Raw genomic sequence first — 1099770 nt, 5'->3', positions numbered from 1 at the left:
TTTGGAATTTTTTTTAAAAGATTTTATTTATTTATTTGTCAGAGAGAGAGCACAAGCAGGGAGAGCAGCAGAGGGAGAGGGAGAAGCGGGCTCCCTGCTGAGCATGGAGTCTGATGCAGGACTTGATCCCAGGACCCTGGGATCATGACCTGATCCGAAGGCAGATGCTTAACCGACTGAGCCACCTTGGCGCCCAAATGTTTTGGAATTGACTCTGAAAATATACAGATAATATATGCTATGAAAATTTCTTCAACAGGCAAGTGTTTAACTTGATCCAATGCATTTTAGTTCCTGTTTCAGTTTTAGTTGTTGTTGTCTTGTGTAATTTTGGCAAAGGAGGTACTATGAGAATTTGTTACATATTTTTTTCTTTCTTATAAGAGATCCATGACAACTATATTTTGAACTGCTTCTTTCTCACTGTTAGAAATGCTTTTTTGTCTTAAAGAGGAGTTATAACTTCCCTTTCCTATTTTAAAGGTACAGACTTTGATGCACTGTCAGGGCAAACCTTTCAGAAGTGGAGCTTTCTTTTGAACAAGTGCAAGCTGAAGGGGCATGACCATGTGTCTTCAGGAAAAATGGTCAGATATGGAGCTGATGGTTTTCATTTTAGTGGTCCAGCTCTGCAACTCTTTCTTATAACATTATTCTCTGAATGCTTGACTGATTGTTACCTTCTATTTATCTCACCCTAATTCAATAGAATTCCAAGAGTATTTACTCTCTTCTCCACGAGGTTAAATAAAGCAGACCTTATATTAACTACACATGTCTAGGAAAATATCAAGTAAGCATAGTGCATGAAAATTTAGACTAAACACCTGGTTTTAAAGTATGTGTAAGTAGTTACTGGAGTCAGTATATACTTAGGTCAAAAAAAGAATCTCTAAATAATTTTGTCTCTGGTTTAATTTGTAATTGCAATTAAAAATAATGGTTGTTCTCCATAGCCTCCCACGTAATAGCATCGCTTTTTCTTTTATACTAGAGAGAAGCATATAGAGAAATCTTGTTTTATAAAATGTGCTACCACATGCCAGTTTCTCCACACCATATACTCTTGTCATCTTTGTATGCTGAGAGTGATGTTAGCAGCAGTGGTCTAAGAAATGTTAATACAATTACACTTCATTTTCGAGTACATTTTACAGTTCTTTGTGGGGACAAGTTTTTCTTATTTGATAATGCTTGAAGATTGCCAAAATGGTAAAGGTTCATTTGTCTTTGGGAAAAGTCCTTAATAATAGAACAGTGTGAACAACACCTAGAGATCTATGACAATAAAGTGTGGGGGGAGGGGAGAAAAAAATTAAGAACCTTACAGAGAAGGATTTAATGTGGAGTTTTAATTTGGAAGCAATAAATGACATACTTTCAAGCAAGGAATAATTTTATTATGATGGTCTTTGCGTATAATAATTTCTTTCCTGACTAGAAAATATGAACATAATAATTATATAAAAAATAAAAACACATACAAATAAAACTCCCATTTCACAAGCAGATTTCAGAATCCTTCAACATTCAAGACTTTTCTTTACCTATTACATCTAAGCTAATCTGACCTTTCTAACCTCTCAATGAATGTTCTTCATATTCTTATCCAACTCATGCCCCATTCTTGGAAAACATATCCCCAAATACTTAAAGGTTTTCATATGTATAGTCATAATATGAGTTTACCATGTTAGAAAGTCAGTTGTTTTGTTACTAGTGTTGTTTTATTTTTTTGTTTTCGTGGTCAGCCATGCAGAGTAAACTGTCTATGAAATATCTCTTACATTTAAAACTCGAGACTGAAATTTACTAAGGAATAATAGATTCTTAGCACAATAGCTTTGGGATATAAATTTATTCTTCTAGTCAAGGTCAATTTTCTCAAGGTTTATGAACAGGTGAAATTCAATGTACAATGGCATAGACAGAAAGTTATCCCATTTTTCTGAAATTTTGTTATTCAATTTTTTGAACAGGCACAAATATACGTGGAATAAAAATCAAAAGGCACAAAAGGGTCTACAGCAAATATTGAATTCTCCTTATTTATATCCTACAGCCTCCAGGTTCTAGTATCTGAGATAACTATTATTACTAATTCTTTTTTATTTTACTTGAGATGTGATGTGATTATATAAACTCATACCTAAGTACTTTCTTATTTTCCATGCTTTTTAAAACCTAGAATCATAGCTTAGATATTGTTTGTTATCAGTACATAGAGACCTATTTCATTTGTTTGAAAGGAAACCTCCTACTCTGTTAAAAGGATGCACTTTAATGTGTTCAGCCAATCTTTACAGAGAAGCATTTAAATGTTTCCCAAATTCTTTCCTTTCATAGACATGGTTGCAATGAATCTTTGCCAGTTTGGGTTCCACCAGAAGCAGAACCTGAGAAAAGATCTTAGGTACAAACAATTTATTTGATAGGGATGCCAGAAACACAGGACAGGGAGTGACAAAAGAGATACAGGGAAAGGAGAGAATCCAAGACAGAGAATCCATGTTTTAAGAAACTTGCCATTTTGGGCCACTGGAACTCAGTCTTCCTGGGGAACTCTGGCACAGGGAATAGAACATTCCTTAGTTATACCAAATCAGGGGCTGGGAAGCTATAGCATAACTCCTCATCCAGTCCATGGAAGGTGAGCTGCTTACAGGGACCTTATCTCACTTTGGTATTTCCATGATCTAAGCATGCTCTTCTAGCTAAGGGGGAAAGAAAAACCCTCAAACTTAAAGTGCAGATGTTCACATGAAGTAGTTTTCTTTTTGTAAAGATGTAGAGAAGATGTAAAGAGGGAACTGAAATGATCTTCAACATTATCCTTATTGATACTTTTTTGTACAAAGGCTGGGGGCATGTCCACTTTTAGTTTGCAAATGACTGATATACCAGCTATGTGTGATTCTTTCACACATATTTTCCCACCTACAGAATTTTATATTTGACATCATATTTGCATATTTATGATATTTGACATCATATTTGCTAATAACTGAAAAAAAATGCTATTTTACTTCTGTTTTGGTTTTCCATAGTTTCATTAAGGTTAAGATTAAGCTAAAAAAAGAAGCAGCCTGAGTCATTTTATTTGACTTTCTATGAACTATCTGTTCACACACTTAACAATTTTAAAAATCACATCATTGTTCTGTTCTTAATAGTTTATGACAAGTTCATCACATATTGAAGAAATAAAGCATTTGTTATATAAGAATTGTACATAATAAGATTCATTCAAGTATTTTGAGTTTTGGGTATTTAATACTGTGCAGAAAAATAGGATGGTTTTTCAGAAATTGATTGGTTCATGGAAATTATTCCGCTTTGGATAGAAATAATCAAATCTACACTATAGAAAGTCTTATCAATTTAAATTATCTACGACAACTTCCGTGAATTTTTTAATATACCATAAGATTTTCCACGCTATAATTTTTAATATTAAAAATATTTGGCAATTTAACAGTGTGCTGTTATAATAAAGACCTAAGAGCAGGACTAAAGCATAAATATCACTGGAGACAAACTCAATACAACAAAAGAAAAGAGGATGGATAGAGGGTTGTGGCCTACAGAAACCTTAGAAATACCTGTAAAACTTATAAGAATTCAACCATGACTTGGTTGGAATAACATTTAATGAACAGAGAAAAGTTAATTAGGGCATTTCTAGTTCTAGGAATGGCATGAGCAAAACCATGGCTATAGGGATAAATATTTTGTGCCTGTGTATCAGTGAGGAGACCAGTCTTGACTCCTCATGTTTTAGGCAAGAAAAGGTCATTGGAGATTCTAGGGTCAGGAAAGAGAAAGGTGACTAAAGAGAAGTTTCTAAAAACTAACCTGGGATATATATGTAGTTTGCACCAGATAATGATGAGTAAAGTGTGGCAAATAATCTACCTGAAAGAATCGCTGAAGTTCAGGTGGCCCCGTAATACACATACAAAACAATAAAATTGATTCCTTCTGAGAACCAAGTCCTAGAACCATCAGAAAGGACCACATGTGGAGATGATCACTGTATAACTGTATTTTCCAGCAAAACTTTCAAGGAGTACTCTAAGAATATGCCCATAGAAGAAAAAAATATTAAATATATATTTGTCAGCCTTTAATTATTTCAGTATCTCATTGTAAGTGGAAGAAACTTGTTAAAAATTTAATACAGAAGCTTAGATTTAGTACCTTTATACTGCTTTGTTTTTGCAGATGAAGAACTGTAAAACTTTATAAGTCAGATTTTGAGATGCATGGTTTTTTGAATCTAATTTTGCCTCTACAACATCCAATCTGCAATGAGATTTTAGGACAACTTTAGTAACATCTTTTTCATTAAAAGGTGAAATATTAACTAGAACATTAAGGTAAACCACAGTGCTCTTCCCCTGACAAGGCAGAAGTCAACCACATTGGTCCTAAATGGCTAAATGAACAGATTCCCTTCTCTTTACTGAAGTAGCTGTGACTGACACTAACTCCTCTTGCCTTAAAACAAAATCATGGAGATGCGATTTCCAGGGAATCTCAATTTGCTGTCTCATTAATTCTCATTTTTATTTGATGAGTTCCTAGGCACTAGTGCCTCTGCTCCTTTCAATAATACTATTTTCACTTTCGTTTGGCACTGATGTTAGCATTTAAAACTTTATATCACATGAGCATTGATGAGTGCTCATGGAAATAAATCAGTTCATCAGAATTGTAGCCATTGGATACTCAGCATCAATTTTCTCTTTGTGGAAAAACTAATGGGTTTGGTAACGAAGTAACTACAAGAGGCAATGTAATGAGATTTACAGTTTGTTGTTCTCATTCAACCCAATGACTTCTCTTAACGTGGGAGTCACAATATTGAGAGACAGTATTTAATATAAAATTGACTTGGTCATAATATCGTATGCATACTCAGGTCAAAGTTTAATTGACAATGCAATAATTTGAGAGAAACAATGATAAGATTTCTTTATTTCTAGATAATGACACTTCACAAACTTGAATTAAGAAATATTACACAGCTACCATACAGCATTTAAAATTGAGCAATCAGTTTGATATAAAATAAGATCTAAGAACTTTTATACAATCCTGGTGTGGCACACACTGTTTGGTAATCATCAAACCCATTTTCTTTTCATTCTGGGCAAGCAGACTATTTTCCAGCTTTTCTTATAGTTCAGAGGAATGATATGATTAAGTTTGAGCCAATGGAATGAGATCTGATGTGACACACCAATAAACTTCCCACAAAGTATCAGCCATGCACACACTCCCATCCCTTCCATCATGACGTTGGTCCTGATGCACTTCCATTTGCTTCTTTTTTCTCTTATGACATAGCTGTCAGCAGCCGATGCGGCAGATGCACAGTGATGCTCACCCCCAGTGAAGTTTCAGCAGTACTCCCCTGGGTAGATTTCTAGTGAGTCCACCCTAGTGGTCCTCAGGTCATTTTTGATGCTTCACTCATCTGTACCTTAGAGGTGTGTTTCCTGTTTGCTTGTTCAGGCCTTAGTTTCCCAACCATCTGTACCAAGAAGAGATGTTACTTGCTTGCCAGTCTTGGCTGTGGTTCCCTGCCCACCAGACTCAGCCAACTATACCCCAGAAGTATGTTTTTCTGTTTGCCCAGCAACTGTGAACTAGCTCTGGCCTAGAGCAACCCAAGTTCTCCATTATCCAGTGGGGCTGCAATCATACATGTTCCAGTGAGATCTGAACTCCAGATTTGACAAAGGGGCCCATCTTCCAAGTTTGTTCCCTTCTTTGGGTCTCTCCTTCTGCCAAAGGATATTCTTTAGGATTTTCTTTACCCTTTACGGTTAATAATTCTTTATATATTACATACCTTGTTCAAATAACTATGTGGTTTCTGTCTCCTAATTAGACTCTATTGATACAGTAGGATTAAGTATCTAATTAAGTATTCCATTTTCTGAGATACCCAGACACAATTCTACACAATCCCCCAATTGCCAGCAAACATATCTTTTCTCTACAGATAGGAAATTGCCAAATTCTCTGCTGGGATATCTACTGAGCCCCAAAGACACAAAGACCCTGATAGCTATGTTTCCCCAACTAAATAGGCCAATCACATTACCCTAGAGTGAGGCTCTCAGAAGACAAGTTACATCCACAAGCCCAGAGTTTAAAATCAGCTATTCATTCCCCACTTTAAATGCAAGCAAACAATGAAGGATTACCAGACATCTGAGGGAAACCTCTAAAGGAAAGAGAGTAAAACAAAGAGAAAACAATTTGGATGAAGTAGAAATTATGCAAAGAATGGAAAAGCTTTAAAAAAAAATTAGCATTGATAACAGAGTCAAAAGATATTCCATTGCAACCATGCAACAAAGTTAATATTTAAAAGATAAAAGACACTCTGGTAATTGAACCAACCATAGGAAATTGAAGCAAGGATGGCAGAATTAATAAAAGTAACAGATATATTGGAATATAAAGTTGGAGAAATCTCCTTGAAAGAGAACAAATTACAAAAATAAGGAAAATAAAGAGATGGTATGATCATCAGAGGCCTGCTACAGGAAACCTAATATCTGAATATATGGTATTTCTGGAAAAAAAAAGAATAAAAAAGCCCAGAATATCATACATAAAATAATTAAAACACTATATCAAAAACTAATGATGTAATGTATGGTGATTAACATAACATAATAAAAAAATAATAATTAAAACAAAATGTTCCCCTAAACAAGTACATAATTTTACATGCCCAGCACATGTTTGAAAGTAGAACCACATCAAAGCACATGAAATTACAGATTATGGACAAAGAAAATTCTCTAAGATCTGAAGGAAAAAAATAGTCACATACAAATGGTAGGGAAACACAATGACTACAGATTCCTCAATGGTGACACCTGAAGCCAAAAAACAATGGGACAGTGCCTTCAAAATGTTGAATCAAAATTATTTTCAACTGTGAATATTTTTCAAAATGTTAACACCCCAGCATGCATCAGGAAAGAATGAATACATTTAACATCCTCAAACATTTTCCTACCATTTGCCCTTTTTTAGATGGTTCCGACAGATGTTCTCCACTAAAACAAAGGGACAAAGGAAGGAAGAAGCTGCCTTAGGATACATAAACTAGAGATCTAATGGGGTCCCCAGGGATTCTCAAGATGGCAACGGTGCAGCTAGCACAGAGAGCATCTAGTCCAGAATAGACCAGCCCAAGTACCCTAAGAGACATCTTTAGAAAGATGAAACTTATAGAATACCTGATGGTTTCCATGTTTTAAGAAGTGATTTAGACATGAATGAGTGTAGTAGAAGGTATACATTAAAAACTAGGCAAAAAACAAAACAAAACAAAACTAATAATAAAGAAAGCAACTAAAAAAATTACAGGAATAATAGGAAAATGTTTAGTAAAAATTTAAAGTAATCATACTTCACTGAATAGTTAATTAGGAAAAGCGTTTGCATTGTTTTCATAAAGTAAACATTGGTGTACCACAAATTATTATGTAACTGAATTTGGAGGATGAGAGCATTCAAGTGGGTGATGGGAGGGAAATATAGCATTAATTCTTCATCTTCTATGTTGGGAAATCAGTAATATTTAAACCTAAAAAATCAAAATACAATCACATAATTTAACCATAAAGAGATAAAGTCATAAAGAGGGAGCTAACTGAAATGAGACCTTAGAAGAGAGGGACAGAGGGAGTGGGGGGCAGAGATTACTCTTTTTCATAAGAAATTTTAGAATTATTTTACTTTTAAATTGTATGGATACATAACTGCCATACAAGACAGTTTAAATTATTAGTGTCACAGTTTTAATGGATTAAATTTGAAAAGCTTTGTATGAGCCACCTTTTTAGTTTACTTCACTTTTCTTTTTTTCATAAATTATGTAGCAGCAGTTTGGAGAAATGAAGCTTTGGTTATGTTGATAAACTAACTTAAAATACCATATAATATGAAATAGTGAGAGAAAAAGTATTATGTGTGGTATAAGGACATTTTTGCTATTTACTGTAAACCTTCTTTTCTCAATAATGCTAATATACCTTGACCATCATTTAATTAGAACATGAGGTTCCTTAAAATGTTATCTGCATGATAGAAAAATACCTCTTTACTTAGTTTTCCCTAGAAAATATTCATCTTTCCTAGAGTTTTACTTTTTGTAACAAATGTCTCCTTCATTTTATTATTAGTGAAATCTAATTTCTTGATAAACCACATGTTGTCTTCAAGGGGTATTCTTTCCAATAAAGATTTCATGTCTTTGCCTAAGTGCTCTTGTTTGAATGAAATGTTGATGGTATTTCATAAATTGGAACCATAAAGACTCCTTAAGAGTTCAGCTTAATGTGTTTTCATGTCCATTACACAAATCGGTAAATAATAATTATGTAAGGGATTAATGGGCATAGCGGGTAAACCAGCACACCATTTGCTAATCTCCTGAAATTGCTGATCTAGAATTCTATTTATATATTGTCTCTAAAATTATTCATGTCTTAGAGTTTTTATGTTGTCTGGCCTATGAATTAGTAGGCTCTAGTTGAAAGTTTTATTTTTGGGGGTAGACAATGATAGGAGGTGATAATTTAAACATTATGGACATAAATGCTACACTTGGCAAGATACTATTTGATATTGTATTCCATCTACTTTACTTTTCTTTCAAAAACAACGAAAGGGCTCTCAACATGTTACTCCAAATTTAAATTTGACTGTAGACTAAAAAAAAGAAAAAAAAAAAAGAGGTAATTTTACACTTAACTTATGAAATGGACCTAATTAAGATGACTATAGGAAAACAAAAGGTGTGGCTGTTGCCAGTTGTTCTCTTTATAGCTTCCTGAACATAAACTTCTTTTTGTCTCCTCCCTGGCTATTTCTTTTCTATCAAGTGGGTGTGCAGTTATATTTTTTTTTTTTTTTTTTGGTGTGCAGTTATATTTTTGTCCCTTTCCTAAATTCTGGAAACGACTATCTTATGTAAGTCTGACAAGGATATCTTTTTATATTCTCATTTTAATTTTTTCTACTAATCTATGCATTGATAGCACCGATATATAGAACCAAAGCATGAGCTTACTTAGCTATCTACACACAAGTTTGGTGTAAACATTTTAATAAAATTAACATGGAATGTATAACAAATGTTTTTCAATTATATTTAAAAATATTTCTAACATGACAGAACAGACCACTGAACCCCAACATTGTTCTAACTTGTAAGATTATATATTTAACCATTATATTCTTAGCTTTGATTCAAATGAAGGTTAATAGAATGCAAAGTAGAGGTAGGGAAACTAAATCCCAGAAGTAGAACATCAAGTCCAGAGTAGGTAAAAATCTTTCTATACTTGCACTATCTGTTTACCAGGTCCTAACATAATATTTGGCATATAAAAATTTCATTTTATTGCTATCTTCACAATGTTCAGTACATTTCTGAAGATAATGATGTGACACAGAATTTAATACCATTGAGTCAGAATATGGATTCATAAACCAACTTCTTTAAAGGTTGCTTGATTTCTCTAAAACTCAGCTTCATCTATAAAATGCTATATATAAATATTATATATACTATATAAGAAGCTATGTCCTAGATTTAAAGGAAAGAAGGAAAGGAATAATATGAACAGTTCTGGGCATGATACCTCAACCAATGTTGATTAAGACTAGAAATTATGATATATAGGTACATGACACTTGAAGCAGAGTAGAAGGTATTATTCCAAACATTGGGAAGACAAGCAGATCAAAAAGGAAGCAGATATTCCGAATTCCTTCGAGGGTCTTCAACTAAGACTAATGGTCATAAATTTGAAAGAAGATTTTAGAATAATAAAATGAAAATGATTCTAGAAATATGAATTTTTGACAATTTAAATGGCCTAAAATATTTGTGATCTCCTTTTCATTTGATTTATTTAAGAGGTTGGATAAATTTTTGACAGGAATTTTCAACATAGATTTCCCATATATGAAAGGAGACTGCATCACGGTCACTCCAAGAAATTTTAAGTTTATTTGTTTTTGAAGTCTGCAAAGTTCTTTGAAATATCTCTGTACATCAGATGTACCCAATATATCAGTTCAGGGTAAAGATAAAGTTGGGAATAGATGAATGTGCATAACAAATGGTTACATTACAAAATGGTTTTGCAAGATAAAGTTGTATATTCTATGTTTCCAGATTTTTAAGTCTTTTCTGTATAAATAAAAATAAACTTTTAATTTTATCCAATTAATACCACATAAAATATAGAATTCCAAATTCTCAGTCATTATACTTGGATTTATCCTACATAAAATTTAGGTAATTGCAATTTTTGGCTAATGGTAACTGTGGCAATTCAGTTTTGAACATAACTGTCCATGTAAGGTATTTTAGAAAGAGATAATGGATCTTGAGATTTCAGGAGCTGTTGGTCAAATTTGCTGAAAATTCAGATTTAATAGCAGTAATCACTATAAGCAAGAGTTGGAGGTGAGGAGTTCTATTGAATGACTTATAATGTCTCAGAGGTTTATCTGAATAGAGAATCAGATATGATCTTGATCCAAATTCTGTAGATGTAAATATGAAAAGGTCCGGCTGTTCACTAGAGGATGGGCAAAATAAATACACCTGCTAGCTGAGATTAAAGGTCATGTTGTTCTGAGAAATGAGTATTAAGGATCTGGAAAGGTTTCTGAAGATGTTAAAATGTATACATTATGAAAGATGGAGATGAACCTACTTTTTGGGTTTTCTTTTAAAATATGGCTAATTTTACACTGTTCCTTCTGAGAAATTTGTTAGGAGTGTGGCTAACAAAGGTGCAGAGATGGAGCACAGAGAGCTGCCTACTGTTCACTGGATACAACTGTTTACTAACTCCACCCTCAGGACAGCTAATATGCTTCTATTACCATTTGGGAGGCATGTTCACTTCATAATCTGCCTGCAAATGTCACGACTTGTTTTTTTATGGTGAAGAAAATATGTGAGTTGTTCCTTTAACTCGTACTTTTTTTTCTTTCTCTCTCTCTCTCTCTTTTTAATTCAAAAGAACAGGTCTCTCAATTTGGTACTTAAAGACTCTTTTATTGGCCCATGATTTATTTTTTTTTCCCATACCACAGATCTTCTTGTTTTTCTATAATGTTTCTTTCAGGTTTTCCCCCCCCATTTCACTCATTCTATACACTTTTAGCCCTCTTATTGATCCTTGGTCGTTCTCAAAGGTAAATCATCTGAAATCTAAAACTTCTTGGCAGCAGAGACAGCATTTTTTAAATCTACAAGAGCAGCACTTTAAATTTTAGAGGCTTCCCCCCCTTTTTGAGTAACAGTAAATCTGGTTGATGTCAGTTTTAGACTGCTCGTGTTAAAGTGACTTGGAAGACTGCATTCATTAAGCACTTTTGTTGAGAACGGAGTTTTCTTAAATCCATTTTCACAATGGATAACTTGCAATGTACTCAAACAGCAGAAACTAAGTGTTATTTTCTAGAGGGGATTAATTATTTAGGTTGGAAGAACATGTAAAAATATTGGACTAAAACTGGTTTCAAAAAAAAGAGAAAGAGAGAGAGAGGAAAAATGATGATGTATTCAGATCCCAGACTCAGTCAAGAATAGAGCTTGACTCTGGGACATTTTTCTCTAATTCTCCAAGCTTTAAGTATTTCCATCTTTAGAACTAGAGAGTCGGATCTGCTAAGTAACAAAATTTCTTCCAATTCAAAACAATCTATAATTTCAAGAAATAATCTCAATACTTGTGTTGATACTGATTCATTATTGGAAATGATGAAAATTGTTTATTATTTTTACTTACAGAAATTCATTATATTATTGTTAAAAATAAAACAAAACATATCACTTAAATTCATTTTTAATAGAGCTGATGTTCAGAGTTAGCTGAACCTACTTATATGTATACTTATCTATATATTCATGCATCCATGGGAAAGTAGCCCCCCAAGGATTCATTAGTTAAATTGTAGTTAGATTATATTACAGTTAAAAGGAGAGACAAAATATACCCCAAGACACCAATATTTCTTACAGTAGTATTGAATACCACAAAGTCTAAAGGATGTTTGATTTATGTTTTAGGTATCTACTGTCAAAAAATCATTAAATGTTTCAGAAAAGTTTTTAGTTGGAAAAACGATAGTGGGATAATTTAAGCAGATAAGTACTTCCAGTTTCTTGAAAAATGCCTGAATGTAAAGATACATCTAATATAAAATGGAGGGCCAAATGGTAATTTTACAGACCTGTATTGCAATGAAGAACAACCGTTTATTTTTCTATAATATCATTTATGACATTTATAATTCAAAAGGTTTCACCTGAATTTTGATTCTAAAGCATTGATAAGCCTCACACGAAATTTGAACTTATTTTACACCCAAACTTCATAGATCTACAGCTTTCACTTAAGCAAACTTTGCTTAAGCCAATCTTAAACGAATATTCACTTAAGTAGGAGTTTATTTGTGCTTCTGTTTTAAAGTGTAATATTTACACAAGCTATAGACACTACCTCTAAGAATTTTTAGCATATATGACCATAACTCCATATCAAAGTATAGTTTGGTATAGATCATAGATGAGTTTATAAAATATAAATATGCATCAGGTGAAAGGTACTTCATTTTATGATGGTCTCTTCGGGTTCCCAGATCCACTTCCAGTGTGAGGAAGGTAAGGGAAGTTTCCCCACACATAGTACCAAGCAAGTGTGCAAAAATTCAACTCAATTCTAACACTATCTACTCAGAGATACTATCAGAGTCGATAGGTTAAGTGTTCAGTCCCCACCCACCCCCACCTCAGAGACCAGTTATAAGCCCTGTCCCCTGTGCATCTGATGAACTGGAGGTTCCAATGGCCTTCTCCTTGAGTTCTTTTAATCTGCTAGAGAGACTCACAGAATTCAGGGAATCACTTTAACACATTTACTGGTTAATTAAAGAATATGGTAAAAAATACAAACCAACAGCCAGGAGAAGAGATGCACAGGAAAGGGAATGGGGAAATGGCACAGAGCATCTATGCCCTCTCCAGGCAGGCTACTCTCCCTGAATCTCCACGTGTTCACCAACCCAGAAGCTCTCTGAACCAGTACTGTTTGGCTTTTATAGAGGCTTCACTACATAGTCATCATTGATCAAATCATTAGCCACTGGTGATTGATTTCCTTGGAGTTCGGGAAGGTGGGACTTAAAAGTTCCAACCTTGTAATCACTTGGTTAGTTCTCCTGGCAACCAGCCTCTACCCTTAGGTTACCCAAGGGCTTCCTAAAGGTCACTCATTAAAATAACAAAAGACACCTTTATGGTCCATATCACAGGAATTTCCAAGGTTTTAGGGAGCTGTGATCCTGGAACTGTGGACCAAGACCAGATATATATGTGACATATATTTTGGTCATCTAAATGGCCAAGTATACATTTCTTATAAATCACAAAATCACAGAAGGAAAACTCAGATGCTCTGGAAAATAATGGCAGACATATTAAGGATCATCTAAAACAGAAAAAAAAAAAAAATCAAGTATACTTTCTCTTTCCTCTTTCAGGGAAAGTTTAAAATGAGCCAAATATTAAATGAAATGTAAGAATGAGGGAAAGATCAGCAATAGTCGTATGGTCCAGTCAGTGATTATTCCCATGGCTGAAGACTTTACTCTGAATTCTACAAATGATGTTGAAGGTGTGTCCCTTGAGAAACAGATAAAGCCAAAGGGTGATTTTTTCTTCAATTTAGAATTGGAAGGCAATGGAATAAGGGATTAAAAATGTAAGAGAGGGGGAAGAAATTGACTGCAGAATTTCTCAGAGCAGGCATTAACATTCAGAACTTAGGCTTCTGGATTCTATTTTTAGGGGAGTAACAGGGAAGGAGAGAATGAGTGAGAATTGATGAGATAAAGGGGAGCAAATTCTGAATTGTTCCCACTTGATGTGGGTGACTATGTTCCATTACTTAAAGCAATGTTTTTCGTTCTGTGAAATTGTCATGACAGTGTTTTGAGTAATCCTTCACCAATGAAGAAAACTCTCTCAATGAATATTTAATATTTCCCTTGAAAAATGGAAAATCCTTCTGATGTACATTGTTATGATTAAACCAACAAGTACCAACCACAAGAAAAAAATAGGAGCGTCAAATTTCCACTTGATGTTTGCTTTAAAAAATGTGAGGGTGTAAACTACCAAATAACAGATCTGTCAGCATAGGTGCCACTTTGTTTCCATGATTATGCTAAGAAGGTTAAATAAGGTCTTCACTTTATTTGATAATTACCAGCAGTAGACATGACATAGTTATTAAAGTCATGAAGGTTATGCATAAAATCTGACATTCTTATGGAATACTAAGAATATTTTCACCCTATATCTGAAGTTTGTTTCTCTTGTATAAAACGTTTTAAAAAATACACTGCCTAATCTTGTTTTAAATGACAATATGCGTTCTACAACAATCTTTCTCATTTTTCCTTGATCTAAGAATAAAAGTATTTATGCACATAAATCAATGGCACAGTGTCATGCAGTAAAGTTCTGAACAGAGGAAAAGAAATGTGCTTTATCCTTAGTAACTGCCACACACAGGTGCTTTGGACCCCTATGGGTTCACCCTTGGATAGTAACCCTCACTGAATTCTAACAGAACTAGATCCCTGATAAGAGATCGTCTATTGCCAGAGCCACAATGGATTGTCCTGGGTAGTTGAAACAAGCCAGAAGTGAGTAGCTATGGGCTGATACCATCATATCAGTGCTTTCTCTCATAGTGTTATAAGAATATGGAGCTCATAATAAATAGCACCAGGAGTCATTGAAAATTCTCCATGTAAAGAACGTTGGTAAGGTAAGATGGTGTGGTCAGTCCACCCAGGCCTTCATCACACATGGTGCTGAAGAGCTTCCCTGGTGTTCTGTCAAGTCTCTTCTTGTTCTGTAGCATGAGCTACAAATTGTGTTGATTGTGCTGCTAAAGCCATACATCTTTTTCTACATTATATCTGTTTCCTTGCACTGAATTCATAAAGGTAATCCTAATGTGTCTCTTCCTCTTGACCTGAAAAATCTAACCAATTATATAAAAAATATTGAAAAGGCTGAATTAGAAATCAAAAGATCTAATGTACAACCTTTTCTCTACTATTGAGTAGGGAGGTAGCAGGCAGTAAGTCATGAAAATCCTTTTGCCTCAATTTTCTTACTTATAAACTAGGACTAAGTAAATCCTTTCCTTACCTACCTCATAGATATGATGTAAATAAAATACCATATGCAAAAATGTTTTTTATATTGGACATATTATAAGGAAATTAGCTGAGCTATTTTATGGAACCAGAAAGGACTATATGGTAATTTCACCATCAGATCAAGAGGCCTCCTTTGTATAAAGACAGGAGAGAAGGAAGTTATTTATTTTGTTTTCTATGTAAAATGTATATAATTTGTTTACATGACAAATTTTTGAAAGACAGGGACGCCTGCGTGGCTCAGTCGTTAAGCGTCTGCCTTCGGCTCAGGTCATGATCCCAGGGTCCTGGGATCGAGTCCCGCATCGGGCTCCCTACTTAGCGGGGAACCTGCTTCTCATTCTCCCTCTGCCTGCTGCTCTCTCTCTCTGTCAAATAAATAAATAAAAATCTTTAAAATAAATTTTTTTTGAAAGACAAAAGATAAATTTTGAGAAAGAAAAGTTTCTCCAACATAACTTCTAACCAGATATATTTTTAAGCAAAAATAAAAAGAATCTACATAAAGATCTTAATTTTATAGTTTGGAATTAGGAACACATTATAAATTGTAAGTTTCACCCATAAATTTAGACGTTTGGTCTTGGGTGGCCCTACAACTCTGGCTTATACAATGGCCAGGGAAACTTTATCTCCATTCAGATGAAAAATGGGCTAATACAATTTGGATCAAAGTTTTCCCAGTCTTAGAAGCCCTGGGGTTATTGGAATATGTAAGACAGTGTCATGTAGACTTTACTTGTTCCACTGTGTAAGCCATTGATATGTTTATTGAGAAACCATAATGGAATAAGTTATAATGACATATTATTTAGAACAAAATTGTGATTTAGAGACATGCAATACATTATGAATAATAAAAGCAAACACATTAATGCTTCCTGTGTGACAGGCATTCTTCTAAATGCTTTACAGGTATTAACTCAGTTCTCATAGCAACCCAATGAGATAATGCATTAGTTCTCTGTTGCTACTGTAATAAATTATCATAATCTTAATGGCCTAAAATAACAGTTCTAGAGGTCAGAAACCTGAAGTGAGTCTCATGAGGCTAAAATCAAGATGTCAGCAAGGCCAACTCTTTCTGGAAGCTCCAGGAACGAATCCCTTCCTAGCCTCTTCCAAATTCTAGAGGGCACTGACATTCCTTGGCTTCTGGTCACATCACTTTAATATCTGCTTCCCTTGTCATATCACCTCTCCTCTTCAATAGTCAAATGTCCCTCTTAGAAGGGTGCTTGTGATTGCATTGGCCCTACTCAAAAAATCCAGTATAATCTTGATATCTCAAGATCCTTAATCACATTTGCAACATTTTGTTTAACATGTAAGGTAACATAATCACAGGTTTTGAGGATTCAGGTTTCAATATATGTATGGGGGGCATTATTCTGTCTACCACAGATAACTAGAATTATCCTTATTTTATAAATAAATGAGAAAACTGAGGTTTAGAAAGAGATCAAATAACTTGTAAGGTGATTTAGCTAGTGAAATGGTAGAGCCTGAAATCCAATACAGTAATTCTTAAGTTCTTGACCACCATGTCATTCTGACTTTATGCTAACTGAGGTAGAATAAAGCCCTGAAGTTGGAACCTTGGCTGATGCATTGTAATCGTCACTTCTAAACAAGAATTCTTTGTCACAATATTGGGTCCTGCCTGAAATGAGCTCACTGAGGGTGGGTGAGCTAGCTGCTTTTCCTGTCTGCCCTCATTAGTGTATATGTCAGCAGTCCCTAGACTCCTTTGGTGGCACAAATATCTCCCTGGCTCAGGTGTCCTTGATAATGTGAAGCAACGAAGCCAGACTTCCTGTGATACCTTTGCTACTGAGAGTCTATTTTTGTTTTCCTCTAATAGCAGAGCCACATGTTCTGTATTCTCTATGATGGTGTTTCTCTGTCTTGTGTGTATACCCAAATCACCTGGGGATTTAGTATAAAAGTGACTGTGTCGACCCACAGCAGTCCTACTCAATCAGAATCTCCCAATGGTGGGCCCAGCTAGAGTCTTTTGATTATTTTTTTCTGATTATTCTGACACACACCAAATTTTAAAAATCACTTTAGGTTATATCTTGATTCATAATCTACAGCATTGGTTCACCTTTTTGTTTCCAAGGGGACATTTGCCAACATTTTAGGAGACATTTTTTTGTTGTCACAAATGAGGAGATGCTACCATCATTTAGTGCATGGAGGCCAGAGTTACTACTAAACATCTTATGGGCACCAAACAGCCCCCTCACAACAAATAATTATCCAGCCCCAAAGAAATCTGTTCCAAAAGGATGTTAAGAGATGATGAATAATAACTATTATTTAACCTAGATCCTATCTTCTCTGTGCAAATGGTGTTTCTTCACATCAGTAATTCCATTTAGCATTGGCTTTGAAGTAAAAAAAAAGGGGGGGGAGGAAACAGGTAGGCAAAAAGTTGAAAAACTTTCTACATGTATAGGGTTAGAGATAATAAGCTGTCCATGTTAATATTTTAAACATATTTTATAAAGAGCAATACTATATTCAGTTATCCCCCAAGAGCAAAAAGGACTCTAGGAAATAGTTGAGCAATCCACGCTTCTCTGATTGTAGTTCACTGCCATTGTCTGAGTGGTTTCCAGTCTCTAAGATGATAAACAACAGATTGAGAGTGAGTACTACCAACTTTTGTAACCATTAGTCATTGCCAGAATAATGAAGCTTGATTTTTAGTCTTGATTCTATCTACTCCCTACAAGCTGTGTGTCCATGGGAAAGTTAACTAACCTCTCCAATCCTCAATTCCCTCATTTTGAATAACTGCTGATTGTGAAGTCCAATATCACATATATTCTTGTATTTCCAAATGACAAGAGACTGATATATGCATGGAATTCCATTTGTTTCACGGGAATTCTTTTTATTGAGAACTTACTATGCACATGGCACTGTGTGGAGCATTTTATAAAAATTCTCCCACATCCCCTCTTTTTTAAATAACAAATCTAAGAAGAAAGCAATATGTTTTTTTTGTTTGTTTGTTTTAAAAGGTCTATATATGTTCCTGCCTTCTACAATGTGGGAGGACAATCTGTAACAGTAAGAAAAGAAATCTCTGTACTGCTGACATTCTTGTGATAGGACAGAAGACATTGGGATTTTACATCCTTTGCCACTTATACTGTTAAACACTGAGAATCTCAGTGATGATTATTTTTATTTTGAACAGAAGGGTTTAAAGAACCTATACATATAAGGAGAGTAAATTTATTAATTAAATCATTCAATAAAAATTCTATTATTGATTTACAGTATTTTGGGGCACTGGAAATAAACAGCCAACAGAGCAGAAAGAGCCCAGGTTTTCTGAGTGCTAATGCTCTGGTTGCAAGAAACACTCATTTTCCTGGAACAGAAAACAAGAGTCACCTCACATCCTAGGTATGTGTGGGAACCCCGGGAAGGGACTTGGGCGGAGTGTAGATTAGGCTGAGGAGTCTGTTTATTCTAAATTACAAAGGTCTGGATTACATACATGGATTTGGGTTGGGTTTGATTGCCCATATATTATAGCTGAGAGAATTGAGTTTTGGTAGTTGTGGATTAAAAAATTGCCCATGGACACGCAGTTATTATGTGTTAGATCAAACAATGCAATTCAATTTTGCCTGATCCCCAAACCAGGATCTGAATGACCTTGCTGCACTATTTTGAGTTGTGATGAGGGATACAGTGGAAGTTAAATTGATTGTCTCAATATTACTTTGCATATCAAAAGATGGTCTGTACTTAAAAAACTGTAGTGTGGTTTGTAATTAGAAAGGTCATCATTAATTGAATAATATGTTACCTTCTGGGTTCCATTTACATGTCACAGCTTTCTCCTTAGTTGATTTTAACTACCGAGTGTGTTTTAAATGAAAGAAAACCAAATGAATAATCCACAAAAATAATTATAACACCTAAAGTTAAGTAGTATCTATCAAATTTCGGGTACCATTGTAGAAACTGCATATATATTCTTATTAAATTTTACAGGAACCCTGACAGGCAATATTATTGGTTCGATGTTTTCATTTGAGATAATTGATATTTTCTCCAAATTTCCACAAATCGTACCAGAATTAAGATCCAAACCTAGGTCTATAGTTTGCAAAAGGCAAGAACAGACAGTTTTAGATGTTGAAGTGTTCTGTTTTTTTTTTTTTCTTTGTATAATTTGATAATGTCACCACCTTCAATGTGAGGGACCAAAATGAAAAATAATAATAAAATATAACTTTGTTATTAGAAATTTACAAAAATGAATGTTCAAGAAAATGAAATATCAGTTTTCAATTTTGTTTAAGGTTATACTGTTTATACATCTGAAGTTACCAAAACTTAAACTTGCATTGAGACTTTTGGGACGAGTGTACTACTGCCTCTCCTGATCAGCCAGAGTAATCAACTAATGATCAGGCATTGCTATTGGCAGAAGTAGAATTCAAAAAGAATGTAAAAAAAAAAAAAAAAAAATTCTGGTAGAAAGTGTCAAGGCATAGCCAATCCACCTGGTCACTTAACTTCCCCAAAGATTACTCCCTGTGTATGACATGATTTTGACATTTGACTCAAATCATCTTATTTTTAGACATAGAATTGGTAGTTGCTTTAATGGTAGTAATGATAAATTATTCTTATTGCTCTTATTTTTAATTCTTTTAGGCTTACAGAAAATCTGGATATCTGCAATACTTAACTTGTGTTTTTTTTTTTTTTTTTTAATTAGGCAGTAGCTGCAATTCATTCTTTGCAAAAAGATGCCACAGGCAAAGCTATTAAAAATCTCTCTAACTCTGCACACTACACCTGTTTGTAAGGTAGACCATTAAAAGGCAATTTGCTACATGTGAGTTGAATTGCAAAACAAATAATATTTACAAACTTGAGAAATTAAATTGAAAACTGCTCACTTTAGTTATAGTATTCTGCCATATGACATTGAATCTATAAATATAAAACTTAAATTGTATTTAAAGCACAACCAAATTTTTTGGGGGTGAAGGGGCAATCCCCTGGAATGTAATTGAAAGCAAAAATTTATAAGAGTGAATAGGAAAACAGACTTGGGGAAAACTATTACTTAAGAAAAATACTTTGAAGAGGAAATTGTATCTATAGTTTTCAGTGTGGACTTTAGTGAATTTCAAGTAGTCTCAGAATAAACGTTTATAAAAGCTATGTCTCTATATTTTAAACACTAAGGTGGGGAAAAGAAGCTAAAATAAAAATCACAGGAAATTTTATTTATTTATTTATTTGTTTGTTTGTTTATTATTTTTTAATCAGGGGAAATTTTTAAATGCATAATTTTACTAACAAACTTTCTTTGAGGTGGGAATACTCCTTTCAAGGAAAAGATATATTTATTTCTATATACTGGCACTATCATTTAATAATTATGACATTGAGGGGACAAAAATACTGGTATGAAAAATTTTATACCATTTTCCCCACCCTTGTTTCCTATCAAATTAGTTATCAGTTTAAAGTGATTTTTTCCATGTTTTTAAATTCAAAATTAATCTCTTCATTACAATGGCTGTTTGTATGATAAAACTGTTGTTAGGAGGATGGAAACAGGGATGCTGGGGGGTGGAGTAGGAGCATCTGGTTTCCACAAGGACCATGACCTCATTTGCACAATATTCTCCACATAGAGCAATCTACATGCAATCACCTGCTTGCTCTGTGTTCAGGAGAAAGAATTTTTCTCTACTCTTCAAGATTCTTCTGGGTATTTTATTTTATTTTATTTTTTTATTATTATGTTATGCTAATCACCATACATTGCATCATTAGTTTTTGATGTAGTGTTCCATGATTCATTAAGAATTAAATCGATATGGAATAGATTAACAGGAGAAAATCACATTTAATTACATACATATGGGGCTCTATAAGAATATGAAGTCCATAGGCAGTCAGGCAGTTGAGACTTTTACATGTCATCCTGAGCTAAGGGGAAGAAGGCAGGGGCTTGGGACTTCAAAGGGAAGGAGGACAGTTCACAGGAAGATTAAAAGAGTAAATGTTTGGTAAACAAATTTAGGTGGACCATACAGAAACAATGGGACATACAGAAAAAAAATGGGAATAGAGAGAAATTTTAACAGAGTTTGCCAGGTTCCTCCCCACCTACCACACCTAGTTAATATTATACTGTAGCTATCTACAGTGATCACTCCCTTCCTGGAACAGGTCCTCTATCTAAATTCTTTTAGGCAGTTAGTGGTGAAGGCAAAATGAAAACCTTCTTGAGACTTATGTTTCTTAAAAACAACTGGCCCTAAATAATCCACATGCCAAAGAGACACACTGTGGGGCAGCAAATTCCATTCACCTATACTCTGTCTTTGCACAGGCATTTCTTTTGTATGTTGAAATAACCTGAGCCTGTGTGTATTTCTCTATCTCCTGTTTACAGTTCAAGATAATCTCAAAATTATCCACTTTAAAAATCTTACCTCTTCCAGTCTGTCCCACATCAGACCTGATTAAATGCCTCTTATCAGAAATTACATAATACCCAGTATTTATAGGTATGATAACAGTTATCACACTGAGCTATAAAGTTTTTTTTCTGAATTAAAATTAAAAGCCCTCTAAAATGAAAAATTCCTTGAAGATGAAGGCTATTTTATATCAGAATCACCACCAGCCTGTCATAATAATTGACATTTTGAAGATGCTTAGAATTTTAGGATTAGTGACATTTATTTCTGCCATGAATGTTTTTGCATTGCATATGCATTTAATAATATACAGTTGTATGTATAGACAGCACTTATTTGTACATTATCAATTGCATAGGCAATACATATTTACCATATATATATATGCCCACATACACATACCTGCATATATAGTTACATATATCTACATGTATATGCATACATGTTTGTGTTAATATAAAATCATACATGAATATATTTCTTCCAAACTGGATATTTCTTGTTTTTTCATTTAAATCAGAAAACCTAGCATATCCTTGCTCTTTGAAAGGACTTAACGTGACAGAAGAAATCAAAGGTATATTTAAAATTCATTTCTAAAATGTTAGGTAAATTTTTAAAATGCACCATGACTGCACATAAAAATTGAGTACTCACCTAGATGAGCATTATATGAATTATTGTTTTGTGCTAATGAACAAATTTATTCAGTAGGATGAGATGTGTGGGAAATTGCCATTCACTATAAAATTAATGAAACAGAAAAAATTTCCCTTTGCAATCTAATGCATTTTAAAACTCAACATAGATATTGAGATTCAAGTTTTTATTAAGTGCAGCTTGATCAAGTTTCAGCATGCATACATCACTGTTGTCCATTACTAATTGAAGATTTTGTTGCCTACACTGTTATCATGAATTTCATGTGAATATGAAAATGAAGAGAATGAATATGAGGATTGATATAGGACCTCTGGAGGTTGCCAAGCTCTTCATTTTCATAAGCACTTATTTTCAGATGCCTCATGAAGGTTAAATGCTTTTCAAAACTTCATTACAATTTGGATTTTGGAAACCTAATCCTGGAAATAAATGTATAAATCAGATCGTCTTAAGCCCCATGGTAAAGGAGATCTCTGTGAGTATTCTGTGCTTCATGATTGTGGAAACTAGCACTGACTTACAGGTGGGCTCTGAGAAGAAAATGCTCATTAAACATATGCAGTGAAGTAAGATTTGCTTATGTGAATGAAAATGGTTGAGGTTTCTTTGTTCTATTCTTTGTGTGTGTGAGTGTGTTAAGTGTGAGTATGTGTGTGTGCATGTGTGTGTGTGTGTTTCCATGGGCTTAATGTTTAGATTAATATGTTTAGAAAAGACTGCATTTGATCTTATACTGAACACACACAAATTAAAGATAGGGATAAAGGCATGACTTGTTTACCATATGCAAATATTTGGATATTTGCACTAAAATGGCAGTGAATTTTACTGAGTGTATAAGGAAGACTGAAGGCTAAATTGGTGTCAGAAAAAAAATCTAATTGCTTATAAAAAATGGTTGGTATTTCAAAGCTGCTCCACAAAGTTAAACAAGAGTTCAGCTTGTTGCTCCCCATCATGTAGGCCATGATCCTCTTCTGCATCAGTAAGAATGAATCTAGTCATCTTCTAGTGCCAGTCCACAGCAAAGAAAGAAAAGAGATAATGGGTTACCTTATTAATATTCTGTGCCCATTGCCAATGTATTTTTTTTTCCCACACTACCAAGCAATTCACAGACACTGGGCAGGTGTCCTACAATTCAACTCAATTCTGATTCTATCTACTTGGAGATATCATCAGATTCCACAGCAAGGGCTCAGTCCTACAAGATGTCCCCCACATGCTCACCCCTCGTACCCTCAGACAACAATCATAAGTCCATATTGCCACCTGTGTTTCTGACCAACTGGCCACAGATTTCAGTTTTCCATGACCTTATCCTTAAGTTCAGTTAATTTGCTAGAGCAGCTCACAGAACTCAGGGAAACATTTTTCTTACTAAATTACCAGGTTATTATAAAAGGATATAGCTCAGGAACAGCCTGATAGAAGAGATGCATAGAAGAAGGTCTGGGGAAAAGGGTAGAGAGCTTCCATGTCCTCTCCAAGTGTGCCACTCTCCCAGCACTTTTACATGTTTACCAACCTGGAAGCTCTCCAAATTTCACACTTTGGGGGTTTTATAGATGTTTCCTTACAAGGGCATGATTGATTAAATCATTGACCATTGGCCATTGATTCAACTTCCAGCTCCTTCCCTGGAGGTCTAGAGTGGGACTGAAAGCTCTAACCCTCTAATCATATGGTTGGGCTCCGGACAACCAACCCACAAATTTAGGTGGCATCCAAAAGTCACTTCATTAACATAATAAAAGACAACTTGGTCCCTCTCTTCACTTATGAAATTCCAAGAGTTTTAGAAGCTCTGTGCTGGGAACTGGGATGAAGACCAAATATGTATTTCTTATTAAAAGTCACAATATCACACTCATACATAATACTTCAATGCCAAGGCCTGGAAGTGAAACGTGTCATTTCATCCACCCCCAATTGACCTGAACTCATTTATGCCACCATTTCTAACTGCAAGGAAAGTTGTGAAGTGCTCAGTTTAAACTCTAGATAGGAGGTGCATTGATTAAAAGGAAGGAATGGAGAATGCATTCTGGGAGATATGTCATTGTATCTGTCACTCTAATATCTGGCAAGTTTTAAAATTCTCTGATTTGTGTGCGTGTGGTTTTTGTTTTGTTTTGTTTTTTGTACTCTTTTAACCTGTAGTCTGTCCCCCCTCAGAATTACTTGGAAGAGATTAAAGAATATCACTCCAAATCGAATTCAGAAAGTTATTATCTGATTATGCTACAGTCAGTAGTCTAAAATGCTGTTCCTAACTATGCTTCTGTTGTCTTGTGTGACTTGAGTCTTAGAGACTGGCCACATTTAACTGTCTTTTCAGAGTTACCAGTTACAACATTGGGCATATTATCCAGAATGATCTTGTTATACTTCCTATTATGTTTGGACAGTTAGTATTATAATCAGGATTTGTAGAAAAGATAAACTGGTGTAGAGGATACACTGTTTCTAATATATCACATAATTGGATACTCTATTTCTAATATGTTATATTAGAAACATATATGTATATGTAATGTAATATGTATTTCTAATATATTAGAAATAATGTCTCCTCTACATCAGTTTATCTCTTCTGCAAATCCTCAATGTAATGCTATTATATATAATTAATGTTTATAATATTAACATTAACTAATAATAATAAATATTAATGCTTTAATAATTGTGCAATTAATATACATAATAATTATAAATATAATATGATTATATTAGACAAAGAGTGAGAGAGAGACAGAAAGACAGACTCTGGGAGACTGAGAGAAAGAGAGAGACCATCATAGATGCAGACATAGAAATAGACATACTGTGAAATTAGAGTCAGTTTAAAAATATCTCAATTAACTCTAATTAACTTAAAAACACCCTTTTGCAAATATGCTGCTAAAACCTACTTGTTTACTCAAATGTAACCACTAATTAGGGTTACTCTATGTTACTCTTACAGTGATTTATTTTTTTACATCCCTAAATCCCCAAGTGTCTGTGTTTTGTGTTCAAACATTTTAATTAGTTTTAGCTAAAAGCATCCAGTGTCCCAGAAGCCTGGAATTTGAAGAAGGGCTTATGAATGTGGTTGGCAGAGCAAGATTTAAGGCCCGAGGAAGCTCAAGGAGACTGGAACCATAATGGTATCACCTGAACCAAGCCAATAAAGAATGATAATCGTGGCAAGAAAAGAAGAAAAAAAATGGAAGAAAGGAATGGAGAGATAGTGGGGTCCAAAGCAAATTGAAACCATTTGCAATGCTTCTTTCTGTGACAGAAAAGTCTTCTCTAACTTAAATTGTAAGAAAATTTTCCTGTTCCTAGAAGTGCAGCTCTATGTGCTGGGATAATTTGGGTGTTCAGGATTGATTCATTCAATCCTATAGTAGTTCTAGCTCTACTCCCCTAAGATTCTCTTCATGTGGCTACTTTATTTTTAGGTGGAACAATAACAACAACAAAATAACAGCTTTGAAAAGTTCTACATGGGGTGAAGGAAAATCCTGTCCAAAATAGAATGATGAGGGAGGACTTCCTTAAAGCCCCCAGCAAATACCTTTACAATGCACTGCCACAAACTGGACCATGAGCTCATTCTTGAACAAAACATGCCCAACAGTGACCTCACATCCCAGTTTCCCCCAAAATGTTACCTGTTTTCTTTTGTAATTAAGTAGGATCCCCTTTCATTCTTAAAAATGTCTTGTTTTGGATAATAAATTATATTGCTATTCTACCTAAAGTCATCCTGGTCAAATCCTGAAATTTCAGTTGTGATCAGATTTTGTTGGGGCATATGTGTGAGAAGAAGAAGGGAGGGATCCCTGATGAAATCAGGGTTCTTGGTGAAAGAGGAAAAATATGAGTGTCTGCAAGAAATCCACAATGTCCTACAAAGTATCTTTTTCTGGGTTATGGGCTGAATTGTGTCCCTCCCACCCCACAGATTGATATGTTGAAGCCCCAACTCCCAATGTGACTGTGTTTGGAAATAGGTGCACTAAGGAGGTAATAAAGGTGAAGTGAGTGAGGTCTTGAGGATGGGACCTTAATCCAATAAGATCAGTGTTTTCATAAGAAGAGAGAGAGACACCAGGAATCCCTCTCTGCACACCAGACTAGAAGCTATTTGAGGACATAATGAGAAATTGGCTGTCTGCAAGCCGGGAAGAGAGCTCACCAGAAACCAACCCGGATGACACCTTGATCTTAGACTCCAGAACTGGGAGAAAATAAATTTTTGTTGTTTAAGCTACCCAGTCTGTCGTATTTTGTTAGGGCAGTCTAAGCAGATTAATATATCTGCTATGTATATATTTTTCTCTAATAAGAATATGGAAATTTTCCTATGGTGCTGGGCACTTTCAACTGTGAATGCTTAGGGAGAACATGGGTTCTTCTTTTCTACTTTTTTCACTCCATCTACCTCTGCATTTAGAATTCTTTGGTTCTCTAATTATGTAGCTAAATCCTCAACTCTGGATAAAAAAGGCTGAACATACGATTGACCCATAGTCCCCAAACTTTTAAAATGCCATATGTTATGTATGTATTCTTGGATAATTGTGACCCATTTTAGATTTCCCCTATGCCCCACTTATGAGTTGACTGAGGTGTGGTAACTTGGATGGGCTCACCATAAATTTCATCTGACTTATAAAAACAAAAATCAAAACAAGCAAACAAACAAACAAAAAAACCCCCAAAAAACAGGAAAGCTTTTTTGGGGGGAAGCTTCTAATATGAGATCAAAGAATATTAAGGAGAGGTTCAAAGAGATATGTTTAATCAGAATTGTAGTGAAATTCATGGTGCACATTTGAGAGAGAGATCCTTTTTTAACCTAACCTCAACTTGGATCTTCCTTAAGTTTGTTCAAACATACCTACTTCTATTCATTTTTTTCACCCAGTTGAAAAGCCTTTTTGATAAAGAACAACATTTCCTATATGCTGTATTTGTCCGTAAATAAATAGAACCTCAGGTTAAATTCCCTTAAGGCTATATTAGATTTGCTCTCCATCAAGGTTGCTATTAAGGCATATTTACCAAGATAGTGACTATCTAATCTAGGCACTCATTTTAAATTTAATGTACAAGTTCTGAAAAATGCAGGGCATGAGGGGGTGGAAGATTTATGCTGGATATACACAATTAGCCCGGACTCGGACTATCACCATCTGATTGTTAAGCCTGCAGTTCATTGGTTTCTAAACATTTTGTTTACACACACACCACTACTGAGGATACAGAAAAGTATTTTTAACATGGCCAGGAGGATCTGAGAGAGCAACCTGTAATAAAATACATTAGTACTTCTGGAATAAAATGTGAATATTCACACTAAGTATGTTGAAGATTATAAGACTAATTCAAGTCAGCTTTTGCTTCTGAAAGAACTTGAATCAGGTCAAATTTGCAGCTGTCTGAGTTAACAAAAGAAGCTTTTACTTTTTGGAGAGTTTTGGATTTCAAAATAGGACGAGAGGTTATAGACCTATAATATCTTCACAGTTTTATGAGGAAGAAACTGAGACACATAGAGTAAAAACAAAACAAAACAAAACATATTCAAGGTTCCACATCTGGTCCCTCACAGAGGCATGATTCAAATCCCTGCAGTGCAGATTCATTAAGTCATCTCTGTGAGACAAGTAACAAACCAAGAAAAATCCTACTGTCTCACGGGGTGCGGAAGGTGTCTTGGAGGAGGAGGCATCTGAGCTTGACTCTGTTGGATTTTTGTAAGTGTGTTACTGACTCAGTATTTTTCCTCACCAAGTAAATAAAAACACAGTCAGCATGGGAAAGAACTTCAAAAGTGACCTTGACTTTTGGGTGAGTTTAGAGGGGACAGATAGTTGGAAATAGGACGAGAAAGGGAAGAGGGACCAAGTCATAGACTCTACGCATTCAATTCGTGCTTGGAAATCCAGACACAATCCTGGAAGTAGCAGGAACATGACTGAATGATGAAATGGTATGATCGGAGTTGTGGGGGATTAATGAGGTAACAATACATGGATAGTGAGAAAGGCAGGAATTAACTGAACACCTTCATATACATAATTTCCCAAACAAAGCAAATGAGTTATGTACAGTCCCCATCAAACCCTGCCCCCCCAAAATCATTGCATAAATTTACATGAATTCTTGCTATTACCTTTAACAAATCACATCTGTAGTAGGTCTATGAATATTAAATTATCACATGACCTTGTCCTCATCAAGCTGGGCACAGTGTGTAGTGCAGATTGAGGTACAAACATGGTATGTACTCCTTGAAATTTGTAAGTTTGGAGCTAATTTGAGAGAAATTTTTATAAAGTTCTAGTCAATGTTTGGTATTTAGTTAATACTTTGGTTAGTTTAAGAATTCACTATTAAAGATGTTAGAAATGATACTATGGGGAAGTGTCTTGAGATAGCTGGTTATCTCATAAGCTCCAAGTTGTAGTCATAGGACATAAACACAACAGTTGGATTGATTACAGGATCCTATCCAAAGGCATCACTCACTGAGTCAAAACACAATACACTGAGTTACCTAAAAATGTAGTGCCCCTGTAGGGGAAGGAGGGATAAGGAAGTAATACAAAGTAAATAGAAAATATCCATTCTCGGTGTATTGAAGTAAATCAAGATTGAGTACAGAAAAGGCGTCAGGCAAAATAAGGTGCCAAAATCTATAATGAAATATCAAAATTGTAGAAGGAGTTAATAAAAATGTGTTAGCTGCAGGTTACAAGTCACTGTTGCTTTTGTTATCAGTATATGAGAGAATTAACTATAGTAGCACTCAAATAACACCAGGATAATTAAAGTTCTGTCAGGATCCCTATTACAAAGCCCAGTTTTTCATGCTCAACCACATAACTTGGCCCAAAGATGAAATTTAGGGCACAGCTGAAGGCTAAGAAAAGTTAGTCTTTAAATGAATACCTTGGATAAAAGTGCACACATTACATATATTGTGTGTATATTTATCTATATATGATAATCTCTGTGTGTGTGTGCACATATATGTGTGTATATATACATATATTCTAAAAAATAATTTATTTAATACAATATTTTTGAAAGTTAATTTAATGTGAAAACTTCAGGAAGTTTAATCAGTTACGGTAGTCATCCATTTGTCTATGATTTCTGCTAATGTCTACTAATTCTAATTTTTTGTTTTTTACCAGAAGTCTTTATTTTTGTGTGACATCACTTCCCTTAAATGTTGAGTTCATTTACAGAAATTCATCTTACCTAGTTTATAATTATGCTTTATACAGTTCTCCATTTATCTTCTACTTGTCTCTTACTTTCCCCACCAACTCTGAAGAAGGTTTTTGAATTTAAACATTAAATTGTAAGGACTGTTAACATTTAAAAGGTGCAGAAACATATTAATCATCCACAAAGGCTAACAGAACTTTGTTAGGCGAACTAACCCATCCCATGAGTCATGTTTACGTGTAATTCATTAAAGGATTTTTTTCTTAATCCCAAGTTTATTTTCATGTTTCTACTCTTCATTATTGTTCTTTATTTTACTGATCAAAAAAAAAAGAAATGCCTGGGGTATAAAAAATATAAATTTTGTGATTAAAAATTGTGTGGACAAACAAGGAAAAAGAAAAGTTGCATGCTGAGCTTTTTTTTTGATACTTTTTTAATATTCTGTCACAACCTTTACAAGAGTTAGGAAGAGTATGAAAATAGAAAAATAGAAAAATCTTTCTATGCAACATTCTTAGAGCAATCATGTGTTTTTGCAGTTAAACTGCTTGGCTATGTTGAAATTCAAGTGCTACCTAAATATAATTTCCAAATTAGCATATTTATACATATTGTCCATTATTAATTTCTGTACAATATTAAATAAAAAACATTTCCAGGCATCCTGACATGAATTAAAAATATGAATGCCACCCTACTATTGATTATTGTTCTAAATGGTTACATAAATATACTAAGAATCTTTCAATGATACACAGTGTTCTTCTGAAAATGTTTAGATCAATTTTGTACAAAATTCATAAACTATGTCTACTGTTAGATGAAAAAGAGTTTGTAAAACGGTCTATTTCAAAGAGAGTTCTCTATCACAATAGTAACAAGATTTCTATTAGAGAATGCATCCCATTGGTATTAATAATAGTCTCTACTGTAAATCACACTACTGTGTGAGAACTTAGCATGTGCCATCTCTAATTTTCACATAAGAGTCCTGTTTGCTAAACAAGCTCAATAATTTCAATCATGATACTATTGTTAAAAATCCATTAATATGCAAGCCATTGTGCCAGGTGCAGGAGAAACTAAGTGATAGCACAATCATTTCAGAACTCTCTGACCTCAAAGAGCCTATCATCTAACTAAAGGAGATAGATTACAAACAAAAAGGATGCCTACCAATTCAAAACATCTCTCCTATGATGCATTAAATATTTTAGTATCCTCCTAGTTAATTGTTTCACTTTTATTTGTCAAAAACTGCAGTTTACATGATGTGTATGTGTATATGTGTCCAAATTTATACACAAACTTAAAATTACTTTAATTACTTTTAATATAATCAATTGATGGAACTATATTACCCTAAAAGAAAAATGGGAATTTAATCATATTTAATATCAAAGTTAAAAAATTCCATATGACTTTCTTAGAGAAAACAAGGTACCAACATTCTTGGTCTATAATTAGAGTTGCTAAGATAAAGAATCACTATTGAAAAGGAATTATTTCAAATACAATCACCCTTATTTCCACTCAGAAAGTAATCATTATTTCCAAGCTACATTGGGCTGAATTTCCTGCTAACAAATGTGATAATATAGACCTCTATGAAAATTAATGTTGCAATGAGAGCTCCAAAAATGATCTCCTCAAAAAATAATATTAGTGCATTAAAATAAAGAATTACACACTAAGTTCCAAGTTAAGCCCTCATAGCATTAATGCAAAAATAGGCTGTGATGTACTCACCTTATATTTTTTCCTTTTAAACATTTTTTTAAAGTGTTGGAAGATGTTTAGAGAATTTAATCTATATACCAAGATTAAGATCACAGTGAGGCTCATTTATCAGGAATGTTCAGAGGTATTTCAAACAAATAAAACAAAGAATTTCAGAAATATTTAATTTCCATTACTGATATAAGACATCCCTTTTTACTATTATTGATTATTCACAATTTTTTTTTTTATTTGAGCTTTCAGACCATTATGGTACTTAGTTTGATTATACTTGAGCCATCATGTGTTGGTAACTTACTTTTCTTTGTCTTAGAACCACTGTTTTCTTTTTCTTACTTTCTTTTTAAAAATTTTTACTTTAAATACTTATTAGGTTTGGTTTGGAATATTCTGTGTGATTTGGAAATGAGCCAGAAAGATACCAACTCTGGAAAACAAATATCTTTCCGTATTCTTCACTACATCACTTCCCACCTGTGTACATAAACTTCTGTACACGTGGTTCCTGCTCTTAGATTATTCTCTAAGAAGAAAATAAGTATAAAATAGGGAATGTTTTGCATTAAAGACACCAGTTCTATGTACTTTATACGTATGCAGAAGAGGGGTAGACAGAGAAGAGGCCGTGGTGGGGCATAATGAACAGCATCATGAGCTGCTGGGATATGATACAGTCCCTGCTGAAGGGCCCATATTTATTCTCCATGCACTAGCATGGCTGTGCTCAGTGACCAGTGCTCATTTTGATTTACTGATGCCCCAATTTGATTGGTTGATACCCAGATGTACAAGTTGTTGAATATTTTAAATATCACCCTTCCTCTGCTGGTGTACTTGGACAAACTATTCCTTTTTCAGCTTCAGCTCTGAAACAAGAAATTTGAACTGAATAGTCTTCCAAATCCCATTCAGTCATTACAGTCTATCACCTGGGATTTAACTCCACATGATGAGGAGTCAAGATGCATAGTGAGAATGCCATAGAGCAAATTTTTGAGAACATTGCAACTTGACCACCGGGTTAGAATACATAATATCAACTGTTAAAATAGAAATTGAGAGTGGGCACTCCAGCGTCTTGTGGAGATGCTTTTTTCAATTAGACAACATGGGCCTACGTGGAGATGGAAGCCTCAGCTGGTTTTGCAAAACTAAGCCTCAAGAGTATAAAGACTAATGTTAAGTATGCTCTTCTTCTAGAAGCTTGCCAAGCAACTCCAGCTTTCTTGAACAGAACTGCAGAGCAGGAAATTTCCAAAATGTTAAGCCTACATTTCTGTTTGTGGTTTATTAGTTTTGTTTTAGTAAAATGGTGGACAATGACTCCAACTGCCTTAATTAATATAGTGGATATAAAAACACTTCCGTAATGGAAGTGTACTAAGCAAATATTAATAAGTTATTATTTATCATCATAAACTATCATTCTTTGGTTCATACATACATGAGATACAGCCTCTGCTATATCACAAGCATTGCATTACTTCTTGGGGACAAAAATAAACTACTTGTACTCAAATCTTTTTGGCAGGGTCTGCCTCTGGGAAAATCTAGCCTAAGTCAGGTCAGTGTGTGTGTGTGTGTGTGTGTGTGTGTGTGTGTGTGCATGCACATAGTACATTCTAATATGTTGGAGCAGGGTGGGAGATGAGATGTAGGGCATTTCAGACAGCTGGAATACCATACACAAAAGGATGGAGATGGAAAACAGAGAGAAGAATTCTAACAATACCTAATACTTCACAGAATGACAAAAGGACATAACATACAGAGTGGTAAGAGAACATCTTGTAATGGATGTTAGAAGCAAGAATATAAATAACCTTCTATGGAGCAGTAAAAGGAATCTGTACTTGCTCGTTAAGACCATTGGGAACTTGCATGGGTACAAGTGAGTTGGGTACAGAGGAATTCATTTGGGTAAAAATCCTATTAAAGAAATTTTGTGTATTCTTTTAAAATAACAGAGAAGTAAGTCTACATGTGCTAATGAGAAGATGATAAAGGAGCAAGATATGGACACAATTCTTATTAGAGTTGTTTAATGTCCATTTATTTTATGTTGATCAACACATACTGGTTACCAATAGGAAAAAAGCAAAACGAACTTCTGCTCTTCCAACATGTTGCAATAGGGTAACATGATTTCCACTGCCCTGTGTTCCAGTTAACTGATCCTTTCTTCTGCTTGTCTAGTATGTTGTTGAACTTCTCTACTGAGCTTTTCAGTTTAGTTCTTGTATTCTCCAGCTCTATGATTTCTGTTTGATACTTTCTAATATTCTTTATGTCTTTGTTGAAATTAGCACTTTGTTCATGTACTGCTCTCCTGACCTTAGTGAGCATCTTTATGACCATTTTTTTGATTTCTCTATTGGGCAAATTTTCTATCTCAATTTCATTTAGATTGGTCTCTGGATATTGATCTTGTTCTTTTGTTTGGAACATATTTCCCTGTTTATTCTCTGACTCTCTATGTTGGTTTCCATGCATTAGGTAAAACAGCTACCTCTCCTAGTCTGGACAGAGTGGTCTTATGTAGGAGTTGAATCTTGTCAATCAGCCTGGCCTGAGATTTTGATTGCCTCTCAAACCTTGGTAATTTGTCCAAGCCATTTTTTTGTTGTTGTTGTCATTAGCTTCTAAAAGTTAAGGGTGTGCCAAGACCCATTGTTGTTCCAAAAGCATGAGAAATGCCCATCTGCCTGTTCAGGATCCCAGGCATAATTGTCAGGTCCTTTGGTTCTCCAATGCGGGCAAATTGGAAGCCTGACTTTCAGGCAGCAGTGGACATGAGTTAATTCAGTCTAGCTCCTTTTCAGGGAGAAATTGGAACTGGGTGTTTGCTCAGGAATGGCTGAACTATTCCTTCAGCCAGAGGGAATAGTTGCTGAAAATTTTTGTGCTCCATAATAGAACCACTTCTTTGTTTCAGGTGATCCTGGGAGACTGGTTGCTGAGCCCCATCAGCTTCCAGAGCTAGGTGATTTGGGATCCAGTTTCTCTGATGGAAGGTGAAAGTTGGAGTGCTTTATATGTGTACAAGCTCCTTCTAGGGAGAAACTGAATACTTGGTTATACTCTTGGAGAAATGTGTGCGCAGGGTGGGGGGGAGACAATGGGGGACATGCCCACAAGCTCCTTCAGGTTTCAGGGAGGATCCCAGTCAGGTCCCATGTGCAAGGTGATTAGAAACTGAGACCTTTGCCAGCAGCTGGGAAAGTATTCAGTCAACTTGTTTCTAGAAAAACTGGGAGATGGGAGCTTTTGCCTGTGCCCTCTGCACTGAGCCCAGGTGGGTAGCTGCAGGGAGTGTTTGTGCACTCATTTCAAAACTGCTTCTTTGTTTGCTCTTGTTCTGTGTGACTCAAGAATGCATGCCCCATTGCCCATCGGAGATAGGTAATTGTGGGGAAGGCATCCTTTGGGTGATAGTCCTAAATGTTACGTTATTAAATTATTAAATGTATGAACGAGATCCTCCTGGGATAAAGCTGAAGATTTGGTTTTATTGTTGGAGCAAGACAGAGGGAGGATGGGGCTGACTGGCTCTTTTGGGTTCCTGGAAAGATCTCAATCAGCACTAGATGCAGGCTAACCAGAAGCTGAACCCTCAAGCAATAGCTGGTAATGTATGCACTCAAACTCTTCCAGGGAAAAACTGAGAGATGGCTATTTTTGTCTGCTCCCTCTGCACTGCGTCTGGGGGCAATAGCCAGAGGTAATGATTGTGTGCCCCTTTGACAACTGCTTATGTGTTTCCTATTTTCCTGTGGGACTCATGAATACGACCCTCACTGGCTATGAGAGCTGGGTGATCTGGGCACCTGTCCCTTGGATGACAACCTTACAAGCTGGGGAGTTATGTGTGTGTTCTAAACCCTTTGCTCATCAGGGAAAAGCTGGGAGTTGGGAGTGCCCAGTTTTAAGGCACTATGTCTGGGGTGGGGTTTATGGTGAGAGTGTCTCATCTGTTTCTACTTGTTTCAATGTGGGCAATTTCTCAGTCTCAGCATGTAGGAGCCATTCAAATCTGGCTTCTGGATTTTTCTCTGAGGGAATTGCACCATGTATAGCTGTGTATTCTGTGCATCCATGGGGGAGGGAAATTCAGGAATCTTCTATGTTACCAACTTGGTGGTATCACTCTCCTTTTCTCCTTTTATTGAATACAATTGGAAAATTGTAAAATATTTCTTCCTTTATTTATGTAGATTTCCCAGGGAAATATGAAAAAAAAAAAAGGAAGAGAATCCTCACCTTACTAGGATGCCCAATGCTATAATCAGTCCCGCTAATTGCAGCCTTGCAATCTGTACTGTAATCATTGTTCATAACTCTCCACTGCATCATCGAGATAGGTTCATGACAATTCTGTATCTACCTAGTTTGCCATGGCCACGGTCAGCCACCATTCTGCATATCTTACTACTTTCCCACCAAACTGTAAACTAAAATGCAGTAAGCTTTTAATCTTTTTTAAAACTGTTGTGCATACTTTGTCAGTGTAAAGATGTACATGAGCATGGCTTTCCTCCAGAAACCAAGAAAGAACACCTTTCAGCTCATATCAGCTACATCACACCGTTTGTAAACAATTGCTTGTCTCCTTCAAATTAGGACTCATCAAAGAATATTGGATGGAGATCCTTGGTTTAAAATGTCTAGCTGAAATTCAGATATCTACTTAGTTCTGAAAAATTACTGGGACAGAGCTGACACTTAAATTTTCGTGAACAATTCCATTATATCATTAAGATATTTTTAGGCTGAGATTATTTTTTCTTAAATGAGGCAGTAAGCAAAAATCTTAGTGTACCCTGTAAAAATGTATTAATTTTAACATGGCCCTTTGTCTCTATTTAAATATTATATCCATTTATAAATGGGTTACTGAACTGATGAGAGAATAAGAAATGGCCTCCCAGACATTCAGACCTAGAACCAAGACTGAAAATCAGCAGTCTTGGTTTAAAAAAATAAGATATGGTGAAATCAAAATAATTTCAAAATTTAGTGTGAAAAACAATTGTTTTAAAGATTTTGAATCAAATATTCAGAATTGGTCTTCAGAGTCATATTGAACCCATATTTTGGGTAAGCCTAAAATGATGTAGCAGATACACTATTACTGGATTTTTTTTTTCTTCACAGTCTCTCTATCACACCCTTAAATCTCCAAGTCTGACATTTCTGCAGGGAGAATACATTAAAGTCCCAGAGCAGCAAGGATACAGAAGAAAGAGAGCCCACTTCCAACAAAATGCTAATAAACTCGGCATTCTGCTTGCCCATCCTTCGGGCACACTCCATTCCCAAATCTCCTGTTCATAATGTCTTCATTCTAAAATAGTTGATACTCTACTTCTGCAATTCACTTCCCACTCTTTTCTTAATTATCTATCCACAAAAATTTGATTGAACAACTATGTATAGCTTCAAGGGAAGTGTGTGTGTGCGCACACACACACACATACACACACCAACACCTTTAGATAAAACAAACAACATTTGGAGTAATTATGTTGCTCTCTCAGGTTGTAAAACTGAAATGAAAATCTCTATTGGTTTGCTATTCTTTCTCAGATTTTTTTCCGAGAGTGATTAGCATCTCATTCAAATTTATGAGCCCAATATTATTTATGTTATAAGAATTATGCTAAGTGTTAGTAATTGAAGGTACCACGCTCAATGCTGAAATTCTGATATAATATCCTATCAAATTATTATCAGGGAACTCATGGCATTAAAATAATCTATCCTATTTTTATTTGTATACTTTCAGAAAGATCTTATATTGAATCCAGAACTACGACTATTATCTTCCACGTACTGGTATTATTTGTACCTATGGGTCACACAAAACAAGTCTCCTTCTGAAAAATGATATCTGTTCAGATATTTTCAAGGTACTATGATTTCTTTAAACAATTTTTTTTTTTTTAAGATTTTATTTATTTATTTGAGAGAGAGAGAATGAGAGAGAGCGAGTACATGAGAGGGGGGAGGGTCAGAGGGAGAAGCAGACTCCCCGCCAAGCAGGGAGCCCGATGCGGGACTCGATCCAGGGACTCCAGGATCATGACCTGAGCCGAAGGCAGTCGCTTAACCAACTGAGCCACCCAGGCGCCCGGTACTATGATTTCTTATATTAACATTTTCTTTTCAAGATGATATCCACAATTCAGTGAACTATTCTCATGAAATGCTTTCCATACAGCTCAACAAATTTGTGATCCCTTACACCATGTTCATTCTTTATGGTCTCATATTTTTTCCCCTAACTTTACGGTACTTATTTTTACTTACTACTTATTCATTGTCTCTTTTCATACATTGAAATAAGTTCCCTGCAAAATGAAACTTATCTGCTCTCTTCATTATTAAAGTCTTAAAATATACCACAATTCTTGGCACATAATATATTCAATAAATATCTATTATATGAATGAAAAAAAGGGTGAATCTTGTAGCTCTAAATGATCCTAAGGAATAAGCACTGAATTTAAGCCCGTTATTCGATATATGATACGGAGTTACAAGAGGACATGTAAATTGCTTTAAATCATACAGTTTGCATCCAGGTTTGTGCTAAAATGCAGGTCAGTTAATTCTTTCCTGGGCTTGTTGCTAATTTACCACAAGCCTTTACCCTGACAACTGAAGTCTGCATAATTTCACTTACATTGTGACATTTCTAATTAGATATGATTTTTATATATTATTCCATGCAGCCTGGATAGGAACTATAGAATAGTTCCCATGATTGAAATATTTTAAATGTAGTCTTCTAAAATTGTGTCAATTTTTTAAGCAATTGACGTCCTTGCTGCCTCATACTTGTGACTAGCAAACCCTCCACAGTTTTTAACATCAATTGGAGTTTGTGCATTTTCACACTTCATTTATCCCCATTAAGATGATAGCTGTTGGTTTCATCCCATGTTTCCAGGGTATTGAGATAATTCTAAATCTTTAATGCTGACATCTATGATATTAAGTAGCAATTTCACATTTGTGTTTACCACAAATTTGAATAAAATGCATCTATGTTTAAGGATACAAAACAAAGTCTCCAGGGCTAAATTTGATTCATATAAGTATTTTCAATAGCCAGTACAGTTATTTTTTTTAAATGCCCAGGAAGGTATATTAGTTTTCTGGGGCTTTTGTACCAAAATGTCAAAAACTGGGAGGCTTAAAACAACAGAAATTTCTTCTCTCCTAGTTCTGGAGGTTACAAGTCTGAAATCAAGATGTTGGCAGGGTTGTGCTCTCTCTGATGACTCTAGGGGAGAATCCTTACTTATCTCTTCTAACTTCTGCTATTTGTCTATGTAGGGGCCAAGGACAGGCTGCTCAAAGTGTGCCATTTTGGCATATTGATTATTTTAAATAAGAGTTACTTAAGAGACATCTGTGAAGAAGGGATACTCAGACCCTCCTCTATCCCCCTGAAAGCAGGAAATAATTCTTCCGTGTGAAGTTAACCTCCCTGAACCAGGAGGTGAAGAAGAGATAGATCCCTTATCACTAGAGATAGGGACTTCAAAACAGAGGCTATATAAACACTTGTTACTTTTTACCAATTTACTACCACAGCCCAAATTCTGTTTAGAATTCCTTACTAACTGAAGTCCAAAGTTAAGTTTTTATTGTCCTGTCTATTCCTCACAGATTTATTGTCTCCGTTTAAAAAGCGTAAGGACTGCCTGTCTTGGTCATTTCTTTAGGTCTTGGTGTCATTGTTGAGCCTCCGTGGACACATAATAAAACTTTGATTTCTTTTCTCCTATTAATCTGTCCCATGTAAATTTGATTCTTAATCCAGCTAGAGGAATCATGGACAGCATAACATTTCTCCTTCCCTGACTTCTGCAATCCTTGTCATCTTGTGGCTCATAGATACATCGCTCCAGTCACATGGCCATCTTTTCCCTGTGTGGCCTGACTTTGTCTTTCCTCATTGTGTGTCTGTCCCCGTGCTCAAATTTCTTCTTTCGCTAAGTATGCAGGACATATTGCATTAGGGCCAATACTAATGACCTCATTTTAATGTAATTACCTCTGTAAAGACCCTGTTTCCATATAAAGTCACATTCTGAGGTACTAGAATTAAGGACTTTAACATATTTTTGGGAGGGGGACACAATTCAACTCGTAACAGAAAGCATTTAGATTTGTGATCTCTACTCAGTTGTGGATATATATTACTCTATTCATCATACACAGAGTATGTCATGCAAACCATACATGTAAGTCCTAAATGCATATATGTCCAAATATAGAATATGTATGGCATGTTTTTATATATGGGTATGTATATGTGTGTGAATATATTTATACATATACATGGAACCACAAAGTTACAAACCTTTTAGTCTGCATAAAACAAATTTTCCACTTTAACAAAAGCTAGTGGTTAGGAATTTAAGTTAGTTTTTCAGCACATAGCATTCTATCTGATCGACTTAATTGTGAAGTTAGTTTATATGACTTCATTTTATACACAATGATATCACAAGTCCCCATTCTTCTTTTCAACCTGGTAGCAGATTTTAAAATGGAGCAAAAAGAGGAATCTATTATCATCACCATGCTGAAGTGCTGAGATGACATAATGCCTAGCAATATTTCTATAGATCTAATAACATCCAAGGGAAAACACAAATTTCCTTTTAATGACTCTGAGGTTGAGAGAAAATAGTACATACGTGAATGTGACTGAATTCAGATATTTTCCTGCTAAAGTAAGTCATTTTCTTATTTTCCTTATTTACAGCTTAATATTCGAAAAAGCAGAGGTCATCAACTTGCATATTAGTCACAGTTAAAAAGATAAAACAACAGTGTATTCAATTAAGAGCTTTCTATTCTTACCAATGATACACATGGGAAAATAGAGCAAAATGGAGCATCAAATTCTAATTTTTTAAAACAGAGTACTACATTTATCTAATAAATCTGTGGAAAGTATTTTAAATAACATATGGATTACCATGGGATTTGTTATGATGGGATGAGATATAATACATAGTGGAAATCTTACTTGCTAAAATCTAAGTTTAAATTCCAGACTTACTTTCTTACCTCATGATCCATTAAAATCAAAGTGTCAATCTGATTTTACTCCTGGAAAATGGTTCCCATTCCCATTGTTCAACAGCAGCCCCTGCTGGCTACAAAGCTCACCACTAATTTCATGTTGGTTGGATTTCTGCGGTCTTGTAGGATCTAAACATCATTCCAAAGTGTGGTGTTCAGTTGGAGGGTTGGATCCTGTGGGGAGAAATAATAAATATCAAAAGGCTTGAATGAAGATTTCTTTAATAGTTCTAGTTTAATTTCACACCTACAGAAAAATGAGGTCTTTCCATTCAGGGTTTCTACAGTCTTATTGCTTATGTCCCACACAGCAACCAGCTTGTGGATGGCTGTACGTTAGAAAGCCATTTATGACCATTGTCTCAGAAATAGCTACTTTATTTATAGATACGAAACATAGTTGTATGTGGATGAAATAACAGGCTCTATGAAAATGATTGAAAGAAGAAGAGTGCTCTATCATACGCATCAGTACTTAGAGGGTACACTTTACAACATAATGGTGGTTATCACAGGAAGAGTGGAAAATTTGGAAAGGTATCTTGAATCCCTTTCTTATTATTTTCAACATATTAACTTTGAATTCCAAATACAAACTAAATATTATCCTAAAGCATAAATGATGCCTTTGATGTAGTATCTCTCAATGTAAGTAGTAACCGTATAGCCCACTGATAGACTCCTTGCCAACACTCTGACATAGACAATTGGTTTTTTAATTGGGATGTTCAGCTTGTTATATTTGAAATTTTGCCTCAGTAACATTTTTTCTACAGTGGACTTACATTTCTTTTAAGGAAGCTGAACAGTACTTGAAGATTTACTTTAGTCTTAGGAATTTTTATTTAAGAAAAATGAATTTAAGCATTCAGTATTCTGGAAAAGAGTTTCTTCCTAATGCAGCATAATATTCATATTGCAGAGATTAAAGCTTTTCTTTTCTAGCTCTATCAAATTATCATCTGGTTAGTTACTTCTGATAGTTTGAAGTGTTATAGTAGTAGAATCACTATTTCTTTTAGTACCAGAAATATATATATATTACTGAAAAAATTATTGATTTTGCAAACGATCACTGGTTTATTTTTTTAAGCAACTCTTTTTTTTTTTTTTAAGATTTTATTTATTTATTTGACAGAGAGAGACACAGCGAGAGAGGGAATACAAGCAGGGGGAGTGGGAGAGGGAGAAGCAGGCTTCCCGCTGAGCAGAGAGCCCAATGCGGGGCTCGATCCCAGGACACTGGGATCATGACCTAAGCCGAAGGCAGACGCTTAACGACTGAGCCACCCAGGCGCCCCAGCAAACTCTTATATAGTATGTGTTTTGGGTCAGGAACTGCCCTAAGATATTAAAATATTAATTAATTTAATCATTTAAACAACCTTAGAAGGCTGTAGGATAATTTGGATTAATTTTGCTCAGCAAATATTCATTCTTTCTTCTGCCCATTGCAGTTGAGTTTATTACCTTGCCCAATGAAGCATGGCTTGGACCTGACACTTACTTTTGCCAATGGATGGGTTTATTTGCTTAGAAAAATGTGAGCACATTTGATCGGAACAGAGCTCTTCATTGTGCGTGCATGCTTTGGCTGACTTCTTATGCTATTATGATACATCAGGTACTGTTCCTTTAGCCAAAGTGAGCACATTGAGAGAACCTGAACCCAGCCACCAACTTCAGAACCTAGCCAAGCAAAACCTCCCAGACAAACCCATGCTAGGTCAACTGAACCTTTCTTAGGGTTTCACTAAATCTATCTTTATTGGTGCTATTTGATCATTTCCTGTCCACGTGACAGCAAACCAGTAAGCACCATACAGGGTTAACATTCTTACAGGGGTAATTGACTCAGTTTTCATGGAAGGGTGGGTAGTTGCCACACAGCAGGAACAGGAAGGTGTATGGCTGGACCTGAGTTGACCTTTTGGGTCTCTTCTTGGTATATCTACGTTGGGTAACAATCATAGGTAACCATAGTTTGACAATGGTATGGAAACCAGGGTCTCAATCCCTTGAGAATGAAGGTCTGGGTTATTCCATGAGGTGGGCAACCTACACCTGACCAAATGGTAGAAGAAAACATGATGAGTATTTTTTGTAGCCTAAGTACCAATTGTAGTAGTGACTACTATGGATCTTTCTATTACTTTTCCTCTTATAAGGTTTTTTTTTTTTTTTTCTAAAGAAATTACGCTTTGCTACCATCATGAAAAAGAAGCATTGTCAGCACAGAGAGAATTTATTGTGAGAAACAGGTGGATCTGAGTCGCACAAGGGATGAACTTCTACAGACCCTGTCAGCACCCTTCCATTAGTGTGGTACATTTATTATAATTGATGATCCAATAGTGATATATTTTAAGTCCAAAGTTTACATTATATTTGTATTGTACATTCTATGGGTTTTGACAAATGTATAATGACATGTGTCCACCATTACGGTATCATACAGAATAGTTCCATTGCCCTAAAAAAATCCCCTCTGCTCCATCTATTCATCCCTCCCCTCTAACCATTGACAACTGATCTTCTTAGTGTCTCTATAGTTTTGTTTTTTCCAGAATGTCATGTAGTGGGACCCGCACTCCCCTTTTATTAACTGTTGAGGCTGTTATCACAATGACCTCAGAAACTTGAGGAGTGTTGCAATTTATCTTGGGCTGTAGAGTTAGCCCCTCAGGCTGAGTTTTGGATTCTTGGTATGAGACTTTGTAGAAAACTATAAGTGGTAGGAGAAGCTTTCTCTTACTTTCAGCAAATAAGTTATTCACAGCTTTTCAACTGTTCTATTTACCTTCAAGAGATACTTCAGCAGCAGTTGAAAACATGAGCAGCTTGCCCCAGGGAGAACAAAAATTGAAAAAAAAAAAAAAAAGTATATATAGATCCGTAAATCTACCAAAAATTATGGGTGGAAAGTCACAATTGAGAGTCAGATTTCGGGAATAGGCATAGGAGCCATAAGTAAGCAGGCCTTTAGGTTTGCTTTCAAATTCATCCTTTTCATAACTCTGTAAGTTAAATATTATGATTAACCATACCATTTCTCCTAAAAGGTATGCTCCATTAATCTTTTCTGGAGTAGTTTTCCAATATACCCTGTAGCCACCAACTTAAATTGGCCACAGTTTTTCTGCTACATGTGATTCACTTCAGTTTTTTAAGGGATTACATGTTGTGCTACTTGAAAACATGATCACTATTTTTATTATTACTTTATCTTTGCGCTTGAAAAACATAACCACCAAATTGCTACCTCTGTCTCACTTCTTTCTCTTGCTATTATAACCACAAGCAAAGCAAACAGATGTTTATGTCACAAAAACATGTAGAAAATATGCTAGGCCAAGAGAAACAACAAACATAATGTGGAGTTAACATTATTTTCTCTAATCCTCTAAAGGTGATTACCCCAAAAGGGACCTGTTTAGGCTATTCCTATATTTCTAGGAAGTTGCTGATTGATTACTTATTATATAGAAAAATTGCTTTTCTTTGGTCATGCTGAATAGCATAGCACCAGTTATGTATCAATGACCGACTTTCTGCCATACTCCAGCTAATATGGAATAGTATGTAATTTAAAATTCAGTTACTTATAACATTATCATCAGTATTATCGGTTATTCTCTCAAGACAAAAATATATACTGCATTTGATACTATCTCTTTTCTGAAACTAGTCGAGTTTAAAATAATCCTGAACACAGTTTAAAAAAAAAAAAGTAGAAATTGTCACAAATATGAACAATTTTATACACTCTGATCTTATCGGGGGATTAATTATTGTCTATCTCATTTTGATTGTTTTTGGATAATTATTGTATGTTAGCAAGCAAGATCTAAGGTCTAAGTTTAGAAGGTCTAAGCTATTGATAAAGGAAATATTGTGAAGTAATTATTTGAATAAAAAAGTATGAATATCAGCTATTCTTTTTTTTAAGATTTTATTTATTTATTTGACAGAGAGAGAGAGCACAAGCAGGGCGAGTGGCAGGCAGAGGGAAAGGGAGAAGCAGGCTCCCCACTGAGCAAGGAGCTCGATGTGAGGCTCGATCCCAGGACCCTGGGATCATGAACTGAGCTGAAGGCAGACACTTAACCAACTGAGCCACCCAGGCGCCCCATCAGCTGTTCTTGATAGAATATAATTTCACTTTTTAAATGAAATATAAGTCCATCATATGCAATATTTTTTTTTAAATGTTTTATTTATTCATGAGAGTCAGAGAGAGAGATAGAGAGAGGCAGCGGCAGAGGGAGAGGGAGAAGCAGGCTCCCCGCTGAGCAGGGAGCCTGATGCGGGACTGATCCCAGGACCCTGGGATCGTGACCTGAGCCGAAGGCAGAGGCTTAACCATCTGAGCCACCCAGGCGCCCCATATGCAATGTGTTTATACAATGTGCCAACCAGCAATCTGTAGACAGATATTCAATCTTTATGTTTGTCACAGATTTTCTGAAAACAATACCCTTTTCAGATGATACATTTAGTTGTCTACAAGTTTATGTTATTAAATACATTTAGTATTTTTTTACAGTAAGTTCATAGAAGTAGAATTATGGGCCAAAATTTGAATATGTATTTAAATATATGATTCACATGTTGAAAACTTCCACTCTAAAGTGTATAGCATGTGTTACTCCACCCACAGGTCTAAGAAAGTTCTTGAATCCTCTACAACTGTACTGATACTTAGATTTATTATTCCTAGATTCTATGCCAGTTTAAGAGATAAGCACAAGTTTTGCATTTTTTTAAAGATTTTTTATTTATTTATTTGAGAGAGAGAGAGAGAGCCAGCAGGAGCAGGGGGAGAGGGAGAGGGACAGAGACAAGCAAGCTCTCCACTGAGCAGGGAGCCCAATGCTCAGGACTCAATCCAAGGACCCTGAGATCATGACCTGAGTCAAAGTCAGACACTTAACCCACTGAACCACCCAGGAGCCCCTAGTTTTACATTTGTTTAAATAATATTTTCTTCCATTAATATTGTTGTTGGTATCTTTTTATGATTATATCTATGTCTCTATCTATCTATATACATATGTATGTATCTATCATCTTCATTGCAAATTGCATGACCATAACCCCTTCTCACTCATATATTGAAGTATTCATTTTTTACTACTGATTTAAATTAACCCCTTGAGTAATGATTAAAGCTTTGTACATTATAAATGCTGTCTATGTTTTCTCAATTTTTATTTACTTCTCAATTTTGCTTATTCATCAATATTTAAGGCACAGAAGTTAAAATGTTTGTGTGGCCCAATCAATCAATCTTTTCCTTTATAGTTTCTGTGTTTGGTGGTAAAAAGTGGTTTTGAGGCAAGAGTTTTCATTTTCAATAAACTTTTATTGAGCACTTGTCCTAGCTTAGAGGCAGAGAGAGTCAATTAAGTGCTTGTCCTGCACGAAATTTCAATCCAGTTGTGGAGATAAAAAAATAAATGTACATTCACACTACATTAAGAAATGTTTTACCAACAGCAATTGACAAATAAGTGCAAATTGATACAGTGCAAATTGAGAACATATGTGCTAAGAATAAAGGAATGGGAAATTGAATAGAATTTTACAAGAGAGGGAAATTGCAGATAATAAAATGCACAGGGCTTTCAAAATTTTCATGACATCTTTTTCAGTGGTTTTTCTATGCATGTATGAATTATTCCACTTTGCATATATTGAAACAAGCTGGACATTGCTGAACGAATTTTATATACTTTCTGCTAGAACCTGAGGAGTTGACATGCTATAAATACTTAAGTAGAAATGCTATTTTCAGCATCCTTCTATAAGAAATTGAGAGAGTTGAATATGGTCAGAAAAGAAAAATTAATTATTTCTCTTACCAACCATGAACACGCTCCACACCACCTAATCCAATTATGCCTTCCCACCCATCTGCCAGACACTACTCTAGAAGCTTAGTTTCAAAGGTAAATATATAATAAGAGAGAAAATTGTGGAAGTGGTGATAGTATTATGAAGTCATCAAAAGAATAAAAGCCACAAAATAAGAAAACAGAACTTACTTTTACTTCCAAAAATATATAACATAATCTAGTTGTCATCATTGGTGTCTGATGCTCATTTTTAGTGGGGAAAAAAAGATTTGCAATTTTGGTGAAATACGTTAGTGAAATGTTCTCAGTACTTTCTGATTTCCTGGGAGTTGTCCTTGCTCTGCCTCCCTCCAGTAGTCTCCAGCTCTCACTGCTGATGCCAAATGAAGCAGGAAGAGGTAATGACGTTGTTGACAGCGGCTTATTTTCAGTTCCTGTGCCCGCTGTATACTTTACCTTTTAATTGTCCTACGCTTGGGTTCTGAATGATTCTGTTCAGAGCCATAATTTCTATTCTTACTTGGAGTATATGTCATCAAAACCTAAATTCCATAATACTAAGGTGAGCAGGACATGGCCAACCTGGGGGAAAAACTCATGATAGTGCATTCATGTTACTTCTTTAAACCAAAGAAATTAAAATTATGCTTCTCCTTCTTGGGAGCTAATTAGATCACTGGATACTGAAGTGAACCCACCAATCATAGTTTTCTCAAGATAAAAACTCTCCTAAACCACAATATACAGTTTTGTCGTATCTTCCCCAAAGGCAGGATGGGAAACAAAGTGTGAAAGGACATCTGCTTTCTTTCTAACTTACAGTTAATTGTTTACTTCTAGGATTTGTACCTATTATATCAGAGTTTAGGGTTTCTGACAATTCTATAAAAGCTGCTTATTTCTTTCCTTATAACCCTTCTTCATATGATATTTATGTTTTTTATGACCCCACCCCCCACCCTCGACAGAACTACATTTAAAGGGGAAATATGGAACAGCCAAAAATCTCTTACAATCAGGTAAGGTGATAACTTACTTTCAAGAAACAACATACCATAAAATATGTCTCATTGTCTAGTGTGTTCAATTAGAAATGTGTCTTATTTTAGAACAAAAAAATGTATACTGTGTGTGTTTTTGCAAAATTATTTTTGACTCATACTGTTTATCAAATTCTAATGAAAATAAATTTTAATTTAACTGTGTTTTAAGATTTTGTTCACTTATTTATTTTGATTCGGGGGGTTTCTTTTGAAAAGTGCCTCCCATTTTTATACTGTCGACAAGAGCATAACATCTTACTACATTGTGGTGGGATAAATATGAAGGAAGAAGGAAAAATCTTTTATCTGGACTGAATATCTCATGTAGTTACTACTTATGAGAATAAACCTCCGAGGACCTTAATGTCACTAAAACCATGTTGAAAATATAATTGGTCACAACGCTTTATCCTTAAAAATCTTCCATGCTGCCTTGTTTGTTGTAACTGTGCAATGTGACTCCAAGTAGCGTAAAGAAGATCAGAAACTCAAAATAAATGCTTGGTAAATTAAAAAAAAATTCTCCTTAAGAGCCTTGGAAATATTTGGAAGAGGAAGAGCATGAACTATTCTACAGAGGTAATAAAACCATCACATTACAGATTTATTGAAAAACTACTAAGTTACTATCCTTTCCAAATTTCTGTTTTGTCGTGATTAATATACACCATTCCCTCATTACCCAGAAGCACTGGTCTCATCTTGAGTTCAAGTCTCATGTAAGGCAGTATGAAATAATAAAAAGTTATTCTCGGTTAAGGATACAGAAGACTGAAATAAATATGAATAAATTTTATAACAATAGCTCCAAATTTTGAAATTAATGTTAGTGTAGGATATGTGTTGTTTGGAGTTGAAGAATCAATTGTGCTGGAATTGTTATTTAAGATCGTATACAAATATAGCCCTTAGGAAAATTTAAACATTAAAATTTAAACATTCTTATACTTGATTCTTTGTGATTAAACTTAACCTGCCTTTTTGGTCTTATTTCTGGAAGCTATACTCTTGAAATCAAATTGAACTCCCTTCTATTCCTGGAAAAAGTCTATACCTGCCCCACCTTTTTTCTATGCTATATTTTCTTTTTTTCTTTTTAAAGATTTTATTTATTTATTTGAGAGAGAGAGAATGAGAGAGAGAGCACATGAGAGGGGGGAGGGTCAGAGGGAGAAGCAGGCTCCCTGCTCAGAGCAGGGAGCCCTACGCGGGACTCGATCCAGGGACTCCAGGATCATGACCTGAGCCGAAGGCAGTCGCTTAACCAACTGAGCCACCCAGGTGCCCCCCTATGCTATATTTTCTATATGCAACACTTTCTTTCACTCCCTTCAACTATTTAGTTCCTACTTAACCTACCAGTCTGGTATTTGAGAATGTTTCTTGAGCCTCCAAATCCAGGAAAGTTGCCATTCCCATTGCACCCTCTGGTGGTCATTTCCATATCCACCTTAGTTATTAAGCCAACCCCCGTATATTCCATACTCTACACCACGGGCAGTTTCAGAAAAAGGCATGTGATCCAATTCTAGACGATAGAACCAGAAGCAAATTCTGTTGGAAGACTTCTAATAAAAGTTTCCTCATTCACAAATTAGAGCCACAGGAAAATACAGTATCTCTTCTATTTTTAAAACTTACTGCTTCTGCTTCTGCCATTATTGCTGTTGATGTTATTTTTTACATGATTTCTGGGACTGCTGTTGCTATATTTTTTAACAGCTTGAGGTTGATATCAACCAAAATGGTGGAATAATGAAGACATGAGAAGAAATTAAGTTTCTGTCCACATCATGGTGCCAATACATGAGCCACATTTGAGGTCAATTTTAGCAGTTATTAACATTCTTCTTGTTTATCCAGAACATGACTTGCTTTATATATTTGCAGAATCTTCCACCATTTTGAAGAAGAGCCCAAAACTCACTACCAAATCCAAAAATGCCTTATGTTCTTTTTCTTAGCCTTCCTTGTGTTGGAAGACTTTTCCCGTGGATTGCATTCCTGTACAGCTAGAGTCCCTTGAACAAAGGCATGTACAGTCAATTTTTGTGTATGGAGACCGTCCAGGTTATTTAAGTCTTTTCCCCTTTTTTTTGGAGGAGATTTGTTTATATCCCAAGATAATATACGTAGAGATGGTTTCTCCCTCAGCATCATACCTCCTTACATTCTGCAATAAAGATAATATTCCTGTTGCTCTTTCTTTCTCTGGAGGGGAGGATACAGGTCATGAGCAGTCCTATGTAAGATCAGAATTTTCTAATTTTGACATTTCTCTCCTGTGATGAACCTCATGGCACTTATGCAGATAACTTCTGGCTCTCATTGTATTACCCTGTGGGAATTGCTGTATAGGGAACAACTATGAGTGATAAATGGTGTTTGTCTCTGACCAAGGAGTCATCTGTATTTTATTAGCCTGCCTCAGGTATGAATTCAACATTCCGTCCCAACACTCAACAGGAAGAATGGACTCAGCATGGCACTCCTTGACTTTTATTTTTTTAATATTTATTTATTTTTTTGAGAGAGAGAGCGTGAGGGTGGGGGGAGGCAGGAAGGAGCAGAGGGAGAGGGAGGGAGAGAATGTCAAGCAGACTCCCAGCTAAGTGTGGAGCCCAATGTGGGGCTCCATCCCAGGAGCCTGAGATCATGACCTGAACTGAAATCAAGAGTCGGACGTTTAAGCCACTGAACTACCCAGGCGCACCCCTGGGTCTTTGACTTTCTACAGTAAGCTAACTTGTTAGTTGACAAGTGGGGTAAAATTACAGGCTCTTTATTGTTTTCCACATCTTTGACATCTTATGGCTAGAGTTTAGTCACAAGACTAAATCCAACAATTGGCTACCTTACCCATTTTCAACTGGAAATGTTCATATGAAAAATCACGTACAGGGGTGCCTGGGTGGCTCAGTTGGTTAAGCAACTGCCTTCAGCTCAGGTTATGATCCTGGAGTCCTAGGATCGAGTCCCGCATCGGGCTCCCTGCTCAGAGGGAAGTCTGTTTCTCCCTCTGACACTGCCCCCTCTCATGCTCTCTCTCTCTTGTTCTCTCTCTCTCTCAAATAAATAAATAAAAATCTTAAAAAAAAAATCAGGTACCATATTGAATTTCTAGACACAGCAGTTGCATTTTCCAGCATCCATTGGTAATTGTGTCAACAACATGACCTGCCAGAACTCTGACTATTGGTGTTGTCAGCCCTGGGATTCTACTAAAACATAATTCAGTTCATGTCACACAGAAGCTTTCTCCTCCTGCCAGAGGATTTATTATTCTCCATGATACGCACCACAGTCTGGTTTACTTCCTTGTTTACTTTCTATGTCCCTACTCTGGAATGTAATCTCCATGAGGGAAAGCATTTTATATGTTATTACCTCCATCTGCACATGATAGACTCAAAAATATTTCTGAGGGAATGAGTATCAAGAATTTTGAAGAAATTAATATTGACTCCCTATTTTTCTCTTGAGGAAATCATCCACTGTGTGGAGTGAGTAGGTTTTTTTTTAACCTCTATAAATTAAAATAAAATAAATATCTGGAGAGCAAGTGTAAATGTGACCATAAAGAATAAAATATACCAATACGTACAGTTTGTAAACAAATTTTAGTATGTAAATTGCCACTATGATTAGCATTTGTGTTTGTTATCTAGCTGCACAATGAATTATCCGAAAACTTAATGGTTTAAAACAATAAACATCATCTCACACAGTGTCTGTGGGTGGGGAATCCTGGAGTAGCTTAGCTGAATGGTTCTGGCTTTGAATCCCTCATAAGGTTCCTTTTAGGATTAAGGCTGTGGCTGCAGACATCTGGAGGCTTGACTATGGCTGGAGGATCTGTTTTTACGATGGGCTCATTTCCAGAACTGGCAAACTGATCAGGCTGTTGGCAGGAATATTCAGCTTTTCACCACACAACCCTATTTTTAGGGGTGTTAGGGATGACTTAAAATGGAGCAGCTGAATTCTCCCAAAGGGAGTGATGCAATAAACAAAGACATCAATATGCGTTTTATGATTTAGCCTTGAAGTCATATTCTGTAATTTCCACAGTGTCCTATTGGTTACACCAGTCTGCTTGATGCCATGTTGGAAGGGACCTGACAAAGGCCTGACCGCCACAGGGTGAGCATCACGGGGCAATACTAGAGGTTGACTTCCACAGCAATAATGAAGTCCTGCAAGTCTTATCTTCTTGCAAGGAAAGTATAGATACTTAGAACATTTTTAAGATCTGTAAAGCATTTTTATTAATGGACAAAGGAAATGACTGAACAGGCCAAATAAAATAAAGTGTGTAGTTTTGTTATGTTATAAGAGATTCTTAATTTCTCTAGGCATCATTTTTCTTTAGGCACAATTTAACCAACATAGAGATTGAGTTAGTGATATATTCCTGCTGCAATTTGTGGATGTTGGTAGGTTATATAACAAACTGACCGAAACCGGAGACTTCTTCACACACAGTGAGTGCTCATGTTATTATTTACTAATTTCAATCCCTGGCAGATGCTTTTTTAAAAGGAATTGTAAGCTCTAGCAGAGCCTAAATGTATGATCATTTATTAGATGGCATCCATCTTGTCTTTACACCTTGATGTGTCCAAAGAATTAGGTAGATTCTTACAGAATGTGTTGAAGAGAACTTAAAGTGCATTGTGTAACATATGGTATAATATGAAAGTAATACATTTTCTAAATTGTATATGGTAAATTATGAAAGTATTTTTCTTCTCAGTATATAGAAGGATTGTGAAGAAAGAATATGTTGTATAGAGCGGCATTTATCTTGGCCCACCCTCTATCTGACCAATATTCATCCGCCATTTTGACCTCTTATATACTGTATTACTTAGCATCTGCTAACCTGAAAATAAAGAACCACACAATGAGAGGTAAATGAAGGTTTATCTGGGATCAAAGAACCGCATTTCAGGGAACACAGATTCGGGTAGAAACCTAAACAGTGTCCTGCTGATAGAGTGAAAATAAGGGGTTTTTATGAGGAAAAGGAAGGGGAGCAATTCTAGGAGTTGAAGAAATGGGGGAAAAAGTTTTCTGTGGGTGTTAACAAGTTAAATTACTCTGGATTATACATTGATTGACTACTGATTCTATCTTTAGAAAGTCTGCAACCATCAGCCTTGTGATCAGGACGTCCCTCTTCCCTCTGCCTTCTCAAGCAATTGCTTTATTTTTTTTTAATTTTTAAAATTTTTTAAAGATTTTATTTATTTATTTGAGAGAAAGACAGAGATAGAAAGCGGGAAGGAGAAGGAGAAGCAAGCTCCCTGCTGAGCAGGGAGCCCGATGCGGGGCTTGTTCTCAGGACCCTGAGATCATGACCTGAGCAGAAGGTAGGCAGATGCTTAACCAGTCACCCAGGTGCCTCAACAAGCGATTGTTTTAGACAACTGTCATTTTGCCAAATACAAAGTTTTTGGCCCAGTTCAAACAAAGATGGTTACAGTCGTTCCTCTGCAGATGCAGCTCTGACTCTGTTTTAAATGGCTCATTATGTCAGTATTTCACACTCTACCTAGTGCTTATTGAGACTATTACAAAACCTCTTATGCATTCCCATTAATGAAGCTTTAGAGAATTTATGTCTCTATTACTAAATGTTTGCACAGCATATGTAAGGCAATAACATGCAAAACATGATATCTGCAAAACACGGTATCTGCAGTGATATTTTGGGCAGCTTCCACCACCCACTCTTAATCCTTGCAGACAAGGACTTCTATAACATGGATGCTTTTTGTCACTGAAAAAAGATGTAATCTTCCACTAGTCCACATCTCACAATTATACTCCAACCTTGATGATCTACTTTTGGTTCCCAGACTTACCAATTACTTTCAAGTCTCTGCAACTTCAGAAGTCCCTTGGTCTGCAAAAAGTTTGTTCCCTTCCCATTCTCTTGGATTCAGACTTCTCATTCTTTAGCATGTGGCTCAGATCTGACCTTAAAAAGAAAGCCTCCATATTTCTTATCACTATCCCAACTCCAATCTTCAAGGCAGGATATATATCCTCCTCTTTTCTTCCCTAAAGCCCCTTTTCTTCCCTAAAGCACTTGTCACATGTAATTAGAATTTTCTTTTTGAATATCTAATTTTCCAACTATAAACTCTTTGATGAGATTGCTTTTAATTCACTTGTGCCTGCCTAGAACTTAGTACATTGTGTACATGATAAATTCTCAGGAAATATTTCTTGGAGTGAACTAAACTGACATCCCATAACATTTTTTTGGAAATCCTCACAATGAAAAGATTTTTTTTGAAAAATGTGTCTCATTACATGTATTTTGGCCCTAATGGTTATTGTTGAATGGAATCTCACATTCAAGACCTGCACCTTGCCTTTGACACTAATTAGATTAAATCAGTTAATAAGGCTGCCATGGCATATTTATGGTACAATACTGGGAATAAGTTATTATCCCAGTAGAGATATTTTGAATTAATCTTATATTTTCTTTAGTTCATTCGTCTTTGGAAATGCCAAATAAGGCAATTGAGTATTCACATTTTTCAGAATGCATTTTAGGAGCAATTCTGAAGTGTGAAGTGCTGAAATAAAATACATTTATCTTTTTTCTCTTATCTCAGAGCTCAAAATGATAATTTACCATATTGAGTTCTTGGGAACTAGCACTATGGAAATGAATAAAAAATAAAGAACATAAAACTTTTTCTAATAATTTGCTCTTTGGCAAACAGTTGAAATTATCTTTAAATCCTGAAAGTATGTTTTGAACAACAAACCTCACAATATCAATATCTTATATTAGTGTGCATTTTATAACTGGCAAAGTCCCTTCAAATATATTATTATTTTATTCATAATAATACTTTGGGTGTTTTGGGATCTTGCCTTGTGCTATGCTAAGGACTGAGACTACAATGATAAATGTGACACAGTCCCTACTTTTATGGAGCTTTCACTCTCATTGGAGGAACAGATAATGGATGATTAGAATTAAGGACAGTAAGTGTATTGGGTAAAGGGAGGTGACACGAAGTCTTTTGTAAGAAATTCAAGGTAAGGTAAACAACATTACTTTTTGAATGATAAATGAATTCATGAAAAAAACAATAGTCTCAAAGCCTGAAGACATAAGCATTATATTTACTGAATGTATCAGACCTAAAGAAGGAAAAAGTTACTCAGAAGAAAGGTCAGCCAATAGAAAAAGATAAGATACAAGGGGATCATAGAAGCTAATGTAGACGGTTTTTTGTTTTTGTTTTTTAGAGTGAGAGAGTGAGAGCACATAGAGCTCCATGCGGGGCTCGATCTCATGACTGAGATTAGGACCCTGAGATCATGACCTGAACCAAAATCAAGAGTCAGATGCTTAACCGACTGAGCCACCCAGGCACCCCAAATGTAGACAGTTTTAATATAAGACCTATCCATGGGAGTGGGCTTAGCTAAATTAAAAAAATATATATATTCTAGTTCCATTGCTAAATTTGATTATATCATTAAAAATTGTACAAGAAGTTAAAGCCAAATAACTTCCAAGAATCCACTCCCATATTTAAGACCATACCTCTTATGGATATGGAAGCCATTAAATATTTTATTCCTTTAATTTTTTTCATTATTATTTGATGATTACCAAGCAAATTTTAATTATGATGTTCTTTCCCTCATAGATCTCCCACAGGACAGAAAAAACAGTGTTAGTTAGGCTGAGATAAGCATTTCCATCTATGTGGGAATGATGTCTCTTTTTGTGTTAACAGATGGCATTCTGACGTGAATTCCTTTAATGTAAATCTACCACTAGGAATGGAGTTCCAAAATGTTCTAAAGAAATCAAGTTCCAGTGCCTGCAAGACTGAAGACTGGCAAATTTTGCAACATAGAAGAAATTCTAGATATAGAAGTTTAGGCAGAATTTGGGAGAGAAAGCATGAGTTCATGTCCTGGATCCACTGCCTGCTGTCTGTGTAACCTTGGAAGATTTATTTTCTGTACCTCAGCTTCTTTATCTATGGAATGAAAACAATTATGTTATTTACATGATAGAATTATTGTGAAGATATTAAGCTGCTTAAGCAGAATGGGATTTAAAATAGGGAACAATGTGTTCCACAATCACTGGTAAACCCAAAGCAGAGTGTTCTAAGGTCTAGTTAAGACTTCCCAATAAATTTGAGGATGGGTCCTTCTGTGCCACAGTCAGGAAGCTGCAGAATCAATAAACCATCAATGTGGCTGCTGTTTCCAGTAATATACCACTGCCACTTCTGTCCATGGATCAAGGACCCACTGCTTCCATTTTTCATTCTAGAACCACGCCCTCTCTGTTAGATAATTAATTGCCAATGGGTGGCTTATATAGTACAAAGTGGTAGCATTGTATCTTCATAAATAGACTCTAAATTTAGATTTTAGATTGTATTTGATTGATAGAAACTCACTATATCAATAATCACTGACAAGGTGGCCTGGGGAAGGAAATTTAGCTTTCCAGACTCCATAACACAGGAAGCAAGACATAGAAAATTTATACAGATTGGGTAATCAAAAGAGGCCTCCTAACAGTGGATGCATACAAACTGATTTTTTTTTAAAAAAACACACGAACAGACAAACAAAAATACTGACTGGAGTTAGTAGCAAAAAAAAAAAAAAAAAAAGTGTTAGGAGATCCCAGACAGAGAAGAGAACTGTAGTTAAATTGCTGAATGGAGATCTTATGGCATATTTATTTATTCCCAAGCTACTTCTGTTTTCTAGAAGCTACTTCTGTTTGATACTTCTGTTTGTATAGCTAGAGAGCATAATTTGAAACTACTTCAAATTTACTTCAGACATAAGTATTTTGTAAGTCTTTATACATAGGTAATAGATAATGCCACGGTTGTAGCCATTATTTAGACAATGTAAGTAAGGTCTTACATATCGAGCTGTATAGAGGCAGCAAATCATGGCATAGAAACTTCCAGAAAATCAACTTTTCAGTCCACTAAAGGAGCCTCCAAAAAGACAGAAGGTATGACCAAAGCTTTGGCACAAAATATAAGAAAAAGCCCTAGTTCAGTGGCTGAGAACGCTAAAGGTTATTGAAGAGTCAAAGAAGATCATATTGACGGAATATTTGTGGAGATAATCCCAAAGACATTGGAAACATTGGTAAGAGTATTTAGAATAAAACGACAAGGAAAGAAACTGCAATTCATGGAGTTGAGGATGGACTAATTGATAAGGGAGAAGGAATGGTGGAAATAAATCACTTTCCCAAAAAGTTTGGCAGTAAAACAAAAGAGATATTTGGTGATGTCAGCTTAAAATCCAGGGTCATAGAAACAAAAGTATTAGGGCTATCTGGTTGTGTGTGTGTGTGTGTGTGTGTGTGTGTGTGTGTTTTCTTTGCTTGTTTGTTGATTTACTTGTTTGTTATGTTGGGAGGTAATGAGTATACTTACACAATTACACTATAGGGACAAACATGGTAAATTATATTTGTCATAGTGTGTTTTACTGGGTTGATGCTGCTTTGTTTCTGGATTCATACTTGGGATGATCATAGGGTGGAGAAAAAAAAACTTGGAAGGAAGAGGAGAATCTAAGCAGTTGATTTTCATTGGAGAATGGATTGAGCAAGACGGTAAAATCACTTGAAGGATCAAGGGAAAGGGAAGAGGGAATAAGTTGCTTCAATTTTGATAATTTTTTTTTGCAGGGAGAAGCCAGCAGCCAGGTTACACAATAGAAATTAGGAAGTGAAATATCAAGAGGAAATATTAATAAAATGCCTCTTTGTGGTGTAATCTTTTTTTTTTTTTTTGCCAAATTTTAAGTCTTTTGGGGTAAGATTTTATTAACATTTTAAAAGCATGGCATAATGAGCTTTCTCCAAGGTGGGGCAAAATTTAGTCAAGTTTTAACAATATGATGATGAGAAAAAGACAAGAAAGGAGTGAGATTGAAAGAGCAACTCACATTTAATCTTTACATGAAATTTCAAGTAGATATGGCACTCTATGAACTACAGATGAGAAAGTGGTGACTAGAACAGTTGTAAAAGAGCACAACTAGGATGAAAACACAGATTTTAAAAACCTGTGAAAACTCCCACATGTTAACTCATTCGTCACTGTAAAAGAGAAAAAAAGAAAACAAAAAACAAAACTCTTGTTAGAAGTGACAGAACGAAGACTATAATTGGACCCAGAAAACTTGTTCTATTCTTTTTTTTTTCATTTTGAAAAATAAGACAAAATTTTCCAAGTTTTACTCCAAATCTTTGGTTTTCAGAAACAATTTATCAAAAGAGAGAAGTAATAACAAATAACAAAGAGCTTGAGTAGAACAACTTCGAAGTGTTTATAAAGCAAATTTCCCATTTGATAAAGAAGTTGTTCAAAGGTCTTTCACAGAATAAGAAAATATTATTCATTCATTAAAACACATGCATGGTGCTTATTACACTATGTTCTCCTGACTTTGCAAACATTGATTCATTTACTCCTTATCTGTATCTATTTACTTTTTCTTTTATAGGAAAGGAGATTCAGCTGTATTTGAAACTAAGAAAATTTAATCCAGGGAATTGATCATGAGCTGAGCACCTAAACAAGGGAAGGTAGAATATCCTAATTAACAACAACAGACACCTCTACCAGTTTTCAAGTGGAAGGAAAAATGAGAGGAACAGGGATTGCCAGAGCACCAGGCCCAAGTCACCGACAGAAGCTGGAGAAACAGAGATCCCTCCAGTGGTAGCTAGTGTCCCTGGAGAGCTGCAGACACGTCAAGGAGAAGAGGAACTCAGGGAGGATATGCAGTGCTTCTTAGGGAAACCACAGAAGCAGAGGGAGTGTTGTGGCCTCAATTATGTCCCCATCTCCCCCAAATTCATATGTTGAAGTCCTAGCCCTCAGTCCCTCAGAATGTGACTATGTTTGGAGACAGGGTCTTTAAAGAAGTAATTAGGTAAATGACATCATACAAGTAAGCCCTAATCCATCTGTCTGGTGACACCTTGATCTTAGACTTCTCACCTCCAGAACTGAGAAAAATCTGTTGTTTAAACTGGCCAGTCTGTGGTGTTTGGTTATGGCAGCCCTAGCTGACTAATACAGAGGGACCCGGGATATACTCTGTGGCTTCTTCTTTCCTCTCGCTGGAAGGCCCCCGTCTCTTCTTCCCATGGGCAAACATTGCTGGAGAGTGAATGTGCGACCTGCAGGACTAGTGCCCCTTGTGATATAAAGCAGAACAACTGAAAGCACGGGGACAGCAGGCACTGGAGCAACCCTAAGTATTATGCTACCTTCTTACCCCACATTAAAGAGAAGACAGCTCTTCAAAGGCTCAGATGCATCAACCTACTCACCTGAGATCACAGCTCATTATGGTTCCAAAGCCCCTGCTTTAGCCAGTTGCTATGCTGACTCTTGGTTAATAAGCTCTAAGATTTCTGAAGGTTTATGGGGTCACAACCTTCTTTTGCTACCTTTCACCATTTTCAGTGGAAACTTGGGCTATGACAAGGAATATGGTAATTGCACATCACTAATGGTAACAGAGAGAGCATCAGGGTTCTGTGTGTGTGTGTGTGTGTGTGTGTGTGTGTGTGTGTGTGTGTGTATGATATAAACCCTCTGGGAGGTAGTCCCAAACTGATTCAATTAAGCTGAGCATTTCCAAGTGTTTGAAATAGTAGTATCACACTTAATGTTATGCTTTGTTTCTTTCTAATCCTTTTTTTGTAAGTATCATGGTAGTATCCATTTATTTAAATTGAAACTGGGGGAGAGCTGAGCAACAGCACACAAGATGATTGAAATTAGACATCCTGCGGGGTAAAAATTATATTGTTTAAATTGTACTGAAAGACATTTTATCATTCCTTTCATTGGCTAACCAGATATCTACTCTTTTGCTTCTGTAGACACATTTCACTGAAATTCATCAGCCTTAGTTTTGCCAAAATAATTTAAGGGAAAAACTAATAAACTGGTGAGGATTATATATATTAAAAAAGCACCTAGCTTTGCTACATCTAGTCCAATAATTTGGGTGGCTTACAAACAAGGCACCAGTTCTAAGTGTTAAATCCATAATCTTGCTCATAACAGACCATCTGAACCCACTCTTCTGATTTCTCAGAATTAGTCTCCTAAGTCATGCTTGAGTGGCAGTGTTATTACTAATAATGCCAATAATTTGGCAATCATACTTTAAAGTATTAAAAGAGACATCTAAAATATACTGAATTTTGCCAGATAAGTAAATATAAATTTTCACTGGGTGGTATGTTGTGCATTTTAATGGAAACTTCTTCAAAGCACATGCTCTAACCAATGACCTCACTGCGGCCATCAGGCTATTGCTTTATAAATTGTGCTCTTGAGCAAATCAGTGGCCTACTAAATAAATGATTTTTATTACTTCATCAAAAATCATTTTTTTCTGTAGTGTTTCTCTTCTACCAGCATATAATTTGCAATATATTCTTACTTCCATTTAAAACTTTCAGACTCTGAGGATTTCTGATAACTGTAATAACCTTGAGAGGAAAGCTCAAATAGTCTTTCATGTCTTAGGATCCTGAAGATGTATCGCCTTTTTAATAGGATCTCTTGGTTGTTTTGCATAATTCATGGTTCACATAAGACTTTAACAAGGAAAAATGCATAGTTTATATGATGTTTTGCTGGCATCCTGAATATTGATTGTCTATTATATTTTATGTCTTGATTGCAATATTTTTCTGAAATAATTCACTTTTAAGTGGTAGGACTATAATACTAAGAGTTACTCAGAAATCTATATGCTAGAGGTTTTCATATTTGAATACTCTTATCCTTTTTCATTTTGGATTACAAGGTAGAAGCATTTCTAGATGTTATATGAATATAAGACATTAAGGGAGTCCCCTTTCAACAGAGTTTCATGGTCTTCTATTACCAATAGTAGAAAACCAATGTTTTTACTGAATCTCACTCAAGAAGCTCTCTGGAATATAAACATTTAAAGCAAAGCTCGGACTTAGTGAATTATTAATCATGCTTAGTAAACCATTGTTACCTCCCCTCAAATTTTAATCACAGTGTAATGCAAAAAAACATCATGCAATAAAAGTCAAGATAGAGAAATAATTTTTTCACTGATAGTTTAAATGTGTATCATTTCTCATTTTTAATTTAAGGGGAAAAACAACAAAGCAATCAACAAGTAAAAATACAAGTAGAAAGATTTTTAAAGTAAACTTGAAATTTTCTATAATCTAATTTTACTGGTTTAGTAACTTAAACTTACTAGATTGTGTTTGAAGTAACTATTCTTTCTTAATTAGTTTTTTAATTTCCATTAATGGAAAATGTGTAGAAACAACGTTAAATCCATAATTGTCTGTCCTGCTCTAGTTCTCATTTTCCAAGGTGAAAATATTTTCTTCTGAGTTCTCTGGAATTCTGTTTTCAGATGAATTTATCTCGAATGACAAGAATAGGGAGATGTTAAATAAAGGCTAATTATTAGGAGATTTTTTTTTAAATAGGGAACATAACTGTGTAGATGTATGTAATTCAATCTTCACTGAAATATATCTAAGTACATTTTCTAAGTCAGCCAATTGGATTGAATCCATCCAAACGACCAGTTAATTCATCCTTTATCTATGTTCTTCAAGTACAACCGTGTGATTGCTTCACCCTTTGAAGGTAAAGACAATCATAAACATAAGAGATCCAGGGAATCTATGCAAGGAGACAGTAAAAAACAATCAATGAAAACAGTTATGGGTTCATCTTTTATGCAGCTGTTTGATTTTCTTCTTTGTTCAAATGGTTGTATTGTCAAGTAGAGACAGCCTGAGATGACATGATTATATGAATATGTGTGAGAAGTGAACAGATGTTCAGCTCCAAAGATAATGCTGCCTTTCTTCCCCCATTTTGACATATAAGAAGAGCACATTTTGACCTCAGTACAATTTGTGTTATTAGTACAATGACAGTGGGGGGAATATGCAAGCTTAACATGCCAAGGCACAACTCCAGGCCATGGCATTTTAAAAGTAACTCTCTTTAAATTTAATATATATATATAAAAAAAAACATTCATCGGATTGGGAAGATCTGTTATTATATCAATGAAATAGAATCTCTATTTCATTTGTCTAATATGCTTTCCCAGGGTAGCTTTATGGATTATCGCATGAAAATTCCCTGAGCTCCTTTGGGAAGTAGAAAGGGAAATTCAGCCTGAAAATCTGATATATTTGTTTTAGATTTGTTTCAAAGCTGTGGTTCTCTACCAGGGGTGATTTTTCCCTCCAGGGGACATTTTGCCATGTCTACAAATATTTTTGGTTTTCACAACTGGGAAGGTGTTACTGCCGTTTAAGAGGTAACAGCCAGAGATGCTAATCAACATCCCACAGTGCACAGAAGAGCCTTCCCATGATTATTCAGCACAAGAGGTTGAGAAGACTTGTGTAAATGAATTGGAAGTGAAAAGGCTGCCTACCTTTCAGAAAGAAAAGTTGCTGTGTGGAATGTGAAAACCTGTCTCTCCTCAAAAACCTTGTTATTAAATGTGCTCAGATGTCTAGATAATTTCTAAATCAAAACTGTTATCTCTGAAAAATCTCTATGGACCTGGGCTTGAGAAGACAAATGATTATATGACTTTTTTTTTTTCCTCTGTGACCAAATTATGATTTAGTGCTAAGTTTGAAAATTTCTGAAATATTGCTGCCAACCAGATATAAAGAAAGCGTACTTGTAAAAAGGACACTATTTATGATTAGATAAGGTAGGGTGGGTATAATGTAAGTGGGAGAAGGGGGGGAAAAGTAGATAAAACAATACATTTGAGAAGTATATCCTTAACATTTTGAAATAGATGACAATGAGGGCAAACATGCCCTTTGACAATGCCCTGTCTGGAAATACTGCGAAGATTTTTTTTTTTTTTTTTACAAACGCTGACGGTACCTTGATCAAACATCTTAAGCCTTAATGTTTGGCTTAAGTAGTAAAAGGAATTGAATCTACTAGCTAATATAGATATGCTTTGGCATGTGAAGGAGAATGACTCTATCAATTATTTCTAACTATCAGTATTCTAACCACACGTTGGTGGAACACTGGTATAAATGTTGCCAAAGGATGTACTTAACGGTATGTGAAGTGCTCTAACTTTGATGGACCAGAGGAGATGGTGAAGCAAGTGTCTATTTGTACGTTAGGTAAGTTTTAGGCTAAATATCACTACGGGTTTTCCTCTCCTTAAAAGTACAAGGACACTTTAACAATATTAATTCTTCCAATCCATGAACATAGAATATCTTTCCATTTGTTTGTGTCATCTTCAATTTTTTTCATCAATGTTTTATAGTTTTCAGAGTACAGGACTTTCACCTCCTTGGTTAAAGGTATCCCTAGGTATTTCATTCTTGGTGCTGTTGTACATGGAATTATTTTCTTAATTTCTCTTTCTGCAACTTCATTATTAGTGTACAGATGTGCTACCAATTTCTGGGCATTAATTTTGTATCCTGCAACTTCAGTGAATTCACTTACTACTTCTATGTTCACTATCATGTTATCTGCAAATAGTGACATTTTAATGTCTTGATAAATATGGACGCTTCTTTTTTCTTTTTCTCATCTGATTGTTGTGGCTGGGACTTCCAGTACTACGTTGAATAAAAGTGGTGAATGTGGACATCCTTGTTAAAATGTCCACAGTACCCAAAGCAATCTGCAGATTCAGTGTAACTCCTATCAAAACACTAACAGCATTTTTCACAGAACTAGAACAAATAATATTAAAATCTGTATGGAACCCCAAAAGACCCCAAATAGCCAAAGCAATCATGAGAAAGGAAAACAAACCTGATTACAAGATATACTGCAAAACTGTAGTAATCAAAACAGTGTAGTACTAGCACAAAAATAGACACTTAGATCATTGGAACAGAATATGGAGCACAGAAATAAACTCATGCAAATATGTCCAATTAATCTATGAAAAAAGAGGCAAGAATATACAATGGAGAAAAAGCAGTTTCTTCTACAAGTGGTGCTGGGAAAACTGGACAGCTACATGCAAAAGAATGAAACTGGACCACTTTCTAACACCATACACAAAACAAACTCAAAATGGATTAAAGACCTAAATGTGAGACCTGAAACCATAAAAATCCTAGAACACAGGCAGTAATTTTTGTCACAGGGGCCGTAGCAACATTTTTCTAGATATATCTCCTAAGGCAAGGGAAGCAAAAGCAAAATTAAACAATTGGGACTAGATCAAAATAAAAAAAAACAAACAATTGCACAGTGAAGGAAACCATCAACAAAACAAAAGGTAAACTAATGACATATCCAACAAAGGGTTAAATATATAAAGGGTTAAAATCCAAAATATATAAAGAACTCATACAACTCAAAAAAAAAAAAAAGCAATCTAATTTAAAAATGAGAAGAGGACATTTTTCCTAAGAAGACATACAGAAGGCCAACAGACACATGAAAAAATGCTCAGCATCACCCATCATCAGGGAAATCAAAAACACAATGAGATATCACCTTACACATGTCGGATGGCTAAAATAAAAAATACAAGAAAAAACAAGTGAGGTGAGGATGTGGAGAAAAAAGAACTCTCATACTGTTGGTGGGTATATAAATTGGGGCAGCCGCTGTGGAAAACAGTATGGAGGTTCCTTACCATATGATCCAATAACTCTACTACTGGGCATCTATCTACCCAAAGAAAATGAAAACACTGATTCAAAAAGATAGTATCCCTATGTTTCTTGAAGCATTATTTACAATAGCAGCCAAAATCTGGAAGCAACCCAAGTGTTCATTAATAGATGAATGGATATATATCAATATATGTATATATAATGGAATATTATGCAACCATATATTATGCAACCATAAAAAGGACAAAATTGTGCTATCTGTGACTACATGGATGGACCTGGAAGGTATTATGCTAAGTAAAATAAGTCAGACTGAGAAAGACAAATACCATCATGATTTCACTCATATGTGGAATCTAAAAAAAAAAAAGAATAAAGAAACAAAAAGCAGAATCAGACCTGTAAATACTGAGAATAAACTGATGGTTATCAGAGGTGAGTGGGGTGGGGATATTGGCAAAATGGGTGAAGGGGAGTGGGACATACAGGTTTCCAGTTATGGAATATGTAAGTCATGGGAATAAAAGACACAGCATGGGGAATATAGTCGATGATACTGTAATAGGGCTGTAGGGTGACAGATGGCAGCTACACTTGTGGTGAGCATAGCATAAGGTATAGAGAAGTTGAATCACTATGTTGTACACCGGAAACTAATGTAACATTGTTTCAACTATACTCAAAAAATTTTAAAACATAAGGAGAAAGCCCACATTATTGTTTTTAGTTTTCAAAATGTTTCAGCTCTTTTTTTAAAAATAGGCTCCACGCCCAATGGGGGACTTGAATTCACAATCCCGAGATCAAGAGTCACATCCTCTACTGATTGAGTCAGCCAGGCACCTCTCAGCAATTTTTTAATAAAAAAATAATATATAACTGGTCAAGTTAACCCAATTAGCAGAATGTTTTCAATTTACAAAGTCATCTCTCTAAATAACACTACCATGGAATCAAAGATAATTAGGCATTCAACCTTCTGATTGCATCTTCATAAAATTAACTCATTAGCAATTAACTTTCTACTGCTGATGGGGCATCGGCACCCAATTCATGGGTGTGCAACCTCTGCAATCACTCAGGATTAAGCTTGGCTTAGTACATCATTGTCACTATCTCAAAGTTTGTAATGATTGATTTTTGGACAAGCAGCCCTACAATTTCACTTTCCATCAGGCCCTGCACATTTATATAGCCAGTCCTAAGGGTCAACCTGGGAGAAAGGAACCAAGGAAGAGCTGGCTTTGCTGTAAAGGATACTAGCAGAGAAGCTTCCATAAGGAGACGTCTGCATCTTGGTGACAGAGAGGGACTACTGTAGACGGTGTAGCATTCATCCCATTAAAACAACCTCCACACTATTGACAATTTAGGTCAGAAAATTCCCTGTTGAGGGGGTGCTGTCCTGAACATTGAAGGACATTTAGAAACATTCATGGTCAGGGCACCTGGGTGGCTCAGTTGGTTAGGTGTCTGCCTTCAGCTCAGGTCATGATCTTGAGATCTTGGGATCAAGCCCTGTGTTGGGATCCATGCTCAGTGGGGAGTCTGCCTATCCCTCTCCCTCTGCCCCTTTCCACTGCTTGTGCTCTCTCAAGTAAATTAATAAAATCTTTAAAAAGAAAAAAAAGAAACATGCATGGCCTTTTCTGACTTGATTCAAGTAACAATAGCTTCCTCTCCTACTCTTAATTTGTAACAACCAAAAAAATCTATCATCTATTCTATCTATCTATCATCTATCTATCTATCTACCATCTATCTGTCTATCTATCATCTCTCTATCTATCATCTATCTATCTATCTACCATCTATCTATCTACCATCTATCTATCTATCATCTATCTATCTATCTACTATCTATCATCTATCATCTATCTATCTACCATCTATCTATCTATCTATCTATCATCTATCATCTATCTATCTATCTATCATCTATTATCTATCTATCTACCATCTATCTATCTATCTATCATCTATCTATCTACCATCTATCTATCTATCTATCTATCATCTATCTATCTATCTATCATCTATGTATCTACCACCTATCTATCTATCTATCTATCTACCATCTATCTATCTATCATCTATCTATCTATCATGTATCTATCTATCATCTGTCTATCTATCATCTATCTACTATCTATCTATCTATTTATCTATCATCTATCTATCTACCATCTATCTATCTATCATCTATCTATCTATCATCTATCTATCATCTATCTATCTACCATCTATCTATTTATCTATCTACCATCTATCATCTATCTATCATCTATCTATCATCTATCTATCTATCATCTATCTATCTATCTATCTATCTATCTATCTATCTATCTATCTATCATCTATCTATCTATCATCTATCTATCTATCATCTAGCTATCTATCTACCATCTATCTATCTATCTATCTATCATCTATCTATCTATCTACCATCTATCTATCTATCTATCATCTATCTATCTCTCTATCTATCATCTATCTATCTATCATCTATCTATCTATCTACTATCTATCTATCTATCTATCTATCTATCTATCTATCATCTATCTATCTATCTATCTATCATCTATCTATCATCTATCTATCTATCTATCTATCTATCTATCTATCTACCATCTATCTATCTATCTATCATCTATCTATCTATCATCTATCTATCTATCTTCAGGCATTCCCAAATGTCCCTTGGGAAGCAAAATGCTGCTGATTGTGCCGTAGTGCTTTCTATGATACAAGACCCTTTCATTCCTCATCCTATTCCCAGACAGGAAAGAAAGCCAGGTACACAGCAGACTCCTTACACCCTTTTCAATTTATTATTCAAACCAAACAAATTCCTGAGTTAGAAGGGATGCTATTAATAATTACACTGGGAAAACAGATTTAAACCAACACTGTGCTGGCCAGTGGGGAAAATTGGTCACATGACCTATAAGCCACACACAACCAAAGATGACCCCAGAAAGCCTTTTACCTGAGCCGAATGCCAAAGCATAGACTGAGTGAAAAGGGCAATTTAAAACTTCTTTCTTTTTATGCCCATACATTCAGCAACTGGATCTAGTTTTAGTTTCAAAGTGTTAGAGTGCTTACTTGAACTGTAGTGTGTTAGAGAGTTGGAGAGAATAACAGGAAGTAATCTTCAAATTCTTGGCATTAGTTTGCAGAATGGGATATGAGGTTTTCACAAGACATACCCAGAATTCATTTGATTCCCAGGTTCGCACACAAGGGCAATATGCTTTTCTGGTAACACTTCTGCCTTAACTTATCTCAGACTGTCTGGAATGTTGGTGGCAACTTTGGACATAGTATTTTCTTGTAATTCCCTTTACCTCTTCATATTGACTAATATATTTATTGTTGTTTTGTTTTGTTTTCCTGATGACTCATTTCTAGGGCTTAATCTTCACCTTTCCCACCTCCCGTATCTTTAGGGGCTAAATAGTATTGCCAGCAGAAGGTGAAATATATGTTGCAGGAAAATGTTATTGATTCCTATAATATCCAATGAATAAAAAAATTTAGTATTTGACAAAGCATGTATCTGCATAAAGTTAGAGCAGTGACAAGGCAGTGAAAATTTTATCAAAAATACGATACTAGGGGCACCTGGGTGGCTCAGTCAGTTGGGCATCTGCCTTCAGCTCAGATCATGATCCCGGAGTCCTGGGAGCATCGGGCTCCCTGCTCAGCAGGGAGTCTGCTTCTCCCTCTGCCCCTTACCCCTCTTGTGCTGTCTCTCTCTCACTCTCTTTCAAATAAATAAATAAAATATTAAAAAAATATGATACTAGACATCAGTTTTTCTTTATTTGCATATCTTCTTTTGCCTCAATAAGTTAAAGCATGAAGAAAATTCTTTTCTACTCAAACAATTCATTATCCTGAATAGAGTAGAGAGTGATGTCAGGAGTTCAGTAGTAAGAAAAAAATAGTGTGACATTGTTCTTTTGTATAAAATTATCTTGATGATTTATATTTAAAGTGATGAAAAAGTATGTCTTAAAAGATTGTGATTTTAATGTAAATAGAATTCCTTGTGTTTATCAGAGCAATAAAATTACTTTTAGTTTACTATAATTTTAACTTATTTTTTTCTGTTTTACCTTACTATGGTTTATACTAAAAATATAACTTATTCGAATTACTATTATATTTGTTTCTCAGGGCATCGGGGTTTTTACATTTTGAACCCTCAATAATAAAATTAAATCTTGACAATATTCATTTTTATTTTGTTGTTCTTTATCTAATTATAAATGGTAACTATCAAATGGTCTAAAAATTTAGGCTTTGCTTGATTTCATAATGCAAACTTGATTCCTTTAACAGGAGAGGTTACAGGAAGTAATGTGCAATACTTTGAATCAATCACTAGACTTGAAAAAAACGTATTTTTAGCACAAACCAAGCTGATTGATCTCATTTCCAGTTATAGGCATCCCCTGCTTTCTGAAAGTTTGCTTTATGCCACTTCCCTTTTACGAAGTACCCACATTAGTATAATAATGGCTTTTTTTTTTCAAAAGTAGAAATCCTTTTTGGATTTCTTTTGATTAGTGAAAAATAGGTATTCATAAAAATGAAGTGGCATAATGTGAACTTCTGGAAAGTGCGGGTCATCTTTCAATTTAGGAAAAGTTTCATAGGAACACTCTACTTTGCTCTACTTTTGGATAGTGGGGGAAACCTGTTATAACCATAAAGCTCAAGTGGGCTTTTCCTAAACCCCAGAAACTCTTTTATTTGCTCTAGTCCATTCCTATTCTTACTCCTCAAGTGACGATTTCATAAGTCCCCCAAGTTCCACTTCAATACGTTCAAACTCTACCTATGCCCAAATCTACCCTTCCTTCTTCTTCCTCTTCTCCTCCTCCTCCTCTTCCTCCTTCTTTTTTAGTTTTGTTGTGATTGTTTCTCTTGTGGGAAAATTTGGCTGTCCCCATCCTCAAACTTTTTATAGTAATTTTATATGGTAGATGTGACAATTCCTTTTAAAAATTTCATGCCTAGTTGGATTTTACCTGTCCTAAGTTGCAGGATATTTGGAGAAGGGGACATTGGAAGGGGTCAGGTAGACTTCAGGATTTTCAAGTTAATGCCTCCCCCTCTGTTGCTACTCTGATGGACTAGTTCAGTAAATCATGACGTGTCTGTGTGGTCCTCCTTCCTCTCTTCACACCTCCCCTGGTTAAGGAGGGCTTCTTGTCCAGCCCTGAGTTACCCATGATCCCTCTTGCTCCTGACTCCAAGGCACAGGCCGTGCCTTTCTTTTAGGGTGGATAGATTTGCTGGTACATTCTGGGATTTTCCACCACCAGGCTATATACGTCCTTAATGAGCCTTCTCACGCTACCTTGTCCAATGTTCCTACTCTGGTTGATGTTGGCCTTATTCACGATTCCCACTTTGGGTGAGATACTTCCCTTCTGGGAATATGTTTTTACTGACTTTTTCTGAGATCTTCCACTGCTAAGACATCCTGACCATTCCTATTTCTCCTTGCTGCTTTGGTCACAGTTCTGAATGTCTCCCCACAAGGCCTCTACTACTCTGAGTGGATGTGTGATGATTCAAAAGTAATGTGAATTATGAGGATATTCTCTGCCTTCTAGTTTTGCTGAAAGGCAGCTCAGCTTATAATGCTTTGATTTTCTGTTTTTTAAAATTATTCTGTGCCATTTAAAGGAAGAAAAACAAGAAGCATCAGAAACAAATTGTCTCTGTACCTACACCCCTAATGACTTTTTTAAGTCAATCACATAATAATTCAATGTTTATATCAATAAATGTAAAAATCATGTTCATTGTGAGAGTGAATGTCATCTCTCTCTTTCTTTCTCTCTTTCTTTCCCTCTCTGTGTCTCTCTCTCTCACTACCTCTCTCTGTTTCTCAAGGATGGCATGTACATTGCAAAGAATAATAAATAATGAGATAATAAATATTGAAGATTTGGATATACCAACAAAAAAAATCTAGTAAGTTAAAAATGCAATAGATTTGAATGTCATTGAGTGAGTTATTAAACCAGAAAAATCTAAACATTCACACTTCAGCTATGGAAAAAAGAATATTTTTCAATATTCTCTGTTTAATAAGTATTATAAAATTATTTTTATTGTGTGTACCTTTTAAAATGTTTTGTAATTTGCTTTTAATTTAAAACGTCATTTAAATTTACTTCTCAAACATATTTTCAAGTCAATGTGCAAAGCACTGAGTTAGATGCACTAAATATTAATAAACTGTGCCAAACCTCAGAATGAATTACCAATATGAGAACATATGCAGGATGTAGGAAATAGTATATGCATTATTTTCTCACTGTGTATTTTCTCTGCTCCACAGAAACAGACTCTACATAATCTGAATTATTTAGAAGAACACTTTTATTGTTAGAATTCTTATTAAACTACTGAATCTGAAAAATTCTTTTCTGTTTTCTATAAAGGAGGTTCAGATTCACCATCCTAGGAATTCGTTTTGTCCAATTTACTGCAGATTTTATTTCCGTCTATTTTTTTATGAATTGCTTGCATATGCACACTTTTGAGAAAGCATGGCCTACAGTATGTGGTCAATAAATAGTATAAATTCACAATCCCTTACTCAAAATATTTGGGGCCAAATGTGTTTCAAAATTCAGGTTTTCTGTAGGGGCGCCTGGGTGGCTCAGTTGTTAAGCGTCTGCCTTCGGCTCAGGTCATGATCCCAGGGTCCTGGGATCGAGCCCCACATCCGGGCTCCCTGCTCCGCGGGGAGCCTGCTTCTCCCTCTCCCTCTCCCCCTGCTTGTATTCCCTCTCTTGCTGTGTCTCTCCCTGTCAAATAAATAAAATCTTTAAAAAAAAAAATTCAGGTTTTCTGTATTTTAGTAAGATAGATTGGCACAGATATGGTATTTACCACTTGACACATCAGTAGGCTCTTGGCAGTACACGGTAATATTTCTGAAGGAAAGTGGATGAAACACACGTTAATTGGAATTAAAAATAGCAACACAACACAAAGAAAACCTAAATAGCTTCATTATAATTCCAACCATATTTTGTCATTCAAATGCGTTATAAGAAAATTCTGATTGCAAAGGTTTTGGATTTCAAAGTGGCAGATGAAAGTTAAGACCTGAGGTGGGAGACCATCTCTGCAGTTCAAAACACCTTTCAACACAAGACTAAAGAGTTTTTGGAGCATTTTAATTGCCACCCACATGTCAGGAGATAGTACTTAGCTATAGTTGTGATAAGAATCTTATAATTCTATATATGAGACTTGGGCTGTTTAAGTGCTGCCTTTGACTTAGGAATTTGCTTTTGTTGCAATTGCAAGTCTTCTAAGCAATCAAAACTGTGGGGACGCCTGGGTGGCTCCGTCGTTAAGCGTCTGCCTTCGGCTCTGGTTGTGATCCCAGGGTCCTGGGATCAAGCCCCGCATCAGGCTCCCTGCTCCTCGGGAAGCCTGCTTCTCCCTCTCCCACTCCCCCTGCTTGTGTTCCCTCTCTCGCTGTCTCTCTCTCTGTCAAATAAATAAAAATTAAAAAACAAAAACAAAAAACTGTGTACCCACTAAGTATAAGGTGGTGTTTCATCCCTTGCAATTAGGTTTATTTTTTGCAAAGGAAGTATGGCTAATAGAAATAAAACAATTTATACCAACATGAAGCTATATATATTTGAAGTGTCAAATGAGTGGTAAGGCTGATGAATTCTAGAATAGTTTAGAGATTTAGAAATGAGAGTGACACCAGTTCTTCCAGTCTCCCTACTCTGCTCCCTCATAGCCCCCAGGAAATGTTTGAGTCTGAGGGCGGGAGGCATTTGGTTGTGGTAAGAGTTCTCAAAGTTCTGTAGTCAAAGCAATATTTGTCTTCACTGAGGATTGTATAAGGTTGTGTCTGGGTTGAGTGGGTTTCACACAAATATATGTGAGAGAAAGAGAGAGAGAGAAGATAGTAAGTCTTTTGTACACATCCTAGGAGATTTAAGAAATAACGCTATGGCAAATGATTGTGATATACTTTATGGACATATTGAACATTTTTTTTCATCCATTCATTAATTCATTAATGCATTTATTCATTTATCATTTAATTGCTTGTTGTGTGTCAAATATTGTGCTAAGCACACAATAAATGCTGGGAAAATATGCTGACCTTTTTTGGAATATCCCACATGCCTTTTAGATCAAATTGTTAGGTAACAGCAAATAGCATTTGAGTAGTATATCCAGAAAGAGTCAAATTAAGTTCAATTTATGGCAGAAAGAATTTTCAATACAAGACAGTTGTCATTTTTATGCTTTCCAATTTTCTCATAAGACCTAAGTTCAAGAAGTCTATGTCCATTAATATTGCAATTCCTAATTATCTATTCTTTTCTTGCCAGAAAAGGAATTAACTTTTCCTTATGGAATCTACTTGAGAGTAAGTTAGGTGTTTACACTGAAAAACAGTATCTGTTCATTTTTCCAAAAGAAAGCTATAGATAAATTTCCTTTAGTTACAGATATCCATGTTAATTTCTTTTATACAATATTTCCTGTGTGATATCTTATATGCTATGGTTATATGTTACATGTTTTGTTTATTATATACATTCTGATTCAAACAATAAAGTTAGCTTAAAAAGCTCTTCTTAAAATTAAAATACTGTCCACATAATATTGTATCAAAAAAATCTATATCTCATACTTTAGGATTTTCCATATTTTGAGCCCCAAATTAACAACATACTTAAGAGGGTTTAATGAAGGGCAATGTTGATGCTATATTACTCACAAGCCTATGGTTTTCAACAAATGATCTGTAGAACCCAGAGGTCCCATCAATACTCCTCCAGGGTTTGAGTTGAATAGAAGGCTCTATTAGCTGGGCTCACTTACAAATATTTCCAAACATTACTAATATAATAGCATAATCCTCTAACAATTATATCTGCATATTTAAAAAAATATATTTTTTACTCTTTCTACTTACTGTTTTGACTAAGGACAATATTACCATTAATATGTATCATTTTTCTGAAGATACCTGCTACAATTGTGATTTGCCATTTCCACCTGTCCAATAATCCTTCAGCAGTGCCATTGTCTCAGGATTAGAATTCCTGTGGAAAATGAAATGGCTAGCTCTGTATCCTCCACTCTGAACTTTCAATTTACTTCATTTCAAAATTATAAGTAGGTACACATGCCATGTATGCATGTATTTATACAAGTATACAAATATTTTATGTTTTGCATAAAAATAAAGATGAAAAAGATTACAATGCTAATAAAGGTTTGAATATATATTACAATGTAATTTCAAATTCAGTCATTATATGAACATTTTAAATTATTTTTTTCAAATCAATCCGGAATCACTGGAGATTTAGTTGGTTTTCCAGCCGATGCTATAATAAATAAAGCTGCTATGGATCTGAGGCCTGAGTTCTTGACTGTATACATGATAACCTTGAAGTAAACTTAGTAAACATTAAGCATTTATATACAATGCTAAATAATTTTCCTGTAACATTGTGCAAAAGTCACAATTATGGATACATTTTTTAAAGAATAGAGTGTACAACACCGAGTGAACTCTAAACAATGGACTTTGGGTGTTAATGATGTGCCAATGGAGCTTCATTAACAGTCACAAATGGTGGGTAATGTTCTTAATGGGGGAGGTTATTCAAATGTGGGGGTGGGAGGTAAACAGGAAACCACTGTATCTTGATTTTGCTATGAACCTACAACTGCTCTAAAAATAAAATCTATTGAAAAAAATAGCAAAAGTGAAAATATTACCAATAAAAAATTAAGAGTGTAACCAAAGCTGTGCCAAAATAACAATTATCCTTAAAATATCTTATTTTTTTTAAAAAAAGAAATACTGAAGGCATCTATCTCAAAAGAGTAAAACAAACAATGAAATTAATAGTAGAGAGGCAGTAGTTAGGATGCAATTTTAAAAATGTATAATTTAATGAAGTTGCAAACTGAAAAATTGAGGAATGACACTATCCTTAAGTTCCTGAACTTTTCTCAGTGTCAGACCTTGTGTTCAGTGTTCTGAATACCTTATTGCACTGAATCCTCATAATAGCTCTATGAGCTGACACTTATTTCCATTTTACATAAAGAACTAAGACTTAGAGAAAGGAAGGAAGTGCCAAGGTCAAACAGAAAGTAAATAGAGGATGTGGAATTTCAACCAGTTTCTACTTGAGCATATGCTCTTAATAACTAAATCATAATGTCTATAATATACAAATCTAATGCCGATTCCTTAAAAACATCAGTGAAATAGAATAGTTTCTGGATAGATAGATGAGATAAGGATACAAATTTTTTCTGTAAAGGATCACATAACTCCGGGATGCCTGGGTGGCTCAGTTGGTTAAGCGTTTGCCTTCGGCTCAAGTCATGATCCCAGGGTCCTGGGATGGAGTCCCATGTCAGGCTTCCTGCTCAGTGGGGAGCCGGCTTCTCCCTCTGCCTGCCGCTCCCCCTGCTTGTGCTCTCTCTCTCTGACAAATAAATAAATAAAATCTAAAAAAAAAAAAAAGATCACATAACTCCAAAGTATAGACAAGAAAATTTGACATAATATGAAAGGGAAAATGGATAAACTTCACCATTTTTAAAACATATTTCTCTCCGATAAGCAGATGAAAAAAAAAAAAAAACTAACAAAGGCATGTATAATAAAATCAACACAATTAGAAAACAATTCAGTTATCTAATGAATGTAAATAGACAATTTCACCCAACAATTTAAGATTCATATTATTCTCAAGCAAAGTTAGAACATTTTTTTAAAAGATCTATTTATTTATTTAAGGAGGGGCAGAGGGAGTGGGAGAGAGAGAATCTCAAGCAGACTCCTCTGCTGAGCGCAGAACCAGATACTCAATACTGAGGGGCTCAATCCCACCACCCTGAAATCATGACCTGAGCCGAAATCAAGAGTCAGACACTTAACCAACTGAGTCACCCAGGCACCCCAGAACAATTATTTTTTTAAAAGGCAATGCCCAACATCCTACTTTAATAATTTAAAAGAGACAATTTAGAACAGAAACAAAAATATATGAAGAGCATACACATTAAAAAAGAATTTATGTCAATGGTGAGATATAACACATTCTTAAATAAGAACTGCAAAAATCAAATTAAATAAGAGTAGCACAGTTCATCATAGTACTGGACAAGATAACTCTAAACTTTATATGGGACAATGACAACAGCTAAAGGCCATGAGTAGATGGAGTTCTCCTGAAGGGGCAGAAACAGTATGGCTGGCTTACTTGAAAATTTTTTTTGTTCATGGTGGAAATAAAGGTCCAATTTATTAGACACACATTAGGAAGTCAAAAAGATAATCTAGGGTTTGACTTTCTAATCAACACAGGAAACCTAGAAGATATACTAGAAAAAGAAAACATATTTAGCTATATAAAATATAAAACTTTTGTAAGACAAAAATATATGACAGACAAACCCAGAATATGAAAATAAATAAGAGGAATGTTTGAAACTCAGCAAATAAAGGGTTAATAGCTCTGTTATACAAAGGCATGTGTATATTGATAACAAAATTAAATCCAGTACAACATATAAACAGAAAAATTATATGAAGAAGAATTACTAATAGGAAAACCAAATAGCCAATTAACATATGATGGCAAATGGTGCATCATCTTCTTAATGGTCAAGGGAATGAAAATTAAATTCACAATGAAATACAACTGGGCATCCAGCTGATTACTAAAAAATAAACAGTACAATAGCTTCTACATTTGGAAGAGATGGTGGGGATGGAGCTGGCAACTATTCTAAATAACTGAAAAGCAACAAAGTTTATACTCAAACACTTAAAATTTATATCAAAGTACTATGCAAAAGTCAATGGGACACAGAACACAGCATCCACATTCATAACCACCATAGGGGAACAAATAGAAAAACAGATGCAGACAGAATGTAGGAAAAAAAACACTTTACCATACCTCCATGAGTCTATGGCAAACCAGATGAGATAATAATGTAAAGACTTAACAGCAAATCAGATCTAATTCCAATATATTGTATTTCTTGAAAACATAAATTAGACATTCTTTTCACTTATACACGGAACATTTAAACAATGTTATCTATTTCTCTACAAAGAAATTTTCAATAAATTCTGAAACAAAAAAATAGAACAGGGAACACTCTTTAATCTCAATCAAATAAAACTACTTGTGGATAACAAATTAGAATTTAAAAAGCCCACCACACATAAAAATTTAAAAAAACAAAGCAACAACAATAAAATTTGCCTTCAAACAACTCCTGGTTCAGGGGCGCCTGGGTGGCTCAGTTGGTTAAGCGACTGCCTTCGGCTCAGGTCGTGATCCTGGAGTCCCTGGATCAAGTCCCGCATCGGGCTCCCTGCTCAGCAGGGGGTCTGCTTCTCCCTCTGACCCTCTTCCCTCTCGTGCTCTCTGTCTCTCATTCTCTCTCTCTCAAATAAATAAATAAAATCTTTAAAAAAAAAAACAAAAAAAACAAAAAACAAACAACTCCTGGTTCAAAAGGAAATCAAAACTGCACTTTTACTGGGATACAACTAAGGTAATTATTATGAGAACAATGGATAATTCTAAATTTTTATATTAAATTAAAAAGAAAATTTAACATTTTTAGCATATAACTCAAAAACTTAAGGAAAAAACATAAAATAAATAAAGAAGATGGAAGAACAATATTAAATCGCAGAAAGTAATAGATCAGCGGCAAAATAGTGTTACACTTAGTAATCAAAGTTTTAAGCCAATTCTCTGGATAAAATATTAAAATACATAAACAGCAATAATAATCAGAATAAGGAGGAACACATATAATATCCATATAGAATTATAAAGGGAAAATAACCATTGGTACACTGAAAATTTGAAGAAACTGAGGAACAACTTTGCTCAAAACTATGAAAATAAATGAGATCCTGAATGAAACGCACAATTTAGTATGAACATATGTTACCATAAATACTACTAATGCAGATAAAGCATCAAGGAAACAAATAATTCATTGGAAAAACAGATAAATTTGTCCCCAAATCTTCAAAAACCCCAAGGGCCAGAGAATATTAAAGGGGAATTCAAATTTTAGACAACAGAAATTTCCACAGCTATTAAAATTGTTTCTGAACAGAAAAAGAAAGATGTTTTTCATTGTTTTCTGAAATTTGCATGGCACTATGCCTTAATTCTTCAAAGATGTTGCAAAAAAGGAAAACAATAAACCAATCTAATTTATTAACAGACAAGAAAAATACCATGTATTAGCAAATATAAACCAGATATATTATAATAATAATGAAACATGACAAAAAGCTGGGCACCTGGGACAGACGCTTTCGGCTCAGGCCATGATCCCAGGGTCTTGGGATCAAGCCCCACATCAGGCTCCCTGCTCAGCAGGGTGCCTGCTTCTCCCTCTCCCTCTCCCTCTTCTCCCCACTTGTACTTGCTCTTTCTAGTGTTCTCTCTCTCTCTGTCAAATAAATAAATAAAATCTTAAAAAAAAAAAAGAAACATGACAAAAAGCAAGTTTTCCATCCTTGGGAAGGCAAAATCATCTATTTAGTGAGGAGTACATATATTATTCTATAAGTATTATACATACATACATATATTATATATACATATGTATGAATACATATATGATCTATATAATTTAATAATTATATTATGAACTGATGTTATATATTTAACATATTAAATAAGTAAATAAAATTATTAAATGGAAATCAGGAAATAAATTTTTTTTTTTTTAAAGATTTTATTTATTTATTCATGAGACACAGAGAGACAGAGAGAGAGAGAGAGAGAGAGAGAGAGGCAGGCTCCCCACGGAGCAGGGAGCCCGATGCGGGACTTGATCTCAGGACCCCAGGATCGTGACCTGAGCCGAAGGCAGATGCTTAACCGACTGAGCCACCCAGGCGCCCCAGGAAATAAAATTATTAATAAAATAGTAATAGATAACTATTTCTGTAATAAAATAAAATTAGAAAAATATGATAGTAATGTGTGGGCAGATAGTTAAGTGTAAAACAATGGAATGTCCAGAAATGTACTTAAATACCTATAAAAATTTAGTATATGGTAGAGGTCAGGAAGTATATCATTTGATATATATAATGACAGTTGTCTGGGAAAAAAATGTTTGAGTCCACATCCACTGGAAATGGAAAATGAATTTAAAAACAGAAAATAGATTCATAAAAGAAGAAATGTGATGACTGTTTTAAAAACACATAATGGATGAGATCTCACTATGACCAAATTGTATTGAACTGAGAAAAAAATATTTGCTTACATGCAAAGAAAAGATTTTTGACCTAACAAAAATAAAGAATCTCCTACATCAGAAAACAAATCATCATAAGAAAGACAATTTGGCAAATGGAGAAAAGCATTTACAACACATAGCTAAAACAATATATAGTTGTAAATATGTCCTTCAAATTACTAAGAAAACAACTTGATAGAAAAACTAGACAAAATGGTAAAAAGTTCTGAAAAAAAGGAGCTACAAGTAGCTCTTAAACATAACAAAAGATGTTGAACCTTCTGATAACAAACAAATGGAACAAACATCACTGAGGTATGGTTTTCCACCCATCACATGGGCCAAGATGTTAATGTTGGGTAATATGTCTCAGCAGGATGGGAAATAAGAGGCACTCCCTGTGCTGCTGGGGTGATTGCCAAGCACCAAAAATGCTTGTGGGCAAATTATCTTTCAAAATAACAAATATATGCCTTAAATCAGTAGTACCCAATTGTAGAGTGTTTAGTTCCAATATATTTACAAATTTTGAAACGACAAATAAGGATATAAACAAAAGTCAAGACAAATTGGTAAGGATTTAGGGATATGCTGCACAGAATTCCAGAAAAGATAGAGGAAAATGAAGAGAAAATTGGAAGAAGGGAGCTCTAAAAATATCACTAAAGGAAATAGTAAGGCAAAAACTACTCTGTTATGCCTCTTTTTATAGAAAAAAATAGAAATATCTAGCTAGGTTGTTAATTCTTCCTGCATGCACACAAAATATCTCTGAAAAAATGTGAAAGAATAATAAGATGGGTTTGGTAGTTAGTGTGGGGAAAACTGAGTGGCTAGGGTCTGAGGTGAGACTACCCCACCTGAGGTGGGAGAAAGAGTTGTCATGATAGATCTTTTTTTTAACCTTTAAATTCTAATGTGTTACCTCATTTAAATCGGGGGGGAAAAGAACCCCAAATTGTCAAAAGATTTTATCTATCATCATTTCTTTATTTTTCTAGATTGATTGCTAATGAAATGTAATACAGAGGATCCCCATTTCGGCGACGTTAAGGATTATTGTTTGATGATATGTTATGCATTCATTTTAATAAGAGCATGTTCCTAGTATTTCACTTGCTTTATTTTGAAAAAATAACATGCAGATTGGAGAATAGGGGAAAACAGCAGCTGCAGATGTTGGATCCACTTAAGGAGACCCAGAATCACTTTGAGACACGTGAGCCCAAGGGTAGACGTGCTGACCTCCAGGTCTCGGAGCCGACTCACCACATGGAGGATGCACCCAAGGGTAGACGTGCTGACCTCCAGGTCTCGGAGCCGACTCACCACATGGAGGATGCACCCAAGGGTAGACGTGCTGACCTCCAGCTCTCGGAGCCGACTCACCACATGGAGGATGCACCCAAGGGTAGACGTGCTGACCTCCAGGTCTCGGAGCCGACTCACCACATGGAGGATGCACCCAAGGGTAGACGTGCTGACCTCCAGGTCTCGGAGCCGACTCACCACATGGAGGATGCACCCAAGCTGGCTGAGCTGTACCTCCGTGAATTGCAGCAACCAGAGGTCCTGAACAAGGAGGTAGAGAAGAGCAGAGCAGAACTGAACCTAAAAGCTAGGGACCCTTTGGGAAGTAGAGGCCTAAGAAATTTAGAGCCAGAGTTGGAAAAACAATCTGAAACTCTTGATCAACTGACAGACAATAATAATCAGGTCTAAAAGCCATATTCCTTGAGGAATGATGTTCGTAGTGACCAACCATTCACTCGTTCATCCTTTTGAGTGAACACTTGTGTGCTGATAAGACTTTACATCCTGGCTAATTCAGTAAAAAATGACTTTTAAAAATGTTTTTAAAACCCTTTTTAATAGCTTAATATTTCATAGCTTTTCAAAGTTGGCTCTTAATATAAATCCCCCTGTGATTTTAGCTCTAAGTTCCCTAAATTGATATTATTTTTTAATACTCAAATGGAAGAAAAATCACTAAATCTTCCTTATATCCCATGACTTTTTTTTTTCAATGAATGTATTTTTTTCACCATTTATTTTTTGTTCTTGATATAAATATACTCTTCTATAGTAAGCTATTAGTTGTTTTGGGAGGTGTTTGAAGGCTATGTTCTTTGTTTTCTATACGATGTGAATTAACACAAAATATACCAATCTGGGGAATAATATGTTAGAAGAATTATATTTATTACTCATCTAAGAAATATTTTATAAACATGTGCATGTGTGAGCCTGGTATTTTGTGTATTAAGAAGCAAGTGTTGGGGTGCCTGGGTGGCTCAGTCGTTAAGCGTCTGCCTTTGGCTCGGGTCATGATCCCAGGGTCCTGGGATCGAGCCCCACATCAGGCTCCCTGCTCGGCGGGAAGCCTGCTTCTCCCCCTCCCACTTCCCCTGCCTGTGTTCCCTCTCTCACTGTGTCTTTCTCTGTCCTATAAATAAATAAATAAAATCTTAAAAAAAAAAAAAAGAAGCAAGTGTTAATTACTGAAAGGCAGACAGCTGTGAAAACATTTCCTTCCTATGGTCAAGTTCTTTTCACATCACTGATTTATTTGTAAAGATAAAAAGGAATTCCAAATCCATATCAGATGGAAATCAAATAGATATGGTTAAAACTAAAAACAAAAAATGCTTCATAAATACATTGTTTCAAGGGTGCACTTGAAAGAAACAGAGGTAACTTCCCTGTCTTCCTCCTCTGATTCATTTTATACACTGAGTTCTAAGCTTCTCAGCATATCCTTTTCTCAGAAAAGAGCAGTTTGGTTTTAACATAGTGACTTATTTTGTATTTAAACTTAAATGTATGAAGTCCTTTCTCCAGGCCTTATTTTCATGAGGATGCTTCAGCAAATTTAAAGATCCAAGAGATACTCAATTAATTCCTCTTTTACTCAGTTTTTTAATTCTTCTAAATGTGGGGCTTTTGCATAAGAAGATAAATATTATTAGAGCAAGAGATATATAATGGAAAGTCCATAAGTTTTGAGTCTAGATAATTATTCCAACTGTCGGACCTAGCCCATGTCCAATTCTCCAACTTCACTTTCATCCTCTAGGAGTGAGGATAATTCTTTCTCTCTCCCTCTCTTTCCCTATCCATCTATCTATAGATACACATATGTGTGTATATATACACATATACATATCAATATATATGATCTCTATATTTTTCAATGTCAAATACCTAGTATATAAGCAACTAAAAATGGAAGTGATAAAAAATGGAGGCTAATCCATATTTGTCTAATTGACAAATATTTATAGAACGCCAATTATTTGTCAGGCATATTATTATGGTCAGTATTATTTTTGTGTAAATTAATATATACAATAGACAAGTCATTTTTGAAAAATGATATGGCTGAGAATTTCCCTTCCAACAAGCAAGAGAATTATTTTGTTGGGGATTCTTACAAACAGCAATTATTTTAAGCAAATAAAACTTAGGCATTAAAATTCAAAGTAAAGTACTAGAGGTTTAAAGATTATTTGAATTGCAATCACTCCAGAAAAAAATATAATGGCAGGAAAAGGCAAATTGGAAGCAGTCAAATAGTAGTTGTTGAAGAAATACCAAATGCAGGTTGGATGGAAATGTTAAGCACTAATTATGGGAAACAATGTAGGAAGTAATGCATTGCTTTTAAATATTGTTAAAATAGTTCAGATTAGAGAGGACTAGTGGGTAAATTTCACTGTTCTTGAAGGACAATGGTAGTTTTAATGTATGTGCAGATTTAGCAGTAATAAGTTTAGTAAGCTATTCACCACATAAACATAGATTTTTGGCATGGAATGATGAAGGGATTTCCCACCGATTAAATGAAGTATACCTAAAAGATCATGAAGTAAAATACAATTTTCTTTACCACAATACAACTTAATCTTAATGAACTAAACTTCAAGTAATTTAATCACTATCTTGTATCAGAAAATAAAAATGAATAACACAGAAAAATACATAAAAATTTACATATTGAATATTTAAAAACTATTTTATATATTAAAATATATAAAAAATTAAAACACTGGGATACTGTATATGTATGCATGGTGTGTATGTATGTGTGCAAACCTTCCTCTGTATCCATCAGCAATAATTGCTAACAAATATTTTGTCTAATTCACATATTGTAACAGAATAATATAACACTATATTCATAAAGATTTCATTTTCTAAAATATAGGTAGTAAATTATCTTGATGTAAATTTGAGTAGAAAATATTCCTTCAGATTAATCTCTTGGAAAACTTCTTTCTATGCTTATAATCAATGAAGAATATTCTCTAACTGAAGAGTAGATAACTGTTATCTTTACATGTGCAATGAAATAACAACCACATATACATTTCCGAATCTTTTTTTTTAAGATTTAGGTTATTTATTTTTGAGAGAGAGAGAGAGTGAGTTAAGGGAGGGGCAGAGGGAGAGGGAGAATCTCAAGTAGACTCTACACTGAACAGTGAGCCTAACTCGGGTCTCGATCCCACAACCGCAAGATCATGACCTGAACTGAAACGAAGAGTCAGTTGCTTAATGGACTCAGCCACCCAGGTGCCCCTATATTTCTGAATCTGTACCCAAATGTAAATTCCTAAATATACATTCATATATGTTTCACATTTTAATACCCATTGAGTTATTTTCAAAACTAATTTGGGGGATGGAGATAAAGATGAAATTGTTCTAATACTAAACTTATTCTGGAAAAAGGTCAGGGTTATAACTGTTGGCTTTTTTCTCATTCAAATTCGACAGTCTTTTCCAAGTTGCCTTTATTTCTCCCAAGTTGCTTGTTGTTTTTTTTTATTTTTATGAGATACACGTTATCATAAACAGTTGATAGAATATCGACAGCCGTATTTGCAATGTCACAAAGTTTCCTTTATCTTCTGAAGAACCTATCCAAAAAGAAAGGAATTTTTTTTTTTAATACAACCATTTCTAACCTGTTTAATTGTAATAATAAAATAGGCCATGGTGAAATAACATTTCTTACTCACCCATAGTTTTGATTATAAAAATTATGACATTATAATAGCCTAGTATTCACTTCGAATTGTTATACAATTTAGAAATAAGCTTTCCTTTTTTCAGTTTTCTTAATAGTTCTTTTTTGACTAAAATATCACCTAAAATCTATGATTCAAAGATGCTGAGTATTAAATTTTAGTTGAAAGTATTTAAGAGTATTTATGAAAATCTCCTTAAAGAGATTTAATAAATTCAATAGCCAAAATGAATAAGACTGCAAAACAAAGAATTTAAATGTTTATTTAATGGCTAATTTTAGCTACTTCTTAGTTATATTTTAAGCATCATTTTGTGATACTCAGCAATTCATTTTGGTATAGTTTTTATTGGTAATTATTTATTGATTTAGCAAAGTGGAAATCCAGGTTGGTTCTTCATTTATGAAGAATTTGGCTAAATCACAAAGTAGTATTCTTATAGTATAATGATTATCAACCATGTTAGACCGATATGTTTATGGAAAACTCTGCTTCATGCCTACAGTTTTACAAATGATCATACTGGAGAGTCTATGAAATATGCAGTGGTTGAGCAGTATAAGGGCACTACTTTGGTTATGGGAACAGTTATATGGATATTAGCTATTTTAATGAGTTGCACATATTATCCAGTGTATCTCAACATGTTTTACTGACACATCTTTACATGTGGCATGAAATAACAACCCAATGTACATTTTTTTATTTTTTTTGAGATTTAGTTATTTATTTGAGAGAGAGAGAGTTGAAGGAAGGGCAGAGGGAGAGGGAGAATCTCAAGCAGACTCTACGCTGAGTGGGGAGCCCAACACGGACAGGGCTTGATCCCACAACCACAAGATCATGACCTGGTTTGAATAAGAGAATTCTGGGATTATTAAAAGAAAGTATGTAGTAATGTAAAGTAAAAAGTACAAATACTGTCAAAGACTTTCCAAAATGATTTTTCCCCAGATGTTATATATTCAGGAAGATATTGTTTTCCTAAAATTCAGCATGAGGTGTATTGAATTGCCTCACACATTCACCATTTGTGAGCATCTCCTTATCCTACTCACTTCCAAAGATCATATTTGTGAAGATAACTGGAACATCAATACATTCATGCAAACAAAACACATCCCTTTGAATGAAATAGGAATCTGTGAGTCTACACTGATGTAAATATACAAGTTAATTATAAATGGGGAGAGAACAAAGTTCTTTCTCAAGAGGAAATAAGTAATAAGTGTAGAAGGAATGACTGAAATAACAAATCTCCATTTGGCAATTGTCACAGTAATAATTAACCCAACGATCAGTAGATTGTAGAGCTACCGTATGTGAAAGTTAGATGAGCATTGGGATATTTGCATAGTCTCAAAGTACTATCCAACAGAATTCTTATTAATTATAAGAGGGAAAGAGTAGATAAAGCTAGTACATAAACTTAACATAGTGATCATAGTTAATATTCCCAGAAATGTGATAGATTGACATTCAATGAGAATAACACATCACCACTTCTATGATATTCCTGCCAAAAATGCATAACCTGCATATAATCATGAGGAAACATCAGACAAACTCAAATTCAGGAACATTTTACAAAATGATTGGCCTATATTCTTCAAAAACTTAAGGCTGTGAAGATCAAAGAAGCCCTGAGGAAGTATTTTAGGATGAGGAAAACTAAAGAAACATGGTGATCTATGCAAGGAATGATTAAGGATTAGATTTTTTCCCCAAACCAGCATTGTTGAGAAGGTTGGTGAACTTGAATGTGATGCCTTGGTGAAGGGTTTATGGGACTATTTTCATACTATACTTGCAATGTTTTATTTACTTTTTAAATATTTATTTATTTATTTTAGAGAGAGAGAGAGAGCATTGTGGGGAGGGGCAGAGGGAGAGAATCTCAAGCAGACTCCTCTCTGAGCACGCAGCCCCATGCCAGGCTCCATCTCATGACCCACGAGATAATGGCCTGAGCCAAAATCACCAGTCAGACACTTAACCAACTGAGCCACCCGGGTAGCCCCCAGTGTTTTATTAAGTTTGAAATTTCACCAAGACAAAAAGAAAAACATTGTACTGATACTGCTACTAATATATAAAGTTACTCCTAGCCTCTTGGAGAATATATTATTAAAATAAAATTAGAAGATTAGGGACTGATTTTATTTATCTATCAATCCTTTGTCATGAATACTTGTGTTCTAAATAAAGTATGTATTCTAATTTCTTGACTAGATTAACAGACACAATAATTGGGGAAAATTAGAATTTTTCTGTGATTAACCACAGAGCCAATAATCCAAAGGAAACTGCATTAAATTCATTTCTGCCAAGTACTTTTTAATGAACTAGTCATCTGCAACACAATGCTATCAGACTGTATGTCTATTATACATGCAACATACTTAATTATTTTTATTTAAAATTATGAAAGACTCAAGCCTTTGAGCCTATGAAAGACTCATTGGCCAAGTAATTATCTATCATGACAACATTCTTTTACAAAGCATGAAGTAGATTATATTGTATCACACGTGAAATAGAGTTTGAGACAGATAACATGATACATAGTGTCATTGCTCTAATTTTAATGATGAGATAAGAGAGGTTATCTAACACAAACTTAAATTATCTCTTATGACAAATAAATAGCCCTTACATTTCCAACAGTTCATCAGTTATTAACTTTAAGATAAATGTGAAATTATAGGAGATTAGCCATATTACTTTTTTATGGACTATCTCAAGTATAGAAACCTATAACAACTTAAAAAGGACTCAACAACATTTAAGTGTGTGTGTTTATTGTATAATAAGCTTCACCCCATGAAATTTTACTCAGATCACAATGAAATGTATTTTATTCACCATGTCAGGAAAAGAAATCACCACTAAACAGCTTGAATGTTATGTTCATCCAAATTTGTTATGGCTGAAAAGAAAAGGAAAGAGGTTTTCTATGCAGTCGTATTTTTCAATTTCAGTAAAACAAAATGAGATTATATTAGTTTTATGAAAACACCTGAGTTCTGGTATACAAGTCTTGTTTTCAAGCTTAAGTGTAGGTGGGAAGTCATTTCGAGAATATCATTATCTTATGCACTCTACCAAAAATTGTGAATAAAAGGATATGCAGCAATTTAGCTTTAGTAATCTGAACTGTCCACTTCTTGCTAAAGCCTAAGATGAACATCTGGCAAAGTAATTGCAAGTCACAAATTCTAGTGATTCCTTCCATTAATTCGTAAATATATAGCAAGCAAATGTAAGGTATTTATTTAGAGAACATCTCAGTAATTGATAATGACAAATAGTATGTACTTTTCTAAAAATCCATATATAGTCATAGTAATGAGCTTCCATGATAAAGGCAAAGCTATAACTTGTTTGAACTATTTCAATTTCCTCCTGTGCATATGAAGACTCCATTTCATCACTCCCATATCAATAAAATGGGGCCAAATGGCAAGTTCTGGGAAAAGGAATATGGGCAGAAGTGCTGTAGCGAACTTTCATTCCTGGTCCTGAAATAACACACATTCTCACACTTTATCCCTTTCTTTTCAGTGGCAAAATGGCAAGAGGCAAAGTTCCATAGACCCAGAAAGTGGAAGAAATTTCCTTCCCTAAAGAGAGTAGCCCAGGAGAGTTGTCTGACCAAGAATACCCATATTGGACTATGACATAAACTTAAACGATCTTAATCGATTGATATTTGCGGTTAATTTTTTATAGCAGCTCATCTAACCGACTAATATATCTTTTTATTTGAATCATAAGGTAATCTTGAAACAAATGGTATATAAGTGTGTGTGTGTGTTTGTGTGTGTCTGTGTGGGTGTGCAGAAGTGGGCCAATTTTTTTTTTTTAAGATTTTATTTATTTATTTGACAGAGAGAGACAGCAAGAGGGGGAACACAAGCAGGGGGAGGGGAAGAGGGAGAAGCAGGCTTCCCGCTGAGCAGGGAGCCCGATGCGGGGCTCGATCCCAGGACCGTGGGATCATGACCTGAGCCGAAGGCAGACGCCTAACGACTGAGCCACCCAGGCGCCCCAAAAGTGGGCCAAATTTTATAAATTTCCCATTGTCAGAGTAAACGGATTTTCCTTCCCATTTTCACAGTTAATTTTATAAGAAAGGTATGCATTATATGCAAAATATTCTGATTGTGATTTATTTTTAAAAGAAATCTAAATTCAACACAGATTTGGCTTAGCTTTCTGAGCATCTATAGTACCATGTAATCAGTGCTCACTACTGTTCATAACAATGGCTCTGAGAAGGTACAAGATGCTTAACCCTTGGGCCAAGATTTTATCCCAGGGGCAAATCATGAAAATCGTAAATCCAATGGACCAAATATTATTTTTAGATATTAATGTTCACGTGAAGAATATAGAATTTTATCTGTAGTGGGTGAGAGTTGGCAGGTCCCCTCCACACATTGATCATTCAGAGAACAACTTCAGGTCTGTCACCACACTAACAGAACAGACAACTAGTAGGTAGAGAGCTTGGCAGAACAGGGAACACTTCACATGGACCATCTGACTGAATCCTCAGAACCAGTCCAGGACTGAGAATTCTGATGATTATCCCTGGTTTACAGGTTAGGGAAAAAGCCAGCAGGCCACTATTCTGAGACTGCCCTAAAGGGAGCAGTTTTACTGAAGTTAGCTTCAGTACTTCATTCAGTGTCTGATAAACAATAAACACCTGAAGATCTTCTTTGCAGAATAAGTAAGCAAGGATTTCTCTCATGATCTCTGATTCCAAGCTTGTCCTATTTGCCAATAGCACCAATGTCTCCAACTGGGGACTCCCATGATATTTTAGTTAGAATTCCTTTCCCAGGGTTGCTGTGCTCCTTCCTTGTACCTCCAATAAATGATAACCAAATATATGCCCTATAATGAATGACTGTCCTACTTCTGAACTGAGGAAACTAGAACCCAAATGTACTCTGATGAACTTGTTTAAGTTCATACTGGAGGAACCCCAAGCTCAAAGATAAAATAAGCCAGTGCTTTGCACTTTAGAAGATGTATCTTGGCTTTCAAACCTTCCTACTCTATCCCAACCCCACGGGACTATGGATTATATTCTAATAGTAAAAGATCAAAGTAAGAAAAATTAAGAGCTGACTTCAGCTGCCAGTTCCAAAAATCAATGTTCACACCCACCCAATCTCAAAATGCTGCTTCAGCCTGGTGAGGAGAAATGGTGATCTCAGTGGAAACTTCAAGATAAAAAGAACACTATGTTGTGGGAGTTAATCGATAGCATTCTGAGGAGGAGTAAGTCATTCAGCTGAGCTTTAAGCAGGATGCTTCTTCCTGTCAAAGTTTTAAGAAAGGGGTTTGAGGTTTATAAAAAAAAGTTATATCTTAAATGCAGCATCTCAAGGCTTTTGGCATTTGGTAGCTCCCTTTGCTGATAATTAGGAAAAAACAGCAGGATGCATTTCTTTTTCAGCTCTATTTTTTACGAAAATAAAGAAAGAAGGATGTATTGTCAGTAATTAGGAGACACCAAAAAATTGATATTGATATAAATGTAGTGGCTATATCAATATGACTTACATATGGGGGATTTTGACTTGCATATCAAGTATTATAATTTCTTGTTTTTAAAGATTTTATTTATTTATTTGAGACAGAGAGAGAAAGAGCACACAAGTGGGGAGGGGGGTCAGAGGGAGAGAGAAAAGCAGACTTTCTGCTGAGCAGGGAGCCCAACACCGGACTGGATCCCAGGGTCCTGGGATCATGACCTGAGCGTAAGGCAGACACTTAACCTACTGAGCCACCCAGGTGCCCCAAGTATTATATTTCTTTTGACAAATTATAATTATTAATTTGTGTTCATTAGTTTGAAGAATAACTTTATTTTTATATTGCCATCCTTTCTGAACAATATAGAAAAGGGTCTGCAGCCCAGTTCTCATCCAGTGAATTCAATATCCTGTTCCTTACAGTGTCTTATTTTCCTTGCATTAGGGATGGATGGGGATGTATTTCTACTTAAATGTTAAATTGCATCAGAAGGTGAGGTGTTCAATTCAAATTGTAAGGATTTCCACTATTAGTTTATTTTCTATGTGAAGGATGGATAAAAAGAAAGAAGTTAAAATTTATTTTGATTTTGAGAATTTTACAAATGTCACCTAATTTAATTCCCATGAGAACATCATATGAGATAGATATTAGTGTCTTCTCTTTTTTTTTCCTCCCCACCCCCAATTTTTAGTTTAACTTTAGGAAAGTAAAATTCTAAGAATTTAATTAGTATGTCCATCTTGACTCAGAACATCTGTCTTATCTGATTCCAAAAATACTGCTTTATTTTTCTTTATTTAAAAAAAATAAGAGGATTCAGCTGGGAGCTACTCCTTACAGGATAATATTGAGAGAAATTGTCCAATCTGCTTAGAGGGGGTAACTTTTCTTAAATGTAACTAATGAAATGCCCTTCTTATGAATACAAAGCAAATAAACTCAATCAAGATGCAACAGGGGATTCTAATAATTATTTAGACTTTTTGCTTGTCCAATTTTTGTCAATATGCTCCTATTTGCCTTTTTGGATATACAATATGTAATTAAGTTGTACCTGCACACATGGGTGACCCAAATTCTAACTCAACCTTATCTCCCATTATCTCTTTAAGCAGTGTTCCAGGGGGTGTAATCTGACTTGCCCCTGCCTGAAAACTTAGAGAGTACATACTTTTCTGCTCTCCCAGAGGAAATAGATACATATATGGTTTCTCATTGTCTTAACACATCTTAGTTCAGGAAAGAGAATGTCCAATCCAATATGTTAACCAATACTATGAACCTGATTTAGTTTCAAATTTTCCTTCCTTTGAGATTAGGGTCTGGTGGAGGGTGAGAGACTGCTGAGTGATGTAGGCAGACCCAACAGCTTTTTGTGTTTCATATTCCATGCACTGATCCTCCTCTCTGCCCTCTCCTCCACAAAAGCTAACTAACTAGTTTACCTGTGCATTAGTCTTGGGTGAGTGGGGCAGGTACTGGCCAGAGGATAGGAAAGATCTTATTTGAACAGATGCTATTATGAATTGGTTTCTCCTTCTCTGGATCTGGCAAAGGTATCTTTGGAAGTTGCCTGCTCACGCTCCTTTCTTTTGCAATTATCTTGCTTTGGGTGGAGGCATCTACACACTTTAATAAAGATTGTCACTTGGGACAGCTTCCTTAGAAACTGGTAGCTACCTGAAGTTTCTTTTGGATGAGATTTCCCCACCCACCTGAACAGCCATCTTGGACAGGACACAAAGCAACTGCTCACCAGTTGCCAACATGGGATGCATCTGAATCATAAGAAATACATACCCTTGGCTTCACTACTCTGGCCAGTCTTGAGTACTAGGACTCTCTTGGCTCTAGCCTACAGAAGGCCACAGTGCCGGAGTGAGACCAGGGCAGAACAACTGGATTTCAGGCAAAGCCCCTCCACCCTTTAACTTTGAGCTGAAGGAAGGAGCAACAATCACTTCTCTTTCATGGGAGATTGAAATGGGATTAACAGCATATCTTCCCACAAAATATCTTCCTCAAAAGACCCTGCTGAGTTTTCAAATGTCATTTGATCAAAAGAAGCGTGTTCAAGAGTCGTGAAATAAGTTCTTAGACATTTCCTTTAAAACTCTATGCATGTTGATTTACTAATTTTGAATTCATAACTGATGTTAGCTCCTCAGTTAAACTCAGACTGGAAAGATTGAATTTAAGCATTATGTTACAAGCAATTGAAGATTTTCCCATTTGTCAAGATACCACAGCTAGCCATAAAAACTTGGGTCATAATTAGGAATGGCAGATAGGAAACACATCTAATACCTGCTTTATATAAATGTGAAGGGTAATTAGATACTAGATCTTAACAGTGCATGTAAATATTAAAACAGTGTGTAGGTCAGGAAAACAAAGAACACTCTGGTACATTTAACAGAAGGGAATATAATGTAGGGAATTTTACACTTACACAGTATTTTGGAAGAGCATGGGGTTCCAAGATCTGAAAAACACTCTGGCATATTATCTCAACTTCCTATGGAACTAAAATGAATACTTTGCTTATCTGGAAACAGGTAGGAAAACCTCAGATTTCCATGCACTTTCCCGCAGAACCCCCTGAAAAATAATGGCTTTTCATTCAATGCTACTCATCAACAGGGTCTAACTTAGAATCTTCCTAAAATGATTAGCCTGTGTTTGCAGGGAAAAGTACAGAAGGGGACGGGGAAGGTGTAAATAAAGAGCAGACAACCCTGCACAGAGATTTGCATGTGGTTTCAGTTGCTAGAACATACCAAAGATAAAGTAGAAAATATTTTTAAATGTAAAATGGTAGTAGTTGTAAAAAACCATAAACCATTTTAGAAATATATGCGACCTTAAATAAATGTACTACAATGCCTGTAAAAATAATGTCATGTAATATGAAAGAATAAAATTGAGTTCAAAGAAACTAAGCACATATAGTTTTTCTGAAGGAGAACTGATGATGATGTGAAGCAGTTCTTCCCAACAACAGGCACACTGGTTAACCTATTGTAAAAGCTCTTATTTATTCTCTAGTATAAGTGACCTTCAGAGAAAACACATTTTCAAACTGAAGTTTTACCCATCTGAGATATGATAAACATGGAGGCTTTGTAACAGACTTAAACTCATCTTCTTTTGACATTTTTTATATTCACCAAATACATCAGCAAAGCTCTCAAATAAGAGGCAATAAAACCTCTTAGCAGAAAATGACACGAAAGTTTGCCTTGTGTGTGTAGCCGGGTGATTATGTAGACTAGCAACACTTAGAAGATATTCTTCAAGGAGCTCCAAAGTGAAAGGTAGCAAAGGGAGGTCTTACAAGTTAGCCCAGTGCACACTTCATTAACTGGATCACCAGGAGCTCCTGATGTACATCAGAGTATAATTCCAAAGAGTTTATTTTACACACACACACACACACACACACACACACACACCCCATATGGCATTTTAGAATTAAATTAGATTTTTAAAAGTTATTGCCCTGTAAGCTAGAACATTTTGTATTCTGTTATTCATAGTATTAAACTGAGAAACTGGAATTGGCAAGTACAAAGCCAAGTGTAGCATATTATTTATTGCTCTGTTTGAATGATATAAGGACTTAGATTTCACCCAAGATTCTAATAGCACCATTTCTTCAAAGTATGTGAAATGAGCTTTCAAACAAAAAATGTGTTTTTTCTTGGGCTACTGTTATCTTTTTTTTCCCACCATGGAAATATAGCTGAGATTGAAAAAAAAAAAAAAAAAAAAGCATTGATTCTGACAGATTTTAAACATTTTTGCCAAAAGCTATATTTTATAACATGTGCATGCAGAATAACAAATATTATAAGAGTTAACATAATAAGTATTCTTTGCAGCTGTGCTTTTAACCGATGGCAATTTCAAAGTAGAGTAAATGACCACAAAAAAGTTTTCAAGTACAGGGTGCTCTCTTCTTCTGTCTTCTCATCTTACTGGTTTCTTCTCTTTGTTACTAGTTTCCATAATTTACTTTCAGTTAGTTGTTTCTTTTCCTTCCATCCTTCCTTCCTTCCTTCCTTTTCTTTCTTTCCTTCCATCCATCCTTCCTTCCTTCCTTTTCTTTCTTTCCTTTCTTCCTTCCTTTTCTTTCTTTCTTTTTCTTTCTTTCTTTCTTTCTTTCTTTCTTTCTTTCTTTCTTTCTTTCTTTCTCTTTCTTTCTTTCTCTCTCTCTCTTTCTTTTCTTTCTTTCTTCCTTCCTTCCTTCTTTCTTTCTTTCTTTCTTTCTTTCTTTCTTTCTTTCTTCTTTCTTCTTTCTTTCAGCTAGACCTTTGTGAAAGTGTTGGGATTTATCTAGGGTTGTCCACATAAAGAGGCCTGCATTTGCCTGGAAGAACACTGAATATTAAAATTCAAGTTGTCAAAAAAAGCCTGCCAGTCTGACAGCTGACTAAATGTTATTTGTGAACTCAGGCACCTTGTTCTCCTTTTGGTGGGTAAATTGAGAGCCAGCATCCTTTATGATGAGGCCAACTGTGAAATTACCGCTGTGTGTGACTGGACTCTGCAGCTCTTACAGAACTCTGCACATTTAAATTCCCTATGTTCTCTGAATGTCCGGGAGATAATAAACTTAATAGTTTTATTAGAAGGACCTGCCCGAGCTGATATACAATCCATAATAATAACACCTCAGGACACATTTTTCAATAAATATGCAGTGAGGGCCTGGTCTGCTCCAGACACAATACTACAACCTAGACATAGTATGGCCTAGAATAAGAGATGGTTTTGAGGAGATTAGCATCCTGACACAAATTTCCTCTACTGAAACAAATTTAATTGACTTGACAAAGACCACAACCATCACATATTCTCCTGAGTTCGCAGTTCTGCAATAGGCACTCATTTATTCATTGTTTTGACGATTGCTATCTGATCAATGTCAGGTTTTAAAATAATCCTAATTCAAATAGTCTTCTCTTTTACATTATGGGAGGGGCCATAAATCACATGTTCTTTCTAGGCCTTTGAACTTGATCACTATACTTTCATCTACTACTTAATGGTTACTTAATTTTAAAAACCAAGGGCCTTTTCTGTCACAAATACATCACCCAAACCCCAGCATGGGGAGTTCGGTATCCATCATCTTTCCATCTTGTGACTCAAACCTATTTAACGATCCATGAGAATGTTGGGCCCTTTGCTAAATCAACACTTCCTGACAAGGGAATAAATAAATTCTGAGGTTAGAAAGCTTTGTCAGCTCCTACACAACACAGATTGCAATAGGGACAGGGAGCCTTGTCAGCAATTTGCCTGACCTAGCCCATTCAGATGTGACTCTACTTCCTCAGCTTATCTACAAGAAGGGAACATTCAGACCAGGTAAGACTATATTTACAACCAGAAATTAAATCACCAGATATTGCATAGCACCCAGGCAGGGAGAAATGACACTTTTGTTGGTATGAAATGAAGAGCAGGTCAGTGAGGGCTCCAGGTGACAAGGAACTCTCTTATTACATTGAAGAGGTGATGGCAAGGCGTTTGAAGTTATCTGGATGGAAAATAAGCCCTGCTCTGGAATATTTATTTCAGCAGCACAGAGATGCTTAAAACCTGTTTCTTCTTTTCACAGGAAGAGATTCAACTAGCATAGATATCTGCTTAAAGTGATTTTTCATTGGGATGCCTGGGTGGTGTGGTCGGTTAAGCGTCCCACGCTTGCTTTCGGCTCAGCTCTGATCTCAGGGTCCTGGGATCAAGCCCCACATCGGGCTCCTCACTCCATGGTGAGTCTGATTACGATTCTCTCTCTCCATCTCCTCTGCCCCTCCTCCCTGCTCTCTCTCTCTCTAAAATAAATAAATAAACCTTTAAAAAAAATAAAGTGATTTTAGGTTCTATATGCCAGTGATTGAAGAATGACCTGTACTTCTATCCTCAAACAAGGCTAATGTGCTGACAGTCCCTTTCATTATATAAATTATGTTCTAAATTCAGATAAAATGTTTCTCTTGCTTTTCATTTTTTTTAAAGATTTTTTATTTATTTATTTGAAAGAGAGAGAATGAGAGAGAGAGAGAGAGCACATGAGAGGGGGGAGGGTCAGAGGGAGAAGCAGACTCAGCGCTGAGCAGGGAGCCTGATGCGGGACTCGATCCCGGGACTCCAGGATCATGACCTGAGCCGAAGGCAGTCGCTTAACCAACTGAGCCACCCAGGCGCCCTTGCTTTTCATTTTTATACATAAACACACACACATATATACATATATATTCACTCATACATATATACATTCATAAGCAGCAATTCACATATTCAAAATATGTTATCTGCACCAATGTCCCAGAATGCCAGAAACTGAATTGTAATTTACCTAATTCTACATGAATAATTATAGTTGGATTTCAAATATTATGGCATTGTCTTCATAGCAGATGGCATTTTCACTGCATTAGTACCCCACTTCAGACTGTTAGGAATCTGCACAATGTATCTGCAGTTGAAAATCAGGTTATTTCAGATTTTTTCAAATATATTTCAGGACTCCTCTCTGGTTCCCTTGCTGTTTATGAGGTTTTTGTCTTGTTTGGTTCTGTTTTGTCTTTGTGGCCAACTTACTTATCCAGCTTCATGAAGAAGGCGTCTATGTGTTTACTCTATATTGACCTACAGCTGAATGATGGCAAAAAGAGGGTGAAAAAAAAGCATGTTTTCATATATTAATGAAGATAAAGACTGGAGAAACAATGGGATACAGATAAATTTGTGGCTCAGAAATCTGGAATTGCATTTCTGCTGTTAAGCAAGCAGAGAATAGAGAGCTTTTCAGAATGTTTTGTCAATAAAAAGGGATCACAACCTAAATCAAGAAAATCTCTTATTTTCAACTAAAGATGTTTGGTTTTTGAAATATTAGCATTAAATACATCTGCTGGTATTGTCCAGTTATTATCATTTTTTGGGCCATCCCATGCTTATGGACCATGTGCACTCAGGGGTAAAAATACTAGAATGTATGCATTCTTTAAAGGAATAGGGGCCTTGATTCCATGGTTCACACTTATTTCACAGACTGATATAATTGGCCTGGGCATGCGTCCCAGGCATGGCTCGTTTTTCAAAGCTCCTCAGAGTCTTCCAATGTGGTGGAGTCAAGGTTGAAAACCAGTAGAGTAGTGCTTCCAAAATTTGAAAATGCATCTAAACCCCCTGGCTATCTTGCTATAATGTCAATTCTGTTTTAGTAGGTATTGAGTGGATCTTGAAAGTATGTATTTCCACAAAGTCCCTATAGGATGTGGATGCCAATGTTGCATGCACTACGTGTTGTGTAGCCAGGGGTGAGAAGATATGGCAGCTATGATTGCAAACTCACCAAAATGCCAAGTTTAACAGTGGCTATGATGCCCAATCTTTCTCTCTCTTTCTCTCTCTTTTAAGATTTACTTATTCATTTGAAAGAGAGAGGTGTAGAGGGGCAGAGCGAGAAGGAATCTTAAGCAGACTCTGTGCCCCACTGAATGCGGAGCCTCTCGAGGAACTCGATCTCATGACCCTGAGATCATGACCTGGGACGAAACCAAGAGTTGGTGACTTAACCGACTCCACCACCCAAGCACCTGCCAATCTCTTTTTTAACAATGTTATACAGAAGGCTTAAAATTTCCAATTGCAAATTTTTGTTTGTTTTTCAAATGGACATGTATATTGCTTTGCCACATTGGTCCACAATTGGTTATGTGATCTACATTCATGTTTCTATAATCCAATGATGAACAAATAATGCTTTCTGAATAAGGTCACATGTCTACCTATAAATTTTGGAATATATTACAAGACCCAATACTGAATATGCTGTCAGGTAATAATAGAATGAAAATTGATTGGTACATCTTAACAGAAGCACAGTCTATTGGGACATTGTTGGGGATCAGTTTCCCTGAATAATCATTACATGGAACACCAAAAAACATTACTAATCAGGATGTTTATTCTTTTCTTTTTTAAATATGTTTTCTAAAATATACAACTAGAATACAAATATAATTAAATTCTGAAGCATTTTGAACACTTTATTAATGAACAAATACTGGTCATCATATTATTTAATTCAGAATCTTGTCTGATAGTTTCATAGTCATAACCTTTCAAATACATCAGAGAACTTACTTTGGATTCATATTGTGAGACTATCTATTTGGTTTAATATAGGAAATAACAAATATGGTAGTTTGTCTTCATCTATCTCTTAAAACATTTTTTATTATTTATTTATTTATTTATTATTTTTTTAAAAGATGTTATTTATTTATTTGACAGAGAGATAGCGATCACAAGTACACAAAGAGGCAGGCAGAGGGAGAGGGAGAAGCAGGCTCCCCGCGGAGCAGGGAGCCCGATGCAGGGCTCGATCCCAGGACCGTGGGATCATGACCTGAGCCGAAGGCAGCCGATTCGCCGACTGAGCCACCCAGGCGCCCTCTTAAAACATTTTTTAAATCTATGTTATGTTTTTCTAGGAGCAAGACCAAGGTTCATATTTGTTGTACTTTGGCAAGTTGAATTTTGGCAAGTTCTTTTTAGTACTTGGTTCAAACAAGATGTGTTTGGAAAAGTAGTGAAGTTTCATGCTATCTGTGCAGAATTCCTTCTTTGTTAGTGGTGTGTGCAAAGCCATCTGTTCTCTTTAGAGCAGAAGCAATGACTTGTGTGGGACAGCGAGTGCTTGTCAGCGCCTGGAAGATGGTCCTCTGCATAAATCATTATCCTGTCTTTATGTCTCGCAAGCAGTGAACGCTTTTTAGGCTGTGTTTCTGGCTGAGGTTGGCATACACTGGGGGAAGAGTATCAGAGTGAAGGAGAGTTACTTATTAAATTACTCATCTCACTTTTACAGAACAGCTGCTAAACCAAACTGGCTAAAATATCTTAGTAGTTATCCACGACATATGTTTGAGTGCAGATGCTCACTCTAAGCAATTCAAAGAGCCATGGCTGTGGAGGTTGATTAATGCTCAGCTTTTAGATACAAGGAGAGGTTAAATAGATTTGTCAAGATGCTTAGCTTGCCCTGTTACTATTCACTGAAGAATAAATGGTGGCAAGCTTGCCACTAAGCTATCTTCCAATCTTAGCATGTGGAAAAAAAATTAATGAAAACATTCACCTATTGCTTTTAATAATGCATTGGCCCCATTTTATTTGATTAGTTTTTAAAAATAAAAAAAACACCCTTTAAATTCTATTCAAATCAAGGCAAATCATAGAATGATATGTTTATTCATGCAATAAGATGTGCAAATGCATAAATCCCTAATATTTCTTGTGGGATTTACCTTATTGAAGGCAGACAGTTCACTCCAAAGAACTATTTATTAAAGGTCGATGCATTAAATTATGACTGTCGTGTGCATGGGCTTGAGAGATGACAGTTTGCCTTCCAGAAGTTGAAATCAGACCACTAGCCAATTCTCATGGGTCACTTAGCATCCATTAAATTCCAGCAAATTTTAGCCACAACTAATCTTGATGGTGTTTGGACTAGTAAACTAGAGATGAAATGTTTCATAACTCATTTCAAGTCTCTAATCAATGAAGTGATTCTGATTTGAGGAAGGAAAAATTGTTTTTTGGTCAGTTCCTATTTAATTCCTAAGTTGATTTTAGCTACAAAATGAAAAGGAAAGAAAACCTAGTTTTCTCTGAACTCTTCCTTCCTGCATAAAGAATTGGCTCCATTGAAGTCATCATTATTATTTTTAGCAAATTAAGAAAATATTGATGACGATGCTGGCCTAGGCTGTCTCAGTTTGAGATTAAATTTGATTTCCTGATGAGATTTTATTAGGAATTCTATTTCCTGATGCCTATTAGATGATAGGCATTTGATGGAAGGTCCTTATTTTTAATACTTATACATGCAAAAGTGTTCAAAGCTGCAGCAATTCCCTAGGCAGATAGAGGCCCATGCAGCCTTTAATATATTCTTTGATTAGCTAGATAATTAATCACTTTTATTCATATGCTCAGTACCACATTCACCACTCAATCCACAATACCACTACTAATTTAAACAAAATTCTGCATCTGACATCTTTTTCATATGCAGATTCAGTTCATCCTCAATACTTTCTATCAAGAAGAAGGAGAATAAAATAAAGCTCAGGAAAAGTTAAAATAATCCATGACTGCATTATGCTTCAAAGGAATTCTTAAGCCATCCTTTGAAACATTGTGAGAAATCCCTTTCTGGAGAGTGGATTCATCATATCTGCAGGTTACTGAGATAACAGAATGTGTGGAAATGTGACCCTAATATTAGCAAGAAAGATTCAAAGTAGAAAATTAGAGTCACAGTGGTCCACTATCCTGTTAAAATATTAAAAACAAGATCACTTTCAAGAAATAGCATTATGATCTAAATTGTTACAAAGCAGGCAACAGGTAAGGCATAAAAAGGTATAAAGCCTTGCCAATGTTTTTTTTTTTTTTAATTAACCTATGCAATTAGGAAAATGTCACCTAAAAACATAAGATGTCCAAGACTGCTTCACCTTTCCCATTTGTTAGGGCTATTGAATGAAGGAAACCAGATATTTGTGAAGGAAGTGCTTTCAAATTTAAATACATCTATGAGTTGGAAGAATTTTCCCTACTCTACACCTAACTCTATTTCTTAATATTATGTAGACATAGGCTCAATGGCTAAGTGATGGACTTGGCCGTCCCATCCCCTATTCTTTTCTCAAGACCAGAGAAATATCTTTGCCAGCTATTAACAATGTCTGTTTAGCCTATTCTCTGAATTTCTTTTAGTTCTAACTCTTCTCTCAATTCCTAAGAGCTGTACAATCTATCCTCTGATGTCTGCAGTTTTATGTTTTATACAGAGCTATTTATTTCTCCCTTAACTTACATGTAATTTTTATTTAAAGCAATTTTAAAAATAAAAAAATATTTCCTTTACTATCTGTGCAACTTATTATTTTTTGTTATTACTAAAATTCTTAAGTCTATGGACTATATCCACTCTGTTTCCATGAAAAATATTGTATGATTGCAAAAATAACTTCAAAATTCATGTATAATACATTCTATGGGTGTAACATAGTTTAAAGTATCACTTTTCTATTGCTGAAGTGTTTTTTTCATTTTCTTTTAACTTTTGTACTTTGAAATGGTAGAATTATGAACTACAAAGTGTCTCAATCTTCATCTACCTCTCCAAACATTATTTCTAGAATTTCTTCTAAATTAGTTTATGATTTCATTACTTCATTGAACCTGCTATTGCAAAGATGACCAATAAATTATTTCAGATCAATTAAACATCTTTACTTGAAACCCCAATTTAACTGACTTTTCTGAAAAATGGATTCCACTCACTTAATTTGCCTTCTTGAATCTCCCTACTCTTCTCAATATTCAATAATTAATATTTGTTGTAAGTGTGCATAGTTCATTTAAACACATATATGCAACCATGGACTTCTTTTCTTCTCCTCAACTCTTGAGGTTGCCTTCCATTTAGAAGAAAGCAAAAGATTCTGACTATAATAAAATATTGGCTCAAGATGCTGTCACCCTAGAACTGCTTCTTTCCTTCTAATCCCCTTCCTCTGGTTTTCTACATTCTACTATCTTGAGTTTTCAAGGATCTCTTGTTCAATCTTCTGAATATCTACTCATAGTTATCCTATGGCATCTGCTTTAGTCTTTATCTTCTGGCTTGCTTTACTAATTTCTTTTCCTTTTTAAGGTAAAACATATAGAACATACAGAAATGTGTGTGTATCATAAACATACAGCTTGATGAACTTTCCCAGTGAACACACCTGTGGCAGGCAGAATGGAAATTGGTCCCCGAGATTCTCGTCTCTAGTCAACATGCCTGTATAATTCCCTCACCCTTGAGTGTGAACAAGACTCAAGATAGTGAATTTGATGGGATTCACTCCTATTATGAGGTTCCTTAGTTGATGTGATTAAGGTCCAAAATCATTTGACTTTGAGTTAATCCAAAAGGAGATTATCTGGGTAAAATAGCCTATTCAGATGGGCATCTAAAGAGGGTCCAAGCCTTCTCTGAAGGAAGAGATTTAAAGTCAGAGATATTTTCCTACCGCCTTAAAGAATCAAATCAAATCACCATATTGTGACAGGGCCCGTGGGCAGCCTCTAGGAGGCCCTAGCTGACAGCCAAGAAGGTAGAGACTCCATGCTGCATCCGCAGGGAATTGAGTGCTGCCAACATCCACATTACCTGAGAAGAGGAGCTTGGGCTCCAAAAAAGGAACATAGGCCTGCCAACACCTTGACTGCATCCTGAGCCCCTCATTGTGGACCCTGCTAAGCCCTGTTGGACTCTACCCACGGGAATGGTGTGATAAGAAAAATATCTTGTTTTAAGTCACTCAGTTTGTGGGAATTTATTACACCAAAATCGAAGACTAATACAACACCCATGTGTGAAACAGCTTCATCAAACACAATAGTTTCAGCATTATAGGAGCCCCCACAGGCCCCCATTCAGCCACTACACCCTGAAACACCGTAATGATGATCTGATTAACACTATGGAGGAATGTTGCCTATTTCTGAACTTTATGTGATCACAATTACTCACTGTAGGTTTTTTTATACCAAACTTCTTTCACTCAACATTATACTGATGAAATTCACGTTTTCCTTATAGTGACAGTTCGTGCATTCTCACTGCTTTATGGTATTTCATTTTATGAATACACCACAGTTTGGTTGATTCCAATTTTGGGCTGTTAGGCATATCATTCTTTTATATGTCTTTTTGTGAATATGTGTGCCTTTTGGGTGTACATCTAGGAGTGAAATGGTTGGTCATAGAGTTCACACATTTTTAGCTTAATAGATGATGCCAAACAATTCTCTAAAAGGGAATATCAATTTACATTCTTAAACCCTGTTTTTTCATTAAAGTGCAGGAGTTTTTTGTACTTTTTGGATATGCACCCTTTATTGTATAAATGTATTACAAATACCTTCTTTTACTCAGTAGCTTTTATTTTCACTCTTAAAGTTGACTTTTGATGAATAGAAGTTGTTAATGTAGCCACTTTACTATTTTCTTTCAAATTTAGCATTTTTGTGTGTCTTATTTATATATCCTTTGCCTGGTTGCCTGGATGGCTTAGTCAGTTAAGTGTCCAGCTCTTGATCTCAGCTCAGGTCTTGATCTCAGGATGGTGAGTTTGAGCCCTGTGTTGGACTCCATGCTGGCTGTGGAGCCTACTTAAAATATATCTATTTTTTACTTAAAAAATATATATCCTTTGCTTACTGAAGGTCAAAAAGATATTCTCATATACTTTTTTTTTTCTATATTCTCAGTTTTTCTGGTTTACATTTAGATCTAAAGTCCATCAAATATTTTGTGAGGGTGAGGGGGAAATAGTATAATGGAAAGTGGAGCTCAGGAAAATTTTCTTTTCTTTTTTTATTTTATTTTTTTAAAGATTTTTATTTATTTATTTGACAGAGAGAGAGAGACACAGTGAGAGAGGGAACACAAGCAGGAAGAGTGGGAGAGGGAGAAGCAGGCTTCCGGCGGAGCAGGGAGCCTGATGCGGGGCTCCATTCCAGGACCCTGGGATCATGACCTGAGCAGAAGGCAGACGCTAACGACTGAGCCACCCAGGCGCCCCCCCCTTTTTTTAAAAAGATTTTTATTTATTTATTTCACAGAGAGAGAGACAGCGAGAGAGAGAACACAAGCAGCGGAGTGGGAGAGAGAGAAGCAGGCTTCCCGGGGAGCAGGGTGCCCGATGCGGGGCTCCATTCCAGGAACCCGGGATCATGACCTGAGCAGAAGGCAGACGCTAACGACTGAGCCACCCAGGCGCCCCCCCCTTTTTTTAAAAAGATTTTTATTTATTTATTTCACAGAGAGAGAGACAGCGAGAGAGAGAACACAAGCAGCGGAGTGGGAGAGAGAAGCAGGCTTCCCGGGGAGCAGGGTGCCCGATGCGGGGCTCGATCTGAGGACCCTGGGATCAAGGAAAATTTTATTTTCTATATAGATAGCCAATATATCATTTCCCTATTTATTAAGATAGCACAACTGACCTATTATATACCACAATGGTCAGGTGGTTGTTTAGGGGTGTGTCCGACACCATGTTCTAGTTCACGGAGTCCTTTTGTCTACCTTTGTTTCTACTATGCTACCTTAATCACTACAGTTTTATAGTAAGCAATTTCTCTGTTTAGTTCCCTCAAATTGCCTCATCTATTGTTGGCCCTAACAGATCTATGTAAATTTAGATTGAACTTGTTATGCACACACACAAAAACAATATGAAACCTGTTGGAATATTAATTGGGCTATCACTGAATCTATAGGGTATCTACGTCTACAGGGAAAGGTCATGTTAACATTATAGAGTTTTACAATTCCTCCTTTTTTTTTTTTTTTTAAATTTACAGACTTCTTAAAAGCAGTTTCAGGTTCACAGCACAATTGAGAGGAAGGTACAGGTATTTCCCATATGCCCTCTGCCTCCACATGTGCATAGCTTCCCACATTACCGACATCCTTCATCAGAGTGGTACATTTATTACAAGTGACAAACCTACATTGACAAATCATTACTATCGAAACTCCATATTTTACCTTATGACTCACTTGATGTTGTATATTCTATAGGTTTGGACAAATGTATAATGACATGTACCTATTATTATTGTATCATATAAAGCAGTTTCACTGCCATAAAATTCTATGTTCTCTACCTATTCGTCTCTCCCCATATCTCCATTTTTTTTCTATTCTAACTTAATTTTTCTCAATGTTGTTTTTTCTTTTTTTTTTCTAGATTTTACTTATTTATTTGAGAGAGAGAGAGTGTGAGAGAGCACAAGCAGTGGGAGAGGAGGGGTGTGAGGGTAGAGGCAGAGGGAGAAGGAGAAGCAGACTCCTCGCTGAACAGGAAGCCCGATGTGGGGCTCGATCCTAGGACTCTGGGATCATGACCTGAGCCCAAGGCAGATGCTTAACCAACATAGCCACCCAGTGCCCCAATGGTCTTTTGTAGTTTTTAATGTATATGTCCTATATATCTTTCATTATTCTTGAACATTTGATGTTTCTGGATAACATAGTAAGTGGAAATCATTTTTTAAAATTATATAATGTTTTTGTTGCCAGCAGATAGAAATACAATTGATTTTTAAATTTTTGTAAATTTGCTAATATCTGGTAACCTTGGTAAACTCTTATTAATTCTAAATGTTTATCTGTAAAATTCATAATTTTCTATGAACAAAATTGTATATCTACAGTTAATTGCTCTGTTAATTTTTCCTGTCTAATTATTTGCTTTTTGTTTATTTTCATGTTTTATAGTGTGAAGATTTTACTTGAACAGAAAAGGAGTGATAGCAGATATTTTTGTTTCATTCCTAATTTCCAAGGAATTCTTGTAATCATTTTTCATTAATTATTTCTAGATGTGTGTGTGTTCTCTAACAAATTAAGGAAGGTTCCTTCTATCCCCAATTTGCAGGGACTGTATCATGAATATGTGTTGAATTTTGTTATAGATTTTTCCTGTATGTATTGATACAATTTTTTCTATAATTTTTTGTTCCCTGTTGTTAGTGAAGAGGGCTCTATCTTTAAATGTTTAGTCATTTTTCAAAACTGAAACAAGACTCATTTGTCTTTATTTTGTTTACATAGGATAGAAGAATTTTATTTTATTAGAGTTTAATATATCTTTTTTAGCCTTTTACTGAAATCTTTCTGTGTTTACTCGATTTACAGCTCTTCTAAGCAGTGTATGGTTGTATTTATGTTTGGTCAAGGCTGACAACCTTGAACCTTTATTCTAAGTATTTAGTTCATAATTCAATGATTACTTAATGATACATTTGGCATTTATGTCTTCCTTTCTAATATATTTTTCTATATATATATATATGCATTTCTATTTTATTCACCTTTATTGTATTCTTCTTACTCTTATTCTTTCATTCTTTTGCACTAACAAAGTCTTTTTTATTTTTTTCTTTACAAACTATTAGTTACAGAGACATTTAAAGTGTTTAATGGTGGAGCGCCTGGGTGGCTCAGTCGGTTAAGCATCTACCTTTGGCTCAGGTCATGATCCCAGGACTGTGGGTCGGTTTCCCTCCTCAGCAGGGAGTCTGCTTCTCCCTTGCCCTTTGCCCCCCCACCTTCTCTTTCAAATAAATAAGTAAAATCTTAAAAAAAATTAAAATGTTTAATGGTGAAGCTAGAGATTACAAAATGCATTATTGAGTTCTTACTGCTTCTACAAGATAATTTACCTTTGGAAATTAACCAATCACTGAATTATAATAATTTTTGTTTGCTTTCAACATGATTATATTTTTAGAATTTTCTTTCACTTCACAAGTGTTTTAAGATTTAATTATCACTGTCCAAAACCAATGATCATCAGGAACCAGAGATCAAACTTGCCTCTGAAACTTCTGAAAGCATGGAAGAGAAATAATTATTTTCTGGGATATGATTGTTGGACAAAAAGTAGGAAAAGAAAGGCTAAGTGTGACGAAGAATAAGGCCCAAGAGATGTATTTATTTTGAAACTCAAGTATAGCTAATGCCCACTTAAGTTTCTGGAAGCTTGAAGTCACCTCAACAAGGAGGTCCAGCAAAATAAATCATAAATATTTTAAAATTCTTATCGTAGTTTTTCTTATTTTTGATGAATTCAGAGCTCCCCAAGACAGTTTCTAACTTTTCCTTATTCATGTTACCCCTCTCAACATCAGTCAAAAATTGAATACTGTTTGTTCAATGATACATCTGACGTTTCTACTGATTTAGCATTTTCAACAGTATTTTCCTATTCCCTTAAAAATAAATTCATATGGGGCGCCTGGGTGGCTCAGTTGGTTAAGCGACTGCCTTCGGCTCAGGTCATGATCCTGGAGTCCCTGGATCAAGTCCCGCATCGGGCTCCCTGCTCAGCAGGGAGTCTGCTTCTCCCTCTGACCCTCCTCCCTCTCATGCTCTCTGTCTCTCATTCTCTCTCTCTCAAATAAATAAATAAAATCTTAAAAAAAAAAAAAAAATTCATATGTAGTATCTACTTCAGCCAAATATTGTAGATTTCTAAATGCATGTGTCTTACTTATCAGCAATATTAGTTATGGCATTTAAATTACTTCAGTGATCATCCTGAACTTATCTATAATGGAAATTCCAATATTTTGCAATACAAAATAGTAGCTAGGGGATAGACTCTTTAATAGTTGTGGTGGTAAATGTTTGTTTTCCATAATTTAATATAAAAAATCTGACTTCGTATATTTTGAAGTTTTGCTTGTATTTAAAAATTCTAAAGATCTCCTTTTAAAATAGAAATGTCGTTGGAGACCAAGAACAGATTACTAATACATAGTGAATCTCACAAAATCAGCCACACTAAGATTTCAAGCTTACTTTTCTTAACAAGTTGAGGAAAAATAGGTTCAATATTCTAAATGCTGTCTTAGTTTAAAACTTGAGTATATCTGAACTTGTGTCAGGTACTAATTTCATCTCTCAACTCTGGTCCCTGATTATGCCAATTACCTCTCTTGTTCTCATTATGAATCTATAGAAAAATTTCCCCATATGATATAATATTCCTGTAAAATTTTTCTCTTTAAATAAAATTTGTGTGTACTTTGAATCTTTAGTAAGTTAAGATGAAAGTATAATAGAATATCTGTAATTGGCATTAAAAGCAAGTTAATTAAAGCCACTTTTTTTATCCTATTACAAACTAAAAATGGCTTCCAATGGCAAAATAATAAACTATCTTATGGCAAAGTAATTGAAGATTGCATTGACTGTAAAAGAGAATTCAATTTGCTTTCACATGACATTTATGCATTTATTATATTAAAATTGAAAGACCACAAAGACTATAAAGATAACAAAACATTTGCCAAGTTATTTATATGTAAAGCCTCAGTTTTTCTGAATTTTAATCAATTATCATACATGTTTCGGAAATTCAAATTATTTCCTCTCTGCAGGAATTCCTTTAAGTTTTCCATAATCCTTCTAAGATAAAAGCATTAATTATTAGTCAAAATGGCAATTAAAATCCATACCGTATTATTGACATGACTCAATAGACATTGTGGGATGAAAACTTACCCTGAAATTTACAATAAAAGTAGCTAGGATAATAATCTGCATCTGACTCTTGATTTTGGCTCAGGTCATGATCTCGGGGTCCTGAGACCCAACCCGAGTTGGGCTCTGTGCTGGGCTGGGCACTGAGCTTGCTTAAAAGTTTCTATCACCCTTTGGCCCTTCCCACCCCACCCTCTCACTCTCTCTCTCTCTCTCTCACACTCTTAAAAAGAAAAAAAGAAAAAAGAAAATTCTGTGAATGTATACTAACTTTTACATGTAGGTCCCAATTCACTAATTTTCCAGCTTTGACCTGGGTCAATTTTCCTTATTTGTTCTAAATTTCATTTAATTTGCGCAGGAAATCTTGATCCTTTCTAGAAAAATGAAACACTGAAAAATAACTGAACTATCTCTCATAGTACAAATCTAATTTCCTCAGTTTCAATGACTCTCTGATTGGATCTAAAGATAGGACTTGCATTTGATCCTGCATAAGTTTGTCCTTTTCATAATCTATGGAATTATTTATTTTGTACTATTTTGGAGAAACAAAAAAAAATCCTAAATGCCTAAACTTTTATAAACAATAAAAAGTGTGAGTTAACGTCTATGGCACAAAGGGTTTCCCTTTACTTAAGCCTTTAAAGACATTTGAATTTTTCGGGAAGAAACTGTTTTATAATAGATAAAGGGGTAGGATGTTCTCCTATAAATTTAAGTGTTCACAACAAAGTTAGGTTCCCCTTATGTTTTAGAATGCAAAGCTGCACAAGGAAACATGCATTTTCTATATTCCTACTTTCATCTTAATAAGATAGCGAAGAAGAAAGGTATAATGTATTATTGAGGATATTAGACTTACTATTTTTTAAAAAAATCTTTAAGTGTCCAGAGTTGTAGCAAATCCCACTATTTTTTATTTGTTCGTTTTCCTGCTTACTTGTTTGTTTTGCAAAGGAATAATCAAAGAAACATGGGTATTGGGCTATGGTCTGTTTATTGCATAATGTATTTTGTAATTTAGGACTTTTTATAATCTTGATTTAAAGAAATATATGTGCAACCATGGTTTGAGAACCAGTAATTAAGGTGTTATTTTTAGTTTATGAAGTGATAAAGAAGTTCAGGGTGTAATCTGGGCACTGGGCCTTCATTTCTCCAACGTTGTGTTATCATTTACATCCCTCTGGGATGTCCTATTCCAAAAGAAAATCCTTTTATTAGGAATGTCCTTCTGATGTCACCACTGAAAGGATCCACTCACATTATGTGTGTTCAAATCTCTCTCTCCCTCTCTGCAGCCCCCCTACCCCCTTTTCGTATTCATCTCTGCTTGTTCTTGCTTTCCAATGTAGTACAAAACTCTGCATTTAAAGTATGTGGACTCTGGAAGGCGTTGTTTGAATCCTAGTTCTCTAAATTATTGACAAGTCTTCTTTAACAACATCTGACCCTTGTTTTCTCATCTGCAAGAGCGTGATACAAAATATGACCTATAAAGTGCTTCGAGGGAGAGATGTCCAAGTGTTCAGTGTATTGTCCCTAGCATGTGGCCTAAAATCAAGGAATGCTTAACAAATAGTACATTCATCCCTTCCCTCCCTGTCTTATATTTCAATTACCTAAACTTTTGTTATTATCACCTTCATCTCACAAATGTTATATGGTGTAAAAATTGTAACGAAATGGTATAAAATATGGTAGAGGGATATTTATTTTGATTTTAAATTTTTTTTTATTTTGGACAACTATTTTGTTTCTAATTTCAGAGACTTAGTCCCTAGGATTGTTCGGGAATGACTGACAGAGTTTTCAGTTAATTTCAGGAGATAACAATTTAAGCCTCTTAGCTGCAAGATATTCTTCAACCCTTTGGAAGAGCCCTTTGAAATTAAAGATCAGATTGTTGCCAGAATGTGATTTTCTCAATTTTGAAAGAGGGATATAAGAAGAACTTAAAGGATTCTGTTACCTTTATTCTACCCTGGTAGGGTGTAGAGAGTTATGTGAAAAACTAGAAAGTTAAGTAAGAAGTAAGGGAAGTTAATATAAACAGTTTTCAAAGTAATGTCAGGGAAGTGTCTCAGTCAAATAAAAATTTTAAAAGTGAGCGAGAGTCAGATAGTAGCCCCTGAAGGAAATAAATTTGTTATCAACAAATTTCACCTTGTATTTTACAGATGATCAAACTGAAGATTAGAGAGTTTAAATTGTTTGCACAGGGTAATTACAGTAGAATAATATCAGAGCTAGATCTGTAACTCAAATTTCTTAATAAATTATCCTTTGTCTTTCTTATCCCATCATGACAGGAACAGCAAAAGCCATAAGCCCTTCAGTTATTGCCCTTAGGGCTAAAACTGGAGAACTCAAGACTATGAAATACAGACTGAAATGATGCTCTATCAATAATTTCTCAAAGTCTGTTCCAAGTGACTGCAGGTCCTATGAGAAGTTTAATGGAAAACAGCAATATCTTTGGCATCTAAAACATTTAGAAACACAGTCCTTGGCAAGATTCTCTCCTTGACCAAATATTGGACAGGCTCTTCTGAGCTCTCTTTTTGTTGAGGGCTTCCATGTCCTTCACTGTAGAGTCCAGTTCTAGCAAGAATCCTGTTCAGTCAGTTTTGTAAAAATATCAACCCTCGGTACACCTGGGTGGTTCAGTCCTTAGGCGTCTGCCTTCGGCTCAGGTCATGATCCCAGGGTCCTGGCATGGAGCCCCGCATCGGGCTCTCCACTCCGCGGGAAGCCTGCTTCTCCCTCTCCCACTTTCCCTGCTTGTGTTCCCTCTCTCGCTGTGTCTCTCTCTGTCAAATAAATAAATAAAATCTTTAAAAAAATATATCAACCCTCGATATCTGATCAACTTCCTCAACCCCTATCCTTGGTATCTGATCACCCAGGCAGGCCTTGAGTAAGAATCCTGTTAGGTCACTATAGCCAGAATCCCTCCATATCTCTTATGCTTCCTGTCAGTAATTTTCCATCCAACATCCCCGCCCTGCTCTTTGGCTGTCTATTCCCACTTGTTCATGCTGTATTCAGAATGGAGCCCAGTTCAATACTAAAGTCTCTTTCTCCCAGTCGCTATAGTGTTTATAAATAATATCTGCTTTCACAACTTGAACATCTATCCTCCTCTGGTTTTCTTTGACATCCCTTTCCATATTTGTGTTAGTGTGTTAAGGGATTAGAAATACCCTGATGTAAATAAACCATTCAAATTGGTACAACCCTTGACTATTATAATTAAAACATTTTTGTTTATTTTTATGCAAATATTTAATTGACAACCTAGACATTATTGTATTACAGAACATGTTTTGAGAATTGCAGTTCTGGGGATGCCTGGGTGGCTCAGTTGGTTAAGCGACTGCCTTCGGCTCAGGTCACGATCCTGGAGTCCCAGGATTGAGTCCTACATCAGGCTCCCTGCTTCCTCTGACCCTCCCCCTTCTCATGTGCTCTCTCTCTCTCTCATTCTCTCTCTTTCAAATAAATAAATAAAATCTTAAAAAAAGAAGAGAGAGAATTGCAGTTCTGTGTCCATTCCCTGCGATATGTGAGAGTCAAACAGGAGCTCAGATTCAGAGAAAGTTACCCTTTGTCCAATTTTTGGTCCTGGTAATGCTTTCCTTAACACATTTGAGCTTTTCCTTGAACCCATGAACTAGAGGATTAGGGTCCTAAATTTTAAATTTTATTTACTGAAGTACTTTTATTGCAAATATTCATATAATTTATTATGAATAAAATACACCCTCTAGAAATCATTTAACAAGTCAACCCTAAAGTACACAGATAGTGATTTGTATATTATAGTTAGAGGAAACATTTTAAAGAAAGCCTATGGGGAGTTATAAATGTGTAGAACCTCCAGGCTGACCCATAAAACTAATCTTCACTGGTTTTAAAAATGTATTTTCCATTTGAACCATTAATATTTAGAGTTTATTTTCAACTGGCACCGTTTATCTGAGCATTTTCAAGTGTCTCTGAGATCACTCTGTAATAATTCAAAATCATTCAAATACAGGCCCTCTAGTGTAGAGATAGTGACATTACTTCTGGCTTAACCATATATTGGTGTAGTGGAAGGAATCCTAGATTTAAAATCAGGACATGGTCCAAGTTCTTGCTTCCTCTGTCATCAGTTAATGACTTAGAGTCTCAATTTCCTCACTGGTTAATGCTTTACTTGACTCACTAAATTATGGATTTCAAAACCAGCCAAACCTGTAAAAGTTCTTTTTAAATCCCACAATATTTTACAAACTTTGGCTGGCATTTTCATTATAGTGCTACGTGTACATTATCCTTCTCTACTCTGTGAATACCTTGAGAGAAGTTCTAACTGTTTTGAGCAACACATATCCCACGTTTATCCCCAGGATCTGAAGGGATATTAAACATACCAACAAAAAATGAGTTAGAAATGAAACAAAAGTGATTAAAGTACATTTGCTAGGACACACACACTAGAAAAGAAGTATCTCCCATTAATATCTGTATCTCCACTGAGATTCAAACAAAATGACATCCATTAGAATATACTCAATGAATTTAAGGTGAACTGAGCTGTGAAAAGAACACAGACAAGAGTCTTTGAAAATGGTGTGGTATTAGCAATTGCAGTGACTTTTTGATATTTCCTACATTCTTTAAAGTTCAGGTCACCTATTTTTTTTTTTCCATTTTTACAGGTCTTATCAAAGGAACTAATAAACTTTGATAGATGTTTTGTTATATTAAAGTTATTAAAATAGGTACAAGTGTCGGAATTCATATAGGGAGCGAGATTGTTTTTGAGAACATAGATATTAAGAATCTGATCACTCCTGGGTGTCATAAAAGTATCCAGGGGGTGGTTACCTCATTTCCATGTGGATAGCTTTATGAAAACACAAATAATATGTATCCTTAACTAGAGGAAAAAATACAGCTGTCTAGATATGCATTGTCCAATATGAGAGCCAATAGTTACATGTGGCTCTTTAAATTTAAAGTATTGGAAATTAAATACAATGTAAAAATCAGTTCCTCATTTCAAGTACTCAATAGCCACATGTGGCTAGTGGCTACTGTACTGGATGGCAGGAATTCTAGAACATTTCTATCATTGAAGAAAGTTCTGGGAGACAGTGCTGGTTGTATTTTTTTTAAGAGGTAAACAAACACATACTGTACATCATTTCCATTCAGTAATCAGGTCGTAAAATTTTAATATTCTCACCCCGAGTTTTAGTTCTTAAAAATCTTAATCATTTAAATTTCTACTCATTTATTGATCCTATATATTGTGCATTGTACTGGGAAAAAAAGAGAAAAATGTGGGACATGTTTATATTATTACATATAAAAATCATAGGCTCCATTCTTCTCTATGTATTTTACATATGGGTATTCAATTTTTTTTTCTAAAAACTAAGATAATTTTTATTAAAAAGATGGCTAGAGGAGTCATTAGTACAATACTGTAAATCAATAAATATTTTCTTCTCTTTAATCTTAAAGGAAACCAGCACCACCACCACCAACCAATGAAACTAACATTACATACATGCAGGTTAAATATCAAATATCCATTCTTTAAAAGTCTTTTCTTCCATAAGCTTTGCCATATTTTCATAATCTTTATGTCTTGAATGTATACTTAGGAAAACAAAACAATTTAAGTTAATTTGAAAGAATTATATAATATCCTCCCTACAGTTCATTTCCTTTCCTACCACCTGCCCTTACCGAATACAGATCTTTTCTTTATTAGCTTTAGTATTTGTCTTCAGCTAGTACCTGTTCAATTATCAAATTGTTTGAAGCAGCATGATGATCAGCTAACTAAAGACCCTTTCACACTCAGAAATTCTCTCTTAAAAACACTGAGGCTCTACAGCAATTTCAGTTTGGTTGCTCATTGCCACATTCATAATTTAACACTATTTTTCATTGCTATGTCCTGCTCTGCTAAAATAAATAGGCAACTTTCTATTAAGATTTGAAATGATGACATCAGCTCGTCTGGTTCAGGTAAAAGGGAAAAGGGAATTATAAAAGGCAAAGATTATTCTATTGCATGTCTGCATGAGAATGCACACATATAAAACACACACACATTACATACCCAACATATTTTTTCTTTGTTTAATATATTGTAACCTTGAAGAATTGGACATTATCTTTTATTTCCTTGTCAGTGGCTAAATTTTCCCAGTCTTACTACAACAAATAGCATGCAAGTCATTGGTCTATTAAAATCATTGTTCAACATAGTCTTGCCAAATCTTTGAAAAGTTAGTGACCTTAATCTTTGAATGAATTGCCGACTTTAGACTCAAAGTTTTTCCAAATGAACACCTGTTTATCTTGGCGAGTATTCTGCCTTTCACATCACTGGTATCTAACTTTCTACAATTGGAACTAATGTGAGTCTTTGATACATCGCACTTGTCACTCCTATCCATGCAAAGGTTTTTCTTCTTTTGTTATCATTTGTCTTCATTCTTCAAGACAGTTCTTTATCCAAGTAGCTGTCTTCCACATCCCTCCATAATGGTTGACCTTGTAGATTTAGTTTTCTATCTGGTCATTTAGGGAACGACTTGTACTGTAGGAAAATTATGTCCCCACTTTTCTCTGACAACTGTATTATTTTATCAAGCAAAATACTATCAGGTTTGTCAGGTGTGGTTGTCTTCCTGTGATCCAGGCTGATTTTCTTTAAACAATTCATCACTCTCTGAATGCTGTTTTCTCAGCTCTGATCAGCATTTCCTGTTATTTTCAGGTGTACCTGAATTTATTCTGACAGAGAAATAAAACTTGTAATTCCCTTTCTACTGAAAATACTAGATTTTTCTCCAATAAGATATTTCTTATACCCCTTTAATCTGTTATTGTAATAACTCTATGTTTTGTTTGCAAAGGGCTTCAGAACTGGCAGAGCATTTTCACCTATATTATCTCATTTAAATTTACATTTTTTATATGGGTGACAGATAATAGTAAATGAGTCAATTTTGTTAAAAAAATCATTTTCAGAAAAAAATAAACAATTGTTAACATTTTATTTAATTTATTCAATGAAGGGCCTGGGCAGATGTGACATGTGGTTCAAAAGAGAATACAAAAAGTGGACACATTTATAGATCAGGAATATTCAAATTAATATGTATTTGGAGGCAAAGTTGGGTTTCCCTAGGGCGGGAGAGAAAAGTCAATTGAACCTCTACTAGGGAGGGTAGAATCTGCATGCTAAACAGTGACTTACAAATTGTGATCGTAAAATAGCTCAAAGATAATAAAACACTAGAATTAAATAACTCAGAAGGGTATGCTGTAGAGAGTGCATAGTTTTCCACTGGAGTTCAAATTTTTTTCTATAGTTTTCATAAAGTAAATAACAATGCTTGGTAATAATAGTAACTTCCAATTGAACACACATCGATGTGAATCAAAATAACTGCTAATATAGCATAAACTAAAGTTTATCCTAAGTTTTAGGTGCAAAGCAGATATTCATTAGCCTGTATTTTTAATTTAATTTATTGTTTTCATTAACAGAGGTCAGAATAACAATGGGATTCCAGAAAATGCTCAAGGGGAGAGCCTTCTAGGTGATTTACTATGGCATCCTTATGTGTTGCAAATGAGTAACAGCCGACACATGAAGAAATTGGTAACTGAGCTTATAGGGCATCATGGTAGAGACTGGGCAGCCAGGGATTGTGGGCTAGTCACTGTTCCTCATAAGCAGCCCCATTTGTATCTCAAATAGTGACCCCGAGGAGCAAGATCTGAGGTTTCAGTCCTCCAGATCTTGCAGGTAGTGTGTACATTAGGAAGATCCAAAATTTGATGTTCTGTGCACTTGTGGCTAAAAATACGCTCAACCGTGGCATCTTTTTCAGCAGCTACTTGCCACACTTAGCTCTATCCTTTCTAAACAAGAGGCCTGTGGAGCTGTAGGGAGATTCTGGGCTCCCATTGAAGGAGCAGCAGTGCACTGGGGAGAGAGGTGGGAAGACAGAAGGGTATAAAGCCAATGGTGATCTCAGCTCTGTGCCTTCATTTATGTAATACATCTTTTTATTTGCAGCTATTCTATTTTGAAGCGGTACACAATGCAACCTCATGGTGACTTCTTTAATTCCATATGTATATTGTTCTTTATTAATTTTAAAGTCTTGATTTGTAAAAGTTTGATTTGATTTGAAAATAATTCACATTATCACGAAAAATTTTAGCACCTCCTTGGTGTGTAAGAGAAAAGCAAAAGCTAGAGATTGTGTAAATATAATGTCAACTAATTTACACAATTTACATTGTTCAAATAAAGATTCTTATCAGTGGGCATTACCAAGTCACCTCACTAACCGATGTCCACCTGGCATGAAGCTCTCAGACTGATAGAGTCAAATATGGTCATTCACCTATCATGAAAACCATCTATTAATTTTATTGTTATATAGTATGGAGTTGTAGTGAAGAATACAGTTCATAGAATCTTGCTACTACAATTTAGTATCTCTGTGACTCTGGGCAAGGCATTTAATATTTACAAGACTTAGATTCCTCATATATAAAATGGGAATAAAAATAGTATCTGCTTTAGAGATTTGTTATGACAATTGAATGAGTAACCTATGCAAAGCACAGTAACTGTCACAAAGTTAAATTTAAAAAAAAAACTTTGCTCTGTAAATTAAGTATAATTTCATGTACTTGTTTCCTATATCTAGTCAGCTCCAGGCACTTAAAGGAGAGACTGGCATTTTGAAGACTTTTATGAAAGGGCACTGCGTTTAATCTCTCTCTTAATAGGCACCCTGTTACACTTAGATGAATAGTTAATATGAAGTTTGACAAAATTAAGATTCCAAAATCTCTAGGCAGTTATTTGATGATCATAGATATGCAGTGCACTCACTATGAGTAAAACGAAAAGACACTCTGGAATAAAGAGCCAAATGTTTCTTATAAATAAAAAAGGAATGACAGAGGGAATGATCAATTCCTATTGCTACCAAGCCTTTATGAACAGGGAATTGACAAATTTCTAAAATCCCTTCACTTCTAGTCTTTTAAAACTGGGCTTTGAAAGCATAAATTCTTCATGCCAGAACAACGATGGAATGGTGAAACCTCTAAATCACCTAAGAGGAGTTCAGGCCAAACCTCATCCTCCATTCTTTTTACGAGGCAGTGAATAGGGACCTGCTTGATTGTCAGGTACAGATCATTTTCAGAAGACTTTGATACACTGAAGGGTCCCCAAAGTCTTGGCCAAAGGATGGGATAGAAATGGAGGTTACATTGTGTTACCTGGTGCGAAATCATTTTCCAAATAAACAATTAAGTGCTTAGGTGTCGCCATTGATTAATTTTTAATGGAATTGCTTAACTCCATTCTGAAAAGTGATGACCTGAATGAAAGTGTAGTAATATGTCCTAGAAATCCCACAGACATAGGACCTCTGATACTTACACAAAGTTAATGGCCAGAGGATGACTCCAGGGTCTACAGAAACACTGTTCCAGTGAATAAGATTTGGTACCCAGTGTAATACTGCATCTTTGACAGATATAATTCAGTATATGTCATGTTTCCCATAAGATCGGAGTGCATATTTTTAGAAAGTAGACTTTTTAGCAATACAGAACAAAAGAGTCTCTAAGTTTACAATCCTATTTTCCATTTGAAACTCACACAGACTTTCTCACACAAAGGAGAAATATATTCTGCACAATCTTTTAATCTTGGTTGACTTTTATTGCAAATGTTTTCATTTCTGCCATTAAATTTTTTTCATCATTCTATGCACTTTCTTTTGTGTTTTCACATTTTATACTTTAATGAATTGTAACTGTTCTTAAAATAGTCTGAGTCATCATTTAAAAATTTGGCTCTTGTGTTTATTGATATGTTGCTGCTTTTTCAAATATAGTGTTTTCTAAATGATAGTCATAACTCTTGACCACGTACCTACTTCTTAATAAAATGTTTTTATTTTTGCATTATTTCTTGCAACCCACATGCTCTTTTTTCTTTCCAGCGAATTCTTTTCACTTTTGTCCTATGATTTGCCATGTGTTTTTGATAAAGTTCAATTTCTTTATTTGCTGTTAATTTATCCCTTAATCCAAACATAATAAAAGATCACATACTTAAATCTGTTCCACAATTTTTTTCTTTTGGAGTCTCTGCAGCTTAAAAACAAGCTGATTTCTTTATTTCCATGAGAAGCAAGCATTAAAGAAACATGTATAATTATCTCCATGTTTGATTGTAAACCGAAGAAGCTAGAGCTCTTGGTATGCTAGTTGTAATCATGAAAAGAGAGAAATTTTATAGTAAGAAATACATAGGAGCGCCTGGGTGGCTCAGTTGATTAAGCGTCTGCCTTTGGCTCAGGTCATGATCCCAGGGTGCTGGGATGGAGCCCTGCATGGGACTCCCTGCTCAGTGGGGAGTCTGCTTCTCCCTCTGCCCCTCTTCCCACTTGTGCTCTCTCTCTGAAATAAATAAAATCTTAAATATATATATATATAAACTATATATAGCGCTTAAAATGTTCCATTTGTATAGAATTTTATATGTAAGAAATAACTCTGGCAAACTCAATTTTGTTATGTAAACTCTTTAATTCTTTACATATATTATCACCCTTTTTGATGTTCTTTACACTACTAACAAATATATATATGTAGGTATTTTACCCTTAATTTATCAAAGTTATCCCACTTCCTCCTCTCATTTTTCATTATTCCCATAAAAATGTGTGTCTTATTTACATAATTTTACATTTTTGAGAAATGTCAAATGCCCACTCATAATCAGCTCCAGTCACTGGATTGTAGGATGAAACGCCTCAAAGGAAGCCCCAGAAGTGCCAGTGTTTATGTTTGAGCCCATCATTTCACGATGGGAAAACACTTCAATGGAAAGCATATCACATTCAATAGCTAGTATTCGAAGATTTTAGACTTATCTTAATATTATCTAACAATTCTCAACATGTCTATAACTGAGAGCACCTGAAGACAAATAATCAATGTGATTTCAAATTCCCATCAAAGCCACTAAAAAACAACTCTATAACCAAAGTGCTAATGTTGTCTGATAATTGTTCCAGGCTGTATTTGGTATGCCTTCTTTCTCGTTTTGTAGTTTTGTTTTCATATATATGCATTTTTTCTGAATTAGAGTTGTAACATAGTAAGGCAGAGAAAGTATTTTTTTTTTTTTAAGTGACTGATGAGGCTTTCTGGTTGGAGTGGGACAAAAGAAATGATTGAAGAAGGTTATAATGTTGGGGATTATTTTAGGAAGATTGAAGTAAATGTGTATGTGTGTATTTGCATGTATCTAAAATATAAAATGTGGTATAACATGTCATAATATTTAGAACATTCAAAACAGTTACTGAAAAGAGCTTTGTTTTGCAAGGTATAAATAAATAAAAGGAAAAATGATGCCAACCTAATTTTTTAATTGCAAATGCAAAGCTAAATTTAATTTAAAATTAAAGGTTTTTGTATTATTCATCACTTCAGATTACCCATGTTCTGGTTACACTCCATTCCTTCTGATAAACAAAATTTTACTGAATCCTGAATTTTGGAATAATTGCTTATCAGTCAAAACAATTGAAAAGGAATGTAATCTATTACATGGAGAGATGAATTAGCTGTTCCTTGACATTGAAAGCATATAAAACCCACAAAAGAAATCAAAAAGAGAGAAAGAAAAACTCTATTTAGTTTCTATGTGATGACTTTACAACATTACTGATAGCTTCCAAATGAAGTTTTTGGTACTGCCCACCTTCCCCACGTTCCCCACAAGGAAAAGCTGGTTAAACTTTTCTAGGGTGGGGGGAAAAGAAAGGATCTTTTGGAAAGCAGGCTTTTTCCAGTTGTCTAGGCATAAACAGTTCTAGGATTTTCATTCTGAAAGTAAACACAGAAACTCCAGTCCTCACGGACTGCAGAGGCTCATACAATCAGCAGTCACTAAACGATCATGCCCCCTCTAATGTTGTGCTGCCCACAGCAACCACCTGTTCTGTCTGAATGATGGAGAGTAAAGGAGCATGAAGGGGCAACTCCCAAGCACAACCTGCGCAGAGGGAATTGGATATACAGCTCTCTTCACTATAATTGAATGCCCTGTCTCTAAATCAGTATGTAGCAAATGCACCACCTGAATGTCACAAAGACAGAGAAACACCTCTTCACTAGGAGTTTGCCATACATTTCGTAAAATGACTAAAATGCACCAATATAATTTGTGCATTTTAAAATCAGCAGGATTTTGGGCGCCTGGGTGGCTCAGTTGGTTAAGCAACTGCCTTCGGCTCAGGTCATGATCCTGGAGTCCCTGGATCGAGTCCCACATCGGGCTCCCTGCTCGGCAGGGAGTCTGCTTCTCCCTCTGACCCACCCCCCTCTCATGTGCTCTCTCTCATTCTCTCTCTCTCAAATAAATAAATAAAATCTTTAAAAAAAAAATAAAATAAAATAAAATCAGCAGGATTTTAAAAAGAGAGTATTGGCAAAATAGTGTTCAAATTATGGGGACGCTTCCTTACTGCTTGATAAAGGTAGCTCACCATATTTTGAAACTTTTTCTGTCTTTTTAAGTATGTACAATGGTTAATATGAGAAGAAGCTACTATATTTTAAAAATTAAGGATATACTTTTTATTCCTCCTTTCTTGTATCTGAGTTATAGTGAATACGTATTTTTTTCAGTAGATTGCAACTGTGATCAATGGTCTTCTGTGTTTATTGCATACCCACTATGTGCCTAGGATTTTTTTTCTAACCAATATTGAAGAAGATAGCCATGTTTTTCATGTTGACTATATTTTTCAACACTCACGGCACTGCCGTACATATTTATTCATCAAGTATTTAAATTAAACTGAGACATATGCTGCCGACAGAAACTAGTAATCCTCTTTATCAATTCTGTGACATGTTTTTGAACATTCACCTAATATTTTTCATGGATGTGGTTTTAAATCCCAAACGAGTAATCAGAAAATGCTTATAAACTTAGACCAGAGACACTGGGAAAGGTGCTTTGAGCTATGAAAGGACTGCTTAGCGGCCAAATTGGCTGCCTGGTACCTTGAGCTGAAGTGAAAACAGGGCTAACTAAGACCAGATACATCACTGTGGCTTGCTGAATCGCAAATCCCCGGTTAGGTTAGGGCTTTTATTTCCTACTCAAAAGGGGTGGAGCACAAAGGGTACGGTACAATGTAAAATACTTTTGATGAGCTTCTGTTTTTTGTTTGTTTATTATTTCTTGAATAAAAAGCTCAGTGTAATGAGAGAAACCCCAGAATTCAGGGAAGGCTGCTTGCTGTCCATGACTGGCAGGGGGATGTGTGGGGCCAGGAGAGGCAAGGGAAGAGCATGAGAAGTGGACTCTAGTTACCGATACGAAATGGAAACTCGGGATTTAGGTTAACACAGAATGTGTGTTGCAGACTATAAGTGGATTTATTTTTATTTATTATTTTTTTGTTATTTTTAAATATTTTATTTATTTATTTGAGAGAAAGAGAGAGAGCCTGAGCACAAGCCAGGGTGGAGGAAGGCCGAGAGGGAGAAGCAGACTCCCCGCTGAGCAGGGAGCCCTAAGCGGGGCTGGATCCTAGGACCTTGGGATCATGGCTTGAGCAGAAGGCAGATGCTTAACCGACTGAGCCACCTAGGCACCGTGGTAAGTGGATTTAATATCTCTAATAAAGATGTCTACTCCCTATTGACTTATTACCAAGAAAAAACATAAATATATGAGGGATTTTGGAGGGAGAGGGACATGTAATACACATTCTGATTGATTTGTAATATCTTCTTTGGTACATTTCAATATAACGCCTCGATCTATCTATCTATCTATCTATCTACGTACCTACTTTGGTAAAACTTCAATACAGTATGCTGTAGAAAAATGTATGAAGGTGACAATTTATTTCCAATATATTTAGAGTATTCATTTAGAGAATAGTGTAAAGTTATCTCACATTTATTCAGGGGCTACTAAGAAACAAAGTATGCTAAGTATTTCATATAAATTATCCATTACATTCTGACAGCATTTTAATGAGATACATAACGTTTTTAGAATTTTACAAACATGGAAACTCAGAATAAGAGGATCTAAGAAATGGGATCAAGATCACATGGTTAATAGTGAGTGGTGCCAGATTATAAGATGATTGCATTTTGTTGATAAATACCATACCACTTGCCATTAGCCTAATAAAACTTCAAAACATTTGCATATTGTCAAATCTTGTTAGCAAAAAAAAAAAAAAAAAGGACTAATTTCCTGGAAATATATATGTAACTATTTCCCAAATGAATGATTATGAGAGGAACATACGCATTTTTAAGGACATTGGCCATATTGATAGTGAGTGTACACATTTTTAAAAATAAAGCTTTGCTCCTTCCCAATGCACAAATATTTGCCCACAATAAAATGTCTCGTGCAATCAAGAAGTAACATCTTCATCCCTGAAGATCTCCTCCTCCGGCCTGATAAGGTCCTCATCAGTTTTAAAAATCTGAGAAATGAAAATATTCCCTGCACTGTAAATACACAGATTTCATTTGCTATTTAGTGCAATAGCTGATATCTATTCCTTCTCTTACAGAAGATTATTTTAGAAGCAGGTAGAGAGGACTGGTAATGGTGAGGAAGGGGAGGTTGGCAGGAACTCGCCACATTTTGCGGGGAAATGGTGACAGTAAAAGAAGCTCTCAGGAATTAAGTTAAATGTTATCATTGGATAACAGAAAGACCAGAAGGGAAATGGATTAATGAAAAAGATCAGAGATATGCATTATAATGATTTCAAAAGAGATACGCATTATAATTATCATAAAACTGATTTTTGAAAGGTGTATTCAAATAATTTAGTTTTTAAATCACTCACAAAATTATTATTATTTTTTTAAAGATTTTATTTATTTATTCATGAGAGACAGAGAGAGAGAGAGGCAGAGGGAGAAGCAGGCTCCCAAGGAGCAGAGAGCCCGATGCGGGACTCGATCCCAGGACCCTGGGATCATGACCTGAGCCGAAGGCAGACGCTTAACCATCTGAGCCACCCAGGCGCCCAACACAAAATTATTTTTAAAAAAGGTTTTAACAACATTAATTAAAACTTCTTTAGGAAGGGGCACCTGGGTGGCTCAGTCTGTTAAGCATCTGCCTTCAGCTCAGGTCATGATCCAGTAGTCCCAGGACCAAACCCCGCATCAGGCTGCCTGCTCAGTAGGGAGTCTGCTTCTCCCTCTGACTTTCCCCCATCTCGTGCTCTCTCTCTCTCACTCTCTCAAATAAATAAATAAAATCTTAAAAAAAAACTTTTTAGGAATCTGGAAGAATGATTTCCAAAAGGGGTTTTGAGAGTATCATATCTGGATTAGTTCTAAATAAGCCAGAGTTTTGGTTTTTGGTTTTTTCCTTTTTCCTCTGCTGCTGTGAAACACACTATCTATCTGTTCTGACAGAATATGCCAAAAAACCAAAACAACAACAAAACCAAAGAGCATTAAACATTCATGGCAAATAGGATATTATTTTCATAAGATGTGGCATTAGAATTATTTTAAAAACATGAAATCGATAAGCACTTTTAAGAAGCTGTTAAAAGGAATTTAGAAATTCTTTTATTGTTGAATGGCTAAAGCCCCAGAAAGCATCAACCCAAATACAGTCTCTCCCTGTCTTTTGCCTGGCTTGCTTGTTTCAAAGAGACCCTGTGTCACTAAATTATGAGTATGGTAAAATGTTGCAATTTCTATTTTGTTATTGCCCAAGGCCTGGATAAAAAGTGAATTGCCTTAGTGCTACTTACTGTTTTTTACATACATTTGATTTAGGGAAAAAATAAAATCTGGGTGGTGAGTGTCCTTTGTAGAAGTGGCAAAAGGGCTTAGAGAAGGGTTTCATCACCTATAAAACAATAAAGGCAAATGATAGCCTGTGAATACTGCAAACCAACATGTTCTTACAACAGGGCAGGGAGATAGAACTTATGTCCCAGCCACATTGAAATTCAAACCCTAGAGGAGCTAATTTTACCCCTCACATCTCCTTTTCTCACTCTAGATTCCAAGTGGTTTAGAAATTGCTCCTGCCTTTGCATTTTATTGGAAACATTCAAAGTAATTACATTCAAAGTAATTTTTAAAATGATAGTGTTGAAGAGTGAAAATATATAGTGCAGTTTATTTTTTATAAACTTCAATAAGTTAAGCTATTTTTTTTTTCCATTCTTAGGTGTTGGGCTGAGTCTGAATATTAAATCTACTCCTTATAAATAGGGTGAAGGATGATGTCCCACTTTAGCTCCTGAGATAGGTAGGTAACGTGGGCTCCCTCTGGTGTCTGCCTAGTTCCTTCTGAGGTACCTAAAAGGGACAGAAGAAAAGATCAAAGTTTTAAAATATCAACTTCTATAATAAAAAGTATGATAAGAAGAGCAAGAATAACGTACATTTTTATAAAGCCTTCCATAAGAAGTGAGCATGACTTTTAGATTAATTTGGAACAAGGAAATAGGCATTCTTATGATAGACACTTATTATGCACAGACTGCTATTTACTGAAAATGAAAACACAAGACCGGTGTAATTTAGGAATGGTTTTTAGAAATTTTGCCATTCAAGTCTCTAAACTGTAGAAACAAGTTGTTCATTGCTAAAAGAGTCAGTGCTTAAATTTATATTTAATAGCCGAGCTCATTAATATCACCTATTTTAAATCAAAATTATTTTTACAAAAACCACCGATATTTGTGTCCAGAAAAGCCTTTATTTAAGAATAGAAACAATTTCAGGAAACGTCAGAAAAAATCCACAAGTTTTACAAATTTTATAAAAGGCTGTTATGTGATTTAAGAAAGGTAACAAAGAGAAGAGGTGATAGGTTATAATTATATGGAAGACACTCCATGTCCTGATATTTTACCTTGTTTATTTCATTAAATTCTGGTGTGAATGAGTACATTTAAATCTACTTGACTTTGATTTACCAGTTGCACCGTGCTAGGACTCTCTGCTCCATATGTATGTACATAATTATAAATATATATAATTGGTATTATATATATGTTATATATTAATATAAATTATGCAACTTTACATAGGTTAATAATGTCAGTATTTGTATAAATTATACATTTAAAAAAATATATATATAGCCACTGTTATTGTCTCATATGTGATTATAAATTAGATTCCTGGGTCCAACTTCAACATATTTGTGTGGGGTGGGGGGCTTCCCACACAACACCAAGCAATTCTCAGAAATCATCAGGACGTCCAAGAATTCAAGTCCGTTCTAACACTATTTACTGAAGATAATATCAGATCCCACAAGTTGAGGATTCAGTCCTATAAGACTGCCCTTCCTCCACAACTTCAGATGGCAGGAGTAAGCCCAGATGTCACCTGTGCTTCTGACCCACCAGCCACAGATGGAAGGTTCCCACAACTTCCTCCCTGGGTTCAGTCAATTTGCTAGAGAGGCTCAGAGAACTCACAGAAACATATTACTTTCTAGTTTACTGGTTCATTAAGAAGGATATAACTCAGGAACAGCCAGATGAGAGATACATAGAGCAAGGTATAGGAACTTCCATGGCCTCTGCAGGGCCCCAGTCTCTCTAAAGTTCCATTTGTTCATCATCCCAGAACCTCTCTGAACCCTGTCCTCTTGGGGTTTTATGGTGGCTTCATTACATCGGTAGGATTGATTAAATCATTACCCATTAGTTACTGATTCAACTTTCAGGTTTTCTCCCCTCCCCAGATTTTGGGGTTGGGCGTGGGACTAAAAGTTCCAACCCTCCAATCACAGTTGTTTCTTCTGGCAACCAGCCACCATTTTAGACAGATTCTAAAAGTCACCGTGTTAATATAACAAGAGACACCTTGATCAGTCTCAACACTTACGAAATTTCAAAGGTTTTGGGAACTCAGTGCCAGAAACAAAACAAGGACAAAGACCTAATATATATTTCTCATTACATATAATCATATCACTGATTATCATCTATGTAGTGCTATTTCAAAAAGATAAATAATTAAAGTTGGGTAAAATATGCAGGAAACAAAATATGTTTTTCTAAATATAGATAAAATTCTAGAATTGAATATACTACTCCTGTAAGAATCAGGCCATCATTAGTTTACAAAATAATTCAGCTCCAAAATAGAAAGTACCTACAGGAAAACAATGATTGGATGATGACTATCACGTGTTTAGGTAAGCTACGCTGTGGTGTTGGTGTGTTAGCATCTATCATACGACTAACAGCCTGCTGGGACCTTAAACTGAGGCTAGTCCCCTCAGAAAAGAACGCATCCTAGGTAACAACCTGTAGTCACAAGGAAAGATAAATCTCCCATATCACTTCCCAGCAAGCCCTCTGATCAACAGTCTCTGCCTCACAGTGACTTCCCCTCATCTTCCCATAGATAAGTCCTTTGTGTAACTTACCTTAACTCTGACCTTTCGGTTTGAATTAACCAATCTGGCCTTAGCCTGGGAACCCCAAAGCACATCCAGGGAAAGGTCCTGGATAAAGGCATGTGTTCCATATATATTTATAAGTACATACTTTCTACTAATACTTCATAATTATATCTCATATTGCTATAACTTTCTTGACTGCCATATTAGATATGTAGAAAGTCTTCCTGAAAGAAAGGTCAAGCATATGCAGAAATTGTTTGATATAATAGAAATAATCCACTAGTTGAGTCCTCTAATCAAGGTTAGGGAAAACTTGAAATTAAAAAAACAAATAAGAAAACAAAAAAAACAACAACAGAAAAGCCCAGGATCTGCACTTTTGTCAACCCTTGTCAAATACGCCTGGTCAAGACAGAAATCTACAGCTCCTTTGTACAACAGTGACATTTTTATCATTTATTGTTCCCTTTAAGTAATCTTATAAGAAAAAAAAAAAAAAAACAAAACAGGAGAAATGTCCTTTCTTCCCTTTGAGAATCTAGTGTATTATCTATGAAAAAAAAATGCAAGTTTTCCTCCATGAGATGTGTTTGCTTCCTTATGAGGTTAACAAGTGAGAAAATCATCTCTGGATCTCTCTGGTGGGAAGAATGGACTTGAGTGTCGGCTTTGGTCCTCGCTTTTCCTATGGCTCCAGCACATGGGAGCCGAGAGAAGCTCTTCTTAGCAGCAGGCGGAAGTCCGAGGTGCTCCCTTTGACAGGGAGATTATCCTGAGAGATGTGAAAAAAAAAGTTTTGGAAAGAGGGAGCGCCTAGTTGATGATCAATCTTTTTAGAAGCCTAGCTCTAAAAGATTTATCCTTTTATGGTAAAAGCAACTACTGTGTTAGAAGGAGCTGCAAACTCTAATCTTGAATTCCCACACTTTCTTTTGCTCGTTTGAAATCCACGTGACACACAATAAACAACTTTATGTGCCTGGACTCGATTTCTGCATGTGTGTAGACTAGACAAGTTGTATAGGGCATTAGATTCTCAGGGAAGGAAAGGTAATTTATTCATCTTTCATGGACCACAGATAAGATAAATTCTTACTGCTTTCACTCTAGGTTACCATGCAGAATCACCAGGGGCCATGACAGCAGAGGCAGGACAAGAGGAGAAACTACCACCCTAGCAATTCTTCTCCCATGCCCAGGTGTGAGAGACAGGAACACAAACATAAAAATAGGTTTCCCTGACAATTAGCAAAAAAACTACCATTCGGGCAGAAAGCTAAGGGCCTTGTCATGCTCCATCTAGATGTTGTCATAAATTGGCAGTTATCTTTTGCCTCTCTGAAAAAAAAAACATATGAATTGAATATATACCATATTTAGTTGTATTACTTTTGGTAGCTCTGTCAGGATAATATTGCCTTGTATTTCTTTTTTTTTTTTTTTTTTTTTAAGATTTTATTTATTTATTTGAGAGAGAGAGACACAGCGGGAGAGGGAACACAAGCAGGGGGAATGGGAGAAGGAGAAGCAGGCTTCCCGCAGAGCACGGAGCCCCATACAGGGCTTGATCCCAGGCCTCTGGGATCATGACCTGAGCCAAAGGCAGACGTTTAACGACTGAGCCACCCAGGTGCCCCTGCCTTGTATTTCTAATTTAAATTTTTGTATTTTGTAATTCTATTTAGCCAAAAACACTGCTTTTTATCAGACAGAAACACATTTCAGGTAGAAGTATGAATTTTCATGTAAACTCCGTCATGGTGTTTTCTCTAAGTTCAAGAAAAGAAAAAGTGCAAAAAAGTAAAATAATGTGTGTTAAGTTCAGTAAATCTTCAGGTATTGATCAAGTGATGGCATGTCCATTTAAAGGAGGATATGTATAACTCCTAAATGTGGATTTAGTATAGGGGCAAAAATAGTGGCATTACTAATTATTCTAATTATTTTTATTTCAAAGGGGCATGAGAAAAGGTCTGGCAAGTTAGATAAGGCAAATGAATGGTGAACCAGAATGTATTTTTCTTTCTAAGTAGATAACACATCTTCTCCAAAAGTCATAGTTATGTACAATTCCCAAACTATAAAATTACATTCAATTGTTTGTTCCCAAGTGTTCCCTGTAATTCAGCAATCAGCACAGGTTGTAGAGGACTTTTATCATACATAGCAAATAACACACAGGGAATAGCTTTCAGTGTGTATGATTACCAAGATTTTTAAACGATATTACTTCATTTGTATCATAATTTTGTTGAAAAAGAAAAAGACCCAGTGGCTACCATAATATAAGATAGATCAAAGCACTCTGCCCTGAGACCATTACCCAAAGATACAAGGGTTGAAATGCAGTTGTTAATGTATCCAATGCTACTATCATTCTGATATTTCAGATATCAGAGTAATGGGTCTGGAGAACCAAAGCAATTATGAGCCTTGGATGGGCAATCAACACCCCACTGGGAAGAATGCAGGATAGAAATCGCTTCACATAAGTGTTCAAAATAGCAGAGGAGAAAAGGCAGGTAGATTCAAGTCACAACAAAATACCAGATTTTCTAACAAATACTCAAATGGTATCCAGTGATCAATAACACCATGCCATTACTTTCCACACTGAACAGTGGGATAGCAGTCTTTGTTTGACTTATTTTCTCTCTAACTAAATACAAATATGGACAGAGATAAAGTTTATTTTTTAAGAGCAATATATAAAATACCATTTTAAACACGGAGCTTTCTGCTTATGCCCATGACAGAAATATATGTTTATTATTTTTGGTTTAGGAGAGGGTAGGCAGCATTGTGAAAAAAGCACCACTCACTATAAGCGTGACTCTGAGCACGCCACTTCATATCTCTGGGCTTCCGTTTCAAGCTTCCGTCTTGGCTCAGTCCTGCTGAAAGAATCCTATAATCCTAGGGCATGCTCTTTAGGTACTCCCCGATGGCCACATGGTTTTAGGAAGACAACACATGGGCACATGCATTGCCTAGAGGGCTGCATATGCTTTGTGAGTCTCCACGCCAGCCTTTTTGGGGAATATACCGAAAGAGTATGGCATGGGAAGCATCCTCTTTCCCTCTCCCGTTTGCTCTTCATTTGTTTCAGAGTTCACTGCTTTGTTCTTGTCTGTTATAGACAAAGAGTGCACTCCGGAGACACATGGCATTTTCCTGTAGGACAGAATGACCCCAAGTATAGCACATTCCTCGCTAAGCTAGAATTTTTCCCAACAATTCCTCGAGATAAAAAAGAATTTCACTGCACAGAGGCCTATTTTGCTAATATTAAATTGATTTCTGTAGATGATTATTCAACGCTGTGGAAATGCAACTGTGCACCAGGTGCTGTTAGAACACAAAGCGAGTCACATTCCCCACCCAGTGGGCATAATTACAATCCAAATTAGACAGGTAAATCAAACCAACACAAACACTGACAGCTTTCCCAAACACAGTGGTCATTTCTGAGAGTGAAGGGAGCCTTAAGGTGAAGGGAGGATGCACCACAGCTCCTATCCCTTTATCAGGCCAAATGTATCTTGAACGACACTGCTTTTGAAAGATGTTAGAACTAAAATAGAACCAATAATAGATCTGTGGCCGTATTCAAGATTTTTTTTTTTTTTTTCTTACCAAGTGAAAAAATACAAGAGATAGAGTGGTACACTGTCGCATAATTTATGTTAGTGCCTCTTTAATTGTGTTTACAGTATTCACAAGGAAGCATTCTGTTTGGATAATTACTCATCTTCGTGAAGATCGGTAATTTGGTTCATGAACACTTCAGAAAATTACTCAAAATGTTGCAAGAAGAGAATTTCCTACAAACACTCAGACCTACAAAGTATAAATAAGTGCTTCTTTCATCCTCTTTCTACCAGAATATTTTAAGAAATTTCTTCTAAGCATTTTTGTGCTTTTAAGTTGTTCATAACAGTGGCTTTTTTGGCAAAAAGAGAGCCAGTTATTTTCCTTCTTTTATATGTACAATTTATTATGCCACACACTAAAAAAAAATTATAAATGTTATGACTTAGGGGAAATTAAGTATATGCTAAAGATACTTATAGGTGATAAATATATCCAGCATGCATAATAAATAAAATTACTACATGTCATATCTCTACTTATATAGAGATGTGCTGTCATTAATACTTATTTAACAGCACATTGGGTATTATTTATTTGTAAGTTTTTTATTCTTTCTAATTGTTCACAACCAATAAAATGAATAGTTTTTAAAATTAAAAATTTTATATAACTTTATGTAAATATGTATATATCTATTGCATATGCCATAATGAATGTGTCAAAACTTGATAATTACTATTAGAGATCAACAGACGAATATTGTCAACCTTTTTGAAAACTTCTCCATCTAGAATTTTTGTTAATTTAATTAGATCTTTTTCTCATTTCGGTCATCTAAGTAATCAAAATTGTATTTCATGTGGAGAATTTTGAAAAATTTCCACTTTTTTCCTTTTACAACATCTTTGTTTTTCTAAGAGCCTTCAGTAAATGGCTTAGAAGTGCATTATATTTAAAGGAGAGGTGGTGAACTGGTTGAAATACAGACCTTTGCATTCAGGTGTGCTTGCGTCCAAACCAAAGCTCTGACCCTTCATGACTCTGATCTCACCCCGTTGCTAGAGCTTTCTGTCCTCTAGCTTCTCATATATAAAATGGGAATAATAATGCGTGTCATAATGTTTCTGTGAGGAATAAATTGTATGATGTGTACCAAGGGCTTAACTCAGTACATAGGGCATATTGGCTGTTCAAAGTTTACCAAACTGCTAATGGGTCTTGTTGGAGGAGCTCATGGAGAGGGCATGACCTCTGGTTGACACTCGAGCTGGACCGGGCAGTCTGAGGCTCCTCACCCTCTCCCCTGTCTTTGAAGTGTTTGTTCTACCCATCATTACCACCGTGGGAACCACTTTCAAGGATGTAGCCTTGAGAGAGCAATGTTGTTGACACTATCTGGATGATATAAGTGATGGAGCCATGTTAAAGCTGCTACTTTAAACTTTTAAGATTCTGGAGAGGGTGGGTGCAGAGATCTGCTCAACTTGGAGTCACCCAAGACAAGCATCATATTTACATCCCCTTGTTTATTAAACCTGCCACCTACCAATCTGGAGTGGCCTGCCTCTTTCTTTGTTCTCTCCCTGCCCTGCATGAAGGGGGGGCGAGGTGGTTTCAGACTTCACCTGGGAAGCTCCCAAGGTTGCAAACCAACACATGCCAATATTAGCATATTCTCTAGCTGCAGATAGGATGCATACTTTATCTGACAGAGAGATACAGCGAGAGAGTGCATACTTTATATTATACTAGAAAACATAAGTAATATTTTCCTTCTATAGTTACCTCTTAGTCATTTAAATTACAGGCAAATCAAATTTTTTCCCCAGTGGACGTCTAGTAAGCACCTACAATCAAAAAAGCAATTCTTTTTTTTGTTTTTTTTTTAAGATTTTATTTATTTATTTATTTTACAGAGAGAGAGAGTAAGCATGTGCAGGGAAGGGGCAGAGGGAGAGGGAGAGAGAGAATCTCAAGCAGACTCCCCACTGAGTGCGGATGCCCAATGTGGGGGCTCAATCTCACAATCTCGTGACCCTTAGGTCATGACCGAGCCAAAACCAAGAGTCAGACACTTAACCGACAGAGACACCCGGGCGCACTCCAAAAAGCAATTCTGTATGCTACCGACAGCACAGAAAAAGGGGTCTACTATTGAGAACCGATAGTACAATGCTTTCTAACCGCATTAAATAAACCCTACTCTAACTTCTGTGCTCTCTCTTTGCATTATGCTTGAAGAGTTGATTACAGCCAATTACCAATTATTTATTGACCATCGATTTTGTTGATCGGACACATTTAGAAAAAAAAATATAAACTAGTTATTTGGGAATTTTAGCCAATAAATTGTCAGCCTGTGATGATTTGGCTTGCTTTTGAACTTTTAAATCAGTTTTTGGCATTGGTAGCTATAGTTACTTTGGTAATTAGAGATGAAAGCTGAATTAAGAAGAAGGAATCTATTAATATATAATAATGGCATCAGAGTCACCAATAAATAAAACTGCTCCTCTGAAATCATTAGAGTGGAATCTAACTTTTAAAAAATATCTTAACAGGCAATACTCTCACACTTCATTTAGGAAATAAATTATAGAATTATATTATGTAGTGATTAGGAAATTGATCTTGCAGTTTTCCATTTTTAAGCATTCTGTAGCAGAAAAAATTATTACTTTGGATTCACGTTATAGTTTTGCTCTAGAAGCTCAATGAAATTGGGCAGGACAATTAATCTTTCTTAGTGTCAATTTTTTTCATTTGTACATTTAGAGAGTCAGACTTATACGTTCCATCTAAACTTTCTCATCCCTTTGACTGACTATGGAATACAAACGATGATGGTGTGTAGAACAAAGTGTTTAGTTTACCACTGGATATTTGTTTGTAAGTAAAAAGGAAATCCAGGCATAAAAGGCTTATAAACAATTACGTTTAGTAGGGTCTTCTGATTTCAAAGAAGAAAAATGTCTTGCAAATCTACCAAATAACATATTCAAGTAAATGGAGTTAAGACAGAAACATTGAGTTAAACAACACTTTGGCCTCTCTAATACTGAATGAACCTGATTTTGCTACTATACTATACAGCTGTTACTGTGATACTTTCTTGAGACACCACCTGTAATTTGAAGAAGACCTACTTAAAGGTCAAATTTTCTGAACATTGATTTTCTATCTTGTATGAACAATGAATTTTGAAGTTACATTTTATGACCACTCTTTAATATTTGCTAATTTCAAGGTGCATTAGGTATAATTATTTTTTTAATAAGGGCAGCAGTAAAAAGTGTGTTCAAGTATCAGGCTTCATGGAAGTTGCCATATTCCTGCTTCCTCCCTACAGCATTTTCCCTTCTGCAGCCCTTATTAGCACCAGTTTCTCAATATCACAAGATTCTTAAATACAGCTGCTCTATTTCAGGGGTGAGTTAAAGAACAGATTCTCCAGTGTTTTAAGACACTGTTGCTTCAACTCTGATGAATTAAATAATTCCACAATTCATTTCAGAATGACCCCAGACCTTCAGGACAAGCGCTGTAGCTTAAGTAGGAGTGCTGCTATGTTCCCCTTTCTGGGAGCTGGTCTTGATAGCTATTCATTAGTGTTATTATGAAAACAGTTATGAGGGCAGGGGAGGGATTGAGCCCTAAAGTGGTGGGTGAATCCAGGCAAGGGGCAGTTTCCATGGTAGCAGGCATGAGATCATTGTGAAATCTCAGAAGACCTGATTTGAAGTGGTAAGGAAGGGATGAAGTCAATATCAAAGCTGAGAAAGACAGTATAAAACAGGCCTGCAAAGCTGACATGCTAAAAGGAGATGGATAACCATAAAGACAGAGTAGAGAAACTAAGAAAGACACTAGGGTTGTAGGTGAGTCTGGAGCAATTCTATAGATAGATTGGAAGCTCCCAGGCATGTCCCCATTCTGGTTTACCTGGGTTCATTTTTAATGACCACAAGGCACCTACATCCCTGATGTTACTTGAGTGGCTGTAAGCCAGTATGAATGACATTATTATCAGTTTTATTTAGTATATGGCAGAGTATTAAGTATAATGAAGCAGGGCTCATATCACTTAATGGCAAAATACTCTTTAAATAACAACTCTTTGTAGAAAAATAGAATTTCTCCAAAAGATGAGTAAAGAAACTGAATTCTGCTTTGATCTTGAATGTGGGTTGCAATCAAAAGGCAACAAATATGTAAGCAGTGCTTATCTTCATTGTCCTTCTCTTTAGTTATCAGTTCTTCTCCATTGTTTTAACTTTTACACATTCATTCAACCTACGCTTATTGAATCCTTGTCTTTCTCTGGGTTCTAAGCACTAGAAATCTAGCAGTAAACAAAATAAACTATTTCTTCATGCTTTTTATCTACAGAAATGTCTCTGATGGGTCCTTCTGGAAACCAAACCAAGTTTTTACTTTTTCTTGATGCATTTTCTTATCTATGAACTATTTCCTCAACAGCTTAGTAGTGGAAGTAAAATAAACTGATAAAATTATCTTAGCACTCTGGACATATAACAGTTTGTTAAATGGGATCCGGATCATAATGTAAGTAGCCATGTCAGCAGGCTGTTAGCAATTTCTGCATTTTTGACACGTTTCCATTCTTGAAGGAATTCCACTGATGAATCCATTTCAATATGGAGATATAAGGCATATATACATCTGTTTTTCTGGGATATCTCTGACTTAATGAAGTCATCTCTATGTAGCTATTTCCATCTTAAATGTTGAAGACATTTTAAAAAATAAATTGAGTACATAATTAGCAAACTAGATGTTTCCAGAAATATAATGTTTGTTTTTTTTGCTTTTTTTAAAAAAAATATTTATTTTAGAGGGAGAATGAGAAAGAGAGAGAGAGGGAGAGTGGGGGAGATGGGCAGAAGAAGAGGGAGAGAGAGTCTCAAGCAGACTTCTCGCTGAGTGCAGAGCCCGATCCCACAACCCTGAGATCATGACCTAAGCCAAAATCAAGAGGAGGCTTAACCGACTGAACCACCCAGGTGCCCCTGTCTTTTTGTTTTAATGAAGATGGACTGTGCTGGCTTTATAACAATAGTTGGTTCTTAGAAGTTGTTTTCCCTATCTCTGTCCCCAGATCATGCCATTCCAAAACATCAGTTTATAAGGAGACTGAAGGACAATGTATCAAGTCAATAGGACTTGTCAGACTGGGCTTCTTATAGGTTGTTACGCTCATAGACTTATACTTAAAGGTATTTTATATAAAGAATAGGGAGCCCTCGGGGCGCCTGGGTGGCTCAGTCGTTAAGAGTCTTGCCTTCAGCTCAGGTCATGATCCCAGGATCCTGGGATCGAGCCCCGCATCGGGCTCCCTGCTCGGCGGGAAGCCTGCTTCTCCCTCTCCCTCTCCCACTCCCCCTGCTTGTGTTCCTGCACTCACTCTCTCTCTGTCAAATAAATAAATAAAATCTTTAAAAAAAAAAAAAAAGAATAGGGAGCCCTCTTGGGGTTGCTCTACTGAATGCATTTTTCCCCTTGGGGTCCAGCATATAATATCATTTAAATTGAGGGGAAAAACTTTGGGGAATTAATTTTCCATTATAATTATTACCTTTTTTTGGACCACAAAAGGTCACACTATATCTAGGGTCAAATGTTGTTCTGGAAGATGAGGATTGCACTCAGAAGTATTAAAAATACCTCTGAGTAGAAAATGGGGCAGGATTTGGTTTTAAAGAAGCAAATAAACTGCTCTTTTTCTGGGGACACGGGCAGTTGTTCTTAGACTCAACCTGAGAAAGACAGTTTATTTTATTTATTTTTATTTTTTATTTATTTATTTGAGAAAGAGAGAGAGTGTGCATGCGAGAGATGGAGTGCATGAGCAGGGGATGGGGAAGAGGGAGAGGGAGAAGCAGACTCCCTGATGAGCAGGAAGCCCAATGCAGGGCTCAATTCTAGGACCCTGAGATCATGATCTGAGCCGGAGGCAGACACTGAACCAGCTGAGCCATCCAAATGCCCCGGGAAAGACAGTTTAGAGCAGGATTTCTCACCCTGACATTTTGGATAATTTTTCATTGTGGAGGGTAGTTCTGTGCATTGTAGGATGCTACTGGATGCCAATAGCACCATAATCCCAATCATGATAACCAAAAGGGCTCCAGACATTGTCAGATGTTTCCTGGAGAACTAAGCAGTCCTCAGCTGTGAAGGATTGGGTTAGAGAAATTCTTCCTGGGAAGGTAATTGGTGCCTAAAACAATTCACAGCACTAAGAAAGAGAATCCATTAAGGGGACTCAATGTGGAGACACGAAGTGGCCCACAGTCCCTAGAACGGGTATCTATTTTTTTTTTTTTTTTACCTTTTATTTCAGAACAGTTTAAGTTGACAACAAAATTGAGAGGGAAGTCAAGTGATTTCCCATTTACTCCCTGCCTCCATACATGCAGAGCCTCCCCTGTTATAAATATCAATCATGAGGATGGTACTTTTTTTTTTTTAACCAAGGATGAAGCTACACTGACACATCGTAATCACCCAAAGTCCATAGTTTACCTGAGGGTCACTCTTGGCGTTGTACATTCTATGCTTTTGGACAAATGTATAATAACATATAACCATCATTATGCTATCACACAGAGTATTTTCATTACCTTAAAAGTCCTTTGTGCTCCACCTTTTCATCTCTCCCTTAACCACTGATCTTTTTTATCATCTCCATAATTTTGCCTTTTCTAGAAAGTCATATCACTGAAATCCTACAGTAGGTAGCCTTCTTAGATTGGCTTCTTTCACTTAATACTATGCATTTAAGTTCCTCCATGACTTTTCATGGCTTGATACTCATTTCTTTTCAGTACCGGATGATATTCCATTCTCTGGATGTACTACAAATTATTTATCCCTTCACCTACTGAAGGACTTCTTGGTTGCTTCTAGTTTTGGCAATTATGAATAAAGCTGCTATAAATATGTGTGCAGGTCTTTGTGTGAGCATAAATTTTCAACTATTCTGGATAAATACCAAGGGACACAATTGCTGGATCATATGGTGAGACTATATTTAGCTTTGTAAGAAACTGCCAAACTGTCTTCCAAAGTGGCTGTATGATGGTATCCATTACTCAAGGTTGGGTTTTCTTTTTATGTTTTACTGTGTCTCTATTACTCTCAAGCTTTCAATATGCTTTATTGAACATCTCTGCTTGAGCTCTGAGCAATTAAGGCAGGTGGCTGTGTTTTAGGCTTTAAGTGAAGTGATAAGAAAGAAGGGTATAGCCTTGGGTAGCCATTTATAAGCTGGCAAAGGTAACCTCCACGGAGGGAATAGTGCAAGATGGTGTTGGGATTACAAACAATCACCAGGTCTTATGTGTGAAAGATACCCGCCTTTCTCAGGCATCCACAGGTATCCCTGGTGGCAAATGCACTGGGATACTTGGACTACTGTTTATCCTGTGGATGTAAAGTGGAAATAGAAGGGAAAGCTTAATGGCGAACTAGAGAAATTAAAACTATTTGGTCACTGACAATTATAGGGTTTTTCAACATCTTATTCTAATAAAGAAAATGAGAATCTGTGGATCCTGGAGGAGAAAAATAGCATTAAAAGGACATAGGATATTAAGGAGAAGTCCTTCAGTTCACCTTAAATTTGACAATTTTTCTAGAGTCTGATATTTCAGTTGAAGATGATTAAAAGAAGAAACCACAGAATAGAAACTCTCAGGAAATTCACACACAAAATATAAAATGTAAATAAAATAAACAGTTATGATAATGTGAGTGAAATGTTTTTAGGTTTTCTTGATCAGAGGATAAATTATACATTTAAGAAAACAATGTATGCCATATAAATCCAGTACCTACAAATGGTCATATTTTTAAACCAAGTCATACGACTTCTAGCGACCTATGGATATAATCTCTACCATGTTTAGAGCTCTACGGACAAAGATATTCACATTGCAGTGTTTTTCATAAGAATAAAAATTACAGAAAATCACTAAACGTCTTTGTGTAGGAAAATTGTTAAATGTAATAGGGTGTAGTCCATGTAATCAAATGAAGTTACTAAATTTGTATTTGCAAAAATTAATGACAATGTAAAATACTAATTTCCAATATGAAACAAGGTGAAATATGCCAAATAGTATTTACTCAAGCCATGTTAAGAAAAGAAAATATGTATGAAATATTGAAGAAAATGGGCCAACGTGTTCAAAGGTAGTGTCTATCTGGTTGGTACGGTATAGACATTTCTAATTTTTTAATTATTAAAATGCAGGAATTTGGGAATAATAAATATTAATTTGTAATAAAACATATACAGATATATTGTTTCATTTCTCTATCTTATTTATATACTATCAGGTCAATTTCTTCCATAGGTGTTGAGTTCCTCAGATTTAGGAAGGTTATCAAATCCAGGATTAGGTATATATTCGTTTAAATATGAGGACAAACGATTAAAAATTGTTGTAGGGAAAATATATCATTATTTTTTAATAAGTGAGGATCATTTCATGTAAATGTAAAATACAAGTGTTTTTAACCTAAATAATTCACATTAAAATAAAAGAATGTGTATATTCAAATAATGTGCATTGGTTAATTATTAGGGACATTATTACTGGTTTGTGGGTATAGAAGAGGGAATCCTGTTGCCACCAGTAACTTACCTATTACTAGTAGAATTGCTTATCTAACTTGAAAATTAACAACATAATTTTATTATGGAAACAACCAAATAATCCTGTGAAATAAGAGATTTTCAAATTTAACTACCTATTGTATTTGTCAAAATGCATTTGGTTAATGTTCTGTTTCCTCTCAAACCTCCACCTGTATAGGATCACTTGCCAGATATGAAGGATTTGCTGTTATCTAGGATGTAATAACGGCCCTCCGTATGATAGGATTTGTGCAGACATCACCTTGGTCAATACTACCTATGGACAAAAAAATATGATTTCTGAGTGCTGTGATCAATATTTGGGCAACCAGCCCTTCCTATTATGATCCTTGTCATATCAAATGGGTTCATTGCTAGCCACCGCTTGCTTCCTTTTTCCTGCCTCACTTTGTCCCAACTATATTCTTGAAGTTGTGTCAATCACTCTTTTGTCAAGGTGTTATAAGTTTGTTACATTATCTGCTCTGTCCATCATTATATTGGCCAGGAATGTCCTGGCAAAGAAAAATATAATACCCCTTAGAGTTAAGAAAATATTATTCTGGCAAGTGGCAAATTATAGGCAATTATTGCATAATTTCAGAGTGAAGTGAGCAGCTATTTGCCCAAAGGGAACATGAAATAGCCATGAAGGAAAATGACCCCATGTATCTTGAAAGAAATTAAAAAGTAAGAATCTATGACAACTAGGGTGCCTCAAGTATCATAAATCTCTCCCTTCTGTTTCTTAATTTCAAATAGAATGGCTAAGAAAGTAAAGCATTTACAAAGGAAGGTGTTAAAATCTAAATTTTACTGCCACAGTAGCTACTGTCAGATGCTCACAAATAGCCTGGTAAAACATCTAAAGTGCTGTTGTATCAAGAAAGTTGAAATTATTTTCAAAGGCATGGCCGTTAGAAAAAGTGGCGATAATGGAGAAGGAAAAGCAGTAGTAGGATAATCTATTTATAGAGGTTTCAGGCTATCTGCCTATATATATAGTGAATTTTTTTCCTTTGTGGTAATAAAAAAAAGTCAAAACAGGCAATTTTCTAGACAAGTAAATGAATAGGTATAATGGTTTATGACATTTCAAAAATATAAATGAACACACAGAATGTCCCATTTCCTCATAGTACAATCTTAACACATGTGAATTCTGTTAACAGAGACTAAACAAAAATAACATCAGAAATACACAAATAGAAGTAATGTTTAAATCCTGCCCACAACACACCATTCGTGCCTGGGATCTATGTGTGGATTGTATACCTGCATGCCTTTTGCAAGAACCGATTGCAGATGGAAGAGGTAGAATCTCTCTGAGAAGATAATTTCCACACATAATGCACCTTATCGGTTTCTATCTCTCTGCTACTCCTTCATGTTCATTTTATTGATTCTTTTAAAACAAATTTATCTGCTTTCATTTAACCATGCATCCAGTCCTGTTGATATTTCCTACTACTCAGCTCTTCATAGCTTCCTGAGTCCTGTTCAACTTTCTCTTATTTTTATAAATGGAATAACTAAAGCCCCAACTAAATCTCTGAGACACTTCCTCAGGTAGATGGACACGATGATAATTTGTCTTCAATGTAATTATGAGTCACCTAAAGGAGGGAGGATGCATTTCCATACCTTTTATATCCTGTCCAGTACACATGGCTTAGTCCCATTCAGAGATTTGGTACATTTGGTAATAGCACTCAATGTCTGCACGTGGGAAGCATGCGTCTGGAGTGGGGAGGAGGACAGTGGGCAAAGGCAATTTTTCTACAAGTTGTCCTCACACTGGCAATCCTCTGTGGAGCAGAACTGACCAAGGCAAATGTCAGGTTCTATATCATTTTGTCCCTGCAATGGGGAATGGATGTGCTTCTGATGGAGTCCTGGAGAGGCACTTCTACCTTTGGCTAAGAAGCAGTTTGAGCAAGTGTGGGAAGACTTTCTTTGAGTGTGGGTCACCCTGCTATCGAGACCTCATGGCAACATAAATTCAGGCTAACTATGCATAAAACCCCTGAGAGCCTGTGTTGATAATCTTCCCACAGGTTCACAACTCGCAACTCATGCCTCAGGGATGGAGGGGCAGCCATTCTGGCTCTTCTTGACCATGCAAGTCTGGACTTCTATTCTGAGAGGTTGTAATTACTATTATGATTTTTTAGCATAACATGGCCCTAGACCCCTTTTCCAACTCCAACCAATCTTTACATTTGCACTGTATTTTTTCAAATTAGACTTCTCTCTGTTCTCCACACAAGCTGTGTGCTTTCATATCCACAGGCTCTGCTTAAGCTCCTCTCTGTCCTACCCGTCTCTACCCATCTAATTTCTCCTCTTTCTTCAAAGCTTCCTGAAGTTTTTCTCAATCCTCTATTCAGAAATGATCGCCTTCTCTTGTGCCCCAATAACTGTTTTCTCTAATGACACTTTCACAACCTGATTTATATGATCAAATCATGTGTTTATTCTTGATCTATTCAGTAACACCATCAGCAAATTGAGGGTAGGACCTATACCTATAACACCTTTGTATATTCCTGAGTACCAGGGCTTTATTTTTTCATTGTTACCATACACACAGGTACACACACACACTTACTTTCCCTTTCTCTCTCTCTCTCTGATAGTTTGTACACGGTCTTATAATATAAACCTCTACTCAGAAATTTCATTAATATCTGATGGATCATTGCTACCTTCTCTCCTTCTTCCTGAGTCCTGTTCAACTTTCTCTCTTTTTATAAATGGAATAACGAAAGCCCCAACTAAATCTCTGAAACACTTCCTCAGGTAGATGGACACAATGATAATTTGTCTTCAATGTAATTATGAGTCACATAAAGGAGGGAGGATGCATTTCCATACCTTTTATATCCTGTCCAGTACACATGGCTTAATCACATTCAGAGATTTGGTACATTTGGTAATAGCACTCAATGTCTATTCTCTCCTCCCTCCACCATATTCTAAGAAGATTTAACAGCTAAATTACCTTAAAGGGCACCAGTCAAATTCTACTCTGGCGTAGTTCAACCCCTTGCCTGAAATAAAAGTAATTCGATTTCCAACAATATAGGGGGGAATCTAATTCTCAGGATTATCAGGTATGTGTGTGTGTGTGTGTGTATTTGTATGTCTTAGGCACTTGACCACTCCTGATATCACACTGAAAAATTTCAGGTTCTATGGTGAAGAGGCTATTCGGCACAGGTAGTATGCTTTCAAATTTCTTCTGCGACCATGTGTGTGTGTGTGTGTGTGTGTGTGTGAGTGAGACTGTGTGTGTGTGTGTTTGTGTATGTAGTATTTTTTGATTCCCTAGAGAAATCAAGAACTGGTGAAAATAAAGGAGTCATTTTCACACCTATAAATGTGCTGTTTCCACCCTTTCCTGCAAAGAGCTGACTGTGACCTTACTTAAGTACAGTTGGGGCCTCGCAGAATGAGGAAAATGTGTGAGGTGGGAGCTTTAGCAAAAGACCTTCCTAAATTTATTGTCCTAAATATACTACTATAAAATCAAGCAAAAGAAGAGGTTCTCACACTGAGAGGTGCTTAGACTTCAGCCATCATATAGGTTGACAGCTGCCTTTGCCTCTACTCATCTCAAAATCTCATCCCAGATACCAAGTAAGTGAGTCTTCTGTGTAAGAAGATCGCATTCTGCCTGGGGAACACAAATCGCAGACAGTATCTCCCCTATCCGTGTTAGCTTGTTTCTACTCTACCCCGTTGGCCGCCCTGAAGCAAGGAAACCTACATTTCAGCATCAAATCCCAGCGTGTGTGTTGCAGGGCGGTTCGGGGCCTGGAGGGGGGTGGTGGGGGACTGGATTCTGAGCTCTACAGTATTTCTATCCCCCCCCTACTTTCTACTTCTGCGTCTTCACTGATAAAGAAATGGCCAATGGTCTCGCTGGGTGTGAGGTGAGGCAGTTGAGTATCCTAAGGAACCAGAACGAATGTGCAGATGAAAGGATCCATTGTCAGTTCCAGCCGGGCGCTCTGACCTAGGCCGACCGACCAGGGCCCTGGGGCCAGGGAGTCTGCCTCCTGCTCGCTCTTGCCGCAGGCTTGACATCGCACTCACAAACCTTTCTTAGCCACGGGAGAAATAATGATATGCCCCAACCTTCAGGGAAGGAGAGTTAGTTCTGGGCGCTTGCCACGGCTCCATCACTCCAATTCACACGCGCGCACACGCAGGTGTGTGTACGGGTGGTGGGCGGGCTGGGGAAGAATCCCCGCGCAACTCATCTTTGTACCTTTCCAGGACCTCCCTCGTCGCACTCCTCGCGGGGACCTGGCCGGTGCTGTGCGCTGGGGACGGAGGGCAGAGCCCGCTGAGAGTGGCTAGGGGAGACTTTGGACTTGTCCAAGGACGCGGCTAACGCTAACAGCCGAGTTTAACGCAGCCCCTCCAACATCTCGCCCCCTCCCCAATCTCCCTTAAGTACCTGCTCTTAACGGCACTGGGTCGACGTAGATGAGGAACACCATTCACATCTTCCTGCCTACCCTCTACAGAGGGAGGAGACAGGCAGTGTAGACACTAGAGGACAACTGCTTCCCCTCTACCGCGGCAGAGTGGAAAGCGTGGGAAGGGGGCAGCCTGCTGAAGGGTTGAGCGAGAGGGAAGGCCTGGGAGAGACAGAATCTTTCCCCTCCCACGCCCTTGGAGGAATTCAAGCGGCAGAATACACCGCCCGCACTCAGATTCCCCGCTCCCGCTAAGTCCGGGCGCGCTTAGAGCCCGGGGTCGGGTGGCCGCCTGCAGCATCAGCATCAGCTCAAGCTTCCGCGAACTGGCCGGCGGCGCAGGAACTCCAGGCTGCCCTCCCTCCTCGGCCCAGGGGCGTCCGCAACGTGCGGGTCGCCGTCAGGCTGAGCGTGCGGTCGCCACTCGCAAACGTGCTCGTGCCAGCCCGATCGCAGCGGCCACTCCAGCTGGAGGCACCGGGAACCGAACCCGCTTCTCCAAGCTCGACTGCGGACGAATCCTGGGGCCGCGCGTCGCGAGAGAAGCGGCCGCCGTGCGGCGCGGAGGGATACAGCTCGGCCGCGCCTCCCCACCCCGCGCCCCCGCCCCCGCCCCCGCCTCCCTCCCCGCCCGGCTGTGCTGCCGCCGCGGCGGCCGCTGCTGCTGGTGCTGCCGCCGCCGCCGCCGCCGCCGCAGCTGCCTGGATATAGTGCGGCAAGGAGCGGAGCTTGCAGTCACTTTGCGAGGAGGAGCGCGCGGGCTGCGGGCGGCTGGGGCACCCCGGGAGCGGCGGCGGCTCTAGCTGAGGCGGCCGTGGCAGCGGAAGGTTCTCTCTCCAGGGCTGGACTTAATAACTTTGGAACTGTCCTCCAGTGTCACGTCCTGAACATGAGCCTCCTCCTCTCCTTCTACCTGCTCGGGTTGCTTGTCAGTAGCGGGCAAGGTAGGAGTGTGGTGCTTTATTGCATTTACTTTCCCTCCCCCTTCCACCCAACCAAGAGAGGCAGAGGGAGATACAAGAAGAATTAAATGAAAGAACTAAAGTTATAGTTACTGTTGTTGTTGTTATTTTCACTGTTTATTTTAGCGGCCGCTAAAAATTATATCTGTTCTGTGGAGACCCTTAAATAAGAGAAAATACAGAATTGGAGACTGGCATCAGTGAGCAGGAGATCGAGGCAAACTGCTTCTTTTTCTGGGATCTTGGCTTGCTCTGATTTTCATTATCAAAAATTGGATGAGTATGTTGGTGTGTATTAACAGTTAAATATCTGAGGTTGAGGAAGGAAAGGGAACGACGATTTTTTTACAGAAGCAGCAAAAACTATCAGCATTAAACTCGTTTGTGACATCTCTCTCGTGTGCAAGAAATTCAATTCTTAGAGACTCTTCCCCCCCTCCCTTTCCCAAGACCCCAGTTCCTGACTAGGCAGTGAACGATGATGGTTTATTTCTATTGAAACTAAGAGAGGGGCCATGGATGTTGTGTGTAAGACGGCAAATGGATAAAACTAGGCATGTGTTGCAGTCATTCATTTTCAGCACCCCCACCCTTGTTAATACATCAAGGTTGAAAATTTTTATAGCGTCAGATTGTGATTACACCTGTAAGGGATGTTTTAGCTTGTGGAGAACTGGTGAGATTTTTACCTCTTGAGGAAAAAAAAAAAAAAAAAAATGAATAGCTTATTAAAATAACCTGAGAGAATTTGTGGAAGCTACCTCTGTTTATATAGAGATAGATCTGAATTTATCTTGCTTTGTTTGGATAGTTCACGTTCACATAAAATATATTTATAATAAATGGAAGCATTTTCAACTGTCCAGACAAGTTTGGACATTTAATTGGGAACACAAAATGCTAAAACATGCATTGGTGGAAGTCTTTAAAGAAGAAGAAAATAGATGTAATTTTGTGACGTGTGGTAGTTGCATAGGATGTTATATTATTAGTATGGTGTGAAAATTGTTTTTTGAGAAAACATAAATTACAAGACAAGTTAAAATATCTCCACTATATTCGATTCTAAGCATTTTCTAGCCTCTTCTGTGTTGCTCATTTGGTCCAGCAGGGGGTGGTAGAACTCCATTTTAAACCCAGAAATGGTTGTTTCTGTTCTTCCACACTCACTGGGTCCTTCTATCATTCTTCAGCAGGGCTTGACATTTTGGATATGAAGCCTTCCTTTCTCTGCCCTCACCTCCCTAAAGCTATATAGTGTTAGTGGCTGATGAAACATGATTGGATGCAGATTTTATGTTCAGAAATCAGAATGCAAAACTGAATGTTGCTATAGTTTATAAAGTGTCTTGGTAAGATGCTGCTCATTTCCCCTTAATAATATAAAGTATGCAAAATTTCAGTCATAGCAAAATTGCAGATATATCCATCTGAAGCTGATATTAGCCCGGTTAATTTAATCACTATTTTAGCAAAGATCAACATATACTTTATGCCCTACAGATATGCTGCTTTTATTTTTGCAGAGCTGCTGATTATGTTTAACTGTTCATTTATAACATAGACAGGTATTAGTGAATCCTAAGAAGCAGTCCCTGAAAATTGCAGTTAAAATACCACTGCAATTAACCGAGTGTAGCTAGTGTGGAGTAAAATGGGGGCATAATAGAAAGCAAGTTTATGCAGACTTACGATTACATTGTGACTGGTTTGGAGAAGAAATATATCTCCGTGGTGGAGTCTGTGAATTTACATTTATGGACACTAAGTGTGTTGGAATTTGGGGGACAAAAGAGAAATCTAGGAATGTTTAAATACTATATGCAGACACAATTTAATTTGGGTCTGTATATGTGACATATCTGAAATTGTGATTCCCCTAATTTATAATTCAGAATGCAGGGTGATTGTACAGAGGGGCTCTAAAACTAAAGCATGCCTGAAAGGGAGCCTATATTCACTGTAATGAAACAGGGAAGGAGGAGAGCATCATTCTACATATCTATCTAGTGCGATTTAAAAATGCATGGCACTCATAGAGGTGTAGATGCATATCAGAGAGACCTAGCTTTTGTGAAACTGAACATGTAGTACTTCTGTGCCATGTGTCCTAATGAAGTCGGAGATGCTGGGAAACAGCAATCCTGATCCTGGAGTCCAATTCTCCTATGCTAGTGTTTTGTCCTCCAATTAAGGATGCAGAAGCAAGTATCAGACACACCACTGGAGCAGTTTTTGAAAAAAAAGGCATCTAGTGTAACTCATAATTTTGTTTATTCTTTTATAAATGGGGCCATGGAAAAGCCTCCAGTTAGTGATCCCTGGGCTTGCCTTAGAAATACTAAAATCCCAGCTTGCTGATTTATGTTTCCAACAATATACTTGCAGGGGATTTTATGAAGCATGATTGAAGCTATTGCTTTGGAAAGTGGTGTGCAGTTAGACTGGGGAAAGGCAACGGTGATGTATTCCCTTTTAAGTAGTCAAAACGTTTTGAACTGCAGCAGTTGAACAGCAGAAAATGACAGAAGTGAAAAACTGAGCAACTTAAGTGGATGCCAATACCATAATTAGCTAACGAGGTCTAATAGTTCTAACTTTCAACACAACATTATTGTTCTACTGTAGCGAGAGCCTTTTTTTATTATAGCAGAAATGCTTCTTTAAAAGCCTCTCATTTCCACTGCAAGATTAATATCTAATGAAGTAAGGCTGGGATTTAATTGTCAAGTCTGAATTTAGTTGTCAACGGAAAGGAGATTCTATAACTCTTAACTTCGGCCATTATTTTTCTTTGTATTCAGAACTTGGTCACAGTTTCTGTCATCATAAATCTCAAGTAATAACCTGAGTCTGTGATTCACAGTGCATTTGCTGTTTGGATCTATGTAAATCCCAATTCCCAAACCGTAATACGTCTGGGCTGCTTTCCTGAAGCTTTAACGCTTTCTAAAATTATTGTCTTCTCCTTTTTAAAAATTACTCAAGTGTGATTATAATAAACATCTATTACTGGATGCTTATGTGTATGAAATAGAAGGATTTTTGTATGAAACTGTAAGGTAAGAACAGAGCTGTTCATCTCTTTTGCAATCCAGTTCAACCATACGGTCAGAACACTTGCCTAAGTCAAAATCATGGGGAGAGGGAGGTGACTTGCCCAGTTAATTAGTTGAACTTACAGGCATCTGCTTACATTTTCTCTCTCTGGTGAAGTGCTAATAAGTCATCCTTCATTAGAGAAGTGTACCTTCTAAAAATAAAGCATGGGTGTGTGTGTGGGTGGGTGGGTGGGTGTGTGGGTGACTACTGGTTTCACTTCTCCAGGAAGTGTAGGTGTGTGGGGGACTACTAGTATGTGGGTGACTATGAGTTTCACTTCTATAGGAAGGTCTCCACAAACCTGTCTTCAGTGTAGGCTGTGACACAGTCAGCCTCTCTCACGTCCTTTTTAATCTAGTCTGCTCTAATTCGTTGATGTCAGCCTCTTTTGCAACGTTTCTATTGAATCAACTCCATATGCATTTGCACTTAGAGAAGATAGGCTGTGTGAATTAATATTGTTATTGTCAATGAACAACCCAGAGGATTTCCTTTCCTGCTTTATGTCAAAGGAGTTAAGCAGAGCATTTGGCCACTTTAGTTTCTAATGCTGAATTGGAGCCCAGGAGAGCAAGAAGGGAAGGTGGTGGGCCCCGGGGGTCCAGTGAGTCTTTTCAGTGACACAGTGGGCTAATGTTCTTCCAGAGGTAATGTCCCATTAGAGAAGCAATTAATGGAAGAAAATAACCTCATTCAGTACAAGAAGAAAGTCAAATTTCATATAATTTAGTAAATAAAATGGCTTTCTTTCAGACATAAAGCTAGTTTGTAATAGGACTGAGAAATGAGCTATAGAAATTGAAGCTGGTAACCAAGCCTAACAGTGTCATTTGTTTTTGTCTATTTCCTTGGGAGGCAGGAATACGAATGGAAACAAGGTTGCCAATCAGAAGGCCCCACGGAACTAGTCCTGCTGCTCTCTCTGGCTTTTGACATTTGGAAAAAGATTTTAATTTATCTGTTCTCAGGGTCACTCTCATAGCAGTGAACTTTTGAAAGCATGAAGGAAGTGCTTGATAAGTGGTAGCGCAAGTTTGAATTGCTTTTGTTTTTGTTTGTTTGTTTGTTTTTTATTTGGTCCAGAATAAAATGAGTCCTCTGGGTGTTGTGCAAAATTAATTTAATAATTTTAATATTCTGACAAGGGGGATATCATTGTTTTTCAAGTTTTATTAATCTAGATTCTAAATTCCCTGTGCCGTTTATACTATGCCAATTGTATTGAAGATAGACCTATTTAAAAGTTTATAAAATAGTTTTAATTTTCCAAATTATATGTTATGAGAACACTTTGAGATGCACCCAGTGCTTTTATGCTTTTATTAAATGTAATCTTCCTGAACTTCATAGAGCCAAGGTATCTTTAATTGTTCAGCAAATAAAAGTGCTTCTCTATGGCACTATTTAAAATATTTTAATAACTTTTAACTATTTACATTGTTACAATTATAATAGTGCTGGTTCCAAATGGCTATCGATGTACTTCCTGGTGTCACATATTCACTTGGGCCACTAACAATTCATCAGCCATTACAAGGCATTTTAGAAAGCTATGATCGAATGAAACAGACTTGTCTGAATTTAAATAGTTAAGAGGTATGATAGGGAATTTTAAGAGTATTTACGAATGTAACGATCAACAGATGACAGTTTTAAGGATTTCAGGTCAGTTGGTCAGAATTTTCTTGGCTCCATTTTGTTATTAAAATTAGCAGGAAGCGGGAAAGAACACTGGATTTGAAATCAAGATTTAGACCATTAAGTCTCTTGACTTTGAAGAAGTAACTTAAACTCTCAGAGCCGTCATGTGCTTATTTGAAAAATCTGACATAAATATATCTGATAGTTGCTATACTGCCATGAGGAGCAATTGTGATAATAGGTATGTGTAGGGCTCCTATAAAATATCAGCCCTACTGTGCCAGACATTATTATGCCAGATGTATATTATGAATACAGACAAATCTGCCCATGGTTTAAAAACATTCCATTTATTCAATTTTTTTCTTAAGTCATTGCAAACTTCTCTGTGAATAGGAATACATATGGGGGGGGGATAATCTAATTCATTGATAGGGTGGCTCATTCATCATTTACTCATTTATCAAGCATTTATTGAATGCCTGTAGGGCCTCAGACACCTTATTCAGCAGCATTCCTAGGAATGGTTGTATAGGTTGTGTGATGAACAACTCCAGGGGGCGCCACTCATAGTCGTGGTGTTAGAATACATATTTATTTTCACAATTTTCCAGCAGATGGCAGTAAAGGGTCTTGAGGAATGGGTTTCTTATTGTATCATAAATCCCTTTTATGGACCAACACCAGGTTGGTATTAGTCGAGGAGAGGCTTAGGATGGGCACACGATTAGGATAAGTGATTTACTAAAGATCCAAATAGTAGCTAGAACTCTGGTCTCTAAACTCTTAATTCAGTTCCCTGAATACCAAACTTTTGCAGCAGCTTAAAAAAATTAACATTTCTTCAGCTCAAAGTAATGGTAGTATTTATATTTTGTGCCATTTTGTCAGTTAATCAATTAACAAATACTTGTTCAGGCCTTACAATGATTATAATGGCAGCATCTTGTAACCCTATAGACCACTGGCTGAAAGTGCATTCACCTCCTTGTAACGAATGATCAGCAAGAATTCAAGGGACTATTAACTATTCTATGGATGAAGAAATCGAGGTACAGAGGAATTACCTGATTTGCCTATATCAATTATAGTTAGGAGTTATCTGGAATTAGGATTAGATTTTCAATGCCTACTTTTTAATGTGTTTAATGTATTCGTTTGAAAATTTGCATGTGTGTGGAAGGGGTAGTGCATAGAATTCAACCTTGATAGTTGAGAAGGCAAAAAATGTAAAAGCCAAATAAGCATATGAGAGATCGGTTAACTGGTCAACAAAATGTTGCAAAATGAGAAAAGATATATAATTAATTAAAAATTAAAGGGTCTAAATAAGCCCTTAGGAATTCAAAACCTAGAAAGAGCTAAAATTTGTTAAGTGTTTGCTAACTGCCAGGCTTTATTGTAAGTACTTTACATGTACTAAGTAGCTTAATATGTACAACAGCCCTCTAATTATTAATTGTACTACTATTCCCCTTTTACATTTGAGGGCGATGAGGCATAGAGAATTTAAATAACTGTCTAAGTTTGCACAGCCAGGAAACAAAGATGTTAACTCAGGACAGGTACAAAGATTTGCCCTTTAACCAGGACTCCACCTTGCCATTCACTGAAGCAGAAGGGGATTCAACATGGAAGATGGAGAAGATAAGACAAGGAGTTAACAACAGGTGAACACATTGTAAGAAAGGATGCTCCAAGTGTTCAGAGGACAGAACAATTCAATTAATTAATTTAAGAGTTTGGAAAGGTGAGTTGTTGGACTCGATTGTGGAAATATTGGTGGCACTGAGAGGCAGAAAGGCCTTGAGGTCAGGCTGAGCTTGACTCAGGTGTAGATCTTCAGGAGCCATTGTTTGGGCAGGAAAAGAACAAGATTTAAGTTTTGTTTTGTTTTTAAGTCTCCTGGCCATGCATGGGGTGGACCAGAGGGAAATGAAAAAGGAGTTGAGGGGTCATGTCATATGTTTCTCTGGAAAAATTATTGGATTTTAATAAGGCATTCGATTTGAGAAATTAGGAAGCAGGTGGTACCTGAAATTTTAAGCCTTTTTTGACAGAAAGAATGGTTATCTTAATAGAAATAGGGAAATAAATAAGACCACTTATTTTGGGCAAGAGGTGTTTTGTTTTTGTTTTGCTTGTTTGTAGTTTTCTACATTGATAGTTGAGTTTGAGGTATCCATGGAACATCTAGATAGAAATGTCATCAGTAACTTTGGAAAGGCCAGCTGTTGATCTTTTCATTTCAGAATTTTTCTCCACTTTTATTTAACTTTGTTCTCTTGTTCTTCCATCACTGTTTGCTCTAATATTATTTGGTATGTGTGTGTCTGGAATTTTGAGTAAAATTTCAGAAGCATGTAGGTCAAATTTCTTTTATTATATATTCTTAATTCATTTTCACTGCTTATGCATAGCTTTATTTTTCTTTTTTTATTCTGGGGAAACAAAACATGAAGAAATAAGAAAATAAAAATGAAATGAAAATAAACTAAAATCAAAAATTTTGATATGAAATATATAGAATTGGACATTTTTCTCTTAGTCTTCAAGGGAACTAATATTTTTGAGTGCCTACTGAATGCCAGGGAGCTGTGCTGGGCATTTTCACTCATTGTCTCATTTAATCCTGATAAAATCACCTTTGATAGATGATGTCTTAAGATTGAGAGTGTCGGATTGGCCTTGAGCATGTTCTGAGTATGTTCTGTGGCTGACACCCAAAGTCGCAGCCAAAGTGCAGCCTACGCGTTTAAGATATAATTCGGTTCCTTTGTTTGTGTGTTTCTTTGATACAGGATTGGTTAATAGGGGGATGATGCAGGAACTGTGTTGTTCCATATATCACTTCTTCAGCTCATTAATTTTGAAGTGATTAAGAGCAAGCTTTCTCACTATAAAGAGAAAGCCTTAGCAATCTATGAAGATGTTAGTGAAAAATATGAAAATATGAAAAATCAACTCAAGTGCTTTCTTTTACTGCAAATATTTGTTTGTTTAGCAGTTTAAGAACCATCTTGATTTCCTGTATATTATGTATCTGGAAATATTAAGAGTGCAGCTAAAAAAAACTGGAAAGTCACTTTCTCCTGTGTTAAAATGATATATTTGTTTTTACTTTTTTAAAGGCTACACCCTGGATCATAGTTTTCATTTTAGAATGAATGTCCTTCAGGCCTTGCATCTTGAAAGAAGATACAAAAATGCTAGGTACAAGCATCATTAAAGATTTAACTCTTCTGGTATTTTAATTAAGATTATTATGGTTGTTGTTAGTGCTTGGTTACACATTTCTGTAGGTTTGGAATTTTCTGACCTCTAATCCTGTCTTTTCCCATAAGCCGTGATATTTTTTACTGCGTAATTTTGCAGGCACCAGCATTTTTCAGGGAGGCAAATATGGTGTTAGCATAGAAACGCATGCCACCACTTGTAAAATAAACCGATGTAATAAAGCTAAGACTTACAGTAGAGTACATCCTAATTTAAGAAAATAAGCACACATATACTTTGTTCTAAGTATTAATGAGGGTTGTGGACAGTTTTTCTAATATTATAACTTGTCCATTCTCAACCAGCTTTTTAATAACTACAATACTACTCTTTCTGATTATTTTTATATTTATTGCCCTCCTTAATTTATCTCTGATTATTATTATCTACCAATGACAAATATTGAATATACCGCCTGAGCAGAGCGGTTGCATCTTTATATTCTAGTGATAGCTTTGTGTCATTGATGAGAGAAATCTGAAACACAGATTATGTGAAGATTAAAATATAACATGAAGTATATGCCATAATCTTTGTCAAACTACTGATCAATGATATTGACCTGTTTTTTTTTTTAATTTTCTTTATTTACTTACATAAACCATTTATAATTTTCTAATGTTTCTAATGCCAAGTGAAATTAAGTACATTTTCAATCCTGTTCAATTCTTTTTCATACTCTTTATCACAAAATCACTGGCTTCACCCTGCCTATTGTATAGATTATATACTAATATTTTAAACTAGGTTAAATTTTCGAATTATCCAAGGGTTAGAGTTACATTATAGAATTTAATGATTTCAAATATACATATTATATAACGAGACGTACTGGTTAACAAAAACTTTGATGGTCAACTTAAATTTATCTACTTGAAGTCCCACGATTACCCTGAAATGTAGATACTATTCCCGATTTAGAAAAGAGGAAAATGAACCTCGAAGATATCAAATTACTTGTCCAAGAAGAAACTCTTGAAAAATGGTTGGTTTAGAACTTGATATAAATATTTTATTCTAGATGCAGCATTTTTCCTATTGTAACCTCTGTGCTTTTACAGAAATACATTTTACTCCTATTAATGGAGCAATTCTCAGAAATAACTTTGTGGTAGAGTAGATACTTTATGTTACTCTGCCCTTCAAAGTTACTTTTGGACTGTGTTTACAGGATACATGCTGTTCATTTTAGAGGACTCCCTTTCACTTGACTTATTTGGGAATTCCTGACTTAGAACTGTTAAGACGTCTACCTTTTATTCACTTGCAGGATCCTGTTTTCTTAGCCCCGTGCTTGTTACTATGAACACCGAACACTTTTGTGCCATTTCTAAAATTCCCAGACTTGGGCCCTGTGTCAACACAGCTCATTTATTTTACACTTTTCTTAACTTTCTTTGCTCGGACAATTCCTATTATTTTTCTTCAAAACTCAGCTCAGCCATTTCATCACTGAAGACATTTTTCTTTCTCTCAACACATATACATACCCAGTCAATGTGCAAGACACTGAACACACAATCATAGATGGTAATATACCTGAATTCTGCATGTCAGACTAAACTGTAACTGTATGTGACCTTCTGTGTGAACTCCCTCAGAGCAAGAATGCCTTTCCATGCTGGCTTGCCATTAATTACAATGCACTTGGTTAGGGAGTTCACTGTAAATTCGTATGTGTAGTCCTGAAACATAGTAGATGTTTAGTAAATACGTGCTAAATGAATATTTAAATATTACCCAGCAGGAGTAAAACAAACTATTTAAAAATATATTTAGTTTTGGGGCGCCTGGATGGCTCAGTTGGTTAAGCGACTGCCTTCGGCTCAGGTCATGATCCTGGAGTCCCGGGATCGAGTCCCACATCAGGCTCCCTGCTCAGCAGGGAGTCTGCTTCTCCCTCTGACCCTCCCCCCTCTCATGCTCTCTCTCTCTCTATCTCATTCTCTCTCTCAAATGAATAAATAAAATCTTTAAAAAAATAAAATAAAATAAAAAAATAAATAAAAATATATTTAGTTTTGACTGTTGGGAATATATTATCTGTTGGTCTGGGTATTTGTTCTAATAATTTTGTTTATATCACTACTGCATGTGATAGGCCTTCAATAAATATTTGAGTATCTATAAAATAATACAGTCAGAAGGAAAGAAAAGATAACCTGCCTTATCTCCTGTACTGAAAATAAATTAGACCAGGAATAAAGCAGACTTTTAAATCTTGCTATAAGATTTGTTTTTTTAAAGCCTTATCTAAGACATAGGAGACCATTATGTTGTTGAGGTTTCAAAGTCTTCAATACATAGAAATAAATGAGGGAGATATAATATGTTGATAATGGTATAATTAAACAGATTAAATATTGTCAATAGTAAATGCCTGATTTGTCAATAGAACAAATATTTAAAGTCCTCAGAAATCAAGATAATCCCTGGGGTTAATTAAAAGTTGATTATTCAGTCAATGATTATTGGAAGCCAATTTTAAACTATGTGTATAGGAAGACAAGCAAGATAAGAGTATTTTGCCTTATTTTTTCATAGGCACTTGGATTTTGTTTCTTTTTTTAAAAAAGGAAGTTCAGCTTAACCTAAAAACTTGCTTTCTTGTCTGGTAGCCATGTTTTGTCATGATTTTATGATGTTTTCTATGTCTGATTTCAATGGTAAGAGCATTTAAGTTAATTGGACAAAATACATTTTCAGATACTCCAGAATATCTTTATCACCTATTTATTTGTCTGCCTTCCATTTATCCCCTAATGTTACTGGTATTGTGTATGCCACTTCTAACTTGAAACACAGTTTGCAATTAGAGATATGACCACTGTTTCTGATTCATCCATTTTTTTACTTTCATCCCCCCGCCCCCAAATTTCACATAATGTATGATCACTTTAATTGGTTATCCACGTGAGTCATTTTGTTTCAGAGCCGGCTCATGAGCCCCATGCTAATGCATTTTATCTCTGTGGGCATTGTGCGTGGTCGGCAATTTAGCAACAAAATTCAGCACAGGTTATTGAAAGATATTGTGTCATTCTCTGTACTTTACTGAAAACTTTCACAATCATATCCAAAGTGGATAGGAAGTATTCAACTCTAGTATTCTCACGATCTCATCTGATCTCTCATGATATTTAAATAATACTTAGTACAGAATCCTGAGTAATTATGAAGTACCCTAAGTTTCTAATGTATTTTCTCTTTCAAGTTCTTGTTCTGTTTCTATTGTATGAAACATTTTATTAAAAATACCCTCCATCCTACTCTGTGCATTAAAGAGATTATTTGGAGAAAGATGACTTCTTCAAGCAGAATGTCGCTCCTTCTTGCTAGGAAAATCAAAGGATTAACCTTACTGACTATGGTGGGGCAGGGGACTTGTTAACTTTCACTTGTCTCTTCCCATTTGGCTCCCTCTCAGCTCCTCATTTAGAAGTCTCCACATCTCAGGTGATGTACCTGCAAGTGGATTTATGATGGGAGAAGGGAAGTTGTCCGAAGAAGTGTAAATTGTCTTTGACTAATTGTGACTCCAGGACATATTCTGACTCAGCAGAAAGGCATGCAGGGAGCTAAGAATGAGAAAGGAAAGTAAATACTATTAGTAAAGATCAAGTACTGTTTTGTTTTGGGGGTGATTCATCAGCTAAAAGGTAAGGAAGGAAGGAAGGAGTGGTAGGGTAAGACTTTGAAGAGCTGGGATAAAGGGTGACAGTTATATGCATGCAAGGGGAGAAGGAGATGCCCACCTAAACAGAGAGGGACTACAGACAACCTTGTGCCCTCAAGGAACAGTGTCTGTTTGTAAATATTTCATGAATTAATTGAATGAGGGAAGAGTCAGAGATAAACAAAGCAAGACACTAGTTACGGTGGTTAAGGACAGATTTTAATCAGTAATTTACCATATTGGGAAGGAAGGATATTACTCTATTCAATAGGGTAAAGAGCCTAGTGTTGCTTTGTATAGAGGTGACCAGGTGACCGGGTGTTTTAAAGAGACAATGAAGAAATAGGGAGGAAGGTACATGGGGGCTCAGTAGAGTCAGGGAAGTGAAAAAATTACAAAAAGCAGGAAGAGGTGGTTTGGTCTGTTTGAAACCGCCTGAGTTTGTTAACTGGTGGTTATCAAAGTTAGGCTCTTACCCTCCCACAGAGATTGGGAGATAGGGGTCCTATCTTGAGGTGTGGACATAAACAAACAGGAAAGTCTTTTGGCAGCCTTGAGTTTTCTCAGGCACTTTAAGTCATCCCAGGGATGCATCCTTGAACTGTTAAAAATAATGTTAATGCTTCATTCAAATCTTTATAGGTCAGGGTTGAAACCTAGTTGTGAAGAGAGCTCAGCGGAGCCTGGTTAGAGTTTGGTAAAGGGGAGAATGTCGGAAAAAAAATCTGTCAGTCACCGTGCAGAGTACTTTCTTATGGGTTACCTCATTTTTATATTCACAACATATATGGGATTTCTGAAGTATTATTTTACAGATAAGGGAACTGAATTTCATAAAAGTTAAGTGGCATCTAATAAGTCAAGGACTTGAAATTCAAATTTAGCTAATATTTGGTTCTAAAACTTTACTCATTTTTCTGACTTAAACATGGTACCTTCGAAGCAGCAAGGGATAGCTGAAGGGAAAAAGGAAGTACTAGGAGTAGCTTTAGTTTCAGGTTTTTACCACTCTTTCTGGCTATTTCTTTTGAATGGCTAAATTCTAGGTGAATGACTACCAATTAGCAAATGAGTAAATCTTTTAGGGGCCTAAAACATTAATGAGCATAGAGAACTAACAGGATTTAGAAATATTGGGTTCATGGTGGTTGCAAGGTGGGGCAGTTTGATTGTCCAGGTTAGTGTAATTCATTAAGGACTATATAGCATTAATATTTAAATATAAACTATATTTTTAAATGGCTGCTCTTATTGTAAAAACTGGAGTCATGAATAATTCAGTAAGTCATCAGTTTGTGATTGACTTACTGAATAATTTCATAATGAAATTACATCAGTTTAAGATGCTTTTCGGGTCAAAGAAGAAATGGATACATTTAGAAGGGCTTAAAAATAAAAATCTATTATAGCATGTAAGAAATCATCTGGAGGCAGGTTGGGACTGCATGTTTCTCCTTGCTTTTTGCTATTTTTCCTCGACTTTATGGAAGAAAGTTGTCTGCAACAGTTTCATGTATCACGTTCTTCTACAATAAAATCTTAAGTTAGGAAAGATAAATATGTCACTGGCCTTGTATTACAAAAAAAGGATACATTCTCATATATCATCCGCAGACTTCTCTCAGTTCTCATTGGCTAGAATTATATCATAGAAACTCCCCTAAACTAATGGCTGGTGAGGAGAATGTCATCACCATGATTTCCCCTGATGAATCACCTCCTTTCTGTTTCTGAGGGGAGGGTCAGCCTCCCTTGAAGCGTCTGATTGTTCCATCAAATTCAGTGTTCATTTACTGAAGAACGAGGGAGAAGAAATAGGGTGCAGTGGGTGGTCAGATGTGTCTGCCACAAAGATGTTGAGGAGGCCCTTTTTGACAAAGAATGTAAACTATGTCAGAAGTCAATATTTATTAAGCACTTACGGTGTGCCGTTTCAATGTTCTTTGTATGTGTGATCTGATTTAATTCTTCAGACTGACTTGTGAGGATGATTCTGTTTTAGAGAAGAGGATGGGAACAGATTTTGAAGTGTTTGAATGACCTGTCAAACTCACAAAGCTACTCAGTGGCAGAGTTGGGATTGGAACCCCAGCTGGCTGGCAACAGAGTCCTCTTTCCTTGCCAGGTGGCTGTAAAAGGACTGTTAACATTGGGCATAGTTTTACTATTGTTAGTGTTGAAGAATGGTAGGTAAGGATACTAACTTCCTTTGTGAACAGGGTATATCCTGGGAAGTCTCCTGAAAAAGCTGTTATATACTTGATCTTATTTAATATCTGTGTTTACACATCTTTTACTATCTTTTTCTTTTTAAATTTTACAGATAATGAAATTAAGAGAGAGTGTGATAAAACAGTTTACCTGAGGTCACATAGCTATAAAGTGGCCAAAGTGGGATTTGACTAAAGACTTACTTTGAATTTGAGGGCTTGAGTGCTTCCTGCTAGACAGTGTTTGAAGACTGTATGTATGTATGTATGTGTGGCATGGCTGGGGTAAAAGATTTGGGGTAAAACAAATCATATAAACCTGACTGGTTTTCCAGAATCTTATGATATCAAAGAAGTTAATTTTTTAAAGGAAATATATTTCATTTTCATTGCTTTTTTTCCCCCAAACTAGACAGGAGAATAATGTTCTCAAATTTAAGGGGGCCAAGGAAAAATATTCATTTGATTTCTGAAAGAGTTGAATGAAAAATAAAAATGGATGCCAGGGTCTCCGTTAGAAAGAGAAATGGACACTGAAAACAAAATATTGGTTTGATATTGAGTGATGAGACAGGCTAAGTATTGAAATGAGTAAACTCACTAATCAGGGTGCTAATCTACTACATGCCTAGACCAAGATGTGAACCACACCAGTTCCTGGCCTCTAGATGGTTTCTTCCTGAGACTACACAGTGAATTAAAAGGCAGAATAGAGATTAAGATGCTTAGGGTATAAAACTCTGTGTGTGCTCTGTAATTACTTTTTCTTAGAAAGCTATTCTTCTTCTCCCCATCCCCCACCCCCATGCCAGGTACTCTCACCAACACTGTTTTTATGAATGGCCAAATATATAAAATTATATATAGAGAGAGAATGGGGGGGGAGTGTGTGTGTGTGTGTGTGTGTGTATGTGTGTATGTATGTGTGTGTACACCTACGTATACATATATATATAAAAACCTTGGAAAATCATTCCATCATTCCATGCTGTGTCAAAATGCTTGATATATTTATTCCATTATTTTCATTAGGGCTGAAATTCATGAATATTTTAAGTGATTTGTTCTTTGCCGCTTTTTGCCTCTAAGAAGAAAATGTACTCCACGATAAAACATTGGACTTATTATTCACACTTAGTGTAACTGAAGACTAATTAGCTAGTGTTTAATTTCTCAAGACTACAAAACAATATCTGTTGTCTCTCTGTTATACAAAATGAACAGCTAAACAGCTCTCCCACCTTATTTTTTTAAACAAACTCCCAGTACACAAACATTCATAATTTATGATGTTTTCCGTCAAAACATATTCCCTGAATATAGATAAAATCAGCATTTGGAACATGGATGCTTTGGTTCCAGCTCAGGGACTGTGATTGAAATGCATGCACATGCTTGAAAAATTCTTCATTTTCATTTTCCCCAATTTGTAACTGCAGACATGAGGGCTGCTAAGTTTCTTGCAGTGTTATGCTCTCTTTTACATTGCACTGTACAACTGAGTTATAACATTTGTTTCAAAGCTGCTGAACAAATTGTTTAACATATTTGTAATATCACAGTAAGGATTGGATCATAAAATGTAGATACACATTCTCTTGTATCTGTGTTTGATTGTCATGTCCTTTTTGAGGATTACTAAGTAGATAATCTGCTTCTATTTCTGATGACAGAGAACAAATTCATTTGTGTAAAGAGCTTTTGTGAGATATGTTGCTAATGTTTTTCATATAAAACATTCTGTATTTGCAGGTATTCAAGACAACTGAGTTTACTTATTTGCAGCCAAGTAATAGTGTTCAAATTAAATAGTGTCTATTAACTTTATCATTGACTGGTTTATGGTTTTATGGAGATAAAAGTGTTTTGAGAAGAGCTTTCCTTTTTCTATAAATGGCATTGAATTGTCCCATTTTAAAAGATGTCTTTGATATTCTTTTAGTCCTTATGGTTTGGTGACACCAGTCAAAATTGTTTCTAAAGTGTTCAGAATTCACATCGCGTGGCTGGTTGTTGAAGCGTTCTGCCTGAATGGTTGGGTTCTAAATGAATTCGTGCCAGCACATGGCAGTTCCAGCCATTGAGGCCAATGGCTGGTTAGTGCTGGGGCAAAACTCTTTCCCATGCACAAGCTGGTAGTGGTTTCCTGCAAATAAATTTGGATCCTGTGGCCCAAATGATGTCTTCAAGAAATAACTCAACATCTGTGTTTTATTTCCAGCTCTGTTCCATACTCGGTGAAGCCCAGATCTCTACTTAGAGCTAAATATCTTTACATTCCCTTTAGCGTCAAAGCAAAAGTTTTGTTAATTTTACTTGCAAACATTTTTACTTTGATTTGTGGGCATGCAAATGATTTGAGCCCTCAAAATATTCTTTCATGTCAGAGGCTGTGTAATGGTGAAGAGCACAGAGTCTGAACGCTGGCAAATTTGAATTCAAATCCCGTTCACCCACTTGCTTAATGAGAGATCGCAAACAAGTGATTCACTTCTCTATTCCTTAATATTCTCATCTGTAAAATGGGGATAATAATAGCACTACTTACATAGTAAGTGTTCAATTAATATTAGCTATCATTATTAATCACTCTAAAGCCAAGGTATAATTACATTTTTTTTTTTTTTATAATTTGTTAACCAGCTTTCCTTAAAAGGCTTCCAAAGAGTTTGGCTCTGTGAAAAACAATGCTGTGGTAAGATGTCAGATTTTTTTTTTTTTTTTTTTTTTTTTTGAGGTGATTATTAGTTTTGGAGAACTGTGTTGTCACTGCACCATTGATTACATTCTGTTTAGTTTTCCCACACATTGTGAAGGGTGGATGGCAGCTGGTAAGTTTGGCATTTGGGACCTTTACGGTATCTGGGGTCGCTGCTTTTCTTTGTTAGCTGTTTGCTGTCATGGTGCAGGGCATCACAACTGAGGCAGAACAAGGAATTAAGGATAATTACACCATCTATTATGTGACCAACTGAGAACTGTTTAAATTCTGAATCTAGTGCCAAGTTCTGTCTCGCTCTCAAGGACTTCCTCCTCTTCCCATAATCCTACTCAGACTCGTGTCTGGGTTTAGGGGGAAGCTTATTGTCCTTGCTTGTTTCTCTACTCTTATCCATTCTTAATTTGAATGCGGCTCTTGGTTCTGCCTGGAATTTGGGCAGTATCTGTACTACTGACTGTTGGTTTGCAATCTGGCCCATATCATGGCAGGGTGGGGGGAGGCAAGAAGAGACTAAAGAAAGAGGCAGATTGGTAGGTGTCAGGTTTAATAAATTTACAGACAAGGCTTATGTTGAGTGCCCACAGACAGTAATCTCTGCACCTACCAGCCACAATCTTGAAAGTCTATATAGAGGCCTGAACTGGGTGCAGTCATGGATGCCAACCACATGGTCTCGCCAACACATTGTTCTCTCAAGGACGCGTACTTGAAAATGGCTCCCATTGTGGGAATGGTTGGCATAGTGCACTAAGGCCTGGTGAGGAGGTGAGGAGCCTCCAGTTGCCTGTGGCCAGCTCATGGGTCAGCTGGCGGTCATGTCCTCTTGATGACCTCCTCCAACACTGATGTTTCATATAGTCTGTTTCCACAACATGATCAGTGCAGGTGGTTCCCACACTACTGCATAAGGCTCCACCTCAGCTCCCACTGACCCTGATATGCTCAGAGGCTTAGCATTAGCAGTTCCTCTCTTATGACCTAGCTAGTGGTAACACCCCCCCGCCGCCCTGCACCATCTCCTAGCTGCTGGGTTTTCTGGTTTATTTAAGCTTTAGTGATCTTCAACATCCCCTTCCCTGGCCAAGGTGGTTCAGTGACAATATATTCTCCTCTAATATTTGCATCATAATAAAGGAATTATAGGAAAACTTGTTAAATCTCTTGCACAGTGCAGTAGAGTTAGTGAAGACTTAGGGGAGGAGCATACCTTGGGCCCTCTGGGGCCAACTAACCTTCCCAATCTTTGTTCCTTATTGTAGTCAGTCATGCCCATGCCCTTTGCATGCTTGCAGATAGAAAACAAAGAAAAAGCCCTGTTCTGCTCTCAAATCTCTGAGTGGTGATAGTAGTAGACATTATGGTGGTAGAGATGGTAGGGCAATCTGGCCAGTTGCCTTCTGGGTCCCACCAAGAATGACAACACAAAGAAGGAAAAGGTAACTCTCTGACACTGGACAATCACCTGTTTTCATCATTCCCAACAACTAGTTGCAGTTCTCTTTTTAGGGAATGGGGAACTGTCCTTAGAGCAGGTGCACTCTTCCTTCTCTGTGGATCATGTTTTATAACCTCTTTGCTCTGAGTCATCCGTTACTGATATTTAAAGGGACACTTGTTATGAAAATACTCTTTTCTTTCAAGTGCCTGGATTTTAACTCTAAAATCCTAGCATTCAAAGCTACCCATTCTGCATGCTCTACTTAAAAGTGCCATTTGAAAATCAAAGCTAACAGTGACACGTTGGTTCTCCACTCTTGCACTCCCTGTGAAGGGCTGGATGGCTTAACGGACCAAGTGCAACGTCCCGGGCAGCAGGTTCAGAGAGCTGCAAGATGATGAAGACTCTGGGGTGTAGACATATCAAAAGGAAATGGAAACATGAAAGAGGGGCAATGAGCAAATTGTGATCGTTATGTTTACATAAAGTAGAAGGATTGATTTGATCCCCAACTAAAAATCTCAGAATAATTTTCTAGAGGTAGCTTTTAGACCCTTCATAAGATGGCAGTTTTGAATTCTCTGTTTATCATATAAAATGAAGCTCAAACCCTGCTTTATTTTTGAAACCTTTCTTAGTCATTCCAAACTACCTTTCTCTCTTATAAACCCCTGGAATATAGATTAGTACCGCCCATTTATAATCTCATATAGTCCTGGGTTGTAAAGTATTTTAATTTCACTAATCTTGTCTTCTAAATCAGATTCTAAGACAAAGGCTTTGTGTTATGTGATTCACATAGTGGATGCTCAGTAAAGAGCTGTTGAAAAAAAAATAAATGAATGATGCTCTTACAGTGCTATTTATATTTATAATAAAAGTAGAGATTTAAAACTGTGACAAAAGGAATTTGTGTTAAATAAAAAAGATAAGTATCTGGCTGTGAGGACTCACAGATTAGCACATCCTACTGATAAATGTTATAGAATATTTGCTCTTTTTTAAAAGAGTATTTTTTAAGAAGATAAATATACATATAATTCAAGATTTATAAATATATCCATTGCCTCCAAAAAAAATATATCCACCGCCTCCAAAAAAACAACAACAAAAAAAGATTTATTGATTCATTTTCGAGAGAGAGAGCATAAGTGGGTGGAGGGGTAGAGGGAGAGAGAGAAGAGAGAATCCTCAAGTGGACTCCCTGCTGAGTGCAGAGCACCAAGATCAGGACCTGAGCCGAAATCAAGGGTCAGGCACTGAACCTCTACTGAGCCACCCAGGTGCCCCAAACATAAATTTTTATCTGATTAGAACAGTTTTGGTGGAAATATAAATTAAATAATCAAAGTTGTCCTAAGTTCTCTGAAAATATATACTTAAATATTAAACTCATGTGTTTTTCCTTCATATTAATTCACTAGTTTGAGTTAGCAATTTAATAAGGAATATTTACACTTCCTTCTCAGTGATCTCTCTTACAAACTTTTAGAGAAGAGAACAAGTAAGTATAATAGTCAGAAACCCAGAGGTTTATCTTCTGGTATATACTTTAGTTACTAATGTGCATTCCCTACCTACCTAAATTTCTTTTTTTTTTTCCCCCGACTCTTAATAGTCCATAGCAAAAGTCTATTTCACTTATAAAAAATATGGAATGACTTTTCAAATGGCACCACCCAGATAAATATTTGAATTATTTTGTTACTTAAAACTATTATATTAGTAATACGCCCAAGTTAATTCGTTCTGACTACTAAATGTGTCCAAAGAATACTCTAACATCTATGTTTTGAAATAATTGCAAAATATTTAATCATTTTTTCTAAATAGTCCATTTGTGGGGTGCCTGGGTGGCTCAGTTGGTTAAGCGACTGCCTTTGGCTCAGGTCATGATCCCAGGGTCCTGGGATCGAGCCCCACATCGGGCTCTCTGCTTGGCGGGAAGCCTGCTTCTCCCTCTCCCACTGCCCCTGCTTGTGTTCCTTCTCTCGCTGTCTCTCTCTCTCTTTCTGTCAATTAAATAAATCAATTAAATCTTAAAAAAAAAAAAATAGTCCATTTGTGTTCATGTAGTATTATAGAGTATTGACAATTTCTGGGTAATCCATTTTTGATTATTTTTAATGTTTCACTCTGAGGAAACAAATGTCAAAACTTTTATAATCTCTTTTCAGTTTAATTTTAACAGGATAAAGGTCAGAAAGTTAGAAATGGTTTGTATATAAATATATATCTTACAATAATTAAATAAGCAAAACTGCCAATAACAGAAGCACACTAAAAGTTAAAGTAGGAGAAATTAGCCATCCTAAAAATGTCTGTGATTTAAAATAAAATATTCCTAAATACTCAATTTACTTTAAAATGCGTTAGGATTTATAACCTGCACATGTGAAAATTTATCTGTGGTCACACTGTGAAAGATATACATACAAGAGTACTCCTAAAAACCTAAATAAGAACATGAGAGGCAATAGCATAAAAATAAAAACTAGCTATATTAGTGCATTTAAAGTTACATTTAATTCAGAGTTTTCTGGGTAAAGGAGAAAATAGGATATGTAATTTTTGATTTTATTATCAGATTATCAAATTATACCATACTGTTTATCCAGAAGGAAGATTAAAATTGATTTAATGTGTGACTTCTGAGGCCAGATAGTTTTAAACAGTTTAATAGATGATGATTCCCATACTAATTTTAGGAAAGATCCAGATATTTTTTAATAGTACCATTTCATATAGCCATCCTTGGAAAGAGCTTAGGGCAGAGCAGATTGTATTCATCTATATCATTTTTTTAATGTAGTCTGCAGCGATTTATTAGTTGCATATAACACCCAGTGCTCATCATATCAGGTGCCCTCCTTAATACCCATCACCCGTTTACCCCATCCTCCACCCCCCCTCCCGTCTGTAACCCTCAGTTAGATTCCCGGAGTCCAGAGTCTTTCAGGGTTTGTCCCCCTCTCTGATTTCTTCCCATTCAGTTTTCCCTTCCTTCCCCTATGGTCCTCCATGCTATTCCTTATGTTCCACATGTGAGTGAAACCATATGATAATTGTCTTTCTCTGCTTGCCTTATTTCACTTAGCATAATTCCCTCCAGTTCCATCCATGTTTATGCAAATGGTGGGTATTCATCCTTTCTGATGGCTGAGTAATATTCCATTGTATATATGAACCACATTTTCTTTATCCATCCATCTGTTGAAGGTCATCTTGGCTCCTTCCACAGTTCGGCTATCGTGGACATTACTGCTGTAAACATTGGGGTACATGTGCCCCTTCTTTTCACTACATTTGTGTCTTTGGGGTAAATACCTAGTAGTGCAATTGCTGGGTCATAGAGTAGCTCTGTTTTTAACATCTTGAGGAACCTCCATACTATTTTCCAGAGTGGCTCTACCAGCTTGCATTCCCACCAACAGTGTAAGAGGGTTCCCCTTTTTCCACATCCTCGTCAACACTTGTTTCCTGTCTTGTTAATTTTGGCCATTCTAACTGGTGTAAGGTGATATCTCATTGTGGTTTTGATTTGTATTTCCCTGATGGCTAGTGATGTTGAACATTTTTTCTTTTCTTTTTTTTTGTTGAACATTTTTTCATGTGTCTGTTAGCCATTTGTATGTCTTCTTTGGAGAAGTGTCTGTTCATGTCTTCTGCCCATTTATTGACTGGATTATTTGTTTTTTGGGTGTTGAGTTTGAGAATTTCCTTATAGATCTTGGATACCAGCCCTTTATCCATAATGCCATTTGCAAATATCTTCTCCCATTCCGTGGGTTGCCTCTTAGTTTTGTTGACTGTTTCCTTTGCTGTGCAAAAGCTTTTTATCTTGATGAAATACCAAAAGCTCATTTTTGCTTTTGTTTCCCTTGCCTTTAGAGACGTGTCTTGAAAAAGGTCGCTGTGGCCAATGTTGAAGAGGTTACTGTCCATATTCTCCTCTAGGATTTTGATGGATTCCTGTCTCACATTTAGGCCTTTCATCCATTTTGAGTTTATCTTTGTATATGGTGTAAGAAAATGGTCCAGGACTCCACCCCCAAATTACTAGAACTCATACAGCAATTCAGCAACATGGCAGGATACAAAATCAATGCACAGAAATCAGTTGCATTTCTATACACTAATAATGTGACTGAAGAAATCTATATCATTTGTGTATATATATACTATAAATCAAAGAGATAAGTATTGTTTAGTGTTTATTGTTTAGTTCATATTTTTAGACAGTTCAGTGTTACTAGATTTTTTACATTAAAGCAAGGTGTTAACACATAAGTTTGAGTGATGAATAATGAAAAGAAAAATTCACAAATGCATTTTTTAGAATTGGCCTTGTATATCTTATACTCATTCCTATTTGTCAAATCCTTACAACCATTGAAACCTATGGGTAATAAAAATATATATAATCCCTGGATCATTTTCTCAAGGGATTTACCATCTAGCATCAGTAATAATACACTTATTCCCAAAGCAATAATACAAAGAATATGTGATATTTCCATATAAGTGACAAAATGTGATATCAACCTGTGAATGCAATTTGATTATATGGTGTCCACCAAGTCCTGAGAATTTGATTGAAACAACACAGTGCAATGAAACTCTGCCTCAGGAAGAACCATAAAATCAACCAGTTTTATTCTGCCACCCACATACCAGTTCCGTTATGGTACCATTATTGCTGGGGTCAGGCACCTTGCTTTTTGCTCATGCACTTCTCCCTGGAGCAAAGAAGATGGTTAGGTTTTGTGTTTTCCAAGAATTCCTATTAAAAACAGAGCAACTTGAGATATTTATTTGTAAGAGAAAGAGTTGCAATTATTTTAATCAACAATCTAATTTTATAAATGAAAAGGAAAAAAAAATCCTTTAAAGGGATAAATGACTTGTTCAATTATTGACAGCTAGCAAGTAGCATGGCTTGATCTAACTTGACTTTCAACTTAAGTAGAAAAATTTTAAATAGTTCATATTATGGAAAAAAATGTGTTTGGCCAAAATTTCATGTGCTTTTAAAAATTATTTTAAATGCACCAGATTGTTTCCAGTGTTTTATCCAAATATCTATTATAGTCTTTTATTCCAAAGGGAAAGGATTTAAAAGTTAAAGAGTAGAACTGTTGTAATATGTTCTCTCTCTCCAGGAGTGGCGGTACCTTTATATCAGAGAAGACATTTCCAGGATACTGAGTATCCCACTGTTTCTTTAATATTTTGTGATTAATTGGAGGAATTCAATTTCTATCTTTTTAAATACTAAAATCAGTGTTAATAAAGATAAGAGTCTTTATTGCATTTGAAGTAAGTGTGTTAATTTTACTTGGAATCAGACCAGTATATTTTATCTTCCAGGAATTTTTTCTGTGATGTAAATGTTTATTTTCTCACAAAGAGGGGACATTTTAAAAGAAAAATAATAGAAATACGGCCACACATCCAGGGCAGAGAAAGCCGTGTTGATAGCCAATGAACTGGGTATACTAGAGGTGTGAGCTGTTGTGAATCAGAGTGAGAGAGTAGGTCAAGAGGGAACTGATTTGTGAAGTGTACCCAGGAGTATATATGAAGTCTTGGCCAAAGAGTGTTGAGCAAATTGATAATGTCTTTGGGCAAATTATGTGAAGATAGAAGTTGAGTAAGTTCAAGGACAGTCACTATTTTTTATCGTGAATGATAACAGGAGACTGGGAATAACGTAAGCCATTTTCCATGGTAGAGTCATTTAAAAGGTTAAAGTCCAGAAATCAGTTTGAGAGCATTGAGAACTTAGAAAATGTTGGTGTAACATGGACTCATCCTGAAAACATGGTGATGGTGGTTAAGAGAGGGACTAATGGGATGCTTGGAAGTAAGCCAAGTTCAGGCTAACCATTTCCTAACATTGTGTTAAAGGCAAACAGAAGAATACTTACCTGGAGATAGCTAGGGTTTGTTTCAAAAAAGCAGGTTGGAGAAATATTCAAAAACATTTTGAAGTTTGAAATTAAATGCTCAGAATGGAAAGTTCTTTTGAAATCTTGGGAAATCCAAGATCAGAGCACCAGCAGATTCAGTGTCTGGTGAGGCCCACTTCCTAGTTCATTGACAGGGGTCTTCCTGCTGTTTCCTCATTGTTAGAAGGGTCTAGGAAGCTCACTTCAGCCTCTTTCATTAGGGCACTAATCCTATTAATGAGGGCTCCACCCTCATGATCTAATCATGTCCCAAAGGTCTCACCTCCTAAGCTCATCACATTGGGGGTTAGGATTTCAACATATAAATTTGAGGCAGAGGGCTGGGGGAGGGCCACGAACATTTATTCTATAGCCGGGTTTAACCATGACAACTTTCTTGTTCCTTGAGTCCTGTTTTTTGTTTTTGTTTTTGTTTTTTTTTAATTGACCAGAGGCATCTGGGGTATTACTGTATATTTTCCATTATTAGTTAATGTGAGTTCCCTTACGTATTTACTTACTTTAAGACATTTTTGGAGAATCAAGTGTTTACCAGTCATTTTGATAAGCATTATGATATAAATTAGTTTATAGAGATGAATAAAACTTTTGTCTTCTCCCTCAGGGAGCTTTAAGTTTTCAATAGAGAAAACACTTAAGCGAACCATTCTAATAAATTATTCTAATTATAACCAAACTCTCAAATATGGAAACCATTTTTTTTTTAAGATTTTTATTTATTTATTTGACAGAGACACAGCGAGAGAGGGAACACAAGCAGGGGGAGTGGGAGAGGGAGAAGCAGGCTTCCCGCGGAGCAGGGAGCCCGATGTGGGGCTCGATCCCGGGACCCTGGGATCATGACCTGAGCCGAAGGCAGACGCTTAACGACTGAGCCACCCAGGCACCCCTGGAAACCATTTTTGAACATGAAATAATACTGAAACATAATTTCATTATATTATTTGACTAGTCTGCTTTCAATTTTAGAATTATTGCAAGTGTGGCAATGAGAATGTAACTTTATTTCAAGCTTTATATCAAGGGAAGAACTGTGAATAAAAATACTTTTTCTAGTTTAACACATATCGTGAGTTCACATTACAGATGTGTCATGTTGCAAATGTGTCAAAAAATGGACATGTTGTTTGAGCCCTCTACACTTCCGTTTAATCACTCAGGAGCATATCCTATGTTATGTACATTACTTCCCTAGTTATTCCACTAATTTTAATACACCAAAGTGAGTTCTGAATATGAATACAGAATTCTTTACGATGCCCTTTTCTCTGAATTGTATTTATTTCTTAAGTTTCTAGAGTGAAAAAGGTTGTTGTTAAAATATCTCTTATGCTCATTGGTTTGTTGATTGCTTGATAATTTTCACATTTTTCATATGTACCAAATTTATTGTTTTGATTCTTTAGAAATGGTGTTAGTCTCCCAATTCCAATCATTTTGTTATTGAACAAATAACATTAAACTCATAATCCTATTCAAAGATTTATGTTGTGTGAAACTATTTACTTATTAGATTCTTTAATGAGGCCTGGCCAGCTCTTTCGAGTGAAAACCAAATACAGTGATTCACATTTACCAAACAGACCTTCAGTCTAAATGATTTTGAGTCATATCTGAGGTCACTTTGTTGTTGTCATTGTACTTAATCTTCCCAGCATCTCATCGTTATTGCCAGAAAACTTTGGTGTGCAGCCTGCATGTAATCAGGCACAGAAAACTGCAGTATAGAGTACCTTAACTGAATTAAAATGACTCCGAGCCATACGATATGCAGACTTACATAAGACAAACATATTAAATGTGTACACAAAATGCCCAAATAAGTCTTCGGTAATACATACATATGTATACATATCTATAATATACTAATATTGTTAAATAAAAATCAGTGTTTCATATGAGGGTACCTGATTGTACTTAATATTCTCCTGGAGCATAGGGAAACAAAACGTGTGCATGTATGTGTGTAGGGGGGGATGTTTAATGTTATTATAAAATTTTTGCAATTATGTAATCCAGCATCAGAGATATATAATCCATGTTTTTTATAAGTACAAATGTTTAAAATTACTTTTAGTATTAAAATTCAGTATGGGAGAAGTTAATTTCTGAGAGAAATCATTTGAATGAAAATATAGCTCCTCTCTGGCTGCCTTGAAGTGTGGACTTAGGGGAATGAGTAGTGTGTAGCTTCTGTAGAAAGGTTGTGGTTGTAACCCATAAATACAAATCAACGTGCTTTGATTTTAAAAACAGAAATTGTTCATTAGCCAAAGGTATGCTTTTGTACAAATGTTTACAGTTTGCTTTTTCCATCTATTTTGACTTCCTATGTTGCCTCAAACTTTGTTATATTTTTTCAGATGAAATCTGTAACAGTGGTCAAGGTATATTTTGACTTAATCACAAGCATTTAATGTAATCAGAGAACAATAGATTCTTTCTGATGTAAAATTCTTAGTTGTCATGTTGCTAGTGTGCTGTTTGTGACTAGAATGCAAAGTAGTTTTAATCCATACATCCTTTTTTCTGTGCTGGGATGCCTGCCAAATCGATGTCTGCGATTAACTTTTGAGGTTGTCAGCTTGAAACAAATGTAGGGGCAGGAGAACTCAGGACAGTGGATTTGTATCTAATGCATATTTAACCATAGTGTTAGCATTCAGAATTAGAAAACAAATATTATCTTCGTAGACTAAAAGTTTGCTTGGCATCACATTTGCTTTTTTAAATTGTCCTATGCTTTTAATCTAGATGTTCAATAAATTTCATGTAAACATGGTAGACTATAATAAAAATTATCTGTTAAAAATTGTATTACATAATTATTCATGGTATTATAGTATCTAGAACTCTCTGCTTTTTACCTGGAGGTGAAAGTCTGCAACATTCAAGAACAGTGTTACCTGATTTGCTTTAATTCTTTGAATGATTAGTTAATATTCTAGCCGCATGTGATTTAGTGAAAAAATAACACTTGGGTTCAAGACAGAATTCCTGGGTTCATATCCAACATTGATTTAATTTCTCTGGGCTTCCATATCTTCATCTATATAAATCTGCTTTACGTTTGTTCCATGCTTTGGGAGTATTCACATCATTAGTGCTGAGTAGGAATGGAAAGTAAGAAAATTCACATTAGGTGAATACAACTACTATATCCTAGTTTCTGTTAGACACTTTGAATGAATCCTAGTAGTCAATCTATGAGGAATGTTCGTTTTATGTAAATTCCCAATGAAGAAAATGAGTCTCAGAAAAGGCAAATCACTTTTCCAATGTTATCCAATTGATAAGGGAAGAATCTGGAATTCAAAAACTGTGATCGTCCTGTCTGCTTTCAAAATTCTTGTTCACATGACTGCAGATAGCCTTGACTCTATGTACCTCTGGCTACACTGTCAACTCTCATTTCTTGCTACCTTCATGATGATGGAAAGGAGGAAATGATATTGAACATTTGGGCAAAGGTCTGTAAAAATATAGTTATTTTTTTGAGCATTAACTATCCCAGACACTGAGCTAAGCATTAGACATATATAACATCGTTTGAACCTAAACATAACCTTATAAGGTAAATACTATTACTGAGCCATTTTCAGAATATGAATACAATGCTCAGAAGCTTTAAGTGACTTTTCTAAATTTTAAGACAAGGTAGCCTGACTTCAAAGGCCATGTCTTTGACTACATGATGTTAGTCTCCTTTCGCTGCTGTAACAGAATTACCACAGAATTAGTGGCTTAAGCAATACAGATTTTTTTTTTAATTTTTTTAATTTTTAATTTTTTTTTTTTTTTTTAAGATTTTATTTATTCATTTGAGACACAGAGATACACAGAGAGAGAGAGCATGAGCAGGGAGAGAGGCAGAGGGAGAGGGAGAAGCAGGCTCCCCGCTGAGCCAGGAGCCCGATGCGGGGCTCGGTCCCAGGACTCTGGGATCATGACCTGAGCCGAAGGCAGATGCTTAACTATCTGAGCCACCCAGGCGCCCCCAGATTTTTTTTTTTTTAATTCAAATTCAATTTAGTTAACATATACTGTATTATTAGTTTCAGGGGTAGAATTTAGTGATTCATCAGTTGCTCATTACATCAAGTGTCCTCCTTAATGCCCATCACCCAGCTACCCCATCGCCCCATCCATCTCCCCTCCAGCAACCCCCAGTTTGTTCCCTATGGTTAAGAGTCTCTTATGGTTTGTCTCCCTCTGTTTTTATCTAATTTTATTTTTCCTTTCCTTTCCCTATGTTCTTCTGTTCTGTTTCTTAAATTCCACATATGAGTGAAATCATATGGTATTTGTCTTTCTCTGACTTATTTTGCTTAGCATAATACCTCTAGTTCCATCCATGTTGTTGCAAATGGCAGGATTTCATTCTTTTTGATGGCTGAGTAATATTCCATTCGATATTGCTTCTATAAACATTGGGGTGTACGTGTCCCTTCAAATTACTATGTTTGTATCCTTTGGGTAAATACCTACTAGTGCAATTGCTGGGTCATAGGGTAGCTCTATTTTTAACTTTTTGAGAAACCTCCATACTGTTTTCCAGAGTGGCTGCACCAGTTTGCATTCCCACCAGCAGTGCAAGAGGGTTCCCCTTTCTCCACATCCTTGCTAACATCTGTTGTTTTCTGAGTTGCTAATTTTAGCCATTCTGGCCCATGTGAGGTGATATCTCACTGTGGTTTTGATATGTATTTCCCTGATGATGAGTGATGTTGAGCATTTTTTCATGTGTCTATTATTAAGTAATACAGATTTATTATCTCACTGTTTTGGAGGTCAGAAGTCTTACTGGGCTAAAATCACGGTGTCAGCAGGTCTGTGTTCTTTCTTGAGGCTCTAAGTGAGAATCTGTGTCCTTTTCCTTTCCCAGCTCCTAAAGGCCATCTGGAGTTCCTTGGCTCATGGCCCCTTCCTCCATCTTCAAAGCCAGCTGTGTAGAATATTTACATTTCTCCCATCCTTCCCTCTCTCTGTCATTATATCTTCATCTGAATCATCCATCTCCATTTTTTTAAATAAGGGTCCTTGCTATTATGATGAGTCCATATAGAGAACTCAGGGTAATCTCCCCATCTCAAGATGTTTAATCATTTCTGCAAATTCTCTTTTGCTAAATAAGGCAGCATTCACAGATCCTGGAGATTAGGATGAGTACATCTTCGAGAGTCATTTTTTTTTCCGACCACAAGTATATTTTAGAATGCGTGATGTTAAAGGAGATAAGCTGAAGAACATAATAGTCCTCTCTGTGAAGAGCTCAAAAGAGATTATTCAGTATTAATTGATTAGTCAGAGAAATGTTAACACATTTGAATTCAGCAACCAGTGTTGTTTAAAATAATGCAAAAGTATAAAGATACAGTGGACTTTAAAAGCTGTATAAATTGTGTGACAAGGAACTCATCACAATGATTTTAATTGATAAATATTAATATCAATACATTAATTAATTAATACATTAATACATACATATTACCTCTCTTGAGGCGTGACAACTAACATGTATCATTAGTTTTACCATTTATTTTTTCAGTCATTTTTAATTTTGTATTTGCCGTTTTATATTGAGTTGTTTTATAATCAGCTGTAATGATTTTTGAAAACTAGGCAGGGTATTAATCCTAATAAAGAAAATGCCATCCTGAGACATGGTGAGTTTTAGTAAATTCCCCAGAGTCACACAGCTAATTGGTAATAGAGCCTTACCTACTACCTTATTCATGGGACTCTCACTCTAAAATGATTGCTGCTGCGTCCAACCACTTCCCAAATTCTAAGAGAGAACTTAATGAGCCCTTAGCCTTCTGATTTTATACCTGTTCAGGTTCATTTGTGTAATATAGTAATTGGCAAGAGTAAGTCTTTGTTGTGATCTAGAACATCTTGATTTTGGTGGAGGAAATCTGCATCATATAAAACTCATAGTGGGCCTTTCATATACAAGCAGTGCTGGTCAATGGAATTGGCAAGTAAACTAGAGTAATTTTTTTTTTTTTTTTAAACCCACAGTGAATATCATTCTCAATGGGGAAAAACTGAGAGCTTTCCACCTAAGGTCAGGAACACGGCAGGGATGTCCACTATCACCACTGCTATTCAACATAGTACTAGAAGTCCTAGCCTCAGCAATCAGACAACAAAAAGAAATAAAAGGCATCCGAATCGGCAAAGAAGAAGTCAAATTCTCACTCCTTGCAGATGATATGATACTTTATGTGGAAAACCCAAAAGACTCCACCCCAAAATTGCTAGAACTCATATAGGAATTCAGTAAAGTGGCAAGATATAAAATCAATGCACAGAAACCAGTTGCATTTCTATACACCAACAACAAGACAGAAGAAAGAGAAATTACAGAGTCATATTTAATGGTCCCAAATAAGCTTTTGCTAAGTGAACTGATCAGTTTTACCTCAATATGTATTAACGTACTTTTTATTAAATATATTCTCCCTCTGTCCCTCTCTCTCTCTCTCTCTCTCTCTCACACACACACACACACAATTTCATTATTTTTATTTGTAAAAGTACATATTGGCTGTTGTCATGTAGTCTTTGTACGGGTTTAGTAGATTTTTGTTTTTGTAATCTTCATACAGAGATCTTAATATAGATAGATCGTGCCTCACAGTGGAGGAACATTAAGGTAAATGTGGTTTGCTAAATTTCAATATTGATTAGATATTTTTAAACTTAGCAAAGATAAAATTTTGTCCGTTACTCTCTTTGATGTGATGCCAGTGTAATAGTGAACATACTAATTTAGGAAAATACCTAGCTGTTTTCGACGCTTCTAATTGAATTTATTTAAAAAAATTGGTTTCATTCCCAATTACTCCATAGATAATTCTCTTTAGGAAGTGATTTCCACCTAGTGGCAACACATCTTAGCCAGTGATTATGGAAATGGAAATAAAACTACAGCAGTTAAAATATTTTTATTTATTATTTAGTAAGGAAATTAAATTACAAGTTATGTTTACTTAAGCATAATATATAAAATAGCTATTTTAAAGTTAAAGTTTTCTATGAGATTTCCCTTCTTATGTAGGCTAATACGTCTCTATGATTCCTTCTTCCAGAAAACCACTGGCATTAGTCTGTGAATTACAGGGTGGCTACGTATTAACACTAGAAAATGTTATTGTAATTGCTAGAAACACCATCAGCAAATAATCCTAATGTCTATAGTACCTCAGTTTGAATAGAAAAATATGTGTCGACTATAGCAAATCAAAATAAACCTCTCAGTATTTTACATCCACATTCTGTATTTTGCCTTAGTTCTAAAATATGGATTAGCTCTTCGTGGGTTTTTGGTTTTTTTTTTTTTTTTTTTTTGAGGAATTTAATTACAGTGCATTATGAAACTATAACAGAATGTTATTTCACTGAAGTAGTCAAGTACTAATTTACTCAAACAATAGAATAGTCAGAGACACAATTATTAACTTATTTCATGAGGTAAATTAATGGTTATTGGTAGCTAGGAACAAACTCTTCAGTACTGTATTGTGACCTGAATCTCTTTTTCATAAAATACATTTAGAAATGTATCCACACACCTTGGCAAAATGCTGTTCCGTTTTGTTTCTGGTAGTAACTTTAATTCCTAACAACGCATTTGTTAGTTTCTTTGTTTTTTTTAAATACAAAATTCATAATGTACACCACATTCTGTTTAGGCACATGGGATGATAAAGTGTTAAGTGAGCATAGCTAAGATGATGGTGTCAGAAAAAAATGTTCATATCTTTCTTACATATAGGATGATATTGATTATGGAACATAATTTTCGGTAGTAGTCCAGTAGTCCATTCTTGTTACTTTGTAGGTTCATATTCTCCTAAAAGCTACTAAACCAGTTAAGGACTTCCAAGCAGACAAATGATTTTAAGGATGATATTTAAACTCTTCAAAATGAGAGAGTGAAATTGAATGACTTATAACTGATTATTCACTTCAAGTTGTTTCTGTTCCACATATTTCTTAAATAATAAGAAATGCGAGGGATTTATTGGAATTTTCAGGCTCTGTGTTAGGCTACATGTCCAATAAGATCCTACAGAAAAGCACTAATTTGCTAATTTGCAGCCTAGGACTAATTGTTAAGGCTTCGTGATTCCCATAAATGAAAGTGTAAGAGAATATTGTGGGGATATTACTAGAGCTCAGATTTTGTCAATTAGAAATTCTAACCTAAAAGTGGTGTGAGTGGAGAAGAAGAATTTTGGTTTGAATGGACTGAGTCACTTTGACATATAGTTCCTTTATATACCATATACTTTAAGTTGGTACTTTATGTTTACTTGATTAAAATTAGAAAGTATAGAGTAGAATGATTCAATTTTCTGATAATTTTGATCTTATGACAACAGAACATCTCTATTTGAAAAGGAGAATGCCCATTTTAAAGACATTTTAATGCAGATATCATTTGTCTTGGGATATCTTATGAATTATTCTGCTTTATCTGCTCATGAGATTATGAAAAATGAGAGGAAAAGATGTTGAAGATGGTCTCTCCTGTTTTCTAGCCTTAATTTATGGTTTACTTTGAGTTGTTTCTGTTCACAATTGTCTTAAGATTTTTTCTGCGGCTACTGTTAAATTACCAATCGGCATGATCCAAATCTGAATTTGTTTTAGTGGCCGACAAGATTGATTTTTATTGAGAATACAGAGATTAAGACACAGATCAATCAGCATGCTAAGAACCGTTTAGTCATTTCCCCCCAAAAAGAATATGTACAGATCTACAGAAATTGTTTCAGCTGAAATTTTTGTGTATGAAAGGAAACCCATAGATTAATTTGATATTTTAAACGATTTTATTCTCTGAAAGAAATAAAAATTATAAATTGCTCTTTGCCGAGAGAACCCAAATCCTGATCTTCTGCTGTCACTTCTGAAATTTACTGATTTATTTAATCCCATTTTGACTGTGGAGTGAATGCACAAGCAGTCTTCATGCTCAGTAGGTTTCAATTAGATGGCTCTGTACAGGGAACACTCTGACAAGGCAGAACCTCTTTCTTCTCCTGGAAGACATTCTTTCAATATTTATCATCTTAGAATGTTAACCAGACCACTCACCTTTCCAACCACACTACCAGCGGATGTATTTCTTGGTCAAAGAAACTAAGACCTATAACTGTGAAGTTTGTTTATTTCGTTCATCTCCATAAAGAAATCTTTCCCATACTTGTTCTTTTACAGTTTCTGACGGTTTCTTTAATTAAGAAAGCAGATGTAACAGGTGCATTAATATAAATTTGTTCTTCAACAATAGTGAATTAGTAAGGGATATCTTTTTTAGAGGGAACAGGAAATCTTGTAGACAAATAATGTAACTCAAGGGAAAACTCAGGGTTATATTAAAATGTATGCATATGTTAAATTAATATTTTAATAATCATTTTGGTTTTTGATGTGTGAACACATTAAAAATTAAAATGAGAATATTTTCCCAGCCACTCCATAACTTTCTGCCTTGGACGTATGCAAATCACTGAAGTAGCCAGAGGGTCACTTACAGTATTCTCTCTCAAGGGCAGCACTAAATGTTAGGATTGCTTGTTGATATCTAATCCTCAGTTAACATCATAACTCAGCACTTGTCAGATCAGGGAAGCATATTAACTAGAGTTATTATATTTCAAAACAGTTAGGAGTGTTTTTTATTCTGACAGCTTCCCAGAGAGGGGAGTCTGTGATGAGTAGCTGTAGATATTTTACACCGGTAAGGAGGCTACACATTGCCAGTTATTACTGTTAAGGCCAACCTCAGCTAGCAGGTCGTAATTCTCTCCAGAGTCCTCCATTTTAATTCTTGTCACGCCACAAAGTTATTTACTCCCTTTACCAAGCTAACAGCTGCCAGCCAAGTGCAGTTTTATGGAGTTATAGAATTTTAGAAAGGATCCGGGGTGCGGGGAGGAACTCTACAGGATATCTTATGAGTCTTCCTTTTCCTGTTGAAGATACTGATGCCCTTTCATTATTGAGGACTTATTACGCTCTGGCCTAGAGAAGGTGTTTAATTTGTTCCTTCAAATTATACAAGTGACTTGTCCTGTTCTAGCATCCAATTCATTCATTGTCTGTCTCCGTCTCTCTCAATGCACCGTTACCTACAAAAAAAATTGCTTTTGCAGTTTTAATGTATTGTTTTGCAGTAAGCCAATGGAAACCTCTATATAGAAATAGTGCCATATTCTACAATAAGTATTCACAGAAATTAATTTATCCAGATTAAAAAAAACAAAGAGAACTATCAATTGCAAAAGGGTTTTCTGATAGATGCACATTTACAAAGGGCCATAACAGGAACAGAACCAATGGATACAAAACCTTCCCTTTCTATAAGAATATTACAAAATTACTATAGCCAAGAACAAGGTGAGACTTTTGGAAAATGTTGACAACAATAAAAAGTCATTTGGTGAAGCTGTGTTGTGATGTAAAAAAATGCTGTCACTCATTAATTATGTAAATAGATGGTTTTAAATGAAACAACTGTAGGGTTAGCTAATGACAGAGAGAAAGTAGATGCACAATTCTTTTTCAGTTCTTTGAGAATGACTTTCAGAAGAGATAGTTCAGGAGCACTGATAGTAGAGTGAGGTGAGTAGTCTTTAAGAAAAACAATTACCCTAAATGCTTTTCATCTTCCGTATTCCAATAGATTATATCACAGAATAATACCTGAACCTAGGTGAGAGCATTTTATTCTGCAGTCGTTCAAGTAGTGACAGTTGCTATGAAGGTGTGAACTTTTTGAGTTTTTCACAAAGTAGATACAACAAACTATATGTATGTGAACTTGACTTGGATTCTGGGAAAGACATCAAGGACATTAGATAGCATTCACGTGTGTGTGAGTGTGTGTGTGTGTGTGTGTGTGTGTGAGTGTGTGTGTATACATGTACCCTCAAACATTTGAGCTGGAAGAGGAAAAATAGTGATTGTTCAGATATTGTGTGACTTTGTGGTTAGTCATTGGACTGTTGAGTAGGGAAAGTTTTTAAACCTGGTGTATCTGAAGGTGAACTTACTGTTGAGTAGAAGTTTACCTTGTGTGTAATATGGAGAAATTGGACAGAAGAATTGATTTGTAACAGGTTAAATGACTGTGTCAGCCTTCATTAATTTTAAGCACAGTGGAACACTTTTGAAGATATTTACACATTTTTCTTTAACAGTAACATGTATACAAAGACCAGGATTATGCCGTTTAAACAGATTAAGAATCTAAAATTTGGAAAGTGTCTGGAGATTGTTCAATCTGACTGTTGTGGGGGGGTAAAGAGACATAAAACTCTCCTTGTCTCGTGGGGTAAGCATTTGATATTTCTAGGAATTAACAGGGAAGTAAGATTTATCTTTCTAAATTTAGAAGTAAGTGTTAATGTGCAAAAATCTCAGGGATTCGTCTTTTCATGTATCTTAACTTATTGGAGCTTGAAGTTTTTTATCTATAAATGAGGAATGTTGCCAACTACAAAATGAAGTGTGAATTACTCCCTTCAGACCCTTCATCTCATATAGCAGCTGTTATACAGGTTAATATTAGGCACCTGAAATCAGCTAGGTTCTAAATAATGAGGAATTGAGTTGGCTAGATAAATGGAATGCAAGCTTTATATAGATCTTATTTTCTGCAAGAGCTGTCCTTGATCAATAGGTTTAAATAACAGCAAACTTAATTTTCTTAGAGAACGCATCGCTACATTTTATCTCTTTGAAAGCTTTATAAAAAGGCAAGAGAAACAAAATAAAATGCCTGAAATCCAAATATCAATATCAATATTCAATTTTATTGTAACACCTGCCATCAACATAACTTACCCACAGTTAATGTTTGTGAAATCATTGTGCCAAGAAATGGCAGGCATTGTTTTTGTTAAAAGATAAACTGAGGCACATTAAAATTTTCCAGAGTCAGAGCATACATTGATTCAAATCGGGCAGCATCAGACTCAAAGTGGGTTAGGACGACTCCACTAACAGGAGCTAAGGGGAGAGGTTTTTGTAGAGAAGATGTGAAAACAAAGCAAGGACATTGTTTGCCTGGCTACAGTTTTGAGGAGGTCCCTTATTTGGGAAAGCCTAGTTGGCTGTTTGTGACTGGGTGTTCTTACTTTTAATTTTTCTGGGATTTAAGTTCATTGACTCTGGCTTTGGTTTTAGTTTACTAGTCTACCAAAGGCTTTAGAACCACCTCAGCCTACTGGCTTCCTTGTTTAACTACTTTAAAATTTTTAAACATGTCAAATGGTAACAAATTTGCAAATATGAATTATACCCAGGTAAACAGTTGTATATGAAGCCACAGTCTAATTTAAGGGAACTGATTATTCCTTTCCCTGTCTCATGCCCTCTATAAATGGCTAAATTAAAGTCCAAGAATATCACAAACACAATAATTGGATTTATATGGAAAATATAGTTCAGTGGTTAAAAACCAGGGCTCGGGGCGCCTGGGTGGCTCATTCAGTTAAGCGTCTGACTCTTGATTTGGGCTCAGGTCATGATCTGAGGATCGTGAGTTTGAGCCCCTCGTTGGGCTCCCTGGTGGGTGTGGAGCCTGCTTAAGATTCTCTCTCTCCCTCTCCTCCTCCTCTTCTCCTTCCCTATCTAAAAAGCAAAAAAAAAAAAAAAAAAAAAATCCGCAAAAACCAGGGCTCTGGACTCAGTATAACTGATATAGAATTCTAGTGACACATGGTAGAATCTAGGATGAGTAATTTAATCTTCTGTAAAATAAGAATGATTATAATATTTATCCCATGGGGTTATTTTGAGAATTAAATTAGATAATATAGATAAATTGGATGGTACATTTCTGGCACCTAGTAAGTAGATTTTGTTTTAAGGGAAAAAAGTATTTATGAAGAAATGTGTTATATACAATGTTAGTAATTTGTCTTTTTAGGGTGATGCTGTCAAATTATGTTTTAATTTAAAAGGTAAAATATGCATATCAGTCTTTGAAAAGATAGAAACAATACAAAAACATAAATTATGGAACTTAACAACAACACCCTAAGTATTTTGGATAATTGATAATTTTGACTATTTTAGCCATAGAAAGACTGTTTTTTCCAAATATTTTATTTAAAGACTGCGTGTGTTTGTGTGTATGTGTGAGAGAGAGAGAGAGAGGAGAATGTGCTTATTAATATGAAATTTCACTGCAAAATATATTAGTACATTTTACCAACTAAAATATGAATTTTAGTCAGTATGTCCTAAGGGTATATTTTATAGCTGCTACAATCTTAAAAAATATAACCTTGTTGCAGATTTATGCTGGAAGGAGTTGATCTTTTTTTCAAGACTGTGGAATAGCTTGAATAGCAACAGAAAAGCAGGGTTTGTAATAGATGGTCCCTATTACTCTGCTGGTTTATCTCATATTTCTGTATTACATTTAAGATCTGTAAGCTTACGATGATGACCATAGCGAGGAAATGCAAGCCCATTCCATGGCACTGTTGATGCCACTTCAATCTCCTGTTAGAAGTTGTATGCCTTTAAAACACAGACAAAGGTGAAATAGAAATGCCATAGGATCAGTGTTTCCTTTTCTGTAAAAAGAATATAGTAATACTTGCCATATGGAATTATTATGGATATTAACTGATTTAATATAAATCAAAGTCAATATGCAAAACTTGTCTCATAATATGTAGAACTAAATGTTAGTGGCAATGAATAAATCAGTGTTTCTGTCATCAGATTGGCTTGCATTGAAAATTGAAGTAGGTCTTAGGGAAATAATAACCTGAGACGTCAATTTATTTAAATTTAACATTAAAAAAATAAAAAAAATAAATTTAACATTGCCACATATATCACATAATGTCAGCCATGTTCTCTTCTTCCTTGCCTGTCTGCATTGCATTTTTTCAAGAGCATGACCATTCTCTTTGACCTATTTGGTATACCAGTAGTGAGAAGATTTATACCAGATATATAGTCTTTTCAACTACTGGATCCACACTGTCTAAGTTTAAATTTTGGTAACATTGCTTAGTAGTTGTCTGCCTTTGGAAAAGTTACTTAGCCTCTCTTTTGCTCATTTGCTTGCCTGGAAAAGAAGGATAACTATGGGTCCTCACTCCTAGGATAGGCATGAGGACTAAAGGTAATGTGTAATGAGTAAAGCACTTAGAAAAACTCAGATCTCAATAGATGTTACCTATTTTCTGCATCATGTAGAGCAATATCTCATGATACTAGTTTGTATGCCTGTCATCTACAGGAGACTCTGAGCTCCTGAACAGTAAGGAAAATGTTACTTATCTTTCTGTATTTCAAGTCTATTCTAATTTCAAGCAAGTGGCAGAAAGTTAATATTTTGACTGTTGTTATACTTAATTTTAAAAGAGTTTTCTCAAATGCAAATACCCTGGTTTTGTTTTGTTTTTAATTTTTAAAAAGCTTTTATTTATTTATTTGAGAGAGAGAGACTACCAGTGGGGGGGGGGAGAGGGAGAGGGCCAAGCTCAATTTCTTTACTTAGCTTATTATGCCTTATAGACATTATTTTAAATTAAACTGAAAAAAAAAAAAAAAAACATAAGAATAAAATGTCCCTGAACTGTAGTGTCAATGCAGACATGTAACTAAGAAAAGAGCTACAAGCACTTTTTGGTTCTAGCAAAAAATCTAAACCAAGATATGAAGCAGAAATAGTTAGAAAGGGAAATCTGTATCACAGAAGACTGGACTATGGTAATAAGAATAAGTGGAAAGGAGAAAGAAAAGATTTATTTTAAAAGTTGTTTTAAGAGAAAAATATATATGATTTTATGGGGCACAATTTGAGATTTAAATGTTTGGATTTGTGAAGAGAGAATCCAATGGCATTTTGAATAAAATTTAGTTCTGGTCATCTAGGGGGTACCCAGAAATTTAAGGCATTATAAACACCTGTTAACAGGAAATTCAGGGGCACTTGAATGGCTCAGTCGGTTAAGCGTCTGCCTTCAGTTCAGGTCATGATCCCAAGGTCCTGGGAGCCAGTCCCGTATCAGGCTCCCTGCTCAGCAGGGAGTCTTCTCCCTCTGCCTCTGCCCATCCAACCTGATTGTGCTCTCTCTCACTCTCTCTCTCTCTCAAATAAATAAAATCCTTAAAAAAAAACAAACTAACCTCTAAAGAAATTGAGTTAGTATTCGCTGCTAAAACATACTACAACTTCCTAAACACCATTTTAAATAGTCTATCTGCATTTGTATGGCTGCTTTATGAAACAGTCTGTATCCTTTTTCAGAAAGGTTTTGTGTTATCACTGGTTCGTACAAGTTAGGGAAACTATCACTAAATAGTTTTGTTAAATTTGCTTTAAGTGATAATGATTATATACTTTAAAATGCACTAAGGAAATTTCTATTTTTATTGGGGTATTTAAGACAAAGTTTGTAATTCTTCAGCGATTTCTTTGATGTGATTATGTGAATTTTGGCTATTTTTTCTAAATAACAACTATTTGAAAAATAGAAAAATACGCTTGAAAACAAAACTAGTTTTGCTAATGGGTTGTCATTTAGATTCTAAGTGTTCATTAACCAGGAGGTGGCTAATGAGCAGATGTTTAATGAGCAACAAAAATGAATAGACAGGTTTTTTGCTTGTTTATTTTACACTGACTGAAGGTATAGATGTAGTTGATGAAATAAAAAACTTAAAAAATATCCAATTTGATGTGACTCAATGGAAAGACATTCTAATAATAGAACTTAATATGGTTTGGAAACTTACATTAGAATTTCAGAGAAGTATTGATACAATTTTAGAGATAAATGAAAGTAATACACAAACAGCATCTAAAGTTATAGAAACAAATGTAATCAATTCATGTTCAATATATTGTTTTCTTGTCCTCTTTTGTATCTCATTAGGTAATTGCCATGTTACTGCTCATTTACTGGGGTAGGAAATTCTGTATATCTGTGGATACCTCCATCTTGGGTTCAAGTTTACCTACCTGAGATTTCTTATACACTATGCATCTCTCATAAGATAATCACAAGGCTACTAGAAAAGCAATAGAAAAATTTGCACACACCTTTAATAGTAAAATATTTGGAAGATCGATTAAATGAGTTTGTATTTTATAAAAGGGAAAATCCCAATCTTCAGATGACTTTCCATTTTGAAACAGCTGTTTTTTTCACTTGCTTCTATTTGGTCTATCATTTAAAACTAATTTTCAGATACAGATCTCTTAAATTTTGGTCTCCTAAGTGAAATTTTTCAAAGAAGCAAGTTGTTATCCCTTTACCTTAATAAAATTCCTTTGCTGGTCCATCTGTGCAAATATTTTCCTTTTATGGGCCCTTAAACACTACATTTTATTAATGATCAGTTGTAATTTTACTTTACTTCCCTACAATAATCACCAAAGCAAAAATTACAGCTTTACTCTGAATTTTACCTCATGCCTGCTCATGAAATCAAATTGTTTTATTTAATCCCCTCCTCAATCTAAATATGGAACACTGTTTAGAGAGTAACACAGTTGAATTAATCATAATTTATTCCGTAATTTATCTCTGTAGTCATTAAGGAAATTTTACAGTATTAAGTTAATATATTTTTCTTTATTTTTATATTTAATTTATATACTGATGCAGCTAAACCATACAGATTAAATACCCTATAGTGATCAAATTCAAATGTAATTTTTCATGTCCATAAAATACCACAACATTAGGTTTCTAATTACATGTTTGGTTCTTTTTAATGGATTTATAATTGATAGCAAAGACCCTTCTGAATTGCCTAATAAAAAGAGTATGAGAATTGGAATCAGCTACTGAGTATCATAGCCACTTCTTCTCTGTGTCACTATAAAGAATTTATCTGTGTGTTACTATAAGGAATTTATACCCTGAAGTTTTCATTTAATATTGTAGTTAATATTACATAAGATTATGCATAGAAATGAGCTTTTGAAAATGTGAATAGTATACAAGTATAGGTATTACTATTGGGGTAGGAGTGTCTGAAGACAACCTAATTATTACTCTAGATTATTAGATACACAGTAATCTTACAGGTCTCTCTCAGGTCAAGTGACTGAATGACTACTTGCATTGACTGACTAGAACTTGAAAAATTTGGATATTTATCTAATTCACACTGAGTACTGTAAAATGCAAAACTGGGTTTATTCCTCATGAATCCATTTTAATATGATCACTCCTTAATTTGTGTTTCACAAACTCTCCCAGTTTATAACAGAGATAGAAAAGTGAAAGTTATAAATTTCTTTAAGGATGCTCTGGAGAAACTATCATTTTAGAATCCATGTAATTTAATTATACCAAAATCTGCTTTTAGCAGGATTTAAGTCAGAGATTATATGCTACTCATGTGACTATTTTTTTGGGGGGGGCGAGGATTATGAATATCAACAGAGCTCTAGGGTCTCAAATACCATCCATTTGGCCAAAATAAAGAATATGGATTGATTCATATTGCTTTCTGTGTTCTTCACTGACCCATTTGGTTCCTTCCTTTTTTTTATTATTATTATGTTAATCACCATACATTATAATCATCAGTTTTTGATGTAGTGTTCCATGATTCATTGTTTGCATGTAACACCCAGTGCTCCATGAAGAACATGCCCTCTTAATACCCATCACCAGGCTAACCCATCCCCCCACCCCCCTCCCCCCTCCCCTCTAGAACCCTCAGTTTGTTTTTCAGAGTCCATAGTCTCTCATGGTTCGTCTCCCCGTCTGATTTCCCCCCCTTCATTCTTCCCCTCCTGCTATCTTCTTCTTCTTCTTCTTTTTTTTTTAACATATAATGTATTATTCCAGCTCTATGTTATGCCAACCCCACCTAGTCTAGTATTTCACTTTTGGATTTGTAACATTTTTGTTTGTCTCACTAGAATGCAGAATATCAGACTCAGAGACTGTGTCTTATTGATCTTTGGATTCCCCATAGGGTTCGTCACTGGTCTAGCAAGGGGCTGAAAGATGTTTTAGTATTGGGTGTATAACCTTTTTGGTGCCTCACTCTCTTGATCAGGGAAATGAAAATGAACACATTATGTAAGTCCCTGTGTGATTGTAAGAGTTAAATGGGTTAATGCCCTAAGCCAGTGCTTGGCATACATGGGCATTAAAAATGTTAGTTATTAATTGGTTATCATTAGTGTTCTTTTCTTGAAAGTTGTAGGAACTCTGATAGTGCTATCCAAAATGAATTTGGCTGTGAAAATTATTAAATATTTATTGGTAGCAGTATGAGAACGTTGATTTCTTTTCATCAAGTGACTTTAATTTTGGCAGTCTTCAGACCAAGTAATCTGGGCCCAGCATCACTTGGTTTCCCCTGAACGGGTGTACCAGCTCCAGAGAGGGCTGTCAACAGCAGATTTTTAAAATTTTTTAATTTAAATTCTAGTTAGTTAACGTACAGTGTAATCTTAATTTTAGGTATACAACTTAGTGATTCAACACTTCCATACAACACCTGGTGCTCATCACAAGTGCCCTCCTTAATTCCCATCCCCTATTTCACCCATTCCCTACCCACCTCCCCTCTGATAACCACCAGTTTGTTCTCTAGATTTTTGTCTCTTCAGGAACTGCTTCAGTTGTAGATGGTCCCATGCCTAAGGTCACTCCCTTTTTCTGGGTTTGTCTATAGCCTATAACCAGTAGAGGTGGAATATAAAAGTCTGGCCTTTACTGCCCAGATCAGAAAAATTCTAAAGTACCCCTCTAACTCCAGAGATTCCCACGGAGTTAGCTGAAGCTGTCATCGGGTCCATATTGCAGTTTGACATCTCTCTCTTCTATTTATTTATCTATTTAGAGAGAGCTAGAACTTGTGAATGAGGGGGGTAGGAGCGGAGGGAGAGAGAGAGAATCTTAAGCAGGCCCCACGCCCAGTGCAGAGCCCAACTCGGGGCTCAGTCTCACAACCTGGAGATCATGACCTGAGCCAAATCAAGAGTCAAACACTTACCCCACTGAGCCACCCAGGTGCCCCAATATCTCTCTCTTCTTAATCCTGTATCCCTCCCTCCATTTTCACAGGTGTTGATCCCAAGAACACTCCTTAATAAACATCCTAAATGCTAAAGCACCTCAGAGGCTCTTTCCAGGAAACCCAGCCTGAGATACACAATGCTATACGTTTTCACATAGTGGATGTTTCATGAGCAGATATAAAACTGAGCTGGAGAACAAATTACAAAGCATTCTACCTTCAGCATCCAAAGTTTTTGCAACTCAGGTTTCCTAGGCTACGTGAGGTTGGGGATAAGACTAATCACAACAGGTGTTTTGCTCAGTGTTGTAGCTTTGGCGCCTAGCACAGCGTCTGATGCCCTAACAGTCTCCTGACAAATACTGTTGTGTGAGAGAGCAGGCGGAATATTTCTGTAACTTTGTAACATTTTCTGTTTAGCAACTTCTGTTGCCCACTCCTCCTCCAAGTCAACCCTTTGGGTTCTCACAAAATTGTAGGAATATACTTATTTCTGTTACTGCAAGACAGTTACTGATTTTCTGTTTTGCTACTCTCCGTGGCAAAGATATAACAGAAACAGTGGCTCGGGTAATCAACCTCAAAGACATTTCTCCATAATTGTTATTGTTGATATCAGGCTAGTCTCTCCAATGCAAAGAGAGACTCTTTTAACCATGATCTGGTTATAACTGGGGACTCTAACTCATGATGCCTTTTACTTCAGTGCATTCCAGAGATTTTCATCCAGGTCCTCCTACAGGGGTGACTTGTAACATCTTTCTTTCTAGCACAGAGAAGAGATTCTGTGGGGCCTATGCTGGACAGAGTCTAAGGAATCATCATCTACACTGAGTATTAAAATCTTTCCTTCCCCCAAGCTTGTAAACTCCATCTTCCTTAGAATGAATTTCTTTCTCCGGAAGACTTTTGGTCCCTTAGGCAAATAGACCTCTGGTGACCCACACAATAATCCTGCCAACCAGACAGGCTCAGACAGGTTAGAAACCCTATAATGAACCTAATTTAGGTTCCAGCTGGAGTTTCCACTATAATTAGAAAGTAAATGATTAAAAAAAAAAAAAAAAGTAAATGATTGTACAGTATCTTGCTTATTCTTTTCCTTTAAAGCAAAAAATAAAAACAGACCCTATTAGACTATTCAGCACTGAACTCTTGGCTTTTTATGGAAATTTAGAGAAAAAAAAAAAGCCAAAAGCCAAAAAATGTGATTTTTTTTATGTTCTATTGTGAAGACATTGAGAACCAGTTATTATGATTTTATAGAATTAACAAATTATATTGATAGGCCTTATTTAAAATTTTAAAATTTGCTTCTGAGTATTTAAATTTGGAAACAGAAAATGAATTTGTAATATAAAAATTGGGGATGGGCAGGAGGGTATAGTTGATAATTTTTTCTCATTCTTTCGTGTTATCTGTATTTTCAATAATTTTTTATTACAAATTCTGATGAAACTCATCTGTGAAATATGTGGACCATTTACCATTTTAAATAGTTAACTTTCATTAATTTCCAATTCTTTTTATGTGTTTTTCCCTCCTTAGGTTTCCCGAATTCTGGAGGTCAACTTTGTGGATTACATTTTATAAATAATCTATTGTCTCTAAATTTAATTTTTTGCCATTTGTTTTCATGTGACATCTTTTCAAATTATTAATTTCTATATATATGTTTATGTCCCCTATATTATTCCTTATGCTATGTATTTTTCTCTAATTTTTTTGGTTACAAGTATGTTCTTTTTAAGAAACTAGCTTTTGGGATGCCTGGGTGGCTCAGTCGGTTAAGCGTCTGCCTTCGGCTCAGGTCATGATCCCAGGGTCCTGGGATCGAGTCCCGCATCGGGCTCCCTGCTCCGCGGGAAGCCTGCTTCTCCCTCTCCCCCTCCCCCTGCTTGTGTTCCCTCTCTCACTGTCTCTCTCTCTCTCTGTCAAATAAATAAAAATTAAAAAAAAAAAAAAAAGAAACTAGCTTTTATTTTTTATTCACCTCTTTTTGTGTTTTATTTTCTGTTACATGAAATTTTTTTATCCATATTGGTCTTCTTTTTTTTTAAGATTTTTTATTTATTTATTTGGCAGAGACATAGCGAGAGAGGGAACACAAGCAGGGGGAGCGGGAGAGGGAGAAGCAGGCTTCCTGATGAGCATGGAGCCCGATGCAGGGCGCCAACCCAGGACCAAGGACCGTGGGATCATGACCTGAGCAGAAGGCAGACACTTAACCACTGAGCCACCCAGGTGTCCCTCTACATACTGGTCTTCTAAATTTTTCTTTAATTTGTTGCTAATTTTCTTCTCCAGATATAGTATATGCTATACTATATATGCTATTCCCATAGGTTTAGATCTAAACTATTCTTTCTTTAACTCTGTATCTTTATATAATTGGGAATCTCAGTTTTTATTTCCGTGTATGTTTAGAAGATGATCCTTAGAAACACCAATTACTCAGCCCAACCTAAGATCTAGAATGAAATTTCATATTTTCGCTGGTTTGACTTCAGAATTAGAAACTCTAATTTTGATAAAATAAGCTTTGTATCCTACAGGTCATTCTTCCCCAGTCAACTGTGATCACCAAAATTTTTTGTCATTTTGTAATATTGCATAGTCTGATTATAAATATTTTCAATGATATTACATATTAGGAGTCTAGGCATAAATATAAATTCATTGTTGAATATAGTTTGGACAATATTGCTGTACTATACAAGATATAATGTACTCAGACAGTTGATTTGCTTTTAAAAATTCACTTTAACTCTTTTACTTCAATTTGTGAAATGTACTACTAATATACTCCTGTGGTCTAACTTCATAGATTAATGTAAAAAGTTAAGATTATAACTTTGATTCAGTATGTGAAAATATACTCCTCATATATAGTAGCTCATGATGATTATAATAAAATATATAGAGGCATGGTTTGTAATCACAGACTTGATAAAATCTATTAAGTTGTACTGGTGAAGAGTAATTATCTAAATATCAATATTAACACACACACATATAGAATCAGTATATATTAATACCTCACATGTTCATGATTTATGATTTTAGACACTCAATTATTAGACATATTTGAGAGTTCCATCTACAAGTCTGTGCATAAGTAGAAACAAAATACCAATGCGAAGTTACAAAATCTGAGAGAAAATACTGTCTCCAGCTTAGTTTATAGCTGGCAACTCTATAGTAGTAATTCAAAAAGTAAATAAATTTGTTCCAAAAGAAGTTCTATCAAGCTCCACTTTAAATTGTTGGAAGATAAATGAATTGAAAATTTGACTTGAGCAATATATTTTTGTAAAAGTTAATTCAAGTCTGCCCATTAAATTTAGATTCTGAACGTTTGTCTTGAAGAGAAATATGCGTGTGGGAAAAGCATGACAAACCTGAACGTGTACTACTTACTTGAAGCTAACCTTTAACTTTTTAAAATTCTTCTCTCCTAGTCTTGTGAGAATAATCGATGAGAGTGTTTATGTCTCATACATCTTTACAGATAAAAACCTTCTTAAAGTGAAATTTCTTAAATGCACAGATAAGGAAGCTATCACTTAAAACCCTAAGTTTGGATTGTTTTATTTTAAGATTCACGGGAAGATGTGTATCACCAACACTTTAATGAAAAATGAAACAAAGATACCAGCTACAGGAAAGAAATTCATGTATCTATTTCTTCTCTAGGATGTCTTAAATTTTGGGCAACCCAACGTTGTTACCTGTTATGTTTGGTATATATTTGATATGTCTGGATAAGCAGAGAAAAAAGGTTAAAACAGGGAGGCCACTGGAGCACCTGGGTGGCATAGTCGGTTAAGCATCCAACTCTTGATTTCAGCTCAGGTCATGATCTCAGGGTCATGAGATTGAACCCTGTCTCAGGCTCTGGGCTGAGTGTGGAGCCTGCTTAAGATTATATATATATATATATATATATATATATATATATATATATGTTATATATTATATATATATTAATATTAATATTAATATAATGTTAATATTAAAAAAAGAGAAGCCACTGAAGTAAGCTAAATTACCTCCCAAACATTTAGACATCAACTGTGTGATCATCCTGTGAAACCATTCAAATAATTTGTGTGTGTATATGTGATTATCCACTGGGCAACTTAGTAGGATAGTTTAAAGTAACTTTATCATCTCTCTTGATCTAGCAAGGTATTATTTAATAGGTCATGAGCATGAAACTACACTGATGATTCCCTTTACTAAAAGTAATGATAGTTTCAATGTATTAATAAGGTATGTTTTAGGTAGAGGATAATGATGGGGAACCTGAGATACTTTGAGAGCAGTTCTTCTTGACTGGTGTCTTCTTAGTCTATGCACAGTAATTTGAAGTAGGACAAACAGTTCCTTAGTTGTGTGTAAGTACAAAGCATAGCACATCTCAAAACAAAATGGGAAGCACTGGGATAAGTGCCGGTAGAGGTTAGTGGTTAGGAGAAGGCTCAGGAGCCCCCCATGTGGGATTAGACTAATAATCTCATCACTCTGTGCCTGTTATTTACACTTCCTAAGCCTTAATTTCCTCATTTGTAAAATCATAATAAGGAGCCTATCTCACACACTTGATAGAGGAATTGAAAGAGAAAATCCATGTTAATACAATGTCTGGAACATCCCATGCTCAGTAATTGTTAGCTCTTATCACCATTATTATTACACTTACATATCCCTAAATGTATATTACACATTTCTATGGGAGTAGAAATCCATTAGGATGAATAAAAGATAAAATAGTACGCCTGTTTTTAAAGTACCTCATTTTAAAACTAGCTTTATATCCAATAAACGGTTTTCTCTCTGGGGATAGAAATTCTGGCTTAGGCATTTTTATTTACACTGAATCAACTACTGTCTGTGACCATAGTTAAAACAAAACAAAACAAAACAAGAACAAAATCCAGTGTGTATATATTAGAAATCTTACAAAGGCTGACAGGATTCATTTTAAGATCTAAATGTGGAGTCAGGTTGTTATATTTATTCACGAAACTTCCCAATAGTGTATACCTTGATCAACAACATGTATTGAATATATTTGTGAAGAAAAGTGGCAGAAACATTGTGGAAGTCCAATAGAAATTAATGAGGAAATAGAATTTATTTGACTTTTTCTTATTTTCTCCTACGATGTAATTTTATTTTACATTTGTAAGACTATGTTGCCAATTCTTCTAGCTCATTTATCAAGTTGCAAAAATTCCTCAAGAGACAAATTAAAATAAATAGGTAATTGCCAGTGGAGAGCAAGTGACAGAGATATGTGTTGTTTTTATCACAAAAGACTTCTATTGCTGCTTCTCCTAAAGAAAAAAACTGATCTGAACGGCAAGGAGGAGTCAGTCCTGTTCAAGGTAACTTAGTTCACCGAATTGTTGCTGCTATAGAAAATTAGAGTGTAGCTTTGATTTATACATTTAAAATTGAGAATAAACAGAGCTAGAAAATGATATCATGATGAAAAGGCAAAGGGCAACCTGCATATTTGAGAAGGGTACACTTCAGTAATTGGAGCTGGAATCAGGTAACACCAAAGAAACCAATCTTTGACTCTTTGTACTTTTTTTTCTCTCCCATCTATTTTTTTTTTTTTTTTGGCATTATATATCTTCTTTAATAGTATGTTGGAATGAATACTTTTATTATCCATAATCCTACTCCTTTGAGAAATACCTTTGAAGGAGCGTTTCTTTGTTATATATTTTGGCCCAAAAAACCTTAAATATAATTGTTGAATCACTATATTTTACGCCTGAAACTAATGTAACATTATGAGAAATATACTGGAATTAAAATTAAAAAAATTAATAAGCACAACCTTAAAGAGCAAAATTTATAATATTAAACTTATGATAAACTTATATTTGTAACATAAGATATATAGAAGTATAAAATATGTAATATCTAAACTTATCATATTGGAAAAGATTTTGATATCTAAAACCAGATTTAAAGGCACACTTCTAGGAGGAGTTAAAATGCTTTCTTTGTAAGTGCTTTAAACTTCACCTTTTATGCTTCTCCCTCTCCCTCTGCCTGCTGTTCCCCCTGCTTGTGCTCACTCTCTTTCTTTCTCTGACAAATAAATAAATAAAATCTTAAAAAAAAATAAAATAAACTTCACCTTTTAAATGTTGATGAAAATATTATACAAAATTTACAATAGCAGTTACTTGAAGGCCAAAAGATTACAGGGAAGAGGAGAGAGTGTGATTGCACCAAGTACAAATAAGCTATTGAGACGTAATAAAGAGATGGAATTATTTGTCAGTGGATATACCAGTTATATATTCTGCTTTCATAGTTTGAATGGTTTGCCATATAATGACAGTTCCACTTTGAAAATATCCTATATATAACCCTAATATACTCAAGGTTTCCAGACTTCAGAGGAGTAACCTCTACTTTTATTGTCCAGTACTTGAACACGTATATTCCACAAGTGTAAGTGATCCCTGATCAGGACAAAGTATTTACACATTCTACAAATTCAGATTGTTACTTGTCATCTCTCATCTGATCTTTCTCATAATTTCTCCCCAATTATAACTGGTCTTCTTGGGAACATCTCCACACAATTGATGCTCTTACATTAACCAAGGCATTTCTGAAGTTGTCATTTTTAAAGACTTTTTCCTAAGGGCTGAAGATAATAGAATGCGGTGACAACATTAACTAGCTAAAACTGGGGATCACTTGCCTCTGCTCCTAGAGGCTTCTGGCTTCTCACCTTCCCTGTTTTTTTTTTTTTTTTTAACAGCCATTTCTCTCTTCAGCCCTCATCTTCATTATGTGATACTCCCCAGATGTTAGCCTTACTTACACAAGACCAGAAAATCCAACTCCTCTATCCAGACCTCAGCCACCGGGAAGAGAACGTGATGTTCTTTTAAAGGTTTTCCTGTTTCCAGTCAAAATGACTTCTCTATAATTGGATGTAATGCTTAACACTTCATCAAGAACCACCTGCACCAGTGATCGGTAATGCTCAGGAATTCTTGATGGATTGATGACAAATGCTTAACAAAAAGAATGTAACAAAGTGGCCCCCAAGTACCTTTCTCTCCCACCCCAAAAAATCTAGCTTTCCAAAGGAAAAAGAAAAAAAAAAGATGAAAGATTAAATAGCACTCTGTTCCCACTTTCAGTAGCTTATTTTCTTTTTCTTTTTAAAATACAATTGACTCTATTCCCTATGCTATATTCCCACTTTCAACAGTTTAAATTTCAGAAATACTGGGATCTAGTTGAGGGTGTGTGTGTGTGTGTGTGCATTCTGTGACGTTATTTCATTGTGCTCATGGATACCTAAGAGCAGTTTTCACATTATTATGCTGAGAACACCTTAAATACCCATCTACTCTATAATAAAGCAAACTATATTTTACTGTTGATTTATATTAAAGGCATCATCAAACATTTGTTGATACATTCAAAGAAAAATAAAGAGAAACATATAGCAGTTGGCTACAGAGTTAGAAGTATGTTATGTCAAGGATATGATCTACATACATTTTGAAACACTTTTGTTTTATCCTTGGTACATTCAGCTGTTTGTGGAAGCAGGCTTACGCTGAAATTTACAGGAATTATTATCATTTTTTTTTTTTATTTCACTTGTATATTGACTCACTGGGTCATGTTTTTTCCATGTTGGCTAAACAAAAAATTAGTTTTTTTCTCTTAATTTTTATTTTTTGATATAGGAAAATAGCTTTTCCATTCTTCAGTACATTTCACATTTCTTACTGCAGCCAACCAAATACAGATGTCTTTATATTAATTTGCATTACACTGTTTCAGGCTCCCTCATACCTTGTTTGAAGGACCATCCACGGTCATTGGTTTCCAATAGTTGCTTAAAATATGACACTCAAACTTGACTTAATAACCCAGATATTTCTTGACCATGGGTGAGTGTTTTTCTCCCTTTCCTCCTCTTCCTCATCCCTCCTCCTCTTCCACCTCCTCGTCCTCCAGCTGACTTGCCCACTCTCACTGTCTTCTGACATGGACATTATTTCTTTTAAAGCAGCTTCAGTTTTCGTTAGCTATTTCATCTACTATGTCACATGTTTGACTCTTTTTATGCTTGAAATGAAGACTATTTTAGCTTATATATGTCAACTTCTTTGCATTTTTGTATTTTTTGATTTAGTGCATAGGGTTTGACATATAAGAGAAATATAGATGAAGGCAGGGAAAGAACCTTATACTCTGTCAGCTGATTCAGAAAAGAATATTTAAAGCTGAAGTTTGAAGCTAAATAAGTCAGAGATTTGGGGACATTAATAAGATGTGGTATTGGAAGAAAATAGTGTGAGCAGAGATAGAGTGTTTCAGAATTTCAGATTTGACTTTGGTTAGCTTAATTTAAAAGTCCAATGAGATATCATCTCACACCTGTTAGGATGGCTATTATTAAAAAAAAAATTAATTGTTGTCTAGGATGTAGAGAAATTGAAACCCTGGTATACTGTTGGTGGGAATGCAAAATGGTGCAGCTGCTACAGAAAACAGTATGGAAGTCATTCAGAAGTTAAAAATAGAACTACCATATGATCCAGCAATCTCATTTCTGGGTATTGATCCAAAAGACGTGCAATTAGTATCTCAAAGAGATATTAATATGCCCATGTTTATTGCAGTGCTGTTCTCAAGATGTAGAAACAACCTATATGTCCATCAACAGATGAATGGATAAAGAAAATATAATGAAATATCATTCTGCTTTAATAAAGTAGCAAATTCTGCAAACATGTGACAACATGGATGAACCTCATGGAAAGACAAACACTGCATGATTCTATTTACATGAGGTATCTAAGATTGTCAAACTCATAGAATAAAAAAAAATGGAATGGTGGTATCTGGGATCTGGGAGAAGGGGGAAATGGAGAACTACTAATCAATGAGCATAAAGTTTCAGTTAAAGAAGATGAGTAAGTTCTGGGAAGCTGCTGTACAACATTGCAACTATAATCAACAATTAGCCTGGTGATGGGTATTAAAGAGGGCACATACTGCATGGAGCACTGGGTGTTATATGCAAACAATGAATCATGGAACACTACATCAAAAACTAATGATGTAATGTATGGTGATTAACATAACATAATAAAATAAAATAAAAAAACAATACTCTACTGTAGACTTAAACATTGTTAAGAGGGTAGAGCTTATATTAAGTGTTCTTAAAAAAGTCTATTTTAAAAAGTTTAAAAATTAATATTTCACTCTAGATTTTGTGTCTGAGATGTATATGGGAAGTGTTTGTAAATAGGAACAGGATTAAATAATCATACTATTAGGGAACATTTTATCCTAAGAACCTTTTTATATTTAGAATACAATAGCCAGTTGTGTGTATTAATGTAGTCTTTATCTTTTACATAGCATTTATGATACAAGCCATATTTTATTGAGAATTTAAAAATGGTTTTGCACAGTATCCTCTTTGATTTTAAATTAACCTATTCTCAACCTCTATAGTGGTTCTCAGAGAGGATGTTTTGTTCCCCAGATGTAATGTCTAGAGATATTTTTGGTGGTCACAATTGTGCATGAGTGTGGTGGTGCTGCTAGTATTCAGTGGGTAGAGACCAACAATGCTGTTTCTCTTCCACCTTGAATAGCATCACCATCATCAACCAAGAATTATCCAATGTGAATTATCAGTAGAGTGGAGGTTGAGAAATTCTCCTGTAGAAGTTAAAAGGCTGTAATGTCTAAATGATTATTTTTGGCAGTGTGTTTGTTCAGATGTGGAAATTTTCAACTTAATGGATTTTGTATAATTATAATTGATTATGTGAAATATACTGTACACATGTCTGAACTATAATCTGATTATAAAGTTAGGGTTGTGTTTGTCCATGCTTGACATATATTTGTAAAGAGTGGCTATTATAAATACACTGATAACAGTATATTCCATTGGTCTTAAATTTAATAGGATTTCTTATGCATAATACCCAGTTTAAAGTAGTAATAGTTTGATATATTTCAACTTACCACATCACTGAAAAACAACAAAAGGATCACATCATCAATGAAAATAGTCATCATAATCAAACCATTTTAATACCTCTTCTACCGTTCAATGACACATAAATGTATTATGTTATAAATGCATAATCGTATCTGTGTATGTGTGTCTATACATTTTCTTGTCTAAATCCCCTAGGTTTGGGAACATTTTCCTTAAAATGTTATTTTATCTGAAGAAAAAAAAATGTCAGTTGATACGTATTTAATCGTCCCTTTTAATTTTCTATCCAGATTCTTTTTTTTTTTTAAAGATTTTATTTATTTATTTGACAGAGAGAGACACAGCGAGAGAGGGAACACAAGCAGGGGGAGTGGGAGAGGGAGAAGAAGGCTTCCCGCCGAGCAGGGAGCCCGATGTGGGGCTCGATCCCAGGACCCTGGGATCATGACCTGAGCCGAAGGCAGACGCTTAACGACTGAGCCACCCAGGCGCCCCTCTATCCAGATTCTTAAATTTATTCTGAAGGAAGTAATTTCAGGCATCAGAAGATCAGAAACATGAGTTTCAAGACACATAGGAACATTAATAATATTAAACGCCAAGTAAAACTGTATCAGGACAAGGGGTAATCTGTCACACAATATTAAGCAGAGGTGGAAAGTAACAAAATTGGAATACTGTGATATGTCTGTTTTTCAATAACCACAGCTTAATGGGGGGAGTGAGTAGTATATATATATGTACATCCGTGTATACAGGTATCCCCTACTTTCGGAAAGCTCTTGTTAAACCACTTCACTTTTACAAAAGACCTACATTAATACCTGTTTTTGCTAACTGAAAAATCCAAAAAGGATTTTCACTGTTATTAAAAAAAAAATTGAAAAACAAAAATATCATTCAGTGTTTGTTTTGCAGCGAGCCATTTGTTATCAGAGGCAGCACACACGCAAGCAGCAAGCATGGCCCCGCCAGCCTCCTTCCCTGCAAACTACACTCAGCCTCTCAGCATCAAGCAGCCATATCTTGAACTGTGTCTGTGAGCATCTGTGTTCTGTGTCGATTTATTCTGTGCATCTGTTAGCAAGTTGCATCCTCAGGCATGGGAAAAGCCTAAGAAAGGTTATTTTTTGGGTCTGGGGAAGCTCAAAAAATTTTTTCCATATAAATTAATGGTATTTGCTTCTTTACACCATTTCGGCTTATGAAAGGTTTCATAGAAATGCTCTACTTTCAGAGAACAGGGGAGACAAAGATAGAGATACAGATCTATGCAGGCATTCTTATTGGGAAAAGGAAGAAGGATTTTTGCCTGTTCACTGGTAAATTTTAATGTGACAAACTTGAGCACTAGGACAAGTAGAGGGGAAGACATGGGAGCTATACAGTGATGAGGACCTGCTTGATGGAGAGTGCTCATGAATGGAGGGCAAATCATCCAGGGTCCTAGTAAAGAGACTTTTGTGGGCAATAGGCATGTAGCAAGAAATGCTAAGAGGGAAGGGAAAAATCCAAATGAAGATGGGACTAAAATTTTGTTTTTCCTTTTTTTCAAGTTTTTATTTAAATATAAGTTAGTTAACATACAATATAATATTAGTTTCAGGTGTAGAATTTAGTGATTCATCACTTGCATACGACACCTGGTGCTCATCACAAGTGCCCTCCTTAATGCCCATCACTCATCTAGCCCATCCCCCCACTCACCTCCCCTCTAGCAACCCTCCCTTTGTTCTCTGTAGTTAAGAGTCTGTTTTCTGGCTTACATCTCTTCCCCCACCCCCCACAATGTTCTTAAGTGATCTTCTCAGCTGACTTCTTCCTCTTCTCTCCAAGGTATATTAAGTTGCTTAGTGGAAAGAGAGGAAGGGAATAGTATAAGGTTTGAAAAGATGTGAAGGTTCAGAATAGCTATGAATGGCAAAGAAACCAGCTATGGACATAAGCTGGGAGTCTGAAGAGTTCAGCTGAATGGTACCAATCTACATAATATGCAGCTACTGTGATATTTCTATTCTAAAAGAGAGTTAAAGGCCATATTAAATATTAAACAGTCTCTTTTGGAGTGTTCTTGAAAATATAGCCTTAGTGTCATTTCAAGTTATTGCTGAAGCTTGGCTTGATTATTAGTTAGCTGCTGTTAACAACCACAGTTATAGATACTGAACACATCATTTTTTTTCTATTGTAAGGTGTACTGTTTTTTTTTTTTCAGTTTTAAAGATAAAGAACAAGATCATTTAGATTTAGATGCATTTTATACAACTAGACTTAATAAATGTTAATGATCCCTTTCTTATCTGAGTTGAAGGAGATAGAGCTTTCTTATATTAAAAAGATGAAACTCTCAATAGATAATCTGATTGGAAACATTTAATTCATTCATTCAGTGATGAGTTAGAATCTAGACAGATAATTTCCCTGATGCTGGAAAAACAAAATATTTTTAAACCTTTTATTTCTTTGAAATATATACTAACTATGGCAAAAATTAGAAATTACATAGTTATTGGTATTGATTGGATGTTTAGAATATAAATTTGGTTTGACGTGTGGTTATGCCTTAAAGGTCTATTTATAGTCCTCTATATGGGTCTGGACTGCTGTTATTTAATTCTGTTAATGTATTAAATATGATGCATTTTAAAAATAATCTTTATTTACAGTGTTTTGATATTCAATTAGAATAATATCACAGAAATAATAGTAGTACTTTACTGTAATAGCAATTATCATCACATTGCACATTCTATATTGGAGAGCAGGCATAATAGAGAATAGAGGGTGGGGGAGAACCAACTTACAAAATAAGGATTGTTCAGACACCTTTACTCTAGATGTTCCAGCTCTCCTCACTTAAATGATAAAGCAAAATATCACCCAGATGTTTACTTGGTTATCAGAAGTAGTCAAATGTAAAGTTAAAACATAAACTGGGGGAGGCTGTTTTTTATTTTCATTTTTTTTAAGTGAGGAAAATGTCTTGAAGGAAAGAGAGGTGTTTTTTTTATTTTTTATCTTTAAGTATCAGTGTATACAGAAATGTAAACAAAGCTGAAGGATATACATAAAACTGCACCATCTGCAAAACACGAATGGTAACATCTCAAAATATTTTTTGTTTTTTGGTTATCTTTTCTTAAATATACAGAAATCATCATCTCCATGTAGAATGTCATAGCCATAGAGCATCTATTTTATTTTTTTATTTTATTTTTTTAAAAGATTTTATTTATTTATTTGACAGAGAGAGACACAGCGAGAGAGGGAACCCGAGCAGGGGGAGTGGGAGAGGGAGAAGGAGGCTTCCCGCTGAGCAGGGAGTCTGATGCGGGGCTCGATCCCAGGACCTGGAATCATGACCTGAGCCGAAGGCAGACGCTTAACGACTGAGACACCCAGGCACCCCTAGAACATCTATTTTAATAACATCAATAAGTCACAAAAAATAACAACTTATACAGAGTTTCATTATCCCCCTATGATATACAACCAACAAACAGTTGGCATCTACTCAGTGCCAATCTTAGGCAGTCAGGGATACAGCATGGCTGCCCTTTCAGGACTTGATAACCACAGGGGAAGCTGGAGGGAGACAATTACATAAATAGGAAGAGCATTGTGATACATAGGAGTAGAGATGATATAATTTTTATTTTATTTATAAGGATACTGAGACTCAGAGAAAGAAACCGTTTGTCTCCAGCTAGGTTGTTAGACTGGTAAAAAGTAGAATTTGAGTTCAGACCTGTTTTATTTCTGGTTTTATAGCCAGTACACTTTTGGGGCTTTCATGGTATTTACATTTATTTAACTATGTTTTAACATATTTAGTGACATTTTTTTCTTTTAATGAGTGTGACATAGGTCTGTCAATTGAGAAATTTTTTCCAAAATTATTTTACAATGATCTGGTTTACTTTGTATAATGTTTACTTGCAATATCTTTTAAATTTACTATCAATTAATTTACTTGGAACATTTTCTTTAATTATTTGTTCTGTATGTTCTGATTGATGGCCTGTGAAGTTATGTGATGTCTTAAAACAGAGGCCGTTGCTATACCAAACCAACAGTGAGAGACTGATTTGTATCCCTCCTTAAATTCATATGTTTAAGTCCTAACTACCAGTACCTCAGCATGTGACCTCATGTGGAGACAGGGTCTTTACAGAGCTCATTGTGTGAAAATGAGGTAATTAGGGTGGGCCCTAATTCCAGTGTGTGGTATCTTTATAAAAAGGGGAAATTTGGAGATAAACACCCAAGGAGAATGCCTTGTGGAAATGGAGGCAGAAATGGAGGTGATTCAGCAAAATCTAAGGACCACCAAAGATTGCTAGTGAACTACCAGAAGCTAGGAAAAAGGCATGGACAGATTCTCCCTCAGAGACCTCAGAAGGAACCAACCCTAGTGACCTCTTGATCTCAGACTTCTGGTCTCCAGAACTGTGAGACAAGTTTCTGTTGTTTAAACCACTAAGTTTGTGGTGTTTTCTAACAGCAGGCCTGGCAAACGAATACATCAACTAATAAGCAAATGTTTTGAATGAGAAAAATGTATTGTTTGTTTTCATATTTATACTAATAAAAGGGTCAATTGTAGCTTGCCTAGAAAAGAAAGCCCTCGTATCTATGATTGAAAATAATCATATAATCATTTTCAGAAAACAAAATTACTATGCTTATCTGGATTTGAAAAGCTTATTCTATGTCAGACAGAAAGATGATTATATATAATATACATATGAAGGAATATGTATGAAGAAAACAGAATACTGTTCTGAGTTCTCAGAACGTGAAGCATTTACATTTTCAGATCTTTGCAGTGACTGTTAACCTTACATTATAATTTATCACAATGGAATCTAACCTGTGAAAAGAGAGCATGAACATTGGCATAAAATAATAAAACTTTAGTGGTTTTTTTTCTAGTCCAAAGTTTTCCTACTTATTTTCTTTTACCCCCTGCTGGCCCAATCAGCTCTATAGTACATACAAGTAAATAGATTTATAATCTCTGTCAATCAGTACTGAATCTTAAACTTGCCCTTCAAGTCAGAAAGCTATTTATCTTTACAGTCTTAACACCATGGAAATGATGAAATGTATAATTTTGAAGTTGAAAAATCTTATATAAATTTAAGTGTCTGAGGAAAGAATAAATTTCCCAGTTAATAAAATACCCACCTTAGTATGTGTGAGAGACTCTAAAAGGAAAAAAGAAACAACATAACAAAAACAAGCCAAACAAAACATAAATCAAATCTCATGCAATAAAATATGCTTCGTAAATTATTTTCAATGCTTTTTATAATATTTATTAGTGGTAGTATCCCTTCTAATTAATATATATTTGCATTTTTAATAGCTTTAAGAGCTTATTAACTATGAGACACATTGTTAACTTTCGGGGATAAAATAACTAAAAAAAAGCTTTTTATATCAGTGGAGTTTTTGGTCTGCAGTGGGCTTATCTCTGAGATATTTGCATAAATAATTATATTTTGATGACAGCCAGGAAGAAAGCAAAATTAAAGGATATAATGAGAGATAATAACAGGCAATTTTTTTGGTTTAGACATGTAGGAAGAGACATGTTGTTATCTGAGACATGAGTGCTGCTGGAGATTCCTGGCGAAGACTTGGGGAGCACAAATGTCCGTAGAAGGAATAGGACCTGTGAAAACTGTGAGCTGTGAGATTTTAGTACATGATGGCAAAAAAGTAAGGTCAGTGTGGCTATAGCCTAGTGAATGTGGATGGTCTGAGCTGGAGATATAAACAGGGCTAAGACTCCACCAGTCCCTGAAGGACATGTTAAAAACTTTGGTATTAATCCAAGTACATAACCTTAATCATCCTTCAGGTCTCAGTTTAAGCTTTGAGTATAATAAAAAGAGACCCAGTGCAGCTGTCTGGAAGAACAATGTTAATCTTTATTCTGCTTCTTAAAAAGACTGACCTAGCACTTCCATGGAATGCGCTGTGCAGAAAACTTCTCAGATATCTTTTCTCCAAAGTTTCTCAATCACAGCACTCATTAAAAATTGCACTCCTCCTCTGTCATTGATGTATTGAAGCAGTTCCCACGTTATGGTCTCTTGTCATTTATTTTCTTTTTCTCCATGCAAAGCATCCTGGCTTCCACCTGCAAAGCCACACTAGTCATTCTAGGAATTGCTGTACGTTCAGAACCCTCTGAGAAGTGTGGCTTCTCTGTCACTTTGATTGCTTGTTTATTAGAAATTCATATGGACAGTTCCTAATAAAATTCTATATCCTGTGAGAAATGTTAATCTCAGGTCTCCAAACATAGTTTTTAGTTTATTTTAACTTTGTATAGTGGTGGGGCTGTTACTGTATTTTCCCTTATGTTAACCTAGGCATCAAATCTGTAAGATCTCAGTCAGTTGACTGCTTGATTACCCACCATCACCTCTTTTTATGGTCAAGAGTCTCATTTAGAAATAATAGACTATTATAGAAATTACAGGCCAACAGTACTTCTGTTCCTTGAGTTCCATTTAATACAGATATTAACTTGAAAATCCCAAGTCCTGTGTACCCTGGTTTTTCATTTTGATCATATGAACACCAAACACTTAAAAGAATTCAGGTTTTACTGCTTTCATTTATAACTGAGAATCACAAACATCCTCTAAAATAACAACAAAAACAAATACTTTAAACAAGTCCACAGCTGAAACATCATCAACTTGTATGCATACTGGTGTTGCATGAACATTTTTATTCATTTTTGAATGGGTGAATCTTCTTTACAGAGTGTTTCTATTCATGTAAATATTCCTTGTTATTAAAAATGGTAGCTTAAAAGGTTATTCCTGTATTCCTGTATGATGTCCAGAGTCCCAAATCATTGAGGATGGCTATTACTAGTTAATTCAATATTCATGGTTTAAAACTGGTGAGTACTAATTATTATTCAAGGTCATGAAAGTATTTGGTTGTTTTGATGGAAATATGTGCTATGACTAATATATTTATTGTTAGCCATTTACAAAATGGTTTATATGTAAGAGTTGTATGTCAATAAATTTGAGCAAATTAGACAAAGGAGTGTTCTGTTTCATTTCAAAGATAATTTTAATTCACTAACTCTTAGCTAGATTAATGCTCCTAATAAAAATTAAGCACTCCCCAATGCATGGCATGTGTACCAAATGACCTCATTAAATAGGTATATGGAGAACAGATGGCTCTATGACCTGTCTCCAGATTTACTGAGGAGGGAGTGTCCTTGTTTTAGTGTCCCTATGATCAGTGAATGAATCTCCAATTAAAGACACAAGGACAATATTTCTTCATGGGATGTACTCTATGCAATTTGACAAAGTTTGAAACGTTTAACAGGATTCATCTTTTACTGATGAATTTATCATCTTTACAAGTCAATAAATGCTTGATTTATAATCAGATTTTAGTCATTGAGTATGTTTTTTCAGTAGGATATCTTTTTCAGGCAATGGGGATCAGTGTTTAGGTTCATTTTTGTAAATATTACCACATTTTAAAATGATACCTGATTTGAATTATTCCATACATAGTGTTAATCACTATGAATGCACTGTTTTCTATAACATACATATGCCCTTAAGGTATCTAATCAAACCATTATTTGTTTATTGTTACTGTTGTTGTTGCTTCTGCTACTGTGATTGGTTTTATAGGTTTCTGTTAGCTATGAAATAATATAGCTGTTAAATCAATACTTGACTTTATGTCATGTTACTGATGGCGCTCCATGTACAGGAAAATTCAATGTAGATAGAAAAATCGTAACATTGCAAAATTAATTTTTCTAATGGTGTATTTTAGGTTGTTGGCTTTTCTGTTGTTCTGCCTTCTACTTAAAAATCAAAAGGAAATCTCAGGAAACACACTGAGGGTTGCTGGAGTGGTGGGGGGTGGGAAGGATGGGGTGGCTGGGTAATAGACATTGGGGAGGGTATGTGCTATGGTGAGCGCTGTGAATTGTGCAAGACTGTTGAATCACAGACCTGTACCTCTGAAACAAATAATACGTTATATGTCAAAAAAAAAAAAAAAAGAAGAAGAAGATAGCAGGAAGGGAAGAATGAAGGGGGGGAAATCGGAGGGAGAGACGAACCATGAGAGACTATGGACTCTGAGAAACAAACTGAGGGTTCTAGAGGGTAGGTGGTGGGGGGATGGGTTAGCCTGGTGATGGATATTAAAGAGGGCATGTATTGAATGGAGCACTGGGTGTTATATGCAGATAATGAATCATGGAACACTACATCAAAAACTAATGATGTAATGTATGGTGATTAACATAACATAATAAAATTAAAAGAAAAGACAATTTGGTAGACCTACACTAGAACAATCCTAAAAAAAACAAATAAAAAGGAAATATAGCATGACTTTAGAGTCAGTTACACGTTCAAAGTATTATACATGTATTCACATTGAAAGCTCTGACAAATATGTGAAATGGGAGCTAAATTTGATAAGTATTTAATGTGTCCATAGCATTGTTAGGTGGTCTTAATGTTTCTATAGAAATCCCAAATTACTCTGTTGATTGAAAGTGCTCATGTAGTCTTAGCACTTTGAGAGAACCACAACATAAGTTACCCATCCACTGAGCATGTTACTTAATGTTATCTAAATGTTACCTTGCTATTGGAAATCTTTAAAAATAGGTACATCTAGCTAAGAAGATTTATATACACCTGGAGTATACATTATTAAGAAAGTAGCTGTCTGCATAAACAACTTCTTAGTAAAATTATTTGGTAATATGTTTATCAGCTCAAAAATTATTTAAATATGAAAATTTACTAGGCAGTACATGTAAATGTGAGACTTAATTGTCAAGTGTAATGAACTACCTTTAAAGCTGGCATGGGAGGGAGAATAATACAATTAAAAATGCATTAGAAAAATACTTTTATAGGAAAAGATGTTTATCTTTATAAATGTATGTCAGGAAGGAAAGTATGCTATATTTGCATATAAAATATGAGAACTAAGTAAATGAATATTATGAGTATAAATTCTACAATATGTTTTTGACATATATAGAGAAAGAAGAATGTTGATCTTAAAATATGGATACTTATTTAACATGGGAAGGATGGGAATTGCCTTAAGAATGAGCATTTTCTGGGGCGCCTGGGTGGCTCAGTCATTAAGCGTCTGCCTTTGGCTCGGGTCATGATCCCAGGGTTCTGGGATCAAGCCCTGCATCAGGCTCCCTGCTCAGCGGGAAGCCTGCTTTTCCCTCTCCCACTCCCCCCTGCTTGTGTTCCCTCTCTCGCTGTGTCTCTGTCTGTCAAATAAATAAATAAAACCTTTAATAAAAAAAAAAAAAAAGAATGAGCATTTTCCAATAATAGGTCACTCAACTCTTTTTTTTTTTTTTTAAAGATTTTATTTATTTGTTTGACAGAGAGAGACACAGCGAGAGAGGGAACACAAGCAGGGGGAGTAGGAGAGGGAGAAGCAGGCTTCCCCGTGGTGCAGGGAGCCCGATGTGGGGCTCGATCCCAGGACCCTGGGATCACGACCCGAGCCGAAGGCAGACGCTTAACCACTGCGCCACCCAGGCGCCCTCAACTCTTAATACATATGGAAATCTTTTGGAAAATCTGAACCTTGATATTACTCATAAATTAAAATCCAAAACATTCTGTGTACTCCTTTGCATCATAACATTTTTCTACAGGCCATTCTTCAAACACTGGCAAACCTTTGCATAATGTAACACAATTTTCTTATTTATATTAATTATATAAATTTATCTTGTATTACTTGGAAGAAAGAAAAAAAGTAGACTTCCATAAGTTACTTGAGAAGATTATCATGATATATAACAAATAATTAAAGGAAAGGAACATGTCTTTGGAATAATTCTATTTTGATAAATATAAAATTAATATATGTATTTGTATATATGTTTGTATAATCATAGGAATTTTGGAATGTAGCACATTGACTTGTTAATTAATCTTGGCTATAATAGGGAGCTAGGATTATGTGTATTGGGATACAGGGTGAGGAGTGTTTCAGGAATACATAAAGGACAACTAATTTCTTCAAAAATGTGATGTATTTGTCAAGCTTGCTTTTTTGATAGAAGAAATAACTGAGAAACTTGGTTTTCATGTATCTGATATATTACTTTAACTTTTTCAGGTTATAATAAGTTTCTATAAAAACAATGTCTACACATATTCAGACAGCCTTCCCCTCATCATCATGGTAAGAAAGGATTCCAATATAAGTATCTTGACTAAATCCTAGCAAGATGAAAATGTATATTTCTATCATCCACCTACCGGTGTTTCATTTTCAAGAATATTAAGGTGGAGTAAATATTTGTCATGAGGAGTTTACATAGTACCAATATGTGAAGACCTCCACAAAAGTTATTGTTTTATTTTCTTTCTTTCAAGTTCATCTATAATAGCCATCCTGAGAGGTCAACAGTGATCTGATTTTTAAGGTCAATATGAATGAAATTCTGTAACTTCTCTTAGTAGCTTGTTATATTTGCAAAATTAACTTTGCTTTCCTTAATATGGGTTATTAACTGAAGAGTGAACTATCTGTCCCTTAATTATAGTGGTAGCTATATATACACTTAGACAAGTAGTGATTCACTCTAAGTCATTATGTTGAAGATAATGTGTAACACATTTGACATATTTCAGAAAATATAGAACCTTTTTCCTTTTGGCTTTTAGTTTAAATCATGCTTTCAGTTTTAGAGAACTTGATTTGATTAGCACTATCTGGGAGTCTTTTTATCAGAAAAATACTAAATATTACAATTCATTACAAATTTGGTTTGAACTAAGAACCTCTAATAATTTTGGAGAAAAGTAGATGGAGGGGACCTAACAAAAGGCATTTAAAATTTATTAGATACAATTTTCCCTCCTGGGAGGTAAGAATTTGGATTTTTTTTTTAAAGATTTTATTTATTTATTTGACAGAGAGAGAGGGAACACAAGCAGGGGGAGTGGGAGAGGGAGAAGCTGGCTTCCTGTGGAGCAGAGAGCCCAATGTGGGGCTCGATCCCAGGACCCTGGGATCATGACCTGAGCTGAAGGCAGATGCTTAATGACTGAGCCACCCAGGTGCCTCAAGAATTTGGAATTCTAACTCTCTTTTCCTTCTTGAAAAATAAGGAAAAATCATTGGTTGTAACAAATACGATTTATTTTTACTTCAATTTTTAAAAGAAAGTTTGAATTTGACTCTTTATGAAGGTAATCAGAATGACTGCTATCATTCAATGAAAGGAATTGATCAAAACTGAGTGTTTCCCCAAAGCATATAGAAACATTCCACTCCACATTCTTGAATTATTATATAACTTATGCTGGAGAATAAGCACTCAGTTATAAGTTGAATGAAGGATGAGTGGTACCAAACTAGAGTGGGTATTGAGAAACACCAGATTAGATAGATATATGAGGCTTATATCTATCTAGCTAATTTTATTTTCACTGTATCACTTTAAATGATTTCATCTGTAAGTTCCAATTTCCTTTCAGCCATTTCAACTAGAAATAGAATATATCCTATAAAATTATAGATTTATAGATTTTTGGTTTTTGTGATGGCTTATTTCATTTAGCTTAATGTCTTCAAGGTACATCTATGTTGTAGCATGTGTCAGAATTTCTTTCATTTTATAAGACTGAATAATATTTCATTATATATATATACATACATATTGTATATATATACATATGTGTATATATGTATATTTAGACATATACATATATATACATATCTATGTTGTTTATCCTTTCAAATTTTATCCATAAAATTTTAAAGTTTATTGACATTGTATTAAAACCTGTCATATCTGATGTTACTCCTCAGTCATAATGCATAATTCAGTGAGTGTATAATGCAAAATTGCAGTGAATATGTGATAACTCAGCATTTCCATGGGACCCTGCACATGCTTACTTATGTACCACAGAAGAGTTGGGTCTCTGATTCTCACTGCACCTTTAGTATACCCAAATTGAACAAGTATTTAAGAGATTCATATTCAGGTCCTTGGAGCCCACTGTATATAACTACATTGTCCAATTTAGTTTTGGAAATTATCATTCAACAGTTTTCTCCCCACTCTGGCATAATAGAATGGTGTGCCCTTTTGTTGGAACCACGCCAGATGATCATCCCTTATCCTGTCAAGTGCAGGCATTTATAGGTTACTTAATATGATCAATAAGTCCAATATGTGCTTATATTTCTAGTCTTTATGACTACAGTGTGTTTTAGGCAGGCTCATCTTTCCTATTTTATAGAAAAGGGATCTGAAACTCTGATTGAGGATTTAAGTGAATTGCTGAGGGTCAAGTGCTTTTGTTAGAGTCAGGAATAGAACTAAGATCTCTTGATTGTCTAGCCATAGCCCTTTCTACAATACAGTGTTCTTTGTGGTTTCTAATGTATTATTTTTATTACAAGTTTGTTTGCTTAGCCTTGGTTTAATATAATCACACTTCCATAATTGTGTCTTGAAATTGTCACTTAATTAAAGCCATGTTTAATGCCTTATCTCCCTAGAAAAATTTTATCCAAGTAGTCCTGTCTGAGATATGATATGTAAAGAAATAGAATTACTTGTCATAAATTTGCTGATATTACAAGAAAAGATAATATATAATTTAAAATATTTTTAAATGAATTTAAAATAAATTAAATGAATTCATCTGATAAATGATTAATACGGAGATACCTTGAAGATATGCTTTAATATTCAGTATCGGGTAGAATGCTATTTTAATCTTAGAATCCAGGTCAATTGACTGGAACTCTTCCAGTGGGTCAGGATCTGGAATTCATCAATGGGTCAGGATCTAGTAGATGGAGAAGGTGAGAAGCATGAGTCACTGTTTGCTTCTTGAGAACCACCCTACGATTAGATGGAGTTTCGCTAACATGTGTTCTTTGTTGCTTCCTCTCTCTTTACTCTCTGTTAATTTTGGTATTAATAAAATCAGATTAAAGACATTTCTATGACAGGATTGATTTGGGGGAAGTACTAAAGAATCATGTCCTATCTTTGTTGATGATGGTGACTGTTTTATGTGTGGATATTACATATACGAGACTCAGTTCTCATTTTAACAATTGCTAACAGAGCCACATTCTCTTACCTGAGTCATGCCTTAGTGACAGCATGGGGACAGATCATCATATACGGAGACAGACTGTGATAGATAACCAAGAGCTCAATCCTACAAATGTTTGTTGAGATGACTAGAATCAATATGTATTTGTGGATGCAGTAGCTGATAGGTAGTACCCAGTGAACATAACCAGGTACCATACAGCATTACATGGATAGGTTTAAAGCCTAGGAGACACAATAATTCTATATCAGCCATGATGGCAATTAACAGTTTCTGGTAATTCATAATCAGTTCTGAGTGTGGTGCCTTTGGACCTACCTGTGTTAATGCCCAAATGAAATCAGAGACTTACAGATAAGCCTGACTTTGCTGCAATATAGAGAGGTTTTGGTAGATATAAATGGCAGTTCCATGAATCTTCAGCATGTTGTTCAAGGAAACCTCTACTTTGTCCCAAAGTCACAATAATCTGGTATAATTGCTCATGTTCTAAATGTATGTAGATTTTCCTTTTTGGAGTATTTAAATCCCATATGAACACGATTCAATACAGAAATCTAAAATGAGAGAAACTTAACTAAAAAAATGAAAATGTTCTCTAAAGATAAACTGAGAAACATGTTTAAAAAATGAAAACTTTGTTGTTTATGATAATGTAGTTTAAGAATATGATCATGAAGATCAGCATTTTCAAAAGAAGTTTGATGAAAGTATAATTTGTTATTACAAGGGAAATGGACTGAAAACATTGTTCTATAGTGCTTTTATGGGATTTTTAAAAGCTGACTATGCATTTAATGCTGCACATAATGAAACTTGGGCCCTTATAATTTACTAAAAAAAAAGAAACAACAAAAAACAAAAAAATTAAACAAAAAGGATGTCTTTAGTTTCTGTTCTGATCTTTTTGAGTGCTTTGGTAAGTAATTATTTCAGGCTTATACTTGCAAAATTTGTTAGAAAATTAGAGCCATTTAATTTTTTTACTGTTTTCTTTTGTGCACATTTCTCTTTGTCTAGTTTTCTCTTTTAAAGATCTTTGTAGCTCTGTCAGTTAAGTTTGAGACATGTCATTCCCTCTTCTTTCCTTTGTTTCTTTCCTAAATATCATTTGTTTTAAAACTGGGTCAGTCTGCTTTGATTTCATTTTCTTGCTTTCTGAAGATTATTGATCCCAAAATAAAGAAGCTCCCTGATATTCAATATTATATATGATTCATAAAATAGTTTTTAGAGTCCTCACAACTGGCCGTGTGGTATGTAATGTTCTCCAGGTTCCTAATTGTCTACTTTTTTTTCATGCCGAGTGGAGGAGAAAACCTAATTCTGCTCAAACGGGCCCGTTTTCCCGGAGCAAAATGGGCAGAATCCCATAAGGCACAAATTTCTTCTCAGCTCTCCTCTTCCATCTGGTTAGGAAGGCTCAGAGAATCAGAGAGGACTTTCCTTTGCAATGAGTACATTGACAGAGAACATGAGGTGACTATAACCTTGGTCGTATTGTTAAGGCTGTTTCTTTCCATGATCAGAGATTGTTTGTCAGGGAAAAGGAAACAGTGTGTTGAGTAGAGAAGTCAGAAAAAGGAGATCTCAAGTCCTAGTACTCAACTTCTCTTAGTTTCAGATTCTTATTTAGAAAAAAGGGGGACAACCCCTACCTTTTTTTTTCCTAATAAATATACATTCATTAGAATGGCTAAAATCCAGAATACTGCCAACACCAAATGCCAACCCCTACCTTTTAAGAAAACTTTATGACAAGATATTGTAGATGAAGTGCAAGTCATAGATTAGTTCTTCCATAATTTGCAACTCAGGTGATGATTACTTAAGGTAGATTACATGTAGCACTGGAATTGACTTAGTGCTTTACTTCATCCCAGTTTTTCCACATTAGATGATTTAAACTTAAGCAAAGAAACCCTTCTGCCTTCTGTTGTAGATTTTAGGTTTGGATTTATTTCTTTTCCTTAATAGGATAGGCCCGCGGTTGCCTTTCAAAGATAATTGAAGGATTATTGAAAAGGAATCACCTGCTGGTCCTTGTACAAAAATAAAAATGACAAACCCCTGTTTTTCTATCTTGTTTCTCAATTTCAGATTAATGAAATTTTGAGACTGTAACATTTTTTAAAGGATAATGCCCATATGTCATTAATGTTATATAACCTAAAAAGTAAATCAGAACCTTTGCTTTCATATTTACAAATTTCATAAGTAAAAACTAAAGGAAAGTACAGAATGAAAATCCTTTTTCTCTCCTGTATGAAGAAATAAAATAGTTCAAACACATAGAAGGAGCAGGAACAGAAAATGTTAAGATAAGTTTGAGATGAGCTTTCACTGACTCCGTTGAAAAAGAGCTACAGGTGTATTTTAACTGACCTTTAATAATAGACCACAGGTCAATATTTTATGGCATACAGCTTTATTTGTTTACTGGAACACCATTTTACTCATTTACTTGATTTAGAGAGAGAAAATTGTCATGTGACCTTCATGGGCCAAATTGCAACTAACTCTTTAAGGTTTCAGTGAGGTCCAATAGTGAATTTTGAAGATTATAATTTAGAGAATACTGTAATCAAATTTTGGTTTTAACTGAACAGGAATGGTGGCAGAATTATCTTATAGTGATAGTAAAATTGAAGTCAGTAAACTTCTAATTCATATCACTTTATGAGTAGGGCTTAATTTTCAGTAAAGATGTTATTTCACATGTAAGGGGAGTGTATTGTTCTATGTTAACATATAACAAAATAGAAGTATTTAGTATTACTACCTCTTGTTTAGACACAGTTAATTTTAGGGCCACATGTAATGTGCTTGTGTATTTGAGTGTTTCTGTATGAATTTGAGGCTTGGCTATATATGTGTTTTATCCTGTAAAACAGTGTGGTGCTATAGGGATTCAGCCTACTTTCATCCTGAAGAATTGATTGTAACTTCTGACTTTATTTATTTATTTTTTTAATCTTGGATCATCATCTGACCACATATGTGGCACTTATCTTAAGTATCCTGTTTCACAGAATATTTAATCTCTCAACATGATGGCAGCTAAATTTAGTTTGAAAAGTAGCTAGCTCAATAAAAATTATTTTTTATTAAAGACGTCATTAAAAGTGAACCCAGATGTTACTCCTACTTTTGCTGTTACTACTGCGGTTATTATACCTAATGATACCGCAGCTAAGAATAGCTAAAGTGCTTTGTATTTGCCATGCATTGTCAATAGTACTTTTGGATCTTATCTGAGTCTTTGCTGTCACCTGAAGGAGTCACTGGACTGATTTGTTAATGTCATCTTTCTATCACATCTTCCATCGTAGTAGAACCATAGCTTGTCCATCTCCTTCTCTACATTCCAGCTCTACTAGATGCCTTGGAGTTTTACTGACTGACCAGTCTCTTAGGCCTCTGAGCTTTTGCACTTGGCTTCGAGTGCCTCAAAAGCCCTTCCACTTTCCCTGGACCTCTATTTCAGGATGGGGGACCAATATCCAAGCATTGTGTGGTCCAGAAATCTCCCTAGCTTCTCCTAAAAATCTGAGTGGGAGGCCTACTGTTTGCTCATTCCAGAGTCTTTTCCTTCTACCATGGCATTTGTTAAAACAGAGTAGTTGTTGATTTGGCTGTCTAACTGGCTCATTTATTCCCTGAGGTCAGGAATCTCCATTATAATCAGTAGTAGTGACCAGAGTAGTGGCAACAGTCCTGGTAATAATAGTGGTAGTGATAGCGGCAGTTTTAATAGTAGTAGCATTTGTATTTCCAACTTGTTGGTATAGCACCTGGAACTCAGTCCAGGCCTGATGTTTGAATGGATGAATGAGTGAATGAATGAATGGATGGATAAAGTGATATCTTTGTGGTAATTATCATCTCCATTTTATAGGGGAGAAAGCTGAGGTTTAGATAAGTGAAACTGTTTCTTTGCAGACATACCAGCTGAGCTTGGGATCTGGACTCCAGTGAACTCTAAAATCCACCTTTTGGTTGTTGTTGTTGTTTTATTTTTTTTATTAACATATAATGTATTATTTGTTTCAGGGGTACAGGTCTGTGATTCATGAGTCTTACACAATTCACAGCGCTCACCATAGCACATACCCTCCCCAGTGTCCATCACCCAGTCCCCTCATCTAAAATCCATCTTTTTAATTTAATTGATATTTTTACTGAGACAATTGTAGATTCAGTGTTGTATTAGGGTTTTCCAGAAAAACAGAAACAGTAAGAGGTGGATGGATGGATGGATGGATGGATAGAAAGATAGATAGATATCTAGAGAAAATATTATAAGATATTGGCTCAATGAGGCTGAGAAATGTCATGATCTGCATGCTGCAAGCTGGAGACCCCGGAGAGCTGGTAGCGTCTGAAGGCCTGAGAGCTGAAAAGCCAATGGTGTAGATTCCAGGACAAGTTGAAAGCCTAAGAGCTAAGAGTACTAAGGGTAGGAGAAGATCAGTGTCCCAGCTAAACACGCAGAGAGCGAATTTAACCCTTCTTTGCCTTTTTGTTCTGTTCAGGCCCTGAAAGGATGGTGCCCACCGTATGGAGAAGGGCCATCTACTTTCCTGAGTCTACCAATTCAGATGCCAGTCTCTTCTAGAATTACCCTCACAGACACACCCAGATGTAATATCTAACTAGCTATCTGAGGATCCCTTTTGACCCAGTCAAGTTGACACATAAAATTAACCATCGTTAAGAAATTAGAGAAATTCCTTGTAAACTTTGTCCAGTTTTCCTCAGTGGTAAGATTTTGCAAAACTCTGGTATAATATTATAACTAGGATATTGACATTGATGCACCTATCTGATTCAAATTTCTCTCAGTTTTACTTTACTCATTTATGTGTGTTTTGGGTGTGATAAGTTTGATACGATTTTATCACCTGTGTAGGTTCCTGTATCAAACAGCATAGTAGGACTACTGAACAGTTCCAGTACCACAAGGATTTTCATATTGTGCTTTCACAACCACACACACTTCCCTTCCCCCTCCTCCCTGGTTCCTAACTCCTAGCAATCACTAATCTGCCTTCATTTCTAAAATTCTGTTATTTCAAAAGTGCTATATAAGTGGAATTATATAGCATGTAATCTTTGAGATTCTTCACTTTAAAATACTGTGGTAATCAATAAAGTAGTAGTAATAATATTATTAATAATTTACTTTCATCTGTGCATGTTATATATATATATATATCACTGGTTAAGAGATTATCATATTTGGATACTTCCTCTCCATGCCGTAAAGACAGGGACTGTCATTCCCCAGCCCCCCACATCTCTAGCTGCTGCTTCCCAACTGACTTGTACAGCACACCTCATGTAGTTGATAATAAATATTTGTCTAAAAGAATGAGTAAATTTGTAGTTAAAATTGTAGAGCTTTATACTCTGGGTTTGTAGTAAAAACAGGACCTTTTCATGTTTGATATTCATCGCTTATGTAAATAAAATATTTTTATATTCAGTTATAATAGTTGGTCACTGTGCTGGTGTGATTTTACAGGTATTAGAGAAACCTATGCACTGTCCTCCTATCTCCACTTCTATTTCAATCAATGGTTAAATTTCTTCCATGATCACATTATACTAGGATTCAAAAGGTTAAAATTTAATCTTTTTTAAAAATTGAATTATAATTGACATACAGTATTATATTAGTTTCAGGTATACAACATAGTGATTCAATATTTGTATGCATTGCAAAATGATTACCATAGAAAGTCTACTTGCCATTCATCACTGTACAATATTATTGACTGTGTTCTCCATGCTTCACATTGTATCCCCATGACTTATTTCTTTTACAACTAGAAGTTTGTACTTCTTTTTTTTTTTTTTTTTTTTTTAAAGATTTTATTTATTTATTTGAGACAGAGAGAATGAGAGAGAGAGCACATGAGAGGGGGGAGGGTCAGAGGGAGAAGCAGGCTCCCTGCCGAGCAGGGAGCCCGATGCGGGACTCGATCCAGGGACTCCAGGATCATGACCTGAGCCGAAGGCAGTCGCTTAACCAACTGAGCCACCCAGGCGCCCTAGAAGTTTGTACTTCTTGATCCCTTTCATGCTTATTCCCTTCCTCGACCCCCTTCCCTCTGGCAATCACTAATCTGTTTTCTGTATCTAAGAGTCTGAGTTTTGTCTTGTTTTTTTTCGTTGTTTTGATTTTAGATTCTATATGTGAGTGAATTGTGCAGTATTTGTTTTTCTCTGTCTGACTTATTTCATTTAGCATGGTATCACCAGAGTCCATCCATGTTGTTGCAAATGGCAAGGTTTCGTTCTTTTTTTATGACTGAGTAGTAGTCCATTGTGTGTGTATGTATGTTTATATGTAAACACCACATCTTCTTATTGGGTATATGATTTGCAGATATCTTCTTCCATTTCTAGTTTGCTTTTTCATTTTGTTGATGGTTTTCTTTGTCGTATAGAAGCTTTTTCGTTTGATACAGTCCCATTTTTGTTTATTTTTCCTTTTTTTCCTTGCCTTTGGAGTCAGATTAAAAAAAAAAGTCACTAAAACCAAGCTTATAGCCCATGTTTTCTTCTATAAGTTTTATGGTCTAAGATCTTACATTTACATTTTTTTAAAGATTTTATTTATTTTTGACATAGAGAGTTTACAAGCAGGGGAAGAAGCAGGCAGAGGGAGAGGGAGAAGCAGGTTCCCCGCTGAGCAGGGAGCCTGATGTGGGGCTCGATCCCAGGACGCTGGGATCATGACCCGAGCAAAAGGCAGACGTTAAACCATCTGAGCCACCCAGGCGCCCCTAAGGTCTTACATTTAAGTCTTTAATCTATTTTGAGTTAATTTTGTATATGGTATAAGATAATGGTCTAGTTTCATTTTTTACATGTAGCTATCCAGTTTTCCCAGAACCATTTATTGAAGGGACTGTCCTTTCCCTGTTGTACATTCTTTCCTCCTTTTTCAGATATTAGTTGACCTTATATACATGGGCAGTATGGGCATTTTAACAATATTGATTATTCTGAGCCATGAGTACAGAATATTTTTCCATTTATTTATATCTTCTTCAATTTCTTTCATCACTGTCTTAGAGTGTTCAATGTATAGATTTTTCACTTCCTTGGTTAAATTTATTCCTAGGTATGTTATTATTTTTGATGAAATTGTAAATGGGATTGTTTTTTGACTTCTCTTTCTGAGAAGTGTGTTGATAGTGTGTAGAAATGCAACAGATTTCTTTATATTAGATATCTTACAAATTTACTAAATTCGTTTATTAGTCCTAATAGTTTTTGGTGGAGTCTTTAGTGTTTTCTATATGTAGTATCATGGCATCTACAAATAGTGACAGTTTTTTTTTTTTTTTTAGATTTTATTTATTTATTTGACAGAGAGAGACACAGCAAGAGAGGGAACACAAGTAGGGGGGAGTGGGAGAGGGAGAAGCAGGCTTCCCGCCGAGCAGGGAGCCCGATGTGGGGCTCGATCCCAGCACTCTGGGATCATGACCTGAGCCGAAGGCAGACGCTTAACGACTGAGCCACCCAGGGGCCCCCAAATAGTGACAGTTTTAATTCTTTCTTTCCTATTTGTATGCTTTTTATTTCTTTTTCTTGCCTAGTTGCTATGCCTAGAACTTCCAGTACTGTGTTGAATAAAATTGGGGAGGATGGGCATCCTTGTCTTTTTCCTGATCTTAGAAGAAAAGCTTTCATCTTTTCACTGTTAAGTATGATTAGCTGTAAGTTTGTCATATATGGCCTTTATTATATTGAGGTATGTTCCCTTTTTTCCCAATTTGTTGAGATTGGGTAAATTGATATTGAATTTTGTCAAATGCCTTTTCTGTATCTATTAAACAATCATATGATTTTAATCTTTTATTTTGTTATTAAGTTGTATCACATTGATTGATTTTCAAGGATGTTGAACCATCCTTGCATCCATGGAATAAGTTACACTTGATCATGGTGTGAGATTCTTTGTATTGTTGAATTGAGTTTAATAATATTTTATTGACATTTTCTGCATCTGTGTTCCTCAGGGATACTGGCCTGTAATTTTCTTTTTTGTGGTAGCCTTGTTTAGTCTTGGTATTAGGACAATGATAATCTTATAAAATGTATTTGGAAGCATTCCCTCCTCTTCAATTTGTGGAAGACCCTGAGAAGGATAGGTGTTAAGTCTTTTGAGTGTTTGGCAGATTCACCAGTGAAGCTGTCTGGTCCTGGATTTCTGTTTGTTGGGAGGTTTTTGATTATTGATTCAGTCTTCTTACTAGTAATAGGTCTATTCAGATTTTCTGTTTCTTCTTGATTTAGTTTAAGAACATTGTAAATTTCTAGGAATTTATCCATTTCTTCTAGGTTGTCAAATTTATTGGCATGTAACTGTTCATAGTAGTCTCTTATGTTCTTTTGTATTTCTGTCATATAATTTGTATCTTCTCTTTCATTTCTGATTTTATTTATTTGAGCCTTCTCTTTTTTCTTGGTAAGTCTAGCCAAAGGTTTGTCTATTTTGTTTATGTCTTCAGAGAATCAGCTCTTAGTTTCATTCATCTTTTCTATTCTCTTTTTAGTCTATATTTTCTTTATTTTCACTCTGATCTTTATTATTTCCTTCCTTCTACTAAATTTGGGCTTCATGTTTTCTTCTTTTTCTAGTTCCTTTAGGTGTAAAGTTAAATTGTTTAAGATTTCTCTTATTTCCTTAGGTAGACCTATATTGCTATGAATTTCGCTTTTAGGATCACTTTTTGCTGCATCCCATAGATTTTGCTGTATTGTATTTACACTTTCATTTGTCTTTAGGTATTTTTGTATTTTTTCTTTGATTTCTTCTATGATGCATTAGTTGTTAACTAACATTTTTAATCTCCATGTGTCTGTAGTTTTTTCAGTTTTCTTCTTGTAATTGATTTCTAGTTTCATGCCATAATGTTTGGGAAAGATGCTTGATATGTTTTCAGGCTTGAATTTATTGGGACTTGTTTTGTGGCCTAACATGTGGTCTAGTCTGGAGAATGTTCCGTGTGCACTTGAGAAGAATGTGTATTCTGCTTCTGTCTATATTTATGAAGTCCGTCTCATCTAATGTGTAATTGAGGGCTAATGTTTCTTATTTTCTATCTGGATGATCTATCCATTGATGTAAGTGGGGTCTTAAAATACCCTATTATTGTATTGCTGTCAATTTCTCCCCTTAGGTCTGTTAATATTTGCTTTATATATTTTGGTGCTTCTATGTTGGAGATATATATATATATATATGTGTGTGTGTGTTATAACTTCTTGCTGAATTGAACCCTTTTTCATTATGTAGTGCCCTTCTTTGTCTTATCCACCTCTACAGTCGTTTTCAAAGATTTTCTTTTTAAGTAATCTCTATACCCAATGTGGGCCTCAAACTCACAACCCTCAGGTCAAGAGTCATACAGTGCTCTGAATGAGCCAGCCAGGTACCCCTCTACAGTCTTTTTTAAAGTCTACTTTGTCTAATATAGGTACCCCAGCTTTCTTTTTGTTTCCATTTGCATGTAATATCTTTTCCCATCTCTTCGCTTTCAGTCTGTGTGTGTCCTTACTTCTGAAGTGTCTTAAATTTAGCCAGTATATAGATGTGAGATGTGTCTTTTCTTTTTTTTTTTTTATCCATTCACCCATTCTATCTTTTGGGAGTCTATTTACATTTGAAGTAATTATTAATAGTTAGGTGTGTACTTGTTGTCATTTTGTTAATTGTTTTCTGGCTGTTTTTGTAGTTCCTCTCTGTTCCTTGCTTCTCTTTATCTCCTACCTTGTGGTTTGATAATTTCCTTTACAGTTATATTTAGATTCTTTTTGTTTCATTTTCTTTTGTGTATTTACTATAAGTTTTTGTTTTGTGGTTATTGTGAGGTTCACATATATAATCCTATGTATTATAGAATAGTTTATTTCAAGTGATAGCAACTTAAATTTCAACATGTTCCAAAACTCTACCTTTTTATTTTCCTTCCACATTTTATATTTGATGTCACATTTTATATCTTTTTATTTTATGTATTTCTTAACTAATTATTGTATTAATTTTACTACTTTTGTGTTTTAACCTTCATAGTAGCTTTATAAGTGATTAATGTACTACTTTTACTATATATTTACCTTTTCCAGTAAGATTTTTACTCTCATATGTTTCCTTGTTATCAATTCGTGCAATATCTTTTCAGCTTAAAGACGTCCCTTCAATATCTCTTGTAAGATTAATTTGGCAGTGATGAGCTCCTTTAGCTTTTCCTTGTCTGGAAAACTCTTTACCTTTCCTCTGATTCTGAATAATAACCTTGCTGGGTAGTGTATTCTTGGTTGGAGTTTTTTCCTTTCAGCCTTGGGAATATGTCATGCCTTTGCATTCTGATCTGCAAAATTTATTTTAAGAAATCTGCTGGTAGGGCGCCTGGGTGGCTCAGTTGGTTAAGCGACTGCCTTCGGCTCAGGTCATGATCCTGGAGTCCCTGGATCGAGTCCCGCATCGGGCTCCCTGCTCGGCAGGGAGTCTGCTTCTCCCTCTGACCCTCCCCCCTCTCATGTGCTTGCTCTCTCTCATTCTCTCTCTCAAATAAATAAATAAAAAATCTTTAAAAAAAAAAAAAAAGAAATCTGCTGGTAGCCTTATGGAGTTCCTCTTGTATATAACAATTCCTTTTTCTACTTGCTGCCTTTAAGGTTCTCTTTTTATCTTTAACTTTTGACATTTTAATTATATTGTGATTTGGTATGGATCTCTTTGGGTTGATCTTATTTGAAACTCTCTGGGCTTCTTGGATCTAGATGTCTGTTTTCTTTTTTAGGTTAGGGAATTTTTCAGCCATTATTTCTTCAAATAAATTTTCTTCCCCTTTCTGTCACTACTCCTTCTGGGATCCACATAATGTGAATGTTATTCTGCTTGATATTGTCCTATTGGTCCCTTAAGATATCTTCATTTAAATTTCTTTTTCCTGCTCTCTCTGGGTCACTTCCATTGCTGTGTCTTACAGTTTACTGATTGTTTCTTCTTTGTCACCTAGTCTGCTGGTGAACCCCTCTAGTGTATTTTTTAAAGATTTTTTTTTTTTTATTTGAGAGAAAGAGTGAGCAGGGGAGAGGGCAGGGGGAGAGGGAGGGAACAGACTCCCCACTGAGCAGGGATTCCCCATGTAGGGCTTGATCCCAGGACCCTGGGATCATGGCCTGAGCCAAAGGCAGACACTTAACCAGCTGACCCACCCAGGTGCCCCCTCTAGTGTATTTTTTAGTTCAGTTATTGTATTCTTTGGTCCTTTCTGTTACTTCTGTTTGGTACTTTCTTATATTTTCTATGTCTTTGTTGAAATTCTCTCTGTGTTCATCCATTGTTCTCCCAAGTTTGGTGAGCATCTTTATGACCCTTACTCTGAATTCTTTATCAAATAAATTAGTATTATCTGTATCATTAAGATATTTTTCTTGAGGTTTGTCTTGTTCTTTCATATGGAATGTATTCCTTTGTAACCTTATTTTGCTTGACTCTCTATTTATTTCTATGTATTAGACAAAAAGTCTATGTCTCTCAGTCTTAAAGGAGCTGCCTTGTGTAGGTGGTGAAACTTTTTGTTCAATTTTGCTCTAGTTGTTAGTTGACCCTTGAACCTTTGTGATTGTTTAAAGTCCCTGATTTATTCTTGATATGTCCCCATTGTTGAGGGTCTTCCAAGACCTGTCAGTGTTCCAAGGGGAGGAATCTCTCTTAGCATGGACTTGCTACTTATAAGGAAATGCGTAATGGTAGAATTGTATGCACACAGTAGACCACAGTTCAAAATGCATACTGTATCTTAAGTGGTCAGGAAAGGTTTATCTCATTTTCCTATACCACTTCGTTTGTCTGTCTACAAGGTTTAGGATGCATAAGGTTGACTTTGAGGTGCTGCAAGGATGAAGGCTGTCAAAGAGTAATGCAGGGTCTTCAGTGTAGCAACATGTCACCACCTCAGAAACTGTAATTAGTCATTTAGAAAGATTTACACAACAAGATGTGTAACAGGGGTTGTGGTGGTGCTTAAATATGAGTTCTAAATCAAATGGACAGTTAATTCAACTAGAATAGTGAATAGAGCAGTTTCATTTGCTTTAAAATGTCACTGTTTATGCTTCCAGAAGTTCCCAGTTCCAGTGTGTATATGTGTGTATGTGTGTGTGTAATTTTCTTCCTATTCTTAGTCTTTACAATTTTATTCAATGTGCTTATGTTATACTGATTTTTTCAAATTTAAAAGATTTTATTCTTATTTTTTTCAAATACAAAATCAATCCATCCTTTTAATAATGATATTTACCCTTCTGTGGATATATCTAACACTGTAGTGTCTTCCTGGCAAGACAAGAATTGTATGAGAATTTAGGTTGTCTCTGACATTTAGATTTTGCATTGTTGTTTTCCTGATAATTGCGAGGATTAGAAAGGCAATTTTAGGTTTGAAAGAAAATCAAAGCATACTTTTTATATTCCCTTGAGGATTTATGTTGCTTTCTTTCATTTACTTCCTCAGATCCCCTCTACACTTCTGTACCCTTCTCTTGCCCCAGAAACTGACTTATATTTTAGTCAGTTGGGATTGACCAATAGGGAGTCCTTTCAAGAGACAGAAGAGAAGGGTGTCTGAATATTTATTCCTTGACTTACTCTTTGAGACCGTGTCCTGCCCTAATGCCACTGTTTCCCTTCAGGCAACTCATCCATACATCTCTTCTGGATTTCCATAGCCTCTTCTCCCATTGAGGAGACAATGAGTAGCAACTGCTTTCTGTTAGTCCTGGTCCCTGAACTTTCCCTTATTGTTCCCTTATTCCTTGTCCACATCTTTGTAATTAGTCCCTTTGCAAATAAGGTGTTATCTTAATTTGAGTATACCAGCTGTATCCTGTGGGGACCATGGGGAGATACAGCATTTTGGGTAGCACAGACCGGATGTGGAATCCACTGGGACAGGAAATTGTGAGATCATTGCATGAGGTACTAAGAATGCATCCTGTTTGGATTCTGGACTGAGAATTCAAATGAGAGTCTTCTGTTTGGCTTTGGCCTTTGGAAGGCTCAAATGATGGTCTGCTTTCGCATCATTTCTGACAAATCTGATCTGTGTGTGATCAGTAATTGTGTGATCACATAAGGACTCAATATAACAAGAGTAATATATCAGAAATTAGTCATGTCGTCAAATTTATCCTTATTATCTGAGTATCATTTTTCAAATACATATAAATAATCTAAATTTATCTTGAAATAAATATTTCATTTGTCTTATATGTTGAAATTCTTTAGTGATGTGAAACTGTGATTATATTACAGCAAGAATATGACACTATATTAAATAATAATTATGTCCTTTTAATTTGTATATGAAGTTAATAGCTTTCAAATAGTTAAATAAGATTCATATTAGCAATCAATACAAATATTAAGTGTACTACCCAGATCACTTTAGAAGAAGCATTACCTCCTTTTCAAGCTAAGCAGATGTCAATAAAAATTTAAATAATATAAAGCCAATATAATAGATATTAGATTATGCCAAAATTATAATTCATGTTGCATTGTTTGATGTACTAATATCCATGATATCAAATAAAAGAATTTTCAAGAACTATACTTAAATTATATATAATTGCATTTATCAACTGTAAATTTTTGAGAAAAAGTTGTGTTGGAATTCTTCACATTTTGAAACTGAGTTAAAAACAGAATGTCCATGTTGTTACCTCATACTTTCATATTAGAGGAAAACTCCAAATCACATTTAACAACTCTTGTGATCAATCATGTTGCATTCAGACAACTATTGGATTATATTGCAGGGGTTTATTTTGTGATTAATTTTTTCTTTCAGGATCAGCTTTGGGGAGTTTTTTTTTTAATTGAGATATAATTGATATGTAATTTTACGTAAGTTTAAGGTATATATGTGTTGATTTGATACATTTATGTATTGCAATATGATTACCATCATAGCATTTACTAGACCTTTATCATGTCACACCATTATCATTTCTTTTTTGTGGTGAAAACAACTTAGATCTGGTCTCTTAGCAGCTTTGAAGTTTATAATATAGTATTGTTGACTGTAATCGCTATGCTGTGCATTAGATCTGCAGAACTTATTTATGATTTTAACAATCAGTGTTCAGTGAAACTGTTTACTGAACACATTCATTCACAGCCAGAGACCTTCATAGGTGATGGTTTTTAAGCTTTAGGGATCATAGATTTACAATTTGGATAGCCAGCCATATTATTGTAATCTTTTGTGAGTTTTTTGTTTGTTTTGTTTTGCTTTTTAGCAAAAACTGGCTGTTCAAAGCTTTCCACTCAATACGAGGAGTTTAGAACTAGAGGAATTATGCTTTGCAATAAAATGGAATCTTTATTTGAAAATACAATAAAAAATTACCCCAATAGAGAAGTATTTGGAACAATTACTGTTAATAAAGAAACCTACCTTTAAAAATAATTTTGTTTTCTGAAAAACTTTCCCCAATAGCATTTTGCTATTCTCAAAGTTATGGTGCAATTTAGAGTATAACAGCTTATTTTGGCCAGAAAACTTCTATGAGCTTTTTTTCTCCCTCATGTATCTATCCCATCTGCTGGCTATTAGTGACAATCAAACCCACAATAAAGAATCACATTAAAAACCACCACTTTTTTTTTCTGTTAGTTTTCTGAAATTCTTACACTGTTGGTAGTGATGCAGGCTGAATATTTCTCTGAACATCTATTTGTAATTGAAACTGGATACCTATATCAGAATGAATTTGTCTGAAACAGATTTGAGCATGGATGCCCATGACATCTAAAACAACTGTTCTCTGCTTTCTTTTTCTCTGTGTTTATGTTGTTCAGTTATCGTGCCCCTCTCCTCTCCCACAGCATCTCCACTGTGATCTGTCAGTGCTCTTTACTTAGCATATTTAAGCTGCCTGTCCATGTGTACCTGAAAGTCAACTGACTATATACTTCAATGGTGAAACATGCTACTAATTTTTTTCTTTTGAGTTTATAAGTGTATCACCTGTGTGCATTAAATTGCAACTCCTAGTTTAAAAAAAAAGGTGCCGTCCTCTTTACTTATTTCATCCAAGAGACCATATTCTAAATCAGGGGATAAACATTCAGAAGCCAATAGGCATCAATGCAGTTAACAGTAACAATTTAGCAACAACAGTGAATGAGGAGGAATGTGGGGATTGAAGGAGAGAGTGTGAACTGCTGCTACCCTCCTGTCCCTTTCTACTCCAGGTCTGGTCTGAGGACCTGCAGCTTCAGCAACCCCTGGAAGGTTGTTGGAAATGCAGACTCTCAGGTCCTACTCCAGACATAATCACAATCTGCCATTCACAATTTCCCAAGTGATGTGTATACACATTGAAGGTCGAGAAGCACTGTTTTTCTCTCCCTTTTTTTTTTTTACTTTCTTTGTGTCTTTTTATCTACTGTTGTCAGATCTGCCAAAGTCTTTTGAGGTATGTGGATTTTTAATGTGAAAGTTCTTAATTTTCAGAAATTATCCAATTCGGTTTTTGTTGTTACTGTCATTTTTTTTTTTCTTTCTCTATTTTCTGGGACCAATAAAACAAACTGAAAATATCATTAGGTCTGAGAGGCCACCAGTTTGCAAACTGTTCCAAAACATGCAATGTCAAAAGTGAATGTGGGCAGCCTCATTGTATTTTCAGGAAATAGTAGTAGTACCTAAATAACTACACAAAACTATTGATAGCAAAAAAAATCAAGTGTTGCCATCAGTAGATATGCCAAGTTTTATTTAGTTTTTAATCAATGGCCCAAGTTTATTTTATCTGTAATGCTGCCTGCTTCCACTCTTCTACCCTGTGTATTGTAGTCATACAGCAGCTAGAGTGACCCTGTTAGTAATGAAGTCAAAACTATCAGTTCCTCCAGTGGCCTCTGTCTCACTCAGGAATAAAAGTCAGCACCTTGCAAGCCTTTTTGAAAGACTCTTACTCCAGTTTCTCTTGTTTAAAATTATGTCCAGTCACCCTGGCGAGCTTGCTGTTCCCTCAGCCACCTAGAAAAACTCTGCCCCAGTGCTGTCTACCCAGATATGTGCATGCCTTGCTCTTCAGCTACGTGAGTAATGCCTCAAATGTAATTTTCACAATGAGGCCTTCTCTGATGAAAACTGGAAATTGATAGCCCCCCACCTTCACGGCAGCCCCCACCCCATTTTGATGCTTTCCCTCCAGGGCATTCACCACCATCAGATTTCTGTAAATTGGTTTATTTATTTGTTCATTCCCTGTCTCTCACCACTTGAATGTTCATCCTGTGACAGGGACTTTTGGTCTTTTGCTCATCCTGGTGTGAGTACAAGGCTTGGCACGTGTGTGGTAGGTTCTTAATCATAGGTGTGGCATGAATGGATTACATCCTTGCTTAAGTCTATAGGTTTTAGTTTGTTTGGTAATAGTACACAGTTGAAGGAGATTTTATTAAGTAAGTGTGTAGTGCAGGTATAACATGATTAGAATCTTTTTTATTCTATAGGTTATATGTATCTGTGAGTTATATATTCCTCTGCTATGCTGAAAGTTTTATGACTATATTATTTTACTTTTAAATGTGCCTGTAATATAGTATCTTCTTTAATAAAATTCTTTTAAATTGTGAGTGCTAAATTGTGGTTATCAACTCTATTCTAAATTGCATATTTGAGCTCTATTATTTGTTTTGAACAAAATGCAACTTTAAATAAAATAGGAAATCTCATACAGCATAATGAAAAAAGTCCAGTTATCCTTAGAAAAGTTTTTTTTTCCCCCTAGATCAGAATGGCAATGAAATGATCTTATATAACTCTTTCTTAAAATATTTTACATTTTACTGAGAATAACAAGTATGATTCCAAATGCTGTTCAGTTATCATCCTAAGAAAGAAATTTGAAACTGTATTTTACTTTTCTCAAGTGCACTAAGTAGCCTCATAATCATCTGACACTGAATAGGTTACTCTAGATAGAATATCTTAAAATGAACAATGTGATTTATTACTATAATTAAATCTCAATGTTCAAGAAAATGATGCTTTTTAAAAAAGATTTTTCATTTTTCATTTTTTTTTTTTTTTTTACTTTTTATAAAATGCTGCAAAGATGTACACAGGAACATCTTGAAAGCTAATATTAATTTATGTATTCTCCATCAATTAAGGAATTGGTTTTAGAAACCTTTGTTTTTAATACATAAATGAAGCCCTAACAAACTAGATGTTCAATAAATATTTGATAAGGAAGAAATGAATTCATTAAAAAATGAATTTGTGGTCAACATATATATCTGTCTATAGAATAGGTAAGTTCTTGCACTGAGTTCTCAGTGATAGGTGGGGAATTTGCCCGTCATGAGAAGGGTCATGAGGCTCTTTATTTAAAATGGAATTGGTAGTGGGTAGAGGGTCTCTTGACTAAAGAGTTTATTAAAATGTAATCTCTGAAGCACTGTCAAATGTTTCCACTGTGATAGACAAAAATAACCTTAAAGGGAGGAATATTTTGAATTCTCATTTAATCTACTTAATGACATAGAAGATTTAGTAGCTTTCTTATGGCTTCTTTTGAATTGAATTTTAATTAAGTATTAAAAATAATTTTAAATATTTATTTTACTCTTATATGCTGCAAAATAGATGATTAGGCTATGGGGCTCCTGGGTGGCTCAGTTGGTTAAGCGACTGCCTTCGGCTCAGGTCATGGTCCTGGAGTCCCGGGATCGAGTCCCGCATCGGGCTCCCTGCTCAGCAGGGAGTCTGCTTCTCCCTCTGACCCTCCCCCCTCTCATGTGCTCTCTCTCTCCTCTCATCCTCTCTCAAATAAATAAATAAAATCTTTAAAAAAAAAAAAAAAACAAAATAGATGATTAGCCTAGAAAAATTTACTTCACTAATAGTTTAATTAATTTTACCTTTCAATTTTAGTAGAAATATCCATTAGCATGTATAGTTATTTTTATTTTATAAATAATGGCAACTCATATGCATAAATGAGTAGCATTTCTCAGAATACTTACAGAGAAATGGTTAAATGAATATCAAATTAGTCGACTTAATATTTCTATTTTAATGTGGAAAACAAAATATGAGGCAAAGGATTGATACAAATTGGGAAATCTGGATAGGAACTTGAATCCCTTGATTCTCAACTAAGCCATGTATATACATAAAATGTATAACTACATATTGTAGACATGCTCCAGAGATATTAAACTGATACATAATTCAACTAGTATATAATAGAATGTAATACTTTATATTATTTTCATTTATGTAATAAAATGGTATTTAATACTATATAAAACATTAAAATAAAAATAACAATATCAATTATAAGTGTTCAGCAGAATTTTTGTAGCAATGAATGGAGTATCTGTTACTTGACATTACCTATAGTTTTCATAACTTTTTAATAACTTTTCATAATGTGTCAAGACCAAAGATCAGAAAATATAGGAATTAGAGGAAGATCAGGAAGACAATTAGACATGCCCAGGAAAATTGATCAATAGGAATAATAAATTGGGTCAAGGTTTATTTTTTTTTATTTTATTTATTTATTTATTTTTTAAAGATTTTATTTATTTATTCATGAGAGACAGAGAGAGAGAGAGGCAGAGGGAGAAGCAGGCTCCCAAGGAGCAGGGAGCCTGATGTGGGACTTGATCCCAGGACCCTGGGATCATGACCTGAGCCGAAGGCAGACGCTTAACCATCTGAGCCACCCAGGTGCCCTAAATTGGGTCAAGGTTTAAATGATGTGGTGCTCAAAGCAGGCATGGTGTCTGAATAACAAAGAGGCTGAGATTCTGGCATCTGCCTCCTGACCTATTATTTTTCCTCTTCACTCTCTCCTCCCCTAGGATAGCATAGTCTTCTTTTGGGATCTGTTCTCTACCTTCTCTAGTTAGGGATCTAGGTGACAGATGCTATTGGACACTGCCACCAACCCAGAAATGGACATGTGCTGTAAGCTCATCCAGTCATTGTTAAGGGTATTTCCAAGTGGAGATGGCAGGAAAGAGCCTGTTCCTCTTTGGATTATGGGCTAATAGGATGTGTACATGAAAGGCCCTGTAGATGACCCTTCAAGGGAAACCAAGAAAAACACGATAATAAAATTCTTGATAGCATATAGGTCCTTGCCCCACTAATCCTCAGTTTCACTTTGCCTTTCCTGCGATGTGGTTACATGAGCCAGTAATTCTTGCTTAGACTGAAACTAGGTTCATTCTTTAATTCTCAGCTCGAGTTCTGATTCTTAATAGTGCTGTTTGAGGTCAGATTACATATTAGGATGGGCTGTACTGAACCCACAGTTTAAAGGTACAGACAAAACAGGAAACAAACTTAATATGGGAAAATAGAACATAAAGATGAAAGGATGCTAGCAGGCATCATGTTCAGTATCCATTATTATGGAAAATGAAGCAAAAATTCCCACAATATTTTATTTTCAGTGAGATGTCCCAGCTCATTTAATTAATGAATCATCATATTGAGCCTCAGATCTGGAATCCCACAACTTTTCATAGAAAGCTACCCCTTTCAAAACTATCTCATCATCAAGCAACAGCCTGAACCTAAATAAAAAGGAGACATGCATGATCGAGATTTGTCCTCTACCTATGTCTCAATCCATCAAGGTCTGTCATACTTATTTTTTGAACAGGACTCTGTAGCTTCTAACCTTGACCAAGATAGGGATTGTTTAATATTTGGGTTCAATGTGTGTCTCTTTCCTTCCAGCATAGCATTCAAATTCTCTTCTCAAAACTGTTTCTGCTTTGGCTTTGGTTTGGGAAGCATTATTGGATCTTTCTCTAAATCACAAATTTTCCCTATGGTTTTGGCCAGAGGTCCAGTTGTAGGACTGTGTGACTAGGGCGGGGGAGGGGGGGAGCGGAGAAAGGAGACCCAGACAAATATTTTTGCAGTATTCTTGCCTATATGAATAATTTGAGTCCCCAGTCTGCATATTAAGACAATTCTGGTGAGCCAGTTTTGTAATTTCAGAAAAGGAATCCCACACTGACCAGCAAGAGTGATATTTTCATCAGGCCAGTCTCCTGAAACCTACCTTCCCACTGGGTCCCTAGGAGATTACATAGACACAAGTTTCAGAGATCTTCAGGGCATTAGATTGACATTTTTCTTTTTTTTTTGCATTTTGCACCACGTGCATGTATTAATTTTTTTTTATTTTATTATGTTAATCACCATACATTACATCATTAGTTTTTGATGTAGTGTTCCATGATTCATTGTTTGTGTATAACACCCAGCTTAAACAGGTTGCAAGAGAGTATCACGAAACAAAAATGTGGGAAAGGAATTCATGTGGGTTCTGGTCTTAGCTCAGAGAACCCCGTCCAAAGGTCACTTCCAGCCATGCTCAGTCTTAAGCACCAAAGGGGAACTTAGAAAATTTTCAAGAAGGCCCAGGAAGCCTGGGGTCTTGTGATTTAGGACCTCATCAGGGGCCCTGCTTTTCTAGTCTAAAGAAGGTATACTTGGCTCACTTGTCCCTCTTTTTGGCTCCAGTCATGGTTGTTCCAAAATGGCTTTCCCTGAGTCCAGAACTCATTGTACTCCCCTCCCCAAACTTCTGACCTTCTAATATTTTATGGCTGTGAATAGCATTGCCAGTCATTCCATTGCCCAAAAAGATGACTTGGAATCATCTCCTATCCATTCATCCTCCCATACCCAGCCCATCACAAATCATGCAGACTGGACCTCTTAAATAAAATTATCTTGAATGTCATCCATTAGTTTCCATCTTCACAACCTCCTTCATGGACCAAGCCATCAGTGCTATAATCACTTCATAATTGTTCACATCCATTCTAGTCCCTCTTCTAGAGAGAGCATCCTTTTTAAAACTGAAGGTATGATTATACCACATTTTTGCTGGCAAAAAATTCATTTAGTCACCTCTCAGTCTTAGAATGAAGTATAAAAAGACTACGGTAGGGACAGTTCCTTTACTTGGCCTGCTTTTGTATTGCCTCATCTCTCCCATTTCTCTCCCTTAGCAGCATCTTTCTCTGTGACTGATGTTGGTCACAAGGCTCCAAATTGCTATCCATATTTTGGTTCTTTGTACTTCCACCATTTGCACTTCCTTTGCCTAGAATGATCTTACCTTACTTCCTTGCTTTATACATTTCATCTACAATATAATTCCCCAAGGAGAACTTTTTCTCAAGGAAATGTCTCTGAGTGGGTCAGATGCCTTTTCTCTAAACTCTCATTGCATTTTGCACTTCTTTATATCTATTGTCAAAAATTTGCAAATTTATATTTATCTTGTTTCCAGAGATATGTTTACATTCCCCACTATGTCAGCTCCATGAGAAGAGATCCAATACCTCATTTTGCCACAGATTATATAGTTGACCTCTTAGTATTGTGACTGGCTGTATAGGTTGAATATTGAAAAAAAAATCACAACCTGAAAATTGAAATTTATTGATAGATAATGAAATTAAAGTGTTAGTTGTCAAATTTATATGCACAAATACATATTTGATGTTAACTTATAGAGAAATAGAGTTGTTTTAAAAGCATACAAACAACAAAGAAAACAAATAATTAGATAGTTCAAAAAGCAAATGTATTCAGGAAGAAAAAGGAAACATATACCCTAAAAAAGCCTACAGGAAGGGTAACATAAGATAATTCCAATGCTTGGACTTTTTTTTTTTTTTCCTTACCTGAAAGGTAAGGAATTTGCTCAGTTATTAAGTATGATTCTTTTAGATAAAGTATTAGAATATCAAGTGTATTTCAAGAAATTGAGATTTGCTTGAATGAAAAAAATTCAGTGTGGTTTTATAAATGTAATTTATTTCAGGGTTTTAAAGTATGTTTTCAGAACTTAAAAAATGATGTGTACTACAAGGTAGCTTTCTGCAGGGATATTAGATGTGGTGTAATTTGAAGGCTTATGTATAGATGTAAGTGAACATGTTAGAAGACAATTCTCAAGGGGTAGATTAACTAAGAGATTTAAGAAAATTCAAATAAAACACTTCTAATTGGCAAAATTTCCATAGGGATATTAATCATAATCAGTGAATAATAAAGAATATTGGTGCATATTAGAGACATAATTGTTGACTTCTAAGAGAGTTTTAAGTTTCTCTGAGCATTGATATTCACTATTAAAAAGGAATCGGTTCATTAGATTTCTCTAGATAGATTTATTAATTAATATTTGATTAGTTAAATATGATCACTTTCCTGAAGAACTGTTGTCTTGAATGTCTTGAGAAATATAAAGTCAGGGATGCCTGGGTGGTTCAGCCGATTACTGCTCAGGTTATGATCCCAGGGTCCTGGGATGAGTCCCACATTGGCTCCCTGCTCAGCGGGGAGTCTGCTTCTCCCTCTCCCTCTGCTGCTCTCCCTGCTTGTGCTCTCTCTCTCTCTCAAACAAATAAAATCTTAAAAAAATATGTATATATAAAGTCAATTTAGGTTAGGTCTGTGTTTTAAAAAGTGAAGTGTATACCAGTTCTAAAATGAGAGTTAGTTTCATTGTCAAAAAATATGTCAACAAATAGATTCTTTCAAAGTATGCTCCAGTTTAATCTTTTCATTTGGGGATATATTTTTGGTGTAGATCACATGAGTGACTTACTAGTCACAGAAGAAAAATTAAGGCACACATATATACATAAGACTTTTGATACAATTGAAACACTAGTGTGACTATTATGGTAAGCATATAAAATATTTAATAAGCTTTTCAAAGTCCTCTACTGAAAGACACAGCTAACTTCGCCTAACAAAAGATAAGAAAAGGGAGAAAACATGAAATATATAGACAATAAGTACATGTCCAAAAACTAAATAAGGAAGCAAAAATAAAGTTAAACTAAAAAAGTAAGATCTTTAAGGGAGAAAGTGATAAAATACTTCTCAAATATGCCTATTTCTACAAAGAATGAAGGTATTGTGTACCTATGAAAATATAAATAAAATCAATGGAGCATGAATATTATAAAGAAAAATATCAGTGAATAAGAAAATATTAAATACTTGTGTATCATTTATTAAAGAAAATCATGTTAATTTTTATCCTTTGTTTCAAATTTCGAAGTATCAGCTTTCCCATAGTATCTTTCAGAGAGCTATGATTTACCTTTTCTTTGTATTTCTAATTTAGTACAGTATCTGGTATAGAGTAGAACTCATGAAGGATTGGCTGTTGACTCTTATGCCTTCCCATCAAAAATTGACAGATGTACTTTTTAAAATAAATGGAAGTGAGAGACAAGAGAGAAGAAACTAATGAGGCAGATATGTATCAAAGGCAACACGAGCAGAACATCTGTTTATGGGAAACTGAAAAGTCCTTAATTATCCGTTGGGAATAACCATGAAGAGTCTTCATTTCCCCTTGCATTTTGTCTTTGTCTTACCTTAAACTTTACCCTTACCTATTACTGTTAATTTTATTTAATACATTAGATAATAATGTCACAAATTCTGATCAATAAGGGTGTTTGCCAGGTTGTTTCAAAGTTCGTTATCTCAGACAGAATAGATAAGATGTTGACTTTAAGTGTTTTCATTCACTTCATTTTAAATTCCCAATTGCTTAGTGTGAATTTCTCTTTCATTTTCACTGTAATGATCTCTCAAAGTGCATTTGCATGGAAGTGCAGGGCCATAAAATGACAGTGCAAGATGAACCTATGCAAACAAGTCAATGGGAAAATGATGATTGTTCTGTCACATTTAACATTTTTTTGTCAAAACATTAAGACATCTCTTACTGTGGTCATGAATGCATAGAGAAATGAAAAAATAGTACAACTAAGATTTATTTAATACACTGTAGTTTAAAGCATTAGGCATAATAAGAACTAAAGTGATTTCTTTCTTTGTAAAATACTTCTCCAGAGTCGTGTGAACAGTGCTTGCCTTCTTGTTGTATAATTCATGGTTACTATCATTTCTCTGATGCCTTGGTGGCTTGTTATATTTCTTTCTAAGTTTGGATCAGCTTTCCAATACTTTATTCTTTGCTCTTTCAATGTTGTGAAATATTTCTGAGAGTTCCTTTAATGTAATGGGTTTTTTTTTTTTTTTTTTTTTTTTTTTGCCATCACTTCCTTTGGAATATCTTCCTCCTTTTTGTCAAAATCATTTTCTTAAATCTATGCCAAGTTTTGCCTGAGCTAAGTTCCTCTGGCTTCATATCTGGAGCCTGTTCAGTAGCAGCTCTATCTACATTCCCAAGTTATTTCTTCTGTAACTCCATTTGCCTTTGACTTAAATTTTACTTCACTTCAGCATTATCACTCTTAATTTCTTCCTTAGTTTTCATTGGCCAGTTCCCTCATTCATGATCATTTCTGTTAAATGTCATATGAGTTCATCACTGGGAAACAAAGAGACAATACAACCGTCAGCTTTGCTTTTGGCTCATGAACTGAATAGACTGATGTGATCGGTCACCAACAGACTATGAAAGAAGTGACATTATTGGTCATTGGTCATGATAAGCGTCTCTTATTTACATAGTAATTTATGTGCTGAGGAGCTAGCAGCCAAGTGTGTACTTAATGCAGTTACAGTCAATATGCCATTGTAACAATATACCATGTTGTAGGGGCTGATATTATTTAATTGAACTGTGGTACCCAAAATTCATACACCTTGGAACTGTGCAAAGCAAGGACTACCTGCATTTTTATTATTTGGTATGAATATTGAATATTTTATTTTTTGTGTGGACATACATGTAAAATTATCCATTTTTTCCATTTTATTTTTTATTTATTTTCTCTAAAATAAAAATATATGAGTTTATGGAAATGAAAATAGAACCTAATAAGACTACGCACAGGCCCTGACTCTTCCATTGGCCTGGAGGCTTAAAGTCTGTTTCTTCTACTTCTCAGGATTACTTCTTTTTTTTTTTTAAGTTTTTATTTAAATTCCAGTTAGTTAACATACAGGGTAATATTAGTTTCAGGTGTACAATATAGTGATTCAACACTTCCATACAACACCCAGTGCTCATCACAGGTGCCGTCCAATCCCTATTACCTATTTAACCCATCTCCCTTCCTACCTCCCCTCTGGTAACCATCAGTTTGTTCTCTATAGTATGGAGGTTCCTCAAAACGTTAAAAATATAACTACCCTGCAATCTAGCAATTGCACTACTAAGTATTTACCCAAAGAATACAAAAATACTAATTCAAAGGAATACATGCACCCCAATGTTTATAGCAGCATTATCTACAATAGCCAAATTATGGAAACATCCTAAGTGTCCATTGACTGATGAATGGATAAAGATGTACTATACATATATGAGGTAATATTACTCAGCCATAAAAAGAACAAGATCTTGTCATTTGCAACAACATTGATGGAGTTAGATAGTATTGTGCTAAGTGAAGTAAGTCAGCCAGAGAAAGACAAATACCATATGATTTCACTCATATGTGGAATTGAAGAGACAAAACAAATGAGTAAAGGGAAAAAAGAGAGGGGCAAACCAAAAAACAAACTCTTAAAATTATCCATCATTAACAGAGATGTCACTTAAAACTTCTCATATGCTATTTTAAATATAGACTTTTCTGTATTTTAAATTGCACATAGATTTCAGTGATGGTCCTATTAATATTGCATTAACTTGGACACATAATAGATACCTGTTGAGTGAACAGTAAAAACCTATCTGGCTGTTTCAAGCATGCCAAAGCCAGTGTCTGCAAGAAAGAGTCTGCAGAAACTGTTACACCAAAGCACTAATTGTTTACCATAAAGACCTCTGGGATTGATTCATTCTAACCAAAGCACAAAAAAGCAATTAATAACTCAAATGTTTGAATTTATAACAAAAATATAACCATGAATTGGATGAACTTTGTCATGTTGGGTTTTTTTTTTTTTTTTTAAAGATTTTATTTATTTATTTGACAGAGAGAGACACAGTGAGAGAGGGAACACAAGCTGGGGGAGTGGGAGAGGGAGAAGCAGGCTTCCCGCAGAGCAGGGAGCCCGAGGTGGGGCTCGATCCCAGGACCCTGGGATCATGACCTGAGCCGAAGGCAGACGCTTAACGACTGAGCCACCCAGGTGCCCCTGTCACGTTGGGTTTTATGATACATTCTTTCACAGATAGGAATCTCAACACTACTTTCAGTTATCATGTGATGGGCTTGGGCAAAGAGCTAGAATTAGAGGGCTCTACCTTCAAAGAGAAAGTGAGTACACGTTCTCATTGACAGGCCCCTTGAAAGACAGGATGCCTGCACCTGAAAGTACATATTCTAGAGCAGTACATCCCATTATGGTAGCCATTAACCACAATGGCCCTCGAGCACTTGAAATGTGACTAGTCCAAATTGAAATGTGTTTTAAGTGTAAAACACGTGCCGAATCTGAGGGACTACTATGAAAAAATAATGTAAAAATCTCGATAATTCTGTGTCAATTGTATGTTGAAAGGATATTATTTGGATATATTGGTTTAAATAAAATATGTTATGAATATAAATTTCACCTGTTTCTTTTTACTTTTTTCAGTGTGGCTGCAGAAAATTTAAAATTGCATTATGTGATTCACATTGTATTATTGGGGTGAGCACAGCTCCAGAGACATAATGAACTACGTTCAAATCCCAGCTTCACAGTTTCTTTGTCGTGTGACAGTGGACCTAGCACATAACCCTTTTGTTCTGTTTCCTTATCTGTCAAATGCAGAAAATAACAATTACTAGAATATAATAAAAAAAAAAGCTTTCTTTAAATAACTTAATAGTAAGTATTAGGCACTTAGATATTTGCCTGATGTTTACTTAAGTGCTATATGTTAGTTACTATTGTTGAGCATTGACCAACAGAGGAAATGCATTGAACATATCATTTCTTTTATTTTTATTTTTTATTTTTTTTTTTTTAAAGATTTTATTTATTTATTTGTGAGAGAGAGAATGAGAGACAGAGAGCATGAGAGGGAGGAGGGTCAGAGGGAGAAGCAGACTCCCTGCTGAGCAGGGAGCCCGATGCGGGACTTGATCCCAGGACTCCAGGATCATGACCTGAGCCGAAGGCAGTCGCTTAACCAACTGAGCCACCCAGGCGCCCCATATCATTTCTTTTAAACTCTTTTGTATTTTTGTGTTCTTACAATCAGCATCCTTTACTCCTTCCAGACATATTGCTGTATAATTGGATCAGATTACATTTTCTTTACATCAGCCATATTGAGACATCTTTTCCTAAGAATACACACGGGACTGTTGACAGAGTTGAAACACAGCCCAATTTCATCACCATCATGTTTATATTTCATCACGAGTATATTCACACACTATACTACTTTTTGGTTTACTTCTGTGTATAATAATTTTTTTTTTTTTTTTTTTAAAGATTTTATTTATTTGACAGAGAGAGACACAGCGAGAGAGGGAACACAAGCAGGGGGAGTGGGAGAGGGAGAAGCAGGCTTCCCGCGGAGCAGGGAGCCCGATGCGGGGCTCGATCCCAGGACCCCGGGATCATGACCTGAGCCGAAGGCAGACGCTTAACGACTGAGCCACCCAGGCGCCCCTGTGTATAATAATTTTATCCATTGTGTGTGTGTATGTCTGTGTTTTAATTATTATTACCTTCCTTACCAAAGGATGGCTTTTTTCTCATACTGTGGCAAAATAATGGAAGCGCTTTTATTTTTTGGGAAGATCTCTTCTTAGCCTAGAAATGATGATGCTATTCAGTTTCAAAAGTAACTTTTTTTTCAGTATGCATCTAGACTTGTTTATTTTTTTAATTTTTAATTTTTGTTTTTCTAAGTTTTTATTTAAATTCCAGTTAGTTAACATACTGTGTAATACTGGTTTCTGGTGTACAATTTAATGTTTCAACACTTATTTATAACACCCGGTGCTCATCACAAATTCAAATTACTTTACATTTAATATAAAATTAAATTATAATATCTAAATATTAAGTGGAATTTTAAGTATAAGAAGGTTTAATACTGGTGTGTGGTTCTGTGATTTCTATTATAGTGCCAAATAATCATAGATGTATAAACCACATAGACTTATAGGTTATAGGCTCATTGATGAATTTAAATTTTAGATAGATTTTTGAAAAATATTTTTAGTGTGGAAATGATTTCTAAATGTAGTTGGCTTAACTAGATTTCTGTGGTAAATCAAGGATGAATTGCATTCTTATCTGTTTTATGTTAAAAATTCTCTGTTGAGGTATTTTGAGAAAACAATTCTTTTAAATATCTGTAATATAATTTTGCATTTCTTCACCATAAGCGATAGGCTGTATGTCAGTTTTCTTTTCTGTGTTTTATTTAATGAGCAGCACTTCTACAACGGGAATAACCACAATCCGAAACAACTGTTCCTCAAACACAGGCTTCCAATGACATGACTCTAGTGTTTCTATATCCTTTTCTTTTTCTCATTGTCTAGGGCTTATGATGTAGTCATAATAGATATTCATAGATAACCACACTCATCATTCATTATGGTCAATGAGAACGCAAGGCTTTAGCATAGTTTTTAATCTCAGTTATGAATTTTTTCAGTTTGAGATATTTCTATCCTGATGTTATTGTTTTCTCTTAAAAAGACACCCTCTTACCCTAACTCATTTTACTCCCCATTCTATGGTTAGTTAATTTATCTATTAATATCAGATGATAAACTTCATCTAGAACTTTCCTAAAGCCTAACTATACTTTATGAATTGAATTTGAATGTATTGAGGCAGTAATAACTTCAAAGTATTGTAATGGGTTTGTTAAGCATGAATTCTCCTGCCTGAATCCATGTTGGCTATAATTAATCAAATTATGCTTTACCAGGTGTGCATTTGCCATGCTTCCTAAATACGTTTCCATGAGTATAATTCTACAGCAGATGTTAACCTTTGTCACTCTTAATTCATCTTCTGTTGTTCGTTTTATATTACGTTCTCTGGTTTAAATATCCATTTAATGAACTAATAATAGTCATTAAGTAATAGAATAGATTATTTATTCCAGGTGAACTTAGTAGTTATTTTAACTGGGACTTCCCAAGGATTTAATATTAACTATGGCCTTAAACTCTAAATTCTTACAGTCAACAAATATGTGGGAAATGATTATTGTAAAGTAAATTTCAAGTTTTAGAAGGTATCATTCCCACTCTTTTCAACTTTATTTTTACTTGTAATCATGTGGACAAAGGAAACCAGAATCTCTGTAGTACATTTATTCAGATGAAGTATAACAATCAATCCCCAGAAGAAGATATTTTATCATTGAGCTCTACATTGGGGTCTGCAGGTAATGAGAAAAGATTACAATTACAGCTAGTCTTAAAAGGTGCCTAATTCAAAAAGTAAAGAAAATAATTTAAGATACTTATCATCTTCTAGACAGATAACAGTATGACATATCCCATCAATCTTTATTATTTGGCTTTGCAGTGTGGGAACAGCTAAAAGCACAAAAACAGTATTCTCTTCTATTGGTAATTTTAAATAGAACACAAAATATTTTATCTGTTTAAAACTGTTATCTTTGTGCAGGTGCCAGTGATGAGTAAAAAGAAAGTGTGGCCTTAATAAAAAACAAATAAGTACCACAACTGGGTGGCTTAAACAACAAAAGTATTCTTTTTCACGGTGGTGGAGGCTGGAGTCTTGGGTCAAGGTATTGGCAGGGTTGACCCCTTTTGAGGCTTTTCTCCTGGGCTTGTAGATGGCCTTCTTTTTCGTATGTCTTCACATCAACTTCCTTCCTTATGTGTCTGTGCCCAGTTTCCTCTTCTTATTAGGATACCAGTTATATTGGATTAAGGTCTATCCTAGTAAACCTCTCTGTAACTTAATTACCTCTGCAAAGACCCTCTCTCCAAATACGGTCATATTTTTGGTGGTATAGGAGGCTAAGACTTCAACATACAATTTTTTAAGAGGGCACAGTTTATCCCATAACACCCTGAAAAATTTTAAATTTAAATTTGAAAAAGCACACAAAATACTTCTGACCCTGTTTATTAAATCAGAATTTGTATTGTCATTTTTCTTTCATTTGCAGAAAGACTTAATTAACAAGATATGTAATTAAATACCATGCTTCAAATATAAACTAAAGAGAAATTTTTGATGGAAGATATAGCTTATAATGTCAAAATTTTCTTCGTTCTGAAATCTGCAGTTTTTCTTGATTTTTCATATATTTGCAGGAGGCGATAAGTACTTTAACAATTGAATGCACAGTATTAGGCATTAATAGATTTTTTTTAAAGATTTTCTTTATTCATTTGAGAGAGAGAGAGAGATAGAAAGAGTGCAGGAGAGCATGAGCCGGGGGAGGGGCAGAGGAGAGGGAGAAGCAGATCCCCGCTGAGCAGGGAGCCTTGATTCAGGGCTTGATCCCAGGACCCCAGGATCATGACCTGAGCTGAAGGCAGATGCTTAACTGACTGAACCACCCAGGTGCCCCAACAGATATTTTTAATGGATAAAAATGGAATACGGTTCTCTAGATTAGAATCATAAATGGTGTTATTTTTTCTTAAGTCCAACATAGATTTTTTGTCTATTATATTTGCCTCACAAAAACATACACCATACAAATATTTAAATACTAATCATTATAATTTATATAAATTTATACCCATATTTTTACATTTATTAGAATTATAACATTTTTAAGTATAATTTAAATGACAAAGAACAAGTAAATATTAAATGAACTACTTTAACTTTTATTCTTACTATGGTATATACCTTTAGAGTTTAATTTTATAAAATTGAAAGGACACATTATATCATATAGTTCTAAACTATTTTTAATTTTTAGTACTGTATGAATAAAATTTTTGGTAAATATTTTCATTTCAATTTTTTGGTTTTTGTAGTTTTTTTGCCTTTTGTCGTATTGAAGTCGATTTTTGGAAAACCTAATATTTATAAAGATTGCATGGATGTTGTTATATAAATGCTAATTTAAAAGATCTCTAATGCTATAATTTCAATGCTATCACTATATTTTCTATCTATTAGTATTATTAGCTTTTTTCTCTATATATCTTTGTAATAGACCTATTTTGTAATGTGATTAATTTCTTTATGTATCTTCATAGAATTAGCCTTATTATTCTTACTCACATCTGACATTATATTAAAAATATTCAAATGGATTCCAGAACAAAACAGGGATGATCCATTTTTAGTGTGTTACCATAGATTCGATATTAAACCTATTATCGGATTTATTGTTAACACTTGCTCTATTAGGGAGGTATAATTATCCCCGTTTTACAGACGAGTAAGCTGAGGCTCAATGGATTGAGCTGAGGAATTAGTTCCGTTTTATTCCAAAGCTGAAGTATTTTCTGTGATGTGCACTGAGCTGTGAGAGAATGTGCTTCATAACCCTCTCTGAATGTTCATTAACTGTACTTGTCTGAGATGTAAAGATTGACAAAAAAGAAGTGCCTTTGAAGTTTACATCAATATGGAAAGCAGGTTTTTGTTTTGTTTTGTTTTTTAATTTAAATTCAATTAATTAACATATAGTGTATTACTAGTTTCAGAGGTAGAGTTCAGTGATTCATCCGTCTTATATACCACCCAGTGCTCATTACATCACATGCCCTCCTTAATGTCCATCACCCAGTTATGCATCTCCCACTCCCCTCCCCTCCAGCAACCCTCAGTTTGTTTCCTACGATTAAGAGTCTCTTACAGTTTGTCTCCCTCTCTGATTTTGTCTTATTTTTCGCTCTCTTCCCCTATGATCCTCTGTTTCGTTTCTTAAAGTCCACGTATGAGTAAGATCATATGATAATTGTCTTTCTCTGATTGACTTACTTCATTTAGCATAATATCCTCTAGTCCCATCCATGTTGTTGCAAATGGCAAGATTTCATTCTTTTTCATGGCTGTGTAATATTCCATTGTGTATATGCACACACACACACACACACACACACACACACATACCACATCTTCTTTATCCATTTGTCTGTTGATGGACATCTGGGCTCTTTCCATACTTTGGCTATTGTGGACATTGCTGCTATAAACATTGGGGTGCAGATACCCCTTCGGATCACTACATTTGTGTCTTTGGGATAATACCTAATAGTGCAACTGCTGGGTCATAGGGTAGCTCTATTTTCAACTTTTTGAGGAACCTTTATACTGTTTCCAGAGTGGCTGCACCAGCTTGCATTCCCACCAACAGTGTAGAATGATTCCCCTTTCTCCGCATCCTTGCCATCATCTGTCATTTCCTGACTTGTTAATTTTAGCTATTCTGACTGGTGTGAGATGGTATCTCATCATAGTCTTGATTTGATTTTCCCTGATGATGAGTGATGTTGAGCATTTTTTCATGTATCTGTTGGCCATCTGTATGTCTTCTTTGGAGAAATGTCAATTCATGTCTTCTGCCCATTTCTTAACTGGATTATTTGTTTGGAAAGCAGTTTTTTTACATCTGCTATTGCGCAGAGGCCTAACGTGGACTCATCTAGAGCACTAATTTTAAGAAATTTCCAGAGGCTGATCAACGGTAAATTTCCTGTCTGAAATGTCCAGGCATAGGAAGAACTAGGGGATGAGGTTTGGTGACAGTACTTAGAGAATGATAGGAATCCAATGGGGAATCCATGCCCAGGTGGAGTGATCATCCATGAATTCATTTGTTCACCAGTATGTCAATAGGTATGTATTGATGAGCTTTCAGACAGTGTGTTAGACATTATCCAAAGGGCCATGGATGTGGAAGGAGTGAAACGATGTGGGAAAAGTCATACCTGAGTATCAGTAATCAGACAGAATTCTAGACCATGGAAAGGTGGATCCTGGATGCTGCCTTGAATGGTAGTGAAGTATATATATTTTGCCTTTATTTATCATCAGTTTTGGGGTAACCTGGCTCAGCCAAGCTACATTAAATGTATAAAGTATGAGTAAGGAAATGGGCTCTAAGAAAAGGGATAGTTGTTAGCTTAATCATTTTCAAGTGCCAGAAAGAATATTGGCAGTATTCCTCTATTTCTTTCCTTCAACCTAAAGTTTATGGTAGATATCCCAGTGCACCTAACCCACCTGTCATACCATCTTTACTTCTACACTGCTGGCCATAACGTAGTCATGAACTTCTGCTTATCTTGCCTCTTTTTTTTTATGCTATTTAACCTCTTGCTGCCTGTATTCCAACTTGATTCCTTTGTCTTGGCTGTAACTTGCCATGTTTTTTTTTTTTTTTTTTTTTTTTTTTTTTTTTTTTTTTTTTAGCATCCTTTGTCTTCTGCTGGCCAGCACAGACTAAGGAATTAAGCAATGTTTTGTTAATTTTTGTTTTTTTAATTTATAGCTTTTCTCCCTCCATCCCTTTTCCCTCTCTCCCTCCCTCCCTTCCTTCCCTCTTTCCTTCATATTTTTCCATTTCTCAAACTTGAGTCTAGTTCCCCCAAATATGCACTTTTGATATACTTGGTCTCTCGTCCTGCTTAGACTGCCTTCTCTTTCTCCTTTTTTGTTTCTCTGGCCTGTGACTTCTAGTAAATCTCCTTCCTCACCTATGCTGGGCCTAGACACGTAGATAAATATCAATTTTCTTGGGAGCACACAGGCATCCCTTTGCCACTTCATTTGTCTTAATGTAACAGATGTGCTTCCCTAGGATTCATTTGCTAGGCCTAATAGATTTGATCTGTGACATTGACTTTCTGACTAACCCCTAAATGTCCCCAATAGTATCCTCCAGTGAAATCTATATAACATGGTGGTATTTAAGGACACACTAAGTATGTAATGTATGATACTATCTATTTTCTGAGGAAGTAGTTATCTAATAATGTTCTAATGTGAGTTTATAATATTTACTCTTTGACAAATACTTTCACAAACATTATCTCAATTTAACCTTTTATGTGAATAAATAATAAATAGTATGTGTCAGTTTTCCTTAAAAAATAATATGCAGAAGCATGCATACCCCTAAGCTATACAGATAATAGACAACAAATATATGTTGATTAGACATGGGAATATATGCATGAAAATGTAACAAATGCTTAATCATAGTTAATTATAAAACAGAAATGATGTTTCGTTTCTCTTGTGTTTTTCCTTCTGTGATTATGATTACTTAGATACCACTTTTTATTTTTGGAAGCATAAGCAATGCATACTACCCTACTTATGACAAAACATGCATGTTCTCAAAGAATCAAGGCCGACTCAGTATAATCAAATCGTTTTCTGACTCTGGAGTCAGACTGCCCATGTCTGAATGTCATTTTCAATGTTTCCTGGATGTTTGACTCTGTGCAGGTCACTGAGCTGCTCCATGCCTCAGTTTCCTAATCTGGAAAGTGATGATGACATATATAATTTACAGTGTTGAGGATGAACCAGGATAACGTGATGCACCTAGTAAGCACTAAATAATTGTTATTTATGATTATTCTTTTTTTATAGATACTCACAACTTTAAAGCTTCTTTTATTTCAAATCTTTAATCCTGATGTCGTAGGGTAAAACATGGCACAATTATTGGACAAGTAAAAGAAAAGTTATTTATGACTCATGACCTAATACTGATAAGTACTATATTTAAATGTAACCATTTTCCAAAAAATCAGAATAGTGTTCTCTGACTTTTGAGGTAACCAAAGGAACAAAAGCAGCAGAAAGGAAGAATGAATTTAGGTGTTGCACAAACAAGTAAATGATCCAAAGGAAAAAAAAAATAATTTAAAATCATCAGTTTTGTAATCTCACTTTTATCTTTTGAGTTTACACAAGGCTCCTACCTGAAGCCACGGGTTTGACAATTATTAGTGGTGTTTACCAAACATCTGCAGCTCTCAACATTTTGGGGTATGTTCCAGGATTGTATTTGTCTGCCTCTGAAATTAGGCCTCCCATGTAGCAGAATTTTGCCAGTAAAATGCAAGGAGTGGCAGTGGTCAACTTTCTTTGCTCTACTCTGATGATCCTGGAAGCTCCAGTGAAGGGGAAGCTTCCATCATCCTCAAACTGTGACCATGATCAGAGAGCCCCCTGCTGACCTTTACTGGAGATGAAGCAAGAGCAAAACATAGCTCTTGTGTTAAAATAGGACACTTTGGGGTTGTAGGTAACTACACCGTAGCAAGCCTTAGCCGTCCTGACTGTCACAACATTTATTTAGATTTTAAATCTAAGTGTGTAGTATAATATGCTACGATATAGGATATAATATGACATGATATAACACTTTTTATTAGAAACACTATTTACTTATAATTCTCAATTTGAAAGGTTGTAAGAACTTGACAATTTAACTTTTTAATTCCTCAAAATATAGTACTTCTCAGGTGGTAGTTCATGTATGGTGTGGTTCTAATGTCGTACAGAAAACTTTAAGCAGAACAGATCAAGGGAAGTGAATTGGACACTTAATAAGATTCTTTGGCACTTAACATATACATATTTTCATGAATATGCATCAAAACAATTACAGTAAAAATGAATTTCAAGTGCAAAATATGTGTAAAGCACTGTGATAAATTTTTGAAGGGAAAAAATAAATGAAAATAGTGGAAATGAGGCATCCACATTTGATGGTTTTCTATAACTTAATGATGCTGAGTTATAAAAATTCCAGTAGAAACTATCATTCATGTACTGTGAAACAGTTTGGAAAGGTCTTTCAGTGAATCAACCTGTCTTTGGTTTTGGGATTTATTTAAAATGAGAGTAAGAATGAAAGAAAGAAGGAAAGATAGAAAGAAAGACAGAAAGAAAGAAAAAAAGAAAGAAAGAAAAAAAGAAAGAAAGTAAGCAAGGGAGAGAAAGGCACCATTCTCTGGCTGTTGCTATTTTCCTCATAGGTGTTAAGGCGAAATAAAAAAAGAAAATCCTTATATATAATTACGTAATATATCCGAGTGTCTTATCATACATTCTTTTGTGATTTTTCCATTTTTTATAAAATCTGTCATAAATAGTTTTAAGTCTCATCATCTAATGCATGCATTCTTGTCTTGTCTTTTTATCAAAGGATTCATTCTTGTGAATCAACAAGGCATAGACCCAGACCAAAGAGAGCTTTCATCGTTTTTAAGAAAGTGACGCTAGCTTACAGTCTCCTAGGAAACTCAAAAATTCAGCAGCTGTAGAAAGTCCAAGTTTTACAAAACAGCTATTATTGGGGGTAAAATCTTCCAAAGAAGCATTCCCTGCAATCTCACCTTATTTTTAAATTTAGTCTAAGAAATACTTATACAGTGTTAATGGTTAGCCATTTGTTACAAGAAGAAAAAAAATGAACAAAACCCAGATTTGGACAGTTTCCATATTCCTTGATCTGTGTGGAACTGCAATTAAACTCAGGAAACTTAACAAAAGGCTGATTATTTGAAGGGAATGGTCACCAAACAAACAGAAAAAAAATACAAATCCAGTAGGCATGAGCAGAATCATTAATGAGGCAGTATAATAGCAATTAATTAGGAGAAATGTATATCCATCCCAGAGAAATATGTATTTCAAAATATAAAATATAAAAATTAACAATACATGAAATAGCCAATTTCTCTCCATGAAATTAAGAGCTTGAGCTAAATGAGCTTCAAAACTGCTATCGAGAGAAAAAAACTCTGCGATACTTTTTTTTAAGTGTCTAGCATGCTCAGTTTGTTACTTATGTTCTCTTTTGGAGGCTAAGAGAGCAGTACAATGGAATATCGCTTTTAGAAATATGTACCTGTTTTACATTTCCATGCTACTATGGAAGATGGTTATACATTTTGCTTTCATGGGAATATTCAATTTTTGTAATTTAGGTGAACACTGCCTAATGTTAGTCATTTCATTTGTGTGTGTTAATGACTCCTTTATTATCAATGGATCTTGATGAGAAACAATCCTACTTTTAAGAATGAAAAATTAAATTCTAGAACCATTTCCTTGACAACAACAACAAAAAATAACAGCTGAGAAAATAAACATGCTTGTGGAATTTTCAGCATGTTGACTCATGCTTGCCACGGTGGAGTAGAACAACAAAGAGGAATGTCTGACATCCAGCAGATCTAAACGGAAAAGAAAATTGTTTTTTTCAATATTATTTCTGGGACTTTGGAAAAGTTCAGTGACTTCTCTGAAACTCAGTTTCTTTATGTGAAAAATGCAGACATTATCATTACCTTAGATGGATTTAGGACATTTTTTTTTATTGAGATACTATCTTAAGTTTTTAGTAAATGTTATCACCCTTTCTACTCTCCCTTCCCATAGAGACTTAAGTTAGTCTTTTTAAGCAGTTGCTATAATCTGATATATATGTGAATATATCATTATCAGATAATGTATATATTCTGATATATATGTTTTATATGTATATTAGTGTGTTTTGTATGTTTGCATGTCAAATGCAAAATAAATAAGATGGAAAAATTAAAACAAGATATTTGCCATACATGTTATATAATAAAGGCTTCCTATCATCTATGTATCTTTTTCTCATAGTTCCTTATATATATGCTTTTATGGAAATATTTACTACTTGCCATGCATTTACTTTAGGCATGGCATTGAACAAGGCAGACATATTTTGCTGTCATGGATCATGTATTCCAGTGAAGAAGAGAAAATGAGAAAGTTAATAAGCAATTGCACTGCTAGGTATTTAACCAAAGGATACAAAAATACTTATTCGAAGGGACACATGCATCCCGATGTTTATAGCAGCATTATTAGCAGTAGCCAAATTATGGAAAGATCCCAAATGTCCATAGACTGATGAATGAAGCAGAAGTGGTGTGTGTGTGTGTGTGTGTGTGTGTGTGTGTGTGTGTATTTCATTATATAAAACAAATAAATAAATAAATATAATGGAATATTACTCAGCCATAAAAAAGAATGAAATCTTGCCATTTGCAATGACGTGGATAGAGCTATAGAGTATTATGCTCAGCAAAATAAGTCAGAGAAAGACAAATACCGTATGATTTCACTCATAAGTAGAATTTAAGAAACAAAACAGATGAACATAGGGGGAACAAAGAGAGAGAGAGGCAAACCAGAAAACCTACTCTTAACTATAGAGAACAAACTGAGGGTTGCTGGAGGGGAGGTGGGTGGAGGATGGGTTAACTGGGTAATGGGGATTAAGGAGGGCACTTGTCATCAGCACCGGGTGTTGTATGTAAGTGATGAATCACTAGATTCTACACCTGAAACTAATGCTACACTATATGTTAACTAACTGGAATTTAAATAAAAATTTAAAGGACTCAAAAAAATTAGAGTGTTTAATTTTTTTCTCAAGATAGTTGCATTTGAACTGAGAACTGAATGATACGTTAAAATTAACCATGCTATAATCTGGAGAAGATTGTTTCAGGCCAAAAGAACAGCTAATGCAAAGTCCCTAAGGAGAGAATAATCTTGGAATGCTAAGGAATAGGAAAAAGGTCCTGTGACTGGAGTATAGTTAGCAAGATATAGTAACAAGCCCTTCATGGTCCCTGCTGTCATCCGTAGCCACACTGTGCCGGGTTTGGTTTATGTACACAATAGAATATGGCAAAATTGATGGTATGTTACTTCTGAGATCAAGTTATAAGAAACACTGTGACTTCTTTCTTGGATATTATTTTTTGTTTCTCTTGGATTTCTTGTTCATGGGAGAAACCATGTTGTGAACAGTACAGTGGGGATGGTTCTGTAGAGAGGAACTAAAGACTCCTGCCACCAACCATGAGAGTGAGCTTAGAGTGGATCCTCTGGCCCCAAACAAGTCTTCCAAGATTGCTACCCTAGCAGACAGCTTGACTGCAATTTTATTAGAGCCAGAACTACTTGGCTAAACTCCTCCCAGATTCCTGACCTTCAGAATAGTATGGAAAGATAACTGCTTATTGCCTCAAGTACCCATGTTTGGTGCTTAGGTACTTACTACTTTTTACACATAAATAATGAATACACAAAAGAAGAGTGCTTAGAAATGAAGTGACATGATGTAGGATTTCATAGACCTCGGTAGAGTTTGAATTTTAAGTTATTAAAAAAACTTAAGTTATTAAGTAATTTGAAATTATGAAATACACATGTAAAGAGATGTGACTTTGTTATAAATAAAACTAAACTGATTCTTGAAGACACAGTAATTTGGAGGACCATAAGAATTGATCAGGATGTCAAGTTAATAGGAGTAATACAGATGTGTGTGAGATAATGATTAAAATTGAATAGAACAAACACAAGTGGAGCTATTTGGGATACAAAGGTGATGGAACTGGCAAGAAATGCTGAAGATGGGTATGTCCTTAATATACATGATTACTTAAGATCGATGAGAAAAATAAAAGGCAAGTAACTAATGAATTTATAAATGACAAAAATGCATTTGCAAAAGATGCTCAATCTCATTATTATGGGCAAAAAAAAATCAATAATAATGACATTTTTCATCCTGCAGATTTAAAAAGACTGATAACACTCTTCACTGGCAAGACTGAAAAACTATTTAGTCTCATTTATTGTAGATGTGAGTCTAAATTGATGTAAAACTCTCTGAAGCTAGTCTGCAAAGTACATATACTTAGTTCTAGGGATTCTACATCTAGGAATTTATTCTAATGAAATGTTTGCAATATTAATGAGTACTCATTGTTCATTGCAAGATTATTTATGTTGGTGGAAATTTGGAAGTAGTTTATAGACTCATCCTTGTATATGTAGTGAATCATGCTTATGGCATCATGTTAAGAAAAATGAGGGTTTCAAGATGGTGTGTTTATCATGAATCCATGTATGTAAAGCATCCATGCCATTTTCCCATGGTGTGTGTGTTAAAAGGTAATATTTAGAAGAATATTCATTGGAGATGATTTTTACTTTCTTTAGATTTTTCTCTGTTAAGTTTCTTTTTGCTGACATGTTTTTTTCGATGTTTTTTGTATATAGACTTTATTTTTTAAAGAAGTTTTAGGCTCCCGGAAATATTGGGGAGAAGATGGAGAGATTTCCCATATACCCCTGCAAAATATGCCTCGCTCCTTCTCCCATTATTAATATCCCCCACCAGAGTAGTACATTTGTTACAATTAATGAACCTACATAGACACACCATTATAACCCAAACTCCATAGATATCCTTGGTGTTGTACATTCTATGGGTTTGGACAAATGTATAATGATTGATATATATATATATATCATCTTTATAGTATCATGCAGAGTATTTTCACTTAAAATCCTTTCTGCTCTGCCTACTCATCCTTCTCTCCTGCCTAAACCCTGGCAACCACTGATCTTTTTACTGTCTCCATAGTTTTATCTTTTCCAGAATGCTATATGATTGGAATAATACAGTGTGTAGCCTTTTTCAGATTGCCTTCTCTTACTTAGTAATATGCATTTAAGGTTCCTCTATGACTTTTCAATGCTTTATAGCTCATTTCTTTTCAGCACTGAAAAATATTCCATTGTCTGGATGTGCTATAGTTTATTCATTCACTGAAGGACATTTTGGTTGCTTCCAAATTTTGGCAGTTATGAATAAAGCTGCTGTAGACATCTGTGTGCAGGTTTTTGTGTAGACATAAGAGTTCAACTGCTTTGGATAAATAAATACCAAGGAGTTTAACTGCTGTATCATATGGTAAGGGTATGTTTAGTTTTTTTTTTAAAAAACTGCCAAAATGTCTTACAAAGTGGCTGCACCATTTTGAATTGCCATCAGTAAGGAATGAACATTCCTGTTACTCCACATCCTCATGAGCATTTGGTGTTGTCAGTGTTCTCATTTTTACAATTCTAATCGGTGTGTAATGGTAGTTCATTGTTGTTTTAACTTGCATTTCTCTGATGAAATTTTATGTTGAGCTTCTTTTCATATGCTTATTTGCCGTCTGTATATCTTTTTTGGTGAAGTATCTATTAAGGTGTTTGGCCATTTTTTTCTGTTGGGTTGTTTATTTTCTTATTGCTGAGTTTTAAGAATTCTTTGTATAATTTGGTATCAGTCTTTTATCAAATGTGCCTTTTACAAATGTTTTCTCCCAGCCTGTGGCTTTTGTTCTCATTCTCTTTATAGTGTCTTTGGCAGAACAAAAGTTTTCATTTCATTGAAGTCCGTCCAGCTTATCAATTCTTTCTTTCATGGACTGAGCCTTTGGTTTGACATGTTATTTTTACAAATACAAATCATCCAAAACTATGGAAAAAAACAGAAGAAACTAACTGAAGGAAAAATACTTAAAAATCTTAATCTATATCATGATTTTCTATTGTAACAAATAACTACAGAAATAATTCTATTGTAGTAGTCATTTTCCCCATTCAAGTGTTTTCTTTATAGTGATAATTTTGGATTCTAAGTAGTCTACGTTATTTAGTTTTTCAAGTCTTTAGAAAACTTTCTTTACATTTGATGGTTTTAATTAGAACAGAAAAATATGAGAATAATAAGAAAAATAAAACAGGATTGATCATTGAGGAGAAAATAAAACAGCAGGACATACAGCTTTTTAAAAAAGGAAAAGATACATATTTGCTACAGATTTATTACAGATACCAAATTTCCTGGTTTTCAAATAAATCATGGGCCAGTCACAAATTTTAGATAGAGATTGCTAAAGTGATGTTTTTGTTATGTCAGTTTTTGCAAAACAGTTTAATTGGATAAAAACTATTTCCCCAAAATTATTCTCACATTAAATTGTAGTTTACTCAAGATCTGTAGATCTGTACTTTGAGAATCTTACCCACTGAAATACTGCTTTATAATTTTGGCTTTTGAGAGTGTCCAAGAATCAAATCTAAAATCAGTAAGAAAGTTCTGCTTTCCATATTTATTTGATAGTAATTTATCTTGTTTAGGGTTTACTGGAGGTCTTAAAATATCTGGCAATTTAATCTGGCAATAACAGCCATAATAATAATGTGTTACTTTTGTAATTACTAGTCTTATTTATGCTTTACATACAGTGTTTCATTTTATATCTACCATAACTTGGGGTAACTTTGATTAATGGCTTCCACTTGAGAAATCAGACAATTGAGGCTCGGGGTTAAATGGTTTATTTACCATTGTAAATCTAGTAAGTAGTGGAGCAAGAAAAGGACTCTAGAGCCCAGAATGAAATAATGTCGCCAAGAAAGTAAATCAGATGTTCTTGCCATTCAAAGCTTGTATACTTATTCACACAGTTTTCAAAATGTCCCATTTGGTTTCAATATTGAACAGGGACAGGAAATTCTTTCTGAAAAATGTTTTTCCACCACAGTTTCTCAACCTACACTTTTCTCTCTGTATATACGTAAATATTTCAGTTGCCATATTTTCTATTTAACTTTTGTTTTGAGTATACTTGTTTTATTAATTCAATTAAAATAACTTTATGTAAGTCCTAATATACTGTCTTTACTACATGTAAGCATGTAAGACAGGAATGTAGTCCTAAAGAGCTTACAGAGGTAATTGGGGATATAAGGCATGTTAGAGAAATCATTGAACAGAAAGAGCAACTTGCAGTCAAGTGCATTCATTATTGACAACTTGGGTCTTATATCCTTAGCACTACCCAGTGGATATGATATGAACTGACTTTACTTCAACCTTGATGTCATTGCTAAGATTTACAATATATTTATTGGAGTAGGAATTATATATTTGTCTTCTTTAATCTGGTCACTTCAGAAACTTATTGATAAGATACTACTTGGATATAACCTAGTATTGTTCTACAGTTTATTAACACGTTAATGAATATTTGAAAGCTCCCAGTATACATTATTACACATGGTGAGTGGAAATATATATGTAAAACACCTGTGTTGAGCTCTGTGCTCAGTGCAGATATTGCTCACCTGCAATATATGAATGACGTTTAATTATTTAAATACTGTTTTTATTTTATTCTTTTTGTTTGTTTGTTTGTGTATTATGTCTCAAAAATGGCCTTATGTTCAAAAAGCTAAATTGTTTGACCCAATTGTAATTAAGTATTTTTAAAAAGCAATTTGGTTTATAAATACTTGATTCTTTTTTTTTAAGATTTTATTTATTTATCTGAGAGAGAGAGAGAGAGCTCAACATAGGGTAGCAGCAGAGGGAGAAGCAGACTCCCCGCTGAACAGGGAACCCGACTCGGGGCTCGATCCCAGGACCCTGGGATCATGACCTGAGCTGAAGGCAGACGCTTAACCGACTGAGCCACACAGGGGTCCCTAAACTTGATTCTTTTTCATTAAAAACATGAAAATGTACTGTATGCCAGGTTTTAAGTCTCACTCAGGAATTCTATAAAGTGAGGCCATATTTTAGACAACTGAATTTCTTTCACAGTTTAATTTCTGTTGTAAAGTTGAAAAACAGCAATGTAGAATACATCTGGCCATCAATGGCACTTTTAATTCTGAAGCCATACTGAAGCTGTCACACAGCCATCCAAATGGTTGTCAAAAACGAGTATACTAATTGAAAAGCTCCGGCTATGAAATGAAGGGTTGCGATTTTATCAAGCAGAGATAAGAACTCTATATAATGTGTGGGTTTTGAGGCAAATTGATTATCCAATTGTAAGAGTGGACCACAATTAGAAAATCCTACAGTAGATGTGTTTTTCCATTTCTGATTTGTTATGAAGACTACATAGAATTTGGAATAAGGATATTTCTACCTGGATCTAAAATTGCTTACTCGCATAGCTCATGAATCATCTCCTTGCTTTCTATTGGATTTGAAGGACTATCTGACACACAAAATACTGAATTTCAGGAGTTTATAATCAAATTCAGGAATCATATGCTTTTATTCTCTGAATCAGAGTATATATATTCCAAAATATAGGATAATTCAACCTCACTATTTACTAACTTTCAGATATCACCCAAGGTTGTGTTTGGGGTGAGAGTCAGTGTTTTTGATTGTAGTTATGGGAATGGTCTCTAGTTTGTGTGTGTGTGTGTTTTTAAATATATGTTTCTGATGTCTAAATTATTGAAAAAGTAACGTAACATATATGCAAGGGTTATTTAGTGGCTAAGGTCACTGCTGCTAGGAAAAGATAATGCTTTTTGCAGTGGCTGGAATATATATTTAGATTTAATTGGAAAGAAAATATCTTGCCTTTAAAATGTCTTTCCAAGGATAAGCCTGATACAAGTGAGATATGGTTCTGTTGTTTAAGATTAATGATATAAATGGCCAGTCAAATATGGTTCTGTACTTACTGGAAACTCTTGAATAAAGTAATTCAAATATTTGAGTTGCATTGTTTGCTAATACATACACACATATCTTAGATTTTTTAATTTAAAAGTTTGCTAAATGCATGAAATGCATGATTAACTTTCATAGGACAAAAATGAACTTTTTTTTCCTGCATAGAGGTATATCACAATAACTCTGTTTTTATCATTATTCCTAATACTATATTCCTTGTCCTTTTTAAAATCTCTTTTTTTCTTTTTTTTTTTAAAGATTTTTTTATTTATTTATTTGAGACAGAGAGAATGAGAGAGAGAGAGCACATGAGAGGGGGGGAGGGTCAGAGGGAGAAGCAGGCTCCCCGCCGAGCAGGGAGCCCGATGCGGGACTCGATCCAGGGACTCCAGGATCATGACCTGAGCCGAAGGCAGTCGCTTAACCAACTGAGCCACCCAGGCGCCCTGTCCTTTTTAAAATTTCATTTTAGTGTTAATAAAACTAACATTTCATTTTAGTGAAATAAAAAAATGGTTGTTAAAGTTCAGTGAAAATACTTTTATTTAATCTCATTTTTTAATGTCATTGTAAGACTGACAACTTGTTGGACTTCTAAAAGCTTATTTGTTAAGCTTGAACTTTCTTATAAATATATAGTCAACTTGTTGAGGCACCTGGGTGGCTCAGTCAGTTAAGCGTCTGACCCTTGATTTTGGCTCATGTCATGATCTCAGGGTCCTGGGATCAAGCCCTGTGTTGAGCTCTGTGCTCAGTGCAGAGTCTGCTTGCGATCCCTCTGCCCCTCCCTACCCTTGTGCACTCGCACATGCTCTCTCTCTCTCTCTCAAATAAATAAATAATTAAAATCTTTAAAAACACATATAATCAACTTAATTCATAGTATTATTTATTTATTTATTTTTTAAAGATTTTATTTATTTATTTGAGAGAGAGAGAGAATGAGAGAGAGAACATGAGAGGGGGGAGGGTCAGAGGGAGAAGCAGACTCCCTGCTGAGCAGGGAGCCCGATGTGGGGCTCGATCCTGGGACTCCAGGATCATGACCTGAGCCGAAGGCAGTCGTTTAACCAACTGAGCCACCCAGGCGCCCCAATTCATAGTATTATTTTATTTTTCGTATCTATTAACTTTTTGAGGACAAACTATGTAATTCATCTCTTTATTCCCCAACTGCTAATGCAGTATTTGGAATGTAATAGCATCTCACTTAATATTCAGAGAGAAGAACCTTAAACATGGAATGCCAGTCTAGGTAGGTAAAAGAGAAACAGGGTTAGTGTTTCCTGTCCAAACTTCAGATTAAGCGTGAAACATATCACACACACACACACACACACACACACACACATTGATTCTTTAAATTGAAGTATGTAATGAAAGAACAATTTCCTCTATGTTTTATAAACTATGGTTTATCAAATTAACATACCAAATTATTAATCTGTACTTTTCATGCAAGTACCACAGAATGCCTTTTTCTGTGAGTTAGTTTTTGAAAACATTCTAATATTTTATTAAAACATTTATTTGGAGACTGCATGTTTCCTTACTACAAAATGATCATTGAACATTGAGCAAGGAAAAGAAAAAGAATTTGTGACTGAATACTCGCTCTACTACTTATAGATGGAGCAAATTTAGTACCTTAGTCTAGAAGCTTCAGCTCTTATTCCAGTACATACAGATAATAAGTACAGAATTGGTGAAATCAGGGCACCTGGGTGGCTCAGTTGGTTAAGCGACTGCCTTCGGCTCGGGTCATGATCCTGGAGTCCCTGGATCGAGTCCCGCATCGGGCTCCCTGCTCGGCAGGGAGTCTGCTTCTCCCTCTGACCTTCCTCCCTCTCATGCTCTCTGTCTCTCATTCTCTCTCTCTCAAATAAATAAATAAAATCTTTAAAAATAAAAAAAAAAAAAGAATTGGTGAAATCAAAAAGCTGGGGGAAAAGTGTCTGGATATTGTGCATGTTTAATAACAGTTGAATAAAGGAACATATCAAAGTACTCAACATGAAAAATAGTTATATAAATATTATTTCAGGAAACATATTCTTTGTGTACTATCTTTTGTTTTTTAAGTTTTTATTCAAATTCCAGTTAGTTAACATACAGTGTAATATTAGTTTCAGGAGCAAAATATGGTAATTCAATACTTTCATACAACACCTGGTGCTCATCACAACAAGCACACTACTTAATCTCCATCACCTACTTAACCCATCCCCCTACCCACTTCCCTCTCTGGTCCATCAGTATCCTTTGATTAAAAGGCAATGAAATTAATTCTTCATAGAATATAGTTTCAGGCAAAGGATTATTCTCCAAGCAAAAGAGTATGCTTACTTTAAACTGAAATAGGATATAATATCCATCATATTTTCCTTTCTAATCAATCTTTCTCCATTTTGAAGAAACTCAAACCTAACTGAATAATAAATTGCAGTAATTGTGTTTTTCCAAGTTCGGATTATTCTATTTTACTTTTCATACAATACTGCTCTTTTAAAATATCCAATTTCAGTAGACAGATCAGGACTAGAATTGTGCATTTGGAACTGAAAGCTCAGAGGTGTTATTTAAAGCTGTGGGATTAGATGTGATCCATTAGAGAGGGAAAATGGATGGCAGAAGAGATTCCAGGCTGATCTCTGTGACATTACAGCATTTGGAGGTCTTCAGGATGAGGTTAGTCTCACAAGAAGACTTAGGACTGACATGGAGGAGAAACAAGAGAGAATAGCTCCAAAAGCCAAGTGGAGAAACTGATTCAAGGAGGGAGAAATTGACTGAATCCTGTTACAGATGAGAGCAGATTAGATACAGAGCAGGGATAATCCACTTACTGGAACAAGAAGAAAGGCACAATAGGCGGTTACAGAAATCAGATGTTTGGTAAAACCAGTGGGTAGATGGGGAGGGTGAAAGTTCTCTTCCGATTCTATTTCTTTTTTCAACATTAGAGTCCCATTCATCTGATAAATGTGAAGAGGTGGGAGGGAATGTTTAAAGTGAGGAAAATGAAGAAGGAGTGGAGCACTCCACCAGAAGACTCAACTCATTGACTAAGGAGGTTCTCTGTCCTCTCATTGGCCTGTGCATTTTTCAAAGCAAAAATTGAGTCTTATGACCAGTAGATATAAAGTGCAACAGATGAATTATGGCATAGTAGATTAATGTTTATCGTGTGAACTACTCAACCATTATTTTAATGAATCACATAATCCAGGCATATCTCCTTTTATTACTCTTTGCTTTATTGCCCTTCATTGATACTGTGTATTTACAAATTGAAGGTTTATGGCAACCTTGCCTTGAGCAAGTCTGTTGGTGCCATTTTTTCCAACAGCATTTGCTCACTCTTTGTCTCTGTGTCACATTTTGTTTTTTTTTTTTACAGTATTTCAATTATTGTTATTATTATTATATTTGTTATATCGATCCGTGGTCAATGATTACAATTCACTGAAAGTTCAGGTGATGGTTAGCATTTTTAGCAATAGTTTTTTTAATTGAGGTATGTACATTTTTTGAGACATAATGCTATTGCATACTTAGTACAGATTACAGTATAGTGGAAACACAACTCTTATATGCCCTGGAAAGCCCAAAAGTTCCCTTGACTCACCTCATTACAGTATTTGCTTTATTGCGGTTATCTGGAACCAACCACGGTTATCTCTGAGGTAGTGTGCCTGTAACTGTCTTAAAGCCTGTTTTATTAATATTCTGAATGGTTGCACAATTGTGACTTAGTATAGACATCCCATTATCGTTTTATTTACCATAATTTTGTCATACAAAAAATTCAATTTTTTTTGCCTTCTCCATTAAAACAAAATACTGTATTCTTAACATTTGAAGTTTCTTTTTTAAGACATAATATTCTATAATGATTCCTTGTGTTTTATTTCAACTTTGCCACTGTTTTCTCCCTCACTCTCTCTCTCTATATATATTTTCCTTTTTTTCCGCCTAAAACATATTTTGTTTTTTTCCCCCTTACATTCTGCTCTGAATTCTGAATTTTGTGTTTAGAAATTTTTTTTTTTTTTGCCTGTGGAGAATAGAGAGGCAGTTTGAAAAAAGGTAACTATTTTTCTAAAAGCCTGACCCATCCTTCCTATTCTTCTCTTACTTATCTGTTTCTATTATAACTTCTATCAACAGTGTTGCTTTCCTATTTGAAATAAAGTTGAACCATCACAGGCAGCCTGAATGTGCTTTAAATATACCTCAAAGGGAATTGAAATGTCTCAGTTCCTTCTCATACCTCAAGGCCTGCAGTCACTGCTCTCTGGCACTTAGTTTGCGATGCTCTGATTGCCAGATGGTATCAGTCCTGATAACTCCATTTAAGAAATGTATGGAGAGAAAACTTTATCAGTCTGTTACCATCAGGCCTTATCACCCACAAGCAAGTGGTCAAGCTAGAAGAATAGTGCCGATCAGAAAGAAAGCCCCAAAGCAGATTATTATAGGAGATTGACCAGTAAGATCGAGCAAGTTGCACAGGATTCATCTTTTCACTCTTGAATCAATAACAAGTATTAGTAAAAGCATACCTTGAGGCCTCCTTAAACTACTTAGGCTTAGAATTGGCTTCCTAGGATTAGAAAGAAGGCGCTGTGTTCTGTGGCTTTTCTGCTCGTGGTCCTGGAACGTGGTGCCTCCGTTGCTGTCCTGTATGTAACCTCCCCCCCCCCCCCAGAAAACTTCTTTGCCAAGAGTTAGCATAAGGTATTGGGTCTTTTAGAACTTAAGACCAACACCAGTGGTTCTCAAAGCAAGAATATCCTCCAAATCCATGGACTAAAACTTTCAGGGGATGGTGAGTTAAGCAAGCTGTTTTCATCCTAATGCTAAGGCAGTAGCTGGACTTTTTCAGCATGTTGACTTTTGTTCTAGCGGTATAAAAGCAGTGGTGGGCGAAACTACCCCTTAGCAGGAATCAGACAGGGCCACGAAATTATTCTAGCGGTCATTTTCTTCACTATCACACAATCACAGGGAGAAGAAAGCCGATTTCATTTAAGAATGTTCTTCAATAAGCAGTGAAATGTAATGTTTTACATCTCAACACTTGACTACGCATCTTTTCAATATTTAGTGTGACAAAATTGCAGCTACATATAGAGCATTTCTGCTGCAAACAAAGATATAATTATCTCGAGGAAGAAGCAAATGTGGGTTATTTGAGTGTAAGCTGACTAGCTGTTTTTTTTTTTTTAACATGGGACATTATTCTTACTTGAAAAAAATGACTGACAAAATATGGTTATTCAGATTTGGGTTAGCAGACATTCTTTTTTTCCCTAAAATGTGCAAAGCAAGCCTGTCACTTCAAGGAAACTACGAACAGTATTTGTTGTCATTCATATAATTTGTGCTTTTAATCAGCTAATCTTAAGTAATGAGATATATAGTGCACTATGAATATTTGATATGCTTTTTTTCTCCAGTTATTTATCTAAGGTTTTATTTAAATTAATGCCTCTTTCATTTTGATTGACTTTTGGGTAATCCAGTATTAATGCTGGTTTTAACTAGATATAGGCATATTGTTAGGCAGTCGAGTTCTATTTGAATGACCTCAACTTCATACTAATTGCTGTATTTTAGAGTTAAGACATCTAAAAGTCCCATACCATTCTCTGAGTTATAATCACTCATGTGAATTATAATCACTCACGTGAATCAGCTAATTTTGTCATTTCTTTTTTATCCCCTGTTTCTCTCCCTTGTTTAATCTGTGGTTCTATAATATATTCTTATTATTTAGTCTGTGAATACTCACAAACCGAAAGAAAACACCTCCTAATTTATATTCCATAGCATTTATTAGAAAAATGATAAACTTTTTGAGTATGCCTTTTATTATACCTGACTGCCCAAGATCCTCATTCTCTACCCAGGTTTTGGGAAAAGAGTGTGGCCAGCTTCCTCGAGAATATCCAGGCATATGCACACTTGAAAGTAACATAAAACATGTGATATATTATTTTCCTTTTGATACTAGTTTATAAATGGGCCTTTGTTCTGTACAATACCTTATTCTCTAAATATAATGTGGGCTGTTACAAGCAATATTTCATTTTCTTATATGGTACTTTTAAAAGTATCATTTATAAGTTGCAAGTGGTTTCGCATGAATGTTTTTCTAGAATTGTTTGGGAATACAAGTGTGATCATAGACTAATGAATCTCCTGGGATATAACCCTTAGTTTACAAGGGTCGGTGTTAATGCACTGCCGTAGGAACAGGTTAGTAATAAGGGTGGAGGTGTCATTGGGGCCAAAAGCTGTTTCTTAAAACTAAAGAACATGGCAAACAGCATGGCTTAGGCTATTTTAATGATGCCAAAAGTACGGAAAAAGTGGTTTATCCAAAAAAAAAAAAAAAAGCTGTCACAATGGACCACTGAGCAGACTTCTTACGGCAAGGGTGGGAGACTGAATGACAGACCAAAAAGAGCTCAGAGCTTTCCAGGGCTTCCTCACTTTCCACCAGAGCAGCTCTCTCTCTCTCTCTCTTTTTTCTTTTAATAACCTGGTTTACTCATTTTGTCTATTGCTTTCATTTGAAGACACAATTTTCCTACATGAAATAGTGTGAAAAAGATGCAAGGAAGCCATAATTAATGACTACTCCTGCAAGTCATTGTTATATTTACTTGAAAAATTGTCCCCTAATATTAACTAGCATGAAAAAGAAAACTAGCATAAGAAAATTTCTTAGACCTTTTTCTAGTCCATCCTTCTAGCATTCCTCTTTACTGTCTGCCCCAGCCCTGAATGCTCAGTCACCGTTTAGCGCCCTTGTTGTTTAATTACCATACAGTGCAGACTCAAGGTGCAAATTCTATAGGAATTAGTTAAATTAAATAGAAACACTAAAAACTTCAAATTTATTTTCAGTTCCCCATCCCATTTAATTCTTCACTGCATATCTTCTTGGCAGTTAAAATATTAGGTTCATTCTGGTCCTAATGGCCAGATCAGTTGTTAAAACTGCTGTTATCACAGGTAATTAAGTCCCATTACCAGCTTCTGTGGGTATGATCATGGAATGTTTCTGTATTCAATGTTCATTTTCCTGGTTACAGAGACTTTTGAGAAAATTTTCCCTAACATGACTTTTCCCAGATTGCTATCCTATAATTCTATATTCTGCATTAAGCACCTTCATTTTTTGGGTACTCATGATTCTGAAACCTTTCTTCCCAACAATTATACATTATTTTCCTGGATAAAGTTTAATTTTGAATTCAGAACCATGGAAATTGTGTGTGTGTGTGTGCGTGTGTGCGTGTGTGCATGTGTGTGTGTGTGTGTGATTTGCAGTGTCTTCTATGGAGAGGAGTAAAATCAATATGAATTGGCTCAAAGACGTTGAAATGTTATTTTGTGAGATAACAGGAAGTTCATGAGTAGGACTGGAGTTCAGGGTTCCAGCTGTACTTCTCTGAGATTCTCTTTATCCTTTTTCATGGGTTGGGTTTTTCCTCAGTTAGACTGCTTCCAGTTTGGATATGTAAGTTCCAGGTATCATATCCTGATACAGTAATGTCCAAAGGAAGAGACTGTATCTTCTCTTTTTGCATTTCTTACCTGAGGATCAATTAATTAATTTTCAGATCCTCCCACCAGATGTCTGTTTTACCAGAAGTGAGTTATGTGCCTTGTATGAACAGATTATCATGATTGCTTGGATGGATAATCTGGGGAAACCACTGCTCTGACTAGTATAGTACTGAAGGGGGAAATAGTTGTTTTCTAGAACTTTGGTAGATTGTGTGGGACATGACATACAACAGTGAAAATGTACCCTTAAGTACTTTGTAAGTTTATTGATATATATAATACATGATGCCTAGAGTGAGCTGGTAAAGTTGTTTAGACATACTGACCTTCATTTGATTTCTTTCAGTGTTAAGTCCTTTCCTATGTTGACACTCTGGGACACCTCTTATTTGCCTATTTAAGTCTCTTCACTAGTTTCTTCAGATCACATCCTCGAGGGATCTTGAAGAATCTTCCTAAATCTTCCAAATTGCTTCAAGTCCCTCTGTATTTTTTTTTCTATCACTTAAACACCAGTTGGTTAATCATTGATTTAATGGCTTTCACCTTATTGAACTTGGCCCATTTAGCATAGTGAGTGCTGCAAGAAATAGTTGTTCACTGACTCAACAAATATATGAATGAATGAATGAGTCACAGAAATAATTAAAATTGCAAGGCAGTAGTCTTTGAAGAAAAGCAGAAAACCACCAGTACTACTCTTTCTACAGACTCTGCTCTTCCATCATTTGATTCTGCTTGTGAGGATTTATTGAGAATTAATGGAGCTAGTCCCTAGTCTTCAAAGGATGTATCACGGTTTGTGGTCCACATTTATGTGTGTGCTTCTTTGATTAATGGTGGTTTTCCTCACTTGATTTCAAGTTCTGTGAAAACAGAGCTTGTGTCTCATTTGATTGACAATTTAAACAAGAACATGGCTGAGTATCAGGCACACACTAAAAAACCTAATCCAATTCTGTTTAATGATTGAAATAATGAAGAGATTAAGTTATATGGTATTCATGACTTTTAATTGTACTGACAGAATTAGAAATGGTTGTGCGTTTGTTTAGGAATAACTTTTCAAATCTTACTTTTTTTAAAGATTTTATTTATCTGAGAGAGAGAGTGTGAGCTGGCGGGGAGGCGGGGGGAAGAGGCAGAGGGAGAAGCAGACTCCCCGCTGACCAGGGAGCTGGATGTGGAACTTGATCCCAGGACCCTGAGATCATGACCTGAGTTGAAGGCAGACGCTTGACTAACTGAGCCACCTGGGTGTCCCTTACTTTTCAAATCTTAATGGGACAATCAGTGAACACTAAATTGGAGAAAAATCTTCAATTTTCCCTTGTCAAAGTACCTATCTGTCAAGTGCCTACTGAGACTCAACAAATAAAGAGTAAGTTCTTGTGATGACACTATTTGGTACTTTTGTACGTTCTTCAAAACAAGAATTCATCACCTTCTTTTTTCATGCTCAGTACCCTTGCTTGGTTAAATGGATCATGTCGTCAGCAGGAAAGGAGTTCAAGATATCACTGCACATGCCTAACCATCTGTTCTAAGGAAATATTTATCACAAAAAACCACCAAAGCATAAAGAGGAAGGATATGATTCAAACTGAAAATGAGTTGAAGAACAGGTGCCTTAATAGTGTAGGAATGGGAGAGGTTCTTCTGTCTTCCTGCAAGATGGGTGATCTGAATGGGACCCTGAAGGCTTAACCAGTTCAGACAAGCTAACAGGAAGGAACATTGTGTGTGGAGAGAAATTAATAAGGAAGAATGCTCTATATTCAGTTACTGTGTACGATCTGATCAGTAGCCATACTAATTAGAGTACCACTGAAAGAAATGCTTTTACTTTATTTTTCTTTTCTTCTTTCTTTTTCCCGTCTTTTTGTGCTCATCCTCTCCTTCCCTCCTCTTTCATTTTTCTTCTCTTTTTCTTCTTCCATGTCATTCTTATCTTTCCCTTTCCAACATTTCCAGTGGCGAATAATTCCTTCTCCATCTCTGCCCCCAAAACACACTCTTGTGCCTGTTACAGTTTGAGATAGGTTGCTTGCACTCTCCTCACACTCACTAATTTCTGACATAAAAAGATCAGCACTTCACTCCCAGTGTTTCTGTAGGACAATGTTTTTAGGAACCCAGTTATGTTTAATTATTTTTATGTTATGCAGGTTCTTAATTTTATGTTCACTCCTAGTTTTTTGGATTGGTGAGTACTATTATATGGGTACCTTGTTTTGTTTTGTTTAATGGTTCCTGTTTTTGTTTTTATTTTGTTTTGAACATATTGTAGATTATTTTCTTGAAAGCTCAACTGTAATTTTTCATTTGGAAGATCATGATACTACATTTGAACTTCATTCAGAGCAAGGTAATTGGGCATCTTCCTTCAGTTCTAATTCTCTTTTTATATGTTCTTTTCAGCAAAATGATTACTTCACAGTAATATTATAGTCTTCTTATTTTAATTAATGTCACATCTCAATTCTAAGTGCTGGTTTTCAGCCCCAGGGTACTAATTTCATATCTTGTTTCTTAAATTAGCTGACTGTAAGCTCAGATTTCTGGTGGTTATGATAGTCATATAGCTATTCCGTGTTCCCATCAATAAGAAGAAATTAGTGTTTTAATGAAGGATTTTCTGCTATTCTGTTAGGTATTTGATTTTAAAATAACTGTAGTATTGTTTCATAGCCCTGAGTTGCATATTAAGCAATAATTGCTCTTCACCTAATATATTTTTGTTATTGCTGGAATCATTCATAGTTTATAAAATGGCAGAAAATGTACAAAATCTAATCAGATGTATGTTAAAATAACTTTTATTTTATTATTATCCTATTTAATAAGAATATAGAAAATTATGCAAGTTTTTTAGAAACCTTAAGAAGATTTGTTTATGAACTCAATTTTTTCTTTGATAATAATGTCTAGGAACAATAGAAGAGATTCTCTAGAGCCATCTTATTTATACTACATTTAAACTATTGAAAAAAAATAATTCCAAATGCAGCTTACAAATACTGAAATTTGCATTTTTGCATTTATTCCACTGAAAAATTTGAATCTCAAAACATAAATAAATAAGCTTCATATTAAAGTAATTCTATTGTTTGTGTTCAAGTATAATCTTTCTACTTTGATTTAATTTTTTTCAGAATCCCATTGTGACCTTAGCCTGCCTTGGTCCCTAAGCACTGATATTTCTCCATTACCTCAGTGTTTGATTTGTTGCCCAGTTATTAGTGATGATTATATTGAAGCTCCATCATTGTTATAATTGCTTTAATAAATATATTGTCTTTAGTTAGAAAGTTTTACCTGTCGTATTTGTTCCTTATATGCTATAGAGAATGAAATATACTTTTTTAGGCTTCATTATTTTATTAGGGGAAATAATGCATTTCCTGAATATAGAGATTTTGTTTATATTAATAACTTTATTAATGATTTCTGAGGATAATGACATATAAATTTGAGTTTTCCAGAATTTTGTTTAAAAATTTTGTTTAAAAATGAAAAGGTAGAAAAGAAAGTGATGTCCCTTCACTGTTGGCAGTCATATCATGATAAAAAATACAAGTGATATGATGAAGAAGAAAGTAACATTAATTTGGGGATAGAAAAGGAATAGCTGTGGTGCCACTCTGTGTGTGTGTGTGTGTGTGTGTGTATCTCTTTAGGACAGGGTTTAAAGATGATATTGGAAGTGTGAGGTGAAAGTAGGAAATATGTATTTACAGGCAGTGGAAGCTGTTTATACAGAACCCCTGCCATAAAGGAAGCTTGGGTTCAAAAGGATGGGGAAAAGACCAGCTTGGTCCAACATAGAAAGAAATATAATTCCCTTTTTAAAGGCAATGAAAATTTTAAAAGAAATGGATTTTTTTTTAAAAAGAAATTGATTTTTATCTGTATACTGTGAACAAATTTACTGAACATATCTTTTTTCTTTATATGCCTTTTGGATTTCTCTGTTTTTCATTGATATTTCATATGATTACTATTTATAATATTGTTTTCTAATATTTCAGAAATTTCTCTCAAATATCATAAAAGTTTCTTTTTATAAAAGTATGAACAATGGGGCGCCTGGGTCACTTAGTCATTAAGCGTCTGCCTTCAGCTCAGGTCATGATCCCAGGGTCCTGGGATTGAGCCCCTCACTGGGCTCCCTGCTCAGCGGGAAGCCTGCTTCTCCCTCTCCCACTCCCCCTGCTTGTGTTCCCTCTCTCTCTGTCTCTCTCTCTGTCAAATAAATAAATAAAATCTTTAAAAATAAATAAATAAATAAAAGTATGAACAATTATTCTCTGACGTTGATTTCAACAACTCTGATTTTTACAGTGAACATCACAGATCCTCCTTCCTTTTCTCTGGCCTTCCCCCTTTTTGTCTTTAAGCTATTTCTTAAAAATTATTCTTTAAATTTTATTTAAGATAGTTATAATCTTCCAAGTACATTAATCGATGCCAAGGAGAGAGTGGATGAAATTGCTAGTCTTATTTAACATATGCTATTTGATATAAACTACAAATGATGAGAGAAATTCTTTTGTGTCATAGTTTTGTATTTAGTTGCAGATCATAGCTAAAAATTTGAATAACTTTGACGAAGCTCTAATTATGATTGGTAAAGTTATGACAGTTTATTTATTCTGCTGTATTTATTAAGCAATTAAGATGTGTCCAAATATGATTAAGGATACAAAAGTAATTATGATCCTTCTTTTAAGTCCAGAGCTCTTAAAGATAAGAGAATCCATTCTAGACAGCTTAAACAGAAAAGGACTTATCATGGATTATAGATTGCTCACTGAAGTGTTTTGAGAGCTGATGGAAAAGGCTATATATAGGCTGAGCCTTCAGGAATGCCTGCCGGAATCTTGCTGTTCAAGTGGCCCACCAATGGATCTGATGCCTCCATCATGATGTGGTATGTGATAAACCAACAAGCTAATACTTGATTTATCTGCAGATCCACATTGCTTCAGAAAAGGTGGTGAGACAGGTTGAAGGGAAAAGGACAATTCATTGAGCTGAATCTAAAAGAGTTATTATACCTGTTTCCAAAAAATAACTGTGAAATATAAGAGCTTTAAAGGCAACACATTCCTATGAACATTTGACCCATTTGGGTTTTTAAGGAATTAAACCCAATTACTATTATTAGTGGAGGTCTGGTAATGCTTACAAGTTATGAAATACGATATCAGAAGTAGCAAACACTGATAGGCTAGGAAAAGAATCAACCTTTTAGTTAGAGGAATTCTGACCTGTGATTGCCCATGCATAATTTAATAATAATTCAGTAATTTAATAATAATGACACATTTTATTAAACTTCTTAATATAATCTGGTAAGGTGATTACATGAGATGCCACATGATTCAATATAGAAAAAAGATCCTATTTTCTGTATGTAGTCAAACGTACTCCATATACTATATAAAGCCTAAGTTTCATAAGACTTGCAATCTAGAGCCCTAATTTTAGTAACAGGCAGAAGAAAAATAGTTGTGAATACTTTGTCCCATAGAGCATTATTTCTCCTTATATTAGTTTTGGATTTCCACAATAATGCTATCCCAATAATTATTGTATAAAACATCAGCTATTTAATATTTCTCACAATTCTGTGGGTGGTTGAGTGATCTTTCTGATCTGAGCCTACATTGGCTAATTTGGGCTGGGCTTCCTCAGGTATCTGCAGTCAGGTGATAGGTTGACTGGAAAACTAGCTATCCCAGAAGTAAGAGATAAAAAACTACAACTCTTGGTAGGAGACATTGCAGAGCTGCATTGCAGACTATTTACCATAGTCTCTTATGCACATTTTAGAAACAAATCAAGCAAGCTCATTATCCTCAATGAGTTTTCCTCAACTTCTTCTCCCTTATTAGAATAGGAACTCAGGTTCAAATAAGCACATCTCTAAGCAGGATATGTATTGTCCTTGCCAATAAAATTATGCAAACACAAGTAAGTTTTAAAATTTATTGAGCACATATTATTTGAAAATTCTGCTATGCACAATACAAAATTGAAAAACAGAGACAAAACAATAATCCAATTTCCAGTATTTCCTGTAAGAAACTTGGAAGTTTTCACATTATCTTAAGTAAAAAGCTGAACAAACTGAAAACAAAAATGGAAACAAAAATATTTCTTAGATCTGTAAGAGAAATGAGCCCCCCCAAATTGAAGACGTGTTTACAGACAGTGGACACAGAATTACAACTTACCTGAGCAGAGTTGAAACGTCCTCAGAAGCCAACGTCTAGGTAGGGAAGCCTGAATTGTAATTGAAGAATTGCTGGGGGGCGCCTGGGTGGCTCATTCAGTTGAGGTCTGCCTTCGGCTCAGGTCATGATCCCAGACTCCTGGGATTGAGCCTCTTGTAGGATCCTTGCTCAGTGGGGAGTCTGCTTCTCCCTCTCCATCTGCCCCTCCCCCTGCTTGTGTGCTCTCTCTCTCTCTGACAAATAAATAAATAAAATCTTAAAAAAAAAAAAAAAAGAATTGCTGGAAGCTCAGTGTGGAAATGTCAGAGATAAATTTTCCAGAGGAATCCATTCATCAGGGAACCCCCATATTTCTGTGAATTTTACTTCCTGGGGTTCTACCAGTTCTCTTTCACATGGTTTCACAGTGAATGTCAGAGAAAAATGCCATTGTGCTTCCACCACAGTGAGGGCAAAAAGAACCATTTTGAAGTAGGCCAGTCCATTCTGCAGTTCTTAAGGTCTGTTCTCAGGAGAAACTATTTAAATAGAGCGTAAGGTTCTGGGGTTTTATTGGAGCCTAGCTGACCTGGGTGAAGGGAAATACCCAACTTCTGCTCTGTTTACCCTTGTGGGAGAAGGAAATTTCCCAAATCTAGCCCATCTAGCCATTCTGTCCCACCTCCACACTGTTTTCCAAAGTGGCTGTACCAACTTGCATTCCCACCAACAGTGTAATAGGGTTCCCCTTTCTCCACAACCTCTCCAACATTTGTTGTTTCTTGTCTTGTCAATTTTTGCCATTCTAACTGGTGTAAGGTGGTATCTCAGTGTGGTTTTGATTTGAATTTCCCTGATGGCTAATGATGATGAACATTTTTTCATGTGTCTGTTAGCCATTTGTATGTCATCTTCAGAGAAGTGTCTGTTTATGTCTTCTGCCCATTTTTTGACTTGATTATTTGTTTTTTGGGTGTTGAGTATGAGAAGTTCTTTATAGATCTTGGATACCAGCCCTTTATCTGTAGTGTCATTTGCAAATATCTTCTCCCATTCTGTGGGTTGCCTCTTTGTGTTGTTGACTGTTTCCTTTCCTGTGCAAAAGCTTTTTATCTTGATCAAGTCCCAAAAGTTCATTTTTGCTTTTGTTTTACTAGCTTTTGGAGATGTATCTTGAAAGAAGTTGCTGTGGCCAATGTCAAAGAGGTTACTGCCTATGTTCTCCTCTAGGATTTTGATGGATTCCTGTCTCACATTGAGATCTTTCATCCATTTTGAGTTTATCTTTGTGTAGGTGTTAGAGAATGGTCGAGTTTCATTCTTCTGCATGTGGCTGTCCAATTTTCCCAGCACTATTTATTGAAGAGACTGTCTTTTTTCCATTGCATATTTTTTTCCTGCTTTGTCGAAGATTATCTGACGATAGAGTTGAGGGTCCATGTCTGGGCTTTCTATTCTGTTCCATTGGTCTATATGTCTGTTTTTGTGCCAGTACCATGCTGTCTTGGTGATCACTGCTTTGTAATATAGCTTGAAATCGGGCAACATGATGCCCCCAACTTTGTTTTTCTTTTTCAACATTTCCTTGGCGATTCGGGGTCTTTTCTGACTCCATACAAATTTTAGGATTGTTTGTTCCAGCACTTTGAAAAATGGCTTCTTTACAGCATTCCTTGTAACTAGTACAACATGGCTAGCAATCAAGAAAAAATTACAAGACATACTAAAAGTCAAAAACACAATTTGAAAAGATAGAGCAAGCATCAGAAACAGACTCATATATGGAAGGGATGTTGAATTATCAGATTAGATGTTTAGAAGAACTTGATTAATATGCTAAGGACTCTGGTAGATAAAGTAGACAGAATGCAAGAACAGGTGGACAATGTAAACAGAGAATTCCTAAGAAAGAACTAAAAGGAAATGATGGAGATAAGAAACTCTGTAAGAGACGTGAAGAAATGCAATTGATGAGCTTATTGGTAGATTGGACATTGCTTAAAAAAAAAAGAATATCTGAGATAAATGGGAACCTCTCAAACTGAAAAGCAATAGGAAAAATGACTGAAAAAAAAAAAAGAGAAGAATATTCAGAACTGTGGGACAAGTACAGAAGGTATACATACATGTATTAGAGATACCAGAAGGAGAATAAAGAGAGAGAATGGAAGAAATATCTGAAACACAGAGTGAGAATTTCCCCAAATTAATATCAGGCACCAAACCACAGAACCAGGAACCTCAGAAACACCTAGCAGGAAAAATGCCAGAATAATGACACCTAGCCACGTTCAAACTACAAAGAAACCAAAGATAAGGACAAAATCTGAAAGAAAACAATACTTTACCTATAGAAAAAAAAAAAAAAAAGGTGAGAATTGCATCTGACATCTCAGAAACCATGCAAACAAGAAGACAATGGAATGAATTATTTAGTGTTGAGAGAGAAAAAAAGAAAAATATATATATATAATTTTGAACCCTGAAAAATTATCCTTCAAAACTAAGGGAGAAATAAAGACTCTGATATGAACAAAAATTTAAGGAATAAGTTGCCAGTAAATGTGGCTTGCAAGAAATGTTAAAAGAGATTCTATAGAGAAAAGGAAAATGATATAGATCAGAAAGTCATATCTACATATAGGAAGGAAGAGTATGGGACAAGAAATAAATGAAGTTAAGAACATTTATTTTTCTTCTTTTTTTTTTTTTTTTAAGATTTTATTTATTTATTTGACAGAGAGAGAGATAGCGAGAGCAGGAACTCAAGCAGGGGGAGTGGGAGAGGGAGAAGCAGGCTTCCTGCCGAGCAGGGAACCCGATGCAGGACTCGATCCCAGGACCCTGGGATCATGACCTGAGCCGAAGGCAGATGCTTAACGACTGAGCCACCCAGGCGCCCTATTTTTCTTCTTCTTAATTGACCTAACAGATAACGGTTTGTTTGAAATAATAACAACGATGTATTTGAATATGCATGACCATATAGAAGCTTGTGAAAAGATGTCCAATCTGAAGTCACTAGGGACTTACAAATAAAACAATAAGGAGATACCACTACACACCTATCTGAATGGCTAAAGTCCAGAACTATGACACCACCAAATTCTGGCAAGTTTTGAGCATCATAGACTCGCGTTCATTGTTGGTGGGAATGCAAAATGGTCCAACCACTTTGGAAGATAGTTTGGCGATTTCTTACAACACAAAACATACTCTTACCAAATGATTTGGCAGTTGTCCCCCTTAGTATTTACACAGAGGACTGAAAATTTATGTCCACATAAAACCCTGCACACAGATGTTTATAGTAGCTTTATTCATAATTGCCATTACTTGATAGCAACCAAAATGCCCTTCAGTGGGTTAATGGATAAATGGACTGTGGTACATCCAGAAAATGGAATATTATTCAGCGTTAACAAGAAATGCACTATCAGGGGTGCCTGGGTGGCTCAGTTGGTTAAGCGACTGCCTTCAGCTCAGGTCATGATCCTGGAGTCCCGGGATCGAGTCCCGCATCGGGCTCCCTGCTCGGCAGGGAGTCTGCTTCTCCCTCTGACCCTCCCCCCACTCATGCTCTCTCTCTCATTCTCTCTCTCTCAAATAAATAAATAAAATCTTAAAAAAAAAAAGAAAAAAGAAATGCACTATCAGACCATGAAAAGTATAGAGGAAACTTAAATGGGTATTATTAAGTGAAAGAAGCCAATCTGAAAAGGCTGAGATACTATATGATTTTCAAGTATATGACCTTCAGGAAAAGGCAAAATTTTGGAAACCAGAAAAATCAGTGGGCTCCAGGTGTTAGGAAAGAGAAGATGAATAGGTGGGCAGAGAGGATTTTTAGGACAGTATTCTGTAGGATAATATTTTTTTTTTTTTTTTTAAAGATTTTATTTATTTATTTGACAGAGAGAGACACAGTGAGAACAGGAGCACAAGCAGGGGGAGTGGGAGAGGAAGAAGCAGGCTTCCCGCAGAGCAGAGAGCCCGATGTGGGGCTCGATCCCAGGACCCTGGGATCATGACCTGAGCTGAAGGCAGACGCTTAACGACTGAGCCACCCAGGCGCCCCCTGTAGGATAATATTATGGTGGATACATATCATTATACATTTACATATACATTATACATTTATTCAAAACCATAAAATGTACACCAACTCTGCCCCGAACTCAACTCTGAAGTAACTATGGACTTTGGATGGTAATGATGTGTCAATGTAAATTCATCAAAGTTCATTAATTGTAACAAATGTATCACTCTGGTGGTGGATGTCCATAATGGGTGAGGTTAGGCTTACGTAGCAAGAAGGAGTATTTGGAAAATCTCTGTACCTTCTGCTCAGTATTGCTATGAATTTAAAACTACTTGAAAATATGTCTATTTAAAAATAAACAGTAAATGGTGTCTACATTTGTCTTCCTTTAACACCTGTTCGATTTTGTCTTCTTTTTTCACTCTAAATCCTATACTCCATGACCTAGGATTATAACACACTGGTTACTAAATTTAACCTCAATTGCTGTTGCATGATGTGATGAATGTCTTGGGATATTTTTATCTTGTTGCCTTATTTCTTTAGCAAATATCTCTGATGGATGTTGCAAATAACATGTTTTGCTGTGTATGATGAAATAAGTAAATTAGAAGAGTTAATATATTTTGGGTTTTTATATTAATCACATTAATTATTCTTTACAACAACTTTATGATTTAGATGGTATTGTTACCCATTTTACAGATGATGAGTCAGAGGCACAGAAAGAGATCACATTTAGATTCATTCCTCATTGTTTTAAAATTACATTCAAGTTGATTATCTTTGGCAAATATAGGGGCAAAAATTGCCCAAAAAGTGGCACACCTGGTTATGTTGCCTGAACTTAAACGCTGTTTAACACAATGCCCTCCAATCATTTACAGTGAAATTATAGTGAATTCTTATACAATATTTAGAATTTAACACTATCTGCACACATCATTAGACAACTTGGATTTTGTCTGGCTTACATAAAGAAAGCAATATTAAATAGCATTTGTTTCTTTGTTACTCACCTGAGATACTTTGGCCTTTCAGTAGTTAGTGTAGGTTTCTAAAATAGTAACTAACCATCAGTTTTAGAAGATTATGTTTGCTAATTGAACTAGAATAATAGAGCAAAATATCATGGAGACATAGAATTAGGGAAAAACCTTTTGCTCACGAAAACTTTGAAACTTAAATAAACCCTTTGCATTGAATTTCTGAACCATGAACCAAACCTAACAAATAGTTTATAACTTCCATATTGTAGTTAATTTAAGGACAGTTTTTTCTTCCTGTAGGCTTTCTTTCATAGGGTATGTACACCATTCCTTCAGTTACCTGAGTTCCTACCCTAGTTCTGCAGCCATCTTATTAGAATTAAGAATAAAACTGGATCCTGCTTCTCTTATGAATGGTCTCAGTGAGTTATTAATGTCACCATTTTTTACCTTGGGAAAAATAATGGGCTATGTGAAAGAGAGGGCGAGGTCTTACAGGAGGCTGTACCAACTGCCTGCAACAGTCACAGTTGCTAGGTAGAGCTCATAAACAGTAATCCAGGGCACACAGCTTACTTTATAACTAGACTGTCTTTGATGCTCAAAGCCAGATAAAAAGAGACAACATGGGGATACTTTGGGCATTCTCTCCACGAGAGAAACTGTGGAACGTACACTTGGCCATCTCTTAAAGGTGTGACTTTTGATCTCAGGGTCATGGGGTCTAGCCCCATTTTGGACTCTGAACTCAGCAGGGAGTCTGCTTGGGATTCTCTCTCCCTCTCCCTCTCCCTCTCTCTTATAAATAAATAAATCTGTAAAAAAATAAAGATAATGAATACTCAAAACTCCTCACTTTGTAATTATTTCATTACATATCTCTATTATCTATACTCTTTAGGTTATTTACTTCTATTGTATATCTATGACAGAAATACTATATAATTTAGTATTACTCTACATCTTCTTTAAATACCACATTTAGTAATGTCACATTTATGGCTGTTTAACCACTTTTGTGTAGGACCTACTTTGCAGTTATTTCCCATTGAATTCTTACTATTTCTCTACACAGGGTCTTCCTTCAACTATTTCCCACCTTGGTGTGGGATTTAGTTAATCTGACTGCTTTGTGGAAGCCTAATTTGAAATTTCTGCATGGAGATAATATATATTTTTTTAAATCAGGCTATTTCAGCCAAAGTAGAAACCACATATTCTTTTCTTTATGAACACCTTATACTCCAAACAAACCTGATTTTCCAGAATTGTTGAGCTAGCATGAAATCAGCACAGTACAGTAGTCTCTAAATTGAACTTGAATGAACTTCATATTTCATTCATTTTCAGATTTCATAGAAAGAAATGATGGAAAAGGAGTTAAGCAAATACCTCATTTTTTTTTTCTTCTCCAGTGTATCAAATTTACCCAACAACAACAAAAAAATGTCTGTAAAGCTGTTCCTTTAGCACTTACTCTGTGCCAGAGAATCCCTAAGCTTCTACTCACTCATATTGTAATGTTAGCTAACATGCTTTCAAAAATTAGCCACATCCAATTATGTTTCTTAGTAAGAATGTTCTATTAGTCTCATTTATAAAGGGTGTTTTTCTTAGCAAAACATAATGAAATAATTGCCTTTGACAGTGTTTAGTGAGGGAACTTTGGGATAAGTGCTATAAAAAGATGGGGTCAGATTTGAGATTCATTTGTCATGTTGTCATGGAACATTAAAAATATGTATGGAGAAAAATTTTCTTTGAGTTAATGTAACCTGGTGAAAATAATTTTTAAATTATCATGGTACCCTTCTCAGATTGTACAAAATGGTAGGATACATCCAAGTAGATGTGCTTATTCACTAGGGCTAAGCATACATATACACATATGCCTACACACACATATACATGTACTTTAAATACAAGAGATTATTTTTTATTCTTTGATCTATATATTTATATTTCTATCACAGTTATATAATAACCAAAATATGAGGATATTATTAAATATCTTTAGTAAGCCCCATATGCATGCTTTATGTGGGGTATGTGTGCATATATGTGTGTTGTGGTTGTATGTGTACATTATTTGTGGAAAATCATATATTTGATGTATTTGTTGAAGTCCACTTAACCTTATGAAAGTGAAATTTCACCGGCACTTCTGTGGAAAGAGAAGCTCATCTTATCATGAAAAATCTTACTACATCTTATTATATATATAAACTTTATAAAAATTAATGACTTCATAATAGAAATATGAGCAATTAAATAAAATACCAATTTATTTGCTAAGCAGTTAATATTGAAAAAAAAAACGAATGTATCTTTATATTTCCAGTGTTATTTTTCTAACTGGTATATGTGGGCATTTTAAAAGTCATTGTCTTATTTTTCAAGTTCCAAGAAACATCTTAAAGCTCAGCATAGTGGTACTCTTGCTTTCCAGAAACAAACAAACAAAATACATATCAAAAAAGTGCAACTAGGGACGCCTGGGTGGTTCAGTCAGTTAAGCGTCTTATTTCAGCTCAGGTCATGATCTCGGGCTCCTGGGATTGAGCCCCATGTGGGGCCACTCCTTTAGCAGGGAGTCTGCTTGTCCCTCTCCCTCTGCCCCTCCCCCACACACTGGTGCTTTCTCTCTTTCTCTCTCTCTCTCCCTCTCAAATAAATAAATAAAATCTTAAAAAAAAAAACAAAACTGTGACTAAATTTTCACTCTTTCAAGTATTTTTATCATAAGAACTTTCAAAAAATAATAATACATATACATCTTTACTCTATTTCATTTATATTTTCCTATTATTAAAAAAGAATAAGAATTAGTCACTGATATATATCAACCTTATAATGTTTACATTATTTTGTTTTGTTTATAAATAGTTTTGACCTCACCCTTAAGGAAATTATTACATAAATGATAAATTTAGCACAGGTATAAAATGAATAATGTATATTTATAAATAAATATCAGAAAACAGTCATCCTCAAATAGAAGAAAAAGACTGAAGTGAAACATTCACAAGTATGGTCAAGTAATTGATTATATTTTTATTTAAACACATTTAAATAGAAATATATCTATATGTCTATCTAAACATGTATACTTTATAATAAACTGTCCAAACTCTACTTAGAGAATTCGCAATGGTATTAACAGCTGGAAACTTGGCTGACATTCAGCTCACAGATGGAATCGGTACTTTGTGATGGGAAGTGTGGTATGTTTGCCACTCTACGTTACTACCTATCATTTCTCTTCAATCAAAAAAAGATCTGTGTACCAGGGTGAAGTAGTGTCACCACACTGCTATAGACTACATCTGGGATGTGAATTTTAAAGATGAAATCAGAAAATATACTGTGAATGGTAGACTGTGATTAATACTGGCTTTGCTTATTTGTGTTGGTCAAAGAAGAAATACAGAGTAAGTCAGATTTGTGCAGGAATCATTATTTTTCTTATATTTCAAAGACAAAACCATAAGAGTAATGTAAAGTATTTAGTCCAGAATTAAAATCGTTGCATGCCTGGTATTCACAGGAGAATTATCTAAGGATTATACATGTCACCATGACTTCCAACTTAACATCTGATAGGGAAACTTCATCAGTATGCAAATGGGGAGATGGGATGACTGATGTAATAAACTCTTCATATAACATGTACTGAAAAGACCAAGATCTCTTTTTAATCAACAGTTGAGACAAATGAAAAATAAAGGGTGAAAGAAAATAAAAATTGAGAATTCTATACTACCACATACAAAAGTTGACATTTATAAGGTCCTGTAGAAACACAGCAAAATTAGTGTATGATAACATATAGATGCTTTTTAAACATTTTTTTTTTTTAAGATTTTATTTATTTGGCAGAGAGAGAGAGCACAAGCAGTGGGAGCAGCAGAAGGAGAGGGAGAAGCAGGCTTCCCGCTGAGCAGGGAGTCCAGTGCGGGGCTGGATCCCAAGGCCCTGGAATCGTGACCCGAGCTGAAAGCAGACGTTTTACCATCTAGGCCAACCAGGCGCCCACTTTTTAAACATTTGATTTGATTCTGGATGAAATATGAAATAAATATAAAATATTTGGACTTTGTAAGGCAAAAAATAAAAATGAGTTGAAAGCATATCTCAAGATAAAAAGTGGTTTGACATAACAAGATAGTAATGAAACAAAAGATCAGTAGCTAAATTAAATCTACCCTTTGAGATGGTAAAGAACATAATTATTACTGTACAAAATTGAATCAGAATTGTAAAATAAACAATACAGGAAATAAGAAGGAAATGTTAAGAGGACTAAAGACACTTTAATATATTATATATGTGCAAGACCAAGGTAAAAATAACCAAAGATAGTAGATAGAAATTATTTAAAACAAATGCAGCAAATGCTGCAAATGTGTGTAACAAATATTAAATTATAAAATGTGCTTAAATTGCTTTTTGAATAGCAGTCATCAATTTTGCAGACAGATTTTAAAACATGAATTTGCATACGCTATTTATTGCAAATCTTATTGATCACATGAATCTGTATAATATCACAATTTTAACAGTCTTTTAAAATTGATAGATTGGAAATAATTTAGATCCGTTACTATATAGTTTTCTTTACCATACACCTTATTAATTTAATTAGAGCAAATGAGAAGGTTGAAATAATAAGTTAACTTTTTTAATGTTTAAGCTGCCTATTAATTCTGCAGGCAGTAGAAAGTTTAACATAAGTAATTATCAAAAGTATGATAAATATATTGTATGATGAGTCTACAGTTTTTACAAGAATTCACTATATAGCTTCTATGGTACTGGTTTGGGAAATACAAGGTGGATTTTGGACTTAGAAAATCCAATCCTTGTACAAGAATAAATGAACCTTTGCCTTAGACTTGAAGGAGTATCATTTTATTTACTCTATCTAAGATTTATTTTATTTATTATTTTGGGGGGAGGGGCAGAAGGAGAGGGGTACAGAGCACCAAGTACAGAGCCTGACTCAGACTCGATCCCATGACTCCGAGATCATGACCTGAGCCGAAATCAAGAGTCAGACACTTTGGGCGCCTGGGTGGCTCAGATGGTTAAGCGTCTGCCTTCGGCTCAGGTCATGATCCCAGGGTCCTGGGATCGAGTCCCGCATCGGGCTCTCTGCTCCTTGGGAGCCTGCTTCTCCCTCTGCCTCTCTCTCTCTCTGTCTCTCATGAATAAATAAATAAAATCTTTAAAAAAAAAAAAAAAAAAGAGTCAGACACTTTAATTGACTGAGCCATGCAGGCACCCCAAAATATCATTTCATTTAAATAGGAATATGAAACCAGTGTCTTTAGAAGAATGAATATGTTTTGTTAGATATGGACCTCTCTACCCTTTCTAAATTATATTGTCAGATATGCACACTTATAAAGATGTTAAATAAGAAACAAAAAATGAATATATAAAATAAAAAACAATTAAAATAGTTATTATGGTCTAAATATGTTTTAAACCAGAAAATTGTGTGTGAAGTGTCTTTTGGGTTATTTCTTACAATTTTGTGCTCTATGGAATAATGTTAGCATAATAATTTGCCAGAATCGAGCTCTTTGTAACTCAGTGTTTTATACAACTGGAAATTATGAAAAAGTTATCCCGTTCATCATGGGAAATAAATATTTTCAAAAGGATTTTATTAAAGACACTTAATAAAGTATTTAGTGGAATACCTCTTATTTTAGAGTGTTTTTAGTCAATATTGGCCAGCCCTCTAAATTTTGGAATAAAGTATAAGTTTATGTGCATCAATATCCCAAAATCTTAGTTAGCTGTGTAATTGTGTCTCTTATAATTTTTTAAGATTAATATAGATAAAAGCCTCAACATAATATATTAAAAAGCATATATAATTATAACGAACCCCAAATGTTAATTGATAACCTCTAGGGGACAGTCAGTAGAAATGAGTTAATATGGTTAAATATTAACTTAATTTGACATGGTAAAACATCATTGCCATTGAATACTATCTGTAGCTGAAGAAATAGTTTAATTTTACTTGCTTAGTACTATAACTTAGCTTTTATGTAAATTACAAACTCTTGTGGTATTTTTAAAAGACATTAAGTTATTAAATCAAAACCAGTTGAAAATATGTTCTTTCAAAGGTATTTTTTTTCCTTAGAGCCGTTTTAAATTCACAGAAAATTTGAGAGAAAAATATAGGGAATTCCCATGTATTCCGTGTCTGCACACATGCATAGCCAACCCCATGATCAATATCACTTACCAGAGTGGTACATTTGTTACAACGGATGAACCTACACTTCCACATCATTATCATCCAAAGCCTGTAATGTATCTTAGGGTTCATTCTTGGTGCTGTACATTCTTTGGATTTAGACGTATAATGACATGTATTCATCATTATAATATCATACAGAGGAGTTCCACTGCCCCCTGTCCTGTTTATTCCTCCTCTCTGCCCCACCCCCTGGCAACTACTGACCTTTTTACTGTGTCCATAGTTTTTCCTTTTCCAAAATTTTACGTAGTTGGAATCATACAATATGTAGTCTTTTCAAACTGGCCTCTTTCAGTTAATAATATGCATTTTAAGATTCCTCTGTGAATTCATGGCTTGATAGCTAATTTCCTTTTAATGTTGAGTAATATTCCATTTTCTGGATGTACTGTAGTTTATTCATCCATTTACCTACTGAAGGTAGGTTGGTTGCTTCCAAGTTTTGGAAGTTATGAATAAAGTTGCTATAAACATCAGTGTGAAGTTTTTTCTGTGGACATAGGATCAGTTTTGGGGGGTAGATATCAAGGAGAACAATTGCTGGATCATTTGGTAATCAGATGTTTGGTTTTACAGGAAACCACCACACTCTCTTCCAAAGTGGCTGTACCATTTTGCATTCCCACCAGCAATGTATAAGAGTTCCTATTGGTTCATATCCTTGGTAGTATTTGTTGTTGTCAATGTCACAGATTTTGACCATTGTAATAGATATGGGTGGTATCTTATTATTTCTTTAACTTGCCTTTCCCAGATGACATATGATGAGGAGTATCTTTTCAAATGCTTATTTTCCATTTGTATGTCTTCTTTGATGAGGTGCCCATTAAGGTTTTTGGCCCATTTTTTAGTCTGGTTGCTTGTTTTCTTATTTTTGAGTTTTAAGAGCTCTTTTATGTTTTTGATCACAGTCTTTTGCTAATTTTCTTTTTTGCAAATATTTTCTCCCTATCTGTGGCTTGTCTTCTCATTCTTCTGACAGTATTGTTGACAGAACAGTTGTTTCTAATTTAAATGAAACCCAGCCTGTCAGTTCTTTTTTTTTTCATGGATCATGCCTTTGGTGTCATATCCAAAAAAGCATCACTGTACTCAAGGTCATCTAGATTTTCTCCTATGTTAACTTTTAGGAGTTTTATAGTTTTGCATTTTCATCTAGGTCCATTATCCATCTTGAATTAGTTTTGTACAGGATTTGAAGTCTATATTTAGATTTGTGTGCATGTGTGTATGTCCAGTTGTTCCAGCACCATTTGTTGAAAAGATAATCCTTTGCTCCATGGTATTGCCTTTGCTTCTGGGTCAAAGAACAGTTGGCTCTGCTTATGTTGATCTATTTCTAAGCATTCTGTTCTGTTTCAGTGATCCATTTGTCTCTCTTTTTGCTGATACTAACTGTATCAGAAAATGTTGATTACTGTAGCATTACATTAAGACTCAAAGAGGGTAGTGTCAATTCTCCAACTTTGTTCTTCTCCTTCAAAATTGTGTTGGCTATTCTGGGTCTTTTAACTTTCTGTATAAACATCAGAATCAGTTTGTCAATATCCACAGAATAACTTGCTGGGGGTTTGATTGGAATTGCATTGAATCTATAGATCAAGTTGGAAAGAAACGACACCTTAACAATATAGAGGCTTCCTATCCATGAACATGGACTATCTCCAATAATTTAGTTCTTTATGTCGTCAGAGTTTTGTAATTTTCTTCATATAGATTTTGCACCTATTTATTTAGATTTATACCTAAGTATTTCATTTTTGGGCATGCTAATGAAAATGGTATTGTATTTTTTATTTCAATATCAACTTGTTCATTCCTGTTGTTTAGGAAAGCACTTGACTTCTGCATATTAACCTTGTGTCCTGTAACCTTGCTAAATTGCTTATTAGTCTATTGGGTTTTCTTTTTCAGTTATTTTGGATTTTCTACATAGACAATGTTGTCATCTGTGAACAAAAACTCTTTGTGTGTGTATGTGTTTGGTTTTTGTATTTAAAACACCTTTAATAAGCTATAATTCACACATATAGTTCAACAATTTAAAATAATTGATTTTTAGTATATTCATAGAGTTGTGCAACCATCACCATAATCAGTTTTGGAACATTTTCATCATCCCTCAAAAACTGCACTGTTTTTGAGCATTTTCATCTTCCCGTGTCCATTTATCCCTGAGCAGTCACTTCCCATGTCCCTGCAATACTTCCCTTATCCCTAGTTTCAAAAACACTAATCTACTTTCTATCTATATGAATTTGCTTACTATAGACACTTCATATAAATGGAATCCTTTTGAACTTTTGTTTCTGATTTCCTTCATGTAGCAGGATGCAGTCAAGGTTCATTCATGTTGTAGCATGCATTAGTACTTTAGTACTTTATTCTTTTTTCTTGCATTACTTGTGATAGCCAAAAAAAAGTATAAACAACTCAAATGTCCATCAGTGGATGAATGAATAAATAAAATGTGGTATATCCATGCCATGGAATATTATTTGACAAAAACAGTTTTCTATAACATTTGCTTCTTTATAAATTACCAAATTGTTATAGTATCTAAAAAATATTAGCTTATTAAATGAAAACCAGTTGACAGTGTGATTTAGTTGAGTGTTAAAAATGGTAAAACATGTATCCAAAAATATAAGCCATAAATTTATTAATATTTTATTTCATATGCATATGAAGTACCCATGCAGAAATAATGCTGTTCAGTTAAACTGGGTGTTTTAGGTTTTTAGTGATTACTTTTGAAAAATATAGGACAATATATTTAAACTTTTATTGTGAAATTCCTTAGATGTTTCACTTGCCTCTATGATCTATATATGCATATGCAAAAATGTAATTATATCATAAAAAATAATAGTCAATTTTAAAAAGGTTGAAACTGTCATTTAGAAATGTTGAGCTATGCTACTACCTATGAAAATAGTACCTGGCACAGACATACCTGATTGATGCTTGGGGAAGATGGTGGGAGTAATGATAAAGACTGAAGTATCACCATTCAGTAACCATGTCTAGAAGCAATGTCAGAATAGTAACTTTATAACTAGAACAATGTGGATATATATATCCACGTTGATCTTTCTGCTCTACTTTTTTAAAAATTATGTATTGTGGGGTACCTGGGTGGCTCATTTGGTTGGTCGTCTGACTCTTGATTTCAGCTAGGGTCATGGTCTCGGGGTTGTGGGATTGAGCCCCACATCTGGCTCTCTCCTGGGTGTGGAGCCTGTTTGGGATTCTCTCTCTCTCCCTCTGCCCTTCCCCTGCCCCTCACTCACACGTGAATGCACGCACGTGCACACACTCTCTCTTAAAAATAATTAAAAATTAAAAATTTTTAAAAATTATGTATTGATTTATAATCTGTGTAGAATTATACTATATTTTTCTCTAATTAGAGATCTATTAATTACTGCAATTCTATATATAGGTGACACCACCTACATAATAGTGCTGGATGAAAAACAAACATCAGTTTATATACAGTTTATATTCATATTCATATATTCAGTTTATATTTCATTCAAAAAATTTTAACTTAAAAATAAATGTAATAAAAATTACCACTTAAAATATTCTCGCAGGATTAATTAAAAATGTTATCTCCTCTAGTAACTTCACTTAATTTTTATTTCTCTTTTTCTTGCCTTGTTACTCATTTCATCTCTTACACTTCATTCATTTATTTAAATATGTATTGAACTCCTACTATGTACAAGACCCTGTGCAAGAGTCTGGATATATAGAAGTGAAAAATATAAAATACATATCTATGTAAATAACTAGGTAGGTATATTAGTTTCCTATCAATACTGTAACAAAGAGCCATAAAGTTAGTAGTTTAAAACAACACAAATGCATCATTCTGGAGTGCTGGATGTTAGAATTTTGAAAATAATCATAAGGAACTAAAATCTAGGTATTGGCATATTTTCCTTCTTGAGGCTGTAGTGAAGAATCCTTTTCTTTGCCTTTTCTAGTTTCTAGAGGCTACCTGCATGCATTTGCTCACAGCCACTTCTGTCTTTAAAGCCACCTGTGTGGAGTCTTCAAATCTGTTTCTCTTGCTCTCCCTCACTCTCAGTCTTGCTCTTCTTCTCTCTTTTGCTCTGACCTCTGATTAGTCACATGGTTTCTGACGCCTCTGCCATCCTCTTTCCCTTACAAAGACCCTTGTGGTCATATTAGATCCACAAAAATAATCCCCATAATCTTCCCATCTCATTTCAAAACCTTAATGTAATCCCTTCAGCAAAGTCCTCCCCCCCCATGTAATGTAACAAATTCATGGGTTCTAGAGATTATAAATGGACGTCTTCTGTGGGGGAAGCATCTTTTTGTCTATTGCAGGAGGTATGTCTATATCTCTGTTACAACTTGCACTTATAATATATGTGTGCATGTTGAATGGGATAAAAATGTTCAATATTCTAATGTTGGATTTAACAGAGACCCTCTACATATTAAAATAAGTTAATATTAAATTCCATAAACCTTGCTAAAGATTTTAATGGAAGGTTCTTCATAATATAAACACAGATTTTGTTTTTGTATGATCAGCATAGATAAATATCTATTTTTATGAAAACATTTTGTTATGGAATATAAGAGAGAGACAAATACATAAAGCAGAAATTTGCACCATAATTAATATTTTAAAAAAGGATCACCCACATAACCACTGCACACTAGAGAACCCGATAAGAAGAGAACTCTGCCAGCACTGTAGAAACATTTGCATGTTGCTTCCAGGGCGTAGTCTTTAGAGATAACCGCTACCCTACCTTCTAGTAATCATTTCCTTGCTATTTTTAAGCCTTAGATATATGTCCCTGAATATATTCATACCTGCTTTTATAATATAAATCAAATGGCATTCTATATGTTACGATATGTCCTGCTTTCTTTGCTCAGAGTATGTTTGTAAAATCCTTCCATCATTTTGTATATAAATCTGGATTATTTATGTGATTTTTGTACAGCATTGCACTGGTTTCATTTATGATCCAACAGTCTTAGAGTGGAGCATATTAAAAAGTACACATTGAAATAACAAGATATAATAATCGTGATGATAATCATGAAGAATTATGTTGGCTGTCCTATCTCATTACTCTTCTATCACCAGTCTATACGACATGTTCTTTACTCTTAGGTTGAAGCAGCAGCCTTATCTGGGACATGTGCAATTTCTGTGGCAAAGGGAACAAGTAAATGAGTTGAATTGGGTTTTGTCCTTTAAAGCTTCTTCCCAGGACTGACACAGAACTTCTACTCCTAATCATAACCCAAGTAGGTCCCAGGCCCCTATGTGATTTCAAGGAAGCAGGGAAGTACAATTACTTTGTGTAGCTGGAGGGGAGAGACCTGGCTGGATCTCATGGACCACACTAATCAATTCTGCGACTGCAGCATTAATTAGTCATAAACACTCAATTTATTATTTCTGCTCACAAAATAATCCTCAGGTACATGGTCATTGTATATAAAGTACATTATTAATTGGTAACAATAGTGGGAAAATGCAATTAGCAAGTTAAAATTTTGTGAGCCTATCTTAAAATGTGGGTAAAACATGCTGCTTGTATAGTAAAATTTAAAAGATAGAACATTACACTACCAGTATTGTGCTAAAAATAGGACTGCACATGCCAGAATATATAAAAATGATCTTACCTAAAAAAAATCATTTACAAAATGAGAACTTTGGGAAAAAGCATGTGTCTTTATATTGTGACATTTCACATCATAGCATACTTTTGAAAAATGTTAGTACTTTAAAGTGCCTATAGAATATTTTAAATCAGGTGAGACTTTTGTGTCATTAAGTATGACTTAGGAAGGCATTGACAGCATAAGGATGAGTTCCTTTTAGTTGCTTCCAAGCCTTAGAGGATATCCTTTGAAAACAGTTGTCAGTTTTTGTATGGGTGTGTGTGCTGACATTCTTTTCAGTGCTCCTTGTTATGACTTCTTTTCTTTCCCTTCATGGATGTAGGGTATTAGCAGGAAAGTGGCACCATAATTTAGTCTTGGTATACCGGGCAAGAGCATCTATAACAGTGTTTCCTTAAACTCAGCTCACTCCAGACATCAGCTTATTGTCATCTCATCTAAGATCTATATTCCTAGAGCAGAGAAACACATCTTATGTCCCCCTTCCAAACTCTGATCAAGGTATTTCAAAAAGCAAGCCCTGCCACATGCTAATGCCTTATCTTGGGAACCCCTGCATTTCACATTCCCTAAGTGTTTGCAAGCACAGACTTCATTAATTGTTGGGCTAAGGTGTCAAAGTGAAATTTCTCCCACTGGTTTGCCTTGAGCTGACCCAGGTATTAGAATTCTCTCCAATCCACTCTGCAAAATGCCTTTACAGCAATTTTCAAACCTTGGTGTGATAATGAAAAACAATAATAATAATAAAAAAAAACCCAAAACAAAACAGGGGCTTTATAGACAGATAGACGTGTTTGACTTGCCTTTTCTATACCTCATTTTCATTATCTGTAAATTGGAGATCATAATGATAATTGTAGTTCCCAAATCTTAAGCTTTTTCTTTCATTCAGTGTCTTCATTTGCCTACTGCATCATAGGAATCAATTAAAAGTAATTGTTTATATCAGTTGACTAAGTATCTCCCCCACCATTTTGTGAACTACATGAGAACAAAAGTTGCATTTTTTCATATTATCACCTTGCAAATCTACAGCAATATTTCAAACAGAATGCAATCTTTATGTACTATCATTAGACTCTAACAGATAACTGCTTTTAGCTGTGGCATATTCATATTAAAAAAAAACGGTATATGTTGGTTTTTGCAATGTTGAAAAATATTCCTAATAATTACAGCACAATTTTATAGCCAGACATTTTAATGCCAAAAATATGTTTCATGTTTCAATATTTGTCTTTTTATTTGGCATTGTGGTCATTGACTTTAGGTGATATTAAGTATCTCTGCATTTACAGTGCAGTCATTATACAGTAATATTTTGCATAGTTATTCATCACTTTGTTCATGCTAGGGCATTTTCACAATAAAGAATAGTTGTATAAAGTAGTGAGTTGGATGGTGGCCTTCCCCAGAACCTGTAAAGTTCCTTCTGTGGAGAAAAGGTCTTTGCAGATTTATTAGTTTGCTAGGTGTACCATAACAAAATACCACAGATTGGATGACTTCGTTCATCTTCTTAACAGTTTTGGAGCCTAGAAGCCCAAGACTGAGGTGTCAGCAGATGTGGTCTCTTATAAGGCCATCCTCCTTGGCTTTGAGATGGGCTTTTGGCTTAGAGATGGTCTTTCCTTTGTGTATGTGCCTCCTTAGTGTCTCTCTGTGTGTACAAATTTCGTCTTCTGATAAGTAGGCCAGTCAGATTGTATTAGGACCCAAACATATGGCCTCATTTTACCTTAATTACCATTTTAAAGACCTTATTTCCAAATACAGCTACATTCTGGGGTACTATGGATTAGGCCTTTAACATATGAATATTGCAGGGACACAATTCAGCCCATAACAGCAAATGTAATTGAATTAAGGATTTTGATATGAAGATTATCTGGGTGGGCCCTAAATTCAGCAACAGGTATCCTTCTAAGAAAAAGGTAGAGAGGGGGATTTGAGGCCAAGGGCAAAGAAGGAGGCAATATGATCACAGAGGCAGAGACTGGAGTGATGTGCCCACAAATCAAGGAATGCACACATCCACCGGAAGCTAGAAGAGGCCAGGAACAGATTCTCCCCTAGAGCCTTAGACGGAGTGTGGTCCTGTCACATTTCAGAATTCTAGCCTTCAGAACTGTGAGAGAATACATTTCTTTCTTTCTTCTTTTTTTTTTTTTTTTTCATTTCTGTTGTTTTAAGCCACCAAGTTTGTGGTAATTTATTATGGCAGCCTCAGAAAACTAATACAGATTTGTTAATGTCTCTTGTTCTCGGCACCTGTCCCTGAGGATTTAGAATGATTTTTCATAAACACCCTTAATCCATTTAATTGTTTCTGTAGAATACAAGAAAGAAATTAATAGACAAGATTTACAGTAATATACATATATATACATGTATAATTGCAACAATCTATAGATGTCTTTATTTCATTTTGTGTCTTTTGCATTTGGTATAGGATAAATATTCAAGAAATTTTTAAATTCTTATTTTAAGCATCTCCAAGATGCTGGAGAAAATCAAGATTGTTTGAAAATATGTGTACAGAAAAGAAGTCTTCAATATAAATTTACAAGGATTTGCCAGTAGCATATATATGTGTATATCTATATATTAAAATGTTTAAAATGCCAATGCATAATGAATATTTAGTTCTACATGTGAAAAATACCACTACCCTTGTTTGTTAAACTCAATTTGCTAATATTGTTAATTATAAAATTTCGTTATCTAGTATAAATAAATCTAAAATTATTTGTAGTTTATTTTTATAAAGATTTGCTTTGTTGGAAATACACTGGTAACTTTCATGTTAAGAAAGTATTCACCATGAACAATCTTTTCACTCAGGAAGATGATGTCCCAAGAATTTAGGACATAGTAATGATGGATTCTCAGATTTATCCAGAGTTTCTTTTTAAAGAATATTTCTCTATGACTAGAATAAATTGTCTGGCTACTATTTAAAAAATAAGAAAAATATTAAAATCCACTTCTAAATCATTAGAATTGGTATAATGTTGTTGCTTTGTATCAATTTCAGAAGTCAGAGAATAATAAATATAAGGAAAAACAAGTCTTGAAAAATAAATGGTACTGAAAACTTAAGCACAGTTTTGTGAGATATAAAGAGAAATTATTATATTGCAATACCTGGATATCAAAGATAAAAATTTCTATTTTAGTCATGTTGGCTAGAGCATCTGAAAACTCCATATGGGGTCTCTGGGCACAGCAAATACATTCAGTGAGCCAGACCTTCAGTAAATGATTCTTAGTGAAAATAGAACTATTAACAGAAACATGATAATTTGTATCCTACCACTAGTGCTGTTTTCCTTTTGGGCTTTAATCAATTATCATCATGATGTTAACAAGCAAGGTGCATTTTGATTTTGAAAATACAGAATAAAAATCACATGAAGTCGACAGATTTTTCTTCAGTGTGAGTCGCATCAACTGCTTTCTCTTAGTGGGATTGCTGGGGTCCAGAATCTTGTACTCTGATTACAGCTGTTGCTTCACTCAGAGGTGCTCAGCAAGACTTGCATTATTCTTTAGTGTTCTTTTTTCTTACTTTTGTTCAAACCGCCTCCCACAAAAATCTTGAAAAATCACTTTATTCTTTCAATATTTTTAACAAGTTACAATTTCTGAATCCACAGATTATCAGGAATGCCCCCAATTCAATTTAAGGATTGTCAAATCAATTAGTTAATAATAAAAAAAAAAATCTCTGCATATGGCTGGTGGCTGGGGTGCAGAGGTCATTCTGGGACGGTTTAGTGAACAGACAAGAATGGAGAGAACCCTGACTTGAGGTGCACCCTGCCCTGAAGGCCTTTTGTAACTATCCATGTGGACTGTTTATCCATAGTCCTGGAGGCAGTCGATTCTCTCCATGGAGGGAGAGATAGTATCTTAATGAATGTTTTCCCATCTCTGTACATTTTTGTAAGTTTGACTTTGTGATCCTGATAAAACTGGAGGATGTGATATTTCATCATTTCAAAATTTATAGGATATTTTTGTGATATTTTGCGATAGTATTTATGTAAACTATTTTTCAGATTTTGTTGCTAGAAAACTTGTAGAGTGGCTGTAAGTGTGTGTGTATAAATGTGATGTGTTGTTGTTTGACACACTTTTCTGTTTCCTGTAAATTGTTCTTCCATCAGGAGGCACAGCCTGTCTGGTGTCTCCTTTCATGATTCTAACAGCTGCTGGTGATCTTCGCTTAGATCCATTAATTCACCAGCGGTTAAAAATGATGCTATTTTAATTCCATCATTCTTTCCTCACTTATTAGCAGGTATTTTTATAAAGAAAAACATCCCTTCGGGGCTCTAGTGATTAACTGAACATAATAAAGGAGATAAGAGCCACTTGCACCCTGACAGGACAAAAACGATCACATCAGTTACAAGCACACATTTCTTTACCGTGGACAGTTCACCGCTCCCACTCACCCCCTGCCCACCCTCTTTCCCCAATGCTGCTCCCGGTACAGTTAGGATGCACGGATGTCCCCAAAGTATGAGACGCTTTGCTATGATACAATTCTGCTTTTGTGACAATGGTAAGTATGAAAAGTATTAAGTATTTCCTGGATGCCCTCTGGAACTTCTGTGCAGTTAATGAGGGAAGATTTCAAAATTGTGAGCCATGAGGCACCCACGACTATAATTCCACGATTATTCCATCATTTGAATCTAACAAGAACATTGTAATGTAGGTGAGACTGGTATCATCATCTCTGTTTTACAGATAGGACACTGAGGCTTCGAGGTCAGCCTGCTCACGGACAAGAGAGCTGGGAAGCAGTAGGGCTAAGATTGACATCCAAGTCTTCCTCAGAGCCTTCCAGTCCTTTCCTTCTCATTATTTCCTTTCCCTTCACCCTAACAGTCACCTCCATTCACGTGTAAATGGACAAAAAAAAAAAAAAAAGGAAAACATCCCTTTACCAACCACATGGTTACCAGTGGTATCAGAAAGGCAAGATAAGTGCTTGATTTGTTCCTATCAATGACTAGTTTTCAAAATAAACATTTGCTTATTTAGAACCTTCATAAGTGAACAATTAGTAGTTTTTATAAACATCATTATGAACTCTTGGATATAAATGAATTTGATGGATTTCTACCCACTCAGGTTATTCTCCTTTTTGATACTCAAATTTTCTCAAGTTCTCCTCATAGGAGCCTCTTCAGTTTAGTTAAATTCTTTGGACACAGCCCGAGTAAGTCTTTGGTAGCTTCCAAGCTATCTGGAATAACGGTGTTCCAGGTTTAAGTTCTGTATCTCCTTCCATATACCAGAAGCCAGACAGATCTCAGAATGAACTGCTTACTTTGACTGGGCAACTGTATCTGGACACTATAATCTTGGTGCTAGGGATGCTTATTACTACATTGTATCTTGTTTCTGCACACTTCGGAGAACAGAGCTATGAAAATAGATAGCTGATAGATCTCTGATCTATCTGACATGGATATATAGATGAAATAAGTCAAGAGTCTATACCGAGTTTTCCAGTTCAAATTCAGCTGTTAAGAGTTTTTGCATAATCGGTTCATTTTACATCTTTTCCTTTCTCCTGCTTTTCAGCAACATTAGAAATAATTTAATTAGAGTAACATTTGGTTTACTCCACAATGTGCATAAAAGAGCTCAGCAATGCAAAAACAAAAGAACTACAAGAACAAAAGAACTAAATGCTGTAAAAAGTTTAAGGTTATTTTTTGGTAGTTCTTTCTGTCCTTAGGTTGTATCTCACTATAAACATATAGTCAGATTGCTATGGTTAATGTCACTTGGAATCATTCATCCGTGTGTGTGTTTGTGTATGTGTCTGTTCAATAACTAGACACATTTATAAATTCACTTTTTCATTTTTCCTTCTGATTTTTTTTGTTTCTTTCTCATTGTATTTGTGTAAAATATTTTGCATGGGTTTCCAGTCAAAAAGCAGAGCAGAGCAAAGTGTATATAATATAGATGTATTACTTTTCTCCTTTTTTTTAATTTATGATACCTGGGGATCAAATCATAGTTATATTAAAGAGTACTCATTTTTTTGTCGAGCTGTGATTTCAGAGATACTGCACACTTTATTCAACTGGTTCTTCATTGGAAAAATTTTGGATTATTGCTAGTTTTGTTGGGTCCCACCCCATCACATGGAATGCTGCCATTATTTGCTTAGTTTTAAAAAAATATTCTTATCAAAAATATTTTTACTAGTGTATATTTTAGATATATTCCTAGAAGTTATATTGCTGGGCCAAAGGGTAAATAATTTAAAAATTTGTCACATTGTTGGTTCACAAACTCCTTGGGTGCTTCCCAGGTATGCTCTGAAACTGGTCCCTGTACTCAGAGGGCACGGAGAGACTGAAGAAAGGGGCAGGCCACTCCTAATTGGTAGGTGGCAGGTTTCATAAGCAAGGCAATTTACATACGAGGCTTGTCTTGGGTGGCTGCAAGATGAGTAGATCTCCACACCTGCCTCCAAGTCTTAAAAGTTTACATAGAGTCCTTAACTGGGTTCAGTCAGGTGTACCTTTCAGATGGTCTTAACACCACATTACTACCTCAAGTCCACGTCCTTCAGGCAGCCTCTGGGATCAGGCAAGGCAAGCAGAACCATATTCCAAGGACGGGGAGGGGATGTCAAGCCTCTGATCACCCAGATCTAGTTCATGGGTCAACTGATGGTCACATCTTCTTGATGACTTCCTCCAGCACACATATGCCAAATTACTCTTCATAGTGATTTTATCATTGTGTCATCCCACCAGCAATGTATGAAGGTTAATACTTAGCTGCCCTCTAGTTGGTTGAATATGTTGTTATATTTTTGACTTTTTGCCAATGGAAGAGGTGAGAAAATGGCATTTCAGTTTCTGGATTATTTCCATTTCTTTTTCTAGGAAGTGTCTTTTCCTTTCTCTATTTTTTAGTGTTGTTGAAGATTTCCTCTAACTTTAGAACTCTTCATTAAGCATATTAGCTCCTTGATATTTTAAGTTGCAAATATTTTTCACAGTTTGATGTCTATTTATGGTGTCTTTTGCTATGCAAGTTTTTAAATGTAATCAAGGTTATCTCACTTTTTCCTTATTGCTTCTGGATTTTGAATTACAGCTTAAAATAATTTTTGTTCTCCCATTTATAAAAAAAGCAACCAAGTTTTCTTCTGTTATGTATATAGTTTTATCCTTTTATATTTAAATTTCTAGCCATTTTGGAATTTATCCTCATGTATGATATGATGAACAGATACAATTTTATTTCTTTTCTTTGCTGTCTTCAGTTATCCAAACACCACTTATTTAAGAATACATTTTTTGTCTTTTCTAATATGCTGTTTTCTCTTTGGCTCCTTGTTTCTTCTATCTATTCTTGTACCCAAACACAGTTTAGATTATTTAAAAATTTTGGCATCCTGTGGGCCTCTTCTCCTTTTTGTTTATTTTGTTTTTCCTCAGGATGTTTTGGCCAATAATTACTTCCATTTGTTTGTTTTATCAAATAAACTTTTGAATCCTATTCTTATGCTTCAAACAATTAAAAATGTGATTTTATTGGCATTGCCAAAACTGCTTGACTTATAGATAATCACATCTTTATTATGTGGGGTCTTCCTACCCAGGATATAGTATTTGTTTTTTAGTACTGTATATTACTTTTATGCCTGTCTATGATCATTTTTTCTAATTTTTCAAAGTAAAATTGTTTTATTATATGCCAGGATTATACAGTTGAAAGTCTAGTAAAAATTAAAAAGGCATTTAAAATAACATTTAAAAGTGATATATTAAAAAATGATATATTAAAAAAAAGAGTTCAAGATGTGTATACTGCAAACAAAAGAACATTGCTGAGAGAAATCAAGACCCAAACACATGCAGACACACACCATGATCATGTATTGAAAGACTCAATGGTATCAAGGTGGCACTTCTTTCCAAATTGATCTACACATTCCACTTAATCCCAATCTTTATATGTAATTAAGTATATAAAATATATTATCTTATATATAATTAATATAAATTATGTATAAATTATGTATAAAATAAATTATAATTAACATAAAATTTATATTTTATAAAATGTTAATATTAATACAAACATAAATATATAATTTCATATTATTTTATATATTATATAGATTATAAATAAATATATTTTTTTAAAATTTAGGATTTCCATTCATGACACATCTTTGAATTTCTTTTGTCTTACCATCATACAACACAGGGGAAATCCCCCAGCTCAGATCAACACCTCTGCTCCCAACTGCCCAAATGCCTGCATCATTCCTTTTCCTGCTTTTTACATTCGTAGATTTAACTATACACAGGCAAGAATACAAAATCTAAGACATCTTGATTAATGAAATGCTTAATCAGTAACTGAAATACAGGTAAATTAGAGAAACAAGCAGAAAGCATGCCAACATTAGTGGAAATTTCCTTGAAAAGGTTAAGGATTGGAATGCCATGAAAAGCAAACCAATGTATGAGAAGTTGAAAGAAAGAATGATCACTGAGGATTGAAAAACTTTATTGCCACTGATATGAATATTAAGCAATCCTACTCTCTGCATGAATGAATTCCTAGTAGAGAATTCCAATGCATTTTGCTACATCAATCATTTTATTTTATGATTACTCCACTAAACTTTTTTGAAGTTTCTTATCATTGAAAAGCAAGAAAACCTTTGGTAATGACAAAGCAAAAGCAGAATGGAAGGCTTCGAAGTTAATGCTAATATAAATTGCAAATTATTTTTACAATGGCTTCATTCAATATGACAAGAAAAACAAAAAAAATTTTAAATTATGTCACTTGTTTTTATTGATAAGATTTATCACCCTCTTGACTATTACTTAGATGTTTTTAAGTTGAATAGTCTTTAAATGGAGTATGAATTATTAACAATTTACTGAAATTTATATGTGTAATCACAATGTTGAAAACAATCTTTATGTTCCCCATGTAACCATGAACTGTCTTCTACAGAATTAAATACTAATAAAAACTATTTTGATTTTGGTTTTGTTATATAAGTTTAGTCTTTTGTTATTCTCCAATGGTTTAGGGTAGTTTGTAAATCTGTATGCTACAAACAACAAGATGAAGCCAAAATAGAAGAGGGTAAGAGGATTTTTGCAAAAGGAAACTATGAATAGTAAACTATGACCAACACAGGAGAATTTATAAATTAAAGATTTATCTATAAGAGGTTTATGATCTCCAGTATTCATGGAACAATTCAAGACACTGAGGATAAGAAAGATGAATAAATAAGATTTTTTTTAACCTAAGGATTCTACAGTCTAGTAGGAAAGAGAGGCAGTGACTCAGGTGAAGTGTGATACATTTAACAATAGCAGTGTACTTAAAGAGCTTGGGAAAATAGTGAAGAGTATGATTAAATTTGCCTGAGGGAAGCAAGAGAGCCAGGAAGGCTTCACAGAGAAGCAGGCTTGTAGACAGTAAAGATGGCAATATCTTTAAATAGCAGCTGTGCGGTGAAACTTTTGCAATGGAGAGGCACATTTTTCTACAGTCTTCAAAAATAAAAATAATAATGGATAAAGTGAAAATATGAATTGAATAAATTCTATCACTGGATGCTGTTACAAAAGTATTTAAAATGTAAGAATAAGCCTCTGTGGTTATCTAAAATAGTCATATTTTTACTGAGTAAAATATTTCTAAATATTAAATTTCATTTAACTTTAAGAAGATAAGCTACTTCTACAGGTAAAATCACAGCCTTACTTTACCGTTAACTTATATTCAGGTTTCTTTTGTTTTTTTTTGCATTGACTCTTACATAGTATAAAAAGCTAACTGTCTTTCTGACTGAGTATGGTCTGATTCTTTTGAGCAAGTGTTTAAGCTTTTTGTGGTAATCTTAAATACCTCGTGTGGACTGAAATTACCTGAAGGGTTTGTGCTTCAGTATTAGGACCACAGAAATGAAGGCTTTCTCTATTTTAAATATTATTGAACGGGAAGGGGGATGCAAAAGCCAGGTTTGGCAGGAGAGCCAATTACTGATGCTTCACGATTAGTCTCACCTTTCTTTCATTGCTTTCTATTTTCTCTGGAAAAAAAAAAAATATATTTCTCCTGTAAAGAGAAGATACTGGTAAAATGGAGATTTTTAAAACAAACCCAAAAGAAGGCAAATATATAACATTTCATTCCAGAACATTTACTTATTTATTTATTGGAATCTTTAAAAGTAGAGAATAATGCTGGGCTGCAGTTTTCTTTGAAGGAAGCTTTTTTGGTAACTGCAGTGAGAAGTATTCTCACATGTGCTTAAGTTGTCATAGTTATTAATAGTTCTGAGAATTTCCCTGAGATTTCCCAGTATATTCAGTTAATGCTCAGATTTTTGCATACACATTGACTTGAATTTATTTACTAATCTGCAAATAATTATTAGAGCAGAAATTAAATTGTGATTCTAAAGTTGCACATCTCATACAATATTTACTATATTTATTTATTGTACTAGTAATGCATACATAGTTACCTTTTTTTTTTTTTCAAGTGAGAATCTACTTCATCCACCAACACTCTTTGAAATTCTATTTTTCCAGTTTTAATATCATAGAGCTTTGTGGAAACCAACCGACCATGTATATGTGGTTCTATTTCTGAACTCTATTATGTTCCATTAACCTATATTTCTATTATTATTCCAACACCAAACTATCCTGATTTCTATAGGTTTATATAAATTATTGAAATTAGGTATTATGCATTTTCTTACTTTAATTTTTCAAAATTGTTTTAGCTGTTCTCATTTTCTTATAACCTTAGAAACTTCTTGAAATTTTCCTCAAAGAATGTCTACAGAGAATTTTGGGGAGATTGCATTGAATCTATAGATCAATTTTCTTAATTTATTTAGATTTATTTAATTTTTCTCAGGAATCATTACTACTTTTAAGTGTTCAGGTGTCACATGTATTTTGTTAATCTTCTCCCTAAGTAGTTAATGTTTTTATATTACTTTAAAAGATATCGTTTTTCCAGCAAAGATATATTTATTTGCTGATATATAGAAGTACAATTAATTTTTGTATATTGATTGGTGCTCTGCTGACATATTTACCTATTAATTCTTGTAGTTTTTTATGTATTTTCTATAAGTTTGTTACAAATCAAAACAATTACAAAACAAAACAATTACATAGTTTTATTTCTTAAAATACTTATAGTTTCTTTCTGTATATTTGTCTTTTTTTTTTTTTAAGATTTTATTTATTTATTTGAGACAGAGAGAGAGCCCGGACGCACAAGTTGGGGGGAGGGGCAGAGGGAGAGGGACAAGCAAACTCCCTGCTGAGCAGGGAGCACGATGCAGGGATGCATCCCAGGACCCTGAGATCATGACCTGAACGGAAGGCAGATGCTTAACCAACTGAGCCACTCAGGCGCCCCTGTATATTTGTCTTCTTGTCTGTTTTACTGTTTGGGAACTTCAGGACAATGTTGAATAGAAGTGCACGAGAACAAAAATCCTAGTTCCTGATTTTATGGAGAAAACATTGAGGTTTTCACCATTAAATATAATTTTAAATGTAGGTATTTTGCAGGTATTCTTTATTAGATTGAGGAAATGTTCTTCTGTTTCTGGTTTAGTGAGATATTGTATTATTAATGAATGTTGAATTTTGTCAGATGTTCTTTGGCATCTATACAGATGATCATATGATTTTTCTCTTTTGCTTTATAAATGTGGCAACTTCTATTGTTTGATTTCCATTCTTGGGATAAATCCAACTTGGTCATGATATCTGTTTTATGTATTGCTTTCGATTTGCTAATGTTTCCTTTTGATTGCCATGTTTATGTTCCTGACTGTGGTATTGTTTTCTAGTAATATCTTTTTGTGCATTTGGTATAAGAGTAATGTCCAGAAATGTTCTGTGTTTGTTTTCTGAAAGAGCTTATATACTTGATTTTTTCTTTCTTTCTTTTCTTTCTCTTTCTTTCTTTCTTTCTTTCTTTCTTTCTTTCTTTCTTTCTCTTTCTTTTTTTTTAAAAGATTTTATTTATTTATTTGAGAGAGAGGATGAGAGGAGAGAGAGAGCACATGAGAGGGGGGAGGGTCAGAGGGAGAAGCAGACTCCCTGCTGAGCAGGGAGCCCGATGCGGGACTCGATCCCGGGACTCCAGGATCATGACCTGAGCCGAAGGCAGTCGCTTAACCAACTGAGCCACCCAGCCCTCTTTCTTTCTTCTTTCTTTCTTTCCTTCTTTCTTTCTTTCTTTCTCTTTTTTTTCTTTCTTTCTTTCTTTCTTTCTTTCTTTCTTTCTTTCTTTCTTTCTTTCTTTCTTTCTTTCTTCCTTCTTTCTTTCTTGTTATTTCTTTCTTAAATTAGTTGATAAAATTTACCAGCAAGTCATCTTGATCTGGACTTTTCGTTGTGGGAATATTTTTAAAATATCGTTTTTGTTTCTTTAATATTTACATGTTTATTTAATTAATATTATTCTTGTGCCAGTTGGAAGGTTTTGTCTTTTGTCTTTTAAGGATAATTAAATTTGCATCTTTATTTTCTAATATTCATTCAAACCAAAATATTTTTAAAAATACTTTTGCATCTGATAAATTTTGATATATTTCATTAATACATGATGTTTTCTAATTTACTTTTTTGATATGTGGTTGTTTAGAAATGGCTATTTAATATCAAATATTTGGAATATGCCAAATTTGATTACCTTATGTTTAGAGAATATACTTGGGATGATATAGTTATATCAAACCTATTAGGATTTATTTTATGGCCCAGAAGATCATCTATTTTAGAGAATATTCAATGTATACTAGAAAAGCGGTCTATTTCAACAGTGATCAGTTATAGAGTACTATTAACTGTTTATTACGTGAACTTTGTTAATAGGGCCATTCACATCTTCCAATTTTTTTTTTTTTTAAAGATTTTATTTATTTATTTATTTGAGAGACAGAGAAAGAATGAGAGAGGGGAGGTTCAGAGGGAGAAACAGACTCCCTGCTGAGCAGGGAGCCCGACGTGGGACTCGATCCCAGGACTCCAGGATCATGACCTGAGCCGAAGGCAGTCGCTTAACCAACTGAGCCACCCAGGCGCCCCCCACATCTTCCAATTTTTGTCCTATTTTGGTCTGCTTGTTTAAATTACTCATAGTGTTGGGCGCCTGGCTGGCTCAGATGGTTAAGCGTCTGCCTTCGGCTCAGGTCATGATCTCAGGGTCCTGGGATCGAGTCCCGCATCGGGCTCCCTGCTCCTTGGGAGCCTGCTGCCTCTCTCTCTCTCTCATGAATAAATAAATAAAATCTTTAAAAAAAATAAAAAATAAAAAAAATAAATTACTCATAGTGTTAAAATCTCTAACAATAATTGCTAATTTGTTTCTTTCAGTTCTGTCAGATCTTTCTTTTCAGTTTTCATTTATGTTGAAGTTCTATTATTAGCGACATACTCATAAATGATTTTTTCTACACGTAAAAGATTTTTATCTCATTCTGGTAAAATTAGTCTTTCAGTATATTGAAACACCCCTCTCTATATCTGTTCATATTGTAATGAACTTGGTTTTGCCCCATAGTAATATAGCTTTCCCTGCTGTCTTATTTTTGATGTTTGCATGGTATTTTTTTCTCTTGCTTATATTTTTAAATATGTGTTTTCACTGGTTTCTGATTTGCATTTTTTCTGATGCAGTATCAGTGTTTCTCTTAAATTTATTCCTTTATGCATCAAGTAATTTTTTTCTCTAGCTGTTTGTAAGGTCTTATCGTTATCATTGATTTTTAGCAATATTGTCAGTACCTCAGTGTGATTTTTAAATTCTTATAATAAATCTAATTAGTAGTACCTTATCATTTTATGGGGGTTTTTAGAAATATCACTGATTGATATTTTTATCCTAATTAGAGTTTGTTGAGCTTTTGGAATTAGTGGGTTTGTATTTTTTCATAAAATATGGAAATTTTATGTTATTTCTTCAAGCATGTTTTGCTCCACTTTTCTGGGACTCTTACTTCATGTATGTTGGATTTCTTGATGTTAATTCAAATCACTGATACTTTACTCATTTATTTATTTTTATTGGATACGATTACAGATATGTCTTCAAGTTCATTAAATTTTTCCTGCAGTTTCTAATCTGCTATTAAATTCACCCAGTGAATATTTAATTTTAGATATTGTACTGACAACTTTAAAATTTCATTTGATTTCTTTTTCAGATAATTCCATTTCTCTCTTTATTATAATTTGTATTTCCCTTTAAATCCTTGAACATGTCTACTATTTCCATTTTATTTGTCATTTCCATTTATTTCTTTTCATATATTTTTCTCCTGGTCCATGATTCTTCATTAGTCTACTCTTTTTCTTTGTATACTGGTCATCATGAACATCATGTTGTTGGGTTTCTGGATCTTGATGTTTTCCTCTAAAGAGGATTGTGTTTTGTTGTGATGACAGTTGATTTATTGGAGGATTAAGTTGACCTGCTTAAGCACATTTTTAAAGAATTTTATGGGAGATTTGAAGAGGCAGTAGTTTAGAACTAGCATAGCTCAACTTCAAAGTTTTGGCCTTTTTTGAGTCCCTCCTGAATGTTCCATTTACTCAACAAATTTCTCTGCCTTATTCAAGCTTGGAACTCTTGCAGCCTTGTAAGTTAAGGTGGTTTTTAAGCTTGTCGTTCCTCAATAGCTATTCTTTCCCTTTGAAAGTTTAGTTTAGTGTTCAGCAAAAGACTCAAGAGGACTTAGGTAGATACTGGAGCTCCTTATCTGTGTGGCCTTCTCTTTCTAATACTGTGACACAAATTTTAGCGACCTTAACTCCTCTGAGCTTAACTTTCTGTCTTCATAAATTATAGATATTATTGTGCTCCGTCCCCACCCTGTACTGGTGTCGGGTATATGCCTCCAAACAGAAAGTTAGGGTGATCTTAAGCCTCATCTAATTATTTTTACATTTCTCATGGATCAGTGTGCTCTACAGCCTGTTGTCTAATTGTGGAAATATATGTTTTAAATATTTTGTTCTGTTTTGTTTTTAAGTTGTTTAGATGAGAGGGCTTGTCTGGAACTGATTATACCATCGTGGCCAGCAATGGGAAGTCTACTAGTCTTCTTTTTAATAATATATTCTTTATTTGAAGCATTTACAAAACCTTATTATTTTAATCTGGAACATAATTCCCTTGTCATTTTGTGTGAATACTTCTGATCTCAGTTTAAATGCCATCCAGCCCACCCCTCCTCCCTCCCAACCCCCTGGAAGCTCTCTGGGATCTCTGAGTCCACATATCTTTTTTATTTGCTGCCATGGTATTCTTTGCTTTCTCCATCAGCCCATTTACTATACTACACCATGTTTATTTGACATTGACTTGTTTAAGTGTGTAACTGGAGAGTATACTCAAAATATTGTAATAGAAAATAATGAAATATTTAGTCCCATAAATGTGAATAATTAAGCCCAAGTTTAGGGGAGAAAGCAATTAATTTCGAGTTGGGAAAGAAACCATCATGACCTTTATAGGACATGACTGAATGTGAGCAATATGGAATGGGAGGAAGCCACGTTATAGGCATAGGAGTTCATGTGAATTAAGACACAGAGACTTAAAATTTTGAAAACATACAAGTGAATATAAATATAACTTGGGGAAAAATCTGAAAGATGTTCAATAATACAGTGACGATTGGAAAATTACATTCAACTCATCAAAGTTTTTCAGCAATAGACCAATGGGTTCAGATACTTCTGGAAGCAAAAAGGTAGAGGAAGCAAACTTAATGAGAAGTGGTTAGAGTAGCAAAGTCAAAATATAATGCTTAAATAGATGTGTGGGGATGAGGAAGGTGGAATGTCCAAAGTGTATGCCAGGTGTTTATTTTTCTTGCCTGATATCTGCTTATGCTTTTATAACTGAGGTAGAGAATATTTGACACATAAAAAGTTGAGGAGATGAGATCACATAACTTTTAGCATGTAAGGTTGGAGAAGACTGCTTCAAGATTGAGTAGATACATCTATCTGGCAATTGGATTTGAATTTTCCAGATAACAGAACAGTATAGGCCATAGAATAACAAGGTAGATAACACCATAAAGAGGCAAGTAGTCAATTTCATGTGGGGAATTACATCGATAAAATAAGCCATTATTTCTAGCATATCCATTATATCCAAAAAAGGAGAATTGTTATTGAATGAAAATTTTATGCACTTTGACAACAATGCTATATGTGAATGTTATTTGATGGTGATTTGCACAAACCAACTCTAAAAAGTATTTATCAAGGAAATTAAATATGGATAGCATATTGTTTGATATTGAAGAAGTATTTTAGCTTAGTATAAGGATGCATAGTGGTCCTGTTAAAAAAGAAGTCTAAAAAAATAGGTCTGTATTAGTGAGAGACGTATCACGACAAATGGCATTTTATCTGAGCTTTGCTTTAAAATACTGTAGAAAAAAGCCAATAAGGGAAGGACATACAAAACAAGTGGAAAAATATTGATCACTCTTTTTTTTTTTTTTTAAATTTTATTTACTTATTTGACAGAGAGAGACACAGCAAGAGAGGGAACACAAGCGGGGGGAGTGGGAGAGGGAGAAGCAGGCTTCCCTCAGAGCAGGGAGCCCAAAGTGGGATAAATATTGATCTTCTTAAAGCCATATGCTCTAGTTTTGTCTATGTTTGACAATTTCTATGATAAGTAAACCTCAAGTGTGCCACTTAAAAGAGAGTTTTTGATTATAGATTTTAGAAAAATATACAAATATACTAATATATGTACACGTATATGTGTATGTATATATATATGACACTTTCAGTTATAAATTATATGAAATTGCTATAGAATGAAATATAGAATTATAAGACCAACAGCAGCTATCTTGAAACTAACAATCATTTAGGTAGTTGGAAAAAAATTAGATAGAGAAGCCATACAAACATCTGGAGAAATGGTAGTGAGAGGGGGTTTTCACTATGATAATGAAAATAAAAATTATGAAGAAAGGAAAGACTCAAGATGCACCATTGTTTTGGTAAAATCCAAAGATTTGGCAACTGCTTCAAGTTTGGGGGCAAAAGAGGGGAGCAAATTCAGCTTTGAAACCAAGGTTTTGGATTTGACTATAGTGATGCTGTCGACCAAAAGAGCAAACAGGGAAAGGATTGTAGCCCTAAGAGGAAATAGGATGGGTGTGATCTAATTGTAAAATAGTACATTGAAGAAAAGGCATTTCAGAAAATTTTTGCCATATGAGTCCTCACCACGGTGAGTGGACAGCCCATTATCTGTCCCTACACACTTGGATTTTTGAGTCTGCTTAATGCCACCATTGAAATGTTTTTGTTTAAATATATTTAAAATTTTGATTCATTTAAATTTTGACATTTTGTAGCAACTCATTAACATGTTGAAATTAGTTATATGTGTGTCTATATCTTGTGGATATTTTATACTTCCTTTTGACTTTTTAAAAAATTTAGTACAGGACACTACAGTCGTGTGTTAATCCTGATTATTCATAATATCACTATGGCTATCATGCTGTAATTTACTCTTCTTTATTGTCAGCTTCTGTCTAAATAAATGATTTATTAGTGGCATGATGAAATTTGGGCATTTACTTTGGCTTTAATATATGGTATGAGTTCCTTTTTTGAAATAATCAAAATCAATAATCAGTAACATTTATTTAAATTAATAAAATTTTAATTAGAAATTATTGTAATATACAAAATATGCTGAACAAGTTTTCATTGTCATTTAAACGTGGATTTTGTAATTTCAACATAATTTTGTTTGATTAGATTCTTCCCAAATAAAATCAGGTATTGATTCTATCCTTTAAAACCATGGGGACTTCATGAAAAAATGTTCATCATCATTAGCCATCAGGGAAATTCAGATCAAAACCACATTGAGATACCACCTTACACCAGTTAGAATGGCAAAAATTGACAAGGCAAGAAACAACAAATGTTGGAGAGGTTGTAGAGAAAGGGGAACCCTCTTACACTGTTGGTGGGAATGCAGGTGGTTACAGGCACTTTGGAAAACATTGTGGAAGTGCCTCAAAAAATTAAAAATAGAGCTACCCTATGGCCCAGCAATTGCACTACTGGGTATTTACCCCAAAGATGCAGATGTAGTGAAAAGAAGGGCCATATGCACCCCAATGTCCATAGCAGCAATGTCCACAATAGACAAACTGTGGAAAGAGCCGAGATGCCCTTCAATGGACGAATGGCTAAAGAAGATGTGGTCCATATATACAATGGAATATTAGTCAGCCATCAGAAAGGATGAATACCCAACTTTTACATCAACATGGATGGGACTGGAGGAGATTATGCTAAGTGAAATAAGTCAAGCAGAGAAAGTCAATTATCATATGGTTTCACTTATTTATGGAACATAAGGAATAGCATGGAGGACATTAGGAGAAGGAAGGGAAAAATGAAGGGGGGGAAATCGGAGAGGGGAGATGAACCATGAGAGACTGTGGACTCTGAGAAGCAAACTGAGGGTTTTAGAAGGGAGGAGGCCGGGAGGATGGGTTAGCCTGGTGATGGGTATTAAGGAGGGCATGTATTGCGTGGAGCACTGGATGTTATACGCAAACAATGAATTATGGAACAGTACATCAAAAACTAATGATGTACTGTATGGTAACTAACATAACATAATAAAATTAAATTAAATTAAAAAAAAGAAAGCAGAGTGGAGAAGAAAAAAATTTAAAAATATTTAATCCCAAGTGAAGATGCATGAAATACCAGGAAAACCTTGGGAAACACCCTTTAAAATTGTTTAAAAACATTTAATAATTAGTCTAATTTGGTATGTAAAATGACCATGTTAAACTTTTATTTCCATATATAGAGAAGGACCTTCTTTCTTTAGTTAAATTATCATTGATAAGGTTGTAGTGATCTGTACACTCGATTTCCTATCCTTGGACTCAATATCTGGAAAATGTTAAGAGAGCACTCCAAACCATATTGAATTTCCGTCAGACTTTTCAGACACCTATACACAATGATGTCAAAAATAAAAATGGTCTTGCTACTATAGCATGCTCCTTCTATAATATTTCTGTCTTTTACTATAAAGAATGAAGCATTTTTCTTCTGTTGAACAGAAACAAACCAAAATAAGGTAAATTCCAAATTAGTAGTGTTTGAATTCCAAGGGAATAAATTTATTCTGGATACAACTAAGCATCTTTGACTAGACAGTAATAGAGTCAGCAAGAACAACAATATTTTGACATTAAGTCATTTCATAACAAATGTTTGCCCTTCCTGTTTGGTCTGGTTATGGGAAACATATATGGCAATGCAAGTGTGGTATAGCTTGTCAGGAACTTCTGGATAATCCTATGAAAGTGATACTAATTGGTTGCTTGTTTCTTTACCTCTAATACTAAGTCATATCTACAGAATCAGTTGTAGATAGATAGGTAAGTAGATATATAGACACAAATAGATGCATAGATACACAGATCAAGCTATAAATGTAGATATGGCTGTAATTATAGATATCTATCATACTATCTAGACAGTATTCTTTTATGGACATTTTCCAGAAATAACAAGGAAAATGAGTTGAGAACAACTGAACGAATCAAAAAGAACGAAGAGTTTCTTTCAGAAACCACAATCATAACTGTATACAAAACTCTGAATATGATGTAGTTGTAATTTATCTCCTAACAAAGACACAGGGGGAAGTCTTATCCAGGGTTGGCTAAGAAGATTGCATCTGTTCTAATAAGGACTTACTGTCTCTTCTTCATTCATTGTCTGAGTCCCACCTCTCTTCTCTCACAATTGCCTAACACCTCTTCTTTTTATCAGAATCCAAATTATTCCTGGTAGAAATTTCCAAGTTTCTGTACCGACAGTTTTTCGTTTTACTTCAGAGGAGCAGCTGTATTCCTATGGATTTTTTTTTTCACTTTTCTCTAATAGACTCTGTAACATGCCTGCCATGTATTCCTTATTCCCATGGAATGGCTTCTCTACTCATCTGTGGACTCGTCGACTCATGGCTATATCTTTCACTCAACTGATGTGTTACTCACTGCCGCATTAATAGAAAGGAGTTAGATCCTGCCCAGAATTTTGGCAGGAAGAGTAATTCACTGCTTGAATCTGAGCTAAAATTAGCCTCCGTGTTGGTTAGAAATATGAGCACCTTGTTATGTCCTGTGCAATACCAGTGAACATTTTTCCCTGGCTACTGCACTATGGATTTGTCCTAACTGTATTTTACACACAATGTTATGGATTGCAGTAGCTCTAAGAGTTGCTAACAATTCTGCTTTTGTACCATCACGAATTATTTTATTTTATTTTATTTTTTTAAAGATTTTATTTATTTATTTGAGAGAGAGAGAGAGAGAGAGCACATGAGAGGGGGGAGGGTCAGAGGGAGAAGCAGACTCCCTGCTGAGCAGGGAGCCCGATGTGGGACTCGATCCCGGAACTCCAGGATCATGACCTGAGCCGAAGGCAGTCGCTTAACCAACTGAGCCACCCAGGCACCCCCATCACGAATTATTTTAAACACAGGATAGTTGGAAGTCTTTAGGACGCTATGTAGGCTTATGATCGCAAAACAATTATATAGTTAAATTTTAGAGAGTAATCATGTATCACCACATCTGTACTCTCATCGTACTTGTGCATTATCAAGTAAGTGAAGGGGGAGAATTAAGTGCATTACACTTTATAATGTGTGCCCTGTTATAAAATCTTCAGAATGAGAACTTCCTTTATAAGGAATCATCTGCGTTTTTAAAAAAGATCTTCATAAAACATGCAAAGAACAGCTGCCTGTACTTGCAGCTGCAAGACAGAAATATTTCAGTACGCAGTCTCTTCGTACAGAGGCAGGTGAAGGTTAGATGGATCCACTCTAGGCAAAACGGTGAAGACTTTGAAGTTTTGTTGTCATTCCTGTTGTTTAATTTCCAGCTAAATTGAACATCCTTTACAGCAGCTTCTTCCTCTAATTGCAGAAATGGAAAACTTGGAGGCACTCCTCATTCCCTCAGACATAGATATTTGTACTTCACAGAAGGGAGCCATTTAGGTTAAAGTCCTGGATTCTGAACTTACCTTGATCTGGGTTTGAATTCCGCCTCTGAAACTTTTACTAGCCCTGTGATCTTTGAAAGTTTAACCTCAGTGTTTCTTCATATATTTGTTTCCTCAGAAAATCATTGAACTATGATAGGCACAAATATAAAATACCAAAAAGCCTACCTTCTTGGCTTATAAGAATTAAATTATTGATTTAGGATAATGAGTTAAATATATTTGGAATAAAGTATGTGCTGAATATAATTTTAATTTTCTCCTCTTCTGTGTTAATCTAAAGTTAATTATAATTTAAAACTCATTCACAGATCTTTACATACACACGTGTGGATGTATATATGTGTATGTATATTGTGTGTACATATGGTGTATGTGCATTATATTCTACTTAATTTTTACAATGTGAATATCTTATCAAGTAAAATAAGAATATATATGTATATACATAAAATATTGAACTCTTAACTTTGGAATTGGATTGGATGAGTAATATATACAGGGGAAGAAAGGGCCTCCAAAAGATAAGCATTTATTATTATTGAAGTAAGGAATAATTGAGAAAAGTCAGTTTCCACTTATCGTGTTTCCAAATATGTTGTGCCTTTGTGGACACTAATTAGACTCCTGAGGGTGCACTTCACCATTTCTCATTATCAAATCCTCTAACTATATGCATTGTGTAATTTTTTCTGCCAGAATTCAATAGTCATTTTTATTTTATTTAATCTTCACAATGTGAATATTTAGTGTCAACATGTGAAAATTGGGAAAAAAAGATAGTATATGAAAATTTAAAATAAGCATAGAGAAACAATAGCTCACCTAGTAATATCATTTATCCATCTATTTCCATGGTATAAAATTTCACTTAAATATCATTTCCTTGTAGCAAAACTATTTTTTAAACCCATGGTTATCACAGTCAAGAATTTTACAAAGTTTAGTTTCTAGTGAATATCTGTGCTACACAACAGATGAGGCTAAATTTAATGATGGCTATTTTATTAAAGATAAATATTTTACTTCTTTCCCACACAAGATTCTAAAATCTTACAATATTTTCTAAATATTAAGTTCAAAATATTAATATTTATGTTAAATAGTTAAATATTAATATTTCTAAATATTAAGTTCAAAGGAGTGTTAAAATTAGTCGAACAATTTTAAAGGTGAAAAACAAATTTAAAGGTAAAAAGATGTACAGACTGCCCTCATTATCAGTAAAATTGAATAAATCTGATCTGTGCAATCATTTCTTAATATCTAAATTTTAACTCCATAATAGAGTGTTGTGTGTACAAGAAAATATCAGTAATTTTCTAGGTAAATTTTCTAGGACATCACTGTGAAGTGTGAAAACAAGGCTCCAACATCATTACTTTTTAGTCTTTGTTTGCAAAGACATTTGGCTTCAGTTGTTCGTGTAATCTTTTGGTCTTGATATATATTATACTGAATGAGCACTGAAACACTGAAAACTATTGGAAAGATTTTTGATTCAGTTTAGGTTATTGATTAAAAGGATTCTGGCTACAAATGCATAAGATCACTTCATGCTGTGACAAAGAAGTCCCTGAAATATTTATTGAGAACTTTGGACTATCAGCCTATGTATGGGTTTTCTCTTGCTATCTAGCGCACCTCCATTACAAAACAGAAAGAAATTTTCCTATGAATCAATTTAGACAAAAGAAAAGCTAGATTGTTGAAAACAAAAGTATAACACATGAATATGCAACTGATTAGATAGAAAAAAGGATCAGTAATCTACACACACAGAAAAAAGGACTAAGTTAGGAATTAAAATGCCTCTATGGCATTTGCTGCATTTTTTTTTTTTTTTTTTAAGATTTTACCTATTTATTTGAGAGAGAGAGAATGAGAGACAGAGAGCATGAGAGGGAAGAGGGCAGAGGGAGAAGCAGACCCCCTGCTGAGCAGGGAGCCCGATGTGGGACGCGATCCCAGGACTCCAGGATCATGACCTGAGCCGAAGGCAGTCGCTTAACCAACTGAGCCACCCAGGCGCCCTGCTGCATTTTTTTATTTATATAATTTTCATGTATTTGTTCAACAAATATGAATTAAGCCCTTATGATGTCCAAATTTTAGAGTAATTTATTGGGAGCTAAATTTTTTTTAAATTTTTTATTGTTATGTTAATCACCATACATTACATCATTAGTTTTTGATGTAGTGTTCCATGATTCGTTGTTTTTGTATAACACCCAGTGCTCCATGCAGTACATGCCCTCTTTAATACCCATCGCCAGGCTAACCCATCCCCCCACCCCCCTCCCCTCTAGAACCCTCAGTTTGTTTTTCAGAGTCCATCGTCTCTTATGGTTCATCTCCCCCTCCGATTTCCCCTCCTTCATTCTTCCCCTCCTGCTATCTTCTTCTTCTTTTTTTTTTTAACATATAATGTATTATTTGTTTCAGGGGTACAGATCTGTGATTCAACAGTCTTGCACAATTCACAGCGCTCCCCGTAGCACATACCCTCCCCAGTGTCCATCACCCAGTCACCCCATCCCTCCCACCCCCACCACTCCAGCAACCCTCAGTTTGTTTCCTGAGATTAAGAATTCCTCATATCAGTGAGATTAAAATTGTTTTTAGTATATTCACAATTAGATGATCACTAAAAATTTATTTCAAATGATAGTCCACTCTACTAGATTTATGACAATCTCATAATTGGGGAGGTTGAGTGTGCTGAGTGAATGTATCATATTATATATTATATTATATATTAATATATTTTAGTGTTCTTGTAATATAAAGCAAATATAAGCATGAAGGCCATAAGCTAAAAAGAAGAGCTCGCAAGCAGAGGCACGGCTGTATAATTGATAGTTGACGCATTCAGACCCCGGGAGGCCCAAATGAATAGAGATTTGCAGTCATTCAAATCAGGCAACATTCCAGGTCTATATAACAGGTGGCAAAAGCATTTGTCCCAATAGCGTGTTTAATGATACTAGTTTTGTACTTTAATATATTTAAATTAACTTGGATTTTGTAGTCAGTTGATACTTGTTTGAGGAGTTTCTATCAAGTTAGTCAACGTTGGGCGCACATTAAGAATCTTTTTCCTGTAGGATTTGTGTATATATTTATGTTAGGAAAATCTTTAAATTTACTATATGCATATTTAGGACATATGGTTTTAAAATGTTGTCCACCGTTCTGTTTCAACCCCAGTTGGTCTGACACAGAACACCGCCTGGAGGTAGTGCATATCTTGTGCTCATTTGAGATGAGCTGCAAGTGAGGTCACCAGTCCATCCATTCTTCTGAGGGCCTGAATTCAGATACAAAGGTTTGCATGACTCCCTCAGGTTTGACAATTTGTTAGAATAACTCATCGAACTCAGAAAAGCACTCAACATTTATCATTTTATTATGAAGGATACAACTCAGGAAGAGCTTACTACAGAGAGTAAGGTCTAGAAGAGTCCCAAATAGTGTTTTGGTGCCCTCTTCTAGTAGAATTGGGCCAAGTCACCATCCCAGCACGTTAATGTGTGCACTAGCCAGGAAGCTTCACTCTATGAGGTCCCAAATTGAAGTTGGATTACTTATGCCATGATTGATTAAATCAATGGCCCTGTGACTGAAAGCATTGGCCAAATTCTAAGACTTAGGATCTCCTTCCCAGGAACCAGGGATGAAGGTAGTCAAAATCTTTATTATATAACAGCCACCATTTACACTGTATTTGAATTCAAGCAAGATCTCTGAGAATTAGAAGTATGTAGTACATGGGTACAGTTTAGACAGTTTTGGAATAATTTGGTTCATGAGATACATGATAGAATGTAAGAAGTAAAAATATTTCATTTCTCGTTTGTTTCTCATTTACTCTCTGCATTATATCTCTCAAAAATAATTGGGATTTTGGCAGGAGGAATTCTGTGACTAGAATCTCCTTGTGTGTCTCACTGAATTTATGATATATTTAGAGATATTTATTATAATACTCATATTTGTATATCATTTCTTATACTACTTTAAAAAACTTACCCCACATCCAATTGAAAAGCAAATTCAGAGAATGATTTATTTCACACAGATATTCATCTGCACCGCATTTGAAATGTAATCATATTTTCACAAAATAAAATTCTGGGATATGATTTCAGAACTATTTCATATAATGAAGGACAATTCTCTACAGAATTAAAAAAAAAATTCTTCCTGTGAAATAGGAAAATAAAATGGGTCATATGTCTGAAAAATATACATAAAACATAGACACGAATGTTTGCTGATTCACCAGATTGTACATTTTCCTGAGCAGTTGTGCTTAAAACTTTGTTTAAATACCAGTTTAGCAAATTACTAGCATAAAATACCACAATTTACATATGACTGTAGGCTGTGAAAGGATTGAAGTATATTTAGATCATCAGAAACTCTGCATGAAAAACAAAGGTCCTCTCAAGTTCATATACCTTCTCTTCTCACACTTAGCTTAAAAGCCCAAATTTTGCATTACTCTGTCCCAGTCATACATTTGACATATATACTTAAATGATTACAGGCATGAAAAAGAAGAAAAAAAATTCTTGGTAATGATTGGCATGTACCAAGATGCAGTCAAAAGCTTGTAAAAAACCTGTCGGATTACCCCAAACCCTAGGAAGCAAGTAATTGTTATTTCTAAATGTTACTGGCATCAACACTGATCTGAAATATATCCTTTATTGATGAAAAAAAAACAGGTTGGCGTTTAATCTGTCAAAAAGTATCATGAATAAGTAGTTTAAGTTTTTCACTTGGAAGAAATTTGGCAGTTCCTGTAAGGAGATTAAACTGCTTTTATGAATAGATAAAAAAGGGAAGTCCCAATTGCTTACTCAGTCCTTGTGCTTAAAATAATGAAGTGTCCAATTAGCATATTCTTTCATCCCCTTTCCTAAATAGTAATGTTGAAGCAAAAAAAAGACGTTTATATAATCCTATATTTCTGTCCTTGATGTATGGCATTGAATTAATGATGTCAGGGATACAGACTAAGAAATAAACTGAGCAATTCCCCTGAAGAAGCTTACACTCCAGTAAAAATAAAGATTAAATGCATTATTTTCAATGGTGACAGCCCAAATCAAGGTCAGTGATTACCTGTAGGAGAAAGCATGATTGAAGTACATCAAAGGCCGTTCACTAGAAGAGAAAGATGTAGGAAGATAGAAAAGAGAATAAAACTCCTTCGTTGTGCAGCCCATGGCTGTCTGGTTCCCTCCCCATGCTAAACGTTTTGTATTAATCAGCACTCTTTTTCACTGAAGACATTTTATTTTGTAAAGTGATATCTTATGGTGTTATTTTACTTTATTTTTTTAAGATTTTATTTATTTATTTGTCAGAGAGAGGGAGAGCACACAAGCAGGGGGAGTGTCAGGCAGAAGAAGAAGCAGGCTCCCCACAGAGCAAGGAGCCCGATGTGGAACTCCATCCCAGGACCCCGGTATCATGACCTGAGTAAAAGGCAGGTGCTTAGCCAACTGAGCCACTGGCACCCCAATTTTATGGTTTTAATTCCTTTCTTTCTCTCTGTCTCCCTCTCTTATGCACACACATTCTGCAAACGCAAAATTCTCACGTATTTTTAGCTTAATTTCTTCTTACATCAGAGAGACACAATACAGCCGAGAGATATAGTCGTAAGTGTGTAATCAAATGTATTATTTTTGATCACAGCTTGAAAAACCTGCAAGAGTTAGGCTGGAAAAACCAGCAGGAGTTAGGCTGGACAAATATTTGATTGCATCCATGTTTCTATGGCATGTGGGTAGCAGCCCTGAGTACACAGTGAGACCCTGCTTACTTCCTTTCCGCCTTCCTGGCAAAATTTTTGTTAGATAAGGCAAAGGATGGGCAGTTACTGAATCACTAGTGGTTTGAAGCATGCAAAACAACAAGAAATAATAGTGTAATAGGTGTGCAATAAGTATCTGATTGCTGAATTTGGGCTCAAAAAGGCAGGAAGAAAAATTATCACACAGAAGGTCATGTTGGAAGGCATTTCAACTCATAATTTAAAAAAAAATTAATGCAAGGGGCGCCTGGGGGGTTCAGTCAGTTCAGGTCATGATCTCAGGGTCTTGGGATTCAGTTTCCTGTGGAGCTCCCTGCTCAGTGGGGACCCTGATTCTGCCTCTCCCTCTGCCCCTCCCCCTGCTCATGCTCTCTCTGTCAAATAAATAAATAACATCTGTAAAGAAATTAATGCAAGAAATCAGCTTTTTAAAAATGTCTTCTTGGGCGCCTGGGTGGCTCAGTTGGTTAAGCGACTGCCTTCGGCTCAGGTCATGATCCTGGAGTCCCTGGATCGAGTCCCGCATCGGGCTCCCTGCTCGGCAGGGAGCCTGCTTCTCCCTCTGACCCTCCCCCATCTCATGTGCTCTCTCTCTCTCTCTCATTCTCTCTGTCTCAAATAAATAAAATCTTTAAAAAAAAAAAAAAAAAATGTCTTCTTGCCACCTTTATATAGGCCAACACATTCTAAAGGCAATTTTCTCTTTTCTGTAATTTCTTTAATTTCTTAGGTTGATACACAGAGTGGTCTGCTTCCACCCTCTTTTGTTCCACATGAAGGGAAACACATAAAACCACCGAAAGCACCTTTTTTTTTTTTTTTTTTTTTTTTAGTGCGGGGAACCCTTGTAAAAACTTCTATGAATTATCTACCTAATCATTACAAAAACCCTATGGAGAAATTACTATTATTACTTCTCTTCTACACATAAATAAATTAAGGCCAAACAAATTTAGATAAATGAAAGGTTTTACATTTAGCAAGTGGTGGGACTAAGCTATGAGCCTGACATTGCTCGCAGAGTCTGTGTTCTCGCCCTAATTATTGCAGTGGGACCAGATAGGGACTTGATAACTCCAGTTTTCTCCTGGCCCAATATCCCTGGGTTGGATTATTGCAGTGAAATGAAAACTGAAAATATTACCTGCATCAGTGCAGGTCTGCTAGGAGTCTCATCTAACACTCCAGTACCCAGAAAAGCCTCTGATTATAGTTAAACGCGGGTGGACAGTTGCCACCAGGTGGCGCCAAATACAATCAGAAATAGATGGATAAGCTAGCATCCCAGATTATCAGGTCCTTGAGGTAAGATCAGCCGTGTGTTTTGCGGTTCTGTAGTTTACAATATTGAGAATTTTTGGACTTCACATATTCTTGTTATGGTGGGGTTTTCTATATTTGATCGGAAATTGAAAAAAATCCAGAAAGAAGAATATTAAAGTTTTATGAATGATTGCAAATACTTTTAAGAGAAAACTATATTTGGTCATTTGAATCAGTATCTGAGACTTGCCAGGAGGTTTAAAAGCTGTCAATCTAAACAGATGAAATGACTGAATTTGCCTTATAATAGCTCTGTTTAAAAAAAAAAAAAAAAAAAAAAAAAAAAGTAGAGTTTTTGCCTGAAACTCTCTAATGAGAAACACAGTCCCTGAAGACTACCTGAGCCATCTTTGGTCAAATCACGGTTAGAAAGTGCTCCTTTGGGGAGAGGGGGAGGTAAAAAGCAAGAGTGCAGGGGAGGGAGAGGCAGAGAGAGAGGGAGAGAGAGAATCCTAAGGAGGCTTCACAGCCAGCATGGAGATAAAGGTGGGACTCCATCTCATGACCCTGAGATCATGACCTGAATAGAAATCAAGAGTTAGATGCTTAATCGACTGAGCTACCCAGACTCCCCAGAAAGTGCTCTTTTAAAATTTAGCCAAAATCTACATTTAAATCACTTTTGCTTTTTACTGCTCTTAGTTCTAATTTGGGGGGTATTATAAAACCAAATAAGTCTTTTCCAATTTGACTTTACTTGAGATATTTAAATAAAAACATTATGATACTCTTTAGAGCTAATTCCAAAGCTAATTTATCACAGTTCTTTTGCTTCTTAGTCATGTTTTTATTTATTAATTCACTTATTGAAGTAATATTAATTCAGTGATTTACTCTGTGCTTGACACTGTGTGAGATGTCAAATTGTCAAGGGGTCAAATGGTGAGTCAAACAGACAAAACCCCTGCCACTGTGGGGTTTATATTCTAATGGGAGGAACAGACAATTCTCAGATAAACATTGTGATTACAGATTGTGTTAAGTTCTCTGAATGCAACAGAGAAAGATTATAGATAGTAATAATGAAAATAAGACGATCCGGTTCTTATGTGCCAGACGCTGTTGTAAGTACTCTTCATACACTATCGTATTTCATTCTTACAACAACCTTGTTAGTGTTTGTCCCCTAAACCACCTTTGATAATTCACTAGATAGAACTCAGAGGGCTCAGAAAAGCTCTGGTATTTGTGTTACTGTTCATTACAGTGAGCAGATACAGATTGAAATGGGCAAAGGGAAATGGTACATAAGACAAAGTCCAGGAGAAGCCAGGTGTAAGCTTCAAAGAGTCTCTTCCCAGTGGAGTCACACTGGGACACACTTAATTCTCCCAGCAATGATCAAAGTATTGTCAACTAGGGAAGTTCACCTAAGCACTGGTATGTAGAAATTTTGTTGAGGTCAGTCACATAGGCACGCAGTACCCCCATGATTGCCCATAGCTACTCAGACTCCAGCCCCCTCCGAGAGCAAAAACAAACATTCACCATAAATCACACAGTTTGTCCAAACTGGTTCCACATGGCCAAAGGCCCTAGGCATACAAGAACACTCTTTCAGGCAGATCATTCCAAGAGCTAGAAGATTATCCTCCAAGAACCATCCAGTTTCTTTCTTTCTTTGGAATGTGAATGCTTAGAACAACCTGAGTCTGCTGAATTAAATTTGACTTCTCACTTCACCTGCCTGGTCCTGTCCTAGGCTCTCTTATTTTAAAGCAATTATATTTTTTCTGAACATCTACCTTTAGTACAGCATTTATATTGCCATCACACAACAAACCAGTGAGAATTACAAATGTATTTGCTATGCCTTCCCGGCAGAATCAGTCCTTGCACATATAACAGATATATTATGGACAAGCATCATTAAAATTGGCCATGATTCGGTTATTTCTGGGTTCTAAGTCAGTTGGAGACAAGCCAGTCACTCTATCTTGGTCACAGGCTTGTACTGAGACTGGCTGGGGGCAATAATAATTTAGTTTGAGCCCTCCTTGTCTTTTTAAGATAGGGTGGTCCTCTGTGGCATTTTGGATACATTCTGTGATGCCTACTGCTTTATTCCTATTAGAAATCATTGTCTTTTACAATTCAGCTTAATAGATTTCTACCTAAAAAACACAGCTGATAAGTATTTGTGCACAGCACACTGTGGCCTGTTGGGCATATGGTTACCTATTTTGTCCATATAATCAGGGACCTTTGTAAGCATTTAGCCATCACTGTTTATAGTTACATAGTGATTAGTATGCTAAGACTTATATACCACCTCATACTCTGATGGCCTAGTGGGGAATAGTTTTTAGAAATTTCTTCCCAAATGGTATCTTGTGTAGTAGATATAACCAGAAAAATGGGAGCCAAAAGATACCGGTACATTACTAGAATTCCACTCAGTCATCAATGATTGTTCTGGATCATCAGCATACTGTATGACCAAAATGTCTCCCAGAACAATGCAACTCGGATTTATAGATTTTTATTTGAACTTGTTACTTTCCAAAAGTAGGGATTGTTTGGGAAAACAGATGGTTTCACCCTTTTGGGCATCTGGTATCATAATCATGCTATAGGCCTTTCTTTGGAATATGTAGAGTTTGAACAACCCAGGACTATGGAACTCACCCTTTACTGCCCAGATAGCTACTATTTGTATCCTCAGTTGTCAGTTTAACTTGGATATGAAGTTAATAACCTTCTCAAAGTCCAATGATGCAACTTTAAGAAAGGTTGATCGAAGAAGGAAGGAGTGACATTTAAACAAAGCCTAAAAATGAAAAGGAGCTAATCTTAGAAGGAATGGAATGGAAGGCACTCCAAATGAAGGAGTAACTGGTGTAAAGTCCCTGAGATAGAATAAAACTCTGAATATTCAGAGGATTGTAGAAAGTTAAATGAGGATGTAGCTATAGTCAAGAGTGAGTGAGGGAGAACATGAGGTGAGGTAACATTCAAGAGATAGACTGTGCCAGATTGTGCAGGGCTTTTAAAGCTTTTGTAAGAGTAAGGAATTATAGAATGATATGATATTTACTTTTCAAAAAGAATCATTCTTGTAAGTGCTGGGTTATGGTAGAGGAAGAAGCTATGATGGATGGAAGTAGGTTGCAGTTTTAAGTAGGATGATGGTGAGCAATGCAACAAGAGATAAATTTGAGTTAATTTTGGGCAGATAAAATCCAGAGCACATGGAGATGGTTAGGATACATCAGTGAAAAATCAGGCATATAAAGCTTTGACCTTTATTCCTGAGCTTACTTACATTTGTTTGAGAGAGACACAATAAATATAACAAGTAGGCAAATTATATATTAAAGATGTAGGTAATATGGGAAAGTAGAACAAGGCAAGAGATTACACATAGAGGATGAAAAAGAAACACTACCTTGACTGGAGTGGTCAGTGTGGTATCATTGAGAAAATGACATTGGAGCCAACCCATCCATTGTTTATCATAACTTGATCCTCTTCTCTGAACTCTCATTTGCTTCTTCTTGTGATGTATTTCAATAACAATATCAATTTTCTTCGCCTGGTTGGGTTTCTAGTTGTAGTAATCCATACAATAATATTCTATTTTGTTGCTTTTCCTTCATGCTTCATGGGTCTCTAAACAGCTGTTTATCCTTCACCATACTACATCTCTTCATAAAAGATATTTTTGGTGGAATAGAATCATTCTGGTTAGTTAGAATATTCCATTTCATCCAATTTTATCACTACCAGTGTAAGGAATAGTCACTTTCTTTGCCATAACCTGTTAAGTACTCTACTTTAATTGTTGCCTTACCTCCTACTAATGTTCTTAGTTTCATTGTTTCATTTTTTTTTCTCATTCTCTCTCTCTTTTTTTTTTTTTTTTTAATCTAACTAATCTCTGTAGAAGTGGTTTTCAATTTTCCAGGGGGTAAAGTATGGAAAGGTTTGCCAATGAGTGGGTGGGAATTAAAGTGAATGTTTTTGTCCAGTTTCCAGAGAGGCCTACCAGTCATACCTAAGACAGGATGACATTCTCTCACTCTCTTCTTGAAATTTATTATGCTTTATAATCAGATTATCAAAAAGCTTTACTCATGATTAGATACAGATTTTGAGATGGAGAAAAGGCATATCCCAAGGAGATAGGATTTACGTTCACATGACAAGTACATCTTCGTTTTTAGTTTGCGTAATTTAGAAGAAAGATACCACGTCACAACATATTGTCCTTAAAAACCTTATGAGTTTCTACTTTTGAAAACTAGAAAGAAAGAACACATTAATCCAAAGGAAGCAGAAGAAAATGAATAATAAAAATTAGAGCAGAAACCAATTAAGTTGAAAACAAGAAATCTGTAGTGATAATCAACAAAGCCAAAAGCTTTTTGGTCGGAAAATTGATAAGTTTCTAAGCAGGCTAAGAAAAAGAAAAAAAGAGAAAACACAAATTGCTCATATCAGGAGAAATGAAAGAGGGGCTATGAACTACAGATGTCATGGATATTAAAAGGATACTAAAAGAATACTATGAACAACTCTATAATTACAAATTTGAGAATCTAGATGAAATGGACAAATTCCTTGAAAGTCACAATCTGCTAAAACTCACACAAGAAGAGATAGACAATTCAAATTATAGACATTAAAACAACTAATAACCTTCCAGAACAGAAAGAAGTAGTCTACATGGGTTCACTGGTGAATTCTATGAAACATTGAAAGAAGAAATCATATCAATTCTCAACAATCTCTCCCAGAAAATAGAAACAGAGGTAATTCCTCCTAATTTATTTTGTTAGTCTTGAATTACTAAAACCAGACAAAGTCATTACAAAAAAAGAAAGAAAGGAAAAAAAAAAAAACACAAGCCAAAATCTTTCATTAATATGGATGCAAATATTTTCAATAAAATGTTAGCAAATTGAATCCAACAACGTATAAACAAAATTATACACCATGACCAAGTGGAGTTTATTCTAGATATTCAAGTTTGTTTCAGCATTTAAAAATCAATTGATGCATTTCATCCCATCACAGGCTAATGAAGAAAAAATCACATGGTCATATCAATAGATACAGAAAAGAGTTTGAAAAAATTCAACACTCATTCATGGCTAAAATCTCTCTGCAAACCAATAATAGAGGGGAACTTCTTTTTTTTTTTTTTTTTTTTTTTAAGATTTTATTTACTTATTTGAGATAGAGAGTGAGAGCGAGAGCATGAGCTAGGAGACAGAGGGAGAGGGAGAAGTAGGCTCCCCACTGGGCAGGGAGCCCGATGCAGGGCTTGATCCCAGGACCCTGGGATCATGACCTGAGCCAAAGGCAGATGCTTAACCAACTGAGCCACTCAGGTGCCCCTGATGGGAACTTCTTTAAAACATGTACAAAAACCGTATAACTAACACCATACTAAAGAGTGAGAAACTTGAAGCTTTCCCACCAAGATCAGGAAAGAGGCAAGGATACCGCTTCTCACCACTGATTTTTGAAATTGTACCAGAAGTCCTATCTAATGCAATAAGACAACAACAACAAAAAAGAAGTAAGAGGCATATAGTTTAGGAAGAAAGAAGCAAAACTTTGGTCTCAGGTTACATGGTTATCTACATAAAAAATCTGACAGAACTTATGAAAAAAGCCTCTTAGAACTAATAAGTGGTAATAGCAAGATCACAGGATACAAAATTAAAGTACAAAAAGTGCTTTATGTATCAGCAATGAACAAGTGGCATTTGAAATTAAAAACACATTACCATTTACAATAGTACCAAAAAATACTTAGCTATAAATCTAATAAAATTTGTACAAAGTCTATATGAGGAAAACAAGAAAACTCTGATGAAAGATATCAAAGAAGAACTAAATAAATGGAAATATATTCTATGTTCATGGATGGTAAGACTCAATCTTGTCAAGATGTCAGTTCTTCTCAACTTGATCTGTAGATTCAGTGCAATCTCAGTCAAAATCCCAGCAAGCTATTTGATGAATATCAACAGATAGATTCTAAAGCTTATATGGTGGGCGCCTGGGTGGCTCAGTCGTTAAGCGTCTGCCTTCGGCTCAGGTCATGGTCCCAGGGTCCTGGGATCGAGTCCCGCATCGGGCTCCCTGCTCTGCGGAAGCCTGCTTCTCCCTCTCCCACTCCCCCTGCTTGTGTTCCTGCTCTCGCTATGTCTCTCTCTGTCAAAAAAATAAATAAAATCTTTAAAAAAAAAAAAAAAAAAAAAAAAAAAAAAAAAAAAAAAATAAAGCTTATATGGTGAGGAAAAAAACCTGGAATATCCAACTCAATATTGAAGAAGAATAATGTGAGAGGACTGACACAACTCAACTTCTAAGACTTACCAAAGAGCTGCAATCAAGACACTGTAGTATTGATGACATAATAGACAAATACATCAGTGGAACAGAATAGAGAGGCAACAAATAGGTCTGTATAAGTAGAGTCAACTGTTCTTTGACACAGGAGCAAAGACAATACAATGAAACAAATACAGCTTTTTTCACAAACGGTAGAACAACCAGACATCAACATGGGGAAAAAAAAAAAGAATCTAGACACAGACTTTACACCCTTCAAAAAATTAACTCAAAATGGACCATAGACTTAAATTTAAAATTTAAAATGCAAAACTGTAAAAGTCCTAGAAGATAAAATAAAAGAAAGCCTACATAACTTTGGGTATGGTAACTTTTTAGACACAACACTATCATTAGGCAAGGCATTATCCATGAAAGGAAGAATTAAGCTAGACATCATTAAAACTAAAAAAAAAAAAAAAAAAATTACAGAAGACACTGTAAGAAAATGAGAAGACAGGCCACAGACTGGGAGAAAATATTTTCAGAAGACACAATTGACAACAGATTGTTAACCAGAATATACAAAGAATTCTTAAAACTCAACAGTAAGAAAACAGACAATGGAATTAATAAATGGGCAAAAGGCATGAACAGAAACCTCACCAAAGATGATATACAATGGCAAATAAGTATATGAAAAGATGTTCAACCTCTCATGTCACTTAAAACAGTGAAATGCCCCTACAAACCTATTAAAACTATTAAAATAGCCAATATCCAGAATACTGACAAAACCAAATCCTGGTGAGGATGTGGAGGAAAAGGGGTTCTCATACATTGCTGGTGGAATGCAAAATGTTACGAGCACTTTGGAAGACAGCAGTTTGGCAGTTTCTTGCAAAACTAAACAATCTTGCTGTATGATTCAGCAATCACACTCCTTGATACTTATCCACATGATTTGAAAACCTCTGTTTACCACAGAAACCTGCACCTGGATTTTTGTAGCAGCTCTATTCTTAATTGTCAGAACTTGGAAGCAAGTAAATGTCCTTCAGTAGGTGAATAGATTAGTAAACTTTGGTAGACTCAGACAATGGAATATTATTCAGTGCTAAAAATAAATGAGCTATCAAGCCATGAAAACACATGGTGGGAACTTAAATGCATATTACTAAGTGAAAGAAGCAATCTGAAAAGGCCGCATACCACATTTTCCATCCATATGATAGGCTGAAAAAAGTAAAACCTTGGAGACAATAAAAAGATCAGTGTTTGCCGGGTGTTGGGGCAGAGAGAGGGATGGATAGGCAGAGCACAGAGGATTTGGGGGCAGTAAAACTATTTTGTATACTACTACAATGGTGGATACATATCCTTATACATTTGCCAGATATCAGGAGTGAACTATAATGTAAACTATGGACTTCAGGTGGGGATGTATCAATGTAGGTTCATTGGTATAAATCTACCACTGTGCTAGAGGATGTTGACATTGCAGGAGGTTTTGTGTGTGTGTGTGAGAACAGGGGGTGTATGGGAACTTTCCATACTTTCCACTCAACTTTGCTGTGAACCTAGGACTACTCTAAAATAAAGATTTTTTATTAAAAGAAGTCTTAGGTGACCAGTGTCAAACTTCTTCCTTTTATTTTAAAGACCCTTGGACACATCTTCAGCTTTAAATTTTGATATTGTAATAGATTACACGGTCAATTAGACAAGGGTGTGGTAATACATTTATAATGTGACACTTTCAGCTTCTGGTGTGATTAATTGCCATGCATTAAACATTGGCCAAGAAACCACACTTAGTAATGATCATGGGATTATCACTATTTGAACAGAGTTCTAAGCTGGAGGAAGACAAAGACTTATACGATGTTTTCTTAGGAAACTATTTCAAATTACAAATACCCGTGCTACAATGCCTTGCAAATGGTGAGACATTAGTAATAGTGATCTAGGATTAAAAACTAAACTGTATTGAGCACTCCATGAGACATCACACAAATAATACTATTTTATCCTGTGATATCCCTGTTTTGTAGGGTATATTTTGCCCTGTTGTGGCATTGAGGAACTTGTGAGGCACCCAGACCTAAAATAAATTGCTTGAAATCACACAGATAAGGAATGCTGGGAGTCAGATGACCATGGTCTTGGTTCCAGAGTATGCCTTGTAGCTATTTTATGATCTTGTCTCCCACCTTCCTCTTGACTGTCACTGACTGGAAATGCAAAAGCAGTGAGTTTTAAAGAAAATATTTCATTCTTCCGTTTTCTAGGTCAGTAGCCATTTGAGAAGATTGTTGGGTAAAGAGAAACAAAAAAAAACTATCTCAGAAATATATTCTGTAGCTTAAAGATTGTGGAGTACAGTTGATTGAATAACAGACTATTTTAACTGAGAATGCTAATGTGGGCGGACAGAAAGGTTGATATTAAATCAGCAGAATATTGTTTTGGTAGCTAGAGTAAATGGAATTGTACTAATTAGCGTAGTAGCAGGTTTATATTCTATTTATATTTCCATATTGCAAGAACTTCTTCCTATATTTTTAAGAAGCCTAATCATTGTAAGCAGATGAATCACTTTTTCTGTCTTTTATTCCCCAGTAACCTTAATAAATCAGCATAGCCCAGACGGAATGTGACTTTTCCACATATTTATATATTTGCCTTACCAAATATAGATGATCTTTTTTTTTTTTTTCCTAGTCTCATGTCCTATTTAAACTTTTTTAGCAAGCTTGCATTTGTTTCCAATTGTTTTTCTGACAGAATAGTGACAAAGTCATCAGTCTGGTAAATTAGGAGGAAAAAATAACAGATTTTCACATCTGGAGGCTCAGGCTAAATTTAAAAAAAATTCTTCAGACAACACCTTTATTTAAGAATATCATAACAGTTTGTGATGTCTTACAAATCACCCAATAATAAGATCATTTTCTTCTTTGATACATTTATGCCATTTTGATCTATATTTAATATTTAGGAGAAATTTTCCTAAAGTTTTATATATATATATATATATAAGTTTTATATATATATATATATAATATATATATAACGTTTTATATATATATATATATCCTATCTATAAGTGTGGAAAATTGTCCTGTAGAAAGACACATTAAAATAATGGCTTCTTAGTATATACTTTACATACACATTGCATATCGCAGAGTTGAGGTCACATATAAATTTATAATCAGTTGGTTGCCATTTATAAGGTTTGACATAATCACATGGGAGAAGCAACTGCATTGGTTTAAAAGTGCTTCAACATTTAAGTGGGTATAGTGTTTCCTCTCACTAACTAAATAGCACCATCAATTTCATCTAGAGCTTCAGGCAATTCATTAATACTTTAGCAGATGAATATATGATATTTAAAATATTTATCTAACTGAAAAGTGAAGACATAAACTGCATTAAACATGCTATTGGCTGAGATTTTTCATAAAATTTACAGATATATAAATCACTTTTCATATATATCTCATAATGTTTTCTAAATGTATATTTTATAAAGAAGAAATAAACAGCAAAGATAAATATATTTGTTTAATTCACTTCTCCTACATGATCTTCTGCTGCTTTCAATTTTTGCCTTGTAATATTATTTATGAGACTCAGTAATAGTGGACTTGACTAATGGTTACAGTGTAAAATGTATCTTCACTTTGCTTTCTTGCATGGGGATTTGATAGTGCAGAGTAATGTAAATAATTAATATAACATAATGCCTAGAGCCAGGAGGGTACCCAAGAGTTGTACAAATGAATTATAAAATGATGGCATTTTGTATTTTTATTTATGAACATAACAAGAAAATTTCTCTGTTGATATAGAAATGTATCTCAGAAAGGAACTATTTGTATTCAGGTGTTAAGTTTTTGCTCTTCATTGGAAAGAAAGTGGATGAACCTCAATGGAATTAAGTATGACAGTGTAATGAAGAGTTATATATAGTACTATATTTTAGAGTCGCTGTATATCAGAGTAACACAAACTTGCTTAGAGACATATTAATATAATTTTTTTCTTCAATTCCCAAGGTTGTCAGTGACATTGAGCCTGATCTCCACTTAGATGTGCACTATGGCAGTGATGTAAAACATAAGGCACTTAGTGAACAATGACAAATGTAGTAGAGAATGACCTGAAGAATATCACTATGAAACATGCTAAGTTGGTTTTATTTAGTTGTTTCTTTAGGTTTCCTTGGAGTAAGTCAAGAGCTTAACTCCAAAGGCAATCCCATGAAACCAATTTTGTTAAGAGGCCTATACAATTTCACATGAATACACTAATATTCTGGGGTATTAAATCCTGTATTTTACTACATCCTTAGAATAATGAGTAGTATGCTTAGATAGATAAATATTCCTGATACTTTCAAAGTATCTGCCATCATTATCACCTTTTATCAATCAGATTTCTGATAAAAAATTAGCAGGGATCTGTTCACAGTCATACTCTCTAGCAAGCTTAGATCATAAGTAGCATATTTATAGCCCTTAAAAGTCATAAGACCTAGAGTTGACCTGTAATTTTGAAACTTAGAGGTTTAAACAAAGCTTTTCCTTAAAGAATGGGCCATTCACCCCCCTATTTACAATATGTTTAGTGGTAGAATTGCCTGATGAGGCAAATGCAGATCCAGAATGCCTACTTAAATTTGAATTTCAGATAAACAATGTGTAATTTCTCAGTATAAGTATCTCCCATGTAATATTTAGTAAAAGGCGAAAGATTTATGCGTTTTGAAGAGAAACCGGAGTATCCCCATGTAATATTTAGGACACACTTATACTTTAAAAAAAAAATCAGGGTTTATCTGAAAGTTTTATGGGTGTCTACATTTAATCAGGTAACTCTTTATTGAGACATCTAGGGACAGATGAAGATGGACATCATTTCTGCCACACGACTAGCCCTGTTTGAGTAATAATGAACTTCCCACAAAAATCTATATTTCTGGAAGGCAATAAGCATGAATTTCATTTTAAAATTTAATTCATTCAACAAATATTTATTTTGTGCCTATTCAATGTAAGGAATTCTGCAAGGTACTTAGTGAAAACATAGGATCACTGACTTTAGCAAGAGAATAGTTTAGCTAGGAGACAGATAAGCAAAATGGATCAATAATTATAAATGGAGAAAGATGGTGTGAAATAAATAAAACAGTAATGTGAGAGAGAGGAGGGCCATCTTTAAATAAAGAGGCCAGAAAAAGACTAGATGAGGGAATAGTCTTGAACTGAGGCCTAAAAATTAATTGTGATCTGAATTAGTCATATGAAAATCTGAGATAAGAGCATGCTAGGGAGTGGGAATTCCTATATGACAATGCCCTATATCAAGAAAGGACTTAATATGGAATGTACAGGAAAATTATTTATGGAACATAGTGAAACACTTTATGGAAAAATTAAATAGGTCCTTGCAATCATAGTAAGAATTTGGATTTTTTCTTTTGTTTTCCTTTTTTCCTTTTCAAAGTGGAAAGCCGTTGGGTTCCTTAAAGCAGAAAAATAACAAACTTTGGTTTCTATTTTCAGAAAATGAGTTTAAGTAACACAGGGAGAATATATGGGGGAAGAGCACAAATACAAACTGGGAGACAGGTTAAGATGCAAATGCAGTAGTCTGGTGGGCAGGTGGGAAGATGGCAGACTTGGAAAACCAGAGTGGTAGCAGCAAAAATGATAAGTGGAGAAATGTAATATATATATATATTATTATTATATATTACATATATATATAATATAATATTGGAAGTAGTGATAAGGGCATGTGAGACCTGCTAAGGGCTTAGTTGTTGGAACTAAGAGAAAACTATTAAAAGATGACTCAGTGTTTTAGCTAAGAGTAGTACCAGTGCGCTTAGAGAAGGAAGGTCAGAGGAAGAAGGGGTTGTGAAATAAAATCAAGTGTTAATTTTTATTAGTGATAAATGGACATAGGCTGTGGTAGGTATCCTAATTATTATTTTTTTTAAGATTTATTTGTTTTGAGAGAGAGAGAGACAGAGAGAGAGAGCTTGTGAGTGGGGGAGGGGCGGGGGAGAGAGAGAATCTCAACCAGACTCCCTGCTGAGTGCGAAGCCCTACCCGGGGCTCAATCTTAGGACCCTGAGATCATGACCTGAGCCAAAATCAAGAGTCAGACATTTAAGCAACTGAGCCACCCAGGCGCCCTCTAATTATTTTTTGTTTGATTCCTACAATGAAATAGCCCAACATTTCCATCTAATAGTCAAAAACAACTAATTTAACTCCCCCCCCCCCCTTATCTCCTAGAGGACTAATTCTCTGTAGAAACTGGTTAAAAACAAATATCTGAAAATTAACTCTCCTTAAATTTCAGAAACATGAAGCATGTTCAAGCATTACATGGTATTCTAAAAAAAAGAACATTGAGGTAGTTGTGAAATGATTCTGAAAAACCAAGTTTTCTCAGTCAAGAGATAACACCTGTGAATTACTTGATTTTGAAAAAACGGGCCATTTGTATTACTCTGTTACCTTTTCTCAGTCATTTGTCATTTTGTATTGATGACTTCAGTGCCATTTCCAGTTTATTTGACTAAAAGTTATCAGAATAATTCAAAGAAAGTTCTATAACCATAAATATTGGGAAACAGGAGTGTCATTTCAAAAATCTATATATAATTGAGATATCCTTCTAAGGGTGATGGATAATTATAATTGAATTTCATTATCAGTCATCTGTTTTTCACATCCATTTGCTGATTTGATTTTCTAATAAAATCATGATGAATATCAATCTGGTTTTTAGAAACAGATTGAATTTAGAATTTTTCTATGAAAATGTAATTGGGCATGATACGTTTTGATAATGTAATATAGTGTTAAAAGATAAACTGAGTCACATTGAAATTTTTAAGAGTGTATTTGAACAAAAATCAATTTGAATTGGGCAGCATCCAATCTAGCAAATAAAAGGAGCTCTTAAGAGCTATACAAAGTGAGAGAATTTTATAGGCAAAAAAGCAGGTTGGTTATTGCAAAGTTACTTATTTTGGGGGGATGGGAGGGGCCTATCAGGCAGATTATTTAACTAGTGCTAATGAAGTAATTCCTGATTGACTGGTTTAAGATTCCACTTCTGGGAAAGCTAAAACTATAATAAACTATAATTAAGTCTTAGTTTGGTGACACAAGACTTTGCATAAGCGACTCATTTTGGGTTTGTTGTCTTAATTTTGACAATTTCCTTTCTGACCAGCCTCTCAGCTTAAACTGGGAGATGTGATAAAAAATGTAAGGTATTAGTGCTACTCCCATATACTGTTCTGAAGTTTTCACAGTTTTTGCTGGATCTCTGTGTGGTATTCCCTGGTCATGATGTGGGGTTCACAGTCTTAAATTTTTTTTTTTATTTATTTTTATTTATTTGCAAGAGAGAGAATGAGAGAGAGCACGAGAGGGAGGAGGGTCAGAGGGAGAAGCAGACTCCCTGCTGAGCAGGGAGCCCGATGAGGGACTCGGTCCCGGGACTCCAGGATCATGACCTGAGCCGGAGGCAGTCGCTTAACTAACTGAGCCACCCAGGCGCCCTGGGATTTACAGTCTTAACTCACTCATACTCTTCATTCCTTTCCTGGTATTCTAATCATAGGGAGATCATTTGCTTGGCGGTTAGGGGGCTATGAACATGCATTTAAAGATTTTGAGAGAATACAGTATACCAGGGAGACTATTATGATTATTATAAGCAGGATAATTCCCAGTGTCTGGAGTGCACTTGGGAGCCTTGATCCTCGAAACCCAAACCAATCACCATCTAATGAAGACCCCGTTCAAGGAGTCACTTTTTTAAGCCAACTTGTTTATTCAGTAATCTTACATAACTAGGTTTCAACTTCCCCAGAAGTGTTAATTCAAGTGCAGCAAGGGTGTTGGCCATAGCACAAACAGCTCCTTACTCAGCTAAAAGATAATCAAGGGCTATCCTATTATCAAGAACAGATTTGGCCAGAGAGTTTAGGGATTTTTGATGAGCCACTATTGCTTTCACAGCAGATTCTGCAGTATCTTCAAGAGTTAAGAAGAGATTCCTGATCAGAGTCTCAGTTGTACTTATTCTTGCCAGGGGAGTAGGAATCTGCCAAAGGAAGTGGATTTTGAATCATGACTGCCTCCTGGTAATTCCTGGCTTAGGACAGGGAAGGTGATAGCCATGGAGGCCAGTAGAATTTAAGGATCTGTAGACCACACAGGTGGTTTTATTCTGGTTACCCTGGCCTTTTGTCCCTTTCTTTGTACAGACTCTTGACTCAAGGCTCCCCAGGTTGGGGGTTGTTAACTAGAGAATGGGAAATGGACCCCAGGATTATCGAGTTTAACACAGTAGAGAGGGGTTTGTTCCAGAAGAACTGAGGCATTAGAAATCAGAGAGAAGTTTGTGACAGCAGAAACTACAGGATCACCATCAAAATGGCAAATATGACAGTGGAGTAGAGGTTGGATTGCCCTCCTTTGCAATGGCCTGAGACTTGTGAACAATGGCATTATCTTTCCAGGCCAGAGAAAGGCAAAAATTGTCCAAAAGAATCATAAAGACCTTCATGATGTAAGAATCAGGAGAAGGGTGTTCAGAGAGTGAAGGAAGAATAGAATAAAACATTCTTGATTCAACATCTTGGGAGGAAGCAGCCTACCTTGATGTCAGAGGTCTCCAACACTTCCAACACTGTAATTCAAGGTTATCTTTGGTAAGGTTAACCCGCTTGTTCAACCTTTAAACAAAATTTTATTCCCCTCTGGCCTCACACTGGACCCAGTCTAGTTTCTAAGTCAGACCCAGTCTGATCCTGACTGATTTCTGGGCCCAGTCTGGAAAAAGAAATGCTCTCAGATAAAATCTGAAAGCACATAATGCAAAAGGTACAGAGGTAGGTATGAGAGGAACTTAACCCACATCCTTAAGACACAGCAGGAAAGCAGTGAGCAGGATTCACAGGTACCTAAGCCTGGTTGCTCAGTGCTCCTGGGAGCCTTCAGGGGTCTTTTTCAGTTCCCCTTTCTGATACCAGAACTGTTAAAAGATAAACTGAGGCATATTAAAAATTTTAAGAGTTTATCTGAGCAAAAATTGATTCGAATTGGGTGGCGTCCAATCTAGCAGATAGAAAGTGCTATAGAACATGAAAGACTTTTATAGGCAGAAGGGAATGGGAACAAGGAAGTTATACAAGGCAAAAAAAGCAGGTTGGTTATTGCAAGGGAACTTTCCTTTAGGGGATGGCAGGGGTCTATCAGGCAGATTACCTAACTAACTCTGATTAGGAGATTACTGACTGGTTTAAGATTCCATTTCTGGGAGAGCTGAAACTGGAATTAAGGCTTGATTTGGTGATGTGGAGCTTTAGCATAAGTGACTCCCTTTTGAGCCTGTTGTCTTGTTTTTTTTTTTTTTTTAAAGATTTTATTTACTTATTTGACAGAGAGAGACACAGTGAGAGAGGGAACAAAGCGGGGGCAGTGGGAGAGGGAGAAGCAGGCTCCCTGCAGAGCAGGGAGCCCGATGCGGGGCTCGATCCCAGGAGCCTGGGATCATGACCTGAGCCAAAGGCAGACGCTTAATGACTGAGCCACCCAGGCGCCCCGCCTGTTGTCTTGTTTTTAACATTAGAAAATTAAAACATGATCAAAATGTAAGTTAACTTATTTAGAGGAAGAAAATAAGAACATAGTGGAGATTAGCTTTTATGTAAAATATTTTTAAAATTTGAAAAAAATATTTTAAAATGTATTTTTCAGAATTTCATTTTCCATGAAGAATATTTGAAATTGTATGTATTAAATATATATTTATGGCTTTTGTGATAAATTCTTTTCCAAATGAAAATATATGCTTTATTTTCCAGCTTTTATACACAATCATGAAATTGTAGTAAACCACGGTTTTGTTAAAGCAAGTAGATTATGTGATATATTTTTTCTTTACGGAATCAACATTTAACTGTACTAGATAATTGTTGTACTAGTTATTTATTGCTCAGGATTATAGAGCTGTTTGTTGATGTAACGTTAAAAAAGAAAAACAAACAAGAAACCCATAACAAACCTTAGAAATTAAAATCTTCCCAACATCATTCTCTATTACAACCAAAAAGTTCATTTAAATAGGAATATCTAATCCGTATTAAGTATCAATGTCTATTTATCTAGACTAGTTCTATATATATTATTGGCACAACTTTAATGTATTTTCATAAGACAATGCCAACCACATTGACAGAGAGGAAGAGAGGGAGAGGGAGGGGGACAGACAAGGAGAAGGAGAGGGAGAGACAGAATGGATATATTATAGGAGCTCTTATGAAAGTCATCTCCCAAACAACTATTTTTTCCTTTCTTTCCTTTTTTCTTTCTTTTTTTTCTCTTCTCTTCTCTTCTCTTCTCTTTCTTCTTTCTTTCTTTCTTCTTTCTTTCTTTTTCTTTCTTCTTTCTTTCCTCTTTCCTTTCTTTCTTTTCTTTTTCTTTCTCTTTCTTTCTTTTTTTCTTTCTTTCTTTCTTCTTTCTTTCTTTCTTTCTTTCTTTCTTTCTTTCTTTCTTTCTTTCTTTCTTTCTTTCTTTCTTTCTTTCTTCTTTCTTTCCTTCAGAAACTTAGAGGAAGACCATGTTGTGCAGAGCCTATATTTACCAATTTGGTGTTAGTGACTTATTTCCTACAAATAAGTGAATGTTAAGCTTCATCTGTTTTTCCTTTGTATTCCTGTGACTACTTTCTAATTATGTTATATATATTTTAAAGGTTTAATCTATAATTTATCTCTGACTCAAAATTTGTGTTTATTCATAATGTTTGTGAATGACTTTATAGAGTATCTAGAAACTTACTATAATATTCTTCATAGGGTTATCTTGGACAGTTGTAGAAATATTTATTAATTAAGATTACCAAATACTTTTGAAATGCTTATCATTTCACATGAGGAACAAATAGTAATAATAATAGTGAATTATGTAGCTGCTTTTATATCATATTCTATCAAAATTATTTATCATATATATATTTGAAGTCAATAAAATGAAAGGAAATCATATATTACTTCAACTTTTGTGAAAAACTTATTTGGTATAACATATATTAATATAACCTAATATATTAACATATATGCCTCTCTTTCTCTCTCTCTCTCTCTGGCCCTTTCTTCCTCCCTCTCTCCCTCCTTCCTTTACTCCCTTCCTTCCTTCCAACAATGAATGCGACATTTTCCCCTCAATGAAATGAACTGTACTCCATCTTCCTTGTCATACTGACCATCACTGCTTTTGCCCTGGGATAATATTACTGATAGGTAAGTTTATAATATAAAAAGAGGAGTATTTTTCTTTATAATGCCTGACATATATTTTGGGAAAACATTTTACACATGTTTATAATTCTGTTTTGAGTAGGAATAGATAGGAATTAAGTAACTACCAATTTTAACATCATTATTTTGAAGTTAATAACTTAAGTTGAAAATCAGCCTTTTATATCTGATTTAAGATAATAAGGATAATAATAATAAGGATATTAGCAAATGAATTACTTAATAAAAGGCATATTATTGCTATTTTCTTCTTATAATGCTAATTCACAAAAAATTTTTTCTCACCAAAGCAACCAATCTGGATGCATTATTCCATCTTCATTTTCATTTCTGACAGAACAGTTATAATCCTGAATTTGGCTAGTGCCCCTGATTTACCTTTTCTGAAAGAAAGACAGAGACCAAGACAGTGAGGAGGTGGGGGGAGAGTGGAGAGATGGAGAGAGGGAGGCAGCATGTACTAGTTGAGCTTATGGCAAACATTAAACATAGTGAGCACTGCTTTCTTTTCATTTTAATTTAAAGATGTAGATTTACTCAGTTAATTTCTGATTTCTCTGTTATTCCCTCTACAATTTTCAATTCTTATCTAAACTGTTCATTCAGTTCAAAAAACTTTAATTTTCTGAATTTTTGTCAGTAAGACAGACATTTTCTAAGAAAGAATGTTAATACAAAATATTATATTTTGAGTCCATACTACGAACCTATCACTGGGGTTTAAAGAGATGAATTAGACATACTTCTGATCTCATACTCTAGGATTTCCAAACAGACATTTTTAAAGTGAGTTATGATTTATAATCTGTCTTCACCTCCATTGTATTATGTAATCATTTCGTTTAAACTCTTAATCTGGTCTCATATAATTATTTAACACTGGTAGAAATTATTTTAAAATAATAGTATTGTGATTATGTTGTTTCAAATAATACATTTTTAATATTTAAAAATAAAATTTGAGGATTACCTATTGTCCCTACCTATGAAATGGCCTTCTTATTCTTAGGGCTCTCACTTGAAAAGCATACATTTTGGCTGCAGACCAGCATCAGATATTGGCATAGAGCTGGGCAAAAATTTGTCACAAAGGTCAGGTATACCTTACAAATGTTTACTAGTTGTCTTAGAATTGGTGAGGGCAGATTCAGAGGTGAGGGACCATAATATCTGAACATGCTCCGTCTTGACGGTCTCACTCATATCCTGATAAGTACTTTTCAGCGCTGCCTCTGAGTTAGTTCCTAGAATGTTTTCATGAAATTAAGGTTTGAATATTTTTTTTTTTCCTTCTAAAGCACTTTAGAGCTTTTGTGTCTTAAAAACTACTGGGAAAGTGCACTAACTATAGCTGCTGATTGCATTATTAAATTAATGTTTTCTGATGGTTTGCTTGATGTATTTCTCCGACTGTATATTTGAAAGCAGTACAAAATCATATATACCTGACAGACTGATTTCCTCTTTTTCTCCCTTCACAAACTGTTTTGCCTTAAGAAATTATTTTTTTTTACTGTAAAAATACTAATGAGAAATTCTCATCAAGTTTAAAATGACATTCTCCCAAACTGATATGGGTGTTAACTATAATTAATTCCAACAGCTGTTGTCTTCTTTTAGTGTGACATTTGTCAAAAAGCCATCTTCATACTTTTGGCTTATTATGGTGTATCTGGGCAGTTTTATTCAAACTAGAAAGTATATTTACTTCATGATAGAAATAAAATATGTCTGGTTATTACATGTGTCATTTCCATGAGGAATATGTAATTGTTTTATTTTTTAATTTTTTTCATGTTTCAAGTTTTTATTTAAATTCTAATTAGTTAACATCTAGTGTAATATTGGTTTCAGGAGTAGAATTTAGTGATTCATCACTTACATACAACACCAGTGCTCATCACAGCAAGTGCCCTCTTTAATACCCATCACCCATTTAGCCCATCCCCATCCACCTCCCCTCCAGCAACCCTCAGTTTGTTCTCTATCTTTAAGAGTCTCTTATGGTTTGCCACCCTCTCTTTTTTTCTCTTCCTTCTCCTATGTTCATTTGTTTCATATCTTAAATTCCACATGTGAGTGAAATCATACGGTATTTTTCTTTCTCTGACTGATTTATTTCTAGCATAATACCCTCTAGCTCCATTCATGTCACTGCAAATGGCAAGATTTCATTCTTTCTGATGGCTGAGTAATATTCCATTGTGTGGAGATATATATATATATATATATCCATTCATCACTTGATGGACATTTGGGCTCTTTCTATAATTTGGCTTTTGTCGATAGTGATGCTATAAACATTGGGGTACATATGCCCCTCCAAATCAGCACTTTTATATTTTTGGATAAATACCTAATAGTGCAATTGCAGGGGGGCAGGGTTGTTCTATTTTTAACTTTTTGAGGAAACTCCATACTGTTTTCCAAAGTGGCTGCACCAGTTCACATTCCCACCAACAGTGCAAGAGGGTTCCCCCTTCTCCACATCCTCTCCAGCATCTGTTGTTTCTTGTGTTGTTGTTGTTAGCCATTCTGACAGGTGCGAAGTGTTATCTCATCATCACTCATCATCAAGGAAATACAAATCAAAACTATATGAGATATGTAATTGTTTTACAGTCAAATTTGTGCAGACATAGGACATTATGGGCTAAATGCCACTGTAAATGTGAGTGTCAGAGCTGTCCTGGAAGCAATGTGGTATCCGCCACAGAGGGACCACTCCTGTGTTGTTTCAGTTATCTACTGGTGTGTAACCAAAACAGACCAAATTCATAGTTGGTTTTAAAAAAAAGCAATTTATTATTCCTCATAATGTTGGCTCTTTGGGAATTCTCTTTCATTGTCAAATGGGGCACCTACAAGGTTCAAAATGGCCTCGTGTAAAGGCCTGACTGTTGTCCACTGCCATGGCAGAGATCAGCCGGAGTTTGGGGGCAGGGATTTCGTTTGTCGTCCACATGGACTTCTCAGCACTACTTCGGCTTCCTCAAAGAAGAATGGCTAGGTCCCAGGGAGGAATGTTGGCAAAAGCTGTGCAACTCTAAGGTCCAGACCTCAAAGCTATACAGTATCACTCTTGCTACATGCAATTTCTTCAAAAGAGTTTGTGGATTGAGACATAGAAGGGGAAATAAAATAGGTTTTCTTTCCCATGACTATGAGTAAATACAATTTATTTATTCAACAAATGGTAATTAATTGCTTGCTATATTGAAATATCTTGTAGATTTTGAATGCTTAAAGATGAGTTGTTCTCATTCATTTACTTACTCTTTGCCTTGTTTCATGAAAGGTTAACATACTTATGGTAGCTTGTGATAAAACACTCTAAAACAATATCACAAACAGAGCGATACCATATAGTAAGCCATCATCCTAGGAAGTAGGAAGAAGGTCATATAGAGAAATACACACATTGCATTGATGTCTTAGCCCTCAAACTATAGCAAAGCTGTGGGAAGTTCAGGAACATTCTCTTATAAAGCTATCAATATGATCTTTCTTAGAAGTGTGTGGTGGGTGGGCGCCTGGGTGGCTCAGTTGGTTAAGCGACTACCTTCGGCTCAGGTCATGATCCTGGAGTCCCTGGATCGAGTCCCGCATCGGGCTCCCTGCTCGGCAGGGAGTCTGCTTCTCCCTCTGACCCTCCCCCCTCTCATGTGCTTGCTCTCTCTCATTCTCTCTCTCTCAAATAAATAAATAAAAAATCTTTAAAAAAAAAAAAAAGAAGTGTGTGGTGGGTGTATGCACATGTGTGTTTTAAAAGAATGTTGTGGTATTCTGCAATAATGTCAACTCTGTGAAAGTGACATTTTTCTTTTTTATGTCCTCCTCTGTTCATGGGTACTTCAGCTTCAGTTTTCTTGAAAACAAGCTATAATCTCAAACCTAGCTCACTGATACAACTATACATTTTCACATTAGAAAAAAAAGATTGATTGAATTACATTTTATAAAGATACAAACTCAGTTTTGTATGCCTTTCCTACATGTTATTCCCTAGTGTTGAATTTCAATGCAATAAGGGAATGTGCTGATAGAAGGAAAATTACTTTTAAGTTCTAAAATCGTATTGTCTTTTACAGAACACAACTATATAGTTTTTCTGTAAATATGTAGTAGTTGAATGTGTCTCTCCACAAAATTACTGCTTTGTAGCACATAATCTCAGCATTTTATGCAAGTAAAAACCTATTCTGTTCTCATCTTGCAAGGTTTATTTAATAGAAGTGGAATAAGCAATGTTGATGCAGAAATATATAATTTACAATAACTAATGTTGTTTTCATATGTACCGAGACCTTTTTTTTTTTCTGTATATGCATTGCAATGAATAAAAATAAAGTAATTCTTTTACTTTTCCTTTTATTTTTATGAGTATGCTGATGACTGTGATGGCCACACACCCTTTGTAGGACAACTGCTCGCCGGTCATACCCCTTCTTGTATTAGGGCCTTTGCACTTTCTGAAACTTCTACTGGAATGTTTTTCTCCAGATACTTTCATGACTTGGCTTCTTTATCCTTTTTTCAGATCTTTACTGAAATGTTACCTTCTCTGTGACAAGCTCTCAGCCTTCCAGTATTTCTAATCCCCTCTTCTATTTTTTTGCACAGTATTTGTCACTGTTCAGACCGATTATATATTATAGTAATTATCAGTCTGTTCTCTCCCTGCCCCATTAGATATAACTACCAGGAATATATTTTTTATTTTAATATTGCTCATAACTATATCCCTGTCACCTACAGTAGCTACTGATACATAGTAGTCACTTAGTAATCTTCTTGAATGAATGAGTGGATCATTAGTGAAGCAATGATAACTCAGCATTAATACTAATGAAATATTTAACTGATGTTCACATATACCTTCTTATGTTGATTCTTTTAGAGAATTATTTAGTAACCTTATGACAAGGTGCAATTCCCAACAGCAATAGGAAATACATGTTAACTTGCACTTTGACACATCTCACTAAATGTAAGAAACAAATATGCATATAACATGAAGTCTCTGGACAGCATAAAAATGTTTTAATGGTTGAGATTAATGTGATAGCTATTTTCATAGTAATTTCAGAATACATATTTTTTAGCCATTCAGTCATCCTATGTCTTTTGATCAGAGCATTTATTCCTTTTACATTTAAAGTAATTATTGATAGGTATGTACTTATTGCCATTTTGTTACTTGCTTTATGGTTGTTTTTGTAGTTCTTCTCTGTTCCTTTCCTCTCTTGCTCTTTTCCTTTGTGGTTTTTAATGGTTTTCCTTAGTGTTATACCTGGATTCCTTTTTCTTTATTTTTTGTGTATCTATTATAGGGTTTTGATTTATGGTTACCATTAAGTTCCTATATAACATCTTATGCATATAGCAGTCTATATTAAGTTGATGGTCGCTGAAGTTTGAACCCATATTCTCAGAATACATATTTTCATAGGACATAAATCCCTATAGTTTTACTCTGGTGTTGGATTGTAGAGACGGTAGCTTCAACTTTGATATTCATCTCTATTATACAAGCTATTAATGTGTTTCATGATCCTAAATAACATCTATAAATTTTGTCATGTGTCTGTTTTAAAATGTTCATTAGTGTTTTGCTCTAGTTGAATTGGCTTTGATAAAATTTATATTAGCAATCTTCACCAACCCAGTTTTATTTTAGCTGTTCAATTTGGAATATTGCTTCACACACAATTGCTATCATAGTCCTAATGCACTGGAAAGCCAATATCTTTGTAAAAAATATACTTTAGTTATGATTTTGATGGAGATTGGCACTTGAGAGTTCAACAGGTTGGGCAGGGTTATTTCTATTAAGATGTATGTATGCCTTGTCCAAATCATTTTAGTCACTTGCTCAAAATATTCTATGGAACATTTGAAATAACCTAATAATAATAATTTCTCTAATGTGAAATAAAATAGTCTAGGAAAAGTAAGATAGCTTTTGTAATAATCTTTAAAATTAAATTTTGAAAATGTATTTATGATATTTATATTAAATAATGTAGTACAGATGATAATTCACTCAACCAGCATCAACTGTGACACACTTGGTGCTAAAAATAAGAATATAATAACAGGTAGCAGTTCTCGAGAAGTTACTATGTCTTAGGCACTGTGCTCTTACTTTATATAAATTACTTTATGCATCCTGTACTCCAACTTTATGAGGCAGGCATTAATTTCTTATTTCCATTTTACAGAAGAGGAAATGCAGGGACACCAAGGTTAAATAATTTGCTTGGGTCGTACAACTGATAAATTATGAAGCCAGGATTCAAATGCTTGTGGTTTGACAGTAGAAGCCACTCTCTTAATCCCAATGCTATGCTACCTCCCACATAACTGTGAATAACGGAACCACAGCGGTTACTGTCGATGAGAGAGAGAAACAAACAGATCTGTCTTTACTGTGCAATGAATTTTATGAAAAGGGTAAATAAGGGATGTCATGAGAACATGTTGGAGCAGCCAGCTGAAGGAGCTTTGGGTGGCAAGGAGATAAGTTGAGGAAACTTGGTGAGAATACAGACCTACTTTGTGTTTTCATCGTTACATTCCCCAGCCTGACCATGATAGTACTTTGTGGGAGAATGCCCTAAATAGATGTGACATCTAAACAAAATTTTAAAAACCTCAAGTATGAAGTATGGAGGATTCTCTTTTGAATATTTCATATGGATCTGAGCTGAGCTGAGCTGAAAGTACTTGTTTTAGCTCATGTCATATTCTTAATCTGTTGTATCTAAAAGAATACCACCATTTTTACCGACTAAGAAGATTTAGGTGGTCAAAGTCCAGTTGACTGTACTGAGACCAAATTGGAAAAATAACAAAAATGTAAATAAAAACCAAAGTGAGTCCTACTAACTCCATAATCTCACATTTTTATTTTAATGATACAGCAATTTAATAGAGGCATAGAATTGGATGCTAATCACCAAATTTTGAAGTTTCTGACCATAATAGGAATTTACCAGAATATTTATTAGCAAAGATATTAAAATAAGAGAAAGGAGAAAATATTCACTGTCTAATACATAGAGACCCATAAAAATATTACAGGAAGAATGTGCTTCAGCATTTTTTTTCAGTGCTCTGGAGGGGTTTTACTATTATTGTACAGTTTTTGTCTTTTTTGCTTAAAATGCTTTTAAGAGAAGTAATTTAGTTTATTGAGGTCATACTGTTGACAAAAACATACAGTTAAGATTAGGGATCTGGAGAAGAGAATAAGATTAGGGAGTCTATTTCTATGAGATATGGGAAATGCTAATGACTTCATATGCCAAGGGAGTGCTTAAAGTTGGTATTTGTAAAGAAAAAAGAAAAAGAAAGAAAAAAAAGAAAGAGAAAGAAAAGAAAAACAAGAAAGTATCTCTAAACTTGAAAGAGTACTTGAACATTCTCTACTTTAACTGTAGAGTATATTTTGGCACTTGAAAGGCTGATGGCATCATGCCCTGGTTCTCAAAACAGGCTGCTTCTTGCAGTCACCATGGGAATGCTTAGAAATACTGATGCCTGGGCTCCCCCTCTAGATTAAGATTTAATTGGGCCTGGATGAAGACCTGGTAATGAATATATTTTTTAAAGCTCCCAGGTGATTCTAAGGCACAACCGTTGTTGAAAACCAATAATTCAGGGCTTTCTAGCAAATTAAAATTGGGAGGATTATTTGTTGGGAAGAGTTAATATTCAGATAACAATGTCTTTATGTGGTGTCCCTATTTGTTGCCAGTTTTTCAATCTAGTAAATACCGAGAGTGTTAATAATTAAAGAAATTGTTCCTTATTCCCAGGAAACTTCTAATGAAATGAATCAATATTGAAATGCCTAGCCTGTTTCTAGGAAGAGCAAATGAAATGTATTCTTTGGGAAACTGTTCAGCAAATACTGTCACTTTAGCACTTCTGTAGCCTGTTTTTACAAAAGGCGCTTAGGGTTTCAAGTGGAGGGATAACCGTACAGAGAGTACACTTACAGATGCATTTGTCAGAGGTGACAGAGGAGTCAGCATTAATTTGGTCAATGCGGACAAATGACACCATATTCTCAGTAAGAGGAGAGCAATATGCAAAATATTATGCAAAATACATATGAAAAATAGTGATGCAATTTTTTCAGAAATTTGATAGTACCACATAGCAAGTTAAAATGGTGGCTTAATCTTCTACAGTATTAAGCCTGACACTTAACACACTCTTATACATTCACATATTTACCATTAGTGTTTTGGTTTTCAAATGTATACATGTAAGTTTTTAAGAATGCCTGCCAAAAATTCACATTCATCCAGTGTACTCTAGATGTGGTTTTGTTCTATGCTTGTTACTTTTGACATTAGATGGGCTTAGCTAAGACTCATGCTGGAGGGTATTGAAACTGATATTCCACGTGGTCATGAGCCACTTTTTATTCAGATACTCAACAAATTTATCCTTGACTAACTTGTTCATCATATTTGATTTCAAGCTTACCCTTTTTGACTCTTAAAATTCCTATTTTTCTTCTAGAACTGTTTCTACTTTACTTATAGAAAATTACCTTTTCCATTATATTCATTAACCCTCTATGGGGCTATAATTATTAAAGTTAATTATTTGCTTTTATCTTTAAAAGTTTGCCTTATAGCCACTTTGGAAAATTGTTTGACCATATCTTCCATAACTTCACTTGTGTTGTGCTATCACTCACCTTGTCTGGTCTTATGTATATATTGGCAACAGAACTGAAAAAGTTATGTTCATAGTGGCACTACTTCAATTAACCCCAAATGGGAAAACTATGCCAATCAGTAATAAAATGGAAAAAATACATTATGGTATGTTCACAATAATTATTATTCAGCAATAACAAATAGAGACCTAGAGTTACATGCATAATATGAGTCGATTTTCCATACATCATGTTGAGGAAAAGGAATGAGAAAAATAAAAGCACATAACATACAATTATTTTAACATACAATTAAAAAAAAACTATTGTATTATTTTAGAAGACAGGATAAACGGCCTGGGGAAGGTTGTGACTACAAAACAACACAGCAGGTGCTTCTAGTGCACAGATACTGTCATCTTTCTTGATGTAGACTCTAGTTATTCTCAGTTGTGAAAATTCATAAAGACATAACCTTACAATGTGTGTATTTTTCGTCATGTCTGTTATACTTCAATAAAATGTTAAAAGAAACATCCACAATTTTGCCAGAACCTGAACTGCAACCCTAAAAATACCAAAACAAAGATAGCTGTTTTTTTTCTTTTCTCAGCATTTTCTGAAAAAATAACTTAGAATACACACAAAAGTATGGAATTTGTAATTATTACAAAGAGCAAAATATATTTCTAGATTTTCTAAAGCACCGATATTCCACAGGTCAAAAATCAACTACTCCCGGGGCACCTGGGTGGCTCAGTCGGTTGGGCATCCAACTATTGATTTCATTTCAGGTCATGATCTCAGGGTGGTGGGATTGAGCCCTGCTTCCGACTCAGCAGGGAGTCTGCTTGGGACTCTCTCCCTCTCCCTCTGCCCCTCCACCTGCTGGTATGCATGTGTGCACTTGTGCACGCGCGCTCATGCTCTCTCTCTCTCTCAGATAAATAAAATCTTTAAAAAATTTAACAACTCCCTTACTTTTATATTTGTGATATTTGAACTGATACTATAATGATCAAAGGAGGTTTAGTCATTTATGTGACCCAGCAGGAGACAGAGGATTTATTCTAGGTATACCATTATCCTACTTTTTCTTTCTAATAGGTTTCTTAAACATTTCAACTTATGTACCTTATGTACAGGCTAAACAAGGTTTAAACTAACCTCAAATATATATATATATATATTTACATATTATATGTGTGTTTGTGTATATATATAGAAGTGAGACTTCAGGTGGTTGGCAAATGAGAAAACTATTTTTTTGGAATCCATTTTGAATTATAAAAGATAAGTTTTCTTTGGGAGAAATTATAGTGCTTTTATTTCAATTTCATTGTCTCTTGGTAACTAATTAAGGTAGTTTTATATTACATAATCATGATATAAAAAGTAGTAAATGGAAATTAAGATTACTAAAATTTAGAAATTATTAGTATAAAAAAATAAATGTGTTCCTGATTTTTAAATGTAGTCTTATTATCATTGTTCTTTAAGAGGGTAACTCATGCTAATTAATTCAAGTAGTAGAGTATTACTTGCTTTTAATGTATGACAGAATTACCTATTTCTTATTTGTATATTTTGTCTGCAGAATTGTCCCAGGAATAAACTAATCTTAGCAAAACACTATCTTTTTTAGAGACATGTGACAGCCTTATAAAGACATAGTATCATTTAAATGTAATTTTTTAAAGAACAAATGACAATTTTTAAGAGATTCTTAAGGGCAATAATTATACACATAAATAATATTATGATTAGAAACTTCTGGTTTCAAAGTCTTTCTGGAAATTCAACTATTTTTATTATCTCAGATATACAATAGTTTTGTTTTACAATTTATCCCAATATATTTTTAAGATTTGGAAACATAACATTCTTAGAAGAAAAAGAGAGGGAGAGAAAGAAAGAATGTGTGTGTGTGTGAATTGCTAACTTAAATGACATTTTAAAAATACACTTTAAATATCATTAAAATATGCACATTTAAGATACACCTATTTACTTGAAATCTTTATGACTCTTTTGATTTCAAGTCATCATGATGAAAAGGCAGTTGAGCTTCGATTAGTTCCTCTCTTATATTGCCTTATCTTCTTTTTCATTCATTCTTTTTTTAGTTAGATGCTTTGCAAGAAGACCTTGTATTTTGTATGGAATACTTGTAAGATAATGAAATTTGCTCTAGCTACTACTCCTAAAAGTTGTCCCCAACAAATACCTATTTTAAGAAGAACACATATTATATCTTTAAGAAAAGTTTGTAGACATTTACAATTTTTAATGTATTGGCAGCATTTTTCTATTAGAAAACCTTACATGGACACTATTTGGAAGCCAGCTATTCTCACCACTATACCACCAGTGCTGCAAATGTGGACAACGTTTAAAAATGATTTCCTTGTTATTAACCCCAGTCATTCTGGAACAGACTAGATTAACTATGTATGATGGGGTGGGGTATAGTTTATTATTGATTGTGCTGAAAATGAGGGAGCATTGTTATTAGTCATGGTTAAACAGTGATCATATAATGTGTGTTTGTGAGTTTGTATGTGTTAAAACCAATTAAATTTTTGTAAGAGTCTGCAAATGCTGTACTCTGAGGACAGCTACATAAAATAGTAAATACTGTACTCCACAAGTTTAAAAATTTAGTTTTCCATGTGTTTATCATTTTTCCTTCTCTTATTATGCTCAAATGTATTGTTTTTAGGGAAACTTTAAAGAGTAAGGAAAATAAATTATTATTAATCCCATTATAAAGAGAAGTGAGTTAGGAGCCAGATGGGTTAAATGACTTTCCAAAGGTCACAAGGGTAATAGTTGTTTGAGTAAGGACCAGAATCTGTGTCTTCTACTCCTTTTGTCGCTTTCTCTAATTAACTTGAAACGTATGCCTAGATTGGCCAGGAGTTTATAGAGCACGATCTCTGTTTAAAAAACATTTCAAGTTATACTTGAAATTGGTCCAATTCAATAAAATAAAAGAAAAAAATCAAGATTTTTTGAGTTCTATGACATCCAATTACATTCATAATTTCAGAAATTAATTTCAACTTCACAAATTAAAAAAGTACATAAGACCGTGGTATCTCATACCACTAATATATAAGAAACTGTTTACTTCAGTGGCAGTAATTCATTTTATCCTGCTTTGCATCTATACAAAACAGTAATAAATGTGAACTTTAAGAAATTATATTGTAAGAATTTTGAATATATCTTCCCCTCCAGTCTAAGTTTAGAATGTGAAAAGAATTATTACTTGGACATAAATCTTGATTATACCCAAACATCCATCCTCAGTAATAAGTAGGCTGTGGGTCATGAAGGGCTTTGAAAGGAGAAATCATCATTTTCTCCCTCTTTTTTCTTTCTTTTTTCATGATGTCATTGTAAAGTCAAGGGCTAAATAAATTTTTTGATCCAAATATAAATATTGTATGACACAAACCAAGCAAATAGAAGGTCATGACACAAGTGGTTCTAGTTATTAAAACTTTATCCCTTCCTTGGGATTATACCATATGACTTTGTATAATCGTTGTGTCTTGGGTATTCATTAAACCTGTCTCCCTGGTGAATGAGTGCATTAGTGAAATAACACATCAAATTGTCATGAGAACTGAAATCAAAAGGGTAGATTATGTCACCATGGTCAGATAGATAATATCTGTGAAATTCTGTACTTCAGACTTTATAAAAATATATTTCTAGGGACACCTGAGTGGCTCAGCCATTAAGCGTCTGCCTTCGGCTCAGGTCATGGTCCCAGGGTCCTGGGATCGAGCCCCGTGTCGGGCTCCCTGCTCGGTGGGAAGTCTGCTTCTCCCTCTCCCACTCCCCTTGCTTGTGTTCCTTCTCTTGCTGTGTCTCTCTCTGTCAAATAAATAAATAAAATCTTAAAAAAAAATAAAATATAAAATAAAAATTTAAAAAATAAAAAAAATAAAAATATATTTCCAGACAACTTTATTACTTAAAATAAATGCATGTGCTGCACATAATATTAACTGTGTTATTAAGAATAAATAGTTTGGTAAATATGAAGGATATTCATTTACTTCACAAATTCTGTGTGCTTTACAGAGTTCAAATGAAGGACTGGAAATGGAGTACAAAAGTTATATTAAAAAAAGCAAAATATGAAGGGAATAACTCTTCAGATATTGGTCTAGTATAGCTGTTAATAGATATAAATACTTGTGGGTTTTAAGAAATAGTAGTGTATGGAAATCAGAACAAAATTTGGAGATAATTATTTTTCATGTTCAATGATGGAATAAAGGTATAATTACTACCCATTAATGTTCTTTAACAAATGTATTTTGAAATAAAAATGAGTTATTTCATATGGAAGATTGAAATATTTCTATAATTGGCTGTGCTTTAAAAAACCAGAAATCTCATTTCATGGTGTTTATCTCTAAAGGAAGCTCTTATTAAAATAAAGCTGAATATAATTCTGACTAGAGATGCCCCATTAACAGTCAGCAAGATGCTGAATTAAAATAAGTGATAAATAATTTCATAAGGGCCCTTGGACTTTCTAGCCATGAAGCAGTACCAACATTTATGCTCGTTGCTGATGGCAAAAGTAAATAAAGCCGTGAATTGCAAGAAAGGACAGGGCTGATTGCCTCATGTGGGTCCCATGGATCACAAAGAGACATATGAAAAGAGATGAAAGGTTCTGTCCAACGGTGAATAATTTAATCCATTTAAAAAACAGCAGCAGGTGTGCCTGGGTGTCTCAATCAGTTAAGCATTTGCCTTCAGCTCAGGTCATAATCTCAGGATCCTGGGATCAAGCCCCACATCAGATGCCCCGAACAGCGGCGAGTCTGCTTCTCCCTCTGTGATCTCTGTCGTTCTCACTCTCTCTCAAATAAATAAATAAAAATTTAAAAAAAAGATTTAAAAAACAACATATGAGAGCTAGATACGTTCACTGTGACTTGAGCAGTAGTTGAAAAACAAAAGAAATGTAAACCTTCAAAGTACAGAACCTTTGGTCAAGTGCAGTTTTATGTAGGGACCCCTGATACACAAAGTATAAAAAGGAGGACTGATTAAAATGAGGCAGGTGTCTTGGAAACCAGCCAGAAACTTATGAGAAACCTCCAGGGATCCCAAGCCTTCAGTAAAACACATGTGCATTTTAGATTATATGATGTTAGTCCCAATAAAACTTTAGTGTTTATCTAATCCCACTGCTTTATTGTACAAATGAGATATTAAAGTCCTTCCAGTTTGGGGGTTTGCCTTTTAGTCCCAAGGAAGTAGTCAGAAACTTTCTGTCTTCTGAAACCAAACAGGGGTATTAAAACCACTTGGTTCTTAAAAATTTCCTCAGTTTGTCCCTATTTTAGTAGCAAATCATTTTTGAAGACAACTTTTAAATATATAATAAAAAATAAGAATAAAAATGGGCCATCTCTTACAGAGTGGCTTTGAAGTTAATAATGAAAATTTTTTTAAAAAAACTACTTCTAGATAAGATTTAAATATTGTGTAAGTAAGGGTGTCAAGGATTACTAATTGGATGTTAAAGTTTCCAGACTTGACTGAAGTCGCAAGATTTAAATGGTATCATAAACCAAAGCTAAGCGAGATTCACTTTTTCAAAATGGTTATTTTAAACCTGGTTACTTTTGGATTACTCTTGAATCCCCACCCACTAAAGGGTATAAAAGTGATGAACTGTTTGATGTTGTGGTGGGAAGGTATTTTTGAAGTGCTTTTCTTTGGAGAAAACTGCTAGGAATTTACTCTTTTCTGTGCCAAGGGCAAAAATGCGGGTTGGTGCTCCTGTCTTCTCTGATTAGCCTTTTATGGGACCACTTAGAGATATGACCCTGACAGTCAGGGGAACACTGATATTGATGTCCACCTAGTCTCTGAATATTCTGCAGGAGAGAAATGGGCAGGCGGGCTGTACTGGTGATGGAATGCTAAATTGCAGCCATTCTTGACTTCTAGAATCACCCAAGAAGAGAATGCGTATGTGTTAATAATGACCAGATTTGGGCCATGCAGAAGAGATGCATTGGGGAAGAGAGGGATTGATTTAGGCTATATCCAACTGAGCAATGAAAAATGACAAAACAGAAGCTGGGAAGAGACCATTGGATTCCTTAGTGTTAAGAAGTGAGCAAGCAGCCGCTGGAAAAGTTACCTCAACTGAGGACAGGTTTCCAAGTATCGGCAAAAGTTGCTGTGAATAAATAAATTAATTTTAACTATTTCCTAGTTCCAGAAAGCACAGGACCATCTCCAGATATTGCTGTATCAAATGAAAAGATGGTTGGGCGCCTGGGTGGCTCAGTTGGTTAAGCGACTGCCTTCGGCTCAGGTCATGATCCTGGAGTCCCTGGATCGAGTCCCGCATCGGGCTCCCTGCTCGGCAGGGAGTCTGCTTCTCCCTCTGACCCTCCCCCTCTCATGTGCTTGCTCTCTCTCATTCTCTCTCTCTCAAATAAATAAATAAAAAATCTTAAAAAATAAATAAATAAATAAATAAATAAAAAAAAAAAAAAATGAAAAGATGGTTTACCTCTCTTATCCACCCACCCATCCTCACTCCACTCCCACTGCCAACTCCAGCCCACAAGGTTTTATCCAGGGCCATGAGAAGAAATTTCCCCTCTAAACAAATTTGAAATGAGGCAATGGGAGAAAAATAAATTTGCTTTATGATTGGACCCTGAATCTTGTTTTTCAGTATTGTAGCTATTGATGGAAGAATTTATCACTGATAGTAATAATACATTTGGGAGCGGGATTAAGTCCATGCTCCTAGTTAAGATTATAAAGCTTCTGGATTCTCTTTCACTGACTGAATTCAATGTGTACGCGTGTGTGTGTGTGTGTTTCTTTGTTTTAGGAGCCTAGTGCAGGAAGTTAAGAGATGAAGAGAACAGACTCTAGATCAAGACTAGCTGGGATTACATTCCTGCTCTACCACTTACTAACAGTGTGACCTGCAGTGATTTATTTAATTCCTTGATACCTTAATTTGCTTATCTATAAAATGTGTGTAAGAATAGTACCTACCTAATAAGGCTCTTTCGAAGAATGAGTAAGATGAACGACTCTCAGCACATGTAAAGTGCCATAAAATTATTTATTATTGCTAGAACTGTTATAAATGAGAATGCTGGTTAGCTGGATATCTTGTTACCGACAATGTTAGATCAAAGGTCAGACATATTTACATATTTATTAAAAACTGTCAAACTATGCTCTGAAAAGCCATTTATAAATAATCTCCCTTTAGATTTAAAAGCAAAAACTACATATAAATGGAGGCCATGTGAAGGAAACATCAGGAGGTTCTTTAGCAATGAATGGTAATTTATAGAGAGCCAGCCACTTTGAAAGTTATTTGGAAGAAATACACAGAACAGGTGGACTGTGCAACCTCTTTGCCCTGTGAAAATTAGTATTTGAAATGACCTGATTCTCAACCTGAGAATTTTCAAAGTGACAAATTATGCTCATTTGGCTTGTAATGATGTCCTGATTATAGGCTATAAGACCAATGATAGATTTCCTTGACTTCTTTTCTTAATGTTCTCAAATCCTGTTGTGACCTTTCCATATCCAAGCATGTACCACTATTTTCAGAAACAGCTAAAAGTTTCATAATTATATATTTAAATATGTATTGCATGTCATAGGATAACCTTACATGTTTTATTTTAAATCAGTCTTTCCATATATGCCTTAATCCTTATTTATTTATTTTATTATTTATTTATTTATATTTAATGAAAATAATGAAAGCAGTTTTAGGAATTACCTGATTTCTCTTGACTTTGGTAAGAGATACGTTAGATACACCTGTATAAAAGTATTTTTTTAAGATTTTTTTTTAAATATTTTATTTATTGGGGCACCTGGGTGGCTCTAGTTGTTAAGCGTCTGCCTTCGGCTCAGGTCATGATCTCGGGGTCCTGGGACCGAGCCCCGCATCGGGCTCCCTGCTCGGCGGGAAGCCTGCTTCTCCCTCTTTCACTCCCCTTGCTTGTGTTCCCTCTCTCACTGTGTCTCTCTCTATCAAATAAATAAAATCTTTAAAAATAAATAAATAAATAAATAAATAAATATTTTATTTATTTATTTGACAGAGGGAGCACAAGTAGGCAGAGCAGGCAGGCAGAGGGAGAGGGAGAAGCAGGCTCCCCGCGGAGCAGGGAGCCCGATGCGGGGCTCGATCCCAGGACCCTGGGTCCATGACCTGAGACGAAGGCAGACGCTTAACCGACTGAGCCACCCAGGCGCCCCATTTTTTTAAGATTTTTAGAAAAGATTTATTTATTTATTTTAGAGACAGAGAGAGATCACGAGCGGGAGGGGCAGAGGGAGAGGGAGAGAGAATCTCAAGCTGACTCCATGCTGAGCACAGAACCCATCGTGGGGCTCGATCTCACCACCCTGAGATCACGACCTGAGCCAAAACCAAGAGCTGGACGCTTAACCGACTGTGCCACCCAGGCACCCCTGTTTTAAGATTATTTTAAAATTATTTTCATTAGTACATTCTTAGTATTTATTGAGTTTCTGCTGTACAGTAGTCATAAAGCCAGGTACTGGAGATAAAAATGTGAACAAAAAGCAGACCAGGTCAGTATCCTCATGATGCTTACAACCTAGGGATGGAATGGATTATCAACAGTCTTACATTTGTGACTTGCTGGCATTTTGAGGGCATAGATTAGATCACCTGAGGAAATTGAGAAGAGGCTTAGTTTTAAAAGCAAAAGAGAAAAAAAGCCAATGAGTGAGAAAGAGAAACAAGTGAGGTGGGATGAAAATCCCGAGTGCTCTAAAACGGAGCAGAAGAGATTATTTCCAAAGGGAGATGGTGGTAAAGTCCACAAACACCACTGATAACTTCTGTATGATGTAGAACCATAGAGGTTATTGGGACCCTCGACAGAGCCTGTTCATGGCCAGGGTAGCAGTTGAAACCAAACTGAAGAGGATTTAGGAGTCAGTCAGAAAAGAGAAGTGAAGACAGTACAGCAACCATTCCTTACACAAAGTTTAGCCCAACAGGATGCAGAGAACTGGGATGTTTGCTGGAGGGAGATGTGGGCTCAGGGTGAGTCTTAAAGACAGTGGATATTAGAGTGTGACAGAATGAGCCCTGCAGGGCTGAAATGATGAGTAGGTGAGAGACCTGAGAATGAACGAACAATGGTTCTAGCATGGGGGTAAGACGTAGCGAAATTAGAGGTTGAGGTCAGCAATACCAGTCTGTTGCTAATGGGAAGAGACTTGAAAGGGAAGAAATTTCAGGGGCCTGAGCACCAACCTCAAGGTTTCATGTGTATCTCTTAGTGTGGTGGGGCTAGTGGGATCGAGTGATAGACCAAGGTACACAGCTTTATGGAGGATAAAGGAATTCTTTCATATACTTACAAATAATGGGCTATTTCTGTTTCTTCTTCAGGGTAGTTGGTAGAGGTAAATATAATTGTTACAATTAAATATTGGTGTTGAACTTAAAACATCTTTATCTTAGTGACCATCTTATAGTAAATTATGTTACATGTGATATATGTTTCTCTTTCATATGAGAAGACCACAATTTTTCAAAAATAAATTTAAAAAGAGAGAATAAAATATAATTAAACAACCCACATTTAATTTTATCACTTGAAATAGGTTCCCAGTGTATAATTTTTACCTTTAATAGGACAAAGTCTGACTTTAGTGAATAGTTCTAATTTCTCTTTTATTAAAACCATATTATAATTAGTGTATAGTTTTTCTTTAATTTATCATATGGTTGATCATTTCTTTAATTTATCAGAAAATCATTCCAGGTTGGAATGAATTTGAAGTATGGCTATCTATACACATACACATACACACACAGACACTTTTAAGCATATGGTATATGCACATATAATACCATTTATAATCAGAAATACTGAGTTCTTATAATATGCTAGGACTTGACTGAAGCTCTTTACATCTATTAATTCATTAATTTTCATAATGGGTAGGTATATATCCCATTTTAAAGACAAGAAAACTGAGACAGACACAGAGTTTAACTAACTTGTCCAAAGTAGTTTAGCTAGAAAGGGGCAAATAACCAATTATACACCCAGGTGTTTCTACAGAGCCCAATAGAAGTAGTAAATCTTACTGGTAGTTATGATATTAAGAATTTACAAAAAAAATTACAAAATTAAAATAAGAAATACAAGCTTATATACAATTGATTTCAATATTTTGGAATATAAATCATTAACTGGTGGGACGCCTGGGTGGCTCAGTCGGTTAAGCGTCTGACTCTTGATCTTGACTCAGGTCATAATCTCAGGGTCATGAGATTGAGCCCTGTGTCAGACTCTGTGCTGGGTGTGGAGCCTGCTTAAGATTCTCCCTCTCTCTCTCCTCTTGCCCCTCCCCCCCCAAAAATAGATAAATAAACCTTTTAAAACAATAATTAACTAGAACTGACCTCTATTTTGAAACGGAGAAGGCTGAGACTCCAGGTATGCTTGACGATAATGAAAGGGTAGAAGTGATATTGTAAGTTGAGGGTGAGGGAATAAATTTTATAGCAACCACTGAGGCAATAAAGGAAGGGAGAAAATTAACAAACATTGTTCATTTTTATTGCCATATTTCAGTAGAAAAACAAATAAAAACAGAAGGAAATAAATGTGAATGAGTGTACAAAATTGTTAAGATGTAAGAACTATAACATTTCACTTAGTGTCCTAAAGTTTAGAATAAAAGAAAAATAATAAATCTGAATTAAAAGTATTCCATGTTTATGCCTTTAAGGATATTTTGTTCTACAGAAAAGGCTTCGAGTATTTACTTTATTCTCATAGATCCATATAGAAATACATGCACAAGAACCTAAAATAATCAGTTAAAAAATAGAGTCAAAGGGAAAGTAAAATAATTAGATGACTGCATATTTTCTTTTCAAAACCTCTATTTTTATTTCCATGATAACATGAGATTCTGTCTATAGTAGATCATTCCAAAGGCATGCAGTTCTAAAAATTAACAATAATACAACATCATTAGCAAGAAGTAATTTTTTACAGCAGTAAAAACAAGATCTGTAATGTGGAGCATATTTTGTGTTTCATATAAAATGATAAAAGAAGATCGAATAAAAATTATTCTGATGTGTGTTTGATAAACTCTTCAACATGTATTTTGACAGTTTGTGCAGTGTTGCAGATTTTGCTGTAACTGTAATGAATAGTTCAATATGTGAATATGAAATGTTAGACTCCAGTAATATTTTCTTAATTTTATATTTTTAGATACACCAAACCTAGGAGGGAAGTGATTGAATGGGAAGTAAAACTGTGAGCTAAATTGACCTTATAAACTTGTAGCGGGGATGGAAAGACTTTTTTTAAAGATTTTATTTATGTATTTGACAGAGAGAGAGAGAGAGAGCATGAGCCAGGGGAAGAGGCAGGGGGAGAAGCAGGCTCCCTGAAGAGCCAGGCGCCCGACTGGGGCTAGATCCAGGAACCCTGGGATCATGACCTGAGCCGAAGGCAGATGCTTAACCGAATGAGCCACCCAGGTGCCCCTAGACTTTAAACTTTTGATAGGATTGATTAATATCTGAGTTTAAATTATAAACATAATCTGACTTCTAAAAAAGTCATTTCATTCTCAGTCATCTTAAACTGCATCAGAGTGTGAAGCTTTTCTGCAGCTACTTGATCTAAGTTCTAACCAATCACATTTTGGCTTAAGTAAGGTCATATGGTGTGATAAACATGGACAGGCACCTCTCAGATCCCCAAGGAAGGACTTGCTTCTGCTTCTGGGAGATTTGTCAAGAGACAGACCTCAGCTGTCAGCCCACTTAGGGAATGCCCCACTGTAGAGTCATTTCACCCAAAGTCATGGCCTTCTTGGAACAGTGTGGATCTGATGGCTAAAGTGGGAATAAAAAGACTTGAGCATTTCAGCCCAATACAAGATAACTCTGAGGGACCATTTAAATTCCACAGCTCCTTATGAGGATTGTTGAACCCATTGGACCTTCTTCTGGCCTTGCAGTTGAATTTTTTTTCTCCACCTAATCCTGTATTCCTCACTTCCTTTCTGAAGGGATTGACTTCTGAACACTAAATATTTTTGGAGTCTACTGCACAGAGGATCCAAGTTACGAAATAAGGATATGGAGCTCATAACAAAGTGACCATCTAGGCCCTAGGATCACAAGATTAAATTCTATAGGAGCTGTCTTAGTTTGTTTGGGCTGCTATCCTGAAATACCACAGACTGTGTAGCTTACACACAGCAGGAATTCATTGCTCACAGTTCCGGAGACTGAAAAACCAAGATCAGGGTGCCAGCGTGGTTGGTGAGGGCCCTCTTTCTGTCAGCAGACATCTTGTGTACTCACATGGCTGCAAGGCAGAGAGCTCTGTGGAATCATTCTTTTTTTTTTTTTTTTTTTTTTATGGACTATAATCCCATTCATGAGAGCTCCACCCTTATGGCCTAATCACCTCCCAAAGGCCCCACCATTACATTAATACCATTACACTGGGTGCTAGAATTCCAGTATGTGCACTTTACAGGGACGCAAATATTTAGACCAGTGGGAGCCAAGTGGGTAACTTAGTGAGTGAATCAGTCTAAATATAAAATAATAATAAGTATGGCAGGGGCACCTGGGTGGCTCAGTTGGTTAAGTGTCTGCCTTCGGCTCAGGTCATGATCCTGGAGTCCTGGGATCGAGCCCCGCATCGGGCTCCCTGCTCAGCTACCCTGCTCCCTCTGACCCTCCCCCCTCTCATATGCTCTCTCTCTCTCATTCTCTCTCTCAAATAAATAAATTAAAAAATATTTAAAAAAATAATAATAAGTATGGCAATGGTACCATGGGGACCAGAAACTGGAGAGCACAAGCCTCCTCTAAAAACAAACAAACAAACAAACAAACTTAATCAAAATGTAATATGAGGCAAACAAAATATGTCTTAGAACCAAAAGGGAAGACTCACTGTTGCTTAATCTTCAAAGCATAAAGTCATGTGTGGCAAGGGAGGGAGAATAGAAATAAAGCAATACTCCGGGATTTCAAATCTTAAACTCTGAACATGTGACATTTTCTAACTAAGATATGATTGTACAAAATCTAATGCAAATTATTTCTGCACTTTTTTGTGTAAGGAATATACTTTGCCAAGTTCCTTCCTACTCCATGGCTAAAGAGTTGTCAGCATAGAAATGATGAAGGTCAGTGAGATATACACAGTAGACTGAATTGAGGAATTTGCCAGGAAAATGCTGAGAGAAAAATAAAAACTTGAACACAGTTAACATGGGACTGAAATATCAGGCTTGATAAAGTGGAAGGATTGCACATTTCGTGACAAAAGATTCGGTCTGAAGGTTGTCTCCATAGTTACTACAGCTAGGGATATAAGTGATACTTTCCATGCCTTGGCTTTTTTCTCTGTTAAATTATGCTAATATAAATACTTTCCACTTTACCTGGTTCATAACATTCTTGTGAGGATCATAGGAATTAATGTATGTGAAAACATTTTATCAGTGTTTATTGTTTCATCACACACACACACACACACACACACATATGTATGTATTCTTTAGAATTTTTTCAGCTGCTTCTCATCTACCCAAGGAGAATTCACTTATTTTTTTTTCCTTTTTATTAACATATAATGTATTATTTGTTTCAGGGGTACAAGTCTGTGATTCAACAGTCTTACAAAATTCACAGCACTCACCATAGCACATACCCTCCCAATGTCCATCACCCAGCCACCCCATCCCTCCTACCCCCCTTCATTCCAGCAACCCTCAGTTTGTTTCCTGAGATTAAGAGTCTCATGGTTTGACTCCCTCTCTGGTTTCATCTTGTTTTATTTTTCCCTCCCTTCCCCTATGATCCTCTGCCTTGTTTCTCAAATTCCACATATGAGTGAGATCATATGATAATTGTCTTTCTCTGATTGACTTATTTCGCTTAGCATAATACCTTCTAGTTCCATCCACGTCATTGCAAATGGCAAGATTTCATTTTTCTGATGGCTGCATAATATTCCATTGTGTGTGTGTGTGTGTGTGTGTGTCACATCTTTTTTTTAATTTAATTTTATTTTATTATGTATGTTAGTCACCAAACAGTACATCATGTTTTTGATGTAGTGTTCCATGATTCATTGTTTTCGTATAACACCCATGGGATTATAGTCCATAAAAAAAATGATCCTACAGAGCTCTCTGCCTTGCAGCCATGTGAGTACACAAGATGTCTGCTGACAGAAAGAGGGCCCTCACCAACCATGCTGGCACCCTGATCTTGGTTTTTCAGTCTCCGGAACTGTGAGCAATGAATTCCTGCTGTGTGTAAGCTACACAGTCTGTGGTATTTCAGGATAGCAGCCCAAACAAACTAAGACAGCTCCTATAGAATTTAATCTTGTGATCCTAGGGCCTAGATGGTCACTTTGTTATGTGCTCCATATAATACGTGCCCTCCTTAATACCCATCACCAGGCTAACCCATCCCCCACCCCCCTCCCCTCTAAAACCCTCAGTTTGTTTCTCAGAGTCCATAGTCTCTCATGGTTCGTCTCCCCCTCCGATTCCCCCGCCTTCATTTTTCCCCTCCTTCTCCTAATGTCCTCCATTCTATTCCTTATGTTCCACAGGTAAGTGAAACCATATGATAATTGACTTTCTCTGCTTGACTTATTTCACTTAGCATAATCTCTTCCAGTCCCATCCATGTTGATGTAAAAGTTGGGTATTCATCCTTTCTGATGGTTGAGTAATATTCCATTGTATATATGGACCACATCTTTATCCATTCATCTGTTGAAGGGCATCTCAGCTCTTTCCACAGTTTGGCTATCGCAGATATTGCTGCTACTATGGACATTGGGGTTCATATGGCCCTTCTTTTCACTACATCTGTGTCTTTGGGGTAAATACCCTGTAGTGTAATTGTTGGGTCATAGGGTAGCTCTATTTTTAATTTTTTGAGGAACCTCCACACTGTTTTCCAAAGTGCCTGTAACCATCTTGCATTCCCACCAACAGTGTAAGAGGGTTTCCCTTTCTGCACAACCTCTCCAACTTTCGTTGTTTCTTGCCTTGTCAATTTTTGCCATTCTAACTGGTGTAAGAAGGTATCTCAATGTGGATTTGATTGGAATTTCCCTGATGGCTAATGATGATGAACATTTTTTCATGTGTCTGTTAGCCATTTGTATGTCTTCTTTGGAGAATTGTCTGTTCATGTCTTCTGCCCATTTTTTGACTTGATTATTTGTTTTTTGGGTGTTGAGTTTGAGAAGTTCTTTATAGATCTTGGATACCAGCCCTTTATCTGTAGTGTCATTTGCAAATATCTTCTCCCATTCTGTGGGTTGCCTGTTTGTATTGTTAACTGTTTCCTTTGCTGTGCAGAAGCTTTTTATCTTGATGAAGTTCCAAAAGTTCATTCTTGCTTTTGTTTCACTAGCTTTTGGAGATGTATCTTGAAAGAAGTTGCTGTGGCCGATGTCAAAGAGGTTACTGCCTATGTTCTCCTCTAGGATTTTGATGGATTCCTGTCTCACATTGAGATCTTTCATCCATTTTGAGTTTATCTTTGTGTATGGTGTTAGAGAATGGTCGAGTTTCATTCTTCTGCATGTGGCTGTCCCATTTTCCCAGCACCATTTATTGAAGAGACTGTCTTTTTTCCATTGCATGTTTTTTCCTGCTTTGTCAAATATTATTTGACCATAGAGTTGAGGGTCCATATCTGGGCTCTCTATTCTGTTCCATTGGTCTATATGTCTGTTTTTGTGCCAGTACCATGCTGTCTTAGTGATCACGGCTTTGTAACATAGCTTGAAATCAGGCAGCGTGATGCCCCCAGCTTTGTTTTTCTTTTTCAACATTTTCTTGGTGATTCAGGGTCTTTTCTGATTCCATACACATTTTAAGATTGTTTGTTCCAGCACTTTGAAAAATGTCATTGGAATTTTGATCAGGATGGCGTTGAAGGTATAGATTGCTCTGGGCAGCATAGACATTTTAACAATGTTTATTCTTCTGATCCATGAGCATGGAATGTTTTTCCATCTTTTTGTGTCTTCTTCAATTTCTTTCATGAGTATTCTGTAGTTCCTAGAGTACAGATCCTTTCCCTCTTTGGTTAGGTTTATTCCGAGGTATCTTATGGTTTTTGGTGCTATTGTAAATGGAATTGATGCTCTAATTTCTCTTTCTACAGTTGCATTTTTAGTGTATAAAAAAGCAACTGATTTCTGTGCATTGATATTTATCCTGCCACATTACTGAATTGCTGAATGAGTTCTAGTAATTTGGGGGTGGAGTCTTTTGGATTTTCCACACAAAGTATCATGTCATCTGGGAAGAGAGAGAGTTTGACTTTTTCTTTGCCAATTTGAATACCTTTTATTTCTTTTTGTTGTCTGATTGCTGTTGCTAGGACTTCTAGTACTATGTTGAACAATAGTGGCGAGAGTAGGCATCTTTGTCGTGTTCCTGATCTTAAGGGAAAGGCTCTCAGGAAGAAATTGACAACCTGAATAGGCCAATAACCAGTAACGAGATTGAAGCAGTGATCAAAAACCTCCCAAAAAACAATAGTCCAGGGCCTGATGGATTCCCTGGGGAATTCTACCAAACATTCAAAGAAGAAATAATACCTATTCTCCTGAAGCTGTTTCAAAAAATAGAAACAGAAGGAAAGCTTCCAGACTCATTCTATGAGGCCAGCATTACCTTAATCCCCAAACCAGGCAAAGACCCCATCAAAAAGGAGAATTTCAGACCAATATCCCTGATGAATATGGATTCCAAAATTCTCAACAAAATCCTAGCTAATAGGATCCAACAATATATTAAAAGGATCATCCACCACGACCAAGTGGGATTTATCCCCGGATGCAAGGGTGGTTCAACATTTGCAAATCAATCAATGTGATAGAACACATTAATAAGAGGAGAGAGAAAAACCATATGGCCCTCTCCATTGATGCAAAAAAGCATTTGACAAAATACAGCATCTTTTCCTGATTAAAACTCTTCAGAGCATAGGGATAGAGGGAACATTCCTCAATTTCATAAAATCCATCTATGAAAAACCCACAGTGAATATCATCCACTTATTTTTTTTTTTTAAGTGTAATTTCCCTTTGGAGATCTGTCCTTTTTCAACTTTTAATGTCGTTAACTCTATTCATCTATTTGTATTTTAATGCAATTAAAATTATTATAAGTTTCTCTTTTGCATTTACTTTGATTTAGCATAACCATACAGAATACAAAGAAAAATAATATGTTCTTTCAGTTTAGCCAGAATATATTTTACAGGGAAGAAAACTATATAAAAAAATGAGTTGAATTAGCACCTTCATACCATGAATAGAGAATGACCTTATAGAAAGATGAATTAAAATGCTTTGGAAGTTGTAAGGAAACCTGCTGGCTCACTTAATAAAATCCAACATTGGTCATTCACGGCTAAGAGTGGAGGAGAAAGAATTTTTACCATTCTGCCTCCTGTGCTCAAGATTAACTTCTTCTCAAGGTCTGTTAATAATAACTACTGATCTAAGGATATGGAGCAGAAAAAGGCATCGTATTCTTTAAGGGTCCTGCCTGTGGCTATAAACTTGCCTATGCTCCTCTCTGTATTATATACAGTTATACCTCAGTCAACAGCACAGAGCTCCCCATATAACAAATACTTGATACATAATTTCCTAATGAACATAAATGTCAGAGACCAAAATGGAGCATTAAGAAGTGTTTTTACTATTATTTCAGGAATAAAACAAAAGGAATGCAAACATAGAAAGTTAACACTCCACCTTTAGCTTTGAACTTAGTGACCTTGTTCAGAAGATGGCCTTAATGAACTGGATGACCTTACTTACTTCATGATCTCAATAGAGAACAAGAATAAAATAAATTTAACATATATACAAGAAATGCACATATATACTGCATAGAGACTGTTGGCAATATAATAGGATAAAGTATATGTCAGTTTGTAAAAGCTTTTTATACAAGTTCATCTTTTATTATATAATCATCTAAAATGCCTAGAAAATACTTAAGTCGTAAGCTGTTTATGTCCTATTTTGTGTCTCCTGTTAGAGACTTCAAGGCTAGACCCTGGCCCTCTGACTATCCCAGAGCATTTATACAGTGGGTTATGCAGTCTGATAAATGGCCATTGAAAAAGAAAAGAAAACTCTAGGATAATTCAATTGTTCATAATTATTACTGGTATACATATTAACTGACTATATTTCTTTGCCACTACATCAAGACCACCCCCCCCCAAATTTGAGGGGTTGCTAATAAGAAAATTTTCATTTTTTTTTTTTTTTAAATCCTCAAGGAGGCAGACCTAAAAGTAGAGGAAAGAGAAGAACAAACCAAGGCAGGATGGATACTGGACTAACTTAGCTGATAGATCCAATAACTATGCCATGAATTCCTGGCTTGACCCCTGGTAACCGTGCCATGAACGGATAAGGAGAAAATGTACTTTGAAAAGGGATGCTTTACTTTGGATAACAATGAAATGAACTTACACTGGGGTCAACACTTAGTTCATACCAGGAAGCACTGCCTGATGGTTCTCAGAAGTCGCATGACTCATGTAGCCGATCAGCCCTCAGGAGTGGATTCTGAGAATTCCAAATGAGGCAACACCATACGAGTAAGAAAACTGAAATCTTCATTTGTCTTTCGTTAGTAGTTTTTCCAGCTATTATTTTTTCCGTTTCTGAGAGATAAAAAGGATAGAAAATTATAGTGGCTAGATAAAACTGTCAGGTACAATTTGTAAAGCCTTAGGACTTTCTTGTCACTATGGAACAGGGAATCAGATGCACAGAAAATGCAGAACACATCTTTAAACAATGTATTTGCTGTTTAGTTATAATGCTGTCTTCTATTTATCAGGTTATGATTTCGCTAAATTAGTGACAAGGCTCAGAATGTCATTATTCTAAAAATAATCTTCTAATTAATGTGGTCCTTCACTTCTTTGAACCTCAAACCTCTCAACAACATTTTGATTCTTTGAGAAATAAAATTAGTCTTTTAAACATGTGTGTACATGCACACGCACGTGCACGCTTATCTTACACTCTTCTAACTTTAGACTATAAATTTTTAGGCTCAGTGGTAATGTGTCTATAGATCTTTTTTCTACAACTATATCAGAGTGCATAGTAATGAGTAAATTATTGAAGAATACATTTTATGATTTTATGTATATTTCCACCTCCTGAGCAGTTTGCTGGAATAACATAAGGCAATTTACTGTTGCTTGTTGATACTCTAGGTGCAGATAATTAAGCCCACCTCCATAGTAAAACAATATTCCCATTTTCATTCCATTTCTTTACCATACATGCTCATAGTTTATTTTATGAGTTGATATTAGAAGGTGTGGAAACTAAGACTATAAATGTGGTTATAGCCTCCAGTTTCACGGCTCTTATTTTTGGGCTGACTGAGATAGTTGATCAGGACCTAAAGACAAAGACAACTCCCCAAGTTCATGATCTTGAGTTACGCTGCTCGCATTCCCTTTTAGCCAGGAATGCCTCTTTTAATGAGACAGATGTCATCCCCTGTGATTAGTAGGTGAAGGCCAGAATTCTAGAACAGCAAGTTTACCACCTAAGGATCCCAGCTCAGATAACCTAAATATGGCTCAGTAATAACAAATGACCACGGACTTTTCTCTGACAGGAGAAGGACAATAATGATATCTTCATATAGTCAATTAATGGAAAGAAAAGCATAATCCAGAAGAAAGAGAAAAAATCTGGAAGACTCAGGCAGTTTCAGTATCCACTAAATGGATATCTGTGGTCCTTAAACTGCTAAACAATGTAGTTCACCCTCAGTTGTTTTTAATATACATTTTTTTTTTTAAAATCTTTCCAACAATTGCAGTTGAAGTAGATAGTGTAAAACAGTGGTTCTCATCCCTGGTCTGCACTTTTTAATCCCTTGAGGAGATATGCCCACCCTCAGATTTTCTGTTTCCATTGATTGAAGAGAGCAGCTCTGGATCAGTTTCAGAGAGGAACTTTCTAGAATGTGTACTGTTTTCCCAGAATATTTTGGATGTAATGATTTGCTTCTCTGGTCATCGTTATGAATACAAGTTGTTTGCCTCCTATTACAGGGACTACTGAATTGGGCAAACTAACCTGGGGTCCAAGAACACCAGTGATTTCATGGATTGAACTTTATTTAAATGTAATTAGTATTTTGGAACTTTATTTTAATTTATATTTAATTTTATATTTATTTATTTTTATTTATTTATATGCAATATATACATATATACATATAGTTATATGTAATGTGCATAATACAATATAATAATTGTACTCTACGTATTATATGTATTTAATATTTATATTTTATTGAATTATAATTTGAAGACAGAGTTATCAGACTGTTGAATGAATCATTGACACAAAAATTTCAAAAATATTAAAAAAAGGTTAAGGACTCCCATGTAAGAGTAATTTGACTTTTAAATTAATTGGTTCCTCATAGCTATGGTCTTTATTTCTTTCGTTGTTTTTGTTTTCTTGTCTCTCTCATGGATAACTAGCTCTAGATCTGCTTATTTATTTACTTGTTCTTGTGTATTTCACCTAGGAAATGAAAAATTAGCCTTTATACTCTAGAATAATTTTCTGAAAGCTCATAAGAGTCAGCTGTACAAACTTTTCACACATGGATTTAGAGATATTTATTTTGCCAGTTTCAGGTTTTTGGGGTGGTGGTATTTCATATATACAGTAAATGACCTCAGAGTAAGTTTGAAATTGCCCATAATATTCTCCAGCAGTATGATTTCCTATAGGATAGAAATTTTGTATTATTCATTCCTGAACCCAGGAGTCTAGAGCATTTCCTAACACATGGTAGATGATCAATTGATATTTAATGAATAAAGGAGTAAAAAAACGTGAGGTGATGCTGTCCTGTTAGAGGCCACGCAACAGTGTGAGGATTTCACAGGGGACTTTGCTTGGGATAATCCTCAGTATTTGAAACAAATGGAATTTAATGGCTTTCCTAATTCCTTTAGAAAATGTATTGAGAAATTGATTTTTATTCTATCACTGGGATTCAGAACTGACTGATTTATAAGTGAAGAGGCTTATTTATAAGTTAAGTTTACTAAGCGTTTATTTTATGAGTTCTTTCTTTGGACCATGCCAATTTAAAATCAATTACTTTTGTTTGTGATTCTTCTTACTAATCAATAAAAGATTTTGACATTGTTACAGAATATTTGACATTTTTTAACACTGAAAGTCGTTCATTTATTCATTCAATAAGTGTCTATTGAGTACTAGCAAGTATTTCCTGATATAGCTGGTTACTTTGACCTCTGGTTACTACAATGCTCCATCTTCAATTTTGATATGTGTTTACTTACTGAGTCGGAACTCTCATCTAAAAGTGATTTTACTACTGTCTTTCTTGATTCTTACAGTTTTGGTTTTAAACTCTGACTTTGACATCTATTACTTCTAACATCTAAGCATGACAGTTATTCACAGAGAGCCATGCCAGCATAATAAAAATATAAAATATATATTTATGGTGCTCAAGATAGTTACTGCTGAAATTATATTTATGGGCATGTTTTATCTTTGAGATTTCCAATAGCTTTTTTTATATTTGATAATAAACACATACTCTATAACCTTGAAGTACATAATTTATATAAATCAATGAGGATGGAGAGATTTCTTTGGAAGGCTGTTTTGTTCATTTTTTTTCTTAAATAACATTTTCAAACCTGGGATAATTTTTTAAACTGGATAAAAGGCCACACTGGAAATCAGATCTGGATTCCAGCCTATATCCTGATAAAGAGTCCTCTAACCTTGGCACTAAGGTTAAATGGACCCCTTAGATTGTACCATGAATATTTGCATAGACTGAAATGAAATTGTCCAGTTTATTTGAAATAACCTTTTTCAACTGGTGATACTTCTGCTCTCTAACATATAGTAAAAAATTTTAGAAAAATTGGCTTATTGCCAATTTATTCATATCATTGGGTACAGCCATCTGGCAAATATTTTCCTTAATTGCTTTTTGGGGCGTTATGCATAGCAAGGAACTATTGTAGCTCTCTCCTGACTACAATTTCTACATTAATATGGAACTTGATCCTCTGATGACAGTTACTTCCACTTTCCATTTTTCCTTTATACCCTTTAATTTCTAAATTTCCTTTTTATAGGCACATACATCATTCTTTGTAATAATAGACATGTGAGATATTTAATGGATGTTTTGATAAAAATTATGTATTCCTATGGACATATATACATGTAATTTCCTTTAAGTTTCTCATGTCATTCTGAGTGCTTTAACATCCTTGATACCTACTGCTTTTTATGTAGATTACATCCTGTTTAAATCTTGTTTTAAGTTTAGAGAATTTTTAATAAATGATGTTATAGAGCTTACTTTTTTCATTTAAAATAGAATAACAATGAAATACAATCAGCACAATAAATAACCTATATTCTTACATTTGACTACTCAAAAGGAATTTCCAAAATCCTTGATTTCTGAAGAAATTTTAGAGTTTCAAGAAACTTTAAGAGAGTACTCTAAGCAGCTTATCCAATTTCATGTCACATAAAATACTTGCTAAGTTTTCTTGGACATATTAAATGATTAGCCACTGTACATTAGATGAATGAAGGGTATTTAGGAGAGTGTATGGATGATAGAATGATGGTTATCTTGTGTTTTATAATGTTTTAATTTGCAATGCATTAAATTCCACATCATAGTTGTAAATTCGTTTATGTGTATTAATAAGCTCAATTTTATGTCTTGATAGGATAGATTTTCATAGTATAAAGTTGAATATTGTAGGTGCCTAGGTGGCTTAGTCAGTTAAGCATCTGCCTTCGGCTCAGGTCACGATCCCAGGGGCCCGGGATCGAGCCCTGCATCCGGCTCCCTGCTCAGCAGGGAGTCTGCTTCTCCCTCTCCCCCCACCACTCGTGTTCACTCTGTCTCTCTCAAATAAATAAATAAAATCTTTAAAATAAATAAACAATAAATAAAGTTGAATATTGGGTACTGGAAACTTATAACTAAACTCTTCAAACTACATTCAGTAACTAAATTACAGTTATATATGGAAATATAAAAGTCAGCTCACTTTATAGTTGATTCACATAATTATTCTTAGCTAATTATGCTCCACGATGCTGCTATGACCTTAACAGACAGACCCCTGAAGCACGGTAAAATGTCACATAATCCTACTAAGTTTGAACATTAATGACATCAGAAATACTATCTCCAGTAAATTCTTATGACATAAATTTTTTTAAAGAATCCATTTTTAAAATACTGATTTTTTATGACTTTGTATTATAGATGTTGTTATACGCTTCTGCAACATCAACTGTCATGCTTAATATTTTTTTTTATATTGCCACAATTTGGAACCGAGGTTATTTTAGATTTATACCTTAGTTTCTCAGCATATAAACTGGAGATAATGTAACTATTTTTGTAATAATTATTAAATAAAAGGATAAAAGCACTGATTCATTTAGTAAGAACCCTATGGAATAATATAGAGTACTGCTTGGTTCGGTACCTATAACATTTGCAGTTAACTCAGATTATTATAGATATTACATAATGTCTTATTAAAATTACGAGGGGACAATTTGCAAATGGATGAGGAGATAGCTAATGTCTCTTTCTTTAGAATGTACAAGGTATTTATAGATGTCTAAATAAGCCAAAATCATATTAATGGACATCTCTCAGGATTTTAACATTGTCTTTAGAAAAATTTTTAAAAGACCCTATGATAATTATTGAATATTAAAATCAAATAGGGGCTTTTTTATACCAAGCAGAGCTTAAATAACGTTTGATGCACTTAATGAGGCAGACTTGATTTTAGCTTTGACAAAGAGAAGTTCTGGGACAATTGGTTCTTCTTAAGACTCCAAGGAAATTGGGCCATAGTAATAAGTACAATGAGTACACTGTGAACAGTGATTTAATGCATGTTAAATTAGTCCTGGTATTTGAATTTCATCATCTTTAGTTTTCCTTGTATTTAATTTGTAAACTCTACATTTCATATTTATATGTTTTTAAGTATTATAATTTACAAACAGGAGACCTAGAAAATATTTTCCTTTACAATCATACTATATAGTATACTATATTATAATCCAAATACTGACCCTGCAGTCATAAAGATGAAGCAATTAATTCTGCTCAGGGGAGTGCTGGAAAGTTTTGCCAAGATGTTGCCATTTTGAAAATTCTCATCTTGAAGAATGAGTACAGGTATGGTAGGCCGAGACAGGGCAAGAGAAAGGATAAGGGCAATAAAACATATAAAAAGGCAAAAAAACAACAAAACAAAACAACTTACTACATGAGGGAGTGATAGAAATATAGATAATTGTTAAGGATCTTTTGTGCTAAATAAGAGAATTTGGATTTTAATACATTGTCACTAAATCCAAAAAATGTAATAAGCAGGGGAACATAAAATATACATTTATAAGTCAATTGTGTGTATATTGACTTTTTGTAAATTAAATCATATTTTACATAACATCAGAACCCTCTCGGTTAAGGCCCCCTGGCAAGTAAATGGTTTTGTAATGAAAATAAATTGCCCTACCACTTGTGAGCATAGCATAACAACCAAAGTTGTTGAATCACTTTGTTGTGCAACTGAAACTAATGTAACATTGTGTGTCAACTATACTAAAAAAAAAAAAAAAAAGGTATAATGCTAAAGTAAGTTGAAAGCGAGTAGTAATCCTCATTTCAGAAATAGGTAACCTGAAACATTTATCTGCTTATGAACTATTTTATTATCTGCCTTCTCTGCTGAGTAATTAGATGTGAAACTTGTAGCTATTAGAGAACCATATCATTCAAGATGGACTTTGTGCCCCAAGAAAAGATCCTACCCAATCAGAAAGCAACAAATTCCGAGTACTAGGAATTCCATAATGAGAGTGCACTGTATGCAGAAATCCAAAGCCAAGTTTCAGTGTGCCTTGGCTACTTCATTAAGAATCAGACCTTCTTTGAGAATTTTGTCATGATAATTGACTATTTGCTGACTTAATTACTTTACTATCTTATTTTATCTTTGTTTTTATTTTTGTTTTCTTAGTTTTATTACATCAGGGACTATATAGTAATTTTGCATGGAATTTAGAAACTGCTAAATCAAATGGCTTGACAAAATTTATGTTTAATCCAGATTTTGTTTTTTTTTAAATGAATTTGATGTAATGTAAAAAAAAAAAAAAATCACCCTAGAATTATCTGAAAAATAAAATAGGGGAACAGAAACAAGATATATTATAGATTATATAGTCATATTTGTTTGCATGAATATAACACATAGCACAGGTGAACCGGAATATTGTTATGTTAAAACACAAATTGTCCCATTAATTGGGGAAAATTTCAGCAAAATTGAGGTTTAAAGTGTAGGAAAGAATGTGTGCAAGGGGGAGTTTTGGCAGTCAAGAAGAAACGGAGTGTTATCTATGCCAGGTGTTTATCTACGTCTTTGCACAGTTTTCCTGTGACCAGACACTAGAAAAGATGGAACTTCAGTGCTTGATGGAAATTAAAGCCATTCTGTTGAATCTGTCATGCCAAGCCAAGGGATCAGGTCTGGACTCCAGCACAAGGGAGCAAACTAGATTGTCAGGTGGGGTTTGCCCACAGAGAGCTGAATAATAACCTGATTATTAGGAGCAGGGCACAAAGTTATTATGAGTCTGCAAATAACTAACCTGTAGTGTATCCTGCAGCTACGAATTATGTTGGTTTATTCAGTACCCATTCCAGATATTTATTCCCAAGTCAAGGATAGCATAAGAATTGTCAGCTGGTAGGAGATTGAATGGACATGATGGCAGAGAGCTAAGCCTATCAGTATAAGAAGACCCTCCCCAAATGATAAAATATCAAATAATTCACATATGCATAGAAATTGGTTCATTGCAAAATTATCACAGTTAAAGGTAAACTGCATATCATAATGGGATACAAGTGTTTTAATCTCTTCTTGTTCATATACCTTGTCAAGAAAAATACAAAAATTAAAAGCTTTAATACAATGTGTTTCTTAAGAAAGGTATGACTGTCAGTATTTTTTTAAGTTTCTTTTTTAAGATTTTATTTATTTTTTTGACAGAGAGATGGAGAGCACAAGTAGGCAGATAGGCAGGCAGAGGGAGAGGAAGAAGCAGGCTGCCCACTGAGCAGGGAGCCCGACATGGGGCTCGATCCCAGGACTTGATCCCGGGACCCTGGGATCATGACCTGAGCCAAAGGCAGCCACTGAACCGACTGAGCCACCCAGGCGCCCCTGACTGTCAGTTTTCCAAGTTAAATAAGCAAAACTGTGCCTCTGAATTATGAAAGAACTGTTTAATTTTTTTGTGACTATGAACTTAAGTAACCAAATTAATGGAAGTGCTGTTAGATCATAAGCCTCTTTGAAGTTGATTAAAATTAGTTGCTAGAAAGAATTTTCCAAGGTATAATGAAAGTATAACAAGCTATAAATATTTCCAGAGTATAAAATGGAATAGAAAAATGTTGAGAGTGTGGAATGTAGCACTGGACAATGGTATGTGACCTTGAATCAATTGACAATGAATAAAATAAAACATATTAAAGAAACATTTTAATTATCACTTCAAACCATTTAAATAATAAAATGCAATCTGTAGTAGGCAGCAGGGGAGTATGGAATTGTCCATCTCTGTTGTAATATTAATACCAATGAAAAGATTTTGTAATACTAAAAGCCTGGGCAGGCAGACATCTATTAAATATCATGATTTTATTCCTAGTCCATTTTTAAATTAAGATGACCTTGGGTAAAATACCTAGAATCTTTTTTTTAGCTTCTTTATGGCAAAATGTATATAAGTTTCAGCTCTTATTTAATGGATGTATTTGACAATAGATCATATTTTGGTTATAAGATAATATGAGTGCTTGGAAAGTGGTACTGCCTATGTGGAGGTTATTATTGAAGAGACCTTAATGAAAAAATCTTGGACATTCTCACCTGATAGCTACTTAGCTTATGGGCAAAGAGAAACAGAAAAATAAGTAGCTAATTAGTTCTTAAAATTCCCAGCCTAAGTTTTCTTATTGCATCATTTCATCTCATGCATAGTGTTTTTATATTCAACTAAAATTATCTACTTAAATTTATAGGCATGCTTTCTCTGTCTGTGGTTTATGTTTAGTGAGGCAAATGTTGTTGAGAGTGGACAGTAAGAGTTTCACCCTTAATAAAAAGGGGTTGAACAGTATTTTTAAAAATCTGGATTTATACATTGTTACCTTGTTTGTGTTTGGGTTTAACATAAAAATAACCCTGAGTCTATGATCTATACTATGTTGTATTTCCATGTGCTTGCTTTATTTACACCCTGAAATTTCTGCTCTCAGCATCCTATCAAGAGGTAAATTTGAGAACATGAAATGGTCTTGGGCAAGAATTAAGAATTGATTCCCATTTCAGGTGTTGACAGTGGGTTTAGGTTGCATTTGGAAGTATAGTGATACATCTGGTGATGGGCGAGCAGGTCTTGGTCACATGAGGCAGGAAGAATAGAGAAGCTTTCAGCCAGTCACGAGAATGGATGTGTGTACAGATACATGGGACATTGCAGAGCTGTCTGCCTTTTAATTCCATTTTGTCATGGCCTGCTATCATAAATGCTCTGGCTCTCTGCTCTGTGTTGAAAAATTAAGAGAAAGTATATGTTCCAACACAGGAGATCAAAGAGTGAGGACTGGTGGTGTCCCTTCCCTGGAGGGCTGAGGGGAAGGATCAGTGGCAGGTACTAGAAGCCCACTATTCTCAAAAATGGTGCTGCCCACTCACCTCCAACTCCCTCAAAAGCAGCATAGTATTATGGCAAAGTGGTTGGAGTAGAAGATCCTGAGAAGCTTATCCAGAGTATAGCCTCTGAGGAGTAAGCTGGGATTGGAAGTGCTGGCTAATATTTGATTATAAATTCAAGAGTTTATGTCACTGTAGTAGGTTTGGATAAGAACACAGAAAATACAGTTGGTCCCTCTGCCAAAAAATAGTTGAAATACTATGATAAATCAAACTTGACCATACAATTCATTGCTTTCCCTTATTTTCAATCAAGTTCATTTTACCTTGAGACATTTTATTAGTTGCTGAATATCACCATTTTGGTATTTACTGCATTTAAATTTGGTAATAGATTAAAAATATATAGAAAATAAAAATATACTGTTCATTTACCACTTATGATAATTCTAAGCCATCATTTCATTAATGGTCATAACTTAAAGTTTTAATCACCTAAGTTCTACAAGCTAAGGGAATTACAGGTTACCCTTGAACATAGGTTTGAACTGCATAGGTCCACTTATACATGGACTTTTTTATAGTACAGACTGTAAATGTGTCTTCTCTTCTTTATGATTTTCTTTTTCTTTTTTTTTTACAGCCTTAGACATAATTTTGTTTATTTATTTATTTATTTATTTTTCCCCATGCAATGGGATATTTTATTTTTTTATTTTTTAAATTTTATTTTATTTTATTATGTTATGATTTTCTTAATAATATTTTCTTTTCTCTAGCTTACTTTATGGTAAGAATACAGTATTAATATATATATATAACAAATAAAATATGTGTTGACTACTCATACGGCTTCTGGTCAGCTACTACGCTGTTAGTAGCAGGTAAATCTGGGGGGAGTCGAATTACACACAGATTTTCCTCTGCACGGGGGGGTCAGCACACTAACCCCCATGTTATTCAAGAGTCAACTGTAATTTCTTTAGCACTTCTTCAAATAGTGAGATATTTAAGAGCACTGGGCCACTCCATGACTGATTTACTGTAAGAATCCTTCATGAAATACAAATCCTTAAACATCAAGAAAAATAACAGACCTAAATAACTCTCTTTCCAGAGTTATTTCAGGAGTACCATGAATGGTGAGCTTGTATTTGTGAGGACAAATCTCCCATAGTAACCAACAGGCAAGGTTTCTTTGTTGACTGGAAACAGATGAAGCAAACATTCTATCTTGAAAAAAGGGCAACCAGAGACAGATTATAGGACAGGTCAGCCGGACAGTTGCCCAGGGCTATAATCTATAAGGAGTGTTAGAATGTTTGAAAGACAATAAGGTGGAGAACATCTTATTTACCAGAATTCCCCTTAAGGGAGAATACGTTGAAGGGGATCCTTTGATAAGTCACTAGTGGTGTTGGTATAAGAGAGAAGAGACGAGAGTGAGGAGGATGGGAAGTGGGGAGAAACCACCAAACTGGACACTAACAGGCCTTCTATATAAGAGATATACAGGGCTTTTCATTTTTTTATTACTCTTCCCCAAACATAGACACACACACACACACACACACACACGAGTTACTAATATCAGGAATTGCTACCAGGAGTTCTTTCCCATCTTTCTTTCATAAATCACTAAATAAATTTTAATAATCTTAAGTTCTATGCTAAATAAACCTAAATATTAAATATTACTTTCTAAATTATGCCTTTTTTTTAGGTTTCAGCTCCAAGGTGAACACGTCCTTTCCCCAAATATAGACTTAGCAGTTGATGGGACGTTTCATCCAAAATGCATGAAAACCTCTTGTTTAACAGTAGTACATCTGATTTTTCTGTAAAACATTTTTATTATCAGAAACAATATGCTGTCATATTCACCAGGCATTGTGATAAATCATTTAGGAACAAGCTTTATTTAATCCTTACAACAGCCATAGGTGACATATGTTATGAGCCAGGATTCAAGTCCAATTCAAATCTGCCTGACCCTAGAGTCCTTGGCACCTTGGTATTTTCAATGTATTTGGAATAGCCTTAAATTAGGTACCATAACCCATAGTCACACTCTTTACCCCCTAGTGTGTTAGAAAGGATTGTTTGTTTTGTGTTGAGCTATAGAAGTTAGCTAGATAAAGAGAATAAAGTATACTGAAATATCTTATAAAACCATGTTACAGAAAGGGCAGCACACATTTTCTGAAAAAAATACCTGGGTCCAAGTTTGAGATGCTGTTAATTTCCTCTCTGCTACAGTCACTGCTTCTCTCCTCATGTCCCTTTCTTTGTTTTCTCTCTCTCTGAAAATGAACTTCCTTTGCTCCATGGTCCTATAGTAGAAATATACTGTCAACTTCAGCCTGTAAAATGTTGGTCTGGCCAGATTATAAACCCTTGGAGATAGAGCCTTGTGCTCTTTAGTGCTCTTTACCCTGAGTCTTTATGCCTTTATACTGGTGGAGATTCAGAGAAAATGGATCAATTGGACATTGTTGGTGGGGATTTAAAATGATGCAGTCACTCTAGAAATTAGTTTGGTAGTTTCTTATAAAGCTATATATGCAGTTAGTCATATGACCCAAAAATTGCAATCTTCAGTATGTATTCCAGAGAAATGAAAATGTATATTCACATAAAACCTGCATACAAATGTCCACTGGAGCTTTATTTGTAGTAGCCCCAAACTGGAATTAGCTCAGCTGTCTTTCAACAGGTGAATGGTTAAATTAACTGTAGAACATACATGCCATGGAATACTATTCTCTTTAAAGGGGAATGGTTAAATTTGCAACAAGTTGGATGAATATCAGGTCCTTGTGCTGAATGAAAAAAGCCAATCCAAGAAGGTTGTATACTGTATGATTTTATTATCTAAAACTTTTGAAATAGCAAAATTTAGAAATAGAGAACACATTATTGATTCTTAGGGTTAGGGATGTTGGTAGGGCAGGTGAAAGAAGAGTGTGTGTGAGAATAAAAAGCAAGAGGAAGGTTCCTTATGGTGGTGGAAGCATTCCATATTATTAGTATTGTTATCATGACTATGGTGGTGGATTTACAAAATTATACAGATAATAAATTGTGGAGAGCTTAATAAACATACACACATAATACACATTCCCAAATGACTATAAGCTAACTTGAGGAAATCTGAATAAAATAGGTGGACTTATATAAAATACAATGATAATATCTTATTTGTGATATTATACTATAGTTTTGCAAAATGCTGTCATCAGAGAAAATTGGGCAATGTGTATATGGGGTATTTTTGTATTTCTTCTCACATCTTCATATGAATCTTCAATAATCTCTGTTAAAATCTCAACCTAAAACTGTGCATAACTAAGTAAATACTCGTCCCATGAATGAATAAGTGAATAAATCAGTGAACAATTTCTAGCTGTATGTGGATCTATAATGACTTATGACTGTCTTCTTTTTAACTTGCTTATTAATAACCTAAAATCACTTCTAGACTTCCTACATACATTCATGATGGCTATAGTACATAGAAGGGCAGGCATTCCTCTCATGTGAATGGTATGAATTTAGTATATCTAACTTGTAACTTTAATATTAAGTTCGAAGTTGCCAATTATTGACCAAAGGTAAAACTACAGTTTGAAATATTTAAAGTCATAATTTTTGGTAAATGCCTCCCAGTCTTCAACTGATTTATAAGTAACATTTTATGTTGTTACTGCATTTAAAATAGGGTATGTAGTTCATGACCTCATAAAATATACTAAGAAGCCATATTGTTCGAACTCTGAGTATTGCATGCTATATCAAGAACTTTAAAGATAAAAACATTGAGGCGATCCTATTAGGAACAGTGTTTTTGAGATGTGTTCATATTACAGCCTTTTTACACCTTTGTCCCGAAGAAGAATCTTATTTTTCTGTCTAGGGTTCTCCATAGGCTCACTCCTATTTGAAACACATCCTATAAATCTTTAGGTTTCATATGAACATGGCTACCCATGATGTTAAAACGTCACAGCAATGTAGAAATGTAACATTGACTGACAACATAAAATAACTAGGTGTATACCATGTGCAATCAAGGAGTACTTATCGGGTTTTTTGATAGATTTTTAAAAAATGGCCTAATGTAAACAGATGCACAATATTAAGGGTGACTGTTTGAAGGACATTTCAGATATTCCACAAATGGTGGACCTCTTGATCAACTCAGATCAACGGAACTGAGTAATTGACAACCACATTTTGACAGCTGCCACTAAATATTCATATAAACATGAAATTTTTGTGATTTATTTGAGAGGACAATATTTGAAAATCAATTTCTACTTTGAGCTCAACCTGCTAAGATATATCAAAGCTAAATTCTAAGTGTTTGTTTTATTTTCCTTCCTTCTGTGAATGAATTTCACTTACACTAAAGATGTGTAGGAAGTGAAGCTCATGGTACTGTGTGGGTGTTTTTGTGCTTTCCACTTATTTTTGTGTAACTTTTCAATTTTTGAGAATTATAGTCTTTCCAAGTAAAGCATTTTATAAAATATGCTTGTGGAGTCCAGATTGTTGAAATAAATATGGTAATTACCCGTACTTTGCGTTCTTTAGTAATGTCAGTATTCCTAAATAGCCAGCTCCAATTTTCTTTCCATGATATCTCATTTCTGTGAAGTACATATTAAATTATACAACGCTTGGTGAAAAGTTAATTTGAGTAAAGTCACATATTTAATATGGATGCCACGGCAATTGGCTATATAAGTACAATATCCTAAGATTTGAGTTTTTTTTTTTCTCCCTAGTCCAAATAATTATTTTTAACTCCTGAGAAACTCCTAGAGAGTTTTATTTCTTGATACAATATGAGCTATGCTCTCAGCACAAGACATTATGAGGAAGGAGAAATATTTGCAATCAAGTTTTAGACCTTGAAATTTATTTGGGTATTTACATTAAAGAATATCAACAGAATCACAACTGCCTCAAGTAAAGCAAACAAGTTTGTAAAGAAAAGGAATAATGAAATTAGGATTAGTTTCTTAGACAGACTTAAGCTCTGTTATAATTAATTTTAGTTTGAAGTAGCACTAAAACAAACTCTTGGCAAGAGGAATAATGTAACTCTGGAAATATGCTGATTTTAGAAGTCTTGAATATATTTAACAATATGAAACATTAAATGTGAAAAGCTGGTACTGAAGTTTTACTAATCATTATATTTGTGAAGATCAAAACCTAAAAAATTAAAACCTATGGTAATGGAAAGATTGTAGAGTATAAAGAACTTCTATAGAACCAATTCTAGATGTTAAAGATATCCTAAGAGAAGTTCCATGAAGCTAGTGAAATTATGTGCTTAAGATTTTCCATATATGTATGTGTTCATTTTTCTACAAAGAGTAATACATGCTATGTCAAAAACTTTCAGGATAAAATAATTTGGGTAATGCTGTGTGGAACAGAGCTATAGAGATGTGCTCACATTAAAGCAGCAACACTGTTAAGAGGTGTTTGAAGAACACACTTAAGGATTATTTTTAATGCAGTCAGTTCATTAAACAAAATTAGTATTTTTTAAATGTTGCTCTAATAAATAAATAAAATATCATTTATACATGTGCTCATCCTCTGCAAAATGATGTGTGTGTGTGTGTGTGTGTGTGTATAAAGCCATATAGATATATATATGGGTAATAAGATATTGATAAAGTTTCTTTCCACAGAGGAAAAAAAGGAAAGTCACTCTGATAACAAAATTTTTGACCTCTTTTTCCTACCTCTTTCCATTTGCATGGGAAGTAATATAACTAGTTTGGCAAAATAATTCTCACCAAACCTAGAGAGAAAATTCAAGCTAAGTTGAGGTAGAAGGCTGATAAAATAATTCTTTTGATAACAGAAACATTGTCCATTTCCCAGGCCTTTGGGTCTCAGACCTCTATATCCAATTTTAGCAGAGATAGTCAAGAAATACTTAGTGGGTTTTGACTGTGTGTCAGCCACTGGGTACGGCATCACGAAAATATGAGGTGGTCTAGAGCTAGACACTTAATCATCAGTCACTAAGAGTTTATAATACCTGGAAAGGACAAAAGTAACAAAGAACAGGTGTATGAAAAGCACAGATTGAATAAATGGAGTATGTGGGTAGGGGTGAATAAAAATCAGAGCATGCGTAAGATACTGCTGGGGTTTTGAGGGGTCATAATTTATCACCTTTTTCTTCCCCTGTGAGTTACAAACTAACTGGAAATAAGCATGGAGTTGGGCAGATGGAGAACTAAACTTTAGCTTCATCACTGCTAACAATGGTTTGGAGGACATGATATATGGTCACAGCCTGGCTTCCTAATACTTGTTCTCTGAAATGAACTTATCCATCCAAAACTACAGGCCTTGTTCTAGTAGGATTATTGTAGGACTGGAGGACACAGAAGAATGCACGATCCTACCCAGGGCAAGGCTGAACCACACATGCCCAGTTCCTTCTCACTAGCTTGTTAATTCCATCACCCTGTTCTTCACTTGCTTATAATGAACGAGAGGGCTGAGAGGAAAGGCGAACCTGTGCTTTCAGTACATGACCCTGCTGAGGACTGGAATGGGAATTCCTTTCCTCTAGAAATGTGAAGAAGGATAGTTTCAGGCTCTCCTCTATTAGTCATATATGGGAAAACCCTGGATAGCATAAACCAGTGATACATTAGCCAAATCAGAGGAGAAAGAAGTCCAAATGTGGTTAGCAAGGGTCTACTGGTGGAGCAGACAATTTGGGAAACTTGGCTGAGGTTTGCTTTATGATCACAAGGCAAGTGATAATCTTTGGCAAACAGAAATTCTCCAAAGAAATAAAGCTGATTTTTTTTTTAAACTTGGTAAGACTATTGATGTGCAGACTGAAGTGGGTTTTGACTGTGTGTCGGCCACTGGGCTACAGCATCACGAAAATATCAGGTGGTCTAGAGCTAGACACTTAATCATCAGTCACTAAGAGTTTATAACACCTGGAAAAGACAAAAGTAACAAAGAACAGGTGTATGAAAAGCACAGATTGAATAAGTGGAGTATGTGAGTAGGGGTGAATAAAAATCAGAGCATGTGTAAGATATTGCTGGGGTTTTGAGGGGAACATCTAGCAGGTGTTCATAGCACAAGGGAAATCCCAAGGGTATCCATCAATTTTCCTCTGGGTAGAAAATATGACTTCTGCTGTGACAGAGTGTGAATACAGACAGGCAAGAATTAAAGGAGTAGAGAAGAATATATGTGACACCCAGTGACAACGATAATAATGTAACATACCACCAGGGCATTGATAGCTCAGTATGAGCAACATTTGGGGAGAATCTCTGCTGAGGTAAATTATATACAATGGTCTACATCTGTGTACAAACTTTAGAGCACAAAGTCTGAACACATCATTGTGAAAGTCAACCAACCATCTGGCCCTGGAGCATAGAAATACTAAATACCAACTAGTATATGCTACTGATACTGAATCCATATTTAGAGATACATTTTTATTTCTCTGATTTACTTAATCAGATCGCTGTTGGAAAAGTGGAGATGTGTAAGGCACTGTAAAAATGAAAAGAAAATCTTAAGTATAGTTCCTACAAGTGGTAGAAGGGACATTAAAAATAACCCCCCAAGATTCTGATCTTGTGGTTATTCAGTCAAACGTGAATCTAGGTATTGCTGGGAAGGGACTTTGCAGATGGAATTAAGAACACTCATCAATTAACCTTAAATATGAAGATTATCCTGGATCTAGTGTAATCACATAAGCCTTTAAATCAGCAGAGGAAAACAGAAGTGTCAGACAGGAGAAGAAAGAGGCAGAGAAGAGACACAGCAAAAGGAGAGGTCAGAGGTTCAAAGCATAAGGAGGACTCAAGCACATCCGCTGGCATGGAAGATGAAGGAAAGGAACCACAGCCAGGGAATGCAGGTGGCCTCCAGAAGATGACAAAAATCCCAGGCTGAAAGCCAAGAGGAAAAAATAGAAAACTCGGTTCTATAACCACATGGAACTGAATTCTGTAAACAACCTTAGAACCTCCAGAAAGGAGTCCAGCCCTACCAACATCTTGACTTTGGCTTTGTGCAGAGGACAAGTTCTGTGTTGTCAATATTTCTGAACCACAAAAACTGAGATAATAAATGGGTACCCTTTAAGCCACTAAGTTTGTGGCCATTTGGTACAGCAGCAATAGAAACCAGATACATTGCACAAGTACATTTAGAATATGCTCTTGGGTGGGGCCTACTTATGCTTCCAAGCATGACCAGTAAGTATGCTGAACCAAGAGCACAGAAAACTTGATTCCACCAGATTCCAGCTAGCATGTGCTGAAATAGAAGTAATAGAATTATTTCTTACTTCTAAGATTTGCAACGCAGTACACTTTCAGAAAGCCCTATTGGAGTTCTAGTTCATTGCTATTCAGACTTTCATATTGCGGATTTGCTCTTTGGAAGGATATTCAGTGGCTAGAAGTTGCATGGAAATAAACCGAATATGTGGCCTAATCCTAGCCTGCAGGGCAGGCCAGCTCAGCTGTGCTTCTTCACTCACTACATTGCTTAATCCTTTTAAAAGAAGAACAGGAAGCTATCCTAATACTACCTAAATATCTAGTACAGTTTTGGAAGTAAATTTGCTTCCAGAATTTTCACAAAGGAAAAAAAACAAAAAACAAAAACAAACAGTGGATGACAGTAAGAATCGTGTTGTGTGTTGTTTCTGTGAACGAAGATACCATTTGCTTACCTTTCCCAGACATACCCCAGCATGTCAGTACCTCAGATTATGGACAAAATTTGGAAGCATTCAACCCATTGATATGCAGAGAAAATGAGGTGAAATCTTTATAGGGACACTGTTTTTGATACTACATGCTATAAGCTTTTATAGCATAGAGTAGGTTCAAAGCTTTGAAGATCCTGTTATAGATACCAGATATCATTGAGGCCCTGGGGCCCAACGATTATAAAGGGTTTGCCCAAAATCAGCATCATGAAGGTTTCCTTTTTGATATTTTTGTGACTATAATGCTCATTAAATTGGTCTACATATTATCTTAAAAAGAGAGTAACAACATTTATGTGGGTGGCTCATGAGCAAAAATACGCCCATTTGCAAATAGCAGCTGTAATAAAATGAGAATTTTTTACATAGTAGTTTCTAAGTGGAAGGCCCATTAGCTAATATCCTGCATGTTTTTGTTCTGTGACTTTCTCCTACTAGAAATCAAGAGAAACACACAGCCTTCTACTTTTTCTTCCCCCTAAGAGGCTGCTGATGTCAGCTGCTCCATTGGACAACACTGGTTACCAACTAGATAGTTAATAGTTGCACTGACGGTTGTGTTAGGAAGAAAAAATGCCCCTTTCCCTCACCGAAGATGTCTCTGTCCCTGGAGCCTATGAATATGTTGTTGTGTTACATGGCAAAGAGAAAATAAAGTTGCAGATGGAATTAAGTTTGCTAATCAGCTAACCTTAAAATAGAATTATTCTCCCCTAGGCCCTTCAGAAAGAAACAGCCTTACTGATGCCCTAAATTTAGCCCAGTAAGACCTGTGTCAGACTTGTGACTTATAGACAGTAAATTTGTCTTATTTTAAAGCTACACTAATTTTGTGATAATTTATTATAGCAGCAAATAAAAAAGTAATAAAAAATGAATAGTCTCATGTTATTAATTTGGTTCTACTCAATTTAAAACATTTATTCACTTCAGTTCCTTCAAGGAACTTTACCTCCTATCATCCCACCCTGTCTTTAATTCTATTCTACTCCATCTGCTGAATCTATTTCCATTCAGTAATCCTTCAAAATAATTCCCCTGTACATCTCAAAATGTAGTGTGTATAGGAATCCCCATCTTATGTTAAAATGCAGGTTCTTGTGCAGTCTGAGCTAGGGTGGGGATTCTGCATTTGTTACTAGCTGCTGGTCCACAGATCATACTTTGCTACCCTGAGTCAATGAGTTTGCCACAGGTGGAACTACCTTCAAACTGCTGGCTGAGTTGTACATAATTATCTCTCTATATTTTTAAAGAACCTTTTAATAAACATATTCTCTCTCCCTCTCTCTCTCTATGTGTGTGTGTGTGTGTGTATATATATATATATATATATATATATATATATATATATAACAAAGGCATATTTTTGGAAAATCCTTGTGTATTCTAGAAATTCTAAAACTCTAACTTCCATATTGAGGAAATGAATGGGTTTGAGTGGTTTAGTAACATCGTCAGGATTAGAGTTGCTTATGAAAATCTCCCAAAATATTGTGCTACAAAGTATCCAGGGTTCTGGTGAAAAACAAACAGAACAGTTTGGCTACCTTTCTGAATTGTTTATACAAAGAGCTTTTGATAATTAGTGATTCGTGTTTAGAGATACATACTAGACTATGACATTTCCTTTACCTTGTAGCTTTTTAATTGATGTACTCTCCAGAATTCAGTACAGATCACAAAATCAACTGAATGTGTCTATTACTACTAAGTACAAAGATAACCACTTCTCTTTGAAAGTCTGCATTTATCTTCACACATAGACATTATCTCCAAGAAGAGCTATAGTTAGATGGTGATGAAAGAAATAATAACTTCTCAGTAATTCCAGGAGATGATCTAAATAGACCAGTATGTATCACATTGTGGTTTCCAATCATCCAGGGGCCTTTTATAAACCAGTATTTAAGCCTCCTCCCAGACCATCTAAGACAGAATTTCTGGTGTTGGACCTAAAGCATTAGTATTTTTTTCAAAGCTCTCCAGGTGATTCCAGCAGTCTGTCAGGTCAGGGTTGAGGTTCACTGGTCTGGAACTACACTGTCTAATACAGTAACCACTAGCCACATGTGAATATTGAGCACTTGACATATGTGTAGTTCAAATTGAGATATTCTGTAAATGTAAGAACACACTAAATGTTGAGGGCTTAAAGTGAAAAATGAATGTAAAATATCTCATTAGTAATTTCTATATTGATATGTTGAAATGATAATAATTTGGATCTATTGGGTCAAATAATATATTAAAAAATTAACACCTCCTGTTTCTTTTTACTTTTATTTTTTAAGATATTTATTTATTTAGTACACGTGGGGGAGGGGCAGAGGGAGAGGGAGAGAGAGAATCTCAAACAGACTCCATGCTGAGTGTAGAGCCTGACATGGGGAGGGGGGGTGGGGCTCAATCTCATGACCCTGAGATCATGACCTGAGATGAAATCAAGTCAGATGCTTAACTGACTGAGCCACCTAAGCACCCCTTTACTTTTATTAATGTAGCTTCCTGAAAATTTAAAATTATTTATGTGGCTTACACTTGTGACTTGTCTAATTCTTCTTTCTTTTTTAATTTAAATTCAAATTCAATTAGCCTACATATGGTACATCATTAGTTTTTGATGTAATGTTCAGTGATTCAGTAATTGCGTATAACACCCAGTGCTCATCATATCATGTGCCCTCCTTAATGCCCATCACCCAGTTACTCCATCCCCCCCCACCTCCCTTTCTGTAACCTCAATGAAAAATACAGAGAATAACAGCCACGCTTCAAATGGATCAAAAAGCTTCATGTCCCAAAATAAAAAGGGTAGAAAAAGAGAATGAAAGAATATATAATATATAATATATATATAATATATAATATTTTACTTAATTTTTTTCATAAAATGAAAGGGGACTGACTAAGTAATCTCTTCTAACAGAAGAAGAATAACAATTTATCTGGCTCACCTGATAGTATACAGTCTTAAAAGGTTTATATTCTCCCACTCCTCTACAAATATGAATGGAGTTAAGAATAAAAAGAACCCAAAAGGCAGATAAAGAAGAGAGTGGAAAAAAAAAAAAAAAAAAAAACACGTAGTTATTGTACAAATGATTCCAGGCCACCATGTTCCTTTTGCATATAAGAAGCCATGATCATTTTCCAAAATAAAGGTGAATTTTTTCCCATTTTATTTCACCAGTACTTAATAATCAGTGTTTCTTCAGTTATTATATTTAAAGGGAGAATTTTTCCTGAAAAAATTTTTATAGAATATTGATATATATCATACTGAGATATGCAGTGAAACTTTACTGGCCATAAACAATCAAACAATGAACTCATCATTTGTGGAGTCCACATATTCACTGAGGAATAGGAAGAAGAAAAGTTCTATAAGGAAAAACTTGGAGATGTCCACGGTAGCTGACTTGCTTCACTTAATGTCTACTAAAGTAGCAGCAGGATAGTTTGAGCACCAGCAGTTTGACATATAGTAAAAGACAGAGTGAAGTAACATCAGGAGAGAGAAGTGCTCTGTGAGTTAACAGATTAGAAGCCTATATGACTTTCTAGACGAACACTGAATGGAAGAATTAGACTCTTGACTCCAGGAAAGAAACAGGTTCTCTTCGGTGGCCCTCCCCTGCTAAACTCAGCAAGCAGGCTTGCCCCACCCCTGTGCTCTTATACAACCCTGCCTCACTAAACTCAGAAGGCAGGCAGGCAAGCCCCAGCCTGGCACTTCCCCATTACTCTCCTCTGCTAAACTTGGCAGGCAGGCTTGCCCAAGCCCACAGCCCCACCAAAGCCAGTGATTTAGCACAGTTCACACAGGGGACTCCCTTTTGAATGCCTGGCTCTGGTGGTCAAAGAAGCCTGCATTTCTGGGCCCCAGGGGACTAAAATATTAGACAGACAATTGAGACAGTTCTCGGTAGATTACCAACCTCAGGGCCCTGCACCAACAGCAGACTGAAACACACGCATCTCCCTGTGACCACTCCTTCAAGACTGGGAAGGATAGCCTTTTTGCCTAATACATAGAAACAAGTACAAAGTTCAAACAAAATGAGGAAACAGAGCAATATGTTTCAAACAAAAGAATGAGATAACCCCCAACCCCGGGTTAGGCGGAACCACCTTAATGAAGCAAAGAAAAGTATTACCTAATAAAGGGTTCAAAGTAATGATCATAAAGATGCTCACTGATTTCAAGAATGAACGAACACAGAAAACTCCAACCAAGACACAGAAAATATAAGAAAGTGCCAAAGAGAATCACAGAGTTGAAGACTAAAATAATTGAACTGAAAAATACACTAGAGGGGATTGATAGCAGACTAGATGAAGCTGAAGAAAGGATCAGTGACCTGGAAGACAGGGCAGTGAAACTCAGAGCACCAAAAATAAAAAGAATTTAAAATGCAAAGATGCCTTAAGAGACTTCTGGTACAACATCAAGCAGAACAACCTTCATATAAAGGGGTTACAGAAGGAAAAGAAAGGGACAAAAACCTTATTTGAAGAAATAATGGCTGAAAACTTCCCTAACCTGGAGAAGGAAACAAACATCCACATTTAGGAAGTTTAGAGACTTCCAAATAATATAAATCCAAAGAGATCCACATCAAGACACATTATAATTAAAATGTCAAAAGTTAAGGATAAATAGAATTTTAACAGCAGTGGGAGAAAAACAACCTGTTACATACAAAGGAACCCCCATAAAACTGTTAGCAGATTTTTCCGCAGAAACTTTGCAGGCCAGAAGAGAGTGGCAAAATATATTCACAGTGCTGAAAGTAAAAAAAACTTCCAGCCAAGAATACTCTGCCTGGAAAGGTTATCATTCAAAATTGAAGGAGAGGTAAAGAGTTTTTTAGACAAGTGAAAATTGAAGTTCACCACCACTAAACTGGCCTTACAGAAATATTAAAGAACCTTCTATAAACTGAAAAGGAAAGGTACTAATTAGTAACAAGAAATTTTATGAAAGTAAAAATATCACTGATAAAAGTAAATATATAATAAAGGTAATGGATTCATCACTTCCAAAGCTAACTTAAAGGCTAAAAGCCAAGCCAAGCCAAAATAACTATAACTACAATATTTAGTTAAGAGATATACAAAGTAAAAAAAAAAAAAAATATATATATATATATATATATATATATATATATATATATATATATATATATAATGTGACATCAAAACCATAAAAACCAATAAAAATGTAGAGTTTAGAGTGCATTCAGACTTAACTAGCTACCAACTTAAAATAGACTGGTAAATATAGCTGATATATTTAAGCCTCATGTTAACTACAAAGCAAAAACTTATAGTAGATACACAAAAGATAATGAGAATAGAATCTAAATATAACACTAAAGAAAGGTATCAAACCACAAGAGAAGAGAGCAAGGAAAGAAGAAAGAAAGAGAAAACTAAAAACAGCCATAAAATAGTTAACAAAATGGCAATCAGTACATACCAATCTATAATTTAAATGTAAATGGACTAAATTACCCAATCAAAAGGCATACAGTACCTGAATAGATTGAAAAAAAAAGATAAATAGAATTAAAGAGACCCACTTATATGCTGCTTTTGAGAGACTCAGATATAAGGACACACAGAGATTGAAAATGAATGGATGGAAGTTATTCCATGCAAATGGAAACCAAATGAAGCTATACTTATATCAGACTAAGTAGACTTTAAAACAAAGACTGTAGTAAAAGACAAAGGCATTACAGAATCATAAAGGAGTCAATCCAGCAAGAAGATATATTTGCAAATATTTGTAAATATTTAAACACCCAATGTAGGATCACCTAAATATTTAAAGCAAATATTAACTTGTAATAGATATTTGTGATATATTTGTAAATATTTAAGCATCCAACATAGGAGCACTAAAGATTTGAAGTAAATATTAACAGATCTAAAGAGAGAAAGCAACAGCAATATAATAATAGTAGGGGATTTTAAGACCCCGTGACATCAATGGATGGATCATTCAAACGGAAAATAAGAAAACATAAATTTTAAATGACACATTAGACTAGATGGACTTAACAGATACATACAGAACATTCCATGTCAAAGCAGCAAAATATACATTCTTCTCAAGAACACATGGAATGTTTTCTAGGAGAGATCATATGTTAGGGCACAAAATAAATCTCAAAAAATCTAAGAAGATTGAAATCACACAAAGCATCTTTTCAGAGCACAATGATATGAAACTAGAAATCAATCATAAAAATAAAAGTCCACAAATATGTGGAGATTAAACAACATGGTACTGAAAAACCAATTGGTCAATGAAGAAATCAAAGGAGAAATCAAGAAATACCTTGAGACAAATGAAAATGAAAATACAATATACAAATTCAGTGGGATGCAGCAGAAACAGTTCTAAGAGGAAAGTTAATACAGGCCTACTTCAAGTTCAAGAAAATTATTAAATAATTTAATTTCACACATATAGGAACTAGAAAAAGAAGAGCCAATGAAGCCCAAAGTTAGTAGAAGGAAGGAAATAATAACATAGTGGAAATAAATGAAATAGAGACTAAAAAGATGATAGAAAAGGTCCATTAAACTTGGAGCTGATTTTTTGAAAGGATAAACAAAATTGGTAAATATTTAGTTAGATTCAGTAAGAAAAAAAGCGGGTTGAAATAAAATCAGAAGTCAAAGAGTTTGAGAAGTTATAACTGATACCAAAAGGAACACAAAGGGATGTGAAACTAATGTGAAAAATCATATTCCAACAAATTGGACAACCTAGAAGAAATGGATAAATTCCTAGAAACATACAATCTTTCAAGACTGAATCATGAAAAAATAGAAAATCTGAACAGAGTGATTTCTAGAACAGAACATGAATCAATAATCAAAAACCTCCCAAAAAATAAGTGTCCAGGACCAGACAACTTCATTGATGAATTCTATAAAACACTCAAATATGATTTAATATCTACCCTATTCAGGATCTTCCAAAGAATTGAATAGTGGAATGCTTCCAAACTCCTTTTATGAAGCCAACATTGTTAATCTGATACTAAAATCAGACCACAAGGAAACCACATAAAAAGAAAATTACAGGCCAAAATCCCTATGAACATAGATGCAAAATTTTGGAACAAAATATTAGTGAACCTAATTCAATAATATAGTAAGTATATTTAAAAGATCATACACCATGAACAACTGGGATTTATTCCAGTAATGCAAGGATGGTTCAACATTTGCAAATCAATCAAAGCAATCAATGTGATACACTGCATTAATAAAATGAAGGGTAAAAATTATATGATTATTTCAATAGGTGCAGAAAAACATTTGATAAAATTAAGCATCCATTTATGACAAAAACTCTGAAAAAGTGGGTATATAGTAATGTACCTTGACACAATTAAAGCCATGTATAACAAGCCCACAGCTAACATCATACTCATTGGTGAAAAGTTGAGAGTTCTTTCTCTTAGATTAGGAAGAAGACAAGGATGCCTATTCTTTCCACTTTTATTTACTATCCTATTGGAAGTCCTAGCCAAACAATTAGGCAAGAAAAATAAATAAAAGGGATATATATATTTTAAAGGAAAAATAAAACTGTGACTATTTGCAAGCAACATAATTTTATATAAAGAAAATGCTAAAGATTCCACAAAAAATTTAGAAATAATAAACAAATTCAATAAAATGAAGGATACAAATCAGTGTACAAAGATCTGCAGTGGAGCACCTTGGTGGCTCAGTTGGCTAAGGGTCTGACTCTTGATTTCCACTCGGGTCATGATTTCAGAGTTGTCAGACCGAGCTCCACATCAGGCTCCTGCCCAGTGGGGAGTCTGCTTTAGATTCTTTCCCTCTCCCTCTCCCTCTGCCCCTCCTCACCCCCTCTCTCTAAAATAAATAAGTCTTTAAAAAAATCTGTTGCATTTTTGTACCACTAACATTACTATAAGAAAGAAAAATTAAGAAAACCATCCCATTTATAATTGTCAAAAAGAATAAAATATCTAGGAATAATTTAACCAAGGATATGAAAGACCTGCTCACCGAAAACTACAAGATATTGATGAAAGAAATTAAAAAAACAAATAAATGGAAATATATTCCATGCTATAGATTAGAAGAATTAATATGGTTAAAATGTCCATAGTTTCCGGGGTGCCTGAGTGGTTCAGTCCATTAAGCGTCTGTCTTCAGCTCAGGTCATGATCCCAGGGTCCTGGGATCAAGCCCCACATCAGGCTCCCTGCAAGCCTGCTTCTCCCTGTCCTCCCTGCTTCTGCTCTCTCTTATTCTCTCTCTCTCAAATAAATAAAATCTTTTTAAAAAGTCCATATTTTCCAAAGCAATATATAGATTTGATGTAATACCTATCAAAATCCCAATGGCATTTTTTTCCACAAAAATTAAAGAAATAATTCTAAAATCTGCATGAAACAAAAGATAACAAATAGCCAAAACAATCTTAAGAAAGAAGAACAAAGCTGGAGGCATCACATTCACTGATTTCAAACTGTATTACTAAGCTGTAATAATCAAAACAATGTTATTGATTTAAAATGGACACACAGATAAATGGAACAGAATAGAGATCTCAGAAATAAGCCCATGCATGTATGGTCAATTATTTTCTGACAAAAGAGGCAAGAATATACAATGAGAAAAGGACAGTCTAATAATAATTGGTCTTAGGAAAAGTGGTCAGCCATATGCAAAAGAATGAAATTGGACCACTATCATACACCATACATAAAAATTAACTCAGGATGGGTTAAAGGCTTGAATTTAAAACCGGGAACCGTAATCCTCATAGAAGAAAACATAGGTGGTAAGCTATAGTAAAAGCAATGTTGTTTTGAATGTGATTTCAAAGACAGTCGCAACAAGAACTAAAATAAACAAATGAAACTACATCAAACTAAAAAGCATCTGAATGACAAAGGAAACTCTCAAAAAAATAAAAAGGCAACCTACTGAATGGGAGAAGATATTGGCAAATTATATATCTAATAAGGGGTTATGATCCAAAATGTATGAAGGACTCATACAACTCAGTAACAACAACAAAACATACAATTTAATTTAAAAAAATCACTAATCATTAGGGAAATGCAAACCCAAACCACAATGAGGTGCCATTTTACAGCTGTCAGAATGGCTTTTACCAAAAAGAAAAAAAAATAAAATAATGAGTGTTGGTGAGGATGTGGAGGAAAGGGAACCCTTGTGCACTGTTGGTAAGAACGGGAACTGGTGCAGCCACAATGGGAAAGAGTACGGAGGTTCCTCAAAAAACTAAAAATAGAACTGTATGATCCAGCAATTCCACTTTTGGGTATTTATCTGAAGAAGATGAAAACACTAATTTGAAAAGATATATGCACTCCTGTGTTCATTGCAGAATTATTCATTATAGCCAAGATTTGGAAACTGCCTAAGTGTCAATTGATGGATAAATGGATAAAGAAGATGTGACATATATTTAAATGTATATATATATATATATATATATATATATAATTTTTATAGTATTTATAAATATATATTTATTTATAAATATATTTATTTACTTTATAATATTTATGTATTATTTATATTTATTTTGCATATATATGTATATATATAAAATATATATATAACACTCAGCCATAAAGAAGAATGAAATTTTGTTATTTGTAACATTGATGGGTCTTGAAGGTCTATGCTAAGTGAAATAAGTGAGACAGAGAAAGACAAATACCAAGTGATTTTGCTTATATGTGGGATCTAAAAGGTAAAACAAACAAAACAAAACCAGACTCACACAGAGAGCAGATTGTTGGTTGCTAGAGGGGAGAGGAGTTTAAGGATGGGTGAAATGGCAGAATGGGTTCAGGATGTATAAACTTCCAGTCATAAAATATATAAATCATAGGGATGAACTGTATAGCATGGTGACTATAGTCAATAATATTGTATCCTATATGGGACGCCTGGGTGGCTCAGTCATTAAACGTCTGCCTTTGGCTCAGGTCATGATCCCAGGGTCCTGGGATCAGAGCCCCCGCATCGGGGTCCCTGCTCTCCGGGAAGCCTGCTTCTCCCTCTCCCACTTCCCCTGCTTGTGTTCCCTCTCTCCCTGTGTCTTTCTCTGGCAAATAAATAAATAAAATCTTAAAAAAAATATATTGTATCCTATATAATGCAACTTCATATCATGACAGGGGAAACAAGACTTATACTGATCATTTCACACTGTATATGAATATCAAATCATTATGTTGTACTCCTGAAACTAATATAATGTTATATGTCAATAATATCTCAAAAATAGGATATATGTGGGCATATTAATGAAAGAGATTTATTTTAAGAAATTAGCTCATGTGATCATGGGAATGGCAAGTCTGAAATTTGTAGGACAACCTGTTACGTTGAAAACAGAGGATTTCTGTGTTATAGTCTTGAGGCAGAATTATTTTGTTTTTTTGAGAGTGTGTTTTTGTTCTTATGATCTACTGATTGGATGAGGCCTACCCACATTATTGAGAGCAGTCTTCTTTACTTACATTAACTAATTGTGAATGTTAGTCCTATTTACAAAATATTGTCACAGCAACAACTAGACTAGTATTTGATCAAACAACTGTTACCATAGGCACCTAGCCAAGTGGACACATCATATATATATCATATGTATATATAAAGTATATATATGGGTCATTTAGAAGGATTTTTAGTAAAATAAATGAAATTTCACATTTAGTTTTACAAATACAATAGAACTGCAGAATTGTTGGTAAAAAGCACATATTTGGGGTACTTTATCAGTTAGGAAATATAGAATTAAGACAAGTGCACTAAAGAAGATATCACTTTGGAATACTCCATATTACATAGGTCCATAAATACAAAAAGTAAGGGCGGTACAGGTGAAGGACATCCTATCAGCTTGGAGGAAAAACACATAATAGTGATGATTCCACCTCACTAAACAAGTCTAAAAGTTCTAGCTTCTAATCATTTCTCTCATTTAAACATCATGGTTACATTAAGTAGTGTTCATTGGACTATGAAGTAGCTATAATGCATTTTTATATAGTCTTACTATAATAAAATGTCAACTAGTTTTTACATATTTGGTCTCCTATCAATATATTTAGTGTATTTAATTTCCAACTTCGTATTTTTCTCTTGCCATATTGGGATGTTTCTATTCATTCTGACTTACTTCTTTAGCATCATTAATAATTTTAACACTTTGACTATACTGATGTTAGAAGCAGTGAATAAGTTAATAGATAGATCTGAACAGTTATATAATTTTATCCACTAAAACATTTAATTTTCTTATATCCTGCTAATGCCTATTAGAGCACATCATAAAATTCTTTTCATTAATGCCAATTGCACAAAAACTAATTGAGTGAATACAGTGGAAGGAAAATATAATGAACTAATTGGTATGCAAATCATTAGCAAAGTGAAGCTAAAAGATTTAAAAATGGAATAGCTTCACGATTCTTTTAAAGCGAACTTCATATTATACCTACTCAACCAGAATCCCATGTATTTTCAATATTATCATGAAAAATGAGAGAAACTGTTGTTTTTAAATTAACGGACACTCTATCTCTAACTCCCTGTCTCTTTGACTGAAATCTGTTGATCTAAGTAGTAAGCTCTTTTTTGTTAAGTCGTGATGTCATTGTTGCAATACTGATTAAGCAAGAAAAAAAAGGGCCTGACAAATGTGAATTTAAGACCTTCTGATAGTCAATGACTGTGACTTAATCTCTCTCAAATTTTAAGAAGGCTAATCTGTAAAATAGGGAAAATAGCATTTTCTACATGGTTGTGATAAAAGGCAACGCTCTATATCATTGACCCTTGAACAACAACATGGGTTTGAACTCTGAGGGTTCACATATTTTCTTCAATAGGTATATATACTTATAGTATTGATAAATACAGTACTGTAAATGTATTTTCTATATCATGATTTTCTTAATAACATTCTGTTTTCTCTAGCTAACTTTTTGTAAGAATACATGTATGATACACAGAGCATACAAAATATGTGTTGATTATTTATGTTCTTGGTAAGGCTTCCAGTCAACAGTAGGCTACTAGAAGTTAAGTTTTTTGGGAGTCAGAAGTTATATGTGATTTTCAACTGTGTGGGGTGGGATCAGCACCCCTAATTCCTGCATTCTTCAAGGGTCAACCATAATTACTTTTTATAATAAATATTCAATCTGTCATGCCTATACTAATATATATATAAATGACACATTTGTTTTATATTGTTGATGTAGATTAAATACATCCATCAAACCATCCTTACAAACCATATGCATATGTACACACATGTCCTTCTCTCAGATTATTATTTTAAAGAATATTCTTTATATCCTGGTATATAAAATTATCTATCATATAATCACCTGTGTTTAGTGTTTTAGATATATTATCTCAACGTCCATAACAACCTCAGTGAGGTAGACACTCTACTCCCCGTTATTGAGAAAGTAACTAACTGATGTTCAAAGATAATAAGCATTTCTAATCCCTCTAGATACTAGTCACAATTCATGTAGAAGACTGAATATAGAGCCTGCATTGCAGCACAATACCTTGTTCTTCATGTGTTAGTTGTCTCTTCCTCTTCAACATGACATCTGCTTCTATGAAGCCATTGACATTATTCATTCAAATATTGCCAATATCTCAAACATTACAAGATCCAAGTCTTCTTAATCTTATTTTATGTCATAAAGCCATTGACACTGTGGAAGCCCTTCTCCTTTTTTAACATTCTGCTATCTTACACCCCCTCAGCTCTCCTCTTCTCTCACTAGTAGTCTCATTAACCTGTAGCATATTGTGGTAGAAGGGGAATGGACAGACTATGGACAGGGACCTGGATTAGAATCCTATAATCTCAGGCAAGTCACCTATTTTCCAACCATGTTTGCTCATCAGTTTGCTCATAATAATGGTACCTATCTTGCAGGGATGTTATGAAGACTGAATGGATAACATTTGTAAAGCATCTAACATAATTCGTATGACACTTCAAAATTTGGTTGCTTTACCTTACTAATTTATTTATTTATTTATTTGTTTATTTGTTTATTTTAAAGGTTTTATTTATTTATTTGACAGAGAGATACATAGTGAGAGAGGGAACACAAGCAGGGGGAGTGGGAGAGGGAGAAGTAGGCTTCCCGCTGAGCAGGAAGCCTGATGTGGGGCTCAATCCCAGGACCCTGGGATCATGACCTGAGCCAAAGGCAGACGCTTAACGACTGAGCCGCCCAGGCACCCCACTAATTTATTTTTGAGAATGGGACATGAGACGTATGGGTTTTCTAAAGTTCTGCCATTGAACCCTCTTCTCCCACACATTTTATTTCTATTGTACATTTCATCCACACTCATGTTTCTAAGTATGATTTTATTTTTGACTACCTCTAATTATTCTGTTTTTATGTTCTAGGAACTGCTCTCACTTTTTCACTGCTTCCTTGGCTGTTGTTTTAATCTCTGCTCTATTTCCTTCATTTTGTGTCACCCTATATTCCATTCTCAAAATACTCTTAATGCATACATTTTATTTTAATATTCAAATTCCAAAATGGCCAGTGACTATCCATGGCTATCCAAAAAAATTAAAACATATCTATCAAGTTGTTAAATGTATTTGAAAATCCCCCTGAAATCTGTCATCATCTATTTTGTCTCTTCTTGAAATCAAACTCATTCTTCAAGACTAAATCAAATGCTTCCCCATAACTAAAGTTATTGGAGATTTTTCTAAAGAGATGATGTCCTCATCACACACTTTTATTTATTACATACTTTATTAACAACTTTCCCAGAAGACTTACTCTAAAACTCTTTTTTTCATTTTATACAACACACATATGTACATGATGTGTACACATTTAGCCCCTGTACTATTCACTAAATTGTCTTGATTAGATGTCATACTGTCTTGTCACCTTTATATAATTTCATACATGGTTCTTGATTCTAGAAGTGGTATTGAGCATTAATTAGCAACTTTCTAAAATAAGAAAAATACCCAAGCAGTAAAGATAGATTCAATAACATTTAGTAGTTTTCAAAAATTCTGCCTTACTTTTCTGATTTTTTCCTCTCTCATGTTTATGAGAACCATTAGACACATCAATACTGTGTTTTTAAAATCCTGACCATTCTGTTTTATTCTCTAAAAGGACATACTTACTTTCTCATTTCTCAACAAAACTTGGAATTTTTATGTATATCAAGGAAATGGTGAAGAAGTAGAAAAGAAAACATTGCCCTTCTTTCTTTCAAGCCAAGTATACATGTCTTCAGATCAGTAATAGCCACCTTGGAGAGTACTAGAATGAGGTTTTTGTGAGCCATGCAGTGCCTCTCAAGAATTTATAAAACAGGAGAACATAAAGCTTGAATTAATGCACCATGCTATGTTATATGATATATAGAAAATTTTGTCAGTACCATTGAAACAGCCTTGCTTTGCAAGTTCTTTTCAGACTAGAGCTTGAGTGAGGCATACAATTGAAAAAGATAATAGTTATATTAATGAGATTCAGAAACTATGCTTTATCTTGGGCGCCTGGGTGGCTCAGTTGGTTAAGCGACTGCCTTCGGCTCAGGTCATGATCCTGGAGTCCCTGGATCGAGTCCCGCATCGGGCTCCCTGCTCGGCAGGGAGTCTGCTTCTCCCTCTGACCCTCCCCCGTCTCATGTGCTCTCTCTCATTCTCTCTCAAATAAATAAATAAAATCTTAAAAAAAAAAAAAAAAAGAAACTATGCTTTATCTCAAAACACTGCCAAACTAAATGCAATGTAAACAGAGATAAAGCGACAGGCTTAAGAAGAATAAAGCATAATCTAGAAACAGAAAATAAATCAGAAAAAGCATTTGCAATCATCACATTTCAAACACAATTGGAGAGATCTGAAATATAGACCATCGGAAGGAAAAAGCAATCACTGAACACAGTGCATGACAGGGCGGGGGAGTGGGAGATTCAGAGCTCTGTAGAACATTTGTTATCATAGTGGAGTTCTGTAAGAGCTTTTCTTATGAAACCACTGATACTGAGTTTTCAATCTAGCCACACAAATGTGCAGCAATTTGAATGTTAGCACAGAAAGTCAAAGACAAAATTTCCCCCCATGGGTGTTACCAAATACTGCAAAGCCTTTATGACTTAAAGGTTTTTCATGTTTGTTCTCATCTGTGAATAGGATATGAATCTTTCCAAGGGAGAAAAACAATCTTATTTACTGTAACTGGCTTAGTGGCTCCTTCCATTCTGCTTCAGATGTTACTGTATTTCCACTGTGCTTAAGATGTCTTAGTTGTATTTGGAATATATAGAACATTTAAAGATAATCTAGGTAGAATGTAAACAAATGTTTTGATACTGTTATCTCATATTTTCAAGTAGGTGTCCTTCACCAAGGAATTCTTTTAAAGAATTAATTTCTTGTGCGAATACTTGTAATCTTTATAGAAACACATAGACATATGTTAAATATATTTAAGAGGTAATATATAACTTTATCCATAAAATTCACTTAACCATCTTCATTTTTTATTTTGAATTTTTGTTAAATCCAAAGAAAATTTTAAAAAGGAGATTAGCATTTACATACACAGAGGCAGCATTTGGAACAATCCTATTTTTAATATATGATTGGCAGGCAAAGATGGGACCTGGACAGATACCCTTGGGGAGTCTTATGGAAGAATAATAGATTTTAAATTTTTTATGTGGAACCATTGTCAGTAATCTCATTTCTCTTAAATATTTTTAAAGTGATTAAAGCTGATGATGAAATAGAAAAGTTCCTTGCACATTATCTTTACGTTAAAATAATAAACCTTTATCAACTGCAGTAGAAATATGTGAAGAACTCTGCTTCATTATATATTCATTATATATTAGAATGGCAGCCACAAAAAACTCACTCCTTTGCAGAGCAGAGTAAATCAACTTAAAAATCCTAGAAAATACTTAGAGTTAGCTGGCATGCATTATTTATTTTGAAGGTGAAGAAATTCACATGTAAGAAAGTTTACAGACTCACTCAAGCTCACATTTTAAGGTCATAGTTGAACCTTTATACCTTAGTGTGCTAATTAAAATAATGCTGAATAATTTATTATAGGTGTCAGAATATGTATGCATATTATAACACTGATACTAGATATGAAACCATTAATTATTCCTTTTAATTTTCTTTTTACATCATATTCTATTTAATTTTTTAATCTTCACCTTTAAACTTTACCTAAAGTTAAAATTATAAATATACAGCAAATCAAAATGGAACTGAATTTGCAATTCTGTTATTTTCCAATAACAATATTCTAATGTTGATTTTGAATGAGGTCAACACATTAAAGAATTTACAAGTGTACTTATCTACTATCATCCGTACTAACATTTAAAACAACTGTTTTCTAGGATTTTAGAATAGGCAACACAAAGAGAGACTGAGAAACAGGTATCCATAAGATACATTAGTATATATTGCTTCAGACTTAATTTTGAGTAAATAAAATTCAGAATAACACTTAGAAATTCCTGACATAATTCCAACTTCAAATAGCAAAAAAATATGAAAGTATGAGAATTTAGCATGAGAATTTCAGGACAGGAGGTTTTTGTGGACTTAATGCTATAAGTGCTACTGTGCATATTCCAGAAATAAAGATGTGTAAAGTGCCACCTACCCTAGAGAGTAGCAAGAAGGTGAATGCCCTGATGAGGTTACTGTGGCTTTGCCTAAGATCATCTGGAGATATATATGTGTATATATACATATACATATGCATGTACATATACATATACTCCCAGTAGTTATTCAGAAAGAACAACTGGCTCAAAAACAAGATATATATATTCACAGCTTAAAATGGTGAAGACTAGAACATTTGGATCTTAATAGTTGAATCACTTTAGAAAAGGCACTCTTAAATTCACTAACTGAATGATATGTTTTTGTTATATAGATTTGGATATTTTCACATTAATTAACGGATTGCAGAATATCCTTCATTCATCCCAGTGATACTTTAAAAAAATATCTTTACACTTTTCATCCAGGAAAATACTATTCTATCTATATAGATAGATAGATATCTATATCTTCTATCTCTAGAAGATATCTATATCTTCTGTCCCTACAACTTTGTAACACTTCCAGATATATCATCACCACATTAGTCAGTCAGTGTCTGAGAGAGGTCTCTGCTCAGCCACCATTTGTACAAGTTTTGTCCTTCACAAGTTACCTTGACCAAAGAAGCCCAGTGAGAGATAAAACCCAGATCTTGTTCTGCTCCCCAAACTCAGGACTTTGGTTCAGGGCCACATCAACTGGTAGAACAGGGCAACTCTTCGTCATTTCTTTTCCCAGGAGTTGCATCCTTTTTAAAATTTGTAAACCTTGAGTGACAGCTGCTGTCTTTGGATACTTGCCCCTCAGGAATCTTTGTGAGTACTCCAGGGGCTTTAGAGACTGTACTGTGCCATTCCATGTGTATAGGGAGAGATGATTCAATTAGGAGACGCTCTTTGGTTATCCCCTCATCATATAGGGTGTCCTACAAAAAAACGAGAAGACTACTGGTTACAATTATTTGTGATTCTTCATTCATTCAACAGATATTCATTGAGAACATATTATTCTGGGTATATCTTAGTGAATAAATAGATACAATGCTGGTACTCATGGACCATCTATTCCACTAACTCTAAAGAGATAACAAAGATAAACAAGTAAGTTGTACAATGTTAAATGCCGGTAATGATTATTAAGTAAAAACAGCAAATTAAGCAAGCTGGAGTGGTCAGGGTCGGAGTCAGGAGAGACATTTAAGCAAACACTGAAGAAGATAAGGGAGTGAGCTGTCTTGCTGATGGACTGATAAAATGTCTTTGATTTTTACTGACTGAAAAGTGGAGGCACTGATAAAATTTGATTAGATATGTCATAAGACCTAACTTATGTTTTTAAGTAATTAGTTTTCAAATAAACGATCTTCCTGCTGTGTTGATCAAACTTCTGTTTTTAAGTGATTGTACTTACTACACTATTGATAATGGAATCAAATGTTGAAAGGGGAAAGCAATTAAGACATTATGACAAATATCCATGGTGAGAGAGAATTGACTTATGAGAGAATTTTAGCTGTAGAAATGGCATGGAGTGATCAGATTCTAAATATCATTTCAAGGTAAACTCGTAAGGATTTTCTGACTTATTACATGTCAGTTGTGAAGGAAAAAGAGGAATAAAGATTATGATAATTATCAAACCATAGTATTTCCCCATTAGAATTATCAAACCATAACATTTCTTTTTTCCTTAGGGAAGCAAGACATGTTCTGCAATTCTGTATATGCCTAATCCACCAAATTTTTACTATTTATTCAGCTCTACAATTTTATTATAGAGAGAAACTGAACATAATGATGAAAGAAGTACTAAATATTTGCCATGACCAAATAATGGCCATCAGTCAATAAATATATGAAAAGATAAACAGTCTCATCATGAGCAGGGAAATGCAGATGAAAACAGCAGTGAGACACTATTCTAAACCTGTCAGTTTGATGAAAAAGTAAAAATATGTTAATGCCAAATGTTGGTAAGGATATGACAAAAGAATCACTCTCATATATTTTTGATGGGGGTGCAAAACAGCAAAAACAATTTGATAAAAAATCTGACGATACCTTGCAAAGATGAAGTCTGACGTTTACTTTAACCCAGCACATCTTCCCCTAGGTATGCATACTGCAGATTCTCTTGCCCATCTTCTCAAGGAGATATCAACAAGAATGTGCAGCACATAATACTTTGTCATAGCCAAAAAACTTCCACAAAGAATTACCTTGATGTTTATCAACATGTGAACGCATGTATTTTATTATTTATACAATGGAATTTTATTATTTATCTATTGTTATGTAACAAATAACCCTAAAATGTAGCTGCTTAAGACAACACATATTTAATTATCTTACAGTTGCTGTGGGTCAGGAGTCTGGGCATGACTTAGTTGAGTCCTCTGCCTCGGGATCTCTCATAAGATACAGTCAAGACGTTAGCCAGAGCTGTTGTCTCATCTCAAGACTATATTTGGGGATAATCTGCTTCCAAGCTCACTCAAGTGTTTGTTGGCAGGATTCAGTTCCTTGTGAGCTGTTGGGCTGCGAGCCTCAGATCCTCGATGGCTAGAGGCCTCCCTTATTTCCTTGTTATATGCAGTTCTCCCTGCAGCAGCTCACCACATGGCAGCTGACTTCCATCAGAGCAAACAAGTGAAAGAGAAGGTGTGCAGGAGAGAAGCCAGAAACTTTGTGATCTAATTTCAGAAGTGGCATCTCTTGCTTTTGTTTTTCATTCGGGACAAGTCAATAGGAAGCAGGATTCATTGGCATGTGTCTTAGAAACTGTCTACCATAGCTTCTAAAAACAATTAAAATATAGAACAATTAAAACATATGATCTAATGCTGCAAGTACCAGTGTCTATGCATAAACCCCAAACACATAATGTTACATGTTAAATGAAAAGGACAGGGTACATAAAGTTATATACAGTATAGTATTACTTCTATAAAGCACAAATATATCTGATAGATGATAGAGGTAGATAGATAGATTTAAAGAAAACATGGACACTCTATTCAGGGCAGTGGTTTCTTGTTTGTGGGACAGGAAAGGGATAATATCAGGAGGTGTAAATAGAAGGGTTTAATTGTTTTTGTAAGAATTTATTTCATACTGTGAATGTTAAGTATAATATAATTATCTATCCATGTTTTACAATACTTAAGAAAAAATTGAGAACCTGCATTCTACTTCAAGAGAGACTCAACCATGTCATGGAATTTTATCTACAGAGTGAATGGAAAAATCCTGCTCCCTACTCTAGGGATAGAGCATACAGCGCAATGTCTGTCTGGCTCATTCTTACCTCCCTAAACTCATGGCATATGCAAATTCTTCACATCTTCACTGTTTCTCAAAAGCAAGCCTCCAACATTATTTGAGTCTCATCGTATTCCACTTCCTCCATTTTGTTGGAACCAACTTGTTTTCTTGATTTATCTTTGCTCTAGACCACTTTATGCTAAACTATGAATATTATAATCAGACCTTTTTTTTTTTTTTTTTTGTCCCAACACTTGTTTCTAGACTGACTTTCAACACTGGGTCCATGAGAATACCACACAGTCTTTGCTATGTCGTGTTTCTCTAGCTACAAATGCAATTGTAGTTTGTGGCAGTTTTGCTTGGATAAATAAACACCTAAAGATATTTACTTAAATTTGAGTTGACTTCAACCAAAGTTTCATATTTTTCTCCTATTTTAAAGGGGCCACAGAACCTGTCATGGGGTAAATTGCTGTCATCCTGTCTGTAAAATGTCTTCTTTTCTTTTTTCAGTTTTCAGAGTACAGATTATGATTCTTTTTTTTTAATAGTGAGATAACTTTCAGAAAATAGACATAAAAATGAGAATGACATATAATATAACTTTGTATTTATATAGAGGGGAATTTAGTATTTTTAAAGAAAAACTATTTTAGATTGAGCATGGGTAATATACTCTATAAGAAAATCTGTATCCAGTCTCTATGATTGGGAATATATCTATGTTTTGTTGATAAATATGAAATACAGTGAAGTTAGATGAAACATACTTCTTAATGAAACTAAATTTGTGATACACCTGAAGACCCAAATAGTAGAAAATTTCTGCATTACTCATTTGTAATCTTGAAACCAAAACCAGACAAGAGCAGCCCAAGAAAATTAAATCATAGGCTTATCTTCCAAAACTACATAAAGAAATAAAATAAAATATTAATATAACAAATACACATGCACACATACATACATACACGTATGACAGTTTTTCCCAAAATGCATGGGTACTTTAACATTACAGAGACTATTAATACAACTCTCCACATTACTAAATCAAAGGAGAAACAAATATATGCATATTATTATCTTAGTTAATGTAAGAAATGGAAGAATTTAAAACTCATTTATAAGGACTCTTAGCAAACTGGGACTAAAAGGTAACTTTCTTAATCTGATAAATTGTATTTACCAATAGCAAATAGGGCAAGTATAAATAATGGAGACACTTAGATCATATTTACTTTAAGTAAGAAATACGACAAGGTTCCTGTCAACAGTCTTGTTTATTGAACATAGTGTTAAAGTTATAGCGGGCACACTAAGTAAACACAAATAAACAAAAATTAAAAGGACTGGAAATGAAAGATACTTGCAGATGACCTAATTGGTGACAGAAAATTCAACAAATCAAACTAAGTATCCTTTATCTAGAGAATAAAGAACTGTGATTTATTCCCACAAAACAATATTATGTATCAGTGAAAACAACTGTATCTTCATGAATCACTATGGATAAAGATTTCAAAATCCAGTATTTAGTGAAATGCTAAGATTTTAAAACTGTATTTAAAATAGAATACAATTCATTTAAAACTTTAGAACACACAAAATAGTATGTGGTGTGTGTTCAAATTATGTACATGTGGCCTAAGGACAAAACTGCTCCTGGGAACCATTTCCTAACTTGGGGATAATTTTTATTCCTGGGAAGGAAGAAAGGAGAAGAAATAGAGGTTGAAAATTTTCTGCATCTGCTGCAACCCTAACACTTTGTTTTTTAAAGAGAACAATTTGGATAATATATGGCAAAACATTATACCTTAGTACTGGATCATAATTAAGTGTTATATTTTTATTCTGTACTTTTTTAATATTTGAAGCATTCTATTACTGTTTTTAAAGTTTAAAACAAGTGACTTTTCACTATACATTAGAATGTTTTAAATTATTTTGTATATTTAAAATATGAAATATATAAATTACTTTTTTTATTTTTCAAAATGTGCGTGCACATGCATGCACATGTTTGTGTGTACTCTTGTGAAAAGGCTTGGCTTAATCATTATGGTGGACATTTGCTTCTTCAGTCACTTTCACTGCCACTTGTTGACCAAAAACCCATTGAATTTAGAGGGTTTATTGGAGTACTTGAGGGGATTTTAAATTATCAAGTAAATTTAAAAATAATAAAATATACTTTAATGCATTCTCAAATGCCTATCATTTTATTATCTTAAGAACCTATGCTCTAGTTGCTAGATTGATTACTATAGATTCTAATAACTGTTAAGTTATAGACACATTTTCCTTGTAATTGACTTTGTTCATGTCAGAATTTTACTTCAGATACCAAGAGTAATAAATAACAAACTGTAAAACTATTTGTAAGAAGCCAGCAGTTTAGCCAAAAGCTTAGTTTATTGGCTGATATCTTAAGCATTACAGTACTAATAACTACATTTCTATTGGTTTCTCTATTCTATGAACATTTCTAAGTACTTTGCATACATCAATTTATTTAATCTGTGTAAAAACCTATGCCACAACTCCTACAGATGAGGAAATGAAGAGTCTCAAGTTACTTGCCCAAGGTCACAAAGCTAGGAAGTACATTTGCAATCTGATAATCTATCTTTAAAGAAAAGCTCTTATCTCATTATCTCATTCATTTTGTGTATCAATCCCTTTTGTTCATACTGTATACGAATCTATTCCATAACTAGTTCAACAAATATTTAGTGAATGCATTTTTGTATTAGTCAGTATTCTTAAATTGGGAATATGGAAGCAATACAGATTTTTAATGCTCTAAAAATTAAATGAACTATCTCAGATGTGTTTACAAGCTAAGGGATTTAAATATATCTGAATAATCACTTGGTTGGGGGTATGGAAATCATATTGAATTAAATCTTGAATAAAAACAATAAAAATATGATATATCTAACATTTTCAGGCATGTATTATATGCCAGAGAACTGTTCTAAGAGCTTTAGTTATATTGATTTATTCAAAATACACACACACGTATGACATAATTATCATTAACCTCTTTAACAGTGAACAATTTGAAGCACAGATATTTTGTCTGAAGTTTCACAACTATGAAGTACCAGATTTGGATGATTGGATTGGGCTCCATTAGTAGTCATCAAATGCCATACTTTTGCTAAATAAATAAATATAAAAATTTAAAAAATTATTAATGAAAAAATGTTGCTTTATTTTAATAAAGTCAGAATTCATTAATAAATTAAAAGAGTATCTCTTATGGTTATTTAGTCTAAGTTTTAAAATGATTTTTATTTTAAAAAAATTTTAGTGAACGTCCTTTGGTTCGTTTCTTTCTTGACCTCCAGGCAACACTTCACCATTGCAGTCGATGCCCTCCTCTCTCACTCGCTATGATGCCAACATTGTCTTGGTCTCATATCTTTTCTCTTTCCCCTCCTTTCTTTATACTTAATTTGTTTTTTAAACAACTGTGTCTCTGTTTTATTTATTCTTTTTATTTTTTGAAATTGTAGATGGTTAAGCAGTTTCAGATTTGCTTTATTTTAATGTCCTTGCTTAAAAACATTAAAATTGGAAACCTGTGTGCCCCCAAATTATTGTTTTGTTTTTATTGTGTGATTCTAGTGGACCATGAAATCCAAGCCTGTGGCCTAAAGATGTCAAAGCCCCACCTTCCAATCACAATGTGCTTTGATATGAAGAGTTACAGATATTATTTTGTGATATTTTTTCTTTCCCCTCTATCCCTTTTTATCCACTCTCACTTCATTATGATGAAAAATAGTAAGTGCACTTTATTCATCCTTATAAAATTTTTATGCTAGTAAGATGCTTATCCATAATCTTTCTTTAAGAATTTTGTCAAAATTAAATTGTGTTGTCCTCCAAAATGTTTCCAGGTGATATTAGGCTCAGAAAATTGGAAAAGCACAGATTTAATGAAAGCTTATTTTGGGGGTTTATAATTGAAGAACATAAATATTGCATACAATATACTTAGTTGTTGGTTCAGTAACACTCCTGAGAATACCTGTGAAGTTCAGAACCATAGATAGGGTCTTCTTTTCCACTTTATACACATAGTTGAGATGGATAGGGTATTTCACTATAGCAAGAGAAATGAGAGATGTATGTAGTAATAATTTGTACAATTATAAAATATTTTTTAAGACATTACTCCAATGTGTGCTGGGTGCTAAAATTTTGACATCCTCACAAAACTGCCAAGCAATTAAGAATGATGGCGAGACTAGCAGTTGGAAATTAATCATTGCTAAAAACGTAGAAGTTGTATATTGATTTGCACTAAGAAAAAATTAAAAGTACAATGCCAAAAGTACCTGGTTGTCCAACTATTGCAGCTGTAGAGCTGATTTAGTAGATGAGGGGGCAGTAAATTTAACTGAACTTTTCATAAAACAGAGATGTGCATGGAACATCCAAAATATTGCCTAATAAATTGAACTGCTGTAGAATTTATATGACAGTTCTCCCTTTTATAATTTAATGGGAAAAGTTCTGACAAAAAACTTACAGGAATATATGTATCATTTTCATGTACTTCCTGGGAAAACAGTATAAGATATGCACTTTTGGAGAAAATAACAAATTATAAAATTAAATATAAGTGCAAAAAAACTTGGCTTATTTTAACTGTAATTTTATACTAAAATATGAATGCATATTCTTGTAGATTATTGCTGTTTAAGAACTCTACCTTGCTATGCTCAATGGTTTAATCATTGCTGGAAATTATTAAAAGGGCAACTCTAAAACATAAACTGATTGAAGTTAATCTTGTATAGGATCATTCTGATTTGAGAAACAATCATAAGAAGATACTATTTATAGATTTTATTTAGTTCATACTGTTTCCAACCAAAATGATCTTACCTTAATGTATCAATTTTCCAATTGCTGGGAGGCCAAGAATTACTAAAACTGATGTATATTTCTTTACATATCTAACCTCATTTAGGGTTGTATATAATTACCATTTTTCATAAATATTTCAAATGCACCTCTATGTTCTATGCTTACCTAAACAGCAAACACGGAACACAGTACTAAGTCTTCTTGTGTCATTATAAAAGCCAACTTTGTTCATTTTAATGAGGTTATGTTCTCTTGAAATTGGCCATTTCCCTTAGGGTTCTTAGGGTTTTTTTAGCTTCTAAATTAGGAACACTCTTCTGCATATCCACCTCATCCTTATTATATGCATAATTTTACAGATAATCTTAAGCCTTTTCAGGACACCTGGGTGGCCCAGTTGGTTAAGCATCTGACTTTTGCTCAGGTCATGAGCTTAGGGTCCTGGGATCCAGCCCTGGGTAGGGCTCCCAGCTCAGTAAGGAGTCTGCTTCAGGATTCTCCTTCTGCCCCTCCCCCAACTTGTGCTTACGCTCTCTGTCTCTCTCAAATAAATAAAATCTTTAAAAAAAATCTTAAGCCTTGCTCTAGAGTGCAAACTCTGTGACAATGCTGGATCCATACAGAGGTTCACAAGGGGCTTTCAGATGGTCGATGGTACTAGATTCCTGTCATACGTGTAATCCTAGCATTACTTATATATAAACGAGTCCTGCATATCTGAAGTTTCTATTACACTCAAATTATATGACTTAAATGTAAGAAAATGTTTCTGAAAAGAAAATGTATACAAATACACATATCTAGTTGCCACTGGAAAACAAACTGAGATTGATGACTTAAGAACAAGAACTATATTAACTTACAAGATTAATGTTAGTCTAATTATAAAGTCTCTGAACAAAATACATTTGTATTTCTTATTAGAAGAATCAGTCAATAATTACTGTGAAAAAGTTGTACAGCTATGTTTGAATACTGCTTGAGTTGCCACCTGATGGCAGTCATGTGTTTGGTATCAGAAGGGCAGTTAGCTTCTCTTCTGGTGAATGGGGTTTAGATGATTTAGACACACAGTCAATTATCTTAGGAAAATTGAACTTGTTATGTGGAGAATAATATCAATTACCAAGGCTAATTTTTGCTAGATATGGAAGGATATATTTACCTGCAGGTTTTTTCCAGGTTCATTGAGGTATCATTTGACAAAATTGTAGGATGTTTAAAGTGTACAGCATGATGATTTGATGTCCGTATACATTTAAAAGGATTCTGCCCATCAAGTTAATTAACTCATCCATCGCCTCACATATATATCTTTTTTGTGTGTGTGGAAACATTAAGTTCTACTTTCTTAGCAGATTTCAATTACACAATATGGTGTTATCAACTATAGTCACCATGTCATATATTAGATCTTCAGACCTTATTTGTCCTTTAATTAAAAACTGTTACCCTTTCACCAACCTCTTCCTATCTCCCCCTTCCCCAGCCCCTGGCAACCACTTTTTTACTCCCTACTTCAGTGAGTTCAGCTGCTGTTTTTTTTTTTTTTTTTTATTCCACACGTAAATGATACCATGCTTCTGTTCTCTGCCTGGCTTATTTCATTTAGCATAATGCTTTCCAGGTTCATCTATGTAGTTGCAGTGACAATTTCCTTCTTTTTAAAGGCTGCGTAACAGTACAGTGTGTATGTGTGTGTGTGTGTGTGTGTGTGTGTACACCAGATTTTTAAAATTCATTAGTCAGTGGACACTTAAAGTGTTTCCATACCTTGGCCGTTGTGAATAATGCTACTATGAACATGGGAGTACAGATATCTCTTGGCGGTGCAGAAGTGGAATTGCTGGATCATATGGTAGTTTTCTATTTTTAATTTCTTGAGGAATCACCATAATAATTTATTTGGTCTATACTATTTCACATTCTCATCAACGGTGTACAAGTGTTTCCTTTCCTCCACATCCTCTCCAGCATTTGTTACTGTCTTTTTGATAAGACCCATTGTTATTTATTATCTCATCGTGGTTTAAATTGCATCTTTCTGATATTAGTGAGGTTGAGCATCTTTTCATGCACTTCTTGGCCATATGTATGATTTCGTTGGAAAACTGTCTATTCAGGTACTTTGCCCATTTTTTAACCGGGTAATTTTTTTTTTTTTTTGCTATTAAGTTGTATGCGTTTCTTGTGTATTTTGGATATTAATCCCTCATCAGAAATGTGGTTTGCATTTATTTTCTCCCATTCCATAGGTTGCATGTTTTTTAATGAAGAATAAACATTATTTTAAAAAGATTTTAAAAGGGATTTTATCTTTTAAAATCATTCCCTAATACCAAGATTGTTTCAGTTTTACATAAGATCCTTGTTATCATTAACCCTCCAGTCAACTCACTCTTGTGAGTATTAAGGATTTCTTGCTGTCAAGACACTGATATCGAGTATACTTAAATTTAAATTGGAATTGTTTTAATGTACTTTGTATGGCAGATGAAATTTTGGCATCACCAACTATGGATAAAAATAAAATGTAAAACCACAATAAGTTATATATGCTTTTCCTTCTTCAAGAAATTAGTAATTTTGTTTATAATACATATTTCTCTTGCTAGGTAGAGATAGTAACCAAAAAGATAAATGGTGAGTTTTATTTTTTTTATTTTTATTTTTTTATTCAGTAATGGAAGTTAAATCTGGTAATCATACCAAATAACTATCAATATACATACCTGACCTTCTGAAATAAGGTATAATTTCTATATAGTGTAATAGAGAGTATATATTTAATAGCATACATAAAGTTCATAATTTTCACACACATTGAAAATAAATTAAGAATTATGATTAAATTGATGTGTAGGTCTACTATTTTAGTGTACTATGTATTCATTATTTCACCTTAAGTCATAATTTCTTTGATGCTAATTATGAATGTTTCATTAATATACACCCCTAGTAAAGAAAAGGAGGATCTGGGGTAGTTTTTAAAATACTTGCAGAGGTTTTACTAATAGCCTAAAGTAAACTTATTAATATTGGAAAAAATAACAGTCACTCCTTGAAGGATATTGGAAATTCCTGCAGTAATTTATTCATCCATTTCATCCATGGCACCTCCCAGGCAAGAAAAGCACCCTGCCTGGGAGGTGCCATGATTGGTACAGGAATAAGGTAGGACATCTGCCCTCATGAAATTTACACTCTACAAGCAGTAAGAAAATAAGCAGATATATGAGGTGATAGGAAAAATACAAGAAACTATATGAGCATGCAATGAAAGTATCTTAGTTTAGAGGCAGGAACAGGAAAGACTCCCTGTAGGAAAAGACACTAATAAGCACTGACATATCTTTTAAATGGGCATATGCATATGAAAAAAATTTAAATCAGAATTTGAATGAACTCCTCTTCTTAAGAGAGTGATGTATTGGGCGCCTGGGTGGCTCAGTTGGTTAAGCGACTGCCTTCGGCTCAGGTCATGATCCTGGAGTCCCTGGATCGAGTTCCGCATCGGGCTCCCTGCTCGGCGGGGAGTCTGCTTCTCCCTCTGACCCTCCCCCCTCTCATGTGCTCTCTCTCATTCTCTCTCTCAAATAAATAAATAAAATCTTTAAAAAAAATAAAAATAAAAAAATAAATAAAAAATTAAAAAAAAAAAAAGAGAGTGATGTATTGATTTATTCCCCAGAAAAATTTTTCTGTTTAAAATACTCTGTGAAAATAAGATGCTGATTTTTAATTCTGTAATAACTTTTTTAGTGGTGACATTTCTCATTTGCACATTATCCATGGTGTGAACCATATATGCACTTTTTTCCCAGCATTAATGACCACTTAGCCCAAGCTTTCCCTAAGAGTTAATGAGTATCTGGAGTAGCTGGAGCTTTTAAGAGGAGTTGAGGACCCTTGATCCATATGGTCATTACCTTACAGGAAATGCCTGACCAACAGGTCATTATTGCTGTTATTGTGCTGAGAATTTAAATAACTGATGAATAAATTGCTCAGTAGATTCCTTTGCATAGATATTTAGTCAAAAGTAAATTTCATCTAATGGTATTTTAGTTCCATATTTTACTTTTATAGTGTCTACGTTTATAATGACATAACATCGTCTATAGTATTTTCCAACTTTAAAAGTGAGACATTGCAGCAAAAGAGTTTTCAAGTAATTTCCACGTATCCATCTGGCAAGTCAAAATAGGACATCAAATTCAATTATTCAAACACCTTTAGGTTTAGATAATTTTGTAGCAGGTATACAGAAAAAATAAAGAGTATTTAACATGAAATATTTACATGCTTTGGTAACAAAGAAAAATAGCTTTATCTTTTTGCTTTTTACCAATTTAAACTTTTATTAGAACTTAATGAAATATAAATGTTCACATATTTTACATTTTAGTTTTGGGTAAGTAAGAAATACTTGAGATTGAAATATTCCCAGAGATTTGCAAGAGTTTAATTTGTAGTTTATTTATTCTCGGGTTGAATAATATCAAAATTATTTATTATTTTATATATAAATTAAATTGATCAGCGTCAAAAAAAATACATCAGTAGAAGGACCTAGCCCACTTCATTACTTCTAGAAATTCTATTAAATTAAATTCATTAATCATGAAACTCTCCAGAGATATCTAAAATTATGAACTGAAAACGGTGTGAGTGCAAGTGGTCAATACACTTCCAAATCAATTAGGACTCTTTGTATTGAATATAACAGAAAATTCAAGTAAACTGGTGTATATAATGAATGGAATTAATTGACTCACCTAATTAAAATATAGTGGTATGATTGACTGTAGATGCACCTTTATCCAGCTGCTCAAACTCAGCAGAAAATTCACTCCTCCATCTGCCCATTGCTGTTAGCTTAGTCCCTCCTCTACATTCAGATCTTGGCTCAAAGGTCAATACCACTTAGGACCACCTGTCACCAACCTCTATCTTTATTGGACTAGAGGAATTCCCCTTGTTATATGTTCTCACAGCAGCTTCTATTATTTTCTCATTGTATTTATTAGTAGTAATAAGTGTAAGAGTAGTTGTAATCTCATTATTAAAGTTTGTAATTATTTCCTTGCCTGGCATGTCTTAGGCATGTAGTGTGTAATGAAAGTTTCAATGAAGTCAAACACCCATCACCATTCTTAACACATAACAGGACCGTGAACATCAATACTGTCAGCGTTACTTTCTCTCAGCCTTTGTTCTGTGTTTGTCATTGCATTGCTCTCTGCTGAAATTCTGCCTTCCATGAAACTTCCCTGATTCTCAAAACAAAACAAAACAAAAACTAGTCTCTGTCTTTGATACCCCATAAGGTATTATCTTTCTTTTAGCATTGGTCATGGTCAAATATCCGTTAGTGATTTGGGGATGTGTGCTGTTTTCTCTACTAAATCCTTAAATTTGGAGAGCATGAATTATCTCATGTTTCGATTTTCCATGGTGGAGAATTCATAGCTATAAATAAATATATTTGAGTTGATAAACAAATTAAAGATGCACTCCTCTTATTTAACGGTTTAATATTGTTTTTAACTCCCAGTGTTTCCTTGAAAATGTGAAAGACATCTGTATCTTGATTTGGGTAGTTAGTGCTCTATAATATCGTATCTAATCAAATTTGTGCAAATTACATCACATAAGACTGCCTTCTTTTAAAAGAATTATCCTCTAATAAAAAAATAAATAACAAAATAGATTTTGCTATATAATGGTCTCCCCATATCCATTTGTAAATGAAATGGAATGAGATAAACACAGTTCTCTTTTATGATACCTTGTATTTCATAAACATGAAATACTTACTAGGTAACTTCATTGGTTCTCTTTCCCATGAGATAGAATCTCAATAACATCAGTAGATATGTAAGATCTTAAAAAAAATCAAATTTTCGCTAGATAATATATATGCAAAATAGGTAGTTACTAAATCCAATATGTATAAGAGGAAAATATTTCTGTAGGTTTTCAAACAGTGGTTCTTTAAAAAATATTTTGTGGGTTTTTTTAATATCTAAGGAATATGTATAGCCATTAATAGGTGGAGGTGTTGATTTTGATAAGCAAGAGTAAACTGTTTTCAAAATAATTTTATCTTTATACCTAGTAATTTTGCTTTTATTTATGAAACTTGGTTATTTCTGTATTTCTGTATGTATTAAATATACATTTCTGTTTTAGCAGTTTCTGTCTTACGTGTCCATTTTCAAAGTTTCTTTCTTTCTATTTTTTTTTTTTTTCCCTTAAGGCCAAAGCTGTTAACCTTAGAATTCTGTCCCTTATTTATGTTTCTATCCCTGGTTTCTCTGCTTTCCAAATCATTAATTACTGATTGATAGTTAATCCTATTTCTGGAGGCACATGGTTGGTATTTTCAGGAGAATGAACAGAAATAATACAGCTGTAATGGGCATGACTACCTAATTCCATAATCCTTTCATTAGTCAGGCATCCCATTTAGTAGAGTATTTAATCCTGCAGAGAGCTCTGAGGGATCAGCTCATATTGTCACTGTGGTTTAGAATTTTTTAAGGGTTCATATCATTACATCTGAAGAAAAGTTCTATCTAACTACTTTCTATAATAAGCTATGGCAATAGGTAGGTGGAACATAAAACTTTTGGCATATTTAAATATTTCATAGCAAATGATGGTACAATGATGGACTTTGTGACCACTATTTTCCCTTTCAGCATTCCAACTCTGAATTCTCAATTCCTGTATGAATCAGAACCCCAATTTGCTAACTTCTGACAAAGTCTCCATTTAAATGCTCTTTTAGCTTGCTTTATAGCCCAAAGGTTATATTGAAATAAAGGATTTCACTCCCAGATAAGAATATCTGTTTCACATACTGTTTCCCACTTCATCAAATCTCACGTTCTGCTGAGTAGTAATCAGATCAAGGTTTACAGTTCTCCAGATTAATTTGAAACTTGTCTTTCCAGAAATTTTAGTTAAAGGTAAATTCTATTTGCTGTACATTATATTATCCTAATGAAGAACATTACTGCAAAAAAAATTAGTTAAACTTCATTCATCAAATCATGTAGTATAGTTATGTTTTAAGTGGAATTTTTAAAACAATATTCATATTTAGTGTTGCTTGAAAGTTTTAAACATTATTAAATACTGAATTGCAGTTACTAAAAAAATAGGATAGGATTTTTGAAGGATCTTCCATTCCTTTGAAATATTTTATTCAATGCATTTAAATTCTTAAAATTAAAACCTACAACATCATGATAAATTTTCAAAATGAAGTACTTTCATTTCCTATAAAAATTTTCCATACGAATTGATCATTAGGACAAAACATAAGAAAATTAGATTTACATCTGTTTGTTTCCTTTAAAATGATACTTATTTTTTTTAAGATTTCTTACTCCTTCATTTGAGAGAGAGAGTGCGCACATGAGCAGGGGGGAGGGTCAGAGGGAGAGGGAGAAGCAGACTCCCCGATAAGCAGGGATCCTTACATGGGGCTCGATCCCAGGACCCCAGGATCATGACCTGAGCTGAAGGCAGACACATAACCAACTGAGCCACCCAGGCACCCCTAAAATGATACTTAAATTCATTTTTTTCTTAGTCTAACAGTATCCTGACACTGAACATTGTAAGTTTTACAAATAGCCTTTTAATTATGGAGTAGAGTTTATTTTTTAACATAAAGATTGTAAAAGACCAAATATATTATCATATATGAAAATATGAAAGCAGATTAAAATGAAATCATAGAAACATTTAAAACCATGAACATTTTAGTTTTGAGTTTAAATTTAATTTTAAAAGCAAGTTTTTGTTTTTAATTGAGAAAAATCAGGGTGCGTCAATATTTTTTCCTCTTACCATTAGCATTTGTTAGCTCAGTCCTACATCAAACCACCTTTGAAGAGGGTAAAACATGTAAAAAAAAAAAAAAGGAATCTTTAGTCATTTCGCAACAAACATTAGGGCAGTAGTCTTTCTTGTAAAGAGTTGTAATAAGATGGCCATTTTCTCCCGACATAATCAACTAGCAGTTCACGGAGTTGTTTACCTCAATTTCCTAGGGTTGCAAAGTGGCAGCTCCTCAAATATGTATTATAATACTGATAAAGGCTTCAATCGTGTGGCATAATCTACTCAGAGCAATTCCCCTTGGTGGGTCATTACAGCACATAATGGAAGCATTTGTAATCTCTAGATAAAATTGGACTAAATGAAATTAGATTCCCAGTTTCCTTCATATGAGAATATTTCCTAATGTCAGCATTTATTGAGCAATAAACTGGGGTGTTGACATTGTACAAAAGAGAGAGAGACAGAGAGCTCCCCCATCTCCTTTAGCTTCGTCTCTAGAATGTTTGTTCTTTAAATTAAACATTTATGCAAACTGTAAATTCAGATGCTGTGCAAGCCCAATGCTAAAAGGGCTGGTGAGGAGTTGTTCCCTGAGGCATTTGCAACCCATATATTTTTTTTTAAGTTTCTGTATGAAAAGGGAAAGTGTGCATGCACCACAGCCATCTTCAGGCAACACTCATCCAAGGAGACATCTGGAGCAGAAAATTTTAAGAGGGAAAAAGTGTGGTTGATGGCAGAAACAGTAGGCAAGCAGTCTGTTAGCCATAATCTATATATAGGGTATTATGCTTTGCAACCAGCAAGTATTCATAAAAATTAATGGCCTACCTGTAAGGAACTTATTGGATATTCTTGATCATGGTTCAGTGTCATGATTGTTCAGTTTTAGGGTGGCATGGGTAAAATGTAAAGCTTTCTTAGTTTAAGCATTGAATTTGCAGGTATCACATAGATCACGTATCTAATTATTGAAGCTTTTTGCAAACGTGTATGTGATGTGTTCATGACTACAAATTAGGGACCATTCAGGAATAACATTTATACACTCGTTCTCAAAATGGTGGGAATTTTTTCTGCTCTTACAGCACATTGTTTCATTGGTCCGTCTGTACCTACAAGACATGGCAGACTTTACATGAAAATATTCTAATGTATAAAATATATGCAATTTAATTTCAAAGCACTTTATGGAATAGGATTTTAAAGATTAAGGTGAGAGATACTCTAAGAGTATATATATATATATATATATATAAATTATGTTAATAAATATATATTAATATTAAAAGTAATAAATATATAAACATAAATAAATATAAATTATATTAGGTAATCTCACTTTTTGTTTCATTCCAAACAACAATTGTTTTAGGAAAATCTGTGGCTAATTTTCTCTGTCTCTGTCTCTCATACACACATACACACATACATACACGCAAAATGACACCATCACCTAACTTCCATTTCTTCTAGAAGTTGTATTTTAGCTAATACATATTTTTAATGTTGCAAAGTGCTTCTACTGAAGAAGTATTAAAAGAATAAAATAAAACTGTTTTAAATGGGACTAGGTCAAGCACCCAACAGACTTCTTTTAGCCATTTATGAATTGTAAACTATTCCCATTTATGGTGGCATATATACCTAAAAAGTAATGTGCAAAAGCATAAATGCTTTGTCCCAAAAGTTTAGAAGGTTTTAACAATTGGGGCACCTGGGTGGCTTAGTCAGTTAAGGGGCTGACTCTTGATTTCAGCTCAGGTCATGATCTCAGGGTCCTGAGATTGAGTCCTGCCCCTGCGGCAGGCTCTGCCTGGGCATGGAGCCTGCTTAAGATTCTCTCTCTCCCTTTCCCTCCCCTCTCATGTGCTCACTCTCTCTCAAAAAAGGTTTTAGCGATTATAATAATATTAGCATGCCAAAGTATTTCAGATGAATTTTCTAAAATATTTCTAAAAAGCAAAATTCTATAATTCTGCATTAACTGCTTCTAAAAGAAAATTGGCTTTTGTAATATACTGTTGCATATTCAGCCTATGGAAAGACTATTTCATTTTTCTCCTTCTTTATCTGACAGGTGATATGGTGGAAAGTATACTTAACCTGATCCTTGTTCTGTCACTAATTATCTAAATCATACCTGGGGAAATCTCTTATTTGAGCAACAATTCATCCTTTTGGAAAATTGTGCTATTTATAATAGTTTATAAATTTATATTTTTATATCTACCATTTCATATTCTTCTTTCATCAATCCTATGAAACATCATATCACTTAGGCCAACTCTGTAACCCATTAAGATGTCATGAGTTGTTGAGGGTTGAAAATGAATGTAGGCAAGTTATCTATCTTCTATATCATCTCTCATTGGAAGAAACGAGGATAATTATATCTATTTCACAGGGTTGTGAGGATTGAGTTAATATTTATAAAACTTTTATAACAGTCCTTGGCACAAGTAAGTACCAAATAAATACCACAATTATTGTTGTTCTAAGCAGCAACATCATTAGTATTACCATGGTATAGTTAAAACTAGGACCAGATCTCTTATAGGACTGTATTACAGTGATTAGATTAAAAACCTATATAAAGGATCTGGAAGTTTTTTAAGAACTGTAACCTTCTTTTTTGTACAGTATTATTAATAAATTCAGAGCACACTTTGGACCATAATGTGTTGAAAACATCTGCAGTTAAAAACAAACAAAAAAATCACCTGACCTTTAAAATGGCAGTAAAACAATGGCAACAACAAAAAAATGTTGTTGTTGTTGTTTTTTTTAATATATTGTGCTTTTGGAAATTATCTTTACTGACCTTAAAGTTATCATAGTTTCCTGATGATTTGTCTATGAGAAAAGGCTTTTAGGACACCATTCTAAATGATGATAAATCATCATTTCACGATTTATATAGGCTGGTCCTATTTGCTAAAACTTCTAAGTTCTATGAAGTGTTTCGCATATAACTGTTACTTTCCATATTTTATAAATTATGGAATTAAAACATGTATATGCAAATTAACTTGGCCAAGCTCACTGAGGATGTGTGATGGAGTTTATGCTGTAACCCAGATTTATTCTGCCCAAGTCGCGCGTGCTTTGCCCTGCTGCACTAGGGCAGATGGTGGAGAGGGCCCTAATGACAAGCTGTCTGGGAAGTCTTGCCAACTCCATTCATGTGAAGCACTTGCCAGGTTATAAAGGGTTTATTCCAGGTAATTTAAGGAGCTGAAATAGAGACTGATTTAATTTTTTTTTTTTTAAAGATTTTATTTATTTATTTGATAGAGAAAGACACAGCGAGAGAGAGAACACAAGCAGGGGGAGTGGGGGAGGGAGAAGCAGGCTTCCCGCGGAGCAGGGAGCCCGATGCGGGGCTCGATCCCAGGACCCTGGGATCATGACCTGAGCCGAAGGCAGATGCTTAACGACTGAGCCACCCAGGCGCCCCAGATTTAATTTTTTAAAATGTAACTCATGATTTGGTACAAAAACTTGCATATCTCTCAGCATCCTGTTGATCAAAAATGACTGCTTAGAGGATATTGTGCTTGTGATCCATGAAGTTTGGTCCTGAGAGTTCAAAAACTGTCTTCATTACTTGGTTAGCTTCCCCACTGATTGATGGTACAAGGAAAAAAGAAAAAAAAAAAAAAAACACTTTTAATTGTAAGTAAGCTCTAGCTAGAAATCTAGGCTGAGAGCTTGAAGGATAATGTTATTAAATAAAGATTTAGAAATTATTAAAATAATGTATCTCAGAAAAAGACTGTGGAAATTAACTCATTCATTCAGTGAGTTATACCACATTATACTACAATTGTTGAGCACCCATTAAAGTCCTGGCATTATTTTGGGTGGTAGGACTACAAAGACACCATAAGAAGTCTATTGATAAATGTTTACCGGTTATTTGTTCTTAATGTTTAAATAACAAGTAAGGCTTTTAGAATCACCACCAAGGGAAAGAACTGCATAAGAAGTGAATGAAGCTTTTCCAGTTAAAGAAGAAATGGGAATAGCAAAAGAAATGGTGGAAGAAAAGATATAGGGGAATTTGTGTATTTAGACCTTATTTCAAACAAAACCAGATGAACCATCAGCTAAGGTATCTTAAATACTTAAATTAGTACTTCATACAGAGATAATTGAGAGATAAAGCAGGGGATCTTAAAAGAAATACAGAAAACCCATAGGGCAGATGCTTCCAAGGTTTTAAAAACTAAAGAAATGATCTAATGTCAGTGCATGCAGGCAATGTTTGCGTGAAACTCAGTGTCCCAGAGGTTCAATATTTCTATTAATGAAGAGCAAAAGTCTTAGAACTGTAGGAAGGAATCATTTAGAATGCATAGATATGTTCCAGACCATTTGAGAAAGAGAATTACACCTTGAAAAAATCATAAAATACTATTAATTCTTTGTAGGGGAAATATTATAGCTCATAAAGTTTAACAGAGGTTCTATTATTACTGATTGAAAAGTGTTTGGGGCTGTATTACCTTTTTTGGGATTTTAAGAAGTACAGACATGCTTGGGCTTACCAGTTGATGAGAATTTATTTTACTGTTAAGATATGTTGAAAAATAAGTCTTCAAAGCCATTTTCTCTATTGTAGTTGGCTGGCTTTGACTTTGGTCCTGACAACTGGTCCTGACATGGGTGGTCACAGTGGTGCAATCATATGACCTTTGTAACTTAAGATGCACTCAGATGCTGATTAGAAGGTGGAAATATAAATTACTTGCAAATGCCATAGCTTGTCCTCTAGAACGGTCATAAAACACACGTTTCTGGGAAAGAATAGGGGAGAAAGGATTGGTCTTATTCAAGGGAAGTAAGGTAGAGCCTATTTTACACATAAAAAACAAAAAGACAAAAACCAGTATGAGGAAGGTAGAGAGCAAGGGTTCTAATTCCAAGATGCACATCTGAACCACCTGAGGAATGCTTTTTCTATCCTTTCCCCAAATTCTGTTTTAATTGGTCTAGGATGGTCCCCAAACACTGGCATATTTTAAAACCTGCCTCGGTAATCTTATGTAGAAACAGTTGATAACCACTTGCCAAGATTAGAAAGAATATTTTTCTGCCTACCTATACTAAGGTGAGACCAGGTCAAAGTTGGTAGAAAGCTCTAGAAGGACACAGAATATCCTATTTTCTGCATTAGAAGTTTTAGCTAGCTAGTCAAAAAAGTAAATTCCCTTCAGTGTGAAAGGAAATTTTTCCTTCTTAGAAGGAAAAAACAAAACTTAGTGGAAGGAATAGCAACACTAAAAACCATAGTTACTGGAAATGTGTAGTTAACTTAGTTTTGACATCAAGTGTACAATCGATACAGATTCTAATATCCCATTGTAAACTCTTAAGCACCTTGCTGCTTTCTCTTCTTAGAAAAAGATGAAATTTTGTTATGAACTCTATGAAGTTTCTGGAGGAAAATAAACACCTTTTAAAATTTTTGTTTTGAATTGAATTTACATATACTCTCCACATTAAATCCTAAAATTATGTATAAACAAAACAACGAAATGAGGACATGCTGTATCACAGTGCTTCATGGTGATACCTGTTAACTTTATTGGTTAACTAAAGGATACTGATTCGAAGGGACACATGCACCCTAATGTTTATAGCAGCATTATCAACAGTAGCCTAAATGTCCATTGACTGATGAATGGATAAATAAGATGTTGGGGGGGGGCATATATGGTGTGTTTGTGTGTGTGTGTGTATAATGGAATATTACTCAACCATAGAAAAGGATGGAATCTTGCCATTTGCAACAACGTGAATGAATCTAGAGTGTATTATGCTAAGCAAAATAAGTGTCAGAGAAAGACAAATACCATATGATTTCACTCATATGTGGAATTTAAGAAACGAACCAGATGAATATAGGGGAAGGGGGAAAAAAGAGAACAGGAAGCAAACCATAAGAGACTCAACTATAGAGAACAAACCAAGAGTTGACGGAGGGAGGTGGGCAGGGGATGGGCTAAATGGGTGATGGGTATTAAGGAGAGCACTTGTGATGAGCACTGGGTGTTTGCTGTATGTAAGTGATGAATCATGAAATTCTACACCCGAAAGCATTTTTACCATATATGTTAACTAACTAGAATTTAAATAAAAATTTGAAATAAAAAAAACTTCATTGAATAACTGTTTTCCCAGCTTCCCCCTTGAATTGAATCCATGACAAATGATGTGCCTCTTCAATAACAAACACTCACAGAAAAAGTCAAAATTCTTCAAATCACCATTTAAAATAAGTTGAGAATTTCCAGTATCCAAGGAGAATACCACCTCTAAGATTGGTGATTGAAGTAAGGTTGAGAAACATCTTGAAGCACTCCTTACATGTTTCTCCACATTTCCACGGGCCAGCCAGATCATTTATCACAGCCACATATCATGTACATGCATTCCTTCAAGCTTTAAGCTGATTTATTTGTCTAGATGCCTTTTCTCTCCCTATATCACTCATTCTTCATTCAGAGATCAAATATCATAAACCCGGGAACCCTTCACTATATACTGCACTCACAACTTTCATGGCTGAGAAAATTAATGACTCACTCCTTTGTGCTTCCATGAACTTTTGCAATTTTATCACACTATATGTTTTTATCTGTGTAATTGCATGTGTGTGTGTGTGTGTGAGAGAGAGAGAGAGAGAGAGAGATATCTCCCTTATTTGGCAGGGTAAGTTATTTGAGAACATGAATGTGTCTTTTTCCTTTGTCATAAGCATAAGTGTTTTCCCTATTGCTGGGTGCACATGAAAAGTTGTTCTATCACCAGATAGACTTGTAAATGGCAGAAAGCTTCAATGGCCAGATAAGCCATCTCTTCAGTAAGATTGCTGGGATGAGACACTAAAATAATATGGATCAGGGTATCTTTTTCCTTGGACCCAAATTACCAGAAATTGCCTTTTTAAGCATGTGCCTAAGTATTTCACTGTACCACTCTCCTAAAATCATGTTGCAAATATCAGAGCTCATAATTTATTGGTTTATTTTATACCATTTATTTCTTTGGTATTTTTCTCATGAAAACCTTATTTGCATTCTTCCTCTCTCTTTTTCTCCTCTTCTGAGAGAAGGAGAGGGAGGAAGGGATGGAGGGAAAGAGGATGAGGGAGGGCTAGAGAATGAGAAGGAACAAAGGAAGAATAAAAGGAAAATAGGTAGATAGGTAAATGGTAGGAGGTGAGAGGTGAGTACATAGATTGTAGATATGATGGTTTTAAAATAAGTCCATAAATTCTTCTATAGTTCTCCTTTCAAGTGATGGAGTCTAATTTTCTCCCTTTTAGAGTGGATTGTAGTTAATGGCTCACTTCTGGCAAGGAGAACAGAGCTGAAATGACAATGTGCTAGTTTTGAGACTAGGTGATAAGGGCACTGAGACTTCCCTCCTCACTTTCTCTGTCTTGGATGCCTCACTGTGGGTGGGGGGGAGTGAGCTGCCATGTCCTAAGGGCACCCAAGCAGCCTGTGGTGGGGCTGATGTAGCCAGAAACAGATTTCCTGTTGCCAGCCCCATGACTAAGCTGTCTTGGAAATGAATCATCCAGGTAACATCCCTGCTGCAACCATATGAAAAACCCTGGCTCAAACCACCCACCTAAGCCATTTCTGATTTCTTGATTCCATAAACTGTTAGATAAATATTTGTTGTTTTAAGTTATTATGTTTGGGATAATAATGATTTGCATCAATAGATACTATAATAAATTGGAGATAAATAGATATATGATACATCAGGGAGAAGTAGAAATTTAGAAAGATATGTTATTACAGATTTATGTTTATAAATTCATAAATATATGCAATAACAGAGCTACAGCTACCATTTTTTTATAAATTAGTTTCACCTGCTAATTTTTTTGTGTGTAATAGCCAATTTCACAGAAATCTGCAAACTTAGCCTTTTTCTCACCTATTTCATATTTACTATATTTTCTGGATATTCATAATAACAACAATGAATTAAAGGAAACAAAATGAATCAGTGAAAGGCTTCCTTACTCACTTGGTTCAAATTTTTAAAATTTAAAAATGAATATTTTTTTTTAACTTTTGGTAAATAGCTGGTGTTGATTGATATTTCCAGCACTTTATTAATTTATACATGTAGTGACACTATCATTATTTTAGCTCATTTGAGCCACTTTAGCTTATCTGCCTAAAGTTAGCATTTCTGTGATTGAATTGTCTAATACCTCTATTTTATTTTCCCCAGTACATTCAAACTCGCTACAATATTTATCACCACCACTGATTTAGACATCAAACACGGGCATTCAAAATTTACAGAATGGAAAGCTATAAGTCATGACTTCCATCTACTTTTTGGAGAACAATGAATGTAAACCTTATTTGTAGAAGGGGAGATTCAGAATTCTAAGGCCTCATAACTAGTATGTACCCAGTATGTGAATTATGGGTCCTCTTTTCATTGCCCTGTCTCTACAGCAGAGTTTAATGTGTTAAAGAACATTAATTAAACAGAGAGATTGTGGTTGTTTGATTCTTGAAGACAAGAAGAAAAATTCAGAATGAATCTTTGAATTTGATTTAAAAGTTTAAATCTATTTTATTTTGGAAAATTTGCATTTCATTGTGTCTTTGATGAATGAAAATCTATCTAGGTATTCCTAAAATAATTACTGCGAGAGTGAAATATAACTACCCTGTAATTTATGATGAATTATTTTTTATCCCCTGAGGAACCCTGTGTTGAATGAAATGAGTCACCATATAATCATATTGTTTATTGTAACCAGTGCTTGTAGATTCATATTGCCATGTAATTACAGTATTAAAGTATAAAGTAGGACAAATGCACATTCATTCTTATTCACACCTGCTTTTCTTCGATCACCCTGTTCGATGTGATTAACTCAGAGGAGAATTTTTTCTAATGCTCATTACTGTACAGAGGCTTTCTTTCTTTCTTTCATTTTTAAGAATATGTGTTTAAACTGACTTTAAAATCCTAAGGTTGGGGGAAAGAATAGACAGAGGGGTGACAGAAGGCAGGGGAAGTATGCGTGAGCATGTGTGTATGTGTGTGTTTGTGTGTGTGTGTGTGTGTGTGTGTGTGAGAGAGAGAGAGAGAGAGAGAGATCCTTGAGATAAAGACCAAAGACCGTATTATCTCCATGTAGAGTATTGACCCTCCAGGAGCTAGACTCTAACTTGCTGATCCAGTTACTTAGTTCTTCCCTGATCCTTGACTCCTACCTCTCATAGAACAGCAGTCTTTTTTAGACAGCATAGTTGTTCTAACTCCAAATGATGATCTCTAAATCCCTTTGCTTTGCTTTCTGTCCATTTAACTAGTTGTCATTATCCTTTCATGACTTAAAGATGTCATTAAACAATTGAGTAACTTTCCTTTTTCCCTTTATAATCTTTTAGTGCTCTTCTTCTAATGTTCTTTGACTCATAAGACAAACCATCATGCCTAAGAGTTCTTGCTTTCTTATGAAAGTCCACTAAGATTTTCAGCTTTCTTCATGTACCAAAATGCTTTGCTCTCAAATTAAAAACATAAGATTTTGATTAAAACTTTCAGGTACTAAAAAAAAAAAAAAAATCCAAGTGTCCATTGGGTTGATTGACTCTGTGAGTTAAAAAAATATCTTGAAAGTCAGATAATGCTAATTTCCGAGAAAGCCTTTATTTCTCCTGATCTTCCAGCTCCTTTTATCTTTTCCAATAATGTGGTAAAGAACAGTAATAATAATAATGATAATAAGAGTAATAATAATAAATCAAGTTAATAAAGTAATGTTACCTAGGAGGTAAATCAAAAAGAATGTAGGTTTTTTTCCTGCATCTGAACCAATTATTCAATAGCCCTGTACGCCAACATTTTCTACGTGGGATTCCTCAAGAGAGTTAAGTTTTATAGAAAGTGATTTGACTAATTCTTTCAAGCATGGTATATTGCTAATATGATTATTGATGCATTTGAAAGGAGTTAATAGGTTGCATACAATGCCTTGGGCACTGGAGTTTAATTCTCCTGTAGAACTGTGGTTCAGAAGAGCTGTTCCACTCCCAAGGTACCAAAAAATTATATGCCTGCCCCACCTCCCTGCTTATTTGGTCAACCAGGGAAAGTAATTAGAGTCCTCCTTAGGGCCTCCATCTTCAGTTATATTATAAACATATTCTCACATTTCTGAAATTTGGTTTGTGTTGTATAGCCAATGTGTACATTCACTAGAGTAGTATTTCCTTTGTTTCCTGATACGCTTTTTCTAAGATGTTGACCTGCCTTACAATAAATGTCTTATTAGGGTCAAGAAAATTGAATACCTTCTTTTTGCACCCCATTGGCATCCCCTTACAAATTTATTTTTCCTCTCTCAATCCTTTGGGACTAAAATAGAATGTACCTGCAACAAACAATATTTTTCTCTAAATAAAATATTATAACACTTGTTAAAATTTAAATTGGGTGAAATATTTGTAATTGAATTGTTCCTTCTGTTAAATTCTTTAAATCTATGTTTTTTTCTACTGCATGGATTATAGAATGAAATGACATTAGATTTAACACAACCAAATATATTTAATGATTATAAGAGTAACGGATTAATATTGCATGGTTTTCCACCAAGTGTACCATGCCTGTCTGTGGTCTAGCGTTTGAATGATTTCAAGAACCAGTGCCCTAAGGCCTTTTTTTTTTGTGCTGGTTGATAATGTGCTGTAATAGGTTCAGATAGACTAATTTGTGCCTAAGTGATAGCTAATATATCTTCCTCCCAAATAGTATTTAACTTGATTAAAATGGACAGGTCAACATAAGGCACTTCAAGTGGGAATTTCAAGCACCATTGAAAGCTAATTGGGCAAGACAAAGCTTATAACAAAGTATACTTGGAGTCGCCAAAACTCTAAATGGATGCTAGGAAAAATTGTATTTGCATTAAATTTTATACAAGCACTTTGGTCCTGTTCAGTGCATGCTGTCAAGGGAGCTGCTTACTTTACCTAGAAATTTAACTTTCATTACTGATTAGCAAACTGGAAAAAATTCCAATTGACTTATATAATGTGACCACATGTGCTGCATGTTTCAAAATTTGCATTTGATGGAGAGTGATTTAAAAAAAATTAAGAATTATGATCAGTCTTTTTCTAACATTTTTCCAAAAAGGGAAAAAGAAATTAAGGAGGGCACAAGGTGTGATGAGCACTGGGTGTTATATGCAACTGATGAATTGTTGAACACTATATCTGAAACAAATGATGAGCTATGTGTTGGCTAATTAAATTTAAATTTAAAAAAAGAAATAAGCAAACATCAAGATATGCAGTACATGGGTCAACAAGTCTAATGTTTGTACAGACCCTGGCAGCTAACTGCATTAGTGAAGAGAGGAAATGCAGAGACTCCCACAGACCTGAGCATGTTGGCATTTTTGCTTTTTTTTCTTTTTTGAGGGGTGGTTCTCTGTTTCATAGTAAAAATAATTGTGGTTGGAGAAGATCTTGGCATTTTTGCTTTTTTTTCTTTTTTGAGGGGTGGTTCTCTGTTTCAGACCTGAGCATGAGTGATCTCCCAGAAGACATTCAAATTGTTTTTTTTTTTAAGATTTTTTAAATTTATTTGGGACAGAGAGAGAGAGCATGTGAGAGAAAGAGAGAGAGAGAGAGTGCATGCACAAGCCGGGGGAGGGGGAGGGGCAGAGGGAAGGGGAGAAGCAGACTTCCTGCTGAGCACGGAGCCCGAGATGGTACTCAAACCCAGGACCCCAGAATCATGACCTGAGCCAAAGGCAGATGCTTAACCGACTGAGCCACCTAGGTGCCCTTCAAATTCACTTTTAAAACAATATTTTGGGCCAAACAAGACATTTCTACTGGCCATCTTATATCCACAAACTATCAGTCTGTAACACTTGAGAGAAAATTTCAACTCCAAACTTTCTTTTAATTTATGAATATGTTATTAAATATATTAAATTTCATCCAATGTAATTGTAAGGATTATTTTATAAGATATAAAAGTAACTATTTAACAAATTCCCTTTCTGGTGTGGTTATATTTTATTCACAAAAGAATCTTGATCATAGGTTTTTCTCTACAGCTAATCTAATATTACATGATTATTAATTGCTTATTGTTTATTAGATAATATGTCCTTCACTAGGGCAGAACTAGATTAAACTAAGTGCATGATTCTTTTTAACACCTGACTTGCCTATTCTCTCTTATCGGGAAAGAATTAATGCAGTGTTTTGTTTTGTTTTGTTTTTGATATGTCATTTAAAAAGCTAACTGCTCTTTCTCTAACATTCATTAACTAGAATTATTCTTAACAGATAACTTTATCTAGATTAAATCCGACTATCTTTGCTTTATAAGCTATCCAAGTATGTTCTTTACAGAAAAAATAAATTAGATTATGGAAGATACCGAAATACAAGATGAGCAAGAAAATCTTTCAAAAATTAAATCAAAATAAAACAAAATAAGAGTGATGCAAATACAATAGTTTTATGGCCCAAGTACTCATGCTATTTTTTTTAAAGATTGTATTTATTTATTTGACAGAGAGAGAGAGACACAGCAAGAGAGGGAACACAAGCGGGGAGTGGGAGAGGGAGAAGCAGGCTTCCTGTTGAGCAGGGAGCCCGATGTGGGGCTCGATCCCAGGACCCTGGGATCATGACCTGAGCTGAAGGCAGACGCCCAATGACTGAGCCACTCAGGCGCCCCGTATTCATGCTATTTTATATCAAACAATTAAACAAATAAAAATATTCCCATACCCATGCTCTCTTATTGTGTACTTAAACACGAGAAACTACACTGCATAAAATAGGAGCCAGAATCAATTATAAAGTGAAAATGAAATCATCTTCTGTCTGTCTTCCAAAACTTTTTTTTTCTTTCTTCTCTCCTTCCCACTCATCCTCTCTTCACTTCCTTCCTTCTCAGTCCTTGCAAGGACATCATTTTCTTACCTCTCAGCCAGGTCCAAGACTTCCATTTAAGTTCTAGCATATACTGATGTTCAGCCTATTTTTGTGGCGTTAGAAGCATCACCACCATCTGGCTCTAAATTGTCAGGTCTACCAAAATCACTGGAAAATGGCGTTTTTCCCCCTTCCTTATGTTCTTGATCATATTCTTTCCACGTTCTAGGGGTATTTTTCTTTCTCTCCAATTCCAATTGTTGAGTAAGTAGGTCTTTGGACTGCTTCTTCTAAAGTCCATCCACAACTGTCAATATTAATCTTGCCTTCTTTTTGCTGTCACACTTTGCTTATGCAAATTTCCCACATTCCTTCTTGAATATTAATATGGTTGGGTTTGGCTTGTGTTTCCCACTAAATTAAACTGAGGATGATCTCATCATCTTTTCCCCTCTTTAAATGTTAGTTTTTGTTAACAAAGAGAATATCCAGAAACACTGAGTACTAAAGAATCTGTTCATGGCATTGTTTTGCAGAAATTCCTAATGGAATGTGAATATTTCATTCTCTGATGTGTCCTTCATGTATTAATGATGAAGTTAATGAACTGATGCAATTACTTAATTTCAAATGCAACTGATTTATTTTTAGAATCCCAACAGTACCTAGAACCATTCCTCCTTTATATGGTAAATCCTTAATAAATACTATTTAACTGAATCTTCCTAAAATCAACCAGTCTTTAGAAAATTGTTGAGTTCTTATATTATACAATTATTAAAACTAAATTACCTATACTTTCAAACTTAGAGATATCAGGAAACAGCTTAGACACTGGGGTCCTAGGGCCTAATAGGCAACTGGCCAAGATTTCTGAAACAGGGTTGCTAGTGATTATGAGCTCAGGCTTTGGCATCAGAACCAGTGAGATATGTTAACTCTCATCTGAGGAGACTAGAAATTTTGAAACGCAGAGGAATTATAAAATCCAAGACCTTTACTGAATTCCCAAATAAAAGAATGAAAACGTAGAATGTTAAAAAAAAGAATAGTCAAACCAAAACCATTGATCAGAAGCAAATACCAAAACAAGAAGTCGACTGCAGGAATCCAAAAACCAAGATAGTCCAAATTTTATTTTCATTATATTTGTTTTGTTTGTCTTTCTTATTTTCCTTAGCTGTGTGTCAAACAGTGCATTAAGCTTGTCACGTTATTATTCATTTTAATTCTTAGAAATACTCTATGAATTCAGTGGTATTCATCTGCCACTTTGCAGATGAATAATCTGAAACTAGGAGACATCAAGAAAACTGGCACTTCACAGCTATTGGATGGCAAGGCCAGGATCTCTTAATCAAGTCTGATGCCAAAACCCAAGTCCTAATCACTCATAACACTTCTTTAGAAACTTGACTGATAGCCTGTAATCAGAACTGTTATTTGTGGCTTGGATTTTATTTGCTAGATGAGTCATGTTTGTGAATGATCAGAAAATGGCATATTGGTCATTTGGCATTCCCTCTTGCCAAGGTTTCCACTTCTGGAACATCTTTTGGAAAGATGATGGGTTTAAAGGCTAGACCATAACCAGTCATTTGGCCTATAATCTTCTTCTTACACAAGTTACTGAAGTTGAGCCTATTCTACTATACAATATGCTTCACTTCTTCAGTTGCTGAAGTCTAGGTTTGGAGTAAACAGTTACTTTAAAAGGATACTTTTAAGGTAGGATAAAGATACATGAAGTGTGTGTGGGGTGTTGGAATGATAGAACCCCTTCAGTGATTTCACAAGACTCAGGGCGGTAGGTCCTCCATTTGTGGCAAGGTTGGTTTTGTATAGCTGTTGTGAAAACAGACATTATTCCCAATGTGTATATCCTCAATCTATTCATTGTTGATGGTTAGCATATGTATTAGGGTTTTTTACAATTTTTTTTTTTTTTTTTTTGCATCACAGGAGTTTGGTTCCAAGTGAAATCTTGGGTAGAATAAACCCCCAAGCTATCAAAATGATATTGACAACACAGCTAGGATGCAGCGGAAGTGTTGGTATCCTGAAGTCTTTTGAAGGTTGGGGTCATAATATCTCTCTATGCTTTTTGGGACTGGTCACGGCCCTTGGCACTAGAATCATGTTTTCCTGTACTGCAGAGAGCTATAGCTTATCAGTAGCTTCCAGACTTCCCTGGGAGGTGTGCCTTATTTATTGAAGAGACTGGAGTGCTTTTTGTGTCTCACTTTGTTAAAGATTTTCCCTCCCAAGATCTAATGCTGGCCGTTTTAATCAAGCAGGGCTTCACCATGCTATGAACCCTCTGTGCTGTCTCTGCTGACTTCAGCATCCCTGGCACTATGGCCAGCAGGAAGTAATCTGCTGCTAGTATTATACGCTGTCCTTCAGCTGATGGTGTTTTAGCTTATGTGGTAGACTGCCTTTCCAAGCATTTGACTAAAAACACTTTATCAAAGTCTTCTGGAGAATGCTCCATGTTTTCTTTTTCCATAGCACGGATTATTTCCATAATTAGGTTTTTTTTGTTTTTTTTCCATAGCACCACTTATTTGTCATGTTTGTCTGTCTCCCATCTGCTAGAATGTAAACTTCACGAGGGTAGGGATCTCAGCCTGTTTTCTTCACTGGTGTAACGTGACTGTCTAGAATAGTACCTGGCATGTAGTAGATTCCCTGTAAATAGTTGCTGAATGATTGTGGCCAAACGTATTTGGCATAGACAGAGCTATGCCCCACCTACTCCAGGCTACGGTGATTAGGCCTAAGAGCCCCTGGGTGCCAGACTCTTTTAGTAAGTGCCATCTTCACCCAGAATATAGTTTCATTGTAAAGTTAGCCCTCAGATATGGTCCCTGGTTGTGACTGACACTAGATGAGGAAGTACTGAGGTAACTGCCTTTTTAATAGAGGTAGACAGCCCCACCTAAGTCCATGTTTGAAGATGAATTTTTTATAAAATAGGGTAGACTGGGTTAAGATATGTTTTAATCTGGGCTGCTATAACAAATTACCATAGACCGGGTGGCATAAACAGCAAACATTTATTCCTCACAGTTTCAGAGGCTGAAAGGCTGAAAACAGGATGCCAGCCCAGTCAAGCCCGGTGAGGGCCCTCTCCCAAGCTGCGGACTGCCTACTTCTTGTTGTCTCTTCACAAGGTAGAGAGAGAATGAAAAAGCTCTCTGGAGGCCCTTTTATAAGGCTACTAATCCCATCATGAGGGCTCCACTCACATTATCTAATTATTTCCCGGAGACATCACTTCATACTACCATCACATTGGGGTCAACATATAAATTTTAGGGGAACACATACATTCATTCCCCTCCAGGGCAGGCCAGGATGGGGGCAGAAATAATATTTTCAGTTATTAGAATACTATAGATGTTACTGGGGATCCAACTAGTCCCTTTCCTTGCATATAGAGGTCAATTATTTTAGCTGGATTGTGTAAAATTGAGTGGTGGACTGCTTATATCTTCTTGCATACACAAGGGCTGTTGGATGCCCTTGATTGTTGGAGAGTCTCCCACACTTAGAGACTGAAATAGAGTCCCTCCCCTCTCTACTTGTTGATGACCTAAAATTCAACCTTTATACAATCACGTGCATTTCTAAAGGAATGCCATGTTTCCAAATGCAGAGAACAGAGGCTCACACAAGTCCAATCTAAAGAAAAAGTTACAATATATTTCAAGTACATTATAGTTCCTCAGCCTAGAGATTTAAGTACTGACCTGTTAATAAACCTCCAGAAGGAGTCACTTCTGTGTCTTGGACATACCTGTGATCCCCGTCTAGAGGAGATCCTATATACCTCGGAAGTCCAGCTTCATGAAACGTTACAGAAAAGTGTCATGACCTTGAGCAGTGTATGCTCAGTAGCACTAGAAAAGCAGTAGTCCTCTGTTCTTTACCAGGAGTGTCTTTGAAGATGTCATTGTTTTTCCCTCCTTTGACTTTTCTGCATTGGACCTGCAATCATTCATCTTTTTAATCAAGCTGTGAATATAGAATAGAACTCTGCAGTTATTTAGTATGTCCTAGGAGTCATTATCATAGGTTTTCTGTATGTAGGAGGAGAATTGCACCCTGTTCCAGTTTTTCAGATAAATAAGATAAAAAAGAAACTACTTGCCTGGGATTGCCATTAAACTGTAAACTCTTTGGCTTGTAAAATTAAGTGATGGATTGAGTTAGAATACAACCAATTTCTCCACAGGTTAGGAGCAAAGAGTGGTCACTGGAGTAATCACAGAATTGACAGCCAAGCACTCCCTTCTGTCTCTTAAGTGGAGAGTCAGGTAAACTCTATATAATCTTATCCCCCATTCTGTATGAGAGACAGAAAATTCAGGATTATTTGAAGCTGGATAAAATGTCCTATGAAATCTTTGTGGCTGTAATTAGAGCAGGTTGTCATCTGAGACTGTAAAAGCTCAAGAAATCTAACAGTGTCTATTAAAGTTTCACCAGACCAAATGGTACAACAAATAAAATCAAGAACCCAGGAACCAGAGACAAAAGAGAAAGAACATGTAACTGCTGGGGCGCCTGGGTGGCTCAGTCGTTAAGCGTCTGCCTTCGGCTCAGGTCATGATCCCAGGGTCCTGGGATCAAGCCCCACATTGGGCTCCCTGCTCCGCGGGAAGCCTGCTTCTCCCTCTCCCACTCCCCCTGCTTGTGTTCCCTCTCTCACTGTGTCTCTCGCTGTCAAATAAATAAATAAAATCTTTAAAAAAAAAAAAGAACATGTAACTGCTGATTTTTCTGAGCCAGCTACACTCATGCATATATAGTGGGGAGGGGGAACCTACTTATGTAAATGTTCAGTGGTTGGGGGGATTCATAGATACACGCGTTATTCTGTTGTTCTTGGGTCAGCTGCATGTTTTGTGTTCTGGTCAGTTTCCTGACCCCTTGGACTTGTGTATAAAGGGACTAGCTGATGAAGTTTAAAAGCACAACTATAAGGCAGAGTCACATTAATTTAATTAATATAGAAAAAGTAGTCAAAGTTGAACATTATTTATGAGTTATAAAATATGTGGTTTTACTGTTAATATTCTATTTTAAAGTATACGTATTCAAAATGTACTAGTAATTATATGTATTCAATATGTACTCTTTCTTTACTTCTGTTAAGGTTCTAAGCTAGGTCACAAAATATTAAAGTATAAAATACTTTTATCATCCCCCATACTCAGTACTCAGTTGCATGAGATGTAGTTGGTTTGAATGAAAAAAAATAAAATAATGAATAGGTGAGGGTGTTATTTTGGGTTTGAAACCTATCATAGAACTCACTGATGCAGTAATAATCATCTTTTTTTGCAATCAACAAATCAATCAGTCAAATAATGTATATTCAAATTTGTTTCTTTCATTATTTATCTCGTATTAAAATAAAAAGGTCTGATTCTAGAAAACCTTTTAAAATTTAAGTTAAAATAAGTACCCTCTCTTTCCTGGGGTTGGGAGTGGGAAATAGATTTGCACCCTTTTATTTGGCAAATTTAGATTTAAACGTGTTGATTTTTTTTTTCTTAAATATCCGACTGGTGTGTACATTCATCCTTTAAGAAATGAAATAGATGCCTGCAATGTTCCAGGGCATTAAATAAATTTAGTATGGCATTGTCTTTTCTCAGCAAAAATTCGAATTTGAGATATGGCCGTATAAAAAAATAATTATCCCTCAAATGTGGTAGGTTAGACAGAGTGGTATGTTGAAGGAGGGATAGACACAGAGAGAGAGAGAGGCAACCTAATTCTGGTAGGTGAAAGAGAAAGGAAGAAATAAGGGGCTTGCCATGTAAAGAGGAGGACTGCATGAAACAAGGTCTGAGGAGACTTCCTGTGTATAAATAGCAACTTCCCAGGGGTTCAGTTGGAGGAGTCATACTTACATGTGACAGAATTTGAAACATAAGACACCCTTAAATATTTATTACTATACTAGTTTGGCAAAAATTAATCACTTTGATACTCTTATAATTTCTCTTAGCATTGATTTAGGAATTTGGTTACTTCAGGTGTATTTATTACATTATAATAAGCTTTATAATAACCGTAGTCCATAATTTCCTGCAAATGGTGACTGAGACAGTAGCTTTTTTTGTTCATAGGAATAAAACTTCATATTTTGCACTACATTTTCTACCCCTCACCAGGGTAATGAGTATCATGGAAATGAGCACTAGAAATTTTTGTATTATTTGTGCATGTGTCAGCAAATTCTACAGCCTGTTGTAGAAAATCCTTCCCAAGGGAAGAAATCTTTAGCACCTCAGTCAGCCTTATTGAATGCAGGCCTCTCTGATCTGAATGTCTGTGTCCCTCCAAAACTAGCATGGTGGCATCCTAATGCCCAAGATGATGATGTTAGAAAGTAGGGCCTTTGGGAGGTGATACGGTTATGAGGGTGCAGCCCTCATGATGGGATTAGTACCCTTATAAAAGGGACCTCAACGAGCTCTCGTTCTCTTTTCATCATGTGAAAACACAAGAAGTAGGCATTCTGCACACCTGGGAGAAGGCCTTCGCCAGAACAGGACCATGCTGGTGCCATGATCTTGGACTTCCAACCTTCAGAACTGAGAAATAAATGTTTGTTGTTTGTAAGCCACTCAGCTTATGGTATTTGGTTACAGCAGCCCAAGTGGATTGAGATAGAAATGAACACATTTTGCTTAAATACATTCTAATTAAGTTTGGATTGAGTAAACAATTTCTCAGTTTATTTGGAATGAAAAACCAAAAATACAGTTTTGAATGGCAGTCTTTGTGGTGTGCAAACATGGGGCGGTTGTCTTATGTAGAAGGAACAAAGGTACTGAATTTGTCTTTGTGAGCACCTTTAGAGCTAAAGAAGAGGTATTACAATAAGAGCAGTTAACATTCGTTTAGTATTTGCTTTGTATCAGATACTTTGTATCAGACCAAAGACAGAATCTTGGTTTATTCCAGTTTATACAGTTAATTCAGTATCTTTGAGGTAAACTCTGAATCTTTAATACCACCTTCCTCAGAGAGTAGCATCAGTGTGTCTGGTGTGGAGGGGAAAACTTTCCCTTCCATTTTTTTTTTTTTTTTTTTTTTTTTTTTTTTTTTTGAGAGAGAGAGTGGGTAGAGGGGTAAAGGTAGAGGGTGAGAGAGAATCTTAATTAGGCTTCACAACTAGCACATGAGCCTGACGCGGGGCCTGGTCTCATGACCCTGAGATCATGACCTGAGCCGAAATCAAGAGTGGGACGCTCAACTGACTGAGCCCCCAGGTGTCCTGAGGGGGAACCTTCCTATGTAAACTTGTAGCCACTGGCGGGACTCTCAGATACAAGCTCTTACTGTGGTCCTTGCTTCAGCTGAGGTGTTTGTGTTGTTCTGTTTTGTGTCCAGCTCTGCTAGGGTTCCTGATCCCTTGAACTGGTGTCTTAGAGAAATCGCTGGTGAATGTGTGGTTTGTACTTATGACTCGGTCAGGGACCAGGGCTTCTCTCACACTGACATCTCAGAGGTCACCTACATTTTCTGTCCTGTCCCCGGCAGGTGGGCCTCGCGGGTGCCTCACGGCCAGTCACTCACCTCACGCCAGGGAACCCCCACAGCAAGCCTCAGGACAGGCGCTGCTTTCTGCTACGTGACACTTGTGTGGGGTTGGGGACATTACATCTTCCCACAGCACACAGGAGTCCAGAACACACAACAGTACTAACCCTCACTCTCTTTTTCCTCGTTGTGCTGCCCTGAGTTGTTCTCTGTTGCCTCGGGTTGTTGCCGTCACCATTTATGGAGTTCCTGCTGTTTACACACAGAGCCTGTTCACACATAGAGCCGTGAAAAATTGGGAGGTCCCATTTCTCTGATCCCAGCCTTCCTGTCAACCTGTGGACACCGTCACATTCTGTTAGCCCGAAGTAGGAAGCCATGCCATAGAAGAACGGGTCCTGGCAACTCCATATTTTACATCTCTTTTCTGACTCAGTTCCCTGGGAGAAGGGGGTGGGCTATCCGCTCTCTTTCCATCTGGAAGGGATTATCCCCAAGTTAATGTTTCCTCCCTTCTGAGGAGGTAACCAGTCTGCTCTTTCACTCGAAGTCTTCAACAAAACAGCACCAAGTATTTTGGAAATCTAAAGTTATTTCAGGCCAGGGATCCAATTCTGCTTTGTCCTGGGGCCTGCTGAAACAGATAAACCTTCTGGACTCATTTCCTCATCTGGAACCTGAGATCACTAGACCAGAGATCCTGTAGGTACCTTCAGACAATCATAATCTAAGACTGAGATGTTTAAAATGCTTTCATAAAAAAACACAAAAGGTTTCTCTATATTTAACCATCCAAACTGATTTGCTTTTTTTAAATTTCTCTGGTTTTCCCTCCATGTCTCTATGAATACATTTGAATAAATCATTTGTAAAATATGTTTTCTTTTTGTAATACTGAATCTTAATATTATATGCCCCTGGTCATAATATAAAGTTATTTATATGGAGGCCTAAGAAACAGAATTGTTGTTGACTTCTTAAAACATATAAACTGTTTATTTCATGAAACTATAAACTTTTCAGCTTAGTAAAATATTTTTCTTGTGGTTATATAACAGCAAACTTTATATATGTGCTCAGGCAAATCTACTCAGTGATCCCATACATGGTTATAGAATGAGCGACTCAATGAGTAAATAATTGCATATATCTTTGAATTATAAGTGTCAATTTTATTCTAATAGTCATTGTTAGTTACCCTGTGCAATTGAAAACCTTTAAAAATATTATGACTCATGGCTTATAATATTCTTTCAAAACTGTTTATTTTAAGGAGTGCATTCCTATGGAAATATTTTGGATTCTGGGACATAATGTACTCATGTTATAGTAATTTTATGATTTGCACTGAGCAAAGGAAATTAGTCCAGTCTTACATTAAGGATGGCATCTTTCATTCGTCCCTTTTAATAGTGCTTCTAATGTAAAACATTTTTGTTCCTAAAGCTGTTCCTTCCTTTTTTCACACTATTTCATACTAGAATTTGCAATATCCTGACAGTTTCACATTTTCTGACAATGTATATCAAGGCACTCTGATAAGCACTGTGAGTGTTGACTAGCCAGCACTATGATTCGACTTAGGCAAGGAAGGCAGGTGAACACTGGCGTAGTTGGGCTATGACAGATGTTTGATCTCTGATTTGTCAGTCTTATGAATAAGGCTTAAGCTAACCTTAATCTGGAAAGTCCACACACTTGGAGTAGACAAAGCACTTACACAGGCATCCAGACACTTAGGAATGAGGCCCTATGCAAAGACTCTTCTTAACTTAATTTATTACTGCATAGTATTGCAGTGATTCAAAATTTTACACAATGTTCTATGCTGGTTTCACCAAGGCAGCTAATAACTTACATGTCTAAGTGGTGTCTGTTGAAATAAACTTGGATTGGATGTAGAACTTGGACTTAGCTGCCACTTCAGGATATTTTAGTTTTAATTAAATGTCACAATCAAAATAACTGATGAGTGAGCTGTGCTTGGTCTGGTAAAGAGACTCCGGGCTTACCTACCACATAAGCACAGATTGCTTCACTCATCACTCAGTTGACATTTTCCAGACTAACTGGCATGAAGGGACATTTTTTAATTTTATTTACATTAAGTGATTTAAGAAAAAGGATTTATTTTAAAATATAGTACAGATGGTCTTATTGTTTCCATGTTTATTAATATTAAAGTATTATTTTACTTTTATTAGTAAACTATTTTGCTGAGTATGCTATGTGTTGAAGTTTATTTAAATTTGAAGTTTCAAAAAATAAATAAATAGACAAATTTGGAGTTTCAACTTCTATATCTCATTCTAAACTTATTCCATGTTATTTAATTTCAGACAGTGTATTTTGGGTAAAAAATCATTTTGTCTATTTTTACAACAAAAATATATTTGAATCTGCATGAACTTCATTTCACAAACATTTCCTCTTTGCTATGATTTATTCGTAATCTCTTGGTAAGCCCAGATTTTTAAATGCTTGATATATGGGAGAATCTCAATACATAAGTGATTGATTTTTGCTCAGTGCTGTGGTTCCATGACATATGAGAGTGTAATGATCATAAAATATATTGCCTCAACATGATGGTCTTCCCAAGCTCATCATCTCTTGACGTTTCTTTACAGACCTTCTCACTTTCCCTTGTACTTCTTCCTTTCTTTTTATCTTTATTTGCCCTTTCTTTTCCTTCACGTATTCTCTTTTGAACTCAGTTACTTCTTGAGTACCAGTCATTTGGATGACATTTTTGTACACTTCAATTCACAAGTAAAATGCATGTTTGGATTGAAACACAAATACCCACAACTACTAAATAATCCATGACAGCAGAACAGTTTACTCAAAAGGCACTTAATATGTCACTAATTTAATTTATGCAAATGTTTATAAATTTAGCAAGACCTAGATTCTCAAAAATAGAATAGTCTACAGAGAATAAAAGTAGATTTTAAACTGCTTTTTATTCAATTTAGCCAACAGAAACATTCATGGAGAAATATGAATAAAAAATTTTCATTTGCAGGGCACTTGGGTGGCTCAGTCGGTTATGCGTCTGCCTTCCGCTCAGGTCATGATCCCAGAGTCCTGGGAACGAGTCCTGCATTGGTCTCCCTGCTCCGCGGGTGGCCTGCTTCTCCCTCTGCCTCTGCCTGTCTCTCTGTCTCTCATGAATAAATTCATAAAATCTTTAAAAAAAAGAAATATTCACTTGTTTTTGTTTCATTTCCTATAGTATCACTTCATGTATGCACATTTTTAATTTTTTATTTAAATTCAAATTAGTTAACACGTATTAGTTTCAGGAGTACAATATAGCGATTCAGCATTTCCATACGTCACCTGGTGCTCATCACAAATGCAGCCCTTAATCCCCATCACCTAATTCACCCATCCCCCACCCTCCTCTCCTCTGGTAACCATCAGTTTGTTCTCCATAGGTAAGAGTCTGTTTCTTAGTTTGCCTTTCAGTGAGTAAGATTCCTTGAGAGTTTCTATAATTACTAGGTAAGTGCCTTAGTTCTCCCAACTCCCTCAATGTGAAGGCCAAGGAATAAAAGTGCTTGCTTGAAAAATGTTACAAGTCATTGTACCAAGATAAATCAATGCCTTAAGTTCTCTCTGCATGTCTGTTGAATTTTAAGTAAATCCAACTCTGCTTTGTGTCAGGCATATAGTAGACTGATTAAGTTGTCAGTTTTTAAACCTCTGCAAGTGATAAACTGGCTGTTTTAAATGCCGTTGTTAAATGTTGTATCAAATTGCAACGGGCTCTTGGGCCCCTCATGGAACTTAGAAATGCCAGGGACTTCATTATATTTATATTCCTATAAATTAAGAAAGTCTCTTTTGAATATCTGCTATTTGATATGCATGCTTAATTATTAATTTAAGCTTTGTTATGATAGCAGTTACCTTTGTTAAAACGTTCCCTGTGTTCTATTTTGAGAAATAATTTTCATTCAGGAAACAAATTGCAGTTCCATATATTCCCTCCGTTAGCTCTTCTCCTGATATTCTTTCTCACGTTGGTGACCCTTGTTTCATTGAAATAGAAGACCTTAACAACTTTGACTTTCTCCCTTTTTCACCGATTTTCTAATTGATCACAGAGGTAACTCCTATTATGATCTTTATTGTTACATACATTCCTGTCTTTCCATATTCTTTGCCACCAGCCAACCCAGATACTCAACATAACATACTCTAAAGTGCTTGTCCCCTTAATTCGGTTGTCAGTCATCCTATCTTCTGCCTAACCTTTACTAAATGCCAATTTTGTCATGTCAGTATCTATTTATAAATAATTAATGAAGGAAAATTTAAGGTTTGATATTTACCATGGCTTTTGAGATCCTCCAGTGTCTTTTCAAAACTATTTCTCCAATGATAATATATTATCAATATTATACATGAAGTTAACCTCCTCTATATTGATCTCCTAGCTATTCTCTGAATGTTCCTTGAATACTTTTGCCTTATCTGGAATGTCCAGCAGCATATATATTCCTTACTTGGAATGTCTACCCTCTTTCTGTCTATTACAATATCTATCACATCTTTTTCAAATTTTATTGCCCTCTGTGCAGGCTTCCTGATTATAAATCTCGTGATGGCCATAATTGATATATGCCATCTTGTTTTATCATTTATCATTTTATGTAGTGTTAGTCTTTCCAAATAAATTGTAATTCCTTTGACATTTGGAACTGTGGCTTATTATTTTTGTATACCATTGCATTTAAAAAAGTGATTTGCAAATGCATATAGTTAATAAATACTGATTTTTGTCAACAATTTTTAATTTACCTAACTCTATTTTTAAGGTTGATATTGCATGGATTTCTTTGAAAATAATTTACAGAGGATATAGATTTACCATGGCTCCATTTCTAGTCTATGGGTTAAAGCTTTTTCTTACTTTGAGAATCTATCATGAAGGGGGTGCCTGGCTGGTTCAGTCAGAAGAGCATGTGACTCTTGAGCTTGGGGTTGTGAGTTTGAACCCCACAAAGCTGGGGTGTAGAAATTACTTAAATAAAAAAAAATCTATTATGAAGGTACTGGCATTTTTTCAACTATTCAACCCTAATTCTAATACAAAAAGATAGTTTATTGATTGATTTATAAGGAATGTCATTATTTAATCAATAATGGCCCTTATAGGAAATGAATCTATGAAATATTATACCCTTCACGGTTTTCTTTAAAGTCATTATATCTATTCCAAATACATAAAAAAGTAAAACATCAAAATGAGATTGTTCAGCATCAGTGAATGCCATTTTATTTTCAAATTCCAGTCCTAAATGAAAATTGTAATTAGAAATGCTTATGATTATTTTTTCTAAATGAAATAAAGGCCTCATATTACTATCCACTTTCATTTTTTTGTGTGTAACCAAAAATGGAGAGATTAACTCGGTGGTATCAAATGTATCAGGCCTGTCCACTTTTCTCTGAGCACAACTTTTGACACTACAAAACTTTAATTTTCTTCTGACATTTAGGTCCAAAATGAGACTGTTCAAGGTGGCTGTGGGTCAAGAACGATTACAAGAAACTCTGGATGTTAAACCACTAGAGCCATGATTAAGACATGACCTTAAATTTTAGTTCTCCAGGTTTTTCCTAATATGCACATGCTTTAATGTATCTGTAGAGGTCAATTAGAGCAAATCTAGCCTTTGGGAAATATGTATTTTCTTTATATACTTTAATACCTGAATTATAGCAATGTGTCAAGTCACCAAAATGTCCATGAAAAATATGGTCTTGATTAATGGGTGAATTGATAGATTTACTGAATGAAAAATTAACCAAGTATTTTAATACAAATTAACTAATTAATTTCAGGCTCAATTTCATTTCATTACAATGAATAGGTTATTTATTATAACCATCAGCAAATCAGTGTAAATTTATCCAGAACTATATTTAACATATAAAGTGCTTACATCCTTCAAGTTTTGTCTTTTCTATAAGAAAAGCAAATTTACTACAAAGACCAAAGATGGAAAGTATTTAAATAATAATTGGCAGACATTTCTCAAACTGTCTGATATCCTTGAATTCTTTTTAGGCAATGAAGTCATTCCACAATTTGATATTGTCAGTAATGTCAGTGTTCTATCCATACTGTACAATAAGCTCTTGGTAAGTGTTTATGCCTTGTTCTGCCATGTATTCATATTTTATCAGTTTAATTAAAGGAGAAACAGAAGTGAGGTTGATGAGCCTTCACTTTTAGAAATTTACATTTAAATAGGTAGAGAAATTAATATAATTAGCTATTATGTAAGTTTCATTCGTTTAATGAAAACGCCTACTGATCAAAGATACTTATTTGTTGATACCATAGAGGAGGCTATTAAAGAATGTTTTGTAAAGTTATTGATATTTTACTCTTGCTTTGAAGATAGGCAGCCATGTGGACATGTGAGAAAGGGAGAGAAAAGCAGAGGAAATAGCTTGAGTGAATCCATAGTGGCAGGAAAGTGAAAGAGTCCATGAAAAAGGTCAGGGATGATTCATTGTGGTTGTCTGTAGCTGCAGAGCATTGGGAAAGAGTAATTGGAAATAAACTTGGAAAGGCAAGTTTTCTTTCAATTAAAATTTGTATAATAATTAACTAATTGGGCTAAGCAAATCCACTTTGAGGACTTTTGAAGCAGGCAGGTGAAATTAAACAGTTTTAGAAACTTATGCATGCAGAAGCCTGAGAAATACTTCATGGAAAGAGAGATTGAAGAGATAAAAGTCAGAAAAAGAAGTATAGAATCTGATAGATCACTATCTCAGATTAAAATAAACATCTCACATTAAAATTAATGAGTACATGTATTAGGCGAAAAGTGCTGGAAATAAATAAGAATGCAAGCAAATGATATTTCAGAGGCTGTATCTCCAAGACTTGAAAATTGATTGATGATGCCCCAAAATGGACTATGAACAGTGAGCAACTTTTGGTGGAAGGGAAATGAATTTGGTTTGCACTCAGAAAGTTTGAAATTAAAATATGCTATCCAACTGAATTCTAGCTGAGGTTGGAAATCACAGGATTAGGTTTGGAAAAGCACATACTAAAGATCCAAAGAGAAAAGGAAATGGGATAATATCTTAAAAGAGAAAGAAAAGGGAAGAAAGAAAGAAAAAGTGGAACAAAATGGCAATTCCCTATTTATTTTCAACCATATAATGTCTTTTCTGCCTCCTTCCCTTCTATCTGTTAGGTATGCCCATATCTTCCCCAATTTATAAAACCCCTGACCACATGCCCAGAATTGTGGATCCCCAAAACCTCAGCCATCTCTTCATATTCAAGCTTACTGTAGGGACAGTCTTAATTTCCTTAACTTATGCAATTTGCCTCTGTTGACCCCATCACACTTAAACTAAATGCACCTGAAGGATTAGTTACTCTTCAAAAGGAAAAGCCCTCACTGGAACTGGCCTTGTTTATATCTTTTAGATAACTGTCTTGCCCCTTGGTTCTACTAGTTTTTTTCCTATTCTATCTAACTTCTGTGCTTTTCTTAACCTATTTCTCTCTGAAATATCAGACTGACTTGACCACTTGTTGACCCCTATAATGTGCCAAGCACTCTTTGAGAATTAAGGAATTATGAATAAAAATAGGGCCCAGACTGAGGGGAGAGAAGGAAACGATGTAAGCCAGCCTGTTTCCCAAAGAGGTATCCTGAAAAAGAAGGAATTTATTATTTGATGATGGGGAGTACAAGCAAACGTATTTTAAAGAGCTTAAACATGTCCAACAAATCTTCCTTGATAAATATTTTCTTCTTTTCTCATGTTTTTGATTTTACATTTCATTTCTTTAAATGTTTTCAATATAGTTAAGTTATGTTCTGAGTCTAATTCCATTTTTTGAAATTTTGTGGGTCTGTTTATCGTTTTGGATGTTTTAGTTGACTCTTGCTCACAGTGCCTTATTTCACCATGGTTTTTTATGACAGAATATGAGTTTAGGTTGAAGAGAGCTTAATTTATAAACATCTTGGGCAGTGTGGGCTAATGATATAGTTCCTCGGAAGGGGATTATGTTTGTCCACCACTTAGCTGTGAGCCCTACCTGGGGCACTGCTTTTTTGTTTAATTTCTCAGCTTGAGGTTCCCAAAGAACATGTGTTTATGATTAAATTCCCAAACCTGGGATATGGCAGAGTGTGGTTAATCTATTTAAATAGAAACATTTCCCCCCTCCACAGGCCAGGAGAGTCAACTGTCTTTATCACTGCCCTTTTGCCAGTAGGCTGATTTATTCTATACCCTTCTCATACTAAGGGTGAATTTTATTCTGCTCCAGTGTTATCTGGTGTTCAATAGCACCCACTTTTATAGACAAGTTTTGACCCCATCTTTGTGCAGTCTGTGCACCTTTTGCTTACTATAATCCACAGATTTCTGGTATCATTTTATACTTTGATTTTTAGATTTTTCTTCATTTTTCCCCCCCCTTGATGCTCCATTAATTTTCTGAAAGCTCAGCTATATGTATCTGGAAGTAAGGGATGGAGGGATGGGTTTTGGAATGTGGTCACACTATCTTGTCTACCATATTATTAGAAATATAAGTCTTTCAATTTGTATTAAAATATAATTCTAATTATCTTCTAAAATTTTAGAATGTTCAGCTATTTTATTTCAAATTTGACAACAAACTCATTGACCATCTCCTCTATTTTATTACCATTGTCCTGGTTCCTTCACTTAATTTATTTATGTTGTCAAAATGGTGTTCATTCACATTTCTTATACAATGTTTTTCTTCTTTTCATGGAAATATTTTAGTAGATAATCAAAATGTAGTTTATGTTTTTATTGTTATGATGACAGTGTAGGATATACTCTTTCAAACAAGGCTCCAAATGTTGGGCAAACGTTTTTTGTAGTTATTGCCCAATGTGGTAGCACATATATAACCAAGAATGTAAATATGGAAGTGAGTATGAATTCACTCATTTACATGACAAACAAATTTCAACATGCTTTATTAAATAAGTCCTGTATTTGGTCTGGTTGTGAGTTGCGTACTAATGTAACAGACATAATGTTATTAGATTGTATTTTATAATTAGAATATATTTTATAAAACTTTCATTTCTTTTTACAGGTAATAAAAATTTACAGGGAAAATAATTGCTGTTTGGATCATGTAGTTAATAGATCATGTAATAAAATCTTAGAATTCATGTTGAAAGCCATACTTAATTAAGATTTAAATATTTTTTTCAGCTCTTCTTCAAGTGACAATTTCACTTAGCAAAGTAGAGCTTAGTGTGGGCGAATCTAAATTCTTCACATGTACAGGTATGTATCTGTACAGGTATTTTCAGATGATAACTTGTTTTATGCTTTAATTATTTAATATTATATACTGGCAAAATTTAGATGGTGAAAACAATTCTCTGAAAATAAAACCTTATATTATCATTGGGCTTTGAGGTTAATAACTATATTTTGCATGTTAAAAAGTATGAATTTTATTTCCGTTAATTTCAAGTTATTAATTTTGACTGGCAAACTAGCTCATTTATTTTGAAATAACTTATTATCAAATGTAATGTATGCACAATAACTTAAATAAATTCAAATATTATTCCTGTATAAATAGTAATATTAGGATGAATGTAAATATTATAACTGAATTATCTTTGTAAATATGCAATGAATAAATTAGATATGGCACACTGCACTATAATTACACCTGAATGAAAACTTTGGGACAAAGCAAATCAAATCCATCCTTATGAAAAGTGAATTTAAAAAAAGTAGAGATTTAATCAGCAAAACTGTTGCAAGAATTTTGTGACTATTAATCAAACTATCATATATCATAATACCTGTGGGAAATTTTATGGACCTCATTTAGTTTAATCATGCACATGCAGTATTTTTTCAGAAGACATTTAAATACTTAAGCAACAAATTCTAATTCAGAGTACTGTAGAGCTCACAAATGCACATATTCGACTTCTATTTATATTCATCAAATTCATTTTTATGCATACAAGCCTTCATACCTAAAGTTTTAAATAATATTCATCTAGAGCCAAAATTGCTTTTTAGGGTATTTTAAAATTGTTGGTATTCCTGATTATGCTTAAGTAACACAAAACTGGATTAAAGTAGGCATTTCTGACATAAAATGCATTATACAAGTCTTGAGAATTACATGGCTTATTTAAATTATTATTAAAATTAATAAAAATAGAAATAGTCATAACATTTATAAATCACATATACCATATTATAATACACATACTATAGGTATTATGTATGTATAATATCACATTTTATGATAAACTAATAGAAGCCATGATTCTTCGTATGTTTGCCTTCCTAAAGGTCTGAATTGATAGGTCTGTGGATACCTATTTTTGCATATTGACAAATAGAAAGGCAGAGAGCAAATGAGATACTGATTCAACATCATTTATTATGTCAGCATTCTTATGCTTTGGCATAAGAATGTAGATCATTGTTTTTAAATCTCATCCGTATTTTATATACACAAATGCACACATGCACACACACAGCTCAATTGTGTCACATATTCACAGAATAATGAAGTAGTTTAAAAATGAATTTTGAAAATGAAATTGTTTTTCCTGCATTTGCATATCACAATGATTTAGGTTATGTAAGTTATATAATATTATTACTTCTGTAATAGGTCAAATTAAGACATAATTTAAAATTTAAAAGAATGAATTAACATCATTTAGTGTACTAAGTTTTGCTGGTAAAATAAGGCAAAATAATGAAACATTTTCTTTTCCTTATATACAAGAGCCATACTGTTGTCATGTAAGTGGCCTTATATATATGAAATAGAGTAGTAAAACAAGATCTAAAAAAAGATGTGGGAAACCCCTGCAAATCAGAATGCGTTCATGTATTTTTCCTACTACAATGCTGACCAAGTTGCTATGACTTTGAAGTTTCCTCATACACTAAAACATAGACATCTAAACTCAATAAAATAAATGTCTTAAATTTACACTATCAGGTGGTCAGACCCTCAGAGAGCTAATATGTCATAAATAGCAAATGAATTTGTATACCACATTTTTTAGAAAATAAAAATTTTACTGTTATTTATCAGTATCTCCAGTAGTCTAGTCTTAATAAAATAACATGGGAAGTTTCACTGGAAATCATTATTTATTAGAGATGTCATAAAAAGAGAATCATGACTGACTTGCTCTATGAAAATCCAGTATAAACTCTCCATGATAATGAAATTTTATACCATATTATTAAGAAAAAGAATGTCCAAAATATTTCACAGAATGTCCAATATAATTTACTGTATAAAATGAGTTTTGTACCGTTCAAATTTAAAGTGCTGCTCATTTAAATTATTCATTTGTAACTTCTCTAGGGTGAGGAGAATCAAAGCAAATACGTCCTGCAAATGAGTCATCCCATAACCACTACAGTTTTATGGTTCTGTCCAGAAAGAACTGAAGATAACATAACTAAGACCCATTTAAGATTTAACTAAACTGTCTTTCATACTTTTTGCTCAAGCGTGTCTAATTTGATATGGAAAGCACAATAATTTGTTTCTAAAGCCCCTTCTTGAGGAAAAAATAAGAAGGAACAATGTTTTTCAAAGTGGTCCTGCAGATGTTAGTTAACTTTATGCATTTTCCCCTGATACTTTTGAGTTAATAGTATATACTGCTTCCACAAATTCTCTCTCAAGTGATTAGGTGAAATACATCCTTTTGGTGAGTAAAAGCAAACATTGGAAGCTTCAGCTTTTACGAAGAGGATAATAACCTGGATTTTGAATTGAAAAAAATAAATGTTTACCCTGTAATGATTTGGTTGTAATTGCCTAGCAGTATAAGTATCATTTCAGTGCATTCTAATTATCATATGATTAAATAGTTAACAGTTTTAGATTAAAATGATGAAACTATTCATTTCAGTTGAGAAAAGAGATTAGGGCTCCTTTTTAAAAAATAAATTAGCTTTATCTGTACAGGTTTAACAATTTAGGAAATTAATTCCAAATTCGGTATTATCAAAGCCAAAGTTTTATTGTGTATAAGATTTACATTGTTATAAGCTTTGCTTTATTGGAGAAAAAAGTCCTATCTCCTGACCCTGGCAAAGAGAATTGGGAACAGGTGAAATCATGTTAGTAATCATGTTTCTGTTCAGATATATCGATCACATTTAATTTATGTCTGACTCAGTGGCCAAGGCAGTTTCATAACTTAACTGTAGTAATAATTCATAGATTGCTATGGTAAAGTTTCAACTATCAGAGCTTAAATACCATACTGTCAGTTTCCTGTAGAACTTTTGGGTTTTGCTTACGCAAACGGGACTGAATTCTCAACATTGGATAAGTAAGGATGAGCATGTGTGCTAACATTTGTGTTTACTTTCAATTTCGTAAGATTTTTCAGACTTCCAGCCTTCTCTTATTTACATTTTTTCCCCAAATTGTTAAAAGTTGTCACATAATAGTAAATGTCAATGCCAAAACAAACATTTGAAACATATTTTCAAACGTTTATTTTCCATGGCTATTTGCAGCAATTGGTGAACCTGAGAGTATAGATTGGTATAATCCTCAAGGAGAGAAGATAATTTCAACACAGAGGGTAGCAGTGCAAAAGGAAGGTGTTAGATCACGATTAACCATCTACAATGCAAATATAGAGGATGCAGGGATATATCGTTGTCAAGCAACAGATGCCAAAGGACAGACACAAGAAGCTACAGTTGTTTTGGAAATTTACCGTAAGTCATGCATTTATTAGTTGATTGAAATGTGGTTGTATAAAAACTTGAACAAAAAAAATGCATTTGGGGTGCCTGGGTGGTTCAGTCAGTTAAGCGACTGCCTTCAGCTCAGGTCATGATCCCAGCATCCTGGGATCAAGCCCCACGTTGGGCTCCTTGCTCAGCGGGGAGCCTGCTTCTCCCCTGCCTGCCGTTCCTCCTCTTTGTGCTTGCTCTCTGTTTCTTTCTCTCTCTAGCTCTCTCTGTGTCAAATAAATAAAATCTTTAAAAAATGCATTTAATTAAAACTAACACTCATGAAGAACTATGTGCTAGGCAATGCCCTAAGACCATTACAAATATCAGCTTATTTATACTTTACCGTAGTGCATCTCTAAAATAGAATAGATAATAGGAAATAGTTTATTATAAACACATAGATGGAGCCAATTCTGTTGGTTAAATAAGAGAGATGAAAATGTTTTAATATTCTCAAGCCATTAAAAATCTGTTGGGTAACTAGAGAACAGTAGATTATTATGAAATTTATGGGGAGTACTTTTTCACACTAAAATAAAAGGTCAGGATGAGAACAAATGAAATTACATATATGATAGCAGCGACCAGTCTAGAATGAGAATTGAGGAAGGGTCGGTGAACAGGAGTAGACACAGAAAAAACTGAAAACTCATCTAGTGGAGAACAATATCTAGCTGGATTCTTCACCATCAGAATATTCATTAATAAAGTTTTCCACACTTACACTTCATCTTATGACTTGAGATTGACTGCTTTCTACATTCCTTCCCTCTTCTTACATTTAGGAATCATTAGCCTTTTTTTTTTTTTTTTTTAAGATTTATTTATTTATTTTTTTTAGAGAGAAATGTCAGGGGGGCAGACAGAGTGGGAGAGACAGTCTTAAGCAGACTCCTTGCTGAGCAGAAAGCCTGACACAGGGCTGAGCAAGGAGCCTGACGCAGGGCTGGATCATGACCTGAGCCTACACCAAGAGTCAAACACTTCACTGACTGCACCACCCAGGCGCCCCAGGAATCATGAACCTGTTTAAGAACACATTAAAGCCTGTTGACTCCCTAGGCTTGAAACCAGGCTCTATTACTTACTTTTGTGGCTTTGAGCAAATGCCTAACCTCTCTGTTAGGTTATAGGTGACAAATATAGGTTATAGATGACTTAAGACAAAAACCTCTTTAGTTTTGTCATCTATAAAATAGATATAATAATATTACCTACCTCATATGTAGAGTTGTTTTGAGCACTACATTAATCAATATTATATAAAGTGCTTAGAACAATGCCTTACAATTAATATGTGATAGTATTTCCACCCATATAAATGAAAAATATGTGAAAAACTATAAAAATTTTAAAATACTAACTCAAGGCATCTCTTCCTGACAGCTTTATTATTATTATTATTATCATTGTAGAAACAAGACATGAAAAAAAAAGGCAAAGCATTCCCACAGCATGACTTCCTCTTTGATGCCCAGTGCAATTTGTTGGCACATTACTGCCCTCATTTTTCCTGACTTTGCCCTTACCCCTGTTAATTTCAAAGTTCCTTAAGAAAAGATAGTGTAACTATTTATATGATCCCTACAGTACCTATTTCATAAATAGAAAAAAAATAAATTGAAGTGATCATTTCCTAGACATAGTATTTGGAAAGATTTTTCATTACTTTGAATGATGAAAAGGAAGGTGCCTGGTGTTTTGTTTGTAAACTAAAGAAATGGCTTTTTTCCCCACAAGAACAATGAATTGCTTTTGTGAAAATTTCTCAACAAGCATAAATATCCAAGTTCATTCATTCATTCGACACACTTATTGGGTGTCTACTAATGACAGGCAATATTCTAAGTCCTAGACACTCAGTAAAACAGAATATGTCACTGGCCACTTGGTGCTTATTATTTTATTGAGTAGAGAAAGACAAACAATGAATGAACTTAGAAAAACACATGGATGTTAGATATGCATGCTATAGAATTCTGTAGTGAAGAAAGTTAGTGCGGTAAAGAGAGGGAGAGTTGAATTGGGAAGGGGGAAGGTTATTTTATCTGTGAAGGTGGAGCAGAAATCTGAAGGAATTCAAAAGAGCACCAGGCCCGAGGATGAGAACAAACCTGGAGTGTTCAAGGGATTGCAAAGAAGACGGTTTGTCTGGATCACAGGGACTAGGAAAAGAGAGAAGAAATTGGAATCAGACTTGTGGGGCTGATTCCAGTTCACACAGGACCTAGTATGGCATTGTGAGGACTTTGAATTTAATTCTCAGTGAGATGGGAAGCTCTGAAGTAGAGGAATTATGTTATCTGGCCTAGAGTTAACTAATGATTTTATCATCTCATCAATCAGCACATATTTTGGAATATGTTACCGGGAGAAGTGAGCATAATACTTTCGTGGTTTGTTTTACTTTCTTGATACAGAAAAACTCACTTTCAAAGAAGTGGTATCACCTCAAGAATTCAAACAAGGAGAGGATGCAGAAGTGGTTTGCCGAGTTAGCAGCTCACCTGCCCCTGTTGTCAGCTGGTTGTATCATAATGAGGAAGTCACCGCTATTTCCGACAGTTAGTATTTTGGTAACTCCCTAAATTATATGTTCTCATAATATTGCAATTTTTAAAAATACTGAATCTACCTGACTGCATATAGAAATTTTATTTTTTGGATCCCAAGCATCAAACAACTGTTTTGAGAACCTTACAGCTCTAAAGTAGGAGTTGGCAAACCACGGACCTCAGGCTGCCCCTCTGCCGTCTTTGTATGGTCATGAGATTACAGCCAAACCCGACCGTTACATAGTGTCCATGGCTGCTTTGGGGACAGGGTTGAGCAGCTGTGACACAGATGGTGTGGCCTACAAAGCCTGCAGTACTTATCATTTGGAGATTTACAGAAAAGGTTTGCTGACCCCATCCTATTCAAGAAAATTTTGTACAAACAGTATAAAGATAATAAGTAAATGAAGGAATCAGTCCTGATGCATTCAAATTCTACATGTTACAGTTCAAACATCATCCCCTGGGCTCATCTATGTAATCTTAAAATAATATCTATATGAACCCTGTTTATTATTCTGGCACTGTTCTTTCAAAAACACCTACATGTTCTAAATATTATGCTAAGATGCATATGGATAATAGACAGAAAAGTACATTCATTCAAATTGTCTTCATAATTTTGATTCAGACTGAGCTAAAATTCCAGAATAATATGACATCTGAAACTGAAAGCATAATTTGCTTACATTATGCTACTTTACCATTGTGCATTGGGAGCATTTTCAATTTAGAGTATTTTTCAATGCACCTGCATTGCAGAGGGTTATGAAATAATTGAATCTTTTCAAATACTTTCCATCTTGGATGATTCCATTGTGTGTTTCTAAGAGTTAAAACTTATAGCATAAAGGAGAGAAAGCATATAGTATCTATTTTTGAATATGTACAGAGAACATATCATAATCATGTTTAATAGATATTTTTTAAATTTTGAGGCAGTTTTTCTCGTCTTAGCATTTTCAGCACTTATCACTTATTGACTATCTCTCTTTTTTTCTATTATAATAAGTTAGTGAGAAATAATACTTTATTTCCTCTTATTTTATTTCAGGATAACTGCTTTATATTTCATTAACACATCACATGAGTACATTGTGCAATGTATTTTCAGCTATTTTTCCCTCAATAGTAAAGAAAAGGCAGTTCTTTTATAGCAGTTAGATGACAATGTCTAAACATTTTCAGATTGCCTCATCTTAGGCTTCAAGTGTACATCTGGTTTATTGTAAACCTTAATTACATGAAGGTTTTGAAATGAATTGTAGTTTTTAAAAGACACAGAGAACAAAAGCCTCAAAGCAGAGATTGATAGTCAAGTGTGATGGTGATGGAGGAGCACTCCTCTGTGCTACAACTCACACGTTTTCCCAGTATCCAGGGACGAGATGATTTGAAGCTGGAATGCCATTATGGCTCTACTCCTTTCCTTGGCCCGGAAGCTTTGAATTTTCTAACCGATCTGTATCTAATTCAGATTCTCTCCCTGTAAACAGTGGGTTATTATCACCATTTTCAACAATAGTTGTGAGTTTCAAATAAGACTTGAGGCACATAATAAATAGTTGTTAAATGAATGAATTAAATAATATTTGCGTGTATATCAGTTTCTCAACACGATGACATTTACCTTTCTCCTTCCCTCTCACTGAGTTTTTAAATTTTGAGAATCAGTGTTACCAGAATTATAAGCACTCGGGTTATAACTAGAATAAAAAAATCCAATGCAGGGGGAAGTGACTAGTCTAGAGTAAGCATGAAACCTAGCTCTGAGTTCCAGGGAAAGCAAAGAAGAAAAATGACATAATTATATTTTTCCTTTTTAACTCTAGGCTATAAAGAATTTAAGTGAATTGTGAGGAAGGACAAACTTTTCTAACCTTTTAATATTGGAGGAACCACATAGTTCATTGTTGAACAATTTGTACATTGATAATGGATTTATAAGAAATAATATTTTTCACCTGATTATACCTGATGGCCCCTTTATTAGAACTAATGGAATAAGATTAAGTTTATAACTATGAAAGGAACATGTAAGGGGACTTAGAATAATGTAGTGTGTCCAGGTAACTTTCTGAAGCCTTAATGTGGTATGCGAGTAGTTTGCAGGCTCCAGATGATATAATGAAGGTTTGGAAATGTCCATCTTATTAGCCATGCTTTTGGTAGCAGCAGTATGGCAGATATTTATAATTAAAATTCCAATAGAACATTTGAAGTGGAGTTTTTCCATGTTGCTTGTTGAAGGGAATCCATCTGCTAAAAAATCCAAACATTTAGGGAGTAAAGATGACATTTTGTTACAAAAATTGAATACCCCGATTGGAAGGCTATGGTAGATGCTCATTCAATGTCAGCCAGTTTGAAAGTTATCTCTAAAATATTCTAAATGCTTTGATCATTGCCCAATGAAGTACCCTGTTTGCATCAAAAACTATGGATAAAATAATTTTGTTCAATATTTTTTTATGTTATCTACTTCCAGTATGAAAATTCATTCAATTTTTAACTAGTTGTTGAAAACCTAGTATATGCCATCTAGCACACTGGATGGTGGGTAGTCCTAGTTAACAAGATAAACAAGTTTATTGCCTTCAAACTGCTAATAATCTAGTAGAAAAAGATTAATAAAGAAACCAGTGAAAACAAGGAATATTGAGGTCTATGAGAAGGAAAGTACAATAATAGAGGATGATAAAGAAAGAACTTCTCACCTAGTTAGGGCATGGGAGGGTGTCCAAGATGCCCACTGAAGAGAGAAGTAACCCTTAAATATGAAAAGGGGTTAGCCAGGCAAAGAGTGGTGAGGACTCTTCAGGAGGGGAAAACACCATCTGCAGCGGCCCGGAGGTGAAAGACACCATGAATAGTGCTTTCCAGAAAATAGAATTAGTTCATTATAATGAGAATTTATGACTAAGTGCAACTAGAATACTTATACTAATAGATAAATACAAATCAAGATTGATCATAAAGGATTAATAAGAGAGGAAACTGGAAAGGAAGTTTGAGCCAAGTCATTATGGGCTTGACGTCTCTGCAAAGGAATCTGGAATTTATCCAAAGGGACTATCACTAAAGGATTTTAATCAAGGCAGTGACATGACCTGATATGAATTTGAGAAGGCTATTAGTGCTTCAGTGAGGAGAATGAATTGGATGGTGGTCAAGGCAAAACTCCAGGCACTGATAACAGTTCAAACCCTAATGAAATAATTGCTGAAGGAGAAGGAGATTTAGACTAAGTAATGATAAAGGGGGAAGTGACAGGACATGGGGTTTGATTGGATATGCAGATGGAGGGAGATGGAGAAGTCAAGGATGACTCAAGGAATTTGACTTGGGCACATAGTTCAATGTAAAGACATGTGAAGACAGAACTGGAGAGACCATATGAGAAATTTCAGGTGGAGATAGTAAACTAAACTTTAAATTTACTGATTTTAAAGTACTTACAGTCCTTCTCAGTAGCTATATCTGGTCTACCGTTAAACACTTTTATAGTCATGTAATGACCTGATCTGAAGAAAAATTGTGTCTCAAAATATAGATGGTGCTTGAAGCCAAAAGAGTAAATGAGACCAACCATCAGTGGCTGGGGAATGAGAAGAAAAGAGGGCTAGAAAAAAATCTGTCTCTAGAAGCATAAAGCAGATCGCTTATTGAGTATTACTTTATTTCATTTATTTTTCTGAATGCAATAATGAAAACTTGGGTTTTAATAATTAAAGTTCTGTATAATTGAGAGAACAAATAATCTCCGATAATCAAATAGTTCTAATATCCATAATTATGCCTGATTGACTGAAGCAGTGCTTTCTTCAAATGTTTTCTGCCATTTGATAGTTTACTAACATCATTCCATGGACTTAACATACATACCTAGAATTTGACATGTGATTTTCATGTAGTTTGTTTTCTGTTTAGAAACATCGATATGTATTTAGATTTAGCAGGTAACTACTGATTTCCTAATATTCTAATAGTTTTCTCTCAGCCGATAGAAGTAATATATTAAAATGGCCATTTGAAACTAAAATTTTACAATTAGAAGAAACACTGATTTATTCCCATCAAATTATGTGTTATATGCATTCAACTTATTTTCCTTTTAATATCAAGTATTGCCTTCCTGATTAAAATAATTCTTCACCTTACTAGTTTTTAACTAAATACACTATAACCATTAAAGAACATTAGAGTTAAAGGATAATACATGTTTTAGTAATTTAAAAATATAATATTATGGTGATCAAGGTATGATTATGTGCAGCCCTCTCTAAATTTGAACTTCTTAAATTGGTAATTGCTTCCCACCCTAATTTCCAGCCACATTCTTAAATAGATCTTTTAATTGACCTTGAAACATTCTAAATTTTTACGAGTTCTGAGTTACTCCAGGACTTCTTGTGAGTTTAAATTTAAAATTTCTTACAGATTCTTTTTCTCCAGGCTTTTCTTGGAGAAAAGGAAAATTTACCAGGGGAAAGCATCTTCATGAACGTTTGTGTCTCTCTTCTTAGGGTCAACCTAAAGAAGAAATAAACATGATGGGAAAGCTTGTGGAGTAGTCCCCCCTTGTCCACAGGGGATACATTTCAAGACCCCTAGTGGATGCTTAAAACCACAAATAGTTCCAAACCCTATACTGTTTTTTCCTAAAAAAAAAAAAAAAACTATGATAAAGTTTAATTTATACCTTAAGCATCTAATTTATAAATTAAGAGATTAACGGCAATTACTAACAATAAAATAGAACAATTATACAAATAGACTACAATAAAATTTGTGTGAATGCGGCCACTCTCTCTCAATTTAGCTTATTGTACTGTACTCAGCTTTTTTTCCTTTTATGACATGACACAATGCCTAGGCGATGAGATGCAATGAGGTGATGCAGGGTTAGGCTACTATTGACCTCTGATAAAATGTCAGAAGGAGGATCATCTGCTTCCAGACCACGGTTGACCACAGGCAAATGAAACTGCAGAAGGCAAACTGTGGATGGGATGGGGGGTGGGGGAGGCTACTGTACTTCTTGAGCTGAAAATCATGTCCATTGCTTTATAATCAATATTTTCTATTTCTGGGATCCTCTGAATCTACATATTTCCACTCTTTGTTAATTATATCTTGCTTACCTATAGGAAGCATAATCCTCCCATAGCCTGATCACTCTCCTGTTTGTATTTGTAGCCCAAACTAGAACTGGTATGACATTTAGGAATTGCATTAAGGACTCTCTATGGAAGATGAACTCCAAATCTGAATTGAACCCCAAACTGCCTGATATCATAGCAGTTTATTTCTCAGTTACACAAAGTCTGGTTGGCAGCAGGGGTAGGGGTAGGATTGTACCCCATGCATACATTCAGCACTCTAGACTGAGGGAGGCTCTATCTTTTTCTCATGTGGTTTCCATGTTTGCCCTAACCTATCAAACCAGCAGATAGGGGAAGAGCAGTAAACATTGGAATAGGTCCAAAAAGTAACCTTTAATGGTATAACAGTAAATATCCCAGAGATGAATACCTTAAACTAATTGCATTTCTCCTTCACTAAAAGGTCCAAGGGTGTCGAGGATGTATCTCTCTTATTTACCAGAGTATCTCAAATACTGTACATACCAAATAAATGATGTTCAATGATGTATTAATTAATGAAATTGAAGATATTGCTTTTGCAACCTGTTTTAAAGTGGGACTAGAGGTCACACCGTTCTTTGTTTGATAAGAAGGGAAAAGGTCTTAACACTGCAACAAAATTGTGATGATTAAAAACTCAGGCCAGACATTGTGGAAACACTGTCAGGTTGAGATGGCGCCTAGGCTAGCCAGATTATCTTAAGCAATCAACTAATGCATGCCCTGTGACAGCTTATTTTTAATGTATATTCATGTGCATATACTCACACCTAAGGTGGAATCTTGAAATAAAATTAAGTCTAATCTGTTCATTCCTAAAGTGGATTATCTGCATTTAGAAAAAAAAATTCAAATAAATTTGAGATATGGCCATTTTATATGTCCTCTATGTGACTTGAATATTATTGTACCATTTAGCTGCCTCCTCAGAGTATGCAAAATTATTAGTTTAATTATTGTGTGAGGAAGGCTGTTCAATCAATTTTCTAACCCTTTTCCATACTCAAGTTGCTACATATTTGCAGTCAAAATGTCTTCGTGTCTGCAATATCTAATCTCGCAGCATTGTTCTTTTGTGTATCATTTCTGCATTCAAAGTACCAAGGGGAAAATAATAGCCTAAGCATTTTATGTGGAAATAAAGTCTTGAATGTGTTTTAGAAAAAAAGGTGTAACAAGACAGTGTGGAGTAGAAAAATTGAAGCCATGAAATTACATTTTACTTTCAAATTTGAATTTGTTTGTTGATGAAAAGTTTGATAGTGTCAGACAAGTGCCATATTTTAACTCTTAGCCATTTAGAGCACACTGGACTCTGCTTTCAATTACTGATATAATTTCCTCCCCTTTGCTTACTTTCCAGATCGCTTTGCTATGCTCGCCAACAATAATCTGCAGATTCTCAACATCAGTAAAAGTGATGAAGGTATATACAGGTGTGAAGGAAGAGTGGAGGCTAGGGGAGAAATTGACTTCCGTGATATCATCGTTATTGTTAATGGTAAGCAGAGAATAAATTGTACCTATTTTATTATTGCATGTTAGCAATATATTTATTTGTAGCCATGCAAATACAGCACTCTAATACACCTCTTCTGGACCTGGAGGGAATCTCCTGACCTCGGTGATAGCGTCTATTACATTGTGTATAGCCTCAAGGGCGGGATCTGAGGCTTATTCAACACCATCTTTTTTTACAAAGAGTCTTGTAAGAGAGTAGTTGCCTTTTGCTGGCTTTGTAGTTGTTGAAAGAATGCCAAGTGAAACATAGTAAAGTATCATACTAGATTTTATTTTTAAATTGCATGAATCACTTGTTGCTTAAACTAATCCATTTAACAGTTCTGTAGGTTTACTCAAATTTAAAGTTAATAATTGATTCCACAGGGAGATTAATAACTAAGTTTATGGCATCACAATGACATCTCTTCTTCCAAACTTGGCTTCTCCTGCTTTATTTCCTGCCTGTGTTAACATGACATTCTGTGAGCCCAGAAGATATTTTAACTTTATCCTAGCTGTCTCTATTTTGGTAATCTCATCTGTAAATGCCATGTGTACCACATGTTTTTAACAACTCTCAAATATATTCTACCATGATGCCCTCTGTAGGAGTGCAGCCCTTTCAAATTGTTTTTTCTTTTTTTTTTAATTTTTTTATTGTTATGTTAATCCCCATACATTTTTCTTGAATTGCTACAAGTTGTTTCCTCTACTCTCAGGCTAATAATTTCAACTTCTTCTCCATCTAGCCTCTTTTTTTTTTTTTTTTTTTAAAGATTTTATTTATTTATTTGAGAGAGAGAGAATGAGAGACAGAGAGCATGAGAGGGAGGAGGGTCAGAGGGAGAAGCAGACTCCCTGCCGAGCAGGGAGCCCGATGCGGGACTCGATCCCGGGACTCCAGGATCATGACCTGAGCTGAAGGCAGTTGCTTAACCAACTGAGCCACCCAGGCGCCCTCCATCTAGCCTCTTAATAGTAAAATTTGTCAATGATTCCCATTACCTTCAAGACAAAATCAGCCATGAGCAGCCTATGCTTTAGCCATATGGAAATACTAGTAGTAACACTACACAAATGCACTTTTCTTTTTTCTTCTGTTTTAAAATAACAAGTTAGGAGTGCTTGGGTGGTTCAGTTGGTTAAGTGTCCGACTCTTGATTTCAGCTCAGGTCATGATCTCAGGGCTGTGAGATTGAGCCCCATGTCAGGCTCTGTGCTGGGCGTGGAGCCTGCTTAAGATACTCTCTCTACCTCTCCCTCTGCCCCTTCCACTCTAAGAAATAATAAAATAAAATAAAATAAAATAAAATAAAATAAAATAAAATAACAAATTCATGATAACTATAATGACAGGATTCTATAAGCAGAATGTCATTTGTTCTTTTTAGAGTAGACAAAATATAAAATTAAGGAGTTAGCCACATGTTTCCTATGAGTTAGGGCAAGCATGGAAAAATAAATCTGTGTTTTCTTCTGTATGCTATCCCCATTCTGCCATGAGCTATCTGTCCAGTTTCTTAAAGACTGGAGAACACTAGGAATCTCATACAGATTTAAAAGAGTTCATTGGCTGAGTAATATTCCATTGTGTACGTATACCACATCTTCTTTATCCATTCATCTGTCGATGAACACCTGGGCTCTTTCCATAGTTTGGCTATTGTGGACATTGCTATTATAAACATGGGGGTGCAGCTGCCCCTTTGGATCACAATGTTTGTATCTTTTGGGTAAATACCTAGTAGTGCAGTTGCTGAGTGATAGGGTAGCTCTATTTTTAACTTTTTGAGGAACCTCCATACTGTTTTCCAGAGTGGACGTACCAGCTTGCATTCCCACCAACAGTGTAAGAAGGTTCCCCTTTCTCTGCATCCCCACCAACATTTGTTGTTTCCTGACATGTTAATTTTAGCCAGAAATCTTACTATTTGCAACAACATGGGTGGAACTGGAGGGTGTTATGCTGAGTGAAATAAGTCAATCAGAGAAAGACAATTATCATATGGATTCACTCATATGTGGAATCTAAGAAACAAAACAGAGGATCAAAGGAGAAGGGAGGGAAAAATAAAACAAGACGAAATCAGAGAAGGAGACAAACCATAAGAGACTCTTAATCATAGGATACAAACTGAGGGTTGCTGGGGGGGAGAATGGGAGGATGGGGTAACTGGGTGCTGGGCATTAAGGAGGGCACTTGATGTAATGAGCACTTGGTGTTGTATGCAATTGATGAATAACTGAACTCTACATCTGAAACTAATGATACACTATATATTAATTAATTGAATTTAAATAAAATAGGAAAATATAAATAAAAATAAAAGTTCATTGGTCTTTCACTACCTGCAGCAAAGGTAGTTTGACCACAAAGTTCATGCTGAAAGAGAAAGAGAGTATGAAAACACTGCTATCTTTTTCTCTCCTTCTCTAAGTCTGTAATTAATTGAGATTTATGGATAATATAATGGAATAGACCAGACAGTATGGCATGGAAACCAGGCAGGCTGGTAGAAATTGCACATGCTCATGGAGGAGGCCAAAGGGTCAGGCCTTCAGAGGGTAAGTTTTTCTTTTTTAGAAGTGCAGAGTCTAGTATTTATTACGAGTACCATAGTCAGAGGTTTTGACCTTCAACACATGGGGAAGATTTCAGTGCATGAAGAATAGGTTTAAAATGGAAGTATGTATCTATACATATATCTCCATCTATTTCTATTACCAATAAGCATCTCTAAACTATTTGTCTATTATATACAGTAAACAAAGATAACTTACACTATTTAGTTTAACTATTGACAACTTTCTACTGTGCTTTATTTCCAAAATAATTTATGTTGGCATATAAAAATGTATTTTGTCACAGACAAATCATTGCGCTGAGTATTCTTTTATGAAAACGGGGATTATAATATTAGTTCTTAATGTAAAGTTGTGGAGGCAGTATATAAATATTTATTATTATATGTTATATGTATGTCAAATTATGCACATATTTTTGCACTAAAACAGTAACTCAAGTCTGATATTAAAAAGGAAGTGTTGGGATGCCTGGGTAGCTCAGTTGGTAAGCGTCTGCCTTTGGCTCAGGTCATGGTTCCACTGGGGTCCTGGGATCAAGCCCTGCATCAGGCTCCTTGCTCAGCAGAGAGCCTTCTTCTCCCTCTGCCTGCCACTCTCCCTGCTTGTGCTTTCTCTCTTTCTCTGACAAATAAATAAATAAATAAATAAAATCTTAAAAAAAAAAAAAAAAGGAACTGTTACCGAGCAGACATAGCATGTTCGTTCACCCTTCATTAACTATTTGCTATTGTAACTTCTACCTTAATATATTTAATAGGTGTTCTAATCTGTTTCCATACTAGTTTATCTGTGGATGTTTATACATGATTATACTTATTTTGAAGGAAGCATTTTTTGGGTATGAGTGTCTTCAATTAACAAAGTTTGAATCTTCAAGTCCATCATGGTGTGCGCTCAAACTGGAATATTTAGTTCTGTATGTCTATTCCTATTATGTCAGGGTTCACAAGTAGATAACATGGGATTGTGTTCTTTTGTGCCACTCAAATCAATCACGTAGGCAGTTTTCTGTTCTGTCTGCATCACACTGAGCCTCCCAAAGGCAAATCATTCTCCTTCCACATCCCAATTTCCTCTAACAGAATCAACTACAGATCCTAATCTGACCTTTGCTCGAACACTGCTTTATCTCCAGTTCTTCTAATTAGTCACATTTTCCCTTTATGGTCACAAAACTCTCATACCTTAGAATTCCTGGCACCACTTTTCTTCAAAATAACAGTGTTCACAAAAATCAGCCATTGATTTATGCCCCTTCTGATGCAGTTGGACCCTGCCAAGGGAAGGCATTGACTAATTCCACCGGTTCGTCTGTGCTTTGCTCTCACATTCTGCCTTTACTTCAGCCAGAAAAATCATTCTGCTCCAGTCTTATTGACTCTTGTGCTGCTTACTGGAGACCAGCTCCTTTTAAATTTTGAACTCTCCTTAAAAGTATCCCCCTATTAGTTCTCTCGTATAAAACCTCTTAAAGACATTTCAATGAAAAGTTCAAGGGTGCAAAAAATAATAATAAAAGCAATAGCTTTATCCACATTATCTTATCTTACCTCAGTGACAAATTTGACTTGCTCTATGACCTTTTCCTCAACTTATGTTGTAAGCCCTCTCTCTTAATTGCGACTGATTTTTATCCTGACTGATTTGGCTTTTATCCTGGACCTCCTTTACTTGTCTCCTTCCCCCTCAGGTACACTGGAATCCTGACCAAAGGCTCCAGGCAATTATTTATGGACATTTCCCTACTTCCTTGTAAAATCTTGGCTCTGGAAGAAGTTCTGCTCTTTCTTTTATTTTTTGCCCTTCGAAAACTTTTCCCTCACATTTCCTTTCTTCCAGTTCATACCCTTTTGTTTCAATAATTAGTCAAAGGATATTTTTGCTAGGTTCCTCTGTGGTACCAATAATACTAAATGTTAGGGATATTTTTTTTTCTTTTCTCCCTCTATTACTTTCTTACTATATTTCTCAATGCCTTTGTATAGTTTTTCACAAATACTTATGTCTCCTCCCTTGAAGAGGATTATGGTGCTTCCAGGGGAAGAGTTGTGCATCCCCACCCAACTGATGACAAGACTTCTTCTGGCCAATGGCTTATAAGCAAACACAGTATACACTATGACTGAAATCAAGTTGCTAGAAGAATCACATGTTTTTTATCATGTTCTTTCCTTCTGACATGAAACTAGCATGACACAAGAAGAGACTTCTCCTTCACCTTGGACACCATGATGAAGACAGGTGCAGCAGAGTCCCAGCTGCTCTGCAGGTGCAGACACATAACATAAATAAGAAGTACATTTTTTAAGCCCTGAAATTTAAGAGTCATTTGTTATCACAGAAAAGCAGACAAGTGCAATGCCAGTGGCTTTTTCCTACTTAAAATAAGCAAATTAAATACTGTCTGACCTAGGGGTACTTCTGAAATTACTTCCCTGAGTATGGCACAGACATCTTATAAATCCTACTTTCCCCTGATGGTGATCATTTCTTATGATTTTTTTATCACCTTATCTCAAAATATTGGAGTTTCAACTGAAGACTTTTGACTACAGTTTCAATATTAATTTATATTGCATTAAACAGGTGCATATGAAGTGCTAGCTATATGTTTAACACTATGTTATGCTCAGAATACTAAAAGGCTTAATGTAGCATCATTTCCCTCAAGGCACTTAGAGTTTTATCTTAATAACATAAAGTAATCAACTTTACTAAAGTCCTTTATTGTTTATGGGGAAGCTGGATACAAAAGCATATACTGAGGGCAATTTTTATAGATATTAACAGACTATTTTATAAGAAGGGGCACCTATTGTAGCTGAAGGGGAGACTTGCTTGGTATTTGGGATAAATCTATTGATGAAAAGGTGTTACCTTGTAGAAAAGAGAGAGAGAGAGACGGAGAGACAAATAAAGCAGCATCTGCAAAATCAAAAAGAGGTATAATGTGAAAAAGCATCCAATAGCTTAACTGTTCCTGGAATGTGATATTTTGGGGAAGGAGTAATGGTAGGGTTAGAGGAAGATAACAGCTGGAAAGTGGGTAGCCAGATCATGGAGGACTATGGACTCTCTTCTATGAGGCTAAGATGAGCTCACTTCGAAGAGCAGGGAAACTAGAAAGCAAGGAAGTTGACGGAAGGATGGAGGCAGAGAGAGGAAGTTAGTTAGTTCAAGTGAGAGGTAATTAGGGACTGTGCTAAAAGACAAAGAAATGAAGGGGAAGATAAATAATTGGGTATTATTTGAAGCAAAGCCTTTGTGTTAACACGTGTGTCACAGAGGCTAGAGCAATCAAGGGTAATTTGAAGACTTTTACTGTAGGTTCTAGCTTTCCAGTATAATAAATGCAAACGAAATTGACCAACAAAGTGTGAACTGAAATATATCTGTTGGATTTGACCATTATGAGATTACAAGAGACATTAGGGTCAATGATACCATTTGAGTAGCCTGGAAAAAATTCATACTGCAATGTCTTGAAAAATGAAGGTAGCAAAGGCACAGCATTTGTTACCTCAACTTATTGGAATCATATGTTAAATGGGAAACATCACAAGGTTGAATTAAAGATCAGAGGAAGTGGTTGGGGTTCTAGGACACTTACAAGGAAGATATACCTTGCACATAAACAGAGTATCTTTTATGTTGAGCCTGGAGGAAGTGTGTCAAAAATGAGTTAGGATGTGGATAAATTAATTCAAAGATAGGTCTGGTTAATAATTTGAGATAAATCTTGCCACATGACTTGCATATTCTATTTCCAATCATCTGGCTTCCCTCATCTAGCAAACATTGATGTATTCTGGATATTTCTCAAATATTTCTCCACAGTCTTATGTGCTTACATCTTCTCTTTTTTGGATTTTCAAGTAAGCTTTCTAACACACCTAAAATTTTTTCACAAATCTTTCAGTGGCTGCCTTCCTTTAATTACTATACCCTATTATATTATTATATATTTGATAAATTGACTGGCCATCTTCTCTATAAATTCCTGGGCTCTTTTTACTAGATAATTATATTATACACCCACCCACATATACATATTATTGTGTGATATCCAAACCTTGGATACATTTCTTTAAAAGAGAATTCAAAATCATTTCTCTCTTCTTAACCCATGCTCATTCTCCCCCATCAGATTCCTAGCCCTTATTTAAGTAGAATGCTCTCTAAAACTACTCAGAAAATGTCCATATAAGTGACAGATCTGGAAATAACTTTTAAATTTAAAGTATAGTCAATAGAGAGTTATTTTTATAAAATGCTCTTTTAAAGTATAATGATTCATTATTTTCCGAATCTTTTGTAAATTTGTGGAGAGCGATCCACTAATTGCCAATTCAACCTTAGGATAATGGAGGCAGGAACAATTGAGAATGGATGAAAAACACCTAGTAGTATAATTTTAAAGCAATTGTGTCTTTAGTCTTCCTTTGAACATTAAAATCAACAGTAAATGACAATGGCCAGAGATATCTGTGCAAGTACATGTCAGAATGGAGAGTGCACTTTGTTAATGCAGTAACCCTCAGGCAGTGATTTTGTATTCCTACCCATTTTCTAGCCATTTCTTAAAATTAAGAAAAATGGAAAAAGTACTTTTCTTTTTTAAAAAAATGAAAAGTTAGAATTTTCCTCTTTAAATTTTATGCAATGTTATATAACATTAAGGATATATAAAAATATAAAAGACCATGAACTAGCCTTTTGTATATCAATAATACAATTGAATCAGCCATTCAGAGCAATAGTTTAAGTCAGTTTAATTACTGTAAATTCCTAATTTATAGCAATAATATATAATATATAATTCACCAAAGAGTCAGTTAGTAAGCTTTTGTCAAAACCAGAATATTTTCTGATATTATTAAGTATTTTTACCCCTAATGATCCCATTAAGTTTCAAAGATTAGAAGTCTGAGAATATAAGGAAGAAATTTTTTCTTTTTCTTTTTTTATTCTTATCCAACGTTATTTTAGAAATTCCTATAATATAGAAAATGTGATAGATATGTTAGTGGAGAGTCCTGTTCCCCAGCCTCAGTTCTTGGGTTCGACCAAGCAAAGGTCAAAGTGAGAGTACACTCTCAAGATTGACAAGCGGGCAGGTGACTGATGGGGGTGGGGGAGGGTGTCAAGGATGTCTTTTCTTTTTATGTTTGCATATGTAATGAGTCATAGCTAAGGTGGTCTCTGACTGAGGCTGCTTTCAATCTTCTAAGGGATTCCTCCTATCTGTGGAGAGGGGGAGTTTTTGGCTCTCCGTGGTCTTTGTCAGAACTGTCATGGCAGCCTTCCCCCACAGGGAGGGGGGGTCAAAACTGCAATGTAAATATATCATAATGAAGCTATAGATTACTATAGGACTGGGGTTATAGGGAAGAATGTATGCTGATCCACCGGGGTCTTTCCCTGCTGTTTGGAACTTGGCTCCCACCCTTTTTTATCAGTTCCAAAGCACCTGTTCCCTGCTCATATCTAGCTAACTGCCTACTCCATTTGATAGATAGATGATAGATAGATAGATAGATAGATAGATAGATAGATGATAGACAGACAGATGGATCTGTCTAAGGACATTTTTCTTTGCCTTTCCTCTCAACATAAATAATTGGTGTGAATAGTTAATATAGTTTCTTCCTTTTCTTCAATCTGTATTTCTTTTTTGCCCAGAATTTCCTATGTACATTTAAAGGGCATAATATTATATTTGCAAGGCAGTAGAAAAGCATACATTTATTTTACAACTTATTCCTTTCCATCTTTGATTATAAGAGAAGGCAGAATTATCCCATTGTTTGAATCAGATCCCGGCTCAGAACTCAACCATCCCCTGGATGGCAGTCTCCTGGTTAGGTAGAGATTAGTCTTTATAATTTTTCTCTAACACGTGCTTAATAAACACAGAAGTGAACACTACCATTTGTCAAAGCAAGAATGAAAATTTCAAGAAATCTATAGAGGACACAAGATACTGCAACAATGAAAATATTTTACATTTCATGGAATCAATCAGTAAAGTAAAAGACACCATCAACGTACTATCTGGCATTGTGCAGATGAATGACGTTGAGGACAATTCGTGTCTAGATTACATTCATGACATTAATGTGTTCTGTTCTTCAAACTGGGCTGCACTAAAGGATGACTTAGGCAGCAGTGTCACTATTTTATTCATATTGCAAGTTACTTATGACTAGTATCTCTTGCTTTCACTTTTTTTTGTATCATGCCCAATGGCTTTCAATAAAAGTGTAGATGGCCAGAGAATGTGTCTTGTTTTTTTTTTCTTTTTTTTTAAATTTTATCTTATTATGTTATGTTAGTCACCATACAATACATCATTAGTTTTTGATGTAGTGATCCACAATCCATTATTTTCGTATAACACCCAGTGCTCCATGCAGTACATGCCTTCCTTAATACCCATCACCGGGCTAACCCATCCCCCCACCCCCCTCCCCTCTAAAACCCTCAGTTTGTTTCTCAGAGTCCATAGTCTCTCATGGTTCATCTCTCCCTCCAATTTCCCTCCCTTCATTTTTCCCTTCCTTCTCCTAATGTCCTCTATGCTATTCCTTCTGTTCCACAAAAAGGTGAAACCATATGATAATTGACTTTCTCTGCTTGACTTATTTCACTTAGCATAATCTCCTCCATTCCCATTCATGTTGATGTAAAAGTTGGGTATTCATCCTTTCTGATGGCTGAGTAATATCCCATTGTATATATGGACCACATCTTCTTCATCCATTCATCTGTTGAAGGACATCTCAGCTCTTTCCATAGTTTGGCTATTGCGGACATTGCTGCTATGAACATTGGGGTGCATATGGCCCTTCTTTTCACTACATCTGTGTGTTTGGGGTAAATACCCAGGAGTGCAATTGCTGGGTCATGGGGTAGCTGTATTTTTAATTTTTTGAGGCACCTCCACACTGTTTTCCAAAGTGCCTGTAACCACCTTGCATTCCCACCAATAGTGTAAGAGGGTTCCCCTTTCTCCACAACCTCTCCAACATTCATTGTTTCTTGCCTTGTTAGTTTTTGCCATTCTAACTGGTGTAAGGTGGTATCTCAATGTGGTTTTGATTGGAATTTCCCTGATGGCTAATGATGATGAACATTCTTTCATGTGTCTGTTAGCTATTTGTATGTCTTCTTTGGAGAAGTGTCTGTTCGTGTTTTCTGCCCATTTTTTGACTGGATTATTTGTTTTTTGGGTGTTGAGTTTGTGAAGTTCTTTATAGATCTTGGATACCAGCCCTTTATCTGTAGTGTCATTTGCAAATATCTTCTCCCATTCTGTGGGTTGCCTCTTTGTTTTGTTGACTGTTTCCTTTGCTGTGCAGAAGCTTTTTACCTTGATGAAGTCCCAAAAGTTCATTTTGCTTTTGTTTCACTAACCTTTGGAGATGTATTTTGAAAGAAGTTGCTGTGGCCAATGTCAAAGAGGTTACTGCCTATGTTCTCCTCTAGGATTTTGATGGATTCCTGTCTCACATTGAGGTCTTTCATCCATTTTGAGTTTATCTTTGAGCATGTATCTTTTTAACAATGGAAACAGTTAAGAAACAAAGAATTCCATTTAAGTTAGATATAAATTAAATAAACACGCAGTTATAAGTAAAATTAGTTCCCTGTACTGAACACATTTTTAAGTACAGTATGGTGTGCCCCTTTATGGAGGTACACTTAGTTTTACTAGGATAAATGAGAGTGTGCCGTCTCTATGTCAAATTAGTCTTCTGTCTCTTACACACACACACACACACACACAACTAGCCTGATTTCTGTTCCCCTTATAAGACTTAGTTCAAGTATCATTCTAGAAAACTTTTCCCAATTTTATCTGCCTTATTACCTGACTTCCTCCCCTTGAGATCTCATAGCACTAGAAAATTTTATCTCTGTAAAATTTTCCCAAGTTCAGATATTTGAAAGGCCTCACCAAATTCCATATAGTATGCTCATGTAAAGGTCTTATTTTAAAGGAAAGGGTATGGTGCAGCAAGAGGAACAGAATGCAGGAAAACAGCAGACAGGTCTCCAGGATACAGTCTCCTGTGTGAGATCCTCCAGGGCCCTATTTGCACACAAAGGTGCTCTTTACCTTGAACCACCACTATCTGAGTGAGGAATCTTCAAGAAGCTCTCAGTGGGGGTCCTTAAGTAATTAAAGCAGGTTTTACAAATTGGTTAGTCCAGGTACAAACTATTAGTGCAGAAAATGTTTGGGGATCCCTAGGGGAGTTTCTGGTTCATCATAAATTCTTTGTCCGAAGTCAAATAACAGACATCCAAGTATCCCCAAAGGTATTTTAGAACTTTTTCAGCAGAGCTATTAACCAACTCCATCTCTACAATCTCTCTCTCAGTATACCTTTCACAGTGATTTGAAATTATCTATTTATGTGTGAAATTATCTCAAACTAGACCATTAATGCTTCAAGAACAAAGGTAATATTTTATAGCAATAAGCGTTTTGGATATAGAAAGCAGTCAACTTTTGAAATAATATCTTCAGTATTTAATTATTTTATACAAAAGTATCATTACCCCAATCACAGAAGGTATTTTATTTGATAATTATCACCGCTTACATTTTTTTCTCCTTAGAGAATAATCCAAAATAATCCAAATTATTTTACTATCACCTTGATCACATTTCCCTGTTGTACTACCAATCTACTAATCCAATTTCAGTTATCTTGCATGTATTTTAACAGTCTTATTGAGTTATATATAATACATAATAAAATGTATTTAAAATGCCGTATAGATACATGAATGCCAAATATATAGTATGAACCAATCACCACAATCAAGATAATAAATTTAAGTGAATATACCCATTAACCACAAAAGTTCCTGGAATTTATGTAAAAGTAATCTTGCAGGGGTGCCTGGGGTGGCTCAGTTGATTAAGTATCTGACTTTTTTTTTTTTTTAAGATTTTATTTATTTGACAGAGAGAGAGAGAGTGCACATAAGCAGGGGGAGCGGCAGAGGGAGAAACAGGCTCCCCGCAGAGCAGAGAGTCTGACGTGGGGCTTGACCCTGGGATTCTGGGATCATGACCTGAGCCGAAGGCAGACGCTTAATGACTGAGTTGAGCATCTTTTCATATGTTTGTTTACCTTGTGTCAGTTTTCTTTTAAAATCTTTAATCTACTTTCTTTACTGGATTATTTTCTTCTTATTGGAGATTTCAATTGCCTTGACCCTAATCTTTCAGGGGACATATTCACTCTTTCAATGTCAAATATATGGTTAGCTGTTGGCTTTTCGGAGATGCTCTTTATCAGATTGAAAAGTGACCTTTTCCTAAATTGGTAAGAAATTTTATCAAAAATGATTTCTGGGTCTTTCCAAATACTTGTTTTCTGAATCTAATGAGATAATAACAGTTTGCTTTTTTTTAAATCAATTAATTTGGTGAAATACATTGTCCAATTCTAGAATGTTAACTAACCTTACATTTCCATGTGGCCATAATGTGCTATTCTTTTATATAATATTGGATTTAATTTCCTAAAATTTTGTTAAGAATTTTTGCATCTGTGTACTTAGGAGATATTATTCTGCAGTTTCTTTCTTTCTTTCTTTCTTTCTTTTTTTTTTTTTTTTTTAGTTTTCTTCTCTTGTTATGCCTTTTTCTGATTTTGGTACCAAAATATTATTGGTCTCATTGAGAATTGGAATGAACTTTCTTTATATTGTGAAAGTTTGTGCTGGGTTTAATTTTTTTCATTAAATATTTAATAAAATTCATCATTAAAGCTATCTGGGTCTAGAGTTTACATTGCAGGAAGATTTTAAACTGCTATTTCAGTCTTTAATAGATAAAGGTTATCCCCTTCAAGTTATCTATTTTTTCTTAAGTGAAATTTGGTGGTTTATACCTTTGAAAGAATTTGTCCATTTAGTCTCAGTTGCTGACTTCATTGGCATAAAACGGTTCATAATATCTCTCTATTATCCTGCTAATATCTTTAGAGTCTATAGTCATCTTGACTTTTCAGTTCCAGTATTAACAACTTGTATTCTTTCTCTCTCTCCTCCTCTTTCTCTGTCTGTCTCTGCTCTTGTTCTCTCACTTTTTTTTCTCTGTCCCTCACTCCTTCTCTCTTCTTTTCTGATCAGTGTGGCTAGTATTTTACTAGTTATATTGGTCTCTTAAAGAAACCGATTTTGTTTAATTAGTTTTCTATTTGTTTTCCTTTTTACTTTATTTATCAATTTCCAATCTGATCTTTATTTTATCTTTTCTTGCTTATTTTGGGTATATTTGGGTAATTTGGGTAATCTGATCTTCTTTTCTATGTTCTTTAAGTTAAACCTGAAGACGCTAATTTGAAACCTTTCTTCTCTTCTAATGCGTACATTGAATGCTTGAGAATGCCCTATTTGTACTGTTCTAACTTAATTCCACAACTTTTAATATGTTGTGTATATTTGCCATTCAGTTCAAAATGCTTTGCAATTTCCCTTTTGATTTCTTATTTGTCCTATGGGTTAATTTAGAATTGTGTTTTTGTTTTCAAATATATAGAGGTTTTCCAAACACTGTTCTATCATAGTTTCTAGTTTGGTTCTAATGTGGTTAGAGAACCCACTTTCTTTGATTTAGATCTTTTCAAATGTATTTCCTGTGCAGTAGAAAAGAATGTGTGATCTGCTGGTTTGGTTAGAGTTTTAATAATAATTAGTTAAGTTAGGGTCAATTGATAATGTTGATCAAATCTTCTTTATCCTTCTTAACTTCTTGTCTACTTGCTCCATTAATTATTGAGAGAGGACTGTTTAATCTCTAATGAAATTATAGATTTATCTATTTCTCCTTGCAGTTCTATTAGTTTCTGCTTCATGTGTTTTGAAGCTCTGTTATTATATGCATAAAATTTAGAATTTATGTCATCTTGATGAATTGATTTCTTGATCACTAGGACATTAAGCAGTATATAGTCAGTTTAGTGGTCTTTTTTTTTTTTTTTTTAATTGTCAATTCTGACAGTCCTTAACTTTGTATTGGAGTATTTGCACAATTTATGTTAAATGTCTCATTGATTTAGTTGGGTTTAAATCTTGCTATTTGCTTTCTATATATCTTATCTGTTCTTTGTTCATTTCTTCTATTTATGACTCCTTTAGATTTTTGGAGTATTTTATATCAATCAATTAATTTTCTATCTTGGCTCGTTAACTATAAATCATTGTTATGTTATTTTAGTCGTTGATTTTCAGTCTTTCATCAAGTGATGTTATACTATTCACATGTTGAGTAACAGTATTCCCTTTCAGCTTTTGTGTAATTGTCATCATATGTTTTACATCTATATAAATTATAAACCCTGTGTTAGTTTTCCATCTGTGGTAACAAATTACCACAAATTTGGTGCTTGAACAACACAGATTTATTACTTCATAGTTTCTGTAGATCAGAAATCAAAGTAGGCTCAACTGGGATCCGCTCAGGGTATCGCAGGTCCACAATCAAGGTATTTGCGGGATTGCGCTCCTTGCTACCGATTCTGAGGAAGAATCCCTTCTAATATTCAGGTTTTTGATGGAATATGTCCTCTTTTTGTTGTAGGACTAAGGTTCTAATTCCTTGCTAGATATCACTCAGAGGAGGCTGTCCTTGGCTTTTAGGGGCATCTCTGGTCCTTACATGGGGGCTTCTCCCTCCACTGCCAGCAATGGTGTAGTCAACCCTTCTCATACTTGGAGTATTTCTGACTTTCCCTTCTGCTGCATCTCCTTCTCTCTTCTGTTTTGTATTCCAACTAGAGCGAGTTCTCTGCTTTTAAGGGCTCATGCAGTTAGTCTCACCTGGATTATCTAGGATACTTTAGGATAGTTTTCCCATTTTAATGTCTATAATCTTAATTATTATCTGCAAATTTCCTTTGCCATTTAACTTAACATATTTATAAATGGCTGGATTTGTGCATTGAGGCATTGACGGCATTAACACCTTTACAGAGGAGAGGGACATTATACTCTCTTATTCCCTATTGCCACTTTCTCTCTCTCTCTCTCTCTCTCTATATATATATATATAGTTGTTTAAATTGTCAATGAGTTCTTAAGGTGACTTTAATAAGGAAAGCAAAACTTTTATATGTAAACACATTGTTACCATTTCTAGAGTTCTGCATTATTTTGTGTATATTCAGATTTCCATCTGGTATCACTTCCCAAATGCCTGAATGACTTCCTTTAACATTTCTTACAGGGCAGGTCTACTAGTGCTGATTCACTTCAGTTACTGTATATCTGAGAAAATCTTCATTTTGCCTTTATATTTGAAATAAAATTTTGTTGAGTTAGAATTCTATATTGAAAGGTTTTTTGTTTTTTTTTTTTCTTTCAGTACCTTAAAAATTCTGAGCCATTATCTTTGGCCAGAGTTATTTCAGATGAAAAGTCTGCTCTAATCTTTATTTTGTGCTTCTGTACCTAAAGAACCCACCCACCTAGTCCTCCTAGATTCTTGAATATTTTTCTCTTTATCACTTGTTTTAGGCAATTTGGATATGATATACCTTGGTGTAGTTTTCTTCATTATTCTTGTCCTTAGCTTTTATTTTGACATACTTGGGTTATAATCTTTATCAGATTTGGAAATCTTTCAGCCAGTAGATCTTCACATACTGCTTTCTGTCCCACACTCCTTTGGAACTCTAAGTTCACATCAACTAGGCCACTTGAACTTACCCTACATCCCTCAGATGTTCTGTTCATTTTCTTTTAGTCCTTTTTTTTTTCTTGATGTATTACTTTTTTAATAGTTTCTGTTACTTCTTTCAAGTTATCTTTTCTTCTGCAATGTTTAATCTACTACTAATCCTGTCATGTGTATTTTGCCTTCAGACACTGTAGTTTTAATATGTATAAATTTGATTTTTAACATAGCTTCCAAGTCTGTAACATGATCAGTCTTTGCTCTAGATTCTTGAACATATGGAATGCAGTTATAGTAACTGCTTTACTGTTCGTGTCTGCTAATTCTGTCATCTGTGCCATTTCTGGGTCACTTAAGGTTGGATGTATTTTTCTTTCCTCATCATGTCTCATATTTCCTGCTTCTTTTCATGGTGAATAATTTTAAATTAGATGCCAGAATTTGTGGATTTTACTCCTTTACTGTGCTGAGTATTTTTGTATTTATTTTAAGTCTTTTTCAGGAATCCAGATGAGTTACTTGGATACAGTTTCATCCTTTCAGTTCATGCTTTTAAGTTTTGTTAGGGGGGAACAAAATAGTCCAGAGCTAATTTTGCCTCACTCTTGAGGTAAAATCTTTCTAAATTCCTTATTTGCCATATTTTATGAGGTGCTTTTGTTTTGTTTTGTTTCTTCTCATTTTTTTTTTTTTTTTTTTAATCTGGCTCATGGGAATAAAAACTATTTGTTTCTCTGTTTGAGCTTTGCAAATTGTTTCTCCTGAATCTTTTGGGAATTTCTCTCCCTGGACTCAGTAGTTTCTTTTCATGGACATACGTGCAGCAGTACTCATCTGGAAGACCCCAGGGAAACTTACTGCAGACCTCAGGAAGTCCTCATTGCCCACCTGTCTCCTGTCTGGTACTCTGTCCTGTGAACTTTGCTTCCCCTGACTGCCTTCCCTGCCTCAATTCAAGGAGACTTCTAGACTCCAGCTGGGCCCCTCCTCCCTCTACTGCAGCTTATAAACTCTCTCTAGATAATTAGCTGGGGCAGTAGTAGGACACACCCATTTCCTTTTATATTTCAGAGATCACTGTTGACTGCTTTGTTGACTGATTCACAATGTCTTGAAAACTGCTGTTTTGTACAGTATGTTTGATTCTTGGTTCTTTCTTTTACTTGGTAGAATAAATCGGGTGCCTATTTCTACATCTTGGCTGGAAGCTGACATTCTTGTATATAATATTTCAACATAGTAAACAAAATTCTACAGAGAATGACAAGGATTTGAATAATGCTAGCAGTATGTTTTGTTTGTGATGTTGTTAAATCCTGACCTCAAAATATCACAGTCTCCTGTTCTGTACTGAATGTAAAATCATTTTGTATCTATATATCTATGTCTAAATTTCATTTTCTGCCTGTGTTGTCCATACATTTTACTTTGAAATTAATTTATTTTTGTTAATTAATTAATTTAATTGTACTCCAGTTTTGACACTGGACTGTTGATAGCCGGGTATCACAAAGCTACTCTGAAAGAGCCAAAGCCATGAACTGAAACATGGCCAGCATTCTAGGCCAACAAGTCTATGTCTCATAAACAGAAAGACTAGAGAAGCTGTGGAATCTGCAATTCATGATAGATAAAAACAAGCAGCAAGAAGTAAAAGGATTTTCAGAATTCATTTGGCAGATCAGAGTAATGAGTTAAAGAAAGGGGAGGAGTTTGATAAAGTAAAGTAGAAACAAGCACATCTTGAACATAAGCCAAGACTCTCTTAGATTGGGAAATTTATGAGATTTTCCTGCTTCTGAACAATGGGCAACTGACTTCTCCAGGAGTCGTGGACTGTGTTAGTATGTCACCTTAATGAATCTGATGGATCATTGTTATACATTTAATTATAAATTAAATAATGCCATTATTTATATTATACAATTATAGTATTTATAATACAATTATAATTTTCCAAAACCTCACCATGCAATTTTTTAAAAGTTTGCATATTTGATTTATGTTAACATACAGTAAAATTTACTTTTTTTATTTTCACTGTATAGTTTGATGAATTTTAATGTATGCATAGATTCATGTAACCACCATCACCACAATCAGTAAACAGAATTCTTCCATCATCCCCAGACACTTTTATTTTTTTCCTTTTGAAGTTACATCTTCCTATAACCTCTAAGCCCCACATACCCACCACTCCCTTTCCTTCACTATAATTTTATCTTTTCAAGAATGTCACATAAATGGATTCATCCAAAATCTAACCTATCTAGGGTAAATAAATACCTAGGAGTTGGGTTCCAGGGCTATAAGGTTAGTGCATGTTTTTAATTTCATGAGAAACTGCCAAATCATTTTCCATGATGGCGGTATAATTTTGAATTCTTTCTAGTAATATATAAGAAGTCAAGTTGCTTCTCATTCTCACTGGTGTTTGATCTTGTCAGTGTTTGATTTTTTGTTTTTAATGCTACACATCAAAATAGGTGTGTAGTGAAATCTCTGTGGTTTTAATGTGCATGTCTGCAATGTATTGCCATGGCTTTATGCTGTGGCCAATGATAGTGCACACCTTTTCATGTGCTTGTTTCTCATTCCTGTATCCGTATATCCTCGTCTGTGAAATGTCTTTGCAATGTCTGTACCCACGTTCTAATTGGATTATATTTTTCATTACAGTGTTAGGGTTCCTTACAAATTTTATAAGAGCAGTTTTGCTCTCCAAACAGCCTCTTTAGTGATGTCTGTTCACTTCTTTTGCACTTTTTTTCTTACTATTGAATTTAGATTGTCTATATATTTCAGATACAATTCCTTGCTCAGAGATGTGTTGATTTGCAAGTACTCTCCCTCATGCTGTGGCTTATCTTTTCATTCTCTTAACAGTGTAATTCAGAAAGCAAAGCCTTTTAACTTTACTTTTAAAGAAGTCCAAGTATTAATCTTTTTCTTTTATGGACCATTCTTTTGGCGTCATGTCTAAGAACTCTTCACTTAGCCCAGAGTCACAAAGATTTTTCTCCCAAGTTTTCTCATAAAAGTTTTATACTTTTATTTATAAAAGTATATTTATACAGAGAGAGACACAGTGAGAGAGGGAACACAAGCAGGGGGAGTGGGAGAGGGAGAAGCAGGCTTCCCACCTAGCAGGGAGCCCAACGTGGGGCTCGATCCCAGGACCCTGGGATCATGACCTGAGCCAAAGGTAGATGCTTAACAACTGAGCCACCCAGGCGCCCCAAAGTTTTATACTTTTATGTTTTCAGTTTAGTTCTTTGATTCATTTGGGGCTCAGTTTTGTAGGAGGGATAAATTCTGTCCTCAGGTTCATGTATTTGCATATGGATAACCAATTATTTAAAAACCATTGCTAAAATACTATTATTTCTCCATTGAAATGCCTTTGTTCTTAGCAAACTAAAATTTTAGAACATTGGCTGTATCGTAGGAGTCTATTTCTGGACTCTTTTCTGTTCCACTGATCTATGCACCTATCCCTGAACCATTATTGTGCTTCCCTAGTTGCATAGCTTTACCCAGGTCTTAAAATCAGACAGTATGATTTCTATGACTTTGTTCTTCTTTTACAAAAACATTTTGTAAATTCTAGTTTTTTTGCCTTCCACTTAAACTTTAGAATCATTCTGCCTACAAAATTATATACTGCTGGGATTTTAATTAGAATTGTATAGAGTCTTGATAGCAATTTTGAAATATCTGACATATTTTTCAATGTCGAGTCTACAAATATATCAACAGGGTATGTCTCCTCATTTATTAAGGTATTTTTTTCACTTCTTTGATCTGTTTGTAGTTTTTAGCATTCAGATGCCATATGTGAATTTTGTTTGATTAATACCTAAGTGTTATATTTTGGAGCTATTGTATATACTTTTACATTTCTTTTTTTTTTTTTTTTTAAGATTTTTTTATTTATTTATTTGACAGAGAGAGAGACAGCGAGAGAGGGAACACAAACAGGGGGAGTGGGAGAGGGAGAAGCAGGCTTCCCGCGGAGCAGGGAGCCTGATGCGGGGCTCGATCCCAGGACCCTGAGATCATGACCTGAGCCGAAGGCAGTCGCTTAACCAACTGAGCCACCCAGGCGCCCCTATACTTTTACATTTCTAATATTTCATTAAATATAATATAAATATAAATGTAGATATATATTAGTATATATTTAATTGTTCATTGCAAGTATGTATACAGAAAAATGATTATTTTTGCGTGTTTTTTCTCATATCTTGTGACTGTGTTAGGTGCATTTATTAGTTCTAGCAATGTTTTTATAGAATTTTGGATGTGCAGTGAAGACAACAATGCATCTGCAAATTGGAAGAAAATTATTTTTCCTTTCCAATTGTCTGCTTTTTATTCTCATTTGTTGCTTAGTACTGTGTTGGCCTTCAGAATGATGTTAATAGGAGTGTGTAGTGGGGACTTCCTTACTTGTTCCCAAGCTTGGAAATAAAGTATTTAATCTTTTACCTGAGCATCACATGGATTTGGTTTGTTTTCAGTGTATTCTGTTTTCCATTCTTCTATTTCCTCTTCCCTGCCTTCTTTGGATTGTGTGAACATTACTTACCATTCTATTTTACCTATCATGTTTTGGGCTATATCTATTTTTCCCATTGCTACTGTGATTAAAACGTACCTATTAATCTTGGAACCAGTATTTTACTGTCTCATTTGAAATGTAGAAACTGTAGCACCATCTAGGTCCTTCTATCCCTTTCTTCTTTGTCTTAGTTGTCTTCCGTATTATACCTGCATTAATCGAAAACCCCTATACTCAATGTTAAAGTTCTATTTCTATCATTAGACATATTTTTACAAAGATATTTATGATTTCTCTTGCTCTTTCTTCATCCCTAAAGTTTCCTCTGATAAAATTCTCTTTTGTCTGAAGAATTTCCTTTTCTAATTCTTTTAGGATATAATCTTCTGGTAGAAGTTTTATTAATTGTCTTTAACCTGAGAATGATAATGTCTTTATTTTACCCTCATTTCTGAAGGATATTTTTGCTGGACATATAGAACTTTATTCTGACAAATCGTTCTTCATGGCACTTTAAAAATACTGTTTCACCTCCTTTTGGCCTCCGTGGTTTCTGATAAGAAACCTACAGTTATTTGAATTATTGTTTTCCTATAACTGATATATTTTTTTGTAATTGTATGGCTTTAGCTTTTAGCAATTTGATTATGATGTTGATATTTTCATTTTTCCAAACAATCTGTCCAAATTCAGGCCACATATTGTGACCAGACTTCTGTGGGCTGTGGATTAAAAATTAGTTACATTTTCAAAACCTTTGCAGTATTTTCAGATCTGTATACATGTGTACCGTTGGCCACTTCAGTACCTGTGTGGCGGTTTAGCTCTTAGTTCAATTCTCAAAGTCGTGGTACTGTTTAAGATCAGATCTACAAATGCACAGCTCAGGGCTGAGCCCAAGATTTCATGAATAACTTGATGCAGTTGCTTTCCTAAGCTCTTTCTACTCTGTGATGCCTCCCATGCTTTCCTGTTCTGCAAGTCTCCAGTTTACAGTCCCTTGGACTAAAAACTGGGGTTTTAAAAAATAGAAATAAAATAATAATAAAAACTGGGGTTTTATCTACCCCTCACTGCCATAGATGTGCCCTTATTGAGGGCCAACTAGCTGGAGGAAAGAGAAGGAGGAAAACAGTGGGATTTTTCTTGCCCTCTTGGGACCACCGTTTTTCTGACTGATGAGGAAGCATGTCTTCTTTCGGAGACTCAGGCACTTGCAGGCTCCCACTGCTGTGCCAGGGAATCTCTTCTGCTCCCTCAGACCAAACTAGAAAGCTTCTCTGGATCTCCAGTGGGCCATGTTGATTATTTTTAGGGTTTCCAGCTGCCTTCAGTCCAACCAAGGGGTTCTGAAGAAAAAAAATTTTTTTCACAGATTTTCTTTTTCAAATTCTGATATGTTTTTTTTTTTTTAAAGATTTTATTTATTTATTTGATAGAGAGAGACACAGCAAGAGAGAGAACACAGGCAGGGGGAGTGGGAGAGGGAGAAGCAGGCTTCCCGCCGAGCAGGGAGCCCGATGCGGGGCTCGAACCCAGGACCCTGGGATCATGACCTGAGCCGAAGGCAGACGCTTAACGACTGAGCCACCCAGGCGCCCCTCTGATATTTTTCTAGTAATGATATGCCTGCTACTATTTACATTTCAGAATCCTCAAAGAGATTATCCATGCATGCTGTCCTAGTGTTAGGAAAGAATTAAATGACACGGACAGGATGCATTGGGGTTACTTTCATTAACCCAGACCTAGAAATCTATAGTATTATTTTTAAACTTGTTGACACATATATGATCAGGATTTCTTGTTCTTTTTTTAAACTCAGAATGAATATCTTTTTAATAAAAATATTAACTGAAATGATTTACAGCAGCTCACTTGATTGACACTCAATTTGTCGTTCTAGTGTGGCTCTGAACGTTTAGCTCAGACTTTAGGATACCTCAGCCTATTTACTAACTTTTGACAGGAGTGTATTTAAGACCATATATATCTACTTTAGTAAATGGGGCAACATTAAAGGACTTTATAGGGGAAAAAAGAAAAGAGGCTGTAACTCTTCTTTGTTTCTGGCAGTCTATCACAGATGAAAATTATATTGGTCTTATAAAATTTGTTCTTTTAAAAAATATGTAAGGGGCACCTGGGTGGCTCAGTCGTTAAGCGTCTGCCTTCGGCTCCGGTCATGATCCCAGGGTCCTGGGATCGAGCCCCGCATCAGGCTCCCTGCTCGGCGGGAAGCCTGCTTCTCCCTCTCCCACTCCCCCTGCTTGTGTTCCCTCTCTCGCTGTGTCTCTCTCTGCCAAATAAATAAAATCTTTAAAAAATAAATAAATAAATAAATAAATAAATAAATAAATAAAAAATATGTAATAGTAACTTCCCCAAATTATGAGCTATATGATCATTTGATGGTTTGTTCTGATATCTATTCAGATATTATAGTAAACTGGACAGTTTTTAATACCAGGATAACCTTTTTCCTCCCAACGTTTTTGTTATCATCATCATTACCTTAATTCCTGTTAAATAAATGAGCCAAAGAAGAACCCCCTCCTCCTATATTAGTCCTCATGTTGTTTTCTTTCTCTTAGCATGGAAGGATGGAATCCTTCCACCATTAACTCAAAACCTCATTAGCACCAAATTCACATTTAACAAATCTATTGTTTTATTTTTTAATTTAATTTAATTTTATGTTATGTTAGTCACCATACAGTGCATCATTAGTGTTTGATGTAGTGTTCCATGATTCATTGTTTGCATATAACACCCAGTGCTCCATGCAATACGTGCCCTCCTTTTTTTTTTTTTTTTTTTTTTTTTTTTAAAGATTTTATTTATTTGACAGAGAGAGACACAGCGAGAGAGGGAACACAAGCAGGGGGAGTGGGAGAAGGAGAAGCAGGCCTCCTGCAGAGCAGGGAGCCCGATGCGGGGCTCGATCCCAGGACCCTGGGATCATGACCTGAGCCGAAGGCAGACGCTTAACGACTGAGCCACCCAGGCGCCCCCAATACGTGCCCTCCTTAATACCCATTACTGGGCTAACCCATCCCGCACCCCTCTAAAACCTTTAGTTTGTGTCTTGGGGTCCATAGTCTCTCATGGTTCATCTCCCCCTCCGATTCCCCCTCTTCATTTTTCCCTTCCTTCTCCTAATGTCCTCCATGCTATTCCTTATGTTCCACAAATACGTGAAACCATATGATAATTGACTTTCTCTGCTTGACTTATTTCACTTAGCATAATCTCCTCCAGTCCCATCCATGTTGACGCAATACCCAGGTGGTTATTCATCCTTTCTGATGGCTGAGTAATATTCCATTGTATATTGTTTTAAATATAGCCAAATATGCATATTTTAACCATTTAGAATCCACCTGCTTTGCACACCTTGCAGAAGTGCACCCACCTTCTGCTAGCTGTAGACAAGACAAACTCTGGGCCAGTCCAAACCACAGCTGCCCTCTGGAGTTCTCCTGCTGTGCTGCTGAGTGACGTCACCTAGACACAGAAGCCTCCTTCTCAAATCACCTCTCCCAGGAGTTTCCTTGCCCTCCTCCCCCTCTGAGTGGTGCCCCTTCCCACACATACTGTCTCTGGTAGGTCTCTTGCTAGGAAGAATTCACCCTCTTATGCAACTGTCCAAGCACCACCCAAATAAACCCTATTGTCTCCTGCATGCCACCATGATCAGTCCTGAAATCCTCCAACTGATCACATTTCCCAACAGATTGACTTTTCCAGAATTTCTTAAAAGTGATCATTACTGGGGGTACCTGGGAGGCTCAATCAGTTAAGCATCTGCCTTTAGCTCAGGTCATGATCTCCGGGTCCTGGGATCGAGCCCCACGCCACTGCTGTTGGGCTCCCTGCTCAGCGAGGAGTCTGCTTCTCCCTCTCTCTCTGCACGCCCCCCCCCCCGCTCATTCTCTTTCTCTCAAATAAATAATCTAAAAAAAAAAAAAAAAAGTGTGATCATTACTAACTCTCTAGGAATATGTTCTGAAACCTTACACATTAAGATTAATTTTAAATATATACTATGGCTTTACTTTTAAATTACTTTTCTTGACAGCATTATAAGACTTCTCTTTAAAGGCTAATTTGAATTACCAAATTGTGTTCTCTCATTTTGTACCTCAGGTGACGTCAAAAGTTTTTGCCTTAGAACTCTTCATATTTGTAAAACTATTGGGGATTCCTCAAGGTTTTGTTTATGTGGGCTATGCCCATTTATATATATCATATGTATATCATATTAGGCATTGAAATGAGAAGTTTTAAAATATTTGATTAATTCATTTAAATTTTAAAATGTTAATTTGTTAATTGTCAAAAATAATAAGTATGCTAATCCAAGTATCATATTAAAGAAAATGACGTTTTGAAAAATATAGTAAAACAGTGGCTTTTTACATTAAAATTTATTATTGCAGTACAGTTGACAATGGCGCATTTGTTTCAGATGTACACCTTAGTGATTCGATAATTCTATACATTACTCAGTGCTTACCATGATAAGTGTAGTTCACCGTCTGTCACCACACAACATGCTTACAATATTAGTGACTATTTTCCCTGCTGCACTTTTTATCTCTGTGACTTATTTTTTTTTTATAACTAGAAGTTTGTACCTCTTAATCCCCTTCACCTGTTTTATCCAGCTCCCCACCCACATCCCTTCTGGCAATGACTAGTTTGTTCTCTGTATTTAAGAGTCTAGTTTCTTATTTGTTTATTTCTTTGTTTATTTGTTTTTGTTTTTTTAATATATTTTACATATGAGTAAAATTATATAGCATGAGTCTTCTCAATCTGACTATTTCACTTAGCATAATACCCTCAAGGTCGATCCATGTTGTCACAGATGTCAAGATTTCATTCTTTTTTAATGGTTAAGTAATATCCCCTTGTGTGTGTGTGTGTGTGTGTGTGTGCGTGTGTGTGTGTGTGTGCGTGTGTGTGTGTGTGTGTGTGTGCCACTCTTATTTATCCATTCATCTATTGATGGACACTTGGTTGTTTCTGTATCTTGGCTATTATAAATAATGCTGCAATAAACAGAGGGATGCATATATCTTTTTGAATTGGTGTTTTCATTTTCATTTTCATTTCAATACTCAGTATTGAAATTACTGGATTATATAGTATTTCTATTTTGAATTTTTTCCGTTAACTCCATACTGTTTTCCATAGTGGATGCACCAATTTACAATCTGACCAACAGTACCTGAGGGTTCCCTTTTTTCTATATCTTCACCAACACTTGTTATTCCTTGTCTTTTTGATACTAGCCATTCTTACTGGTGTGAAATGATATATTGTTGTGGTTTTGTTGGCATTATGGTTTTGATTTCCCCGATGATTAGTGATGTTCAGCATCTTTTCATGTGTCTGTTGGCCATCTGTATGTCTTCTTTAGAAAAATGTCAATTCAGGTCCTCTGTCCATTTTTAAATCAGATCATTAGGATTTTTAGTGTTGAGTTGTAGAAGTTCTTCATATATTTGGGATATTAACCCCTTATTGGATATATCATTTACAAATATATGAATATGTCTCCTCAGGCAAGGAAAACAAAAACAAAAATAAACTATTGGGATTATGCCGAAATAAAAGGCTTTTTTGCACGACAAAGGAAATAATCAATAAAAAAAAGGCAAACTTTTGTTCTGTTTTGTTTTTTACACCTTTGCAAGTTTCTCTAGTGTGTACTGTAACAGAAGACAGGGAGATTCTTATATGTGTGGCTGCATTCAATCTTCTGTGATATATTTTTAAACCTGAGAAAAAGACTCTTTTAGACAAGGAGATTATTGAACTTTTCCTCCATTAGCACAGTCCTGTAACTGGGATTGTGAAAATGTGAGAATTTTGCAGGAGAAATCCATATTCACACAGATATGTGGTTGGTAAAGGGAAGGCATCATAAGACCCCCTGAATGGGTTTTGAGGACTTCTGGGGTTCTTGAAACATACTTTGTGTACTATAGAATATTGTTAATCATAGAACGTACTCCAAAAAGCATAAAAATGGCCATGCTTAATTGTCTAAGACATGTCAACATGTCTAAGACTTTCAGAATTTTTTTTTTTTATTTTGCCTTGAGTTATCCTCTATTATTAACTTTAGTCTTTTATTTAGTTATCACCTCTTACTGTGGAAACAAGAAGAAAATGAAAGTAGTGCTTTCCATTCTTCCAACTTCAATTTTTCACTTGGATGTTCTTTGGTAAGGGTTATAATGCTTATAGACATCCAGTTATGAATTAACTTTAGGAAATTATCTGAAAATTATTTACTTCAACTTTATTGTTTTACTTTCTTATTTGTTCATTATATATTTTTTTCTGGTTATAAAAATAATCCACAGTTGGAGTTGAAAATCGTGTAATGACCACTGAAGGCAATTTGGTTTAGTCCTTTTCAGTCAAAATTGTATATGCATTTACTCTTTGACATATCAATTTTACTTCTAGATAATTAACTGGAGCATTGATTGCACTAGATAAAGATTGTAATAGATAAATACTTGGGTATTCTCAGGTGACATAACACATGCCCAGTAGTTTATCCACATGGTAGAAGACTGTGTAATTTGAACAGGAGTGAGAAAGTTCTCTACATAGTAACATGAATATATCCCTTACATGTATTATTAGTTTGAGAAAAGAAGCACAGTACAGAAAAGGGTATATTTTGTAAAAAGAAGGAAACATAAAAAAAATGTGTGTTAATATTTGCATGAAATTGCAGGTAATTAATTAAGTGGTTAAGGAGGAAAGGGGTAAGGTACTGTTGGGAGGGGAAGGTCAAGAATTTTAATCAAAATGTATTCCACTTTCTGTCTGTATAATTTTGACTTCTCTAAATACATAGTAAGTGGAATCATAGACTATTTGTCTCTCTGTGACTGGTTTATTTTACTTAGTATAGCATCCTCAAGGTTCATCCATGTGTAGTATATGTCAGAATTAATTTTCTTTTTAAAGCTAAATAATATTCCATTTTGTTCCTGTACAACAGTTTGCTTATCCTTTAATGCATTGATGGACATTTAGGTTGCTTTCACTCGTAAAATACTGTGAATAATGCTGCTATGAATATGAACATGGCTGTACGAATTCCTCTTTGAGACCTTGCTTGCAATTCACCTTCTATGTCTTCCCCTGGAAGCTGCAAACCTTCAGTAGACTCCAGAGATCCAAGATAGTTAGATTAGACAGATTCTGCAATTGCTGCTCAAGTGGGGAGACAGATGCCTGGTGCTTACTATTTTACCATCTTTTTCAAATCCTCCCTAATGCTAATTTCTAAGTGTCACACAGCCTTAAGAGTAAAAACAAGGAAAAGTAAATAAGAAAGGGCCGTGAGTAGTAATTTTAGTAGTCTTCTGCCAGATAAAGGATATACATGTGAATTTATTTGATGATATATATTTTGGCCAGATCTGATTAATCAATGAGTTATGAAAGAGTAGCTTTCCTGACAGTGGTGGTGATTGGGGGTGGGAAGATTGTTACCCTTATCCTGAATAAATTTGGGAGGATTATTGGTGGTGGTCAATTTGAACCACATGAGTATTCCATAGTTAATACTATGTTCTTCATCTTCTGAGAAATATCTAAGGGGTAGTGTGTGGAGGAAGACTGCAAGACACAAAAGACATGTGGGACTGCTGGATGCTATTGTTGATGAAAGGGAATTAAGCTGTCAAATTAGTGGAAACTTTGGGGCCTGAGCAGCCAATGAGGGAAATTATAACATGAAGTTGGACCAAAATCTCCATTTAAGTCAGAGTTCTGGAGCTACCTCCCTCCACATTCTCATGTTTCTTAAAGCCAAAGAATGAGAACTGAAACTTACCAGAAAATACTGGCTACTTAATATATACAGAGTATAAGTCTTTGTAAAGTTATTAAAACTAGATATTTCAGATACAGTCAAATTAAAAAAAAGAGTATTTTTAAGAAGTTAGAGTAGAAAAATATACTAGATATGGATCTTATGAGATAACAAGACATTTGGATGAAATATAATTGTAATCCCTTTTAAAATTATTTAATCCAGGGGCACCTGGGTGGCTCAGTTGGTTAAAAGACTGCCTTCAGCTCAGGTCATGATCCCGCGTCGGGCTCCCTGCTTTTCCCGGAGCCTACTTCTCCCTCTCCCTCTTCCTGCCTCTCCCCCTGCTTGTGCACTCTCTCTCTCTCTGTCAAATAAATAAGTAAAATCTTTAAAAAAAATGTATTTAATCCAACTCAATAACGAATTCAGAACCAATGAGGCAATACACATAAAAATGCTCTATAGTCTAAACCGCGGCTAACAAATTCCCTGAATATCTTGGCATCAGAACTAGGGAACACCTCTGCAGGTTTTGAATGCTATTATTCTTCAGAATAGTTCTGAAATTACTCTTAAAATTATCATATAAATATGGAATAGTAATATTGTTCGACAAATCCACACTGTAAGAACGCACATTTCATGAGCAGAGTCATTGTATCGTAAAATGTAAACGTTAAGATTTGTCAATTCTTACAGATCATCCAGCATATGCAGTTTACACTATAGAAGAGAAAATTATGATAAAGAATAAATAATTTGTTTCAGTTAGTAAAAATAATTGGACAAGAACTGGAGCATGTGATTCTCCATTTTGAAGTGTTTCTATTTACACAAATATTTTACTATAGATAGAATTTCTATTAAAGAGTTCATTTGCTTTCTAATTATCTAATGGGTTAAAAATATTTATTGTTGTAATAAAAAATAGTCATTGTGCTATTGCAACTATGTTTATTATAACAAAATGAAAAGCATTACATTTTGATTAAAGTGTTCTTTTCTATAATTACAAAAGAACTAAAACAAGATACAGAAAGTCAAATTTCAGTGTACTTAAAATGCAGAGTTAATGTCTGAAAACAGTCCATCCTATTGTAATACTTGTAACTATTATGTTACTTTAGAGACAGCATGTCAGATCATGTCCCTTGTATCTAAATTCATAAAGGCAGAAACTTGATTTATCGTGCTTAATTGCTAAGATACATATCAGTTCCTACCCCCACCACTAATGGCAATAATACAGCATCAGTGCTGACCTGAATGCTATTGTAAAGATATTTAATTATTATCAAACTTCTAAATGCCTGTCTGGTCATGTTGTTTAGGATATATAAAAAACAATTCTATTAATATAATTAATTTTAGGAATATTATTTGTTGGATTCAATTGAAAATCATAAAAGTGTGCATTAAATAAAAATTTGTGCTGTACTTTGAAATTTAGCATCATTATGGATGCTATTGATTTGTTTATTGCAAACAGTACATTTTAGTAACAGTTTCAACATGTCCAAAATGTGCAGCATATACAGTTTTTGCAATGTAATTAGTTAGAAATTGGGGAAGTTTAATTTTAAAATTGAATTGTTCATGAAAATCTATTTCATATTCTCTATGGCTTGAGCAGTTTCTCTTCATAAAATGTTCTATAGTTGTGTGAAGAAATTAAGTGCAGTTAATCAGAAAGAACATTATAGTTTGACACCTAATTTGAAAGCCCTGTCTTGAAGCAGTGAATGATTGCTTATAGAATTACATATGCCGATGAGGACCCAAATAGGAAATCCATTTATGCTCCAAGTAGATCTCAGTGTTGATGTCAGTCAGGGTGGTATTGTCTGTCTTTTTGTGAGAAATATTTCATAAAAGTATATATATAAAAGTATATATAAAAGCATATGATCCAAGAGCTTTTCTTGGATTCTTATATATAAAATAAAGTATATATAAAAGTATATATATATAAATCTGTTAAATGTCTCATTTCTCATTTAGTTTGATAGGTTAAAAATAATAGAATAACATTAGCATGAATTTTTTAATTATTGTACATTGGAAGGCAGATCAGGGGTCTTAAAGTCATCTTACTGTGCAACCAAATCAGTCCTGTCGATATAAGTACGGAGGTAAGAGATCAAGTTCTAAAGCTTAGCATTTTAACAAAAACAACAACAAAAAAGTCGTTGTAAGAAAGTCCCAATGGCATTGATGAAATGTTTTTCATCTCTATTTAATCCATATTCGTCTCTTTTTTCAGTGCCGCCAGTGATCACAATGCCTCAGAAATCCTTTAATGCCACAGCAGAGAGAGGAGAAGAGATGACGTTATCCTGCAGGGCCTCTGGCTCTCCCGAGCCCTCCATCTCCTGGTACAGGTAGGTTACGCATACACGTCCTTCAGGCTTGTGTCCAGAATCAATCTCATGGAAAAAGATTTCTGATCTTATTTTATCAAGGCTAAAAACACTCCTTTGAATTTTATTAAAAGGTTATGGTGGTTTTGTTTTCAGTTAAATTGGTTAGATTAAATTGTTAAAGAGATTAACAGAGTGATTTAACCCAAGTCAAAGGCTACACTCATGGTGCTGGCTATTCTTTGTATGAGGCATGTTTCTGGCCCAGAAGCCCAATGACTGATTCAACCACATTGATGTTACTGCTAGAAAGTATCTAGAAATACGAATGCTAGTATTAATAGCACCACCATCGTATGTATATAAAAACCATTTTATTGGAATGTAATTGTATATCTTAATTATGTACCATTTTATTCAGGAAAAAAGCTAATTATGTACAGTTAAATTTCCATAAATGTAATGTCATTTTTAAAAAGCTTACTTCATCAAATGAATAAACTCTCTATTCTCAATCTGTTCTTTGACAGTTTTTTACTGTCAAAAATTCTTTAGAAATATATAAAAGTATGTATGTACTTTGACATTTCTAAAGAATTTTTCAATGCTATTTGATTTCTATTAACCATCAAACAGATATCAACATATTTCATTCTTTTATGTTATGGCTCTGTTAAAAAGGAGACAATGAAACTTTACAAATGGACAATCTTAAAAATACATCTTAGTTATTAATTCAGGTTACCACTCAAGCATAGCTACGGATATTTATAGAATCTCTTCTACACTTCATAAACCAAACAGTGTAAGAAAAATCACAAGAAAACAATTAGTAGAAATATATTCACATTGGCAAAAAGTAGCCATAGTGAGGATTAGGTTTCTTCAAAAAAACAATTTTAAGAAGAATAATTGCAATCCAATTCCCCTTTTTTCTATTTCTTCCTGAGCACTTACTGATATTCTGCACATTTCAAACCTTTATCCATTTAATACAGCAGGTAGCAATAAACAAGATATTTCTTCAAATAAGGTAAATAGATGTTCTTTGCAAAGATGAATTCCTTTGTGACATACTGTTGGTATTTTCTAAAGGATTACACATCAAACATTAACATATTCACCCCAGATAATGATCCTGTTATCTCAGAGACTTCTGGTTTCTGGTGTGTATCATTAAGAGTCAATATCACATCTAATTGCAGCACAGAAAAGCTCTTGGATCATTCATTACAATGAACAAATATTGTTCTAGAATCTCATTCTCATCATTTTATCTTTCCAGAGAGACTTCCTTCTGTTTAGATTTCTGTCTTAAAGTTCAACATTTGTTCAAAATTCTCATATTTAAGTGGAAACATAATTATCATACAGGCTAGAATAAATCAAATTCAGAGGTTAACATAGTAAGTCATGTAAACTATAATTTTTAATCATTAAATCTTCATATGACATTTGTTTCATCCCTTTAACGGTGTAAATAATAATTGTTCTATTCTCTGGATATTTAATATATAATCGGAGAATGGGAGTATATGATAGTGACATTGACAAAGCTAAAATTAGTATTAGAGGGAAGTTTTTATTCTGACATATTTATATGTAGATATAAGCATGTTATCCTTGCTAAAAGAAAAAAAATCCTGTAATCATTAGGTAATATAGTCTACGGCCATCCCACCCTGAGCGCGCCCAGTCTCTAGGGCAGCAGTCCAACGAGAAAGACTACCTGTTGCACAGAGATATTTCCAAGGGATATGAGTGAAGCCGATAAAGAAAACGGTTGAGGACCAAACAGTGGGGAAAAATAAGTTTTCACAAGGAGAATCAGGAGCACTTGGTGACATGGAAGCCAAAGTGGGAATAAAAGCCGCTACTCTAGAATATCTCTACCTTTGTTCCATTCAAATGCTTCTTCTACATCTTTTGAGAATATCATATGGATTTATATCATTAGCCCACTAATCAGTGAATTCCATTGATTTTCAAGTGTTAAAACAGTTTCACATTCCTTGAATTGGACCCACTTGATTATGCTATATTGTCTTTTTTATGTATTGCTAGAGTCACTATGCTAATTTGTGAAAATTTTTGCATTCACAGTTATGAGAGATACTACTGTCTTTTTGTGTTTTTATTCTTGAATTGTTTGGGGTCAGGGCAATACTGACCTCATAGAATGAGTTAGGGAAGTTTCCTCTTTTGTTTTCTGGTAGAGTGTATATATAATGCCTATTATTTTTTACTTAACTATTTGGAAAAATTTCCAGTGAAACAGTCTGTGCTAGGACTTTTCTTATGTAAAGGTTTAACTACAAATTCAAGTTCTTTCATAGATCTAGGTCTATCCTAGTAATACCTTTGTCTTTAGTGATCTCTGGTGATACATATCTTTCCAGCAAGTTGTTCATTTCATTTCAGTTTTTTTACTAGCATAAAGTCACTTACAGTATTCTCTTATTATACTTATAATTTGCACATTATCTATGTTGATCTTCCCTCTGTCATCCTGATAAGCTGGTAACTGGTTATTTGTTCTCTCTCTTTTTCATCCTGATCAGTCTAGATATAGGTTTATGAAAAGAATGATCTTTTCAATGATCAGCTTTTGATTTCAGTTATTTTCTGTTTTGTTTTTCTATTTTCTAGTTCATTGATATCTGCTCTTATTTTTATTATTGTCTTCTTTTTGTTTACTTTGTGCTTACTATTCTCTTCTTTTTTAGTGGCTTAAAGTGGATACTTAGTGTCATTGATTTCAATCATTTATACTTTCCTAATATAAGCATACATTTTTCCCCTTTTTTTTTTAAGATTTTATTTATTTATTTGAGAGAGAGAGAGAGAGAGAGCACATGAGAGGGGAGGAGGGTCAGAGGGAGAAGCAGACTCCCTGCTGAGCAGGGAGCCCGATGCGGGACTCGATCCTGGGACTCCAGGATCATGACCTGAGCCGAAGGAAGTTGCTTAACCAACTGAGCCACCCAGGTGCCCCTACATTTTTTCCCTTTAAATACTACTTTAATTGCACCTTACTAATTTTAATATGCCATTATTGTCTAGTTCAATTATATTTTTTAAAGATTTTATTTATTAGAGAGAGAGTGTGAGTGAGTTGGGGGAGGGGAAAAGTGAGAGGGAGAAGCAGGCTCCCCGCTGAGTGCAGAGGGCCCTGAGATCATGACCTAAGCTGAAGGCAGACACTTAACTTCACTGAGCCACCCAGGTGCCCCTTTATCAAATATTTTTAATTTTTTTCTTACAATATTATTTTGTTTGTTTCAAGTTTTATTTAAATTCCAGTTAGTTAACATATGGTGTCATATTAGTTTCAGGTGTAGAATTTTAGAGATTCATCACTCACATATAATACCCAGTGCTCATGGCAAGCGCCCTCCTTAATCCCCATCACCCATTTAACACATGCCCCTCTCACTGCCCCTCCAGCAACCCCCAGTTTATTCTCTATTAACAGTTAAGAGTCTGTTTTATGGTTTGCCTCTCTTTTTTCCCCCTATGTTCATCTGTTTTTGTCTTAAATTCCACATATGAGTGAAATCATATGGTATTTGTGTTTCTCTGACTGACTTATTTCACTTAGCACAATACACTCTAACTCTGTCCACATCATTGAAAAAGGCAAGATTTCATTGTTTTTGATGGCTGAGTAATATTCCATTACACACACACACACACACACACACACACACACCACAATTTCTTTATCCATTCATCAGTCGATGGACATTTGGGCTCTTTCCATAATTTGGTTATTGTTGATAGTGCTGCTATAAACATCAGGGTACATGTGTCCCTTCAAATCAGTTCTTGTAATGTTATTTTTGACATTGGTTATTTAGAAAGTTGCTGATTTGTTTCCAAATATTTGGGTATATTTCATATGTATTTCTGCTACTAGTTTCTAACCAAATTCCTTAATTGTCAAAAACATACCTTGTATGATATCAATTTATTTAAATTTATTGGGTCTCATTTTATGATCTATATTTTACAGAACATTTATATATAAACATATATATATATATATATATATATATATATATATATATATTCATTGTATGGAGTAGTCTCTAAATATCAAATAGGTCAGCAAGTTGATTCGTATTAACATCTTCTATACCCTTACTGATTTGACAACTATTGTCTATTTCTGTGCTCAGTTCTCTCTGTTTTGTTCTATGTCTTTTGAAGCTCTGTTACACGTACAAACATTTATCAGCATCAGATCAGTATTATAAAAATTATTAAAGAACTTTGTTTAGGCATAAAATGATACCAGATAGAACTTTGAGTCCTTTTATCTCTGTTTTCAATTTTTCATGTCTTTAAGTTCACAAATTATATTGATATATTTTCAAGTTCATTGATTTTTTTCTTTCGCAATGTTTAATCTGCCTTCAAATCTACCAGAGTATTTTTCATCATTCTATTTTTTCTCTCTATAAGTTTGATGGAGTACTTTATTTTTGAGGTAAAATTGGTATATAGCATTATTAGTTTCAGGTATACATCATAATAATTTGATTTTTGTATACATTACGAAGTGATCACCACAATAACTCTGGTTACCATCTGTCACCATATGATGTTTTCCCTTCACCGATTTCACCCACCCCCTAACTGCCTTCCCCTTTGACATCCACCAGTCCATTCTCTGTATCCATGAGATTGTTGCGTTTGTTCATTTCTTTTGTTTTTTAGGTTCCATGTGTAAGTAAAATCATATGGTACTTATCTTTCTCTGTCTGACTTATATCACTTAGCATAATACTTCTAAGGTCCATCTGTGTTGTCACAAATGGCAGGATCTCCTTTTTTTTTCTATGGGATTTTTCCAGTTTTCTTCTTGTAATTGATTTCTAGTTTCATATCATTGTGGTCAGAAAAGATGCTTGGTATGATTTCAGTCTTCTTAAATGTATTGAGACTTGTTTGTGGCCTAATGCCATTTATTCTGGAGAATATGCCATGTACACTTGAGAAGAATGTGTATTCTACTGCTTTTCGATGGACTATTCTGTATATATATCTATTACGTCCATCTGGTCTAATGTGTTGTGTAAGGCCAGTGTTTCCTTATTGATTTTCTGTCTGGATGATAGATCTATTGGTATGAATGAGGTATTAAAATCCTCTACTACTATTATATTGCTGTCAATTTATACCTTCAGGTCTGTTAATACTTGCTATATGTATTTCGGTGGTCCTATTTCGGGTGCATAATTATTTACAAATGTTATATCCTCTTTTTCGAATGACCCTTTTATCATTACATAATGCCCTTCCTTGTCTTTTTGTATAGTATTTTTCTTTTAAAGTCATTATTTTGTCTGATATAAGTATAGCTATGCTAGCTTTGTTTTCATTTTCATTTGCATGGAATATCTTTTTCTGTCCCTTCACTTTAAATCTCTGTGTGCCCTTAGATCTGAAGTGGGTCTCTTATAGGAAACATATCAATAGGTCTTGTTTTATCCATTCAGCCACTGTATGTCTTTTGATTGGAGAATTTAGTCATTTGCATTTAAAGTAATTATTGATAGCTAGGTACTTAGTGCCATTCTGTTCATTGTTTTCTGGATGGTTTATAGTTCCTCTTTGTTCCTTTCTTCTCTTTCTGTCTTCCCTTGTGGTTTGATACCTTTTTTTAGTGTTGTGTTTAGATTCCTCTCCCATTATCTTTTGTGTATCTACTATACAGGTTTTTGCTTTGTGAGGCACACATATAACAGACTGCATATATAGCAGTTTAAGTTGAGAGCAATGTAAGTTTTGAAAACACATTAAGGACTCTAGATTTTTTCTCCCCCACCCCAGGTTTTATGTTTCTGATGTCATACATTACATCTTTTTATTTTGTGTATACCTTGACAAATTATTGTAGTTACAGTTGGTTTTACTATCTTTGTGTTTTAAATTTCATTGTAAGTTTTTAAGTGTTAATCCACGATCTTTAATATATTTGCCTTTTCCAATCAGATTTTTACTTTCATACGTTTTCTTGTTATTAGCTAGTACCTCTTCTTTTTAGCTTAAGGAGGTACCTTTAACATTTCTTGCAAGGCTGGTCTAGTGGTGTGAAATCCATTAGCTTTTGCTTATCTGGAAAAGTGTGTCTCTCCTTTATTCTGCATGATAGCCTTGCTGGGTAGAATATTCTTGTTTGGAAGTTTTCCTTTTAGCACTTTGAATATATCATGCCATTCTCTTGTGGCTTGCAGAGTTTATGGTGAAGAATCAGCTAATAGCCTTATGAGGTTTCTTCATATGTACCAAGTTGTTCTCTAGCTGCCTTTAAGATTTTCTTTTTCTTTAAATTTTGACATTTTAATTATAACGTGTTATGATGTGGAGCTCTTTGGATTCATCTATTTTGGAACTCTCTGTGCTTCCTGGGCCTGGATGTCTATTTCCTTCCTTAGGTTGGTTAAGTTGTCAGCCATTATTTCTTCAAATAAGTTTTCTGTCTCTTTCTCTTCTCCTTTTGGGACCCTATAATGTGAATGTTACTCCACTTGATGTTGTTCCATAGGTCCCATGAGCTATCTTCACTTTTTAAAATTCTTTTTGTTTTTGTTGTTATTGTTGTTGCTGTTCCTTTTGGATAAGTTCCATTGCCCTGTCTTCCAGGTTGCTGATCTGTTCTTCTGCTTCATCCAAACTGTGGTTGAAATTCTTTAGTGTGTTTTTTTCAGGTCAGTTATTGTATTCTTCAGTTCCATGACTTCTGTTTGATACTTTCATATATTTTCTGTCTCTTTGTTTGACGTTTCCACTGTGTTCGTCCATTCTTCTCCCAATTCAGTGAGCATCTTTATGATTTATTGAACTCTTTGTCAGGTAAATTACTTATCTCCATTTCAACAAGGATTTTTTTTTCTTTTCTATTTTTATGTTGTTCTTTTTATTTGGAATGTATTCTTGTTTTCTCATTTTGTTTTTCTCTATATTTTTGTTTCTGTGTATTAGGTGGAACAGCTATCTCTCCCATTCTAGAAGGAGTGGCCTTGTGTAGGCGATGAAACTTTTTGTTCAACCTTGCCTTAGTTCTTGGTTGTATCTTGAACTTTGTGCTAACCTATGTAGTCTGATTTATTCTTAATAGGGGAGAGCACAAGGGTGGAATGAGCCACTTGCTGCAGTGGGGCCCAGGGAGATACAACATGTGGGCAGGGTGAGCCTGCTGGCTTCAGAGAGGCTATGGGGGAGCACAGAGGGGGCCCAGGACAGGAGTGAGCTCCCTGGCAGTAGTAGGGCCACCAGAGCGTGTGGGTAGGGCAAGCCAGGCAGCAGCAGCAGGGCTATGGGAGAGCAGCTGCAGCAGGGCCATGTGGGACAATCCCTACAATACTAGCAAGGTTGAATGAGAATGCAAAAATGGTGCTTGCCGGCATCTTCTCCCCTCGAGATAATCCTACCAGACCCCTGTGTCTCCAGCGCATGGTAATGAATGTCCATTGCATATAGAACAGTGCTTTCCAAACTACATTTTTTTTGGAGATTCCTGGGGTAAGTCTGTAAGACCTTTAAAAGCAGCCTTTCCATTTATCACAGCCTTTTGGATGTCCAGGGTATAAGCCCTTTTGCTTTGCAGAGTCAGATATTTTGGGTGTTCATCTCTCCAGTGTAAACCCCAAGGGTTGGGGTGCCTGATATGGGGTATAAGCCCCTCACTCCTCCGGGAGAAACTGTGAGGTCCCCCTAAACAGTGATTTGCCATGTTGAGGGTAGGGATTTTAGCAAGATTATGTCTCTGCCTCTCTTACTGTCTCAATGTAGCCCTTTTATCTTTTGTTGTGGAGAAGCTCTTAAGCTAGTTTTCAGGTATATTTCAAGGGGAATTGATCTTTGTGTAGCTGAAGATTTGGTGTGTCCATGGGAGGTGTTGAGTTCAGGATCTTTCTACAACATCATCTTGAACCACCCATTCATTTACTCAATATTTACTGTGCATACTATGATAGAGGACTTTCTCTTTTCTTCCACTCCTCTTACAATGCTCATATTTTACTTCCTTGAACATATAGAATATATTCTAATATTTATTTTAACAGTCTTTTCTCCTAATTCTATCATTGGTGTCATTTCTGTATCTTTTTAATTGATTGAATCTTCTCCTTATTATGTGTCATATTTTCCCACTTATATACTATCCTGGTAATTTTTGATTGAGTGCCAGGTATTAATGATTTTATGTTTTGGAATACTGGATATTCTTGTATTCCCTTACTCTATTTTTAGATATAGTAAGTAACTTCGGAAAAGTTTGATCATCTAATGATTGCTTTTTTAAAATTTTTTTATTGTTATGTTAATCACCATACATTACATCATTAGTTTTTGATGTAGTTCCGTGATTCATTGTTTGTGCATAACACCCAGTGCTCCATGCAGAACGTGCCCTCTTTAATACCCATCATCAGGCTAACCCATCCTCTCATCCCCCTCCCCTCTAGAACCCTCAGTTTGTTTTTCAGAGTCCATCGTCTCTCCTCCGATTTCCTCCTCCGATTTCCCCCCCTTCATTCTTCCCCTCCTGCTATCTTCTTCTTCTTCTTCTTTTTTTTTTTTTTTTTTTTTTCTTAACATAACGATTGCTTTTAGGCTTTTTTAGTGGATCCAGAGCAACCTTCAGCCTCGGGTTAATGTAGTTCCATTACTGAAGCAATATTCTTCTGAAGAGGTGACTAAATCTCCTGCGTTTTAAGAAGTCTTTATACTCTGGATGGTTGAGAGGCAAATTATTCCTGGTTCTGGGATTGTTGTGCTTTATCTTTTCCAATGGTTCTTTTCCTATGCTGGAAAAGCCTTACTGGCATGCAGTCACTAAATCAGTCCTTAGTTAAAGATTGGTTGGGAATGCACTGCAGATCTCTACCCTCTTTCTTGTGCAGCTGTCTTTTCTTATATTCTCTGATCCACAAATTCTAGTTACTTTAACCTCCTCCAACTGATAACTCTGCCTGGCTGAGTTTGGGTTCTCCCTCTATGGAGCTACAGCTTGGAAACTCTCTTCAAGTAACTATGGTGATCTTCAGAGGTCACTGTCATGAGCTACTTGTTGATTAGTTTGAAACAGTTTGAAAACTGTTATTTAATCTGTGTCCATTGTTGGTTGCTGTTTACAGTTGGAGGGTAGATATGGTCCCTTTTACTCCATTATGGTTAAAAGTGGAATTATCCTCTCTTCTTTTTCATTTCCACTAATTCCCTGATTCTAATCCTTACTTTCTTATGCTTAGAAAAGGGGTAGTTAGAGAGTAAGTATAGGCTTACAGAATTCTGTCAGAATTCTTTGGGAGTCTTTTTCAGACATGGCATTCCTCAGAAGTGGACTGTGTATAAAAACAAGTATATCCTATATCATAAGTTTATTAGGAGAGAGGTTTTAAAGAACTATTACTTTGGTTATATGCCTTGCTGATATTTTTAAATTGAGCTCTTGAAGGGAACATAGTCTTTACATATTGATTTCCTCTAAATCTCTTCAATGTCTAACCATGTACTTCAGAGCCCAAATCATAAATGTTTTTTCCCATGAAAATTTCCAGAGTATTTTACCCATGTTCTTTTTCCTTCTCTCCTACTATGGTAGATCCTTCTTTGCACCTACCCAACATACAAAAACTTATGAATAAATTCATTAATGGAATCTACCTTATCCTCTGTTACTGCTGTTACTGCCAATCATATTATGAATTCTTCATGATAGGTAGCCATGTCTCACTCATTTGTTGTACTTCAAACATTTAGCACAATATTCCAAATGAGGTAGGGAAATAACTCTCTTTATTAGAAAGAACACTAGAATTTAGTTAATCTGCTGCTTATATTACTGTGTAAATCTAGGTGTCTTCATCTATGATTTCAGGGCTGGGAAAATCATACTTGCAATTTTAGTTCTGTAATCTGTGAATGAGGGTAGGAAAGAAAATGGACATATGAGCTAATTGTGAGTTTTGAACCAGGTAGAATATATAAGGAAAGAGTTTTATAAGCTATAAATTGCTTAAAATTCTAGGGTATTATTATTGTTGTTGTTGTTGTTGTTCTACAAATTAATACTTTCTATTGACTAGAGTAAGAAATATATTGTATCACTAATTGCTGTGAAAGTTCTATCTGTACGTTATATTCTAGACAAAATTGCTGAAACATCATTTTTAGTTGTTACAAGTTTTAGATTAATAAAAATATGAAAAGAACATTAAAAATACAGAGCAATATATATATACATATATATAGTATTAGTATTGTACAAACTGCTTTTGCACCCCACTCTTCTGTAATTTTTGCACATTTCATGATATCTTTAAAGATGTTGATAGAAACCGGAAAAACAGATGTTAATGAGTCATAGAAGGATAAGTATTATATTAGGATATGTGCCAATGCTTTCTGGAAAGTGAAACCAGAATTCACTGGAAAGATCATTTAGTGTATTGAAGAAATGTTCTCTTTCATTCTAGGAAATATTTGTTATAATCCTTTCAGAGATTTTTTTTTTTTTAATTTAAACTTGTATGGACAAATAGATATCCCATCCCCTAAGGACAGATCCTAAAGGTTTTACATTAGTGGGCCTTACAATCAATTCAATCCTTCAAAATACCATTATAAGAAAAATATAGAAGGAAAGCTAAAGGAGAAAGAAAAAGAGAAGGAGGAAGAGGAAATGAGGGGAATAAACAAGAATGGAAGGGAATATACAGTATAAGAAGGTTTCACACATATTAAGGGGAATTGTAGAAATTATTTAAGATTTAAATATATTTAAGGCCTTTCTTACTGTAAGTTATTATAGAAAAAGTTTGAAAGACATCGTTTTTATAGATAACAAAAACTAGAACTGGAGGAGAGTGAAGACTATTTCAACTCAGAAAGAACTTAGAAAATATTGCAAATTATTTATGTCTAAGAGGGAACATATCTAAGAAAAGTGGTTTCTTCTCATTAATGAATTAAATCATCATATTCAGCATTATTTCTCTAACTGCATTTGCACATAATTGTTTCATGTTACCCTCCTATTGGTAGTACTTATTTGCAATATAAATTGGTAACATGTTTAAATTACGTTTACTTTGAAACTTCTTTAAAGGATGTTTCCATAGAAATTCTGTTAAATGCGTCCTAGGGACCTAGTAAATAAATATGTGTTGACTCACCAACATAAAAAGTGTATATGGAATTAAAATCAGCAAAACAAAATTTTTTTTTGCTAATAATCAAAGTAAAAATTGAACCAATGTGCTTTTCTTTGCCTAAGATCAGTGTTAAGATTTCAACAGCTCAAATGTTATTCTTGTCTCTAAATTCAAGCAATTTTCAAGTATAATTTTAATATCTAATAAAATTGAGTTATACTGAGCTACTAAAAGTATACTTGTGATTAGAATATAGCTTTGTCTATCCAAAGCCATGTAATGATTGACAACTACTGATCAAAAAATTGAGTACAATTTCCTCCTGAGTTATGAAGTCAGATTTATGAAGATCAACCTCTGTTTTCTTCTTTAGGAATGGAAAGTTCATTGAAGAAAATGAGAAGTACATATTGAAAGGAAGCAATACAGAACTCACTGTCAGGAACATAATTAATAGTGATGGGGGTCCTTATATCTGCAGGGCCACAAATAAAGCAGGAGAAGATGAAAAGCAGGCATTTCTTCAGGTCTTTGGTAAGTATTATAGCATAGTGGTTAAAATTATGATGTCTAGAGGGAGGTCTGAGTCAAATTCTACTCTGTCACTTATATGTCACTAACTTTCTAAAATTAAATCTGTTTTCTCATCTGAAATATATTTTAGCATTGCAGCTACCAGATAGAATTATTTTAAGAATTACATGAAATGATACATGTATATTCTTTTTTTTTTTTTTTTAAAGATTTTATTTATTTATTTGACAGAGAGAAACACAGTGAGAGAGGGAACACAAGCAGGGGGAGTGGGAGAGGGAGAAGCAGGCTTCCCGCGGAGCAGGGAGCCTGATGCGGGGCTCGATCCCAGGACCCTGGGATCATGACCTGAGCCGAAGGCAGACGCTTAACGACTGAGTCACCCAGGCGCCCCGATACATGTATATTCTTATAAAATATTGGCTGACTGATAACAGAAGATGGAAGAAAATTCCTTTAATTACACATACTGGGAATCTGTTATAACTTACAGATAATTTATATTTACATATATATATGGGTTGGTCTTCATAAATCTTTGAATGACACATGTTGAGATTAGTTGTACTTTTAATATACTTCAAAACAACACATCCATAAAGCTATAATTAGGAAATATTGACCTGTAACTATAAGAAAATACTCCCTTTTCATTCTATTAAAAGGAAATATAATATTAATATCTTCCATATTTACCAAGAGCCATATTGCCTTCTTTGGGGAACTTACAGAAAGTGAAGAATTAGTAAGGTGTTTTTTTTTTTGTTTTAGATTGATTTAGCTTCCATTATGTTTGTAAGAATAAAAGCAATTTTACTAGTGTATTTGGAATATATCATTGTCTTTAAAAAGCATAACACGAAATTGTATGCATTGATAGCATTTAATAAACACTGTTATCAAAATGCTTTCACAACAAAGAGGGGAGGTGGGAAGAAAGGAAGATAATTCTGTGAGAATAAGAAGGACCACGATTCATGTAGAGGAAAGAGTAAATAAACTTAAAACTGTTAGAAATTATAGAAACCCTTAACTCATTCTAGCAGTATTCCCCACTTAACAAGATTGTTCTCTGTAGAACCTACACTAAATAAGTATGACTCAGTATAAAAATAAATTAATTAATTAAAAATGATAGTTTCTGAGGTAATTCCAAAGGGTAGATATTCTCAATTTACATCAGAGAGCTGTAATGAAATACTATACAGTAATTTGTTGTTGTTGTTGTTTTTTAAATCGGATGGCAGTGAGTGAAAACAAAGAGATAAAAGAAAGATTCTAATATTTTTATCTTTTCAAATGGAAAATACTTCATGATATGGTACCTCACTGTTGTAATCACTTTTTTATAGTAACACTAAACAAATTTGCATTGTGTTAGAAACAAAATCAAATATATATAATAGAAATCCAACTAAATCCATTAAAGTCAATGGAGTAAACACTGAGTTGTTAAAAATTATACATGCCATATTTCCAATATTAGGAACCTAGTTTTCTAAGATTAAAAACAACTTATTTATATCCCATGATTAATTGCATTTAAAGATTAAATAAACTGTTACTTTTCTAAAACACCAAATGCTGGCTTTTATCCCTTTTAAGTTCTATCATGTAAAAATTAAAAAAATGCAGATAATACAGACTTTACAATCATATAGTTCTGTGGTATCATGTAATTTTGTGGATGGACATAATTTTTAATATAAAGATAATTTAAATAAGTAGAAATAATGTATTTTCTCATTACTGAAGTCATAATTATAAAGAAATGATTAGCTACCATGCCTAAAATATTGTTAAAATAAATTGAAGTAAAAATAAGTTGATTGGGATAATATAAGAAACTAATGTGTATATATATATATATATATATATATATTTACTTCATAAATATTTTAAATATTGTACATAATTATACTTAACTACATATTCAAGATACAATCATTTTCTTCTTGGGTGAGATTATTTTTAAAGCTTAAGAGATAATCACTAAATAAGCAGATGTCACACGTAAACACACACACACTCATAAACAGGTACCATGTGGCTTTAAAAGAGAAAATTTTAATTTTGTAGCTTTAAGAGAGGAAAAAATAAGTCTTTTAAATTACAAAATTTCAAAAGGAATTATAATTTGTATGTTGGTTTGTAAGCCACTTCAAATTATCTCTATGATAATTGATGAGAATTATTTTCTGAAGCTTTTTCTCCTGTCCTTTGTGAGTCTCTTGGCACAACTTTAAAGCAAAGCATGCTGCTGTAACTGCTACAAAGTTATAATGTATATTATATTATAATATAATATAATATAATATAATATAATATAATATAATATAATAATTCTATACTCCACTAATGTGGACTTAAATGCCCACTATGGCTTTTGAGTCTGAATGGTAGTATTTTCCTCCCATACAGATTGAGTAATGTATATATTCTTTACAGTACAGCCTCACATAATACAGCTCAAAAATGAGACTACGTATGAGGATGGTCAAGTCACACTTATATGTGAAGCAGAAGGGGAGCCTCTTCCAGAAATCACTTGGAAAAGAGCACTAGATGGCATCACATTTTCCGAAGGCGATAAGGTAATAGGAACTCAATATATAGTGATTTTCAATACCATTGTATTCTCAGAGTTTTGCATATTATTTACTCTCACACTGGACTCCAGTTTACCAAGTAATTTGTAGGAATGCAAGAAATGGCTTAAATTTTAAAAAGGTAACTCTACCACAGTCAGCCTAAAAATAAAGTGGAGGAGAAAAAAGTGAAAGTGTGATATTTAAAGATGTTCTTCATTAAGCCACACAATCTTAGGTTGTTGGTGTTCTTAAGTTCGCTTACATGGACTTTCGGCATACATTGAATCTATAAATTTTGTTATTGTAATTTTAGCCCCCCCCACCCCTTGCTGTGAAAATGAAAGTCATTCCAGTTCACCAGAGTCTGCTGTCACCATTAACTCTTTACGCTTTAGAATTGTCTTTGTGCAGTGGTAAGTTAGGTTTTTGCTTTCATGTAATTTAGAATATAATAAAGAGAAATAAGCAGAAGCACACCAAAACACAGCATTTTGGCAATTGTCATTCCTATGTAAATTGGCGACCTGTCACCAGAATGCGTTCAAATTACTAACAAATTAATAGATTTTCATTATTGTTACTTTTCATAATTATTTGTATAAAACTCCCATGTATGGACAAAAGTGAAACAGAAAGGAAAAGATAGTGAATTAGTGATATGATGAATTGACATTTCACACGTGTAAAAGAGGGTAAGATTAAGCTTACAGATCTCTTTTCTTAATATTAAAGAAAACCCCTTTAAATCTTTCATTAATTTAAACCAAGTTCTACGAAAGAGTGATTTCTGCAATATAAGTACCTTTGACTTACCAACACTGATAGCAGAAAAATTTGAAACCTATTTATCTGAAAGGCATTTTCTATCCCTCCAACTCATCATGTGGTTTTGAACAATATGCTAACTCCATGAATTGACAAAACAGCCATCTCCTTGCCTATTTACTATTTATTCTTTGCAAGAATTGTATTCACATATATGATATGTATATATGTATGTATCATATATATATAAGATGTACATGATATGTATTCATATATATATATATATCTATATATCACATTTCTTTGCCTCATTTCCTCCTCCTGATGACATTTTTAAGAGAGTATATCTTTTTTGGTAATAGTTATACTATTTTGATATACTTATTTTATATGTACAAATTGAAAATCAAATTTATAAAATATCTCCTGACAACCCAGAGAAGCCATACAAACTTTGCTTTAATATTTTCTTAACAGAAAATCACAAATATTATTAAGGCACAGTTGTCAAATCTGAAAGTAGTTATATTTTCATAAAATTATTTTAAATTATAAAAAATTAGATATATAAAACTGTAACTGTTTTTCTGTCAATTTAGTACATTTCTATAGACAAGATCTGTCAAGAATAGTGATTTTCATGTCTATAAGCCCTTATTAATTATACCTTCATATACCTAACTCATGCTTTCATTATATTCTTGTCCACTGTAAAACTCCTAAAAGTTCTCATCTTTTTTTTTCATTAGTAGCTGTTTATTGATCAATGGTTTGATGTAAAGTTATTTAAATATATGGAATTTTTCACGAATTTGCATGTCATCCTTACACAGGGTCCATTCTAATCTTCTCTGTATCATTCCAATTTTAGTATATGTGCTGCTGAAGTGAGCCAGCCAGCATCTAAAAGTTCTCATCTTAAAGATGTGTTTACTCTCATTTAATAGATGTTTCCTAATGTGTATACCAACGATGAGAGATACATTATATTCAGTTATTTTATCATGAAAAGTTATCAAATAACCAGAAGGCTGTGATATTTTTTTATACACTGTAAACCCCAGACCACTCAAAGCCACATGCAGAAATTTCTTCTCTAGTAGTTCTGAAGAATAACTAACTAGCTTTGTTTGAATAGAACTTTCTCTGTTAAAATACTCATCTTTTATTTTTTATTTGGTTTATTTGCTACAAAACAATCATAGAAACCCATATATGCTTTTGTTTTTCCAAATGTAACTTTTATCCAGTTGATAAAGAAATTAAGGTTATTCACTTTCTATCATAACATTTCTCCAAAATCATTTTAAGATTCATATCTTATTTTCTGCATGGTAAGCCTCCTTTCTCCTAACATTACTATTTTTTTCAACAGCCAAAATTCAAAAACTGAATGGTTGACCCGAGCTTTGAAGTAAGGCATATCTAGTTTAAATCTCAGCTCTGCCATTTGACAATATTATCTGAAGTCTTATTAATATGAGTTTCTTCATCTTTAAAATGTGAATAATAATATTTTCTTTCCTTAAAAGTATAAGAAATCTGAGGAGTATACCAAACTCTTTACATTTTGTAAATATTCAATAAACTTTTTTTTATTATATCACTCTGTCATATTACACAATTTTCAAAGCATAGTTTATCTTGTTTCTGTTATTCTGAATAAATTCTAGTTGTTATTGGCTCCATAAAGTCTGGTACCTAAGGTTTGATTAAACACTATCACAGAGTATTTTCAGATCATATCTCTCTTGTCATGGAAAGTATAAGATTGTATTTTCCACAAGAATCACTTGGAGATCCTGTTAAAATGCGCTTTCTAGAATCCCATTCCCCGAGGTTGACTTAGTATGTTTAACACAGGACCTAGAAGGACATATTTAATAAACTCAGAAGGTTGGTATATGGATTGACTTCAGGCCATACTCTGGAAAACAATTCCCTAAGTCACATGAAATTTAATAGCTAATCCTGTCAACAGAAAAATGCTCTTAACAGATTACTTGGCACCTGATAGGGGCTTGGGAAATACGGAACAAAACAAATCAAACTTCCCATCATGCATACACTATCAAAGTTTTGATGAAACTGCTCATTGTGTAGGTCATAACATGAAACAGCATCAATGCAATGTGACTCATACTAATAACTTCATCCAAAACTATGACCGTGCACTTAGCAAATATGGTCATCAGTGTAGATTTTCAAAGGATGGGATCTCAATTAATAGTATCCCCTTTCCTTGCCTAAATTTTCAATCACCAGATAAGACAAAAGAAATAAATGGGGATAAAATGTCATGTGGCTTAAATCTGCAGGTCAGTTAATGTTCTTATACCATACTAGAGAATTAGATAGACCTACCCAGCACAGTCCTGAGTAGAATTAGACCTTGTAGCTCCCCACTATGGGAAACTAGGTATCACTGCTAAGGTTACCATCGTGGCTGAGTGCAAGGGAGAACCTGTGGTCTCTACAGGAAGGTCCTTTCTGAAAATAAAAAAGAGCAGCTAGGAAATGCATATTCAGTATGATGCCCCCATAGTTACCACTCAAACATCGGCCTGGTTCTCATGGGGAAGAGTAATTAAGGAGTTGGAAAGTCCAGAACTGGTATGTTCACAGAGCTCCCTTCCCATGGAATAAATGTTAGGTGTCCGTGAGAAGTGTTCACTGCCCAAAAAACTTTATATCTATAACATCTTAAAAGCACTGTATATACATTGTCACAATTTAACTTCTGGTATTCTTACTGCATGGTAAATGACCCCAAAATGTAGTGGAACAAAACAACCATTTTCTTTTGCTCATGATTTTGTGGATCAGGAATTTGGGGAGGCTCAGCAAAGTGGACATCATGAGGTACCTCAAATTGCTCACATGTATATGTTTTCTGTATCTATAGTTTTGTAAAATGATTGAACTATGTATATTAGCATACCATAAAATATCCTTGCATAATATGGCATCCTTCAGAAATGACAACAAAAAATATGGTGCTTAGAGTTCTTTTAAACACACGACTCTTTCATCTAACCCACTTTAATGCATCTTATCTACATTTAAAATAGTATATGTAATTTTTACAACTTCAGAAAATTTCAAAAATATGTGTAATATGTAAGAAAAAGAATATTCACTTGCTTTAAAGATTGTTTCTTAATATTCATTGTTATTTCGGAATAACATTTTGTTCATCATTTTATTGTTAAAGAAATTTCACAGTTTTCACTAACTTTTAATTACCCATTTATTGAAAATTTCTAGGCACTTTAGTGCAACTTATTATTTATGATTCTCTATAAAAATATTGATTTACCAGGGTTATCCAGAAATTCATTACACTGACAGCTTAATACTAGCACATGATTTTGGAGTCATCTTAAGATACATTTGTTTATAAAAATCAGAAATGCCTAGCTTCTTCATTTAATAGATACTATACACATAATCTGAATAATATTTAAACATATATAATAAAGTATAGGACAAAAACCAAAGCTATTGTTGCAGAATATAAAACAGCCATGAATTAAAACTTATAAATTGCTTTGTAATTTATAAACTAAGCAATCTAATTTTTATATTAAAATCTCTATTTTTAACATCAAAAACTAATGATGTAATGTATGGTGATTAACATAACATAATAATAAAAAAAATCTCTATTTTTAAAATAAAACCATGCTTCTTTCACAGAGTTGATCTACCGATTATATAAAGTGATGCTTCTACAGTGTTTGACAGAGTCCCTGGCATTAATACCTGTCATCTATTTTGAACCAGTTTCTTTAGATCATTCCTTCTTATCATTCTTATTAATCAATAAATGTTAGTATATGTAAGATTATAAGTATTGATGAATTAGTATGAGAAGTCATGCAAAATGTCACACAAATCAAAGTTTAATCCTAATTTTGTCATTTTGGTGCGTCATTCATGATATTACTTCTTATATCTGACCAGTTTTTGCATGTCTAAATCAGGATAATAAGATCTCCCTGTAAAAAGTTTCGGAAGATGAAATGAAAGTCTACATAACAATATCCCAGACACAAATCAAACATCTTAAAAGTGTTAGTTTCTCTTGTCCTTGGAGGTATCCAGTCTTCAGATATTTTATGCATGAGAAAATGATTATATTAATTCCCTGTTAATGACTGCTGTCACAAAGGGAACCAGATAAAAAAAATTGCGTGAGCATGGTCGTATGTCCTGTATGAATAACACAACAGTAGAATGGTGTTATAGCTGTTATAGATTGTGCTTCTATGACATAACTATATGTAGAATTTACTAGAAAATCATCTCTAGCAATATCAATTCAAGATCTTGTAACTATATATCACATCCCTCATGGAAGTTGACAATGTCCAGAATCTGCATTTGCATATTCATCTCACCCTCACTGTATGTTTGATGTCAATCTCCATCCCTGCAGGGAAGCATAGATGAGGGCTCAAACTTCCTATCTTGGGTGAGGATAGATTCTTATGCTAAAGAAAAGCTGGTCCTTCTTCTTATGAAACACAAAATATCACAGATTTCTTTCTGCTCTCTCGGGTCTGTCTTCTCCCCCACCCCCAAATTTTCTTCTTTAAGAAGCGATTCATTTTTTGCCTTCTTTTGGGCCCACGTAGACATCCCACATTACATAGCAATAAATATTGATTCTAAATAGACTCTTTCATATTGTAAGAAAGGCTAAACAGGTCATTAAAATGGGAAGAAAAAAAAGATGCCACACTCCACAAAGCAAGATTACTTAAAGTGCCTCGTCTATAAATTTTCAAAATATGATTTCATAGTCATCTGATAAACCTGGTGTCTTTTAAACATTTTTTAAAGACATATTGTTACTTGTTATTTTAAGAGTAAACGGAAGTAAAAAGATCTACAGGGAGTGATTTTTACTTCTAGAATTCTTATAAAATGGTAAACATAACAGGCATGCAAACCCGCCTATATGAATAGAATGTTTTATATAATAATTATAAAGTGCTTATAATATTATGTGGGAGATGACATCTCACATGTGCCACTTATCTACTCTTAAGATACAGAATCTGTAATTATTTTATTCCTGGTAAACTTGTCCTGCATAGTAAATTATAGGCCTTCCTCTACTAGAAATTAATCCCACCCTACATTGAATAAGAAGTATTTGAAATGTATAGCAATAAGTTATAACTCTCTTAAAGCAGAATTTCTCAAATTTCAGTCATTCGACAGCTCATCTTTCTCTTTTTCTTTTTTTATTAAATTCGATTAGCCAATATATAGTACATCATTAGTTTCAGATGTAATGTTCACTGATTCATCAGTTTCATATAACACCCAGTGCTCATCACATCACGTGCCCTCCTTAATGCCCATCACCCAGTTACCCCATCCCCCCATCTCCCTTCCCTCCAGCAACCCTCAGTTTGTTTCCCTGAATCAAGAGTCTCTCATGGTTTGTTTCCATCTCTTATTTCTTCCCATTCTGTTTTCCAGTTTTCCCTCCCTTCCCCTATGATCCTCTGTGCTGTTTTTTTTGTATTTCACATATGAGTGAAACCATATGATAATTATCTTTCTCTGCTTGACTTCAACTCTTTTGTATTCATGGGCTGCCTGTTATACACTTAATTTTTTTCTTTAAATTGAATTAGTTTTTCATTTATTCTAATCCTGCCCAAAAATATCAGTGGAATCAAAAGTATGAATATACACTAGTTATACTTTTAAATATCATTAAATAAGTATAAAACTATAAAATAAAAATTGTTTTTCAAAGTCATACAAACCTAGCATGTGTACCTTCACTGGAACGCAGACTATACTCTTAAAATAACTGCTTTTCAAACATACTTTGAATTATCATGATATAAAGTGTAGTAATGAAATTTTGGGGACTGGAGCACATTCAAACATATTCTGATTAGGACAGAAACCCATTCTCTGTCCTCCTATTGATGGGACCAAGCACTTCCCTCCAGTAAATAAATATACTTCATTATTAATCAAAGGCTAAAGAGATTACAAATCATAGTGACAGGAATTCATTTAGTTTCAGTCCTTAATACCGAGTGGTCCTTTCAAAATGATGCCAATAAACTCAATACATAAAGCGGAGTGGTTAACCTCAAAAACAATTTCTTCTTATTTTTGCTGAAGTGAAACATCAAATTCTAGTCATGGTCTGAGTTTAGATCAGTTCAAAACTTTGTGATTAAAATAATAGGATTTTCTGTTCTTTTACATTTGTTTTGAAAAATGTGTCTGTGTCCAAGAGAGCAACCTGATTCTACATTAACTTTCATATTTTAAGTCCATACTTTTTGTTACTTCACATAGATGTATTTAAACTGAAATTTAAGATTAAAATTACTAAGCATGAATAGTTTAACATTTAGTTTTGCACTTATGTACAAAAGTCATAGTTTTTGAAATGTCCCTTTCTATTTTAATAGTGTAGAAATGGTGAACAATTTTCTCCATGTATTTAGGCACTGTGATCTGGACAATACTTAAAATGCTCTTGCAGACTAAAATACCAGGTCAAAGGGATTTCTGGCAATAATAAAGATAGGCAGTTCTTTCATACAACTACCTGAACAAAATATGATGTTTTAAATTTTATAACAATTTAAATATCTCAGCATATATTTATTATTACATGACTGCATTCATTATTAGGTTATTGTTTTATGTTTTAGGATATTATTCCTTATTGTCCATGTACAGCTTTGGACCTAAGGAAACTTCCTGTTTTAAAAAATGATAATGCCTTTTAATGAAAGGCAGAAGGTAATGGAGTGGATGTTTCACATCACATGAAAAACTACACTGAAAATTCTTAGATTTTTTATATTTAAAATGTGAAGATTACATTAACCTTTTCTTGTGTTTCTCTTTTTTTTTAACTCTAAAGCAAATATGACTTCCTGAAAAGATAAATTTCATAAAATGTAAGCAGTAAAATAATCTTTAAAGTGATAGGATTTTATATGACTAATGTTTTCTTTATCACTTACCCAAATTCATTTAACAACTATCAGCAAATACTACTGAGAGCTGTTATGTTTGCATGAACTATGCTAGGCACAAAGAATGCAGCAGTGAAAAAAAAGTTTTCTGTTTTATGGTGCATACAACTTAGGAGGGGAGTTGGAATGAAAGCATATTTAAAATCAGTAGTCTTTTCCTTATGAATATGCAATTTTGAATTATGCAATTTTCACATCCAAAATACCAATTTTGAGTTTAATGTAAGTGAACTTTTACAAGACTACAGATATAGCTTTGGCATATTTTTCTGTGCTATTACAGACCCAGTTCAACTTGTCCTTCTGACTGGTCTGTGTATTCATGCAGGTTGGAAAGTAGGTCTGCTCTCATCAGAATATCTCCACTCAGTTTGCTCCAGGCTGATAAAAATTGCTTAGACTCTGATTTAAAAAACAAAAACAAAAACAAAAGTAATGGTAAAATTAGCAGCACCTTTGTATTATAATGAAAAATATAATATTTTCAACTTTCTTTTCCTCTTTAAATAGTAGTTAACAAAATGAGATCAACAAACCCATAATTATTGATTTAAAAAGAAGAGACTGTAGAGTTTCAAATATCTGTACTTTATTGTAAATGCTCTAGTGAAATGAAAAACTAAAAGGTGATGGCATATTTATAGCATCATCTTTAAGTATGAAGGACAGTATGTTAGTATCTTTTATATATCTTTTAAGTAGCTGTACTTCTGGGCAAATTTTTTACAGCTGTATTTTTATCGCTTTTATGATGAATTTTATTTATACCTTTTTACCAAACCTAGAAGATGCATTTTGGTATGCAATTATGGGCAATTTTTAGTGCCTGATTCTAAGACCAATAAAACAAAACAAAAACACAGGAACATAGGTCAAGGTGAGAAGTATAATGTAAAAAAACAAATAGGCAAATAAAATCAATAGAATGTTTTAGTAAATAATTGAAAGAGCAGTGATGATATATTTGTTCAAGTATTTTAAAGACATCCATACATATAGTTGAACTAGCCATTTGCTTAAGGTGGGTAATCCTATGTGAAATGAGGGGAAGTTATTAAAAGGCATAAACTTTTCATGAATCAGGAATTACAGATAATGAAATTATTAAATTTCAAATGAGAGAATGCCCAGTCTCTTGAATTTCTCTAGCGTAATTTGCAAAATCATCAGTGTCTGAAGGAAATCCCTTCATTTGATGTGATGTTGCTTTAGAGGATCTCAAAGAGCTACCCATAGAGTAAGATACATAAAAAGAATCATTTGCAGAACCCATGGGTTCCTAACCATGTTAGCTTTGGTATTCTCAGTTCATATAAAATACAGTCTAATGAATTAGTGTTATGTAGTAGTTATAACATTGATTCTTTATTGTAATTCTTAGATTTGCCATTTACCTGCTCTCTCATATCAGGTAAATTGCCATATTTTTCAAAGGTACGGTTCCATTGTTTATACAGTAAGCCCCATCAACCTCTACCATTTCCTTATCCTATAAATCTTTTATCAATTAAGTAGAAAACCACACATTTTAATATACAGTTTTTATTCCAATGCTAAGCTCTTTTTTAAATTATTTACATATTCAGCTTATGATTTTCTAATGGCTTAGTATTGTGAGGCAGTGTATTTGCAGTCTCCTTCTTCTATAAAGCTTTTCCATACAACTCACTTATAAGGAAAGTTAAGACTACTTTGGTAATATCTTTGGGAAGAAAAAGTCAATTTCTGATTGTAGAGAAGAATGCCAAAGAACACATATTCTTGGCACCTGTAGATTTTAATGCCTGCATTTTTTTCCCTCTTTGTAGAGATAATGGGCTTTTCTGAAGGATTTTGTATTTGAATGACATTTTTTAGGTTCTCCTAATGCATTTTTTCATACTAGTGCTCTGAGAGCATATTATAAGTCCCTGCTGGGCAATAGGCAAAATGGATACTTCTATTCCCTATCTGATGTAGGTGGTAGAATATAATTAGGCAGGTTGGAAATCTTCCTGGATGCTACTGAGCTTGCTCAGAGGTGGGTTTTTAATCATTTACAGCTTCCTGAAATTTCTTTTCCAGCCCACAGTTTGAATAACAATTATCAAAAAAGTCAAGTCGTAAGTTCAACGTATCCTTTTAAAAACTACTTTTGAGAAAATTCTGTGAAATATCTTAAAAATAAAAATGTCATTGTTCTTTAAAAAACATTATTTATTAATGAACTATTATTTTTAAACGTGTTATTAAGAATTTCTACTTGAAAAAACTGCCATCAGGTTTGTAAGATGATATAACAGTAGCTCACAATTTTACAGGAACTGTTTTGGGGAAAAATGTTATTTATATACTGAAAGTGATTTTACTATGGCTTTGTAGCAGAAAATATATTTTCTTATAAATACTTTATCCTACATCGACTTCAGTTGATACTTATTTCTTCTTATGAAGCAATCTAGTACTATCCCCTGAAAAAATATAAAATCATATAGCTATAAGGAAATATGGAGATGTCAGTGAATATTAACAGACTTAAAAATAAATTTCCTCGTATTTGTAACTTTGATATTTTTGTTTGTTTGTTTGTTTGTTTGTTTAAAGATTTTATTTATTTATTTGACACAGAGAGAGAGAGAGGAATCACAAGCAGGCAGAGTGGCAGGGAGCGGCAGAGGGAGAAGCAGGCTTCCCGCGGAGCAGGGAGCCCGATGTGGGACTCGATCCCAGGACTCTGGGATCGTGACCTGAGCCGAAGGCAGACGCTTAACGACTGAGCCACCCAGGCGCCCCATAACTTTGATATTTTGTGAATAATATAAACTAAATTCAGTAAACAAGCTGAAGCAAATTTGAATAAATGCATGACAGCTAGGCAGGCATTTGGGTACAATTTAAAATAATATATATGAAAAATAAATTCAAGTTACTATATAATAGACACAACGTATCTGTGAAAATATTTAAGCAAACATCTAATAAACAGCTTCCATAAAAGTAATACATCTGATGTATTTCATTGTCAACTTTAAGCATGAGACAAAAACAGGTGCATGAAAGAATGTTAGTTACACAATAGTTAATGAATAAAGTTGAATGCATTTTAATGAAAATTACCTTAGCATAGTTGCTGCAGTGCCTTCATTGCACTTGAGTGAGGGGTTAACAGATAATAAATTTAAATGATATATTAAACAAAGATTTTCAATAATAACTCTGTTCTGCCATGTACTGAACCGTTGTGTTTATGATGGGGGTTGGGGGTGGGACAAAAATGTTTTAGATGTAAATCAGCCTTGGCTATAATGTTGCACTGTCATGATCTACATCTTGGAGCAGCATTATTACAGTTGCTTTGTAATCCTCAGAAAGTTCTTGTCTAGCTTTCTAAATCTCTTAAACTCAGGTGCCAGATGCATATTTAATAGTGCATCTACTTATAAGAAAAATGTATTTATACTCTATCAAATATGTAAAAGCAATGCAATTCTAATATTTGTGGATCCTACCATTTTTTCCCCCTGACCTAGACCACCCATCTTGCTCACCTCTTTTAATCCCCATACTAAATTTCATTTTCTATTATTATAATTACGACCTCATATGCACTCCTCAATCTTTTCTGGCTTCATGAAATGTTTCTGGCACAGCACCATTCATGGTTTAATTAACCTCCACATCTATTCCACAGATGTGTTAGGACAGCTGAGCTTACCTGGAGGAAAAGCCTGTAATCATTCTGAATGGTCTCTCTTTAAAGTTGTGGCCCATATTCAGTGTGTGTTCTTTGTGTTGTGTACCATTCATCCCACATTTTCCTGGCCCATTTTCTTGGCCAGTTTTATCATAACTACCTTTTGCATTTCCTCCATCCTCAAATTTGCAAGTTTCCTCTATCCTGAAACTTTTGCTGATGATCTGCTTCCTCTTTTACTAAGAAAATAAACAATCAAATAAAACTTTAACAAATTCTTACTACTACATCCACACTCATACATAACTGAACCTATATGTTATCATGAGTGAAATTTTTTTTTGAGTTTTTATGTGGATCCTAGTAGTACCCTTTCTAATATATGATGGATATAAGTCCAGTAATTCAGATCCCTATTCTCAACAATATTTTATTCAGTACCTTATTTATCATTCCTATCAACATTCAAAAATATTCTATTATTTTTTCTTTTATGTATATATTATATATAACATATACATTTTGCAGTATATCTGTAACATACACATATACCACTACACATACATGAGAATATACGTGTGTATACAGCATATAGATAGGCAGATGGTGATGATAGATAGATAGATAGATAGATAGATAGATAGATGATAGATAGATAGATAGATAGATAGATAGATAGATAGATAGATGATAGATAGATAGATAGATAATCTCATCGCCTCCGAATACCATCTGATTCTCCATCCTCTCTATTTACAGCAAAATCCCTTGAAAATGTTGTTTAACCTTGCTCTAATTTTCTTTCTCCAATATTTCCTGAATACAAACTTTGATCATATCACTCCACTGAAGCTCTCTGACAAGTTTACCAGTAACTTTCATCTTTTTTAACTTAATGGCAAATTATCAGTCCTCATTTTTTTTCTGCCTTCTCCTCATTTTCATTCTGCCAATGAAATTATCTCTTTTGCTTAAAGCATGTCTTTGGCTTGCAGTATGCTCCTGGTTTTTCTTTTGCCACACTTCTCACTACTTTCAGTACTACTTTCAGTACCCTTTGATCACTCTTTGCCTTCTAATTGACCTCTAAGTGATAGAGGGCCCCATTTCGGGGCTCATTCTTGAATTCCTTTCTCTATGTTTAGTCCCTTGACTTATTCATCTAGTCTCATGGCTTTGATTATCACTTGGATCCATTAAACTCTAAATCTCAACCAATGGACCTCTTCACTGAACCTTAGTCTTCTATATCCAATGGTATACCTTCATTTAGATATTTAATAAATAGCTGAAAATGAAAATATCCAGTACAATTCTGTACATTATCTTCACATTTGTTTCTTCCTCAGTCATCCCACCTCATTAAATGGTGACTCTTTCCTTACAGTTATATAGACTAAAATTCTTGGTGTTATTTTTGATTCTTGTCTATTACTATACCCATATTCTTTTTTTTTTTTTGCAAATCCTGTTAGCCCAATTTTAAATATATTCAAAACTTGATCATTTCTTAACACCTACCTGTTACTGTTCTGGTCCAAGCCATCATAATTACTTGCCTGGATTATTGCAATAACTTTTTAAGAGGTCTCAATACATCCCCATACCTCCCATCAGTCTCATTAAAATAGCTAGATTGCTCCACTTGAAACAAGCCAGATAATATCACTCTTTTGTTCAGAAGTTTCCAGTAGTTTCTCATATCATTCGGAAATTCATTCTATTACCTACATGGCTCTATATGGTAGGCTACTCTTCCAATTTCTGTTATCTCCTTTTTCCTCTTATTGTTACGGAACCTGGACTGAATCGCCCGATGGAAGAACCAAGCGGCCCTTGGACATCTTGGAGGATAGGAGGTTTATTTAACGCCGAGGGGCTCAGAGGAGAGTGGTCTCCAAAGGTCTGAGCCCCAAACACAAACAAAGGGGGCAATTTATACACTTCTACTTCCACATACTTGACACTTGTGGTGTGTGCGTGAAGTGGGGCTGGGAAAAGGACTTGGATTGGTGCATGCAGGAAGCAGAGCAGGGAGAAGAACCCAGAAGAACCCCGGGACAAGGACTGGGAATTTCTTGTTGGCTTGGTTGGCCATCTTAGGACACAGATTTTCTTTATCATTATGTCCTACTATTAAGGTCAATTAGTTTCAACCAGTAAGATTTCATATTCCTCCATCAGTCCTTGGATATTGCAAGTTTTTCAGTGGTGTTTCTACTTTATCCATCTAGAATATTAACTACAAATAGCAAGTCATAAGTGTAGTGAAAACTGTCACAAATCTTTGATGTACTGACTGCAGGTTCCAGTTACTTTGGAGTCTTCTGAGAGAGTCCTAGATGGCCAAATTGAAGTCTGTATAATAGATGATTGATTTGTTTTTTTATTAACATATATTATTTGTTTCAGGGATACAGGTCTTTGATTCATCAGTCTTACATAATTCACAGAGCTCACCATAGTACATCCCCTCCCCAATGTCCATCACCCAGCCACCCCATCCCTCCCACCCCCCTCCACTCCAGCAATCCTCAATTTGTTTCCTGAGATTAAGAGTCTCTTATGGTTTGTCTCCCTCTCTGGTTTCATCTTGTTTCATTTTTCCCTCCATTCCCCTATGATCCTCTGTCTTGTTTCTCAAATTCCTCATATCAGTGAGATCATATGATACTTGTCTTTCTCTGATTGAGTTATTTCACTTAGCATAATACCCTCTAGTTCCATCCACATCATTGCAAATGGCAAGATTTCATTTCTGATGGCTGCATAATATTCCATTGTGTATATATATATATATATATATATATATATATATATATATATAATTTTCACCACATCTTCTTTATCCATTCGTTTGTTGGTGGACATCTAGGCGCTTTCCATAGTTTGGCTATTGTGGACATTGCTGCTATAAACATAGGGGTGCCTGTGCCCCTTCAGATTGCTACATTTGTATCTTTGGGGTCAATACCTAGTTGTACAATTGCTGAGTCATAGGGTACCTCTATTTTCAACTTTTTGAGGAACCTCCATACTGTTTTCCAGAGTGGCTGCACCAGCTTGCATTCCCACCAACAGTGTAGGAGGGTTCCCCTTTCTCCGCATCCTCACCAACATCTGTCATTTCCTGACTTATTAACTTTAGACATTCTGACTGGTGTGAGGTGGTATCTCATTGAGGTTTTCATTTGGATTTCCCTGATGCCGAGTGATGTTCAGCACTTTTTCATGTGTCTGTTGGCCATTTGGATGTCTTCTTTGCAGAAATATCTGTTCATGTCTTCTGCCTATGTATTCTTGATTGGATTAGTTGTTCTCTGGGTGTTGAGTTTGATAAATTCTTTATAGACTTTGGATACTAGCCCTTTATCTGATATGTCATTTGCAAATATCTTCTTCCATTCTGTCGGTTTTCTTTTGGTTTTGTTGACTGTTTCCTTTGCTGTGCAAAAGCTTTTTATCTTGATGAAGTCCCAATAGTTCATTTTTGCCCTTGCTTCCCTTGCCTTTGGAGACGTTTCTAGGAAGAAGTTGTTGTGGCTGAGGTCGAAGAGGTTGCTGCATGTGGTCTCCTCAAGGATTTTGATGGATTCCTGTCTCACATTGAGGTCTTTCATCCATTTTGAGTCTATTTTTGTGTATGGTGTAAGGAAATGGTCCAGTTTCATTCTTCTGCATGTTGGCTGTCCCGACACCTTTGGTTGAAGAGACTGTTTTTTTTCCATTGGACATTTTTTCCTGCTTTGTTGAAGATTAGTTGATCATAGAGTTGAGGGTCCATTTCTGGGCTCTCTATTCTGTTCCACTGATTTATGTGTCTGTTTTTGTGCCAGTGGCCTACTGTCTTGATGATTACAGCTTTGTAATAGAGCTTAAAGTCCGGAATTGTGATGCTACCAGCTTTGCTTTTCTTTTTCAATGTTCCTCTGGCTATTCAGGGTCTTTTCTGGTTCCATACAAATTTTAGGATTATTTGTTCTATTTCTTTGAAAAAAGTTGATGGTGTTTTGATAGGCATTGCATTAAATGTGTAGATTGCTCTAGGTAGCATAGACATTTTCACAATATTTGTTCTTCTAATCCATGAGCATAGAACGCTTTTCCATTTCTTTGTGTCTTCCTCAATTTATTTCATGAGTATTCTATAGTTTTCTGAGTACAGATTTTTCTGCCTCTTTGGTTAGATTTATTCCTAGGTATCTTATGGCTTTGGGTGCAATTGTAAATGGATCGACTCCTTAATTTCTCTTTCTTCTGTCTTGCTGGTGTATAGAAATGTAACTGATTTCTGCGCATTGATCTTATATCCTGCCACTTTACTGAATTCCTGTATGAGTTCTAGCAGAACTCATTTTGGGGGGGGAGTCTTTTGGATTTTCCACATAAAGCCACTTTTGGGGGTGGAGTCTTTTGGATTTTCCACATAAAGTATCATATCATCTGCAAAAGTGAGAGTTTCACTTCTTCTTTGTCTATTCGGATGCCTTTTATTTATTTTTTGTTGTCTGATTGCTGAGGCTAGGACTTCTAGTACTAGCTGAATAGCAGTGGTGATAGTGGACATCCCTGCCATGTTCCTCAGGGGACTTAGGGGACAAGCTCTCAGTTTTTCCCCATTGAGTATGATATTCGCTGTGGGTTTTTCATAGATGGCTTTTATGATATTGAGGTATGTATCCTTTTTCCCTATACTGTGAAGAGTCTTAGTCAAGAAGGATGCTGTACTTTGTCAAATGCTTTTTCTGCATCTATTGAGAGGGTCATATGGTTCTTGTTCTTTCTTTTATTAATGTATTGTATCACATTGATTAGATTTGCAGTGGCTAAAGAGCTTCCTACTAAAGAATGAATGGGTCAACCAGGAAATTAAAGAAGAATTTTAAAAATTCATGGAAACAAATGAAAATGAAAACTCAACTGTTCAAAATCTTTGAGATGCAGCAAAGGCGGTCCTAAGAGGAAAGTATATAGCAATACAAGCCTTTCTCAAGAAACAAGAAAGTTCTCAAATACACAACCTAACCCTACACCTAAGGGAGCTGGAGAAAGAACAGCAAATGAAGCCTAAACCCAGCAGGAGGAGAGAAATAATAAAGATTAGAGCAGAAATCAATGAAATAGAAACCAAAAGAACAGTAGAACAGATCAATGAAACTAGGAGCTGGTTCTTTGAAAGAATTAATAAGATTGATAAACCCCTGTCCAGACTTATCAGAAAGAAAAGAGAAAGGACCTAAATAAATAAAATCATGAATGAAAGAGGAGAGATCACAAACAATACCAAAGAAATACAAATAATTATAAGTACATATTATGGGCAACTATATGCCAACAAGTTAGATAATCTGGAAGAAATGGTTGCATTCTTAGAGACATATTAACTACCAAAACTGAACCAGGAAGAAATAGAAAACCTGAACAGACCCATAACCGGTAAGGAAATTGAAGCAGTAATCAAAAATCTCCCAACAAACAAAAGCCTAGAGCCAAATGGCTTCCTAGGGGAATTCTACCAAACATTTATTTATTTTATTTATTTTATTTTACATTTTTTTAAATTTTATTATGTTATGTTAGTCACCATACATTACATCATTAGTTTTTGATGTAGTGTTCCATGATTCATCATTTGCGTATAACACCCAGTGCTCCATGCAATATGTGCCCTCTTTAATTCCCATCACCAAGCTAACCCATCCTCCCAACCCCCTCCCCTCTAGAACCCTCAGTTTGTTTCTCAGGGTCCATAGTCTCTCATGGTTTGTCTCCCCCTCCGATTTCCCCCCCTTCATTTTTCCCTTCCTACTATCTTCTTTTTTTTTTTTTAACATATAATGTATTATTTGTTTCAGAGGTACAGGTCTGTGAATCACAGACTACCAAACATTTAAAGAATAATTTTTTTTTTTTTTAATCGGATTTGAAGATGTTTATTGCATTCTGGTTTGATGAAAAACAAACAAAATATACATGTATTTAGCACGAGCTGGTGGGTTACACCGAGCCTAACTGGGTGTGCAGCAATCTGAGAATGGAGTCGTGAGCAGCCCCGCTGTGACGAAGGTTTCCTGCAGCAATCGGGCACAGGGCGTAACAGTCCCTAGTTCTCTCCTTTCAGCACTGGCAGCAGCTCACCATTGTCTCCTAGTTCCCTAACGATATCCAGACCTCTAACAAGCTCCCCTTTCACATACAGCTGAAGGTATGTGGGCCAATTTGAATAAGTTTTTAACCGCTGACGAACTTCTTCATCCTCCAATATATCAAATGTCTCGTATTCAACACCAGTATTATTTAGTATTTCCAGAATTTGTTTGCTGAATCCACATTTTGCTTCCTGTTTGTTTCCTTTCATAAAGGACATCACAGAAGCTTTATTTGTCAGTACTTTGAGCCTTTCCTCTAATTTGGGAGCTTTAGGGCAAATTGTATCTAGTTCATCAGATGCTTCAAGCTCCTTAATTATATCAAGTCCTCCTATGAGCTCTCCAGAAACATAGAGCTGGGGATAGGTGGGCCAGTTGGAATAGGTTTTGAGGCCCTGACGAACTTCTTCATCTGAGAAGATATTAAAATTGCTAAACTGAATATTATGTTAAGGATTTCCACCATCTGCTTGCTGAAACTGCAGCACGGTCCTGAGGAGTTCCTTTCATAAACAACATGCAAGGGGCGGCATGAGTTAATTTCTTCAGGCGAGGGTTGAGATCTTCTTTAGGATGCTCGTTACCACTGGGTGGGAAGGAGCCGCTAGATGCATGGCACTGAACTTTTTTGGTCAACTCTGGGGCATGTGCACATTCTTCTGAAACTGTTCCAAAAAATAGAAATGGAAGGAAAACTTCCAAACTCATTTTATGAGGCCAGCATTACCTTGATCCCAAAACCAGACAAAGACCCCATCAAAAAGAATTACAGACCAATATCCCTGATGAACATGGATGCAAAAATTCTCCCCAAAATACTAGCCAATAGGATCCAACAGTACATTGAAAGGATTATTCACCACGACCAAGTGGGATTTATTCCTGGGCTGCAAGTTTGGTTCAACATCTGCAAATCAATCAATGTGATAGACGATTAATTTTTAACAGGTATTAACTCTGAATATATTTAGGTTAGTTAATGAGTTCTTCAGGTAAACTAAGGATAAATTGCAGACCACTGTTCTTTCAATTACGAAATTCAAAGCCAGTTAAGAACTTAATCTATGTCTAAAACATGAGAGTTCATTTACTCTATGGACATTTGCATTCAAGTCTGAAGTTCACTATATTTTTTGGAGTCATAGGAGCTGTGATGATACAGGGACAAAATTTTAATAATAAAGATGTGTAATGCTAAAGTAATAGTAACATATCTATAGGTCAATAATTTGATTGAATTGATATCATCCTTTGATTGCTTAGTGAATTAATGATTTGTTTATCCATAAATTAATATATACTTTGGAGTCAAATGATAGAAAAGGTGATAATTAAGGGGATCCCATACACAATATATATAGAAGAAGGAGACTACCAAGCCATTAAATTGCACACTTTTCCTGTGTGTACCATAGAGGAGATGTTGGAGGTTTATTGAGGCCTTATCCATCTCTTCCTCTATTACACGAACCTGTCTGGCTGGCTGTTTTGATCAGCACCTTGAGATAGCACTTTACATATTTATTCACTAATAGTATGCCTTTTTAGTACCTTCTCATAAAATTACAACACTCTGCCCTGTAGTATAATTATTTGACCTCTTCTTATGCCTGCATATTCCAAAACACAATTAGAGCCTTGATGAAAGCTGTTTCTCATCAATATTATGTCTTGTAGCAAAGGTAGTATAATTTCCCAGACCATTTCTGCTTCCTGAGTCTTTAGCTCCACCAGATTGCCCTTTAATAATAATATTCTTAATTTTTTCATTATCTAATGATTGATATACATAACTGTAAAGATTCATCACAGACCTGTCTGATCCATAATTTTTGGATTGTTTTAGAAAAAGTAACTAAATATAGAAATATACGATGCTTTATCTTCCCTTCTTGTTTTTGACAAATTCCACAACGTACTTTCTCTTTCCCATGGTTTAGGGTTGTAACATTGATTAATTTATCCCATCAAGTATTTTTAATTCTCTTCCTCTTTTTCATGATTGTCTTAATAACTTCTATGAGATCCTCTCTGAAGACTTCTTTCTCCTTAATTGAAGACTCGTAATAATGATGAAAAGTTTGGTTTGTATATACAGTCTTTCTTTTAACTTCCCTATTCTTTATGGAGGATTACTTTATTTACTATAAAACAAGCAAAATCCAAACCGAAACAAAAGCAGCTCAATCAGGTTTATATATTTGTTACATACAGTTTTAATTTCTAGCCATTTCTTGGAGGTAGGTTGTTTCTGTGTCTGTGTAATGATTTGATGAAATTGCAGTTTTGAGTATTTTGGTGTATGGTGAGTAGTTTCTGGTTTTTACATTCATGCCTTATATAAAGCATTTCCAATAAATATACACTGCTCTCATTTAAGATGATTATGTTAATTATATATGAGTCAGATAGTAACACAGCTACCCAATGCATGGTTATGAGACATGAAATAAAGTATTTAATCACTCAGCATAGCTCTCTGTTCAAAAAGGAGCATATATTTGCTATAATACTAGTGGCACGTATAATAATTATGTACATTAGTTATATAAAAGTTCTTATCTATCCAATGATGTAGGTAGACATTGGAATATATATTTGGCATGATGTAATTTTTCAAAAAGAATGAAAAATGTACACATACATTGCCAGGTACATTTTTTTTCTTCCCATTTTTTTGTTTGTTTTTTTATTTGAATTCCAGTTAGTTAATATATAGTGTAATCTTAGTTTCAGGTATAGAATCCTCAGATAAGAATCTGTTTTATGGGGGGCGCCTGGGCGGCTCAGTTGGTTAAGCGACTGCCTTTGGCTCGGGTCATGATCCTGGAGTCCCGGGATCGAGTCCCACATCAGGCTCCCTGCTCGGCGGGGAGTCTGCTTCTCCCTCTGACCCTCCCCGCCTCGTGCTCTCTCTCTCATTCTCTCTCTCTCTCATTCTCTCTCTCTCTCTCTCTCAAATAAATAAATAAAATCTTTAAAAAAAAAAAAAAGAATCTGTTTTATGGATCCCCCCTTTTTTTAATCCCTATGTTCAACTGTACACATTTTTTTCCTGTGGTTGACTTCAAGTTTCATAGCATTGTGGTTGGAAAATATGCATGGTATGATCTCAATTTTTTTGTATTTGTTGAGGCCTGATTTGTGACCCAGTATGTGATCTATTCTGGAGAATATACCATGTGCACTCTAAAAGAATGCTGCTTTAGGATGAAATGTTCTGAATATATCTGTTAAGTCTGTCTGGTCCAGTGTGTCATTCAAAGCCACACTGATATTCTGCTTATATGATCTGTCCATTGCTCTAAGTGGGGTGTTAAAGCAATCCGCTATTATTGTGTTATTATCAATGAGTTCCATTATGTTTGTTATTAATTGTTTTATATATTTGGGTTCTCTCAAGTTAGGGGCATAAACATTTACAATTGTTTGATCTTCTTTTTGGATAGACCCCTTTATTATGATGTAGTACCCCTTTATTATGATGAATCTCTTGTTCCAGTCTTTGGTTTAAAATCTAGTTTGTATAAGTATGGCTACTCCAGCTTTCTTTTGACATCCATTAGCATGTCTCCATCCCCTCATGTTCAATATGCAGGTATCTTTGGTTCTAAAATGAATCTCTTATAGGCAGCATATAGATGGATCTTTTTTTTTTAAATCAGTTCTGACACCCTGTGTCTTTTTATTGGAGCATTTAGTCCATTTACATTCAGAGTGATTATTGATAAATATGAACTTAGAGCCATTGTATTACTTGGTAAGTCATTGTTTCTGGAAATTTTCTCTGTTCCTTTCTAGTCTTTGTTGCTTTGGTCTTTCTTTCCCGCTCAAGAGTCCCATTTCTTGCAGGGCTGGTTTCGTGGTCATGAACTCTTTCAGTTTTTGTTTGTCTAGGAAACTGTTTATCTCTCCTTCTATTCTGAATGACAGCCTTGCTGGATAAAGTATTCTTGGCTGCATATTTTTCCCATTCAGCATGTTGACTATATCATGCCACTCTCTTCTACCCTAACGAATTTCTGTAGAGAGGTCTGCTGCTAACCTTTTTGTCTTCCCTTAAGTTAGGGACTTCTTTTCTCTTGCTGCTTTTAGGATTGCTTTTCCTTATCTCTATATTTTGCAAATTTAACTATAATATGTCTTGAGTTGGCCTGCTTTTGTCAATTTTGCTGGAAGTTCTCTGTGACTCCTGGATTTGGATGTCTGTTTCCTTCCCCAGATTAGGGAAGTTTTCAGCTATAATTTACTCAAATAAACCTTCTCCCCCTTTTTCCCTTTCTTCTTCCTCTGGGATTCCTATGATACAAATTTTATTACACATTATGGAGTTGCTGAGTTCCTTAAGGCTACATTCATGATCCAATATTTTTCTTTCTCTCTTCTTTTTAGCTTCATTATTTTCCATAATTTTATCTTCTATATCAAGTATTCATTCTTCCACATCTTCCATCATTGTGGTCATTACATCCAGTGGGTTTTACATCTTAGTTATACCATTTTTTTTATTTTTGCTTGATTAGTTTTTAGATCTTTTATCTCTGTGGTAAGGGACTTCCTGTTGTTGTCTGTGCTTTTCTCAAGTCCAGCTAGTATCCTTTGATTGTTGTTTTAAATTCTAGATCAGCCATATTACTTATATCAGTTAGATCTTTGGCCTGTGACCTTTTCTTGTTCTTTTTTTCTGGGGTGAATTCTTCTGTCTTGGCATTTTGTCTAGGTCTTTGTCTTCTTCTGTATGTTAGGAAAGCCTGTTATGTTTCCTGCTCCTGAGAGTAATGGTTTTATTAAGAAGAGGTCATATACTGTCCAGGGCCTGGCACTTCAGTAAGTGTCTCGGGTGTGTTCTGTGTGCATTCTGCTGCTGTGTTTTAGCTGCTCTTTCCCTCAGGTCAGTCCTCTGCAGAGTTTCTCCTTGCTTGCAGTGGGAGGTGTTTGGACTTTGGTCAGAGTGTGGCGAGTTTTAACTAGGTGTGCTCTGATCTTTTAGTTATAAAAGAGATTTGATGCTATTTCCACTAAAGCTGAAGCTTTGCAGAGCTCTGTGGTCAGTAGACATGGTATGTCTACTCAGTGGTGGTATGGGGAGGGGGGGCATGGTGTTGTGCTGCTTTTCTGGGGGATGGGCCCGCTGTGCTGGTTCTTAGGCACACTTTGACTAGTATAAATTCGAGCGAGGTGATGCATAATCATTGGAATCTTAAAATTTTAAAACCACTGAATGGTATCATAGAGTTGATATCAATGTAATACTTAACAAGACTGACCCCTGCCACCAAAGTCATGGTCTTTGAACAGGGAAGGTCATTGTGATGAAGAGCGAAGTCAAGGATACGTGCAAGCCATCCACAAATGTAATGGCAATTACAGACAAATTCAATATCTAGAGTTTTATTAGTAACATTATGGGTGTAATAAAATATAAATCCCATTATTCAGTAATTTAATTATTTATGTGTGAAATGTTTTATCATTTATCAGTAGGAATTTTGCTCTCCTATAGTAGTTTTTTCATCCTAATTTTAATTTTGTTCTTTAATGAACATACTACATATTTTTCATTGACAAAATATTATAAATAATTGGGATGTAGTTCATGGGATTGTGAGAAAAGTCTAGCAGTAGTAATGCACTGGTGAGTAAAAAGAAGATAGGAGAGTTACTATTTCTTTGTGAGACAGAATGCCTTTAGCTATCACAATGAAATGGATATTGTATAAACTTATATATTTATCACTTGGGTCTGGATATCAGATGTTTTATGTGAATTTATTTAGCATGTACTGACAAGTCCTAAGCTCTACAAATATTCACTCGTTTAATCTGCATAGCAATCCTATGAATGTTGCATTCTTATACCCATTACACAGAGAGAAACTGAAGTACATCTAAGTTAAATAATTAACTCCAGGTCACAAAGGTTGTAGGGTGGCACCATCAAGACATAAACTTTCCAGCCTGGTTCTGCAGTCTTAGCTGCTGTGTTATGCTAAAGTTGGCAGCACACCACCCAGGCATTAATATAAAATAAGCAGGTCACATTCTGAAAACCATCATTTTGACAATTGTTAGTTGGAACCCACCTTATATAATTTTTTTAAATTAAAATCTCTGAAAAGTTTATTCTACTTTCACTTTATATCAACATTTCATTTATTAACTTTTCAATTTTAAATATCAGTTTTAGGGGTCCCTGGGTGGCTCAGTCATTAAGCATCTGCCTTCGGCTCATGTCATGATCCCAGGGTCCTGGGATCAAGCCCCGTATCGGGCTCCCTGCTCCTAAGGAAGCCTGCTTCTCCCTCTCCCACTCCCCCTGCTTATATTCCCTCTCGCTGTGTCTCTCTCTGTCAAATAAATAAATAAAATATTATAAATAAATAAATAAAATAAATAAATAAATAAATAAATATCAGTTTTAAAGTAGTGAATATATAATATGGAACAGAATTAAAATATGGGTACATATCATAAAATATGAATATATGCATACATATGTATAATTTATGGACATACAATAGTTTACTAATGATAGAATATTTCCCATCCAGGGCTCTGTGACAGAAACCTAGAAATACTCTTGTCCTCTTTTCTTTCATCACCACGTCTCATTCAATCATTTACTAAACACTGTTGATTCCTCTTCAATACATTTCTAGAATGTATTCTCTTCTTTCCATCTCCACTACCACTACCTTTATCATTATCAGTGCAGTGTGCTTCCATTGGGCCTCTCTTCCTCCTCTTGAATTCCTTCTTCACTCCACAGCATGAATGATCTTTTCAAAGAGCAAATGCATTTGCCTTGTAGGCCTACAACCTTTCATATCCTTTTCCAGTTGCTTCTAGAACACCTAAATTCCTTCCTTTGTCTTTAATTTTTAACAGTTTTATTTACAAATAATTCATACAGGATGCAATTCACTCATTAAAATGTAAAATTAAATGTGTCTTAGTATATTTACAGAGCTGTGCAATCATCCACAGAATCAATTTTGAAATATTTTCATCATCTCAAAAAGAAATTCCTCCCTTCTTGGCCATCACTCCCAATCTCCTCACACCACCTGCCAGCCTTGGGCAACCACCGATACACTTCTGTATCCATAGATTTGTCTATTCTGGAAATTTCATATAAATGGAAGCAGTCAATATGTAGCCTTTGTTACTAGCTTTTTTCACTTAGCCTAATGTTTTCAAGGTTCATCCATATTGTAGCCTGTGTAAATATTTAATTTCTTTTTATTGTCATATAGTATTCCATTGTATGAATATATCACATTCTATTTATGCATGCATTAGTAGATGGACATTGTGATGCTTTAATTTTTTGGTTTTATTAATAATACTATTATGGATGTTCATGTATAAGGTTTTGTGTGGACATATATCTTTAATTCTCCTGCAAGTGTAATTGCTGAGTCATATAATAACTCTGTGTTTAACATTCTGGGTAACTGTCAGACTTTTTATCCAAAGCACCTGCTCCATTTTTCATTCTCACCTACCAGCAGTGCATGAAAGTGCCAATTTGCCTACAGCTCACCAACACTGTTGTCTGTCTTTTTGATTACAGCTAGCCCAGAGGGTGTGAAGTAGTATTGTGGTTTCAACTGACATTTTCATGGTAGCTAATGATGTTGAGCATCTTTTCATGTTCTTACTAGTCTTCCTTTGACTTTTGAGGCTCGTTACAGCAGCCTTGTCCCTCTCCAGCCACTTTATCTCTTACCACCCACTTTATATTGAATATTCCAGTTCTAGTGAGCTTCTTTTATCTTTTGAATGTGCCATTTTCCCCTTCTGGTTTAGGCCAGTGTAGTTCCCATTTCCTTCCTCCCTTTTTCTCCTTTTTGCTTGAGCAGAGCTGACTTCATGAATGTAATACGTGCACAGTTGCATAGAGCCCGACACTTGTAAGGGCCCTGTGTTTGCTTCAATGTATTGCTGTGGTTGCCTTGAAATTCACAATGAGTTTTGGACAAGAGACCCCACATTTCGTTTGGCAGTAGGTCCTGCAAATTATGTAGCCAGTCTGGTGCCTGGCTCATCATTATTACTTATCCTTCAGGTCTCAGTTTAAACAGAGATACCTACAAGACATTGTCCCCCATCTCCGTAGACTGTATTATGTGTGCTTCCCGAAGTTCATTTATACCAGCATGTATTATGATTTGTCATTTCTTTCCTCTAAGCCCTTTGGCCTATGAGACTTTGTCTTTCTGATCCATGGTTCTGTCCTCAGAAACCAACTTAGTGTGTATCACATAGCTTTGGTAAGATATGTAGTTCAACCACACAGTTATGGCTCAGGTGATGGGCCACAGAGGGAAAGTAATTCCGAATATGAACTCCAGGGCCAGACCGCCTCAACATCCAGTGCTATCATTTGTAAGCTGTGTGGAAGCCAGCTATTTAATGTTTCTGTTCCTCAATTTCCTCATCTTTTTTTTTTTTTTTTAAAGATTTTATCTATTTATTTGAGAGAGAGAGAGAAATAGTGAGAGAGAGCATGAGTGGGGGTGGGGGGAGAGGGAGAAAAAGGCTCCCCGCCGAGCCCAACATGGGGCTCGATCCCAGGACCCTGGGATCGTGACCAGAGCTGAAGACAGATGCTTAACCAACTGAGCCACCCAGGAGCCCCTCAATTTCCTCATCTTTAAAGTGGGGATAATATTAACGAACCATGAGAGACAATGGACTCTGAAAAACAAACTGAGCATTCTAGAGGGGAGGGGGGCAGGGAGATGGGTTAGCCTGGTGATGGGTATTAAAGACGGCACGTTCTGCATGGAGCACTGGGTGTTATACGCAAACAATGAATCATGGAACACTACATCAAAAACTAATGATGTAATGTATGGTGATTAACATAACATAATAATAAAAAATATAAAAAAAAATAAAGTGGGGATAATATTAGTCCAAATCTGTTAGTAGTATAACTGGGATTAATTGGGATTGAGTGAACTAATAAATGTAAAACATTTAAAATAGTGTCTAACTATCATTGTTACCTGCTATCAGTATTATATTCAGTTCCTATCTGTTGAATAAATTATTGACACTATATACAAAGAGAGGAAGAGGGCACTAGAATGTAGGGAAAAATTATGTAAGTTAAGAAATTACATTGTCCATATTACTCTTCCTTGCATGAATTTGTAATGCTAAGAAGAAGGGTAATTGTACAAAAGTTCAGTTTAGGTAATCAAAATAGGAAGAAAATTAAGAAGCTGGGAGCAAGCTCAGAGGAAAGAGAAATTAATGCTAAGAGTAAGTATAGGAATCTTATAAGGAAGGAAGAGAATCTTTCTGTTTAAAATTCTTTGCAGAAATTACTCAACTTAACACAATGTTAACACAATTTTGAGAGGTTAGTTTGGGTAAATTAATGCCAGTAACCTTTGGAAAGTATTTCCTTGTTTATATAATTAGCAGTTATGTTTTGACATTATCTCTAAGTATTTAAAGTTGCATTTAATTTACAGTCAATAGAGATATAATGCCATTACGAAAAGGCAACCAGAATGTGTAATAAAGGGGTGCATGTTTTCTGTATGTCTGTATTTGTCTGGGGTTCAGCATGCTGTCTTTGCTTGCCTGTCCAACATCAGGAGATCCCATGTGCCCTTACTCTCTTCTCTGTGCCTGCTGGCTTCTTTCAGGTCCTTCATATGCCTTCTGGGGGCACGGGCTTAGAATTCTCTCTACAAAACTGCTCCTCTTTCACTATTTTCAGTTCATAATCCACACCTCAGTTTATCAGGGAACATTCCTCTAACTCAACCCCACCCCTCCATTGACTCACCCATAAGATGAAACTTTGGTATTCCTACATGGTACTTTTCAGTTTACTTGTATGATTTTTTTTTTAATTAATATCTGCTGAACTTTAATTTCCCAAAGGGTAAAAATTGTTCAGTTTTGCCCAACATGTATCCCCAGTGCTTGGGTGCTTCTTGTAGAATAATTGCACAAGAAGACAATTGCTGAGTAATTAAGTGACATGATTCACCAATCTCCCAAAAGGCCAAAGAGGTCAATGACATCGGTATGAAGAAGAAAGATGGGGAATACTGTCACCTCAAATGTGTTATGTACTACAATTGGGTTCTAAACTTGACAATAAATGTCTAGTCGTGTAAGGTCACAAAAACAACCTATAAACCTGATACATTGTGTAATTTCAAATGTCCAACAATTAAAATTGACAACAAAATATTTGTGTTGGAACTAAACTCCAGAAGGTAGTTACCACATAGATATTTCATCAAGTGATTCTTGAAAGGACAGTAAACTCTGTAAATAACCATTTCTTTTCAGAAAATTCTATAAATAACCATTTTATAAAAATATTGAAACACTATTCAAATAAGCAGTTCTTAAGCTGACCTTCTGGAAAGGTAAAGAATATAACATTAAATCAATTTCAAAGAGTGCCTTTCTATAAAGGATTGGAATAATAATGTATAGTCAAGCACTTTACTCTCTAATCATCTTACTTAATGCAGTGATAGAACCTGAAAATACTAGATGGACAGCTAATATGCCCATTAACCTGTCTCAATCAAATATCAGATGTCTTAAGTGAATCTTTGGTAGGTGGTGAATCAAAGCCAAGATATAAATTAATTTTCTTTCAGAAATGTGTAATACCTTTTTGTAGCACAAAGAGAAAGATGTCTTTTGAAATGTCAGATATGAGAAGGAATGACTTTGGTCTTCTAGTGTAAGTATTTGAGACAAATGAATATTGTAATTATTATAGAGCCAATGTCAAGTCTGAAAATGACTTATGATTTCCCAGGGAATCACACACCTTCTCAAAGAAATTCTGTTCTTCCAGAATTTCTGTTAATAATTCCAGATACATTGAAAATAACTTTTCAATTCCAACATCTTTACTAATATCATACTAATTTTACAGACACCAATAGCTTTTTGTAAGTCAAAAACCATATCATTTACAACATGTAATACCATGAGGACTTGTTTACTTTCAAAGGAGCTATATTTGCCTTTCAATTCTGTGAAAGAACAATATTTTTCCTAATAGAAAAATGAAGAATTTGTTTTGTATCATTAATAAGGTATTTTATGCCATTAATAAAGATACTAAATGCAAGTTTTCAACTCATAGTAAATAATAGCTAGAGGAATACTTTTCCTTTTCTCAACTACATCTCAATTTCACTATAACTCAATTTGCTTTAAAGATATTAGAATATAATGGTTCTGTCCTTGGTACTAGTCCAGGTGACTTTAACATAAAGTACCATAAAAATAAAAATGTTCTCACATTTGTTCAACTATAATATCACCCTACAGGATGAATTCTGAAGTTCCAATAAGATTAGAAAAAGTAGTGTATCCTAAGAAAAGCACAAAGTAGTACATTTAATAATTATATAAAATAGTCAATTTATTTTGAATATAAATTGATATTTTCCCAAGAAATTAAAGGAATGATGAGAGAATCCTGCCATGTAAATATGGAAGGGGTAAGGGGGGAAAGGTTGAGACAGGGCTGTGTAGGGTGCTTATGGAAATGACAGTAATTCAGATTAATTGGAAGCCAAATTAATGGTATCCAAATTGTAAAGTGTGCTTAGACAGAAAAACGATGTCTTAGAAAGGCAATGTCAGATGAAAGTCCTTAAATGTCAGGCTGAGACATTGGGAGTTTATTCGGACATCAGTACAATGTTATTCATGATTATAGAGCACAGGGGATATGAAACCTTCATGAAGTTGTTATGAGAATTAAGTTTGCTTTTTAAAAAACTTATTCTTAGCTACATAAGAAATAATTTCTGCATCTGCAATGAGACTTTGCTAGAGAAACATAAGAAATAACATAATGCTGACAGCTTTTGCAGAGTCAGGGAATCTTTTTTGGTTACATTCACCCTAAGTGTGATTCTTGTTCTCTCTGAAATCCAGAGAAGCCCATTAGTGTTCTTCCAACTCAACAGCATGACTAAGATTGCAAATAGGTGAAGCAGAGAGCAGATAGGTCCATGGAAATACAGTTACTAAACATCGAAAATGATAATGTTGAACAAGATGATAAAACTGAGATTTATCATCATTTAAAATATCAATAGATAAAGGTTCAGAAACTGATCTAAGACTGAAGACATGGTCTAGCACAGGCATGAGAAATAATTAGTACCATTCATGGAAGGGAAGACCGCAGGAGAAGAGCAGGTTATACTGGGTGAGGGAGTGATATGTTCAGATCTGCGCATGCTGGTTTGAGAAACCTATCAAATGGGCATGCCCCGAAAGAGACAAAGCTGGTTCCGTAGCTCTCCAGGCAAAGCGGGTTCCTGCCTGGAGAAAGAGTGACTAGAGATCGCAACTGCTAATATGGGAGGGGATGAGAGTGTCTAAGCAGAGTGCATTGGGTGCGTCCAGGACAGAAGCCAGAGGCCTCCAGGGAGAGAGGAAGCTGCAACCCAGACTAAAAAGTAGTCAGATAACACAGGAGAGTGTGGGTGTCCTGAAAGCCAAGGGAAATCTGCGCTTAAGGAAGGAAGGGTAGTTCAATAGGGGCCAAGGATAGATAGAGGTACAATAAAATAAGGAACTAATACCCATTTAGTTATCAAAAAGTAGTTAATTTGTATAACAAATTGGCCATTCTGCTTTTGAGTTTACTTATTCTAATTTTAACTTCTGTGAGTTTCTGCATTTTTTTCTTTCCTCTCAAGTAAGTGATTGGGTTGGCAGCCGAGCATCTTAAATATTGGCAGAAGAGAATGCCTTCTGCTTGAAAGCCTCACCTTACTATTTTTTAGCAATACTTGAGAGTTGGGGAACATATTTTTGGCCTGATCTGGGTTGCATAATACATTCCCAGCATGTTTTTGTTTCTTTGTTTTTGAAGAACATTTTTACGATAATGATAGTAAATGAATTATGAGTGACTGATATGGTTGTATAGTAATTGCCTGCCCGTATAAAACTAGAAGACAAAAGAGTGATCATATTGTATCTCAGTCAACTTCATGTTTGAAAAAGAGCTTTAAAATAGTCTGTTGATATTAATAAAAGAAAATAAACAAGTTTTAATAATACAAAGTACATGTATTGAAATTTATTTGAATTTCAGTTATATAGAAAATTAAACAACCATTATATTATTACATAATAACTTACATATTTCAAAATAAATGTGTGGTATGAAGTTTTTATTGAGGCACGAAAACCTAAAATATTGAAAATAATCAATTCAATAATAGTAAAGTACATGTTACAAATTAATTATAAAATGCCAAATTTCACTATATTTCCTGATTGTACAAAGTAAAATTCAGTAAATAAACTGTCTTTGTTTTAATATGTGTGCTATAAAGGTATTTAAGTGATTTAAGAAAACAATTGTAGGTATACCAATTAGGTTGCACACAAGAATTCTTATTTGAAATGTAATCTATAGGCTATTGGATTATGAGCAATTCCTTGATTTGCATCAATATTCATCAAATATGTGATTAATCTTTTCCATGTTGTTTCCATTGACTTTCTAAGAATGACTTAAATAGTGCTGTTTTTAATAATTTATCTGTTATGAGTAATGTACTAAATAGGTTTAGGAACAGTGCTGTTTCATTCATTCAAAAATAACTATAAATTCTTATTAAAGGCTTTAATTCTCAGACATCTTGATACATTATCTATACATGGTGAAATAGGAAACTAAAGTGAAGGAGGAATATCATTTTCTGGTGGGTTTCAGCCAGAATTGAACAGGCATTGTTGTTCTGTTATGTTTGCAAGGAGCATAATTGGAAGCCAACAAAGCCCTTCCTAGAAGAACAAGCAAGCTTTTTAAAAAGCACAGAGTGCACTAAATAAAAGAGGTTGATAAAACATGTGTTGAAGTTTTTACTACATGTTAGTGTCCCTGTAAGCAAGTGGGCAGGTACAATGGAAAAGCCGAAAACAGTAAGTCATAAATACAGAAACATTGCTTTCAAAAAAAGAAAAAAAAAGTAATGCAGTTAAGACTTTATTTTCATTTATCATATATGTGATAAACACCCTATGTTTGGTCATCATTTGCATGAAACAAGCGTAAAATCTTTCTTTTTCCTGAATCGATGTAAACAGAGCCCAGACGGCCGTATCGAAGTCAAAGGGCATCATGGAAGCTCATCACTGCATATTAAAGATGTGAAGTTGTCAGATTCAGGGAGATATGACTGTGAAGCTGCGAGTAGGATTGGAGGGCACCAAAAGAGCATGTACCTTGATATTGAATGTAAGTTATTTTTCTTTCGTATGTTTATTAAAACAATTTTGTCTGCTTTGGAAAATACGAATTTTGGTAGGATCTTCAAAATACCTCTGAAGTTCATGATTCGGTATTTGACTCATAGCTCTAGAACTAATGTAGCCATTCAGAGTCAGTTATTAGAGACATCTAGTGGATGTTATAGGGCATTTCACAGTGCTATTTGATGGTTTTGATACTAATTCTGAAAATTGTGATTTTCTTTTTTTGCAGTGTGTTTAACCCAAACACAATATAAATTGAATTGTATTAGTTATCAGTAATTGGTTAGTATCTCCTTAAGAGTTTTTCTGTTGATTTATAATATTAATGGTCCTGTGTTTCACCTGTGTAGTTATTTTGTTGAATTATTTTACATCCTCATAAGATATAAAATAGTATTTTTAAGATGATTTAATATATCAGCATTCATATTTTATCAGAATAATGCTTATTGTCTGTTAAGAGGAATTATGACAAGGAGATGTGAGATTGGTGGAATATGAGGACTAATGTACATGCACAATCCACCTTACATCATTCAGTGAGATTTTAGAATAATTTCATATGTATGTTCATAAAAAGGAAGAAATTTAATATTATTTTCAATAAATATTCAAGAATCATCAATGTTGGAGATTCTCTGATGTTCAAGAAGACATAACTGTCATAGTAGGAGTGTATAAGGTGCTCTTATTGACAAAACATTTCTATTGGAGAATTTCTAGTACATTAATATTGATAGAATGTAGTGATAACTATGAAATAAGATGTATTTTCTTGTTGAAAATGTCTTTAGAAAGCAAATATTTCCTCAAGAACAGACACAAATAATCCATATTATTTTACCTATTCATAAGTGTCCTTGTTAAGAAATTCATGGAAAGGCCAATTAAACAATTATAAAAAAAATTGTGAAGGATATTAAATAATTATTTCACAAATTACAGATTTCATTTGCTAAAGTTAGAGAACTTCCAAGAAAGTTGTTTTATTGCCATCATACATCTTAAAAAAAAAACAAAGAAACAAAAAATGCTATGATATTATTCAGGGCATACAGAGGAAGAAGTGATGCTAATAATTTATTTAGCTTTTTTTTCATAATACTGTTTTCTACTATCTTCCCATTATTTTATATATACATATTAATATGTTACATATTAATATATATACATTTCTTTTTCAAGTCAACATTAGTAGCAAATTATAAATATTTCTCAAACTTTCAACATGCTTGCTTATATTTTATAATTCAAAATATGTATTTTAATCCAAAATTTACTTTGTTATTTTTTTCCTTTTCTTTAATGTGGACCTACATGAGCAAAAATTTAAGGGTGACAAAACATGATTTATATTAGAGCTGCCCAACCAGTTTGGAGGGAAGTTCATAGAATACTCCCAGCCTTTTCTCACTGTGCTAAAAAAGTGGTAGGAATCATATTCTCTTAATAAAACTTAGGGCTTTTTTTTTCTTCGCATTTTTAAATATTTAAAAGCTTATTTGACATATCATAGAATTATTACGAAATCACTGCTGTAAGTACTCAGAAAAGTGGAGCTCATGAGAAATGAGCATTGTCGTTGTTTCTAAAACACAGTAAGGCAGACTGGGTCATACAGGCAAAATTAGGTTACTGTACCAGTGCTAGGATTGGTGCTAATTAGTTGTGTGACCTGCATCCCTGGGACCTCAGTTTCCATATATGTAAATTAAGAAGGCTGAAGGAAGAAATTCTTGGGGCTTCATCATACTTAACCATTTAAAAATGCTTTTACTCAAGCATAGCCACATCCTTCAAAGGTGTCCTAAAACTTCTAAATTGCCCTCCATGGACGCCTACCTAAGTTTTCATTATGAAATAAATGAAAAGCTAAATTAAGATCTATAATTTCTGTGTCTGTGTTTTAAAACCTCATTGAAAAGAATTCTAAAAAGCCATACTAGATCAAACCTAGGGTCTTTTCATTGAGCTGTTTAAGATTTAGAATCGGTACTGAGTGATTGTGGACCCAAAATGAATACAACAGAGCCCATGCTTTATTAGAACACTGGAATAACAATGATTTAAATCAACCTCAACTTGAATTCAGATATCAAAGTGATAGATGGAGAATAATATCAGTATAATGTGAAATGCTGATATAAAATGATGTGAGATTTTTAGATATTAGTGATTTCACCTAGGTAAAAAATAATGGGGTAAACACGTGATTGTATGTTGCAGTACAAATTGCATGTTCTTGTGATCTTTTAATATATGAATACTTTAATACAAAAAAAATACTTAAGGCACTGTGTTTTTCAAGGACTGATATAACAAAGTACAAGTTGCTTTTGATCACAGAGGTATTTCCCCTTTGCTTTAAAGGTTTAGACATTGGGGTGCCTGGGTGGCTCAGATGGTTAAGTGTCTGCCTTCGGCTCAGGTCATGATCTCAGGGTCTTGGGATCGAGCCCTGCGTCAGGCTCCCTACTCAGCGGGAGGCCTGCTTCTCTCTCTCTCCCTCTACTACTCCTCCCTGCTTGTACTCTCTCACTTTCTCTGTCGAATAAATAAATAAAATCTTTAAAAAAAAATAAAATAAAATAAAGGTTTAGACATTGGTCAGCCTGTTTAATTTTCTGAAGTAAATGGTTAGAATAAAGCTCACAAGCAAATTATATAGTATCTCTTATTTAGGAAGGTTTATAAAAAACAACTTGCTTTGTAAAAGAATGTTTTGAAAATTCTTTGAACATTCCTTGAGATTGTTGTTTCTTGTTGATTAGAAGCTGGCTAGGTAAAAGTATTTTAAAAGTAATAAAATAGTTTTTTTTCAACTATTAAACCATTGTTTTAAGAATAATTTTTGTTTTTTATTGATAGCTTTTAGAACATGTGATCAATTTTTCCTTTTTTAAAAATTTAACTTTATTCTTCTTTAGTAGAAATAATTAGAAAAATAAATATCCCCTGTTGTCAACCTTATTGAAATATGGCTGGACCATAGTACAATGCCAATATATAAAGGGCAAATGTGATCAATTTTGACATATGGATGTGCCCGCAAATCTATCACAATCATCTAAACAAACATTTACATCACCCCCAAGAATTTTCTCAAGCTCCTTTGTAATGCATTTATTCTTTCACTCTCCTCCTCAGGCAATTTTTAGTCTACTTTCTATCACTATAATTTAGTTGTACTTCCAAAACTTTATATATATGGAATCATGCATTACTTTAATTTTAATTTTTTGCTAAGCACTTTCAGTCAACACACATTGATATGTTGAATATGAATCAAAAATTTATAATGTTTTCCTGTCTTTGCATTCTGTGGATAAAATAGTTTGTTTATTTAGTCACCTGTTGATGGGCATTTGGTTGTTGTCAGTTTGGGGCTATTACGAAACGCCTTTGTGAACATTTTGAACATTGTATGGAGATAGTTGTTCTTTTTTTCTGGAATAAATATGTTTCTTTGAAGAGCAAGAGATTTTAATTTTGCTCAAGTCCACCTTATCAAACTGGATGCATATATGATATTGTTCATGTTCCATCTAAGAAATCATTACCTAACCTAAGGCCACAAAGATTTATGTCTAGGCTTTCTTTTTATTTTATTTTATTTTATTTTATTTTACTTTATTTTTTTTAAAGATTTTATTTATTTGTGTAAGAGAGAGAGCACAAGTAGTGGGGAGGGGCATAGGGAGAGGGAGAAGCAGACTCCCCTCTGAGCAGGGAGCCTGACGTGGGGCTGGATCCCAGGACCCCAGGGATCATAACCTGAGCCTAAAGGCAGACAGAACCAACTGAGCTATCCAGGCACCTCTAGGCTTTCTTTTTAATGTTTTGTTGATTTAGATTTTGCATTAAAGTCTATGATCTATTTTGGATTCATTTTTGTGGAGTCGATATATATTATTTTTCATACATCTATCAAAATAACTCAGCACTATTTTCTAAAAGACTTTCTTTTTTCTAATCAAGGATTTGCCAATATTGTTGATATTTACCAAATACTAGCTTTGGGCTTTGTTAATTTACATTCTTTATATATAAATCTGTTTTATAATTTGTTGATTTCCATTTTATTTTCATTATTTCCATTCTATATATTTTGGACTTGCTTTGATCTTTGGTTATAGGTTCTTGAAGTGAAATATTAAGTCATTTACTTTAGATGTTTCTTATTTTCTAATATAACCATATAAAACTCTAAATTTCCCACTAAACAATACTTCAGTGCAACCCCAAAATTATGATATGTTGTATTTTTGTTGTCATTCAAATGGTTGAAAATATTTTCTAATTTTTCTCATGATTTCATCATTGGTCCATAGTTATTTGTAAGGATTTAATCTCCAGATATTTAATGTTTTCCTAGATATTTTGCTGTTATTTATTTCTAATATAATTTAGTTTTGCTCAAAAATACCCCATTGTGTGATTTTTTATTCTTTTTTATTTATTGAGATGCATGTCCCAGCATCTGATCTATCTCAGTAACTACACAGTGTGTATGAGAAGCAGGTGTATTCTGCAGTCATAGAATGCTGTGTTCTATAAATATCAGTTAGATAGAGGGAGGTGACAGTGTTGTTTAAATCTTCTGTCTTTACTTTTTTTGTATAGCTGTTTTATCAGAGTGAGAGGTGTTAAAACCCTCTACCATGATTGTGAACATTTCTCTCTCACTTTAATCCTGTTGACTTTTGCATCATATATCTTTAGGCTCAGGAGGCCATGGACATTTATAGCTTGTATGTTGTATTAGTTTTCTATTTCTGCTAAAACCAGTGACAACAAATTTAATTGCTGGAAACAACATAAATACGTTATCTTTCAGTTCTGAAGGTCAGAGGTTCAAAATGATTTTCACTGGAATGAAATGTCAGGAGGGCTGTGTTCCTTTGTGGAGGCTCTAGGGGAGATTGTTTTCTGTCCGTTTCAGCTTCTAGAATCTGCCCACATTTTTTGGCTCTTGGTCCTCTTCCATCTTTAAAACCAGCAAAGGCAGATGGAGTCTCTCTCACATCACCCCACTCTAATTCTGCTACTTTTCTCACATCTTCTCTGTCTCTGACTTTTCATTACATGAGATAATTGGATACATTGGATACATTGTATCCATAGATTGGATAATCCAAGATATTCTTCTCAACTCAACATCTTTAACTTCATCACAGATGCAAAGTTCCTTTTGCCATGTAAAATAACATGCTTACAGGTTCTAGACATTATGATGTGAATATCTTTGGTGCTGGGGGGGAGGTCATTGCTCTCTCTCCCACATATGTCTTCCTCATGAATTATTTTTTATTTTCTCCACTAATCATTTGCCTTAATATATTTTATATAATATTCAGATAACTACTCATACCTCCCTATGCTTACTGTTTATACACCCTTTTTCATTTATTTACTTTCCACCTAGCTATATTTTTATGTGAAATTAAATTGTGTCTATTTAGGCAGCATATGACAGAATATTGCTTTTTTATTTATTCTGTCAATCTCTAACTTAAAATTAAAAGTGTTTGAAGTAGGGATCAGCAATAAATGGGCCAGGTAATAAATATTTTAAATTTTCCTTATATGATCTCTGTCATCTACAAACTATCTTAAAGTCTCGTGCATTGCTCTCTTACAAACGATTAAAAATGTAAAATCCATTCTTAACTGTAAGCATACATATAAGAGGTCCTTGGACTATATTTTTGTCCATAGTTCATAGGCTAGAATATTAAACTGAATGGTGTTATTGATATAGTCTCATTCAGGTATAAAATTTTGTTTTCTGCTTTTTTCCCTCTTTTTTTTTTTATGTTCTGTTTGATTTTTCTGCATTATTTTGAATTATGTGAGATTTTAATGATTTATTTTAATTTGTATGTTGGCAATATGTTTTTGGTATTGTTTTGCTCAAGTGATTCTATAGGAATTATAATACACAAACCTAACATTTCACAGTCTTATATAGAGTTAATATTTTGATACCTTATATTAAGTAGAGAAACTTCGCAACTATATAGATCCCTTTACACCTGCCCCACCGCTGATCTTTCTATTGTTGATTTCATATATATTACATCTACATTCATTGAAATCTCACCAGAAATTATGGTAAATTGTGTATTGAAGAGTCATACATATTTTTAGGAACTGAAGAGATAATATTTTAATTTACTTATCCATTTACCATTTATTTCACTCTTTCTTCATCCCTAAAGATCCAATTTCTTTTTGATATTATAGACCTTTTATTCCACCATCTCCTTTCTGCTCCTAAGCCCAATCAGTGAGTTTTTTGTTTTAAGATACTAATTTTTTTTCCTGAATTTCTAATTTTGTTCTGTTTTATATGTTTTGTTTCTCTGCTGACTTTTTTTATTCTTACTCATTTTATCTATGCTCTCCTTTATCTCATGGAGCATAGTTAGAATAACCGCTCCAAAATCTATAAATCTAAAATCTGATAGAATCAACATCTGAGTCATCTTGGAATGCATTTGTTGATTGTCTTTTCTCTTTAGAATTGATCATATTCTTCTGGTTCATTGGATGTCAAGAAATGTTGGTATGAGTCCTGGATACTATAAATATTATGTTGTGCAGACTCTAAGACTTTTGACAAACATCTGGAAAAAGTGTATTAAGTAGATGTTCACTTCTAAATTCTTTGTTGCCTACTATGAGTGGTGACTCAAATCTCAATTAACTTCTTAAAGCCTTTGTTATGCAAGTTTGTGCCTGTCCCATGTATTCAAAGCTCAGGACTTAGGCTGATTTCTGTGATTTATATGAAGAATTCTGGCATCTCCTTCTATGATCCCTATTTGGGATTGCCCCCTTCCTATTCATCTTGTATTGGCTTCTTCCAAGGAACTGTTGTACTTCTGGATATATTTTAGCTCTAGTATCACGGTGAAGCACCTCAACTATGGCCTGCCCTCTAGAAAAAGTCATGAGAGAGAAAAAGAAGTGGGACACCAATTTTAATTCCCTTCCACAATCTCCTGATTTTATTTACTCTACAGAAGGCTTAAGTAGTGACTTTTGCTATTGTTTTGTATTTTTGTTTAATTTGTGTCATCTCTAGAGCTTTTAATCATTACCAATAGGGGAGATGGACAAATCACAAGTTTATACTGCCATTATGGAAGCAGAAATTTCTATATATTCTATTCTTCATACAAACTTAAATCATAAAAATATTTGGTTTCCCTAGTCTCTGGAATCGAGATACGAATGTTTTAATTTCAGTTTTTTGGAGTTTTTAGTATATTTCTGCCTTTTATTTTTTTTTCAAATTTCTTATTTTTGTTTTTATTTTTTATAAATCATATATTCTCAAATAAAGCATTACACCAATCAAAGATTATTTAAAATGCAAAGTCCTAAAAAGAAGTTAAGTTTCTTTTTTCCCTTTCAGTAAATCAGTCTTCTGTGCAATTTCATTTATCTCTACACAGACCTTAATTATCCTGAAAAGTGTATTAAGTTCTCCATATGTAAATCATTTCAGATTTTATTTTTTTTTATTTTTTATTTTTTTAAAGATTTTTATTTTTTGACAGAGAGAGAGACAGCGAGAGAGGGAACACAAGCAGGGGGAGTGGGAGAGGGAGAAGCAGGCTTCCCGCTGAGCAGGGAGCCCAACGCGGGGCTAGATTCCAGGATCCTGGGATCATGACCTGAGCTGAAGGCAGATGCTAAACGACTGAGCCACCCAGGCGCGCCTCATTTCAGATTTTAAATTAAGAGACAGGATAGCTTTAGCTGAGGTTTAGAATTAGATATTCAAAGTTTTTAATGGCATCCTTCAGCTATAGAGAGATAATTCTGATAAAGGCTAAATTTTATGTACAAGAAAAGAAAATGTCTTATATTTTAAGATGAATAAACACATTTAATTGTGCATTCCATTGACATTTTTCCTTCTTTTTTTTTTTTTTTTAAATCTCCAACTGAAAGGAGTTTTTCCTGTGGTTCTAACCTACACACGGATGCTATATATAAGATGTTTCCTCTTGTTTTCTCCTCATGATGAATATGATTTAAATAGCCGTTACAAATTATTTGTAAGTCTCTAGAAGTCTAGCTTCCTCTTTGATTAATCCAAATTTTTATGGTATTTCTTCATATACCTTAAAGAGAATTCTTTATTTTTTACAATTAAAATTACTCATGAATTCCAGGACAATACAAAATATGTTGGGAGCCTAGCCCACTTTTCCAACTTTATACTACATTTAAGAATAAATTCTAGCTTTAGCATGATAAAATTTTGCCCATCCATGTGCCTAACCTCTTCTCTGTGATATGTTTATGAGATTATTACCTTATGGATAATATAATTTATTAAAATTGAATATAAAAATGCTTAAAGTTGATGAAAAAGATGGTGGAAAATTCATTTATGCTAAGTTATGTAAATATGCTGGTGAGAGATGAATTTTACTTAAATAGAAATTAAGATAATTATTAACCTTAATTTCATTAATTGCTAAAGTTCAGATTTTATTCTTGTGATAGAAATAGAGGAAATGGCACAATGGTATCATTTGTCTACAGTGAGCATTATTTTGGGGTAGCGTTAAATGATCATTCAGAATATGTAACCATGGTCATCATTTAAAATTTAGTCAGCCTGCTCTTCTCTTTCAATTATTTTCCTTGTAAATTAGAGTAATTTTATTATGAAATTTGGAACTTTTCAATTATTTTCTTTGTAGAGTAATTTTATTATGAATTTGGAACTTTTTTTTTTACATTTATGATACCACCATTGTAATAAAAAATCTTATATTCCTTCATATAAAGAATAGTAGAAATTTTGATTAGATATTGCACCAATAATAAGTACTGAAGCTATCTAATAAGCTTATTTCTTGGTAATTAAAGCCTGTGTTGTTATAAGATAGGATGTTTTATTTAGCAGCTAATTTATAATACCATTGAAACTTTTAGAACCTGATACGCAATGCTATGAGAAGTTATTTTTGTAAATAAATATTTACAAGTTAGAAATGGTAAGAATATTTTTATTCTGCATCTTTAAATCAAAAACAGTGGAGGAACTATGAAAACCACAGACGAATTACACAATATCATAAAACACTGACCAGAACAATCTTCACTGCCTAACTCAAGCAGCTACAGTCTCTTATTTCTAAAAAGGAGTGAAAAAGAATCAAGCCATTTATAATTGATACCAACCATATTTACTGTAATAGCACTAAAGTTAAGGTGTTTAGATTAAACCCCCTTTTTTTAAAATTCAAAACCTCTTTTATGTTTCATCTGAAACAGATTTCTTGGCTTCCTGACAGTTTATTTTCAACATTTCAAAGGCATTACCCTTACTAAGAAACATAGGTTGACCTAAAGTTCCAATTTATAAAACAAAGGAGATAACAGGCATGTGATATGTGGTTTAATGCAATAAACACCGATTACATAGTACCTTTGATTAAAATTAGAATATCATTAAGTATTGTGACAATCTACTCATTGCATATTACCTGTTAATTAGACTTAATTATTTTATGTGAGAAATTTAATTTAACAGTTACATGATAACAATGCATGTTAAGAAATATTGAATTTTTCCTTTACATTTTATTTCTCATCCAGCTTTCTGCACCTGCTTAGACATAACAGCAATATTTACATGCATTTTCTTCTGTAGTGTAAAAGCATTAGGAATATCAGAAACCCTTTAAGGATGTGGCAATATTAATTAATCTTACAACAGACTCACGTTACTTCCATTATTTACACACCTTTCATAGAATTGATACATGTTTGATTTATCACATAATTCTTTCCTCACATTTCACAATCTCAAGATAACAGTGATTCTCATAGCATTATCTACTGCATGTCCAGGATAAGGTAGATAAGATGTGAACAGGATTTTAATATTTAAGAAATAATCTTAGTAAATACTTTGAAATTAGGAAAACTTCTTGGTCATAGTGGACGCACATTTATATCTGCGATTGAAATATTGTCTTATGATCCTAACTTTTATACTCACCATAATACATTTAAGCTGTTCAGACTTTAAAGAAGATGGCTCATATTTAGAAATAAGTTGGTTCTAATGCTAACTGTTTAGATTTTATATCCAGTATGATAATTTCAAGGACAGTATCTGAGAGAAATATAAAGCTTATCTCTATATGCAGAAGATAAGAATAAAATATTAAAAGAAAAAGGTGAAAAATCTTTTACTGCTCAGGTGTATTTTTTAACTCAAAATTTGCATGTGTCCGCTGGGAAAATTTGAAATACCATGCTCCTCATGTAAAGGTATCATCAGTTATTCTAGTCTTACCACATTTTTGTCTATCTCTGATAGATATCATTTGATTCAAATCAAATCATTTTGTTCAAATGTACTTCAGAGATTATGACGATGAACAAATATCAAAGAAATAAAAATAGTCATATTGTATAACTACTGGATTTATCACTGCCTCTTGGCACCTGCTTAACTTAACTGCCTAGAAATAGTGAGCTCTGCCTCCAGTTGGCCACAGCTTTCTGTCCTTCCTCTGGCTTGAAGACCTTGCCCCAGAAATCCCAGTTCTCCCTAGCAAGTGAGTGTCTTAATTTGACCTGCGATAACAAAATATCGTAGACTGGGGCGCCTGGGTGGCTCAGTTGGTTAAGCGACTGCCTTCGGCTCAGGTCATGATCCTGGAGTCCCGGGATCGAGTCCCACATCGGGCTCCCTGCTCAGCGGGGAGTCTGCTTCTCCCTCTGACCCTCCTCCCTCTCATGCTGTCTCTCATTCTCTCCCTCGCAAATAAATAAAATCTTAAAAAAAAAAAAAAAAAAAAAAAAAAAAAAAAAAAAAAAACAAAATATCGTAGACTGAATGGCTTAAACACAAGCATTTATGTCTCACTGTTCTGCAGGCTGGAAGTCCAAGATCAGGATGCAGGGTGGTCAGGTTATTGGTGAGAGCCTTTTTCTGGTTATGTCCTTACATGGCCTTTCCTTGATGCAAGTACACAAAGATACCTCCTATCTCTTCATCTTCCCTTAAGGGCATTAATCCCGTGATGGGATTCTACTCTCACGATTTCATCTGCAACTAATTACCTCCAAATCCTATCAGTTTAAAGATTAGGCCTTCAACCTATGAATTTGGGGTGGGGTGGGGATGGTACACAAACATTCAGTCCATAGCAGTGAGCTTTCTTGATTTGACGGAGATCACCGAGAGATGGAGCTAGTGCAGAACTTCACAGAGTGAAGCTGCCCACCAAGATCACATCCTACCAAGACTTCACGGACTTTGTTGAGTTTTACTGTCTTGAAGATCCTGAAAGATATGCTAAGACCTTGTGGCTGACTGCTGACAGCTTGTCTTAGTCCCTTCAGGCCGCTAGAACAAAGTGCCGTAGATTGGGTGGTTTATAAACAACAGAAGTTTATTTTGCATGGTTCTAGAGGCTGGAAGTCTGTGATCAGGGAGCCAGCATGGTGGGGTTCTGGTGCACACTGTGGCTTCCATCTCTGTCCCCATAGGATGTAGAGCAGAGCCTAGGAACAATGCCCTCTCCTGACTCTTACAGGGCACTGATCCCATTCATGAGAGTTCCACCCTTATGACCTCATCTGCTCCTCATCACCTCCCAGAGGCCATGCCTCCCAATGCCTTTATACTGGGGAGTAGGGTTGCTACATGTGAATTTGGTGGGGATGAGGCACAAACATTGAGTTCATAACAGTGCTTCTCCACCTTCCTCCTCTTCCTTAGGATGTGGTGCCAGTAGATTTACCTTGTTGGGTTTACTACTTTACACCTTAGTCCACAATAGCATAGCCACCAAAAGTTATGGTTATTGATTCTTGAAAAAGTCAAGTCCAACAACTTGAATCCAACCAGCCAGAATTCTGTGGCCATAAATCCTTTCATTCTTTAATTTCAGTGGAACAGTGGCAAGGACAAGTTTTTCCTAATATTATCTATGTATTCTTGATACCTAACCAGTGACTGAAGTCAGCTTTTGTTTGTGGTGATTTAAACTAAATAGTAGTTTTCTAATATATTGGGCTTTACAAAAATAATATTAGAATATCATAGTATTAGTAGCTATCCTTAGATTTTAATGAATCTGCTGGATCTAATCCTAGGAGATTAGTCATTTAAATTATCGAAACTTCAGTTTCCTGATTGGTAAAGAGGGAGAGATGGATCTAAACTTGTTATTTTATGAATTTAGGCATGCTGAGGTTAGAATCTTAATTATGTATTTTTTCATTCAACAGTATTTATTAGGCATGTACTACAAACCAAGCACTTTTCCAGGTGTTGAGTATAGAGAATTAAACTAAGCAAGCAAAAATGACTTTATGAGCCTTACCCTCTAGCAAGGAAAACAGATACTAAACAAAACAAAGTAGCAAAATCTATAATATGGGACAGTGAAAAGGGCCAAGGAGAAGAAAATAGAGCAATGCGGTGAGATGCATCAACAGCTAACACCACAAAAATCGTACATAATAAACACCCCAAAATTCAGCGACACTTCCATGCTCAACTGGAACCAGCTGACGCAGACTGACTTTCTATAGGGAGCTTTGTGTCCAGCAGCAAGGCTTACCTCCATGCTATGGGTCCAGTAACACTCGTAACCAGGCAGAAGAGGTGACAGCTACAGGGAGGAAGGAGTTTCACGGCAATGGCAGAGGCACGAGAGAACAAGCCCCATAACAAAAGCTGATTTCGGGTGTCTATTCATGTCACATCCAGAAAGTCAGGTGGCCAAGCCTATCACCAATCCAACAGGGGAATGCACTTCCTTTGGAAGGGCTTTTGGAGCGAATTATCTCCTGCATAAACAAGCCATTTCAGAAGTGTGTATCTGTGAATGAAAGATCATTATTCAAGTTTGTGAAAACATGTATATTTACATTTTCTCTAAATTGCTTCAGAATTGTATCATCACATATTGAATAAGAAAAACTGACATAATTTTCACTATGTTGTTTTAAAGATGTTAAAGAAGTAAATGGTATTTTTGTATCTTCATTTAATGATCTTCATAATAATTACTCGGGTTCATAACATTTATTGTATAACATTAGAAGTAATATATTATTAGTGCTTTTCAAAGATGCAAAATGATTGAAGGGATATACAAATATTGCAATATATCTAGGAAGCTGGAATCTACTTATATGGATCAGCTTAGAAACTATCATAAAATAACATATAATTTAATGCAATTATAATTAAAAATGTGTCATAGAGATTATACAAATGAGCTAATAGAAAAGAACACACAAAATCCTCTTAGAAATGTAATATCATCATAATATTTTGAAGACATAGAATCTAAGATCAGATAATATTGATTCTGTATCCATACAATTTCAAAAACTTATGTGACTCATTTATCTTACTACATTTACTCACATAGATCACTTTATTTCATATGTTTTGGGTCCTCAGGAGTGAAATGTCTTCTCTGCTCTAGTATTGCTGATAAGAGGAACCATTTATACCCTTCTGATGAAGATGAAGGCTTGATAAGAGTAATTCACCTCTTTACAATAATTATTTTTATCACTCTTGCTATCTTAAAAGCCTGCCTATGTAACAGAATTTAAAATATTACTTGTTAGATACAAGTAATTCAGTGATAATCCTGTTTGTTTAGGAAATCTTTGATTTATCTTGGGATTGCCAAAAAGTCTTCTAAAGATTATAAGAGCAATTATCAATGTAGTCAGCCCAATACCATAAAAGGTATTCTAATTTTTGATACTTTTATTTTTTCTGTGATTTTCTCAGATTTCATAATGTGATGAATTTTTGTTCCCAGTTCTTATGAGTCATCAATGCTAACAATTGATTTAACCATTTTTCTTGCCCTGAGAAACATGTCACATGATTGCTTATTTTAATTATTTTTTAAAAGAGTGTTATTTTAGATTTTTATCCAAGAATAAAAATTAGATATATAAAAATTCAAGATCATATCCTAGTAAACCAAGATAATAATTTCGCTTGAATATGTACACATTTATTTTAAAATTTTATTTAAAATTGTTTGATTCACACAATGAAATATTCTTTCCTAGAATGAGTAGAAATGATTCCACTGTAACATAACATGCACAAAGCCAAAGGCAATTATTCCTAACATCTTTTTCTAAAGTGGGAAGAAAAAAGAAAGTAAAAGAAACACGTATTTAGGATTTTCCAGAAGCTCTCTGGGAAGTACCAGAGCTATTTAGATATGTAATAGATATATTTAAATCTTTATTTTTTTTCTAAATTTAGAAATTTATTTTGGGAAAGCAAAATCAAAAGCCCTTCCCAGATTTGTTCACCTGCCTGAATTAAAATTGTAGGTGTCTGAGAAACTACTGGTTACCTATTTAATCAAATTTACAATAAAATAATTTAAAATAAACATAAAAGGAAAAAAATGCTTCCTTGATAAAATCTTTGTTATACAGTGGGTATATTTTTCATTCAGATTATGGTTTACAATGTGTTCTTGTTTCAATATTATTATTATTTTTTAAAGATTTTATTTATTTATTTGAGAGAGAGAGAGCACAGAGGGAAAGCTAGAGGGCAAAGCAGACTCCGTACTGAGCAAAGAGCTTGAGGCTGGCTCAATCCCAGGACCTTGAGATCATGACCTGAGCCTAAGGCAGATGCTAAACCAACTGAGCGACCTAGGCACCCCTCAATATTATTTTGATTTAATTTCTCTACTTCTTAAATCCAATAATATTATTATAAAATTGTTGATTACTTGTAATACAAATTTTGTACATAATAGGATAGTACCAGCTGCTTGATACTTATTACCATATTCATTCATTAAATTAATATTTATTTAATGCTTACTGTATGCTAGGCAGTATACTGACCCTAGGGAAACACAAAAAGAATGCACATTTTTTAGCTCAAAAAAAAAAAAGATAAGGATAAAGATCCATGTCAATATTATTTTAGGAGAGGTTGTACATTTTTTGTTTTTGTTTACTATGATGCAGTGCTCTGAAAATATATCACGCATGATTCATTTCCAATCATACTTGAATTACTTTTATTCCATTTGACTTAAAATATTTTGCTTTGTTATATAAAAATAATTTTTTAATAATAGCTTATCACCTCTTTAAATAAAAAAGTGTTCTAATCAAATGCATATTAAAAATATAAAATATAGGGACACCTGGGTGGCTCAGTTGCTTAAGCTTCTGCTTTTGGCTTGGGTCATGATCCCAGAGTCCTGGATCAAGTCCCACATCTGGCTCCTTGCTCAGGGAGTCTGCTTCTCCCTCTGCCTGCCACGCCCCCTCTTGTGTTCTCTCTCTCTCTCTGACAAATAAATAAATAAAATCTTTATATATATATATATAAAATATATGTCAACGTGAACAGTAGTTAAGCAGAAAGAAACTGTGATATAAGTCCAATTAAATAATACTATGGGGGTGCCTGGGTGGCTCGGTCATTTGGGCTGCTGACTTGATTTCAGTTCAGGTCATGATCTCAGGGTCATGAGATCCAACCCCACCTTGCAGTTTGCACTCAGCAGGGAGTCTGCCTGAGAATCTTTCCCTCAGCCCCTCCCCCCACTTGTTCACATTTGCACACTCTCTCTCAAATAAATCTTAAATAAATTAATTAATTAATTAATTAATTAGTACCATGATTACTTGAACGTTAAAAATACGTGACAATTTGATAACAATTTTTATTCAAGACATTTAAAGGAAGATAGAAGAGTTTTACATAATTCCCCACATTTCAGCCTCTCACTTAAGAGGCAATAAATATAAAGGTAAAATAGTGTTGATGATACCTAATGTAATTGCAACTAAATTTGCTCATTACATAACATGCTTAAAGATTGCTTGACAGGTCATAAACACCACGTTAACTGTTATCATCATTATTATTTCTAATGTTGCTATTATTATAGTTATTATTATTATATTATAGCAATAATACTAAGAGTTTTGTTTTTTGTTTTCCATTATTGTGACCCAGACCTTCTTTTATGCATATAATAAGCAACATTCTAGAATGCACAATCATGTCCTTTTAGATTAACAGTGAAAATGTTTTAGTTTGTTTTTTTTTTTTTTTTTTTTTAAAGATTTTATTTATTTATTTGACAGAGAGAGAGAGACACAGTGAGAGAGGAAACACAAGCAGGGGGAGTGGGGAAGGGAGAAGCAGGCTTCCCGCGGAGTGGAGAGCCCGATGCGGGGCTCGATCCCAGGACCCTGGGACCATGACCTGAGCCGAAGGCAGACGCTTAACGACTGAGCCACCCAGGCGCCCCTGTTTTAGTTTGTTTTTGAAATTTTTAGGTCATCAGTGTTTGATAAGTTCATGAAAGGAATTAAACTTACTGCATATAAAATTAATAACCTAGACATCAAATTGAATCACTAGATAAAACAATGTACTTTTAACCTGATAGGGTTTTTTTTTCAATTCTAATAGTAGTGACAAATTCCAAAATTGTTTGACATCAATAAGCACAAATTACATAAACTACAGAATGTGCTACAGTTAAATCAGATTCTGAAGAAACTAACATTATCGTTACTTATAAAACAATTTTAACACTGCTATATCCGTATGACCAATCATTGTTCTTTTGACAACTCAGAAATTTTTACGAAAGAGATCCACTTAAGCTTTGTTTCCTAAATTTCTATGTAAAATTGTGCATAATAATAACATAGTCCTTAAAATACTGTAGCTTTATGCAAAATTCAATTATATAAAGCAGCCATAGAGGAAAAAAATAACCATAGGTAGTAAAATACTTTTACTAGTATATTTATGTATGATTTAAGGAAGAGAAATATTAAGACAAGAAAAAGAATAGTAGTAGAAAGAATATTCACTGTACTTATAATCAAGGTTTTCTTATTATCAGTAATAATTATATCACTAATATCAGTCAAATTAAAGAGAAACCCAATGTGTGCTAAGAAGTCCTATATAGGCATTATCTTCATATGACACTTATGACTCCAGGGTCATAAAATATGCTGAAATTTATGCATAACTTGGTGTTCAAATTTGGTACTGAAAATGCACATCCAACACTATGGTTGGTTAATTGGCAATAAGCACACATCTAATTTAGTATTCCATGTAGCCTCTAGAATTCCCATGGTACATGGACTGAGTCCAGTTAATTGCCATAGCAGATTCTGCCTATGAATGAACATGCAGTAGAGCTGGATCTAGGAAATTATTAATTGAATTATCCTCTATATGTGCCAAAGGATATATTAGTTTTTATTCCCTTGGTAGTTTCTCTCAGCATAAATCAAATGAGAAAATTCAATGACTGAAAAAAGCATCAAGGTATTTTAGATATTAAAAAAACATGTGCAGTTAATTCCCAGTTAATTTAAGGGGCTGGCCTCTTTACAAAATAAGCAATAAGAGTCTATGAAAGACAATGTATTACCACAGAATTAATACGGGATCAAAGTCCTAAATTCTGCGATACTGGGAAAATGAAACACATGTAGGTATACCTTTCCTTCTCCATTAAATGCAGTGATGATATTTAGAATCCATACTTACCTGGATTTTCACTCATTTATTTAACTGTTATTTCCTGAACATCTATGGAATGTCAAATATAAATTCAGGTCCCGTATAAAATTGTGAGAAAAGCAACATTGTCCTTGCTGTCATGGAACTTATGCTTTAATTCAGGAAGCACATTAAGATGAAGTGTATCAAAAAGTGATGAGACAAATGGGAAGCTAGTGCAAAGTGCTGAAAGCAGGAAAGTAGTTTAGGGATGGTGAGGGTCTCAGATCGAAGTTAACTCAAATAGAGACAAAGCAGATGCAGAAATAGGCATAAGCCAGCTAATGTGGAACTTTATAAATCTTTATAGAAGTTTTTGATTTCAGAAGTATGAAGAGAATCTTATAGAAATAATTAATCAGGATAGTAACATTGTCTTAAAATAGAAGCTGGTAGGTTAGTAAGCCAGGAAGGACCAGCCTTCTAAAGTTAACCAGGTAATGATGACGGCCTCAACCAGGGATGTAATAGTGACAACTGAGAGAAGTGAATGGTATTTTTATATACTGTGATTTATTGGTGAGGAATGAATGTCAAACCTTTAAGAATATTTTATTTTATTGCAGTTCTTAAAATCTAATATTAAAGAAGAAAATTTGAAAATGTTATACCAGAAGGTATGATGATTAGAAGAGGGTAAGGTGTTTGATGGCAGTATAGAAACCATTTGGAGAGTGTGCAAGACAGATTTGCTATAATCCCAATACTGTTTTAGAAGGGCAATACATGTTGTGTCATCAATATGATTTTCAAAAACAAATTTATTTATAATGATTGTAAATCTTACCCTATTATGCTTTTCAATTTGATTCACAAAATGGATAGTGTATAGTGAGTTTGTGTAGTGAGTTGCCTGATTCTATTATTCATGAACCTTTGGAAATTCAGGTCGAAGATTTTTATAGTTCAGATCCCAGAGCCTGTGTGTTGTGTTTTGTTATCAGCTTCAGCCAGCTCATGAGCAAGCAGAATTCATGAATCCAGGCCAGCACTCAGCAAGAAGTAAGACTTTACTCAGGTCTCAGGTACCAACCACAAATAAACCATGTTCAGAAAAAAGCCTTCAGAACTTGAGAGGGAATGGCAAGAAAGTGAAAAGCTTGCATTAAGCAAATAATCAAGGAGGGAAGTTTTGTGCAGTGTCAGGAATGCAGTGATGAGTGCTGGCTGCACCTTCAGCCCTAAGTCTCAGCCATAATGCAAAAGATAAAATAAAAAAGTACATTTACCAAACAAGAGTAACTTGGCACCAAGCTTGAAGGCAGTCTTCAAAGTTTCTTTAATGTCTCCCGGTATGCCTGGAACATACTTTTCCTGATCCCCACTTTGAGGAATAGACAAATTCACTCTGCTGTTTCTTCTTACACTGGCAGCTTTAAATTAGAGATTCAGTCAAGGTCATGGATATAAGTACTGTTGAAATATCCTAGCGCAGCTGCCATTTAATTAAATTTAAATAATTTCTCTTTAGAGATCTTTCCATTGTGATAATAGCTAGGAGAACATAGTTGTTTGATTTTTAAGGTCTGTATTCATTTTACATCCAGTTTTACATATTGTCCTTCTCATAGTCTTGCAATAATGTATATAGTCTTGTTAATCATATATTCATAAGTAGAAGATGTAGGCCTGAAAATCATGTGCTTCCCAATATTTTTACCACCAAGGAACTCACATGATTTTCTCTCATGCATTCTTCAGTTTTAAAGTTACTAACTTATTAAAAGGATATTTAGTAAAAAGGATTATTCTTCATTTTCATTATATGAATACATACATATGTATGTAATTACATGTATGTGTGTAAACTCCCAACCAGAGGCTTTTATAAACATGAGATAATTAACATTATCCTGAAGGATTTATAATTCTAGCCAAAAGCAAATTTCACCTTTATATGGTCCAGTGCTTCTTTATATATGGTAATTTTTATAACCCTCTCTATATATTTTTAATTTGCCCAAGACTCCTGTTTTCTGTGTTAGTAAACTCCTAGAGATTAAAGAAACAAGTTCAACTATTAATTCTATAAAGAAAAAATAATCAAAAACCCAAAGCTCAAATTAATAAACAGAAAATCAAGGTGACAAAAAAAAGCTGTCTGGCAGAGTTGGGACCTGAATCCAATGGCAGGCCTGATGCTATTTCCTTTTTTTTTTTTTTTTAAAGATTTTATTTCCAATATAATATTTTACTTATAAAGAGCAACTGCAAAATTCTGTCTTCTATTGTAGTTCAGCCACTATTTGTGTGTGTGTGTGTGTGTGTGCGTGTGTGTGTGTGTGTGTGTGTGTGTGTCCAGGTTCTTATTGTCAGGCTTAATGTGACAATCGAAGAATTTAGGACTGTATTCATCATATTTTGTGTGCTCAAAAAATGTTAGAGGTAAGGGATCATGATCTTCTGGAAGTTTTCTTTGAGCCCCCCTGCATATCTTAATTAGGTTCGTGCTAATACCTTTGAGACAAGAATCTTACCCATCCCACTTCCATTGTACGACATACTGCTTTCATGATAGTTGTGTATTTCTGCATCTGCTTGACCCACTAGAAAGGATTCCCTGTTGACATGAATCCCCCACATTTTAGTAGTACTTAGCATAAAATGGACACACAATCATAATTTGGGATAATTAGCGCAGCAGCTATCTTTCCCAGAGCAGTGCATTCAGAATCATTAAGAGGAAGCCTTAGACATCTGATTTTTTTCCCCACAAGCTCAAAATATGATTTGATGAATAGCCAGGTCGGTGAAACTTTTATACCTAAACAATTATAGCCACACTTGCTAATGGTTAGCTTAGTGTCAGTGGACATAAATTTTGATATTTTGACTGGAGATGTGCTATTCAATGATTTAAAAATTGCAGTATTTTGTTTGGTAAGGCACCCTAAGTATTAGTTAAAATGTCAAACCAAATACAACTAAACCATAAATAAAATGTTAATGATTCACAGTAGTTTATAGAACATACTTAATTCTTAAACAAATTATTGTAGAAGTTATTATTTAAGGGATCAAGTACAATATATGATATCACAATACTGAAAACTGGAGATGAATTTTGCCCTTTAGGTAACACAAGAAAAAGATATAATACTGTTTTTTAACTCTCAAGCATATTACCTCATATGCAATACCTTAAATTTTTAAAATATGAAAATGAAGGCACTTATGATTTAATTCCAAATAATTAATATCTCTCAACAAATAAAACAGATAGCTTGAAATTTCCCTGAAACGATGCATATATAAGTGTTCACACTAGAGCAAACACACACACACACACACACACACACAAGGTTTGTAAGTTCACTGAGACTAAAAAGCATCAAAATTAGAATTTCACTGTTGAGAAAGTTACCAGTATTTATGTTTGCTATTTTTAGAATATGGAGAGTATTTTGCAGTTGCATTTAGTATTTTTTGCTATATCCTGTGAATGATATTTTTAGTAACAAAACCCCCTTAGTTTTCATTTTATTCTAGAATATTCTTTTATTAGAGGCATTGTATTCTCAAAAAAAGTATATTTAGGGGCTCACTCAGTTAAGCGTCCTCCTTCAGCTCAGGTCATGATCCCGGGGTCCTGGGATCGAGCCCCGCATCAGGCTCCTTGCTCAACAGGGAGCCTGCTTCTCCCTCTCCCTCCGTCACTCTCCCTGCTTATGCTCTCTCTCTCTCTGTCAAATATATAAATAAAACCTTTTAAAAAATGTATTTTGACATTAACAAAATACCTATAAAGTGTAATTATCATATTCAGATATGAAGATATCATACTCAAAATGACAATTGCATAGCACATGTTAGGAATTAGAATGATGGAGGGAATGTAATACATTTTCAACTCTTAATGTTTTGAAAAGGGATGACAACTTAATTTCCTAATAAATAACCTAATAGGGGGGCGCCTGGGTGGCTCAGTCGTTAAGCGTCTGCCTTCGGCTCAGGTCATGATTCCAGGTCCTGGGATCGAGCCCCACATCGGGCTCCCTGCTCGGCGGGAAGCCTGCTTCTCCCTCTCCCACTCCCCCTGCTTGTATTCCCTCTCTCGCTGTGTCTCTCTCCGTCAAATAAATAAATAAAATCTTTAAAAAAAAAAAAAATAACCTAATAGGAAGTCGAATATTAAGCTCAACTTGGGAAATTCCTACAAATTTTCCTGATGTAAAAATTACTTAGTAAATTCATTATTTAAAAGATTTATTTATTTATCTGAGAGACAGAGACACAGAGAGAGAGAGCAGTGGGGAGGGGTAGAGGGAGAGGGAGAGAGAGATTCTCAAACAGACTCCCCACTGAGCTTGGAGCCCAATATGGGGCTTGATCCTCAGGACCCTGAGATCATGACCTGAGCTGAAATCAAGAGTCAGATGCCCAACAGACTGAGCCACCCAGGCACCACAATAAATGCATTTTTAGATGAAAAATATAATTTAAAAATTGTTTAAAAAGCAATTATATTTTAAGGCATTAGTAAATATGCTCATTTGGGGATTAAATTTATTCTTTATTGAGATGTTGAATGATGTCTTCCATTTATTTGAGGAATTTTACTTTCAATGCAAGACTTCACTTGTCATGAATCAAGAGCAAAAGTGCTTTGGTTAGCATATTCATAATTTCTTAACCACAAGAGGGTTAGACTGCAAATTTTGAGATTACTTTTGAAATACCAATCTTATATATAAGCAGTAAACAAACAAATTTTATACACTACTTCAATATATCTTTTTAATTCCAAATGAAAGGTATATTCAAATTTCCAAACTGGAGTTTAGGGGATTGTCTTTGACTTTCTGATATTGAAACAATGGATTAACTTTTCTCTCTGTTTACAATTTTAAATAAACTTATAGTTTATTATTTTAACTTTTTGTGTTTTGATGCTGAAATTGATGAAAGTGTATCTGTGCGTTGTTTCAAGTTACCTCAAATTATAAAATAAACTTGAGAGAACATAAAAACTTCAAGAAGGTGGGGGACTTTGTCTTTTCATGTTCAGCATTTGGTCCCCAATACCCAGAACGGAACACAGCATGAAATCAGGAAATATTTATAAGATATAAATTCTACAACAAAGCAAAATATACTTTATTGTCTTCTATCCTTCTTCTTATTTTCCTTATTCTTTTCCTCTTCTGTCCTCCCACCCTCCTTCACTCTCCCTCCTCCTCTTTCTCCCCACTCCAGGTTTTGTTATTTTTCAATTCTTAATGTAAGGTTAACTTTCCTGCGTTTTTGTCTAAGCACCTTTTATTCAAGGATATGTTGCTAAAATATGATTCTAACCGTTAAACCCTTAGTGCAGAAAATAACTGGCGTGCCCCAGAGTACATTTCTTCTTACATCTTAGCTTCTCATACATCAGCAGAGAAATTGGAAAAGTGGCCATGATTTTAATTATCTCATTTTATTGGCATCACCTAGAAATAAGTGAATGTGCAAATGTGCACTGGTTTCAATCAAAATTTTTTCTAAACTGTATTACATGTTTCCTTTATTGCTTGAATACAGCATATGGGACTAATAAAATACTTCCTTGATTACTTGGTATAATCACTTCGAACACTAATTTCACTATTAATGATCTACAGAAACCACTCTCTGAAAATGTACTTAGTTATTAATAGAGTAACTGGCACAGTGGTATGGTTTCATAACACAATCATAAAGAGCCAAAAGACTATGGGTTGTCTCTGCCACCACCTTTCCAAATATCCCAGAATCAGGTTTCTTGTATGTAGAACAAAGCTTTATAGATGACTCTCATGTTCCTTTTCATATATTAGATGCTATGAGATCTGTCCAGTTCTGCAGAACTTGAAATGACCATGTGCAGAAAAGTATTACAAGTTTAACTTTTTCATAGGTAAATACAATAAATACAAAGATCTCTTCACATAATGAGAACTTGGTGAATTCACACACAGTTGGATATAAATTTTTCATATCTCCCTGTCTGAAAGTCTGATTGGGGTAAATTTCTTTATCGTGTGATTGATTTTTAAAAATTGTTTGAAAAATAAATAAATAAGTAAAAATTGTTTAATTCTAACAACTTCAACTATGCAAAATATAGAAAATAATTTAATATTCTTAACACAGTCATATTTGCTTCAGATCTTTGTGTGTTTTTTTGTTTCTTTGTTTTTTGTTTTTTTTTCTTTTCTCTTAAACAAAAGGAAACACGTTCTTCTTTAGTTACCTTTTTTGGGGAGTGTACTCTATCTTTTGTCAAAGAGAAATTATGCTGACATTTAAAAATGGTAAGGAGGACTTTATTCAAATCTATTGCAATGGGGGTCAAGACTGTTACAATAGGAGAGAGAGATTGAACTCAACTCCGACTACAACAAGCACAAGTGGAGACTTAAAGCCAATGAGCAGAATGATAGAAGTCAGTGGATGGAAAATTACTAAGAGAAACTTTATTACATTTCAACTATAATGTGCTTCTTGCTAAACGAGCCTGACAGAATTCTTGCTAAAAGCAGGCCACGGACATGGGCATTAAGGGTGGGTAATAAAGGACTTGATCAGATTTCAAAGATACTCGGATATCAATGGAACAATTCCCACTAAACTGACTTAGCAAGAGTCTTTACTAAAGGAAGAAGCAGACCAGGGAAGGGCCTAAGGACAAAGCCAAGTGCTTAGAGAAAGGCTTATAGAAGCCTGACAGAAGTTTTGTCAAGGAGGGCATTGTTGCCACTCTCCTTGGTTCTCATTGTGACCAGAAGCTTTCTGAAAGGGCTCCTCTCCTCTTCCATCGAGTGAATGACATATTTCATCTTGTCACTAGACAGGTTTCTCTGATATTTTCCTCTACTTGGCTCAGGTAAAATGTTCTTCCAATAAAGTTATTTCTGGTCATTGAAATTTGTAGAATATTTTATTTTGGACTTGAATGGGACTTGGGGGACATGCAATGCCTTGAGAGACATTTCTACTACTTTATGTCCTGTTTATGCCATCTTCCTCTCTCCTCCTTCCCCCTGCTGTTTGGTTAACTGCCAAAGTTTATTTCCTCTGCACAATATTTGAAGGCTTTCGTGATGTGAAAGGCCTACTTTTTTAAAAGGCTGATGCTCTGAAAATTACTATTTTTGATTTATCAACATGAAATATGGCTACTGGTTTTTAGCCTGAAGTTTTCACATGTCTGTACCAGAGTCACATCCCTCTTCAACCAGTGACCCAACACTAATTGCTGGATTTTATTAACATGCCAATCTTGTGCCAGTGAACATCGCTGCCTTAGTCCTGGTATGGTATCTACGAAGCATATACTGTAGAGGAATTTACTTTATGTTTTACTGTAGATGGAAGTTATCAATATTTTCTTGCCTCACACCACAAATACATTTTTTTTTTTTAATGCGGCTTTCACTATGGCATGCGTTGCCTGTAAGCATGTGTGCATTCAACATCAGTGATTCCAAAGTAAATTCCTACTGAGATCATCAGGCAAACAATTAGCAGCAATTACTTGCTTTTGTAGAAAAATCAAATCTTGCCCTAAGTTTATGGTTAAATTATAACAATATAACACATACTCACGCAGATGTCACATGATGGACAGAGTGGACTGTGAGTCAGCTACTAACAGTTCCATTAGCATGTATGACTTTCATATTGGGCTATATTTATATGCAAATAAATTATCCGAAAACCTTTCCTTAGAATATTATAATATTAAAGAGATTATATTTCATATTTATTAAGAGTAATAAAATATTTTATAGATAGAGCTAGAGATATAGATATAACCTTAGCTTTTGACTCTGAATATCAGGAAGTTTGGTTTCTCTTAGAGTTGCACCCCTAAGTGTGGAGCTCAGTTTTGAAGGCAGCCAGATGAAAGGAAGGGCGGCACATTGCAAGCTGAGAGAAAACCATAGGCAGATATGTCTGTGTGATATTTAGCACACCTAAGTGCCAAGATGTGTTATTACTTATTTAGACAATTCTCTTTTGAGGGACGTTAAGTTCTTCTGAGTTTTTGTTAAGATAGCAATGCATTAAGGGGCGCCCTGGTGGCTCAGATGTTTGGGCGTCTGCCTTCGGCCCAGGTCATGACCTCCAGGTCCTGGGATCGAGCCCTGCATCTAGCTCCCTGGTCAGCAGGGAGCCTGCTTCCCCCTCTCCCTCTGCCTCTCCCCTTGCTTGTGCTCTCTCTGTCTCTCTCTCTCAAATGAATAAATAAATCTTTTTTTTTTTTTTTTAAAGATAGCAATGCATTAAAAGTCCTTTACATAACCTTTTAATATTTTTACCTATTTTCTCTGGAAAGATACCTAAGACTGGATTGCAGAATCAAAATTATAAAGCTTTTTAAGATTCTTTACCTTCCTGAAGAATTGTTCAAATTGTGTTCATTTCAATAATGTATGATAGGATCCACATCACCAAAACGTTGCTAGCACTGAATAATATAATTTTGTTCCTGGGTTGAATGGATATATAATGAATGGTCTCTGGTTAAAATCAACGCAAATTCACATCCCAGACCTACAACTTAGTGCTAGAATAAGCTTGACAGCTCTTAATCCAGATCCTTCGTGCTTACAACAGGATAACACCTTCCTCACAAGGTTATTGAAAAATAAGATAGAATAAAATGTATAATCTTACTGTCTTACATAGAAAAAATTCAATTAATATTTCATACCTCTGTGTGAGATTGGCAATATAAACATACACTAAAACAAATATAAGACAAGAATTTTTCAATTACTTGTGCATTTGTACTACAGATTAAAATTCTTATGTATCTTATATAAAATCTCTTGATAAACAAAATTGGCGTAGCTCATTTTTAAGGAATTAGGGGTAGTAAAACAAAACATTTAAGTTAGATTACTGAAGTCGATAATTTATGAAGTGATATTTTTAAATGGTTAATATTAGTAACAATAATAATATAAGTACCAGCAACATTTTAGTTACCACTTAATATAAGGACTTTGCTTTTATGTAAAAATTTTAAAGATTAATTCTTTCAAATAGTTATACAGTCAAGATATTGAGACTCAAAGAGGTTATGATTAATTGGCATTTGTGCTACATCATAGTTCTAGAATGGAGCAAGACTAAAAACCACTTTGTGTGTCTTCACAATTAGGTTATTTCAATAAAATAATATAATAATATTGTCTGTTTTTTCTTAACTATTTTTATAGCGGTCTGATGTAGGGTCCGGAGAATTGACAGAGCTTCATAGGAACTGATTAATTTTCAAGTCAACTTTGTGGATTAAATTAAAGCATCTCTGGTTTAATTAAAACTAGAAATGATAGTTCAGGAAAGAAATTCTTAATTGTGATATTGACATTTCAACTTAGATTTTATATCTGTTTCAAAATATCTGATAGAAGAAATTATATGAGTAAGACAAGATTTAAAAATGACACAACACCACTGATTTTGTTATCCTAAACTCACACTTTATAATGAGGTTTGTTCCAGAAACAGATTTCACATATGTAGATAGCTATTAATTAACTGAATAGATAATTTTTTGTCAGATTATTAAAAGCAAACTTAACTCTGAGCATTAATGTTTCCTATTTTAATAATTGATCAATTTCAAATATTTGTATATTAATTTTAAGATTATTTGGTGAAACAGTCAAATGACATATTTTCATGAGTTCTGATGTCACATATTAAATATATGAAGTTAGAATTGCTGTGGCTTCTTTTTGTAGTCAAGCAGTTATTACTATTGTTTATGCTAATCAAGTGATTATTTATCTTAAAGTAAAGGTCCATAAACGTTATGTTATTTTGCTTTACAGATGCTCCAAAGTTTATATCAAACCAAACAATTTATTACTCTTGGGAAGGAAACCCGATCAATATAAGCTGTGATGTGAAATCTAATCCACCAGCATCAGTCCATTGGAGAAGAGAGAAATTAGTCCTGCCAGCTAAAAACACCACTAATTTAAAGACGTATAGTGCAGGGAGAAAGATGATATTAGAGGTAAGTCTTCATGTACATATGAATAAGTAGTACTATTTGAGCAGTTGCCTACTATTTTAGAATATATATATAAATATGTTAATATAAATACATTTGTATAATATATATTTATAGTATATAATATATATACACATACAAATCTTATTGTGTATCTTTCATGTGTATTTACTTAAAAAGGAAATTTTATGCATTTGGATCATGGGCCATTGATGATTAATATCTCACTCTTTACTTATATAGAAATAGGAGTGTATAGCAAAAGCCATTATTTTTCATAATTTTTTTTTTGGAAAAAAATCAATTATATCAGGAAAAAACAGGGTGAGGGAATGAGTAATTCATTAGTTGTTAAGGGCCCAAAGTGTTCATACTAGTTATTGATTCTGAGATTATGCCTTCCTTCTAAAACTGTCATATATAACATTTTGGTGGGTACGTATTTACAAGTTTCTAAATAAACCAGATTTACTTGTTCAATGCCTCATTTCATTTTATATTTTAAATTAAGATTGTAGATAATTGTCTTTATACTGCCAAATGCCTGGCCTTTAAATTCTGTTTGAATACAATACCTTTTTTATTTTTCTACTTTATTTTACATTGTTTTAAATTTTATTATGTTATGTTAATCACCATACATTACATCATTAGTTTTTGATGTAGTGTTCCATGATTCATTGTTTGCGTATAACACCCAGTGCTCCATGCAGAACATGCCCTCTTTAATACCCATCACCAGGCTAACCCATCCCCCCACCCCCTCCCCTCTAAAACCCTCAGTTTGTTTTTCAGAGTCCATAGTCTCTCATGGTTCATCTCCCCCTCCGATTCCCCCCTTCATTTTTCCCTTCCTACTATATTCTTTTTTGAATACAATACCTTTTATTTATTAATTGTAGATTGTGTGTGTGTGTGTGTATCAATTCCCAAAGTTTGTGGGTCTATGATCAAAATCATGAACACTTCCAGTTTATCATGCTTTCAGTACAATTGGGAATCTCTCTCAAATAGCCTTATTTAGCTGAAAGGATGCTGTGTTTTTCCCTGATCCATCACTTCCCCAAATATTTGGGTAACTGACTCTTTGCTAATTAAACAAGTGTCTTAATCTGTTTCTTTTTTTAGTTTTGTATTTTATTTTATTTACTTATTAATATAGCCAAAAAAGATAAAAGGGTAGGACTCTAAAAGGAACTATTGTTTTGCATCGATTTTCTAGACCTAGGGCAGAAAGGCTTTGATTATCACTTATATGCCCAACAAGTACATATATTATAAAATATTAGTAAGGCAAACATCTGTGCACACCACCCATTCCAAAGGATTTAAACACCTTGGGATGGGTGGTGTCTAAATCTGTTTCAGTTTATTAAATTGGTTTCTTTGTAACTTTATTAGAAGAACTATTGATGAATTTGTATATTAATTTTAAGATTATTTGGTGAAACAGTCAAATGACATATTTTCATGAGTTCTGATGTCACATATTAAATATATGAAGTTAGAATTGCTGTGGCTTCTTTTTGTAGTCAAGCAGTTATTACTATTGTTTATGCTAATCAAGTGATTATTTATCTTAAAGTAAAGGAGGTCAATTTCACAAAGACATGTGGTTATATTTAACCTAAAACTTAGGTATTTAACTAATAAAAAACTGTTAGGTTTAACTTCGGTTTTGGGCACTGTGTTAGTGTGTTCAGGCTGCCATAATGAATAACGCAGACCGGGTGGCTTAAACAAAGTAACCTCTTTCCCCCCACATATTTCTGTAGGCTAGAAGTCCAGAGGGTTGGGTTTTGGTGAAACCTCTGTCCTTGGGTGGGGGATGCGCCCTCTAACCACGCACTCACATGGCTTTTCCTCTGTGCACATGAAGAGACAGCTCTGGTGTCTTGTCTTCTTATAAGGACATCAGGGCCCATTTTTATGAACTCATTTAACCTCAATTACTCCCTTAAAGACTATATCTCCAAAAACATTAGAAGTTAGGGTTTCAACATATGAATTTTGTGGGGTGACACAATTAATTCCATAACAGGTAGATTTAAGTTCATGTTTAAGTGACAGACTAATCTGTAGTTTCTGCTTTAGTTCATTTTACCACCTTTCAGTTTCTGGGATAGCTCATAATTCTTCATAGTCAGTGTCAAGCAACGTGTTACAAATCTGACATTTAAATATTTTAAACATTTTATATTTAAATATTTTATTCATATAAAGCTCTCATGCTATTTAATCTTCTGCCTAAATAGCATTCCTCTCCAACCCAAAGTGAAAACTAAGCAATTTTTGTTCATACATGCCATATGATCTGTTGGCTAAAGCTTTGACCTTGAACATACATTTTCTATGGGTATACTATTTTTTAAAATTAAATCAAAATCCTGAATTAAATAACTAACAGATAGCTAATACAACTTAAAATAAAACAAAATAACAGTAACTACAAAAATAAAAACCAATGATAAACATTACTAATTTTGAATTAATAGCATACATAGTTGCTTAGGATAGTAATTATTATAATAGTCACACAATTGCTAATTCTTAGAACATATAATACAACATACAAAAATTAAGTTTGCAATTGATAAATTGGTCAATGACAGATTTCTTGAATTTATTTTTAAAGTTTTTCCTTTTTCATTGAGTAAATATATATATTCAATCTTTTAAATTTATAAATTTTAAAACATAACAAATATTCTATAAATCTTTCGGAGTGGTGCCAGTAAAATCATCTGTAAAGGTCATCCATTTTTTTTTTCCTGTACATTTCTGGAGGTAATAAGCCAACATTTTAATATATGGGTAAAAATTGATGTAGGAACTTTCTAATAGGCTAATTGGAATAATATTGTGCTTTTGATCATCTGTATGGTTGTTCCTTGTCCTAAGTAAAATGCTAACTATTAAATATATGATTTTATTACCATGGAACATATAGAAAGAGGAAATGAAGTTTGTGAAAGTTTAGGAAAAAGACTAGTGAACTCCTTTATTAACATTGTACTCCCAGGGCACCTGGGTGGCTCAGTCGTTAAGCATCTGCCTTCAGCTCAGGTCATGATCCCAGGGTCCTGGGATCGAGCCCCACATCGGGCTCCCTGCTCCGCGGGAAACCTGCTTCTCCCTCTCCCACTCCCCCTGCTTGTGTTCCCTCTCTCGCTGTGTCTCTCTCTGTCAAATAAATAAATAAAATCTTAAAAAAAAAAAATGCACTCCCAGCTCATATTTTGATGTTCAAAATTATATTTGTTGATCTGTTATATACTATTAAAGCCCAATATCTTAAGTAATCTTGAATTATTTTAACTGCATATTAAAATGTGAAAAATTGGTGTCATATATAGATGTTTCTAGCACTTCCTGGATAAATATCAGCAATAATTGGTATATTTTAAACATTTAAATATTTTTAAATTAAAGCTTTAGAATATACATTTGTTATATAATATTTTATTTTTTATAAAATTACCTGTCATTTCATTGTGCTGGGATTGGGCATAAAGCCACCACTGCACGTTGTATTCATATTGTTTTCCTAGAACACATCAAATATGCTGCAGGGCACATGATCTGGCCAGGTTATATCGAAGTCTGTGTTTTTTTTTTTTTTTTTTTTTAATAATCTGTGCTACTAGGGGTGTCTTCTATATTTGTTAATCATACAACATGATAAAGAAATTATTTCGGATAAAACTGTAAAACTTTTAACTTTTAATAAGTGAACTCCCAGGAACAGAAAACAAACAAATAAATGAAAAAACCCTGAATTGAGCCTTTTAAAAGCTGTTCCAATGAAACTGGCTATATTTAAATTACTTTTTTAATATTGAGGGGCCGCACAATAGTCCTGATTCTTTGTCATGGCCATCCTGTCTGCCTTTTATCAATTCAGTGCACATTGTTCCCTATGGACTATACAAATAACTCTCCTATGCCTGTAAAATGTAGAAATTTTGGGGGCAGATTCCTTTCTCACTAGTAAAATTATTTTTAAGTTAAATTACCCTGGTTTATTAAAAGCTGAATGTGAGAAAAATGAATGTTTTAATCACTCAGGAGTACTTACATAAGAATGGTTAAAGCCTCTAATTCTTAAACTTATGATCTATTCCTAGATAGACAGCTAACCAGAGAATGAGTGACACAGCTTTTTTGTACTTTTTCAGAATTACCATCTTCAACGGACCTCAAAATTGCACTTTTAGTTAATAGCCTCCCATTACCACGAAATCATTTTCCCCCCTTTTGGGATAGAGTTGAAATTAACAGCAACTCTTGTTGTAAGCATATTCTCTCTTAATAATAGTTACTGGGATTGAAAATTGTATCTATTACTATCATCAAATCTCTTTCCTGCATTGATACTTCAGAATTTCGGTACATTAGAATTACAGAGTTGGCCCCAACATTCAGCAATGGATTTCTGAAAGGTTAACTTAATTACGGATTTCAAATGCGTAAGGGCTGAGGTCAGCTATTTTCCATCTAAACTGAAAAAGAATGATAGAAATTGAACAGAAATGGAGGCAAGATACTATTATTAGCCATCAAGATAATGTGCCTGTCTACAGGGATTGCTACACAAGGAAACAATTTCTTGCAAAATGGGAAGTTTTTTTTGTTGTTGTTTTTTTTTTTTAGAATGGGTCTTCATCCTTCATTAATATTTTATATTCAGTAAAATCATGAGAGGGGGAAAAAAAACTAATGTATTTCCAGCCTGTCGTGAACTTTAAATCTGCTTGACTTTAGGCTAAAAAGTTCATGTCTGCGGCAATTGCAGAATATATATTTTTCCAACTGTGTACTACTTTATGAGCTTTACATACCAAATATCTAATGATTTTGCTATTCAATAGATATAATAAAATGGTGGCATTTGTCTACTGCATAAATTAATAGTTAAGCTATACCTCGCCTAGTGCTGTGGAAATATAGGTTCGTATATTACATTTTAAAAGGGTGTGATGCTTACTTGATACAGAAAAAAAAAAAAGAGTATGGCAAGAAGTTGTGAATAATTGAACATGGGTGAAGTTGGTAGGAATACTAGAGTCTATTTTAAAACTTCCATGATATTGTTTTAAAATTGTTAAACTTTTATTATTATGATTATTTTAGATAGCACCTACATCTGACAATGACTTTGGACGATATAATTGCACAGCTACTAACCGTATAGGAACAAGATTTCAAGAATATATTCTTGCTTTGGCTGGTAAGTATAGCACAATAATTTATAAGATCTCATAAAATATATCTATAAGCAAATAGCTTTACATTTTAATAAATCATGATACAGGTTATTATTAGGAAGAATGAACCAGTGCTTAAAAATTTAGAACAGTTGCATCTGACAGATAGATAGTGAGGACTTAGAATACATTTAGTGATCAGGATTGATTTAAACCCTGATTCTAATCCCCCAACTTTACAAGTGAGCTATCTATAAAAGAAGTAGAAGAGGTATATCTTAAGAAAGCAAATTATATTTTATGCTAAGTAAGAATCCTATCAAAAAAATTAAAAAGACATCTTGAGAGAAAATAAACTAAAATTAATCTATTTTAAAATCCTAAACTTGAAAGTACAAATAATAAGCTTATTTTTAAGATAAATAGAAAATTTAGAGTTATAAAACTTGCACTGAAGGCTGTTGCATTTTGTATGTGAAAGCATTCTAGGTGTTCCCCAAAAGCTTAAAGATATCAAAATAGTAACATGTAGATACATTCATTTTAACTAGGAGATCCAGTTATGTTTTTAGTTATATAAAGTTATATATAACACACACATATATATTTCTAGAATTTGCATTATGTTTTTACAAGACCAATTGGAAGTCTGAAAATATACATTGTAGTATATTTTGCATAGGTCAGAAGATACAAAAACATGATTCATTGCCTTTTAAGACTAGGTAGAGAAATATCAGAAAATTATTGTAATGTTATGTTTTAATAGAATAAGTAGCTTCCATGAAAATATTTTTAAATGTTTTCTAAGTAGAGTTCTAGTATATAACTATAATTTTATATTGTTACAAAATATATTTACTTGTATTAATATGTAAACCATGTCATTAGTTGTAAAGACCAAAGGGAAATTTAAAAGTTTACAAAGCTAATAATACTCAAATTATTATGTACCTGAAATCTGTTTCTCTCCACTTCAGGTTGTGCTACACCAGAGAAGGGATTGTGCGAAAGGGCTTTAGGGAAGAAAATATTGAGATTAGAGGGAATTTAGGGAGAAAAGGAAGGAGGGAGGGATTAAGGAAGAAAGGAAATAATGAATATCACCTACCATGAGTTCTTTAGAAAATTAATCTCAATGAAAATCATAGGAAGTAGACTATCCACATTTAGGCATATGAATAAACCATTACATAAGCAATTAAATTCTAGGAAAATGAAATGTGCTGAGTCATATCAAAATTCATGGATAATAAATTGAAGTGAGCATGATCTGTACTGATCAGAAGCATTCATTACTTACATTAATTCCAAGCCTCAGGAAATTAGGCAAATTTTCTTGTAATTAGTATGAACTTTTTTTATAAATAATAACTAAATATGTGACCAATATATGTATATGCAATTATATTAATACTAATATATATTTTACATTACTTTCTTACAAATGATGTAAGTTTGTGTCTATTAGGTAAACTTATTAATGACCAGATTTTTAAAAAATTTTCATGTGCTTGTAATTCTAGAAAAAAATATGAAAAATAGAATATTATATTCATGAGATTTTGATATCTTATTAAATTCTCAGGAAATGGGGCACCTGGGTGGCTCAATCGTTAAGCATCTGCCTTCAGCTCAGGTCATGATCCCAGGGTCCTGGGATCGAGCCCCGCATCGGGCTCCCTGCTCCTCCGGAAACCTGCTAGTCCCTGTCCTACTCCCCCCTGCATGTATTCCCTCTCTCGCTGTCTCTCTCTCTCTCTCTCTGTCAAATAAATAAATAAAAAATCTTAAAAAAAGAAATTCTCAGGAAATATTTAATGTCTGTATACCTGCATAGCTCACATTTCTTACTGTAACATTTTTCATTGAAAAATATGTTTGATACCTATCCTTCTAATGAAGATATTAACTTAATGAGTTTCCCTCAACCTAACCATAAAAAAGAAAATAGAAAATGTTCACTCAAGCTAACAGCTAAAATGTTATTGGAAATATTTCTTGAATACTGCAACTTTTCTAATATTTCAAAATTTTGTGACAAATACATACCTAAAATTTGTTTCGGAAGAGGTAGGTTCAACTGAAATTGTAACAGAGATATAAATATAAATTAGACCCTGAGCCTTAGATGGGAAACATACGTTTAAACATCAGCATTTATAAACATTATTCCTTTGATGGGAATTCTTTATTTAATGCTTACAAAATTTAGTCTTTCCTGAAGAATTTGAACAATGGAAGTGCAAGGTGATTTTAAATAAAATGTAAGAGAAATGTTATGTAGAAATTTAAATATTTCAAAATAGATGTCAATATCACAGCTCAATATCTCATTGGCCTATCCGACCTAGTAAAAGGTCCAGATCATTTGGCATGTGGTATTTTATTGTTTTCAAGATTTTTTTTATTAGACGGAGAGAGACGGAGAGAGACACAGCGAGAGAGGGAACACAAGCAGGGGGAGTGGGAGAGGGAGAAGCAGGCTTCCCGCTGAGCAGTGAGCACAATGCGGGGCTCGATCCCAGGACCCTGGGATCATGACCCGAGCAGAAGGCAGACGCTGAACGACTGAGCCACCAAGGCGCCCCAGCATGTGGTATTTTATACTGTAGCAGATTACTTTGACTTAAAAGGGCAATACATTAAACCAGTGACAATTGCATATGAAATTATGTGCTATATATTCAGAGAAAAATACAGGAAAAAGCTACCTTTTTAACTTCCTTTATTTCCAAAATCTCTTTTTCATTTTCCTTTTCCCTCCTTCTTTTCTTCCTTTTTTACCTCCTTTATAATTAAGTCTTACATCTGAGTGAAGGAGACATCTGTATGCAGAAGCCTACCATAAGGGGTCAGACCCTCAGCAGAGTTAATAGACTAGAGGGGGGTTCAGTGATCTAGTGTGGGGTGTTCGAGTCCAGGCAGGTGAGAAGGATTTGCATGTGCCCAGACAGAAACAGCAAACCGGAGAAGAATGTCGGAACTTAATCAGTGTAAGGAGGGGTCCAAGTAAAGTGGTGGGGGCAGTGATGGATGATTCATTGCTGCAAACGTATGGGTAAGTAACATCCATGATTATATAAAAATACAAAAACTAGAATGACCCTGGGGTAATGGTTGGGTATTGGAGTTACTGGTGTTAAATCTGGTTTTAATGTATGTAGATAGATATAGAACGAAGAAAATAAGTTAAGGTGTGTGTTTGTGTGTATTCAGCCATTTCTACAAGGAACTTCTTGTTGTCAGGAATCTTACTCAGAAAACAATTTCTGTATATGTCGGTGATGAGTCACTAAATGCTACACCTGAAACCAATTTTACTGTATGTGGTAACTAACTAAAATTTAAATAAAAACTTGAAATTAAAAATAAAAAGAAAAGAAAACTATTTCTGAGCTAGCTCTATCCACTGAGAGGACTTGGGAGCTCCAACACCTCAACAGCAAAGAGCATACATGGCTGGCAACCATGTCTTGGTTTCTAATTCTGTTCCTTACTAAAAGTGACCAGGGTTTCTTGTAAAAGTGGCTGATTCCAGGAGTAGGACAAAGAAAGTACAAGATAAGCCTGGAACAATGTGTTGTGCCAGGCAGAAAAGAAATTAAAAAAAAAAAAAAAAAAAAAAGACACATGCCAAAAACATCCATCAACCATTTTTAACAAATACCATAATACAAATGAATTCACCTGAGGGGCATCAGTGGTTGCTAATGCAGGTATATGTTGAGAAAAAATTTAGCAAGTTAGATGACAAAATAAATAAATAAATAAATGGAAATACTTTTAAAGTGCCTACCTCCAAATTATTTTTTAATTACAAGAGAAAAACAGCAACATTATAGTTGTAAGCTTACCACATCCTACTTTAATTAAGTAATCAAAATTAACATCTCCATTAATGAGAAAATTAAACTTGGGTGCTACCAGAAATAGGCAATGAGAAGAACACAGAATAACAATTGTAATTTTCCTGCCAAAAGTGCATAATCAGAATCTAGTATGAGGAAAGAGAAGACAAATCTAAATTGAGGTACCATCTACAAAATAACCAGCCTTCAAAGTGTCAAAGCCGTGCAAAGGAATGATTAAGGAAACTTTCTATATTAAAAGACAGTAAAGATGAATATAACAAATAAATGCCATGCCTGCATCTTTTGTTATAAAGGACATTACTGGGATGATAGGTGAAATTCGATTGTAATCTTTGGATTAGATAGTAATTTAATTGTTTTCTAGAGCTTATGTAGGAGAGTGTTTTGTTATAGTAAATACACACTAAAGTTGGCACCATGTCAGCTTACTCTAAATGGCTCACATTAAAAAGATAAGTTCTGTGCACTACTTACAAATTTTCTATAAATATGAAATTACATTTTTAAAAAAGAATAGGGGCACCTGAGTGTCTCAGTCGGTTGAAATCAGCTCCGGTCTTGATCTTGGGGTTGTGAGCTCAAGCCTTGCGTTGGACTCCACACTGGGCATGGAGCCTACTAAAAAAAAAAGAAAAAAAGGAAACTAAGGCCAATAAACAAATACACCTAAGATATAGTAGCTTAAGAAAAGCAACATAACTTGTGAATATAGATAGCATTCGTGATAAAAAAAATCCAATCTTTTATGTGTGTGTATATATAATTTCTATATGTGATCTTATAAATGGTTTTAAAATATTAAAAAGAATTTTTGCATATTAAATAATCATTGATTCGCAGACAACTTGTGTTTTCGAATATGAAGGTATAATTTTTACTCTAAAATTCAGTAGTTTATTTAGACACCTTTTAAAAATATAATAATAAATATAATTAGTATGATATATATAATAAGTATAATAATAAGTATAATAAGTATGATGATAGTACTGTTCTTAACAATGGTGGTGTAGTCTTTATTTGGCAGGATATGGAAGTGTATGGTATAGTAGTGTGTGGAAATTGGCATATAAACACCACTTATATTTGTGAGCTGGATATTTCACTTCTATCTTTAGAAAACTACAATTACATGGGAAATATCAGATATTTAGCCAAAGAAACAAATTTTTAACAAATTAGTTTCTTTGGCTAAATGGGAAATATCAGATATTTCCCATGTGTGTTTGATAACCAATTTTGTTATATTAACTTTTTATTGAAATATCAAATACAAATACAATTAGATGAAGACAGGGACAGAGAGTTTTTTTTTTTTTTTTTAAAGATTTTGTTTATTTATTTGACAGAGAGAGAGACACAGCGAGAGAGGGAACACAAGCAGGGCGAGTGGGAGAGAGAGAAGCAGGCTTCCCGCGGAGCAGGGAGCCCGATGTGGGGCTCGATCCCAGGACCCTGGGATCATGACCTGAGCCGAAGGCAGACGTTCAACGACTGAGCCACCCAGGCGCCACTGAGAGTTGTTTTTTTTAAAAAGACTTCTTCATGAATTTTTTTTTTTCAAGTGCACTTCTTAGGGTGATAATCTTTTTTTCTAGCTAGAAAACATATTTCTTTTTCGATTTAAATACCTGTCTTGGAGCAAATTAAAGATGTAGAATACATAAAGGTAAATCAAATTGCAACCATATAGTTAACAATTATCATTCCTTCCTTATAGTTTTCTACTTCTAATAGATCATGATCTGACAAGGCAGTCTATATATGTATATGTGTATTTTTTATAGTTTTTGTCCAAAGACTTTTAATCTAACTTTTAAACATTATCAAATGATTTCATTCATAATTTTAACTTTCTTACTTCATTTCATCTTTGTTATATTTAACTCTTAACTGTAAACTTTTTCATATTAAATCTTAATATGATGAGCTCCCATTTGCCTCATTAGGTGATAGGTTTTTCTGATAAAGTCACCTTCTCCTGAGCACTTTTAGGGGAGGGACTCTGCTGTAAGCTGGCAGGCAACATATCTCACATTGGGAATGGGTGCTTCCATCCTGAAGGGGGTCTCGGTGCTCTACAGAAGCCATTCCAAGATCCACCTGATCAGAATTGTGTGAAGACTAAGTGAGAAAATGAATTCAAAGCACCAGCACAGGGCACGTACTCAATAAATATTAGCTAGCTACTATTATGGCCAAGCTGTAGTTCATACTGATCACTTTTCTTTGGCTAAAAATCAGTTTGTTAAATATCTCTTTAGATATAAGACATAGGTCTAGGGAAAAAAAATACATAGATTTAGACATTATAAACCAATGCATAGTAAAACTTGATTGTGGGATAATGACCTCACTTATAGTGGACACTATATTTCTATTAAAGGATACAAAATTTCATGTGATTTTGCCACTTTTTTCCTTCTAGTCCTGTATCTTTTTCACACAAACTGCTCTTAAGTGAGTTCTCGCATGCTGTGCTTCACAATTGATTTTTATTTTAACCTCAGTCAGGACCCTGTATTTATCCCTATTAAATCTCATCTTGTCCATTTGGACACATCTTTTTAACCTACTGAGACCCTGTCAAATCCAATGTTTTAGCCCTCTTTCCAGGATCAACTTAATTCAAAAATAACATGAACTGTGGTCATCTGTATTTTCACCTAAGTCATGGAGAAGTCTATCAAGTCATGTTTGAGAATAGAAACCTGCTTACAGTCTAACCTGGATCAATTGAACAGAATTCTGTATTTATGGAATTATAGTCAATCTGCGTGTCCTTATATCTGAATCATATTTTATCCAGACCCTTGTTACATAAAACTTGAAAGCAGTTGAAAGTTGGTTCATTTGGAAACAGACTTTCTTCAACTGAATACAAAGCCAAGTTTCTCTTACATGATCAGTTTTATTATCTAGCCTGTAAAAGTATACATCTTGCTCTTTTTTCCAAAACTAGGAGACAAACTTTTGCATGTCTTCAGAAACCATGTATGGCATCAGCTTAATTTTGTAATTCCCCTGCTCCTCTGGAAAAAAAAAAAAAAAAAAGGAAATTAGGATAGCTAGATATTATTTTCAAGGAGCCCTGCTTGCATCAATTTTTAATCAGTTCACACTTGACATGTGTATAATGAGTTTCTAGTAAGTACCAGGCACTGTTTTAGACCTTGGGAATCAGGAGATGAGTAATATATGGCCTCTGATCTTTACATTGAAGTTAGAGTACACAAAAAAGGGTTGCAGTAGAAATGTAGGTGAAATGCTTGGGAACAAAAAATTGAATTCTGTTTGGAATTCTCGGGGAGGGTTTCAGATAGGTGTCAACTTCTGAGTTCAGTCTGAAAGACTGAGTAGAAACAGATCCTTTGAAAAGAAAGGGAGAAATGGCAAGAATCAAGGGTACCATGCTGTGAAACGGCATGGACCCTACAGTAACCAGGAGACTGGAGGCCAAACTGGAGGTTTGAGGGGATCAATGATGGTGATGAGAACAGGAAAGTAGTGAGGTGGTCAAATTATGCATGTCCTTAAAAACATTTAGCATGTTTACATTCGCCTACATCATGTATATAGCAAGGGAAGTTTGGAGCTTTTAGTTATAAAGCAGCACAATCCTATGTTGGTAGCACCATAGAGACTGATCTCAAGATGGCATAGGGTATGGGTCAATTGTCAGTTTCCATGTTTCTCTAATTAGCCTAAAATTTATAAGTGTAAACTCAAACATCTTAATGTCCACTGTTCCAGAAAGGGAGATAATAGAATATATATTATATTCTTAATACATATGTATATGTGTGTGTGTGTGTGTGTGTGTGTGTGTGTGTGTGTATAACAGCAAATGGATTGCTTTTCTTTTGTTCTGTGGGTGGCAGGGTAAAAAAGAAAAAGTAAGCTTTTTATTTCTGTGGTGGAAAATAATTCTTATCTTAAAAAAATCATCCTGACCTTATAAATTCTTCTGGCCACTGCATCATTTCTCTGCCCCCTCCCCCTCCTTAATAAATAAACTTCACAAAAGAATTGATTATATTTGCTGTGCCTAATTATTTTCCTCTCATTCTGTCACAAACTCTTCCAGTTGGGTTTTTACCTTTACTGCTCTATAAAACCTATTATTAAGGTATCCGTTGAGCTTTTTCATGCTCGATCCAGGGGCCCATTCTCAATCCTCATACTTCGTGATCTAGTGCCAGAATATTAACCAATCACTTCTTTCTCCTTGAATCATCTCTCCAACCTCTAACTTAGCTAGCATGTCACCATCCTTTTCTGGTTTTCCTTCTTCCTCACTGGACTCTGCTTGGTATCTTTTGCTAGTTGTTATAAATCTCTGACCTGTTAAAAATCACCATGCCTCAATTTTTGGATCTCTTTTTGTTTTATATAAACTCATATCCTTTATATACTAAATTCTTATGGATTTAAATACTACCTGTATTCCACCTGTAACCCCAATATATATCTTCAGCTTGGATCTTTTCCCTGAATGCTGTACTTTTATATCCAACTGCTTAATTCCCTCTCCGTTTAGATGTTTTATAGGCAATGCAAATGTCCAGATGTCCAGATAGCCAAAGCCAATCTCCTATATTCACCCCTACATATCTTCCTTTGGTATTCTTTCCATCTCAGTAAATGGCAACTGACCCTTTTCAGTTGTCCCTTTTCAGTCATCCTTGAATCTACTTATTTACTCAGGCCTAACCCTTTGATGAGTCTTGTTGATTCTATTGGCAAGGTATTTTAAGAGTCTCATTGGTTTCATGAAATCAAATTCTGTATTCTGGTTGTTTTTATTTGTTTGGTTGTTCGGTTTGCTTTGCTCTTAATATAGATTGTTCCATAAATCCCTAAACTGGTCTTCCTGCTTTGGCCTATGCCCCCTTAGAGTATAGTTTAAAAAAAAATAAATAAAAAACAAGAGAACTTCTTTAAAAACAAAAACAAACAAATAAACAAACAAAAACCATATTCTCTTCTGCTCAAAGCATTTTGGTGGCTTAACATTTTGCCCAGGGATGAAGCCATAATGATTATAAAGGCCTGTGAGGCTTCACAGTGTTTCTTCTTAACCTGCCTTTCTTGGCTTCTCTGACCTTTCTCTCCTTTCTCCCACCTTCGTCATGTTCTGCACAGATCATCCCCCTTCTTTAAAAACCCAAGGCATAGCTCATATTTATACTTACTATTTTCTCTTCCTAGCATTTCCATAAGTTTTTTTTTTTTCCTTCCTTTAGGTTCTTGGTTAAATATTACCTTTTTTAGCAAAGATATTCTTGTTCACCCAATTTCTTTTTTTCTTTTTTTAAAATTTTATTTAAATTCAATTAATTAACATATAATGTATTATAAGTTTCAGAGGTAGAGTTTAGTGATTCATCAGTTACATGTAACACCCAGTGCTCATTACATCAAGTGCCCTCCTTAATGCTCATCACCCAGTTACCCCATCTCCCCACTTCCCCTCCAGCAACTCTCAGTTTGTTTCCTATAGTTAAGAGTCTCCTCTGATTTTGTCTTATTTTATTTTTAATACTACAACACTTTAACTTTCATCCCTATCCCCCTCAACCATCTCCCTTGCCTGCTCAATTTTTGACCACAGTATTTACAATAAATAATTTATATATATAATTACTTTTATGTAATTACAATGTAACCACCATAAGAGTAGGGATTGCTATCTCACTTTTACCCCCGACATAGAAAACTGCCTGGCTTGTAGTAAGTTTAGATGAATTATTGAATGTATAAAGGATTTAGTATGTTTTATTTAATTTGTTTATTAGTCATAGTTGAAATGCCTTATTAATAATGGGATATGGGAGTCCATGACTTGTGAGTATTATAGAGGGGAGTAATTTCCACTTATACCTCAGGAGTAAATGAGCACTTCAATGGAGGCTATTAGAGGTAAAAATGATTTAATTAAGGAGAGATCCCTGGGTTACCTCAGGTTAATCGTTGGACTTAAAAATATAGGAACAAATACAATGAAAAACAATTATTCAGAAACTTAATATAACCACTTGTATGAAGGAAATTTTAAAAATGTGTGATCAAGTGTTGTGAAAAGATCAGGAGAACAATGCTTTTAGATTTGGCAATTGGAGAAAACCAGATAGGTAGTGAAATAAGAAATTTATAAGGTTTTAGATGTGTTGCAAATTTGCTATTATATTAGATTAAGTTTACAATTGAAATAGGAAAAATATGTACAAAATCTTATTGGAAATAAAGTGACCACTCAGAGCAGAAGCAGATGGAACCCATCTTAGCATAGTCCCCAAGGTGCATGCAATTGATACGATATCGCACATTACAGAGTTTTCCTGAATCCAGAAAGGTCAATCCTTTATGTGACAATTCCCTTAATACTTGGGTCTTTTATCAGATGGAGACTGACAAAGAAACCAAGCAGAGAAGAACTTAATATTGACAGTTGGGTGGTTATAAAATCATTGAAAAGGCAGAGGAAAGGGAAGACAAGAGAGTCACCAGTCTTTTGGCTTCGGGTCACAAATTAACAAAGTGCAGTTCAGAGGTGGTCTGCAACTGCTAACTGGAGGTCAGGAAACCCGACTGCCAAGTTACCCCTCTGTTGACTTCAGAGCCACCCCGTTACAGAAACTGTGTGAATAGCCTGTGGAGTAGGGAGTCAGCTTCTGCCTTCATTCACATCTGTAGGTCCTCTTGTCCCGATGCACCTCCTCAGAAAGGTGGGAGTGGTGTTCCCTCCCCGTCAGTATTCTAAATGGCTTACTCAAGCATCTCATCCTGAGTACCTTCATAGCACTTAAAACCATACCAGCAAATAAGTCTCGGACATGGAAAAAGGGAATAGCTTAGATGATAGAAATGGATGTGATGTGTCAACAGAAAATGTCTAAGATATTTCTATTACCTAGATTTAAAGCACCATTCTGGCCAAATACTCACTTGAGTACTTGCACTTAAGGGAAGGTTGACAAATATCAAACTCTTCCAATTGATCTAACTTTAGCCATACCACATCCTCATCTGTGGGGAAAGAGCTGAGTCCGTGACTCTGAACCATACCTTTGTCACCAGCTTCCCAGCGTTTGAGAAAACCAAATTCCCAGAAGTAAAGATGTTAGGGCAGAAATTAGGAACAGCTTGTTGAAACAGCGTGACAGGGAAGCAAAAAAAAAAAAAAAAAAAAAAAGAGTTTATAACCTGAGAATAGAGTAAGACTGAAGAAAGTGTGTCATGTGAGAGATCTTTATAGTTCATGGTAATAAGACACAAGAAAGACTAAAAATACAAAAGACTAAAAATACAAAAGGGAAGAGAAGAGCTCTCTGGTAACGCAGTGATCTGGAGAAGAGCAAAGTTAAAGAAATTACATTCAAAGATATAGGGTTTGGCCTTCAAAAAAAGAGGAAGATAGCCTTCCATTTTAGGTTTATCCAGAAGTGATAGGATACAATTTGAGTGAACTTGCTTGATGAATTCTATTTCACTCTTGATATTGAGAAATCTATTTATATTTGTTGGGAATTGTGGATGCAGTTGAGGAAGAGTGTGAAGAGCTAAAACACATACACAGAGCTAATCTTTGTTGTTGCTGTTGTCTCCAACATATTATATCTCAGTGTATCCTGAAGCCTAAGGAAATACTGTTTTGTAATTCTATGATTCATCCCACTTTAAAAATGTTTCTAAAACATTTACTCATCCACGATCTTATGTATACTCACATTATATTCATGAGCTCCCTTCCTTTTCTTCCACATGTGTATCTTTGGACATATACTTTCAGAATTTTACTTTATAAAGTGTATCTTTACTTTGGGATGCTTTTTTTTGTTAGACAGAGGAATATGATATTTGATGTATTATTTTGAATCTGTTTTCAAACATCTCTGTATATATCTGATTGTCCTGCTCTTTTTTTTTAAAATAAGGCTCTATGTTTCACTTCACTTACTAGTTCCTCTTTATTTTTTTTAAGATTTTATTTATTTATTTATTTGAGAGAGAGAGAGAGAGAGCATGCGCACATGCAAGCAGAGGGAGGAGCAGAGGGAGAGGGAAAAGCAGACTTCCCATGGAGTGAGGAGTCCAGGACCCAGAGATCATGACCTGAGCAGAAACCAAGACGCCCAACTGACTGAGCCACCCAGGCGTCCCATAGTTCCTCTTTATTTAATTCCATTATTTTGTTTTATCAGCATTAAAGTCAGAGGAAGAGTGACTTTTTTTTTTTCATTGTTTATTACCTTTCACAAGATAAAATAATCACCAAGGCAGACTTTTTGGAAGTTTTCACTTTTATACTTTGATCAAGCTCTGGCTTTAGGCACATATATAAATATCAAAATGTTTATCAACATTATTTATACACTGACAGCCTTTTTAAAGAAAGAATAAGTGAAAATAGTATTTATGATTTTCCAGTGATTTATATCCACCAACTTATCCTCACAATAGCAAATTTAGTGTTGACATTGTTACCTTTTTTTTTTTTTTTTTTTTAATGAGGAAACTAATAGCCAATGCAATTAATTTGCTCAGGGTCATACAACAATTCCTACAACACTCTGCTAAAGATTGTTTTTGTCCTGCTCCTAGATAATGGCACCAATTCTTTGCTATCATACACCCTCCACATCTCTAAGCTGAACCTCAATGTTATATCTCTTACCTTCCATTTAACTAAAATATTACACTCAGGGTCAACTAAGTAACTTTATGTTGTTGAATTTACTTTGTTCCTTGACTACAAAAAATTCTACACAGGGATCTGTGTTCTCTGAAGCCAAATTGATGGTATTTTGTGATCCAAAAGATGTTGGGTTATGCATAAATTATTAAGACACTTGAATTTTTACTCCCAGAATCTGATGTTCATTCTTAAGATACTACACAGAATGATGTATTGGATAAAAAAAATTTTGTAAGTCTGTAAATATGTCATAAATAAATAATACCTCAGTTTAAAAAAATAAAATAAAATATTGACATTGTGGATATGCAATGATGCAATAGCAGGAATGTGGTTATCAGGGAGAGATAACAAAATGACAGTGACTAACATTTGCTAAGTATATCTCAGGTTCTGTTTTGTGTATTGCATTACTTGATCCTCATTAGCAACCTTAGCAGTGGATATTATTCTAATTTCCACTTTAGTAAGAAAAAATATTGATGAAAATACAAAGAATTTGTCCAAGATTTCAGTTAAAAAAAGTAGCAAGGCCAGACTTTGGATCCATAGATTCTGAAGATATATATCCAGGCTCTTCATCTAACTCTACGCTAGTTCTAGTAGAGGTGAAAATAAATAATAAAGAAAGAAACACGTGTTTGTACAATTGTTCTATTCATTCAGCGATGGGTGACATTCATTAATTACTGAAATGGAAGGTGCTAGGAAGCAGTTTAGAAAAACATGCTGACAATGATGGGAGCTTTGCGCATGGAATTCAATATCCACAAGCCCCATTGGAAACATAGGACTGTGTTTGATAGTCTTCTACAATATGATCCTCTGTTTGCATAGACCCAGTGAGATTAGATAATTCAAGATATTGAAAGCCAGACTGAAAAGTCTAAGCTTGATGTTATAAAGAGGAGGAAGCTTCTGAATACTCTACTCAGGGAAGTGACGTGATTGGAGTGGTGCTTTAGAAAGATTGATTTTGCATTTACATGCCATATGGATTGAAATTTGGTGAGATGTCCAATAGGAAAGGAAGCCAAGAGCCACTAATCATTGCAGATAGAGGCAGATAAGATTTGGGCTTAACGTGGAAACAGGAAGGAAGGGTAGAACACAAGAATTATGATGTGGGAATGACGAAAATAACTTTGTGACTTATTGCGATGTATATAAGAGATAGACTTGAGGATGAACGTGACTATAAAACAGTGGAGAGTGGAGGGATGAATTAGAGATATTGGTTCTAGGCATATTAGACCCTATTCACTTGAATAGGTTCTGTACCTTTGTATATTATTTTTAATTACTGAAATGTTTAATTCATCATCTATTTCCTGGGGACTGAGCATAGTCCAGTCACTTTTCTCAATGTTACACACACACACACACACACACACACACACACACACACACACACATATATATATATATATATATATATATATATATATATATATATATGCATGCATGTATATAAGTATGGAATAATTTGGTAGTCAGCAAGTGGTTGGACATATAAAATCAGAATGTAGAAGAAAAAAAGTATTTAGGAAGATCCGAGAGCTGCAAGTCATAAGCATGTTTTTCCTTTTAGTCAGGTAACAGAAAGAGGAGGCCAACAAAAAATAAATACAAATGAAAACCCAGGGTAAGAGTCAGCCTGTCTGAAAATAGACTATCTGGCTAGATAAAGATATCCCCTGGCTCAAGTTTTGGTAATGGTACCTTTGTGCTAACAAAAAAAAGCCTCTCATTTCTCTGTGGTTGTCTCATGTCAAGGGCACAGCTCAGCTAATGGTGCATGCCTCTGTGGTCTGAATAAGAACCAAGGACCATGTCTATTCTGAATGTATGGTCAGAGGTGGGGCCTGAGATGTATGGCATCTCTCCCTCCCCCCTTCAGTACTTAGCACTTTTCCTTTTTAAATGTATTCTTAAACTGAAGATTATAATTGCTGTGATGTCCAATTTAGACCTGGCTGACATTAGAGAGTAAATGGGCATGAGGGGAAGAATTGGCAGTCTTATTATAAGCAATCAGCATGTGGGTGTATATATATATATATACACACATATATATATAAATATATATATATATAAATATATATATATATATATATATATATATATATATATATATATATATATTTAATGCAAACTTTAGGTCAAGCCTACAGATGAAAAGAACCTACAGTCATAATCTGGGATTAAAGAAGCATGAAACTATGATAATGTTTATGTATGGCAACTTTCATAGATTTTTAAGGTCATTTAAAATTTTTATTTCCAGGTAAGATTTTAATAGTCATATGACTTGGAATACATCAGTATTCTGCACATTAATCTCCAAACCTTAGAGTTATCCCACAATGCACTTAATAGGATATCCAAATAATTTACAGTTACTAATTAGAGCTGAAATGTACACTGTTGGATGTCTCTACAATATTCATATCTAAAAGGCCATAAACCTGCCCTCCTGGCTTTTGCTCAGTACCATTTATAAGGCATATTTTTATGTGATCCACAGTGCTCTCTTTCAAGTCTAGCATATAAGGCACACTTGACTTTTGATAGCCATTAGAGATTTTTATATGAATCTTTGATTGTATCAGAACAGGGATTTGCATTTACGTGTTATTTTCAATCAAGTTTTTTTTTTGTTTTTACAAAATTAATTTCAGAGATGATATATTTACATATATATATATTTTTTTAAAGATTTATTTATTTATTTGAGAGAGAGAGATCAGGGAGCAGGGACAAAGGGAGAGAGAGTCTTAAGCAGCCTCTGCACTGAGCACAGAGCCTGACACAGGGCTCGATCTTACGACCCTGAGATCACCACCTGACCTGAAACCATGAGTCATATGCTTAACAGACTGCACCACTCAAGCACCCCTTATATATTTTTATAATATATGTATATACTTTAAGTAAATTATATGTAAATTTACAACTTTATGATTATTTCAAATGTGATATTGAAAGGAAAGAGAAGAGGGGCACCTGGCTGACTCAGTCACTAGAGTGTGTGACTCTTGATCTTGGGGTCATGAGTTCAAGCCCCAGGTTGGGTGTAGAGATTACTTAAAAAAAAAAAAAGGGCGGGGGAGAAAGAGAAACTGAGAGAGATCCCTTCAATACTTAACGTACCTCTAATTCTTCATGTTTCTGGAGTAGAAGTTTCATTAATTTCCTCATGAGACTTTTTTCTCTATTATTTTCTCCTCTTGCCTCTTTAGCATTTTTGCTAATTGTTTATAAAGTTTTGTATACTGGAAAATAAAGTTTCATTCAGGATACATTATTGAGCTTGAAATAATGTGAGTAATGGATTGACACAAAAACACACAAGACAGATTTTATAGCTGTTTTTAAAATATAAGGATTACAACTTAAATATTCCACATAAAGCTTTATTTTAGCTAAATAATACATAAGTGAAACTAAAATAGGTAGTTTGCAGTTTTATTTAGTTCATAATGACATTTGCTCTAAACTTAACACTTTCCCCAAAATTATTAACATAATTTTAATAAACAAAAAGAAAATAAATCTCACATCTTCACAAAAGATATTTATGCTAATGATTCAATAAAGTCTTTGTTTCTTTTTTCTTTTTTTTTTATTTATTTATTTATTTATTTTTTTATTTTTTTAAAGATTTTATTTATTTGACAGAGAGAGACACAGTGAGAGATGGAATATAAGCAGGAGGGGTGGGAGAGGGAGAAGCAGGCCTCCCGCCGAGCAGGGAGCCCGATGTGGGACTCGATCCCAGGACTCTGAGATCATGACCTGAGCCGAAGGCAGACGCTTAACGACTGAGCCACCCAGGCGCCCCTCTTTTTTTTTTTTTTAAAGATGTTATTTATTTATTTGACAGAGAGATAGAGAGCACAAGTACACAGAGAGGCAGGCAGAGGGAGAGGGAGAAGCAGGCTCCCCGCGGAGCAGGGAGCCCGATGCGGGGCTCGATCCCAGGACCCTGGGATCATGACCTGAGCCGAAGGCAGCCGATTCACCGACTGAGCCACCCAGGCGCCCCAAGTCTTTGTTTCTGCTTATATTTTTAATTGTACCTGCATTCTCCCTCCATCCCTTTCTCTCTTTCACACACACACACACACACACACACACACACACACACACACACACAAACAGGAGCTTGTTTTCCTTGAATGCAAATAAAATCCCCATAGTGTATAGAAAAGGAAGAAGTAAAATTATTGCCTCAATCAATGAAATTGATAATCAATATTTTACTCTTCATTTTCTATAGTTATAAAGATTGACTAATGTATACTTTCTTGCAATTTGAAAGCATCATTCAGCAGTTTATGCAAGTTCTCTAATTCAAATATATTAAGTGACATAGGGAGCAATTTTCCTTTATTCCTAATTGTCAGGATACCATTAAGTCTTAATAACGGCCATCCATATTACCTGGCTTACATTTCCTTTGTTTTCACTTTTTCGTAGATGTGCCATCCAGTCCCTATGGAGTGAAGATTATAGAACTGTCACAGACCACAGCCAAGGTTTCTTTCAACAAGCCGGACTCCCATGGAGGTGTGCCTATTCATCACTATCAAGTGGATGTCAAAGAAGTGGCATCAGAAACCTGGAAAATAGTACGCTCCCATGGAGTTCAAAGTGAGTCAGTGATTTCAAAGTATGTTGGTTAATTCAAGCTGACCTTCAGTGTTCTTGTGTGATTGGGTTTTTATTTTTCTTCAATGTGTACTTTTTTTTTTCTTTTAATAAAGTAGGGCTGGGAAGACATTTCCATTGCCCTTTTCTTCTTGAGAATACTTTTAATAGAGAGTGGGAAAGTTTTCATCTTTAATAAAGATGGAAGAGTTTAGCAAAATCACCAAAGTTCAATTTTAGGGGAGAAAATTTAATATTTAGAATCTTGGTGGTAGAAAAACAACTACTGACATGTCAAATTTGATGGCTGAATATTCTGAAATATGTTTGTTTTTCATTTATCTGTAAGATTTCTTCTGTAAGTAGTTGTAAAAGTCATACTGTAAAATGTAGAAATCTTATATATTTATGAAGCCATCTATAAAAATTATCTGTCTACTAAAATTTATTTCAAAATTATGTTTTGAAAATTGAGCTTTTTCCTATAAATTATGGCATTTTGAGTAATAGAATAAGCTAATTCTAAGAAGTTAAAACAATTTACAGCATTTCTTTTCACATATAGAATTTCATCATTGTGAAATTGTGATTTTTTTCCCATTAAAAGAAGAAGCTAAATTAGGAAATGATAATTAATTATAAGAGGGGACTCTATTGGTTGGGATATAGAACTACATTGCATAGTCCAAAAGGACAGTAAAGAAAATAGTGAGGACACTATTGTTCCATAGTGTCCCTCCTCTGCTGGTCCTGGCCCTGGCATGATCCTGACATGTATGGTGTAAGGGCTCTGTAAAAGGCATGAGCTGTCCTGTGAAGAAAACCATGAGCCCTCCTGTGAAGAATTGTCCTAGTAGACAACAGAAACAGAACAGATAAAATCATTGTAGTTCCACCAGTGTTGGCACCTCCTTGTTCCATTTTTACTGAGAGTAACTATATGTTTTTTATAGAAGTGCCAGAAATATTCACCAATCTGTCATCAGTCATTTACTACATGCTTCAAATAATGCCCCCCAAACATGTCAGCCCTTATCATTTCTCTTAATGATAAGAGGATTTGGATAGGTAATGTTCTTTGTGCAAATGCTATGTGGTTCAGGAGAGAAGATAGTATCCCAAAAGAATGAGCAAGTGAGTTCTGGGATTCTAATGGAAGAAACCATTATCCTAGATTCAAGAATTCTATTTTTTAAGAGAGGGAAAACAAGAGAGATGAAAGGTGAGAGACAGAAAGAAAAATGAATTATTACTGACACTACAGAACACTCAGAGTGGGGGTGTTTGTGCACAACCAAGAAGAAAAGTAATGTTAAAGCTGAATATTAGAGAAATTAAACTTGGCAGAATAGTACTGCCACACCTCATCCCTCCACCCTGCTGAAGAAGGTTAATAGAATCTCCCAAGACTTTTTACAAAGTCGCAACATCATGAAGGATTTTTAATGGCCTTGATCTGATGGAGTTGTTCATGTTCAAAAACCTGATTTTGTTACTCCATGTATCCATCTCTCAGAAGCAGGTTTCTGTGTTTATAAAACTGATATATAAGAAAGGACATTTGCTAATTCACAATGAGAAAGCACTGTCCTGGAAATTAGACATTCAGAATATATATAATAGGTATATTCTTTACCTGTGAGTATTTTATGTAGGAAAGGAAATATGAGTCAGAAACCTGTTTGGTGAGTCTTGAATATCAGTCAAGGAAGTTAAGTGAATGAGATATCCAATGCTTTCAGACTGGGCCAGCTTAAAGCTTGCCAGTGAGACCAGAATACTCAAAGTCCTGGTTTCTCTTCCACTTCTTATAAGAACATTGATCCCATCATGGGGCTCCACCTTCATGACCTCACTAAGCCTAATTCCCCAAGACCCACCTCTAAATACTATCACATTAGAGGTTTTGGTTTCAACATATGAATTGGTGGGTGGGGGTGGGGATGGGGGCGGGGGGTGGGAGGGAGAGTGTGTTGGGGGGGGTAGCGACACAAATCAGTTCCTAGTTCCTAAATATTCATTCTATTTTAGTCACTGTGTTAAGAACTGAAAATAAATCAAATCAATAGATTTTGAGCACAAACTGAAGAATTTGGTATTACCAATATCTTCTGTTTTACAGAGGATGAAGCTGAGGGCTATCTATATAAAGGAAAAAATTGAGACTATAAAGTTTAGCTTCTTATCTGTAAGGGAATATGGGTAAATAATGGAGAAACCAAAATTCAACCCCTAACAGGAAATCTGATTCCAAAGCCTGTACTGTTGACTGCTATGCACTTTTTATCCTCTATTCAGTTAAGAGTTGAGAAAGTGGAACAAAAATTACTGCCCTGTAAAGTATGAATATGACCCATTATATATATATCAGTGTGTTTTATGTATAAAATTTGTAAGTATTTTATATAATTTTAACTATACTTATATATAAATAATTTTTATAATATAAAATTTAAATATATATAACATGTAATGCGTGTGTTTGTTGCAATGTGCTTTAGATAGCTAGTGGAAGGAATTATATAGAGAATTTAGGGAGCAATTTGCCTGACCAAGTTAAATATGAATTAGAGAGTTGAAATATCACTGTTATTTAGAAGTTTCTTCTTAGAAAAGCAAGAAGGAAGGGACAGGAAGGGGGAGAGGGAGAGAAAAAGGAAAGAAGAACAACCTGTCAGAATGGCTAAAGTTGGACATTTTAAACATGTTTCTTCACTCCACCCCATATATGTATGGTTGACTAGACTACAGGGTCCAGAACAGGTATATTAGATATTGTGTGCATGTGAGTTGTGAGATTATGTGATGTAGTCATCAGTGGTTTGAAAAAGGATCACAACTGAGAGAGAAGTGATTACATAGCTGCTTCAATGGGAACATTGTACTTCAATTCAATACAAAGATATAAGAACAGAGTAATTTAGTAAAAGAATTATTATAAAGGATCTAAAGAATGTGGCCCCAGTACACAGGTCTCTGATGCAGCTTGATTTAAGGGTGAAAATTCAATGGTCTTGAGCAGAGGGCAAGCTTCAACAATAGTGAAAATCTTAAAAATTGTCTTCAACTTTGTAATTGTCTGCACATATTATGGAAAAGAGATCCATAGCTTTCATTCATTTCTCAAAAAATGTATCTTAAAAAATGTTTTTTTTAGTTTGACTTTGTTCTCAAATTATAGTTTAGCTGAGTATACAATTCAAACTTGATAATTACTTTCTTTTGGTAATCTAAAGAGAGTATTTTACTCTCTTCTGTCTTCCCTTATTTTAAAGCCTGCTAGAAGTTGTTCTTTGTAAATATTTTGACTTCTTTTCTTAAGCTGGTTTTGTGATATCTACTTTAATTTGGTATCTTGAGGTTTAATCGCTTGTCCTAATGTGGAGTTATTTTTTCTCTTTGAGGTTCATTGTATTCCTCAATCCGAAGATCCATGTCTTTCATCAATTCTGGAAAATGTCATCATCATTATCTTCTTGAATATGAATATTATGTCTTCCCTCATTCTCTCTGTTCATTTGTTCTGATAATCCAAGTTATATGCTACACTTGTTATTTGGGAAGTTAGAATATCATATCTCTTTACCTTTATTGTGTTTCATTCCTTCACCATGTTATTTTTCAGTTCTGTCTACTAGTTCACTAATTCTTAATTCACTTATATCTGCCATTAAAACTATTAAAATTTTAATGGTCATATTTTTAATGTATGTAAGTTATATTAGTTCATTGTGTGTCTCAACAGTATCTCACTCATGGTGGCTTGTTTAGTAGTATACTATATGATTTAAAATGATCTCATATTTTGTTAATCCTATTTACTAGAATCATGCAAGCCCTGGGGTTTGGGTGTGTTCTTCCGCAGAAGATATTCTTTTGCTTCAGGTAGTTGCCCTGGAACATTCCAAAGTGGAAGCATCGGAGCACCCTAAATTAATTTCTTGATTTGAGAGTTTCTGTACTATGAGAGCAGGTTTATAGTTACTAATTTTCAAGAAGTTCTTATCCAACCCCCTTTGCCAAATTGGGATTTGGTTCAAGGCCAAGCCAAACAAATTTTTTCTAGCCCACACTTTTACTTGCTTCCAAGAACTTTGACATTCCTGGCTCCATGCAGGGGTCCAAGCATCAAATCTCCCTCTTTCTTCTTTCCCTAGTGAGGACATTCAAATCCAATCTTCTATATTACAGATCTGTGCAAAAGCTCTCAGCTGTCTGAGTACCAGTGAGATTTTCCACAAGACTGCAATAACTGATAGAAAAACAATTACATGGCCGCTCCTCTAGCTTCAGGTCTCCCCATCCACATCATTTTTTCATATTTCAGAGTTTGCCTTCCTTTTCTATGAGATAATATGTGCATTTAAAAAGATTTTTGAAAATGGTATGTATAATTGTTACCATATTTAAAAGACTTGATTTTATGGCTGTATTGTTGAAATTTTGAAGACATTTTTTAAAGCATATACATAGTTTTGAATAGTGAAGAAATGCTTCTTTTGTGCCTTTGCTTTATAGTTTGAACTGATCATTCATCTTAAAGTTTAAGAGAGTTTTGTAAGCATAACTGTACTCATTGCCTTTGAGGCATTTGTTAGAATATAGATTTAGGTTTATCTGTGAAAAGACAGTTACTATGGTCATGAACATTTCAGCTACTATTTTTCACCCTCGGCATGGTTTTATTTATTTATTTTAATTTACATGAGTTTAGTTGACATTCAGTTACTTTTCTTTGTTCATAAATATCTATAATTCATTATATACTATTCATGTATTTACTTTTACCTAGAAATAAATATCAGCTCTTGCTTGATTGTGTGGCATAAGCAAGAAAATTTTAGCAAAAAAATTTTTCCTATTAGTAGATTCTGATTCTAAGTAAGTCATTAATTAATTTCCGGTGAATTTCACCTGCTCACTCTGCACCTGGTCCTAGGTTTAGGGTGCAATTACGGTCTAGACCAATTATTAAATTCTTCAAGGGTTAGCTGAAGTCTTACTGATCATCCAATCACTGATGTGACACAAAACTAAATTTTGAAACATGGAGAGTTGTGAGCAAATCTGATATCAACAACTTGAACTATTCAAACTTCGAATGTGAGCCATTCTGACATTTAATTTTGAGTGAAAAAGATGTATCACAGGTGTAGCAAGACTTTTTGATTGGGAAGGATACATGACATTTTCATTACCCTATCATTTAACACTTTGTAAGCATGTTCTATATACCTCATTGGGCACAAATGAAGAGAAGATAATAATCTTGCAAAACAGCTACTCATTTTTCAGTATTCAAAATAAAAAATGAAAAATTAACATTTTAAAATAAGTTTTTTTTTATCAGAGCATAGAACAATTCTCTCAGATAGCATAATCTATTTCTTTTAATTTGTGAAATGTTTAACCAGCTAGAATCACACATAGACGCCCTTTCAATCTCAACCAAGATTATTATATACTCTGCTTTATTTGGGTCTAAGGTTATAGTAGAATTTCTCTTTGTTCCCGAAAATAAGGGAGATAATTTTTATTTGAAAATAGTAGCATTTTGTAAATGGGACATTCATTAGAAACTTATTCAAATTCTCACCATTTTTACTAATCAAAGGATGTAATAACTAACTACAATTTGGAAATAAGTTCACAGTTGGACTTTACAGTTCTATCATTGCATAATTTCACTAAACCTTCAATATGGCTTTGCAGGATGCAATTGCAGTATGTATATTTTAATCTGTAGATGGTAATTTTAACATTATAGCATTTAGTTTGTAAATGTTGTGATTAAGGTTATGTACATGCTTCATTATTACATATAATGCCAAACTTTTTATCCGGGTTTTAATTTTAGTTCTATTTTAATTGAAATCTGAAGAAAAAAAATCAACTTGTATGGTAGAGAAATCCATTTTCAGCTTTGTGAAGGAGTTTTTCCAAGATTGTTTTGAAGTATAGGTTTGGATTTACAAATCACATGCCTATGCCTGAAAGGTCCACAAACTGATTTTAAATAGGAGCTTAAATTGGAATAAAGATTAATAGATCAAATACTAAGAAAGATTTCAATGCAACTAAAGAGATGCTACTTTCCAGTACCTTCCTTTCTCTCAAAGGGGGCACCCTAAATTCAACCAGCAACTTTCTTGGAATAAAGAATCATTCTGGTTTGAATACTCCAAAACCACAAGCTTAATATCATTTATATAGATTCAGGCGGAGGCTCCACATCAACAATGAAAAGTTTATTTATTACATGCATGGGATTTCCATGTACAAACAGCACTGTTAGGACACCTAATTCCTCCATGTTTTAGTTTTTCACTAGGAATCACCTCCATGCTCTGCGATCTTCCCACCACCCCCACCCCCGTCACTTTCTCTTAGTGCAGCAGGCTTGATATGGCCTGCAAAGTGTGCTTTTACATTATTTGCTTCAGAGAATTGTTTAGCTTTTAAAACTGGACATTAATGCCCTTTAGAAGTAAGACAGATTTTGGCACAATTTTTTTGTAATTTTTTTCCCATTGCTTTGTTATTAGAATTTGTTAATCAAATGTTAGCTTTTTTCAAGTAATCCTCCCATATTTCCTGTGTTTTCTCTCATTGTCTCTACTTTTATCTTTTGCTCTACCCTAAATTTTTAACACTTATATTTTTCAATTTACTTATCAATTTTTAAAATTGTTAAATGTTTCATTCTCTGATCATTTATTTCATGTATGCAATATATTCTCTTATCTCTCTGATAATTGTAATATTTCTTCAGAGTTATTTTTGCTCCATGATTTGGTTTTCTTTTCCTAGACTTATTTTGTTGTTGTTGTTATTTGTTTTGCTCTCTGTCATTCACATTGGAAACTTTCCCCAAGTATTTGGTGATCCTTGCCTGAATATGTGCATTTAAAAGTAACAAAAAAATCACCCCTAAGCTCTGCGCAAAGGTAGGGCTTTTTAAGCCTTGACATCAGATGGGTTTCTAACTTCCCCATCAACAGAGGTCTGTGAAACAGTAACTATTTTTGGATATCATTTTGAGGTTGTTCAGTTATTATTGGCATAACTGGCTACCGGGACAATTTGGAAAAGCAGCTTCTGTCAAATGGTGTCAGATGCTTCCCACAAAGTTTGTCCGGCAAATCAACTCCATGCTCCCTTATGTTTAGAATTCCAGAGTACAAAACTTCTTCGGTCCCGCTTATCCAGATAATAGATCTTTCATCTTCTGTTGAGGTGAGAGAGAGGAATTCATCTTCTCTTAAATCTGAGGAGAGGGCAGGAGAGTACAATTGTTTAAATGTTTGATGATCATCCAGTTTTGTGCTTTCATCTTTTTGGATTTAAAATTCCTCAGACTTTTCTGAAACTTCTGTAGGTCTAATTAGTTTACCTCCCCTATCATATCATCTTCATACACAGATTTTTATAATTTTTGATGTAACATTATATTTTTATATGTGGGTTTTTTCAATTTTTAAAACAGTATTAAATTATATATTGATGACATAGTGTTGAAAATTACACTTTTAAGAAAAATGAGCATATCAATGTTACTTACTAATGATTAGTACCTATAATTATCTAACTTTCTGCTCTCTTGTGCTGCTTATAGGCAAAAAAAAATTCACATTTTTCTTGGAAACTAGCTAGTTTCATATGCACATTCAGTAGAAATTTTAAATATAAATTAAGCTCTAAAATTTGGCAGTTTTGGGGCACCTGGGTGGCTCAGTCATTAGGTGTCTGCCTTCGGCTCAGGTCATGGTCCCAGGGTCCTGGGATTGAGCCCCACATCAGGCTCCCTGCTCAGTGGGAAGCCTGCTTCTCCCTCGCCCACTCTCCCTGCTTGTGTTCCCTCTCTCGCTGTGTCTCTCTCTGTCAAATAAATAAATAAAATCTTTAAAAAAATAAAATAAAATAAAATATAATTTGGCAGTTTTCACAATAATACCCAGAATAACAAAGACCATCAGATATGGACACAGTGTAAGGTTGCATATATTGTATAATATGCAACCACAAGAACTCTTTACAAATCCAAAAGATAATTTAATACAACCAGCTCTCTATTGAAAAACATGCTATTTGATAGTCACCTCAAAGTTTTTTTGTTCAAAAACCACTAATCATGCAATAGATTTCAGATTACTCAACAGTTCCTGGATTCTTCAGTGGTAAATGAGGAACAATCTGTATATATACAATGCTATATCTATATACAGAGTGAATAATAATATAATAGGGCAGATTTCTTTCTATGAAATTATTAATTAATTTTTGTAGTGAAATTATACAGGATTGGTCCTCTTTTGTTCTGAATTGTGACTCAGAAAGAAAGTAACATTGTCAATGGAAACATTTTTTTGAAGTTATGGCCTATAAATGTTTTTCTGTGATCATTATTGAATATAAAATCTTTTTGCTTTTGTTCATACTTAAAAAGAAAGCTAGTGATTATTTAAAATACAGACGGAAAATAATGACAATGAGCATCATAACTCAACTAAAGCTAGAGTAAGCTCACACAGGTATTTCTTCAAATATGTCATTTTCCGAAATTTATCAGGAATTTTCTGTGTTGTGTTATGGTGCCACTAAAAATAATGAAAGAAATAATTGATATATCTTTGTTACTTAATACTTGTTTTATTTATTTTTTGTTTTTGTTTTTGTTTTTGTTTTTGTTTTGGAAATGCACCCCAGAAAATGTCCCTGCATGACAAATGACATGATCATCCTTTTAGGTCTTTCTGTCTTTTGTCTCCCCTGTCCACCAACCAAACACACAATGGTCCCTTTTAACTATAAAATGAATTTCCTTTTTTTTTCCTCTTACCTTTGTGTGTGTTTTTGTGTGTGTTTTTGAAACATATATTATCATACATTTTATTTTGTTTTGTGATATATTGGCAGGCATCATTTCAAATTACACTTAAGATTTTTATTCCAATGTTTCCTTAATCTATTTACAGTTGCCTGGGTGACACTGGATTTCCATATATCTTACTACTCAATTTTATAGTTTTAGAAACAATTTTAAATAATAATTGTTTAAAATTAGCTCTAAACTACTGCAGATTTTAAAATCGTAATAAATTCCAGTGTTTTAAAAAATTCTCTACAAGGAATATTTTCTACAATTATACTATTTCCAACATAAATATGCCTGAAGAAAAATGGTTATCATTTTAATGACTATATTTCACATGGTAAAAGAGAAATTGACTGCAAAAATCATCTATTTTAAATACAAGTGCAATAAACTCACAAATTGCAAAGAAAGGGGGATAAAAGTAATCCACATTAATTCAGTATTTTCAGTTAAAGGAAATTTGTTCTAATTTGAATGTAATGGAAATAATTCTATATGTAAAAAATCAAAACAAGAATATCTTGGACTGTTTGCATTGTGCCCGTTAAAAAAAAAATGAGCTAACTTAGAAATTTATATATCATAGCAATCTTGATGAATTTAAACTGCATAGATCAAAATATACAGGTAATGAGTCTAGGAGGGAAATTGAGTGAAATAACACCCTTTAAGTAAAATTATTTGTATGCTGGAAACTTCCCCACATACCTCAATATGAAGACCCAAATTCATTCATAATTCTGTACTCAGCCTGGTCTCTGCTATAATGATAAAAAGAGCTTCTAATCAAATAATTTTTAAATTTTTAATAAAATTAATGAACTCTTCTATATGTACATAATTTTATAAATCAGGGAAATAAATGGTATGAAGAAATGAAATTAATTTATATAAGAAAGATGTTTGTGAGTAGTGAGAAAAGAAACATGAATATTTCATGAGTGTTTTATAGGAATTTAATCCACAGGAGGATGGAAGTATTCATTGTTACTAGAAACTTAAAAAAATAAGAGCCCATCTCACTGCTCAAACACACACTTTTTTTGGACACCTTTTTTTTTTTTTAAACCTTTTTTTTTTTTTTTTTTTTTAAAGATTTTATTTATTTATTTGACAGAGAGAGAGATAGCGAGAGCAGGAACACAAGCAGGGGGAGTGGGAGAGGGAGAAGCAGGCTTCCTGCCAAGCAGGGAGCCCGATGTGGGACTCGATCCCAGGACCCTGGGATCATGACCTGAGCCGAAGGCAGACGCTTAACGACTGAGCCACCCAGGCGCCCTTTTTTGGACACCTTAATAGTCAGTGCAAATATGATTTTTCCTAGAATATAGCTCACAATTTTTTCTTAATTCTAGCGAAGAATCACTGTGGGCTGACCATCATGGTTAGTTTAATAGTGAATCTAACTAATAAGGAATCTTAGAAGACATGTTTAAATTTTATACTCCTAAAATTTTTTAAATCATACCTAAAATATTTCTCTTTATTAAATAAATATTATTTGATTTTTGTGATTGTTAAAGTTCATTATTATGAACGGTATCTTCTGTATTATAGTATATAAATATTCTCAAAGTTAAGGAGGAGTATAGAGATTTTCCTTTATATGCTAAATGGCTCAAAATTCTTCTATCATTGGGAAGGTTCTAAGGCCTTCTTCAGTAATGCCATCCTATAGGCAGGATGACCATTGTGGACTGGCATGATCAAAAATGGTTTCAGAGACTGACAGTACTCTGGTCCTCAACTCATGTACATCATATGTGGACCATAGAGACAACATTCTTACTTTTCATACTCTTGCCATCTCCTGTGTTCCTTTTTTTTCCTACATATGCAGGTCTGATTAGCATTTTACACTAATAATGCACTGCTTTGATTTTTCTTAAGGCCCTTTTTAAAAATCACTATTGCATACAGCAGTGATATCTAAAATAGGATTCTCATATTCCAGGATACATAAAAGATCAACCATTAGGGCCCATAAAAGTAAACTGGACAATATTGCCATTTCTCTAATCAAATTATGGAAGTGATGATTCAGATAATCGCATTTATAAATCGTTGACAATGCTAAGTATGTGTGTGTGTGTGTGTGTGTGTGAGTGAGTGTGTGAGTGTGTCCCTCTTCTTCATCTTATAACATGTCCCCTAAATAAACACATAGCACATCAAAGCCTGCCCACTCACTGTGCGTACATGCATTTTATATTCTTACAACCATGCTTGAGTTTATGTTACTCCATCCACGCTTTCCTATCCATCTGTCAAGGTTCAATATAAATTTGAGCTTTTTGGTAAGGGTTTATTTTTTAGTAGAAATATTTTTACATTCCTTTGAAACTCTATAGTAAGTATTGCTTATACTAGGATTTGCCACCTTCTCACTTCATAATATAAATATTAAGATACAAGTCATAGTTCTCTATCTTGATTGCACATCTGGGAGCCTGTGTAACATATTGTATGGACCTTTGAATCTTCTACATTACCTGAAATGAATGAATGGATTACTTAATTACTAGGTTTGCTTATATTCAAATAAAATTATATAGTTACTATTTCCAAACACCTGTCAATTTTGACTGTGTCCAGGCTAAATTAAATGGAACCATCTAAGCAAGTTGGTTGTTTATTCCTTTCTTTGGAGTTTACAAAGATTCCACAAGCTTTTCTAGGTACTAATGTTATGGTTTTAGCTGTTCTATAAAACCTAATTCTATTGTATATTAACAAAAAAAAAGAAACTTCCCTTTAATTACTAAGATTAAAAAAATCTATTGTACCTTTTTAAAAAATTATCTGTTTAAACATAAGTAGACTATTGAGAAAATGGAGATAGCAGTTTCTCTTTCTCTAAAAAGCAGTCTTAATTATTCTTACTTCTTTTCACCACACTTCAGACCAAAGGGAAGCATCCAACCACTGTATGCCATGTGCTTTTGCTCCTGGCTCATCTAGCGTTAAAGAAAGAAGACCTCCTTAAGTGATAGAGCATGCCCGTGCAGTTCTGGGGAGTGGGCATGTCAATGGACAGCTAGGATATTTATCATATCATAGAAAAATTAGTGTGCTCTGTAAAACTGCTTCGATTTAGAATGTTTTGCTAGAGATCCTCATCCTCACAACTGGGTATTGTGACACAGACACACATAGCATGAACTTTGGATTTGGAGTTCAAGACGTGTGATCTCCTGTCCAGGGTAGCATTGTTTTATCCCCCCATCTGTTGGTGGGGCTGCTTATCCTACATATTATATCTATAAAGCTTTGAGTACTTTTGACATTTTAACAATATTAGACATTCTAATCCATGGATATGGGATGTATTTTTATTTATTAATATCTCCTTTAATTTCTTTCACAAAATTTTTACAAAAATATTTTGTAGTTTCTCTTGAGCAAGAGAAATTTCTTTCATTTAGTTAATTCCTAAGTATTTAATTCTTTTTGATGCTATTAAAATGGAATTGTTGTCGGGGCACCTGGGTGGCTCAGTCGTTAAGCGTCTGCCTTTGGCTCAGGTCATGATTCCAGGTCCTGGGATCGAGCCCCACATCGGGCTCCCTGCTCAGCGGGAAGCCTGCTTCTCCCTCTCCCACTCCCCCTGCTTGTATTCCCTCTCGCTGTGTCTCTCTCCGTCAAATAAATAAATAAAATCTTTTAAAAAAATAAAATAAAATAAAATAAAATGGAATTGTTTTTTGAATTTTCCTTTTTAGAATGTTCGTTAGTATACAGAAATGCAACTGATTCTGGAGTGTTGACTTTGTATCTTCTCACTTCATTGAATTCATTTTTTAGTTCTAAAAGTTTTTTTGTGGAATTTTTAGTATTTTCTACATATAAGATCACATCATTTTTGAACAGAGATAAGTTTACTTCTTTCTTTCTAATTTAAATGCCTTTTATTTTTTCTTACCTAATTGCTCTGGCTAGAAATCCCGGTACTATGTTAATTAGAAGTGGTGAAAACAGGTATCCTTGCCTTGTTCTCGATTCTGGAGAAAAAGATTTTAATCTTTCACCATTAAGTACGATTAACTGGAGATTTTTAATGTATGGCTTTTATTACATTGAAGTATTTACTTTTTATTCCTAGGTTTTGAGTGTTTTTATCATGATGAGGTATTAAATTTTGTCAAATGCTTTTTCTGCATCAATTGAGATAATGATACATTTTTTTCCTTTATCATGTAATTGTAGTGTATTACATTGTTTAATTTTTGTATGTTGAAACATCCTTGCTTTCCAGGTATAAATTCTTCTTGGTCATGGTATATAAACCTTTTACTATGCTGCTGAATTTGGTTTGCTAGTATGTTATTGAGAATTTCTTTATCACTGTTCATAAAGGATCCTAATTTATAGTTTTTTATATTTTTTTGTAGTGGTTTTATCTGGTTTTGGTATCATGTTAATGCTGGCCTCATAGAATGAGTTAGTAAATGACCTTCTGCTTCATTTTTTTAAGGAATTTTTGAGAAAAATTGGCATTAATTTTTCTTTTTCTATATTTTTAAGATTTATTTATTTGGGGGGGGAGGAGCAGAGGGAGAGAGAGAATCCTGAAGCAGACTCCCCACTAAGCAACAGAGCCTGATGCAGGGCTCAGTTCCAGGACCCTAAGATCATGACCTGAGCCCAAATCAAGAGTTGGATGCTTTACCAACTGAGCCACCCAGCACTCCAGTATTAGTTTTTCCTTAAACATTTGATATAATTCATCAGAAGCTGTTGAGTACAGAGCTTTTCTTTGTCAGAAGATTTTTGAATACTGAGTCAATCTTTGTACTAGTTATAAGTCTATTCAGATTTTCTATTACTTTATGATTTATTTAGTCTTAGTATGTTTTGTATATCTAGAAATTTGCCCTTTTCATCTAAGTTTTCCAATTGGTCAGCATACAGTTGTTCATAGTAGTCTCATAATCCTTTTTATTTATGTAGAATTTGTAGTAATATCTCCAATTAATTTCTGGTTTTAGTAATTTGAATATCTTTTTTTTTTTTTTTTCATCTTAGTCTATGTAGCTAAAGTTTTTTTTAAGCTGTTGATTGTTTTTTGAAGAATCAACTTTTGGTATCATTGATTGTCTCTATTATTTTTCTATTCTCTATTTCATTTTTATCTGTCCTAATTGTTCTTATTTTCTTAACTCTGCTGGCTTTGGGTTTAGTCATTTCTTCTTTTTCTAGTTCTTTATGTTGTAAAGTTAAGTTGTTGATTTGATATGTTTCTTGTTTCTTAATGTAAGCATTTAGAGCTATGAATTCCTCCTGAGCCCTGATTTTGCTGTGTCCCATTAGTTTTTCATACGTGGTGTTTTCATTTTTATTCATCTCTAAGTGTTTTCTAACTACCCTTGTGATTTCTTCTTTGACTCATTAGTTTGTTTAAGTAGGTAATCTTTAATTTTCACTATTTTGTGAATTTTTTAATTTCCCTTTGGTTAATGATTTTTAACTTCATACTGTTCTGGTCAGAAAAGTTACTTTATTTGATATCTATCTTTTAAAGTCTGTTGAGACCTAATTTGTGGCCTAACATATGGTCTATTTTGGAAAACTATCCCATGTGCAGTAAAGAATAATCTTATTGTTTGGACAGTATTCTAAATTTAGTAGTCTTATTTTGTTGTTTAAGTCTCCTGTTTCTTTACTTATCTTCTGTCTGATTGTTCTATCCATTATTGTGTCTGTAGTAACATGTATATGTTTATAATTGTTATATCTTCTTGTTGTATTGAAACTTCTATTAATATATAATTTCCTTTTTGTCTCCTGTGACACTTTTTGATATAAAGTCTATTTTCTCTGATACTAGTATAACCAGCCCTGCTGTCTTCTGGTTATTATTTACATCGATCATCTTTTTCCATCCTTTCACTTTCAATCTATTTGTGTCTTTGTATCTAAGATGAATCTCTTATAGATAGCATATAGTTGGATAATATGATTCTAGTCATTCTGCCAATCTCTGTCTTTTGACTGGAGAGTTTAATCCATTTACATTTAAAGTAATTACCAATAAGGGGGGACTTCTGTCATTTTAATATTTGTTTTCTTTATGCTTTACAGCTTTTTTATCCTTTATTTTCCATATCACTGTCTTCTTTTGTTTTTAGTCAGGCTTTTTTTGTTTGTTTGTTATGTTATGTTATGTTTTGGTTTTTTTTTTTTTTTTTTTGTGGTGAAATGTTTAAATTCCTGTCTCATTTATTTTTGTGTCTATCTTATAGCTATTTTCTTTGTGATTACCATGGGGACTTCATTTAACATCCTAAAGTTCTAACACTTTAATTTGAATTTATACTAGCTTAACTTCAGTAATATACAAAAACTCTGCTCTTGTATAGCTTCATCCCTATCCTTTTTGGTTCTTGGTATCAAAAAATTACATCTTTATGCATTGCGTGCCTAAGAACATGAACCAATAATTCTTTTAAATGTGTTAATATCTTAAATTATGTAGAAAACAAAATTTGGAGTTACAAACTAAAGTTATGATAATACTAGCTTTTAGAATATTTTTTTAAAAAAATATAGCCTCTCAAGTCATGTAGAAAACCATGAGTGCAGTTGCAAATCATTGTTCCAGTAGGACCAACTTTTGTAGTTGTCATGTATTTGCCTTTATTGAGGTCTCTGTTTCTTCATATGACTCTGATGCATTGTCTAGTGTCCTTTTATTTTACCGTGAAAGTCTCCCTTGAGCTTTCTTGCAGGATAAGCCTAGAAATAACAGAGTAGCTCAGTTTTTGTTTATCCAGAATGTCTTAATTTATCCCTCATTTTTGGCAAACAGTTTTGTCAAACATGCACAGTTTTTCCCTGTTAGCACTTTGCTTAAACCCTCCCTCTGCCTTTTGGCTTCCAAAGTTTCTGATGAGAAATCTGCTAATAATGTTATTGAGGACATCTTATATATAATGAGTTACTTCGCTTTGCTGCTTTCAAGATCCTCTCTTGGTCTTCAGCTTTTGAAAATTTGATTTATAATGTATCTTGGTGTGGGCCTCTTTGAGTTCAACTACTGTGAAATTCATTGAACTTCTTGGATGTTTACACTCATGGCTGAAATTTTCAGGAATTATTTCTTCAAATACTCTCTCTGTTTCTTTCTCCCTCTTCTTGTGAGACTCCCACAGTATGATTATGGCCCACTTGATCATGTCCCACTGGTCTCTTAGGCTCTGTTCATTTTTCTTCAATCATTCAAGAATTTTCATTGTCCTATCTTCAAGTTCACTGGTTCTTTCTTCTGCTCATGCAGCTCTACCTGTGAAATCTTCTAATAAATTTTTCATTTTAGTTATTGTACTTTTAAGCTCCACAATTTCTTTTTGGTTTCTTTTTAGATGTTCCCTCTTTATTTTGGTCATACATTGTTTTTTATTGTTGTTTGTTTTCTTTGTTCACATCTTCCTTTAGTTCTCTGAGCATCTTAAGAAGATTGTTCCAAAAGTCTTTTCCCAGTATATCTACCATGAGATATTTTTCAGGGAAGGTTTCTGTTGATTTAAACTTTTTTCTTAAATGGGCCATAATTTCCTGTTTCTTTGCATGCTTTGTGATATTTGTGTTAACAGCTGGACATTTGAATTTAATAATATGATAACTCTGGAAATGAGTTCTCCCCTCTCCTCAGCATGAACTCTTATAATTCTTGTTTATTGTTTTTTTTAATTATTGTTGTTGTAGGTGATGTCTATGCCAAGGAGCAGACTGTCATGTAAACTTCACGTCTTCTCAGGGCACCAGTTCTTTAAATCCTTGAGAAATCACTTTTGCTAGAGGAGGTAGGGCATGCAATAGTGAGGGAAGGTCCAGCAATGGTTGCCCACCTCCTTGTCTGCAGCTCTGTGATCAAAATCAGATCAAGATCCCTGGTATTTGGAGGAGAGTGTCCTTTTTATCCACACTGACTTCCACATGCTGTGTGCAGGCCACTCTAGCAACACGTGTGCAGCTGCCTTCTACTTGGCTGGGGTGGGAATGGGTAGCTATTTCTGTGCTAACAGCGGAAATTGACCCAATTTACCAAATTGGCCACAATTTGCCATCCATATCTTCCACTAGAAGTTGCAAGCCTTGAATAGACTCTAAGGTTCCAAAATATTTACATCAGGCAGATTCTGCCAGTACAATTGTTTTTTTAGGTAGGGAGACAAGATTCCTGGTGCTTCTAGGAATCCGCTCCTTCCTAGAATCCTTCCCTTTCCATTTATAATTCTTCACATTCATTGACACTTTAATTTATAGACATTTATTCTTTCAGCTTTAAAATTCATGACTGAGATGATTTTTTTTAAAAACTTTCCTGAGGGGACACCTGGGAGGCTCAATCGGTTAGGTGTCTGCCTTTAGCTCGGGTCATGATCCCAGGGTCCTGGGATTGATTCCCACATAGAGCTCATTGCTCAGTGGGGAGTCTGCTTCTCCCTCTGCCTGTGCTTGTGCTTTCTTTCTCTCTCTCTTTCTGACAAATGAATGAATAAAATCTTAAAAAAAATTAAAAATAAATAAAAATAAAAACTTTCATGAGGGATTCCAGTGGAATTGTTCAGATGAGCCTCTTCAGTTTATATGAAATATTTGTAAATAAATAAATTATACACATGAATATTTAGCCATAGAATTATATGCCTCATAATTTAAATACTCCAAAAAACATTTTAAAATGCTTTAAGTCAAATAATTTGATACTTTTAAAAATAGCTGTCTAGAAATATATTTTTATAAAATACTCAACATATTTACACATAAATTCTTTCTCACAAGTTGTTTAGGGATATGATATCTGTAAAATATGAATGACAAGCATTCATATTAATTTACTGGAAACACTTAAAGTTTGATGGAAAATGAAATACATATATATTAAACAAGATAAAAAAGGAACATACATGATCCAGAATATTTAGATATAGTAGAATGTTTCTATGTTCTGAAATTCATTGAAAAATATCAAGAAACTGATTAGAACTGATGGAGATGTCTGGGTTAACCACAGAAAAGCACGGCTTTTTTAGCTGAAATTTTAAGTACCATTATGAGTTTAAAAGATAGTACATAACTTCCTTGAAAAGAGAGAAAGAAAACTTTTTTAAAAAGAAACGAGGGGGGGAAACTGCCCAAGTTGCACTTGGTTCTGAATCTTACATTCTAAGGGAATCTCTAAGCTGTCTGTATGGTTTGGTGTGTTGCAATAATAGAGAACATAAATAATAGAGCAAAACCAGTTCGTTCCTCATTATTTGGAAAAATGGCTAGGAATATATGGGCTTGAGTGGGATATATGAAATAATCTGTTTGATTTGGTTTAAAAAATAAATAAGAAAAAATTGGCCAAAATACACAGTAAGCAGAACCAGCTGGGAAATGTCTCTCTTGTGCAGTGAAAAGGCTCAAACTCAGAACTCAGGATCAGATAGTCTGATCTGACTTTGCTCTGAATCTCCATCATCACATTTCTGCTTTTATTATAATGTGCTCCTGTGAACTAAAGGAAAAAAATCACTGGATTGTATTTATCGTATGGTGCTGGGAATTTATGAAGATCATCAGCATGCATTTACATGGTTCTTTCTGATGACAATCCAGAAATGCGTAAGTTAAGTAGAATTTTCCAAGAGATTGTGTTCTCTAATAGCTTAAATTAAATCTTAAAAGGCGTATACAGTATTACCATTTTTGTTAGTTTATCATTTTTAGTTTTATATGTAATTAGTGTCTTTGGGAAAAGGATACTTTTTCCTACATTTAGGCTTTTCTTACATATAGATTGCAAACTCTTTAAATTCCTTTTTTACAAAAGGGTTTCTGTACTCTGGTTTTATAGGCCAGGATACAGCTGTGGGAAGATGCAAGGCTTTAACTCTAAGACAGAATCTTGTTTAAATCTAAACTTTACTATTTAGTCGCTGGTTGATCTTTCTGAGCTGCCATTTATTTATTTATGAAATGTAGAATGCAACCAAACTGGACTAGTCTAAGTGTGAAATGAAATACCATCAAATGGGATTTGAATAATGGATTTTTTTTCTGACTAGCAAAAAGTTTTTCTTGGAGAAATAAAATGTGCTTTCAGTGTTCAGCAATAAAAGAGTAGGGTTAATAAGTGATAAAGGATACCAGCTATAGATTTAGCAGTGTCCCCTTTGGGTCAGCTTCTTTTAAAGTGATATTTTATTTGACATATTTTTTAAAATATCAATTCAAAAACTTTATTGAATTCTTACTTTGCATTCAAAATGTGTAGGTTCTATAAAGGGTGGAGACTCTCTCTCTCTCTCTCTGTGCATATGTGTGTGTATGTGTGTGTGTGTCCTGTTCAGCGGATTCTTACAATAAAAACTTCCAACAATAAAACAGCCAAATACAAAAGTAAGGAGCAGAATCAATAACTGAGAAAAAAATATATATGTTATTAAGAGGTTATATTTAAGGCTTAAAAAAGGCTTAAAGTTTCTATAGGCACAGTGGGGGGGAGGTGGCATTTAATTTCAAAAGCTTAACTTATGCTCACAACCCCTGCCAAAAAAAACAAAACAAAACAAAAAGCTACAGCAACAAAAAGCTTGTAGCATTAAAAGTTTTGTGGGCACAGACATTTTGAGAATTTAGTCTATTTATAAGTGAAAAAATAATACTCTGATTACCTTGAATCATCAAGAGATTTCGTGAGTATTTTACAAAAACCTGTCGTTTTAGACTATAGAAGGAGATTTTCGTAATTATAGATCCATCATATTTTATGTACTAGATGGGTCCTGAAAAGAAGTATCATTTGAAATTTTCTGGATGAATAATTTTTATATGCTAAGTAATGTATTTGAAGTGAAAAAAGTATGAATTGTTTGTGAAAAAATATTCTTTGATGAAACTGTCCTGCTTTTAAATAAAGGTTTTTATCTAGAGTATACTTCAAAGGGAAGCCATTTGATTTCAAGAGGCAGTATGTATTTCTTGTGTAAAATCTCATGTCAGTTAAAACTCCCTTGTTAAATTGTTTATTTTTATGCAGTTTATAATCATGATTAAAAAGAACATAAAAACAGTACAATAAAGAAAAAATTATGAATTTCAGAAGTGATGAGCTGTGGTCTTAAAATACTGCCATCAACATACTGTCTTGAGTAAAAGCCCCACACAAACCACATAATAATTTGATTAATTTTTCTCTCTACTTTTCGTCAACACATATCAATATGAATTATGTATTATACAGAATCAATTCATAAATGTTATATATCTTAAAGTATATGTATCCGTGCGAAGTTATATATTATGATTCACAGAAGTTTTTAGGCACTTTTGAAAAGATGAGATTATATCCTTTTGCAACTAATGGAATCTTGAAACAATATGATTTGTACAAAAATGCATGTTTTACTTTTCAAAAATAAATGAAAATCTAGCTGAACTGAGATGATTACTTACATAAACTTCTTAAAACCTAAAGACACTGCACTGGAATAATCCCTCCAGTCATTCATATGTATGTAGGGAATAACTGGAGTGAAAGTACTAGAAAACATTCTACATTATGGATAAAATACACTTTTATTTAAACCTGTTGCAAACTCCTATAGAAGACAGTCCAATAATTCCTTCTAAAAAAAAAAAAAAAAATGAAGGGGCGCCTGGGTGGCTCAGTTGGTTAAGCATCTGCCTTCAGCCCAGGTCATGATCCCAGAGTCCTGGGATCGAGCCCCGCATCTGGCTCCTTACTCAGCAGGGAGCCTACTTCTCCCTCTGCCTGCAGCTCCCCCTGCTTGTTCTCTCTCTCTCTCTCTCTCTGACAAATAATTTTTTTTTTAAAAAAAGAAGGAATAAAAGAGTTTTTTTGGCTTATTTTCATTGTTTAGAGAACAAAAGCTGAATCTTAAATGAGAACCTTCAGGGGGTTTTATTATATTGTCAGATTTATCTGAGGAGATTAGCAGCAAGTGTAATTTTGAATGATGAGTCCCATCCTAGGTAAGCTTTGTGATTTCTCGTAGCTAGCTGACATGTCTCATGGTTCCCGAAAGCCTGAATAAGTGGCCTTTCAGGTGAGTGATACAGCATTTCTACATCCAGGGAGTCCTTACCTGCTTACACTGACTGGCTAGAAAACCCCATGGAGAGTCCTGAGGTTTAAGAGAGCCAAAAGATCATGGCTCAATTTAATCTCACTTTAGAACTTTGCTCAGCCTAATTAGTTTGCAAATATGTAATTTATTTTGCTCCAAGGGTCATAAATATCCTGTAGCTTCTTCTTCTCTTGACAGCTAAAGAGGTGGGATCTACAAGACGTAATCTGAACAAACAAAAACTTACTTTATTAACTCCCTTTAATGAAGTCTGATTCCCCTCTTAAAGGGAAAACGAAACTTCAGATTTTTCTGTCTAGCAATACCGTCTCCGTACTTGCAAAAATAATGTAAAAAGTTTCTGTTTTCCTTCATTTGCTAGTTTCAATGTCGTTATTTTTATACAGTTCAATATTTGCTATACTTTTGCATTTATAGCCAGGTGACAAAATGGTCATTTATGAAACTCAATTATATTTAAATCAGGCAGAAACATTAAATTAATGAAGAAAACCAGAGTCTTTGTAGAACTTATACCTGTTGCCATGTTACAGAAAAATTCGTGGTGGTTTATAATTTTCAGAAGAATTGCATTTTGATTTCCAAATCATGTTAACTGAATATCACTGTAAAATAATTTATGCCATTTGTCCTTAGAGAACTTGTAGTAGTTTGTAATCTAGATCTACTTTCACCTAATATTTGAGTTTGAATTTCTAACAAATTATAGGGAAAGAACCCATCCCACACCTCAGTTTGTGGTTCTTTTGTTCTATTGCATGGGCACATTTGGGGAAAAAAAGTCTTCCATTAACTAACTTCATAATTTGAGGTATGAGTCTATTATAGAGTACACAGCCTTTCGTTTTTCAAGTGGTAGTTTGCTTTCAGGCTCTACCTTGAGTATTCAAAAACCCTGTGTTTGGTCCTATGCCAGGAAATTGTGGATGATTTAATGTATGTATCCTCTCATTGAAGAAAGGCAAGTCAAATTACAGATCCGGGCTTTGCCTCCCCTGAATCTTTTCCTTTCCCTCTCTTTGAATTGGTCGTAATTTATGGAGCTTTTTCTATTGCACACAATAACCTTTATGTTCACACAATGTTAATAAGCCCTATAATAAGGATTATTGTAGCAAAACCCTTACAGGCGGGACTCAAAAACAGACTGACTTCTTGTGTATAAACTTTGTAAAACTTGCTTCAATAGGTTTACTTCCATGCCTCTCCCCTATAATTTTGAAGGCCCTCCACGAGGCCCCCTCATCCACTTTACCTTTGAGTGTTGTAGCCCAGTGCTCTAATAACAGTTCAGCCAGTATTTAAGCTCTCTGCTCCTCTCCTCCGCAAACTGCTCTGCTGCGAAATTCAGTCAGCAGAGGGGAGAGTCTGGACATGGAGAACAGAAGAATATGAGGAAACTTGATTCTGAGTTGATTATAATGTAATTAGAGAAATGAATTTCCCCTTGGCAGAGATAGAGGGACAACTCAGAGCTCCTCACAAGCCCTGTGAAATGGGAGAAGAGGAAGAATGCCGACCGTTTAAGCCAGAAAGAGCTTTCACTAGAAACATTCAGATAATCCAAGTAAAATGTGGAAGATTTTTTTTTTTTTTTTTTTTTTTTTTTACGGGGAGGAGGGAATTGTTGTTTTAATTGTTTAATCTAATAACCTCAATTTTCCTTCATTCAGTATACTCTGATACTTTGCTAGCTCTATTATCCATTTTTAACCTAAAAAGATGAACCGTCTGATCTCCACACTTTTGATATACAGATGATTTTATTTACAATTAAAATTGTGTGATTTGAATTCTACTGATTTTCTTGCTGAGTTGTATCAAGGCAAACAAATGAACAGAAACATTACCAATTGTTCTCACCTACAAGGCTGAGTTACAGTGTATCAATGATCTTAAAATGACGGTATTAAAGAGGGCACGTACTGAGTGGAGCACTGGGTGTTATACGCAAACAGTGAATCATGGAACACTACATCAAAAACCAATGATGTATGGTGATTAACATAACATAATAAAAATAATTAAAAAATTAAAATTAAAAAAAATAAAAATCACTAAAAGGAACTAGAAAACAGATCCTAAAAACCTAGAGAAAAAAAAAATGATGGTAGCAGTTGCGTCTTTACATCATGGAAATATGGAGAGGCATAGCACCTAACAAAGTTGTCTGCAGCAGGACAGGCATCTATAGCAATAATAAGTATCTAAATACAGAGTATTTTTGCCATTAAACAGAGTCGAAGATGAACAACTTTTGGACTATCAATTGCATTATCTCAGTCTCCATATAATATACCCATTTGCATAGATCAATGATGTGTGGTGATGATTATTTCACAGAGCACAGATTATTTTATCTATACCTTCTTTCAGTTTATTTTTCTACTTTTGTTTCTATGAACTTAATAAAAGTGTCTTTGTTGATGAGTTGGGAGACTCACTCAGCCCTGAGACGGTAGGATCTCAGTCAGTGGTGGAATAGGGCTCAGAACCAAATGACTTCCTTCATGATTTTAAAGCATGCATCATGACAGGGTCTTCTTGCAAAGGTTTTTGTAGTCAGCCTAATACCTGCATGAGTCTAATATGTCCCATGCTACATCAAGCCATTCTCCATTAGGGTAAAGGAAAGGGCAATCAAACACCGACTGCTTCATGACATCACATTCAACACTGACTGGTCTGTGACAATATTGACTGTCCAAAGGCTTAAGCATTTTTATTATAAGATCTAAAGAACAAACATGCTTTTGTAAAGCTTTAAAAATCTCTGCAGAACAGTAAGCCTATTTCACATTGACTTTAAATTTGTTATATCTATTTACTGGCAAATTGATAAGATATGATGACTTTTAAGCTCTTGAATTCCTTGTTATACTGACCTTGGACAGAATCTTTCAAGGACAGTAGGATTTCAACTTCTCAGCATTTTAGCTTTCTAACTTTTCATTTGATTCCCTCCTCCCTTTCCTTAATCTGCATGATCTAATGCACTAACCTCTCAGTCATAACTATTTATTTTTCTCGGACTGATATTATATATACATTGATTCCAGGTCACCAAACAACTGGATCTGGGTTTCCTGAAAAAGCTTATAGGTTGTTAGCTTGTCAGCAACACTTGGATTAAGCCTTCGTATTCCCATTTATCCTTGTAGCTTCCAATCAGTTATATCAGGATATCCCTGCCCATCAGTCTTTCCCACATGGCTTCCCTTAACTTTGACACCAAGTATCATAATCTGAGGCTTTGACAAGACAATGCATTCTCAAAAACAAGGTCAGTTTTCTTACGAGGTAGAGAAACTGAGAAATACAAATGTCAATTTTGCCAACTGGAAATATATCCTTTCTGCTGGTTTTAGAACATCTGTAATGTATTAAATAAAGTCTGGTTGATATCTGGGATCTTTTATTGCCATTAATAATTATCTGATATATATGACAAAATATATCAGATACATGTAAAATATATATGTAACTTTTATATATTTTAAATTCTGCATTTTAAACAAAGAAAAGATCTTTACCATGCATTCAGCAACTTTTATCTTTTCTGTAGTTGAGTAAGTAATTCAATGAAATTAAACAATTATAATAAAAAAGCTAAAGAGATGTCATGATAATGAATATTAGGGAAAAGTATGAAACAAAAGGAAGTATCAAAACAAGTTCATTAAGTATATTCATACAATGTGGAATGAAAAATGTTACCTAAAGAATCTATATTATAATGCAATTAGTTTTCAGAAATATGCTAATAAATCATATTGTAATTTTATTGAATGTATCATCTTCAGGCATGGTTCATATAAAACAGTATCTCTACAGATATGATCCTGGTTACCTATGATTTAAACTTTTATTTTATGATTGATTATATCTTGTATTATGAGTCGATCATTTTACTTGGAGTTATTATATAAGCCAAACATAATTTCTTTCTGATTGTTTATCAAGGCTTTACCACTTCCACTAGTAAATTTCTGCACTACTTTTTTTTAAAGATTTTATTTATTTATTTGACAGAGATACACATTGAGAGAGGGAACACAAGCAGGGGGAGTGGGAGAGGGAGAAGCAGGCTTCCCGCCGAGCAGGGAGCCGGATGCGGGGCTTGATCCCAGGACCCTGGGACCATGACTTGAGCCAAAGGCAGACGCTTAATGACTGAGCCGCCCAGGAGCCCCAATTTTTGCACTATTTAGCAAAAGCAGGAAGGCTGGAGGCATCTATGGAATTTTGTTGGCTTCCTCAGAGGAATTTATAAAGATATGATATTTTAAAGCTACCATTGTACCCAAAATTCTTTGGCAAATTGAAGAGGTTGGCATGACCCAGGAGATGTTTCTAATAACCTTCACATCCCTGTACTTTTTCAGATTCTCTCTTCTTAGTGTCATGTTGAATCCAGGTCTCATAAAGTATAGAATTAAAAACAAATTCGGAGAAAAAATACAGGAGGTGACAACCTTCAAACCAGTATTAATAAAATAATTTGATTTGAGATTATCAAATAAATGATCTATTTTGGTTGTAGAGTCAGCTTTGTGACACTTTTCCACCATGAGTGAAACACCTTATACCTGAGGCCAGAGTTCTGTATATTGAATTCCATATCTCCATGAAGTTCCATAGAAATAATGGATTTAAAGGAGATAAAATATTCGGGACGCATACCGTAAGGATGTTTTATTTAGATCATTCTTATTTCTTGAATATATTGTGAATGTATCATAAAAGAAGCTATTAATTTTCTTCTTTGGAAGTTACTGCGTGGAATTGGAAGGCTAAAATAGAGGTGAAGAAGGGCAGTGTTCACAAATCATTACCTTATATGTATTTTCTATTTTTTCAGGTATTTTCTGGGAAGATTGACAGTGAAATTATTCACTCAGCTTTGAAATAGGTTGTTTTGTTTACTTATTAAAATATATTAACCAAAGACATGTATATACTATTTTTCGCCTTCTAGCAATGGTTGTTTTGAGCAACCTGGAACCAAATACAACTTATGAAATCAGGGTTGCAGCGGTAAATGGAAAAGGGCAAGGAGACTACAGTAAAATAGAAATCTTCCAGACATTACCAGTCCGTAAGTAATTACCTCTGTTTTGCTCTCTGTTGCCATTCTCTTCATTTGCAAACTTATGGGATCTTAAAATGCAGGGAGGTGTTTCAACACTTTGGGGAAGTGAATTAGGTCTTTGTTGAATTGGTTTCTGAAAACGGTGGCATCTAAGTATTTAAAAATAACTTTTCTCTGGAACGAGACAAAAAAGAAAAGGTGCACTACAGTAAATACAGTAAAACTGCCCTCAGGAAATTGTCCTCATCAGGAAGGTGTCCTATTCATTAATAGTCTGATTAATCAGATTATAGTGCTCAGACCACGGTCTGTGAGAAAGTAAAAATAGTGACTATGTAACACGTCCAATATTTCATTCTTTAGATGAGACATGACTATTGCCTTTATCCTATAAATTCTGTAGGCCCTAAGTGTGAGAAAAAGGCACCACTGAATTAATCAATTGTCATGGTGACTGCGGAAGAGACAAGACAGAGCCTTGTCTCTGCTACTGTCCTCTTTTGGGGTATTGTAATCTGTAATCTGTGCATCACCCTGCTTGTTATATACACCTAATATGACAAGTTGGCTACAAGAGAAACCATTATTTTAATCAATTCCTTTTTGATAGAATTTACATTTGTTCTGAACTTTCTTTTCAAAGGAAGCAGCAACTGTAATGGAATCACAAATTTAGTGTATTGTAAAGGTTAAATGTAGACATAAATACTGTAAATTTATATGTTAAAACATTTGTAACTGAAAATACAGTTCCTGCTATTATCTCAAATGTTATTATCAAAATAATATGATTACAATATTATTAAATGAATTCAGACTGCACAACACATACATTCTAAAATTTAATTTAGAAGTGATATTAATCTACCTGAATATAAAATCCATTTTATCATTAGATTTTCCCACAATCTCTTAAGTCTTTTTAAGAAATTATTATACTGGTTTTTACAGACATTTTAATTCATTTATCAAAAATATGCTATATTGAATACAGATCATGTCATATCATAATATCTGCACACTAATGTATTTAATTTTAATGAAGAATCACTCCAAAATACCTCTATTTATTTTGTTTCTCTATGGCTCTAGTATACAAGGCTATTTTATTATATACTTGCATGTCACCACACCCCATTGACATATTTCCTTAATGATATGCCTTTTCTCAAATAAACTACTCCCTTCATATGGTTATAAACACCATATTTAAAAAAGATAACCAGCTGAGAAAAAACAACAACAACAACAGATTGTCCAAATTTGGAGGCATAAAATCCTCTTCACTCTATTCTGCTTAGTTTGTCTTGATATTCCTCTGAGTAAACCCATACTACAAGTTTCTGGAACCTTGCAAACTAAAGCATGTCTCCCAAAAGTTCCTTAGTATTACTATATTCCTATCTATAGGGAATTGGAGAAAAAAAGGGTAGAGGATGACAGTGCATGCTGAAGGACATCCCGTAAGTGACACACAGCAAGGAATTCCCATTCCAAGTTGTCAAGCAGTGATGGCATCCTTCACATATTACATTTCACTAGATCCCTGTTCATATTAAACATATAAGCATCTTTGTTATAAGACCACCTCCATGGGAAGAATAACATCAAAGGCAAATATGTTCATGAAGTTAGAAGAAAAAAAATATATATTGGAACACATATCTATTGATTAGTTACTACAAAATTTCTGTATTCAAATCTGCATCTAATTTAAAAATACTCATTAAGGGGCACCTGGGTGGCTCAATCGGTTAAGTGTTCAACTCTTGGTTTTGGCTCAGGTCATGATCTCAGGTCCTGAGATCGAGTCCCACATCAGGCTCTGTGCTCAGCATGGAGTCTGCTTGAGATTCTGTCTTTCCATCTCCCTCTGCCCCCCCCCCCCGAGGCATGTGTGCTCTCTCTCTCAAAATAAATAAATAAATCTTTAAAAAAAAACACTCATTAAAGCAGATATATATGCTAAACCATTATCTTTCTTGGTAAGTATATATTCCATATAGTCCTATAACTTAATATGTTTATATTAAAACATATGTACAAAATGTTTACAAAAATTTACATTAATAAATAAGATTACACACTATTAATAACACAAGAAATAAAGTTTTCACTTTTATAATGAAATACTATTATCAGAACATTTGCATATCAGTATAAATAATATTTTGGTTCTTGGTGTCACTTCTATATTTATGTAGATTTATGAATGTTGCTCTTTCTTAGTTGGGGAGAAAGGATCAGAGATTTTATCACAACAAAAGGCAAATGGAAAATGGTAAATTCAGGATCACATCATGTTTTCTTTTTTTTTTAATTATTACATGACAGTGTTCTCTTTATTCGAATGCAGTTTCTCCAGGTATCTGAGGTGTGTATAAAAATCAAGAATGTTGTATTGCTTATTTAGGTGAACCAAGTCCTCCATCCATACATGGGCAGCCAAGCAGTGGGAAGAGCTTTAAACTCAGTATCACCAAGCAGGATGATGGAGGGGCCCCTATTTTGGAATACATTGTGAAGTATAGAAGTGTAAGTACCTTTTTTATTATCATTTTGTACAGTGTTTTCAAATTGCATTAAATTTGCATTCAATTCATAGACATATTAGGCATGTATGTATATTAAGTAACAATGATAAACAGTTCTTCTAGAAATTCAACTGCTAATTGTCCATTGCTGAAATTCATCATTATAAATTGTGAAATACTTGCCTTTTGTGTGTGTGTATAAAATCTAAGCATTTATCATCAAAATAATGCCATGTATTCATCTTGTGATTTCTAAACTTGACATTTCAGAAATGAAATAACATTTTCCTTGTTTTTTGACAAGTTTAACAGGATGTTTTCACCTTTCATTCTGCTTGATATTAGTAACTTCAAGCTAAGCTCCTCTTCTCAATTTTAGTTATTGTATTATAGGTAATTATTTAGTTATTGTATCCAAATATTTTATTTTTATTTTTATGAATTATTAAATTATTTATACCTTAAATTTATAAGCCTTTTGATATGAATCATTTGATTAAATAACAAATTAATTTAATCAACATTTAACAAAGAATGGCCATATTGAACTTGTGGAAGAAGGATTAGTTTTTTTCAAGTTTAATTAGCACTAGCTAATATGGAATTTTGGACAGCTAAGAGCTGCCTTGGGACTTAATACGGTAGTGGATGAAGGACATCCTCTGGTTGCAGAGTGATAAAGAAAGTGACCTAGTGGACTTTGCCTTTGGCTGAAAATTATACCCAAGGCCACTAAAAGTGGCTTCTCTTAACATTGCCATAAGTGCCATTGAGTATTTGTGTCTATTGTGGAATATGTTAAAAGTGAAACACAATTTTAAATTATTATTTATTATTATAACTTATCTTTCTTTTCCAACAACACGGTACACATTTTCTAAAAACAAAATTAAAATTATGTCCCATTAGAGAGAAATATTTCTCAAGACTGTCACTAAATGAAAAGTGGTTAGTTGGGTGTTGGGTCAACTAAACAGTAGGGTCTGGGGTCTGCCACAAATTGTTAAAGTAATTATCTTTATTATCACAACAGCTGTCTCAGTCCTCTTGGGCTACCATAATAAAATACCATAGTTGGATGGCTTAAACAATTGAAATTTGTTGTCTCACAGTCTGGAGGTTGGAATTCCAAGATCAAGGTTTGGTTTCTTCTGAGGCCTCTTTCTTTGGCCTGCAGGTGACTGCCTTCTTGGGGTCATGACTTTTTTTTTTTTAATATATTTATTTTTTTAAATTCCGTTAACATATAATATATTATTGCTTCAATTATTCATCAGCAGTAGAGGTGAGTGATTCTTCAGTCTTATATAATGCCCAGTGCTCATCACATCACATGCCCTCCTTAATGTCCATCATCCAGTTACCCTATCCCCCATCCCCCTCCCCTCCAGCAGCCCTGTTTGTTCCCTATGATTAAGAGTCATCTTTTGTCTGTACACATACATCCCTGACCTCTCTTCATCTTCTTATAAAAATATCAGTCATATTGGATTAAAGGTCCATCCAAATGACCTCCTTAAATCCATATTTCCTAATAAAGGCACCTCGGAGTTTAGGGATTTAATATATGAATTGGGGACTGGAACACAATTCAGTCCATAACAGTGGTTATCATACATGAATCCTGTGTATCTAAAAGGACCCACTATTGGCATTTTGAGTAGCATAATAGTGAGCCATCCAGAAATCTACCCCCTATTACAGAATGTTTAGCATCCCTGCCCTCACTCACTTTAAAGCCAGTTGTGTCCCTGGTCATTATTGAAGCCAAAATGTTCCCTAGAGTAGCACTGCATCTGTTTAGAGCCAATTAGATTCACAAAATGGGAAAAAAAAAGGCATTTTAGATATTCAAAGGGAAATTATATATATATATTATAATAATTTATTCATTTTATTATTTTATTATCTATTTTTATTATTTTTAATTGATTAATAATATAAATGATCATTTAAAATGCTGACCAAATTTATTTTGATTTCTTTAACATAAGTTAGAATTAATGTCTTATGAGAAGTTTTGTGTGAAACATATATGGATACAAATAAGTTGAAGTGTTAAGTATAATAAGATTAGAAAACTTGGAGTAATTCAAATTTCCATAAAGATGATGAAAATATTTTAATTTTTTTATGTAGTTGATATGGCTTAGTCTTAGATTAAAATTTGAATAAAGTTTTATTTTCAGTAAATTTGTATCTTCCATTTATTCCCTTCTCTTCCCCCCCAAACTAATGATAGCAGTGCCCTATTTTCACCTATTTATTCAACATCTATGTTTCCCCTACCAGTAAAAGAAAGTTTTAGTCCCACTCAAGTCCATCTTACTTCTTTCTTGCCATACCCCTCCTCTTCATTTCCAATCCCCAGGTCTTTCTAACCCTGAAAAAGTGCTAGAGGATTTGTTTTTAAATATGATAATGAAAATAATTGGTTGCATAATTAAAACATAGCTACAGTTGACTGATAATCAATTACTGTGTTACTGCTCTCAGACTTAATAGCATTTGGGGATGGAACACCGTTTTAGTAGCTAAATTTTAGGCTCCTATGGCAAGATTTATAAAAGCAATTCCTCGGGGTGCCTGGGTGGCTCAGTTGTTAAGCGTCTGCCTTCGGCTCAGGTCATGATCACAGGGTCCTGGGATTGAGCCCCGCATCAGGCTCCCTGCTCAACGGGAAGCCTGCTTCTCCCTCTCCCATTCCCCCTGCTTGTGTTCCTGCTCTCGCTGTGTCTCTCTCTGTCAAATAAATAAATAAAATCTTTAAAAAAAAAAAGCAATTCCTCTCCACCCTTGGTACTTCAAGGAAGGCATTTCTCCCTCTTGGACCCTATAATTATAAATATAAACCATTAATCAAACATTGGTTTGAAGGGGAGTTGGAGACACAGTTATGGAATGAATAAGTCACTGGTATAAAAGACACAGCATTAGGAATATAGTCAATGATATTGTAATAGAGATGTGATGTATCTGGAAAGATGGTGCTACATTGGTGGTGAGCATAGCATAATGTATAAACTTATTGAATCTCTATGTTGTACACCTGAAACTAACGTAACATTGTGTGTCAACTATACTAAAAAAAAATAGATACTTTTTAACACTTTTTAATGGGAAAACTAAACCTTACAGAGTGTGGGTGATTTGGTGGGCATGGGGAACAGATATCAGAATATAAGACTTTAAAATAGAAACAGTTTTGCAGCACTAAGTGTTGAATTGAAATCTGCCTGTGGAGATTATACCAACCCCTCGACTCTCTCATCTCACTTCAATTGGCTAGCTCTGTGTGTCCAAAGTACAGCCATTCTGACCCACTTTATCTTTACCATATCGTTTATGGTATGCCTTCTACTTCAACACATTGAAATAATCTCTATATTTTTATTCTTTTTTCTTTCCCTTGCTTCTCTGCCTTCTTCATCCTACAAACATCATGCTCTACAGGGCTAATAGGAAATCCCATGATTCAATGTAAATTCTATGAATGTGGTCAAACAAGAGCATATCTTGGGAAGGAATAATTTTCTCCACATTTTCTTTCTCAACAGATTAGTTCTTCACATTTAGAAATTCGGATGGCGTAGCCAGGTGATGGGTAATGAGGAGGACAAGTGTTGTGATAAGCACTGAGTGTTATATGCAACTAATGAATCATTGAACACTACATCAAAAACTAAGGATGTACTATACAGTGCCCAACTGAACATAATAAAAGAGTCAAACTTGGGAAAAAATAAGTAAAAATAAATAAAAATTTGGATTTTAAGATTTGGCGGCTGTTTTATGGCAGTCTGTGCTTTGATATTTGTACTTGTATTGAAATAGTTACAATTTCAAAAGGGTTTTAAATCATCTGTTCTCTTTGCTGATTCTAAGCCACTTCATCTATTAGTTGCTCAAACTGCATGAATTCCATAGTGGAATAAAGTACAATTGAATAACTTGAAAAATTATTTAGCGATATGTGATGCATTTTTTAATTGTATAACCTCTATGGAAAGGAAATAGGGGAATTCAGAAAGTAAGCAACATCATAAGGATTTTAAACTTGATTGCTTCTTTGACCCTATCTTTCAACTCTCCATGTGCATGAGACTGAATGTTTTACAATCTAGGAACAACAGAATTGAGATAATATATTCCCTACGTGAGTGTTGATTGCTAGCAGACATTGAATCTAAGTATTAAACCTGCATTTCACCAGGATGAGGAAAGACAAATCATATCCTAATATAGAGAATGTGTAACTTAATATAGATCAGGAAATGCATATAGAGCACCTGACTTTGTTCAGTTACACATTAAGAAGACAGAATTTATGAGAACAGAACTAGAGTAGTAAAAGAATTAGATGTCTATGCATTCTTTGTGAAAAGTAATGTCTCTAACAATAAGTCAGTAGGATTAAACCGTGTGTTTGGAGAATAAAGACAAGCTTATTAATTTCATAATGTATATGGAAAAATGAAAGAAATTATTTTATGTACAGAATATTTTACATCTACTTTGTGTTGTAGAGCCAATGTAACTCTATATAATTTAATAAATAGTCTTTTTCATGCTTCCATGAGTTTTTCACTGCTTTCTCCCTAATTTGATGATAGCTGTGGGATCGTAACTATCACTTAGTGTTGGCACATTAAATATTTCCTGAGCTAAGAAGGACTAAAAAAAAAAAATTAGCTGCTTAAAATCAATTGTGAAGAAAGTACTTTAGGGACTAGCAACAGTGCTCTACCATACGTTTCTGAGTCTTAATTGACCTTCTTAAGCCATTTGGAGTCTAGAAGGCTATATCTTAATGGCCAAAGGAAAAGAAAAGATAATTTTAAAAAGGGTCTTAAAATAATACATATGTAAAATTGAGTTCTTGTTGTTGAGATAACTTATTTTCTAATTAATTATTAATAATAGTAACTTATTTTCTGATTTACCTATGTTTAGGTGGGTACACTGAAATTTATTTAAAGCCATCAGTATAAGTTTTGAAGCATTTTCAAATAATAACTATGGACATTAAAGAGTCCTAAGCTTTCTGATAATTTTCTTTGCACTAGTGAAGAGGATGAGTTTTATTCATTCTGGTATTGATATCTTCAAAAATACTATTTGTTGTCTGAATGAATAAATACATCAAAGAATCAATGAATAAATGAGTCTGTGTTGAGCAATTATACATAATTCTATAATTAGATTAATAAATCTAAGAAATAATGAATGCAAGAGAAAGAACACTTGTACTGGGTGAATTTTTATGGGTTGTGAGAACACAGAAGGTGATGGATAGGAAAAATTAGATTTTAGTTTTCCCTAAAGAGATATGTGAGGGATGGAGACTAGGAATAGATTAAGTAGGATCCAGTTTACAAAATTTTGCCAAGCCTCAGGATATGGAACAACGGCAATTTGAATCAGTTATGATAATAGAAAAAAAGAAATCAGAATTTGAGACAACTATACTTCAATTAAAAAGAAAGAAATTAGAATTTGAAACTTTACTAAAATCCTCCAAATCTTACATCTTTTGATATCACAGTGGAGTGTTTGAGTGTGTGTGTGAGAATGTGTGTGTGTGCGTGTGATTGCTAAATCACCTCTCTGATATTCAGAGTAATAAATGGAGCTGTAGAGAATTCTGGGGCCTTTTGTAAGGTCATACAAGTAGTGAATACCTGAACCATGCTACCAGGAAATCTAGGAACCAGAAACCGCCTTACATGGCAGCACAAAATCTTAAAGCATAACACAGGGGAGTCACGAGGACCTTAAAATTCATCTAGTGAAAGAACAAGCTCACCTCCTCTATTGTCCTCTGTTGATTCTGTTTTCATTTAAGATGATGTTGAACATATATTCCCTGAGACTTCAAAAAGGATTAGTGAATTACTTCTTATAAATAAAAGCAGTCAGGGAGTCCTCTACAAATAAGAAAACCAACACTCCTTTCATCTCTTCTCAGCTCTCCTCCCTATACGATGATAGCAAATATTTCCCCATATGCTGGTATTATGATTTTAAAATAACTGTTAAGGAGAGCCTCTTAACTGTCATTTGGCCCTGCTATCTATTTTCTGAGAAAAAGGATTGCTTAAGAGAAGCTATATCAAAGCAAAATGGCCATTTTTCTTTTAGTAGCTGCCCTTCAACATTTAATTGGCTTATTAATAATAGCCCTATTCAGCAAATCATCTCATTAAGTTACCTAGGGGAACATTTTGCAACTAGATTATCTTAAATCATTCCCTAGGCATTCAAATTCTGTAAATTAGGCACTCTGCAGATGCATAATTGAGATTTTGATACCTAGGGGAGTATTTGGTAACACCCACTTTAATTTTTTTTCCTATTCCCTAGGAATAGCAATTAAGGGATTAAAAAGCCTCCTTGTCTAATGTCGAATGGAAATTGACTAAATGGGGGGAAATATTAGAACTCCCTTTGGTTCCTTATGCCATCAGTCCAACTATCTAAAATGATGGAGGGGCTTTTAATTTATCATGTTAAGAGCTTCAACAATTAAGAGTTAAATGATGGGTAATTCAGAAGAGACTATCTACATGTCTTGTGCTTGTCAGGAAGTTTCCCTTCAAATGCTCAGTTCCCAGAAATAGTATTTTTGGAGGATTATGTGAAGGACATGAAGTCTCTCCATCACTCTGAAGAATAAATTTTGTCCTGGGGTAATCCAGATCTCTGTTGGTTCATTTTCTGGCTCTTTCGCCCATATCTCCACTCAGATCCAAAGCAAAACTCAACTCTGGATTTTCACCAAGGTATTCATTCTCACCAAGCACTTCACAGTTGCTTAGGACTTCTGGAATTATTGGGATAAAAGGAAGGCCATAGGGGCAACTCTTTAGTGCTTCATGTACCCTTTGTCTTTATCTAACCTTTCAGTTCTCCTCCTTCTACCCCCTCCCACAGATGGGCATATGTGTATACACAGTATAGAACATATCAGATATTTATGTTATATAGATTTTATTGTGTCTGTATATGTGTATATATTGTGTCTATATATGTGTGTATGTGCCTAAACACATATACAGATAAAGACACAATAAAATCTACATATATACATACATATACATATATACATGTAATATATCATCTAAGATTGTTTTTGAGTAAATATTTTTAAGCTTTATTTTTTTGGTCAATACCTACAGTGTTGTTACATTTACTGAAAACAATAAGCCTGTAGTGTGTATCTTTCTGTCTCCCAGTGTTGGTACACCTTTCTGAGATTTTCAATCATTGTGCTTACTTTTGGATCTAAACCTCTGTGAAAGAATCACACTTTTTCATTAACTAAGTTAGGAAAAATGAAAAATGGCACTGGAGTTTATTATTTCCAATGAGGGTGACATCACTTCCCCAGGGAGACCTTCTGAGGCCCCGGACTCTCCTAAGTTTCCCTGTTTTATGCTCCCAGAGCATTCTTCATTTTTCAAAGAGCTCATGTCTTTCTTCCGGGCTGGTGTAAACTCCAAGATGAATGTATTGTACATGTCCTGTTCACTGTTGTGTTCAGAGTTCTAGAACAGCCCCTCTACCCAATAAAGGTGGAATGAATAATTGATGGATGAATCGATGATGAAGGAAGGTGTTGGGAAAATCATGGCTGTTCCGTACAGCTGTCCCAAACATTTCAAAAGTGCTCCTCACTTCCTTTCTTAGACTTAATAATCATTTAATGCTGTAGACAAGTTACAAGCATTCTGGCCCAAACTATTCAGTTTTCCAATGGCCTCTTCAGGACACCTCATAATACCTTAAATAGTACTGGACAACAATTTATAAACTTAATCCATTTATAAGTTCAAAAAGCAAAGGAAATATCTCTTGTTTATATGATAACTTTAAGTGCTTTACCAAAACCCATGGCTTCATAGCATTAAGGGTGCTAATATGTTTTAGTTTTAGATGAAATATCAAAACAGGCTAACTGATACCTCTGTAATAAAAATTCTATGTAACCAAAAATAGTTAAGTAGGAAAATAGAGTAATAGTATGGTATCAAAACAGTAATGTCTTCTTGTCTCCTTTTAATGGACACTTCATGTTTGTAGTATCATCAATTTAATGCGATCATGCATTTAACATCCATAATTTAATCTCAGAGAATAAATCCTAAATTTTCACCATAAATGCTGAAAACATTGTTATGCTTTATAGTCAAAGAAACATTGTAAAATATTGACTCAACATAAGGTAATACTGGGCTGAGCTCTGAGGTTAAAAAAGATTGATCTGTCTGTCATCTATCTATCAATCTATCTCGCCAGACTCTAATTTACTTATAATTATATCTCTGGGAAATTGAGATTTGCAATTGCAGTGATAATTTATTAAATATATCATTCCAGAAAAAATATTTTATTTTCATATAGTTATTATGGAAATAGGCTCTCCTTAATAATGGTTGTCATTTGTTAAGTGCTTGTGATTCCTAAGGCCCTGGACTACCCAAAGTACTTGGTTTTCCTCATTGCTCCCTCATAAAAGCTGACAGATGAAGCTGTTACTATCATTTCTGTAATAGAGATGAGAGAAATGAGGCAAAGAGGTTAAGGAACGCACCAGTGTTTAAATGGTTAATATGGCACAGCCAAATGTTCACATTGTTTAGGATAGTTTGAGTCATTAAGTTGTATAAATTTATTTTTCTGTGTTAATTGTAATCATAGTATATTTTTCAAATAAAAGTTAATTCAAATATGTGATCTAAAGCATTTCTTTTAGAAAGAGAATCAGGATTTAAGTGTAGATGTTCAAGGATAGCATAACACATTTTATTTTCGGATGCTAATAACATTTTTAACAAGTAATATTTTTTCTTATGTGTTGTTTTATTATGAGTCTAAAACATCAGAGTAATAAAAATACTCATGGTAATTTAAATCTGTAAAAAATATCCAACCTCTATTTGCAAGACATTTTATCTCCCTGTTCCCCCACCCCAAACCTTAAACAATAGTCTCTGGCAATTATTTTAATGGACATACTAAGCTTTTTCTGTAAATTATGTTTCATTTTTTCTGTCCACATGACTATTAATAATCAAAAAATGGCCAAACAGTGAAATGATATCTGTGAAATAAAAATAAATTCTTAATGAAGGTGAATTATCAGCCACTGAATTATCAAAAATTAATTATGAAATCATTCTTTGGCTAAAATTTAAAAAACATTACATTTTTATGGAAAATTCTTAGAAATGACTTCATTGATAAAGCAACTTTCTTTATCCCTGTAGATGATAAAATATCCTTTCTTGAAGTTAATAAAAACACTTTTTCTACCTGAAGATAAATTATATTTTTTAAAAATCCCAACTTCAGTGTATTTACAAAATATATTTGATTGCCTCTACAGAAAGATAAAGAAGATCAGTGGCTAGAGAAAAAAGTGCAGGGAAATAAAGACCACATTATTCTGGAGCATCTACAGTGGACAATGGGGTATGAAGTTCAAATTACAGCTGCCAATAGATTGGGATATTCAGAACCAACAGTCTATGAGTTCAGCATGCCACCAAAGCCGAACATTATTAAAGGTAAGCAAAACTATCTGCTTTCTTAGGCTGGCAATAAATATGATAATCATCTTTTTATAACTCCTCTGGATTTTTTCTTAATATTGAAAAACATAATTTTATAGAAGGAATTGTAAATTCTGAGTTCTAATTGTGATTATCATGACATGTCTTACTCAAGATTTCTCAAATTGTTCTTGCCATGGGGTATCAGTTAACTTGTAAATACACTCTGACAACTTTGGTGATTGAAGCGATGGGGAGAGAATGAACAGAGGGAGGGGATGGAAGGTAAAAGTGAAGTGTCAAAAATCAACGTGAAAAATTTCTGTTGAAACCAGAAAATCTTTCGCAAAGAAGACTTCTCTACCAAACACATGGAGGCTGGTCCTTCACTTTTGGAAAAATGCGGTCAAAGATAATGATGAGCCCATCCATGACTGATCAAACCAGTTGATTTTGGAAAGGTAGAATCAATCACACAGTGAGTCAGAAACAACCACAGATGTAGCCCAGAAAAAATTATAACTAGGATTTCAAGGAGGCTCACAATGTTGCAGGACACTCAACATCAGTATTCAAGCGCACTGGTGAATTCTACCTTTATTAGTAACAGTGCTTGCATCATTATATGCTAGTGATAGTATCAAAGTCCACAGGAGAGATATTAAATTTTTTTCAGATACATGTTATAGAGGTAAAGATGCAAGAATTTGTCCTGATTCATAGTCATATTTAACTCTATGAGTTATCACATGGGTCATACTTTAACATCTACCATTCCTTTAAATATAATATGTAACATTTACTGGTAAATCTTATACATACATGTATGAATATATGTAATATACATATACTCTTCATATATATATATGTAGAGATGGGGGCAGCATATTGATAAGCATGGCTTATTGAAGTCATATTATATTACAGTGTCAGTATTGTTACATAACACTGTTGAGACTGGGAAAAAATAAAATGTGTTAGTTCAGTCATGTTCTTTAACCCTCTTGTAACTTCAGATAGATATCAATCTCATTATTGTGAGTTTGTGATATAGAACATCTTTTTTTCCAAATTGAAAGCATCTTTATACAGTGAATCTTTCTATTAAAAAATAATTACTATTGGTTATATGGTTTAAAAGTCATTGATATTTGAGTTTATATTGCTAATATTAATAAGTGCTTCCAATTATAATTTGAAATTAGGAAGTTGGGAACATCTAGAACTAATATTGATATGTTGTAATGGAATTTTTAAAAATTTACAAAGTACTTTTGCATTTATTATCTCATTATCTCATTTATGTATCTCTGAATCTGAATTGAACAAGGAAGAGTTATACTCATTTTACAGATGTAAATTTGGAAGGTTAAGGGATCTGTTCAAGGTCAGAGATACTTTAGTCATATGACAAATCCAATAATCTTATAAGATGATACACCTAAGAATATGGTTGAATATACTATCAAGTTCATTGCCTCTGTGAGTTTGAAACACCAGTAACTACCTCTACAATTATAATGTTTTTTTTTGTAGTAATTATCCTCTATGCAGATACCAGCAACATGGTATAAATATGATTCTAAATCTGAGTCAGAATCTTCAAAGGAGGATTTCAACAGTGTACTCCATTTTCCTCAATCTTTAATTTAGCTTGTATGTTTGGAGAAAATAATTATTTTTATCAAGATAAAAATTAATGTTGTATGAGGTTGGAAGACAACATTTTAATAATATTTTATAGGTAACAAATTGTGAAAAAAATAGACTTTAGGCAGGTTACTTTATGTTATACTTCCAGAGTCCCTGCTAGTTTTATAAAAAATCATTGTTAAGGAGCTCCTGGGTGGCTCAGTCAGTTGAGCGTCTGCCTTCAGCTCAGGTCATGATCCCGGGGTCCTGGGATTGAGCCCCGCATCGAGCTCCCTGCTCAGTGGGGAGTCTGCTTCTCCCTCTCCCTCTGCTGCTCCCCTTGCTTGTGCTCTCTCTCTCTCTCTAATAAATAAATCTTTAAAAAATCTTTAAAAAAATCATTGTTAATAAAAACCAAAAATAAGTATGGATAAAAGGGTAAAAAGTAAATAAGAATATATGTATATACATTTATACATACATATACATACATACATACACACATATATACATATACAGGCACAAACATATCTAAGATATATTATGATACATTTACCATAAAAACGTATTTTGTTTGAATTTCAGAATCAGATTGTGGGCAGTACCTAGAAGACAAGTGGAAAGAATTATGGTTTATAGTTTCAGCCTTGCTTTTGTTAATTAATTTTTCTTGATATGCATTTTCTTATCTCTAAGCTAGTTTCTTCTGGTTCTGCTATGTTAGGATTCATTCGTTTGTTCTAGGTATTTATTGAGGTCTTGCTTTGTGAGAATGACAGAAATGGGCACAGAGGAATGACCTGTGAAAAGTACAGAACTGGCCCCTGCCCTCAGAGACCTTACAATCTAGTAGGGAAGGTAGACATAAAACCTAGGGTTAGAAAAACCACCAAATAATTACAACTAAGAGATATGCTGGGGCTGTATGCTGCCATGAAGGGGTTTGGCACTTGTACCTAACTTGTGGTGAGAGGTAGGGGTTAGGGAAGGGTTCCTTTAGAAAGTCCCTTTCCAAAACAAAGTTAAAGGAAATGAGTCTTCTAGGGAAAGTTCGTATATAGAAGAAGCCTCTGAGAGAGAGAGAAAAAAAAAAAAATTTTGATCTGCTTTAGGAACTAGATAAAACATGGCTGAAGAGAACCTGGAAGTGTATGAACAAAAATAAGGATAAGGAGGGATCTACAACCCAGATAATCCAAGGTCTTCTGAAAATTACATAAACAATCTTAAAAGAGGTCGTAGAGGCAATAAGAAATCATTTGAAGCAGGGACGTTATATGAATAGATAGGCATTACAGACAGATTAATCTTGCTCATATGGGTAAAAGGAAGAGATGGATGAACAGGAACACTTGAAAAAAAGTGATAGCAGTAGAAAAAGAAAACTGTGAATAAATTCTGGACACAATGTAGATGTAGGTTAACCTTACATGTGTAACAGATTGAATTAAGTAGATATTGATGACTTTTGAGTTTCTTGCTTGGATAGTTGGAACACTGTTGGCATCATCTCTCAGGATGAAGAATTTGAGGAGCAGGATTTGCAGAATAGGATCAAACATAAGATCGGTGTGGTGATCCTTAAGTTTGAAATGTCAAGTAGTAGTTATATGTGTGCATATAAAGATGAGAAGATGTCATAGATTGGAAACATACATTATGATGTTAACATTAACAGGTGAATGGTATCTGAAGCCTGGGTGAGGATAAAATTACACAATGAGTAATGCCCAAGCTCCATGAAAAAGAGTCTGAAATACTCATAGATGTCTCCCTGGTACCTAGAAGCGTGCCTGGCACAGCATAGATGTTCAAGGAGTACTTTTTGGGTAACTAAGTAGAGGATAAAGAACCGAGTCCCAAGGAACTATTATATGGGAAGAGAAAACCACAGCAACCCCCCATCCCCCATGAGATTAAGATGTTGTAGAGTTCCTGGAAAAACAGAAGACTATAGTATCTTGGAAGTTAAGGGAGAGTCATCTTTCAAGAAGAAAAGCTATAAATCGCATTTGCCACTTGAGATGCTGCCAAGAGGTCAACGGAACTTAATCGAAAGAGACGTGAAGTGTCCTTCATACATACAACTTTGCTGAAGTGGCTATGAGAGAAATTAGGTAGGAGTGGGCTCAGGATTTTATGTGAGCTTAGGAGGTTTAGACTCCATGTTTATTTAATGCTTTTAAGAAGGTTTGCTATGAAGGCGAGCAAAGATTAAAAAAAAAAAAAAGAATCAGTGTCAGAAGGATTTTAGGATGAAAAATGCTGGAGTGTGTTTCACAGCTGATGAGGCAGATCATGCAGTCAAGGAGAAGTCAGAACAAGCTATCTGAGAAGGTAGGAGAAAGAATTCCTCCCCCTCTAAACTGTGCAGCTGATGGCTTTCTTCGTGGAAAGCCACATTAATGACATGCCTTTATAGTTTAAGAATCGTTCAGCTTAGCTCTAGAAGGTTTTTGGGGGCAATTTTAAAGGCTGTAATGGGTGATGGTGAATTTGGGAGCCTTTATGCCCACAATATCCTACAGAGTTAAAATTATGTATTGGTAAAATAAGGAAAATGATCTGCATATGCCTTCATCAAAATTACCCTGGTAGCTGTATGATTTCTTATTCCATTTTAAAGTAAATATTATAAATTCAAACTCATATCTGAAATAAGTTATCAATAATAAACTAGCAGACCTTAAGTCTTTTTATTCCAGTTTTAGAAGATGTGAACTTTAGAAGTTGATTTAGTTTTAATTCATTTTTGGTAGCATGCGTTGTAAACTGTTTAAATAAGTTTATAGACTTTTGAATCTAAAAAGTCATTGCTTATGTGCATTCAATATATTTAACTTTTTGTAAGCAACAGGCTAAATATAGAGTACATGTATTTGTTGGACTGAAGAACTATTTTTTTAACAATATGCTCACCTTACATTCATATATAATATGTTACATTGACAATAATGGCTTTTCTACGTATGTATATTAGTGGATACCACACTTCTCCATAGTTTATTATTCTAATTTAAAAGGTACTTTGTGATGAATAATATTTTCTCATTTCCACTTATTAAACATGTGTTTACTTTGAAAGATGTGTTTCTTGATTTACATAGAACTAGAGTGCAAAAATCACAATCCTGTTCCCTTTTGGAATATTCATACAGCATAATGCCATCTCATTTTATTTATAAACAGTGAGAATATTGAATAGTTATGACAAATTAATTCTTATAAAATGATTACAAATCTATGGAATGAGAGTCTGATAAAATGACATTTATGGATTCGTTCTGTAATCTCTATGGCTAAAAATACTACTACTTTGGTGGATTGAATATAATCTAATGTTTTAAACAATCCTTGGTGATAAATAAATTTATTTTGAAAAACATTTCCCACTATTCTTTTGGTTTATGACAGGTTTAATACTGTTTGTTTTAACAACAACAACAACAAAAAGGGGTCTTTTTTTTTCTTTTAGTAATTGCTTCCTTTTTCTGCTTTTGTTACAATGAATTGAACACATGTCTAATTTTAACACTATTAATATAATTTGGTGACAAATAATTGCATTCATACATTGTTAAGATCTGATGATAAAACAATTCTACCATCTGAATTCAAGCATGTAATACATATATAAGAGTTCCTCAAATTTAAGAAGCTAAAAAAGAAATTATATAAATCACCACCACTAAATATGTTGTTAAAAATTTTCAGATTTTTTTCCTTTTGTATTTTCATGGTTGTTTTGATTATATTTCTAATGAATGTAGAGTAAAATAATTTTGATATCACTCCATCTAGTTCCGAGCAATACTAGCATACCCTTACAGTTTTGAATAACTCGACATAAACAAAGAAAACAACATTTTCAATTGCATGGCAAATACTAAAATGTCTTCTTAAAGTTAAATTTATGATCTGTTCAGAATATGAATAAGAGAAATTCTAAAACAACAGTGAAATTGAAGTTCAGTTAATTGGAAAGAACTTCATTTTAACTATCTGGAAATCTCAGTCAAAGCTAAATGTTAATACTACACCCAAAACAGTATTTCTTTGAATTTAGCACATAATGAAAAAGTAAACCTATATTTTCATGTTCTTTTGTTCTCAAAGTTATTTTTTAAAGAGGTACAATGACATATGTCTAGAGTTTGTCTTTGGTCAGACAGGGCTCCTTGCTTCTTCTATTCTTATGGCAAATTTTCATTGTGTGAATAGGTAATTTTCACTGATATTTCTTGGTAGCTTATTCACTATTAAAAATATAACTACTTTTATCAAATATTTCTTCTAAGATATGATGGCAGCGAAAAGTACTATCAGTAAACATTGCAGAATATGATGAGCTCATATTTACAGTAGCAAAGTGAATTTACCAGTAGCACAGTGAAATGGCAGGTGCCTTCTCACTTATAAGATGTATCTTCATTCGAGAATAATTAAGATGCTTACATTTAAAGAATCAATGACAGAACTACTGTCTGATTTATGTGAAATAAACATTAATTAATACTGAGTATTAATATTGAGGCTCAGTTATGATTTAATGTGACAACTATTTCGTAATGTTCTGTACAGATTTTAGCCATTCTTTGTCTTGTATCAAAGTAATTTTTTTGTAGGTAATTTGTAATGGCTTTGTGTAAATCTTGCATTAATTATTTTCTCTTTTTTTTTCTTTCCTACTGTCACTTTTTTTTCTTTTTCTTTATTTTCATGTTTGTAACCCTACTCTTTTCTTCCTTAATTATTTTATTCTTATTCTATTTTCAAAAACAATTTCCGTCACGCAGATAAATGCTGTGAAGCGAATAAAGGCGAAAATGGAAGCCAGTCATGGCAGCTGAATGCTGCTGGGTTTTCTTTCATTATAGCCATAAGTTTGTCTTGGATGTTTTAATGTTGTTGTTTTATGATATTTCCTTTTATGCCCTGCAAATTTACAAGGCTAATCTGAAATTATGATAAAAGATTTTCTATGGTCCAACTAATTATGCATGTATCTTCACCCATGAGCAATTAGCCTATTTTCCCTTCCCCAAATTGTCAACCTTTAAAGTAAATAATTTGTCAGAAAATCACTGAAAGAAAGTGAATCAGGATTGTTTCTTCTAGGATAAGTTCGCTGCATAATTTGCTTCATTCTAAAGTTTCCTTTAATTTCTGAAGTTGACCTTGTTAAATATCATGTCACTTTTACTTGGAACGTAAGCATTTGCTGCATCGAGTCTTTCATTTGATTATTTTGCAAATATAATTCAATATCCATGGCCATACATTGTATAAATAGCAATTTTATTATGTAGAATTGTGGATCTTTTATATTGGTTTTAATTGTTACTCTTTTAAATGTAAGTTTCTAACTTTATGGACATTTATAAAATTTCATAGTGCTTACCATTTATATAAAACGTAAACCTGATAACTTTTATTATATTAGATGTGTATCCTTATTGTGCGACCTATTTTCCTTTAACTGACCTAAAATGTCATAAGGAATAAAAGTGGAAAAGTTTCTTCTTTTAAATTTGAACACCAATATTGAAATATCCATTTTTCATTAAGTTGAAAATATCTCTCTGCAATTGTCCCAAAATAAATAATAAAGTTAGAATGTGTTTAAAAAGTTGCATCCTGTTCACTGGATATGGACTGATGCTATTGTTAGCTACTTCTTGAGAGATGATGAAATTGAGAGGAGAAGGAGGTGTTACCACATTCCATTTTTCAGAGGAAGCTGGATTTGAGGGAGTATCATAAGTAATGATTTCAGTTTTGACATTTTCATTCATTATAAAATGAGAAAAGTGTTTTGTGCTTTTTACTCCCAACCACACTCTAGCAAATGATTCTTAATACTCATTCAGGACAATTAGAAAGCAGTCAGATTTACATATATCAATAGAGTGACCATACTTACATGGTAAATCAAATTACTAGATACGACGCTTTGAGAGTCACTCATCAAAAACTGTTTTGCTGCATGAAAGTATTCTCTTACTATTTTTTTCTTTTTTAAATAGCTACAGGATCCTATTACATAAGATCTAATGCTAGACTTTAGTAGTCTGTCTTTATCTTTTCTAAACTCTGCTGTGCACTGCTGTCCTTCTTTCTTCTGATCTAGTAACGGATCTTTAGAATGCAGAAGTAACCCATTCACAGATTACACACACTTCTACTTCCTTCCCTTTTCTTCTGCTGAGACAAAGGGATTTCCAAACTTAAACAGTACGGAAATCTAACCTGCTTATGGCGAGTGTTCTGTTTCTAAAATCACCATAGCAGGGGCGCCTAGGTGGCTTAGTCGGTTAAGCATCTCCCTCCAGCTCAGGTCACGATCCTGGGGTCCTGGGATTGAGCCCCACATCAGCACCTTGCTCAGTGGGGAGCCTGCTTCTCCTTCTCCTCACCCCCCACTTGTGTTCTCTCTCTCAAAGAAAGAAATAAAATAAAATAAAATCACCATAACCAACTTTTTTTTTTTTTAATTAAAGAACTAATTATAAGTGCATATTATATTCCAGGATATCTGTATTTGGAGAAGGCATATAGACTTGTTGGTTACTAATATGTAGAAAGTGCTGGGAAAGAAGAGTTCCAATAACTCTTCCAGGAACAGTTTTCCCTGTTGACTATAACCTGACTGGATTTTTCCAATAAGACAAATGCTTCCACAAGACTCATGTAGAAATTATTTTGACATAGTATATGATAGCAAAATACTTTTGTGGAGAACATGGAATATGTATTTCATAAGATAACATAGTTGATTTTTTAAAATTTAATATTCTATGACTCAAGGTCACCAACAGTGATACGAAGAATACTCAAATTCAGGTTTACATGGTACCTAAAGTGATATTTTGACAGTTGAGAAAATAATTTAAAATGAGAATTTTATTGTCTCACAGAATTATTTACATTTAATAAATTCTTCATTTAGTTTTTATAAACACCTAAGTACAGATCAAGTTTTTTTTTTTTTTTTTTTTTTTTTTTTTTTAAAGATTTTATTTATTTATTTGACAGAGAGAGAGGTAGCGAGAGCAGGAACACAAGCAGGGGGAGTGGGAGAGGGAGAAGCAGGCCTCCCGCCGAGCAGGGAGCCCGATGCGGGACTCGATCCCAGGACCCTGGGATCATGACCTGAGCCGAAGGCAGACGCTTAACGACTGAGCCACCCAGGCGCCCACAGATCAAGTTTTTAATCCTGAAATTAAAAAGCAATCTATCATTTGACCAAATGTTTATGCTTAGAAGAACAATTATTTTGCAATTCTGAGAAATGCATAAATTCTTTTTTTTTTTTTTTAAGATTTTATTTATTTATTTGAGACAGAATGAGAGAGAGAGAGAGAGCACATGAGAGGGGGGAGGGTCAGAGGGAGAAGCAGGCTCCCTGCCGAGCAGGGAGCCCGATGCGGGACTCGATCCAGGGACTCCAGGATCATGACCTGAGCCGAAGGCAGTCGCTTAACCAACTGAGCCACCCAGGCGCCCCATGCATAAATTCTTGAAAATAAATCCTCAGACATCTTAAAATACAGGTTCTGTGCTTTGGTTTATTTCTACAAGAAATAGGAAAGCACAAAACTCTGGGCAGTACAGCTATAACATTTCAATAAATGAGGCCTTAGAGATTGTAAATTATCTTCTCAGATTAAAAAAGAAAATCTTAGTAATATGTAAGTGTTGCTAAATTATTTTTTTTTATTACCTGAGTTTTAGTTTTGTTATATGCAACCCTGTAATCTGACAGTGCTGTTTAGTTTAATTAGTATCTACCTATAGGTCTAAACGAATGTGATTGTTGGTAAGCAAAACATAAAAATTCAACTTATTTTAAGTCTCTCCCTCATATCATCCAATGATTTTTTTCATTCAATAAATTCTTAAATAAAACCCTGTGTCTCAAATGTATAAAATATGAAGTTGTGTGTTAAGGTGAGTTTTATGTTAATAATTACATGTAATGTGTCTATGTCTACTGATGTGTATATCATATCTCCAAATGTTAAATCATTCCAGAAGTTTGTGTTAAGCATCATCTACCAGTTATTAAGTTAGGTTGATTTCCTTGTGGATGATTACTTCATCTGCATGTGGAGATCAAGATTAATTTCTTCTATAAACATGGATATCTCCTTTTTTTTCTCCTCACCATTTTTGCCTGGTTTGTCTTCTTTTCTCCTTTTATTATTTAGTCTTACTGGTTTCTCCTCTCCAAACCAAACTCCGTAATTATTCATCAGATCACTATAAGGCTCACCAATACCATGTACCAGATGTGCTAACAGAGTATGCCTAAGAAGTAGTAGTAAATTCTTTTCTAGGAAACTTCTTGGATAGCATAATTTTAGGTCAATTGGCATTTTTCATCCTCTCTCCTCATATTAGTCATTGGGAATAACGACATTTTATAAATGCTACACTCATACCATTTCCAGAAACATGAAACAAATGAACATATATGCATTCATTCGTGGTAGACATGGACAAGATTAAAATGTGTTAAGGCTTATTTTTTTTTTAAATTTCTTTCCCTTTTTAGCTTAGCCTAAAGTATCTTAAGTGTTTCAAAAAATTAAATAAATAAATATATATATTCTAGACATTGGATTAACAGTTTATGTCTATAATTTCAATTGGACATATAAAATGAATACATACACAAATAATTTAATTGCAAATAGTTTTCACTATTTAAATATACAGAAGGTTTTTTTTAATTAAGAATTAAAAATACAAGTATGCACAGTAGTTCACAGGTTATACAATTTGGGTCAATTTGGAAGCCATTATAATTTAACTCAAATATTTTCCATATAAGAACGGTGACTTAACATATTTAATTTAAACCTGAAATAAGGAAAATTCTACAGTAGTTTCAACTTTGTACATTTGGATTTGTGATTATTCAGTTATATTAAACAAAATAGAGTGTGCAAGAGGTAATTAATCTTTTTTGGGTCAGGATAAACTCTATTAGATATCTGAAAAGTATCATATTTATTAATATTTATTAATCTTCACTAGGAGTGGAAACATAAATTTTAAAATTACAAATGATTTTAGTGATTTAAGATAGATATTTATATAAACAATATAATCATTAAGTATGTTCAGGTCTAGTTTTCAAGAATAGTTAGATCATGTTACCTATAATAATACTTTCAGTTTGAAGTAGTTAGGAAATCTCTTTAGTCATGTAAAATTATCTGAAAATTTCTACCTGTTTGTTTTTGGTTATGACATTAGCAGTATTAAAAGCTTTAAATAGTGTGTTACAATACTACCTAAATTAAATGTTATTTATAATTTTCTTTAGCCCCTATGTACTATAATTTTACTTATCATGAAGGTTGTATCCAAATGTGTCATTTAATGTATTTTATTATGGCTCAAATCTGTGAGGTTTAATGTAATATCCTTTAAACAACCTTTGAATAGGTACAAATTATGTAGGTTTTATCTTATATTAGCTTATTTCCTTCCTTCCTTCCTTCCTCCCTTCCTTCCTTCCTTCCTTCCAATTTATTCTTTCTAATATTCTCTCTCTCTCTCTCACATTCCCTTTTATTCCTCCTCTTTGTCTCTCTTGCCCTGTTGTCCTTTCTCTCTCTCTCTCCCAACCCCCTCCAGCCTTCCTCTCCCCCCCGCCAATTTCTGGCCATGAATAAATAGGGTTTATTTTTTTCTACTCCTTTTCCATTAATCACTGGTAAATGTTAAAGTCTTAGCATTTGTGCTATGGATATATGTCATAAAACCTTCAGAAAGACTAATGCATTGAATATCCATTGGAGATGCAAATATTCTACAAATAGCCCTTGAAATTATTTCAATATGAATTGAAATTGGTAAAAATTCCATTTCCAAGCCAGCTGATTATGTCATAAAAATAAAGAGAATTATTTGATCACTGTTAATACTTTATAATTTATCTTAGAATCCAGAAGGTATTACCACTGTAAATTTTAGGACCTAAAAAAAAAACAATCTTTCTAACATCTCATTAACCTGATCTCTTCTGTATTAACATCTAAATTGGTAGAGTTAACATTTAGAGTTAACATTTTTCTAACTTTTAAATATAAAGCTGTAGTATTATCCCTTTTTAATTTATTGTACTTAAAAACTTGATGAAATACATAAAGGTTATAATAGTGTATTAAGCAGCATCTCAATTTTTATCTAAGGCAAAAAAATTCAGTAACCTTAAATTTAATTTAATTGTTCTGAAATAAGAGATAAGCGTGTGATAATAATGCTGTGTTTTCCAAATACCTTTGGTTTTATTATCCTACATAAAATGAGCCCGATAAAGATTTTCTGGTAGTAATCATCCTTCTTCTATGGCTATTAACTAATTTCAAAGCCTAAATTGAAAAAATATTGAAACAGCTAAGGAAAACACATATGTTCAAGAGTTCTATCATTTTATCTGTGCTGACCTGAACTGCAACTAATGTCCTTATGGCTTTGTTGGTAGACTATTATTTTACCTAATTTTTAAAGCTAGGTTGATTCAAGTAGACTCAAATTTCATTTTACGTGTGAACTAATTGAATGTATTTTTAGATATAAGGTAATGTTTCTTAATTTGTGTGTGTTCAAATTAAGTTATTCTTTATCATTCCATTTTAACTAATAAAAATATAAAGTTACGCATTTGCAAACATTGCATAATATTAAGAGAGAACATCTTTTTTCTTAATTATACCATATTTATTTTTATTCTATACATGTACTAAATGGGCACTATGAAATAAGTCTCCTAGTTAATCTTTTTTTAAATGCAAGCAATTAAAAATTACTGTTTTAAGTAACCTCCATGATTCATGAACTTCTTTAAGAATATTTTTATCTCACATCTTACACTGATTTTATGTATAACACTTGTGTTTTAAAGTGACTATTTCTGATCATTTTAATTGCATTTGTTTTCATCATAGCTTATTTTCTTGAAAAAAATGTATGTTATATATGTATTGTCTTCAGTATCATCCCTTATTTAAAACCCCCAACATAATATCCAGCACTATGTGTAATCCTGTGCATGTGTTTCATAGTATATTAAATGTCATTTTATTTTCTGTACCTCTGTGTCTCCATTGTTGTAATAAAGAAAACTGAGGAAAAGCTTTGTTATATGTGTTTTCTTTATTACTGGTACAAATCTTCTCTGTCCTTGTTGTGTGTTTTCATTTCTAACTTAATCAGATCCAATATCGCAGTGTAATAAACATATAATCATTGAGTGACTTCTGTTTTGGGACAAATAATACATCATCAGTAGACTCATATTGCAAAAATAATTTAGAAACACTACTAAATACTGTTTCTTTCATAGTAAACTAGTTTCAGAGTCTTCTTAGAAACTTCAATGACTAGTAGGAGACCAAAATAATCAGATACTATCTTAGTAAAATACAGGAATAAAGTTAATAATTTTAATAATGCAAGCATTGTTAAGTAGTTTCCTTTGCTAGCAAAAGTTTATAAAGGCAGATGTAAATGCTTAAAGAGATTTTTCAAATCTCTTTGGTTAATGTATTACTATAATTCCATTTAAGCACCATGAGAATAAAGTCGTAGAAAATTCCTAAGGTTCTCTGCTGATCCACAGCCAAGGTATGAAACAAAAATGGTGACTTTGGTTCTATCTCTTAATGTGTACTGTGTCACATGCTGTGTGGAATATTTCATTCACTCCTCATAAAGTCCCTCTGAAGTAAGTATCATTTCTCCCATATTTTAGAGGAGAATAGTGAGGCCTAAAGAAATTGAATAATTTACGTAAAGAGTCACAATTAGCATCCAGGTCCAGTGCTCTTAATAAAACATTATATTTCTCTTTTTGTTTTAGTTAGTACTGGACCTGGGTTCAAATGATAATTCTTTAATATGGAAGTTATTCAATTAGTTTTTATAAAGTGAAAAATTGCTGGCCTAGATATGAATATATATTTCTCTTATATAAATGCAGTGAAGTGCTACATTGCCAGATAAAAATGAAATAGTATAGAAATTACAAAGGAGAAAAAGTTCATTTCACAGTCTCTCGTGGTTTATTGTTGCACCAGATTTGTAACAACACTTACAAATATTCATTTCTGAATTTTCAGTTATTTGAAACATTTATGAAGTGTGTTGTTATCTATAAGTGTTTAGCCAACTTTTTTTCAAAATTTAGCACAGCTTAGTTCTTTAATTATTTTTCTTACATTATATTATTTTAACTTTTTCTGAGACTGTGACAGGTTTCCATCAACACTCCCAGAGAAGAATAATAACTTTATATTTTAGAGTGTTTCTTATACAGGGAATTGTTCTCAAAAGATAAATATTAAAACCTTAAGGAAGATTGTGTAGATTAAAAAAAAAACAAAAAACAAAAAACGGTGTGAAGGTGATGAGCCTCTTGCAATGTCATTCCACTTAAAAGTATACAGAATAATTATACATAATTGTAAATATACATTATGCAAATTATAATATTATTTTATCTTATACAGTGTCTATTTTTAAAATATATTAATGGACACTAATTATCTAATGTTGATTCAATCACTAATCACATGTTCCAGGCTGAGTCTAACTACTTCCTCACTACTTCAAATGTCAAACAGAGTTTGACAAGCCTGGGTGCATTATGGAAATGGGCATGGAATAAGAGAGAGGGAAGACTGGAAAGACATTCCAAGCCATAGCCCAGGCCTCCACTAGTTCCCTCCCTGCAACAGGTTCTACTTCCCTGTCTATGTATCTCTAACAATTCTCTACCATCTTTTGGGGAAAGATCACACTTTTGAGGTTTTGGTGGTGATGGTGGTGGTGGTGGTGGTGGTGGTGGTGGTTGATTTTGGTTTGGGTGATTATTTGTCTATCTACTCAGTTTCAGGGTCCATTATTTTTAACTTCTTCATTTTATTCACTTAACTCCGACCTACTTCAATCATCCTCAATATCTTACCTCTAATATTTGTATATCTATGCTAATTTCAAAACATACCATTTATTTTCATACATTTCCATGTTTGCTCATAGCATGTTCTGACTGAAATAAACTCCTTTCATCACATGGAAAGTTTCTCATTCTTCAATACCTTTCAAATATTGTCTTCTTGATCATGTCTTACTTGACCACTAGCTACTAACTTATATGCTTTCCCACCTATCTGCTCAGGCTACATTAATTTTTACCACTAGTAAAGCAATCAGTTGCACTGCATTTCAGTTTATAAGTTACATGTCTTATTCATCTCTCCCAATTCATATGAGTCCCCAGAGAAGAGAGTCTTTTGCTTTTTTCATATTTTATCTTCACAACTGCTTGATAAAACTGTTTAATAACATTGAGCTAAAATAAAGGGTGATCATGCATTTTTGCCCAATTTAGCCTTGGGCAAAAATATTTCTGTAATATCAAAGGACTAGAAAATATTTTGAAAAGATAGTTAATTTATAATTCTGTCTTTGTAAACAAACATATATAAGAAAGGACATTCTTAGGAAAATGTATAGAGTTTTATAATTATAAATACCATTTATATAATATACATGTTTACAATCCTTTCCCATTACCAAACCAAATATCCTCAATTAGCTAATTGTCTTGCCCCAAATCAGATAGTAAACATAAATGAGTAAATAGATAAATAAATAAATAAATAAAGCCTGGTTTATGTGTGCTGCCCTCTTAACCCACCTTCTCTCAAATAATACTTCCTAGTAGGGAGAAGTGATTTGAAGGGAAATTTTGGATTATCATTGAGTTTATATATATATATATATATATATATATATATATATATATATATATATATACACACACACACACGCACACACATGTATGAGTCTTACATATATACATAAAAATAGTTATACATGTAAAGAACATTTTATTTATTTATTTATTTATTTTTTTTTAAAGATTTTATTTATTTATTTGACAGAGACAGACACAGTGAGAGAGGGAACACAAGCAGTGGGAGTGAGAGAGGGAGAAGCAGGCTTCCTGCGGAGCATGGAGCCCGATGTGGGGCTCGATCTCAGGACCCTGGGATCATGACCTGAGCTGAAGGCAGACGCTTAACGACTGAGCCACCCAGGCGTCCCAAGAACATTTTAACATAAGAATCAAAATAACTAAAGAAGAGAGACACAGTGGTAAGAAATAGGTGACGTAAAATACAATCTTCACCCTCCTCCCCCAAAGAAATTTGGTAGTAAGCAAGCAAACAGCTACATCAATATTGCTTAACTGAATATACCTAGAAAAATCATGACCATCTTATTAAAATGTACTGAAGACTTGAGGATTTTAAACACATACAAGTAACAACAGTAGGCTGTGTTAATATATTTGAATAATACTGCAAAATTATTGATGAATTTTACTTGTAATATATAAAATATATGTATATATATATTTAATATATAAAATCTGAAAATTTCAGGGGTACCTGGGTGGCACAGTAGGCTAAACGTCCAACTCTTGGTTTCAGCTTAGGTCATGATCGCAGGGTCATGAGATCGAGCTCTGCATTGGTCTCAAGCTCAGCGTGGAATCTGCATGAGTTTCTCTTCTCTCTCTCCCTCTATTACTCTCCTCTCTCCCTACATGCTCTCTCCCTCTCTCTCTAAAATAAATAAATAAATCTTTTTTTTTTAAGATTTTATTTATTTATTTGACAGAGACATAGAAAGTGAGCACAAGTAGGCAAAGCGGCAGGCAGAGGGAGAGGGAGAAGCAGGCTCTCGACTGAGCAGGGAGCCCGATGCGGGACTCAATCCCAGAACCCTGAGAGCGTGACCTGTGAGCCCAAGGCAGACGCTTAACAGACTGAGCCACTCAGGCGCCCTAAATAAATCTTTTTTAAAAAATCTGAAAATTTCAACCTTTTAAATTAATGTGTGGATCCACAAATTGTATTATCAAGTATTATCAAGTTTTAATCTCTGACATGAACTTTTATAATTTGTTTTTAGATTATTGAAAGAGCTCCAATGAACTCAATACATGTCCCTTTAATACACAGCAAATTACTTTTATGTGATCCTAACAATTAAAACTTTGTCAGACTGTGCACAATACACTTATAAATAGTGCAATTTCATACAATTATATACTCCTTTCATGATGGTAACTTTTCATTTTTTATATATTTGTAAAGATTTTGAATTTTAAAATCCCAAGATTCCTTTCCCAAAATGCAATCCCTTATAAAAAACTCTGCAGTTTTGTTTTCCCTGGTAACAGTGCTCTTTCACAGCCATCACAGATATTACCAGCATTACATACTTTTTTCTTTTCATTGTTCTTTGAAAACTGCATGCCTGATAATTCATGCTGCACCTGCAGAGTTTTCATTCAGCTAGTTCTCTAAGCAGTTAAATATCTGAATAATATGAACTTGAGTGAACTTAAAAAGTTGCTAATAAGTGCATTTTGTCAGGACGCTGAATGATGTAAATGCTTTCATTATCTCATGAATACTAGAAGCTGTCCAAAAGGGAACCAAGGTATGACAGAGAAAAGATTAGAACACAAAAGAGGTACAGTCTTTATTTTAAGGAGGAGGTTTTGATTCACATGGCAATAATCTGTTGAAAGTTTCAATCTTATTTTTTATTTCAGTGAAGACAAATGTGTCTAAAATGCACAAAATAACCATAACAACAAAAGAAATAATAATGATAACAGCAACAAAAAAATCTAATGGTGAGGTAAAGAGGCAAGTGAATTACAGAAGAGAATACCAAAAAAAAAAGAAAAAAGGATATATTCTTATCCCAAACCAGGCAAAAGTCAATTTCATCTATCAGAGACAATAAGAGAATTTTTAATAATTCTTTTGCTTTCATTTATTTTAACATCAATCTTACAAAGATCAAGAAAGATTTTCATTTGACATACAGAAGTATGGGAATGACCAGAAAGATAACTTGCTATATGAATAACGGAAAAATAAAAAAGGGATAATATTTAACAATGTTGAGTTCTAGTCACAGTGAAATGCACATCTAAAACCAGAAGAAGGAAAATGATCTTAAACCTTAGATGTTAATGAAGATAATTTATCAAAAACAACAATAAAAATCATTTGTAAAATGTAAATATGTATTTACAATTATTTTTATGCATCATAGTTCATAAATGTTAGCAATATTCAAATGTTTAAGCTTCCAAGATCTAGGAAGGTTTTGGGTAAAAGTAGAGAAGTTCTATTTTTTTTTAAAAAAATACTGTAAACAAATAAAATAAGAAGTTACTATAAACAAAGTGAGCATAAAGTAATAAGTATAACAATTGAAATAATAATGCATTTGTGCAGTTCTTTGGAATTCCCAAACCGTTTTCATAGTATGATTCTCAAAGCATATTTTAGCTAGGATACATGAGAATTATTACCTACATTTTATTGATAATGAAACAGAATAAAATTATAATTATGATTTAATTATATCTAATTGCAGTGTGTGAGCCACAAAAATGTATGAACAATACATTGCATTGTTTCTATCAAAGTATAAATATGTTATAAAATATTACCTGTTTATAATTTAAATGAAAAACATATATCTTAGGAGGGTACACTCCATTTTTTTCTGGGTGTATGGGGAAGCAATAATAAAAGTAGCTTAGAGGGGATGAAGAATATAAAATCCAATTATAGTGGCTCTTGAGTTTGCTATTTGATTTTTAAATTTTTTAAATTAATGGAAAATAGTATTTTTAATTCTCCTTGCTGATGCAATTTGTAATGATGTTCTCCTTCTTTCTAATTAATACAGTTTAATGGGTATTAACCAGACATTGGAAACCTCAGAAGTCCAAGCCTTTGTTTCAAACAGGGAAATTAAATATGAATCAAAATGGAATGGATCCATCAATTCAGGGATGAACACCAGGCACCATAATGCAGGAGGCCCATGGTCACGACATAGAAGAGAAATGTGGTATTTGGAGAAATGGAAATAGTGTGAGACGTTGTGCTCAGATTGTAATATCATTGGTTTTAACACTTCCCTCTTTAATAGTGAATTTTATAATATGAATAAATCAAAGCTTACTTTTTTTTATTTGTGATTACACCTACCAAGTTGACCTGAAAGTCATGTGGTTTTTTTTTCAAATACATAAAAACAGATATTTGTAATGATTTTTTCTAAATACCTAAAATATACAAATATCACATTTACACATGCCTGAGTCCCCATTTAGTTTAGCTGAGAGAAGACTATCAAGACCAAAGACAAATTTCACATGATTTAGGTTCTGTTTAGCAGGTCAGTATTCCCAGTAGAGAATAGAAAGTCTTATAAATGCATAATAAGACATTTCTCTACACAACTCCATGGGTTGGAAAATATTATTTTCTTTCTTGACAAGTGGGTTAATGTCAAGAAATGTAAAGGCTGCAGCTTTGTCTGCGCTGGGGAAATGTGATTAGACTTTATTTTTTGTACTCCCATCGTTTTTGAAATTGTGAAACTTATTAAAATTTGTATAAGTTTTAAAAAAATTATTTTGTTGAACCAGTCTAGACCCTTGTCTCATTTCTATACTTTTGCTCTCTCTGCTACACTTTTTTATTCTTTGTTAATTTGGGGGATCCTAGGAGAAAATCACAAAACATAAATTTAATTTACCAATTTAAGATAATTCCCAAGTCTGTAAGTGACAGGTGGTTTTTGAAAACAGCTCGTCCAACAACACAATGAGAAACTGTGTGAAATCCTTAGGGATGGTAGTTGGTTTTTAAATTAGTGCAATTTCTTTTTTTTTTAAGGATGTATTACCCTAGAGTATGCCTTCTATAATGCAAGATTACCATAATCCTGGTGAAAGCCCTTACTATTAACTGTATGCCCTAGTTAATATAAAAATTTTACTCTTTTGTTCTTTGGTTGTGTTAATGAAACGAAATGAAATTTTAGGAACTTGTACTTCGTAAGTAGAAAAGGACTTAAAAGGATGTATAAACCTAAAGATTTATGTTAATTTTTATTAGTTCGATTTTAGTACATATCATACATATGTACTACACTAATTAGGCAGTACTCAAGGAAGGTTTGTGAAGCATAAATGGTTTGATAGTCTTTTTTTTTTTTTTTTTAACTATGCAGCCACAAGTCTTGAGATAATCCAGATGTCTGATTTTAAAGTAGCTGACCATCGTGGCTCAGATGGAGCCCAACTGCAAAAAGCTACCTGCTTCACCTCTTTTCAGATAGGACATATATGTGTATAGATTTACACCTAGATTTTCCATAGATCAATTGATGTTTGAAAGTGTGTGACTCTGAGCAGGATGAAGGAAGAACATACAAGCAGGAGACAAGTATACCTCCTGCGATATCGGAATATATAGTACCTAGCGATGTTATGAGAAACACCAAAAGGTTTTTGAATGTCTTCTTGTTTTTCATACACTGTTTACTTACTGATACTTAGGAATATCTCTCATGGAAATAGCTACCACTATTCTGAGAGCAAAAATGAAATCTCCATTTTTCGGACCTATTAGATTAAAAAAATTTTTTTTTTCTTCATGTTTTTATTACTTTTCCAAGTCTGAAAGTCATTCTCAATCTATTTGGAGAAGATGATATGTACACATAGAATAATAGGTAAATAAAATACTAAACTATCTAAGGAGTCAAAAAGCAAGACCAGTTTTATGAATATAGTATACAGGTTTTTGAAAAACTAGTATTATCAGTTGCAATAAATTTCACGGAAAATTAATTCAGTGTTTTAGTTGTGATTTAATTTCTACAACAGAAACATGAAAACATGCATGTGACAAAATTTAAAATGAAGTTCTCTTTTCTTATTTTAATGCTTTGATTGTATGTGTTTATTTCAGTTAAGATGTAATTACATAAAGGTCTGGGGACTTGTATTGATTCAGCTTGCCAATTTCTAAATCTCATGTGACGGAAGGTCAGGTGGGAGGAAAGTTATAGAAATTCAGTCAGCTGATTCTCCTATTTGCTTTCAATAATAAAATATATACCAAAAAAAATAGATGTTTAAACTTTATAATTCCTGAATTATTTATTCTTATTAAATTCTAATATAAAATCCCCTTTTTCAAAGAGCAGTACAAAATGAGAGAGCTAATAGCAAGAATACATAAAAAAATGATTTATATTGTTGTACATCATTTAAATAGTTGTTCCTTGTCTAGCAGTATAGGGGAAAAATGGACATTTTTCTGTAAGAAAACTACACATTTTAATTTATTTACTAAGTTATTCCTCTCCTGATTATTTGATGATACGCAACATAAATCTAACACAGGTATAAACAATATAAAACCTGAAGCTACATAGTCTTCATTTGTACTGATCTAATATCAAGGGTTATCCTGTGACTTAGGCCACTGCCCTCTCTGGACCTCAATTTCCTTATGTGTAAAGTAGAGCTGATAACATTGTTTTCCTATGTGATGGAGTTGTAAAAATTATCATAAAATATCATATATTGTAAAACACACGTGTAAATATTCTGGAAAGCTAAAAAAGAAAAGTTGAACTGGAAATCCTTTAAATGATTGCTATGTTCAATCTCAATTAATTCAATAATTAAAACTGTAATTAACTTAAAAAGAAAGTATGTTCTGTATGTTACTGAAAAAATAAATCATTGTTAGTCCCCAAATCCTAGTGATGTAATTTTACATGTGGTCATGATTTTGTCTGTGAAAAAGTCAAAAACAAATAAGTAAACTTCCCCACCAGAATAAATAGGTGTCAGAAAAAAAAAAAAAAAATTAGAAAATTTGGCTTTCATAGTTATTATAGCCTAACTTCATGGGATGTGAGAAAACATTAGCATTTAAATACATTCTTAAGCCAATTAAAAAAAAACATAACTTTTAAAAGAAAATTAAATATCTATTACATAAACCTACTTGCTATACATCCTATCCTCTGCAATGACAAAATATATTTGGTTTTCCATAAAAATAACTTCAAGTAACCTTCAACATTTATAATCATGAGTTTAAAACGTATAATTTTGTTTCCCTAGGAAAAAAAAAAAAAGTAATAGCTATTTTAGCATCAATATTCCTTTACCATAAGGTGCTTTACAAATATAATGTTTCTAAGAGCTTTTCTAAAGATGGAAATGAAGCAGAGCAATATGCTGGTTTAATGCTAAAAAGGTCACAAATAAAGTATTTATCATTTAAAAGCTAACTAGCTAAACATAAGTAAAAATGACTGTATTCTCAAGAGAATAATCAGTGTTTAATAAGAGATCGTGTCCCACCTTAGGGTGCTGATGAAAGAAGTATGTTTATAGACTAGTTTAACTTTAGATGGTCTATTTTTTCCACCAAAACCTCATTTCCCTAGTATTTTACAATAGCAAAATAATAGTAGTAGTAGTAATAATAATAATAATAATAATTAATAATAATAATACTATTGCCAATACTTGTTAGATTTTTACTCTGACCTGAGCAATAAGTGATAGAGGTATTAAGTACATTATTATATTCACAACAGTCTTTCCAAAAACCCCATGATCTAGTTTGTGATTGTTGCTGTTTCTGTAATTGCCCTCATTTTAATAAAGTGGCATCTCAGTCTTAGAGAAGTTAGCTGCCTCACCCAAGGTTTTACAGCAAATATGTGATGGACACCAGGTTCAGTGCATTTAAGTAGAAAGCCAGTCTCTTCATACTTAAAAAAAAGGTAAATAAAAGGGTGCCTGTTGGCTCAGAGGGTTAAGTGTCTGACTCTTGATCTCAGCTCAGATCTCAATCCCAGGGTCGTGAGTTCAAGCCCTGCATTGGGCTCTATGCTGGGCGTGGAACTTACATTTAGAAAAAAAAAAAAAAAAAGGTAAATGAAGATCTAATAATGGGCCAGGTAGATCATCACTGATCTGTGGGATTTATTGTCTAGAACCGTTCTGCATGTGAGAAGGACCTAAGTGAAGTGGAAGAGGAGTGACTAGTTTAAAGCACAGGGTTATTGAGTCAATATGTCCAGAGGGTCTAATGCCCAATCAGATTCATATTTTCAACTCCTCTTTTCTGAGCTTTGGTAGTTGAATCATGTGCAGTATATCAAAATGAATTCCTGTGGATTTTGAAAAAAAAAATTAGCTTGACATGTATCAAAGAAATTTCATTAAGTGAATTGTCCTTATTATATTGTAATGGTGCATTCAGGTAAGACTCATTTATATATTTAAAAATGGATAATGGAAGAAAATGTATAAAATGATTTTTAATTGTCTCTTCAGTCTTTCCTCAAAGTGGGTTCATGTGATACAAGAACAGTGCTATGGAAACTAGTAATTTCTCTGGATCTTAGCTAGGCAATTTTCCTAAACTATCACTACCTAAGTAGTATGGTAAAGTTTGATGGGGAATGGAGATTCTGAAAATGGAAGGAAAAAAATTAATTTTCCTCTAACACAATTATATGTTTGTCTCCTGTTTTTCTTTATCAGAAATAAAAGAATTACAATCAAAAGTATACTTGCTTGGGCATGGGAGCTGTAAGTTTGTTGATTCAATACTTAAGGAATTCTCACCTGTAACTTCACGGAGATGCTGTGGAAGTACTTCCATGTTTTAGCACAGGTCATCCAGAGAGTCGCTGGGGAAAGTGCCAGGAAACATGTCATGGATAGAATGATTTTTTTTATAAAACATGTGTTTCCTGGGGGGAAAAAAAAAGATAAATATAGATGAGAGGCTCAGTCATTCAGTAGAAAAATCAACTAAGAGGTGGCGCCTGGGTGGCTCAGTCGTTAAGCATCTGCCTTCGGCTCAGGTCATGATCTCAGGGTCCTGGGATCAAGCCCCGCATCGGGCTCCCTGCTCTACAGGAAGCCTGCTTCTCCCTCTCCCACTCCCCCTGCTTGTGTTCCCTCTCTCGCTGTGTCTCTCTCTGTCAAATAAATAAATAAAATTAAAAAAAAAAAAAAAAAGAAAAAGAAAAAATCAACTAAGATTCGGACAGGTGTGTCATCATTCAGCACCAGCTTATTGATTTAAAATAAAAAGTTGTATCGATTCCTTTAGATCACAATCTCTTCAAATCATTATTAAAATATTACACCGAAGTTTAAAAATATAACTTAGAAAAACTTTGTTTTACATATGTGTTTTTTCAGAAGTGGTTTTCTCCAAACCAAGTCTGCATCTGTCCCTGTCTGTCACTTGCATTACACATCTCTTATATATTTAAGATGCCATTATGATGCTGAGTAATAAATGCATTTTATCATTAAAAAGGAGAATTATAATTTTATAATGTTATGTATACAAATGTTAACATAATTGGGTTAAGAATCACTTTAAATAGAGGCGCCTGGGTGGCTCAGTGGGTTAAGCGTCTGCCTTCGGCTCAGATCATGATGCCAGGGTCCTGGGATCGAGCCCTGTGTGGGGCTCCCAGCTAGGCTATGTGGGAAGCCTGCTTATCCCTCTCCCTCTGCCTGCCGCTCCCCCTGCTTGTGTGTGCACTCTCTATCTGTCAAATAAAGTTTTTAAAAAAAGAATCATTTCGAGTAATTCTCTAAAATTGTCTTATAAGAATCCTATTCTTTTCCCTCTGGATAACACAGTATCTCCAGTTTAATCTCTTTCCATGGTGCTTATTTTTGTGCCAACATTGATGTGGCTGTGTAGTCTACCCACATTTTCAACTACAGTTATAAAACACTTGATTCATTTTCACTACCACTCTCCTCCTTGCTATTTCTGCTTAATCAGCATATTCTATCCTATTCCCAGTCATCTCTTCCATGGATAATTTCTGTATGACTTTCAGGAATTTCTGCAACCACACATCAAGGAAAAATGGCTCCCATCGTCCCCTACCTTCCCATGATAAGCTTCAGAAAGGTCACAAGTACCATAACTCTGTAAAAGTTTGCCTCTAGTCTAATATGATTTATTAAAATATTAACTGAAAAAATACAAGTAAACCATTTATTCTAAAATGATGATTCTCAAAATATTCATATACAGATATTTTAAAATGTGTTCTCTGTCAAAACAAAGTGCTTGGAGCACACATAATTTGCAAGTTTAAGACTTAAAACTAAGATAATTCCATATAGAACATTTATTGAATCTTTTCTTACAGGAGTTTTGACTGTATTTTCCTTCTAGCAATGTGGTGATCCATTAATGGTTGTGACTTTCTGATCCAGTACAGTTGGGGATGTGATAATATTCATTATCTTCCCCTCGGGGAATCAAAAAGTATATTGGAAAGAGAGCTACTTAAGAGTTTTTTTCCTAAATAAAGTTGGAAAAAATATTGCAAATCATTCACCTGTCAGTTGCTTAAAATATTGTTCAAAAGCCAGAGAATGGTTCCCAACAATTATGAAATTAAAATTTGCCAGTGACTATCACTTTTTTCCTGTCTCTTTAGTTAAGATTTATTTTCAAAATAACTGTCTATTTTTTTTCTATTTTGGAGCTTAGTAAAATTATTTTCTTTTATTTTTTAAGATACGCTTTTTAATGGTCTTGGGCTTGGAGCAGTCATTGGCCTGGGTGTGGCGGCACTCTTGCTAATCCTTGTGGTAACGGACGTCAGCTGCTTCTTTATTAGACAATGTGGGCTATTGATGTGCATCACGAGGAGAATGTGCGGGAAGAAGAGCGGCTCTAGCGGGAAAAGTAAAGAACTCGAAGAAGGAAAAGCTGCATACCTGTAAGTAGCAGACACTCACAGCGCATTACGTTACAGAGGTGCTATAGTCGGGAGCCTGGGTGGCTCAGTCGGTTAAGCGACTGCCTTCGGCTCAGGTCATGATCCTGGAGTCCCGGGATCGAGTCCCGCATCGGGCTGCTTGCTCAGCGGGGAGTCTGCTTCTCCCTCTGACCCTCCTCACTCTCATGTGCTCTCTCTCTCTCTCTCTCAAATAAATAAATAAATAAAATCTTAAAAAAAAAAAGGTGCTATAGTCAAGCTTGCAGACTTGGTTCAGGGACTTTTTTTCTGAGCAGAGTAAAGAGCTCAACTCTAAGACCATTGGACACTATACTGTCTGCTTTCCGATCTTAAGTCTGTATGACCTTAAATGTAACATGTTATAGAGCCAAATGCTTTTGAAACCAAACTATTAAAAAATAAATCTTAAAATGGGATCCACACAAAAAATAATTAGTCATGATTTAAATAGAATTAGGAAAAAAAGAAGTAGAAATATAGACAGTGGTACAAATGTATTTATGATTTCTCCCACCATTTTTCAGTTTATATTGAATAAAAGAAGGACACCAACAGTAATCTGAGTTAAAAACTGGGGTAAACTGAGTAAAAACATAAATTATGCCGATTCCTTCAAGTGCAGGAGATGACTATATAGAGGTTTCAAGATTGTAGAGCGATGTTATATGTGCTCTGCGATACATTAGTATGGATTCTGAACTTAATCTTCCAAATTTTGACCAAAAGATGACTATATGTTAGAATTTGGCGCTCTCTGTAGCATCCCATTCAATTAGAATATGAATTCCAAGAAAATACATAGAGCTGAGTACTATAGGGAACTCCTTTGTCATGTAAAAGGGCAACTAAGAGGTTTTAATACTTTTTGTTTGGGTTGGTGGTGTTTTGCTAGATTTGAACCTAATCTCAAAAGTACAATAGGCTCAATGAAAAAAAAAATTTAGAAGGCACAGGAGAACATGCACACTCACATATAATATAAACACACAATGTTTATGTGTATGTGTATGTGTGTTTGTATACATATACATATGTGTGTATATTAAACCCTGTAATCAAAAATAACTATTCTTAAGAATTAAGAACATTTCTTTTACCTTTTAAATCTTACAGTCTTTCTGTTACATGTCTAAAACATACAAAAGAGTTAAAAGAATTTTATAGCCAACACCCATGTATCAACTACTTGGATTCTCTAAAAGATATTTCATTATATTTCTCTTATCCCATATTTATCTGTTCTTCAATCCAAAGTGTATCCGTACACTTAACCCTACACAGTTCAACTTGCCTAGCATTGCATGCTGTTTTGTTAATGTTTTCTTTAGGTAAAACTTGCATAGAGTAAAATTCATAAAATGTTCCATTTGATGAGTTTTGACACATGTTTGTATCTGTATAACCCAAGCCCTATCAAAATTCAGAAACTTAACATCATCCTCAAAATTTCTCTAATGTTTCTACCCAGACAACTCATATTCCTCCCCCTGCCCCAGGCAACTACTAGTCTGATTCTTTTCATCATAAATAACTTTTAGCTGCTATAGAACTTGATAAAAATTGATTCCTGTAATATTTACTCTTTTGTGTCTGGCATTTTTCATTCAATCATGTTTTAAGATTCATTCATGGTGTTCTGTGTATCAGTAATTCATTTATTTTTTTATTGTTGAGTCATTTCTATTTGTTTTTCTATACATACATTTAGGCATGTAGAGCCTCATGCATTAATTTCTAGGCTTAGCAATATAGGAAAATCCATTCTTCACGCTGCATTTTTGTTTTGTTTTGTTTTGTTTACATCTCCAAGCCTATTTCAATCCCACTATACAATTTGTCTATGACCACTTCTTACTGACTCTCTATAAAGGATATTTTCACTTCATGAGATGCTAAATTAGATAACATACATTTTCGTTTCAAAAAAAATTAGATTCATTTCACAATCAAAATGCCACCTACTTATTTGTTGGACACAGAACACAGCAAAGAACAAACAGAAATCAGGCTCTGCTTCACACTTGAATGGGATAGTAACGTGTGCCATAGTAAACATAGTGGGATCAATTCACTATCCAGTATCTCCTGCTTTCCTCATTGGAACAAAGTCTACTTTTTAATAACCTGCTGTGTTTTTACATTGTATCATTAACTAAATAAATATATACCAAACTCAGTTCTAGTCTTTTTTTCGCATATTGAGAAAACCCTGTGTTTATAACATAATCATATATAAATATATTGATTGTTATATTGCTATATTGATTTTATTTATTTATTTATTTATTTGAGAGAGAGAGAGAGAGCTGGGATAGGGAAAGAGGGTGAGGGAGAGGGAGAGAATCCCAAGGAGGCTCCCCATGCAGGGCTTGATCTCACAACCTGAGATCATGACCTTATCCGAAACCAAAGATCAGACACTTAACTGACTAAGCGAACCGGGCACCGCCAGTAAGTGTTTAAAGATTACTTTAGCTGCTTGTGAAGAATGAATTACTGGAAGGTTGATAGGTGCAGAGGAAAGATTTAGAATCAGAAAGATTGAGTGGGAGGATCTTGAAATACCCCAGGTAAAAAATGATATTCTTTTGGACCAAGGTAGCAGTACTATAGGCAGATAGAAATGTTTGGAGTCTAGATATAGCTGAGGAAGAGTCAACTACTATTGATTGATTTGGCTTTGGGGTGAAAGAAAGAGAAATCATGTTTTTGTCTTAATTAACTGAAGGGATATTGGTGACTGTGTGCAAAACAATGAGGTATATTCAAGTTCTGCCATTTATTTTTATTTCACTCTATTAATTGGTAGTTTATCCATCAACACTTTGGTGTGTAAGTCCTGCTGGGTTTAATTAACCTTAAAGACTTGGGAAGATGAAAACACGGAGTTCATTCTGTGTTTGTTATCCATCATAACTTTTTATATTCCCCTGCTTTGGGAAAATAGTTTTCAACTCTTTTTTCAAAAATTTGTTGTTTGAATTGGGAAGATATTATAGTTTTTTTTCTCAAAAATGTTACATAAAATCACAATGGGAAATAGAATATAACTGATTTGGATGGACTGGATCTCTACTGGCCTCTAAACATGATCGGAAGTATTCTTAGACTAGTACTTTCATGTTATCACAATTATAAGACTGTGCAGATTTTTACAGAATATGTTAATTACACACTTAGAGTATTCTTGTTTAAAGAATATCAAGTTCCAGAAAAGAGAAATTAAAGTCAGTGGCATACAGAATGTCATTCATGTAAAGTTCTAGAATATTCCATTATTTGGCTCTTATAAATTTAAATTAAACTTACCTTTATCTTGCATTCTCATCATTTATCTAATAAAAATGGTGAATGATTTATACTTTATCAAACTATGCTTATACTCTTGTCTGCCCAAGCATTAATTTATGCTAATAAATATTTATTGAACACCTACATAGTCAGGCACTATTCTAAGCCCGAGAGATACAACTGTGAAGAAAAGCAAACTAGTCCCTTCCATCATCTAGCTTTTACTCTGCTGGGAAACACGTTTCAGTTAAAAAAAAACAATCAAATGGATGAATAAATAGTTTCTGTTATAAATGCTATTTTTATAAATAAAAAAAAGAAAGAATTTTCCTGGTTAGACTTAAGTTGTAAAGGAAGTAAAATATTAAAAACTAATAGAAAGTAATTAGCCAGAGTGTGTGTGTGTGTGTGTGTGTGTGTGTGTGTGTGTGTGTGTGTGTGAAAATGGCTTTTCAATGTACAGAGAGATATCCAAACCAGCCCCCTTTACTGCCAGGTGAGAGAAGGCGAATATACAACTCCAGTCCACTCCAGCCATCCTGACTCAGTTCAAGGGGGGAGTCCCGAGAAACAATGGTGAAGTTTAGAGTCCAGGGGTGCAGACTTACTAATGACTGAGGCCTAATGATAGGATTATTGAATGCACCCTCTCCACACCCCACTATTCCACCACATTAGTAAATGCCTATATTTAGCAGTTCCTTCTAACCAGTACATCATGTCCCAGGACGAAGAAAATCTATAAGGTTTACTCAAGGCAACAATCATTTTGAAGAGGTAGAACTAGCATCAGGGCTAGATTCAGAGAAGGCAGGGATGTTGGAATTATCAGACCAAGATTTTTTTAAAGTATATGATTAATATAGTGAGAACACTATAGGACAGCATGAGAGATGGGCCATATAGCAGAGAGATGGAAACTCTGAAGAAGAATCCAAAAGAAGTGCTAGAGACCAAAAACATCCTAATAGAAATGAAGAATGTCCCTGAGGAGCTTACTAGTAAACCAGACATAGCTGAAGAAAGAATCTCTGAGCTTTGTGGAGATCTTAATAGAAAATACCAAAACTTAAAAGCAAACAGAGGGGCACCTGGGTGGCTCAGTCGGTTAAACATCCAACTCTTGATTTCAGCTCAGGTCATGATCTCAGGGTTGTGATATCGAGCTCCATGTTGGGCTCTGTGTTGGGCATGGAGCCTGCTTGAGATTCTCTCTCTCTCTCTCCCTCTGAACCTCCCTGCCTCTCTCTCTAAAAAAAAAAAAAAAAAAAAAAAGCAAACAGAATAAAGACTGAAAAAAATCCACAGAAAAAGAACTATGGGACAACTACACAAGGTGAAACATATGTGTAATAGGAATACCAGAAGGAGAAGAAATAGAGACCGAACAGAAATATCTGAAACATTAATGACTGAGAACTTCCCCAAATAAATATCTGACACAAAACCACAGATCCAGGAAGCTCAGAGAACGTTGAGGAGTGCAAATGCCCAAAACAAAACAAAATAGAACAACAAAAACTATACTTAGTCATATCATTTTCAAACTACAGAAATTCAAAGATAAAGAAAAATTCCTGAAAGAAGCTAGAGGAAATAAATACCTTATCTATAGGAAGCAAAGGTAAGAATTGAATCTAATTTATGTACACAAACACACACACACACTGCTATGTATTAATATGCACATATATATGTACATCTATTATTGCAATGTTTTCTCAGATAGCAATGAAGCTTCAAAAAGTACCTTTTCAGCATGTAAATTTCTGGCTCATTCTTTTTATAAATAAGTAGTATTCTATAGTATCAATTACCAAATGCATTTATCCCCTTGTCTTTGATGACAATTTAGATGAAACTTTCAATATTTTATCATATTGAAGTATAATATGCAGTTTGAACTTAACTTTTATATAAATCTTGTTGTAAATGTACATTATGCTCCTAGACAGGGAATGTAAATCAAAACTGAAAAATACTAACAAATTGCCCACAAAATTCTATACTAACTCATACTGTTAATAAAATCAGAGAATATATATTTCTCTATAGCTTTTTAAACAAACATTAAATATTATCAATTTATGTTTATTTTTGTCAATATAGTAAGTGAAAGATATTGTTTAAAATTTGCATTTTTCTGATCCAGGTTAAGTCTGAGCTTATTTGTTTTATGATTTCTCTTTGGTCACTTTATTTCTTCAGGGAGTTTCTTGTTCATATTCTGTACACAAGTTCATGGAGTTATTTAACTTTTCTCTAACTTTTTAATTATATAATACGACCCTTAATTATTTGACATCATATTTATTGCAAATATTTTCCCCAGTCTATTTCAAAGTTTGAGTTTTGCTTATGATGCCATTAATTATATGAATACTTTCCATTTTTATTTGAGAACCGATGAATTTTATGAATCTTTCTTTCTTAGTGTGTTTTGAGATATTTTCATTTTTTTCCTTTAATTTGTTGAAGTTGTAAGTTTTAGTAATGTATTTCCCAACATAAATCCTCCTTGCCCTCCTAGAATACTGAAGACAGTTACTGATTCAGTGCATATATGTCAGGCACTCTTCTAAACACTGAAGAAATTAGTTTGGTGTCACTATCATCTCTGTTTTACTATCCAGGCAACAGGACAGAGAAATGCTTATGCCGTGAGTGAGTGAGAGTCAGCTAGTTTGGTCCCAGGGCACATCATTTTAACTATTCTACTGTACTTGTCATTTCCTGCTTAATAATCAGTTCTAGAAACCCGGCAGGAATTTATTTAGTTTTTACCAGTCTATTGATGGTGAAATTGTCCATAAATTGTGGCATACGTTTTTATGCCAATTTAAATAAAATATTGCCTTACCATTTTTTTAATAATTCGACAGAAAATATCAGTAATAATTCTGATATCATTTCAAGTATAATTAAATATAATTTATACAAGAGAGGCATTAGACTCATGGAAATTATATGTGTGCTTCAGATATTTTCACCTAAGGGTAAGGAAAATATGCATTTCATACTCCTTATAGTATTTATTGTAATAGAAGATATTGGAAACAACCTAAATGTCTGTTGGTTGGACACTGGCCAAATACGTAGTGCATGCATACAATGGGATAGTATGTGCCGTGAAAAAGAAAGAGGCAGCTCTGAATGTTCTAGCGTTCATCGAAAAGGCAAAATTATATTCAGTTAGTATGTACCATTTGTATAAAAATAACTCCCTGCATTTTCACGCATATATGCTAGTATATGAATAGAAGGAATGTCTCTGGAAAACAGTTTGAAAATGTGCTTGTCTCTATGATAGGTAACTTAATATCCTGTAAGTAGGAATGGTAGGGAGGTGTACCTTTCTCTATATGCCCTTTGTAGAATTCTGTAATATATGAATACACTAGCTAGTTAAAAATGTAAAAGATCACTAAAAACAAAAATAAGGATTTTAAGACAACTCACCCATGTTCTCTTGTAACTCTTTTAATTTCCTTTTAGTAATGTTTATTTTATTATTTCTAGTTTAAAGTGGTTTGCTTACGTATTATTTTCAATAAGGAGGATACAATTAAAATCCAAATTCACTATCTTCTTTTTTTTTTTTTGCATTCTATTTTATTTAATTCACACCCCTAGATCTGCACCTGTTAATATAAACATAAAATCCAACGCTTTGAATCACTTTTTTGCTCAGAGTCAGCAATAGCCACATTTTTCCAAACAGTATCATCCTCTATGTCATCAAGGGCATTGATATCATGAAGAATTTTTTTTTTTTTTTTTTTTTTTTTAAAGATTTCATTTGACAGAGAGAGAGAGACAGCGAGAGAGGGAACACAAGCAGGGGGAGTGGGAGAGTGAGAAGTAGGCCTCCCGCAGAGCAGGGAGCCCGATGCGGGGCTCGATCCCAGGACCCTGGGATCACGACCCGAGCCGAAGGCAGACGCTTAACGACTGAGCCACCCAGGTGCCCCGATATCATGAAGAATTTTTTAAAAGAATCAATCATTGCTGTTGTTTCTTGTTTGCAAAAAACAATAGCAAACAAAACAACATAAAACTAAAATTTAATGGTGGTGGGCTCTTTAATCATCTTTACTACTATATAGATATTGCTTCCTTGGAGTCCCTATTCAGGTTGCTGAACACATCAGAATCACCAGGTCTCACAGACATTTGCATTTTAGAGGTATAAAAGGTTCTTCACTATTAACTCTAGATTATAGAGTTCTAGATTTTCTTCCATTTCTATTAACATCCATTTGTCAGATTTTGAAGTGTATGTATGTGAGGGACATACATACTGAAATAAGAGCAATTCAAACCTGCCACCTGATCAAAAGTTTTTTATCATTCTCAATATTTTCCTGTTTGAGAGTCAGCATTTGTAAGGTATGTTAAATATTTGTGCCATTGTTGGGGTTTGGTTGTTTGATTTATTTTGTATGTACTCTTAGTTTACTTGATTTTTAAGAACTAATTTTAATGTCATATATTTGTCATTACAATATTAAATAGATTTAATGTGCCCAGTGCTCCATCATTACATCGCTCCCTCACCTTCAACCTCCAGCAAACAGTGATCTTTTATTTTCTCTATAACGTTGCTTTTTACAGAATTCAGTGTAATTGGGATTACATAGTATGTAGCCTTTCAGACTGGCTTATTTTCCTTATCAATATGCATTTAAAGTTCTCCCAGGTCTTTTTGTGGCTAGATAGCTCATTTCTCTTTATTGCTGAATAATATCCAATTGTATGAATGTACCACAGTTTGTTTATCCATTCACCCGTTGAAGGACATTTTAGTTGGTTCCAATTTGGGGCAGTTATGATAAAACTTCTATAAACATTCATGTGGAGATTTTTGCATGGGCATAAGTTTTCAGTTCATTTGGGTAAATATGTTAGAGTACAGTTGCAAGATTGTATGGTAAGACTATGTCCCTGGGTATGTGAGGACCCCTATCCCTCCCTTACATTTTTTTTTTGTATTTGTGCCATAATTATAATCTGCATTATGAGTGTATCATTCTCAACGCTTTTATCTCACTATACCCTTTATCATCACTAAATGCCTTCCTTGTTTTTCTTTCTTTTTGTTCATTTTTTGAGGAATGAAACTTTGCAGTAAACTTTCTAATTTTATGAAAATTCCACAATTATGTAAAATTACACTTATTCTCATATTTTAAAAATCCAATAAAGATGACATGGATTTGAAATTACAAATGAAAACATCATGCATATGTGTTATAATATTGTTTTTATGTAAACTATTTTCTTGAAAACATGAATATGTAAAGTCAATATCATATTATAGTTAAAATCATTCATATAATTCATAAAAAACATTTAAAACAATGCTACATCTCATATATATAAATCTTATCTTCTAAATTTTAATATAGAAGCAATATTTCTGATGCTATATTTCAAATTAAAAAAATCTAAAGCATATGTCTTCTTAGGGGGAAAAAGCTATTTCATGTCATAATTTCCTTTAACAAAATATTTTTTATTTATTTTCCAAAATAAACTGCACAATCAAATTTAAAATTTGGACTTTTCCAAAAAAATAACACAATTTTGATGAAAAAAAAGAATCCTAGATAAAATGGAATTTCTCCTTTCTATTTTTTCTGGGTGAAAATTACGTGGTTGAGATGAATTTAAATGAAAAAAAAATTCTTAGGGTATTCTTAATCTGACCATGCTGGATTTTTGGCAGGAGGAGGTGGGATTATGTGGAGATTCTAAACTATGTTTCATAATGCATCTATTTTTACATTACATAAGTAAGGTTTTCTTGTTTGTTTATTTTTCCTAGGAAAGATGGATCGAAAGAACCAATAGTGGAGATGAGAACAGAGGATGAAAGAATCACTAATCATGAGGATGGGAGCCCAGTAAATGAGCCAAATGAAACCACACCACTAACAGAACCTGAGTAAGTAGCTTCAAATGCTTTATTATTTTTGGATAAATATTTGTAAAATGATAACATTATCATTCCTTGTAGCATATACTTACAAATAACATCAATTGTAGAAAAATATTTCTTTTTCAAAAAAAATAGATGAGAATGTCGAAAACCATTTTCTAGAGAGACATTACATATGAAAATTTTGTATCAATGCCAGAGAAAATCTACTGTTCAAACACATATTTATAATTTTATGTAAAAATGTCAAAAAGATGGAACATGGTAGAGTTGGATTTTCTTACACTTATTTTACTTTTTAAGAAAGTGATACTTTCAGGGCACCAGGAGTGCTCAGTCAGTTAAGGTGAAGTATCTGACTCTTGATTTCAGTTTAACTCATGATCTCAGGGTTGTGAGATTGAGCCTGTGTCCGCCTCCCTACTCAGTGGGCAGTCTGCATGAGATTCTCTCTTTCCCTCTCCCTTTGCCCTTGTCCCTCCCCCACTCATGCACTCCTCTGTCTCTCTAAAATAAATAAATAAGGGGCACCTGGGAGGCTCAGTGGTTAAGGATCTACCTTTGGCCCAGGTCATGATCCCAGGGTCCTGGGATTGAGTCCAGCTTTGGGGGTCCCTGCTCAATGGGGAATCTGCTTCTTCCTCTGCCCCTGGCCCTGCTTGTGCTCTCTCACTCTCTCTCAAATAAATAAATAAAATCTTAAAAAAAACAAAAAATAAAATAAATAAATCTTTAAAAAAAGAAAGTGATACTTTCAAAATGTGATTTTTACTGAAATATAACAGGGTCAGGAAATTAGCCATTACTCTGAATATGAATATCACAATTTAAAATAAAAATTAATAGTGTGAAAATGTACACAAGTCTACTTTAAAAAGAAAGAATATTCATTAGAAGGAAGAAGAAATACTGTTAAATTGTCTATCATTTTTTATTTTTTTTAAGATTTTATTTATTTATCAGAGAGAGAGAGACAGAGGCAGGCAGAGGGAGAAGCAGGCTCCTTGCTGAGCAAGGAGCCCGATGCCGAGCTCGATCCCAGGACCCTGGGGTCATGACCTGAGCCAAAGGCAGATGCTTAACCGACTGAGCCACCCAGGCATCCCAAATTGTCTATCATTTTAATGTCTATATAGGAAATGGTGCTTGCTCTCCATTCAAGATTATATTATTTACTTCTTTCTATACCCATCAGAGCTCCATTATAGCCATAGCAGATATTTCAACTAAATCTGCAAAGATGATGAACATGTGCAAAGATGATGTTCAGACAACATGAAAGTTAAAATGATTAAAGCCAAAGACATTACTAAGGAGTGAAATAGTATTCTATAGAATATATTGAATACAAACAAAACCATGACTATCACATTATTCTTTAAATACTGCTCACTAAAATTACTTCTAAATTATATTGGGTTTTTTTTGTTTATTTTTTTAAGGATTCCTTTTTCTTTACCAGCAAACACTTACAGAGAAATTTGATTTGGGTTTCTCATCCTAAATGGAAGGCTGTGTGTTGTCACAAGTGAAGAAAATAACTTATTTCAGAAATGTCTGCTATCTGCTCTCAAGGGGCTGAAATAATTACTATTTAGAGAAACACAAAGTACTACTCTGTAGCTAAATTTTCAGTATAAATCCTCAGGTCATGTCAGTGACTGCATTTAGAGATTATTACCTTCTAAATTGAAGTTTACTCTTGTAGAGGCAGCTTTTACAAGGTGGGTTCTATAGTTTTTCCTTCAGAAGTTAGAAGTCTTTTCAATGAAGCAAAATTTTACACAATAAAACACATTTCTATCTGTTGATTAACACTTACAATGAGAGATTGGTGCATATGAAAACTAGCTAAGAACTGGGTATTATATGTAAATGATGAATCACTAAATTCTACTCCCAAAACTAATACTACACTATATGTTAACTAACTGGAGTTTAAATAAAAACTTGAAAATACAAAAAATAAAGCAAAAACAAAAAAAGATGATCTAATAACTACTCCAGTCCTCAATTATAGAAAAGAAATACTCAACATAAAAATAATAGAATTAACTGTAATCTTTAAAGAAAGCAATTTAACATAAATGTAAGTAGTGAAAACTCGGCATGCAAAAATTCGTCATCCAAGAATTAGTTGAAAACTCTGGTTAATTCCAATGTTATAATTCTTTGAATAAAAATATATTAAGTATTATGCTAACCTCCCACCCAAGCTCTAAATTTCTCTACATTTTGCTACTTAGAAGTGACCTTATTGATTTTATCTTTTATTATCAATATTTGCCGTACTTGGGAGTGGGTGAACGGAAGGACTGTGAAAGCATTATTTATAACACACATAAAATAACCTGCCCTAATAGGTATAAAGTAGATGCTGTTTCCTTCCCAGCAATGGGACATAGTAACATTTACCCATGACTTACTTTTGATTGGTTAGTTTTCACATAATAGCTTTGATCTTCAGAACATAATGGCTTGCTCTTCTCATTCAAAAACAGAAAAGAAATTACACATAAATCCCAGAGAAACTAGCATAGTAGCATTCACTACCCCACAAAATGGTGACCTTAAAGTATGGAATTGAACTGGAATTTGTTTTTGATGTGGAAAAAATATTTTGTCAAGGGAGGAAATCTTCCCCCCAAAGCTGTGTAAATAAGGCATAATCATAAACCATTGGACTCAAGACCGGTAGAAAAAACTATACATCTTGAATCATTGTCATCATAGTAAGATTTGTGAAGCTATCTTAACGACTGAGCCACCCAGGCGCCCCTTACTTTCATTAAGTTCCAAAGAACATAGCTAATTCACCCAGCTTTTGAAGTATGTAACAGAATATGACAGCAACTATTAATGATTTTTATTTGAAAAAACTTAGGTACTAGTAACTCATCTAGTTGACATATAAAAATACTGGCTTGTGGGGGCCTGGGTGGCTCAGGTGGTTAAGCATCTGCCTTTGGCTCAGGTCATGATCCCGGGGTCCTAGGATAGAGTCCCGCATTGGGCTCCCTGCTCCATGGGGACCCTGTTTCTCCCTCTGCCTCTCTCTCTCTCTCTCTTTCTGTCTCATGAATTAAAAAAAAAAAAAAATACTGGCTTGTTTAGATTCTAAACAATTCTATTTTATGTATCAATAACTGGTTATCAAATCTAAGCCACCCTATAGTGAACGATTTGGTGCATCTAAAACTACAAATACATTGTTTCATTCATCATTTTGCAGTACATCACATTTTTACAATGGATAATATTGTCTAATTATTTTTCTATCATTTTGATATTACTTTAACAAATCTGATTTTTTTCATTCTAATAATTGTAGATATTGACTTCTATAAGGCAGTAACTTAGTATTAGGGAGTACCACTTAAACTGCATTAGAAAATGAAGTTCATTATTTTATATTTCCTTCCAGAAAATTGCCTTTAAAAGAAGAAAATGGAAAAGAAGTCTTAAATCCAGAAACTATAGAAATTAAGGTTTCTAACGACATCATACAATCAAAAGAAGATGATAGCAAAGCATAACACCAAGATCACAGAGGCTTGAACATGCTACAAAGAGCATTTGGATTGCAGTGACCCTATGACCAAAACTATTTCATTGACCTTAATTTCTTGGGAAACTTCTAGCTTGGAATAGCTTGTACACATATACATATGATCAAATATTCCTGCCCATGGTCCATTACCTTTTGTTGTTGTTGTTATTGTTGTTGTTTATTTTGTTATGAATTTCAATATAGAGACCTGACTGGCACCAACTCTTGGGTATCAATTTGATTCTGTGATTTAAATACTGCAATTTATTATACAGCTAAAGTGCTCTGTTTCTTAAGGACTATATATTTCATCGACAACCTCTCCCACAAATAGGGGTTTAAGAAAAAACAAAAGGAAAAAAAAGCTTTGTGAGCTAAATGTATAAGAAAGCCCTGCATGTTTTTCATCCTATCTTGGGCAAACAGATTATTAACGTGGATTTCAGTTTAAGATGAAAACAGTTAATAATTATCAGGAGAATTTCAGGGAACTTGGGCTTGAAGGAGCCAGTTATCTTTAGCAGATATTAAAAATTGAGAGAAACTTTGTAAAATTCTTTCTAAGTTACAGTTACAGTGCTATTTGAATGTTAAGTTTTGATAGACTGAATTGCCAGATCAAAATTGTTACCCATTTGAACGAATATCAGTTGTGTGTAAAATTAGATTAGAAAGATTCCGTAAATCTCTCTCTTTATATATGCCATAATCACTCACAATGGATTACACAAAAAAAATAAATGTATTGCAAGTGAAAATAATATTGATTTCTGCCCTCAGCTTCAAATAAAGTAAATTGAAATGGTAACAATATCAATGTTGTCTTGATATATTTATAAATATGTGATTATATTTTACTTTTTAAATAATTTTATCAAAAAAATAAGTCCTTAGTGTTGAAATACTTCAAACCATATCCTCAGATACATTTTTTTGACCACTGTTTTAGATGATCTTGGTTTAAAAATTCATTTTCCCAGTGTTACAGGTCCATCATTAAATGTAATTGGCTAATGGAAATTAAAATCCTTAGTGGTTAAATAAAGAAGAAAATAACATGTAAACATGCCATAAAATTGTCAGTGATAAACAACTGAATTGCCACTATCTGTTTTTCTTTTGGGTGTTGTAGCTAGAAGTCATTTTAAGATTTTGATAAACAACTTTGGTTGAAGAAATTCCTTGGCTATTCAACACAAACTTTCTAATATTACTTTTAGGGCCTATACCAGAATAAAATACTTATTAACTTCCAAGCTATGCAAGCTCCCAGAGGTAAAAGACTAAAACATGATTTTCACTCGTATGTAAGGTAAAATTAATGTTATTTATGATTATAAATATACATACCAGTTGGGAGCAGGTTTTAGATTATTTGTTACCCTAGAGAGCTAAAGGTTTCTTTAGGCCCCATTACATCCATAATCCTTAGTGTTTCAGGTGGTATTATAGATCAAATATTGACTGGTTGGGGAACGCATACCAATAGAACATTGGAGGAGAGTTTTAACAGTGCAGGTCAACCTTCTTCCCGTGTCTCTCTATAGAGATAATTTGGTGACATATTAAATGCAATATTAATGCTACTCATGAACACTTTTATTTACAAAGTGCTTGAAACTATTAGGCAAGGAGAGACAACCAACTAATTTTACAAACCTTTAGTTATTAGCAGGACAGAATGTGTCCATCTGCATGTTCATGCACTAAATCTCCAGTGTCGTTGCCATAATTCACAGGATTATAGTGCAGGAATCTCCCCTTGATATTTTTTTCTGGCATATTCTGAAGAAAAAGAATTCCTGTGCCTACCTAGGAATTTGAGTAGAAATTATCCACCTGGTCTTTTGATGGATTTGACTGTTGCTATTTAAGTCATGTTTCTCTGATCATCTCTTTGCTTTATTTGACTGTTTTTCCCCCTTTTGTACCAATGTGCTATAACTAGTCAAAGTACTTAAATTTGTTTGTGCAAAGTAAACAAGCATAGTAAAATGTCTATGAAGCAATAGCCATGAATGCTAATTTTTCCTGGATAGGGCTGGTTTTAAACTAATAATGGTGGAAGAATTAGGAAAACTGAGAAACCAGTTTAGCATGTTTACTATTATTATATTCGTGCTATACTTCAAGAGCAGAGAAATCATAATAAAGAACAAATATTTTTGTGTTTCTTCAATTTGAAAGTTCTGTCTCTCTTGTTTCTTTGGACTTTCCATGTAAAGCAATTTACTTAAATATTTCTTTTATATATATATACATATATATATATATATATATATATATATATATATATATATACATATACATATATATGCTGTTAAATTTCTTGCCACTAATGTGGAATAATGATCTGAGGTTAGCAGATAATTTGAAACTAATTGTAGACAGACTGTTTCAAGTGCGCTGTTTCAGTTGTCTGGGTGGTCCTTATCTCTTGTTTTTGAAATCTATGCCATTCAGAAGCAAGGCAATACTGTGATTAAAAAAAATAATAACATTTCAGTGGAATGCTCCAACTCACTCTATTTGTAAAAGTTTCCAAATAAGAGATTCTTGTAGTAAATTGTAAAATATGAGTAGAACTGAAATAATCTGTTCTTATTTTTCATTTTTATTCTAGATTAAACATGCCATATAACTGTATAAATATTTCTACTGTCTGAGAGTACTCTTAAATATTAGTATAAAATGTCAAAAGAGTGGACTGAATATAATAAGTAGGGTTAAATAATAAGAACCCTATGCTAATTCAAACAAAGAAGAAAAATATCACTGAAAATATTGGTATTTCTTGATAGGTTATGTGCAATTAGGCAATGACAATCTATATTCAACAACATATAAGAAAGAACAGTAATATCAGCATTTTGATAAATATTTTGTTTTTAAAACTGGCACAAATTAATGTGTCAACGCATTTTACAATGATCGGCAAAAGAATTTAGAATTGTGACTTCTAAAAGTTTATTATTTTTGTGGATTGATTTATTGCCATTCTATTGATGCTAATGTCTAACATTAATGTAATGTTTCTCTAGTTTTCCCTTATTTTTAATATTAATACCTATAAAAGCATTTTTCAAAGACTATTTGATCCAGCAAACTTTACATGAATCTTAGTCTTTGATTTAAACATTTATATAAATAGAAGGATTTTATTAATAAGATTATTTATTTGAGTGCCAACAATTAATTGTAACTTTATAATCTTACCTTTATTTTATGTTTCTTATTTTAAATAATTAAGATGTATTTGTGCCTTTGGATTAGCATGACATTCTGCTTTATTAAAAAAAAAAAACAACTGCAATCTTTATTGATATATTTTGCTCGTATCTGTGACACTTAAATGGTACTGTTTTATTTACATTTAGTGAATAAGCTCAATTCAAATTACTTTACCTTGAATACAAAATCTAAATATAACAAATTATACTGTGTAACTTATTTTCACTTATGACAAAGCAATTCTTTTGATACACACATAAAATATATTTCATTTTGTCTGTACTGTTCTAGATAATAAATGCATTCTAGATATCGTTAAAATTGTGTTCTACCACTTATGAGACAATGACAACAGATGACATTTTAAGATAGGGTAAATTATTTTAGTGTCACTTGGGTCTACATTATCCTGTTGTACATTTGTTTGGGCATCATACATCATTCTTTATCGTTGATGGTAAGATAAACTCTGATAAAAATATGTACAACTGAAGTGATAGAAAGAATAATCTCCATTTCTTAATTTAAGAAATATTGGAATAGCATATTACAATTACTTATTAAAGTTGCAATTTCCTTTTTCATGAAGAATGATGTACATGCTCAATTTCAGTTGCTCATGGAGTTCTTTCTCACAATCATATCCGGAGTGCTTACTCAACAAACTTTAGGAGTGGGTGAAGCTATTTTTTTAAATGAATTGTTTACATTATTTATCTTTAGAGAGGAAAGATTTGAATCTTTGTATTAATCCTTTGAAGCATTATTATATTGTCTCTCACACTGAAATTGCATATGGAAGTATTAGGATATGCTAAAATTAAACTATAGAAGGTCACAAAAATGAAGTACTTCAATCCTAAAATGAAAATCTTTCAAGAAAGTATCCTACTCATGGGCTTAATCATGTTCTGAGATGAAACAATTATACGTGTAAATGGGAAACATAGAAGAGCCTAGATGTAGTACTTGCTGAACAAATACAATTTCCTTCCAGGTCCTTCCTCCCTTTTTTTAAAAATTGCATTTACCCATGTAGATGCATCTGTTTAACAACATTATATGAGAATGCAATAGATTATTTCCCCTCATAAACTTTTGTATTATATATGTTTAATATTTATTTGATAACACATTTAATATTCTTAAAATATAGCTCATTATTCACTATGGAATTTTATCAATTACTTAAATACCTTAGCCTGGTACCACCACTTTAATTTTTTATATAATTTTTAGGATTTTCACCACAGCATGTTTGTAATTATTAATATAAAAATTAGTTATATAAATTTAATATTGCCACTCTTTTTTTTCTAAAACAAAAACACGTAACACACTAAAAGTTGCATCTGGTTTTAGCCTTCTTTGGGAAAAAATAAGCAACGCAATTACTTGGAGCATTTCAAATCACAGCCAGGCACAGGCAAATAGAGGAACAAGGAACTGAACGAATCAAGGAAGGCAAACTGAACTCTTACACAGGAAGGATGTTAGTGTGAAAAGTGCTGGACCAGGGATTAGGAAACACTGCTTAGATAACAATTAAGGCCAATTATATTGATGCAAAGAGAAAGCTGAGTGAAACACAGAGGAGAAAGATAACATAGAACCTAATATTCAATTTTGCGGATAGGATTTTTTTCAAGAACAATATGCATTATATACAATAAATGGTATTGTTAAGAGCAAATATATTTGTTCCAATTCTTAAAAGAATGTTCATGGTTTAGCATTTTTGCCTCTAAACTCTGTTAAGAATATGTGAACTTCTTACAAATAAAGTTAAAGAAACTTTTTTCCTTTTGGTGTATGAATTCTAGGCTGTGTTAAGTGTGCATTAAAACATACTTTTATTTTCTTTAACGTATATATCCATTCAAATTCTATATTCTTAAGTTAGCTACCACAAAGTTTTCTTATTGTTTCAATATGGTATGTCCCTATGAAACGCTGTATATATATATGTCTAAACTGTAAAAATTATACTGCAACTGTTGAAGTTTTGTATTTATGAGAGACATTGAAAGTATGGCTTACAGTATATCAAAATTGTCACTCTTCACCATTTGTATATTAATAGTAAAGATACTTTTACTTTAATAAAGTGTTGCATTTACGTTTATTTTGAATACCATCTCTGCAGTGAGTGAGCTTACGACTTGACATATATTTTCTTTTTTTTTTCAGATATTTTCATTTTTAAAGAATTTCCAAACCGATCTCTCTCTCTCTCTTTATATATATATAAAAAAGGAATGCTTTCTGCCATTTTGCCTTACCCTGAGTCACAATCTTTTGATAATAAACAGTAGGTAAGAGCAGTGCTTCTCAAAATGTGGTCTCCAAACCAGCAGCATTAGCACCTGGGAATTTGTTAGAAATAAATGTAAGTTTCTGGACCTCACTAGAGACCTCTTAAATCAGAAGAACCTGGGAGAGGGTAAAGGAGTTTGTGTTTTAACAAGCCTTTCTAGTAATCCTAATGCACACAGAAATTTGAGATCCAGTGGATTGGAGACACATTTTGGGTGACAATTTAGAAGTTAAAAACTTCTAGTTCATGTTGAAATTTTATTTCTCATTATTATATAGATTATCTTCTTGCAGGACTTCATGAGTTATAAAATAAGAGAAGCTTATCATTCCTCACATGCTTTTATAAGGTGTTTTCCTTTTTTTAACCAGTGTAAAGGTCAACTTATTCTTAAAATGAAAAAAAAAAAAAAAGCAAATACCAAATTTTCACAAGGGAGCAATTTTCAACATAAGCCTTACAAATACCACAAAGTACATATGTATGTAGAATAAAAATAACATTAAATAGGTGGTGAAGAATGAAAAAAAGGCATTTATATATTGTGCTTGTTCTGTCAGTATCCTATATTTAATTAAAAGAACGGTTATAATAAAATACAAAATATACCATGAGAAAGAGGCTAAAACGAAATCTCTGATATATGATAAAAATGGATAAAAAAATATTTTAGAGAATTTCTTCTACTTCTTTCTAACCGAAGCCATCACCTACTATAATCCTCTTTATTTGTAATATAGGTAATGAATGTATGTCTTCTAAGATTCATGTCATACATGGGGTAGCACTTTAAATTTCTTTTTAAATTTAATTAATTTTTCTGAATGAATTTCAACACCTAAATTAGAATGTTTTCAAATCATAAATAATGTTTTCTGTTTTATGTGAAGTGTCTTATATATGTTCTTACCCTTGGCATAACTTTGTTTTCCAAAATAAAATGCATACATTTGGATATTTTCATTTTCCTGGGTAACTTAACTCATCTTCCACAGACAGAATATTTTTTTGGGAGGAGGGGATGCAGGGGGGAGGCAACTGTACTATTGTACTAGAATAATATTAAATTTAATCAAAATTTAATATTCGTAATATTAAATTTAATCAAAATTTAATATTATTCGTTATTTTATTAATCCAGCAGGCTATAAAGACAGACGTTTCTAGTATTAAGATATCTTAGTATTTGGGGGAAAAAAAAGTTTAACTTGGTGATTCAGTTCACACCAACATCTCTTCTTTCACTTTGAATTTGTACATTCCCCTGCAGATCCCTTTATCTTCCTTTATCTGCCATTTCACAAGCATGGTCAATGTTTAAAACTCACCTGGCAAGATTGAGATATATAGAAGAAAGAATGATTGTTAAAATTAGTCCAATCACACCAAGAAATCTAGCAATTACAAACTTTCTTGGAAGAGTCATTTTTAAAGTGGAGGGTTGTAGAAGGAAGTTGTAATGTTCCCCCTTATAAAGGGGAATGGAACATATACTAGAGATCATTCAGTGGGGGGCGGGGAAGTTTGCCACCTAGTCTGACCATGTGAAGCTCCCCTGACAATTCTAATGGAAACACCCCCTTGAAAAACATAAACAAAATTTTCACTAACTCAAAAACCAAGAGACCCATATCATTACTCACCAGAAGAAAATATTAAAGAATGTCTCACAAAGTTGAAAAAAGGGATAGAACTGAAATCACTAAAGTAATATTAGGAAACAGATAAGAACCCAGATATTAGAATTAGAATATACCAGGGCTCACATTCCAATTCTAAAACTATTGCTAGCTCTGAATTTTAGCAATTTATGTAAAAACTTAAACCTTGATTTCATCATCTATAAAATGTGGTTAGTTCTAAAGTGAATATTGATCTCCAAGAGTTGATGTAAAGATTTATGGAGATAATGTTAATAAAACTCTTTATGCAGTATCTACCACAGAAAATACCAGTAAGTGGTATCCATGATTATCTCTATATCTGCCATATTTTAACACTGATTCTATTAAGTTGTGTTAGACACCGACTTCACATTCTTTAGAGACTGACCATAAATAAGTCAATTATTTAATAATTCATTAAATTGTTTACTGATAGATTAAATTTGAGGCATTGGAAAAGTTGAAAGCATGTCTTTCCATTTCATTATTTCTTCTACTTCTGTTTCAATTATCTTTTGCTGAATAATAAGTCAAGCCAAAATGTAATGGCTTAAAATATATATTAACATATAAAACATATATCAACAATATATTATTTTTCATGACCGTATCTGTTAACTTGACTCAGCTTGGCAATTATTTTGCTCCACATGGTGTAGCTGAGTTCACTTATGTGGCTACTGGTTTCTAAAAGAAAACCCTACAACTGGAAGCATTGATGTGTATGTACTTACCAAGACTCTATTTGCATCACACTTGCAATATTCAACTGGTGAATAAACACATAGTCAATTGTGTGAGCATAATGGGGTGTAATAAGAGCATGATATATTTGAGCAACACTCATGTTATAAGTATGGAAACATCCTCCTTCTGTCCCCTAGGGTTTCACATCTTTTCCACATGCAAAATTTACTTCTCCCCTTCCCAAGATTTTTAAAGTCTTATTTCATTAGCTCAAGAGAATTGAGCTTAAATTTCAGACTTTATCAACTAAATAAATTTGAGGGATCAATAAGATTCCTCAGGTATTGTGTCTTGGGTGCACTTTTTTAGTACAGAGGCACTAAAAAGACAATTTAACTGCCCCCAGAAAACCCTACAGACAACCGTGAGACATGAGCAGAAAAATAACATAGACATTGCCATTTAAAATAAAGAGGGAGGAAATGGAGGAATTCAACAATTAGTGTGTCTGTAGAAATATTGAAGTCCAGCCAATCAAACATTACCAGTTCCCCTTTCCTCCAGCATAGGGCATTTTCCTTGGTTTGGATCCAGTTCTACTCTCCCTGGGAGTGGTTACCTAATCCATTGCTCTCAGGCTCTTAGGATAACTCTAAGATATTCTTCCTTTTCTGTAGGAAATGGTGTGTGGTTGTAGCTGAGCAAATTTCTTGTCTTGCTACCTGGCCATATATATCTAGTACTGATATATCAAGTCCCATTAAGTCCCATTAAGTTGAAGCTGATACAACTCCTTTAAAAACTGTGTTTTTTTTTTTTTCTTAATGTATCAAATTATAACCACTACATTATAACCACTACAAATCTACACTCTCAAATCTTTTTAAGACAGTGTCCTCTCTGTCTTGGGCTGCAAAGTGAGGTGCTATTGAATAATGCTCTTAAGATCCTTAAAAGCTTATTTGTCTAATTAAGAAAGTCTACAAGGCGGGGCGCCTGGGTGGCTCAGTCGTTAAGCGTCTGCCTTCGGCTCAGGTCATGATCCCAGAGTCCTGGGATCGAGCCCCGCATCGGGCTCCCTGCTCGGCCAGGAGCCTGCTTCTCCCTCTCCCACTACGCCTGCTTGTGTTCCCTCTCTAGCTGTCTCTCTCTCTCTCTCTGTCAAATAAATAAAATAAAATCTTTAAAAAAAAAAAAAAAAAAGAAAGTCTACAAGGCACTTCCTTAAATTTCTGTGACCAAAACAAAGGACACCATTGTTGTGAGTTTTGACCTCAAGATTATGTTTTACTGACAATAGCCTAATTTGATATTTATCCTTATGCCATTTATTGCTTTGACAAACTCTTGACAGCTCTAAGTGTGGGAATGAGAGAACAAGTCTTGGGTAAAAAATAATTCCTCTAAATTCTGCTTAAAATTTGAGCATCTATCTTGTTAGCACATCTTCCTCTTGAAAGATCTTTTCATACCTGAGAGGAAAAAAGGGATAGATACCACTTTCAGTATGCTGCCTGGAAATCTCCTTAGTCAGATTCACAAACTCATTAGTTACATTTTCTGCTTTCCAATTTATCACAGGCAACAGTTTCCCTAATTGTTCTGTCAGTATGAAACGTGATTTTCTTTGTCTCCACTGTCTGATAGTAACTGTTCTAGCAACTTACCCACATTCAGTCCTCTAGCTCCTACTCAGTCACAAAGCTAAGGACAGAAGTTTCAGATTTTGTTACAGTAGTAACCCACTTGCAGTTACAGTTTGTCTTCCACTTACGTGAGTTGTATTGTTTTCCTATTGCTGCTATAAGAAAGTAAAAGGAAGTTGATGACCTTAAAAAAGAAACCCAGGATGCCTCGGTGTCACAGTCCTTTAAGCGCATGATTCTTGGTTTTGGATCAGGTCATGATCTCAGGGTCCTGGGATCAAACCCCGCATCAGGCTCCCCCCCCACATTGGGTTCCAGGCTCAGTGGGGAGACTGCTTAAGATTCTCTCTCCTTTTCCCTCTTGCTCGTACTCTCTCTCTCTCTCAAATAAGTAAATAAATCTTAAAACACACACACACAAACGCAAATTTATTATTCCATAGTTGTAAAGGTGAGACTCTGATATGGGCTTCACTGGGCTAAAATCAAGGTGCCAGCAGGATTGTGTTAGTCTGAAGGCTTCTAGAATGTCTTAGTTCAAGCTGCTGTAACAAGTTACCAAAGTATCTGTGGCTAAAACAACAAACATTTATTTCTTACAGTTCTGGATGCTGAAAGTCTGAAATTAGGGTGCCAGCATGGGTGGGTTCTTGGTGAAGGCCCTCTTTCTGGTTATGTCCTCACATGGCCTTTCCTTGGTGTGTGCATTCAGACAGTAAAAGAAGAGGGGGTGGGTGGAGGGAGGAAGAGAGGGAGGGGGAGAGAAAGAAAGAACGGGGGGAGATCTCATTTATAATTCTCTTTTTATGAGGGCATTAACCTTAACATGAAGGCTTGACTCTCATGACCTAATCTAACCCTAATTACCTCCCACATGCTTTACCTCTAAATACCACCACACTGGAGATTATAGTTTCAACATAAAAATTTGAGGGGGATATAAATATTCAGTTAATAACATGAAAACTGCCCACATTCCTTGACTCACACTACCCTTCCTTCTGCAAAGCCAGCAATGGTATCATTCAGACCTCTGTTTTTATCAACATGCCTTCTCTGACGCATACTCCCTGCCTCCCTATTTCTTGTTAAAAAGCCTGTGATCATTTTGAGTCCACCTGGATTATCCAACATAATCCCCCCTTCTCATAACTCCTAACTTAATCAAATCTGCAAAGCCTTTTTTTTTTTTCCCCTCCCAGGTAAGGCAATATATTTGCAGGTCTTAGGGATTAGGACCTAGACATCCTTTGGGGGTTATTGCTCTGCCCATCAATCTACATTATAAACCATTGCCAAATATAATGGTAAAGCAACCACACTGTATTCTATTCTGATTTTTGTGTGTTGGCTTTGCTCAGTTTGATATATATATATATATATATATATATATATATATATATTTTTTTTTTTTTTTTTTTTTTTTTTTTTTTTTTCCCTAGAGATGTGCTGAGGTCAGTTACACAGCCTCATTCAGCTGCACCTCAGGGGAAACTAGGATGCGGAAAATATTCTCTCATCCTCTAGGTCTTTCTCCACAGGGCTTCAAATCATTCTGTAGACCAATACAAAGATCTTTAGAGTATGGTGAATGGCTTTCAAAAGAGAGTTTTTCAGGAGCACAAATTCCAGTGTGCAATTATTTATCAAGACTCTGTTTGCATTACTCTTGTTAATATGACAACTTCCAAACTTTGTGCCCACCGAGTTACTGTGAGAGAGGATTTCATCAAGAGGCATGATGGATTAGCAGTGACAAATAAAATATATCCTACCAAGCAGTGAAATGGCTCAAAATATTAAAGTTGCAATAGATAGAAAGAGGTTTTACACTCAGAAAGAAAATCATAGAATAGAATGAAATAAATAATAGGGTTTATATAGGTACTAGACATCTCGCTGTTAATTCCCATTATTTTTATATCTAAAATTCTGATCTGCAGAAAGATGAAATAGTTTTTCTTGGTTTTATGTATCTGGGAAGTGGCAGAAACAAGATTCAAATTCAGGTCAAGCAACTTCTATTCCGATTTTTTCCATTAAGCATCACATATCAAGAGAGAACATTTATTAATGATGGATTTAAAATTAATCTCTGAATATAACTGGTTTAAACTCAAGAACTTTAGTTATGCTCTGCATATATACATTAAATTTGACAATAAAGCAATATTTATAGAATCAGCTATATAACTTTAAAATATATTTGCTGATGATATATTTAAATGTAAGAAATAAAATATGTACCATCTAAAAATATAAGGAACAACATTATAGAACATATGTTAAAGCCTGACTATTTAAAATTCAGAGAAAAAATGGTCAACCTCAAATAAAATTAATTTGAATAATCACCTACCTTCTTTTTACTCCAGAGTGCTAAGGAACATTCAAAATCCAATTCTGCAGTCTAAGAATGTTTGGAAAACCGATTACTTTAAATAATCAGTGATATTTAAAAATCAGTAATATTTTAAAGGAGAGAACTGGCTACTTTTTTTTTAACAGTCTGTTCTATCTCCTCTTGTTGACAAGAAATTATTCATAAGTCATGGATTTAAAAACATGTATTTATAATAACGCATATTTCTTGGAGATGTCAAATTAGTTATTTTATCATTTATCCAGATTTTAAAGTATCTTATACTTTACAAATTGAGCAATAATTGTGATTTTCGGTGTACCTACTAAGTGAATGAAAAATCAAATAATGTTCAGAGAACACACTTTGTTATGGCTTGACTACTTTTAAATTTATTGGGACTTATTTTATGACACAGAATATCATCTATCTTGGCAAATATTCTTTCTAAACTGGAAAAGAATGTGTTTGCTGCTGCATTTTTGTGGAGTGTTCTATGAATATCAATTATGTCACTTTGGTTGATAATGCTACATAAGGGGTCTACATCCTTACTGATTTTATGTCTTCTGGTTCTATCCATTATTCACAGAATGGTGTTAAAATCTGCAACTGTAGTTGTGAATTTGTCTATTTCTCCTTGCAGTTCTATCAGTTTTTGCTGCTTTTGTTTTGAATCTCATTATTAGATATAGAAATATTTAGAATTGTTATGTCTTCCTGATGAATTGGCTCTTTTATCATTGTGAAAAGATCTTGCTTATCCCTCACAAAATTCTTTGCTCTGAAATCTACTTTGTCTGATATTAAGACAGACACAATGCTAGCTACCAATAAAAAGAGTGAACTATCATGAATAGTACTGCAAAAAACATGGTAATGCTGATATCTTTTTGATATCATATTTTCATTTCCTTGGTATACATACCCAAAAGGAATTGTTGGATCACATAGTAGTTCAAATTTTCATTTCTTCAGGAACCTTTATACTGTATACATAGTGGCTATATTTTCACCAACAGTGCACAAGTATTCCCTTTTCTCCACATTCTTGTCAACACTTGTTATCTCGTGTCTTCTTGATAATAGTCATTCTAACAGGTGTGAGGTGATATCCTTTGTAGTTTTTATTTGCATTTCCCTGATGATTACTGATGTTGAGCATCTTTTCATGTACCTATTGGCCATTTGTGTATATTTTTGGATGTATGTCTATTCAGTTCCTCTACCCATTTTTTAATCAGATTATTTGCTTTTTATTGAGTTGTATGATCCAAAATATGGAAACAACTTAAGTACCCATCAATGGATAGATGGGCAAAGAAGATGTGATATATAGTATATATATAAAGTGTTTACACACAATAGAATATGATATGCATAAGAAAGTAGAACATTCTGTTATTTGTGACAACATCATGAACATTGAGGGCACTATGTTAAGTGAAATAAGTCAGGTAAAGAAAGACAAATACTGTATGATATCAATTATATGTAGAATCTCAAAAAGCTGATCTTGTAGAAGCAGAGAGTATAATGATGGTTACCAAGGGTAGGGACTGAGTGAGGAAATTGGGAAATGTTGGTAAAAGGGTACAAATTTGCAGTCAGAGGATGAATAAGTTCTGGAGATCTAATGCACAGCATTGTGGTTATAGTCAAAAATACTGTATTGTATACTTTAAAGTTGTTAAGTGACTAGATAACATTTTATCCAGTAAAGTATACCTTAAACCTACACAATGTTATATATCCATTATATCTGAATTAAAAAAAAGGAAGTGAATTATTGCAACAAACAATGTACATGATTCTCAAAATTATTTCTTGAGTGAAAAAAATTCAGAAACAAGAGAATAGGCTTTGTGATTCCATTTATTAAAAAAAAAAAAGCAGAGGGGCGCCTGGGTGGCTCAGTCGTTAAGCGTCTGCCTTCGGCTCAGGTCATGATCCCAGGGTCCTGGGATCGAGTCCCGCATCGGGCTCCCTGCTCGGCGGGAGGCCTGCTTCTCCCTCTCCCACTCCCCCTGCTTGTGTTCCCTCTCTCGCTGTGTCTCTCTCTGTCAAATAAATAAATAAAATCTTTAAAAAAAAAAAAAAAAAGCAGAAACAAAAACAAAACAAAACAAAACAAATTTTAGGAAATGTAACCTAATCCATAGTGAATTAAGTATCAGTGGTCCTTGGGGTGTGGGGAAACTGAGGTGGAGCAGAAGGAAGAGATTACAAAGTGGTACAGGACAGATTTGGGGGGATGATACATCTATTTATTTTCTTAATTGTTTTGATTCTTTCACAGTTATGTACACTTGACAAAAATAGTCATATTGTATAAATACACATGTACACTCTAGTGTTTACTAATTATGCCTCAAAAAGGTTGTCAAAATGAAACATACATTTCTATGGCTCTGATGAAAATACAACAAAATTTGTGCGCTGTAACAATTGATGAGGTCAAGTTATAACTTCTCCAAAAAAGAACATGCATTTTTCACTGAAGATATCAAAACATTATTCATCAAATGCCCTTCAATTTCTAGATGGGAAATTCCAACTACTAAGAATAATTAATGAAATATACTATAAAACATTACCATAATTTAGCCTTTGTTCACTTTCTTTGATATCCCATCTGAAAAAGCCTTATTTTATTCTGACAATTAAGAAAACTGAATTTCTTTCTAAATGAAGTGGGATATTTATTTTGGAGTTTGGAGATATTTTAATGTACCTATGATAGAAAATTAAGTTTTAATTAAAGTGAGTAGGAGTTGTAGCTTAAAAATTATATTCAAAAGTGATGATTGTGAAAAGAGCACCATCGCTTAAAACTCAAGGTGAAATGAAAGGAAGTAAAATAAATTACCTTTGTCAGTTCATTAAGAAAGAATGAGTGAATGAATGAATGAAATGTAATAGACCTAAATGTGAAATGCACAACTATAAAACTCTTAGAAGATAACATAAGCGAAATTTGGATGACCTTTGGTATGGCAAGACTGTTTACATATGACACCAAAGACACAATCCATAAAAGAAATAATTTATAAGCTGGACTTCATTAAAGTTAAATACTTCTGCTTTGTAAAAGACAATGTCAAGAGAATAAGAAGAGAAGCCACAGGGGCACCTGGGTGGGGCTCAGTTGGTTAAGTGTCCAACTCTTGGTTTCAGCTCAGGTCATGATTTCACAGGTTGTGGGACTGAGCTCCACACTGGGCTCTGCTCATTCGGGAGTCTGCTTGAAGATTCTCTCCCTCTGCCCCTCCCCCTACTCCCATGTGCTCTCTCTCTCTCTCTCTCAAGTAAATAAATAAAGAAAAAAAGAAGAGAAGCTATAGACCAGGAGAAGACATTTGCAAAATATACATTTGATAACAGACTATTACCCAAAATATATTAAAAAAAAAAAAAACCTCTTAAAATTCAACAATAAGAAAACAAACAACTTCATTAAAAAATGGACTAAAGACTAACATACCTCACCAAAGGAGATATATAGATAGCTAATAAGCATGTGAAAAGATTCTCCACATGATACAATATCAGGGAAATGCAAGTCAAAACAATAATGCAATATTATACACACCTATTAGAATGACCACGAATCCAGGACACTGATAGCATTGAACACTGGAAAGCAACAGGAATTCTCATACATTACTGATGGGAATGCAAAATTGTACAACCATTTTGGAAGACATTTTAGTGTTTTCTTACAAAACTAAACACATTCTTACCATGTTATCCAGCAACTGTGTTCCAAGGTACTTACTCAAAGGAGTTGAAAACATGTTTATACAAAAACCTGCACATAGATCTATAAACATCTAGGTTTATTTGGTGACTTTATTCATAAATGCCAAAACTTGGAAGCAACCAAGATGTCCTTTCATAGGTAAACTGTGGCATTTCCAGACAAATATTATTCAGCACCAAAATAAATGAGCTATCAAGCCATGAAAATACATGGAGGAAACTTAAATTACTCAGTGAAAGTAACTAATCTAAGAAGGCTACATAGTGCATGATTCCAACTATATGACATTCTGGAAAAGACAAAACCATGGAGACAATACAAAGGTCAGTGGTTGCCATCTATGGGAGTGAGGGAGAGATGAATAGGCAGAGCACAGAGAATTTTGAAGGCATAGAAAATATTCCATATGGTACTATAATGATGTACATGTGTCATTATATATTTTTCCAATTCTGTAGAATACAACATCAAAAGTGAGCCCTAAGGTGAACTATGGACTTTGGTTGATTATGATGTGTCACTGTAGATTCATTGTTGGTAACAAATGTACCACTCTGGTGATTGTTATTGATAATAGGGGAGGCTCTGCATGTGTGGGAACAGGAAATATATGGGAAATCTCTGTAACTCTTTTCCATTTTGTTGTGAGCTGAGAATTGCTCTTAAAAAAAAAAAAAAAGTATAACAAAACCATACATTAGGACACAAAACAAGTCTCAACAAATTAAAAAAAGATGAAGTCATACCTCGTACTTTTTCCAAGCACAAGTCTATGAAACTGGAAATCAACCACAAGAAAAAATCTGCGGGGCGCCTGGGTGGCTCAGTCGTTAAGCGTCTGACTTCGGCTCAGGTCATGATCCCAGGGTCCTGGGATCGAGCCCCGCATCGGGCTCCCCGCTCAGCGGGAAGCCTGCTTCTCCCTCTCCCACTCCCCCTGCTTGTGTTCCCTCTCTGGCTGTCTTTCTCTCTGTCAAATAAATAAAATCTTTAAAAAAAAAAAAAAATCTGGAAAGAACACAACTGCATGGAGGTTAAATAGCATGCTACTAAACAATGAATGGGTCAACAAAGAAATCAAAAGGGAAATAAAAAAAAATACATGAAGACAAATGAAAATGAAAACACAACAGTCTAAAATCTTTGGGATGCAGCAAAAATGGTTCTAAGAGGGAAGTTTATAGTAATATAGGCCTACTTCAAGAAACAAAAAAAATTTCAAATAAACAACCTAACCTTACATCTAAAGAGCTAGAAAAAGAACAAACAAAATCCAAAACCAGTGGAAGGAAAGAAATAATAAATAGAAATAAAATAATAGAAATAATAGAAATAAATAGAAATAAAATAGAAACTAAAAAAACAAGAGAAGAAGAAAATCTTGCATCAAGAAAGAGAGAAGACTCGAAAATCAAAATCAGAAAAGAGAAATAACAACTGACACCATAGAAAAATTATATGCCAACAAATTAGACAACTGAAAAGAAATGGATAAATTCTTAGAAACATATAACCTCCCAAAACTGAACCAGGAAAAAATAAAAAAAAAAATTTGAACAGACTGACTACCAGCAATGAAATTGAATCAGTAATCAAAAACTTCCAACAAACAAAAGTCCAGGGCTAGATGGCTTCAAAACTGAATTCAGCTAAACATTTAAAGAAGAGTTAACAACTATTCTTCTCAAACTATTCCAAAAAAGAGAAGAGGATGGAAAGCTTCCAAATTTATTCTACAAGGCCAACATTACTCTGATGTCAAAACCAGATAAAGACACTACAAAAAAGAAAACTATAGGCTAGTGTCTCTGATGAGCATAGATGCAAAAAATCCTCGACAAAATATTAGTGAACTGAATCAACACTACACTAAAAAAAAAAAAAAAAAAAAAAAAAAAAAAACCTCACCATGATCAAGTGGAATTTATTTCTGGTATGTAAGTGTGGTTCAATATTCACAAATCAAAGTGATGCATCATCACATCAACAAGAGAGGATAAAAACCATATGATAATTTCAATAGATTCAGAAGAAGCATTTGATAAGTACTACATCCATTCATGATAAAAACACTCAACAAAGTAGCTTTAGAAGGAATATACTGCAACATAATAAATCCCATATGTAAAAAATTCATGGCTGGGGCTCCTGGCTGGCTCAGTCAGCTAAGCACCTGCCTTTGGCTCAGGTCATGATTGCAGGGTCCTGGGATGGAGCCCTGGGTTGGACTCCCTGCTCAGCGGGGAGCCTGCTTCTCCCTTTCCCTCTGCAGTTCCCCCTACTTGTGCTCTCTCTCTCTCTTGCAAATAAATAAATAAGTAAAATCTTTAAAAAAATTCATGGCTAACATTATACTCAATGGTGAAAAACTGAAAGCTTTTCTTCTAAGATCAGGAATAAGACAAATATGTCCTCTGTCATTACTCTTATTCAGCATAGTACTGGAAGTGCTAGCCACAGCAAAAAGACAAGAAAAATTTAAAAAAAGGCATCCAAATAGGTAAGGAAGAAGTATAACTATCACTATCTGCAGATGACATGATACTATATATATAGTCCTTTTTTCTTATATGTTTGTGTTCATATCTTCCTCCAGTTCCAAGTGTCCTTATGTGAAAGCAACACATATAATTTTTAACAAGAGGTTACTGAAGATAGTAAGTAAGCACTCAGATCACTGGTTCTCAAATTGGCTACATGTTAGAATCACCCAGAAGATGTTATAGTAGTAATGCCTGAGTTTCACTTGACTCTCACCCCCAGAAATTATGATTTAAATAGTATGGGGTATGGCCTCATCCAGTTAAAAGCTCTTTAAGTAATGCTGATAAACAGCAAGATTTGGAGACCACTGACTGATAACTGTTAGGAACAGAAACAGAGCCCCAAATGCATCACCCTTGAAAAAGTATGTTTCAGCAATAAATTATTTGGGTCCTTAATGGGAACTTGGGTTTTAAAAAATTGATGTCAAAACATGTATGGAATTGCACCCAAAACCATAAAATACCTAGGAATAAATCTAACCAAAGGGGCAAAGGATATATACTCAGAAAACTATAGAATATTCATGAAAGAAATCGAGGAAGACACAAAGAAATGGAAAAATATTCCATGCTCATGGATTGGAAGAACAAATATTGTGAAAATGTCTATGCTACCTAGAACAATCTACACATTTAATGCAATCCCTATCAAAATACCATCAACTTTTTTCAAAGAAATGGAACAAATAATCCTCAAATTTGTATGGAACCAGAAAAGACCCTGAATAGCCAAGATGGCGGCATCACAATTCCGGACTTCAAGCTCTATTATAAAGCTGTCATCATCAAGACAGTATGGTACTGGCACAAAAACAGACACAATAATCAATGGAACAGAATAGAGAGCACAAAAATGGACCCTCAATTCTGTGGTCAACTAATCTTCGACAAAGAAGGAAAGATTATCCAATGGAAAAAAAACATTCTCTTCAACAAATGGTGTTGGGAAAATTGGACAGCCACATGCAGAAGAATGAAACTGGACCATTTCCTTACACCACACACAAAAATAGACTCAAAATGGATGAAAGACCTCAATGTGAGACAGGAGTCCATCAAAATCCTTGAGAAGAACACATGCAGCAACCTCTTCGACCTCAGCTGCAGCAACTTCTTCCTAGAAACATTGCCAAAGGCAAGGGAAGAAAGTGCACAAATGAACTATTGGGACTTCATCAAGATAAAAAGCTTTTGCACAGCAAAGGAAACAGTCAACAAAACCAAAAGACAACCAACAGAATTGGAGAAGATATTTGCAAATGACATATCAGATAAAGGGCTAGTACCAAAAATCTATAAAGAACTTATCAAACTCAACACCCAGAGAACAACTAATCCAATCAAGAAATGGGCAGAAGACATGAACAGACATTTCTGCAAAGAAGATGGCTGACACATGAAAAAGTGCTCAACATCACTTGGCATCAGGGAAATCCAAATGAAAACCTCAATGAGATACCACCTCACACCAGTCAGAATGGCTAAAATTAACAAGTCAGGAAATGACAGATGTTGGCGAGGATGCGGAGAAAGGGGAACTCTCCTACACTGTTGGTGGGAATGCAAGCTGGTGCAGCCACTCTGGAAAACAGTATAGAAGTTCCGCAAAAAGTTGAAAATAGAGCTACCTTATGACCCAGCAACTGCACTACTGGGTATTTACCCCAAGATACAAATGTAGTGATCCAAAGGGGCACATGCACCCCAATGTTTATAGCAGCAATGTCCACAATAGCCAAACTATGGAAAGAGCCTAGATGTCCATCAACAGATGAATGGATAAAGAAGATGTTGTGTATATATACAATGGAATATTATGCAGCCATCAAAAGTGAAATCTTGCCAATTGCAATGATGTGGATGGAACTAGACGGTATTATGCTAAGTGAAATAAGTCAATAAGAGAAAGACAAGTATCATATGATCTCACTGATATGAGGAATTTGAGAAACAAGACAAAGGATCATAGGGGAATGGAGGGGAAAATGAAACAAGACAAAACTGGAGTGGGAGACAAACCATAAGAGACTCTTAATCTCAGGAAACAAACTGAGGGTTGTTGGAGTGGAGGGGGTGGGAGGCATGGGGTGGCTGGGTGATAGACATTGGGGAAGGTAGGTACTATGGTGAGCGCTGTGAATTGTGTAAGACTGATGAATCACAGACTTGTACCCCTGAAACAAATAATACACTATATGTTAATAAAAAAAATTAAAAAAAAAAAACATGTGTGGAAACAACAATTGTAAAAATGGGGACATGTCACCTGGCATAGGTAAAACCTTATTAGGCAAAGCCATAGCAAACCAAACCTCAGCCACTTTCTTGAGAGTGGTTGGCTCTGAATATATTCAGAAGTACCTAGATGATGGCCCCAATCTCGTTGGGGAATTGTTTCAAGTTGATGAAGAACATGCACCATGCATCATTGTCTATTGATGAAATTGATTCCATTGGAACAAAACATATGACTCAAATTCTGGTATGAGAGAGAAATTCAACGGAAAATGTTGGAACTGTTGAGGCAGTTGGATGGATTCGATTCAAAGGTTGATGCAAAGGTTATCATGGTCACAAACCGAATAGAAACTTTGGAACTAGCACTTACTAAATCAGGCTGTATTGATAGGAAGATCGAGTTTCTCTGGCCTGATGAAAAGACTAGGAGGGACATTTTTCAGATCCATGCAAGCAGGATGATGCTGGCTGAGGATGTAACCCTGGACGACTTGATCAAGGCTAAAGATGACCTCTCTGGTGCCCATGTCAAGGCAATCTGTACAGAAGCTAGTCTGGTGGCCTTGAGAGAATGTAGAATGAAATTAACAAATGAAGTCTTAATAAAATCTAAAGAAAGTGTTCGTTATAAAAACAACAACAACAACAACAAAAACACAAGAAGGCACCCCTGTGGGGCTCTATCTCCAACAGACTACAGTTTCCTTCAAGGAAATGGTTGGGAGTGTCCTAACCACCCCCTCCCCAGCCAAGGGATGAGATTGGGGAAGCTGCCCAGGGGAACCCATGTTCCAGTTGCTCTTTCTTAGCAGAACCTACTGTGTATCTTTTTAAGGTGATGTGTATAATACCCACCTGACTGCCTTCATCTGCTGCTCACATGGAGTACTTTCTCCCCAATAAAGCATGCTTCTTCTCAAAAAAAAAAAAAAAAAAAAAAGGGAGGAATGTCAAAATTAGGAAAAAAAAACATTTGATCAGGCTGCTTTAAAAGTACGCTTAAGTTTTCACTTTCTTTACAGTGGTTTTGGATGTATCTCTTTGTATAGTTTCCTAGTGGCTGCTCTGTATTACAAAATACATACTTGATTTATAGCAATCTACTAATAACATTTTCCCAGTTTGCACGAAGTGTGGAAACCTCATTTCCATTTAGGTTCCTTTACCTTTAGTTTTCCAAAATTTAATTACATCTATTTGTTGTTGTTGTTTGTTTGTGGGGTTTTTGTTTGTATGTTTTGTTTTTGATTTAACTGTTAGGGATCCGCTCAGTTTCTTGGATCTGTAGGTTTGCATATTTTGCCAACTTTGGCAAGTTTTCAGCCATAATTTATTCAAATGCTCATTTAGCTCCACTCTCTTTCTTTTCTCCTGTGGGACTCTGAAGATGCATATGTGGGATTTTTTATTATTGTTCTACTGATCCCTGTGGCTGAGTTTAATATTTTTCAGCTATTTTTTCCCTCTGTTGATCATACTAGGTGAATTTTATTGCTCTGGCTTTAAGCTTATTGATTCTATCCTTTGTCATCTCTACTATTGAGTCCATCTAGTGGGTTTTCAAAAGTATCTTTTATTCTATTTTCCAGGTATATAATATCAATTTGATTCTAATTTTCAGTTCTACAATATATATATTTGATTGCTTTACAAATATTAGTTCTTTGTTGGGATTTTATTTTTTTTTTTAAATCTGTTTCAAGAGAATCTGTAATTGATCACTGAAGCATTTTTATGATAGGTACTTTAAGATCCTTGTGAGATAATTCATTTCAGTGTGGGCATCAGTTGACTTCTTTTATTATAGTAAATAAGAAGTGGTCAGTCCCCCAGGGGACTTTATCTTACTCCTAGGGCAGCAAGATGATACCCACAGGATTGTTTTGCTTTGTGAGTGGCTTCACTCTTCATAGGTGAGGGAGAAGGAAAAATTTTACCTGCTTATAGAAACGGGGAAAGAGGTTGATATCCCTGCATTCCTGACATTGTATCTTTATTCCAGACATTTGCCAGATAGCCCAACTTCTCAGACTGTAAGGAAGAACTCTTTCAAGGTCCAGGAACTCATTCTTCCTTGAAATGTAAATATTGAGGAAAATAACCCCCAGTGCTCAGGGCTCTTTGGTGGCTTATCTTGAAACCTAGCCAGAGTATAATCATTTGGTCCTCTTAGAGAGAAGAAATTTTACTATAATTTCACATCAGAAAAATCAAGTAGATCAATGGCTACGGATCTAATTTTCATGGTATATAAAGAGTTTTAGGAAACTATGCCCTTTTTATGGGAATACTGAGAAATCCAGGGAAGTTTTATGTCCCCACAATTAGGAGACTCTGGGCTTATTTCACTTTTTATTATTATTATTATTATTTAGAGAGAGCCGTGAGCATGAGTGGGACTGGGGGGTGGGGTGGTCAGGAACAGAGGGAACGGGTGGGAGGGGCAAGCAGACTCCAGGCTGAGCACAGAGTCCCTGCAGACCCAATCCCACCTGAGATCCCTACCCCAGCTGAAACTAAGAGTCAGAAGCTCAAACTACTGAGCCCCCGAGGCACACCTATTTCATTGTTTTTACCTTTATTTATTCTCCTTGTTTAGGTTTAGGCCCCAAGTCTTAGCTGACTTTTGTAGGCTGTCAGTGGACTTTTCAGAGCTTTGCAGTTCTGAATTCTGTCTTGATTGACTTGGTTTATCTGTTGCAACTGGCACTCTCCTTTCCCTTGATCACGCTGCCAGGAGCTGGGCAGGGGGGCAATAGGGGATTCCCCAGATTGGGAGGTTAGAAGAGGGATTTGGTGAGGTTCCACTAAAGACCCCACTTCCTCCTACCGCAAGCCGCCAGAGTCTCTGGACAGGAAAGAGGGGAAACAGAGGCTGCTGAGAGGATTGTCTGACATTTGGCAGGAAAGAAGAATGCTCCCCCAGCTGGCTGCTTGTTCATGGGGTTCCCAAGTGACCTCCTTACCCCTGATGCTGTCAGAGGGATTCTCTTTTGATTCAGGAAGGAAATCAGCCTCCTTGGACCGCCTTCTGTGGCTAGGCTGGAGGTCTGAAGGCATGGGGTCTGGGTGGCCTCTGTGTGTGTGTGTGTGTGTGTGTGTGTGTGTGTGTGTGTTGTGGGGGTGCAGCCAAACTGCCTCTGTGTTGTTGTTCAGGTCTTGGCCTCTTTAACCCACTCACCTGCTTACTGCCTGTCAGTCAGTGCTCTGTCTTCGTTGTCTCTTGAGTTATTTCCAGGGTTTATAGTTGTACTTTGTGGAGAGGAACAGGAAAGAATAGGGAGAAATGAGTCTATGCTATCTTGTCTGGACTGGAAGTCCCTCACTGTACTTTAAAGGAGGCAAAAATGGAAATCTAAGAAGGATGTACACCTAACGTCCTTTAGGGAAAGAAGACAACCAGTAACAGCATGCTCTGAGTGTCTCAAAAATTTACTGTTGATACAAGCATATAAAATTGAAGGAAAACTGTTAAAAATGGAATTGTGACATCAGATTATTTTGCAAGTATCTTTAAATATTTGCTTTACAAAAGCAACAATGGAAAGTCGAATGTTTATTGTGCTGTGTTTTGGGAAAGAAAGATACTTTTGAGAACATTATGCTTTAAGAATTGTCTTGGGCCTACATGAAAATAGTAGCCAAAATATATACCTTTATAAGATTTACTATTTTAAAAACGTATATAGTTTTATGATTTTTAAAGTCATTGGCTTTAATTCATTTTGATGACTAAGCTATTCACTACTGATACCAATCACACCAAGGCTATTTTTTAACTGTATCTTATTATTGTCTTCTCATTGTCATGGTTATTTGTTGCTTTAACTAACTGGTTTCTTTTCCGTTTTCTCTTCTTTTAGCACATATGGACTGTGAGAGCCAGGAGTACAACAGTTTTCACACTACCAGAATGTTGCTCTATGTTCAAGGCTGGGCAAGAGACACAATCCCACGCAAAGAGATATACTTGGGTTTTGGCAGGGAATATCAGGGTAAATACACTTTCCTATTAGATGAGGATGTTAATCCCAAAAGTTGGGTCCCAATCTTGTAATCACATGTGGTTTCCTGTCTGAAAAAGGTAGCCTAAAGAAACAGAATCAATTGATGGAAGGAAACCAAATTTAATGACATTAGTTGAACCTCTAAAAGAAGTTGTGTTGGGGTACCTGGGTGACTCAGTTGGTTGAGCGTCTGACTCTTGATTTCGGCTCAGGTAATGATCTCATGGTCATGAGATCAAGCCCTACATGGGGGCTCCGTGCTCAGCGGGGAAACTCTTTCCCTCTCCCTCTGCCCCTCCCGCAAGGACTCTCTCTCTCTCTCTCTCTCAAATAATATTTAAGAGAAGTTGTGTCAAAGCCATCCATTCCTTTGAAATTTTCGATTAGAGAAATTAACACATTCCTTAGCTTAAGCCAGTTTGAGTTAAGGTCTTTTTCTCTGTATCCTAAATATTCCTAAGTATATGCAATGATTACAGTGTGCTTTCACTTTTATTTAACTCATTATCTTTATCTACATCTTTCCTGGAAGATTAAATTTCAAAAATTTGGGGTCCAATTTAACTGCACAGGTTTCTTTCTGAGGTGTGGTCAATTGTTAATGACTCTGAATCTAATTTATCTCTTCCCACTAGCTATTTACTTACAGATAGGGTACCCCAGGAGGACCCATAAAAATAATGATCACTCTTCATTAAGAGGATCAGAAGGAAATTGGGCCATCTGTGATGCTCCCAATGGTAAATAATAAGTGGATGTCAAGCAAATAACAATGAAAAGCCCCGGCAGGGTTTTTAATGTTCTGATAATAACAGAAGCTGTGAGTGACCTATGCTGTAATGGCCATAAATGATCATGAACATGAATGAGTCATTAAGATTTTGCTATTCAAAATTTTCCTCTAAATAGAGGACATCCTAAGATGGGAATGAGGTTGAGGGATAGTATAATTGTATTATGGATCATAAAAAAAAAAAAAAAAAAAATTGCCTCAGTAGCATACATTATATCAAAATTGAAGCATTTAAAAGATAATTATGCTGTTTAAATTCTTAGCCTTTCCAGATTTGCAAATCTAAAATACTTTTTAAAAAACTATCAAATAGCTGTTTTCTGGCTCTAGTTATGATTTTAAATGGATATTGCTTGTAGATTATTAGGTAGGTCATCAATGAAACCTGATGTGTTCTCACACTTTATGTGTCTTCATACTGTCACATAGCCAGAGAGGTGGCAAACCCGGTGACAGGCTTTTATTCCATGGAGGAACTAAATGATCACACTCACATTTTCCATTGTGGTTTTCCTGAAGTTGTGCTCAGTAGCAGATCAAGTACATTATTTCTGTTGCCAGCAGTGAGCTCATTTGGAAGAGATTCAATTCCATGCCAAGGACAATAACCTTCCTTGTTCAGTCTTCCATTCCTGTCCTATTTTGCACACCCACCCCCCAATCAGTCCTGTACATCACAGGCTGATACATACAAACTGTTAAAGCCTAGTCTCCCAGCTTCTTCTCTACCCTCTGTCCCTATCTCTATATGTTTCATTTATAATGGCATCTCTATTCTCATTGCCTCCACCACAGACCTTCTCAAGACCTTGCCTATGGCGAATCTTCTATCTAAAATGTTCTTCCTTTCTTCTCAATCTGTAAAGCTCCTTTCCATTCCTATGGTCTGGCTCATGGCTTAGTATCTATGCACTTCCTGTCCTGACTCAGTCACTCCTTCCCCCTTCTCCCACTGTACCCCTCCATGCCTTTATTTTATTTATTTGGTTCTGATTCCTCAACAGAATGAACTGGACAAGAAGAGAAGTTGTTCATTTGGTATAGTTTCTTTGACTGATGATTTGTTTTTTACAAGAAATCTTTCTTTAATGATTCAATGATTTAAAAATGATTCCAAGACTATTAGGGGGCAAATTCTTTCTAAGGCTCAAAGATAGACTAAAGGATGTCTATGAAACCTACAAAATTATTCAAAATCATTGTGCATGTTTGCTTATGTACACAAAGAAACCATCATTTGATCAGACACATTCTCAAATGTGTCCCATGGACAACAGAGGTTGAAGACCATGGTTCTAAGGGATTAGGTAAGAAAGCTGAAGATCAAGAAACAGTACGGAAGTCCTCTTTGTTATTTTTTCACATATTTGTTAGGATTCTTTTCTTTTTTTATTATGGCAAAATATAAATAATACTAAATTTCCTATTTTAACCATTTCTAGTTTACAGTTTTATGGCATTAAATACAGTTGACCCTTGAACAACACTAGTTTGAATGGCATGAGTCCATTTAGGTGTAGATTTATTCCTATAAATACAGTACAGTTCTGTAAATGTATTTTCTCTTCCTTATGAATTTTCTTAATAATATTATCTTTTCTCTAGCTTACTTTATTATAAGAATATAGTATATAATACATACAACATACAAAGTATGTATTGATTGACTGTTTATGTTATTGGTAAGGCTTCTGGTCAACAGCAGCTATTGACAGATTTTGGAGAATCAGAAGTTACATGCAGATTTCTGACTGCAGAGAGGAGCCATGTTCCTCACCCCTGTGCTATACAAGGGTAAACTGTACATTCACATTGTGCATCCTAAGTCTTTTACTGGATAACATTTCCACAAAGGTCGAGCTAAATCATAGTGCTTTATTTAATTTGATTTAAAAAAATGACCACAAAAACTAAATTATTACTAATCCCTAATAAGATTTTTAGAAATGTTGGCATGAATTAGCAGTCTCAAAGACAAAAATAAAATTGCAGTTCAATTATGGGTTTTGACATTTTAAAATAAAGGCAATCATTCTTTGCTCTGTGCATAATGCTCTGTTTTGCAATTAATGAATGATTCAAAGGACAATGCAAGGGAATATCAGCATGTGAAATACAGTGTACCTCCAATTAAATCATTAACCCATTTGTTTCTGCCCCAAACTGAAAACAAGCTAAAAAAAATGATGTGAATGTGAAGATTACTATTATCCTGTGTGGTTATGGGATAAATTTAGACAAACTATTAAGGCATAGATTTCTGTATATTCTTTCTTGCCTGATGGCACAATCGTGTCTTAAGTAAGCAGGAGTTACAAGAACATTTATGTCCCTTTTTTTTTTTTACAATGAGTAAAATTAATGATACATTTAACTTTGTTCATTTGATTATCTCTTGTACTAGGCTGTGAGTAAAGTGTTCATTTTATTCCCTACTACATACTCAGATTCTAACTCAGAGCCTGGCACATAACCAGAACTCAGTATGTTCTTGGTAAAGGAGTGTTTGTTTCATTTGGTACCTGACTAACTGAATGAATGAATGAATGAATGATCTCTTCCTCCGCTTTTGGCCTGGCTTCCCTCCTAGCTTCCATCCACCCACGTGCCTCACTCTCTCTCCTTTAATTCCTTCTTATCAGCAAATTTTGACACATCGTCTGCTCTCTGTTTCCAACACCTTTCTTTTTTTTCTCTCAGAATCTTCATTTTTCCTGTCAATGTACATCTGTCCTCAATTATATGTGATTTCATACTACAATTGCAAAACAAAGCCCTGTCGCTTTGTCTTCTTACAAGCAGAATACGCAATAAAAATATTATTTTATGCAATATCCTTTTGCTCCTCTTCTGAATTATTCAAAAGGTAAGATGTTATAAATGTTTATTTTTTATTCTAAAAAAAAATCCTTCATTTTCTTGTTTGTTTTACTCAACTCTAGATTTTTCTATCCTGTGGGTTTGGAATCCTTGACATAAAAATGGTCTATATACCAAAGAAATGTAGGGTGAGAAAACATTACTGAAAGAGAGATCAATCTTACCAATCTAAGCAAAAACTAACAGACATGCACAATTAAAATCTTTGTATTACATAGTTTTTTAATGAGCTAAAAATCAATTATGAGTTTGTGTGGTTGCTTCAATTATTGGTTATTAGAAAGTGGTTTTTCTGTATACCAGAATCCTGATAATTATTAAGTTAAATTTTTATACAATGAAATATACATTGACACAAAATAAAACAGATAAAAAGCTTCTTAGGCTTAAGGTCCGTAACCACGTGTAAAACCAAACAAATGCATTAATTATAAACAAAATCACATTCTCAATAAAATTTGAATTAGCGCCATTACATTTATGTGATATGTACTGTTGATTTATTGAAATTGTAATGTTGATGTTGGGTTTGACAGTAAAATGCATCTTTTGAATTTTACTTCTTTCCTTGATCATTGTTATTCAGAACATAATATATTCCCCTTTGAGATGTTTCTATCATTGCTACGAATATACATCCTTTACAAAATTAGTTTTTTATCAGTTCCCCATATCTTGCAGGACCACTTAATTCAATAATGCACCCGTCAAATATGATGATTTTAAATTAATACCAGTTCTAAAGAACAATTACAAGCTAGTAAGTAAAAGGACCATGGTTAGATAATATTCTACTGGAAATATAAAGGTTTTGTGGCCTGTTTTTTTGTTTGTTTGTTTGTTCAGTTTGTTTTAGTTCAGTATGTTTATACTAGTTTGCACTTTAGGATAACTTATATCTTCTACCTCTTTCACTTTTTCCCTCAATTTAAATCACAGTGAAATCTTTGCTTGAATCTGAACCATTGTATGATTTTACTTTTACTTGTTACAGACAAGTTCATACGCAAAAGCAAATAAATACAAAAACACATGGCCATGTTTGTTTATGAAGTTTATATCTAGCTGATACAGAATACTTTGACACTGATTTTTTTCAAGATCATCATGCAATTTAAAACCCATGATTAAAAATATGTTAGACCTTTGTAGACCCCTAAAACGGTTCAGAAACCTGTAAGAAGCACTTTTGTACATTAATAAGTTAAGTCCTCAGTAGAATCCCATGAAACATGCAGTGACATGTCTTCACTTTATATAGATCCTAAAATAAAGATCTGGATAAGTTAAATGTAACAACATCCCACCACACTGTTATAATCTACAAAAGTAGGAGTCAGGGTTAGCTCTATCTGATTCCATGGCCTTTATTCTCCCCATCACTGCTGATCAGTTTCTCCTGTTACCTATTTTGATATATACTCAGTAACACTATTTCACTACTTTGATAAATGCAGCTCAGCATTAGGCACAAGCCACCGGACATTTGCAAATATTATGTTAAATTCCAAGTTAAAATTGACCAAAATCCTTCCAAGTGCCACTAATTACGTCTGCAATAACCTCTCAAAATTAAAATAAAAAAAATTTAACTCAGCAATGCTCATTTACTTCTCTTTTAGACCTACAGGGTTGGAGTTTATAGCTCCTTTGAGTTGAATCCCAAAAAAAGTCTTGAGATTTAAAAAAAAAAAAGCTCATAGAAATTTCTATATTGTATAAAAGTGTTACGGTTAATAGGACTGGGAATTCCTGACAGAGTAATAGAAAGAGAGGGGAAAGGAAGCTTGAGATTTGGAAGAGGACGATTGCTTATCAAACTTTTGATCATTTGTTCATCGTGCCATGTTGTGTAATCACTGTACCCATCTTTTCCATCATCAAAGAAGGCAACATGACGTTGTTTGAGTCATTCTCCTTTATTCAATGAGTTTATCAATCAGTCTGCACTTCCATCTGTGTTTTTGCTTTGACCGAACTTTTCTCTGTGTTTAGCACCATTAGATTAGAAACTGCTATGGTGAATCTGAAATGGTTTGGAGACAATGGGAAAGCTGTAGCAAGGCAGAAGAAAATTATGAGATATTTGATCTCATTGGCAGTCAATTTGATATGTGGTATTTAATGGAAAATAAGTGAACATTTTTACCCCTGACCTTTTCACTTTAAAGTGAATTACTGTCATATATTTTCCATCATTAGTTTTTCCTCTAATCTTTTTTTCCTCATAGAAAGCAATTGACTTGAATAAAACTCTATCTTTTCTGAATCTCAGCATATATTCTGTTTGAATGTGGATAGTAAGTTATTTTTTTTTTTTCCTATACCTATCTAACATGGGTGTTCTTATATAGCTTTAGGATAAATGTTAGGGCTTCAGAGGTTTTAGTTTAGTTTTGTTTTTATCTCACCTTTAGCCTGCTGTGAGCCATTTTTCTTAAAGTTGGAAAATCCATTCCTTTAAAATTAATTGGCATTGATTCAAAACAATGTATCCTAAGTTTTGCTGGTATGGTTTATACCATACCATACATAGGTTTATGCCCTAAAGAGAATTAGGATAATTCAAAGCTACACAACAAACAACTAATAAAGTATTGAATAGACATAATAAATTAAAATATTTCATAGGGTATTTGAGACTAAATCGACAGTCAATTAAAAATGGAAAGAGGCTATTCCACAATGTATAACTTGAGAAAAAAGAAATCCTACTATAACAGAAGAATGCTGCTAAATGTTCATAGGAGCACAGATTTGCTACAGGAAAGTAAATATTTGACCTCCTTCACACCGTAGACCAGACACAGTCCCAGACTCATGTCACTAGCATGTCCATGTGACCAGTTTGAGAGGATACCAAGACATGTATGGCTCTGTAAGAGTGATACAGGCCATTAAGGGACACATTTTCTGTGGAGAATAAACCAAACCAAACCAAACCAAAAAATAGTAAGTCTTTTTCTGCCTAGTGCAGCCATGGCTCATGGTCCCAAGAAGCACCTAAAGCATGTAGCAACTCCACAGTTTTGAATGATGGATAAACTGACTAGTGTGTTCGCCCCTCATCCATCCACTTGTCCCCATAAGCTGAGAGAATGTCTCCCTCTCATCATTTTCCTAAGGGACAGATTTAACAGGAGATGAATAAAGAAGTTCTGTATAAAACGTTTCATCAAGATTGATGCAAGGTCTGAACTGATATAACCTACCCTGTTGGTTTTATGGATGTCATCAGCATTGACAAGCCCAGGGAGAATTTCCATCTGATCTATGACACCAAGGGTCGCTTTGCTGTTCATTGGATTACACCTGACGAGACCAAGTATAAGTTGTACAAAGTGAGAAAGACCTTTGTGGGGACAAAAGGAATCCCTCATTTGCTGACTCCTGATGCTCGCACCATCCGTTATTCTCATCCCCTCATCAAGATGGATGACACCATTCAGATTGATTTGGAGACTGGAAAGATTACCGATTTTATCAAATATGGTAATCTGTGTATTGTGACTGGAGGTGCTAATCTGGGAAGAATTGGTGTGATCACCAACAGGGAGAGACACCCTGGTTCTTTTGATGTAGTTCACATGAAAGATGCCAATGGCAACAACTTTGCCACCCGGCTCTCCAACATTTTTTTTTTTTTTTTTTATTGTCAAAGGAAACAAACCATGGATTTCTCTTCCCTGTGGAAAAGGTATCTACCTCACTATTGCCGAAGAGAAAGACAAGAGACTGGCAGCCAAACCGAGCAGTGGGTAGAATGGTCCCTACGTGACATGATTGGAAGTCTTTTTACTTAATAAAAGATCATACAGCATGATAAAAAATAAAAACATAAACATCCACCTAAAATTGGTTCTACGTTTTATTGTTATTATATACTGACAATTCCAAACAATATCAGTGATAAAATGCTCCTCAAGACAGTGAAGATTGCTCCCGTGGCCTCTCTCCCTTGGTATGTCACTGATCAGGAGTCAAGACTGGAGCCTGCCATGTGTGGTACAAGAGAGTGCATTTGACTACAGAACAAAAATGGAATCCATGGGCCCTGTGGTCATTTTTTTCTCTTTCCCACTCTCAAGGGTTGAGAAGGAAAGAGCTGCTGGTTTTTCTCTAGGTGTTACTTAAGTGGATTTCATAATAGTCCATTTTTTTTCTTGATAAGGATAGACAGGGCTAAAACTTGAAGCAAAACTGGAACATCGAGAAATTTATTCCAGGGAATTTCTCAAGGTACAAATTTCTTAAAATTTATTTCTTAGTTTGTTACTGAGATGCAGAGTTTGGTAAAAAAAGAAAATTAAAAAAAATGCTTGAATCTTTGATGAAATAGTGCTAAAATGTTACAGATATATTTATGCCTTAGTTGGCTTTGGCTCAGAAAGTTTCTCATCCTCCATTTATGTTAACCCCTTTCTCAGGTTCAATTTAATTCCGCCTTTTCTTTCACATGAGAAAAAATGCCACACACTTCGATTTAGGAGCAGTAATAAGAAATAAATCTTCTGAGATTTTACTTTAATTAAAAAGAGTTATGTCTGCTTACATTTTTTTTTTCTTTCTACATGCAGTGATTCTATTATCAAGGATGCTATGGACAGAGAAGTGGAATGTGTGCATTTGAATATGGGTACATGGACAAGAACAAATATTAATTTAGTAGTTTTACATTACTTGGGAGGCTCTGTATATTATAACATTTCCCATTACAATTCGATCTATCAAGATACTCAATTTTTAAATACATATTTATATTTTCAGAAAGGCAAAGATATTTCCAGAGGGAAAACCCATGACTGTCTTTTTCATTTCCCCCCCAAATGACTTTCTTTTTAGTAACAGTATATAGTTTTTTCTTAAAGTATTTATGACTCAGAATAATTTCAGAAACCACCTCTGTAGACCTAGAATATACAGAGTTAAGAGGGCATCGGTCCCTCATACTGTTTCATATCATCTGTGATATTGGGAATGTTCTTGATATCCTGGGCAGGAACCACTAGCCACATGTGACGCTGAATAATTGCAATGTAACTAATGTGGTTAAGTAAAATTTAAATCTTGTCATTTTCATTCATTTAAACTTAAATGGCCACAGGAAGTTAGCGGCTACCCTATTATTCATTGCAGCATGTACAGCAGTGCATTTAAAATATACTTGCTCTGGAAAATAATTTTTTCTCCTTGCTATTTAATAATACCAGGAAAAGATACTACTTGCCTGTGTGTGTGTGTATATATATATATATATATATATTTTAGCCAAGATAGACTGGACTGTTCCATTAATCAGTATACCCTGAAGTTCTAGTGGCTTAACAGAACAAATATTTGATTTCGCACTGCATGTCCAGCACTGCCTGGGGGCTGTGCACAGGAGTCTGGATGCCTCATGACGTCAAGGGCTGCAGCATCGGCGAGCAAAACTGTGGATAACTCACAAGGGCTCCTAACTGACTCCCACCAGAAGTGACACATGAGATTTTGCCTCACAACCCATTAGTCAGAACAGTCACATGGCCCCAGTAAACCTCCAGGAAGGTTTGGAATCTTGGCAGAGCCCAGAGCAGAGAAAGCGGATAATGGTGAGTAGAAGTAATCACTGTTGCTCTGTATTTCACCTGTGTGATCCTGGACACATCAGATTCTCCAACTTCCAGTTTCTTCCTCCCCTTAAAACAAGAGTATTAAAGCTGATCCCCTAGAAATACTGTGAGGATTTTAAATAGGATAATCTGGTGGAAATTGCATCACACAGAATCTGGCTCATAGTAAATGCACAATAAAGGTCAGTTCTATTGCTTTTTTAGCTCATTGTTTATTTTTTATGCTGAGTATTTTTCCTTTGACTATCAGTTTAAATGCATGCATGCACCGGGCACCTGGGTGGCTCAGTTGGTTAAGCGACTGCCTTCGGCTCAGGTCATGATCCTGGAGTCCCTGGATCGAGTCCCGCATCGGGCTCCCTGCTCAGCAGGGAGTCTGCTTTTCCCTCTGACCCTCCCCCCTCTCATGTGCTTGCTCTCTCTCATTCTCTCTCTCTCAAATAAATAAATAAAAAATCTTTAAAAAAAAAAATAAATGCATGCATGCACCATAATATTATCTACTTGCAATTTCACTTGGTGTTATGTTTGTAAATTTTTTCCTAATAGGATGAGAAGATTATTCAGTGACACAAAATTAAAGGAAACATGAAATATAAGTCTTTTAGAATAATTGTTGACACAAAGTATTTATTACCTAATAGTATACCTACTTGGGAACTCAGTTAATATAGAAATGCATATAAAAACTGAAAAAAAATACAAAAGTGTCATCTCTTGGTAATTTTTTTTCCTTTACTCTCAGTAGTAAAAATTTCATAAATCTGAAATATTCTGCAAAATAGAACCACACAGTGTTTTCAGGCATGGTGTGAGCAGTGTTAGGGGGGAAGCAAATGGAAAATTAACCATGTATAATGGATACTTGAGTAAATATTAGAATGAAAATATGTTTATATAGCTAGAGGGCAAGTTCCTGCTGTTCCTAGGCATATTTAAATTATGCATTCTTATTTTAGAGGATATGTGACCTTTATATTGTGCTATTTTGGAAATGGCGCCTTTTCATGATTTTGGTAAGAAAATGCCATTGTGTTCTTATTTAATTGTGTCTAATCAGCTTCTAACTAGTATTTAATAATAACAAGGCTCCTTGATTAGTGTCCTTCATTTTAGTGATGGTTCAGCAGTGATGGTTACATTCTTTCATATGAAGACAAAAAACAAAAAAGCTCCATCTTAGTTCTTGAGACTGAGACTACTTGACCAATGTTATGTCTCATTAATGCGCCATGAGAGCTGAGGAGAGCTTTAGTCTCATTACAGTGAGGATATTCAGGGCCTTCTGGTGAGTGTTTGATCACAGTAGCATATTGTGGAATCACCCTGACATCCCTCCCTTTTCCACCTGCTTAGATATCCTCACACCCGCTGTCTTCTTACACACACACACACACACACATACACTCCAGTACCAACTCTGCATTTTCTTTCTTTTTACATTTTTCTGCTGTAGTTCTTAGAATGGAGACTGTTGCCATCCTGGTTTGGACATAGACACATTCCAGAAGGGCCTATATTATGATGACTCAGCTTCAGCTACTATTCTTTCATTCACAACTAGCTTGAGGCTGAGACACTGCAAAAAATAAGCAAAGTCTGGTGCAAAAGCTTATCCTTTAAATAAGCAATCCCATTTCCGATAAGCTGCTATCTGCTGCTCTCCAATCCCATATTTAATAACTCTATGGTCCCATACCCAAACTTGAGAAAGAAATGAACTTTAAAAATGTTAAATGTGGGGGCGCCTGGGTGGCTCAGTCGTTAAGCGTCTGCCTTCAGCTCAGGTTATGGTCCCAGGGTCCCGGGATCGAGCCCCACATCGGGCTCCCTGCTCAGCGGGAAGCCTGCTTCTCCCTCTCCCACTCCCCCTGCTGTTGTTCCCTCTCTCACTGTGTTTCTCTCTGTCAAATAAATAAATAAAATCTTTAAAAAAAATGTTAAATGTGGCTCTAGTTATCTGACACAGATTTTATAATGTCTTCACCTATGAAAGTTGATATCCCTTTCTGTATATCATTTTTAAACAATACTTCTCAGCATACAATTAGAATTTGGAACGTCATAAAACTTAGTAAATATAATTTTAATATAAAAGACTTAATTTTTATTTAGATAGAAAACCGAGCTTCTTAGATGCCACTTTATTTTCTGTGTGTGTTTGCATGTACTTGGAACTTACCAACCCTGTTAAATCACCTTGTTATGTTCAGCCTTGCATCTGAAGCACTGAGCCCGGGAGACCGTCATTGACAAGAAATAGCTTCTGTTTCAAGTTCTTGTAAAATCCATTGTCGTGTCCCTAATTTTCTTGTTACTACTTCTAAAACTAATCAGAATATGTTTTTCTGTCTATCTCAAAATTAATTGCGAAGTTATGTACAACCCGAGGATTCTCTCATTTGTTTCCTTTCCAGGTGATAAGATTTTCAGATCGAACTACAGTTCTTAAAGCTGAATTTCATGTTTGCAAAAACAAGGAAAAAAATAAACAACTATAGCAAAGTGTGGACAATGCTTTTGTAAGAAGGGATTGATAGTATCCAATGAAACATTTTAGCAAAATATGCCTTTCAAACCAGTCTATCCTGACAGAAGTTTCTAGGCAAAATTACTCATTAACATTTAATCAAGACAGTCCTGGGCCTTGCATATGCCTCCAGCAACTGTCAAGATACTGTATTTAAATGATGAATAAAGTGACAATGGAAACAAAGGTTCTTCATAGTCTCAAGTGTCAAATTTAGAACAGAGCATAAACCATTAGTTCTAGAATATGTGCATATGAGGTTAATATTTCCCTGTCAAATTCCAGCACAACTTTAACATCTATTTCATAGTGAGATATATATAGAACATAGATTTAAAAAAAGAAACAGTTAAATCCATCTAATGCAAAAGATGCCTAAAAGTAAGGTGTAATTGTTCATAATAATATGTATACTTTTAGTTCAATCTGTTTTACAGTCATTAATAAAAATATGAATATTTATAGATTAGATATCAGACTGGGTACAAATATCTTCTCCTTGCCTTCTCAAGGTCTCATTAAATGTCAGAACTTCTAAAATTTCGCAGAGAAAAAAATATTTATATTAAGTATATTTTGTAACCATTTTCAAATATGTTAACATGCATGTAAATGTAATATATTTCTATATTTTTACTCTAATGATAAACTAAGGGAATGTGTGTTAGGCAAAATTATTTGCAGGTAACAAAAAGCATATGACAATCTTGAAGCAGAAAGTATTGAATATAGGGAAATAGTAAGCACAAACATGTTGGAAGGTCTAGAAAAGCAGGGTTTAGGTTGGGCCACCATTGTAATGACTCCCAAAACTGCTATTGAAATCAGCATGACCACTGTTGTGTGCTGACCACAGGCACTTACTTCCTTGTCGGGTTCCACCAGAACTGTGGGCCCTAGAGCAAGTGGATCTCTGCTTCCATGGTCAGGAGAAAGAGAATGGCTTGAGCACCTGGCCTATCCTACTGTTGCAGGATCGCCAGTTCTTGTCTCACCAGGTCAAAGAACATCTCGTGGACACCAAAGAGTAAAGTGCAGTGAAAGTTCATTAAGTGAAGGTGAGAGCAGAAAGGAAAGAAAAAGCTCTCCGGAGTGAGAGGGGTCCCAACAGTGTTGCCACTGGGGGTTTTTAGGGATGGCCTTTTATTGAAAACTTGACCAGGAAGCTTGTGGCCTTGAGATTCTTGTGCCATCTTGGTTTGAGCAAGGACCATTGACAACACCCTTTATGACTTACTTCTTTGAAGTCTGGTCATTTTCTGTGATTACAATGTAGCTGCCAAAGACAAATACTCTCTGCCATCCAGGGCCAGGTGGTCTGGTGTATTCTCTAAATTCGTGTTCACTCTAACTTAGCACTCCTGCCTGCCAGGAATAGTTTCAGAGCCTAGTCAGGGGCTCCTTATCTCTCCCTGCCTATACCTTAACCCTTGCCTTACTCACTACCCCATCAATTCCCTTTTAATATAATTTGTACAACCCAAATTGTAAAGGAATTTAGGAAATCTAGGCTTTTCTTTGTTTTGTTTTGTTTCTGACTTTCTAACCTCCGTGGCACAGGAAGCCCCAGAAAAGTGTTGGTCTCCCAGGTTAGTGATCCAGTCTTACCAGCCTGACACAAAATGCTGAACCAGATATCTGGAAAATTGGGGGGAAAACAGTAAATTAAAAAGGAGCAAGCAGATTGGCAGATTAACTGCAGCACAGAACACCAAAAGAAAGGATAATTCTAACAAAAAAAAAAAAAAAAAAAAAAAGAAAGAAAGGATAATTCCTTTCCAGATAGAACTAGAAGAAATATAAACTCAGAGTAAGTATTTTTTTTTTTAAAGATTTTATTTATTTATCTGACAGATAGAGAGACAGTGAGAGAGGGAACACAAGCAGGAGGAGTGGGAGAGGGAGAAGCAGGCTTCCTGCTGAGCAGGGAGCCCGATGCGGGGCTCGATCCCATGACCCTGGGATCATGACCGGAGCCGAAGGCAGACGCTTAACGACTGAGCCACCCAGGCGCCCCTCAGAGTAAGTATTAAAAAGCAGGGATGTGGCATGGGGAAATAATAAAAGTGATACGTTAAAAATTGAACTGACAATTGTGTCACTCATTCTGCAACTTATAAAATAAAGCTGACTCACTCTATTTTAAAGATGTCTGTAATATTTTCCTCTAAGGGACACAGACATAGGTTCAAAGTTTACATTTCCTTTACTGTGGATCCAATCCTACAGTTTGATTCAAAAGTAATAAATATTTACATAGTCACAGTATTGTAAACACAGCAATGTATTGTTAATGTTAGAAACAATTTATAGTTAAAAATAGAAGCTTAATTATAATTTTAGAATAAGATACAAATACTATATTCTTTTCAAAAGAAAGACTCAGGGACTAATTTAACAATCTATTATAGGGGTGGGGTGTGTTAGTACATCCTGACTAAAGGTTTTATGTTAAGATACAGAAGATTAGTCATTAAACTATTCACCAGAATTAATAAAAAACAATAGCGTTAACATAGGTAACTTCTATGAATTGGGATTAAAGATAGAGGAAGAAAGACTTCTAATTTTCATGCATATGGTCTATCTTATTTATGAACTTTGATAATCCCAAACCCCCTCATTGCTACTGAACTCTCAATTATTCCATATTTTTTTCACCAAAAGTTTGAGACCTGTTTTTCCCTTTTATACTGACTCCATCCATTTGGAGGCACAGCATGGATATTTCAACATTCCCTGGACTTTGTACTTGGATCACTGCTGTTTTTGTGTATTCATTTATGCTGGGTGACTATACCTATTGCTTGAATTTAATAACTGCCAATATGTGTAAGAACCCCAAGTTTTATGTCTAGCTCACTGGTTTCCTCTACACTTTAGACTCAGATATAAAGCTTCCTGCTGGTCATCTCTATATGGGTAATCCAAGGACATCTGGAAGTCATCATATCCAATGTTGGCTCTCTCAGTTGTTGGAATCACTAGTGACCTGATAGAGCACAGGGTCTTAGTGGATGATGTGATTTAAGGTGGTGAGGTTTGGAGCCATTGGCCAAGAAAGAATTCGAGACGTCTCCAGTGCAAAATGTGTTTTTATTAAAGCAGAGGGAAAGGACCTGTGGGCAGAAAGAGCTACACTGGGGTCATGAGGAGTGGCCCATTATATACTTCCAAGTTGGGAGGGGGTTAAGGATAGTGTAAGTCTCTAAGGAATTTTGGAAGCAAGATTTCCAGGACCTTGAGGGGGCTAGCTATTGTTGGGAAAAGGTCATTTATTACTGTCTAATAGAACCTTAGTCATGAGACCCTTCAGATGTATATCGGTGGGTCATATGCTTGGGGGATGATTGCCAACATGTATCTGGGGGGATAGAGATAAAGGAAGTTTCCAAAGCAGTTTTTATATGTTAAAGTAGACTTGCAAGATCTTGTGGGGTCAGGATAATGTGAAGCTAAGATTGCCTTTTGCTCTTAACAAAGTATTGACATCGAGCTAACTGAGTTCCTAGAGGAAGGTTACTCTGCCCATTTCAAGGACTTGTCAACGGACTGTAAGTGGTAAGGAAATTTAAGTTTTCATTTGCCTTTGCTTCCCACATCAGTGAATACTTCTCCCACTCAATTGTTCTTTCCTCAAATCAAATTCTTTTGAATTTTTTTCCATGCAAATATTTAATCTTTTTCCCCCTCTACCTTTTTTCATTGTGTTATTTTAGGCTTTCATGTTTTCTTGTCTAGAACCCTATAGTAGAACCTTCCTATATCCCTGCTTTCAGTCCTCTTGAATGTCCCATTTTCAACATAGCTATCAAAGTGACTTGCCTAAAATGCAAATCTAACTATGCTTCTTCTCTGCTCTAAAGCTTTCAGGGGCTCCCCTTCCCTAGAAGATATGGGCTAAGAGCCACAATATAATAATTCTGTGACTCTCCATATTATCTATATCTTCAGGCACCTTTTAAATTTCCCCCTTTGTATTTTTATTTCCACAATCCCAAGTAACTTGCCACATCTTACATATATCCAGATGCCACAATGTTTCTCTTCTCCATGCCTTGCTTGGCCTCTCACTACCTTGTTTCTTAGGCTCCTTACTTGCTCTAAAAGAGGTTTCCATGAGTAGTACTTCTCCATGCTTAGTTATGTATGCCTTCTAAACACATATTATCCTGTATTCTTAGTACTCATTGCACTTGCCAGAGTATCTTAGAATAATCTCTTTTTTATGGGTTTGTTTTTCAGATAGCTAGATTCTTGGGGTCAGCATCTGGGTCTTAATTACCTCTTATCCTGTTGGCACATCAAACAAATGCTTGTCAAATAAATTAATTGGTGAACAAATGACCCATTAATGATTCTTTTATCAGTGGGCATAATACACCTCTTCCATGTCAAGAGAGATGTTCTTGAGCTACCAGTATGGCTAAGTTACCAGCATTGCTAAAAACAAAAACAAAAACAAAACAAAACAAAACCCCCCAAATCACAGCTGTTATATTCCAAAGAAATCATTTCCTAAAAATTGAAAATATTAACTGGTATATTTAATGCAGAAGAGGATAAACATGAAACTTTTTTTCTCATTTTGTTTGTTGCTCCAGTCCTAAGAAAGGTGTTTCTTTGAGCAGATGCATCCAGGTGTCAGCCTGCAGGAAGTCATTTAAAACTGGGGCACACCAGGATAGTTTCCATGGAAGCAGAAATTAACCCCCAGGAACCTCATATGTTTTAAGAACCTTCAGGAGCACATCTGGTATAGCCTCCATCAGAGACAACAATTGAGGCAAATTCTTATTATAAAAGACAAGTAGAAGGAAGAGCAACCTCCTTAATCATCACTTCTTATGCTGCTAAAATCTTCCTTTGAAGCGGTATGTGTTTTATATGAATATTCAGAGTAAATAGCCACTCTTTACTTTGATTTTTAAAGTGTTCTTTTCCCAAATCATAAATTATTTTGATTTAAATGATTATACAATAGGAATAATAGATACTTAAAAGGCGAAAGATTTATACGATCTGAAGAGAAACCAGAGTATGGGAATAATAGATATTTAAGATTGATAAACACTTCCTGTCAAATAGTTTATCCATGCTTTTGCTTTTTGCACAAGTTTTTCTTTTTTTAATATTTGTAAATATCGTTAGTCATATTTTCTCAGGAAAGGTTTCAATAACTCAGAAAAAGACTGGATAGGGATTGTCACTCATCATGAAGGAAAATACTGTGGTCTAACAATTCTCATTGTTAAGAAGAATTCTTTAAGGGTCATATTGGGTTTATTTAACAATCTGTGCTATGCACTGTTGTGTTTTATACACATTAACTTATTTAATATTATACATTTGTAAACATGAACTCATTTAATCCTCATAACAACTGTCTCTAATAGAAACAATTATCATCTAGCTCTTTTCACAAAAAAAAAAAAAAAAAAAGGAAACTCTGGCAAAGTCTTTTAAAAAATTTTCCCAGATCATGTAGTTAAAAAGTTGCAAAGCCAAAGGTTGACTTTTATCTATCTGGAATCAAAGTTCAAGATCCTTGCTGCTGTGTCATGTCACCTCTTTCTTGTTTCTGCTGCAGGTAGAGTAGATGAAGATCCCAAATAGGGAAGGCTTAAAAAGGCCTGTATGATGTCATTTCATGCAAGGATTTAAGATTTGAAAAGAATGAAAAGAAAATGAATGGAATTCTTGTCACAGATTCTTCAAGTGTTTGTTCCTTGTTCTTGTCTGGAATCTGCAACTGCTTAAAATCCCCTTTTACTTCTGTGACTTTCACTGGAATAACATTAGATGATGGATTTCTACAACATGAAAAAATGATTTTGCTTAACAAGCAGATCCAAAGCAAACGCTGTTTCTCGCCTCTATTTCAAAATTGACAACAAGAAGTACAATTAATGAAACAAGAATTTTAAGGAGAGCCATGTTCTTTTAAGTGTCAGTAAGATATTTCTAAATAATATTAAATTAATAATTCCTTTTTTTTCTGGCTATATCCATTGAAATGTTCCAGGAGCAATTTCAAACCTGTGATTCATCTAAGCATCCAGAGTCTTGTTCTTCTATACTACCATTTTTCCACTACATGGTATCATGACCCTTTGGAGAAGTGAATTCATCATGTTTGGAATTGAAAGGTACCGAGTAGCCTGGAATGCATTGCTATGTCAGAAGGTAAGACTGCTTTCAAGTTTCATTGCTTCATGTCAAAGACCCAGAGACTAAATTAACAGCATATTGGCTAAGTGCCAATAATTTTAGATCAAAAGAATATTGATTGAATTTGCCTTACAGTTAATATTAAAAAATCATAATCTGTAATGAAATATACACACAAAGATGCTAGCCAACAGTATTGTTGAAGAGGATGGAATACATTGTGCTGAGTCTTCATAATCAGTTATTTTATTATCACTAAATTGTTGTGACAACAAAGAACATAAAAATTAGTAAATGGAAATAAGACAGAGAGGTTGTTGATTTCTACTGATTTGAAATTCTCTAGATTGTCATCTTGGACCACAAAAAGACATGAAATGTATCTTGAATTCATTTGGATATATTTTTTAATATCTTTAAGAGTTTTATGATCTTAAGATTACAAAAGACTGGTGAAATTTTATCAGGTTTAAAGGCATTTAAACTTACCATTTTTCAAGGACCTCGGGAATGTCAGAGTCATTGTGTAAAGAGCTTAGTTGAAGTTGTCTCAGCTAAACAGTAATTTAACAGATGAAAATCATGAACAGTCTCTGGAAATGGCACTGAGGGCATACATTAAATGGAAAAGTACTTATTCAGGAAAATATATATCATAGTAAAAGCAAAGTGTTTGTGGCATTTGACCTCAACTTGCTCCCTCTGCTCGTAGCTTAGACAGAGCTCCTTCTCCACATAGCTCTCAGTCTTAAGGCCACAGTTCCAATCTGGAAGTGATAGGACACTAGAAATTTTTATACCATGTAGCTCTGTGTTGCAGAGCTGTATTCTAGCAAATGCATTCAGGAATACTGGAATTCACTTCCCCACATTGCCCAAAATAATAAGGCAGGCCAATAAAACTGGATTCTAATCACCCTGACACAGCTCACACTTAGGGTAAAGGTTCAAGACCAACTATTTTCGCCCTAAGATAAGGAACAAGACAAGGATGCTTGTTATCACAATTTTTCTTCAATAGTGTAGTGGAAGTTCTACCCAGGGAAATTAGTCAAGAGAGTGAAATAAAAGGAATTCAAATTGCGAAGGAAGAATTAAAACTATTCCCACTTATGTACAATATGATATATCTATCTATCATCTATCTATCATCTATCTATCTATCTATCTATCTATTATCTATCATCTATCTATCTATCTATTGAGAGAAAAAGAGAGAGAGAGAATTCTAAAGAATACATTAAAACAAACACATACGCATACCCACATGCACACAAATTGAAACTAATAAATGCTCTCAAATAAATGCTCTCAGTAAAGTTACAAGATGCAAGATCACTATACAAATGTCAACTGTAGAGGTGCCTGGGTGGCTCAGTTGGTTAAGCATCTGCCTTAGACTCAGGTCATGATCCTGGGTCCTATGATTGAGCCCTGCATCGCGCCCTGCATCAGGCTCCCTGTTCCATAGGGAGCCGGCTTCTCCCTCTGCCACTCCCCCTGCTTGTGTGCTCTCTCTCTCTCAAATAAATAAATAAAATCTTAAAAAAAAGTTGATTGTATTTCTATAGACCAGCAATAAAAAATATAAAAATGAAATTAAAACAACAATACCATTTGTTACAATAACATGAAGAACACTAAATTACTTAGAAAACATAGCAAAACAAGCTGAAGACTTTCACACTGAAAACTACAAATCAGGGGTACCTGGGCGGCTCTGTCAGTTAAGCACCCAACACGTGGTTTCCACTCAGGTCGTGATCTCAGAGTCATGGAATTGAGCCCCATGTCCAGCTCCATGCTCAGTGCGGAGTGTGCTTGAAATTCTCTCTCCCCCTCCCTCTGCCCCTCCCCTCACTTACACACACGCTCTCTCTTTCTCAAATAAATAAATACACAAATAAAATCTTTTTAAAAAAATCCCTACAAATTATTATTGAAAGAAATTACAGATCTAACTAAATGGAAACACATCCTGTGTTTTGGATCAGAAAACAATATTAAGATGGCAATATTCCCCAAAATGACATACAGATTTAATACAGTACATAACAAAACCCTGGTTTCTTTTTATTTTGTGAAAAATTTATCCTAAAATGTATATGGTTCTGCAAGTATTATGAATTGTGTTCTCCCAAAATTTATATGTTGAGTTCCTAATCCCTAGGACCTGAGAATGTGAGTGTATTTAAAGGTAGGTCCTTTAGAAGGTAATTAAGTTATAATGAGATCACTATGTTGGGCCCTAATCCAGTACTAACAGTATCCTTATAAGCAGGAGAAATCTGGACACAGACAGACATAAAGAGAAGACCATGTGGAAACACAATCTACAAGAAGATGGTCACCTATAAGCCAAGGACAGAGGCTTCAGAAGAAACTAACCCTGCTGATTCCTTGATCTCAGACTTCCAACTTTCAGAATTGCAAGAAAATAAATTTCTGCTGCTTAAGTCACCTACTTAGTAGCATTTGGTTACAGTAGCTCCTGGAAACTAAGACAGCAAAGGACATAGAACAACCAGAACAACCTTAAAGATGAAAAGTTGGAAGACACATGTGTATGTATGTGTCTATATGTGTGTGTGTGTGTGTGTGTGTGTGTGTGTGTGTGTGTGGTATTCTGACCATTTGCTTTCCTCGGGAAATTTTAAAGTACTTTACTTTTTTAAAAAATATTTATTTATTTATTTTAGAGAGAGAGAGGACGAGTGAGGAGAGGGGCAGAGGGAGAGAGAGGGGAAGAGAAAGAGAAGCAGACACCCCCCCTGAGCAGGGAGCTGGGTGAGATCATGACCTTGAGATCATGACCTGAGCCAAAACCAAGAGTTGGACGCTTAACTGACTGAGCCACCCAGGGGCCCCTAAAGTAATTTACTTTTAAAAGCTAGGGAAGTATCATTGTAGTGGAACAGACAGGTATATTAATGGTGTGCTGCTTCAAGAAGTTACATGCTTTCCCTCTCCTTGACACAGAGAACAGAATGTCATAATTTATTTGTTCATTCATTCATTTATCCATTCTTGAATATATTCAAAAGCATTCATTGACTATTAGTGAATAATAATCACACTGTCAACTTAAAGCTAAGAAGCCATCTTCTTGAAGTGAATGCCTAGTAGAGGAGATAAGCTTATATCTATAATTGTGTTTTTAAAGGAGACAATGGGGACTGAGAATAACTTTAGTAACTAGTTTAACCCTAAAGATGGTCCAATTAAGCTATTAAAATGTGCATTTATATCTAATTCCAAAATCCTTTCTATAAGTGCTGTACTTTTATCAGATATGAATATATTATAAGGAATATATCTAATTTATATACAAAATAAATTTCTAGGTTTATGTGTTAGCTGAGCTTGAATAATCCTTGATAGGGGATCATATTTAGTTTTCATAATAAGTTGATTCTATTATTTAATTGTGTCAGCAAAACAAAGCTATTTTACTGTTTTCATTTGTGTCAGTTATGGTATCTCCCATTTGATGTTTACAATACTTCACTTACTATTCTTGTATGTCTGTTACATTGACCTGGCCTGTTCAATACTACTGCTGCATCATTTTTTTTTACATTATTTTTTAGAGCATTTATTATACAGAAGAGTGAAATGTATCTGCCTCTCTAATTAGGAAATAACCTCAGGGGAGTAGGGCATGGACTGCCACATACTACATGTTCAAGAAATATTTATTTAATAAACCATTGACTTAGCTGACTGTGCATTCTGGTGGTAGTTTTCAGTTCTTTGAGACTAACTAAACATCTTCCCAGATGTTCATACATTCAAATACTGATTTATGCTAATTATGCTTCTCCTTTAATTTGTCCCTTTCCCACGGAAATAAACTTCACTTTCTTAAGTTACTTGTAATCAATTCTTCAAGTTTTTAATTACTTTCTTTGCCCCAAAGTGAAAGTCTTATTTCTGAAAATGATGTATTATGCCGGAATATGCTTTATCAGTGTGTGTAAGTTTAATTAAACTAGAGAGTTCTAGGTAAGTTTTCTTGTCAAAACAAATTTGTTAAACATAGTGACATTTGGAACCACTGAAAAACAAATTATGCACTTTAATCCTTGATTCCAAGGATTCTATTATTTTTTGTTTTGCTTTCAAGTTGGTTTATTTTTAAAACCTAGTTTGAATTAATATATTGATGTAACAGTAAACTAAAACAATCATAAATGTCTAGGATAGTTTATATAATTTAAAATTTGTGATTATACTATCCATTAAAAGTCTAATAATATTATATCTATTTCATGAATATAATTATTGTGAGCTATATTGCCTTACATTTTTGTGATAATAAAACAAATTTTATGCAAGTTTGTTTTAGATAAAAAATATTTCCCAGGTTTATAAAGTATATAATACGTCTGAGGTTTGGTATATAAGAACATTTATTGACTACTGTGGATCACAAGTGGAAGGATCATTTTTATTCATTCATCAAATTTAAATTGAGTAATTATAACATTTCAACATTATGGTAGGCAGAGTAATCAGGATTTCTTTTTTTTGGAATTACAATGTCAAATTGTATCTTTATTAAAATGATGTAATTAGATGTTCAGTTTGATTCTGAATTGTAGAAAACAAATACATGAAACACAAAATCATAGGCAATAAATGAGACCACTTTGTCATACCAGGAAGAACATTTATTTGAATAACAATTTATATAATGATAAATATTTTTGTAGGATGTGAATCATGAATCAAAACTATATTCATTTTTCATTTGACCTAACATATCCAATGGAATATCATTTAGAAAGTTTTGATTTGACTTAATAGCTTTTGATATATGTAATGTGAGTTAAGGCAAACAATATGTGTTGTTTTGTTTATATGTAGTTCTTGTATTATATAAGAAACTAATAAGAAACACTACTCAATCTCTTCCCTTATTTTCATCTTTACCGCTATATTTTACTTTCTTAATCATCTTATCTCAGACTTGTATATTATCTACATTCTAGATGATATCCATCAACATCTCTAGTTATATTTTTAAAACAAACTGACAGATCTTCAATGTTATAACATTGCTTTTTCCCCCTGAATTCCCAGGGATCATAAATTTTTTTCCATTGTCAGATCCTTTTTGTATTCACATTAATGGTAATAATGTTAAACTCTCAGAAAGAACTCTCAGAAATTCATTAGAATGTTAAACAAGGCCCTTCACAAGTTAATCTGAATTTACTTGACCAAACTAACCTCTTTCAATGTCCCATCCCAACTTTCTTACTATCCCTCCAAAGCTAATGGTACGAGTATTGGGCTCTGTATCATGTCTTGAGAAATCTAGTCTAGGCTGTGTAAGAAGTTGAATTTCTAGGAAGAGCTTAAGTTAGTTATCAAAGCCTTGGGTAAGATAAAGAGAAAGCAGGGATCCCAAATGAATTTGGGTCAATAATTGAGTAAATAAGAGTCTAGCTTTTTTGCATAGGAATAATTTAAGAACCCAAACAGAAGAAGACTGTGAGAGTGGAGGTGGAGAATAGGCTATGATACCGTGGACATTACTAGATCTAGGTCAGCAGATCTTTACTTGTCTGCAAGTAATGGCAAATAATAAAAACAAACAAAAAAAACCCCTGCCCTACACAATTTTTTTTTTAAAGATTTTATTTATTTATTTGACAGAGAGAGACACAGCGAGAAAGGGAACACAAGCAGGGGGAGTGGGAGAGGGAGAAGCAGGCTTCCCGCCGAGCAGGGAGCCCGATGTGGGACTCGATTCCAGGACCCTGGGTTCATGACTTGAGCCGAAGGCAGACGCTTAACGACTGAGCCACCCAGGCACCCTACACAATTTTTATAAAAGCATTATGTCTTATAATTGGAAATCCAAAGTGGAGTGAGGGTGAGATCAATAGCTTAGTGATATCATAAAGTGTCAGATTATTTTCGCCATCTGCCCATCCTATAAGGGAGCAATCAGGAGCAATTATGTATGTCTGGTTTCCTTTCTTGTCACAAAATGAATGCTTATTATGACCATGACTACATGTTACATTGTTCCTACTCAACGAGTAACTTTCCAAAGCTCATGACCTCAGCCAGACATGTTCAATTTAGGTCATGTGACTGCCCTTGGACTGAGGGGAGTCACCATCATAATATCATGCATTGATTGGCTTAGAATAAAAAAGACACAGCTCTGCAGCTAAGGACGGAGAGTCATGTGTCCTGAGTCATATGGGGCACTGGGATAGTAAATGAACAAATTAATTTCCTTTAGGAATGAAAGAAAGATTCTATGTAAACAGTCAACTTTTCCAATACAACAAATATATCTGTCATGTGCAAATAGTAAACGAATATATAATATGAACAAACAAATAATATATGACTATCAAATGGATAAGTGATTAAAAATATATGATACAGAGGAGAGTAAAGAAGCTTACTTGTAGTAAAGAAGCTCAAAAGTTTCAGAACACAATACATGGACTATACTACATTTTGGGAGATTTCCTGTATTGTTTGTAAACAGAGGGTGCAGTAAAACTGGAATGGTAACACCTTTGGAGTCAAACCAATATGGGTCAATTTATTACTCACCATTTATTATCTGTCTAGCTTTTCTTGAGTAACTTCCTCTGAGTTTATGTTTTTTAGGTATAAAATCTTAATTTTGTATGAATAATGTTGGTGTGAGAATGAAATGAAAGAATGTATAAAATATATTCAACTCAGAATCATTCCTGTCCTTAGTCTTATCAAGGAAAGTCCTTCTCTCGTCTAATGTAAACTTTAAGATACAGGTCAAAATCACTTCATTTTTTAAACTGTCTGCTATAGTAGATTGCAAAAATGGCAACAATTATCCGCTTCCCTGTAACCGTGCCCCTTAGCCACATGTCTTTGCAGCTCTTTCTACAAAAGATAGATTCTATTTTCCTGCCCCTTGAATCTAAGCTGGACCTGCAACTTGCTTTGAATCATAGGACATTTTAGACAAGACATAATGCCAGTTCCATGTGTAGGTTTCAAGACTCCTTTCACATTTCTGCATTCTGTCTTTGTCCTCTGTGACTGTCATATAAACAAGTCTGGACTAAGACACTGAAGATGGAGTGGCCCATGGACCAGAATTGAGTCAGCTCAATTTCTCAGCTGAAGCCCCAGATATCAGCATATGCAACATAGAGCAAGACCAGTTGCTAGCTGTTTCTTTCAAATTTGAGAGCTAAATAAATGCTAGTTGTTTTAAGCCACTAAATATCAGAGTGATTAGTTTCACAGCAATAACTAACTAGTCCACACATCCTAAGGCACATTTATTCCTTTCGGTATGCCAACAGTACATCGCACTTTTTTGTCAGCCCACTTATCACATTATTCTTTGATTTGATATTGTCTTTCTTCTTCTGTGAACCATATATCCCACAGGGACATGGGCCATTTTTTTGCTCATCTTTGTGACCTTAAAACTAGGTGAAATACCTGACAAACAATAGATATGTAGTAAATGCTATTAACTGGTGAATTCAGTCAAAGTGGTCAGGCTATTTGTAACACATGGGCAAAATTTAAGATGCTTCTTGTTTCCTTAGCTTATCCAGATAATGCAGCCATGACTTGCTTTATGTTTTCTCATAGCTGCAGAGGCATGAAACATCCTGAGAGATTCAGTGACATTTGCTATCCAAACATTTTTGTTCCAATTAATAGTGGTGTTTCTCAAGGGGAGTGCAGCACAAATGAGTGGTCTCAGAGACATTCTCTCCCTGGGAAAACTGAAGTGGAAAATCAAAATATGCCATGGTTTTAATGAAAAACAGTTCGCATAACTCTCAGTAGAAGTGGAAAACTGGGAATTATATTGTGAAATAGAGCGTGTCAAACACAATGTGGCCATTGCTCTCAGCTATTTTCTCTGGAATAATTCAACAGCAAAATCAATGAATTGATGGATTTATCTCTTTAACAAACCTGTAAGGATTCCATTATTTGACAATGTTACTCTTTTAAAAATCTCTTTCTTTATGTTGCCTACCTATTAACCATAAAGCAATTATGATTTGCTTTATGTATATGTTACATGTGTTACCATTGTATAGGAAGTCAGCACTTAACCACGTCTACACAGACACATTATCATAATATATTTGTAAAACCTTTTCAAGTGCATAAAATGCCATTTTTGTTTTAAAGATGTCAACAATCCAGAAAGGTAGCTTCAGAAAAAAATGACCTCTTTCATTTCATATTAAAGATAGCAAAATGCAAAGAATTAATGTATTAAATTTCACAAAGTAGTTGAGAGTCAAGATTAGAACCAAACTCTTACTTCAAAATCATTGTCCTTTTTTGAACAAAAGAAATTTGATTTTATCTGATCTTTAAAAAAATACAAATTTTTGTATTATCCCCTCCTTTTTTCTTCTTTTTACCCTTGAGCACCAGGTTATTTATTTTACTCATAGCTTTACTTTAAAGCATCAAAGAGAGTTAATGGAAGCTTCTAAACCTGATTTCCAATGGTAACAACTTTGCATAGGGAGGAAGTCACTGCCTGCGAATATAAATAACTTTAAGGACGATCATGAAGAGTATACATCTCTTGGTTTCTTTTTTTTTTTTTTAAAGATTTTATTTATTTATTTGACAGAGAGAGAGAGACAGCGAGAGAGGGAACACAAGCAGGGGGAGTGGGAAAGGGAGAAGCAGGCTTCCCGCCGAGCAGGGAGCCCGATGCGGGACTCGATCCCAGGACTCCAGGATCGTGACCTGAGCCTAAGGCAGCCGCTCAACCAACTGAGCCACCCAGGCGCCCCGCATCTCTTGGTTTCTCAAATAAGTAAGTTAAAGGAATTTGCAGCCTGAAGTGACTCTGGAATTCTCAGTAACTATATGTGATTTTACCTACTCATGGTCAGATGTACATGTTAGAGAAAAATTATTCTTCAACTTTATCACATATTGTCCCTCCTTCATCCATTTAATCAATCTTCACACAGTGCCTAGTATGTTCCAGGGACCATGTCAAATCCTGGCTTTATGGTAGTATACAAAACCAACATGGTGCCTGATTCATGGAGGCTACAATCCAGTGAGAGATGCATATTTTTAACAAATAGACACACAAGTATGAAATTTGAAATTGTAGTCAATGTTTTGGTGAAAAGAACATCTAGGTGTTCTGTAAAGAAACAAAGAGAAGGATATATTGAGAGAGAATTGCAGGATGAGCATGCCAAGGAAATAGAAGAGTGAAGTCTGAGAGATGGGTGAGAGCTTGGAGCTCTGAGGGGCGGCTAGAAGGAAGTGAGTGAATCTAAGAGTGCCAAGAGCCAAATTTTGGGAAGGCGGGAGAAGCTAGGTCATATAGAGCCTTCAATATCAACTTGTCTAAGAGGATTGAGAATCCTTTAGACAAATTTTAAGTTGAAGAATGATATGATCTAATTTGTTTTTGAAATTAATATTTTGGGGGTAAAATAATACAATAACAATCAATCAATGTGATTGGTTGCATATGGAAGTTCAGAAAACATATATATGTCAAGCATGACCTGCAGCTTTGTTGAAAGCATGTCTTCTATCTTGAATATTTCCAGGATTCCTAGGAAAAATGGGATGGAATATAGTTCAGGAGCATTGAACTCAAGACACACGCTATGACATGGAAAAACTTGAAGATGAAGAAATTAGGCTAAGTGAAACAAGCCAGTCACAAAATGACAACGATTGTATGATTCCATTTATATGAGGTATCTAAAGTAGTCAAATTCAAGACTGAAAGTAGAATGGTGGTTTCCAGGGTGTGAGGGAAGGAGGGAAAGGGAAGTCAGTGTTCAAAAGGCACAGAATTTCAGTTGGGGGAGATGAAAATTTCTGGAGATGGATAGTGGCAATAGTTTGCAACAATGTGAATGTACTTAATGTGTACTGAACTTTACACATAAAAATGGCTGAAGTGGTAAATTTGTGTTATATATATTTTACTCCAATAAAAAAAAATTAGAAAAATACTGAACTCAGCAAATCAATGAATCTTCTTACTTGAATGAATTCATGAAAAACAGGCATGGATATTTAGGAATGTATTCCATATCAATTTAATGCATAATATATATCAGTGTGTGTATGAACTAAAGTATAATGTAAGAAATTGTGCATCATTGCTTTGGTTGCATTTTGAATTTTATTCAGCAATGTTCTGAGGATGCTTTGCACGCTCTGTGTGCCAGGTTTGAGGTATTGTCTTGTTCTTGTTAAGATCTGGTGTTCTACTTTTCCTCATTTTAAATAACTTTCACCTGACTTTCATTTCCATACCAATAAGTTCATTCTAGCAATAAAATTTTATTGTCAGTCTTTCCAAGTTTTTATTTTCACCCTTTTATGAATACTATCAGGAGACAAGAAAGAGCTTTACCCTTACATACCAACATGCCAATCAAATTTATTTCCTAAAGTTAATCAAAAAGTTTTGGGGGATTTACTTCCTCTTATGGTTATCCAGATGTGTCAATTCAGTAACATATAGGTGTCCTAAAAATTCAGCACCATGAAGACCGTGCTAAAGCCATTGTAATTATGAAACTGAGTGAATCCTGAGCTTTTTGAATGTAAAGAAGATATCTCTAAGCACCCCCAGTCTGGCTCGATGTCTTAAACATGATAGGTGCAGAAAAAGATTTGACTGGTAGAGTGGATATGTGTTGTCGCCTGTCATCTTTTGATTAGCCTTCTTATATTTGGCTAAGCTCCCCCGTTATTCAACAGAGAAGTGAAGAAAGTCAAAGTCTCAGCTCTCCTTACAGCCAGGATGTGGGCATGCAACCTGTGTTGCCCAGATCAGATGTCTCCATGTGAGACCTTAAGTGAGCAACGTGAAGGCACAGATCTGCCTCAAGCTACTGGAGCAAGTGATGGTAGAGGTGTCTGGTGTTGGGGGACAGCAGTGGTTCAAGGTCAGGTTCTTGAGCCAGAGGTAGCATTTGTGTGGGGCAGCTGTGTTTGCAGAGTGGTGAAGTTCCTTTCATTAAGTGCTAGGTGAAAGCAGTAGCAACAACAACAACAGTGTCTTCATAGGACATTTTTGTTTTTTGTTGTTGTTTTTGTTTTTTGCATTCCTTCACTTTCTTCTCCTAGAAGCAGAGCCTCAATCCTGTTTTTCTAGGTCTCATAATGATTCTATATGCCACGTAATGTACTTTTAATTAATTATATTTCTGCTTCAACCAGGGAAAACTGATTCTATTCTTTATAACAAAGAAGCAGATTGATAAAATTGATAGAAACATCTGTTCAGTAGTCAGCCAGTTGTTTATTGATGGCATTTGTAAATGGCATTTATCATTCATGCATTCAGTCATTCATTCACTTACTCAGCATCTACAATATCCCAAGAAGGGAGTTGGGTGCAGGGAGGCAAAGACTAATAACATAATTCTTTGCTGAAAGCATATTTAAGTCTAGTCAAGAAAACTGGTAAGTCTATGGACAATCACAGTAATAGTGAGGTGAGCAATATAAATAAACAGAGTGGGATATATGAGAATACAAGAGGAACACCTTTGCTAGACTTGAGAGATCAAAGAAGGCTCCTGAGGAAAAAAAACAGTGTTTTCCAAAGTTTGGTTAATAGACCACCTGCATTAGAGTTACCTGCTGGTGCTTGAACATGCCAGGTTGCTTGTCCAGCTCTATATCTACTGTATACAAATTTCTGGCTTTTTCATCAGGAACCTGCATGTGGAACCAACATCCCAGGAATGTAAGTTGGGTAAGGGAAGGAAATGGATCTGGAAAGCTCCCTATTCAAAGTCCCAAAAGAGGGAACAGCTGAATGATTAGGGTCCAAGACCAAAGACTAAAAGGTGTAGATAGGGTTAAGCATCTCTAGACTGATATGCTTTGACATTGATGGAAAGTGTCAAAGTTTTGTGTCAAAGAGGTCTGGATTTGAATCTTCCACTAACTACATTGGCTGTATTGTTACAGTTGTGCAAGCTGATTCTCCACCTTGACAAAAAGGACAGTGAAACCAAACACATTAGAAGATGGTGAGGATTCAATGTTATTAAATGTATAAAAACATTGACTTTCAAAAAAGGTTAGCCTCGGGGGTATAGCTCAGTGGTAGAGCATTTGACTGCAAAAAAGGTTAGCCTCATTAACTTTACATGTGTTTCTGCCAAAAAGAGTTGCCTCTTTTTTTTGTTTTTTTGTTTGTTTCACTTTATGCAATGCACAGGAGAGCTTAATTAATGACTTTCACCGTAGTCATGATAGTGGTTCATGCCTTCTTAAGTCGTGTAATATTACTAACTTCACATTACATTCCACTCAAGAAACATACCCCTTTAAAAAAAAAAAAAATATATATATATATATATATGGGGATGTATTTGTTGATTAAATGAATATTGGCTCTGACCTAGCTTGCAAAAAACAGCAAATGAGAGAAAGACTTATTTGGCTAAATGTCAAAGAAAATATTTAAAAATGTATTGGGAAATATGTTAGCAGATGTTTCCCAATGTTTAATATTGTTTTTGGTGAAGCTTACTGTTGGCATAATATTTTCACTCAGATCTAAACTGCTTTGTTCCTAAGAAAATAAAAAGTGTATCCACCTCTCTGATTATGACCTTTTTGTTACTTATTTGAATAGAAGAGAGAAGAGTCGAACAATTATGCTTGAAATCACTCTTTATTGAAGCTTTCCATTTTGATATTTCATGCTGTCCTTGTTTTCTTGATTTCCCATGAATTCAGATATTATTTTCTAATTATGGCAGCACAATAACAGCTGAGCTACAGCAGGCTTTCTTATTACTGAGTTTGGTAAACAAGGTATTCATGATTTCAGCAGATGTCTCTGATTTGAGACATTCTAAGCAGGAGATGAATGAGCTGCAGACACAAGTCCATCATACCAGGAACAATGTGATAATTACATGGTCAGCAGCCCCAGGACTTTAGCCATTACTTGTCGACCATGAACTATTTGTTCATCAGCCATGTTGTCATGTGCTCCTTTAAAGTTATTTTCATTTCTTCTGCCTTGTAGATTATTGCATAAAACTTGAAATATGATTTAGTTGTGACTTAACAGTAATTCTTCCTTCATTTTATACTATTGCTGTTAATGTGATGCTACATTGCAAAAGTGCTTGTTCACCAGTATTTGTTATGGGTCTTTTTGCTTTAAGACACACATTTTTTTTAAAGATTTATTTATTTATTTGAGGTGGGGAAGGGGCAGAGGGAGAGAATCTTCAAGCAGACTCTCTGATGAGTGTCGAGCTCAATACCACAACCCATGAGATCACAACCTGAGTGAAAACCAAGAGTCCGATACTCAACCCACTGAGTCACACAGGCGCCCCATTAAGACATATATTTATATGTCCTCTTATTGTCTGTGATTATTTTTTTAGACTCAGTGCTTTTATTATAGACCATCTGTAGACAAAAATATGTATTTCTTGCTATCTTATACAAAAATCTTCCATGATTTGATATTAATCAGGCTTTTATGGATATATCACATGTCATATCTTTTACAAATCCCATACTCTAGCTGACATGACTTCTTTATAAGACATACGTATATCCTCCTAGCTTTATGTATTGATTACTCTGTTTCTTCTTCCCATGACAGAAACCTTTTGCCCATATTTCTTTAAGTTCCTTCTTTAAGGCCATTGTAAATAGAATCCTCTGTCGATGGACATTTAGGAGAGTTCTAATATTTTGCTGTAACAAGCAAGCTGCAGTGGACATTCTTGTCTATGTCTCCATATGTGTATGTACAAGGGTTTCTTGGGAATATACACAATATAAAAATATTATATATACATGATATTTTTTATGTTTTACTGCCTAGCTCTCTCTGGCTTCCCAGAGGCCTTGGTAGAAGTTGTGGTGGCCCCCCAGCAGATTCATCCTGTGCTAGGAGGTGGAGGTAGGCTTCCTTTTCCCCTGCTGCTCTCTGCTTGTTCTCATTGGAGCCACCAGTGGAAGTAGGGCATCCACTGCAGACACATGGAAACCCACCACATGTGTACCACCTTCAGGGAGCTGTTGGCGGAATTCCATCCTGGTGGGAGGCAGCAAGAACTGAAGCAGGCACTCCTGCAAATTTCTCTTTTCTTTCAAGGGAGATCTAGGCGAGCCACCTCTTCTGGGGGCAGGAGCTGATGCTGGGCCTGATTCACCAGGACTGAAGGGGAAAAGTCCAGTATGAGAGTCCTTTTCCCAGCTCATCAGGTTTAAAGAGAAGACCACTGTACTCTGAATGGTTTATTTTTGCTTTTGTTTCCCTTGCCTCAGGAAGCATATCTAGAAAAATGTTGCTAGGGCCAATGTCAGAGAAATTACTGCCCATTCTCTCTTCTAAGATTTTTATGGTTTCAGATCTCACATTTAAGTCCTTAATTCATTTCAAATTTACTTTTGAGTGTGGTATAAGAAAGTGGTCCATTTTCATTCTTTTGCATGTAGCTGTCCAGTTTTCCCAACACCATTTGTGAACTAGGTCGAAGGGGATTAAGAGTATACTTATAGTGATGAGAACTGAATAATGAATGGAATTGTTGCATCACTACATTGCACAACAAAACTAATATAAAGCCATATGTTAATTATACTGGAATTAAAATTTAAAAATATGTATAAAAACAAGAAAATAAAGTATGTTAAAAAAAGAGAGGGAGAGAGAGAAACAGAGAGAGAGAGAGAGAAAACTGCTGGACATGCTGTTACCATAGCAGAGTAAATCTGGCCAGGAGCTGTTTTTGATGGGAACGTATCTCAAGTCAGTTCCCTTTGACCTTCACAAGGCCATTTATTTGGGTTATTTATCAGTTTGAGGGCAGTGGGATAATTTGAGCTTAAAAACTTTGGTGCCACTTCAAATCACATCTATTTCTATTTCTATTTATGTTTATGTTTATGTTTATGTTTGGAAGCAAAGGAAACAAAAGCAAAAATAAACTATTGGGACTTCATCAAGATAAAAAGCTTCTGTAAGTGGAAGAACCAATCAACAAAACTAAAAAGCAACTTTTGGAATGAGAGAAGATATTTGCAAATGGCATATCTGATAAAGGGTTAGTGTCCAAAATACATAAAGAACTTATAAAACAAAACAACCAAAAAATGAATAATCCAATTAAAAATGGGCAGAAGACATGAATAGACATATGAAAAGATGCTCAACATCACTCATCATCAGGGAAATACAAATCAAAACATCAATGAGATGCCACCTCACACCAGTCAGAATGGCTAAAATTAAGAAGTCAGGAAAAAACAGGTATTGGCAAAGAGGAACCTTCTTACACTGTGGGAATGCAAACTGGTGCAGCCACTCTGGAAAACAGTATGGAGGTTCCTCAGAAAGTTAAAAATAGAACTACCCTAGGACCCAGCAATTGCAGTACTAGGTATTTACCTAAAGGATTCGAAAATACTGATTCAAAGGGACACATGCATCCCAATGTTTATGGCAGCATTATCAACAATAGCCAAATTATGGAAATAGACCCAATGTCCATTGACTGATGAATGGATAAAGAAGGTGGTGTGTGTGTGTGTGTGTGTGTGTGTGTGTGTGTGTGTGTCTGAGTGCTGAATATTACTCAGCCATCCAAAAGAATGAAATTTTGCCATTTATAATGACATGGATGGAAATAGAGGGAATTATGCTAAGTGAATAAGTCAGTCAAAGACAAATACCATACGATTAAACTCATATGTGGAATTTAAGAAATGAAGTAGATGAACATAGGGGGAAAAAAGAGAGAGAGGCAAACCAAGAAACAGACTCAACTACAGAGAACAAATTGAGTGTTATCAGAGGGGAAGTGGGTGGGGGATGGGTTAAAAGGGTGATGGGGATTAAGGAGGGAACTTGTGATGAGCCCTAGGTTTTATATGTAAGTGATGAATCACTAAATTCTCCCCCTGAAACTAATATTACAGCATATGTTAACTAACTGGCATTTAAATAAAAACTTGAAATTACAAAAAATATTTCCTATATATGGAACTATAGCATATAAATTTTCAATTTTATAAATTATGCTGAATTTGGCCATAAGTATTTGTACCAATTTAGAATTCTACCCAACAGCAATGATCTTACCATAGTTTAATATTCAGTGCTTAGTATTGGTAGCTTTTAATTATTGCTAAATTTTAAAACATTTTAATTTTGAAACATTTCACAAAATGTGATACCAATGATTTCATTGTGGCTTTAATTTTAATTGCCCTGAATACAAGTGATATTTCCTAAAATTCCATGGTCACAGAAATAGATAAATTTTCCATCAATAGAGTAAAACAGTGTAATCATTAACAAAGACACTAGAGCTACATTATAAACATGGATCATTCTTAGAAATTAAAATACTAATCTTAAACAGGTATGTATACTTATATATCTTACTTTCTATATAGTAGGATACCACTTATATAAGACCTAAAAACAGGCAAATCAAGCCAATTTATGGTTTATGGATACATTTATAAATAGCAAAAATGGTTACTTCTGGGAACAATGGTTAAGGGCTATCATTGTGGAGGGGGACACAGACTTCATTTGATTCTGGAATTATTTATCTTACTGGTGGGCTTACCAATATTTTGTTTTTTCTATAGCTTTTCAGCTCATAAATATTTTTATGATTAAAAAATATGGATTGCATATAGGTGATTGCTGTTTTATTCTCTGATCTTTCATTTTTCCTTCCAAGACATGGAAGACAAAAAATGAGTTGTGCTTAACTCCATTCCATTGCTAACCTACCTGGTCTGAGCCACCACAATGCCTTGTCTATATTGTTGCAATGGCATGACAAATGGTCTCCCTGATCCCTTCCCTACCCTTCCTTTATATATTCTATTTCATCTTGAAAATTGCCATTAGTTCTGCAAATATTTAAGTCAGATCATGTCATTTTTCTCCTCAAAAGCTTGTGATCAATTCCCATTCCAGTCAGAATGACAAATATATTTCATACAATGACCATAAGACATTATTTCTCTCAGCTTATCTCTTACTACTCTATGATCAGAAATACAGGAGAATACCCTAGGGCATGTATTCTAGAATCTGTTCTGCTTGGAAGACTATTTCCAAAGTCATGGGCTTAGTTAATCCCCCCACCTCCATCATGTCTTTTTTCAGATCACACTCTCAAATGGGTCCACTTAAACAACTAATTTAATGCCCTAACTTGCTCTCCAATGACAATACATTGCTACAGATCTCTTCTAATTCTACTCCACTTTCCCCATTTTCAATAGCACTTGTCAATTATAATATGCTACACAATTTACTTATGTATTAGGTTTACTATTTATTTTGTGTTTCCTTCCACTAGAACATAAGCTCCCCAAGGCAGGGACTCTTTATTTGGTTCAACAATGATCTCAAATAGCTAGAATATGTAACACACAATAAATATTTTATGTCATGAGGCTTAAATAAATAACTGAGAGAAGAGAAAAATTCCATATTCTATCTCATACTTACTCAGGGTACTTTCTCATGGAGGACAAATCAGGACAGCTGGTGGCGCTATATAAATATTTTTTTCTCTGTGTGTATGTTTGTGTATTCTTACAACTTCATTTGGCTAAATTTGTCAGCAGTCAATATGTGTATGATGACGCAAATCCATGAAGATATTACCAGGTGCTGAATTACAGACCTGAGGTCCAAAAATTCTGAAATTCCATGAGAAAAGGCCACAATAATATTATGCAGTAATCATGACAAGAAGTATTAATCTTGGCTTGTCACCTTGTTTCTGACTAGAATTCAAAAAATGCTGACCCTAAAACAGTGTAGAAAATAGGCACACATTACTTCTTATTACATTGTCTAAAACAAATCTTGTAGCCATACCTAATTTCATGAGAGTAGAAAAATGCAATCCTATTATGTTCCAGAAGGATAACCAGAAATATTTGGAACCATAATAATGACCACCTAATCGGCCTTACATAATTCAAGGCATTCTTTTTCCCCCTCATGCCCACCTTAAATGTTTCTTCTATAAACAGCTGGAGAGGAGAAAAGGATCAAGTTATTAGTACCTGGTGTTAGCCAGAAGAAAGAAAAGACTTGTACATCTCTGAGAGATCCACCCTTATTTACTAAAGACCAATGCCAATCCAAAATATCACAGCATTGAGTACTCTGGAAATAATCTTTTTGCTAGATTATAACCTTTTGCTAGATTACCTTATAGGTAGATATTATAGGAAGGCATCTAACCTAGAGGTTGCTATTCCTGAATTTCTCTTGTAATTACTTGGAACATGTGTTGAAAACAGACCTTTTGGTATCACTTTACGAGCTCAAGATTGAGTAGACCTGAGGTGAGTATCATGGATATATGTTTAAAATGAATATCTCCTCCAAAGAATGCTGATGTTGCTATGTGGAGTCTAAGATTTGTACACCCCCCCCCACAAAAAAAAAGTTGAAAGTCTCAAGCTTTCCTGTCTTCCAGAAGACTGGTTCAGATATAGCCTGAGGTCAAGGAATCAGTATTTCTAACTAGTACCTCAAGTGATTCTGGTCATCTGACAGGCTTGGTAACTATTAACTCAAACCATTGTTAGAGAGGAAGGAACTGACAGCTAAAGTGAGTTGATCCCTTGTCTTTGAGGCTAAATAGGGAGGTGCAGTGTTGGCACTAGAATTAAGGATGATAGAGAAGTCTGGAATTGTGACGCCGCCAGCTTTGCTTTTCTTTTTCAACATTCCTCTGGCTATTCGAGGTCTTTTCTGGTTCCATACAAATTTTAAGATTATTTGTTCCATTTCTTTGAAAAAAGTTGATGGTATTTTGATGGGGATTGCATTAAATGTGTAGATTGCTCTAGGTAGCATTGCCATCTTCACAATATTTATTCTTCCAATCCATGAGCATGGAACATTTTTCCATTTCTTTGTGTCTTCCTCAATTTCTTTCAAGAGTATTTTATAGGCTTCCGAGTACAGATTCTTTGCCTCTTTGGTTAGATTTATTCCTAGGTATTTTACGGTTTTGGGTGCAATTGTAATTGGGATCGACTCTTTAATTTCTCTTTCTTCTGTTGGTGGAAATGCAAGCTGGTGCAGCCACTCTGGAAAACAGTATGGAGGTTCTTCAAAAAGTTGGAAATAGAGCTAACATACGATCCAGCAATTGCACTACTGGGTATTTACCCCAAAGATACAAATGTAGGGATCCGAAGGGGTACGTGCACCCTGATGTTTATAGCAGCATTGTCCACAATAGCCAAACTGTGGAAAGAGCCAAAATGTCCATCGACAGATGAATGGATAAAGAAGATGTGGTGTATATATATACAATGGAATATTATGCAGCCACCAAAAGAATGAAATCTTGCCATTTGCAATGATGTGGATGGAACTGGAGGGTATTATGCTGAGCAAAATAAGTCAATAAGAGAAAGACATGCATCATATGACCTCACTGATATGAGGAATTCTTAATCTCAGGAAACAAACTGAGGGTTGCTGGAGTGGTGGGGGGTGGGAGGGATGGGTGGCTGGGTGATAGACATTGGGGAAGGTATGTGCTATGGTGAGCGCTGTAAAGTGTGCAAGACTGTTGAATCACAGATCTGTACCTGCGAAGCAAATAATACATTATATGTTAAAAGAAGAAGAAGAAGAAGAAGAAGAAGAAGAAGAAGAAGAAGAAGAAGAAGAAGAAGAAGAAGGAGAAGAAGATAGCAGGAGGAGAAGAATGAAGGGGGGGAGATGAACCATGAGAGACTATGGACTCTGAGAAACAAACTGAGGGTTCTAGAGGGGAGGGGGTGGGAGGATGGGTTAGCCTGGTGATGGGTATTAAAGAGGGCACGTACTGCATGGAGCACTGGGTGTTATGCACAAACAATGAATCATGGAACACTACATCAAAAACTAATGATGTAATGTATGGTGATTAACATAACATAATAAAAAAAAACTAAGTTCTTAAAAGTATACATGAAATGACATAATAAAGCTTTCTAAAACTAAAAAAAAAAAAAAGGATGATAGAGAATATCTAAATTCAAAAAAAGTATAGAGATAATCTAGTTGCCTCAGTTAAACTGAGAAAATTGAGTTACAAAAAAATGAAGTGGCTTACCCTCAGGGCAAGGAGTTTGGAACTCCTGAGTCCTAACACAGTGACCACAAGATATTTATGACTAAATATGACCTTGGTGTCTTCCTTCTTCCTTCCTTCCCATTTTCCTTTCTTTCCTTCCTTCCTTCCTTCCTTCCTTCCTTCCTTCCTTCCTTCCTTCCTTCCTTCTTTCCTTCCTTCCTTCCTTTTCTCCCTCCCTCCCTCCTTTAATGTTTTTCTATACTATAAAACTATTCTCAATCATTTGCTTGCTAGAGAGAGAGAGAGGAAGGGTTTGAGTCCTGGGCATCCATCCAGAATGGCAGAGAGAGTTCACAGGAAGTAGAAAGTGCCTCCTTGGGCCCACAGCCTCTCTTGAGCTCAAACTGCTGCCTATAGATTCATACTGTCTTTGCAGCAGGCTGTGAAGTCTCAGCTGCTTGCCATTTCCCCCTGAAAACTGCTATTGCCCAATTCTTGGTGTTTTTTAGGCCCAAGACTTCCAGGTGCTATTCGCTGCTATTGAAGGAAAGAAGTGTCCAGATTTATTTAGTTGAGTATTTTTGTTAATCATTGTGAAGAAGTAGGAAAGAAGTAATTGACATGATAAAATTTAAACATAAAAAAATTTGCAAAGTTGTTAAAATCATCTTTTCTGGTCCATAATTGCTGATCTATATCCTAAATAAATAAATTGGAATCTTTGAGATTTTGCACCAAACTGTTATTTAGGATGAAGAGACTCACAAATGGCAAACACCACATCCCAGTTTCTCAAGCAAGATGAGAAGGCATCACATTCTTAATGATAGGTGTCTCCTCCTCCCATCACTGTGCATTCATGAAGATGTTAGCATCTCTAGAACACTAACTTCCAGTGTATTGTCCAGTTTTTTATACCCTAGAAGCCATAGAAAAACACTACAGTGAATAATAATATGTCTTTTCAAAAATTAAATTACAGGAAAAATAGATTTGAAAAGTTAATAAACTTCTTTAGTTACATCTCAAATTGTTTTTTTTTTAAAGGTTTTATTTATTTATTTGAGAGAGAGACAGAGAGAGAGAGAGGGAGTGCACGAGCAGGAAAGAGGAGCAGAGGGAGTGGGAGAAGCAGACTCCCCACTGATCAGGGAGCCTGGCAGTCTCCATCCCAGGACCTTGAGATCATTACTTGAGCTGAAGGCAGATGCTTAACCAACTGAGTCAATCAGGTGCCCTCAAATTGTCTTTACTATTTCTCACTTTTAGCTTCTGCAGAATAAGCATAACATAAGTGAAACCAAATTTCTAGGTCACAGAGTCCTTTCTGAGGGATCAGAACTGTGCTGGAAACTTAAACACATTCCCTGAGCTCTTGGCCTTTGTTTCCTCATTTCACTGGCAATCAGGTCTGTTCCAGATTTTTATAGACTCAGGGCTTCAGTTAAGGGAAAAGGAAGTTACTGAGGAAAGGTAATAGTAAATACTCATTCACATATCCATCAGTCTATTACAATTCATACCAGAAAATAGCCCCTTTAATTTTATATACATTATTTCATAATGATTGATGTGGATATTCTTTTTTTTAATTCATAACTTTTTTTTTTTTATGTTATGTTAGTCACCATACATTAGATCATTAGTTTTGATGTAGTGTTCCATGATTCATTGTTTGCGTATAACACTCAGTGCTCCATGAAGTACATGCCCTTTTTAATATCCATCACCAGGCTAGCGCCTCTCCCCACCCCCCTCCCCTCTAGAACCCTCAGTTTGTTTCTCAGAGTCCATAGTTTCTCATGGTTCATCTCCCCCTCCGATTTCCCCCCCTTCATTCTTCCCTTCCTGCTATCTTCTTCTTTTTCTTCTTTTTTTTTTAAACATATAATGTATTATTTGTTTCAGAGGTACAGGTCTGTGATTCAACCATCTTACAATTCACAGTGCTCACCATAGCACATACCCTCACCAATATCCTTGATGAACATGGATGCAAAAATTCTCACCAAAATACTAGCCAATAGGATCCAACAGTACATTAAAAAGATTATTCACCACGACCAAGTGGGATTTATCCCTGGGCTGCAAGGTTGGTTCAACATCTGCAAATCAATCAGTGTGATACAATACATTAATAAAAGAAAGAACAAGAATCATATGATCCTCTCAGTAGATGCAGAAAAAGCATTTGACAAAGTACAGCATCCTTTCTTGATCAAAACTCGTCAGAGTATAGGGATAGAGGGTACATACCTCAATATCATAAAAGCCATCTATGAAAAACCCACAGTGAATATCATTCTCAATGGGGAAAAACTGAGAGCTTTCCCCCTAAGGTCAGGAACATGGCGGGGATGTCCACTATCACCACTGCTATTCAACATAGTATTGGAAGTCCTAGCCACAGCAATCAGACAACAAAAAGAAATAAAAGGCATCCGAATCAGCAAAGAAGTCAAGCTCTCACTCTTTGCAGATGATATGACACTTTAAGTGGAAAACCCAAAAGACTCCACCCCAAAACTGCTAGAACTCTCATACAGGAATTCAGTAAAGTGGTAGGATATAAAATCAATGCGCAGAAATCAGTGGCATTCCTATACACCAACAAGACAGAAGAAAGAGAAATTAAGGAGTTGATCCCATTTACAATTGCACCCAAAACCATAAGATACCTAGGAATAAATCTAACCAGAGAGGCAAAGAATCTGTACTCAGAAAACTATAAAATACTGGGGCGCCTGGGTGGCTCAGTCGTTAAGCGTCTGCCTTCGGCTCAGGTCATGATCCCAGGGTCCTGGGATCGAGCCCCACATCGGGCTCCCTGCTCTGCGGGAAGCCTGCTTCTCTCTCTCCCACTCCCCCTGCTTGTGTTCCCTCTCTTGCTGTGTCTCTCTCTGTCAAATAAATAAATAAAATCTTTAAAAAAAATTAAAAAAAAATTTAAAAAAAAAAAAAAAGAAAACTATAAAATACTCATGAAAGAAATTGAGGAAGACACAAAGAAATGGAAAAACGTTCCATGCTCATGGATTGGAAGAACAAATATTGTGAAGATGTCAATGCTACCTAGAGCAATCTACACGTTTAATGCAATCCCTATCATAATACCTTTTTTAAATTCATAAATATTTTAAATTCATAAATATTTTAGTTGGTGTTTCTAATAGAAAATGATTCAAACATGCACACGTAATGTCTATGGTGTAGTAACATTTGCAAACCAAAAAAAATATTCTTAATAAAATTTTAATATCAAATTTGACAATTATTACAGGTTTTCTGATAGCAATCTTTGCTGCTTCAAGTGGAAAAGAAAATAAGAAAGGAAATTATTAGAAGAAAGGATTACTCATGATTTTTTTCTGAAAAGATGCTGAAAACAAAAATTGATGGTCATGTTTCACTGTGATTAACCTAACAGCAGACCCATTATTTATAGTTGCCCCCAAGGCTATACTGTATGTTAAGCCCATTTTTATAAGATTGTCTTTATACAATTATTCTTAATTATTTTGCCATTTTGTGGAAATGACTAATACATGTGTCCTAAATGAAAAATATCTGCACAATTACCTAACTGCATTTTAAATCTTACCTACTGTTCCAAATCAGAGACTCGGACACCTGATGCCTCTCTGAATTAATACTATAATTTTACATTACAAAGAAAACTATCAGAAGTGCCAATTTAATTACTGAAAAAGCCAGTTTTCCTTCCTTTTTTTGTTATACAGAAACTTTATCTATAACATATAAAAATATTCAAATAGAAAGAATATTCTTTACCTTACATAATTCTTAATGTCTTTTCTTTCTTTCTTTTTTTTTTTAAGAGAGAGAGAGAACGCTGTGGGTGGGGATGGACAGAAAGAGAAGGAGAGGGAGAGAATCTTAAGCAGACTCCACACCCAGCATGGAGCCCACCTTGGGGCTCAATCTCATGACCCTGAGATCGTGACCTCAGTCAAAATCATAACTCAGGTGTTTAACTGACTGAGCCACCCAGGCACCCCTTAACATTTTTATATGTTGGCCAAAAATGAATAAGCTACTCTCACCTAAAACAAAACTCCTTCTGTATGACTGACAACTTTTGTAGACACAGCTGCAGTGTATAATGATGGTAGAATTGATTACTTAATTTTCATTTTATTCCTATTACAATTATAAATATATTTGGAGAAAGGTAATTTTCATAAAGATAAATCATTATGCATTTTTTCCTTGATTCAATCAGCATTTGTTTTATTTTGAAACACCAGTGATGCATTTACTTCAGCCAGCAACTAAGTAACATTAAGCAAAAATACTTTGTATCATAGAGCTTTTCGAATGCTCTAACATTAATGTAATTAAGAATTTCCAAAATTCCCATGAATATGAAGACTTCTGGTCCCCACCATTAGAATCCTGTCCTCAGTAGGGTTGGAAAAAAGCTGGGGCAGATATCTGCACTTTTAATAATTGTCCCAAATTGATGGTTTAGGGAATTGTATTTAAAGAAATACAGGTTTTGAAATCCAGTGAATTAAAATTAAACTTTATTTTTTAAAACTTGAAAGAGTAACTCTTCTATCACTTGAAACCAAGCCAAATTTTTTCATGCCAAATAACTTTGTTACCTACAGTTTCTGAATAATTCTAATTGAAAATGTTTATTATTTTGCACTTCCAAGACAAATATTGAATTTCATAGGCCTGTAAAAAATTTCTAATTGTTGAGTAGCATTTATGTAAAAAAAATATTTAAATTCATTTAAAATGGAAGGAATTTTTTATATATATATTTTTTTTATGAGAGAGAGGGTGGGCGTGTGTGTGCAAGTGTGAGTTGGGGGGAGGGCAGAGGAAGAGGGAGAGAAAGAAACCCAAGCAGATTCCATGCCTAGCACAGAGCCTGACTGGGGGCTCAATCTCATGACCCTGAGATCATGACCCGAGTTGAAGTCAAGAGCTGGAGGCTCACCTGACTGAGCCACGTAGGCGCCCCAAGGGTTTTTTTTTCTTTTCTCATATGCTCAATAACTGCCTTCTTAAATCAAATTTGTATGCAATATACAGTTAACTTTCAGAAAGCAATCAATACTTGTTTACCACTTCGAAGTATTTTAAAGAAAAATATATCTCCAGTGTGTAAACTTGGCATAATGTTCAAAATGGTTATATTGGGAAATATTTAGTTAGGTGGTAAAAATCTCATTATTTCTTAATTTCCAAAGGTAGGGATTGGTTATAATGAAATAGGATAGTTTATTCTTCAGTTTTTATTTTTGTTCTAATTTTCAGTGCTTATAATCTCATAACAAGAGATAAACTATTATGATCATAAACTATTATGATCTCCTCTACACTCAAAGGGTTATATGATAGATGGGAGGGAACAAAATAGCAGAAATTTAGCATTAAAAAAAAATCTATCAGATCCAGTCATTTGCACCTGTAATTTCTATTTTCTTCTCCTCCCTATTCCCACTTCCTCCATCCTTCTAGGTTTTCTGTAATTCTTTGCTCTTTTGAAGCTCTGCCTCACCACGGAAAGAGCATAGGCCACTAACCTACTGGTTCCAGGAGGAAGAGGAAGGACCTGGACACTGAGTTGCTCCATTCACTGCAGGCACAATCTGGGCATCCTCAGCCTGCTCCCAGGGTTCCCAGAGACAAGTGAAGGTCCACTAAGTGCCCGGGAACTTGCACATATGTGCATGATGTTAAATGACTGATGCTTTAAACCACTAAGTTTTGTGTTAGCTATTCAGCAGCAGCTAAATAGGGAGCAGCAAACATAGGGAGGAGCACAGCCACCAGAAGTAGAGCTGATGCAGGAGATGATGCCACCGGGGAGATAGAAAGTGTAATCAGTAAAAACAGACTTACGAGGGAAGAAAGATATAGATTTTTAGCTTAAGTAATTATGGAGATAAAAAGTTAGGGAATAAACAGTAAAGTTCCATAAATTTTCATCCCAACTGTTAGGACCAAATGTGTACAGAATATTGATTTTTCAGACCTTATAAAGTTATTAGGATGTAGATACGGTATATTTTTTAGCATTCATCAGCAGGTTTCAGGACAATGTCACACAATACATTATTCTGAAGCAAAACAAATAAATAGTCACAATAAATAAAACCTATAAAATTTATGTCAGTCTGGTCAGGTTTTGCTTCCAAATGAGTTACTAAAAATATTTTAGTTTTTAGAGCTTCATGAATTTCAGAACTACAGATTAAGTCCCCGATACGTTAACATAGCAGAAAATTGCAAAAGTATGAAAAATTAGAAGAACCATTGAATTGGATGTTAAGGCTAAAATCTTGTTGGACCAGCTAAGATAAGAAAATAAAACTAAAAAACAGATATGTTTAGTGCAAACTCCAAGCTATTGATGAAATAGTTGAGAAAGGGTACCCATGCTCCCCTCTGTAAGTAGGAATTTACATTCAGCCCCAGTTCCTACTTCTTGTAATATTGTTATTTAAAAAAATTTTTTTAAATAGAAAAGATATTTCACTGCCTTTTCTGAGCACATAATCAAAGAGATCTGCAAAGCCTGAGCAGAGTGTGTAATGTGGAATAAGAGGGCGGTGTGAAAGGTGGGTGAGTAATTTCACTCCAACTCAATCGTATGGCCACGATCCCTGAGTGGTTTTTCTGCATGTGTTTTAAAGTAGTCTCTAGCTCATGAAAGACACAAAAGCATCATTATCTCCAGAAAGGTAACTAGAACTGGCAGAAAACAGAATTTTATGGCATCTGGAGGTTCAAAGTACGGACTTATTACTGCCCAGTTCAAAGCCATCTGATAATTTAACAGTATGTTACAAGCTTAATTCACATCTGCACTGGTGATTTGAATGCCAGCAAAAGAACTAGTTACTAGGCCCATATTTCATGGCCTTTAAAATCATATTTTAAAATTTCTGTAGATTTAAATCCCATCCTGTTATAAAATGCATCATCATTACTGTTATTATTAATAATACTTTTGAAAAAATTAGAATTCTATAGAATTATTTTGAAACGGCATTTAATGGGATAGCATATAATCTTGGGAATGTTCAGGTGCCATAAGTGATAATTATTTTTCAGTAAATAAATGAACATGGAAATTAAGAGTCTCATCTTACTATGGTTCATTTATTGGTTTAATAATGACATGTTGTTGACTAGTTGAATGAATGATGAGTATGTTTTTAACCATCTATTAATATTGGACAGTTGAAAGCGTTTTCTTTTGTCTTTAAACAAGCTACATGTATTTGAATGTCCATGTTTTTCTGTTCTTATTTTTCAGTTTGGTTCTTCAAACATTTTTGTTGATATGGTTGGAATGTCAAATCTTTATGTATTAGTAAAATTTCCATGGAAACAAATAGAAAATTTTTCAGTCCATGATTTGTATTTATTATTAAGTTTGCTTTCATCAAACTGGAGTGAACGTTTAAAACTGTATATTTCCATGCTTGCCTGGCTATAATATTTTCTAACAATTCATTTCTATGTACAATGCTTTTTTAAAAACCACTTTGCTGAGTTATGATTGACAAACAAAAAGGTGTATGTATTTAATGTATACAACCTGATGAGTTTGGGGATGAGTATATATCTGTGAAACCATCACTATAATCAATGCTATAAACATATATATCACTTACAAAAGTTTCCTCCTGCTCTCTTTATTTTATTTTTTGTGTGATTAAAAACATGTAAGATCTACCCTCTTAGCAAATGTATAAGTAGAGAATACAATTTGTTAACCACTGGCATTATGCTGTACAGATTTCTAGGACTTAATCATCTATGTACAATGTTTTAAAGTCATATCTATTCAGGGTTTTGACTACATAAAAATCCAAAATAAATGTGATTTCAGGTATAATGCTCATATATTAAAGCACTCAAAACACATTTGATATTAAAATGTGAATATTGCATATTTCCATTTTCCCCAAAGTTGTTAGTTAATAAATGAAAAGGTTCTCTAGTGCTTCTTTTTGGTAAAAATTTGAGAACATTTTTGGATTCCTTCAAAATATGAAGAGCTTTAAAAAGTTAGCTATCCTGACACTGTTTCATAAATGCCATTTCAAAGAGATGAATATTTTCTAAGAGTCTGTTAAAAATGAACTTAGTTCAGAAGAGATTTGATCTTTGTAGGAAACTAATTACATAGAAAATGAATCATTCAAGATAGCAAGTACTGAAAAATGACAATTCTAATTTTTGAAACTCAAAGATATTATCTTCCAAATAGATATAATAAAGAATAACAACTATAAACAAAAGAAAAAATAAATTAAGACTTACCTAACTCTGAAGTTGGACAAAAGAACAAAACAGGAATTATGGACAAAATACTTTATTATTGAAATCTAAGGATAGCATAATTTTTTTAAAACTTGAAAAAATTATTTGAAAAATCTTAAAATTTTTATTTCCAATGTGAATTTTGACTCAGATGGATATTTTCCCTAAAGATGTAAATATAAACTTTTCCATTGAGAATAGAATTTGTCTAAAATATATCAAAACTGTATTTTACATTTATCTGTTTATAACCAATTGAGACTCATACCATTAAATGTTAATAAATGACACAGACACCAGACTCTTAGTTGATCAAAGGCTCCTTCCTGATGAGTGAATGAGAAAAGCAAAGAGATAATTTTGATTCCCTCCTGCTTCTGAGACAGAAATAGTTCTAGTGCTGTTCCTACTTTAACAACTTCATGCAGAGAACCACAGTTCATTTGAAGTAGTGGTCTAGAATTCTTTCCCTTGGGGTTCTTGGGTGGCTCAGTAGGTTAAGAGTCTGCCTTCGGCTCAGGTCATGATCCCAGGGTCCTGGGATTGAGCCCCAAGTCAGGCTCCCTGCTCAGCGGGGAGCCTGCTTCTCCCTCTCCCTGTGCCTGTAGCTCCCCCTGCTTGTGTTCTCTCCCTGCCACCCCGTCAAATAAATAAATAATACCTTAAGAACTCTTTCCTTTGAGGAATGTTTACCTTCTGAGCCATGTTTTTGTGGATCGAAGCCTGTGAGAGAAGGGTCAAGAAAACTCTTATGTGTGACTTACTTGTGACCTAGTAGGGCTGCTAAACTATAATCTTAAGAAGGTAAAGTATGGATTTCATACAAATACAAGATTAACATGTGTTGAATGTTTTAACTCATTAATTCATGTGGAAACAAGGAAGATCTGAAAGTCATTTCAAAGAGAAATTTGAAGAACAGCCATATTTATATATTCCAAAATAAACTTGCTAAAAGTTGCAAAATTGGTTCATATTGTATAGGGAAATAAAATGCAAATGCAATAATTGGGGTCATATTTTCTACACAGCAGAAGTCAATTGTATTTCCACTAAAAAAACTTGTACACTTTGCAATGGATAAGAATTATTTGCATTTTGGGCGCCTGGGTGGCTCAGTTGGTTAAGCAACTGCCTTCGGCTCAGGTCATGATCCTGGAGTCCCAGGATCGAGTCCCGCATCGGGCTCCCTGCTCGGCAGTGAGTCTGCTTCTCCCTCTGACCCTCCTCCCTCTCAGCTCTCTGTCTCTCATTCTCTCTCTCTCAAATAAATAAATAAAATCTTAAAAAAAAAAAAAAAAAGAATTATTTGCATTTCCATCCATTTTCTACAATTTAACTTCCACCCTTACAGGCATAGATTTATCTACTCAATAGAAGGGCAATCAAAGGTGAAAGCAACAAAAAAATTCAATAACCCTTGAAGGACCACTCGACAATGTCTAGAACTGCAGAGAAAGGAAACCCAGGAATCTTATTTGTCATTTACATGTTGTGGAAAATTTTTCTTGAGCGTCTTCTAGTTGTGTCCAAGGCTGAGAGGTTTTCTTGATTTAATAATTCCCGTTTGGCTACCTTCATGCTTTCTAAATTCCCCAAAGTCAGTAAACAACTAATTGTGATGTTATTCTAGAATCTCCCACTACAGAGATTTCAATGTACAAAATCAAAATATTAGTTCACAATTTTGCTTTTACCTCAAAATACACTGTGTCTCCTAAATTTAAATAAAAATTTAATTTTGAGAAAGACATACTTCTAAAGAAAGTAAAATGTTTTTAGGAATAATGCTAAATGGACTCAAGCATTCTCAAACACAGAACTGGAATTAAAAAGGCAAATTTTAGCCATCTGCCCTTTCAACTCTTAAGTAGGACCAGAAGTGACTGGATTACTCAACAGGACAGCAAACATATCATAATACACAAAACTGTGGCCAGAATTAATAGAAAATAAACGAAGGCATTTCAAACACTAAGCATTAATTAACTGCATGCATTGCTTGGCACAAGTTGCATCTCGATGAATAGTTGGGGAAATAAAGATAGGAATGCTATGGGAGAAGACAAAGATGTAGAAGTAAATATCCTCAAGTCCTCATATACTCATAACTCATAGTTTTTCCTTTAGGAAATGGTGGGAGGTTATTTCAGCCCTAGGTCTAATGGATTACAAACCTAAAGATCCTTAGGGATACAAAGCACCCTTAAAAAACAGACAGCTGCCATTCCATCATGAGTGGCAAATGAATAAAAGGGGTTTGTATGATGGAGAAAGCATTTCAGCTGTATAAATCGAGAGTGGTAACAGAAGCAAAAGAAATATATATATATATATATAGTAAACATCACTCTCAAGTGAAAGGCACAGAATGCAATAGTTGAACTAGAATAGTTACTATCTCAGAGAGATGTCTTTACACCAGTCTATGCTTGAGCCTTTCCATAGCCTCTGTAACTTCTGAGAATTCTGGACTCTATGACTTTCCCAAGTTTGTGTCTTATCTTGCTGAATCTATTTAGCTAAAGCAATTCAAAATAAAACCCTTTATTTCTAGAGCAAAATGAAGAGATGAATAGTTTAAGTTCCTATCTTTAGTTGTCCTTGGGTTGGACAGGGGGCATACTGGAGAGTCAGGTAGAGGAGTGTGTGTGTGTGTGTGTGTGTGTGTGTGTGTGTGAGAGAGAGAGAGAGAGAGAGAGAGAGAGAGAGAGAGAGAGAAACAGAGAGACAGAAAAAAAGGAGAAGGGGGGGAAAGAGGAAGAGAACAAAAAGAAGTAACAGGAGAGAAAAGAAGCAGGGAAGGCAGGGAAGAGAGCCAGCTTGGGCTTGAAACAAAACCTGGAATTCAATAGCAGAAAAGCCACAGAGTTCTTCTGAACACAGAATAGCTACATGCTTGTACCTAGAATCACAGCCTCAGGTACATCTGCAGAGGGAGGAGAGGAGGAAGAATGTCAAACCCTATGGCCTATGGGTCATGGGTTTAGGTTATAAGAATCCTAAAAATGTTCAGCATATTACATAAGTGTGCAGTTGCTGTTGTTAAGTATGTAATTTTAAACCCCAGTTGAATAAATCCTGATCTTTTCTTTTCCTGCTGTTCTTTTGTCCTAAGTTCTATGAACATGGGTTCAAATCTTTTTTATGTCCTTAACACCACTTTCCTCACTCCTAGTCCTCAAAGCTGATAGTTTTAGATTTTAGAGACTATTTCACTAAGAAGGAAAACTCTGCTTTATGAAATAGTTCAACTCCAACCATCTTACTACCACTAGCTGCTGAAATATCTAGCCTCTTCTGCACCTACCAGCTCCAGAAGAACTGATGGAAACTAAATTTGTAGAAAGGATTTTGGTTGAAAACAAATTGATCAAAATAATGAATCGGTCAAAACAGAATACTTACAATATGTTTCCTTTCATGTAATGGTAACTTTTAATGCACAGATGACATTTGTGTACTTTAATTTGCCATCAACTTTTTAAGCCATTTGTCTCATATATTCAAATTTATCATTTAAAAATTTAAATGTATTTTAGTCAATTATGTCTATTTTATGGCAATGTTTTCATAACATTTTAAATATTATTTCCAGCTCAAAGCAATTTTTTGAAAACAAACTTGTTGAAATGAATGTTGTAATCATCAAAGTTTGTTTGAATAAATTTTGAACAACCCAAGGTAATATGAAATTTAAAAACACTAATAATTCCATAGGTTATTACTTATATTTTTTTGTTGTTGTTTCATGTAATTTCATGTAAACATTTGGGGCCCTTGTTTCCTATTTGGCCATAGTTATACTTTTAAAAATGACAGGAAAATATTTGAACAGTTTTTCAATTAACATAATTTGCTTTGGTTTGATATAATTATTATTTGCAGTTATATTAAGAATTGAATTTCCATTGTTAAAAAGTATATTCAAGATTTGGAAATAAGCAAAAGGTTAAAACATGCCAAGTGTGTAAATAGAATAGTATTTCTAAGTGGAACTTAAAAATCTTTAGAATGAACTAAATTTTTGTGTTGGGTATTTAAAGAATACTAATTTATAAAGCCAAGGATAACATCTGAATAATATTTTGTGCATTCAAAACTATACTCAAGGACATTAAAAATAAAATAAAACTCACATTGATACATTCCCACACCTTTTTTTCCTAACATAATATAGAAAGGAAATGTTGAAATTCCTTTCAATAGAAAAAACTAGTATCTACTCAGTGAATTCAAATTCACTGATGCCTTTGTCCTGGTTATTAATAGGGTTACAGGAATAAATTCTACACCTATGAAGGAATACTAACACTTAAAAAAAATATGCTAGACAAACCATAAGAGACCCTTAATCATAGGAAACAAACTGAGGGTTGATGGGGGAGGGGGTGGGGGGATGGGGTAACTGGGTGATGGACATTAAGGAGGGCACCAGATGTAATGAACACTGGTTGTTATATAAGACTGATGAATCACTGACCTCTACCTCTGAAACTGATAATACACTATCTGTTAATTAATTGAATTTAAATTTTAAAAAAGATCTACATAGTCAAATATTGACTAATAAAGAATGTAAAGACATTTTAAAGAAAAAAGTATGCTAGGAAGATGCTTTTTATTGTGATAAAATATACATAATATAAAATGATAAAATTTACCATTTTAAACATTTTAAGCACACAATTCAGTCTCATTGAGTGCATTTACATCACCACTAACCCTCTCCAGAAATTTCTCATCATCTTATACCCAAACTCTCTACATGTTAAAAAATAACTCCTCATTCCCTGCTCCCCTCAAGCTCTGTGAACCTCTACTGTAATTTCAGGTCTCTGTGAATTTGACTATTTTGGATAGCTCATATAAGTTGAATCATGTAATATTTATCACTTTGTTGTCTGGCTTATTTCATTTAGCATAATGTTTTCAAGGTTTATTCATGTTGTAGCATGTACCAGAATTTCACTCCTTTTTAAGGCTAAATATTCTATTGTATGTATATGTATCACATTAGTTTGTCTATCCATCTGGTGATGGAGATTAGGGTTGTTTCCACTTTTTAGGTGTTGTGAATAATGCTCTATGAACATTGGTTTGCAAATATCTGTAGTGGCAAGGGTTAGTCAAAACACCACAAAATTTCCTACTGGTTTGAAGGTCACTGTTTCTTGATTAAGCATTTGCTTGATTGCTGTGGACCTTTCATTGTGTTTCAGAGGACCTATAAAGTTCATAAAGCCAGTTTCTGGTTGTTTTTGATGTTTCTATGAGGGAAAAGGGGCTTGGAGCTTTATAGTCCATCATTTTGTTCTTCAAGAGAAACCTTTAACCAGAATTGTCTCAGCAATTTTTTTTAAAGATTTTATTTATTTATTTGAAAGAGAGAGAGTGAGTGAGAAAGAGAGCATGAGCTGGGGGAGGGAGAGAAGCAGACTCCCCTGCTGAGCAGGGAGCCTGATGTGGGGCTCGATCCCAGGACCCTGGGATCATGACCTAAGCCGAAGGCAGTTGCTTAACCTACTGAGCCACCCAGGTGCCCCTCAGCAATTTTTTTTTATTGATCTAAAAATGAATATCCTGTGATATTGAAAAGAATTTACCTTACATTTAAAAATGTGTTACACTTTTATGATATTCATGGTGCACAGATATAAATCTAACAGACTGTTCGTACACCAGAGAAGTTCCCAGTATAGGGAAATAATGTCACACATTTTGTTTTTCAGCAACTGTGTGAGGTAGGTGAGGAAAATACTATTATTATTGTATCACGTATAAGGGAATTTAGGCTTAGGGACAAAATGTGATCTACGTAACTCCTAAGTGGTGAACTGAAAACTTGAACACATGCCGTGTGATTTCTTCCTGTCAGAACATTTTCCAAAAGCCTTCTCTAATTCGATTTTTCTGTTTGAATTTATACACTCAAATGTTTAGTCAAAACTTTTCTGCCAATTTCTCATGACAGCTGCCAGAATATATTCAAGCACCATAACCAGTAATTATACGATCTTCTTGGTCTTCCTGGGCCTTAATAAGTTATGGAAACATGAATATCAATGGTATTTATGGTTTGCTAGTGGGATCAATGGTTTAAAATTAAGTTCCCGTTGCATCTGTCTACTCAAAGTTAAGCACTTCCCCAAGTCTCTGCTCACTTCAAGGTAAAAATCAGCTCTCAGATTGGAAACAGGACCTGGACCACAGGTGGCTGGAATAGTGGGTTAGTTTGGCTTGGGAAACTGTGGATAAAATAAAGCAAGAGATGATCAGATCAAACCTAAATAAACCTTCAATGTAACAATATGGCATCACATATCCTTCCTTGCTCACTTTACAACATAAATATGAGTAAATATGCCTCCACAGAAAATGGTTTTTATTTCTAATATTCTAAGGCTAGGATCAATCATATATCTTATAAAAACCAAACTCAGTGGCCTTTCCATTATCATTTTATTTGATGCCTCTTGGTTTCTGAACTATTGTTTGCTTTGATTCTCCTTTTTTTTCTGGCCACTTTTTTTCAGGATAAACTGCTGATTCTTATTCCTCTCACACACCAGAATTCACCGATATTTTTCAGGCTTAATTTTGTTAGTTTTCTCATCTCTCTTTTCATGATCTGCCTGATGATCTAATCTCATTATCTCAACTGTGATTTATTTACTGAAGTTTATAAAGTCTTTCCTGAGATCTAAAACTGTAGTTATTCATTCTCAGATTTATTCATATTATGGACTCATATTGAAAGTATTCATCATGCATCCTTTTCAACTGCTTCTCCTCAGTATTTCCAATTTGATGACCCCAAGAAACTTAAATTTAATGTGTTCCATTGGGGCCCCATTCTCCCTATTTCCAGTGCACTCCCTTTGCAGATTTCCTTATAACTATTATTGATATCCTTATGAGTTGCTTAACTTAAAATCCTAAATTTTTCTTCTCTTCCCACCCTGATTGAATCCATATCGATATAAGTCTCCATCTCATCTCTTTTTCTTTTAAATAAGAATCATTTGCTTTATAGAAAAGATTAACTTACAACAAACAGCTATTAAAATTAATTTGAACCACAGAGGCACAAACAAGCTGAATCATGAAGATGTTACTAAAAATGTGTAAAATTTGAGTCCAAAATTCACACTTGAGTAACTAGAAGTTGATTAGTGTCCATAAGTTTCACGAGGTGCTTCAAAGATCTTAGATCTTGGAGCCCTTATTCAGAAGTTCTTATAGAACGTGTTAGGATAAGTACAAACAAATTAAACAAAGATCTATCTATCCAGAGGCAATGTGTTTGAACTTCTGGAACCAATTCTTAAGTTATTCTTCCTGAGGTTTTATTATATTGTTTTAAAATGGCACTGGAGAATGAATAAATGGAAACAATAAGATTTTACAAGAGTGAAAGCATTTATGAAACCATACAACTGCCAAAGAATATGTTTTAAAGCATCTTAAATGGTTTGATTAATGAATAATTTAAAAAGTCATTGTAGCTAACTACTCCATGTTAAATGACCTTTATCCCTTGGGCATCTGATAAAGAGAGGTTCAGCTTTAAACAATATAAATTGAATTAGCTATTCACATGCTTATCCCAAAGTCATTCATTTTATGAACTGATTACCTCTTTTTTCTCTCCATAGATTTCTTTATGAATTTTCATACAGAATGAATCATACGATGACTATGAGAAATCAAGAAAGGAGTATTAGAGAGTATTAGAGTATTGTACTTTATCTTGCAATAACCCATCTATGCCTGTAGCAAAACTGCCTGGATCCCTTGAAATTGAGTGTCTAATTTCTGCATGTGTCAAACACTTCCATGTCTGTGTCTTTGCTCAACTACTCTCCTGGTATAGATTTGCTTTTCTCATTCTATGTCTAAATTCTTGTCTCTCAATACCTAACTCACAGGTCACCAATACTGTAAAACTTACCCTGATTTTCTTATTCATGGTTAATACATCATCACTTCCATGCATTCTCTCCTATAACATTTTATCTATAATGTGATTGATTATATGTATCAATATTAATGTGCATTACAACTGGTTACATACACTAATATAAACCTCATATATTCAGTAACATTCCCTTTCTACCTAATAAAGTGTTAGCTCATTGAGGTCAGAGACCATAACTTTAGCAGTTTTGTATGTCCTTGGAAATAGCAAAATGCCTTGAACATAATAATCGCTCAAAATTGTTGACTTAATTGAATGTACTGCTCCACAATATTAATTTACTGCTCAAAGAAACTGACCTGGGAGTCCAAAACTTTCATAACCTGAATTCAGTTTAGTTATAGCTATATTTTGGTATTAGTCCATACAGGTATTCTTTGGTTTAATTTAAAAATAACAGTTAAGAAAAAAACTATTATACTTACATATATTGTATTTTCTATTTATTTCATATGTTTATATATTTATTATTACTGCTATGTTAGTTATAAGAACAACAAAAATAAATGTATAAAAACCACCTATGCATAAGCAAGGGAAAAGCTTTCTTACATGCTTTCTGGATATTAAACACATTCAGAATCTTCCTGTGGTGATGATCTCTCCAGCTGGACGTCTACTAGAATAGAAATGACTTCAGTTTAATTAAAGTTCCTATTGACACAGTTGCTTCCAAAACATAGGGTAATCCTTGTGGAACAAGCAGTGGTCATCCTACTTATTTTCATAGCTAGGGTTTTATTCCTGATAGGGCTATTCACCATTCACCTTACTTTTAACAAAGAGATCACCTCCAGTGGGCTACAATTCTCTTTTACAGTTCTATAGATTGGAAACATGGGTATTTATCGCAGTTAAGGAACTAAGAATTTTAAAGAGGCACGTTGCCAGAGCTGGCTGATAAATGACCTCATTCTCCTTCAGGTGTATTGTCAATACCGTGCTGTGCTGGCACTCCAAGATGCATGATGTGGTTCAGGTCTTTCTGCATGAGCTTCAAAGGCACAGTTCTCAATAAAGAAGTGTGCTTAAATGGCTAATTTTATTTGTTTACCAAAGACTATCTCTTTTATAATTCATCAAAGTATAAAAGATCATTTTAAGCAGTTTCTAATAATTACAATTTAAAAATGCCAATACATAGACATTCTTCCTCTGCTCAGGCTGGGGGGGCTTGATGAGTTTGCAACCCATGCAACTACATGGAATCCCACACTCAACAGGACCCTGTTCATGGTTTCATGTTCTGTCATCACTGTCTTAAAATTCTTAGTTATTTTTGAACAAAGTGCCCATATAATTTAATTTCATTCCATTTTGAAATGCCTGTGGTATCATGGTTTAGAATGAATCATGAGGTTTTGTTTCCTGAGGCTGACAGTTATAAACCAATTAGGTAAAGTTTCTTCATTCCTGATTCCTTGAATTGGCAGTTTCTGTACTATGATCTAGAAAACTGTATTGCAAACTTTCATTTTAGCAGTATACTCCACATCCTTTGTTTTTTCCTTTACCTAATGAGATATTAGACAGAAGTGCAACCTCTGAAAACACTAAAAACTGTAGCTGGTCTTGTTCAAGTGTGGATTGAAAGGAAAGGATGGTCCACTTTTCTCTGGGCATAGAGATGGGGAGGGTAATTTAAAGAGCATGAGGTAACACTGAGGAGCCCACACATGAGGTAAAACACTGTTTAGAAATTAAAAATCAATAAAGGCCAAAGCTATTGGAACAACTGCAGGTAAGTGAAAGCCTGTTAGTATTCAGAACCCAAAACATTTTATTTAGAGGACTAAAGAAACATTTGAATTGAATGGAATTTTAAAAAAGGTACTGATCTTGGCTGCTTGATAAAAAGCACAGCAGGCTTTCCAGAAGCTTACAATCTACTGAATGTTAGAATTTTAAATCTCAGATGATTTTTATCTTTACATCTGAATACAGAGTACAATAGATTATAAAGCATACAATTATATTATGAACAAATTCTAAAATATTGTTATGGTGGTTTTGAATTTATCAAGGAAATATGACATATTTCTTAATATCAGCTTTCAGGTTATTGCTATGACCTCATATATGGTTGTGTAAAATTGTTTGATTAGAACTGGGTATATCCTACAGAAATGTTGCACTTTATCGGAATTAGAAATGGTCCAGACACAATGCCATTAACAGGAGCTCAATGAACTATTCCATCATGAATGGTCTTAGAATATTGGTAAACATTGCTCAGCATCCAAATTGAGCTTTAGACTCAGTATCTCATTATATAAGTGCAAGGCGTGAATTTCATGTGCCGAAACCATGTCAAGCACTATTAAACTGACAAGGGTATAGAGAAGGAACAATATAGACCTCTTGGAAACTCTCATTATTGCTTTCAGTCAGGAGGCTAGAGGTATATAGTTTCAAGAGAGAAACTGAATAATTTTCAAAGCTGTCACTGAACAATATTATAATTGCACAATTTTTAGGAAAATACAACACATAGTGATCCTTTTCCAATATGCTTATCAGTCTGGTTATCAAAGTCATATTTCAACATTGGCTTGCTCATTAAATTTGTACTTGAATATAAATGTTTTAATATGCATTTTTATGTGGGAAAAAAATCTTTAAAAGAATCTAAAGTGGATTCAAGGACACACTTTGCAGTTGATGATTTACTCACTAGAGATAGGACATTTTGATGATCCCTCAAATCTGTTTCCCAGAAGACCCATTGCCCTTTTAAAGCCGTGATGTGTCCTAATGCCTCAGTCACACATGGGCCCTTCTGACTTGATTTTTTGAGGGATAGAAATTATATGGATGGCATCAGTTTTCCTAGAAGCCAACTTCAGTAACTTTGAAGGCTTTGGCATCAGTGGGAGAAATACTGACCAATTTTCTACGGAAAAATTGGGCTTGATGGAAGCATTCAGAAAAATACCATTTGATAACCAATGAGAGAGTTAGGGTTCTCATCTTGCTCTGAGAATTCTCTGATCTTCTTTTAACCTTTAACACCAAGGAATCTATTCGTGCTAGCATTATGTCAACAATAGGGTTCAACAGTTGATATTTCCTTTTTCATTAAATAAATAAGTACTGGGAATGAAAGTGTGTCTGGTCAGCTGAAAGTGGTTAGGATGAACCTGTAGCAGAGGCTAGAATATCAGAAAGGTAAACAAGAAGGGTAGGTATCTCTCTAGACACATTCCAAGCAGAATGAAGGCCACCAGAAGGCAGAGTTTGGTATCAAAGCAACTACTGAAGGGTAGAAGACAATATGATATAGAAACAACGCCCAGTGGAGCAGGGCCAACCTGGGGTAAAGTCATGACCCCTACCATTTACACATAGCTTATGAACAAATTACTATTTATTTGTTATGGGATTTCTTTTCCTTTAGTGCCTGAGGTTCTTGGTCATGCTGCTTCAAAGAAGGAAGAGGTAGACCAGATGAAGAGTGATGGGCAGTAAAGCAAAATTTATTGAGCGGTAGTACAAAGCTCCTGGAAGAGGGAGGGGACCCACGAGGGTTGCCTCTGGGGTTTCTAAGTCTAGGGGTTTTTATGGGATTGTTGGAGGGCTGTTTTAATCTGATTAACCTTCCATAAGCCTGTCACCCAGTCAAGTTTTTGTCACCTGGGAAAGGGTGGAGGGCTCCTTCCAGGGTGGTGTAAAATCCTTTTAAGGGTGGTTTCCTCTTAGGGCGGGGCTCCTTGTCCCTGCCTGCCTTTCTTCCAACCCTTCATTATATTGTTGAGCCTCACTTTACTCCTTTGAAACAGGAGAATAGCAACACCTTCATAGACAGTAAGATGGAGATTAAATCATGTCGTTAAAGCATCTGGTAGAGAAATTGGTACTTTGTAATTGCTCCTAAATTTTGGTTATGGTTACTGATTTTTCAATGAAAAATAATTCCTATATATCAAAATTAGAGGAAAATTTTATCAACTCATTTTTTTTTTTCTCATTTTAGGGTGAAACATTTTGATTCTATTTCTTTTCTTTTCTGTGACATTTTAGAAAAGTAAGTAATTTCTGGGCCTAGTCTGTGTTCAAATGTTGACTATACCACTTTCTAGCTGGGAGAAATTGGACAAGCTGTTTTCCCTGGATGTGTCTTGGTGTCCTCATACATGAGTAACATGAGACTGAATTCTAGGTTGCTATGAGGACTAAATAAGTGAATCTTTAAATAGTTTATAATAGTACTTGGCATATAGAAACTTCTATGTAAATAATAGCTATAATTTTTCAATAAAATTATTTTGGTGGCATTTGAGATACTCAACTACATTTAATGTTATAAACTATTGCATACACTTTTTATGCAGATTTTTCATATTAAAATATTCATTAAAATTATGTAAATCAATCTGCTAAAATATTGATGTTGTTATGATGGCTTTAAATTTCAGTATCAATTTTGGAATTAGTAAAATAGTAAGATTTTTTTAGAATCTGAAAACATATAGCTTCCTTAAATCATGTATATACACGTACATGCGTGTTTTTATTTTATCTGATTCCCTTTTCAGATGTAAACGTCCTGTGTGTACTAACTTTCTTTGATTTCAAATGCATATTTGGGTCTTTGTTCAAATGTGTACTTAACCTTAATTACTATTACCTTTCCCATTGTTTAAAATATACACTTGAAGCACTCTTCAAATGCATATAATCAACTTAGGGTTTCCCTCCTTTTTGAATTCCAAAACAATTTTTGAAATGTGTTTGTGTGTCAGGGTGGGGCTGTTGTGGGAAAACCTGGGTTTAGCCCCATATGAATGAGAATGTGAAAAGGAAGACCTACAGAAACTAAGGTGTGACAGTCTACACTCAACACACCTGTGGATCTCCTCCTGCATAGATTCTGGAGTAAATGGCAAAGATGTGGCTCAACATTTCCAATTCAATGTTTCCACAACACCTCAAAGTCAATATGGATCTTTTGACTGATGTCTTCAGTCAGAAAGGGTTTCTTTTGTTTTGTTCTCAGCCTTTCACGAGAAAGTCAAGTTATTTCCTGTTAAAAAGAAATGGAATTCTGAAATAATATCCTCAAAGAAACTCTGAATGTTCCTGTATTACCTGAATAAGTAAAATCAACCAAGAAGGATTGAAAAAGTATGTATATAAAATGGACTTAGAGAAAGTAACTGAACTGTGTTAAGGCTTTCAGGTTTTAAGCATTGTGTTGGTTACATGACATTTTTTTGTTGTTGTTATTTAATACTTAAAAGAGTTCTGCAAGTTGAATATTATTGACCATTCTTTGGGGGGGGAGAAATTTGAGGTAAAAACAAAAGTTAAGTAACGAATGCCCCTGAACATAACTTCTTATTAAGATTTCAGTTTAGTATTAAAAATGTCTGCACAGGTTTATATAATTATATTTTATTTATGTGAGGCATGTTCTATTTCCTCCCAGGAAAACCAGACTCGAATGCTCTCAAGGTTCTAACAGATAGGATCTAGGATTGGTGGAGAACTTGGCCAGCTGAGGATTGTTGTGCCTGGATATACACTACTTAAGAACAAATAAATAAACTGTATATGATTCGGCTTACATGATATGTACAGAATAGGCAAATCTGTAGAGACAGAAAGTAGATTAAGGTGGTTTAAGGCTGGGGGGTGGGGATTGGGGTGATAGCTAGAGGATATGGGGTTTCTTTTTGAGGTGATGAAAATACTTTATAGTGAGAATGGTAATGGCTGTACAACATTATAAATATACTAAAAACCATTGAGTAATACACTTTATTTTTCTATTTTTTATTTTTAAATGTGAGTATAGTTGACACACAATGTTACATTAGTTTCAATGGTGATTAGTTTCAACATAGGTCATATGGAATAGTGATTCAACAACTCTGTGTCTTACGCTATGCTCACCACAGGTGTAGCTGCCACCTGTCACCACACAAGACGGTTACAGTACCAGTGACTATATTCCCTATGTTGTATCTTTTATTCCCCTGACTTACTCATTTCACAACTGGAAGCTTGTATCTCCACTCCCCATCACCCATTTATCCAACCCCTAACCCTTTTCCCTCTAGCAACTATCACAGCTGTACACTTCAAATGGGTAAATTGTGTAGTATCTCAATAAAGCTGTTACAAAAACTTAAGACGGAGGATGGGATGACTGGTTGATGGGCATTAGGAGGGCACATGATGTAATGAGCACTGGGTATTATATAAGACCGATGAATCACTGAACTCTACCTCTGAAACTAATAATACGTGATATGTTAATTAATTGAATTTAAATTAAAAAAATTATTGGGGAAAAAAAACTTAAGACAGTCACAGTAAATTAAAGCACAAGTCTTCAATTTTGTCAAACATATGTCCATTCAGTTTTGGTAAACATACATCTTGTCCTCAGATATTACAGTAAGGAATTAAAGGAAGTATGTGTGCCTATTTTCTGAATGAGGAAATTAACTATGATTTTAAATCAAGACCAGTCAACACCTTTTTTTTTCTCCTTTAGCTAGGCTCAAGTTCAAGGGGCCAAACAAAGAGAAGCAAAAAATTTGATTTCATTAAGGTTGTGCTTTAGAGAATACAACAAGCAAGAGAAAGGAAAGCAAGTTGATGGAGTAGGTAAATAATTACTTATGATCAGATTATGGGGATTTTGGATTTATGGGTAATGATAAAATTCAAAGCTTGGTCATGAGAATAGATTGTGGAAGGGCAAGTTCCTTGGAGAAGAAAAGATCCAGGAAATAAGAGGCCAGGGGTCTTGGGAGAATCACTATAGATACTGAAATCACCTGGAAGTTTTATATGAATTATGTCTTAAAGAGAAGACCAGTGGGTAAGGAAATAATTCCAAAAGTAGGGGTAATGGGTTTGAATGGTTTAGTCACATAAAATTCAAAGAGTTTTAAAAATAATCTTTCTTTTCTTCCTTCCTTCCTTCCTTCCTTCTTTCCTTCCTTCCTTCCTTCCTTCCTTCCTTCCTTCTTTCCTTCCTTCCTTCCTTCCTTCCTTCCTTCCTTCCTTCCTTCCTTCCTTCCCTCCCTCCCTCCCTCTCTCCTTTCTTTCTTTTTCTTTCTTTCTTTTTCTTTCTTTCTTTCTTTTCTTTCTTTCTTTCTTTCTTTCTTCTTTCTTTCTTTCTTTCTTCCTTCCTTTCTTTCTTCTTTCTTTCTTTTTCTTTCTTTTTCTTTCTTTCTTCTTCTTTTTTCTTTCTTTCTTTCTTTCTTTCTTTCTTTCTTTCTTTCTTTCTTTCTTTCTTTCTTTCTTTCTTTCTTTCTTTCTTTCTTTCCTTTGCTTTCTTTTGCAAATTTTCGATTGTAATCCTATCCCTACCTCTTTGAGATGTAAACCTTTTCCCAGCCTCCTGTCAGTTTTACAACCCAGGAATGTTTTTCTCAAGGACCTGGGAGGGGAGCCATTTCCTTGAAATGTAATTATCAAGAAAGACAGTGTCCCTATCTCCCTGTCTTTCTGGGAAAGTAGGAGTCTACCAATAAGGAGCAATTAGCAAACACAGATGCCCTTATCACATTGAGAGACCTGCCCCCTCATGCCCTCCAGTACTTTTTCATTAGCTGTCCTCAGTGCTTAGAAATGCTCTCGACCTTTTGTTTCCATGGAGTTAAGTTCACTCTCTCTCCCCTACTGTAACAGTCTTGAATAAAGTATTCCTTGCCTATTTAAATCTGTGTGGTACATTTTTTAAAGACAATTTGTAAGCAATTGTGTTGTTTGCCACCTTAAAAAGGAGACTTTAGGTATGCCTCATTAGAAAGTTCTGAGAAAAGAGTTCTTGATGGGTTATTAATGGTCAAGGTGAGATTTAACCACAATTACCTCTGTTCACTGTATATATACCTTAATATTACTAAAGGAGAGCTTAGCAGGAACTGGAATGCAAGTAAAGTTCTACCAAAACCTCTTTGCCTTATTATAATGACACTTATTTAATATAACTGATTTATTAAAAACTGAAAAATCCAATATAAACATTGGGGCACAGGTTTAACCCAAAAGTGATCCAAACTAAGAACCTAGGGTGGCACAGAAATCTTGGGAATGAAACATTGTCCTTTACCTCCCATTTCTTTCAGAGAGTGAGAAGCCAGCACAAAACTCAACTAGCACAAGCTAGAAACAGCCATTAGACACCCACAATCATATTGTACTAAGTCAGTAGACAAAGAGCCATCCAAGTTTAGTGCAGTGATTAACGAGAGAGGGTGGAGCTAACAGGGCTACATTCAAAAGTTACTATTTGTTTCTTCAAATATTGTAACAGAAATATGTTTTTTGTTAAATTTTTCTCTTGCAGATTCTATCTATGTGTCTGTGTTGGGAAAGAGAAGAAGAAACGAGAGAAGACAGGGACCTTGCTCAATTTTCATGTAATATGTTACTGACAAGTCAAAAACATAAATGCAAAATGCAAAAATTTTTGCAGGTGGAGAACTAAAGGCATATAAATCGCTTTATTTTATTTTATTTTATTTATTTTATTTTTATTTTTATTTTAAAGGATTTTGAACTCTGAAGCTTGCTGATCTACTACTAGATTCAAATACTGCATCAACCACTATTTAGCTGTGTGACTTTGGGCAAGTTAAAAAGTTACTTAACAACAAGAACTCTCATTAATTACTACTGGGAATGCAAAATGACACAGCCACTTTATTTTATTTATTTATTTTTTAAATATTTTATTTATTTATTTGACAGAGACACAGCGAGAGAGGGAACACAAGCAGGGGGAGTGGGAGAGGGAGAAGCAGACTTCCTGCAGAGCAGGGAGCCCGATGGGGGCTTGATCCCAGGACCCTGGGATCATGACCTGAGCCAAAGGCAGCCACTTAACCGACTGAGCCACCCAGGAGCCCCAACACAGCCACTTTAGAAGACATTTTGACTGTTTCCGACAAACCTAAACATACTCTTACTGTATGAGCCAACAAACATGCTTCTTGGTATTTAACTACCTAAAGGAATTGAAAAGGTATATCCACACAAAAACCTGAAAGTGAATGTCTATAGCAACTTTCTTCATAATTGCCAAAACTTGGAAGCAACCAAGATGTCCTTCAGTAGGTGAGTGAAACTGTAGTACATACAGACAGTGAGCTGTTATTGAGTGCTAAAAAGAAAAGAGATATCAAGCCATGAAAAGACATGGGGAAATGTGAGTGTAAGTGATCCAAACTTAGTACCTAGGGTGGCACAGAAATCTTGGGGATGAAACATTGTCCTTTACCTCCCATTTCTTTCAGAGAGTGAGAAGCCAGCACACAACACATCACTAAGTGAAAAAAACCAATCTGAAAAGGTTATATATACCTTATGTATGGTATTTTGGAAAAGATAAAACTGTGGAGAAGGTAAAAAGATTAGTGTTTTCTAGGGGAGAGGGAAGGATGGATAGGCAGAACACAGAAGATTTTTAATGCAGTGAAGCTATTCTGTATGATTCTGAAATGGTGAACAAATGTATTTATACATTTGTCAAAACCCATAGAATGCACAACACCACAGATGATCCCAAATGTGAACTATGGACCTTAAGTGATAATGATGTGTCAATGTAGGTTCATTTTTCTACAAATGTACCTCTGTGCTGGGGGATGTAGATAGTGGGTGAGGCTATGCATGTGTGAGGCAGGGGGTATATGGCAATTCTCTGTACTTTCTTCTCAATTTTTCTATGAATAAATCTTCTCTAAGTTAAATTTATGAATTAAAAGAAAGTACTTAACCTCTCTCAACTTCAGTTTTATCAAATGTGGACTGTAGGTAATAATCACGTCTATTTCAACAGTAGTTATAAGGCTAAATCAGCAAATATCATTTGCTTATAACAGTGCTTGTCTTTTAGTACCCACGTGTTGGCTGTTATTAGTGGTAGTCTATCATTTAGATTTATCATTACTTCTTTTCCATTTCTATGATTTTTTTTCTTTCAAAATTTTATTTAAATTCAAGTTAGTTCACATATAGTGAGTGTAGTATTGGTTTCAGGAGTAGAATTTAGTGATTCATTACTTGCATATAACACCCAGTGCTCCTTACATCATGTGCCCTTCTTAATGCCCTTCACCCAATTACCCCATTCCCCCACCCACCTACCCTCCAGCAATCCTCAGTTTGTTCCCTGTATTTTTTCCCTACATTTAAGGGTTAATTATGGTTTGCTTCCCTCTCTGTATTATTTTATTTTTCCTTCCTTCCCCCATGTTCATGTTTTGCATCTTAAATTCCACACATGAGTGAAATCATATGGTATTTGTCTTTCTCTGACTGACTTATTTCACTAATACACTCTACTTCCATCCACATTATTGCAAATGGCAAGATTTCATTCTTTTTGATGGCTGGGTAATATTCCATTGTATATTTATACCACATCTTCTTTATCCATTCATCAGTTGATGGACATTTGGGCTCTTTCCATATTTTGGCTACTGTGGACATTGTTGCTATAAACATTGGGGTGCATGTGACCCTTCAAATCAATATGCTTGTAATCTTTGGATAACTACCTAGTAGTGCAATTGCTGGGTCACAGGGTAGTTCTATTCTTACCTTTTTGAGGAACCTCCATACTGTTTTCCAGAGTGGCTGCACCAGTTTGCATTCCTACCAACGGTGCACAAGTTTTCCTTTTTCTCCACATCCTCCCCAACACCTGTTGTTTCTTGTGTTGTTGATGTTAGCCATTCTGAAAGGTGTGAGGTGATATCTCATTGTATTTTTGATTTGTATTTCCCTGATGATGAGTGATGTTGAATATCTTTTCATCAGTCTGTTGGCCATCTGAATGTCTTCTTTGGAGAAATGTTTGTTCATGTCTTCTACACATTTCTTGACTGTTTTTTTGGGGTGTTGAGTTTGTGAGGTTCTTTATAGATTTTGAATACTAACCCTTTACCAGATATGTTATTTGCAAATATCTTCTCCCATTTCCATAGGTTGCCTTTTAATTTCGTTGATTATTTCCTTTGCTATGCAGAAGCTTTTTATCTTGATGAAGTCCCAATAGCTCATTTTTGCTTCTGTTTCCCTTGCCTCTGGAGATGTGTCTAATAAGAAATTGCTGCAGCTGAGGTCAAAGAGGCTGCTGCCTCTGTTCTCTTCCAGGATTTTGATGGATTCCTGTTGAACATTTAGGTCTTTCATCAATTGTGAATTAATTTTTTTGTGTTTGGTGTAAGAAAGTGGTCCAGTTTCATTCTTCTACATGTTGCTGTCCAATTTTCCCAACACCATTTATTGAAGAGACTTTTTTCCTTTGGATATTCTTTCCTGCTTTGTTGGAGATTAGTTGACCATATAGTTGAGGGTACATTTCTGGGTTTTCAATTCTGTTCCATTGATCTATGTCTTTGTTTTTATGCCAGTACCATACTGCCTTGATGATTACAGCTTTGTAATACAGCCTGAAATCTGGAATTGTGATGCCTCCAGCTTTGATTTCTTTTTTCAACATTACTTTGGCTATTCAGGGTCTTTTTTGGTTCCATATAAATTTTAGAACTGTTTGTTCCAACTCTGAAAAATGCTGGTGTTATCTTGGTAGGGGTTGCATTGAATTTCTAGATTGCTTTGGCTAGTATAGACATTTTAACAGTATTTATTCTTCCAATCCATGAGCATGGAATGGTTTTCCATTTGTTTGTGTCTTCCTCAATTTCCTTCATAAGGGTTCAATGGTTTTCAGAGTACAAATATTTTACATCTTTGGTTAGGTTTATTCCTATGTATTTTATGGTTTTTGTTGCAATTGTAAATGGGATCAATTCTTTGATTTCTCTTTCTGTTGCTTCATTATTAGTGTATAGAAATGCAACAGACTTCAGTGCATTGATTTGTATCCTGTGACCGTGCTGAATTCCTGTATCAGTTCTAGTAATTTTTTGGTAGAGTATTTCCGTTTTTCCACATAGGGTATCATGACATCTGTGAAGAGTGAAAGTTTGATTTCTTCTTTGCTGATCTGGATGTCTTTTATTTCCTTTTGTTGTCTGATTGCTGAGGCTAGGACTACTAGTACTATGTGGAACGGTAGTGGTGAGAGTGGACATCCCTGTTGTGTTCCTGACCTTAGGGGAAAAGCTCTCAGTTTTTTCCAATTGAGGATGGTATTAGCTGTGGGTCTTGCATATATGGTCTTTATGATGTTGAGGTATGTTCCTTCTATCCCTAATTTCTTGAGGGTTTTTATCAAGAAATGATGCTGTATTTTGTCAATTTTTTTTCTGCATCTATTGAGAGGATCATATGGTTCTTATACTTTCTTTTATTAATCTGGTGTATCATGTTCATTGATTTGCATATGTTGAACCACCCCTGCGGCCCAGGAATAAATCCCACTTGGCCATACAGTCTGAAACCTTTGGGATGCTGCAGAGGCAGTCCTAAGAGGGAAATATATAGCAATACAGGCCTTCCTCAAGAAGCAAGAAAAGTCTCAAATACACAACTTCACCTTATACCTAAAGGAGCTGGAAAAGAACAGCATATAAAGCCTAAATCCAGCTGAAGGGAAATAATAAAAATTAGAGCAGAAATAAATGATATAGAAATTAAAAACAAAACAAAACAAAAACACAGAACAGATCAATGAAACTAGGAGCTGGTTCTTTGAACGAATTAACAAAATTGATAAATCCCTCATTAGACTTTTCAAAAAGAAAAGAGGAAGGACCCAAAAAATAAAATCATGAATGAAAGAGGAGAGTTCACAACCAACACCACAGAAATACTTTTCTTTGTTCTTCACAGTCACCAACCACCCACACTTAATCTATGAAGTAGACTAAACCGAAATTCTTAGCCCTTCTTTACATCAGGAAACAAAGGTAAGAATTCAAATAAATATCATAGTATCACAGGTCAGACTGAAAGTAGACCTTCTGTCTCTTAGAACAATCCTTTTCCCATTACACACTTTGTCTAAGGACACCTTTACACTCTTAAAATTACAGGCCACTCTTCATAGTACAGTGTTAATGGAAAATTCATGCATATGAGAACCATGCAAAGCAAAGAATGCCTGCATTGAGGAACCCAAAGAACTTGTTTATGTAGCTTATATCTCTTGATGTTTACCTTATTAGATATTTAAACTGAAAAGGGTAAAAATCCAAGACACATAAGAATGCAATTCATTAGTCTTCAGACTGATGACACTAATAAGAAAATTGCACTGTATGTTCCCAAGAGAATAAGAATAAAGGCAAATAAAATCTTAGTCTTTTTTTTTTTTTTTTTAATGAAAATAAGTCAGTTTGACCTTTTAGATGCCAATGAAAAGGTCTTGGAACACCTAGCAGTTCCCAAACCACAGTTTAAGAATGACTGCAACATATGGTATGTCGTGAGACTACTTCATACATGGCCGTCCCCATCCTCAGCTACCTCACAATCTCCCTGCTCTGTAGAGGGAGCTTTTCCATATTCTGCCAATCATCCTTCACCCTGATCATTAATTTCACACCGGACAGCTTCTGAGTCTCTGTCCCCTCCATGTCCATTGATACCTTTCCTGTAGGTGTATGCTCCCTTGGGGGAGAAGGCCTTAGAATCTAAAAGCTTTCTGCCTGTATGAAACTCTCAGCTCAATTCCTGCACAGCAGAGCCTGGGATAAGAAGCAGCTCTGGTCTCAGCTAAAGAACAAGAGAACCCTGAGCTGTGAGCAGGCTTCAGAAGCCACAGAGGTGGCCCAGGCCAAGCTGGAGGATGAAGTGGCTGCTTTAACGTAACCAAGTGGGAGGAGGCCACAGAATGAGGTGTAGAGTTGAGCAGGGCAGGGCAGTGTATGAGCCAGCTGAGACCCATGCAGAGGCTTCATGAATAATCAACAATGTGGAGAAACACTGGTTGGCTACTTAATGCAGTTTATTCAAGGTAATTTCCTTTGTTTTTAAAACATCACGGATGTCGATGAAATGACCTTTCATTTCACATTTAAGCTATAAAATGTCACCACCATTTCCAGTTTATTAGATGATGTGTTTCCTTAAAACTTTGGTTTCACAAATACCAAGCTCTATTGTTGCATAAGGTCAGAATTATTTTCTGCCTGTTTATATGCAGTTTGACAAACTAAATCAATTTTTGGTCTTTAGGAGAATAGAGCCACAGCTAATAGGTTAGACTTTGTGTGCATAGCAGTTTTTCATAAGGGATCCTTATAGTGAGCGATGTGCTATATGTATTGAAACATCTCCCTATCACAGGCTTTCACACACAAGTTAGCATAGGATATGCTGATTAATTATTGGATATCCTTTCCTGTAATTCTGCATTACCCACAAATGTTTATTGAATTCCTATTTTGCACAGATCACTAGACTGATTGCTGGGTATAAAAAATAATATAAAATGTAATCTTCCATAAAGGCTTATCATGGTCTTGATGAGAAAACACATGCATTCATAAACATATGTGGGTGGGTACAGTGTAGTTATAATGATGTAAGGTAAATGCTAAATGTCAGGTGCTACCGACCAGAAATATAGGAGGATAGAGGAAGGATCTCTGGTGGAAATCTGTTTTTATCAACTCAGTTTTTTTAAGAATATATCTCTTCCCCCTCAGACCATGTGATATAATAAGAGCACAATGAACCCCAATGGTGTATACGTGACTCCTGCCTGGTTAATTAGCATATTCTTCTTGCTAGCCACACTGCCTCAAGCTGGACCAATGAAAATCCTGCTTCCTGATTTACTGGGCTAATGCCATGGGACTATTTTTGTGCAAGTCATAGGCTAGTAGTATTAAATCATGGGAGTCCTCCTGACCATCTTTGCTACTCAATTAGAAGAGCTTTCTGGGAATAAAGCTTATGTCAAAGAAAGCAGGATTGAGAGATGCAGAAAGAGGGGTATTCCTGGATGTAGTTATACCTAGAGTTTCTTCTACCCCTGGACTTTTCAAGGGATGTTGGCCAAAAAATTCTTATTCTTAAATCAGTTTGAGTTGAATTCATGAAACCAGCCACTAAATGAGTCCTGATTCACACAGGAGGAATAATCACTTGAAGACTGAAATGGTCCTCTCTCACTTTCTCTCTCCCAAATAAATAAATAAAATCTTAAAAAAAAAAAAAAAAAAAAAAAGACTGACATGGCCCAAGAGGTCTTTTTGGAATGATTTAAACAGAATCCTGAATGCTGTTTAAGACTCAATTGAGAGGGAAGGATGAAAAAAGAATATTTAAGATAAGGAAAATACAAAGCGCAAAAATCCATAGTGGGAAGTTTAAAGTCTAATTTTGTGTAATATAGGGTGGCTTCATGTATGGAAAGAGATGCAAAGTTTTATGAAAGGGAAAGGACTCAATTTAGCAAGGGTAGCAGCTGGTAGATGGTTTTAGGGGCACTCATATTTAAGCAATGGAACACAGAACTGAAATTAATGAAGGAAGCCTATAAAAAAGAATCCAAATAACCAATAGAGAAGGAAAAAATATGTATGTTTTATAGATATATCTCTATATATGTATATATATATATCCCTATCATCTATCTATCTATCATCTATCATCATCTATATCTGTATATATATCCGGAATATGGGTTTTGTCCTGCTACTGGCCCTGTAAAATTGTACATGTGATAATGCATTTTTTTAATCGAATAGGTTTTACTTTTCTGCTCCATCAAACCTGTCAAATAATTTTTAGGAATATTGTTTTCCAAATGCTCAAAAATATCATGATAACCTATCAATTTCAATTTTCTTTCTTGATCTTTCTTGAGCTCTCCCTCTTCTCTTTTTAATCTCAACTTCAAACTTCATGTCTTCAGGCCTGTTTTCAAGATATCTGAGGGCTCCAAGTGCTAACTTTCTAGGCTTTGATGGGGTCATTTTACTCTGGAATTGTTCCTCCCCTTTCTCTGGTAAGTCAGCTACTGCATTTCTGTCTGCTGATTTTTACAAAAACATGTTGAAATCACATTATGGTTTGCACATATTGACTTTCACTTTTTTTAAAACTTCTTTTCTATGTTTTAGTTTTGAATAGGAGGGGAGATAACCACATATGGTCAAACTACCTTGATTATCTAGAAATTGCCCCATTCGCTTTAATCTCTTTTGTTCCTGTCTCCATATCTCTGAATTTTATATTCTGTATTCTCTTTGGAATATGAAAAGGTTTTTTTTTTTTTTTTTCCCAAAGAATCTTTGAAAAATTTTTAAAAGCTTCTTTTATCTCTTAAAGTCACTTCTTGGTATTTAGTGTTATCCCCAAACGCACTCAGTTTTATCCCTTAAATTCACCATTTATATTCCCCAGAGTCCCCACATTTCACTTTTTATTAAGAATTATAAATAACTCAGAAATGATTTTCAGGTCCCCATGCTTCTGCTAATAGATTTTAGTAACATCCCTGACTTGCTTTATAGTCACATATAAGGGTACATCAATCACTTTGAAAACTGATTATAGAATAATGCCTATACTTTAAGAATCTCCTTAAAATCAGTGGCCTGCAAATATACACAGGTATCTTAATAAGTTAATAGGCATTTACCCTTAGAAAACAGTCACCCCAGAAGACTGTGGTATATTATAACTTTAGCTATTGGCAGTTTGAAACATGAAAACTTGAGTAATAATCGGTTCCAAAGCTTTTTTTGCAGTCTCCCTGATGGTCCCATGCTATCGGATAGGTTCACTATCAATCAACTGGAGATGGCAACCCCAGTTCAATACAATAGGCATTGATTTCACCCACAAACCTGCTATGGGCCAGAAATGCAAATTTTATTTTTATTTATTCGTTTTTTCTGGAAATGCAAATTTTATTTTTTTTTTATTTTTTTATTTTTTTAAAGATTTTATTTATTTATTTGAGAGAGAGAGAATGAGAGAGAGCACATGAGACGGGGGAGGGTCAGAGGGAGAAGCAGACTCCCTGCTGAGCAGGGAGCCCAATGTGGGACTCGATCCTGGGACTCCAGGATCATGACCTGAGCCGAAGGCAGTCGCTTAACCAACTGAGCCACCCAGGCGCCCCAAGGAAATGCAAATTTTAGAATAGTCCTTCCATACGTCTTTTTCTCCCCAATGAAAGCAAAAACAAAAATAAAACAAACACCAAAAAATCTCACATTTAATTTAGAGAAAAAGTTGTTAGATGTACAGCTTATTTTTGGCTCCTAACTATGGTCTTGTATGTCTTTATTCAATGATAATAGCTCTCAGTAAATTCCTCTTAACCTGTATGTGTTTAATTTTTAAAGTTTTGAAGTCTTTCAGGCGCTTTTGACAATTACCTAAGTTCTAGCTGTCCGTGCCCATTGAAACCATTTATCAGGGTAAATTCTAGCTGCCCATACCCATTGGAACCATTTATCAGGGACTGGTAGTAGAAAGGGAGAGATTTAGTCAATCCTCATTATTCTTAGATTTCGTATTTGCAAATTAGCCTCCTTGCTAAAATTTATATATAACCCCCAGATCAGTATTCCCAGCACTTTCAAGGTTATTCACAGACATGCCAAGAGCAGCAAAAAATGTGATTTGCCCAGAGCACACCTCCCCAGCTGACATGGAGCAAGGCCGCTCTGGCTTTTAGCGTCAGCTCTCATACTCTAAAGGAGCATCCTTTTTGCAGTCTATTTAGTGCTATGTTTTCTGCATTTTTGTTTTTGTTGTTGTTGATGAGGATTTAGCTCTTTAAAATGGCCCCCTCGCTGGTGTTAAAGTGTGGTCTGAATTTCCTAAACGCAAGAAGATTATGATATGCCTTACTGATAAAATACATGTGTTAGATAACCTTCACTCAGGCATGAGATATGCTGTTCTTGGCCCTGAGTTCAGTGTTAATCAATCAGCACTCTATATTAAATAAAGTGTTCTTAAACGGACACACATAAAAAAAAAGGTTGTGGATAAGGTTGATGCACATTTTGTGACCAGAGTCTCACAGTACTTAACTCTGTATTTTCCCTAGGAACAATGGTTCCGTACTTGCTACACCAGTGTTCACAGAAACTTTGTAAAACATAATTATCAATAGTGACGAGGACAGACTGTATTTACTTATTAACCCCATGGATGCCTATTCTAATTGGAAAATCTTGAGGTAAATCCATGAGGCAGATTTCAAGTCAAGGATGGATAAATAAGTTGGCCTTGGCTAGTTTTACTATTATACTAAGACTCAAGATAACGAAGTTAATAGTTCTATTTTCATTTGCATTTTTTCACTTTTGTTCCAAAAATGATTAAACAAAACAATAGGTGATATAAACAAAATTTATTAAGTAATTCATGAAACTGCAGTCTTCATTCTGAGAACTGCAAAAGGGGTGGAAGGCAGGAAGCTTTTATAGGATAAAGAATAATGAACAAGCAAGAGACAAATAGAAAATACCTGATTGGCTGGGGCCACATAGTCAGCCTTGTTTGGGGTGAGAAGGAACCAGGAAGTAAGTATGGAGTGCAGAGTCGGCTTTGTGTTTGGGACCTGGCTGACCGGATTATAGTACTACATTTCTCGTCAAGCAAAGTTATCTATAGGGACATGAAATTATCTGACTTTCAGTTCAAGAGCAGCTCCATCTTGGGCCTAGAAAGTTATCTCAACATTTCTATGGACCATAGCAAAAGAAAAAAAAAAAAAAATGACTCAAGTATCTTTGTAAAGGCAAAGCTGTTTTTTTTTTCTTCTTTTGTTTATGGCAAGAACATGTATATAATCTTAAATTGTCTTTCATATTATTTACTTTCAAATTTATGTCTTTTGTTTCTTGATACTTGTAATTATAGCAATATCTGAACTTCTAAACCCAAAATACTATGTTGTTTATCGGCTTCAGTGAGGGGTTCTGAGTTACCTGCCTGGTAAAACCAATTAAACCCTTATAATATTTCTGTCCTTTTCTTGAAAAATTCTAAAATCTTAGTTCTAAGTTCTATAGAATCACATATTGAATGTAAAATACATTATTAATTGATGCTAATCCTTCACAAAACTGAGTGCATTTAGCTATCATAATTCATCTGCAATATCCAAGTGATCATTTCAGTTAAAACAAAGTAAGCTATAAATGAATGTTTCAAATTATTTTGCTATGCTCTGATTTTTTTCCTCACTAGGAATTACAGCTGCAGCAAAATAAACTACAGCCCAATGTATAGGTAATAAGTTAGTGATTTATACAGTCATGTGCGTTTTTTTATGTTACTTTGAATATTTATGTACTTGTATACGTTCAAATCAGAGTCTCTTTTTTTGTAACTCTACATGAAATTATTTGATTAAATGACCCTTGCCAATAGCACAAGCCTTTGAAAGTTAGCTTGTCAGTCTATTATCAATAATTAAGGTATGACTGACCCTATCTTGCCTCCCTATTTCTGCTTTAGTTGCAAAAATTTTTTTTTTTCTTTAGAAAATATCTTCCTAGTTGCTGAAGCAGAAAAATTACTTTATTTCTACCTCAGTGGAGCTTCTGTTTTGGAGGTTGAAACACCTGCTGTGCATGTATTATGTAAAGAACATACCAATCATTTAGAATGAAAGTTTGAATATAAGTGCCACACATTACTGAAAGCTGTTTCATAATGTGCTTATGTATCATTTTCATTGTTTTACTATTTTATTGCTGCAGAAGCAGGCAGACATATGTATGTGTGGGTGTGTGCTTGGGTAATTAATGGGTGAGAGTAACAACTAGTGGTTAACATAAGCAAATAACCTTAGTTATTTACCTGTGCTAACATTATTTGACAAAAACTCTGTAAAAATGATGCAAAAATGTCCAACCCTTGTGTTTCTGCTTCATTCTATTTGCATTGAGGTATCTGCATTTAATCAGTGATGTTTTTCAAATTGTCTTTCTTTCTCAAAAGACTGAGAGTGGTCTACACATTTTAAGAACTTCCTGATGTATTCCACAAAGTTCAACTAAAATAGAAAGTGGGCACTAGAAACAAGTGAAATGTGGAGAAAGTGAAATTTGACCCACTGCCCAAAGCTTATTAATTACTTCTTTTATTTCAATTTTGATCATGAGAACTCAAGTAACTTACCCATCCCAATCAGCTCTTTACAACTGATATTTATATATGCCCTGGTCTTTCTCATATTCTTTATCTCCTCATTTTTTTTAAGTTTGCAAAAGATACTATTAATTGTTAGCAAATGTTGGAGATAGGGTTCCATGTTTGAGCCTCCCTAAAGTCCTCCTTTTTTCCTTGTCTTTTATGACAACATCTCTCTTCTGGTTTTCCTCTCACTTCTCCCCCTTATTTACCCAGTTTTATACATCTTCTACCTGGACTTTACAACTCGGTCCTTTAATCTGTTAATTCTGCACATTTTCAAGGCAATTTTTCCATATTAACTGCTTTTTTCTCCCCCTTGTTCTACCTTCCAGCACTGCCTTCTCCTCAAATACCCATACTCCTATGTTCAGACACTTGCTTCATATCTCCATGTTATTTCCAGACACCTTTAATTCAATCCATTCAAAAGTGAACCCATGAATTCCCATCTGCAATTTTTTTGTAGCCCAGATTTAAAGTGTCCTCATTGGCCTTCCAATGATCAAATTCAGAAGAGCTAGATTTTTCTAGCTGTCTTCTTTCTTACTCTCTTTATCTAATTGATGATCAAGTTCTATTTATTTTACTCAATAAATATCTTTACAATATACTGTTTTCTAAATGTTTCACACCTTTTGGGGTTCAAGTTATTATCACTTCTTACCTAGATTATAGCAGTAACCCAATAACTGGTTTCCTTCCTCCAAATTATTATTTTTTGTCTGCCTATGTAATTAATATTATACAACATGGTGCCAAAAGCAACGGACAGTCAGCAAAAGATGTAAGGTTGAATGTTGTTATCGTATCTATGCTAGAAAGCTATCTGGCACTAGTGAAGCCTCTGGGTTGAAGGGAGACTCTGGTTTGAGGGGTGAGGAGCTAGTGTTAAGGGCCTGAAGCTAGTAAATAGTAATCGGAATGAAAAAGCGAGATAGATAAGTAAATATTTTTCAGTGTGGTGTTTGTGGTTAATAGGATATGGTGGTGAGGAAGAGGCCTGGCAGTCTGAGCAAGTCAAAAGAACAGCTGTCCTTTGCTAAAAAAAAAACCCAAAAAACAAAAAAAAACTACCTGATTGGATTTAATGCAATGTTCTTTAGCAATGTCTAAGAAAATTACAGCATCCTCTTTGTCATCAATTAACCACTGTTTGTGTGTTTAAGTATATAGGTGTATGAAGTTGCATGTGTATATATGCATAGGCACATGCATATTTCTGCACACACTGTTGCATGCAAATATATGTATACATATACATATATCCACGTATGCAAACATGTGCACATACGCACATGCACACAATACATATATACATGTGCCTAGTATATATAGATTGTGACAAGAACATTTGTTTCTCTTGGTCTTCCTCCGTGATCTAGTGCTTTCTAGGATATACTAAATGTAAGGAATATGGATTGGAGACAAATTGGTCAATAATTTCTGAACAGATCAAATAGCATTAACTAGAAATCATTTTCTTTCACAGGCTATGTGAACTGCTGAACTTAACCAAGATTTATTAATTTCTTCATACCTTTTGTGTCTGATGATAGCTGAAGTTACAGATGGTAAGTCAAAAATTGTGAGTTTAATTTATTTTCTAGGCTCAAAAATTACCAAATCATCTTTAGTAAGTTATTTGGCCCAAATTAGCGCTCAGAACATCCACATTTATATATATATATAAAAAATCTGGGTATCTAGCTCTAATGAAGCAAATTAAAACAAACCAGATCTATAATAGAGTAATTGTTAAGCTAAAGATGGAAAATTGTACAGACTTTGATGCTTCTGTTACCTTTCTTTTTATATTATTACTGTCTTAGTCAGTTGCTGCTGCTCTAAAGAACTACTATGGACTGGGTGGCTTTTAAATAATAGAAATTTATTTTTTCATAGTTCTGGATGCTGAAAGGTCTAGCTCAGGGTGCGTGGTCAGGTACTGGGGAAGGTCCTTTTCCAGATTGCAGATTGCCATCTTCTTGAATCCTCATATGGTGAAAAGAGGGTGAAAGAGCTCTCTGGGGAGTCCTTATTATAAGGGCACTAATCCCATTCATAAGGGCTCCACCCTCATGACCCAATCACCTCTGCAGTGTCCTACCTCCTAATAAAATCACGGCAGAGGTTAGGATTTCAACATATGAATTTTGTGGGGGAGAGACACATTCAGTCTTTTGCAGTTAGAATTTGTAATATTCTGAACTTGTTAGTCTACATGAATTCCTTTCAAATTTTCATCATTCATCAACAGGGTGAGTGATAAATTTAAACAATTAAATTTACATATCTCATTGTATTGACATCTGTCTTCATAAAGCAATTTTGTGAAAAATAAGATCTTTGCAATATAATAAATATTTCATAGGAAGTAATAAAATTTCTCAATTCCAATAATTATTTGAATAGTCTTAATATTCTGAATATCTTGAATATTTTGAATATTCTTAGAGAATAGATTTCTTATTTATTTATTTATTTTATTTATTTATTTTTAAAGATTTTATTTATTTATTTGACAGAGACAGAGACAGTGAGAGCAGGAACACAAGCAGGGGGAGTGGGAGAGGGAGAGCAGGCTTCCCGCTGAGGAGGGAGCCCGATGTGGGACTCGATCCCAGGACCCTGGGATCATGACTTGAGCCGAAAGCAGACGCCCAACGACTGAGCCACCCAGGCATCCCTAGGAGTATTATTATTGTAGTAATTATTACTGCTTATAGGTTATGACGATAATTATTAGTACATAATTGATATAGACAATATAAATGCATTCATATTTTCATAAATAACTTTTACACATTAAAGTGATTTTTATGTAAAACATATCACTTTATGAAATATGTTGGACTTTTTTATTATATTAAATCTAATATCTATGAATGAATCACTTATTGTTAGAATGAGACAGAGTTTACCATAAATTCTGTTCTCCTTATTTTTTGGTTCATTTTTATACATGTAGGTATTGAAATACCTTGTTCACATAAATAAATAGAGAGGAATAAGAGTACACTTACCATGATGAGTACTGAGTAATAGAGAATTGTTGAATGACTATATTGTACACCTGAAACTAATATAACATTGTACTGGAATTAAAATAAAAAATAAAAAGGAAAAAGAAAGAAAGAAAAGAAAAATTACTATAAAAAGAGTATTATTCTAGCAATCTCATTGAATTATTTGAACTCCTCTTAGATTGTATGCAAAAGTCTTGTTCTAGGGGCGCCTGGGTGGCTCAGCCGTTAAGCGGCTGCCTTGGGCTCAGGTCATGATCCCAGAGTCCTGGGATCGAGCCCCACATGGGGCTCCCTGCTCAGCGGAAAGCCTGCTTCTCCCTCTCCCACTCCCCCTGCTTGTGTTCCCGCTCTCGCTGTCTCTGTCTCTGTCAAATAAATAAATAAAATCTTAAAAAAAAAAAAAAAAGTCTTGTTCTAATTCTTCAACAAATATCCTTTTTAAATGAGCTATCAGCTTAGAGTTCATGTAAATATTCCTTCAATTTGGTTTAAAAGAGTTAGTTGAAAACCATTGGCCTTCCAAATTTATTTATTTTTTACTTTTTAAAAATATTTTATTTATTTATTTGTCAGAGAGAGAGAGAGAGGGAGAACGCACAAGCAGGGGGAGCGGCAGGCTCCCCACCGAGCAAGGAGCCCTGTGTGGGACTGGATGCCAGGACCTGGGATCATGACCTGAGCTGAAGGCAGATGTTTAACCAACTGAGCCCCCAGGCATCCCAGCCAATTTTATTTTTATCTTGTCACTAGAATTCTTTATTTTCTCAAAATCAATAATAAATTCTAATATCCTGAACAATTATCATTATAAGTTTAGTGTTGGGAAGGAGGTATTTGATTTTTAAAGTTGGAGAATTTTCATACAGGGTGGTGGAAAACTGGACGTAAAGTTCCATTGAAGACTCTTAGGAAAGATTTAATATAAAATATGTAATTCTTTAATTTGAAAATCAATTCCCTTAAACTGCCTGTAGCCACATACCCTTGAATGCCTCCAGATACTTCAGAGGCACCCCATAGCCAAGTGGTAGTCCACTGATCTGAGGAACACCACCACACTGGTTAACCAACTTCACAAAGGATCTTCTGGCTGCTTCTTTCGGATTTCCATTCTTAGGCTCCCTTCTAAGTAGAAATTCTGGAGACTCACAAGGGAACTTAAAAAAAAAAAAAAAGTCTTTAAAAGAAGATGTATAACTTTTTTTTTTTTTTAGTCTTACCTAAATTTGTTAGTTTTTTTTTTTTTTTTTATCAAGGCTGGATATTCTCTTGGGGCATAGTCTCTTTTGTGTACAGAACAGTTTCTTATTTTAATTTCCTACATAATTTAAAACTTGATGAATTGATTTCATTAGCACATTAAATCTGCACAGCACTTACATTGCCCATTTCTCTTAACACAAACTAAAGTAAGAAAATAACCTCTGTTGTTGTTTGAGATTTCATTTGGGTAGATTGGGTTCTGACTGATTGCCTCATCACAAGTTGCATTGATTAAGATGAAAGTAGCTACACTTCTTACATCTTCTCAACATCTTATTTAAAGCTTATTTCAAACTTTTATTCATTTTAGAAATTGTGTGTTATACATACTTGGAAATAGTTTCCAAAAATTCTTTAAGCCTTTAATGTATTCACAAGCTCTTGATTTTCACCTTGCCCACACTAACGCCTTTCATCTAGGGCAATTTTTAAACATCAGCTGCATTTTTTATCAAGTGAAAGTTGCATACAGCTGATAAAATCAAAAATTCATGGTCCGTTTCTAAAAGAAAGAGGTAGTTCCCTTGTCCCAAGACCTGTACTGTATTTGTGGACAGATTAGGTTTTCATTCAATTGGGTATCTGTCAAAAGGGGTAGGTAGTAGTTGAAACACCACAGTCCAAGATCTCCTCTAAAAATAAAACTTAAAGAGAACCTCACTGTTTTGAGGGACTAGATTCTGATACTTTGCACAAACATTATGTTTTACATGTCTAAGGGGGTCAGAATTTTTATTACTGTTACTGAAAAGGGAAAATTTTAAGCAATCATATGTAGATTAAAATCCTGATATATTTACTTGTGCCTGGTGGCTCAGTTGGTTAAGTGTCTGACTCTTGGTTTTAGCTCAGGTCATGGTCTCAGGGCACTCAGTGGGGAGTCTGCTTGCGATTCTCTCTCTCCCTCACCCCTTGCTTGTGTTCTCTCTTTCTCTCTCTCAAAATAAATAACATCTTAAAAAAAAATCTTCAAGGGCTTTCTATTAAAAAAAAAATCCTGATTATATATCATGAAAAGATCCAAGTCATAATATCAGATCATAAAGAAAATAGCCATAACCGTGGCAATCTGAATAACTGCACTTTCAATTTTCATGTGTATTGTGGAATAATACTGAACAATAATTAGGATTAACCAAGCATTTATTATATTTTGGCTCTAGACTAAGAATTTTAACTATGTTATACCATTTAATCAAAGCAACTCCATGAAGCATGCATTTTTTAATTGGCACTTGACAAAAGTGTAAACTGAGGTTTACAAGATATAGATAAATCCAGGTTTAGACCTTCAACCTACATGACTCTGAGATCTGTGCTCAAAAGCCTTTGGTATCTCTCTGAAAAGGAGACAAAGTTTATTCTCTTTAGATAGCCTAATATTCAAAGGGAAGATAAATAGTTAGGATGAAATAAATAAAGGGGATTAAGACATACGAACTTTCAGTTATAAAATAAATTATGTCACAGAGATGAAAATTACAGCATAGGGAATATAGTCAATAATATTGTGATAATGATGTTTGGTGACCGATGGTAACTGTACTTATCATGGTGAGCACTGAGTAAAGTATAGAATTGTTGAATCAATGTGGTGTATACCTGAATCTAATACAACATTGTATGTTAATTATACTTCCATTAAAAAGGGAAAAAGGAATTTAAATAGAAAGGAGAAGAGGTAAATAGTACAATTAAAATGAGTATGCTTATTTTTTTTCTTCCCATGTTTTATTGGTGGGGACAATAGATCCTTCCTGAGCTGCTAACTTGATTTCTAGTAGCAGGGCATAAGAGGTCTGGGTAGCATTTGCTTCATCACAAATTCAATGTTGTGGTGATTCAGTAAGACGTTGCACTTTTGAAAGTTTGTATCAACCCTGATGAAAGAGAAAAACGAAAATACATTATCTTTGAAAGCAAAACTAACAATAGAGAGTAAATGTTGACTAAATCTTTTCCTTGAGAACTCTATCCCCCATCATGATTTGTTGATTTATAACAGTGACAATTCTTTTAGATATTTTTCTTGGAGGTCAGTCAAATTTATCCACTCAGTTGGGTTAGGATTTGGGGCAGTTTCTTTCTATTCATGAAGCCATAATCTTACCTGGTTGGGATAAAGTTGATGATTTGCTAGTCATGATGGCTGCAAGGTTGGGACTCTATATGCATGTGAAGGAAACTCTTGGCACAGAGAAGAGTTTACAAGACTTTAACATGGGTATTATTTCTGTAATGAACAAGACTAACAGAGACAGACACTGTGGAAATTCATTAGTACTAAAAACACAATCAGTAAAGCACTATGCCAGAACCCATTCCTCATCAAAAACATCTAACTCCATTTTAGTTCTTGACTTGGGACGGTCAATCACACAATCAATACTCACTAAGTATCACACAAGGCAAAACTATAAGCAAAGCCTCTGCCCTCCTAAATATGTAACCTACTTATCATTTTACAAAGAAAGCTTTTACACACAGCTATTTTATTGTCCTTCAAAATATTTAAAACAACATTTTCTGCATAAAAATACTTAATACAAATGGTGGATTAGTGTTTCTAGTGAAAAGATATCCAATGTTTCTTTCCCCAAACACCTTACTTTTTGTTTGTTACCCCATTTCAGAGATGATCTGATAAGAAAATACTAACAGCTATTTCACTGTGAGCTTTGGTGCCAAAGATCAAATCAAGTTCATATTTAATTCAAGACCAGACACAGTAGGGACTGTTGGTATCCAAGATCAGACCATAATCATATGTAATTCAAAACCAGACTCAGTAAGACTCTGCCACTGGTTTTTGAGTGAATTAGCCAAGCTGTTTTAAGGGTAACTGACAGTTGTTATTCAGCAAATGAGGGTTTAGCAAGAAAGAAACATAAATTATACTGAAAACCTACCCTGCTGTCCACAATATAGGCAAATTATGATTTAACTCCACCCTAAACAGTTTAGTTCAAAGACTCTTAAGAAGTTATATAAAAGGCTAGCATTGATGGATCCAGTGATCACATACAAGTTTGACTTCAGAATCCATTCTCTTCCACTGACCTATAATTTACTGCCTTATTAATTTATCTCTTGTAGAGAAATATGGGATAGTACAAATATTGTTATACAAGAATTCTCTCTGTATACAGACAACCAACAACACACATTTACATAGGTTTGCTCTTACCTGGTTCCTATGCCCAATAGTTTCACCATGCAACCATTATATAAAATCTACATTCATTCATTTATCCCACCCTACAATTTTTAAAAATGACCCTGAATATATCAAGATATTATTGAAAAGGAAAAGAAAGACAAGTTATTTTAATTCAGATGCTGCATTAATGCCACATGCTTTTATGTCCCCTATAATCCTTTTTTGTGCATACATATATCTTTTTTAAACTTTGAGAATCCCTTGAAGTTAAAGGGTGTTTCATGCAAGATGAGATAGATGGGTCTGTGGAGAAGTTAAAAATCAGGGTGATTATTAATTTTGGCCCAGAGTTTCACACTATAGTTCTAGGAGAAACCTAAGCCAATACCATAATTCTCATAAGGTTGAAGTTCAACCAGAGCAAGAAATTGATCAAATACATGTTCAATCACTAAACTTACATCTTGACAGAATAATGATATAGATTTCACATTTCAAAAACGGTATTGCATACCAATATAAATTCTAAATTTATTCCAGGAACCTTGAGCTGAACAATTTAATAATGGTGTTACCTAGTAATTGGAACTAAAAAGATTTAACATGCTGTCTTTTAGTTTTACTTATGCAGGGCAAATTATTTACGTCACTTGTCTCCAATTATGTAGGCTGACTTTTAAGGGCAGGGTAGTTTTTCAGAGCTGCCTTTGGGAAAAGAGAATAAACTAAAAGATAAATTTGGTATGGAAACTCTATCTTGTAGAACCACACTGGCTAATACAAAAATTAAAAACTGATTTTAATAAATATTTTATGTTATTCAGAAAAACAAGGGTTTTATAATATCAACACTTTTATTAAGACCTAAAACCCTTGTTTCGTACTCCATTGTCATCTTGAACTTGTAGGAATCTGAAGATTAAGCATGTCTTACAGAGCTGTAAAACAAACAGAATCCTTCAGGGTTGTTCTTCTACCCTTGAAGTCGGAAGCTGATTTTTCAAACAGTGGTGTGAAGAAATTAAACATGACCTGAAGCAGGAGAGAACATTACTGTGGAGATAAACAAAATCCCTTCTGTTGTACCAATTTTGCTATGAGTGATTCAAAGAAGAAAAGTTATAGAGCAGAACATGGTTGCTATGGAATTGCAGATCACTCCAGCAAGAGAGAAATGCTGTGGGTTTATAATCGTATTTGAAGAGACTTAACTTGATTTTTTTCCAGAATTTTTTTAATTGATGTCATTAAAACCTTACATAATTTAGATTAATGGTAGTGTGATTTTTTCCTTGAAAAAAATCCAGACATACTTGAGTTATTAAGCGTTTACTAATTGCTTAAGAAATTTAACTATTTAGTGATGATTTATTAAAGTATGGGTTTTTTTGCAGTTTTGTTATGTTTATATAATTACCATTTTAGCCCGATTGGTATAGCTACTGATACTGCAAGCACAACTGGATCGAAAAAGAAATGAGAGGAAACGAACGTATTGGCACACTCAGATAAATGTATTTTTGTTGAGATCATAAAAATAAAATGTGAAAAAAAATTTTAAAAAAATGTGATTATATGGAATTTGTGAAAAGATAATCCTTTTCAAACAGGTAACAAGTAGTTCTAAAATATCAGCTTTCAGGGTGCCTGGGTGGCTCAGTTGGTTCAGCGTCTGACTCTTGGTTTCTGCTCAGGTCATGATCTCAGGATCCTGGGATTGGAGCCAGACATGCTCAGTGCAGAGTCTGCTTGAGATTCTCTCCCTCTGCTCCTCCCTACTCAAATGCATGTGCATGCACATGGTCGCTCTCTCTCTCTCTCTCTCTCTTTCTCTCTCTCTAAAATAAATAAATAAAATCTTTAAAGGATATATCAGCGGGGCGCCTGGGTGGCTCAGATGGTTAGGCGTCTGCCTTCGGCTCAGGTCGTGATCCCAGGGTCCTGGGATCGAGCCCCGCATCAGGCTCCTTGCTCAGTGGGAAGCCTGTTTCTCCCTCTCCTTCTGCTGCTCCCCCTGCTTGTGCTCTCTTGCTCTCTCTGTCAAATAAATAAATAAAATCTTAAAAAAAAATAAAAAAATAAAAATAAAAAATATATCAGCTTTCTACAATGCATTTTTTTCTACAATGCATTTATTTTGCTCTAGATGTCCAATAAAGCTGAAATTAAAATCTCACTAATAATTTTCCTCATCTATTGTTAGAACCATATAAAATATTTCATATAAAGATTCTTTATATAATTCTTAAATAGTTCCAAGACTTTCCTAAAGAATTTAGGATAAATTTGAAGCCACCACTCTGTTCTCTTTGCTATATCCTGTGTATATGTGTCAAGGAGAGATGTCTGGTCTGGCTAAAGCTTACTGGATAGTAGCAAAACTATGTTATATAAGAAAGTGGAGGTTGGAATCCCAAGACATTGACACCTAGGTAGAAATATTTTGACAGTGAATGTGTAGAATGAACAAGAATGGATAATGATGAAAGCAATGTTGAAATGATGAAAGACTGGTGTGGGAAATGAGGAGACTATATAAGGCATGTAATGAAAGCTCTGCTTTCATGCTCAGTTTCCTTTACTGGTTTATTTTAGTGTATGTCTGTCTACACTCTTGTTTGGATTGGTTATGTGCAAATTCCCAGACTTGCTCTGTCAGTATTGGATATGATAATAAGAATGCTAGGTCTGAGGTTTCAATAATCTCTCTAGGGTTTACCGATAGGAAAATTAGGTAAACGAAGTCTATGGATGCTGGTAGATGTGATGGCTCCCTCTAGACCTAGTGATAACCAGAGCTGGGATGTAGAGTCATAAATCATATACTCACAGAACACACAAGCCAGAACAGGAGGGGGAAAAATTTTGACAAAAAGGGGAGTTTATTGTACTATTAATTATGCTGGTCTTTCCATTTGTGGATATGCTTAAATATTTCTAGAATGTACAGATAATTTATAAAAGAGTATGGGAAGAATCTTAATTGAAAAAAAAACACAAGACAAAGGACTAAAAATATTATTCAAGTTCTATATCTCTAATTTCAATTTTATGGCCTTGTTTCAAATAAATAAGCTAAAAAAATGGTTAGGAAATTAATGTGTAAATTTTATTTTACATGTATTTGTCTCTAAGATAATACATCCAACTTGGAGTAGTTGGGAATATGGAATTGGTTTTTGAGAAAGAGTGAAACAGATAAGGAATTGGCTGTAGGTAGCCAAGAAGTCAGAGATGAAGTCAAAAGTTTGTGTTCTCTCCTGTATTGAGCATGTAGAGAAATAGAGAAGACCAAGAATTGAGGCTTAATTGAGGCCATACCATGCATTTCTCTTACTCTATGCAAGTTTCCAAAGCCTACATTCTTCTTCACGTTTCACTAAATCAGTCTAACCTGGGCATTTAGTGATGGATTTTGACATTTGGTGAAGTAAGGAACTGAATGTAAACAGGAACCAGAACATTAAAGAAGTATACAGAGAAACACAAATAGAAGGGCTTTGAAGTTAAACTTTCACTTGTTTTAACAATTACAGCTTATCCAGCACCTAGTATTATGCTCGATATGAAGATAAGCAGGCCTTGGATTTGATGCATTTGTGTTTTCAACATTTAGCTTCCATATTTTATATATATATATATATATATATATATATATATATACTACAAAAAACACATTGAAAAATACTTCTCCTTAAGGAATCTATAATTTAGTTTAGAAGAGTAAGCATATGTGATTCTAAAAATATGAAACATATACAGAAACAAGTAATTTTTACTAAGTTTAATAAGAATTATAGGCCTTCAGAGGACATGTGTTTAATTGTGTGTCAAAATAATTGAGGGAGACTCTACAGAATAAAATGGGCATTAAAGAATACGTTCATAAAAAAAATTATGATGTAAATGAACAAAGAAAGCATCAGAAACAAAGTTTCAGATTTCATGATAAGCTTGTGATTTGATCATGGAGTCAAATACTCACCTCCTGAAGTACTGAGAGAAGAAAATAAGTTCCCTATTCTACACTAACACCTTGTCATTGCCCATGGATCTGATCTCTCCTCTCCTTTCGGCCTCCCATTATGCTTCTCTTTCAAGTTTTGCCATTATAACTTACCATGGGTGTAGGTTTCCAGAATCCTTACTTTGCTGTTTCCAAGTTTGGAAATGATATCTATGTTGTGTTTCTAAGTGTTAAGGGGGCAGCTCACTGCTGGCTTGGTCTTTTGTGAATTTCCATTGCTATGACATTTCTACAGGCTCTTTCTCAATCATTTTGTATCAGGTAGTTCAGTCCGAGGTTTCATGGAATATTTCTGGAATTAAAAAGCAGTTTGTAAACAGTTTTTTAATAGCAACACCAGCTAACAAATACAAGGAAAGAGTCTATTTTAAATGAGTTTCTTTTAGCAATTATTAAAACTTGTCCTGAAAGTGATTACTGTCTCCACATAGTAACAAGTGAGAAATGCTATGGACCTTAAAATGGAAGCAAGGGAAGCAGGGTGAGAGAGATTAGCCACAGAGGTTCTTAACTGGAAGCAGCAAATTGGTTTACTCTTCAACAGGTCTGTGATTATGGCATAATGGAAGGGAGGCAGCAGAAATACTAAACACCCACCTATCAGCATAACCCTTTCCATTTGGTTTGATATTAGAACTCTGAAAAAGTGCCAACAGACTAAATATTAGAGAAAACAGTGGAGGTTATGATGGAATGTATTTAGATAAGATTGAACAGATAAGATAAAAACAATCTTTGCATTCAGTGATTTTTTCTTTATTTTTAAGATTTTATTTATTTATTTGAGAGAGAGAGTGAGAGAGAGAGATCATGAACAGGGGACAAGGGTAGAGGGAGAAGCAGACTCCCCACTGAGCAGGGAGCCAGATGCAGGACTCGATCCTAGGACCCCGGATCATGACCTAAGCTGAAGGTAGACACTTAACTGACTGAGCCACCCAGGAGCCCATATTCCATGATTTTCAAGTTTGAGGAATGTTATTTGAGGTTCCTGGACAAGTCTTATCTTGTTTTGTTTTAATTCAATTCTTGTTGGAGTCATCTTCCTGGAACTAATGGTGTGCCCTCTCTTGGAGGGCATAGTAAAAGCGAAGAGGACCTGGACATATGTGTTATAGCTTTCCAGGCAGTTATGATATGACCTCATCTTTCACTAAGTGTCATTGCAAAGTATCAAATTGTGGAATTCTGAGTCCAAATAAAGACATCAGCCATTTTTTTCATTTATTTCTAAATCCTCAGATAGCTAAGTCAGGCATTGATGGAAAGGATATATGGCTGGACACTCTAAAAATCTTGGGGATAAATTAAAAGCGGAGATACAACTTACACTTGGTGTCATCAACATTCTCCCTGAGAGGCACAGGAGTTGTGACATTAAACCCAAAGTGTAACGAGTAAAATCCTTGCTCACCCTTTGCTCAGTTCTGACGAATATTCAGAGTCATAGGGAAAGGGAACATTTCCTGTTAATATGCATTCTTTAGAATCATTTCATGGACACTCTAATAGACGTAACTCCGGCTTTAGTACAGAGTATAAACCTTACCAATGTTAATGAGTTAGAAATGAGAGTAGAGCCAGCAAAGTTTGACAGCTGTAACTAGGGGAAAGTTGTAAGGGGGACAAATGGGAGCACAACTGTCTCCTTTTTAGAAAACGAGAATTCAAGAGGTACTGCCTGTGCTATAGGGAACAAAATTGGGGTCAAAATATTGAGGGGCTAGAAATGGGGCAGTTGGGTACAGTGACATAAGCAGAGAGAAGGGTTATATACAGATGAGCAGTTGGACCACAGGGAGTGAGGGGTAGGGCTAACACCTACAATTTTTTGAGAACTTTTCTCTGGGTCCAATCTTTTAGAAAGTTTTCTTGGTTAAGATGCAGAGCAATGATGTGCATAAAACATCAATCACTGTTCTACAGAAAAATAACCAAGGTTCAAGGAGATTAAGTAACCTGCCAAGTTTATGCAGCTGTAAAGAGATATGACCTGGTTTTGAATGCATTTCTACTGCTTCCAAAGCTCCTATCCAATGCACTGTACCACACTCCTTTCTCCATAGGTCACTTCTTTAGTAAAAAGTGCTGGGGCATAAATCTAGACCTACCAAAACTGGTTGACTTGCTGCTTCATAGTTCACACCCTGAACCAAGTACTATTGTGTTTTGTGAGAGTAAAGGAAGAAAAGAATGAGCAAGGATTTAAAAAAAAAAAAAAAAAAGGTCCATGTTCCATGCTTTTTATCAAGACTAGAGTGTAGCCTGAAGAAATACCACTGCTGTTAGAGTGATAAGAAATCATGAAAGCCAAATCCAACCATTAAATATAGTAAAACCCTGACCTATTTAATGAATTTCCCAAGCTTTAGGACAATAGAGATATCAGATTAGTCTAGAGAAAGAAATGAGACAATATTTACTTTTAAAAATGTATTGGCATTAATGCAGGTTTGTGAGATAAAAATTATACCTTTGTGTTTATTCAGAAAACTGTATGAAAAAACATATATTTTGTATTGACATCTGTGATTCCATGTATTTTCTCTCATTTGTGAAAATATATGGAAATGAATTTTGTTAGAAATTCCTGATCTTATTGTTTAAGTGATCTTTTAGAAGTAAATGTTTAAAAACACTGCCTATTATTTCCGTATTACAATATCAAGAAATAACTTAAAAAAACAATTGTTCATTCTGTGATACCTGGTATTACATAAATTGTGTCTAAACTCTATATGAGAACTTTCCATTAACATTTAAATGTCAGAATTTCTATTTTATTTCAACAAGGGAAATTAAGACATCCATATTTTTTTAAAGTAAATACCATTCAAAGGAGTTCATATGTTGGTTTGACTGTGGCTGTTGTGCTTCGGGTACTTTTAAATCTCTATATAAATCAGTTCTGGAATGCAGTTTGCTTTGCTAATAGTACTCTGTCAGTATCTCACCTGCAGGTGACAGATATACAGTTTTGTAGAACTTTTTGTAGCATATCCAAATTCAGATTAAGGGTTTATGGGAGAGGGAGAAAAAGCATGAGAGACTCAACTCTAGGAAACAAAGTGAGGGTTGCTGGAGGGGAGAGGGTGAAGGGATGGGGTAACTGGGTGATGAGCATTAAGGAGGGTGCATGATGTGATGAGCACTGGGTGTTATATGCAACTGATAAATTATGGAACATTATATCTGAAACTAATGACATACTATGTTGGCTAACTGAACTTAAAGTAAAGAAATTTAAAAAAAAAGTTTAAGGGGATAAAGAGCCAAAATACAGTAGTTTTATCATGCTAAATCATTGCAAAATAATATCTATGATGGTCATTTTAAATTTGTCATCTACTTTGCCTTTGAATATATAATAAAAATCAGTAAAAAGAGTGAATATTTTGATCACCTAATGTTTAACCTATGAAACTTCAATTTTATGTCTACTCTAAATATTGAGACATAGATTTTATATTAAAGTAAAGCTACGTGGAGATTTTCTTTTTCAAGCTGAAGTTTTATTTAAAATGTAAAAGAAACAATTCTTGAAAATGCTCATATATTAATAAAGCAAATGATAGAGTGCCCTCTTCTTCCTCCTCAGCCAGCCTACCCATGTATAGGGCAGTAGACAGTACTTAATGTGCGTGCAGAATTTCAAAGTAGTCCGTGTTATATTATCTGTGCCTAGGTGATGGTCAGATTCTCAGTGTGTAATCTGTTTGCTGTAGGCCTGTGAGGTTGAACACTCTCTGGCTTGATGCCCAGCCTCTCACCCGGTCCCTGGCCATAACCGTAGCCTTTGCGCATATACTTCTTTCCATGGCAGATCTCTTCATCATGTGTTGCTACTGCTGTGCTATCTAAATTTTTCCTGCAAACCATGCACAAAAAGCAGCAGCGGTGGAAGCTTCTCCCATCCCACTGCACGTCTTCCGTGTGGTACACGGTTCTCCCACAGCCCGGACACTTTTTTCCACCTCCCCAGACTGGCATTTCCAGTGGGAGGCAGGACCACGCACCGCCCGCGGAGGTGGCAAGTCCAGACTGGAGGAAGCGTGCTGCATATTCTCGGATCTACATGGAGATTTTTTGGTGATACATAAATTAGGCTGGATTTGGAGTGGACACTATGAATTTATTCTTATTACATATTATCCAATTTTGAGCCTCAATTTGAATAAGAAGTTTTGAAACAGAAACTATTACTGTGGGAAAATCAAAATGCCATTGAAGAGATTCAAAATATCATCTCCGGATTAGCTTGCAGCTCAGAGCAGTGGACGGAGCAGTGGACGGAGAACCTATGGGAATGGCTCCTTGATAAAATATTTTTTAAAGGAGTGGAGTGATTTTGTGAGGACAGAGTTGGTTAATCAAGGGTCCTGTTTGGGACATTTGAGTTTGAAATTCCTATCGGATCACCTTGTGGCAAAGTCTGTGTATTTCAGGCAAGGCGCTCAGGAGGAGGTACGTAAAGAATCAGCTTTCCCTCGCATCTCAATGTGGTGGTAGGAAGGAACCCTGGAGGGCAATTAAGCACAAATTAGGGGAAAAGCCCTTTTTGTAAGCAATTTAGGCAGAAGAGGGAGTTCCAAGGTGAATATTCTGGATCCTCTGTGTGTTCAGCTACCTGATAATTTTCATTACCAACATCAAGCATACACATTATAAAACGATGAACAGAATATTTCAACTAAATAATGTAAGAATAGATTAATCACTACGTCATACAGGCACAAGTGATTAATCATTAAAAACAAAGAAAGACAAACTCCATTTCACCCAGAAACTAAAAGGCAGAAATTATAAAAGGAAAGCTTAATAGTTTGACTGTATATAAATATAAAAGCTCTGTATAATGAAATACACGTAAGAAGTGGTAAACAACAACAAATTCTTAAAAAGTAAGTGCTGTATGGGGGCGCCTGGGTGGCTCAGTCAGTTAACGGTCTGCCTTTGGCTCAGGTCATGATCCCAGGGTCCTGGGATAGAGCCCCACATCAGTCTCCTTGCTCAGCGGGAGCCTGCTTCTCCCTCTTTCTCTGCTTGCAGTTCCCCCTGCTTGTGATCTGTCTGCCAAATAAATAAATAAATAAATAAAATCTCTTAAAAAAATAATTGCTGTATACATAAGATACAAAGAGTTAACAAACAAAACATTTAAAGACCTATTATAAATCAATAAATAATAGACAAATTTTCTAGTGAAAAAACTGAGCTATGTTTAGGCCAGACAATACACAAAAGAAAAACCTATCATGAAGAGCTCATCCAGTTTTTAAAAAAAATCTGATTGGTGGCCCAAGAGCTACAAATAAAATAGCAATGAAATAAGACAACAAATCAAATGTTTCATATGTTTAGAAAATATTCCCTTCAACTAGGGGTTCAAGTTTAAGTGGGTATAAACTTTCTGATGGGCAGTTAGCTGAAAAAAGTTTTATGTTGCATTGAACCAGCACATTGGGGATGTCTTAGAAAGCCTTGGCTGCCAGTTTAATAATCATAATGTTGAATACAATGACAAAAATTAGAAAGCAGTTAATGTCCAGCAGAAAGTGATTGATTAGATAATCTATTAAGTGGAATACTAATAAGTCATTAAAATCACATTTGTAGCTGCTGGAATCACATCAGTTTGACCTTTTTTTGGGTACTCATACTAATTAGCCTTTGTGGACTACCACCCCCTTTCCTTGCCACACACAGAATAGACAGTCCTCATGAGAAATGTCAAGATGCCCTATACTCTCCTGGATCTTGAGTGGAGTGACACAGGCACCCGGCACTTAGAGCTGATTAATCCTGACAGAGACACCTAGGATTGACTGTCCCTTGGTCTCTGTTAGTTATACCTTGAAGCTTATCCATTTTTTGTCCTAAATATGGTGTTTTTTTAGCTTCTCTGTAAGTTCTATGAGCCAGTCCATATACTTGAGATTATTGCTTGCTTAATGTACCCTAGATGGTTGCTGTTGCTTGCTACCAGAGGACTTGAAATAAATTAGATATATTTACTGAGGAAATTGGTCACCAAATATTGGTGATTAGAGAAAGAAACCTCAACACAACATAGTCATGTGATTATATATTTTTTTCCTTTTCAGTATATTTGCTTTCCAAATAAACAAGCACATTTTAATATTTAACTAGTAAAATATAACTAATATATTTAACTAATAAAATATAAATAATAACAATATATGCTTAATATATTTGGTTTAAAACATAATACATATTGGACATTATAGGTCCAATAATTATATTTGAATATACAATTATCTCAATAAAAGTTTCTATTAAAATACCTTATAAGTATATAAGAGGTGTCCAAATTCATTTATAAATAGATAAATGCAAATTAAAATAGGAAGGGACCATATTATACATAATAGATTGGCAAAATAGTAAAGTTTGAAACCTAGAGTTGGTAAGAGTGTGTTATTTTCTAGTGTGTGTGTACCAGTTTAATAGACAGGTCCTCTGCTCAGGGTTTCACAAGGCTACAATCAAAGTGTCAATAAGGCTGAATTCCTTTCTGGATCTTGGGATCTTTTTCCAAGCTCATGTGATTATTAGTAGAATTCGTCTCTTTGTTACTATATGAGTACAGTATTGCTTTTCTTGCTGACTGTCTATTGGGAGCTGCTCTTAGCTCCCAGAGACCATCCAAAGTTTTCTGTCATGTGACTTTTCCCAAGGCCCTCTCATAATGGCAGTTTACTTCTTAAACACTAGCAGACTCTCTGAATTTACTCTGCTAAGATGGGGTCTTATATAACATAACATAGTCATAGGAGTGACTATCCCATCATCTTTGCTATATTCTATTGGCACAATCAAGTCAGAGTTTCCATCACACTCAAGGTGAGTGGATTTTCCAAGGGGGTATCCCATAGGGGGTCACTTTGTGTAAGTCCACCATGAGTTACTTTATAATTCCTTGTTTCAACATCTCACTAGACCTGCTTTTAAAATAACCATATTGGGGGATGGGGTTAACAAAGTCCAATTTATTCATATTAGATTCAGTCTTGCAATTTGACCATGCTGATCACAAAGAACAAATTAAATATTTTCAGGTCATTTGAACATGTCATTGTGGAAACATGCATGGAGAATCCAACTTAATATAAAATACTAAATTTAGAGTGTTCAAAAGTGTGAATTGTCTTGATCTGAGGATATTAACTTTGCATGATCCTCTTTAAGGTGAGAAAAAAAACCCTCTTGAATTGCTCAGAAAATCTTTGATTTGAGTGTACAATGAATAAATGTCCTTCAAAAAAAGAAATTTTGAGTTATTTTTGGAAGTAGTTTGAAAAAAGACAAGATTCAATCAATCTTACTTGAGGCTAGAGAGAGATTTTGGTTAAAATAATACAGGATATTCATATCCATTCTATATTTATATTTCCCTGAGCTAAAAATCAATTTAGCCAAAAGGATCATGTTTATTTATACATGAAGAAGGATATGACATAAAGACAAATATAATTCCTAACCTCATGTTTCATTTTTTCAGAGTATGCATAAAATATACAAATGGAACATAAATTTGAAAAAGTTAATATTTAATAAGAAGTATAACAATTTTTGAAGCAGATATTCTGCCTTAAGGACTTGTGTAAAATACAAAACTTAATAATTATTGAGATCTAGCTGAGAATGTGATAAAGCAAGAATAGGATAAGGTATACTCAAAGAAAAATGGAGGTTGATATATTAATTTTAGTGCCTATAATTTCTCTAATCAAAGTTTTATTTGGTGGCTCTAGCAAAAATAACTTGACTTTCTAATTTTCTTTACTTAACTATTGTCATTTTTAAATGGAAAAATTCTGACAGTACATCTTGTAGAGCTTAGTTTTATATTTTTATTTTATTTAGATTTTACAACTCAAAGTCAGCAATTTGACATACGAATTAATTTAATTTATGATTTTTCCCCTGGATTTTATTTTAGTATGTAAACATGTAAACTTTTAAATCAATATATATGTCATTTTTATGCTAAGGATGCATTTATCAAGCATTACTTGATATGCAAATATCTGGTAATTTTGCCTTAAAATATGTGTGTGTGTGAGTGTGTGTATTTTTTCCCTTGAAAAATCTGCATTAAAGCTAAATAATTTTTTTGCCTCTTTGAATATGGGTTAGCAAAAAAAAAAAATTAAAGATTTTATTTATTTATTTGACAGTGAGAGCACAAGTAGGCAGAGAGGCAGACAGAGGGCGAGAGACAAGCAGGCTCCTCACTGAGCAGAGAGCACGATGTGGGACTCTACCCCAGGACCCTGGGATAATGACCTGAGCCGAAGGCAGACGCTTAACCAACTGAGCCACCCAGGCGCCCCTAGCAAAAAAATTTAATATAAAATGTGAAGAATGATACTATTGGGAGGACTTATGGTATGCATAGCTAGAAATAGCTGCTTTTATAATATTGTGTTGTCCATAATAGAAAATAATTTTTTTGAGGACAAATTAAATACAAATGGACAAGTATTTATATTTAAGATTAACTACAATAAGAGTTTAGTCACTAAGAATTGAAAAAGATAATACATTTATATTGTACTATAGAGATATTCCATACATGTGTATACTAAGACCAAATATTGATTTTCTTTCTAATCATGTAAAAACAGTTCATGAAAGTATGACCCGGGATTCACTGTAATGTGAAAGAATATTGCTTCTTAACATAATTTTATGATTGAGATATTCTTTGTGGAAATGCCCAGCATGGTATAATTATAGCATAGTAAAATTTCAGGAACACTTCAACCTATAATGGCTGATAAAAAGTGTGTGAATGACAATACTAAGCTCCCTGCAAGGACACCAAGTATATTGGGTGAAACTTTTAGTTCAGCTCCAGGCAGCTACACAAAAATGTTGGAAGATACAGAAGTTCAACATGCAGAGGACCATTTTCTAGGAAGATGGGGCAAGAATTCTTGAAATGGTTTTGAAAGAAATTATTTGCACAGGAATTTGCAGTGAGTTTAAAAGGTACAATTCCAAAAGCATCTCTTATATACTCCATATGGCTGTAGCTTCATTTAGGAAGACTTCTAGGTTGACCAAATGTCTCTTGTCCAACACAAGGTCTTTCTCAGGACAAAGGGTGTGCTCAAACCAGGAAAATCCATGGCCAGGTCGGGACTAGCGGGGGTCACCCTAGTTTTGGTTCTGACTGTACAAACTATCTTGGAATTTTTGCAAGAAAAATATACGCCCAAGCTCCTACTAACAGATTCTATTTAAATTTATCTGGGATGGGTCTCAAGTATTGTTTTGTTTGTTTATTACTTTTCTACTCCTGCCATAATAGATGACCACACGCTTAGTGATTTAAAACAATACAAATCTATTACTTCACAGTTCTATATGTCAGATGGTCAGGTACAGCATGACTTGACTGGTCCCTCTGGTTAGAATTTCAAAAGACCAAAAGTAAGGTGTCAGCAGGTATGTGCTCATATCTGGAAGATTTGGGGATGAATTCCTTGCTCGTCCAGATTGTTGGCAGAATTCAATTCCCTGCATAGGTAGGACTGAGTTTCTTGTGTTCTTGCTGGCTATAAACTGTGAACTATTATCAGATCCTAGAGTCCTCTCATGTTGCCTGGCTCATGACCCACTGAACTCCATCCTTGGATTGAGTCCTTTTCATGTATCAAATCCCTCTGAGCAGCCTTCTGCCTCATCTCTCCTGCCTGTTCTTCCACATCCATCTGACTCTTGTCATTCCTCTTCTCATCAGAAGGGCCATGCAATTACATTGAACCCACCTGGATAATTCAATGCCATCTCCTTATTTTAAGGTAAGCTAATAACCTTACTTTCCCCTGTCACATCCCTTCATAGAAGTACCTAGATTGGTGTTTGGTTGAATAACCAGGGGATGAGAATTCTGTGGGAATATCTTTAGAATTCTGCCTGCTCCATTTTGTTTTAGGTTATCTGAGTAATTCTATAGTGCAGTCAGAGTTGAAAAATATTGGTAGGGATGCATCCCTCCTACCTTCCTATCTCATTTCAAACACTTCCATCCCTCTACAAGAGCCGAGTATACCCAGTATGGGGAGAAATTTAAAAATCTCTCTGGGACTTCTGGTTTAAGCTCTGACATATGAAGAGCTCAGAAGCTGTATTACATTCCCATTGCTGCTGTAACAAGTTTTTACAAACATAGTGGCTTCCAATAGCACAAATTTATTATCTTACATTTCTGGAGGTCAGACGTCCAAAATCAGTCTCACTGAGCTAAAGGAAGTTGCATGACTTATCTATTTTGTCTACAAAATTTTTTCCCAGATAAATAAAGCCGTAAATCAATGAACAATTTTACTTTTATTCAGGAAATTCTTACAAACTATTTTTTTCCAAGCAAAGAGTTAGCTCACTTGGGCAAAGAAATTTCCCTCAGACAGTCGGTTGTAACCTGGCCACACACCTTGCTTGTTACTTTCAAGACCCTCAACTCTCACTGTTTCCATTAGTCCTAAATTATTATGTCACAATCTTTGCCCAAACCCAGTTAATTTTCCTCTTTGAAGAAGGGAAATAATCTAAAGTAATCTGAAATACCTACTTTATCTCAGACCCCAACACCCTAATAATGTCCTCCTCTGACAATTCCCTTCTGAGACACTGCAAAGACTCTCTGCAATGAACAGATTATTCTGTTGCTTTTTGTATGGTATCAGCAGTCGACACTTGTTTTATGGCAACTTGCACCCATTTTATACACTGCAAATGTAGAAATGTTTTATTTTACCACTTAAAGAAGAAATAGAGGCTCTGAGAAGGTAAGTGATTTGTACCATAATATGGAAGTCAGAGACATAGAGTCAGGTTCTAATCCCTGGCTTGACTCAAAGTTCTCCAATGTGCCCAGTCACTTCAATGCTGTACTACTTTTTTGTCTATATAGTTAAGTGTCTTGAGAAACCCACCCACTTCTATGCAATAGAATAATTCATCTTTATCTCTCATTTTCGCCATTCTCTGAGCATCCGTCCTACATTTTCAACCGCCGGCGGGACTTTTCCACTTGAATGCATTTCCATCATCTGACACCATTTAACTGACACCATTTAAACTAAATTCTTCTACACCGAAATGTAATTCTCCAGACTTCATTATTATACAGAAATTTGACAGTGGTTTTAAAAATCTTAAGCATACATTTCTTGTCTCCCCATTAACATTGTAAATGTCCTGAGGAAAGGATCTAGGATGATACTTCTCAATACTGTTCTCTCTGCTAAGCACAGCACAGTGTGTGAGGTATTCAGTGAAAGGGAGAGCAAAGCAGGGTATCTAAATTGAACAGTGAAAAATGATTGAGCTATAAGTCATTTTAATTACTACATTAAATTAAGTTCAGTGTGACATTTAAAATTACAATTCAATTTGATTCAATGGCCATGAGCTAGCATCACCAGGGGTGTTCAGAAAAAAAAAAAAAAAAAAAAAAACCAACAACCCAGGGGTACATATAAAGGATAATTACAATACCTTCACCCCTAGGCAAGCTGCTCTCAGGTTTCTGGTACCACACAATGAGTTCTTGAGGTGATTCAAGGGAGGAGAGGAAAAAAGGAAACAGAAGGGTAGAAGCTTCTCTTTATTATTTTTGCTTTCTCTCAGCTGAAGTTGTCTACAGAAGAGGGACATTTCAATTTTCAAGGATATTTAGAAAGGAAGAACATTTTAAAAAGGGAAGAGAAAGTGGAATACTAGAACGGGCCGGAAAGATTAAGACCATCAGTGCAATCACAGGAAGAAGCCTCTAAAATTGCTGAGCTTTCTTCCCTAGAATCACCTCGGGTGACTTCCATGCTGATGATGTAAGCAAAGGCAGTTCTCCAATACTCTAAGCTTGTAAATCTCTCTCTAAGGATGATTAGCAACAAATACAACAAAAATCATATACAAGGGAGTGCAACACTGTCAGACACCGGGCTCTTTATCTAAGTCCCAGCATTAGTGGTGAAGGAAAATCAGGAAATCAAATGTAAAGGTTTTCTCTTTGTGAAAGAATCCTAGAGAAGCTTGAGATACCATCTAATAGGTGAGGGATAAGTCTCATGATGCAGCATTCATTTTCATTCAATTTTAGTCCACAAAATCTTAGTAAATGAAATATGGTACTCTATTAATATTATGGGCATACAAAGGAAGTGAATACATATCGTATGTCCTCAGGGAGATGCATTTGTTTGTAGATATAAGCCTCTGGTGCTATATGGGAATTCTACATTTCTCTATTCTGTTCCGATCCATGTTCCTGGATGATTTCCTGGATACTTTTTCCCATCTTCTCAAACTTTCCAAAGCTCCTCCACCATCCTTACTCACAGGAGGTAATCTTGCTTCCTATTTCACTGAGAGAATATGAGAAAACTGAAGAGAACTTCCACATGTTCTGACACCAAATTCACCCACCTGCTCACAGGGTGAGTGCACCAGGTTTACATATCACCTGTTCACTGAGCACTCCCAAATACCTAACCTTGGCCCTAAACTTTCCCCTGAACTCCAGACTAATATATCTGGGAGCTTAGTCGCGATACCCACTTGGATGTCTAAAGAGGCATCCAAATTTTAGTGTGTCCTAAAAAGGTAGGGGATAGTTTTATTCTTCCAATTCCTTATGTTCCAAATCTTGCATTTATCCATGGTCTCTCTTTTTATCTGAAGTCACCTATCTTTTTTTTTTTTTTTGACAGAGAGAGAGCATAGGCAATGGGGAGCGGGAGAGGGAGAAGCAGTCTCCCCGCTGAGCAGGGAGCCCAATGTGATGGGCTCAATCCCAGGACCCTGGGATCATGCCCTGAGCCACCCGGGCACCCCTGATGTCACCTATCTTGCCCACCAGTAAATCCTATCTAATCTACCTTTGAAACACGCTCAGAATCTTATCAAGTCTCACTGTTCATCGATACAACCCAGGCCTATCACACCATCATCCCATGGGGATGATGCTGTAGATCCTAACTGGTCTCCCTATCGGGCTCTCTCTGTGTCACTGTATTTTTGTGATAACACTAAGGAGTCCAAGAATTCTAAATGCAAATAGACTTCTCGGTTGTTTGAAAAGTAAATTTGTCAATGTAGGAAGCTTCTCTGTATTTTATTCGGGAGTTGGCTGTCTGACTTATTCATTTTATATACTGGGCATGGGATTCTTGAGCCTCACTTGTATTCTTACTCTGGATCCCCTCATGTCAGGTGCAAGTCTGCCCCTTCCCTCTGACTCTTCCCCTTCCCTGCTCTGCTCTGCCTTGCTGGCCTCTCTGCTTTTTTCTTTTATTTATTTATTTATTTATTTATTTATTTATTTATTTATTCATGAGAGACAGAGAGAGAGAGAGAGAGGCAGAGGGAGAAGCAGGTTCCCAAGGAGCAGGGAGCCCGATGCGGGACTCGATCCCAGGACACTGGGATCATCACCTGAGCCGAAGGCAGACGCTTAACCATCTGAGCCACCCAGGCGCCCTCTGCTTTTTTCTCAAACATGCCAACTTTGTTCCTACTGAAGGATCTTTTCACTTGCATCTCTCTCAGCTTTGGACTAGCTTGCGCACACACTGTTTTGAGACCTCCTCCAGGCTTAATTTTCACCCGATTCAAAAGGCCTCCTCTCACACCCATATGCATCTCCATTCCCAAATTCCCTTTCCTCCTATGCTATTTTATTTTTGTTCTCTACAAAAATACCACCAGCTAACTTGTAGAGATGTAGCGTGTGTTTGTTTTCTGTCTCATCCCACTTGAATGTGAGCTCTAGGAGAGCAGAGACTTGACCTAACTGATAATATTGGGCACTTGGAATTAATGCCTGCCACAGAGTGGAGCTGTGACTAATAAAGGTTTGTGAGTAATAAAATAAGTGAAATTTTATGGTAGGATGAGGCTCTCTAATGTTTTACATTAAAGACCTCTGATTTGGTACTGTGCGGCTTTTTGTCTGAGAACCATGTGCAAGTGCACAAACACACCCAAACATCCAGAATATTATAAATACATCTTAATCTCATGAATCTCAAATTCATTTCTGTGACTTTTAAGTATGAGTGACCTATGTTTGCCACCTCACATGTTTCATTTTAATAGCCCACAATCCTGGGACACATACTCTTTTATTTATTTTGTTTTATTTTATTTAGACTTTATTTAAATTCAAGTTAGTTAACATATAAGTATATTATTAGTTTCAGAGGTAGAATTTAAAGATTCATCAGCTGCATATAATACCCAGTGCTTATTACTTCGAGTGCCCTCCTTAATGCCCATCACCCAATTACCCCATCCCCCACACCAACCTTCCCTCCAACAACCCTGTTTGTTCCCTATAGTTGAAAGTCTCTTATGGTTTGGCTCCCTCTCTGTTTTTACCTTACTTTATTTTTCCTTCCCTTCTCCTATGTTCATCTGTTTTGTTTCTTAGATTCCACATATAAGTGAAGTCATATGGTATTTGTCTTTCTCTGACTGACTTATTTTGTTTAGTGTCATACACTCCAGTTCCATCCACATCACTGCAAATGGCAAGATTCCATTCTTTTTGATGGCTGAGTAATATTCCATTATATATATATATATATATATATATATATATATATATATATATATACAACCTCTTCTTTATCCATTCATCAGCCGATGACACATACTCTTTTAGCTTAAGTGTGTGAACATGAGCACACTGTAAAGAACCCTAAAGCACAGTCCTACAAGTGTCTGTGCTAATGTGACACTCATTCTGTCCCCTTCTCTTCTCCCTTGAATAATAGCATGTGACTTTTAAAAAAAATTAAAGTTATGTTTAATGCATACTCTAAGTATTGATTTTCAGCCATTTTAAATGTAAACTATTATCTTTTGGTTTATGTCACTGGTGGAATGAATCTATTTTAAAGTATGATAAAATAAGTCAATAAATGCAAATCACTTCTCAAAAAACAGCATGTGTGATGAGATAGTATTTGGAGGTATTAACTAGTATTGTGTTATATATGTTGTTCCCTTTTTTCCAATCCTCATTCATTCAACAACTTTGTTAGTTTCCTTGTGATTCTAAAATAGAGAATTTATCCTCATATACGCCATACGTGTTTGAAAATTAAGCTTCCACTGTATAATAGGGAACAAATGTTTCTATAATATTAAAATAGTGTTGTCATTTGCAGCTTTGCAAATTTGATTAACTTTTGGCATTTCTGTAGTTATAGAAAACTACTTTATTCTTAGGAATGTAAGAGTAATATTAATTTTAATTTTCCCAATGAATGTCTGATGTTCATTCCTCAGTGATGTGAATAGTGAACATATTTTCCAAGGTCCAGGGGGGGTTGCAATGTTATTGACGTACATACAGATTTTAATACACTTACCTTGTTTCATTTAGGTTGGCAGTTTCTTCAAATGGCAAGATATATACTTTTCAAGATACCTGATTTTTCTTCCTATTCTCATACTTAATAGGACTAAATCAGGTAATCTAGACTGTGACTTAATTGCACTGCTGAACTAAAGATCAATTTTGGTCATCCATTTAATCTTGCAGAATGCTGAATTACTCCCAGTTAGGTTTAATAAACTCCTCGTGTGTGCGTGTGTGTGTGTGTGTGTGTATCTAAACTCAATATATTTAATAGTTTTTAGATTGAAAGGGTCATTTTGATAAAATCACTTTGTTATAATAAATATTTTCTTGCTCTGACCTGCCATGTGGAATACAAATTAAGCTTCTTTGTAAGTCTAGTATCTATAGTATCTGTAGGCTAGTATCTCTAGCATGAGTGTCACATATGAAATATAGTATAATACCCTCTGTTAGTAGAGTACAGGCTTTGAATTTTTTCCCTTGGAAGTTGATGGTTGGCATGAAATCATTCATGTTATCTTGGCCTAGCTGCCAGGAAGCAACAAACACTTATTCTTAAAATGTCTGGTTGACATTAGTGTTGCAGTTGGGGGACAAGATAGAGTGATGCTAGTTGACCCATATGAGAATTGGACTCAAGAACTTAGTTGCAGCAAGTGCCAAGTGTCACTTACTTGATTAACTATTCTCTTGATATTATTCAAAATCTGCATGCATTGCACATCACAACTCAAACGCTGCCTCATTCACCTTTGATCTTCAGCAGGAACATGTCCTCAAAAGGTATTTTAGGCTGCTTTTATTATATGTACAATATAAATGTAAAAATTTTAAAGTCTGTATGTAAAATACTTTAAGTAAATAGCCCTAAGTATATTTTCTAAGGGTGACTTATATGGTGAGAGACCAGAAGAAGCCCGATTTGTAGAATCTGTGATTTCACATATGTCTGCATAGGTTTTGGTCCATTAAAATCATCAATGTGCTTGAGAGGATAATGAAACTCATGGGAAACATGTGATCAGACTTGTTGAGACTGTCAACTCTTAAGGCCTAGACTCTCAGAAAGACATGGACACTAAGGACCTTCTTTATTTATTATTTTTTTTTTAATTTTTTTTTTTTTTTAAAGATTTTATTTATTTATTTGAGAGAGAGAATGAGATAGAGAGAGCATGAGAGGGGGGAGGGTCAGGGGGAGAAGCAGACTCCCTGCCGAGCAGGGAGCCCGATGTGGGACTCGATCCCGGGACTCCAGGATCATGACCTGAGCCGAAGGCAGTCGCTTAACCAACTGAGCCACCCAGGCGCCCTAAGGACCTTCTTTAATACCCTGAGCAGTGTATTGAATTTGGAAGGAATCCCTTCTCTTCTTCCACCCCTAACCCCAAGAGAAAGTATTAGAATGAATATTAGGATAGTGGCAGCTTATAAAGGCCAATGGAGGATTTTGAGTGCAATTTTGAAGAATATTCCTTGAAAGATCTTTCAATCCAGCCTACCAAGATAATTTTTAACAAGTTCCTTAGGAGGGGGAATATGTAATGAACTGAACATGTAAATGAAATAAAATGATTGCTATCTTAGTGAGTAATGTAAAAAATGACAAGGACAAAGTTCTCTGGATTTTACATCCAGAAAATTGTTTTTCATAAATAACTATCATCTTCACTGCTGACTCATTTTTATAGAAATATTGCCATAATTCTAGTTGCTCTTTCTAATTAACCATCACAGAATGTAGGCAAATGAAAAAGCCTTTCTAATTATAAATGTGAATTTAAGAATGTAATGCATTTAATGTAACACTCTTTAATAACATATTGATTATAAGATATTCTTTAGTGTTGATCATGCGTAATTTTATAAATGTAGTTATACACATATAGAGGTATTATTTGTAACAGACATATAATAAATATAAATGAGCATGGATTATAAGCAAATAAATGTTATTGAAATGCATTATTAATAAAATTGATAAAGAATCCCCAGTCTAGGTAACAGTCTAGGTAAAACTGATTAAAATAAATATATTTACAGACAATCTAGTTAATTAGTGCTATAATTTGCCTTTGCCTGTGGAAACCCAACTATAGACATTATAGCCAAATATTTTTTTTTTGTAAAAGATGTCATACTGAATAAAATTCAATCATTTCTTTTTTTAATTTATGGATTAATTTAATAGTTATTTGAAAAATTAATTTGTGTCTTAATAACTATGAACAACTTAGATTCTCCTATAAATATGTTTATTGATATGAATGTAAGTTGCATTTATAGAATCACAAAATATTTTCCAAAGTGAAAGTTATGATTTGTTTACCAACTAAATCTTGTCAGCTTCACTGTATCTATTGAAAGTAGCAGTAATTCTTGTCTTTCTTCTCTCTTTTTATTTTAATTAACAGGAGATTATTTTTGCTATATTATAATAGTTATAATATCAGTTTAGGTTTTGCCTGACTCCTCTTCTGCAATGGTGTATAGTTGTCTCTATTGAATACACTGGTGCAGCCAATTTGTCCCTGACATGCTAGCTGACCTAGAATGTGCTTCTTTCTGGTCAGCTATGGGGACCATGTTAAGTGGAGTGGTTTAAGGGATCTACCAATGTTACAGATTTTTTTTTTTTCCTTGATGGATTACCAGTATCTATTTTTCTTTTCATGATGAAATAGTCAATGATAATCCAAACCTTTGAATTGCTCATAAACGCATCTTGATTAAAAAAGAACAAGTTATAATCTGTAGTTCAGTCAGTGTTGGAGGCAGCTGTTAAGTGTTCAAATTACTTACTGAAGTATAACAAACCATCTAGAACTTAATGGCTTAAATAACCTCCATTTACTGATGACTGCTCATTTTCTACATTCTGAATTAGAACCGAAAGGGATGGCTTGTTTCTAATGGAAAGACTCCAATGACTGGGAAAAATTGAATATCTGGAGGCTCCATTACTCATATGTCTAATGCCTGAGTGGGAATGGCTCCAAGGCTGGGGTCAGCAAGGAGGATAGACCAAAGCACCTACAGATGCCTGTCTTTGAGGCTTGAACTTCTCCCAGAATGGAATTTGGATTATGAAAGGATAAATCTCAAGAGGGACCATCCAGAGAGCAAGTGAAACAAGATAACCAGGTGGTTGTGGCATGACCTGTTATAAATGAGCCTCAGAAGTGCTATAGCACCACGTCCTCCATACTTTCTTGGCTGAGGCTGGCACAAGCCAGTGCAGATTTTAAGCAAAGGAGATAGAGATAATAGTCTTAATAGAATGAGTATCAAAGAATTTGGAGATATGTTTGAAAACTGTCATTGGCTCTGGTGAGAGTAGTGAGAGAATAAGCCAGAGGTATTTCCTTTAATAGAACAGGAAAGAGTCTGAAGTAGTGTCCCAGCTAGCATATTTAATCTAGATAGCCCACATCTAGGAAAAAAGTTATTTGATAGGATTGAGATACGATAAAAGGATTTGTAAGAAAGAGGTAATAAAGTCAAATTCTCCATTTCTGGTTTTATTTAGACCCACATAGCGTATTGGAAAAACACTAGAATTATTTATTTTACTATTTGTGATAGCGTCATGGTGACCCTTTTTCACTCAAATATATATGTTCTTCTAGCAATTTGTTTAACGATTTTTTTTTTATTCTGAAGTTTCCCAGGCAGATGCTAAGTGAAAAGGAAGTTGAAACACATTATCTATACATTTAATGAAAAAATAAAATAATGAATGGATGAATACAGACAAACACATATACATACATACATACATACATAATAAGGTGAGACTTTTTTTCATAAGGTAGGTCTTTTAAACTTTATTTTATGCCTTCAGAAAATATTTTTATTCTGAGTTAATTCAGGGGAAATCTTAGTTCCTTATTTCACTTGGAATAATTCATAATCATTATGAAAACATTCAAAATCAGTCATCATAGAAATACTATGAGTGTAGTGCTCCTGTATGTACACTGGGAAAAGTGAAAATTGGTATTGTAGGTATTAAGCAGTTAATATTGTAGAAAAAACAGATTCAAACATGCTGATAAATACTGAGCTTTTAAAAGGAATAGGTTAAGTTGCTGGTAAGTGTCACTTACAAATGGGTAGGAAATGAAAGTTATGGGCAATAAAAGTCAAAGTTGATTTTTTTATCTAGTGATATGAAACACTTTTATCATTACACTTAGTCTGTAAGTGATAACTTTACTGCACATGAATACTTATTGGTGCAAAGAATTTCAGGAAAATTTTGAAGATGATATAGCTCATCAGTGAAATTGATTATGCTCAATTATTTTCTACAAATGCAAAATTCAGGTTCATAAGCATAAAAGAAGATTAGTCCCAATGTATATAAGGGAGTGTTGTGCTTATTTGGGATGATTAAACTTTGTGAATAAAATATACTCAGCACATAGTAGATGCTCAACAAACTTAATTGATTCATTGCATGTCATTAATTAGGCTTAATGTAATTTACTTATAAGTTTCCTTAAGTTTATATTGTTCTTCCCATTTTAAAAATTTTGCTGTCAAAGCTTTAGCACTTGTAATTGACCTTCTTAACTATCATTAATTCCGTCTTCAAGAATTTTGACTTACATTTTATGAAATTCAAATCAGCATTATAATTCTTTGAAAAATTTGATTCTCTTGCTATCTTCCCTTTATGTTTACCCATAATTGATCTTTCTTTCTTGACAGCATTTTGAGGACATTGAGTGGCATCTGAAGGCAGTCATGACAGCATCTGTAGGAGATTTACAGCACTTAACCTGTCAGGCATTTGTCCTTAGAATTAAAGAGGAACAGGATATCTTTAGAGCTCAGGTCTCATGCTTAGTTACATTCAAAATATCTTGTAAAATTAGTTTCAATGTCAGCATACTAATGCCTATGTCAGCTTTTTAAAAAAGAGTGGCAATGATATACAGCCACCTAACTGACTGGAGACTATAAAATAGATGGAGTGGTCAGATTTAATCCTAAGTAACCTTTTATCCAATGACAGTAATTACTTATTTGAACCTTTAATTCATTTAAATTTGCTTGAACTTTCAAGTGACTACTCCCATATTTTCCCTTTTGACAGATAAAATTAAATGACTAATATGTAGAACAACCTACCTAATGTTATGGTGTGATTGACAGTTAAAAAATCATAAAGCACCTTTTACTTTTCCAACTTTGAAAAGCTGAATCTTCAATAAGATCAATTTATATTTGTTACTTTATTACACTGATTTCACAGAAACATCCTCTAAACTAAAAATTCAGGATTAGAAAGGAGATTCCAAGAGATTCTGGAACATATGAAAATTCCCTATACATATGCTCTTTGCTTGTGAAAAGTTCAAAATCTTCATCATATTTTCAAGTTTGTCTGTGACTTCGGTAAAGTATGGTCACTACTTTAAATGGCATTTAGAGCATTTGTGGAACAAATGACAAAATGACCCTACCAAAAACACACTTTAAATGTATTATTCCAATGAAAGAATCCAATATAAATGTTCTTCTCGTTTTCCCCCCAAAGATACCATTTTCTCACTCACTTGTATCTCTTAAAATTGTTGGCTATGTTTATTGACATGAAATCCTTTGAAATAGTTTTCTTTAAGTGGGCTGCTGAGCAAAAGTACAAAAGGTTTTGTCTTACATTTGTACTCATGTCATTTCTGCTTGAGGGAATAATAAGTCATCCCTTGATTGAACTCACTGTGGAGCATTTTGGAATATCCACATTGTCCTTAATATCTTCCCTTGAAATATGGTGGGGCAACCATATTTCCCTTCACAGTCGATGCTAAGAAAGTTAGTGTAATTGCACTGTGTTTGGGAACTTTGTATTAGTTGATATGGGAGTGATTATAACTTGTGACACTTCTTCTTGGTTCCACTGAAGTACCTGAACACACCGCACAGCCACTGATGGGCTACCGTTGCCTAAAATCTACTTTTATATTACCCTGGAAATTTCTCATTAATTTCACTCCAGCAATATTACTGCTATATTCTTTCTAAGGTTATCAATTCAGATTCCTATAACCTAGAGCCAGTGGTCATCTAGATACAGAATAGAGGATTCAAGGCAGGTCCATGAAAAAACAAATTAAATCATACATGATGAAGTCTACAATTAGCCTGTTACTTTTATTTTGTCATTATTACTGGCCACTATTTTTCCCTAATTCTAATTCTAGGTGGTTCTCTGATATCATCAGCTATAAGAGTAACTGGAGAAACTTGTTGTAAATGACGATTATTAGGATCCACCTCAAGTTTCTAATTCAATAGCTCTTGGGTGTAGCCCAGGAATTAGTATATTTAATAAGCTCCCCCTAATTACTCTGCTTCTAGTTTTTCAAAGATCTTGGTTTGAGAAAAATTAAGAATTTCAGGTGGGTCCTGTAACATGAAAGATTATCTCTTTTCCCTATCCTCTATGTGAATTGCAATCAGCAGGCATATTTAATAAACCTTATACAGTTATGAAGAAAAATGAAGGCATACTTTTAAATCTGAAGATTCTTGCTTTTATATGTAAACTTTAGTGAGCATAATGCCATCAGTTTATTTTGCATTTTCCCTACTCTTTGTATTTTTCTCTCATGGGTATTCTGATTTAATTATTATTTAGAATCAGAGGACATTAGAACTTTATATTGGACATTATATTACTTTATTTTTATTTTTGTTTTTTTTTTAAGATTTTATTCATTTATTTGAGAGAGAGAGAATGAGAGAGAGCACATGAGAGTGGGGAGGGTCAGAGGGAGAAGCAGACTCCCTGCCGAGCAGGGAGCCTGATGCGGGACTCGATCCAGGGACTCCAGGATCATGACCTGAGCCGAAGGCAGTCGCTTAACCAACTGAGCCACCCAGGCGCCCCTTACTTTATACTGAAGTAAATAATTGCCTCAATTTACAAATGAAGAACCTGTTTGGAAAATATATGACTTTTACTTTAAAAGTAATGACATTTAAGATCATTTAAATAAAAAATTAGTTATATGTAATAATTGTTCTAGTATTACAGCTAGTACTGACACTAATTTTCATATTATTTCTGACATCTTCTTAAAAGAAATTTCTTACCAAATAAGAACTTTGCTCAATAATAATATTTAACTTTATTTTTCATTTTAAATACTATATGCTTGTTGCAAAAGTAAAAATAATACAAATATTCTCAATTAAGAACGAATAGTAAGCTAAATAATTTCTCCCATTTTCCAAATGTTAGTGCTCAAAGGTAAAAGGTATTTTCCAGGCTTATTAATGGACTATAGATTGAATATTTATGTATTCATTTTTATGTACATACGTAATGTCCATATCTGTATGTATTTTGTATATATAAAATCAATGTATATACGATTGTCCTACAACTTGTTTTATGTAACAATGTTACAGTCATGGGGACTAAACTACCCATTTTATTGATAAACCTAATCTTCAGAATGTACTTATCCCTAATTTATTTACCCTTAGGACATGTGCTTCTCAGAACTGGGAGTTGTTCATTCATTTTTGCCTCATACCCATTCCCCAACAACTCAAATTCTTGCTTTTCTGTCCCTTTTCACATGACCAACCTAAATGTGTGTAATATATAAAATGTCTACTCATGATCAGAAACTCGAAGTATTCTTATTTTCAGAATAATCTTCCTGCTAGCAGTAATTAAAACTTTCTTTTTTTTTCCTCCTCTTTTTTCCTTCGGTCTTATTCTAGAATACTGATAGAAACTTACTAAACCCTCCTAAAAGCTTAATTTTCCCCGTTTAAAACTGTGGGGAAAACAATACTGAGAACTAATGCACCCTGCAGACACAGCATGTCTATTAGGACTAAGAAGTAAAGCTGCCTACATTTTACTATTTGTTCCAGGAAACTCTTTCCCTGGAAGACAAGTCTGTAAATCAGTAAATAATTTCATTGTTTATTTCTGGAACTTCTCAGAAATCAATTTATCTGAAGAATAACCTGGTCAAATAATTCCCTTTTCAGGGCAGCAATTTGTTCATCTGGGCCAAAAGCCCCCTTTACGGACAATAACTTGTTCAAACAGGCAAACCATTCAATTTTGGAACAAACCATTGTTTGTTGACACTTCCAAGACTCTCACTGAGTCCATTAATCTTAAAAAAATTATTTCATAAAACTGGCTCATTTCTTTTCTTTTTTTTTAAGATTTTATTTATTTATTTGTGAGAGAGTGAGAACTAGAGAAAGAGAGCACACACACAGAGGGAGAAGGAGAGAGAGAAGTAGACTCCCCACGGAGCAGGGAGCCCAATGCAGGGCTCAATCCTGGGACCCCGGGATCATGACCTGAGCCGAAGGCAGACGCTTAATGACTGAGCCACCCAGGTGCCCCAAAACTGTTTCATTTCAATCAGATGTCCACATTGAAATGTCTACCTTAAACTCCCCACTCCCAGACACTGAACACCTATTGATATTTCCCCCATGGCCACACCACTAAGATGCATTAGATTGATGCCTTGTAGTCGCAGACAATAAACTCAACTCTGCATGATCAACTCTGGCCATCTTCTGGAGATCTATAGCCAGCAGTCATAGAAGTCTGGCAAGATAGAATGAGTCCCTTTACCACTGCTGTTCAATTTCCTGTCATCTATTTCTCAAATTCTGAGTTTTTTTTTTTTTCCCTAAGTATAAGAAATGCCTTTCAATAATTCTTTAATTATTTAATAAGACTTGCACATTTTTATACTTGGTAAAAATATGTCCTATTAATGATGACACTACTATTTGGCCTTATTTTCCCCTTTCCCAGGCAGTACTATAACCCTGTCAAATTGATACTTTCCCTTAATACAGCAGATTGTAATCTCAGCTTTGGTTGATAAACAAGCTATTCTGATGATCTTTGGGTGAGTCAAAAGTCTAAGCTGCCTGTGTCACAGTAAATGTGAAAAAATGTGTAAATATGAAAAAATAAAAAAACCTTTGTCAGTCAAATAATAAGTAGTCTTAAATTAAAATTTTCCCTAGTTGTGATCAAATCCTTCACCAGGCTATAGTGTTTTCCTTTTTATTGTCTAGATTTTCTTCTTTTGGTCTCATTTGGCAATGCAATCTATTTTTAGCCAAATATTATTCACAGTAGTCCACAATTGAATAAGATTTGTCTTTATCTGTGGTGAAACAGTAATTAAAGAGAGTTTGTTTGTGAATGTCTTTTGGGTTTCCAAATCTCACTTTACACACCGTCTTTTTCCCTCTATACAACATGGATTTAATTTTTTAAGTTTCATGTTATAGCTCTTAGGTTGTTAATTTCTAATTGTACAATCCACACAAATGGTTGAAGTTCAATTCCTCCCCCAAATGAATGCTGTGTTAAGGCCTTAACAAATGCAATTACTTTATCTGCCTGTCAATACCTTCCATAGCTTTTAACATAAAAACTTATTTATTTTCTTTTAAAAGATTTTATTTATTTGTCAGAGAGAGCGCACAAGCAGGGGGAGCAGCAGGCAAGAGGGAGAAACAAGCGCTCTGAGGAGCAGGGAGCCCAATGAGGGACTTGATCCCAGGACCCTGGGATCATGACCAGAGCCGAAGGCAAACGCTTAACCAACTGAGCCACTCAGGCATCTGCATAAAAACTTATTTTTAAGCTATTTTTTGACTAAGCATAAGAAGGATCATCTGTAGGTTGATTAAAGTCTAATTGTGTTTGGGTAGACTTCAAGAGAGCCAAGAATCATCCCTGTTCCTGATATTCGTTCTTAAGTTAAATCCTCCCCTTTAGTCATTTGCTTCCTACCAACAGTACACAGTAAAGTTGAGGGGATGTCACTTCCCAGATTTTTTACAATAGACTGTAACCTCTGTATTGTTACTACACTTTTCCAATTACCTTCTCAGTTTGTTCTTTGATGAAGCATACTGCCATGTGAGAGGAGCCCAGCAAAGAACTTTGAGCCACCTCGGGTGAAGAGCCTGCAAGGAACTGACGCCCTCAATTCAACATCCCACAAATGACTGAAAAAGAAACACTAAGTGAACTTGTAAATGGTTTCATCCTGAATTGAGAATTCAGGTGAGACCAGGCACCCTGGTCCTGTACCTTGAGTATCGCCTCCTGAGAGAAGCAGAGGGCTCAGCTGACCCACAGAAACTGTAATATGATAAGTGTGTGTTGTGTTCATTGCAAAATTTGGGGGTGATGTGTTATTCAGCCATTGAAAACTAATGTACATGTTCTAAGATATCAATTAGAACTTTTTTATTTTGTGGTTACTTTTTGATGTCTTTCAATTTTATTCTTTGAGTGCAAGGATGATTTTAAAAATAGGCTTGTGTATCACAAAGGTTTTATGATTTAACCATTTAGAAACCATAAAAATAATTTTTTTTTTTTTTTGGTAGCAGACACAACTCTTACTGCTTAAACACTAAGTAGAGAGAGAAGTTTTTATTTTTGTTTTGATAGTCTGTGAAATTGCTCAGGGAGGAGTCCAGAGAGCCAGGCTTGAAACAAAGCTTTCTTAAACACACAACAGGCTGTCGAGGAAACCACTCAAGCTCCTGCTGCCCTACTAACCTCTAGTCACAGAAGCAGATTAGGAAAGGACTCAAACTTACAATCACTACCACTTCTGAGAGTTGGACGAGTGCTTCTTTTTTCCAACTACAGTTGACCCTGGTACCATGTAGATTTTAGGGGTGCTGACCCCTATGCAATTGAAAATCCATGTATGCAACTTTTGACTCCCCCAAAATTTAACTACCAACAGCCAACTATTGACCGAAAGCCTTACCGATAAAAGTCGATTAACACTTATTTTGGATATTATGTGTATTATATACTGTATTCTTACAATAAAGTAAGCTAGAGAAAGGAAAATGTTACTAAGAAAATCCCAAGGAAGAGAAAATACATTTAGAGTACTATACTATATCTATCGAAAAATGTCACATGTAAGTAGAACCACAGGGTTAAAATACATGTTGTTCAAGGGTCAACTATAGTCCCTTCCAAATGAAGTCTCTCTTGAGTGTATCTGATTGGTAAGCCAATGCTATATATCTGAATCTTGACTCCAGTAGAGGCTGATACTTTCAGGATTTTTGAGATCAATCTTGAGTTGATGGGATTTAGGAGTCTGAAAATTCCCCCAGCATAGCCAGGCTTTAAAGAAATGAAAGTACAGGCTTTAAAGAAATGAAAGCACATGTCCTGAAGCATGTATTTTGTTGTTTACTGAGAATCTTCTGTGGGAAACAATGAGGGGGATTGAGCACCATGAAAAAGCAGGAGATATCACACCAGTTTTAACACTTTAATATTATGAGTGCAATTCAAAATTTTCCCACATTTCCAATTGCTAGTTTTGAGATTACAAAGGAAAAGAAAAGTCCTTGTGCTCAAAAACAAAGGAAATTACAATGCTTAATAATACATATTTGGAAAGTGGTTTAAATGTACATTTTGGAAAGGGAGAGGACTGAAGCAACATGGTAAATTTACATCTGAAAAAATATTTAAATACTCATTCCTAAAAGGAAAATTTCAGGAAAAATAAAGTATACATATGAGAGATTTAAATACATATTTAAAAACAAAGTGAGTATCAAAAACTAGTGATGTAATGTATGGTGATTAACATAACGTAATAAAAAAAAGAAAACAAAGTGAGTCATGGTCATTCTGAAAATAAGAGTAAAAAAGAATAAAAAGGAAATATGACACTGAATAAGTAAAAATTGTTAAAGATATATTTTGATGGTTTAGTTACAGATATCATAATATTCTGTTGATTATGAATGGGCAGTTTTCCCTCATTGTTAAGCAGTCAAAAACATAGTTGTCAACTATCTATACTCGCATGTGATACAAAATATTCAAATCACATCTAGTTTTCTAATAGGTTTTAGAGAGGATTCTACCTTTTATCGCCAAAGCTTGGGTAGGTGTTCCTCATCGAGTTCCAAATATCCATTTTAATTTTTATACTTAGAAAATTATATTACAATTTCCTGTGTACTTTTCTGGAATTTCATTTGAGTATAAATTACTTTAGGGCACAGAAGAGTCTCATTCATCCTTCCATCCACATTGGTTGCCCAAACCTGAAGCTAAAAATCATGGATGCTACAGAGCTTTCTGTGGGCAAAAGGGAGACTTGACATTTCACATACATTTATTTGACAGCCTAAACCATGTCAATCTATGAGATAGGAATACTAAATTTTTTTTTAAATTAGAAAGTCTAAGGGAGGAAAAATTAGTATTGAAGAAGTGATATTTTGAATGCTTTACATTTTAAGATGTTGATTAACATGATATTAAAATGGGAAGATGAACTTTAGTAATCAATTCTTAAAATAGCTTCAAAGAAGAGAGATCAGTATTTGAAATTATTTGGTATGCATGATAAAGGGCCTATTTTTTCTTATTATGCCATAAAGAGTTTTGTCTTTTCTCTACATTTTGTCTGGAACTCTTTTTCTGTCATTTGGCAGTAAATTTCTTAGAGCCCTTTTTTGCCTTAAAACAGTATTATTTTTACATATAGGTTATGGAACTATAATTCACATAGGACACCTCTCTCTTATAAATGCTGTCCTTAAAATGCAAAGACCCTTAATTAGCTCATTCATGGTAGTCAGTCTCTAATAAATATTGTAAAATACAGTTTAAAATATATAATGGTTATATTTATTAAAACTGTCTTATTTCAGAGAGGATAAATATGTCCTGATCTATTCATTCACATATTTATTTTAAAACCTCAACTATGAGTGTATGTCAATAGCCAACTTCCAAAAGATGACACTAAAATCAAATTTGGGGCACCTGAGTGGCTGAGTAGGTTAAGTGTTTGATTCTTGGTTTTGGCTGAGGTCATGATCTCAGGGTTGTGAGATTAAGCCCCTCATGAGGCCCCATGCTAAGTGCGGAGTCTGCTTGGGCTTCTCTCCCTCTCCTGTGCACACTCTTTCTCTCACTCTCTGAAATAAATAAATAAATAAAATATTAAAAAACATAAAATAAAATCACTCCAAATTTATTGTTTACTATGGTAGGACACACTATTACTACTATAATCTTGATAATTTACAATGAGGAGGGACCAAGGTCATGATATTTACAAAAATTTTGGATTAATTTAATTGGATTTTTAAAATTAGACTCCCAGTTAGGATTTGTGATGTAATAGTTTAAGTATAGTGCTCAGAATGAATCAAGAGTTTTGAAATATTTTTTTAAAATACAATAATCAATTGCTCTGAGAAGAGGACTATTACCTTGACTAGTGTTTGAATAAAGAGATATACAGGAAGCTACTTAAATAAACAATAATGTTATTTGCAACTCATCTTTCTGGTTGAGAAATGTCCTGGAATAGTAAAATTAATTTGACATAGGTTTTTTTTTTTAAGATTTTATTTATTCATTTGAGAGAGAGAGAGCATGAGAGGGGGAATGGGCAAAGGGAGAGGGAGAAGCAGACTCCCCACTGAGCAGGGAGCCTGATGTGGGGCTTGACCCCAGGACCCCGGAATCAGGACCTGAGCCGAAGGCAGCTGCTTAACCAACTGAGCCACCCAGGTGCCCCTGACATAGGTTTTAATTAGTAAATTCAATGTAATGTAAACAGTGAGCTTTGTGGCTGTAGATGTTTTCCTCTTGAACCTGCTATCTTAATATGTAACTTTATGGAGCCAATTGAAGTAGAAGATGAGACCTGTGACTAGGTCTAAGTCACATAGAGAATACACAGGACCAGGCAAATATTTGCTGGGCCCTAAGTATATATGGCCAATGTGAATTATAGTAACTCATCAATGAAGTTTTAAAATAACATATTTATTTATTATTCAGTAAGTTCCTGTGAAGATTTTTCCAGTGTTCAGGCACATCTCTTCCTTTGTTGGTACAGGGATACCTATATGGGTGTGTGTGTGTGTGTGTGTGTGTGTGTGTGTGTGTGTGTGTCATCATCAAATGTAGAATTGTTGGTTAATATCTTGTCACCAACATTGAAAAAGGACAGCACGACATCATGGCTCTTCAGAATCTGTTTGTATTAAAATTATATAAATCTAAAAAAAACCCCAAACTATATAAATCTTTCCTCACAGTTTCTTGACATAACTTATTTAATGCTGTTTACATCACTGCTCACGGTGCTGCATCATCCATTGTGCCACTTGTTAGTACTGGCTTCTCATGACTCAGAGGTTATTACCATGCTTCCTTGATGATGATGAGGAATGCAAATCTTATTAACAGTATGAAAGAGGATGCACAAGGTCATTTGTTATCTACTCCAGTTTTCCTGGGACTAAGTGTGGTACTGAACCCAGTCATTTGAATACTACTGTTATAGACCTTCAGAAGCTCGGTTTGAGTAAGGAATTTCTTCATCTTCATTGTCCTTGGAGCATTTTCTTTTTATTCTAGTCCACAGATTTTGTAGATATACCACTTGAAAATCAGATCAAATCAAATATATTTTTTTTTTGTTTCTTACATTCTTACAGGTTCCTTTAAATTGGGTATAAGGCTTGGGTAGAAATTGGAATCACCATCATCTTCCTGTTTAATAGTGGAAAGAAATACCTTTTGAAAGTACTAGTTTTGTTTCTTAATAGCTTTATGCTGTTACAGATTATGAACTTTCTTTCTTTCTTCTCTTCCTGTCTTCCTTTCTTTCTCCTTATGTGACTAATGCTATAATAAAACATGTCTACAAAATAAAAGGCATGATTGAAGATGGCAGAATATGATTTGCCAAAAGAATATAGTGTTGAGAAAGATTACCTAAAATTTGGAAATAAAGCAAAATTGAATATTCACTATAATGTTCTCTTAGTGTTATAATTGAACATATTTGGGTTTTTTTAGATTTATTTATTTATTTTGGGGGGAGGCAGAGGGAGAGGGACAGAAAGAATCTCTAGCAGACTCCCCAGTGAGCCGGGAGCCTGACAACATGGGGCTTGATCTCAGGACCCTGAGATCATGACCTGAGCCTAAATCAAGAGTCAGACGCTCAACCAACTGAGCCACCCAGGAACCCCTAATTGGGCATGTTTTAACAGGCCCTTCGAAGAACTATTTGAGTCTCAAAGTATGGTCTGGGGGTCCTGAGGAGTCCCCAGAATTCTTTTAAACATCTATGAGACCTTAATTTTCCCTACTACGTAGTGGGTAAAGCTAAATTTTCTTCATATACTTCAAATTAAATAATATATTGCATCATATTTAATGCAGAAGCAGAAATAAAAATCCTGCAGTTTTATTTCTAATATTAAAAGATTTGCAATAAATCTATAAACTATAAATGACTATAAAATAATGTCACATTTTCTACTTTTTGTTATAGAAATATATTTATTTTTCAGAATAATATATGTTATTTATGTTAATGCTTATTGGATCTATTATTTTTAAATGAAATAATAAACATTTTTAAAGATTTGTTAGGTTTAATTTCTAATATGGTAAATTTCAGTAGATCGAACTTAAAAAAACAAAACTCATCAGTGTCTTGAATTTTTCTTTTTGTATGTTTTCAATAATTTTTAATATCATAAAGGATTACTGAGAAAAACATTTTAAGGAATCCAGCTGTAGGAGAATATAACTAGTATAATGTTGCTATTTGGATAGAAGCTATGGGATTACACACTAAGTTATATACTTCTGTCTGTAAGAAAAAGTAATTCAAAAGATATGCTTTAATTGCCCACTAAGACACACATTAACCAATTTTGCATCTAAATTAGCATTATTAGCCTTTGTTTTTTGTCTATACATAATCAGTTCCTCAAGTGCTCTTAGAAGCAGCTTTACCATCTTACTGGCTCCCTCATTTAAAAGTTTATAAATCTTTGATATGGTTAAATCTATACCTGGATGAGAGTCACATTTTTAACTTTTTGAAAATTTACTTTGATGGCAGATTAACTGAATTTTATATCTTATGTGATTGGGAAAGATCTTATAATACACACTCACAATACAACCTTAGTTTTGGCCCATAAAGGAAATTAAAATATGACATTTAACAAGAATGCCTGGGTCTCTGGTAGCACACCAGGAAAATATTTTTTTTTTTCTGTAATTCAGGTTTATTATAAGGTACAGTTTTTCAGGAAATGAAATAAATACTATCTTCACAAAATTCAACCCCAGAAGTTTTGATTTTTATTTGAATTTACTAAATAACATCTTTGGGACAGAATTGGTTAAAAGTAGTAAAATGTATTCAAAGCTAAATGTATTTTCAAAAATTGGTAGTAGAACATGCAAATATATGAACATAGAATGGGGAAAGCTACAGATTTATTTTGTCACTCAGTAACATGCAGATAGTTTAAATTTACACATAATACAACAAATGCTTTGAACATTTAAGAAATGAACACACAAAAACCCAGGTGGATAAATGTGATCATCTCTAGAAATTACTATTATAACAAGAAATCTTTAAAATTCTGATATTCTGGTAATTCTGATATTTGGTCAAACATTTTTGCCAGGTTGGGCAAAGTTTATTTATTATTGCTTATGCAAGTACTACATATTCCAGAAAAACCAATAAAAATAAAGAAAATCTGTGTAACAACAAAATATCATATTTTCTTTAACTATACAATTAATTATGTAATGAGCATAGGCTATGAGCTGGGTACTAGAAGTAATGAATAAGATTATCAAAAATATTTCTTTAATTTCTAGAAACTAATATTATTTCCAGTACTTTTATATTCATAATTGGTCCAAGACTTAGTCTGCTTATGTCACATTGAATCTAGTGACATGTCTTTCTGCACATTATTCAGGTTTTGAAAATAAATAGCTAAATAAACTTTAACAAATAGTGAGAAATATTTTCCTTAATTTTTGAATTATTAAATATTTAATGAGCATGGGAGGTTTTATCTTATGCACTACACATGAACAAGGGAAAGAAGAATGGAATTTGTCTCTATTTTGAGAGATTTACTCTAGACCTGACATAGTATGATATATGAAAATTTTTAATATGTTTTAAAACTGGAAGAAAAATTAAATATTAGTAACTGTATTATTTCACAATTGAGAAAACTAAAGCCCAAAGTGTTTCAATGACTTCACCTAAAAATAGACACAAATTTATTCAGTGGCAGAACTGAGAGTATCACACAATTTTTATGACTCCAAGTCCAATTGGTCTACTACACAACATTGCCCTACAGAAAAGAAAGCAATGGAAAACAGAAGAAGTGTGCTCAATATCAATGTCTTAGCAAAATGGATTATTGGCAATAACATTTAAGGAGAAATAATCTCCTCAGTCAGATTTCTGTGTGATCTTCCCTTATAAGTGATAGCGAGATTTATAAAAGCAATTAACAATCTTTTTAGCCTCTCCTGGAAGGAGCTGCCATTCATTTGCCAATCATGGAAGCAGGAAGAGATGGCCAAGAGAATTAACATGTGGTGAATAAGAAAAGACAACTTGAAAGCAGATCAAGAAAATAATAATGACCTAAGTAAAATAGAAGAATATATACAGCATGAACCTAAGGGCATTTTGTGTCTGAGATAAGAACACTCGGGAAATTAGAAACCAGAGATACAACAGAGTGCTGGGTGGAAGGATCAGTGGGTGTGGTGACCAATACAGATTATGAAAGATTGACTGCATAACCTGGATGATGGCTGTGAGGGTGATAAGTAATGATTATAATTAAAGTGAAAAATCTACAAAATGAGAGATGAAAATTGTGAGGTTACCAGAAATGCAATATGTTGCTAAGACTCTTTTTTCCTCCTTGGTCTTTGTTTAAAAGAAGTAGCTGTTTTACAGACAGCCTTTGGATCTGAGTGAGGAATCTGGAAGATCTAGAGAGAATACCTTAAGAGTAAGAGACCTCTTAATAAGTTCAATTGCTTCAGCAATATGTTCAGCTGAACATAGTTTTTTTTTTTTTTTAATTTTGTAGCACAAGACAATTTTTTTTTTTTTTTGACATTTTTTGGTGTAGATTTTGCAAGGAAATATTAAAGGTATTTTTTAAAGTTACTTTTAATGTGTACATTTTTATCACGCCTTGGAAAATGTCTCTATGTCATATTTCATTTTTCCCCAAGGGTTAGCTTAGGATGACAATGGTGAAAGAGATTAATAATGCCTTTAACCCAAGAAACTAGCATATCGGAGATATTCAGGGTAAAGGACAATCACAGGTTTAATGGCAATGTGAAACTACTGGGCACTGCAGAGAAATTAAGAAGAAGAAAAGCAAAAACTGAGATTTTACTCTTGAGACATTAGTGGGACATCTATAAAGAGACATCTGAGAGAGTTGGAAAGAAGATTAAAAACAAAACAAACAAAACAAAACAGAAACAGGTGAGAAGACAGGACTGAGGTACTGATTTCTTTATTCCATGAGTCTAAAGGCCACTGTTGATATCATTGAGGGGGGAGGGGTGAAGTGCCTGGGGAATGAATATAAATAGGCATGGAAAAAATGGACTAAAGTTAATCTTGAGCTGCTGAACACTAGGAAGTAAAAAGGGAATTTGAGAAATTGTTTATACATCTTTCAAGGCATTCACTTTTTACTAAGCCTAGATTTGGAGCTAGAGATTGTAGGTTAAATCTTTTCTTCACTCTCTCCAGCTGTTTTTTTTTTTTTTTTTTTTTGAGCATGACTCATAACTCTTCTTGGACTTGAGTTTCCTTATTTGTGAAATATAATACCCACACTTCTGTACTAAAAGTAATTTGAAAATTAAGGCTGCAGTTTACATAAATTCTTAATTCAGGATTATACAAATATAGATTTTATGGAGTGATCTGACTACAAACTACATTTTCTCTGATCTTGGAACTTATAAGGCAGTTTTGATAAGGTGCGTTGGGTCACCAATGAACTCCATGCATTTCCTCGATACTTTAGTAAAGACTAGAAGCTGAAACAGTGAAGACAATAGTCAATGTCTCTGTGTTCCTTGGGTGAGGCATAATAAGGTTCCTATAAATAGGAATTTGGCCACCTACCACACATCTGGAAATAATGGCTAAGAAAGAAGGAGATGTCTCATTTAAAGATGAGGAGTAGAACATTCTGTTGACTGATAAACAATTTCAGCCTTAAAATAACAATCTGTCAGTTCAAAAAACAAATCTCCATATCTAAAAAGTAAATTAACATTTTTTGAAAGGATCTCTAAACATCCTGAGTTTGAAAAAAATAATCTATCACCCCCATTTATATGTAGGGCTTCCAGATAATGGAATGCAACCCCTTAAAAGGGAAATTCAGATTAAAGTTTCATCTCTTATAAACTAAATCTTTTATCCCAAAATGAAAGTGTTGCGTTTTTCAATGAAATGTGGTTTCTTCGATATTTAGAATTCGGTATCTGGGAGAGCTGAATGAAAAGCTTAATTGCTAGAAGGACAATGCGTAATAGGAAATGGAAAGGAATAAGATATTTGACCCATGCATTTTTCCTCAATTTCAGTGGATATCTTTTGTTATGATTATCTTTAAGCCTCAAGGTAGTTTTTCCTTGTATACATAAAATCTTTAATTAATCATTTGCTGGTCCATATAAAAATGAAATGAATTAGATTCAGCTCTGAATTATCCATAGTAATGGAAGAGTCACATATAATTTAACAATTATAATATGGAGGGAATTGGTAAATATTTTTTGCAATACAGTTAGATACAGAGACTCTGTTCAACATTCAATTGCCGACCCCATGCATACACTTTCAGCTAATCATTGCTCTGCTTTTTTATCTAATAGCTTGAACTTCATTCTTTGGTTGGATTCCCAAAAATCAAGAAGTTGGAAAAGCAGCTTATCTCAAAAGCAATAAGCTCATGGGATTTTGCAAAACATGATTCATCATGATCATCTATGCCATCCTTTGGTCCCTGTCTCAATAAGTTAATGCTTTTTGAAGATGGCTTACTAAATGAATTGTATATCTCTGTAACTAGATGATGTAATACTCAATAGAGGCCAATATTATCTATCAATATCATCTATCTTTAAAGAATAGTTGCATTTCTTATGCCTTCAGTCTCTCTATCAAACATTTTACTCTGTCACACTATAGTGACCTTTGCTCACACATGTTCTTCTCACAGCCGAGCAACACTAAGCTATTGGTAGGAATTTTCCTTTATTTTTAACTGATAAGTCCTTGATCATATTTTTGAGCACTAAAATATAAATAAAAGAATATTCAGTTGAGAGAGAACTGATTTCCTAGGTGTTTACTTTTAAAATATGTGGTCTAGTTGACAGTGTATTTGATTTTTAAACTCATATATATTATATATATGCAAAGGATGGATCTATTTCTGACCTTTTCATAATGAGTTATTATAGGAATTCTAACTTTCTCTCAGTGTAATATCATCTTGGGTTAAAGCAAACACATTTAAAATTCCCAGATGTGCAATGTGACAATCATGATTTCTAGTAGGTTTGTTTCCAGGCATTTTGGACATGTAAATTTTCTTTGGAGAAGGTAGTTCTAAACACCTGACAAAATTCTCTGATTGGAGCAAATGACACTCTACCTCAGCCATCAACGTCTTTTCTCTTTTGTAAATTTAAGAGAAGAGATGAATGGGAAAAATTTAAAACTAGTTCTTTGGTAATTAGCCTTGACTGGAGCAATTCAAATTCACAAGTTAATGGCAATTCTGAATTGGTTTACATTACTTAAAGCAAAATGTTCTCACTTGGATCTATCATCCATTAAATGAGACATATTAATAAATGCAATTTTAAAAAGCAAAGCTTAGGGGCGCCTGGGTGGCTCAGTCGTTAAGCGTCTGCCTTCGGCTCAGGTCATGATCCCAGGGTCCTGGGATCGAGCCCGGCATCAGGCTCCCTGCTCAGCGGGAAGCCTGCTTCTCCCTCTCCCACTCCCCCTGCTTGTGTTCCCTCTATCGCTGTGTCTCTCTCTGTCAAATAAATAAAAAACTTAAAAAAAAATAAAAATAAAAAGCAAAGCTTAATTGAATACAAGATACTTATAGAAGATAGATTCATCTTACTGAGGGCAATTTTTACTGTCTGCTGGAAAAGGTGTATTCTCACACTCAAAGGACATGAGAGGTTTTTAGAAACGACACTTCAATTTCCAAGATGAAACAGATACAATGGCCATTTTTTTTTCCATCTCTAAATGACAAGCAACTCTAACACATCTTTGTCCCCTTCTCTGAAAGATTGCTCTGGATTCAAATATATATCCCAATAAAAAATCTATAATATATAAAAACCATGAAACCTTCCCTTCATAAGGAGACAATAAAGTTTTTGTCTTTTTGGATATATGTGAAGTTCTTATTTCAGAAAGTATACAATAGACAATACAAAATATAAAAAATAGTTTCATACTCTTTCATTCTATGCAAAAAGTTATTTTGGTTAAAATATTTCTGAATTTGAAAAAAGTCAAAACATTTCATGTTTATATATTATGAAGGGATTTATAGTATGGTTCAGTTCACCTAAGAAAGATGGAGTATACAAAAATATCTGCTTATAATAAGCAAAGCATGAAAAAATATAGAGTAAAATTAAAAATAAGGGTTACCTACAATGAAAGAAAGAAAGTAGAGGGGACTTCTGTAAAAATTAGGCTTCTTTAAATAGTCATTGTTTTGTAAATTTTACTTTGGAGCTATGCAAATATTTCATATAATTATTAAACAAAATTAAATTAAAAATCCAAAATAATACAAACAAAAGTAAAAAGTAACAAATGCGTATAAACATGCACGAAGTTGGTCATATTGGCACAGGTGGGAATTATGCCAAATGGATTTAAAATACAGTAATTTGACTATAAATTTGTAGTAGAGCCGAAATAACAATTGTGAAAATATTAGTATTTTTCAAAATGTATATTGTTTAATGTGGTGTTGATATTTCCATTCTGAGATAGTTGTATGTATCATAAAGTATATAAATTGAGTAATTATGTAATTTTTTAATTCTATCACTCCTGATGTTCCAGAATATTGACCTTCCCATCACAGGTAAAGGAGATACATTTTTTTTTTTTCTTTCCCATACTTTGTTTTCTTACTTGGTACATTTATTTTATTTTATTTTATTTTTAATTTTTTTAATTAACATATAACATATTATTTGTTTCAGGGGTACAAGTCTGTGATTCATCAGTCTTACACAATTCACAGTGTTCACCATAGCACATACCCTCCCCAATGTCTCTCACCTAGCCACATCATCCCTCCCATCCCCCTCCACTCCAGCAACCCTCAGTTTGTTTGCTGAGATTAAGAGCCTCTTATGTGTCTCTCTCTCTGGTTTCATTTTATTTCATTTTTCCCTCCCTTCCCCTATGATCCTCTGTCTTGTTTCTCAAATTCCTCATATCAGTGAGATCATATGATACTTGACTTTCTCTGATTGACTTATTTCGCTTAGCATAATGCCCTCTAGCTCCATCCACGCCATTGCAAATGGCAAGATTTCATTTTTTGATGGCTGCCTAATATTCCATTATATATATATATATATATATATATATATATATATATATATATACACCACTTCTTCTTTATCCATACATCTGTTGATGGATATCTAGGCTCTTTCCATAGTTTGGCTATTGTGGATATTGCTGCTATAAACATAGGGGTGCATGTGCCCCTTTGGATCCCTACATTTGTATCTTTGGGGTAAATACCCAGTAGTGCAATTGCTGGGTTGTAGGGTAGCTCTATTTTCAACTTTTTGAGGAACCTCCATACTGTTTTCCAGAGTGGCTACACCAGCTTGCATTCCCACCAACAGTGTAGGAGGGTTCCCCTTTCTCCGCATCCTCACCAACATCTGTCATTTCCTGACTTGTTAATTTTAACCATTCTGACTGGTGTGAGGTGGTATCTCATTGAAGTTTTGATTTGGATTTCCCTGATGCCGAGTCATGTTCAGCACTTTTTCATGTGTCTGTTGGCCATTTGGATGTCTTCTTTGGAAAAATGTCTGTTCCTGTCTTCTGCCCATTTCTTCATTGGATTATTTGTTCTTTGGGTGTTGATTTTGTTAAGTTCCTTATCAATTTTGGATACTAGCCCTTTATCTGATACGTCATTTGCAAATATCTTCTCCCATTCTGTTGGTTGTCTTTTGGTTTTGTTGACTGTTTCCTTTGCCGTGCAAAAGTTTTTTGTCTTGATGAAGTCCCAATTGTTCATTTTTGCCCTTGCTTCCCTTGCCTTTGGCATTGTTTCTAGGAAGAAGTTGCTGCACCTGAGGTTGAAGATGTTGCTGCATGTGGTCTCCTCAAGGATTTTGATGGATTCCTGTCTCACATTGAGGTCTTTCATCCATTTTGAATCTATTTTTGTGTGTGGTGTAAGGAAATGGTCCAGTTTCATTCTTCTTCCTGTGGCTGTCCAATTTTCCCAACACCATTTGTTGAAGAGACTGTCTTTTTTCCAATGGACATTCTTTCCTGCTTTGTTGAAGATTAGTGACCATAGAGTTGAGGGTCCATTTCTGGGCTCTCTATTCTGTTCCATTGATCTATGTGTCCGTTTTTGTGCCAGTACCGTACTGTCTTGATGATGACAGCTTTGTAGTAGAGCTGGAAGTCCGGAATTGGGGTGCCCCTAGTTTTGGTTTTCTTTTTCAACATTCCTCTGGCTATTCGGGGTCTTTTCTGGTTCCATACAAATTTTAGGATTATTTGTTCCATTTCTTTGAAAAAAGTAAATGCTATTTTGATAGGGATTGAATTAAATGTGTAGATTGTTCTAAGTAGCATAGACATTATCCTAATATTTGTTCTTCCAATCCATGAGCATGGAACATTTTTCCATTTCTTTGTGTCTTCTTCAATTTCTTTCATGAGTATTCTATAGTCTGAGTACAGATTCATTGCCTCTTTGGTTAGATTTATTCCTAGGTATCTTATGGTTTTGGGTGCAATTGTAAATGGGATTGACTCCTTAATTTCTCTTTCTTCTGTCTTGTTGTTGGTTTATAGAAATGCAACTGGATTTCTGTGCATTGATTTTATATCCTGCCACTTTACAGAATTCCTGTATGAGTTCTAGCAGTTTTGGGGTGGAGTCTTTTGGGTTTTCCTCATAAAGTATCATATCATCTGCAAAAAGTGAGATTTTCAGTTCTTCTTTGCTGATTCGGAAGCCATTTATTTCTTTTTGTTGTCTGATTGCTGAGGCTAGGACTTCTAGTACTATATTGAATAGCAGTGGTGATAGTGGATATCCCTGTCGTGTTCCTGACCTTAGCTCTCAGGTTTTCCCCATTGAGAATGATATTCACTGTGGGTTTTTCATAGATGGCTTTTATGATACTGAGGTATGCACCCTCTATCCCTACACTGTGAAGAGTTTTAATCAAGAAAGGATGCTGTACTTTGTCAAATGCTTTTTCTGCATCTATTGAGAGGTTCATATGGTTCTCGTTCTTTCTTTTATTAATGTATTGTATCAATTGATTGATTTGTGGATGTTGAACCAACCTTGCAGCCCAGGAATAAATCCCACTTGGTCGTGGTGAATAATCCTTTTAATGTACTGTTGGATCCTATTGGCTAGTATTTTGGTGAGAATTTTTGCATCCAAGTTCATCTGGGATATTGGTCTGTAATTCTCCTTTTTGATGGGGTCTTTGTCTGGTTTTGGGATCAAGGTAATGCTGGTCTTATAAAATGTGTTTGGAAGTTTTCCTTCCATTTCTATTTTTTTGAACAGTTTCAGAAGAATAGGTATTAAATCTTCTTTAAATGTTTGGTAGAATTCCCCTGGGAAGTCATCTGACCCTGGGCTCTTGTTTTTTGGGAGATTTTTGATTACTGCTTCAATTTCCTTAGTGGTTATGGGTCTGTTCAGGTTTTCTATTTCTTCCTGGTTCAGTTTTGGTAGTTCATACATCTCTAGGAATGCATCCATTTCTTCCAGATTATCTAATTTGCTGGCATATAGTGGTCCATAATATGTTCTTATAATTGTTTGTATTTTTTTGGTGTTGGTTGTGATCCCTCCTCTTTCATTCATGATTTTATTTATTTGTGTCCTTTCTCTTTTGTTTTGGATATGTCTGATCAGGCGTTTATCAATCTTATTAATTCTTTCAAAGTACCAGCTCCTAGTTTCGTTGATCTGTTCTACTGTGCTTTTGGTTTCTATTTCCTTGATTTTTGCTCTGATCTTTATTATATCTCTTCTCCTGCTGGGTTTAGGCTTTATTTGCTGCTCCCTCTCCAGCTCCTTTAGGTATAGGATTAGGTTAGGGTGTATTTGAGACCTTTTTTGTTTCTTGAGAAAGCCTTGTATTGCTATATAATTTCCTCTTAGGACCTCCTTTGCTGCATCCCAAAGATTTTGAACTGTTGTGTTTTCATTTTCACTTGTTTCCATGAATTTTTTAAATTTTTCTTTAATTTTTGGTTGACCCATTCATTTGTTAGTAGGATGTTCTTTAGCCTCCATGTATTTGAGTTCTATCCAACTTTCCTCTTGTAATTGAGTTCTAGTTTCAAAGCATTGTGGTCTGAAAATATGCAGGGAATGATCCCAATCTTTTGGTACTGGTTGAGACCTGATTTTTGACCTAGGATGTGATCTATTCTGGAGAATATTCCATGGGCACTAGAGAAGAATGTGTATTTTGTTGCTTTGGGATGGAATGTCCTGAATATATCTGTGAAGTCCATTTGGTCCAGTGTGTCATTTAAAGCTTTTATTTCCTTGTTGATCTTTTGCTTAGATGATCTGTCCATTTCAGTGAGGGTGGTGTTAAAAGTCCCCTACTATTATTGTATTATTGTCCATGTGTTTCTTTAATATTGTTATTAATTGGCTTACATATTTGGCTGATCCCATGTTAGGGGCATAGATATTTAAAATTGTTAGATCTTATTGTTAGACCCTTTAAGTGGGATATAGTGCCCTTCCTCATCTCTTATTATAGTCTTTGGTTTAAAATCTAATTTGTCTGATATAAGGATTGCCATCTCAGCTTTCTTTTGATGTCCATTGGCATGGTAAATGATTTTCCACCCCCTCACTTTCAATTTGGAGTTGTCTTTGGGTCTAAAATGAGTCTCTTGCAGACAACATATCAATGGGTCTTGTTTTTTATCCAATCTGATACCCTGTGTCTTTTGATTAGGGCATTTAACCCATCTACATTCAGGGTAACTCTTGAAAGATAATGAATTTTGTGCCATTGTATTGCCTATAAGGTGACTGTTACTGTATATTGTCTCTGTTCCTTTCTGGTCTATGTTACTTTTAGGCTCTTTCTTTGCTTAGAGACTCCTTTCAATTTTTTTTTGTAGGGCTGGTTTGGTGTTTGCAAATACTTTTAGATTTTGTTTGTCCTGGAAGCTTTTTATCTCTCCTTCTATTTTCAGTGACAGCCTAGCTGGATACAGTATTCTTGGTTGCATATTTTTCTCATTTAGTGCTCTGAATATATCATGCCAGTCCTTTCTGGCCTGCCAGGTCTCTGTGGATAGGTCTGCTGCCAATCTAATGTTTCTACCATTGTAGGTTACTGATCTCTTGTCCCATGCTGCTTTCAGGATTTTCTCTTTGTCTCTGAGACTTGTGAGTTTTACTATTAGATGTCAGGGCGTTGGCCTATTTTTATTGATTTTGAGCAAGGTTCTCTGTGCCTCCTTGATCTTGATGCCTGTTTCCTTCCCCAAATTAGGGAAGTTCCCTGCTATAATTGGCTCCAATATACCTTCTTCCCCTCTCTCTCTTTCTTCTTCTTCTGGGATCCCAATTATTCTAATATTGTTTCATCTTATGGTATCACTTATCTCTCGAACTCTGTCCTTGTGATCCAGTAGTTGTTTATCTCTCTTTTTCTCAGCTTCTTTATTTTCCATCATTTGGGCTTCTATATTACTAATTCTCTCTTCTGCCTCATTTATCCTAGCAGTTAAAGCTTCCATTTTTGATTGCACCTCATTAATAGCCTTTTTTATTTTGACTTGGTTAGATTTTAGTTCTTTTATTTCTCCAGAGAGAGATTCTCTAGTATCTTCTATGCTTTTTTCAAGCCCAGCTAATATGTTTATAATCATCATTCTGAACTCTAGTTCTGACACCTTACTAATGTCCATATTGATTAGGTCCCTGGTAATCAGTACTGCCTCTTGTTCTTTTTTTTTTTGAGGTGAGTTTTTCCATCCTGTCATTTTGTCCAGAGAAGAATAGAAGAATAAGAGAACAAAATGCTAAAAGGGTAACAATGACCCCAGAAAAATATACACTTCCAGAAAGTGATTGCTTTTCTGTTCATAGAATTGCTGCTATTCTTTTCTTCATTCTCCTGTTGAGTTTGTAGGTGTTCTGAATGGTGTGATAATTATCTAGCTGAATTCCTGGGACCAGATGAAATTTAGGTCTCCTACTCCTCCACCATCTTGCTCCTCCTCCAAGGAGATACAAATATAAAGAAAAGCAGATTAAGTAAAATTCCTATAATTTAGTATTTTATTTGTATGTATGTATGTATGTATGTATTTATTTTTATTTTTAATTAGGCTCCATACCAGCATGTAGCCCAATGCAGGGCTTAAACCCAAGTACACTGAGATCGAGACATGACCTGAGATCTAAAGTTGGCCGCTTAACTGCCTGAGCCACCCAGGTGCCTAAAATGGGAAATATTATCATGAACTCTTTATGTGCTTTATCTTCAAAATCAGCAAACAACAACAAAAGTTTTCTAGCACTTATGACAGAAAAGACCTAGGAAAAATGGGCTATCCCCTAGTAATAGCATCTGTAGCTAGTGCCCAGATGGGTCTTCCACAAAAATTGAGTCAGGATATAGAGGAGAAATGTCTTACTCTAACTATGGCTAATATCTATGGATAATATCTTTTTTTTTATTTTATTTTATTTTATTTTATTTTATTTTTTAAAGATTTTATTTATTTATTTGACAGAGAGAGACACAGTGAGAGAGGGAACACAAGCAGGGGGAGTAGGAGAGGGAGAAGCAGGCTTCCTGCTGAGCAGGGAGCCCTATGTGGGGCTCAATTCCAGAACCCTGGGATCATGACCTGAGCTGAAGGCAGATGCTTAATGACTAAGCCACCCAGGTGCCCCTGGATAATATCTTTTTTTTTAAAGGTTTTATTTATTCACTTGACAGAGAGAGAGTACAAGCAGGGAGAGTGGCAGGCTGAGGGAGGAAAAGCAGATTCCCTGTTGAGCAAGGAGCCCTGCGTGGGACTCGATCTCAGGACCCTGGGATCATAACCTGAGCAGAAGGCAGACACTTAATTGACTGAGCCATCTGGTCCCCTAAATATGTATAATATAATATACAAAATGAGTCTGCAACATCCTAATATCCAATAGCAAGGAAGCTCTTGAAGAGTGCTAGGATCATGTCAAAAAAAATGCAGGAACCTAAAAGAAGCTTCCACAGGCCGAAGGTAGCACATGCTTGACATCACCAAAAATAAATCCATCAAATGTATTTACACCCATAAGTTAATTTTTTTAAAAATTCATTTTTGAAGCTTGAGGAAAGAATGTGTTGAAAGCTCCTAAAATCAAAAGAAAGAAGGGAGTATTTAGGTTTTTCTCTTAAAAATTGTATGTGCTACATACTGTGTAATCAAGTAGGAAATGAAGGGAAACTACTTTTTATAGACATTTTCCAGGTAATATATAAAGAATGAACAATTGGATTTGAATTTTTATTTTGCAATCCTCAGTGAAATAATGGAACTATGCATTAATCACCAATAGGTGTTAACATCACATACACAAAAAAGACAACCAGATCATATGTGTTGCCTGATGAAAACCATGTGTCTTCTGTTGAAAAACAACAACATAGATATAATATTAACTTAATCTTGTTAAAAAAATCCAACCTGAATTCAGATTCACCTACCAATATATGGAGTATACCATGAACAGAGAAAGCAGTTTTATTACTTCTTAACAATACAGTCTGTAAGATCCAGAATATGGAAAATGCTATAGGAAGGAAATATTTAAAAACAAAACAAAATGGAAATAACACAGAAACCAAAAACAGTCTAATCAACAAATGAACGAAAATGAGAAAAAAAGGGGAAGGAGGAGAAAGAAAGAAAGAGAAAGAGAATGAAAGTCTGTAAAGGAAAAGAAACTTAAAAAAAAAAATAGAAATTTACATATATTTTAAAGTTCTGTTAAAAAATTGTGACACTTATAAAATGATTAGAATTTGAACAATGACACTGAATATTAAAGTATTTGCATATATTTTAGGTGTATTAAAGATACTGTGGTTATATTTTTTAAAAGGCTTACTTTTTAAAGATACATACTTACTCTGTGAATGAAATGTTATGATGTATCTAATTTGCTTTATAATAAAAATAGTAGTGGAAGTGGGTGGAGATATGGATGACACATGAGTTGAGAAGAAATACCACCGTAAGTGGATAACTCTGGCAGCTGAGTGATGCACACAAGGGATCTGTTACATTATTGAATCTCCTTTTCTTTCTTTCTTTATTTTTCTTTCTTTCTTTTCTTTCTTTCTTTTTCTTTCTTTCTTTCTTTCTTTCTTTCTTTCTTTCTTTCTTTCTTCTTTCTTCTTTCTTTCTTTTTCTTTTCTTTTTCTTTCTTTCTTTCTTTCTTTCTTTCTTTCTTTCTTTCTTTCTTCTTTCTTCTTTCTTCTTTGTTTCTTTCTTCTTTCTTTTTTTTTTGAATTTCCTTTTCAATTAGTTGGGAAGTTTTCCATTATAAAAGTTAAAATCAATTTTAACATTTAGAGAAAGTGAGAATGCTTGAGCACTTAGCTTAAGTAAGCAATTTTTTAATGCATTTATTTGGAGTAATTTAAGATACATTCTAGGGCACTGAGTTGGTTGAGTGGCCAACTCGATTTCAGCTCAGGTCATGATCTCAGGATCCTGGGATTGAGCCCCATCGGGCTCTGTGCTCAGAGGGGAGTCTGCTTGAGATTCCCTCTCCCTCTGCCACTCCTCCTGTTCATGCTCTCTGTCTGTTTCTCCCTCACTCTCAAATAAATAAGTAAATCTTAAAAAAAAAAAAAAAGAAACACTTTATGCTTATGAGAACTGCATTGTCCAATATGGTATCCACTAGTCACATGTGGATATTGAGCACTTGAAATGTGACTAATGTAAATTGAGATGTAAATACACAATAAATTTCATATACAGTATAAAATGTATAATATCTCATTTATAATTTTTATATTGATTGCATGTTGAAATGATATTTTGAATATATTGTTCATGCAAATTTTCCTTGTTCTTTTAACTTTCTTAATGTGGCTATAAGAAAATTTAAAATTATGTATGTCACTTGTAGTATGTTCCTATTGTACAGTGCTGTTCTAGATAATATAGGAAGGCAAACTAAATAATGCCACTAAGGGCTCTTGAAAAATTAGCTTTAATGTAGAAATATACTTGATTTAAATATGCACAAAAGTATAACTGGCTAAGGCATTTAAGGCATTTAAGCCATCAAGAAAAACAATAACAAACAACAAATTACTTATTCAGCAAGCAGGATGTACTAGAGAGAAATGAAAAAGTAAATAAATTCAAGTCTGAAATAAAATACTCCCTGAGCATAATTTCCTGAATGTTATCATTTAATTGATTAAATGTAGAACAATAAAAGATACTTTTGTTAAATATTATTTATAGAATGATTGATCATTATTGTGCATAATCACAATTTTAACTGGGAAAGTTTTATTATATCTTAGAGAAACATTAATAATTATAATATCCAAATGCTCCAATATTATGTTTAAATATTTAGTGTTGAATTATTAAAAATTTCCTTATATGTTTAGTATTTTCTTACAAGTTTCATCACAGATGAAACTACAACATTTAAGATGATTTTTTTAATCATTAAATTTTATTCTTATAAAAAACTCAAAGCTATTTTGGAAGAAGAATTAAGTAATGTAGGTTTAGATAGAGCAATGCTTTGACCATATCAATTTATTTTATTTTTCAAAGAAAAGAACTTTTAGAAACTATTACTATTGATAGTTATATAAAATAAATTTCTTGAATTGACTAAAACTTAGCACTTCATAATGAATCATGTATCATTACATATTATCTACCTTTTTTTTTAAAAAAAGGTCTAACTCTTTTCTCTCAAAAATAAAATTCATACTGCTTTTTATTACTCTCCTTCTCCCTGTCTACTTCTTTGTGCATGGAGGTCATACTGGATTTGGTCTTAACTAAGTCCGAATCTTAATTCTATTAGTATTTATCTGTTTTTTGCAAGTTCTCTGACACTCTTACTTCTGAGTAGCTGTAAAATATTCAGATTATATTATCTATTGTGGTTTTTGGGAATATGTGAATCTGAGAGACAGAATGTTTTACCAATGTGACATCCAACTCCATACAAAATTGAGATAATAGATATTGTAATAAAAGTTATGAGAACGTGGTTTTACTCTCTCAAAATATCTTTTTTTTTTTTTTTAAAAAAAAGGATTTTATTTATTTATTTGACAGAGAGAGACACAGCCAGAGAGGAAACACAAGCAGGGGGAGTGGGAGAGGGAGAAGCAAGCTTCCTGCTAAACAGGGAGCCCAATATGGGGCTCAATCCCAGGACCCTGGGATCATGACCTGAGCCAAAGGCAGACGTCTAATGACTGAGCCACCCAGGCGCCCCATCTCAAAATATCTTATTGTACTGTACTCACCTTTCTTTTGTAATGATGTGAGATGATACAAGTCCAACAGAATGAGATGAAATGGGGTGAATGGCATAAGCTTTATGATGTAGCCCTGGGCTACTCTTGACCTACTGAGGATACATCAGAAGAAGGATCATCTGCTTCTGGACTGTGGTTGACTGGGGATAACTGAAACCTTGAAAGGGAGACTACTGTAATCAATATCCATTTGTTTGGGGAGTGCCTGAGTAGCTCAGTCGTTAAGCATCTGCCTTTGGCTCAGGTCATGATCCCAGGGTCCTGGTATCCAGCCCTGCATCGGGCTCCCTGCTCTGCAGGAAGCCTGCTTCTCCCTCTCTTTCTGCCCCTGCTTGTGTTCCTTCTCTCGCTGTGTCTCTCTCTGTCAAATAAATAAATAATATCTTTAAAAAAATAAAAAATAAAAAAAATATCCATTTGTTTGTCTAAAATTTTTCAAAGATAATTTACTAATGGGAAGGAGTGGCGTATTAGGCACTTCTGGTTTTACTACAACACAGATAATATGATTCTCGTGTTTTCCGTGTATGGATGAAAGTCTACATGTTAGAGGATGGACAGTAGTATTGAAATCACATAGTAATGATGTATGGGGTCCTTGCCTTATGGAAGAATATGAGACAATAATAGATGACTGAATAAGGCATTTGTAAATGGAAAGAGAATATAAATGTGGACTTGTCTAATCCCCAATTATGTAAATAAAAGTAAATTTGAATATCTATCAAGATTGTGTTATAAAATGGAGGGGGATAAATTCTAGTGTTTAAACTACCTCAGAAGACAAATTGCCTCCCTTATATTTTATTCTTTTTTGGACATGACTGCAGTACCTAATAGAATGGCTGAACTAGGGAATTTTGTGTAGGCTGCATGACTGAATAGAAAAGTGGGGTCACATTTTTTTTTATCCAGTGAGTACCAGCTTATTGTTCTGCATAGTTCTTTGAATGGGTGTTTTAAAATTTTTCCATCAAGTGTTTATTCCTGTGCATTGCTAAAGGACACAGGGAATATATTTATGGTGAATCTAATTTTTAATTCATTTTAAAAAGTTAATTCAAAATGATTACTGTTACGTGATTATTGTATTTTCTTAAGGAAATTCTTTTACTAAGAAGTAATAAAACTAGAAAGAACATTTCAACTTCATTTATATCAGCTTCTCACAACATTCCCCTTTGGCACAATCAGTGTAAACGAGTCTCAATCTATTTTGGTTTCCATTGGCATAAAAAAAGGACTAGCAGTTCCTCTCTGGAAGCCAGTGAAAGAGAAAACACAGAAAATCAGTTCTTAAAATTTAAAGTGCTCTTTTTTCTTGGCAGTTGTAACTGTGACTCACAGTTCAGGAGTGTGGTGAAAATGTAGGTGTAACATATATGTGACATATCATTGTAAAGTTGCTTGCTTAAGAACATCAACAATTTCATGTACTGAAGACTGCCTTAAAAAAACAAAAAGCAAACCTAGAGAAAGTTCATTTCTTGTTCTAGATAATTTCTCTAATTTCTTCAGGTATAATCCTAAGTAACAATACAGGATGTCTTTCCTAAAAAAAGAAAGAAAGAAGGAAGGGAAGATGGAAGGAAGGAGAAAGGAAAGAAGGAAGGAAGGAAGGGAGGAAGGAAGGATGGGAGAAAGGAAGGGGAAGGAGGAAAGAAGGAAGGAAAGAAAAAGAAAGAAAGAAAGAAAGAAAGAAAGAAAGAAAGAAAGAAAGAAAGAAAGAAAGAAAGAAAGAAAGAAAGAAAAAGTAAGAAAGAAAGAAAAAGAAATAAAAAGAAAATATTAAAGAAAAGAACTTTATTTAGGGGGAAAACGTTGCTTAGGAGTGCCTGCCTGCTATTTCAAGATTCAATACAATCTTCTGGATTTTAAATTACAAAGCATCGACTTGAGGAGGAACAAAAAGAAACTTCAGTGCCAAATCAGGCCATTGAATGGAACATATCCTCCCAAGAATGATGATCTGTAATTAATGCCAATGGTTTGAGAAAGATTAGAAACTACACACCAGCCCAAAGGAAAAGTATAGTGATTTCCACCCACTATTTTTATAGAGAGAAAGTGTGATTAGATTCAGTGGAAAAGCATATTGTGAGGTGGTAAGGATGATGATGATGATGGTGGTGGTGGTGGTGATAGCAGTGGTAATGATGATGGAGACTTACAGCACTCCAGAACAGTTTAAGTAAAAATGGTTAAAACAAAGACAATGAAACATTCATTTTAGTTTAAAAAATAATTTAAGGGGCACCTGGGTGGCTCAGTCGGTTAAGCATCTGCCTTCGGCTCAGGTCATGATCACAGAGTCCTGGGATTGAGTCCTGTGTTGGGATCCCTGCTCCATGGGGAGTCTGCTTCTCTCTCTGCTCCTCCCCCCTCCACTTGTTCTCTCAATCTCTCTCTCTCTCAAATAAATAAAATAAAATAATAAAAATAATAAAAAAATAATTTAAATAATTCTTTATTATGACCTTTTACTCTCTTGTATGACTTTCATTTCTTATACCTGTCCTGGCTAAACATTCCTTAGATTCTGAACAAATATTTTTCTTTGTGTTCAGTGCTCATACTTAGCTCATGATTACGTGTGGCTGAATTTACTCAACTGCACATAGAGTTTCCAAAATAAGTTTAGTTTCACACCTTATTTAGGCATTAAAAACACTTCTTCACAGCTCCTACTGTATTTTTCTGGTTAGCTCAGGCCAGAACTCTCCACCACAACATATTCTACATTCTTTTCCAATTAACTATTCCCATGTAAAAAACACTCCCAAAACTTAGTGGTTTAAATCAATAATTTCTCATTAATATGTCTCATAGTTCTGCAAGTTGCCTCTGTTCAACTGAGTAATCATTTCTTTTAGTTGCAGACAGATAATGTCTAAGGATAGATCAGTCTGAATTCTTAAGTGTGCTGGACATTCAAAGTGGGTACCTAACTCAGATGTTTGGTACTTTGGTGCTTCTTTCCCTATCTCTCCATCCATGGTATCTCATTTCCTCCTCATGGCTTTGCTTTCTTAAGCATGCTGGACTCAGGATTATCGGCACTTCTTGTAAGAAGCTGGCTTCCAAGAACAGGAAGTAGAAGCTGAATGCCCAATTAAAGGCTACATCAAGAACTGACACAGAATATTTTTGCCTTTATTTTATTGGTGAAGGCATTCAGTAGGTCTGCTCAGATTCAGAAAAGTTAAGAAATAGATTTCAATTATTGATGGGAAAGGGTAATGCCACAGTGCTGAAGAGCATATAAGATGGGAAATACTGTTGTGTCTCTAGATAACTATCTGCCATCTATTTATTATTTCTTCAAATATATGAACTTCATTCCTGCTTCCTTCCTCCTCTGTACACCAAAACTTTCTAAATGCTCTCACTTTTACTTTATAGAGAATATTGAAAATATAAGATGGGTGCAACCTCAAATTTCAGCTCCCAGTTCTATAAGGATTTTTGTATCTGCCCTCATCTTTCTTTTTCTCTCCCATTACAATGGGGAAGGATCTGCTTGCAACAAAAACTCAACCCTTCACATCTGCTATGGATTTTATCCCTACATTCTTTCTTGGCACCTCATCATGCCACTTAATTTCTTCTCTTCAAGGTCTTTGTTTTGTCTCTTTCTACTTTTTAATTCTCTGTTCATATAACATGGCTCAATATTCCCCATTGTTACGACAAACAGGCACACATTGAACAAAACAAAACAGAAGTTTGTGTTCAATGTTCTCATTCAATATCTATGAGGCTATCATCCTGCTTATCTCTTGGTTTCACCACAAAATTTTTTGGAAGAGTCGTCATCATTCCCTTCCTTTGTATATTCACTCTATTCTGAAGGAGCTTGTCAAATGTCAAAACAAATTCTCTAGTTTCTAAGTCCAAAGCGTCCTTTTTAGTATATCATATTAGAAATCTCAGCTGCCTTTGACAGAATAGACCATTTATTCTGGCATAAAATATACTGAAGTTTTGCTGTTTCTGCCTCAATGTCTCAAAACAATTTTAGGGAAATAGTTCTTTCTGAATTTAGTTAAATTTGCCATAGGGCCTTGAGAAGAACTTGAGGACAGAAACAATGACCATTTCCTCCAATGGCTTAGTTAGGTTAGTGTCACTATGTCCAGCTTCCTTACCCTTTAAGATGAGTTTGTCCCAGAAGTTTCTTCACCATCTTAACAAAATTCTAGTGTCTATTCCCACCAGCCCATTGGACAATTTTGAATTGCAGTTTAAGCTAAGTTTGTACCAGTAATGTACTGGAAAAATAAAAAATATTTTTTTTCATAAAAATATTGGAAAATAGGAACCCTATACTCATTTCACTTGATCTTAGATCCCTATACTCATTTCTAATAAAATTTCAATTTCTTAGGAGAGAAAATAGTCCCTTTGTAACAAATGTATTTGGTCCCATAAAGGACAATACAAAATTTAATATCCAACACGTTGTGTTGAATGGGAAAATAAAAATTAAAAATCCATCAATAACATGATCTTTTTTTAGTGAGTTGTTTAAAAATTAGCTATGGGAATAAATCCACGAGCTTTTAAAGAATTCTATAACTATGTTTATAAATGGTTGGTATCTTAAAGGTGGATTAAAACATTCTTTTCTTGTATAGTTATTTTTTTTAAAAATTTTATTTATTTATTTGAGAGAGAGAATGAGAGAGAGAGAGCACATGAGAGGGGAGAGGGTCAGAGGGAGAAGCAGACTCCCTGCTGAGCGGGCAGCCCGATGCGGGACTCGATCCCGCGACTCCAGGATCATGACCTGAGCCAAAGGCAGTCGCTCAACCAACTGAGCCACCCAGGCGCCCTTTTCTTGTATAATTAAACAAAAATTTAACTGTGGTAAGCTGAATCACTCTTACCTCTATCAACTCTTTGACTTAATGCTTTGTTACAATTTCAGCAGGTGGAAGTATAAATGAAAAATGAAATTTGGTACATTCTCTTCTCTGAAATAGACTGTGATTATAAAGGTTTTTTTTTTTTTTTTATATATATAGAATTTGGAATATAAGGGGGAAAAAGAGCTCAGTTGGTAGGCTATTCAGAAATATCAGAAAGATCAAATACTTAGAGTCCTGATTAAGATTCAGAATTCTGAATAAGTTAAGATCTTCACTGAATGAGCTTGGGCCAATAAAACACGTTTATGGGACCTGTGATGGTTAATTTTATGTGTCATCTTGATTGGAGCTCAGGATGCCCAGGTATCTGGCTAAATAGTATTCCTGGGTACCTCTATTGGGGTGTTTCTGGAAGAAACTAGCATGTGAATGGTGAATTGACTAACACAAAGGACTCTCCCCAATGTGGATGGTCATGATCCTATCTATTAAGGACATGAATAGAACAAAAACGTAGAGGAAGGTTGAATTCACTCTCTGCCTGACTGAACTGGGACATTAGTTTTCTGCTGCACTCCATTCTCCTGGATCTCAGGCCTTCAGACATGTACTGAAATCTGTATCATTAGCTCTCTGGCTCACGGGCCTTCAAATTACACCACCAGCTTTCCTGGGTCTCCAGTCTGTGGATGGTGATTGTGGGGCTTCTCAGGCTATATGAGCCAGTGTCTTATAATAAACCTCATTTTATTTTTTAATTTTTTTTCACTTTTTAAAATTTTATTATGTTATGTTAATCGCCATACATTACATCATTAGTTTTTGATGTAGTGTTCCATGATTCATTGTTTGCATATAACACCCAGTGCTCCATTCAATACGTGTCCTCTCTAATACCCATCACCAGGCTAACCCATCCCCCTACCCCCCTCCCCTCTAGAACCCTCAGTTTGTTTCTCAGAGTCCATAGTCTCTCATGGTTCATCTCCCCCTCCAATTTCCCCACCCCGTCATTTGACATCTTGGCTTTTTCCGTAGTTTGGCTATTGTGGACATTGCTGCTATAAACATTGGGGTGCATGTGCCCCTTCAGATCACATTTGTCTTTGGGGTAAATACCCAGTAGTGCAATTGCTGGATGGTACAGCAATTTTCAACTTTTTGAGGAACCTCCATACCGTTTTCCAGAGTGGCTGCACCAGCTTGCATTCCCACCAACAGTGTAGGAGGGTTCCCCTTTCTCCACATCCCTGCCAACATCTGTCGTTTCCTTACTTGTTAATTTTAGCCATTCTGACTGGTGTGAGGTGGGTATCTCATTGAGGTTTTGATTTGGATTTCCCTGATTCTCAGAGATGTGGAGCATTTTTTCATGTGTCTGTTGGCCATTTGGATGTCTTCTTTGGAAAAATGTCTGTTCATGTCTTCTGCCCATTTCTTGATTGGATTCTTTGTTCTTTGGGTGTTGATTTTGTTAAGTTCTTTATAGATTTTGGATACTAGCCCTTTATCTGATATGTCATTTGCAAATATCTTCTCCCATTCTGTCGGTTGTCTTTTGGTTTTGTTTACTATTTCTTTTGCTGTGCAAAAGCTTTTTATCTTGATGAAGTCCCAATAGTTCATTTTTGCCCATGCTTCCCTTGCCTTTGGTGATGTTTATAGGAAGAAGTTTCTGTGGCTGAGGTTGAAAAGGTTGCTGTCTGTGTTCTCCTTTAGGATTTTGATGGACTCTTGTCTCACATTGAGGTCTTTCAACCATTTTGAGTAAAGACAGTCTCTTCAACAGATGGTGTTAGGAAAATTGGACAGCTACATGCAGAAGAATGAAATTGGACCATTACCTTACACCACACACAAAAATAAACCTCATTTTATATTTATATAAAATATGATCCCATCAGTTCCATTTCTCTGGAAAACACTAATACTAGACCTCAATGGCAAAAGATGCTAATATTTGGCTAATTATTACTTATATTCAAGGATCAGTGGTGATATTATAACATACAAATAACACTTCTAAAATACTTGTTTTTTTATGTAATACGCACCTCTAAGATGTTGCGCATATGAATCTTTAACAGGAATGAATAAAAAATTTTTAAATCCATTCAATTCTAGATCATTATTTGTGTGAACTATGGCATATCACTTACTCTATTTAAAATAGAATGCTCTGATGTATTGACAGAGTCTACATGTGCATGTGAACACAGGGCCTAAAAATAATCAAGAAATGAACAGCATAAAAACCTCATAAATGACAACAAAATTGTGACATATTTTTATGAACAGGAAATTTGGGATATGAAGAAGACAATGCAAAATATGAAAAACACTAATTTATATACAGTGTTTTGTGTTTTCACAATACTTAAAGCTATTTACTATAGGAATATAATAACATCTATAAAATGTATGGCATACACTTACAATATATTCCAAAATATTACACATATATATTTAAAGGTCTTCAAAAACTTAAATGTCTTCAAAAAGTGTGAAGACCTTGAAGATTTTTTTCTAATATAAGTTCCTTACTTTATATATATAATATATATAACATATATATTATATTTATATTAAGAAATTATAAATATATAATCTTAGATATATTATATATAATAAAACATATAATATATAATATAAATCAAGTTAAAGTTATTTTGTTTTTATGAATATCTAAATTTGTACTATGACTAGCTTTAAGTCACATTTCTATAAGATACTATTTTAAAAATCAATCATACAGTGAATAGTAAATTGTTTTAACCCCCTGGTACTTTCTCTTAAGTTATACAATAAAACATATAGAGAACAAAAAATCAGATGGGAAATAATTGATTGGGTAGGAGAAGACAGATATAAGGCAAAATAAAGCTTTAGCTACCTAATTTATATTTAAATTTTGTATGGACCAGTTACGTAGCAAGTAGGGAAGGTTAGGCTATAGGTAAGGGAAGTGACCTTTAGTTTCACCAAAGCCAATTCCTTCATCTGTGTCCTCAGTTCATTCCATGTCATCTTTGGTGATTTTGTTCTGTTTTCCTTATTCTGCCCTGCTTCTCAAAACTTTCTCCTTGAAATCATTTTTTATTTTTATTTTTTTTATTTTTATTTTTTATTTTTTTAAGATTTTTATTTATTTATTCATGAGAGACAGAGAGAGAGAGACAGAGGCAGAGGGAGAAGCAGGCTCCCCGCGGAGCAGGGAGCCCGATGCGGGACTTGATCCCAGGACCCTGGGATCACGACCTGAGCCGAAGGCAGACGCTTAACCGACTGAGCCACCCAGGCGTCCCGAAATCATTTTTTAACTACAAAAAAATCTCATGATTTTCTAGTCTTCAAAATACTTTTCCCTTGCTACCACTACAATGTAATGTCTTCTCTTCTCTTCTAATATCAAATTTCCCTGCCAGTCCTTTAACTCTTTGCTGCATTTTGATCTCATTACTCTTTTAACACTACAGCAATGACTCCACGATGGCAACTTTCATAGAATTTTCAGAAATCTTTTCCTCCTCAATTACTCAGTAGCCTTTTGTAAAAGGTTACACTTTTCTTGATCAATAGTCTCTTCTACAGTGTGGATGCAAACTCCAGAGTCTAGATGTGCTCACTCTAGAATTCAGACATGGGTAGAGATACTTGGAGATTCAAAGAGTCTAGGTCAGGACATGTGGGGAAATGCTACTGGGAGCCACTTTTCATAAGTTGCTTCCTGGGAAATAACTAACCCTGGGGAAAGAGAAAATTGAAGCCCACAGATTTCCAAAAAGGATGAAGATTCAGAGTTTAAAGTGAAGATTATTCAAAGATATTACATGTCCCCCCTGAATCATTTGGCTCTAGGTCATGGTTCCATAGAAATCATTAAGAGATGACCAGAGCTTAAGAATAGAAAAGCAAAAAACATTTCACTGATATATTCATGAAAAACTGAAATACAAAATTCTGTTGGCTTTTCAATAGCAAAGGAACAATGACTGAGAGGAGATCTTTACACTTCACAAACATTTAGAACATTTGTTCTGTATAGAATTTATATAATTAATGTATGAGAGTCCTTCATGTTGTAGTTTAAAGTATAAGACTGTCCACACACATTTTTGGAATTTCTTCAGGGAACAGTTACTCAAATAAAAAAAATATACGGGTCATTAAACTCAGCAATCTGACTCCTGAAATATATACAAAAGAAATAAAACTGACAGTATATAAAGATATATGCATAAGAATATTCATCCCAGAATTATTTCTAAATAGCAAAAATTGGAAATGGAGTTTTTTTGTTTTTTTTTTTTAAGATTTTATTTATTTATTTGACAGAGAAGAGACAGAGAGAGAGGGAACACAAGCAGAGGGAGTGGGAGAGGGAGAAGCAGGCTTCCCTCAGAGCAGGGAGCCCGATATGGGGCTCGTACCCCGGACTCCGGGATCATGACCTGAGCCAAAGGCAGACGCTTAACCGACTGAGCCACCCAGGCACCCCAGAAATGGAGTTCTTATCATCAATAAGAAAATAGGTAGACAAAAATGGTTTATGTGTGCCATGGTAATACACATCATGGAAAATTATGCGGCCATTAAGGAGAAGAGATTGTCATCGTTTCAGTTTAATTGAGAGAGAGTTCTCGAAGTTATTTTTAGATAGGAAGTCAAGGTGTAGAAAAAGTTGTATATCATTTCAATATTTCAGAAAAGAGGAGGGATGAACACTAAGTGTGATGGTTAATTTTATGTGTCAGCTAAGTCATGGATATTCAGACATTTGGTCAAACATTATTATGGATGTGTCTGTGAGAGTGTTTCTGGAAGAGATTAACATTTGAATTGGTAGACTAAATAAAGTAGATTGCCCGCTACCCCCACCTGTGTGAGTCGGCCTATCCAATCAGTTGAAGGCCTGAATAAAATAAAAAGATTGACTTTCTCATGAATGAGAGGGAACTCCTCTTTCCTGATTACACTGAACTGGGACATTGGTTCTTTCCTGCCTTCAGACTCAAACTGAAACATTGGCCCTGTCTGGGGTCTTGCATTCTTACTGGAACTGCACCATCAACTCTCCTGGGTCGCTAGCTTGCTGACTACAGATCTTGAGACTTTTTAGCTTCCATAATCATGTGAGACAATTCCTGATAATAAATATATAGCCCATTAGTTCAATTTCTCTGGAGAACCCTGAATAATACACAGTTGATGTAATAATGCAAAGCATCAGACTATGAAATCAGCTACACACAAATTAGAGTCTTTAACCAGAATTAGGTTTTACTAATAGTTACAAGGATAAAAAAAATCACAAGGCACAAACAATGCCGGGAGATGTCAGGGACAGCAACAGAGCTAATCAGGTGCTTTCTTGACATCAAATATGTTGTGGCCCAGATTAATATGTGAGGTTTCCAAGAAATGATACCAGCCACATAAATTATACCCAAAAAAGCCATCTCAGTCATAAACCATCTCCATCATCCTCAGATGGTCACAAACTTACATGACATCTCCAGGGGAGCCATGTTTAGCAAATGCCATTAACTTGTTTGCCAGGAAGCTTATCATGACCAGTTTTACAAGAAGCATAGATCAATCACATCACCTGACTTTTATTTCCTGGGAATACCAATGCCTTTCCAGAATTGAGAAGAGATGGCAGATCTGCTGCTTTCACCATTTACTTTCTGGATGCTGCTATGGATTATGTAGCAGTTGAAGCAGAGGCACGAAAAAGCAAATAAAGTTTCATGAAAAATAAAGACAATCTATTTAAGAGGTCTTTATTTATGTAAAATAGTTATGCATTGGATTACACATGTTTTAAGAAGTTTCTTCCCTCATAACACCTGTTACAGTGCCTTGCATACTGTAGGTACTCAATAAATATTTCTCAAAAGAATGCAGAAGTCTACTGTTCAAATAACTTATGTAATCAAAAATTTTCTTACATAATAATTTAATACTATTTTAAAATTAAATGTTGCCCTCACTCCCCACATAAGTTATTCTGTTGAAAAATTTCAGTGGAATGTGTTAGACTGAGAAGAATAAATTTCACTGAAAGATTTTCGGCATCTGATTTGCCAGTGAAAATTGATGTGATACTAAAACAGACAAAAAATTCTCAAACCTTACTTCATCAACTGCCTTGGAAATATGCTATGAATATTGAAATCATGAGTATTATCATTTTTCTCATTCTCTTAATGCACATGTGAATCCCATCTTTGATTCACATTGTGGATAGTCATATTTTTCAACCTGATTGTCTCAAAAGGTAAATTTTAAATAAAGGTCCATGTTTATGATTAAAAGTGTTATAAGAAAATTGAAATGCAGGCGCCTGGGTGGCTCAGTGGGTTAAGCATCTGCTTTCAACTCAGGTCATGATCTCAGGATCCTGGAATCGAGGCCTACATTGGGCTCCCTGCTTGGTGGGGAGCCTGTTTCTCCCTCTCCCCTGCTTGTACTCCCTCTCTCTCTCACTCTCTCTCAAATAAATAAATAAAATCTTAAAAAAAAAGAAAAAGAAAAGAACTCAGCTGCCTTGATGTTGATATTTTGCCAAGGATAAAAGGCAATCTTAGCTTAGCATTATCCTGACCTCCAAGATTCTGTAAGTCTTCTTTAACATATAAAAATTCCTTTGGAAACTTCCTTTATCTCTACCTCCCAAGATATATGTTGGCAGTCATCCCCAAGCATATGGCCCACTGATTTACATCTGAAGGGTCTCATGACTAAGGTTTTATTAGACAGTAATAAATGACATTTTCCTAAGAATAGCTAGCTCCTCAAGGTCCTGAAACCCTTGCTTCCAAAATTCCTTAGAGACTTACACTATCCCTAACCCCCTCCCAAGTTGACAGTATATAATTGGCCACCTCTCACAACCCCAGTGCAGCTCTGCCCATGGGTCCTGTACCCATGCTTTAATAAAATCATCTTTTTGCAACAAAGACGACCCAAGAATTCTTTCTTGATCATTTGCTCTGAACCCCATTTCCACATCAACATTGTCTGACATAAAAATAAGAGAAATTTATGTAAATGTTAAGTTACACAGAGCAATGTTACATAAAGCAATGCATCTCCTAAAAAACAGCGTGTAGAAAGGAAGAGATAGTTTTCAAAATTAGTAGTAAAACAGTGCAATGGTATTTGCTTGTTTCCCCTTTACCTCCTTCTCCTGTTCCCCCTCCTCCTCTTCCTTCTCCTTATTCTTCTCCTCCATTTCCTATTGTTTTCCTCCTGCTTGTCATACTGCTCTTCTCTATGTTCTAGCCTTCACAATTTTCTGTGATTGGGTGAAAAAAATCCTGAGATTTGATGAAAAAGTAAAGGTAATGAAAATATAAACTTAAAGAAATATTTTGTATCAGTCAGAAAAACAGAAATACCAAATTATGTATTTTGAAAGACATAATGTAATGTGGGGAAAACTGTTTCATAGTTGTTGGCAGGTTGGGAAGCCAAAAGGGGACTATTCAGATGCAGGCAGACCAGGCTAGGGGATGCAGTGCTCATGGAAACCTGGAGAACTGGAAAAGGGACCTCTTGAGGACAAGGCTGAGATGTCTCAGGAGGAACCATTGCCTGGCTGTTGCTGGTACCTCTGGGAGGGAGGGTGCCTGATGCTGGCCCTGAGGACTGAAGGATCTGGAACTGGAACCCATAGCTGCGGGGCTGCTGCCCGGCCAGATGTTCATCGTGGGGAAGAGCTGGTAGGAACGGCATGCAAATAAAACAGAATTAGGTCCTTTCTTCACACTCCTTTCTTTCTGCTCTCCATCTGGTTCCCCTGATGAGAAGAAATAGTAGGAAGGCAGAAAGAAAGGAAAGGGTTTGTTGAGGAGCAGTCCTCATATCACAAACCAAAGCAAAAGAGAATGTTCTATGTTTGGAGTTAAAAGACAGCAGATGAAAGAATGGCACCATCTTCTGGTGGTTCAAATATTGAACCCTAAAACTCCATTACTCACATTAAAGGTAAACGTATTTCTTCCAAGGGGAAGAATTCTTAAAGTCCCAGGAGAGAGTAAAGTGTGCATTGTATTTTTCAAAACATGTTTCCTTTGTCACATAAACTATGTATGAACTTAGATATGGTTTTTCTCCCTTCACAACTATAAAGAAAAGACATTGGAAATATTTTTAAAGTGCGCTTTATCATTTGGTGTCTTTTCCAATTCTTTTAAGTTATGATGCATGGTTGTTCATCCTGAGTAAATGTATATATTTCAATAGAAGCCATATTGATTGACCAGTTCTGATGTTCACATTTTAAGTATTCCCCATATTACTTCTGTATAAATCTTGATTCATAAGCATTGAGAAAATAAATATGAAGTTTAAAGTGATATTTTTAGCTTTAAGATGTATGTGATTTGTTGCAAAGTAAGGCTTATCTTATAGCTATGTCCAAGTCAACAGATTTCCACCAATATAGACCATGATTGGACCAGTTTTTTTTTTTTTTTTTCCAAGAATTACTTACAGAAACAGAGAACTTCTAGAGAACACTTTAGTTATGAAACTTTTGAGGACATTTTAAATGTAAAAAATTATGTTTACTTGATGAAGCAACTAAAGCATAACAAATTACTCACCTGTGGATACCACACCTGGAGTGACAGAACCCCTCAGCATCCCAGATTTCATAATGTCTAACTACTGTACTAAGTCCTTTGCAAAAATTATTTCTGGGCAATGGTATACTCAGGCTCCTATATAGGGAGTCTGATTTATAACATGTCAGACTAAGGAATTAGGCTTTACAGATCATTTTTTTAACCTCACTATTAATTTAATTTTTTTTCTGCTCTTATTTCATTTAATCTCTTCCAAAGTTCTCAATATATAAATTCTCCTTGCCTACCTGTCTGTTGAACAACTATTTATCAGTTGGTGATGCCATTATTACTATCACCAGAACAATTAATATTCAAATTTAAGTCAAGGAGCCTGCATTCAATTGTCTTCAAACTACTGGCATGGGATGTGTTATATTTAAACACTTAATTTGATATACTATATGAAATAGCTAAAAATTAAATGGGGTTGCAACCTATCAAATATATTTTCATGACCTGCTCAATCACTGTACTTTATCAATGAATACAGAACATTTAACACGATATATATACATATATTTTTTAAAGATTTTATTTACTTATTTGACAGAGAGAGACACAAGCAGGGGGAGGGGAGAGGGAGAAGCAGGCTTCCCGTGGAGCAGGGAGCCCGATGTGGGGCTCGATCCCAAGACCGTGGGATCATGACCTGAGCCGAAGGCAGACGCTTAACGACTGAGCCACCCAGGTGCCCTAACACAAGATATATTAATTTTTATTTAGGAAAACAGGATTTCCCATGGCCTTGCCAGTCCTTGAATATTCACCAGGTCATACCTTTTGCATAAGTAAGACCGGGGAGCTGCTTCCCCATCAAAAAAAAAAAAAAAAAAGTCTCTCTGACAGCAGTTTCTTATCTGTCCTGTTTCTCAATGTTTCCTCTTTGCCTGAAAGGTGCCTGACCATAGTTACCTCTCAATACCTATATGTTGAATGAATGAAGAAATTAATGAATGAATGCACTATTGTTTTATATGAAACCTGCTCTGTGTGGAGGAATATAGGCATGCACTCGATAGTTGATCATTTATAGAAATGGTATATTGGCATTTTATAATATATTATTGAGCAATGAATTTACTGAGGTTATGTTTCATTAACATGATTTATAAAATTAAAAAATATATAATATTAAGCTAACCTGATGCAGGATATGCTTTTAAAACCCGGTATCCCATCACTGCTGCACCCCTTCAATTTCAGCACAGCTTTGATGACAATATCTGGTAGGCTGACTGTCTCACCTGAAAAGTCAAGTTTCTCTGCTTTTCTACAAGAAGCTTTTTTCTAAAGCTGAACAGGGTCACTCAGTCTTCCTGAAGGTGCCACACAGAAGTTCAGGGACATTAAGACTACTGGGAACAAGCTTGTCTTCTGGGGATGGGAGTCAATGGAGAAATGTTCCAGCCTCCTGTCCTATTCAGGACAATTCTAACATCTGCTCTATACAGTTCTTTAAGGGTCCCGGAGGGATTCAACCCCAGATGCTCACAGCAATAACAACATCTCACCCACAATGGTGGAGGGAGGATGTGGTCAGCTCTACATGGGTCCTTTAGGTTGCTATGACAGACACCCAAAATATGACAGACACCCAAAAAAGGATGCTTGTTTCACATATATTTTATCCTCAGGTTTCCCATGTCTGTTTCTGAATCTCTTCCTTTGCTGCCCTTTCCAAACCTCTAAAACCCAGATATTTTGCCTCCATATATTGTTTTATTCCCTACTATTTATATCCCTTTGATATGATAAACACTTAGAATCATAGATTATGGACTTGGCTTCGCTCAAATTTTGTTTCAATTTTCCACTGCATGTTTATTGCTTCAGGCTACCTTGGATTTTTCCTCCTTCTTGATTTGACAAATTTCATAGGGCCCTCTTAATTTGTTTCTGTCTGTCCCATGTGCTGCAGATTATGTTCCTTCCTGGTTTACCCTGAACTTTTAGAAAATACTCAGATATAATCTATCACACATTTGAGACCAAAAAAATACTTTCAAAGTTCTTTCTAATTTTTCTCACTGCAACATATTGCTCATATATGAATAGATTTAATACATTTAAGTGTATTTATCTCTAGAGATTATTTTTACTGTAGCATAATTATTAATGGCACAAAACCACTAATTCTGAGTCAAGATATTTCTGATTATGAACTTTGACAAGTCCAATTATTTTTTTAAATTATGTAACAGTATGATTAAACTAACATTTGCCTAACTTTCCAAGGGTGTTATGAATTGCTGGTGTGTGGAATTCAATTATTTTTCAAATTGGTAGTGAAAGTACAAATTAATCTACTACGTCATCATCTATTTTGAAGACAGGGACTGCAACATTTTCATAAATACAACACATGGACTAATTGTTGGCAGCATTTCTTCTTACTCTCATCAGAACAAGATTGTGAAAACTTAGGTCATCCTTTATTTCCTAAAGGCCATTATCCATTTTCAACTACAGATGCATTTCTAAGACTAACAAGACTAAGAAAGAATTACCCAGGCATGGCACATTTCCATAAGTATCCTTTCTATAGTCCCACAAGAATCATTTCTCATTGCACTTAGTAGAATGTGACCCATCAATGGCTTTTATATTGGTGGTGCCCCCTTTTCAATGCTCATACCATGGAAGAGTTGGCAGTGTCTCTCCAATTTCTATTTAGTCCCAGAATTACTTTCCAAAATATACTCATAAACTTATCATTTGAATATTTAAAATGATGCACTTGAAAATTTTCATCCATCCATGTGTTTATTTATTCAAAAGCTATTTATTCAATCACTACTACATGTCATGATTTGAAAATATTTGTAAACTGACTGTTGGGCATTTTTCCTATATTTTTTATGGAAAACTATAGAACACTCAGAGAGGAAGAGGGTGGAAAATGAGAAGAAAAGAAAATTAGAAATTAATTTATCCAATTTCCTTTTTTTCCTATTGTAGTAATAGATTGTATCACCGAAGCCCATATTAAGTAACTTGTTAGAAGTTAGCAAAATCATTTACAAACCAAACAAACAAACAAAAGAAAACAGATCTCTTAATTGTTCATCCAGTGTTTTTTTTCCTAATTATCAAACACTTTCTGAATTCAGGATGAGTTAAATTGATATCAATCCCATCATTTTAGTCATTCATTCATATAACAAATATTTAGTGGGTGCCTATTGTATGACAAAAACTATCATATAAACTTGACAACACAGACAGAAATCCCTATTATTGTGCCTATTAAATAAATAAATAATACAGTATGTCAGAAGATTATATGTACTATGGAAAAAGACATGCAACAGTTAAGGGGCATTTAGAGTGCAGAGAATGAATATAGAGATGGATGAAACTTGAAAAGTCAATAACCTTCATTTAAGAGGTGTCATTTTATTGTGTTTTTTTTTTTTTTTTTTTTTTTAAGAAAGGCAGACTGCCACCTGTAGCTCCTCATTTGGATGTGTCTGGAGTCTTGGAACCTTGAGTAGCCTACCTTCTCCTACAAATGGACCTTGAGAGCTTGTTTGGAAGTTCTAGCAAGAGAGCGCAGCTACTCTTATATCCTTGGCTTAAGAACAGTCCTCCTCTATGGGGGAAGGTTGTCCTCTTAGATGGAGTGCGCAGCTTTGGGAAGGACACACAAGGGGTGAGGGAGGAATGGGACACCCCCCTAGCCAGCCAGAACAGCATAATCCACCCTGGCGATCAATGGGGTGATAGATGTCACAGCCAGATTGCCTTCACAACCTAAGGGGTGACATTTCAGCCAAAAATTGAAGGGTGTGAGAAAGTTCACCAAGTGGACATTTGAGAAAACAACATGTTTAGCAGAGGAAATAGTGCAAAAGTCGTAGGCTGTGTGAGAAGAACAGCTATATAGAGGTCAATGTAGCTGGAGAAAATAAGAGTGTGTCATAGAAAAGGAGATCAGAGAAGCAGTGGGTGAGCCTGGACAGAAAAGGTCCTTTGGGTCATCAGAGGGAATTTGTATTTTACTCTGATGAAAATGAGAACCATGGCAAGGTTTTAATAAAAGTAATGACACAACTTATACCAATAACTTTATTTTATTTTATTTTATTTTTTTTTAAAGATTTTATTTATTTATTTGACAGAGAAAGACACAGTGAGAGAGGGAACACAAGCACGGGGAGTGGGAGAGGGAGAAGCAGGCTTCCCGCTGAGCAGGGAGCCCGATGCGGGGCTCGATCCCAGGACACTGGGATCATGACCTGAGCTGAAGGCAGACGCTTAACGACTGAGCCACCCAGGCACCCCACCAATAACTTTATTAAGAAGAGAATTTAAGGGCACAACCGTGGACAAAGGTTCACGAGTCTGGGGGCTCCTGAAGTAACCTTAGCTCAGGCTAGGGTGGTCAGATCTGAGTGCTGCATTTCATGGGGAGTTTTGACTGGGGAAGAAAGGAAATATTTTCTCCCAACAAAATTATTTCACAGGAGCTCATTTCTACCGCTATAGAAGAGAGGGCTCCGGTGACACCCCAGGTTCCAAATATGGATAATGAGCTGCCCAAAAAGTGAAATAGTGAGTATGATGTCATCCGGATAGATGTGACTTCTAGGGAGGACCGTAGGAGATGTAGTTCCAAGGTCAGAGAGGTTTTCATAGCTCTGATCTTGCTACAGTGAGTTCAGATTGGAGGAATATGAGGAAAACTTAAGACTCCTTTTATATACTTACTCTAGAATATTATCCTTCCATCTTTTTTCTTTTTGAGGTATGATCAACAATTAGCAATTGTATATATTTAAGTTATACTACTTGATGATTTGATATGCATATACATTATGAAATAATCATTACAGTCAAGTTAATGTATTATCACCTTATGTATTTACCATTTCCTCTTTTTTTAACTTTTAACTTTTTAATTTTTAAAAATTAAAATTAAATAAAAACAAAATTAAAATTAAATAAAAACATGGGGCTCAAACTTGCAACCCTGAGATCAAGAGTCAAATGCTCCACCAACTGAGCCAGCCAGGTTCCCATTCTCTTTCTTTCTGAGTATATAGTTAGACACTTAAGATCTACCCTGAGCTAATTTTAAGTATACAACACAGTATTATTAACTATAATTACAATGATGATCTCTAAAACTTATTCATCTTGCAAAACTGAAATTTTGTACCCCTTGACCAACATCTCCCCATTCCCCCCACCCCAGTCTCTAGTAACTTAACATTTTACCTTCTGCTTCTCTACCTTTGACTATTTTAAATTCCACATATAGGGCCCCTGGGTGGCTCAGTTGGTTGGGTGACTGCCTTCGGCTCAGGTCATGATCCTGGAGACCCAGGATTGAGTCTCACATCAGGCTCCCTGCTCAGCAAGGAGGCTGCTTCTCCCTCTGACCCTCCCCCCTCTCGTGCTCTCTCACTCTCTCTCTCTCTCTCAAATAAATAAATAAAATCTTTAAAAAAATAAATAAATAAATTCCACATATAAGTGAGATCATGCAATATTTGTCTTTCTGTGTCTGGCTTATCACTTAGCATAATATGTCGTCCCGGTTTATTCATATTGTTACAAATCGCTGAATGTTCTTCATTTTAAAGGCTGAATAATATGCCTCTGTGTGTGTGTGTGTGTGTGTGTGTGTGTACCACTTTTTCTAAATCAAGATGAAATTCAAAGCCTGAACAGACCAATAACAAATAATGAGGTTGAATTGGTAATCAAAAACCCCCCACCGAAGCAAAGCCCAGGACCAGATGGCTCCATGGGTAAATTCCACCAAACATTAAAAATCAAAACAAAACAAAACAAAACCCAATCTTTTTTAAACTTCTCCAAAATAAGAGAAAACTTTAAATTCACTTTATGAGGCCACCATCACCCTGATATCAAAACCCAAGGCATTGCAAGAAAAGAAAATAACAGGAAATATCCTTGGAACACAGGAGCAATGACCCTCAATAAAATACAAACAGCAGCACATTAAAAGGCCCATACATCATGACCAATTGTGATTTATCCCTGAGATACAAGGATAGTTCGACATATGCAGATCAACCAGTGTCCTTAAATCTTTATACATATCATAATGTCTTTTCTGAAACCTATAATCAGATATATTTTAGAATTTAGAATTTCAGAGATACTCGGGGCAGCACTATGTGCATATAGTGTGTATCTAACAGTCCTGGTGGGGTCTATCATCAAGCATAGTGTTATGTTCATAGAAAATCATATGAATATTCACACTAAGTGGGGAAGAAAAACTATGAATAACCTTGTTTTTTCACTTCCGAAGTGAATGCAGAGCAGGTCAAATAATATTGCCCATTGAGTTATGAGAATACTTTCAGTTTTCAGAGGTTTTTGGGTTTTGTAGTCACAGATAAGAGATTATGCACCTGTATTTTCTCATATGTTTTATCTCAGTTGCTGCAAATATATAGTCACTTAATCTAAAAACAGCTCAATAAATGAAAGAATTCAAATGTACTTTGTGGTGTATGGCCTTAAATTAATGCCCAATATTATGTGCTGTCTTGGCCATCTGATAAAACCAAGCGGCCATGATGAATTAAAAAACAATTTAAAGATTTTTAGAATAGAAATACTTTGAGGAGCCTGGAGATTTAGTTGTCAAGTCTAAAATGAGACTATATATAAAAGCTTAAGTTGTTAGATTTTTATCTGATCTAAATTTTAATATTGACAGAGTTGGGAAGAATATACTGACTATCCCTAATGTTCATCTGAGCACTGGTTGAATAATGAAATGCACATAAAATAGAAGATATGCTTAATTGAAACTTGTTCACATTTTTGTAGTTTACTGGAGGATGTGTTTCCGGCAGGATGAGAAACATAAAACACGTACAGACATTTTGATATATTTTTCATTGATGTCCAGAGGATGACTTCACAATGTATTTTATGTTGCCATAATTTTATGGCATGGGAGACACTTGTTTTCCATCACTTTTCTGATGTATTATTCCAAAGCCTCTGAAACAGAGGAAGTTCAGTTGCTTACACAAAAACATAATTCACTTGCCATTAGATTTATTGAGGGAAAGAAGTTGCCTATTACATGTGTTCAATTTTTTACATTCTGGACTATATAGTTATTAAATTTAAATATTGGTAGGTAGACTCAAAACATGGTGTGATAAAATATTTATTCTATTAATGTTTCCACCAGTTTAATTCAGTAAATGTTAAGAGTTATTTCAATTATTCTTACTTTTCAAATACAATATTTTTATTAATATTGTGAGCAGTGAAAACAGTGAACAAAAATTTCCTTCCCTTTACACATTTTTATAAAAAATACAAAAAATATCATTTTCTTATACAACAGGAACTAATAATAGATTTATTTCCTTCCTGTTACATAAATTTATTTCCCAGAGCCCCTAGCAAGAAAAAGTTTCAGCAAGAGAAAGTCTCAATTTAATCATGTTTAAAACTCTTCCTAATATTCCTTAAGTCTCTGGGAAGAAAAAGCAATGCAAAACTTTATCAAAGATATGTATTCGCATATATGTTAAGTCTATCTCTGCCTGTATTTGTCTCAAGGTCATTATATTATGCTAAATTTTCTTTATCTTTGACAGGTGTGCTCAATATTGCTCCCCACCCATTTTGGCTGCAAACATATTTACCAAGTGTTACTTAGTTTTCCTCAGATTTTTCAATATTTTCTTCCTTTTTTATGTAACCTTTTGCCCTCACCATTGATACTAGTCTTAGAAAACTCTGTGTGAGAATATCAAGAGCATTTTTATATGAGTTCTGCCAACTTCATTTTGTATTCTAGAAGTTATACATCTCATATTTAGAAGTGCTTGGAAACAGCTGATGCATCTTTTTTTTTCAAGATGATGCTAAAAGTTCCATCTAATTTAATGGACAGAATAGTTCTTTACAAGTTATGTTGTAAAAATATTCATTAACATTGATGGAAAGTGCTACTCAAACAGCAAAAAATAAGTCTGTAAAAGCTTATTAAGATTCAGAGGCTCAAATAATGCAACTTAAGAGTTTGAAAAACCAGTGAAATTCAGCTACAAGGGTTCTATCAGATGCACGTTTCAAAAATGGAATTTCCTACAAAGATGATGAGTTTCTGTGTAACAATTCGGTTGTTGTGGTTTTTAAAAAGTAAAAAAAAAAAAAAGGTTTTCACTTTGAAAATGATATTCACAAAATGGCACTTGATTTGCCTGAGCTATGTAGCTGACAAGAAATTAAATTGGTCTTGCTTTGCCCATGAGTGTAGCATAACATGCTATTTAAGATTATTTTACACTGAGATATTTTACTTGGACTATAAAAATGAGATTTGGGCTTTATATTTTTCTAATATATTGGTAATATGGAGTCTCTATGTAATCTTTCCTTTTAAAATGATATTTTGAAATATCTTTATTCTGAGACCATATTATGCATTTTATTTTTTTAATGAATTTACTTTTGATTATGTTTCAATCTTTATCTACGTGCCACTACTCACTTATGGAACACATGTAAACATTTTAGAGACCAAGTTAGTTGAAACATAATTAATGTTCTATATAAGACTAAATGTCACCTGTTTTAATACTTTTGGAGAAAAATTGTAAATATTTTGTTGCTATATGTTAAAAACTTTGTTATGAATTAGAATGTGTTTTTTTAATGCAGTATTTTTATGTTTTTGGAAAAAAAGGGGTAGTGCTCATGTCAGTTTTGCCTGCCATACTGATGCAATTTTTCTTTTCAAAATATAAATAAGGAAAACTGTTTCAAGGAAGCTCAATACTTAAAGACAGAAAACAGTAAAAATTCCCAATATTGCTAAATAATTAAAAATTAAACTAAGATTATATATTGTTAGGGGTTTATATTTTTATTTTTATTTTTTATTTTTTTATTTTTTTTAAAGATTTTATTTATTTATTTAATTGACAGAGAGAGAGAGAGAGAGACACAGCGAGAGAGGGAACACAAGCAGGGGGAGTGGGAGAGGGAGAAGCAGGCTTCCGGTTGAGCAGGGAGCCCGATGCGGGACTCGATCCCAGGACCCTGGGATCATGACCTGAGCCGAAGGCAGTTGCTTAACCAACTGAGCCACCCAGGCGTCCCAGGGGTTTATATTTTTAAAAAGTCAGTCAAATATTCTTTCTCATAGTTGTAATTAAACAACTACATTGATGATCAAAATGCCTTTTCTTTCCATATTTCTGTAGGAAATGATGAAGAACATCTTTAAAAATATTGGGTCAGATATCACATCATAACAGAAAGTCTTTCTCCTCAGAAAATAAATTATGCCTGAGGGATGCAAAAGATCAAATAATGGTTTAGAATATAAAACCAAATTTCTATCAACAAATTTATATTTTGTAAAGAGTAAATTCTTTCTCTACATATCCCATTGCCCATTTTTACTTCTAATCATTTATAATACTTCAGTCCCATTTTTCAAAGAAATTCAATGTGGTTTATTTATTTATTTTTCTCATTTAAACCTTTTGCCACTGGAGGTATGTAACTCAAAAGATTAGTCAAGGAAATGACATGGTGGTTTTGTGTTTCTTCACTGTAGAATTTTAAGTAAAGACAAAGCAATTTACATTTTTTAAAAAGATTTATTTATTTTAGAGAGAGAGAATGAGAACACTCAAGTGGGGAAGGAACAGAGGGAGTGGGAGAAGGAGAGGGAGAGAATCTCAAGCAGACTCCCCACTGAGCGCAGAGCTGAGGCGGGGCTTGATCCCAAGACCCTGAGATCATGACCTAAACCGAAATCAAGAGTTGGTTGTTCAACCAACTTAGCTACTCAGGCAGCGCCCTGCATTTTAAAAATTCTTTACTAATTGAGCATTGAATTAAAGAAACCTCAGATGTCATGATAGTTCTCTTAAGGGTAAGACCAGTTTCTCTCCACCAAAATCATAGACTGTAAAGTGATATTAAGAATGAAAAGAAAGATAATTATAAGTAAAATGACAATGAAGGGGATGTCTTCGTGTTCCCACACCAACAGATATTCTATGGTCCTACATCTATGCTATTTTTTTCCTGGAAATGTGCAATTATTGTAAATATTACATGAATATTGGAAAATTGGATATGTTTAACATCAGCAGAAGACAATATATCAAAATAAAAACACAGAGGGAATTTAAGAACATTGTTCTTATCCTGGATTTAAGAAACAGAACAATGGCGGTATGACAACAAATCTCCCTGTCTATTCCTTTAGCACAGGCAGAACTTGGAAATAGAAATATTAAGTTGTCAGAAACAAGTAATGTTCATAAAGAGGAGGAAGTTGTTGCCGTAGAGATGAAATAAGCCAGTTCAGCTAACTTTTTGCACCAAGGTATTTGGACTTCTTTACAAAAGCCACTCCAACTTCCTACCGCAACACTCAGTACGTCTGCAGATGGACCCCTTGTTGTAAAGTATAAAATTGCTAGTATGGGACATAGAAAGTACTATTTGGCTCCCAAGATTGAGGATGAAGAAGGGTTTTAGGTGTTGTTAAAATTTAAGAAAATAAAAAAAAAAAATTTAAGAAAATAAAACTAACTTCATTGAGAATTGCTTGTGAGATGCCACATGTACTTAAGTTTCTTCTGTCACCAGATTTGTACCTGAGTGCCTATGTAGATATTGTTTTCTGTAAATAACCTACTTTTTTCTCCATTCTCTACAATTTGTTGAAAGAATAAAGTCCAAAGTCATATCTGGTCTTGTGAACCCAGAAATTCTTCTGCCTTACTAGAAATACTCTTAATGATTTTTGTAACAAAAGTGTTTGATTCTAAATGCAGTTTTAAGAAATTTTCTTCAATTAGGGCTTTAACATTTTAGGGGAACACAATTCAGTCCATTTATCATCCAATCTAAAATCATAAAAGGACACAATCTTTACGTTAATTTGTTAGCATCTTTCATCTTATCTCATTTTCCAAAATTTTCATTTATAATATTATTTCAACAAATATTTAAGTAAATACCATGTGCTTAACATTGGGGGTATTGAGAAAAAAAAAAAAGAAAAATACTCGATTCCTCTGTTTTTTTGTGACTGATACTCTTGTATTATTAAAGCTTAAAAACATGTATTTTCATGTCCAACAAATGGATTTGGATATATACTCCAGGTACATGAGTGTGGGCAAGTCACTTAGTCTAGTTAACTCTGTTTCTCCATTGTAAACTTGAGAATGCCGACAGTATTTATCTACAGAATCATCATCAGAATTCAATGTGACTAAGCACTGAATGTGATCAGCAGGATCCCCAGCAGAGAACCCACCAAATCACTGGTAACCTCATCATTGCCTTTTTCAAGATCACTGTGAGGCTGGCATTCATTCTACTGTGTCAGGTTTGCTTAAAGGTTAGTCACTCTCTTCACAACACTATCATTCTTTTCTCTGTATAAATATCTATATTGGAAAATATTGCTTTTAAAAAAAATCAGTCTGTCAGACCAATACTAAGAATGATAACATCAAAATGTTTATGATGGATAAGGGTGATTCAAAAAGGTATTTATTTCATCATTTTCTATTCAATGAAATTTTACTTAAATCATTCCAAGAAAATTATAATCAGTTCCAGTTTTTGTCTTTGTGGCATCTCATGCTGGTATTAAAAAAACAAAACGCCTAATAGGGAATCATTCTCACCATCTAGTCCATTGTGTTACTGTTTGCTCTTACCGCCTTCCAAACTCTAAAGCTTGGGGGAACTGGGCTGGACACCATCGTTTGCAGAGCATAACTCTCAGTCACCCTCAGTATGGTCACTCTTATTTCCTTTTCCTTTTCTGAACTTTCCTTTATTAATTAACCACTTAACAGATTATATTTCCCTTCCTCTAAATCTGCCCTACATTTTCAACAAAGCTCCTAGATGCAGAGTGTTAAAAAAAAAAAAAAAAAAAAGACAGCCAAAACACTGAAAATATAATTTGGGAATCACTGCATCATGTCTGAGTGCACTGTTTCTTCTTAGGATTCAGCACTATATTTGCTTTCCCTGGAGCTGCACCACTGATCATGGCTAGTTTGTTATCAACTATGACACTCAGCTATGTATCTGCCACACTTGCTCATCTTACATTTTTGCATTTTGAAATATATTTTCCTCTCCAGTTATATTTCCCTCATCTTATCTTTAATGTATTTTGTTCTGTGTGTCTGTTTACTCCTAGAGGTCACTTTAAATTGTTAGAATATTCTCTTAGTTTCAAGTTCTTTCCTTTTCCCCTCTTGCTGTTTAATGTCATCTGAAGAGTTAATGAGTACAGTTGATATTCTATCATCTGGATTTCAGAGTTCCTTCTGTTAAATGATTCACAACTTAACACTGACCACACACGTCTAGTAAGATTTGGGTTATGCAATTATCATTCTGGTTATCTTTAATTGATTAGAGCTTGGAACTTAAACTCAAGGTTTTGCCTGAATAATTCTTCCCCATTGTCTAAATAATTAAGTCCAATTTACCTTTCCTAATATTTGTCATGGTCAGTTATTTGATCCAAATATATTTTTTCAGGTTTATATTTCATTACTTTTATAACCTGTGAAGACTGAACTGGAAAGGGGGGAAAACTGGAATAGATAGAATCAAGGGTTTCTTTCATTCATGCATGCACTCATTTATCTCCTCAATATCAATATAGACCTACTATGGGCCAGACATTTTGTAGGTGCTGGAGACACAATAATGTAATGAGATTATGGTGCTTTATTTTGGATATAAATAATACAAATGCAATTTTGTTACAATGCAGAAATAGTGACCAGAAAAATCTGACTTGGGATATTAAATGGGAATAGAAGTAAATTGGAGAGGAGTATAGGAGGATACAAAAAGATGGAATGATATGGACAAAACAGAGAAAAAAGAGAAAATAACCCCTTTGTATAACTCAAGGGAATTTTTAATGTATGATGAGGAATTTCATGAGATGGTATAGGAAAGGTAAGCTCATTAATTGCTTTATGAATAAGAATTTGGATTGTGAAATTAGAGCATCTACATGGATTTTTTTGCCATATACTGAGATTGGTAGTACAAAAAGAAAATCTTTTGCTTAGTGGGGTATGATGTTCACTTTAGTTTGATCACGTTGAAATAAAGATACCCTCATGTTTCAATTGGAAATGGCAAGTATTTTATTTATGATAAATTGTGGTACTTGATCTAGATTAGAGATAAAGTTTTGGAACTCCTTGTCATAATGATGGTTAGTAAAAGCCACCCTGGTAGAGGACATGTCACTGAGAGTGCATTTGAATTTTTTTCTGTCATGTTGAAGTCCAGAGGTTGGCAGTCCAAGGTTGGAAGCTTTTGTCAGGGGTCCAGGACTCATGATACTTCTCTATTTTATTACCCATTGAACATGATGCCATTGCTTTGGACACTGTGATGCACTGTTAGACCTCCATCACTGAAGGATTTGTTTTCCCAGTTAGATGAGCTGTCAGCACACTGTTGTCAACCACTTAAGGGGTCATTTCAGGAGCCAAGAGCTGCCTCTCCCCAGGTCTCATGCTTCCCAGGGTTACCAACAGCCAGTGACTGATCAATGCAGGAGTTTAAAGCCCTAGACACTTCAAACCCACCTTGAGACTATTTCTGAAGGACAACTCTAGCTCCATAGAGCTCCTGAGATTGCTGGAGGCTATTATGTGACCCCCATCTCAGTTCAATTTCTCCCTCTGTCCAATCCTGTTCCCTTGCCCTACGTTCTACTGTAGATTATCTAAAAGGCACTATTAGTAGATATTTTGCATGCCAAACTCCATTTCAGTATCCACAACTCAACCTGTTAAAGACTCTATTTACAAGGATTTCTCATAGTCCATGATGGCCTCTCCAGCTGTAACCATTATGTACAAATTTCAAAGAGCACAAAGGAATAAAAAAAAGAGAGAGAAGTTTGACTCCTATTCATTTCAGTCATTGCAAAGGTTATGAATTTTTATATCCCAGTGTCCAGAACTTAGTTTAAAAACTACACCTATCTGAAACTACACTCGGAAATGTCATTTTTATTTTGGTTGGCTATGTGCCCAGATAGAATAGCCTCTGTAACATCTTCCCTCCTTCCTTCATTATGAGAAGTTATCTTAAGCCCTGGTTAGAAATCTGAGTGATCTCTAGGCATTCAAGTCATGAGTCTAAAAGGTAGATGAAAAATGAGGAGGATACAGTCTTCAAACTGTGACTGAGTGCTATTATTTTTCCACAGTAAAACATGACAACATCTTATTTGTCTAAGAATTTCCTGATGTTGAGCAATAATTTTTTTTTGCTTGTTTTGAAAATAAATTATTTGACTGGGTGCAGATTATTTTTTACAAATTGCATTAATGAGTTCTATTCAATAGACTTCTACTGATTACATTCTATGTATCAAGTGCTATGCTAGGCATTTCAATAGATGAAAAAGATTCGCTTGAGTGAATTTAGAACACAATTCACTTTGAACACTTGGATTTGCTATTGTCAAAAGGGAAACAATATTTTTCTCAGAATATTCATTGCTATGCATGCTTACGTCTTATACCTAAGCTATGCTCTATCTCATGAGGACAAAACTTCTAGTTGAAGACACATTATATAAAAGTTGAAGACACATTATATAAACACATGGAGCATTAACTATGAAATAGCCCAATTAGTGGCACATAGGCACTGTAACCCATGTCTTGATTAGGAACTTGTGAAAAACTGAATTTGCATATTTGTCATGCCATGATAAGCCTATGCCAAAATGTGCCCAGGTTTCTGTTGGCCAAAACATGATTGTCTATTCTTATTTGAAATTAAAGTTTATGCCAGCTGTCCTTACTGATTTGTGATTTGTGATTCTAACAAATATTTTAAAATACATTTACATTTCTGATATTAATGTCTGACAAATAACATTAGGTCTACACCATTAATCCAGACCGTCACAAAACACATACTTGAAATATGATTAATTACCAATTTTGTCTATGTATTTTGTCTCTATATGTGAAATATGATTACTTACCAATTTTGTCTATCTTTTTGCCAATTTCTCAGGACTTTTGATAACTTTTTCCAAACATTATTTTCATTGCATTTTGGAGCCTCTTGATTCTTGATTTTGATTTGATCTCATGATATTTTGCTTTCATTGTGATATTTCTATTATTTTGTTCATGGGCAAACACTAGCTATGTAGTGTCCTTGACAGAAGGGCTGTGGCCTGGAGATGCCCACACAGTTATCAGTTCGTAAAGATTTGTGGGAAAAGTAAGTGACAAGTCTTAGGGTGGGAGCTCAGCCTTTGTTTTTCATGGGTTTGTACAAGCACGCTTTTCTGACACGATATGTTACTTTCAGTATGCAAGCTCTCAACTATTAAACATTTTCCTCACAATTTCCTTTTAATACACCAGATAAAGAAAAAAACACATTAGATACCACAATATAGATTATGATGTGCCTTGCATGCTGTGGTAAGATGAATAATAGACCCCCAAAAGGTATCCACATCCTAATCCATGGAACTTGTGAATGTTACTTATACGGCAAAAGGAACTTTGCTAGTGAAATTAAGTTAGGATCTTGAGATGAGTAGATTAGTCTGAATTTTCTAGACGGGCCCTAAATGTCATCACATGCATCCTTATAAAGGAACCATTTGCCACAGACTATAGAAGAGGAAAGCCATGTGAAGGAAGCAAAGCAAAACAGGATCAGAGAGAAAAAGATTTGACATTGACTTTGAAGCTGAAAGAAGTGTCCGTGAGTCAAGGAATATAACTCTAGAAGCTGGAAAAGGTAAGGAAACAAATTCTCCTTTAGTGCCCCCTAAGAGAGAGTGGTCCAGTGAACATCTTGGTTTCAGCCAAGTGAAACTGATTTTGGACGTTTGGCCTCCAGAACTGTAAGAGAGTAAATTTGTATGGTATTAAGCCCTGAAGTTTGTGGTAATTTGTTATAGCAGGCATAAGAAACTATATAAAAACTGCATGTTTTATCTTAATTGACCACTGTGAACTTTGCTTTTGTAGGGCATAATATATTTAGATAATGAATTTTCATTTTGGTTATAAATGAAAGCCAATTTTCATTTGGTTTCTGTCGCCTTACTTTTTCAGCTAAAATTTTGATAAAGAATTCTCATATATACTCGATGTTTATTCAGTATATAGGATAATTCTACACTGAAGCAATAATGAAAATAATCATTATTGCACAAGGACACTATATATCTGTGATTTTGGCACAAAAAAATTAGGTGCCCTTCCCTTCATCTCCTCCCTTTAATTCTTGTACATAATTTGTATCTTGCTGTTCTTAGAACTCCTTAGGAGATTCAATAAACATATGTTTTGCTGGGCGCCTGGGTGCCTCAGTTGGTTAAGTGACTGCCTTCGGCTCAGGTCATGATCCTGGGGTCCCTGGATCGAGTCCGGCATCAGGCTCCCTGCTCGGCGAGGAGCCTGCTTCTCTCTCTGACCCTCCCCCCTCTCATGTACTCTCTCTCTCTCATTCTCGCTCTCTCAAATAAATAAATAAATCTTTAAAAAAAAAACAACATATGTTTTGCTAAAGCACTACAGTTAATTTAGATTCATTTGAAAATTTGAAAATCTCAGGCTTACATTTTCCTAGTACTTTTGTGTAATCCACAAATTATAAAGAAATTAGGTATTACAAGTAGTAAAATTCAGTTACTATTTTTTCTCTTTTTAAAATGATTTTTGTATTTTTTGTTCCCACAAGAACTATGCAGCATATTTTGGACACTCAAACAGGTGGAAAGTAGCTTCACAAATTAAAATGAAAATAGAGCTAAAATAAATAGAAAAATGAGTTTTAAAAGTTAATTTGTTACACATATAACTTTCAGTATGAGATAGAGTAACAGTGAGGTCTTTATGGACACTGCGATATTAATTGATGATAAATCATTTAGTGATTGACTTTATTGTCTTCTCTGAGCTCCAGTATAGATTATGGTAATTATTATTAAAAATCTCTTTCCATTTAACATTTTATGATGACAGAAATCCTTTACTGGCCCATTTGAGAATCCATTCAGTCTTTCTTAGATTTTACCATTGGCTGCCTACTTAGCACAACAATTAAATGAATATCTAATAATTTTATTATTGCAGTGAAATATGACCCTTATTTTTAATTTTAAAAGACTGAAGTGATTAAAAACTACATTCTTACTAAAAGTGCTTTAGACAGAAAGCTGACCAATAGATGCCACAATCTTTACTGAAAATGGTTCTCTTCTTGACATTGTAATGCACTTCTTTACACGTCTACGCCATTTTTTTCTTCTCAATATTCTCCCCTCATTCCTCATTCCATATTTGCAACAGATTAATTTATCAGCTACCTTTCTGAAGCCAGCCAGCTCAAAAACTTTTAGATTCCTACCCCATATTTCCTACTGAACCTTCCCTTATCTACCAGTTTGCCCATAATCTCTACTGGGAAGGGAAGATGGTGTGTTCAGATCTCATTCACTCATGTCTCAAGAAACCTTTTACCATATTTTACCCACTTATGTGTTTTAATTCATCTTTCTTCATTAGTTCTTTCTTCCTGTTTCCAAATATGTTCCAGTTTGTTCTACCCCAAGAGTTATTATTTTCTTCAGTGCTGACCAACTCTTTAATCTCTCAATCTTTTTCTTTTCTTTCTCTGCAAACCTCTTGAAAATGTAGAGAACTTGTCAATTTCACTAGCTCATCATCCGCTCATAACTCAAACCCTTGAAATCTGGTTTATATTTGATTCATTTCTCATCTCTACAACTATTTCTTATTCCTGACTGCCTGTTTCCTGAGTTGTCCTGGCATTCTTCTCTGTTTCATATGCAGCTTTATTTCTGAGATTAAGTTAAATAATATATGAGGTTAAATAAGATTATATGTGACAAGAACTCTAGCTGTAAACTACAAAATAAATATAAAAGGAATGAATTATTGTAGTATATATTATACTTACAATAACAATGATTATTGTTAATAGTATTATTATTTCCATTTTCTCAGTTTAAATAACCCCGCTAGTAAATGAATTACAAATGTCTATTCTGATTCCTGTGCTAAGGTTTAGTCTCATATATTATTTTTCTTTAGATGTTATTTTTATTTGGATAACATATCTTTTGATAACTCAAACACAACATATGTAAAACATTTACTTACCTTCATTTCTTAGGGGAAAAATTGAGACAACATTTGCTTTCTCTGCCTTCTCTATTTCTACCAATAGCTCTCCCAGTCACAAAACTGACAGTTGGAATTTCCTTGGACTTAGAAGCAAGAACTCTGGACCTAAACCACATGATCTTACTAGTTATTAGTTTTGTGACCATGAGAAATTTATTTATTCTTTTTGTTTCTTCGTTTCTTCATCTCAAAAGTGGGGTTAATAATAAAAACTTATCTCACGTGGTTGTTCTGTGGATTACACACATTGAAGTATATAACACTTAGGGAAGTGTATAGCACACAGTAGGCATTATATATGAGTTCATTATTATTATTTGCTCTCTTCCCTTATTTAGCCAGTCACATTCCTGGTAATTTTCATTAGTAGGCTTTATGTCTCTACAAAAATAAAACTGAATTTAATTTGAGAAGATTGGAAGCTAGTCCCAATCCCAATACTTTCTGGATTTTTTGGCAAGTCGCCTAACTTTAAAGAAAGTTTTATTATGTAAAAATGGCAAAACAAAAATGAGTATGCTTATCTCATCATTCTCTTTTAAGTTTCAAACAAATTTTTTTTGTTAAAACATGTAGACATTTTAATATTATATCTTGCATGTATCTCTCTTTTTACTAATATTGTTCTTAAGCTATTTTCAAAGCTTATCATTTCATGATTTGGGACAAGAGGTGATGGAATAACACTGTCTGCTTTAAGGCCTCAGCTTCACCACCCAAGATTAAACAATTGCAGAGGACTTATTCGATTTACCTGATCTTCATTTTCCCCTCTCTGAAATGGTGCCAGCATTGGTATCTCCCTGTGCGGATGTCGGGAAGATTGATTAGGCAGTCAAACACAACAGTGTCAGGCATATAGTAGATATGCTTTTTTATTCTGATTACTATCATTCACGCACTTCCATGTTCTTTTTTGTTTTAAGATTTTATTTATTTATTTATTTAGCAAAAGAACACGGGTGTGTGAGTAGGGGGAGGGGCAGAGGGAGAGGATGCGTGAGAGAATACTCTGTGTTGAATGCATAGCCCAACTGGAGGCTCTATCCCATGACCCTGAGATTATGACTTAAGCCAAAATCAAGAGTGGGTTGCCCAACCAACTGAGCCACCAGGTGACCCTCCATGTTCCTTGTAATCCATTTTCAGTATATGCTAAATAGAGGTTTATTAAATCAATAAACATGTGCCATATGGATATCAAACAGGGCTGGATGGAATTTCTACTTTTCCTCTTTCTTTAACCAATTTGAAGATCATCTATATTATCTGGTTTTATATTTTAATATATACAACACTTTCAGTAACTTTTCTAATGAGCTCAGAGTTGTTGTAAAAAAATATGAAATAAATGCATGCATTTAATTTTTAGAGTCAAAACATATGTTTGAATATCTTCAATATTTTTAAGAGTCCTTTTTTTAAAAGGGAAGAAAAAGCTTGGAAATAATGTAGACAACTCTCATAATAAATCATTATTTTTAATATAAATGAAAAGTCAGTTGCTTCAATCTAAATGAAACTTGTTTTACCATCATTTCATAGCAACCCAGTAATTTATTGCTTATACAGTATTTTTTTTTCTGGGTTTAGGAAAAATATTACATGAGTTATTGATAGTTCAATATGCTGGAAATATGTGATCTGCTTGACATAAAAGATAGAAGAGATCACATTTAAATTGAAAAATTATTTTAATGAACTGTTCAAATTTTAATTGATTTCTAAACTTGTCTTTAAATCATGCTGTTTTTCTTTTCTTTTACAAGCCTATTATGTGGTATATGTTATTTAAATTATATCTCATTTATCATGCATCAGTTAGAATACCCAAAAAAAAAAATATTGTTGAGATCTTCCTGCATCATTCTCATACAGTTCTCATACATCATTCTCATACATAATCAAATAATTAAACTTAATTATTTTCTAATCTGTGCTAGGTGTGAGGAAGTCCTTCCTCTTTTTTTACTTATTTAGTCCAAAAATTTTCATAACTACCAGCAAATATTTCCTCTGCCTGCAGTAGTTAAAAATTTACATAAAATATTTTCCTTCTTTTCCTGCATTTTTCTCCCATAACCAGAAATATGAAAAAAAAAAAAATGGCATTGTTGTTTTTATTTACTATATTACAAAAGGGAAGTCCCTGTCAAGAAAACATCTGATTTAACATAATTTTGTCTCTTGTAAGTCTTAACTATTTCGTTTTATCAATTTAGTCCATGAAAACTCATGTGTACTTACATATGCAAAGAAAAGAACAGATATCAATATGGTTCAATAAACCAGTGACTGCTTATAAAATTGTTAAGTAATTTAGAGGTATATATGATATTGATACTGGTTATTTGGTTACTGCAGAATTTTTCAATGTTAAGATTACTACTATTTTTAATATACTTTTTCTTAACAAATATTCCCAGCAAGGTAGAAAATGTTATTTCAGTTTTCTCTGCATTAAAAACAAAATAATAATATGTTCCAGTAAAAGGCACCAATGTTCCTTGGAGAAATGGCTGGTTCCATATTTATGGGAGGCAAGGTAGAAGATGAGCATGGACTATGTTGTTCCAGAAAGCAAGGGAGTATTCAAATTCTAATGTGAATGTGTGAAAAGGGCAAGAATCTGGTTCAAAGGTGTTTTTATGGGACAAATTTAGGACAGACTGTGTATTTTAAGGAAAAAAAAAGCACAGAAAGAAAGAAATAAGAAAATGATTGATGTTAATGGATTTTAAAAATTTGAATAACAAAAGTTTCCATGAATCCACAATGATATTTTAACAAAGAAAGGAGGAGGGTAAAGAGAAAGTTCTTTGTAACAGAGCAATGAAAGCTAATATGCAGAGAAAGAATGGTAGAAGATACCTTGCCCCATCAATGTAATATTCATCAATGGAGCTAACATTGGATAAAACACTATTGAAGAACAGGATATTTATAAGATATTTACAACATCTCAAAGTATCACCTTACAAATTACTTATTGATTGCAAAGAGAAAAAAATTCCTTTATAATGGAGAAATCTGGCGAACATCTTATCCAAGTGATTCAACTTAACGAATAAATTTTGGGACACACAGACTTTATATATCCACCTACATATGTTATGCAACAGAAATATACATCATGGTAATGCTATCTGCAATAAGGTTCAATGTAGTTCTAATCATGAGGACATATCACACATATCAAGATTGTGTGATATTCCACATGAGAGACTGAATATATAAATGGACAATGTCGAGATCATGCATAAAAATAGAATTTTGACCCACAATCTGGAACAACGTGCCCAGGAAGTCAACCCATTATCTACAGTAACCAGTCCAGGAAGTCAACCTACCTTCTCTCTACAAGACTTGTAGTATATCAGAACATTTCTTTAGCAACCAGTCTGGGAAGTAAAACAATAACCCTTATAAAAAATGGCCCCAAATGGCCAGGACTTAATTAATAACTGACAGCTTCCCTAATTTTTGCTCCCACTTTTAACTCAGGGTTAATAGGAGAAAGCCAAATATGTACCTTTAACGAATCACACGTGTTACCTCACTTCTAGTTAGCCCGGCTAACAGCTTCCCCAGGTAAATGCCACCAATCAGGGCATATTTGAAGCCTTCTCTTTTTTTCCACTATAATACTTCCCCACTCATCTGCCTGCCTTTGAATGTGCCAAAACACAAATGATGGTGATTGACTCCCTTGTACAGCAAGCTCTGAATAATAATGCTCATTCTCATTTGTGTGGTCTACTTATTTCTACATATAAGGCATCTGACCTGAACTCTTTAAAAATACCAGTATCTTAAAGGAAGAAGAAAATATGGGTTTTATTTTATAGTAGATACGTATTCAGTAATAAATTGTGTAGGTTATCTTTTAATATTTCAGCATGTGTGTTATTGTGTGTGTGTAAACATTATGTGTGTGATTGTGTATGTGCATTTAGGTAAAAGGAGCTAAATATTGCAAAAAATTAAAAATTAATGGATTTAGATAGGTGAACAAATGGTATATATTTATTTTATAGGTTTTAAATATTTACAAGTAAAGACATATGAGGGAAGGAAAATGTAATGCTGTGACACATTATATATAATCTATAATACTAACTATTAAGGGACTGAAGAAAATAAGAAATGCATGTTCATAAATGAGGTTAACTGTTTTTTTTCATCCAGGCCCTTTCTTTGATTCTAGATGAGGTGTGATCCTATGTTAGCTTAAGTCAAGCCATTAAGTCTTAATAAAAATTGTGATTATGTATACCCAGTAAATTATTCATACACTGCCAGAAGGTCAAGTGATCAATTTCACAAAAAAATTTTTTGAAAATTAAGTGTGTTTATTTACTTGTATATAATAGTTTTAATAAGCACGGATGACTACAAATAATTAAAACTGAAAACATGACCTACATTTATATATCTTATGATGTAGGAAAGATGTAGGGTTTGAAGCTGACGGCCAGGAAAGAATTCTTGAGATGTCTTTGGTGCAAAAAGGTGGTTTTACTAAAGCATGGGGACATGACCCGTGGGCAGAAAGAGCTGCGCCGGGGCCATAGACTTTCAAACTGGGAGAAGGTTAGGGAGAGCTTAAGTCTCTAAGGAATTTTGGAAGCAAGGTTTCCAGGACCTTGAGGGGCTAGCTCTTGTTGGGAAAATGTCATTTATTACCATCTAATAAAACCTTAGTCATGAGACACTTCAGATGTATATTGGTGGGCCATATGCTTGGGGTATGATTGCCAACACTTGTCTTGGGGGGGTTAGAGATAAAGGAAATTTCTAGAGGAATTTTTATATGTTAAAGTAGACTTACAGGATCCTGGAGGTTGGGCTAAGGTTGCCTTTTGCCCTTAGCAAAGTATCCACATTGAGACAGTTGAGTCCCTAGAGTAATGTTATGCTGCCTGTTTTAAGGACTTGTCAAATGGGCTGTAGGTAGTAAAGAAATTTAATAATTTTTCTTCTGCCTTCATTCCCACATCATTTTATAATAGTGATTCCTTGTTTATTTACAGTATCTCAGATGATATTACCTGTCCAGTAAAATGCTTGTTGATATTTTCTTATTTGATGTAGTAATAATTTATAGGTTATGATATTTTATAATTGATAAATTGTTTTCATACAGCACCATGTGGTCTACACTGTGCTATGCTCTAGCCATCAGAAAAAGGAATTACCATCCTAGTTCTCGCTCAAAATATAAAATCACAACCCAATCCAAAAGACAAATCTATATCCAAAAGCCATCTAAATCTCAGTCTGTCTGAGCCGAGAGCAGTCTGAGGTTAAACTACCCAGTTCATTGTGCCAATTATTGTAAAATTTAGGTGTTATTCTTTTCAGGTTCGGTGAGGACAAGTGACCAGCAGAGATTTGTCACTGAAAAGGTAATTTGTTAACCACATTTCCCAAAATGACCGGGGAGTGGGGGAGGGGCATGCCTTGCCCATGGAGAAGCGCCAGGATCATCAATAAGAAGGCAGAAGGAATGGAAGGGAAACCTGGTCCTTTGTTGTGGTTTCCATGAGAAAGAACGGGTGAGGTAGGATAAGCAGGTTTAGGATTGGCTAGTTTGAGTAGTTGCAGTCTGTGGGGTGTACGGGCTGTACTGAGTTGTCTCATTACCCCCCTTAGGGTGATTAGGACACGGAATATATATTTTTTTTTTATAGATTTTATTTATTTATTTGAGAGAGAGCGAGTACATGAGAGGGGGGAGGGTCAGAGGGAGAAGCAGGCTTCCTGCCGAGCAGGGAGCCCGATGCGGGACTCGATCCAGGGACTCCAGGATCATGACCTGAGCCGAAGGCAGTCGCTTAACCAACTGAGCCACCCAGGCGCCCTAGGACACGGAATATTAATCTAAAGTATAAGAGCCAGATGGAGAACGTGAGGATAGGGAGATTATGGGCTCCGGATTACTTTGCATGGGAATGGCACACTCCTAGAAAGTTGTTTGTCATTTCTAGGGAATGGCCAACCAGAGATGGACAGTCCCTCTCTTGGTCAGTGCCAGAGCATCAGGAATATACAAAGTGAAAAATACAGTCAATAGATGAGACCCATAACCAGAGGATAAAGTTGATTACAAAGCACAGTTGACACAGAAATCTTATAAACTAAGTATAATTATGATTAACAGTTCCTTTAGAAATCACCACTTGAAATACAAATGCTTTAGATTCCAATTGCATTCAGATTGCAGTTTAACTGCTAAAAACTCTGTTTTATAACTCTTGCACATTTTAGTTTGGAAATAAATTTCAAGTTAGATACATTCTCTTTAGGTATTGCCTATACCATTTACTATATGATTGAAAGGTGAAGGAAAATAATGGAATTCTTATCTTAATCAAATAAAAAAGTCATTGAGAAACCTACTCTGTAATTCTTAATCTTTTAGGAAAAAAAACATCATAAATATTTTCTCTGAAAATTTAAAAATCTTGTTAAGGGGATAAGAAAACTAATGCAAGATGAGTTAATAAAACAGTTAATAGAACAGTTAAACAAAAGATTAGATATTTGTAAATTGTGCAGTAAAATGTATTTGTTTTTATGTTGGTTTTCATTAATTTGAAAATTAAAAGAACCAGCAGGATATGGAGAACAAGTTAAGATTAGAGTCAGATTCTTTGAAAGAACTGAAGAATTGTGATTGATAGAAAGATTTTAATAAGTATATTCAGCTAAAAAGAATGTTGCTGAAGAAATGTTTGAAGTGTTCAAGGGTCCAAAGCATGATAAAGGAGGGCAAAACAGTATATAAAATGTTTAATATTTCTTTGTGACAATGAATGGAAATACGTTGAGTGCTGAAAATTTTGTTCTCTTAAATATCTGTTTCATAATATTTGAAGTTTGTTTAGTGAAATCTCTTTTTGGAGTAGAGTTTGAATAATAATAATTTAGGTAAATGTTATTTCAAAGGTTTAACAGATGTTAAGCATCTTAAGTTTTCTCAAATTATCTATTGTGCCTTTTCACTTTATATATTACATGGTCTGATTTCTTGAGGTAGTCTGGTTGTATTTGTAGTTAGAGCTCAGAAGCTACATAATTGTAGGACAACATAGATGGATGCATTTGATAGACCTGTTTTCACATTGGATTTACACAAACACATGAATACCTTCATAGGAAAAAGTCAGACCTAATGCACATATGGCACTATACTCAGGAGAACATTTTACTCTTCCCCCCCTTTGTACACAGAACACATATTCTAGTACCTGACAATATTTTTAACAGACAAGCTCTGGATTTTTTTTCTGTAAACTAAATTTTTGCTAGTTGTGTATTAGTTTTATGTTGCCTTGCAATCCAACTATTTTAATGTACTTTGTTATCTTTTTTTTTTTAATTTTTGTGCCTTTATTGTCATTTATTTCATGAGATGAAATATTCTTCCTCGATAATCATTGAACTTCACAAAACAGAGGGACATTTTTCATTGCTGTTAGTAGGGCTCTCCAGTTGAACTGCAGATTTTTTTTCCATTTTTTATTGTTATGTTAATCACTATACATTACATCATTAGTTTTTGATGTAGTGTTCCATGATTCATTGTTTGTGCATAACACCCAGTGCTCCATGCAGAACGTGCCCTCTTTAATACCTATCACCAGGCTAACCCATCCTCCCACCCCCCTCCCCTCTAGAACCCTCAGTTTGTTTTTCAGAGTCCATAGTCTCTCATGGTTCGTCTCCCCCTCCGATTTCCCCCCTTCATTTTTTTTAAGGTTTTATTTATTTATATGAGAAAGAGAGAGAGAGAGAGAGAGAGAGGTCTCCAGCAAGTGGGAAGGGTAGAGGGAGAACCAGACTCCCTGCAGAGCCAGGAACCCAAAGTGGGACGCGATCCCAGGACCCCGGGATCATGACCTGAGCCAAAGGCAGACGCTTAAACGACTGAGTCACCCAGGCTCCCAGTACACTTTGTTATCTTATAATCTTGCTTTAGACATATCAATTCAACATATAGTGAGACTAAATTCATAAATAGGAGTATCACAAATCTTTAAAGACCTGAAACAACTAGAAACGATATTGTGGAAAGTCACTGAAATAATTAGTGTGCAAAACAGAAGTAAAAGAAAAGTCGGAAATCAAGATGGAAATCAAAAGACTAAGAAGAGCCTTAAAATTTGTATTTTGCTATATTAACTGTTATTTTTCACAAGATGATGAAGTCAATACAAATAATCAGAACCATTTATTAGGAACTGATGGCAAGTCTGCACAGTGTGGGGTTATTAACAGAATTTGAGAGTGAGACAGAGATGGGTTTAGACATTCCTAAGTTCCATTTGCCTTTCCATAAAATGGGGTTATGAGTATGAAATGCCATAATATATGTAAATCATTAATATCATGTCCAATTTCTCAGAAAACACTGGTTATTTTCAAATACTAATGATAGTGGTCATTAGTATTAGCCAAACTCGAAATACCATTTATTATGCCTTAGTATTGTTCAAAGAACTTTACATGCATCAACTCATTTAATCTTTACAATATAACTATCAGGGCAATATGGTAATTATCTCCTTTTGACGTACAAAAATCTACCAAAAAACAAAAAAAACTGAGACCCAGAGTTGCTAAGTAATTTATTCGAGATTAAGTGCTGAAGACAAAAGGTGTACACTTGGGTCTGGTTTAACTATGCCATAATGCCTGTTGGTCAAACCTGTTAGCTACGGTTACCTCCAACAAGGAGGTGATTGAAATCTGCCAGGAAATATTACCTAGAAACACTGAACACCACAGGGCATGTGCTGGTTAGGAGTGCTGACAGTAGCTATGGTCAGGGTCTACCTGAGCTGGAGCTCACCATGCACTGTGCTGGCTCAGAAAACTTGCAATAGGAGTGGGGGCTGATGAGCTTTAGATAAGAAGTAACATTCATAGGGGTGCCTGGGTGGCTCAGTCGTTAAGCATCTGCCTTCGGCTCAGGTCATGATCCCAGCATCCTGGGATGGAGCCCCCATGTCGGGCTCCCTGCTCCGCAGGAAGCCTGCTTCTCCCTCTCCCACTCCCCCTGCTTGTGTTCCCTCTCTTGCTGTGTCTCTCTGTCAAATAAATAAATAAAATCTTAAAAAAAAAAAGGAAGTAACATTCATAAAGTGAAAGTGACAGAAAGGGGTCTCAGGATATTCACATTAGGAAACCCCAGAAACAAAGATGGCAAAGAAGGAATATGAAAGTAGTATTTAGCAGCCAACTTACATAAAAGATAGATTTTTTTTTTTTATGTCTAGGAATTGTGGGAGACTGATTTGGACATGAAGTTGAGGAACAGATTGTGAACAGTCTAAGGGTACACATTTGGATATGATATTGCAGAAAATGGAGAAACCGTTGAAAGAAGTATCAACAAGCCAGTAATATTGAGGGAAATTAATCTGATAGTTTTTGGGTGCCTTTTGGGTAGGTACGTCTACAGGGAGTCTAATGCCTGAAAACCATTAAAGTGGTGAATATAACAATCTAAATATGGTGGTAGAAGCAAACATTGAAAAGAAACATGGATCCTTTAGAGGACCATATTAATAGTTCATGGGTAGCTATTGAAATCTGTGTCAAAGAAAAGTGAGTTTTTAGAAATGGCTTCTGGGGTTAAACTAAATGAGAGAATATGGTACTACTGAAATAAACAGGATTCTTGTGAAAAATTGTTAAATGAAAACTTGGCGGATACCATAGTACAAAGTTATGTTTAAGTTGAAGGAAGAAATAACTAAACATAATAGAATAGTATCAAGGAGGAGTTTTGAATGTTTCTCTCACTGGAGCTTCTGAAAATTCTTCATTTTCATTCCTTTCTTTCTCCCTTTCCTCCCTCTCTCCACTCCCTTTATTTCCAGTTTTCCTCCTTCTCTCCTTCTCCCTCCCTCACTTTTTTCAAATTTATTCATTTTTTTAAGATAAATACTCATTAAGCACCTATTCTGTGAATATTCTTTGTTTTCTTTCTGGGTCAATAGCAATCTTATGAGTTAGCTTAACACTGGGATTAGATATGTGAGTTTCAAATCATGAAGTTAGCTTGTTCAGTCTGATAAACTACCACTTCATTTACATAGATGATGAAAATATCAATTTAATTATTAAGATAAATTTGAAACAAGTGTATGAATTATTTGCTGCAATAAATAAACCTGTACTCTATGGCCTAAAGGTTATTATAATCATATATCAAAAGTAAAGGTTGTGTGCATGAGTATGTGCATGTGTAGGTGTGTTTGATGAGCGTGCAGGGACCCAGTGCCGATTATCGTATTACAAGTCAATTCTTCCCAACAGCTGAGACTTAGGCTTGCTGGCATTTTGAACTTCTTTCTGCCATTTGAGATAAGTTTATCAATTTGAACTCACATTTTCTTTTTAAGCCTGTTTTCTCCCCTAACTCCCCACTAATGTATGAATCATTATTAATATTCTCCTTTTTTCCACGTTGCAGGAGTGTTTAGTGATTTTTTTTTTCCCTATACTTCTTGAGATTTAATTACTAACATTTGAATACCATATGTTTCTCCTCATCTTCCTCCAGGGTAAAAATTTGAATGTCTGCGCTGGTGCATATACAAACTTTTTTCATTGTTGCCGAACACAGTATACATATTAGAACTGTGTGTTTCTCCTGCTCCAGTGAACTGAATTAGTTTATCATCTGAATGGTTACTTATTCATTTGTTTTGTGAGGGAAAGCTAAAAGGCTTAGGTAACTGCAGACTGAAGGTGAATTTAGAAGGACGTATGACTTAAGCCTTGTAATATTACAGAAAATATGCTATGTTTGTAAATGTGACTGATTTGTGTGTGTGTGATAAATATATATATATATATATATATATATATATATATATATATATATATGTATATATATTTGTCCTCTCAGTAGCTCACTTTCTATAACACAAAATATTTAGGCTATTTTATATATATCAGGGAATGGATGTTTTCAGCATTAATCAGATAAGGGTCGCAGATAACTTTCCAAGGATTTCCATGCCCAGGGTGACAAAGAAGCCAGAGAAGATGACCATGACTTTAGGATTGGTATGAAAATAGCAACAAAACAATAGAATCTGAATAAAGTCAGCAGTTAGGAAAGGGGAATGTTTCAATGACAACTGGAATGGATCCCTGACTGAAGACCAGAGGGTTGAAGAAAATCTCAGGATTCTCATGTTGGGAGATTATTTCAAGGGTTAAATAATCAGAACATCTGGGCACTGAGTAAGAACTCCAGATGGAGTGACTTAAAGTCTTCAACTCCAGCGATATGGGCACTCAAAATAGAAAATAAGTTGAATACTTGGGAAAAATACATAATTTCTTTTACACACTTGAGTTTGGGTTGACATTCATAACTACAAATAAATCTCAAAAGAAAAATATCAATAGTCCCCTAAAGACTGTATATTTATTGTCATCTTTTAACCATGCTTTCAGTTTGACATACTGAGTTACTACTCTCCAAAAAAGATACTATCCTTGCATTATTTAATAGTATCTGTAGTTTTCATCAAATGACTGAACTTCCTTTTCATTTAGGAATTAATCATTTCTTTTAGTATTTTGATTCTCTTGAAATGTAAGTTATATAAGTAGTAATATTTACTCTGAAAATTGTATTCACTGGTATATCAAACTGACCCATAGTTTAATCTTAGTTTCACTTTGTAATCTCTATGATCCTATTAATCTATCTCTTCTGGCCTGTTTCCATCTACCTAATATAAGAATAAATACAACACCTCATAGCTACTTCTTTAGTTTTATTGTAAAACTAACAGTAATGACAGTAGCGATATTAAACAGAGCTGTATAGCAATCACAGTAGAAATAGCAAAGTATCAAAAAACAAAACAAAACAAAACTCCTAAATTGTTTCAGCAGGCATTGTGCTAAGCAATTTCTCCACAAATTGTATTAGGCATTTTCAATTGATTAACTTATTTAATATTCACAGCAACTCCTGAGGTAGGCAACATTTTACTCCATTATACAAATAAGGAAACTTAGGTTTAAAAGAGTAAGCCACTTCCTCATGCTACAGAGATGATGCATGTTGGCTATAATTCCCACTGAGAGCTGGCTCTTGCAGTCACCATATGATGTAAAGGCAAAAAGTTAGTCAGGTAACAAATGTTAGCTCGTTCCCTGACCTTAACAATTGTTCTCAAATTGGGGACAACAGAAATATCTGGGGATCTACATGAAATGTGGATTGCTGCTTCCTTCCACTGAGCTTCTGGTTAATTAGGACTCGAAGGGAGGCCCAAGAATTTGTATTTCCAACCAAATCCCAAGTGGCAATAATGCTGCTAGTCCCAGGGAAACATTTTGAGAACCACTGTTCTAGATCAGATCTGTGGAGAAACCCATCAAGGTTATAAAGTGGTCTTAGTGAAGGAAGTATAGGTCTACAGATGCTTGATAAGGCCAGTCTACAACCTAATTGGAGGATACCATTCATGAAACATTTCATCTTTTCAGAAATTTCATCATTAGAAAACCATTACTTTCCACCATTATATTTTCTTTTGTTAAATTGAATTAATATTTTGGAACAGATAGTGTCTATTCATCCAGTTATGACCATTTTGGTGGACACAAACACAATACAAAGATGAATAATGCATGGTCCCTGGCTTTAAGGGCCTTACTATCTATAGAACGAAACTAAACCTATAAGCAAATAATGAAACAAAGCATAAAGATCTTATGCCAATTGGCAAAAAGTTCATTTATGGCACAAAAGCAGAGGATAACAATTCAACTCAAGTTGGAGTATGCAGTTGGGGGAGTTGAAAAGGTGAAAAGTAGAAAAGGTTGGATAGATGAGTTGATGTTTTAGCTAAGAAATGTTGAAATCCAAGAAGGTTTCCACTAGTCAGGGCATAGGGCTTTGTTGGTGAAGTCTGGGCTACAGGAAGAGTATATCTGAGGAACAAGGCTGGGACCAGATTAAGTATAGTGTTATGTCTCTAATAAAGAATTTGGACTTCATGCCAAACACAATCGTGAATTTCCACATGTGTTTTAAGCAGGTGTGAAATATCTCCTTTGTGACATTAAAGAGTAGTCTGATGACAATTTGCAGTGTTTACTGACCAACAGGCAGATCAAGGTTAGCAAGATTAATTTTGTTAATGAAATAGTCCTGAGAAAAGAAGAGTTCCTCAAATAAAGAGTTGGTAGTGTGTGTGTGTGTGTGTGTGTGTGTGTGTGTGTGTGTATATATATATATATATATATAGAGAGAGAGAGAGAGAGAGAGAGAGAGATATGATAGATATAGATATAAATATAAATATAGATGGAATGAATTTGATAGTCAAAAAATGAGATTAACAGGGATTTTTGTTGTTAATTGCATGAAATTGGTATCACTAGAGACTAAAGGATCAGAATCAGGCTCTGACTAAGAAATTATATAGATCAGTGGTTCTCAAACTTCTGCGTATTAGAATATCTGGGAACAACTTTGAAGAATCCTGATACACAGGCCACACCCCTTACGATTAGTTCAGAAGCTGTGGTAGCAGCAGTAATCTCCAGCTGAGTCCAAGTGCAACCCAGCTGGACATCCATAATTATTATAGATAATAGTGCCATTTCCTAGATAGGGAACAGACATGTAATGTGGATAAGAATGTGTCAAAAAGAATGTGAAGAGAAACAGGATCTGAAAATATAAGAGATGGTCTAACAATAGAATAAATGGCCCTGGAGGTGATGAGAGGATGTAGGGGGCAGAGTAGAGGTGGAGATACTAAACCTCATATTGAACAAGAGGTGCTTCAGTTTCTGAAACTAAGGTAAAAGGGGGTAATACATGACCTAGATATAAATAGAGTCTCCACCAAAACAGCAAGAAGCTGGAATGTTCATGCCCAATAGACTCACATCCCTCTGGTAAGGAGTGGCTATGCCATCCCCAGTGACAAAGGGGAAGGAGAAAATTGAGGTACAGGGCTTGGAAAAATCACTTTCAGCTATGGAACTGCATAGCAGGGAATGCTTGGTGGTGGGGGCCTGGTAAAGATCAGGAATATCTCAGGGGGAGAAATCCTTTAGAAGCAGAGCAAAGATCACAGGAAAGTGACTATTTGCTATTGCTAGCTCCAAACATGAACATTTTTCTTACTTCTGGAAACATCTTTTTAAGCACTACATTTAAAAATATAGTCTGTAAGAGAGCCCATATACTAATATGCCTTGCTTTTATGGTCAAGTAGTGTGATCCAGAATAAGTACCTGACCCTCATGGACCAATTAAAGTCCTTCCCCAAGACTTCCGTAATTTGAAATAAGAATAAGAACAAGCCATTCCTTCTCTAATGTGAGGAACTAGCTATCAAATATGAGATTTGGTCTCTGTGAGACCACTGTCTTCACCATGTAAAACTGGTGGTCTGCAGTCAGAGCAGAAGAAAGGCGCCAAGGAAATAAAAGCAGAAAAGCGAAATAGCAATAGGAGGAGAGTTACGAAGGTGCTCCAGCTCCAGCCCTGAACTTCCTGTGCTGTGGTTGTTCAATCTTTCCTCTAAGTTGGAAGTGCACTGTGGTATCCCAGTGTCTTTTGAGAAATTATTCCTTTTGTTGCTGATTTTAAAAAAGATAGCTAACAAAAAATGTATGCACCCTGGGGTGCTTGGGTGGCTCAGTCAGTTGAGCATCTGACTCTTGATCTCAGCTCAGGTATTGATCTCAGGGTTGTGAGTTCAAGCCGCACATTGGGCTCCATGCTGGGCATGGAGCCTACTTGAAAAAAAAATGTAAGAACCCTATAAACTTGCCATGTGAACAGTACATTTCCTGATCCATGCCCAGTAGAATGTGACTGGAAATACTGTGTATTTCCAGGCCAAATGAATTAGGAAGCATGAATGCTTTTTCCATTCTCTCTCTTTCTTTAAGCCTGGATAAAGACTGATCTGAGGTCTTAGGAAAATGCAGAAGAAAATAGCCTAAATCCTGAATTTTTAAGTGTAAGAAAACAGTTCTATGAAAGCAACACACAGTAGATTTTTATGTTATAAAAAAATATTTCCAATCATGTTAAGCTACCAAAATTGTAGAATTTCTTTGTTGTAGCAGCTAGTATTATTCTAACTCCCTAAATAACAAACTAGGAAAATCTGACTTGGATTTTTATACATTATAACAAAGAATGCAAGTGTAATACTCCTTGTTTTATTCACTAAATATTAGCAGTCTTTAGGAAACATCATACACTAACTGGTTGTCTTCAGAGACCATATGACAAGATCTGGCCAAGAGTTGTCAGCAGAACTAGTGTATATTATATCCCTGTAAGAGCTTTAATTTGCAGTGTAAAACATAATTGAGCTTTTTAATTTTTTTTTTTCCTAGTCCTCCCTTCCTTCGGTGACTCTAATTACATTATGTATTTGATCCCAAGAAGTAAGTTGTTAGCCATCTCTCTCTCTCTCTCTTTTTTTTTTTTGTAAGTAGACACCAGACACCCCAGCCATCTCTGATTTTCTATTACTATTTTTTTTTTATTTCAGTGTTTTGTTTTAGAGAGTTTCTTTTGCTATGTGTTCAAATTTACTCATCTCCTGCACTGTCCAATGTGAAAATCCCATCCAATGTATTTTTTTTATTTTGAACATTGTAGTTTTCAGCACTGACAGCTTGATTTGTGTCTTTCTTATATCTTCCATGTCCCTCTAAATATGTTCATTCTTTCCTCTAGTTGCTTAAATATCTGAAATTTAATGTCCTTATCTAGTAATTATAGTGTGTGTATATATATATATATATGTGTGTGTATATATATATATATATACATACATATATATATATACATACATATATATATATATATGTTCTTTGTAAATTTCAAATCACAGATTTTCTTTTCATTATGGATAGAATTTTTCTACCTCTTTGTGTTGGATGCCAGACACTGTGAAGTTTATTTTCCTGGATGCTGCAGTGTGTGTGTGTGTGTGTGTGTGTGTGTGTGTGTGTGTATGTGTATACGCCTACAGATTATTTTGTACTTTTTTCTAAAGTGCATTGAAGTTACTTGGAATCAGTCTGGTCCTTTAGGGATTTGTTTTTAATTTTGTTAGCTTGGACCAGAGCAGCATTTATGTCAAGATTAAACCCAGTGCCTCATGAATGAGGATGATTTCCACTCTGGCAAGTGAGAAAGGTCCCTATTCTCAGCCAGGTCTCAGATTACTGTTTCCTCTGATCGTTTCAGGTTTTTCTTCCCAAGCCTCCTGTACTTTTTGTTACATGTCTGCTAAATACTCAAAAGCCACCATCTGCAGTTTCCTGAAGTTCTCCATCTGTGTAGTCCTCTCCTTTCTGGTATTCTGCCTTGTCAATTCCAGCTGCTTCTGCCTCCCTGCACTCCCAGTTCCATCTTTTCCACTCAGGGAATCCACTAGCTGGGATCCCCCACTTTGCACGGTGATGTAGGTGATGTAGAAAGTCTCAAAACCTGAACCATTAACATAATTTGCAGGCCTGGTGCTGATGGAAAATGCAAAAACTCTTGTTCAAATATTATTAAGAATTGCAAACTAGTGAGAGCAGGCATTGCACCAAATGTTCAACACTGTGTAACTGCACAATTTTCGTGACCATGAAGCCAGCGTGCTCAAGGCAAGAATTTAATACAATAGCAGTGTTCTTCCAGTTTGTTTCCTATCTCATGGATTGCTATCCTTCATTGCTCAATGTCCGATGTTTTAAAAAATACCTTTTCTTATATTCTGTTCTGATTTTTAGGTGTCTCAGATGACAGAGCAAATCTTTTCTTTGTTACTCTCTCTTGTCCAGAAGTGAGTTTCCCTTACTAATCAGCTGACTAGGAACTTCTTAATTATGTAGGGGCTTTTCTCTTGAGATGACCTTAGTATATCACCTATTTTTCTTGAATTTTATCAATTCAGTTTTTCAAGTAATGCTAGATGGTAAATGATATAATTTTATTTAGTGTTCCTTTAAAATCTGACACATATATAGGCATACCTGTATGCTTTGAAGATACTGTATTGCTTACAAATTGAAGGTTCAAGACTTCAGTGGAGGAAGTAGCAGCAGATGTGGTAGAAATAGCCAGAAAGCTAGCATGAGAAGTGGAGCCTGAAGATGGGACTGGATTGCTGCCCTCTCATGATAAAACCTGAATGGATGAAGAGTTTCTTCTTATGGATGAGCAAGGGAAGTGGTTTCTTGAGATGGAATCTACTCCTGGTAAAGATGTTCTGAAGATTGTTGAAATGACAACAAAGGATTTAGAATATTACAAAACTTAGCCAAAAAGCAATGGCAGGATTGTCCTCAATTTTGAGAGAAGTTCTACTGTGGGTAAAGTGCTATCAAACAGCATTGTGTGCTACAGAGAGATCGTTTGTGAAAGGAAGAGTCAATTGATGCAGCAAACTTCGATGTCATCTTGTTTAAGAAATTGCCACCGCCACCTTATCCTTCATCAACCACCACTCTGATCAGTCAGTAGCCTTCAGCACTGAGGCAAGTATTGCTCAAAAGCTTGCTGAATGCTCAAATAATGGTTAGTAGCTTTAAATTCAGATATACGCATTGATTTTTTAGACATACTGCTATTACATACTTAATAGACTATAGCATAGTGTAAACATAACTTCTATATGCACTGGGAAACCAAAAAATTCATTTGACTTGTTTTGTCGTGGTAGTCTGGAACCAAATATACAATTTCTCTGAATTATTATTTCTGGCACACCTACCAGAATTATTTATTAATTGGATTTGTGTTTGGTTGTGATATATTTTGAGATTTCTTGATGAATTACAGTATTCAATGTTGTTCAAGTACCTAGAAAAAAAAACAGATCTTCTCTTCATATGAGCAGATATTGTGGATGTTTGGTCTTGGATACCACCTCTAATGCTAGAGCACAAATTGCAAATTTCATTTTCTGCAGGAATTTGATAGGTAACACAAGGAAGTATTGGGGATTAGTAACAGATACTAGTTGCAGATGAGTCTCTGGGTGATTGAGGGATGGGCGTGCAAAGAATGTGTAAACCAACATTCTCTCTTTTTTTTTAAAGAAGCTACAAATGTAGCTGTTCATGTAAAAAATAATAATAAAAATATTGTACAGGCCCCAAATACATGATATCCATTTTTTTCTGTTGATAGTTTCTATTTTATGATCACTACCTTAAAGCATTGTTATTTGAGATTATTATTAATATATTTTATCAAGGAGAGTTTCTTCAAAAAGAATGACATAAAAATATGCAATAGCCTATGAGAATAAACTAGGATGACTCTAGTTGAAACTGTAAAACTGTGGAAAGAGGTGAGTACTCACAACCACCCCTACCTCCACCACAGAGTGTTGACAGTCATTGGCTAGGAGTACATCACATTGTTTTCTAAGAAATCAAGTGGATAGATCTTTGCCCTTGATGAATGATTAGTTTTTTTCTTTTTCTTTCTTTTTTTTTTTTAGCCAAGGATGGCAAAAGCATTAAATTTAAAATTCTTCTTTCTAATGTGGTAACCACTAACCACATGTGGTTATTAAGCCCTTGAAATGTGGTTAGTAAAAATACAATATGCACACCATATTTTACAGACATACTAAAAAGAAAAAGTAAAAGGTGTTAATGATAATTTTGAATATCTATTACACATTGAAATAATACTGTTTGGATATATTAGATAAAATGAAATATATTATTAGTATTAATTTAATCTTTTTTTAACCTTTTTAGTGTAGCTACTAAAAATTTATTCATTTATTTATTTTTAAAAATTCATTTATTCATTTTCAGAGAGAGAGAGTGGGAGGAGGGGCAGAGGAAGAGGGAGAGAATCTCAAGTAGACTCCTTGCTGAGAGCAGAGCCCAATGTAGGGCTTGATCTTACGACCCTGAGATGGTAAACTGAGCTGAAATCAAAAGTCGGATGCTCAACTGACTGAGCCATCCAGGTGCCTCCAAAATTTAAAAGTAAATATGTTTTTCTCATTTTATTTTAATGGTCAATGCTGATCTCAAAGCACTTGGGCGTTAAAAAGCATCAAAGAATAACAATGCATACCAAGCGCGATTTATTCCTGGGCTGCAAGATTGGTTCAATATCCACAAATCAATCAATGTGATACAATACATTAATAAAAAAAAACAAGAACCATATGATCCTCTCAATAGATGCAGAAAACGCATTTGACAAACTATAGCATCCTTTCTTGATTAAAACTCTTCACAGTGTAGGGATAGAGGGTACATACCTCAATATAAAAGTCATCTATGAAAAACCCACAGCAAATATCATTCTTAATGGGGAAAAACTGGGATATTTTCCCCTACGGTCAGGAACACAGCAGGGATGTCCACTATCATCACTGCTTTTCAACATAGTACTAGAAATCCTAACCTCGGCAATCAGACAACAAAAAGAAATAAAAGACATCTGTTGGCAAAGAAGAAGTCAAACTCTCACTCTTTGCAGATGATATGATACTTTACGTGGAAAACCCAAAAGACTCCACCCCAAAACTGCTAGAACTCATATAGGAATTCAGTAAAGTGGGAGGATATAAAATCAATGCACAGAAATCAGTTGCATTTCTATACAACAACAATAAGATAGAAGAAAGAGAAATTAAAGAGTTGATCCCATTTACAATTGCACCCAAAAACACAAGATACCTAGGAATAAATCTAACCAAAGAGGCAATGAATCTGTGCTCAGAAAACTATAGAATACTCATGAAAGAAATTGAGGAAGACACAAAGAAATGGAAAAACATTCCATGATCATGGATTAGAAGAACAAATATTGTTAAAATGTCAATGCTACCTAGAGCAATCTACACATTTAATGCAATCTCTAGCAAAATACCATTAACTATTTTCAAAGAAATGGAAAAAATAATCCTAAAATTTGTATGGAACCAGAATATACCCCAAATAGCCAGAGGAATGTTAAAAAGGAAAGGAAAACTGGTGCCATCACAGTTCTGGACTTCAAGCTCTATTACACAGCTGTCCTCATCAAGATAGTATGGTACTGTCAAAACAGTACTACAAAAACAGATACATAGATCAATTGAACAGAATAGAGAGTCCAGAAATGGGCCCTCAACTCTATGGTCAACTAATCTTCAACAGAGCAGGAAAGAATGTTCGATGGAAAAAAGACAGTCTCTTCAAAAAATGGTGTTGGGAAAATTGGACAGCCACAGGAAGAAGAATGAAACTGGACTATTTCCTTACAGCACACACAAAAATAGACTCAAAATGGGTGAAAGACCTAAATGTGAGGCAGGAATCCATCAAAATCCTTGAGGAAACCACAGGCAGCAACCTCTTTGACCTCAGCCACAGCAACTTCTTCCTAGAAACATCGCCAAAGGCAAGGGAAGCAAGGGCAAAAATGAACTATTGGGACTTCAACAAGATAAAAAGCTTTTGCACAGCAAAGGAAAGAGTCAACAAAACCAAAAGAAAACTGACAGAATGGGAGAAGATATTTGCAAATGACATATCAGATAAAGGGCTAGTATCCAAAATCGATAAAGAACTATCAAACTCAACACCCAAAGAACAACTAATCAAATCAAGAAATGGGCAGAAGACATGAACAGACATTTCTGCAAAGAAGACATCCAAATGGCCAACAGACACATGAAAAAGTGCTCAATATCGCTTGGCATCAGGGAAATCCAAATCAAAACCTCAATGAGATACCACCTCATACCAGTCAGAATGGCTAAAATTAACAAGTCAGTAAATGACAGATGTTGGTGAGGATGCGGAGAAAGGGGAACCCTCCTACACTGTTGGTGGGAATGCAAGCTGGTGCAGCCACTCTGGAAAACAGTATGGAGGTTCCTCAAAAAGTTGAAAATAGAGCTACCTTACGACCCAGCAATTGCACTACTGGGTATTTACCACAAAGATACAAATGTAGGGATCCAAAGGGGCACGTGTACCCCAATGTTTATAGCAGCAATATCCACAATAGCCAAACTATGGAAAGAGCCTAAATGTCCATCAGCAGATGAATGGATAAAGAAGATGTTTTATACATATACAATGGAATATTATGCAGCCATTAAAAAACGAAATCTTGCCATTTGCAACAATGTAGATGGAACTAGAGGGTATTATGCTAAGTGAAATAAGTCAGTCAGAGAAAGATAAGTATCATATGATCTCACTGATATGAGGATTTTGAGAAACAAGACAGAGGATCATAGGGGAAGGGAGCGAAAACTGAAACAAGATGAAACCAGAGAGGGAGAGAAACCATAAGAGACTCTTAATCTCAGGAAACAACCTGAGGGTTGCTGGAGTGGAGGGGGGTGGGAGGGATGGGGTAGCTGGGTGATGAACACTGGGGAGGGTATGTGCTATGGTGAGTGCCATGAATTGTGTAAGACTGATAAATCACAGACCTGTGCCCCTGAAACAAATAATACATTATATGTCATTAAAAAAATTTAAAAAACCCAAAAAACAAAAAACAAGAAAAAAAACACAATGCATAGAGCATGGTGGCAATTAGTTGTTTGCAAACTCTCAATTTTGTAAAGATTGAACCCAAAGTTTCTTTAGAAAAGGGAATGCTTTAAAGCTATTGCTACTATTATCTTTTCAATATTTTTATAAATTATCAATACAAAAAATAGATTTTTCTTTTATCTCTGCTTCTCTTCAGTAGCTTTGTTATTTTTAATAAAGTCTTGTTTTTCCATATGTATGTTATTTCAGATATTTTTTCTTTATCTAATATTTATCTTCATAATAACCCTGCATGATAAGACAGAAATTACCTCTATTTTATCTTTATATTTCCTTTTCTCCTTTGCCTGTATCTAGGGAACAGGGAAGCTTAGAGAAACTAAACTCCTAGGTCAGTCATTCATTCAACACTCACAGTCAAGAAATCGTTTCTTATTTTCACAAAATTGATAAACTTTTGAAAAATTGGCTGTCCTCAATATCATTCTCTTAGAGTCCAACAGGCTACTTGTCCATTTACATGAACTCGCTGTACTTCTCAAGCTCTCATTTCACTTTTAATATTGCCTCTGTCGCCCATTGGAGACAATGGCAGTGCGAAGCAACTCCTTAGGAACTCTGAAGACAAGAATCGCAGCCCATGATAGGCTAGGAAGGAAGACAATATTATGAAGTCCAAAACTTCTCTTTCCTTAATTAATGCCTCACATCTCAAATAACTGGGTGACAGGTCTAAACCAGGGTCTGCTTCATGCGAATAAGAAGAAGTTCCAACTGTGAATAGTCACTAACTGAACCATCAAAGGTGCGTTCCCAATTGCCTGCTGATGGTAAGATGTCAGTGGTGTGAGCGAACCCTTCTCATGTCCTAGGTGACCTTATGTAAACTGTGTAGGGGAAGGGAAGTTCTAGCTGGAACAAATAAGTTGCCCACTTTGGGTTATCAGTATTGCAGAATATGGGAAAGACGCTGTTAAAATCCATCCTGTGTTTCTTTCTCTTGTATTTGAAACTTCATGTCTATGCCTCCATATCATAATTACTTTGAAAACCTCTGTATTTGTTTTCTAATAATGTTATAATAAAATTACCACAGACTTGGTGGTGTAAACGATACACATTTATTATCTTGCATTTCGTATGTTAAGTGTCTGATGTGGGCCTCCCTGGGCTAAGATCAAAGTATTGGCACGCACTGCATTATATCTGGGAGGCTCAGGAGAGAACCTGCTCCTTTATCCTACAGCTTCTAGAGGCCACCCACATTCCTTGGCTCATGGTTAACTCATTTTATCTTCAAAGACAGTGCCTTAACGTCCGTCCAACTTTTCTCCCCTAATTACATTTCCCTCTGATCACAAATGGAAATGATGTCCCCCTTTTTTTTTTATCATTCATGTAATTATATTGGGCCCAGGCCAATCTACACATCTCAAAAGCCTTAACTTAATCATGTTTGCAACATCCCTTTTACCATAGACGGTAACATATTAGTGGATTGTAGTAATTAGAATGTGGACACCTTTTTTTGGGGGGGGGCATTACTCTGCCTACCACAACTTCTGTTGCTCTGAGTCTTTCCACAGGACTTACATCTGTTCAAAGCAATATTTTTTTTCCTTTCACATAGGTGTTCTTCCAAAGAACACATTGCAATGGCATAAAAAATATCCCTGCCCATATAACAACCAAAAACCTTTTTGAAAGCAGTTTATCTCATATTATACCTTTAACTCATGTAATCTTCCATCCAAACCAACCAAGACTTGAATTTATACATTAAGATGCCTACATAAGGAAAGTTATTAAGTAGCAAGATTTACATTGTTTTATATATTTTTCCTCTTTTAGCTATAGCAGATTTTATAAATCTGACATTTTTACTTTGTCATCACTGACAAAATTATTTTTTATTTTTTATTTTATTTTATTTTTTTTTAAAGATATTACTTATTTATCCGACAGAGAGAGAGACACAGCGAGAGAGGGAACACAAGCAGAGGGAGTGTGAGAGGGAGAAGCAGGCCTCCTGCTGAGCAGGGAGCCCGATGCGGGGCTTGATCCCAGGACCCTGGGATCATGACCTGAGCCGAAGGCAGACGCTTAACGACTGAGCCACCCAGGCGCCCCCTGACAAAATTATTTTTTAAAAAAATTCCAAAAGGATAAATCTTATTTAAGATTCAAAATCTTAAGATTCAAAATAAAGGAATTACATCTTCTGTTGAATTGATGATTTTTAAAGCTGGATAAATATTAACTGTCAATAATTAAAATTTGTTCACTGTATTAGAGTTCTCCCGAGAAATGGAACCATTGAACTATTAAGAAATATCTGTATATCTATCATCTATCTATCCATCTATCATCCATCTGTCATCTATCTATCTATCATCTATCTATCATCTGCCATCTATCTATCTATCATCTATCTATCTATCTATCATCATCATCTATCTATCATCTATCATTTATCTATCATCTATCTATCTATCTACCTATCTATCTATCATCATCATCTATCTATCATCTATCAATCATCTATCTAAAGAAAGATTTGTTTTAAGCAATTGGCTCACACAATTAAGGGGGCTGATTTTGTATGTCCAAAATGTGTAGCATTATCTAGCAGGTTAGAAATGCAGGTAAGAGTTGATGCTGCAGTCTTGAGTTCAAAATCTATAGATGAATCAGTAGGCTGGGAACCTGAAGTTGTTGTTGAAGTCTTGAGGAAGAATTTCTTCCTCAGGAAACTTGCCTTTGTTTTTTTTGTTTTTTTTTTTAATGTTCTTCAACTGATTGGATGAGGCGTACTCACTTTGTGACGAGTAATCTGCTTTACTTTAAGTCAACTGAGTGTAAACGTTAATAACATCCACAACTACATTTACAGCAAAATCTAGACTAGTGTATGGCTAAACAACTGGGCACTAACCACATTGACAGATAAAGCTAACCATTGTCCCATTTGTGTAAATTATTGTGGAATAAAAGCTCCATCTGAAGGACTCATTATTTTTGTGAAGGCATTTAAATTAAATATTTTCTTACATCTTTTGATTCAGTAGATCTCTATTGAGTGCCTACTACATAGATGTTTACAATATAACATTTTAGGGGTGCCTGGCTGGCTCATTTGGAAGAGCAAGTGACTATTTGTTGTTGTTGTTGTTGTTGTTGTTAGAGAGAGAGAGAGAGAGAATCTTAAGCAGGCTCCATGCTCAGCATGGAGCATGCTGCGAGGCTTGATCTCAGGACCCTGAGATCATGACCTGAGCCAAAATCAAGAGTCAAACTCTTAACTGACTGAGCCACCCAGGTGTTCTAGAAGAGCAAAAGACTCTTGATCTCTAAGTTGTGAGTTTGAGCCCCATGTTAGGTATAGAGATTTCCTAAATAAATAAAACTTTTTTAAAAATAACATTTTTATATAAATATATAGATATCTACTAAGCACAGACACATAAAGCATAAGCACATAAAGATGAATAAGATGAACTTGAGAAAATTGTTGTCCAATGAAAAAGATAAATATATGTACAAATCATCATAGCACAACATTCTTGGCACTAAAAGAAGAATGTATTCAGTAGCATGATTGCAGTGTGAATGGAGTGTTCACTGACATAACCTAAGGAGTCATGCTTTAAGGAACTAAAGAAACTGGCTAGTGTGACAAAGTAAGAAAGGGCATTACAAGCAGGTCATAGACCAAATGGCATGACATTCTGTTGCTGTTCAGAGAGCTGAACATGTTGGTATATCTTAAATTCTTTCTAACGTTAGGAGAGTAAGTGGAGTCATACTATGAACAGCCTTGAATGTCAGACCACATTTCATCTTTCAGGAACTAAGGTGCCATTAAAATATTAGTTGTTTCCCCCCCTTCATTCGGAGGGGGAGACGAACCATGAGAGATGATGGACTCTGAGAAACAAACTGAGGGTTCTAGAGGGGAGGGGGGTGGGGGGATGGGTTAGCCTGGTGATGGGTATTAGGGAGGGCACGTTCTGCATGGAGCACTGGGTGTTATGCACAAACAATGAATCATGGAACACTACATCAAAAACTAATGATGTAATATATGGTGATTAACATAACAATAAAAAATTAAAAGAAATTAGTTGTTAATTGGGAGAACACATCAGATTTGTCTTTACAGTCCTTAAAAAGGCTACTTGCATTTGAGGAAAGGCACTAACTACTTGTTCCCTCCCCAGTGTTTCTAAAGAAAGAGAATGTGGAGATACTCATTCAGTCATCCAAATTTTAAAGGGTTGTGAATCAGTTTTAATTATTATCATGACTTACTAATAACATGAAAAGATGATTCTGATTTACAAGGCTGCTTTAGAACCATAGCAATTAAAGATGGTAAATGAGGGGAGAAAAATACCTCCTTTTCTTTGTCTATGTTGGTACTTATTCTAATGGATCTAGGCCACAAACTACAGAAATAAAATAATTCCTTGTTAAATATCTCTATAAAATGTTAAATGATATTTAAAGATGAGAGTTGTTTTTTATTTTATTTTATTTTTTTTATTTTTTTTTAAAGATTTTATTTATTTATTTGACAGAGAGAGACACAGCGAGAGAGGGAATACAAGCAGGGGGAGCGGGAGAGGGAGAAGCAGGCTTCCCGCGGAGCAGGGAGCCTGATGCGGGGCTCGATCCCAGGACCCTGGGATCATGACCTGAGCCGAAGGCAGACGCTTAACGACTGAGCCACCCAGGCGCCCCGAGAGTTGTTTTTTAAATCATGGCTGATTTTATGAGGTTCAGATATACTGAAGAGTTCTATTAAGCATCAGGCACATTAATATATAAGTGCATTAATTTCTATGCTGCATAACTAATTATCACAAATTAATATAAAACAAATTTTATGTCATATTAAAATAATAAAGATTTAGTATCTCAGTTTCTGTTAACCAGAAATCCTGCTACAGATGAACTAGATTCTCTGGGTCTCACCAGGCTAAACCCCCGGTGCTGACCATGTCTGCATTTTCATCAAAGGCTCTACTAGGACAAGACACATTCAAATTTCTCTCAGGTCATTGGCAGAATTTATCTCCTGTTTCAGTAGCATAGGCCTTCTTGGTTTTTAGCTGGCTACCAGCTGGGGACTGGTCTCAGCTCTTAGATACTATCTGTAATTTCTTGCCACATGGCCCTCTCTATAGACTCTTTCACATAAGGTAGCTTACCTTCTTTTCTTTAAGATTTTATTTATTTATTTGAGAGAGAGAGAGAGCACAAAAGAGGGAGCATGAAAGAGAGAAGGAGAAGACTCTCCGCTGAGCAGGCAGCCCAAAGCAGGTCTCCATCTCAGGACCCTGGGATCATGACCTGTGCAGAAGGCAGATGCTTAACTGACTGAGCCACCCATGTGTCCTGGTAGCTTACTTTCAAATCCAGGAAGGGAGAGTCTTTCGTTTAAGGCTGCTAAAAATATGAAGGAGATATCCTATCATCTTTGTCATCTTATGTAACTTAATCAGAGGAGTAACATTGCATTACCTTTGCCATATTCCATGTGTTAGAAGCAACTCACAGGTCTCACCTGCACACAAGGAGAGGAGATTACACAAAGGTGTGAACATCAGGAAGTGGGAATTATTTGGTATCCTCCATGATGATCTTCCACATGTGATATGCAAAAAAGTCATGTTTAAATCTTTTGGAAGCCTCCAGAAGCTTTTGAAGCATTCTGGATCAACATGTAAAAATTATTTCCAGAATGCACAAATAGCGCAATGTGTTAAAAAATGCCTCAAATATTACATTCATCAAATTGCTAGGAAAAGGATGAAAAAGCAACTTTTTAGTGTAAAGGAGCTTAATAAGGATTAGTAATCAAGGAGGATTTTTAACAACAATCAATACAGATAACTATTGTTTTTCCAGAGTCATATTTAGGCTATTTCACATTAGACAACTTTTATAATATATGCATAAATTAGATGCAGAGCTTGAAAGTTATCTAATGTAAAATAGCATATATGCTATCTTTAAAAATATACATATATATATTCTTAATGCCTGAAAGTGCTGAAATGAAAGTCTTACCTTGTTGGTAATTAAGTAATTTCATGTTGAATCACTGACAATCATAGACTTGCATTGAACACATGAGAATTCAAAGTGAAGTATATAATGATCCCACACATGGCTAAGTGAGTTTAATAAATCAATCTCAAAGTCCCTGTAGGAAGGCAAGATCTTCCACCTGTTCAAGTCCTTTCAGGGATGACTTAATTTCGATAGAATGATCACCTTCCACAGGCACACTTGGCAGCCAACAGTTCACATGCAGTAGCCCCTGAGGCACAATGTATCACATTGTAATGAGAAAAGGTCCACAACAGATGAAAAAATGCCCTGTCACGCTTCAAAAGGGACTATAGTTATAACCAGAATTAGAGGATTGTGGGACTTAGGAGTGTTTTGCATCAACGGAAATATTGTGTTGCTAAAGTTAACCCTCATTGGAGGGGCAATATTTGCAGAAATATAACTGACAAGTTAAAGCTGTTCACGTCTCCTCCTGGAAATGCATCTTTTATGTTATTTCTACCGTTATAATCTGTGGATCAAAATTTCCATCTTGTTTCTACCACCCAATAGTCTACATCCTAATTTTGGACCACATTTTTTTTTTTAATTATGTTATGTTAACCACCGTACATTACATCATTAGTTTTTGATGTAGTGTTGCATGATTCATTGTTTGCATATAACACCCAGTGCTCCATGTAGAACGTGCCCTCTTTAATACCCATCACCAGGCTAACCCATCCCCCACTCCCCTCCCCTCTAGAACCCTCAGTTTGTTTTTCAGAGTCCATCGTCTCTCATGGTTCATCTCCCCCTCCGATTTCCCCCCCTTCATTCTTCCCCTCCTGCTATCTTCTTCTTTTTTTTTTTTTAAACATATAATGTATTATTTGTTTCAGAGGTACAGGTGGACCACGTTTTAATCTTTATATGAAGCATCAACCTGAATTATTTCTCTGTTATTATAATCCGTATTTAATTGTCCTTTTTATTCTACTTAGAGAACCCTATTAAATGAAAACAGATAAAAAATATATAAGGTATTTGTGCATCATTTTGTCAGCAAACTTTTTTGTTATTTCTTTGTATTCTGATGTTATTTCCCCTTTCAGGACCTAGCTACACAAAATAAATACTCCTAACTTATTCATATCATTTTGTCTTGATCAGCTTCTATCACCCTGCGTTTCTCACTCTTCTGTGCCCGTCTTCAAATATAACTAAGATAACCATGTAATGTTTTAAAATGTAGAGTATACACCTAAATTGAACAGAATATTTCTAAAACCTGATTTACGGGCTCCTATGTCAGTCTTTCAATGTTTTATACAGGAGAATTCATGTTATCAATTCATAAGCATGCACTTAAGTGAAAAGTATTGTGTCTGGCTCCTGATTAGGTATTAAGCTTGAAATATTGTCCTTTAATAGGTAGGTTAGAGCACACATATCTTCTGATAATATGTTTAATAGAAAAAATTTAAATAATTGATTAACCAAGCATACAAGCAAATTGCTTCACACGTTATTTCTTTTCCATTGTGTAGAAAGTGCCTGACTTGATCCTTGAAAATTGTCTGACTTTTATCATATACAGCATGGTTTCACATTATTCTAAATAAGACTTGACATGAACTCTATTGACAATAATCTCCCAGTGCCATAGTGGCCATAATAAAAAAAATAACCTGTTGGTTCCTTTGTTTTGTCATTAATTAATGCACATAACATTAGTAGAGTATTACTGTGTGCCACCCACATTACACAGAGTATGAATCAGACATATACCCTGAATGCAAAACAGATGCAACATAATAAGAAACCACATATTGAAAATACAAGTTCCATTGTCATTCTGGATATGTTAATATTTATGTCTGCTCACTCACATGCTTTTGCGATGAAAGATGCCTATTCTTGTTTCATCCCCACCCTGTATCCCTCTAGTTCCATCTGCCTCAGTGGTTAAGCTTCATACTATAGGACCCAGACCTTCCATTTCATGGTCATGGTGATTTGATCAAGAAGATGATACAACATGAAAGCATTCAATGTACAGGCACCTACAGTTTATGCAAAATGGGCTTATAAAGATGATAATATCCAAGGACAATTTCTGACACAGAAATTCAAGCTAAGCCTATGTAAAGACTTTGAGTGGTGTATAAGATTCTGAAAGATCGTTAGATTGAGTTAGGCTGGAGAAGCTTTTAGGGGCTATGTTTACCTGTAAGAGTGAATTACTTCCTATCACTACCTGAGTTACATTGGATATTTGAGAACTATGATAGGTAAATTGGGATTAGTCAGCCTGGACCAAATCTGTTTAGCAAGAGAATCCTCGCTGATGTCATTATTTCCAAGTAAACAGAGTTGGGAAGACTTTATAATCCTGGTGAATGTGTGCTGACTTTGGGGAGAAGTGGAATTACCAAAATATTCCAGGCCTGTTGATCATTATTTTGTATGGGTTTCATATGAGGAATAAACTGAGACTCTTCCCACCATGTCATTTCTAGGCATGAATATAAATGGGAAAACACATGAGGAAAAATACTATTTACCATGTTGTTAGATAGTTGGTCAAATTTATTACCACTAAGAAATTGTTGGTTGCTTTAGAATGAGAGCCAGAAATTTCAGTGATGTATTTTAGAGTGTGGGGTATTGAGTTTTCCAATGATGAGTACAATAATACCTCCATTCCATGTGTTCTTTCTACAGTGTGGCTTATAATAGGATCTGTGTCCTCTCCCCTTGAAATTGAATGGCTTTTTGTGACTGCCTCAGCAGAAGAATGCCATGCCCATCCACCATGGTCTTTTGAGATGTTTGCTCCTGAAAAAGCAGAGAGAGTCCATGGAAAGGATGTGTGCATGAGTTTTGGCTAACAGTTTAGATGAGATTCCAGCTGATAGCTAGTCTTAAATCACCACTGTGAGTTAACCATCTGAAAGTAGATCTTCCAGCTCTAGTTGAATCGCTTCAGCTAAACCTCTTGAATTAAAGACAAGGTACCTGCTGAATCCCATCCAAGCCCTTCCAAAAATACAGATACGTGAACAAAATGACGAATAAATAACTGTGGTCCTCTTAGTCCACAAAGTTTTGTGATTTTTCTCCATACCAATGGATAAATGATACAACCTGCAACTAATATATTGTGCTGTCCTTGATCTTTTTTTTTTTTTTTTTTTTTTTTTTTTTTTTAAAGATTTTTATTTATTTATTTGACAGAGAGACAGCGAGAGCAGGAACACAAGCAGGGGGAATGGGAGAGGGAGAAGCAGGCTTCCTGCCGAGCAGGGAGCCCGATGTGGGACTCGATCCCAGGACCCCGGGATCATGACCTGAGCCGAAGGCAGACGCTTAACGACTGAGCCACCCAGGCGCCCTGTCCTTGATCTTTTTAAAAATTCTTTGTATAAATGGGACTTACTATTACAGTTTCTGCTCTTATCCTAATACTGTACTTAAACAGTGCCACTGGTGGTTATATTCACTGGTTATTTCACATGATTCACAAGAACTATAAATAATATCAGAATGGGATTGTGAGCGATGTAGGAAAGTAATGAACACTGCTTGGAAATCCTAGACTCTAAGATTGGGAAACACCTTTAAAGAGGCTTTGTCTCCTTACCTCTGGACTTAGTAACAAGTTGTATTTCTGATCAGACTCCTTGTGAGGTGAGTATGAAGGTGGTTATGGTGGTTATATATAATGGTTAGACCACATTTAGCAAACACCATTTTTATAGGTGATGTCATGAGTGTCAGATAAATGAAAACATGCATGATAGAGGATGACATATTTTGGGTTGATGCTCATTTCAGCCACATTTCCTTATCTTGGAAACTTTTTGATTCATAGCCCATTTTACCTGTTTTAACATAAGCCTTGTTTTATACCACATAGCTATGGGTGCAGAGTAAAAAAAGTAGAGCAAGGAATCCAAAAGTTTCTCTGTGACCTATACAGACTTTGTGACACATTTCCTAGGAAGATTAGCTGGATTATTCTGGTTATATTTTCAAAAATTGAACTAAAAACATATGATTTGCACAAGGATATTGGAACTAGAGAAGGACATATTGAGTTTTATGTACACCAAAGTAATGGGGGTTTTATAAAGACAAGAAAGAGATACTTCGAGCAAACCGAGGGATAGTAAGATGTCTTTAGTTTCAGGTGTACAACACAGTGATTCATCAAGTTTATACATTATACTCTGCTCCCCACAAGTATAGCTACCATCTGCCTATACTCTATACTCAAATAAAATTTTTAATAAAGTAAAATTACTTTCAGCTTTAAAAAAAAAACCCTTTCATTCTGAAATAAAATTACATTTAATGTAAAAAATATTAAAATATATGTTTTTTTTTTCCAAAAGAAAAAAAAAGTGATTGTTAGAATATGAATAGGTCATAGAGAGCAAGGGAGAATAAATAGTAATTCATGTTGTTAAAGTTGCCACAGTGACCTTGAATCCAAATGAGTTATAAAGCTAATCTTGATGAAGGTTGGCTATCTGTGAATCATGTTTTTAAATCCCCATGAAAACTGCCTCTTCCTTATTCTACCATCCATATTCTTATAAACTCATCTCTGCCACCAATGAGCACAATTTCTTGCAATCAAAAAAGCTAAAGAGAAGCAACAATGGCAAGTGGGTTCACAAAAGACACTATGATCAATAAGGGGCAGGTGAACCTCACTAGGATATGCCCTTGAACTGAGTCTTCAAAGGTGAATAAATGTCCAATGGTGGAGGAAGAAATATATTCAAGGGAAAAATAGCATAGATAAAATTATGAAACATTCAGATTTAAAGGTCCACAACTACTTTAGAATAGCTGAAGTGGGAAGTTCTAGATAGGATATAGTAAAAGAGAGGTTGGAGGAAGAAGCAAAAGCCTTTTGAGGGAGGCACATCTATATCTCATTCTGCAAAGTTTAGATTTAATATTGAAGGTAATAAAAAGTTACAAAAAACTTTATTCAGGACATGGCATAGCTGTATTTACATTTTAGAAAGAACATTTCAAGGAGAGAAGGATTAGAAGCAGGGAGGTTGGTGTATATGTAGCTGATAATATCAACACAGGTTAATACATGACTCTGATACAGATAGCAGGTACAAAAAATAGTAAGATCTTATAATCAGTTTATTACTGATTAGATATGAAGAGTGTAGGTAATAACGTCTAAAAATACTTGAAGTGAATTATTTTCCTGGTAATGGACAGAAAGTTTAAAATTGGGAGGGCAATAATAGATTCAGTCTTTGGATTACACCTGGTCACGTTGCACCTCTTCATCTAGATCCTCACACCAAGAATCTTGGGCACATTCTTAATTTTTCTTTCTCTGTTACAAGAAATCTACAGAGTAGAAGATATGGTGATTATATGCCAAATCTAACCAACTTTTCACCTTTACTGTTATATCTTAGTCTTCAAAAATACTGACTGCAAACCGATGAATTGACATACCTGTTAAGGATTCTACCTCTGACCATCAAGTCAGTGTGAGTGAGAAGATTGATGGAAGATGTTAGGCAGAGTCAGGATGTAGGCTGATGTGGCTTGGCAGGTATAGTAAGTCTGAATCATGCAGGGTGGCAAGGAGAGAAATAGAAAATTATTCCTGTAATGTAAACTAAAACTGGTTGAATTTCTTTTCCTTTGTTGAATCTAACTTGTCCCTAGTCTCAAGGCATAATCTTTGCATTTCCTTTACATGAAAGGTCTTGCCCTCAGATTTTCATAGGACTTATCAATAAGTTCACAGGACCAGCCTACCTCATCAAGGACTCCCTCCTTCAACACTTATTCAAGTAGCTTGGCTTCTTGTCATTCATCGACCAAGAATTTTGTTGTGGTTATGAAAATATATTCTTTGTTTTTTTTTTTTTTATACATTATGTATCCCCCCATTAGAATGTGAGGCCCATGTGAACAAGAAAATTATTTTTCTTTTTGACACTGTCTTTTCCATGTTCACCGTAACACTTAGAGTGATATATGTATACATTGAAAGCTTCTGAATAGATTTACAAATGAAAGAAAAATAAGATATAATTTAAATTTTGTGAGATATTTGCTTAGAGATAAGAACTGAATGAAACTCTCCAAAAATAATTGTATTAACCCTGAAGGTAAGGAGGGGGGCTATTTACATGTACTGGCAATTTGTGGATTGAAAGTAAATATATATTTTTTAAAGATTGTAGAAAGTAAATCATTAACTTAAAATTGATGTATAAAGAAATTGAAAGAAATAAGTTTCTATTGGGTACCAGGCACTGTGCTAGGTACTTAATGTATTTAAACTCCTATAATTTTCCAAGAACCATGACATGTTTTTCTAATTAATTCAGAATTATATGTGTTAATTATAAATATAAAGCATGAAGAGTTAAATTGTTAAAATTGATGTACTTACAGAACAGTGAAAAAAATCACATGTAAAACAGGAAGCATTTACTAAACTCAATATTGACAAATATTTATATCTCTTTTGGCTTGACAAATACAAAAGTTATTTGCATTTCGAAAAAATATTTTTGAAAATATTGGCCACTAAACTATGAAGTAACATGCCTTTGTTGTTTTATACTTATCTGCCATCCATAAACCTAGATTTGACTAACAATAAAAATTTCCACTGTTAAAATGCCTGCAGAAGCATTGTTCATGTTAAATTATAACCAAATACTCATGCTTACATTGCTAGGCTATCAATAAAACAATTCAAATTCAAAGTTTATAGCACAGTGGTACATTGTACCTAGTGCTTTTATTGTGACATATTACGCTGCCTTGTACTATATCATACTGTAATTCAGACATTAACTTATGTGACTACTATTCTTTATCTAGGAAAAAAGATAGTATTCTCATTTCCTCCAAAAGCTGTAATTTGCATATTTCAGACTACAAAATGTATCTATTTCCACAGTACTAGTTTCAATTATTTATTGGGATTCTTCATAATATACTGGTAAACATATTTTAAATTAACTTGTGAAAATAAGCAAATACATAAATAAAATAAGCAAAGAACTGCAAGTTAATAAAATTCCGGGACACGGAATATGCTATTTTAATAAAGCACTGCCTATACAATAGTGTTCCAATTCTTCATCTATGTTTCTCAGGCGTGGTGGGGTGGTGGTTCACAATAGTATGAGTATGAAAAACAATTTTACTTTTTCTCCTCAAACTTTAAAAAAAATATTCCTTAAAGACAAGTGATTAGGCAAAATAAATGGGATACTAAGAAGTTGTGGGAAGTAAAAGTGATTCTTTTAGGAGTCAAAATTATCATTCCTATACGTCAGCGTTGAAGATAGACACATGGCACCATCACCATCTACCACACACACACACACACCCCCCACATGCACATACATCACACATACAACACACCACACACACATACACACAGTGCACAGACACACCCTAAATCTTAAAAACATTAAATTCTTATAGAAAATAAAATCGATACCTAAGAAAATATAAAGAGTTCAAATGCAGTCCTCCTATAAATATATTCCCAAATGATTGTTTTTTTAAATAAATACTCTGGAGGGTTAGTGGTATGGGGGAAAGGTAAAGTGAGACAATGAGGTGTAGACTTACCAACTCACAAATATATGGTGGGAGGTTTGATTTTATTTACTCAATCTTTTGGTCATCAAGGATCCCCTGTGAATAAGGAATTTCATGGCTAAGTACCACTGAGAAACACTGAAGTGAGTTATTTGTGGAATTCAACACTAACATGTAAATCTGGGGTAAAAAGCCAATGTAGAATGTATACGAATGATAAATGAATATATCACCAGTCTTGTGTCTTCATTTGGTATAAATGAGTAGCCTTGAGAAAGGATGCTAATATATATTACAAATGATACACTAAGTTTTAATGAGGAAATACAATTTTCAGGAAGAATGTCAGGAATTTAAACCTATTATAATTAATTAATTAATGTATTTAGTTTAAAAACTTTAATCTCTGTATTAATACCTCCATTTTAAGAATGAGTTGGGGATTCATAGAAGTAAAATAAAATACTCACTGTTACACACTGAATTGTGAGAAAGAGGATTGCAAAGCAGTTTAAAAATAGTTTATAGCCTGTTCTCTTTATACTGCACTGCTACGAAATTTCATAAAAATTTCAAAAATTTGTGTTAAAACACTTTTAAGTATTGCATTCAATTATATGAATACTTTTTTCATGTTTTTTCAGCTGCAGAGAGACTGAAGTAATTGCATAAATGACATATATACAGAATTAGAGAACAAAGAAAAGAAAATGCTCCCTGAACTGCATATTTTATTAGATTGTTTACATACCTTCTATTTTTGGTTATTGGATACAAAAATGCATGGAAAATACTTTGAAGGTTTTCAGAAGAGAGCAAATACAACAATAATGGAAAGTATGATGTGCAAATAAAGAGAAGAATCAGATGTATCTTTCCTGAAAGACCTACACAGTTTTAATGACTGTCCTCAAACCCAGGGAAGGATATGCTTGAGAATGGCTTCCAAACAGCTTTACAGATGAAAGCAACAGCAAATAATGGCTTTGAGAGTTTAAAAAACAGGATGCAGCATCCCATGCCGCTTAGGATAACTATAACTAAATCATTAGAGCTGAAATGCTTTCCTGTTTCTAGAATTTTTCAGAGAATAGTAAAAATGCTGAAAATAATATATGGAAGAGAATAAAGGACTGTAGATGAGAAAACAGAGGTTCTGGTTTTAGTTTACTACTACCTGCAAGATTTTGTATAAGACATTTCATTGGTCTGAATTTCAGATGCCTCATTAAAAAAGGATACAGATGGACTACAATGGTGGCTTTTGATCTTTTTGAGTCATGAATATTGTGCAAATTTTATGAAAATCATGTCTCCTCTCTCCAGAAAAATGTCTTGCAGTTCCAGTGTTACTTTTAATTTCAGGAATATGGTAATACCTTGCAGCTTATTTATGGATCATCTCTAGAGATTCCTACTAGTAAATAATTTCATACTCAAAACCTACAATTGCATGAAATTCTAGAATCAACCTTTTGTTTCTTTTTTTTTTTTTTAATTTTCTCTCTCTTTTTTTTTTTTTTTTAGGGAGAGAGAGAGAGTGAGCAGTGGGAGAAGCAGAGGGAGAGGGAGATAGAGAATCCCAAGCCGACTCCACACTCAGCACAGAGCCTGAATCAGGGCTCGATGTCATGACCCTGAGACCATGACTTGAGCTGAAATCAAGAGTCAGATGCTTAACTGACTGAGCTACCCAGGCACTCTCACCCTTTTGTTTATATGTTATCTCTATCTGGAGTTTACATGCATATTTGAAGATATCTCTTTTATCTAATAATAATACAAGCAAAGCTTCCATCATCTTATGTAAAGAATAGTGAAATAATTGCTAATAATTTCCTTGGAACAAGAGGGCAGAAACACTGTCTACTTTTACTTGCATTGACTCCCTTAGTGTCTGGCATAGAGTTTGATATAAAACAAACAAATCCTTCAAAAATATTTGTTGCTCAAAATTTCATGGTATCTTATTCTGATTAAAACATTATGTTTTTAAGAGTTATATGACACAATTTTAATAATTTATCTTCCTTTATCAATTAATCCACATCTCTCTTAAAATTAAGAACACTGAAAAAATTATCTTCTGTCATTAGTGAATTTTAAATAAATTGAATGTAAAATTTTGACATATCCATCATGTGAATATTTAATCAATGTTTCCCTGGATCTCATTTATTCAGTTTAATGCTTCAATTTGAAAACCTCTACTCTGCTATTTTTAATGACATTATGTTATTATATTTTTCTTCCATAATCAGATTACTTTTGTCCATTATAGATAGTTATCCTCCTTTTGTTTCCTAATTTTGTTATTTTCCAAGGCTCTATTTTAGACCAGTATTTGTTTTGAACTTTTCCTTTTTCATAGAGAGTTTGTGCATTTCCTTTTTTTTTTTTTTTTTTTGTTGCCACATTCTACATTTGTATTCCCAGCCTTGTCTTTTTTCACTTTAGCTCTGGAACTATGAACTCCACATACTGCCAAAATAAGTAACTAATGGCATAGCACAACAAATGCATACGTTCTGCTCTTTGCAACTTGAAATCTTGCTCCTGATTCTTGATTTTTCCGTAAGTGGTTCCCATGCTCTTCAGGAAGACGTTGTTCTCCACAGGATCATCTTCATCTGCCCAGCCCTCAGTAGGAGAGAGGGAGTAAAGAAAATTTAAACAAGAGACCTGGAAGAAAGCTAAATGTTTTCAGTCCACATTCTATTGACCAAAACCTGATCACATCGTCTCACCTTCCTAGAAGGTAGAGAGAGGAGCATGGATAATTTAGCTTTGTATTCAGGAAGAAAAGAATGATTTGGTGAACATTTAAGAGACTCTTCATAGCATTTCCCCTTCATCCTTTAATTAATCCATGTCCTTCCAATATTTGTTGACTTCTAGGTTTATTGAAGGCCTTGGTGAAGGACCATTTGATACCTCTGTCTAAATCTTCAAAGTGAAATATGCCTTGATTAAAAAAAAAGTAGCAAATGAAAAATACATAAGACCATAAATTTTTGGTAATTAGGGCCAATCTTAACAACTGACACTTTTTGAAGTATATAAGGCATTTACTTCCAAGAAATTCAGAGGTAACTAACAAATTGAGATTGTTTCTTTCCTTGGTTTCCATTGTAATGACAGCCTACTTACCAAGGTAGCCTTATCATTTCCCTCTACTATATTAAAACTTGGACCAAGGCTTCTTTCTGACTCTAGGCTACTGACTTCTTTTTTCTTAGAACACTTATTTTAGAAAATTTGTAATTGAAAATTTTTTCTCTACCCTTCTGAAATGTAAATCTTTTTAAAAAAGTCTCCTACCAGTTTTACAACCAAAGACTATGTTTCTTAAGGAGCTGGGAGCCATCTTTTTGATGGCTTCTACCTTCCAGTCTAACTCCAAGTTGTAAAACTCCTTCTTATCATGAAGATAGATGAAAATTTACTTCTTCTTCTTCTTCTTTTTTTTTTTTTTTTGGTAGGTAAAGCCAATTAGCAATAGGACTAGCCTACCATTCTCTACCCCACATCTTAAAAACTTTCCCATTTTTTTTTTTTTCCAACAGATTGGAGTTTATTTTTTTATTTTTTATTTTTTTTAAAGATTTTATTTTTATTATTTATTTGACAGAGAGACACAGCGAGAGAGGGGACACAAGCAGGGGGAGTGGGAGAGGGAGAAGCAGGCTCCCCGCAGAGCAGGGAGCCCAATGTGGGGCTTGATCCCAGGACCCTGGGATCATGACCTGAGCCGAAGGTAGTCGCTTAACCGACTGAGCCACCCAGGCGCCCCCAACAGATTGGAGTTTAGACTGCACTTTTCCCCTTCACTATTATAAGAGTCTTTAATAGTCTCCCTTATCTGTTCAACTTTTCAGCTTTAAGTTTTGCTTGATACCGCCTGGGAACATTCCCAAGTCTTGCCTCAAATCTTGGTCCTATTGCTTACTTTACTCGCTGTTCAGACTTTTGCTGGGTTTAATTGTTCATATGATCTTGAACTTTATTTTTGATCAATTCTAAAGCTGTTTATATCTACTAATCTTGCTAAGTCTACCTTAGTGGTCCACTAAGCCACCAATCTTCTATATAACCAAGCTTGTGGTACTGCTAGTATTGTCAAGACTTGTATTATCAAGACTTTCTCTGTCTCATACCAGCTCATATCTGAGCCAGCCATGAAATCTGCCTGTTTATGACTCCAGACTTCCTGCCCCCACCTCTGCAGAATTGATCTGGGCTTATTCCTTCTACCTCTTCAAACTCAGAGCAGTTCTTGAATAATTACATATACATAAGTTTTCTCACTCTGTTTTCATGCTTTCCTATGGTTTTTGGCCTTGTAAGACTCAACTGATTGCTTTAACTCAACATATTTTCTATTTTGGATTAGCTGCCCTGCCTGATCTGATGCTTACATGGGTGAGGGTTGAGATACCTGGATTCAGCTTTCTCATTATAGCACACTCACTTTCTTTTCCCGGTTCCAAAGCCACACTAGCTGCAAACATTTCCTTAACTTTTTTTGGGGGGGGGGCAATTTACTTTCTTTAAATTAGTGAGACTTCACTTAATTTTTTTCATGAACCACAAATAGAAATGGAATGTACAAATCAACAAGAGGAGATCCTGGTTTATAAAAAGTGATAAACTGAGGCCACTGATATTATTTGTAAGGTATTACTACATTGAGTTGAATTCTTCTCTTATTCCCACTGAGTTTGTCACTGAATCTGGCCTAGTGAATAAACTAATTCATAATTCCCTTTATGCATTATGAGAAGGGCCCTCTCCATCTTCTACTTTTTGTGATACCTTTACTCTAGACCTTGGGTCTTTGAGGCAAGTACAAGAAAATAACACTTTTTTTTTTTTTTTCCTCAGTCATGCTAGAGTCAGCTTCTTCTCAGAAAATATAATGCCATAATGCGTCAGTCCAGGTCCACACATCAAGTTGAACACACCTTTGATTATTTTTATTATGAAAAATTCAAATTGTTCAACAGGTAGGAAGAATAGAATATTAACCCCCCAAACATACATCATTCAGATTAAAAATGATCAAAATTTTTCTGAGCTTGTTTTATCTCTTACTAAGTTTTTCCTTCTTCCCTTATTTTCCTTTATTTTTCTAAGCAAATTTTAGAACTTCATAGCCTTTCACTCATTGTATGACTAAAAAATAGGGTGGGGTGGTTGGATGGTTCAGTCAGTTAAGTGTCCTTGGTTTTGGCTCAGGTCATGATCTCAGGGTTCTTGGATGGAGCCCCTCATCTGCATCTGGGCTCCACACTCAGTGGGGAGTCTGCTTGAGATTCTCTCTCCATCTCCCCATACCTCTCCCCTTACTTAAACTCTCTCTCTATCTCAAATAAGTAAATAAATCTTAGAAAAAATAGGGTTATTTTCTTATGTAATCTCAGTGTCATTATCATACCTAACAAAATTTATAATAACTCTTTAGTATCCTTAGTATCTGATCTCTATGATGAATTCTTGATAGAATTTATTTAAATTTTCCTAGAGGTTGTCACAAGGTGAAGTTTAAAATGAATTTTTTGGAGGTCTAATGAAGGTAGTGGCGTGCCTGGCTTATTTGACAGCCCGAGTGGATCATTTTTTAACATCCACCTTATCTACATGACACAGTTTTTTTCAGGAATTATAGTAAGGTGAAACAAGTGGCAATAATGGCCAGAAAAATGCAGAATGAGAATTTTATTTTATGGAATTTCATCTGTATGAAATAATGACAGAAAAATAAATAAATAAATAAGTATATGTATAATAAAGAGGAAACTAATGGATTAATACTTTTTAATTGCACTATTTTTTAAAAACAATCATGCCTATGTATTCATCTGTTGCACTGATAAATGATATTATAATTTTTGTTTTTGAGCCTTACCTTATACAGGTTTGTCAATGACTTCTTTAAAATTGATCTTCTTCACATCTAATAGATATTATCAGCAGGATTATCAATCTTTTTTCTCTCCTTTTTGCTCAAAGAAAGCTTATTAATTTTAATTTTGAAAACATTTTTATTTTCAAAAGTATTATTTCACACGAAGTAACATATGCAAGTTAAGAAAAGTCTTAAATATAAGTTTTGCAGAGATTCATAAAAATCTATTTGGGAATCTATTATACTGTTTTATTTTTATTTTCATAATTTTTCCATAAAATATCTGAAACAAAAAATAAACATTAAAATTTAATTATATATCTTTAAAACTTCTGAAGTTATTTTTCTTCTATAATAATTATTTTAAAATGGCTGAATGATAGTGAATACTGACTGATTCATTAATTTAGAACATCAGTTCTTGAAGAAAATAATCAAGGTAATACAATATTTCTTTTGATGTCTTTGACAGTATAAGATGAGCATCTTTTGTCAGTTCTCTGAGCATTCTTCTTTGAAATTTGATTCTACTATTCTTTGGAAGGTTCCATTTTCTTACTTTTGCACTTGCATAATTAATGGCGTACTCCACAATTTCCATGAATGGATTTTCGAAGAATGATTTCAAAGCTTAGTGTTTCACTGTACATGCTTTAAGGCTGATTCTGACTGTTTGTGAATATATTTTGCTTCTGATTAACCTCATTTAAAACTTCACATTGGGGGAAAAGATAACTCATAAAAGAAAAAAATTGCATACATCTCCTGCAGGAAAAAAAAAAATATATATACATAATACTTTGAGTTTGGAGACACAAAAAGCAGTGAAAGAAGGTCAAACAGTTTCAAACAGTTATGAATTCTTAGGAACTTATTCTCAAGACGAACATGCTTAGCTGAGTCTCAAAGCACTGGAAGATGTCTGTTACAACTATAGAAATTCTCTGTATTAACTTCCACGTAGAAATACACTGTATTGATATTTATTAAAGGGTAAGTATTAGAAATGTAATAAGTTGGGGATTACAGAGATATTACTGAAACTAAACATTAACAGTAGCAATTGTTTAGAACTTAGGCTAATGAGAGAGATTTTCTGCTATTATTTAGCATTGTTGGCTCAGGGCGCTAATACAAAGAAGACTGACTTTTAGTCAGTGTTATTATTGTTTTCAATTTTTCTATAGACATTGTATCCATCTGCTTATTGCCTTTCCCCAGTGTAAACTGTTCCCACTACCCTACTCTTGACATATGACTGAATGAAGATACATAAGTCTTCAGGCGTTTTTTGCTGTGGGAAGTTGGAAAGGTTGAATTAGGGTAGCCAGCATCTCTCTCATTTAGCCCTTGCAAAAATCTCTGTTGCTGCCTTGTGTCTCTTCTGCACTGAGTCCATTTCTTGCACTGAACCCAGACTTTGTAAAAACAAATCTGTCTACAAATCCTCCAGTTGCTTTCTTTTGCTTATAGAGTAATGCTTTTAATTCATTAACCTGGTGCAGCTTTTCTCCCTGACTACCCACCCCCCCCACACACACACACAATCCTCATTTACCCACTCTCAGAGAGCGGTCTCCCTCTGCCTTTGGTGCACCAGATTCTTTCTATGAACCCTGCCATGAGCCCTTGTACATGTTACTCCCTTTTTTCTTTAATTTAAAGTTCTTAGTTTTGAGTGGAGAGGTTAAGATAATTATTTTTTTTTTTTAATTTAAGACCCAGAAAAATACCTGTTTATCTGAGAATGTTCCTGACATCTCTCATGCAAAATGCATTTTTCTGGGTCCACATTTTTAGGACGATTTATTTCCCTTTAAAATCTCTAGTGTGAGAAATATGTCCACCATATGTTCAGGTAATGCTTTTTGTTTAAAAAAAGAAAAAAAGTATAAAAAGGGATTCTATAAGAGCAAAACACATTTAAATCTGTTATGAAAATTTTTAGAGATGATTTAAACACAAAAATCAGTAACTATATCCAATTCTAGAGAACTTATCATAATGTAAAAGAGTACATTTTCCAAAAAAAAGTTAAAAAAATTAAAAAAAAATTTGTTAAAACTTCATTCTGGTTCCCAGGGCTTTGAGAAACAGCAGTGAAATTTTGCGAACATGGACAGGTAAGATTTTGTTTTCCCTCCTATTGAACATTGTCATTTCTATCAAGTTAAAGGAAATTGTGTATTTTATCTATCTCTCAAATCTTTTCTGAAGGTATTGATGTGGGAAATGATGTAAAAGGTAAATGGGAATGATTATTTTCAGTTAGCTCTAGTTTATTTTCTTACCTCACAATTAGAATAGTGGTTGGAATGAGTGTTCAATTGTATACAATGTCTATTAAAAATTCAAAGTTTCATCACCTATGAAATATAATGGACAAGTGCACTATATTACAACAACATTTTTTATACTTTTATAAGTATAAGAAAGAATTCATAATTATGGAAAAGATAAAATGCAGGCAAGAACATAAAATGTTACTCGTAAGCCAAAATATATATTATGTATATATGTGTGTGTGTGTATATATATACATATATATATATGTATTTCTTTTGCATGCAATATGTATTTGTTTTTTTCTGAAAACTTCTACCACATTTTATGCAATGAGCTTGGGCTACAGATATACAGTGTTTTGTGTTTCACTTTGATATTAAACCAATATCCAATGCTCACTTTCAATGTTTTGAGTGTAAACTAAGAAAAATATGCCACATTTTTATTTTCAGCAAATTGGTTCTTATAATTATCATTTAAATTAAAAAAGTATGCTTACTTGTTATCTTGTACCTCTTAATAATTTAAAGATCATGATATCTTCTGAGATTCTATTGAAAACTATTGATCCCTTCCTCACTAATCAGCAGAAATGCACATAGATATATTCTTTACAAGCATTATCAAGATATCCATGCACACATTGAAATAAATCCACTAATGATCCCTGAAAATCCTTGGAAATGAAGGTAACAAAAGACCCTTATAGCATAGTCCAAAATATCTCCAAATTAACTCCAGGAAAATTGTATTAATTATATAATTTATAAGCAATATCTTTTCTTTGTTGCTAGTTTATTATTTTCGGGAGATAGGTAATAGTATCTAAATAAGATTCATCAATTCTTAATTGTTTCTGAATGTACCCCAAGGCAGGCATTGTTACATAATATTTCCCATCTTCCAGTAGATATAAATTATCATCATATTCTACATCCATATGTGTATATGTATAGACATGAAAATAAACACGAACACTCTCTATGCCATCTTAAGTTCAGTGATGATGGTTATCCTCCCATCTAAAGTTATTATGGCCTCCATTCTTGGTGACGGATGTTAACAGGAAACAGTGGAATTTTCCTGATGAGATAGTTTGGTTTTAGAAGTGTTTTAGAAAACAGGTAAAGTGCAAAGTTTCACTAGGCCCCTCAAATAAAAATGATGTAAACCCACAGATGACAGTTTAATGGGTTTAGGCAGGAGGATGGGGCTATATAATATCAAGATAAATGGTGTTGAATCTCATGGATAGATTCGGTAACTGACTCTACAGATCAATAATGGCAATCATGATGATGATTTACTGTTAGGGAAACATATTTTGGTGGTATCTAGGGCTTGTCTGATAATGCATATTCAAAAGACATATTGAATGCCCTGAAATCTTAGCTTTGTCACTCATGATTTTAGTATTTTTTTTGAAATACACTAAAAAAAAGACATTTTTTTCTTTTTAAAATTATTGGACTGAATAAAAATACTTAGTTTTTATAATTATAACTGAAGATTTAACATGTTTCAAAATATGACACTAAAGTTAAATTGCATTTCAACCAGAAGGTCTAATATTAATCTTTGTTATTTTAAATGCAAACTCACTATAGATGAGGAAATAAAATAGTTTCACCTCTATTTACTACATTACAAGGAGAAAAAGTGACATTGAAGGATTTTCATTATAGTAAAATTGCAAAATGATACATTATGTTCTATTTGGGGAGGGAATCAAGATTGCATGAATCTGGGCACCATTGCAACTATTATGAGGACAATCATTAACATCTCTGCTATTAAGAAAAATGGCACTTTTGCTATGGAGATTGGCAAAATTGCAATTAATCAAATGTCAGTTTCAAGGTATTTGAGAATTCCTCCTTCTCCTGCCAAAATAACAAAGGAAAGGATATTCAGAATTTTATCCACTCAAGTCGCCAATTTTCTAACCATCCGTTATTTTTTGTATGTCTCTCTCTCTCTCTCATAGAACATTTACATAAAATAATGATGCAAATCATAGCTTAATTTTTAAAAAGATTTTATTTATTTATTTGAGAGATAGAGAGTGAGAGAGAGAGCACGAACAAGGGGAGGGGCAGAGGGAGAAGGAGAAGCAGATATCCCACTGAGCAGGGAGCCTGACCCTGGGCTCGATCCCAGGACCCCGGGACCATGACCTGAGCCAAAGGCAAATGCTTAACCAACTGAGCCACCCAGATGCCCCACAAAGAATAATTTAAATAATCTGCATAGTAGAATGCCTGTCATTTGACATTGCAGCTCATTTTTCCTATGTCTGTTGCTCTTCTCACAGAATGGAATGAAGAGATGTGACTGAACATGTTTAACAGGGGGGAATTGTGTTCTTTTTTGGAAGGTACTAGCAGAAGTTGATCTCTGAGCTTAAGCCCTGGAACTTCTATCTATCAGCTAGCCATTTCTTACCTGTGCTTTTATTTCCTATCTGCAAAATGTCAGACAATATAAATAAGGAAAACAAATGCAAACTTCCAATGTTATCTCAGTGAAGGATGTTAAATTGCAAATAAAATACTAAATCATTTACATCATTTGTTGGGATATAGTATGACATGATTAAAATGATTTTATTTTGGGGTGCCTGGGTGGCTCAGTTGGTTAAGCATCCGACTCTTGAATTCAGCTCAAGTCACAATCTCAGGGTCCTAAGATTGACCCCCATGTCAGTTCAGTGGGGAGTCTGCTTGGGATTCTCTCTCTCTTCCTCTACCTTGACCCCTGCTTGATCCCTTTCTCTCTCTCCCAAATAAATAAATCTTAAAAAAAAAAAGATTTTATTTTTTCTAATAAAAATATTCAATAATTTACTTAAGATATTATTTTATTATTGCTTTATATTTTTATAGAAATGCCTACAGTTTTTACCTTTTCTTGATAAGAATATTTATTGTGTTATATATTACCAATATCTATAATAATCTTCATTTCATGTAAATATCTGGGTTTACAATAAGTGTATCCCCTCTTATTCCCTCATTTAAATCATTTTTTGACTCACCAAACATGAAGACTCCCTCTTTTCCTAGAACATATGTCTTTACAAGCACTAGGATCTCCATAAAACTCTATGGGTTTTCTCTATAGAAAACTCTATGGGTTTTATAGAAATTTATATAGTTTTCTATACTAGAAAACTCTATATATCTCTATAGAAAACTCTATGGGTTTTATAGAAATTTGTTTTATTTTGGGCCCGCTGAGATTGCCCAAATCACATCTATTTTCATGTGTGTGTGTGTGTGTGTTTTGCAGATAAAATGTTGATTAACTTTTATTTTCTCATTCATATTCTCTATCCTGGATGAGTATATTGTTATTGAAAACTCTCACAGAATAATTATAATGGGCCCTTTTGATTCTACCTTGCTTCTACGGCACATTCTTTTCCAGAGATGCCTGGTGTCTAGGAGAGATAAGAGTTGTTTAAAGTGCATGAGGGCAAATACTGAGTTGCAATTTTAACCTTTTGCTATAAAATGCTGTTCAATTAAATTTCAGCTTTCAGTGTCTATCAATCTAAAATTGTAATTCCTTCAATCCCATTAAATTGCTAAATCCCACTAAATTCTTATATTACTTAAAATTGATTAATTTCTGGACTCATAAAACCCTTGGTTATTAATATAGTGAGAGGATGGTTTGGTTCATAATTCCGGTGTTAGGGATGAGGAAACTGAGGCCTTAAAATTTAGGAAACTAGCTCAAGGTCACAAATATGATGTACTTTATACTTTGAAATGGTTCCTGAGACTTTTATTTTCAGAAGCTTAATATAAAACATTTCATGCATGCAGGAAATTATACCTTCATATCTCTTTTGGGAAAGGAAAAATTACAATTGAAAATATTTCTCATTCAGATAGCCTTGATTCTATTTGACATTTTAACTGTACTATCTTTAACCCATATAATGAATGGATTAGGTAATTACATTACTCCATAGATTCTATTAGCATAGGCAGACATTAGAATTTGGGAAACCAATTTGGCTGGTAAATTAGAAGAAGAAGTTAGTTGGAATAGCCTGAGGAAAATGAAAAATAGAATTTCTTTCACGTTAAGTCACAGGTTACAAAATTAGAAGTCTACATTGTTCTTTGTTAAAAAACCTATCTCATTCACATTATAATACACACTAATCCATTTTGTACAAATTCACTGTAGAATATCATATTTTTCCTTCTTGTTACCTGATATTATAATTCTCTCCCTTTAAAATAGTTAATAAAATGGTTGAGATTCCATAGTTCTTTCTCATGTTCCTTTTTATTATAATACACCATCACTTGAGAATGGAAACTAGATGAACTCCACCTTTTGGATTTTTTTTCACCTGAATATGCACATCATATGGTAATAGACTAGCCCGCTGCCTGTTGGCTCTGTGGCCACAGCTGTGATTATCAGAAGCACCATATGTTTGTAAGAGATACTGATTATTTGATAAGTATTCATTTGTAAAATGAAAACCAAAGCAAACAAAGGGTTTTTTTTTAGATGTTTTAAAATAACTGAATAATTCTAAATGAATCTTATACTTCAAGTAATAGATATTCGTCATGCCTGTAGAAAACTTGATGCCGTAACTTATGTGAGATTCTCTTCTGCCCTTGCGAAAATCTTTACAACTCCATTATTTTGGTTTCTTATCACATCAGATGCAAGGCATATAGTTCACAAAATGTAAGCTCAGATATGGTTTGACACACATACAATGACAGAGCTAGAAGGGCCCACATTCAAAAATATATATATTTAGCTACTTGGAAGTATATGAAGATTATAACTAAGAACAAAATTCTAGCCTCTCATAATAGCTACTATTCAGTGAGCGTTAACTACACATTTCACTAATAACTCATTTTGTCCTCCAACTGTCTATATTAGGAAACTGAAACTTAAAGAAGCTTAATATTGTGACGTGGCTCAAGTCTATAACCAGGAAGTCTGAATTCAGAACCCATTTCCTAATGGCTTGTGTTGATTGGCTTTAGACTAGGAATTGTAAAAGGGGCTAAATAATTAATATTGCAAGCTCAATAAGCATTTTCATAATTACTTCAATGTCTGTTTTTACTCAATCTTTTGTCTGAGTTTCACACGTGTTTAAGACAATTCCAGAAATAAAATGTTGCTTAACGTCAATTGTTCAGAGTTTCTGAATGCACGTATTTATTTTTAATTGATGCAAAAAGCATAAATAATTGTATTAGCAGTGTCTGCTGATTAGCAACATTCTTCAGCAGTGCCTTGACTAACAGTATTTTACTAGTCAAGAGTATAATATTGCAGATGAATTAACAGAAATGGAAAAACACCTCAGTGTATAAGATGCTTTAAAAAGTTCATTCTTGCCTAGAAATTATGCATAAATTCATTTTAAAATAGTGAACACTTGGTAATCTCAATACATCAATTAACCTAATTAAGAAAGTGAATAGTTGTTTAACTACATTAGAGGTAACTTTAGATGTGGGCTTGTTCAGAACAAGTTTATGAATGAAATCTGTTTCTAAAATATGAAGTCCATGGTAATAATCCAAGGACAGGATCTCGAAGCTAACCAGGTAGGCTAATAATAAGAACTCTCATATTAGCTAAACGGAATTATTCAGAGGTAATCAACAGTATCCGAAATTTTCACTTCCTTAGAACAGCAGGAATATGATATTGTTTTCAGATGTCTGGTTCACTTCCAGAAGGATCCATGACATATCTCTGTTCTGTGGTCATTGCATTCTTGACACTTTCGTAACATTTTTGTTAGGGCACGGGATTGTTCTACCTTAAAGGAGAGAATATAATTGGATTATTTATACAACCTATGGACAACTTTAAGTATATACGTTGTTAGTGGATTAGTTGTGTCATCTAATCTTTTTTACATACTTGCTCTTAAGTTCATTTTACATTGTTTCCTTTCTAATGCATTTAGTTTTATTATTTATTTATTCATTCATTTACTTAAAATGCATAAGAATCAGATTCTTTTTCCTTCATCCTTGTGATTCTCACTAAGTAGTTCTGGGGTGTGAGTCAGGAGTTTGCATGCCTAACAAGTCCCAGGTGATGTGAGTGAATTAGGTATTGTACTTGGAGAAACACTGACATATCATATTTCAAGTGGCTGAATTGATTGATGATTAGCAGTCTGTGCTCGGTCTTAGCCAAAAAGCTGAGAAGTGATGACTTAGCAGTCTGTTCAGAAAAATTCCTTAACTTGACCTTGATTTTTACCTTTGATATGTACATATAGGTTAAGAATCACATATTTGGTGATTTGGGTCCTAATACTGTTTACAAAGACTGAGGGGATAAAGAGAGAGTCTGTCTTGCCTCTGGGCTAAGGAAGGAAGGGAAAAGCTATAGGGAAAATGGAAGAGTTAGACAAGGAAGCTTGTCCCTAAGCTGAGCTTTATCCATGGGGTTAAGGCTAGAAGGGAACAACTGAAACTCAGAAACTTGTAGGAAAATGTACCTCAGGACAGACTTATGCCCAAGGTAATGGCATGATCCCAGATATTTTGCATGTACAATCATGACTCAAGATAATAGAATAGAAACTGTTATTGGGTTTCCATAAAGTGGAGGGGTCTTAGATAATTCCACAGATTTTCTGTACAGCAGGATAACTACATAGGGAGTAGAAAAATTTTCTATGTAAAACAAAGTAAGACTGAGAGAGTATAAGGTCTAAGACAGCCCCATTGAATTTTCTAATTTTCTGTAATCCTAAAGTGCTTCACAGGTAGGAGAAAGAGGAAAAAGAGAAAGAGAGAGAGTTAATGGCAGATGTTGAAGGATGCTTCTGAGATGCACTGATTTATATATAAAGATCAGATAGAAAAAGGGACTTCTCAGATGATGCTTGAAGGATAGAAGATGAAGAACAGGTAGAAAATATCACACCTTTCTAATAACTTGTACTGCCAAAATTCCTTTAGTATTTTTCTTTTATTATTGAAGTATAGTTGACATACAATGTTATATTCATTTCAGGTGTACAACAAACATAGTGATACGACAATTCTACATGACTTAATGTTCACCAATGTTAAGTATAGTCACCATCTGTCACTACATGATCTTATTACAATATTATTGATTATTTTTCCTATGTTGTACCTTTTTATCTTCATGACTTACTTATTTTGTAACTGGAAGTTTGTAACTTTCAATCCCTTTTACCTATTTTGCTTATTCTCCCACGGCCCTAAAATATCTTTAGTCTTATTCAAAATTCAGAGGCTCAAGATACCATAAACTTAAAGAAATGCAGGGTTCACTACTTGGTGGAGTAAGGCTTTGAAACAAAAATAAATTAATCTATAGAAGAATATAGATAATATTTATTGAATGCCTGCAATTGTATCTTGCAAGGACTCAAAATTGTATCTGAGAAAATTCATAAAGAATGAGTGAACATATTAAAGAATGACATGGACAGTGTATTTATGATTACAAATACGCTCTTTTCCTTCTTCATTCTTTCAAATATATTCATTGAATTCCTACTAATTATCAAAAAACTGCTCTGGGAGATATAAGTGAAAAAATCCGATATGATCATGCTCTCTTAGAGATTAAAATATAGTGGAAGAAATGCAAACAGAAAAAAATTAAAAAAAAATTGGATGGTCACCAAAGTTATGCAAATAACTTTAAGTGGGATAATATGTTAGAGTATTGAAAATTCTATTCTAGTAGGATGGTAAGAAAAGCCTGACATAATGTTAGCTTTTGCTCCATAATAAAGCATCTCCAAACTCAATGAATTAAACCACAACCATCTCTTTAATTTCTCAAACCTATGATATGTCTATCTATCTTATTTTTGGTCTAAGCTTTCCCATGTGTCTGCAGTCAGCTGGAGAGTTGTCTGGGGGTGGATTATCTTGAAAGCTCTTTCTCACATGGAAGGAGGTTGGTAGGCTGTTGGCCAACGGAACAAGAAATACTGGCCACATGCCTCTCATCAACCATAAGCTACTCTGATCTTATTTACATGCCATAGAATAATCACAATGATTCCAATTGTCTCTAAAGAGAGAGTTGCAGAGTGCGATTGGAAAGCTTTGCTTGTAGCACATTTGTTATTATGTCATTGGTTAAAGAAAGTCACATGGCCAGTTCCACCATCAGTGTGGGAAGGAACTACCAAAAAAAAAAAAAAAAAAGAGGGGAGGTTTTGTTTTGTTTTGGGCATGGGTCAAGATGGCAGGATAGGAGGCTTCTGACTTTCCCTCTTCCTACAGATGCACTGAATATACAACTAAAAACATTAGTTCCCTCTGAGAGAAATCCAGGAACTAGTTGAATGAATCTTATACATCAGGTGACTGAGAAGATATCCACACTAAAACAAAGGTAAGAAAGACTGAAATACACTATAACCATAAACCCCATCTGCAGTACAACACCTTACAATGGAGAGGAAACCCCAAACTCCCAGTTTCTGTGTGAGGAATAAAGAGTTTGGACCACACAACACCTAAACTTTTAAGACTCATCACTTTCTTCAACTATTCACTCCAGGCTCCTCATAGGAGGAGCAGGCAAAAATGTCCATCTCCTAGTCTTTCCCAGGAAGAGAATTGACTACAATTTTAAAAACACCTACCTCAGGGCATCAGGGTGGCTCAGTTGGTTAAGCCTCCAAGTCTTGGTTTTGGCTCAGATAGAGATCTTAGAGTCTTCAGATGGAGCCCCACATTCTGGCTCCATACTCAGCAGGGAGTCTACTTTAGATTCTTTCTCTGCCTCTGTCCCTCCCCCTGCTCACGTGCTGTCTCTCTCTTTCTGTCTCTAAAATAAATAAATAAAATCTTTAAGAAATAAAAAAATAAAAAAACCAAAAAATAAAAAAAATTGAAAATTCATAAAGTTAATAGATATTAAAGAGCATGCTCCTAAACAACCAATGGTTCAAAGAATAATCAAAAGGGAAAGCAAAGGTATCTTTAAAGAGATAAAAACAGAAACACAACATACTAAATTTATGGGATGCAGCAAAAGCAATTTCTTAAAAGGGAAGTATACAACAATAAACATACTCAGGAATATCTCAAACGATTTAACTTTACATCTCATGGAACTATAAAAAGAAGAACAAACTAAGCCCAAAGTAAGTAGAAGGAAGGAAATGATAGAGATTGGAGTGGATACAAGTGAAATAAAGACCAGAAAGACAATAAAATATGTCAATGAAACTAAGAGTTAGGGTTTTTTGTTTTAAAGATATACAACATTTACAAGTCTTTAGCTAGACTAACGAAGGAAAAGAAAGAGAAAATCCAGATAAATAATATCAGAAATGGAAGGTGAGACATTCCAAGTGACTATATACACAAATACTAAGAATCATAAGACATTATTATAAACAATTATGTACCAACAAATTTGATAACTGAAAATAATTGAATATGTTCCTAGAAACATACAACCTAACAAATCTGAATCATGAAGAAATAGAAAATTTCAAAAGACCTATTATGAGTAAGGAAATTGAATCAGTAACCAAAAGCTTCCCAACAAAGAGAAGTCCAGGGCCTAATAGCTTCACTGGTGAATTCTACAAAACATTTTAAGAAAATTTAATACCAATCTTTCTCAAAATCTTCCAAAAAGTTGAAGAGGAGGGAACCCCTCAAATACATTTTACAAGGTCAGCCTTTCCCTGATACCAAAGCCAGATAAGGAGACTACAAGTAAAGAAAACTATAGGCCAATATTCCTGATGAACAAACTTACAAAAAATTCTCAAATAAATAATTAGCAAGCTGAATTCATCAGCACATTAAAAGTTTTGTACACCATGACCAAATGGGATTCATTCCTGGGATTCAAGGATGGTTCAGCATGTGCAAATCAATAACTGTGATACACCACATTAACAAAATGAAAAATAAAAATCATATGATCATCTGAGTAGATATAGAAAACGCACTTGACAAAGTTCATTATCTCATGGTAAAACTCTCAACATAGTGGGTTTGGAAGGAACATACATTAACATAATAAAGACCGTGTATGACAAGTCCACAGCTAACATGATACTCAACAGTAAAAAGCTGAAAGTTTTTCTTCTGAGATCAGGAACATGACAAAGATGCCCATTCTTGCCACTTCTATTCAACATAACTGGAAGTTCTAGTCAGTGTAATTAGGCAAGAAAAAGAAATAAAAGTCATTTATATCCGAAAGCAAGAAAATTGTTTCTGTTCACAAATGACATGATTTTTATATAGAAAACCCTAAAGACTCCACGAAAAAAAGTTAGAAATAATGAAGAATTTAGTAATGTTGTATGATACAAAATCAATATACACATATCAGCTGTGTTTCTATATACTAACAACAAACTATTAGAAAAAGAAATGAAGAAAATAAACCCTTTTGCCAATAGTAATGCAAATTCCTGACTCACACCCCAGAACTACTTAGTGAGAATCACAAGGATGAAGGAAAAAGAATCTGATTCTTATGCATTTTAAGTAAATGCATGAATAAATAAATAATAAAACTAAATGCGTTAAAAAGGAAACAATGTGAAATGAACATAAGAGCAAGTATGTAAAAAAGATTAGATGACACAACTAATCACTAACAATTACGTATATACTTAAAATTGTCCATAGGTTGTATAAATAATCCAATTATATTCTCTCCTTTAAGGTAGAACAATCCTGTGCCCTAACAAAATGTTACGAAAGTGTCAAGAATGCAATGATCACAGAATAGAGATATGTCAATAGTATTGAAAACAATAAAATACATAGCAATAAATAAACCAAAGAGATGAATATTCTCTACACTGAAAACCATAAAATATGGATAACAGAAATTGAGAAGACACAAATAAATGGAAAGATATTTGAGTTTATGGATTGGAAGAATTAATACTGAGTTTATGGATTGAAAGAATTAATATTGTTGAAATGTCCATACTACCTAAAGTGATCTATAGATTTAATATAATGCCTATCAAAATTCCTACAACATATTCCACAGATGTAGGAAAAAAAATCCTAAAATTTGCATGAAACCACAGAAGACCTCAAATAGCTTAAGCAATCTTGAGCAAGAAGAGCAAGGCTGGAGGCATCACACTTCCTGAGTTCAAACAATATAACAAAGCCACAGTAATCAAAAGAGTATGGTATTGAAATAGAAAGACACACAGATCAATGGAACAGAATCAAGAGCCCGGAAATAAACCCACACAATTAACATTAAACGAGGTTCCCAGAATACACAATGAGGAAAGGATGGTCTCTTCAATAAACTGAATATCCACACACAAAAGAAAGAAATTGAACTCCTATCTTAACACTATACATAAAACTTACTCAAAATGCATTAAAGACTTGAACATAATATTAAACTCTAAAACTCCTGAAAGAATACCCAAGGGATAAACTCCTTGACATTGGTCTTAGCAATGTTCTTTTTTGTTGTTGTTTGGTTGCTGTTGTTTTTTTTTCTTTTACGCCAAAAGCAAAGGAAATAAGAGCATTAATAAACTAGTGGGACTATCTCAAACTAAAAAACTTCTTCACAGCAAAGAAAACCACCAACAGAATGAAAAGGCAACCTATGGAATGGGAGAAGAATGTGTGCAAACCATATATCTAATAGAGATTAAATATCAAACATATATAAGAAATTCATACAACTCAATAGCAAATGAACAAACTGAAAGGCAAAGGACCTGGACAGACATTGTTTTCAAAGAAGATACTCAAATGACCCAAAGGTATATTAATGCTCAACTTCAGGGAAACACAAATCAAAATCACAATGAGCTGTTTACATCACTCCTATTATTATACCAGTTTTCAAAAAGACAAGAGATAACAGGTGTTGATGAGGATGTGGAGTAAAGGGAACCTTTGCACACTGTTGGTGGGAAGGTAAACTGGTAGAATCACTATGGAAAACAAGATGGAGATTCCTCAAAAAATTTAAAAAAGAACTATCATATGATTCAGCAATCCCACTTCTACATATATATCTGAAAGAAATTAAATCACTATATTGAAGAGATATTTGCAGTCCCATGTTCATTGCAGCATTATTTACAACAGCCAAGATAAGAAAAGAACCCATGTGCTTATCAAAGATGAATGACAAAGAAAATGCGATATTTATATTATGGATTATCTTCAGCCTTAAAAAAAAGAAAAATGAAATCCTTCCTCTTCAGACAACATGAATGAACCTGGCAGGCATTATGCTAAGTAAAATAAGCCAGACAGAGAAAGACAAGTGCTTCATGGTATCACTTACATGAGGAAAAAAAATTGAACACAGAAACAGAGAGTAGAATGGTGGTTTTTAGGTGCTGGGGCACAGGAGAGAATGTGGAGAGATAAGTAAAAGGGTACAAACTTTCAGTTATAAAATGATTAAGTTCTGAAGATCTAATATATAGCATGGTGACTGTAATAATATTGTATTCTATAATTGAAATTTTCTAGGAGAAATCTTAAAAGTTCTCATCAAAAAAATGAAAAAAAAAAGTAACTACATGAGGTGGCCCATGTGTTAATTAATTTGATTGTGGGAATCCTTTCAGAATGTATAGGTATAGATTTGAGAGGTAAAAAGATGGTTGTGTTTTTAATCCCTGGGTTTGGGGATGACTGTTTCTGAAGCAAAAACTAAAAAGTGGGTGAGGGGCCCCTGGGTGGCTCAGTCTGTTAAGCGTCTGCCTTTGGCTCAGATCATGATCCCAGGGTTCTGGGATCGAGCCCTGCATCAGGCTCCTTGATCAGCAGGGAGCCTGCTTCTCCCTCTGCCTGCCACTCCCCCTGCTTGTATGCACACACTCTCTCTCTTTCTCTGACAAATAAATAAATAAAATGTGTTTTTTTTTAAAAAGAATCCAGACCCTCATGCAGAAACTTAAAAAAAAAAAAAGTGGGTGTCTGAGTTTCTAGTGAATGAAGAAGTAGGACCAAAAAGTTGACAACTAGGTATGTTGTGCTGTGTGTGCGCAGGTGTGTGCATTTATGAGCAATCATGTTACTGTTTCACTTCATGGAATATTAATATGTTTGATAGATAGGGTACCTTGACAGTTAAAACTGGTTTATGAGTTTTACTTGGTGAGAAATGTGTAAGTTACAATTCAGAATGCTAGAAATATTTATAATGATACTCCTTCTACAACTTAAAGTTAGATGGCAAAGCTTTTCTATTTCATTAAGTGATGTGCAGTAAAATTTTGCACAGCTCCTTAATGGCAATTTGGAAAAGGAAAGAATGGGAATATGTTAATTGGCTTGAGAATTATTTTTCTATTTAACCACATTCATTTCCATTTTGGAGTGAGGTTCCAAAACTAAAACTCAAGCTTACTATATTCAGTTGTGTCCCAGGTGACCTTGTTTAATGCATGGTTATAATTACACTGAATAATCAATAGAAAAACAGGAAACTTCAAAGTCCAATGGATAGAATACTCAATGGTATTTAAGATAAAAAATGACTAGCTTTTTGTTTTTTTCCTCTATGCTTTTTGGAAAACTAATTCCCACCTTTCACCTGCATAAACTCTAACGGGGACACATGATACACTTTTGGCCATGTAGGTTAGTTCCATTAAAAACTCTATTGCTCACAAAGTTATAAATTTGTACTTCCCATTCAACACTTACCACTATTGATTTTTAAAATAACTTTGCTCTGATACAGGTTGCTTTAATGCTTCATCAAGACAGGACTTCAGGTCAAAATGATATTTCATGGTCTTTTGTTAGGGCAATTAATGGTCTCTGATTATATCCACTAGTCTATTGTGCTAATCTAACACTTAAAATAAAATTTTAAGAAATATCAGTTTTCAATTGCACTGAAAGTTTTCCTAGATAAACTAGGATATTTGGACCATTTCTAAAAGTGTTTTCCAAAAAAATATGGGCCAAAGAAAATTATAGGATTAATTCATTCAAATTCTTCATAAAATATTTTTTTCTTTGGTAACAAGCCATTAGCTCTACAGGACAGTTCCTGGCTTCATGATATTTGCTGAATAGAAGAAATGTAATTTTTTGGACTAATCAGTACTTTACAAATCTGTGCAAGTGAGTGATGACAGAGAGAAAAGGCAAGAATTTTCCAGTACATATTCCAGAAAACACGAAATCCACAGAACATTTTGTAAATGCTCCTATTAATGTAAAGATGTAGAAAGAAGTTAAAAAAAAATCATCTACTTATTAGATTACAAGTACTATGTAAAAATCTAGAGTTTGGTTTACTAGGCTTTTAACTGTGACTTCAGAATATTTGGTTCTCAGACATTCTTTTTGTTCCCCAGGTCCATCAAGTTTCTGGCACTATGTGTACGTATTGAGTGCCTACTTCTTTTTTTTTTTTTTGAAGATTTTATTTACCTATTTATTTGAGAGAGACAGAGAGAGCACGAGAGTGGGGTGAGGGGTAGAGGAAGAAGCGGACTCCCCGTCGAGCAGGGAGCCCAATGTGGGACTCGATTCCGAGACCCTGAGATCATGACCTGAGCAGAAAGCAGACGCTTAACCGACTGAGCCACCCAGGCACCCTTGAGTGACTACTTTTTGCCAGACAATTGTGCTAAGCACAGTGCTACATATTGTTGATTCTGGCTAGATATAATTTCTCTGATAGTGCATTTTTCTCCATTGCCTGGATATGGGCAGCTTCTACTACAATTACACTCAGAAATGATGAAAGAAGTCTCCAGTCCCCTTCCAATGATCATCATATAGCACTGAACTGGAGCACTTGGATTTTGAAAATAGAAAACTCTGGTATCAAATTCTTATGTGGCTTTGTAATGTGTCAACTTGGCTATACTGAAGTGTGTTTTCCATAATTTTCTCTCCTGTATGCTTTTTTTTTTTTTTTTAAGATTTTATTTATTTATTTGAGAGAGAGAGAGAAAGAGAGAGAGAGACAGAGCACAAGCAGAGAGAGCTGCAGGCAGAGGGAGAAGCAGGCTTCCTACTGAGCAAGGAGCCCAATGTGGGACTCAATCCCAGGACCCTGGCTGGGATCATGACCAGAGCTGAAGGCAGATGCTTAACTGACTGAACCACCCAGACGTCCCTCTCCTGTATGTTTTGAGTTAGGGTGCGCTGTAGAAGAGATTTTGTGAGAGGTCTAGTGGGTGAAAGTGAAGCAGAGCCATTGTGTAGATCTCATACCCTCTTGCTGATCTGTTAACTCATCTTCATGTAAGACAGCAGCTTCATCTTTCCCTTGTTCCTTTTTTTGGCTTCTCCAACTCCTATATCAGGCATTTGTTAGCTCTGTGATGGAGAGCCTAGCTTCTGTAGAATGCCCACGCAGCTCAGGGTAGAGGCAACCATAACTGACCCAGGTTTTAGCCTTTCCTCATGAACTATACCTTGTGCTTTTGGTTTCATTTAGTGTTTGCTCTCACCCTGACATCTGCCCTCCCTACCCTGAAGCATACCCCTTTGGACCTCAAGACCCAGCAAAGAAAACAGATTTAGAAATACTGCTTAACCAGTTCTGGATAAAGTCAAATCTCTGACATTACTGAAAATGTTATATGAAAACAATGAATCATGGATCACTACATCAAAAACTAATGATGTATTTATTGTATAGTGACTAAATAACATAATAAAATAAAATTTAAAAAAAGGTTGAATCTCTGAAACAATTCTCTCTCTCTCTCTCTCTCTCTCTCTCTCCCTCTTTGTCTCTCTGTCTTTCTCTCATAAATATGAACATTCAAATGTTGTTAAGAATACGCACTGGTACAACCCTTAAGGAAGAGATTGTTTCAATATATATTAAAACAATATATGTATTTACATTTGGATCCAGAAGTTTCACTTTTTAAAGTCTTTCTCTCATAATATGAACATTCAAATGTTGTTAAGAATACACACTGGTACAACTCTTTTTTTTTTTTTTTTTTAAATTTTATTTATTTATTTGACAGAGAGAGACATAGCAAGAGCGGGAACACAAGCAGGGGGGAGTGGGAGAGGGAGAAGCAGGCCTCCCGCGGAGCAGGGAGCCCGATGCGGGGCTCCATCCCAGGACCCTGGGATCATGATCTGAGCCGAAGGCAGACGCTTAATGACTGAGCCACCCAGACGCCCCTGGTACAACTCTTAAGGAAGAGATTGTTTCAATATATATTAAATATATTGTTTCAATATATATTAAATATATATTAAAACAATATATGTATTTACATTTGGATCCAGAAGTTTCACTTTTTAAAGTGAAGACATATTTCCAACTATATGAAAACACATATGCAATAGCTTAGTTATTGTTACATTGCTTATTAGGGCAAGATACTGGAGGAAAACACATTCACAAACAGAATATTGGCAAATAAACTATAGGATAATTACACACTGGAGTCTATGCAGTTAATAGAAAAACTAAGGAAGGTCTATATTAACTGATATGGAGTAATTTCTATATAATGTCAGGTGAAAACAACAACAATAAAGTATATACTGTATGCTAACATTTACATAAGAAAGAATTAGGAAATATGTATGTATTTACAACTTCTAAAAAAACAAAACTTAAGAGTGATTGTCCTAAAACTTCTTAGATCTCATATATATATATATATATATATATATATATATATATATATATATATATTTGTTATTTGGATCCACATTAATGTTTTATATAGCCAATAAAATAAAAATAAATGAGGTTTGGGGAAAATCTTTAAAATGGAAAACAAGGGGCGCCTGGGTGGCTCAGTCGTTAAGCGTCTGCCTTCGGCTCAGGTCATGATCCCAGGGTCCTGGGATCGAGTCCCACATCGGGCTCCCTGCTTGGCGGGAAGCCTGCCTCTCCCTCTCCCACTCCCCCTGCTTGTGTTCCTGCTCTAGCTATCTCTCTCTCTGTCAAATAAATAAATAAAATCTTAAAAAATAAAATAAAATAAAATAAAAAAATAAAATAAAATAAAATGGAAAACAAATTAACCTAACCGTATTTCAAATGAATAGCACAACCAAACTGAAAAGTGGAACAAAGAAATAACCCAAGTAACTTGTAAACACATTGTCACAGTATTTTGACTATGAAGCCTTCAGTATAAAGACAAAAAATGATTTTTTTTAAAATGTTCTGAAATCTGGTTGGCAAGATTTCTGTATTGGCATGGATTAGTAAATTTGAAACTGCTTTCTGCATATTCCAATACTGACAAAAGAGAATGTCTATTGTGGACAACAATAACAAGGTGTATCACTGTTGGGAAAGGGAGTAACAATATGGAAAGGGGTTGGACATAGAGTAGATCTTCTAGGGTAGAACTGGATTGGGAAATATCAGCTTGTTTAGCTAATAGAAGACAATGTTTCTCAGATTTCCACCCAAAAAGACTGATTCAACTTATCCTCCATTTTTAACATTACTAATAAAAAGTATTGAACAACAACAACAAAAAAGTATTGGACAATTCTGAAAATGTTCTAACTACTGGAGTTCAGTTTTTTTTTTTTTTTTTTTTGCAGCATTTCCATTTTCCAAACCAAAAATTGAGTAAAAAAATTATATCAGAAATCAATATGCTTTCTCAGAGTATGTGGACACTGGAAAAAGAAACTTCTTTTGAGTTTGTGATCATTTTGTATTTTATTATGAGGCAAGTTAGTAGACTGACTTTTCTTTCCAATTTATTATAATCATCCAAGTAGACTGTTGGCATGGATATTACTGAAGTCTTACTGTTGAGGGTTAATATTAAATCACCATTCTTATATTCTTCTTCCTCATTAGATAAATAATGCAAAAGGTCTAATGTATTACAAAAAGACTTGCATTTTTCAAACTTGAAATATCTTGTGGCACTTCCCCCCTCCGCATGTTTTTAAAAATTACTGAAGGAATTTTATTGAATCAATGAATAACTTTAGGAGATTTCATTAGTCAGGTTAGCAAATAAATTGGGGGAAATGCATGGGTAATTGGTAAATAGAATAAAATATAATAAATGTAAGGTCATGTAACATAAGTTCCCTTCTGTCCTATATTAAAAATTGAACATATGTAAGATGTTTCAGAACACATATATGATGCATTTGAAGCCTCTACTGTATCATGGTTTACTAGATGTAATATTGGTGTTTAATACACACTGAAAAATTTGAAATCAACTTTGCAGTGGTATTTCATTGAATTTATATTTGATTTTCCTTTATTGGTTAGGTGATATTCAGTGTGGTGACTCTAGTCTGAAGCAGTTGTCTGAAATGTAGTTTGAAACATGTAAAAAATATCCAGGGGACCTTAAATCATCCCTTAGTTTTGCAATTTAATTTTGGCAATATGTTTAATTTCTCACAAATGCCTTGCTTAGTGCTATGACAGTCAAAAGACTTGTTCTATTGTTTTCTAAAAGCAGCTTTCTTTAATTAAGTCAGAATCTGCCACCTTAACAACTACACAACATTTAACTAATTGAACAACATGCTACCGCTTTACTGAGCTCCTAAGTCAGAAGATGTTTATTGAAATAAGAAGCTGAAAAAGAGTTTGTTTAGTTATGTCTGTTGTTTAAGCAAGGAACAGACAAACCTAGAATCATTTAGAGTCATAAAAACTGTCTAAATGTTATAATTTGAAATGTTCAGTTTTAGGTAAATTGCAAATATATACATTACACATGCCCAACATCATTAGTTTTTAATGAAATGAAAATTAAAATCACAAGGCACTCGGATATGCCTATTCAAATAACTAATATTAAAAAAGGCTGACCATATCAAATACTGAGAGAGATGGGAAGGGACTTAAACTCTTTCATACTCTGCTAGTATAAACAGAAAATAATATAACCACTTTGGGTAAAGTTTGGCGGGTTCTTTTTTTAAAGTTAAGCATCTATCAGCCATTCTACTACTAAGTTTTACCCAAGGTGGGGGAAGGAAATGTATATCTATACAAAGATTTGTACATTTATTCACAGCAGAAATATTTGTAATTGACAAAAATAATCTAAATGTCCATTACCTCGTGAATAAATTGTGGTATGCCAGAAAAAATGGAATCTTAGCAATAAAAGTGGGTGAACTATTCATACAACCAACACCATGGATGAACCTCAAAATAGTTATATTGAATGAAAGAAACCAGACCTCTCCTTCCCCCCTGCTGAGAGCCTACAGTTTTGGAAGCAGATTAGGAGTCCTTCTGTTCTCTTCCATCTAATATTTCCTTTCAATATAAGATTCCTGGTCTTTCCAGAGATGATCTAAGAGAGGAAGGGAAAGTAAAGCCAAAAGGTTTTACTGGGCATAAGTGTTATCCTAAAGGGTCTTTGCTGACAGATTATAGTGTTTTTGTGGTTTGTGGTCATGTGTCCTATGTTGGGTCCCTTCAACTGCAACTTTCTCAATGTAGACCATGCCGATCTTTCATTTGCATACTCCCAACCCCCTTTCTGCTTTGGTATTTGAAGATGTATTCCATCTCTTTCTTCTGTGGACATACCACCCTCTGGTAGAATTCTTTGGGAACTGGAAACGTTTTAGAGGTTGTTGGGATTCACACACCTGCAATTGGCTTGGGAGAAAAGTGCAGATCATTCCCAGACACAGTCCTGGTCTAGTCAGGTCCCACCCTCGCCTTTGTCAGGTGTGGGTCAGACATCAACCCCGGCAGCTCCAATGGCAGGAAACAAATGGTAACATTTTCAAGTGGTACTGTACCCTGTGGACTTGAGGAAAGTGGCCTGCATTCTCCACCTTACCGTAGAATGAAATTTTAGTATAGGCCTTTCTGAATACCCCTTCCTTACCAAATTCCACAGATAAATCTGACCCTTTTATATGTTAAGTATGGTGAATCCTCTAACTGGTTCCCAACCACCTACTATAAAATGTCTTGGAGTTATGTCTTACAAGCTACTTTGGAATGTAGCATCTATTAATTTTATGTCTCAGACAGAAGTGAGTTAGGAAATTTCCCTTTAACAACCTGTTACAGATTTACTGACTCAGAGATATTTCTGGAATATTTACACTGTGTAAGACACTGTACCAGATTCTGTAGAAAATAAAGAAATGATAATAAACATATATCCTCAGATACCTTTTATAGAATCTAATATGGAAAACTAGATATGTAGGTACATGAGTATAATTCAGAAAGAAAGCAGTGCCACAAGAGAGACACAAATAAAGTTTGAAAAGATCCTTTATTCTGGACTTGTAGGAATTGGAATAGTGGAGAGAGTGGGGGGAAATCTATATGAGTAAAAAAAACGATTAAAATGAGGGAGTATCATACTTTATAAAAATTAGTCCTTCATCACTGGTTATTTTCATTAGTATAATAATCCAATTTAAAAATCTTAGACTTCATGACTTTGGTGTTATCCAAATATCTATTAGCATGTTTCTTAATATATTTGAAATGAGCAAATTGAAATATTTATGCGCACATTAAATTCTAAAAATATAATAAATCACAGAGTTTCATTTACAGTTTATTAGTGAATAGATTACCTCCTATGCTTTCTGGCTACTTTCATATTGATCAGAGAGTTAATATCCAGATAGAAATGATACTTACACTTTATAATTTGCCTTTAATCATGAGGGTTTTTTTTTTTTTTTGTATTCTATGCACATCTTATTTTGATTAAGATTATGCTATGTCATGAAAAGTAGACATTCTAAAAGATTTTAAAAAAACAAAAAAGAAATGACAGCATTCTATAATAAATCTTATATAATAAAAGTTTCTCTTATCTTGATATAACAACATGAGGGTGTTTATGAAATGAAAATATATAAATCAAGCTTGAGATACCAGGTACTTTTAGGGTACATTTTTTTGTTTTTTTGTTATTTTGGTAATAACTATAAGCTGGGGTAGAATGGTGATTGGTAACAGATGGCAGAGTAAACGATCTCCCAGGGCGCTTAGTTTGAGCACAGCAGAGTGCATATTCTATATAGGGGAAAAAAGAAACCATCAAATGTGTGTATGTGTGTGCTCATGCGTGTGCATGTGTATTGGTGTACACACATTTCTTCAGGCCCCAGCCCCAGAAGTCGTCTAGCTGAAACTTAGTTGAAACTTAGACATTTTCCTTGCCCCTTACCACCTATTTCTGCATCATTCAAGTGTCTTCTCTCAGAACATAGGCCATTTAAACTTGGTTTTGCTCTCAATGTTATCATCAAACTCCTTCTAACATCTTTTCTTTCTTTTTAACCTCATGCAGTCCTTTTATTTTAAAGGAAGATATAGAGAAGTAATGATATTAAATTCATAGATTTAGTGGCAGTAAACAGGTGGCCATGAAGAATGCTCTCACCTATGTAAGCACCAGAGGCTGGTTATAGCTTATAGAGCAAGTTTGCAGGAGAATAACTGTATCAAAGCTATCAATATAGTTGCCATGCTAATTTAAGGACTTAAGTGCTCAATTATATTTTAACCAAATAATAAAATAATAAATGAATTTGATGAACTATTGACATTTGCAATAGTATACAAAATATAAATTTCATTTTTAATTATTTATAAAGTATTTTAATTAGTTGAAACTTAGATAATTTTTAAATTTCTTATCTTTTCAAACAATAACATATTTCTGTCATTCTTCATGATTTAAAAGCACTTCATATATTTTTCTAGTTGTTTTTTACAATAAAGTAGAGAATAGATTCCCCATATTTTTAAGAGGGTGCTAAGAAGCTCAGAGGAAAGAAAAGAGATCATTATTTATCTTCGGATTCCATGCATTTTGTTTTTTCTACAGTATTTTAGGCATGTTATAATGATATTCAGATGTAAGGGATATGTATATTTTAAATAGGTGAACACATAGTAAAATTTAAAAGCAAAACAAAACAAAACAAAAGTAACAATATAAACTAAAAGTATAAATTTGTCTAAACAACTATCCAAAGTATAAAATCAGTAAGAAATGTACACTTGAAAAAGAAATTAATCATTAGTATGGGATTAAAATGTGCGGTAAAAAAATAATAACCTCTTGAAACTACAAATGAGATAGACCTGGAAAGTCAGCACTTGACCATAAGCTTGAAAGAATGTTCTTGCTTCCTGCTGGATGTAGTAGGATATATTCAAGAAGTGTAAATTGTTGCATATTTTCCTAAGAAATCCAAAGTCTAATTGCTGAACAAAGTCTAATAAATAAACATGGGCAATGCAGGTTCACTTAAGAACTAAATTGTACAGCTCTGTGATCTTAGCATAGAGAGAGAAGAATGTGTGCTAGTGTCTAGAAGGTAGAAGCTGACCTATTTCAATAGTAGCAGGATTAGAAAAATTGAAAAGAAATGTGAGGTGACTCACGATTAAGAACACAACAATGGGGAACTATGCAACACAGAGAAGAGATCGGTATGATTATAGAAAATTTATTTAGGGTGTTATATTAGTCTGCTCGGGCTGCCATAACAAGATGTCACAGGTTGGGTGGCTTAAATAACAGAAATTAATTTTCTCACAGTTCCGGAGGCAAAGAGTTCAAGATTAAGAGACCTGTCTTCCTGGCTTATAGATTGCCACCTTCTCTCTGTGTCCTCACATGATCTTTCCTCTGTGCACTGAGGGAAAGACAACTTTGGTGTCCCTTCCCCCTAAATAAGGACACCAATCCTATCAACTAGGGACTCACCCTTATGATCTTATTTAACCTCAATTACCTCCTTAAAGGCCTTACCTCCAAATATAGTCACATTGGAATTAGGACTTCAGCATATGAATTTTGAAGGGATACAATTCAGCCCATAAGAGGGGAATATAGGTATTAAGGTGAAGTGGATGTTGGGTTTATATTGGTACATTAGAGCTGGATTTTGTGGGAAGGTTTTTATACTCTGACTCTGCATGTAGCTTCAGAAGGATATATAGAGTATGTGTAGGGGCAAGAAATTCGCATGCATCAACCCCAGTGCCAATGGGGCATGTGGTCTTTTCATTCACCTGTTGCTGACTAGAGTATTTTCATAGCACCCTTTAGGTAATCAAAAAATGCGTGAGTGTTTTTTCCTATGAAAATTTTTATTAAGCTCATTTCCATTTCCACTGAGGATAGGGGAGCTTTGAAAAATTACAATTAAAAGTAAAAAAATCCTGTTTATATCTTGAAATTGTCTCATTTGAGGGAAATGCTCAGTCTTCCAAGTATTCTTCTGCTCCTTGGTATGTCTGATGTGTAGAGGACTATGTGCCTTCATCATGACAAAAAATGAGCCTAAGCTCTGAATTAGACCTTCCTGCTGTCCTCTGGGTATGTGCGGGCTTATACATTGATATTCCATTATTGCAAGATGTCCCTTATTTCATCTCAGGACATTGGGTGTCCTGCTGCCATTTACGGGGCAAATTGTGGCTGGGAAAGCTCGTCTGTGTCTTGGTCACAGGCAAAACCTGCTGGCACCTCCTTTTGGACCCATCCTCATCACAGCTCTTGCTGGAATTGTTGAACCCTGGGAACTCAACATGTTCTCTGTTCAGTACTTGTCCTAGGCTCTTTTGAACTATAGCCTTTGCCATGGGACCAAAACCTTCTCTCAATAGATTGGAGCTACCGGCTCTCAACTATCTCTTCAAAGTGGCTAAAAATTGCCTTAGTTACAGGAGGAATACTCTTTAACACCTCCGTGGGTCTAAATAAGTCAAGCACCTTTTATCTTCTTCTAAAATTATATAAGTACAGGGCTATTTTCAAGGAGGTCTAGAGTTCCTAATGGCAATATAAACAAATGCTCTGATGGACTCAACTTTCTCCTCTATTTGGGGGCATTTTGTAGTTTTGTGACCCCCTTCTCTATGAAGTTATAACCCAGATGAGTGATCAGGAACCTCAAGTTTGATTGCTTGCCCTCTTCCTCCTTCTCCCTCAGTAAAGCAAGAATTTCTTAAACAGGAGGTACTGCTTTATTATGTTCTCCTCCTTCCAAAGTAATAATCACACCTGCCCCTTTTGTAGGATAAACAAAAGTTTAGATTTAGACAGGTCTAAGGGTGTGGAGAGACATTCTAATTATGAAATGTTTAAAATACATAGATTTAATATTATCATAATATTATTTGCTTGTTAATTAATTTATGCATTTATTCTTATAACAAAAATGTATTGAAAGTCTTAGTGCTAGTACAAAATGCCAGGCTATTAAGATAAGTAGTGAATCACAGAGTCTAAGTTCTCAATGAGTTTAGAGTAGGGCAGGGAAGAGAAAAAGAAAATCACAGAGGAGTATTATAAATGCTACAGTCGAGGAGGAAGAGAGTATTATAGAAGAAATTGTCAGAGAGATATCGCTAGTATAGACAGCTCACCTTCATGTTCAAGAATGAAATAAGGAACATCTTGCAAGCACCCAGAAGGGCCATGATTCAGTGTGACAGTTAACAGGGAGTGGTGTCCTTAGGATATAGTGAAGCAATGCTACTTTAGGATGATTAATCTAATGTTAGAACATAGATGGGTTGGAGAGGATAGGGACAAAAATAGATGACACTGTCAGAGCCTCAAAATTGTTGATGTATGAATGAATTGACAAGAGAAATTCTTGGGAAGGGGGGATGCTATAAGATTTAGAAAGAAAAATTTAAAAGATCACTAAAGATGGCATCTATGGCCAAAGTGAAATCTACAGTGAAATGTCATGATAAAAAATAATCCAATAAGATAATGAGAAGTATTAAATAAAATAATTATGGAAGGAGTGGAAAGTAATCTTCCTGCTGTTCTACATCAATCAGGTTTTTATAATTGTGTCTAGTTTTAGATATTGAACTTTAAAAAGTAAAAAAAAAAAGATGAAAGAACAAGAGATGGTCAGAGAAGAGAAGCAAAGATAATTAACCTTCTGGCAAATAGAAATTAAATGAATTAGATTTGTTTAGCTTAGAGAAAGGAAGGACAGGGCTGATCTGATTATAGAAATGAGTCATTCATAGAGCAATTAGGAAGAAGATGCAGTTTTCCAAGTCCCCAGATGACTAAACATTAGGAAATAGACTTTAATACAGTAGTAATTTTATTTTCAGATATAAAGAAAAAAAAAACACTTTAAAATCTACTACTAAAGCACTGCTATATAGCTTCCTATGTTTTTGTAGGTTTCCACAGGATTGTCTTTCAGTTAATTAGCATCTGTCTGTGCTGACTGGTTACTTAGGAGTTAAGGAGGGGAACTAGATGTGCTCATGGGTCTCTGATTTAAACAAATCTGCAACAGTTTATTTATTTCTTTTTTTAATGATTTTATTTATTTATTTGAGAGAGAGAGCATGGCGGGGGCAGAGGGAGAAGCAGATTCCCTGCTGAGCAGGGAGCCCAATGCGGGGCTCTATTCCAGGACTCTGGGATCATGACCTGAGCCAAAGGCAGACGCCTAACCAACTGAGCCACCCAGGCGCCCCTGCAACAGTTTCTTAACTTGAGTTCATGGATTTGTTCTGAAAATTAATTTAAAATAATGTAACTTTCTCGCACTATGCTTTTTAAAGCCAATATCCTCCCCATAAAGTGTGTTTTAAGTTCGAGGGAAAAGAAAGTAGTCTATAAATTGCTATACTTTCAGGCACCTGGGTGCCTCAGCTGGTGAAACATCTGCCTTTGGCTCAGGTCATTATCCCGGGGTTTCTAGGATCAAGCCCACATCGGACTCCCTGCCCAGTGGGGGCTTCTCCCTCTGCCTCTTCCCTCTGCTTGTGCTTTCTCTCTCTCTCTCTCAAACAAATAAAGAAATCTTTAAAAAAAAAAAAAAAAAAAAAAACCTTAAAAAAATTTCTTTACATTCTATCTTACTATAAATAAAAAATTCAGGAGCGCCTGGGTGGCTCAGTCGTTAAGCGTCTGCCTTCTGCTCGGGTCATGATCCCAGGGTCCTGGGATCGAGCCCTACATCAGGCTCCCTGCTCTGCGGGAAGCCTGCTTCTCCCTCTCCCATTCCCCCCTGCTTGTGTTCCCTCTCTCGCTGTGTCTCTCTCTGTCAAGTAAATAAATAAAATCTTAAAAAAAAAAATAAAATAAAATAAATTAAAAATCCAGTCCTTAAAAATATATTAATCAAGAGTGTTTTCATTAATTTCCTAGTAATTTAATAACTCACTTTATGATTTTGCCTTTTATAAATTATATGGAAAAATCTTAATTTACACTAATTCAAGTGGACCTTTATAGAACATTCTAGGAAGTTCGAGACCTGATTAATTTTATGTTTCTTTCCAAATATATCTAAATTTCCTATACCTGTCCATAAACTTCTAAAGCTGTCTGTGCACAAACTGGACATAATCCAAGGTCAATGGGAAGAGAATTAAACTCCACCTCCTAGAAGAAATATCAACAAACATGAGGTCAAGTTAAATTCACTACAGTAACAGAAATACATATTTTGATGAAGATACATTTAGATTGTGCATAAAACCCATTTCTTGGAGACTTCTTTAACCTGTAATTTGTAAAGATCAAGTACACTGAACAGGTCAGATGTATCCATGAATGACAATGGAAAGTGACATTTAAAAACAATAAAGTTTAGAGTAGCAAGATCACAGGATGCTCTGCAAAGGAGGTTGAGTTTGGCCCATAGTCTGGAACAATTAGTCCAGGGGAAAATTGGCTAGTATGTTTCGGGAGAAGGTGAGGAGCCAGGATCACACATTTGTCTGGTAGACAACATGTAGGTAATAGAAGTTTGTTTAGACATGCTTGTTTGCTTACTATTGGTGCTTTTTCTTATTTGTTGGTTTGAACCCACAATTAAGAACAAGGGGGATATTTCAATAGAAAAGTTGAGAAATCGTATCATCTCACCTAAAAGGAACTACAGTACACTGTACATGGGAAAGATAGGTGTGATTATGGTGGGGACAGATACTTTGGAGGTAAAATTGATCCATTTATTTAACATTTTAGATGTGGGAGGGGCCATGTCCTAATATCCAAAGCACAGCCTATCCTTTCTGCTAAGAAGTTTTCTCTAAGGGTCAAATGCTTACAACCATGTGAATTATAATTGCTCTTGATTATTAGGTAGTGCAAACATTTTTACAGAAATGCAATTTGTGTGTTTAAGGTATTAAAAAATTTCACCCCACTTTGATGTTACTCCAAATGTAGAACTTTCCTTGAACACGATAAATATTAATGCCTGGACTGCTTTGCATTTGGGTTTGCCATCAGCTCACTTTATTATTTGCACACTAAATTGAGGATGATTATATTAAGAGCACTTCATCTTTTCATTATCTTACATTTATTTGACTACCCAACTTGACTACCTCATATTTAATTGAAATACCAATGAGCCTGGGAGTTGAAAATAGAACTATTGTGTATTTCTTTATTTGAAGCATTTTTTTTTTTTTTTAGATTGGCAATTTCTTTCTTTCTCTGCTCTTCTTTTTTTCTCTTACTTTTTAGTTTCTGTATTTGAGAGAGAAATATAGTGGGTTTAATAAAATTCTACAAATGCTCAGGAGACTTCCCTTTCAGTCTTCTTTCCCAACATTCTCCAAACATCAAAATAAAAACCACAGTTTGCAAATAAAATGTAAATCACTGTTTTCCAACTGAAGAAATAAAATAATAATTTAAATATTATGTAAGTTAGAATGGTATAAGAATTTCTCCACAACTTTTAGACAAGTTTGATTATTCTAAGGTACAACAGCTCTGTTTTATTCTTTTCACTTCAAAATGTCAAAAAATCACAATAAATACATTGATTCTAATTGGGAAGTTTAAAGACTTTATTTTAGGCAAATACAATTTACAATGTGTCAGCATGATTTAGTATTTTTGGAGCAGTTTCTTGGATTCTTTTCAATATACCTGTGAATTTTAAATAATAAGCATATAAGAACAAATTATTTCTCAAAACCACCTTTTAAATTAATTTTGAATATTTAACTCCAAGTGGAATACAATAGCTGCTTTTCTTACATTTACAAAATAATTTTTATTTTTAAAAAACTAGCATGTACAGAAATTTAAGAATTGCACTATTATTTTTTACAAATAATATATATTGTACATTCAACTAACAATATTAGTAATACCTTAGAGACACAATCACATTTCTGTAAAGTGTTTGTATTTTCTATTAATCAGGAGCAATTATAATTCCTATTAACGTAAGCATTTGTATTTAACATGTTTAATGTTTAGGGGTGCCTGAGTGGCTCATTTGGTTAAGCGTCCAATTCTTGATCTCAGCTCAGGTCTTGATCTCAGCTCAGGTCTTGATCTCAGGGTTGTGAGTTCAAGCCCCGCATTGAGCTCCATGCTAGGTGTGGAGCCTACTTAAAAAAAATAAAATGTTTAATGATATATAGTATCAATTACATAGTGTGTTTATGTTAAACTGACCAATTTATTATACAGAAACAAGCTTTTTGGAGCTGCAAGTCAATATAAGTTCATTTATGCATGTACAACTTTTTTTTTTAATTTGTTAACCTGTTACTATAAATTATTAGTTGTTTTTACTTTTATTATTTTTTAGGAAGCCCTTTCTTCATATTGTATTTGGAGGCCTAATCTCATGTTTGTGTAATATGATGAATTAGCCTAATTTAACTACGTGTTGTGGGAAAAACTAGCTAAAACATTATCAAAATTCTCATTTTTTAATATGGGACCTTTTAGCATTAATGCAATCATTTTCTTTTTTCTGCATGGTGCCAAACAGTCTCTTTAATGGGTTTTAAATATTTATTAAATTAACCAATTGCTTGAATAAACAAATTCCATTAGTGGTTTTAGATTTGTATAAATATGTGTAGACTATGAGCCATGCATATCCTGAGATAGTTATTGCCAAACCATTTTCATCATGTACCTCTATTATGAAAAGTTTTGAGTTTATACTCCTAATAAAAGTATATTACTTGTTTATACTTTATATATTTATACTGATGTACTGATATGTATGAATGTGTATTATAAAATAGCTACAAAATTGAAATTAAAAAATTTTTAAGTTTTAAAAGAATGAATAATGATAAGCAATAATATTACATGGTTTGATATTTCAATTTAAATCATTCATCACTAACACAAAGAAAATCCCAATACAATAAATACTGATATTTATTGCTCAGTAAAAATTGACACTTCTCAGCACTTAGTTCTTAACAGTTTGTTAACAATGATGGCTTAACAGCATCATTAACCATTATTTCAGGGCATGCCACAACTTAAATGAGAATTAAATGCACTTTTCCAGTTGTTTCCTGATCATTTCAATTTGTGTCATCTTTCTTTTAAATCTTATTCTACTGGCACTTTTGTTATCCTGCAGTTGCTGACAAAGTGCTTATATTCTCCTTCTTTTATTTTTTTTTAAAGTGCTTATATTCTAAGTAAGAAAAGTATACACTCTGCTATTTTTTGTTTGCTCTTACCTGTACTACTAGCGATATCTTCAATTCACGGTTCTTCGTAGGGGCATTTTCTCAGCTGCTTATCCACTTTAGACTTAGTTTTTTTGAAAAGAGATAATACTATCCAGAAATTTACTGAACCTGAAACAGGTATATCACAATGCATGACAACCTGTTCGGTGGGGGGAAAGAAATTAGTCCCTGTAAATCCCTTCTGGTTGAACTCTCACCCTTTCCCTCAAGGAACATTTTATACCATGTAGGCCAATCCTCCATCTTTCGTTAGGTTGGAGCAAGAAGATATACTCATCCATATTTTATACATTAGTAGAATTACTTTCTTTCTCTATGTTTAAATATTATTTATTATAATGTTTTCTTCTTGCACCCTGATGGATTATCTTGCTCACATCCTGTGAAAATACATACACTTCACTTTGGAGACAACTAATTGAGGGAATACAGAGAAAAAATTAAACACAGCCAACCAAGGGTATACACCAAGCTTTTTGAATGGTATCAGGAGACTTTCAAATTTAGTAGGAGATCTAGTAAATCAGCTTTTGGTAATAAGGAAGTTGTTGAATTCCAGACTTGTTATGGATGTGGACTAGTTATTCTGTTCTGCTGCACCTTTGGATAGGAAGGTAGTTTCCAGAAAACTTCATATCAAATTATCCCATAATGTGTGACAATATTTTTTCACAAAAATAAGCGCCTTTTGTCAATTTTGTCTAAAAGAAGAAGATGCAAAATGTGATCTTGGCTTAATTTAAACTTTAGCTTAACTACAAAGGCATCTGGACAACTTAGAATAATTTTAGTATATGTGTGGACTACTAATTTATTCAATAAATATTTCTTTTTTTTTTTAAAGATTTTATTTATTTATTTGACAGAGAGGGAGAGAGAGAGGAGTACAAGCAGACAGAGCGGCAAGCAGAGGGAGAGGGAGAAGCAGGCTCCCTGCCCAGCAGTGAGCCTGATGTGGGGCTCGATCCCAGGACCCTGGGATCATGACAAGAGCTGAAGGCTGACGCTTAACTGATTGAACCACATAGGCACCCCTCAATAATACTTCTTGAGTACCAACTAATATCTAGTACTTTTATAGGAATAAAAAAAATAAGTATTTTTTTCCTACTGGAAATTAAAAAAAAAAAAGGAAAACTCATCTGACCTAACAGAGCCGTCAGCTAAGAAGAACAAAAGGTCAGATAATAAGCAGAGAGAGATTGGTGTAATTTTCTATGGGGTATTAAGGGACAGCTTATCTAATAAAGTAATGTTTGAACAGACTTGATGGAGAGGTGGGAGCAAGACAAGCAGGTGTCCAAAGGAAATGTATCCCAGCTGAAAGAATAGCAAATGCAAACTAATACACCAAAGCAGGAGAGAACTTGGCAAGTAAACCTGGAGGCTGGAGAGGGGGAGAGTGGTAAGGTGTGAAGTCAAAAAGGAAAGAGAGAATGGTGGGGGACAGATCTACCAAAATGCCTATAGGATAAGAATTTTTTTTTTTTTTTTGAGAGACAGATGTGAAGGAACTGTAAGTGTTTGAACAGAGAGATATGATATTATATGGATATTTTAAAAATGGAAATCATTCGGAATTTGAACTACAGAGAGTAAGAGTAGAAGCCGGGAAAGTAGTTTGCAGGACATGGCAACCCTAGAATGAGACAGTGGTTGCTTAGAGCAATCAGTAACTGAAGACCTGGAGAACTAATTGGATTGGATCTTGGCTGTATTTCAAAAGCATAACAGACTAAGACAGACTTAAAAGCATGTACACTAGAGACAGACTACTTTGGTTTAAATCCCAGAACTGGCTGTTTCATGTTTTATAGTCAGGTGCTACTTAAATTTCCCATGATCCCTTGTCTGTAAAAAATGAATAATTATGTTTAGTACCTTACCTTAGTAATTGTAAAAATTAATTGTTAATGTGTGTGTTTATATGTGCACACATAAAGTGTGTGTTTATATGAGCAGAGCAACTAGGGCAGTATAATCACATAGTAATCATACAGTGTTTGTTACTAATACATAAGGAAGGAGAAAGAGGTGAGTCCATGATGAGTCCAAGGTCTCGGTAGGAGCAACAGGAAGAATGGAGTTGTTATGTACTGAAATGGGGACAATTGAAGGAGAAGTAAGTTCAGGAGAGAATGAAAACAGAAATGCAGATTCAAGTATGCTAAGTTTGGGATGACCCAAAAGCACAAAAGTGTTTTGTGTAGGTATATTTCAGATAAGGAATATAGACTAAGAAAAAATGAAGTGCTCAAAATGTAGGAAAGGAATCAGCAAAAGTGGCTGAAAGGTGCGGGTAGATGAGAATTGGGAGGGCATAGGTCTTGGATAGTAGGTGGAGAATCTGTTTTTATAAAGGGAGTGATCAGCTGTGTCAGTTGTTTCTGATAATTCAAGTAAGATGAGGACAAATAATTGTTCAATTGATTTAACAACCAAATTTCACTGGGGACATTAGCTTAACCATTGAAATACCTCACATGACTGACACACAGAATGTATAGTTAAAAACATTTTTAAATGTATTCTGCATTTGGTTTTAACTAATAACTAATGGTATTTTTTTAAAATTTTATTTTGTTATGTTAATTACCATACATTACATCATTAGTTTTTGATGTAGTGTTCCATGATTCATTGTTTGCGTATAACACCCAGGGAAGTGGTAAATAAATATAAAGAATGTATACAACAAGATAATTTGAGAGGGGATAAATGCATTGCAAAAGTGTAGGATTTGGCCTTTGGCCTTAGTAATACAGGTAAGAAAATGTAAACCAAGCGGGAAACGCAAATATGAGTACAAATGCAGGTAGATGGGTAGAGAGATCCTAGAATTTTATTTCTGATTCGATATACTTTCCCAGGTTTTTTAAAAATATCTTTGAGAAGAAAGACGAAGTTGTGATATAGTCTTTGAGGTTATAATTGGAGTGCATATAGACAAGGAATAGTAAGTAGGCTCTCTGAGAGGGAAGGAAGTTGAGGTTACTGGCCATGAGTTAAAAGTGGGATCAGTTGGTAGGGTTATGTTTTTTCCTTCAGTCACTCTGAGTCACTCAGACGCAGCAACAGAACAGGTAGAGAGTCACACTTAACTAAAGTTGGAATTTTTCTAAAGTAGAAAATTGCATAAAGGAAAAGGAGAGAGAAGGGGATTGCAAGTTCATGCGATAGAGTGATTATAATGAAACCAAGTCAGGCAATAAAGAAAATAAAGACATGATGGGGATGAATACCAGTTGTAGGTCAATGGATTGAAGGAAGTTCAGATGGAAAAAAAGAGGTTGTTAGAAAACTGTAATAACAAAGAGTGAAACTGAAGATAGGAGGCAGTGATTAGAGAATGGAATGGTTGAAGCTGATATTAAGGAAGGGGTATGGCTGCTGGAAATAACAAGACTAGAGCATGATCACAGATTGAATGGCTGAAGAGCAAGATCACTGGAGTTGAGGCACTTAAAGAATTTCTGGAGTTAAGGAACAGTTTTTACAGCACTTACCCTGATTTCATTTGACCTTTACAACAACTCTGCAAAAAATGGGGAGATAGTTTTATAGTTATGATGGGGGGCAGAGAGAAGTTTTGAGATGTCAAAAGTTGAGATCAGAAACTCGTGGTTACTAAATACATAGAAAACTCAAAATTTTTCTGAATAAATACATTGATATTTGTTCTGAAACACTATGTTTATTTCACTTTTTAAAATTTTATTTATTTACTATTTGAGAGAGAGAGAGAGAGATTGAGAGAATGAGTGGGAAGAGGGGCAGAGAGAGAAGCAATCTCCCTGCAGAGCAGGGAGCCCGATGTGGAACTCCATCCCAGGACCCTGTGATCATGACCTGAGCTGAAGGCAGACTCTAAACCAACTGAGCCACCCAGGAGCCATGTTTATTTCACTTTTAAGTCAATATTTGTTTACATTTTATAGCACTCAATCTCAAGCTAAGTAGAGTTACTGATGTTGAAATACAGCATACTAGGATGTTAGACACATTTATGACATTCCAAGATAATTGTAGGACTCAGCTCATGAAAATTCCATGCAGAAGCAGAATAAATTTTGACAAGTATATAGATAGATAAGCATGTACATAGATAGATGATAGATAGATAGATGATAGATGATAGATAGATAGATAGATAGATAGATAGATAGATAGATAGATAGACAATCTGAAGAATGAACCTAAAATATAGATTGAGGAAGATATTTATGAAGCAATGAAAATAATCTCTTTTGAAATTTCATAATATAATTTTAAAAGTTTAGATAGCAGATGCTTTTTAGATAACAGTATCTTTATTGTAGTACTATACAATATAGAACATTGTGCTGCAGAATAGTATTAAATACTTGAAAACGTTTTATATTTTTGCTTCAGTAAAATAGTTTCAACTTCATCCTCTTCCAATATGCTTCAATTTTCCTGCTATTCAGATCACGTGCTTCAGAATAACTTGGGCATATTCTATGATGCGGACAATTTACTGAATATATGGAAACTTCAGATTCTTCATCTGTAAATTAAAAACTGGGGATAACCATGTATAACTCCAGGGTTGTGATGAAGAGTAAAGGAGAGAATGCATATAAATCCTGAGCACTATGTCTTTGTTTTAGCAAGTACTTGATAAATGATAGTTGCTGTTATTATAGTAATACTTATTCAATTTTTACAATTCCTTCCTGCCTTCAAAGTTGCAAAATAAATCATATTTTCATATATTAACTGTTTTTTTTTTAATGTTTAAAGCAACATGCTTGAGCATAAACTATTTCTCAGCAATTTACAATTATTTCCATGTCTTCTGGTCTGGTAATTTGAAATAAGACTCTTGTTTGTTTAATGCTTGCTCTGGTTTAACATATAAATTTCTTTTTCCTCTTTGCATTAAAAAATATATTTTACTCCTGAAATCAACTTCAACCTTCTTCTGGATTTTCCTTTCCCTCAGGTGAAATTAAATGAGGACAAAAGTAAGTCCAAAACAAAGTATCTTGTTGCTGTGTGTACTCCAAATGATAAAATTACAAATATGGGGCAAATCAAAAGGGTAAAATAAGATGGTGAAATGAATTCTAATATATAAAAAATCACAATAATTGTAAATATAAATAAATTTTCTGTTTAACAAATTGAATATTGGGAAGTTGATTATCTCTGCTGGTTCTCCCAGAAGCAGACTTAGCAGATAAGGATTTAAGTACATGTCATTTTTTGGTGTTTTCATGAACAAAAGCAAAGAAGTGGGAACTGGGGAAGCAGTCAGCAAAGAATGTGCATTCAGTTGCTAAAGAGCAGAACAAGTAAAATTTTATCCTAAAACAAAAACAAAAACAAAAACAAAACAAAACAATCACCTCTGGGAAACTGCGAAAAACATACATATCAGAATTACCTACTAGAGGACTGAGGGAGCTGGGGTATTTATACACCCATTCTGGAAAGTTAGTGACTAAGAGATGTCCTTGAAGTTGGTTTTGGCAAGGAAATATTTCACTCCTCATATCCAGGAAAGAAACTTTCAGTTTTCTTTGAGATGTGATGTCAATAGTTCAAAGTCTTCTGATGCTGAATCTGCTGTCAGCTACTGTGTGTGTGTGTGTGGGGGGCGGTCCAGGGGGTCCCTTATATGCTATACCCAATATAATCAACACATCCAGAAGATAAGATCACACAAATTTAAAAACGAAACATGGAAAATATACTAGCAAAAACAAAATTGCCAAACCAGTAATAATAGCCAAAAGGAAAAACAAACAAACTAGTAATAAGGTATTAAAAAATATCAAACTGAAAAGTCAATATTCCAGATTTTAAAATCATTCCAAAACTTTATGCATCTAATACTATATTTTCACAATATATAAAGCAAAGATCAAAATACAGGATAAAAGTATATTGCCATATCTACCATTCTGTTGGGTCACTGTGGTTGATATAAAAATTAGACAAATTTAGTGAAGACATAGAGAAGGTGAAGACTATAAATAAAATCCATCTAATAAATAGCCACTATAGCTCCACAAATAAAATACACAGTATTTTTATACATTAATATGTGTGTATCAGTCTACCTCTCAAATCACGATTTCCACCATCAAAAAAAGCTATTCAATGGGATCATTGTATTGAAAAGAAGACACAATAGATTTAGGGGTGAGGATAAAACCCTATGTTGAAAATCTAAAGAGTTTGAGGGGAAAAGTAAACAGCAAAAAGGGATATAATTAATACATAAAGCCACACCAAAAAATTATAAAACAGGTCTTTTTCTCAGCAAATTTCTAAAATCAGAGTTAATAGAAACTATTTCATACTTTTTTGGTAAGTGAATAAGACTTTTGAATAAGGAAAACCAGTAAGATTTTTAATTCAGTTTATCATATTTGAGACCTATTCCAAGCAGTTACAGTTTATGTGAAATAAAATTACAATAAAAACTACTGTATGGAACATTAGGCTAAAAGATTATAGATTGGACTCAATATACTCCCAAGTTTTAATCAGCAGGGTTGTGTCCTGATCTGGAAAAATAAAACATTCTTATTTTATGTATTAACATCTCTGGGATGGTTTCATCAGCACAATTGTCTGAACCTTGTCTCAGGCCAAATTTCAGAGTGAACTGGACTGTATTTCAAATAAAAGATGGTCTCAGATTTTGCAGAATTTTGTAGGCTAAAGCTTTTGGTATTAGAACCACTTTAATCATTAGGATATATATTATTTTTGAAGTGAATTCTTATTCTAGGCTAACAAGAGGATGTTTATAAACAGATAAAATCTCATCATTAATGTAGATATTAAGAGAGGAATAGTTATTCATGTATTCATAAAATTAAATTCACAAAAGATGTTATCAGGACATACAATCAAAATAATTAAGGTACTATCTGTGAATTAGGATTTGAGATACAAAATGATTTAAGATACAAAATGAATGATGACCAGAATGGAAATGTACAAAATAAATGAAGCAATATATGAAGGAAGTAATTTGCATTGATAGAAATATCAGACAATGGGCTTTATTTTCATTACTCTGTCAAAATTATTTTAGTGTGGTTTTCATAAAGTTAAAGAGTTTCAATGAATAAAAAAAATTGCGTCTTAGTGCAAAAGTAAGCCTCATCTTTGGTGGTCAGAATTTTTAATTTCTTTATATGGGTTAGAGAAAATAATATATTTATCACATAATTTATGACTGTGTCACTTTTTTTATGTGTCACATATTTTAAAAGTAGTATTCAGAGATTTGGATACAGTATCCTTCATATGGTCCCCTCCCCTTATAAAGTACAAAAAATTACCTGAGGGAAGAAAGAGATTTACTTTTGCTTGCCATATTAATTAAACAACTATATGCATTTTAATTCCTTTAGTATATATTTAATAAATTAAATAAATACTTAAATAATCAATATTTTAAATTTATCAAACAAGTAAATACTAAGAAGTCATTTTCTATGTGTAACCTTTAAAAATAACTACCTGCTTTAAAACTAACTGCATTAGAACGGACTTTTATTGCATATAGTTACAATTTGGTAAATTTTATTTACTTCACAGTGTACAGAATTTTTAAAAAACAGACCATCTGTATTGGTGAGATACTTTCACTTGCAAGAAACAAATACTTAAATGCTTAAATCAAAATATTTAAGCATTAAAGAAGTGTATTATATTACATAGCAGCAATTTGGAAGTAGGCAGTTCAGTAGCTCATAGCTTATTTTCATCTTTTTATGCTGACATCCTGGAATATTGGTTAGTCTCTCTCATGGTCACAAGATGGTTGCAGCAGCATCAGGCATCACATCACACACCAATAGCCAAGCCACTAAGGACTTTGCATTTCTCACCACCGTCTTACGGTATCACTTATCTCTCGAATTTTACCCTCCTTAATACCCCTCACCGGGCTAACCCATCACCCCACCCCCTACCCTCTAAAACCCTCAATTTGTTTCTCAGAGTCCATAGTCTCTCATGGTTCATCTCCCCCTCCGATTCCCCCCCCTTCATTTTTCCCTTACTACTGCCTTCTTCTTCTTCTTCTTCTTCTTCTTCTTTTTTTTTTTTAACATACAATGTATTATTTGTTTCAGAGCTACAGGTCTGTGAGTCATCAGTCTTACACAAGTCACAGCATTCACCATAGCACATACCCTCCCCAGTGTCCATCACCCAGCCACCCCATCCCTCTCACCCCCCACCACTCCAGCAACCATCAGTTTGTTTCCTGAGATTAAGAGTCTCTAATGGTTTGTCTCCCTCTCTGATTTCATTTTGTTTCATTTTTTCCTCCCTTCCCCTATGATCCTATGTCTTGTTTATCAAATTCCTCATATCAGTGAGATCATATACTTGTCTTTTTCTGATTGACTTATTTTGCTTAGCATAATACCCTCTAGTTCCATCCACGTTGTTGTAAATGGCAATATTTCATTTTTTGATGGCTGCATAATATTCTGTTGTATGTACATACCACATCTTTTTTTTTTTTTTTAAAGATTATTTTATTTATTTGACAGAGAGAGAGAGAGACAGCTAGAGAGGGAACACAAGCAGGCGGAGTGGGAGAGGGAGAAGCAGGCTCCTGGCAGAGCAGGGAGCCCGATGCGGGGCTCGATCCCAGGACCCTGGGATCATGACCTGAGCCGAAAGCAGACGCTTAACGACTGAGCCACCCAGGCGCCCCTATACCACATCTTCTTTATCCATTCATCTATTGATGGACATCTTGGCTCTTTCCATAGTTTGGCTATTGTGGACATTGCTGCTATAAACATTGGGGTGCATGTGCCCCTTCGGATCACTACATTTGTCTTTGGGGTAAATACCCAGTCGTGCAATTGCTGGATGGTGCAGTAGCTCTATTTTCAACTTTTTGAGGAACCTCCATACTGTTTTCCAGAGTGGCTGCACCAGCTTGCATTCCCACCAACAGTGTAGGAGGGTTCCCTTTTCTCCGCATCCTTGCCAACATCTGTCATTTTCTGACTTGTTAACTTTAGCCATTCTGACTGGTATGAGTGGTATCATTGAGGTTTTGATTTAGATTTCCCTGATGCCGAGTGATCAACACTTTTTCATGTGTCTGTTGGCCATTTGGATGTCTTCTTTGCAGAAATGTCTGTTCATGTCTTTTGCCCATTTCTTGATTGGATTATTTGTTCTTCAGGTGTTAGTTTGATAAGTTCTTTATAGATTTTGGATACTAGTCTTTTATCTGATATGTCATTTGCAAATATCTTCTCCCATTTTGTGGGTTGTCTTTTGGTTTTGTTGACCCTTTCCTTTGCGGTGCAAAAGCTTTTTATCTTGATGAAATACCAATAGTTCATATTTGTCCTTGCTTCCCTTGCCTTTGCCGATGTCTCTAGGAAGATGTTGCTGTGGCTGAGGTCAAAGAGGTTGCTGCTTGTGGTCTCCTCAAGGATTTTGGTGGATTCCTGCCTCACATTTAGGTCTTTCATCCATTTTGAGTCTATTTTAGTGTGTGGTGTAAGGAGATGGTCCAGTTTCATTCTTCTGCATGTGGCTGTCCAATTTTCCCAGCACCATTTATTGAAGAGACTGTCTTTTTTCCGTTGGACAATCTTTCCTGCTTTGTCAAAGATTAGTGACCATAGAGTTGAGGGTCCATTTCTGGGCTCTCTGTTCTGTTCCATTGATCTATGTGTCTGTTTTTGTGCCAGTACCTTACTGTCTTGATGATGTTTTTATTTGTCCTGGAAGCTTTTTATCTCTCCTTCTATTTTCAATGACAGCCTAGCTGGATATAGTATTCTTGGCTGCATATTTTTCTCATTTAGTGCTCTGAATATATCATGCCAGTCCTTTCTGGGCTGCCAGGGCTCTGTGGATAGGTCTGCTGCCAATCTAATGTTTCTACCATTGTAGATTACAGACCTCTTGCACCAAGCTGCTTTCAGGATGTCTCTGAGACTTGTCAGTTTTAATATTAGATGTCGGGGTGTTGGTCTATTTTTATTGATTTTGAGGGGAGTTCTCTGTGCCTCCTGGATTTTGATGCCTGTTTCCTTCCCCAAATTAGGGAAGTTCTCCAATATAATTAGCTCCAATATACCTTCTGCCCCTCTCTCTCTTTCTTCTTCTTCTGGGATCCCAATTATTCTAATATTGTTTCATCCTATGGTATCACTTATCTCTCGAATTTTGCCCTCGTGATCCAGTAGTTGTTTATCTCTCTTTTTCTCAGCTTTTTTATTTTCCATCATTTGGTCTTCTGTATCACTAATTCTTTCTTCTGCCTCATTTATCCTAGCAGTTAGAGCCTCCATTTTTTATTGCACCTCATTAATAGCCTTTTTGATTTCAACCTGGTTAAATTTTAGTTCTTTTATTTCTCCAGAAAGGGATTCTCTAGTGTTTTCTATGCTTTTTTCAAGCTCAGCTAATATCTTTATAATCATGATTCTGAACTCTAGTTCTGACACCTTACTAATGTCTGTATTGATTAGGTCCCTGGCAGGCGGTACTGCCTCTTGTTCTTTTTTTGAGTTGAGTTTTTCCATCTTGTTATTTTGTCCAGAGGAGACTAGACGAATGAGAGAACAAAATGCTAACAGGGTAACAATGACCCCAGAAAAATATACGCTAAACAAATCAGAAGTGACCTGAAATGGGGGGAAAAGAAAAGGAAAGAAATAAAAAAAGAATATAATCAGGCTGGTGAATAGATCAGAGCCACACACTAGATTTTGGGTGTATTTTGGTCTGTTAGAAGAAACTGCCTCCCCAAATTTTATAGAAAGAGAAACTTATATATGTACAAAAGTAAGGGTAAATATGATGAAGGGTTGGAATATAACTGTAAAGATGAAAATTATAAAAGATTTTATCAAAGGAATTGATAAGACAAGAAGTTGGTTGAAAAAAGAAAGAAGAAAAATTTAGAAAAAAAAAAAGGAAGAGAATGTGATCAGGCAGGAGACTAGAACAAAGCCATACACTAGAGATTTAGGGTATATTTTGGTCTGTTAGAAGAAACTGTATCCCAAAATTTTAAAGAGACAAAAATATATATATACAAAAAATAAGGTTAACTACAGTGAAGGGATAGAATATGACTCTAAAAATGAAAATTAAAAAAGATTTAAAAAAAAAAAGGAATTGATAAGATGTTGGTTAAAAGAGGGAAAAAGAAAAATTCAAAAAAAATAGAAAAATAAAGAATTAAAGAAAATTTAAAAAATTAAATTTTGTTGTATTCCCCTAGTGCTGGGCTTTATTCATTCTTATTGATCAGTAAATTTGGTCTTTGCTGGCTGTTCTTGCTGATCTTCTGGCGGAGGGGCTGTTGCAGAGATTCTCAAATGTCTTTGCCTGAGGCAGAATTGCTCCGTCCTTGCCAGGGGCTGGGCTAAGTAATCTGCTTGGCTTTGCTCTCAGGAGCTTTTTTTCCCTGAAAGCTTTCCGTACAGCTTTGGAGGATGAGAATGAAAATGGCGGCCTCCCAATCTCTGCCCCAGAGAAGCCAAGAACTCAGGGCCCCACTGCTCAGTGAGCCCCCAGAGAAAAGCAGTCAATCACTCCGGTCTCCCTGGTCTCTGGCCGAACTCCATGCTTACTCGGCCTGTGACTGAGCGTTTCTATCTCTGGCACCCGACCCCGTTTGGAGTTTCCAAACCCAGCAGATTCCTGTGGGCACTCCCGTGCCACTCCTCTCAGGGAAAGGAGGGGAGTCTCCCCTGATCTGCCACTTGTTGTGTCCCTGCTGGAAGAGTAGTGGCCTGACTGTGCCGCAGATCACAGTTTATGGAAACCCCGAGTTGAGAGCCCACTTCTCAGCTCTGTCTTTGCAACCGGCTTCCCTGTTCCAATACCTGGGAGCTCTGCAGCACTCAGGCACCCCTGGTCTTTCTGTGACCCCGAGGGTCCTGAGACCACACTGTCCCAGCGAGGGTTCCATCCCCCACTTAGCCACTGGAGCGACGTCCCTTAGCAGAGCAGACCTCTGAAAATTCCGATTTTTTTTTTTTTTTTTAAAGATTTTATTTATTTATTTGAGAGAGAGAGAATGAGAGAGAGCACATGAGAGGGCGGAGGGTCAGAGGGAGAAGCAGACTCCCTGCCGAGCAGGGAGCCCGATGCGGGACTCGATCCAGGGACTCCAGGATCATGACCTGAGCCGAAGGCAGTCGCTTAACCAACTGAGCCACCCAGGCGCCCTGAAAATTCAGATTTTGTGCTCCGCTGCTCTATCACTTGCCAGTAGTGGCTGATGGAAGCTCCCTCCCCCTGTGGTCTATTTTCCCAAATATTGCCTTGGATTCACTTCTCTGCATGTCCTACCTTTCAGAAAGTGGTTGCTTTTTTGTTCATAGACTTGCTGCTATTCTTTTCTTCAATCTCCTGTTGAGTTTGTAGGTGTTCTGAATAGGTGACTGATAACTATCCAGCTGAATTCCTGGGACCAGATGAAATTTAGGTCTCCTCCTCCCCCTCCATCTTGCTCCTCCCTTCCCTGTTTTCTTCATATCTTATCAAGAGTACCTACTGTCAACATAACTTTTCACTGTTAATGCTATCTTTCATCACTTGATTGAAGGAGTGGTTGTCAGCTTTCTCCAGTGTCAAGTTATTCTTTTATTCTCAACTTTCTATACCGTACCCTTTTGCTCACACTTAAGGGGTGGGGACTTTAAGTTAGCCAAGTAATTCTATTGGCAAAGAAACAGAGAGCTTGGTATGCAGAGGCATTGTATAACTAATAAACAACCTCTAGAAGACCAAACCTTCACTAATCTCTCAGGAGAATATTCTCTAATTTCCTCTTAAATGTGACCTAGGGCATGACTAGACAGGGAGAATTCCCCAGAGGCAGAGCCAGAATGCACATTAGACACAACAACAGAGTTGTGTCTAAAGTGCTGTGTCCTACCCACTGACATTTGATAAATGCTTTGGATAAGGTGGCTGTGTTTCTTCTTCCTCTTTCTAAATGAATTTTTATTACAGTGTTCCTATTCCTAATCCATATTTCAACATGGGGTATATAAACATATTACTTGTCTCTTAGCTGTCTAAACTAAATGTCCATATTGGACCTTGCTGAACATTATTCATTCTTCATGGATATTTAGTTACTATATTAACTTAGGATTTTCTTGCTGGAGAAAAAGAATTTGTTCCATGACTGAGAAGTGAGTGCATGGATATTTGGATAGCCACAGAAATAAATTAACAACAACAAAAAAGGTCACTGTCCCTTTATGATATTTCATGGTAACAAAATCTTAATTTTTAAAATTTATCCTGAGTATATCATTATCCAGAAAAAAAAATAATAAATAAATAAATAAATAACATTTCCTTTACTCCCTAGCAGGTAGGTATGGTCTTAGGACTAAATTCTCTCCAATAAGATAAAAGTTGAAGAAAAAAATTTAGATGTATGCAATTTCAGGTTTTTCCCATTAAATAAATGGGATTTGCCCCTCACCTTTGACTTCCCTGCCTTCTTGCTATATGGAATAAGAATGTATTCCAGAGTTGTTTTGGCATATGTGGATGAGTGCAAATCTGTAAAAGGGCAAACCAAAAAAAATTAATAGAATTCACAACCCTTGACAAAAATCTCCATTGGATAGAGATTTTAAGAGAAAAATACACATTTGTCTTTTATAAGCTACAGATTTTTTGGAACACAGTCTCCTATAACCAAATTTTACATTAATTAATACAATTGAAAATTGCTTCAAAAGTATATATGGATGTTCAAAAAGCAAAAAAGAACAAAAACACTTTTGGAACGGGATACATGATAAATTTATTTAGACATTAATAAGTAAAATATAAGTAAATAAAGGAATAGAGTAGTTTTTGTTTTGTTGTTTTTGTTTTTTTAGAAATATAACTAAATTAACATGGAGCTCAGAAACAGACCCATATATATTTAAAACTACACATGAGAGATGTTGAGCACTTTTTCATGTGTCTGTTGGCCATTTGGATGTCTTCTTTGCAGAAATGTCTGTTCATGTCTTCTGCCCATTTCTTGATTGGATCATTTGTTCTTTGGGTGTTGAGTTTAATAAGTTTTTTATAGATTTTGGATACTAGTCCTTTATCTGATATGTCATTTGCAAATATCTTCTCCCATTCTGTTGGTCGTCTTTTGGTTTTGTTGACTGTTTCTTTTGCTGTGCAACAGCTTTTTATCTTGATGAAACATTGCTCAGCATCAGGGAAATCTAAATCAAAACCTCAATGAGATACCACCTCACACCAGTCAGAATGGCTAAAATTAACAAGTCAGGAAATGTCAGATGTTGGCAGGGTTGTGGAGAAAGGGGAACCCTCCTACACTGTTGGTTGGAATGCAAGCTGGTGCAGCCACTCTGGAAAACAGTATGGAGGTTCCTCAAAAAGTTGAAAATAGAGCTACCATATGATCCAGCAATTGCACTAGTGTGTATTTACCCCAAAGATACAAATGTAGGGATCCGAAGGGGTACATGCACCCCAATGTTTATAGCAGCAATGTCCACAATACCCAAGCAATGGAAAGAGGCAAGATGTCCATCGACAGATGAATGGATAAAGAAGATATGGTATATATATACAATGGAATATTATGCAGCCATCAAAAGGAATGAACTCTTGCCATTTACAACAACATGGTTGGAACTGGAGGGTATTATGCTGAGCGAAATAAGTCAATCAGAGAAAGACATGTATCATATGACCTCACTGATATGAGGAATTCTTAATCTCAGGAAACAAACTGAGGGTTGCTGGAGTGGTGGAGGGTGGGAGGGATGGGGTGGCTGGGTGATAGACATTGGGGAGAGTATGTACTATGGTGAGAACTGTGAATTGTGTAAGACTGTTAAATCACAGACCTGTACCTCTGAAACAAATAATACATTATATGTTAAAAAAAAAAAAAAGAAGAAGAAGATAGCAGGAAGGGAGGAATGAAGGGGGGGAAATCAGAGGGGGAGATGAACCATGAGAGACTATGGACTCTGAGAAACCAACTGAGGGTTCTAGTGGGAAGGGGTTGGGGGGATGTGTTAGCCTGGTGATGGGTATTAAAGAGGGCATGTACTGCATGGAGCACTGGGTGTTACACGCAAACAATGAATCATGGAACACTACATCAAAAACTAATGATGTAATGTATGGTGATTAACATAAAATAATAATAAAAAAACTACACATGAGATAAAGTCACATCAGTGGGAAAGGGATAAACACTTCAGTCAATAGCAGTGGAACTGATTATAAATGTGGAAAAATTTATATTGGGTTTATATGCCCATCAATTCCAGATGAAAAATAACATAAATATGAAAGACAGTATCCTAAGCCCTTTAAAAATATATGGGTGATTAATGACACACCTCCCAGTATTAACAAATAGAACTGAAAAGATTGATAATTTGGAATATATAATAAAATTAATATTTCTTTTAACTAAAGTGCCCCATGAAAAGATTGAAAATAAGATCACAAATTTATGTTTGTTAAAAAAAACAAACAAACAAACCCTAGAATATAAGATATATAAAAGAACTCAGGCAAAAGTCATCCCCTGAAAACATTGGACATCAACAGACTTTTCACAGAATAAAATCATTCCTAACCTAATTAGTAAGCAGGCAATATTCTTGTTTTAAATTTTACTTTCTTCCTGTTGGCTAGCACAATGACTATATAGTAAAGTCACTCAATACTCATGGTGTACCTAAACACTATAGTTACTTTCTGGGATTACACTCTTTTTACTGCTTTTCTAGAACCATGCAGTGACTTGCCAAAAATGGGTGGTGGTAGTTGCCTCAACAAAGAGGACTATCGTATCACTAACATTATTTGGAATTGTAGACACATGATGTGAATAATTTTTGGTCTGTTTCATTATTATTTATAAATTCTCTGTAATGCAAAGCCCCACTGGTTGCACTCAGGACAAAATGCTGCCACCCTTTCCCATTCTACTCCACCACCCTTCCATCAGTCATGTTGGATGTTCTAGGTTGGAAAATTGATGCATATTTATAGAATATGCTTTTTCTGTGGAATTTAAAAATTAGAATTGAGAATTACTTTTTGAGTGTCTCACACTGTAATATAAAAGCTTTGGTAGGGGTGGGTTAGGGTTGATGTTAGAAACTAAGCGTTCAGTCATGTGACAAGCCCTACTCAGCAATGAAGCAATAGTGAACGGAAAAGCAGAGAGAATTGTTGATAAAATTTCTTCTAACTATTCCTGTGACTAGTATGTTTTTATATAGTAGAGTTCCTAAGAAGTCCCCAATATCTTCGTTCAAATCCTTATTTTGATTCATATATTTTAAGTTAGGTTGTGTGACATTTGCAACTTACCTTCCCTATCAATAAAAGATGGTTTGGGTTATAACAGAATAAACAATTCATAATGCTTTAAAAATAACATTAAATTACACATAATGAGAAGTCTAAACCTTGGCTGTTCCGGAATTGATTCAAAGCCTCAGTAAGTCCTAAATCACCCAGGTTCTTGCTCTCCCCTCTTCCGTCCTCATGTGGTAGCAGTATCTTCCCTCATAGGTGAAATTCAAGTGTTGTGTCTGAAAGGAGCAGATCCAAACACGGCAGCTTTCCAAGCAGGAAGAAGATGAGGAATAGAGTTTTCTCTATTCTCTAAAAAGTTTTCTTCTTTCAACACCCACCTTTATTAAAGTGAAAATCTTTCTCCGAGTCCATCTTACCCCAAACAGTCTTCTCACACAGCTCATTGGTAAAAACTGAGTTGCTTGGCTACTATTATCTGCAGGAAGTTTGCAGAGACACACTTCAATAGTCTTCAGTCTCTGTCATGGAAGGTTGTTTTTTGCAAGAAGAAAGGAGGAGGAAAATGGCTGCTAGGGAGACAAGCATCTGACATTTACATGTTAATATACTATTGTAAGAAGCCTTTGTATTTAAGATGTTGAAGGAGAGAGATTTTTAATGAGGAAGATGATTCCTCATCTTCTACAATTCCCTGAATCCTCCATCTCCCTCTATGTAAAGGATAAAATATTTCCAGTTAACACATGAAGATTGTGACCACTTCAAAAAATTATGTATTTATTGAACAGTATACCATGGGATTTCTGAAGGAACCAGACAGCACAGTCAGATACTGTTCCCGATGTGGATGAAGAATTAGTAAGTGAACAGCGACCTGGGCTTGGTAGCAATGGAGCAATCACTAAGCCATGACCCTGGACGAAAGAAAGAGAGAGAGCAGTAACAATAACTTGATAGAAGAGAATTGCACAATATAGGATCCCCTCAGAGTAGCAGTGACATTCATTTAAGATACACAGTCAGTTCAAGGCAACCACAGAGGAAGGGAACCAGGGGTATGAGTACCCTGACCTCTCTCTACTTCCTTTCAGAGCACCTCACTGACTGAGTCCAACTAGAACACCAGAGTTCAAGGATGCTCACTGTTGTAGGAAACAGGGGTCAGTCTCACGTGGCAAGTGAGAAGGTAGACAAGGCTGGAGAGTGAATTGAAGGTAGCAAAGGGAAGATACATTGCACAGCAAGAAAAGCACCTGCATGGTGAGACATTCAAAGGAAGAAATGTCTATATTCTGTCCCCATGACTGCTATTAAGTTCACTGCTCTAGACGGAGCCACTATCAACAATGTTTTATATTCTGACATATAAATGCTAAGACAATAAACCAGCTAACAATTTTTGTTTTAAAAGGGCAAAAGTTGACTTTTCCAAAAGAAAGTGAACCTACATTAAGTGCACAGAATTCCAGAAAAAATATGATTTGTGCTAAATATCTGAATCAAAAAATTCAACTATGAACCCGTTGCACAGTGAGGCTTGATTCAAGCCCATATCCTTTCACCAGTGACCTTAATTTCTCCAAATCCTAGTGTAATTTTGGTGGGATTAATCTTGCTGACTTTAATTCTTTGTTACCTTCTTTTTACTCAGTTGTACATTTTACTCAGTTGTACATTTCCACCACCATACTATATTATGCCCAACTCAGAGCTCTTTTTTACTTTTTATGGTTTAGAATTTTAACACTGCATTTGTGCTCTATCACTAGTAATCTTTAGTGTACATATTTAAGTAAATATTTTTATATTCAGTGCTTCTGGCCTTTGGCTACAAAAGGGAAAAACCTTAACAAATTTTAAAGACCTAGGAAATACATGTGTTTTTTCTTCATATTATCCTTAATGTTTCTATCTAGACATTAATTTCTAATGTTTTTTTAGAAATTAATTTCTAATGCTTTAATGATGGACATTAGTCATAATTACTGTTACTGCATATAATAGTTAAATTACTACTATATTTGGTCTTTTTTGTATTAATATTATTTATTTATTTTTTTATTTTAAGTAATCTCTACACTGAACGTGGGACTCAAACTCAAGACTTCAAAGATCAAGTGTCGGATGCTGTACCCACTGAGTCAGCCAGGTGCCCCAGGTATTGAACTTTCACGTCACCTCACTCCTCCCACATAGGTTCACACCTGACAGTCTTTAGTAGATTTTAAAGTGAAGGTATGTTGTATGTGAGCTTTCTTCATAGTCACCTATTTGAAAAATGCATTTTTTTTTGCCCTCAGTTATGACTAATAATGCACCTGGATGGGGAATGTTTTGTTGACAGTTCTTTTTCTTAAAATTTAAAAGTTTTACTCTACTGACTTCTGGCATATATTGATGATAAAAAAAAAAACAAAAAAAAACTTACTGTCAATTTAATTATCATTTTTTTCTATGATCTTTTTTTCTTTTCCCCATCAGGTCTTATGACTACTCTTTGTTGTTAATTGTCTTCAATTTTACTGCAAAAGGTCTTAATATGGTTTTATCTGTATTTATCATTCTCAGGACTCATCATATACTCTCAGTCTGAGGTTTCATAGCATTTAAAATTAGGAAATTCTAGGTTATTTTTAACTTCATATACTGTTTCTTTGACATTTCCTCTATTATTAGTCTCCCGACATCCTATTAGACATGGGTTGTTGTTTCAAAATTTTGCTTATTTTTATTACTTTATTTTTTGTTAGTTTCTCTTACTGTGTTGATCTCTAGGCAAATTCCTCAGAATTGTCTTTTGATATACTGATTCTTTCTTTAATTCTGTATGGCCTATAGTTTTATCCACTCATTCTTTTTTTTTTTTTTTCAATTCAATGATCATATTTTCTCATTTTCAAGACTTCTGAGTTCACTTGATACTATATATATTTTTGTAATTTCTACCCTATAATTTTTTCTTTTTATTAATGTTCTTCCATTTTTTCCCTGAAAGTATCCCCAAAACATTTTTATTAAAGTCATTTTCAGTTTCCTCTATTATTTTCATTTTATCTAGTGTAAATTCATCTTCAATTGATTTGGCTTGCTATTTTCTTAATATCAGCTTGAATTTCCAAATTTTGTGTTATAAGTTCATACTGAGCAGGGGTTCTTTTTATTTTTGTTTATGGTATTCTCTTTGTGTGTGTGTGTGTGTGTGTGTGCTCATCCTTCCTCATAATGTGAATTTATATTTCATATTTATATTTCTCCTAAACAGAACCAGAACAATCTTATATGGTTGTTTCAGAGTTCTTCCCCCCTGGTGATATACATGCATAACTTACACAATGTGGTTGGCTGCATGGTTGTATCTGCTTCATTCATTCCACCTCATTAAGTATCCACTTTATATAAGTCATAACTCCAACCAGAAATTCATCACAACTTTTTTGCTTCTCCCTTCAGAGTAGGGAATCAATCCAATATCTTTATTTTATAAAAATATCCAGGTCATGCATTTCAGAGAAATCTTAAATCCTGTTACCCAAAAAGAGTCCTCACTTCCTTCCTCCTCCGTTTGTTTTCTGGCCCTGAAACTAGCAGGCTTGCATATTTAAACATAACTGTTGCTGTATGTTTATATTCTGTTTGGTCCTGGAAGATGTTTGTTTTGAACCTAAGTTTTTTCTTTAAATAGTTTTTTTTTAAATAGTTTTTCTAATATCATTAAGTGCTTAGAGTGGAGCATAGAAGTCAAATTATAACTTTTGATTCATTGTTTATTGGTTAATATTTTCTAAGTGAAATATATCTACAATGAAATTAAATACGTTAGTCCACTTATTGAGAGAAAATGTTTTATAAGTAAAAATGTGCAATGTTCTGTTTTCTTTTATAGATAGATGAAGCAATTACCCTTGGGAACTCTGCTACTTAATCCTATGAATGGATGATATATGAAATATAGCTTCTGTAATGAATAAGATGCTCATTATGGAGATTTACAGATTAAATGGGATAGAATGTATTGCATTTGGCAATGTAATGACTATAATAGATATTTAGGGTGATGTACTACATATTTTATTTCTGTGAGGTATTTTTCTACAGTGCTAAAGAAGTCGTAGGTAGGTAAAACCTATTGGGTCATCTGGATCATCACCTTGACATGCAGGGTATTCTCCACAGTATATTTTTTAGGAATTATTCAAGTTTTACATAATATAAGCTATAGTTCTTCATAAGTGGTTCCGTAGCCAGAGCAATTTTTTTTTTAATTGATAATAGTCAAGTAACAGTATAGAAATACGCAGACTGTACTTTCTCCTCTCAAAGTTGCACAGGTGAGCACAATAGTTGTGTCTATTAGAACACAATCACCCATTCATAACTTCAGATTTGGGAGAAAGTCTTAAGGTCAGCAGTTCTATTGCTTCCATATTTCTAGCATTCTTCATAAAACATTTCCAGTAAGTAGTAATCCAACTTTAGTATCCACACTTTCAAATCAAATTATACCCCATGAACTATGAGGGGAGGGGGAAATTATTAGAAAGCATTTTCTTGCTATGGCATCTGTTTTTGTTTGTTTTTTTCATGACACGAGATAGAACACATTCAAGTCCTTGTCCAAATGTCCTCCCTTCAAATATGTGTTTGCAATTGTCACTCTTAAGTGTCTCTTCTTATTAAACATCTTCATTGTCCCCCAAACTGCATAAGTTTCTTGGCTTTAATTTTCTACATCATTCTTTTACTTCTAGGCATAAACTGCTCTAGTGTGTCAGCATTTTTCTTAAACGTATTTCATGAACAACTTATCACAATATTCCAAATGAGTATAACCAGAACAGAAAATAGTGTACCTATTCTCTCTCTTGCTCTATACACTGTGGTTTATTAAACTTAATCTATGATATTTCTAAACAATCCCAATTTTATAGCATTCCAGATTTTCATCATTTCTTTTTCTACATGCCTCCAAATTAAGCAGCCAATATTGCATTCTACCTAGTCTAGAGTCTGGGCTTAATCTTCTTGCTCTCTGAAACTCAGCCTACATTTTGCCTCTTCATCAACTCCTTGTCTTCCTAAATTCTCAGACATATTTGGCATCAGTTTAAGGAACTTATCAAATTCATTCAGTGCCTGGATATGTAATTTGTCTGAGCTAGGAATCTTAAACTCATCTAGTTAGCTACAGGAGTTCTTACATTTTTTTCTCCTTAATGTTTTTATTTACTTTGTTAATGTTTTCATACCAATGTGGTTTTCATCTCATTCCCAAATTACAGAGAAAATGGACTCAAAGTAACATTTGAGGACTTTATCTTATGTTTCAGTTTGTCTTTTGACCTTCTCTACTAAACATCAGACCTATGGTTTCTTTGTTCATTTTTTCCCTTCAGATACAAGCCAAGAGTTTCTGTTCCTGTCTTCTGTTTCTTATAAGTAGTCATTATATTCTAAAGTTTAGGTCTCCTAGTACTATATTTATGGACTCCTGACATTTGTATTTTTTCTTGGGTATGAACTGTCCATTTTTCTTAACCTTTAGATTATGTTAATTTTGGAAATTTCATCATTTCCATTTTCATTCTCATTGGCCCATTTAAAATTATGTTTTCAGAGTATAATTTTCAAAATATTTAAAATATTTTTATGATTTCAGATATTGACTTAATAACTATTTTCTCTGCTTTAAGTCTAGGATACATGTCCAAATCATTCATTCAGAATCACTAATTTCAAGTTATAGTGCTTTCATTTTACATTTTTTACCACCCAATTCATCTTTCTTCTTCAAAATTAGTCTAGGACAATAATAGTCCTTATTGCTTTTACAATATTCTGGGAAATAAAATTTTATACAAGGTAGGTCAGGAGTGGACTAAAAAGTTATTCTTTAAACAGAGCATTCTATCAGTTTGATGTTTTAGCACTGTTATGTCCTATCCCTATCCTAATTTAGTGGTCTTCATTGAGGGCATATTCTTTGTATTATTTTACTTTACCAGTTTGTGGTGTTTGTCCATTATGTTTTGCTATTGCTGCTGATTCTCTCCTTTTGGTGTAGGGGATGGTGGGGAGTTAATTAGCATCTTTTTCTCTTAATCATCATTTGCCATGAGCACATACCTGTTTCCTCTTATAGGGTAAGTGGGGATGTGGGGATTGGAAAGGTAAATCTACATCTAACAGATAAAATAACTTTGTATTTCTGTTTCTAGCAATTTTATTCTGCTGCTCATATATCATCTGTGAATCTCTAGTGTTGCATCCACCACAGTTTTAATTGCCTTGTAGGTTTTGTTTTGTTTTGTTTTGTTTGTCTTGGCCTATGTTCTCCATTTTAATATAAACATGTTGAATTGCAAATAGTATGTCCTTTTCACTGATATGTTTCTGGTTCCAAGAAAAGTTCAAGATCTTAATAGGGTCTTAATAAAAACTTGAAAAAACAGACAAAATTTTCATCATATTTTAGCCATGTCTCTAACATTAAATTTGTCTCTTGAATTCATTTTATCACAGATATTAATTACAATTTATGCATTATTAGAACTAATATATGATGATCTGGACTATAATTCTTTTTCTTATATGAATGAAGTTCAGGTTTTTATTGATGTGCAGAGAGAAACAGAAGGGGAAGTGAGGTGGAGGGAAGAGGAGGGGAGGGAAGAAGAAGATAGAGAATGAGTTTATTTTTCTGTAGTCAAGTCTACCCTAGGAAGAGAAGATAAAGATCCCCAGTTTATAATCCTTTGATATATAAACAAATTCTCAATGTTTACTACCACTTTGAAATGTAAACATGATTTTGTCAGACTTATCCTTAAGCATTTTATATTTTAAAGCCTTTGTAAATGTATTTTGTTAATTAATTCAGATTTTTCATTGTGACTGTATAAAAATACAATTGATGTTGTATATTACTCTTGGATCCTGTAAACTTTCTAAATTCACTTATTAGTTTTTTTTAGTTTTAGCAGCTTTAGCATATAAGCAATTTAGGGGAAAGGGACATTATTTTCCTTACCACAATGCCTTATATCAGATTACATCCTAAATTTATGAGTCTTTATTATGAATAAATATTGGATAATTTCAAACATTCTTCTGCATCTATGAGATAATTTTATGTTTTTGTTTTTGGTTTCTCAATATGGTTAATTACATTAAATGATTTTAAATGCAAAACCAAATTTGCATTTCTAAAATAATGATCATGGTAAAATATCTTTTTTACATATTATTGGATTCTACTTCCAAAATTTTGATAAACGTTTTCTTTGCATCTATATTCAAAAGGGATACTGAACTATTGTATTTTTTTTCTTACAGTGTGTTTGGTCTTGGTTTTAAAGTAATGATGGTTTCATAGAATGCGTGTTCCACCGTCTTCAATATTCTGAGTTTTTGTAAAAGTACTATTATTTCTTCTTAAAAGTTTTCTAGTAGGGGAGCACCTGGGTGGCTGAGTCGGTTAAGCCTTTGCCTTCAGTTCAGGCCCGATTCCAGGGTCCTGGGATCTAGCCCCATGTTGGGTTCCCTGCTTCATGTATACTTCAAAATAGTGTGTGTGTTGCTGTTGTTGGTTAGAAAGTTTCATAAATGTCAATTAGGTCAAATTGGTTGATAATGTTGTTCAAGTATTCTATATTCTCAATGATTTTTAAAAATATATTTTTAGGGCGCCTGGGTGGCTCAGTTGGTTAAGCGACTGCCTTCTGCTCAGGTCATGATCCTGGAGTCCCTGGATCGAGTCCCGCATCAGGCTCCCTGCTCGGCAGGGAGTCTGCTTCTCCCTCTGACCCTCCCCCCTCTCATGTGCTCTCTCTCATTCTCTCTCTCTCAAATAAATAAATAAAATCTTTAAAAAAAATAAAAAATAAATAAAAAATAAATATATTTTTATTTGAGTACAATTGACACATGATGTGACATTAATTTCAACATAGTGAATCAACAACTCTATAGGTTATACTGTGCTCACCACAAGTGTAACTAACGTCTGTCACCATGCAATGCTATTATAATACCATTGACCGTATTCCATGTGCTGTACATCTCATTCCTGAGTCTTACTCATTCCATAACCGGAAGTCTATACCTCCTGCAACTCTTTACCCATTTTGTCCAACCCCCCACTTCTCTCTTGTCTGGCAACCATCAGTTTGTTTTCTGTATTTATGGGTTAGATTCTGCTTTTTGTCTGTGTATTCATTTCTTTTGCTTTTTAAGTTCCCCATATGAGTGAAATCATATGATATTCGTCTCTTTCAGTCTGATTTATTTCACTTAACGTAATACCCTCTAGGTCCATTCACATTGTCACAAATGGCAGGATCTCATCCATTTTTATGACTGAGTGATAATCCATTGTATATATATATATATATACCATGACTTCTTTATCCATTCTTTTTTATCCATTGATTTTAAGTCTATCTGTTCTCTCAGTTGTTGGAAAAGGGGGACTGAAATTTTTAACTATACTTATGGATTCTTCTATTTCTTTTTGCAGCATACTTGCTTTACTTTCATGTACTTTGAAGGTCTGTTATTATGTGCATGGACATTCAGGATTATTATATCTTCTGGATCAACTGACACTTTTATTATTATGAAATTATTTTCTTCATATCCAGGAATACTCTTTGATTGGAATTCAATATTGTTTGATATTGATATTGTAATTCCACCTTTCTTTTGACGTTCTGTTAATTTATCTTTCTCAATCCTACTTTTTATACATTTGTGGTTTATATTTGTAGTTTTTCTTCCTCTTAAGCAGCATATAGTTAGAGCTTGCTTTTTAATACAATCTGAAAACTTTGTCTTTTAATTAAAGTATTTAGACCATTAAATTTAATATGTTGTGATACAATAAGGTTTTTGCCTATATCACACTATTTATGTTCTATTTGTCTCATCTTCTCTTTATTCACTTTTTTTTTTCTCTCTCTCTAGCTTCTGTTGGGTTAACTAAATATTGTTATGTATGCGTTTTATCACTGTGATAGCCTATTTTGTTTTATCTCTTGTTTTATTTTAGTGATTGCTTCAATTTATCACAATCTAATTTCAAGAGTTATTATACCACTCTACATAGTTTATAAGAATGATAAAATAGTATACTTTCATTTTTTTTCCTTTCTAGCCTTTATAAAAATGTCAGACATTTTTATATATGTGTATGTACTACATGCGTGTATGCATTTATATATGTGTGCATATATGTGTGAATGTTATCATCTCCACAATGCATTATTATTTTAAGCAGTAAATTATCTTTAAAGAGATTTAAATAATAAGAATTATATCTCATACTTTTATCTATGTAGTTACAATTTCTGGTATTCTACAGTCCTTGTATGTAAATCCATATTTCCATCTGATATCATCTTCCTTCTGCCTGACAAATTTCCTTTAACATATCTTGTAGTTTATGTTCTAGTAATAAATTATTTTGCCTTTTGTGTACTAGGAAATCTTTCTATTTTTTCTTTATTTTTTAACAAATAATTATTTAATCAATTACATATTTATGAAATTATGTATTTCATGAACCCATCACTCTATTTCTCCTAGAACATTTTCTGAAAGCACATGGACTATAAAGACAAAGCAATCCATGTGTTTAAACATGAAGGCCTGATAGTTTCATAGTCAGGAAACAAGCTAAGAAAGGAAAATCAAAGAAGACTTTATTAGGGTAATAGAAATGAAAAGGGGTACCTACAATGTGAGACCTTACTGACTCCTTGAAATCAAGGTCTGAAATGGGTTTCCTATTCTGAAAATAACAATGGATTTTTGGCTGGTATTATTGTGATGTAGGTAAAACTGACACTTAATGAGGTGGAAAGAAGCAGATACAGCCATGTATCCAACCAGGTTGAATGTGTTATACATTGGGAACCCCAAGTTTATGCATATTAGACATTGTCATTTAATATTATATATTTCTTAATTTCTATTTTAATTTCCCATGTCTTTAGGTAGCTATGCAGCATTTTGTGTAATTTTAGCTTGGTATTACAGGTCATTAATTATTCATTTCATTCATGTAATGAGCACTATAACCAATCCAGAGTTTCTAATACAAAATATATAAATTAGTATATACATACATATACATGTATTTTCTATTTTTATAGAAATTCTAGTTTTAAGCTAACTTTTCTTTTTCTAAAAAAAAGATATATTTATATATTTGAGAGAGAGAGAGCACAGGGGGAGGGGCAGTGGAAGCGGGAGAGAATGTCAAGCAGACTCCTTGGTGAGCATGGGCTTGATCTCATGACCCTAAGATCATGACTTGAGTCAATACCAAGACTCAGATGCTCAACCGACTAAGCCACCCAGGTGTCCCTAAGCTAAATTTTCGTATGTCTTTCACAATGAATTATGTATTATTCTTGAATTAACCTTTCTGCTTATTTTCAATAAACTAATAATCATAAATTTATAGTGACATTTTGTTGTAAAAGCCAGACTTTGATATTGAGATCAACTCCTTTGCTAGTAAAATTATTTAAATGCATGATGCACCTTGATTTTTGGTCCATAAATTTCAGATTTCATTTATTTATATTATAATTTTGAATATATCTCTTGACTTTGAAATTTCTTTCTATATGACAGAGAGAATAAATATGTTTTTTAAAGTGTAATGGCATAACCATGGACTTTTATTTCTTGGGAGATAAATTAGGCACTATTCAAACCAAAAACTTGAATTAAGGAAATTAAGATTACTTGACACATAATGAATCCATAGCATTTCTAAAGAAATAAAATGGTTCTTAAATCTGCATAAAATTAGATATAAACTGGTTGAATATACTAAGATATAATAATAGACAGTAAGACTAGGTAAATGATATGCTTGATTATTCAGCCTTTATATATAGAAAAAAAGAGCATAAGAGAATATGAATATTAACCTCTGGTAGATTGTGTGTTTTTTCACTAAATGTTCACTACCTCCATGACCTTTGGGGAAAGAGTGTAGATCTCCACTCATTGGTGTTGAGCTTAGCACTGTAAATTGTTTTGACCAATATTTGAAGTATTTGAAGCATAACATACTCCACATGTAAGTAAATTATTTAAATAATTTCCATGATTTGACTTGGTCCCTTGAGCCTCTTCTCTCTGCCATGAGAAGAATATAGTCCACTGCTCTATCATTCTGAGTTTTGAAATCAGAAAACTGGAGGATCAGAGCTGAAATCAACCCATATCTGGATCAGAACCATCACACCAATCTACAGGTATATGAGTGAGAAATAAATGATGATAACTGTAAACCAGTAAAACTACGATCATTTATGTTTCATTATTACAGCAAAAGCCAACTAAAACCCATCCAAACACTGTTCAGAAGATTTTAGCCAAGACAAATCAATTATTCTAGTTTCATTAGCAAGGATCTGCTTAATGCAGAGAAGGATACAACCAACTATTCTCTATCATTTCCTTTTAATGCTTAGTTTGTTTATTCTTCTCTTTTATTTACATGGCCACTAACAACCTATTAAATATGATCTGACTACCCACATAGCCTACATAAGAAGAATTGACTGTTTAATGCTACAAATGCACATATACTTCCACATACAAAGCTTTTTTTTTTCCTTTTAAATAAGTAAAATGACATTTTTTGCTCTATAATAGTGCCAAATACTTGAAAAATGAGTTTTCTTTGAGATATGCATTTCCTCTTAGTGTGCTGACATTACCCTTCAAATCAATATGTGCCAAGTAAAAATGTATTTCTAATTTTTATAACACTAAGTATAAATTACTATAAAATTAAGTTCTGTTAACATTATCAGTGTTAAGTCATGTTGATACCATAACGATGTTTTGAAAATGACAGTTTACCTTTATTGTCTTCCTCCTCAAAACCTACAACACCAGTTGTATTTTTCTCAGAATGAGAAAAATATCAGACAAAACAAAATTGATGGGCAGCCCAAAAAATACTAGACACGTCTCCTCAAAACTGCCAAGTTCGTGAAAAACAAGGAAGAGAAATCGTCAAGAAGACTCTAAAGATATATGACAACTAAATATAATGTGATATCCTGTATGGGATCCTGGAACAAAAAGAGAACATTTGGTGAAAACTAAGATCATAGAACAAAGTGTGGACTTTAGTTAATAGAACTGTATTCATATGGGTTCATCAGTTGTGAATAATGTGCCATATTAAAGATGTCAACAATGAGCTAAATGGGGTGCAGGACATATGGAAACTCTATACTCTCTTTGCAGCTTTTCTGCAAATCTAAAACTATTCCAAAATGAAACATTGCTAAAAATAGAAAAAGTATTATTTGTATAAGGTGGAAATATAGATTATTTCATTTATTAAAAAAAGAACGTATCTCATTCTGTACCAAGTAATGTTTAAAAAAGAAAAAATAGAAAGACAAACTATCTAGACATTTGCTTAAATAGAGCAGAGGTTTACAAATAACAATTTGACATTCTTCCAAGATTAATGTAACTTTCTTTTTCTGTTTTTTATTTAAGTTGACTTATTTATTTATTTATTTATTTATTTATTTATTTATTTATTTTAGTAATCTCTGCACACAATGTGGGGCTCGAACTTACCAGAGATCAAGAGTGGCATACTTCTCTGACTGAGCCAGCCAGGCATCCCCACTTAGGGTACCTTTCTAAGATTAGATAAATCATTTTGAAATAAGATAAATGTGCCTCAGTTTCTTTCTTTCTTTACGAGACCTATACGCAGTAAAGACTTTTAGAAGCTAAAAGAAGATAGATTTTAATTATTGAAAAAGGAAGAGTCTGAGAACTAGGGCCAGTTAACAATCATGTTTTATTTGAAATTGTATTATATTTAAATTCATGTATGTACAGATTTTCATTATATTTTCATTTTTTTACATATATGTTAACCTAAGTTTTTATCCCAGATAGATAGGAAAATCAGAAAAGCTAAATAAGGCAGACTGATTACATTTTAATAATCTATGCAAAATTAATAGACTGTTTATAATGTGTCAGAAAAATCAAAGTCTTGAAAAAAAATATTGTATTATTTTACATCAAAATATTGAAGCTTTAGGGCGCCTGGGTGGCTCAGTTGGTTAAGCGACTGCCTTCGGCTCAGGTCATGATCCTGGAGTCCCTGGATCGAGTCCCGCATCGGGCTCCCTGCTCGGCAGGGAACCTGCTTCTCCCTCTGACCCTCCCCCCTCCCATGTGCTCTCTCTCTCTCATTCTCTCTGTCTCAAATAAATAAATAAAATCTTTAAAAAAAAAAATTGAAGCTTTATAAAATATTCATAAGAAAGATTATACAATAAACTATAGTATTCATGAAAATTGAAATATATTTAGGACAAAGATCGGACCAGTTATTTATTACTGTAGAATATAATACTAGGGCACCTGGGTGGCTCAGTCAGTTAAGCATCTGCCTTCAGGTCAGGTCATCATCCCAGGGTCCTGGGATTGAGACCCGCTTTGGACTCCTTCTTCTTCTGTTCCTCTGCTCTCCCTCTTCCTCTGCCCCCCTCCCCCACTCATGCTCTCTCTCCCTCTCTATATCAAATAAATAAATAAAATCTTTTAAGAAAAGAATATAATACCAATTATTTTTAAGGTGTCTGCACATGTAATTAGAAGAAAAAACAATCAGGTAAACCAGGTCTTATGGAATAGTGATCAATATATGTAAACAGTTAACTTTCAATTTTATACTATATAGTTTTTACAGCAAATGTATGAAAAACAGATTATTATATACAAGATTATTTTCTCAGATATACAGTGGATTTAATTTGAAGTTAGGATATGAAATAAAACTGGACAAATAACATCTTTGATTGTAATGGGGAATAAAAACAAAATAGTTACAAACTACTTTAAACTTAACAGTTGTTGGGCGCCTGGGTGGCTCAGTTGGTTAAGCCACTGCCTTCGGCTCAGGTCGTGATCCTGGAGTCCTGGGATCAAGTCCCGCATCGGGCTCCCTGCTCAGCGGGGGGTCTGCTTCTCCCTCTGACCCTCCCCCCTCTCATGCTCTCTGTCTCTCATTCTCTCTCTCTCAAATAAATAAATAAAATCTTTAAAAAAAAAAAAATAAATAAACTTAACAGTTGCAAAATTATAATGAAGATTCTACAAAATCGACTTTTTAGTTTGTCAAAGTTGTCAGTAAAAATTCATGATGATTATGAAATTATCAAATATTACAAAGCTATACCCAATAAATTCTAAAGTCTTTCTGCTTGGTATTCAGAGATTACATTTTTTTCTTTGTTATATTATTTAGAAAAGACACAGCATAATTTTATGAAGAAAAATATATAACTTCCAAAATCATATAAGCTACAGTGGACCAAACATCATGTTTTGGTTTCTATTTCTCTCTCTCTCATTCAACTTTGTCAATGTTTGGGAAACATAAATAAATTTTGGATAGTTGGATAAACTGCCATTTCTTTTTAACATATTAAATAATTATGCAACTGGGCACCGCATTAGGTAGTTTTGCACAAATATTTTGTGATGAATCTTATATTACATGACTGAAACTTGATATAAATATAATGTTCTATAAATTACCAATTTTCTAATTGGTAATTGGGCTGAATTTAAAATAAGGGGGCAAAGTACATGTTTCATATGACTGTATTTTCTTACTACATAATGAATACTGTATAAATTATTAAATGATATTTTATTAATATCACATTTGTGTTTCAGGCTATGAATGTTGAATGCACCAAAGAAATTATTATAACGTGATATGCTGTTTTCTCTGAGCTTTGAAATAGATTTGGAATGATAATGTAAGAAAAAATTATACAGTTTTTAAATTCCCATAATCTCTACTGTGATTAAAAGAAATACTTGAAGGCATTTCAACATCAGGGACTGCCAAGGTTATGGGCTGTTATGTTGCAGTACTTTACATCCTTCACATCTGGCATCCCTCTCCAAGGACCAATCCCACTTGCCTAATTGATATATTAAGTCAAACAGCTGCCCAAAACATTTTGCAAGTTCATATTCTCCTCCCTTAATCCTTCCTTAAGGAAGCACCAATTGGAATATCAGCAGTCCATCTAAATTCTTACCTTACTAAAATGCTGTCATGCTGTCCTCTACCTGAAAGCAAGAAAAGTATGTCCAGCAAAGCCTGGTTATGGTTTGGTTATGCATTTTTCCACTTGCCTCCTCCCACCTCCCCAAAGACAGAAGCTCAGGCACAATTCCTATCATTTTTTTCTCCACGTCCTCCAAGATCTGGAGCCATTACACATAAAGATCACTCAATTAATATCCATTGAAACAATGAATAAAAATTGTACCCCCGATTTCATACTATGATCCTGGTATCTAAACTTTCCTTTTGACAACATGTAAAGTAATTCAGGGCTACCATCCTTAACATTTACTGCTTTTCATCTGCCATCCTGTTTGGTTGATATCAATTACATCCATTCCAGAGGGTGATGTAACCAGTTTTAAAAGGAAACATCTTCTCTACCAATCTATCAATTTACCAAAAAGTCTATGTAAGTAATATGCTGGTTTTCTTCATGAAAAATAATTCTACATATTCTTCATGAGGAGTAAACAGGATTTAGGCATGCCAATTCCATCATTGATTTTTGTTATATGTTCTATCACATTGTGGAAAAGGCTCTCAAGACAATAACAAGCTTGTTTGTAGTTTGACTGGACCTTTACCAGGGTGGCCTTGAGAGCTCTTCCTCCGGCAACAAGCCTTATCCCTCACACTCCTCCATGCCACTGTTTACATCTTGGGTCATCAGACAGGACTTTCTGTACCCATCTTTTTACAGTACACATCCCCCATGTTCTACCATTTTCTGTTACTACCTTTATTTTATTTTTATTTTTTTTAAGATTTTATTTATTTATTTGACAGAGAGATACACAACGAGAGAGGAAACATAAGCAGAGGGAGTGGGAGAGGGAGAAGCAGGCTTCCCGCCGAGCAGGGAGCCTGATGTGGGGCTCGATCCAAGGACCCTGAGATCATGACCTGAGCCGAAGGCAGACGCTTAATGACTGAGCCACCCAGGCATCCCTTCTGATACTACCTTTAATATTTTAAATTGCATCTGTTGTCTTAAGTTGGAATAAATATCTATTTTTTTTGCTGGTTTGTTTTTGATCTTGCCACCAAAATTTAAACTACATGAAGACATGAATTCTTCTATCTGCTGTGTCTACACTAATGCTGTGACATGCTGTGTAACAAAATACCACAGACTGGGTAGCTTATAAATAACAAAAATTTATTTGTTGTAGTTCTGGAGGCTGGGATGTCCAAGATCAACATGGCAGCATGTTATGATGAGATTTCTCTTCCTGGTTCATAGCTGGTACTTCTACCCCCTCTTGTGCTCACACACGCTCTCTCTCTCAAATAAATAAATAAAATCTTTAAAAAAATCCATATTTGATACTCATTACTGTGGTTATTATTGGAATAATAAAAAGATATTGTTTATAGCGTTAATATGCATTCTTTGGAAAATTTAACTCAGCCCTTAAACATTTTTCTCCCCAGAAATTGGTGTATTTGCATCTTACAAATACTATGTATTAGTAGTAATAATAATATCAGTTTTTGATGGCGGCAGAGAAGCCATCTCTATTCAACTCAAACAAATAGTTAGATATCATGACAGAATTTTTGATGATTTTAATTTATTACATCACTAAATTCTAATCAAACTTGAGATATATCCAAATAAATTTCTAAGATGATATTCTCTGTTTACAACATTCCCATCTACAATGCACATATCTGCATGTATAATGTGTGGGATACAACCATGAAGTATAAGCATTGTTTATTTTGTTCACATTGCATGTTACTAATATCCAGAAAACTGCCTGGCACATGATAAATACTCAAACAATATTTTTGAATGAATGAATGAATGAATGAATGAATGAGTGAATCCAGTAAGGTGTAAATTGGATGCCCACTAAGTGTTAAAAACTATATTAAGTAACTTAACCCAAAGTAGTTATTTGGCAAAAAGCCTTCTGAGTTTTTGATATAATCAAAATATATAATCCTCATCTTACAAATGATAGAAATGAGACTCAAACAGTTACAAAATCTGTCAATTGTCACACATTTAGGTTAATAATATACCTCTTAAAACTCTGTTTTATTTCCATCATTTTATTTTTTTATTATTTTTTATTTTTTCCATCATTTTAAAAATGACTTTGAATCACATACATTAGAAGTGATTATTAGTTTATTAAATCTGTTCTGCATTGCTTTGTCTAAAACATTAGGAAAGAAAGCATGTCTCTTTAACCAACCTTTCTTAAAGAGCAATTACATTAAACAAATTAATAAAGAAATAATCAGTAGATTGGTTATTAAAATTCATGGAAGTAAGATGTGCAAATAGGACACACAATTATTAGTATGCATTTTACTTTTCAACAATCCTTGTGTTTTTAAGTTGACCAAATTTTCAATTTGTAAAAATAAAGAAAAGCAATATGTATCGTGCTGCTTTCATATTTCCAGTGCCAATGATGTTTATAAAATTGCTATTTACAAACAAAAACTTAATATCGTCATGTATTATAATTTTCATGTTGCCATAAGTAGTAGTTCCAAATTCTAATTAAGATTATGAAAAAAGTCTTGAATCAGAATTATAGATATTAATAGTTCTGTTCTGTAGTGAATCCAATGTGGTAGAGAATGTATTTGGAGAGAGAAATTCTGATGAAACTATTGGGTGACTCCTAAATCCTTTCTTTTAAGATTTATTGCAATGCAGAAGGAAATCCTGAAGGTGTAGAAACCTGAAACATTTTGATTGTAGAAAATTTGACTGTGACCAGACATTATTTTTACTTACCTATTGTTAGTAATGTTATAGGTCTTTGGATATTTTCAAGATGAGGGTAGGGGGTAAGGTTTCAAGAGATGGTTTCGTCTGAGTTTATATAATATATATAAATATATTCATATACATATAAATATAATATAATGCTAAATATGTGCAGAGTGTTGACTTGTTGGGATCATAGATATTGTGGAAAATGTAATGTATTTCACAATACTTAATTGTATATCATCATCATCAAATTCATTTTTAAGTTACACTTTTATTGAAAGTATTTGAAAATTTAATAATAAACATTGAGTGTGTTTTTTTACTAGAAGGATATGCTATTGTTTCAACTTAAAATTTTATATATCACTAGACATATATTGTGATTTTTAAAGCTTTAAGTTGAAAATATATCTATTTCTCTGGACAGAAGGCAAATGATTAATTAAAAGAATAAAACTGCATTGTGGAAATATTTAATGTGTATAGTATAAGATTTCCAGATAATCTAGAAATATTACGAACTAACAAAATAGATATGCCACTTTAAATATCCATTCTTAATTTTGAGAATAAGTATAGAAAACTGTATAATCATAGACTCCAGAGTCAAATTGCCTATTGAGGTTTGCTACCTACTGGGTGTATGAATATGATAAAGTAAATTAACTTTCTGTGACCTACTCTCCTCATCTTTAAGGTGGAAAAAATAATAGAAACACCTGCAAAGGCATTTTTTGAGGACAAAAGAAGACAGTGAAGACAAAAGAAGACAGTGAAATTAAACTCCATATAAAGCATTTCAATTTACACTTGTTACAGAATAATCATTCAATAACTCATTCTTCAATGTGAGTATCCTTTAGAGCCTTCAAAAAATCCCATCTGATTCTGTAACATCCAGCACTCTGAAATGGGGTCTGGAGTGGATTATTTTATATTTCAATATATACGAATGTTGTTTGATCTTAAGATCAGCATTTCATTTCAAGTAACTTCTGTTCATCTAAATTTAATCATCATTAAGTTTGAAAAAGAGTGGTCTTCTTCGGTTTTTGTTGACCACTTTTTTGAAGCTTTCTACCTTGAGCTAGGAACCACTCAAAGTGCTTTGGATATGTTAACTCATTTAATCCTTAGAAATGTCTCTTAAGTAAAGAGTATTAGGTATTTTAATTTTATTTATTTATTTATTTATTTATTTATTTATTTATTTATTTATTATTTATTATAATAGTTGGTAAAATTACCAAATAGTAAAGCAGGTGTCAAGACCGTTAACAACTTATCAAGTGTTATACAATCAGCAGAAGGTAGAACCAGGATTCTGAATAGGATTTTTCTGACTTGAAAACACATACTCTTTATCATCTCCTAAATCTAGATTTAGTCCGATTGAGCATTTGACGTGCAGGACTATAGAAGAGGTCCCTGCTATCCAGAAGGTGATAAAAATTAAGAGACGTGATCCACTTCAATAATTGAGAATATGTATGCAATCAACACTAAATTTTTCTCTTCACAGTGGAGGGAGCTTTTATGGACTGAATATTTGTGCCCCTCCTCCTCTTAAAGTAATACCTTGAAGTATACCCCAATGTGATGATATTTGGGGATGGGGCCTTTGGATTTAATTACTTTCGAAGAGGACATGGGGGTGGGCTCCCATGATGGGATTGGTGTCTTAATAAGAACAGGAAGAGACTACATCTCTCTCTTTCTGAGGACACATTAAGAAGGTGAACATCTGAAAGCCAAGAATAGGGCTCAAACGAGGAAACCAATCTGCTGGTACTGTGATCTTGGACTTCCCAGTCTGCAGAACTGTGAGAAATAAATACCTGATGTTTCAGCCACCCAGTCTAGGGTATTTTGCTATAGCAGGTTGAGCTAAGCCAACTTTTGATCTATTATTCTTTGACTCTATTATTCCTCTCTATCCTTCAAAACCACTCCATTATTATTACATTTCCAATGCAATACTTGCCCTAGGTCTTCTGACAACAAAGTAAAGTTTCACTTTTCCTTGTTTCTATCACATGAAGATTCTTAGTACATGATAGATGTTTAGTAAATATTGTTATTTGTTATCTTCATCTGTAAGATTGTAATTATTTTCATTATTTTCTTCTCAAAATATCTCACTTATAATTGAATTGATTTTCCTGTCCCTGTCCCTGCTGTTATTTCCACTCTGTCAAGAATTACAGTTTTTAATACCAATTCATTCTTTCATTAGTGTGATTTCTAATGTCAGGAAACTTTCAAATTGATAGTGTGGGAGTTGAGTGTTCTCCTCAAGGCAGGCTAATATAATTACTGTCCTCATGGGTCACAGTTGCAACATTATCATTCACGTTTTCCTGCAGGCTCCTAGAAAAATTTCAGTTGTTCCTGGAGTAAGTTAACCTTAAAGTATACAAATGCTCAGTATTATTTTTCTGAATTAAAAAAAATACATATTGGGGCGCCTGGGTGGCTCAGTCGTTAAGCGTCTGCCTTCGGCTCAGGTCAGGATCCCAGGGCCCTGGGATCGAGCCCCACATCGGGCTCCCTGCTCCGCGGGAAGCCTGCTTCTCCCTCTCCCACTCTTCCTGCTTGGGTTCCCTCTCTCGCTGTGTTTCTCTCTGTCAAATAAATAAATAAAATCTTTAAAAAAAAATACATATTTTTTTTATTAAATTGGTGGTATAGTAGCCAGAATCATAGGAAGTAGAATGATGAATGCAATTTTTTATAACAATATTTTGTATGACTCCTAATGCTCCTATTTTTTCACACATGTTCATAACATAATGTTCATGACCGTCACTGAGACTTCAAAACACAGACGTAATAAAAAAATTTTTAAAAATCTAGGCTTCTTGAGAGAATTGAATTATGCTATCTAACTTAATCACTTCGCTGAAATAGCAGCTACTATGCCCTCAGATTACAGACCAAGGAGACAATGACATGCCCATGAAAGGGTGAAGCTCTTTCCAACACTTTTGAAAAATAAAACCTACACACGGAATATTTAACCTTTCATCTTAGGATCTTAAAATCATAATAAATCACAGGAAATCCTTTTTGTTTCAGCAAAACTTATAGAATATTGAAGGTTAAATTAGGTAGCTCAACTGTCAAACTATTCTTTGGTTTATGTAGTAATGCAATTTAAGATTAAATGCTAATTTTATAGATGTAGTGTTAAATATTTTAGGACCATATTTACTGATCACATTCTCAAATCCATAGAATGCTAAATCATGATCAAAGTGATTGTTTTAAAGTATATACTTTAAAAAGTATATACTTTTTAATTTGGGGGATCAAGGGGCGCCTGGGTGGTTCAGTCGTTAAGCGTGTGCCTTTGGCTCAGGTCATGATCTCAGGGTCCTGGGATCGAGCACTGCATCGGGCTCTGCGGGAAGCCTGCTTCTCCCTCTCCCACTCCCCCTGCTTGTGTTCCCTCTCTCGCTGTGTCTCTCTCTGTCAAATAAATAAATAAAATCTTAAAAAAAAAATAAAGTATATACGTTAAAAAGTATATACTTTTTAATTTGGGGGATCAAAAATAATCAATTTAATTAATTGCTTTTTTAAAATACATTTTGGAATTTACATGGGGAAGTAAATTAGCAATTTTTTGGAAGTGTCTAGTAAATTCAGAATAGAATGACTAAACAGGTATGTGTGTGCCTGTTAAAAATTCAGATAAGTAAATTATTTATAAGAGTAGCAAAGTCTAGAAAAAGAAAACTATATAATAATTTTATAAAACCCTTACCACTTGGACTTTTCCCTAACATTAATTAACATGCCAACTTAAACTTAGGGCTTAGTTATGCTTTTTTCTCATTCATCAAGTCACTAATAAATATGTCATTTCATAATTAAAAAGTCTAAAGTTGTATATGACTTCCTTTATTTACAACAAACAATAACAGAGTTGAAAGGAATAGTTTTTCAAAACATTAAATTCCTTGGGGACACAAAATAGGACAAATAAACCTCTTACTTTGTTGAATGAATTTATTGCTTACTACAATTCAGTCAATTGAATTCATTTATTTTAAAAAGAAACTCTCTAGTAAACAGTAAACAGCTCATTTTACATTGAAAAGTTTTCAAAAGCCACCATGCTGGGCTACAAAGAAACATTTAATTTAGTGAAAAAACAAAACAGAAATCATCTTCACCAACAATTACTGCCATTTTCAATGTAATGCTGGAGAGGTTTTTTGAAATTTTTTTTTTTAATAGGATAAATGTGTATCCCTGCTGGGATTAGGCAGTGCAGTGGAATGTTATGCAGAGAAAATCCATTGGCCTTTTAGGTATGGAAATGGACTCTATATTCACCAGAAATGCAGCTGTAAAATACTAGAAGTAAGGCCAAAGGAATTTCTTCCCACTACCTATGTCAAACAAGTCAGAGGCATACTCAATTGCTGTTTGAATCACTTACAAGACTGGCGATTGTCATGATTGTAATGTGTCATTTGCAATTACAGTCAGCTTTTTTCATTAGGTTTTCAGACTTAATTTCAGAAAATGAATTCATATTTAAAGCTCAGAGCACCTGGTCTATGACTAAACCATGCATCAGTACAAACAATTGGACTGTTTGATGAGAGAAACATGCTTCTGGGTTTAGTCTGCATTTTATGACTATGGATGTTAATTGTTAAATGGCTTGGCTGGTTTGATACACTGACAATGCTTCAATGTATATAAATTCTCTTTTTAGCTATGCATGTCTTACTGTGTATTGAGTATAAGTTTTCCAAGTTGTTCTAAAGCTTAAACAAGGTAGAATTTTACAGAGTAACTTAGAATATTTGTCCAGGGTCCATAATTCTAAATTTATTTGATCATTTTTATAGGGACTTCAGATGTAAAAAAAAAAAAAATTGGATCAAAAAGTCAAAGTGGAAAGATCTTTAGGAGGTCTTAAAAGTAACATTAGAATATTGTTTTTGAATGGTTACAATTAAAGATATATGTGTTTTGTTTATCAACAAATGAATAACTTTACATTTTTAACATATTTAATTTCAGTTCTCTAAAGAAAAATTTATACCTATTTTTTGCAATTGATATATTGATTAAAGGAATAACACAATGATGCTTCTAAAACACTTTCTTACCCGTAATCAAGTTTAATACTTGCATCGATCGATAGCATAAGGTAGCTCTTATTTTTATTGGAGTACCATTTATAGATGTCTAGACTTAAACATAAAAAAAAAAATCTTTCAAATGTTCTTCTGAACTCTTCCTTTATTCACTGTGGTTGCTATTCAACACGTGGTTCAAGGCTTAGACAGGGTCACCATCACTGGGAAGCTTGTAAGAAATGCAGAATCTTGGACCCTCTCCAAGACCTACTGAATTAGAATCTGCATTGTAAATAAGATTCCTAAGTGATTCATAAGGGCATTAAAGTTTAAATAGCACTGATGTAGACTACCTTCATGTTGTAGCAGAGGGAATCTTCATGTGGTCTAAAGATAAATAATGGTCTCTGATATTGAACCTGGATCCTATACACCAGGTCACAGGTCGGATTCACAATTTGTAAATGCCTATTTTTGTGTGTATGGGCATAGATGTGAGTCACATTTCTATACTGACCTATTATTAATTAGCACTATTAATAATTGTGTATTCTAGACTGTACAATCCAGAAGAGAATATAAAACTATATTAATCACTTGAATAAGAGGCATACTAAGTTAAATGCCTTAAAAGAGGTAAGAAATTAAGTATTGCTAGGGATCAAATAGTAAAAAGGAAAAAAAAATACAACCGGGGGGACAGTTCATTATGGAGAAAGCTTTATTTGAATTTTAAATTGAATATGAATACAATGTCAACAGATATAGCTAGGAACTTGGTTTCTCAGAGAGGTTAGAGTGTAAGCATAAGCCCAGATGGAGGAGAAAGGGATTTTTGATGAATAAGTCATCAGTCTCTGTTACTTGGAATATACTATATGATAGGGGGTTAAAAATTAAGACAAGCCAAGTGAATTGGGGTGATATTATTAAAAGGTTAGAAACCTATCTTGAGGTGTATTCACTTTATTAGGTATTGTGATTCTTGGATGATTTTCTTTAAGAGACCAATGTGATTGTAACAAGGGGTGATGGTTACTTTTATATATCAATTTGACTGGGCCAAGGGATGCCTAGATTAAATATTTCTGGGTGTGGCTGTGAAGGGGTTTCAAGAAGAGATTAGCATTTGAATTGGTGGACTCAGTAGAGTAGATTGCCCTCTTTAATGTGGGTGGGCATCTTTCAATCTGTTGAATTCCTATACAGAACAAAAGGGGGGGGAATAAGGAACTTGCCCAATTTGGTCCTGCCTTCTTGATTGAGCTAGGACATAGATCTGCCCTTGGGTGAAGATTTACACCATCTGTTCCCCTGGTTCTCAGGCCTTGGACTTGGAGGGGAGTTACATCTCCTGGGTCTGCAGCCTGCACATAGCAGATCATAGGACTTCTCAGCCTCCATAGCCCTGTTAGTTGTTTTTTTCTGGAGAACCTGACTAATACACAAGGTTTTTGAATAAAAGAATTGTACAGAGGAAACAGGAAAAGCTGGGAAGACGTCTGTCCTTGGGAAAAAAAATACAAGGTATGACTGAAGATAATGGTAGCAGGGGAAGATGAAAGGGTTATTTAAAGAAACTTTGCAGGTGTATCTACAGGCCTGGGAGCTAATTACCTAAGGTAAATGAAAGGGAATACAGAATAAAGGTTAACTATAGAGTTTTAATCTGCTTGAGGAAGAAAGGCCAGGCCATTAACAGAAATTAAGAAATCAGAAAAAGCATCAGATTGAGTTTCGGACACATTGATACAAATTTGTCAACACTGGGTTATTTAGGTGTCTATGTCCATAAAATAATGAGGAAAGGAGAAAAAGATATGATGTGTATATGTGAGCGTCATCAGCATATAAAACAAATAGATGAGACTGTGGAAGTGCATGAGAGTCTAGTGGTCTTGAAGGGGAGCAGCTCAAATATATTTTACTCTCCTTTGCCCTTTTCTGACTATGCTGTTATCAGCATCCCAATCAAAATTCTGCTTGTAAACTTTATTTCATCTATTTATGTGATTATTTCTTTTTTGCACAGTTAAGCTGCTAAAAGCAAGCTTCCCTCACTTTGATAAATGTGACAGAACAGCGAGGTGTTCCCCAGTATCCATCCTCTCCTTTCTCTTAAGTATAGAACTTCACTTTACTTCTGGCTTTAGTAAGTTCCTCCCTTATTCCCATAAAAAGTTTCTCCACCTTGCCTTGAACCTCTTGCTTTCATATAATAGATTTTCTGAACAAGATAAAGGCAGAAGTTACTAGGAGCCCTTTAAAGAGAGATCATCAATTCCACAGGAACCCCATTTGTTTTTTGCCTTCTTACCTTAGAGGAAATACCAGCTTAATGGCTGAATTTCTGGCCGACATTTAGCAAGTGTAAGAATGAGAATCATTCCAAAACGTTGGAAACAAACAATGTCAGGAAGGACTGGTTTGCTCTGAAAACCAGTTGGAGCCATAGCATCAGTCCCAGATTTCTTTCCTTAAAAAGTTCCTATAAGTGAAAACAATTCTAAAATTTGCTTAAACTATTGTTTGGGGGCTCATTACTACTTTTGCCCAAATGTGATTCTTAACTCACAAAATTAGTTCATTGTGTCTTGATCCAATTTCAGTCAATCTGAATATGTAGATTTAACACCATCATGGGCAATGTGTACGTTTTAAGGGAAAGAAGTCTTAGTGTATGATGCTGAGTCTCATAGTCCATGTGGCTTAGCAATATATGTTAAACTAGGGGTAGATTTTAAATAAAGATGTGGTTTTTAGATGACAAGCTTATTTATCACTTAAATATTACTTCAGCTTTCCGTTCCAATTGTCTTATGTTGATAGAAGCTAGCATGAATTCCATGTTAGCTGCCATAGCATCAATCTTAGGTACCAGCTGAGAAAGCATAACGTCCTAAAGTCCCTCGATTCCAAATTCCTATCATGCTGGCCTAGTGTAGTGTGAAATGCATGCTGATCTATTAGGGGACGAGAAAAAGCATTGTGATTAACTAGTGATTTATATCCTTTGAGATCGACAGCATGTAGAAAATAGTGACTAATGGGGGATCTAGTGGGACTGAGAAACATATTAAAAATAGAAAGCCTGATTACCTTATCCTAGGGCATTCATCACTCTTGCCTTCATCAGTTATCTCCCCTTCTCCCTGCAGAATAATCAGTGATGCCAAAAAAAAAAAAAAAAGTGCATGCTGAACTTACATTATATAGTCCTAGGACAAACGCAATTGTTGCTCTTTTTTTTTTTTTTTTTTTTAAGATTTATTTATTTATTTATTTATTTTAAGGGGGGAGAGAGAGAGAGTGCCCCAGCACAAGCCAGCGGAGGGACAGAAGGAGAGAGAGAGAATCCTCAAGCAGACTTCGTGTTTAACACAGAGCCCAATGCCGGGCTCAAACCCAGGACCCTGAGATCAAGACCTGAGCCAAAATTAAGAGTCAGGTGCTCAACGGACTGAGCCACCCAGGTGCCCCTGCAATTGTTACTCTTTAGGAACATCTAAAATCTCTCGAAGTGGACTTGGCAAATGATGATATTAAAAAAAAAATATTCAAACTGGATAGAAATATTCAACAAATTCCACTCACTCTGCAAGCATATCGCCTTATCCATTCAAAAAATCCAAGGAATACAAAATCGAGAGCTGGTTTATTAATGCTTCATGGGATCCAGGGGAAAAAAAGATAGAACCTTTATAACTATTTGAAGAAAACTTAAAACCATAGCAGGAACTTTCAGGTGCCTGACCAGTAGATATTTACTTCTTTGCTGGAGAAATCACATTTTTGTGTTCATCCTTCACTAACTCAATAGTTACCTGTCTCCGGCTCTGGGTTTCATACCTGATCAGTTTGAACAAATTATTTAGTTGCCATTCTTATTTCCAATGATGGATTTAGGCATTGGCTTGTGAAGAAATTTTAGCCAATTGGATAAAAAGGCATGTTTCCCAGGAACTTCTAGGATAGGTTCCTATCCTGTATTTTTTTTTTTTTTTAAACCTTCCTTTCACATTCACTGTTCCTTTTCATTTCTGGATGTGTTGGCTGGAACTGCGGCAGGTTCCCTATGATTTGTGAAGAGTTAGCCTGAGCACAAGCCAACATGCTAAGAGGGGAATCACAGATTTTCAAAAGTTCATTGATCCTTCAGGAAATAATTTAGCAGCTAAACTCATAATCCTGGAGACTTCTACCTCTAGCCTATTTGATAGTAGGATGATTTATTTCTTAGTTTTTAAGCCAAACAAGTAGGGTTTTCTGTTACTTGCTGTTTGTTGATGCAAACATTTAAGCAAATATATACCAAATAATGTCTATCCTGGGCATGACTAGTGTTATTACACATTCCTTGTTCATGTTTTTCTAATTTTTTATTATAAAATAAATATGTTTTCCATTTTGTATTAACTCAAGGGAGATACAGAATATTCTGGAGTATAATCCCCATTGGTGTCTTTAAACTGTGATCACCTGAGTACTAATTCCCCGAGGATAACATTTCAGATTTCGGGCGCTCCACTAGACCTACTGTGTCAGCATATTTAAAGATGATGACCAATATTTTTAAATTTAAAAAAAAAAAATTCTTCCTGTTGTCCTCAGTTGTTTAAGAAACAATGATAGATATATTGAACTATATAGTTTGAAATTTAGTATTTCAAAATCTGGGCACCTTTGCATCTTCTCCATTAAATAAAAATCTTGTGGCTTAAAAAAAGAATGAAGTATTGATCATTTTTTATGCATAAAAGTAATAAAATTTTTAAAATGTATACAGGGCTATTGTACCCAGAACACATCTTTATGTAAATGTATTAACAAGTGTCAAAGACATTTTAAAAAATGTTGTCTTTTCAATTACATTCCTCTCACTGAAATATTATTAATGTCCACATTTCCTTTCATATCATTTAATCACAGCATTTTGTGAAAGCAAATGATTATGTCCCTCTAATAACAAAACAAAAGCTATTTTAAAATGTTAAAAACTCCAATGGCTTAATATTGTCACAAAGTCTATTTTTATAACTCCAAAATCTTATTTTAAAACTAAGTAATTTTATAAAAATTAGCTCTCTTCGGTCCCAGAGATATGTGTCTCACACTAAAACTCACAAACATAATTGGTGTTAGCATCAGCAGTTTCCAGGAATTTGTTAAGCTTACTTTTAACTACCTTAATCAATTCCGTACATTTTCAAAAATTCCAAACAAATTGAATTTGTACTATCTTTATAACGGATAAATGGCATTAAAATTTTTAAGTATTCAGATTGTTAAAAATGAGATCAATAATACAATTCCCAAAGGATATAGAATCCTTACAAGCACAAATGAATCGATTTTAATGATGGTTAATTCACAAAGGATTTAGATCCCTGCAACTTTGTAGTCACATCTGCTGGCTCCCTGAACTAATTGTGGAAGAAAATCCATTGTGTTCAAAAAGGAAAAATGAAATACTAGCAATGATCAAAGAAATGTGTTTTCTGCTTGGGAGTCGGGCCCACAACTGAGCTTCATCATTGGCCAGTTGGTCATGAGAGCTGACACTGGGCGCAGGAAATAACTCACTGCCCTTGATGGAAACCCGAGAATTTATGTGCATTCCTCAGAGATACAACTGCAGAGAGGATTTGAACATTTGCCATTCATAACGTTCTATGGTTTGTACTTGTGATCTAACCAGTTTAGCTGCTGAAGATTAAGGCCACGAAAGTCATTACCAAAGATGCAAAGAAACAGAAATTCAGCATGTCAGTAATACTCTCTGTCAAGATGTTCCATGGTAATGATTTGTTGTGATACAACAATTGCCCTATCACACCTTAGGATGTCTTTGTGAACTAAGTCTAAGGAGAATTTAATATGCAAATAGGCCAGCAGAATTGAGGATACAGCACATGCCTAGTGCATAATGTTAAATATGCATGAAACATAATGTCTTCATGTTTAATTCTATTATAATTTGGGGAGTTATATTTGCACATTCAGATTTTACATTTCTACTTTTTATTATTAACATACAGTTGTGAGAGCAATTTTCTGTAGCTACAATAATGTAGGCTTTCAGGGCTTCTTCCTTGACCAAGATAAAGTTATTATTATGGGATATAACCGAAGTAGTTACCTTCCTGTTGAATCACTAGCACACAATATGAGTTTCTCTTTAAATTTTTATCAAAATTATTTATGCACAATATGTGTTTAACAGCCCATAGTGATAAGTAAAAATACAAAAGGGCATTTTACCATAAACATAAAAAGGTGTTCAACTTATTTCAAGGCACATTAATAATTTATCTAAGGGCATCTTTGTAAAGTTAGAAAACTAGCTCTTATTTCTATTGTTCTGCAAGATGAGTTCTCCAATTATTAGCATTTTTAAATTGGATTGTATTGTAAAGTTTTTAAAGGAAATATAAAACTAGATTTAATTTATTTTTAATTAGTGTACTTATTTTTCTCATGTCCTAAATCAGAGATTAGTCTTGTTCCTTATAGAAACATGATTCATGTTCTCTGAATACACTCAGAGATTAGTTATACTCTGGCATATATTGCCACATAGGAGCATAAAAGAGAAACATTTTTGATCAATTATTTTGTGAATGATCATAAGTGATCATTAACTTTGGTTCCTAATTATGGGCTGCTGATATTCAGATATCCCTTTTACTCTAATTTAGAGATTAGATTGATAAGCAAAAGTTTAAGATAAACCATGTCACTTAAAAAAATACTTCGGTGCTATTGGTGATGAAATTGGGATGAAAACATACTTTTCACATATCAAAAGACTGATTAATACAAGATGCATAGACCAGCTAGCCAACCTCATCCCACAGACCAACTCATAAATCAACATAGACTATTTTTACTAGAACCACTAACATTGGTACAGTTGTGAATTTAACATTGATTTACTTTTTTTTTTTTTTATTTCAAATATGACAAGCACTAACCCTTGGGTTTCCAATTTATGATGCAGTTGAACATAGTCACCAGAAATTCAGAGCAAATGTATCAAAATTCTCAGTCTATCACAAACACATTTTTCTTCCTTCTGTACCCATCCAGTTCTCTCAATCCCAACTCCTCTTCCCTGAAACCCAAACCTCTCTCTTCCCATCCAGATTATCAATGACAATTTTATTTTCTTTCTCCATTAAACCTCCCTCTCATCCGAGCTAATGCTGTTTTTTTGTTTTGTTTTGTTTTGTTTTTTCTAAACTATAGTACGTATTGTTTGTACCTCTCCTTTTGGCAGAGAACCTGCACTTTCATTAGTATTACCAACTCCCAGAAATAGAATTGAGTATGTGCTGTGAGTCAGAGATTGAGGTCATTTCCTTCCCCCTGGCTACATACTGTTTCAGCCTAGGGATGGGGAGAAGGAGCAGGGGGCATGGCCAGCTCCCCATCTCTATCTTAGAGATAGTGGCCCTACCATGCTCAGCATGCACACATGCACACACACAGGCATGCACGCACGTTTACTACTGTTCCCACTTCCCCAAATGTTGGGTTCATGGGTGAGGATTAGAAATTACACATTCTCACGTGGCAGACAATGTAGAAAGTAGCTTTGGTTTAGTGGGTGATTGCATCAGTTTTTTTTCTCTCAAAGGCCCTTCGTGGATTTCTCAGATCCCTCATTCACCAAAATTCCAACTAAGAGTCTTTTGATGAGGAAGACACTATTTCCAAGTCTGTCTGTTTACAATCCTCGTTCTACAAAGACTCTTTCTGATAACACACTGATAGAGCACCTCCAACCAAACCACACACCCTCTCCCCTTAAGCCTCTTGATGGCTTATTCATTTTTGCTTTCATGATAGGGTAAAGGTGCCAACACTAAATTTTAGCGTTTCTTTGCAACTGATACATAGGTTGATTAACCAGACAATACTTTTGTTTGTTTGTTTGTTTTAAATTAGCGCCTGAAAACTGCCAGCACTGGGAATATATTAGAAAACAAAAAGGAATCAAATTCTGCCCTCATTGAGCTTAGAAACTTTAAAAATAAAAGTTAAATACATAGTGTGCTACATGGTGGTAAGTGCTAAGGAGGGAAAATAAGCAGGAAAGATGACAAGATGTATATTTGCATAGGTGGGTGCAGTTGAAATTTTAGATAGAGATCTTCAGGGCCGGCCTCTCTGAGAACACGACCTTTGAGTAGAGACCTAAAGAGGAGTGAAAATGAGTGTTGGTGATACGGAGAAGATCTTTGCAAACAGAATGATAGTATGTTCAAAGTGCCCTGAAGTAAGAACATGGTTGAATGTTCAAGGAATCTTGCAGAAGCCAGTCTCAATGGAGTAGAATAAAGTGGGTTAAAGAGGTAGAGAGGAGTAAAATGGTGAGGTTGAGAAGTACCCTTTACCAGTAGTAGGCCTTGTAGGCTCTAAGAAGGACTCTTGGGTTTTTACCCTAAATAAGACAAGAGACCACTGGAGGGTTTTGAGGAAAGGATGGAAACGATCCTGCTGATGTTTTAATATGACTGTGTTAAGAGTACTCTGAAGAGGCCAAGGGCAGGAGTTGGGACACCAGTTATCAGACTCTTGCAATAAATCTGCAGAGATATAATGTGACTTGTCCTGGATGGTGACAAGTGAGTTGATGAGACGTTGTCAACTTTGGGGTATGTTTTAAATGTAGAGTTGACCTGATTCAATGAAAATAGACACGTGTGAATGAGAAGAGTCAAGGATGATACTAAGGTTTGAGACTTCAGCAAGTAGAATTACAGAGTCACCAGCAGTTGAATGTTGTGCACTATAGGAGCAGGCTTGGAGGGGTGGAGGTATGGGAAACATGTAAAGTCTGGAACTCAGTAGATAATTTGCTACCTCAAATGCTCTCCACCAAAGATTACTTTTTGTTCTCAGGACTATAACCACAATAGAGAACGTGATCATAAATGTTCTAATATCATCTTGTCCCATGTATGTTTTCTAATATGATCCTAAACTGAAGAAATTCTCAGACTGTTATTATTTCCCCTTTGTTTAACAGATTAGGAAGAGTAGACTCTAAAATTTTATGGTTATTTTGTCCTTTCCGGTAACAGATTAAACTGCTTATTATACTCCCCTTAGTGACAGCATAAATGGTTAAAAATCAAAGTGCTAATTAGCCATCAAGCCACTTTTGAGGGTCATGAAACCTTTTGAAATGCAAAACTCATGTCCTAGCTTCTCTCTTCACTAAGATGTTTTTTTAAAAAATCTGGATCACAAGTGCTTCTACATTTCTAGAAATGTAGAGGAATTTTGTTTTTATATGCATCAAAATACTAATTCAACAGCTGCTCCCAATTGTCTCAGATTTTTAAAAAGTTTTGTTTGTTTTCTTTTGATTTTTCTTGTGAGTTACATTTTTAAATTCTCTTTTACATGATACCAGATAAACATCCAAGAAAATCTTTACTACTTTATATTTTGTATTAATAAGTCTTTGATCCAATGATGAACAGCCTTTAAAACTCAGTAGATTTCATTATATTCTTACTCATATTAAGTGAGGGAAATGCTTAATTTGCAACTGGACTATGTGGGGTTGGGCTGGGCCAAGGTTTTTACTTATTCTCTTTCTAGGACCCAAGATGAAGGAGTAGGTCCTATATTGAGCAAGCTATTCTGTGTGAGAGCGGAAGTTGGAAGTGGTGGGGGAACAAAACTGGACCACACAAGTACATTCATAGCTCTAAACTGAATGTGACTTATGCCATGTTTATCCACATTCCACTGAGCAAATCAAAGTTTGACCAAACCCAAAGTTAATGGGACAGAGAATATATTCCCCCAGTGAAGCATGACAAGAGGGGGAAGGGGGAAATGAATAAATGCAAACTAATTGCACACTTTATTTTAAAAAATGTTTTACTTTAATAAGGTAGGTTTTTCTTCCCAGCTATCAATAAAATCAACCCCAAAAGTCAAGATTTACTGATCAAATACTGATCTCTCTTGATGAACATACACATCCATCTCATAACCACCTTTTGCTCTACAACCAAATTAACACATGAAAAATCAATTATATTTCAATTACATATTCCATTCATACTGAACGATTTGGTAGAGGCTTATGTCTACTTTATTTTCTTCAGTAATTGCTGTGTTATTTTGATTCTGGTAACTTGTCACATGCCCCATTAGACAGATTCTCCTCATGATGTGAAGATCTTTGGCACTTTGTCTGCCCAGGAATAGTTTCATGTATCCATGGTTGTTGAGAGATTTTTCAAACACAAAAGACCGCAGAACCCAACAAAAGAAATAAACTGTTGACTTTTATAAAATAAATTAGCTCAAACAAGCTGCATATGACCCTCTCACTGAAGGAAAATCTTGATATTCTTATATATTGCTGTAGAAAAATTCTTAACATTTCGAGAGAAAATTCTAAGAGCTTCCTATCTCTGAGATAAAGAAAGAAAACCAAGATCATGCCAGGAGATGAAACCATGGATTTTTGTTGTTGTTGTTGTTTTGTTTGTTTTTTAGAATGATCACAATTACATCTTTTTAGGTACTACTGGGAGGGGAAAAAAGTTATTGGAACATGAGACAGAACTAAATTCTTTGGATATGAGAGGGGTAAATTGATTTCATGACCCATCAGTTTGACAAACAGTGTTTTAAGTCATTTGTTTAACTTTTTGGTTATGAATAAAGAAGAAAAAGCATTGGTTTAGAGATAACATAAATGTATGAAATGATATTTGGTATCTCAGGAAGGTCTGAAGAATCAGTTTTGGAGTTTAGACAACCAGAAGTATACTCCAACCATATGACAGAACTCTTCTCCAGACCCATAAGCACAAAGAGCTGAGCTGGGCACAAACAGCTCAGTTTGTGTCACAGAAACTGGACAAGGCGCATTGTCTTTGTAAGCTCTGCTTCTCTGACATTGAGAAGGCATGAAGGGTGGGGTGCCATTTCTTGGCATCTCTAGTTTAATGAATAAATGTCTCAAGGGGGATTTCTGATTGTTGGGACTCATTCACATGGCTGAATAATGACTGATAGAAAGCCAAGTTAGAGGAGTTTCTATCTTAGGTAGGGACAGATTTTCAATGTGATCAGTTTCACCAACACAGGAAGCATTTCTAAACCTTTCAGACCACCAAAAAGTGTGACTGATGGGGGCGCCTGGGTGCCTCAGTCGTTAAGCGTCTGCCTTCGGCTCAGGTCATGATCCCAGGGTCCTGGGATCGAGCCCCGCATCAGGCTCCCTGCTCGGCGGGAAGCCTGCTTCTCCCTCTCCCACTCCCCCTGCTTGTGTTCCCTCTCTCGCTGTGTCTCTTTCTGTCAAATAAATAAATAAAATCTTTAAAAAAAAAAAAAGTGTGACTGATGACTGTATCATATAACTCAGAAAATCTTCCCTGTACTTATATATCTTCACAAAATGGCATTTCCCAGTCTAGAAACCTACAACAAGGAAACCACAAAATGAACTACAAAACTATAATACAACATAATATATTGATTTGGCTGAATTTAATCCTGCATACAATGTTACATATTTTCCATTGATACTTTCAATACAGACCTTCTATGGTCCTTTGCTTTATTGCCCTTCACAGATACTATGTTTTGTTTTGTTTTGTAATGTTTTGTTTTGTTTTAACAAATTGAAGGTTTGTGGCAACACTGCACTAAGTCTATTAGCTCATCTTTCCAAAAGCATTTGTTCACTTTATGTCTCTGTGTCACATTTTGGTAATTCTCACATTTCAAACTTGTTCATTATTATTATATTTGTTATGGTATCTGTGATCAGTGATTATGACTCAGTGAAACCTCACATGATGGTTAGCATTTTTTAGCAAGAAAGTATTTTTAATTAAGATACACACATTTTTTAAAAGACATAATGCTATTGCATACTTAGAAGACTTCAATATAGTGAAAACAAATTTTATATACATTGGAAAACCAAAGAATTCACTTGACTTTTATTAATGGGGATACTCACTTTACTGTGGAGGTCTGGAACCAAACCTGCAGTATCTCTGAGGTATGCATATAATTCATTCTAGTTAATGCTTTATTTAGACAATGGGAGACAGTCTAATTTAATGTGTGATAACTACAACATATTTCCCTGATGACATGTATTATGCCATCCTAAATCACATAATATATCTGCCGAATCAGTGATAATTCAGTTTACCTGAGAAATGCATAACAAATGAAAACAATTTCATACTTGAAAATCATGTTTACTCCTTTTCCATTTTATATATAATAACCTCCTAGAAATCCCTGTTAAGACATTTGTTTAATTTTGATAGTTTTATTGCAAATTACTTTTAGAGATAACGTGGTAATGATTGTAAATAATTGTACATTGACAAAAAAAATGACATATGAGATTATTATAGAGCCTCAATATCACTCTGTGCTACATAAAATTGACCATGATGACATGCATAAAAGATAGTTTAAATTATATCTGATAAAACATATGGTAATTCATATCTTCCTGATGTTTAGATTCCCCCATACACATGGGCCTAATCAAAGAAAGCAATTTTTTTCACGCTGTTTTAAAAGAATTCATTCTTGGGCGCCTGGGTGGCTCAGTTGGTTAAGCGACTGCCTTCGGCTCAGGTCATGATCCTGGAGTCCCTGGATCGAGTCCCGCATCGGGCTCCCTGCTCGGCAGGGAGCCTGCTTCTCCCTCTGACCCTCCCCCATCTCATGTGCTCTCTCTCTCTCTCATTCTCTCTGTCTCAAATAAATAAATAAAATCTTTAAAAAAAAAAAAGAATTCATTCTTATGTAGTGGATAAAATTAGACAATTTAGGTGTCCTGTCCAAATGCAAACTCATTACTAGGAAAGGGAATTTCTAACACAGAGTTCTACAGAACTGTAGATTTCCTTGTTAAATAAATAAAATTAAATTAAAATTAAATATGAATGAGAGAATAAGGATGGAAGGGGCTATCAATTCCTTACAGTTTTGTCCTCTCAGCAAAATTTTACCCATGAGGAGGCTTAACACTTACATTCAACTTCCAAGATCATGTTTTCACATCCTTCTTTCCTTTGTTACATTTATCAGTCCGTATTAGAGTCAAAACCTACCTCCTAATTCTTCACCAATGGTCTAAGTAAAATATTTTACTAGGGTAGTGCTGTTTGAGTACATCCATATTGAAGAAAAAAGAAAAGAGCTATCAAAACATATTGTCCCATTCAACACAGAACACTGTTTTAGGGGAGTAGGAAATAAGAAATTATTGTGAAAGGAAATAATTTAATTATTTGCTGCGTTTTATATGACTTAAGTTGTAGATCATATATAAAATAGCAGAGTTCTCTGAAAGGAAAAGAAAAGACAACGAAAAACTGTATTCCTGGGACTTAAGATGTTCTCAAACTGAGAAGACACTGGGAAAACTAACTTTTATCTATGGAAATACTGTGGATCTCCTTATACAAATGTACTAGTTTTTTTCCCCACTTAAAAGTCAATTCACAATGAATATATCATTATGAATAAATATTTATATCTTCTCTGTGAAGCTCCATGTAATATTAACTGAACTTCTAAGAAAATTTAATGGTCTGCCAGATGTCTACTCTACCACATTCTTAAGTGCTTCATTTTGAGATGTTACAGTCGCCATTACAATATGGAATTGTTACCTTCGGCTTTCATATATTTCTAAGTTGTATATTTGTGTACAAAATTTTAAAAAAATACCTCTGTCACCACACACACACACACACACACACACACACACACAAATTGTAATGAGGGGATCTAGTGATTAAAAAAGGTTAAGTCAGAAAACCTTAAACTACTTTTAGTAAATGTCCTTTGGTATACTGAATTTGCTCTGTAATATGGTGTGACAGAATCTGGGTGAAATCAATAGGAATCATCCAATGCAACGAAATAAATGGACCACACTATTGGACCAGTAATTGTGGTAGGAGAAGACCAAAATTCTCAGTGATGAAGACGTGGAATTCCTCTTTTTTTAAAAAAGATTTTATTTTTGTATTTATTTGTGAGAGAGAGAGAGAGAGAGTGTGTGTGTGTGTGTGTGTGTGTGTGTGCAGAGGGAGAGGGAGAAGCAGACTTCCTGCTGAGCAGGGAGCCAAATGCAGGACTGGATCCCAGGACCCTGGGATAATGACCTGAGCCTAAGGCAGACGCTTTACTGAATGAGCCACCCAGGTGCCCTTAGAGTCCATCTTTAAAAACAGAGAAACTTGGTTGCATTTTATTCATACTCTTATTTCTAAGAACTATGTACACTGAATCATTATTATTAACTGATAGGCATGACTCCTTCATGGCATTGCTTTATGTTACATGCATTATTCTCTTTTTCAGCTAGATATTTAGATGGTGTACATGAACACAAACACACAACACACAAACTAAGCCTCACTACTTAGAACTTTAAGCTTAATATTGGCTTTGACATTATTGTTACATATATTTTGTACTCTTTAAAAAGGTTAAAGAGATACAGCTAATGTGGGCAAACTCCTAAGTAAAGAGAAATAGTCTCAGATTACTTCCTATCACTTATAAATAAATCAGGGCTGTCTCACAAATGTTCCTTTAGAAGTCTTACCTGCATTTCTTATGGAAGCCTAATTAGCATCATATAGCTGAAAAAGCTGAGTATCTGTAATATGTAGGAAACAATGACATTTGTGTATTTATTCTCACATTCTGGGGATGAATATGTTTCTAGAAAGTAATTTTATATATTCTGGTTTAATATCTGACTCTATTTCAGGATTTTCAGGTCTCATGTTGGTTTTTATATCTCAGCCTCAAAATAATGAACATGAATTAGAGCCAGACAATTTTCCCAGTTCCTGTCCTTGATAATGAGTAATGTCTATTACTTTCCAGGGTTCCATCTTCCCTTGGAAAGGAAAATGCTCTCTGATGTTCTTTCTTTGCCTTGGATATCAATTTAATTGGGCCAAAGTGAGGTAATCTTGGGTCTTTGCACACTGTCCCAATCGGCTTGTCCTGATACAATTTATTGACTTCTGTTCCACTTCCTCGTATTCATAACTTCGAGGGATGCTTCCAACCCAATCTTGATGAATGGATTCTTAGGGTCTACCCCTGTATCATTTATTTCCATCTCATCTTTCACTGGTTCTGTGGCCATTGCTAGTCCTCATGAACAACCTCTTTCACTCTTTACCAGAGCTTCTGCAAGCATCACCATTGTCACTAGATCTTGTTCTGGTTTCACACCCTTTCCTGCTTTCACATCACTGGGTCACTAATGCCAACAGTTCTATTGCCCATCCTCAAATCTGCCCCTTGCTCTATGAGTTTTGGTTTCCTTTTCTCCCATCCTTTGTGATAGAGCTGTGGACTGACTATTTCTTCTTCAATGGCTGGTTCCTTTTGACATGGCCTTGATTCTCTGACAATACAAAGCTCTTTTTTTTTTTTTTTAAATTTTATTTATTTATTTGTCAGAGAAAGAGAGAGAGAGAGCACAATCAGGGGGAGTGGCAGGCAGAGGGAGAAGCAGGCCCCCTGCCAAGCAAGGAGCCTGGGGCAGGACTTGATCCCAGGACCCTGGGATCATGACCTGAGCTGAAGGCAGACACTTAACTGATTGAGCCACCCAGGTGCCCCACAATACAAAACTCCTCATGGTGAATCCTATGCCCCATGTGATTATAGCTTCTTAGGTAAGTTGAGTTCACCATATATTGTTGAGAATTTTGAAAGTGCCCAGTGCTAAGTGTAGGGGAAACAGGGACAAATAAGACACTATCCAACTTGTTAAGGAACTATTAATTTGGCTGGGAGGAAGAAAGGAAATTGCAAATCAATGTAAGTGCTACTTAATAGTACTGATGATTTCACTATTTCTTCTACCCCAGAGTGTTCCAGCCCTCACTGTTACTGTTACACAATCTACAGAGAGCCATTGTGGACAATCTAGACTACAGGAATTATTTATATATTAGCAAAAATAGGTCCTGGCCTCTGATCTCTCTGACAGAGCATCTTATACTGCTTCCCTCTCATAAATCCTACACAGTATTGACAGCATGTTCTCCCCTGCCTAAAAGTAGAAGTGATTAGGCTATCAACAGTAAAACAGACTTTTCTCTTCTTTCTTTCTTTTTTTTTTTTTTTTGCACATACCACTTTAAGCAAGTATCTTCAGACATGCTTTATTCATGTAATAAATCAATATATTCATTTGGCTCTTTATAAACACTAAAATCCATGAGAAGATCTGCTTTTTTATATAAACAAAATAGAAACTTAAAATTGATCCATAAACTTCCAGAGTGCTGTATCCCTTTATGGACATTAATTTAAAAAAACATACTTCTTACTTTGTGTCTACGTGGTGGCGGTGATGATGGGGTGATCTTTACAAATATTCTCCTCACATCTAGAATAAAAATAGAAATCACAAAATACAACAAAGGACAGACTTTACGTTTTAATTAGTATCCAAAGCATATAGCATCTTTAATTTTTTGAGCATAGTAATAGCATCAGATGGATTCTTCATTATCTATAATTTACCCTCAAATAGCAAACTTGTATTCAAGTCAGGAAATTTTCTCAGTTTCTGGTCTTGAGTATATCTATTATACTTTCCACACAACAATTATTGCTCATGAATTTTTATGAAAGCAACTTAACAATATATTATAACTGAGTCTATATGGATTGGGGAATTGTCACACTCACAGATATAATACAGTTTATATAATACTTCCACCTAAGGTACCTGACTATTTCAGGCCAATATTCTTCTGGCTTGAGTTACAAAGAATTTTTCAGCACACTATTTGGCATGTATAGGCATGATCTTAATCAGTCTTACTATATCTAGTTTCAGAATGTCAGTGCTTTTAGATACTTAATAATTAAATATGGATGATACAACACTCCCTGGCATTAAAATGGTACACTGGACTGTAAAATTTACAATAAAGACACTAAAAATTAAGGTGACAGTCTAGCCAGATGGCTTCTCTGATGTTCTAAAATACACATGAAAGATTTTATTAATTTAATCACCATCTGGGATATAGTTGAAAATTAGCATCTATGGGCAGTTAAATCCAGATATAATCTGGATGTCACAATGTGTTCTACTCCAACTTCTGCTATTTTTCTCTTTGGTGACACTGCATGGAATCATTTTAGTTCTTCTTTCCCATGTGCATGCATAAATAGGATACCTGCCTTCTGTCAGGATATTGTTGAAAGCACTCAAAATTGAAATGAGAAAACATTTATGTATATATCCATAAGGTCGTAATTGATTCTTCTACAATCCTAGGTCATTGCATCATGAACTCTATTAAGTTACATGCTTTCAACAATTAACATCAATTTGATTTCATCTTCATTGGCTTCTGAATTTTTTAATACCAAATGTAATTTTCAAATAGATGATGAAGGAATGGGTCAGACCTAGACATTGTGTACTTGGGCAAGCAAGTCAACCTTCCTTAAGTGTAATTCAAGTTCTCACCTGTGAATTTAAGCTATTGAAGGTCCAGATGACATTAGCGCTACTAGTCCAGGGATTGGCAAAGGATGACCGCAGGGCCAAATCCAGTTCACAGCATGTTTTTCTACTGCCCTCAAGCTGAAGTTGTTTTGTTATATTTTAAAGAGTTGTAAAAGACAAATAAGCAAAAAAATAAACACATAAATATTAAAAAGAATATGAAACAGAGACTATATGCCAGCAAGGATATTTACTATCCTTGCATATTTAGGTATATTCTTCGCAACCTGAGATATTTACTATCTGGCTTTTGATAGAAAGTTTGCCAATCCCTGCACTAGATTGCAAATTATCATAGAGATTTGGTCTGTTAGTCTCAACACTGACTCTGGATTGCAATAATTTCACCAATATAAGAAATATACGCTACATAAATAGGGCAGAGTTCTAAGTTGAATAGTGCTAAAAGATCACTCTAACTGACTAATATATCCAAGCACTGACAATGTTAATTAAGACCAGGTACTTTGAAATCCAGTGCAGACTTGTTGGGGGAATTTAAATTAATTGTTAATATTAAACAACCGTAATTATTCCATTAGCTTACAAAGAGTAATCATATGTCTTTCAAAATGTAAAAATCAACAATTTTGTAGTGCTTTTGAATTTTATAAACTCCATTCATCTATGTCTTCTCATCTGATAGTCACAAAGATCCTGGATTTCTGTGTTTTGTTTGTAAGACGTACATTAAGTCACACAGCTACTTGGTGATAAACCTTGAGATTAATTATTAATTCAACTTTCTGTCCCCAACACCCATGCATTTTCCCCCACATAGGGTCACCTCTGATCAGGCAAAAAGCAAATTTAAAAAATAACAAAGAAGAAACTCCAAAACAGCAATTAATTTTATCAAGGGAAAAGAAAAAGAGTTTTCTTATGCATGTAAAAATGAGTGGAGTTAATAGCATGCTAACCTCAAACACACAACACCTGGTGGCAGGTATAAATAAATAAATTAATCATTTTTTTATTTAATTAGAGTTTATTTTTCAGTTGAAAAAATAGAAGCTGAAAAAAATGGAGTGAAAAACTGTAAGCATTAGGTTATAAAATAACTGTCCATTTTTAAAGGAATTTGTAACAGCTATTGTAAATCTGTATCTTGTATATTTCTACTCTCAGAGGGAACAGATCAAAATAATTAGATGTAGATGGTTGTGAACATAAAGAATTAAGAAATTTGCATACTTCTTCTAATATATTGTAAACCAGAAATACACAGTGTAGAAATACTGATGGTATGACATTCACATTTTTTCTTCAATTTCTCATTTTTTTGACTAAATATCTTGTTTAATACAAATAAAATATTAATGTTCCATTTAATTCAAATCATAAATATAATATATTTTAGTAAAGGGTAGGAATCACATTTCCTCATTGATATTCATTAACTTAATATAAAGTAAAAGTTACAGTATTTCTGAATCATGGAGACATCCTTTTTACCACAACCATTAGGGTTGGTTTGTAAAACTATAGCTTTATTACCCTACTAAAATCTTTTATACAACATTATATAATATGGGGCACTCTAGTTTTCCCTGTGGTATATAATCTTCCACACTTGTAGGTTTTTATAATCTCACTGAGTAAAACACTCTCCAAGTTACTGATTCTTTTTTAAATATAAAATTTTAAGTCTCAATAGCAAGTACACATGATAAAATACCCAGGCTTTTAAATAGGCTATTATAGATGCAATACATTGTCTTAATTCCAAACCAGAACTCCCAAACTTAAAGTGAGATCTTTCCTTAGACCTGCAAGTAAGATCAGATTCCTGAAAATTGTTTTTATTTGTGGTCTGAGAGTATTCGTCATGAATTTTCTATAAAGGGAATTTATTATCTTATATTTCAACTTTATATTAAGAGAAAGTATTCAAAAATTATATTTCACAAACCAAGCACACTTTTGCCTTATAATCACTACCTCCCATAATACAACCCAAGAAAACTTTTCAAGTATTAATTTTGAAAGTAAAGCAGAAAGTGCCAGTCAATTCCTAAAATTCAAGTGCACGTATTATTAATTCCTGAGATTTATTTGACCTATAAAGACCTTCCTGCTTGAGCACAGCAGAAGCATTACTGTGACTTTCCTTCCATAACCTCGGTGGAGAATCAAATGACATGATTCTAACATTATAACAATAATAGAGGGTCAACTTTGGTGTTTTGTATTATTTTTTTTTTTAAGATTTTATTTATTTATTTATTTGACAGGGAGAGAGAGCACAAGCAGGGAGATCAGCAGGCAGATGGAGAGGGAGAAGCAGGCTCCCTGCTGAGCAGGGAGCCCGACATGAGGCTCAATCCCAGGAGCCCAAGATCATGATCTGAGCAGAAGGCAGACGCTTAACTGACTGAGCCACCCAGGTGCCCCTGGTGTTTTGTGTTTTTTTTATTTTTTTTTTGCAACTGTTCAGTCTTTCAAAGAGTAACCGTTCTGCCATTGCACTTGGCATCAGCTTAATTTTCTTACTTGTAAATAGAAAGAAAAAGTTATGACCTAAATAATTAGGTAATATCCCTACAGGACTTATCTCCTCAGGGAAAACATAAAGCAGAATAAATGTATTTAATTATAATTTGGTCATGCTTAGACTATCATAGTCTGATTATGTTTTTTATTTCACTATAACTTGCACAAGATTATGGCAAATAAACTAACAAAATGACAATTCCAAATGGTTCCAGCACACAAAATTATACATTACTTTGGAGAAGTTAGCAATTTGGAAAGATGGGCATATATTTAAAGATATGATAAATTCATTTATACTACAAAAACACATTTTCACAAAAAATCATCCAAAGTATAAGAGGAATTCTCCATTTCTTTAGCTTCTACATGTTTCTTCTCCAGAGGAGAATAGGCTTCCTTGTAATATTCACAGATAAGTCAGTCTTGTCAGCCCCTCCACATCTAAGAAGGCTAGTCACATCTAGGTTACAGCTTGAAGACTGCAGGCTCTAATAATAGGAGGCATGTGTTCAGTGTACACCCCCCTTACCATTTACCAACAATATCATCTCAAGCACAATTAGTTCATCTGTCTGAGCTTCAGTCTCCTTATTCGTAAAACGGATTTGAAAATATTTCATACTCAGAGGATTGTTGTATTTCCCCAAGGATTTCATGCAAAATACTTGGGGGTAACTCTTGTTACAGAATAGGTACTGAACACAAAAATGCTGTATATTATTACTGTGATTATCATTATTATTTTTTATCAAATTTATTTATTTATTTATTTGAGAGAGAGAGAGAAGTGAGATAGAGAGAAGTGAGAGAGAGAGAAGTGAGAGAGAGCGAGCACGAGGGAGCAGGGTGAGGAGCAGAAGGAGAAGCAGACTCCCTGCTGAGCAGGGAGCCTAATGCTGGCCTCGATCTATCCCAGGACTCCAGGATCATGACCTGAGCTGAAGGCAGACGCTTAACTGACTGAGCCATCAAGGCACCCCTGTTACTATCATTATTATTATTATTATTAGTTTTCTGTTATTTATTTACCAGCTTATGTCTATATACTTTGGGATGTATGAAAATTTAATCCCAAGCATGCTCATTTCTAAACCAGGGTTGAACTCTCCATACTTAAGTTTTTCCAGCCCAATTTCCGAGGCTTTGTACTTGCTGTTACTTCTCTCCTTTTACCTTTTAGAAAAATTCAGTATTATAGCATGACATGTTGAAGATACAGATCAACTTATTTTTCGGCCAAGGTCACTTTAAATATAAACATATATCTCATTATAATTACTTCAAAGTAGTATAAATTGGTAAACAGTATCATTTCTGGCTGTTCTTTCCCTAATTTTGTTAATCTAGTGTGTGCAATATTATTGGGCAAATATTATCACTCAATAAATATGTGTTGGATGAATAAATAACTTATTACCTTATTTAAAAACATGTATTAAGCTGAATTTTAAGCTATTAGACAACTATAGCTTCTCCCCTCCTGGTCCTTTACCATCTATCAATATTGTAAAGAAGATATAATGTACATAGAGTACCTTAGCAGATATGCTTTTATAAATCAAACAAACAAGTTGATTAATTGACACAATATTTAAGTTAAAGTAAGTTGAGAGTCTTCTTTAGTCACAGTGGCTTAAGTGTTGAAAACATTCCTTAGTCTTAGCATGGTACTCAGTATTTAATGGAAATTCAATTAAATGCAATTTATTATCCTGTAACTTAGATACGAAATCTTCCTTCTAGCTTCTGTATGATTCTCCGAAATACTTTTTCTCACAACTACGTTCTGTCTAGTAAACATGATGATTTAACATGCCGGAGAAAGACAAATACCATACGATTTCCCTCATATGTGGACTATAAGAAACAAAACAGATGAACGTATAGGAGGGGGAAAAAAAGAAGGAAACAATCTATAAGATACTCTTAAGGATAGAGAACAAACTGAGGGTTGATGGAGGAGGTCGGTGGGGGATGGGCTAGATGGGTGATAGGTGTTAAGGAGGGAACTTGTTACGATGAGCACTGGGTATTGTATGTAAGGGATGAACCGCTGAATTCTACTCCTGAAACCAATATTGCACTGTATGGTAACTAACTAGAATTTAAATAAAATCTGAAAAAAAATAAGTTGTCACACAATAAAATACAAACAATAAAATATGTGTTGTAAATTTTCATCAACTTTGGAATATATTTTGAAAAAGAGTATACAAATTCTAATATCGTAATAATTGTAGCCCTGAGATTTTATCTTAAGGACATTTTTAGGAAGTAAAAATTACATGAACAAAGATGCCAATTACTGCAGTATAAAAATAGTGAAATACTGGGAAAATACTTTTAGCTGAATGAATATTCATAAATTGTTAAAATATTATGCCGCATATAAAAGTGTAACTGAATATTATAACAAATGGAAATTGTTTACAATACAATTTCAAGTAAAATAATGCAAAGTGCAAAATTACATGTCCTCTCTGATTAAAAGTGCTTATGTTTTCAAAAACTAAAGTTCAGTAAAATATTTTTTCAAATTCCATAAGGATTGCTCAATTCCCAAATGCCGATTTTCCCATATAGAGGATGATTGGGCTGCTGACTCTGCCAACACTGATGATTTGGAAATCTAAAATCTGATTCATTCTTTGTTACAATGAGAGGTGGGAGGGATGATTTTGTTTCTCTTGCTAAAAGAATAAGCAACACAAATTTCTTTGCAAGCAATCAGCTGAAAATCAACTTGTCCAAAGGGTGTGGATCTTTATATTTGGTGGTAAGGGATTTATATTTTTTTTAGAGATTTGTTTATTCCCTTCCCTCAGAGAATTTAAAGTATGGCACTGAGATTACAAAATCAAATATATAGATATATATGTGTGTATATATATGTACATACATGTATATGTATGTGTGCTGTGTATATATGTATATACACATGCATGTATGTATGTATGTGTATATGCACACACATACATGTATATATATATATATATATACACATATACTATCATCATGTGATTTAAATAATATTCATATTAAGATGATTTAAACTGCACATTAACAAATCAATCCAGATAAGACAAAATATATCTTGGAAGCAATGAGCCCCCATAATTAAAGATGCAGTTTATCCATGGGGTTCTTTTGGAAGAAGCTAATTTCTTCTCTCTCATGTATGATTTAAAATTATGACCGGTGAGCAAGAGTTCTCCAAGAGGAAGAACACTGGAGTTTTGTAAATGTAATCATCCCATGTTTTTAAAATAATAAAAGCAGAGTTCATATAATGATAATAGCTAACCTTTCTTAACCCTTGCTTTTCTTAGTCATATTTTCCATGTCTTACCACATTTAAACTTCATAAGATCTTATTGCAATAAGTAAGATTTTTATCTCCATTTTCCTTGCATGGAATCTGAGGCTTAGAAGAAATACCTAGCCTAATGTGTCAGTTTCAGAAAGCCAGATTTTCTTTGTTGAAGGCCAGTTTCTCTAGTAAAACAGTGTACTTTGTAGTAATTGTTATTGTTTATCAAGTTATCTGCTTGATCAACAAAGGCATCCAGGGTTAGATTCAATAATTCAGTAAAAATTTACTTAGATCAAAGACCAGAGATTCACAGTGGTATTTGACATCTGTCCCAAAATTCTTAAGAAAAATATTGGAATCCAAATGCAAGATCTCTGATATCTCCTTTATTTTATTTTTTAAAAAATGTGTTCTCCATGGACATGAAAATTCCTTTAGATTGGGAGTCTTGAGCCACGTGCAGCGCCCTTGCAGAAATGGGAGAATAAATTTAGGATGTCACAATCTTTTTCATCATATTGATCTCTTGTTTTCCTGAAGAATACCCAGACTTGTAAAACAGAAGTCAGGGAAAATGTCAACTAGCCATGCCACCACAACTAAGAAGCCTAAGAACTGTGATTTGAACTTATGGATATTTGATGTTAGGTCTGTTCTTTATCCAGTGGTGATGTAAAAGGAAAGATCCATAAAAGTATACAGAAAGAAGTCATAGCAATTATTTGTGGATTCAATTGAAGGGTTGGAGTAATAGGATTGGTCACCAAAGACTGCGAGGTAACAAAATCATTCACCTTGGTGGTTAGATCTGGCGGTGGGAAAATCAGTTTTAGCTAAAGTATTAGTAGTCTACTATGATCAAGCTTTAGGCAGACAGACCAGGAGATCACAGTTTTTTAATTCTGGTTTTTATGCAGCGAGAGCCTATACTGCATATAACAGAGATATGGATAAGGATTACGGAATCTCATGCATTTATGTATGAATTATAATGGAATACACAAGAAAGATAACATCCTCAAGATATAAAGTAAAAATAAAGTGAACTCAAGAATATCCAGTTTTGAACATTGTATGCTTTCTCTCTCAAAGAAAATATAATATTTTGTTAAGCTGTAAGGTTTGTTCAGATAAGCTCTAATATATTGCTTTTTCTACCATAGCATAAAGATCTTTTTTAAGTTCTTAAGACAAAGATTTCTAAAGACCCAAGGCTTATTTTAATATATAATTTTGAATAGAATATTCTACCTCCAAGAGTTAGAGATCTATATACCACTATTAGAGCAGATGATTGAAAATGTTATTCTATGAACATCACCTTTTCCAGTATAGTCTTTTAATTTTATGAAGATTATGCCATTTTTATTGTCATTCATATGTTTAAAATTTGTTTTAAAAGAAACAACCTACTTATAAACTGAGTGAAAACACATTCTTTCTTGTTTTGACATAACATCTTTAAATAGAATATAAAGCTCTTAAAACACCTTAGGCTCTAATTTCATGTAGGTAGAAATGAGACATCAGAGATTCAACCCAGTGGTATAGAAACGAAGGAAAGACTGATTTAAATGTTAAAACTTCTGAAGTCAAAACCATGGCAAAGGAATTTTCCATTTACTGTACTTTGATTTTCCCAAGCTTATATTCATCAGCTGTCTAATAAAACCTGAAGAAAGCAGAAATCTTTAGCTTCTTTGTTCTTGTGTATTTGGGGAGCAGGACAAGAAACTGAAAAGCCAAACAAATGCCATAGGAAGAGTTGAAAATTGCAGTCACGGAACAGAGGTAGAGAGTAATATAGCAGGACTTACGTACGAAGTGGTTTACTCAGTTACGACTTACATAGAGGTTTTAATTAAGATACTAAGTTCCAGTTTAATCAAGTGTTGGAGGATTTCTGACTTTCTATGTTACAAATGGAGAACAGAGCCAAGAGTACAGAGATTCATGTATTCAGGAAACAGCTAGCTCTGCCTTTGACAAACTGGGTGGCAAATCTTAGTGGTAACCAAAATATTCCTGCTTCTTTAGTTTCTTTCTGATGAAGTCCCAACAAACTGTGATTATCTGAGAATGAGGAAAACCTCAGTATGGTGGGAAAATGATAAGGACAAGATGGCAAACATCAGGATAAACAAGGCAAGCAATTCAAACAAGGAAGGAGTGAGCAAATTGAAAAGTGGGAAAATGGGGATGCCTGGATGGCTCAGTCCTTAAGTGTCTGCCTTTGGGCTCAGGTCATGATCCCAGGGTGCTGGGATCGAGGACCACATGGGCTCCCTGCTCAGTGGGAAGCCTGCTTCTCCCTCTCCCACTCCTCCTGCTTGTGTTCCCTCTCTTGCTGTGTCTCTCTCTGTCAAATAAATAAATAAAATCTTAAAAAAGAAAAGAAAAGTGGGAAAATGGAGCAAAGTAGTGAACAATGAATAAATAATGAAATAAGGATAAAATGGGAGAGAACAAAATAGATTCTTCTGATGCCTCTCTGAACAAATAAAGATGCAATAAAAATGACATATTTTTAAAGAGAAAGTGAACAACATAGACCTCTGTACATTTCTTGAAAGAACAAATGAACTAATACATTTGGAATTGATGGTATATTAGAGAAGGAAGTAGGGATTCTGTCGCTACATTATTAACTTGATCAATAACCATAACCAAACAGACAATTTAGCACCACCTTCACCCTCAATTCACTTTAGTGCTTGTAATCTCCTATTGATTGTCAGCTAACCAAATAATTAGAAAGCTCCACTTTCTATCTTTTGAGTAAACATAATCTCAGTGGCAACTATGGCTTACTTAAAACGGATGAAAGATGCATCTAATAAGTTGCAAATATGCAAAGTATGATCACTTTGAAAATTCAGATTGTCTTCAATTATTTAAATAGAATTATAATAACTAAATATCAAAATAACAGAATCAATAAAATATCCAAAAGAGCATTAATTACTTTATCATGGTCTACTCATAGTGGGGCATTCTGTAGAAATGAATAAACTCAAATATTTCTGCTCAATCTGAATTATTTGTTATGACCTTAAAATACTATAAATAAGTAAATGTGCATTCACATATAAATAAAAGTTTTAAAATATATAAGTTGAATACAGTATTTTAAAATAATAAATTTACCACTTTTTTTAAAAATTAAAATAAATGAAATTATTTACTCTAGCAGAGATAACATGTCAGTTTCTTTTTAATATGCTTTCATAATAGACTACAAGGGTTCTTAGAGTAAATAATGGGCCTATAGGTATAAGTATGCAGCCTAATGCCCAGGCTCTTTCCCCATAGGTTGAAGGAAAAGAATCAGCAAAGGGTAAAAACTCAGGAAAAGTAAACCCAGACTCCTTCCTTGCCAGGTGTCCTTGATTGGAGAACTAGTAAAAAAAAAAAAAAAGGATCTAGGCAAGTAGAATCATCTCATTTGCAGTGCAATTAGTCTAGAAGATATCATCCTTTGAATTAGTCTTTTGAGGAAAACATACTTGTTTCCCTTCAGTCTCTAGTTTATGCCAGATGCATGCCATTCATTTGGGGATAATCCCTCATCTTCTAATTTCTTGAAGAGTTTGTGTAAGATTGGAATGATCAATTCTATGAATATTAAGTAAAACTCAATTGCAAGCACATTTGAATGTGGCAGTTTTTTTTTTTTAATGAAGTATTTGAAATTACAGATTTAGTACCTTTAAATAATTAGAAATGTTTAGGTTGCTTATTTCATACTGAGTCTGTTTTTGGCAAGTTTTAATTTTCTAAGAATCTATATATTTTATCTATCTTTTCAAAAGTATTTGCATAAAGTTTTATATCATGTCCACTATATTTTAAATCTCTATTGTATACATTACTTACTTATATGTACTGTTTTCTTTTTACTTGGTAATTTCTCCAGAGATTAGTTTATTTGGTCAGTTTTTCAAATGATCAAATTTGAATGTTTTACTCTTCTTTTTTTTTAAGATTTATTTATTTATTTTAGAGACTGAGAGAGAGAGAGCCCATGAGCTGGAGGAGCAGAGGGAGAGGGAGAGAGTATCCTAGGTAAACGGCCTGTGGGGTGCAGAGCCCAACGCAGGGCTCTATCTCAACACCCTGAGATCACGACCTGAGCCAAAATCAAGAGTGGGTCACTTAGCCAACGGCCCCACCCAGGCGTCCCTTTTCTTTTTATAACTTGCTTTCTTTTAATTAATTTGTGTTTTCCCGCTCTTTTAATTGTTACTCCTCTCTCCTTTTTTTGGGTTTTTAGTTTATTGTTCCCTCTCTTCTTTTGGGTATTTACTTTGATATTTTTCTAATCTTTCTAAGTTGGTTATTAGTTAATTTTGATCCATTCTTATCTAAATTAATTCTTTTTTTAAAAGATTTTATTTATTTGACAGAGAGAGAGACAGAACACAAGCAGGGGAAGCAGCAGACAGAGGGAAAAGCAGGCTCCTCACTGAGAAAGGAGCCGTATGTGGGATTCCATCCCAGGACCCTGGGATCATGACCTGAGCTGAAGGCAGAAGCTTAACCGACTGAGCCACCCAGATGCCCCTAAATTAATTCTTTAAGTAAAATTTTCTTTTAGATTCTTTTTGGCTCCATCTTCTATGTTTTGTTATGATGTATCTTTTTAATGATAGTTCTAAGTAATGTCTAATTTCCATTGTGAATTTTTCTTTTAACCATAAATGTGTTAAAGCGCGTGTGTTTTTTTTTAAATATCAATTTATTTGGTAGAGTTAATCATACATTTTTATTTTCTAACTTAATTCATTATAGTCAGAGAATGATACGAATTATTTCAATTTTATTTAGGTCTGCTTCATGGCCCCACGTAATGTGTACTGTTGGTAATGTTCCATGTTTGCTGGGTAGAAATGTGGGTATTTCTATGTTCTACAAATGTACAAACATATTGACTGTGTTGTTCAAATATTTCAGTTCTTAATTTTTTTTTCTGCTGGATTTATCAATTACTGAGAGAAACATGTTAAAATACCTGCACATAATGGAGAACTTATTGATTTTGCCTTGTAGTTGCTTTTATAATTATAGAGGAATGGTTGCATTGGTAACTTTGATTCTTTACCTCTCCTTGAATCTGTACCCTTTGCTCTGTGCCCTACAGTGCCTTACAGTACTCTCCCACTTGACTCTGGCATTTGCCTTTTTTGGTTAATGGAGTTTTAGCAAACATGACACGAGCTTGAACAGAGCTTGATCGATTGTGTTTGTTTCTTACCATCTGCTGATTAACATGAGATCATGCCCAGGCCAGTCTTTTGGAGACATTCTAGCAAGACCATCCAGACTAGCTGGCAGTTAGCTGATGACCAGTTATATGAGTAAATTCATTTTAGACCAGAAACACTGCACAGTAAAGCCAAGCTTAAACAGGTGTCCTATAGATCATGAGCTAAATATGTATGCATTTTTAAGTGCCTCTGACATTTTGTGTGTGGGGGTGTTGTTTGTCACTTAAAGTTTTTTTACAAAAAGAAATATGATATAATATTTTAAGCTTTTAAGCTACAAATATGCATTATTATTTAATTGGGGATTGACATTTTAGTATTGCATAAGGATTCTCTTCAAGAAAAGTAATGTATGGCTCTACTTTTTTTTCTTTTATATTAGTAGTTGCTTACTAAAACTCTTTTTACTCTTTTATATTTAACTTCATTCCTATGTTTTGTGTGGCTTTTTCATATAATATGTAGTAGAGAGGACAGTGGCTTTCAGTTAGCAAAAATTCTTATGTTTTACGTTGCCTTACATGCTATTTGTAAAATGGAAAAACCTGTGCAAATAACATATAGAGTAAAACAGAAGTTGGAGGCCTGTTCCCCATTTGCGATTTAATTTCATATCTTGTTTTCAAGGATTCACAAAATATCAAAATCCTTTTAGCATATTTCTTTTTTGATAGACTAATACTAGACTCCATACTAAGTTAAATATTATAGCTGGAGGACTGAATCCATGTAAAGGAATTCCAGCAAAATCAGTTCCTAAAAATAAGTTAACTAAAAGTATTTTCCCAGTATTTCACTGTTTCTATACTGCAGTATTGGCTTCTTTTTTCATGTAATTTTTTACTTCCTAAAAATGTCCTTGCTAGGTACTTTGAAGCTGTCCCATGCATGCCCATGATTGTATATTGCAACGGAATAACTTGTGGAAGCTTTGAAAGATACACCTTGGTGCTAGCTTTAGCTAGATTCCTTGCTGCTCTTTTCTGTTTCATGGATACATTCACACAAACTGAAGGTATATTCCTTTGGTGTCCAACTATATATGGGTTGACTCATAGAACTATTAATCTGGGCATTTCCTAGGCATTCGTGGGTTATTTTCCTTTCTTTCTTGCCCTGCGCAGTCTAAATTTCACCAGAGTTTTCCCAAAAGCCACAGGAAGAAAGATTTCCTTAGGGGTTTGCCTACCCTTCAGGGATACAACTTTTACTTTATTATTGGCCTCAGCAGACACCTTACATTAAAAGAAAAAAAAGCAGATCACTGATGTATTTTGAATATCATTTAAAAATATTTTATCTGACAATTCTTTTTTAAGGAGTTGCCTTCATTAAATTGTTTCTCAAATATTTCATATCATGGCATGTATAGAAAATATTAAAATTATATGACATATTGAAAAAAAATGAGTCAGTTACTTGATGTGAGAGGCAGCTGGCTTAATATTTCCTGTCTTATTCAGCTAACGAGGTTCCCAGCGGGGATAAATATTTTTGCACATTCTTAACTCATTTGTGCACACTTGTAATTCAATTGTGGAAAACAAGGTTGCTGTAGCAATATGTGGATTATGAAGTTTTGTTTTGTTTTGTTTTTAGTTTAGTACTTTTTGTTCACCACATTGTTGTGATATGTAAAAGTATTCTCTACTTTAACTGGGAAAGTTCCCCCAACTACAAATTTGTCCACTGAAAAATCTTGGCTTCTTCAAAACTTGTACTCAGTAACTAATAACTTTTAATAATGTACTAAATAATAAAATAAAATATTGATAGCACATTAAATATACCAAAAAAAACTCTTGTGAAAAGTAATATATGAAATCTATAGTACATGAGCTCTGCCTCATTCCATTTATCAAAGTCTAGTTGTTCTCTAGGTACAAAGAGATAACTCTGTTGTTTCCCAAGGGTATGTAAGCAGAACACTATCTAATACGATGAAAAATAAATGTACCTATTCAAGTGAAAAAGTACTGCAAGTGCATCTGTTATTTATGACACCAATTATATCATGAATTTGCTGCTTTGTTTTCAATATAAAAATGACAAACAAGGGCCATAGTGTATATCTGTATAAGCCATGTCTATCTATGTATGTAAATCATAATAGAAATTGGAGAGAGTCATATGGATAATTTAAGCCAGAAGTGCCATTTCACCTAAAATAAGGGTAAATAAAAGGTAAGAAAACAGAATTTTATTATCCTATAATTTATTATTTTAATCTTTGAATTTATGAACAAATATGTACAGCTGAAAAAATGTTATATGTGCTTTCAGAAATGTTACATAATTTAATCTGTATACACACATAAACACAGGCATGCCCACATACTTGGAATTTGATACCTGTATGAGAATATTAAAGCTCAGAAAGATAATTGCATAAAGTCACATAACTAAAATACACTGGTGAATTTTATGACCATTTCTGCTGGATTACAAGGACATATTTATCTTACCATATCATCCTATGTCATTAAAATTGAAAATTTACGCTGGATTATGATATACCACATTATAAATCAAGGAGCTCTCAAAAATGAAATATGTTAGATGATGCACAAATATAATTATTTCATTATGAAGCTTTTTCTTAATATATCTTCAATCTTTACATATTACTATAAGATTTAAATAATGTTATACTAAAGCTTACATGTTTAAATTTTTCATGCTATCCCTTATATTTAATTAACTTCCAGGTATACAAATTTTATTTATATTATGCTGATGAACAATTTGGTTTATGGTATGAGAGAAGTTGGATTGTTTGGTGTTAGGACTTAATTTACGTAAAGAATGTTTTAATTTATACCCCAAATCTTGTCTGTAAAATTGTTTTCTATAGTTGTTATATATAAAATGATTTGAAAATATTGAATTATTGAAAATGGGTCCCTGATAAACTATGAGACTGTAGTATTCTCTATGAATAATTAACATATTTTTTAAGTTTGTAAAGAATTGTCAATAATAGGAGAGATTGTGTATATAAAACATACACTAGGAACAAGAAAAGCATAATCTGGCGCACCTCGGTGGCTCAGTCAGTTAAGCGTCTGCCTTCAGCTCAGGTCATGATCCCAGGGTCCTGGGATCGAGTCCCACATCGGACTCCCTGCTCAGCGGGGGGCCTGCTTCTCCTCTCCTGTTCCCCCTGCTTGTGCTCTCTCCTATCTCTCTCTCTGACAAATAGATAAATAAAATCTTAAAAAAAAAAGAAAAGCATAATATATTAATTAATTTTTATGTAACATCAATTGTTTACATAAATAGTAAAATAATTTACAAATTATTATAATTTATATAATTAATAATTATAAATTAATTTCCTCAAACACATTTATAATAAAACTCATTTTCTTGTCTACCTTTCCTTATCCTGGTGCTTCACCTCACCATCGACTGCTCTTTCTCCCAAATTTTAAAGTGAATTTTGCCTTTGACGTATATTCTCTCCACAAGAAGTGTGTTCCCTGAATGGACACTTCTGATTTTCTTATGCAGGTCAGTGTTTCCAGAATACAGGCAGTGGTTAGTGTATATACAGATTTGGAGCTCAGGATCAAAAATATTACTCCATGCTCACAGCTGGATCATACAGTCAGTGGTCTTAAGTGCATGCAAAAAGACCAAATATTGTTCAGAAAATTTTCATCTTTGATATTCTGGTAAAAACATCAACATGTCATTATGAGAAAAGTAAAAATTAGTTTAGACTTCCTGACCTGGAAGTCAGGAAGGCCTGGAAAAGTCTTAATATAGAGATGGATAAGAAACAATGCAAGCGGATCCAGGGCCACACCTAAGAGAAAAGCAGGGTTTTGTAGGAAAGGCCAACAAAGTGAGAAAAGGAAAGAGGGTCAGGTGACCACTGACCACCTTGGCTCGTGTGTTTTTCTGTGCACAGCATTTACGGTAGCTATCTCCTAGGTTTTGACTGTGAGAGAAGGTATTTTTCCTACAGTTGTTTTACATGCATTTCTTTTTATCTAACCTAAGTAGTTTCTTTCTCCAGTTTCTCTTTAGTATACTTTTCCTTATTAAGAATACCAGTGAGAAGGGGAGCCTGGGTGGCTCAGTCATTAAGCATCTGCCTTCAGCTCAGGTCATGATCTCAGGGTCCTGGGCTCTCTGCTCAGCAGGAAGCCTGCTTCTCCCTCTCCTGCTTGTGTTCCCTCTCTCGCTGTGTCTCTCTCTGTCAAATAAATACATAAAATCTTTATTAAAAAAAAAAAGAACACCAGTGAGAAGCCAATATGTGACCTGAATTCTTAGCAAGATGGCAAAACAAATGTAGTTCTTCAGAGCCTTCTAATATGTGGTGGGACTATGCTCTTTTGAAATCCCAGCTTGTTTTTGGTCAATACTCAGGGACAACCTATGTTACTTTCCAGCAAGACTGGTATACCTCTCTTCTGTTAGAGAGAAATAACCCCTAGATCCCTTTGCCATTTCAGTGGAGATAACGATGCATTGAAATAGCTCTCGGGTGTACCTGAAACCATGACATTGCAAGGAAGTTTATATTTTAAAGCAAAGAAGTTACATTCCATTAGGTATTAGTATCTAATAAATATGCAGTGCACTGGGAGACTTCCAGGAAAGATAGAGAGTTGGTGCATATTTCCAAAATTGTTTGACAGACATTAAAAGTGATATAAATCACAATAAAATAGAGATGAAAACTTCATCTACAGTAAAACTAGACAAGCTCCCGTCATCATCCCACACATTTTGAAATATCTACCTGAATCAATGAAATTTAGATGAAGCTGAGAGAAGATACGAGGAGCTAATACTCAATTTTCAGGCAAGTGGGGAAAGTGCAATGCTGAGACTGTATACAAGAGGTTTAAAAAAAATAGCAAAATAGTAATATTTCTTATCTTGAAAAAGGGAGAGGTGAAGCCCTAGATAGAATATTAAGAACATAAGGAGCTATTTGCAAATCCGACTTGCAAGTAGGCTACGGGTAGAATTACATCATCAAACACTGTGCTTCTCAGATTTTAGTGTGCATTATTATGACCAGAAAGGTTTCTTCAATGGTGATTATTGGACCTCACACCCAGAATTTCTGTTTCAGTAAGGCGAGAGGAGTGCCTGAGAATTTGCTTCTCTAAGTAAGTAGTTCCCAGGTGATAGCAAAGCTCTGGGACTATACTTTGAGAACTTCTTGTATAAATGACTTAGGTTGTTGTACTTCATGTAGTTATTGTCTAAAAGATTTTATTTTGGGGGGCACCTGTGTGGCTTAGTCAGTTGGGCAACCGTCTTTCGATCTCAGCTCATGTCTTGATTATAGGGTTGTGAGTTCAAGCCCTGCCTTGGGCTCCACGCTGGGCATGGAACCTACTTAAAAAAAAAAAAAAAAAAAAAAAAAAAGTAAATAGATAAAAGATATCTTTTTTTAGAGCAGTTTTAGATTCACAGAAAAATGGAAAGGAAGGTATAGATTTTTCCTATGGCCCTTACCCCCAAACAAGTGTAACCTCCCACATTATCAACATCCCCAAAGAGTAGTACATTTGTTATAACTGATGAACCTACATTGACACACCTTTATCACCCAAAGTCTATAGTTTATATTTGGGTTCACTATTGGTGTTGTGCATTCTATGTGTTTGCACAAATGCATAATGGCATGCATCTATCATTATGGTATCATACAGAATAATTTCACTGGCATAAAAATCCTCTGTGTTCTATTTATCTGTACCTGCCCTCCAGCCCCTGGCAACAACCATCATTTTATTTTCCCCATACTTCTATCTTTTCCAGAATGTCATATTGTTGGAATCATATAGTATGTAGCCTTTTCAGATTGTTTTCTTTCAGTTAGCAACATGCGTTTAAAGTTCTTCCATGGCTTTCATGGCTTCATAGCTCATTTCTTTTTAGTACTAATATCCATTTTCTGTATGAAACACAATTTATATATCCATTCACCTACTAAAGGACATCATGGTTGTTGTACACATGACATTTAAAAAAGTGTTTTAAATTTTTTTTAACCTAATTTCCCAAGGAGAAGGAAAATGGTTTCTCTTTTTTTAGATTGATTTATTTATTTATTTTAGAGAGCGTAAGAGTGTGCGCGTGCACGCACGCACACACGTGGGGGCGGGGAGGGGCAGGAGGAGAGGGAGAGAATCTCAAGTAGACTCCCCACTGAGCGTGGAGCCCTACATGGGCCTCGATCTCACAACCCTGAAATCTAGACCTGAGCCGAGATCAAGAGTCAGATGCTTAACTGATTGAGCCACCCAGGTGTCCAAGAAACTGGTTTGAAGATGAGGAAACAAGCTCACTGTGGGATGGAGTTGGGGAAGTGTGAGAATGGCACACTAAAAAGTTACAGTGCTGCGAAGAAAAAGTCTGGTATCATGTTGTGACGGCTCTGTGTTATATCAGCATATATATCAGCGTAGTTAGACTAAATGACATTCCTCAGAATCCCCACTCTAGTATGCTTCCAGATGGGGGGGCTATGCAGACATACACATCGACACGACTATTTTAAGTTTAACCCAAATATAACCACTTCAACCAACAGACGTTTAAAACTATTCTAATATTCCAAATTATAGGGGAGAGATATTCCACCAAACAATCATAATTCTTTTAGTAAGCTTCCACACTTTTAGAGGAGTGGTCAATGTAAGACTCAGTGAAAGGGAGAAGAAAACAAATGACCAGTTTAAAAATTATTATAATTTCTCATATATTTTCCAAGGTAGAATAGAAAGTGCATTAAGTTGAGTTTGTAGAAAAACAGAATAGCATTTCCTGAGGCCAGAAAGAGGTGATCTCTTTAATAATTTCCAGGCAATAAGCAAGCTTGTTAACTACCAGTAAAGAATTAATATTGAGAAACCAGGGAAAGACCATGAGATCCTCCACAAAGACACTGAAAGAAACTAACCTTGATCACTTGAAGTCACTTAGGAACTAAGGTTCTAAGGAACTCAGATTCCCTCCTGCTTTGCTTCTCAATGATATTATATGTCAGTATTATACTTAGACTACTGGAAAAATGAGGCTTTAGGTTGTATCTGCAAAGTTTAAGATTAATTTTGTATTTATCTTATGGCGTGCATGCACGCACATGCACACACACACACAGATTTATTTATCTAAATGGTATAAAGTGAAAAAAAAAAGCTTTCTGTTCATTTGGGGGCTGTTACTTAACTGATCATATTAAAATAGAATTTATAGCAAAATTGAGGTAGAAAGACTTTAGGTATGTTAACAAAAACAAAAATAAAAACAAAACAACTACATTGATGTTTGAGATAAAGTGCAGGTGCAATAAGATGAAACTAAGGTAAAGAATAAGATCGATTCTGATTCTGGATACTTTAAAAAATTTTAGAGGGTAAATTGCTAGAATATTACTGAGTTTGAAGCTATAAGCCTTTGCAAAAATAAGGTAACTGCTGGTGACTTAGCTATATAAACAGAAATATACTTGAATTAAGTAATCTTAAAACATCGCTTTATGTTTCATAAATTCGATCATTTTGGCAATGACTTCTGAGATATTGCAGGAACGAAGAAGAAAAATATCATGTCTGTGATCTTTAACTTTTTTTTCAGATAATATATGTTGTTGATGTAGCTAGCTGTCCATTTTTTCCCTGCCCCAAGCATCAATGACAAAGGAAGACAGAGCAATTATGGGAGTTTTTGGTCACGTATTTGTAATAATTTGGTGACTTTTAAAAATCTTTGTCCATTACAATAGTAACATAATTTTTCTTAGGCTGGGGTGGGGTGGGGTGGGATGGGGCATGGTTATGGAAGAGCTGTCTCTAGAACAGAGGAAGAAATGGCAGATTGTTTCAATATATGTTTTTTCCTTTAGTGGTTTTAGTCAACTGAAAGCCAAATGATTTATGGCCCTTCATATTCTCATTGGTGGCTTTTCTCAAATTTACCTAAGCTCTGTGTTATTCTCTGACAACTTAAGTTGCTTTGAGAACAAAAACTATTTAAAATAAAATCATATTATGACTTATTTGACAGAGGCATGTGAATGTGACAGGGGCATCAGTAGAAATTGGTAGCTTTACTGAGAAAGGTTTCTCATTCTAAATAACAAAGGCATGGAGAGCAGCTTCATTTGATCAAAACATGGTCAGAACTGCAAATGTACTACACACGTTCATGCCTTCACAAGTATTGAATAAACTCTTTCCAGTGTTGTTATAGCCACCTATCTTTTCCTGCACTGGGAATGGGAATGAAGCTTTTGGCAAAATGCTGTTAACCATTGTGCTCCATATGTGTAATATTAGGTATGTATTTGGTTGAAGAGGTAGCTGATTGTAATCAAGTCCATTACTAAGTAAAAATGTGGAGATTCTCCTGAGGGAAAAAAAAAAAATCCAAATGCTCTGATAGGTAAGTAAAAGAGAACATTGTATTGTTCATTCTCCAGGAAACAGGGCATCCTGGTGGAATATGTACTAATCTAATGCTTGCTGTTCCAACCTATGCATAACCATACATAGAATGAGTATTCTAAACCCTAACAGATATTCACAATCTGTCCAAATGGAGTAATGACTCCCTCCCATTCCCTTTATACAATTAATCTAGAAAAGGAACATTGAAATATGTGATAACAGTTATTTTAGAATAAAGACTTACCTTAAGAAAATGTAAAATAATTTGACATACACATACACACACCTCTAACAATAAATGTACATTAATTTAAACACATACCTGAGTTGGAAGAGTAGTGTGTGTATTATAATATGTGTTTTTCCTTTAAAGTCATCTTTTTCCTAGTCTGGTAAATTAACTGCAATTTAGAACACATCTTATGGGAAAACTGTGTTTATAAACTATAAAAACAACCAACTTGCTCACTGATTTCTTTTCTTCAATTTCTTTTCTTTTTGGATACAACCTGTATGTGTTTTGGAGATTACCAACATTCAATTAGCTGACCAATCTCAATCAACAATCGGCTGTGTGAAAGTGTCCATGTGCCTATGTGCGCTATGGATATTTTCAAGAGGAATTCGGTGTTATTGATGACGTTGATGTGCTCTTTCAACAAGGGTGCATTTAGAGCCCACCGTGAATCTCATACTCTGCCAGGTACTGTGCCTAATGAGTTACATGCACACCATCCTTCCTTTGGATCTCAGTCTAATAATGGAGTTGGGAATACAACAAAAGGGCCGTGATAAGCCTTGCTATGTTAGGCAAATAATACATGCCTGACCACTCTAGACTGCATGTCAATACCAAGTGGTTTTCAGGAGCAAATCTCTTTAAATCTTGCTGAGTTAAAAAGAGGTGAGTCAAATCTGATTCTCTGCTTCTTTCCCACTCTGTGACTGTGGATAAATATTTTAACCTTGCTTTTCTCCTTTGCAAAATGGAGATAAAAATACTTGTACATTTTGCCTACCTTACAGGCTTGTTATATATATATCAAGTATATTTTTATATCACTTTTTTGGGGGTGTTTTTCCTAGTAGTAGCAGCTGCGGCGGTACTATTCATGGTAGAAGTATTACTAATATTACTGTGGTCATGATGTATTTTAAATACCTTTTAAACAGTTTTTTAACACCTTAATCTACTCTTTAATCCACCTTAATCCACAGATACATCAATGAAAAAGGAATAGGTCAATGGTGAGAGAAAGGGAGAGGAGGAGGGGAGGGTAAGGAATATCAGATACAAAAGACCATACCCACAAGTTCTGAACTAAATGCAGCAGCAGAAGCCTGGAGAGGTTACAAAATTTGCCTGTCTCACCCTGTTTCTTCAATTAGACTCTTTCTTTCCAGCTCATCTAATTGGGATATTGTCAGTAAAAATAATTTTCACTGGATTTTTATGTGTGCAGTGTGCATTTGAATGAATAATGATTTTCTCCTAGTGGATAGGTAGCAAAGCCAGAAATCACATAGTGCAGCATTTATAAATCACTCATTATGTGGGAAAAAAGCAGGCACCCTGGAAGACGGAAACAATTGAATCTAACTCCGATAACTGAATGGGTTATGTGCACCCAAACCTTGCTCTTTAAAACAAAATAATAAAAAGGTGCTTTAGAGGAGATAAATGACTCCCCAGAGAGGGGCAAAAGACATATTGCTTTGTGAGCTCTAAAACATTAGTTATAAGAGAGAAAGATTCTTATCCCTATAATTCCCCGAGGAGGAAAGGCACTGGGGAGCAGAGAAGATAGGCACAACATGAATTCAGGGAACATTTTCATTTCAGCGAGCATCTGCTGACAGATAGTAAATCCAGTGATAACTGTCATGCAGCGTGGGTGCCTTTCTTTCTGGTAAGCATGGTGAGAGTACCTTATCCCTCCTGGCATAACTGTTCTTGTTCCAACTGAGCAAAATGGGGATTTAAAAACTATAAGAGAAGCTAAAAGGCAAAGAAAAATGTGACTATTGAAAAGAAAAGCTATTTCTAACAAACCCATTTTCTTTTGATGCAATGAACCCTTCCCATTTTATAATTTCACAAGGTATAGAATATTTTATAAATATTCTGAAATTTCTTATTATAAATCCAGATGGACACTAGATATGTACTATTTCTCCAAAAGGGAGAATGGAAGAACTTAAGAAGCAATAGTAATAATCGTGATGTTTCTTTGGATTCTGAAAGTTTTATGGACGAGAACTGCTTAGATACAAATGTAATTACTTGTTTCAACCTGCAAGTGTAAAAAAAGGTCATAGACATTTTAGATTTACAGTTAGATCTGAGGCTATTTCTGAAGAACAAAATAATAGTATCTTTCTCTCCTAAGTATATCTATTACATTTGTTCCTTAAAGTGAACAGAATTTTGGATTCCATAAAACATTTATTTATATTTAATATAATGAATTATATTGAATTAATGAATTATATTGGGTACAGTGAATTAAAATTAAAAACACTGATCACAATGATCAATTATTAATTGAAACATTTATACTTAGTGCATTTCCAAAGCAATCTAACCATACAGTAAAAGCAATAAAACTTGATACTGGATTATAGGATTTCCTATAACTGGGAACTGCCCAAAATTTATTTACTGGGAGTCCTCTTGGATCTCATAAAAACAGCATCATCCTAACATGTACAAAATTATTACATGATTATTCTCTGTCAAGGACCGTTCTGAGTGCAAGTTGGTTCTGACACCTCTGAGGGAGTACCTTTATCTCAATTCCAGCATAACATAATTTTTCCCTCTGATAGAGGTAGTTTAAGTTTATTGATTTTAGCAATTAAAATATATGTCTTCAAAAAACCTGAAATAACTTAGGGTTGACAAGGTCAAGAAGTATTTTGTCAGTGAAGATTGCATGTATACCGTAGAGATTTGTTGTCAGAGTTAATTTTTCTCACTGAATTGTCACACGAAATCGTTTAAATATTTGATTGTGTCCGTACATGCTGCACAACGTCATACAGTATTCACAACCGACACTACTTCTGGACATTTCCCAGAGCACGAATACCAGTGCTCGCCATTGATAAATAACACTTGTTAGTTAATCACATACTGTCAGGTCATGTGTCTGAATAATTTACTTTGTAATTTTCTTACATTAGTCAAATTAAAACATAGGAATGCATATACTATTCCAGCCAGTTAACTCAATGATAGGTGATAAGTTAAAATTAATTTTCTGCCATGTAATGTTATTCTAAACTTGAATGAGTTTCCCATTTGATCCAAAGATTTGCAAGCATTGCATAAATATGGGTGACTGACTAATTTATTCCATAAAAGTTCATATATATTAAGTGGAAAGTAATGTCTTCAACACTTATACATATTTGATTGCATATATTTTGCAAGGTAGGATCAAATACAGATTCACATGATTCACTAGATTCACGTGATGCAAAGATGACCCAGGGTTCATCAAGGAAATGTACTAGTAAAGAAACAAAGTGGATGATGTCTTCCAAATTCTCATCATTCTACAACCTAGGTCGAAATTCTATGTGCTGCATGGTCAAGGTTACAGCAGAGATGCCTGTCTGTAGAAATCCTTGTTAGAGAAGCTGGTATAGTTGCAAAATAATAAAGACTTTGCAATAACAAGAACATCCGTATATGTCAAAGTGCCATAAGGGCAGGTGATAGTTGCACACATCCGATAGTCCCCATACTTTTCTTTACATGACATACAATTTAAGTTTATAAGTGAATTGTTGGACCTGGGTGTGTCATTCTGAATATGTTCTTTAGTAGCCCAGTGGCCTTACCTTAGAATTAGGCCATTAGTTTTTGGCCCATGAATTTGTATATATCTTTAATAAAACTTGGGGTAGTATGCTTTATGGGCAGAAACACCATTTGAAGTTCAGACCATTAAGCAAAGTACCTGAGGCCATGGATATTGAAAGAGCTTGCTTCCATATTATGATGACTGCTGTATTCCATTGAGTATGTCTACCTTGAAGGCAAGGCCCTTTTATCAGTAAATCATATTGTGTTTTCATGCATCAAGACTTGAGGGCAAAGGCCCATTGATCTGGTAGTCTAGCTAAAGTAGTAGGCAAAGTTATCTCTATGTCCTGTGGATGAGCAGACACCCGTTAGTAACGGAGGCTAAAGCTTTGAGGGTCAATAACGGTCCTTCATTGGAGATTTAATTGTAGAATGAGAAAATGAGATTGATAACATTATTTTTCCTTTTGTGAACTTTCTCTATTAGGGACTAAGAAGACATTTGGCAGCAGAAAGACTTGTAGACATTTGGCAGCAGAAAGAGTTGTGGCAAAAGTTTTTTGACAAAAGTTTCAATCTACTGTAAAGTTGATCCAGATATTTACAATTTCATGGGGATTGGAGGAGATATGAGGTTCCAGGGCAGGACTTGAGTTGTTTGGATTGTTTCCAAGGCTTCTAGCTGTGGACACTTTCCTTCAAATTTAGCAATCTATAGAATAGCTATAGAATCTGGAATAAAATTTGCAGATGTGGGATGTATTGTCTCTATTACCCAGGGAGGTGAATTCAATTTTGGGTCTTTTTCTTGGTTGTTGGTGGTTGCAGAGGCAACAACACATTTTTTATATTTTTTGTGTGTGTTACTCTCCATATGATCACTTGTGTGGTGCAAACTTGAGCTTTGTCTTCACTCGGAGTCACAATTAGTCATTTGTGCCAGGATGGCAGCCGACACAATAAAAACAGTTTTTCAGTAGAGATCATTCTCAAACAGCTACCATTGCAAGAGAGTATCTCTATGTCCACCAAGAATTCATCTTGTAGTTGGGTTTGTCCATCTCATTAATGGCCTGTTATTGGCATGCCTTTCCATGTAAAGGAAAAGTGATTTTGGTTTTGTTTCCAGTGGATATCAAAAATAAACCATCAACAGTATCCAAGGACATATACAAATGCCAATAGTAGAAACAGGAGAAGTAATCATTATGATGTCAAGTAAAATGGGAACAATAGCAGTCACTTTCTTATTTAAGTTTCCAAATTTCACACAGACTTTAAGCACCAGTGGCTTCCACTGGCCAGTCAGGGGTGTTACATTGGAGATAAGTCTGGGTGGCACCATGACACCTCAGTCTGTACTAACTCTGCTGTGAAAAGACCAGGAACTTTTTCTCCTCTTAATGTGGGACATCATTGCAATTGTACAATCCTGGCAAGTTTCCTACGTAGAGATCGTGCTTGGTTATGTTCTACTGATTCTTGTAGAAGCAAAGGATGAGGATATCATTGATTCCAACCAACTGACTTGTCTTTACATTTGATCACCAAAACATCCCTATCACCTGCACAGGGTGGCAAAAGAATAGTAATTATATGCAGGCATAAAAGTAAAAGTAATAGCTATCTATGCTCTGTTACCCTGGAAATTTTAGTAATATTTGGAGTCTTTGTTTGGGATGGGAAGGGGGAACTACATCTTACCTATCCCTTATCCTGGCTCATCCCATCCCTAGAATTTTCTAAAATCAAGTCTAAGTCTTGGTATCAGCTTATCTACACAGTGCTATTTTCAATTGCTAAGCTCCCATCTCAACAAGTTGTCTGTCGCTCAATTTTTATCAGTCTCCTAGTCTTTGGCCAAAAAGCATGTAAAATTTGCAGTTTTATTCTTGTTTCCTCTTGGCTACCAAAGATTTTACTAAGCTGAGTTTCCTTTTTGACAAATCCACCTTGGCTTCAAATACCCTGCTTGTTTTGGAGTTTTAATGTCTGACAGAGTTCCCTGCCATTGTTCCGCCTGAGGCCTAGAGCAGCCATCTCTGAAGCCTTACTGGTCCTGGGCTAGTGGAATCTAGGGGCACCCCGTCTCTTTTTGAACTCTGAACAGACATCTCAGCAGTTCCATCTGAGGTCTATGGGCTAGTGGACACTGTCACCACTGTGCCCAGTCCTGAGTTACAGGCTACCAAGTCGCAATACTTCCTGGTTACCTGTCATTTTTCCTAGGCGATAAGATGGCTGTGTAAAATTCTCTCATTTCTAAAAAAAACAAAAACAAAAACAAAAACTAAAAACCCAACCCCCAAAACAAAACAAAAAAAACCCAAAAACATGGCACAAGGAAGTAGAGTGTGACCTATATTGAGCACCAGTTATCTTCTGTCTTCCAAAACATACCATTAGCGCCTCATGGTGCAGCAATAACACACATTTTATTAGGCAAAGTTCACAGACAGTGGTGAAATATAGTGCATACTGTCCCCTGAACTCATTATTCCATAGCCCCTGACACAGTAGTGTATACTTTTCCCAGAATTTCTAACTGGGAGGAGCATGCCCAGGCCAGCGGATGGACATGTGACTGAGAGTACCCCAAGAAAGAAGATAGGCCCTGTTCCTACTCTGTGTTACATATTTATAGGGTATGCCAAGAAGTGTTAACTAACTACTTTTTCCTAAGAAATAAAAGATATATCAAGAAATTTCCAGGCACAGGAATATATGGAATGTGTATAGCAAGGTCCATGTCTACACATTGAGGGCTGTGAGAATAGTTTTGCATGGCAGGAACCCTGAGATCAGCCAAAGCTTTTTTCTCTCTGTAGAACTCTTAGCCCAGCTGGGTCATCTCTCTGCTCAGCTATCGACAAGGGAAGGAAATTATCCTCCAGAGATATTCAAATCATTTTGCATCATATATCTATTTTTTCTTGCATTTCCTATTATGACTAAGAAAAAAATCATGGTTAAAAAATACATTTTGTTTGAGTTTTGATTCACTTCTAGTATATCAAAAGGGACTTTTACACTGTACTTGACTTCAATAATAGTTTGTTTATATATGAATAGGGCTCTTTCCATCTTCCCTTTATTCTTTTACTAAGTCCAGGTCATCTGTTATGCATCAGGTCATTTTGCAAGGTGTTGGGGACATAAAAATAAATAAAACTGAATTCTAGATTTTTAAAATTTTAGAATTATGTGGGGCTCAGTCCATAAGGATATAAGAACCACAAATTATACGGGGAATAAAACATAAATCACACAAGTAATGTCAACCCCTTATTATAGTAGAAATGTCCATAGAGGGCACCTGGGTGGCTCAGTTGGTTAAGCGACTGCCTTCGGCTCAGGTCATGATCCTGGAGTCCCTGGATCGAGTCCCGCATCGGGCTCCCTGCTCGGCAGGGAGTCTGCTTCTCCCTCTGACCCTCCCCCCTCTCATGTACTCGCTCTCTCTCATTCTCTCTCTCTCAAATAAAAATAATAAATAAAATCTTTAAAAAAAAATAAAAATAAATAAAAATAAATAAAAAAAAAAAAAGAAATGTCCATAGAATACTGTTTATAATAAAATAGAGTTATAGACTCCTTGTGGGAGGAAGGGGTGTCAATAAAGTCTTAAAATAAAAGCCAACACTTTAAAAAAGAAGTAATACAAAAGAAAGTAGGCACTAATTTAGTATGTTTGGGCTGCTATAACAAAATACCATAGACCGGTGGTTTACAAAGAGCAGAAATTTATTTTTCACAGTTCTGGGGGCTGAAAGTCCAAGATCAGGGTATCCGTATAGTAGGGTTCTGGTTAAGGCCTTCTTCTGGGTCATAGGCTTATCTTTGTATCCTCACAAGGTGAGAAAGGCTAGAAAGCTCTATAGGGCCTCTTTTATAAAGGCAGTATACACAATCATAAGGGCTCTGCTTGTATAAACTAGCCCCACCTTCCAAAGGTCCCACCACCTTGAGGATTGGATATCAACATATGAATTTGGAAGGACACAAACTTTCAGACCATAACAGGTGCTTTACAGGTGGATATGGTTGGAGCTGGAATTTCAGGTTAAGGAGCAGTATGAATTAAAACATGAAGTTATGAGTAAACAGATAGTTGGGGAATTTAGTATACTTCTATTTTAGCCTGGAGCATAGAGTGTGCAGAGAAGAGAGGGGTAATGATAAGATTAATGGAAACAGAGGTTCTCCATCATGCCTTCCTAATTTCTTCCTAAATTTGTGCAACTTTGAGTTCTAGGTCATGGTCAGCCACTCCCAGGTTTGATGTGAGAGAGAGATTTCAATAGGATTATATTTAGAGCAAGCATATGGGAGAAACAGGGAGGGTGGATTAAGAAGGGGTGAAATTAACATCCTGGAGACTGGTTAGGGAATGGCTATAGGAAACAAGGAGTTACTTCTATTTCTATCACAAATTTCCTAGCACCTTCTCAGATTTTAAACATTTGTAACTTGATTTCTGTTCCCAATCTAATTCAGTTTGAAAGACTGGAACCCTAGAGCCTAAGTTTGGCAGTGAGGGGAAGACACAAGTAACAGTGAAACAAAGAAACAAATACATAAATCAATGGGAAGGAGAGTGCCAAAAAAATATGGAAAGTGGCCTGGAGTTTTAAAAAATCAAAGCAAAATTCAGTCAATGTGAATAAATCAAACTCAGAAAAAATTATGATTAAATATTCCTAAATAAAGAAATAGTGCTACCTAAAATATACGCACTCACCATATTTACAACCTGCTTACAGCAAACATTCAAATGAAACAGTATCATCGCCACAGTTCCACTGCAAAAACTTATCAAATAATGGATTTGCCACTATTTACCTTCAAAGATTCAAAATTCCTTCCAAAGCCCTAGGGCCTTGAATCTCCTCTGAAGTTATAGATCATCTTCACAGATGTGACTGTGATGTGTTGGCCGTTTTCGTGAGGAAACCTTCCCGTAAATAGTGTGTGTCCTGATTTAGCTGGAGACACCTATTGTGGTTTAGAAAGTCAAGGTGTTTCTTAGTTAAGGTTTTCCTCTGAAATCTCTTCATGGTCCGCAGAACCTCGAGATCCAGTGCCGCATACCTGCAGACTAATGTTTTGGCTCCCCCTGGAGGATATTAAGATGTCAGAACCTAATAAGCTATTGAGTCAGAGCTAGTTTTCCACAAGCCACGTGAGGTTGAAAAGATGAAATGAAATAACAACAAGAATCAGAGACTTCTGATGATAGAGTCACTGGTACTGGACTTGTCATATTTAAAGCTGGACAGAATCTATGAGACTACTTTCTTCAGTCAGAGAAAAACAAGCAACAAAAGACTGATCACTGAGTACGGGCAAAATCAGGAGGGGAACCTCATTTGCATCCCTGGCTCCTTGCCTGATGAAAACCTCACCAGCACAACAAACTGGAGTCTTAGCAGAGCATGGTGAGACCACTGAACTGGGGAAGCAACCAGGAATCTGCCGGGCAGGGCTCTGTAAAGTCCCTTCTAAGGTTTGAGGACGGGGAGGCAGAAATTTACATGAAGGCTTCTGGCAAATCTTTGATGAATGCTTGGCTGAGATTGTGTAGGGAGAGAAGACAGGAGATTTACAATAGATCAGTTGTTACCAAATTGAGAACAAAGGAGCAGGAATAAGAGAGGTCAAACAGTGCTGTAGGACCTGAAAGATTCAGTCCAGCCTGAAGGGAGCAAGCTCACTAGTGGCCCCTTAATCCCCAGAGCCTGAAGCCAGAGACAATAGAAAGGCTTTAATTTGGGAAGGACCATGCCCAAAAGATATACATTAAAATTAGACACAATTAGGTTTAAAGTAAAAGAATACATCACACAGACAGTAAACATAAGAAAGCCCTATGGCTATGTTATCAGACAAAATAAACCTCACAAAAAATAGCAGACAAGAAATAAAGAGTGGAATTTCATAATGATAAAGGGGAGATTTCTAGAAAGACAACAGTTCTACGTATGTATGCACCTAACAACAGAATTTGAAAATACATGAAGTAAAATCTAACAGAATTAAAGAAAAAAACAGACAAATCCTTAAACTTAGCTTGAGATTCTAACATCCCCATATTAGTAATTAATAAAACAGATGAAAATCTAGGACACACGTAGGAGATCAGAGCAATACTATAAACCTATAATACTATTTACAGAAAACTGCACCCAACAATTGCAACTTCAACAAACATGCTTCACAAATGTACCTGGTAAAGACCATATCCTGGCCCATCAACTAAGGCTCAATAAATTTCACAATATACAAATTATGCACAGTATTTTCTCTGACAAACTGGATTAAATTAGAAATCAACACAGTAAGAAATAAAAAATTCCCAAATATTAGCCACATGTGAGTCAAAGGAAATATCCCAAGGGTAATTTTAAAATATTAGAAAATTAGTGAAGAAAATCCCAAATATCAAAATGTGTAAGACATAGTACAAGCAGTACTTAGAAGCAAATTGCAACTGTAAATGTCTATAATTTTAAAAAGAATAAATGTTCAATCATATAAGTTCCTACCCAATTGGATTTTTTTTAAAAAGCAAATTAAATTTAAAATGATAGGCAGCAAAGAATAAAAGTGGAAATAGAATTAATGAACTAGAAGGCAGGAATTTAAAAAAGAAAAAAAAGTTGATTCTTTCAAAGTTTAAATAAAATTGATAGACCAAAACCAAGATTAGTGAAGGAGTTAGAAATAGACAAACACAAATTATCACCATCAGGAATAAAAGAGGTGATATCATCACTGATCAGACACATTAAAAGAAAAAGGAAAAATTTGGGGGGGGGGGAAGGGAGGCTCAGTAAGACATCTGATGTCAATTTTTTTCTTTATTTTTTTTTAAAAGGAAAACTTTATGGTAATATTTATTACTTAGATGAAATGGAAGAATTCCTTGAAAAACATAACATAGCAAAACTAAATCAAGAAACAATAAGGGATCTGAAGATGCTACCAAAGAGTCAATTAAAGAAACTGAATTCATAATCAAAATCCTCCACAAAAAAATATTTCAAGCCTAGTGGGTTTCAGAGGGTTTCAGACATTTAATATTTGGAGTGAAATGTAGGGACTTTAACTCCATTTAGTTCCTTTTACCTTCACCACCTATAAATTGTATTATCTCCAGTATAATATGGTGCTATAATTTTCGCTTAAATCATCAAATATGATTTACAAAACTCATGAGACGGATAGTATACTATGTTCAGTAGTGTATCCCAGAAAGGCAGAACTACAGAATGTGACCACATTTGGAAATTGGGTAACTAATGCTAAATTAAGATGAAGTCATACTGATTAAAGTGCGCCCTATAAGAAAAGAAAGCAGAGACACAGATATAGGAAGAATACCATGTGTCTACCTAGGCAGAGATTGGTATGTTTCAACTACAAGCCAAAAATACCAAGAATTGTTAGTAACCACCAGAAGCTAGGAAGACACAAGGGAAGGAGGATATGCTTCTACTGATACCATAATTTAGGACTTCTATCCTTCAGAACTGTGAAAAATACATTTCTGTTGTTTTAAGCCACCCATTCCGTGGTACTTTGTTATGGCAGTCCTAGCAAACTAATATAGATCTTTGTAGAGAGAAATAGGGACGGCTGAAACAAGTACCTAAAAATGTAGATGTGGCTTTGGAATCAGGTAATGGATAGAGCTAGTAAGAGTTTTCAGATGTTTAATAGAAAAAGCCTAGATTGCCTTGAAGGGACTGTTGACAGAAATATAGTCATTAGAGATGGTTAAGGCTTAAAAAGACAGGAGGAGAGCTACAGAGAACTTTCATCTTAAAGAATACATACACCATCATGAACAGAATATTGGTAGATATATGAATGTTAAGGGTGCTTCTGGTGATGCCTTAGAAGAAAAAGATGAACATATTAATGACATTGCCCAAAATCAGTACTATAAAGTGGCAGGAAACTTGGCTAAATTGTGTTCTAATGTTGGGGGGAAAGTGATGAACTTGGATATTTTTTAGATTTGATTTCCAAGCAAAGTGTGGAAGGTACAATATGAATCTTGCTGCTTATAGTAAAATGTGAGAGGGAAGAAATATGTTGAAGAAGGGCTTGCTAAGTAAAATGGAGTAAGGACTTGATGATTTGGAAAAATCTCTACCTATCTAGGTAACATGTTTGGAGACAGACCAAGGAACAACCATTTACTAAAGAGGTTAGTCATGTGGCTTATGTATTCAATTATCCATAACTCTTCAAGTGGGACTCCCATAAGAATATTAGATCCTAGTTATTTTCCCACAAGTCTTTACTGCTCTGCTCATTTTTTCTCCAATATTTCTTCCTTCTGCTGTTCCGATTAGGTAAAGTCTATTGATCTGTCCTCAAGTTTGATGATATATCCTGTCTTATCTCCCTGTACTCTTGAACCCTTCCAGGAAGATTTCTTCTCTGTTACTGTATTTCATTTTTATAATTTCTTTTTTTTTTTTTTTTGGTACTATGTACGTCTTTGCTAATATTTTCCACTTTTTGTTTGTTTCAAGGGAATGTGCAATTGATTGTTGATGCATTTTTAGTAGAGCTGCTTTAATATTGTTAGATAACTCCAACATTTGATTCATTTTGATGTTGGTATCAGGCAAATGTCTTTTCTCCTTCAAGTTGTGATTTTCCTGATTCTAGGCACAATGAGTAATTTTTTTATTATATTCTGGATATTCTGACCATTGTATTAGGAGACTAGAGTCCTATTTCATTTTTTATTTAGCAAGAATTCACTCTTTTTAGGTTTACCATACAAATTCTTGCCTGTATTTGTGGGCTGTGGGTCCAATGACCATTTGATTTTTAGAATCTTTGCATGGCTAGTTTCATCTGCTTGGTTTATTTGGTTTCACTAGGGCTTCCAGAGTCACAATTGGTGGCACTTGAGTGGACAGAAAGTGTTTAATCAGACTGGGCCACAGTGGGGGAGGTGAGTTTCTGGTTTGTGGTAATAAAAAATGCTTCTGGACCTCTACTGCTTTTTATGGAGAGATCCCTTTGTTGTTGCCTACTGGCCACTGGCTATCTCTAGGTGACAGAGGGGACACTCAGACCCATAAGGACAAACATTCTTCCTGGGTGAGGCCTCTTTTTTGTGGTGGGATCTCCTCTGCTTGTAGGAGACAGAGAGTTCTTACCTGGCTGGATTCTTGTTTTGGTCAATTCCCACTTGCTAGTGACACCCAACTGCCTGGTGTTTTTGTGTGTGAGGGGCAATGAGGTCATGTGGGGAAAGACAGCACTTGCCTGGTTGTTCATTGTCAGTGGAGTTTCTATCAATCTCTCCTTCAGTACTTCCTGGCTCACCTGATATTGGTGGTACTCCCATTTGATCTAAATGAGTGATGACCCAGCCAAGTCCACTTGCTAAGTTGGAGGATGGAAAACAGCAAGCTTGAGTCACATTCTTCTGTTGGATGGGGCTTTACAAGACACGCCAGTCCTCTAGTCCTAAAATTTCTAACCAGTCTGCCTTCCTTTTTCCATGTTTTAGAATTCTCTTTTCATTACCTTTTGCATTACTCTTTTCATTACCTTTTGCATTACTCACAGGGCTTATGGCTAAGCAGGGAGATACAAGGAGGAATGAGTGTATGTCATCTGTCCAGACCATAATTATATATATATATATATATATATATATATATATATATATATATATTTTTTTTTTTTTTTAATTTATTTATTTGGCAGAGAGATACCACAAGTAGGCAGAGTGGCAGGCAGAGGGAAAGGGAGAAGCAGGCTCTCTGCTGAGCAGGGAGCCCGATGTGGGGCTCGATCCCAGGACCCTGGGATCATGACCTGAGCCGAAGGCAGCCGCTCAACTGACTGAGCCACCCAGGTGCCCCCAGACCATAATTTTATGTTTATATTTTTATGAATTTTAAAAGGAAATAATTCCAACACTTCACAAATTCTTTCAGAAAGTAGAGAAAGAGGAAACACTTCTCAACTGATTTTTTCAAAGTTGAACCATAATAACAAACCTAACACAAAGATTTTTTAAAAACCTGAAAATTAAAACAAAATTCCTATAAACATAGATGCAGAAATCTTCAACAAAATACTAGCAAATCAAATCCGGTAACATATGAAATTTTTAATAAATTATCACTAATAATTCCATATCCCAAGAATTCAAGGGAATTTCAACATTCTAAAAATCAATCACTGTATTTGAATACATTACCAGAATTAAAAAACAAATCATAGCATTATTTGAATAAATGCAGATAGAAAAGAAATCACAAAGGGATGTTGAAGAAAGGGTTATAATGGAAATATTTTACTGGTAATCCTATTTGTAATTTGGTCTCCATTGGCTATCATTGGCTATTAAAAATAATATCTTCTTTATGGAGATGGTTAAAAAAATCTAGACAATAGAATCAATGAAATCTGGAATTCAATTTTCCTGATTCTGTTACCTATGAGGTCTGCAATACTAACATATTACTTAAGCTTTCTTAACTTTACTTTTTTTTTTCTTGTAAAACCTCCATAATTAGTGTTCCACTCAGTTTTTGTAAGAATTAATGCAAAATGCATGCAAAGGTCTTAGTACATAAAAACCACTTGCTCAATAGTTTAGTGTTATTGCTTACTATTTTCATTATTAATGTCAAATTTACGTAGGTGACTATTTATGTTTATAGAATGATTATATGCATGAATAATTGAATAAACAGATAATGTAATTTAATTCCAATCCTACTGTCCCTTTTTAATTACTCTACATGTGTATAAAGGTTCAGGATGTATTTAATCCAATAGAGATTTTACTCAGATAAAACACTGAATGCCTTCTTTGTGCCAGGCATTGTGTTAGATGATGGGGATACAGATGAATCTCCTGATTTCATTCCTAAAACTTAAATGTCCAGTGCTGAAAGTAATAATTAAATAAAAAACATTAATAAAGTATGATAAATACTCTTGTAGAGTACAGACATCTAATCTAGACTGAAGGTTTCCCAAATTATTTTCTTTTAAGATTTTATCTATTTATTTGAGAGAGAGAGAGAGAGTGTGTGTGTGTGTGTGTGTGTGTGTGTGTGTGTGTGCAGGAGAGGGAGAGACAGACTTCCTGCTGAGCAGAGAGCCAGATGCAGGACTGTATCCCAGGACCTTGGGATCATGACCTGAGCCGAAGGCCGATGCCCAACCGACTGAGCCACCTAAGCCCCACTTCCCCCACCAAAATTATTTTTTGAAAGTGATTGGAAAGGTGACATCTGAAGTAGGATATTAGCAAACTGACAGGCAGGAAGACTGCTCCAAGCACTGACATCCTCCTGGGTCTCTGGGCATGGGGAAACACCTTGAGGCAAGAAAGGCAATAACAAAATGCAAATAATTGGATGATGCTTATTCACTGATGGAGCATCTATGGCAAGAGAAGAACAATGAGAGATTTCTAAGTGTGTCAAAGACCAAAAAAGAAACTGGGGAGTTGCTGATAATCTAACTGATCCAAATAATCAGAAACATGACAGAAATGTGGGTCTAGAACATGAACAGGGAATTCATAAATTACCATGAAATTTGCTCATTATTGAAGAAATGAAAAACAAATAACCAATATGATACTTTATATAATCTGATATTATATATTATACTGATACAATACATAATATGATTGGGCAAACAATTACTATATACCATGTTTTAAAAATGATGGAACACTATGTTATTATTAGAAAAAATAAGATAAAATCATATGTGCCCATATGAAAAAGATCAAGATATATAAAAAATACCCTCAAAGTATATATTTAAATATATAAATAACATTATATACATATGCATATATATTATATATGTGTGTATATGTGTATTTATATAAACATATGTCTATTTCTCTGTGTATACAATTATAGAAAGATATGCAAGAAAAGTTTCAAGAGTGCTCACTTCTGGAGGAGTGGGTCTGATACTTTTCTGGTAGAAAGAGAACTTTACTTTTCATTTTTAAATATACTTTTTTTAACTATGTTTACACTTTTTTTTTTGAGATAGAGTTGTGGGGGAGTAGCAGAGGGAGAGAGAATCTTTTTTTTTTTTTTTTTTGACAGAGAGAGAGAGACCGCAAGAGAAGGAACACAAGCAGAGGGAGTGGGAGAGGGAGAAGCAGGCCCCCTGCTGAGCAGGGAGCCCAAGGCAGGGTTGGATCTCATGACTCTGAAATCATGACCTGGGCTGAAATCAAAAGTCTGATGCTTAACCGACTGAGCCACCTCAACACCCTTACGTTTTACTTTTTTTTTTTTTTTTAAGAGAAATAATTTTAATGGTGAAAAAGAAAGTTGAAGAAATTAGGAAATCCAAGTATACTCCTGAGTAGTTCTGTTAAAAAGAAATTGGGGGCGCCTGGGTGGCTCAGTTGGTTGAGCGACTGCCTTCGGCTCAGGTCATGATTCTGGAGTCCCGGGATCGAGTCCCGCATCGGGCTCCCTGCTCGGCAGGGAGTCTGCTTCTCCCTCTGACCCTCCCCCCTCTCATGCTCTCTGTCTCTCATTCTCTCTCTCTCTCAAATAAATAAATAAAATCTTTAAAAAAAAAAAAATTAAAAAAAAAAAAAAGAAATTGAATATAACCCTCAAAATAAAATTTGATTCCATGTAGTTATAATGGCTTCTTGGAAATATATTGAAGAATTTGATTATATTCAACCTGTTCCCTGAAATTAATATTCAGAGAAGATTTCATCATATTTTGAGGAAAATGATATACAGGATCCTGAATATAATTATGCCTTTGATATTTTATTGGGCTCAAAAATTGTTTACTTATTCCTTAGTGATCATGGAAAATCATATAACTTTTATGGGTTTTGGGTTACTTATACATAAAATGGAAACAATAACCCAACGCACTTCAAAGTGTTGAGAGTTGATTGTATCAAATTTTGAAACTGTTTCAAAAAGACTGACTACACATTTCAACTCATCTGAGAAAAAAGTAATTACTCTCTATCTGAAATGCTTTGCAATAGTTTTTTTTTTTTTTAACAGTTATGTTTGGGAAATTAATATTACCTAGGGTAAATATGATTCTAGATGTATTTTTTAGCTTTACTGTATCCTTATAAATAAAAAAAATTAAAAATCTTTCAAAGAACTTTAATATTATGCAAAGATATGCTATTTTTTATAACTAAACCAAATTATGTACTATAAAATTAGCTTATGTAAAAATAAATAATTAATTGCAAAAATTTATACTTTTAATATTTTTGTTCAATTTTCATTAGGAAACATTAATTTTATGTACAAGGGGCCCATAGCTTTTTACTACAGGGGGCACAACTTTTTCAACTTCTGCAGGATTAAAATGCCTCTTGCAAAATGACTCTACCCTCTTTTCTCTATACTCCACTTTTTAGTTGCCAACCAGAGTGCTCTAGATGCCATAGATCTTTATTGCCTCATTGAGCAGAACCAGTTTTGAATGGCACTTAGACACAAGCTGATCCAGATAAAAGTGACAAATTATTGCTGAATGAGCACATGTAAACATTAAGGAGAAGGGAATCAACATCTTTAGAGGGAAGGTCAAAAAAAAAAAGTATGAAAGGATGGCTGTCCTTGTCATTCTTAAAAAGAGTAATCAAAGTAATGTTACATAAAAATTGCATCATTTGTGTAAAGGGATTTAAGAAGAGTTAACACCTTATAGTTAAACTCACAAGTAATAGAAACTAAAAGAGACATTCAGGTAAGATTAGAGTGACACATTTCACGCCCTTTCTTCTTTTGTTTCATAAAGAGGAAATAAATAAACATAGAGTATAAATAATGTTAATCTCTTATTGAGAATCCCTTAAGACATTTGCAGTTATTTTGAAATAGCTGCCTTCCTGACTGAATATTACAAAAGTCTATGAAAACCTTAACAAGGTTGTTATGACTTTGTTTTGAGCCCTGGACTTGCTGACCTGAAACAGAACAAAGATGTAGAAATGACATTCACACCTCTTAATTGGTATCATTAAGAGAATTTTTTTTCATGCCAGAGGACAAAGTGAGAGACCTCCTTGAGATTACTATGCTCTTGGGAAAACTGAATCTGTCTTCTAATGAGAACACAATGCTTGTGGCTCTTAGAAAGAACCAGTTAGCATTTAGCATTTGGTATATACTTTAAAACAGATATTCTGTTCTGAAAGTATTCTAAGTGGTTTTGGTGTCCCAGAAGGCGGGGGGGAGATCTGTGAGAGAAGTTAAAACAGTGTATGCTAATTGAAAAGATGATAGAAAATTTGAGGGGCTTTCGCGTGCGTTTGTGTGTGTGTGTGTGTGTGTGGGTATGTGTGAATATGCATCAGTGCATGGGAGTTGAAGAAATGTTTAATGAAAACCCTGTGATTTATTGTAATGCATGTCACACTAGAAACTGCTCTCTACTGAAAACTTGGCATGAAAGTAGTAGGATGCTAAATGTCAGAAATTTAAAGTTGTTTTTTCTTTTAAGTAAATGTAACACTTGAAGAACGTGCTTAAGCAAAAAAGTGGCTTTATTGTATTTGCAAATATCTTAACAAGGTATTTAAAGGGATTATGTGGATTTTGATTGAACGTTACCACAGAGACTATTACTGCCCAACCTATTTATGAGCCTTCATTGTCCCTGTGTGTGTGTATGTGCATGTTTAAAACATAGAGCGAGACTCCCTCCTTGCCCCCAAGCAATTATACTGCATCAGAACACATTATCCAAAAGTGTTTGTGACCATTATGTTCATTGTGTTCAATGTGTAAGTGACCACCTTCTCTTGTCTCTGGTTTCCCTCTTCCACTATATTACCATAGTGTTTGTTCAACATAGTTAAGGATGTGTCCCAATTTGGGGAGTCAGTGGAATCCTGGAGATATAACTCCCTCTGGATCATATTGATTTTCCTCTTTTATTTTTTATTTTTTTATTTTTTTATTTTTTTATTTTTTTAAAGATTTTATTTATTTATTTGACAGAGAGAGAGAGAGAGAGAGCGAGAGAGGGAACACAAGCAGGGGGAGTGGGAGAGGGAGAAGCAGGCTTCCCGCAGAGCGGGGAGCCCAATGCGGGGCTCGATCCCAGGACCCTGGGATCATGACCTGAGCCGAAGGCAGACGCTTAACGACTGAGCCACCCAGGCGCCCCTGATTTTCCTCTTTTAAATTTTCAGTAAATAAGAGTTAATTTGCGACAACATAGATGGATCTAAAGGGTATTATGCTAAGTGAAATAAGTCAGACTGAGAAAGATAAATACCATATGATTTCACTCTTATGTGGAATCTAAAAACCAAAACGAATAAACAAACAAAAAGCAGAATCAGACCTGTTGTACACCTGAAACAAATGTAACATTGTGGGTCAACTATACTGACATTTAAAACAAAAAAAAAAAGAAGAAGATAGCAGGAGGGGAAGAATGAAGGGGGGGAAATCAGAGGGGGAGACGAACCATGAGAGAGACTATGGACTCTGAGAAACAAACTGAGGGTTCTAGAGGGGAGGGGGGTGGGAGGATGGGTTAGCCTGGTGATGGGCATTAAAGAGGGCACGTTCTGCATGGAGCATTGGGTGTTATACGCAAACAATGAATCATGGAACACTACATCAGAAACTAATGATGTAATGTATGGTGACTAACATAACATAATAATAAAAAAATAAATAAATAGAAAAAAATAAAAAAGAGTTCATTAAGTGCTTTCTCTGTAATCTGAACATTATGAATACTCTTAGATTTGAACCTCAAATTTGAAATCAAAATTTTGTTTAATTATTTTAGTTGTAAGATGTTGTTAATATAGGCCACCTAATATGACATGTTATATACTAGAATAGGATCTTACATAATGAATAAGGCATAGTTCTTTGCTCCGACTATTTACCAGTGTCCTGGAGGAGAACAGCATGTGAACTGATAATTCGGAGATAATGTGTGCTACATTTCAGCCATTTATAGAGGTGTATGGGAGCATGGAGGCAGCACATATTTCTGTGTAGAGAGAAAACTGGAGAAAGTGTCACTGCATATCTTGACTTGAGTTTTGAGAATATGAATTAGGTGAATTATTGGAGGGAGGTGATTCCAGGTATAGCTTTTTCAGGGTTTTCTGTGTAAGATGTCTATCTACATAGAGTGATATGAAAAGTGATGGGAGATGAAGAATGGAAGGGCTCTTGAGGGTCCTCAAATACCTCAAAGAGGTTTGGACGTTATCCTCTAAGGACAGGGGTGAGAAAAGGATTTTAAGCAGGTAAGTGGCATAATTACATTTGGGTTTTATTAATAATTTGTAAGCTGTGTGGATAAGAGAAAGACTGAAAGCAAGAAAGCAATCTCAATAGTCTGATAACAAATGATGAAAACCGTGCCAAGACAATGGCTGTGGGGATGGAGAAAATGTGATGAATTTGAAAAAACAAATGTCCATTTTGGAGGTCAAAACAATACAACGTGGTGACTGAATAATGAGTCTCATCAATTTGAAGATATGGAAGGAATTCTAGGATAACTCTCAGATTTCTGATTTAGATAAATCTGTATATCTGGATTTGAGTTAAATATATGTGAATATTTTCAGAATCCGAGAGGGTGAATAAATCACACCCTTCTTTCCTGCACAAGTTAAAAATCTATTGAGATAATGACTCAGGATTTGGAAAGATAGACATGTACATTTCTATTACTAATTAAAATGCAGAGTTAAATATGGGGGCAACTGAATCTTCTGAGATGCTCCAGTGACTTGCTTAGATTGATTCACTCCCACATCTGGTCGTAGGTCCAGTTGGACAAGAAGGGGCTTCCTCTGTCTCCCCTCAAGCAAGTGCCTCATTGCATACCAAAATAGCAAAGGAAACTTTTCTTCTCTACAAGCAAGCAAGATTCTCAAAAAAAGAAACTCAGTATTTGTTAAAATATTTGCACACACACATACATGCATATAGATATATACATACATGTAATATATACACAGATACATATGGTTTATATAAAAATATGGTTTTATATAAAATATGCTATAATATCAATACATATGTTTCTATATAGGTATAGGTACATGTTTATTTGGTTTTATTTTCATTAGGTATTAGGTGGTATATATATTGCCATCTTATTAATTTGATACAAGTGCTCTGACTTAAATGAGAAAAGTTCATTATAACTGCCCACTTAAAATATAACATATATAACATATATATTTGTCTTCAGAATTTTTTAAGTAATTTTGAATAATGATATTATATTTTCCAACCTTAGCATAACCTAAGTAGCTTTTAAAGAGTGCATTTCACTGAGTTCTTCTACAACTATAGATATACATTAGTATATTAAAGAAGTACAACATATTTTTCATATGTCACATTGATAGTAAAATTGAAGCCTTTTTATGTGTAGAAAATTTGTGTTGGATTGCAGCAAGCTCCTATACTACCTTTTATGTTTTAAATTTGAACTTGTAACTGGATACTCCCTTAGTTCTGTGATTGGTATTGATAACCTGAATTTTTATAAAAGAATCAGGAGTGAAGAATTTATTGTATGCAAATATTACTTTTTTTTTTTTTTTTTTTTTAGCTCTCTTGTACTAGATTAACTTATCTGAACTGAATTAACAGAGCTGGATGGAAAAATGCATGGGCCCCAATATTATACATGGTTCCGTAGATGTCTTTTAATGCAAGAGACACAAATTTGCAACAAAAAATATTTTGGGGTTATTTCCCATTAACCAGAGACTTTAAAAAGCAAGAACCACTTGTCTGATTTTAGAAAGTCAGTCTCCCAAGTTCCCAGTTAATAGTAATGGAACATAAGCCTGACAGAGGCACAGAGTTGTCTTCCTAATGGCTTATCTATTTCAGTAGTTGTGTTTAAATAAAGATGGATTTTAGATTTTTCTATAATTCTGCTATTTGTCTTCATATATGTATGAAATGCATGAATCTTATGATTCTCATCTTCTTTGTTTCAGCTTTTATCTTTCTTTCATGTTTTCCTAGCATATCCATCTCTTTCCTGCCTTTCCACTTACCTCTTCAGCCTGTGGACTCTCCTAAGATGTACTTTGTAGCATTTTCCTTTATTTTACCCATCCTTGTTTATCTTACCTATTGTGCAATTGAATTTTTGTCTCTCAAAAAGATATGTTTTAAGTTCTGACTCCAGGTGACTGTGAATGTGGCCTTATTCAGAGATAGATTCTTCCCAAATGTAATCATGTTAAAATTAGGTCATACTGCATTATGGTGAGTTTGAATCCAACGACTAATGTCCTTATAAGAAGAGGAAAATTTTGACATTAAGGACACAGGGAGAAAAGGCTATGTGAGATAGAGACAGAGATTGGAATGATGCATCTAGAGGCCAAGGAACGCCAAGAGTTACTAACAGCCACTGGAAGCTAAGATGAGATACGGAATGATCTCCCACTTAGAGCCTTCAGAGAGAACATGGCCCTGCCTTCCAGGCAGACTTCTAGCCTCCAAAACTGTGAAAATAAATTTCTGTTGTATTAAGCCACCCAGTTTGTGCTACTTTGTTACTGCCACCCTAGGAAACTAATGTATTTATCAAATCAAACATATCAAGTTTTCAGGGATTTTTGCAATTATGTTAAATAAACTACTTAGTGAAATAAGCAAAATTAATATTCCTATACTATTATTATTTCTCCATTTGGCCTTTCATAAAGTGGATATAAAGTCACAGATGCACCCAAATATATTGAGATAAATAATTGTTCCTCTTGATCAAGTTTAATATTATTGAAAATAAGAACAATGTCAGATATGTATTTGCCAAGTGAGTATAATTTTGGCTCCCTCGTATATATGTATGTATTCAGGCTATTATTCCTCAGTATTACCCAACTCAGTCTTTATCTTATTCATTTTGCAGTTCCTAGTTTCCTGTTTTCAGATGCTAAGCAGGACAATGACTGTTGAGGGACTCATTTTCCCTCTGCCTTTTGAATACTTATCTGAATCAACTAGCTTCACTTTTGCTCCCAGCCCTGTGGTTACATCTTTCTGCATATGACTTCATGTAAAATTAAAATGAATTCTGATAGATAATAAAAAGTTTCTTCCTAACGATGAGCTCTGTCTTCCTTCAGATTGCACAGAATTCTGAGAAAATATCTTGGGTTTGAATTTTAAATCTTAAGTGCTTCATCTTGCTCACAGTAATAGACCCTTTCCTCTAAGGCTGTTCGGGGGGCCTGGAGAGAGAGGATTGAGTCAAGGACAGGTGTGACACGAGAGTTCTCATCAGTTGCTCTTGATTTGGAGGCAAATAGCACAAGTCTCCTGAACAATATCTGGATGGAAGAGGCCAAGGAAGCTCTGCATCTTGGAATGGTCTGAGCAAAGTGAGTACTGACCCGAAATGTTTGCTCAAGGAGCTTTGACCATTAGTTGTTTTCAGTCCAGAGTGGAAGTCCACTCTCTTCCTCTGATTCTAGATTCACAAACTCCTCTCTTTCAAGTCCTAAGCTCCCAATGTAACATATGCCAGTTTTATCTCATTTTAGAGCTAATATTACCTTTGAGGCTACTTTACCCTTCTCTATTATATTTTGGGTGATGTAAGAATTTGAAATTATTTCTCTATATTCTTACCAATATAAACAAAGCTGCAAACTTATAATTTTTACAGTTTTGCAATGAATACTTCTGAACTACATTAACATAATGCTCCTATAGGAGAAAAGGAAAGAAATGATCCTCCTTGAATTGGTAAATTTCCTGAAAATCTTCTCTACTTGTAGCTAAATATATTTCTAATTTCCCTATTTTATTAATTATAATTCATTTGCTTTCATATTCTAGTAGACTATAGTATTTAATACTTAAGTTTACATTTCTCCATACCACAGGAATTGTTTTAGCAATAGGAAAAAAAATTGTTTCAGGATAAAATATATTCTTACTATGTTGTCTATATCATCATATTCAAATGCTCTGTTTAATCCTGAGGATTATTTTTCTGAGGGGTAAAAAATGTCTGGATAAACTTTTCTTGGATGCTATTTCTTCTGTAATTCCACCATTTTAAATCAAGAAAATGAATACTCTATTCACTGAAGAAAAATTTAGTAAAATCTAATATAATTTTAAGTGGAATACATTCAAATCAATAAGATAAAAATATATTTTATCCCTTAATAATAACAAAACAATGTCTTTTGTTGCTTATGCTAATGATTCTCCACATAGGGAAGAAGTAATATGCAGGTATTTAAAATATTTCATGGGGCGCCTGGGTGGCTTGGTTAAGGATCTGCTTTTGGCTCAGGTCATGATCTCAGGGTCCTGGGATGGAGCCTGGAGCGTGTATCACGGAGCCCGCATAGAGCTCCCTGCTCAGCGGGGAGTCTGCTTCACCTTCTCCCTCTGCCTCTCCCCCCTGCTAGTGCCTGTATTCTCTCTCTCTCAAATAAATGAGTAAAATCTTAAAAAAAAAAAATATTTCTATGTTTTCTGAATTATAATTTAAGAAATATGTCAGCAATGCATAAAATAAAGAGTCTAAAGTATTAAGAAAAATAGCCTTAAAACTCAATTTCTAAATCTTTGACATATAATAGTCAATCTTGAAAGTAGTTGAATGTTCTGTTCTCCAACACACCCCCCTTTGGTTCTGGTTTTTCCTTTTCTTTTTTTGGCTATATGTGTTTGTGGGTAGAAAAATAAAAACTAGGTGTAAAATATATAATGCTAGCCATTTTGTTTACTCAGTCCTATTTCTGATTTCTGTAGTTTATATAAAATCTTTCAATTACTGAGTCATAAATTCTAAACTCTTCAAGGTATTGTTAAAATACAATGATAAAACCAAACAAACAACAAAAATACTTTGGACTATCTTCCTTAGGATGTCAAAAGTAAATAGAGTATTTTACATCAAAAGGGACAGTCCTCATTCTGTTTCTCAATTATTATAATATTAAACATATTATTATTGGTGAATTTTGAGATCTTTCAAACTGGAGATGTTTGATATTTTTCCAAGTTTTGTTCAAATCAGTTTTTCTGGATAGTAGATTGAGATTTGGTGGCAAAAGGATGGCCTTGGATGTCTATATACATTTATAGCTACATGCATATATACCCATATATCTATGTAGATATATGTATATAAATACATAAATAGATATGTTTAGATATCTATGCCTATAGATAGGTAGATATTAGATATATCTCTATATATCTCCCAAACAATCCTTTTTCCATCAAATCACAATGTATATATGCTTATATATATGTAATGTATATATTATATATATGTTACACACATACATACATTTTAGGATATATATATGGATATATTTGTTTATAAAATAGTTTTACTATATATTTGCAATAAATTCTAGTCAGTGTTCAAAAAATGTGAGTTTTTTTTTTTAATATTTTATTTATTTATTTGTCAGAGAGAGAGAGAGGGAGAGCACACAAGCAAGGGGAGCAGCAGGTGGAGGGAGAAGCAGGCTCCCCGCTGAGCAAGAAGCCCGATGTAGGATTGGATCCCAGGACCCTGGGATCGTGAAGTGAGCTGAAGGCAGACACTTAACCGTCTGAGCCACCCAGGCATCCGTGGACAACAGATTTTAGGGGAGAAGTAATAAATAGAGGAAGATGTGTTAGATATTTTGGTAAAAGAGTACAGTGGCTCTGGGATGGCTGGGACATCAGACATGTAGAGAAGTGGTGAGATACTGAGAGCTGAACCAACATGATGACTTCTAGATGCAGAAATTTCCTGATTCCATATGGATGCGGCATATGAATAAAGACATGATACAATATTTTTACCACACTGAAAACTTATGAAAGTGGAACAGGATGGCAAAATAATTAAAATAATACATTGAATTTTTAAATGTATTTACTGGCGATTGTTTTATTGACTGACAAATTGTTTTTATGATGCTAGTGGGCCGGCATTACAGCTGTGTTGAAAATATTGTAAGTCAAAATTCCTTTTAAATAAATAGAACACATCCATGCACATAAAGCTGAAATAAAGAAGAACTTTAAATTTATTAACTGAACATTGAACTATAACATAAGCAGAATAAATATCCTGCATGCATTGCCATATATTTTAATCAGTTTCTTAACTACCTTTGTCTATATCACCTTTATTTTTAAAGAAAATTCCTTTTTTAAAATACAGTATAATTTTTAGTTTATTTTTCATATCATTACCTACAGTCTCCTTCAAAGTTGCATTTTTTGGTCAATAAATTTAAAATTATGATAATTGATTCTATTCTTTATAACATAATAATCTTAATGGAAAAATTATATTTTATAGGAACCTGGTAAACTCACAGAAAATTCTGCTGGAAGGTATTTTCTATTCTACTTTATGTTAAATATTAATACTTCTATCTAAATATTTTGTTAAGTAAGTCATTTTGCCTTTACATATGGTGCCATTTTTCAAGAAACAGTTTTTCAAGACAAAACTTCTCAAATAACTTCTATTATTTGAATATATTGTTAAATGAAGATGTTAAAAATGTGCTCAATTTCATTTTTTTTTTTTATTTATTTGAGAGAGAGCAGAAGCAGGGGGAGCAGCAGAGCGAGAGGGAGAAGCAGGCTCTCTGTTGAGCAGGAAGCCTGATGCTGGTCTCAATCCCAAGACCAAGGACACTGGGATCATGACCCAAGCTGAAGGCAGACACTTAATGGACTGAGCCACCCAGGATCCCCAAAATGTCCTCAATTTCATTTCATTCCAGAACAGAATATAAACTAATGCAGATAAAAATAGGAGCTCTGGCCAGTAATTCTCCCCACAAATCTAGATATTCCCTTTTTGTTTGCTTTAATGCATACGTTTGAATTTTTTCATTTGCAACAACTATTTTTTGGTAATTGAATTTTCTATTACTTTCAAAAGTGAAAATTTTGAGGTGTTGCATTTATTGATTAAAGATTCACTAGTTTAGAAAAATAAAACGAAACTTAGAGGACTCATTTGCAATAATGTTCAAAACCATGAATAGGATATGTTGGTTGACTTATAAAGTAATTCTTCAAATATTTTCTAAAATTTGCTGCCTAATGAACAGTAAAGACAGTATATTTGCAATGCTAAAGACTTTTTCAACATTCAACATCAGTTTCATCACAAAAATTTTGTAGCTCAATACTCTATGCATATTTTTTGAAAAATTATAAATTTTGACATCTACAGCTTTAGTTTTGACTGGCAAAATATTGATGTTTGTTTGAATACAATACAAATGATGTTTTCATCACTATCAATTTGAACTACATGTCTCCTGCATAGATTTCCTTATGTAGTATTTGCATTATTGATGCAGAAACTAATTATTTTGTCTCCAATCTTGAAATTTTAACATTGTTTACAATTTACCATAGTATTCAATATAATTTCAAACAAATCATCTGTGACAGAATATATTCCAAAGTTTTTATTTTCACTGAAATGCATAAAAAAATTAAAAAAAAAATCCATTATTGGAATTTACTTAATTGATTTTCTATTTGAAGCACCTGATTATGGTAAGGGCCTCATTTAACTGAAGTTCTTCTGGCAAAGAAATTAGCCCATTGATAGATGTCACTTAATTTCTCTATGTACAACAGTATATTCTATTTTTAAAAATGAGAAAAATTGATTTAAGAAATCAATTATCTGAGCTAAATAAAAATTCTTGCTTCACAGGATAACATGTAAACGTATCTTGTGTGGCTAGAATTTTTCACATTGTCTCTTTAGAGGATAAGCTTCTGAAAATACTGACTTTTAAAGTAGAAACTGCTATTATCATACTTCTTTTGACTTTCTTGTGGTTATGGTATCAGTATGGTACTCAACGTGAATGATAAATATCAATAAAGACATTTTGCAGATTAAATGTTCAACAATGACTTTTCAAGATACAAATTTAGTACTCAATTTTCCATTTAACATGCCCTTTAGCTTGTTCACATTAATTGCTGCCTAAAGATTTTTTGAAAAAAAAAAAAAAAAAAACTTGAAGAGCATTCCTAATAATAAAATAGCAAAGGTTTGGAATATAAAATAACTGACAAAGTGAAGAGTGTTTACGCTATTCTCTTCACATCTGACAGGAACAAAACTCATCCTTGATTTCCAGTACATATTTTATGTTTACCTAATTGGTTTTTCTTTTCTGTTTCTTACTGGCTTTCACCAACTGGCAGGCTGAAGACTTATAAGCATTGGACAGACCATGCATACAGGCTTGGACAAGGGACTAGTAAGGACAATTGTGTGGTGTAACCAAGTAGCCCAACATCCTGTGATACAAAAATGGAGAAAAAGACATGAGATGTCTTCTGGCCCAGAAAATTAAGTACTTTGAATCTATATTTTTAGTGGAGTTATTAAATAGATCTCAATAATTTTTTACACAATGGGTGAGAAACAACAACAATAAGGACTCTGATAGGGAGCAGATGTCCTAAGAAACATCCACAAAGCAGATGCCAGCAATGTGTGAATAGCAAACAGACATTGGAGTGGAAATAACATAAAACATATTATTTGGAAGAATTTACTGCAGTATTTTACATTTTAAAAAAATAATTACTATGTGATTACCCTAGAAAGCTCACAGGTATAACAATTAGAGAAGGGTAGGAGAGAAAGAGGGGAGGGAGGGGGAGAGAGAGAGAGAGACAGGGAGGGAGAGAGAGAGAGAGGGAGAGAGACCATCGAGATGAATACAAAAGCAAACTTACATTTTATACATTGCAAAACACAGCATCCAAACAACCAACTTTAGAATTTGATCTGTGATCTATAAACAAATGAGGTGAAATGTTCTCATATGTTACACAGTGTTGATAAATCCAGTTTAGTAAGACAAACATCACCTTCTACTTGTTAACAACATACACTGTATAAAAATATTTGCTGTGGTCCACGCCTCCACAATACCACCTCCCCCCCACCGTTCCAAGTCTACATGTACGACATCTCAACCTTCTGAATTTGTTTTAATTTTTACCTAAAAGGCAAACTTTATACCGAGGAAATTATTTTTTATTTGTAAATTTGAAAAATCATCTACTGAAAATAGCTTTTAAAAATGTGCCTTCTTGAAAGAGTAAGCAACTTTGATTTAAACACTGAAAAGTGAGAGCTCATGGACAACTGAGCAATAGTACTGTGCGATCAGACATTGCAGAATGTTTAGAAGAGCTGATTCATCATTTAGCTCCATAAATCTCATTCATGGAATATTTGTTTGTCTTGACACAAATGTATTTGCCTTTTAAATGGTTTAGAAGTTTTCATGTAAACACACTAGAAACAAGTTATGATTATTTAACAACCATAATTCCTCGTAATTCCCTTTTTCCATTTTAAAACCTCTCATATAACTCACATACAAACACTATTGCAATTACTTAAAATTACAACATTATCCAAAATGCCAATATCTTCACTGGGCAAAACTATGAAGAAGCATGATATCCACATTATAAATGAAATGATGACATTTTATATTAAAAATATCACAAAGCAGTTGTATAAAGATTGAATTTCTCACCATAAAGACTAAATCTTCATTGTAATGTGGCAAGTGACAATGAACGGGTAATCCATCTGCACTTGCTTTCTCCAAATATTAGGATTTATTACCACAGAAAATAGGACCTGCTAATTTTTCAGCCAACCACCTGTAAAGTACAATTCATTGAACAGATAACGTGATTTTTTTCCTTTGCATTGCTCTTTAGCTATCTTCATTATCTCTGTTTGAAAGAAAGCATATTTGGAGAGCAGAACAATTATATGGTTCTATGAATTGTATAACTTGTTAAAAACAGCAGTTTGCTGACATAAAATAAATTTTGTGTTCAGGGTATAGATACAATCTACTGGAATGTACTTATATTTTCAACAGTTTCAAAAAATTGGATATCTGCATAAAGAGTCTGTAGGACGTATCTACATCTTAATTATATAACTATAGAATATTTCACAGCTTATTCACCAGTAAGCCACATTATATTCTAATAAACCATCCTGAGAGGCAGTGTCAGTATTATTTTAACTAATGTCTTGGATGTGCAAATACTTCAGCTAAATATTAATTTCTATTTAAATAATTTTTACTATTAAATTATCAACAGGAATGCTCTTTAGGCTTTTAAAAATTATTATTTAAAATATGTCATAAATGAGGGGCACCTGGGTAGCTCAGTCGTTAAGCGTCTGCCTTCGGCTCAGGTCATGAACCCAGGGTCCTGGGATCGAGCCCCGCGTCAGACTCCCTGCTCCCCGGGAAGCCTGCTTCTCCCTCTCCCACTCCCCCTGCTTGTATTCCCTCTCTCTGTCAAATAAATAAATAAAATATTTTTTTAAAAATATGTCACAAATGAGAACTAATGGTTCCATGAAGGCAAAGACAATGCCAGATGTCACTTATTACTTTTCATTTTATTGTTATCGGCTTGAACTTGGTTTTGCTTTGATTAGTGAAGAAGCCCTAAATAATAGTAACAAATAAAACTAAAGTTTCTTTCTCTCATAAGCAAAGTCCACATAGGGCACAGCAGTTCTATGAACCTCGGGGATTCTAGTTCCTATTTTGGTTTGGTGTGCCATTCACAGAATGCAGCTTCCACCTCATGGTCTAAGACAGTGACCCCAACCAGAGCTGTTATCTCCATATTTCAACCAGCCAACAGGGAGAAAAGCCGGGGCAAAGTCTATGCCTCTCTCTTTCTCAGACCCTTCAGAGAATGTATACATAGTATTTCTACTGACATCTTCCAGATCAGGATTGAGTCAATGTCCAGAGCTAGCTGCAGGGAAAAGTGGAAAATGCAACCTGTATTTAGGAGCCCACCTGTCCAGCAAAAATCAAAAGTTATTACTATATTAGGAATATTGGAAACACAAGTCACTTCAGCTGGTGCAGTTCTTGAGGAGCACATTCCCAGGGCCTGAAATAATGGTATTAATAGCAATGGATATACATGTATTCAATACATAACTTGAAGAGGCCACATGTGTTTTAATTAATACACCTAATATTCTTGGGTTCGAGTTTAATAAAAATATCTAGTTTTCATGTGAATATAATCTTTAATTAAAACTTCAGTCTACTTTTCCTCAAATTGTCTTTTTTGTTTGTCTTCCTTCAAATTGTTTTTTCTTTAATTTTGTTATAAAATTAAACTCTTAATACTTTCAGTCTAGATCAATCTTTTCTTAGAAAATGATTTTAGTACAGTGTAGCTCTTAAAGTAATGGATACTGGAAGCAGACTGCCTTACTTCTAATGCAACTAATGGTATGGGATTGGGCTAGTTATTTAAACTCTCTGTGATTTGGTTTTCTGATCTTTAAAGATTTTTTTATTTATTCATTTGAGACAGAGACAGAAAGAGAGAGAGCATGAGCAGGAGAGAGAGGAAGAGGGAGGGGGAGAAGATTTTCTGATCTTTAAAAGGAGGATTAAAAAATCAAGTAAAATAATTAAATTACTTAGAATAGTACTATGGTGGACAGTTCCTAAGGTGACTCCATGATTCAGCCTTCTAGTACTCAGGTTTTTGTGATGTCCTCTCCTTGAGTGTGTATGAAATCCGTGATTTACTTCTAACCAGTCGAATATAACACAGTTTAACAGGATTTATATGATTATGTGTATAATTGTAATTCTCTTCTTGCAGAGAGATTCTCCTTTGCCTGATTTGAGGAAGCATAAAGGAATTCTGGGAATACATAGACGACATGGGCCTGAGGATGGCCTTTTGCTGACAGCTGGCAAGAAACTAAAGCCTCCCATTTAATAGTCCACAAGGAAATAATGCTGCCACGCAGGCCGGTTCCTCAGCTGACCTTCAGTTGAGACCTTTGCCCTGTCCAACACCTGAATGCAGCCTTGTGATGTGAGACCCTGAACTAGAGGATCCAATGTCACACTTCATAATAATGATAGCTAATGTACTTTGTCTATGTTATCTCATTTAAACCTTAAGAGAATGCTGTTAAATTCTTATTATATGTGTTTAGGAATTTACAAAGAAGGAAACTGTATTAGAGTGAGTTTAAGTAGGTTCAGTCAAACACTTATTAATGAATATAGACATGATCCAAATCCATGCAAATCTGGCTTTTGAGTCTGATCCTCTGCCAAAAAAAATAATGACCTCAATGATCTCATATGTAATTTTTAAGGATTTTATTTATTTATTTGAGAGAGAGGGAGAGGGTGCAAGAGAGACCATGAATGGTGGGGAAGGGCAGAGGGAGAAGGAGAAGCAGACTCCCCACTGAGCAGGGAGCCCAACTCAGGGCTCCATCCAGGACCCTGGGATCATGACCTGAGCCAAAGGCAGACCCTTAACCAACTAAGCCATCCAGCCACCCCTCAACATATGTACTTTTGATCACTGATTATGTGTCACTCTCTATTTTAGATATTATTGATATAACAGAATTAAACAGACACTAAGACATTAGGTAGATGAGACAAAACCACCAAAGAGAAGTGACAATTATCTGCCAAAGAAGGAACAGGGAAACCAATGAAAAGTGATGTCCTCTCAGCCTAGTGAAATTTTGACCACTTTTTTTTTTTTTTTGAAAAAGATTTTATTTATTTATTTGACAGAGAGAGCGAGAGTGAAAGAGAGCAAGCACAAGCAGGGAGAGCGGCAGAAGGAGAGGGAGAAGCAGGCTCTTCTCTGAGCAGGGAAGCCTGAATCTGGGTTCGATCCCAGGACCGCAGGATTATGACCTGAAATGAAGGCAGATGCTTATTTGAGAGAGAGACAGAGACAGAGATAGTGACATAAATAGCGAGAGAGAGCATGAGCGGGGGAGAAGAGGGAGAAGCAGGCTTCCCACTGAGCAGGGAGCCCAAGACAGGGGGCTCTCGATCCCAGGACCCTTGGATCATAACCTGAGCCTGAGCAGAAGGCAGACGCTTAACCGACTGAGCCACCCAGGTGCCCCTTAACCACCTTTCTATATGTTTCTGGTAGGACATGTCAGATAAGAACTGAGAACTGGCCATTACAGTAATGAAGTAGAGGTCATTATTGCCCTTTTTAAGAGCAGAATTGTGGACTTATGCAGGGTAAAAATCTAAATGAAATAGATTTGATGGAGAGGATTGGAAGCAATGAGAATAGACAGCTGTCCAAATGAGTTTTGGAGTAAAAGGAGCAGGGAAGCAGCACAGCAGAAGCTGAGAGGGATTTTTGCTTCCTTTAAAATGGGAAGATAAAGACATGCTTAAATGTTAAAGTAAGTAATCCCCAGTAGAGGTGAAGCGTTTAATGATTAGGAGAGATACAGGCAAATTGTTGGTGTTGTCTTTGAGTTGGTGAGAGCAGACATGTTGTAATGCCTGAGTGAAGAGCTCCGTTTGGAGAGAACTGACAGTTCATGGCTCATGGCAGTCAGATTATATGAGTGGATCCCCTTAGGTGCATGAGAGGGTAGGTGTTAGCATGGGTAACTTCTGATAACTTACAAGTAAATGAAGAAATACTGCAGGAAATGGGGAGAGAATGGCAAAGATGATATGAGACAGGAGAAAGTATAAAATAATCATTCAGAGAGTAAACTAAGAAAATTCGATTGTCGGGGCGCCTGGGTGGCTCAGTCATTAAGCGTCTGCCTTCGGCTCAGGTCATGGTCCCAGGGTCCTGGGATCGAGCCCCGCATTGGGCTCCCTGCTCGGCGGAAAGCCTGCTTCTCCCTCTCCCTCTCTCGTTGTGTCTCTCTCTGTCAAATAAATAAATCTTAAAAAAAAAAAAAAAGAAAAGAAAATTCGATTATCAAGCAATGTTAAAGGCACTTTCAGATTAGAGATCATGGGTTTAAAATGCAAGTCAGTATGTCCCTATTCTCCCTCCTTTTGTAGTCGGACCTATGGGTGTAGTGTGTAGTAGGAGAGGAATTCTATTTAATCCTGTTCGGTTTTACCAGGCAAATATGGTTAAATGAAATGGAAGCAATGAAGTTGACAGTTTATGCAATCATAAGCGACTGAAATTAAACTGGAGAAGAAGCAAGTAAATATGTGATGAAGATGAATGGAATGAAGGTCTAGAAGATTGTTAGAGGCAAAGCATTAGCGAGAAGGAGCTGGAAATACAAGCGATACTGATCTGTGAGAGGAATGTGTGAAATTGAGCTAGTGGAGATATTGCAGTTATTGCTAATGACATGTTCTTGTGTAGGTAGGGTTGGTCATAGGAAGAAAGTTTGGGGTACAGTGGGAAAAAAAGGATCATTGCAAGAGAGCAGTTGCTCAAGCTCCAAGTCCAGAGAGTTGCAGAGGCCATGTAGGTGTTAATTGAAATGACTAAGGATGATGTCAAAGTATTTTGGAGAGAGTGAGAATGAGCGAAGAACTGAAACCCTCAGGAAATGAAGAGAGGCTTGGAGGTTTGTAAATGTTAGTGACAATGAGAGGTTGTGTTTTCTATAGGGCAGTGATTCTCAACGTCTGGTCCCTGGACCTGCAACAATAACATCCTTGGGAACTTATTGGAAATGCAATATTCTAAGCCCATCCCAGACTACTATCAAAAATTCTGGGTAGACTCAGCTATCTATTTTAACAGGTATTCCAGGTGATTCTGATGCACACTAAAATTGGAATGCCCCTGGGATAGTGTAATGACCTGACACCTGAAGGTGGAGATCTTAGGAGCAGGGGAGGAAGACTGATCTGGAAGTAGCCAGGAGAGGCAATATTGATAATTATAGCTTTTTGTTCAAAAGCCTGGTTGACAACCTGGACTTGTGATTAGAGTCTATGGTGGTAGGCAGGAGGCGGTCCTGTAGGACTGAATCCTTAACTGGGGATCTGATGCTAACCTGGATAGTGTCAGAATTGAGTTGAATTATACCCCACCTTTAGGCCTGGTGGACAGAGAGGTGGAACATACCTAATTTGGAATACCTACAGTTACTAGCCTTTATTAACCCCTTACTCTTACTATGAAATATGTGGATTGCTTTACATGGATTATCTAGTTTAATCAAAACAACTATTCTAATTATAATAGTTAGTACTATTATAAACTCCATTTTACAGCAAAAAACTGACATGGCATTATGTGAAATGACTTGCCTCAGGTCCCATGCTTAAAGCAGTACCTTGCTTTCTTACTTTCATATGTTTTAAAATCAAATAAAGTATTTATTTTTCAAATCCTCCACCTCAGGTTGTAGTGACCACTGTAAATTCTGCCACTATTCATTTCAAATTACTCTGTGATATTGTGATTTATACATAATATATATTTGGTAATTCAGATGACCAAAATATATTTCTCATAGATATATGGTCTTCCCTACTTCCTGGCTTACAGCTCCCCAAACCTGTGGAATTTCCTAAGCCATAAGAGCAATGGGAGCATTGTCAAAATATTTGGTCTCCTGTCCTCAGTTCCTGCAATTGCTTCAGAGCCATAAGAAGTGAAATAGGTGTCCTATTATTTATAACAAGCTCCTCTCCATCACAACTATGTGTAAGTTAATGAGGTGACTTTTGGAAATTCCCTAAGGATGGGAGCTAATTGTCAGGGGAACCAACCATGTGACTAGTGGGTTGGAACATTCAGTCTCACCCCCAGTCTCTGGGGAGAGGAGAGAGCTTGGAGGTTGAATCAATTGCTGGTGGCCTATTATTTAATCAATCATGCCTGTGTAGTGGAACTTCCACAGAAACCCAAGAGGACAGGGTTCAGAGAGCTTCTGGGTTGGTGAACACACAGAGATATAGAGACAGTTGTGTGCTAGGAGAGAGCATGGAAGCTCTAAGCCCATACGCAGCTTGCCCTGAGCATCTCGTCTATCTGACTATTCCTGAGTTATGTCCTTTTATATAAACTGGTGATCTAGTAAGTAAAATGTTTCTCTGAGTTCTGTGAGCCACTCTTGTCAACTAACTGAACCCCAGGAGGAGGGCATGGGAACTTATGATTTATAGCTATTTGGTCAGAAGCCCAGGTGACAACATGGACTTGTGATTAGTCTGCTGGGAGTGGGAGGTCTTGTAGGACTGAACCCTTCACCTGTGGAATCTGATCTTATTTCTGGATAGATAGGGTCGAAATTGAGGTGAATTTTAAGACACCCAGCTGGTGTCCAAAGAATTGCCTGTTGGTGAGGAACTCCCCCACCCCCCAACCCGGCTCACACACACATATTGGAATTAGCTGGAATCAGAATCCTTCTACTCTGACTGGTTTGCATGTTCCTGGAAAAGTCCAGTGGGCTGTGTTAGAGCTGCCCTAAATCATCCCGTATGACACTTTTCAAGATACACTGCAATAGTAGGATTGGAAGGGATCTGCTGGCTTAACTGGTCAAAATTGTCTCATTTACCTAAGGCTTGCTAGTTGGTACTTAAGAGACCAAAACGTTGGTGGCAGATTTTGATGGAAATATGTGACCCTCATTAAAATGATTTTTCTATTATGCACGCCACTTCGTCAGTTGAAGAATATTTAGATGAGGACACTTGTGCTATGTTTAATTTCTCCTTGTTCAGGCTTGGTGTTAATTGATGGCTAAAAATATAGTTTCCCAGAAATGTGTCACCCCCAAATTCCTTCAGACACACAGGTGCCAGAATGATCTATCTAAAATGCACAACTGATCATGTTACTTCTCTGATTAAAATTTTAAAATCTCCTATTGCTTACAGCTGTGATTTAACTTTTTTTTTTAACTCAGGAGAATAGCAGAGAATGCTATATAGTCTCCAAAACTGACTTCCTTTTCTTTCTTCTTTTCTTTTTTCCCTTCTTTCCTTTTTCCCTCTCTCCCTCCCCTCTATGCCCTCCCTCTCCCCTTCTCTCTCTCTCTCTGTGTATGTGTGTGTATATGTGTGTGTGTGTGTGTGTGTGTGTGCTCCTGTGTAATATATATATCAAGCTCAGGTAGACTCCACATCCCAGCCTCTCTTGCAGTTAGGGATGGCCAGGTGGCTGGGTCTTAAACATGGGGTTTAAACTGAAAGAAGGGTGTCACTTTCAGTCCAAGATTTTTAGGGAAACAGTTTCCTAACACCAACTCATTTCTGCTAGCCTGAAATCATCACTGTGATGACTCCAGAAACAGTGGTGGAAACCGTGGTTTCTGAGTGACTCAGTGGAGCCGAGAACTGCCCCATTTCCAGCTCCCCTGGGAACTGTTCAGGAATACCATTTCTAAACTTTATATGAGTGGAAAACAAGCTTTTATTATGTGAACACATAGGTATTCTAGGATTTACTTTTTATAGACACAAGTCACTCTAATTTACATAGTCTCTTAATTTATGAGTCCATAATGCCCTATGAACATTTCACATTTTATATTCAAATTATCTGTTTATGAATCAGTTCCAGCCACAAGACCATGAGATCTTGATAAAAAAGATGGTATCTGAGATTCATTTAGAAGTATCCATTGATCAATAAAGCATAATTGGGAATAATATCTAAGGTTGAATCTACATGGTTAAAGTATTTTGCCTGCTTATATCAAATGGATCAATAAAAACAATCAGACTGCACAGTTTAAAAATCTTTAGATTTCTGAAACAGAAATAATTTATACATCAATGAGAAAATAGCTTGTTTTATTTTTAATTCATGTGAAGCTTTGAAAATATCACTAGAATGTAACTGCCTATTTGGAAAGCACCAATGCTTTAAAAGCTATTGAAAATTACATGTTTTACTTTGTAATCTCAAAAGAAGCTTAGAGTGATACAGAAGGTTATACTTATACTTTTAAGATGCAATTATGTCTTGCACTTCTCTTGGTTTCTTTAGGTGGTTAACGGTATATCTATGTGAAATAAATTAACCAAGGTAGCAATTAGGGTACTGCAAGATGTCATTTTTAAATGCGTGAGCAATCACATGGACAAACACTTTACAATCAAAACCTAATTTACTTACAGAAATCAATACCTATGTATTTTTTGGTTCTAAGTGGTTTATGAGATATAACCTCAACAGACTGGAGAAATACAATCCTGATGGCATATTGTGGCTATCTTTAATTAAAGCAATACATAGCTGGTGAAAGTAAGTTTTTGTTGAATGATGTTCACACATAAATTTCAAGTTTAATGAATTTGGGAGTTACTAGGAGGAAATAGAAATTAACCTTTTTATAATTTGTTGATCCAATTTTCATTAATTGGATATTATTGAAATAATAGTTTTAACACCAGGAACTATCTTTTAGGTAAGAGATTAACTGAGGCACTTGCTATTTTAATAGACAGGACCACAGCCCAGGTACCTTGATTCCCATCACGATGCTCACTAACAGTGATTTTCAGTGCCTGTAGGGCTACTGGTAGGAAATAACTTGCAGATTTATAGAGTTGTTTCCAGTTGTCACAGATACTAGAGAGCAGCACTGCCCTTTAGTGGGCAATAGATGGGAAAGCTTAAATACTGCAAGGAAAGTCATGCCATACATTCCACCAGCATTTCGAATGATCACTGGGCATTCAAGGAAGCAAAACACCTCTTTATAATTATCTGATTTAGAACCTATTTAAAACAGGTTTTTTTTCAAAATATATTTTGAAGTTCTAATATATACAAAATCTTCCACAAATTAAAATACACTTTAATCAAGAAAAAGTTCCAAGTTTTCTCAAGAGTGGCCTACCATTTTGGAAACTCTTATCCCCAGTGGCAATGCTGTTTATGTGTTTGATCCACCTATTACACCCTCATTTGTCTATAGAGCTGTAACATTCTTGGTGAGACTACATATAACTACAAGTGCTTGGCATCTTCACTGTGTCTTGTGGTGATTTATTCCTGTTCTTTTACAGACTGAAATGAGCCTTTATTTTTATTGTAAATCACTTTTTTTTAAAGTTTTATTTATTTATTCATGAGAGTCAGAGAGAGAGAGAGAGAGGCAGAAGCAGAGGGAGAAGCAGGCTCCCCACCTAGCAGGGAGCCCGATGCGGGACTCGATCCCAGGACCCTGGATTCATGACCTGAGCCGAAGGCAGACGCTTAACCATCTGAGCCACCCAGGCGCCCTATAAATCACTTTTCTTATAATTTGTTTTTTTTACATTACAATTGTAACTTTTGTTGATTTTCTAAATGTACACTTAGATAAGTTAATAGCTATATTTTATTTCAGGACAGTAAAGGGGACATTATTAATATTTGAGTTAGGGTTTTATATTTGAATATGAACCAATGTGCTATAAATTAAAGCACTTCATTTGAATTCCTTTTAGAAATATGTTTTCTCATCACAGAATGTCTTCAATGGAATTACAAATAGAAAGGTCTTTCTGAATGTGTTTAGGAGGTACGGTTTTCACATGTTGAGACCAAATAACTCCATGATTATGATCTAGTATGGAGAGGCTAAATGTATATTTCTCTCATTTTCTTTTTTTTTTTTTTATTTTTTTAAAACTTTTTTTTTTTAAGATTTTATTTATTTATTTGAGAGAGAGAGAATGAGAGAGAGAGCACATGAGAGGGGGGAGGGTCAGAGGGAGGAGCAGACTCCCTGCAGAGCAGGGAGCCCGATGCGGGACTCGATCCAGGGACTCCAGGATCATGACCTGAGCCGAAGGCAGTCGCTTAACCAACTGAGCCACCCAGGTGCCCTATTTCTCTCATTTTCATAAGGCAGTGCCTTCATACCTCTTTACTACATCTTAATTTTAAATATTTCTTTCCTAACATACATTAAGTAGTTATTAGTTTTTATCAAGCCAACATATTGTGTGGGTAACATATGAGTTTCATTATAGTTTTACACAACTAATTATTTTCTCTGGAAGATAGATTTGTTAATTGCTATATTAATACATATGAATTATATATAATATAATTATATATAATATAATTCATAATAATATAATTATTATTTATTTATATATAATATAATTATTATTTTAAGATGCATATTATATATAATATAATTCATATGTATTAAGTTAATATATATAATTCATATGTATTAATATATATTATATACTTATATACTATTTATTTATATTTATATATTATATATTATAATATTTATATATTATAATATGCTGCTGCAGATTGGATAGATACCATAGGGATTCTGACAATTTGGGCATAAAATAGTCCATAAAGTTGAAATTTTGGAACTTTGGGTTCACATTCTTAAATCTTCTTGCACATGACTAGCTTGAGTTGAGGAATTTGGAATGGGAAGGATAACAATTTGATCTTTCACTCTGTACCATTCTCTCTTTCTTTGGGTCTTTCTCTTATTGGAGACTGAGAGTATCTTAGTCCATTCAAGCTACTATAACAAAAATACCATAGACTGGATGGCTGATAAACAGCAGGAATTTACTCTTCACAGTTCTGGTTGGAAGTCCAAAGTGAAGGAGCCAGCAGATTCAATGTCTGGTGAAAGCCTGCTTCCTAGTCCATAGAGGGTCATCTTTTCATTGTGTCTTTACATACAGAAGAAACAAGGGAGCTCCCTGGGGTCTCTTTTATAAGGGACTATAAATCTAATCCTCTCATGACCTAATCTTACCTCCTAAAGTCCCCACCTCCAAATACCATCACATTGGGGATTAGGATTGAAATATATGCATTTGGTGAGGAGCACAAACATTCAGTCCAAAATAGGGAGGGAAGATGGGGGATACAACTATTGTTTTATCTAACTAGTGTTCCTGCAATCATCTCCAGGTATGGGGGAATACATGAGTTCTTTTTTATTCCTCCACGGAAGGGACTGTAGAAATAGGAGTTCCTGCAAAAAGGGGATGCTGGCAAATTATTCTTGTGTTTGACATCTGCCTCTGCAATGTCTGGTTAGTGTGCCCCACATATCTATCGGTCCAGGGCAAAAAGAAAATGGGCAAGAGGTAGCTGAGGTTGCAGGGGAGTTACTGCATTATTTAGATCGACAACTCTTAACCTTAATCACGAATTCCTCTGTTTTCTGCTTGCATAATTGGTGAGCGGTGAACTCTTATAAGTAACAGAAAAATGTGTCTGGCAGTTCTCCTTAAAATGTAGAGGCATTCAGCCGCAATTGGTTCGCCTCTGTGGATTTAGCCACAATTCGAAGACAACAGGACAAGTTTATTTCCACATCCCTTCACAGACACATGTTCTGTGTCTATTTGTTTCTAAACTTTTTCTTGACTTTTGCCTCTAGTTAGGAATAGTTTTGTGTCTATAGTATTGTTGCCCCAGTGCAAAGTAAAATCCGATTCATTAGGGCTTATATCCTATATATATTTTTACTCTGTTTAACAAATTCAGGGTCAGCATATGTTTGGCCTTCTTTTTTTTAAGTCCTTCTCCCTCTAATTAAAAACATTTCTTTATATTCCATTATCTTTTGATGGTCTCACATATGCTAGAACCTGTTTGTACAGGCTCATAAGAGTCAATTATAAAATTTTCAGGAATTTTGCTAAACAGTTAAACACAACCACCATTAAAAATTAAACAATATAAGCTTACAAATAAAAGCTACTCAGAACTCCTCATTTATAATTATTTCATCACATTTTACTCTTACCTAACTCAAGGTTATTTAAATATATTGGTGTGGTGAGATCTGTATTGAGGTCTGTATGGTGAAAATACAATATAATAGTGTGCTATGATCTCTTCCCAGTTCCACTTTTAGTGACATCGTGTTGGTAGTTTGAAATTGGCTATGGTGGGAGTATTTATACTGTGGAATTGGCAAACCTACAAATCAGAGCTTACCACCCTCTCTCCCCAGAGTAATTACCAGCACACCTCTCTCAGAAGCTATTGCTGTCCACTATAAATAACTAGGATATATAAATTCTATGTATTGTGCTAGTCATTAACTAGGAGTTAATACAGTTAACTATGAGTTAAAATAAGTAATGGCTATAAAACCATGCAAAATTTCTGAATATCAATTATATAAAATGTTTATCTTCTTTTTTATATGCTTTCCTTATTTAGTCTTTTTCTAATAATGTTTATAGTAGTCCAAATTTTTCACATAATAATCAGATGTATCTTGTAAACAATTTTTTCTGGAATTATTGAGACACAATGTTGCATAAAGTTAACTTTTCATGAAGGAATTATGGATCTGTTTCAACCTTATGCTACTGTAAGCAACTGATAATGACATGAATTTTGAAATTCTCAAGGTAAAATTACCCTGAACATGCTGTATGGTTCATAATCTTAGGTATTTAATTAATCAATCATTCATGTACTTAACTAGGTCCACATCTCTTTTATGAGGAAAAACAATCCTCACTTTATCTGATAGTATATCTTTAACCAAATCTGCCCAAGACTTGGGCTAGCTCTCCTTCTAGACCCCAGTTCTGAACAGGTTCTTTAAAAATTCTCTCCTACCCAGCTTCTTAAGAATCATAAATAGACATACAGACATGGTGTTAAAAGAAAATCTTTTGCAGCAAAGGAGTCTATCCCTGTATCTTAAAGCTACTATAAAAATTTTCTTCACACAAAAAGCAATTTACTAAAAGGATATTATTCAGTTTCCCAAAATAACCTTACGGTGATCAAAAATCATGTAAACAATTCTTGATTTTGTCACAGCAATAGTTTTAATGACATTGCTCTATATATTCCTAATTGTCAACATGTGAGATAATGTGTGGTAATAGTATTTGAGATCTTTCTGATAGGTTAATTATTTGCTTTCCTTAAGATATTTGATTTTTCTCTTTATACTAAAACCAATGAAATGGTCACATCTCCATTTCACTTTGGCTTTCAGGAAGCTAAAACTCAAACAGGGTTTATTTAACCAATTCTGTAATCGTTTTTATAGATGTGCTTTCTCTAATCCTTCATATTATGTACTTATTTATCTTTTTTTATTGCATTAATGGGATATTTCTATTAGTAATTTTGCTTTTTTTTTTTTTTTTTTTGCCTCTGCTCTTATCTTTAGCATTCTCAAAATCTTTGTGGAATAAGATAGTTTATAAATAGGTAAAGTATTATATAAAATTACCCAAAATTTTATTCTCATGTTCTTATGTTTTCTACCAACATAAAGTAAAATAAATCAAGAAATCAAATTAAGTAAAAAGAAAATGCAACAAACATTTGATTACTTGTTTTAGTTCACCAGGATTAGGTCTCCCTATTATCTTACTAGCTGAGAAAAATCACACAGATGGATAAAGCAAGTAGTAATATAACTAATGACAAACTTTCTTTTTTTCACCCTGGCAAATGTCATTTGAAGAAAAAAAAATGAGTAGATGGGCAGAAAACAACCACTATATTGAAAATATATATGATTTTACGATTAGGAATAGAGCTCTCTGAAGAATACCACAGAGGTTAAAAAAAAAAAAAAAAAAAAGCATGTGCAAATATCACTTTGTATTCTTGCATTATCTAAACAATAAACTTACTTAGGGAAAATGTATTGGCCTTGACAATTGTAGGGATGTGTTTTGAATTCATATTACAGTTTTTAAGAAGTGACTTTTCTTTTATCATCTAAGATGTCCTTTGGGAATACTCACGTATTTTTCCAACTGGACAGTTAATGTCATTGATGTTCTTCTCTTGTTTAGCAGGAGGAAGACTTTATTTATGGCCTTAACTAATGCTACTCTAGAGTAGAGTAGTTGTACTGTGATATATTGGGGCAGTTTGTCATTTCTATATACAAATATTCCTTTCATATGATAACACCTTCATCAGAATACCAGTTTCAGCCACAGTCGGAAAATGAGAAGCAGCAATTAAAGTTGCTGGGGTGAAGAGAGAATCCAATGTGTGGTATATTAATAGTGCATAAATGCAACACTGAGTAGTGTAACAAATGCATTTGACAATGTAATTTCTTCCCAAAAGACAGTTTTAAAAGATTAATGATTCACCAACATTCATCTTACAGTCAAGATAGAAGGATTTGATTTGTTGTTGCCTATTTTCTTTATTCTGTTATTTTGTCATGTTTCTCTTGATAAAAATGTCACATTAATTCTCTTTCTACCTTGAATAGCGCATCATCTAAATTCTATTATTTTCTTAAATGATAGCATTGTAGAATAGCTGCTATTTTGCTGAGTGTTGTCATTTTCATAAAGTGAAATTTTCCTTTGGAAGAATGTTATTTATAAAGCCACTCAGTGTACCTGCAAGTCTTTATTTAGCGTTAGTTGAAGTTACCCTGATGGTGCCATGTTTACAAAGGTGGTTTCTAACTGAAGTGACATTTTCTTCAACAAAGATTCAATAACTTACATTGTGTTGGTAAATGGCTTGATTTATTTTACCACTTACATAGTAAAAGCTTTGATTTTGAAAGCGCCTCTTTGCCATATTGTGGTACAGAGGATAGGGAATTTATTGCAGCTCTCTCAATTTATAAAATACACAATGTTTAATTTTAAACAAGCTTCTGTTATTTTCTTGTAACCATGATTACCCTTTGGCAGTTCAATGAGGCACTAGGAAGTCATAACTTATTTATTATCTCACGGCAAAAGAACTGCTTTAGTCAGAGAATATATTTTTTCAGTAACTTCTTTAAAAGTACTTTCATTAAATTAAGGAATATCGCATTATGTTAGCATATCATTCTGAACAAAGGCAAAGTAATTAAATATTAGGAATACAAATTAAAATGCAGTTTATTTCATTCAACCATTTCATAGATATTAATTAAAAGCCTCTTATATGTCAGATACTGTTCTAAGTATTGGAGGAACACTAGATATTCAAAATAACAGTGATTTTATAGCTAGGTTATATTTTTGTGGCTTTGTCAAATAAACAAAGAAAATGGCATACAATATGTCAACTTGTGAAAGGACCTCCTAAAAAAAATAAACAAGGAGCTAGAGAGTGACAGTTTTGATGGGTCAAGAATGACTTCCAGTTTAGACAGGGAAGTCAGAAGACCCTTCTGAAAGTGAAATTGAAGCAGAAAACTAAAGAATGTAGGGAAATAAAGCACAGATACCAGACAGCAAAGTGTTCCATGCTGGAGGAATATTAGGAGCAATGACCCTGAGCTGGTGTGGGCTTAGCAGGAAGCTAGTGTGGCTGGAGCATGTGAGAAAGTGAGGATTTTTAGGAGATCAGTTCAAAGATGTATTGAGTTAGGAGAAACAAAAATCATTCAAACATTTTAGGTCAGTTGAAGACTTTTTATAAAAATAATTATTTATTTATTTATTCATTTGAGAGAGAGAGAGAGCACAGAAGGAGAGTGAGAGGGAGAAACAGACTCCCACTGGGCAGATAGCCCTACGTGGGGCTCCATCCCAGGACTCCGAGATCCTGACCTGAGCCGAAGTCAGATACTCAACCAAATGAGCCACCCAGGGGCCCTAAAGACTGGGTTTTAACCCAAGTGTGGCATGAAGCTGTTGCGATTATTGAGCCCAATTGTGATTTTTTTTCTTACTTAAAAATGCCACTATTTGTGCAATTTATCTCAGATTAAATGTATAGTAAACATATTTCAGTGTGCAAGCTATATGTCTCAGTACATTAAAATGTAAATATAGGGCGCCTGGGTGGCTCAGTTGGTTAAGCGACTGCCTTCGGCTCAGGTCATGATCCTGGAGTCCCTGATTCGAGTCCCGCATCGGGCTCCCTGCTCGGCGGGAAGCCTGCTTCTCCCTCTCCCACTCCCCCTGTTTGTGTTCCCTCTCTTGCTGTGTCTCTCTCTGTCAAATAAATAAATAAAATCTTTAAAAAATAAAATAAAATAAAATAAAATAAAATAAAATGTAAATATATTTGAAAAGCTATCAAAAATGTTAAAAGGCCTTGACAAATGCTAATGAGAAAAATGTTAATGCAGTAAAGTAAGTCGAACATAAAAGGCACACTCAACACATTAAAATGAATAAAAATGAATGAATTAAATTAAATGAATAAATTAAATTCACTTTGGAAACAGTGAAAAATAGATTTAATTTTATGCCAATAATACAATCACATTAAAAATAACTCAAAATTATTCTAAGAACTTAAATGAAAAAAAGAAAATGAAAAAAGTTAGAAAATAGATTTAAAAAGTATTGTAAATATATAAGACAAGGAAAATGAATCTAAGACAGTTATCCTATAGAAAATTTAAATTCCAGAGATAACAGAGCCTCTATTTTAACAGAGAATTCTCCTATTCTAGTTATAAACTTAAGAGTAGACATAGGGGAGGAAAGGACGTCCTATTATAATTTTCAAACATTAAAAATAAGAACTCCCACAAATTTTCAGGCAAAAAAATAAGTCAGGTACAGAAAAAGGAAGAAAATCAGATTGGCCTACAACTTATCTTCATGACTAAATGTTAGTAGACAATGAGATGTCAACAGAAATCTGAAGAAAAACATAAGCACATGTTATTAGCCAAAATGCTAAGAAATATAACGATTAGAAGGACACAGTTTAAACCTTGATTTTAGCCTAGTGAGACACAAATAGGACTTCTGATCTCCAGAAGTATAAGATAATCCATTTTCATTGCTTTAAACCTCCCAATTTGTGCTAATTTTTTTTTTTAACAGCATTAATAAGAAACTAATACAATTAACTAATATCTCTGTCTTTGGAAGAGAATGAAATCACAGGATTGCTTCTTAGAAAAAAAATACTGTACCTTTACTTAATTGGTTCCATCTTAACCAACTCAACACAATTTAATTTTCAACACTTTTTTCTTAATTTTCTTTGAGAAATAACCTCAAAAGACCTAAATGAATTGTTTCTACTCCATCTTGCAGTGAAACTGTAGTGGTCAGCAAGGAGAAGTTGTCCAACACGTGTCACCTTAAATTTACTCTTAAATCCCTTTTTATTTATTCCTGAATCACTATTTTTCTGACTGTTCATTTATTTATTAAACATCATCTTATTTCCTACACATACAATTGTAGTTTTTCTTTCTCTCCCTTTTTCGTCAGAAATGTACCGCTGCTGCCATTTCAGAATTCAAGTTCATGTGCACGCAACATTGATCCTGGTCACAAGTGATGTGTAATATCAGTTAGTGAAACCACACATCAAAACAAAAGGAAACCAATGAACAAGAATTCTTCTGTGCAAAACCTATAAATAGCATTAACTTGACTTAAGAGCATTCCAGGAATGGAAAATCATTTAAATTTTTAAAATAAGATTTGGTAATTTTTCTTTACTCCGTAAGGTTTAGTGCGTCTTAGTGGTTGAAGTTTAGAAAGAGGAAGGGAGCCCAGACTTTTAGTTGGAGCCAACCAACACACTTGGCATTTCAGTCATTAATGTCAAGCCACTGGTGACGGAGTATTCAGTCTTTCTGTTGTTGTTATTACTATTACAATTAGCTGGGAGACGATGGATACAGTAGATTTCAGAGCATAGTCCTCACAGTCTCCAAACCTGTCTTAACCTGTAAATCAAATTTTTTTTTTAATGGAAAACTTCTAAAAACCCATTTATATTTACTTATTTTAACTTTCTGTCCCGACATTAATTGGACATTTTCACCTCATTTTTGGGTTTTTATAAAACTTAATAAAAAAGAAATTATCCAAGCAGATTTCCTTTACTTTTCTTCTTTCTATAAAACATGTGAATTTATAGACAAGTAATATTTCTTTCAATGCTTGAGTTATAAAAGCATTTTAATTTCATTTCTGAGGGATCTCAAAATAATAAAATAGTCAATGTCAGAAATATCTGATAAATAAAATGTAAAATTATATATAATGTGTTTTTACTATTTTCTCATTTTTTTTAATTCAAACATCTTTATTGATCTTTATTGCATGTCATTCAAATTCTTCACATTGCTATTTATGCTTCTTCTTCCTACACCTCCTGTCTTTTTTTATCATTTTATTTTTTTTCCCTTAAGAGCCTGTTATGCACAGAGTTTATTTCTAAGCCTATAAATTGCCTTAGACTAATTCTACCACCTCAGAGGGTTTCCCTTAATTATTAACATATTTTGGTATTCATTGGTTCATCCACTTATTTATTTTGAAGTTTTTATTGAGTAAAACTTCAAAAATTGTAAATATTGTGTAGTATATGATATAAAGTGAAAAATAAGCCAGACACACATAGTCTCTCTCTTTAAGAAATTAACACTTGTTCTATAGAGATACAGATGTAATGACTTAATTACAGTTGTAATAAAACAATGAGATTATATAATAGCGGACTTAACATGTTTTGGGGGTTGGGCCCTTCTGCATTCAATCAGGAATGAGAAGCCCCTCTATGCATTCCAGACAGGAAAGGCTTGAATGGAGAGAATTATATGTTTACTCAGTCATTGTTGGGACAAAAATGAGGACAGCCATCATCCAGGTTTTCAGTCTGCAATACCAAAGTGGTTGTTCGGGTTGTTCTCAGAAATGTTTGCAAAACTTAAGAAACTTTCAGATCCTCTGGCTTCCATAGTATGCCTTGAGTACTCTTTGGCTCACACAAGCCTTTTTGATTTCAAGTGTCCAAGGATCACAGAAACAAATTAGCTTTGAAGTTTTCATCCCTACTATTGCCTTCACTCTGTTCAAGTGCTAGAACAAGAGTATAACTCATTCATTCTTTTTCTACCTGTGTCTCATCCCAGTTCCTCAAAGTGATCACCTCAGGATCATAATGCTATGACACATCCTGGATTAACATGTCCTACTTCTCACTAGCAATGGGATCCTGTGGCCAAGTGACAGGTGAGTATTGCAAACTGAAGATCTCCCTATGCTTCTTCTGCTACAACTGAACTAGTTTAGGAACCTCTGAAAAACATGGAGTGTCAATTCTCTCTGGAAAACATTGTCCCATCAAGTAACTGCTTGAAGTAGAGAGTGTCAATGTTACTTGGGGAGAGAAAGGTGTATGAGAGTATTTATTATCTCATTATTCCCTTGTCTTTCAAAATCATCTATTTTTCTTGTCTCCCACTGGTCTCAACTGCTATCAGCCTGTTTCCTGCTCTTACTTGCATCATGATATAATAATTTACTTTGCATTACATTTCCTTTCAAGGATCTTCTAAATATCATTTATATTCTTTTATATATTTTTTTGAGAATAAATCCCATATTCTGGAGCATCAGTTTTATCAACTAATTTGTCAAAATGTAAAATCTTATTACAGACCATGTGCTCAAATAATGATGATACAGTTGCAGGAAACAATAATTAAGTATAGATTTGTTCATTATCCATGACACCCCAAAGTCAGATCTATTAATGTTATGAATATAAGGTAAACATAAATATATTTCTGGTTGTGATGGATGAAGGTATACCTCTTTCTAATACATATAGGTCAAAACACATATAGGTTATTGCTTACTTTTTAATAAAATGAACAGGTCAAAAACAGCTTCTCTATTTTTTTTATGATTTCAATACAAAATAGTTGTACTCCATGATCTAGAAATATCTTAATAAATAAATATTTATGTCTATTGAATAAATTCAATTTTACTCTATAAGGGAAAGATACATCATTTCAAGAAATCTTCATATACTAAGAGCAAATAGCATATTTGTATGAAAATGTTAAATGAAATTATATACATTTTGCTAAATTTTTCCAATCACATACTTGGAATATCACATGAATATGAATGCATCTGCTAACCTTGCTATTGTGTTGGATTCTATAATTAATGATTTATATGAAAACATATTTTTCATGACAAAAACATGTATTATTTCATATATGTATGGAGCACTTTAAACCTAAAATGAAATTTAATATCATTCCCTGAAATTGTTTCTGATATCTAATATACCTAGGTACAAATTGAACAAAATTAAACAATAAAGTTAAACTAATTTAGGGCTAGAATATCATATAAACCCATAAAAATCAAGACTTCTTAGAAAAAATTAACCAGTATTGTAAAATCCTCTTTTCTCAGCCTATTACCCTAGTTCATACTTGATTCAGCACATACTAATCAGAGGTGAGGGAGTGAGAGTTGCATTCTCCTGGAATACCATATAATTCAATCCAATTCCAATGATGTACATTCTCACAAATAGCATCATTTCATCAGAAGAGACCATTTAGCTTTGTGGTGGTCTGATTTGGCACTTTTTTAGAGGGTACTTTCTCACAAAGAATCTGATCTACTTATTAGAAGATTAGCAAGGGAGTGTATGATGTCTCAAAGGCCGTCAGATATCATTAGATGCTCCAACAAGTCATAATTAACTTTGTGTTTAAAAAAAGAGAACAACAGGGTCACCAATAACACATTCTGGGCAGGTGGCCAGGACACTACCATGGGAGTCATGATGTCTAAACATAAATTGAGTAGGCTGGACTTGCAAAGTATACTGATCAGAAACAAGGCAACTATTAACATGGCAAGGAAAAAGAAATTTCAAATAAAATGAGCAGAAGTCTTGGAAAGACTGGAACATTAGCCTTCAGCTTAATAACTATAACATATATACTCTCAAATAGACTTGACCCTATTCAAGAATCAAACCCTACTAAAAGTCAAGAAGCTTTGACTTGAACTTGAGGGTGGCATAAAATAAGGAGGCATTGTCCCCTGGGGCCAGCATAAAATTGGCAAAATGGTGAAAGAGACAACAAAAATACGATGAAACTCATATTCTTTGGGCTAATTTCTTTGAGAATTTTGGGGCCAAATTTTTAAAAATTCCCACCAAACCAAAGGATGTTTTATTTCTACTTCAATTTTTAATAGAAGCAAGCTATATTTTAAGAAGCAACTATACAAAACTCTACATGGAGAGTTTGAAATCCCTTTACCTACTTTTTCACAGGACGACTCTGAGCAGTCTCAGGTATAACTCAACAAGCTTTGTTTGCAAGTCTTCAAGCCAGGCAAGATGGAGGCAATTATGACTACATGAAAATCATAGAAAATAAAAATTTGCCCCATCTTTTTTCCCCTTGTTTTTGCATTTTTGTGTCTTGGGGAGAAGGAGAAGGGCGTAGTTTTTCCTTTCTCTATCTTTCCTCTGCACCCCATTCATCTAATCTTTGTATTTGACTGTTTGTTTACTACTCTACTCCTTCCTGATCTTTCTCCTTGACTAACTTCATGTTATATTATTATCATGGAGAATTGGCTCCCATTAATGCACACATTTTTTCCCTTTATTTTGACAAGATGACCATATCAGAGAGCAGCATTGAAAAACAAAGAGACTTATTATTTTGAGAATAATTGTTGTAAGTATTTTGCATATTAGGAAAACAAAAAAGCCTTGGACTCAGAGGTTGGTATCAAAAATCCAAGGATCATTTGTAGTTTTTCACTGGAGAAAAAAAACCTTCTCTAACCAACAGCAGCATCTCTCTCTCTCTTCTTTAAACTTATTTTTTAAAGAAGATCTCAACATATACAAAAGTACAGCAAATCTGCATGAAGCCCTATGTACCTACCATTCAGCTTCAACAATCCTCCACCCAAGGTTAATATTGTTTCATCCCTACCATCACCCTCTCCTCTTTATTTCACAATCCTGAAATCCCAGATCTCAAATCATATGTTCCATAAATATTTTAGAAGAATATTTTATTTTAGTATCAAGGCAACATATGCTATTTAACCACAGATTACCTATATATTTCCACTATTTTGTAAAATAGTTAATTGTAATTGCATGCAAATACACAAATAGATATATTCCTTAATGAATAAAATGTAGTAAGTCATATAAAATAATCAAGTATATGTACAGGATAAATGAAAGACCTGCTTGAATAAGCACAGTGATTTCTGTGTAAAGCTGATAGAAGTCTCTTAATCTGCCTGTACTTTTGTCTACTTTTTAATGCTTACAGCAGGAAGCATCACTTAATACATATTAACATTTGGGGCATCATTCAATGAAGGAGGATTTAACATTTTGTGGCAAATTATCCCACATTTTTACTTAACACTGAATTTGTGATTCAAATGGTAGAAAAAATAGAGTTTACAGCCAAGTTTACATAAAGTAAATGTAGAAAACTCAAACACATCATTAAAAAGTCAATGTTATTGTGAAGTATTTTCCTCTACTCTAGAAAAGTATAATAAAATTGTGTTTATTCTACTTATGACAAATTGTTCACAATAATTTTTATTAGGGGATTCAAAAATGTTTTAGTCCCTGGAACAATAGCTTGAAATCAGAAATTAAAAAAAAAAAAAAATCAAAGACCCTTATATGCAAATATAAACCAATTATGAAGAAATCAAATGAATGATATGTCTTGAAATATACTAATAAAAACAGAATGAAGGTAAAGCTAATCAAAGTACAGTAGTTCCACTCAGACATGCTGTAAATGCTCCTGTTTTATCATGTAAAAATTAGAGATTATCAGAGAGCAATAAAGATCTCCATTTTCCTTGTGAAATAATAGAGCAGGTAAAGAAATCCATCAAATTACAAGAAAGAAAGAGAAGAAAGACATAAAAACTACATAAAAGCCAGAGAACAATTAACAAAATGGCAATAAGTAAATACCTATCAATAATTAATTTAAATGTAAATGGACTAAATTTTCCATTCAAAAAACAGAATGGCTAAATGGGTTAAAAAAATAAGACCCATCTGCATGTTGCCTACAAGAGACTACAGAAATGAGGAATGAGGACACACACAGACTGAAAGTGAAAGGATAAAGAAAGATATTACATGTGAATGAGAATGAAAAGAAAGTTGGGGTAGCTATACTCATATCAGACAAAAGAAACTTTAAAAGAAAGACTGTTATAAAAGATAAAGAAAAACACCACATAATGATAAAGGAATCAATCCAGCAAGAAGATATAGCATTTATAAATACATATGCATCTAGCATAGGATCATCAAAATATATAAAGCAAATATAAAGAGACCTAAAGGGAGAAACTGGCAACAATACAATAAAAGTTGAGAACTTTAACACCCCACTTATATCACTGGATAGATCATCTAGATAGAAAAAAATCATTAGACCAATAGACTTAATAGATTATAGAACATTCCATCCAAACGCAGCAGAATTCTTCTCAAGTGCACTTGGAACATTCTCCAGGATATATCACATGTTAGACTACAAAACAATCTCAATATATTCAATAAGACTGAAATCATATCAAGCATGTTTTCTAACCACATATTAGAAATCAATTGTAAGAAGAAAACTGGGGAAAATGGGGAGAATAAACAGCATGCTACTGAATAACCAATGGGTCACTGAAGAAATCAAAGAAGAAATAAAAAGAATACCTAGAGACAAATAAAAACAGAAATATGACATACTAAAATCCATGAAATGCAGCAAAAGCATTTCTAAGGAGGAATTTCATAGCAAAACAGGTCAACATTAAGAAAAAAAAAACTCAAACAATCAACTTTAAACCTAAAAGAAATAGAAGAGAACAAAAAACAGAGTTAGTAAAAGGAAGAAATAATAAAGATAGGAAAAAAATTAAATAGAGACTGAAAAGAAAATAAAAAAGATCAATGGAACTAAGAGTTATTTTTTTAATTTTATTTTATTATGTTATGTTAATCACCATACATTACATCATTAGTTTTTGATGTAGTGTTCCATGATTCATTGTTTGTGTATAACAATTCACAGTGCTCACCATAGCACATACTCTCGCCAATGTCTATCACCCAGTCACCCTATCCCACCCACCTCCCACCACTCCAGCAATCCTCAGTTTGTTTCCTGAGATTAAGAATTCCTCATATCAGTGAGGTCATATGATACATGTCTTTCTCTGATTGACTTATTTTGCTCAGCATAATACCCTCCAGTTACATCCACGTCGTTGCAAATGGCAAGATTTCATTCCTTTGGTGGCTGCATAATATTCCATTCTTCTTTATCCATTCATCTGTCGGTGGACATCTTGGCTCTTTCCATAGTTTGGTTATCGTGGACATTGCTTTTATAAACATCTGGGTGCACGTACCCCTTCGGATCCCTACATTTGTATCTTTGGGGTAAATACTGAGTAGTGCAATTGCTATGTCATATGGTAGCTCTATTTTCAACTTTTTGAGGAACCTCCATACTGTTTTCCAGAGTGGCTGCACCAGCTTGCGTTCCCACAAAGAGTGTAGGAGGGTTCCCCTTTCTTGGCATCCCCACCAACATCTGTCATTTCCTGACTTGTTAATTTTAGCCATTCTGACTGGTGTGAGGTGGTATCTCATTGAGGTTTTGATTTGGATTTCCCTGATGCTGAGCGATGTTGAGCACTTTTTCTTGTGTCTGTTGGCCATTTGGATGTCTTCTTAGGAAAAATGTCTTTCATGTCTTCTGCCCATTTCTTGATTGGATCATTTGTTCTTTGGGTGTTGAGTTTAATAAGTTCTTTATAGATTTTGGATACTAGCCCTTTATCTGATATGTCATTTGCAAATATCTTCTCCCATTCTGTCAGTTGTCTTTTGGTTTTGTTGACTATTTCTTTTGCTGTGCAAAAGATTTTATTTATTTTATTTTATTTATTTTATTTTATTTATTTATTTGACAGAGAGAGACACAGAGAGAGAGGGAACACAAGCAGGGACAGTGGGAGAGGGAGAAGCAGGCTTCCCGCTTGAGCAGAGAGCCCGATGTGGGGCTCGATCCCAGGACCCTGGGATTATGACCTGAGCCGAAGGCAGACTCTTAACGCTGAGCCACCCAGGTGCCCCCAAAAGTTTTTTATCTTGATGAAGTCCCAATAGATCCCCATTTTTGCCCTTGCTTCCCTTGCCTTTGGCAATGTTTCTAGGAAGTTGTTGTGGCTGAGGTCGAAGAGGTTCCTGCCTGTGTTCTCCTTTAAGATTTTGATGGACTCTTGGTCTCACATTAGGTCTTTCAAACGTTTTGAGTCTATTTTTCTGTGTGGTGTAAGGAAATGGTCCAGTTTCATTCTTCTGCATGTGGCTGTCCAATTTTCCCAACACTATTTGTTGAAGAGATTGTCTTTTTTCCATTGGACAATCTTTCCTGCTTTGTTGAAGATTAGTTGACCATAGAGCTGAGGGCCCATTTCTGGGCTCTCTATTCTCTTCCATTGATCTATGTGTCCGTTTTTGTGCCAGTACCGTACTGTCTTGATGATGACAGCTTTGTAATAGAGCTTGAAGTCTGGAATTGTGATGCCACCAGCTTTGCTTTTCTTTCTCAACATTTCTCTGGCTATTTGGGGTCTTTTCTGATTCTATACAAATTTTAGGATTATTTGTTCCATTTCTTTGAAAAAAGTTGATGGTATTTTGATAGGGATTACACTGAATGTGTAGGTTGCTCTAGGTAGCATTGACATCTTCACAATATTTGTTCTTCCAATCCATGAGCATGGAACGTTTTTCCATTTCTTTGTGTCTTCCTCAATCTTTCATGAGAATTTTATAGTTGTTTATCTTAAAAAAAAAAAAAAAAAAAGAAGAAGATAGCAGGAAGGGAAAAAGGAAGGGGGGGAAATCAGAGGGGGAGACGAACCATGAGAGACTATGGACTCTGAGAAACAAACTGAGGGTTCTAGAGGGGAGGGAGGTGGGGGATGGTTTAGCCTGGTGATGGGTATTAAAGAGGGCATGTACTGCATGGAGCACTGGATGTTATACACAAACAATGAATCATGGAACACTACATCAAAAATTAATGATGTAATGTATGGTGATTAACATAACATAATAAAAAAATAAATAAATAAATAAAAATAATAAAAAAAAGTAAAAAGATATACAAAATTAACAAGTCTTTAGCTAGAATCACCAAGTATAAAAGAGAGTTCAAATAAATAAAATCTAAAATGAAAGAGAAGTTGGGGCGCCTGGGTGGCTCAGTCGTTGGGCGTCTGCCTTCGGCTCAGGTCATGATCCCAGGGTCCTGGGATCGAGCCCCGCATCGGGCTCCCTGCTCCGTGGGAATCCCGCTTCTCCCTCTCCCATTTCCCCTGCTTGTATTCCCTCTCTCGCTGTGTCTCTCTCTGTCAAATAAATAAATAAAATCTTTAAAAAAAAATAAAATAAAATAAAAAAAAAATAAAATGAAAGAGAAGTGACAACTTATATGACAGAATTACAATCATAAGAAACTACTATAAAGTTATAAGCCAATAAACAGAACAACCTTGAGAAAATGGATAAATTCCAAAAAATATATGATCTTCTAAGACTGAATCATAAAAAAATAGAAAATTGAAGCAGTAATCAAAAATCTGGGGGTGCCTGGATGGTTCAGTCGTCAAGTGTCTGCCTTCAGCTCAGGTTATGATCCCTGGGATGGAGCCCTGCATCAGGATCCCTGCTCAGCGGGAAGCCTGCTTCTCCCTCTCTCACTCCCCCTGCTTGTGTTCTCTCTCTCACTGTCCTCTCTCTCTCTCTGTCAAATAAATAAATAAAATCTTTTAAATAAAAACTAAAAATGTGTTTTAAAAAATCTCCCAATGAACAAAAGTCCAAGACAAGATAATTTCACTAATGAATTCTACCAAACATTCAAATAAGTTTTAATACACATCCTTCTTAAAAAATTCCAAACAATTGAAGAGGAGGAGAACACTTCCAAACTTGTTTATGAGGCCAGCATTACTCTGACATAGAAATCAGATAAGGATATCACAAAAAAGGTCAACTCCAGACCAATATCCTTGATGAACATAGATGCAAAATTCCTCACAAAATATTGGCCAAATTCAACAATAAATTAAAAAGGATCACACACCATGATCCAGGGGGATTTATTTCAGGGATGAAAGGAAGTTTCAGTCAATGTGATACACCACACTAACAAAATAAAAATTAAAAATGATATGATTATCTCAATGGATCCAAAAAAAATAATTTGATAAAATTCAACATTTGCTTATGATAAAAACTTACAACAAAGTGGGTATAGAGAAAACATACTTCAACACAATAAAGGCCATTTATTACAAACCCACTGCTGACATCATACTCAGTGATGAATAGCTGAACCATTTTCCCTTAAGACCAGGACCAAAGATATTCACACTTTTATTCAACAAAGAATTGGAAGCCCTAGCCATAGCAGTAAGGCAAGAAAAGGAAATAAAAGTCATCCAAAATGGTAAGGAAGAAACAAAGCTGTCACTATTTGCAGATGACATTATGCTATATTGAGAAATCCTAAAGTCTCCACCTAAAAACTGTTAGAACTAATAAATTCAGTAAAATTGCAGGATATAAAAATCAATACACAGAATTCTGTGATATTTGTACACTAATATGAGCTATCGGAAAGAAAAATTAACAAAGCAATATTAGTTATAATTGCATCAAAAAGAATAAAATACATAGGAATAAATTTAATCAAGGATTTGAAAAACCTATGCACTAAAAACTATAAGAAACCAATATAAGAAATTGAAAAAGACACAAATAAATGGAAAGATATTCCATGCTCATGAATTGGAAGAACTGATATTGTTAAAATGTCCATATTATCCAAAGCAATTTACAGATTCAATGCAATCACTATCAAAATTTCAATGGCATCTTTTTCACAGAAGTAGAGCAAATAACTCTAAAATTGGGTGGAACCACAGAAGATCCCAGATAGCCAAAACAATGCTGAGAGAGAGGAACAAAGCTGGAAGTATCATGCTCCCTGATTTCAAACTATATTACAAAGCTATAATAATCAAAACAGGGATACCTTGGTGGCTCAGTCCATTAAAAATCTGCCTTCAGCTCAGATCATGATCTCAGGATCCTGGGATCGAGTCCTGCGTTGGGTTCCCTGCTCAGAGGGGAGCCTGCTTCTCCCTCTCACTCTGCCTGTCCCCTCCACTTGTTTTCTCTCTCAAATAAATTTAAAAAATCTAAAAAAAAAAAAAAATCTGTACCTCTGAAACAAATAATACATTATATGTTAAAAAAAAGAAGAAGATAGTAGGAAGGGTAAAATGAAGGGGGGGAATCAGAGGGGAAGATGAACCACGAGAGACTATGGACTCTGAGAAACAAACTGAGGGTTCTAGAGGGGAGGGGGTTGGGGGGATGGGTTAGCTTGGTGATGGGTATTAAAGAGGGCACGTATTGAATGGAGCACTGGGTGTTCTATGCAAACGAATCATGGAACACTACATCAAAAACTAATGATGTAATATATGGTGATTGACATAACAATAAAATTAAAAAAAATCAAAAAAGTATGGTATTAGCATAAAAACAGACACACAGATCAATGGAACAGAATTGAGAGCCAGAAATAAACCCACACACATATAGACAGCTAATTAATGACAAAGAAGCCAAGAACACACAATAGAGAAATGTCAGTCTCTTCAATAAATGATGCTGGGAGGGATGGCTGGGTGGCTTGGTCCATTGACCATCTGCCTGCGGCTCAGGTCATGATCCCAGGGTCCTGGGATCGAGTCCCACATTGGGCTCCTTGCTCAGTGGGGAGCCTGCTCCTCCCTCTGCCTGCTGCTCTTCCCTGCTTGTGCTCTCTCTGTCTCTCTCTCTGACAAATAAATAAAATCTTTAAAAAAAATAAATAAATGATGCTGGGAAAACTGGAATGCTACATGCAAAAGAATGAAACTATACCACTATCTTACAACATACATAACAATACCTCAAAATGCATTAAATACTTGAATGTAAGTCCTGAAACCATAAATTCCAGAAGAAAATATAGGCAGTTAAGTTCCTGGACATAGGTCTTAGTGGTGTGTTTGTGGATTTGATGTCAAAGGCAAGGGAAACAAAAGCAAAAATAAAAAAATGAGCTACATCAAACTAAAAAAAGCTTCTTCACAGCAAAGGAAACCATTATCAAAATGAAAAGGCAACCTACTCAATGAGAGAATATATTTGCAAATTATATATCTGATAAGGGGTTAATATCCAAAATATATAAAGAACTCATACTACTCAACAACAACAAAAAACAAACCACCCAATTATAAAATGGAGAGAGATTCTGACCAATTTTCCAAAGAAGACATACAGATGGCCAGTAGGCCCATGAAAAAATGATTATTAGGTAAATTCAAATAAAAGCCACAATGAGATATTATCTAATACCTGTTAGAATGGCCAGTAGCAAAGAGACAAGAAATAATAAGCTTTGGAAAGGATGTGTAGAAAAAGGAACTTTTTTTCACAGTTGGTGGAAATATAAATTGGTACAGCTACTATGGAAAATGGTATAGAGGTTCCTCAAAAATTAAGAATAGATCTTTTATACAATCCAGTTATTCAACCCTGGGTATGTTTGTGAAGAATACAAAACACTAATTTGAAAAGATATATGCACCCCATGTTCATTTTAGCATTATTTATAATAACCATGATACAGCAACAATGTCAGTGTCCATCAATAGATGAGGGCATAACTAGGATATGGTGCGTGCCGACACATGCATGCATGCGTGCGCACACACACACGCATGCTGGAATATTACTCAATCCTAAAGAAGAATGAAATATTGCTATTTGTAACAACATGGTTAAACCTTGAGGATATTATGCTAGTAAAATAAGTGAGATAGAGAAAGACAAATACTGTATGACTTCACTTATATGTGGATTCTAACAAAACAAACAAGAAAACAAAACAATAAAAACTCACAGACACAGAGAACAGGTTGATGGTTATCAGAGGGGAAGGGGTTTGGGGCTTGGGGGGTGGATTAAATGAGGGAAGGGGATCAATTGTATGGTGACAGATGGTAACTAGACTTTTGCTGATGATCGCTTTGTAGTGTATACAGATGTTGAATTCTAATAGTTGTACACCTGAAATTTATACCATGTCATACACTAATTTCACCTTAATTAAAAAAAAAATTGAGCCAATGTCATTAGGAAAAATACATAATGCTAATAAAACAAAGGTAAAAATAATTTTGAGATTATATTTTGCATTGTTTTAATATTGAGCATGTTGTATTAACAGTTCCTAAGTTATTTTATTACATACGCACATACATACATACTAACATATTCAAATCATTAAAGAAAAAAATGGGATGTCTTCTCTCCCAGATCTTATTATATTGATGGTGCAGTTTTCAGGTTTTCTAATCTTCTCTGAAGTTACTGGACCTACAAGCCTGGAGGATGCAGAAAGAACGTGTGCCAAGACAGAGAACCCCAATGACAGTAGAAACCCAAAGGATACTCAGGGAGTTAACTATCTGGCAGAAGATATATATTAGCAATGAATTCTGTATTTGTTTTCATCTTCTCTTATTCTTAGAGAGATTAAAGACTACTTTTCATTAGTGACATTTTATACCAAAAAGTTAAGAATTGCTTGGCTCTTTATATGGTAACTCATTATTAAAATGTCTTTCAGAGGACACTATATTTTTTCTTTTGCTTTATTTTCATCAAGTGTATTGGGTGCAAATTACAAAAGGTAAAAAATAAAGGAAATCAGAGGCAGTGTTCTAGATGACACATTATGAAATCTTGACATTTAACTGCAAGGTAATATCTTAAATTGAATCCCATCTCTTAAAAAAATTAAAAAATAGAACAGAGAACAAACAACAATGACAACAAAACTATATTAAAATGATAATACTGGATAATTGGAGAAATTTGGACATGAGCATTTCATCAGATAAGAGTTCTGCAATATCTTTAGCATTTTGTGCGTGATAACTTTGTTGCAATTATGTAGGAGAATTTATTTCCCCTCTGAGGAGAAACATGTTAAATATTTAGGGTTAAAATTTAAAGGTGTTTACAGCTTATATTTAAATGGTTAGCAAAATAAAACAAAATATATGTATATATGAAAGAGAGAAAGCAGAAAAATGTGGCAAATATTCTTGTAACTGTTCTGTAAATTTAATATTCTTAAAATAAAATTTAGGAAAAAATAAAACAGGGTATACCTGGCAACTTGATACATTGATTTAATATTATTAATAATTAATTAACATAACATTAATTATTCATTTCCATGCATTCATTCAATCTAATACCTGATGCATCAATAAGAAAGAGAAACATATTGTTACATGTAAACAAACACACACAGATACATACACACAAACACTCAAAGGGATAAATTTCACACAAATCAGCTTGAGCAAAAAAACCCCACACACTAAATAGTACAGACTGTATGATTTCAATTATACACATTTCTAAAAGAGACACAAATATTGTTCAGAGTAATCAGTTTAGTGGTAACTTTAGGATATAAATATTGGTAAAAATAAATAAAATATATACCTATTTATGGAATTGAAGAATATTACTTTGGCATTAAAAGTATGTTGCTAGTAAAAGTTAGTAATAGGGATTTTAACCAAGAACTATAGTGGGAATATGCAGAAATAATACAAAGAGAAATACATAAAATGATCTTATACAGAGACCTCAATATTCATGAGCATGTGAAAGAAATATCAAATAATTCAATATGGGATTTGGGAGAAAAAATGTCAAATATGGACAAGATGTCAGCAGAACAGAGATATTTAAAGAGAGAAACAGAGTTCATAAAGCTACATTTCTAAAACTTATCAGACTCATGCATCTTCTCTCTAGTATTTTCTACTTTATCTCTGCCCTCAACAATTTAAGTGTCATAAAATATTTCCTAGGGAGCCTCTATTTTTTACATACTTAGATATCACTTCATTGCTCTTTGAATGTCTGTTTATGCTTTTTTCAGGGGATAGTTAAGGGGATTATGTAGGGAAAGACAAGAGAATGTTCATGAATGCCTTAAAGTGATTTATAAATATGAAATGCTAAGAAACTGCAATCCTGCTAGGCTATTACGTGATTTTATTTTATAAAAGTTGAAAAAATGGTGACACTCAAAAATATTCTGAGAAAATTAATTAACTCAAAGTTAAATGCCACAATGGAATTGCTTTGTTTATGCACCCTATATACACACTTCTATAAGCGGTAGGAATTTGAGGCATTATTTGGTATATAAAATAATACTTCTGCTTAATATCATGTGGTACTTTTCTTTGATTAAACACTTCCCACACATTTGATGAAGAACATAGGGAACCTCTATTACTTAGGTGTCTTTCATTTGTCCTGTACGGGAGGCTTATTCCTGCTAGGAAGATTAGCTGTGCATGGTTTGGTTCACTTCCATAGTGGGAGCCATAAATCCATCAAAACACATAAAAGAGACAGATGGCCTCCTAATTAAAGCTTGAATTTATGGTAGAGACAGTCTTCTCAGGGAAATTCTTCATGAAGCAATAGAGTAAGAAATGCTTATTTTTATTTATTAAAAGGTTGTTACGTTTATTTTGAAAGCATAAAATGAAGATATAAGGAACATGCATGTAGTTACTATATGAACTCTATTACAAGCTGGTAACAAAGGTATGATATTTGGCACAGAGAAGTGGGTCGTTAAAGAACTGTAAGAATTGCTGTTTATAAAAATGTTGGTGCAAAGGTCATCCAAATGATAAATGGGGGAGTGTTACCACTGACAGAACACTGATGCCGATTTAGATGTGAGTGGAAGCGCTGGCACTGCAAGAGACTTTCAGAGCTCAGCAAGGCTCCTTTTCAGAAAATAAAATATTGATTTGTATTAAACAGAGATGAGGTAGGATATCCACAGTGATATTTTCCCCTTTTTTCCCTCAGGAATAGTCTCAATGATGTGGATGGAGCTAGAGAGGGTTGTGCTAAGAGAAATAAGTCAGTCAGAGAAAGACATATACTATATGATTTCACTCATATATGGAATTTAGGAAAAAAAAAAACAGATGAACTTGGGGAGTGGGGAGAAAAGAGGGAGGCGAACCATCTAAGAGACTCTTAATTATAGAGAACAAACTGAGGGTTGTTGGAGGGGAGGTGGGTGAAGGGATGGGGTAAATGGGTGATGGGGGTTAAGGAGGGCACATTTTATGTTGAGCACTGGGTGTTGTATGGAAGTGATGAATCACTAAATTCTATTCCTGAAACTAATACTACACTGTATATTAACTAACTAGAATATAAATAAAAGCTTGAAACTAGAAAAAAAATAGTCTCAGACTCATTTCAATTTCCCTTCCTTTCTAAAAAAAAAATACTTTATTTTATTTATTTTTATTGAAGTATAATTAATACTCAATATCCCATCAGTTTCAGGTGTACATCATAGTGATTCCTAATTTTTATACTTTATGAAATGATCCCCATGATCATTCTAGTTACCATCTGTCACCATAGAGAGTTATAATATTATTGACTGTATTCCTTATGCTATACATTACATCCTCCCACTTATTTATTTTATAAATGGAATTTCACTCTTCCCGGATGTATAATACGACACTCAACAAAATAATACTTAAAAATGGAAAGTAAGAAAATAAATTCTTGTATAACTGGCAGTTGGCTGTAACATCCTGCAGCCAAGATTAAATATCAGTTCAACAGATATGTGTTTAAAGGAAACTGCACTGTGTGAGGTATCACAGAATAAAAACCTTAGAAATAAATAGACATATGTTATTTGAGCTCCAAAGAAAGTGAAAAATATCCACAGGTATAGATATTTTAAAAAGCCGATTTGCACTCTCTTACCAATTTATTTGTGATGACTACCATCAAAGGCCCTCCATATTCTCCCATAAAACATTTTTTTTTTAAAATGTAAACAGAGAACGAAAGAAAATGGGTTAAAATCAGCATCATAGGCAATTATTAAACTTACTCTCCAAGGTTAACTATTTAACTTTTAATATTCTGGAAAACATAACTTGAGTTAATATAAACTAATCCAGTACAAAGTACCAAAATGCAGTCTCCTTAAAATATGCATTTCTTAAATTATTAGAATAGGCAAGAACATAAGTAACTAAAATCATTGAAGGGGAATTTTCCAGGATGCCTATTTACAGAGCTTCTGCTGTGTTATTCTTTCATTTAAAATATTTTTTCATAACACAATATTTCTAGTTAATTGTTACTAATATATTATTCAATTTGCAAAAAATGAAATGTTTATACAAATTTTAGTCATCTATATTTGTAAATTTCTGTTTATTTTGAAAAAAATCTGTGTTAAATTCTTTTTTTAATAATACATTTTAACATTTTTGAAACTAATTCTATAAAAGTTGTTCATTATAGCAACTTTAAAATAAGTATCAACTTATTTGGCAAGAGAATATAGTAACAAGATTAAAAGAAAACTAAAGTGTTTCTATGTGAATTCAGGACAATTTGGTCATCAGATTGTATTCCTTAAGTTTATACAATTTTTGGTTGTCAATGATACCTCAGCAAAGCTGGGAAGATAAAAAAGAGAAGAATATGAGGGCTCGCTCTCTCTCTCTCTTTCTCTTTCTCTCTCTCTGCTCTCCACCATGTGGGATGCAGGGAGAAGGCCAACTGCAAACCAGAAAAGTCTCACCAGATACCTGATCAGCCGGCACCATGATCTTGGACTTCCCAGCATTTCAGAACTGTTAGGAATAAATGTTGTTTGAGCAAAACAAACATATCAAAAACAAAAACAAAACAAAACAAGACAAAAAACAGCAACAACAACAAAAAACAAAAAAAAACCAAAAAAACCCAAAAAACAAAAAGAAGAATAAATGCTATCATTAGGTGTGGACAAAAGTACTACAAAAGATTGGGAAGGGTGGTTGTCAGGGACTGGGGGGAACAGGAATGGGCAATTATCATTAATGGATGTGGAGTGTCAGTTTTGGAAGATGAAAGGAGTTCTGGAGATGAATGGTGGTGATAGTTACACACAATGTGAATGCAATTAATACTGTTGATGTACACTTAAAATATTTAAATTGGTAAATTTTATATATATTTTACTACAATTGAAAAAAGAAAAGAAAAAAAATATGAGTTCATCCAAGACATATTTTGTTTGTTTCTTTTTTTGTTTTTCTTGTTACCGTGTAAAAATAAATCAGGTTGCCTATTTTCATTTTTCATTCATTAAATGATAAATTAATTGACTAATCTGAAAATATCAGTGTCACTGTTGAATAAATATAATGTGAGGTTCAATTAAAAATGGTCTGAATCTCAGATACCCATTTGAATTAGTTATCTGTTCATTCCTGTGTTTGATGGTTCATAATTTATGGTGACTTCTGTTAATTAAAGGACATAGTACCCTACATAAAACATCTTTTACATTTTGTTGTGCTCTCAGCTTTAAAGGAAAAACATAATTTTGAACAAAGCCAGTTGTATATCTCATGTCTGAGAAAGGCTATGCAACTTAATTGTTCCCATGAGAGACCACTGATTATTTGAGAGAGATGCCTATGTTCAAATGCTTTAAAAGTGAAGGTACATCCGTCAGATTTAACACATATTTTTAAAAAGAATAGAAATCGTATAAATTAAAAAGATCAATTTCTGTTAGTGGCACTGGTTTAATTACTGTGAATCTGACCAGAACAGCTTGTTGACAGTTACAATATAGAGACAAGTGAATCCTTTGAATGTCTATTATTTCTAAAACTTAACTTTTGAATTTTCATTTTCATAATCTCAAAGTAAGACATGACCCAGAAATGTTTTGTAATTTAGAGACATAATTTATTTGTCAAATATAACCTTTACATATTTTATGCCTGATAACACTAACAGCTCTCATGATAATCATGTTTAGTGTAATTGATTCACATTTGCTTTGAAAGTGTTGTTAGTATTAACTAGCATTGATTAGAGATATGTATGTATGTCTGTGGTCTGTATGTATGGGTATGTTGGGGGGCATCCCTGTCCATAGAAGTGAATTTACCATAATTCTTGATCAAAACACACTCATCATATGTCTACGCATAATCTGCTTTATTGTTAGTTATTTTAAGGATGCAATAAGAACCTATAAAACCACTCACACCCACACCAACACCCACAAGCTAAGGCCTTGGGGTGGGGTAAATTTATACACATGTCTCCATTCTATTCCCTGCATCCTCATCCCATCCTAACTTTGATAAGATCATTTTCTGAAAGGTGATACTAATAATCTTACTTTTTTAAAATGAAATTTATAGCATCCACACATATACTAACGATGTAAATTTTTCCCTTTTGAATTATTTTAGCTTTTTAATGAGATGATCATATATACAACGATGTAGCTTTAAAATTATTTTTTCTATAAATTATTCATCTTAACTATATGATACAGCATGACAATAATATACCATATTTTTATCTTTTTTTACTTTATTTTTTTTAATTTAATTTAATTTTATTATGTTATGTTAGTCACCATACATCATTAGTTTTTGATGTAGTGATCCATGATTTATTGTTTTTGTATAACACCCAGTGCTCCACGCAGTACGTGCCCTCCTTAATACCCATCACCGGGCTAACCCATTCCCCCACCCCACCCCCCAAAACCCTCAGTTTGTTTCTCAAAGTCCATAGTCTCTCATGGTTTGTCTCCCTGTCCTATTTCCCCCCCTTCATTTTTCCCTTCCTTCTCTTAATATCCTCCATGCTATCCCTTATGTTCCACAAATAAGTGAAACCATATGATCCTTGACTTTCTCTGCTTGACTTATTTCACTTAGCATAATCTCCTCCAGTCTCATCCAATTTAAACATCCACTGTCTTATTTATAAGTCTCTGTTTTTTTCAGGCTTTACCTATTTTAAAAATTGCTCCCTTGAACTTTCTTATATGTTTCTTGTTAAACTTGAAAATAAATTTCTTTTAGAGACAGGCTTAAGATAGTCTTTAGAGATATGCAGTATGTGATTCTATTTTAGAAATTATTGCCAATCTGTTTCTACAAACAATTTATAAAATCGGTCACTAGATGATAGATGATAGATGATAGATGATAGATAGGTGATAGAAAAAAGAGTGATCATATAATTTATTTTTGAAATAGACACTTTTGTGAATGGAAGGGTCTCTGTTATTAATTAGATTATTAGTAACAATAATTATTATTAGTGTTCCACTCCAACAGGTGTAAACTTGGAATGTCCTAAAAACAAATAATAAAACTCACAGCAAAACATATAAGCAACAATGACAAAAATAATAAAACCCCAGGAAAGCATATAAGCAACAACGATAAAAACAAATAAATATAAAACCCACAGCAAAACATATAAGCAACAATGGCTCTGTTATTAATTAGATTATTAGTAACAATAATAATAGTTATTAGTGTTCCACTCCAAGAGGTATAAACTTGGGATGTCCTAAAAGAAACAAATAATAAAACCCACAGCAAAACATATAAGCAACAATGACAAAAACTGCAATTAAGTTAATTTTGGACTTGTCCCACCATGTTTGTGTAATGTCCTCAAACATAAGCTTTATATCATTTAAGTGTTTTTAAGGTTTTAAGATAACAATAAGTCAAATTTCGAGCAAGGATATTCAGATTATTATATGAATGCATCATCACCAGATTTTTTTTTTTTTAAGATTTTATTTATTTATTTGAGAGAGAGAGAATGAGACACAGAGAGCATGAGAGGGAAGAGGGTCAGAGGGAGAAGCAGACCCCCCGCTGAGCAGGGAGCCCGATGCGGGACTCGATCCCGGGACTCCAGGATCATGACCTGAGCCGAAGGCAGTCGCTTAACCAACTGAGCCACCCAGGTGCCCAAGATCTTTAAATCTTTATTCATTCATGTATTTAACATGATGATAAAAATTAACTACTAGTTTGATCATTTTTTACCACTTGTTGTAAACAATAATTCTAACGGAATTCCAGAAGAGTATTCAATATAGGGAAAATACATGAAAATATAAATGAAACATTTCATTAAAATTCATGCCTATATTGGTATGATAAGAGCTCAATATAATCAATTGGAACAAAATTTTTCTTTTGAATCATTTCTGAATACTTAGAGGGTAAAATTCTTATCTGAACTGAAATGTTAGCACCACCTTTAACACCAGTGGTGTTAATGCAGTTGTCTTTTATGTTTCCTCCTATAGACCACTTAGAATTCTTAATTTTTATTTATTTTTTAATTTTTTTATTAACATACAATGTATTATTTGTTTCAGGGGTACAGGTCTGTGATTCATCAGTCTTACACAATTCACAGCGCTCACCATAGCACATACCCTCCCCAATGTCCATCCCCTAGCCACCCCATCCCTCCCACCCCCACCACTGAGCACCGTCAGTTTGTTTCCTGAGATTAAGAGTCTCTTATGGTTTGTTTCCCTCTCTGGTTCTTTTAATTCCTGGTGTTAAATTTTCAGAAGCATGTCCTTGGGCAAAAGAGATTTGTATTAATTCACAGCCACTGTCGCAAGTAATTTAGTGGTGCTGTCAGTGTACTTACAGTTGCTCTTTGCCAAATAACCAAAAAAGTCATACCAATAATAAACTATAAAAAGAAGGCAATAAAATTATTAGTTAGGGCTACAAGGAGCACTCCATAATTTTCAACAATGTGAAAATATGCTTTTGTATGTAAGGTCTTAAAATCTTAAGTGGAGAATAGGTAGACTTCTAATTGCAGGCTTAGTGTGAATTCCCCAGTACCATTCCTTGATTGTCCTTGTTCTGCTAACCTGGTTTTGTCCATGTCTGTCTGAGTGTCTCTAATCTATCATCTATCTATCATCTATCTATCTATCTATCTATCTATCTATCTATCTATCATCTATCATCATCTATTATCTATCTATCATCTATCTATCATCTATCTATCTTCTATCTATCTATCATCTATATCTATCATCTATCTATCATCTATCATCTATCTATCTATCTATCATCTATCTATCATCTATCTATCTCTTTCTATCTTCTATCATCTATCTATCTAATCTTTATAGTTTTCAAAATAACAGTCAGCATGGAAAAGTTTTTACATTAACAAAAAATATAGTCAAACTGAGTCCAAATCCTGGCTTTGTCACTTTCAAACTATGGGAGTTGAGCAAGTCACATGAACTATTTCTCAGTTGCCTTGTGTTACTATAATTTCAAAAGACATTGTAATAATGCTTCCCCTATGTGGTTTGAGAGAGGATATTATAAGCTAATCTGTAAAAAAGTACTAATGTATTAGCGACTAAAGTTTAGCTATCTATGGATAATATAGTCTGTGTTTATGGTGTGTCATATCTTGTTTTAAGCAATTTATATATTTTAATTTTCATAATTGTGTTGGCATTTAAAAGAACACAGAAGTGACTAAATAGAATTCCAAGACCAGTTTGACTTCAAAGCCAGTGCTCTTAACATCCCTTCTACATAGATCAATAGTAGATTAAGATGCCAGGTTCCATTAAAATCATAAATATAATGTTATAATAAATAATTTTTACTCTTGAAGTAATGTGGCTTATACTATAGTTCTTACTTGGCCTGGGTGTCCTGTCTGCTCTTAACTGTCTTCAAGTGTTCTTAGTCTTTGTCCATCCAGTGAATTCAACATTCAAAAGAGCTCTGCTTAATGTAATTATTCCCTGGGACTAGTGTGATAGGTCTTCCTTATCCTGAAGCTGTGTATAGAGAGAATCTAAATATCTTTGGCCAGGGAGGAACATGACCTGCTTAGAGACAGCTAGAATCTGACTGCCATTTTTGCACTGTCAAATCAATTTCTGCTAAATCTTTTAACATTGTCTTTGGAGCAGTATGTCTGAGCAATATAGCTCATTGTCTTCCTGACCAAGGTACAGTAAGCTTGCCTACCTTGCAGTCACAAGATAGTCAAGTTCAAATATATTAACTATGCTAAATTTGTCAATGATGCTTCACTCTTTTCAAATGAAAGTCATTTGTTTTTCCAATTTAAGAGCATATGAAGAACAGTTATCATCATTAGGTAGAGAACGCTAGCTCTTAGGATATTTCTTAATCAAATTGTATCCCTATTCAATCTCCCTTGTGTCTGCCCCCCACATATACTGCACACACACACACACACACACACACACACACACACACACACGCACACCATAAGGAATTGAACAGTTTCTCCTTGGGTGCCATAATCTTGTATAAAACAGAAGCTATAGCAAAATAGATACTTTTTTCTTCATGATTTTCTTCTTAGAAATCAAGTAAGGAAGGGCCAGAATGTTTATCAGCCACACTTCTAAATAATTAAGCTCTTGATAACAAGACAAAAAATCAGTACTCTCAAAAGTATTTAAAGTGGTCAAATTTGTATTACTTCGTGAATCCACAGAACATTTAAGCATAATGCTTTTTTAAGGGTGCTGGGAGCATTTGTTCCCAATACACATTCAGGTACTATCAGAGAATAGAGAAAGTGGGGACAATCCATTTTTAAAAAAATATATATAATAACACATTTTGTTCAAGGAGTCCAATATTTTATTCTTTTGTCTTTTAACAAATATAACCATCAAAAGTATTCAGATGGAAGGTTTTTACAGAATGTCTTTAAGGTCTAAGATGAATTGCATTCTGTAGTTATAAATAAATATGGGAAAATTGTTTATTCCATGTTTTATTGCATATTTATTGTATATTATATATTTACATATTACTTATTATATAATTACATAATATTATATATTTATTACATATAAAATATACAAATTAAGCCAAACATTGATTTTAAAGCCTGTTTTTAAAAATATTTTTATTTATTTGACAGAGAGAGACACAGCGAGAGAGGGAACACAAGCAGGGGGAGTGGGAGAGGGAGAAGCAGCCTTCCCGCTGAGCAGGGAGCCTGATGTTGGGCTAGATCCCAGGACCCTGGGACTATGACTTGAGCCGAAGGCAGACGCTTAACGACTGAGCCACCCAGGCGCCCCAAAGCCTGTTTTTATAGGAGCATTGGTGCTAGAGGAAAAGGGCATGAGAGGAAATAATATATTCATGGTATCCTTTGTAAAATGTTCTTCCACTATAAGAAAACAACACACAAATATGAGAATAGCATGACACTGTTGAGAGTCTTGATAATTATCATTAATGACCCAAGAGTTTAAGTCATAAAACTTCCTACACATGGCAGCAGGAAGATGAATGTAATTGATAACAAAGATAGTTCATTGCTAGATTTTCATAAAATTCCCAGATAAATACTGAGTCTAAATTCATCTCTGCAAACTTGATCAATAACAAAGGTATATCCATTTGTTAAATTCTAGGTCTCTGTATGTGACCTCTAGCACTATAGAACTGTACATTTTGACAAGGGAAACAAATACTAGTGTTTTAATTCTTGTTTTATTTCTAGGAAGAAACAGGCAATATGGAATGCCAGATGCAATATTTTCCTTAGTTTTCTTGCTTTCTGAATAAACTATCATCTCCATTTTATATCTGTTTGAAATTATGGAAATAAAGTCTTAACAAATTTAGTACATTTTGCATGTTAGTTTTGTTAAATTTCTATACATGTGTCATGTATTGACTAAAGTATCTTAGATATTTTACTACTATATAAATGGTATACTTAGTATAAGTAACATATACACATATAAACCAATACTTAATAAAAAGATGAGAAATAAGACTATTACTCTTTTCTAAGAATATTGGTTATATCATCAGAGCAAAGCTGTAAATATTTTATTCTTTATTATAATTAGTTAATTCCCACTTTTGTTCTGCTTAAACTCTTGTAAATCATAGTTACTGAATTCTTTTTTTTTTTTTTAAAGATTTTATTTATTTATTTGAGAGAGAGAGAATGAGAGACAGAGAGCATGAGAGGGAGGAGGGTCAGAGGGAGAAGCAGACTCCCTGCCGAGCAGGGAGCCCGATGCGGGACTCGATCCCGGGACTCCAGGATCATGACCTGAGCCGAAGGCAGTCGCTTAACCAACTGAGCCACCCAGGCGCCCATAGTTACTGAATTCTTAATTTAAAGGTTTTTTTTTTCCTTTTAAATAGTTATACTTACTTTTAATATGCTACATAATCTTTTGTAGTATTCTCTTTCCTGAAGATATTCTAATCTTGCTTTTATTTCTTTATAGATTATAAACATAGTTTTCTATATTCTTCTTTATTACATTTTTTATTTTCATTCCATTTTAGTTAAAACACAATGTTATATTAGTTACAGGTGTAAAATATAGTGATTCAACAATTCTATACATCATTACTCAGTGCTCATCATGAGGAGTGTACTCTCAATCCCCTTCATCTATTTCATATTCTGTGTATGATAATTGTAATTTGGAAGCCAGGGCATGACTGTTACTGCTGGTTCTTGATCATAATGTTTTCTTTATTTTATTTTTCCTTGTGTCTCTGGTTATCTTTGACCTGATACCAGCCATTTATCTGAAAAATCATTTGTAGAAATAATTTGAAGTCTGGTACAAAAGAATCTTCTGCTGAAGAGAATTTACATGTGCTGTTGGTCAGGAGTCCAGCATCTCTCAGGAGTCCATATCCTACTAGACCACAGTAATTTTAACCCAAATTCAAGAATTAAGATTCCTCACACCTTGTAGAACTACTCAAGCCTGCAAGCCCATGGGAAGACTAACTTCTTTCCCATTCAGTCTCATCCTTAGGATATGGTCTTCTACAGTCCCAGATTTGTGTTTCATATGTGAGTGTGGGTGTGTGGAGATTCACAGTCTCCATCCAGGAGTGCACTGGGCTTTGACTTCTGTCCTTCTTAAGTAACTAAGCTGGCTAACTTTCAGCTATTTTACAATTCTATTTTTTTTCCTTTCAGTAACTACCCTGAGGATGATATTGATTTTTAATGCTAGTCATTTTTCTGGGCTATCATATTTTCCTAAATTTTTGGTTGGCATGTATTTCCCTCGTGATCTTTTAAAATTGCAAACATGATTCTCATGCTCATTTACCAGACATATCACTCTACTCTTTTTAGGGAAAGAACTTAAACACCATAACAAGCAAACGTAACAAAGAACATATAAGCACCATCACACACTAGCATCTGTAGCTGCTTATACTTTAATCTTAACTCCCACCATTACACAACCTTAAAGTCTACATGGTTACATAAAACTAGTGGAATTTTCCTAAATGGATTCTACCTTTTCTCATTTTAATGTGCTCATGTACTTCTTCCTACCTTGTTTTACCATTTCTCTATCTTTGCTTATTAACTTCTAATAATTTACAACAGTTTGTATAAGTATTTCATTAGCCTTGTCTATTTATATTTGGAATTTAAATTATTTTCTTATTATTTTATATGAAATTTTAAATGATATTACATATTTTAAAATATGTAGCAAATATTTTTTATCACTTGTATTTTGCAGATATCTTCATTTTTCATTAAATACATTGTGGTTAATTTCATTAAATCAAATTTTAGAATGTTATCGTTTTGATTTCTAACTTACAAATTTGATACAGGAAGCATAGAAAATATTTTGACATATACTTATGATTTTCTAGTGATCTGAAAATGTTGTATTTGTTTTCTTTAAGTATGGTTTTCAGTGCACTTACACATTATATAAAATTCATTTCTAAATGAGTGGTATGAAATGTACATTTTTCAATTTTTTTTCTCCAATGGTCAACTGATACACTACACTAATGTGTTCATTACTCTTGCCTTTATAATTCTTCCACATAACATATTTTTCACAATATATTTTAACTTTAAATTTAAAAATGTTTCTTTGATCTAATACTTATTGTCATAAGTGAGAAATATCTAGAGAGCAGGCACTTAAAAGTAACATTATATATTCATTTACGGTTTTACTGTTTTAAAAAGATTTCACACTATCGTTCCACGTATTTCTACCAACAATATAATATCCTATTCACTTATGATCCCAAATTAAGATTCAGCACATTAGTTGGGCTGCTTCAAATCTGATATTTTATAAGTTTTGTACCAGGAGTCAAGAATCATGGCCTTTAGTGGAGTCTAATTCACAACTCTTTCCACTTTTCCTGCTATCTGTGTAACAAGAGACTTGCGAATAAATTGATTTGATTAAAAATTATATAGAATACTTTATTTCCACTAACTGCATATGGATATAATAAATAGCAAAATCCTTAAATTTTAATTTCCTTCTATCTCATTCAATGTGATTTCAGTGTGAAGCCCTTATTCATTTGAATGCTATACTTTGGTTTTTATTAGTTTGGAATATCATAACTAGAATGTGACTTTTATTCCACAAAAGGAAAATGAGTACATAAATGTCCAAACATCATGTGGTTAATAATGGTGAATTTAAAAATAATTACTGACCTATTTTGATAAGGCTGAGTTATTGTTATAGAGCAGAAAGAATAACATTCAATAGAGCAAGCTTTTCCAAATTGCCCTAATTATAGTAAAACTTTAATTTGGTCTAACTACATTATTTATATTATTTTATAAATTTTCCTTTTTTGTAAAAGTGTTCACTTTGGTTTTTTGTATCCTCCATTCTTTTGAAAGTAATCTTACTTTTGTTGGTATTTTGATTTCACATAAATAATTTAGTGTTGTTAGAAACAAATAACTAATAAATATGTTTATGTTTTCCTAGTAAATGCTATGTACTTAAATTTGTAAAGATCTTGGTAAAGTCAAAAATTAATTTTTCTATTTTTGATGATAGATGTTCAAGTGTGAATTATAACACTTGTGAAAACATTGTATGTTACACAAAATTTAAATTATTTCAAAAGACAAAAATATAAAGTTAAGACTGTCTTATAATATCCAAATGTAACATTTAAATTGTTATTCTTCATCGTTTGGACACATACTCATTTGGAATATAAAAGGACCTTAAGATGTATGTAGCACTGGCAGTATTCTTTTCTAGTTGCATGAGACCATTTTTCCTCTTTGCTTTCAGTTCATTAGCTACTGCTTTCACAAGAGTGAGAATTGCACTTAAGGAATTTAAAAGGATCTCCTATGATTACCTAATCAAACTTTCAGAGAAAGGACCTTACAACACTTCTGTGATGTTAGCTTCTTTCTTAAGGAAGGAAATGTATTAGTTCATTCCATTTAGAAAGACACTTGCTGCTAGAGTACTTTTCTTCCATAGTTAATTTCCATCCATTCTCTGTTGTAATAGCCGTTCCACATCTCAGCACACTAGTGGAACTAGAAAATAGCTGATTAAGATGATGCGACCCTTTTAGTAACTTTGCATATATAAGGAAAGTTGCCATGATACGCATAGCATTCTTCCTTGTAGACTTAATGGTACTAATGTTTTTCTCTACTAGAACCTTTTAAATCTTACTGCTCATCTAGTGGTGTGTTCTTCAACCCATCTGGAAATTGTGATAAAGAAATGCTCTGGGAGTTTTAAAATAGGGTTTTAAGCCAAGCCTTTGCACATGGAAGCAGTATAGCAAATGAAAGCTACAAACCACACTCCTTCAATCTTTAGCAGTGCCCAGGAATTCTGTCAGAATGAAATTACAGGTTAGAAATACAGTTCAACATCAGGCAGCGCTTATGGTGGTCTGAATCAGAGGCCGAAATTTCCTGTAGGCCTCAAACATATTTTGTGGTTACATTTGAAATGTCTCCACCTAGATGGGGTTAAAGCTAGCAAGGTCGCAACCTGAGAATCAATGATCAGTTTAGTGAGGTCTGCTTAGTACTGCTCACCGTGCTTGACCCCTAAGCCTCATTCCGTGTGGGCCACCCCTCCTCTTCCCATCAGCTCTCAGCTCTTTCAGGTGGACTTGACCTCTTCCCTCACTAGACTTGCAGTTTTCACCTGTTTTTTCCATTCTTTACGCTACTCAGATCTTGATGTTTATTTACCAATATATGGCAGAAAATAATAGATGTGGAAAGATGCAAAACACCTAAATACAGAAACAGTTACATGTTCAAAACTAATCAGAAATGGCATGAAATAAAGAAATTGGTGACTAGATGCCAGGGGCTCAGAATCGCTGACGTGAGGCCAAGATTAATTATCAACAGCAGTTTCACCAAAACTAGAAAGCCATACCATTGACATTCTCTTCTCCCTGCATTATTTTTTATTATATTTGTTATTATAGTTATTTATCCTTCGTATTTGAGGAATCACATAAGAACTAACATTGTGACATTATTGGTACTTTAGAATACACTGGTTCTTTTCTTAACTTATCACCATGACTCGTCTGAGCAGTGCTAACCTGTTGCCACTTATACATTAATCTGAACTCATGTATTCAAGAAGCAGGGACCATACAAGTACCAGAGACAAAAGCAAAGCAAGTGTGTCAACCATTACACAAGCAAGTCAGATGAAGAAATTGGACACCAGTAAAAAAAGACCTTAAAAGAGTAAATTTTTTTCTCAAAAAAAAAAAAAGTACTCTTCACTTCCTTCCCAAAATCTGTGGGTAAAAATTAGTAAGCTGAAGTAAGATCACAACAGGTGGCACCCTGAGGAACCAAGTGTGGGGTCTAAAGGCAATAATTAATACTCAATTTTTCTTTTTGATAATGTTTTATCTCCTATCCTAGCTTTTCCATAATTATATAAAATGATTTTTAGATTTTAATCAAAAATAAAACCTTGTGCATAATTATTTATTTAATTTTTATATTTATTCATTTATTTTTAATTATAATTAGTTTTTATTATGTTATGTTAGTCACCATACAGTACATCATTAGTTTTTGATGTAGTGTTCCATGATTCATTGTTTGTGTATAACACCCAGTGCTCCATGCAGTACATGTCCTCCTTAATATCCATCACCGGGCTAACCCATCCCCCCATCCCTTTCCCCTTTAAAACCCTCAATTTGTTTCCCAGAGTCCATTGTCTCTCATGGTTCCTCTGTCTCTCTGATTTCCCCCGCTTCATTTTCCCCTTTTTCTCCTAATGTCCTCCATGATATTCCTTATGTTCCACAAATAAGTGATATCACATGGTAATTGTCTTTCTCTGACTTATTTCACTTAGCATAATCTCCTCCAGTTCCACCCATGTTGATGCAAATGGTGGGTATTCATCCCTTCTGATGGCTTAGTAATATTCCATTGTATATATGGACCACATCTTCTTTAGCCATTCATCTGTTGAAGGGCATCTCGGCTCCTTCCACAGTTTGGTTATTGTGGACATTGCTGCTATGAACATTGGGGTGCATATGGCCCTTCTTTTTACTACATCTGTATCTTTGGGGTAAATACCCAGTAGTGCAATTGCCGGGTCATAGGGTAGCTCTATTTTTAAATTTTTGAGGAAATTCTGCACTGTTTTCCAAAGTGGCTGTACCAACTTGCATTCCCACCAATAGTGTAAGAGGGTTCCCCTTTCTCCACAACCTCTCCAACATTTGTTGTTTCTTGTCTTGTCAATTTTTGCTATTCTAACTGGTGTAAGATGGTATCTTACTGTGGTTTTGATTGGAATTTCCCTGATGGCTAATGATGTTGAACATTTTTTCACGTGTCTGTTAGCCATTTGTATGTCTTCTTTGAAGAAGTGGCTGTTCATGTCTCTGCTCATTTTTTGACTTGATTCTTTGTTTTTTGGGTGTTGAGTTTGAGAAGTTCTTTATAGATCTTGGATACCAGCCCTTTATCTGTAGTGTCATTTGCAAATATCTTCTCCCCTTCCGTGGGTTGTCTCTTTGTTCTGTTGAATGTTTCCCTTATCTTGATAAAGTCCCGGAAGTTCATTTTCGCTTTTATTTCCCTTGCTTTTGGAGATGTGGTTTGAAAGAAGTTGCTGTGGCCATACCACCTGCAAGCATATGTCTAAGACACTTATACTGGTTCACTGAAAACACACTTTATAGAACCTTCTTTATTCATTCATGCATTCATCTGTTTATTCAATAATTATTTCACAATTGTTACTCACTATATAGTAGAGACTTGAAATATAAAAATAAGACATAGCCTCTTATATATGACAGACACGGAAAGATAAACAGAGAGGCAGATAGCTAGGTATTTAAAAAACTGATGGATAGTTACTACGGTATGTTAGATATCATACAATATATGTAAGAATGTGGGAATTAACAGCAAATTCTTTTTTTAAAAGATTTATTTATTTATTTTAGAGAGAGAGAGAACAGGGGGGATGGGCAGAGGGAGTGAAAGAGAATCTAAAGCAGACTCTCCCCTGAGTGCAGAGCCTGACATGGGGCTTGATCTCAGGACCCTGAGATCATGACCTGAGTTGAAATCAAGAGATGGCCACTTAACTGACTGAGGCATGCAGGTGCCCTGCAAATTCTTTTAACAAAGAGAATGGTGATCTATTCTAACATTCATCCTATATTCATAGCATCAGGGAATCCAACTCAGAAATACATTTTAAAGTGGGACTTGAGACATTCCACTTATGGTTAGGTTCCAGAAGGCCATGGATAACCTTCACTCATATAGAAACAATAAGAAATCACAATATCATAAAAAGAAATCATACTTCCTGTTACAGCCACAGAACAGGGAGCCTGATGTGGGGCTTGATCCCAGGACCCTGAGATCATGACCTGAGCCAAAGGCTGACGCTTAAAGACTGAGCCACCCAGGCACCCCGAAATGGTATTTTTAGACAAGAGGGAGAAAATTGCAAATGTTTTTCCAAAATTCTGTCTGATCATAACTTTAAATCAGTTATCATCATCTATCCTAACAGATGCGGGGATGGGGAGGTATAGAAACAAATATTTGAAAACAATGATAATCTTATCCATGCACTCCTTTAGAATAATTTTTCTAAATGTTTTCAATCATAAATATACTTAAGCATGATATCTGTGTACAGGTAATCAAGAGATGATTATTTCTCTATTTGATATATCCATAAATGAAGTATTCACACATATTTTAGGAAAAATTACTTGAAAGCCTTGGGAATATTTTTCTGCTCACTCTTTTGCAATTAAATATGCAAAACTTGTTTCTCTTGGTCTCTAGGATTCTTTACTCTTTGCCATTTTGTGACATTTTGAAAATAGTATACCAAATAGAAAAGGCATGATCTGCCCTTTAGAAAACAATGGCAGAAAATGCTTATTTTTTCAGGGCTGAACGAATGACTTGAAATGGGTGAAACCTGTTCTAAGAGAAGGCAATGTATCATAAGTCACAAAACACTAATCTAATTGGTTTTGGGATGGTTCGTTTTTACTGATTTTTTTTTCATAAATGCTATTTTTTTCCTAGAATATGGTAACTTTTTCATGCAAAATTCTTAAGTAATCTGTACATTACTTGGAACTAATGCAGGGTCCTATCTTTGTTTCAGAGTGAGAGCATGTGATTGGCCTCTGCAGTGGAAAAGGAATTTTAACTAGCCTCTCCCTTTACATTTTTTTTTTTTTAATGGATCAGTTATTTAATTACGTTCTTTGTAAGAAATTTAGAACACCAATTTGTGGGGCGCCTGGGTGGCTCAGTCGGTTAAGCGTCTGCCTTCGGCTCAGGTCATGATCCTGGAGTCCCTGGATCGAGTCCCGCATCGGGCTCCCTGCTCGGCAGGGAGCCTGCTTCTCCCTCTGACCCTCCCCCCTCTCATGTGCTCTCTCTCTCTCATTCTCTCTGTCTCAAATAAATAAATAAAATCTTTAAAAAAAAAAAAAAAAGAAACTAAAATGTTAAAAAAAAAAAAAAAAAAAAAAAATAGAACACCAATTTGTGAGGGTAAACTCCATTTGTGAGAGAAAACACAGAGCGGAGGTAGTCCTGAAGCTGAGGAACAGCTTTGATCTTTGGCAGAATTTGCGAGTCCACAGCTTTCTGATCAACTTTGCGCTGCTTTGTAATCTCATATTTCTCTTTCTCGGTGCTAAGATCTCACCCTCCTGGTGTCTGGGCTTGCACAGCTTCTTCTTCTTGAAGTAAGCATCAGTGAGATGTTTGGGGATTTTCACACTGCTGATACCAATTTTGGTAGAAGTAGCAATGACGAATGTCTGGTGTGTTCTACGCAGAGGGACTCGATTGAGGGACAGAGGTCCGGTCACAAGTAGCAAGCCACTGCTCAGTTGCTTCGGGAAAACTACCCTCTTGCCTCTGCGGCGCCCAGCGAGGATGATCAAAATGGTCCTGGGAGTGATACTAGCTCGCAGCTTTCTCACGTGCTGACTGAAAGGATTTTTGCCGGGGCTCAACAGCTTTCGAGGCACGTCTTCAGTAGGGTAATAACCTAGGCATTTTGCAAAGTTTAACCACTCGGGTACCACCGTTCTTGTCACCACCAACTGGTTTTGTGACAGTAGCAAGAACTTTCTCCTTCTTTTTCTTTTCAACCCTGGATTTAGCTGCCTCTTGTACATGGCCTTTCTGGAATACATAGCCGATCGGGAATATCTGCCAATTCCTCTGACAAGTACAGGGTTTCGGCTGCAGTGGGGCTTCCCCTTCTTTGGCGTTTTAGCCTTGGGGTTACCCTTCTTAGCCTTGCCACCGGCATCAGCCTTCTTAGCTTCAGGTTTCTTCTCCTTAGTGTCCGGCTTCTCAGCTTTTTCGCCTGCCATCTTGCAAGATGGGAAAGAGCTCCCTTTACATTTTGAAAGAAATAATCTTCGGTAAGTATGTGATAGTTCAGGAAACAGAAATTCACAAGGGACTTATTTGGATTTAGAGTAACCGTTGGGTTTATTTTGACCTTATTTCTCCTTTATACAATGTGGATCTAAGCGTTAAGTATTCAATGGGCTGACCAACTGCAACATAACTGATTGTTGAATTAAGATAAAATGAGATGATGTATGTAAAACACTCAGACGTAGATGTTCTTTTTATTATTATCACAGCTTCCACATTTTGGAAAACAACCTGGTCAGTGTCAATACCAATTACAGTGATAGTTGATTCAATCTCCTACCTGCTCAATTGTAATGTTCAGACCATAATCCAATTTACTTCGAGATGTTGTTGTAATAATAAATTGCAGGTTTAGATATGAAAATACTTAGAATATATTCAGCACTTGTCACATACTATATTTTTGTTCATTTCCTAGTACCCTGAAGTTGGATTACTTAGTATGTACCTAGATGTTAGAGTCAATGAAACAGTATATTTCTGAAACTCATGGTAATCTAATTCAAAAAGTCTTTTAAACATGAATGATTATTTAGCCATAGAATATGATTATAATTAAGGGTAAGTTGATGTTAATATATTTGTAATTCTTGTGGTCAAAAAAAAGGGTAAGTTGATATTGAATTAATATCCTGTTTTCCCAGGTTTGAGGGCAAACATCACTAATCATGATTCTAAAATTAGCTATTTGTTTCTCATTTACAGTATCCTACCATACAGAAAGTGGTCAACTTTTGCTTAAGTATAAAATACCTTGTGTGACATGCCAGTGTAATTCTGTAAGATACATTTATAACATTTTCTCTAGGCTACATTTACAACACTTTAAAAAATATGGCCTTTACTCTTTGTCATGTAATTTGAATTATATGGAAAATTGTTTTTCTTTTCTTTTTTTAAAAATTTTATTTATTTATTTGACAGAGAGAGAGAGACAGCGAGAGAGGGTACACAAGCAGGGGGAGTGGGAGAGGGAGAAGCAGGCTTCCCGCTGAGCAGGGAGCCCGATGTGGGGCTCGATCCCAGGACCCTGAGATCATGACCTGAGCTGAAGGCAGTGGCTTAACCAACTGAGCCACCCAGGCACCCCTGGAAAATTGTTTTTCTAACAGTATTCCAGATTCTGGAATTGAGGATTGTCTGTATCTCCAACATTTTCACAATTAAAATAACTATCTTAGGGGTGCCTGGGTGGCTCAGTCAGTTAAGCGACCAACTCTTGGTTTGGGCTCAGGTCCTGATCTCAAGGTCATGAGATCAAGCCCTGCATTGGACTCCGGGCTTAGCTCAGAGTCCACTTGGGACTCTCTCCCCCTCTCCTTCTGCCCCTCCCCCCTGCTCTCTCTCTCTCAAATAAATAAATAAATCTTTAAATAAATAAATACATACATAAATAAAATAACTTTATTTTGTTTAATTGGACTTCAAATGAAATGCTATCAATCTGTACCTAGTAAATTTCTCCATACCTTATTTTTTGCATGTTAGCCATTCTTGAATCAATATCCTCAAATTTGGATGAAACTGGCATTAGTCATTAATTAACATCGTACAGAGTTTTTGTCATTTACATAACACTTTCAAATGGATGAGTAAAATACTCAAAAATAATGTTTAAATATATGTTATAGTTCAAATGATATGATGAATTTGTTTGAATATCAATTTTATTAGATAGGTTGGTAAAGCATTATTATTCTATGTTATAGGTGGGTCTTGAGACACCAAATAGTTGGGGTACTTGTGTAACAATATCAAAATAATAAGTGGAAGAGTTAAGGTATATAATTCTGATTCAATGAATTTTTAAGGATATGGCATAAAATCATACTGTAATTTTGCAATACTACATTCTACCGATCTTAAAAAGCGTATGTTTTTGTGACCTAAGTATTAATTTTTAGATGTATCAGCTCTAACAGAATTTAAAATAGGATGGGAACACTACCAGTGAATTTTTCACAGTAAAAAACAAGTAGCTTATTACTCAACATTGTTAATATACGTTTAATCAAGAAGACATGACCTGTGATTGTAATTGTGCACTTGAATCCAGAAAAGAGTTGAGATGTGTGATTTGATGAAAGCTGTTCAGAAACTTTTTTGTAAGAAATAACATTTATTGTATCAAAGGAATACATAAGTACTTATTATCAGAAACCCTTGCTTCTCCCTCTAGCCCTCACCCACCCTCAGGATTGTTACATCTGTAATTTTAACAATGAGTTTGAATGTCTATTTTTTAATATTTCAGATTAGCACATACCCATTCACTTTCTGCTATGAAAGGTAAGGATGCAACTAACTTAAATCTTCATTGTTTATCTCATATGTCCATACCATAGTTTGATATTTACATCATTATATGTAGTTTCCAGCTGCATACCTTTATGATTTATATCACAATTTTGTGCAATATGTATTTATTTATGAGTTTTAGATAATGATTTGTCTTAGGAAAAGTAAAGATATTAGCCGCCATTCCTTCATGCTGTCACTCTCTTCCCTTTTTGTATAGGTTTTCATATTCACAGTTACATTCTGTTCTATAGCTATCACTGTTTTCTGGTTCTTAGCTATAGTTGATTCTAAAAAAAAACCCTGAAATTCACTTACATTATCATAACAGTGTATATATAATTCACTACATAGCTAAGGGAACATTAGTCTACTATTCCAACTCATGAACCATCCAAAAGAAAATGTTCTTAGCATAACAAATAATGATAGGCAGGTTTCAGTATTTTTGAAGAAGTATTTTTTTATGCCATTTTGGGCTTTTTTTTTTTCTTTTTTTTTTTTTTTTTTCTTCAGAAGCCTATTTTTACTTTCTTAAACTTTTTTTTTTTTTTACTTAGTATTCTAAAATTTTACTGAGGTATGTGTAGGCATGTGTTTAGAATTTATCCATTTCAGTGTTTGTTGAACAACTGCTATGACCTTCAAATCTAGGAAGTTTTCTTCAATTACTCTTTGATGACTTGTATATTTTCAATTTCATAGAACTCATTATCTAGATCACTTTATATCCCTATTTTTTCATATCTTTTTTTAAGATTTTATTTATTTATTTATTTAGAGAGAGAGTGGGGGTTGGTCAGAGGGAGAGAGAATCTCAAACAGACTCTGCACTCAGCTTGCAGAGCCTAAGAGGCTCTATCCCAGGACCCTGAGATCATGACCTGAGTTGAAATCAAGAGTCAGACACTCAACATACTGAGCCACCCAGGTGCCCCTTTTGTTTTCATATCTTTTCTCTTATATTTGTTTATGGTTCTTATATCTAGATACTATTCTAAACATTTCAATATTTTGTAACTTCTAAAATTTCTGCATGTCTGTATTTGTTTTTCTAAATATTCCTTATTTTGAGTGTATTGTCTTTCATGGCTCTGGATTTAAACTTTCAACTCAAGTTTTATTTCTGATTTTATCTATAAGCTTGGATTTGCACAAAGTATTTACTTGACTTGTGCTTGTACTTTAATTTCTGTATCAATAAAACAGATAAACCATTGCCTATCTGATAAGTTTCTTGTGAGAAATTAGTGAATGCATACACATAAAACTTCAAAAAAGTATTATGAATATAATCAACATATTTTTATAATTATAATTCCAAGGTTTCTAATAAAGAGTTTTTTTTTCTCCTATCTTTTTTATGTTTTTGTTACTACTCTTTTTTAGTTCTTTGAAATTTTATTTCCCCTGGAGTCTTATACTTAGTTTCTTATAAGAAGGCTCTTTCATCTGCCAATTTTACTTGTATTTCTCTTTATACTTAGCTGTCTATGTTTAAGAGTGCAAATTTGGGTAGCATTTGGAATGCTGCTGGTAGTGGTAAACCCTAGTGCTACTTCAATGAAGTGAAAAAGTGGATAATTACAAACATTACTGTTTTGCTTATATTGGAAAGCCATGGAATGAGACAGTAAATGAACCAAAATTCTACTTAGAGGGAACAGTCCTTTTCAGGTAGCAAATTAGTTTTCCACGACTGTGTAACAAGTGATCACAAACTCCACAGTTTAAAACAACACATTTATTAGCTTACAGGTCCACAGTACAGAAGTCTAGGCTTGACTGGGTTCTCTGCTTAGGTTCTCACAAGGCTACAATCAAGGTATAGGGAAACCCTATACCTTGAGAGACTCTATACCTCCAGAGACTCTGGTGGTAAAACCATTGATAAGTTCATTCGGTTGTTGGCAGAATCCAATTTCTTCCCACTATAGGACTGAGGTCCTGGTTTTCGTGTTGGTTGTGAGTCAGGGACCACTTTCATGTTCTTAAGGATACCCTCAAATATTTCATCTCAGCATCACATGTGGATGTGACCCCTCTACCTTAGCAACTGAAAACCTGCCTCAATATCAATTCCCTTTCATTCTTTGAATACCTTGGAGTTACTCTGCTACCAGCTAATGAAAACTTTCTTCTCAATTTTACCGACTCAACTGGTACTTGATTAGATTAATCCCACACAGATAATCTCCACATGTTAAGCCAACTGACTTGCGACTCTAAAGACATATGCAATATTCAAATAACATCCTAAATAATATTCCATGAGCACTTGAAAATAATGTGTATTCTGCTGCTGTTGGAAGGAATGTTCTCTATGTCTGTAATGTTCTGTACTGATCCATTTGATCTAATGTAGTTTGAGCTTAATGTTTCCATATTGATTTTCTGTCTGGCTGATCTATTCATTGTTAAGAGTGAGGTATTGAAGTCCCCCACTATTATTGTATCATCTATTTCTCCCTTCAGATCTGGTATTATTTGCTTAATATATTTGGGTGCTCTGATGTTGGTTGTAAATATATTTACAATTGCTTTATCCTCATAAAAATTGATCCCTTTATCATTCTTTAGTTCCTGTTATATTTTTTGACTTAAAATCTATTTTGTCAGATCTAAGCATAGCTAGCCCTGCTCTCTTTGGTTTCTATTAGCATGGGATATCTTTTCCATCTCTTCACTTTGAGCTCATGTGTGTCCTTAATGCTGAAGTGAGGCCCGTGTAGGCAGCACATTGTTGGATCTTGTTATTTTATCCATGTAGCCACTCTCTGTCTTTTGATTGAAAAATTTAACCTGTTTAGAGTTAAAGTAATTGTTGATAGATAAGGACTTACTAATGCCAACTTATTTTTGGCTGTTTTGTGGTTCCTTTTTTTTTTTTTTTTTTTAATTTTTTTCTTCCTTTCTGAATTGGTGATTTTCCTTAGTGGTAAGCTTTCATTCCCTTTGCCTTTTTTGTATCTACTGTAGGTTTTTGCATTGTGGCTACTGTGAGGCTTACATAAAACATATTATCGATATTAACAGTCTATTTTGAGATGATAACTTTGATTATATACAAACACTCTACTCTTTTACTAGCCACCCATATTTTATGTTTTTGATGTCACAATTTAGCCTTTTTTTGTGTTGTGTATCCATTAACAAATTATTGTAGCTCAAGTTATTTCAATATTTTTGTCCTTTAACCTTTACATAGAGTTAAATGATCTTCACCATATTAAAATATTAGAGTATTCTAAATTTGGCTATGTACATACCTTTACCAGTGTGTTTTGTACTTTGATGTTTTCTTTTTACTAACTGGTGTCATTTCATTTCAGCTGGAAAAACTTTCATTTTTTCTTGTAAGGAGGTCTAGTGATGATGAACTTTCTTAGCTTTTGTTTCTCTGGGAAAGTCTTTATTTCTCTTTCATTTCTGAAAGACAACTTTACTAAGTAAAGTAGACTTGGTCGGCAGTTTTCTTTTCTTTCAGTATTTTATTTTATTTTATTATTATTATTTTTTAAAGATTTTATTTATTTATTTGACACAGAGAGAGAGAGGAATCACAAGTAGGCAGAGTGGCAGGGAGCGGCAGAGGGAGAAGCAGGCTCCACGCTGAGCAAGGAGCCCGATGTGGGACTCGATCCCAGGACCCTGGGATCATGACCTGAGCCGAAGGCAGACACTTAACGACTGAGCCACCCAGGCGCCCCTCTTTAAGTATTTTAAATATATCCTCTCACTCTCTCCAACCTACAAGGTATTGCTGAAAAATCTGCTGATAGTCTTATGTAGGCTCCATTGTATGTGAGGTATTTTTTCTCCTGCTGCTTTAAAAATTCTCTCTTTGTCTTTGATTTTAGACAGTTCTACTATAATATGTCTCAGAGAAGATTATTTTGGTTTGAATTCTGGGGAGACTTGTACACTTTATGAACTTGATGTTCACATCTCTCCCCGGATTTGGGAACATCTCCCCAGAGATGTTCACATCTCTCCCCATTATTTCTATATATAAGCTTTATGCTCCAGAATTTCTATTTTCTTTAAGTTTTTATTTAAATTCCAGTTAGCTTGCTGTTTGGTTCTTTTATTTTTTTTATAATTTCTATGTCACTATTAAACTTCTCAATTTGGGACACCTGGGTGACTCACTGGGTTAAACGTCCAACTCTTGATTTTGGCTCAGGTCAGGATCTTAGTGTCATGGGATTGAGATCTGTAGCTGGCTCCATGCTCGGTGGGGAGTCTGCTTGAGATTCTCTCCCCCTCCCCTGCCCTCCCCCCTCTCACACTCACTCTCTCTCTCTAAAATAAATGAATAAATATTTAAAACAATAAAAAAAATAAATTTCTCCTTTTGTTTGTGTATTGTTTACCTGATTTTATTGAATTGTCTCTTTTTTCTTGTAGTTTACTAAGTTTCCTTAAAACAATTATTTTGAATCACAGGTTTCCATTTCTTTGTGGTCATTTCTTTGGTGACACCTGTCATGTTTCTTTAATTTTTCATGTTACTTGAAATCTTGCATTGCTGCCTTCACATTTGAAGAAGCAGTAAACTTCTCAGGTCTCTACTGACTAGACTTTGGGAGAGAAATATACTTCATCAGCCTTATTAGAGATCTTGAGGCATCTTTCCAACATTTTTATATGGATATACCTGCTCCACATTTCTTGTTCTCTCATGGAGGGAACTCTTAAGATCATATGCTTTCTCTCAATCCAGCAAAGCAGGCCAAATGCAGACAGCCTTCTGTTTGCTTGCTTTCCCTAAGGGAAGTGCTGAATACTCATCTGTTTGTGTGCTTCCAATTTGGCAGTTGGACTGACTTTCTGGGAATGGTCACTAGCAGTCTGCAAAAGCTCAGTTTCGATGTCACTGGAGGCATGCACCCATAGCTGGCCCTGCACTAAGGCTGGGGTGTGTGCGGGTGAGGCCTGTAGAGCATTGACAGTACCTAGGGGCTAATTTGGAAATCTGCAAAGGAGACCTCCCAAGGAGCTCATGGGCAGGCTTCCTGATAGGGTTCGTGACATGGGTAGTAGGGTCTATGTCACTTTGATGTCCTCCAGCCCTCCAGGAGTGCTGGCTGCTATTCTCCTAGTTGCTCCCCACCCTCCAGTCATGCAGCAAACCTCAGTTTTCTGGATTGGGAGAGAAAGAAGTGTATTTCTTTGGTGTCATTCCACACATAAAGGGAAATCCAGCATTCACTCATATATTCTCATCTATATAGAGTGGTGCTTCTATTGGAATTAAAAAAAAACACTTAATGTTGGGGGGCCTGGGTAGCTCAGTCAGATAAATGTCCAGCTCTTGGTTTCAGTTCAGGTCATGATCTCAGAGTCCTGGGATAGAGCCCAGTGTTGGCCTCATGCTCAGTGGGAAGTCTACTTGAGGATTCTTTCCTTCTTCCTCTGCCCCTCCTCTTGTTTGTGCATCTCATTCTCCTTAAAATAAATAAATAAATCTTTAAAAAAAAAACTTTTAAAAAAGTACTTAATGCTGGAAATATTGCATAAGTTAATGAATAAATTACAATTATTTATATGTTTATATTATATATTTATTTATTGTTACAATGATATATATTCCATCCAAATAATGTTTAGGGATTAATGCAAGGATATAGCAATGGTATTAATGTAGAGCAGTAAATAGTATTTACAAAGAAGGAGAATGGGAAAATGTGTGCAAGTGCTGTTAAGAAGAAACAGAATTCAAACATCAAATATGAATGGTAATGATTTATTACTTTATAAGTGAGATACACATGAGTTTTATTCTACAGTTTTGTGACAGTGAAAATAATGACTTTTACCACAAAAATGATCAATTATTTCCTTTTTATGCTTTGAACCTTCCAGAAGAAAGAAGAACAATATATTTAATAGCATACATTAATAACACACTCCACAACTATAATTAATGGGTGTCAAAAAACATTGTCACTGAATAAAATAGTTAAAAAGTCAAAGTTTATCTTCAGTGCACCAGAATTTTAATTTCTTTGTTATAAAAGAAAGTTTTCAGTTCAGGATCAGCTGCATTTGGAGTCTTTCTTATTCTCTTATATTCCGTATTTCCCATTTCCTCATAAAAAGTCTTCTCTGGAACACTATATCTAAAACTGATGATGTAATGTACGGGGATTAACATAACAATAAAAAATTTAAATTAAAAAAAAAGTCTTCTCTGAAGTCATTTTCCTTATTAGTTGTAAGTTATCGTTATAGTTCAAATAGCTATAGTTTTCAGGAGTTGTTGGATTTGAATGGGTGTAAAAATGGTTGGTAAAACAAAAGCTTTTAAATTAGAGAAATGAAATAATTGTAGAAATTCAAGTGTCATGAAATTGCTTAGATGAAATAGAGCTGAAAGAAAGGTGAAGTTTATTTTTCAATCATAAAATCAGATCCCGTAAATTGTTATACAATTCTTTTAAAATAAATATGGTCTTTTAGATAAAAGATATTTTCTACGTATAGTCAAATAAATTCACATAGTAGATTGAATTACAGCTTATTGAGATTTTGGCTAGAATTATTCTGAATCTTGAGATCTGTTTCAAAAAAATGACATCTTTAAAATACAACATCTCAATCCATGAATGACTCCACTTCTTAAAATAATGTTTCCAATTTTCAGTGTACACATTTTCTACAGATATTGTTAGATATGTGTTTGGATATTAGATATTTTGTACTTCAGAACCATCTCCTTTGTGGAAAGGAAGGGAGATTGAATGGTGAACAGCCCTGAATCAATGTCAAGTTTTAAGAGCATAGCCATGGTAGGTGTACAACACTGAGAATGAGCAAACTCCCAGAATACACCCTACATCAATGCTGTTCAATAGAAATATACTGCAAACCACATATACGATTTTAAATGTTCCAGATGTTCACTTAAGAAATTAAAAAGCAGCAACTAAAATGAATTTTAATTATGTTTTATTTAACCAATATGTACAAAATATTATCATTTCAACATGAAATAAATATAAAATTATTAAGTTAATTTACATACTTTACTTCATACTATGTCTTTAAAATCAATTATATATTTTATACTTAAAGTATATTTCAATTCTGATTAGCAATGTTTAAATCTCTCATTAACTCCTTTTCGCTAGTAGTCACTGTATTGGACAGCATAGTTATTTACTAGTGGAGGTCATCAGTAATTGCCCAGAGACATAATGGAGTATGATTAACAAGTATATTCTCTTTACTTTCTTCCCCGAGTGAAATTATTATTGATGTTAATCAGTCATAATTACCCAACATGTTGGGAATATGTTTGTGTTTTACAAAATTAAAATAGCATTATCTTTCTTCATTTAAAATTTGTGTAACTGCTCAATAGAAAAAAATTAAAACAATACAAAAATATGAAGACAAAGTTAAAATAAGTGAATATCCATAAACCAAAGATAACTAGTTAACTGTTGTTAATATTTTGGTTGATATCCTTTCTGATGTCACCATGTGGATAAAAATAATCTATTCATGTATTTAATTTCCAATATTACATATGTAAAATACATGAATTTATGAATATTTACATCTTTTCACATTTTTCCAAGCACAGCTTCTGGAACAGAGAACATTCTAAATGATTTAAAATAAGTGCCGTCAGTAATTTAGTGGAATGAGGTGATCTATCTAATTTCATAAACTGTTGCTCATCCCGTTAATGAAGGAAAAATGCCATTGAAATAATAAGTGCTTAAAGCAGTAAAGGACAACTTGTCAGTAAAACCCCCTCTCAGTGGATATTTCACTTGGTGTCTTGAAATGTTTGACCTTTCCCAAATCTGTCCCTATCCACATACTATCTCACTTAGATTATTGTTCCAAAAATTAATAGAAGTTAACTATATGAGAATGAAGGTTCCATGGGGGCTGTACTTCATCTTTTTTTTTTTTTTTTTTCTCTGTTGTATCCTCCTGTAGATATTGCTTAGGTATAGGAAGGAAATAAAAAGGGACTACATCAGAAGAAACAAGTATGCCAAAACTAAAATTACTTTTCATCAGGACACTTCCATGAATTTTCTAAAGCATTTGCAAAGCTGCAAATTTGGCAAATATTTGGCAAGCAAACTTAATGATATGAGTCTGTACTTGACTGCAGTTAAAATGCAGATACAGCTTGGATCTAACAGAATGAGATGAAGTTCCCATTTTCCTGGAAAATATAATTTGCCAAGTATAAACTTCATGTTCTATAGTGCTGCCACAGCTTTTCAGTGAATATGTCACATTAATTAAAGTGGAAAAAAAATTGTGCGACTTTGAAAAATGTTTTTCCAACTTGACTGGATAAATGCTGGAGTTAATGAGGTCAGGTGCGCCTCCAATCCCATGCAAGACTGCTGTCATCGCATCAGAGGAAAATGCTATCTACATGCTATAGGTCATGTTTCTGATCGACTCTCACACAAATGCATGTCTTTGGTTACTAAGCTGACAATGAGAAGGGGAATTGATAAGGAAGCAGAATAAAAGTGTGACTTGTTTTTAAGTTGGTTACCTAGAAGTTTAGATTTATAGAAACCTCAAAACAAAACTGAACAGCCATCAAAACAAATAAGCCACTGTCACTGTCACCAACAATAAAAACACCTGTTCTGTGAATCATAATATTCTGTTAATCAGATTCTCTAATGTTCTTGTGCAATTCTGGCTACGTGATCTAGCCCTGTGCTACTCATGGTGTGGTCACTCGACTGAGTCAATTTTCAATCTGTCATCTGTTTGTGATAAAGTAAGTACAAATAGTAAGAATAAACATTTAGAACATTTTTAGTAATATAATAGTCATTTATGGCCACAGGATCCAATAATCTTTTTTAAAAAATAGAGTCTGGGTTGTATATTTATGGGTTTTGGTTTAATTTTCCTAGTTACTTGTTTTATTGTATGCTACACATGTAGAATTAGAAATTAACATGTATAGCTCTTCCCCCCAGACAGTTTGAGAAGCATTTGTCTAGGCCACTGTCTTGAGAAACTCTGTTGACAGACTAGGTCAAGACCTCAAATTTATCATGACAACAGCCTGTCAGCAGATAGGTGGTATATCTAGGAAAGGGTACAGTTGCTTAAAAGTCAGGTATGCTGGTTTAATCAATTGATTTATTCCTTAGCTTCAATTTTTCACCTTGTCCCCTGATGGATTTCATGTTTGTCTCAAGCTTAATGAGAGTCTCTCATTACCTATGATATAGGCCTGTATAAGAATGTACTTGAAATGAAGCTTACGTGCATAGGTTTCAAATATTTCTTTCTTGGTCCTCTATCTACTTCATGAGGATATTTGATCGGCAAGTGAAATAATTTGGTCTACACATTTTAATGTTACAGAACTAACTATGATGACATTGATCTCATTCTTAATTCCACATTTAGAATACAGTTAGTTTGCTCATAAACATACACTTAGAACAAAGGAAAGCGTATTTTATTTAGCAGCTATCAAGGCAATCTAGAATAGTTCCCAAATATGTCACCACAGGGCTCTCCTCTGTTAACTAGTAATTTACAGAGTGCTTACTTTTAAGAAATTATAGGGAATAAAAACATTCTTTACTATTTAAGTGTTGTATTATTCTCTAATATTGAATCACTTAAACAACAACAACAACAACAACAACAACAACAGGGGCTCCTGGGTCACTCAGTTGGTTAAGTGTCTAACTCTTAATTTCGGCTCAGGTCATGATCTCAGGGTTGCGAGATCAAGACCTACATTAGGCTTACACACTGGGCATGGAGCCTGCTTAAAATTCTCTTCCCCTCTCCCTCCACCCCTTTTTGTCTCTCTAAAAAAATTAATTAATTAATTTTAATTTAATTAAAAGACTTTGTTATCTTATTTATTTGAGATTCCTTCATTAACCACTTATATGGTCAATAAAACAATATATATGTTTTCATAATATTAGCCATGTATCTATTCAAAAATATTTTTCAGATAACAGTGCTGGAATTAGGGATCTTATGCAAGTAAAATATTTATAACTACATATACTAGTGAAACAATCTAAAGGAGAATTTACATTTATTTTCTTTTTGATTTTCTCAGTAATGTAGATAGTCTAAATAAAAACATATAGCTTTATGCAATGGCAGTATCATAGCCAATGAGGTTTATCCTAGGCGTGATTATTGCTAATTGAAAACTAAATAAAAATATACAGATTAATATATAAACTATTTTTCAGAAACAATAAATTTTATTTGGTAAGATATTAATAAATAATACTTTTTATCATTTTAATCATCATCACTGTTTAGATCATAGAATGAAAATTTCCAGGTAGTCCTACTATAAAATAAATTTCATTATTAGTAACTATAACATTAATAATTTACTTGTTTTGTTTACTTTTTCAATTGCAAATTCTATCCCTGACATGGGAAAACATACTTGTTTTCTAATTCTTCTATGTTGTATATTTTGTATGATTATTCTCAATAATCAGTGTTATTTTTCTAATTAACAGACTTTTTTTAATATCTTCAGCTGTAAATAATTTTTATGTTTTTAAAATTCAAAATACAGAATAATCTAAATCCCTACATTTCCTTACAGTCATCATGAACCAAGTTATATGCTAGCTATGAAAAATAAAATAATACAAATTATTAAAAAGTAGAAAAATATGAGTAGCTGATGATTTCCTAAAGTTGATAAAATTTAAAAACACTACAATTTTGATAGACCATGAGTCAGTAAACTGTAGTATGTGCATTTATCAATAAAATAAATATATTTATATATAGCATATTGGGGATCCAGTCAAAATCAAATTCTTATTTTTTCTTAGTCTAGAAAGAAACTCTCACCCACGAAAACAACATAAGTGGTTGTGAAAGGCAGTGCAAGGAAATCCTTCCTCTTATCTGTAAACTACAACAGCATTTCTTTTGAAGTTTTGACTTACAAGTTCTTCTGTCTTCTGAGTATCATGGCTGTATGTATAAAATGTATGTTTTCTATTGAGCTTTATATCACAGTAGAAGATTTACATTAGAAAATATTAAAATTAATAAGATTTTAAGTCTTGTAGTTCAACTTTATTAGTAGTATGATCAGTACTGGTAGTAATATCAATAATAATAGACTGGTAACAATATTGATAAAAGTATTAGTGATAGTAACAGCTAAGAACTAAGTGTTACTCTGTGACTGGGACCATCCTAAGCTTTTTCAGTTTATTATCACTTTTAATCCAAGAACAATATATAAGACACCCTATCATAGAAGAGGAAACTATAATATATTTGAAGGGATGCAGCTAGAATAAACTTCAAGGAGACTGGCAAACCCAAAGAAAAAGATCCGTACTGGCTAGATATGGTTGGCTTGGTTAAGACTGGGTAGTAAGAATATTCTGAGACTCTAGAAGGTTATGCAGATAATGAGAAACAGATCTAGTATTAGGATTCAAGTCTCATGATCAAAAGTCAATGTGTTTGGGGTCCGTGGGTGGCTGAGTTGGTTAAGCTTCTGACTCTTGATCTCAGCTCAGGTTTTGATCTCAGGATCATGCGTTCAAGTTCCATGGCTGGGCATGGAGCCTACTTAAGCAAACAAACAAGCAAACAAAGTCAATGTGTTTGAATCTTCAGTATGTTTTCAAATGGTTCTCAGAAATGGGAGTGTGTGCAGTGTTAATAGTCTTAATTCTGGAATCACATTACCTTGGTTTGAATTTGGGTCACACTGTTTTGTAATCAGTAGTATGGTATTGGGTAAATTACTTAATCCCTCTGTGCCTTAGTTTCCACATATGTAAAAATCAAGATAATAATAGGGCCTCATTGATAAAGTAGTTGTAAAAATGACATATGTTAGTAGATAGTATATATTTCAAGAGTCTCCAACCTGTGTTTGGCACAGAGTAAACATTCACAATCATTTTATTACACAAGATTCCTCATTGTGAGGGTTGAAAGCTTTACATGGGTTTATAGTTTATATGATTGTCTCGTTTATTTAGCAGTTTGTTTTATTAGTCAAATAACCGCATTTGTTTAGACATAAATAACTAATATTCTAAGACATTTAAGTACTTTTTACCCAGATGGAAGGAATGAATATACAATCATTTCATTTTAATGCTGCTAGCAAATAAAGGTGAAATATGAGTAAAATCACAAAATGATGTGTCTAGACATTTTTATCACATTCCTCTAGCCAGATGTTATTGTGAAATTTTAGTAGCATATATATTACCTGGTATAGGTGATTCTGCAAAAAGCAGTTGTCAGTACTTGTCAAATTATCAGTTGTTACTGTGCAAAATAAAATATCCAGAATAATGAAGATGAGCTGCATAGATGGTCTCTTAAAGCAGCAGAACTGGAAACCTTACTGTGAATTTTTACCACCTGAAGTAAGTGTGCTTCTAAAATGTTGTGTATGGCATTCAGCATGAGTAAGTGAAAATGTGATGTTACAAGGTGACAGCAGCTTTGCATTCCTAATATAGCTGTCCAAAATAAACATTTTGAAATATGTTTATATAGGTGTGATCTTCCTGGAAAGAAATCACATTATTTTCTTTAGCATTCAACCAGCAAAACTGAGGCTCTGTCAGAGAAGAGAAAATCCACTGCAAATCTCAATAATTCAGTAAAATCTATATACCATTTAAGGCAATTTATAAAATTGATTTAACCATTGTTATAAGCTGTATTTTGTCACTCCTAAAATTCATGTGTTGAAGTCCTAACGTCCATTTCTTCAGATGTGATTGTTTTTCAAGTTAGAGTCTTCATAGAAGTAATTAAGTCAAAATAAGGTCTTTGGGCATGGGCCTTAATCACATATGACTGATGCCCTATAAGAGGAAATTTGGACATGGATACGCAAAACAGAGATGATGTGAAGACAGATATTGATCATCTACAAACTAAGGACAGTGGCCTGGAACAAATCCTTCCTTCAAGGTCCTCAAAAAAAAAAATTAATTAATTAAATAAATAAATAAATAAATAAAAACAAAACAAAAACAAAAAAGCAAGCCCTTATTTACCTTGATGTTGGACTTCTGCCTCCCACTAGTACTCTAGAAAAATCCATTCCTGTTGTTTAAGTCACCCAGCAGACCTTTCTTTCAGCAGACCTAGCAAAATGGTACAGCCATATTAAACTTCCATTGATATTTACTTGACCATTTTCCATTTTGCCATCAAGTATGAGTTTTTTTATCAGTCTTACAGGAAAAAAATAATTTTAGGTTCAAGATTTCAATGTATCAACTATTGTCTTTTGAGTTTCAGAAGAGGAGACTGGCCAATAATATAGAAAAATTAAAATCAGTATTGATAATCACTTTCATAAGAAGGAAAGAGTAGGAGCAGCTGTTTGAATAATAATTACCAATTTTCATATTACAACTTCCTGGAAATTGTGGATCTGGAAATATGTTTTTATTTTTTTTTTAAAGATTTTATTTATTTATTTGAGAGAGAGAGAATGAGAGAGAACACATGAGAGGGGGGAGGGTCAGAGGCAGAAGCAGACTCCCTGCCGAGCAGGGAGCCCGATGCGGGGACTCGATCCAGGGACTCCAGGATCATGACCTGAGCCGAAGGCAGTCGCTTAACCAACTGAGCCACCCAGGCGCCCTGGAAATATGTTTTTAAAGACCCTGCTAGGGTTTTTGGATACCTCAATGGGAATGTTTTGGGCCCAAATCTTGGAAGACTGGGGTACGTGGTTTTGATTCTGACTTCAATTTTTTTTCTTTTATTTTACCCAAGAGGTCCATTGAAAATGCCAGCAGTGCCTATTTTTTTTTAAGATTTTATTTATTTATGGGACACAGGGAGACACAGCGAGAGAGGGAACACAAGCAGGGGGAGTGGGAGAGGGATAAGCAGGCTTCCTGCAGAGCATGGAGCCCAATGCGGGGCTCAATCTCAAGACCCTGGGTTCATGACCTGAGCTGAAGGCAGACACTTAACTTAATGTCTGAGCCATCCAGGCGCCCCCCAGCAGTGCCTATTTTTGTTGTTTTGTTTTTTTCAAATACAATTATCTTGGGCAAGCTCAGATGGGTTGAGTTGCCCCAGGGCACCTCACTTTTCCTAGGAATGGCCCAAATGCAAAATGCTGTGAATAAACCAGTATAGGACTGATTGTCTTTCCTTAAATAATTCATCATCTAGTTGAGAAGATAACAAATAAGCAAATAAATTATAATGCATCGTGATCAATGCAATGATACCAGTATAGTATTGTAGTAACAAAGAGGAAATGAAGGATGAGAAGTCTAAGAGCAGAGAAGTGAGAAATCATTGACTGCTTCTGGTTTATGAAGCCGCAGGGACATTTGTGATTGTTAAAGTCCAGGTGTGGAAGAGACTGCTTGTTCCTCATTGCCTGGCCTCCTTTTTTTTTTTTTTTTTTTAAAGATTTTATTTATTTATTTGATAGAGACACAGCGAGAGAGGGAACACAATCATGGGGAGTGGGAGAGAGAGAAGCAGGCTTCCCGCTGAGCAGGGAGCCCGATGTGGGGCTCGATCCCAGGACCCTGGGATCATGACCTGAGCCGAAGGCAGACGCCTAACGACTGAGCCACCCAGGCGCCCCTGCCTGGCCTCCTTAAGAGAAGTTTTAACCTTTGTTACAGGTTATTTTGGACACTTCAGGGAAGTCATGATTTCCTAGCCCACAAGTTGGGCTGATATTGAAAGCAACTCATTCCGGGGTGCCTGGGTGGCTCAGTCGTTAAGCATCTGCCTTCGGCTCAGGTCATGATCTCCAGGTCCTGGGATCGAGCCCCGCATCAGGCTCCCTGCTCAGTGGGGAGTCTGCTTCTCCTTCTCCCTCCACCTTTCCCCACTGCTCCTACTCTCTCTCTCTCTCTCTGTATCTCTCTGTCTCAAATGAATAAATAAAAAATTCTTTAAAAAACAAAACAAAACAAAAAAAAGAAAGCAACTCATTCCATTCCACTTTTATGCATGATATGGCCCTTTATTCCACAGCACAGATTTTTAGAAATTGAATGTGAATGATTGATTAATTAGATATCACGAATTATACATTTCAAACTGCTATTGGTTTTAATGTCTAACAAAAGGAAACTACACCTTGTGAGTCAGAAAAGCCAAAGGAGTTCACAGCTCCATCATTGACCTTGTTCTTCTAGTTTTTTTTTTTTTTTTTTTTTAAGATTTTATTTATTTATTCATGAGAGAGAGAGAGAGGCAGAAGGAGAAGCAGGCTCCCAAGGAGCGGGGAGCCCGATGCGGGACTCGATCCCAGGACCCTGAGATCATGACCTGAGCCAAAGGCAGACGCTTAACCATCTGAGCCAACCAGGCGCCCTGTTCTTCTAGTTTTTTTAGAAATTATAAACTGGGTTGCAACAAAAATAGAGTAAGGTCAGGTCCAAAGGTGACAGAGACGTGTTTACAAATTGAAGGGAAAAGAAGTGATCAGTGTTTATTTTTTCAGTTTTGACCTTTGTAATTTGGATTTTCTTATAGTAATGAAATGTTTAGTACTGAAATCATTGAAAAAAAATTGACTATTGTGTGAATGGCCTCTCAGATTCTTACTGAAACAAAAAATTGTAAGATCTTTGTAGATCATGTAAGTTTTCTCAAAAATACATCTCAGATATTATCAGAATGTATTTTCCTTTTTGTAACAACATTCAGATAAATATAAGACTTGTCTGAAATGTAGTTAGGTGCACAACACATATAATCAATTTTGTAAAACACTGATTAATGAACAATGTGAAAAATGAAATTACAAGAAAAAAAGTTTAAATACATATATCCTACATATTTATATGTCAACTAGCATCAATCACTAATATATTCTAACATATTTGTACTTTGAAAATGTTGGCTTTAATAAGGGAATATGTATATACATATATATGTATATATACACTTATATTTATATTCATTTTAATATTTAACTTTAGCGTTTCCCATCCTAGAAACCTCTGTCATTCACTTATTTTAAAAAACTGAGGCTTTGTGGCCTACATAACTTTACATAAATACATTAAATTTGTGGGTGTATATTCTTGCAATATATTCACTATATTTTGGAATCATGCTATAGATTTCTTGTAACACAATTATCTTAAAATAAATCAAAATTATTTTAATAAAAAGCTATTATGTACTTGACTATAATATTAATTAACAAAGTTAGAATTCTTTCTTATAAAGCAGATCAATGCCAAGCTTACTTAGGTCATATAAAGTGAAACATTGATCTGCTTAGATTATTTATGTCAAAAATAAAATATTTTATGTTTTGATATAAATTATCTAAATAGATTAATTTAGATTAAAAAAGAATTTTTGGTCTTATAAACTTCAAATAATTGAAGCTAAAGGATAACATTATTTCACACATAATATAATCTCTTCATTATATTTTATTAATATAGCTTAAATATGACAAGAAACTGATAGACATTTTCTAACAAATGTGTTTATATATATATATATATATATATATATATATATATATTTGTAACAATACAGAATAAAATAACTTTTATATACTCACGTTTTAAATTCTAAGGCCCATATTTTTAACATAATTATTTCAATGGTATTTATTTTATTTTATTTTTTTAGTCTCTAAATTATATCCAAAGTCATGCAAAGTTTTATAAGCTTTAACTTTCTTGGAGAGCAACAGGATTGGAGTTTCTGCACTGAAATACGAACCAACTGTATGTCCCACAGATCATTCAGACACTGGTGTGGCTCTCCAGGGTGTGATGACAGAATGGAGTAATTTCTGCTTATCCTTGTTCCGCACTGAGTGATACATATTTTATTCTGGGTCCTGGTACACAAAAGGGGGATCCCTACAAAGGCACCCACCTTGAATGGCAGAGGTAGACATATAGTATCTACACATATAAAATTACTTTACAAAAATGCATTGATCCAAAGTGTATCCTTATACATAAGAAGCAACGTAAATTGGTTAGAAATATCTGGTAAATTTGGGGTATACATGAATACTACCAGGATGAATATAAAAACAAAACAAAACAAATGCCAAACAAAGTACATTGTATCAGATCCAACTTTAGTGCCCCTGGCACCTGCTTTCTGTTTGGTCCAAATTGTCAAGGTCTCACTTGGCCCCTGGGCTTTGGCAACTTGCTCAGTGGAGAGCTTTGACTGCACTACAGACCTTCTTTACCTCTCCAAAGAAAGTATACAAACTGAGGGTGGCTGAAGGAGAGGTGAGTGGAGGATGGGTTAACTGAGTAACAGGCACTAAGGAAGGCACGTGATGTGATAAGCACTGGGTGTTTTATGCATCTGATGAATCACTGAACACTACATCTGAAACTAATGATGTACTCTATGTTGGCTAATTGAATTTAAAAGAAAGGAAGGAAGGAAGGAAGAAAGGAAGAAAGGAAGAGAGGAAGAAAGAAAGGAAGAAAGGAAGAAGAAAGGAAGAAAGAAGTCCAGGCAATTCCCCTGCTTGCAGGAGATAGGAGGACATATTTTTGTCAGTCAAGACCTGGATTTCAAAAGTGAGTGCCATGAGATTGCAGCCCACAATTAGATACTAGTACTTAAGCTTCACTTCAGGCTCTATTTTCAGGATTATTCAGATTATAAAATATCTCTTTCTGAATAAGACTTTTATCACATTTTTTAAATAAAAAACTCACCATGTATAACTTTGGTATGTAGATATAGCACATGATTTATATGAATTCATCTTAATAAAGTATTTATTTTGTTTACATGTACTTCAGAAGTTAATAATTTCCCAAAGGTAAGAATTCATTTTGTTTAAATTTCTGTTTTTCTACCCCAATAATAACAGGGGCAATTACAGTAATACTATATTAAGAGCTAATTAAGTGCCAGGATACTTTTCATTTGAGTCTTTATAACTACCTTGTGAATATATATTTTTAAATTCCTCATATTTCCCCTGATGCTTAATTTATTCTAATAAATGGTTATAATCTATTTAATGGTTTTGTGATCTAACCTCTATGTCTCTGTATGTAACTTTTGTAAGTCTGTTACATTATGGCATACTTTTACTGCAAAATAAATAATCATCACAATTTTTACTCAACATGGTGGATATAATCTTGAAAATTGTAGGATATACATATATATATTTTTAAAGATTTTATTTATTTGACAGAGAGAAACACAGCGAAAGAGGGAACACAAGCAGGGGGAGTGGGAGAGGGAGAAGCAGGCTTCCCGCCGAGCAGAGAGCCTAATGCGGGGCTCAATCCCAGGACCCTGGGACCATAACCTGAGCCGAAGGCAGACGCTTAACAACTGAGCCACCCAGGCGCCCCTGTAGGACATATTTTTATAATATGTTTCTGGATGGATTGTAAAATGTCAGAGAAAAATTAGAGTAAACCATACATGAATACTCCTGAGAGTAAGCAGTACTTCAGTGAACACACCAGGCATTGTTTTCCTGAATTCACGGGGTGGGTATCTCCAGTGTAGGATGATATGGTAAGAAAGAGCAATGTACTGAATGCTAATAACAACTTGTAGTATTCTCAGTAGTGGAGAACAGGTTTAGGGAATATTCTTTCATCTTTCAATTCCTTTATTCCTTTATCTCATTATCTGTACAATAAGAAATTTGGACAAGATCTTCTCTTGGGTCTACTCTAGTTACAAACTTTGTAATATTAATGGAAAACAATTTAAAAATAAGTCAAAGCTTGTTCTAATGAATATTATTTCAAGTTACATTGAATAGTTTAAATGAATAATATTATATTAAAACGATCCCAGAAGACCTTAATGACAAAAAGGAAAGGGGAAAATATTATGGTGAAATTATAACAATTATAACAATTCTTGGGAGTTGTTACAAAGGAAAGGGCAATTCACTTTTTGTCCTCTAATTCAAGCCAATTCATAAGTAAAAGATACATTTTGGGGGAGAAAAATTATTAAAAGTAAAGTAGTCTAAATCTGCAGTGTTAACTGATTTCCTTGTTGAAAACAACTGAAGGTAGATTATAGTGAAAGCCCCAGAAAATGTGAAAAATTTATGTTAGTAGCCACATATATAAATATATGCATACGGCTATGTGGCATGTTCTAAATCTGCTGTGAATTGAACTCACATTTACTATTAAAGAATACATGTTCACATATTGTCTCATTATTTTTGCTAAAAGATTGAAACACAGATGTCGGCCATATGAACTTACCCTTAAGCATCTATATCAGATAGATTTGGACTCTTTATTTGGTTGGGAGAAAATTCCACACTCTCTCAATATTTCTGTGAATCCCGTGAGGCTTATATTTTCATGTTCATTTTGTACCTCACAATATTCCTTTGCAGAATCTTTGATAGTTATGTATCTTATCATATCACACTGATCCAGGCATTGTCCTTCTGGGTCATCTGAATCCAGAAGAATAACTGAGACAATTTCTGTGATGAGAACACAAACAACTTTAAAAAAAGAAAAGATAGAAAAAGAGGGGGAAAAAAAAGCAAGTAAACAAATCCAATAAATAATTTTGGACTTTATAATTCATCATAGAAATGAGAAGATCTTCAAAGAGAATATTGTCTAAAGAACTGTGATGGGACTGTGATTTTGCCCTACTTTCAGGCAAACAATTTAGCTTGCCACACTTTCCTGGATACCAGGAGAAGAAAACAGCTTACTGGTTTAGAGAAAAGAAATTTATTGCTCAGGACAGAGCAGGAAATACAAGCTTCGTGTTTGCATCAGTTCAACTTGCCTCACATGTTCCTTTGGGGTCATGCAGTGCTTGGACCAATTGTATGCTGTACATCTAGTGGCTCTGGGCCTCAGTGAAGGAAGCCCAAGCTTAGGAAATGCCATGTACTATGGAGGGGGATGCAAGAAAACCTGTCCAACTTTCCCAGCACACGGAAGCCTTAACTTTTTTTTTTTTTTCTCAATCTCATCTTGTTAGTAGTTATCAGGATAACTCTTGCACTGAGATATGTGCACAAAAATATTCAAAGCCACATTGCTAATAGCTAAAGTGGTAAAAAAAACCTTAACTTTCTTACTCTGACCAGCAAATAAATCAGTCCTCTGCTCTGGAAGAAGAGAGTGTCTCTATTTTCTGCAGCATTTGCTATATACAATCATCCTTGAAATCGTAGTCCAGAACAAAAGTTGTCAGTGACTCCACTGAAAAGAAATAGAGAAATAAGAGCGAACTAAGGAATATTGTCTCCTGATTGTCTCATTTTATAATAGTACTATATAAGATGATGTGGGAAGGATGCTTTCTTTACCTATCCCTCTCTCTCTTTTTTTTTTTTTTTTTTTAAAGATTTTATTTATTTATTTGACAGAGAGAGACACAGTGAGAGAGGGAATGTAAGCAGGGGGAGTGGGAGAGGGAGAAGCAGGCTTCCCGCCGAGCAGGGAGCCCGATGTGGGACTCGATCCCAGGACCCCGGGATCATGACCTGAGCCGAAGGCAGACGCTTAACAACTGAGCCACCCAGGCGCCCTATCCCTCTCTCTCTTTTTTTTTTTTTTTCTTAGTCTACTTTTTGGCTATCCCTTCAATCCTTTTCATTTCTAATACTAAGAAGAGTAACTAATATTGCACTCAGTGACTCAAGATCTCAGACCCGAGTTTCTGAGTACTAATGGGTAGTGCATCCTAGGAAAAATACTTGTATGTATGGAGAGAAAACATGAAAGAAAATCAATAAATAGGTGTTAGTCTCTGTAATGTTAAATCCTTAGTAATTTTTTGAGAGAATCAAGAAAAAATGGATTTTTATAATAATAATATAAAAATTTTGGTTGTCCTTTGACACATCTGGCAGTGTCCTATACCTTATATGTTTAAAAAAATGTTTTAAAAACATAAATATATCTTAAGGGCTAGTGATATAAGAAAGGTCTGTATCATCTCTAAGTGTTTCTTCTATCTCTTTAATGGTTTTATAAATATATATGCTTAAAACTATTTTTGAACAAGGCATATTACTTGTCATTAGCATAATGGCTGTATCCTGAAGTGTCTATATGGCATTTATTTTTGTTTAGCATAAATATTATCTGTAAATCACTAAAAATCTTAAGAGAAATGGACTTGTACATCAGAATTTCTAGATTCATGATCTGGCCATGTTACGGACAAGCTCTGTGATCTTGGACAAGAATGTTTCTCCATTCTGTTTTTCACATTTCCTGCATAAGCATGGTGGTGAACATGATGTCCAAGTAACATCTGAGTTTTCAGATTCGATGTCAATTAACAAAAACCAGAGCCCCTGGCTCCATAAAGCAAACCATTACAGTCTCATTTTCATGTGAAGTGACCTCTTCCACATCATCAAGAGGAAGCCTCCCATTCTTTATTCTTGATTTAATGGATGGGTCACATTTGACCAATAAAACCACAGGAGACAAGGTTGCAATATTGTACATTAAAGCCACCTGAACACACTATGGTTACAGGCAGTGGTTTATTTTGATAACCTTTTAAAAGGAAAATTTAAGCAAGGGAAGGACAAAGAATAGGGTGATTTTACAAAAGTGATTTAACCATGAAATCACTATAAAAAGAGATACTAAAGGAGAGGTCACTACCTATACATTTATTCTTGGTTTCCTGGGAACTTTAATCTTTGCAGATCTACTTTTATCTCATTTTTTCCTTCAATATATATTTTAAATAATACATGTCTTACTAAAATTTAAAAAATAGAGATCAACCAAATGCAATTTTTAAAATATCATGTGACATACAGCAAATCTGAGAGAATATTATTTACAGGGGTGTCTGGGTGCCTGGGTGGCTCAGTCAGTTAAGTGTTTACCTTCATCTCAGGTCATGATCCTGGGGTCCTGGGATCGAGCCCTGCATCGGGCTCTCTGCTCAATGGGGAGTCTGCTTCTCCCTCTCTCTACCACTCTGCTTACTTGTGCTCTTTCTCTCTCTCTGTCAAATAAATAAATAAAATATTTTTTAAAAAAGAATATTATTTATAAAACAAAGCAAAGCAAACAAGCAAGGGCATTTTAATCCATTATGGCAACAATGTTGCTAAGATCCCTTTGAAGTTTCTTAAATGACTTAATGATATAAAGTAGTATTTTCTGTAAATTTAGGAGACCATTTAATATTCAGTTAACATACACAATTTCAAAAGTTATTCCTGAGGATGTTGAAATAATGGAGAATTAGATGTGAACCCTGAAAGGACCAATATCTACAATATCTGTCATTTTGTTCAGCTCCATTTTATCTGGTAGATGTGACTGTCTACAACCCTCCTCCCTTCCTCAAAGAGCTTAAGATACTTCTAGGGGCAGGAAAAAACTTCATTGAACTATATACATATTTTTAAATTTCACGAGAAAATCAATGTTAAAAATTTTACTTACAACTTTGAAAAGTAGCTGAATTTTCAATCAAATTTCAGCACTAAACAGATAATTTATAAAAAATGCCAGGTGATTTTTAAGCATTTCCCCAAATTAAGATCAAAAGTAGCTTCTAAAGAGAGTTATATTTCTTACTGTATACCTCATTAGGAGAGAAACATAACTTTTTTGTTCTCAGAACCTCAAGGTTTGAGGATCATATTAATAATTAACAATGAAAGTGTCTTGAAAAAGACAAACAAGAAGATAGCTTCTTTCTAAAAAGGCACAACTTGGTCAAATTAGTACATATATATACATATATATATATATATATTTTTTTTTTTTTTTTTTATTTTTCAGAAATAATGCATTAAAGCCTTCTAATTGAGGGAGTATATTTACCATATTTTACCTTCTAAAAATATTTGGCTTAAATAATTTTTTCTCTAAGTAGTTTAAAATAAAGACTTTCAGTTAAAGATGGTAGATTTATCATGTATTTTCTTTAATGCCTTCTCAATTCCCAACAACAACAACAACAAAAACCAATAAGAATATATGAAAAGGGGGGAAGCAGGCATCTCACAAGGACAAAGGAAATAGGAGAAAAATGGCCGGCTGACTTTTTTCTTGAAAGTGGACAAGCAAACAGAACAGTGAGAACTGACTTGGACTAGAATGCAAAGATAACAACAACAGGAAGCTTAGCTGTCTTCTGGGCATCCTGTAGAACTTAGGATAGGCCCAGATTCTCGTGACACTAGGCACCCCTCAACATGGCTGCAGGGTTTAAAAGAGGAGGAAGGTTTGAAAGATACAGATAGACTTCTAGAGAATTCCCCACCGAAGGAAATACAGTCTTAAGGAAGTCAGGCACAGTTGAGGTGGGAACACCTATATGGAAAACAGAAGGACTAGAAGAAATGTATTAATTGAATGATGCGGCTATCCTCCCATTCCTATTCTCTGGCTATGCCCTTAGCACTCTTACATTCAAACCATCACCCCTTATTAAGAAGATAAATAGATCTTTCTATAAAGAAAAACTACAGGACCAAGAAAAGACATCTAAATAATGACACTTGATTTTTCCCCAAAAGAAAACCCAGTAATATCACCCTTAGATTAAAAACCCTGTAGTAAGTCTTACTGTGCAAGTAGAAGTATACAGTAGTCTTGTTTAGTTTTTTACTCTTTATCATGAACCGGTAGTTAAGATCACCAGAAATTAGAGGAAAATATAGGTTATAAAAGAAAATAAAATTAAGCTAAACCACAAGTGAATTGTAGCAGATAGTACAAAGAAAAAATAGGAAATAAAATAAAAAGTATCTTCAGACCCATACATCTGGAACATATGACACAAGGGAAAACACACACACACACACGCACAATTGATTTTGGTGAAAATGGTAGATATGATGTTTGAATTATTTCAAAACAGATATTTAAAATGGTATTTTCCCCAAAATATAGACATTACTAGATTCCCCCACATAACTCAATGCAATTTTTTAAATTTATAAGTAGAAGAATATGAACGATATACCTAAAACTTTTTAATGAATTACATTCTAGAAAAGTAATTCACTCACTATTCTTTGTTATATCACCCAACACATATTTGAAATTTTGTTCTTAAAATCATACATTTTGGTCGTATTAAGAGATTATTATGGAGCTAGAACTATATAAACTCAAAAATGAAAAACATCAAGGAATTAAATAACAATCACAATATCACTATGGGATTAAAATTCATAAAATATCAAACTTAAGGCATGAATTACACATTAAGTAGTTTTGTTTGGTTGGAGTTATGCAAAAAATTACATAAATGCATCATCAGCTGCACATAGTGTGATTTGCTTTGCCAAAGAAAATAATGGAAGTTCTAAGTTGATTTATTTAAATTCTGCACTTGAATCATAATGGAAGTATAGAGCATAAACTAACTCTGAAAAACTTCTAAGCTCCTATACTCTTATGTTATATGTTGGTAAATTTCAGTTTAGTGAGAAATGTTAGCTATATTAATAAATAACAAAGCCAATTTACATTTATGCAAGCAAATCTTTTCTCTTTTCAATAATAGCTTAA

General features: G+C 34.7%; 1 protein-coding gene, 2 non-coding genes and 5 pseudogenes across 4 annotated transcripts; 4 read left to right on the top strand and 4 right to left on the bottom strand.

Annotated features, from left to right (window-relative positions):
* Positions 1-143121: 143121 nt before the first annotated feature.
* On the top strand, positions 143122-654538 carry NCAM2 (neural cell adhesion molecule 2). Of its 2 annotated transcripts, XM_078056776.1 has the most exons (18): positions 143124-143426; positions 438760-438834; positions 442084-442290; positions 444732-444875; positions 451377-451514; positions 481485-481602; positions 493123-493283; positions 495732-495877; positions 527614-527764; positions 555196-555383; positions 560514-560610; positions 577643-577816; positions 603768-603887; positions 606295-606416; positions 615804-615984; positions 641112-641316; positions 650456-650575; positions 653994-654538. In XM_078056776.1, exons 1-18 carry the CDS (start codon positions 143372-143374, stop codon positions 654103-654105), a joined length of 2514 nt encoding a protein of 837 aa, XP_077912902.1. In that variant the 5' UTR covers positions 143124-143371; the 3' UTR covers positions 654106-654538. The 2 variants fall into 2 exon arrangements, with proteins under 2 accessions (XP_077912958.1, XP_077912902.1); XM_078056832.1 differs by lacking the exons at positions 641112-641316; positions 650456-650575; positions 653994-654538 and adding an exon at positions 622398-624535 and having other exon boundaries at positions 143122-143426.
* On the bottom strand, positions 324109-324220 carry LOC118530272 (U5 spliceosomal RNA). Its single transcript, XR_004914555.2, has one exon. It is a non-coding gene; the product is annotated as a U5 spliceosomal RNA (small nuclear RNA).
* LOC118530273 (U6 spliceosomal RNA) lies at positions 497428-497532 on the bottom strand. The gene has a single exon (XR_004914556.1). It is a non-coding gene; the product is annotated as a U6 spliceosomal RNA (small nuclear RNA).
* Positions 513258-514096, bottom strand: LOC118530269 (glutaredoxin-3 pseudogene; annotated as a pseudogene).
* Positions 654539-674594: 20056 nt separating the features above from the next.
* Positions 674595-679981, top strand: LOC118519732 (26S proteasome regulatory subunit 4-like; annotated as a pseudogene).
* Positions 679982-685232: 5251 nt separating this feature from the next.
* On the top strand, positions 685233-686019 carry LOC118519733 (small ribosomal subunit protein eS4-like; annotated as a pseudogene).
* A 385969-nt stretch (positions 686020-1071988) lies between these two features.
* On the bottom strand, positions 1071989-1072910 carry LOC118519730 (large ribosomal subunit protein eL6 pseudogene; annotated as a pseudogene).
* Positions 1072911-1085383: 12473 nt separating this feature from the next.
* On the top strand, positions 1085384-1085496 carry LOC118519736 (U4 spliceosomal RNA; annotated as a pseudogene).
* Positions 1085497-1099770: the final 14274 nt, after the last annotated feature.

The sequence above is a fragment of the Halichoerus grypus genome, chromosome 1, assembly GCF_964656455.1.
Source record: "Halichoerus grypus chromosome 1, mHalGry1.hap1.1, whole genome shotgun sequence".
NCBI lineage: Eukaryota > Metazoa > Chordata > Mammalia > Carnivora > Phocidae > Halichoerus > Halichoerus grypus.
Note: the sequence above shows the minus strand (reverse complement) of the source record. Positions and strands in the feature narration are given on the sequence as shown.

Coding starts and splice junctions, on each gene's coding strand:
- NCAM2 (XM_078056776.1), top strand. CDS start 143,372: ATGAGCCTCCTCCTCTCCTTCTACCTGCTCGGGTTGCTTGTCAGTAGC. Junction 143,427..438,759: donor GCTTGTCAGTAGCGGGCAAG/GTAGGAGTGTGG, acceptor TATTTTTTTCAG/CTCTTCTTCAAGTGACAATT. Junction 442,291..444,731: donor AGTTGTTTTGGAAATTTACC/GTAAGTCATGCA, acceptor TTCTTGATACAG/AAAAACTCACTTTCAAAGAA.